At 38.7% G+C, this 1,096,953-nt stretch overlaps 2 protein-coding genes, 1 long non-coding RNA gene and 1 other non-coding gene across 4 annotated transcripts; 2 read left to right on the forward strand and 2 right to left on the reverse strand.

The window, feature by feature from the left end:
* Positions 1-38,779: 38,779 nt before the first annotated feature.
* Positions 38,780-41,830, forward strand: LOC128315431 (uncharacterized). Its single transcript, XR_008298177.1, has 3 exons — positions 38,780-39,206; positions 40,435-40,561; positions 41,591-41,830. It is a non-coding gene; the product is annotated as an uncharacterized LOC128315431 (long non-coding RNA).
* Positions 41,831-44,334: 2,504 nt separating this feature from the next.
* Positions 44,335-47,350, forward strand: FOXC1 (forkhead box C1). Its single transcript, XM_027040164.2, has one exon. The coding sequence runs from the start codon at positions 44,892-44,894 to the stop codon at positions 46,548-46,550; it is 1,659 nt and encodes a 552-aa protein (XP_026895965.1). The 5' UTR covers positions 44,335-44,891; the 3' UTR covers positions 46,551-47,350.
* An 11,565-nt stretch (positions 47,351-58,915) lies between these two features.
* GMDS (GDP-mannose 4,6-dehydratase) lies at positions 58,916-684,592 on the reverse strand. Its single transcript, XM_027040165.2, has 11 exons — positions 684,240-684,592; positions 535,107-535,151; positions 526,394-526,481; positions 524,177-524,286; positions 394,873-395,065; positions 393,901-394,005; positions 361,610-361,737; positions 182,497-182,615; positions 155,676-155,772; positions 59,665-59,733; positions 58,916-59,355 (listed from the first exon to the last, which is right to left on the reverse strand). Exons 1-11 carry the CDS (start codon positions 684,339-684,341, stop codon positions 59,293-59,295), a joined length of 1,119 nt encoding a protein of 372 aa, XP_026895966.1. The 5' UTR covers positions 684,342-684,592; the 3' UTR covers positions 58,916-59,292.
* Positions 684,593-702,738: 18,146 nt separating this feature from the next.
* On the reverse strand, positions 702,739-702,844 carry LOC113593978 (U6 spliceosomal RNA). The gene has a single exon (XR_003414355.1). It is a non-coding gene; the product is annotated as a U6 spliceosomal RNA (small nuclear RNA).
* Between the last annotated feature and the right edge of the window lie 394,109 nt (positions 702,845-1,096,953).

Genomic DNA, 1,096,953 nt, shown 5'->3' on the forward strand with positions numbered 1-1,096,953 from the left:
TTCAACAGCCGTTGGCTCAGTTGTGATCATATGATGTTCAGTGTCACGTACTTCTCATATTACAAGACATTGCTCGCTTATCAAGTTAATATTTATTAGAAATATTTGCTTGGGGCGCCTGGGTGGCTCAGTCGGTTGAACGTCCGACTTCGGCTCAGGTCATGAGCTCGAGGTCTGTGAGTTAGAGCCCCGTGTTGGGCTCTGTGCTGCTGACAGCTCAGGGCCTGGAGCTGCTTCGGATTCTGTGTCTCCCTTTCTCTCTGCCCCTTCCCTGCTCATGCTCTGTCTCTCTCTGTCAAAAATAAACATTAAAAAAAGAGAAATATTTGCTTGTCTTGTGAACACTTGCAGATCAAGTTACTCACAGTCCAAGGTTTTACTGTATAAGATCATATCACTTACAAATATGCATAGTTTCACTTTTTTCTTTTCAATATGGATGCCTTTATTTTTCCTTGTTTAATTTCCCAAGTTAGAATTTCCAGTATAATGTTGAATAGAAGTAGCAGCAGCAAATACTTTTGTCTTGTTCCTAATCTGCAGAAAAAACACTCAGTTTTTCGCCATTAAGAATGATGTGACCTGTGGGTTTGTTATAGATGTCCTTTATCAAATTAAGGAAGTTTCCTTCCATTTCTAATTTTTGAGTATTTTTATAATGAAGGTGTTTTAGATTTTGTCAAAAGCTTTTTCTAAATTTGTTGAGATTATTATGTGGTTTTTGTCCTCATTGCACTGATATGGTATACTGTATTCATAGATTTTTTTATGTTCGAACTAAAAATTTTTGGATAAATCCACTTGGCATGGTACGCAATCTTTTTTATATGTTGATAAATTCAATTTGCAAGTATTTTGTTAAGGATTTTTGTATCTATATTCATAAGAGAGATTTTCCTTTTTTTTGTGATGACTGTCAACTTTTGCTATAAGGGTAATAATGATCTCATAGAATGGGTTGGTAATTGTTCCTTCCCTTCCTTTGGAAAAATTTGTATTAACTCTATATTATTTTATTTAATTCCAGTATAGTTAACATAAAGTGTTGTATTAGTTTCAGGTATACAATTTAGTGATTCAACAATTCTATACTTTACTCAGTACTCATCATGATAAGTGTACTCTTAATCCCCTTCACCTATTTCACCCATCTCCCTACCCACCTCCCCTCTGGTAATCATCAGTTTGTTCTCTATAATTAAGAGTCTATTTTTTGATTTGTTTCTTGTTGTTGTTCGTTTGTTTTGTTTCTTAAATTCCCCATATCAGTGAAACCATTTTCTTTCTCTGACTGACTTATTTCACTTAGCATTATGTTCTCTAGATCTACACATGTTGTTGAAATGGAAAGATTTCATTATTTTTATGGCTGAATAATATTCCATTGTGTGTGTGTGTGTGTGTGTGTGTGTGTGTGTGCGTGTGTTACCACATCCTTATCCATTCATCTATTTATGGACACCTGGGCTGCTTCCATCATTTGGCTATTGTAAATAATGCTGCAATAGACATAGGGGTGCATATATCTTTTCAAATTAGTGTTTTTATATTCTTTGGGTAAATATCCAGAAATGCAATTACTGGATCATATTTTTAACTTTTTGAGGAACCTCCTTACTGTTTTCCACAGTGGCTGTCCCAGTTTGTGCTCCCACCAACAGTGCAGAGGTTCCTTTTTCTCCATCCTCACCAGCACTTTTTGTTTCTTGTGTTTTTGATATTAGCCATTCTGACAGGTGTGAGGTGGTATCTCATTGTAGTTTTCATTTGTATTTCCCTGATGATGAATGATGTTGAGCATCTTTTCTTGTGTCTGTTGGCCATGTGTATGTTTTCTTTGGAGAAATGTCTGTTCATGTCTTCTGCCCATTTTTTTTTAATTTGACTATTTGTTTTCTGGGTGTTCAGTTATATAAGTTCTATATATGTTTTGGATACTAACCCTATATCAGGTATGTCATTTGCAAATATCTTCTCCCATTGTCTCCCAAATGTCTTCTCCCATTGTTTCTCCCATTGTTTTGTTGATTGTTTCCTTTGCTGTGTAAAAGCTTTTTATTTTGATGTATTTCCAATAGTTTAGTTTTGCTTTTGTTTCCATTGCCTCAGAAGACATATCTAGAAAAATGTTGCCACGGCTGATGTCAGAGAAATTATTGCCTGTGTTGTTTTCTATGGTTTCATGTCTCACATTTGGGTCCTTAATCCTTTTTAAGTATATTTTTGTGTGTGGTATAAGAAAGTGGTCAAGTTTCATTCTTTTTCATGTTGTTATCCAGTTTTCCCAACACCATTTGTTGAAGAGACTATCTTTTTTCCCATTGTGTATTCTTGCTTCTATTAACTGTATTTTAAATGTTTAGACAGTTCAGAAGTAAAGTCTGGGCCTGGGCTTTTCTTCGTGGGGAGTTTCTAAATTACTAATTAAATCCTTTGGTTTTTTATAGTCTGTTCAAATTTTCTATTTATTTTGAGTCAGTTTTAGTAGTTTGAGCCTCCTAGAAATCTATTTCATGTAAGTTATCAAATTTGTTAGCATACAGTTGTTCATAGTATTCTCTTATAATCCTTTAATTTTATATATATATATCCTATATATATAATTAGTTATATATATATACCTAATAATTATAACAATGTATTATTTTGTTTATATCAAACCAAGCAATACATTGTTATAGTTATTAGATTATATAAATTTATGTCTTTTAAAGAAGCTGAGTGGAGAGGACAGCAAGTTTTATTTACAGAGTCTGTTATTTTAACCTTCTGATTTACCATTTATGGCTCTCTTCACTTGTTCCTATGAATTCCAGTTACCATCTGCCATAATTTCCTTACATTAATGTAGCTTTGCTCACAATCACCTCCTTTGTGTGTTCTTGTAAAATATATTACATTTTTATATGTCATTAGCTCAACAGTACTATTACAGTTGACACTTAAATAACATGAGTTTGAACTGCACAGGTCCACTTATACATGGATTTTATTTTTATATAAATACAGTACAGGACTGTAAATGTATTTTCTCTTATGATTTTCTTCTTTTTCTTATGATTTTCTTAATAACATTTTCTTTTCTCTAGCTTACTTTATTGTAAGAATACATATAACATACAAAATATGTGTTAATCAACTGTTTATGTTATTGATGAGATTTCAGACCAACAGTAGGTTACTAGTAGTTAAGTTTTGAGGGAGTCAAAAGTTATATGTGAATTTTTTACTATGTGGAGAGTCAGCAACCCTAACTTGTATGTTGTTCAAGGTCAACTGTATAAAATATTGTTTTATACAACTTGTTTTTAAATAATAAAAGGAAAAATGTGCATTATTGGGGTCTTTTATAATTATTTAATAATTATATTATAAATATATTATATCAATATATAATATTTATAATTACCTTTACAAGTACTGCTTGATTTCTTATGTGAATTCAAAATCCTGTCTGGGTCACTTGCTCTCAACCTAAAAAATTTCCCTTTAGTATTTCTTGTGAAGCAGTTCTGCCAACAATGAAATCTCTTAGTTTTTGTTTATCTGTATTTTTATTTTATCTTCCTTTTTGGAAGATAGTTGTGCTGGATACAAGATTTGTTGACTTTTTTCTTTTAGTACTTTGAATATGACATCCCATTGCCTTCTGGCCTCCACTGTTACTAATGAGACATCAATTATTAATCCTTCTAGGATTAAGCATTTTTTTTTCAATTTTTAGAGAGAAAGACAGAGCACCCTGGGAGAGGGGAAGAAGGGGGGGGGGAGAGAGAGAGAGAGAGAGAGAGAGAGAGAGAGAGAATCTTAAGCAGGCTCCATGCTCAGCGTGAAGCCCAACATAGGGCTTGATCTCATGACCTGAGCCAAAATTAAGAGTGGAATGCTCCACGGACTGAGCCATCCAGGTGTCGCTAAGGCTCAGCATTTTTTTTGAAAGAGAGAGAGAGAGAGAGAGCACACAAGCAGGGGAAGGGCAGAGACAGGGAGTGGACAGAGGATCTGAAGCTGGCTCTGCATGGATAACAGAGGGCCTGACTCGGGACTCAAACTCATAAACAACTGAGCCACCCAGGTGCCCTGGGCTCATCATTTTTAATATGATGTGTCTAGGCGCGAATCTGTATTTGCTCTACTTGGGATTTATTGAAGTCCTTGGACGTATAGATTAATGTTTTCTATCACCTTTAGGGAGTTTCAGTCATTATATCTTTGAACATTTTTTCTGCTCCTCCCCCTCTCTCCTGTACTACTTGTACAATCATTAAATGTATGTTGGTGCACTGTATGGTGTTCTGTGTTTCATTGAAGCTGTATTCTTTTTTCTTCATTTTTTGTCTGTTTTCAGAGTGTATAGTCTTCATCCTCTTTTTTCTAGCAGTTCAAATCTACTGTTGAGTACTTCTAGTGAATTTTTCATTTTAGTTATCATAATTTTCAACTCCAGAATTTCCATTTGGATCTTTATTTACAATTTCCATCCCTTTATTAATATTAATATTTGATGAGCTGTTATCATCATACTTTTTTACTTCCTTTAGCACGGCTGCCTCTATGTCTATGAATATATTTGCAATGGCTATGTCGAAGTCTTTGTTAAATCTAATGCCTGGGCTCTCTCCCAAGCAGTGTCTTGTTTTTTCTGTTTTTCTCCCATGTAAAGTTCTCACTGTCCTGTTTATTTGAATGGCTTGTTTTTTTCAGCAAAAACTGGACATTTTAGATAACGTATTATAGCAACTTAGGATACTGATTTCCCCTTTCCTTCTGGGGATTATTGTTTTTGTTGTGCCATTTGCTTATGTATTTGTTTAGTGATTTGGCTGGTATAAAACAGCAAAGTCTATTTCCCCTGTGTAGTCTCTGATATTGGTCCTCAAAAAGCATAGCCTAGGGGCGCCTGGGTGGTTCAGCCGGTTGAGCGTCCAGCTTCGGCTCAGGTCAAGATCTCTCGGTTCGTGAGTTCAAGCCACGAGTCAGGCTCTGTGCTGACAGCTCAGAGCCTGGAGCCTGCTTCAGATTCTGGGTCTCCCTCTCTCTCTGCCCCTCCCCCACTCATGCTCTGTTTCTCTCTCTGTCAAAAATAAACACTAAAAAAATTAAAAAAAAAAAAAGCATAACCTAGTCACCCTGGGATGACAGTGGCTTTAGCAGGTCTCTCTTTCACTGTTTATTTCCCTGATCTGTTAGGCTGTCTGTCTCTGTTTATCTCATACCCAGCTCTTAGGTTCTACTAATTGCCTGCTGATGGGTCTGTTTTTGATGATGCCTTGGTGCATAAATTGCTTCATAGTTTCAATTAAATTCAGACGCTTTTCCAGGGGAAGCTTTCAAGGCTAGTCTTTAAGATTTGTTTTGCCCCTCAGAGGGCTCTTCTTAGTCTTTCCCTGATTCTCTCTGATAAACCAGCTGTCCTACAATTTAGGTCACTCTCATGGAGCTACCAGCCTTCTGTTAATCGCTTACCACCAGAATCACCATTGTTTTTGAGAGCTCTCTTAGATCTGTCTGAACTTCCCCCCTCTGTTCCAAATAAAGTCAGGTCATTTGGGGAGAATTTCAGAATGCTCTGTTCTTAAGGCCCACCTCTCCTGTCAGCCAAAGTCTCTCAAAATGCTCCAGATCTGGGGGCAAGGGTAATGGCTTGCTTCTCTCTAAGCAGCATGCAGGGCAGGGGCAGTAGCTTCTGGTCTTTTCACCCTGCCTCTCCCAGCATGAAACCTCCACCCTATTAATAAGCTGGAGTGAGGACAACTGGAGCCCCAGGACTCATGTCCTGCCACTTAGAGTAGAGCTTCCATTCTATGACCAAAAGTCTCTTCTCTCAATTCTCAACTTCAGTCCTTAACCTCAGCCATGCTCACCTGGAATTCAGCCTATTTAACACGGAACCAGGGGAGATGAGAAGTGTTCATGGTCCTTCCCACCTAGAAAGACAAAATAACCCTTGACTGGAAGCTGGTCAGACAGGAAGGCTTATGTTCTTGAGCACACCCACCCAAAAAGTAGTTTCCATCATGCTGAGTTGATAGAGTGAGCAGATTGTGGCTTGAGTACCGCAGAATCTTCCTTTTCTTACCAAGACTTAGTAGAACTTCTTGAATTAATATTTCTTCATTTACTGTATACTCTTAGGACAATTTCCAGGGATTTTAAAGTTTGGAGCTTTAAAAAATGATTTTCACCAGTCACAGTTTTTATGCTGAGGTCCTCAGAGTTTCTCACACTACCTTTCCAGACATGAATCAATTGTTTGTGCTCATGTAGGCATAGTAACTGCTAGGGAAGAATATTGAGGAAATTACGTGTTAAAAGGTAAAGGTAAATATAAAATTATTTTCATTTAATACCAATCTGTATTGGGATATGTTATTTTCTTTTAAAAATAAACAATAAAAATGAGCAATTTCAAAGCTAGATCATAAAAGACTGTGCAGATTCTGCCTTGTTCACTAAAGATGGCCTTATGCCATCCTGTAGCCTTGACTAGTGCAAGGCTACCATACTGTGAGGAAGCCCAAGCTTCCTGAGAGATTCAGGTGAACTCAGATATCAAGTCATCTCAGCCCAGGTTCTGGCTCCAAACATTCACATCAACCTTAGCTGTTCAAATCTTCCCAATAGAAGCACCAGGTATTGTGCAAAAAATACACGCTATCTTTGCTGTGCCTTCCAAACTGGCAGACAGCTCACACAGGAGCAGCCTGCCAAACCCAGGGAACTCCATACCTAGGAGATGTGCAGGGGCTAAGGAGGGCCACAGTCACAACTTGCATCCCTGGCTTGTTTATAGTCTTTTCACTGTTTATTTCCTCTTTCGAGAGGAAACCAAAATAAAGCCACCTTGGACTAATTCTTGTGCATCCTCAAACCTGAACCAAATCTCACGGTCTGGAACAGGACAAAGTGACCTAACATAATCCTCACTCCGACTGTCTCCCTCCCATTAAAGGCTTCCCCCACAAACACTATGGCCAAGTCACCCACTCCTAACTGCACCCACTGTGGACCTTCCACACACAGTGGGCCTTATGCTTTTCCTGTAATCAGCTGATGGCCACAGCCTCAGTTTTCTGGAGAAGTCTCAATTATGAATGATGATTCCTTCATCAGATCGTGATAAATTTCTCTGTTCTGAAAATTTCCTCACTGACTCCAGAAGGCAGTTCCAGTGGCAGAAAACATGCGGTCTTCAGCTCTCACAAACCTGGGCCAAGTCTCAACTTTGTCCTGTGTCCTGTACTTATCTTGAATCTCAGACTTCTTATCTGTGGAAAAGATACAGCAATCTCTTCCCAGGATCTTTTATGTGTCTGGAAAATGCAAGGGGGGATGACTTAGCATTTGAGCTCCCTAGGTTTCTTCTCTCTGTACCTTGAAGTGTTAGGAACTCAATAAACTCAATAAACATGACTGGTTTAGGAACTCAATAAACATGACTTCCCTTCCTCCTAATCCCCATCACCAGAGTTTTATCTCAACATGAACCCCCACTACTCAGGCAGAGCTCATGTTAAAGCCCTGAGCTTGCCCTGTGGTGTTGGGATGATAACCACCCACAAGCACAGAAGGAGCCTGGAGTCTTCTCTGGGACTGCACACCCCTGCTATGAGCCCCCTCCCCTTGTCTGCCCCCTCTCTGTAGGTGTGGGAACCCAGGCCACTAATAGACCCCGCGGGTTTTCTTGAGGGAGCAGAACTGAGACTATAAAACTCACAACCTCCAAGTTCCCAGGCTCTTTGTCAACCCACCACACCATGTCACCTCACAGCTAATGCAGACTGTGGCCCAGTGTTCTCCTGGGAAATGTTTAAAAGTGCAAGTCTGGTTTTTAGAAAACACAAGAAGCTGACAGTTCCCCTACAGTTTAAAGCTGTGAGCAGCAAAGAGAAAGGAAAAAATGGGGAAAGAGCCCCTTGAGTGACAGTCTCACAGGAGATATCATTTCTACCTGAGAAACTAGAAGATTTGGGCAATAATTTTGCTCTATCAGGAAGGGAGCCAAAATCCCCACAGCATCCTGAAGTTGGGACCTCAGCCCAGTCATAACACTGACTCCCGCACAAGCCCTCAGAGGCCAGAGTCTCAGGGTTTCAGCCTTTGTGTTCTCGCTTTCAAAAAGAAAGGGAGTCCAGGAGCACCAAAAGTTCTCTTTCCAAAAATGGCAAACCCAGAAGCCCTATGTTGAAACCTTTCTTCACACCCAGACCTCAACCTGTGCAGGAAAAGACAGCACTGTCCGCATCCAGCTCGCGATTGGGAATAAAAGGGTAGCCTTGTTCTGATGGGAAAGCAGGGCTGTGGCTCCCCACAATTGGAAAATGCAGTCCTGATGATTAACGTGTGCATTTCAACAGGCTTTGTGAAAGATGTTTCTGGGCGAGGTCTGAGAGAAAGAAGCTGCCAGTGAGCTGTCTGCCAGCTTCATTTTCTCTGAACTTCTGGCCCCAGTGGGAAAGGAAATTAAAACTTCATTTTTAATTTTTAGTTATGATCCACAATGCTGAAGGGTCACAGCCTGGGGTTTAGGATCCCTAGCTGTGAAAAAGATCTGAAATGCCTTATTCACGGTCAGTCTACCAGCCTACGATTCATTCTACAACAGAAACACCAAAGGCACAATCCAGGATGCCAATGTTATCTATATTATATCAGTATCATACAGTAAGAAAGTCTGTTACATATCCTTAATAATTTCAATTACTTAATGATGTCTACAATACTTTCGTTCTTGGGCTTACATCCTTACTTAAGAGGCTTTAATCTCTCAAATTCTATCATACTATTATCTTGCACTTAAGTGCAAGCCTGGTGCCTTGCCGTGTACTATTTTGAGGTCAGTTAATGAAATGATATGCAGAACAACCAGTCCTGACAATAAATGAAAGAAGAGTAGTTGGAGAAACAGACACCAGGCTCAGAATCAATCATTGCTCAATGGATAACTTAACTGCATGGTTACTTAACTACCATTAATTTAAGAAAACAAGCTCTTCAGGAAAAACATGTATTGTCTCTCATTGGCACCATGAAAGGATTCTAGAGAGAACTAGCAAAAAGTAAATAGATCCCAAATGGTCTTGTTGGACTCTCAGAGCTTTTTTCTTTTTTAATTTGAGTTACCACCTGTATGAGGTAGTCAAATTTGTAGATAGCAGAATGGTAGTTCCCGGGGCCTGGGAGGAAAGGAGGATGAGGACTTGTTGTTTAATGGATACAAAGCTGCAGTTTTGCAAGATGAAGAGTCCCGGAGATCTTGTGTACAACAATATGAATATACTTAACGCTACTGAGCTTAAAAATAGTTAAGATGATAAACTTGGTTATATATATATTTTGCCCCAATAAAATAAATGAGAGAAAAATTTTAAAAAGGAGTTGAATTGGTTGCCACCATGCAAAAGTCAAGACATCACACACATCTCTGTTTCTCATCTCCCGTAATTGGGAGATGAGGCTACCCTGGGCCCCACCATCCTGCAGGCCAGGAGCCTGGTGGACTGTGAGCAGCTGCCTCTGGGGTGAGCTGTCTGGTCTCTGTTCCGCACAGCAGCCATGCCAGGCTTCCAGAAGCTCTGAGGTTTGAGAACCCTGTGCTGAGACAATGGAACAGGCTATGTACTTTTCCAGAGCAATAAAGATGCAAAAGTGTTAAATATACTTGAGAGTCTTAGCAAAAATCTTTTAAGATGCCTTTTTAGCCATGCTTAACAAATTAGGCAAATAGCAAACAGAAAAGACCAAGGGTTCAGGGAAGTGGCTGCTCCTGATGACCCACACCTGTATCAGCGCTTTGGCTGGACATTCCTTCTGGCATGCCCCTTCAGCTTCACCAAGGACTCAGTGCTAAGAAACATCTCCTGAAAGGATGAAGGGTCATTCAGCTCCTCCCAGGACACTCACCACCCTGGCCTCCCTGAGCCTGCAGCCAGGGCCTTGAATGGGGACAGTGTGTGACAGCAGAGTGCCTATTTGTCCACTCCTGAGCTGCGGGAACCTCTTACCACTGCAGGGAAACTTTTGGAAAGATTTGTGATGTGGAAAGTTGTGCCCTGGAAATGAAGTTGAGCCCTTTGGCTGGTCCTGTGCCATTAATTATGGGCTACCGAGCAGACTCACAGGGTGACAGCAATCTGAGGCAGCCAGCGTGCTATCTCAGCCACCCCTGCAACCCAGAGCTGCCACATACTCACTTCCTTCCCCTGGGTCTGGAGCCGTTCTACTGACTGCATGCAGTGCTTGCATGAGTCCAAGGACAAGTCCCAAGTCCCAAATAAGGAAGAATATTTTATTTTTTTTATTTTTTAAATCTTTAATTATTGTTGAGAGAGAGACACAGAGTGAGCAGGGGAGGAGCAGAGAGAGAGGGAGACACAGAATCTGAAGCAGGCTCCAGGCCCCAAGCTGTCAGCACAGAGCTGTCGGCACAGAGCCCGACACGGAGCTCGAACCCACGAACCGTGAGATCATGACCTGAGCCAAAGTCGGACGATCAACCGACTGAGCCACCCAGGTGCCCTAAGGAAGAATATTTTTAAATGGACACCAGAGAGAGAGAGAGAAATAATGGTTATAAAATATAGACTATAGCTGGGGTACCTGGGTGGCTCAGTCAGTTAAGGATCCAACTTCAGCTCAGGTCATGATCTCACAGTTCATGAGTTCAAGACCCACATTGAGCTCTGTTCTGACAGCTCAGAACCTGGAGCCTACTTCGGATTCTATGCCTCCCTCTCTCTCTCTGCTTATCCCCCACTCACACTCTGTCTCTCTCTCTCTCAAAAATAAATAAAAACATATTTAAAAGTTTTTTTAAATTTAGTATAGCTATCAAAGTATTTGGAAATACCTCAAAGCCTAACATTAGTTTTTCAAATTGTGGTCCTTAAGTATAAGAAACAACTGTACTAGAAAAGACAAAGAGAACCTTGGATACCATTTGTGTCAAGATGTCCCTGGAAAGAAGGACGAGTGAATCCTGAGGGCAAATGCAGCAATGAATGCTCAGAGACTTTGGGCCCAGATGTTCTAGATGCCCAGCATTCAACAATGATACCTAGCTTTTAGAAGTGAAGCCAGCACTTGGGCACAGAGTAACCTGACTTTAAAGGCCATCAGTGGGATTTATTTTCACATTTATGTTTTATTATTTTATGTAGAAAAATCATTGTTTTGAACAACTGGAAGGAACCACAAGGAAAAAATGGGTGGGACATGAGGAGGGTGGGAAGGATTAAAGCACCAACCAACATTTTCAAGAAGAAAAAACTACCATTCTGTTTTCTGCATTTCCTTGCTGGAATTTATTACTCATCCAAGCACAACAGATAATTGAATGGGGTATTCCATCTTTCCAAAAACAATAATGCCACATGTCCAAAATTCCACCATTTCAAAAACCTCATAGCCAACAAATTGTAGAGTCCCTCTATGGTAACCACCTCGTACCAAATAAATCCTGCTGTTCATGGCCACGGTTCTTTCCATTTCTTGCATGGGCTTTGAACAGACCATAAATCCATTGATGAATTAGTCAGATTTTGACCACAGTTCTTTCCACAAAGGCTAGGCAAGGTATGATGAATTTAAGCCTAGTAGCCATGCACAGGAAAAATCATACAAATTCCCTCTTCATAAATTGAGAATGAGATTTGGGGAAAATGCCCACAGAGTTCTTGCTGACATCCAAATCCATTGACCATTTATTTGCTAGTTGGATGAATGGTAGGGAAAGCTTACCCTTCCTGGGCTCTGGTCAGTCTGTTTGTAACCATGACTGTGATCGAGTTACAGCTCTTCTGGGGCTTAGGTGTCTGATCCCTAAAATTAGTCCTTGTAGCCTTCCCACTCTAAGACTCCATGATTTTATCTTGTAATTTGCAAGAGGCAGGAGAAAAAAAAGATCAGATAATATATTGGAAGAAGTGGGCAGACTACATGGAAGAGGAATTAATAATACGGGTAACAGACAGCTCTATTTCCCATAACTGGAGGGAGAGGAATCCCTCTTTGCTTTGAAATCAGAATTCAGTTTTTTTAATTTCTAAAAAGATGTTGCAGCCTGAATATAGCAGCCCCTCTAGGCAAAGAGAGCTTGGTCTGAAGCGCATCCATCTCCCAAACTGAAAAGAGAGCCTGTGTTAGACATGTCTTTGACTGGGAAAAGCATACCTTATCACCACATTAAATGCCCTGAAAAGAAGAGTGACCACATTATTATTAGTTAATTTCTGTTCTTGTGACAGATACTATAGAGAAACAATAGAAAGATGAGGTGGGGAAAGCAAAGATTCCAGGAAAGTTCTAGGCGTATCAATGAATAGAGAAGTACTTATAAATATATGATGTAATGTACTCACAAAAAGGACTTTTAAAAAACTTGATACACTGGGTGTATACAAAGAGGCCAGACACTGTGTGCCTGAGATGTAACAAGGCTTTCTTTATTCTGCAGATCCCAACCTTAGTTCAGCCTTTAAGAAGACCGCAGACAGTTTGGAGCACCCCAAGTTCAGAAGAACATTGAGACATTGGAAGTCTTCCAGAAAAGAGCCGCAAAGTTGAGTTATAGACTGCGAAAGGTTGAGCAATGCAGGGAGGGTCAACAGCATGCAACACTGAGTAAGTGCAGCAGCTATAAGTCAACCAGGGCAAGAACAACCTAAAATAATCACTAGGCCTCCCCCATGAAGAAGGTTTCCATTCTCCACAGGAGTGGGACCTGGGCAGCTGCAGACCACACCCGGGCTTTTGGCCAGAGAGCCAACAATATATTTATAACCTGCAGCCTCCAGGGACTGTGGTTGCTGGCCTGCCTGTACTGGGATTAGCAAAGTCAGCTGTCAAAGAGATGGTCCCACAGAGGGTGACAAGCTCAAGCAGAAGTGGCCCCAGGAACAGTATGCAGGAGCCCCTGCTGGGGCAAGTATGCTCTCTCCATCTCTCCTCAAGGAGCTCTTTTCCATCTTCCTTGTACCTTACTTCCCTCCCCTTCCCCACTACAGTGATCTTCAGTGACCTTCTGCTAGGCTAGCTCCCCTGGTCCAGGAAGAAAATCAGAAGGCTGAACAAACCACCCTTGAGGTGTGAGTGACCCTGCAGATTAGCCTCCAAGACTAGAGGATCTGCAAAGGTGGAGAGTCCAGCAGAGCAAAGAGATTGTGGACGACACCATGGGGGTTACTGTAGCTCTTCTCTCCCTTGGTGCTGCTCCACTGCAAGTTCCTCACCCTGCCTGAGCCCTAAGATCTGCGCAGCATCAAGGGCTGTACTCTATGGGAATAGTATGTCTGTCTTCCTCTTCCATTCAATGAGCCTGAACCTATCCCCTGAAACACATAACCTCGTATTCTAAATTTTTTTTAAAAACTGCAAGAACATATGGGAGAGTTACTTTCCATGTTCTATCTTTGAAATCAATGATCTGAGAAAAAAATGGTTTTTAATTACAGTAAGATGACCATTATTTGGAGCAGTTTAGAAATGGATTACTCATGTTGCAGCTGGGAAAAGCTCTCCTGGGTCTCCCTCCCCCCATTTTTTTAAAAATAATACTATGCTGACTGACAACAACAAGCTACGATTTTATATTAGGTGATAAAACCAGTGTACAGAGAACTTCCTTAGCCAGAATATTTAGAAGAGGCATTTGGTGACATGGGGCTCTGCCTGGCTTGAAGGTGCCCTTTAAGCGCTGCCATGCTTTGTTGTTAAAACCAGGGACCATTATAGAAATCTCACACCCTGGTAAGCTAAGATTCTGCCAAAATCTTGCTAATCTATACCCACTTTTCTGCCTTAGAAAGAAATCTTCATAAACACAATAATTGTTCAATAAATGTTCAGTTTTGATTAGGTTGTGTATCCATCTGTGATTTATACTCATCTGTGATATAAAGATACAAGGTACAGGACAAACTATCTGTTGACCCCCAGTCATGACATAGAGAGGAGTGGAAGAGCAAACAGAATTCAGTATTTAGTTGTGGTATGTGCAAGTATGCTCTAGCAAAATTTTGAGCTGCCTCTACTTCTTTGTTTTCTTCTACTTATCTTGAAGCTCCTGCCCCCAAATCCCCAGAGTTCCTGTCCTCCTTTTGTCACCTGAACTTCTTAGTCTTGTAGGCTCTTGGGGCTATAATATGAGTCTGCCCCAGGGTCTCCCACTCATGCTTGTGTTAAAGGAGCATCTTGGCAGACAATGTTAAAGAGGTTTCTGGAGAAATTCAGGCACAGAGTGGATGAGGGCTAGTGTCCTATGAGACAATGGAGAGGAGATAAGGGACCCCAAGGACCTAGATAGGGCACTACCTGCCTGGAGGTGCCAGGACACCTGAAGAGGCAAAATCAAATAGTCCAAAGACAGCAGAAAACTATGGGCAGATTAGCCTCCAGGGGCTAATCCATTCCACGATACAGCCACATGGGGGCAGCAAGAGGTAACTAAGCCTGACAGAAAATACTTAAAAACAAACAACAGTAAAAACAAACAAGTATTGTCCCAGCCCAGCTCAGTTTCCAAACTCACTGAATGTCTCCACAGGCCTCTTTCCTGCTCTGGTCTTCTGAGAGATATCCCATCTCACTGACCACACTCTTTAATGATACTGCATGCCTAGGCCAATAACTAAAGCCACTGCTGCCTCACTGAAGATGTAGCTTTTGGGCTGATGGAAGTATGAGGGTGTTTAGAACCCCAGAAGAGGGACCATCCAGAGAGGGAAAAAGGACCCAGGAGATGGGAGCTGGGTCCTCCCACTTTGAGTCCAAGAAACAGAGCTATCACTTGGGAAGGATTTGGACCATGAGTTCTTCCACACTGTCAGGGGAGCATAAGACACTAGGATTCAATAATTCCATACCTGGTGTAACTTAACAGAAATATACACACATGTGCATCCGGATTCACACATAGCAAATTTCATAGAATACTGGTCCTAAGATCCACAAACTGGAAGCAACTCAGACATCCAGCAGTGATAAAATCAATGAATAATAAGCACAAAGAAATAGTATAAGCAATGAAACCAACAAACTATAGCTATACACAATAAGAAGCATCAATCCCACAAACATAATGTTGAGGTAGAGAAGTGTGACCAAAAGAAATAGAAAATATAACTCCATTTATATAAAATTCAAACACAAGCCAAAAACCATACACAGCCTATATTGTTTAGGGTTAATATCCAGGTGGTAAAACAATGAAAAGAAAAAGAAGAATCTCCAGAAAAGTGGGACAAAGATGTAATTGGAAAAGCCCATCCTTCCCAGGGGTAGGATGATGTTCTGGGGTGTTGGAATATTTTATTTTTTTTATTTTGGGAGTGGCTTCACTTAGCTATCCATGCACAGGAAGGCATTTTATGAAAATATATTCGATTTCACCATATAAGAAGGGGGAGGGAAGAAAGAGTATTGAAATTTGAGAGAAATCCATGGATTTTGTTCCCACCTCTGCCACTTATTAAACCCTTAATCTGGTCATATAATCTTCCTAAGCCTCAATTTTTCTTACCTGTACCATTTATAAATGGTAAAATATGAGTAATAACTCTTACCTCAAAGGTCTATTGTATAGCTAAAATGAGTATACTTGTGTTTAATTTTTTTTAATGTTTATTTTTGAGAGAGAAAGCACAAGTGGGAGAGGGACAGAGAGAGAGAGAGAGGGAGACACAGAATCTGGAGCAGACTCCAGGCTCTGAGCTGGCAGCCCAGAGCCCAATGTGGGGCTCAAACCCACAGACCATGAGATCATGACATGAGCCAAAATCAGATATTTAACTGACTGAGCCACCTAGGCATCCCTGAGTATAGTTTTTAAATGTGTTAAATCCTCAAAAGCAGCATACACATGGAAGATAATAATTTTTATAAATTCCCATTCCATAATTTTATCTACAGCTGGATATTGATTTGCTATCTATTCACTCAGTAAACGTCTATTTTGTGCTTAGGCACTGTGCTGGGTGCTGTGCAAACCCCAATGAACAAGAGCAGACATTTCATTGAGGAAATTTGCATCAATATTTAAAAGTGAAACTAAGGTCCCTCCAAGAATGTAGTATATCCATACAATGGGATATGATTCAGCCTTACAAGGAAGGAAATTCTGACATATGCCACTACATGGATGAACCTTAAGGACATTACACTAAGTGAAATAAGTCAGTCACAAAGGACAAATATTGCATGGATCTACTTGTATGAGGTTCCTAGAGTAGTCAGATTCATAGAGACAGAGAATAGAATGATAGTTGTCAGAGACTAGGGGATAGAGGAAATGAGGAGTTAGTATTTAATGTGTATAGAGTTTCAATTTTGCTAGATGAAAAAAGTCTAGACATAGATATGGTGGTGATGGTTGCATAATACCGTGTACATTCGTGTACTTAATGTTACTAAACTTTACACTTAAAATGTTTAATTTTATGTTATGTGTAGTTTACTGTAGTTTTTAATGTTTATTTTTGACAGAGAGAGAGAGACAAAGCATGAGTGGGGGAGGGTCAGAGAGAGGGAGACACAGAATCTGAAACAGGCTCCAGACTCTGAGCTGTCAGCACAGAGCCCAACGTGGGGCTCGAACTCATGGACTGCTAGATCATGACCTAAGCTGAAGTCAGACGCTAAACCGACTGAGCCACCCAGATGCCCCTAGTTTACTGTAATTTTTTAAATGGTTAAGATAGTTAAAAAAGAAAAAGTGAACCTGGGGAAACACAAGAGGTATTCTTACTAACATCAGTAACAAAACAAAGGATGTACACCATCATCACAGCCATTCATATTATACTGGTCATGCTAGCCAAAGCAATTAGATATGACAAAGAAATTAGATATATAAAAATTAAGGGGAATGTGAAACTATCACCGTTGATGGATAGTATCACTGCAACCAGGAAATCATAAGAGAATCAACCAAAACTGTTACTAAAAACAATAGTTCAGACAGGTAGAAGCAAGATTGACATTAGATTTTCCCATGCCTGGTTCAGCTAAGGAAAATGTGCCCCATCTGTGAAGATGTTTAGAAAAGGCACCTCTTTCTGGTGGTCACAGCCCCATGACCATGCTGCCTGACCAGGGAAGGGCAAGTTGAATTTAATCCACACCCTCACCATGCTTTGTGCAATGACTCAGGTACACAAATGTGCACTCTTAGTAGTAAGATAGAAAATTAACATCTAGAAATCAATAGTTTTGTATGTACAAACTCATTTGAAAGATAGCAGGGAAGGCAACATCGTTAACAGGAGCAAAAAAAAAGATGAAATATCTAGGTAAAACTTAACAAAAAATGTATAAACCTTCTGAATAAAACTTCAAGATGCTCCTGAAGAATACAAGGGTAAACTTTTTTAAATGGAAGGACATACCATATTCTTGATAGGAAGACTCAACACCAAAAGATGTCAACTCTCAGGGTGCTTGGGTGGCTCAGTCAATTGAGCCTCCAGCTCTTGGTTTTGGATCAGGTTGTGATCTCATCGTTCGTGGGTTTGGGCTCTGTGTCAGGCTCTGCTGTGGTGCAGAGCCTACTTGGGATTCTCTCTCTGCCCCTCCCTTGCTTGCATGTGCTCTCTCTCTCTCTCTCTCTCAAAATAAATAAACATTAAAAAAATTTTAGAAGATGTCAATTCCCTTTAATTAATTAATTTGTTTAATTAAATATAAATACTATCTCAATTTTAAGGAGGGGATTTTTCTGGACAAGTAATTCTAAAGTCTATATGAAAAACAGGAAGAACCAAGGAAATTATGAAAATAAAGAAAAATGAGGAAGGTCCAGCTTTAAGAGGTATAAATGCACTCTAAAAAAACCAATAATTAAACACCCAATAACTAAAACTGAAAGGAAGGCAGACTAGTGGAAAAGAGTTATCCATATATGTGAAATAAATGTCTGACAAAGGCTGCATCTTAAATCTGTGGCAACAGAGATGGACTTTATAATAAGGGAGACCAATGCAAACCAGGAGACTAATGCAGCAATTTGGAGTAAACTGGACCCATCACTCACAGAAAATACCATACATAAGCTCCAAATGTGTCACAGGCTCAAATGTAAGAAAATGAAACCATCAAAAAGTACTAGAAATATTCAAGAACAGAAGAAATCCAAGGCTTTTATAACCTTGAATGAGAATGTCTTTCTAACTGAAAAGTCATTTTAAGACTCAAAAATTCTGTAGCCATAAAAAAATTGAGAAAATAGTTAATGTAAAGATATCAAAATCAAAAAGAATCATACAGTAAATCTATCACAGGCAATACAGATATTAGATGATATTAGGGAATTATTAATTTTCTTGGATGAAATAATGATAGAACTATGTAAGAAAATGTTCTTTTAGGACGTGCATGCTGAGGACTTGGGTTTAAAGAGACGTGCTGTCTGCACCTTATGTTTATATGCACATGCTCACACATATGTACACTCATGTCTTCATATGTCCATACACACATTCACACATACACATGCTCACACACACAGCTAAGGCAAAGGTGGTAACTGCTATCAATTGTTGAATTTAGAGAGTGAATATACAAGTGATTGTTACACTACTCCTTTGATGAGTTATTTATTCATAACAGAAAGTTGAAAAACATATCATAAACACAGTCAAAAGACAAATGACAGGGATGCCTGGGTGGTTCAGTTGGTTAAGCATCTGACTTCAGCTCAGGTCATGATCTCATGGTTTGTGAGTTCAAACTCCACATGGGACTTTCTGCTGTCAGTACTGAGCCAGCTTTAAATCCTCTGTCTCCCTCTCTCTCTGCCCCTTCCCCCACTCACTGTCTCTCATTCTCAAAAACAAACATTTTAAAAAAAGACAAATGACAAACTATTTGTAACACATATCATAAAGAAGGGTTATTCTTCCTAATACATAAAGAAATTCTAGAAGTTAATAAGAAAAAGTCCAAAAACCCAATAGAAAAGAAAGTGAAGGAAGAAATAGTTCACAAAAAAGGAGATATGAAACATGAAAAAATGCTTGATCTTATTCAAAAGAAATTCAGATCAAAACTACACTGAGGTCACATGTCTCACTTTATCAGATTGGCAAAAATTCCAAAGTTTGACAACACGTGAAACTGTGAGAAAATGATTCTCTCAGGCTTTTCTGGTAGGAGGGCAAAATGCCAAAATGACAGTGAGTAGGGATTTCACATCTATCAAAATTATAAATGCATTTACTTTTTACCCAGCAATTTGATTTCTGGGAATTTCCCCTATGGATACTCCTGCATACATATAAAATGACAGATTTCCAAGTTGACTCTTTGAATCATCGTTTGTTATAGTAAAAGACTGACAACAACACAAATACCCATTTCTGTGGGGCTGGGTTAATAAATCTCGGTGCATCCACCTCAAACAGCAGCAGGCAGTTCTAAGAGAGAAGATTCGTATGTACTAAGGACAGATCTGTAGTACATAATGTTACATGGAAAGAGTAAGGTATTTTTGGTTATAAAAAGAAGAAAAATAAGAACGTATACTTTTAATTTATTTATATTTCCACAATTAAATAGTAGAAGGACACAGCACATAATGCTCCCTCCCTACACACACACACACATGCACACACACAACTGAGTACACACACACACACATAATTAATAAAAATAGTTACGTTGGGGGCTGCAGTTTGGAAACAGAAGGTCAGCCACCTGGATGGAAGGAAGGCTTGTCAGTATCTACCCTTTTATATCCTTCTTGTATTTAAACCATGTTCTTGTATTGCCTGTTAAAAAAAATAATAATAATTTAAAAGAAAGAGGAAAAGTTCATCCAAAACTTCTGATTTTTAAATAAAAATTTCTTAAATGTTGGTGGTACTTATTTTGAATATTATTCTATGAGTTTTCTGGTCAATACTTTGATTCCCAACATTCTCATTCTGTCATCTTTTTTAAATTGTGCAAAATAAAGAACCAACTGCTTACCTGGTGGGTTTGGTTTCTGTAGATAACTAACCTCAACAATTCAGAACCAAAAAATTCCTTTCTTCAGTAACCAGAAACATGGGATTTGCTCTAAGTTATCCCATGAGCTCTCCCACAGGGCTCTGCTTGTGTAGACATAGCCTGGCTTCTCCCAGGTGCCTCTAGGTACTATCCATCCCAATAAGCTCAAACAATCAGCTTTCCAGATAATTCATAAACAAATATGGAGGTGAGAAAACTGACAGTGCAAGAGAGCTGGCTGCTGTTCAAGAAAGGTGGGGAGAAGTACTGCTCCTCATGGGTCTCATCCAGAAACCAACACAAAACACATCCCCACCCTTCTGAGCCACCCAGATGCCAAAAGGCCACACGTACTGACTCTATCAATTCAGTCTATTCTTAAGACAGAAAAACCAGAGTGTTTGAAATGCCTATACTATGGCAGGGAGCTCCAGGATCCACTTGAAACCCACTACCCTCTCCCGGAGCCGGTTGTTCAGCATGAAAACAGAATATTTTGCAGAATGTAGCTGTCTGTTGAGAGGATGTTCCTGAACTGCCATAATGCCCAGGAAGGTGATCCTGTGGGGACAGAAGCTCAGGCAATCTTGCAAGTATCTCTCAGCCTCCCTGCATCCTGACACTCTCCTGTGTGCTATTGTGCAGGTTAAATCAGCTTGGAAGAGAAAAAACATTCAGCAAAAGGCACATGCAGGCTGAAGTGTCCATAGAAAGAACGGGGTGCATTTCCTTAGGGACCCAGAGGGTTCACAGGCTATTTATAGGAGAATGGGCTTCTGGGATTTCATAGCTGCCAAAGCAAAGTCAACTTCTAGCTGACAGTGACCTTGGGCTGCTGCTCTGAGCCCACAGAACAGGGTCTTCCAAGCATATGATTCTTGGCCATGAGCCCAATTTGCCATCCCCCAGGCCAGCTTGGGGTAAGCCCTCCTCTTCAGTCACAGTTCCCAGCCAGGGATCAGAAGGGTATGGGCTCCTGGAGTGTGAGTGCCTGCTGTTATAGCCACATGTGTCCTGGAACAATCTCCAACTTACCTTCCTAGATCCTTTGCCCTTTTCCCTCTTGTGGCCTTAGGTTTTTCTGTTTTCCTTTTGCAAAACAAAATTATACAGGACAATAAAACATTTAAATATGCAAAATTGAAGAACTTCAGTTTTTCTAAATTAGGTAGTGTTAGTGTCAAATTATTAATCAAAGCCTTTCTGAAGAGAGCTTCTGTTGTAAACAGACTGTGAAAAAAAAAGAAAGAAAGAAAAGTAGGTTGTTAGTTCTGATTCTATCTCTCCCAGAGCAAAGCTCTCACTGACCAGTGCTCACTTAATTCAATAAGACCAGTCACTTTTTTTTTCCCCAAAAACAAAAAACAAAAAACAAAAAAACTGGAGATAACTATTGCTACTGACGATAGCTGTTGACAAGCAGGGTTAAATGAATGGAATATTAAAGTTGTGGAGAAAACTGAGAGCAATGCCCAGGTGGGTGTGGCTCACCTCTGTAACTTGGTATGGCCATAGGTATCTTCCTTTTGTTTCCCCGAGTGTACAGAAACCTGGGTTCTTTATGACTAGAGAGGTCAGGATCCGGGAGATACTGAAGGACATCATTCATGATAGAGGATCAAACCCCAGTGGGTCAAGGGTGTATGCTTCTCCCCTCCACCAGCCCATTGTGACAAAAATGTAGCATTAATAGGATTGAGAATTTAGCCTTCACTGCTGCTGTTACATTAGCAATGCCTGATACATATTTCATACTCCTAATTTAGAAGCAGCAGGCAAATGAGTGCATTTGTTTGTGCTTATACACTACCAAAATCTGGTGAGTCCATCTGCCACTCAGTTTCCCTTCCTTTCCTGTTACATATAACCAGACAGGGAGAAGGAAAAACGACCCATTGGCTCAGGGTTTGCATCAGCTAGACTGCGTGTCAGCTTGTGTGCATGGTGTGTGTGTGTATAGTGTATGAGTGTGCGCTGGGTGTGTGTGTTGAGTGAGTGCGTGTGTTGGGTGGGTGGGTATGTGCATGAGTCAGTGTGTGCAGGTGTGTGGTGTGTGGGTGTGAGTGTATGTTAGGTGTGTGTGAGTATATGGGGGTGAGAAAAAGGAGAACATCCCTTGGGTGATTGGGTTAAATTTTGAATTACTGGCGAACTGAAGCCAACCAATTCAAATGAAGATTTCTTTTTTTCATTGACTCAAGAAAGGCTTAATAGCTCTGGCAGAAACTCTGCAAAAAATTTACCTTTGGGCAGACATGGCCCAGGACCAGGCAAGAGGTTTCAGCCCCAAAGAATTTGGCAGAAAGTTATGAGCAAGTGAATAAAGGAGCAGAGAAATGTGACTCCACCCTCCCTGTAACCAGCCTGCTTTCTCCTGTTAACACTGGAGAGGCACTTCTGCAGCCTTCATCCAGGCCCAGTCCCTGGGGAAGCCCAAGCCTGGCTTGGCAGCTGCGGAATTAAGTCCCATGAAGGTATTTGTGAGCTCACATAAAGTGACCTTTATGGAAATAGCATACACTGTAGACTCTAAAGATAAATCTATGTACATATCCTCAAGCCATCTCCTTTATAGAGAACCTTACATGCTCAGAATACCATGATAATCCTTCCTATAAAATACCGACACACAAAGAAGAGCATTTTTGTCACCAAGTTCATGGTAAGAGTGTGTAATGTTCCAGAACATCTACCTATACACAGCATGAAATGGAGGGATTAGGCCATTTTTCAGATAATATGCGACCCCCAATACTTGCTCTTGAATTATCTAGATAAATCACAGAAATACATATCGCAGGCTCTATTAATCTGATGAATCAACTCAATTCTCTAAATGTGTGTCATTAGTTCTCTAAATGATCAAAAGGAAAAATTCTTCTAAAAATTATGAGTATTGGAGTGCCTGGGTGGTTCAGTCAATTAAGCATCCAACTCTGGAGTTCAGCTCAGGTCATGATCTCATGGTTCGTGGGTTTGTCCTGTGTTGGGTTCTGTGCCAACAGTGCAGGCATAGACCTTGGTTGGGATTCTCTCTCTCCCTCTCTCTCTGCCCCTCCCTTGCTCTCTCTCTCTCTCTCTCTCAAAATAATTAAAATAAAATAAAATAAAATAAAGTACTAAAGCAACCTCATATCTACCCTGTTTTGCTGACTAGCCAATTGTCATTTCATCTTTAAATCATCATCGCTATTTGTTTAACAAACATTTACAGAGCATCAATTCTGAGCCAGGCACTGGGGAGATAAAGATGAACCAGATGTCGCCCTGTGTGACAATTACAGTGGGCAACAGAGGCAACATTTCCTACACTCCCACTCCAGCCAGTGTCCTCAATGCTCTGCCATCACCTCCATTTAATCCCCAAGGATTAGAGTCCATTTGATTTTTTTAAAATCTCTGTCCCAAACACTCCCAGCAATATCACAGTTATTGTTCACAGCAAACGTGGAAAATTCCAGCATCAGGCACAGAGTGGGTATTTGAGAACTGGTAGCTGTAATTGTTACAATTTAATTATAAAGGCAAGACCTTCTCTCAATAAGGACAGGAACTAAATCTCATTAATGCTGTTGCCTGGTACCTAGCACAAAATCTGCCCAGATCTAATTCAGTACTAATGCTTTTGTGCTTTTCTTACAGAGGTGACCAATATTGAGCTTCAAATTGCACAAAAGAGGAACATTGAGAACCCATGTGACTCATTGATTGACTCTCCTTCAAAAGCCCACTTTGGGACAATTTTTTAAGGTTATTACCATTATCCAATTGTTACGCATGTCACACTGTCTACACGAGAAATGCAAAAGGATAAAGAAAATCCATGATGCTCCAACAATAGTCATTACAAGGCTGATATCAGTTCCACTGTGTTCATTGGGGTTCAAAGAGCAGTGAATGTCTGAGCCTCCTCCTGAAATATTTGTGTTTGGTAACTAAGGTTGAGATAATTATTGTTGCAGCATGAAAAACAAGATCAAAGGCAAGTCACTGTAGTCTCTTTTTTTGGCAACTCTATCATTCCATTCATCTTCCTATTACCCACACTTAGCACAGTGCCTGTTCATACTCAGTGGTCAATAAATGCTTCTTGCAAAATCACATGGAGAGAGGAGTGTGTCCATTTTGGTACCTAAAAAACAGGAAACAATCCCCAGTAGTGAAAGAAAAAGGAGGGAGAGCATCATTTCATTCACCCAAGACAATGGGAGTGACTGTGTTTGTCCCCCATCGTGATCTGTCTCACACATACTGCCATCTGCCCCCTGGAAGCTGCACCTGACCCCATGCACCAGTGACAACTCCTCCAGTGTAGACGTGCTCTGTCTATGTTGTGCACCATCCAGCCTCTATAGTAGTGTGTCCCAAGAAGGAACCGAGAGAACAATGCTCTGGGAGATAATCCCATGGCCAACACCATGTGGAACACGCTACATACCTCAAAATGTACATTGGCAGCTAAAGGTTCTGTGAAGGCCTTCAATAGAAAAACAAGTTTGACTTTGCTCAGAATTTCTCAAATTTATCCAATTGCATAATCCATATTACTAGTGTTTTGTGGAATTCACTTTAGGGATGGTTTCATAATCTCACTTTGGAAAAAACTGATAAGCCTTCCTTGTCATGAAAATGTGGGAAGGACACCTGAAAGAGATCCTTCACTTGAAATATTTTTTTTCCCAAAATAGCTCCAAAAGGCAAAAGCATCATCTCCAAGTGAAGTAATTTACTCCTTCTAGTACATTGATACATTCTCATCCAATAGTTCAACAATGATGAAATTCTGGTCTTTAAAACAACCCTAAATTCTACCATTGGTGACTGACAAATGAGGCTAATATCAAAGCTCAGTCATATCTAGAAATGCAGAGGGTATTTGATTAGCAACTTTTGATGGGTGTGGAAAGATGAGACAGAAGGAGTATTGTTGACTTTAAGGGGAGAAAAGGGAAAAGAGCTATTTTCAAAATCATGTGTCTTGATTAACAGAACACTGTATTAATGAAGTTAATTTTTTAAAACATGCATTATCTTTGCTTTAACACTAAATCAGACCAAAAATTAACTTACTAGACAATAATCATTACCTAGAATCAATAGATCTTAAGAATGCACATTGGGTTCATCAAAATACAGTTGATCTTCATTTTTCACAGATTCTGTATTTGCAAATTCTCCTCCTCACTAAAGTTTATTTGTAACTCCAAAGTCAATTCTCACAGTATGTTCATGGTCATTCATGGACATACACAGAACAGTAAAAAAAAAAAAAAAAAAAAATTGAGTTGCCCTGAACATTCCCAGCTGAGGTCAAACAAGGTGACTCTCTACCTCAGTTCTCACAGTGTAAAGAAGTGTTCTTTTCTCAGTTGAGAAAATGTTCCCCAAGCAGAGTGCTGAAGTGCTGTGTAGTGTCTCTAAGGGCAAGAGGGCTATGACGTAATTCAAGGAGAAAATACGTGCGTTAGATGGGCTTCATTTAGGGTTGAGTTATAATGTTGCTGGCCATAGATTCAATGGCAATGAATCAACAATATACAGATCTTCCTCAACTTATAATGGGGTTATATCCCAATAAGTCTATTGTAAGTTGAAAATATTGTAAGTTGAAAATGCATTTAATACACCTAACCTACTGAACATCATAGCTTAGCCTAGCCTACCTTAAATGTGCTCAAAACACTTACATTAGCCTACCATTGGACAAAATCATCTAATATAAAGTCTATTTTATAATAAAGTTTTGAATATCTCAGTTCATCTATTGAATGTTATACTGAAAGTGGAAACAGAATGGCTGTGTGGGTACAAAGTGGTTGTGTAAGTGTGTCAGTTGTTGGCCTGTATGATGGCATGGCTGACTGGGAACTGAGGTTTGCTGTCACTGCCTGGCATCACAAAAGAGCATCATCCTGCATATTGCTAGACCAGAAAAAGATCAAAATCCAAAGTACAGTTTCTAGTGAATCATAATGTTGAAAAATAATAAGTTGAACAATCATAAGTTGGAGACCATCTGTATGTTAAATAAGATGTCTCAGAACAGAAGCACACATAAAACAAGGTTATGTATTGATCAGATGATGGAAATACCATAAACTCACAGGAACCCAACCCTGTATTTTCCCCAAGATCAATGGTTCAATATTTGTTAATTCAGAGTTCATGGTAGCATTATAGAACTTAACATTTGAGAATCATGAGAATCGACTTTATGATATTTGGGGAGCAAGGCATAGTTTCCTTCAAGAAAAAGACTGGCAGAAGTGGGAGATTACTTCAGGAAGGTGAACAAGCTGCCAGTGAGTCTAAGTACTGCAAGATGCCAAACCTTTGGATGAAACTAGAACCACTCAGTCAGCAGCAGGCTGTTCTTGGTCTTCGCTGACAGGGTGCACAAGATATTGTGCTGTTTAAATGAAATCTGCAGCCAGTTTGTTGACTCAGTCCTATGTGTGAATCTCTGGTACTCCAACAAACTCTTCTTTCAACTCCTGGTTGAAACAACTGAATGATGCCCTAGAAGGCATAATTTTATTCATGTCTCAATCCTACTGTGCTGAAATGTTGTTCTTCTCTGGGCCCATTTGAAGTTGACCTTTCCTGTGTTTAAAACATCATAACAATTGGGATGCTTGAGTGGTTCAGTTGGTTAAGCATCCAACTCCTGATTTCAGTTCCAAGGTTGTGAGATCGAGCCCCATTTGGGTCTCCATACTGAGTGTGGAGTGGAACCTGCTTGAGATTCTCTCTCCCTCTCTCTCTCTGCCTCTCTCCCCTGCTCACGTGCTCTGTCTCTCTCACTCAAAATAAATAAGTAAACTTAAAAAAATCATGACAATCAAGTATAACGGTAATTTCAAACCATCTTATAAAGATCGGCTGAGATGACATCATCAAACATGTTTTTCAGTCACTGTAACTTCACCTTTTCTCTAAAGAATCTAGAAGATCATTCCTTGATGAGGCCACCATTGATATAACACTGGCTCTTGTCCCCAGCGGTATCACCTGTAGCCCTCATGGCCTGGTCTGGCACACAGCTTCCACTGACTTCAAAGACAGCTTGCTGGTGTGTAAGAACTATGTGTTCCACAAGACAAAACTCACCGACAACATCAGCTGTTGTGGTTCAGCCACGATGGTGTTCCATGGCCACAAAAGTGGCTCACATTCAGTTGTAAAGGAGGAAAAGTTCAAAATCCATGCTCCTACTTCCTTCTAACACACTCTCTCTGTGCCCTCCTCTGCACCAACACACACACAAAAGCCTCAGGAAGATTAGTTTTGTTCAATCTTTTTAAAAAAGACATGCTTCTAGACTCAGCCCATGAATGGAAGATTACAGCCAAATAAATCTGATTTTAAAGTATATTCAGTGGAAAATATGCTACCAAAAAAATAAAATAAAAAGCCCTTAATGATCAGGCACCCCCCCCCCATCCCCAGGTGCAGCGTGATTATTCCATGACGTGATAGTTCTACAGCTATAAAGAGATATGCTCATGGACTGAAATAGCACATTTTTCCTTTGAACTTACAAAAAGATCCTTGGGCGATTTTGAGAGCTATGCTGAGCGTTTGCAAGCAGCAAAGTGATTCACAAGGGGTTTTGCTCGGCTTGTGCAAACACACAATGGGCGCCAGGAAAAGAGGCACAAAATCTGTCACCTCAGGTTCGTCAGTCTCAGGAGGAGCTTCTCCTCCTTCGGTGCACTTTCTAGAAGCTTGATGAGGCTGCTCACACCCCATGAACTTAACCGATGAACCGGGCACCTGTGGTAAGCTTCTATGTTTCTATCACCTTGTCACCAACCCAGAGGAAGCCAACCCTGTCATCTTTGTCCAGAGGAGCTGGCCTCTGAGGGCACAGAGGATTCCAACCTGCCTCACAAGAAGGAAGCCCCAGGTAGGTGCATTAACCAGTCACTGTCAACCCTCTGGTCAGGGAAGCTGTCCTGGCTTTTTCTCCAGAGGATGAAAGGGGGGTAACAACAAAGAAAATGAAAAGCCTTTCGTTCAAGGAAGAAGCAAATAAAGGGGACTCCAGGTAGTTGTCTTTCTTCCTTTGGAATTTTAACAAAAGCAGATTCCTGGGTACTGGGGTACCGTTGTAGGGGCAAAAATCACCCCCTGAGTTGATTGGTCTTTAATTTGCTGTCACTTGATCCTGCTTGGTAGCTAAGGGCCACAATTTTATGTGGTCTCCACAGGTGAATCTAGTGTGTGTGTGTGTGTGTGTGTGTGTGTGTGTGTGTGTACGTATAATACAATATAATGTTTTTTAAGTTTTCATTTTGCTGTCTTCAAAAAAAGAAAAAAGCCAGACAAAGGCACAAAAAAAATGACTGGCCAAGAAAGAAATTGCTGGCAAGTGTAGGTTGACCAAGCTACTAGCTTTCTTGCAGCTGTTAAACTTGTTGCAGAACACTTAGATAGTCTGCAAGAAGAAGTGGCCTTCTTGCTGATGACTCACCTCAGGAGGATGTCAGTCGACCCTGCAAGTTACAAGTCTCTCAAGGTGAAAGCCAAAAGGATGAAGTTGAGAAAGTGCTCACATTTATACCCTCTGTTTGAACACGACTGAACACTTCTGATTTAAAAATAAATTTGGGGGGTGTATTATGAATTCTATATGATTCAAAATGCCAAGGAAATAAGGAAAGTTTTCAAGAGTTAATCCTTAAGAAAACTCCTTTTTAAAAATTGTGGGAATGAGTGAAAGCCTTATTTTCTCTCTCACTGTGGAAGGACTCGAATTCTGTTTTCTAAAATTGCCTCACTGAAGCCCATGGAAAATTTGCCCATGGAAATGAGACAAAGTCGTGAGCATTCCTAATAGACAAATTGAGGGGAGAGTAAGCCACAGGCGAAGGAAAACAATGAACTTTATGTTCTTCCAGAACAAATTACACACTTTCCCAGCTCATAAAGCCTTTTTATATAACTTCACTCAGGCAATACCTGGGCAGGGAGAGTCTGCAGGGAGATAACCACGTCCCTGGGGCGGCAGATGCCCTTGGAGCCGGTTCACACTGCCTCACAATACCCAGGAGTGTCTCAGCCTGACACGGCCCCACCTTCATCAGCTGTTCCTGTCTCCCACAGGCTCCTTCCCACCAGCTTCTCTTCCCCATCTGGGAATCAGACCTTATTGCCACTGGGGTCCATCAGGGCCACAGGCAGAGGGAGGAGGAAGGGGAAGCACCCAGATAGCTTGACCCCGATGGAAGACAATCTGTGAGCCCACTAACCAATTAAGAGTCTTCCTCAGACAGTGCAGTTTAATAACCTACAAGTGCTTTTGTGATCAGGATAATCCAGATCATTGTGTCAACGGCATAACCAACTATAAGTACTGAAGAAAGCTTTTGCACTTAGAAATTAAAATTCAAAATGTGTACCCTGGGAAACTTCCAACAGAAGTCCAGCTTTGTCCTAGGAGAGATTAAATTAGTTACACTCTAACCTCAGTCAACACAGAGATTTTCTTCACCAACACGACTGCCACCTGCAAGCCCTCCCTGCTTGCTGGCTGTCCCACTAGGTGGGATGTCTCTCTTCTCTTTCCCCTACAGTGCTTCTGCATTTAGCAAAGAAGAGAAAAGGAAAGATGGTGCTGAGGACAGTGGCACCCACCAAGATGGCACATCAGTGCAGAAGGTTGAGAAGCATAAACCAATGGCCAGGAGAGGTTAAGTCAATGCACACACAGATGAGGGTGAGCTTTACATAATCCTTCTTCTAAGAATATTTTCTCTTTTATTTATTTATTTATTTATTTATTTCAAAAGAGAGAGAGAGACAGGCAGAGAGAGAGAGGGAGAGAGAGAATCCCAAGTAGGCTCCACGATGTCGGCACTGAGCCTGACTCTGGGCTCCATCTCACAAACCATGAGATCATGATTTGAGAGAAAACCAAGAGTCTGATGCTTAACTGACTGAGCCACCAAGGCACCCCAAGCTTTAGATAATTCCAGGGAATCATTCAAGACAGTCATAAATGTTGTTTTAATTAAATTAGTAATTATATTTTATTGATATATTAACATTAAACATTTATTATTATGAAATATCATTAACTATATTAAATATTTCAGTTAAGTAACCTGGCCACCTCATGTGAACCTTAGCTGAGGTTTTCCCAAAAGCTAGATTTTTAGGTGATACATCCAAATCTTCAGCTTCCAGGATGGTTAGAAAATGTCAGCCAGCTGGGTTGGGGGATCCCCAAGGAGCTCCCATGAGCCTGTGGCTCATTCCCAGGATGGCCTTGGCACAGCCCTTACTTGGGTGATGCCTGGCCAGGGTGAAACACCCCCCTGGGTCTCAAGCCTGCGCCCTCCCCAGCAGGGCCTTCTGGCCCAGGTCAGCTTTGAGTTTGGAAAGTTGGCATTGCATCGGGTCAATAATGGCCATGCCCTCTCTCAAATACCCTCTCTGACAGCTCAGTGTGGTGAGAGTTTGTTCTTCAAAGACTTTCCAGCAGGTACCTGGGGATGGAGAGCTTTAGGAAACCCAACATCTGGCTCCTTCATTTCCATACTTGTTCTTCCCTTAAACTAATCTGCCTGGGACCAGTCCTCAGAGTCCCAGCTCTCCTTCCCCCCAGCCCCTCTCTTGTCCGCCTTTCTCCCTACAGATACAACACAAGGATAGCTTGGTTTAGGGGGTATTCTTTAAGGAAGGGCTATGATGCTTTCAAAATCAGTCTAGGAAATAATGTGAGTAGAAGAGCATGAAGCAGAGCCCTCAGATCTGTCAGCAGGGTGTGTGACCAAGCACGTGTCTTGAACCTCTCTGAGCCTCAGTTTACCTACCCCTCATAGGTACATCTGGATTTAGAAAGGGATTGATCAAAGTAGAAATCAAGGGAATTTAAGTTCATTTGTGGCTTTTTTTAGCCACTGTAGGGAAACAGGGCCACCAAAACAGACCCCAATTTGGAATTCAATCGCTCCTTCTCCCTAAAGAGCTGAACAGAGCTTACTTAAAGCGCATGTGATATACTACCATTCCAAATCCATTGTGAAGGCTCTTGACTTGCAAATATTTACCCATAAACCTCTAGGATTTTACTTTGATAAAGTCCTCTCCTCACTTGGCTGGTGTGTAACTTCCTTGGCTTTTGGAAGGCTCTGAAGTGCACTTCTCCATTACTAACACTAGATGGCGGCAGAGCTCCATCACAGTCCCTGTAGACTGGCATGTTAAAGGACCCACAGCCTGGATTGGAAGAGTGCAGGGAAGAGAAGAAAAATAAAGGGGGTGGGGGTGAGGTGGGGAATAATTTCTGTTAGTACATTCTTACAGAGTCAAGAAATAACTAAAACCATTGATTCCAGTCTTCAAAACTGCAGTCCCATTCTAGTTTATTGAGATTCACACACAAGAGAACACTTTCACATCAAAACATAAAAACCCGTAGCAACTGAATTTGCAACAAATAAGTGCAAAATATGGAACCTACCTCTAGTTCTACCTCTCTTCTGTTTAAGGCTGACATCACATTAATAACTTGGGCTTTTCTTCCTCTGGTAACAGCACACAGGATGAAGCTCCAATAGTTGGCTTGCCAAGAGACCGAGCCCTCGTGAAAAATTTTCTCTCACTGGGAAGCCAGAGCCATTTGCCCTAGAGCCTCTCAGGCATGCACACACGCGCACGCACACACACACACAAGCACACACCACCCAGAAAAACCTGAAGAACAGCCCACAAGCAATCACCTCTCTCCCCCAGCAGCCCCCTCACCTCACCCTCCACAGCACCAAGACTTCTCCCTCTTCCCTGCCCCCCAGATAAGATTAATGCAAAACCAGAGGGAAATCAATACTCCCCCAAAGCTTTTTCCCCTTGAACTGCTCTACTCTGTCTTCATGTTAATTTGCAGCACCTTCATTTTGTGAATCAGCAATCGTTATATAAACGATTTACCATTTTAAAGGTGTGATAACATCAGAGCAGAAGAAGATAAAGAGCTTTATGTGAAACTCAATGCGGCTTTCCTTCTTTACCTTCCCAGAGGCTTTAGACCCCTTGTTTATCTCTTCCTCTCACCAAATTACTTAGGGCCATTGACACCTCTTCTTCCCCCACTTCTTTCTCTTCCCACACCTCCCCATGAGGCCCCCTGCCTGTCCCATACTTGTTCACCAGGGAATTTCCAGGCCCAGCTGCCGGCTGGAGGACTTTCCAGAGAAGCTTCTCTTGATGTGATTGTGCATCTCAAATCGCAAATGATGCTTTTCCAAATCCATTTTCCAGCTTGAAATTTTCTATAATTTGAATTTCTATATAAATTCTATATTTCTATAATTTGAAAACCTGTATAAATCATACATTAAAGAAATGTTTAGATGGACGAAAGCATCATCCTACTACCCTACCGATCACTTTCACTTTGCATGTTTTTGATATTCTGTGTCCAAAGGAATCCATCCATGGGTTCACTTTCATACTTTGCAAGGTCCTCATAATTAAGATTGTTTGGGAACCCATTAAGTTGATGTTGTCATTAATGGATGTCTAGTATGAGTCAAAATTTCTTCAAAAGGTTTTGCTTCAATGTTTGCACTATCGAAAATCTTGCTTATGTTTAATTGAAGTATCAGTTGCAACATATATAGGACTTCCTCCTCTGCACTTCATGGCTCTCTTTGTTTCCCTGAAACACTATTTCTTCTGCAGCTCGGTGAGCCAGTTCATATATGAACCAGTGCCAGCAGTAAAGTCTGGGCAGGTGCTCTGAGAATAAGCCTTCGCTTGGGCCCTTCATCTGACTCTCTATGATGCTGTTATTTATTTGCAGCTTTCTTTCTCAGCACAATTACACTTGAACACACAACCCCCAGTCCGCATGTGCTGCCCAGGGTAGAGACATGAGACTCCAGTAGCATTAACTGGAACTTCAGAGCACCGGTACACTCTTTCGTTCACTATTTATAATCATCGTTCTTTAATTTCCTGTATTTATACAGTTTCTTTTTTCAAAGGCATTCCAAAGGTTCTCTACTGAGATCATTTCATAAAAATCCCTCTTTTAAGTTAAAACTTTTTAAGTTAAAACATTTCAGTTAATAGAGATATATTATTGTCTCCTTTGAAAACAAGGTAAACTGAGGCAGCACTCAGCACCTCATGCTAGACACTCTGTGCCTGCTTGGAGCTGCCGGGCCGTGCCCTGTGCAGTCAAATGCTGTGGCAGCCAAGGTCTGCTTGCTCCACCCTGTGGCTAGTGCCCTGACCGGAATGGGGCAAGGTTTCATTTCTCTGTCAGATTCTGCTTGCAGCAGTCCAGCCATTTCATTCCATTGAAATAATTGGGAGAAGTTATTTTTTTTCCGCAGGCGTCCTGCCTGCACTTCATCATGTGTATTATTTTGGACCCGCTTCAAAAAGAAAAATGGCCTTTCATGGTGTCTACCGAATGTGGGCAGAAATGGGACTAGGCAGGCATAGAACTCCACATAGAGATGGAAAATATTCACGGAGAACACCCACACTCCACGCAGAGAGAGGGTGAGGGCAGCGAGCACCAGCGCTGGGCCCAGCAAACAGAATGCACAAATGACTTCTCCTCCAGCTTCCAGCTTCTTCCAAATAGACCCCACCCCACCAGTAAGGGGAGGGCAAGGCAGGCCTGGCAAAGAGGACTATAGGCTCCTGGCCCTGCCTAGCTTCTCCACACCAAGACCATGGCTTTTCCCCTCCCTTTGGTGGCCACAGTAAGAAGGCCCCCAAAGTTTCCTAAACACTGATATAAACACAGCTTCCTGTCAGGTGTGCCTGTGTTTGACAGGGCAGCTAGGTGGACCGACCTCCTTCTCTGGGATTCTCTTCTGCTCCTAACAAGAAGCTCAGTGTCTCTCTACATTCAACTTCTTGAAACACTCACCCCCAGGGGCATCCAACACCAGGACACTGATCTCTCAGGGGTCCCTAGAATGGGTCTCCAGTAAGGAAAGGGGGGAGGGGTGAGGGGTGAGGGGTGAGGAACTGGCCCGTACTCCTCCTTTCTCCATCTGTTCCTTCTCTTTGCCACTCGCCCCCATCTCCCTTTCCCTCCCCAGGGGCACAAGGGAGGAAACTGGATGATATAGATGCAGTTTGCACTGAACTGTTAGAGAGTTCATGTACCTTAAAAAAAGAAAAAAAGAGGAGGCACGCTGGAACAAAAATAACCCTACCCTCCTCCTGCAAAAAAAAATACGAATAAAATAAAAAATAAAATAAAATAAATTAAAAAACCCAGTCAGTAGACAGGGGGACCTATGTCTTCCTATTCAGCCCTAGGGGCTCCCAGTGGAGTCACCAGCCAGGAGGATGAGAGGAGCTTCCCAACAGCATCCATATGACTCTCTGCCCCATATGATCATTAATAAGCCCTTCATAATATGAAAGAATTCACAACCACAGTCACTATGCTTTCTAAGAGAAAGTCATTATCAATAAAAGACCCATCTAATTTTTTCTTCAAAATTTTGGCTCTTGGTTTGATCTCTTTTCAGAGCTCCCCCCCACTCTCTCCTCCCATGCTCCCACACCCAGCTGACTTCAAATTTTAAGTATAGTATTAAATGGCCAGAAATGAAGCACTGTGGGGAGGGGAAATGAATCGAATTTATCAAGACATACATTGGAGTGAGCTATTAAAAATTCAAACTTGCCCAAAGAGAAAGAACAAATTTTGCATCCATCATTTTCTTTTTCCACCAAATGTACACACTTAAAATATTTGTCGGGTGGATAAAACTGAAAGTTATGCTAATATTGGAAAAGCAGATCTAGGCATATCAGAGAAATTTGTTTTTAGAGGGACGTTGCCAAGAACTTTGAATCCAGCACTTGACCTGTATTTAATATTACTCTGATCTGCTAGGGGATGTTTTCTGGGTTCTAAATACCTACTTGGAAAAAGTTTGGCACAGTCAGAAAATAAAGTGCAACTCTCCTTTTACGAGATTTTCAACAGACTGTCAGCACCACTTGATGATTGAATCTCCTTGAAATCAGCAAAGCTGTATAGATACGATCAGGAAAATGAATGTACAAACCAGCAAGGGAAGGCAACAAGTAAGAAAAACTCCACTTAATCCATAATCAAGGGAAATTCAAAACTTGCCAAACTAAGGAGAAATATGAAACACATATTTTTCAAAATTCATTTTAAAATAAAAGGAAATGTTATTGCTATGCATTCACCCTCTCTTGTAAAATATCCAAAGACTAAAATGGACAAAGCATCATGATCTGAGTAAGTCTGAGACTGTTCCAGGAAAAACAAAAACAAAAACAAAAACAGTTGACATCAATGATAGTGATGTTTACTAGAAAACTAACCTACTTCCAGCAGACAGTAGACATTGTGACTGATATTAAACAAAATATGTGACTGTTTGCCTTGATGTGAGGAGGGTGGGGCCCCATTTGTTTTCCTATTATGTAAAACCCCTGCCTGGCTCCTGCCAAAACATTTTCCCAGTGACACGTCTGCCTGCCTTTGGACGTGTTCCTTACTAAAACAAATACACCTAACAAATAATCTTTGATAGCAAATACTCATAAAGGCAAACAATGAAAACTACTATGGGTGTTTCTTAAGATGGCACTGGGCACTATGTAGAATTACCACACACAAAAGCAAAACAATTCTGCCTTGCTGACTGGGCCAGTTCCCAGAAGTCAGCAACGTTAGCAACTTGCTCTTTCTTGGCAAGTAGCTAATTTTCCCCCCTTGGGGCAGTGAGTGGTCCTCTCCCTAATAAGTCACAGTGTGTATATATGTTGTCTACTTGGGAAGAGAGATAAGTACAAAAACAAACTATTATTATAAGCGCACACTCGCAAATAAAAGGATAATGTCTCCTAAGACGATACTGGCACCTTATAAAAGTGTAATTTAACCTTATCTAATCTGGAGCCTGTTTCATCATAAGGATGGCCAATAATGTAAACCTTTGTGTTAAAGGAAGGAGGAAAAGTACATGCAGGGCAGGCGGTGGCCAGCCTCTCCGGTGACAGCCTGCTGGTGGGGACTTTCTGGGCAGTCAGTGGAGACTGTGCCGTCCTGGAGATGCTAGGTGAGAAAATGATGGATGAACCAGGGTACAGTGAAGGCAAAAATGGCTAGGAGAATCGTTTCCTCTTCCCATCTGTTCAGGAAGGACGTCAGCGAGATAGACTAAACACAGGCCCTGGTTCAGGATTACGTGCGTGCGCCTGTGTGAACACAACAGCCCTGCCTTTAAAAGAACCTTCCTCTGCTCACTGCAGGGACAGACAAAGGGAGACCAGACGCCCACACTGGCTGGCCTTGAAGAGAAGCAGGGCAGTCCCAGACTGTCGCCCGCAGCCAGCGGGGGGCTGGGGCGGTCCTAAGGGAGTCTGGCCCTGGTGCCCACTGCCTGCTGCAGCCACCAGTTGATGGGACACACCCACCAATGCTGGATGGACTGGCCACCCCAACTGGGCACACTGCTCTTCCTGGGAAGACACAAGGGATCCTAGCGCAGAGAGACAGTTTCACACCACTGGGTCCAGGATACAACTCTTCCGTGTTCCCTGAGAGAGCAGAGCCCCTTGCCCTCCAGAAGCTCCCAAGTTGTGAGATATGGTGCCGGCCCACAAACAGGGCTGGGGGCTTGGGGCCTCCTCTGGCTGTGCCGCTAGGTGACCCTCTTCCTACCTCACTATCCAGGCCAAGTCCGAGTTGGGCAGGGGAGGGATTTTTTCCTAGAAAGGATACAAAGGCCCTCTTGCCTATTCTCTCCCCGCACCTCTCTGGCCCTCCCTGATGCTGTCCCCACCCTGCCCCCTGAAGCACCAACCACATGGCCAAAGGCTTCCACTGCATTAGGCACTTGGGCCTGGTGTAAGTTAAGGCTGAGGAGCTGGGGTGACCAACGGAGAGAAGGCTGCAAGTGCTGGGTGGGAGCCCTGCCTTTGTGTGCAGACACACTAGCTCTGTGCAAGTCAGCTAAGCTTACACACATACAACAGATTCAAGCATCTATGTGGATGAACGTTTCCCAACAGTTATTACTATTTGCCTTCCCAAATGTGTCCAGTAAAGGGTATTATATATCAGTTATATATAATCAGATATATATAATGTTATATATCAGTTGCTAGAATAATGCTGAACACAAAAAGTGTCCATATATTTGCTGATTAAATGGATTAGTCAATATATCAATGATCTAAAATGTACATTTTAACATCCAAAATAGAGATGAGACTTAAACCACCAGTGATGTTTACTGGTTTAATTTTTCTTCTTAGTGGCACATAAATGATGTACCTTATCATAAATGGCATGTTAGAACCAAGGAGATACACCAAGTAAAATTGGACAAGTAACTTAGTCGCTTTGAGCCTCAGTTCCCCTCTGTATAAGATGCAGATAATAGTGTCTACAATGGGGTCCTTGTGAGGATCAAACGAAATGATTATATGAAGCCCTCAGCAGAAGAACAACATAATAAATGCTCTGTGCATCTTATTGTTATTGTTTAAGGGTCTGTGGTTGAGACTAGAGAAATGTCATATCAAACAGATTTACCCTGCATTAGTATTCACTCTGCCCCAAACTAAGGTCTAGAGGAGCAGTCAAATGTTAGGGAAAACAGAGCTGTCCCATTTGGTGAGTGGGGAGATTTTCCCATTCTGACGGGGGCGGGGGGGGGGGGTGTGACCTCAGGCAAAAAGGGACCTCAGTAAAAGTAAATTCTGGGTTTCTTTTTCTGTTGCCCTAAATTTATAGTTTAACCCTAGTCAACTATTGGCCTTAAAAAATGCTAGGGTGGGGCACCTGGGTGGCTCCATCAGTTGATGAGTGGAGCATCAGACTTCGTTTGGCTCAGGTCATGATCTCCAACTGGTTTGTGAGTTCGAGCCCACATGGAGCTTGCTGCTGTCAGCAAGGAGCCCACTTTGGATCCTCTGCACCCCCCCCCCCACCGCCCCTCTCCCGCCCACACTCTCAAAAATAAATAAAACATTTAAAAAAATACTAGGGCAAGTTTAGTAGTAGCTAAATACTACAGAGCAAGTGCCTCCTTTCCTTTCATACATTTATTTCTATTTAATATTCTGTGGAAATTCACCTCTTTATTTGCCATAGTTTATCTTTTCTTATATCTGTGCTTCCAAACTAAATAGCACTAATCCGAATGCATACCTCTCTGCGTGCCAGCGTCTAGCCTTGTGTCTGTGTCTACTGTGTATGTAAATATTGGCAAGTCTCTCCGTGGGTAAAGCTGCAGTGTGCATGGTCTGTGTTGCCATACAGTGTCTCTGGGGTGTGTAAATGTGTGTGGGGGTGTGAGACCGCACTAGTAGCCACTATCACTGCCACTCACTAGTCCTGTTCTCTAAACAGGTTCTTTGGAGATTCAGTTTTTCATAATTAAGACTAAGGTGTGGTTAAAAAACAGAAGTACATTTTCCTGGAAACCAGCAGTCTTCATTTGCAACTTTTATTGGCAAACCTGGCTGCCAGTAAATACATTCCTTGGCATCTCCTAGAATGTAATTCACTTGATGAAGCGGCCTTGCTTTTTCTGTAACGTGCACATCAATTAAAAGGGGCCGCCTGGAAGGAATGTAGCCGGTGGCTGCAAGCCCCAATACCAGGTCACCTCGGGCTCCAGGAACAAAAACGTCCCTCGTCCCTGCCTTGGAGTCTGAGATGGTCTCCCCACGGGACTTCAGACTATTCTTGCTTGGACCCTGGGTAGATTGCAGGGTGCTAAAACAAGGAGCCGGACACTTCGGGGTCCCACTCTAGCTTCGTGACCTCCCCCAGGGACCCCTACCTCAGGAGCCCCTTTCCCCAGGAAAGGCTCCGGAAGTGATGGGCCTGCGAGGGGCAGGATAGCCTCCCGCCGCCTCAGAGGCGCAGGGGAGACCAAGCCACGGACCGCAGGGGGCGCTCGGAGCACGCGCAGTGCCAAGTGAAGGAGCCCAGAGCCACCGGCGAATCCGGGGCCCCAGGACACGGGACTTGGCTGGGGCTGCGTCCCCAGCCCGGGAGCCCCAGCCCAGTGCTGCCGAGTGGCCTCGGGACTTCCCACACTTCTTCCCTGCTCTGCGTTCGCGGGGGAAAAAGGCGGGAAGTCTGTGGAAGGAGGAAGGGGAGCCCGAACCCCGGGCCACCGCTTCCAACCGCAGGCGCACGCCAGCACAGCCGCCCTCCACGGAGGCCGATTGCTCCGATCCAGGTGCCTGCTGGTCCCTGCCCTGAGAAGTGCAAACAGCCGGCTCGGGGTCGAGGGCCCCGCGGCAGTTCCCCAGAGTCCAAGGGTGCGAGGCTGATCGCGCTTTCCGCACACCAGGCCCGGCCTTGCGTACGCTCGGTTGGACGGCCCGGGGTGGGGTAAGGGACGTCGGGAGGGACGTCCCAGAGCTCAAACCCGCCGGGCAATCGTAGGCCCCGGGAAGTCGAGGCTCAGGCTCTGCGACGGTGGCTCTCCAGCTAGGAGAAGGGTGGCTGAGCCGCGGGGCGGGTCTGGAGACCCGGGAAGCACTCGTCGCCCGCACGACACAGGCCCAGCCGCCAGCAAGGTGCAGCCGACCTCGCCCGGCCTGCGGTTCTGAACTGTCTGTGGGTCTTTTCACGGATCAAAGCCTTTCCACCAACACCCGTAGCCAAGGCGCGTCCGTGCCGGAGCGCGCGCTTTTCAGTCAAGCCCGGAGAAGGCGCCTACACCCCGTGGTTTTCTGACGGCTGGCGCCCGCCGGTACCCTACAATCTCGGTGCTGTGCTACAGCCTCTGGGGCTGGAGGGCCGCTGCGCCGTGCGCGGCGCGCGCCTTAAATGAGCAGATGTTACCAAGCTGGGAGGAACTCTACACTTTCAGCACCTGGCTTGCGGCAGCCGCCCTGAGTCTGTTGGGGACCTGGATGCGAGGACACAGAGGTGCGCGCATGCACGCGCAGGCACCTAATCCTTTCCGATCATCCACCGTTTTATAGATTTTATTCTTGTCCTGGGTTATTAATTAAAGAAGACATTTCGGGTCTCCATCTACCTCTGCCTGGACAAAGGAACCCCTGAGTCTTCCGTAGCCAGCCACTACAACTTAAAGATTCACTTCCCTTATGCCTTGTGTCCCTTTCTTGCTACTCAGCCCGGCTCTGAGGTGACAGGTGGGCCAGTCCGACGGGGTAACCAAGAGCAGGTGCTGGCAAGCATTCTCCTGTGTAATTAGGGGGACAGCCCAGCTTGGGGACTGGGGGAATGACGTTAAATTATTCCATCACATAAACTGTGAAGGGCTGCTTCTACCAGAGCAACTATCCAATTAGTTCAATCATGCAGACAGGCAATGTAGATCACTTTAAAACATAATCGAAAAACAAATGCTCTTTTTATTTATTGTAGCAAGTATTTTTCTGCTGAGGAGGGAGCAGAATTAGAGGTACTGCGTTAACTCAATCTCTTCTCAGAAGCCCCCCAACTAAGAGGGAAGAAGGAAGAAACCCGCTGAGTCTCGGCAACCCAGACATTCGGTCCCCGCCTCCTCCCTCAGCTGAAAAGTCACACTGAAGACCAAGGCTACCTTCGGAGCTGAAGGTTTGGTAACGAATAATGGTTACTGACACCGAAATATCCTCCCTTACCCCTGGACTCCTGGTCTACGCAAATGAGGCCATATGTAGAACTACAGGCATGTATCTAAATATCCCAAAGACACCCCCACACGGACTTTGTTGCAGTTGTTTGTGATTTCGGTCTAGTGGGGAGTTTTCAAATTTCATTGGCAGAATAAATGCCTTAATCTTCCAATTTGTCCCCTAGCAGCGAAGGGGACAGTGAAGGAGCTGCTGACGTGCAGCCTCCCTCCTGGGTTTGCAGAATCCCTTAGATTATCGGCACCGTCTAGAACAGGGGAAGCCCCTTCCCTCATCTTCTAAACCCGCCTTTCCTGTTTCCGCAGCTCCTGGGCTAAGGTCCCCCCCCCAAAAAAAAAAAATCTCTCGAGGGCGTCCTAAATCCCCCGACGATGGGCCGGTTTCCTGGGCAAAACCGAGAGCCAAAAGCTGGATACGCGGGAACAGAGGACTGGGAGGGGGTCTGGGCAGGTCACAGGGGCGATTGGGCTGCCGGGCCCAAGGGGGACGCTGGAAACTCCCCAAGGGGTCTCTGACGGAGAGGACAACCTATGCACCCTAGGCAGGGCTCAGACGCCTGGAGACTCATTTCTTGAACTCGGAGCTCACCCGATCCTTCTTTCCTTATTATTATTGACTGGAATAAAAAGAAGAGAAAGAGCTCCTTCTGGTTCCTGGTGACCTGCTTTAGGGCACCATCTCCTCCCCCACTCCCCCCAATACACACATTCCTGTGGTGTCCCCACGTTCCCAAATCCAGGCATTTCCTGGAGTGCTGGCCACATCTCCCTGGTTCTTTTCTACAGTAGGGGCCCGGTGAGGCCTTGTTTTAAATATCGTTGTGACGTCACGCCCCCTCCTCAGAGCTATGAGCCCCCTAAGTGGGCCCCGGGAACCGTAACCCCACCTGGCAGGTCAAGGAAGGGCTGGGGGTTGCAGGGCGGGCCAAACGACAGCTCCACCAAACATCCATTACCGCTGTCGCCTGCAGGACCTTCAGGCTGCAACTATGGGAGGTGTCAGAAAAGAAGCCCAAGGTTTCCTGCGGGGGCATGTCTGCCAATTGAGTCAGTAGTTGTCCGGAAGACGGATGATTGAACTACCCTGAGGAGCAGCAAAAACGGGCAATCAAAAACTTTAAACTGAAAAATAAAAACTTTACCCATTCCCCCAAAGACTTTATTTCTGTGCCTTAACGTTAAAACAAGACCACTAACAACAATAATAAAATAAGCAAAGTACTTGAAATATAATCAAGCCGTTTACTGGAGGTTTGCTTCCGAGTAAGCTTATAAAATACAAATGCAAATATCTTTTCCTGGCGAATATCCAGAGCTAAACCAGTGGAAAGTTGATCTTTATAAAACTGCACCTCTCCATTTTTTTCCCGCATGCCAGATACTAATTTCACAACGGCAACTTTTATATCCAAAGCGGGGAGCCCAGAACACCCCTGCTGTTCGATTTGCAATTTACATAACAAGCTGTTTACATTTCTCTGGGCTGCTGATCGAGAGCGAGGAGAGGGCAGGGGATGGTGAGCTGGGGGGAGACAGTGAAGCACAACTGTCCATTGCAACACCCAGGGTCCGCTGGCATTTCCCACAATAGGAAAACAAACGAGTCGCTATTGCCACTTTCTCTCCAAGCACTGCCAGCAGTGGAGATGCAGTTTAAAGTCCAAATTCACCAAACGCTGGGGTGTTTAGGGAGACCACTTAATTGGTCTCCAGGTTGAAACCAAAATGCTCCCATAAAGCCTCAGCCAAAGGGGCTGGTTATGTCAGGGTACAGGGCTGGAAATGGGACACAAATTCCTTTTTCAAGTCAGGGGTCTTCTCTTCCCTCCCTCCCCCTGCTAGTGTTTAGGAAATATCAAGTACTGAGCCTCCTGCTGATAAACCAAGCGTTTCTTCCAATCCGAGACCCCGCCTTTCAAACACCCTGGAAAAGGAGTTTCAAGTGTCCGAAGAGCACAGCAGGCCAAGAGGTAGCTGCCACAGGAATGGGAACTTCCGGCCCCCCCCACCAAGGCTACTTCTAGAAGGAGCAGGTCCTCTTCTCTCCGTGTAAATGTCCATTCTGAAACACATTGTTGTTGTTGTGTGTTTTTTAATGTTCAAGTGACACAGAGCTGAGCCCGCTACACAAGATAGCGTCTTAACATCTAACAACTGAAGCTACAAGGAGAATTTTTGTGAGTGAGAAAACCGGGATTCCAGCTGAGAAGCGAAAAGGGGCTCCCAACACATCCTTGCAGTTAAAGATTGTCAGAAATTGGGGGAGTGGAGGTGTTAAATGCGTCACACTACTCTTCTTCACAGTTTCCTAAACTTGCCAGTTTCCCCAGCTTCTAGTAAAGAATCCAGTGTTCAGTCTTCAGGAGGGTCTTTTCTAGAGTTGCCAAAACACAGAAATGCGCTGCAGGCACAGGGAGGCCAATCTTTTTCTTGCTCCTTCGTTTCCTTTCTTCTGTCGTCTTTCCATCCCATTCCAGAAACTGCCCGCCTCAGAAACTGCAAATCTCAGGCGTGCACAAGGGTACGCTTTGTATGCTTACCACCCCCACCCCAATCCTTGAGCCATTCTGCAGGTGTGATTCTGAACATTTTCCCCCAGCACACCCGTTATCTCTGAAAGCCGGCAGCCCCGCGCGTGTGGAGATGGAGGTTAAACTGAGACGCGTTAAGTTCTTGGACGTGTTTATTTGCCTCTTGTCATCACACCTGCTAATGTCACTGAGCCCGAAGCGTGACCCCTCCTCTGAGCAGAAACATGCCGGACCAGACAAGACCCATAGGCCAGTGGCAAACCTTAGGGATCACGTATGCACACACCCCCTCCCCACCACAGGGAAGCGCAGAAAGCCTCCTGGCCTCAGCAGCCTGAGCCTCAAGCACCCCCGGGCCGCCAAGGGCCCTTGGGGCACAAGAAGCAGGGTGTCTTGAAGCTGGGCGGGCGGAGCCTACCTGGGCAGCGGTCCGGCAAGGCCCCATATACCTCCCCCCCCCCCCACACACACACCTTATTTCTACTGGGTAGGGGTCACGGGGAAGACGAGGTGGGGCGACAACTCCTGCCCCACTGGGAATAGCATGGCTGTGACTGAGCCTTTAAAACTGTGTCTTTTGTAACCCAGCCCCAGACAAGAGAACCTCCAGGTGGGGGGCAAATGAACACATGTGTGAACCCAGTGAGAGTGGCGACGGGAGGGAAGAAGTGGAAAGAGAGGAAAGGTGAGGGGAAAGGAGGAGGGGAAGAGAGGCCCAGGAAATCCCGGCCCTGGTGCCAGCAAGATCCGCCACCGAATGGGAAAGAGCCAGTTGGGGCTCGAGGACTCGGTGACATCTGGGAGCAATGGACAGAGGAAGGGTCTGCGTAGGGTACAGGAGGACCCAGGAAGTCTGCGGGACCAAAGGACGCCTGTGCAGAGAGCTGGGGGTGGAAGACAGTACCGGCGGAGGCGGCGGTGGGCATCTGGGAATAGGGGGCCGATCTTGCTGTGGGTGGCAAGCCTGGCGCAGGCAAGGGTAGGAGCAGGGGCAGGGGCAGGGGCAGGGGCGCGGACTCCGAACGGCCGGCGCGCGTGTGGTCAGCCCGGCGGTCCTCCCGCAGCTGGGCGCGGGCCGGCAGGGTTCGGCCTCCGGCTCATTCAGAGGCGGTTCTCGCCTACCATTGGCTGCTGCCGCTGTGGTGGGGCGGGGCTCCGCTGCCCGGAAAAAAATGTAACTGCGTAAAAAAGTCCTCGCCTGGGTGACGGATGCTCAAAAGTTCAGAAGTTTTCCCAATGCTTCCTTAAGCGGCCGGCGCGCGAGAGACTGAAAAAAAGGTGACGCGGGGCCCAAGAAGGCGGCCGGCGCGCTGCCCCCCGCCCCTGGTTATTTGGCCGCCTTCGCCGGCGACTCAGGCAGAGTCTCCTGGAAGGCACAGGCAGTGTAGCGAGAAGGGCGCCTTCTTGTTTTTTAGTTTTGGCTCTGTTTTGCTGTCCTCGCCTGGAAGTTGCTCCGCCGGTTCCTCTAAGGCCGTTTGCCGCGTTCTCGTCCGGCCCTCTCCCCTAGCACCGACCCCGAAGTGGCCCGGGGCGCCCCAGGAGCACGAGAGAGCCCAGGGAGAGGCCGTGCGCGGCCGGCGGCTCCCGGAGGCGGCGGCGGCGGCCGAGCCGGACTCAGCGCGGCGGCCCGGCACCAGCTCTGTGGGGCCCGGACTCGGACTGGGCAGCCGGCTTGGCGTGGCCGGCCTAGGGAGGGTGGGGGGCGGCGGGAGGCGCGGGGCGGCGGCGGCGAGCGGGGGCCATGCAGGCGCGCTACTCCGTGTCCAGCCCCAACTCCCTGGGAGTGGTGCCCTACCTCGGCGGAGAGCAGAGCTACTACCGCGCTGCGGCCGCGGCGGCCGGGGGCGGCTACACCGCCATGCCGGCCCCCATGAGCGTGTACTCGCACCCGGCGCACGCCGAGCAGTACCCAGGCGGCATGGCCCGCGCCTACGGGCCCTACACGCCGCAGCCGCAGCCCAAGGACATGGTGAAGCCTCCCTACAGCTACATCGCGCTCATCACCATGGCCATCCAGAACGCCCCCGACAAGAAGATAACTCTCAATGGCATCTATCAGTTCATCATGGACCGCTTCCCTTTCTATCGGGACAATAAACAAGGCTGGCAGAACAGCATCCGCCACAACCTCTCGCTGAACGAGTGCTTCGTCAAGGTGCCCCGAGACGACAAAAAACCGGGCAAGGGCAGCTACTGGACGCTGGACCCGGACTCGTACAACATGTTCGAGAACGGCAGCTTCCTGCGGCGGCGGCGGCGCTTCAAGAAGAAGGACGCAGTGAAGGACAAGGAGGAGAAAGACCGGCTGCACCTCAAGGAGCCGCCGCCGCCGCAGCCCGGCCGCCAGCCCCCGCCCGCGCCGCCGGAGCAGGCCGACGGCGCCGCGCCCGGACCGCAGCCGCCGCCGGTGCGCATTCAGGACATCAAAACCGAGAACGGTACGTGCCCCTCGCCGCCCCAGCCCTTGTCCCCGGCTGCCGCCCTGGGCAGCGGCAGCGCCGCCGCGGTGCCCAAAATCGAAAGCCCCGACAGCAGTAGCAGCAGCCTGTCGAGTGGGAGCAGTCCCCCGGGCAGCCTGCCTTCGGCGCGGCCGCTGAGCCTGGACGGCGCGGAGCCCGCGCAGCCGCCGCCACCCACCCAGCCAGCGCCGCCGCCGCCGCACCACAGCCAGGGCTTCAGCGTGGACAACATCATGACGTCGCTGCGGGGGTCGCCGCAGGGCGCGGCCACGGAGCTCAGCTCTGGCCTCCTGGCCTCGGCGGCCGGGTCCTCGCGCTCGGGCATCGCACCGCCGCTGGCGCTCGGCGCCTACTCGCCTGGCCAGAGCTCCCTCTACAGCTCCCCCTGCAGCCAGAGCTCCAGCGCCGGCAGCTCGGGAGGGGGCAGCGGCGGAGGGGGCGGCGGCGGTGGCGGCGCGGCGGGCGCCGGGACCTACCACTGCAACCTGCAGGCCATGAGCCTGTACGCGGCCGGAGAGCGCGGCGGCCACTTGCAGGGCGCACCGGGAAGCACCGGCGGCTCCGCGGTGGACGACCCCCTCCCCGACTACTCTCTGCCCCCAGTCACCAGCAGCAGCTCCTCGTCCCTGAGTCACGGTGGCGGCGGCCAGGAAACCGGCCACCACCCTGCGGCCCACCAAGGCCGCCTCACCTCGTGGTACCTGAACCAGGCGGGCGGAGACCTGGGCCACTTGGCGAGTGCGGCGGCGGCGGCAGCCGCCGCGGGCTACCCGGGCCAGCAGCAGAACTTCCACTCTGTGCGAGAGATGTTCGAGTCACAGAGGATCGGCTTGAACAACTCTCCAGTGAACGGGAATAGTAGCTGTCAGATGGCCTTCCCTTCCAGCCAGTCTCTGTACCGCACGTCCGGGGCTTTCGTCTACGACTGTAGTAAGTTTTGACACTCCCTGTCCCCCCCCTCAAAATCGAAATGAATCGAACCCCAAAGCAGGAACAGCCAAAAGAACCATCAATGCAAAATCGAAACCAAAAAAAAAAAAAAAAGAAAAAAAAAAAAGAAAAGAAACAAAGAAAGAAAAAAAGAAAAAAAAAAAGAAAAGAAAAAAAAGAAAAAAATTCCAATTTAAAAACAAACTTGAAAAACATTCACCAAACGAGTGAACAGAATCCCTCCAAAACTTCAACTCAACCAGCACAAAGAAAACTATTTTCTTAAAAGATTCAGAGCCACCTTCACTTTGCCTTTTCTAAATAAACAAAACGGTAAACTATTTTGTACAGAGACAGCAAAATCATGGTTTATTAAAGGACAGTGTTACTCCAGATAACACGTAAGTTTCTTCTTGCTTTTCAGAGATCACGCTTTCCTCCTTTCTCTTCCATTCCCCTGCCCTTCTCTTTCCTTCACCTCTCACTTGTAAGATATTATTTTATCCTATGTTGAAAGGAGGGGGAAAGTCCCCATATATGAAAATCGCTTTCTTTTTATTCATGGACTTGTTTTAAAATGTAAATTGCAATATAGTAATTTATTTTTAATTTGTAGTTGGATGTCGTGGACCAAACGCCAGAAAGTATTTCCAAAACCTGACGTTAAATTGCCTGAAACTTTAAATTGTGCTTTTTTTTTTTCATTATAAAAAGGGAAACTGTATTAATCTTATTCTATCATCTTTTTTTCTTTTTGTTGAACATATTCATTGTTTGTTTATTAATAAATTACCATTCAGTTTGAATGAGATCTATATGTCTGGATACTTTAACACAGCCTTAATTATTATAAGAAAAAAGATTTCAGATTAAAACACTAGAAATTACCTATTCTCCTCCTAAATATCTTCAAAATGGAGAAGCCCTGTGACTATTCCTTGTCAAATTTCACATAAAAGTCTCTTTTTGTTTAGATTTTTTTCTTCTTGCAGCATCTTCTGCAAAATGTACTATATAGTCAGCTTGCTTTGTGGCTAGTCAAAAGATACTTTCCTAAACAGATCTGAGTTGGCATATACGAAAAAATATTTTTTCAGTAAGGACAGAACATGATCTGGAAATTTTAAGCCCACGAATCAGCAGCGTTATTACCACAGTGATACCTGTGTGTAGAGATATATACAGATGACTATTTGGCTTGTGCATCATATAAAAAATCATGATGTGTGTTATACATCCCTGTGAGCCAAATGCTGGATAGATATTTCTCCTATTAATTTCACTCATTTGTAAGAAGAAAAATAAACCCGTTTATAAATGTATATAACTCATCCACATTTACAATCCTTCATGCGTTACAAAGAAGGGTTGATTTAAAAATATATATGTACTGTGGGTTGGAAAGGGATATTTAATCTTTGGGAAACTATTTTAGAAGATGTGTTTGTAGAACAATTATTTTTTGAAAAAGATTTAAAGCAATAAGAAGGAAGGAGAGAAGAGCAGAACATTTTAGTCTAGGGTGGTTTCTTTTCAATCCATTTTTTCTTGTCAATTTACAGTTAAACCTAGGGGGCAATCCAGATTGGCCCTCCCCCTTTGTAAATAACCCAGGAAATGTAATAAATTCATTATCTTAGGGTGATCTGCCCTGTCAATCAGACTTTGGAGAGATGGCGATTTGATTACAGACATTCAGGGCCTTTCAGTTTGTTTTCGAGATAATACAGTTTCCTGCTATCTGCCGCTCCTATCTAGAGGCAACACTTAGCAGTAATTGCTATTGCTTGTTGTCAAAATTTGATCATTGTTAAAGGATTGCTGCAAATAAATACACTCTAATTTCAGTCAAAAACTGCTTTACGTGGCCTCTGATTTGCTGGGTCTCCTCCCTCAGAGTCGTAACCTAATAGCTAGAGAAGATTGCAGCGGCCCAGGGCGCGGGTGTCTCTCCGGGTCAGGCCGGCTGGGACTCGCTTTACTGCTGCGTTTAACTCCCCGCTCGGCTGTCTCTGCCCTAGGCTCTGGAGCTGCCTCGGGTTACCCCTTGCGGGTGGGTGGTGAAGGGAAAGAATCCATTGACAGATCTCATAGTTTGTGCGTTGGTCCACTTTTGGGAGACGAGTTGGAGCCAGGATTTGCCGACAAAGCGTCCGGTGGCTGGAGCTGGGTTGTCTAGGCCCGGATGGGAGGCGGCAGCAGGTGACCCACGGAATGGCCCTGTCCTTTCGGACTGGTGGCGAATCCCAAGGCCCAGCAGCTCCGGCAGCCAGAGACGTTACATTTCTCGACTTGCCTGGTTTCAACCTTTTGGACTGGGGACATGGCCCACCCGACTGTGGCCCACCCGAGGCTTTCCTGCTGGGGCGTTTCTTCGCGGCCCTGGTCCTGCCGAGTAGCTCCTGGCCCAACGCCGGCCTCCGGGACGCCGCTCCCGGACGGGAACGCTCTGCAGCTAATTAGCTGTAATTACCCGCCGCGGCCTGGGCCCGGCTTCTGTTTGTGTTTGGAGCTCCTTCCTCCCGCCCCCCACCCCCTCACGCCTACCCTCGCCCCGCCGTCTCCCCTCCCCGGCTTCTCGCTCTCCTCGCCGCTGCCTGCCCCAAAAGAGGTTGCTTGGGGAGCAGAGAGCCCGAGGAGACCTCTGTTAGGTGTGATGGATGAATCACAAGTTGGGTCGTAGGTGCCGGGAGGACCGCGCTGAGCAGAAAATGGCAAAGAGCAGGGCTGTGTGTGGAGGGACGAGGGTCGCCGAGCCAGGAGGAGCGCTTTCCAGCCCTCGCGGCGGGGGCCGGCGGAGCCCGGGGAAAGCAGCCTACCCGCTCCGCATCCCGCAACTCTGCCTCGCGCCACCTGGCCTACGGCGCTCCCTATTTATACTCCTCTCGCGCCGCCTTTGTTGTGAGGACACACGTGTGTTTAGGTGTTTAGCCAGGGTAGAAAGGTCACAGGCACTCCATCGCGCCCGGGTGACAGGGCGCCCCGCAGCCTCGGCAGCCGCGCTGTTAGAAGGACAACTCCCATCCCGCCCCGCCTCGGCCTGGTGGCCTGGTCGCGCCGGACGTGCCCGGGCCAGCGCTGGGGCCCCAGGCGGCCTCCTCGGCTGGGCTGTGTCCTTGCGCGGCGTGTGGGGTCGGTTTACAGGCCACAAATCACTTGGCGGTGGCCGGCGCGGGGAGTCGCTGGGCCTAAGGGACTCGGGAGATATGCAAGCGGGCAGCGGGTTCGGCGAGTTCGGGGTCCACGTGCTCGCACCCCTCTGCTTCTCCCTGAGCCTGGGTTTTGAGGCCGGAGCACGTCGCGTCCTCAGCCAGCCCTGGGCCTACCCCAGCCAGGCTCTTGAGGGCCCGACCTAGCCGCTGCGAGGGGTGGGATGCGGGACAGTGAGGCAGGCAAGTGGGGAGGGCGGCCTGACCAGTGCGGCTGCGTCTGCCCCCGCGCCCCGAGGGAGGGCACGCGGCCTGCACTGGAGAGGACTTTCGGGGGTGAGCATGGCGGGGGGGGGGGGGGGGGGTGGAGAACGGGCTCGCTCGGGGCTGGAGGCCATTCTCGACTCCGCCAGAATGTGGAGTGGGCAGCGGGCATCCCTTGCTCATCCTTCCTTGGAGCCTGAGTTCCTGCAGCTGGAGAAGGATCCCGGCATTAATGCGGTGCTTGGACTGAGGCAGCCCGAGAGGAGTTCTTCTCCTAAGCTCTCGGGAGTGTTTACACATTTGCCTTGGGACAAACTTCTTAGCAATCGTTACTGCCCTCTTCGACTGCAACGTTTGAAAATTAGTCATGGCAGATATATATGTCTGGGAAGGTGTTTGTGTTATACATATATAGTTATATCTACAGGAGTTGCCTTAAGTCATAGCTCAGGAGCTATGTCAGAGTGGAAGGTCAGAAGTTCTGCTCATTATTCGGATTTTTTAAACCATATAGGTAATGTTTTCAATTCTCAATACATGTGCTTTTGGACTCTCGTCTTAAGAAAAACAATTACCGCTGACCTTATTTAATCTGGGGGAACTACTTGTTCCTTAGTGGTATTGCACTTTTTCAGCAATAAGGATATTTTTTCTGTAAAATATTATAAGAGAAACTTCTTGCTATTTTAGCTAACAGACAGTACATTTTGAAATTAGCCTTGGACACAAGGCAGGATCTAATGGTTGGGAATTGGCTAATTTTGAAATTAGCCTCTGTAGAAAGCTCTGGGATAGTATTTTGTCCTTTATGTAGCAGTGGGTGCATTTATTTTCTTGGCAATTTATACAGTGAGCAAGTAAATGCCAGCATGTTACATGCCACATAAAAACTTGCATTTTGGCATATTGCATGTGTGGTAGGAATGCGTGCTGTTTTCCAGGGTTATGTAGTTAGCAGTCTTTATTTCACCAGACTGCATGCAAACAAGCATGCATTTTACAATTTATCATTCCACACAGCTTGTGTCATTAATAATCGATGTTTGCAGAGGAATAAGGCTCGATTGTGCTGGTGGTCTGTAAGCTCTTGGCTGTTTCCTGCGGGGGTCAGAAACAAGGGTCAGGAAACAAGAGTGCCTTATAGCCCTATTGGGCTCCCCTGAACTTTGATAGGTAAAGAAGAGACATAGGACCTTTCTTTCCCACCCTGTTCCCTAGGGAAGGGGTCTCAGTTTTAAGATGGAGGGCCTTTTCTTCATGGCACAAAATTCCAGAGAGGCCTTGAACCCTCTGGTGGTCCAGGCTGCCTGGCCAGGTTGTCCAGGAAGGACAGGAGGCATCCATAGTGCACCCAGGTCCTGGACACCCATACTGGTGTTCTCTACAGCTATTATCAGCACTAGAAACAAGGCTGGTTGGAGTAGCAGTTTCTTTCTACACTCCACATCTTAGAGCTTCTGGAGAGGGGCCCCCTTTGCTTCTGAACCTAGTTCCTACTACTGGACCCTGCCTGCTGTCCCAGGGCCTTCTCTTTAGACTTCTCTTAACTCATTTCAGAGTGGGCTCATGAAGCCATTAGCCCTTCCCATTGGGTCATAAACAAATGTCACGTTAAGGGCAAGATTGATAGTGGCCATGTCATAAAGCTGGCCAGGCAGGTTAGATTCTGTGCGGGCAGTCATTCTTCAGCTAAGCAAGGAACTTTGGAGGGAGGCAGGGAGAAAAGGGACCAAGAAACTATGTCATAGTCCTCACCCCCACCAAGTTGTGAGGTATGGCGGGAGCAGAGAGTGAAGCAGCCTTAAACTCAGGAGAGCTCCCAAGCAAGACCTAGGTCATTCAGATAGTAGCCACAATGGCATGAAAAAAAAACAAAAACAAAACAAAACAAAAAAAACCTGCTGAGATTTGCTATGGGGCCCTAAATGTCAGCTTCAGAAACCCCACTTTTCTGAAAGCTCCTATTTCATTTTTTAAGGAAGCTAAGAGTTTCCCTGAAAAGAGATTTTGTTAATGGCATTTTCACTTGCACTTAAATAGAAAGTCTTCCTTTACTACTTGGGCTGTACATTCATAGCTGGACCTTTGTGACCAGAAACCTCCTTTACTTTGTTTCTCCCTTTTTTAGTGTGAATCCAACATAACCATTAAGTTCTGTGTGTCTTTGTGTCTCTATCCTTCTGTCCCTTTCTTCCTCACTTTCTTTCTCCCACCCCTCTCCCTCCCAGGCCCTTTTAAAAGGCCCCACAGTTTCTCCCAGATGTCTCCTTTCCAGCTTGAGCCACCTCCCCAGTCACACATATAACCAGGCTCTGAGCCCTGTGGGTGATGGCCACATGGGGTCCTGACCTGGAGCTTGCACTCAGGCCTCAGACAGAGCTGGGGCTATATTCAGGCAGGACTGGCAGGTTCCAGGTCTGAGTCCAGTTGGAAAAGGAACAATACTTAATTAAAAGAATTCCAGCTCCAAAATCCATTCAGGAGAATGAAAGCCACTTCTCCACGACATTCTCAACATGATTAGGAGTGGAAAATTGAGCAAAATGTACCATGTCCACCTTATTGGAAACCAAAATATGGCGCAGAGAGCATAAGGCCTGACTTAAGACCTTTGTTCTGCTCCTTTCGCATCTTACCCTGGCTCCAATGAAACCCTCTGTTTTATATTATTTTTTTTTGTTGTTTACTTGATTTTTTCCCTCACTGATTTTAAATTTGCAACATATTGAGCATATTATAGGAGATGCAGTAGGATCTGGAATTTCCTTGCATATAGGCCTGAGCCTGTCTTCAAGACAGGAGAGAGGGGTGGAGCTCCCGTTGCGAGACAGCCTGAGGGGGGAGGCTGGTCTAAGGGGTGCTAGGAAAGGGCCTGACATTGTTTCCAGCTCAGAGTTCACCCACCTGGAGTATGGAGAAAGCCTCAGGGGCACTTCCACAGGCCTCTTGCTCTTCCAGATGGCACCTCCTTCTGTTCTCCTAAAGAGCATCTTCTTTTTTCACTGGTCTGCCCTTGAGTTCCCTCAAACCCACTGGTCAGCACAGCTGGTCATATGTACTAAACTGCTCATCTTCTTTCCTTAGCTGTCCCTGTTCCCCAGAATGAGACTGGGTGGGCTGTTCATTTGCCCCCTAAGTCAACACAGCTTGGTGCTACCTGGGTGGGCATGGAAGTACAATTTGTGGGCCCATAGAGTGAGTAGTGGGCTGGCAGCCAGGGCCAGGTGGTGGGGCCTCTCCATTGACCTGGGTGGTGGGACCCCAGGCAGGGCCTAGGGACAAGGAGGAGGCCTCAGTGAAGGGCTTGGAGGGTCTCAGAACTTGAGTCTGGGAATGAAGGGGTCTGAGGGCTTTGAGGCTGATTTAGATTGAAAGATAAGAGAGAGAGACACAGAGATGGAGGCGGGGGGGGGGGGTGGCAGGGGGGGGGGAGAGAGAATAAAAAAGAGAAGACAGGCACCCTCCCTCCCTCATTACCTACCCTAGGGAAAAAGCAGGAAAACCAACACATTTAGCGCCATTAACTCTTAAGGCCTCCTCATTTCCTTCAGTATAAAAGCAGGTCATTGGTCCGGAGGCTGTACCTGGGTCTTGTTAATGGTGCAGATGTGCAAACAGGACAGGGGTGGGGAGAACGTGTCTAGGTGGCCGTAGGATTCTTAAAAATATGCTACTGGAGGAGAAACGAAAACTCTGTCCTCCCAGCTGAACAAAATCCGAGACCCGGAAGGTGCACAGAAGTATCCGGTTCTGAAAGCCCCGCGCCCCAGGCCCGCGTTGGGGGTTGCCATGGTCCCCCAAGTTGCCGGCTAGTTCCACAGCGCCAGCGCAGTAGCACTCCAACCTCGGGGTCTTTCTGCAGCCCTGGCACACACAACAACAGAAGGGCTTCCTTGAGGTTATGAAGAGGATGTCTGCTATCACCCACGGAGGACTCACGCGGACAGTGGACGATGGGCTTCACAGCTGGCCGCTCAGGTCAGGGCGAGAGGAGGAGTGTGGTGGGCTAACTCGGGGAGAAAGGGTGCCGCGGAGCCTCCGCCGGAAGTATGGGGGGGAGCCTCGGGAGGGGTATGTGTGTGGGTGGAGGCCCTGTCTTTGTTCCCACAGCCAAGGGCTGCCTAGGTCCTAGGAGTTCCCAGAGACAACTCGAGCGGCTGATGTCCTAGGTCACATGTCCTGGGTCCTTACGGGGGTTTCCTGCGTGCCCACTCCCACTCTGGTTCTATGGAATATCCAGGAGATACAGGGCAGTTGTTTACAGTGCGTTTGCTGACCGAGAAATAACGTATCATTGCTCCGTATTTGCGGGCTGGCTCCCGGGAGGGCCTATCCACCATCTCAGAAGCCAAGACAGGGTCCGTGGAGCCAGGGGCCCCGGGGTGCCGCCGGATCGGGCCTCCCTCCCTCTCGGGCGCTGTGGGGGGCGGGTGTGTGTGGCGGCGGGGGGGAAGTGGCACAACAGGAAAGCCTCGCCAGAAGGCCCTTCCCAGGCGGCTTCCTCGCCATAAAAAGCCAGACTCCAGCCGAGGTCCTGACCCCTTCCAAATATACATTCCCTTGCCCGGGGCCCGCCACTCCAGCCCAGGCCTCGGGCTGGGCGGTTTCCTCACAAGCTGGCCCGTGCCCAGCGCTTCGTCTCAGAGTGGCAGGAGTCTGGGGAGCCCCAATTTCAGTTGTCTCCCCAGTTCACCAATCCGTGTGTTCTCGCGTTTAGGTCTTAGGCTTGTGAGCGCCCGGCTCCGCGTGCGCACTGGCGCCTTAGCTAGGCGAGGGCTGAGGCGTAGAGGGTTTCCTTCTTAAGGACAGTTCTCCATCACCTCCTCAGCCCCCGCTGGTGCTCGATTGTTCGGGAGATTGAGGCTGCGCACCCCTCCCCCCGCTCCCCGACCCGTGCGCGGGGCTAGCCTCCCAGGTGTGGGCGGAGGGAGCGCGGCCAGCGCTTGCGCACGCGCGCGGCGCCGGTCGGTCCCGCGGTCCGCCACACCAACACCCCAGCACACGGTGTCCTGGAGGAAGCTTGGAGGTCCTGAGTTAGAGCCTCGCCCGAACTTGCTGGGCTAGTGAGCGGGGTACGCGGGCCATCCTAGGCCTCAGCACCTGTCGTCGGGCCCTTAGGCACCTTACATGCTGGGTGTGCACAGAGGCGAGCACCTCGGTCCCGAATTTAGAGATCAAAAGGGGCAGCTGAGACGGGGCGTCCGCTGTGTGATCCCTGACCCTGGAGGAAGGGAGGGATCTGGGGAGTAGGCGGCGGGGACGGGGTCAGGTCGCGGTCGTCGGCCTCCCGGCAGAGAGACACTGGCCGAGGAAATGGGTGAGGGTGGGGTGGGGCCGTGTCGTCGTTCGTAACGGAGGCCTTGGAAACGTCTTTGGGGAAATAGTGCACTCGGGGAGAGCCAGACGGGGGCGAGGGTGAGCCCAAGGCGGCCTGCGGGAAGCATCGCAGCTAGGGCCTAAGGGGAGGCAATGGCGGCCACACGGGCTCGGGAAAGCGAAGTGGCTAGAGCCCCAGTGACGAGTAATAATTCTGATGGCACAGTCCCTGAAAATGTGCTCGACGCTCCCGGGGTGTGCGTGCGACAGGGAATGTGGCTGCGAGGTCGCTGGGAGCCCTGGACTGGGGCCTAGTTGGAGCAAGGCAGCAGCGCCCCCTATGCCTCCCGGAAGAAATCCTATCCAGACCCTGTGAGCGCAAAAAAGACGCCGTGGATGGTGGGAAACCCCCGATTGCGGAGGGTGGACCAGCTCCCAGAGCAGCTTTGTGTCCCAGTTGTCGCTGCCGTTTGTGAAACTTCTCGGCACCTCCAGTTATTAAAATCAACGATTTTTAGAGAGGTGTAGGTGGCAATGTTGGGACATGTTGAACTATTTGTAAGATACGTACATGCGCGCGTGCACGATCTTTTTGTAAAACCGGGGTGGGAGCGCTCCGCACCCCCTTCCAGCGTACCATACGTAGATCGATCGCGCAAACCTGCAAGCACAGGTTGTGAAAAATAGATGACGTATGGGCTTGGATTTATTGGGATCCAGGTTACAACTGAGAGTTCCCGGTTGAATTTCCAAATACAAACACGGTGTCTGGGATGCTTTGAGGCTTTTTCTTGAGGTTTAGAAAGTTATTTGTAAACAGTGCGTTTAAGGTTAACTTGAGGTGAAAATTTAAAGAGTTGCTTCCAGCTTGCAGCTTTAAGAACACGGGGAAAGTCTCATGCCAGCAGTCGACCATCCAGCGAGCAGGGGTTCTATGGAATCTTGGTGTTGGTAAGGCGACTAAAGACCAAGAGGAAGCCTGAAGCAGTTTTGCATGGTTTACTGCCGCACAACGGTAGACCTGAAATCGAGTTTCCTTAGGAGTCATCTTGGCGGGGAACTTTATCTCCCCTAGCATTTCAACACTTCCCTGCACTGCAGGCCTTTATCCCCAAACAGCTGTAGGGGTGTGTCAGTTTTTTGCGGGGCCTAGCTCCCTCCTAATTCCTTAAAGACAAAGGGCAGCAGACACCTCCCAAGACAGAGGCAGGCAGGCAGGTCAGGTTGAAAGTGAGGTGCTTGGGTGGCCCAGGTATCCATGCACCTTGGTGTTCATTAGGGGCATAAATGTGGTGTTTGGCGCCTTTGGTGTTGTGTTTGAATGTACTGAAAGTTTGACTTTCTTAGATTTTACTTAAAAAAAAAAAGGTGGAAACTATTTTATCATACTCGAATAGCGAGGGCTGGCTAACCAGGAAAAGGGGAGGTAAATAAGTTCAGTGAAACTGAGTTGAGATTTAAGATGGAAGACACTGTTTAATAAAAAGAACTGTCCTGAAGGTATGTCTGAGTGAAATTCACAGCACAGAAAGAACATAAATACCTAAGCAAATATATTCTCTTTTTCACCCTTTTTAAGTTTTTTTTTATTTTTTATTTTGAGAGAGAGAGCACACCAGTGAAGGAGGGTCAGAGAGAGAGAGAGAGAAGGAGACAGAGAATTCCAAGCAGGCTCTGCACTGCCAACACAGAGCCCAACGTGGCACTTGAACCCACACACGGTGAGATCATGACCTGAGCCGAAAAGCCTGACACTTAACTGACTGAGCCACCCAGAAGCCCCTTTTTCACCTTTTAAACAGAAGGAGACCAGGAAGCCAAACGAGCCAACCCCTTCCCCCCAGTTGAGGGTTCAGAAATAGAAAGAAGGTTGCAACCAAACATACTCTTGTGTCTTTCAAAAACTGATGCTCTGGGCCATCGTGAGAAAAATAATATAACATTATAACTCCACTACAGTTCCATTAAGCCCCTGCCTAGAATCCCTCCTGATCCTTACTAAGGAGCTTATTATGATTTTGGGCTAACAGCCTCAAAACACTGAATTACATGGGGCCACTGCAAAGCCTGAAGGACCCTTGAATGGCCTCTACGCTTGGGTGTGGGATGAGGTGAAGGTTCATGGGGTCAGAGGAGGAGAGGGGGTGCCTGTCCATCAGGGTCAAGGCTAAGGGGAATATGTGTGTGATTTGTGAGGTTTATGAGACTATGTGTGTGGCCGTGTGTTTGTGATAGCAGGTTTGTGAGTTGTGTTTTCAAGTGTTTGTGAGACTATTGTGTGTCAGTGTGTGAGATGGCAGGTTGTAGGTGTGTATTTGTATTTGTGTGCATGGGAGTGTTTGGATGTGTGACAATGTGTGTGACTGTGTATTTGTGAGTGTGTATGTGTGCCCACCAGCCATTTCAGTCCTGGAGCCCAGCCTTCCAGGACCATCTGTTTCCCATTAGCAGCATCCCGATTGGGAGAAGGCCTGTCCTGGGGCAGCTTCTGAGAACCGGGTGGGCCAGCTCAAGCTGCCCCAGTTCTGCTCCATCGAAGCCGAGGCTGCCCCTGGCCAGCATGCTCTTGCAGCAACTCAGGCAGCCACACAAAGAGCCCTCTTTCCTGCCGCCAGCCGTTGGAGCCTGGGTCCTCCCCCAGATCATAAACCTGCCGGTGAAGACATTCAGAAATAGTTCACCGGCATTCACACAAGCATGTGCAAAGGCTGGAATTCCATTTGCTGTAAAGTTTTATTTTATTTTCCTTGGAGGGGGAGTGAGGGGGGAAAAGAAGAGTCCTGACCCAGTTTATTCTAGGGCAAAATATTGTATTTCATGCAGAAGTATACACCTGTACACAAATCTTTGCTTGCTGCTTGTGGGTTATATACATTTATGTGTCCACCTGCCTTAACCTGCCTTAATCCACTGTACACAGCTCAGGAGAACATACCTGTGGTGAAAGCCAGGCCACCTAAATGATGCACTCAATAAAAGTGGATCCAGTGATCTGAGGCCCAAGTTAAACCTCTTTATTATAATTTTTAATTAACATTGATGTAGTTCAAGTGCACAATGTCTGGCATATATTAGTTACTTAATATAAATTGGTTGAATGACTAAATCAAAATTAGATTTAAAAAGTGATCTGGTACTGAGAAGTGGTTGGAAATAAGTATTGTGTGAAAGATTCTAGACCACAAGGAAAGGCATGGGTTCAGAGACCTCTGGGTAAATCAGGGGCTTTGGCCTGGAATGTTCCAACAATATTTACTTACCTTCACGTTGCTTCTTCTAGCCCCCCTCTATTTCTCAAGACTTCTTTTGAGATGGTGGGAGCCCTGTGGGTTCTAATTATAGTCAGCAGAGAGACCTGAGGGGGTGTGAATGCCTCCTTTCTTCAGGAACTGGGTTTCCAGATCGGCTGGATAGAGTGGCTTATTGTCACCAGAAGGAAAGAAATGTCCCAGGCAGAGCCTTAGGAGAACACTCCAGAGAGGCCAGGCTCAGGCCCAGCAGGGGTCTACCTGCAGGGGCTCTCTCCAAAGGGAGGGAGGCTTAAAGGAAGCTATTTCACTCCAAGGCAAGAATTTGGGTGTTTTTGTTTGGGGGTCCTTATAGCCGCTCTTATACTTCGGGAAAAACATTGACATCGACTCTGTTAATGCTAGTTCATAGAAAGGACATTTTTAATAAAAGAGAAAAACAATTTGAAAGCCCCACAATTTCAGTTGTCTAATGACATAATTTCAAGTATAGTGAACTTGTGATTAAAACATCTTGTTGATTTCACAAAACCCTTCAGAAGAGGCCTCGACAAATGGAAATTGGGCCGAACCCCGGAGTGCCACGTCCCGGCTGCTACAAACCTCAGCCGTCCCACATCCTAACGGCGGGAATAAGGCGCAGTGGCAAGGAGGGTCACACGGAACGGGCCGGATTCTCCCGCCCCTCCCAGGATCACACCTGCGGCCCCCGCACCCGCCGATTCCAAGCAGGGACCGTAGGCCGGCAGGGGTGGCTCGGGGCTCCGCGGTCGCGCTCACGCGTTGGGGTTGTTTCTCATGAGCTCCACGTCGGCGTCCACCATCTCCCTCACCAGCTCCTGGGACCCGAGACACAGGGGGTGGGCGGTGAAGGAGAAGTTTCTGCTACACTCTCCCGGTGACACCTCCACCCCCTGTGGCGCGCGCGGAGCGGCCTCGGCAACCCTCCCTCCACCCTACCCGCCTCCACCCTGCCCCCTCCTCTCCTTCCAAGCCTGGGACACCTCGGGCGCCCGGCGGGGCCCGAACGCTGCTGCTTCGGACGCCTCGCTGCTTCGCCGGGCCGGCCACCCTTCCCGCCGGGCCCGACCGAGCCCAGCCCCGCAGCGAGCGGGCCAGCGGATTCTGCCGTAAAAAAAGGCACTTACATCAAAAGCGACCCGGGGTTTCCAGCTCAGCTTCTGTTTCGCTTTGGTGCAATCTCCTTGCAGAAAGTCCTGCGGGGGGAGGGAAAGATAAAGCAGACGTGAGTCGGGGGCGGCGGCGGCGGCGGCGTCCTTCCCGCTGCTGTCGGCGGGCAGCTCAGGATGCACACGGCTGGCTCCCCGTTTCCCTCCTTTTGGTCCCCGTCGGGCACGCTCAGTCGCGGCTCCCGGAGCCGTAAATCTTGGGAAGGTCGCGTTTAAGAATGCGCTGCACAGATCAGTGCGGACCGTGACAGCGGTTCCGTCCCCAGCTCACGCAGCCACCTCCTCCTGTCCACCCCTCCCCTCCGCGGCGTCCCATTGACGCTAAATGACTTAAAACACACACACACACACACACACACACACACACACACACACACACACCAACATGAAGTTGTCAGGGACGCTACTGTGAGAACTGTTTCGAATTACCGCACTTCTCAGGCAAGTAGAGGAGTAAATGAGCAGACGCCTCCTCCCCGCCCCCGCGCTCCGCGGCAGCTTTCCTCTCCGCTGCAGGGCGGACGGCCGTGAGCCCTCCGCGGGCGCGCTCCGACTCACCCCGGAGGCTCCGGGGCTCCAGGGCGCCGGGTCCGCAGCGTGCTGGCGCGCGGCGCTGGGGGACCCGGGACTCCGCGGCGGGGGGCTGGGTAATCCCCGGTCCGCAGAGCTGTTCTTTCCGGGCGGTGGCCTCGAGCTTTCCTGACCCACGGTAAAGACGGGCGGCTCACTGCCATCCAGCACACCCGCGTGCACATAAAACGAAACTGAAGTTTCACGAAGCAATCCTCGCCCTTACTGTCCAGGGGCACGACATACCGTATTTTCTCTTCTGTTCTGTTCTGTCCCATTCCTTAGAAAATAATGATCTCAAGCCACTTCACCTCACGACCCACTAATACGTGCAACCAGCTGTCTGAAAATACAGCTCCGAAGAGCCAGCACCCTGCAGCCTCTTCAGCTCCACCGCACTCCTTCCTTTGCCCAGCGTTCCCTAACTGCTCTGATGGAAGATCAAGTTGATTTTGAAACGACCCTCCAGCTCCTGTACACGAAGCTGACATTTACTTGATCCTTGCGTTTCTCATCCCATCTGACAAGGTCTTATCAAAATATCTATCTATCTATCTATCATCTATTTATAACGCCAAAGACTCAGGTTGGGTCGGCCCTGCTCAGCTTTACCAGTTCAGGCATGGAACTGCTTTAGGAGAGTTTCCATCCACTTGAGAGACTTCCTTAGAAGGAAACTGTCTAATAGAAAACTATAGGGAGATGTATAAATCCTGTACCTCAGCCCTCACTCACCCATTTCTTATTATAGATGTCTGGAGACTGATTCGGAAGAACATTGAGATGAGAATTTCAAGAGGATTTGAAAAAAGAAAGGGAGGGAGGGAGAGGGAGGAAGGAAAGAAAGAAAGAGAAAGAAAGAAAGAAAGAGAAAGAAAGAAAGAAAGAGAAAGAAAGAAAGAAAGAAAGAAAGAAAGAAAGAAGAAAGAAAGAGGAAAGAGACATACTTTGAAACAGACCATTTGGGGGGGGGGTGAAATAAACATTTAGCTTTGCCTAAATACATGTACAAATGTATTCATCAAACAGTACACAAGATGAGTCCTTAAGACAGAAGAGTGTGAAGGTGGTATGACAAAGAGCTGTACTTTAAACAGGATACATACCCCATTGAGAAACTATTTTAGTTATACACAATATTAAAGAACAGCCTAAAACCAGTTACATCAAGTGAAAGTAACAGATAATGAAGCGGCAGCTTGAAAGCCTGCCCACTGATTTTCTTCAGATTCCCTGAAAGGTAGCACGTGTGGGGAGTTTGTTAGAGATTCATGATCAGAAAGGCCACAAAGGGCTGGGCAGAATTGGTGCCCACCTTCACTGAGACTTCCATACTGAAGGGTGTCTGGATGCTACTTCTGAATGAGCATGCAATAGTCCTGCCTTATCCTCAGTGTCACTTTCCATGGCTTCAGTTACCTGCCTTCAACTGAGTCTGGAGCAGGCAAACAGTCAGAAGGTCAGCAGTAGCCTACCCCTATGCCTACGTCATGCACCTCACTGCCTCTCATCACTAGGTATGTTATCATCTCACATCATCACAAGAAGGGTAAGTACAGTATGGTAAGGTATTTCGAGAGAGTGACACCACATTCACATAACTTTTATTATGGGATATTGTTATAATTGTTCTGTTTTCTTATTAGTTATCATTGTTTATCCCTTAGTGTGCCCAATTTATAAATTAAACTTTATCATAGTTGTGTATGTGTAGGAAGAAACATAGTATACATAGTTCAGTACTATTGACTGTTCTAAGCATCACTGGAGGTGGGGCTTGGAATGGACCCACCTTGAATAAGGGCAGCAGCGCCCTGTACTGTATGCTTGAAATCGTTCTCTAACAGAGTACATTCAACAACGCTCATTCTCCATCATCCATCATTACTTTTTAGGCTTGAATAAATCAAACTCCCAAAGGCGTTTGCATTTCACAATACAGTGAAGTACTGATTTCCTCTCCAGAGTGTTAAATAATAATAAAACAAGTTATTTCTGCTGGTCCTAACAGTCCACATACAGATTCTTCAGGAAAAGTAGGATACAAAAATTAATAACTGGCAATTTAACACTGCATGGAGTGCTGGAAATATAAATGGAAAAACAAATTAATTTATTTCTCTTTCCTTTCCCTAAATAAACTTGTATATATTTCCACAATACTTCTCTATTTTACTATAAAAGTCACACAAAGATCTTCATTCTTTTTCCCCAGAGAGCTGTGAAATGTGGCGTCATGAAGCAACACAGCCTCCCTCAATTCTATAGCAGTTACATAGCTTGAAGAAACATGGTTATTGTTTAATCACATAACACTTGCTGTAAATCAACCAGCATTGCATAGGATGCAATTCATGGCTCTGAACTTATAGTTAGCAAAACCCTAAAACCCATTTTGGCTTCAAATGATCTCAGTAGGCTTGGGAAAGGGAGCTTTGTATTGTAATTATGTTTCCTGTATTTTTCTACAAGTAGCTCATAATATAAAAACAACTAGGGAACTACAATTAAGGAAAAAGAAAAATGGTTTTCAAAAGCTCAGCAACAGACATTGCTACCATACACTGTAAAAGTATTTCATTGAAACCAGAGACGCACCCAGTTAAACTTCCCAATTTAGTTTTGAGCCCAGCTCCTACATTCCAGTCTAGCAGCTTACTTTAACCTTCTGCCAAGGCTCTGTCTCCCTGAAATTTAATTAGACCAAGAGACCTAGTGAAGGAAGAGGATGAGGTCCCATCAAAACAAAGCAGCAGCTCTCTATGCCAGCTGCTACTGAGCTAAAATCTAGACTAGTCCGTGTGCTTTTGCCCCTGTCAACTTTTAGGGAAAGATTAGGGACATCCTAGCTTGTTCACTTCTCCTGAAGGATTTTCTTACTTCTTTCTGTTGGGTCCCTTTAGGGAAAATATATAGTAAATGGTTTAGGCTGCAGGGTTTGGGGCATAAGGTGGACTTAAAGGGTGGGGTGGGGAAAGTGTGGCCCAGGAGTATAGGTGGCTCTGGAATGACAGCAAGGACACAGAAATGCTTCTTTAAATAAGGCTTCTGCCATCGTGAAAAGAAATGGGATTGGGGAAGCTGGATTCTTACAAGAACATCAGGAACTAACCGCTCTTCTCACAGGACTACAGGGGCAATGCTGGGGTGGGGTGGAGAGGGGAAGGGGAGGGGAGGGAGAGGGAGGCAGATAAGGTCACACTACAGTTTCCCTTTACATTTGACAAATCCTCTCCTCTAGGGAGTGATCAGCTCCTAAGGAGGAGAGAGAAGAATGATTCATCTGTTTTGTCCTTTTCTTCTTTTTTGACAGTTCAGTTCCTTCTTTATTTATAAGCTTAAAGTCATAGTATGACAACAGGGGCAAGAGCTGATTAAGGAGATTTTATGTACACTTTCCAAAATGGACTTTCTGCACTGGGTGGTCTGGAGCTTTTCTGAGAGAGAGAGAGAGAGAGAGAGAGAGAGAGAGAGAGAATAAAGCTCTGGGAAAAATTTAAAGCATTTCTATGTGAATATGACATTTCCTGAACTCTGGCTTCTGGTGTCTTCACTGTTTCCATTGCTATTCCTTAGGTGAGCTATACAGTTTCAACATGTGATTTATTATTGTCAAATTCAATTAGGTTTAGCTGAGCATTTTACAGCAGCAAAACAGCATGAGCAAAGAGAAAACGTGCATGTCCAGATGCCCAGAGCCCCCTTATTTTTTCTTGGACTCCCTGCCTACCGTTGACTGGTCAGACCTTTAGGAGCTGTCCTCTGATGGCTCTGTCTAGGCATAAACCCTACAGGCCCAATGCCAATGGCCAGAGTTGGAAACAGCAGCCCAGTAGGAGGGCATGTTTTGCTGCAGCAATTTTTCAGGCTTTCCTGGCTTATGTTCTTGTTATAGTGAACTGATAAAGGGCCAGACCAAATCCTGGAAAAGTCATTAAGCCAGTTCCTGAGCCCACAGTAGTTAACATAAAATCCAGAAAAGGAGAGACCATGCTGTGCCATTATCTTCTACTCTAACTATAGTTCCCTTTCCTCAAATCTCCTGGGTGCCTTTTTAATCTCAATCAAGATAACAACGCATCTTTAAATCACACCGGTTAGTCTTCTTTCCTCCCTGCCCCCAATCTTTTTAAAATTTTGATCATCATTTAACACATTAAATGTCTTTGATACCCACCCTCTCTCCTGAAAATCACTGTGGGGAATGCTATTAAATAGATTGACAACATAGGATAACTTCTCAAAATTCATAGTGTAATTTTCTTTGTCTCCCTTTTTCTCTGTGGTTGTGTTGGGGAAATTTAAATATTTATTTCAAATCATGTGTTGGATACCATGTTTCCTCAACAGGTCTGCCTGTGAGGTTTGCAAAGGACAGCTGTTTAGGTGGAGAACCATTTTAAGAGTGTGAGCACTTTTGGCAGGATGTTGTTAAATTTCTAATGTGCATATTGAAAGAAATTGACTCTTGAGTGCTACAAATAAGGAGAAGATGTATAGACAGGGGATGTTAATAAAGAAAACTAAGACTGGTGAAAGCCCTGGTTATATCTTCAAGAATTTAAAATACAGAGCTGTGAGTAACACTGGATATTCATTTCTTCTGTTTTTTTTTTTAAAGGCAAAATTGAGGAATAGCTTAGGTTCCAAGGGAATAAAAGAATGAAGCAAATTTGGTTCTTGATCTAACTTTATGCTAATGTGGAGTGAGCAGGAAAAGATTACTCTTGGGGAAATGCTTCTTTTTAGAGAAAAAGAAATGCTAAAACAAAACAAAATACCAAAAACCAAAACAACAACAAACTTCAGTAAAATGGAAAAAGCTTTAAAGTTGCCTAGAATATCCCAGTCAAGATTCAAGATGTGCAGCTGGGAGTCAGCAAGAATGGGGTGGGGGAATGAAGACTGAGATTTCCCCCAGAAAGTTTGCAATATAGTATGTCTCTTATTGGGCAATTTAAACTCTTCCATGCTCACAACTACATCATTTGATTGAAACCTTCCCAGAGACGGAGGGAATCTTAGAGCAGTAAGAAAGGCAGTGGCCTTAATAATGGAACGAACATTTCCCCCTCTCTTCCCTTTTACTGCCATATATCAGCACAAATTGAAGTTGAAGCAAGGCCTCTCCTTTAATGACAAGAGGTGATAAGAGACAAGAAGAAAACAGCAGGCCGTCTCGTCTGCTCAGGAAGCTGGACTCGGTGGGACTGTCCATCAGCAGGAGCTGACAGAATGCCGTCAGACCCCAAACAATGCTTGGGCTCAACCTCAGGGAAATTGAGTCAGTCAGCACCGGCTCTGATGAGCGAAGAACGTACTGACAGTGGAGATAAAGTGGCAAAGGGAGCAAAACTGAGTGAGCAGGCCCTGCATTGTGTCCCTGTCCTCAGTTACCCGGATGGAGGCTGCTGGGAGGCACTCGGCACAGGGTAACACATATATACCCCACACTGAATGCCCTGCAGAGCCCTCACATCATCACCACTGTCACCTCCACTGGTGGCCTTGCATGTGAGCCTGGTTAGTTATGATTCAGGATGTGCTGTACTGACCCCTTGGATGGTGCCTGAGGGGGTCTCCAGGATCCTGTGACCCCTCAGTGATCCCATTAGTCTAGGTTGGGGACCACTTATTTTCAATTGGTAGCATTTATCATTTGGAACCAGGAGCTATTAAGAGCTACTAAACAAAGGGAAGGAAATACTTCTGTGTGTGTATGGCTTAGACACTACTGAAAAATCTATTTAGCATGGTAGAGCTTTCATGGACAGTGAATGAGAACACTGTATTCCTTATGCTCCCACTTGTAAATAAAGCCTAAGGTGGTAAAAGAAAGTATTCACTTTATTAAGGGAGAACCCAATTAATGGCACTTATAGTGCAGCCTACATATAGATGCATCTTTTTAAAAAATTTTTTTTTAATGTTTATTTATTTTTGAGACAGAGAGAGACAGAGCATGAATGGGGGAGGGTCAGAGAGAGAGGGAGACACAGAATCCGAAACAGGCTCCAGGCTCTGAGCTGTCAAGCGCAGAGCCTGATGCGGGGCTCAAACTCATGGACCGCGAGATCATGACCTGAGCCGAAGTCGAACGCTTAACCAACTGAGCCACCCAGGCTCCCTTAGATGCTTCTTTTTAACATGTGTTCTAAAAATATGGTTCGCACAGAAAGAGAAATGCAGTGGGGCACCTAGGTGGCTCAGTTGGTTGAATGTCCGACTTTGGCTCAGGTCATGATCTTGCAGTTGGTGAGTTCGAGCCCCGTATCGGGCTCTGTGCTGACAGCTCGGAGCCTGGAGCCTGCTTCGGATTCTGTCTCCCTCTCTTTCTGCTCCTCCCCTGCTCACACTCTGTCTCTGTCTCTGTCTCTCTCTCTCTCAAAAATAAATAAACAAAAAAATTTAAAAGAAAAGAAAGAAATGTAGTTAGACAAAAAGCACTCTATAAGACACACTGACAACACAATCATGCAGGAGACATACAGGACTTAACCACACTAATTTTCTTTTAAATAGGTTTTTAAAAATATTGTGGAGAAAGCCCCTTCAGGCAGACATACTTGAGATGTGTAGAGACGAGGGCAGTGGTCCATTATCCTGCATGGAAGGGACATACAGAGCCATACAACGCATGCTATGCTAAGGCCCAGCTTCTCCCCTCATTTGAAGGGGCAGAGGAGCAGGGTGCCCTTACAGCAGGGTCCCAAGAGCTGTCCAGCCATCTGCAGCATCCAGCCCTTGAGGGCCTTCAGGGCCTGTCCTGTTCAGACAGGCTGTGAGTGAGCTAGCTGAGCAAAGGAAAACATCTTTCAGAAGCTGTGCTTTGTAGCTTTGGGGGAACTGTCTGTTCATAGGTTGGTGTTAATAGGTTGCTTTAAATAAAATAAGCAATAGGATTTGGGGAATAGGATGTAGGCTTGCATCATACACATTTATGAGGTACTAATGTCTTTCTGTACCTATTCTACATCTACATTGTAATCATAGAGTTAATTTTTGTTGTTGTTTTTAGCTTTATTTCTTGATCCCTGGTGCTTACAGGAGTATCAAGCTAGGGAAAGCTAGATTAAGTACTGTAACTGGAGCCCTCTTGGTTCTGATTTCTTCACTGATCTTCACTCCAAACAGTTGATATGGGGGGCTGACTCACAGTTGTGATGCAGAGCCAGTTAATGAAAGGGAGATAAGATTGTTAGTGACCTCAGCATTCCAGGCTTCAAAGCCAGCACCATTTTCGATGGAAATTACTGGTTACTGTTAATAACTGGATCTAGGGTGTAAAGATTTACCCATGCTGGTAGGAGGTGACACAAACCCTGAGGAAAGGAGATAAAGCACCTTTAAGTGGACCGATTAAAGATTGTTGTGACCTAATTGGCAAGTGGCACTCTGGAGCACAAGAAGCAGGCTGCCTTTCTTTTGCCACTTAGTACTTTTCAACCTCAAAGTACTTTACATACATCGGCTAATTAAATCTCCAGGCAATCACATTCAAAATGCAACTCAAGAGATCTTGTATCTGTTTCAGGTGCCCATTTCCTAGGGATGAAAGCACTGTACAAAGTATCCATGAGGGTTAAAGCCCAACTCTGTTGTGCAGCTTATCTTCAGCATGCATGTGGTGGGGAGCCACCTTGTCACCAGGGAAGGTACCTTCTCACTTGGGGGAGGCTGACTTGGGTCACAGGAGACCCCTAATAGCAACAGGCGAAGGTGATTTTCCTTAAGCTTGTTCCTTTGCAGTTTGTTAGGAAATACACACCACCCCTTAGAAAAGGTTCTGCCCTCCTTTTGAATATTAGTACTAAAAAATATTGTAAGTGATATGAATGCCTCCATAATATAGATGGGATATTTTTTCCTTTGGGATTTTTCTCATTTTATATAGTACCATAGGTCACTCAAATTCAAGAAACTCACTTCAGTAGTCCTTCTTTCCTTCCCTCCTTTCAGTCCATCCATCCGTCTGTCCATCCATTCATCCATCCATCTGACCATCCATCCTCCTCCCAACCAAAATAAAAATTATATGACAGGGTCATTCAAATGTATACCCCCACATCCCTTCAAGCATTCATGCCCTCAGTAACTTAAGAAACTCTAGGATTAACCAGGCAGCTGACTAAGTCCAAATTCTTGTTTTACGGTTGTTTCTCTAGGGACTTTTATATTTGAGGAAAAATTAAGACAAGTATGATGGCATTTGTTAGTAAGGTTTTTGAGAGGTATGGAGAAAAGAGCATTAAGACAAATATTTAGGTTTTTTATGATTTTATCTATCCATTATTTGTTTTCCTATTACCATGGTTAATAGAGAGTTTACCAGGCTTCTGGGTATCTATATCACATGTTACCTGACATTCTTTCTTTTATATTTTTATAAGAGGAATAGAATCCTATACCTCTACGTATCTATAGAGATATTTAAACAAATAACTTGATTAATGTCACAAAGCCATCTAGTAGTAGGGTTTTGGACTAGAAGTCAGGATTTCTGATACTTAGTCCAGCACTCACAATGCTCAGTGGTACAAACCCTCCCTAAAAAGTACTATAAGCAATATACTTTATGCTTCCCTAATTTGAGTGGCACAAAGGTCTCTAAATAATAAAGACTGTAACAACAGATAGAAATATGGAACATACTCCAGTGATGAATGAAAGAAATGGACAGAGAAGAGTAGATACAGTATGATTCAATGTGTATGAAGTTCTAGTACTGGCAATCTAATTGATGGTGATAGAAATTAGATCGGTGGTTACAGGGGAAAAGATCAACAGGGAAGGTGCACGAAGAAACTTTTGGGTGATGTTCTTTACATTGATAGGAGTGTAGCATACATGAGTGTATGCATTTGTCAAAGTGGACCCAAATATATAGTTAAGATCTGTGCCTTTCATTGTGTATAACTTCGATCTCAATAACAAAAGATTCTTAGACACCACCACCAACCAATACAGAGACATCACTGGAGAGACTTGGCTTTGTATCGTGGCTCAACCACTTAGCTGTGTGGGGGGCAAGTTTCTCAGTATTTCTAAGCTTCAGGTTTTAAATCTGTAAAATGGGGAAAGCATCACCTATCTTGCAGGGCTGCTGTGAGAATTCAAGATTACACATAGAAAGTAGCTAGCACTATTTCCAATTCATTTTACACTGTTAAGGCTAGCTAGTGTTGCTCTTATCACTGAATTATAGGGAAAGCTATCCTGTTAATTTCTTATAGTTAATATCACAGATGAAAATGTAATCTTTTAAGTGGATTGTCTTATAGTTTTTCTTTCATGCTTGTATGTTACTTTAACCTTGCACTTAACCTTTACTACTATTTTTAAATCGTCATTTTGTTTGAATCACTGTAACCAGAGTACACAGGATTTTGTATTCTACTTTCCCCCAATTATTGTAAACATTTCATAATGCTCTTGATCCTTTGCTGCCAAATGTTTATAGTTTTAGATGCTGGAGAGGTAGCCGTGGACAAGACAAGGCCATGTTCATGAGCTTATGTTCCAGCTGGGAGAGACAGTCAAGAGGACAGGAGATGTGAATAAAACCATGTCAACTACTGACAGGGTTTGGCAAAGACAGAAGAGAGAGCAAGAGTGATAAAGAGTGGGAAGGCTAGGTGGGGAAGGCCTTCCTAAAGAAGTAACATATGATCCCAGATTTGAATCACAACAAAAAGCTAGTCACACGAAGTCCTGGGGTAGGAGGGTCTTTCAGGGACACCACAGGTATAAGGACCTTAGGGAGCAACACCGCTGGTCTGAGATGCAGAGAGAAGGCCACTGTGTCTGGGCAAAATGAACGAGGGTGATCAGAGCCCAAGACAAAGTTGGAGAAGTAAAAAAAGGTCAGATCATGCCTGGCCTGCTGGGTAATCCCTATCACGGGGCCCAGGTCTCTCCCAGCAAAGCCGTGTCTTCACAAGACTTTACTCTCTAGTCACAGATTGTGTTGTAAACTATTTGCAGCTGGCCAGCCACAGTCATACAGCTGGTTAACTCAACTTGATATAGCTCACAAGTCTGATTTTCAGATGCCGATGCAATCTTTCAAAGTATGAATGGGACTGACTTTTAGCTAAATGTTTAGAAGGGTGGATGACATATTTTTGCCTGGCATGCTTCAGCCCCTTTGCCTCCTAAAAAAGCTGCCACGCTTTGATTTGTTTGTGCCACCCAACCTAGAACCATCTGGCCACTCTTGCTTCGAAGGGATTCTGTCCGAGCTATTGCAGTTAAGTCAGGATTATGCTCAGCTGGCCCTGTGGGACATAGGGCCCAAGAAGTGTCATGGGGCCAGCAGGCAGGAACCTGGCCTATGAGCTGGCACCTGCTGGGGTATGTGGTAGAAGGGCCGCACCTTTTCTGGCCAAACAAGGACACACTCAACCTCCAGAGGGCTGCAGAGATGGCGCCCCACCCTTCACTTCCTCCTGTGTGAGCAGAATTCTGGCCGGAGTGAAACTCTAACTACAAATACTCCTTGTTGAGAGCTGCCTTCTTTTTCTCCACTAGTTTTCTTTTTTTTAATTTTTAAATGTATTTATTTGTTTTTGAGAGAGAAGAGACAGACTGTGAGAAGGGGAGGGGCAAAGAGAGAGAGAGAGGGAGACAGAATCCGAAGCAGGCTTTAGGCTCCAAGCTGTCAGTGCAGAGCCTGATGGGGGGCTCGAACTCATGAACTGTGAGATCATGACCTGAGCCGAAGTCGGACACTTAACTGACTGAACCACCCAGGCACTCGTCTCCTAGTTCTCAAGACAATGGGACACAGCACTGAAAGTTGCTTGAGTTAATTTTTTTTTTTTTTTTTACCAAATTCTATGTCTGTCAAGGTTCACTCATCTACAGAGAAAGAACCTAGCTTTGCTTTAAAACGTATAGTCCTTCATCAGCCTGCTACCCAAAACGCGGAGTTTGGCTTGTGTTCTGAGCCCCTGGAGGCTTCCGGCACTGGGGGCACATGCTCCGTGGGATGTTTTCAGGCATCAGTGTGGGTGCTGTGCTGGACAGGAGCCTGGACTGGGGCTGTGGCAGGAGAGGAGAGCAGCCCAGATGCGGGGAGAGATAGTGAGAGTGAGAAGACTTGCTGAAGGACTGGATTTGGAGGAAAGAGGATTCACAGAGAACTCCTAGGATTTGGGCTTGAATGAGAACCTTTTCATTGCTTTCAAAGACACTGTATGAATTTATAAACACTACCAGCAAAGTATGAGTGTAACTTTTTATCACAACCTCATCGGCATTAGATTTTATCTCCTTTTCAAGGAAATCTCTCATTTTCATGATTATGAAACAGAGGCTCTTTGAAAAGATTACTTTTGTGAAATTACCTATGTTCTCTTATATCATTCCATGGAACATACTGTCTTGTTTCAGATCTTGATTTGTTGCCAAAGCCTCTTAGCTGAGGAAGTCTGGTTAACTCAGAGAAAGGAGCTCAGTTTCCACAGGCCCCAGCTGTGTTCGTGTGAAAGGAAGGAGAGGGGAAGGCAGCTCACCTTCTTCCATGACCCTAGCTAATGGACAGCTTCAGCTGTGCCTTAGGACAAGCAAGGAAAGGGTTAAGCCAAACTGTGTACATGATGCCCTACCAACCCGTCCCGCTTTTAATCTATGGCTTGTGGCAGGAGGAAGTCCGAGAGGTGGCCTTTCACATGACATCATAAAAGCCTGATTTATCGCCAGCCACCAAACATCTAGAAAATCATAACATCCTTTCAGGAAAATGCAGTGGAAAATAATCAGGTTGACTTTGATGAAAGCTTTGGTGGGGACTCCAAGTGTGACATTCTGCACAGTAACCCTTGGCAGGTGCTCTGTTTGTGCTTGGAGCGGCTTTCACCGACAAAGCCTGGAGTCCGAGTTACTGGCTGCCCACAGTGGAGCATGGCTTTAATGTCCACAGATAAAACAAGAGTTTGGTTCACACTCTGCTAGCTTGCCTAAGATAACACTTGAGTGTATGTGAAAATGCTTTGGAAATAATAGCTCTATCTGGATGTGGGGAATTATTGATTATAGAAATATAAAGATCATACTCTTTTACATAACCCACCCCTACAGCAGCAATGCCCAACAGGAATAACTTCCTATACTGCTTCTGTTGATTTGCTCTTCTGTGCTTTCCTAGGACTATCTTTAGGACATGACTCTGCAGTTAGAACTTTTTCCTATGTAGTAGTTCCAAAGTAGTGCCCACTGTGGTATCGTTCTTAATAATTAAGGGGGATAAGAGATGACAGAGAAGACACACTCAAAAATGTCAGAGGAAATCAAGGGGTGAATTCCTCATGCCACAAGGAATCAGTCCCAGGATTATTTGTATCACTATGTTGTTTCTCTTGATCAGTAAGTTGATAAAACCACCAAACAGGAGCCTCAGTTTCTTTTCTATGCATGATGTACTCTGCAAATAAACACAGGAAAGAGGGACAAAAAAGACTAGAGTATTGGATGGTTCTAGAATTCTGGCCACATCAAGTCTACAAAAGCTCATTGGCATAGAAAGTAGGCCTATCTTTGCAGATTGACACCAACTCTGAAGGTCCTGGCATTCTTGAGTTTGGGGGGAGAGGAGAGAGGTGTTCCAAAGATTGGGCCAGGACTGACAAAGGGCTAGTCAGGGTTGGAAGGCTGGCAAAATGAAGACTGGGATTCAGTTCTAAGTTATGTTCACTTTGTTTTACTGCTACACCTCAATTGTGTAGGGCAGAGACTTCACAGAATCAAAGGCTCAGGTAAGTAGACACAGCCCTGTGAAGGTTCCTAGAAGGTTGATGCTCAGTGGAGGGAAGAGCCCCCAGTTTGGAGGAGCTCAGAGTCTGCGTCCCAACACCATCAACCTCAGAATGGGTCTCCTACTGCCACATAAGGCAGCCCTAATCACTTCACTGTCAATTCCTTCTGAGTTTGATTTCTGAACTGGGAAAGCCTGCCCAAACCTGACCTTCCTGGGATTCTATATGGGGAACTGGAATGATGGGGAGGGAGCAGAGCAGAGAGGTGAGGCCCAGCTCTGGCCCTCCACATGAGTTCCATAATAACTCAAGCTTTCCTCATCTGTAAATGGGCTGGAAGAATTTTAAGGTGCCTTCTCTAAGCTACTGCTTGCCACTCTGCTAGGATTGTTGGTACCTGCACAAGCACTACGTGCCTTGCATCAGTGCCATATGGATCATGTATTGCATCTTCTTGCCTAATGACTGCTCATCATTTCATAGTGGCTGTGGCAGCAGGAGCAGTGGTTCTCAAGTTCTGCTCCAGCTGGGCCCTGGTTTGGCTTAGCCTCAGCACTGCCCTGTGACTTTTGCTCCTGGTAAGCTGAGCAGTGGGGGGAGCTGGTGATTTAGCACACAATCAGATGGCCGAGGCCTATGCTGGCCCTGGTCACCTCTGCCCACAGAGGCTGGGCCCACACTTCCTGGGTGGGTCAGCCCATACTTCCTGGATGGCTCCATGTAGAGAGCACTAGTCAGGAGGCAGGTGACCTGAGGGTACAGGCGTGGTTTTGGTAGTGATGTGTTGCACGGGGCCCAGAGGGAACTATGGCTTCAAACATTCCCCATGAAAACATCCCTGAACATTTGGGGAGCTTTTCAAATAACCAGCCAGACTGAGTGCTTCAGCTGTCTTGTGGCTGTAAAGTGAATACTTGCAGTATCTTATTGCCCAGGGCTATGCATGTCACTGAGACACTTGCCTGATAAATAGCGGTGAAAGTGGGGGAACAAATCTACCACTGATGCAAATCCTAATCAAATGGCTTGGACTACTGGAGACTGTTGCTGGGTTAGGAAGCTTCTACTCAGGGGCCTTTTAAGAGAGGTTCCCTCTTCAGTGGGCCAATGAGCCACCTCCACGCCCCAGCTCTGACCATTCAGGACTTGGACATGAAGTGCTTCTGGCTGTCATTCACTCCATAAGTCCATAGAGGCTCTGAGACCTATTACTAGTTTAGGGGTGGGGAAATTGGGAAATGCTTTGAGCTGGCACTAACAACATCTATTAATTGGGCCCCTTGCTTGAGCCATGTGCTAAGCACTTTACATACCTCCTACTGTTAAACTTTCTAACAGTCCTGTGTGCTCCATGAGGAAAGTGAGGCTCCGGTAAATGCCCACTGTCAGTTTGTGGTAGAGCCTGGATTCAAAACCAGGTTTCTGTGACCCCAGACCAGGTAATTAGCCCATTTATCTACACTCCCTCCCTTCTCCTTCTCTGTTTAGTATGTGGGCTGACAGTTGAGGTGTACAATACACCAAGTCACACATTCCCATCAAGCAGCTGTTCTTAATGAGGATGAAGTGCCACCCTGGAGAATTTGTTTAAGACATAATAGAAGGGGAATATACTTTCACTTCACTAGAGGTCCAGAAACACTAAAATTGTTGGTTAGACTGCCTACGTGGGTTGTACACTACAGCAGATTTAGGAGTGGAAACCTGAGTCAGAAAAAAAGGAAGCATTATCAGGAGACACCACACTGAAATAAGCACATGGCTCTTGATGTCAAAACAGCACCTTCTGAAAAACTTTGACACAGCCATGGATTGTAGAGCAAAAGCAAATTCATTGTTTTCCCTCAGCTGGAGGTGAAAGGTTTTATAGGGGGAACCTCTAATGAAGAAGTATTTTGTTTTGGTTCATATGATTAATGCAGTTTTCTAAGAAAAAACAACCATCGGCTCCTCAAGCTCCATCAGGAATGGTCATGATAATGGACTTTGCAGGTAGCTAAAACATAGACCAGTGGGCAACTGCCTGTGGAAGGATTCTTCCTCATCTGTACCCCGCTGACACTACCAGGCCATGAGACTCCCAGTGGACTTCCTCTGGCAGAACCAGGCTCTGGGGCGGAATCTTCTAGGAACTGTTGGCTTTCTAGGACCACAAGGAATACTAAGAGATGCCTGACATGGGAACTCTGTGAGTTTGGGAAAGTTCCAAATGGCCTTTCCTCAGTATGTGACCTCCGTGGAATACCCTTTTCTATGAAAAGACTTCAACTCACAGAATTCAAAAGAGTTGTCCAGTCTTATTTACGCCACTGCCATGACCATAACTAACAGAAATGCAACTCTTCCTCAGGGTGTATATATTTTCAGGTTCAGGGTCTGGATAGTGAAGGAGATTACTACTGGAGAGAGTCTGGAGAACACGTGGTATCTAAAGACTTTATCCAAAGTGACTTAGTTCTGGAGTTTGGACAGTGAGAGTTCAGAAAGAAAGGGATGTCTCTGTTTATCACCGTCATGGTGATAGTAGTGACAATGGTAATATTTATCACATAACAACAGCTGCATCGTGCTTTACTATTAGGACCTCTTGGCCTATTTTCTGTAAATGTAATGTAATGTAATCCTGGCAACATTCAGGCATTCTTGCGCTCAGTAGCCATAATTGCTGGTCTTTGAGACGATCAAGGTCCAGTGATGAAGACTAGTGAGCTCATGGCATTATCATCTGATGCGTGCCACAGCAAAGAGTGAGTGACACGGCAGATGGGCAGAGAGGGAGGCCATGTGAGTGTAGGGAGTAGAGAGAGAGTTGAGACCTGAAGAGCAACAAGAAAGGGGAGGAGAATGAACATTAATGGTGAGACTGAAAAGTACCCTGTGTAAGTATGTCACCATGGCACCTGTACAAGTAAATGGGAGGACTCTCTCAACATTTTCCCTCTAGAAATGGTGCTAGGGTGAGCTACTCTCACAGTGGGCCAGAGGAGGAGACTGCAGCCCATCGGGGACCAAGGCCTTCAGAAACATTTTCAGAGCAAATGCTCCCTGAGCTGGGTCATGAAGAATGAGTGGGAGGGAGGATGGTAAAGGGCAAAGGTAAAGACAGTGTAGGTGTAGGATCAGGAGCTGAAAGGCACAAAGGTGTTACAGAATCTTCCAAGAGTTGCAGTTTGGTATGGCTGGGGGCAGGCTGGCATGGGATTCCCACCTTGTGCTGGGTATGGACCCCAGGCACACAGCAGTCAGGGCTCGTTTAGCATGAAATCTGCAGTTGGACCTTAGCTGAATCCCAATACTGTCACTTACTACCTGAGCCTCAGTTTTATGATTTATAAACCTGTTAAATTATATCTTCCAATAATAAAGACCAGAGACCGTAAGTGCTTAGAGCAGTGCCTGGTGTTGAGCAGACGGCAGCGACTGTCAGTGCATAACGTTAGGGCTCCACCAGGGCCTGGAGGATCTGGCAAGATGCCTTGGGGGCCATTCCAAGCCTAGGGGCTGGTTCTCCAAAGAGCGGGCCCGACATCCCTCCACCAAAACTTCTGACTGCAGCAATGGGCAACCCCCTTTCATCATTCTGTTAGTTCCCTATAGCCTGTGATGTTCTTCCTCTTCCTCTTCATTTATTTCGACTATACCCCTGTAAAACATGTGGGACTTAGGGACAGAGAGACTCAGGTGGAAAATCTCATTTGTACCACAACCTGGAGCTGGGGAAAGGATGTGATGTTTTACGTGTTTGTCAGATAAGGCCCTCCACACATGCTCATTCTTCTCCCCTCTTCAAGTCCTAACTGACTCCCTACTCCCTGAACTCATTCCAACCTTCTCCCCACCCCACCCCATTATACCTAATCTGCCTTTGTATTCCCACAGCACTGTTCCAGTGCTGCTAACATAGCAGCCAATGAGACAGATAGGCAGTGCACATTCTGTTGTGGGGGTGCTGGCAGTAAACAAACCAGCAGGGAGGAAACCAAGACCATGATGAAAATGGTTCCTGTGTCAGGAACACAGACCAGGTGACGTTTAAGCAGAGTCCTAACTACAAGGAGAAGCCAGCTATGGGAGATCCTGGGGAAGCATTTCAGATGGGGGATGCAGCTTGGGCTAGTGCCCTGTGGTTGTAGGGAGCTGGCTAGTCAGAAATCCCAGAATTTTAGAGTGGTCCATGAGCATGGGGTAACGTAGGCTGTTACAGGTGGCAGTGAATCCAGGATGTAATAATTTGGAGCTTCAAGAAAGATCCCTGGATACATTTCTTCCTCTGGGTACTCGTCAGACCCTCTGCCTGCAGGTGGCCTCAGGGATTCACTTGGGGAACCTGTTGGCCACCTAGGGACTGGTGAGCAGATTGGACTCATTTTAGGGGTCCTGGGAAAGGGATGGAGGCCAGAGCAGCACAGACAGCCTCTGTCAGGAGTTCCAAAGCCCAGGGGCTTCCTTTTAGGCTGTAGGTCCTCATCCACTCGTAGGCACCCTGGAGTTCTTGGAGGAGGAGAGTGGGAGCTGATATAGTAAGTTCTTCTGGGATAACCTATGTCACTGTCACCAAATTACCAAAAATAAATGGAGGGAAATACTGTGTGCTAATTGATGGCACACAGAAAGTGTTGCAGGGTCATGGAACAGAGAAGGTCTTTCAGGAGAAAAGATTTGCCTTCTTCCTGTCAAAGGAGGGAAATATCTCAATGATGGTCAGGGCACCTCAAAGCCTAGTAAGTGCCTGCCTTACTCGAGCCAGTGGCAGAACCTGAAGGGCCACTTTGATCTTTATCAGGTGACTCAGCGCTTCCTGCACCACCATCCCTCTGACTGGAGCACTAGAAAAGTCACCCTATCCAAGGAGGCACAGAGGGTAGAGGAGGAAAAGACACATGAACCATCCTGGCAGATGAGCTCAGTCCTAAAGGCTCAGCATCACACTTTACCAGCCCAGTGCTTACACCTCATTTCTCTTGAACAGTTTCTTTCTTTCCTATCCTTTTCTCTCTCTTTTCCCCCTGAAGGAGTCATTTATTTTAAAGGAAAGTCTTTTAAATATTGGCCAACATTCTGTTTAATATTTTATATATGTTTGGGGGGCTCCTTGTATGTCTCTGGCTTACCCTCCTGAAGGGGAGATAGAAATGCTGCCAATAACTCAACACATCTTTTTTCCCAAAACACATTAGACAGTTCCTCAGAGCCCCAAAGAAGGCCCTGACTTGGCCTGCCCCTTTGGGATTTCCTGCCCTTTCTCGTTGGTTACCAGCTGAGAAAGCACACCCTGGCACTTTGTACCCCCAACCACTTTTTCCATTTTGGTCAGTTCTCTCTGCTTGGAAGTCATGCTCCTTAGATAATGGTGGACAGAAGGGGCTTCATTTCTGTGACACCTGGGTCATTTCAGCATGTTTCCTTGTCATTGGTTCTATAACTTCTTCTGGTCTGTCTGAAATTTTTGGTTTTGTGGGGGAGAAAATAAATTTCTCCTTTTATATCTTCAAAATACTCCCCTCTCCTAGGTTAAGGCCAATCCAATGTGGCCTTGTTCTTTGGACTAGAGAACTGGGTTTCCTGATGACCATAGTCTCGAGTTATAAATGAAGTATGTTTACTCATCTTTATGAACAGAAACACAGTGTAATATCTTGACTTTATAAAACCTGCCTTCATGACCTGCTGGTAGTGTCTATGTGAAAGATGTAGGGTGCCAGCTGTGCTGGTCCTGTCAGCAGGTGGACAAGCTGGGGCCCAGAAGGGACTGTCCCTAGAGTCCTACAGGAAGTTAGCAGGATGCAGTGGTACTCAGGGCAGGATGGGTCTCTGATCCTAATGCACACCAGGAACAGCCAGCCACATGTAACCCCTTACCTTTATTCCTCACATAGACCCTTCCTCACTTTGAGCTTTTTCTTTTGTTATTTAATTTTTTTCCTGTTTTGGAATAGTTGCTTATGGGGACTCCTCAGGGGCTTTTAGCCACCACCTCTGACCCTGAAAGAGTAGATCCAGCTACATCCTAGGGATGTCTGCTGAGGAGGTGGGCATCAGCCAGATCAAGTGGGTACTTGCTTTCATTCTCTTATCTGGTTGCCCTTCTCTATCTCTGTCTCCTCAGGTAACTTGGTGTTCCTCAACAAATTTTGTGGATTTTGTTAAAAGTGGAATTGGTGGGATCCTTAGATAGGCTGAATGAACCAGAATTCCCGAAGGGGACCCTCAGCAAAAGTGTGCTAAAATCACTTCCTCAGACCTGTATGCATTTTGGGGGGTTATTCAGCTTGGTATCCCTGGGACCCAGTCCACTTCTGGGTACACAAATGGGTATTAAAAGGAAAAACAGTCTCTCTCCTTGGAATGTAGCCCAGACTGTCCAGTGTAGCCAGACACTTCACGACTGCCCTACCCCTTGAGGTTCTCAATTACTTCCATCACCAAATGGCTCCCAAATTGCTTAAATGAGGCAAGTGGAGCCTGCAAAAGTCCTTTTGAAACACTGAAGAGCACAAAGAAGAACATCCTGAAGGCGAGCCTTCCCTGGAGATCACGTTCTGACTCTGCCTCAGCAGACCTGCTCCCAGGGCTCACGGCCCCCATCTAGCCCCCAGCTTCCCCAGATAGCTACCCTTCTGGGCCCAAGGCCCACACCCACGCATTCTGCTGGGTCCTGACTTTTCCTGGCAATTGGGAGCTCCTCCCTGGATGCCCTCTATGCCCGCTGGGCCTGGCAGGCCCACGTCCACAGCACCAACATGCAGCCTGCAGCCTCTAGTCTGATGATTTGCTGCCCTTTCCCCAGGGATGCTTACCTGCCAGGTAAGACCCTGATTCCACCTTGAGGAAATGGGTGAGTTACGGCATGCATGGGGGTACCACTATGTTGTGGGTGCCTACTACTACGGCTGTGACTGGGGCCCTGTCAGCTGAACTGGTAAATTACCACTGTGATCACCTCTGCCAGGCTTCCGACTGTCTCCCCTCAACATGCCCTGCCCCCCAGCTTTCCTGCTTCTCCTCTCAGTTTCCAGAAACAGGGCCCACAGAGCAACCAAATGGCTTCTCCGGTAAGCTCAAGGCTTTGTCACTGACTGTCCTTTGCTCCTGCTCCCCTCACCACTTTGTATGTCATTTCCTGTGCTGTGTCTTCTCATAGTGTCACTGCTGTGCCAGTGCTGCCACATGGGTGAAAGTCTCCCGGGGCCCTGCACCCATGTGTGGGTGTGGCCCCCCACAGCTCTACCCACCCCATAGTGCTTCCATGCTTTGTGCCAACACCCTTTCTATAGCTGCCACCTCTGCACACTCGCTATGCAGCTTCCGTCTATGACATCACCTCATTTTTCCAGTCATTTTACGTGCTGGATATCATCTCTGTTTTGCAGATGAGGAAACTGAGACTGACAGAGTTGATGAGTCGGGGTGGAGGAGAATGAGCTTCAAACTCTCGCCTGCTTTACACCTAAACTCTTGCTCTTATCCACTGAGCTTCTTTCCCGCAATCGAATGGAAGCTCCACGTGGGCAGAAAGTGTTTCTTGCCCATTTGCAGGGACCTGCAATGGTCCTGAATGGACCTGAATCTGGGAAGTGTGCAGGATGGCCTCCTGCGTACAGGCCCTTCTCTGAAGAGGACACTGTTACAGTGTCGTCTTAATGTCCCTTCTGTCCCTTGCCACAGTCTGTAATTACTTTGTCAATTAGTTTATTGTTCTACTGTCAGCCTCCCTAAAATGTAAGCTCCATGAGGGACAGAAGTGTGTCTTTCTCATTTACCTCTATCTTCAGGATCTAGCACTGTGCCTGGCACACAGGAGGCACTCAACAAGTATCTGTCAAATGGACACAGGAATGCTTAAAACCAAAGTCAGTATTCCCCCCCTGCTAAATACACCCATCCCCTTTCCTATTGCATTGTAACCATTAACACCGCCTCCTTCCCTTAAAATTCTGGTCAGCTTTTAGCTGTTTTAGCTGTTTCTTCTATATTTTCCACACATCATTCATTTCCAAACCTTATTTCTGTCAGTTTTCCCTTTCATGGCCTTCAGATCACATGTACATGGATGACGACAGTCCCCTTCTTTTCACAGACCAGTGTTTCCCTGGCTTCAGGGTCCCTTCTCTCTCTGAGATGTGGCTCATTCTTTCAGAAGCTCTTTGTGACATTCCTTCAGTTAGAAATCTCAATTACTTGCCAAATAAAATCCAAATTCTCTCTCTGACTTCCAATTATCTTTGAAGATTTGATCCCAACCTACATTTCCAGGTTTATTTCCCATTCCTTTCCAAATATTCCCTGCATTCAGGACAAGTCAGATCAATCAGGAAGCACACATATGCTGAGGACTCCCCTACCTTCCCAAATGTAGAAATTCAATGAAGAAGCATTAATTGCATGCCTACCACATTCCAGGTACTGCATGCTGAACATACACAGCTAAATGCCATGAGGCTGGAGTGGGGAGGTTAATTCACAAGCTAGGTCAGAGACAGCCTGTCTCCCAAGCAGACCACCCTGATGGCTCCCTTGGGCATGGGCAGTCAGGCCTCCTGTCCCTTCTCTGGTCTGGCTGGGCAAGAGGTGAGTAGGAAAGGGCTCTGCATAAAGGTGACAAAACCTGGTAGGAGGAGCTCAGCAGGTGCCAGAGGGACAGGACCTTGATCCCTCTCCCGAGGGAACCAATGTTCCACAGGGAATAATGACCAGGGACTTTGGAGAACCAGCCTGTCCAATATGTGATTTTAGACTGGCTTATTCATAGGGCACTTGGGTGGCTCAGTCGGTTAAGCATCTGTCTCTTGATTTGGGCTCAGGTCATTATCTCACAGTTTGTGTGATCCAGCCCTTTGTGGGGCTCTGCTCTAATACCATGGAGCCTTCTTGGGATTCTCTCTCTTCCTCCATCTCTGCCCTTCCCCTACTCATGCTCTCTCTCAAAATAAATAAATAAACTTTAAAAAAAAACAACCCTGGCCTATTCATTAAGATATAGCTTGTTTGCCAAATTCTTGAAATTACAGAACATCTTATTTGCTATGTCATGTGGAGAATGGAAGATACAGGAGACCCAGACAAGGTTGGAGAGTCCAGCAGAAGCAAGGGCATCCCTGAAGCCAGGTAATTCACACAAGTGCTGGGAGAAACACTGTGTTGCCTTCAGCATGCAGGGACAAGAATTCGAGCATTTTTTTTCCTTTAAAATCTTAAAAACAGTCCCCAGTAGGCTGATGAGTCTGGAAGCATCCAAGTGGCTGAGACTCTGGTTACCAAAATAAACTGCAGTGCCTCTAGCTGTACACAGAATGGTAAGGGAGACAGTTCCGTAAGCCAATAACGGAGCTCAGTGACAAATGTCATTAGGGGGGACAGTGGAGGAAAAAAAGGAGGAGAGATGAGTACCCATTCTTTCATGGGACAGACAGGGCTCTGCAGGGGAGAGGGTGTCTGGGCTGAGTCCTGCAGAATCATGGAAACCTTCCATGGAAAGCCGGGGTGGGAAGGACAAGCCATTCCCTCTATTTGGGATGTCCTTCTCTCCATCTGGACCCACTCACATTATACCTATCCCTCAGGAACCAGCTTGGATGCCACCTCTTCCCAGAGCACACTGATCCTAAGTGATCTGGTCTTCCTTCAAACTCAGGCAGCTCTAGGCTCTTCCCACTGACATGACTCGGTTCCCCACATCCTTGTTGTTGATGTGCAAGGAGGCTGTACTTGCGGCCTCTTCTGGATGGGAAAGGAACTCTTATCTTACTCGTTACCACCCTATCCATACTGCCTATGAATGCCATGTATTCTGCCTGCAGTGAGTGCTCAAGATATATTTACTGAAAGATTATTAGAGTCATTGTTTTAAGCTCTTTCCTCTGGTTTGATGAGAACAGGCCTGGAGCTCTATAATTTGGGCAATGGTTTATCATGTTCTCTCTTTTTAGGATTTTCCTACTATTCTTTCAAAGTGACAATATAAGCAGTGTAGTTATTCTGTGTGAATATCACAGGAAGTCACATCTCTAACATACCTGCACACTTCAGTAGTTAGTTTGATCTGAAGAAAACCTTTCTCTCCAATGCCATGCTTTCTGAGTTTCTTACTTATTTGAAACTGCCTATGGAGCTGTATTCAGTAACACAGGAGGTTCTATAGGTTATTTTTACATCACTATTGAGGGCTGCTCCATAAGGTATGGCTTAATTTTGTAACTAGGAACACAATGTTACTGAATTTATATGAGAAAAACACACAAAGCATCAGTCCTGCTCACCCTTATTCCTTGCTAATATAGCGAAGAAAGTTTTGAACAAATTCTAAAAATACACAATTAAATTTTCACAAGGAGAAGTGTGACTCTTGCCTCCTCCATAAAAATGCAAAGCTGTTTTGCACAAAGAATTGTCAGATCCATTAGTTTCATAATACTTTAATTCATAGGTAGCTTAGCTAATTACTACTCCCAAATAATGAAACATTGCAACTATTAATAATTTTAAATAAAATCATTCTTGTAAAATGGCTGCATTTTATCAGTCTAAGTATAAAAATATTGTGGTGATCATTGGCTGCTGCCTCCCTGTTTAATATTTCTGCTGGCTGTTGCAGAGCTCTTGATGATAAAGCATCTAAAACATAAACAGTCTTCTCTTTAGAGTTCTTCTTTGAATTTATTGCTCTAAATTTCCAGATATAATGGCCATAAAGGCAACACTAAACAGAATCAGAACTAAAGAGAACATGAGCTTTTTTTTAAGGCAAGCTTTCAAAATACACAAATGTAATTATAATTCTTATTTTTTAAAGTTTTAACTTAGAGTATTGTTACAGAATACTGTTCACATGCTAGGTAGGTTTCAGATTATGTGAAATATCACTTGCCATAAAATTGGGTTTCACTGGTGCAGGTATGCATTAACCCTTTCTGGCAATTAAGGTCCTGTTTTAGAATAACATTGTGATGCACTCTCAGAAAAATAAACCTGGGTACTAGGAAGAAATGAGACTATCGCACTGTAGGGTTTTTATTAGTCTTGCCATTACCCACCTCAATCCATGTTTCAAGTATGCATCATTCACTTCTTAACAGATGAGAAAGCTCAATCTCAGAGGTCAATTTGGAAGATCAGACTGATGATTTCTCAATCTCAATTTAACATGTTATATTTATGTGCTATGTGCCAACAACATTAAAGATATAACATTGTGCATCTAGCTTCTTTTAGAGCACATACAATAATACATTTTAATTTTCCTAATAATGCACCTATTAAACTAAGATTCCTAGAGGAACCAAAATCCTCTACCATTGCACCTTGTAACATGAAAGCACGTTACACAAGGTACAAATGCAATAGATCTAAATGTTCTTTCTCTAATTACTACATCTTGTTTATTATGTGCAGGCCAAAGGGCATTTTTTTCTTTTGCTACATTCCAACTCATTCTCAAACAAAAGGCCAGTTACCACAGGTTATTCTTTCTAAACCATCTCTTCTCTATTTCCGAAGAAAAGTTTATTGCATCCTTCTCTAATAAAGACATTTTTACTGTGCTTCCAAGATATCTCTTAGATGTTACACTCCTAATTCCTCTTTCAGAAAACAGTTCTAACATGCTTTATTTCTTTATGTGGGTGCCCAGTTCCTGGTTTCATAGCTCCTCAAATTCATTTATCAGAGAGCCCTAAAAAGAACACAGTGAACTTTCCAGCACGTCTCCTGGCCAAGTGAATCTGAACCTCACCTTATGAAAAAGGTCCTCCAAGTAGCTACCTAGTTGTCTGACCTTAGCGAGTCACACTTCCGTGTGGCCTCGGTTTCTTCAGCTGTGAAGCAGCGGGGATGGGTTTCACGGCTGAGGCCTCTCTCGGTGCTCCAGCTCCAAGACTGCAGCCCCTTCCTTTCCCTGTCTTGTTTTGTGGAGCCTGGTGTCGATGAGTGCACTTGTAGCACAAGGAGTTTTAACTGTCAACACAGCTGTGAGCCCAGCAAAGACTGAAAGGATTACCTTTTTTGCACCCGGTGTTTACAACTGTCCTCTGACAGCACTCTTAATGATCAAACTCCATGTCAAGAAAAAAACAAATAGTAACTATAATTTCTTTCTTTTTATAAAAAAAAATTTAGCATTTATTTTTGAGAGAGAGAGAGAGAGAGAGAGAGAGAGAGATGGCATATGCTCACATGAGTAGGGGAGGGGCAGAGAGAGGGAGAAAGAATCTAAAGCAGGCTCTGAGCTGAGTACAGAACCTGACATGGGGTTTGATTGCACGAACTGTGAGATCATGACCTGAGATGAAACTAAGAGTTGGACGCGGAACTGACTGAGCCACCCAGGTGCCCCGATTTCTTTCTTTAAAAATGGGAAGAGGCTCCTTTAAGTGCTGCAACCCTCTTCCCGAGTGTCCCATTGATGGCTTGTGACAGTGGCACCTATTTAAGAATATGTGAGATATGCCACAGTACATTAGTAACCAGGCAGAACCCAAAAGGCTCCAATTCTTCTTTCATTGTAATTTCCAAGTAGGTTAAAATACAAGGACAGAGGGAAAACCCCTCTTAACTCACTATCTACTAATTAAATGTTTTATAGAATTATGGCAGTCTTGTTAGATTGGGGAAAAAAATGAACAAGTGAATGAAACAGAAAACTACCTAGCAACCTTGCCATGCCTCTCTGGGGAGGCGGGACCGGCTCCACAGTCTGTGACAGAACCAGATCAACAATGAAAACTGGTGAGTGGCTTTCTTGGACTCTTCACAGGATGAAAACTAAGCTTGGTATTAAACACGTACATGTTTCCCTTTGAGTACCTTATCTCAATAATTATGGCCATGCTGGTTTCACCACCATTACCAGTGTGCACATTCCCCTTAGATCTAATCGGGCAAGGAGACACTTTGGGGCTGGCTGACTTGTGCCTGCTGCAGCATGTAGGCAGCAGCCCACACTCATCCCCGTGGCTTGTTCTCATCCTGTCTTAGCTCACTCCTGTCATGCAGGTTAGGGACACTTAAGGACTAATTCAAAGAGTCAGGTTGATCTAAAGGAGTGTACTGGACTGATCTGTGAAGGCCCAGTGCAGTTTTCTCCCAAGCTGCCCTATGCTCATGTTCTTCGGTTTGCATTTCTGATTTTTCCAGGCAAGGGACAGAGAAGCGAAGCTCCTGGAACTAACTCCCTTCTAAGATGCTCCACGCGCCTCGATTTCTGGGTCCTGTGTCACCCACACTCTAACTATGCTGTGTGCACACCTCCTTGAAGTAAAAGAGCAGTTGAAGATGTCTGTGATCAGGGGTTAGAACACCCATGGATCTCTTGCCCAGGAGATCTGAAGCCAGGATGCAGCTGAGGCCAGATGTGTTACTCCTCCTTCATCCTGACCCTGGAGAAAGTGGATGTAAATGTGGGCTTTTAGGTCGTGGTATATAGGTGTCACTGCTCAGTTTTTAATGTTTCTGGGACCATCTCTCTGCACCTACCTGTTTGTCTTTAGATAGAAGCCATGATCTCTGCCTCATAGAGTTGTAAGGAGGACTAAATGAGATAATGTATTTGACAACCTGTAGATGCAGGCACTTCATAATGACAGAAATCATCCTTCTTTCTGGTCTGAAACAAACAACTGCACAAATACCTCTTTTCCAAGCATGCATTGGCAAAAAAAAAAAAAAAAAAGAAGGAAAAAGAAAAAGAAAAAAACAAACCAAAACAACAACAAAAACACAAACAAAACCATGAACTCCTATGTCACATGCTCAGCTAGCTATCCTCTGCACTGCACATGATGAGAACCAAAAGCTCCTCATTTTATGTTTTTACTGATAGTGATACAGAGCTCTGAGACATTAATCTGAGCATATTCTTGATAGAACTGGTACATCTGAGATCATTAGGTTTCCTAAGAAACTGTTTTTTTATTTGTTTGTCTGCCAGCTCAGATACTGTTTAAGGTCTCCTGCTGGCTATGTTTTGCTGTGTGTCCTTCCCCTGCTTGTCAGATGTACAAAGGCTACTACACACATATGTACATACACACAGGGGTGCTGTCTTGGCATTCTTCCCAACCTTTGCCAGGTTATCCATTTCTGCTTAAGCTTCCTCTTGGTCTCTCAGGCTTGCTTGCTTTTTATTTTGGCCTTCCAGCTCACTTTTAGTCATTCAGATCGTCAACCCATTGTATTCTTGGCTCTACTGCTTCTTTCCTTGGCTTGTGCCCCTCATGTCAATCTCCCCAGGGGTCCTAATACTGGTCAGACAGATTTTCCCCCTCTGTACTCATGGCATCACCTTGATGTCCTCAGCTGGTGTCATTTCTCATCCATGCCCTTGACTCATTCATATTATTTGTCTTATTCAAATTAGACTTTAAGCCGCTCTAAGAAAAATATTTAAGTTTTCCTTTTTCTATGATCAAAGATGGTGCTGTGCTTACAACTGGTCTTCAGAAACAAGTGCAAAAGACACGAATAAATGGAAAGACATGCCGCGTTCATAGATCAGAAAACTTAACATTGTTAAGATGACAACACTAGCCAAAGAAATCTACACATTTAATGCAATCCTTAATAAAATCCCAATGGATTTTTTTTGGCAGAAATAGAAATTCCTACTAAAATTCATACAGAATCTCAAGGGATTGAGAATAGATAAGATTCTTGAAACAGAGGAACACAGTTGGAGGTCTTTTCCTGATTTCAAAATTTATTATTAAACTATGGTAAAGTAGTGTGGTATGGGCATAAAGACAGATGAACAGAACAAGGGAATAGAAATCCCAGAAATAAACCCTCACATGTAAGGTCAAATGATTTTTGACAAGGGTACTAAGACCATTCAGTGGGGACAGTCTTAAACAAATGAAGTTGAGAAAGCTGGATTTCCACATGCAAAAGAATGAACTTGGACTCTTACCTTATACCATATGCGAAAATCAACTCAAAATGAATAAAAGACCTAAACTTAAGAGCTAAAATTATAAAACTGTCAGAAGAAAACGGGAAAAGTTTTAGACATTTGATCTAGCAATAATTTCTTGAATAGGACACCAAAAGCACAGGCAATAAAAGTAAAAATAGATAAACTGGATTATCAAAATTTAAAAATGAACAGAATGGAAAGGTAGCCTACAGAATGGGAGAAAATATTTGCAAATCATATATCTGATAGGGGGTTAATATCCAGAATGTATAAAGAACTCCTACAAGTCAACAACAACAAAATAAACAACCCAATTTTTAAAAAAAATGGGCATAAGATTTGAATAGACATTTCTTCAACAAAGATATACAAAGAGCTAATAAGCAAATGAAAAGATCCTCAACACTTCTAATCATTATGGAAACACAAATCAAAATCACAATAAGATACCACCTCACATCCATTAGGACGGCTATTATTAAAAAACAAAAAACAGAAGATAACAACTGTTGGTAAGGATGTGGAGAAACTGGAACCCTTGAGCATTGTTGGTGGCAATGTAAAATGGTGCAGCTGCAATGGAAAACAACTGGAAGGTTCCTCAAAAAAAATTAAAAATAGAATTAATGTAAGATTCATCAATTCTGCTTCTGGGTATCTATCCAAAAGAATTAAGAAGCAGAGTCTCAAAGAGATTTTTATACATCGATGTCCATAACAACATTATTCACAATACTCAAAAGGTGGAATCAATACAAGTGTCCATTAACAAATGAATGGATAAGCAAAATGTGGTATATACCTAAAATGGAATATTATTTAGCTTAAAAAAAGGAAGGAAATTCTGACACATGCTACATGGATAAGCCCTGAAGATATTATGTGGAGTGAAATAAGCCTGACACAAAAAGATAAATAGAAGATTCTACTTACATGAGGTACCCAGAGCAGTAGTAAGATTCACAGAGACAGAAAGTAGAATGGTGCTTTCTAGGGACTGGGGTGGGGAGAATGGGGAACTACTATTTAATGGGTACAGAGTTTCAGTTCTGTGAGACAAAAGAGTTCTGGAGATGGCTGGTGGTAATGGTGTCATAATAATGTGATGTAGTTGAGATCATTGACCCGTATAGTGGAAGATGATTAACCTAGTTAATTTTGTTATGTGCATTCATCACAATTAAAAAATATTCCTTTAATATTCAACTTAAAAATAAATAAGTCATTACTATACTGAATCTCTTAACTGTCCTTTATCTTTCAAAAAGTGTCACACCAGAACTACTCCTTTAGGTGGTATCTGAACTTTAATTTTTGTATCATCAGCACTTAGCACAGTGCTAGTTACATCATAGGAACTCAATATATTCGCTAAAAAAAAAAGAAGAAAAAAGTGCAGGGACAAATATATGAACTCTGATTATTCCCTTCTTAAATTTCTCTTTAAAAACTTATTTATCTATTAACATGCAGTGTTATATTAGTTTCAGGTGTATAATATAATCATTCAACTATTCCATGTATCATCCAGGCTTTCTTACATTTCTAGGGCTACTCACTCAACTATTTCATGTTCAATTGATACATATATATAATATATATATATAATACATATACACATATATAAAATATATATTATACATATACATATATACATATACATAATATATAAATATATTATATATATATAAGTTGATATATATCATGCATATTTCTTTTCTTAGGTGAAGAATTTTCCATTTATATAAAATATATTAGTTTCTTTTTATGTCAAAAGCCCTTAACATTTTTCTTTTTATTTATTTATTTATTTATTTATTTTTAATGTTTATTTTTGAGACAGAGAAAGACAGAGCATGAGCAGGGGAGAGTCAGAGAGAGAGGGAGACACAGAATCGGAAGCAGGCTCCAGTCTCTGAGCTGTCAGCACAGAGCCTGATGTGGGGCTCGAACTCGCCAACTGTGAGATCATGACCTGAGCTGAAGTCTGACACTCAGCCGACTGAGCCACCCAGGTGCCCCACCTTTAACGTTTTTAACATGGAACTAGAAAGAAGAGTATAATGAATGTCTATACATATCACCCAGAATCCACAATTCAGAGCTTTGTTTTTGGCCACGGTATATGTTACCATAATTTGTTCAGAGTCAGGGTCACATCTTTTTGTCAAGTACCTCCCAATGTATGTGTATATATGAGGAGACTGATACAAAGAAGTTAAGTAAGTGGTCAAGTTCACACAAATGGTAAATGGTGCACTTAGGACATCTATCTCCATAACCCTAGGTATATGAGATCTTCCAAATCCATTAGGATGAATCTCTTTATTTTCACTTATTTATGCAAGTGAATTATTTTAACTAATAAGATTAATTTTCCAACATGACTTGGCCAATTTTCAGATATGGTTAATTAAAATTTTTAGGGGCGCCTGGGTGGCTCAGTCAGTTAAGTGTCCGACTTTGGCTCAGGTCATCATTTCACGGTTTGTGAGTTCCAGCCCCGCGTGGGGCTCTGTGCTGGCAGCTCGGAGCCTGGAGCCTGGAGCCTGCTTCAGATTCGGTCTCTGTCTCTCTGCCCCTCCCCTAAGCACTCTCTGTTTCTCTCTCTCTCAAATATAAAAAATTAAAAAATAAAAACAAAATTTTCTTAAAGAGAAACAAATGCCAGTGTTTTACTGTCATTGGTATTTGAGTTTTGGAAACATCCTCACTACTGTCTCTAAGCACTCAGTGTGGCTTCTTGAGCCCTGACTATTTGAAGCATGTGCTTCAGACATGTGGGGTCTGATGGCAACAGGGCCTCACAGCTGTGCAGTTCGGAAGAGAAAGTTACTACCTCTACAGTCCATTGCTACTTAAGTTGCTAAATTAGACCCAGATTTATCTTTTTTTTTGTCATTGAGGAAGCAATTTATTCATTTTAGAAAAATGTTTTTTGCCCTACTCTCTTCTTTCCCCTGTTCCCAAGGCAGATTTACTACCACGAATCACAAATTCAGGCTCAGATGAAGTAGCATCTGCAAAGAGCTTTCTTTGTAAATGTGAATCAGTACATGCAGTAAGGTAGACTGACTTGATTGTAAGAAAATGTAACTTTCTATTTTCCTATCCAGGTTTGGCTCCTGGCTGCACACTGTGACCCCTTCCCTCCATAAAATTGAACTGAGCAAAGGACTGAAGGTCTCTAACATACAGTACACTGTGTTGGAGAAGGGCTGAGTGTTCCTTCCAGTGGTCTCTCACCAGGCACAAGGCACACAGGAAAGACTCACAAGGAAAGACTGAGTCTGGCCTCCCAGAAGACTATGCTAGATGCTTTCTCAAGGGGGAAACAGGTGCAGCTGTGTAGTACTGGGCCCATGGACAGACACGTCTCACCAGGAACCTCTGCTCCATCCAGCATCCCATCTCACTGAAGTCAAACTCCCATTCTGCACCAGGCCATTCACAGAGAAGAAATTTGTTCTGGTGGGGGTGTAAAAAATCCTCATCTATTATAGCCTATGGTCATTCATCATGATATTGCAAGAGATCTGAATGATTAAAAATGCTGAATTAATTCTTTCATTCAATGATTTTGTGTCACGCTATGATGGTGGATATGGCAGCCACACCTCCTGGCTCATGGAGCACATGAGAGCTGTTTCAGCCTGCACAGAGTGGCTATTTCAGCCCTTCATTTACCCAAATACGACCCAGGTAAGTGGTTCATCAATGGTGACATGAATCATCCAGCCACACTGTACTACTCTGGTGAAGAGGACATTCTAGAGGGTTTGGCTTTACCACAGAAGGGAGATCAGGTCCCTGGGAGCCTGGTTCTCTTGGCTGACTCATAGACATCTGACTGGGACGCCATCAGATTCCTGATGAGATGAAGGCCAGACGATGTGCCCATGAGCATGGTGGAGTCTCTGTCTCTCAGTTGTTTTCGCAGATAGAGCTGAGAGTGAAGTGTGAAGGGAGACAGAGCCAGGATTGAGCTTGTCTGGCACAGGCCTGCAGACAGAGTCCATTAGCCTCTGTGCTGGAAGTGGCGCTTATGCACTTAGGCAGGTGCTGAAATGAGAGAGCCTGAGCCTGAAGATGCTGGTCAAGTCTCAATATGACAGCTACCTTGTGGATCATAAAAACCAGATGAGCCAGCAGATAACTGCTATATGGTAACTTGTGTCACGATAAAAATGTCAGTTTTCTGTATTATTTTACAACATCGACTAGCTTAGGAATGCTTTCAAGCAGGACACCGATACCCTCCATTGTTAAAAACAGACCTAGGCATTTATTAACTGGTATTCACACGGCTCTTTCACTACCTGAGTTTATGAAGCGAGACCAGATTTCCTGTCCTTAGTATTCCTTCAGGAGCAGCAACCATTTGGGTGCTATAAAATGTTTCCATCAAAAATGATAGTCAAGGACAGGCACCCTAGGCTCCTCACTCCTACCTACTCACTTTCTTTCTCCCTTGAGAGTTAAGCAAAATTCTCTTTTGTTAATTTTATTCTTTACTCCTTAAAGTGATTCCTGTAACAAAGAACTCAAGTAAAAAATCCACGTAATAATTATGAGTAGAATCCACCCCCTACCTTTTTCAAAGTATAAGATGAGCTCTATGGGTAGTGAGTGTCATGCCAGCATGGGCCTGGAAACTGGGCTTCTCTCTTCAATTGTGCCTCGTACAGCACTGGGGTCCAACACTTCTGGAGGATTCTCATGGAAGAATTCAGAGGCTGGGAGTGTGAAGGGTATGTGTTTGCAAACAGATATCCAAAAGATGATCTAGGAAATAGCCCTGAATTCTAAACTGAAAGTCATTGTGTTGAGGGCTCTTTTCTCTTCAGTTGGGGTGGTCCATCATGAACTCACTTTATAAAAACTGTGGTTCTTTATAATGAAGATGTACATGACGCTATCTCTTTATGGGGACTTAGGGGAAAATATCAATTATTAGCCAGCAGTTGCTTCTCACACTTCACCTGGTTCACTGTTTCAAAGCTGAAGCTAAATTTGTGCAATCTTGTTACATTTACAGTGTTTACACCTGGAATGAAGAACATACAGTATAGTTCTGCTGACGGCTGGCCAGGACTCCCTAAGCCGCACCACAGAGCCCAGAAATATAATCACCTTGTGTGAAGGTGGGAATTCATTATAGGCATTATGGGTCAGGTGGAAGACTTGACTTCCATTTTTATGCAATACTTCATGTACTTTATGATATACTAATTCATATCAAGTCTACTGATCATGAATAAAAAAGTAATGTCTTTGAATGATTAATTTTTAAAGAATAAAAGAGCAAGATTAAAAAAATATAGCATATATGTTTATAATCCTTCATCTCAAAACCATAGAATCTGGAACACTTAAAGCACCTGAGAAACTGCGTGGCTCAACTTTCCTCTTACAGACCAGTGACTAAGGCACCAGCCCCAGAGAGGTCAATGTCTTGACCACAGTCACCTTGGCAGCATGGTGGTGTCACCCCAGCCAAGCCTATTGTTAAAAATGTCCAAGGAATGAGGAAGGCTTGAGAGTTGTCTTCTAATATCTGAAAGACTCACATGGGCAAGGGATTGGCATTGTTTGGGGTAGATAAATATAGAAGTTATATGGAGGCAGATTTTAGTTTAATAGAAAAAAATAGCTTTAATGGAAAAGAAATAACAGCTTTCTGACAGAAAGGGCCACCTTGTGACCTAATGACCAACTCCTCATCACTGGGCAAAACAGACCCTGCTTAGCCTCTGTGGGATATGTCAGCATTTGTGCATTGGGTGGGAGGCTGGAAAATCCCACCGCTGGGCTGGGTGGGAACATGGGAGATTGCACACTGGGAGTAACTTTGTGGCAGGCTTTTATTTTTTTACAACTTTATTATCCCATATTTTACGTATCATATAATTCACCCATTTCAATTGTACAATGCACTGATCTTTAGTTACTTGAACAAAGTAAGCAACATTAGCATACATCAGTATGGTATATTATACTATACTGAGGTGTAGTATATTATCACCTCAGTTAGATCCCACTAGGACAGCTGTTTTAACTAAAGTACCATCTCTTGGGGCACGGCTATCTAGTGAGGGGCCATCTCACCCACACCAAATCATGGTGGTGTGTATTGCAATCCGAGCACCTTACTGTGAGTGGATCAGATGCTGTAGCAAAGAACAAGGGCAGGAAGGAAGGGCTGGATGGAGAGGAGGAGATTGGGAGGTAGGTGAGAGCTCTGGGGAGGTCAATGTGAGCCCATGGGTGAACCAAAGGGCTAGTGTTGTGAGGTGGCAACAAGATAAGAGCATATTCCTTTTCCACTGGTTCTCCTCAACTCCGTATAAGATTCTAGTTATAATAAATCTGTTAAAGTAGTGGACACTTTTACTCTGACAGTTTATCATAGCAAACTTTAGAGGGCCTTTAAGAATAAATCACTTGAAAAAAGAAACTGAAGCTAGCTGCTAGCAAAAAGAGATTATCATAATTGTAATGTCCATTTTTTAAACAGCACCATCTATTTTCAAACCACTTTATTTCCCTAATGAGTTAACATATGTTTACCAGAAAAAGGGAGTCCTCTTTAAACTCAGGCTCCCTGTGGTGCATCCCCAAAAGAAGTATCAATGCCTTGGACACAGACATTCTGTGAGAGCAGAGTTTGGCCCCATGCCCACACTATTCCTCCATCCCAAAGGACCTGCTTGTGTTCTTAAAGCAGGTACTTAAGTAGCACCTTGAAGAAAATAACATGCATGCTGTTTTATGTATATGCTCACACTTCCTTGCTTAAGTGTGCCTGGAAAGCCCCTGATAATCATATCTGGAGCAATCATGAGAAGGGAAAGATAAGGCCACCAATCCATGTGCCAATTAAATTAAAATTCAAGGGGCCTTAATGGGATTGGAATACTTTTTTTTTTTTAAGGTAAAGCCTAGGATTTCAGCTTCAGGACTTCTGAAAATCTTGAGAGTTAATTCTTCATACAAAACTTTGAAGGGTGGGGCTCATAGTATCTTTAGGTTTACAGTACCCAACATCTAAACAAAAAAAGAAAGAAAAGAAAAAAGAAAAGAAAACATCATCTATCCAGAAAAACTAAGAAAGTCACTTCTCTTGAAAACAATGAAAAGATTGCACATAGTATGTATTTCTCCAGAAAGGCTGATGAGGAAAAGAATGTAAGGGGTCATGAGTGGTACTTCTAGTAGAAAAAAATGAAGATGAATGTTAATGAATGAAAAATATGTAGGAATTACATGTTTTTTTTGTTAGAGTTATCAGGTGTAGAGTGTGACCAAAACTGTAAGTTGCGGGACACAGTCTGTTCTGTTCACTTCATCGATTAGATGGATAAGAGCCACATCTCTAACAAGGCTGGGAATGGATTCATTCTATTTTGATTACTAGCAGCCTAGTCCCTGAGTTCAACCTACCTAATTGGTTTGTGAGATATAAGTAATGGAACATTATAGAAGACAGTCACAAATATAAAATCCAAATTCCACCATAAAGTCTTTTTAAAATAGACATGACCACAAAGAGGGGTGCAAGAAATATTCACGAACAACACCTGGAATCTTTCAGAGCTGCCTGGAAGACAAGTATATTAGGAACTCTCATTCTTTCCAGCACAGTTCCAAGGGTTTGTAAATAAATCAGTGCTGGCCACACCATATGGCCTCCATTTTCTCCCATCTTGACCTTGAGATATGGCCTGAGGAGACCGCAAGTCCCAGCAAGCAGTTTTCAATCTATATCTGAGCAGCACCACATAAAAGATGAAAGCAATTACAACAAGCACCATTTGCAGCAAATACCACGATGCAGTCCTCTTGGCTTCTGGAAAATTGCTAGGGAGCCCTGTAACTGGCCCGACATTTGGGCACAGGCCTCACTGACATCTTTTTCAAATTATAAATCCATTTGGGCTAAATTCTCATGGGTTGTGCCTTAGATCCCTGAGTGGATTGCACAGCAGGTGCTATTAGAACCTAGTCGTAATCAGTGAGTGATGGTCCAGGAACCTGGGAAGGTTCTAATAATAAGCGAGGACTATCATCAGAATAGTTAAACACTTAACCAGCTTTGCATCTTCAAAGCACTTTACAAACATTAATTAATTAATATACACTATCCACCCCTCTGATGTAGTTAAGTATTATTATCTCCACTTGACATATAAGGAAACAGACAGGTTAAGTGGCTTGCTTGAGGCCACACAACAAGCCCAGAGTGGGTCTGGAAACATAAATTAGAAGCACCTGATCCAAACTCGCACCCAGGTGTGCTAGTGGTGTAGTCAGCTGGCTCACGGCACTTCCTGAGCCCTTACTGCCCAGGAGCAAAGGAGTGCCTCTGTCTGAGGGCGTGAGGTTGCAGCAGACCTGCTGACAAACTGTCAGAGGAGGCAAGCCCTCAGGCTGTCTATTGGACCCCGTCCCACTCCACTGGAGATGCCACTCCTTGATCACTTTTTGATCCAGAATAGAGTTTGTCTGAGAGAGAGAGAGAGAGAGAGAGAGAGAGAGAGAGAGAGAGAGAGAGAGAGAGAGAACCGAGTGAGAGCCATGCTCTGGCTAATCCACTGCTCTGTCCAGCTGCAATGGGTGGAGGAAGGATGGGGGCCCTCTGCTTCTGCCTTCCCTCACCACACTGGAAATGCACTAGTGGCTTGGTTGGGGGAGAATGCTCAGGCCGGCCAGATAGCTGGGAAAGTGAGCTGTCATATCTAAAGGGTGGGTTACTGAGGGAGGAAAAAATGGAGGAAAAGAGAACGCATGGGCAGGAGGAGCCTATCATCTAAGGGTGATCAAAACCAACAGCAACAGCAGCAAAAACCTACACCGGGGAAATGGTGGAGAACAGTGATAACTGAATGAAAAACTATGTCAGTGGGAATTGTGAATTGTGAGTGGCAAATTGCTCTGGTGACTGAAAGTGCTGGGAAAAGGTGGAAGAATTGCACCTGGGAAGAGGAAGAAAGAGAACCAGCAATTCTGGAGTGCCTTTTGTGTATCAGTATTCACTGATTTAATCTTCAAATCAACTCCAGCACATGAAAACATTGATTTTTATCCTCATTTTAGGAATGGGAAATTGAGGTACTGTCAATTTTCTGGAGGAACTGGAATTCAAACCAGGTCTGGCTGACAGTGATGACCCCACACCACTGGAAACAAGGAAGGACTCTAGGCATTTCAACAAATGAAAGGGCAGGAGGCTTCCAGGAACAACTGGGAGACAGTGGAGGCTTGGGAGCGGCTGTAAAGTTGACAGTGGCACAGTGCTGGGGGCTTGATTTTGAATTCAGCAATCCTGCAGCTGCGAGGGACTTGAGGACAGTGTGAGGGAAGTGCGGAGGCTGCATAAACTGTGTCGGGGTAACTCACTGGAATATCCAGAGAGCATTCAAGTGGATGTCACATCAGTTGGCTTGTGTTAACTTATACATACCGTCATGAGAGGCAAGGAAAATGTCTTGACTTTTTAATTGAAGGAAATCATCCCAATGCTTCTCTGGTTATTTGATGAAAATAAAAATTTGGGGAATAATCCTGAATACCATTTCCTCTCTCTCCTACCAAAAGGCCCAAGGCACTGAGCAATGCTACTTTGGGGCTGAATGGATGTTTGTTGAATGAAACACTGAATGAGGACTCAGAAACAAAACTTTCATAGTCTACAAATCCTCACAAGACTGTCAGAATGAGGACAGAGGTTTGCATTTATTTATTTTGCTAAAAGCTTCATACTTCTCCCATCTCTTGATATTGTGAGAGGTCTGGCACTTTCCTCTCAAATATATTTCCTTATATGACATGCTTTTCCACGAAGATGTAAAATTTCTTATTTTCATAGAGCTCACTGCTCAAATATGGTACTGTAGCTTTTCTTAGCATCTTGCAACTTTTCTAGAGTGTGCATTGGAAAAGGAAAGAGAGAGAAATTCAACTTGAGATGTCTTCGAAACCTTTATCAGGGATATTGGGAACTGATGGGAATCGAAGATGTGGAAACTCTTACAGGTAGAAAACACCAAAGTAGAGATGTGGGTGTTGCCTCAGAAAAGGTGGCCACTGCTTCCCTTTATGAAGCCAGTCCAAACTGTGGAACCCCTCCACCAAAGCACCCCCAAATTTCCTCTCGTTCTGACCTATTTAATTGAACTGCCCCCTCGCCAATTTCCTAGACAGCAGAAAACCAAGTCACTTTCTCCCTGTTTCCACTAATGCCTCTTACAGAGTTCTTCCCACAGCAGTTAGATGTTTTTATGAACACAAGTTGCACTGTGGCATTCCTCCTGCCAAAACAACCCCACAACTCTCTGTAACTCCCATATGCTAGAACCCCAAATGCTAACAATAGCCTGCGTTGCCTTATGTGACTAGCTCCTATTTCCCTAAACTTCTCTCCTCCTCCAGCCCTTTCTCATTCTCTCAGGCACACTGGTCCCACTGCTGTTCCTTCAACTGGCAAAACACACAGCGCCTTTGCACTCATAGAGTACCCTTCTGCTGAAGATCTGTGTGACTTGCTCCCTCACTTCCTTTATGGCTCTGTTCAAATGTCTTATTTTTAGAGAGACCTTCTTTGATCACTATTTACCCCACCGTATTTTCTTCATAGCACATATCTCCCCTGACATACTCAATTATTTATGTTCTGTGCCCTCCCATTAGTATGTAAGCATCCTATGAGGAGGGAATTTGCACTCCCAGGGCCTTACGGCAGTGCTTGGTACCCAGTAAGAATTTGTTGGATACATGTTTAATATTTGTATGTACCAACTGTTATAGTTTCCTTACAATAATCAGGCTAAAAGTTGCTTACAAATAAAAAAAATAATCCATAAAGATTTTACTTTGGTGATTCTTTTTGTCAAATTAATTTCTTAAATGTTACTCCTACTCCAAGAAACCAAGTTTGCATCTTAACAATTGATTTTTAAGATCAAGAATCTGCTCTTTGCTACTTGAATCGTGTACCAGCCTTTGGCCAAAACCAATAAAAGTCTGGGCCACCTTTGGCCACAGCGATTTCTGAGTCACACGTGCGTCTCCTTTATCCCTGTGACCCCTGCCCCACCTGCCAGCTCCCCAACAAATCCTATTGTTCAGTGTCATACGGAGTAATGTTGAGGTGCACTCTTACGACTTCACTACTAGCTCACATGGAAGGTTGGGAGTTTTCGCCCCTAGTGAAGAGGAATCATTTCTCCTAGAGGGGCCTTAGATGAATGAGGGTCCCATTCTCCTTAGAATTCTCACTCCACTACATATGGCCCTACTTTTGCATTTACAACATGGACAACCACATAAAGTTGAAAGTGATGCTCTTTTGAGTGTAAGCCAGAGATGAATAAAAAGTGGTTTAATGTGTGACTCTGCCAGTACTGAAGGATTTGAGCCTCATGTAAACTTTCGCTGATCAGCTGCAGTTCTGGTCTAATAATTAAGAGAAAATGTTAATATTTAATACTTAAGCATAATATTTAATTTGGAAAATACTAGTACAGTAATAAAGAGGTTGCACATATGGGTAGAGTTTTCTTTACCTCATTGATATTGAAGGTATAGGGCAATGAAAACATTTTGAAATTAAAGTTAAAATAGTCCCAACTACAAAATTAACAGGTTTTAGTTCAATAGTATTCATCAGGATCACTTATGCATGACATATGTGCTGTGTAAATAAACATATATATCCTTCTACATATACAGTTGGCTTTCCACATCTAGAACTCCCTTGAACAGAACATGATTCATGGAATTGGCAGTTGGTAGTTTATCTTTTTCCACTGTCTTCAAAGGTGGCTTATGCTTTTAAATGCACAAAGTGTATAATCACAATTACTTTAAAGGGTTTCAATCCCATGTGTGAGAGAGTTCCTAGGCCAGCCTAGGAACTGAAAGTGATAATGAAATACTAAAATAAGATGGAAAGGAATGTAGACCCTGGCTTGTTAGTGCAAAGAAGATACTTATCTCAGGTTCACTCTATACATTACTTTCTCCCATTTTTCTTAAAGGGTAGGAATGCGTATCTGATAAGGATATGTATATGTATAGAGCAGGGTTTTGCTGTTGTTTTGGTGTCTAGGTTTTCCTCTTTTAGTGGAGATGTGCTTTGTCAATGGCTATTGAGTTGTGACTGAAATAGAGCAAATTGAAGAAGGCAATGACAGGACAATGGAGAAGGGGGAGAAGACAATACATGTGTCTTGCTTCACACAATGGCTACGGCACTAGAAAAATAGAACTTCTGTATATATACTTATGTCTTTTTTTAATGTTTATTTTTGAGAGAGACAGAGTGTGAGTGGGGGAAGAACGGAGAGTGAGAGAGAGAGAGAGAGAGAGACAGACAGACAGACTCACTCCCAAGCAGGCTTCAGGCTCTGAGCTGTCAGTATAGAGCCTGATGCAGGGCTTGAACTCATGAACTGTGAGATCATGACCTGAGCTGAAGTCAGATGCTTAACTGAGCCACCCAGGTGCCCCTGTACTCATGTCTTAAATGTAATGAGGAAGCTTGCTCTCTGAAAAAGATCTTACTGAGAGCTAAAATGACAACCATTTTATAAATATCATCCTTAATTTATTTGGTAGGTTTGGATTTGCTATATCAAGGTCAGTCATGTCACAGGTAGAATATTTCCTTCTGAGGACCTTATTTCTAATTTCTAATGTGACCTAGAGGAGTTAAGCTTGACCTCTGATCATATTAACAGGAATCAGCCAAATGGACCATCAAGGGAGGAGTGATAATGACATGTACATTCAGGTAGGACTTTGAGTCCACAGAAGAACTTTCATGTATATCATTTTTGATTCATAAGCCATGGGGGTAAGTATGTATTACATTAAGTAGATTAGGCATCTGTTCCATATTACGGATAAACAAGCAAAGTCTGCATGAATCCCCTAAGGTCAAGCAGCTATGAGGTCCTGGAAGTGGGACTCACACTCTGGCCAAGGTCCCCTCACCTGCACCACATGTGCATCTCTTTCTCTACCCTCTTGATTTCACGCTGTGTGTCTGGTGGGCTATGACTCCTCTTCTCTTAGTCTTGAAGATGCACCAACACCAAGAACATTTCACATTTGTGGAGCAAATATGGTAAATGTTAAGCATCAGAGAACTCCTCTTCCCATTCGCACAGCCTTATTGTACTACAGGTAAATCTCTGCCGTCATTTACTTTTTGTCTACCTACTTGTTTATATTAAAAAGAAGTTCTTGAAAATCTAAAAAGTTTACAGATACTCAGTGATCCAAAGGTATGCTCAAAAGACTCTAAAGGACCTTAAGCAACATGAATTTACACTTATACAATGAGCTTTTTATGTTACGGAGTTGTGGTTGATAACAGAAGGAATTGGGTACCCACAGAATGCACAAGATCTTTGGCGTAATGGGGTACAATTTGAATCAGTCCCTTGCTGGACGAGTTATGTAGTAGGCATCTCCTATAATGTTTTATAGCAAATTTATGACACATTTACATTTTTTGGTCCCCAGTGTCACAGTGTCTTTGTAACCTTGGCACAAAGTAGTTAACTGGAATGATGGTGGAGATCTGGAACTAACTTTATCTCTTCTTTGCCAGTATGAACATGGCTGGCAATCAAATCTCCTAGTTGGTTAGCAACCACTTATGGAGCACCCTCTGGGGGAAGGGTGCTGTGTTTTCTGTTGAGCACAAGTATTCTTAGACTCCTCACAGAGCAACAAGGCAAGGCCAAGCTAGATGCATAATACCAAAGAGTAGCTTATTCAAAGCTGTGCCTACTCTGGGCCTCTGCCATTGACTCAGCAAGGATGCTTGTCTTACAGGGGCCCAGAGGTGGGGTGGAGATGGAAGAAGCAAGTTTGCTCAAGAAACTGCTAGATGGCTGGATCCAGATTGATCAAAGTCTGCCATTTTGCCTTGTCCATCTGGAACCATAATTCAAGAATGAAATTGCCCTAAGTTTTCTCCTCCCCACCATTAAATTGCATTCAATCATAGTAGGCAAAACGCAGTCACGCTCAAGCAGCCAGATGTTATCATTACAGACCTTTCTTTATAAACCGATGCTGAAACTTGAGTGGTTGATGAGACCAGCTAAGCAGTTGTACCTTTGACCCTACTGCATTAAACTTGCCCTATCAATTTAAGCTTAGTATAAACACCATTTCCCAGAGCCCCTCATGAAGTCAGCAGTGAGAAGAAGCTGACTAAGCCTAAACATTTTTTAACAGCAATCTTGTCTTACAACACCAAGGGGATTTGCTGGGTATCTGGGGCTTTATAAAACCATATGAACATGCTGAAAGAATTAAAGTCCTTTAAAAATGAAAAATTGATGGTGACAGTCCTTCTGAAGACCAGTTGGTATAATGGCAGCATAGGAATGGGTATGAGAGTTGGTCTGAAACACTTCTGAATTTTTTTAAGTGATATATTTTTATTAGTTTTTCTTCTTTCTCAAAGGTTTACTCCAAGGTGGCCATTCCAATAAAAAATGAAAAAGTGTGTCCCAGTTATCAGCAACTTGGACATTTAAGAGCCACTGAACATATGTATTGTCCTGATTAAATTTCTTTCAAATGAAGATTGGGATCCTCTCCCCATTCAAGCATATTAGTGATATCATAATTTTCCACAAATCTGCTTGTAGCTCACATTCTAGTAAAGCTTCACCTGTATACATGCCCAGGAAGAATGAAGGTAGTTACCACTACATTGTTATTTATTTATTAATATTTCAAATGAATGAAACCTAGATGTTCTATAAAATATAAGAGTATATTTATGACTTATTAAATATACTTCAGTGTAAGGCTATTTCAAAAGAGAAGATCAACCTTCGCAGTGTTTAATTTTTTCTGTATAAAAATATTATTCAGTCACTTTGTGGTTTAGCTTCCAAATAAGTAGAATACTGTCCCTTTCTGTCAAAATGCTAAAATTGTACATTGGCAAGCAAATACATGCATGATTATAAGATTTATAAACTCTAATAAAAATTACCTTAAAATGTTTTATCAATGAAATAAAGCTATATTTAAATTATAAATTCTAAGTTTTAAAAAAACAGGCAGGAAATGTAGATATTTTCAGAGACACAGGGTAAAAAAGGAACCCAAACATTAAAAGAGAATATTCTCAGGGCGCCTGGGTGGCGCAGTCGGTTAAGCATCCGACTTCAGCCAGGTCACGATCTCGCGGTCCGTGAGTTCGAGCCCCGCGTCGGGCTCTGTGCTGACAGCTCAGAGCCTGGAGCCTGTTTCAGATTCTGTGTCTCCCTCTCTCTCTGCCCCTCCCCTGTTCATGCTCTGTCTCTCTGTGTCTCAAAAATAAATAAACGTTAAAAAAAAATAAAAAAAAAATAAAATAAAAATAAAAGAGAATATTCTCCATTAAGGGAAAAAAATACTATCAACTTAGAAATAAGGTGTTTTGGAATATGTGTTGCTTCTAGCAAGGTTTCATCTGATTATTGCAAAATCAAGCAAGTACCAAGGTTATCAGCTCAGGACCATAAAGCCAGTGAGTTATCAAAAGGGATTTACATGTGGACCTCAATCACTGGAATTAGTGAAGAGTCACAGATTTGAAGGGAATACATATCTTACTCAAATTGATATTATGAAGAAATCAACTAGTCAAGGGAGAACTCTCCAAAACCTTAAAATCTAATACTGAGGTCAAAGAAACTTTGTCAAATGTCTTGGTAGCCTGATTAAAAGAGTCATTCTAATTGTTTTCTTTTCTTCAGAAGGAGGAGACAGAAGAGGCATTTATTTCATGGGGTAAACACATGAAAGATTGGGAGAGTTGGGATCAAGGCTTGGTGCTCTCACAGCCAGGTTTTGGAAGTTTCACAAGTCTCTTTAGGTCTTTGCCTGCTCATCAGGGAGTGTGTACTTCAGAGGAGATGGCATCTCCTCTTCTTTCAGGCTCTGGGACACAATTCAGAATTCTATGATCTTTAAGACTATTCTCATCTTTAGGATTCAGCAAATGTATGAAGCATTTATTTAGAGAAAAAAAATGTACTTCGAGAATAACACCTCCCTCTGTCACTTAAATAAAAAGAAACAATATGCATTGTTTCGCTATTTAAATGGGGGTGTTGAAAAATGATGTCATCAACTTCCACCACACTCCACAGTGAACTCACTGGAAGCAAGAGCATTGCCATCAAGAGCTGTCACGACCTGTCCTATGATGGCCAGTTTATGGCAGAGACCACAGAAGTTGCCCATGGAAGGCTTGGTGGGCTTCTCGGGAATGTCTCCTCAGCTTTATTAAGGAGTGGAAAGATTGAACAGAACTTTTAGACCCATGAGATCTTCAGGAAGAAGAAAATGCCTGTTTGACCTGACATGAGAATGAGGGAGCCTATCGCAGTGCTGGGTGGTCTTCTGGGATTGCAGGGTGAAAGGGTGGTGGCTTGGAAAGGAGAAGGTATTACATGTTTGAAATGAGGACCAAACGCAAGAAGGGATGCTCTGGATCCCATTGTATACAGCCATTGTATACAACTTTCTGATGCAATACTTTTCTTGCTTTGATTTAAAAGAGCTATTTTAGTATGAAGGGTTTCTGTTGGCTTGCTTTTTCCACCTAAACTAAAAGTGAGAGGAGAATGCTTGATCAAGCCTTTCCGACTTCATGTAACATGGGCTGGATGAGGGATTTGTAAGTTTCTGAGGCATCATGACTAGTAACTGATGCCTTGTTTTTCTTAATTAATGAGTAGCTCAGATATTTCAATGGAATTGGTTTATCCATGTGAAGATAAGAGAAAAAAAGTACACTAATGTGAAAAGCTAGAATATTTTCTAACTTGGTTTATAATGAAAAAGTACATTTAAAATGAGGAAAATTAAATAGACTTATATTCCTTAGACATAATCTTCCTAAGGTAACAGTTCAGTAGTAAGAGAGATAATCATCTTTGTGTCTTTTGTCTTCAGTTGCATTTTTAGTTTTCATTCTGCATTCCATGATTCCAAAAGCTGAAGTCATCTGCAGGTCAAACCATGGCCTGGGGTGAGTACCTCGTACTTCTTAAAAAAATGTGTCTTCATTCTGAAAACATGAAAACTCTTGCTCTGAGGTTGGATTCAATGAACCACGCCTCTTACAAGTTGTTCATCTTTCCTTGCTCATCCAGGCGGACTTTTGCTCAGTTTTGCTGTCACCACATAGCTGCAGGGCTTTTTGAAATTCTAGGCAATGAAGCTCATTTCCATGTTGCTCATCTCCCAGCAACCACGGGGGCCTTCAGAAGGCATGAGTCTAAGGACTGGGGGCAAAGATCTGATGGCAGTGTCCTGCAAACCACAGTAACCCACAAAGGCCCCAGCACATAAAATTTATCCAAGGTGTTAATCAGCCTCACTGAACTCACCCTTCCTGAGCAACCTGTGACCTACAAAGATGCAGCTTGTTGGAGCCTGGTAGCAGGCTTATCACTCTCGTTTATGAGTTTTCAGACACGTTCATGTTGGTGCATGTGTTTAAAAATCTGCCTCTCTCTCTATGCCCAGTTCAGAGTAAGCAAGCAACCGAAAACAAATTTTCTGTTAAGTTGTTCTTCTATAGGGCGCCTGGGTGGCTCAGTCGGTTAAGCGTCTTGACCTCCGCTCAGGTCATGATCTCGAGGTTCGTGGGTTCAAGCCCCGCGTTGGGCTCTGTGCTGACAGCTCAGAGCCTGGAGTCTGCTTCGGATTCTTTTTCTCCCTCTCTCTCTACCCCTCTCCAGCTCCAGCTCTCAAAAATAAATAAATGTTTAAAAAATTTTTGTAAAAAGTTGCTTTTCTATGAAGTGCCATAGTGACAAGGAGGTGAATGGCTTGCCACTGGGATCAGGCCAAAAGCAACACCACCAACACTCCATACTACCACTAAAGACTCCTGATAAAGGGCATTATTTATTTTCTAGCTTATAGTCACCAATGTATATACATGTAAACCCCTACATAAACAGAGGCACTGAATGAATGATATCACTCTGATGATTTAAGAGGCAAGCATTTTGTGTATTCCTGAATGAGATAAATTAAAAATAGGCAAAATCACAGACCCAACACCACCACATAGTTCCTTATTGTATTTCTACAAAAGAGTGTTCTGCACTGGATTTGACAAATGCCTAGTAGTCACCCAATAAAATCACATTTGGGTATGGCTTTATGGATGATGGGTATGGGTTAAAGGAGGTATTGGCAAATTTGAAGCCACTGTTATGTTGTATTTTCTAAAATGATAAGGGTGGTCTGGTGTCTACACCATGACGAATGAATGAGAGTAGATGGAAGAGAATGGGAGAGAACTGGTGGGGGATGGTGGGTGGTTAGGATAAAAATGGAGTCAAAGAGAGGCAGAGGTAGGTGGGAAAGCAGGGTTGATGTGACAGAAAGTAGTCGATGAGACACTGATTGGGTGGCTTCTGTGTGTGTATATAGGCATGCATAAATATAGAGATCTAGAGTTATGTTTAATTCCTGCAGCAGAGTGATAATTCTTAGAAACAAAAATTTCCCTGGAATTTCTAGTTTTATGTCTAACATTAGCTGTCATTATTTAAGTCTTTAAGATTAGTGTAAAAAGGCATTTCACAATGCCTGGTCTCCTTAATCAGCAAAATCAGATGCTGAGAGATAGTTCTCAGATTGGTTAAGAGGATCCCTAAGAAATGACAGACTGCAGAGGTTTTATGTGGCAGTATAGAGAGAAGACCTATTTTGCCACTGGACTGAAAAATCTTCCAGAAAGTGAAAAGTCTCAAGAGGATCCAAACACCTCACGGGGCAATGGAACAGTGGTGATGCAAATTTGTGGGTGCAGAAGGGGGTTGTTTATTCATAATTTATGTGTCCTGTCTCATGCTGTATTCTTCTGACCCTCTCAGAGCAGGCTTTCTGAGCCCTGCTGGTCAGAAGTCAGAGTCTTCACTAGGCTGGAGAGAGCTCCATTCCCTAGTGTCCTTGTGGGCATGTCGGGAAAGACAAGCTTATTGCTGGCTCTGCACTCTCCACCACGCCCAGCCAGACATTTCAGCAGGGATTCAGAATGTACCACCCAATTCCTAATTCCATATTTTTAAACACAGCATGAAACAAACCATCGATCAGCCAACAGCAGCTGGCAGAGGATCAAGCAGGCCCACCGTGGTTTGAACTTTCGTGAAAACAAATGAGGTTTGGGATTTCAGAGAACCTCTCCAGTTTCAGGCCATCACTAGTACTGACTATTTTCTCTCTAACATCCCAGGCTGTCCAATCTGCTCACCCTCAGCAGAATGATGCCTGCACAAATCCACAGGTTGCCTGGTTCCCAGAAAATATAGGGCCAAGTGATCAGTGCATTGCCATATCCCTTCTTCCCTCCCACTACTTTTTTGGCATGATTAGCCTACAAGTTTCTCACTAGGACTTCTCTTCAGATAAATTGTCAATGGGCCTTTCCCTTCCTCACTCCCTCCCTCTTTTCCTTCCTTCCTTCCTTCCTTCCTTCCTTCCTCCTTCCTTCCCTCTCTTCTTTCTTTCTTTCTTTCTTTCTTTCTTTCTTTCTTTCTTTCTTTCTTTCTTTCAAAGTCTGTGTTTTTTAGAGCAGTTTTAGCTTCACAGAAAAATTACACAGAAAGTATAGAGAGTTCCCATATATGCTTTCCTCTTCCATTTCCTGCACAATTTCCCCTATTATGTAATATATTACATTAGAGTGGTATATTTGTAACAGATGAACCAGTACTGATGCATTGACTAGTTTGTGTTAGGTTCACTCTTTGTAGTGTACAATCTATGGGTGCTGACAAATGTACAATATCATGTATCTACCTAGCATCACAGTGTTGTACAGAATAATTTTGCTGGCTTAAAGAACTTCTGTACCCCACCTATTATCCTTTCCTGTCTCCCCTTGAACCTTTTGCAAGCCACTGGTCTTTTTCTTGTCGCCATAGTTTTACCTTTTCCAGAATGTCATGTAGTTGGAATAATAGAATATTGTAGGCTTTTCAGATTAGCTTCTTTCATTTCTTCACTTAATATGTACCTAAACTTGTAGTCTAAACATGCCATATCTTTCTGTGGCTTGAGAGCTCATTCTTTTTATCACTGAATAATATATTCCATTGTATGGATGTACCATACTGAAGGATATCTTGCTTACTTCCAGTTTTTGGTGATCATGAATAAAGTTGAATGATTATGAATAAACAGTCATATGCAGCTTTTATGCTGACATAAGTTTTGAAGTCAACGGTGTAAATAGTTAGCAGTGTAACTGGTATATGGTAAGACTGTTTAGTTTTTTAAAAAACTGCAAACATTCCTGCAAAGTGACAGTTTGCATTCTCACCAGCAATGAATGAGAGTTCCTGTTGCTCTACACCCTCGCCAACGTTTGGTGTTTGGGATTTTCCCTAATCTAATGTGTGTAGTGGTATTCCATTATTCACTTATTTAGTAAATGTTTTATTTTTTTTTTTTTTCAACGTTTATTTATTTTTGGGACAGAGAGAGACAGAGCATGAACGGGGGAGGGGCAGAGAGAGAGGGAGACACAGAATCGGAAACAGGCTCCAGGCTCCGAGCCATCAGCCCAGAGCCCGACGTGGGGCTCGAACTCACGGACCGCGAGATCGTGACCTGGCTGAAGTCGGACGCTTAACCGACTGCGCCACCCAGGCGCCCGTAAATGTTTTATTTTTAAGTAATCTCTACACCCATTGTGGGGCTCAAACTCACAACCTGGAGATCAAGAGTGGCATTCTACTGACTGAGCCAGCCAGCTGCCCCTCCTGTTATTGCTTTGATTTGCAATTACCTAATGACAAGGGATGTTGAACATTTTTTCATATGTTAATTTGTCAGCTGTATATCTTCTTTGGTGATGTGTCTGTTCAGATTTCTGCACATTTTGTAATTGGGTTGGTTGTTCATTTTCTTATTGTTGACTTTTAAGAGTTCTTTGTATGTTTTGGATACTAGTCCTTTATCAGATAGGTGTTTTGCGAAGATTTTTCTCCAAGTTTTTGGCTTGTTTTTTCATTCTCTTAACAGTGTCTTTCACAGAGCAGAAGTTTTTAACTTTAATGATGCCTCACATATTAACCTTTTCTTTCATGGACTGTGCTTTTGGGGTTGAAACTGAAAATCCAAGGTCATTTTTGGTGATGTAGTTAAAAAACTCTAAGGTCATTAGATTATCTAGATTTTTCTCTTATATTATCTTTCAGAAGTTTTTCAGTTTTGCATTTTACCTTTAAGTCTATGATCCATTTTGAGTTAATTTCTGGGAAGGGTGTAATGTCTGTGTCTAGATTAATTTTTTTGCACATAGATTTCTAGTTGTTCCAGCACCATGTGTTGAAAAGACTAGCCTTCCTCCACTGGAATGCCTTTGCTCCTTTGTCAAAGATGTGTTGACTATATTTGCATGGGTCTGTTTCTTGGCTATTCTGTTCCACTGATCTATTTGTCTATTCTTTTGCAAATACCATGCTGTCTTGATCACTGTAGCTTTACGGTAAGTCTTGAAGTCAGGTAGTGTCGGTTCTTTGACTTTGTTCTTCTTAAGTACTTTGTTGGCTTTTTTTGGTGTTTTGACTTTCCATATACACTTTAGAATCAGTTTGTCAAGATCCACAAAAATATCCTATATTATTTTCCGTCTTTATGGAGGATTTCTTTTAACTTCATTTTTTGCAGGGTAAGTCCACTGGTGACAAATTTCTTAATTTCTGTTTGAGATAGTATTTATTTCTCCTTCACTTTTGATGGATGATTTCACTAGATACAGAATTCTATGTTGGTATTTTTTTTCTTTCAACATCTTAAATATTTCACTTCCCTCTCCTATTGCTTGCATGGTTTCTAAACAGAAGTCTGATATTATTCTTACCCTTGTTCCTCTATAGATGTTCTCCCCCCACCAGCTTACTTCTGTAGTTTGAATTTGATATACCTCAGTGGTTTTTTTTTTTTTTTTTTTTTGTTTGTTTTTTTTTTTTTTTTTCTATTTATCTTGCTTGGACTTTTCTGAAATTCCTGACTCTGTGGTTTGGTGTTCTACCACTAATTTGAGAAAAATCTCATCTATTTTTTATTCAAATATTTCTTCTATTCCTTTATTTCTTATCATTCTGCTATTCCCATTACATGTGTGTTACACCTTTTGTAATTATTTCACTGTTCGTGGATATTCTGTCCCAATTTTTTCCATTCTATTTTCTTTCTGCTTTTTCAGTTTTGGAAGTTTCTACTGACATATTTTCAAGTTCACTGATTCTTTCCTTGGCCATGTCCAGTCTACCGATGAGCCCATCAAAGGCATTCTTTATTGCTGTTACATTGTTTAGGGTTTCTAGCATTTCTTTTTGTTCTTTCATAGAGTTTCTATCTGTCTGCTTACATTACCTATCTGTCCCTTTTTTTCCATTGGATCACAGTATATTAATCACAGCTATTTTAACTTAAAGTCTGATAATTCTAAAATCTCTTCTATATCTGAGTCTGGTTCTGATGCTCACCTTATCTCTTCAGGCTGTGTCTTTTGCCTTTTAGCATATCTTATAGGTGGAAGCCAGACTTGATGTATTGGATAAAAGAATCTAAGGTCAATAGGCCTCTGGTGTGAGGTTTATGTCTGGCTACGAGTTAGGTTGTTTTTATTATTTGCTGTTGCTGCATCGGAGGCTAAAATTTCCTCCAGTGTCCTTGTTTTTGTTTCCCCTTTTGTCTTTGGGTTCCCTAGACACTCCTTCTTAAATGGAGTCTGACCAGTTCTTTCAGCTGGAACTCCCCATTATTATACCGGCTGTGGTGTTAAAATGTGGGAGAAAAGGAAACATTCTATAATCCTATGATTAGTTTTCATTCTATTACTGGGTCTGTGTCCCTGGGCTGTGACCTTCATAAGTGCTTCTCAGTTTTCCTCCTCTCCATCTTAAGTGACACAAGAGTGCTCAAGGGCACTGGAGGTGGGCATTTGCCTTTGTTCACATCATTTAGGCTTTGGTAAAATCATTTCCCTTGAGGGAAGGCCTTTGCTAAGGTGAAACAGATCTCTCTGGACATATTTCAAAATGGTTACTTTTCTCCTCCTTCTGGCGAAAGCATGAGGGATTTTTCTCTGATCTTTCTCCCATTTTCTGATCTTAACTCTGGGAACAAGTAAAATTTGTGAGGGAGAACTCATGAAAGTGTGGGGTCCTGATACTGGGCCCCCAAGAGTTTTGATCTCTCAAGCTAGTCCACACTCAACCTCCAACAATTAGTTAACCATCTTAATGTGTTCCTACCTGATGTTGGCCCAATGGAAGTTTCTGTTCCTAAGCTCTCTGATTCTCTGTATTCACCTCTCTTACTAATTTTGGACAGCAGTTTTGTCCTGTGACCTCTGATGGATCTAAGAAGAGTTGTTGATTTTCAGTTAGTTCAGTTTTATTCCTGTTGTGAGGATAGGAATGAAGACTTCCCCACTTCTTATATGTTAGAGTGGGAACCAGAAAACAGTTTAACGGACTTTTATTTTTCTCCTCAACTAAATGCAACTAAGATTGAACATGAAAAGGCAAAACGTAAGTCAGGGGAAGTGGTAAAAAACCAGACAGGTAGAACATTTTAATTTAAGACTCAGTCAGAGGTAAAAGATTAAAATAGATTTTATAATTATTTTTTCACATGACATGTTGATAAGTTTCTGTAAAGAAAGACTTCTCTGGGTCAAAATATATTTTCAGGCATTTCTTTTCATTATTTAAAATAATCATTAAAAATCACTTTAAATATTTTCATTTACACAAGCCCACAGCCCAGTCAGCAGTGTCACTAAACACTATAAGGATTTCATTATTTGTTTAAAATAAGCACCTACCAGAGCACATTCTAATACCTGGAATATGATTCTGATAGCAAAGTAACCCTGTCTAAAAGAGTACTCTCCACATTTGCTGATATTGACCTTGCAGGGAGTTTAAGATCCATGAATGGCCCATGGAATAATGACCAAGCACTAAATGGATGCAGAGGAAGGCACACCTTTATTTGCTGTGTGCTCCACTCATGCAGAACACCTGCAAGGGGGAGTCTGGCCACTGCAAGTTGCTACAGTTCAGTGTGCACCATATTTTGATAATGTTCAAGAGTGTTTTATTGCAATCAAATAATATCTTGAGCTCTCACAACAGCAAAATGCAGGAACTTCAAAGGGATTCCAGTCCAACTGGAACCATCATTACAAAACAAATTTTAGCTTTATTGTTAGCCAGACCACAAAAGGGCAGAGACCGTGCCAAAGTAAATGCTCTTGAAATCTCCTCTATATAGTACCTTTGAACAATTAATTGGTCTCCTAGAAACAAGAAAAAAAAGTAAAGAAAACAAAATAAAAAATTGACAATGGAATATATTGTTCTTGGATGTTGTACCATGGATAAGCCATAGTCCTATTGCACAAATACCTGCCAAATTGATCATTAATTTCAACTAGTCTGTAATTTTACAGATTAGGTTAGGTGTTGTAAACTGAAATTATACTCATTTTGTAGATTACATTTTCAGTTGCCCATGGAGAGGAGATTTTAATGCCTAAGAGAATCTATTGTATTTAATATCAGCTGTTCAGTAGACCATCATCATTGCCACCAAGCCTCAGAGGTGACCTTCATTCATGAAGCATGTTTCTGTAGCTAACACAAATTCCAAACATGTGGACCCTTCACCAACCTGACTTCTTCCAGAATCCTCCAAACAGATAAGACATGGTTCTGGGTAGATGGGTTAGTCAACAGGACAGGTAGGAGGTGAGTTACGGTGAATAAATAGGGGGGCCTGACCCAAATCAGGATTGAGATGTTTTGGAGTCCTGATCCCAAATATCAGAATCCCTTTGCCTATTATTTCTCTTCTTAAATTCTCTGTCTTCTAAAGTACTCAGGTCAGATTTTAGCTCTAATTCTTTACTGTGGTTCAATTTCTTATATCAGGAATGGTGCCTGTCTTCTCGTTTCTCTCCCTTGGGAAATATATCAGAACATGTAATGTCACATTGATAATGTCCTTTGAGATCCTTACATTAAAGGCAAAGTGTCATCTATGGCATATATTCTAGATGCAACATCTGAGCTATCAGAATCACAGAGCAGTTTCCCCTATACTTACTTTTGCACAGAGTGTTCCCAATCAGGCAAACTATGAACTAAGTCTGTGAGGATGTCTACTTAGGGTAAGTGTTCAAGAATCTTTGTCATTTCTTAAACTGATATAAATGACCTAAAACACTGCTTCTCATGACAAATCACTCTGGATGATGTTTCCTAAAGAAAAAACACAGAAGTGGGCTAGAGGTAATATAATATAATTCTTGGGCTTACTGCTACCTCCCTAGGAAGGTGGCTAAAAACAAAGAAGCAACACACACACACACACACACACACACACACACACACACACACACACAAAACGGAGAGGTGATGGACACAGGGTGTATGTCAGGGCAGGGAGAGGAATGTGTCTGCTCATTTGCCTCTGGGTAGTATCCTGCCACCTGGACATGCTGGTACTTATCTGAATGTGACAAAAGCTTCTGCTTGACTGATATATATGACATCACACTGAAAATTCTGCCACATTTTTGGATAAGTCACTTATGTTTCATTTTCAGTCAGCTGTGTTCTAGCATGCATGGTTCCAAAATGGCACAGAAAATAAGTAGCCCTAACAGTGTTCAGAATCTGAAGTTTGGGAAATTACAAAAGGCTCCTCGCTCAGGATGGAGTGTGGCTCTGCGTGAAGGGGAAGAGTTGGCAGACCTAGGTGCACAGCACAGGCTGCCTGACTGACAGAAAAGGCTTTTACCAAAAGCAGTTACAGAGGGCTGGGAGGGGACCAATCAGATCCCACCAGCCCTCTGGTCTCCTGAGCATCATAAGAAAGTGCTAGAAGTTGAATAAAAAGAATGCTGTGGACCTCCATTTAGCATGTTAACACGGAAACTTTTTATTTTTATTTTTTTAATGTTTATTTTTGAGAAAGAGAGAGACAGAGTGTGAGCAGGGGAGGGGCAGAGAGAAAGACACACACACACACACACACAGAATCTGAAGCAGGCTCCAGGCTCCGAGCTGTCAGCATGGAGCCTGACACGGGGCTCAAACCCACAAACTGCGAGATCATGACCTGAGTCAAAGTTGGATGCTTAAACTGACTGAGCTACCCAGGTGCCCCAACGGGACTTCTTTTCAAAAAAAAAAATTATTTTTAAGTAATCTCTACACCCAATGTGGGACTTGAACTTACAACTCCAATATCAAGAGTTGCTTGCTCTACGGATGGAGCCAGGCAGGCACTTGATCTCCTTTTTTTTTTTTTTTAATGTTTACTTATTTTTGAGAGAGAGAGAGCAAGAGCGAGAGAGAGACAGAGTGGGAGCAAGGGAGGGATGGCAGCAAGGAGACACAGAATCTCAAGCAGGCTCCAGGCTCTGAACTGTCAGCACAGATTCCAAAGCCTCAAACTCAAAACTGTGAGATCATGACCTGAGCCAAAGTTGGATACTTAACCGACTGAGCCACCGAGGCACCCCACTCTCCTTTTTTAAATGGAAAACTTATGGGACTTAGAAGATCTAGCTCCAAATTACGGACCCTTCACTTGTTAAGCCTTAGAGTCTTCAGTATTTGATATGTTCTAGGTTTATGAAATGCTCTTTTCTTCAAAAACTTTGATGCTTCCTGAACACCTACACTTTACCCCCAATTGCACATGTAATTGTGAGTGATTTGATGAAATTTATTATATTCTATAACTTATTCTAAGACAAATATAAAGAAAAGCAAAAAAAGAATCTTTGCCCTCCCCCAAATCTTAGCACACTTTATAACACATCACCGTTTTATTTTTTTTTAATTAATTAATTTTATTTTATTCTATTTTTAAAAACTGTTTACTTATTTATTTTGAGAAAGAGAGCATGAGCGCTTGAGTGCAAGTGGGGGAGGGGCAGAGAGAGAGGGAGTGAGAGAATCTCAAGCAGGCTTCGTGCTGTCAGCACAGAGCCAGACGTGGGGCTGGATCCCAAACTGTGAGATCATGACCAGAGCCAAAATCAAGCGTCGGACACTTAATTGACTGAGCCACTCAGGGGTCCCAACATGTCACACTTTTAGAAAGGAAGAAGCCAGTGTTGTTCTTAAGCCCAAACAAGTTCTCTTGGGGCTCCCCTCTCTAGCCTTCCACCCCATCAAACTGACAACCAATGGTAGGTGAACTATTGGCATTTCTCTTCAGCTTCACAAAGACTCCCCAATTAAAGGGATTCAGGTTTTGTTCTTTGACTACTCTGGTGCCTTAGCCAATTGTGTGGACCACGGTCACAACATGCCCCCTAGGCCAAGAAAGCAGGCAAACAACATCAGCAAGGGAATGTGCATTCAGTGTTCAAGGTCTTCTCATTTCTCAGAAAGAGGAATCTGAGTTTTTCTGCAAAATCTTCTGATGTTTAAATTCAAATAAAGAAAGCGCCACTATTGGTCTAGTTGGTCCCGAGAATTTCCCAACTTGAGATCTCTGTACAGGCGATGTAGAAAAGGCAAAGAAAACATATGTGCAGTGAATGCATAGAAACCTCACTCTGCTGATTTCATTAATTTCCTTTCTGTTTGGGATTGGTTCCTATAATATACATTTTACCCCACCAATGGCTCTAGTTTTAAAATTTTAGGATATTGGCTTTAAGCCCTGTCACAAAGGACAAATCATTTTAACCCAAGAAACTGGCTGAAAGGTTGATGTCGGAGACCCAGAAAGCCTGGCTTCAGCACTGGCTTTTCTCGCAACTTCAGCAAATAGGATGTAAGCATTTACTCCTGTGGGTTTCAAGGAGGGGGTGGGTAGGTATCATATAGAAATGGCATGATATGCTGATTTGGGGGAATAAAGGCTTCAGACATGAGAGATGTTTTCATCTCACTTGTTTCCCTAAATTTGTTTTTCTATTAATTAAAAATTCTTTCGTACACATTCATTCAACTTTGTATTTATAACTCAGGCTCTTGACTTTTGACATATAACTAATCATATTTTATCTGTCTTAAAATCCTCCAGATTACCAACAAAAGCTTTTGTGACCTTAAAAGTACACTTTGTAATTGAAGGTGAGGGGAGTTTTGGCATCAATAGACCTGGTCTGATAAACACTGCATCTGCTATCTGTTCGCTATGTACCTTACACAAGTCGCTTGCTGTCTTTAGGTCTTAGTTTCCTCATTTGTAAAATGGGAATAACAACAATAATAGTTAACTTCACAGTGTTGTTATGGGGAGTAACCGAAATAATATAGAAACAGGAGGATGTGGAGCAACTGGAATTCTCAGACATTGCTGGCAGGAAGGCAAAAGGGCAGAGCAACTTTGGGAAACAGTTTGGCAATGTCCTATAAAGTTAAAAATATACTTCCCAATATGAACCAGCAATCCCATTCACAAGTATTTACCCAAGAGAAATAAAAACATATGTCCACACAAACCTTGTATATGAATGTTCAGAGAAACAACATTTCTATCATTCCAAAAGAAAACAACCCAATGGCCTTCAGCTGCTCATCAGGTAAACTGTATGTATCCACGCTGTGGCATACTACTCAGCAACGAACAATGAACTACTGACATACTAAGAAAGTGGGTGAATCTCATAGCCCTTACAGGAGGTGAAAGAAGTCAAACAAATTAATGACATTCTAAAGAGGGAAACCTTACACAACATTCTACATGATATTCTAGAGAGGAAAAAATACAGTGACAAAAAGTGGAGGGAGGGATTAGCTGCAAAGGAGCAGGAGAGAACTTTCTGGGGAAATGTTCTATATCTTGGTTGTGGTGATGGTTATACAATTTATATATTGTCAAAACTCACCACATTGCACACTGAAAGTAATTTTTATTTTAAACAAATTACACCTCATTAAAGCTGGGTGGGAGAGAGAAAAGCCAAGCATGGTGCCTGGCCCCAAGTAAATATATTGAGTAAAGTGTTAATCCTCTTCCTGTTTAGTTGTTGTTTAAAATGATAACCTTGTGCCTATCTGTGTTAATGGTGCTTATCACCAAAGCCATGCTGATCTTAGGCTTAAGTATTTCTTTACCCCTTCAAGTACTTCTGAGGCACAACTGGCTTTTCCTTTCCCTTCCCTTCCCTTCCCTTCCCTTCCCTTCCCTTCCCTTCCCTTCCCTTCCCTTCCCTTCCCTTCCCTTCCCCTTCCCCTTCCCCTTCCCCTTCCCCTTCCCTTTTCCCTTTCCCTACCTTAAAAAATAAAAAGAAGAAGGTGGGGAGGAGACTGAGCTTAATGTTTGTAAAGCACCTTGGGACATCTGGATAAAAAGTGATAGAGGACTGCCAAGTGTTGTTATTACTCTTCTGTTTTCAACTATACAAATAGTGAAGTTCTTTGTTTGCTAAGTAGCTTCAGTAATAAAGTAAAAACAACAATAAAAAAAGCACTGTTTAACCTTAAAAGGCAATTAAAAGGTCTGTTGGAGATCTATTCCTCATCTCCTACTATGCTGACAGATTACTGATGCTCATATTGTCAGACTTATACCAATGGGCTCCTTAATTCTGAGAGCAGGGAAGGCCCTGCTGGGACCCACTCTTCATCCACAGCTCAAATCTCACCAGGGTCCTGGGGCTGAGCCTTGCAAAGGTAGGAACATTCAACAGGAAGAACAGAGTAAAGAAGGTGAAAAGGAACCGGAGGGGCACAGAAGTGGAAATTTTAGGCTCGAGTTGAAGGAAAAATTATGGCTGTTTCACTCAACATTTCTTGGCTTTACTCATTAATAATGCTGTTCAGTTTTTAAAAGCTAACAATTTGTGACAACCTCCTTAATCTTAGCAGTAAGTTCTTAAATACCACATATTGAAACCTTCTTTTGGCACATGCCCGAATCTTAAATTCCCCTTCCCATTCTCGGTAATCATGACATAAACAGAGGGAAAAAAGCCATTCTCTGAGACAAATGTCACTCTATGTTGGGGACTTCTGGGCTGGCTCTTGTTTGGAGGTGGGAGTAGAATAGGAGCCTATAACTCTAATTACCAGCCCTTTCCCGGCTGAGGCATATGGCTGTAAGAGGAGAGTATAACTGAAGCGAGTTTCTCATACTCTGCACTCTGAAACCTGAGATGATGCGGTTCTTTCCTGCACAACAGTGTAGAGTGTTCAGTTGGTGTTATGACTTGTCTGGTTCCCACAGAAAGAGGAATCCTGCCAAATATTTGTAATCTGTGCTGAAGTATGCAATCAGGGAAACCACACCCAGAAGCAAGTGCATGGCTGTGTAATTAGAATGATCTTACTTGAAGACCAGATGGAAACACTGGTCAGGGGTGGAAGAAGCTGATGAATGAATGTAAATGACATCTCTAACATGTTGACTATCGTTCTGTACAAAACATTTTCTCCTTGGGCTCTAGTATTCATGCATCTTTCTCTATGCCCACTAAGAAATCACAGTATCTTCTTTGTATGGGTCATTGTTTTGTATCTACTTAAAATACCTAAATAGATCTCCTTGATTGGTTTGCATTTATGTCATAAGCCAAAATGGACTGTACTTATGTGCAAATGATCTTTTTTCCTCCAAGTAAAGCATTTTGTCGTATTTTCTATGACACCACTGGGTAACAGTGCATGATATATTAATGTAGGCAACTGTGGGGATTGAACTGTTCCATGTGTCAGGGCTGGCTTCACTGTACAAACTGGTTAAAATCACTCATTTTCTGAAGTATTGGCAAGATAAAAGACTAACCAGATTAATGTATCATCCCAGGATGCAATAAAATTTTTAACAAAATGAGATTATTTAAGTTAGTAAACCTGAAATGTATTTTTTTTAGTCAGATAATAGCTACCAGCAGCGCCATCTGTTGAAATATTGTAAAACTTCATTTTCCTCTATCTCAAATAATAATCACTTTAAGTTAAGGAAGATACAAATGTTTAGAATCACAGGTAGAATTGGAACATTATGGAGTTTTAGTCCACCCCAGCTTTAGACAAAATCACAAATGTGATACTTTCCAAGATGAGAAAGGAAGAGCTATTTGCAAAGCCCTTCCCTACAGCAGTAACCTCTCCAGTGTTTACTAACTTCCTCAGAGACATAATTTCTCCCATAACACAAAGATAAAACTCCCATGCGTTCCCAACAGGGAGAAGAAAGGATGGGAACAGCTGTGCGGTATACATTATACACAGTCTCGCCCACACTTCACAGGTAACCAGTGTTCAGAGCTGCAAGTGGCCCAGGCTTCCATTTTTACTGGGGTGAAGAACAAGGCCTGTGTTCTTTCTAGGTCTAGATATTGTCCAAGGCCAGACGGGTGGTGAGTATCAAGGTCAGGACCTGAATTCAGGCCCCAGGTGTTCTGAATTTCAGCCCAGAACTCTTTCTATTGCATTCCAGGCCTCTCCCTCAATGGTATGTAGGGGCCAAGATTAACTCATCCATCCAATAGGTAGTCATCGAACAGCTATGTTCCATGTACTGTCTGAGGCACAGAAGTAAGCACAATAAGGAGGGTCTCAGCCTCACAGGGTTTACATTCTAATGGGAGGAGAGATTTGAGAAGGTAGAAGGTAGGCTGTGATGGCAGCTGCTATTTTACAGAGGCTCCTCTGATAGAGCGACATTTATACAGAGACAGAAGGAGTGAGGGAGCCATCTGTGCTTTCCAGCTTTCTGAAGGAAGAGCAGGTCTGTGTACCCTGGGGTGAAGGGTTGAAGAGAGGTTGAAGAGAGGTGAGTGGGGGGAAGGGCAGATCATAGAGAGCCTGGTAGGTTTTATTTAAAACTTTATTTTGAGGGACAGAACACCATAGAGAGAGGGTTTGTTGGGAGAAGTAACATTATGTCACTTCATTTTTAAAAGTGTCACTTTGTTGTCATGTGAATGGGCTGTAGCCGGGACAAGAATGGAAGGTGAGGGGCTGCTATGGAAGAATTCATGGCAGAGAATGTGGTGGCTTAGTTTACGGAGGTGGTGAAATGTGGCTGGGTTCCAGATATGTATTTCCAAAGGAGAGTGCAGTTTGCTGGTGGATAGATAAGATATGGGGATAAGAGAAAGACGAGAGTCACAGTTGACTCTGAGTCTTTGGGAATCATCAAAAATAACCACTATGTTTTTTGAATACCTATTACATGTCAGGTGTATCATTTCTACTAGTCTCAGAGACTTTGAAAGGTGGTTCTTATCCCCACTATACAGATGGAAAAAAAGGCTTATAGAAATCCAGTAGCTTGCTAAGGTCACACAGGCGGGGCATGCTGAATGGAAACCAAGCCGGACTCCAAAGTTCTTTCTCCCACTTAAATCTTCCTATGGCAATCAAGCAATTCTAGTCCCCCCTACCTTCTAAAATTATGTGTGTTTCCACTTTAAATCCTCTCTGTGATTATTTCCTAAAACCTGTCTACAGTATTCATGCACATCTTCAGGTGCTGAGTCACAGATCTACCATAACTCTTATAAGGTCTCTATCTTAAGTACTATCCAAAATGGAAGAATTTATCTGAGGACTTTATACTTCTGTGCACAGTTTAGTTTAAGATATGGCTTAATAGTCATTGTTAGGGACATAGGTATCAAATAAAGCAGAGATTCTATAAAGGTATCAAATTAACTTTTTTGTGGTATAAGCAGAGTTTGGGGGTAGTGCTTTCCCCAAATTTGGTATCCATAAAGGAACATGAGTTTATTGGGGGAAAAAAAGTCAGCTTTTCATATATACACATACATTTTGGAAGAGAAATAAATGATAAGACTTTAAATTCATGTCATTTGTGCTGGAGATCACCCAAAAACCAATGTTAGAAAATGTGTATTTACATGGTCATTGTTGTAAAAGATCACTTTCTTATATAATGGTCTTAATTATGAAGGTTGCATTGAAAAATGATGCTCTGAAACTATAACTTCTGTACCATCACCAGCACTAGTAGCCCATTACATAGGCAGACAAGCATTCAGTCTTATTTATTATCTATCTATCTATCTATCTATCTATCTATCTATCTATCTATCTATCTATCTAATCTATCTACCTATCTACCCAATCTATCATCAATTCTATATGTCTATATCTATATATCAATAATTTTATATCCATCCATCCATCCATCCATCCATCCATCCATCCATTTAACCACTTAAGGGATACAGCAGAAATGGCTTGTGTAGGATCCCATATTTCTTCTGGGTTCAATACAATCATGGGAGGATTCATCTACCACTTCCCTCTTTCTCTTCATTTGACTTCCCCACACCCAAGACTGCAAACACTAGCCAAGAGAGCCTATAAAATTACCTTAAGTGCAGGCCTTTAAAACTACTTTGCAATGAGTACTTAAAAGCTTTCACTAGCTATTATAAAGTAACTTTTTATTTTCTGAATGAAATGTCTCATGACTAATGTCATCTAGCAATGTAGCAATCTAGGGACACTCCCCCTGAGTCACAACTAGTGTAGAACTGAATAGAGGTATAATTTAACAAACTACACCCACATCTTTGAATCAGATACATTTGTATCTTCTTATATAGATACTGGATATTAGGAGTAAACATGTTCCTGGGAACCCTGGGCAGGTAAACCTGTAACTTCAGTGTAGATTCCATCACTCACTGAGGCAGAAATCTTCCTTTTTCTTTTGTGTCACCAAACGATTTAATATTCCCAGACTTTTTGTCTAAGTTGCCTTTCCATTGCCTACAAGACTGATTTGAAGGCTGTCTTACATCGTTAGCTCCTGGAACATAGATTTACATACTATAGTGTCATGCAAATAGGGACTTCCTAAATGCCTTTTGAAAAAATTATAATAAAGTTCAAAAAGAGCCATAATTTCTTTAAGTCAGGTGGACCCCACCTGGCCTAATCTTAAATAAATATTCAAATTGGCTTTCAATAGCACAGAAAGCAGATTGAAATATATAGTATTAATATATAAAACATGACCAAGTATTCAGATTGCTTTTGTTAAACAAAATGAAACTGTTTCACATTTACGTATACAAATGAACTGTGCATTGTTTCTTCTAAAGAAATTATCTTGGACTTCAAAATATTTCTGGAGTGTCCCTTTGGGAATTTCCTTAACCAGTGAGTCTACAAGTCACTTAGAAAACCAGTTTCATATGGTACAGTTACAGTATTTTTAATTTGTTTTAACGGCTTTAAGGTTCATAATTAACATACAATGAAGAGCTGCCATCCTTCTCTTTGTTCCTATGTGTGTCACGTGTTCTTTAACATTTTCTCTTTGTCACTGGTTTTGTGCAATTTGATTCTGAGGCACCTCAATGCCTGTTTCTCCCTGTTCCTTGTGCTTGGGGTTGGTTGAGCTTCTTGGATCTCTTTGTTTATAGTTTTCATGAAATTTGGAAAAATCTTAGTTATTTCTTCAGATAGCTTTTCTGTTTTCCCTTCTTTTCAGGGACTCCAATTACATGCACATTAGGGCACCTGAAGCTGCCCTCTGGAATTGATACTCTGCTCATCTTCTGGAAATTCTTTTTTTCTGTGTTTCATTTTGTATAGTTTTCAATTGTTATGTCTTTAAGGTCACCAATCATTTCTTTTGCAATGTCTAATATACCATTAATTTCATCCAATAGAAGTTTCATGTCAGACAACATAGATTTCATCTCTCCAAGTTCAATTTGGGAGTCTTCTTTATTTCTTCCATATGCCTAACTTTTCATTTTTTAATTTGATTTGATTTAATTTAATTTTTTATTTCAGAGAGAGAGAGAGAGAGAGAGCGCACAAGGTGGGGAGAGAAGGAGAGGGAGAGAGAAAAAGAATCTCAAGCAGGCTCCACAGTCAGTGCAGTTGATCCCATAAGCTTGGGCTCATGACCTGAGCTGAAATAAAGAGCTGGACACTCAACCGACTGAGCCACCCAGTAGCCCCCTGCCTAGTTTTTAAAAATGAAATGACTAGGGTCCTAAAAATTGTTTTATGTCCCTGCCACTAATTTAAACATCTATATCAGTTCTAGGTTGGTTTTGATAGATTCTTTTTCTCTTCAATATGGGACATATTTTCCTGCTTCTTTGCAAACTTGGTAATTTTTGATTGGATGCCATATACATTGTAAAATTTACCTTGTGGGTGGTAGATATTTTTGTTCTTGTAAATTATCTTGAACTTTGTTCTGGGACACAGTTAACTTACTTGAAAAGAATGTGGTCATTTTGGGTCTTCCTTCTAAAATTTGTTAGGTAGGTCTGGAGCAGTGCCCAATCTAGGGCTAATAAATCCCCACTACAGGGGCAAGACCCTTCTAAGTGCTCCAATTAATGCTTGTGGATTTTGAACTTTTCCAACCTGGCTGGTGGGAACAGGCAATGTTCCCAGCCTTGTGTGAATGCTTGGTACTGATCCCTGTAATTCATTCAGGTGGTTCTTCCCCAGACTTAGTTTGCTCATATGTGTGTGCTGATCAGTACTTTCCTAAATACTCTAGGGGAAACCCCCTCACACTCTGTAGTAATCTGTGCAATTCTCTCCTCTTTGGTACTCTGTCCTACAGACTCTTGCTAGCTTGGCCTCCCTGAACTCCCATCTCTGTCCTTTCAACTTAGAGAATCCACTGGGCTCTGGCTAACTCTTGTCCCCAGGCTGGATCTTGGAAATTCTCTCAAGGGCTCATTTGTTTCCCATTTGTCAGGGATGACTGTCCTCTGCCGTCTGATATCCAGAGAACTGAAAAGCATTGTCTTATATATTTTGTCATGTGTGTTTTGTCTTATTCTGGACTGGAGGGTAGATCTGGTCCCTGTCACTCCATCTTTGGTTGGAAGTGGATATCTCCCATGCTTAATTTTTGCTATCACTTGACATAGTCATCAACTTGACAAGGGTTGACTTTGGATGACTTTTCCCCACTGCAGAAAAAAAAATCAATAAAAATGCAAAGGGTCTGTCACTAGCAGGCATGGTTTCTAGTTTGTTTCCCTCTCCATCATTCACTGAGCATATACTACATACCCCCAAGTATGATGTGTTTTATGTACATTATCTCATTTCAATCTTTAAAGCAACTTTATCAAGTAAATACTATTATTCCATGCAGTAACCTCCAAGTTGCAGCTACCCAGGCACTCCAAGAACACATGTATATTTTAATTTAACAACTGATTTATTGGGGTGCCTGGGTAGCTCAGTTGGTTAAGCGTCCAACTTTGGCTCAGGTCATGATCTCATGGTTCAAGAATTCAAGCCCTGCATTGGGCTCTGTGCTAACAGCTCAGAGCCTGGAGCCAGCTTCAGATTCTGTGTCTCCCACTCTCTCTGCCCCTCCCTTACTCACGCTCTGTCTCTTTCTTTCTCTCAAAAATAAATAAAAACATTTAAAAAATTAAAAAAAACCCAGACATCTGTTCAAATGAAAAATATCTGCTGCTTTTATAGATGCTCACACTACAGTTGTACACTAAAGACTCAGGACAAACTCTGTCTAGTGAGTCTAACTGTCTAAAGCTCTTAGGTTAGAGAACATGTCTTTACAGTGCTACACCAGGAAGATTTTGCTCCAGGTAGAACTTCCTTTTGTTTCCTTGTTCCTTCTGTCCCTGTCTGGTGTTACAAACAATCACAGAACAGATTCATTCCTCTTTCTAAGAACACATTAAGACAAACAAACAAGCTTTCCTGAAGGTAAAAGTGAGAGGTTGGTCATTTACTGTGACTGACAACTATAGCCTACGATGAAACATCCAAGGACAACTAATCTACATGTCATCACCAACATAATATGCAATGTGGAGAATGCTGAAAGCTATGCTGCTGTTTAGAATCTTCATTTCTAATAAGGGTTATAAATCTCCACAGTGAGTTACCATTAGAAATAAATGGATTTCTGAGCCTTCAATAAAAATGCTGAACCAATGAATGGCTTTGAAATAATAGAACTGAATGTAGCTCCCTTTGAGACTTCACATCAGTAATATTTTATATGAAATCACAGGTATGTTAATATAAAGACTGTTACAATCCTGGCCTAGAAATGCAATATTTAAATTTTTTTTAATGTTTATTTATTTTTGAGAGAGAGAGAAACAGAGCATGAACAGGGGAGGAGCAGAGAGATAGGGAGACACAGATTCAGAAGCAGGCTTCAGTCTCTGAGCTGAAGAGACTGTGTTGGACAACACAGAGCCCGACGTGGGGCTCGAAATCACAAACTGTGGGATCATGACCTGAGCTGGAGTCGGACACTCAACTGAGGCACACAGGCGCCCCTGCAATATTTTAAATATGAATGATTTAATTATGTTTCTTATTTCAGAAGAGTAAGGGGTGACAGTGATATACAGGAAACAGATTTTCTAAATGCTAGATACTATTACAGAGAGTTCTCCCATGAAGTAGCAGACAATGTCTAATATGTCAGTCCTTCCTTGAAGTCTACATCGACACGTTTGGCCGTGACAAGTAGAATGTGGAAGTAGCTGTTGACAGTACTGCCAAGCTTATGAACAGTAGATGTGTGCTTCTCCCTGTAAGGTCCCTGTGCTAGGGAACCCGCCCTGTCACTCTCAGATTGTGGCACCTCCTCTTTGGGTCCCATGTGCACCTCTTCTGGCTTAAATACAATAGCTGGCACCCAGTGACTCAACCATGAGAACAAAGAGTGCTGAGGAGAAGCCCATGGGTCTGTGAGCAAGCTGAACCTGACTGAAAACTATCATGCACTTTTTTTTTTTTGAGTTGAAGCTTTGACAAAAAAAAAATAATGCAGGAGGAAATGAGAGGACATGATTTAATCCACGTGTATCAATTTAGATGATAAAGCTATAGGCAGACACATCTTTGCACACAGAGAAAAAGGAAGGAGAACAGGAAAGTAGGAAAGGCAGAAGCAGACACATTCGCAAAAGGATGATCATATTCCATGATCTTGGTTCAGTGCTCTAGAGTTCCTAATGTTTTAAGCAAAAAGGAAAATAACCACAGTGAAATATAATGAGACCTTTTAACCCTGAGGAAGTGACAGCTCATGCTTGGCCTACTTTTACGCATCTGTAATCTGTGTCTTCACAAGAGCATTTCACCAAGAGAGGGGTCTACACCTCTCATTGTATCCCTTCAATACTGGCCAGGGCCAGTGTTCAACTGGCTGCTCTGCAATGGGTCATACAAGTTGCTAATCCTTATAAAACCAGCTGAAGAACCATTTCCCCAACCCCTCCCAAGAATTTTCTTCAGTTTTTTGCTAATGATGGCTACTTGAATTTGCTTTGTTTCTTTTTCACTAAAGTAACTATTCCTCAAGTTGATGCACCAAATCTTTCTTTAAGAACAACAGAAGGTTTAATAACTATGCATACATTTGTTCAGCACTTTGTCAGGTTACCAACAGCTTCCTAAACAATACTTCTCTCTTTTTTTTTTTTTTTTTGAGAGAGAAAGCACAAGTGAGAGAGGGGCCTAGAGAAGGAGAGACAGAATCCCAAGCAGGCTCCAGGCCATCAGTGCAGAGCCTAGTTCGGGGCTTGAACTCACAAACTGCAAGATCATGACCTGAGCTGTGATTGAGAGGCAGACACTTAACCAGTTGTGCCACCCAGGTGCTCCCCCAACAATACTTCTATGGCTTTTCAAGACAAGGTAAGGTGGAATGCAGGGAAGGCATTATTATCCTCATTTCACAGATAAGGGAAGTGAGGCTCAGAGGGGTTAAAAAGGTGACTTGGTCTAACTTATATAGCCAGTAGTGGAAGAAGCAAGACAAAAGCCCAGGCATTTTGAAGTGAATCCACTGCCCTCTACTACAGAATGGGTTTATCTCCAATAAAGTAAAAGAATGTGAATGGTGGGAAGGATAGTGGTTACTATAAAAAAAAACTTGGATTTAATGTTCTTTAAGGTCATGTGGTAAAAGAACAAGTGTTTGACCTGTGGCTTGGCCTTTTACAAGATCTGTGACCCTTGTGTAAAAATGGTCCTTTTAAGTATCCACTTTTGGAGAACAGAAACAATGACAATTAGCTGGTTGGGCTACAGGGAGAATGAAACAAGCTAGTACACAAAGGGTGCATAGTAGTATGTCTGCCACACAGTAGGTACCCAGCAACATAGGTGCTATTCAAGACTATAACAGCTGTTTTGCTGTATAAGCCTACCAGCCACAAGTCAGCATATTTACAGTGTCTGTGATTCCTATATATTCCTCGTGAGGTTTAATTAGCATCTCTAAAGAGCATAACTGTGCTTTGATGGCAAGTATCAGTCAAGTTCTACCATCACTACTTCTGCCACCTTGCCCATAAGACCCAGGGGTGGCACATTCCCAGCCTTTTCTTTCTTTCTTTCTTTCTTTCTTTCTTTCTTTCTTTCTTTCTTTCTTTCTTTCTTTCTTTTCTTTCTTTCTTTCTTTCTTTCTTTCTTTCTTTCTTTCTTTCAAATTCCTTTTTAAAAAGTGTTTATTTTTGAGAGAGAAGAGAGAGAGAGATAGAGGATCTGAAGCAGGCTCTGCATTGAGATCACAGGGCCTGATGCGGGGCTGGAGCTCACAAACCATGAGATCATGACCTGAGCTTAAGCTGGATACTTAATGGACTGAACCACCCAGGCACCCCTCATGGCCCTTTCAGTGGGAGTAGGGAATCCATTGGAAATGGACCTGTTGTGTCAGTACCTTAGCTGAACCATTCTGGAAAGGATTTGGGGAAGCTGGATCAGTAACTGAGGTGGCCAATATTTCCCAGTTTACTCAGAACTTTCCCATTTTCAGCATGGCAAACCCTGTGTCCCAAGAACCCCCTCAGTCTTGGGCAAACTGGGATGGGTGGTCACCTTATCAGTCATGGAGACTGAACTAGTAATAAAATAAAATACCTAAGATATTTATAAACAGAGAACAATGCAAAAACCATGGAGCTCTGTGACCTCATGTTCTAAATCAGTGGTTCCCAAAGTGTAGTCCCCAGACCAACACCAGCATTGCCTCAGAACATGTTGGAAGAACAGATTCTGGAGCACCCTGCCAGACCTAATGCCTCACAAACTCTGGGGATGAAGCCCAGGATTCTGAGTTTTAACATGGGTGATTCTGATGGTCACTCAAGTTCAAAAACAACCACTGGTTTAGAGCATACACAAAAGTTAGACTAGATGCCAAGTAAAATGGAAGCAATGAAAGCTCATGAGAGAAAACTTTTTCCTTTGAACATTTTCATTCACTTCTGATTTTTTTAAATGCTTATTTACTTTGAGAGAGAGAGAGAGAGAGAGAGAGAGAGAGAGAGAGAGAGAGAGAGAGATTGTGTGTGTGTGTGTGTGTGTGTAGACAGAGAGAATCCCAAGCAGGCTTTGTGCTGTCTGCACTTGATCTCAGGAACCGTAAGATCATGACCGAAGCCGAAATCAAGAGTTGGACTTTTAACTGACTGAACCACTCAGGCTCCTCTACTTCCATCTTTGATTATTCAAATTGAATGGAGAAAATGCTAGAAGAGCGCCTTCTTCTCCCTTGTTCCATAGTAATCCAGTATTACTTGGAGATTATCAAGTGTAAAGTATCTCCAAAAAGTAACATACTGACAAGAAAGACATCTTTAGGGACAAGTCATACATATTACATCATCTGTGGCCACATGTGAGTGCTATTTATTCATGTGTTCTAAAAAGAAAAGGGGAGACAAAGAGATCCTCCTCCCAGCCCGGCACACTAGAATCTAGTTTCCTCTCCTCAGCTGGTGCTCCAGGGCCTGACTCCAGTAATAACAGCCTCCTGGGGAGATTAAAGCCCTGGCAGACACAGCTTATCTTGGTTAATGTATACTTCAGCTTTGTGTATATATGCACATATACACACACTGCAGTATTTATAGATGATATACATGTGAAATATTACTGGAGATGAGGCCTGGGATGGGTGGGCAATACCTATGAAGTCAGGACTGAGATCTTTTACGTGCAAACTCAATTTCCCTGAACTGCCCTCCACCTGTGTGGTAAATACACACATGCATCTGTATCAGGAAGAGTCTTCTGTGTCCAGAAAGAGTTGAGTATTTTGTGATGGCCCCTTTTATCTGTGGGGATTTTGCTTATTAGAAAAAATACATGGAATCACCCATCTCCTGACTGTGGAAATGAGATGGTGGGGAGATGAGCTGACTCAGGACTGCTGCTTCAAGTTAGGTCGACTAAGTGGGGTTGAACTGGAGAAGATTGAGCACCACAGCACCTAGCACTGAGAAGGGCAGCGTGCTGGCACCTTCAAGGCCTCATGTCTCCCGTGTGTACAACCTGGGACACAGGGGAGTGTTCTGGTGCAGGTGCCACCTCTGCGGCAGCCTGAGGCCTGGTTTCCTTTTTTTGAGGTAGGGGTGCATATTTCCTTGGGAAAGAGCAGATAAATTACTCCTTAGGATTGTGAATGCTTTCTTGTCACCTGGCCAAATGGAAATTCCAAAAGTATTCTGAGTAGACAGTGACACTAGGATTTGTGCACATACTTGATAATAGCCTATGATAATGGAGTGATAAAAACTCTCAATCCCCATTGTCATGTAAAACTAATGTGTACCTCATAGTTAGGACCCTCAAAAACCATCAACCCCCTGTGCTCTATAGGCTGTATCTATTCTATGTGTATGTCTATGTATTATTTAAAAAGCACAGATCCACACTGTGTTAACTAAGAGAAGTTGCCCTGAGTGTTACAGAAGTGTGGTATTCTGTGCTGCTCTTCTAGTAAGGGACTAGTCAGTTTCTTCCGTAAGGAAGAAACAGAAGAGAGAAAAGGAAGATTGCACATCAGGCTGGAAAAATAAGCCTGGGGGGTTATATTTTGAGAATGGAAAGAGAAATAAAGAAAATGGGAGCTGGGAAAATAAAAAGAAGCCAGAGTCAGGGGCTGAGGAGGGCCGAGGGCCCTGGGCCCTGGGCAGCTTGGAGGGGCATTCAGAAAGGCCTGGACCCTGGGAGATGTGCTGCAGCGGTGGGGGGGGGGGGGGGGGCGGGCAGAAAGGAAATGCTGCAGTCAGGGAAGTGCAATGTCCTTCCTTGGGCTGCCTAACAAATTCCCACAGAGTAGCGGCTTGAAACAAAATATCCTCTTCCAGTTCTGGGTGTTGGCAGGGCTGGTTCCTTCTGGAGGTTTCAGGGAAGGATTGGTTCCCCTGCCTCCTCTGGCTCCCAGGGGCCACTGGCATTCCTTGGCTTACAGCTCCTTCCTCACGTCACTCTGAGACCTGCTTCTGTGATCACAGTTCCTTCTCTGCTCTGATCATCCTGCTTCCCTCTTATAAGGACTTTGTGATTCAGGATAATCTCTCCATCTCACAACCCTTAACCTGATCACACCTGCATGTGCCATGTAAGGTGGCACAGGCACAGGTGCTAGGATTAGGATGGGGACATCTCTGGGAGCCACTATCCTGTGACCCACGCAGACCATGGCACACTATGCATTCGCCATGTCTCCTGTCCTCCCTGGTACAGCTAAGGAGCAAATACACCTTCCCTGTGCACAGAAACTGGCTGGCCTGAGGCAATGAGGCCCAGGTGGGGCCCAGAACAGTTCACATGGTCCTCCACCTGTGTAAAAAACTTCTAAAGGTTAGTTATTTTTACATTCTTCTCTACAAGGGAGGCCCCCAAATGTGTAAACTGTCCCCATTGTCTATTTTATCCATCTATTCAACGACTCTCAGTAGAAAACTGTTTAATTTGAAACACAGTTGACCCTTGAAAATGCAAGTTTAGGGGCATCAACCCCTCCTGCAGTAGAAAATACAAATGTAATTTTTTATTCCCCCCACCCCCCCCAAAGTTAACTACTAATAGCCTACTGTTGACTGGGAGCCTTACCAATAGTACATACAGTCGATTAACGTATATTTTATATGTCATAAGAATTATATACTGTATTCTTACAATAAAGTAAGCTAGAGAAAAAATAGTTAAGAAAGTCATAAGAAAGAGAAATACATTTATAGCATTGTATAGTATTTATAAAAAAATATCTGCAGGTAAGTGACACACGCACTTCAAATTCAGGTTGTTCAAGGGTCAACTGTACTTTGTATTTAACAGTGTGGCAGAAATTTTAGATTGCTTAGAAATGCAGGCAACGAAATACTTCTTTAAGGAAAAATCCTCATGCTCCTACTAATTTATCTGAGTATGAGAATTTTTTTAAATCATTTAAGGAAACTTCTCACTTTTATTTGCAAGTACTCTTGGAAAGTTCTTTTTTGTTTATTTATTTATTTTGAGACAGAGACAGCATGAGCAGGGGCAGAACAGAGAGAGAGAGAGAGAGAGGGAGATAGAGAAAGAGAGGGAGAATCCCACGAAGGATCTGCACCATCTGCACAGAGCCTGGTGTGGGCTCAAATTCGCAAAAGTGCGAGATCATGACCTGAGCTGAAATAGAGTCAGATGCTTAACTGAGTGAGTCAACCAGGCACCCCTACTCTTGGTAAGTTTTTATTTTTATATCTGAATTTAATTACTATTTCTGGAAAAACATCAGTAATTCTCTCATTTCATTTTCATACAGTCACAAAAGTTATCAGAAGAAAATTAAAAACAAAAAATTTGATGTACAGATCAAATGGGGCTCCCTAGTACTTCTTAAAGCAGGAGGGGAGGGGAGACCCTGGAGTACATTTCATAAACTCTAATTATTAGTTTCTTCCTGGGAGCAGGGGTAGGAAAAAAAAGCCTGTTTATAGTCTTTTGGCTCCTAGTACTCTGAATACAGTCTGAAGCTTCATAGGAAGGATTCTATATCACATTTTAAATTCTTATTGGTGGCTCAAATATGGTGACTTAAAGACCGGACATCAGGGGTGCCTGGGTGGCTCAGTGGTTGGGCGTCCGAATTCCACTCAGGTCACGATCTCACGGTCCCTGAGTTCAAGCCCCGCGTCGGGCTCTGTGCTGACTGCTCAGAACCTGGAACCTGTTTCAGATTCTGTGTCTCCCTCTCTCTCTGACCCTCCCCCGTTCATGCTCTGTCTCTCTCTGTCTCAAAAATAAATAAACGTTAAAAAAAAAAAAAAAAGACCGGACATCAGAGATGTTGATTTGAGAAGAAACATAGCAACACCATAGGAGAATGGTATCTGTTTTTTGTGTGTTTTGCAGAAGTGAGCGCTTTTGTCTGATGCATGTTCTATACAACAGATGGAGGCGCTAGCACAAAACTCGCCAAGGCCACTCCTCTCCACCTGTGGGTCGCGTCCTGCAGGAGTCACTGTCCATCACTGGACTCCAGGTGCATATATGCCCTAGATGCAAAAATCCACCCCAGCCTCGGTCTTGAAATCTGAGACTATTACTGTATTTTAAAAGATAACTGACAAACAGCAGCAGGAGTCAAAGAGAGGGGTCAGCCGTAACTTATCCTATTCATAAATCAGAATAGCAAAGTATAGGATCATGGGCCGACGCTCTGGTGACAATGCCAGAGAAATTGGCTGTGGCCCTTTAAAAGGAGGGCAGTCGGGGGAGGGTGAATAGTGATGTTTAGGTTTAGGAAGCTTTAGGTGATCAATTATGCAATGACTAGAGATGCTCCTTCACATATTAACAGTTCATTTCTTTGTTAACTCCATTTTCCCTCCCTCCTTCCATCCTTTATAGTGGAGTACATCATTCTGTCCAAAGGGATGAACTATATTTGTTAAGCTTTGGATTATAATGAACTAAGTGACCTTAATTCTTCACAGAAATTGTATTTATCATTCAAAAACACAGGTAACCCTTCTTTCATTGTGAATGTTTCAGGTATTGTTTTCCCATGGCAAATGAAATAAAAATGATGGAAGTCCTGCCTTTTGATTCCGATTTCTCTAGAAAGCACTCCTTCCATACCTGATTACTCCCTCCTGATGGGTTTTCAGGTCTAAAACCACCTCTACTTTGACAGTCTTTCCTTCAGCGACAGAGTAACTTCTTCCCTTAATTAAGGCAATTTTTGAGCATAAAGATACGTCTGTACAATTTAAAGAATATATATTCAAATTTATAAGAAATTAATCTTATTTTCTCTTATGGTCTTTGTCTTTGTGAAACAGAATTAAAAATAAGATAATTTATTCCATTCCATTTTCTTACATTAGGCCATTAAGTCTAAGGTCAGTGGGGCAGAAGTCTTATTAATTTTAAATTATATGTACATCTATATAAATACTTATAAATGAGTTTCTTCCTTTTCACACCTCTATAAATATTTCTTCCCTTTCTATAAGCTTAAAGTAATGCCTTAAAATGAATTAGTTTTACTTACCTATGATGGATAAGACAAATAATTTTATTTGAGTAAAACTGTTCTGATTCAAAGAGAAAGGGTTTTTCCAAAGTGGCTAAAAGCAGGTTCACAAATGTAGGAGTTTGCCATTTATAGGGAGACCTGATGTTATGAAATGTCAGATGTCCAAGATTTTTGAGATGGGGGTGTGAGAGATTCTTTTAAAATGACACATAGCTCTCTGGGGTATTACTGAACTTGAAATTGGAATCTCCCCTTTAAGACCAGATAGACACTGAAGAAAGGTAACACAAGAGCTGTTTTCTCAGCAATGCCTGACTTAATGTCCTGTTTTAACAAGAGTAGCCTGGGTTTGACTTTTTGTAAAGGTATACGTTAATCCAGGCACTGATAGGGAATCTTTAATAGAATTAAAGACATTTACGGCAGTAGAAACTCCTGGTCTGGCTCCTTGGTTTGACAGGTGAGGACACTGAGGCACAGCAAAGCTAGAAAAACACACGGTAGCAGAACCAGGACTAAAACATTATATACTTTCCATTCTTTCCCCAAAAGCTTGATTAAAAATACCCTTTGCCCACTTAAGAGGTTAATGTACTGACCCCTTTCTTAACAACACTGATCCTTGTTATGTTTTATAATTATATGTGGGCGGTGGGCCAGTCCTAAGGAGCACTAGAAAGGGTAACACTAGATGTACTGAATCTTGCTCCTTAGGGAGGAACAAAAATGCCTCTGAGAGAAGCCACAATGAAGACAAACACCTGTGCATTCATTCTTTGTCATTCTCTGTTCCCTCTCCCCGTCCCCTAGCCAAGGTGTTATTAACAGCACTGTCAGTCACGGTGGCGTCAGCCTGTGGAGTGGGGAGTGACAGCCTTTAAAAGCTTCCAGGGGTAAGTTTCTGCAGGTTTCCAGGCTGATGCCTTTAAGCCATAAGCACTCAGGGTCTTAGAGCTCAAGAACGTGGTGTTGCAGATAACCACACAGCCTCACTGCCCTGCTAGTGACCCTGAGGGAAATCACTTCTCTATGAAAGATAATTTCTTCTCTGTGACAACACCACCCTGGTCCTCACTGAGAAAAGATCAACTGTGTTGACTTATGACTGCTGGTTTTTGACATCACTATCCTTGGAGGATTTCCTAACGCAGTTGGACAGGAGCCCAAATGTGCAAAGACAGGTTGAAGTGATGAACATAGCGCATGCCCCAAGTTATAGCTGCAGCGGTGCATTTTGGTTGAGAAAGACGGAATCTTTCCTCAGCACAACAAGGAGAGTGCATGTGTCGTGGATTCTTTCTGTGATAGCTGCTCTTGAACAACAGAGCTGGCAGACATGCAGGGCATGGAGGGGGAAACTGTGAGCAAGTACAGAGTCCTGCTTCCCTCCCTCTCCCTCTCGTTCTCCCTCTCCTTTCCCCTCCCTCCCCCTCTCTCTTACCTCCCACTCTCCCTTCTGCTTCTCCCTCTCTCTCTTTTCCTCAGAGAGAGCAGACATTTTAACTGATAGTTTGTAAATAGTGTTAAGGCAGGCAGTTGCTACCTGAGTTCACCTTTCTTATCTCCAGTTCCATTCCAAACTGATAATGCAACATATCTGAACATGTCTTGTCATACCAAAAAGGAGTCTGTAGCTCAAGTATTTAGGAACTTTCATTCACAATTTTCTTTAAGATTGCTTTTGCATATGGCTTTCTCTGTACTGGGTAGAAATTCATTAATTGCTATTTTGTATAAAGACATACAACCCTCTTTACCACACCTGGTAAGTCAGTGCACAGCAAGCCAGCCAGTCTCCCTGGGTGTGTCTGTCGGCACCTCTGTGGCCACACTCTGCCCCAGCAGGGAGAAGAAAAGGAGACACTGAAGATCCTCCTGGGCATCACACTGCCACTCAAGAGGCCCAAGACAGAACTGTGGTTTTGAGCATCTCATAACCCTCCCCTGGTTCACAACGAGTGACAGAAGCTACAATGCCAAGGCTTTTTTATTTTTTTCCCCATTTGTGGTACTGTTCAGTTGTGTCTGTCTCTTCCATAATTTGATGTTTAGATCCAGGTTTAGGCCTTGAACATTTCTGTTCTCCTTTTCTTTCACTTTTGATATATGCTTCTTGTAAAAATGAGTTTAAAAACATGGTTCTCCCACGTGAGAGATGTGTTTCTGAATGTTGGTGCACCCTGACTTTCTAAGGCCCATCACTCACAGTATTAATTACCTATCATCTGTCAGTCACAGTGACAGGCACTGTGAAGATACAATAGCAAGACAAGACATGGTTCTCGACTCTAACAAGTTAACGTTTTTGCTAAGGGGACAAGATAAACACTAATGATATAATCAGCCAACAATACAAGGTTGTCTACAAGGATTAAATTCTGTGCTTCTCCATCAAAAGGAAAATGAACATTACAGTGGGTAGGGTGAGCCTGAGCAAAGGCACAGAAAATTCCAGGAGGGGGCATTTGTAGGGGTGAGGGGACCACCCTGCCTGGTAAAGAGGATATGTGGACCAACAGGAAAATGTGAAGGCTGGGCAGACTAGCACAGGCTCCATGAGATAGGCAATTGGGAACCACTACAGGTAACAGGCAAGAATGTGCTTATGAAGAAGGAAGGTCGAGATGGTTTGCTGAAGGAAGAGGATGAGGCAGGGAGACTGCCAGAAAGAAACTCAGGAAATTAAAGGAACACCCCAGAGAGGAAAAGGGCCTGGATAGATGGATGGGGAAGATAAAAATATCTGCCTCATAATGTTACTGAAAAGACTCAATGAAAAATGCACAAGGTGTGCTCTGCATAGTGACTACTTTATAATATGTGCCCAGTAAATACTACGCTAGAACTATTGTGCTTATTATTATTTCCATGTATGAGAAGAGAAATAAACAAACAGAAAGTGAATAAATAAAACATAGCTTTGCCCGCATGCTTTGTGAACTAATATTAGGGCTATCTGTCTATGAAAACTATTCTTCTGTCATTTGAGAGGGGTTGATACACATTTGTTCAACCTAAAAAGTATCTTTGAAACAGAATTAAAAAAATGTTTATTTATTTTTAAGAGAGAGAGAGAGACAGATTGTGAGCAGAGGAGGGGCAGAGAGAGGGACACAGAATCCGAAGCAGGCTCCAGGCTCTGAGCTGTCAGCACAAAGGCCAACAACGGGGCTTGAACTCACAAACCGTGAGATCATGACCTGAGCTGAAGTTGGACACTTAACCTACTGAACTACCCATGTGCCCCTGAAACTGGATTATTAAATGGCTTTGGTATTAAAACATTTAATGATAAAACTCATGGTTAAAATGCAGGACAATGGGGATGCCTGGGTGTATGTGTCTGGCAAGGCACTGGGTATACAAATGGAACAAAACACCTTCCCTATACTTACAGAGCTTAAAATACTGTGGCGGAAAGAGATGCAGAAACCAGCAATTAGGACACAGGTGTGCAATTCCTTATGCGAAAGCTTTGGGGAGCATTGTGGAATTGAGATAGTTTGGCTTCCAGAAAGACAACATGACAGATGTAGCACACACAGGTGAACGTTGCCCTGGTCTGTCTGGGCCACCCTATTTATACCTGTCCTGAGGTTGCATCTGGCCAGTGCCCCTTTTTTACTGTCAGAAATTGTATGGCAAATACAGTTACCCTAATCCCATCTTTCTTAACACTCCTGGCAATGCCTGAGAAGCACCCCATAATCAAACGCATTCAGATTTCTTCAGCAAAATTAAAATCTCTTTAGCAAAAGAGGTGTGAAATTATGAATATTCACACTAAATGGTATAAAGACAGACTGTAAATAGTCCTTTGTCCATTCAGGCCAGATTGTGCTGCCACGTGGGTTATGAGAAACATTTGATTTTTCCAGAGCTTTCTGAACTTTGAAATCCTGGGCAAGAGGCTGTGGGCTGTGTAGACTGGTAGGCAACACCTTCTGAGAAGTGCAGGCATTACAGAAGAATGGCAGAGGGAACACTTCGCTCAGTGTTGGGAAGTTGAGGGAGCTTCCCAGAACTACTGGTGAGCTTGAGACCTGAGGGAGGAGGAGAGTTAGCTGAAGGAGCGTTTGGGAATGGGGTGGGCAGAGGGAAGGGATGTCATATCCTGGGAGGTGGCATCCCCAGTCACCCCAGGGCTGGAGCCAGACAGTACCAGAAGGGCAGGCAGTGAGGCAGGGAGGCCATTGTAAGCAAAGGGGCGCATCTGGAAGGCCTGAGGCTGGAAGGAACAAGGTCAGATCTTCACTTTCAAAAGAAGATTGTGGCAGTTTTGCACTGATAACTCTGAGGAAGGGCCAGGGAAGGGATGAAAGCAGGAGGTGAAGCTGGCTGCACTGGAGGGGGTGATACACTCAAGGGCCCTTCAGGAAGCGGGCTCAAAGGTTTGCTAGATGTAGGAGGCCATGAAGAAAAGGGTGAAGCCTAGGGAAACATACAGGTTTTCCTGTTCACTTTTTCTAACCTGAGGCTCTATGAAAAATACTTGTCTTTTTCCTCATGCTTTTCTTTATGTTAACTGATGAGAACATCTCTGGGATCTGTGACTGACATTTTTTACTTTCCATTTGAAGGTAATATATGTTCGTCAGCAAATATTTAGAAAATACAGGACATTAGAGGGAAAGACCCCTTAAAGGTCTATCATCAAAACACAGTCAGTGTTACCATTTGTGCTGGAAAGAGGCCTGAACACAAGAGAAGTCTGAAGAATGTGGATAAATGATTATTTCCTTCTAACTTTTTCTTACTGTTCTTATATGGTTGCGATCATACTGTTTGTCCATTTTCAATACTACTTTTCTTTCAACGTTTTTTTTTTAAATTTATTTTTGGGACAGACAGAGACAGAGCATGAACGGGGGAGGGGCAGAGAGAGAGGGAGACACAGAATCGGAAACAGGCTCCAGGCTCCGAGCCATCAGCCCAGAGCCTGACGCGGGGCTCGAACTCACGGACCGCGAGATCGTGACCTGGCTGAAGTCGGACGCTTAACCGACTGCGCCACCCAGGCGCCCCAATACTACTTTTCTTATTCAACATTTTATCTCAAACAAGTCTGAATGAATGCAGCTTTTAAAGGCTTTGGTGCCTTATGTCAATTTGAAGTATCCTACACAATTATCTTTTATGATTGAATATTATGCTGTCCAACAGATCTCTAAGCCCTAAGGAAATTATTTTAAAGGAAAACACTCATGACAATATTATAGGGAAGGCAAGGAAGTGTTTGGCATCTCTTACTAGGTCCTAGCTTCTAACTTTCCAAATTCTCTTGCTGTCAGCTGAACCGGGCATGGAAACATTTATAACTGGTGGTTTGTGGATAGCAGAGTAGTATTTTAGCAGTTAAATGAATCTCAAGTTTCAGTACTTCTCCAGTGTTGTTTACCCAAAATTTCAATATTATTATTGGTTGGGAATAGAAGGAATTAAAATTACATCTCCATTGTGCCCACCAGAACCACGTCTCTGTTAACCATACTTTTATGTGACTTCAAGAAAGCAAAACCAACTTATAAGGTTTTGGGGGTCAAAACATGGGCCAAAAAGATTGTGATTTTTCAAAATACCTATCTTTCCATTCATCTATCTATTGCTGAAAAATACTTCTGGGTCTCACAGAAGGAGGAGAAGAGACTTTAAAGATAGGCTGAATAGCCACGAAGTTCAGAGAAGTAAAGAGAGGACAACTTTCTTAAGGGCTCTGTTCCAGAGCACCGTTATCTTGTCCAGGAGGGAGGTACTGGACCGAAGTGCCCTCTGTGTCTCCCAGGGCAGCCCTCAGAGTGACCACACACAACTCTGACTACAGGAACATCTGTTGGGCATCCATCCTTCCCTACCCATCCACCCCACTCTTCCTGAAAGACCCATGTCATTAGCACCTAGATTTGGAATTCAGAACGAGTGCTTCCATAGAAAAACAATGTTATATATGGTAATTAAGTACAGTTAAAATATTTTTATTAGTGTTTTCAATACGTTATTGGGAAGATAGGTGTTTGTTGGGCAGGGCTGGGCCCTAATATTATTTAAAACATGTGTTATGGGAGGAAAATCATTTTGAATATGAACTCTGTTACTACACTAAAGATTTCACAAAATAGCCTATGCCCTTACTTGTGACAGTGGTAATTATATTTTCTTAAACATTTTATGGAATAAGGTGTAAATAAATGAAATAAGAATAAACAAATACACTGTTCACCCAATTTTAATGGCAGAGAGAGGAAATAACCAGAAGTGCCAAGTGGGAAAGGTACCCATCCACACCTTCCTAAGGCCTCAAGGGCCATAAAGAGTGAGCCATTTGTTCGCCATTCACAGAAAGTGTGTGAAACAAAACATGGCATCCTTATATATCTCACAGGTAGGGAGGAAATAACTAGAAGGCTATAACTCTGTAGATGCTGGAAATGTCACTCTTTTGCATTCCCAGCAATCTGTGGAGCATGTTCAGAGAAGCAAAAAGGTGGAGGAAGGGGGAAGGGGGGCCTGAGGAGTGGGCTTACAGTTGGAACCCCTCTGGGGGCATTGTCGGTACAGTGACAGTGACAAGAACAAACATGCCACATGGGGTGGGTCCAAATCTGAACTGCTCAGGGATAAAGAAGTAGCTGTGCAATGAAGTATGATAATAATAATACAGTTTAGATATGAAGAAGGTGTTGGGGAGAAAGTCCCATTGCATCAGATAAGTGGTCCATAAAATGGTTTAGATATTGGCAAAAACAGGTTTGGTTTCCTCCTAAACTATGGCTATTATAAATCCTTTGGTATATTCCTTTAAAAATTATTAAAATTATTAAAATATTCCTTTTAAATTAAAATCTAGTAGTCTACTCTAAGAATTCTAAGGGCACATTAAAGAAAAAATAGTGACTGCCAGGTGGGCTTTTGGGCCTTGCTAACATTCCCTTGAGCCCCAGGGGAAGAGCAAAAAGCCACTAGGGTCACATCTTATTATGCTGTATCTCGGTGGCTTTGATTTTTCTTTTAAACCTAAACCAGAAGCACTCCTCAAAAAGACTTTTTTACATGGTAAGTAAAATGTGAGCCAGTCACACACTAAAAGGACAAAGAGCCATTGTCAGGTAATATGGTGATGCACTCCAGCTGGGCCATTGCCCCTCCCACTTGTAGACAATTCTTCAGAACCACTGGGGGAGAGCAGCTAAATGAATAATGCTCTCTGATGGCCTGTGAATGGTTCACAGTGCTTCAATTCTGCAGGTAGACAGGACAGGTTTACGTCCTCTGAACATATCACTGGACTCTGCCTGCTGGGTTTATAGTTTCAGACCATTAAGTAGGTGCAAACCCACTCACTGCAACAAAGAAAAGCTGCACTGAGAAAAGGCCAGGGAAGACCTTCACAGAATCACAGTGCCAGCCACCCCTTCTGGTGCCAGAGCTGAGGGGACCTTGGCTGGAACAGACCAAGAGCAGGTGTCCCTGATGGCCAAGGGGTAGAAGACAAAGTTTTCAGGTGACCTAGAACATATGACCCTGGAGAAAAGGGGGGTAAGGCTTAATGGGGAACCATAGCCTGGAAACCGGCTGGGCCACTACCATACAGTATGACCTTAGGCAAGTCACTCAGCCTTTTGGTGTCCCAGTTTCCCCATCTGAAATGATGATGGAGAAATTAATGCTCCCCAGGCACCTGGAAGAAATAACAATGAAGTTCTGTGCTGGAGAAATCAGAGATGCAAGACAGCAGAGATTGGTCACAGATTCAAAATGGCGGCAAAGGCCAACGCCAAGCAAAGTGATTTTCTGCCTGTTACTCCCCCTCACCCCACAGGGCCCAGAAGAAGCACCTGATGTTTTTAGCTGATTTTCACAACAGCAGACAGAAATGAACAAGTATTGTGGGCCAAGACCTTGAATCTTGCTTCCTAAGGCAAGAACTTGATTCTCTGAGCTGCCCTTACATGCTTTTGAGACACTGCTTATGTCAGAGAAAAAAAGGGAAAAGAGGAATTTGTCAAGAAATTATGCTCTAACTAGGATTTAAAGTTGGGACTGAGAGTTACGTTTCAAAACCAGAACTTGAAATTTGGGGGTGGAGGGAAAATGTCCCTTCTCTCAATGAAAATGGACTTTAGTTGTAAATCTGTCTAGCTCAACTAGGGCAGAGCACCCAAGAATGAAGAGTTTGCATCTCTAGCAACAGCCTGTGGCTTAACTGCAGAATTATTTCTGGAAATAGTCAATAAAAAGTACATATGTATATAAAACAATAACATAAAACTCCAACCGATATAAACTCACTTAATGTAAATGACTTTGGATCTTAAAAAACTGTTTTTATATTGCCTAAATCCCTGAAGTCTGAGCCTGTGATGTACCTGGAAGCTTCCCAAGAGTCTCTGCTTGTCAACACTATTCCTGCAGAAGTCAGGCTGTTTACCTCCACCATGCCTGTCAAATTGACTTTGTTTCTAAATACTCTACTTTATATTCCCACCTTCCATCAGACAGGAAAGAGCATTTGTATATGTCCATATTCCTGAAAAGCCACATTATGCCTGAGGTTACAGCAGATATATTCATCAACTTGGTAAAGAGAATCATTTAAAAGCCAGTCAGATTCTGTGCAGTGTGGACTGAAGTTCCTGTTGGCCACATGGGTTGAGCTGGGTAGAGGGACTGTTAATATGGTATGATAAATGCCATCATGAGCATTCAGGGCTAACATAATGTGGTATCCAGCAAGCATCTGTTGGGTGGCTGTGCTGGATAGTCACCTAAAGAAGTTGTCTTGCAAACCTGGTTCAGTCCTTCATCTCAGTGTTTACAAATACCTGACACATTTCCTCTGTTTATAATTCTGTGACCATGACCTATTCTCTAATCCTCTCCAACACCTAGAAACAGACTCCAGGATCAAGAGAGAAAATTTCAAGAATTCAGAGGTTTGGGGCTTCACAGCAGATACAGAGGAGGTCGACTAATTCAGCCAAATTAATTCAGATTCCTCGTTAGAGAGGTTTTCTTTGATAATAACCACATCAATTTATACTAAGATGGTATCTTTGGTCATAAAATGTCAACATGTTTCACAAACATTAACTTAGCCTTCTAGTACCTCTGTGTAGGTTAACATAATCACCCTTCATTTAGAAGACAAGGACACTGAGATGATGTTAAGGTTGTAGATAGCTAAACATACAACCTTCTGAAGCTGCATTCTATCTCAACTCCTAATTATCTAGTCAGAGTGTTTTTCCTTGGTGTTTCCTTTGGATGAATAAACTAATATCATTGTCAATGGTTTCCATAAAAAACAATAACTGCAAAAACACATTTCTAACCTATTATCTATAGTGGGAGTTGAGGCACAAAATGTCACCTACACAGACAGAAGTTCCAAAAGAAATAATGACTTATCCCCTCATGTTTAAAAACAAATACATGCTTTACTTTTAAGTCTGTGATGCAGACCACAAAATATAAATGAATCAGAAATGAAGTTTAGCTACCTGGAAAATTTATAAAGACGGAGGAAGGAGGAAAGAAAAGAGGTTGAATTATTTTAAAAAAAGAGCAACATCATGAAAATGCGGAAAAGGAGAGGAGAGTATTTCTAGGAAGCAATGGGTTGTTTAGTTTGGATTTCAAGATTGGTGGGTAGTGAAACAATATAAATATTCAGCTGGGGAGGGTTGAGGACAGAGTGATGTGAATCAAAATGACTGACAAATGTACATCAACATATGGGGACAATGATGCAGATGTGTGAAGTTATTTCTGTTGCAGAAAGCTGGAAGGCAATGGTCCTTACATCCATGCTTATCCCAAAGTGATGAAACAGTATAAGACTATGCAGAACCGAGTCACAAATGTAAAACTGATAAATTAGAAGAAATATGCCCATAGTAGATGCTCTAAATGGACAAGAAACTGAATTTTGCTTTATATTTTTCCAGACAAACCCAAGTGACAGGAGATTAAGCGCCACCCTTTTCATAAATACATTAAAGAAAACCATGATTAAAACTACTCTCTTACCTACCACTGTCCTTATGGGATAAGAAATGTCCTGGTTTTATGAATGGACTCTAGCGTTTTATCTTTTCAGTTCCTTTTTGGATCAGTTGGTGGTTGCTCAGCACCATATGTGATGACTGGGTGCGAGCCTTTGCCGCTCCTGGGCACCCACCACCCGCCCACACTATGATCAGATGTGTGGGCATTGTTTGTTCAGTGTCTACTCCCTTAGGCTGCACTGCCTCCCACTACCCTCCCTCACCAGCTGAAAGAGGAGACAATGCATTGATATCAACAGCCATCCCACCTTTAGGGCAAGTGGGAGGTGCTGATTCATGAAGAGAATATTTCATATCACCAATAGAAAAATAGGCTTTAGATCCATGGACTTCCCTCCCCCCAACCTTCACACTACATTTTACAGATGTGCCAAACTGTGAAAATGGCTTCTCTCTCATCTCAACCTGGTAGCACGCAAAACAAAGGCTTCAAAAAAGAACTGTTTTGATCCACATTTTCCCTCTTTTCTGATCCATTGATCCACAATTTTTAGCAAGAGAGCCATACTCAATCAGACCCACGTCTCCTCCGTTGGGAAACACAATATTAAAAAAATTATATTTTATATACTTGTTTTAGAAAGTAGGTCTGAAGCTTATTCCATTGCATCTGACTGTATTTTTTACCAAAATGGCTGCACAAAGAGGAATACAATGCAAGCCTTAATAGGAAAATCTTCTCTGTGAGTCCAATGCTTATTTCAGAATTAAAAAAAAATATTGTTCTAAATGACTATTACCTTTCTTACACAATCATATATTTAAATTTTAGTCTTCATTAAAAAAAAAAAACACAGGAAAACACTGGAGGTTTAAGTGAGGGGGAGATAACATGCCATTAGGTTTCTGGTAGACTTTGGCTCCACAGTTAAAGTACCAGTCATTGTAGCTATTTACTGATCTATACTTATCACTTTTTTATTCAAAAAGTTTTGGAGATGAAGTAGCAGAGGAACACATGCAATGCACAAAGCCAAAAGAACAGCTGAGCGTCTCTTATGCCATATAATACTTTGCTCAACACATACAGTCTCAGAGTAGGGAAAAGAAAGATGGTAGCTGCCACCAGGGCATTTCTTATTAGCAGTTCAAAACTGAAAATGCCTCTGTTTGGCAGGTGTACTTTTCTTAGTTAGAAACAACCTAGCATGCCTTTTGCATATGTGATGCTATTGGTGCACTCCCTCCAAGATTTCAAAGACAACAATAAGGTTTCTCACATGAGCAGTGCACAGCAGTGTACCCACAACACACCAGATGGATGCCAAAGGGACCTACTCTAGAGTCAGTCTGTAATATCCCCATTACCAGCTCTTCCTATTAAGAGGCACCAGTACACAACTCTGGTGGGTTGGAATGGGTTAAAAGCTTATTTGAGATGGTCTGAATTGCTTAAGAAAGAAGTTGCAGGGACTGGAGTAGGGAAACAATCAGAACCTCTGGAAAAAAGAATTTCAGAAAAGATGAAGAAAGAAAGAAGGCAATATCAGCAAAAAAATAAGAAAGAAAAGGGCAAGAAATAAAGAACTCGCGAAAGGGGGATATATAGAGATGAAGGGATATAAAAGGAAGATGAATTTTGTTTAAAGGTTGGATGTACAGATGTAAGCCATGAATAAACCCAATACTCATCTTGTAGTAGAATTTCAAATAGAAAGGAAAAGAGGAAAAAATATTTTTATACTTTTTTTTCTCCTTTCGAATTTAGTTACAGTTTATTACAGTGTTGGAGTAATTTTGTTTATACCAGAGCTGGTTGGAAAGCAGGAGAATGATCCTTTGATGTGGCATACATGCATTCATTAATTGATCCCCTTTTATGTACCAAGTACTATCCAAGGCCATCAGATGTCATTCCTGCCCCCAAGGTCCCAGGTGGAAATGACACATCACATTACAATGGGACAAGTGCTTCATAAGAGGTTAAGTGCTAACTTTGCCTAAAGAAATAAAAGGAGGCTTCACCAATGGGCTGACATTTGTGCAGGGCCTAGAAACTAATAATTCATCAGTTTTTCAATATGCCCTTTGAGACTGGTGGGAAATATTCATTGTTATGCTACAGTGGAAAAAACAGAAGGAAGGAGAAGTTCGAAGCTTTGAGATTTATAAAAGTGAGAGGATTGGGAATAAAAAGTGTTGAGAGTTATACTTTTAAATTTCTAATGCTAGCCAGTAGAACAGATTCAAATTACCACCGCACTTTCTTATAAGTTTTAGAATTTTAATAAGGCAACGTAGCACTCACTCTCTAACCTTCCAAAGCTAAAACGAATTCAGAAACAGATTATTTCTTTTCACCATCTTGACTTAGAGAAACTTGACATATTCCCAGAAGTTCAACAAGTGGTTCTAGAAGATCATTTAGGCACATTTTCTCTGCTAACGTTTTTCCAAAAATAATAGAAACAACTTGAATCTAAAATGTATAGTGCCTTTCTAATACCAGTCCACATAGGATTAATTTCATTCTCAACAAATTCCCTGTAAGATCGGGAAACATTTCATGATAAACTTGAATATTTGGGAAAAAAAAACCTTGCATATTTAGATTGACCTTGGAATAGCTGTTAAGTACCCATGTTTATGAGATAAACAAAATTTCTTGTGAAAGTAAGGTCGTCTCTATTCTTGACTTTGCCTTTTAAGCATTAAGACAGCTGTGAACTGTTTAGGAATTAGTCTTGAACACAGAATTTAACTAACATCATAGGACACGCAAGGGGCACTCTTCTAGAATTTAAGACAGTTAGGGGTCAGATGCCATGTAACACAAGGCAGATTGGTGGTCTTGGAAAGAATAGTGGCTACACGGAGTTTAAGAATGATGCATGACTGATGTTAAGACCCATGACAGGAAGAAAAGAGAAGATGAAGTACAGGAAGACAAATACAAGAAGGTAAAAATAAAGAAGAAGAAATAAGCTAGAAATAAAGGAGGAGGAGCAGCTGAACTGCTGCAGACAGGCTGGAGGCACAGCAACATGGAACAGAGGATGTGCTGGGCACAAATGGAGGCTGGGAAGGAGAGTTAGTGGTGATGGGCCTCATTATTGCTGTGCTGGACAGGTTCTCTCTGCACAACGGGCTCCCTGTCTTTTGTCTCTGCAGGCCCCTCTGGTTCATTTCCTGGACACCTCCTGCCCCAACCTGGAGTGTGTTCTCTCTGTCTCTCAAACCACAAGTCTTTCCAAAACTCTACTCTAAAGCTCCTATTCTTTAGGAAGCCTGTTCTTATTCCTTTGCCTACTGTTCCCTCAGACTTAGGATGGTTTGTCCTCATAGTTGCTCAAGTGCATATTAGTATTTTGGTGGGGTTTTTTTTGAGTACGTATATTACTAAACTTTAAAATGACAATTAACTAGAGTCCCCCATTTCTTCTTTCTTCTCCAAGTGATAAATAATGTGTTTTCCAAACAACAGAAAGCACTGTGATCCAGCAGTGGGTCAAAGTGATTAATTATTCTCTGCCAACTGAATACCCCACAGCCCAAGAACCCTGAGCCTCCAGAAGGAATACAGCTCCTTCAACACCTTGATTTTAGCCCAGTGAAACTTAATTCAGACTCCTAATATCGAGAAGTATAAGATAATAAATCTGTGTAGTTTTAAGCTGCTAAGTTTGGGATAATTTGTTATAGCAGCAATAGGAAACCAACACAGATTTTAGACTGTAAAAGTGACATCTAGCTCGTTGTAAGAAGCAAGTACAAAGATAGGTTTCTGCAGGAAGATTTCTGAGAGGGGATGGAAAGGTGTGGTTGGCAGGTAAATGGAGCACTATGAACATACATGATGGCCTAATATATTCTCTTTGGTGGCTGCTCTCTAGACTGTTAGGGATACTTACATTCTAGGAGTAGTCATAGAACTTGCTAGATCTCAGGATCTATTATAGGTTCTGGGAATACACAGTTTAAGCAGAGTAAGAGGAGAGGGTCCCTAACTCATCTCCTTTAACTTTCACTGTGACCATCATTTCTGCCACTGGATCAAGAAGTACAGAGCTGGTAAGTAGCAAATAACCCTTTCTGCATGAAGTTATAGATGCAAAACAAAATAAAGATTTAAATAAAAGAAAATCTCAGGAGTTGATAAGCTCAAAGTATCCTTTCAGATGTCTCTTGATAACTAATGATTTCACAGCAGTGGGTGATGATGATAATTAATCATGATGACAGTAATAAAAATGGTAATATGCAGCACAAAGTACCTTATATTTATATAAGCTCTTTCATCTTTAAGAATTCTAAGATGCTTTGCAACCTTCCAGTACATATCAATATGAAATGAGGTCTCTGCTTACATCTGAAATTCAGTTTTGCCTGGATTGATAGGTAGTAATCATCTGCCAGTTAATGGAAACTCCTTGATATTAGCTGGGTAAGGAGCCTTGAAGGCAGGGGATAATCATCAAGGATGGCAGACACTTTAGTCTGGCTCTGCAGCTCTTAGACACAAACGTTTGATTGGTGAATTCTGTGACTTAAAAAAAATGTTTATTTATTTATTTTGAGAGAGAGAGAGAGAGAGAGAGAGAGAGAGAGAGCGAGCGAGCAGGGTAGGGGCAGACAGGGAGAGAGAGAATCCAGGCAGGCTCCACATTGTCAGCACAGAGCCTGACTTGGGGCTCCATCTCATGAACTGTGAGATCATGCCCTGAGCTGAAATCAAGAGTCAAACACTTAACCGACTGAGCCACCCAGATGCCCCAGAGTTCTGTGAATTCTTAACCCACTTTTCCAAAAATAGGTTTCTGAGGCTTATCTCCTGAAATTCAAATTGCCTGGCTTTGTGACTAGCTCCCTGTTCATGCTTTTCTCTCCTCTCACCCGCCATGCTCTCTTTGGGGTGTTCATCTCAGAGCTTTAACTCTTCCTTTTGCACAACTACCCTGTCTAGAGGCCCTGTCTGACCTCTTTTCTTTACACCAGGCCTCCAGCTCCAACTCCTGCTTGATATTGCCATGTGGATATCCCTAAGGCACCATGACTGTACCAGAATTCCTCAACACCTCCCACTGCAAACGGAGTCCTCTTCTTATATCTCTGATGTGAGTTCTGGCATCATTATCTCTCACCTACTTCACGGTTCAGCCTCTACTCCAGGGAACCACCTTCAGTTCCTGTCTGTCATCCACATGTCACTATCCAATCCATACCTAATCCTGTGGTCACCATCTCTGCAATGTCCTGGCATTTGTCACTGATTTTCTCGCCTCCGCTGCCCTGGTTCAGTTAGCTCCTTCTTATACCTGCACTAGATTGTCCCAATAGCTTCCTAGATGCTCCTCCTCATTTGTCTGAGAGTTACCATGGGACAAGAACCTTATCTCATCCATCTTCACATTTCTCACAGAAGTTCTAGGACTTATCTCCATGGTAGAAATTCAGTAAACATTCTCTTTTAATTGAATCTGTAAGACCGCAATCATATAAGAATACTTTATTTTATATATACTGATATATTCTGGAGAAGCTGAAGGTAAATAAGAGTTATATTTTAAATGTATACAATGAGCATACTATTTTTAAAAGATTCTGGTAATAAATCCTGAAATTAGATAATCTTTTAATACCTTAGAAACCTACTTATTTCTAAGTTTAGATATTCTTTAAAAAACTTTTTTAAATATTTATTTATTTTGAGAGAGAGATATAGAGTGCGAATGGGCGAGGGGCAGAAAGAGAGAGAGGGAGAAAGAGAATCCCAAGCAGGCTCAGCACTGTCAGTACAGAGCCCGATGCGGGGCTTGCACCCATGAACTGGGTGATCATGACCTGAGCCGAAATCAAGAGTCAGATGCTCAACTGACCGAGCTACACAGGTGCCCTTAAGTTTAGATATTCTTACGCCAGCTTTTCATGAAGCAGTGCACTTCTGATTTATCCAAGAAACCAGCAAATTTATGACAGCATTACAAAATGTACAAACTGGATTTTGCTATTAAGGACAGCACCTATACTGAACAGTGGCTGAATGGAACCAGGTATTTACCAGCAGGCCAAGCACCTAACATGTAATTATCTAGGAGGCAGATCAGAGCTACTAAGTTAGACCATCAGCTGTGGATACCAAATTGGAGGTTTCTGACAAAAGCAGTCAAATGAATTCTCAACATTGCTAGTAGATGTGACAGTGAATGAAGAAACCAGTCTGCCATGAACCAAGGGCATGGAGAGTGAGGCAATAGAAGGCCTAGGGTAAGAAAAAGATAGATAGGGGCCAAGAGTAAATGTACATGGACTAAATTTTGGTAGACCTGGAATACTTGGAATATTTTTTTCCTCAGTGAACAAAGTGCTGGGGAAAAAATCAAACTTGGTAAGGAATAATTAACCTTATTGAGAAGATAAAGCAGAATAGGGTGGAGGAAGGAAACCATAGATAGATTTATCCATGAAATCTCCATGAATAAAGATTTTTGTATTTATTTTAGAAGATAAATATAGCTTGATACAACAGGAAAAACACTGTCAATTTGTTTAAAAAACAAACAAACAGCAAATGGGGATTTCTAAAATTCCAAAATACAGATCTCGCTGGCTGGATGAAAATGAAGAGGGAACAGGTGATCACACCCATGATGGATGGGCCTCCCGTAAGTAATTCTATACTTTGAGTAAGCTGCATCAGGGCTAGCTGAGGTAGAAGCTGAACTCAAGTACTAACAGTTCTTCCTAAGAAAAGTAGCTGCAGAAGCTAAAACAAATTTCTAAGATTTTGGAATTTCTTTTGTAGATGTCAAGAGGTCAACACTGTAATTATAAATGGGGGTAGTCATTAGCTGGACAGCTTTTTTTTTGGGGGGGGGAAAGTACAGATTTTACAGGAATTCCTAATTGGTGAAGAGAAAAACCCCCATCTATAGAAGGACATCAGAGAGTTTTTAGGACAAATACAAAAAATATTTTTAAATAAGATAAAGTATATACTTATGTATATTCATATAGATTTTATGAATCATTAATTACATTGTTCTGATCAGGATCTAATCATGAAAACTTTCAAGGAAAAATAGGATGTTGGGGGCATTATAGTAAGTACCCAATTACTATTTCATTAGATATGAAATGCTCTCGAGGGGGGTAGCAACCAAGGAAAGAACACAGGCTTTAAGAGGAATGTTATATGCCCCTAGGGGTTCTGTATGGGATCCTATGAAGTATGGAAAACATACAGTAGAATATTTGAGAATCAACTGAAGAGACTGAAACTTAAAGCTCCTTTGGTTAAATCCAAGGAAGGAAAAGGGCAGGAAAGGTCAATGTGATTAAGGAAGGATATAAAGATTAGTATGAGGAGCCTAAGAGGGAGGCTTAAAATATATAAACAGTGATTTAGAGATATAAACTATTTATAAAATACAAGTATAAGAAGTTCAGAGGAAGCATTATGATGGCACATTAGTGCTAGCATCCCACTCCATTGTGATAGTTGTAAAAGAGGAGAATGCTAGGATATGAAAAATTGGAAGGGGTCTTACAGAACAGCCTCTCCTTTCACAGGTCCAAGAATGCAGGAAGAAAGGGACTCGCCCTTAATTTGCTCTCTCTGCAACTCCTTATCCTAGCTCCCACCAGTCAAAACAAGGAACAAAGAAAAGCAGCAGTGGAGGGGTAGGATTAGAGCTTTGGAGGTCAGAGGATCAGGACAGGGAAAGATCAACTGGCTCTAACAGCGCTGAGAAGATGAAGGGTTGGAGTTGGGAGGATCTAATTTCCTGCTTTGGGAGGGGAAGTGTGAGAAGGTGGTGAGAACAGAGATGGGAGAGAAAGGGGACAGTTACAAGACCCCCAGTACCCAGAGATGGAGCTGAAGGAAGGACGTATACACATCTTCTGATGATAGATCAGATTCCCGAGGTCTGGAAAGTGTTACCCAGCATTATTCTAAACAGGGCTCTGAGATAGAGCAAGCAATTATGGGCCATTTAACTTAACATCATTTACAGAAAAATATTAGGAAAAGTTTGCAGAGGGGACAACTCGACAAGCATATGGTAATTTGATTAGAAACAGGCCACACGTTTTTACTGAAGGAAGGTGTTGTTTTAACTAGCTTGTTGGACTTCTTTGAAGTTACTGCCTTCTCAATTCTGGATTTTAACTCCTGATTTTTCTAATATCTATGAAGAATGGGAATAAACAGAAAGTATCTAAGTAAACAGAACAAAACCAATTACAATTGAGGACACTAGAAATACAATGGCAAGAAAAATGAATGTTGAGATGAATATAATAGCAAGAAAAAAATTTAATTTACAACATCTAGTAGCATTTAAGTCAAGATATTTTTCATGAAAGGTATGTGATTTGAATTTTGGTTTGTCATTTCCTAAAATGACATTTCCTATGTCATTTCCTAAAATACTCTGCAGAAAAAAAGTGATTTTTGTTAGTTTAACTGAGAAAACAAAAACCAAAAAACAAAAAACAAAACAAAAAACAAACTCTTCGCCTTTTTTTTTTCCTTCAATGGATTGACTTTTCGGTGTGGTTAAAAATTTGGTGTGGTTAAAACATTCAGGTGAATTTCTCATTAATACAACCTTTCAAAATTTTCCAAGCGAAAAATTCTCAAACAAAATGAAGACATCTTATTTTATTTTAAATTAAGTAGTAAATCAATATTATTATTTCCATACCACCGAATAGCTACTAAAGCTTCGGAAGGAGAATTAGAAAAGATAAAAATCAAGAATAAAATATCAAAGTACTTATTAATGTTGGCTTGAAGACTTTATTATACCTTCTTATCTACTTTTTACTGGTTGATCTGTACAATTTATCATGTGTCATTGTACTTTTCAAAAGGTACTAGATTTAAGTAACTGATCTATACCTCTCTCTATATGTACAATTTCCACAAGGGTGGGGAATGTGTCTGTTTTGCTCATAGGCCTAACATAGTGTTTGGTAAATATTTGGTAAATGGATGAATAAATAAATAATAATAGCATGTCAATATTGGGTATTTTACTGTGTAACATACTATTTTAATAAGCATTTTGTATAATTGACTGTTAATTCTTCAACACTTCTATAGACTTCTAGCTCTCCTATTGATCTCATTTTTAAAGTCAAGGAAACAGAGGCATTGAGAAGTTGAGTAACTTGCCTAGTCGCACAGCTAGTCATTGGCAGTTTTTGAACTCAGGTGGTCTGGCCCTAAGGCCCACACTCAGGCATGACGCTACTTCTTCTCTCTGAATGAAGCACATTGCAATGAGTCTGTGTATAAATGGGTACACATACAGGAAATTATATACAAGAGAGGAGATTTAAGAGGCACAGAACTCAAGTGTTAACATTGCCATCACCAGATACTGGAAATCAGGGGCAATGGGGGATTTAAAGTCTGATGTCCAGGATCAAGATTTTCACAGAAGCAAAACTAAACATTTAAAGGAAACATAGAGATTGATAGGTAAAGAACTAAAAGAATGTGACTCCATTCTGCTCTAATTGGATGCCAGAGTCCTTAGCTCAGAACAAAAACTTTCAAGACTTTCCATGTTGGTAACAGAAGCAAGATTTAAGGTTTTGTGGTGGCTAAATCAATGAGGACAAAAATTACTGGTGCATGTGGAAGTATGTTCTATATGGCATCATCGGTGGTCTTTTTTGGGGTAGTGCTGTCCTGTGCTGAGTAAAGAACCTTTCTTAAAACTAGCCTGAATCTTATTCAAAAAACAACACAAAGTTCTATTTCCCTTCAGCTGCATTAGGGTATTGATGTTCTGAGACCTGATATGTCCTTATCATTTTTTTTCAAATTTTCTTGATGGTATTTATTTATTTATTTTTTCCTAGCAGTCATTCTGGAACCATTTGACTCTAAGAAGATTTAGTTTATGTTTTTGGCTTCAGAGTGCCCTATATGCTGAGAATCTGGGAAGATGCATGATTAAAGCTAATCAGGAGATCAGAGTTTTAAAGAATTCAAGGAAGAAAGAAAAAAAAGTCTCTGGCTCTTGCGAGATGGATTTAAGACACTTAAATGGGAAGGATCCAGTTTAGACATGGGAGAATTCCCCATCCACCCTATACTGAGTGCTGACAAACCTCAGAGAAGCTGGGTGCTTTTCAGGACTCACTCTGAATGACTCTAGATGTGTTGGTTTTAGGGCCCTGCACCTAAGTGAAAGCTCATTTACAAGTCAGTCTCCAGTTCTGGTCACCTTTTAACTAGAAGAATACTATCACCCCTAAGGCAATTCTATATAAGTCTGTCAAGCTGGTCCAAGTTTTGGGAAAACTTGTTGTTCTGAGGAATGAGGTTAAAAGTTTAGTCTCACTATACAAGAAAAGCTTGTCCCACAGAATATTAAGTTGAAGTGGAGTGAACAAAACGAATGTAGCCTAAAGGCTTAGAAAGATGAAATGTAGTTAAAAATCCCAAATCAAGCAGGGAATCCCAAATCAAAAGAAAATCTAGGGTGAGAGTCCCATCAGTGAAAAAAGCAAGCAAGCATTTGAAATAAGATGCTTCTCTTATGTTCAAACAACACTAGTGTAAACAGAATTGCAGAACAGGTATGATGATGACATTTGAATGGACAAAAGAAATGAGGAGGGATGCAGCACTGTTAGGGCAGGAAAGAGGGGTCGATACGGACTCTAAGAACCATCTTGTTAGTCCAAGGGTCCTTTTCCTGTTCAGCAAATTCTTTTGTTCTGTGTCCTTATCAATCCCCCACCTTGCCTAAGTAAGAATGACAGACAAGCCATTCTTAATGACTTCCTAGCTTTTGAAACTATTTTGGTGTCAGAGAAAGAACCACGTTTCAGTTGTTACAAGGATGGAGGTTTCTGTGGGCTCAGTAAATTTTCTACTCTGAGATGACAATTTTTGTTTGTGAGGAGAGAAATAAATTTGTCCATTTACGTGATCTGTGCAATAGTCTGGAAAAATGACACCCTTGTGGCACCTCTTTAGGACAGGGAAACAAATGCCAGTGTGGCTAGGGGGCTCCATAGACAGGCATTCCTTGCGGTGTCAGCAGGAGTGTGCTGGTATCTTCCTCCCCCAGAGATGGAGCACATCCTCTCCTTGGCACACCCACTTGCCATTAGCACAGGGAACCATTGTTCACTGTGTGTTAGAGACCCAGCCACGCCCTGTGCCAGGACAATGCACTGACTCTACAGCTCTAGTCTCTAAGCACTGCTGATTTCCTTTCCTTTTTACTTCCTCCTGTGTGTCAGAGTACATGAAATGAAGTTTGTTCTTTTGTTTAAAAAAAGAGATTTCAGAGGGTGATTACTGATGACATACTCACTGTCAGTTTCTCTTCTCTAGGGTTTTCCTAATCTCTGAAATACTGTACAACATATAAGGTTCAAAGCACAGATAAAACAGGTTCTATTTTCACAGCTAATGTACATTTGACTAGGAAACCTCTGAACAATTCTCTCTGAAGATGCTGTTTTTGATTATTTTTAGATCTATTTAACATGCTGGGTTTTGTCACCATAGTATGAAGGTAGACCACTTTAAAGTGACAGCACCAAGCTAAAAATCTTTATAAATTGAGGAAAGAAGGATAATAGGCACTAACAATCTATAGGTCATTTCTTAATACAGAAAATTTTGTATTCATCCACCCATCAGTCAATATTTATTAAGCACCTACTTATTAAAGCCTAAGATATTTTTTAAAAAGACCTTATCCTCAAAGAATTCATAATTTGGTAAAAAGAGAAGGTCATGTAAACAAATGAGTATGATAAATTATAATAGGTGTTACAGCATGATTATGCATAGCATATAATGTAGATACAAATGAAGGAGGAAAGATTTTAGTGGTAGTAAGTAGTATATTGACCAGAAAAGTATTCACAGGCAGGACAGTATATGAGCTAAATCTTAAAAAAATGTACGGGGGGATTGTTTATGGGTTAGGTTTGTGTGGGTGCATGTGAGCGCATGTGAGTGAGTGTGGGTACATGTGTGAGTGCATGTGCATATGGGACGGTATGCAGCCCTCCAGGTCTTGAGATCTTGCAGGTTATGGAGGGCTTTGTAAGTCAGACATCCCGTATCAGGGATCAGCTATCAAAGCTAATAATGTGAGGAGACTTGCCTTGGATAGAAGTCTCTGTTTCTTAAATCAACTACTTCCTTGGCTGTATTTTACCCTTGTTTTCCTTGATAAAGCAATGGATTTCGTGCTGAGAATAACAACTCAAATTCAATTCACTGTAGTCTGTTTTGGGACCTGACCATTGAAGGATGTCAGAGAACCCAATGGAAAGCTTTGAAGGCTGACTGTGGATATTCACTAAGAACATCTTCCCAGCCAACCAGCCAGCCAAATGTGGCCACGCACTGGGTGGCCAAGGAGTCCTTACCACTTCAGTTGGTCGGTAGTATTTGAGATCCACAGTCACATGAATTTTTCCGGTCTCTTTACATCTGCCCACTTCATTTTCATTCTTTCCTTCCCACCTGTAAAGGAGATAAACACTTAATCAGCCTCTAATTGCTTGGGAGCATTTGCCATGTTATAGTCCCTCAGGATGGCTCAGCCTTCTCCCTGCAGGAGTATATAAGCTCATTAACTACAGGAACACAGCTGATGTGTCACCATGTTATCAGGGCAACAGGGACTTTCAAAGCCTTTCCAGATCTGTTTGTAAAGGGTAGGGTTTTTTTTTTTTTCCTTCTTTGTAAGAAAATCATGATGGGTTCAGAAGTGCAACTTCAGAAGTGAACAGATTAGCCAGAATAAGGAATTGGGCACAGGGATTTCAAAGATTTTGCACTTCTTTAGACTATTCTTGATAACATCAATTATTATGAATTAGTGTCTTCTGTCTCTCTTTTATTTATTTTTTAAAATTTGTAGTGATGTTTTAGGGATATTTATTGTAAACTTCAATGCACTCCAGTTTGGAATAAGTTTCATACCCTAAATTAACCATTCATCTCATCTCTGTGTTATACCAAGTTCCCTTCCTCTATTCAGTCAGCAGTAGGCCTCATTAACAAATCTCAGACTATTAAACCTCCAAAAAAATACACAACTGGTTTACTGCTTGCTAAGAGAGGGTATATTAGCATCAGCTATGGTGTGCTTTGGACTTGGGTTTTTCTTCCTTAAACATCCACAGTTGGAAACAGTCCCCCCTCAAGTCTATACCGCACATTGTGCAGGATATGCTCACAAGTTTCAAGACCAACTTCTTTCTGGAATTCCATTTTATGTTCTCATTTTTAAATAAATGAAGACACTGGCTTCATGTTAGCCTCTGGAGACAATACTATACAATTAAAATTATTTTTACAAATGAAACTTTTCAGCAAAGAAAGAAAAGAAATTACAAAGTAATGTCTGACTTCCATGCTTATCACCAGACCTAGTTTGCTTTATCAGTTGGAGAGGAATCCTATGCCAACAGGACAATTCTGTGTGCTCCCTGGATCAGAGGCACAGTGGAGATCAAAGGAAAGAGTAGAACATTAAATTAGTTGCTTGACTATGTCATTCACACGTGTCATTGAAGACAAATAGTAAATATTGATTGTGGCTGTATTTTGGACATAGCTGGGTAGTAGAGACATAAATTGCCCTTATAAGCTTAATTTCTGAACAATCACTGGAATGTTCTATTCTCAACTTACTTTTTTATAGCAGAGGGATAACATGTCATTGTTGGGAAAACTCAGTTTCTAAGCACATTGAATTTGCCAGTGGCAAATATGAAAAACATCCCATAACACATAGGGATTCATAGTATATGTTGAATAATAAAACTGAACAACTGGCATTATATTAATTAGTTGCCTCAAAAAGAGGTGTTTGGTAACTTACTTTTTTGGTTTAATTTCTTACTATTGATTAGACTAATTTGGCAGGGTCAGAGCTAAGTTTTTGGAAAATTCACCTGGATATGGTATGCGGATGCTTTAGAACATGCAGACTGAAAATAGTGTAAAATGAGAAAACCCAAAGTGGTTATAAACCTTATCTGTCTCTAATAGAAAAGACCACATGTTGGCAAATATCTGCAGTAAGGGAGAATAGATAAATCATTACTTTAAAAATTACCTAGCTAATTTTAAAGTTAATTGTTGAAGTGGAGCCTTTTCTTTGGTAAGGCTTTCAGTGGGTGAAAGGATATTTGTATCTCATAAGCATGTTTTTATTCTTGTTCATGTTTAATACTAACAAAGAGAAACCAGTCCAGCATCTGTCTTCCTGATGGTATCTCCCAGTAAGCCAAAAGGGTTAAAAAATCACTGCTCACAGTTTTACTCTTTTCTCCTATGGTAGCTGGGTATGTAATCTATAATGGGTCAGGCTGACTTATGTGCACACATACATATCCGTAATTCTGTCCTTCTTACTGATAAATCTTCTCAGATGTCACCAACTTGAAAATTGGTGATTCAAATGTACTTTTAGTTGATTTCTTTGAAACCACACATGAACACACATATATTTAAGTTGATAAAGGCCTGGAAAAGACCTGGAGAGCTTGACTGGGGAGGGAACATGTCGGACAGGAAAGGAATGAGGAAAAGCCAGCTGTGTCTTTAGAGCAGGGGCTGACAAACTGTTTCTGTAAAGAACCAGAAAGTAAATATTTTAGGCTTTACAGATCATATATAGTCTCTGTTACATAGTCTTCCTTTCCCCCTCCCCATTCTGTTCTCTTCCTCCTCCTCTTCATCACCATCATCATCATCATCATCATCATCATCATCATCATCTTTTTTCTTAAATTACCCTTTAAAACTATAAAAACATCCTTACAGGACAGTAGAAAACAGGTGGGGTTGGCCATAGGTTCCTTACTCCTGCTTTAGGGGATGAGTTAATGCTATATCCTCATTCTTAACTTAAAACATTTAATTCCTTTTCATACCAAAAAGTTGCATTGCTGGACCAGCTTAAATTTTGCGGTTTACTGCTTCTTTTTGGCTGCTCTGAAGCCATATGCTAACATGTGGGATTTATGACAGTAGTTGAAATGGGAAACGACTGATGGAAGGAAATTGCAGGTTAGATTTGAGTTTGATGCTACTTGGGCACCTGTGTGTATCAGCTCTGGGCCCACTTCTTGGCCTCTGTCTGAATACTGTCCACAGGGCTGCCATCTTGCAAATGCTGTCTACAGTCCAAATTGTCTCTGTGGTCACTGCATTGCCCCCACTACTAATACAGTTGCATCGAATAATCGAGTATAACCAGGAAAGGGCTCAAAGCAGAACTGAGTTGGCAAAACCGCTTTGTAATTTGCACTAGGTCTGCATGAAGGCAGTAAGAAAAGTTTCGGCCAAGGGCCAAAAAACATTCAGTTACAACAATACACAAAACACTTGTATTAACAAGTAAAAGGTAACAGCTAACTTGTCCTAACAAGCAATGTTATGACTCAAAGCAGAGCTGGGATGTTAATGAAATGAAGGCAGCTTGACAGGGAATAGAGGATTCAGCTAATTAAAAGGAATTGCTACCCACCAATTTAGATCAACAGCTCACTGAGAAGAGCCTCTGTATAATTCAATTTTTAAAATATATTGTTGGCTCCTAATAAGCATTAAGTGGCAATAGAAAACATTCAAGAACAACAGAATCAAGCACAATAAGGAAAGATGAGGTGTTATTAAAATCTACTCAACTAGGAATTCCTTTAAGGAACAACAAAAGCAAAGTCAACTATATTAAGTCAAGCTTAGGAGACTATGTTAAAGTAAGGGAGGGCACGATGCACCCCTTATAAAAACCTGAATATCACAAAAGTTCTCAAGGATTATTTAAAAAAATATTATTTTATTAAGGATGTATATAAGGAAACAGGAGGTTGCCAAAAGCTACAATTTAGAAAATGACACAAAGTAGTCCTGGGAGAATTATTAGGTTCTGAATGAAGGTGGTGGTTTGTACAGTTTTGCTCCTGTCTGATGCCCCTTTCAAAAAGGAACATACTCAGAAAGGCTAAAAGAGCAAGAAAGAGAACAGAAACCAAATTCTGGAAGCTGGAAGGCCAGATGGATGAGTGTTAAAGGACTTAGCAGAAGCCCTAGAAAACAGACTCCTAAGCCAGCAGTGGGGAAGCTGAAAATGAACCCAATTTACACTTGCAGGAGCCCTCAGATGTCAGGAAGTGAGGGCGGATTACAACTTTCCTTGAGAAGCAGTGTGATGCCCAGTCCCCTCCCAGATCCTACATTGCTTGGCAACTGCCTCACCCTCCCTGGAGAACAAGGTCCCAGATCTGAAGGTCACTGGGCTTGGGAAGGGGTAGGGCCACGATGCTGAAAACAAGGAAAAATCTAGTGAGGTATGTGCACAGAATGCTGAGACTCCCCAACCAGCCCCAGGGTGCTGGCAGTCAGGCATGTCTCCTTTCAGGCAGGAGATGAGGAATCTTCTCTGGGTATCAGGGTTCTCCAAACTAAATGGTCCTGTTAGGTCCCCCTGTAAGTGACATAGTCAACAAGCTCTAACTATGTTCTCAAACTCCCAATTAGCTTTTTAGCTCCCACTTTTAAACATGAGCAGAAAACCAAGGACTACCAGACAGACATGTGGGGAAAACCACATATAGGAAAGAGAAATCATAACAAACAAATTGAAAATCAGCAAGCTGGAGAAAATAGGACAAATAGAAAAGGTAATCAAAAAACAAAACAAAAACACACATTCTACCATTAATATCTTCAGAGATATGAAAAGATACCAAAGAAACAAAAATAAGACAGTATATAATAAAGGACAACTTGGAAAAAAAATCTTAGAAATTGAAAAAAAATTGAAAAAATTAAAAGTTCAAGAGGAGATTTTGGAGATAAACTGAGGAAATCTCCCAGAAAGGAGAGCAAAAAGATGGAGATATGAAAAACCAGAAGAAAGATAAGAAAATCAGAATATGGCCTCAAGAGGTCAGTATAATAGAATTTCCAGAAAAAGTATAGAAAAAAAGGAAACAGAAGAGAGCAGATAATTAAGTAAAATCAAGACAATTGGTCAGAGAAGAACATGCATTTCCAGACTGGAAGGGCCCAACAGAGTGCTCTGAATAATGGATGGAACCCATATCACATGAAATTTCAGAACATTAGGACAAAGAAAAAGACTGACAGACTTCCAGAGAGAATACACAGGGACTAGGAGGCAAAATGGCTCTCAGTCTCCCATAGTAACACTGCAAATTAAAAGGCAATGGAGCAATACCTTCAAAATTCTAAGGGCAAAGTATTTCCAACCAAGCAATCTACATCAGCTACCTTCTTAATTCTGAGGGCAGAATAAAGGTATTTTCAGATGTACTGGGTCAAAAATATTTGCTTTCCATGCACTATTCTTAGAAATAAGATTTTGCTTCATCAAACCAAGGAGTTTTTATTTATTTTTAAAAATTTATTTATTTATTTATTTATTTATTTATTTATTTATTTATTTATTTATTTAAATTTTATTTAAACCCAAACTAGTTAACATATGGTGTAATGGTTTCAGGAGTAGAATTTAGTGATTTATCACTTACATATAACACCCAGTGCTCACCCCAACAAGTGCCCTCCTTAATACCCATCACCCATTTCCCATCTCCCCACCCAACACTCCTCTAGCAACCCTCAGTTTGTTCTCTGTATTTAAGAATTTCTTTTTTTTTTTTTTTTAATTTTTTTCAACGTTTATTTATTTTTGGGACAGAGAGAGACAGAGCATGAACAGGCGAGAGGCAAAGAGAGAGGGAGACACAGAATCGGAAACAGGCTCCAGGCTCTGAGCCATCAGCCCAGAGCCTGATGCGGGGCTCGAACTCACGGACTGCGAGATTGTGACCTGGCTGAAGTCGGACGCTTAACCGACTGCGCCACCCAGGCGCCCCTGTATTTAAGAATTTCTTAATGGTTTACCTCCCTCGTTATCTCATTTTTTCTTCCCTTCCCTTATGTTCATCTGTTGTTTCTTAAATTCCATATGAATTAAATCTTATGATATTTATCTTTCTCTGACTTATTTTGCTTAGCATAATACACTCTAGTTCCATCTATGTTGTTGCAAATGGCAAGGTTTCATTCTTTTTGATTGCTGAGTAATGTTCCACTGTATGTGTGTTTGTGTGTATATGTATATATACACACACACCACATCTTTGTTATCCATTTATCAGTTGATGGACATTTGGGCTCTTTCCATAATTTGACTGTTGTTGGCAGTGCTGCTATAAACATTGGGGTGCATGTGCCCCTTTGAATCAGCATTTTTGTATCCTTTGGATACAATTGCTGGGTTGTAGGCTAGGTTTCCTCAATTTTTTGAGGAACCTCTACACTGTTTTCCAGAGTGGCTGCACCAGGTTGCATTCCCACCAGCAGTGCAAAAGTGTTCCCCTTGCTCCACATCCTTGCCAACACTGTTGTTTCTTGAGTTGTTAATTTTAGCCACTCTGACAGGTGGGATCTCACTGTGGTTTTGATTTGTATTTCCCTGATGATGAGTGATGTTGAACATCTTTTCATGTATCTGTTAGCCATGTGGATGTCTTCTATTAAAAAGTGTCTTTTCATGTCTTTTGTCCATTTCTTCACTGGATTATTTGTTTTTTGGGTGTTGAGTTTGATAAGTTCTTTACAGATTTTGTATACTAACCCTTTATAACTGATATGTCATTTGCAAATGTCTTCTCCCATTCTGTCGGTTGCCTTTTAGTTTTGTTGATTGTTTTCCTTCACTGTAAAGAAGCTTTTTATCTTGATGAGGAAGGAGGTTTTAAAAAGATGCCAGGAAATAGAGGACCTAACTTAAGAGAGTGGCTAAGAGAACCCTTCAGATGAGCATGAAGGCAGATCACACAATGGCAACCCTCCACCAGTCTAGATGGAATCCGGTCAGAAGGTTCTATAGGCCTTGCTACAGGAAGACATGACTGATAGAATAACCCACAGACCTGAACACATTCAAAGGTGATTTAGACAGCTGGGGCAAAGTCTGGGGTAGTTAGTGATAAATATATAGAAAATAAAGCAAAAGAAGACAATGAAAATTATTAGCTCTGTGTTAAACAAATGACAATTGTACAGAAAAAAAGTAATTGTTGTTTACTGGAATGAAAACCATTGATCAGTCATGATAATTTAACACTGAATATTAAGCTATCCTCAAATTAAAATACAGCAATAGAATATTCAGAGAATGGAGAAATCGGGAGGAACAGAAAACAAAACCCTCATTTTGAATAAGAGGACGCCAATAGATAATGCCTAGAAGGGGATAAAAATCAAGAATCAGCAATAAAAACATGTTACTTAGAAACATGGAGGTAAATGCCAAAGTAATCAGCTAGAAGAGTATAATAGAGTGCAAAAGGATTTCCAGAAAGAGAACAGAAAAACATAGAGAAGAGTAAATACTCTCTTCTCTTGAGGTAAATCAAGACAATTTAACAGAGCAGAGTAACATACTTTTCCAGACATAAAGTGCCAAAAGAATGGCCCACACAGTGGGTAGGAATAGCTGTGAAAATGGGGAAGAAGGGGTGGAGGGTGGGAGATTGCTGGAGTTGGTGACAATTCCTGTTGAATGATTAGAATTTAAATTATGTGCTGGTGTTAACTGGAAAAAAAAATCCCAACAATGAAGGAAAAATCATTACAAACATGAGTTCGCAGAGGACTCTGACCAAGGCTGTTGCCAGCAACTCCCTCTACATGGCCTACAGAATTCTATGCCCAGGGCTCCTGCCCTGCCTGCCTCCCCTAAAGATGCAATGCTTCCTCCATATCTCCCTCTCTCACCCTGCCTTCTGGACATCTGGAGGAACTGATGTTGTAGAGCCATTGACACCCCAGCTCCAATCTCATCCATGGAGGAAAACACTACAAGGCAGATAGAGCAAGTCTGCAAAAACTGAGGAAGAGCCACCTGGGAAGAAGCAGGCACACTGTAGAGGGTTGGATCTCAGAAAGTGAGGGACCAGTGTGTTTGGCAAGGGAGGGAGAGTGCATCAACAATGCCAGATGCTGCATCGATGTCAAAAATTGAGGAATTGAAACTGGTCCATAGGATTTAGTAGCATGCAGGTCCCTGGGGATGGCAGAAAGAACTGCTTTGATGGGGTGATAGGGCAGAAGGTGGACTGAGGTGTGGCAGAGGGACGGAGGCAAGGACAGGGAGATGGTGAGGAGGCAATTCATTGGTATGTTTTGATAGAGCAGGGAAAAGAGAGGAAGGGCAGTGTCTGAAGGGAATGAATGTTTGCAGAGGTCCATTTTTTAAAGATGTAAGGATCTGAAAATGTCAAGATACTAATGGGAAGGAGCAATGTAGGACAGCTGAAGGCAGAGAAGGGAGAGATAACTGATAGTTTCTTGAGGAGACAAGAAGGCTGAAGCCCAAGGCCAGGAGAGACTGTTACCAGAAAGGAGTAAAGGGCAACCAGTCAGTGGAACAGGAGAGGAGGACAGAGTGTAATTTTTATGTTCAGGGGACCATGGTTTTAATCACAAAGTCTACTCTAATTTATGTATATATGAGAACTTAGCTGTGCACAGAAAGACAATATTGCTATTGAAATGGGGACTCCTGTCTCCATTCATGCTCAATTTTACCCCATTTTATTTATGTTAATAAGGATAATCGTTATTAAATAATGGGGTTCCAGCTATTGCATGCAGTTAATGAATAATCAACTACAACAAAAAGTGTAAAATTTAAATCCATTAAACAGCTGTTCATGTCACTTGTTAGAGTAAGAACTACCTTTACTTTGTGCTTTCCATATCGTGGGCCTCTTGTGAATGCCAACTAACGAATCCCCACATCAAGAATCAGGCAGGTAGTACAATCTGCAGTTTATATGTGGAGGGAGAGGAGTTTAGGAGGTTGAACAATTTTGGGAAGGTCATTGGATGACACCTCTATCTCACACAATTGGAAAAAGCAGAATAGGTGTGGTGCCCTCTTAAAAGGTCACTGTCATTTTCATGGGAGGCCCCTCCCAAACGTTACTATCAACAAGAGTTATTGATTGGTAAATGTTTCCTTGCTTTCTTCTTTTTATCAGTATTGCTGAGAGACTTAAATTGTACTTTCAAAGTGTCTTTTCCTTATGCTTTATCTTTAGGAAATCTTTAGGAAATTTAGAATGATTAACTCAATGAAAAAAGCTTTGTGTGGTCATGTCTAACGAGGGTAGATCAAGAGATCGAATAGGAAAAAGACCAGAAATTGTTCTCAGCTGTAAAATGCCAGTGAAGGGAAGTTCAAATGCACAGCTAGTTTTTAAACAAGCCTTGGTGTTTCTATGCTATCTTTGCATGGATTGCTAACCATGCTCTATCCACCTGCTTTATTTTAATTTATTTTAACTCACCTGGGGCATCCTATACACTTCCAAAGATTGTAGGTGGAGTTTCTTCTGTTTTACAGGACTAAGCAAAATGAATGGACGTCTTACTAAGGGGTGGTAGTGGGAAGGTACAATTTAAGGACTAGTGCTTGAGCTCTGTATGAGTCTCAGCCATAGCTCAAGGCCTCTGTCCTCTGTCCCTCCTCTATTTGCCCAATCTTATCTATCCATCTCTCCTCCTCCTACCTCCCACAAATCTTCACTGAATACCTATTAAGTGCCTACTAAAAGTATTTACTAAAGTAAGCCAGGTGCTGAAGACACAGGTATGAGAAAAGTAGATGGCCTTTGTCCTTAGGGGGCTTAAAGTCTAGTGGCCCCTACAATGTAGTGTATGAATGATGGTAGAAGGTACACAGAGTGATACCAGAAGACTGGGAGGGCACCTAGCAAGACTTGGTTGAGCGTAGGATGTTGGGCTATGGAGGATGTTGGTCTTAGTCTCTAGCTAAGACCTAGAGAATGAGTGGGAAGTGCAGAGAAGCAGAGGGAATAGTAGGTGTGAGTATCTCTCAATATGCCCCAATGTGGTCTGGCTGGTCCAACCCAGTTTATCAGCTTGCCTATCGCCCACATACAATTTAGTAACTCTTGCCTCCATGCCTCTTCTCATGCCATTCCACCCACTTGGAATGCTTTCCTTCTTCTTAACTACCATCCATACCTCCCTCTTTGGCTAAGAGCCCGTTTAGATGTACCTTTCTGCAGACATTGCTCCAATGGTGATCATGGTGATATCACTTCAGTACTGATAGAATGAATTTGCACAATACCAACATCTATTTGTGTATATTTGTAAATAATGTATTGTCAGCCAATTAGAGTCTACACTACTCAAAGGAAAGGAAATGTCTTCTGATTCTCTTAGATGAGTTTTGCTTGGAGAGAAAAAGTGAGGGGAAAAATAGCACATTTATGGTGCATTTACTACATCTTAAGAACTATGCTGGCTGCTTAATTAGGTAACTTATAGAAGAAGCATTTATTCTGAGGATTAATGGACCCTTAAAGAACTTAAACTGACCTGCGACCCTGTGAATTACATCAACTATACATGAAATAGAATGAGGGTTGCCTCAGCCTCCAAGACACAGCATGAAATCAGGGCTCAAATTAGATCTTATACAGGTTAATAATTAAAAAACCTGCTGTTTCAGTAAAGGTTCACACATCACTTTAGCATGTTATATTTTGGGGGTTTTTTACATGTTAAAAATTTAACTATCTTAGAAGTTTACAAAGGCAAATAATAGAGTTCAGATTGCTAGAGAGGGGAGGGGAGAAAGACAAAGAAGAGAGGAAGGAGGGAAGGAGGAAGGGAGGCAGGGGAAAGAGTCTTTTTCAATAAGTTGAAGCTTATATGACAAATCCAAATCTATTTATTGTGACTAAATATTATGTAGATATTTTTCAAGGCCTGGGTCTATTTAGAGTATCGCCAGAAAGTTCCCATAGTACCTACATTCGGGAATAGGCTTTCTGTGCAGGCTTCTCACAGTGATTGAGTTTTTCTAGCAACAGTGGCAGATTCAAAGTGATGATGACTAAAGGTGAGTTATATTTCTAACATTCAGTCTCACAGATTTTGTTCAACTTGGTTAGATAGTATGGACACCAAAGAAAGATGTAGCAAGCTGGAGTTAAAGCTTTCAGGTGGGAGTTAAAGCAAGTAGGGGCTCAGAGGCAGCTGGTCAAAAACAAATGCAGCCATGCTCTGTCAGGGAAAGGGACACTTAGTGGACCTACATTTAAAGTTATGAAATCTCCCTAGGAGAAAAAATGCAGAGACACAGTGATTTTCTTTCTTCTGACTTTCCCCCCAAATAGAACACTTGGAAGTAGGTCTTGGGAAAATTCTGTTCAACAAAACAACTCATTGGAGGGATCTGTTTTCCCATGATGCAATCTAACACAGTCATAGGCACAGCCAATTCTTGAGGAATACTTTCTAGCAGATACACCAGCCACAGGGGTACAAGATTTACACCCTAACCTCTATCCACTGGCCTTCCTCTTTTTACAGTCTTCCTTACCCTCATCCTCAAGGCCCAGGGGCCAGAAATCCTACCCACCAGGGAATAATTCCCAATTAGGAGAAGAATATGCATGAACATAAAATGACTTATCTCAGCCAAGAGGATTTTAGAAATGAGTTTCTTTCTAAATGAATAATTTCTTTTTAAATAAATAATAATTTCTGGCCCCTGCTATTTTTACACAAAATGTAGACAGAGTGCCACAAACTATGATAAATATTTCCATTGGCTGAAACATCTTTTCCCCCCCAGCACGGATGGTGGAGCTCACAAGGCTGTAGGCTATTCTTACAACTCTTCTCAAAATTTAACAAGATTAGCGACAAAAAATTAGTCAAGACAAGTATTTACCTATTTGGGTTTATGCTATTATCACTTTAATTGTAGGAGAAAAGTACTTCCTTTTCACATTACTTAGTAATAACTTGATGTGTAAAGCAAAACATAACACTAAAAACAACCCCAACAACGCACCCTCCTCCAAATAAACAAACACCCTGTAATGTTCTTGGAAGAAAACATTTGTTGTCATAAGGGTGCCTTCTTAATACAAATGACCAAATGGGAATTTAATTGCCCAACATTACCTTAAATTTTATCAGGATTGTATGTGGTACTGATCTATTTCCCCGAGAATCTTCTACTCACCCAAACCGAAACAAACATGCTATTTTTCTAATAAATTCAAAGCAAAAAATCACTCAAATGATATCAAAGATTTAAGAGAAAATATTGGTGCCAATTCGAAACATACAGATGGCAACATCTTTCAAGGTTTTTTCAGTGAAAATTACAACAGATAATTTCAAAAACGATAATAGAATTAGAAAGTGATAACTGGCCTTCAAACAGCTGAAGTGAGAATATTGCAGATAGTGATTGGTGTGTCTGATATGAAAATCATGTAATAATGAGGTTAAAGAAAAAGTTCAGTTTAGAGAAAATATCCATAATTTTCCTTTAAGCATGTAAATTACAGCAGGTAAAACTGTGAGAGGGCATAAAGTTTTCTACCTTAATTGATGGCACACTAATCAATCTCTCCTTCCCTTCTATATCCAATTGTTCACCAAATCCTATCGATTCCAAGTCTCTTGGATCAGTCCATCCTCTCCATCTCCACCTCCAGGCACTTGTGTAAACTAAGGTCCTTATCATCCTTCCTTAGCAGCTCTCTAGGGTAGGAAGCATAGTGGCTTCTCTATAGCTGTCACCACCATGAGAGAGTGAACCACGATGAATCCAACTAGGGGAAGTTAGGGTGACAATGAACATTCCTGAAAGGCTTTTCTGGACAAACTGGCTTTTGGCTATCCATCTGGGCTCAAGTAAGAAGGTATCATAGAGCATCTACTACAGACCAGTTGTTGTGATCACTGAGGACACTGGTGACTGACACAGATGCCAGGCCTGGCTCATTCGCTTACAATTGTGGATCTGAAAGGACAGGAGATGCTCAAGGAACTATGTGTGGTGCTACAGGTTAGGGGGGATTTGCTTCTAGTGACAGAGCTTATGAACAAAACTGCATATAGTAAAGATTATCCTTGAAAGATCTTTCAAATCTGTTTTTTTCCCATCAGAACATGGGCTCTTGAATGCTTAAAAACCAAGGTTTGACTTCTTTTGCTCTCTTGGTATTCTGTTTGGGGCCTCCCTTTCACAGAGGCATGTGGGCCTGGATCTTGTTTTGCAAGTTATTTCCTTATGATGTGATCCCACTGTTAGCATACAACCATCACATTACAAAGATTGTTTTGAAGGATATAAACAAGTAGGATGAAAAGTGCAATATAAAAAGTTCTTTGAGTCAAAAAGTACTCAGTTTAGATCTTGGCTCTACCACTCACTAGCTGGGTAACCTTCAGAGGATACTTGACTTCACTGTGCCTCAGTATCCTTCTCAGTGAAACAGTGCCCCAGACCTGGAATTAAACTGAATAAGTGGGCAGCTCATAGCACACTTTGGGGCTCATATTAAATGACCATTAAATGCTATATGAACATGTTATTTTTGCCTGCTTAGCAGTACTTTCTGCTTTTCTTCTAGAAATAACATCCTGCTGTTGGAGAAGGACCTTGATCCTCTCCTACTCAGACCATGGACTTCTATGGTCTGCCAAGCACAGAATTCTCTCTCCCTAACAAGACAGGGCCTAGGCATTGGCCCCATACTCTGTCTTCAGTGAATGGTCTAGAGGTTATCATAGGGCTCAGTGGGGCCAGCCAGAATCCTTCCTCAGTCTTCTTTCTTGATAACTATCAAAAAGATTCTATTCTTCATTTACTGTGTTAGTCTGCATCCCCAGAAATGCTATCAATGATGTCCTCTGCCATAGGAACATGCTGAGGGAATGAAGGCAGCATTCCAAGAAGCAGAGAGAGCCCTGAAAGATCTCCAGGCCCTGGATCCGAGTGTCCCCAAGGCTACTTTGAGTTCAGTTTCACTTCCTTAAAAACAAAAAAAAAAAATTATGACTACTAAAAATGCTTATTCATTCATCTCTCCTTCCTAAATACTTTCATTATGCTTAAGGCTTTGTTTTATTAGGATGGATATTTCACACATTAAAAAAATAAGAACTTATATATATCATCCTTCATAACTCAACAGAATACCCCTAAAAATAAAATGTCATGCTTGATTCCTCGAGGAAACACAAAATGCACATATTTTTACAGACTAAGATGCTGCTTCCATGTAGAGTCAGAGGCTATTAATTTCTTCTAAAGTATACATTTTAATAAAGCCTTTTGAAGGATTGTTTAAAAGCAACATGAATTCCATATCAAAAAGGTGCAAAAAACCCTCAATCTTAACCTAAGTAATCAATAATGCATTTTCAAGTCCATAAAAGAATATGGACAATTTTCTTGAAACATGAAATATCTTCTGTAAAATATGAAATTGAGGGCATAACGATTATCTAGATGACTAAATTACACTGCAAAGATTAATTTTTGCACTTTTAATTTTTGTTCAAATTTTCAACTTGCAGCATTGTATTTAAAATAAAAAAAGACCAGATATTTGCTTTCACATACTGTAATTTCTCTAACTAATGTTAGTTTCCTACAAAATGTTTTTATGGAAAACAAATTTATAAGTCAGCTAGCCAGCTAAGGACGAAAATAAGTGAATGAAAAATGATTTATACAAAGTAAATCTAATTAAAATTTTTGCTCTACACACTACAATTCAGAAACAAAATTGCCTTAAGATGTATACAAACAAAGACATTGGTCATGGGCTTATGGACTTTCATGCAGTCTTGGGATTTAAGCAATGTCAAATGTTTTAAAATGTAAAATGTGATAGGGAAGCACATTACATGTTTCCAAAAAGATAAGCTCTTAGACATTCTCCAATTTTCAGGTTATTTTTGACAGATTATCATAATTTTTAAAATAACAAAAACTATAATAATCTGTCAAAAATAAGCAAACTACTTTATGCAGTAATAATTAGTTCATTTGTAAGAACTTGATTCATCAAGGACTGGTGGGATTGGGTACCTAATGATTAATAAATAAACCATCCTTCCTTAGGCTCTGAGGTGACTTGTATTAAAAAAGCATAGTATCTCATTTCATATTAGAGATTGGTTTAGTCATGGTAGGACCAGAAGCAATTTCCAGAAACTTTGGCTTCATTCTTTGGAGATTCCAGTCATCTTTTGGTCTACCTCTTTCAAGCCATATAAAAGAAAAGAGGTAAGTATGACCCTTGCTTTTTAGATTTCTTCATCTCATCTTTGTGCATTCCTGAATTTATTAAGAGCAGAAATGGAAAGTCCAGAGAACTCTTTTACCTGAATTTATCAGATGATAAATTCAATCCAATTACAATTAAATTCAACTGGCATTTAAGTAATCTTATGAATACTGGAGATGTAAGGGATAGAATGGAAAAGGAAGAAAAGGAACAAACTAGTTATAGGTGCCCACTGAACTGTTTCTCATGGATGCCTGGAATTTTTTTCTTTAAGTCTTTTCATTTATAAGCAAGTACTCCCTCCCCCCTCCAAAAACCCCTAAAATCAAATCCCCCAGCTTCCATAAGTTATTTTTCCATTGTAGACTCATTAAAATGTTTATTTATTTACAAAATGTCTGACACTGTACTGTCCAGAATGAAAGGTACAGAAAAAAAGGGAACTAGAATTGCATTCTGCCCTAAAAGAGCCCACTGTCTAGTCTATCAGGGAAGGTAAAGTCACAGATGACTGAAAACAAAGTAGAAAGTGATAAGGGTTTGGGTTTGGTGATTGTCAAGTGCATCTCAAACTTGAGACTCCATAATTCTCTCAGGCTTTGCTACTCAAAGTGTGGTTCATTGATCAGCAGCACTGGCATCACTTGGTATCTCAATTAGAAATTCAGAATCTCAGGCCCTGACCCGACCTACTGATTCCAAATCTGCATTTGAAAAGATCCCCAAGTGATCCACAGAACATTATAGTTTGAGAACCACTGCTCTACAGGAGATAGATTCAGCAAAAAGGTGTCCTAATTCTAATAAATAGACAATTACTTCTCAGAAGGGGTCAGGTGTTAGAGATGAAGAGATGTCTCATTACACCCATAATTTCTATCCAACTACAACCGGCAAGTTTGTTCTTCCTGCAATCGCCTTTCTCTGCTAAGTGTCTATGTTCAGTTCTGTCTGGTCACACAAACATGAAACATTTCTTCTCCCCACACATATAATCACTTTTCCAATCATACTGTTTCCACATTTTATGTTTTCCTTGTTTTCACTGCTGACCAATGTTTTCAATCAATTACACACTTTATTGATAGCAAATACTTAATACAGAGCTTCAGAAGCATAGGGCACTGTTTCAGATGCTTCAAATATATTTAACCCATTTAATCTTCACCCCATCCCTGTGAGATGGGTACTCTTATTATCCCCATTTTTACAGTTGGGAAAATAGAGACACAGATAAAGGACTCCCATTGGAAGTTGTAGGGCTGGGATTCAAACTCAGGGAATGTGGCACTGGTACTGTGCTTTTACAATACAATATTATGCCACACTGTGTACAGATAAGGATGAATGTCTTAGGACTGAAATCGAGCAATTCTGAAAAAGATGAAAACAGCATCCCCAGGAGAAAGAGGTATATACACTCCTGAAAGTCTAGAAAAGCATGTCTCCTCAAACTGTAATAGCACTATGAGTTACTGAGGTATAATACTATCCTTGGCCTTCTAAGCTCTGTTCAGATATCAGTGTGTTTTCTTTGCTCCTTTCTGCCTGGTTTTTGACTGTGTGGATACTGTTCCCAAGAAGGACTTGCTGGCCCATCAGAGCTCACAGCTGCAGTGGGGACTCTGAAGCCCAAGGAACAGCCTTGGCTGTAGCACATGAAATTGCCTGTGGCTTCCCTGCTCTTCTTCCAGCTGAGATTGGTATGCTGATGCATGGGGCCCAAAGAAGATCCAGAGGAAGGAAATTGAAAAAAAAACAAACAATAGAACATAACTTGCAGACAGCATTCACGAAGCCATCATGGTTTTATTATCTAGCCCTGAGAAGGAATTTTATATTTTCAGACAAACTATGAAGAATATGCAATGTAAGCATTCTGTTCCCACAACTCTAGTGATAGGACACAGCAAGACCTGAAGGGTACTGGGCACACAGGTGGTAACTGCTGCCACTCAGAAGACTCTTATTAAAGGGACAAAGCCAGATCTTTAGTTCATCTAGAATGCTCAGCACTTCACATCAATCTCTTTTTTCTAAGAATTTGCAAAAAGTTTTTTGCTTTACCAAATTTTTATATACCACTCAAAGGAAAATTTTAATATACCACTAAAAACTTGATTTGTGGTGTAGTCTGCCTTCTGAAACAAAATGAAGGCCATTGCCTGAAATTTGAGACAGATTTTAGTGAAAATGACTCAACTGCTTTGCCGGGCCTTTTCTACTGAGGGAGAACTTGCCAATGGCCAGCACTACTTTGGAAGAGAGGGAGGGAGTCAGACATGCTAGATATCTGTTGTTCAGGTTTGAATGACAGAGGAACGTTTCCCAGTGGGTGAGCCACAGAACTCTTGTTTTTATAAGATTTTAATATAAACTTAAAAATTAAGCTTGGAAAATGCTGGGTTAAACAAAGTTAAACAGTTGCTTTACTGGCAATTCTCCAAGAGCGGTTATAATATTCTGTATGTTCTAAATGAAGGAGACATGGAATGCTTTCATACACATCTCTTGGAATAGCATTCTACTTTGTGAGAGACTGCACTAGGTCAGAAAACAGGCATTTAGCTCATGGGGAGCATAGGTCAGAAGAATGGCCTGGTGACTGAAAACAGAACATTAGCCCCAAGATGGGAGAATGGCCAAGTCTCATCCACTTCTCAAAGAGAATCTGATTCATTTGTAATACTACCCCTAATTAAAAAAAAAAAAAGTGTGTAAGGTGACTTCTTACTATAAAAGGACAGAAGTTCCTCACAGAAAATTTAAATACAGAGCAATATATACAGCAGAATACTAAAGCTGCCCATAATTTCACAATGTAGAAACTGCCATTGTGTTTTCTTCTAATGTTTTGTAGGCACAGTTTTAGGGAGTTTAGATCATACAACAGATCTAAGCTTGTATACTTTTTTTTTAACTTAACATTGTCATAATTATACTTTAAAGTCCTAAGCATTATTTAAAAAAATTTTTTTAATGTTTATTTATTTTTGAGAGAGAGAGAGAGACAGAGCATGAGCAGATAAGGGGCAGAGAGAGAGGGAGACACAGAATCCAAAGCAGGCTCCAGGCTCTGAGCTGTCAGCACAGAGCCCGACACGGGGCTTGAACTCATGAACCGTGAGATCATGACCTGGGCCAAAGTCAGACACTCAACCAACTGAGCCACCCAGGTGCCCTGTTCTTAAGCATTATTTTTAATAGTTTGATAACAATTGATTACAGTCACTTAAACATCCCTTGATGATGGCCTCTTGAAGTTCCTTGTTTTTTTTTCCCTTTTATATTAAAAAAACTTTACTGAGGTATAGTTTACAAACAATAAAATGTCTAACAAGTAGACAGTTTGATGAGTTTTGAAAAATGCATACATTCATGCAACCACTATAGTCAAGATATGAGACATTTATACCACTTCCCTGTGCTTTTCTCCAGTCAACACCCCAAACTCAGCCCATCATGCTTAGGCAACTAACTACTGATTGGCTTTCTATCAGTCCAAATTATTCTTTCCTAGAATATCCTATAAATAGAATTCTACAGCATGTACTCTTTTGTGGGTGACTTCTTTCACTAAGCAATTATGCTTAGATTTTTTAAGATTTTTAAAATCATTAGTTTTTAAGACTCATCCTAGTCCACTCATTTTTGGAACTCCACTGTATTCCACTGTACAGACACATAACCTTTGTTTATTCATTCACTGGTTGACTGAATGTTGGGGGAGGCAGTGCTTTAATTAGGAATAAAGCTGTTACAGATATTCATCTATAAGTGTCTATGTGGATGTAGATTTTAATTTTTCTTTGTTAAGTGTCTAGGAAAATTGCTGGTCAAATGATAAATATAGATTTGATTTTATAAGAAAGCCAAACTATTTTTCAAGGTGGTTTTACTATTTATACTTTCATCAGTAATGTATGACAGCTCTAGCTGCTACAACATCCTCATCAATACTTGGCACTATGGCATTGTAGTCATTCTAAAGGGAGTGTAATAGTATTTACACTGTGGTTTTAATGAACATTTCCCAGTTGACTAATCACACTGAGCATCTTTCCATGTGCCAAATAATCATTTGTACCTTTTCTTTTGTGAAGTTTCTGTTCCAATATTGGACTCATTTTTTAATTGAGTTATTTGTCTTCTTGTCTAGATATAAGTCCTTTGTCTGATGTATTACACTTATTTCTTCTAGACCATGCTTGCCTTTTTCTTTTAAATTTTTTAATGTTTATTTTATTTTTGAGACAGAGAGAGAGACAGAGTGTGAGTGGGGGAGGGGCAGAGAGAGAGGGAAACACAGAATCTGGAGCAGGCTCCAGGCTCCGAACCATCAGCACAGAGCCCGATGCGGGGCTCGAACTCACGAACCGTGAGATCATGACCTGAGTGGAAGTTGGGCGCTCAACCAACTGAGCCACCCAGTGCCCTATTGCCTTTTTATTTTCTTAATGGTCACTTTTCAAAGAGCAGAGGTGTATTGTTTGTTTTGTTTTTTTTTGTTGTTGTTGATTTTTGTGTATTTGTTTAGCATTCTCTTTTCCTTTTCTTTTCAAATTTTTACTTAAATTCTAGTTTGTTAACATACAGTGCAATGTTGGTTTCAGGAGTAGAATTCCATGATTCATCACTTACATACAACACCCAGTGTTCATCATAACAAGTGTCCTCCTTAATACCCATTACTCATCCCTTACCCATCTCCCTCCCTCAACCCTCAGTTTGTTCTCTATCTTTAAGAGTCTCTTATGGTTTGCTTCCCTCTTTTTTCTTTTTTATCCCCCTCCCGTATGTTCATCTGTTCTGTTTCTTTAATTCCACATATAAGTGAAATCATATGGTATTTATCTTTCCCTGACTGACTTATTGCACTTAGCATAATATTCTCTAGCTCAACCACATTATTGCAAATGGAAATATTTCATTCCTTTTGATGGCTAAGTAATATTCCATTGTGTATATATCACACATTTTCTTTATAAAGAGCAGAGGTTTTTAACTGTGATATTCAGTTTGTTATTTTTTTCCCTTTTATGGTTCTTGCTTTTGGTGTCCTAAGAAATCCTTGGCTTCACCCTAAACTGATACATTCACTGCAAACACACATAGCAACCAAAAGCCATAAAGAATGATAAATTGAATTACATGGAAATGTAAAATTTTTTGCTATTTGAAAGGCACTATTAAGAAATTTAAAAGGTAGTCATGGGCTGAGAGACTGTATCTGCAAAGCATAAAAACTCTTATAACTCAACCTAATAGAAAAACAACTTAAGAAATCTTTGCCTACAGCAAAGTTGTAAAGCCTTTCCCCTATGTTTTCAACTAATCATTTTTAATTTTAACACTTATATTTATAGCGATGATCCTTTTCAATTAATTTCTATGTATGGTGTGATTTATGGATTGAGTTTCATTTTTTTTCCACTCCGTATGGTATGGCTATTCATGATTCCAGCACCATTTGTTGAAAAGACTATCCTTCCCCAATTAATTACCTTGACATCTTTGTAAAATTCAATTGATGGTATAGTGTGAGTCTACTTCTGGGCTTTACAATCTGTTCTATTGATCTATAAATCTATCTTTCTGTGGGTATCATGCAGATTAAGTGTTAAAAGAAGTTTGATCTTCTTTTTCAAGATTCTAGAGCCTTTGAAGTTACATATAAATTTTAGAATCAGCTTGTACATTTCTACCAAAAAAGACTGTGACTTTGATTGTGATTGCACTCAATCTGTAGATTAAACTTTTTTTTTAATGTTTATTTATTTTTGACAGGGAGAGAGAGAGAAACAGAGCATGAGCGGGGGAGGGGCAGAGAGAGAGGGAGACACAGAATCCGAAGCAGGCTCCAGGCTCTGAGCCGTCAGCACAGAGCCCAACGCAGGGCTTGAACTCACACACTGTGAGATCATGACCTGAGCCGAAGTCAGATGCTCGACCGACCGAGCCACCCAGGAGCACCTCAATCTGTAGATTAATTTGAAGAGAATCTATATCTTAATATTCAGTTCTCCAATCCCAGAACATGGTGTATTACTCCTTATATTTAGGGCTACTTTGGTTTCTCTCATCAATGTTTTTTCAGGTTATAGTGTACAAATCTTTCATATATTTTATTAAATTCATCTCTAAGTATTTCATGTTTTTCTGATTCTGTTATAAGTGGTATTGTGGTTTTTAAAAATTTTCAGTTTCTGATTGTTCACTGGCAGTGCATAAAAATAAAATTGATTTTTATGTATAGATTTTGTATCTTGTGACGTTGTTAAACAAATTGATCAATAAATAAATAGTTAAATGTTAGTTTTAGTAGTTATTTTGGTATAACACTTAAAGTTTTGTATGTCCTCCATCCTGCTGTCTATGAATAAAGACAGATATACTTCTTACTTTCATTTATTTTTCTTGTTTTATTTTTGGCTAGGATCTTCAAGATAAGTTTGAAAAGGAATAATAAAAGCAGACATCCTTGCCTTGATCCTGATTTTTAGGAGAAAAGCATTCAGTCTGTCAACATTAAGTAAGATATTAATTGTGGGGTTTTCTCAGAGACCATTTATCAACTTGAGGAAATTTCCTTCAGTTCCTAATATAGTTTAAAAAAAAGTTCTTTTTTAAAAATTTTTTTAAATGTTTATTTATTTTTGAGACAGGGAGAGACAGAGCATGAATGGGGGGAGGGTCAGAGAGAGGGAGACACAGAATCAGAAGCAGGCTCCAGGTTCTGAGCTGTCAGCACAGAGCCCGACGCGGGGCTCGAACTCATGGACCGCGACATCACGACCTGAGCCGAAGTCGGACGCTTAACCGACTGAGCCACCCAGGTGCCCCATCTTCTTTTTTTTCTTTTAAATAATAGTCACCGACTTTTTTCAAATGCTTTTTCTGCAACTATTGAAAAAAAATCACATGGTTTCTCTTTTCTGTTTTTTTAAATATGCTAAATTATACTGATTTTTAAATGTTAAACTCATCTTGCATTCCTAGAATAAATCCCACTTGGTCATGGTGTATCGACTTTTTATATATTGCTAGATTCAATTTGCTAATATTTTCTTAATGATTTTTTGTTTCTATCTTCATGTGGAAGACTAGCCTGTACACTTTTTTTTCCTGTAATATTTTTTGTTTTTTACTATCAGGGTAATGCTGACCTCATAAAATGAGTTAGTAAGTATTCTTTCTCCTAAGTGTGTATAGTAAGGATATTATTTTGTTCCTTAAATGCTTGAAATTAAGTTCTTTAACAGAGATACAGCTAAAATTTCCATTTTCCTTGAGTCAGTTTTGGCAATGTTGTATCTTTTATTGAATTTGTCCAGTTCCTCTAATTTGAAAAAGTCATTGGCAAACATTGTTCATAGTATTTCCTTATTATTCTGTTAATATCTGCAGGATCTGTAGTGATGCTCCTTCTTTCATTTCAAATAAATATAATCTGTTATAATTTGTGTCTTTTTTTCCCCCATCAGATAAAAGTTTATCCAGATTTTGATTGTACTGATTTTCTCCACTATTTTTCTATTCCATCAATCTCTATTTTTGTGTTTATTATTTCTTTTTTCTGTTTGTATTGGGTTTAATTTCTTCTTCTTCTAGCTGCTTATGATGGAAGCTTGGATAACTGGTATGGGATCTTCTGATCTTTTCCCTTTCTTTCTTTCTTTCTTTCTTTCTTTCTTTCTTTCTTTTCCTTTATTCCTTCCTTCCTTCCTTCCTTCCTTCCTTCCTTCCTTCCTTCCTTAAATAGTGGTGTTCAAAGCCAAAAAATTCTCTTTAAGTACAGCTTTAGCTGTATCCCACAAATTTTGGCATGCTGTTCCCATTTTGATTTAGTTCAAAATATATTCTAATTTCCCTTGTGATTTCTTCTTTGACCTGTGAGGTATTTAGAAGTGTGTTGTTCAAGTTCCAAATGTTTGGGAATTTTTAATATTTTTCTGTTACTGATTTCTAACTGAATTTCACTTTGGTCAGAAAATGTATTTTTTGCAATATTAATACTCCAAAATTTATAAACTTCTCTTATGGCACTGAATATGGTCTATGTTGGTGAATGTGTATGCACACAAGTGTATTTGTGTGCATATACATATTTATATTTATATTTATATTTAGACACACACACACATATATTTTGCTGTTCTGGGCTCAGTGCGTGGTGTGTTCCACAAATATCAATTTGGTCAAGTAGATTAATTATGTTGTTCATGTCTTTTATATCCTTAAAGATTTTCTGTTTACTTGTTCTGTCAATTATGGAGAGAAGAGTGCTGAAGTATTCAAATATAAAGTTTGTCTATTTTTCCTCAGTTCTGTCAGTATTTTGAAGTAATGGTAATGGGGTGTATGTACGTTTAAAACTGTTATGTCTTCATGATGAATTGATCCCTTTAAAATTATGAAATGACTCATTCCTTCTAATTAAATGAAGTCTAATTCATTGCATATAAATATAGCTACTTCAGCTCTCTTATGATTTGTATTTGCATGTTTTCTCTTTTTGTCTTTTTACTTTTAACTTACGTGTTTACATTTAATGTGTGTCTCTTGTAGATGGCATATTGCTTTTTTATCAAGTGCAACAAATCTGCCTTTAAAGCATTTCCAATGGATGTATTATCAATATGGTTACTACTTGTTTTCTATTCATCCCATCTGGTATTTGTTCCCATTCCCTCTTTTCCTTCTTTCTTTTAGACTGAGCACTTTTCAGGATTCTGTGTTAACTCCACTATTGCCTTATTGCTATTTTTCATTTTGTTTTTCGTAGTCTCTGATGTTTGTAGTATGCACTTAAACTTACTGCAGTCTATCTCTGAATAATTTTGTATCAATTCACATCTAGTGTATCTTACAAACAATATAATGATGAAATGCTTCCATCTTGCCCCATACATTATGCCACTGTTGCCATATAATTTATTTATATGTATCAGAAATTTCATAATGTTATGATTTTTACTTTCAACCAATTACCTTTTCAATTTTAAAATGAGGGAAAAAACCTTTTATGTTTTCCCACATATTTACTATTTCTTTTGATTTTCATTTCCCCATAGAGACCCACGCTTTGAACTAATATCATTTTCTTTTTGCCTAAATGTTTGCTAACAATAGAACATTTAAGCCTTGTTTGTTTGAAAACAGTATTAATTCACCTCCATTTTTGAAATAGCCTCCCTGGGTATAGAATTCTAGGTTGTAGGTTCCTTTTGGCAGTTTAAAGATGTTATTCTATTGTCTTTTGTCTTACATAGTTTCTTATAACAAAACTTGCTTTCATTTGTTCCTCTGTAAATAATTCTCTTTTTTTCTGTGGCTGCCTTTAAGATTTTCTCCTTAGTGTTTATTCTTAGTAATTTGATTATGATATATCCTGGTGAGATATTCTTTTTATTTCTCCTGCTTGGGATTTATTAAGCCTCTTAAGGATCTGTGGTATTATTGTTTTCCCCAAATTTGAGGAAATTTTAGCCATTATTTAATTCTCTCTCTGTGCCCTACCCTCTTTTCCCCTGGGTCTTCAATTACACATTAGGTTGCTTGCTATTGTAACACAGGTCACCAAGACTCTGTTATTTTTTTCTCCAGTCTTTTTTATTTCTGTGTTTCATCTTTGATCATTTTTATTTTTACTATAAGTTCAACAGTATTTTCTGCAATATTTAATCTGTTCTTGATGCCAATAGTGAATTTTTCATTTCAGATACTTAATTTTCCATCTCTTGAAGTTCCATCTGGCTATTTTTTAAAATATATATTTCCCTCTTTCTTCTCACTAAATTCATGTTTTACTTAAAATATTTGAGCATAGTTACAATAGTTGTTTTAATATCCTTGGGCGCTCGTAACATCATCTTTATTATTCCTCAGACTGTTTTTATTGATTGACTTTTCTCTTGATTATAGGTCACATTTTTCTGCTTCTTGACACTCCTACTGATTTTTTATTGAATGCTGAACATTAAGGATTTTATGTTGTTGAGTCTAGATTTTACTGTCTTATTTTGAAGAACGTTGGGCTTTGTTTTAGTAAGGGGCTGTTATTTGTGTCCAGGTTGATCCTTTTGAAGTCTGTATTTAAACTTTGTAAGCCAAAGTCTGGGGTAGGCTTTACTCTCAGGATTAGTCACATTACTGAGACAGCCCTCTAGAATCTGAATTGCTTCTCTGAGTGATGAACAAGGTCTCTCCAATAAGGCTGTCTGAAACACAAATGCATCCCAGACTTGAGTAAGCTCTACGAAATGTTGTTCAGTTCCCAGCTTCCAGGTAGTTCTTTGTCTAAATTTACGGAATTTCTTCTTGCATATCTACATCTTATTATTCAGTACAAACTGAATGGGGTCCTTATGTAGATTTCTGGAGTTCTTTTTTCTTTGTAGAGCCCACCTTTCTAGAACTCTACCCCATAATGTTAGGTGCCTCAGATTCTCTCAATTCTGTCCTCTATCTCCTCAACTCAGCAAAACAGTTGTTCTCTGTTGGAGTGCCTCTTCCATGTTCCATGGTTGAGACTGTGCCTCCAGGAAGAGGCTCAGAGTGATTGCAGAGATCACCTCATTTGTTTCTTTTCTATCAGGGATCACAGACTTGCACTGCCTGTTGTTCAATGTCTAAAATAATTATTTCATATATTTTATGTAGTTCCCCCCCTTTTTTTAAGATGGAAGGTTTAATATGATTTCTGTCATTCTATCATAGCTCAAAGTAGAAGTCTTTTTTTTTATACTTCTACAATGAATCTTGGAAAACATTTTGGCAGCTCCTCAAAAAGTTAAACATATAATTACCATATGACCTAGGAATTCTATTATTCAACATAATTAAAAGCAGGGATTCAAGTGGATATTTGAATGTGCATGTTCATAGTAGCATGATTCATGATAGCCAAAATTTGGAAGCAACCCAGTGTTCAACAAAAGATGAATGGATAAACAAAATGTAGTATATGCATACAATGGAATATTATTCACTCCTAAAAAAAAAAGTGAAATGCTGAAACAGGCTATAACATGGATCAATCATGAAGACATAAAGCTATGTGAAATAAGCCAAACACAAAGGATAGATACTGTATGATTCAATTTATATGACATACCAAGAATAGGCAAATTCATAAAGACATAAAGTAGAATGGAGGTTGCCAGGGATTGGTGGGGAGGGTGGATGGCAAGTTACTGTTGAATGAGTTTAGTTGGGGAAAATCAAAAAGTTCTAGAGATGGATGGTGGTGATTATTGCATAACATTGTGAATATACTTAATGTCACTGAATTGTGTACTTAAAAATGATTAAAACAGCAAATTATATGTGTGTGTGTGTATGTATACAATCACAATAAAAAATTACCAAGACAGAAAAATTTTCCATCTATAATAAAGGATTTCTGACAAATCTTTCAAATATTCCAATAAAAATCTGACTCCAGAATTTGTGTAACACAACAAATAAATGCAATTCATGATTATAAACCAGATCATTTTGGTATAAAGTATAGCATTGTCCCAGTTGGTAAAACTCAAATGAGATCTGAGGATTAGACAGTAGCAATTTATCACTGTGAATTTCCTGATTTTGATGGTTTATTGTGTTTAGGAGAATGTCATTGTTTGTAGGAAATACACACAAAGTCCAGGGTGATGGATCAATCTACTCTCTTAATGGTTCAAAGAAAAGAAGATCATTTGTAACGGATCTGAAATTTTTCTGTAAGTTTTTTATGGTTTCAAAATTTTAAAATATAAATGACAGTATTAAAAAAGACTGTGTAATGTTATCACATTGATCTGGTAAGAGTAGAATTACCTACAGTAAAATCACAGTAAACCATGTGTTAACCTTTGTAAAAAGTTTAAAATTAAAACTTTGAAAAAAGAAAAAAAAGAGGCAGTGAAGAACAAAGTCTCTGCTTCATACTGAAACTCAATGTCTTGCTTTACAAGAGAGTAAAAAGGGAAAAAGACAAAACCAAGGTGGATAGCAAGCACTTATACAAACTTGCCAGCAAATGACCAGAAATCAACTCTTAGTTACTTACACAATGGTTTTTCCAATGTGCAAAAATGATTTCTCTACAAATTCCCGAACGCTATGGACTTCCCCAGTAGCTATGACAAAATCCTCTGGCTCATCATTCTGCAACATCAGCCACATAGCCTAGAGAGAGAGAGAGAGGCAAATCCAAGTTAAAGTTGAATGCATCCAGTTGCCCCTTGGGAAAGATAATGTTATCAAAAGCATGTAATTGGATATGGACATTGCTAAAAGGTAAACTGAGGCACATTAAAAAATTTTTCTTTCAAGAGTTTATTGGAGCATACATCAATTCAAATAGGGCAGAACTAAACCAAAGGAGGTTGGGAGCGCTGCACTAACAGAAAGTAGGAGTAGGGTTTTCATAGAGTAGACACTGAAGCACAGTAAAAAAAGTTATTTGATTGACTCTAGTTTACACAGTTGCCTTATTTGAAAAAGTGGAGATAGCTGTTTGTGATTGGTTGTTCTTAAGTTTCATTTTCTTGGATTTGAGTGCATGGACTCTGGCTTAGGTTTTGGTTCACTTACATAGGCTATTAAGGCATTAAAAGCTGCCTCTGTCTAATGCTCTCCTTATATGAATTCTTTGACCTGCACAGCTAGAAAATGAGCATGAATTTAACACAATATTCTAACCATCACAGTAGTGGTTCTCAAACTTGAATGTGCATGAGAATCATCTGTGGAACATCTCAGTATAGATGCCCAGGACACAGAAGTCTGGACTCAGTAGACGTGAGAACATTTAGGCATCTTGATTCCCACACAGCAGGTCTTTGGGCTACAATTTAGAGGAACAAGTATCTGTGGCAAAGAAGCTTTTACATATACTTAAGAAAGGAAGAGTTTAAAAAGTATTGCCAAATTTTCCTTAATATCATGGGCGGAAGGTAAGAAAAAGTCATTTTTTAAAGACAGATGATTTTCCTCAAAAGTAGAACCAAATTTTTAACGATAAGGTTAGAAATTTACCAATGTGCTGACATCAAAAAGCAAAATAATCAAGAATCATTAATGGGAAAAGAATCATGTGATGAACAAAACTGCCACTTTTAAAAAGTTATCTGAGTGGCAATAAGAATGTTTTCACCAGAGTTCAGGATTCATCAGGTAGCATTTCAAGGTCAGGTACTCAATGGGGGCATCATACTGGTGGTGCACTTCTTCCACAGGAATGAGAAGTCTAGTTGGGCAACAATGCAGCTGCATGTCTGAGACACAAACTGGTGGCAACTGTCATAGCCTGGCTCCACTCAGTTGTAACTTTTATCAGTAGCTATACAGGACTACAGTTTCTATAGTTTGGAACTGTACATTACTTTTTGTGATTTTGTTGCACAGAAGACACAGATTTAAAAAAAAAATCATAGCTTATAGTTGACTAAGCATGCCTCTTTAATAAAAATCCAAGCCAAAAAAAAGGTGTTTTTTCATCATTCTCGCCCACTTTTCAAAATAAAATGGGCAAAGGTAATAGGCACTTCATTAGAACACAGTCCCCAATATTATGTGTATTAAACTCCTGTAACATTTAAAGAAAACTATTTTGGTTGGTGTCTCCCCAGCTGCTATTGGAGCTGAAATATAAGTTGCTGTAATCAATGGGGCAATTTATTTTTTCTTAGAGAATGTAACCCAAAAAGTTTAATTCCTCTTTATTCATTTGAATTTGTGGCATCCTTCTGAAAAATAAAAAAAAAATGATCTTTCCCTTTAAGTTATTTCTTGTGAATATTTTGTATTTTTGGTCTATTACAAGACTATTTCAAATCATATTCTTGTTCTATGGAAGATGATACCTTTGGCAATTGTATATGCCTTGGAGATGGGGTACACTGGCTGGGACAATGGCAGTAGATTCAGGTCAGTGATATACCGAAAAGTAGCTAAAGAAACTGTCTTGGCTAGGAGACAGTTCTGCTGACATTAATGAAATTCCTGCAGCTTCATTTTGCATTAGGAGTTCACAGTTGGTGAACACAGTTGATGAGCAACACTTCAAAAATTGTTAAATTAGTATTAGTAATAAAACTTGATCAATTTTTAAAAGACATAAAAGTGCAAGATGTTTTCTTTATTGGGATAGTCCATGCAACACAGAGTTTACAAAATCTTTGTACCTCCCTGAACTCAGGGATGAGCTATTAAATGCTCTAGGCTGAGAGGATTAGTGGGTTCTGAAATGCAGCCCAGCTGTGCTGGCCAAGCCCTGTGCTCAGCACCCTTTGTTGTGAAGGTCCTCACAGGGCTGTCTTTTGTAATGGGCACCAAGGCACATGCGCATTAGCACAGGCCTGGTGGGGGTCTACCTCCCAGTGTCTCTGTGCCTTGCATGTGCAGTTCCCGCAGCTTAGAATACCCTCTTCCCTCATTTGTCTGGAAACTCTGACCTCTCCTTCCAGATCCCATACAAAAGCCCAAGATCTAGTCCTTGAAATAAATTCCTATTATCTCACTGAGTTTCCACGTGACCAGTGGCACACTGTATTGTTGGCTTCCCTGGGACTGAGCCTGCCCTTTGGCCACCCTTCCCCAACTAAGCTGACCCTCCCATCTTCCCTGAGTGCGCGCGCGTGTGCACACACACACACACATGCACACACACACACACATACACACACACACGCGCACACACACACACACACACACATGCTTGTTTTGGCTTTCTTCAAAAATACTTTCAGAGTTTTTAGGAAAAATTAAATTATGCTTCTGGCTACAATTTCTATTTGAACATTTTTCTGAGGGATTAGTGTATACACTTACACGTGTTTTACTCAAATTTCCATTCTAAAAATAACATTTAAAATAGTCTTTCAGGACTGCTCAGCTTATTTCTTTTGAAACACTATGTTGTGCTAGAATGGTTTTGAAAAAATTATATTTTTAGTCGTGTGAAAGAAAGCAAGAGCTTGCTAAAAATAAAAGGAGAAAATATGATTACTCGTTAATGGTAGATTACTTTAAACACTAGCCACGAGTTCCCTGGTACTTGTTTTGTTCCCTGACGGGAATCTGGGGATCAGTAGGAGACTCTCACTTTCACTAAAGTGGGTGCCAAGAATCTGCTCTTTTCTTTTCCATCAGACTATCTGTGGCCTTTGACCTATCAATTTCTAGGCATTTCCTCTAAAGTTCATATTGTACCAGACTCCAGTCTGGGAATGGGAAGGGAAAGGATATACAACCCCAGATTTATTTGTTATTACTGAATAGTTTACTGGTTTTAACAGAGGGAAAGGGCTTTGTTTAAATTTCCACTGAGCATAATTAATGGTTATTGACTGGTAAATGAAGAACAGGTGACATTCTGGATTAGAAGATAAATGATCTTGTGTTTGGGTGTGATAATGGGTTAGTAATTTGCCACAGAGCCGAGGCCCAGTGCATCCCATCATAATGCTAGATCATGTCCAGGACACAAAGGCCCCTGTGTGAGAAGTACTCAGCCATTCACCTCCTTATACAGCTGCACACGTTGATTTGGTCCATTTATTCTCTGATGGATAGCACAACTGAGGCAAAAGCTCACCACTTCTCACCTTCCTGTTCACATGCTGAACATATGACCCATAACACAGCCAGGCCACAATCTGTGATCAAATCGCCACTCGGCTTTGACGTCTGACTATAGAAACAATTTTGAGGTTACATGTTTTAGATGTCAGTCCTCTCTCTTTGTCTCTCCAGGAATGAAGGAGAAAAAAGAGAGTCTTCCCACATTCTTTCAGTGCCCTTTAAGGATATGACTGACTTATCCACTTCCTCAGATACTTATTTACTTTCAGCCGTGACCTGATCACCAGTGCAAACAAAAAAATCTCCTGCTTTTTAATCCATCCCACAGGGAGGAAAGACAGTTAAGGAATGTACCAAGGCTTTAGATTCTTCAACATAAAAATATCCCTTAATGGCGAATGAAAAGTGCAGTTTTCAAATCATGTCTCACATTCATTTTGCTTTTAAGGCACATGATGTAGAGAAGAAATCTGACACCATACCATTGACATTGAAGGCCAAGCGTAGATGGTTATAAATATTAGTTAAATTTGGACATGTGTTCTCTGGTAACTATATAATTATAGACAGAACATATTTGTTCTATAAATCTAATTTAGAGAAGTCAAAATAAAAAAAATTCAAGGAAAAACACTTTGTCCCAAAATGTACTCTTTGGCTATTCAAATCATGAATGCGGAAGTAGGTAGTGAAGGATCATTCCGCTTTCTTTGATTTGGTAGCTCTGGAGGCTGTTCACAGCTGGACCAGTGAAGGAGAACACCCAAAGTACATCACCACAGCCGACTAACTACACCTGATTCCATGCATGCCTTTTGGGGTGTGAGGTGTGTTTGTCTTAAAAATCTGGATTCTACAATTGCTTCCACCTCGCCATTAACCTCCAGTTCAGTATCCAAGCCACAAACACTTATTAACTGAGCTGTCATCCATGAATAACAAGATTTGTTAATCAAGGTTATGTTTAACTGTGTTTATTTGACTGCTGCTTTTCCAGTCCTGTGCTTTGTGCTTTATGTGCTACTGTCATAAAAATAATCTTAGAACCATATGTATACATATATACATATATATGTATATACATATACATATACATATACATATACATATACATATACATATACATGTATATATTTCAGGGGAGAAAGTCTATGAAATAATTCCAATAAAAATCAAGGGAATTTGAACAAATGGAAACAAAAATTCCCAATAAAAAATGCCAACTGGGGCTCCATTCACATACATTTTGTCTTTAAACTTTAGTAGCTGTCTTCATGATAACAGCTTGGTATTTATACAGTTCAGGTCAGGAGTTCAAGTAGTCTTGCGCTACGTCAGGCTTTATGCTTTGTAGTACCCACATATGTAGTCCTGAGCATTAGTATGGGAGACTACCCCCTACTAAGACATAGTTGGGAAACAGGTACCAAATGACTATATAAATAAAACTATATCAAGAAAATTATCTAGTATAAAACCAAAGGCTGGCCTTAAGGCCTTCTCAATCTAGTAATTTTCTTCATGGACAAAAATACTGTGGTTTGTAGATTCCTTTCATAGAGTTCTTCAGACATTTTAAAGATACAAAGTTACTGAAAAGAATCATTAGGTGATAAATTAATAAAAACAATAAAATAACAGAACACAATTTAGAAAGCTATAGAGCTCTTGTTTCTTACTTTTGCTATTAACACATTATTTTACATTGATATAATATGCACTGAAAGAAAAAGGCTTTGTGTCAAAATTGGCCCTGCCTTCTATCCCTATTTTCTAGCTAGGCACATCAATGTACAAATTCCAAGGGCAAGGGTTAGTTTTCCTCTGGAAACAAGAGAAAACCTAAAAGCTCATAGTCTTGTGTTAATCATCCTGAATCAGTTTTTTTCTGGGATACTATAGGCAGATACAGATTATGTATTTATTTCTTCTATTAATCTTTGAGTATATTTTATCTCTTCTATTTGTTCCATTTCTTTTTCAGGCGCACCAATTATGCACATGTTGTATCTCTGTTTTTCTATTTTCTGTGCCTATTACACCTATTGAATCATTTTTAGGCTTGTTCTTTTCCCTATTATTTTATGTGGTTTCTTCCTGCCTGTTCACCTGATTCTTTTCAGTAACATTTATTTTAAATTTTGTTGCTAGTGGGGCTTCAGTTTCTGGATGGATTTTCTTTTTCTCTTCCATATCTTTCCTGATTACTTCTAGCTCAACTCTTCCATTTATTTTCTTTAATCCAGGGGTCAGCAAACTTTTTCTTAAAGGGCAATGTAGTAAATATTTTAGGCTTGTGAGCCATATGATATCTAACATGAGTACTCCATTCTGCTGTTGTGGCACAAGAACACATACAAGAACACAGACAGTACAGAAACAAATGGGCACGGCTGCATCCCAATAAAACATTATTTACAAAATCAGTCAACTGGCCCATGGACTGTAATTTGCCCACCTTTACTTTTACCAAACTCAACAAAAATATGTTGTCTATAATTTTTTTAAATCTATGGAGAACAATAAACTGAGCTCCAGCTATGTATTTTTCTTTGAATAATAAATACTCCTTATGATATGTGCTATTCATCTGTTTTACTCCTTTTCTTCTCCGTGCAACCCTCTCTTCACTCCCACCTCAGGTACAGATCATGGAGTAGTGCCTTTCAAATTATTAATACTATTTGAACAAGGTTGGAAATTTGCTGAAGAATCATATGAGGCACAGTGCACTGAGGGCACCCTTTCAAAGTTCTCTCAAAAGCCTCTCATTGAACTCATGGCTGTCCTCGTTTTTCAGCACTTAGTTGATTAGTGTGGCTTGCAGAATAGTCCATAAACAACAAGGCTGTTATGGTACTACCTGGCAATCATTGCTTCCTTGCTGCCTTTACAACAGATCATAATTTGCACTCTCAGCTAGGAGGCTATGTCACAGACAGCAAAATTTGTTCCTCCTTCAGCAACATCCTCTTGCCATTCTGTAGTATAAAGGTGGGTATACTGAGGTATTCTTCATTCCTCTGTAATACCATTTTGTGGCCTTTTAGGACTCAAAATTAATTTGAGCAAAACATACATCTTGTATGTATGTATGTATGTATAACATAATATATTCTGAGTACATAAGGCATTATTTTAAGCAATTATATGTATCCTTAAATTATGTGAGTATAAAATCATGTATGAAAGAACTTTAATGTAAAATCCACATACAAATAAGGGATGCTTCATGTGTCTAATCTGCTTAATAAGCCATCCTAACATTTCATGGTTTAAAACTTTTTACGGCTGAGGATTGTATGAGCTGGTAATTTAGGAGGGCTTGGGGTGGATGGCTCGACTCTGCTCCCTGTGACCAAGGTGATCTGACTGGGGTTGCTGGCCTCCCTCAGAGGCCTAGGTCCTTGGTGCTCAGTTCTCCTCCATATGTCCCCCAAACTTGTGATCTCTCATTGTCCAGCTCAAGCTTTTTTACAAAACAGAAGCTGCATGGTCTCATAAGGTCTTAATAAGACCTCACTTCCTCTCATATTACTATTTATAGGGTCAGTCCCAATTCTTACAAAAGGGAAATGGATCTCCTTCTTTATGAGAAGAGCTGTGGAGTCACAGTGCAAAAGGGCCTGCAGAACAGGAGGGATTATTGCAGCCATCTCTAGAAAAAATCTACCACAAAGGCCTATCTTGCGATGGCTATCACAAAAGCTGATTGTTTCAATATAGTAATGAAATGACTATGGCTGCCTTTAATATAAGCATTATTGCTTCAGCTCGTAGTTTCTATATAGAGCTCCATCTATCTTTAACATTGTGTGGCATTAGGTTTATATGAGGGTGACAGTAATTTGCAGACTAACACCTGGAATATGGAAATTCACTTTCAGGTCACTGTAATTTAACAAATACTCTTACTTGGCCCTAACATCACTACTGTCACAACATACTTCTCAGAGTGGTTGTTTCTTGGAGCGTGCCCAGCCACCTACCTCAACCAGGTGTTTCCAATTACCTGTTCCCACTCCCATACCCAGGTAAGCCATTCTAGAATTAGTTCCTGGCTCAGCAGGAACAATATAAAAGCTGTGGGCATGCAGCAGGAAGTTACTTTATACTCATGACCCCCTGATCGCCCATCTCCCTGCTCATAGTTCCTGGCCTGAACATGTTCTTGGGAAGCCAGCTCTGACTTTTCTATGACCTTATCCCTCAAGCCTGTCCTGGCCACCTGGTTCTGCCTCAGTCTGACTCTGACCTTTGGAATCCAACTTCTGGGCTTGTTCTGGGCTCCCTTGAATAACAGGTCCCAGTGTTGCCATAGATCTCTCAGTTCCAGGTTTGATAATCATTGTTACCAGTAAATAAAAACTATATACACACCATATTATGTGCATTATGGGAGATGTTGACAGGACTTTACAAGCTTAGTCTAAAACAATAGAAATATAGGGGCGTCTGGGTGGCTCAGTTGGTTAAGCGGCCAACTTCAGCTCAGGTCATGATCTCACGGTCCGTGAGTTCGAGCCCTGCGTCAGGCTCTGTGCTGACAGCTCAGAGCCTGGAGCCTGTTTCAGATTCTGTGTCTCCCTCTCTCTGACTCTCCCCTGTTTATGCTCTGTCTCTCCCTGTCTCAAAAATAAATAAAATGCTAAAAAAATAAAAATAAAAAAATAAAACAATAGAAATATAATGCAAGCCACATAGTGAATTTTAAAATTTCGATTAACCGTATTAAAAAAAGTAAAAAGAAAAGGTGAAACTAATTTTAATGCTTTATTTAATCCAATATATACAGTACAGTATCATTTCAATATAAAACATTGTCACAATATTTTACCTTATTTTTTTGTGTATTAAGTCTTTGAAGTACAGTGTGTATTTTACATTTATATCACATCTCCATTTAGACTGGGCACACTGTAAGTGCTCAGTAACCACATGCAGCTAGTGGACACTACACAGGACAGGTCAGGGCTGAAGGGTCAGCTTCGTGTGAGGAAGGAGAGTCCACCTGCTATGGGATGCACTGCCCTACCTATGTGCTTAACCTGTCAAAGACTCTCCTGGAGCTCCATGGAGGAGGCCTCCTCATCTCTGTAGCAGAGCTGGAGGAATAATCTTCCTCTCCTCCCTCCTTTGTAATTGTCTCCACCTCCTGACTTTTCTGGCAGTGACTTCATCTGTGATGTTAACTAGGAGATAGAGAGCTTGAAAAGCAGTATAACTAGCTCCTAATTTATGGTCACCTATATTTGAATGCTTGCCTTGTCCATGTACAAATGGGCGACAGTACTACATCTCTAACTATTTATTCCCCAATTAGAATAGCTGGGGAGTAAATACCTAGAAAACCACTTATGGGTATGCTGAAATACAGTGTTGAGGAGAGGAGGCAGGAATTCTCAAATTTTAGTGTGCATTAGAACCATCTATAAGGTTAAAAACAGATTGCTGGCTTCCTCTAGTCCAAGTTTCTGATTCAATAGGTCTGGGGTGGGGCCTGAAAATCTGCATTTCTAAGAAGTTTGCCTAAGCTGGGGCTGCTTGTCTGGGACCACACTGAGAACCACTGCTTGTTGTAGCTGGAGCTCAGACTTGGGATCAGACCACCTGTGTTTAAACCCCAGCTCCAGGCAGGACTCACCTGGAAGCTTCTGGCAAGTTCCTTAATCTTCCAGTTCTTCAGAAAAATGAGAACAATAACAGTACTTACCTCATAGGGTTGTTTTTAAGGTTAAATAAGGTAATATAGGTAAAGTGTCTGGAACAGTGCCTGAGACATAGTAAGTGTTCAAAGACTATTATTTATCATGATGATGATGATGACAATGATAATTATGTAGCTAGAGAGGGTTACTGGTGTCTGGGAGGATCTAGTTCATCTCCATGATCAAATTCTTGCACCCATATACGGCACAGGGAGGGGAGACTTAAAGGGTGGAGTGAATTTAATCTTGATTCTGTTAGAGCCACAGAATTTTATAGCTGGAAGGGGCCTCAGAGATGTTCTCATCCAATTCAATTCATTTTAAAGGTGAAGCAACTGAAACCAGAGAGATCATGTGACTTGCTTAAAGTCATATACCTGGTTAGTGCCAGAGCTGGGAGTAGAATCTCAATTCCTCTTTCAGTATTCTTATTGCATTACATGAACATGCATTTTCATGTGAAAATTCTATTAGAAACGGTTGTTAGGAATAGCTGCATGGACTTCTGTGGCCATGTCAGTCAGTTAAGTATTTATGGAATACTTATTTATAGGTGCTAGGTGCCACTCTGCTAGAGTCTGATGGTGTATCAGGGAGGGATAAACAATGTAGATGCTGTGCCTGACTTATGGACTGCCAACATTTATATACAAAAAGGGTTTTAAAAGTTCAACATTGGATTTAAGAAAGAACTTCTGAGACATAAACTCTAGGTAGTTTCCAGAAGACATTAGGCATGGAATCTTTCTAAAACCTTCCTCCTAAGCAAGACTATCCTTACAGCTCTTGCTGAGGGAGTGAATCAGGCAGCTGTATTTAAGCCAGGTGACTTGTCTCTATACCTTCCCTCCTTCCCAAATCCCTTATCATGGATGGGGACCTGACATATTCTAGGCCAGTCTGTCTTAAAAGAGTGTGTAGTAAGAGACCCAGAGACTGAATGAATGCCACAGCACTGAGCACTGGGGCTGTCTGACTGTCACATAGAGTCAGCCAGCCCTGCTGAAGTCCAGGGGAGGCCTACAGAAGAAGCAGAGCAGAGCAAAGACCTATTTGGGTAGAGGAGTGGGAAAAGGTAGAGTACAAGGTTTGGGTGGTATTGAGGGGAGAGATGCATAGACAAACAGTAGAGTAGATTTCATTTCCCAGTTCCTGTAAATTATCCTAACACTCTATGAGAAATCCCTTTTTACTTGCATTTCTCTGACTTGGTTTCTGCTCCTTGTGCCAATAAGCTCAGACGAAGACAGCTGCAGTTGGAAGAAGACTTTCAGAACTTTGCTGAGTCTCAGTGTAGGGACCAATCATTTGTTAGGCTCTGTATTCAGTGAAAGAAGGCAGTGCCAGAGGCAAGAAGGCACCATTTGAGAACTTAGCATCCATACAGAAGACTGTCATGTGTCTAACAGCAACCAAAATAACAGAAGGCAAATGAGACAAATGCTAGCAGGAAAGGAGATACAAGAGCACAAAGGAGATGATTACTGCACATGAGCAGAGGAGGAGAGATCCAGAGAATTCTTAGTCTGTTTTTTAATCCCAGCAAGCAGTGTTGACTGCCCATTTTTGAGTTCCTCTGAAGACTGCAGACGGAATTAGTGTTCCATTTAACTTGTTCATTTAAACTCATTTCAAATGTGTTTCCCCACAATGTCTTCATTTACAAAAATCAGGATTTCAATTTAAAAGTCACTCTACCACTCAATACTCCTAAAACGATACTTGAACAGATTCAGACTTAATCATTATGCCTTTAATTTTTGGTTGTTAAATATAAAAATATCCCAAGATAAACAGTGCTGTTCTTCTGGGAGGTCAAATTGCCTTTACTGACTTGGTCTTATCCCTGAGTGTAATGTTTCTGCTATCATAATTATTTCCCAGATGCTGACTCTGTAATATCTTTGACTGAGAGATGAAAAGGGAAGCAATTAAGACAACATTTATTGTAGCAGTAATATTGGAGCCTAGTGATACAGGAGGAAAGAAATTCCACTAATATATAAAAAACAATAATGTAGGGACAACTCTACTTCCAAGATGGACTGCTTCACACTACTGAAAATTGAACAAAAAGCCCCTTTGTGTTCTCCAAATTAAAAAAAAAAAAAAAGCAAGAGCGCTCCTAAAAGTTCAATTATTTTGAAAACACATAGATGGTGACAAGAGATTTCTGGGGGGTGGGTATTTATAAATCTAGATGAAATCTCGAAAAACAAGCCTTTAATACACTGAATTAACATTTTCAAAACATTAACTTATCAAGTATTTGGAAATCAAAAAATGTCTAAAAAATGTTTTTAAAAATCTTTAGCAAAGCCTACTTCAGATTACCAGACTCTGGAGAATAATAATTATTTTTTGGTGACTAAAATTGCCAGTAGTCTGACAAGTATCAATGACTGCTCAAGACTCATTATTAACAACAAAAAATTGTCTATTACTACACAACACCGTAAGTAATATCATTTAGCAGACACTAAAGGTCACAAACTGAGGGAAATCTTTTCTGTTAATATAACACAACATTTTTCACATTCATTTCATATGAATGAACAATGTATTCATTGTTTTCCTGAACACTAATTTAGTGTTGTATTTTTTTGCTTGTATCAATGAGTGTCAAAATATTGTTCTTTAAATACATGAAAGTATTTGCATAGAGCTTTATTACTGATCTTTAGATGTTAGCCAGAGGCAAAATAAAACAGAGAAGCTCCAGTTGGGAAATCTCACTAGCAATGAAAAGCAAGAGTCTTTAACATATTCTGCTTTTCTGCCAATTTTTTTCCTAAGTATACAATGGTTTATTTACCCTACAATTGGTAAAATTAAAAGTAATGTCGAACACTATAAAACTATACTTCAACTACAGGACGCAAGGATTCCATTTCCCTAAAAATGAAACAGAAAGCTTGCAAGGAAGAATACAAAAACTCTTAAGAGGAAATTCTAAGATCCTGACATGAATTAAAATACAATACCATATAAACCAATTACGGAAAAGCCAAGAAACACAGTGTGTTTCAAAAATGAACTGAGAAACACATGGACAATTTTTATTAAGTTATGCCTTTCTACATCATCTCATCATTAAATGCTCAATTACCTGTAATTGTTTGCATTTATCCCAGTTATTAAGAAAAATAAAGCCACCACATTTTGTCTCTTCAAAGTCAGAGTCCACAACCAGATATCTGATGCGGTTTTCAATTCTGTTTTTTCTCTCTCTAATGCTAACTATCTTGCCATCATGGTACTGCCTTAAAAGACAAAATACCCTTTCACAGAAGCGCAGGCTCCAGCTGATGGGTTACTCACTATGAAACTGTAGGGCTGTACCCTGGTTGCGGTCAGGAAAGAGCAGTCCCAGAACTTGGTGCCAGGACAGGCTAGTAAAGGCCATGCTTGCACCGCGAGAAACCAGACCAGCCTTTCAAGTCAAGTGTTGGCTTGTAGACATATAAGTTAATCAGCTATGAAATAACCACCACAATGTTCTTATTGATCGCGAAGGGCTTATGATGCAACACTTGGCCTGGAGAGGATCTGTGCTTCATTCTCTCAGCCTCCAACTTTCAGAGAAAGAGAGAACTTTGAGAGTGGTGTTTACAAAATACAGATGTTTAACTTCATGATTTGAACCTTCCTAGGAAGAGATGCAGTGTACCAGGTCTTCAAAATGAAATGTACTAAATGCCTCACATTCACATACCTGTTCACTTTATCAAAGAATAGGATAGTGTTTCCATTTCATTGCACCTACCAAGGGTAAAATGGTATTTAGAAAACCTAAAACTGGTAACATTTCAAAACTAAAATTTTAATGTGTTCCCATAAGTTTTTTTCTTCACTGTGAGACATTATGTTAGTATTTTGGTTATGCTAACCAATGTTAGCAATTTTTGTTTTTGTTTTTAGATTTCCACAGTTTTTTGGTAACAAAATTCAAAAGATAATAGAATAATAATTGACTAAAATATTTTGGTAGTACTGGTCTACTAAGGAGAAGAATGGAATTCTGGATCACGGGAGATAACCTTTTCCTTATGTTATCGATTCAAAGAACAGCTATTGAACATAAATTAAGAAGCTGGTATTTTTTAAAATTTTTTTAACGTTTATTTATTTTTTTTGAGACAGAGAGAGAGCATGAACAGGGGGCGGGAGACACAGAATCTGAAACAGGCTCCAGGCTCTGAGCTGTCAGCACAGAGCCTGACGCGGGGCTCGAACTCACGTACCGCGAGATCATGACCTGAGCTGAAGTCGGCCGCTTAGACTGAGCCACCCAGGCGCCCCAAGAAGCTGGTATTTTTAAAGTACTAATATGTGTGCAGGCAGAATATTTAGTGTACTTTGCTCTTGAAAATGAGGAAATCAGTTCCCATTTCTACCAAATCCTTTCCAAAATCATAGAGGGAAAAACTAAAGAGGATAAGGGAGATTTGTGCAGGCAGAGCTTTAGGGCATACTCTAAGATGTTGCTAAATGTGGCCATTGGGTCATCTGCAGATGTGATGATAAAATAAGGAGTCCTTTCCCATGAGGCCAGCTCCCTCATTCAGAGGGTGCCTTCTGGAATAAATCCTCTTGAATAAAATTGACAAAGAAGAAATTCAGTACAAAGTCCAGTGAGCAGACTATGTAATAAGGGGGCTGAAGAATCAGTGAATTAAGTCTTGATGCATAGTAAAGATGTATAGTAAAGCAATTCTCCAAGGGCATAGAGATAAATTCCCAGTGTTTCCTCACAAGTAAACCGGCAGCCAAGAGATAAATCCTCTATTCCCAGTGCACTATCCTCACTATCTGGTTAGGCTTCCAGAAGCATGTGTCCACAGACATTAAAGCGCTTGGTCAGTGAGAGAATGAACATGCTTGGCGGTAATGACAGTTACACAATTGTTTCTGCCTTTCTTTTTTCTTTCATAGAAGATTGCCTATGTGTGACTGACTCCAGAACAAACAGGGACGGAAAAAAATCAAGCATTGTGTTTTTAACGGTGAAATGGACTGCAGGTTTACTCTAGAGGGAACAGATACATCCCAGCCAACCTGGTGGCATGATGACCTACAGAGCAGTGAGAACCAGTTTCTCAGTTTGCACAACTCACTTTTGTCTCCAACTCAATGTTAGATTGGTTTAAAACTTTGCGAGGTCCATTGAGAAAAAAGGACAAATACTGGACATTTGCTAATAATGGGGAACAGTGTCCCACATCTGGGGGGCATAGATGTCCTGCTCACTTGGAGGAAACAGCGCCACCTGCTGAAAACCCAATCTACTTTAGCTGAGACATCCACTCTTCCCCAGTACCCCACTTGCTAGTTTGGAGGGCCTACTGGAGAACAGAACCCGGCATCTCAGAACTACCTGCTTTTCATCTGGTTTAGTTTCATCTGGTTTAGTGCTACTAGCAGTGGCGGTTAAGACAGAAGGAGAGAAGAAAAAAAAGCTTTTTTTAAAATATGATCTTGTTCCCAGCAGTAAACAGTGCTGCTAGCTTAGGAACCTTTTCTGTGAGCACTTGTGTAGTTTCATACAAGATAGGAGACAATTATTTAAAGTTGGGCTTGTGCTGTGAGACTGAATACAAAAGCACAAACTCAAAATGAAACTCTGTAGCTGGATGTGAGAGCTGAGAGAATCGCAGGGGCAAGAGATGAAGGCCTTATGTGTTTATTCTTCTTTCCAAACGAGGTGTTTTTACAGGAAAATAGGCAGTCATAAAGGACAGCCTTAATGTTATGTAGTGAAAAGAACTCAGACAGAAGTCCTAAGACTCTGGGCTTGTCACTTTAGGTGAGCCACTTATTTCACTCTTGATTTTTTTACACAGGTTACAGGGTTTTAGGTATCCCTTTAGATAATCTATTGAAAGCACTTTGTGATCTACTCAATGTTATTGTTATTACAAATGATAATATTATTGGAGAAAATTCCCGGGTTAATGCCTAAGAGATCAGTGTTCCATAACGATCACTGAGATATGATGTGATAATTCCATAGACTGTTATTATACTTAAAACACAGCATTTTTCAGTATACTAATTCTTTTAAAAATGTGTTTTAGAACGGAATCTGGGGTTTCAACATTTCCATTCTTAAGAATTTCTGATTTTTTGCCCCAAATAGGTCACTTATATTCAAGTTTTGAAAGAGCATAAAAATCCTGGTACCTTATACATTTGTTTTATATATGGGTTTTGCTATTTCAGGAAAATGAATTTGTGTTACATAGGTAGATATTTCAAAGGGGATTTAAGTCTTCTTTTCTGATTAGTTAGCTTCATTAATTGTTGTGAGATAGTGGTCCTTTGTTCAAGTGTTCCTAAATAGTAAATTGTTGATAGAAGTCTTTTCCAATATGATTCTCAATGAAGAAGAAAAACCCATTAGTAGAGCCTGAACTGAGGAGTGATCAGAAGATTTCAATAAATTAAATCTTTAAAAAAATAAAATAAAACCTTTAAAAACAGATCACTTAACTGGAGATTGTGCTTTTAGGAACTAGATTCTAATTTAAGCATTATAATAGGTCTAATGTCATCTTTTATTCAACATCATTTTCCTAATTATCTTGGTCTAAGTGTTTCCAAACTTTATTGTTTATTTTGGAATCAAGAGCTTTTTAACCTCTACTGCTCTCTTTTTAGAGCAGGGGATGGTGTTAACATGAAGGTTAGGTGGGAACACAACCCATTAATAGGTAGCAAGTGGTCTAAAAGGCCTTGGTTTGAAAAACTCCTCCAATCAGATAAGAAGGCACTAGAAAAGAGTGAACCAAAGAATGGATGAAGACAGGGCCCCCATGAATATGTTCTGTTGGGGCGCCTGGGTGGCTCAGTTGGTTAAGAGGCCGACTTTGGCTCAGGTCATGATCTTGCGGTCCGTGAGTTCAAGCCCCACATCGGGCTCTGTGCTGACAGCTCAGAGCCCGGAGCCTGTTTCAGATTCTGTGTCTCCCTCTCTCTGACCCTCCCCCGTTCATGCTCTGTCTCTCTCTGTCTCAAAAATAAATAAACGTTAAAAAAAATTTAATAAAAAAAAACCAAAATGTTCCGTTGCAGTAGTTTTGATGAAAATCATCAGAAGAGCTTTCTAACATTTTATACAAAGAATATTAATTTCATCGTCTTATTTTACAGATGGAGAAACTGGGACATGGTGGGGGAATGACCTGCAAATAGGTCACACAGCAGCAGAATGAAGAACAGAAGGCAGATTTCCTGATCCCTGTGCCAGTTTTCCACCCAATCCACCCGTCTAAATGAAATGGCAGAAGCTTAGTTTTGATAAGCAGTTCCATGAAAACATGTCCTGTGCCAGATTCTCTCCAGTGCCCAAGACACTCCCCAATGGTGGGTTAAGGCTCAAGGCGCTTTAACTCTTTCTGCACATACTGGCTTAGGAAATGGCAATACAGTGAGAGGGCTTGGGATTGGCATTTCTAAGATTCAGCACAGAACCCTCCTCCCTTCTCCACTTTTCAGCCTTACGTACAAGGGATTTTGAAGACTTTACCCTGGGTTCTTTGAAACATCCTTGAGTCCTCTTATTAACAACTCTACTTCATATATCAAGTGCAAGTGTCCTCCACGACTGTGGTCAGACTGGCCCCACAAACTGGCTGCACTTTCAGAAAACTAGACAGATAAAATGGGAGGGTGATTATTGGAGTAATTCTTATCTTTACAAAGGGACTTTCTGCATATTCTGTTGCATACATACTCCCTCCGTGCATCAACATGTTTGAGTCTACGATAAATTATTATTATTTTTGACAGAGAAACTATAGAAATTGGGAAATCTAAGCTACTGTGTGTTGAATCACTGGAAACCGAACAGTGGCAGAGATCACAGAGCCTTGGGCAGTTGGCAGGTTCGTATAGGTTTTAGAGATATGAAAACTGGGGTCCAACGAAGTACTGCAGATGGCTTGAGACAGGCCTAGCCCTGGAGCCCTCACCTTCTGTCTTTTAGGCCAATCCTCTTTTTAGGTCACCATGGAGGAGATAAAAGCATTTGAGAATCCTATTGTAAGCCAGTGAAGAAATAAGTAATATATTTAGATACCTGCTTTGATACAAAAATTAGTAACAACTTTTTAGTGAACAAAGTATTTTACTTTGAAAAATGATTTCTCTTTTTTGACAGGGCACTGGAGAAGGGGTCTAAGACAGGCTTCACAACTCTAATGCCTTCAAGGCCCCCTGGCTGGGTTTTACCCCCCGTGTTCTGGAGAGTATGCCCCCCTTCTAGAAGGGGCAATAACTTCACTTCAACAGACAGTACCCATATAGGGATGTAGAACCAGTCTTGCCAGATCTTCTGCTTACATAAAAGAAATTGCAAATCTGGCATGCTAAAAACTGAGAGTTATGTTAACACAACACACACACACACACACACACACACACACACACACACACACACCTCACAGATTTTAACTGTTAGCTAAAAAAATTTTAAACATTACCTGGACTAAACAAAGCATACCAATGAAGCCAGATCTGAGGTCTGACTATTTAGTAATCTGGCCTAAAGGAGTATCCCAATAAGGGTTATTTTTTCTTGAGGAATTTGACTTGAGTGTAAAATTGAGCAAGGGATCTCCAAATCTTCTTCTCACACCACTACTGCAGGGAATACTGAACTTTATTCAACTTACTAGAAAATAAAACTATACTAGAAAATAAACTATAAAATGTAGCTCCTTAGTTTGTTTATAATATAGATACCACATTTAAGAATACTTTTGTTTTCCTACTTTTCTGAAATTCTTCATGTAGGAAATATAAACCACAAAGAGAATATAATTTTTAAAACCGGAAACATATTTTCCAATCCCCTTTTACCCCAAATTTCATTAAATGCACAAGTGAAAACATCCTTTGTAAAACAGCTAATATAATTACAAAATAATCAGTTGCAGAGCTCCTATATAATAAAAACAACAACAACCCTTACATTAAACTGCATTCATCAAAAATCAGGGAACCCAAAATTTGGGGCATAAAAGTACCAGTTCATCTAAAGTAAATTTGGGGGTAAGAAAAAATATTTCAAAAAAAAAGAGCCAAGCAAAATTCCGCACTACTTCCATCCCATGCTCTGTCCCCCTTTTTGAATGCACTTCAGATAACAACAAATGACAAAGACAGAAAGTGCTATTTGCTAGACCTCCCCTGAATTCTTCTCAGAGCTGCCACCTCTTCTAGTCCCCAGACTGACCTCTGAGTCAAGCCAGATGGGACTGAGAGAGACATCAAGCAAGTGCTGAAAAGGTGACTTGAGTATCTGGCAGCTGAGTCTGGAGCGAGTTTCTCTGAAAATTCTCTGGGGGTTGCTGCTTTCCAATTTCTCAGGAATGTTTAATTCTCCTCATCCCTTCACCGAATCTCTCTCTGGAGAGGTCAGGGAAGCCTGTGACATCCCCGGAGGGCACTGCCTGACTAAATTAGCATGAGATAACTTTGGACTCTCTTCCAAACATGAAAATACAAGGGAGAGAATTTCATTAAAAGCAGAAGACTAGGTGATCCAAGTTAATCCCAGCTCTAAGCTGCTGTAGAAATGCTCAGTGTTTATGTTCAACTCTCCTCTCTGTGACAGAGTTCACCAACTATAATGCCAGAGATGCTAAGTGTCCAACTTGACCTCAGCTTATCAAATCTTAGCTTCATAATGAAGGTAAAAAGTGGGTTTTCTGGTGTCAAAATGAGTATTTAGACTGTTTATATGTTACTATATGAAGCAGTAAGATCCCATGGTCAAAAATAAACATTTTAGTACTTCAGTCTTTAAATATCTTTTAAATTAGGAAACAGGAAACTGTAATAGGTAACATGAGTCATTAACCATATGTAGTGTGTAAACATGGGAATATCTAATGTCAATTCAGTAAGGCATATAATGTCATAGGGACATGCTTTCTATTATATCTACAAATATTTGAAAAAACACATTGTAAATATTTAGAATGATAGTATAATTAATAAGATCTGTTCAAAAAGTGCAGGATAACCATTGTATCATTTGCCTCTAAAAAATTTAATTAGGAGAATAGCTCTAAAAAAAGGTATCAATACAGCTTGTCTATAAATATGACCAACACACTATTAAAGAATTCAGATTTGGGGGGCGCCTGGGTGGTGCAGTCGGTTAAGCGTCCGACTTCAGCCAGGTCACGATCTGGCGGTCCGTGAGTTCGAGCCCCGCGTCGGGCTCTGGGCTGATGGCTCAGAGCCTGGAGCCTGTTTCTGATTCTGTGTCTCCCTCTCTCTCTGCCCCTCCCCCGTTCATGCTCTGTCTCTCTCTATCCCAAAAATAAATAAACGTTGAAAAAAAAATTAAAAAAAAAAAGAATTCAGATTTGGATGTATAACTTGGAGCTCTTCTACTTCAACCAAGGAAGCACTATGTTTGCTAATTCTCTGATGAATAAATGTTTCTTCTTAGCTACTACACCACAATGTATATTGTTTTGCTTTGATTTAAAAAATCTTTCGTGTCTTTTGAATATTCATAATCTATTCATCTATTGACATTTTTCAGACTAAAAGTTATGCTGTGCACTTTTAGACATTTTTAACTTTAGATTCCTTTTAATATTCATTGACCATTGTAAGAGATAAAAAGTATAGAATAATATTCCCCTGGATGAGGGATAATGGCTAACTTTGATTATACTACATTCTACTATAGACAGCAAAGTACTTGGTGATAAAAACTATTTGCTAGTATATTATACTTTACATTAGGTTATCTACTGATGTAATTAGTTCCTAGAAGAGTCCTCTATTTTGACTTAGTGATTCTGTGTAATATGCCCCCCGACTATTTCACTAAAGCCTCAAAACAATGACTGACACTGACTGAATACACAGCATACAATGGCAGTGCATCTTTTATTTATGGAGATAAAGAGGAAGACTCTTCCCTTAAGAAGCATCAGAGTAACAGAAGATATGTAATGTCTTATAAAGAAATAAAGTTCTTGAATGTTAAAAGCTGGGTTCAGAAACTCTCAAAGCTGGGGGAAATTTTGTTTTAGCTTACATTTAGTTACTTTTCAGCTGAAGTGCAAGCTGTATCCAGACTGAAGAGATGTACGTACAAACTATAGGAAGCACAGTGACAGAGTTGACCAGTATACTATAACTCCCTGCCCCTTCTCAAATCCATCGTGGGCATTTTCAAGATGGCTGGTGCGACTTGGTAAAATCTGTGGCCATAGGACTGTGCTGTTAATTAGTAAATAGGAAGATTGAAGCCCAGGCTTCAACCTCACCAGTTTTAAGCTGTAACGAACCAAATCAATTAACTCAGACATAAAATGTTGATAGCCTTTAAGTCACATAGAGGTTAAATCTAATTTTCTGGTGATTTCTACCTTTTGTTACAAACGTTAAATAAAATCTAAAGATAGTTGTGGCTATCTGTTTAATTTTTTAAAGCAGTAATTATTAACATGAATCATTACTTGGGTCATGGAATCCTTTGAGAATCTGATGAAAAATAAGGAGGATTCCTTCCTCATTGAAAACATACATACGTGTGAGCCTATTCATGGACACATTTTTGCCTACGCTTTTAGGAGATTCACAGATATTCCCTAAAGGCCATCTTTGGACTCTAGATTAGAAAACACTACAATTTCCACTGATCATTCACTCGTTCATGCTTCCTTCTAGTGCACATTTACTGAAGGTCAGGTTTAAGGTACTTCACTAAAAGCAGTGTGGGACACAAAGAAATACAGCATACAGTCCTTGCAGTGGAGAATCTGACCATGAAGCAGATATGGCATGAAACTGTACACATTGTCAATGCAACAGCTCGAAAGCATTCCTAGGATGGCAGTTTCCTCATTTGTGATTTGGAGTCCTATGACAGTGACCCCCAGCACTGGGAGTGAGACAATAGGAGTGAACAGTGCTTTCTTTGTAAAGGGTAAACCACTGTGCAACTGCTAGTTGTTGGTTTTATGAAGTCAAACTTGTCTTCCTGTTCTGGGAGCCAACCACTGAATAGTAAAGCAAAAACTTATACCAGGAAAGTAGAAGTGGGGAGGAGGAGAATTAATCAGAAGCATCCATAATGGTCTTTAAAAAAATTTTTTTTTAATGTTTATTATTTGAGAGAGAGAGGGACAGAAAGCAAGCAGGGAAGGGGCAGAGAGAGAGGGAGACACAGAATCGGAAGCAGGCTCCAGGCTCTGAGCTGCCAGTACAGAGCCCGACGTGGGGCTCGAACCCACAGACCATGAGATCATGACCTGAGACAAAGTTGGCTGCCTAACCGACTGAGCCACCCAGGCGAACCCATAATGGCCTTCTTAATGAGGGAAGAATATCATTTAGCCAAAAGCACCCAATCTTTTTGAAAGGACCTTTAAACTGATGATTCTTTAAAAAATAAAGCTGCCAATATAATAAATAAAGAAGTGTCTGCTAGAGTGTCACGTAGTAGCAAAGGCTCTGACTTACTTCATGCATTCTTCATTTGGTTCATAAGATACATAAACTAAAATTAAATAAATATAATAAGTAAAAGGTTTATAAGATATAGTCATTTTTGAAATTCACTTATTTCTCATACATTATATGCTAAAACACCTGCATCTCCTCTGGCACTCCAACACTGTACTCTTTTGGAGCTAAGAAATCTAAACTTGAAAATATGATTAATCTGGAGCATGTCAGCTGCAAGACAAATAAGCCATATTCGGTTTCAATTACATCCTGCTGAAGATGGGTATGATGGTGGCTTCCTTTTTCTCCTCTTCCTCCTAACTTAGGATGCAGAGAGAAACCATGAGGAAAGCCTGAGCATTGGACAGACCCTAGTTAGAATCCCAGCTCTGTTAATTAATGTCTAGGAGGCTGGGCAAGTCACTTCAACTGTAAATAAGGGTAACAATGCCTCCATTGCAGGCTTTAAAAAGATAAGCAGGAAAATGAATGTAAAGTGCCTATAACAATGGTTGGTACATAGTAGATCAATAAAATGGTGGCCTCCATTAATTAGCATGTTATAATCCTAGTTATACAGCACCATGTTTTCTAAAACACCCTCATAATATGTCGTTTGATCCCACAACAAACTTTGAATTAAATAACCAGGTATTACTGTTTCTCTTTTACCCATGAGAAAACAATGGCTGAGAGCTGTTAATTGATTTGCTAAAGTCCCACAGTGGTAGAAATAAGAAGTTGTCCAAGTTAAAATTGACAGTTTTATAACATCTGATATGTCCAGCCAGGAGAGCATCCTATGTTACCAGTATCTATTGGTACAGTGTGATATTTGAGCCCAGCTCTATGAATATTATAAATATTTAATAAAAGGAAAAAGAGAGGAGCTATCTGGGAAGCATGAACAAATAATATGGAGACTATCAGTCTCAAGAGAAACTTAATAGTGTAGGAAAGAAAAGGGAGATGAGGCAAAGAGGTTTTTGCTGGCTTCTAAGAGCAATAAAAAGAATATCCTTGAAAGCAGAAACTTGCACTTACTGAGGTTTACATTTTGATGGACTAGAAGAATGGTATTTATGAAAACAGCACAACAATGTGCCGAAGTATACACTGCCCTTTTGTAATTTCCAAAATCTCATGCTATTTGCAGTTATTGCTACAAGGAAAATAAAGCAGAAGGAAACAATGAATTGAAGACCAAAATCAAATCCCATTGCTCACTTGCACGCGCGCTCTCTCTCTCTCTCTCTCTCTCTCTCTCCTTAAATCCCTAAGGATAGGGGAAGGAAGGAATGTTAAGGAAAAAGGGAGGCAGGTTCTTTATAACTGGGAAGCACTTGTACAGTTGATCCTTGAACAATGCATGGGCTAGGAGTGCTGACCAACCACACGGGTGAAAATCTGCATGTAACTTTTGACTCCCTGAAAACTTAACTACTAATAGACTACTATCGAGTAGAAGCCTTACTAATATAATAACATAAATGATTAACACATATCTGTATGCTATATATATCATACACTGAATTCTCAGAATAAAGTAAGCTAGAGAAAAGAAAATGTTAAGAAAATCATAAGGAAACTATATTTACAGAATTATACTATATATAAAAAAAAGTCCATGTATAAATGGAACTTCACAGTTCAAATCTCGTGCTGCTCAAGGGTCAACTGCACAAAGTTGTTTCACAAAAAGGTTCTGGGTGTCCAGCACTACAATAATTAGAATTGTACAAATGAAAAAGGAGGGCTACCGCTTAGAAAGGCTTGTGTGGTATCAGAGGAAAATCTGAGTGTATGTGGTATGAGAGCTTCACAGCATGGGCAACAGAAGTGAGCAATTCACTCTGAAAGAGGTCGGCTATCGACTAAGAACTACTACTGGTAAGCAGTTCCAACTGCTACTGGATGGACTTGCCCAGGTAACGTCTAACTAATTTTATGAGTTCTACATGGTCAATTCCTCATGAGAGGATGTGGAGAAGAAACTCTGTGGAAGTAGTCATATCTTATTCCAAGAATGAGTTAATCAAGACTTTAGTCTCCTTCGAAAGGATAGAGGAGATTTTAACATAAAGGGGTACAGCTTGTTTTTTAAAAATATCAAATCCATTAACAGTTTATGAGTATCTTTGAATTCAAATATTTATTATTGTGTCAAAAGTTCAAACAATTACACATGACACATTTTTGAAAAATAGGAACTAGGTTGAATTTTTGAATAGTAGCTTACACTTAAAGTACAGAAATGACTACAAGTATTTAAAATCAACATTAGAATAACATATAAAAATTCATTAAAGAAAGTCTTAAAAGAAGGCCATGTCCATTGTTTTTTCTTATAAAATTCCCAAAGAGCACTGAATATGCTGGTGACAAGGCCTTATAAACAAATGAATTAAAAACATAAGAATTCTATTTCCCTCATCTCTCTTTTTAGCTACATTGTTAATATAAATATAGCTGCAGAATAAAGGACAGTATATTATCTGGTGTGGAGAGATATACTGTCTTCTTAATTCACTTGTGCCTCATCACTCCTGTGTCACAGGGTTTAACCTCCCCCTCTTGTGGAAATAACATCCTTGTATAGCATCTATCATGTGGTCTTTCTGCATACATGGAGGATACACAGAGTAATGAGTTGATATGAGATATGGAATAGATCCCACAAGTAAGAGAGGCAGGCTCTTGGATGAATTATGAGAGTTATTCCTTCACAGCTGCAGATAGTTTTCATATTTGGTAAAACAAAACATGATGCAATCTCTCACTAGGCTATTAAAGTGGATTAGGGCCCATCAGCATCCCCAAATGATGACCGTGTGTAAATGTGCAGACACAGACAAACACAGGCATAAACACACACTCTGTCCTGTCTCACCAAAAATCTAGGAAAGATGTTTCAAGCTATGGCTCACATTGAAAACATATGTGCAGCAAGTTACAGTTCAGAAAGCATGGTAACTCATGTCAGGGTAGAAATTACTTGACTCAGACTAAAAAAGGAAGAGCTTCCAAAGTTTTCTTTTGTGCTCATAAACAAATTTTCATATTTAATTACTGCAGTCATCTTTTCCAGCCACTCTGATTGAATAATAGATGTATAAATGTTAGAAGATCACAAGACCTTAGATGACCTTAGATTAAGGAAAGGGAACTGAATTTCAGAGAGTTGAAAGTGGAGCCAGGACATACTATGGAGAAATTTCTTTTGGACACAGCAAATAATTGTCCATTCCATGGGCAGGAGCAGGGGAGGGTACTGGGGATTTTCAAGGTGAGGCCACTTGATGGCCTCTTGTCTCTGGCTTCCTTCAAAGGAACAAATTTGTCAGAGAAAACTACTTAATTGAAATCCATAACACCTAATGTGATCATTGAAAATAAATAAATAAAACAACTCAGGGATCCAGGAGCAAGGAGGAAGACCAAGTCTTCAAGAGAAGAGCTGAATTCTGCTAGCAAACTAACGCCCCAGCTGAAAGTAAGGACTTTTATGGGCAATCGCAGTAAGTCCACATGCCTCATCTTTGTTTTTCTATGTCGTTTGTTCACAACAATGGCCTCGTGTCTATCTGTATAGACTTGGGAGATATTTGAAGGGCCGAAACTACATAAAGGTTAATTAAGACAATCACTACCATGTAATAGTGTGGCTGCTAGCTCAAAAGGCATCTTTCTGTGCATTAGAAAAAAAGTGCCTTTTCCTTTTCTTCAGTGGAAAACATTTATTAATATGTTGATTGTTATAATACGAAGCTCTACTTCAACCTGCTAGATTATCCTAATGAGTGTGCAGATAAGTACAGCACCCACACTACACAGGATGGACTTGAACCCACAATACTTTGAAGCTTCCCTGATCTGGTGTTTAGCAGGGCCAAAACTCATCCCTTCTTGGAAGCCTGCATATATACAGAAATTCACTATATTTCTGCATATATAGAGAAATCCTGGGATGGGAGGGGGCAGAGCCTTGCCAAATATTCTCCCTATTGCTGTGAAGCAGGATGAAGGTGACTGGCCAATTGTTTTTCCTCTGGAAACTTGTGTTGCTTAAAACTCAAAATATTGTTCTCCAGAATACAGAGAAATTATCCTATAATAAAAAAAATGAGTGATAGGTGGTTGTTTCTAAGTGTTGGGTTTTTTTCCCTTAAATTTTCTAAAATGAATGTTTATTCTTCTCTGTCTTTATAATGAAAAGAATAGTTTGTGTTTAAGAAGTAAAAAATGGGACCCATGAGGTTTGTGGGGCTTTATGGCCAGTATTCTACTGAGCAATATACTGCATGTTTTGTCACCTCCCTTGCTAAGTATGGATAGGCGTCTATATGGCCACAATCCTGGAATCACACGGGCAGCCAGAGAAGTCAATCTGCTAGGTTCAGGGAGTCAGTACCTCCATCGTCTGCGCACTGAAAACCAGGCATAATCTGGAATTGACAACACAACATGAGCAAAAAGATACTGACTTTTCTTAACCAGTCATGGGAGGATAGTGATTAAATACCATTTGTCTATTTCCTTTCAACTTAGAGTCATGGGACAGCTGCTGCCTTTCTTTTAAACCAATTATGTTAAACTACATAGATTTCCATTTAAATCTAAGGTATTCCTGTTGTTACAAAGCTTTACATCCCACACTGCATTTGAGGAATCTTAGAGCCTTGATAAACAAAGAAGCAAATATATGGAATCTCAGTTTCTACCCCAGACCTAAGGGCTGAAACCCTACATTTAACCAAATCCCCAAAACCAAAGCATGGCTTTAGCTCTTTGCTATCTGGGCACTCAATTATCTACCCTGAGAGCCTGTTAACACAGGAAATAATCAAATATAAGGGTGAAGATTGACACTCTTCTCCATCAACATCTGCAAAGTTATGGGGGCACATGGCCTGAGGCTGATCAACTAAGGAAGCAACAACATGGAACATTTGTAGGTGGCCATCTGACAAAGGGTCATAGATGATAGGTGTCAGACAGTCACTAGTGTGAAAACAAATGGTTTAGACACAAATTCTACTCACCTCTTACTCTGGATAATCTGGCATAATAATACAGCCCATCATTGATGAACACCTACCATGTGCCAGACACCATACAGGCACTTCACATATGCCCTGATCCTCACAGTGTCATTTAAATAGGTTGTGTTATTCCTATTTGATGGCAGAAGAAATGGAGGTCAGATGTATTATTGTGCTAACATTATACAATTCCTAATTAGCCTGGGAATTTATCTACTGTCTGTCCACTTCAAAGGCGATGTTCTTTTCACTATTCTATACTGCTTCCTTAAAGTTCATGGGAAACGTGTGAAACTTAAAAAAAACAAAAAAACAAATTGATGTGGCAATTCTAATAAGAAAAAAGTTTGTTTGCATTTTTATATTTTGATGTAGTCCAAAACAATGTAGTTCAAATGTATTGCTGAAGGCTGAGTCATCTTGTTTTGAGAAATTAAAAAATATATACATATATACTTTATATATAAATGCATGCATATGTATACACACATATGTACACACACACACACACACACACATACACACACAAACCTATTTACACATATATGTCATCTCCATCTGGGAGATCTTGCTTCAACAGTGGGTGTTATACCATGAGTCTTCTAAGAGACTGCTAAGATCATAGTAACATTAATATTTCTAGGAAAAAGGGGAATGTTGAGCAAGTTTCTGCTCCTGAAATGCAATACTAGGCAGTCAGCTGCCATGTGTAGAGGACAGAATTGGGGTTTAGTTAGATGTTCTTTGGATGAAATTCACACTTGTGGAACACATTTTCTTTGAGGAGGTGAAGAAGGGATAGCAAGAAGGTATAAAATGCCTTCCTCATTTTAAAACACAAACTGTTCTCTTCAGACTACTCACTGTGAATAATGAACCAGGGAATTAAAAGCTTTAAACCTGTTAAAGAAGCAATATTAAGTTTGGTATAAATATAGCTGAAATAATCCAGGCAGTTTTATGACCTTACACCCCAAATAAAGGTGAAATGCTGAATTCTTTCCCTAGAAATAGTGGTAAACACAGCTAACAGATGGAAGAGCTGAATGGAAATTTCAATAAAGAAGGCCACAAAGAAGCATTTGTAAGCTCAGGGGTGCATGCTTTAAAAAAAGAAGCTGAAAAATGGAACTTTGTTTTATTTTGATAGAGTGCCAAAACAGTACTGCATTCCTTAAAGAGCTGAATAAAGGATCGAGTTAGACTGGCCTTCTCAACACCTCTTGAAAAGCCCCCTTGGGTCTCATTTTGCTGGGATGACTATTTATATGACAGGTAAGGGAATAATTTTGTTGGATTCAGTTACACTCGGGCCTCTGTGACCCCTAGGTCAAAAGAGCAAAGGCAAAAGTGACAATGTAGATAATTGCCTGTTTAGGATAATGGAATACTGATTGAAGTCAATGATTATAACACCTGAAAGATAAATGAGCTGATGTTAAAGGTTCAGTGGAGATAGCAGACAAGTGGAACAGCAGGAGCTACACCAAGGAGTGGCCAGGAGCTGTGGAATTCCAGGGGAGGGGCAAGTTTCCTGACCTGGAACTTACTCCAGCCTGGAGTGTTCCAACATCTAAAATGGGTTAGTTTGTAAAACATGCCATAAAACAGAAATTTAGCCCAATGCCCCAAACTGCGGGATTAGAGTAACATTAGTTAACGTGGCCCTCCATTAATTTTCACTGTAACCTCTGAAGGCCTAGATTTGCCCCAAATCCATTATTTTTGTCTGTCACTGGAGGGAACTTTCCCTTCCTGCCAGCCAGGAAAAAGCCTGCTGACGTTTGCAGTTCAGACCTCAAAGCGCGTCGACAGCCTGACCAGTGTGGGCCAGGGCTGTACCAGCTCCACCGTCAGAACTTGGCCCCTTGGATTTTCTTTTCTTTTTCTTTTTCTTTTTTTTTTTCCTTTAAGGCAGAAATATGCCTGAAAATATTTTTCCAACCCGAGCACCCCCCGCTAACCACCCCCTGGTTCAGGTTTCTCAATGCTCTGCCTGGTCCTTCCAAGGGCTTGTGCCTGTCACCTTGCAGGAGCTGGCATGGCCTCCCAGGCTGCTCCCTTGATCAGGCCTGGCTAGGGCCTCAAGCAAAAAAGGCTCCACTCTATTTACAAGTTAGGCCAGAGGTGGGTTGCCACAATCCACATGACTTCTCTGGGCACAGCAGTGGCCCTTCTCTGGCAGGTATCTCTTGAGGTCAATGCTGGGAGCCTTCCTGTCCCAGACCCAAGATGACACTTGATGAGAAACTTTAGAGATGGGTCTCTCATTCCCCTCAGTGCTCCCCTCTGACTTCTAGGCCCAGGTCTGTCCCTTCTGACACAGCCCCGATGACACAGTCTCCTGACCAATGCTTTTGGAGCTGTATGTACTCCCTTTGTTTCCAGATGAATTCACTGAGGCCTAAGGTCATGTATCTGGTGACTTAACAGTCTGGAATTCTACCCAGGCTTTCTTTTTCCAAATCCTTTTTAAAAATGACCAAAGATCCATGAGTGACTTGAGAAATTTCTAGAGATTATGACTATGGAAGGAAACTTTTTGACCCAGGTCCCGATTTTCCAGTGAGAGACCGTGCATCTGACCCCTGTGGAGACATCCGTCTTCTTCTTGATGAGTACATGTCTGTGTAAATAGGAATGTCCTCTGACAGGAAATGTCCTGAAAATGTTTTTTTGTTGCTCTCCCCTGCCACCCTGAAGAATACTATATAAACAGCTGGGAAGCAGAATTCAATATTGTGTGCTAATCAGTCCTTGTAATTGAGACAGGTAAAAGAAAAACACCACTGATCAATCCAATTTTTTTTTTCATTTATTGAGGGTCATGGATGAATTAAACAAAATGTCTGTCTTTAATTGCTCAGAACTCTCCAAGGGAGCCAGCCCTATAGCTGCAGGATCAGGTACATTTTAGTGAACAACAGGCACAAGCAGGCAATTATTGAACCAGCCTGACAGAATCACATCTTCCTTAGTCCTGCCTCTGTTGCTGAGTCCAGTTCTGAGTTTGGTCTTTTGAGGATACCTCCTGCCATATAGCTCCCTCAGGCCACACACAAATAACTGTTTTCTAAAGAGCTGGTGACAGACTCCAAATATAAAAAGAGAAACATATTTAATACAGTCTGTCTACCTGCAGCCTATTGTTCACAGATAGGACAAAATTCATTTTGGTAACTACATTTGAGGATATATGAGTAAAAGTTTTATTTCTAAAAAGCTACTTCTCATCTTTTGGGCCAATCGCTTACTTCTTTATGTCCTGGTTTCCTCACCTGTACAGTGATGAACATATAGTAGCACAGAGGTTCTTAGGAGAACTAAATTATAGTACCCAGCATGGTGGGAGACACATGGAATATATTCCATAAATGGAAACAGTGGCTATCATTTGAATAGCTTCTACAGTAGCAAACGTGGCCCTGAGGGTTGCTGGGGGTTGTCTCTATTGGCCTGTGAGAGGGGAGGGACAGAAGGGTCTGCACACCTGTGTGTCAAAGCTCCCTGTCACCTGCCTGCCTGGTGAGAGCAGGTGATGCTGGGTATCGGGCCCAGGAAGACAGGAGCTTCTCTGCCCTGTCCGTTTGCTCTTCCATGAGGATCAACACTGTACCGCTCTGTCACTTCTCAAGTCTCACTTATGTCACTACAGTAACTCAAGTGCCTGATGGGATGTGACTTAGAGAAAGCCCATGCTGGCATGTTTTGCATTATTATACTCCAGGGTGATTTTTCTTTTTAATCAGAGAGATTGAATTGCAACCAGAGATTTACTATTTATTTAGTTTTGAATGTTTATTTTTGAGAGAGAGAGAGAGAGAGAGAGAGAGAGAGAGAGAGAGAGAGAGCACAAATGGGGAGGGGCAAAGAGAGAGGGAGACACAGAATCTGAAGCAGACTCCAGGCTCTGAGCTGTCAGCACAGAGCCTGACACGGGGCTTGAACTCACAAACTGGACACTTAATGGACTGAGCCACCCAGGCACCCCTGCAACCAGAGACTCCCAAGTGCAAAGTCCAAGGACAGATCTGACCTACATTATGATGCAGCATCATCTCTCCACATCAGTTTTTTTTTTAATGTATAAATTTAAAACCATCATATCAAGGAACCCAACTTTAAATTTTAAAAACTAGAGCCAGATTTTTCTTTTTCTGTCATATCCCATTGCATACACAATTTGCGTTTGAAGAATTACCCAGGGGAAGTAAATCTTTCTCTGCAACTGTTGCAACTACTAAAGTCAGACGAAAACCCATCTGTGAACTGTAAGATCACCAAGTTCGTAAGCACTGACTTACGTGCGAAGTCCCTGATCTGTGAAGATGCAGAAATCAGAGAAGGCGTACAACAGAAAGCTGGTTAGAGAAAGCTCTTTGCTAATTAAGCAACAGTGAGAAAATGGCCTCCTGGTCCTCCAGGTGTCCCTGCTGCTGACTCAGGTCTCCAGGGAGGGACAGAAGCTATGAGTGGGCTCTATTTCTGTGGCTGTCTTATTGCGCATTCTCTCTGGTGTGGAGATAGGGTTACTCTGAGCCATTGCATGGGCTCCCAGCCCTTTGCTCCTCAAGCTGACTCTGGAGCCTTCTGATTGCTTCCTTAATGGCCTCGCTCCGAATCAACCTCAGGGGAGTTTGAGTTCCCAAGTGTGGTCAAGATCTTGGACCTGGTTCCCTCTGCTGTCCTCTGTCACCTTTATTCCCAGGCTGGGACACTTCACGTGAAGGACAGGGGAAGCTCTACCACGTGGACTTGAACCCTACTGCACTGTCAGTTTGGAGAATAATGTCCCACTGTGAATATCCTCTGGAATGAACCCTGCTGGTCATAACTTCCTTTCCTTTTAACTTAGTACTGAAAGATGAGTCACCAGGTTCCAATATTCTTAATGGTTGTGGAGCCTTTTATAATTTTATAGTATTGTAGGAATAATAATTTAGAAGTAGCACAATCCTCTCAACCCAACTTTTTCCCCCCACTTTTTTTCTTGGCAAAAGATTTCCAGAGAATCCCAGCTGTCTTGAAATATTGATGAGCAGGGGTAGAATGGGCTAACTTCAAACACAAACCCCTGTCCCACCCTCACAGCCAAGTTCAACAGACTGCACAGCAACAGGCTGTTGTGCTTGGATCAAAAGGATCTGAGAGTCTGGAGGCAGGCTTGAAATACAACTGATTTTATTACAAGTAAAATTAATTCAATGGAATTCTATTGAAACTGCATGGGGGGAAAGAGAATTTGGCGTGGTTTAGTCCAGACTCACAGAATTTGGTCCAATTCTTTCATTTATTTCCTTACTCCAACTTAACCCCAAAGAAATTCCTAGCAAAAGACTTACTTACATGTACTTAAAAAAAACAAAACAAAACAAAACAAAAAAAAAACAACAACAAGGAAAACAAAACATCCAAACCAATGCACCCAAAGCTAGGTGTGTTCTAAGAGTCGCTGTTTCTAGATACATATAACCAAACACAATAATCTTCAGTTTGAGCTTTGTGAGGATTCTTTTTCTTAGTTAATTTGAGAAAGTTACAATTAGATAAGGACAATTAGATAGCTTTAAAAATTCTGACCAGAGGCAATAAAATGCTCCAAAACCTTAATCTTCTAATAATATCTTTCAAGACCAATAAAAACCTGAATTTAGAGCAAAAGGGACCATCATCAAATGCACAGAAGGATGAAAGCTTGGTATCAAGAGACTTTGAATACAAATGCCTCATTGGCTGTCTGATTCTTAAAGCTTACTGACTTTAACTCAATCTTGGCAAAGGGAAATATCAGGAATTGCTAGGAAGGAATGTGTAAGGGTTAAATGGCAATGTTAGTAAATGCTAGAATGTGCCAGGCACTATGCACAGCCACAGTTTAACTTGGCTAATTGGCAGAACACTGAGAAGGAGACATAACTATTTCCCTGTCAAAAACTGAGGATCAGAGAGGTTAAGAAAGTTGTTTGATTGGGGAGAAAACTGAGGACTTGATTACTCAACTCAAAACATGTTAGCTTACACACTCCTGATATCTATTCCACTGGGAAGTCCTGCCCTTGAGGTTGTGTGGGGTGCTGGTACATTCCCATAAAACTATACATGCCCTGAGGGTGCTTCTCTCACCACTGTCACCCTGGGGCCTGACTTAATAAATGTCAGATGAATGTTAAATATTACTCAGAATCCACATGTCCAAAGAATCCAAAGGAGGGGCATAGTTGTCTTACTCACTGGAATATAAAAATCTAAATAAAGTTGTGAATTAAAATAATAAAATACATATTGAATAACGTTAACTTTTCTTTTTACCTTAAGAAGAATTATAATTATAATGTTTAAAATAAAAAAGAAGAATTGTGATGTTTTACATAGGTAATGATAATGCTGTTGGAATAAATACAGCTTTGCTGTCTTCAGAGGTGGCAACTGAATCACTATTGAAAAGGCATAAAAGCAAGAAATGTAAAACCATTACTATCAGTTATCTGATAATGCAGATCATTCATGTATTAATGAGGTTCAAATATGCACACTACAAGGACAGGAGGCTCTTTGGTCTTAGTGACAGAAAAAATGTTAACATATTGTTAGTGTGGGTGCCTTATAAAGTCTTGCCCTTTACCCTGGGTCTATGGCCAGCCCTGGATTTGTGATAATTGCATAGATGGTCAGACTAGATGGGCTGGTCTTAAAAAAATAAAAACATAAAAACTTTTCAACTTGAGTTGACACCAATAAAATATTAGGAAGTTAAATTTGCTGTAATGAAAGTTACATTCTGCATGTTACAGGTAGGCTATTTATGATTACCAATTTAAAAAACTCTCTAAGTGTAATAGTATGTGACAAAGACCAGAAAAGTTCATTTGTAAGTTTTCACAGAACTCTTTCTCCTATTACTGCCTGAGGATGTTCAGTGTTTGTCTGATCGTAGGACTCTCTGGTGCTGGAAGGAATACGGGTGAAAAAGGAAAATAAAGAGGCCAGAGACAGAAGGAAAGAGGAGAGTCAGATCTACATGAATTTTAGAGTTTGGGGCAGAGATGGGGTAGAAACAGGGCATGTGTGGGTAGATGGGTGCTTTGACTCACTGCTTTGTGTCATATGACTGGTTCCTCTTTGCCACCTCTTCTAGAGATTGCAGAAAAGAGTAAGACCACCTTTCAATGATTCTACAACGTTGGATTTTTCTTCCTTTGGAGGTGACTGACCATAAAGTAGCCTAGTTTTCTTTGCATTACATGTAAAACAGACTGATTTCATTCTTGGGTTTATCACAGATGTGCCTTTGCAGATTTGAATAATTAATCACTGTTACATACCAATAGAAATTAAAATTGTGCAATATATGAAACATTATAATTCAGAAAGCATGCAGAAAGAAAAAGTGAGAGGTTTTCAGAGTAGTTTTGATATGGAAGTAATCTATGTTACAGCATAATTTTTTCTCTAAAAAAGCATAAAAGATGACTTTTAGTCTAAGGCAAGGATTAAAATAAAAATGTGCTAGATAAAGCTGCAGTAATATCTCAAAGTCCTAAGAAATTGACCCATTATTTTCTAGCAGAGACTTATATTAGCTAAACAGGATTAGGAGTGTAATTCATGAAGTTCTTTGGCCGTAACAAATCCAGATGGCTTATAATTGAAAAACAGGATTGAAAACATGTTTTTATGTGTACTCTTAATAAATCTTTGGAATGAAGTATTAAAAAAATAAAAAAAAGAGCTATATAAAAAAGCTATATAAAAAAGAGGTATATAAGAAAATTCTAACAATTAGCAAGAAAAAATAGTTTTATCAGATGAAAGTCATAATATTATATACAATTATAATAGGTTGCATTTGCCTAAAGACAGTAATTTAACCATGACTATGGCAACTGAATGCCATAATGATATTTTGTAGAACTCTCTTATTTCTAAATGACAGGACAGAAAAACTAGATTCTCAAAGTCCTAAGAAGTAGACACATAAAAAATGCTTTGTTTTAAGTTTTAAGAATGTGGAGAACATCTCATTCTGGAGAAATCAGTTTCTAAGAAAATTGCATAGTATTATTATAGGGGATCTCTAATAGGAGATAGGAACTGCAACAGGTCTGGGAGACCAGGCAACACTACACTTTTGCATGGTACCATTGTGTTTGTTTGGGTAATGCGTGCTGCTGTAACAGACAAACCCTGAAATCTCAAAGTTTTAACACAGCCTTGTCTGCCACAAGTACAAAGTCACCCACAAAGGAACCTTAGAATTTTTAGTAGCCACAATAAAAAAAGATAGATAAAATGAATTTTAATGTCACTTAATCTAAAATATTATCATTTTAACTTGTAATTTATATAAAAATTGAGATATTTTACATTTTTTGTATCCTTTGAAATCCAGGATCTAGTCTACATTTACAAAAATCTTAGTTTATACTAGCCTTGTTTCAAGTGTTCAACAGGCACATGTGGCTAGAAGCTACAGTAGTACTAGATGCCAAAGTTTTAACACAATAGAATTCCTTCTCCATCCTTGCTATCTTTGATTCAATCGGGTATTTAATGTTAGTCTTCTGTATGCTGATTCAGGGACCAAGGTCCTTCCATCTTGTGGATCTATCTACCCCTAGGGGCTCAGAAAGCTTAATTTCTAGTCAGGATAAGGGAAAGACAGGAAGAAGAAGGCCCAGAAATGACACATCTTTCTATTCTGAAATAGGCACTGGACCCACCGGAATGCAAGCGGGCATTAGGAGATGCCATTTTGGATTGAGCGGTTGTTTTCCAGCAAAAACTCTGAGGAGGAACATGGATCTATAGGAAACTGGCAAAGTCTAAACTTCCATGTTTTGTTTTGTTTCGTTTTGTTTTGCTTTGTTTCTCTCAAGAAGAGCAAACTACATGCTCATTTTAAAGTTTGTTTATGTTCCTAACACCAAGACTGACTGGCTTTATCAAAGAGTAGAAGATAAACACACTCTGGTTTGGTGTTTACATGGCTCAGGGTTAGCAGTTTGGGTATGGGTGGGTATAGAGGCTAGCATTTCCACTATTGGCGAGGAGCCATAGGTCTATGACATGATAACTGTAAAGTTGTGCCAAGGTATGAATCTGCACTATAGTCTCTGAGGCTGGTTTGTCTGCATTAGCTCTCTAGTGAATGTTATGGCCACTATGGCTGAGTAACAAATTTCCCCAAAACATAGTGCCCTAAAACAATTATTTACTATGTTCATGAATTATTTGGGTCAGCAATTTGGACAGAGTTGTTGTCTGGAGCCTGAGCTGGAAGACCCTGAGGCTGGGGGCTGGACTTATTTGAAAGATGATTACTCCTATGTCTGAAAGTCAATGTTGACTGTTGGCTGTGAGCCGTAGTTCCTTTCCACTCAGGCCTCTCCATGTGGGCTGACTCAGATCTTCTCATAGGATGATGACTGGTTCCCAAGAGTAAGCATCCCATAATACCATGGAAGGGGGGACCTGTGGTTCCATTTTATTCACTGAGACAATCACAAAGGTCCATCAAATTTCTAGGGCAGAAAAATGAGGCTCCATTTCTTGATAGGGGAGTGGTAAAGTTCTGGAAGAACATGTGGGACTGCAAATATTGCTATGGCCATTTCTAGAAATACAATTGGCCATATTGAATGACTATGCTGAGCACCTCTATGAGTTTCAGAAGGTCACCATTCAATACTGAGTTACTCCCACGAAGACGTGAAAACATCTCTTGTGAAAAATGTTCTTAGAAATAAAACCAAATGCCGGTGTTGATGAAGGAAATGAAGAGTCAAGGAGAGATGGTTCTCAGCCAGAGAGTTGAAATATTAGATAAAGAGTGAAATGTTAAAGAGTACAGTGGTTAAGGAAAAAGAATCCACCTAAAACAAGTGTGTTACTATTTCTGCATGAATTTATATGCTGTCTAAAGACTTGGAGACTGTGAAGGTCTTGGAAAGTCTGCCTAGTGATGGCCTAGGTCAAACTATTCATCCCATAAAGAACGATGTTATTTCAGTAACTCTATGGAAATGGTGAAATAATGGAACAATAGGACAGTTTGATTCAGTTCATCAGAATTCATTAAAACCCAGCCATCAATGAGGTTGATAACCATAATTCAGACAGATGTAAATGGCAATGCCTTGACAAATAGCATCCAGTTGGTATAGAACTTCAGCTGAGGGTGGGAAGTATAGGAAGAGGAGTCTGCTGAGGGCAGGTGCCAATAAGAACCCTAGTCCAGAAGGCTGGGGTAAAGAGCAGGGCGCTGAGCTCTGGGAAGTGGAATGCAAAGACTCAAGACAGAGGCCCCATCACACAGTCTTGGCAAGCACAGCAGAGTCTAGAGGAAGGCTGTGGGTTGAAGGACAGGAGGAAGACTTTAGTATCCTAGGTTCATGGTCCATACGCTGGACTTCAGCAAACTGAGTCCTAGCCCTTGCTTGTGGCCAGCAGTGCCAACTGGGAAGTCCTAGGCCTAACATACTAAGCATGCAGAGGCTGAAAAGATTTAGGCCAGGCATTCAGAGGAGTGCTACTCACCCTCGTGGGAGACTGGTTTTTGTTGGGGGAGCAGGAGGTCTGGCATCTCCCAATGAAGCAGTTGTATATTTAAATTATTACAATATGGAAATTTATCAATAATTTGTGGCATGTTTATCATTCTGAAAATTATAATTATTTTGGAAAGAAAGATCACTATTGATTACTCAAAAAAATAGAATAAATTGAGTGTCTTGTTACGATGTATGTATCAGTTATAGATACCTTAAGATGTCTTAAATTATTTCATCTGCTCTTGGACCCACAGCAATATGCCCCCAGCAAACACAATCCTGCAGTTATTCATGACTCTCCAAATTCATTTGTGTCAAAACAAAACTAAAGTTTCCCACTTAATAAAAATGAAAGGGTAATAGACTTGAACATTTACTGCATGTTTTTTGGGTATGCCTTAATCTCCCCCTTGGCTAAGTTGCCATCATATAAATCAGGCCCTTAAGTTATCATTGTTATAGTAGCAATAAAAATAATAATAAAAGTACTGTGAGGTCAGAAAATGTCAAGAACAGTCAGAAAAATGAGAGAGACATAAAACAAAGTATAAAAGACTAGCTAGGATTGGAAAAATTCAGGTACTGTACCTCCAAGTGTATTCCAGCAGGAGGTAGCTGCCACTGCTGTTTTATTTAATGAGCCTCCACATAAATCCCAGCTGCTAACCATGTGATAAGTCCATCTCTGCAAACAAGAGACCCCATTCTCTATCGATGTTCAGTCCTGGCTGCCACTAATGGGAATTTCACTTATAATAAGGGAAAAAACAGATCTTGAAATGCTCCTTTGGATTTGTGTGTTTTTTTTTTTTTAACATTTAAACCTTAATTGGTTTGACTCCATTTGTGTGTGTGTGTGTGTGTGTGTGTGTGTGTGTGTGTGTGTGTGACAAAATTAATATGTAAACTTTCTAGATCCAAATACATGAAAAAAAGGAAGAGAGGAAGTTCTGGATATTTGAAATATTTTTTAATGTGAAAAAGATATAAAGACATTTTCATGGATTACCAGAGAGAGAATTTAGACTGTAAAGTAGAAATAAAGCCTAAAGAAATTTCATAAGCTTCCGATAATGAGTGAATAGAGAAAAGAGAGGAACTTGTTTGGAATTTTATTTTTGAAGGACACACATACTTTTGTAACTTTCTTGACACTAAGGTTTCAGTGGTTGATCCACCATTTTCATACTGGAGTGTGTGCAGGACTGAAATGGAGACTTGCACCTGGTAACGGAGGCTCAGCTGGTGGGGAGCAGTGTGGGAGAATGGAGAACACAGCCCTAAGGCAGACAGGCGAGGAGCCCAGCCCTGCCACGTGCTCACCGTGCAGCCTTGGCAGGTGACCTACCCTCTGTCTCAGTTGTCTAGATGTCAAATCGGAATATTAATACCCAGAGGTTAGAACAGGCAATGAGGAAAGGCTTGGCAAACCAGCCAGAAGCAGGCACAGAGAGGAAACCATGAGTCATGAGGCAGGGACCAGGAGACTACTACCAAGGCACAATAGTCAGGAGGGCGATCCAGAGTTCATATCAGGAGGTGAAGAAATATGGGGGGGGGGAGAGGAGATAGACTCAAAGGATCCAGAGAGAAATTTCATAGGTAAAGAATGCCTTTTCAGGGTGCCTGGGTGGCTCAGTCAGTTGGGCATCTGACTTCGGCTTAGGTCATGATCTCACAGCTTGTCAGTTTGAGCCCGCGTTGGGCTCTGTGCTGATAGCTCAGAGCCTGGAGCCTGCTTCGGATTCTGTGTCTCCCTCTCTCTCTGCCCTTCCCCTGCTCATGCTCTGTCTCTCTCTCTCTCAAGAATAAATAAACATTAAAAAAATTTTTAAAAAAAGAATGCCTTTTCACATTGTGTACTACACTGGATGGATGCTTCGATGTCTTCAAAATTAAAAAGAAAAGCAGGGGCTAGAGCACACAAATGCATTTATTTGGGGGCTTTTGTGTTGATTTCTAAGAAGCATGGATCAGTTAACTCACAGGCATGTGGTGACTGTGTTGGGGTCTCTTAGCTGAAGTACATGAGAAGGTTTGATGAAAACAGTGGAGGGAAGAAAGTGGCCATTTCTGATATTTAACTAGCAATGGAGAGGGAACAATAAGGGCTACAGGTGATGACATCATTACTCTAGGGAAGAAAATAAGAACTTCGGTCAGAATTCTACAAAGGTCTCACTTTAGGCCAAACTTCATTCTAGCTAGTTAGAAGAATCAAAGCTCCATATGGCTCAAACGCTGCTGATGCAACTTGGCACTCTATATTTTAAGTAAAATAATTAAAAAAATTTTTAATGTTTATTTATTATTGAGAGACTCTGTCACAGAGCGTGAAGAGGGGAGGGGCAGAGAGAGGGGGGCACACAGAATCTGAAGCAGACTCCAGGCTCTGAGCTGTCAGCACAGAGCCCGACGCGGGGCTCGAACTCACAAACTGCGAGATCATGACCTGAGCCGAAGTTGGTCGCCTAACCAACTGAGCCACCCCAGCACCCCTTAGGTCAAATAATTTTAACTCTTTCAAACACCAAATGTTTGATTTAATTATCTTGGGTTTCTGGGTCATTTCCTCTCCCTCAATTTGTTAGTGCAATATTGCAACACAATTCTGATGTTAACCATCCAGAGTCAGACTCCACAGATCAAAGGATGTAGCTCCCAACAAGAATGCTCTCACTTCTGATGCAAGCCACAAGTTTTTCGGGGTCCCCAGGCCACTGTACTTCTCACTAACTGGCTATAAATTCAAGGTGTTTCCATGACTCCCTTCAGGTTTGATATTTTGTTAGAATGACTCACAGAACTCAGGAAAATGTTATTTGGTACAAATTAAGGATACAAATTAAGACCAGTAAAATGAAGGGACATAGAGGATGGTCCAGGTGGGTCCCAAAATTGAAGCTTCTGTGTCTTCAGGACAAGAAACCCTCCCAACACACCTAATATGGTTACCAGCCAGGAAGCTCCACTGAGCCTTGAGTCCAGAGTTTTTATTGGGTGTCCATTGTACATGATTGGGTGTCCAATACGTGATTGATTGAATTACTGGCTGTGGGGTTGAGTTTAGTCTCCAGCTCCCTTCTCCCCAGAGGCCAGGAGGTTGGGCTGACCTCATGTGGCTCAATGCTTCTACCCTCCAACCACGCTGGGTGGCCTGGGTCAGGCCCTGTCCTCAAGCTATCTAGGGGTCCATATGAGTCACCACATTAGCATAAACTCAGGATGGTTCAGGGGGCCCACCATGAATAACAAAGATGCCCCTATCACTCTGGAAAGTCCAAGGATTTAGTCTTCCTTCCAGGAATGAGGGGAAAAGGGCGGTCAAATTCTTAAATATACAAGTTAGATGAAACCAAACAACAAATTTTCTTCTCTCTTTTTAAAATTTTTTAAAATGTTTATTTCTTTTTGAGAGAGAGAGAGAGAGAGAGCATGAGCAGGCGAGGGGCAGAGAGAGACACACAGACACACACACACACAAAATCTGAAGCAGGCTCCAGGTCATCACAGAGCCCGATGCAGCATTCAAACTCACAGTGAGATCATGACCTGTGCCCAAGTTGGATGCTTAACTGATTAAGCCACTCAGGTGTCCCCAAATTTTCTTATATCATCTTGCTGTTGGTAGCATAGCTAATTATTGTGCTTATATTCAGATGAGTGGCAGTCTCACTCCTGTTTAAATAATACTTAAATTTATTAGCTTCCAGAATTAAAACAATTTGTAAACCACTCTGATATATTTTATTATTTTCCCCCATCTTGTATCCATAAAGATACATTTTTTAAAAATTCTTAAATATATGGGGTTGCATTTGTTGTGACTGAAGTTCTTATACCTTTTCATGAAATGCTTTTCCCATTTTCAGGGTCACCTGGAAAATCCCATTTTTCTGCTGACAATCTTATTAATCTTATTTACTTGTTGACAAATCCATACATAAACAGTGTCACTCCAGTATGACAGCTCAAGAATAAGCTTTCAGGATTTAGGGTTTATTATTTAGATAAGCCACTTTTGTGAAGAAGACAAACCAATAATTAATAATAAGAATAAGAGCTCACATATTGAACATCTTCAATGTGTTAGGCACAGGACTTTGTCAAAACTCATACAGGAAGAGGCAGAGTTGGGTTTTAGGCTCACTTGTTTGACTCAAGCATCTAACTGACTGATGTGTCTTCTTTTAATAGATACAATTTGATGATGTAACAAGGCAAATTATCTATGAAATTCCCAAATTTGTTCAAATATTAAGGTTTCCAATAGTTGCAGTTAAAACAGAAATTAAATGTGAATTTCTATATATCTCTGAATATAGCAAGGAACATATGATTCACAAATTTCAATTCACTATCAGCAATCTTGATACTTGGGGATTAAAGCATAAAGAAGTTCTGTTTGCTTATACCTGCTGACTCTCTTTACCTCTTTTGTGTTAGGTTGGATAATGGTCCTGCAAAGATGTCCATACCCTAACCCCCTAACCTGTGAATATGTTACTTTACATGACAAAAGTGATTTGAATATGTGATTAAGGATCCTGAATATGGGAGATGATCCTGGTTATCTGGGTGAGCTCAATGTAATCACAAAGTCCTTAATAAGGTCAACAAGAGGACTGGAAAAGGCAGAGAGGATGCTGTGGAAATGAAGCAGAGATTGGAGTGGTATGCTGTGAAGATGGAGGAAAGAGCCACAAGCCAAGGAATACAAGCAGACTGGAGAAGCTACAAAAGGCAAGGAACAGATTCTCCCCTAGAGCCTCCAGAAGGAGCACAGCTCTGCTGATACTTGATTTTAAGTCTGTTAGACCCATTCAGACTTCTGACCTCCAGAACTATAAGATAATAAATCTGTGTTTGTCTTAGTTTGCTCAGGCTGCCCCCCAAAACACCAAAGATTCAGTGGCTTAAACAACAGTTATTTTCATACAGGTCTGGAAGCTAGAAGTCTGAGATCAGAGTGGCATGTTCAGTTACTGGTAAGAGTTCTCTTCTTGGCTTATACCTGGGAGGCTTCTCACTGTGCCTTCACATAGTGGAGACAGAGTGAGCAAACCCTAGGATCTCTTCCTCTTCTTAAAAGGGCACTAATCTCATCATGAGGGGCCTACCCTCATGACTTTATCTCAGTCTAATTATCTCCCCAAATCCCCATCTCCAAATGTCATTACACTGGGGGTCAGCACCTTAACACATGAATTTTTGGAGGACACAAGTCAGTCCATAGTAGTGTTGTTCTAAGCTATTAAGTGTGGGGATTTGTAGCAACAGCAAAAGACATTAATACACCCTTTTCCCTTCCTTTTCTAGGTAAATGAAATGAACATTTTACTATACTAACTATACTGAATAATTCTGTTACTGTATATTTGAAATTTGCTAAGAGAGTAGATCTTAAAAGTTCTCAACACAAGAAAAAGATTTGTGACCATGTTGTGATGGATGTTAATTAGACATATTGTAATCATTTCACAATACATACAGTAAATATTGAATGATTATGTCATACACATGAAACTAATATAATGGTATATATCCATTATATCTCAATTCCTATTCTTGGAATATTGTGTGCATTTTGGTATATTTAGTAAAGATGAAAACTGAACATATTCTTTAATTTTAAAACTGTGTATAACATAGTGCTGAATTAGGGGTGCCCGAGTGACTCAGTCGGTTGAGTGTCCGACTTCAGCTCAGGTCATGATCTCGCAGCTCGGGAGTTCGAGCCCCACGTCGGGCTCTGTGCTGACAGCTCAGAGCCTGGAGCCTGTTTCAGATTCTGTGTCTCCCTCTCTCTCTGTCCCAAACCACTCGCATTCTGTCTCTGTCTCTCTCAAAAATAAATAAACATTTAAAAAAAAACATAGTGCTGAATTATACTTGTTTTTAAAATCAATTTCAAATTAATCAATATATTATATGTAAACAATGTAAAAAATTAAATAGTGCTTAAAGACATTAAAAAAGCAGAATCCCCTTATATCCTGCTCCTCCCAACTTTTAACACTTATAATAATTTGCCAAATAATGTGTCTGTTATTTTCTGATTAATCCATTTTAGACATTACCTTCTGACTTCCTATTATAGCAGATGGAGATTTTTAATATACTTGCATACTTTTCCACCCTACTATACATCTATAATTAATTCTCAATTTTGTGTTAGATCTTCATTCACAGTAGTCATTATTGATTTCTAAATAAATGTTACCCAACTTCTGAATCAACCAGCAGATTAGGATTTCAACTCCTTTCTTAGAAATCTCTTCCCTCTCCCTACCATACTTATACATGGGTTTTTTTTCATTTGATTAGTCTACTTTGTATCGCCGAATTTTCTCATACCCTTCAATTCTCTATAAAATGCAATTTAACTGTCCATGACTTTAAAGTACTCAAGTACTTATTATTACCTTTTAATTTTTTTTCCTATAGACACATCTCCTTAAGCCCTCCACCTTCATTTACTAATTGCTCTAGACCTGCTGCTGTTGTCTTCTTGGGACTTCTTTTGTTGTCATCTTCAGAATTCCCATGTCCTGTTTGTGTTACATCTCCTACTCCTACATACCCTTCTCTTTCTTGGTTTACTTACTTGTTTCAGTGGAGTATATTCTTGGGTAGTTTTCTCAAAAAGTACACAGAGGATAATTTCTTTAAAAAGTTACACATTTGAAAATGTCCATAGTATCTCAACCAGATTTAGAATTCAGATTAAAAATCATTTCCAAGGGGCACCTGGGTGGCTCAGGTTGGTTAAGCGTCCAACTTCAGCTCAGGTCATGATCTTATGGTTCATGAGTTCAAGCCCCACGTCAGGCTCTGTGCTAACAGCTCAGAGCCTGGAGCCTGCTTCGGATTTTGTGTCTCTCTTTCTGCCTCCCCTTGCTCCTGCACTCATGCTCTGTCTCTCTCTCTCTCAAAAGTAAATAAACATTAAAAAATTTAAAAAAGTCATTTTCAAATTTTAGAAGGCTTTGCTTCATTGGCTTCTCATTTCAATGTTCGAATAGACATACATTGCCATTTTTGCTCCTAATTTTACTCTTGATCATTTGTGTGAAACCTATGTGTACTGCTGGAAGTTTTAGGATCTTCTCTCTGATCCCAACACTGAACATTCACAGTAATGGTCTTTGGTGTGGGGATCTTTGTTCATTCACAGAGCAAGACACTCACAAAGCTTTGGCAATCATATTCTTCAGTTCTGGGAATTTTTCTTCAAATAGTGATTTGGTAATTTCCTTCTATTTTCCATTTTCTCTCAGTTTGAAATTCTTATTAGATGCTTTCACTTTGCAATATATTCTCTGTTCTCATATGCTTCATCTTCATGCGGGTATGTTCCAGAGTTTCGTTCTTGATCCCCTTTCTCTATACTCACTCTAACAGCAATCTCTTCCAGTCTCAGCAAATGACTTCTTGAGGTTTCTTTGGGGCACTAAGGGGAGCTTTCCTGGGCCATTATAAATTCCCAGATACCTCATCTTCTATGGTAGTCTTGGAACCCATGATAAAATGACTGTGAATTTGTGATGTACTTCTCTACTCTAGAATGATTTTAGGAATCTATGGGGCTGTTGTAGGGGTATAGATATGGGTTAAAGTGAGCCTAAAAGCTCCAGCTGCCTTTAGAACAGTTACAAGAAGAAATTCAGGTAAACTGATAAATTCCTATGTTCCTCTAAAGTAGGTCTGAAATCTGAATGGGGAACTATAAATGACCTACTTCCAGAAGTTCACGAAATTAAAGCCTAATATATGCCTTTAAGATGTCTATTTACTTGATGAGTCTGTTCTTGTGTTAAGTGAATGCAGTCAACTCCAAGAAATCTGGATGCTTCTAAACTGCCCTAGGTGAAGGCTAAGGGTACTTTACATGCAGAGGTGATAGATATAGTATATTGTGAAGGCAGCTAATCTTCCTCCTTTAAAATGCCAAAGAAAGTTAAAAGCCCTTCGGGGGATAATTACTATCCTTTCCTTTCCTGCACTGCAATTTTATGGTCACCTGGAATAGTGGGTACTCATTTTGCTTAGTATTCATGAATGCACACAAATTCTCTGCCTTAAGGTTGAGAGCTTTTCCCAAATGCTCAAGACTTAACAGAAAGTTTGACAGTTCAGGGCCAAAAAATGAAGAGATGTTTGTACTGAGCTTAAATTACAGTATGCCTTGGTCTAGCAGGACAAGGAATCCACCAGGATGGGAGAAGGTGAAGTGATGGAAAGGGCTTTATATGCTTATGTGGGAATGGCTTAGTTTTAAATGGACAGTAGATGGAGAAAAATATTGCTAAACTAAAGATGGGAAAATGAACGATGTCCTATGAGGGCATGTTTTAGTGAAAAAGAAAATAAAACAAAACAACAACAAAACCAACAAAGCATGGTTCTGAGATCTATATGAGAAGTTTATTCTAACCTTTGAAGTGAATGTATAAGCCATTTTTCAATGCCACAAACAACACCCAGTGAGGTCTTTCTTTTATAAACCCATGGAGATTCCCACAGTTAAATAAGTACATTCCAAATCCTATTTCTTTATATCCACTCTACTCTGTGGATTTCTCAATCTAATATATCCCCTATAAAACCAGTTTATTGAGAAAAAACTTGGAAAACTGTAGCATCACTCAGGTAGTGCAAACATGGAGAGCTTGGTGTTTGGTAGTGTAAACATGGGATCGCCAGTTTACAATGGTTTTATGTCTAAGGATAGGGTCAGAGAGAGGTAAGCTACTGGAAATCTACCTGCCTTGAGACAGGTTGGCCTCAGCCTGACTTCATGAAAAAGTAGGGTTAATATTGTTGTCTCAAGACAAAGGAAGGATAAAATATCATTTTCAAAACTTCTTATCAACTCTGAATATTAATGATAGTACCCAAATAATTTTACAGATTGACTAAAAGCTATATGTATTATGTGAAAGGATTCTCATATGTGTACTATATAGGACATACTTGTCATTATTACCCTAGGGAATATAAAATCCATTTGGAACCTTTGAAAAGAAGACAGAAATGTCCCATTCCAGACCAAATGTATTTAAATGTTAATAATATCCTAAGTGTTCTAAATTAATGTATTTTTATATAAAGATTTATATATGCTACCAAAGACTTTGAAGTAGTGACTTTTTTGTTCTGTTTTGTTTTTAAATGATCAGCTATACCTAAAACCCATGTGGTATCAAAGTTACACAAATACATACAATGTCAGTCTAACTGCTTAAATGACTATGTAGAATCTAACTATTGATTTTCCTCCCAATCTCCTTTTCTATATGTATATCTTTTAAAACCTCTATTAGAAAGAAGATTTAGGTACTACAGTTCCTAATGGAGAATAATTAAAAGGTGGAAGAAAACTTTCAGATTTAAAAATAATAACCATACAATGACAAATAGACAAATTATAGGAATTATGCCTTGAATTCAAATAGAATTTGGAGATAAAATACTTCTAAACCTGAAGTCCACATGAAATGCTTCAATACTAGAATGGGCTTTGTAATAAAAAGAACATGTAAATAGATGTTCTATTCTGAAAACAGTTCACGCACATTAAGTCATTCACATTTTATTACACTCAGGTTAAACAGCTCTTTGATTTAAAAGTATATAAGAAAGATTTGCAACATGACACTAAAGAGGCACTTGAATGAGTTTTGATAATTTATCATAAAGCATAATCTATATTTGCAATGACCCTCTTTCTAAAAGCCAGTGGAGCCAAGGGGTAGGAAGAAGACAGGGCCTGGCCAGTTCCCTTCTTTCTATGCCACATAAGCAGGATGTCTGTAGCCAAAGAGAAAGTTGTAATCAGAGCTGTTACCTCAGTCGGAATGAGTTTCTCTCCAAGTATATGCACAGGGATGTATACACACTTCCTTATTAATCACCACAGGACCCAAGAGGTCTCTGTGGCCAGGAACCATGGACAGGGCCCTGGGGAGCGATCCCTGCAATGCTAGCTAGCTCCAGAAGTCCACCCACCTTCACATTTTCTCCTTGAGGCTTACAGCACACTGGGGTTCTTCTATCTTGGTTTGGGAAGATATGGAGAAAAAAATGTATACAATTTGTTATTTTTCACTAAGACCATACTCCAAAAAATAGTATTAAAAAACAAAGCTGGTTCAGTTATAAACTATGCTGTTAACTATGTGTATTTCCAATCACTTGGGGCGCTTTAAAAAAAATTTTCAGGCTTCACTTCTGCAGATTGCAACTAGGTAAACTGGTGAGGGGCCTGGGAACTTCTAAATTTATAAAGCTCCCCAAGTGCTCTTAACGATTAAACCATGTTTAGAATCTCAAATTTGATGCTATTTTGGAAATTTTCCTTGAGATGCTAACTTCTCAAATCATAACCCTCAAATTTTATGTCACTTTGGAATATTGAACTACTACATATATTTGCTCTTTCAGCAACATAAAAATTCACTTATTCATCTCCCCATTTCAGTTAAAAATAACACAAAATATTAATTTGCTGCATTTTCCATCCAAATGCTCACTTTATTTTAATAGCAAGAAACTTGAGGAAGCAGAGAATAAGATTTTCCCTTCCTCAGCACTCACTAAAGATCCCATTCCTCAAACTGCAGTGATTTTTACACATATACTATGCTCATAGGGGTGCTTTTCCCATTTATTAATAATAGGTCAGAGAAAAATTATATTGTTTCTAATGAGAAATGTTTATCTAAATGGCTCAAGGAAGTAAACAGAATGGTGTCACTATACCCACATCAAGTGACCACTGAGGATAACCTAAATTTTATAGCTAGCATGGTAAAACCACAAGTGTACCTGGTAAAAAGAATTTTCTCAATTCCCTCTTTAGGTAATAAATATATAACAGACTTCTTTCTACCTGTGTCCACTTTCTATGAGATTGAAAGCTCCTCCTCAAGAAGAATTTTATGATGTTCTGATTTGTGTGATGCAAAACACAGTGGTAAGTGCATGTCAACTGTCAATACCATCATCACTATCAACATCATAGTTTTTGTCATTTGAAAATATTCAGTTTCATGTACTTTACATTGTGTTAAATCCCTTATAAGACTCCTATGACAGAGTACTATTATTATATTCATCTTTATAAACGGAGAAACTGAAGCACAAAGAACTTCAGACTCACCCAATATTTCACAGTTAGGAAGTGGCAGAGCCCGCACCTGAACCCAGGAGATCTGGCTCAGAACTGATGCTGTGGAATTTTGCTCCATGGGACATCTTTCACATAGAACACAGGATAATTAAGGCACTTGGAGTTCCCAATGAGCAATGCCTCCAGGACCCCTCAATAATTATCAGACCCCATGCCTTTGCACATACCAGGACAGGCTTGTTAACACGTCAAAATACGTGTTCTTTGATGATAGGCAGGGCACTGTAGTTTTCTGTTTCAACTTTATCTCTGACTCATTTTGGAGTATTAGTGCCAGGAATGTCACATAGTTATTTCCTGGTTTTATATACTCAAAAGTACTCCTGGAAAACGCCCTACTGCAATTCTTTTTACAAAGAAGTAAAAGGACACAAAGTTTTCACAGTCTCTCAGTTTTGGTTTCGATCTCAATTTATGCCACTTCAGAAAAGCACTCATTTTATTCCATAGTTCTAGAAATTTCAACTATGACAACATACTGAAAAAGGCCAATCTTTCCTAAATTCTGATTTAAGAGTTTACTTCTAACTACACAGCAATCATACACACACACACACACACACACACACACACACACACACACACACATCTTAAGGTAAACATTTTAAGGATTTTAAAAGCTATTATTGAAAATGCAACTCCATACAACTATGTTATGATTTTCAAATAAGTGACTATAATAGACAATTTTGAAAGAAGCTGGATTTTGAAGGATGTATTAAGTAAACCTTCCTGGACTCATTTGTTCTCAGGTAAGAACAGAACCTGTAGAACCACTGAGTCTTGTGTAAACCCTTTGTGTGGGAGGCTCTGGAACATCACCAGACTTTCTGGAAGCTGGTATATGAGTGAGGAGCATGTGGAGGTTAGTAATGAGAGTCTCTTTTTGATCAGAGGGCTTTATAATTCTCCCTGCAGCCAGCAACCCACTGAATCTTCAAGAGAAAGCATTCCTCCTTTTGGTGCATTACGTGTTTGGGAGTCCTCCAAGTGAATGTCCCTTAAATGTCAAACAGAACCAGGCACTATAAAGTTCTGTTTTGCCAGCGCCTTCCTTGCAACCAGATCCCACTTTTTGGTTTTGGCACCATATACCTTGGAGAGTAAGAGACAGCTTTGTTGACACCTACACTGGGGGTGTGAACTGCAGGCTATGACACATCGATGGCAGCACAAACCTGCATTTTGCTTGCTTCAAAACATGCTTGTTACTTATGGGAAGTAGCCATATAAATTTAGTAAGGCAGGAAGCTGGACACAAATAACACAGAAACCCCCAATTTTATTTCTGTCTCATGTATGCTGTTCTAGGCCCAGTCTTCACAAGCCAGTAAAGAGGCGTTTCAATCACCACTACTTATTTTTAAATACAAACTTTCTAAACCTTTACTCCTAACAATCCCCAGGATATCATTTAGCTCAAACATCAGTGAGCAAAGGGCCTTAGAACTGGGGAGCTGGAGCTAAAGGAGGAGAGTGACTAGGGAAATGCAAGTGAGGGAGAGAGGGTTGCTCATTCAGTCCAGGCCCAGAGCTTCCCACTGGCCAAAGAGTCAGCCATCCCCTCCTTCTTGACCTCAAGTTCAGGTAACAAAAAAACAGGTTCTCTTTAAAATATCAAATTTCTCAGGATTTAATTTCTAATGATATGAGTAACCCTGATGTGGTGGATCAGAATGTGTATATTGCTGAGGCCTAAGCTTCAGCAAGGTAGTGTCTTTTAACAAAGGATGAGGTGTTATACAGCCCAGATGCACTTCAACCAAGAATCTTTGGTCTAGTTTTCATTTTGAAATTGTAATATCTTTGATGGGTATATGGGAAACAATGATCAAGATCACTTTGATTTTAAATCAGAAGGTCTTCATTCTTGTCAAAGTAGGCTAAGGAGAGAAAGAAAATAGAACTCTGGTTTTCCTTATGTACTTGGTCACATTTCAGAATAAACAGATGTTACATGACCCTAACATGGAAAGGATCACAAAGGAAGAAAGTCAAGAGAAATTGGTTAAGGGACTGGGGAGTGAGGGAGAATTAAAATTGGAGAGAGACTCTGGAGAAGATAATTCTTGGATACATGCATATGCTATTCATTCAACACTATACCTTATCATTACCACACAACTGATTTCAGAGTTACATCATATTCAACAAACCCCTAGACTTTATTCCTAGATAAAATAGTTTGGGGACTTTCTCTTTGAACAGAGAAGAAAACCCATCCCTACTTCAAATGCTTCCCACACATTGATATCATTTACAGATTCATTTGAATTAACAAACTCTGCAAGGGTTAATTAAGCTAACAGATCATTCACACCTTGGCTTTGATTTTTTCTTAACAATTAAAATCCCAACTAGGTATGATGATCTCAGTGATTCAGAGCTCTGCTGTGAGGAAAAGAGCAGAAACTTGGGGGAATGCAATAGAATGGTCATGTATTCACCTGCTCAGGGCTGGCCTTCACCTCTCTCCCCTTGGCCATGTGGTCCTCCCTCCCTTCCATCTTAATGAAGGCTGCCTGATGACACCCATATGGTGGATGACTTTTGGAAACCACTCCTTCTGAGAAACAAGGTCTCCAAACTAGGTTTTCAAAGTAAATAAGGCCTAGTTTAAGTAATGTGATATAAGGAAATAAAGAGACTTCTGATTCTGAGAACTTGGGGAGTGAATCCCAGCAACTCCCAACTGAAGACCAGTTATATTGATTCTAATAAAGTTTTGGGTTTCCTCATTTGTAAAAACAGATAATCTGTCTGGTATGTCTTAGAGGGGCCAGTGTGAGGCCAAATGGAGGTGGCATCTATAAAGGGTTGGCACAGTGTGCTTATGGCTCCTATTAAAGTTCACTTCTTTATGGTCCTGCACAATACTCATCATCTCCAGGGAGCTGGGTGAAGCAGACACATCCTTGTCACACAGCTGCACTAGGTGGATGTTACTTTGCATCTGAATGCACAGACATGGGCTTGGGCCTCCAAGAACAGAGTCACACCAGAAGATGTTGAGGTTTGGGAGCAAACTTCTGGGGAGAGCTTCTGCCAACCTTTGTGGAGAAGAAAGTGTCATTTCCTCAACTCTGTGAAACAACACTATAGAGAAAACTGCCTTTTTAAAAAAATTTTTTTAAATATTTACTTATTTTTGAGAGAGAGAGACAGAGCGTGAGGGGAAGAGGGCAGACAGAGAGGGAGACACAGAATCTGAAGCAGGCTCCAGGCTCTGAGTTGACAGCACAGAGCCCAAAGCAGGGCTCGAGCCCAAGAACTGTGAGATCATGACCTGAGCTGAAGTCAGACGCTTAACTGACTGAGCCACCCAGGTTCTCCGAGAAACTGTCTTTCAACTACCATCTTGTTTCACTAAGTTCGAAGTGTGGCAACCTATGAGCAGAACTCTGGAGTTCTGTAGGGAGGTCTGGAGACTATAACCCCTGAAAGGTGAGGTCCTGGTTTAGGGCTCTGGATACAAAAGATCTGGGCAGCAGGCAGCCATCACCTTATCCTTGCTCCTGAAAAGGTATGCTCCAAGGACACGGTCTACTTCCAGGCACTCTTTGGAATGCAGTCCTGACTACGAGGTCCCACAGTCAGCACAGCCTGCCCTAAGTTTAGAAACCAAAGTTATTTGTAAAACTTCCCCATTCTTCAAGACCCGTGTTAAAACTACCTTTCAGAAGTGAGGGATATGCTTTCTCTGAGCATGATGGCCTTTATGAAGGCCCCAGGTATACATTTCTAGTTTGTTCCTTTGAGTTTTAAAACTGCAAGCCATGCTATCTATATGAAGGAGGATGTTCCCTTGCTGGAGAATACTAGTACACAGATTATTGTTGTTGTTCAAGTTGCCGATCCTGGTAGCTATTCAGGAGATAAGTAATTAGTAACAGTTTTGTTGGACCATGAATATCAGAGATTCATACCCTTTGAGTGGAACCTTAATACAGCAGTAAAGGTTTATAGCTATATAAAGCTGTCCAGCTGGAGTGGAAGCAACCCACAACATTTTCCATGCAAAACCCACTCACATGATGCATTCCCCACCCCATCTTGCTCCTGTTGGAGAGGCAGGGAAGAAGAAACAGATGTTTGCACAGGAATTTTCCCAGGGCTTAATTCAAGAAGCTAAAACCGTGAGCACACCTGAGCAAATGAGGCCTGGATCCGGCAGGTAGCGCTGGGCCGTAGCCCCATGTTTCTGTAAGACTATGCTTTACGAACATGGAGAGGCACAGAGTAGGAAAAACAAAGACATTTTCATTCTGTAAGTTTGGAATTCTATCCATTTGCTGTAGTAATGTTTAGTTTTGTCAGCTTTCCAGAGGGGACAGTGTAGAGCTACAGTATTTTTAGCTTGTTGAATTTTTCAGTGTTTAAATATATCTCAGAGAAAACACCTCATCTAATGCTACACCCCTTCCCCATATATAAATGACAGTGAATATTCTAATGCTGAAATACGCACTGACCCTAAAAAGCAATGTCTCAAGCACTGCTGGTAACAAACTTTAGATTTGGACATTTACCTAACTGTGTTAAACAAAGGCCTGTATTTGCTTAATGAGATGCAGTACTACGTAAGGAAAGTGAAAAAAAAAAATCATTGCAACAATTTCACTTGATTATTCCAATGCAAAAGAAAATCTACTTCCTAAAATACTGTACTGAAAGTACAAGTCTTCATTTGCGAATCTGAATTGTACCTATGTTACTATCATCTTAATGAATGTATAAGTATCGGCAACACCAGTTAGCTCATGGCCTTGTATACAGTCAGTATTCAATAAATGTCACTTGACTTGAACTGAAGGACAAGACAGAATTCTGTGAGATTAAAAGAAAAGAAAGTTTCTACAAAGCAAGCATTTTCTATAATAGGCATATCTCAAACTAATAGGCAGGAAGTATATTTAAAAAAATGTTTTTGCTTTAGGTCTAAAAGATTTTCCTTTCCAACTATAAAACAGCTGAAATCATGTATCCTCAGCCCAACGTAATTTCACGCCTAATTTATGGAAACAGAATACCAAAGGGCTCTGAAAGGGAGAGGGCAGGCAGGAGGGAAAGGATAGTGTGACATTAACACAGGGACCTGCTACTCTGTTGTTTGGCAGGGAGAAGCCTGGGCGATTCTACCCTACTGGGCGGCACAGTAAGATTCCAGCAAAAACATGTGTTATGAGGAGAGGAGGGGGTACTCAGCTGAATGAACTTACTGTTACCTTTTTCCCCCCTAACATAAGTCTTCTTTTTCCTGATACTGTCTGAATTTGAAACATCTAATTTAATCCGTTGGAGGGCCAGTCTTCCTTTTATTTCCTGTCTGTACTGAAGCAGTCGCCTGTTTCAATTACGACTTTCTCCAGCTCCTACATTTCTTGTGCTCCAGCTGGCTCAAAGTGCACTTCCTTGGAAGGTAAAATGCACTAACTGTGCTGATCGGAGACTGATAGCTGGAGAGCCACAATATTTAATAGCTGCACTGATAAGGAGGTTTAAAAAAATCCATTTTTGAGCCTAAACAAAAGGATATTATGTAGCTGTATGTTCAATTAAGATCTAGTTAAATTCTTTTTTCCCATTATGTGGAACTTCATGCAGGCAGCCGACATAATTCATAGTGTTATGGCAAATTTCATCGGCACTGTATGTTTGAGAAATGTTTCCCTCCTGCTTTTCAGTTAGTTACTGCTGATTTGGGACCAGCTTGGTGCAATTATTTCAAAGAACAGAACTGTGGGATTGATACGGCATTCTTGCAAAACCTTGACTGGCTAAAAATAAGACTGTTTTGTAGTTGCAAAGGCAAAAAACGTCTCTGGGCTGTAAACACCAGTCAATGTATTTCTTTTCTGCTTTATGAAAACCACAGTTTTTTTTTTCTTCTTCTTTTCTCTGTCCCTCCTTACTCATAGTGTAGTTTAATTACAGTTTAATCTCTTTCACTGAGGAGCTCTGGAGACCTTATTGTTCAACCACAGTATTATCAAGGCTACAGCTACAATTTATGGAAAAAGGTAGAGGCTCCCTTAGAAAATCCAAAATCCGCCCCCCAATAAATAAATAGATGAATAAATAAATAAATAAATAAATAAATAAATAAATAAAATCGTTACTTTATTGCAAATTTTTATGAGGCCCTAGAGATGCCAGTGCAATAATTAAAGAAATACCTGAGAGGTGTTGATCAACACTTACCCTGTTTAACTCTGCTGGGTCAATAAATCTGAAGGAAAACTTTCAAGTTAACAAGATTGTTTGGGCCTCCAGTTGCTGAAAGTATTCGGTTACACTGAGGGGAAATGAGGTGGGAGAGAGTGGAGGAGAGGTTCAGAAGTAAAAAAAGGAACTCTCCACACTTGAGGTACAGGAAGTATACAGTAGAGAGTTTGTTTCAATTGAAGAGGTGAATAAGGTCACTAAATTATTTTTGTTGCTTTAAGCTTACAGGTGTAATTTAGTGTCTGATTTTTAGTACATATTTTTAGAGAGTTCCTACAATCTTGGCAGTTTCAATAAAAGGAAAGGTATGACTTGGCCTTCCACCAGAACACCACAGATGACAAGAATAAGGCCACTACTCAAGTTTGAGATGAAACTTTAACTATTGTCAGTTGTTCCCTTTACTGTCTTCATTCTTTAAAGGATCAGTTTGATTCATACATTCATTTTCTCTAAAGAAGCAGGAACAACAAGAACCTTTTATTCAGCTTGCCAGTGAAAGCTGGCTATTTGGAGGGTTTACTTTCACACACTAACTTGGTTCTAATAGAAGCTGTTTTAACCCCATGCTCGTCCCTTCAGTGGGGCCATGATGTCCACGAGGTGTAAGTCAACTCTGCCCAGTGAGGGCCTCTGGCCTGGTGCACCACCTTAGCCATCTCTGAGGCTGATCCCCCCACCACCAGTAATTGTGGCCTCTGCCACCTACACTTCACTGCAATTATGCTTTTCTCTGTTACTTCTGGGAATTTGTGTCAAAAGTGCTGCTTTTTGCTAACTGCCAGTCAATCAGAACTTCAGTGCCTGCTGGTCCTTTCCACTGATTACACTATGCTGACTGACTAGTTCCTCTTCTATCAGAGAACACATATATCTCTTATTTATCATGAATTGCATATACTTTCATTTGAAATTATAGAAGTTCATAATACACTAAACTACAAAAAAAGAAGCCAATGAACAGAAAATTCTAAAAACCTACTAGAAATTTACTTATAATCCTTATTAATAGATACTTTTACATGGTAGAAATGTGTTTATTCTATTTTCTCTAAAACACTTCAACACCGTATGTTCATTTTTCACTGGCAGCTGAAATATATTGCTGTTAATACTTTCTAGGCTAAAGATATCTCTGCCAAACTTTGAGGTATATAACTCTAAGGATATCAATGGAAAATTTTTCTAAGTGCTTCAACAAAATTAAAGCTTTTGTTTCAGAAAAAAAACATTGGCCTCCAAGTATCCCTTAGCCATCCTTCGAAAGAAGTGAAGTGGCTTTCTGTTTCAAAGAGAAATGAAGACAAACCTCTTACTGTCTACAATAGTGTCAGCTTTCTTCCTTGTTTTATCTCATTTTTGGAATTGATGGATCTCTCTTTGTCATACAGAACTTACAGCTCTACCTTAGATTTCTGAAAGGTAACTTATTAGTTTAATTTTTTGAGATGGTTCAGTGTTAAGCTGTTTGATTTTATGAAGTACAGTTGACCCTTGAACACCAAAGGTTTGAACTGTGCAGGTCCACTTATGTGTGGCTTGTTTTTGATAAATACAGTGCAGTACTATAAATGTATTTTATCTTTCTTTGATTTTCTTAACAACATTTTCTTTCCTTTGGTTTACTTTATTTTAAGAATACAGTATATAATACATATAACATACAAAATATGTGTTAATTGACTACTTATGTTATTGGTAAAGCTTCCAGTCATCAGTAGGTTATTAGTAGTTAAGGTTTTGGGGAGTCAAAAATTATATGCAATTTTTGAGTGTGTGAGGGGTTGGTATCACTAACTCTGTGTTGTTCAAGGGTCAACTGTACTGATATGAGAAGTGGTCTAAACTGTATGCTTTATTTTTCCTGTTGTGTTCTATATTCATTTTGTTTCCTAAGTTGGGGAGCGTATATTATTAAAAATGTATTCTTGTGTATTGGAAGCATCCACATGCATGCCATTTTATAAGGCCGTATGGTATCTTGCTGTACTGCTCTGATGTAGTTGCATAAACATTTCAACAGTACAGGGCCATAGTTCTCAAAGTATGAACCAGGAACCCTATGAGGTCCCTGGGACCATTTAATTTAATCTTGAGGGCAAAATTATTTTTCTAATACAAAGACATTTTTATTATTTATTTCTATTATTTATATTACCATGTTATTTTTAAAAAGAATTAATAAATATCTCTCAAATATCACAGTTTTATTTTCTAATAGGTAAATGTTGATAGATATAACCCACATAAGTAAAAACAGTTTGAGGTGCTCAATAATTTTTAAGATTATAAAGAAGGCTGGGAGAGTTCTGAGACAAAAACAGTTTGAGAAACTCTGACATACGCTATTTAGATTGTTTCCAGTTTGGGGCTTCTCTTTTATGGAGCTTCAGTTTATATGGAAATGTGAAAAAAAATAATATATATATAATAAAGTTGTGATTTACATGTAAGAATGTATCTAGATAACCAACTTTGCCCTAAGTCCAAGTTGGTCTATTCTTTTGAAGACATATTTAACCATTCAAAAATCAACTTCAGAAGCTTACAAGAGAGTTATTCACACTTATAAAATAGGTCCTAGTATTTGTTTATTATGCTTACTTAAAATATTGAATACAACTAAAATTTCTTAGAGATTTTGAACTCTGTTCTTATAAATTGAGACTTTGGTTTTGGAATCAAAAAGAAGATTCCTTTGGATTAGAGTTTATGTTGTCAATGTAATTCAAGTCAGAAAAAGTCTTTGAATTTGAGCATGGGCCCTCCATCCAGTGTCAAAAGAAACTACACATGAACATACTATCTTAATTGAGACCTGAGTTTGGTAGGCCCATTTGTAACTTAACATAATAGTCCTTTGGAAACACTATTTCTAACCCTATCAATTTTATCTTTTGGTACAAAAGCCTTCTGGTGTTGCAGCCATTACTATTTGTTAGTAAAATATGATGGATTTGAATTTGCCTAGGTTAAAATTTAAGTATTCTTACATTTTAAAACAGGAAAAGTCTCTGTTGATATTTTCACACACTGATATCTATATGAAAATAGGACTGTATTTAACAATAGTGATCTTTCAAAAATAGAACTATAAATATCACTCAAATTCACAAGTCAGCTAATGGTTCTCCATGGGAGATGACAGTCAATGTTCAGTCTCATATATCTTTCAGGCTTCAGGCTAAAGATGGCTAATTGTTCAGTCCCTTAAGTTTTGTATAACTATAATCTGCATATTCAGTCTTCATTTAGACTAGCAAATCTCAATACTGGGTTAGCGTAAAGGGAGCAGAGGCAATTTGTGTGTTGTGGAAAAGTATTTTTAGTATTGTAATTATTTTGTTTTAGTCACGATATTTAGTCACAATACTTTTAAAATTCAATGAACATATTAGAGGAAATAGGATTTACTGACAAGAATCTTTTGCTTATAATGACAGATTTTTAATCTCATGTGCAATGTAAATTAAAGGGTAGAATCATGGACTGTGAACCCTATGAGAGCAGGAACAATGTTGTTTTTCACTCCTGTCTTAACAATGACCATAACATGAACTCAGTTAGAATTCACTGGAAGAATTTATGGATGAAAGAATGAAGTTTTAAAACTCATATTATTCTAATTTTTAACAAAGACACCAAAGCAAATTTTTAGCAAAGGCACCAAAGCAATTCAATGGGAGAAAGATGTTCTCAATAGAGTTCTAGAGCAACCAGATATCCATTTGTAAAAGAATGAATCTGCACCCCTAACACCATACACAAAATTAGTGGGACATTACCTAAATATGAAAGCTAAAACTGTAAAACTTCTTGAGGAATCACAGACTGTCTTCATGACCATGGATATAAGCAAAGATTTCTTAAGAAAGACACAAAAGAAGTATCCATAAAAGAAAAAAATGATAAATTGGACTTGATTCAAAAGAAATCACTTAGGAAAGTGAAAAGGCAACCCACAGAGTGGGAAAAAAATTCACATTATACATAACTGACAGAAGACTTCATTTCTAGACTATATTAGAAACTCCTACAAATTAAGAAAGAAAAGCCAAGAGTCCAATAATATTCCAAATGAACACCATCAATTTTCTGGGGTAATAGGATCAAAACAACCAGTAGGGAGGTAACTTGTGTATTCATTTAAGCATGTTCTTGCTACTTGATCCTCTGTTAGAAATTGTGCACACACACACAGTTGATAAAATAAATGGCAAGAAGTTTCAGTTTAATCATAGAGGCAGAAAAGTGAATGGGAAATGATAACACAGTGTGAAATGGCAATGAAAACCTAGGTGGCGTGTGGCTAAATTCAGGGCAGCCCTGAGGGTCACATGACTGGCTTCATTTCCTTTTAATTCTATTTTCAGTAGTGCTACTTCTACCATACATACTTAAGTGTTACTTCTCCAACTATATTTTATACAGATATATGAGGCAATGACCATGGTGAGGTTTAATTAATTACTTGTAGAACGGATAGATGGATGCAAAATTTCAAACGGAGGAACATTCTTGGAATATTTTTGTTGATCAGCATTCGGTGTATGGCGTTAGACCCAACTTCTTATGAGTGTTTCATGCCATTAAGTATATAACTGAATTTCTCTAATCCTAGATGTTGTTGGATATAGATGTATAATAATAACACCAAAGGAAGTACATTTCCAGTTTAGAAAAAAAAAATAAAAAAAAAGTACTGCTGAATGCCACTATTTACAATAAGATCAACTTTGTTGAGGCTTCCAAGATTATCTTTTTCTCCAAACATATTAAAAGTAAGTGTGGCAGGAATTAAACTGAAACCACCATTACAAAATACTACTGATATAAATGAATAATTTCAAAAACTAACTCCTAACCTTGTTCTCTCATACTTGTTTGCACTAGGGTATGCTCTCTCTCTCTGTATATGTGTGTCTTTGTGTATCTGTATACATACATATACATACCTATCTATCTCTTAATCTATCTATATCTCTTCTTCAGTTATGTTTAGTTAAGTGTAGGTCCTTGTCTTTTTTCTTTTTCCAAGATGATTTTACATCAGCAATTTCCATGAACACATCTGGTGTTTCTTTACAGGCTAAATTTACTAAATGTTATATCTAATGAAGGAAGGATTTATGCTTTTTAAACATAAATTCATTTTACTTTCTCTAGGCTCCTCCCTCTCTACTCAAAGCTGATGATTTCTTAACCAAAATGGTTGGTCAGAATCCAATCAAGAATATAACGGCAACTGAGTAAATAAAACCATGAAGTAAGTGTAAAATATTAGTGTCCAGACATCTGAGATGTATGTGGCTACTATGAAACTTCCACAGCTGTACCGACCTGGAGCTCACATGGTTCCCCAGATTTAACAGGACCCATTACCAGTAAGAGTTTTATTTGCTTAATAAATTACATTCTAAAGCACAATAGCCTAGGTTCATAGCTGTAAAATTGCCAAATATTGTCAATGACCACTCTCTGGTCATAAATAACAAAATAATCTATGACTCATTGGATTTTTGATTCCCAGGGCAATTCTTTCTCGCCATTACTCAAAAACATAAAAAAGCGCCTCTGCGTGGCATTTTATGATGGTTGTAAATTACTCAAAGGAGATGACATAGGACAGATTTGTAGGCCGAGTAACAGGAACCAGCCAACCAAATGTGTAAATTAAAGAACTAGTGACAAAAAAGAGGGCTAGTGAAAGAATTCTGAGATCCTAGGAATAGATCAAGATTAACTATGAAAAGAGAAGAGGAGAATGGAAGGAACATGATGCAAAAACCACTCATGGAACATTTATGCTAGCAGCTCGGGGCATGGCATTAAAATAACTGAACCATCATCTGGTGGCTTCAAAGGGTTGACCTTGAAATATATTTTATATTCACGGTCTTATTTGAATATATCAAGGGTAGGTCCTGATATCTAATAGGTGCACACAGATAAAACGTGGAAGATTATTTTTATAACTAATACCAATTTTCAAATGTGGTTAATAGTTCCTTCATGCATGCAACTACCACACACTTGCTGTCTGCTGTTGCCCCTAGGTCAGTGGCTTGAGTACTGAAATTAATAAGGCACAGCCCTATTGCTCCCTGAAAGGGCTCAGAGTTGGGAGCAGAGGGAGATGGTTAAATCAACAATCATACTTGCACACCCTCAGCTCTCACAGGGGAGGCTCCTGTATGGGAAGGTGCCGACCAAGGGCACCTAACCTAACTGGGCTGCAGATGGGGAAGACAGGCTCAGGAGAAGCCTGTTGGGCAGCACAGGGAGAGGAAGGTGGGGGGATAAGGACAGAAAAACCATTTTCTTGATGGATGGAACAAGGGGCATGAAGAGCCTGTCCAGGGAATAGACAGGGAGAGAAGTATGGGGTGGGTGGGGAAGGTAAGGGGGCAATCATGATGGGGTTTCCTCTGCCAAAGAGTAGGGCTGGTGTCACCCTGAAGGTGAGCAGGGCAATGACAAGATTAGACTAGCATTTAGGAAGATTATTCTTTCAGCACCATGGCTAATTTCATTATAACACCATTTAATGATCAAAGTCAACATTTTTTAGCTATTAAACAGAACAATCTTGGAAACTAAAAATTTATCTTTGTGAAAATTAATTATGAAAACTAGAACAGAACAGACTTCATTATATTCTTCTTACATGTACTAAGCACGTAGAAGTACAATTATTTTCTGTGGAAATAGGTGTCCATTTCACAAGGATAGCTTAGGCACGTGCAGAGATGTGTTGCTTTTTACATGTCTTGATTGCTTCCTCTCCTTTCATTATGTTCTTCGTTTTTTCCCCTTCAGTATTCTATAGAATGATTTGTAATGGTGTGAGGAAGATTGTGTCAACATGAAATAGAATTGTGTTAGTTTGTCTCATGTTAAGAAGATGATTTAAAAATCTTCTTTTGGTCTCTTGATTACTTTGACTGCAAAGACATCACTCTACTGGATAAACTCTCATGTCCTGCTGAGGTTGAAATGATGAAATAATTATTTAAAAACTTCCGCCCTTGTCAAAGAGAAACATGTCCTATTTCATAGAAGCCATCTAAGAATATAGTCTTGAGGTCTTCTCTAATATTTAACATGATGCTATGAAGGCTGAACTGCCCTGGATAGAAATTTGACAAACAAGTCATGTAAGTAATATCAGCTAAGTGTTATTCATGTTTCTGTTTCTCTCAACTCCTGGTGGTATTTTGTACATACTAGGTGATTCAATACATCTTGAATGAATGAAAGAAATGAGTACTGCTATTTATTATACATCATTACACTTCAATGCATCTTTAATGTAAAATTTTATGTGTACAGTAACTATCAATATTTTGATTATTTATCTTTTAACTAAAGACCTCCACAATACTCTAGGAGACTTAGAGGAAAGAGGTGTCTTGCCTCTTGTTACAACAAGCATGAGAACATCCATAGGCACCATCTTTGTGTATCACTGGAAGATGCAATATTGTTAATCCTCTGTCACCCCATATAGTAGGAACTCAATATTTGATGAGAGTGACATACTGATTTATATTCCTATTCTACTATCTGCCATCCTCTGAATAAGTTTGATGGTTCATTAAGTTAAAGCCTATGTCTAAAGGATTCTCTGCCTCTTTTTTTTTTTAATTCAAGAGAGTGAGAGAGAAAGAGTGAGAGAGAAAGAGAGAATGTGAGCTTGAGCGGGGGAGAGGGGCAGAGGGAGAAATAATCTTAACAGGCTCCACATTTAGCATGGAGCCCAATGTGGGGCTGAGTCTCACAACCCTAGGATCATGACCTGAGTTGAAATCAACAGTTGGAGGCTCAACCTACTGAGCCACCCAGCTGCCCCTAGGGGATTCTCTTAGAATATGTCACACAAACCCATGTGAAATTAAGTATCTAACTGTAAAATGATTTGTTTCCATAACTTCAGAATTAGAAACTCTGATATTTATTCATCTTATTCATCCAATTAATGTTTACTAAGCACCTACTAAGTTTCAGGTACAGTGCTGGATATACAAAAATAATGATACCTTCCCTACATCATGGAAACCAAAGTCAACTAGGAGAAGGGAATTATAATTAAGATATGATAAATGCTAAAATACAGATCTGTATACAATGCTATGTGGGCACAATGGAGGAAGAAGTGAATTTTGAATAGGATAAAAGGTGGAATGGAGCAAAACTCAGAGAGGTAAAATTTTAGTTGAGGGCCTGGTAGAATGAAGAAGCGTTCACGAACCAGAAAGGCTGTGTTGCCTAGTACCGTAAACAGTACAGCAAAGGGAAAAGGGAATGAATGTACAGAATAAGTTAAGGGAATGCCCAGTACTCCTCATGATTCATGTAAAGAGCACATGAAAAGAAAGCTTTGAGTCAATAAATTAGGACCAAATGATTATTTACTGAGGACTTTAAACTTTCAGTAGCTAATGGTGAATTGAAAGAAGTAGAGAAAATCAGAGGTTCCCATTTGAGCAGCTGTAGAATCTTCCAGGAAATTCATGAGGAGGATACAGGGAGAAAAAGAAAGAAGGACAGGAAAAGGGAAGGACAAGCAGTGAGAGGAGCAGCAGAAGGGAGAGTCAGGGGAGGAGAGAGAAGGGAAGGGAGAACAGAAGATAAGAAGGAAAAGCAGGTCACAGGTGAGTGCATCTAGATCCCCAGTCTCTAAATCCAGGTAGGCTGAGCCAGAAGCTACAAACGAGGGGCCTGGTCCTTGCAGTTCTAATGTGGGTGAGCAGCCAGGTTTGGGATCTTGGCGTGAATTGTCAGACTCACTGGGAGGAGGCAGGCTCTGTTTTTTTGTCTGTTTTTGCCACAAAGTTCCAGTTGGATATAAACTTCTTAGACTCCAGCACAGAAAGGATGTACCTGGCAAGGGAACTGTGTTTTTGCTACAGCTTTCTTTGCTTTTTCTCTCTTTGATATTCTCTGTAATTTTGTACTTCTAAAATGAGGTTATCAAGTGTCAGTATATGTTTTCAAGGATCTCGGGAAAGAATAAAAACTAATACATAACTAATAAATAATTATTTTATTTTTTAAAAAGGTTTATTTATTTATTTTTTTTTGGGGGGGGGGAGAATGAATGTGCGGGGGTGGGGAGGGGGAAGTGAGAGAGGGAGAGAGAAAAGCCCAAGCAGACTTTACGCTGCAGAGCCTGACACAGGGCTTGATTTCACTAACTGTGAGATCATGACCTGAGTCAAAATCAAAAGTCAGACGCTTAACCGACTGAGCCATCTAGGTGCCCCATAAATAATCATTTTAAAGGGTTCTTTATATGAAAGTTCATAAGAGAGACTCAGAACTCAACAGCCAATGTGGCTATTTTAGGAACCACTATCCCTAAGTAATTCCTATCTTCATCTGACTTGAGAAAAAGAATGAATGCTTATGGGGGGTTCTTCTTCATTTGAAAACTTTACATGATAACCCAGGAGACAGACAGAATCATAAAGTCCATAAAGAGGTGCCTTGGGGGTAATTAGTTCTAGATAGCTAATAATGTATGCTTGAGAAAACAGAGACAGCTCCAGAGGTTTTAATAAGAGCATCTTTCCAACACTCCCACAGGATACTTAAGATCCATAAGTAAGAGAGAAGAAGCAATTCACTGAATTTTCTTTTAGTCATGAAGTCTCTACTAACCTAGGCTCTTTATGTATGATTTGAAAAAAAAAAACTCCTTTTAAAATTTTTCTTAGCACAATTCAACTAAATAGAGAATTGTTCATCCTGTTGTTTGATAATTTGAAACTGAAATGTTAGGGGGAACACCACAGAATAACTTCCATTCATTGTTTAATATAGATACTAATATTCAGTTTCATATAAAGAAATGTAAAGACTAAATTACAAAACACAATTGCTTCACATGAGCAAATTTTGAAGAGCTGGCACCATGAAAGCCATGCTGTCCTCAAAAGGAAGCTTGGTGCTCTGCAGTAACCTGAAGGTTATGTATCCTTTCTGCGCTTCCATTTTCATTTCAGCAGAGTCCCACATATTGATGAGAAAAACAAATATTGACCACATAATTTTATACCAAATCAGAGTATCAGTCTAGCCTAAGACTCTGATTAAATCTACCCTGGCTGCCAGAAGGTTCTTCATCATGACTGAGGAGGTTTTCCTTCTTCTCATTTGTAGGACTGTCTGTAGCAGAGACAAGAACTTTTTTTTTACAAAGAAAAAGCATTCCACTTTCAAAGCACTAGGCTAAAATGGCATTTTTTTTCTTTCTAAAAGAAGTGTACATTTGGGGACCAGAAAGACTATTGGAGCATTATGAAAAGTCTTATAATGTTTTCAACATTAATACCCAAGATAAGGGCACCCAGAGAAAAAAAGTGCAGCTGCCTTTGGAACATTCGGGACCACCCAAGCTGTATTCTCTTAAGTTTGTTGATGTGCTATATGGGGCGAAAGAGCAATTTAAACATGTGGGATATTATAAAGACTTAAATAATGTAAGATTTAATAATACGAAGCAGGTACTTAATGTCTATAGTTTTAAAGAACTCTCAAGTGGAAGAAGAGAAGATTTAATTTGAAGGCATTTTATGTTTTTATTTAAAAAAACCATATGAGTGTGTGTGGTGTGTATATGTCTATATACACACATTCAAAGTTTACTTATATGAAACAATTCTGCTTTATAATTCAGTCTCTAAACTTGTTTATACAAAGCCAATTATGCTACATTTATTTTATGATTTTGTAAAGTTTCTTGATGTTTCAGTTTCCAGTTAAAAATGATAGGATGAATAGTTCTGTACTTGAATTGTACTAAGAAAAGAAAAGGTATTTATTTTAAATCAAATATGAAAAGAACACATCACTTTTGGGGACAATAGCAGGCATACAATAAAATATCATAAATTCTAAGATAAAACATACATGATCATGTAAATGAACTAGCCCTCTGTAACACGCAATAGCCTTCTGCTCTGGGTAAAATTCCCCATGTACATAGTATATCTCTCACACAGAAAGGTGGGCTTTTCTGTATGATGGAATACTTTAGATAACTTAAGACAATTTTTTTCCAGTGCATGTATTGCCAGAAATAAAAAAGCAATTTGTTTAATAATAATAAAAAACTCAGCAATTTACCTTAGGTTTGAGGCAAGTTTAAAGTGTCAGTCAGTCAGCCCTATAAATATTTCAACCCAACAAGTTATCATTTTCACAAAGTAAACATTAGATAACTTAATTATTTTTTAAAGTTTATTTTATTCATTTAGAGAGAGAGAGAGAGAGACTGACTGTGGGTGAGGGGCAGAGAGAGAGAGGGATAAACAAAATTTCAAGCAGGATCTCCACTGCCAGTGCAGTCTGATGTGGTGCTCAAACTCACAAACTGAGAGATCATGACGTGAGCCAAAATGAAGCGTCAGAAGCTCAACCTACTGAGCCACCCAGGCACCCTTCCTATCTCTCTCCCTCCCTTCCTTCCTTCCCTCTTCTTTCCTCCTTCCTTCCTTCCTTCCTTTTTCTTTTCTTTTCTTTTCTTTTCTTTTCTTTTCTTTTCTTTTCTTTTCTTTTCTCTTTTCCTTTTCTTTTTTCTTTTCTTTCTTTCTTTTCTTTCTTTCTTTCTTTCTTTCTTTCTTTCTTTCTTTCTTTCTTTCTTTCTTTCTCCTTCCCTCCCTCCCTTCTCCTTCCTTCCTTTCTTTCTTCCTCCCTTCCTTCCATCTTTCCTTCCTTTCTTCCTTCCTTTTCTTCTTTCCTTTCTTTTTTAAAAATGAAAAGTACATGAGTAGTAAAAAGGCCAAGGTAAGTTCTATAGATAACTGTTTAATTAGTGCAACTGTTTTTTGATGGCCTTCTGTCTGTTTATAACTTACACTGATGTCCAACCATGTTTTTACTCTTCCAGATTCCTTTCACATAAAAAGAAAGAAAAAACCCTCAGTCTAATAGAATATTGCAAAATAAAAGAGGAAGAGAAAATTTCAACTGGAAAAAAAAGTCTTTGTCCATGACACTAAATACATTTCCTATCTCTAATATGGTCTATGTATGCTTGCTAATAATCCCAGCTATTTGCAATGAGAAATGAATGAGTAAGAGTGCTTATTGTCCCATAGGTGCAGGTGTAGAGCTGAGAGGGAGGCTTGCACTCTTGGCCTTGATCTGACATTGACTGGTGGTGTGACTGGGCAAGAGGAGAGAGAGTGGGTGGAAAGTAATCATTTATTCATTTATCCATTTATTCAATATTTGTGAGAGCCTACCATGTGCTTGGCAATGCTTTAGATGGCATTTATGGAAGATCTGCTACGGGCTAGCAGCTTTAATTATCTGCATTCATCTTTGTACCGTCTTAATAGAAATAATATTTTTATAACTTATTTTAGATGAGGAAACTGAGCTTCAAAGAGATTATTTAGCTATCTTAAATCACATCAACTAAGGATTGAGCTATGACTGCATCCCCATTTTGTCCCATTTCAAAGCCCAGGAGCTCTCGATGACCATAATATGGTGATTCCACAAAACACCACTGTTAGATGTACTCATGTACAGTAACATCACCTCTTCTGAAACATAGATATCATCAGGATAACTTGCCTGACTGCTATTGGTAATTCATAGTATACTGTAAAACATTTCACTGTTTTCTACTTCTCTATAACATTAATATAAATGTAATATATTCTCATTGTAATAAATCAAAGGGCACAGAAGTGTATAAAGACTTAACAGGCTTTCTCCTCCTTTTTCAAACAAAGTTGAATTCAACTAATTAACCAGTGTTCAAAGTTTGGTATTTTTCTGTTTATACCTTTTTCTCTGCTCATGCTAACTGCAACAAATAGATAAACACAGATGTGTGGTTTTATAAAGTAGTGAGAGGTTTTCTTTTTGTCTTTCGATCATAGAATGCTTCTTCAATAGGAATTCCAATGGAAGGGTGGTGATAGAGTTTTGGAAGACCAGGGAAACTGCCAGAGGAGAGTAAGTCTGGGTGGGGTTATCAGAGTTTAACATTTCATCAAGAAAACATGTTTTTCCATTCTTCTCAAGCACTATCTAGAAAATTTGTCATTAGTAAATTAGCAGTGACTATACATAATAGTAGCATGACTACATATAAGCTGGTGTCTATACATATATATTTAATAGATTGCTCTCCTTGATATATAAATACACATGATGCTACTGATAGATTGCAATCTAGAATATGCCTTCCTGTTCCAATACAAATGGGTCTGCATTTTCTTTTAACTTGGCAGGGTTAAAAAACAGACTCGTCATAAGTGTGTAATGTCTTGAACTAAAATAGACTTCCTTAATGATTTGTTTTCTCCAATTTCACCACAAAATGTAATGCAGCCAACAAAAGAACTATTCTTCCCCCACGTATAATAACATGTTATTCAACAATCATGTAAGAAAGCCTATACATAAGACTGCCAAGGATCTGAAATTGAGTTTCTGAAATGTTTGGGAAGAATTTTTTTTCTTAAGTTTCACTCCAAGGCTTTGAGTGAAGTGATATAAATATCTAGGAATATACAGTTTTGCTTTACTACTGTAACATGCTTACAGAAGTAGTTATGGTTTACTTTATAACATGGGTCACTGAAAACATTAACCATAAAAGCATATAAAAATACAAACAAGTTCTCAGTAGCCCATTTACTTTATAGCAGAACAAACAATTTAGTTGCTTCTGTCCTTGTAAGGGCAAACAACTTCTGACGAAGTTGGTTCAGAGCACCCCGTGGCTTTCGCGGAGCTCATAACCTGTATGCCATTCACCCTGACTCTCTCAAGACATCAAAGGAGCTGCACCTCAGGAAGCAGGTAAAAGCTTGGTTTAGAGGACAAAAGGCAACCCTTGCCCAGTATACCCTAAAGGAGATTGTAATGAAATGAAGTATTTTTTCTTTCTTTTGATTCAAGGAGAACTGCAAAAGAAAGAAAGATTACAACGTTACAAAAGCTAATAAAAGAGAGGAAAAGTGAATCCACTAGTCACTTTTCTAAAATATAGGGTTGGCCTTATAATTTACCTCATAATCACTAGCCCAACAGAAAACCATAAAATTACAGAATATTAAGGCACATAAATATATCTGAATGTGCATTAATGCATTTTTATGTAGAAATATGACAATAGATTTAGTATTACCAAAATTGTGTGTATCTCCTGAATCTGTTACATTCCTGGGAAACATAACTGGGTAAATTAAAATGTAACAGCCAAGAACATAGCTAATGAATTTTAAACATTGGGATATCAAGACAGATCGTTTGTAATGACTGAAAGTTAGGTTTCTTTAAATAAAAGTTTCTTCCCAAAACTTTGTTGGGGGGAAAAATGCTACTTGGAGTGTTGGTGGTGGTAGGGGGACTAGTACAACATAGACACACATACATGTACATCGTACATGTAACATACATGTAATGGATGTGGCACACATATAGACCTACACTAGATCACAAAAATAAGTGCATATTGCATTTGGGAGTTAGGTGAGGAGCCGGGGTTTAAATCTCAGATCCACTACTTGCCACCTATGTGGTCTTGGGTATGTCACTTCAGTCTGCTTCATGGAAGATGCCCGTTCCATGAAACATAATTCTTTGTATTCATTTTAGAGTCTGTACTTTGGGTTACGTTTCTCATAGAGACAGGAATGTGACAGGTAAAAGCTTTGGAAGTAATGTTAAAGAAAATAAAATAGTATGGTACAATTAGGAATCTTCATGCTAAGTGAAAACTGCTGAAATTTTGAGTATTTATTTTGGCAATGTATACAACAATAAATACACGTCATACAAAAACTTCTGTCTGGTACTAATATAAAAGCCCTCTGATAATATAACCATTATTTAGTGAAGTTACAGATTTCCTAATCTGTTGTTACAGTTTATAAGCTACATATCTTTGACTCAGCATTAATGAGATGAAACTTACTAGTTTGAAAACATATTTAGCATAAATTGTTAAGTGGGTAAAAAGGACTTGGGTAGTTATCTGCTATCCACGTGTTACTGAAAAGAAGAGGCATGAACTTTATTAGGAAAAAAATAAAATGTGCATAAGAATCTTTCGTAATAAAAACATACACATAAAAAGTACTGGATTTCACAATCAAAATCCGATGAGAATTCTCCTCCTTTGGCAGTCGAATAAAAATTCCAGGAAAATAGTTTAAATTCCCTTCACAAAGTTCAAATGTAGCTATTGGTTATTAACTTGCAGATATAAGAAATAATATTTTGGTATAGATTCTGACCAATGACTGCTTATGTACCCTGTAAAATTCAGAATGTTTTTTGCATTTAATATATATAACATGCAATTATTATTACAGTGTCCAACATCTATTTACTTAATGTAATTCCATACAGATGTATTATAATCTCCCAGAATTCTATTTAAATTTTAATATAAACAATTCACCTAGAGGGGTAAGTGGTATTCATGATTATTTTTGAGAGAAGAATGTTTTAAAGAAGGGGATAACTTACTTATAAATTGAAGAGTAAGTTCATTTAATTTCTAAAATTTGATAGACTGGTAACTTACATAACACTCTATAATATAAAGTGCACAGCTTTAAAAAAATCATAATTCCCCTAAATTTGTATTTTAAAAATACAAATTATTAATTAGGATTTCTCTGCCTGTAAGCTTAAGAACACTCTATGGCTGGTCAATAGGTCGTTCTGCACATGTGGGTAAGGGTCTCAGCTTGGGAACCTGACCCTGGGGTTCTAGCTCAGACCCCACTGTCATTAACCCGCTTAGTGACTTCAGTGACTTGCACAGCCAATATGTTCCACACAGAAATTACAAAAACAGTTACACAAAGTACTGGAGAATGTTACTTAACTGTGCCTTACATACATGGACTCTATATATGGACACATATATTACACTCAACTATAGTCATCCCAAAGTGGAAGGATCTTTTGAAAGAGGTAATTATTAAAGCAAATGAAATAAGAAACATTCTTTTTCATTGCTCACGGAAACATAGACATTTGTTTCTTGTCTGCTGGCAAAAACAGAAAAACGCTCCAGTATTTCAGAAGTTAGTGGGTCTCCCCACAGGTTCCAAGAAGAGCCTATGCTAAATACTCCTAAGCTGAGGCAACCTTCCTGGTTCCTTCCTGGAGGCTCCATTCAGCCTGAGCCCAGTGTGCTGCCAGGAGTCACTGCTGGTGGACGGTAGACGGTAGACAGCCAGACGGGTGGGCACTACAGGGAGTGTGCCTGGAAAAGCCAGGATGGGTGGAAATGAGGAGGGGGAGGCTGACATTTCTTTGGTAATAAAAATTCAATTTATATAAACTATAGGAGACTTGGTGAGAAAGTAAAAGAGGTAATTGTTCACATTCCAAACGTTTTAATATATAAACTGTGTAACCATCACTCATGAACAGTGCAGCTGCTAACAATTTCTTTTTTTTTTTCCCCAGGATAAAAATCATGCTGAAGCCAAGAGATGTTTCTCTAGTGAATGATATTTTGAAACTCTGGTCAAAACATAACTGTGACATAATAAATTTTTAAGAAGTCAGGAAAACCTGAAGACTGAAATTTGAAAGAAGACCCAGTTTTTACCTCAATTAGGAAGGACCACATTTCAGCTTTCACTACAGTGGCAGGCTCAGTCTTTGGAGGGGAAAAAAAGGCCAATTCTGCATGCACATCTGTTTCCAGTGTGATGCTGGTATGCAAACTATTGTCTATTGGAAGTGTGTTGTGGTAAAGTTTGCCAGGGTTAAAGGCTGGGTCAATTTGATCAAGAAGCTAAAATTAGCTTCTGTGTGTTTTCCTGAAAAGAAAAAAAAAAATACTGTAAAGCTCTTTGTTTTCCTTCAAGTGCCGTTCTCAGATTTCAGTTTCTGGTGTGTAAACTACCAGGAAACAGACAGCTATGACAAGTGACTTCTTGTTCATTGCATTCTGCATAATGAAATGGTGCAACATGTTACCTGAGCTGAAGGACACATGGAAAAAACAAGCATTCTGACCCAATTCACATTTTCCCATTTAAAAATATTAACATTGTAAAATTATTTAAAGTGAATGCACTTGGAAATTCAAAACCATAGCTATATTTTAAAGTATGTGATGGTTTGGCAAAGCCCAAACGTATTAAGAAACTCATCATTCTGAGAAGTATTGGGGTAAGTTTTAGGTCACATATTCTCGGTAGTCTTGACAGTGCTCTGATTATTTTCATAGGAAGTGAGTTCCTTAAGACTAAAACGGGGAAAAATTCATATAAAAACTCCAAACCAGTAATAATTTGATAAATTCAAAGAGCAGAAAAGAATCACAGAAACAAAATATACAGTCATGAGATGATTCAAGAAAACTATTAATATGCTTCTGGATAAGCAAAATTACTTAGAAAATTACTTCATAGCTGGTATTCAGATAGATAGGAGAGAGGAAGAAAGGAGAAATAAAATTATCTGCTTAGTTAAGACTGTGATGAGTGTACAAATAAAAACAGACGCATGTTTGAGATTTATTTATATTCTCAGGGATTTGCTTTTTATTACACCAGATGCTAAGTTAGATTACAGTGATCTATTTTCACTTCAGTAAAATGCCCCTTTAATATTTTAACCACTTAAATATTGTTAATTTTCAAAATGACCTATAATGTAATGAGAAATAATTTAAAAATGATCTTTGATGTAACAAATATTTTTATTTTTGGTTTACTATTTTTAAATAGTTCCCTAATAAAGAGAAGTCTGAAAGGAGAAATAAGAAGGTTTTCCTTAGAATAAAAAAATGTAATAACAAAGTACTTCAATCTAGTAACTCCAACGTGAAGATATTGTGTATTTGGGTCATTTATACCACAGGATTTCCTTTTTCCTAAACATCCTCTTAATTTCAGTGACCTTCTGTAATTTTAAATTCAAAGCTTTTTAAAAAGATTTTGTATGCATACGGGAAATATGTAAAATATTTGGCAAAATTCATTTACATATAAAATTGTAAAATATATTTTAAAAAACCCTAATTTTTATACTTAAAGGCCTTCTTGAGCTTAACACAGAACAGTAGGTAGCTACTAAATGTTTGATTATATTTTGGGGTCAGAAATGAGTGAAAAAATACCCATTATATAAATTTTAGATATTCAACAAAAACACACATATTTATTCATACGTTCTATCATAATTTCAGTAGCCTCAAATTAACAAAATTCTATATTATCTCTAATTTCTTACAACCCACTCTTCAGTTTAAAATCAACCCTCACCTCACACAATTGTTTTAAAAAATGGGAATAATAATATTAGACAATATTAAACAAAAATAACTGTCTATTCATCAAATCTACAGTTTTTCAGATACTATCTTCCTAATTATATTATTTTAAACACAGATGACTACTGTTTTCTCTGAAGAGATTCCTTGGGGCTCTAAAGACACTGTACTAACCAAGTGTTCTTCTCTACCTTTCCTACACACTCCGTGAATACTCCCTCCTCCTCCTCTTCCTGGCACTAGACTTTAGGCACTTCCTAAAGTTGTGACCTTATCTTCCTTCCTTTTCCTTTTACGTACTGTTTTCCAGTAAATTCATCCACCAATATGGCTTCAAATATCTCTGTTTCTAGCATAAGGATCTGAACTGTAGGTTCAGAAGGTCCATGGCTGGACTTCAGGGAGTCTGTCAGGGTACTGAAGTTATGATAGAATGTATGAATAAATATGTGTGTTTTTGTTGAGAATCCAAAAATTTCATTGAAAGTTGTCCATAACTCAAAAACAAGACAAAACAAAGACTAAAAATCCCCTTTGCCACACTGGCATGGACATTTCTAATAGTCCAGCATTATCAATACTTCACATGCAAGCCCACTTCACCGTCTGCCAACTCCTGAGAAAGTTGTTTCTCCTGTGTCCCTAATTCTGCTACGGTACTGCCAAATGTTAATCCTCAGACTTCCTTCCTTTCCTCCCTCGCCCAACAGCTTCAATTAGCTACAAGTCCACGTGTTGCTCTGCAATGGTCTCATCTGTTTGCAACACCACCCCATTAATCCATGACTCATAAACTATGCGATGATTTTGTCTCCTGTCTCCCAGTCCAGGATGGCCAGTGTTGCACAACTCCAGGGCCTGCAACTCGTGTTATAATCCATGCAAAGGCAACACATGTCCATGCAACATGAAGGAAGCCTCCTAGAGCTGGGCACATAGCCCAGAGAATCTGAGTTCGAATTTCTTTTTTTTTTTTTAAATTTTTTTTAATGTTTATTTTTGAGAGAGAGAGAGTGAGCAAGTGTGGGGGAGGGGCAGAGAGAGTGGGAGACAGAATCCAAAGAAGGTTCCACAGGCTCTAAGCTGTCAGCATAGAGCCCGACACGGGGCTCGAACCCACGAACCATGAGATCATGACCTGAGCCGAAGTCAGATGCTTAACTGACTGAACCACCCAGGCTGGACATTTCTATGTCATCCGCAGCATCTTTCTCACTTCCCTCTTCAGTCTTGTGTTCTATACCTGCTCATCCTTCCACAATTAACTATTCACAGTCTCTGAATATGTCCACATGTTTTTTAAGCCTTTGTGCTACAACCTCTGTTGATTCTTCTATTCTGGAAAAAGAACACCAAATCCTCACCTCTTAAAATTCCTGGCAACCTTACTTCTGTGGGTCTCTCCCATGAGGTTCTCAGCAAGGCATAGTGTTTGCAATAATAACGGTGTGGGCATCACATTAGGTCCAAAATCCAGCTCCAGCATGGACTTATCCAAGTAGCTTTCTGTAAACTACCTAAACTCTCCACACTCAGAGCCTCATTCTAAAGTGAAGATGTTATTTAACATGTAGAATATGAAGATTAAATGGAATAATGTATGCTATGTGCCTGGTACATTTTAAGTGTTCAATATTTTGTAGCTATTATTTTAATAGCCTCACTTCCAAGTTGTGATTTTGGTCACTTTTGTCCTCTTCCCTGGATTCTAGTACTGAACATTTTGTGTTTTCTTATGTTGTAAATATTATTTTAGATGGTGGGCGCATGAATTACAACATTTAAATCCTTGAGCACCTAGCATAGTACTTTATGCATCATAGGTGCTTACTAAGTGTTTGATTATTTTTCTGAAGTCACTTTTCATAGGCCAGAAATTACAGGAGTGGGGGAGAAGGAAAGGAGCCACACAAAGTTTTTCAAAACTTAAAAAAAAATTAAATATTTTATTTTAGAGGGAGATAGAGAGAGAGAGGGAAGGAGGGGCAGATAGAGAGGGAGACATAGAATCTGAAGCAGGCTCCAGCCTCTGAGCCATCAGCACAGAGCCTGATGTGGGGCTTGAACAAACAAGCTGTGAGATCATGATGTGAGCTGAAGTCAGACGCTTAACCGACTGAGCCACCCAGGCACCCCTAAAACTTTTTGTTAACATCTAAATCCTTTACTTGCAAATAAATATGGAGTCAGTCACCATTTCAAAGTTGCATGTGGGACACAATGCCTGAGGTTTACAGATATGAAAGCATCAGGTGAGATTATTCTTGATAAAGTTTAACTTGTTCAGTGTCCTTTAAAAGAGTCCTATGACTCTTGTGAGAATAGGAAATAGAGATAATAGGAGATACAGAAAACCTAAAAAATTCATAAAACATATATTTTCTTAACTTTTAAAAATTTACTAGACAAGATATATTATATAATTCCAGACTTGCAAAAAACCAGATAAATAAAAAAGTTGAGCTATGTCAAATAAATGAAGCCAGTTTAATTTGAGGAACTAGTTTGAATATCTGTAATAAGAGAATCACAGAATACTTCTTAGTAGAGAGCATATGAAATCTATATTTATATAGAGATACAAGATTTATATTAGCCAATTGTTTTCATTCAATAGAGGTTCCTAAAATTATGTTAAATGCTTAAAAGTTGGTTGTAGGTAGACACCATTTTCACTTTGCTTAAGATGTTAATATGCTAAGCAAATGCTTCCTACAAATATTGTAAAGATACAGTTATAAATTCCAAATTAAAAGATTATCAGCCAATTTCTCATCAGAAATCTTGGAGGCCAGAAGGGCCACTGGTTGATATATTCAAAGTCCTAAGAGAAAAACATCGTAAACTGAGAATTCTATATCCAGCAAAACTGGCCTTCAATGATGAGAGAGAAATGAAGACATTCCCAGATAAACAAAACCTAAGGAAGTTCATTACCACTTGACTTTGTCCAGCGTGACATACTAAAGAAATGTCCTTCAGGTTGAAATAAAAGGATGCTAAACAGTCATAAGACACAAAGTCATAAGACACAAAGATCCCCAGTAAGGGTATATACATAGCCATTATAAAAGCTACTATTATTGTAATTTTGCTTGTAACTCTACTTTTATTTTCTACATTATTTAAAAGGAAAGTGTATAAAAATAATCACTAATCTATGTTACTGAGCACACAATGTAATCTGTAACATTGCTAACAGAAAAAGGTAGTGATAACGCTGCAGTGAAGACAAACTGGTATAAATTCAATTAGATTGTTATAACTTTAGGACATTAAATACAATCCCTATGATAACCACAAAGAAAGTATCTACAGAATATATACAAAAGGAAATAAGAAGGAAAAAGATAAGGATTTGGTACTAGCTTGGCCATTTACTAACCATGTAGTCCAAGGTTGGCCATTTGATGTTTTGAAATCTTGTTTCCTTATAAATAATTATGGTTACTACCATCTGCCATGACTATTTGACAGATGCAGAGTAAGAACCAAGTGGCGTAATATAAAGAAAACTCTTAGTAAACAGTTCCATAAAGAATTTGGGTGATTAGAAAATATGCTTTATTGAATTGACATTTTTCTACTCGAACATGCATTTCTGGCATCTATAATATCTATGCTCATACTCCTCCATTCTCTTTATACACCTAAAAAGAGGATTATATAAGCCTTATTCTCTTTTGTTCAATGCTACAGATAGTAATATTTCATGAACAGAAAGTACTCTAGTGTTCTGAATTCAAAATGACACATTCAGTTTTTAATAGTGTGAATCTCGTGATACTAACTCATGGATATCCATGTATTAGTGTTAATAATCTTTGAATGTGTATCTTCAAGAATGATAAGGTATTAATTTGCTATTCTCTTGGCAAAACAATTTAATAGTGGAGTGTACCTTAGAAAAAACATTTTCAACCAAGGAGTTATGTGTCTTGAGTGGGATGCAATCAATTCTTAGATGACTCTGTTACTATTAATACCACTAAAGCCTGTAATTGATTAAAAAGCAAAGATCATGAGATTGCATGTTCAGTCTCCACTTCTAATTCTAATTTCTCGCTATTTCTACCACATCTGCAGTCACTTCCTCCAGTGAAGTCCTGAACTCTTCAACGTCATCCATGAGGGTTGGAATTGACTTCTTTCAAAGTTCTGTTCATATTGATAATTTGATCTCTTTCCCTCAATGTTCCTAATGACAGCTAGAATGGTGAATCCTCTCCAGAGATTTTCAATGTACTTTGACCAGATCCATCAGAAGAGTCAGTGTCAATGGCAACTACAGCCTCACAAAATGTATTTCTTAAATAATAAGACTTGAAAGTCAAAAAGGACTCTTAGATCCATGGGATGCAGAATGGATGCTGTGTTAGCAGGCATGAAAATAACATTAATCTTGTATACCTCGATTTCAGCTCTTGGGTGACCAGGTGCATTTCCAATGAGGAGGAATATTTTGAAAAAATCTTTTTTTTTTTTTTTTTCTGAGCAGGTCTCAACAGCGGGCTTCAAATATTCAATAAACCATGTTTTTAACAGATGTGCAATCATTCAGGCTTTGTTATTCGATTTAGAGAGCTCATGCAGAATAGATTTAGCATGAGATTTAGAGACCTCATGCAGAATAGATTCCTAAAGGCCCTAGGATTTTAGAAATGGTAAATAAGCATTGGCTTAAACTTCAAGTCATCAGTTTAATTAGACCTTAGCCAGAGAGTCAGCCTGTGCTTTAAAGCTTTGAGGTCAGGCACTGACTTCTCCTCTCTAGCTATGAGAGTCCTAGATGGCATCTTCTTCCAATAGAAGGCTGTATCCGCTACATTGAAAATCTGTTCTTCAGTGCAGCCACCTTCATTAAGGACCATAGCTCAATCTTCTGGATAGTTTGCTGAAGTTTCTACATCAGCACTCGTTGCTTCACCTTGCATTTTTATGTAATGGAGATTGCTTTTCTTAAACCTCATGAACCAGTTTCTGCTAGCTTCACACTTTTCTTCTGCAACTCCTTTACCTTTGTCTTCACAAAACTGAAGACAGTCAGGACCTTGCTGACTTTGTCTTAAGGGAATGTTGTGGCTTGATTTTCTACCAAAACCACTAAAACTTTATAAATATCAACAATAAGGTTATTTTGCTTTTGTATCATTCATATGATCACTGGAACAGTACTTTTAATTTCCTTCAAGAAAGGAAGCACTCTAGAAAATTTAATCTCTTTCTAGAAATTTATTTGCTCATAAATAGAAAATTATTTGCCAGAAGTATTATTTTTAAATTATTCTTCAACAGCAATTCTGCAAACATGAATGCAGTGATCCTGTTGGCTTTATTTTGCTAATATAGATACAGGTCTAATGTTTCCAAATCAGAACGAACTAGCAGAATTATTTTGGTAAGGCCTTTTGTAAATTGCTTCCTGACTGGCTACAAAGATAGTACCATCATTACAGGATTAGAGGAAGTCAGATGGCTTTCTTCCCTCTACATTATTCCACTGGCCACACTGGCTTCCTTAACATTAGGTCAAAGTCCTCCCATTCTGAAACCAAAGGAGAAATCAGTGGCTGTGTTCCTTCTGCCATTTGTGATAGGCAATGAGCAAGAAGGCCTTCACTCTAGCTCGGCCACTTAACCAATGGTGCTTACCAGTTTCTTCAGTAAGATAATGAATCATGATGATCGTGCTTTTGGGATTGGGGAAGGGAACATCTTTATAAACTGCAAAGCACCAAACAGATGCCAGGTTCACTTTTATTCAAGTATTTTAGATATGGTTATAAAGTTTTTAGCAAAGGGATAGGGAAGAGCACAAGTTGAAGAGAACTGTGAATCCCAGAGGTGGGTTTTAGGGGAAGCATGTTTTAGGGGAAGTATGCTTTAGGGCATGATTTAATAAAAGAAAAAAAAACACTGTAGAATGGCATGTCACTCAGGGGACAGTCAGTCTTTTATTCTACCTCTCTGAGGATTCATCTGAACAAAGGTGTTCCTACTCTTTTTAGGTTTTTGATGAAATCCTGAAAGCTCTTCAAACACCTATAAGATTATTTATTTGAGGAGTTGAAACTCGTTTCCACAGGTATTTGCCAGTGCTAATCAGTATACTGAAAAAGGTGATATATGATATGTGAAAGCCTAATTCAGATCCATATTAACCTCTGATTACTGGGTCGCTCTGCAGCCAGGGTGCAAGCGCCACAGGTAAATTCTGGTGACTTAGTCTCACCATTTCTATCTCCATGCAGGACACTTTTTGTAAATAGATGATTCTAAGGATGAGCTTCTTTATGGTCATAAGTGATCTGTCCTAGAGCAAATAACCAGGAGGTGGTTTTGAAAATAACCTCAGAAATTTCATAAATTTGACAAAACTATCATGTTGCATGATTTGGTTAGAGTTAAGCAAAGAGTAGGGTGCAGAACAGAAAAACTCCTTAAAGGTTAATTTTTCTTTGTAGCATTTTGACCCTCAGGTTGAAATAATGACTTTTTTTCTTTTTGGTCCGATAGGTCATACAAAAGCCGGCACTGCTTACCATGCAGATAATGCAAGCAACAACCTGGTTGTCATGACTCCCTGGGCATTCAGGATGAAAAAGCAGCAAGTGGGAAAGGAAAGGCAAGGTAAGAGAGAAGCAAAGACAGTTTGGTCTTAAAAGCTGTCTGTCACGCGAATTGTTAGCTTGACTGTAAACATTCAGTAAGAAAAAGAACTAACAAAGTGAGCCTTCATGTTTTAGAAAGCATATCTGCAAAAACCCTTTAGCACAAAAGGTAACTTTTATTTCTCTCTTTTAAGTTGAACTTCATCTAATGCAGATCTGAATACCTCCAGGGAAAACGTCGCCACTGGACGTGTGACGCCTGTGATGAACTTTATCTGGTTGTGTGTCTCTGTGGCCACTTTCCAAATCACACATTCACCCAGCAAAACATTCAGGCCACATGAGGAAGGAAGTCTTCGGCCACTGAAGATCATTAGTAGCACTGAGTGAAACCACTGTCAGTTTCTTGGGGTTGGCCTCTGATCACTCATACAAAGGACGGAAAATTGTTGGCGCCACTGGACCTCTGCCCAGCTTAGCCGGCAGTGGAGCATATGAAAGGCTCCTTCTTTAAAACCAACACACTGGAAGGGGGCAAAGGGTGGCAGGGACCCTCAGGCACATTAATCAGCAGGGGAATCGCCGATGTCACCTCCCGCTGGGCTTCACTGCCCAAACTACATGTGTCAGCGACTCCCAGAAAAGGGGAGGCCCCAGAATAACACTGGAAGCATCAAATGTCCTCCCTTCTCTTCATATGGAAAGCTCATCTCAGAGGTGTCAGGATAAAACATGAGAACAGCATTTGTCCTCAGAGACAAACAGGAGTGATTCACTGTTTCATGACACAATGAGAGGAGGAGGACACTGTAATAAAAACTTTATAAGGTGAAATCTAAATCCTGAATGCAGTACACATTTTAAAAACTTTTTTTTGAGTTTTCTTCCTTTCCCTTCTCCTCCCCTTCCTGAGGGAACATAACACAATGTAATTAAATGGTAAATTACTTGAGAGAGAGATGTTTAGACTCATGACAAATCTTTTTGCAGAAAACAAAACTTCACACCCCACACATATTTCGGATGACCCAGCTCTCCCAGCAAAGTAGAAAACTAGAACCAAGGTTGTTTAAAAAAGAATATTCAGATGGAAAGGCAGTGAGTTGAAAAACCTTCATTATTTAAGAGTAAGGTAATTTATGGAGGCAGAAATTAACATGAACCCAAGTTGCTCATTAAATAAAAAAAGTAAACTAAGAGGTGGTTGGTTAGCTTTTCTCTATTTCTAGTCAGTGTCTAAATGGGAAAATATGCTGCCCTTAAAGTCACAGTGTGCATTCTCCTTCAAATCCTTAGAACAATTCCAGTATTCCTACAATTTAGAAAATGAACGCCTATATATACAAACATAATGGAATCATTAAGGCAGAGCTTGGGTTTTAGCTAAAATTTATAAAAAATTTAAAGAAATTATTAAAGGTTAATTTTTTAAAATCTAGTAGTTAAAATTGAAAAGGGAAAAGTTACTGATTTGCAGGTTAAAATGTTTGGCATGCTTTGAAATTAAACCGGCTGACATTAATTTCATCAAGTAGCAAGAAAATGAAAGATACTTTACAAAGTTTTATTAAGGGTCCACCAAAGGTTAAAAAACATTTAAATCTAAGAGAGATTCCATTTAAAATGTTCTCAGTGGCGGAAAAAAAAGTTGGTCTATTTTAAGATACTAATTTCCATCTGGCAGAACAGACGCAGACCTACAAAGCTGCATTTCCCTGAGCAATTGCACTGAGGTCCTGGGGCTCCTGGGGGTTACTGAGTGTCAGAGGCACCATGATACATCTTCCCTCCGTTGTCCCCAGTTGGGATCCATCTTTTCTTAGCACATGACATCTGTGTGGAGAGTCAGAAACTCCCTCTTTCATTAAATAATAAAACACAGCAAAACCCTTTATTTACAGTGCTTTTGTGAGGTTTGGTTTAAGCACCAGCATTTCGTTTTTAATATACTCCTAATTTGAATACAAAACTGTTCTGTTCTTATAGAGAATGGATTGAAACATTTCTTAAGCTATATCAACTGCAATAATTCATGAAAACTCATTTTGAAAAATCAGATATTGCAGTCATATGGTTAAAATCCCCCCAAATTAATGAGGGATGTACTGAATTGCCGCCATCCAGTTCCTGAGCACTCTCCTGCCTAGCCCCTCAACTAGGCAACCTCAGTAGCATTCCTATCTCTCTCACCCACCTTTTTAATACTATACTACACACGCTATTTTGACCTTACTTTGTCATCTTATCCTATCATAGAGGTGTTCCAGTTTCACGGAGAATGTTCTTATTCTTTTCTATGGCTGCAATCAAATCACATTATAGAATTATCATAATTTATTTAACTTTGTTTTAATTTAGGTATTAATTAGTTCTCTATTAATGGACATAGACTTCCTCTCCCCCCTGCTCCCTTAAAAAATAAAAAAAAGGAAATAGAAAAACTTGAGATAAGTGTTTTAGACTTTTAAATCTTATGTTGATTCTGTTCTGTAGCTCTAAGAAAGTACATCTGATGACTTGGGTTTAATTTTTTGATCCTTGAGTTTGATCCAAAATTGAGTTGAAGTCTATCATCTGCCTATTATAAACAATACTGTATTCTACCTTTAATTAATTAATTAATATATAATTTATTTTTAATAAGAGAGAGAGCTTGAGCATGTGAGCAGGGGAGGGGCAGAGGGAGAGGGAGAGAGAATCTGAAGCAGGCACCATGCTAGGTGTGGATCCCACAACCATGAGGTCGTGACCTGAGCCAAAATCAAGAGTTGGATGCTTAACCAACTGGGCCACCCAGGTGCCCCTAATTTTTATATTTTCAACAAGTACTTATTAAGCATCTAATATTATATGTCGAGCTTTTGGCACCCTCTAGATATCAAGCAGAGGTAGAGGTGGTGATGGGGGGAGATGATTTTAAAAAATAACCAGTGTCCATTAGGAGCTTATAATGTCATAAATGAGACAAGCCATACAGGCAATTCAAAATGAGTCCAAAGCACCTATAACCAGGTGTCAAAATACCAATTGCAGGAGTTTAGATGTTCCTAGGTTAAGTTAGTAAAAAGGAATTTTTAAAAATTGTTTAAGATAGAGAGTATTTTAGTCAGACACTTTTGAATTCAAATGTAGACTCTGCCATTTACTATCTGTATGGTCTTAGGTAGGTTCTTTTCAACTTCTCTAAGCCTCAGTTTCTCTGAGTCTATGAAAGGGATCTTCCTCCTACTTTACAATGTTCCTAAGAGGAGTGAATGAGATCACACATATAAACTTCCCAAGAGATGACAGGCCCCCAATATGTCACAGAGCCTTCCCGATCTCTGACAGACAGATGACCTCTTACAATCAAGGATGAGAGTTCACACTGGCATTTATCTTTCATTGAGAAAGAGAGACAATAACAAGCATTAAGTGCTAAAATGAGATGATATGTGATACAGGCATGAGCAGGAGGGACATAGAACCTAGTTCTCCTCCCTAGGGGGAGACTGTCAAAAAGTTTTCCCAGATGACACGATATGTAAACTTGCTGAAGGACATGAGGAGTCAGGCTAGGACTGAGCACACAGACAAACAGCTGGGGACAGGGTGGAAGTGGCTGATGCTGGACCAGGCTCTACCTTCTGTGCCCTCGCAGCCGTAGAAGTGTAATTCCTGAGAGTAACGTTGCTTTTTGGGGGGAAGCTGTTATGTCCAATTCTGGGCATTTTTATCCAGCATTTACAGAAAATAATGTGAAACAAAGGTGAAAAACAGGGAGATCCATCACAATGAAATGGTAACAACCACCTGAGTAATATTTACATTTAAATCATTAAGTTTATGTCTAGGTTTGATGAGTCAACTATTTATAAGTTCTTAAGCTTTTTTTGTATTTGTAATTCATATAGCAAGGGTATAAATATCAACTGTTTATTGTGCTTTTTGATTATTTTTTTATGGTATCGATTTGGTAATACGGTAAAAAAAAAAAAAAGGACTATTTTTTGACAAGGAAAGAAGAGACTATCAATTTAAGGTTCCAGAAAGTCATTAGGGGTTTTTTCATTTGTTTTATTTTTTTAAATATAATTTTTGATTCCCTAGTGTCTTATCATCTCCAAGAGATAGAAGTCTCTTTTCCCAGTGGTTCTGTTGTATAATTAAAGAAAAGTGAACCAAATTAAATGCTCACAAATCAGTGTGTCTATGTTACCACATCACCACCAACTTAATAACCATTACACTGTTTCACTAAACTAAGAAAGGCACCTCCATTGCTTGTTATAATTTGTGTTTATGGTTAGATGTCTGTCAGTATTTTCTATTACATTGCTAAGTACAGACATTTTAACATTTCACTGAAACTGAAAGCATTTGGAAAGCATTTCTATGTATTTTATGATGAAGTAGCTAATGTTCTTGCATCCACAGAAAAAAAATCTAGCTGTTCCAGTTTGCAGGAAAATATTCTTATTATGAAAATAGCCTATAAAAGAGAGCACAGGTAAAAGTGGTTGATGAACTGGTTATGTTAACACGTGTTTCTTCACTGAATTCTGTCAGGTTCTCCCTTTTCTTTTTATAAAATTCTATGGATTCTTGCAAATCCCTTTCTTCTGCAGCCAAGCTCTTATTCAGAATAGAGGACACCTGAATTACATAAATCTCTATCACAAAGTTACATTTTCTGTGCAGAGCAAGAGCTTGTCAGGAAAAAGGTAATGAAGAAGAATAGCTTAGACAGAGGGATTTAATGATATCCAGCTGCTACTCTATGTTACTTGCTGATAAGACTTTGCTTTAAGTTTACAATAGAGAAAGTTTGGGAAAAGTCTAAAAATTCATATACAGGAAGTGGAAGTCTTTATATTTCATTTGTTCAATTTCCGCTAACTCTTGCAATTATGTTCATACAAGATTTAATTTTCAGAATGTTCATATGTGTGATTGCAAGGCTTTAAAAATAAAATGTAAATTGCATTCAAAAGTATAGAAATATTGCACCTTAGGGAAAAGACACTTAACCTATTTGGGCTTACCATATGGTTAGATGATAAGATAAACCTGAGAATGCACAGATTGTTCAATGTTTACTATAATTGTATGTCATTATTGTGGTGATATTTCTGCACTTACAAAATGGCAGGGAGTGGGTGCAGAGAGAGCTTTTTCCAATGCAGGGAACATAGTCATTGCTTTAAACATACAGTAAGTTACCATGAAATTTGATAAATGCAATGGTTGAAGAATGGGAAAATCCTAAACAAATTACACTTTATTGAAGATTCAAATTCTAATACAATATGACCTTTTAGATTCTTAGCTTGTTACTTGCATACATGTTGCTAAATGGCATTGCTCACAGTGTTGACCGACCCTGCTACTAAGGCCTGCACTTTCTATGGGCAGAAATGCATTATGATTAACTCTTGTCTGATAAAGGATATAACTAGGAAAAATCTTTGTGGGAGAAAAGCAATTATAATTCTCCCAAGAAAGAACTTCAACATCTAAAATGTGAATACCGCTCTCAATGGATTTACTGCCAGAGGAACCAAAGAGTTAAAACGAAGGAGCGATGTTCTTTCAGGCTAATGAAACCTTCCTGTCTGGAGTCCCTTTCCCAGTGAGTGGGAAAGGAACAGTTTGAATAGCTGGTGCTCTGTGCACTTTCCCACAGGTCTGGACAGGATCTCCAGCTCAGCATCTACTGCTCAGAGAGGAAGAGGCGCATGGAGGGCAGCCGCTGGAGACCAAGGCCTCCCAGGGAGGAGGAGACAGCAGGACCGCACAGACACAACTCAGGCACTCTCATATGGCTCAGCTGCCCACCACAGGCTCTGAGAGGTTTGACAAAGAAAAGCATTGCTTTTTCTTTCTTAAAGGGCAAAAGGTACATGAAGGTCAGTGGCAGGTACCTGTCTAGAGCCATTTTATGCTATTGGTGCAAAACTCCCACAAGTTGAACTTAAAGGAATGTTCCATCCTTGCAGGAAGTCTCCAGATACAGGAAAAGCTAATAAAATGAAAAGGGAGGAGGCACTGCTTTCCTTCCCAAACTCAGCTCCCACAACATCTCACATTACAAATTTGCAAACTAATTACTTAGAGCCAGACATATTAAAAAATTTCCCCTTACAACTAAGTGAATACAGAGAGATTTAAAATAGAGGACTTGGCTCCAGACTTAGACAGGGTTCTGAATTTAAAAGTCTAATTAAGGCGAATGGTGTTTGCTATGTAGTTCTTGCAAACACTAGCATTATTGAAATTACTCCTAACGACTTAATTGATTTAACCAATACCTCAGGTTAAAGATTAGGCAATAATTAGTTCAGCCTGCAGAAGCTGCAGTATTAGGGATGATGAGGTTTTCTATAATGGCTTTGGCTATTTTTTTTCTACAACATAAATTTATCTCTATGAAATTTTGCATTAGATAATTTCACTTTAAACAGACATATCAGTGGAAATCAATATGGAAAATAGCTGTAATATTCACTTGATTAAATGGTCTGATTTCTTGATTAGCATTAAGATTAGTACAGGGAGTGGAGGAGTTCTTTTTCTGTCTTTCCCCTGGAGCTCTTTTGAAAGGGGAAATGGCAGTATTTTGTGACTCATCCTTAAGAGCAGCATTCCAAGTGTGATTTACTTAATATAGCCCTATAAATCACCTAATGCAGAAATAATCTCAAGATCTGCATGTAAACATAGCTATTAAAATATTACAATTACTCTGTTTGCTTAGTGCTCATAAGGTATATCTCATCTTAAGATAAATAGTTTTTTCCTGAGGTGGGGCATCTAAAGTAGCGTCCAAATTATATGCCCATCTAAGAATGCTGAATTTGAGTAAAATATCATATCATCTAAGTATAACAAGTGTGCCACTAGGAAAGGGACTACTTTACCTTTGGCTGACAATTTTTCTGCTTTCAATTTGCTGTACTGGTTTAGAAATCAAATTCGCTAATTTCATAGCTGGCTATTACACTGGCTGGTAATTACTAATCACAGAAAAAAATGTTCAGCTCAGAAGAAAAAAAGTGAGCATGTCTTTTGACTACATTTGTTTTAGGGATTTGCTATGCAACAGCCAAAGGGCACTTATTTTTAAACAAAAAGTGAGCCAGGGGACCCAGGTATATATGCCTTTTGGTAATACTTATTTTTGACTCATAAGACTTAACTTTGTTGAGTGTGGTAATCTGTAACTGTAAGCAATCATCCTCCCGATTACTATTGGGCTAAAAACTGTAAACCATCTACAATTACTAGCATGATCCCTAACCTCTGTAAGGTGGTAATCCAGTATTGGTTGTTAGCTGTCAAATTTATTTCCCTTTGGTGAAATATACCCTGGATTTAATTAGCAGTCATTCTTAATACTTTATGGAGCTGAGCCCAAGCTCTGTGGCTTTGACATTTAACCCCTGACCCTTAAATATTTACCAGCTTTTAAACTGGTTGTGTACAATTATCCCTTCAAGTATATCTCAGATCCATCATTGTGACTACTCTGGTCAATTCCAAGTCAGATGTACTATTCTAACTGATGTTGTAATTCTCTCCCTGAAACTGGAAATAAAACCCTGTTGTTCCACAATGAGCTCTGTCAGGCAAAGCCAAACGTACTCGCCACTAGAAGCTACCTGTGGAAGGAGCAGGGTGGACTACTAGTCACACTGACAATGCAACAAGGAAGCAGCAGGGCTGAGTGACTGCGGGCCATTCTTTTGGCTTTAGTGAGCCCTGAGCCTTTGTGGGGATGTTTTAGGATTAACTGTATCTTTAGCTCACAATCATGAAAGGAATACTTTGGGACCTTTTTCATTTGTTTGTTTAAAATTAACTTTATTGAGGTATGATTTGGGAAGTATATATATATTTTTTTCTAGGCAGCAGCCACCTAGCTGGAAGCACCTAAGAGGCAGGGACTGCATTTTTCCTACCCTTATTCAAAACCCCCACAGCATCTAATATACAGAACAAGTGCTCTTCAGATGTTAGAATGTTAGGAACACACTTTAATCCAAAAGATTGGGAAAGAAAAAGCCCTCATTAGGAAACACCAAATGTTAAAAGACAAAACGGATGTTGTTCTATTGGGACATTTCGAGACCTCACACCTGGAAGGCGCAGCTCAGCCATCACTTCAGGAATGACAACACTGCTCACATGTTCCACTTGCCTTAGACACATTTCCAGAACACACACATTATGCCTGGCAGGTTCTTGATAGTAGGTTGTCAATAACTATCTTTGAATGGGTATTAAATAAAGGTGGCTGTTTCAAGAACAGCTTCACAAAAGCAAATGTTGACAACCAGAAATGTCAAATAGGTATGTACAAGTATAAAGAGGAAGTACTGGGAGCAAGAGAGTTCAGAGAGAAAAATAGAAGCATACATTACTGATCTCCTCTCCACAGCTCTGTGCCCCGTCTGAGCGAGAGAGGAAAAGAGAGTGAGAGAAGTATCTGCTGCTGTTACTGGGGAGCCCATAAGCTGAGTCTAAATTAGGGCCAGATGCTAGTTTTTGGCTACTTTAAGAAACCAAAGTCTGGGTCAGCTGCACTTCCAAGTAGAACACTGAGGAGACACTCTGGGCTCTGGTATCCAGCTGATCAAGAAGCCTGTTTTCTGTAAGAAGCCAAAACAGGCAAGTGAACAGGCTAGACTTTTAAGAAGTCTGTAGAGTAGCCATAACGTGTGCTCTCCAGCATCGTCTCAGTAAATGGCATTTGGGTTAGGTAAAATGCCTCAGTGGTAGTTTGGTGCTCACTGGATCTGGCAGCCACTTACTATGTGTGGGTGGACTGCTGCATAATCAAGCTCACTGTATACATAATACAAATTAAAAAATAAATAGCACAGACTGAAATTTATGAGTCAAGCTTCCTCATGTTTTCCCAACATTGACATATGGACAAAGAGCATACAGAGTTTAAGGATCAGAGACTGAACAAGCAGTGCATTTTAAATTCTCTGTAATTTGTTTTCAAGTTTTGTTAACTAATGCTTTAGCAATGTAGAAAGATCCTAAGCAGTAAAGAATAAGGCTGATAAGTCTTGGGCGTTTATCTTTAGGGAGTGCCAAAGTGCTGGAAGTGCTAAAAATAAAATGGACTCCCTCTCTATAATCACTTGCTTTCAGTACATCCCCAAATATTTCAAGGCGTTCCTTGTTTCCAGTTTGGTCTTTAGTTCAACGGTGAACTTTATTTGGGGAGGAGGTTGACTAAGCATATTTCAGTCATTTGTAAGAAACATGATACTGGAAAATGGTATGTTTCCTCCCAAACTCTACAAAATGAAACTTACATGTAACCCAGCAAATGCAAAAGTAACTGATAACCGAATATTGAGGTTTGAAATGATTGATTCTTTCTAAAGATCAGTGTCACAACTAATTAGAAATCACCAAATCTTTTTTTTTTTTAAACATTTATTTATTTTCGAGACAGAGAGAGACAGAGCATGAATGGGGGAGGGTCAGAGAGAGAGGGAGACACAGAATCTGAAACAGGCTCCAGGCTCTGAGCTGTCAGCACAGAGCCCGATGCGGGGCTTGAACTCACGGACCGTGAGATCATGACCTGAGCTGAAGTCAGCTGCTTAACCAACTGAGCCACCCAGGTGCCCCACCAAATCTTTCTTAAAAGAGTAATTTTTATTGTATCCTCAAACAAGAGAAATCATTCCTTTAAAATATTTCCAAAAACTGGGAAAGGGGAAGACATTAATACTAGAATGGGGAAGAGAACACATAAAAAAATTAACATCTTTCAGGCATGTTTCTGTTTCTGTTACAATGCCACTGCCATAAAAATTTCTGTGCATGTCTATGTATGTGTGTGTGTGCATGTGCGCACGTGTGAGCAGGAGACACTATGAGAAATGATGCTAATACAGGTGGTTACAGAGGCTGAAGGACCTAGGACTTGTCAGGTCTGTCACGTGGCTCCTTTCTCTTCATTCCCTTATATCCCACTGGCCAGGAAGTTTTGCAACGCTACCTCTGAAGTATTTCTCTGAAGATCACTTCTTCTTTACTTTCCCAACCATAGTCTTAATGTAGAATTAAGACTCCCTATATCTAGTCTGCATATTCCTATAATTCAGAGTGGCATTCAAGCTTGGCCATGACATAAACAGACCTCTTCCTCAGGCTCATATCTCATTACTCTCGTTCTCTATAGTCACATACTTACAGTTCCCTCCAAAAGACCATGTTATTTCAGACATCTAAACTTTCTGTATATGTTCTTCCCATCTACTTAATAAAACCTCTTCCTTGCCTTCTAACTCTACTTATTTTTTAAAACTCAGCACAAAGATCCCTCCTCCAGGAAGTATGCTGTGGTGGCTTTGTTGTAATGGCCTGAGTAATTTCCTATATTCTCCTTCCTAAGAGAACGCCAGCACAAGAGAACCCCTTGTACCTCAGGGAAGAGGACCATAGCTCTAGTCCAAGCTTATCAGAGCAATCCCACTCATTTGACTAGCAAAGGGCCACGGATGGCAGATGACTCAACACTAGCCCAAGGAGATTGCAGAGGTCTGCTGGGGAATTCTGGGAAAGCCATTGGACATCATCTCTGTTTCTACAGATGGAAAAGAATGTGGCCCTGATTGCTATTGGTGGCTGGCCTACAGCCATCTACAGGAACCAGCTGACGGTAAAACCCAGCCCAACTCTGGATGTCAGGTCATGTGTGACAATATATTTCCTTATAGTTAAGGACAGTTTGATTCAAATTTTCTGTAACTTCTGAAGCTAAAAGTATCCTAATTTGGGAGAAGGGGGTAGGAGGAAGGAGACCAACTGCCTTCAAAGGTTGCAATGAGACACAGAGGCTCAAATTGTATATTTTTAATAAGAGAATATCTAGCTCTGCTGCTTGCTCAGGTTCTGCCTAGGTGGTAGGTAATGGATGGCACAGATTAGGAGTCACACACCGATGTGCCAGTGCCACTGCCCACACCCAAGTGGGTGGCTCTCAGAGTGGCAGAGCTTTAAGCAGGCAGGTCCATTCATGTACCAAGCAGGCCATGACCATGTGGGGCAAAAGGAGATATCTGTCAATCCTTCTGGGTCTCCTGACTCCTATTTTATTTATGTGTTTATTTATTTAAAAATTTTTAAAAATGTTTATTTAGTTTTGGGGGGAGGGAGGGGCAGAGAGAGAGGGAGACACAGAAGCAGGCTCTAGGCTCTGAGCTGTCAGCACTGAGTCCTAGGCGGGGCTTGGATCTGTGAACTGCAAGATTATGACCTGAGCTGAAGGGATGCAAGATTATGACTGAGCCACCCAGGTGCCCCTACTGACTCCTATTTTAGAAAAGAATCTATATCAATATACAGTTAAGGTGGAAAAACAACCAAAGTATAATGTCTAGGGCCCTATAGTGGCTCTCTCCAATGTAAGGCCCATGTTGTTGAAGCCCTGTTTGAGCACAGGGCAGCCACTGACCTGTACCACATGCCCTATACCACAGGGCCTTTCTGCAAGAAGAATGGAGGAACAGGATGGATGCCACCATGGCCACACAACCTATCTGATATGCTGGTGAAGGATGATGCCAGCCTTCTATTCAGACTTCCACTCCAGAGCCTTTTTCCTTACCTTGTTCATAGGTTTTATTTTCAACATAAATGTACAGGTAATCACAACAGCAACAAATATAATTATTGAATATCTACCACGTGCTGGGCACCATATTAGTAGCTTTATATATACCACCCGATTTAATTTACACAGTTATCCTACTCATATGGCTTGTTACCCCCATGTTTCACAACTGGTTAAGTGGCAGAGCTGGGGTTTGCCGCTAAACCTTATGTTTTTCCAAGTGTAGTATATTGCCTAGATAAAAAAGCCTTAAAAAAAAAAACTCCAAGTAAAATGAATTTTTTTTTTCCAAATCAAAAGACGAAGGTGAGTCCTTGCCGAATGGATTATGTATATTTTTTGGTCCCTAAAAGAGTTAATATCACAGCAAACCTATCTCAAACAGTTTTTACCTATTTCAGGATTAAACTTAAAATTCTCGGCATACCATACTTTTTGAATTTAACTGGTTTGGGACATAAATGCTTGACATACTTTTTACATTTAGTTTGAATTTTTCTGAAATCACTGATAGCCTTCCTTATCAGAGAAAATCTTCCAAAAATTTATATCAAGAAATATAACAATCTACACCTTTTATCTGGAGGGATCTGAAAAAAAATCATATTTTAGACCTGTCTTTTTTGTTGTTTAAAATATTTTGGTTGGAAATTATGGCAAAGATAATGAATGCACACACTGCCTGTACTATATCTAAGCAACTTTTAGTAGCATTACTATATGAAAATACATTTCAGAATAACTCTTGGCCCAATTCCAAATATATACTTTTCATAAACTAGTTAACTTCTCTCTTACATAACTTCATTTAAGGAGGAGTTAATAACAGAGAATTGTGTTTATAATCTTAAAGTAACATTTCTTAATGTGAATGGATAATGACTAAATTAGGTGCCTCTCTCTAAATGAAATGGAAATTTAGCCTTAGAAGAAATCTTTAGGTTTTACTGCACTGCCCAGTAAATGCTGCTAAAGCCCAATGCGTTTAAATCATGTATCTTAATATTTTGGTCATGTTCAGACTGATTATGAAACTGACTCTGGTTACTGAGGAAAAGTAGGACATTTGAAATAATGGCAAGACAATTTGGTTTCACATCACTTTGCATTTTACATCTAAGATTGAGGTAATTTGTCAATATCATCATATGACTCTCTAATGATTTCAATATTATACCTTAAAAATAAAATAAATGGCTTGGGGTGCCTGAGTGGCTCAGTCAGTTAAGCGTCTGACCCGTGATTTTGGCTCAGGTCATGATTTCATGGTTGTGGGATCAAGCCCCGCATCGGTTCTCATATAAAATGCACATATATTATATCAGAATCATATCCTGGCCCATAATTTTGTTTATTAATGAGCTACTTCATTGCTTACAAATATTAAATGGATATCTAATATAATTGAGACCTTCTCAGAATGCTCTTTATTATTTTGGTCTGTTCACAGGGCACCCTTCTAAGTCCTCACAGCAATGTTCATGCATAATAACATAGTGGGGCAATTTTGAACTCTGGGCCCGTAGTGTGGGCCTCTGGGGAAACCTCTCACCCTATGGCTTCCTTGATAATATGACATGGGGAATTGAAGGAGGGGGCTAGACAATATGACTTCTAATGTCTTATAATCTCTAAAATTCTCACAACCAATAAAGAGAAACAAAATTACTTCAACACTGGGGTAAAGTGAACTGCAGTTTATTAAAAAAAAAAAAAAGATAAGTTTCTCTTCAGAGAGAGCAGGAAAGATGGGAGAACGATGAGTCTGGATGGAATGGAGAAACCGAGTTTGGAAGGCACAGGCAATAGAAAATATTCTCTACATCTTTTGAAATCCTACATTACAAACTTCTATCTCCTCCACTACATTGTTAAACTGCAACCCAAATTCTGGAAAACTAGAGCTGGGCAAGGAGAATAGGTAATGAGAGTAAGTAAAAGGTAGAGATGTGGCCAGAAGCAGGGTTACATTTGCCATACAACAAGGCCCCAGGAGAGCATCTGAGGAAGTATTTTTTTAACATTTAGAAATTGTACAACCCATATCTTTCATGATGCAGCAAATTTGTCAGTTTGAGTCTATTGATCCAAGAAAGCAAAAACTCTGGCAAAACAGATGGTTATGGTGGAAAAGACTCTAGGGGAAAAAGAATAGCTGGCATCATTCTCAACCTTCCAGATGTACTTAATACTCACTATTGTGTATCTTTTATTGGAGAGAGGGTAAATATTCCTAAAGAACTTGGGAAGATGGCAAGAAAGACCATGGGGGCAGTGGTGAAATTTCCATTCTGCTAAGATCAAAATACCAGAAACCTATTTAGTCTGTCTCAGGTTTTGAATGTAACTGTAACTGACTTTCACATCTGAACCTCTATGCCTAGTTCTCTTCCACATTTCCCAAACCTGCTAAATCTCTCCACACTAACACTGACTAGCACTTCAGTCTCAGCATGTGCAATATGGAGCTCAGCTTCTTTTCTGCTGAATGTGTGTCAACCCATTTATTTCCTAGCCCTTTAATGTACCACACACCCCGTTAGGAGGGATTAAAACCATACAGTCATCTTGGATTCACCCTTCTACTCTGCCCCGACGTTAATCAGTTGGTAAATTCTACCACGTCATCCTAATGCAACATCTCTGTCAACTGGAGCTGAAATTCTGATTTGTGCTGGTCTGGGAATTTGGGTAGACTGGGACAGACAAGGTCCCTGACTTGAGAGTTCACAGTCTGAAGGGAAGATAAGCACTGTAGGAGGAGGAAAGAGAGTGACAAGATTTACACAAGACAAGTAGAAGATACTAGGAGAGTACAACAGCAAGGGCAGTATGCCAAGCCTTGGGAGCTGGGGAAGACTCTCTGGGGAAGTGACATTGAAACAGAGACTTGAAGGATGAGAGGTGAAAAGCAGTGGGTGGTCCAGGCACTGCGATTAGTTTAATCTTACTGAAATCCACCTCAAATCATGTCTATTTTCAATCTTCATAGCTCTCCATTGCCAACAGAGTAAAGCAGACTTCTCAGCTTTGCATTGAAATTTTCCATGATCAGGCACCAACTAATCTTTCTATTTTCATCATCTACTGCTTCCCTTCTGTATGCAATGCTCCACACAGAGCATTCCATCACATATTCCTTGGTCACAGTCCTACTTTCCAGCTTCTATACCTTTGTTCATCTATTTCCTCCACTTAGTATCCCAGGCATCTAAATGCTATGTTGCTTTTAATGCCCAGCTCAAATGCCACCTTCCCTGTAAAATATTCATGGATCTCTGTTCCTTCCACTTCACTCCAGGTCCTCACTACCTTTAAAGCTGAAAGCACTTTATCTGTACTTTAACTCCCACAGATACCCTCTCTTGATATTTACTACTCTCTGCCTTGGGTCACTTATGCAATTTGAATTACAAAGCATTTTCTTTTCTGAGTGCCAACCATGTACCTAGCAGAATGCTGTAAGCAAATGTTTGGAGGGAAGATGGTGAATTCTGTCTTAGAGGCTCTGTGCTTGAGAAAGTCTTTGAGATACCAAGATGGTAATGTCTAGAGGGCAGGCTGTATAGAGCTGGGTACAGGGAGAAAACTGGAATGGAAACAAAAGTTTAGAACCAGAGTGCATATGGCTGTTGAACCCCAGGAGTGGAAGAATCACCCAGGGAGGGTATGCAAAGTATGGTGAAGAAGGCTGGCAGGTAGGAATGGCTATGTATATGTTTTCTCTTCTACTAGAGCAGAGATTTTCAGCAGGGGCATTACTGACAGTTTGGGCTACATGGTTCTTTGTTGGGGGGCTGCCCTATGCACAGCAGGATATGAAGCAGCATCCCTGGCTTCTATCCACTAGATGCTACTAGTACTCACCACTGGTTGAGAACTACTGGCCTAGACCTGTAAGTATATGTTCTAAGTATGTTTCTTTATTCCTGTGATTTAGTCATTTGATTAAATTAATTGTTAAGCAAATACTGTGAAAGCATATAATATATATAAGGCATTTTTTATAGCACTGAAGGCCTGTGCTAGATGCCTAATACATATTTAGTAAATAAGTGGAAAAAAATGCTACATTCCAGGGAAAAAAAATCTAGCAAGGGTATTCATAAAGGGATATGACCACCAGAAGCATGTAGATCAAATGGTTTAACGTTCATGCATCCACAGGCCACATATGCTAATAAAAAAAACAGGGAAGTAGGAATATAATGACTTGATATTCATGATGACCTTTCTTAAAGCAGATAACAGGGTAAAGACACAAATGATGTTATTTCTTTCTTTTACTCTTCAGACACAGAAAAGTTTGTTGACTTGTTAGTTATCACAAAAACATGAAAGCTTATTTGTGAATAACTTGTGAATACCCACAAGATACAGAGTAAGACAATTTTGTCATTGCAAAAACAAATCCTAGAATTTCTGTGGCTATATAGCTTTACCCTGAATTGAACTTTCTTAAATCTTTATCAGAACCTCCTCATTCTAAAAAGAGTATACCATAAGAATTACCCTATTATTTGTAGACAATCAGCAGTTCAGATTGAAGCTCTTTGCCATATTATATAAACCAGCAACTCCGTCAGTATTATTATGACACAGTTTTGCAATCCCTTCTTTTTATCTAACAAAGAACTTTTCAAAACCTTTTTCGTGGAGCCAGAATTGCTCAGAAAAAGTGAGTGTTCTTTGCAAAATATGAAGTTCGTTTTTCACAATAAGGAAGTTAGGTCTTAAAGAGCTTTTGTACCTGAACACATTTGCTGCATATAAAATGCCATTTGTTTCCCTGTAAATGATCCTGATGTGTTCCAATGCAGAATATAATATCAGACACATCCTATTTCTCCTGGTGCATTTTCTTCAGAATTCTCTGCATTCATACACATGCGGCTTCATGGGCCTTCTACTCCACATAAAGACCTCCAAATAAAGGCATAAACTGGCAGCAAAACATGTGGGCAAACTTCTGAATAGTTTCTTCCTTGTGCCAAGCTGCTATTGGATGTAAATACATTCCCAGACTGTGTTAAAAATGGGGCCCCCCTTTTTGGTTCAGCTGCAGTTTCTACAACCCAGGTTTTGCTCATTAGAAAGTCATTATTACGAATGTGTCAAAATATGTGTTGTAGTAAGGCTCTTCTGCAAGCACACATAAAACTTTTATCTAGGCCTCTAAATAATGCTTTTTATCTTTGTCAGTTTTCAATTAATTTACAATGCTGGTCTGTTTATCAGAACTGGATTTGGGCCAGGCTCTCAGTGTATTTGATGAGTCTTACAATAACCCTGAATGCACCTGTTAATTTTGCCTCTGGGTAAACAGTTGAAAACTCCTCAGCTATTTCCTCAAATTGGGTGGAAACAAAGAAACATGAGATTAAAAAAAATGTCTAGATTAGGGAATTGGAGATGCATTAATTTAAAAAGGGAACAGGGTCAAACTAGGGGCTAGGAGGCTAATAAGCACAGAGCACACAGCAAAAAAGCTCCCAGCAGGGTAAGAGTTCACTTAATTTATCCAGGCGATCTATTCCAGACGCAGTCAATGATACATTATTGGATCCAGACCTGCAACTGCTTCCTAAGACCAACCTCACTTAAGTGTCATTGCCCTCCCTTTTAGAAATATCACTATTACCCAAACCTGTTCACAGGGAGGGCTTTACTCAGCTGGCAACCCACTAACTTTTGTTCTTTATGATGCTCCCTCTAATTCCCTTCTCTGCTGTGGGAATTAGGCATAACAACCACCATGCAAACCGCAGAACACCCAAGTTGATCCTACTCTACGAGATTTTTAGTACTTTATTACACGGAAAGCCAATCCCAGGGATAACAGACTATAAACAACAGCAAATGCTCTATCAAGCAGGCTGCACAAGGTTAAGGACTTTGAGAGATTTACTGGAGGGGTTGGGGAAGGGGATGTTCCATCAATCAAACACCCTTTTTTACACATTAGATTAAAAAAAGAGGAATGGAACACAAGGCAGCCCAGTTAAGACATCTAGAAAACACTTGTTTGTTCCAAACAATGAGAGGAAAGGCTGAGTGATTAGCTGTAATTAAGGCTGTCTTCTGACCATTTAATTATTATTAATGTGGAGAGTTATAAGACTGAAAAAATATATTTTATTGCAACAGGAAATAAGTTTTAGGTGTTTGCTGATGTCATTTAAACATTTAAATATTTAAATACATTTGGTGAACAATAATATAATCCTATACTCATATTAAAGGGGTTTACTGGAAATAACATACTTTATTAAACTTAGGAGCTTCAGGGCAGGAATTTGCTTCTTACTTGTGCTGGTATCTAATTGCTTCAGGACACACATACTGTACAGCAGAGCCCACACTGAATGGCAGAATTTAATAATGGGAACGTGTTTGCAGGGCTATAAATACAAGCCAACTAATAAGGAAGTGATCACCAATAGTGAAGTGCCAGGGAGCTTTCTCTTAGCCTGGTGATTACCACTAAACACCACATTTTTAAAAAGTGATAATAAAAAAAGAAAGGCTGAAACTGAGAACTATCCACAGAACATGAACTGCTTTTAATGATAATCCGAGGTAACTGTTGTGTCATTTCTGTAACATACGGACCTCTCTCTCTCAAGTACCTCTTCTATTTCTTATTCAGAAAAAGATTAACTCTTTCAAATGAGAAAAAAAAACAAACAAAAAACAAGGTAGGCTGCTCAACAGACACTGCCGAGCACGCGTCCACATGCATGTTCGATCATCACCTGTGCTGTTTCTGTAACAGATCAAACTACTGTCTCCTGCCCTTGCTGACAGCAGATGGTAAAGAGGGAGCTGAGCTCCACTGACACTAAATCACACAGACTCTCAGACAGAAGTCAGGGGGTGACATGGAGTGCTTGCTTCTAGATAGACAGCAAGGTATCTTCTCTTCTGGGGCCGCAGAGAATGCTCTGAAATATGTCTCTTCCATAACTGTCACTCCAGCCACCACGATTTCGGAGATGACTGAACTGCAAGTTACCTATTGAAGCAGCAGTAGCTGCTGACGACTCAGGGGTATGTGCGTCCCCTCAAGAGGTCACACACGCCCTTGGAAGGTCTGGACACAGATGTGGAGCCGAGAAGTTGAAATCAAACAATAAATTAAATTTACGAATGCTTCATTTTCATCAAAATCTTTCAAGTACATTTACTTTAACAATAAAAGATTTTTGCTTTAATAACTTAACTCAAAAATGCATATGCAAGACGCATTTGTTAAAACTTCAGTACCCTTTCCATTCTAGACACAGTGATACATTTTCTGCCCTGTGCTCTATAGCAAACCCATTTAAAAGCAGTATTTTAGTATTTTCCACAAGTTTTTCCCTTTGTTAAAAGATGTTTTCCCCCATAACTCATGCTTTGACAGTTTTGCATTTTACCTTTCCCATTCCCACTTCTTTCCTTGACTTTCATTATTAACTACCCTCAGCTACTTTTTCCTATTCCTGGGGATGGTGGAAGGACAGTAGTAAGTGGTATTAGTCATGAAGTATGTTTATCATTTGGAGAACGTTCTCATTTCCGTCCTTGTTGAGAAAAAGAGGAAATAGAGGTGGGCCTTGCTAGAAGTCTTTCCATTTCTTCCCTCCTCACCAAGTGCATGTAGGAAACCTCTGAAAAGTATCTGGGACGTGCAATAATGCCAACACCAAGCACATAGTGTCTTTTTGTAAAATGTTGTCTCAAGGAGATAACAGGGTGCATGTGTGTGTGTGCATACCCACGTGCATGCACTTTGACAGCAACATGTATGGAGACAAAAAATATTATTTCAAGCATATCTTCTGTGTTTATTTAGAGCTACAGAGTCTACCAGGAAATTAAAATATTAAGGTAGACTAAACAGAAGTGATTAGTCTATAAAAAAGAATACTTATCACTGGGTTACCATTTTAGCAGTTCAAGAGTCAGTTAAGATAGTCTCAAAGATGGAACCAGAAGGCATTATCATCAGTTTGATATACCATGGGTGGTGAAACATTCAAATCCTATGTGGATCAAACCTAGTTATTCAACTTAGCAAATCCCCTGAGTTGAATGAATGAGTCATGCACATAAAGTGTATTTTTTATTTTAAATTATTTCCCCCACTCTGATATCAGTGCCAAATCCTTCCCCTCCTCAGTCCTTTAGCACCATTCAGAGGCAGACAATGCCACCACTGTTTTCAGAACACAGACATGGTCAAGAGTGGAATAATATAATGATGCCATTCGAAGCAGGGCAGCTAAGGTTGTGTCAGCATTTCCATTATAAAAATCTCTTTTCAAGGATTAATATCTCAGTTGTAAAAATTCACACCCAGGTAAAATTTGGTAGCAGGAACGATTTCATTCTGTAAAACTGGAAATATACTTGCTCAAAAATACATATTTTTAATGCACACTGAATTCTCACATACAGATATGTGACTTAGAGAAAGAGACCTTAGAGAAAGATGAATATATGTCTCTGTGTGTGGATGAGGCCACCAGCATTGAGACTGATCTTGGTGGCTTTATTTTACTGAAAGTAAGGGCACAAATACCATGTACTGAGTTGAAATTTCAGTTTTAAAAACTCAGATTTTGTTGTTATAAAAACCAAAATACACTAAGTCTCATGACAGTCTCATACAGTAATATTTTCTGTTAGTGCCCTCCTTGAGCACTATCTAACCCCCATCCATCCTTATAGAACAGTGGTTCTCAACGGTGGGGAGGGGGAGTGGATTTTGTCCCCCAAGGAACATGTGGCAATGTCAGGAGATATTTGTGGTTATCATGGTTGGGTTGGTGTATGCTAATAATGGGTAGAAGCAAGGGATCCTGCAAAAAGGAAAGACTGAATTTTTATGGCTGAAAACATCAATAGTGGCAAGGTTGTGAACCTCTATTCTGGAAGTTATTTCTGAGAATCCCACTGCAGAGCCATCTTCTTTCAGTATATGAGCACATTAAGTACAAAGCTGTCCATAGCCCTATCCCCTGCTCCTAGGAAACTCACAGTCTAGTAGGGAAATAGCCCTCATTCACAAATAATCTAATCCCAGTGTCCTGAAATGTTTGTGTCTTTAAGTTGATAGGAGAGGAGGCACTTCAAAATCTCTGATTAATTATGCTGGACTATTTCCTTTATTATCATGCTATTCTTGCTAAGGAGTGGTTTTTTGTAAAGCACAGAGAAAATAAGAACAAAAAAGAAAGAGAAGGAAGATGATAAATAAGTGGCTCTGTGCTAGGAATTGATGCTTATTTTTTGTTTTCATTAGAGACGGAAGAAAGTACTGTTGGGCCAGAGTGTGTAGCTATCTAGTAAGACCCCCAAAGCATGTAGTTTTAGGAGGTACTCACTTGGCATTTAAAAATCCTACATTACAAAACAAATGAGCAAAGGGGGAAAAAAAGAGAGAAGAGCAAACCAAGAAAGCACTAAGAAAGTACTTAAGAAAGTCTAGAGAACTGATGGTTACCAGAGGGGAGGTGGGCTGGGGGATGGGTGAAATAGGTGAAGGGGATTCAGAGAACACTTATCATGATGAGCACAGAGTAATGTGTGGAATTGTTGAGTCACTATATTGTACATTTGAAACTAATATTACACTGCATGTTAACTAACTGGAATTTAAATAAAAACTTAAAAAAAAGAAAAGAATCAGATAAAACAGATAAAAATTAAACTCTTTTGTTTATTTATAACAAATACATAGCTAACTCCCATATTTTATTTTACTTTGTTTCTAACTCCCATGTTTTAGTTATCTGTTAATCAATCACCCAATCTCCCCACTTTGTGTCAGGAAAGGTATCAGGGTGCTCTTGGTGCCTTGATGATCTACTACAGGAATTGTGCAAAGCGTCAACCAAATACATTCAAAGGAGATCCCCAATTCTGTTTTCAGTCATTAGTGCCAGTATCTTCTAAAACCATCTAAAACCAGTTTGCTAAAACCATCAATCAAGTCACATATTTTGGTAATTCAAATTTCAATTCCTTTTCTTTCTTATTTCTACCATTGTGAGGAACGCCTGCTTACTAAAGAAAAGTGAAAAAGCAACAAGCTAGTGGCTGGGCAGATTGAGCAGTTAAAACTAAACAGAAGAGAGTTCTCTTTTCAGACCAACGACCAAGAAGAGTTCTTTGAGACAGACCACTGTGGATTCTAGAATTCACGAGATCCGAGATGGTTGATTCCACTCCCTCAAAATACCACTGGCAGGACTATATATGACCACCTTTATCTGTTATCTTGATAATTGTCTTGAATGAGTGGCAAATGATGTCAAATGGCAGAGGAAAAGAACTGAAGGATAATATGTTAAGTAAAATATTCAATGGGACTAAGCAATAAAAATATTACCTTTGTTAACCAAAGTACACTGTGATAGCAGGAGGCCAAATAGATTGAACAGGAAAACAGTATTTTTCTAGGAGAAAATACATACAAATTCACCATTCCAGAATTTGAAACATTTAAAACAGAATTTAAATTTACCTTTCCAACAAATTTTAGGCATTGTATCATATATTCCTCTCCTTTCTCCTACAATTGTTACTACTATTGTAACACATACACATACACCCCTATGTATGTGTGAAGGGGTGCATGCATGTATACTGTGGGGAGATTTTGGAGTTGTGAGATTGGATTTATAAACTAATATTCATAGACACTATGTATGTCTCTGTATGCAATCTCTTAACTCCAAAATTTCTCCACAATAGTTTCAAAATCCTTCAGAATTCCAGACACCTGAACAATGAACACTTGAACACCTTCTGGAAATCTAAACCTCTCTGTAAGTGCATAGACTGCCCTGGGGGGTAGGTCTTGTATTTCGGAGTATGGTCAGTGAGGATCAAACACACTAGTTGTTGGTGGTGATAGTGATAATGGTGGTGTATGTGTGCTTAAAATACCTTAACTATTTTCATCCCCTGATTCTAGTGAATAAAGTTGCTGAAAATGAAAACCATCTTGATAATTCACCTGGGCTTGCTGCCATGTCACAGAAAGCTGCACTCTAACCTACCTGCTAGAGGTTGCCTGTATCTATTATTCCTACTTACAGCTCAGCACCTCTCCTTTTACTTCCATAAATCAGAAAACTCCTCCTGGCCCTAAAAACATTATTAACTACCATATGGAGTGCCAAACTTTGCCACTGATGTAGACATTAGCTCTTCAAATGGCTGAGAGCTAAGCTATCTGCACAATTTGCATCTTAATAGTCTGCAGCTGACTTTCTCACTTGATGATGGGGATGCCCCAGCTTTGCTCAAGACAGGCTACACTGGCACACTGCCCAGAGCATGACAGCTGGAGCTCATTTGGACAAACTGCAACAGAGTAGAGCCTCTCATTTTCAGTAGGGTTCAACATGTAGGGGGTTCCACCCCAACAGCTAGCTTAAAAGAGCTTAATCTAGCTCCTTATTTGGCTTAGCAGTTTTGGTACTCCCTCCTATGTATCTCAACTTTGTGATCAACCACCTCACTCCTGACACAGCCACATGGAAGTGGACACTCATTCCTTATGTCTAATCTTGGAAGTGAGGTACATAAATTATTATACACAATGGAGAGATAGAACAAAAATATTAAATACTGTTGATGAGGTTTTAATCACACTCAGTCTAAGAAATTAAATGAAATCAGTCCTAGAATGCATACAGTTGTACTACATGCTAACACATGATTTCACTGTACTTTTCTGAGGGAATGAGCATACCATGTGCACACACTGGCAATACCAGTGCTCAGCATTCAAATCTATCCTTTTGAGACATGCTTGAGGCTTTTGTCTTAGAAAATACTGACTTCACTACTAAGTTATGAAGTACAAACAGGATGAGGTCTTAAGAGGAGAACACATATACATGGCATTCACTGTAGTGAATGTAACTGGGTCTTGCTGCTTCACACTTCAAGAACTCACCTTCTAGTCCTATATGCTGAGTTTCATTCCAGACATCATAATGGGAAGCCCAGGATTACTAGTAACAGCTTCCAAAGCCCATGAACAATAAACAAGGCCTGGGGACACACAGAGGTAGCAGACTCTGTGGGGTGCTTATGCTGAATTTGGGCTGAGAAGGGATGCCTGTTGCAGTATCTTCAGCTCTTTACACTTTGGAAATTGTGGTTTGACTCTGGCTAATAGTTGGTTGTTTAGGGTCAGTAGGGGCTAATTTGGAAAGAGATCCTAACCTTATTTTTATTAAGAATGGCCTCTTGGGGCGCCTGGGTGGCTCAGTCGTTTAAGTGTCCGACTTCGGCTCAGTTGTTTAAGTGTCTCACAGTTCATGGGTTCGAGCCCTGCGCTGGGCTCTGTGCTGACAGCTGAGAGCCTGGAGCCTGCTTCGATTCTGTGTCTCCCTCTCTCTCTGCCCCTTGCCTGCTCACACTCTGTCTCTTTCTCTCTCAAAAATAAATAAACTTTAAAAAAAAACAAAAACAGAATGGTCTCTTAAGGTTGAATGTGCTGGCTTCCCATTTGTGAGCATTAGAACTACCAAGCAGAATGCAAATGTCACAAAGCCTGGAGAAGATGATGCCTCTACCTTTTATCACATATGTATTACTGGGAATATAATAAAATGCATTGGTATTATTCATCTTATTTTATAATAGGACTGAGCAGTGATCCATGTGCAGAATTTATTATTATTATTATTATTTTTATTAAGCCACAAATATGGCTTCAACCACCTTGACAATCTAGGAGTTGCCACTGTTAGGAATCACATTCATGTAATTATAATCAAAGTACAGAGGCAGCCATCTATAAACATCTTGGAAAATTCACCCAACCAATTTTAAGATAAACTACTGCCACATCCACCACAAGCTTGTGTTGCATTTATGAACACATGTCACACCATAAGGGTAAAGTGTGTATATTTACTAGAGTACATTATGGAATATATTTATGAAGATCTTTGTCATATACATAAGAGTAAAGTAGTAGAGCTCAGAGTAAGGAGTCCTACATCTAATTACCTATGACTCCAAATATCTCAGGACATTAGATAAAACAAATAAAATCAGACAAAAAGGGGCCATAATGTAAAATCTTCAAACAATAATGAAACCTAGAGAAAATTGCTTAGACGTTACCCCTCATTTCTTGCAAAGTAAGCTCATATTTAAGTTCAGATGGACCGGGTTAACAATCACTATTTTTACTGTTAAAATGCCCCAGGGAAGTTATAAACGCACCAAATATGCTGTTAACCTTCCTTTATATTGTGTGCAGCTGTATGGCTTTGTACCAGGGACCAAACTTCCTAACTGGGCCAGCAACGTGAAAGAGGCTTTTTTCCAAAACCTTTCAATAACAATGCTTTGCTTGTCACTAGATTTCCATTCCTTTTTCTCTACTACTTCATACTAGTATTTGGCTTGGATTTTACTCATTCCAATTACTTTCTTTGGTTGTCATTTTCTCTGAGGAGTATCTTACATATTACCAAACAGTGATAAAAACAGGCAAAGAAATGTAATAGAGAGAAGAGTAAATTCAAATGCTTATTTCTGACACCCAGAGTCAATACTTTCTTAACTCACATTCATTTTCACTGGCAAGCTTAAAGATACATTTGTGACATTTCTGTTTTTCCCTGACATCATTGATACTAAGGATTATCGATTGATCTTATGAGAATTCAATGAAGATGATGACTTTTATTCTTTACTCTTTGCTGTGTACATGAGAAGTTAAAATCTATGCAACTTTTTAAAAGAGAATTTTAATGGTTTTAGATTATTTAGAAGCTTTGGCAGGTTACATTAAAGGAGAAAATGTCAGCCATATTTCAAGGCTTTTCTTTCTTTCTTTCTTTTTTTTTTTTTTACCTAGGACTAAGATGAAATCAGAAGTGCTGTGGTCAGATTATCTGGTCTGAGGAGACACATTCTGCCCTATTGGTTTATACTTTATGAACTCTACACTCAGACCTATATAAAAAATGGCGATTCAGTCTGGGCACTGGTAGTGATTAACTGACTATGATACTGTCACATGACTTTTATTTATTTATTTATTTTGACATCCAGACCCAGCATTTACCTAGGAGATCAGTAAACAGTAAACACTGATACCCCATAAGAAAACAGAAATCCAACTATGATCCCTTGTGCCATTTCAGCTCTATTGATGGAAATACTTTCTTCAAATGTCCTTGTTTGTACAAAGCGAATCTAGAAACTATTTACCAAAATTAATCTAATGACACAGAACAAATAAAACAAAAACTTTCTTAGGCAGGTCAACTTAGGCTAGGCTGTAGCATGTTGGATGAAAAAGATTAATACAATAAATTACATTTGGTTGAAAATTGCAATATCTTAGCTACTAATGGCCATTAAAAGTGCAATGAAATGAGTCTAACTGCCTTAACAAGTCCATACCTCATCATGATACTGAACTTCAAATATTTGCTTTAAAAAGCAAAATTTCCTTACTTAAAAGTAAGGAGAGGTACCTAGGTGGGTCAGTCAGTTAAGTATCCAAATCTTGATTTCTGCTCTGGTCATGATCTCACAGTTTGTAAGTTTGAGCCCCCTGTCAGGCTCTTTGCTGAGCATGGAGCCTGCTTGGGATTCTCTCACCCTCTCTTTCTCTGCCCCTCCCCTGCTCATACACACACACACTGTCTCTCAAAAATAAAAAAATAAAATTAAAAAACAAAGTAAGGAAAAGTTACCCCAAAGCTCTTGTTTCTAAATGGTCTGTCAAAAGACCAGAAGCCTTAGAGGGAGAGTTGGGAGTGTTGGAATCTTCCAGCCCTGTCCTCTTACCAAGTGGATGGCTGAGTGGACCTGGAACCTTCTGAGATTTAAGAGAGTAGAAACTCTTATTTAATACGATTGGACTAGAAGCCACTCTTGTTTCCCACTGGTGTTCTAGACATCATATTGAGTTAAGAAGAGAGACTAAGCAAATAGGAGTTAAAAAAAAGAACCCTCCTAGTAATGTATTAAAAAAAGGAATACGTGAATTCAAAACAAATCATTAGCCTCAGACTTTAATTATATATACTTAAAAATCTTGGGACTACATGTAATATAAATGTGATATATAGTTAAAATGTTATAATGAAGTTCTGTAACTTTTTTCAGTTAAAAATGGGTGATAAAGGAAAAACTATATATATAAACAACAAAAGGGATGAATCTCAAATGTTATGTTGAGTAAAAAAGTCCAGATTACAAAGGCCATCTGCTATATAATTACATTTATATGGCATTCAGTAAAAGGAGAAACTATGTGGCAGACAACATATCTATGATTACAAGGGGTTATAATTGGAAGGAGTAAAGGAACAATTTTTAGGTGATGGGACTGTTCTGAATTTTAGTTATCTTAATCTTGAATATGGCACTGAATATATGACTACATGCAGTTTCAAAAACCACAGAACTACACACTGAAGAGGGTATATGTCAGTCACACCTGAACAACCCTGACTCAAAAAAATCCAAAAAAACAAAAACTAATTTTTCACTAATATATGTATATTGCCCAAAAAAGGGATAAGAAGAGTCTACGATCTTACGTTGTAAACTGTAAAAAAAAAGTCCTAGTCCACAAGGTTGGATTTTTAGAACTTGATTAGGAAGGTAAAATCTAACAGTACTTTCAGAAGGTTAAAGTTAAGCTCTCTAATTTGCTGCATTACATAGCCATGAAACACTGATGGGAAGATGATAAGAATCTGAATGTTTCTGCTTTTATTATGATTACACCACCTGGGCAAGGTGCTGTTCCTCATCCTGCTGTAGTAGCTGCTGGTCAGTTAGTAGCACACTTGCATTTATGCATCTTGGCCCAGAGCCCACTAGCAGGGCAATGAAATATCAGGTCTCTCAATTCAAGAATGTAATTTACAGAAACAAGATCTGTCTTTTCTCTGCCTTCCAGTTAGTGTACTGTTAAACTAAATAAGACATCTGCTTTTGAGCTGGATTGCTGGAGGGAAGTTTTATGAATTACCTGCAGGGTAAAAAGCACACAAGGTGAAGGCACCCTCAGGATGTGAAGGACCATAAAACCAGACTGACATCTCTGAAGTTCTGGGCTCATCATTCATGTGTTGAATTCATGTTCATTCTAGGAGGATATATATGTATAAAAATGGGAAAATATGATGAAACATATTTAAACAAAAGTTTGTATAATGAACAAACAGATCTAAGAATCCAGGGGTTCTAGGACTAGATTAACATGAGGCTACTGCTTTCCCTGCACTTGAATTAGCCCTTGCCATTATTAACAACTCTGAGTGTTAAAAGTTTGTCTTACACAAAAAACATAAAAATGCACAATATTATTTTGACCTCTGGAACAATACAGATGATTTCTATTTTCTCTATTAACTAACAACCTTTCAAATGTGAAACTGTAGCTTTCAGTTCCTACTTCAGGCCAAAGTATACATTGAAGTAGTTTCTAAGCAATATTTAAAATTACCAACTTAATGATGCTGTTTACTTGACCACAGTCATTGAAAGTGTCATTCTCTGTCCACCTCTCTCTGGTGGCCAGCAAGTGAGCCTTTCATCATTCAAAAATCCCAGGAGCTGAAAGCTTGAATCTCCTCAAAAAACAGATCCCAAGAAGGCTCAGAATGCTATCCCCCAGGCAATGGTACCGTCCTGTCACAGAGTTGTACACTCCTCAGGGAACAGGAGCCAGGAAAGACCACTCCAGCTTATGGTACCTGGGGGACAGCAGGGAGGTTTAGTTTGGCCACATAGCCAGTGGGGTAAGAATCTGGGTCTTGCCTTTTAGAGGGAAAGCAGGAGAACCTCGTTCCTGTGAAAATCGCAGCCTATAGGGCTGGATTGCTAGCACCAAACAGGCTGATCCAATTCTTCAGACTTCAGGGCATGAAGCAGAAATGTCAGTGGCTAAAGGTCATTGCTGTAAACCTCCCTCCCCTCAAAAAGTGAAAAAAACCCAAGAAGTACCCACCGTCCACAGGGAAACTGGCTAATTGGCTGTGAGTGGTCTGGCATGACATTAGCCCTCTGACTGGCTGCCACAGTCCTCTTTTGTGAAAAGATGGTATGAGAGAATGTAGACAGATACTGTTGAGTCCCTGATCACAGTGAGTCTCAGGGTTAATAAACACACTTGGTCCTGTGTGATTTTTCTTCTGAAAAAGTCTAGGTTACAAGGACAAAATACATTTTACCTATTCTACTAAAAGTTATTTTTGTTAAATTCAAACTGAAAAGCAGATTATGATTGAATATGTTGAAGAATAGAAAACATAACAATGTAAGTTTTAGTTATAAACCTTTGAGTATTTAATTGTGACTTACAGAAATTAACCTGAAAGGGAAGGAAGATAATGATGATGAAAGAATAGATATTCCTATACTAGGACTTCTCATTCTTCATAAACCAGACCAATGAAAATAAGGTTTTGTTTGATGAGTTAAACTCATCTATTTATTTTAGAGGCCGTGGGTGATCCATCAGTATTGAAACAGAAATAAAAATTATTTTGTTTAATATTTGAAACTAAAAGAGTGGTTCTCCCTTTACATAAACACACCTTGAACAGAAGACAATAGAAGAAGACAAAGAGTCCTGCTGGCAAAGCTTTGGGCTCAATGGAACAACATCACTAACGTATATTAGCAACACATACCACTGCTGTACTGAGTGCAGCACTGTTGTACCGACAACACACCACACTATTAAAAAGAATTTGCCAAATATACCAAATGAATCTCAGAGAAGTTCTTTGCATTACCTACAACAAGGCTAACAAATATTGAAATCTTTCATAAAAGGAGTCAATGATTTATATATTTCCACAAGCTGCTACAGCCTGTGCTGATTAGTTTCCGCCAAAGAATCTTTCCCAGCTGCACCCAACAAAATCCTCAATGGACAACAGCCTCAAATTAACTTGAAAACATCTAATATTTTATTCATATATATTTTCCTTTGTAAATAATTGTGGACTTATTATTTTGTACCGCTGAGCAGACTAAAATAATGGGCATAATATAAAATCTATTGGGGAAGAGATATAATTTATATATAAAACGTTCATGACGTTGTTAAGAATAAGTCTTTCCAAGGATCATTCTCTCTTCCAAATATAAAACCTGCATAAACAACTTACACAAAACACTGGGAAGAGGAAACATCTCTAAAATTAGAGAAGCTAAATATTGAAGCTATAGGCAATTTATTATGAACATTAACTGCATAGATGCTAAATTAAATACATTATTCCACTTTTTAACACATAAGAAATGATGCTTGTATTTTGACTCTGTAGAACAGGAAGAAAAATGTTTTAGGGAATCTTATTTTAGACATTAAATTCTAAACCTTCTTCCTGTTATCTGTTTTTAGAATCACCTTTATTATTTGTGTGGTTGTAGGAGGTAACAGATATCAATGATAGGTTGAATATATCAATTAGCTCCTATCAGGTGTTATAATCACATATAATTGTTAGGGTTTTTACAACATATTGAGGAAAACTCATCATAGGAAAAGTTCTGCAAGTCAAGTAAAAAATGTGTCAGGATTTTGCTTTAGAGGGTATGTTTTTCCTATTTGGTTTAGTGGATTTTTGTGTGTGAGGAGAGTGGACTGGAAACAGCAGCACAAACACTTGGTGTACAACTCCAAACTATTATGTAATATGTTCACATATTAATTCCTTACATAGTACTTCTAAACACAGGAAAACATTTTGTGTGTGAGTGCATGTTTGCCAATACAAATAGGAGAAGGAGGGATAACCTCCTGGTAATTTTATTCAACACCTCTAAATTTACATAAAGTATCTGGATGGATGACATTCTTTTTTTGACTTTAAAACAGCATGAGAATGGGCTAATTTATTAGTAGTAATTTAAAGATTTTGAAATTTCCCCAAATCTTCTTTTAAATCTTATAAATTAAATTCACTCTTAAAGCTTAGACATGTTTATAGGTTTGCTTCAGCTCACATAAGAATATCTTCATATATGTATCTAAACTGTACAGTAGTTTGGTATCTATACACCACTTTATCTTTGTCATTATTATAAAGAATGTATTTATTAATACATGCAAACATCTCACAACATGTACATTTCTCCATATCTGTACATTTAGCAACATCACAAATCGCTAAGTTTTGAAGTTATCACAAAAGTTAAAAATGAGTTTGAGACCATATTTTCTAGTTGCATCCTTTAAAAAGACATTAACCGGTTTCAAACAAATTAGCCAATAAACCAGATTTTCAATTGATAAAATTAAGTTATCTAATTTAGTAGTATCTAATTCTACTTAGTAAAGTAGATCATTACTTTTTATTTATAAAAATTTTAAGTCACTTTTTATGAAAATAAGAAAAAGGTTTTCTAGTTTATTATCAATTAAAAAACAATCTGAAGAAGATAAAACCTACAGAAATCAGAGTTATTTATATAAGCTTTTCTTATTATTTATCGGCATTACCACATAGGAATGCTACTTTGATTAATCTTTCAAAGCAGGGATTTCAGAAAATATTGTTAATTTCTGTATTACAAAAAAAGATAGGGAATTTCAATACCATATATTTTTATATAAGATAGTTCATCATAACACTTCTAAAAATTGAAGTATAAATTTAAAGAACGATGATGAGGGAAAAATAATAAATTAATAAAATAGCATTCAATTGTTATTTTCAAAGGTTAGAAGTAGTAAATTATTCTGAGAACAATCTTAGGGTTGATGGGGGTGGAAGGGAAGGGAGGGTGGGTGATGGGTACTGAGGAGGGCACCTGTTGGGATGAGCACTGGGTATTGTATGGAAACCAATCTGACAATAAATTTCATATTTAAAAAAGGGGGGGGGAAGAAGTGGTAAATTATTTTTCCTACAAATAAGAAATGTTAACTGAACATTTTAATTATTAGACTACTTAGTCAACACTATGAAGCAATGGGTCAATCAACAATGACATGAATTTTTTTTTTTTTTATGTGGTGTATGTTAGCACATAACAGGGGTGGAAACAAATCTGTGATCCTCATTCCTGGTCTTCATTCATTTAGTAGCATGTACTAAACGTGGCAAAGGAAGATTTGCTGGTGATGAACTCAGGATAAAATGAAAAAAATGTGAACCTTGACCTTTTTAACACTACTTAAAAATCAGAACCAGACCCATCAGCACACCCCCCTCATTGCCGTCAGCCTAACACACTAGAAACCTGATCTCCCCCTCATCCGAGCAGAAAATACCCTTGTAAACTCGGAGCTAAGCAGCAAATGTCTGATGCCTCCTCTGTTGCCTGTTCCCTCCAGACCAAAAGTACAGAAAGATTCTAAGTAAAGTCAAACTTCATATGGTATTTAGAATTTACAACAATGTTGGATGTAAGGTGTAAGTTTGAACTATTTCCTTTGCCTTGTTTTCAAATTTCATTTGCAAATCATAATATAAGTAATATAAATTTTGACTGGACATGAGAAGAATGCTTGAATTTTTATTGCTGAAGCATAGAAATGCCATCATCTGTGCTCACCACATTCACACTCCTAAGTACCTCTCTCTTCACAGCATTATCATGTGAAATTGTCCAAAATATTCTAATTTCATCAGCCTGTGCTTACTATAGACATAGATTTCTTTCTGTAAGAAATATTTCTCAGCTGTGGGTTTCTTTATAGCCCTCTCTTCCTATATCGTCATTGATTATAGAATCTTTTATATTTTATATTTCCTTTTTAACTTCTCCAACCTGGTAGATTTGTAATAGTAGAAAAAGTCATAGAAAGATAACAACTATATGGTATAATGTCTAGTATACAACTGCATTTGTTTTTATTTCAAGGAAAAACAAATATGAGTGAAAAACCTGTTATCCTCTAGTTTTCAAATAGGAAAATGTGGAATGAAGCAAAAATGAGGTGAAATTTTACAACAGATTAAGGTAGGGTGATAAAATCCATGGGGGAAGAGGAGGAGATTAAATGACATTAAAAAATATCCAAGACTTCATTTGATTAAGTTTAATCTAATTATAAAAAGTCACTGCTCAGTTCCCAACCAAACAAGGAGACCTCAGAAGGTTTAACTAAAAAAGAAAAAAAAAAAAAAAGAACGAAAGAAAAAAGAAAAAAAAGTTTGGTCAGAGGAGCAAAAATAATGCTGAATTAAAGCACTTGGAGGCCAATGGCTTTGAACCTGGGCTTCACCAGTCATTCCAACCAGCGAGGCCGTCTGCAGAGGTTTGGGTTCTCGTTTAACAGAGCCCTCATTGTTTCCAAGGCAGCTAGAAAAATGCTGCTTTATATCTCCTCACACCACAGGCTCCGTGCACAGCCCCGAGAAAAGGCGGCTGCTAGTGTACAATCCACAGGAAGAAAAAAAATGCATGGATATATACACAACCCCTAACCTCCTTACCACCACCCCCACCCATACAGAAAAACACATTTTTCTGCTATAAACTACCTCAAACTCAATTCCTGGCTCACAAACTGTGGTAAAGGATGTTATGGTGGTGCATAATTTATAACTGGAAATTTCTGATTCATGTGGGATTTGGGGCATTTCTTTGCCCTTTACCCATTGCCTCTCCGTTTCCACCTCAAGCACGGGGAGGTGAAAGCCGTCAGGCAGTGGGGTCAATGCCATCAGGCAGTGAGGAGATAAACACTGCATTTTTGAGAGTGCAGTTATTCCACACCTGTTTAAAATGTTTATACAGTAATTAAAGATTAATGCTTATTCCAGACCAGATAAATATTAGACAGTGCATGTGTATATATACATATATGAATCTGCAATGCTGCAGAGAACAAAGATTTTATTGTATCAAGCTTATTTAGAGAAGGGTATATGCTTTAAAAAAGCCTAAGCTTCACAGAGTTTACATTACAGAGGGGAAAAAAGGCTTAAAAATGTTAAGTGGTTGGAGCTACTGAGTGCCATACAGAAAGCAGGTAGTAGTGAGTATGAGCTAATTCTGCTGCTAATCGTTCAGTTTTCTATTTATTAAAGGAGGGGGCTCAGTTTATTCCTGACTAGCTGTCAGTTCAATGGGTCAACTCTAACTTGCTTACTAAAGTTCAACAAGTAAAGCCTGCTGAGACCATGACAAGGAAAATATTTAAGTGTTTTTTTTTTAATTACTAACTATAACATACAGATTTTATTCTTAATTTTGAAAAGGCAAAGCAATAAACTGTTTTGGTTACTAGCTCTGGGCCATACTAGGGCCATACTACAGTATCATCATCCTCAGAAGACAGTAGAAAACCTACTATGTGAACAGACTGCACAACCTGTGGTGTTATACTCTGCCTAGGGCAATTCATGCTGCATGGTTAGGATGGTTTGGTAATGTCCTTTTCAGGAAGAAGAGAGCACCCAGCATACCACCTCACTGAATTATCACACACACACACACACACACACACACACACACACACACACACAGTTTTTAATACATTGATAGTTTTGTCAACTTTTTAATTAATACCAAAAAAATTAATTAAAAAAATCAGTGTTGTCTTTCAGTTTATGCAAAGATATGTTTCTGACAAATTGTATGGGTATATTCAGCCATATTTCCCAATTTACTCACAATAATTTTACAGAATTCTATGTGTTCCCTTCTGATGATTTTCTGGTGAATGTATGGAAAAATCACTTTGAACTCAAAAGGGCTGGAATTTGTGACAAATTTTAAAGTTAAAATATTTACGCATTGCATTTTCTTATGGGGCACACTAATAGCGTCAAAATAAGGATTACTTTAAAAAGTGGTTAAATAAGTCTCATAAAATAATCTTAACATGTTTCCTACAAAAGTTTTCTCCCTTCTGAAATGTTAACAAAGATATATTTTTACTATTATAGGGTAATACAAGCAATTAGGTAAGTTTTGAAGGTAACAATAGGGTTATACCTGACAGATTTGGGAGGGTTTGTGGACAAATATAGACGGAAATAATTTTGACCAGTCTAGAATCCATTCATCCGGATTTTACAACACTGTGCACTCAGACCACCAGAACACTGTACATTTTCATACCAGCCAGCTTACTGACACCCACTCCATTTGAAAATGTAAACCTGCAAGCCTTCTCTAAGTACTGCACAAGAAGGTGCCTACCACAAAGATTCCTAGAAACATGTGGACACATATCTTGGAGAATAAAAATGTAAGAGGAAATTTCCCTCTATTGCCTGAGTAATTTTGAATTATTAATAAGTATGGCTTTAGATGTTTCATAAAAATAAGTCAGCAAATCAAAGAAAATTCTGAGAAGACAAATCAGAATAAAAGTAAAATTGGCTTATGAAAATTTGAAGAAAACACACATTCTGTAATACTGATAACAGAAGGCAGAATGGAGGTGGGAGAAACATACTATCACCAATTAGCCCCTGTTACTGTAGGTGTCCCTGCACACATATGGGTAGATGTTTTCTCTCCCAGTGAGAGAGGTAGACCAAGCAGGGTCCTAAATGTTAACATGACCTCTCAATAGTTGTTCTGCAAGCAGTAGATGTTTACCCATCAATTTATTCAGCCATCTATCCTAAATGAGTAATCAGGTAACCTGGGAAACAGTTTTCTATATTAATAAATATGGGGTGAGTATACAGATGACCCAAGGAAAACAGCAATCATTTGAGGTGAATTACTTACTTTCATAAAGTGAGTATACTTCATCACAAGATTGTCTCAAACCCGGGAACTAAAAATGATGTAAGGAAATTGAGAACACTATTTTGCAGAGCACTGAGATGGGCATTTATATATTCCTCACTTCATTTAATAATTTTAGGGGCGCCTGGGTGGCGCAGTCGGTAGCATCCGACTTCAGCCAGGTCACAATCTCGCGGTCCATGAGTTCGAGCCCCACGTCAGGCTCTGGGCTGATGGCTCAGAGCCTGGAGCCTGTTTCTGATTCTGTGTCTCCCTCTCTCTCTGCCCCTCCCCCGTTCATGCTCTGTCTCTCTCTGTCCCAAAAATAAAATAAAACGTTGAAAAAAAATAATTTTAAAGATTCTTTGAGTAAAAGGCTTTTACAGATGATGAAATTTATCTCAAAGGTGTCAAAAGGGGCAGAGTTGGGATTCATTCCTAAATCTCTGAATTAAGTTTAGGCCTCCTCTTTCCAGTACACTCTGGTACAAAGGTTACAAATGAATGTTTAGTAGTATCCAAGTAAAAGGGCTGAATAATTCAGAATCTAAAAAGCAGTATTTATATGTTACTTGAAATAAGGAGTACAGAGTTACAACCTTCTAGTTATAAGGTAAATAAGTATAGTGATGCAATATACAACATGATGACCATTAACAGAGCTGCATGGTACATTTGAAAGTTATAAAGAAAGTAGATCTTAAAAGTTCTCATCTCACATACATACACACAAATAAAAACCTTTCTTTCCTTTTTATTTTTATCTATACGAGGTAATAGATGTTACTTAAACTTCTTGGGGTAATCATTTTGCAATATATATAAATCAAGTCATTATGCTGTATACCTTAAACTTACACAGTGCTGTATGTCAATTACATTTCAATAAAATACAAAAAGAAATCCAAGTAGGATCTTTATGCAAATTTTAAGTTTAAAATGTTCATTTTAAATTAACAACTCATGATTTTTATCTACTTTTCTCCTAAAAATGATTTCAGACATGTTTAATGTGAATGACTAAATTCAAATAACAACCTGAAATGGAAGTATTAAATGAGATCTGAAATCATATTGTGTCAGTTGGAAGAAAAAACGGACATCAAGCTTCCTTTAGTCTGTAAGTGGATAATGCAACTGAAAGCAAGAAGGGAGCCCCACTGGGTTATGTAGTTCATTCTGTTTGAATAAAAGGGAAGTACTACTTCTTCAGGAATGCTTTTCTCTGGCAAGGGGTACATGAATTCTTATACATGGATACTGAGTAACACAACTGGGAATGTTTTCAAAGGTGTCTTTGGAGATGCTAAACTGTTCTAGTTCTTGTCCTTTGTTTTTCTAAATAGAACCCCCAAATAAAAGGCAAAGGCATACACACATCACAACTTAGGACAGACCATTCAGGTGGGGGGAGATAATGAAAATGTGGTATAGGTATGTTTCTCTAGGGTGATCTAATTTGAGGCAGAAAGACGGTATATATAGCAAAGAAGAGGTTGGCATGGTGTCATGCTTTTAACAGCAATGATTTCAGACTTGCTTTTGGCAGAAGCTGGGGAGGGCTGTCAAGATCTTGCTCCCTGGTGAATGTCTGGTATGTGGGCATTCTGAATTGTCGATCTGTGTGAGAGCCACAGCTTTTAGATGTTCACGCAGTAACATTTCTGACATGGTTAGGAATGCTGAAAAATCTGGGACCATCTTACCCCTGCTTGTCAGCAGGGCAGGAAAGTAGAATGAAATGCTTATGGGCAGAAAATAAATTTTAATGTTAAAAAAAATAAAAAGCTAAGAACCTACAGAAAAAGAAATCACAGAATCCAGTGTGTGGAACCACACTGTGGGACGGAGACAATCTTGTCCTGAAACATTTAGTGGGCTATTTCCCCATTCAATCTTTAGAGGACACCTGCTAACGACAAAAGGTTTCTGTCCTCCGACTACCTCCCTATTTTTCCTCCTGGTGTGCTATGGTCATAAGCATAGGCAGACTGATTTCTCGGGATGTTTCCATAAAGCTTGGCATAGGGGAGGCAGCCACTGGGAGGTGTATGCCATGGTGCTGTAGGTTATGGTAGTCTCTAATTATGCTTGTCCACCACCAGCTGCCCGCAGAGGAAGTGGTGCCTACTCTCTCTCACAGGTGGGGAGGAGCAGGTCACATCTGGTACCTGCTTTTCTGGGTAGAGGGGAGAATAAGGCCATGACAAGCAGCCAGACTCCACTGTGTTTCTGCCAACATGCTGTCTTTTGGCACTTGACTTGAAAGATTTAATTCAATGGCCACTCCATAGGGTTTATCTGCAGAAATAAACAGTGAAATCAATGCCAGTTTCTTTCAGCCCCTCTTGTTCCTCAGTGTGGGATGAGAACCCTGTTACTGTTATGACAGATTTGTATATAAAGCTAGGACACATCTGCCATTGTACATGATAGAGAAGAGCTAAGGATGAGCACTTCAACCAGCTTGTACTTTCAGTGATGACTATGCACTCAGCTCTTAGAAGCAGAATATATGCTGGTGCTAATGGATCCACAATCTCAGTCTTTCTCCCCCCTTCCCCGCCTCCACATATACATAACACAGCTGCAAAGCAATCCCCAAATGATCATTGGGGCTCTTTGCTGTGATAGAGGAAGCCAGATTGGCTGTGTGTACAACCCCAGTACATTTTGTCTTTTAAGAGGAGGAAATATACTTCAGTGCCAGTTACCTTGAGATATTTTTATTTATTGAAAAAAATTTTAATGTTTATTTATTTTTGAGAGAGAGAGAGATATATGTGAGCAGGGGAGGGGCAGAGAGAGAGAGACAGAGTGTGAGTGGGGGAGGGGCAAGAGAGAGGGAGACAGCTGTCAGCATAGAACCCAACACGGGGCTCAAACCCATGAACTGTGAGATCATGACCTGAGCCAAAGTTGAACGCTTAACCAACTGAGCCACTCAGGTGTCCCGAGATAAATATTTTTAAATATCCCTTTACTTACACATACTCCTTTTAATAGAATCATTATTTTTGCTATACCCAGGACACACCTATGAAATTTAAGAAGTCATTTAGGAATAGTATTCAAAACAAATGTGAAACATACATAATTATTTAAATTAAACCATATCAATAGTTTTATTTTTCTATATATCACCTCTGTAGAAGGCACACATGATAAATTTTACCAATGGTATGTATGTAAGCAAAAATAAACATGAATAGGGCCTGGGGAACTGACAACATCACTTATGCCATATGCTGGAAAAATGAATGTCAGAGTCAGTCGCAGACAGTGACTATTTTCCATACAAAACAAATTCAGGTTTGGGTGGCTTCCCCTAATGAGAGAGTAAATACCTAATCTTCTCCAAACTAAATGCAGCCATTCATATCCCTATCCCCTACCCCACACACTTAAACCATTATCTAATTACACAGTGAACATCCAGAAGGGGAGTTACCAAGCACCATGGGTTAAGAAAGGGCTGGCCAGCAAAGGGGTGGAGGGAAAGGGGAGAACGCACTGGAAACCCTCCAGCTGGGGCCTGTTTGTGACTTCTTGGCCTCACTGTTTGAGACTTTCTGGCATTTTTATTGCCTGTTGTCTCAGTGATAATGTGCAAGCATAGAGATATATTAAAACCCTAAGTAAATATATTCAAAGAGAGAAAAAGAATAGGTCATTAGAGAAAAGAGCAGAAGCACGTTAATTTTGAAGTAACACATATAGAGAATGCAATATTTTAATTTTTAAAATTGCCATAAAAATGTAAGTTAAGGCTATTATTATTTCAATTGAGGGCTTTGGGGAGCACAGACAAATAAATTATAAATGACATTCCATGAAATGAAACACTGAAAGAAACCTTTGGTAAGCTGGACTTTTCTTATCCCTTTTTTCAGAATTATTTCTTCATGAAATTCTGAAGGACGAATCTATGAATTTTATAAAAGAAAAGCATAGCTTCCTTCATTTCAGATATATTTGTTCTATGCTAAATACAACAAAATTGTGGCTCTAAGCTGCTATTGCTAATAATAAGGAAAGCCAATTATGATGTATTCTTGTAAGGACTTAAAAAAATAGTTACAAAACAGCTCAATTCTTTTCTTATTAGTCACATAATACTTTCTACAAGAACATAGTCCAGACTAAGATTAACAACATGGCAAGCTGCTTGCCATTTTTTCCCTTTTTTTTTTTTCTCTGAATGGGAACAAATACATGACATTGATATTCAAGCCAGGCAGTCCAGATGTGCTGGCAACTTTGTCCTTCTGTGTGATGCAAGTGACTACCTTTAGGTACCAGATTATTTAATGGGCAAATGAAGTACTTAATTCTAACTTCTAGCCAGCAGAGCATACTCCCTCTCTGATGACTGGACAATTGTCTTCCCAGATCCTTTTCACAAAATAATCTCTCCCTTGCCTATTGTTCTATCTTTTCCACTTATTGCTGTCTGTCTCTGACAGTGGACAACAATGCCCTCGGTGTGGCCTACAGCATCCAGCCCACTGTTGGCCCACAGCATAAATGCTGGCCTATATGCAGTACTGAGCTACTGAGGACATCCGCCAGGCTGCTGGCAGGATTATCTTATTTTTCAAAAAGGCAAAAGATTATACTCTAACTATAAAAATTCAATCCATATTAATGATAATATTTCAATACTTTTATTTATATTCTTTCACCTACGACATGCATGATGTGTGATATATATGCTTAATAACCAAAAGAAGTGATGACTAATACTTTATGGAAAGGTTGAAGATGAAATGAACACATTGGTTTGTAATTAGACTGTTTAAAAAAATATTTCCCCAGTGGCTCTGTCAGAATTTACTCTTTATGCAGGGATATGATAGTCCTACGAATAAAACAGCCTGCATTTGCTAGCTGTATGTGACAACATCCAAAAGGGGTACAATATATCACCAAAACAGCTCACAAACTGGCTAGTCACATTATTTATTACGAGCCACACATGTGACAAATTATTTAACTCAGTTGATCCTAATAAGTCAAAGAGCAAGCAATTAGCTAACTCAGTCAGAGGGCTGTTTGTGGCAATTTATAGATGCGCTCAAGCTGTCCCAGCACTTCAAAGCCCCATTAAGGGGAAACCTTTTAATGACTCACTTGAGATGACAAGTATTACACAGCACATATGGCAGCCAAGAATTTGGCAGCCTATTCTGTTACACTCGGCCTCCCCGCCAGCCCGCCCCCTATCTCCAACAGCTGTTTACGTGTTTTCAGTCTGTGCTTTGCTGTTGTAAGCAGACACAGTGCTGCAGAATCAGGCAACACAATGTTTTCAAGAGCAACAAGTGGCATTAGATTCTTGCATCACACAGGTTTCTGGAAACTGCTAAAATCCCCACACTTTTATGAGTCTGGGTGAGTTATTTCACAGGGGAGGAAAGACAGAGAGACATGGATCGTGAGGGACAGCCCCGGTGACTTTAGGCAAATTGCTTATTCCCATCCTGTGTCTTTATATGAAAAATGAAGACAAGAAAAACCTACCTTACAGAAGTGCGGGAGAATGGACTGACTGAAGGCTGGGCTGACGCTTTGAAGATGAAAAGGGAAGTTGTCAGGATGGTTATTCTTTATCCCAACATGAACTGTGTGGGTCAGAGGGTGTTCTGCATCCTGACCTACTCCTACCACTTTTCCTTAGGACAATTTTCACTTGGGCTACATCCACATCCGCATGCTTAATTCCATCACCAGCCATCCTGCCCCACCTTTGGAAGAAGAGTGCAATGCCACAACTCAACCATTCAATAAAGGAATGGAATTTTGAGCAACGACTTCCCAGCCTACATTGGGGCCACTTGTTCCCTGGAAACAGGGCACACAACAAGTTTAGACACTCAGAAATGAAATACCAGCTGACACTCTCAATATTCAGGCAGTACTGAGGAAATAAGCACTGAGGGAAAAGTACTGAAAAGGCTGAAGATGTTTACTATGTAAAAAGCTGAGAGACCTCAACAACAAAGCAGCATACTTATTTTTAAGTGATAACGGTCGTCCTTCTTTATCTGTGGTTTCAGGTACCTCAGTAAGGCCAGTCTGGTGAAAGACCAGCTTAATGGATGAGAGCAGCTGGTGACAGGAGGAAAGCACAACACGCTACCTCATTTGGAGGGGCCACAGTATGTGGAGAAAAGGCAAGTGTCAACCTCTTTCAAAGTACCAACATCCATGAGAACTCAATTAAATCCTGTGACACCATACACTCCCTTTATTCATATGAAACAATCAATTGATTGTGCTTTTGTGTTCCCTGCCAGCCACAGCTGTACTGGAGCCAGTATGTAACTACAGCTTGCAGGAGGCAAATGCAGCAACAGGAGGAAGGGAAACCATGGTCTGTCATAGGGCACGAAGTGTGCCAACCCACAGTGGACAGGAAAGCCACCAAGCCTGCCATGCTAGCAGTCACTCTGTTCTTGATTCCAGTTTTTCACTTTGGCCCACCAGAATTTCAGGTTTGTTATTCTGATTATACAGAAAATCTCCCAGAACAAACGTGAAGTTGAAGAGGTGACAGAGCAAGAAGAGTGAAGAGGTGGACATTTCTTTTGTAGTTGCAATTTAAACTTTCAAAGTTTCCTGCTAATACACCTCAGCAAAAAGGGAATCACCTCATATTTAAGTCCTAACAAAATCCTGCTTATTATGGGGCAGCCTCTCAGTCATATTATTTTGAACACCAAAGTACTAAATTGGGGTGGCTGAGCGAGAGGGAAGACATGTTAATTAAACATCAATCGATCCTAGTTTCCATGCTTCAAGGGGCCATGAAAGAATCTGTTTTAAAAAAGCAGTAAAAAAAATAGCTGTAATTATTGCAAGTATGACCTCATAGTTATGAGTTTGATGTCAACAATACTTTAGAAAGCACTTTAAAATGCTATATTAGGGATGGGGAGCCTGATTCACTCTCTCTCTCTCTCTCTATCTATATATCTATATATCTATATCTATATCTATATCTATATCTATATCTATATCTATATCTATCTATATATATCTCCATGCAATGAATGAAATAGTACATGTCCTCATGTTATGCACTAAAGACTTGGGGCTTGGGATAGACCTTCTTCCTCTGGCAGCACCAGCAATGAATTCAAAAGCCCTTGGATGAACAGCATGTGCTCTGAAAGACAGATGACTCAAGGAGGTATCAAAGATGTGTCCAAGGATATTGAATAAAATCATTTTATAAAATATGAGTAGAAAGAACCCCCACTATTTCTAAGCATTCAGTTATTTAAAGGATGTATATATATGCTTAGTAAATTGAACACTTAGAGTCATTTGGTCATTTTGTCCACATCCCTAAATGTTTTTTTTTTTTAATCTTTATTTATTTTTGAGAGAGAGACAGAGTGTGAGCAGGGGAGGAGCAGAGAGGGAGACACAGAATCCAAAGCAGGATCCAGGCCCCGAGCTGTTAGCACAGAGCCCAACGTGGGGCTCGAACTCACGAACCGTGAGATCATGACCTGAGCCAAAATCAGAGGCTCAACCGACTGAGTCACCCAGGCGTCCCAGCCTAAATGTTTAATTATCCAATTCGTTTAGAACATTTTTTGTTCTTCTCTGGAAAATATGTGACTGCCTCATTTGAGGTTACTTATTCTTGGATACATATAATCCAAAATAAAAAGAATATAAAACTGTAAAATAGTATAAGAATATCCAAAAAATTCCATTAAAAAACTCTTTCAAACTAATGAATTTGAAATAATTTAAAAGAATATCAATTTTGATGTTTGTGATTCAGATTTTAGTTACAAAAAATATTGGTATACTTTTTATTTAACCAAGTATGTTTTATTTCCCCTCTTTTTAAAATTTACATATGTATGCATAAAGTCTGGAAAAATATGTACCAACACAATCTCTGAGTTTCAGGTTTAAAATGATTTTTAAATGTATATAAATGCCATGGGATACATTATAAAAATATTTTAGTCAATTAAAACACACACATGCACACGCACACCCATGCACACAAAATAAAACCCATGGCCCTCTATTACTCTCTCAAAACAACTGAAAAACAGAATTATACAGGTAGATTGGAAATCTTACAAAATTTCAGGGTATAGAATCTTTACTACTATTCTTAAAGTACTATATTATATCTCAAGATGCTCAATGTGTTTTTTCTTATAGTATTGCCAAATATCGTCACAATTTCTATTTGCCAAATATTATGTCAAAGTAAACTTGACAAAGTCAAATTTGCTTAAAATAAGAACAACATATTGTTAATCTCATGCTTTAAAATATGTACTCAAAATAACCTATGCAATATTTTATCTTCATTTAAAAAAAGTACAGATAATGTGATGTTCGTAAGTTTGAAGATATGGTCTGTTTCTGTTATGCTCTGGAGCTGAAGGTGATAAGAAAAAAAGGTTTTCAAAAGGAAACATAAAAGAGACCATTTATTGATTTATATAATCTTTAACTTAAGAATGTAATCCTCAGGATATAATAAATAGACTCTGAAAACGACTGTGATAATTTGTTAAAGAAACAAACCTATGGCTAGGTTATGGGGAGGCTGCTGTGTCAGGCTGCTAGAAAGTGGAGGCGGTTGGGAGTTTAAGACCTATGTTCACGCCTGGCTTTTGGACAGTTCCTGAACTTCTGTGATCTTTATCTCTCGCACTTAACATGGGAATAATAGTACCAACTAGTGCTATCCTGAAGACTGATTAAATGAGGTTACTCATAGGAGAGCTTTCCAAAACCTCTGATATACAATATAAACATTAGGTATTATTACTGTTATTCCTGTTTGTTTATTCAACAAACTTTTACTTACAATATACCATGAGATCAAATTCTTCCCTTCTTTATTTCTGGTGAAAACTAAGGTGATTAATTTTCATGTGTACAGAGATTCTCTGATCATCTCTATTATCCCTGCCCACACAGAACAAACCAGGAAAAAGAGATGTTGTAGGAACAAATACCTTGGGGAAGGAACATTATGGCTAAAATGCCCGTGTAACAGAACTTTCTGCTATTACTGTGTATCAGAGCCACCGGTCCTCAGAATTACAGAAATGAGTAGCCTCAAGCTTTGGTTTTGGACATATTGATGACCAGCGGGGTGGGTCTTCTCTTTTTCCTTCAGGGTCACCTCAGAGAAGGCCCACTGCTGAAGCTGACATACTATCCACCTCTGTGGTGGAGGAACTGCATTCACCTAACTTTTCCTAAGCCTCACATTCAGATCCACAGAAGAGTGGTCTCAGTTTGCAGTATATGCCCAGATGTTCAGCAGAACGGATGGAAAAAATTAAGGGCCTAAAAAAGAGTGAGGCTTGAAGGCACACCTTCTTTTGTCAAGTTGTCCATTATCTTCTTTTGACCTTGGATATCTACATAAAAGCACTTTTTGGAGCGAAAAAATTTAAGACCTATCCAACATGGGTCATTTGTAATCTTAATCTACTGGGAGAGATTTAAAGACTAAAATGGCTGGCAGGTGCACTGTTTCATTGGCCACCTGGCACAACAGATCTTTACCACGTATATTCCGGGATGTGGATTTTAGAGAAATTTCACATTTTTTTTTGAGAAATGCTTCCTCCAGGGAGTAAAATTATACAATTATTAGATTATAGATATAAAGTTATAAGATCTATATGCAAAGTCCTTTGCTCTTCGAAGCAAATTATCACAATTTAGATGCCAGCCACACCCACTCACCCACTTGCTCTCTTATATGACTGGACCATGTAACTGGCTAACGTCCTGCTCCAAGTATCTGTAATACAGCTATAACATCTATAACACATACTCCCAGTATCTATAATACTACTATAATATCTATAGCGCATACTTGTGTGCAGAATTATCTCTTTAAAAAGTCCTCAGGTAGCTAGCTCTGTAAAACAATCTACATCAGTTTGCTGTTCAGGGACATTCTTCCATTTTTACAACCATGGGTGTTCTAAGGGATGATGTGATGCGTTAACCCTCAAGAACATAACCAGCAACCCCAGGGGAATTCTTGGCTCTGCACATGTACTCCATTTTGTACAGATATAGACATGTGACATCCAGTCCTGTGGGGCTATGCTCTAACATTTCTACTGGCCACACAAAACTTTGTGTGAAAAAGTAAGTTGCATTCACAAAAGTGTGAGAAAGGTGAGATGACAAATGCCAATGTACATGTTAATGTTCTTAACAGATATTATTTAATCCCTAGAAATGTGAATTTCCGTATAAATAAACCCAGTGCACTTTCTGCAGAATCTAGTGGAGAACCACGTAAATAGATACGTGAAAAATACCATTTAGAAATACAATTTATAAGACTCGAAAAGAGAGAATATATTCCCAATAGATAGATACTCAAGTGAGCGAATGATAGAAAGTGGGGTATGTAACAGTCCTAACTTTTTTAAACATACCCAGGCCTAAAGCTGTCATCACACTCACCACTGCTTATTGTGATTGATCTCACTGAGCATGTCCAGTGACCATGTAAGGTCAGAGGCTGCAGTGTATTCATTTTGTTACCCATCCCCAGCAAAACAATGAATTCTCAATAAATGGGTGGTATTCGGTAAATACTTGTTAAATAAATTAGTACAAAAAGTTGTGAATAAAGAAAAATGAAAAAAGAATTCAAGGATTATTTCTAAAATCTAGTTATGGACATAGAAAATATAAGAATTAACTGGGTATTTCTATTTAAAAAGGTATTGGGTACAAAATATAGAAAAATATTTAGATATAAATGAGAAGGATAACTTGACTGCAAGAGGGGCAAACCACTAAAAAGGTCATCAAGGAAAGTGGCTGAGTTTCTCAGAATTGTCAGAAATCTTTCTAAAGTATACCTGCAGAGTTTGAATACTGACCGAAGGTATTCTAATATATTATTATTATTGCAAATAAGGAAGCAAGCTGGCTGGGCGAGTACACTTAAAGTGAACCCAGAATTATGAATAAATGTAGGCATTTTTACGTTGCCTACAGAAACGTAAATAAAACGTAAAAGATATTTCTTCAAGAAAGAAATGTATTCATCTTTCTCTTCATGTTAGTCAAGTTTTTTATACTGAGGTAACATAGAGAAGTTCCTTTCACTATAGATTTTCTCTTACTTTTACTTCTCTGTGCTTAAGTAGTAGAAAACCCAGTACTTTATGACAGATTGATCTACTAACTTGCCAGGGCAAGCACAGGACAGATGGTTTCAGTTGGTCAATCTGGAAATGGGCTGCATGTCTAAGACATCTCTTAACACTTTCCTTCATGTAGTGAGTTCTGATCTAGGCATTATGCACGAGACACAGAAGAGTGCTCCAAGAGGTGGCAAGTTTTATAGGTACTGGCAGTCTAGCCTTTCTAGGTGACAAAAAGTAGACCCTCGTTCTGTAACGAAAGGGCCTGGGGAGGCACTACTCATTTTGCTTCACGAACATACAACCTCATTCCACACTTGAGATATGGAAGAGCTCTTTGATAAACATGAAGAGGGATAAACATGAAGAGGGATAAACATGAAGAACTAATTCATTAGTTCTATTATCTGACAAATATTTGAGTTGTTACGTATAACAGTAAGTAATGATGTATTTTCTTAAATAGCACTTGTATTACAGGGTAGTAAGGCAGAGTCTGAAAATAAAAAGGAAGGGAAAGAAAGTTTATGAAAGTATTTTATTGTTATAAGGAAAAAATTTAAAAGTAATTGGGCTAAGTTGGGCTTACTATTCTTATTTTACCCAATATTGCTTAGTAACCTTCCTTTACCTAGTATTGCAAGCATACTGCTTTGTTTCCTAGCCATTTCAGTTAATATCCAAACAGCTGCTAGAGTTGATTATTTCTGCCAAAGTAACCAGAAAGTATGCACTAACATGGTTATCTTTCAAAGCAAAGATTGAAGGCAAAATGGTTGTTTCAATATTTTCCCAATTACAACCAAATTCCGTTAATATACTTAGACAATCACTAGAAACAAAGATAATTCCAGCAACAGAAACAACGCCCCACATCCGGTTGGAAATCTCAGTCACTATCTACCCATGACAAGGTGTCTGTGTGTTCTGATGGACACTGAAATTAAAAAGTAGATACATATCCCTATTAGGTAGTGACAGTACTTAATAGAAAAATTAAACTAGGAAGGAAGGATATAAATTGTTGATGAGATATGATAGCAGAAATCAAACAGGAAGAAACAATAAAAACATTCTATTATCTTGACAATTTTAGACTGAACCAAAGTAAAATAATTCCTGAAGTATATTTCCTAGATGCAAAATGATGAATTTTTAGAAATGGGTGCTCTTCTCAGTAAAGAAGGCATTCATCTATTAAAAAAAAAAACAACTAGGCAGGAGGAAAAGGCGGGGAGGGCATTAAGAAATCAAATAGGCTGAACTTATTGGAGAAGCAGCCTTTTCCTGCAGAACTAGAACCAGTGATACAGAAACTAACCTTGGGACGTATATCCAGAACATGGAAGAAGTGAGTAAGGAGATGAAACAAAAACAAAGAGAAGCTATAATACTCTATATTGCATTTTAAACTATTTGCAGACAAGCTCCTGTTTTGAAATCAAACTTGTAAGAACAGATATTTTTAAAAATCATCAAGTAATTTTTAAAAAACAAACTGAGATTGAAAATTAAAATGGCTTACTTTCTAGGCAAAAAGCAGGGTGAATATAGGTTTAAGTAAAGCAATTTCAAATAAATTCCTAAAGTACATCATCATAAATCTCTGCCATGTAGCCTTGCAAGGGCAACAGTGACTAGTCAAAAGAAGTGACTCTGAAGAGACAATGAGTTCTCCTTAAAACTTCAAAGATTTGATTAAAATAAGAGCCACATAAATGAGACAAATTTATCTACCGAAAATGGACTGTTCTGTTTTTCAGTAAACCTCTCATCTCTCATCTCATTGTTTCAGCAGGACGGCTCCAACTCTCATCCCAGAAATCCTACTGAGTTTACTGGAAATAACAGGATTCAGATTACTCAAATGGTCAAGAGCATCTGCTTTCCTGCAAGATGCACAGCAGGATGAAGCAAAAGACATCATTCAAGACCTGGCAAGTCGACCAACAGTCCGACAGAGATCTGGCAAGGATTGTAAGTAGAAGGAAGCCTACATACTTTCAAGAATCACAGAGAAAGAGCAGTGTGATTCGAAGTCTTGCAGCTATAGAAAAAGTTAATAGAGTCTTTTCCCAGTAAGGTCCTATGTCAAGGAACCTTCATCCACAAAAGATCATCAAAATGATTATTTTTGAACACACACATAAGTAGGTTTATTTATGGTATTTTATTTTTAGAACTTCTTTTCTAAATCAACCAAGGAAGGCATTGGTTTAAAAACATGGGGTGGCATTTTCAAACTGGAACATACAGTTTATGCTGTCTAAATTAAGCATATTTACCAGGCAGCAGGGGGATGAGAATTCTTTACAATCCTTGGTCCCTCAAAACTGGAGGAAGAGAAAATCCCTGCACAGTACTCTCAAGTGAGGTTGACCAAGGAGCTATTGAATTGTTGTTCTTGTTGCTGTTGTTTGTAGAGATACAATATTACTTAGAAATACAAATGTTGGTTATAACTAAAATCATCCTCCATTTAATTTAGCATGTATGAGGATGCACACATATGTGTGTACATGAGCGCATACACATATATTCAAATATTAATAAAAGGCTGGAATGAAATAGACCAAATATAATCAGAAGTGCTCTTTTGGTGCTCTTAGGATAGGATGACAAGTTGACAAAAGTTTCATATTTTGCAATTAGAATGATTGTGACTCAGGATCACTTAGAAAGAAGGAGAAATAATGAAATGAAAAAACTCCACATTTGGACTTAGGAAGGAAATAAAAACTCTAAAATTCAATCTTAAACTCAATGCAGTTAGCAATACCTGGCAAGTGACCTACAGTCAGAATCAGTGATCAAGAGAATCCTAACACAGTTTTTTGTTTCTGATTATTTGATAAGCATGGCTTATAAATATGGCTACAGATAGGATCTTAAAATTCTGTGGCTCTTGAATTCGTTATCTGATGATATCCAAGAATAGATTTATAAGGACAAGGCAATACAACATAACAGAAAAAAGTATGGGTTTTATCCAATTCAGAATTCCTTTGTTTTTACAGTTATATGCCTTAGAGCTTAGCTCCATTTTTTTCATCTGCAGAAAAAAAGAGTTAATAATATATATCATGCATGCACTTGTGAAGATTAAACACACAGTATAATGAATTAGCCTGGTTCATAGTAGCTCATAAAATAGTAGCTATGCTGGCAGTAGCAGTACAAGCCATTACCAAGAGAAAAAGGTCACTCTTTTTACACATATGCAATTTATGACATTAAAGATAAACACAGGAATTTAAGAAACAAAACAGATGAACATATGGAAACAGGGGGAAAAAAGAGAGGGAAACAAACCACAAGAGACTCTTAAAGATAGAGAACAAACAGGGGTGATGGAGAGAGGTAGGTGGGAGATGGGCTAGATGGGTGATGGGTATCAGGGAAGGCACTTATTGTGATGAGCACTGGGTATTGTATGTTAAGTGATGAGTCATTGAATTCTACTCCTGAAATGAATATTTCACTGTATATCAACTAAAATTTAGCTACAATAAAATAAAATAAATAAAATAAATACATGCACTAGACCTTTTTTCTTAAAAAATATAATTTTATGAATTAGTCACAATTTTTTATTGGTCTATTTTTTATATATAATCAATGGACTTGATTTTTATCATTTTTTAAAGTTTACTTATTTATTTGAGAGAGGCAGACAGTGCAAGTGGGGGAGGCAAAGAGAGAGGGAGAAAGAGAATCCCAAGCAGGCTCCCTGCTGGTGCAGAGCCCAAAGCAGGGTCTGAACTCATAAAACTGTGAGATCATGACCTGAGCCTAAACCAAGAGTTGCTTAACTGACTGAGCCACCCAGGCACCCCTAATCACTAGATTTTAAAAGTTAGTAATTGGGGCACACGGGTGGCTTAGTCAATTAAGCATCTGACTTGGCCTCAGTTCATGGTTTTGAGCCCTGAATTGGGGTCTTCAGTGACAGTGGAGAGCCTGCCTGGGATTCTGTCTCTCCCAAATTATTTAAAAAATTTCATTAAAATATTAATATTTATATTTTAATGTTAATTTAATTTAAACATCAAATATACCAAAAAACACTTTGATCTCATATGTTTTAAGTTCTTATTAGCAAAATAAAATTTATAACACTCAAGTACATTATTACATGTCTATTTAATCAAAACTAAATATTCTTCAATTACCTATGTAATATTTAGCATACAATTTCCAACTAGTGCAGATTTTGGTATAATGGAATTATAATTAGGGCAAGAGGCTCAATTTATGGAAAAGGCCATGATCGACCTGCACATGGGAATGTGAATCACACAGTCACTGTCCTTCTATCCCTTGCATCTTACTTTTCTCACCAACTGGTCCCAAGTACCCAATCAAATATCTATGTGAAAATCAGATCCAGACAACCATTTATGAAACTTACATAGTTGAGAACTTCCTTTATAAAATTATAAAGAACAAAAGAACACTGCCAACAAAGGAAAATGTGACATAAGAGCAATTTATATATAACTCAAATCGTCAATATTTAATAAAAAGCACAAATCCCAGAGTCCTAGGGAGGAAATGATGTAGCGTCAACCAGGGAAAGCCTACAAATAGGACTGGTAGTCAGTTATGTCTTCACCAAAGTGGCATTTTTGCCAATAAGACTCTTGGCAGCCCTTAGGGGGCTAAGCTAGTACAATTTACCAAATATGGTGGGGAATGTGAAAACATCACAGATATTAGCATTTATTTTTGAGGCTAACATAATGCAGTCCACAGGCTTGCCATTGGAGCCTGCAGCCACTAAGTGATAACTGAAGCAGTGGAATGCAAATAATCCATTGGTTCACATTAGTGTCACGCTCATTTGTAAATGTTCTCAGTCCCCTTCTGGCCCTTAGGGTACCTCACTTGCTTTTTAGGGGCATAACTCATGGGCAGTATATTTAAAAAGGAGTTAAATTGTGAGAGCACCAGCTAGCAATGATTTACTCATTAAAAAGTGCATTAGGCTACAGTGCCCTGAGTCGTTTGACCTTGTAGCTGATCACTTCTAAATTGCTTGAAAAGAAGTTAGTTATTTACCTACTGGCAGTGGCCCAAGATTTATCTATTTCAGGCTACAAAGTTCTATCATTTATCAGTAAGCTCCCCACTCAATGTTGAATTCTGAAATGCTGATTTAACTATAGGAGGAAACTATGTTGAAACAAGTGAAAAATGAATATAGAACTCTGATAAAACAGGAAATATTTAAGAAATCTGGCACCTCTCCTCAGAGAAGTTAAAAGGACGTTGCAGATAATTTATGGATTTAAGGGGATAAAGCCCTTGTTATAAAGAAATAGGGTCAGAAGGCCCTGAGCACTTGACCCAGACACGCCATATTGGACTTCTGATTTTGGAAAAGAGCAAAACTCTGTAATTTATTAGAAAAACCTGCATGGAAATTAATTTACAGCCTAGTTATCTCCATGCGACAGAGATAAATATAATTATTTCTCATTCTGAAGTTGAAAAAGGAAAGCTATCTTAGAATAAGTGGATTCTCCCACTCATTCTCTTTCTGCTTGTTTATCTTCATCATATATCAAATTAATGTGTCTATGAATCCAAGTAAAGAAGTCAAGTGTTTAATCTGAACTTTATGTCACTTTCTCATACCAAAGAAGAGTAGGAGAAATGGTGGAATACATCTAAACTGACATTGGCTAGAGACTACAAAGGCAAAGGGACAAACCAGTGTTTTCATAGTGTTAAAAACAACCCTGAATTTTTAATTCATAAAGATCACAGCGGAAAGTGACCAGGTAATATCATGATTGTTCCTTGGCCTCCGGGCTCCCTAGGTGTCAAAGGGCAAACAGAGTCCATTTTGCCAGTCTGTGGGCTGTCTGCTTCCTCTCCAATGTTTTCCATCCTTTCCCTCCTCCTATGTTACCACCCACCTGTCATTCCTTAAGAGACACCCATCCTTTGGTCTGGAGAATGAAGCCCACAGACTTCATTTAGACCACTTCTATGGTGGGCCAGCCAGGCCACTGGACGGCCATCCAGTCACAGTCAGTGGGTCCAGCATTGCCCTTTCCTCTTGTTCTATACCCCAAAAACAGAGGAGACTTCTGAACTCCTGGGGCTACACTGACAAATCAGACTTGCATGGCTCCCATACTGCTTTGATTACTGCTGTCTGAAGAAATGCAAAGGACAGGGTGAACCAGAGTGACTTAGCTGGGAATCACAGCATGCTATTCAAAGTGAATGTTTTTGTAATTTATAAAAAATTTCCTGCTTGGTCATTTGTCTGAGAAAAGAAGAAAAGTTATGGTATTCTTCCCCCCTCTTCCCAAAACGTAAAAGCAATGCCAAGAATGTCCCCTAAAAATATAACATTAATTTCCAACTTCAAGAACGTAACATACTGCCATCAAGTTCAATCTCCATCAGAAATCCATTAGGGTATATACTTTTAGGACCTATCAAATCATTCTTTCTCAGTTGTGTAATTCTGTTGGAATTTTACTGTAACAAGCACTAAAATATCAATGGAAAAAGGATAATGACTAGAAATGGCAAAGATTTTATTCTGCAATAAATCAAATAACTTCATCACATATCAGAGATGGAAAGGTAAACTTAAGTTAGAGACCCTGTTCTGTAACAAATAGGCTTTGTATTACAAAGACATTTCATTTACAGTGGCATATATAAATCTGATAGCTACTTCATTAACAGCATCTTAAATAAGAAAATGTACTGTTAGGATTACTTGTCAGTGCTTCTTACTCTGACCCAGGAATTTTGCAGTGAACAATGACCGCTTCACATTGTGCCTTATCTACTTCATTGCAATTAATTACAACTTTTTTTTTTAAATCAAGAACAAAAGAAGTACTTTTTATTACATTTATCAACACCAATGACTGAGGGTAAAAAGACTAAAGAGTGCATGTCAGAGGTAGTACTGCCTGGTTACTGTAATAAATGTTTAGATTGGACTCTTTTAGCAAATGGTAAACTTTATCACAGCAGCTTAGACTTTAATTTGAATAAAGGATTAAATCAGCAGAGTTCATTCTTAGTTAGCTCTCATTAAGAACTGGAGAAAAGTTTTCTTTTTTTTTCTGTTTTTTCTTAGATTTTCACTCCACTTTAAGTTATTGAGCACTTAGTGATGTTCCAGGCTCTGTATTTACATGCATGTTCTCATTTATTCATCATAACAACCACATAAGTAGCTCTATCTTACCCATTTCACAGATGAGAAAACAGAGGCAGAGTGAGATTGCCCTAGATTGGAACCAATGACAGTCCATTCTAGGGCTTTATTCTTTATCAATTATTTACAAGCTATATTTTTCAATAATACTTTTCCAGTAATACTAACAAAAACCTTGCAAGTAGAGATTCTTATTACCATTTTATTTTTATTTTTTATTTAAATCCAAGTTAGTTAACATTTCATAATGTTTCCAGGAATAGAATTTAGTGATTCATCACTTACATATAACACCCGGTGCTCATCCCAACAAAGGCCCATCACCCATTTTAGAGCTGAGACCACATATTTAGAGACATTTACAACACCGTATTCAAGTGCATAAGAGGCAGTGCTGGACCCTGAGTTTACCAAATCATGGGCCTCTAACAGGGAAGAGTCCAGTCCCCAATGTTAGAAACTGCACAGATTTTGGAAACACTTTACAAAATGACAACTTATCAACAACTAAGATAGATTTTTCATTAAGTTAAGAAAAAAAAAAAAAAAGATTTACTGTAGGTAATGCCTATCTCCAAAATAGAAAGAAGGGGCTATGGAGGTAGAGGTAGGTGGTGTACTAAGTGTTTATAATGTGTAGATCCAGAGTTTTACTTTGTTATGAGTTTTCTTCTGCTCTGAACTAATTATCAGTCATTCCCCTCTCTGGCTCCTTTCCCTCAACCTCTAAATCTTAAGATTTTCTCTTCTTTTTTTTCTTTTTTTAAACTTTTTAGGTATTTATTTTTCAAGGAGAGAGAGAGAGACAGAGTGTGAGCAGGAGAGGGACAAAGAGAGTGGGAGACACAGAATCCGAAGCAGGCTCCAGGCTCTGAGTTGTCAGCACAGAGCCTGATGTGGGCCTTGAACTCTTCAGCTGTGAGATCATGACCTGAGCTGAAGTCAGACACTTAACTAAGCCACCCAGGCAGGCGCCCCTTAAGATTTTCCTTTCTAAACAACATCATTATCATTATCAACAGGAGAACCTTCCTTCAGCCTCACTAATTTCTTTTTTCTTTTTCCACTACCTTCTTTAAGCCTCATTCATTAAAATTTTGTATCTGGCTTTCCCCCCCACTTCTGCACTTAACTGTAAAATTACAATCTCCCAAACCAAGCCAATTGCATATTTGGTCATTCCAAATTTACCTTTATGAACTACCTCCTCTATGTATCCACCTCTCCCCTTTCCTTCAATTATTCTGTACTGTTAACTGTTCTCTCATTATCTCTCAGACCATTCTTCTGACTTCTATCCTTAAAAAAATAGTTGTGTGGGATGCCTGGGTGGCTTAGTGGGTTAAGCATCTGACTCTTGATTTCCACTCAGGTCATGAACTCACACTTTGTGAGATCAAGCCCTGTGTTGGGCTCCCCCCTGACAGCGTGGAATTGGCTTGGGATTCTCTCTCTCCCATTCTCTCTGCCCCTTGCGCACATGTGTGCATGTGCTCCCTCTCTCTCAAAATAAACAAACATTAAAAACAAAAAAAATACCTGTGTCCCCAGGTTGTACAAGTAACTTCATTAGTTTTACTCTGCATTCTCCCTTGGATACTTGATTCACTTCCCCAGCTTCACCCACTCCTCTACAGAGGGCTGCAGAGGTTTCCCTTTTGCCCAGACCTCTCTCCCGGGTTCCCTGGACTTCACCCTTGTATATACTTTTGGTTACCCAAGATTAACATTTTAATTTCTTTTAAAAAGCATCTTCATTGAGGGGTGCCTGGTTGGCTCAGTCGGTTAAGCGTCCGACTTCGGCTCAGGTCATGATCCTAGGATTGGTGGGTTCGAGCCCCGCATCAGGCTCTGTGCTGACAGCTCAAGAGCCTGGAGCCTGCTTCGGATTCTGTGTCTCCCTCTCTCTCTACCCCTCTCCGACTCATGCTCTGTCTCTGTCTCTCTCAAAAATAAATACACATTAAAATTTTTTTTAAAAAAAGCAACTTCTTTGATATATAATTCCCACACCATAAAATCCACCCATTTGAAGGTTACAATTCAATGGGCTGGGGTATATCGCAGGGTTGTACAACCATCACCACAATCCAAGTTTGGAACATTTACCTTCCCCAAAAGAAATCCCACATCCATTAGCAGTCATTTTCATCCTTGGTGTCCGTCCTAGGCAACCCCTAATCTAATTCACATCTCCACAGTTTGCCTATTCTAGACATTCTGTATAAATGGAATCATACAGTATGGTGCCTTTTAGGTCTGTCTTCTTTTGCTCAGCATAATCTTTTCAAGGTTCATCTTGGCTGTCACCTGTATCAGTACTTCATTCTTCTTATGGTTGCATACTGTGCCATTATATGGAGATACAGCAGTCCCCCATTATCCACAGTTTTGCTTTCCACAGTTTCCATTAACATAGTTCAGGAGATCAACTGTGGTCCAGAAGATGATCCTCCTTCTGACACACAGTCAGAAGGTCCGTAGCAGCCTAATGCTACATCTCAGTGCCTACATCACTCCTCCCACTTCACCTCATCACATGGGCATTTCAACATCTCACATCATCACAAGAAAAAACGGTATAGTAAGATACTATGAGAGACAGATCGAGACCACATTTGCATAACTTTTATTACGGTATATTGTTATAATTGTTCTAGTTTATTATCAAACTCTTATGTGCCCAATTTATAAATTAAACTATATTTAACATTTTGAGGAACTGCCAAACTGTTTTACAAAGTAGCTGAATCATTTTACGTTCCCACCAGTGATGAATGAGGGTTCTAGTTTCTCTACATCCTCACTAATACTTGTTATGGGTCTGTCATTTTGATTATAGCCATTCTTGTGGGTGTGAAGTGGTATCTCACTGTGGTTTTGATTTGCATATCCTTAATGACTAATGATGCCTTGTCATGTGTTTATAGATCATGTGAATACCTTCTTTGGGGAAATGTCTATTTAAATCCTTTGTCTATTTTTAATTGGGTTATTTGTCTTAATTATTGAGTTATAAGAGTTATTTATATATACTGGTTTTTATCAGACAGACAATTTGCAAATATTTTCTCCCTTTGGTGGGCTGCTTTTTCATTTTCTTAACGGTGTCCTATGATACATAAAATCTTTTAATTTTGATGAGGTCCAGTTTCACTACTTTTCCTTTTGTTGCTTGTGCTTTAGATGTCACATTTAAGAAGGCTTTGCCTAACTAAGGGTTGGAAAGATCTTCTCCCATGTTTTCTCCTAAGAATATGATAGTTTTGCACTCATATTTATGTCTACAATCTATTTTTGAGCTAATTTTTGTGTACAGTATGAGGTTCTTTCCCCACCAAATCGTCTTGGTACCCTTGTTGAAAACCAATCAATCATAAATGCATACACTAATATTCTAGAAATTAAGCTTTTCTTTCCCAAAGTTCACTCCTGATTTTTTTTTTAAACTGGCACCACCATCTATTCTCTTGTTCAGATATGGGGAGTCATTTTGATTCTTTCTGTTACCTCCCATGCATAAATGTTTGTCAAGCCTTGTAGTTTCTACTTTTGCAAGTTGTTTTCATTTAGTCCTTCCTTTACATTCTGATATTGTCCTAAATCAAATATTCACTACTGTTGACCTCTACACAGTTGAGAAATAAATCCGTATCTAACCCGGTGTACTGACCGAGCTGTTCCAAACCAAAGCTATCACACCTTGGCTAATCAAAGCAGAGGAGTCTGATGTGCTGGGTTGTGGAATAAACTGGAGGTAGGTATGACAATGTTAGAGCAAGGGCCTACTCATATTTCTTGGTCTAACCCCCAAACTTCTAGAATAGGTTATGCTAATTTAGAAAAGTTTTAGTGGTAGATTAGAAATGTCTGACCTATTTTTAAAAAGTTATTAACATAATAAATATTTGAGCTCCTAATTAGCCAGACAGGCTCTTTTTTTTTTTCCAGCTTTACATGACTACATCAATACCTCTTCTAGATGCTGAAATGGCTAATGAGACCAAAGAACTTCACAAATTTAAATGACTGTCAATATTTAGTATATATGTCAAAATGATATAGCTAAATATGTAAATTGTTTTTTTAACGTTTATTTATTTTTGAGACAGAGAGAGACAGAGCATGAACAGGGGAGGGGCAGAGAGAGAGGGAGACACAGAATCTGAAACAGGCTGCAGGCTCTGAGCAGTCAGCAGAGCCCGACGCGGGGCTGGAACTCACGGGCCGTGAGATCATGACCTGAATCGAAGTCGGACACTTAACCGACCAAGCCACCCAGGCGCCCCAATGTGTAAATTGTTATAGTCAAAAATTTGCTTATTATTTTGACATCACAAATTCCATACATATGAGAAGCAACATAGTAAAGATATAAGTGGCACCTATTAAACTATGCTCATATTTAAATACATTTATTTTGGGAGAAATGGAAATATACACCTGAAGAGAAAAAGAATGACACACACAAAATTTTTACCTAGAAGTACATCCTTCCTAGACTTTGAAATTAATCAGGCTTTGGAATGTACACTCTGCCTGTATACATTTCAATAGCATATCTTTTTATCAAAGCCTACAATAAATCCACTTTTAATTAACCGTTTAACACCCCATATGAATTACTTAAAAATAACTTTTGGATCTAATAGACTCAAATTTAGCAGGGTGGCTTTAAGTTCAATGGTGCTTGCAGAAGGGAAGTGTTACTATTTTTTACCCCCAGCCGTGTAAATGTGAACATTTGATGCCTTGGCCTACTTTAATTAGATATGCATTCTCACTCACAGCTGCAAACTGTTTCCCCTTCCTATGGCTGCTCCCAGATAAGACCATGCAATTTTGCCTGAGTTCTAAACCTCATCCTGGGCACTGCTGCCCATTTCCCTCCAGCTGCTGGTAGAGAGCCCCATGTTTATACCAGTGCTGCAGTTAAACGAAAGCCAAGAAGAGAAGCCCCAAAGAGAGGGACAAAAGTGCAAGACTCAAAACTGATTTTCAGGTTTAGCTCCCCCACCCTTCTCCTCCCCATTCTACCTCAATCGAAGAAAACAGAACCAGGGACCAGGTACGGGAGAAGGAAGGAACACCAGGAAGAGAATTACAAAGGGTTCTCATCTTCTGTCTCTGACTGTCTACCCCCGTTCCAACTTACTCTGTCCTCTTCTTCATTTTCAGTTGCCATTTTGGGCTTTCTTCACAAATTGAATCCTGTTTTCCAAATTGGCCAGTGAAAAGTTTTTGCCATGTTGAAATCATTTCCAGAGCTAAATCGGGAAACCTGAGGCAGCCGGGCAATCTTACAGCTGGCTGGAATGTGGCTTGCAATAAAAGGCAGTGTGAATAAGGTGCATTGAAGCTAAATTGGATTCATGTGAAGGGCCGTTTATTCAGAGGGGGGTGGAGATGGAAGGAGAGGAATTAATGAATATAAGAAATTAAATTAGCTCAAGCAACTCTTTCAAAAACACACTGAAAAATATCTGACCTGCCATGAACCCTTTTACAAATCTGAGACCTTTGGGTTTAGACCACGGAAGCTCAGTGACATTCGTCTCCAAAGAAAGCCCTCTCTGGAAGGAAAGCACTTCTGAGTTAGATAAGACAGAGCCTGAAGGTGGCTGAGGGGAATGTGGTTTCCCCTGACTGCAATCAGAAGGATGGAAGGCACTGTTGTGAAAGTCAATACATAGCTGAGAGACAAGAGGTCACCCTAACCGATGAAAATATTTCATTAACTAATCAGAGAATACCTGACACAAAAATAAACCTGTCTTTTCATCTTAGCTATCACATTTTTCTTCAATGAAATGAAAAGAAATCATGACCTATCATGTTCTTGAAAAATTATTGATCAATTTATGAGCCTAATGCTTTAATTGACTGCAATAATATTTTACTCACACTTCTAATCTGATCTGACCGCCATGCTGAGAAAAGCCATGGGGAATTCCATTGGGAGAATGACGGCACAGTTACAGGCAAAAGGGTTTACAGACACACATTAATACTGTCCTATTAAAATAATCTCATTGTAGAAAACATTTCCCTTCCTAAATAACCATCTAATTTTGATATTAAAACATTTAATATTAAAACATTAATAGGAGGGAATGATATTTCTTTACACTGAAACATCCATTTATCTCATTTTCACCTAAATCCTTCTTTTATTACATAGAAAGATGTTACATCTATTATTTTATTTCCATAATGAGATATCCTAGTAAGGGAATAGATACAATACAATACAATACAATACAATAGATACTACTGCTTGGCTATTCTGTGAAAAGCATTGGAAAGAAATAGTATAGAAGTAAAAAAAAAATCTGTTTTTAGAAATCAAGTTTTTATGCAAAAGATTCTAAGCTCCATGGAGTTTGAGATTATGTCTTATGGTTCCCTCAAATATGCCCAGTGTCTACTGATAATTGGGGTCACAGCAACAGACATTCAAAATATGTCTGGTTGGGCTATGGGATTTTACTTATTTTACTGATTAACAAAAAGCTTTATTTTACAAAAATTACATCTCGAAGCAAATTCCAAACAAAAGGCATTCTTTTGTGTTCATCAGGCTCTATAATTTATTAACAAATTTGATCTCTTGTAGAATTTATATTCATCCCCATTTGAAAGTGGCACATTTTGAACCTGCTCAAAGGCCAGAGAGGTTCTAGGAGTCCTTACGGCACATTATTGTGGCACATTCTGGCAGTGGGAATAATTTTATTTCATGGGCTATGAATCTGGGAGGGTGTGAGGGTAGTGGTCCCTGGCTTGCCTGTCAAGCTTTTGGACTTGTGCGCAGCTAAACCTGGCTTCCATCTGCCACACACTGAAGAAGTCACTCTAGAAAAATGGACTGTTTTCCCCACTGTATTGTCTTTCCTTTTTTAGAACTTTATCTCACTTATCATTTTTCCCTGCTCATGATAAACCGTGATAAAGTTAACAAAACGATCCTAAGACCACCAAATGTGGTAGGGCAGCCCCAAAACAGGCGTCAGGTCTGAAGCGTCCATTACAGCAATCATGGACCACATGTGACCTTTAAGTTTAATTAAAACGAACATGATTGAAAATTGAGCTCCTGAGTTGACCAGCCACACTTGTGGTTGGTGGCTTACTGTACCAGACACTGCAGATAGAGAACATTTCTAACACTGCAGAATCTTCCATTAGGTAATAATGCTCTAATTTCTTTCACCTTCTCCTATATAACTTCTAGCTAATACAGAGTAAAAATGGCACACAAAACAAGCTTGAGTGCCAATTATCTAGAGCCTTTTTGACACTAGTGCCCTGGCCAGCAGGCTTCTGCACAGCTTTCCATTCACATTCCACCCGCACCCCCCTCTGCATTTCCAATCATAACCATCAAATACAGAGATGCAGAACTGATGTAAGTTTAAAAAGAAGAGAAAATTTGCATTAGTATCTTTTACCATTCAGTTCTCTCTTCGTTGGATTCAACTATTATTTCCCTCAGCCACAGGTCAGGCACTGAAGGCACAAAGGTTCCTAGCCTCAAGGAACACAATCTAGGAAGGATAGGAAAAGTAAAGCCACAATCGGAGAGTAATTTCCTAAAAGCCATAGCAAAGGCACAAGCAGAGCTGTGGGGGCAGGGAGCTTGGCTTGGAAGGACCTCTCCCTAAGGGGCAGAAGCTAAGGCAGAGTTTCTCAAATGGGCACTAGTGACATTTTGGGCTGGATAACTCTCTGTTATCCCATGCATGGTAGGATGTTTAGCAGCATCCCTAGGTTTTACCCAGCAGAGGTGATAATCAAAAATGTCTCCAGACATTGCCAAATGTTCCCTGGGGGACAAAATCACCCCCCTTTTTGAGAATCACTAACCTAAGGCCTTTAGGACACATTCATTATTTGCCCCCAACAAAGTTCACTGGACAACTACTGAAAACTAACTGGTGAGGGTAATGGATGAGAGGACAAGGTCTTTATATTAAGCAACTTAAAGTCTAGTAGAAGTTGGAGTGAACAGGTAGGGTGTAGGTAGAGGGAATTTCAAGCGGGGGAAAACTACATGCATGGAAGTACAGAAGGGTGACAAAACATGGGAACTTTACAGAATGGGAAAGGGTTGGTGCTTTGAGGAGAGAGGAGTGTGAATGACAGGAAGTAATGGGACCGGGGGAGGAAGCAGAGCCAGATTGTGAAGGTGCACCTGTGTGTTGCATATTGCTGTGTCAAATTTAGAACTTATTGTAGGACACTTGAACAAGGGAATAACATGATCCAGATTATATTTTGAATGGTGATATAAACTTTGTGCCATCAAAGTATGACATACAAACCACAAGTGCTATCAAATACCTAAACTGTACACAGGTTAAAAACCTTTTTCTAAGTAAAGATATTGAAGTTCCAAATCATAGGTGACTCTAATAGGGATGATCCGGAGACAGGGATTTAACTGGTGTCTTTGTAAGTGGAACACCTAGCTCCTAGGCTCACTGTGGGGGGTGTGGCCAGGGAGGAGGAGGAGTGAGGATCTTTAGGATCACTTCCCACTTTGGGGTAAGGACAACTACACACATGGGGGTCACCTGAACAAAGGCAGCAGATTCAAGAGGAGGAGCAGGGTGGCAGATGGGAGAAGTCTGTACCACTCGGGATAGATGTAAGGTCTCACTATACAGTGCTGGCTGAAGCATGGATTGGGCTTAGTACAAGGAGAGTAGACGGCACAGGAAGGCTGTGCAAATTTGCTAGGGTGGCCATAACAAAGTTCCACAGATGAAATGGCTTCAACAACAGACATTTGTTTTTGTATAATTGTGGAGGCCAGAAGTCCAAGACTAAGGTGTCAACAGGGTTGATTTCTAGTTTCCTAGTTCCCAGGCCTCTCTCCTTGACTTTCAGATAGCCATCTTCTCGCTATGTCTTACGTGGCCTATAGCACTCTCCTCCTCATTTACTTTGTCCCAGAAACTATGGCTTGTTTCCTGTTCCTCAAATGAGTCAAACCTGTGCCTATTTTAGGGCTTTTGCACTTGCTGTTGCCTCTCTGCAGAGTGCCTGCCTGGCTCTCTGCTTTGCTGGCTCTGTCTCATCATCCAACTGTCAGCTTAAATGGCACCTCTTCAGAGAGGACTTCACCACTTTCACTGACTACCCTGTCCCAGCCACCCTGTCACAGCACCGTGCTGGACTTCCTCCAAAGTTGGGACAGTACTTCGTCTCTGAGTGAGAGTCTCCTCTCATTAAATTGTAAACCCATGGAAAGCAGCAACCTTGGCAGTGTATTCAGTGCAGTGCCCCCAATGCTGGGAGCAAAGCTTACACATACTTGAGGTAGAAAAAAAAGAAGGGGAGTGAGAGAAGAAAGGAAAGATAAGAATGCATGAAGGGGAGGGTCAAATGCAAATAAATAAGGTCAGTCCTATGAAGTGTTCAAAGATGTGACACTGTGGACTCTACTGATGACATTTAACAAGTTTTTTTAAATGTTTATTTATTTTTAGAGAGAGAGCACAGGAGCGAGCATGAGTGGGGGAGGGGTAGAAAGAGAGGGGACAGAGAATCCCAAGCAGGCTCCACACTATCAGCACAGAGCCTGAGGCAAGGCTTGATTCCATGAACTGTGAAACCATGACCTGAGCCGAAATCAAGAGTCAGCCACTTAACTGAATGAGCCACCCAGGCACCTCTCTACTGATAACATTAATCTGAGCTGTGGTCTGGAAGTACTGGATGCTCAGTAAAGGTGGGGAGGAGCTGGCAGCTGCTCTCAAAGCAACATGGTGGTAAAGATAATGAATGACCCAGAATCAGGAGACAGAGGTTCAAAGAAACCTAATTTGAGAGAATAGCTTCCATAACACTGGGCTTTTATTTCATCCCCACTGAAAAGACCCACATATCATTGCCTCTTGCCTTCACGTGGGCTATCACCAACTTTTCAAGTGAATTGCAATGGGTTTCTTCTATCTCTTCAAATGAGCTAAACCCAGGCTTCAACCAGGTTTCAAAACACAAGGCTGTGCCTGAAAATGTCAACTTAGACACCCCTAGGGGGGATCCAAAGGTTTGATGAGGCTGCCCAGGGACAAGCTGACCATCTCTTCAGGTATTTACCACACTTCACCACTATGTCTCTGATGTCTGACTGACAAACCTTTCCTCTGGAATGTGGCCTCACACCAAGAGGCCAGGCACCTTCTCTACTATGTCATCCATGCTATTGGCACAGTGCTCAGTACTGGGTGTGGTGTGACTTCTGCCATCTTAAGGACGTGCATCTTAAGGAAAAGTCATACATCAGAAGTCTATGACTAAATGGTGGGATGACAATTTTGGGAGAGCAGAATTAGCCCTAGTGCCCCTTTAGCCAGGGTCACAAGGTAGGAGTGCAAAATAAATGCAAGGCACCCTGTTAAATTTGAATTTCATGTAAACAATAATTTCTTACTATAAATATTTTCATGCAGTATTTAAGACATGTGTCTTAAACAAATATTATTTGCCATTTATCTGAAATTAAACTTAACTGGATTCTCTTTACTAAATCTGGCAACCATACTATGAAAGGGCTGCCTATTATTTCAAACACACTTCAGAGAAGTACTGATCAATTACATCAATAGATAATTAAGGCTGGATGAGGACACATGCAGCCACTCATCAAACTTTACTCAGAATCAACTGTGTACAAAACCCCGCTAGGCACTATTGAGGCATATGACTCTTCTTCTAGAACAAAGCCTACTAGGGGAGATAAAGCATGCAGGTAAAAATGACTACCACAATGTAAAAAGTGGTACTGGTAATTTGTCACACAAGCCTGGAAGACGAAAATCACTTCTGTCCTCAGGGATCTGGATGTTCTCCTGGGCAAACCTAGCTGAGAACCTAAATGAAAAGGCTGGGAAGTGAAGTTAGGGCAGGCCATACAGAGCCAAGATGATCAGGCCAAGGAATGTGGGTCTCATCTTACAGACCAGGAGTCAGTGCTCTGAGGAGGGCATCTGCCCCAAGCAGTTGCAGACCCCCAACCGGGACTGCTGAAATCCTAATTTGACAAAGCTAGCCTGAGCCCACCTTCCCGGTCTGATACACCCCAGAGGCCTGAGCTCGTAATTCCCCACTGAAAATCTTAAGATTATTTGGCTGCAAACCATATACGTGCCATGGATTCAAGGTCCATTTGAACGTGTGTCCCTTAAAAGTACACGGGCTTTCAAAATCTTAGAGCAAGAACTTCTTGGGTTCTGGAGGAGGTGGAAGGCACACCAGGACCTGCCACAGGCAATATGAAGAACCCATGCTTGGAGGCCTTTTTTGGTTTCTCAGAGAATTCACAAGACCTAAATATCTGAAGAGGGAGAAAAAACCCTCCTGAGGTGAGGCATCATGAAAGGGATGGGTTATGAGAGTTACTCCAGACCATATTTCTTCAATTAGCATTGACTAGGACTAGTACTGCAAACACCCAAAGGTGCACAGTTGTAATGCTTTTGCCTAACACTGTATCAAAGTCACTCAATAATTTTGTTCACAGGACAGGTGATAATATATATTGAGTAAAAACCTTAAGTTGACTTTAATTATGTCCTTTCAACTACTGTTGCACTTAAAATGCTCATGAAAGTAATCTGGCAGGAAATATCCAAGCATATTTTCTCTACTCCTCCTTTATTACCTTCCTACTAGTTAAACTCTTGAAATTTGAAAGCTTTCTCATATGAATTCAAGTACCAGAAGTAAAAAAGAAAGTAAGAAATTGTTTTCAAAGTTTAATTTTTAACTTGAGCTTAGATATTTTCTTTGGCTCTAAAGAAAATATTTATGCCACGCTAGTTAGTATACATTAAAAAGGCATGATAAGGAATTAACATAAAATTGCAAAGAGTTGAAAGTAGTTAAATTAAAAAAATATGTATAGAAGAAAGGTCATTTAGTGAAAAACATCTTACTCTTTGACTTGACTGTTTTAAATTTTCACAAGAGTGTATGCATTTCCTGTAACATATATGGTTTAAAAAATTTTGTGTGTGTGTTTATTTATTTTTGAGACAGAGAGGGACAGAGCATGAGTAGGGGAGGGGCAGAGAGAGGAAGACACAGAATCTGAAGCAGGCTCCAGGCTCTGAGCTGTCAGCACAGAGCCTGACATGGGGCTCGAACCCACGAATGGTGAGATCATAACCTGAGCCAAAGTCAGATGCTTAACCGACTGAGCCACCCCGGTGCCCCGATAACATATATGGTTTAAAATGGAATAATAATGTAATGTGCTTGACTTCAGACATGGTTATCCATATTAAATGTTTGACATTTTATAGGTATGATTAAAGTACCTAAAACACAGAATATATAGACTTAGAAGGTAATTATATTGTATCTAGAATACAACACAGAAAATGTGCTCCAGTTGTTATATATTTATATATTTGTATAAAACCAAACACCAGCATTAAAAATGGAAATCTTAGATGGAGCACCTGAGTGGCTCAGTCAACTGAGTGTCTGACTTTTGATTTCGGCTCAGGTCCTGATCTCATGGGTTCGTGGGATCAAGTCCCATGTCGGGCTCCATGCTCAGAGCACAGAACATGCTTGGAATTCTCTCTCTCTCCTTCTCTCTCTGCCCCTCCCTCTCCCTCTCAAAAATAAACAAACATTTAAAAATAACATGAAAAAAATGGAATTCTTAGCAAAAATTAACTTCCAAACTCTCAAACATGAATGGGAAGCTGTTTGAATTATGTACTGGCATATTTCAACTTATTGAACTTTGCAGATATTGCAGTATTGCAGTTTTTTACAAATTAAAAGTCCATGACAACCCTGGGTCTATCATTGCCATTTTTCCAATAGTATTTGCTCACTTCTTGACTCTGGGTCACATTTTGGTAATACCTGCAAAATTTCAAAATTTTCATTTTTTATTATATGTGTTACAATGATTCATGATCAGTGATCTTTGATGTTACTCTTGTAATTGTTTGGGGGCCCCACTAACCACACCCAACTAAGACAGCAAACTTAACTGATTAATGTGTGTGTTGTGACTGTTCCACTGGCCAGGCAGTCTCTTTCTCTCCTTGGACCTCTGTAGTCACTGAGACACAATATTATTGAAATTAGGCCAGTTAATAATCCTACAATGGCCTGTAAGTGTTCAAGTGAAAGGAAGAATTACACATCTCTTACTTTAAATCAAAAGCGAGAAATGATTACGCTTAGTGAGGAAGGCATGTTGAAAGCCAAGACAGGCCAAAAGCTAGGCCACTTGTACCAAACAATTAGCCAAGTTGTCAATGCAAAGGAAAAATCTTGAAGGAAATTAAAAGTGTTACTCCAGTGAATACATGAATGATAAGAAAGCCAAATAGCTTGATTGCTGATATGAAGAAAGTTTCAGTGGTCTGGATAGAAGATGAAACCATCCACAACATTCCCTCAGGACAAAGGCAAATCCAGAACAAGGCCCTAACTCTCTTCCATTCTATGAAGGCTGAGAAAGGTGAGGAAGCTGCAGAGGAAATTCTAAAGCTAGAAGGGGCTGGTTCATGAGGCTTAAGGAAAGAAGTGATTTTTATAACACAAAAGAGCAAGGTGAAGCAGCAAGTGCTGATGTAGAAGCTTCAGCAAACTATCCAGAATATCTAGTTACAGTCATTGATGAAGGTAGCTACATTAAAGAACACATTTTCAATGTAGGAGAAACAGCCTTCAACTGGAAGAAGATGCCATCTAGGACACATAGCTAGTGAGGAGAAGTCAATGCCTGACCTCAAAGCTTCAAAGGAGAGGCTGACTCTCTTGTTAGGGGTTAATTCAGCTAGTGACTTGAAGTTGAAGCCAATGCCTTTTTTCCACTCTGAAAATCCTAGGGCCCTTAAAAACTATGCTGAATCTAATCTGTCCGTGCTCTAAAAATGGAACAACAAAGCCTGGATGGCTGCATATCTGTTGACAACACTGTTTACTGAATATTTGAAGCCCACTGTTGAGACCTACTGCTCAGAAAAAAAAGAATCCTTTCAAAATATTCCTGCTTGTTGACAATATACCTGGCCACTCGAGACCTCTGATGAAGATGACAACGAGATGAATGTTGTCTTCATGCCTGCTAACACAATATCCATTCTGCAGTCCATGGATCAAAGAGTCATTTTGACTTTCAAGTCTTATTATTTAAGAAATACACTTTGTAAGGCTATAGCTGCCACAGATACTGATTTCTCTGATGGATCAGGCAGAGTCAATTGAAAACTTTCTGGAAAGGATTCACCATTCTAGATGCCATTAAGAACATTCATGATTCATGGTAAGAGATCAAAATATCAACGTGAATAAGACACTGGGAGAAGTTGATTCCAACCCTCAGAGATGACTTTGAGGGGTTCAGCACTTCAGTGGAGGAAATAACTTCATGGGGTGCAAATAGCCAGAACTAGGATTAGAAGTAAAGCCTAAAAATGTGACTGAACTGCCATAATCTCATGATAAAACATGAATGGATGAGAAGTTGCTTGTTATGGATGAACAAAGAAAGTGGTTTCTTGAGATAGAATCTACTCCTGGTGAAGATGCTTTGAAGATTGTTGAAATGACAACAAAGGATTTAGAATATCACATAAACTTAGTTGATAAAGCAGCAGAAGATTGACTTCCAATTTTGAAAGAAGTTCCACTGCAGGTAAAATGCTATCAAAGAGCATCACATGCTACTAGAGAATTTGTTCCTGAAAGGAAAAGTTAAATCAATGCAACAAACTTCATTATTGTCTTCAGCAACGTCTTCATTAGTCTTTAGCAACGACCAACCCTGATCAGTCTGCAGCCAACAACATTGAGCTAAAACCCTCTACCAGCAAAGATTATGACTTGCTGAAACCTCAGATGATGATTAGCATTTCTTAGCAATAAAGTATTTTTTAATTAAGGTGTATATATTGTTTTTTTAAAGACATAATGCTATTTATTGCACACTTAATAGACTTCAGTGTAGTGTAAGCATTACTTTTATATTCCCTGGGAAACCAAAAAATTCATTTAACTTGCTTTATTGCGATATTTGCTTTATTGTGGTGGTCTGGAACTGAACCTGTAATATCTCAGACATAATGCTGGTACAAAGTACCTATGCTACTGACTACATTACTTTTAACGAAGGGCATGATTGTATATGTGTGAATTTCTTTTTTTAACTATTGTGATTTATCAAATTCACTCATCTAAAAAAACTGTATATAGCCAAACCTAGACTCATTACTGTATAATCTGTGCATGTAAGCACAAAATAAAATTTACCATAAATACCAGTGAAACCTCCTTTATGGTCCCAATTGTGCATGTTTAATTCTTATTTTCTGACGAGTATTAAAGGAATATATACATTTTCAGAAATTTGCTGGGAGTTGTCTTCAGGTTGCTAGGAGGCTGCTTTCCCAGCCATATTAATATTTTTAGAGTAAGAATTTAGCTGAACTTTTGCTGCAGGACAAAAATGGCAACTGCTACAAAAGAACTAAATAAAAAGTGGTTGCTAGTAGGTGACTTTGGGGGACAGAAGTGCAGGAAGGCAGTTCACTTTAGCTGCAGCTGTAGACCACAGGCAAAGAAGAGACGAGCACGTGCATTGCTCCAGAGGCGGAGCCCACAACCATGCGCTACAGTGCTGGAGTGATGAAGAGCACAGGTGAGGTACAGGTTCACAGAAGGCTTTGTCAGTCTTTTCAGGGCAATAAGCCCCTAGTTACTGATGTGGGATGTGTTCTGCCAACCACTGTATTGTAAGACATGTTTTGTGAGCAATTCCTCTGGCCTGATGCTTTCTTTTTTTAGGCAACTAGATGTTTTTACATCAGAATGGGGCACTTCACATTTCAAAAAGTCTGGCACATCATATGAGGCAAAGGATGCATGCTTTCAAAATGTGTATGAATGAAATGGGTAATGCTTTCTATTTTTACTGTACTAGGAGATCTAGTAATTTCAAAGCACCCTGTAGGGAATCCTTTTGTAAAATGAATTTTTTTCGTACTTCAGAAGTAGTCATTTTTTATTTGTTTTTTTTTAAGTTTATTTATTTACTTTGAGAGAGGGAGAGAAAGAGAGAGCATGGGGCAGAGTGAGAGGGAGAGAGAGAATCCCAAGCAGGCTCTGTGTTGTCAGCATAGAGCCTGATGCGGGGCTTGAACTCAGGAACCACAAGATCATGACCTGAGCCGAAATCAAGAGTCAGACACTCAACTAACTGAGCCACCCAGTGTCCCAGAAGTACTCCTTTTTATAAATCAACTTGTTGCAATCCATCTCCTGCCCTGTTCAGCTAGGACGCATTTCTAAGTCTAGACAAATAATTCACATATCCTACAAAGAAAGATATTTTTCCTCATGTAACTAGATAGCACTTTCATATGGCAATCTCAAGCTTCTTTATGGAAAAACACCAATGAACTAGTGAACCAAAAGTGTAAAACTATCAGAGCTAGATAGAGACCCTGGCACTGATACCCTGTTCTCAGGATCAGTGTTCTCCATCTATCTAACACTGAACGATTCCCAGACAGCTTTTCACCAAAAAGAAGCTCCTTAAAACCTGAGAGTATCTGATCCCTTGTGAAGGCTGGATTCATGCCAAAGCCACCCCCTGCCCATCCAGGACACAGCACACTCTGATGCTTCCTTTTCTGTCAGGGCTCAGACTGGACAGCAGACCCCGCCTCACAAGGAGATCCTCAAGGCCTCTCCCATTGCTTCTGTCCACAATAAAACTTACTAAAGAGAATAAAACATTCTGAATTAAATTATTTGAGTTAAAAAAATTAGAATTGAAAGATACTTTAGAAACTCCGTAGTTCAGTCTCTGTACTGACACCATCAACTTCTATTCTCCTGGATGCTAAGCTATTGAAGGTGGGAATTATTTTTTACAGAGTGGATCACCTGTGAGTGTTTGGTGACTAAATGAAGGAATGGGTAACTCTTGCTTGAAGGTTCCAGCTGCAGATGTAGTATGAGTAAGCACAGCATATTAATAAAAAGTCTCTTTTTTTTTTCCAAGGAAGAATCACTTGACCTTGTAACTATTTTCAGCAGGTGGTATTTATTGATCATGAGAGATTTTTACAGCCAGGAAGCACAATTTCTCCAGGAACTCTGAAGAAGAAACCTTTTTTGGGGGATGGATAGATTTTGGGGTGTGGGTACATATGCCTAAATATTATGTCTATGCACAACAACTTCACCTTAGAGAGAAAAGAAGAGACTGCCTTAGATTTCCTCAAGGAGTGTTTCATTACAGAATTCCTGAAAGGGAACCTGAGCCACCCTGGAAGTTCTAAGGGGAGGGGTACCTGAGTCTTGCTGCAGACAATTGGGAGGAGCATGTCAGGCTGATTAGGCAAACTCACACTTGTCAGTCCCTGAAGGAGATGTGGAAGGCATCAGCCATTACTGCTAGACTTCATTTTCAGATCCCCTTCCTCAAGGCTGCAGCTGTGTCCCTCAGGACCTGGAAACTGTCTTCTTCAGATAGCATCACGAGGTGGATTTCACATAAATGAGTCAGTGTGGTACAGTGGAAAAACACAAGACATAAAGCCAAGAGACCAGCAAATAACAGTTCCACCATATACCATTTGACCCAAGTCAAGCTGTACACTCTCTCAGGCCCAACTCCCTTTTCTATAAAGCCCTAAAACAACAGTGTCCACCCTCCTTATCTGGGGTTTGCTTCTTGTTTGCTCATTCAACAAACGGCATCAACATGCGCTCAGCATGGTGCTAGGCCTAGGGACTCGGCAATGAAGAATCACATTGGCCAATCACGGGCCAAGTCTTCCTGAGCCTGACAGTCTAGCATGGAAGAAGGTCTCTGAACAATGAAGTACATGTGTTCTGTGAGTTTCAAAACAAAGAACAAGATGCAACAGGAGCTTGTGAACAGATTCTTAGACTGGGGATCAAAATAATCTCCTAGGAGAGTCACACTTAAGGTGAGGGAGGGTGCTCTAAGAACTCAGCCATTTAATCAATACTTCCAGCTAGCCTATCACAGGCCAGGAGGTGGGCATGTGGCTGGGGCTCTAGTTGTGAACAGGACAGACAGGGCCATGCCCTAATGGAGCTTACAATACAGTGGAGGAGGAAGAGCACCACAGATCACACAAATAATGAGTTAATTACTTTTGTAATAAACACCATGAAAGAAAAGAGCTCAGATAAAGTATTTAAAGTGCTTCCTGAACTATCACTTCCTTTATAAATGCTCCTCTAGAAGTGGCAATAGAATAAAATTAGAAGGAAATCTTCCTCCCTCCCTCCTTTCCTCTCTCCTTATTCCTTCTTTCTCCATCCATCCTGCATGTCTATGGAGCTTGTAAGACATCTGGTGTGAATAATACTTAAAGTGTCAGATTTAAATGTTACTAGTGTTGTTGTTATAGTCGTTGTTGTTGTTTTCTGAATGCTTTGATCTAATACTGAAGAACTGGAATAATTAAAACATCTAACTTTAGTACTAAGAAGAAATTTAAAAGCACTGTTTTCATGCATCACACTATGTGAAGAAGGGGTAAAGTGAAGAGTGGTAACTATTCTCCATGGGGTAAAGTCGGATAAAGATGATTTAACAGACTTTTAAAGAGGAGCCTCCATTAAAGAGAGAAGACCTTCACTAAGAAAACCCAGAGCTAAGGCTGCACAGAATCAAGAGAGAGAAAACCCTCAGGCCATTCCAGGAAATGATGGAAAAAAGCTGAACTTTTAATAAGTTTACTATAAAAAATATTAAATTTCAAAGCCAAAAAACAATCTCCTAAGGCTTCAGGAAAACCTTAGCTCAGACTATTTTGTAAACATGACCTAATCTTTATTGAAGACAGCATCAGTTGGGATCTGGACGCAAAGAAGTTGGGCAAAAAGAACACAGTCACCTGTGGCTGGACACCCTGTCGTTAGTTCCTGGAGAAAGTCCACATAGCCATCCAGATGTTTCTAGACAACATTTAAGGCTCAAGTCTGTTTTCTACACGAACTGTCCCTTCCCTAGGAAGGAGAGCTTCTTAAAGAAGCAGGAAGACTATTTGTGCCAAATGAGTGTCTTGGAAGTCTTCCTCAGCAGTCAGGGCCTCCCACCGGGCAAAGTAGGAGAGAGAGTACAATTGTGGGGGTGACCTCCTTGGGGTCTAACATGTGGTGGATGGCCACCCAAGTGGAGGCGGTTCCTGAGCAGATATAGATAACTGCTAAAATGTAACAATCTAATACTTTTATCATGTGGAGTCTACAGCAAATACTGCCAACAAGGCATGAAGGAAAAAACTGTCTGATACTTTAGCAGGTAGCACAGAGCTGCAATTGAATCCATCTCTGTGGTCATCCCCTTAACTTTAAGAGGTAAGCATGTATTACCACCAAAAATATGTTCATGAAGGCCTCATGCTGGTAAGTATGTCAGATTTCATAAATGATGGCATTTTTAAGATACCTTATATTTAAGTATAACATAAAATACAAAAACACATGTATGATGAGCATATGGCTGGATGTATTTTCAGAAACTAATAATGAAGCTTTATGGTCAACTTTCACCAATGTTTAAAGTAATATGATAATATGAGACAACAATGGAAAGAAAAAACAGTAGCCAAAAAGGCTGGCAGGTGTTTGGTTTGTCTGTTTAAGTTTTGGCTGTACAACACTGAATAAGTCACTGACATCTTTTGGTCTTCATTTCCACATCTGATCAGAGTAAAAACAATGTCTAAGTATACTCTCTAGCCTAAATTTTTTCATGTTTATTTATTTTTGACAGAGAGAGAGAGAGAGACAGAGCATGAATGGGGGAGGGGCAGAGAGAGGGGGAGATACAGAATCTGAAGCAGGCTCCAGGCTCCAAGCTGTCAGTACAGAGCCCAACGCAGGGCTCGAACCCAAAGACCATGAGATCATGACCTGAGCCGAAGTCGGATGCTCAACAGACTGAGCCAACCAGGCACCCCTACGTGTACTCTCTCGTCTAAAATGTAATACATTGTGAATGCAGCCTACCCTAAATTCAAAAAAGTGCTTCTGGATGATTTCACTTCAAGAGTGTTTCAGGCAACTCATTTATGTCAATATGCTATTCTGACAATATTGTACTAGGGAACAGGCTTTGCTGTAACCTTTTTTTTTTTTCCTCCCTAGGCTAATTCCTCATACATCTAACTAGCAAGAAACATGTGTCTTCAACAACAATCAAAATTAGTGAGAGGCAGGGTGCTGGCAGCAGAGCCCAAGCAGGCCCTCACAGCCGACCTTACTTTATGGTGGAGCTAAAGTATCAGAGCTGCAGGCTCCTCGATGCCTGAGCTCCAAGTCTCAGCTCCAGAGGGCAGGCAGGCCTGAGTCACCACCCAGGCCCAGTACTCTGCGGCTATGGATGGTCTGTGTTAATTAAGGTGCATTTCTCATCTCAACTGCGTAACATAATTCTGATTTTTGACTACAGCAAGCTCTTAACTTAAAGTCGATCTTTTCTGAATAGTGTGTTAATCTTTGGGTTTGGTAATAATATGTTCTTACTGGCACAAATATTATTACTGTAACAGTGCACATGCTCACAGTTATCTAAAGTATATTAGGCCTATTAAGTTAGCTTTTCACCTCAATGTGATTAAAAGCACATAAGAAAAAATATATAGTGAAAAAGATTATTCTGGGAGCCAGACCACCTATTTTAGGGAACTGTAGTAACTCATATCTGTTGAGGACCACATATTACTGTTTCTAGAAACTAAACGTCATCCAAGTAGAAAAGTTAATGAATCTTCCCCAAATACTTTATTTACTAGAAGATTCCTGTTGCTCTTCCTCTCTGCACTGGAGCATTTTTAGGTAGTAGTTTTGAAGGGCTGTCAGAGAAATCTGCTGTGTCCTCTGCAATGCCATGGCAATGATGTATCAAAGTGCCCCTCACTAGTCTGAAAAGACACACGCCAAATCTCTTGTCTCTTCAGTCATCAGCATATATTGAGCTGATCCTATGTGCTTGTTACTTATTTAGACACTGAAGAAACCACATGAAAAATAGCATGCTGCCCTTGAGCGACTCATAATGTCTGGATAGACAAGCACATAAAAAACTAAATAATAAATCACTACTATGGATGCTGCATGAACTAAAAGGCCAGACAGGTGAAAAGGCCTATTTTGGGTGCTGAAAAGATTACAGTCCCAAGATACAAGGGTACCATACATATATATATATATATATATATATATATATATATATATATATATTCTTCAATTCTTCAAATTGAAATATAAAAGAAAAGCCTAATGGATTAGAAAATCTGTTCCTTTACGGTATCACAGGCTATGTTATATACCAATTGTCAATTGGCTCAAAGTTCTAGAAGTGCATAAATTAAAGTTTGTGTACTGAGAGTTGAGTATGCAAGAGTATTTAAAGTGGGCCCTAAGAAAGGTCTGTTTCTCTAAATTTCCTGACTCTTAAAACCCAATCTTCACTCTAGATACACACTGACCTGGGCTCTTCAACCTTCAACCTCACACAGTATTAGTAAAATTTAAACGTAGAAATGGTAAAAAAAAAACATACAATGGTAACTATAACTATAAAATTTACTTATGGACTAAGCAATAAAGCATGATATGGCAAAACTATTGAAAATGTCAGTTGTCTGTACTAATGGAAATGTAAGTTTGCAGTAATTAATTTTTCCTAGATAACTCACTCCAGTAAGAGGGTGCCCTTGAGGAAGCCCTTAGAAAGCCAAATATGCTGCTAGATCCTTAACAACCCCAAATGATCTACCAATCTTCAGTAATCTCAATAGAAAGACATAGCTTGATCATCTGGAAAAGAGCTGAAATTGTTATTTCTAACAAATTGTGAAAATATGCTAAACCCTAATTGCTACCTCAGCCACAAGATATTCAGATTATAGGATAAAAAATACTAAGAAATTATATATAATCACTTATAATGTGGCTATTAAAAGTTCTGTAGTTTAAAAAAAAACCTTACAACTAGATATGATTGTATATTTAAGTACCTGGGTCAAATAATAAGTATAAAAACATTCAGATCACTTCAGCTGAAACCACAATGTCTTTCTGAAATCTGTTGAATTTATATGCCATTTAGTTATTGAAGTTCATAAGAAACAAAAGTTTCATATCCAGAATGTGAACATCAATATTAACATTGTGAGGAAATCTATCACTCTGTGAAAAGCTGAACTTTCTATTGATAAAAGCTTAATGTTCATGTAAACATAAAACATACAAAATAGCAAGCTCTCCTAGTCACAAAGAGCCTTATTTTTCCCTATGAAAGTATTCCAGTTATTAGCACCAATTATCCACTATACACTGTATAGCAATCAGGAGACTCACTCTTTTGTTTATGAAGTTTCTAAACAGCTGATTTTCAGATATTCAGTATATGTATTACCACAGGAAAAGACTGTTGATGTATTATCAAACTTTTAATACAAAAAAATTTTTTTTTGGTTTATTTATTTTGAGAGAGAGAGAGAGAGAAAGAGAGTGAGCCAGCCGGGGAGGGGCAGAGAGAGAGAGAAAATCCCAAGCAGGCTCCATGCTGTCAGCACTGAGCCACCCAGGGGCTCAGATGGTGTCCCTCTTTTTATCCAGTTTCAGAATCGAATTTCTACAGTGGTAAATATTAAAGTCGTACAAAAACATGGCTACTGTGTAAGGTTTTAAATTATAAGTTATATCTTGTTTTCTATTTCAAATGCAATATTTTGTTGGTGAATATGGAGAATTAGTCCATCTTACATAATCACTTTCATATAGACATGTTCTGTGGGAATTTAATCAACTGTCCTTTTTTGGATGGATATGTGGAAGCATGCAGAACTAAAGAAAAAACTGGGAGTGAACGCTAATCCAAAGCTATCCTTGTCTAACTCAGCTTTCTGTGAATAAAAGCACCTCAAAAGTGTTTTATCTGCACAGCTTTTTTGTAAAAAAATTTACAAAGAAGGAGGCATTAATTTTATTACATATATTTTTTATAACAAAAGCTCCTTTACTTGGTTCATTTTGTCTTTCAATTAAAATACAATTTCTGAGCTATTATATTTTCCTTCCATTTAAATACTGTATACACATAGCCTGACATTGATACAATTTTCCCTTGTTGGACAGCTTGTTCTATTTCCTCCAAATTAGATAAAGTCCACTCAGATGGGTTCATGGGAGCTTCCCTCCCCCTTTGTGCCCTCCCAACCTTGGATGCCTTTCCCGTCCTCCTCCAGCATATTCTTGGGTGGGCAGAAACCTGGGGAGACGCAGCCACCAGGCAGCTTGCTACTCTCCTAAAGCACATCTGGGCTTTATATCAGGCCTTTAATTAATCCTCAGTGAAAGCCAAGCTATGACATTTTGACTGGGCAGGCTCCAGTTCTGGACAGGTCTTGATTTATTGCGACTGAGTCTCAACCAACTTTGATTTATTTCAGCTTTGGGGAGGAGGGCAAGCTCAGAACAGAAAAGTGCTGTTGAATGTAGAACACGTGATGTCAGCACAGGCCCTCCAGACTTCCGAGGGCTGCAGGACAAACGGTTCAGAAGAGAATGGCCTCTGAGAAAGCCATTAAAAAAATGATTTAAATAACTTAAAATTGTACATAACAAAATAAATGCAATCATGGATGAGAGAAAATGGTCCTGAAATAATGGGCTGATTGCAGCAGGATAGGAAGCCTTGGCCTTATCTCTGGGATAAGGACAATTCCCAGTGGGGCATCAGTGTTAATCAAGGCTCTCATTTGCATGTAGGGAGCAGTGGCCCAGCCAAGCCTCTCCTTCCTAGCTGGGGGAACATTCTCCAGAATGTACCTCCTATTTAGCAACACCAAAGATCTTTTGGCTGATTAAGTAATGTCAGATTTCCTATGCTTTTTTTTTTTTTGACAGACAAAATAAGCCAAAAGAAGTTACAGTTATTTGATTAAACAAAGTTAGAAGAGTTAGTAAACTTAACTAATGAATTTGTTTCTGTCATGGGAAGGCTATCCGTAATGCCCTTTCCTGGCTGAAGCCTTGACAATGTGCTGAGCTCACTGCTATCTGCTTGAGCACAGTTGTATCTGCACGGTGACCCCCAAGTGCGACACGAGCATGTGCAGATGAAAGTCCAGCTAATGCTTCTCTACAGCTTTGTTTGGCCTAGCATAATGCCTAGCACACAGTAGGGGCTTCTACCACAGGATCTTTGAATACTGACAAGCCCTCCCTGCTCCTGGAGGGAGAAAGTCTGTGCACGTGGTCCTGGCCTGGTGTCACCAGGAATATACGGGTGACACAAGAGAAGTGTCAAAAATCATTATAGGCAAAGTTAAGTTCTCTAAAGGGATATAATGGTAGGAAAAGTGGGTTACAAAAAAAGAAGAAGGGGAATGGCATGGCCTACAAAAGTAGAAAAAGTATATTCAAACTCCATCACAGCTGCTATCCACATATGCTCTGGGTATAACCAAGCTGAGCCTCCTTTTATCCACTGGCAAAATGGGGAGAAAAACACTTATTCTTCACGGCTGCTGTGAGGAGCAGAGGACATGTTGGTAAAGCTCTTAACACATTAGACATGGGCATTCCTGGTGCTGAAGACACGGGGAGAGTGCTACGAGAGGGACAGGAACAAAGTTATCAGTGTTCACCTGTGTACCTGTCCCTAGCACTGATAATGCATCCATGGGCGCTGGTGGGTGAGCATGACCCTAAAGGGTGTCTGTGAACATGTGTACAGAAACAGAAGTCTCTGAGAAGGAATGCCCAGGTGGCTGCAAATGTGAGCCACCCACCATACCATAGTATTGACTCTTTCTTCACAGAGCCACATATAAAGGCTGTTCCTAAACATACAATAATCTTTACTTAAAACTACTGAATGAGTGATGCTTGTGACAAGGATTAATATAACTGTTGCTTTGTGATTAGACTTGAGGTTTAAGCCGCTAAACACAATTGTTAGGTCACCAGCACATTAGAGACCTTACAAAGTGCTATCATGTTTCAGAGCTGGCTTTTCATAACAATGCGCATATGTAGAGGAACCATCTTGTGGGTGGTCAGTCTGCCATTCCTGCAAGTGTCAGTCACCTACTTTGAGGTGTGGTGTGCCAGCAGACAAGTTCCGAGCATGGAGAGAGACACCACATTTGGAAATCCACAGCATCCCTGAACCAAAACATTAATTGCTGCAAATTCAATAACCAGGGTTGACGCGAATAAATGCACAATGAAATGCAGCTGAAGCCAGCATACTCTAATTTTTATAGACTTTCCTTTTTTTAACCTTAAGTGAAAGTTATCTGAATACATCTATTCACTGGTTTTGGAAATTAAACTCTCTTTACATCTCTATTATACTCTAGTTTCTCAAAGAGATTTCGAGGTTGAGAGGTTAGAGAGCCCTGGCTGAGAAATGCTGTACATTCACAAAACTTATTTAATGTAGGGGACCCGGGTCTGCACACCAGCGCAGGGCAGGGTGGGCTCCTGCAGATCTCAAAGCATTCTGTGCTGGAGAGGAGGTGGGCAGGGCTCTGTCCCTCGGGAGCTGCCTCCTAATCACAAGGAACCGGTGGGGCAAAAGGGCTCTTTGAAGAGTACTCCCTGTTCTCCGCAGGGCCAAGGTGACCTACACCACAGCTTGCAAGGTCCTTCTCACCAGCCATCATATGCTCAGTGACACCGAGACAGCAGGAAGGGTCAGAGGACCTGCTGCAGGGGCTGCCCAAGCATGGCAGCGCCAGATGCTGCAAGGGGGCAGGAATGGAATGGCACTTGCTCCTCTGCCTGGCGACAGAGGATGAGCGCTCAGGCACACAGAAGAGCTATTAGTCAAGTGCTGCCAGGATCCATCATTTTCTTTGTCAATTTATGAACAGGAAGATGAAGGGTGAGGGTAATATGTTCATATGTTTGTACCTGCAATCTCACCCCTAATATCATTTCCTGTTTTCACATATGTAGTTTCTCCCCCATTTGATTCTTGGCTTCTAGGAGAAGATGGACATACATGCATGGGTGTGAGTGTGCATTTCTGTGTCTGTGTGTGCATCTGCATTAACTGTAACTCCTCCCACCCCCTCAGATATTTTAAATCTCCATACGATGCAGAGGGAGAAGATGATAAACCAGTGGGTGAATTCTTACAAATCAAAGGCCACACAGGACCAATTTCAGAGAAGAATTTTAGTGGAATTTAAACAAACCTGGTATAAAGCAGTAATTGTGACCTATGAGTAGAGATAACTCTCTAAAAGTATTTATAAAGAAGTTTTGTGTAAGAAATCAAAGACCAGGGTGCCTGGGTGGCTCAGCTGATTGCCCATCTGACTTTGGCTCAGGTCATGATCTCGAGCCCCACTCCAGGCAAAAACACGAGCCCCACTTCAGATGAGTCCCGCTTCTCTCTCTCTCTCTCTCTGCCTCCCTCTCTCTCTGTACCTCACTCACTTGCACCCTCTCTCTCAAAAAAAAAAAAAAGAAAAAGAAAAAGAAAAAGAAAAAAGAAATCAAAGACCAGATACCTAATTTGGGCCAGTTCAGTGATGAAATAAGGGAAGTAATATGAACACACCTAGGAATGTTCTATCTTCAAGGGGGTCTTTTAACTGAAATAGGTGCACCCTTTTCTATATAAGACATAGTGTGTTTATTTTCTCAGATGAATAGGCCAATAATTTCATAAAGAAAATATAAGTGATTTGTTCACTGTAACAAAGCAAAGTTGTGCAAGAACTAACACAGAAACGTTTTTCCCTGTGAGCCAGTTTGGTCTCCATGGGAACATACATTTTACAAAAACACACACACAAAAAGTTTACATTAATATGGGGTTATAAATAACATGCTGCATGCTTATTAGAGATATTAGAGATTTAAAAAAAAATTTAATGTTTATTTATAATTCAGAGTCAGAGAGAAACAGAGCATGAGCATGAGACAGGCAGAGAGAGGAGGAGACACAGAATCTGAAGCAGGTTCCAGGCTCTGAGCAGTCAGCACAGAGCCTGACTCAGGGCTCCAACTCAGGAACCGAGAGATCATGACCTGACCTGAAGTCAGATGCTTAACCGACTGAGCCACCCAGGCGCCCCGAGATATTAGAGATTATTAGAGATAATACCTGATCATAAGTGAGCTATACCATTTTTTGTTCATTCCTTTCTTACAGCTTTCACTTAAAGGTTTTACCTAAGATTTCTCTTTGACAAGCAGTTTTTGAGTATTGGCCAATTTTGTTCTGAATTTTTTTCTGATAAAAAATATTAATTGGAATCAAAAATTTTCTTTGAGATACATGTAATTTGGTTTGTGATATAAACTCAATGAAGATTGTATCATTTTAATGTCATCCAGCTAACAGAACTATCCAGAAAAGAACAAAGGGGTCATGGAAAGTAAATCCCTTTGTTCAGCCACAGTTCTTTTCTCTTCTTGATTTACTTCTTCTGATCTTCACTCGGACCTTCAAACAGAGTCTTGGCAATCTAAAGCATGAATTGTTTACTTCTTAGCTCAAAGACTAAAATGAGAGATGTAAAATTGGACTTTGCTGTGGCTATTTGCTCATACACAGTTGGACAAATATTGGAATGGTCTCTATTACCCTTTCTCTTCATACTTTTTCATAACTAAACATGAGAGCAGAAATCTAAGAATCAGGAGACCTGGGCTAAATATCACAGTTTTGCCCCAGACTCAGGGCTGACTCTAGAGGCAGCTATTCTAGCCCCCAGGGGTGTTACAGCATCCACATGTTTGTAATTAGGAAACCTATACCAACTTGTTCAGAAAGGTAGTTTGAGATCCTTGGAAAAGAAGATGCTATATAATTTTTTTTTCAACGTTTATTTATTTATTTTTTTTAGGACAGAGAGAGACAGAGAATGAACGGGGGAGGGGCAGAGAGAGAGGGAGACACAGAATCGGAAACAGGCTCCAGGCTCTGAGCCATCAGCCCAGAGCCTGATGCGGGGCTCGAACTCATGGACCGCGAGATCGTGACCTGGCTGAAGTCGGACGCTTAACCGACTGCGCCACCCAGGCACCCCTAGAAGATGCTATATAAACAGAAAGACTGGAGGATTCGCCTGAAACCTTAGGCTATCAGTCATACCGGTAAAGTTATAAATGTTTAATTTATTTGTATTGTTGTCCCTAAGAATAAAAAGCACACACCATGAGACTTGATGAAGTTCCTTTTAAACAAAGACTTTTCGGTTTTTGTAATTAGTGAAGTTTGGCAGTCTTTAAACGGGACAAATCATAGAGAAAGATACAGCTAAACTGTTCTCCAAAATTAAATTGATTCTTAGTATGAAGTTAAAGCACTTAATTAAGGTAGTCCAGAATTTCATTTGACAACTGAGATTCTGCCTACCTCTGAATCATCTGTCTAAAAGAACAGTTACAATGACTCTATCTAGTCTAAATCAAACATCCAAAGATAAATACTTACTCTGTTCTTATGGTTAATCTTATGTCAACAACTACAGGCTTTCTAAGGTCCTTTACTTTAAAAATTGTAGAATTCTCTGGATTGCAAAGTCTAAGGCTTGACTGAGCTGCTTTCCTTTTAACTGGTATCCCCAGTCTCACAGTGATTCTTGTGTGGCTGTTTTTCCCAAGGGTAATCTGCATTTCAGATGATTGAAGATGTCCATTTGTGAATGGCGCTAGCTACAGCCCTTCAAAATCTCCATAAAATCTCACTCTGGGAAAAAAAACTGTGAAGAAAGTCTTCTGCCTGCCCCCTTGAGCGTGCAGAGACTACCAGGCTGTGGTCCCCAACAATTACTAGTGGGACAGAGGGAGGGCCACTGATGTCAAATCACATATCACTACACAGAAAAATGACAAATTGCTTATCTAAAAAATGGCATCATACAAGCATCTACGGTTTCTTTTCTCATAGATGTCCTTCTCTAGGATTCCACAACTACATGTATGAATGCTGGTTTTAAAGTATACAACTCTGTAGGGGCACCTGGGTGGTTCAGTCGGTTAAGCAAGCATCTGGCTCTGGTTATAATGTCATAGCTTGTGAGTTGGGAGTCTCATGTTGGGCTCTGTGCTGATGGTGTGGAGCCTGCTTACAATTCTGGTTTTCTCTCTCTCTCTCTCTCTCTCTCTCTCTCTGCCTCTCCCCTGCTCATACTCTGCCTCTCCCTCTCTCTCCCTCTCTCTGCCCCTCCCCTGCTCATACTCTCTCTCTCAAAATAAACTTAAAAAACTAGTTTTAAAGTATGCAACTCTGTGTATAAATGAAGCAAATTCTAAATGTACAAATATACAGAATTTCATTAAAGTGTTCACTACAGTAGGAGCTAGTTTGAAATATGACTTGGAATGTGGTTAATTTGAGTTGAGATTTGCTGTAAAGTATAAAACACATTGTTGCATAGATTGTAAAAACTTAGTAACACAAAAAGGAATAGTTTGGATACATTGGGTTAAATATTAAAATTAAGTTCACCTTGTTCTTTTTATGTTTTAAAATGTGGCTACTAGAAAATTTTAAATTTCCTAAAATTAAATGACTCACAGTGATATTCTATAGCATCTTTTATCATGGCATGAAAAAAGAAATTTTAAATTAGTCCGGATTAAGTGGCAAAACTGGGAAAAAAATACATGACATCAGGCTATATAAATGATTTGTTTCACTTAGGACTTTTACAATGTCAAAACATGAAAGCATATTCTGTATCACTGAAAACAAAACAAATTTTATACTAGATGGCAAATAAGACTTTCATGGAAAAAGTGTTTATTATGCTAAAATCATATTCTCAGATTATGAATCTTACACTGTGTAGGACCCCAGCTCCCTCACTCTGAAGAGGAGAAAATTAAGACTCAGAGTGAAAAAGTGATGGGTTTGTAGCCCCACAGCTAGCAAATAGCAGCACAGTCTAAGGACCACCAGCAGAGCAGGCATGGAACAGGGTTTTTTGTGTCAAGCCATATAGTCAACTGTCTTTACTACAAGAAGTTATCAAGCCAAGAAAACAGGAGGCAAGAAAACAAGCAAGATTTCATGTTCTAAATGGAGGTAAGGTCCACAGCATATATTTAATTCTAATAAAACCAGCTCATGAGGTAAACGCCCTCTAGAAAATGTATGATAGAAGTATTTTCCTGGATGAGTGGAGGATTAACTTTTAAAAATTGCTATACAAAATGTGGTAATGTGTTTTTAAGAAAAATCACTGATAACTCTGGAGCAAGGGCAATTGATTATAATTTAATCACAAAAGGTTCACTTCATTAACCATTACTTAGAATTGTTCTACAGCATCTGTGACTGTTGCAATGATTTCTACATGAGGATGGTCTGGCTTTTTTATTCATCCTAGTAACTGAAGTACCTCTTTCAAGGTGGTCTGATAGGGAATGGATTCCCATAGTCTGGATTCTGCAGTTGGGGATGCAGTGAGGCTCTAGTTCACTTGCAACACAAAGAAAACAGCAATGCGTACCATATAAATTTGATCCTAGTAACAGACAGGGCCATCCAAGAGTAATGTTTCTAAAAGTAATAAGCTTTCCCTACATACTGATCCGAGTAACTAGAGCTAGGGAAACTGTCTCTAGGGACATGCTAATGTCTCCCAAAGAAGGCCAGTCAGAAAGTTCAGCTGTTCTATCTTTGGTCCATTAATACTGGATGTTGAGTCAGGCTACATCCCAGAACACCTACAACTGAAAAGTAATTCTTCTCAAATGAAAACTGGCATATTAAGTGTACCCTCTGGGTTTGGGGAATGCTTCCCATCCCAAAATAAATTTTTAAGCACAAAGAGACAGTTAGAAGTGGTCACTCTGCTGATAACTATGTTTTATTCAGTAATCTGTCAAATAAGGGGGAAAATGGCAGAGAGAGAGAGAGAGAGAGAGAGAACCCAAAGCAGACCTTTACATTTTAATTTCTTTGTCCCAGTTCTTCCTCCCATTAAAAAAAGTGTGGAGTTTGTGAAAAGAATGAGCAGAGATCATGAAAGTATGATATGCCTTCCATGTTTCATTGGCTCATATTCCAGGGAAAAGAATTACAGCAGAGAAAGGATGTTGCCAACATGTATACAATAGTAGCATTAACCATTCTGACTTGCAATATAAATTGAACCATTAAAGGATTTTAATGTTCCTCATTAACTTTTATTAGCTTTAATTTTTAACTTTTTCTCTTCCTCTTAAAATTAAAAATGAACATTCCCTTCAACTTTGCACACCTTCAAGCAGAGTTCAGGCTAATCAAGGTCTTGGAGGGATCGAAGACAAATACAGGAGGAAAAACACCACAAATAACTGTAACCCCTAGTGCAGAGTTTCTTTCAGTGTCTTCCTTCATAAAAAACAGCAAGTGGGAGGTTATAGTTTTTAAACTTCACAGAAGAATCAGAGATCTCATAGTCCTTTTCTGTTAGCATTCATCATCCTTCATCACCAAAAATAAGTGACCTAATTAAATAATTCTGGAGAGAATTTTTTTTCTCCTTCCTATGTATAAACATTAGGTTAAGCACTCTAATTTTAATACCTTATGTAGTAAAATTTGTCCCCAAATGTAATGCCTACTGGTTGATTAACATGATACCTATTTAAAAAAGAAAGAAAGAAAGTTAAGAAAGAAAACAAAGAAGGAGAAAAAAATACCACGAGGATCTTCTTCTCTCTATAGATTGTGTATCTGAGTTGCCACGTGTATGGATGGATGGAAGGATGAAAAGATAGATGGATGGATGGAAGGCAGGAACACAGGTAGGTATCACATATACAAACAAAAACCTTTTGACTCTCAAAAAAAGCCTTTTAATTTGTGTCTAAAAACAATGATGCTATATTTAAAAGAAGCATTTCAGAAAAGAGAAAATAAGGGCATATTTGCCCTTGGTGAGAATTTTTTTAAAAATCTGTGGAATATTACAACATAAAAATACAGAGTTTAGGGGTGCCTGGGTGGCTCAGTTGGTTAAATGTCCGACTCTTGTTTTCAGCTCAGGTCATGATCTCATGGTTTCATGGCTTCGAGCCCCACATCAGGCTCTACGTAGGTAGTGCAGAGCTTGCTTGGGATTCTGTCTTCCTCTCTCTCTAACCCTCCCCCACTTACTCTGTCCCTCTCAAAATAAACAAATAAACTTAAAAACATTTTTTTAATAAAAAAAATACAGAGTTTCACTTCCTTATACACATGCCTGTCTGGGAATAGATCCAATTCCCAGATGATCTCTAAGCGCACTAAAAGGCCAAAGCAGCATTAACAAATCACCTGTCAAAAGCAGATTTATATTATCTTCTGTCACACAAAAAAGAGAGTATAGAGACTCTTTCAGTTACAAAACTGGCTTCCTCTTATTTATTGTTACTTGGTCCTTTAATTATTTGATCCTTTAAGAAAATACCTATTATACAAAAACATACAAATATTATTTAGCCATTGAGAAAAGGAGGAAATCTTGCCATTTGTGACAACATGGATGGAACTTGAGGGCATTATGCTACATGAAATAATCAGAAAGAGAAAGTCAAATACTGTATGATCCCACTTATATGTAGAATCTAAACAAAAACAAAAACAAAAAACTGAGCTCATAGACACAGAGAACAGATTGGTGGCTGCTAGAGGCATGAATTGGGGGCAGGTGAAATGGGTGAAAGTGGTCAAAAGGAATAAAGTTCCATCATAACTTACTTACAAGTAAGTCATGGGATGTAATATACAGGATAGTGATTATAGTTCTAATACTGTATTGTAAATTTCAAAGTTGCTAAGAGAGTACATCTTAAAAGTTCTCACCAAAAGAAAAAAAATGGTAACTATGTATGGTAATGAGTGTTAACTAAACTAGACTTACTGTCCTGATCAATTTGCAATATATATAAAGACTGAAAAATTATGCTTTTACCTGACACTAATATACAGATGATCCTTGAAAAATGCAGGGGTTAGGGGCACTGACACCCCTGCACAAAGATCCATCTATTAACTTTTGACTCCCTCAAAATTTAGCTACTGATAGCTTACTATTAGCCAGAAGCCTTACCAATAACATACACAGTGGATTAACACATATTTTGTCTATGTATTATCTACTGTATTCTTAAAATAAAGTAAGCTAGAGAAAAGAAGACGTCAATAAGAAAATCATAAGGAAAATACATTTACAGTGCTATAACTGTATTTATTTTTTTAAAAATCTATATATAAGTGGACCTACACAGTTCCCAACCTATGCTGTTCAAGTATCAACTGTAATGTTATGTTTGAATTATATCACAATTTAAGAAAAAAAAAACTAGTTACTGTTAACTGACTTTTTAAAAAAACTTGCATATTATAAGCATGTCCCAATTATATTTTCATTCACCTCAATTTGCTGATATGCAAATTTGGTAGCCCATTATCTAAAAGACATTTGAGAAGCATTTTCTTCCTCAAAGAATAGAAGGGTGTAATTCATTTTAAAAGACTATATTTCAGTAACAGAAAAAAATAATGCTATATCAAAATGACAATAATATGCATTTTTTTCACCTTGGAAACTTTAGACTTGAAAGAAGCCTACAGTGTAACTTTTCCATCACTCCTGTTGAATTCTAAGACCACCAGTGTAACAGCACCACTCGGAAAACCACAGGGCTGGCCTTGTTAGAATACACATAGAGTTGCTGAGGAACAGGAAACGAAGCCAGATGGTTCTGCTGAGGGAAGCACTTTTTTTTTTCTTTATAAAACCAAAAAAGCACTAATAGGTCAAACACAAAAATGCAGATATGGTAAAACGGAAAGCTAACAGGGAGATTTATGTAAATAAGACAAGCACGGTTTTGCATTACGTTCCCATCCATACCAGTAAGTGGAAGGGGTGGGGGAGGGAATAGCACAGTAGATCTATACCATAGATCTGAATGGTTTTCTTGATGGTGGATAAAAACTACTAGCAATCTTTAAATAGGTACTGCTGCAAAATTCTGGAAGCCAATAGAATATGATTTGTGTTAGACTGAGCATCTGTGAATTATCACAGAAACTATTTAAAAAATAAGCCTTTAAATACCGAGTTTAAAGTAACTGTAGTCTACACTCTGGCTTCTTGAACATCCAATTTAATGTGGTTGTTTACAAACACATGAAGTCCAAATGTGGTACAGCACTCAACACAAGCTTTTGGGGTGAGGCAGGGAAAGGAGCCTCATACCTCAGGTCTCTTTCTGTCCCTCACCCACTCTGGCCAGTTCAGAACCATGCCATTTGCAAGAGCACAGTTGAACACAGGCAGGTGTCTCCTGCAGCACCCAGTCTCTGGTCTTCAACCAGGAAGAGAGTCTGAGAGACTACAAACCTGGCCTCATGATCTTCCTTACTGAGCAGGGTGGCCACAGGCCATGGCTCTGGCTAACAGAATGCTAGGGCTGGTCACCCAGAGATTTGCAGCCTTCTCTTCTTTGACACAGTCCTTAGGGGATTTGCGCAGGACAGCTGGGACTGCTGCCACTGTGGAGTCCTGATCAGATATTTGGGCCTGGCATCTATGAATTGTGTAAGTGGCTTGCCCCTGCCTCTGGACTTCTGGTGGTAAATAAACAGTGATCCCTAGTAAGCTGTCACTTGTAACTGAGTGTAATCCCTAACTGGTGCATGGACCACCTAGATGATGAGTCTTCACAGTGATGATAAAATGCATAATGTAGCCCTTGTGTTGGTCACATGATCTGACAGATGCTATAGTGGGAAGACCGTGAAAGACTGGAGTTATGTTTAGACTCTGAACTGTTTTATCTCAATCTATCAGTGACTATCTCTGAATAATGAACTGCTTCACCTGCTAGATGAGGGCAAAGGATAGGAGGATAAATAAAGTTGCTTCAGTTTTTAAATTAAATGAATAGATGAAGCTAATCTGGTTTGAGGTCCATTCATTCTGGGGTATTCATTCCATAAACACCCACTGAGCATATCCTATGTTTCAGGTACTCTGAGGGCACTCAGGGCTATGAAACAAGGTCAGCATGGTGATCAGATGTGGAAAGTTTTGTGTCTGTGAGAAGGCTGCCCAGCTAACTTGGGACAAGGGCTCTGGCAGCAGCGATTCAAAGGGTTGTAAATAAAGGGTGACAGGACTATAGGGGAAATGGTCAATCCTTGTGGATAAGCAGCTGGGGAGGAGAGTAATAAAAAAGAGGCAGCTCAGAGTGACCCCAAAGCAGAGCAGAATTTTGAGAAGAAATGAGCAGACTGCCTAGCTACCTCTCAAACATGCTACAAAGATGGAACATAAGCTGTACCTAAAGATCTTAAAATTGTTCCTGATGCAAGAACTGTCATTAATTATTTTTTTAACACAAACTTGTGTGATAATCATGGTTTTCATGGAATTTAGTTTTTTCTCATCCTGATGTTTTTGCTACTCCAGTTTATATGGAAAACACAGCTGTAGGAAAAAGGAAGCCCTTTTGGGAAAAGGAAAAAGGAAGCTGGTGAGAGGAAGCCCATCAGCCACCTAGCCACAGTATAATGCTGTTCACATAGTGCCCAGCACACATCAAGTGAAACAGGGCATACCACTAGTAGTCTGTCATGCTTTAAAAGGGTTTTCATTGAGCAAAGCCAGGTGGTTAATACTCAAGACACTGTTAGCCCTATCACAGAGGCTCAGAAGTAAGACTTCTTGATACTGTTCCCCTCCCCTTCCCCCCCGCTTCAGAGAGAGAGGAAGAAAGAGGGAGAGAGAGATGACAGGAGGGGTGGAAGGACAGAGGGGAAAGGAAGGGGAAGGAGGAGAAAAAGAGGGATAGAACAGAGGGAAGGAATGAGGGAGGAAGAGAGAGAAAGAAAGGAAGATGGAGGGAGGAGGAGAGGGAATGTCTGCACATGGTGAGTTAGGAAAGATCCTACTGACATGCTTAATGAAGTCAACACAATTTCTTTGAGTCTCACTAGACTTCTAACATCTCAGAGCCCTACATCACGCGCAATTAAACAAGCAAACCAGTAATTCATTAGGGATAATTTTAATAGATGACTCATTTAGCCCAGCCAGTCAATGATGCTTTCGTTTCCCAAAGGCTCTAGCAGATAGTTAACTACAATGAAGCTTTCCACTGTCACTGACAAAAGGTGATGGAATTTAAACTACCTATCCCATTTCTTCAAACTTATTCAGTTTTTTCTGAAGATAAGGATCAAATGAAATGATTTCTGTGAAACCTGTATTTCCTGTACAGAGTTGATATCTTCTTCAAATTATATGAGTGTACAACTATTAAGTTAATACTGCAGAGGAAGTCTCCCATTTAGAATAGAAGACCTGGCCTTTTAATTTTTGGTTCTTCAAATGTTTTAGAGTTTCTTTCTATCTCAGTTTCTCTTTTGTGCATTCTTTTTTCCACAGAAACCCAGTGGTGAAAATGCTAGTTAATTTGTAATTCCTAGTGAGGGGTATTCTTATTAGAGGGGTAAAAAAAAAATGGCTTTAAAATCTCACAAGAATGACTCATTATACCAAGAATCAAGCCAGAAATGTCATGCTGTATCACATGAAGGGATTGTGCTGAAGAGCCATGTTCAATACAAGGCCTGGGCATCTCCTTTCCAAGCCAGATTTTTCTTATGGAATATGCAAATAACAATTTCTGCTCTCCTAATCCCTGACTAAAATTTATTGGGAGAATTGAATCCAAAGATATAAATGATAAAGCACTACACAAATATAAGAAGATAACCTTCAGGGGGTTAAAAAAAAAGTCTGGTGAAAGCTCTTTGTATTTTGTTTTCAAACTTGAAATTTAAGATCCAGTGAAAATCAGCAAGCAATTCTTGACTTAAAGGAGATATTATAAGAAAAAACACATGAAGCCATGAAGCCTCGGGGATTCTGATCTTTGCCTTTGCACTGGCAAGGAGAGAGAATCAAGTGCCACACCCAGCATGAGTATTTGTATTGTGTGGACGTGGTGACAGAATGGCCAAGAGGCAAGGGCCTTGGTCACCTTCCTGGAATGCAACCTGCCTCCTCCAGGCTCCACCCAGGCAACCCACACACCATCGCCCCTGGGGCGGAAGCTCACCACTCCACTTTGTGAGTCAGAAGCTGGAGGATGGACCTGGGAACAGGGATCTACTCGGCCAGGGGAGGAAATGAAAGTACACACTCGGAGCACTTAAAAAGATACTACAGAATACTTCTCTTTTCTGCTAGCTACACAGTTTACAGTTTTCTACAGCTGCTATCAGAGATCTCCATACAAGAATCTTTAACTTTTACATGTACAAAAACAAAGTCGTATTATTAGAAAGTGACCTGCTCCTATTATGTGTATGTGTGCATGTGTGTGGGTGTGGGTGGTGAAGGACATACTGGGGACTGGGAGGGGGGACAAGAAGTGGGAAGGCAAGGAGGAGTGAAAGTTTTCCAAAAACAATAGAATTCGTGACAGAAATCCTGCTTTATCTAGAAGAATCCTCTACCAAATGAGAGGCTTGAAAACTGCGACAAAATATAGTGAGGACCACACAAGGAAAGATGTTTCTGAATGAGCAGACATCAGTGTTACCAGTCATGCAGAGGGGCACTTAATCTTGTAAGCCAATGCTACTTTTGTGATTACGAAAATTCTGTCTGGTAAATCAGGACCAGTATATCAGTCTTTCATTCTACTTCTTCCATCTGCTCAAATATCCTTCTTTTACAAATAGGAATAAAGTCTAATGATAGTAGAATCTACAGATAATTGGGGAACTTATCATAGTACAAGAACATATGGGCACTATTCAGTTTTCCTTTATGGTCTGCATGTAACAAGAGTGAAAATTGCTTGAAAATTACTTGCTAGAATCAAGTAAATCCATCACAATTAAAACCTAAAATATGGTTAAAATCATATTCAGTAGATAATGTCTTATGCTAAGTTTAGAAAATAATCTTTTAATAATGAGAGGGATAAAACACATTTCATATACACATATTCATTTTTATAAACCGTATAAAGAAATGGTCAAATCGGGAGAGTATTTTTTGGGCATCTGCCATTCTGTGCCAGGCATGTTGGGAAGCACAATTACGACAAAGAGGAAAAATAGCCAGTCCCTGCCTTCAAGGAGCTTCGTGGAGAGAGACTGACACTAGCCAACTAACCACATCATAGCCTATGCTTGTGTCGAAATGGTTTTATTCTCAGAGATTTCAATTTACTTAGATTCTTCAGGAAGTAATAAACAGTAATGAGTTAAACCCAACCATTCCCCTTATACTGAAAAAACATAACAGAAGTGATCTCAAATATTTTACATAACTTTGAGAGGTAGCTGGGAAGCTATTCTAAGGAGTAATTCATCTCTTTCTGTAGGAACTTTACTATTTATTTCCATGGGAGACTCAAATCAACAATGCAAAGACAGTTTTACAAAAGGTTTCTCAATTTTGCCTTTAAGTAATTCTACTTCTGTAAAACTGCACTTGTTAATTAACTGGGCTTGGCTCAAGCCCCAGTCTATCTTTCCTAAAATGAAAAGGGGATCTTTGCTTAATGGTATCCCAAATTCATCCATTTGGGGCGTATTTAGCCTGCATGCGTGATATATCCAGTTTCTCGAACAATGGTAAAAGCTACATGGGAAAACCTTTTGGAAATCTGATCCCAAGAGGACAGTGGCTTTTGATTATTCTTGAACCACAATAAGGCAGAGAGTAAAGAACATGGAACAAAGTCATGGAACAAACCCATTTAAAGCTATTTAACTAGCAACTCAAAGTGGCAGACATTTCATTCCTGTACAGCATCTATTCCCAAGACAGTCCAAAAAGGTGTCTGCCTCTTGGTATCACAATTGCTTCCCTGGACAACCAGACCATCAGTGGGACAGATTAAGGTATCTACCACAGAGATTGTCCTTGAGTTCAGATCTAATTGCTCTACAAAGCCATCAGGTATCCCAATTTTACTAAACTCAATTTGTAGAAAAATAAGTAACTGATCTCACAAATGCAGAAGATCCAATACTCAGAGAGGGGATCAAAATTTTTTCCTTCCCTAGAAAGAAAAGATAAGGAGAATTTTTGACAATTCACTGCAGAGAATAAGCAGAGGAGATATTTTCTAGCATGGTACACAGAAGCAGAAAATAAAATCCATGTCCTTGCCTTACAGAATATTCTATTTGGAACAGGTTTTTGCTTTATGGTTTTGGATATAAAGGCAAAATTAACACGCTTATATTAAAGGGTCCCATAAGGCCAAGACTGGGAACCTGGAGCCTGGGATCACCAGGGCAGTAAGAGGCTCTCAAGTGGTCTGAGAAAGCTATAGGAAAGGGCCACAGGGCCAGACTCTGTAAAACATAATTTTAGTAAATGATTCCCTGTGAATGAAGCAGAAAACTAGGATGAAATCAAACAGTACTTTAGAATGAGTGTAAAAATTAGGATTGGTGTGTGTGTGTGTGTGTGTGTGTGTGTGTGTGTTTGTGTGTATGAGAGATATTAATTTATTGGCATTCCTGGGCATGAATCACATGAAAGTAGGAAAGACTAACTTCATTGCAAATACTTTCTGTCCTTTCCAGAGTGTGCTAGTATAAAAAATGAAGCATTTAATATTAAAGATACATACCTTCTACAGGCAAATTCATCATCAAATTTAGATGATGTCGTATTTTAAAAGAGGCAATTATGTCTCTATCACACGAATAGCCTTGTTATTAAAGTTAAATAGCCAGTTTTCATTTGTGGGCGGAAGCAGATGTGAAGTGGAAGGCCAGTGAAAGGAGAGAAGCAGGAAGGACAGAGGAGAGCATGAGGAAGGGTAGCTCAGCCCGGATGAGGACCAGCACAAAGGGACTGGGCAGGCCTGACGGGCGGTGGAAGCAGAAAGCTCGTGGAATCTCACAGTACACTTTACATGTAAGTCAATGAGTGTCATAATCTAAGAGGAACAGGAAGGGGCTTTCACACTGTTTCCCTAGGACTGTTCTCAGAAACAGAACCAGGACTTTCTTAGGTACAAGTTATCGTTTCATGTTCCACAGTGGTATAATGACACTTAGCATCATGAGAGTGAGTAAAGGGTGGAGTACAAGCTTCCACCTTAATGTGGTTAATTGCTACCCATTAGAACTTAAATGGCATTTACACAAAGTTTCATAATCCGTTTCCACAGGCACTGTATCTCCTGAGTATGCAACTCCATTCTATATTCATTTTCATTTTTTCCCTCCAAATTCACACACTTATACACATTTGCCAAGAACTACTTTTTCCAATTTAATGTCAGATGCTCAATTTTAGATTTTTAAAATACAATTGAAAATATCTAAAAATGCATCCACCTCCTTGTTCCTAAACTATCTGTGGATGGAAACTTGATGAATAATCCATCTTAGAAACTTTGATGGTGTAGTCTTCATTCACTGAGATAGCAATTTAAACAGTCTAGAGGTTCTGGGGATCTTGGGGCACATTCACTCCTGTGATATCATCCCCAGCCACACAAGACCTGGCCAGAGGAAATAAGGCAACTATGACTTTCTGCATTTGTTTAGTGAGGCCTTACTAAAGAATAGACTCTGGCACCATGAACACTTTGAGAATTCAAACACAACAAGTAATCAAGCTACTCCGCTGAACATAAAAAAGAAAAAAAAAACCTATTTGTTGATGTTGCAACTAGTAAGCTTTCCCTTAAATAAAATCTCAGAAAGTTTAAATGGCATCCTTTGTTTCCAGATTTGTATGAATTAACACAGGATGCAAAATGCTAGCAGCAGACTGACAGATGAATTAGAAACAAGGGGGAAACACTGGTTAATCCTCTCCAGCTCTGTCAACAGTCTACTTCTCCCCCTGCCAGAGGCTCCCTGGCTTTCCCCTGGTCTCTTTTATCAGCTGAGAACTGGAAGCTGTAAGAAAAATTAACTCATGCAGAAGACAATGAACAGAGAGGGATGGACATCTAACTATCCATTTTCCCCAAACACACCCTCCGCATCTTTGCCTAATACAGTCAATATAATGAGTTCAGCAAGATCTGATCATCTCTGTTTCAGCCACACACTCTCTTCCAGATATTTCTCCTCCATTTGAACTATAAATGGCACAGAGAGAAAAGAGAGAGAAGTTCAATGTCTTGGCTCTCTGGGAAATGGAAAGTTAGGCAGACCCCACTGCTTCTGTCTCTCCTCCCCTCACTTCAGTGAGAATTAGTGGTTGTAAACATGGCTTAGCTATCAGGCCTGGGCTGGAGTTCTGGCTTCATTCACCTCTGATGGCCATGGCTTTGGGCAAATCGTACCCTGAACTCTCCAACCCTCAGTTCCTTCATCTGTGAAGGATTGTTGTATGTTTCATATGAGATAATGTATGTAAAGTCTTCTATAAAGTTTTTGACCCATAATGAGCATCCAACATTTGGCAATTTTTATTATTTTTATTTCTAAAAGTAGTTTTTTAAAATTAATATATGCTCCCTGCCGAAAAAGAGGAGAAGGAGGAGGAGGAGGGAGAAAGAAAAAGAAAGGAAGGAAGGAAGGAAGGAAGGAAGGAAGGAAGGAAGGAAGGAAGGAAGGAGGGAGGGAGGGAGGGAGGGAGAAAAGAAAGAGGTGTGTGTGAGGGACTATTATATTAAAATTCAGATGAGTCTCAAAAATCCCACCCTACCCCCCATAATATGAATGTGCCCTAGATTGCCTTTAGAACAGGAGAACTCTTCAGGAATATCTGTATGGTCAGTTGTTGGTAGTAAAACCTCATGATATTTTTTAAATGGTTTTGCTGAGTCTTGGAAAAAGTTCAGACTTGGGTCACTGATTATCCATGTATCCCAAGACTAAGGACCCTCTTGTGAGTTGATAAAAGCTTAAAGATACTTCCCATCCAGTGCTTATCAATTAGGTCATCGTTCCATATTTTCCAGCTAAAGTTGTATCCTAGCTAGTTTTATCAAGGTAGGATCACACTGGGACCTCATTAATCAAACTGTTACCGTTAATTTTAAACATATAGTGCCATTTTCCAACTCTTCACTGTTAATGTGTATATATATATATATATTATTAAAAGGGTAGCAAAGTTAAATAAGTTTGAGAAACACTTTATTAATCTTAATAGGCAGTAGTGCATTAATATATTCTAAGTTTTGAGAAGCCAGTCCATGATAAAGAAATCTGCTTACATTTGTGAAATTTAGCATTGTGCAGGCTTATGTGGCTTTAGACAAAGTTTACAAGACTGTCATCTACAGCAACTAGAACCATGACCATGGTAGGTAGTCAACAGAAGGTGTGTGGAAAGAACAGTGCCTCCTAGAGAAGTTAGAGATCCTCTCCTTTCAGGCACCACTGATACTGTGTTGACATCTTGAATTTGTTTGAATGTGTTCTCATAAATACAATGGTTCAATGTATGTGGACGGAGGCAGGCATGAAAAGAGTGTGATGGTGTCACTTAATTATTTAAGAAGATAAAAATATTTCAAAAGTTTGAATTATCAACTGACTATATCCTGTAAGAAGTACAAATTCTCGACAACCCGCGTTTGTGTAAATTGAGTATTTAGAGCTCTGAGCCATCAGCACTACAGAGTAGTTTTTAAACAGTAATACTTTTTTTTTCTCAAGTTGCAACAATTGTAGATGTTAATTATAGGATCTGGGTGGTGGGTATATGGCTGTTAATGGTAAAATTCATTCAACAATCCTGTACGTTTAAAATGTTTATAATAAATATTATTGGAAAAGATGTAAGCACATAACTTATTTATTCTGAAGTACAGCATGATTTAATATAGTTTTTATATTCGTCACTTCAAGTTGAAATACCCCTTACCCACTCAGTTTAAGTTTTAAATCATTTTGATCTAGGAAACAAGACTATAAATGGATGTTAATGAACCTGAATCAGCAACAGGAAGTGGCTTTGTATAAATTCTTGCAAAAATGTTTACAAGACAGAGGTAGATTCTAATCACGAATGTACAGCACATTAATGCTAATTTTTTACAGGGTTGTTATTAGGCCCTTTTCACAGATGGGTAAGCTGAGATATAAAGCCCTAAGACTGAAGAACAAATCACTGACACAGCTAGGATCCCTATACTCTGTTTGTCAAACGCTCTCTACTCCTCATCATGGAAGTTTATCCATAAGTAAAAAAGTGTAAGTCACTTAATCTAAAGATTCACCAGTACAATATGTTTGTGTATAAATGAGAAAGATTATATAATTAAGACGTGTGTAAATAAGATGCTATTATAACTTGTTTGATCTGTACTTGCCAAGGCTTCTTTATTCTAAAGCTGATTATAGCGCCAGGATGCAGATGCACTTTAAACAAACAATGTTTCTCTTTTTTCATTCTTATGCTTGTTGATTTTAATTTTAGCAACATCTGCCTTTAGTCGTAAGTCTGTGAAGTAACCTCATTTTAACACGTTTAGAAATGCAAGAGATGGTAACACTTCTTAAAATGGAAATAGCAAACTACGTATTCTTACTTAATAATGGCACTTTTTCAGAAATCAAGAAATTTAAATTGAGACATCCTTCAGGACCCATAAATGAGAACTATATAATACTTCTTGCATCATCAACATGTGTTACTGTCTGAACCCCAGGGTTCAGCAAAACCTACTTGTACTGTGGAACAAGCCAGGTCTTGAATGGCAATGACAATGACTTAATTTTGTATGTCTGTTTCTCCATAAAATCTGAAAATTTTACATTTTTCCTGAAAGGCCAGAACATTTTACTCTTGCGTGGATGCTTTGGTTCACTGTACTGATACCATTTTGTCAAGGAATCTTCAAAATGGCATTTGGGAAGACCTTTTTGAAGTCTTTGAGCCAAAATGTTTATAAAATGCTTTTATTTTAAATGAATACAAATGTGGCACCTTTGTTTCAAGGTTTGAGCTACACCCAGGACCAGTGCTAGCCTTGGCATTTGGGGAATGAGATGATACCAGGGTCCTTCTTCCAGATCCACTGAGCTCACAAAAGACTTACTCATTACTTATGTATTTAACAGTGTCATGAGTTTCTAAAACACTTTTTGGCTTATTTTTAAAATGTCATTAAATTTTTTTCTGATTGAAAAGTTTATATTCATTTCAAATATATGGAAAATATAGAAATACAAAGAGAAAAATAAACATAAATGGTAATAAGCATTATTAAGATTTGGTATACTGTTTCTCTATCAAAATCTATTTCTGAGTTCTAGTACAAACTTCATTTTTTACCCCGGTGCAAAAAAATAAAGTTAAATAGAATGAAATTTGATCTATTTGGTTCTGAATTTGGAGAACAAGAATTTGGATAAAGAAAGATAACTATACAGCTATCTACTGCTCTAAGCATATGCAGAAAGCTAGAATGATAGTTTTGAAAAAAAATTCATTTTTATGAACCTTGCCTCATATTTTTAAGTAGGTAAGGCCATATAGATTAGACAAAACAGAGTTTCAGCTTCTATTATTAATATCTCCTTTCTCCTACTTCTTAAATTTCTGAAAAGGTGGGCTTATATATTTTTTAATGAAATGTTCTTAGAATATATCTAATGTCTATTGTCATAAAATGCCTCTTTGTAATGACAGCTTCAAAGAACATACCGAAATTATCTAAATGTTATGCTGTTCAAAATTTAAAATCAAAGCTGTTCTTCATCCATAATATAAATCAGTATTAGGTGTACAAGTACCCATTTTTAATTGTTATGAACAAAAATATTAACACCTGAAACTAACCTCTGTGTTAGCAAGTAAACTACTTGTTTGCTTTCTTTCGTAAACGTTCAAGTTTCTTTTTGAATCGCATCAATGAACAAGGAAGCCAGATCCGGTTTCCCAGAGAGGAATCATTAAGGACAGAAATAGTCTCCTGAGCACAGGAAATCTGTAAGCACCTAAACAAGGACAAACAGACTCCAGGGAAAAAGACAATGTCACCAACATGCTCCTTCATGTCTGGCCACAGAAAGAGCCATGTATATTTAAAAGGATACTGATCAGGGAAAGGTAAAATATAACCATTTGCTTAAAGAAAAGTCACACTACTTACACATGTAACACATCTAATCCAGACCAGAATTTAATGTGCAGATAAATCCCAAGAGTGAGAACTTGAATTTCCCTTCAACTATATCCAGTATTATGCAATATTATCATTATTAACAACTCTATCTCTATTTAATGAACAAAATTCATTGGTGTGTAAAGTCACACATTGAGAAGTATGTAGGGTAATAACTAGACACTCAAGCAGCAGAAACCAAAACCTCCGCAAGAATTTCACTCTTAGAGTACTTTAGTAGAATAATGTAAACCTGAAAGTCTTAGATTATACAAACTGAAATTAGGGAATATTTCCTGAAGCTCTGAGAACTGTATCTGTATACCTAAAATTTTTTTCACAGTTATATGACTTTTGAGTAGGCAGGAGGGAGAAGGTGCACAAAGTGAGGAGATAGAGGCTTTAGGAAGGAAAGAATACTACTCAAACATTTTTCAACCATCCTGGGAACAACTGACTGACACCTTCATTTTAATGATGGAAAGAACAATTGTGAAAGGTTTCCATATTCCAGTAACATTCAGTGTCATCTACATGTAAAATGGAACCATGGAGCCTTAAAATGAAAGCAGTGTGAGTGTAAATATATCTGCATTAGCAAAATTTTATATGCTACCACTTCTTCTAGGTCATGCTTTTCCACCAGAGGCCTGGCATTGAAAACACCAACTGATACAGGTATTTTTAAGAACATAATGAGTCAGTTCCTACCTCTACATAGTCCTTGGCATGGCCCCAATCTCGCTTGGCATCCAGATTTCCCAAGCTGAAACATTCCAGTTGTCCAAGGTAAATCTTAGCCACTGACCGGCTAATTTTTCTAGTAACAAAATTAGCTCCTAAAAAGAGATGAAAGGATGTATGTATTATCAGATAGTACATTTGACATTTAACAGTTTGGTGAACCAAATCCAATCTCAGCCTCTAGGCATTTCTTTCATTCTCCCCCATCCCCCCTCCTTTAAAATAAGAATGAAAGAAAATGATCACTAACTGTCATTTAGATAAGTTAAGAAGCTCTAATTCTATGTGTCACATCAGCTCTACTTTCATAACAAACATTTTTCTTTTGGGGACTTCTTAACATTCCTAATTTGCTGCTGCAATATGTGACCCAGGCATTAGGCCAAAGAAAAGCTATTGGAATGCCAGTTTTTAAACAGAAAATTCAAAAGGGTTGTACAAAGGGAAATGCCAGAATGGAAGACAGACATCTAAGACCACCCTGATTTTTTTTTAAGAACATAAACAGCGTATGTTCCTATTAATAAAGCTATTTTGGAGCTCATGGAGAAAGGGAGAGGAGTAGCTCACAGGCTATAACCAGTTACAGGAAACAAACAAGAAATGCATTTGGGTTGCCAATAAGTGGTGATCATTCTTCTTTGGAAACTTGCAAAGCTATCCAGTTATAAATTATGACACAGTTCCAACTCAAAAGTTTCTCTCTACTATACTTACTGAAATGCCACCTTCCAAATTCACTTAAGTGCTATCTACAGAAATGGGCTCCTGAATTCTGCATAAATATTTTGAAATGATTGGAGGAAAGGTGTCATAAATTGAAGAAAGAACTGAAATTGTTTTATGTTTTCTGGTCTTAATGAAATCTCTAATCTTCATTAGAGATTATAGAGATTATAGAGAAGGACAAAATAAAAGACACTTTGGAGATGATTTTACCCATGGCTCTGTTTCTAGGTAAGGTTAGCACAAAGCACCAAATTCTCAAGGTAATAATACACATAAAGTCAATGATGGCTTCATACAGTTTAGATAGATTACTATCATAATTTATCACATTTCAATAACTTTAGCTTTGTTCTTTTGCAGATTAAGCAGGGAGGTTAGTTATGATGAAAGCTTTTGGTTTCTAGAGAAACTGGCACAGTGATAAGGGGAATTTTTCTAAATAGGTTTACTAAATTTTGGCAAGAACATGGCTCAGGGCAAGTGCCAACATATACTAGATCACTGACTATAAAAATTTGGTATATGCATTTATACCAATGCCATCATTAAAGATGACAATGGGATTTCTATGGAAATCTAAATTTTCAGTTTTTCTTAGCAGCTCATAGAGTACATTAATAAATCCAAAGTTTCAACTTTCCATGGCAGTTTATAAAACAGAGCTCCTTCAAAAACCAGACTTTCAAAATGAAGAAATATTAAATAGGTGCAATCCTTCTCAATCTGCTACCCATTAGCAATCATTTATTCTCCATTGACTTGTAACAAATAAAATTAAATTTATAATTAAATGTAGATTTCTTGATGTCTGCCTTTTTATTTTAATGTCAGGACTATACTATCATTACAAATATACTAGATAAACTAGTGATGCCATATCACTAAATAAAGTTCCCAACAAAAAATAGTTCAGATTATTCTCTTTACTAGTAAGCAAATGTTTAGGGGTCAAATGGAAGCATGTGACCATGTTCAATGTATCTAGGTCCTGTCCTTCCCTATTTATTCTTTCAAATAGTATTAACTGAGTACCTATCAAGCACTAAGCACTGAGCTGGGGAACTTGGGAGTGATGCAGTAGCAGCTACTCTCAAGTAGTAGAGAGAGGGTAAGATATACAAATCAGTGCTGCCAGAAGTGAGATGACAGATTTGCAAGAACAGAAACAGTCAAATCTGGTAACTCAGTAGCTGGATGTGGTCAGGAAACACCCACCAGAGAAGCAGCCTGCATGGAGTCTCCTCATGAGGTCATGAAGCAACTAATTAGCTGTGAGACAAGGACAGTGCTCCAGGCACATGCAAAGGCAGTGCAGGGGTTTCCAGCAGGCCTGTCTTTAAATCCTTATCACAAGCCTGCAATGATCATGACCTCAAGACCTCTAACAATGGCTATCACTTTTAGCACCGCACTGAGCCCTTTAGATGAAAAAGCTCATTTAGTTTTCAGAGAAACCCGAGAACTAAGAACTGTCATTACCTCTTTTGTAGGTGAAGAAGCTGAGATTCAAAGAACCTATGCAAACTGACCATTTTAAAACAGATTTACATCAGTGACTGTAAAATTTTAAAGCCCAGGTTCCCTCCTTGACGGGACAGAATGTTTTGCTAGGAGATGTGGAACCTTCCTTATCTGAATCCAAAAGTTGTCTTGGATAATGGTCAAGTTTATTTGAATATGTAGTTCTCAAAATGTAATTTTTAAATATGATTTATTGTTAAACTGGCTTACATACAACACCCAGTGCACATCCCAACTGTGGAGTGCCCTGCTCAATGCCCATCACCCATTTTTCCTCTCTCCCACCCCCATCACCTTCAGTTTGTTCTCTGTATTTAAGATTTCTTGTGGTTTGCCTTCCTCTCTCTCTGTTTGTATCTATTTTTCCCCCTGCCTTCCCCCATGGGAAGTTTCTCAAGTTCCACATATGAGTGAAAACATATGATATCTGTCCTCCTCTGACTGACTTATTTCAGTCACCATAATACCTTCCAGTCCCACCCATGTTATTGCAAATGGCATGATTTCATTCTTTCTCATTGCCAAGTAGTATTCCATTGTGTATATAAACCCCATCTTCTTTATCCATTCATCAGTTGATGGACATTTAGGTTCTCTCCATGATTTGGCTACTGTTTAAAGTGCTGCTTTAAACATTAGGGTACATGTGCCCCGATGCATTAGCATTCCTGTATCCCTTGGGTAAATTCCTAGTACTGCTATTGTTGGGTCATAGGATAGTTCTATTTTTAATTTTTTGAGGAATCTCCACACTGTTTTCCAGAGCAGCTGCACCAGTTTGCATTCCCACCAACAGTGCAAGAGGGTTCCCGTTTCTCCACATCCTCACCAGCAACTGAGGTTTCCTGATTTGTTCATTTTAGCCACTCTGACCAGTGTGAGGTGGTATCTCTGTGGTTTTGATTTGTATTTCCATGATGATGAGTGATGTTGAGCATCGTTTCATGTGTCTGTTGGCCATCTGGATGTCTTTTCTGGAAAAGTGTCTATTCATGTCTTCTGCCCATTTCTTCACAGGATTATTTGCTTTTCCGGTGTTGAGTTTAGTAAGTTCTTTATAAATTTTGGATACTAACCCTTTATCCGATATGTCATTTGCAAATATCTTTTCCCATTCTGTTGCTTGCCTTTTAATTTTGTTGATTGTTTCCTTTGAAGTGCAGAAACGTTTTATCTTGATGAGGTCCCAATAGTTCCTTTTTGCTTTTAATTCCCTTGCCTTTGGAGATGTGTTGAGTAAGAAATTGCTGTGGCTGAGGTCAAAGAGGTTGTTGACTGCTTTCTCCTCTAAGGTTTTGATGGTTTCCTGTCTCACATTTAGGCTTTTCATCCATTTTGAGTTTACTTTTGTGTATGGTATAAGGAAGTGGTCTAGTTTCACTCTTCTGCATGTTGCTGTCCAGTTCTCCCAGCACCATTTGCTAAAGAGACTTTCTTCCCTTGGATATTCTTTTCCTGTTTTGTCAAAGATCAGTTGGCCATACATTTGTGGGTCCAATTCTGGGGTCTCTATTCTATTCCATTGGTCTATGTGTCTGTTTTTATGCCAGTACCATACTGTCTTGATGATTAAAGCTTTGTAATACAGGCTAAAGTCTGGGATTGTGATGCCTCCCACTTTGGTTTTCTTCTTCAATATAACTTTGGCTATTTGTGGTCTTTTGTGGTTCCATACAAATTTTAGGATTGTTTGTTCTAGCTTTGAGAAGAATGCCGGTGCAATTCTGATTGGGATTGCAGTGAATGTATAGATAGCTTTGGGTAGTATTGACATTTTAATAATATTTATTCTTCCAATCCATGAGCATGGAATGTTTTTCAATTTCTTTGTGTCTTCTATTTCCTTCATAACCTTTCTATAATTTTCATCATAATGATCTTTTACATCTTTGGTTAGGTTTATTCCTAGGTATTTTATGGTTCTTGGTGCAATTGTAAATGGGATAGTTTCAAATATTAATTTCTTAATGTTATTCTTTATAATAGCTTTCTTGAGATATAATTCACATACTATATAATCCATTCATTTAAAGTGTATTATTGAATGGCTTTTAATACATTTACAAAGTATACAGCCACCATTACTGACATTTCAGAACATTTTAGCACCCCCAAAAAACACTTAGGCAGTCACTTCTCATTTTCCCCAAAGGCCTCTTGCCCTAAGCAACCACTTATCTGCTCTCTGTCACTACAGACTTGCTTATTCTGAACACTTCATATATAAACAGACTAATTTTTGGTCTTTTGAGACTGGCTTCATTTTAGCAGAACATTTTCAAGGTTCATCTATGTTACAGCATAAATCAGTACTTCATTGTTTCTTTATGGACAAATAATATTTTATTATGTGGATATACCACATTATTCATTCATCAGTCAGAAGGTACACATTGGGTTGTCTCAATCTTTTGGTGATTGTGACGAATGCTTATGAACACTTATGTAGAAGTTTTTGTACTGACATCATGTTTTCATTTCTCTTGGGTATATACCTACAGGTGGAATTACTGGGTTACAGGGCGACTCTACATTTAACCTACTGAGGAAATGTCAAACTGTTCTCCAAAGTATCTGCCATTTTATATTCCCACCAGCAGTGAACTGGGTTCTCATTTCTCCACATCCTTCCCAACACTTGTTACGGTTTATCTTTTCTGGTAATAGTCTTCCTAGTGAATACTGAGTGTTATCTCAGCATGGTTTTGATTTGCATTTCTCTGATGACTAATGAGATTGGGCATCTGTATTTTTACATGCTATTGGCCATCTGTATACCTTCTTTGGAGAAATGTCTATTCAGATCCTTTGCCCATTGTTTAATTGTGTTGGTTGTGTTTTTACTATTGAGTTGTAAGAGGTTTTTTTTACATATTCTGGATCCAAGTCCTTTATTAGATATATAATTTCCAAATACTTTCTCACATTCTATAGCTTCTCTTTCCACTTTCTTAATGGTGTCCTTTGAAGTGCAAAAGTTTTTGTTTGTTTTTTGTTTTTAATTTTGATGAAGCCCAATTTGTCTATTTTGGATTAATGCGAGCTTTAGGTGTCACATCCAAGAAGACTTTGCCTAACCCAAGATTATAAAGATTTTCTCGTATTTTTTAAAGTAAATTTTTACAGACTTTGTTTTTACATTTAGGCCTCTGATTAATTTTTCAGTTAATTTTAGTGTATGGTGTGATGAAAAGGGTTCAACTCCATTCATTTGTATGTGGATATACAGCTGTCCTGGCCCCATCTATTGGAAAGGTTATTTTTTCCTCCTTTGTATTGTCCTGGCACTTTATGTGAAAAATCAATTAATCGTAAATGTGTGAGTTTATTTCCGACTTTCAATTCTTTTCCATTGATCTACGTATCTATCCTCATGACAGTATCCCACATTCTTAATTACTTTAGATTTATGGTAAGTTTTAAAATCAGTAAGTGTGAGTTTTCTGACTTTGTTTTTTTTTAAACATTGTTTTACTTATTCTTAGTCCCTTGAATTTCTTTGTGAATTTTATGTTCAGCTGGTTAATTTCTGCAAAAAAAAAAAAAAGCCACTGGAGATTTTGATAGGGATTGTGTTGAATCTGCAGGACAATATGAAGAAAGAATACTGTCATCTTAACCATATCATGTCTTCCAATTTATGAACACAGGATGTCTTTCTATTTACTTAGGCCTTTTGAAATTTCTTTCAGCGATGTTTTGAAGTTTCCAGAAAATAAGTTTTGCTTTCATTTTGTTAAATTTGTTCCTTTGACATTATTGTAAATGGAATTGTTTTCTTTAATTTCATTTTCAGATTAATTTTAAACATTGTTGTTATCATATGCTTCACTAATTAGTTTTTGGAGAGGCTTAAAATTATTATTTTTTAAATTTGCTCTCTTCATTTTTACTCCTTATCACCTGCTGTTTTTGGGAGAGAACTATAAAAATAATTATATATTAGAATGAGACCTTAGAGGCCACTTTGACAAACCATCCCAAGTGTGCAGGTGGAGAAAGACAGGCAGAGAGGCTAAGCAAAACTGCCCAACACTCAGGACAAGCAGGTAAGCCTGATCCAAGCCTGTCTGGCTTGCTTTCCCACCTGTGCTGATTTCACTAAGCCACAGTGCAATGCAGGAGGTATCCTTCCTCAGATGAGATTATTTAAGTGGTTGTGCATTACAACACATGGATAATGGACCTCTCGTAATTATTTTAAATGTACACTTGATTTCTAAGAGCCTTAAACTAGAAGACCTTAGTGTCAAGAAATGAAGTTAGCCCAATGAACTGACCAAAGGCCAGCTCTGATAGCTACTGGCTATGTGATCTTGCACAAACCATTTAACGGCTCTGAAGTTACAGTCTGTTCTGTAAACTATCAATATAGTGATATGTGCCATGTCAAATGTTCCTGTATCTGAAACAACACTGTAGAACATAAATCATTACAGAAATGTAAGGAATTAGTATCATCATGTCCTCATTTGTAAAACAAGGATAATAACAATACTTACCATGTAGATTTGATGTTTAAGTGAGAAAATCAAGGTAATATGATTAGCAAGTTCTCAATAAATGTTAGCTATTATGATAATTATTACATTACAATGTTAGTGGTATCTATAACTAAGCATGAATGAAAGTTCATATTTCTTACATCTTTTATGACGAAGTCTCTTAATTCTCTGATTTTGAAAATCTAAAGTTGAGAATAGAGGTAAATAGTCAAAGTCAAATGTACAGACTCACACAATGAAAGCACTAATAAACATTTCTTAAACCACTGAACGTTACTTTGTCAATGTAAACTCATTAACATAGAAAAAAAGAGTGGTCACATAAATGTATATCCATAAGAAAAAAAATTAAGATGAATTTTAGTCCAAATCTTAGTTCTAAGTCTGAGATCATGAGTTCTAGCACAGATAGAATGAAAAGTACAGAATTTCTGTTTTGGCAATGTTGCATATAAGAAAAACTGCCACATTAAAAAACACCAAGATATGCTGGATAAAGCATTAGTATTATTAATTTAAATTCAAAGCTGAGTCTCAAAAAAGTACTCAAGTGAAGGGAAAGCTCCAAAGCACATGTCTGGGTGGACACTAAGGGCTCTGGGCTAAGAACATGACTGGAATACCACCTCAGGACCTAGAAATAGGTTTTAGCTTTAATGTCCAAGCTGAGGCAAAGGACATGGCCTTGGAAGTGTAACACTGGAAGTAGGGTTATATACTATATGAGTTATTAATAGTTCTGTTCCCTTTATAAGTGCCATTACCTTAAATAAGCATTTTAACTTTTCAGTTGCTTTATCTATAAAATGGGATAATAATCCACTCTAAGGACCTAGTAAGATACTTAGTTTAAAGGCTGATAACTCTATATCATTGTAAAGTACTTCTATTAGCTATAAATGTTTATTGTCTTGGATATTTTTACTGTGATAAATCTTTTAAAATAGTAAAATCTTTTTCTTCCACATTTGTCTTTATGTGACCTTCTCCACAGTTAGCCCAAGTCTAGAGAAAGAACAGAATTGTATCAAATAGTCAAAAAGAAAGAGTTAATATTCATCCCTATCATTCAAAATAGGATTCCGTAACAAGGCAGTAAGTTTGAAAATAAGGTCATGGAAAAGTAATTTTCTAAATAAGTTTAGTGTATCAAAAACCAAGAGTGGTCACAACCCAAAGTTTCTCACACATTCTGATGGGCAGGCATGTGGCCTGTGGTTCTTGTAAAAAGGACAAAAAGAGGTAGCAGGTGGGGGGTGCCCAGGCCACCCCGGGCAGTGGAGGACACCAGCAGAGGCAATGTTCTAACCTAGCTTCTGTGGGATAACAAGTAAATTATATTGAAGAAATCATCAAGAGGAGGAGACTTCAACCTACTTCATGCTGGAGACTCTGGAGAGATCTCTTTAGGATGCCACCCAGACTGACCTGGGATAGCTGCATCAAGATATATGAAGCAGTATTATGAGGCTCCCTTACAGGGCATGGGCAGTGGTGTGAGAGCCAACAGGCCTGCCCTGCAGCCCTGAGTGGGCTGGAGGCGGTGAGGGAGGATGCTCTGTAGTTGAGGCTTGGGGGTAAAACCCGTAGGATATGGACTACATCTTACATGTAGTGGGTCCACCATGCCAATGAAGGATGGGGTGAGGCTAACTCACTCCAGGAGCCTATGGAAAGAGAAGCCCCTGAATTTTATAAGCAGCAGACACCAAAAAAGAGCCAAGCCTGCCGCCTCCCTGGCCATTAGGCAAGGGAATGCTTGTATCAGCAGCTCCGCAGCTGAGATCAGCAGTGTGCCGAGTGTACCATGTGGGCCTGAGGATTCCAGTTGCCTCCTTGTCAACACCAAGTCACATAAGCCACATCTGTGTCCCAGATAGCCAGATGCCATCTCAAAGACAAACAAGGGAAGAAGATGGCATGCCTAGAGAAACTGGCTTCAAAACTGTAATACAGCAGACAATTACATTTTTAATTGAATTTGGTTTTTGTTTGTTTGTTTGTTTCACTTTATTTTGTTTGAGAAAAGTATAAGTTTAACCTTTAGGGACTGTATGACTTTCCTGTGGCTGCCATAACAAATTAGTACAAACTAGGGGGCTTAAAACAACTGAAATTTATTCTTTCACAGTTTTGGAAATACAAGTCTGAAATTGAGCAGGGCCAAGTTCCTTCTGGGAAGTCTAGGGGATAAACCTTCCTTTGCCTCTTTCTGGTTCCAGGCATTCTTGATTCTTGGCTTCTGGCTACATCACTCCAATCTCTTCCTCCATCTTTACACCATCCTCTCCTGTACATCTATGTCTTTGCCTCTTCTGTTTCTTATAAGAACACTTGTCATTGAATTTAAAGTCTACCCTGGTAATTCAGGATGATCTCATCTCAAGATTCTTCATTTAATTATATCTGTAAAGACCCTTTTTCCAAATAAGATCACATTCACAAGTTTCTGGAATTAAGAAGTAGGCAGATCTTTTTGGGATCACTCAATCCACTATAAGGATCACAGATTAGAATATTTGAGAAAATGATAAAACATAAATCAAGCACTGTTATATTATTTTAATAACATCTTAAGAGAATGATATATCTTTCATGAGCACAACAAACAGTATCTGGTTGCAAAAGATTAATTTAAAGGTGATAAAATAAGTTTCTTCTCTATTGTAACTCTGAAGTTTGCCTCAGTTAATTTGAGTAGCTCCCAGAGTCTCTCCTTCAGAGAATACACGTCTATTTATAATTTTGGACTGGAAATGCCATGCATATTCCCATATTTACCAATTTCCCTTTTCATCATTCCTTCTTGAATCTTCCTTGTGGCATAATTTCCTTTCTTTTGAAAATGTATCCTTTTGAAATTCCTTTAATGTAGAGAAATTGGCTCATATTCGAAAGATAATTTTGCTAATTTCACAACTGCAGGGTGCAAACTATTTTCTTTGAGCATGCTAAAGGTATTATTCCATTGTATTCTGGTTTCCATTTTTTGCTATGGTAAGTGTGAGGTCATTCTATTATTCCTTAGTAGGTCATCTTTCTTCCTCCCATTAAAGATTCTCTCTTTGCCTCTGGTATCCCAGAATTTCAATTCAATGTGTCTAGATACGTTTTTTGCATGATGCACACAACACTTAACCGTGTCTCTTATAGCAGGTCTGGAAATCTCTCAGTAACCATCTCTTCCAATATTGCCTTTTCATCACTCTATTCTGTTTTCTTATCTCTTACTATTTGCTTCTGGGAAGGAATGTTAGACATTCTTATTTTGCCTTCCAAAATCTTAATTTCTTTCTTCCTCTTTCCTTTCTTCTCCACCTTCTTTTATTTATTTCTTTGTTTATTTATTTATTTTAATAATTTTCACCTCTTTATCCTTCCCTGCAATGTTCCGGGTAATTTCCTGAGATCCATTTAATTTTCCTTCAGCAGTCTAATATTTTAAAGTCAGCCATATAATTCTTTGTTTCCATAACTATTTTTGTTTTTATGTCTAAAGTTCTCTTTGGTTCTTTTTCAAATCTGCCTGGGCAGTTCTATATTCTGTTGCTGCTTATTTATTTTTTATGATTTATCAATTTATTTACCTAGAGATATCTTAGTAATTTTATATTCTGAATTTGATAATGCCACTATTTAAAGTTCTTGGGGGGACTAATTTCTTGTTTTTCTCCTGCTGAATATGACTGATGGTAGCTTGTTTCCTTGTGCATTTGATGACACTCAGAGTTCATACTTAGTAATCTTAATCTGCTGGAAACCAGAGGACATGTCTGAGAATGACTGTTTCCTCCTGAGAGGGTCTATGTTTGTTTCTGATGGAAGTCAGGAGATGCTAACCTCTGCAACCTTTCATCCCCTTCCACTGTGCCCAGGTTAATAAGGTTCTGCTCTTCTAGTTTGTTGCTAAGGCCAAAACTGAGCCTTCTAATTAAAGAGGCTGGACATTACCTAAAGGTCTATTAAAACTAGGTAAACAGGACTGGATGCCACTTTGTGGTCCCTAGTGGTCCCCACCTACAGTTGGGAGGCGATTGTCAGGAAGATGAAGACAGATTTAGAGAAATAAAGATATTAAAAGAAATTATTTGCTCTGTGTAGCTGGATGCAAAGCAAATAACTGTTCCACCCAACACATATTTATTTTTATTTTCATACTAGACATTCAGAAAAAATTTATTTTTATGTTTTCTTTTAAACGGAGTATGCCTGTTCAATATGTATGTATGTATGTCTTTGGCTCAAATACGACTACTTTTAATAATTTTTTTCACACAACAGGCAAATATGCTTTTTTTTCCTTATGAAATTCTGAACTAGAATATCGTCTTGTCTTGTGGTTCTTCCCCTTTACACTGGGCCTCACTTCCTGTGAGAACAGATGATTAAGACCTGCTGTGAGATCATTCCAGCACCAACACACAGGAGGCAGCTCAGATATAGAACTAAAGCCAAATTCCTAATTTCCTGGCTTTGTTCTTATATCTAATCCTTACATCAATGTATGTGTGAGTATGTATACGCACATATGCCTTGTTAAACTTTTTACTATAATACCATAAAATATACCAATAATATTTATAGTCAAATATCTTCTAAACCAAAATTTTAAGGAAAAGAAGAACTGACAAAATTTATAACATATATCGTAAATTATCAGCATTAAACTTTAAGACATGAATAGCAGCATACTTATTGCAATTAAAGATTTAGATCATCGGTTAAATCACCATCTTTACCACAATGTACTACCCTCTGTACAAAACAGAGGTTTTTTTTTTATTTTTGTTTTTATAACATACAAAATACAACAATGGACATTTATGATGATCAAATAGAACTAAGGGAAGAAACAATGAGGGAGATACAGTAATTCCTACGAGAGATAATTCTGCTTACCACATTAAACAAAACTGCTTCATTCTGGCCCTGCCATTATACTGTCTAACTCCCAAGAAGCAAAGTAGCTGTGATTGTGTGGCAATTTTCATTGTTAGTATGTGCAAATGTATACACAAATATGTATGCTGAAGACATACATATAAATACATGCAAAATATATCCCTGTCAGCATCCAAATAGTATGTGAAGTAACCACAATTTCTCTAAGAAAAGTTTTATTTCATTGCCCAGTACTTCATCCAAAAGCTGTAGATTTAAAGATTTTTTGGAGTTAGATAAAGTACAAAGCCCGTTTGGATGCTATTCATTGCCAAACAGAAATCATTCCAATTTATCCTGAACCCCTCATGAACCTCCGCCCTGGGGCCCTGCATTCCCCCCCTGTGGTAGTCTCTGGCCACCCCACTGGGAACTGCCTGGGCCGTGGCTCGCTGCAGACAGGGTGTAGAAAGAAGAGACACTGGGAAGGTCATGGCTGACTGAGCAGACTGCAGAGATCAGAGAGCTCATACCTCATTTGCTCACCAAGTCCTGCCAAGAGCAACACTATTTAACTGCAGGTACTCAAAATCCAACAGGCATGCTTAAAGGAATCTCAGGCTTACAAGAGGACCATTCACAACGTGCATTTGTCGAGGATAGCTACCACCTTTTGGCAATTATTCATAAATACATGTTTAAAGAGAAAGATTCAAGCTATTTTGCTCTTTGCATCAAATGTTCAATGCCTTTTCTACCGAGATTAAGATGATTCAAATTCACAAATCTTCATTTTCAGGGTTTCTCAGCTTTAGCACTATTGACATTTGGGGCTGACCTGTACATTGCAGAGTGTTTAGCAGCATTCCTGGCTGTTACCCAAGAGATGCTAGTAGCACCCCCTTCTCAGCAGTGGCAACCAAAAATGTCTCCAGACATTGCCAAGTGTCCCCTGGGGAAACAAACTGCCCCCCTCCTTGAGAATCACTGCCTTAGTCAAACAAACGAATCCTGACAAAGACAAAATCCCACAAAATTAAAACAAATTTATATATAAACGCTAACCTTACCCACAGATACACTGTGTTATTTTAAGTCTCTCCATTCATTTGATACACTGACGAAACTATCAGAGAACTAATAAACATGAAATATTTAAATCATGATGAGACAGGGTGAGTCTTCATCTAAAGTCAAAGTGAATATATGAGTCTGGCCTCCTGAGGAGGGTCTAGGTGAAAGCACACATTTGGGAACCATTGATGTGTGGATGGTATTTCAAGTCCTGAAACCGGCTGAGACCACCAAGAGAGGGAAGTGAGCAAGAAAACAGAAATGGTCCAAGAACCGAATCCACTGACACTACAACATTTAGAGGTCAAACAGATGAGGAGGAAGCAGTGAGGCTGAAGGAAAACAAGAGCAGGGAAGAATCCGGAAAGTCTGGAAAGCGCGTGCCCAGGAGGTTGTTAATCACCACGACTGTAGGTCAGGGAGGAAGACAGGGGACAGATGGAAAAATGACCAATGGGTATGGCAGACTCAAGGTGACTGGCGACCCTGATCAGAGAGCCTCAGAGGAATATAGTCAGAAATCTGATGGGTGAGAGGGTTAAAGACAGAATGGAGGAGAGACTGAGAAAATTTTATTTCAAGATGGGAGAAAAAGTAACATTTGAAGGGAGAGATCTAGTGATGAGGGAGAAATAGAAGTGATCCAGGAGAGAGGTGAAAATTGCTGGTGTCACACCTTTGGGTTGGTGATTACAAACAGGGCCTAGTGGACGAATGTTGAGTTCTCCAGACAGCCCATCCATGGGCATAGGAGACAGGGTAGAAAGAACAAAAATTCAGATTAAAAAATGTGCAGATGTTCCCTCTGAGGGTTTCTATTTCCCTCTCATATCTTAAACAAACACTTCCCTCTGCTATATGATTTATCCTCCTGTCCACAATGTCCATCCTCACAGCAGCATTATACCAGTTCTCCAAGCATACAGAACTCCCAGTCTCTTGTTCATGCAGATTCCTTAGTCTTTATTTCCTTCTTTTTCATATAATGAGCCATCACTTTGACCATTTTCTTGCTAATACCCTTAATTCCTTTGCTCTCCTGGCTGTTCCACTTCACACACTCTGCAAAACCTCATATCAATATCAATGTCTTTCCTCCTATGTTGTGGCCTGAGTGCTGTGGGAGAACACACCTATTCTAATTATGCTCTCCAACTCAAGCTAAGCTCCTGCTGCCTGGCTGGTAATCATTTTATGTGATCTGCAAGTTTCCATCCGGCTTTTCTCCTACTCACCTCAGGGGATATAACCTTTATCTCACTCATGTCTCCTTTACCTCAGCTGACATGATTTTTTAGATGTCACTGCTTGATGAATGGGCTATCTACCCAGCTACTTGGGAATCCCCTTTGACTCTTTCTCATTCACATCTGCCAGTCAACTGCCCAACTAGCTTCTACTTCTCATACATTCCTACAGAACTTCCAAATCAAGCCTCTAGTAGACATGATAGTGATGGCTGCCTAATTTGTAGATGCCCCTGAAGGACATTTTTGTGTTCCTTCCTTCTTTGCCTGGTCCTAATGGCAGTGGACTGACTCTGCCTTTCTGACTGCACTGACTTATTCAAAAGCATGAACCGAACCCATGCTGACCCAAAGAACCACAGCTACAGTGACTGGTTGAGGGACAGGCACCCCATCATGGCAGGCCAATTAGACTCTTTCCCTTGGCCTTTTCTAAATAGAGTTGAGGGAGCATAGTGAGACTAAAGCTGGTAGTGACCCTAGTTCTGGTTTCATAGAAGAAAGTGGTTTAAAAAGACAAAACCAAGACAAAGAAAAATGGAGACAAGAGACAAAGAGAGAGCACCCTGAAGATATATGACTTCTGGTTCCAATTGTCACTAAGGTCAGGCCAGATACATCTCTGTCATTCCCACAGTTGGGTAATATACACCCAACCTGCCATCTAACCGTAATTATTTCGCTCAAGCCTAGTGTGAGTTTTGACATTTCTAAACCTAGATTCCCCACAGATGCACAAGTCCAACTCAGTGAAAGATTTCATTTAGCCCTCCTACCAGATGCTCTTCTTGCTTTGAGAGAAGTCTGTTTTAAAAACTTACAGTTCCTAAATGAAAATCTGACCACAACCCCCTCTTTCTTCAGTGGTAACAATATCTCTGTGTGATCTGTCATCTGTCACCTTCTAGCTTCTCCACCTGCCCCTTTCCTACCCCACAATTCTCTCCAGCAGCATCCAACTGTACAGGTTCCTCAGCAAGCCTAGGTCCCTTCTCTTTCTCTGCAAATGCATCCTCTGTGAGAAACATCTTTATCCACATTTTGCTCCCGAATTGTCATACTTCAAGTATCACCTTGATGAAAGGATTTCCTGAGTCCTCCCCTCACCAATAGGTGAGGTGTTCCTCCTCCATACTCTTCAATCACCCCTTGCATATGTCCACCTGCTTTTATTACACTTCATTGTAATTTTTAGTTTACTTATCTCCACTGTGAGATTTTTATTTTTTCTAATTTTTTTAAATGTTTATTTTTTTTAGAGAGAGGTGGGAGGAGGGGCAGAAAGAGAGGGAGACACTGAATCCGAAGCAGGCTCCAGGTTCTGAGCTGTTAGCACAGAGCCTGTTGCAGGGCTTGAACCCACAAACCGCAAGATCATGACCCAAGCCAAAGTCAAACGCTTAACCGACTGAACCACCCAGGTGCCCCCACCATGAGCTTTTTAAACACAAGCATTATGTTCTTCATCTCTTTCACCAGAGTCTAGTATAGGCCTTATCACATGATAGGTATTCAATAAACATTTTCTGAACAGGAAAGAAGTAGGAGTATTCAACAGTTTAAGGAATAGGGTATCTTTTCATTGGTAAATACAGTACATCATGAACTTAGTTCTTCTATTTCTTTTGCCACAATTCTAGATTCTTGGGAATGATTAAATACTTAAACTAGTATGTTTGTTTTACAGGGACATGTATACCAGTAAGCATAAAGATAACATTACAGATAGCAGTCAATGATGAAGAAATTATCTGTCATACTAGGCAGCTTATCTCTCTTCTGACACATTGTAGTCATAATTTCTTCTCACCATCCATATTGTTCAGGACCTCTGTAGACTACTCTTACTTCAATCTACAGTAAGAGGTAGGGAGTGGGGAGAGGTAAGGGATTGATGCAGAACAATCAAACTTTGTTCTGAGAGAATATATACAATGTATACAAGAATGAAAAAACATGGGAATAATATAGAGATATATATATATTTGAAATCAACTCATTTTTACAAAATGACTTATTGACATTAAAATGCCTTATCTGACATCATTCTATATTATGTTTGCTGTATTTCAGAATTGACAAACAGAGCTATTTCACAGGACAATGTTTGTACTTCTATTTGACATTGCTCACACTGACCCTCTTGGATTCAGTTTCTTCTTTGGCTTCCATCTTGACTCAAAATTGTAGTGAAATTTGAGAAGTAAAGCAGAGCCCATTCATACAAATTTCATGTTCAAAGTAACTTTAAAAAAACAGTATTGGCATATAGCCATTCCAGTGTAAAGACTGCAAAGTAAGAAAATCTTCAAAAGGGCTTTGATTCAAATTTTCATCTGATAGAAAATGGAGGATAAGACAAATACCTATAAAATGAAGCAATTGTGTCTCCTTACACGATAATCTTACTTGGTAGTCATGACTTTGTTTCTGTTATTCTCTTATATCACAGAAAAGTAAAGATATGCAGTACCCCAAAAACAAATGAGTACAAATGATAGTTTTTCACCCAAGGAAAGCAACTAATATTTCTTCTTCTGTAATAACTGTTGCTGATACATGGTTTGGACTTCAGTTTATGAAATATTTTTCAAGAAGGGTCAGACTCCAAGGGCAAGAGTAATCAGAAATAAAGGATGAGTTGTAAGTATTGGTTACCAGTCAATAAATGCCACCTTAATTGTTGACATGGAATAAATATGTAATACTAAGGAATGAAAAACACAAGGAGGGGAAAGTATGACTTTCTTATTTGTTACATAGTCCCTCTCTGCTACTACTATCTATGCTTACTTGATATTCCTGATCTATTTGGGGTTCTCAGCTGAAGGCCCAGGGAGTCTGATGGTCACACAAATGACAATTGCATACCTAAGGCACACCAGAGCAGAGACAGAAACTATTCCTGAATTATCATAGAGAATGAAGAATAAATTCCTTTTTCTGAAAATTTAGGTAATGATTAAAAAAAAAAAGCATTCAGTCAGTACGATGATTAATTTTGAGTCAACTTGACCAGGCCAAGGGGTACCCACATATCTGGCTAAACATTATTTCTGGGTATGTCTGTGAGGGTGTTCCCATAAGATTAGCATTTGATTGAATCTATAGCCTGAGCAAAGCACACTGCCCTCTTTAACGTTGGTGGGCCTCATTCCATCCCTCAGAGGCCTGAACAGAACAAAAAGGTGGATAAAAGGAGAACTCCTCCTCTCTGTAGGAGGGCTTGAGCTGAGGCATCTGTCTTCCCCTGCCTTCTCCTCCTTACACTGCAAGTGTGAGTCCCCATTCCAGGGCCTTTGGACTTAAGACTGGAACTATATCTGGGTCTCCAACTTGTTGACATCAGATAATGGGACTTCTCAGCTTCCATAATCATGAGCCAATTCCTTACAGTACATCTCATATAGGTATATAGATATCTCGTATTTTTTCTGTTTCTTTGGAGAGCCTAATAATCGGTGTTATAGAACACATTTTAAGACATGCTGACCCTAAACCATAATATGCAAGGAAATAAACTGTTACACAATTTTTATTATTATTTTTTTGTCCAGGGAGTCTTGCCTTGAATTTTCGAGTCTGCACATACTGCTCTTGAGGCCCCTGTTTGATTTTCATGAAAGGAATGTCTGTGAGCTGCAAAACCCAATATTCTTCACATCAGTTTGTAAAAACAAAGATTGTTGCCATCAGTGAAAAAGCAAATTTAAAAATTATTTGACAGTGTATAAACAATATTAAGAATTCTAAACAGTGAGGGTAGCTATCATTCATCAGTATAATTGATTCCCTAATAGTCTCTATAAACTAAAAACCATGCAACATAGTTTTTGAAAGTTAATACACTCAGTTTCAAGATAGCTTAGTCTCATATTGCCCCAGTTTCTATGTAAACTACAGGACAAAATTCAGGAAAAATAATTTGCTTCCACATCTTGCTTCATCATTTCGTATTTTCACTAATTAAATTTAGTGTTTAGCAAAACTAAATAAGGAAAACCAGGAAAGACAAGAAGAAACAAAAATGTCAAATAGGAATAAAACTCTTGAGGAAAAATTTGAGGGTCAAAAAAGGAGTTGATGTGATTAGAATAAAGCTCATTTGGGAAATGAAGCATGGCTTAAGAGACAGGCCATCTTAGAAGTCAGCATAACGTAATGGATAATTGTAGGGGTTCTGGAGTCAGGCTGCCTGGGTTCAAATCTTGGACACTTCACTTACTACGGGAAAGTAATTTAATCTCTCCAAACTTCTGTCTCCTCACCTATAAAATGGATATAACCATTATAAAATGGATATAACCATACCTTTACTATGAAGTTAAAAGAAATGTGAAAAACACAGCACTGTGTGCATGGTAAGGGCTATGTGTTAACTGCTATGTTACCGTCATCATCATTAATATCACTAATAGTTTCAAAAGTTAAAACGTCTTAAAAATGCAAGCTATTAGCTCAGGAGCCCTCCATACTTCTCAAGAATGATTTGTGCTTAAAAATTCTGATCTTAGACACACTTAGAATCGAACCAAGGAAAAAAGGAATATGCAAAAAACATCAAGCTAGTGTCAAAGACCTTGAAGGAAGTGGGCACAGGGCGTGTTCATCCCATCAGCTGGAGGAAAGGAGTGTGTGGCAGGGCAGCCACTGTGGATGCTAATTAAGGCTTCAAAGTGAACATTAACCACCCCCAGGAGCCTTTCCTCCTGACAGAGGTGCCATATTCTAAAGCTAGCCCATGGGGAGCACCCAACTCCTGAAATCCCTACCCCCAAGTCTATTCTAGAATAGCAATTTCATTTTCATGACCACAAAATTTAATTGACATAGTGATATTCAGCTATGTTTACAAAGTTCGATTTCTCTGTTAAAGAGAGGTACACATGTCATTTTTTTCATATATGGTATGAATTTTCATTATAGTGCGGGTGTAGAACAATAGATTACATTCATTTTTTAAAAATAATTTCATTCCCCTGCTCTCTATAAGGAATATTTCCCTTTGTTTGCAGGTTAAGAAAACATTCCTAAATGTCTAGCACCTCAGATTAAATAGTTATCATAGGCTTCTGAGAGTGTACAGTCCTATGGCTGTCCACATGGGTATATATTAGTACTAAGGTTCTTAACAATACTCGTTTTGTCTGCCTCTAATAAAATTAATCAGTGCTCCTCTGAGAAACTCCTTCCTCTTCCTTAAAAAGAAATTTTGCTCCTTTTGTACAAATTCATTGTTAGGATTTTAAGAGGCACCTGGGCCAGGGTTGAGACATTTCCTGTGTACTTCAACCCAGACTTCTTTAACATCTTGTGGGCACTGGGGCTTCCCCTATTCCATTGACAAAATTATGCCGCATACCTACCTTTTTCATGGCCAGGAAGTGTTTCTTTGTGATCAGATTGTATTTTCACTTCCTTAATTGCATCCCATTATGGGCTACTTATTCTCATGTGCATCCTGCTTTAGCACCTTTTAAGAAATCTTAAACATGCTAGATATTTAAAAAGTTTTATTATAATGACCTGCCTATTCTGGCAGAAATTAGCCTTATTGAACATAAATTTTGCTCACTCCAGGAATTTTTACTTTACTCATCATTAGGGTCTCCAGACCAGGAATGTCTATATAACAATAACTGAAAAGCGTTCATTAAACCAGGACTGTATGAAGATGGCAAAAGGATTCATTGAGAATGGTTGAGCCCAAACTCTAATAAGATCCAACAATTTATTAAGTTTGTTTTGGTAACTGCATGCCCCCCAGGATTCCATGAGTCTAGAACTATAAAGGAGGTTAAGAGTAGCATCAGGGTTCAACTTTTACTGAGTCAGTACCCCTACCTGCAGAATCTCCAACAATTCTAGAAGTTGCTGGGATATTTTAAAAATTCTCAAAACCAGTTATCTAAAGTTCTCACCCTCCTGGCATTAAATTAATTTAGGGAGGAACCACAATCACCTGCACCCTCCATGAGAACTTGAGTTGCCACATGGGTTCCTGATCCTCTGAGAATTCAGAGCTGCACAGGTCCTGAGGGTCCACAGGGAAATGTTCTCCCTCAATGAACTGTGCTTTACATGGAAGTGACGGAGATGCCTCCTTCCTACCTCATGGTCTCAGTTCATAATCTGAGCCCCAAAGGAGTATTCCTGGCATCCCTAAGTCTCTAGTGTCACAAAATTCCTCATTACTAAAAAAAAAAAAAAAAAAAAAAAAAAAAAAGCGATGCTGCCTTCTCATTGCATCATATCTCCTTTCTCATACCTAGTTAAGTGACTCAGCTTTAAGGGGTTGCCAATCCCACTCTTAATCTTAGTCCAGGCTAAATTTAGATTATACTTATTATAAATGTATTTATAAGTACTTAACAAACTATAAAAGATATTCAGTGGTTCTGGTAAAAATGTCCAATGCCTCCTCATCCCCCAATACACACACACACACACACACACACACACACACACACACACACACACACAATGATCTTGACCTAAGGAACTGCTCTGTTCTGGGCAGATTCTCTTTGTTGTGCCCCTTGCAGGCTGGTCTGTCTGGCTGGGTTTGTTCCCGCAAGCTTATCATTCTGTTTTAGTATTGGTTTATGCACTGGCCGAATGCTGTCTTTAAGCACTGAGTCATTATCAGCTGGTTTTTATGCAAGGCTTCAGTTCCTCCACTGAGCTTCCAGAATGCTTACTGTGGATCTAGAGTGCTATGTGGCTCTTCTCTGATCTTTCTCTTTCTTTGCAACTAGTATTTTCTTTTTTTTCCTTTTTTTCTTTTAAGGTTTTATTATACTATTGAGAGACAGAGAGAGACAGAGCATGAGAATGGGAGGGGCAGAGAGAGGGGGAGACACAGAATCCGAAGCAGGCTCCAGGCTCTGAGCTGTCAGCACAGAGCCCGATGCGGGGCTGGAACTCACAAAACTGCAAGATCATGACCTGAGCCAAAGTCGGATGCTTAACTAACTGGGCCACTCAGGTATCCCTGCAACCAGTTTTTTCTTATAGCACGAGTTTTCTTCTGCAAAAGTGAGCATAGGAAAGTAAGATTTTAAACCCTTTATCTAGAAAAATCTTTTCTGCTCCGAGTTCAGTCTTCAAATGAACTCTGGGAATTAAACATTCCATAAACAACAGAAGTTCAGAACTTATTCTTACCAATACTTCATGTTCAATACTCTGTAAATTACTTTATCACATCTTGTCTACCTTAATTACCAGTTACCAAGCTCTGAAAGCTTAACTTCCATACTTGCTCAGGAAAGACAAGTTGTCTATCCCTTCATTAATTTCCTTTTTGTTATTCCTACATTTTAGATTGTGAGGTGGTACAAATTGACCCTCCTTCTCCAGATGCAACATTACTAGTAGTAGTGGTAATAATAATAATGTGCTAATAACTTTATTTACATTATTTCCTTAATTTTTTCACTTTTTATTTTTTTATTTTTGCAAGAGAAAGCATGAGCAGGGGAGAGGCAGAGAAAGAGGGAAACAGAGGATCTGAAGCAGGCTCTGTGCTGACAGCAGTGAGCCTGGCATGGGGCACAAAGTCATAAACTGAGCTGTCAGCACAGAACCTGACATGGGGCTTAAACCCATGAACCATGAAATCATGACCTAAGCTGAAGTCAGACACTTAACCATCTGAGTCAACCAGATGCCCCATGAGTGAAGACTAATATTACCCCATTTTACAGATGAGAAAACTGAGGCTCAGAAAGACTGAGAAACTTGCCAAAAGTCGCTCATTTACTAAGTGATAGAACCTGGATTGAAGCAGTTGAATACTTCTGTATCCTTACCTGAGCCTGAACCAATTAACAGGGAAAACAAAATTCATAATTAATAGTGAAAAAGAAAGCTTTGACTCAAACTGAATTTGAGGGAAAATGCTATTCTGAAAAGAATTGTAATTTATCTTATAATTAATGAAATTTAAATTATAATTGTACTGATGTGTTTTTTCCAAGTATAGCCAAAAAGTAAAAAAAAAAAAATTCTTGTTTATAATTTTTTTTTGACAAAACAGCACTTTGTATTTCATGTAGCATTCTCACAAGGACATTAATAAAAATATCTGAATCATTTAAAAAAATACTAGAAGGTTTCATTAATTTTCCCAAGGGTCTTTCATACGTGTTTGATGTTTACCATACTCCTTCCATATCCATCATCTTTTTTTGATTTCCCTAATTTAAAGGTTCACTGGTTTAACTGCCTGAATCTCACTTGAAAATGGCCTTCCTGTGATTACAGCGATTCTCCAATACTACATTTTTTTTTCTTTTTGCAATTCATGCAAATAAATTGACTACTCTAACTCATCTGTAAACATCATTAATATACTTTGTTTGTGGTTCAAAACCATCTCTAATTGGCAGGCCCTGCAGGATTTATATTTCTCACTGTCTTAGTCTTATGCCAATAACCACTAGAACCCCACAAATTGGTTTGGCTCCAACACAGTCTTACCTCAGAAGGGGAGGAAAAAAGAAATACTCTAGGTTCAGTGCTGAAAATACAGTAAGAGGGAAATAAAGAAGGAAAAAGAAATACACACATGTTCAACATCCACCAGGGACTATATTAATCTTTTTCACATATGCTCTATTTTATCTTTACACTGGACCCATAGGTAGGTAACATATATTGCCTCATTGACCCTCGCAGTGCACTTATTAGGCAGGCACATTAGCAATACAGAAGAGGAAACTGAGGTCTGAAAAAGTAGTGCAGCCAAGCTGACTCCATCCAGGCCTGGCTCTGAGTGGCTTAATGCACTCTTAACCACTGTGTACACTGCCTGCTTATACTGTGGGAGTTGCACTATGTGAGATCAGACAGTTGTTCATTTGGTTTCAAATGTAAATGTCACAGAAATGACAAAACATTAAAAAAATCAATTCAACAGTCTCAGAAGTCTCACCTCAGTAGGTGAGAAGGACTTGACTTTATTTAGTGGTAACAACCACCTCAATTAGAACAACTATTGCTTCAAAAGTCTTTCATGTTTAAGCAATTACACCTCATCTCCCCACAGTGAATAATATCAGCAGACAGCTCTGTGATCTCCAAGTGCAGATGTCATCTGTGAAGTATCACAGTCTACAAATGTAATAGTAAGCCAGATGATGTCACTTTGTGCCCAACCAGAAAGGCCACCTAAAATCAGGTGGGTCCAAGGTGAGTTGCCAACAATCTAACCATTTACACACAGACAAAATGGCATTGTGTAAAACACATTAATGCTCTGCTGAACTCTAGCATGAGATTACTTCATCTGCTGATGTTGCAATGGGCAGCCAAATTTTCTTTCAATACATTGAGGCTATGATGCCCATCTAAAAGAACCACAAGGTAGCTTCAACAGACAGAAATACAAATAAAATACTGGGTTGTTAGATATTGGTTTGCTTGTTTCTTGATAGTTCTATATGATCTAAATTGCTAATCAGGCAAATGATAACTTTGTAATTTTTAAAAATACTGTTTTATTTACACAAACACACACACACAAATGAATGCTTCTGCCTGTTGAAATAAATAAAAATAAGTTCTAGTTATAAAAATAAGTTATTTAATTGACATCCTGAATTCTATTATCCCTAAAGTACTAAAATTATCTATGAATTCAAATAATTTTAAAGGAAAATTCCCAAATAAAGTGAACATCTCACACTAATATTACTGTAATCCTATTCATTGAAAAATTATCTTGAATCCATTTTTGTTATTGTCTTATATCAAAGACAGAACATGGACTCTATTGCTTATTCCCAAAGGAAAGCTTTGTTCTTGTTATAACTTACAACAAAAGATAAATATGCTCATTTATTTTGGAGGTGGAAGGAAGGTCGTCAAGGTCCTACCTTTGATGTGGTTCTGCAGACCAGTGGGTCACGAAAGTAAGAATTCAGCCCAAAATGATTAGGAGAGCCCTGCAATAACAATTCTGTTCTCTGGGTTTCCCTGACTGGCGTTTGACCTATAGAAGACCAGAACACTTAAAGGCCTAAATGGTTTCACATGGAGCTACTTATTAAATCAGAAGTTTTCTTTTCTTTCTTTTTTTTCTCCTGTGTTTAGGTAAATGCTTGCTAAAGCTCCATGAAGGATTTACTGCAAAATAAAAGTGATAGGTAAAGAAAAAGAAGATCCCAGTCTTATAGATGATATTTGTTTAGATAGGATGATAACATTTCAAGGGTGAAATTCTAGAGCCAGCTACCTCACCCTTAGCACTGACATTTGGGGCTGGATAATTCTTTGCTGTTGGGGTATTCTTGTGCATTGTAAGATATTAAGGAGCATTCCTGCTGTTACCCTTACCTCCAGTTGTGACAACCAAAAACACCTCCAGATATTGTCACAAGTCCTCTGAGGGGCAAAGTCACACTCTTCCTACCCTCATTCCCTCCCAGTTGAGAACCAAAATCCTTGAGAATTAGTCTATCTTCCAGCAATGAATAAGAGCAATCATTAGAAAAAAATGAAGGGGAAAATTATCCAAAATTTTACTGTGACTTAATTAGTTGATTTTTACAGGAATTATAGCTTAAACATATGAAGATGAATTTATAACAATAAATATAGTTAGGAATTTTAAAAAGCAAAACACTTGGTAGCTAAAAAAACAAAACAAAACAAAACTCAAGTCTAAAACTCAAAACCACAAGTTCATGAACCTTAAAATGTCAGATTCTTTCAGTTGAATACTGTGTTTAGACTGATATATATGATTTCTTATGAAGCCCATATTTAGAGGAATGTGTTACACTCATCTAAAAATGGCTCAATATCTAAACAGTAGTAGTACACCATCCATTTGTGGTAGTCCTAAACTCTTAATTACAGGTATATTTAAAGTACTTTATAACTTCTTATTACCACATGATTTTTAACGTATTTTGTATTAGCTCTGTTTCTTCTCATTGCCAACTTTTTGGTGATACTCAAGATAAGTCATTGTCTTCATAGCATATTTACATTTTAATATTATAAAAGTAATGTTTTATTATGATTATTCTGCTAAATATCTGAAAGGTTATATTTCCATTAACCGAATCAATCAATGTCTTTTACAAAAAGATAAAAGCAATTGAGATAGATTTCCCACTTCTCTGCTTGCTTCGTTCCATAGTACAAGTACCAGCTCTGCTGCATGGGAGTTGATCTGCTCACTTCCAACTCACAGTTCATATACATGCTATTTCTGCAAATATGAACAATGCTTATGTCATTTCTCTCTTCAGGATTACCTCTAGCTTTAGTGTTGACACATGTTAGTTTTGTCACCTTGGACAACACAACCTCATGCTGCTCCAGTTTCTTCATTGATGAAATCAATGGGAGGGGGTGATCTTTAAACTCCTTCCCATCTCATAAATTCTGAGGGTATTTGGGGAGAATACATAAAAGTGGATATCAACTGTTCCCTAAAAGCTCTTTAAAATAAAGAATATTATTTGATGGGTTATTATACACTTTTAAATTAAAGAATTAGAAAAAATAGGTGTATGAATTTCCACATACAAATAAAGAGATGTGTAAGTTAAATAAGTTAGTTAAAATGTCTCTAAAAGTACCTTTAGATATTAAATCACAATGTCAAATGCAACAAAACACCTCATGGATGTAACATTTTTCACTATTATAATGCTTGACGATGATGATGATGATGATGATGATGATGATGTGGCCAAACTACTCTGATTCCTTCATCTGGGAAATGATAAAACGTTCCTCTCGACTAAGAAACACAAAATAAAATAAGCACATAAATGCCCCAGCCTCTTCGTGGTATTTATTAGGCTTTCTTGGAATTCTAGAGAAAACAGGAGTCCAGAAACTAAAGAGCTCCTGGAGGGAGAAGGCAATGATGGAGTCTCTTTATAGGACTCCATGGTCACAGAGAAGGTAGCACAGTTATACACCATATGTGGGTGACAGCATTATTTAGGGGTCAAACATGGAAGGAGAAAGAAAAGGAGAAAACCTAAGAAAAAATATTAATTTATGTAGAACTGAGTAAATGTTCCAGTTTTAAACACTTAAAAAAAAAGAAGAAAAAGAATGGGAAGAAAATGGAAGAAATAATATTGTTGACATGGACCCTGGTTTCTTTCTTACTCAGGCTAAAGGTATCCAAGGGATGAAGGCAGTCACTGCATGTGATTCATTGCTAGCAAACTAATAGTGATGAGGTAGGTTCACATAGCCAAACTTTACTTCTTCAGTTTATTCTGGAAGTAGTAGTCACTATATTGTCCAGACTGATCTAATGATCTACACATTAAGATGAGTCAACGTAAGAAAAATATCCTCATAAAAAGACTGGAACTCTTTCTTGGGGCACCTGGGTGGCTCTGTTGGTTAAGTGTCTGCCTCTTGATTTTGGCACAGGTCATGATCTCACAGTTGTGAGATCGAGCCCCACTTTGTGCTCTGCACTGTCAGTGCAGACCCTGCTTGGGATTCATTCTCTCTGTCTCTCTCAAAATAAACATTAAAAAAAAAAAAAAGACTGGAACTGCTAAACTAACCTCCTTCTGTAACACCAGTGGCATCCAAGTGAGGGTCAAAAGTCAATGGGCCCACCATTGTGAACCAGCAGACACTTGAGCCCCACCTGCTGATACCAGACAGCAGAGAACTTTCATGGAACACACTCCTAGTGTGGGCTTTCTCCTTAAGGACATAGACTGTGGAAAGTCTCTCAGAAACCTACACCATTACTTAGCTGTAAGATATTAGACACTACTTCTACACTCATACTGAAAATGGAAAAGTCACAAACAATGAATGCTCAATATTATGTTCATTTCACTCTTAATCATGATGGCTACAGTTATTAAAGTCAGGAAATCAAGTCAAGTTTAATCATTTGACTTTTCTAATCTTTGGAAACTAGAAGGTAGGATATCTCTCTTTGTTCACTCTTGATCACGTAAAATACGTTTTTTTCAATATATTATTTCATATATATTGTTATTTATAATTTTTAAAGGTCAGCAAATTTGTTATTTGTGAAATGACAAAGTAGTCTGCTAATATAAGAATAAAATATAATTAGCAAAATGTTTTAATTATCCAGGTGATGAATAGTAAGAATTCCTGTTACTTTATTTCTAAATTAATAAACAATGAGAACTAGAAATATTACCATTAGCTTTACAAATAGCCTTGTTTTAATGTTCTGGTTTATAGAATAATCTTAAACTTAAGAGATTATAAAATCTCTTATACTGATAAACAATATATTGAAAAAGAAATTCTAATGTCTTTATTCATGAAATACTTTAATTTAAAAATTTCTCAATATTTTCCATAGTTTAATTTATATAGTTAATAGCTTTATGACATCAGTCTTATTAACTGATATAACTTTCAAAAACACTTAGCAACAAACGCTGAAAGATTTTTTTGTACATGACACCTTCCTCAAAGAAATTTAATAGTGCTAGACAATAAACCCAGCCTTTATTTCCTAAATAGAAAATATATAAATCTGTATTTCCAGAAGAAAAGTGTCACTATAACCACGTTCACATTTGTGGCAAACTGAACACCGTATTTATGTACATATATAGAGATATGTAAAGGGAACAGAGAACTTCAAATTTGGAGAAACAACATGAAAGGAAAAAGGTTTTCAGATAGATTTTTTTTTTTGCAATTTATTCATAAAGCAACTACCCCTTTAATTAAAAAAAGAATAGTACATTTTTTATTTTAAAAAGTTGAGTGCTTACGAATAAAAGCACCTAATGAATATCTGTGGATATTGTCATATAAAACATGGTAGTTATTCCCACAGCATACAATACATACCATACAGTTTCATGCCTTTATGGAATTTTAACTACTGTTCATTACTAATTTGTACTAAATATTACTAAAGTGCCTCTATTTTATAAAATAAGCATACCTAAAGCATGAGCATATCAACTATCTTGCCTTAATTGAAAGAGTGACTACATGGCTGACTGAGGGAAACAGGGGCCAAGTCTCTGATTACTGGCTTCATTCTCTACATCAATGATTTCCAACTGTTAATTCGATGCCAAACACAGGTGATCCCAACTATCTTTAGAGGCATTGTGATCTTTCCATAACAAAGCAAAATAAGTACACTTAAAAAGAAAACTACAAAGTATTTGGAATAGAGAAAAGACATATAACCCCGTCAAAAATATAATGGAAAAAGTGTCAAACTCAGGAGGGAGGGCTGCTGTAATGAGCTATGCTACAGATCTTCAGTCAGTTACTAGTTTATTTGGTTCCACACCTTAGTGCTTCAATAAAGCATAACAGAACCCTAACTGACCCAAACACTTCAGAATTTTGTTAATGGATGAGTTAATTATTTATTCTCTTTGACTTCAATATTTATAAGAAATCTTTTGTGTAAGATTATCTTGCTACCTTGGGAGAAATATTAAACCCAACTGAAAGTTTCTTGATGTTGAGAAACAAATTATTCTATAGGTGGGGCCAGCAAATGTTTTCTTACAGGGCTAGACAGCAAATATTTTAGGCTTTGCAGGCCACCAGACTACTGTGAAAGCAGCCACAGATTAATATACAAACAAGTGGACATGGCTATGCTTCAATAAAACTTTTTTTTTAATATATAAAAATAGGCTGGTGGGTTGGATTTGACCCATGAACCATTATTTGCCAAATTCTGGTCTAGAATATCTTTATATTGAAAAATTCTTCATTCATACTTTTTAAAGTTAGAAATTCCCATAGAATACTATTCCTGTAGTCAAAAGGTGCCTTGGTCATTATTTTTCATTAGAGAAAAAGCACATACCCCAAAAAGGCTGCATCAGTCTGGGCTCTACTAGCTGGGCATTTGGGATATATACCTTAGGACTAGACTGAAGTTTACCACTGCATTAAAAAAAGAGTATTGTGTACCTGGGTGGCTCAGTCAGTTTAGTGTCCAACTTAGGCTCAGGTCATGGTCTCATGGTTCCTGGCTTCAGGCCCCATATCAGTCTTTGAACTGACAGCACTGAGCTTGCTTTGGATTCTGTCTCCTTTTCTCTCTGCCCCTCCCCACCTGGCACACTCTTTCTCAACAAAATAAGTAAACATTAAAAAAAAAAAAGTATTTTATTTGATCACTGTGATAACAGGGCAAAAGAGGACTGAGGTATAAATGCTAAACCTACTTAAGAAAACAAACTTAAAGTACTATAGCAATTATAGGCATACAGACTAAGATTATTAATTAGAAATGAATTTTATCTATTTATTAAAGTATGTCAGGGTTAATCTTTACTTGAGAATAGTTAGCCTTTGGTTACCCTTATGCATGAAATAAGTAAAAGAATATTTATTTAAAACTTTTACATAAATTCCTATTGTTCTCTAATTCAGACTGCCTAGCTTTCAACTCAGTAAAGTTTTACTAAAACATGAGATATTCATTCATTTATTCATTCATGCATTTAAAAATATGTATTGAATTTTTATTAGCACAGAGGTATTGTTTTATAAGCTGAAGATTCAAAAATAAAACACAGGAAGAAGACTTCCTTAATGGTAGATTCCAAAGAATCTCCTTGGAAAAGGTTAATAAATAAATAAAAATAATAATTGTAAGAAAATGATAATAGTATTGTAGGACTAAGTTAATATGAAAATTAATTTTCAAGTTCAAAAAATGCTTTAAGTATTAACTATTAGAAATCTTAACAAATAAGTATTATATCATTTTTACATATACCCCTATAATTCTTCATTATTTGATATTAAATGAAATAAAAAATGAAATATTGATTTTCAGGTATATAATAAAACAGAATGTGTATATTACAAGATCAAGTTTTTAACAAATATTTAACAAAAGCCCTAGATGTAGAATATTACATATAGAATAACCCTTTCTGTGTGTTTAAGGATAAAGACACTTGAAATGTTTCTGAAGGAGCTTTAGTGGGCCTGAGGACAGAGCTGGGAGTCAGTGAGAGGGAATGAAAGGGAAGAAAGAAGTTATTAATTTTAAAATAAAATTTTTTAGGGCACCTGGGTAGCTCAGTCAGTTGGGCATCAGATTTGATTTCAGCTCAGGTCATGAGTTTGAGCCCCACGTTTGGCTCGACTATGCTCACAGTGTGGAGCTTGCTTCAGATCCTCTGTCTCCCTCTCTTTGCCCTTTCCCCACTCACTCACACATACTTTCTCTCTCTCAAAAATAAATAAATGTTTAGAAAAGTAAATAAAATAAAAAAATTTTAAAGTGTTTAACACTGACAAAGACAAAAATTAGTTCTCATTATAAGATATGCAAATAGAGGATTTTTTTTGAGGGAAAGTTATATTTTAATGTATCTTTTCATTCTGCAACTAAGAATGCTTTTCCCTATCCTAACCTATCCAAAACAATTGACTTTTACTTATTTATTTTGTTTTTCAGGTGGAAAAGTTGAGAGGTGGAAAGCACAAAAACCCAAACAATGGGTATCAACATACTTAGGATGAAAGAGGGAGGGACTATCATTTACTAAACAGATGCCTTGAGCATCCCGCACACCAAATGCTGTGAGCAAGGATAGCTACGATCTTCCTTTTCCTTTTCCCTCTACTAAGAATATCCACAACCACAAAATTAATTAAAGAAACTTTTCTGGCTGCTTTTTGTTTTCTTTTGGAGTGACAGACATGACAGATTGGGTTCTTATGCTCTAATGGCCCATCATGGGAATTTTTAACTTATGCAATTATAAAATAAAAATGTACTGATGCTAAAGATACCTTTATAAATCTATCACTTTACTCTTTCCTCATGACTTATAGGTTAATTATGTAGCTATACAGTCACATAAAATTTCACTGAAAAGGTTATAAGCATTACTAGTTGGTGGACATGAATGAAACAAATTAGGACTGGACTTCTCAATGATTCTCAAGCTAAAAGGCTAAAGGATAGTGAAATTTCATAAAACTTCTTAGAATTGTATTGTACAGGTAATTATCATTTTGTGAAGAGTATACAAGTTTTATAAAGATTTCTCATGCTTCAGCAAATCAGAAATAATGATAAGAGTACACATTTCCTTATTTAAAACCTTACATTTGCAACGGAAAAGCCAGCATGTTGCTAACAGTTTCAACAGAAACTTATGAGAAGCAAACAAGGCAATACAAACAAATACGGTTTTCTGAAAAAAAGTGATAATGATTCTAAATACAAGAACTGATTTCAAATTTATTTTAACATATACTCTAGAAGCATGGTAATTTCTGGATGTCTATTTCAATGGAATGTAAAGAAAGAATATTGACATCTAACTGACTCAAAGTAAAAAAAATATATGGATTCTACAAGTTGAGTCTACACAAGTAAGAGTGACTTCCAGAAACAACCACTAGTTTACTACTTATTCCTTTCCATTCATTTTGAAACTTCCTAATATTTAGGTTAAAAATGTGCTTGTGGGGTGCCTGGGTGGCTCAGTCGGTTGAGCAGCCAGCTTCAGCTCAGGTCATGATCTTACGGCTCATGAGTTTGAGCCCTATGTCAGGCTCTGTCCTGACAGCTCGGAGCCTGGATCCTGCTTCAGATCTGTGTCTCCCTCTCTCTCTGCCCCTAACCCACTCGCATTCTGTCTCTGTCTCTCTCAAACGTAAATAAACATTAAAAAAAGAAAAAAAAAAGAAAAAAAAGAAAAAAAGAAAGAAAATGTGCTTGAGAAGACCTACCAATGAAAATGGTAAAATTAGAACAGTGTTCAGTTTTCATGTTGAATAAAAAACCTAGCAAACTTACTAAATAATTAAGTCTGGATTTGTATTTTTTCATTTACCACTTCTGACATTCAAAATATAGTTGATCCTTGAACAATGCAGACAGGTAAGGAATGGTAACCCTCCATGCAGTAGAAAATATGCATATAATTTTTGACTCCCCCTAAACTTAACTACCAATAGCCTACTGTTGACCAGAAGCCTTACCAATAACATAAACATTTGATTGACACATATTTTGTATGTTATACGTATTATATACTGTATTCTTACAATAAACTTAGCTAGATAGAAGAAAATATTATTAATAAAGTCATAAGAGAAAACACATTGTCAGTACTGTACTGTAAAAAATCTGTATAAGCAGACCTGCACAGTTCAAAACCTTGTTGTGCAAGGGTCAATTGTAGTTAAAAGCAGATGTGAAGTTTTCTCCAGTCTGCACAGTACATATACAGAATATAACATACAACTTTTTTAGTTGTTGTAAAAGTCTGAAATTCTCTTGTCCATTAACATATTTACTGACCTCTTCTAGGACTCTCGTGATTGAAGAGAATGCCATTCACCGCAAAGAGATTATATGCCTCACGGAAGTTCACCACAATCCAATAGGCATAGAGTTTTGCTGCCCCTGTTGAACAATTTTTTAAAAGGAAATAAAAGACAGTAATTATTATAAATGATGGTGTCTCCTTATAAAAGACAGTGATTTTCACTCATCTTAAATAAGTAACAACTTGCAAAAACTATAATTTATATTACATTAAGATAGAAAAAAATTTGAATGAAAGCCAAAGACAAAATAAAGTTTCCTTTGCCAGTTAATCATGTGCACAAGAAAATATTTAAGAATTTTTTACTTTTGTAATAGCCACAGTTCTGTCTTCCACAATCTAACTGATTCAACTATAGTATGCAATATATCAAGTTGACCTAAGATCTTATTCCCATTTTCTTAGTTTCAAGGAATTAGAAAGTAAAAAAAAAAAAAAGGAATCTTAATATTCTAGATGCTTAGAAGTTTTATCACTAAAGTCTTCCATGAATACTCTTTTTAAAAAAATATATAAGATATAATAGACCTGGTTTTTTTGTTCGTTTGTTTTTAAATATCTGAACCCAGGGAAACTTGCGTTGGGAAAATAAAAAACATGAAATGAAATCTATCACTTCAGCAAATCTTACAACAGTTAGGTAAAAAAAAAGTCATGTGGGCCTAATTTTCCTTTCAAAGTGATCCGTATGGAAGACTGAATGAACATGGATTGGTGAAGTGAAGTGGTAATTTCACCCTGGAGGCAATGGTAGCAAATACTTGTAGTTAGCAGTGTATAAAGGTATGCTTCTCAATGTCTGCTCACTTAGTCCAATCTGAGTGTTAATCTCACACTCAAATGACTTCAGATGAGAGAAAGGAACAGAATTAAAGCAGAAGCACACGTACGCCCATGCCAAAAGAACATGGCACATGTACAAGTTTATACCCATGCGTTCTCACCATACGGTGACCGAGGATAAAAAGGAGTTGTCTCCTTCTGGGGTATTTCTTGCACTTTCCCATAAAGTTCACTAGTTGAGGCTTGGTAGAACTTCACAGAGTTGATAAGGCCACAGGTCTTAACTGCATCCAGAAGCCGCAAAGTGCCAACTCCATCAACATCTGCAGTATATTCAGCCAAGTCAAAAGAAATCTGGAAATAGCAGGTGAAGACAGTGTTACATTAATGTTTAGCAGCAACATAGATGCTGACGGTGGTAAAACAAACACATTTTACAATTTCACTTACTTAGAAATGTTATGCTTATAAAAAAAATCATACAATTTCACTCAAATATGGAATTTAAGAAAAAGACAGATGAACATAGGGGAAGGGAAGCAAAAATAAGATAAAAACAGACAGGAAGACAAGCCATAATAGACTCTTAATACAGAGAAGAACCTGAGGGTTCCTGGTGGGATGTTGGGTGGAAGAAGGGCATTTGTTGGGATGAGCACTGGGTGTCATATGTAAGAGATGAATTACTAAATTCTATTCCTGAAATCATTATTACACTATATGTTAACTAACTTGGATTTAAAATTTAAAAAAAAGAAAAAGAGGGGTGCCTGGGTGGCTCACTCAGTTGAGTGTCCAACTTTAGTATAGGTCATGATCTCATAGTTCGTGAGTTCGAGCCCCGGGTCGGGCTCTGTGCTGACAGCTCAGGGCCTGGAGCGTGCTTTGAATTCTGTGCCTCCCTCTCTCTCTGCCCCTACCCTGTTTGTGCTCAATCTCTCTCTCTCTCTCTCTCAAAAATAAATACACATTAAAAAATTAAAAAAAAGAAATAAATAAAAATAAATAAAAATCATGGAAAAATATTTTCTAATAGCAGAATAAGAGTATGAATGTGATCTATTCTAACATCAAATGACTGAAAAATATCTTAAGAAATATGTATTAATTATCCATGGTAAAGTGAAGAACACTTTAAACACACATATTACTTCCTAATTCTAGGCTGAATTCCCTATGGCAGTGGTTCTCAAAGTGCAAACCCTTGCTCCTCAGAATCACCTGTGGTATTTCTAAAATTCCAGAATGAACCAATCTCTTGGGGGTAGAATCCTAGGAAATCCACATTTATGATGAGTCAATCCCAGTTGACTTTTATGCAGAGAAGTTTGAGAATATGTGTTTTGGACACAGTTGATTTTTTAAAAGATTGTTTTATTTTTTTTAATTTTTAACTAAGATACAAGATTTTTAGCATATCACATGCATACATAATCTTTTAATTTTGAGGCACATTAAATACAGTAAGTACTAATGTATAGAATTGAATGATTTCCAAAAAGAGGTTTCAAGGAATAATTAAATATTTTGCGCTTCCTTAGGATGGTTCTTAAAAATAAATGTGACTGATATATTATTTTTCTTAAATTATTTCTAAGCACAATAAATATAAATTAACCTAATATTAAAATGTCCCCAAATAGTAATGATGAAAATCTTTGTCACTGGTTTATTTGCAGGCCAGTAACAGCTGGGCACAATACAAAGATGCTTCCCTGCTGCCTGGTGAATGACCTCAATCTTCACCTGGAAAAACCCCTCTCTGAGGTGAGTGAGGTTACTGGCCCTCATTGCTGCCAGTCCTGAGTGTCACCTGGGCACGAGCTGCAGTCTTGTGCAGTCTGTCTTTAGGGAACTTGGGCGATTGGTGACCACAGACCTGACTCTAAACGCATGTCATCTAGGCCTGTCAGTAAAATTCACATGGCAGACGTGAGATAAAACAGGATAAGAGTAGGGGTGCCTGGGTGGCTCAGTTGGTTAAACACCCAACTACAGTTCAGGTCATAATCTCACACAGTTTGTGACTTGAAGCCCCACATCCAGCCTTGTGCTGACAGCTCAGAGACTGGAGCCTGCTTCAGATTCTGTGTCTCCCTCTCTCTCTGGCCCTCCCCTGCTCGTGCTCTTTCTCTCTCAAGAATAAATAAACCCTTAAAAAAAATTATTTTTATTTCTTTATTAATTTTTTTTACATGTTTATTTATTTTTGAGGGTCAGAGAGACAGAGTACAAGCAGGGGCAGGGCAGAGAGGAGAGGGAGACACAGAATCTGAAGCAGGCTCCAGGCTCTGAGCTGTCAGCACAGAGCCCGACATGGGGCTCGAACTCACGAACCGTGAGATCATGACCTGAGCTGGAATCAGACGCTTAACCGATTAAGCCACCCAGGCACCGCCCCAAAAATTTTTTTAAATAGGATAAAAGTATGTTTCCTCCTAAGCTTTCATAGGCAAGAAAGCACAATTTGGGGTTACACTTTTCAAGTAACAGTTTCTTACAATAAAATTTACATACCATAAAATTGACCCTGTTAAAGTTTACGACTCAGTGGTTTTTAGTATTCACAGCATTATGCACTCATCACCGCCATCTAATTCCAGAATGTGTTCGTCATCCCCTAAAGAAACACCATACCCATTAGCAATCTCTTGCCCATCTTCCCTTCCCACCCCCACAGCCACTAATCTACTTCCTGCATCTATGCAGTGACCTATTCTGGATGTTTCATACATATGGAATCATAACATGTGGCCTTTTATAACTGGCTTCTTTCACATATCATATTTCCATTTCTCTTGGACATGTACCTAGAAGTAGTGTCATTTGCATACAACATTTAACATTTTGAGGAACTGCCACATTATTTTCTAAAGTGGCTGCACCATTTCACATTCTTACCAGCACTAAATAAGGGTTCCAATTGTTCCACAGTCACTCAACACTTATTATAGTCTGTCTTATTGATTGTAGACATTCTAGAGAGTGTGAAGTTGTATATCACTGTGGGTTTTTTTATTATTAAGGTATAATAGACATAAAATATTATCTTAGTTCCAGGTGTACAATAATAATTTGGTATATGCATATATCATGAAATGGCCACAAGTCTAGTTAAGATCCAACACCACACACAGTTACAAAATTTTTGATGATGACTTTTAAGATCTAGTCTCTTAGCAACTTGCAAATGATACAATACAGCATTATTAACTATAGTCATCATACTATACATCACCATGACTTATTTACTCTACAATTGCAAGTCTGTACATTTTGACCACCTTCACCCATTTCACCCATTGTCCACCACCCCACTCCCTTGTCTCTGGCAATGACCAAATTATTCTCTGTATCTATGACTGTATTTGTTTTCTCTTTTACTTTTTTTTAGATTCCACATACACATGAGATCATAAAGTAGTATCATGAGTAGTTATCTCTCTGTCTGGCCTTTTTCACTTATCATAATGCCTTCAAGTTTCTTGCATGTTGTCACAAATAGCAGGATGTCCTTCTTTCCTTCTTAATATAATATTCCATTGTATATATTCGCCACATCTGCTTTATCCATTCAGCCACCGATGGACACTTAGGTTGCTTCCATATCTTTGCTACTGTTAATAATGCTGCAATGAACATGAGGATGTAACTACCTTTTCCAATTAGTGTTTTCATTTCCTTAGGAATTGCTGGATCATATGGTAGTTCTATTTTTAATTTTTTTAAGGAAACTCCATGCTGTTTTCCACAGTGGCTACACCAATACATTCCTGTATTCCCACTAATAGTGCACAAGGGTCCCCTTTTCTCCACATCCTCACCAACACTTGCTTTCTCTTGACTTTTTGATAATAGCTATTCTAACAGGTATAATATGATATCTCATTATGGTTTTGATTTGCATTTCCCTGATGATTAATGATATTGAGCACCTTGTCATGTATGTGTTGGCCATCTGTCTTTTTTTAGAAAAATGTCTATTCAGATCTGCACATTTTTAAATCAGATTTTTTTTTTTTGCTATTCAGTTGTTTGAAGTCTTTATTTTGGATATTAGACCCTTATCAGATATATGATTTGCAAATATTTTCTCCCATTCAGTAGGTTGCCTTTCCAGTCTATTGATGGTTTCTATTGCTGTGCAGAAGCTTTTCAGTTTAATGTACTCCAACTTATTTTATTTTTGCTTTAGTTGCCTTTGCTTTTGGTGTGAAATCCAAAAAATAATCACCAGTACCAATGTCAAGGACCTTACCACCTGTGTTGTTGTTGTTGTTGTTGTTGTTGTTGTTGTTGTTGTTTTTCTAGTTATATACTTTCTGGTCTTACATTCAAGTCTTTAATTTATTTCATTTTGGTGTTTGGTGTCAGATAGTGGTCCAGTTTAATTCTTTTGTATATGGCTGCCTAGTTTTCCCAATGCTATTTATTAGGAAGACTGTCCTTTCCCCATTATACATTCTTGGTTCTTTCATCATAAATTAGTTACCATCTATGTATAGGTTTATTTCAGGGGTCTTGGTTCTGTTCAAATGATCTATGCATCTGTTTTTATGCCAATACCATATTGTTTTGGTTACAATAGCTTTATATGACAGCTCGTAATCAGGAAGTATGGTACCTCTTGAAATCAGGAAGCATCATGGTGCCTCTAGCTTTGTTCTCAAGATTTTGCTTTGGTTATTAGGATTCTTTCGTGGTTCCACACAAATGTCTCACTGTGGTTTTGATTTGCACTTACCTAATGACTAATGATGTTAAGCATCCTTTCATGTGCTTATTGGTCATTTGTACATCTTATTTGCAGAGATGTCTATTCAGATCTTTTGCCCATTTTTAAGTTTGGTTATTTATCTTTTTTATTATTGAGTTATAAAAGTTCTTTATATATTCTGGATAAAAATCTCTTACCAGATACATGGATTGTAATTGTCTTTTTACTTTTTTCCCCAGCTTTATTGATAGGTAACTGACATGTAACATTGTGTAAATTTAAGGTATACAAACACTTTCACTTTCTTAATGGTATCCTATGAAACATAAAAGTCCAATTTATCTAATTTTTCTTTTGTGTTTGTGCTTTGGTGTCATATCTTAAAATGCTTTGCTTAACTCAAGAGCATAAAGACTTACTTCTAGTTTTATTCCAAGAGTTTTATAGTTTTATTTCTCATGTTTAGATCTTCAATCAGTTTTGGCTAATTTTTATGTATGTGGTGAGCCAGAAGTCCAAAGTAGTTGTTTGCACATCGATGTCAAGTCCCAGCACTGTTTGCTGAAAAGGCTATTCTTTTTCCACTGAATGGTCTTGGAATTGGGTCATTTTGTTCTCAAAAAAAAAAAAAAAAAGCTGTGGCTCCAATTTGAGGGTATAGTTCATTGAGTGGATCTCAGAAGATGGGGATGTCAGGGCTCTTGAGCAGACCACTCCACCACTCTTCCTGGCTGTAGTTTTCTTATAGTATAGTGCCACCACTATACATTTATAGGACATTTTACAATTCAAAAATGCTTTTGTTGGAGCTTTATAACAATTCTAGGAGAAACAGAAACCAGTTCTGAGGTTCACAGAGAATGACTTGATAAAAGTCACACTAAAAGTCAGGAACAGCAAATCTGGGTCTCCATTCCTGGAATGGTGCTCAGTGCTCAGCGTTTCTGAGACTCACTCTGTGAGGACACAATGAAAGCCTCAGACTCTGGCAAGACACAGAAATGCACATATGTGCAACTGTGTATGCATGTACATGTGTGCAGGTATACATGCAGAGTGCTGCCATGTTGTCTACAGTTTCTAACGATTCATGAAATGCAGATGAAAAAACCATGAACCAGATGATCTTTAAGATCCTTTCTACATATCAGCCAAGCCAATACTTAAATCTTTTTTTTAATGTATAAATTAATATCTAATCACATTTGGAATCTGTCTTGATGGGATCAGTCAAGTATGAAGGGCAAGACAATGTTGGATATTTTTTTCTCTTTGGCTATTTTTTTTCATTTATATACATATTATATAAACAGCTATATGAAAAGAAAAGCTGACATATGAATACTCAATATTGAGCAGACATCATTCTAAACATCTTGCATATACATGTTTAATCCTAAAACAGGTAAACACTAAAACTGAGGCACAGAAGGCTGAAGGCAAGTGTTGAAGCCACATACTATACTTACAGGAAAGTTATATATATTATATAATTGTATTTTATATTCACAGTGAAGCAGAAGTCCTTGTGTATATATATGCTCCTATTTCTGAAACACAGGATAAGGAGATTCTGCACAACAAAAAGCTTTTCTTGTGCTAGAATATCCAATTAATCATGTCCAAAAGAATTAAAAGCAGTTAGGCTTAAGAAAGTAAATATGGCAGGGGAGTGGGAGTTATAGGGCAGGATGGTTCCGTACAGATTTTTTTAGTAAGTCCATCAAGAATTCAGCATATGTTTAATGTTCAAAATGCTGAAGAATATGATTGGCTAATAAAATCTAACTGTCCACAAGGTTTTATAATATAGAGCAACAAATTAACTGGCTTTCTTTAAAAAAAAAAAATCAGACTACTTCTCTGTAGCTTGATAAACCTCTCATGGTTACAAGTACGATTCTGAAATACACCGGAACATCAGGGGTCTGGAAAGTTACAGGCCAAATCTGTTCCTATGCCTGTTTTTGTAATAAAGTTTTATAGAAACATAGCCACATCCATTCATTTATGTGTTTTCTATGATTGCTTTCACACTGTAACAGCAGAGTTGAGTAGCTGAGACACAGAATATATATTCTACAAAAACGAAAATATTTACTAACTGGCTCTTTACAGAAAGAGCTTTCTGCACCCTGAACTAAATCATAGTTATATTTTGGGGTCAAGACTGAATAATTAAAAAAAAACTTTATCATTACTTCTTCCATATTTCCTCAATATTACAGGATGAATATGGAGTATGCTTCCGATCACGAACAGAGCTGCATTTTCAGAGGCATGGAGACTCTGTTAACAGTAGGAACTTATTTTATCTAATAAGGAGAACAAAAAAATAAGACTGATAAAAAACCAAAGCCTACAAAATTAGTCCCTACCTTCCCCTTCTAAAATTTTTTTCTTCACTTGGCTTTTGGAGCCCTACCTTCTTCTAATTCTCTTCTACTTCACTGACACAACTTCCTGGGCTCTTGTGCTGTCCCACCATCTCCACTCTGGCCCTGTGGCTCCTTCCCACCCACTGTGAGGTGTCTCACTTGGTCTGGGTTTCACATTAGCATCACTGTGCCTAGGACCCCAAGGGTCCATCTCCAGGCCTGCCTGGACCTGAGCTGTAGGACCCCCCCCCCCCCCCATTGCTTCCCATCTGTTTGACAGGCTTCATATCATCTCATGTTGAACTGGCTCAAAACAGAATTCTGGATGTTGTCGCCAAAGTTCTTCCCTTGGCCTCTCCTCTGCAAATGATACCCATTTACCTACTACTTGAGACAAAACCTAGGTTTCATGGATGCCCTTCTTGTCCTTCAGAATTCACAGAAATAACACCTTCCCCACTACCATCTGCAGCATCCTTATGAAAGCTGCATCACCTTCCACCAGGACTATAGCAGCACCTGAGCAGCTACTAGTTCAACCACAGTCCTCCTCCCACCCGGCCCCCAAGTGCTTCTCCATCTCATTGCCTACTCTGCTTTCTCTCACTAACGACCCTACCTCTCTGGACATTCTGCTGTCCCCAGACTAGTGCCAACTCCTGCCTACAACCTTTACACTTGTGTCCCTTCTATGTGTGTGTGTTCTTCCTTCTTTACTATCTCTCTTTTTTCTTCCCTTATCTCTGTTCAGATGTCACCCCTTAGAAAGGGCTTCTTTGCCTTCCTCTGTATCTAAAACACCCAATGCTTTGTCATCTCTATATTTACCCGGGACTCCACGCTGCTTCATTTCTTCTTCATTTTAATATATTATCTGTTACTTGTTTATTTTCTATCACCTTCATCAAAATGTAAGCTCCTTGACGGCGAGGATTTTATCTTTTCTATTGTATCCCTCAGACTGAAACGTTGCTTGGCATGGTATTTGTTGAATGAAGACAGCGTGTAAACAAATGAGGAATTTATATGTCAAATATACAAATAACAAAATAAAAATACAAAAAAACCCCAAAAACTAGTAGAAAAGAAAACAGGCTACCAGAATGATTGAAAGGGTTGGTAATTTCACAGTACTGAAATAGGTAAAATTTCCAAGAGCAAGATGGACAAAATTCTATATAAATTTCAAAGGTTTAGTATAACAATTATTAAACAAAGGTTTAATGATTAAATACTACACTATATAAAGAGGTAGAATTCAGAGTAAAGGAGAACCATCTTAGACTATAATCAATGAAGTGGGTGTAGGAGAAATGAGTTATTGAAATGTCCAAAGATCTTGTAGTGGGATATCCTCATCTGTAACACACTATTAGGACAGTCTCAGAGAAGAGTAGTAAAGCCTTATAGAACCAGAGAAGTATTTAAAATTAAAAGAAAATAGTTAATTCAAGTACAAATATAAAGAAAATTGCTTTTCTCAACATTCAAAGACATAAACAGATATCCTCAGTTATCCTCATTTGTATATCAGTGGTAAATCATGGCCTCACTTAAAACAAAAAGAAAATTAGAAATGGTCACCTAAAAGTCTATGTGGGATCCAGATATGAACTGAAGGTTTACAGTGCAATTCTACATAGACTGCAGATTGGAATGTAAATTCTAGAACTGTTTTAATTGTATCAGACTATTATACTGCAGGTCTGGGTTCACTGTGCTAGATTTCACATTAAATAAAGCAAATAATAATGATAATTCTACCATCTTTAAAGCCTTATTCCTCTTCAAGGTTATCATAAATTCATGTCCATTCTATAACCACACGAAAAATGAGCAGAGCTGGAAGTGGGCATTCTAACCAAGTAGGATGAGAAAATTGTGTTGATGATGACATTTAAAATGTTATTTATATTAGCTTATTATAAGAGAACATGAACTATGTCCAATTAGTAGATTGGTTTCCAAAATGGCGGTGACTGCAGTGCTGCCATTTTTACCTATTAAAAATGATCCAAAATTGAATACATGAGGTCAGAAATGTTTTTCACCTGAAACACAAAGGAACCTTTATAGAGGAATTTAAAGATACACAAAGTTATTTGTAGTAGGTGTAGTGTGAGACCACTTGGCTATCCATATACCCTTATAATGTATGTTGTTTGCAGCCTCCAAGTCCAACATGACTTGGCCTCTCCAACCTCACTCCCTATCTGCCTCCATGCTAGCCCCACTAGTCCCTCAATGCTCCCAGTAAGCCCTACCTCAGGGCCTGGGTGTTCACTCTTCCCTCCACTCAGAACATTTTGCCCCTGGATATTTGCTTGGCTGGCTCCCTTCACTTCTTTCCCTCACAAAGCCTTCCCTGACCTTGCCATTTAGAGCAAACAGTTCTTTCCAACCCATCCTCTCACTGCAGACATCTCTCCAGAGTACCCAACACATTTGACTCTAAGTGTCTTCATTTGTTTAGCCAGCCTGTAAGCTTTCTGAGGACAGCAGGTTATTAGTGTTTTTCCCCCAGGCTTCCTACCACTTAGAAGAGTTCCTGTCACACAGAAGGTGCTCCAGAAACATTATTTGAATGAATACAGTGGCACTAAATCTGAAGTTTAGGCATGTAATTTCTCAATGACCTTATTTTACAATTAATAATGGAGTGGACTTTACATATGAAGTATATGAAATTTTAAAAATCTCAATGAATGAGCCAAAGTTTCCTGAATAAAAATGTTGCCTCAGAGAAAAGACTGGTGTGGCAAAAGAACTATATATTGAAAAAGATAACCAGAGACCAGAACACTTCCTCTAACATTTGCTTTTAGAGACATAGGAGGCTCAAAATACCAGTAGGCTGGAAATGCCTAAGACCACACAAGCAGCTGCACTGTTTTACTACTCCTCAAGACTTTGAATCTACAAGTGAGAGTTATTAGCCAACGAGAACAACAATAAAACATTACTTTCCATCATGAATCAGCCTTTCTCAGCAGAAATCCAGCAAAGCTGGCATTTATTTAGCAGCTGGGACTAGAAGTAAATCTGTTTTAACAGAGTGAAACAAGTATGGATTCTGAAGAATTGTATGTCAGTGGGCAGGAAGGGATTCCTTGAGGGGATCTAGAGAGGGTGCACTCCTGTATTAGAAGCACCCTCCCCAAGCAGCAGGGCAACATATCCTGATTATAGGAAATACAAAGGTGTAAAGAAACAGACCCCTGTATTCCTCACTTGTCTTATGGGTACAGATCAGAAAAAAATGTGGTGGCTCCTGGGTGACTCAGTCAGTTGAGCATCTGACTATTGATTTTGGCTCAGGTCATGATCCCAGGGCTGTGGGACCGAGCCCTGTGTCAGGATTTGTGCTGGGCATGGAGCCTGGTTGAGAAGATTCTCTCTCTCTCTCTCTCTCTCTCTCTCTCTCACTCTCTCTCACCCTCTTCCCCTCTCCCCCACTTGTACTCTAAGAAAAAGAAAAAAAAGAAGAAAAAGAAAAAGTAAGAGGTGTGAAGAGGTTACAAAATGAATGCAATAGGAATTAAGACAGGCATGGCTGAAATGTTTGTAACAAGGTAGGGATATAGACTTAAAGGAGCAGAGATGACAAGGACAAATCAAAAAAGGGCTCAGCGAAGAGATGGCCTACATAAGCAAATGTAGATGGAGGGGTATGAAGCCATCTAATGGATGGGCCAGCATGAGCAAAAGGAGGGAAAATGCACTGGCCATGTTTGGGAAACAAGAAGCCTCCAGTTTAGATGGAGAAAGGACAAGAAACAGAAGGAACTAATTTTGTAAACACCAGTAGAAGTCATTCTGGGAAAGGTCTTATATGCCAGCCTGTAGTTTGTTTAGCAGGTACTGAGGAGGAACAATGGTTCTAGAACTGAGGAGCAGCATCATTTCAACAAGGGCTTCTCGCTGTGCACTACAGTCCAAGATGCATCTTTTTTGCTCCCAGCCCAGCCAAGGCCCAGATCAGAAACATTTATTACTCACATTTATAAACCTGATTTTATATGATTTTTCCTTATTCACTGCACTTGTATTTTTGTTCAAAACCTTTTATAACTACAAATTGGAACACCAAGTAATCATAAGGGCATTACTTCATTGAAGTGATACACTCCTGCCAGACTGAACAAAGGTGATATCTTTATTTACCTTTATATGTCCAATATAAATTAATATGTAGTTTCCAATAAGTTTTTGAAATCCTCAAAGTAGACTAAGGACTCTCAGAGGGAATCAGAACTTTCATTATACAGAACAAGGTAACAATCCCCAGATGCACCATGCTCCAAAAAAACTCTGATAGAGTCAAGGCAGCACCATACTGCTTTTGTCTCTGTCTACTCCCCACAGTGTGGGGACCAGGCTTTTCCATGTGTCATTCCTATTGCTTACTAGCCAAGTTAGATTTGTTGAATGAATGAATGAATGAATGAATGACTAACATAAACTTTTTTTCACACCATATTTTTACCATCAAGACAAATTGAAACTTTTTCTAATCAGAGTAGAAAAGATATATGGTATTCTACTCATAGAGTTTTCTAACGTTTTTGCTGAAGAGCACAGTTCCTGCTGTGGAAGGTCAACCACACTGCAATACCTTATTAAATCTTATCACTCTTCCCATTTACTAACACCAAAAGGAAGCTCAGCTGTTCCAGGACAGCTTCAGTTTGAATTCTTTCAGTTTGAAAATCTTCATTTCGGACATGAGTTTTTGTCCCCCACTTCAGCAATAACACCTTGGTCACAATTCTTTGCCACATTCTGTATCTCCAAGAATCTCTGGCCCCATTCTTTAAAACCTTTCTTGATTTCTCATTTAAGAGAGACCACAAGTTGAAAAAAAGAAGACAATTAAACTATGTCTCTAGGTTTTGTAGAAAGTCTTAATTTAAAAATACTTTGTGACTCCAATTATCACAAATCAGCTATAGCAGACATATTTTTGTTTTCCAGTTTACAGAGTTGTATCAGCTGGTGATAAACATAGAAAAACCTGTAATGATTTTTGTATGAAAAAACAATACCAGAAGTAACTATCCAATTTTTCAAGAGCAAAAGTTACAAAGATTCTCTACAAATAAGCAGAAATACAAGCTTACTACATGAAAGTAATTACATTGGAATACTAAAAAAAGGTCCACAAGGTCCATGGATAGAATTCAAGGAGGCATGTAGATCTGGATAAGAAAAATATACACTTTCATTTCTAGCAAATTCTATCTGAAATTGACAATTTCTTTCAATTTTGAATATAAGCAAAAATCCTTGGTAATAATAGCACCACATGTGACTTTTTCACCAATGGATATTCAAGACATTTTTATACCACAGCATAGTTGCTACAAAGGTCTTAAAGTATCACTTGTGCCCATCACTGCTTTGAAGTCACAGTGGTGACTTCAGGTCTCGCCATATAATGTATCACATCACATTATTACATCACAAGCCTGGCTTTTAATAATTATAATACTAGCATATGAATATAATTCGTTTCCTTTGTAACCCTAACTGTTTTGCTTTATGCTTTTCAAAAACACTACCCTGAGAATATGTATAGGCTTCACTAGACTACTTGAAGGAGTCATGGCATAGGAAAGAATGTCTGCTGTATATTGAGTGGTAGTGACAGAGTATCAATACTTTAGAATGTGGTTAAAGAAGAAAAACTCCTCTAAAAGAGATCCTACCTTAGGCCACAAAACAAACTTAACAAATTTAAGAAGATTAAAATCATATCAAACACCTTTCTGACCACAAAGGAATGAAACTACAAATTACATGAAGAAAACTGGAAAATTCACAAATATGTGGCAAATCAACAACATGCTACTGAATAACCAACGGGTAAAAGGAGAAATCAAAAGAAAAAAAAACAAACAGAATACCTTGAGAGAAAGAAAATGGAAATGTAACATAACAAAATGTATGGGATGCAGAAAAAGCAGTTCTAAAAGGCTTATAAGTTCAGAGTGATAAATGCCTTTCTGAAGAAACATGAAAAGTTTCAAATAAGCAACCTAACTTCAGACCTCAAGGAACTAGAAAAAGAACAAAAACAAAGCTAGTAGAAGAAAGGAAATAACAAAGATTAGAGCAGAAATAAATGAAATAGAGACTAAAAAGACAAGAAGATGATATTAAAGATCAATGAAACTGAGGGCTGCTTCTTCGTTAAAGATAAATTGACAAACCTTTAACTTGACTCACCAAGAAAAAAAAGAGAGGGTGCTCAAATAAAATGAGAAATGAGAGAGATGTTATAATTGAAACCAACAGAAAAGAAAAAGAATCATAAGAGACTACTATGACCAATTAAACCCCAACAAACTAGACAACTTAGAAGAAATGAATAAATTCCTAGAAACATACAACCCATCAAGACTAAATCATGATGAGGGGCGCCTGGGTGGCGCAGTCGGTTAAGCGTCCGACTTCAGCCAGGTCACGATCTCGCGGTCCGGGAATTCGAGCCCGCGTCAGGCTCTGGGCTGATGGCTCAGAGCCTGGAGCCTGTTTCCGATTCTGTGTCTCCCTCTCTCTCTGCCCCTCCCCCGTTCATACCCTGTCTCTCTCTGTCCCAAAAATAAATAAACGTTGAAAAAAAATTTTTTTTTAAAAAAGACTAAATCATGATGAAACAAAATCTGAGTAGACCAATTATAAAAAGGAGATTGAATCAGTAATCAAAGACTCTTAAAAAAAACAAAAGTCCAATACCAGATGGCTTCACTGGTTATTTCGGCCAAACATTCAAAGAATACCAATACCTCTCAAACATTTCCAAAAAACAGAAGCAGGGAAACCTTTTTCAAATACATTTTACAAATTCAGCACTATCTTGATGCCAATACCAGACAATGATGCCACCAAAATAAATAAATAATATAAAGAATAATATCCCTGGTGAACACTGATGTAAATAAATCAATAATTATTGGCAAACTGAATTAGCAAACTGAATTTTAATGATCATTAAAAATATCATACACCATGAGCAAGTGGGATTTGTTCCAAAGATGCCAGAATGGTTCAACACCTATATATCAGTCAATGTGACACATCAAACTAACAATATGCAGGATAAAAATGTATGACCACCTCAAAAGATGAAGAAAAAGCAATTGACCAAATTCAATACCCATTTATGATAAAAACTGAACAAAGCAGGTAAAGAGGAAACATACTTCAACAAAATAAAGGCCATATATGACAAGCCCACAGCTAAAATCATACTCAATGGTGACAGGCTGAAACTGTTTCCTCTAATATCAGGAATAACACAAGGATGCCCATTCTCCCCACTTTTATACAGCATAGTATTGGAAGTCCTAGCCTGAGCATTTAGGCAAAGAAAAGAAATAAAAATTATCCACATTGGGAAGGAAAAAGTAAAACTATCATTATTTGCAGATGACATATTATATATAGAAAACCCTAAAGACTCCATCAAAAAGCTGTTAGAAGGAGTAAACAAATTCAGTGACAATGGAGGATACAAAATCAATACACAAAAATCCATTGTTTATTTATACTAATGACAAACTATCAGAAAGAGTAATTTAAAAAACAATGCCATTTACAATTGCATCAAAAAGAAGAAAAGAACTAAAATTAATTTCAACCAAGGAGGTGAAAGACCTATATATTGAAAACTACAAGGCATTGATGAAAGAAACTGAAGAAGACAAATGTAGAGACTACCATGGTCATGGATTAAAAGAACTAATATTGTTAAAATGTTCATACTACACAAAACAATATACAGATCTAATATAATCCCTATGAAAATTACACTGTCATTTTTCACATAAATAAAACAAACAATCTTAAAATCTGTATGGGACCACAAAAGACCCTTAACTGTCAAAGCAATATTGAGAAAGAACAAAACTGGAGGCATTGTGCTTCCTGATTTCAAGCTATATTACAAAGCTATAGTAATCAAAACAGTATGGTGTTGGCATAAGAACACACACAGTTCACTGAAACAGAATAGAGACCCCTGAAGTAAATCAATACACATATGGTAGACTGACATGTGATAAAGAATTCAAGAATACACAATGGGGAAAGGACAGTCTCCCCAATAAATGGTATTGGGAAAAATGGACAGCCATATGCAAAGCATTAAAATGGACCACTATCTTACACCAAACACAAAAGTTAACTCAAAATGGATTAAAGATTTGAACATAAGACCTGAAACCATAAACTCCTAGAAGAAAACACAGGTTGTTAGGGTCCTTGACATTGGTGTTGGTAATTATTTTTTGGACTTCACACCAAAAGCAAAAGCAACAAATGCAAAAATAAAACAAGTGATTGTTGGGATGAGCACTGGGTGTTGTATGGAAGCCAATTTGACAATAAATTATATTTAAAAAATAAAAATAAATAAAACAAGTGGGACTACATTAAACTGAAAAGCTTCTGCACAGCAAAGGAAACCATCAACAAAACAGAAAGGCAACCTACTGAATGGGAGAAAATATTTGAAAATTATATATCTGATATGGGGCTGATACCCAAAATACATAAAGAATTCATACAACTCAATAGGAAAAAAAAATCTGATTTAAAAATGTGCAGAAGAGCTGAATAGACATTTTCCAAAGAAGACATACAGATAGCCAACAGGTACATGAAAAGGTCCTCAAAATTATTAATCATCAGGGAAATGCAAATCAAAGCCATAATGAGGTATCACCTCACACTGGATAGAATAGCGATTATCAAAACGTCAAGAGAGAAAAGAGGACCCTTGTGCACTGTTGGTGGAAATACAGAATGCATTGTTGCAGCCACTAATGGAAAACAGCGTGGAGGTTTCTCAAAAAAAATTAAACATAGAATGGGGCACCCGGGTGGCTCAGTCCATTGGGTGCCCAACTTCAGCTCAAGTTATAATCTCATGGTTCGTGGGATCAAGCCTGCACTGGGCTCTCTGCTGACAGCTCATAGCCTAGAGCCTGCTTTGGATTCTGTGTCTCCCTTTGTCATGATGTCCCTCCCCTGCTTGCACTCTATCTCTCTCTCTCTCAAAAAAAAAAAGTAAATAAAAATAAGCATTAAAAAGTAATTTAAAAAATTAAAAATAGAACTACCATACGATCCAGCAATTCCACCTGGGTATTTATCCGAAGAAAATAAAAACACGAATTCAAAAATATATATGCACCCCCATGTCACTGAAGCATTACTTACAATAGCCAAGAATGGAAACAACCTAAGTACACATCAATGACTGAACAGAAATTATGGTACACACACACACACACACGCACACACACACTGGAATATTCAGCCATAAAAAATAATGCAATCTTGCTGTTTGTGAAAACACGGATGGACCTCAATGGCATTATGCTAAGTGGAACAAGTCAGACAGAGAAAGAATAATCCAGTATGATCACTTACATGTGGAATCTAAAACAACAACAACAGCAACAACAATAAAAACCAAGCTCACAGATAACAGAAAACAGATTGGTGGCTATAAGAGGACAGGGCAGGGGGGTGGGAGGCTAGGAAGGTTAGATGGGGTTTGAGGGGTGGGAGAAATGGATGAAACTGTTTGGGATCTTTTATTGTTGTTATTGTTAACTAAATTGAGTTTAAAAAGCAGAGAGAAAAAGCCCATAAAACTCTCTCAGAACCCATACCCAGCCCATTAACAAGTTCTAATCAGCCATTCTGGATTCTGGATATATATAAGGTAAAGCATTACTATTACATCCTTTTATTCTATGGTCTGAAATATTGAATACATTCTTGGCCTCAATGACTAAGAATCAAAACTATGTAAATACACTAGAGTTGTACATGCAAATCAAAATGAGTATCAAATTAGCATTGATACCTATATTTTTATAACTTTAATATTCTGTATTATTTTGATCATACATAAACAAAATGATCTAACATTCCCCAAGCCCTCTGTTGGCAAATGGTGATGGCACAAGAGTGAATTGAGGTATTATTTAAATCAAAGGTACTTAACCAAGAGACTTAAAATATTAGACCAAGGAATTAACTATATTTGTTGAAGTTAATCCAGAGACGACTAGTGTATTTAATGTTTGCTGTCAGTTGCTACTCAAGATTACAGTAACTTGGAGTGTTCTCTACACAGACAAAATAATGAAGTTACTTCAGTTGTGGTATAAGGGGACTGAAACACAGCAAACATCTCATAGTCTTCATTATTATTATAAAGTATTACTACTTTCATTTTGTGTCTACTATAATTACATTTGGAATTTATCTACTACCAACATTAAAGTAGGAACAAAGTACTTACCCTTGGATCTAAATAGCTAATCTTTTTTTTTTTTTTTTTTTTAATTTATAGATCATCTTAAAGAAATGAGAGCTTGCTGAAAGGGTTGAATGAGTCTGGGAAACCAGAACATGGACTTAGGTGGCAATAATGGAGGTTTCAATATCCACACAGGAAGAGTTCGTTAAGAATTACCACTAAAGCTTCTAGGACAAATAACTAGTTGAGGCTTGAACCCCACTGGCAACTAGCATATGCAAGTATTTGGAAGTCACAGGAGAGACCAAAGCAACATGTTATTTGGGTAATCAACTGTTTTCAGTCCTCCCTTGCCTCTGTTTCTCTTGTCTAGTCTCTATCCCACAAATAGCATATACTGTATCAGTTTTGGAAGGAATTAAAGAGAAAAAATACCTAAGTCATGGGAGAAATGAACAAAGCTATGTTTAAATAAGTTAACGCCTCAAAAGAGACTTGGAGGTTTTGTTGAAAATACTTTATTGAAATCCTTGTAACAAAGAACTAGGAACTTGAAACAAACAGGAACTGTGTGGCAAACCAGCAATAAAAACAAACCGGGAAGCATGGGAAAAGATGGATCTGTGAAAACTGGAATAAAATTAAAATAATGCTCAAGAAAGAAAGAGGAGAGGTTGAAAGACAATCAAAAGAGGTACAACCAGATACAGAGAGGGCTGCTGGGAGATGCAAGTCCGGAAGGAATGCAGGGGCTCCAGGAAGAGACGGCTGAGAAAATTTGCTCTCCATGGCTATGGCAGACACTGGGTGTGTTCTGCTGTTTGAAGCAGGTAGGAAGGAACAGTGCTAAATACTGAGCTGTTCTAGATCTAAGAGACAAACTAAAATACAGACAAATCACTGAGACTGATTGGCATTCAAGAAGCCCTGAGTGATCTTATAAAACTATATGAACTATGATGAAAATGCCAGTAGATTCCTAATATGACTTTACTCTATAAAAAGGTAACTTTACGGTCACACTGGAGGGAAACTCAAATCACCAAGCTGTGGGATCTTGTTTTCATAGTGAAAAATCTAGCAAAATGTATGTAATGTGCAGAATCCATAAATAGTTAAAGATATGTCATGGCAGAAAATAAAAGTGTCTTTGTGAGAGTAGATACTGCCTTATAACTTTTCCAAAATTCTTTAAGGTATAAATAAGCACAGAGGCAAGGAAGAGTATGGGAAGAACCCGTGGATACAATTCACCTAGATTGTCAAAAGCCTTGACAAATACCATAACAAAGTGCATTTAACAAAGAAATCACAATAACTGCCTCTGGGAGAATATCCCAGAGTCTTTTAGGCACTAATAGGGGACTTGCCGCTCCATGCCCAGTACCTCCCACCTACAATCATGAGCTTCTAGACAGAACAGTAAAAGAATAAAAACTTACAGGCAGGAAGAACAAAATACAAAAAGTAGATCCTTGATGGTGACTAGCTTATGGACTGTCCTTATTTAATGTTTTGAAACAATCTGCAAAATGGAGGGACACTATAAAAACCTCCAAAACTTCTGTTGTTTTTCCAGAAAAGTGGAAAGTCACACTAGAAACAGTGAACTGCAAGATCCCATGGGACTGCCTAAAGGAGTTGAATTGGACCACATGAAGATAATGCATTTAATACAGGAAGGGAAAAAAAGAATGATTGGACCCACATGCTCAGAGTTCTGAATATTCCTGAAGACATGAGGAGTTGGCTTGACACTAAATGGCTAATCAACTGTGGAGTCTCACACTCTGTTGACAGAGCCAACAGAGCAGAAAGCAGTGTCCTTTGTAGAATACCATGCTTCCTGCACCCCTGGGAGGCCTGGAGTCCTGGTGATTGTATTTTAAGAGAGTCATCTGGAGCTCAAAGAATATCCAGAGTACTAGGAAAATGTTTAAGGAAACAGAGCAGCTATGGAATGAAGAGAGGGTTAAAAAAAAAAAAAAAGTTAGACTTCTTTGGTTTGTGAACCCTAAGCCAGGAAGTGGGTGCAATGACTAAAGCTTTGTAAAATAATAAAGGATATGAATAGAAAGACCATAAACCAGCTCATTAGAAGTTCAGAAGGCTTGAATGAGGCACACCCTTCACTTAAGTCTGATTAAGCACTAAATTAACAAAATAGAAGTCTGTCTTTAACTGAGTGATATCTGAAGAACAATTGGCTTAATCTGCTCCATTGGGAGGAACTCATACTATTGAAAGCATATTATGCATTAAAAAAAAAAACCCATGAATTTTAGAGGCAAAGTTAATAACAGTGACTTTCCATCTTATTTTCCTCTATGTGCCTAGCTTAGTGCCTGGCATGTGATACGCCTTCAGTGAGTTTCTTCAGGAAATGAATAAATAAGAGCAGAGTATTTCCATATCACCAAATATGGCAGAGATTTTCTGTGGAGAAATGACAGTAATTTCAAAATTGCTCCTTCCTCTACAGATGCATTTTTCTATATTCATGTGTTAGTTCTAATGAAGAATCATTTCCACAGCAACAAAATGATGTAAAAACCTGATATAAACATGAGATCAAGGCAATTCAGTAAGATATATTAAAGTATTCTCTGGGAGGAAAAGATTATCAATAATAGTATTACCATTATTAATATTCTTAGTGTTTGTTTAGTGGTATTAAACATTATTTTTGAAGTAGTATCTTTCTGTAACAAAAAAGCACAGAAGAAGGTATTCGCCTCATACTTTTAAAATGAGAAAAACATAAAGCCATGTTTTCAGGGTTTTTTCCACATTCAAATTGCTGGGCCATATAAAATTTAGATTTTGCAGGAAAACAAAGGTCACACTGAAAAGGATACATGTCTTATTTTCTTTTGAATACTAGCATGATGATACTTGCTGCAGTGTTACCTGATGTCTACTTCCTTAAGATCTGTAAACCGATGCAAGAAAAGCAGGGACACTGAGGACAAGATAGAATGAAGGAAAGGAATGGAAGAGAATGATGTACCTACAACATTTTAGACAGAGAAAATGAGAACAAAAGGAAATTGACCACAAAGTAAGAGGAGAAAAAAATCATTATCCAAGTTGCAACTTAGCAAAAACACCATCACCACCACCACCACCAACACCACCACCAAAACCCCCAAAGAATTAGAACTCGTAAGTTCCCAGAGGCAGAAAAAAATACCAATTTGCGATGATAGTAATTCCCTTGTGTATGTATGATTGGTAAAAGAGAAACCAGAAGAAAATGACACAAGAAGTTATTGGTGACAATTAATTAAAATGCTGGGACTCTAGGGGCGCTTGGGTGGCTCAGTCGGTTAAGCGTCCAACTTCGGCTCAGGTCATGATCTTGCAGTTTGTGAATTCGAGCCCATGTCGGGCTCTGTGTTGACAGCTCGGAGCCTGGAGCCTGCTTCAGATTTTGTGTCTCCTTCTGTCTCTGCCCCTCCCCCACTTGTACTTTGTCTCTATCAAAAAATAAATAAATGTAAAAAAAATATTTTTTAAATGTTGGGGCTCTAGTCCTTATTTTGTCAAAACTCAAGTCAACCTCTTTAAGTCTCAGTTTCTTTCTCAAAAATAAAGTCCATTCTAAGCCTTTCTCTTTCATGTAATTCAGGATACCAACATGTATCCAGCAAACATCAACTTGACTGATATGAAGATCAGAAGAAGCCAGGAAAATCAAATGTTCAATCTTCTATTCCAAATAGCCAGGAGGTACTACAATCAGGAGACGAGGCTGGTCCTGAAGGTGAAAGCCATTCAGGCATCACTGGATGTACTGTCTGATACACTGCAGTTGCTCCTGGTCACCCTAATATCCTCTATCCCACTTAACACCCTGGGTCTCCCATGACCCTCTACCATGTAGGCAACATTCTCCAAACAGGTGTCCCAACCTTGTACATGGCCTTTTGAAAATCCATACTGCATGCTACTGAAATTATCTTTCTAAAACATAAAATCTTATCAGGTCATACTCTCCTAAAAGTGTAATGACTCCACATAGCTTGCAGATGAAGTTCAACTGCCCCATCTTAAATAACTCAAGTCAACATGGCAAAATATGTCGCCATATTTTAAGGCCACAATCCCCTACCTGTGCCACTATAAGCACAGCAATAATGAAATTTAAGAGAAAATCATTAAAAATACATAGCTTTGTAGTCCTGACTCCAAACAGAAGTTATTAGAACACAAAGCAAGCAATAACTAAGGCCAAAGCTGTAAACCAGTTGGAAGTAAAGGCCAGAATTAAGCACAGGTAGAATTTCAGCTCTTGTGAGTAATGGGCAAAGAAGGCTAAAAGCACTAATGAGGAGGGACTTGTTTCTTTTCTTGAAGAACTTTCTTTTTTTAATTCCAGTATAATTAATGTACAGTATTATATTCATTTCAGGTATACAATGTAGTGATTCAACAATTCTGTACATTACTCAGTGCCTATCACGGTAAGTTTACTCATATTCCCTTCACCTATTTTCATTCTTCCCCCACCCTGAGAAGGGAGTTTTAAGCCTGGTGTGCTGCTTAAAATGAAGGTCTGGGACAGAATTTCTGGCCTATGAAAGAAAAAGGAAAAAAACCCTGCTTCTGAAACTAATAGTATTTTTGTTTCAATATAAAGCTAAGTCTCTAAAAAGAGAGGCACATGGCAGCACATAAAACTTTACGTGGGGATCTGCTGAAAGATGCTAGACAGGTCTGCAAGTGAATGGATCTACTGGATTTCCAGTATCAAAGCAGGACGGAAACTCTAAGCCACCAATATAGGAGTGGTTCTAGAGGCTGGGGTGGTGACAACCACAAAATTGTTAATGAACAATAAGGGATAAGAATATAGAGAGGAGGCTCCTGTTTAAATATGGGTCTGCAAACCAAAACTTTAAAGACGAATATTTCTGTTAAAAGAAGAACCAGTAATATCTATAATTTAAGGAAGAATTTACTCTATAGGAAATGAAAACAGTATTACAATCTGAAAATGACTTTTAAATATATCTCTTTAATATTCCTTTAACACTGACTTTAAATTATACCTTAAAGAGATGATGAAAAAAATAACATCAGCTAAAAACAAGAAATAATTCCTTAAAACAGGCAAAACAAAACAAGAATGATTTGGAAAAGGCTCAGAATTCTGGAAATAAAACATATACCAGCAAAACTCAAATTATGAAGATTAAAGAAAGGAACAAGTGTTTACGAAATACAACTAGACATACCACAGCAAGAATAGATTCCAAAAGAATGGGTACATTTTTGAAGACTTACCTTTCTTCAAACTTCAATATCGAGCATACTGTCAAGAATGTAGCCAGAAAACATACGAATTTCATGAAAAGAGAGAGAGAGGTAAGGAAGTATGATCAGTAATGAAACAGGAAAAGGTGGATCACTAAAACTGGGATCTTCAAGAAATGAAAGGCAACAGAGGTTTACCAGTTTTGCAAACTACCTTGGAGGAAGATGGGCAAGTCAGATTTTGCACAAGCCACAGGTGGTATCTGGGAAATGTGCTTTTCTATATTTTAAGTAGAACCAATCTGTTCCTCTGACTTCATGATGCACAAAACTTAGCTGGTATAGTGGCATATTTATGATGATTTGGGAGTGAACAACCTAGAACTAGTGAGTACCAATCATTTCAAGTTTCAGCATTTCTTTTATTCAAAAGAACATCACTTTCCTTTAAGATTATAATAGGACAAGGTTTTAAGTCACAGGTAATCTGTAAATGACATTCTTTGTATTTTTTAAAATGTCCCAGAAAAGGACTTTTACTTTTGGGAGTTCTCCAAAGTAAAATGAGATGTTGTTACTTGTTTTACCTGAAATTATTATAGTCGCCTTCAAGATTAACTCTTCAGAGAGGTACAAACACAGTTTGTACAGGTGTATCTGCATCAGTGCCAGACACTGCACTGCTATGACCCTTCTCAACTTACCATCATCAATGACTCAGAATTTTCATTTGTGAAAAGTTTCAACTATTTCTGTGTTAGTTGTCACTAAGAAACCTAGCCTTTCACTACTTTAAAGAGAACAAAAACATATATTACGAATTAAATAACAGAGGCACCTTTGTGGCTCAGTTAGCATCCAACCCCTGATTTCAGCTCAGGACATGATCTTACAGTTCCTGAGATAGAGCCCTACGTTGGGCTCTGTGCTGGCAGCATGGAGCCTGCTTGGGATCCTCTCTCTCCCTCTCTCCCTCTGCCCCTCTCCTGCTCATGGTCTCTATCTGTCGGTCTGTCTGTCTCTCTCTCTCTCAAAATAAATAAATAAACTTCAAAAAAATATTAAATAACAAAGGTGCCTTAAGTTCCTAAAAATGAGGTGCTACATAACCACAAAGTTTTATTAATAGTTTATCTTCAAACTTCTATATGAAGGTAGATTTTACATGAATGAATATTACAATCTGAAAATAAAATGAGGGCTTGAAGGAGTGATTTCATGAGACCATGAGAATCACAATGACTCTAAACCCCCATCACAAAACTTTTATCTTGCCATTAGGTTTACTGATCTCTCCATTCATTGTTACTAATTTAAAGATCTGGAGGACTGTCAGAGATATCTGGTAAAAGTAATTGATCTTTCAAGATAATCTCAAACCCACTATTCAAAACTTTTTTAGCTTTAAACTACACAGCATTTAAGAATAAGAGGGAAGCAATATGTCACACTTTTGCAAAGGAGATTGTTTAGGCCCCACTCTCTTTATTTCACACTGCAAAACAGACCAACAGTGGAGCCAGAAACAGTTTGCTTTCTGAAACAATGCTGTACCCTCCATGGTGCATGACATGATAATGCTCTGTGAGTTTGTTTACACAAGCCAGATCCAGCTGTGCTAGTGGCTTAACTACTACTCAGAAGTTAAGGGGCAGACAAGGGACTTGAGAAATCACCAGAGAACAGTAGTATGAAGATGTAAAAAGATAGGCCATTCATTTTTCCTTATTTGTGTCAAGGGAAAAAGGAGAATGAGCCTAAATGTGGGAAAGGAATTTTAAAAACCATTTTAAAACTAGTTTTCATTATTTTCTATTTATAGACATACATTTAAAATATACTAAAAATTTAAAATCCATCTAAAGTTGAGGTGTCTCTTTGACATGAAAGTTTCTCTCATTTTATTTTACTTTCACTTTTTGCTTCAGATACACTGAGTCATACTATTTGCAAAAGTATCAGTTGATCATTTTTAAGTAATTTTCTTGTTCATTCAATAAATATTTATAGAGCAACTCACGAGGCTGCAGCATGTTCCAAGCACTAAGGATACAGCAGTGAACAGAACAAGCAAAAATCCCTGTCCTTGTAGAGCTTACTTTCTAGTCAGAGACAAAGAAAACATACAATATTAACAAGTTAAAAACCATAGAAAGTTTGATGCTGCTAGGAGGTATAGAGAAAAACAACGCAGGGAGTGGAGACAGGGAATGTTGGGTTGCACTTTTACATAAGATGAGGCTTCTCTGAGCAAAAGGGGGAAACATAATAACAAAAATGTAGTAGCCACAGAAGTAGTAGTCCTGGTGGAAGTCATGTAATAAGAGTTTGAAACTTGCCATGCAGCAGGCCCTGGGCCAAGTGCCCTACCAGCACTCTGTCATTTAAGCATCACGACAAGTCTGTGAGTCAGGGAATACTATTATATCTATTTTATATCTGGAAAAAATGAAGCTTATAGCACTTAATGAGCTTGCCTAGGTCACAGTCAATAAGTAGTGGTGGTGAGATCAACACGAGGGGAAAAAATAATAATATAAGGGAAACAACCAAACTACCACTACACACACACACACACACACACACACACACCAACATACAAACCACCATCAACATGCACACACACCCATGTATGCTTTACAATATTTTCCATAATACACAATATTTTCTACAACAAATTCTATAGAATTGGTACCTGACTTTTCTGTGCAATTTAATCCTAAGTTGAAGCTTCACTTTTCCAAAAAGTGGGGTGGCTGTGATTTACAATTAGATTGTCCATAACAGTATATTTTTAGGATGGTTTTTCATAATTCAGAATATTATTTTCCCATAGATACACTATTATAAATAGTGGCCTAGTTTTCACATAAGTCTATAGGATTCAGAATGCAGCTAAAAAAGAAATTGAGTTTTAAAAAGGAGAGGATGCAATTAATATGTCCTCACTGCAACTACTTTCCACTTCTCCCACCCAAACCCACTCCTGTTACCTCCATTCAGGGCTCTACCTCTTTGGGACAAAAACTACTCCTTCTGTGGAGACTCCAAGCCCAAGACCCTGAGTGTGCTCCAGTCTGGACTCCCTATCCATGTCAGCCTGAAAGCATGTTCTTCGCTGGTGGAGCAGCCCTCATGTGAAGTCTCGGGGCATGCACGTCATCTGCAACAATGAATTTAACAACAAAGAATTCTCTCATACTAAACGAATATGCAGAGTAACGTGACTGTAGTTGTTCAATGAAATTGTCAATGTTTAAAATAAAACCAACTATTTTAAAATGAGGAATAGATTTTTAAATATGAAAAACAAATTTTAAATCTAGCTTTAAAGGAGAGATGGATGTATAAAAGTGGCATGGAAAGGAAAATACACAGGAGGAGAACCACAAACCTTCAAGAAACTGCCAGACAGACTCGGCCAAGCTACACTTGTGCATTCCAGTTCTCAGTAAAGGAGTGTGATGCTGGGGTACTGGGCAATGAGGATGGGGAGGGTGGTCCTCCTACATTAGACTTTAGAATTTTCTTACAGTAACATTACTCACAGTAGGAGTGGAGAAAGTTTATGAGAGTTTATTCCACATGACAGAACTGGAAGGTCAAGGGGAAATGGGATCTTGGCAATGCTACAGGTTACAATCAAGTGGTTAATGCAATATGTTTTAGGAATTCAAGCCAGAATAGCCAGAAAAGTGCAAGAAAAGAAGTGGATAAAGCTAAATAATTAGAAACCTAGACCTAAGAAATGGACAAACTCTAGGTATGGGGAAGGGTCAGAGAACAAGTTAAAGAGGCTGTGATGGAGAAGAAAGATTTTACATGGGCAAATCCCTGGAGAACAGTGGTGCCTTACAACAGAATGGCCAGGCTGTTGTGTGGTCAGGGTTGGGGGAAAAAGAGAGAGACCAAGGGCTTCCACTGGGGTAACAAGGGAACCCAGACATTGCCAAAGAAGAAAGGCTCTGCTTTCACACATGAGTATTTTCACCCAGAGTGACAATTTACGTTTAAATTAAAGAGAAAGAAAATTGACTCTGAAAACTTGAAAGAGTCCAACAGGCCTTGCTTAGTCTTTGAAAAAATATGCTCTGAGTGCCTAGAGTATTGAGGGCATTGGATGATGACTAACTTCTTCCCCTGGCCCTTGTCACAACAGACTGGGGAGGGAAGACAGGGTAGACACAAGTCAAAGGGCACCAGCTTTCATAGAGGAAAAACAAAGGTGATCATGTTATGTGTGATGAATAAAGGTTACTCTTCATTCTCATGCTTTCCTCCCTTGTTTCTCTCAGAATATGTGTACAAGGGAGATGCACAAAATAGTCCTAGTCTTCTCCTTAAGCTCTCCAACAATCAGAAACAGTTATTTTAGGTAAGGTATTTTGTGAGGAAGTCAGTTACTTTTCTGGAAAACCAAAGATTAGGAATGTATTTTTTAATTTTTTTGTATTTCTAAAATGCTCCCCTACCATTAAAACACAGCAGAGGGGCACCTGGGTGGCTCAGTCGGTTAAGCGTCTAACTCTCAATTTCGGCTCAGGTCATGATCTCGATATTTGTGCATTTGAGACCTGCATTGGGCTCCACACTGACAGAGTGGAGCTTGCTTGAGATTCTCTCTCTCCCCCCTCTCTCTCTGTCCCTCCCGTGCTCACTCTCTCTCAAAATAAATAAATAAACAAAATAAATAAAACATAGCCGAAATATAATCATTCTTAATATGCCAAAGCTCTGACTATAAACATAACTGACACTTGAAAACTACAGAGCATTTATGAATGTTTTCTTCTTTACCAAGTATGCTTCACGCTCTGTGCTGAACCATAATAAAGCACATACAAAATTAGTAATAGTCCCCGTGTTCCTCTGCCTATGGGTCAAATGCCTGGCCTGGCACTCTGACTCCTCACAGAAACAAAAACAGGCCAAATGCTCAGACTTGTTGCAGAACCGAGAGCCTCTTGGGTATGGTATGTGGTTACAGACACAGCAAATGTTCAGGGGAAAAAAAAAAAAAAAGAAGACTGTTCATGATGGACAAGGTACCACAAAATAAAGAAGGAATGTTTAAGTTTTAAAGAACAAAAGGAAAATATCAAAGAATAAATAGAAGAACCCATAGTATGCTCAAAAGAAATATATCCAAAGGTGTCCAAAGTTCATGCAATCCTGATTATTAAACCAGAAATGGAGGTGTTAAGATTACTCCAGAAAACAAAGCAAGCTTCCGTTTCGGACGTTTGATATGAAATACCAATCCCAAACATTTCATTGTATTTGAGGCTAACACTTCCATAATGATGCTGCTTGAATAGGCAAAATTAAAAACGTTAAAAACCTAACATGTAGAGTTAAAGTTGTTTACTATCTGTTTTTAAAACAAATACAGACCCGCTAGGAATTAAAATACCATACACATTGTGTAAACTCTTATTCTCTCTTTATTAATTAACCTTAAACCCAAAGTGGTAGGAAATGCCAAAGACACCAATGCCAAGACACTACTCACATTGTTATCTGTAATTTTTTATTACTAACAAATTTTCTCCTTTGGGACTATTCTTTATTTTCCTATTATATATAAATTAACAGTCTTTAAGAAGCTTGAACATTCTGGATATTTAAAGCATATGTCACCTTTAGAAAGAATGCAGGAATTCTGACAAGATGAAAAGAGCTGGAATGCAAAGGGCATATGTGACTGTAAATGAAGGCATAAGCAGGAGGCTTGCAATAGGGTTTAGCTTTAACACATTTGGCTTCAGAAATATGAAACTTGAGTTTTACCAGTACATTAGAGACAAAATAGTTGGAATCTCTACATATCTGCAGTTCTATATCAGCAGGGAAAGGGTGTTTGGAATTCACCCTTGCATGCTTTCCACCAAGTGGAGGAACTGGGCCTTTGTGGTCACATGAGCACTGTTCACTGCTCTCCTTCCTGACAACTGTAATCTTCCATAAATTGTTAGGGTTACAAGTGGGGCTGCTTATAAAACTTTATGCTAGTAGAAGAATAAATGAATGTAAATACATTTAATAAAATAAAAAGATTAGCTGAATACAGTGACTCCACATTGGAGTTAGAACTGAGTGCAATGGAGATGTTTCTACCTTGGACTTCATACCACAATGTCTTTTTTTCCTTCTGTAAAATAGGGCTAACAGCATTTTTGTGACCTGTGAATCTATATCAGAGCTTAACAACTTATGGAGGTCTTTGAGATTTTTTTAAAGTACTATAAGAATAAAAGGAAATAATTTTTTTCATACACATCTTATAGAAAGGAAAGTACACAATTCAAGTTTTCAGGAGGGAAACTACTGCCATCCTAAAATTCATCCTAAAATTCACTAATTTAGGCAAATGTCTCTTGAGTTTTCTCTTAGTACTTAATGTTTTCCCTACCCATTAATTGTTGCTAAGTCACCCTTTTTGTCTACAAGCTACTAGAACTTTCATATAGATTTCAAGGTAAATTTTAAGCTATTCACTGTGTATTTCAAGGTTTTCCATCATTTGACTCCACCCCACCTGTCAAAACTTACTTATTAAGTGTTGGGAACATGTTTCCCAGGCAAGAGATCCAAGGAGTTCCTCCAGTACTGTCCATGGGGCCAAGGAATATACAGATAAACAGGCCTTATTTATCATATCTGGAAACTTGAAGAAAAAGAGTGTCTGTTTTTCACTATCTTGATAAAATCAGCACAAAGTGTATTTCTGACACATATTCTTGATTTTAGGAGGTATCTTCTCTCTTAAATTTAACTGGGAAGTATAAAAGCCGTACCTAAAAATCCTGTTACCTATGTAGTAGGCAACTATTTAAAGCAGCTTCAGAGGTTGCATGACCAAGGATTGGCCAGTCAGGACTCCAGCTGCCAGGCAGAGTCTCGGGCTTCTTCTCATTACACCCCTGATCTGACTGGAACACTGCCTTCACATCACTCTTCTCCCCAGTTCCTCAGTTTCTCATGACACACCTTTCTGGTCAATTGCCCTCTCTCATCCCTGCCCAGGTCCGTCCTGCCTTCTGTGATCAGAGGTGGCAGGTTAAGGATGCAGGATGCGTTCTTGGGGCCAGATTGCCTGGTTTTGAGTCCCAACTCTACTTCTTAGCAGTAGAACAATTTTAGACATGTTGCCAAACCTTTTTGTTTCTCAGTTTCCTCATCTGTAAAAGAGGAGATATTAATATTACCTACCCTGTGAGGCAACTGTGAAGATTCTCCACAATAAGTGCCAAGAACAGTCAGCCACTCTTATTACCATCCTACTCCGCTGAGTCCCCTTCCCCTTTTTGGCCTTCTACTGTGATCTCTGCAGGCCACATTCTGGGGTGAAGGAAATTCTCCACTGATTAACCTTTTGCTCACATGTTGTCTCTATTTCCTTTTGGAAATCTAGCTGGTTCCCCATTGGTCAACTAATTAACCTACATTCTTACTAATACTGGAACACACCCCTGATAACTCCCAATTTCTCCTTGTTTTTTCCCCCTCTGTACTGGAACTCCTTGGCTGCCAAAGAATACCCTAAGTGAACATGGTAACATTGTAAATTTGCGAGCAATCAATCTATGCAGTTTGTAGTCATTTCACATGCTATTAATTAGCTCCCTTTTGGATTCCCTACCACTCCTCTCAAAGTCCTACCCTATCCTTTTTCTCTCCTTCTCCAGAACACTAGCTCTCTATTTCACCCAGAAAACAGAAGAGTCGTTGGGGAATAAGTTTTCTCAAATATTTTACTCTACATAAACTTCATTGGTCTTTTCTCCTGTGATATTGTGGTTTACTATATATATATATATAGTATATATATATATATACTATATATATACTATATATATATATATACTATATATATATATATATATATAGTATACTATATATATACTATATATATATATACTATATATATACTATATATATATATATACTATATATATACTATATATATATATATACTATATATATATATATACTGTGCCCCCTGCTTTCTGGCACAGAGCCCCTAAAATCCTTGGATGATGGAACTGATTAGAGCCAGCCTTTTGTTATGTTAATAATGTGACTAAGGATGGGGATGACTACCCAGAGAACCAACAGTGTGATTAAGGGGTTGGAGCTTTCAGCCCCACTCAGGGAAGGTGGGGAGAGGGCCAGAGGTTGAATCAGTCACCAATGGTCAGTGATTTGATCAATCATGCCCATAAAAACCGAAAAGGATGGGCTTTGGAGAGCTTCCAGGTTGGTGAACACATGGAGATTCTGGGCAAGTGGCACATCAAGGGAGGGCATGAAAGGTCCATGCCCTTTCCCCATACCCTGCCTTGTGGATCTCTGCCACCTGGCTATTTCCGAGTTACATCCTTTTATAACAAACCAGCGATCTAGTTATAAAATTTTCTCTTGAGTTCTGTAAGCAGCTCTCACAAATTAATTGAACCTGACAGGAGGTCATAGGAACCTCTGACTTACAGCCAGTTGGTCAGAAGTACAGATACTGGACTTGTGGCTGGCATATATATAGTCCAGGGGGAGGATGGGTCATTGGGAACTCCAATTTGTAGACAATCAGAAGCACAGATAAGAAGCTGAGGTTGGCACTGGTATCTGAAGTGGTGGCGGGTGGGGGAGGAGTAAGATCTCCATCTCACTTGAAGAGCATCATTGACACTGTTTTCCCTTTCTGAAGCCTAAAATGGCATCTCCGTTCGGTTCCCACTGCTATTTTCCCAGGCCAAGCCCACAACCATTCACCCACATTGGTCTCCATGCTATTCCTTCAACCTGTTATGGAAATTCCTGACTTAGGGGCTTTGCATTGCCTATTGTTTGTACCTAAAATACTTTTCCTCTAGATATCTGCATGCCTGAACACTTCCACTTTATTTAAGATTTTCCTCAAATGTTACCTTCTAAATGAGGTCCCAATCACCCATGTTCCATTCCACCTCTGTCCCTAGCATTCTTTATTTCCTTGGCTTATAGTATTTATTGATCACCTTCTAAAATAACATGTAATCTGCTTGCCTACCTACCTGCTTACTTAGTATTCTGGTTTACTATTACAGTATTAACATCCATCTTGCTAGGGCTTACATTGTCCCCCGATGGGTCTCAAACACCTAGAACAGCACCTGGCACACAGAAGGTACCCAATAATTGTCTGTTAAGTGACTTAATCTACAGGAGACTAACAGGCTTCTTTAGAGCAGCCAGTCTCCAGCCTCTTTCTCACCCAAAAGATCCCACACACTACCCACAAAAACCATAGAGATTTTCCAAAAGATCTTTTTTGAAATATGTTCATGAATAAAAAGGAAAAAGGAAGAGCTATTAATAAGGAAACAATCCAGCACCACAGATAGAAGTAGATCACCCAACTGCTTTTTCTGCAGAATAAAGTCTAGATTCTCTCCCAGGACACCTGGAGTCCTTAATCTAGATGTCTCCACTTGTTACCACTGTGACCTCTCATCTTACCCTTGCCCAGATCCACGCACTACCTACTGCACATTCAGTCCACTAAACTACTCTTCATTTTCCAAAAGGTTATAGATATTCTCCTTTCTAGGACTTTCTTCTCAGCATTTTTGTTTGTTTCATTGCACAGAATGCTGCCTTACTTATACAATAAATTCCTGAGCCTCTCATTCATTTTTTGGTAGTTTCTAAATCCCAGGAACTGAATTAGATATTTCTTCCTCTATTACTTTTGATACTACAATACCAATTTAATATAAGACCCTACCACACTGATTTGTAGACTCCTTCAGGGCAGAGGCTGGGGCTTTTCCATTTTGCATCCTAGCATCTCCTCAGAGAACCTGGCACATAAAAGATGTTCAATAAACTTCTGTTGTAGGCAGATGATGAAATAAAAAATTAAATCTTACCACAATGTAAAGGATTATCATCAAGCAAGAAACAAAAATATAGGGACCCCTGGGTGGCTCAGTCAGTTAAGCGTTCAACTTCAGCTCAGGTCATGATCTCTCAGTTCGTGAATTTGAGCCCTGCATCAGGCTCTGTGCTGACAGCTCTGAGCCCGGAGCCTCCTTCGGATTCTGTGTCTTCCTTTCTCTCTGCCCCTCCTACACTTGCGCGCTCTCTCTCTCTCTCTCTCAAAAATGAATAAATATTTTTTAAAAATTTATTAAAAACATACTGATGTTTTCTGTATATATCTCTTTTGAACCATATTTCATTATTTATTTGTTCTTCATTGTCAAATGTTACCAGAAAACTTATTTAATAAATGTTTGCATAGTTTTAAGTTAAATCTAACATTAGAAAATTTCTTTTAATTTATTCTCCTGACCTTAATCTTTAATGGTTCCTTCTCTAAAAGGAAAAGAGCAAAAAGGGAAAAGAAGTTTGTATAGGCTCAAAAGAATTTTTTTTTTAATACAAAGACTTACCGTTGTCTGGAATTTAAGTGGATTCTTTTTTTAAAAGCTAGCTCTAGCTGCCAATTTCCTGTGTTCTCCAAGTGCCAACAGGGCTGTGGTGACAAGAATCACTGCTCCATGAAGCTCTGCACACTTCTGATCATCCACACCATACCTTCCAAGTGACCTGATACATGTCATGGTAACCCTTAGTTCCTGGCTTAAATCTTTCTTTGGGGTGTGTGTGTGTGTGTGTGTGTGTGTGTGTGTGTGTGTGTGTGTGTTTGAAGGAAATGAAGACAGTAACCTATATAAGGGGAAGCATATGCAAAAGGAATATAATAACTGGTTTTAGAAGTACACATTATGATTAGAATATAAATAATTTTCTTATTCATTCAATTTGTACTGATATTCTTTGGCTACTAAGACATATAAACCCATACTGACTACTTTGTTTGCTTGGTCTTTATACACTAAAAAAATATTTTATTTATTCTCCCTATACACACATATATACATATACACTCATATACCTTTCCAACTATCACTCCTCAACCAGAACAAATAAATATGGATATAATCATGATATAAAGTTAGTAGGTGAAAGCAGAAGACTAAACTCTTAGGATATATTTATACCAGTTCTAAAATTCTTAGTGTTTCTTTCCCAGGAGAGAAATAATATGCTATATTCTGTAACTTGTAGCTTGTAATTTTTACAAAGCATCAAGAAAGCAAACCATAAATAACTCTCCAACAAATATGTACAGCATATTACTAGGGCTATTACTGTGCACAGTTTGGGAACAGAAAGAGGAATGAAGCACAAACTCTGTCTTTAAGGAACCCATAATGTATAAGGGACACATACATGCAAAAATATATATATTAAAACATATTTAATGCACAATTAGAATGATGCCAAGTATTAATAGCACAGAGGAGGAAGGGAGCAGTAAATACGCCCTGGGTAGTCTGGGCCTTCAAGGAGGGGTGACAATTAAGCTAAGCCATGAGAGATTATAGGTCTTTACTGGACAAACTGGGGGAAAAGGCAGAGAGAGGAAATAGTATTGAAAGACCTAGAAATCCCTTCCTTTTTAAAAGAAGAAATCATATTGAAATCACCAAAGCAACATAAAATTAAGAAAAATATCAGGGGCACCTTGGTGGCTCGGTCAGTTGAGCATCCAATTTTTGATTTCAGCTCAGGTCATGATCCCAGGGTCATGGGGTCAAGCCCCATGTCAGCTTCTGTGCTGAGCATGGAGACTGCTTGGGATTTGGAATTCATTTTCTCTCTCTCTCTCTCTCTCTCTCTCTCTCTCTCTCTCTCTCTCCCTCTCTCTGTGTGTGTGTGTGTGTCCCCCTGCTCTCTCTCAAAACAAAAACAAACACAAACATATATATAAAGAAAATAAATATAATGGAGAAATATAAAGAAATATAATATATATTATATATAAAAGAAAAATATGAATAGCAGTGGTAGAACACAGAGAAGGGCACATTCAACAAAAGAAAACTAAAGAATTTTTAAACACCATAAAGAATGTATAGTCAGGTTTATCAGGCAAAATAATGTTGAGTTACTAGTACTATGATAGAAAAAGGCAAAAAGCTTTTTAAGTCACCCCACAAACCTGTAGAAACCTCTAGGCCAATAAAAGCAGCAATCCAGCTTACAACACAGCCAGGAAAAAATGGGGTCACAGAAACGGAGTGGCCACCATTGTGATGACCCTAGATTTATTTTGCGGAGGACAGCTCACTATATAATGGGGTGGGGGGGTGTTGCAGGAAGCAGGAAAGAGAAGAGGGACTATGCCACAGACAGCTCACAGTGAAAGACAGGGGACCACAGTCATGTAGAAAGAATGTACCCACCTCCACATACCTCTGGGCAGACTTCCTATTGGCTACAACTCTAGACAAGGCAGCCTGTGAGCCCCACCATATCCATACATGCTACCAACACAGGAGAGGAAAAGAAACAGAAGGTGGAGACAAACAAACAGACTAAGGGAATATCAGAATCCTCAAATAGTGGCTGGTCAAAGCATGCCATTGTTGTCTTGTCTTGAGGAAGATCAATCAGTCAATCAGCTCCCACCCCCACCAATATTTCTACAGGTAGCTACATAACTGGTTTACTGAAGATCCTGCACTTGGGGAAATACAAATGTGAAATGTTTAAAACTGCTTCTCCACTGTCCCCAACTTTACAACTTCAAATATTCCTTTCTCTAAGCAGAACTCTCAACTACATGTGGGCAGATTCTAGAACTTGCTAGTTACTCTCAGATGTCATCAGTCTGATTTCCTAACTGCTCCTCCAATGCAGGCCAGTCTTGTCCCCAGGGGGCTTGGCTTGGTGAGATCCTGCTCTGCTCTGATCCTTTCCCTTCCGATCCAGCACCTCTGACTAGAGAGGGCAGCAGTAACTGTTGCAGGGACACCTCTTGGGGTTAGTTTCCTATTTTTTGGTGATCTCTGCTTCTTTGCCTAACAACCAGGTGGGTCATTGGGTGGCAGGTGCACATATGCTAACTAAGGCATAATTTGCTAGAGTGAATTCTTGGAACAGGGAGGAGCTGCACCATGACACAGTTTCCTGGGGGATAAATCTGGCTTTGGGACAGTATTTTCTGATATGCTCTCCACCTCTAACAACTGCCTCCAGTAGCACATCTAATAGTCTCCTATTGCTGGGGTTTCCTCACTGAAGGTCCAGTCTTCCATACCAGCAAGAGGGTGGCTATTCCACTGTTGTTCTTTCTTTATGCCCTGCAATTTCTCTCCAATTCTCTTCTCCTCTGCTCAAGTAGAATGCCTTTATTAGTTAGGATTGGGCTCATATGAAAGTAATAGAAAAGCCAGTGAACCTTGTCTAAGTGAACCTTAGACAAGATGAAAGTTTATTCTCTATTAACATAAGTCATTCTATTGCTCCACTATCAACATCATATGGCTTCTAACCCTTGGGCCAAAATGGCTGCAAGAATCCCTACCATCACATCCAACCTCCCATGAAGAAGATTCTATCTCTTCTCCTTTATAGACTCATAAATACACACATGCACACACACACACACACAAGATTACAGTATATTACGTGTTATTTCTACTGGAAAGCAATTTCTTAGTGCATTAGTAGTCACATGTGCACACCTAGATACAAGGGGAGGTAGAAATGTAGTTATTAAAGGGTGTATAATCAGGACAAAAATTCAGAATTCTATTACTAAGAAGAGAAACAAAGAAACTGGGGGACAATCTATAGCTTCTACCATACTACCTAAGTAGAATTCCAATGAAAGAATGAGATGTATTTTTCTTGGAGCATCACCAATTTTCCCAAGAAATTCTTTTGATGCCCCCCCCCCCCACCACATTAGCTTGGTCAGAGAAGGAAACAGCCACAGCATTCCCCACTAGGCTGACAATTCATGCCTAATGATTCTTTCCTCTCTTCCTACTCAGTATGCTTTGATGGATGCGGGGAGGAGGTTATAGGGTTGACAGAGAAAGTGCTGGCAGATAGCAAAGCTGGTTCTGATGCTGCTTCTTAAGGCTTGACAAAGGAATGAGGTCCCAGCTATTGATGGTTCTCTTAAGAATGTGAGGACTTCATGGCTCTAAGATCCCTGGACACAAATTGCCAGTTATGCAGAGACAGAAAACAACCCACTCAACATCCTCTGATTTCTTCCTAAAAGGGGCTGTGACCTTCTTGTCCATTCCTAGGTGACACACCTGCAAGGGAAGGCCACCTTTTGGCCTGTGAACCCTGTGGAGCTCACCCCCATTGACCATTTGGTGGGAAGAGGCCCCTCAGAGAACAAGAGACTTCCACAACTGCTAAGTGGCGCCCGCCAACCACTAACAGTGATCAGTTCACACCTTCCTTCATCAAAATGAGCAGGCAATGAAAAGCATGCACTACTGGGATAGATCAGTATCCAAAAACAGGGGGAAGAGGGAGCAACTGGAATAAATAGTTGAAAAAGCCCTGTTGAAAATTAGTATCTTCAGGGAGATCTGAAGAAATGCCATCTCAGAAGCAGGAGAAGACTGCTATGAAAAAATAACCAAGAAATAGCTCTAGGAAATTAAAAACACAACTGCTTAGGTGAGATACTTGTTGGGGACTTTAGGTAACCAAATAAAACACTGAAGAAAACCAAATTCTTGATTCAGAACACCAACTCAATAGTCTTCCAGAATGCAGAAGGGAAGCTGGTGACAGAATAGCAAAAAATATAAGTGTTATATCCAAGACATTCCATTGCTATGAAATTGAATGGGTGAAAGAGAAGAAATAATCAACAAAATAGAAAACTTCCCTGAGGATAAAGGTCCCCCTAAGTGCTGGACCAGAACACTGACAGATCACATACACCCAACCCCCTGGTGGAATTTCTAAATATAAAGAGAAAATCACTATGAGCTCCCTGGTAAGAAATAAGGAAGGAACGGGAAAAGGAGAAAATGGAAAAGAAGGGAAGGCCAGGGAAGAGTGGAGAAGGGAAGAGAAAGACAATTCTAAAGGCTAAACATAGTGGAGAAAATAAATATACCAATCTGAAAGAAAGGATTATGACCCCAGAGTTGAAACCAGATATAATATTTAAATGTGAAGAGTTGCCTGGGTGGCTCAGTAAGTTAAGTTTTCGACTCTTGATTTTGACTTAGGTCATGATCTCATGGTTGGAGCACCATGTTGGTGCTTGGGATTTTCTCTCTCCCTCTCTCTCTGTCCCTCCCCACTTCTGCCCCTCCCTCACTCTCTCTCAAAAATAAATGAATAAACTTAAGAAAAAGACATAATATTAAATGTGAAGATAAAAGAAAACCATTTTTGCAAATGAAAAGACTTGCAAAGTATAACAATAATGCATTCTTTTCAGGTAAAGTGTTATTTGAGGTAGTACCTAAAAAAAAAATCCAAATAAGTAAAGCAATGTGTGACAAACAATAAAAATTTTTAGCCCAAACCATCTTAATAATGCAGTTGTGGAATTAACTGCAATTACAGAATGATTAAAATAGAAAAGATAAAACATTAAAAAAATTGAACTAATATTTAAAATATACATTGTTTCTAAGAACCTAGGACTCAAGGAGGAAAAGAATAGATAAGCATAAACCATGCATAAGATTTCCTTTTATCCTTGGCAAGGATGTAGTGAGATGCAGATACTCTTAAATTCTTGGAATTCATAGTTTCAAATACCACCAACAAAATATAGTTGGAATGTAGAACCCCAAAATAATTGGAGGTGGAATACAGCTTAAAGAAAATGAGATAAATAAGAGAATCAGAAACAGAAGAAAATAAATGAAAAGCATAGCAAACTTTTAAAAACATAAAATCACAATCGTAGGAATTAGGACAGATAGATCAAGAATCAAAATAGATGTGAATGCCTTGAATTCTTCTGTTTAAGACTAAAAAGTTCTTTGAGTATTAGGAAAATTAATTAGATGCTATTTTCAAGATACTTACCCAAAACATGAAGCAGAAAGATTGAAAACAAAAGGACAAATGCTAATAAAAATAAAGTAAAAGTAGCAATACTAACATCAAATAAAGTATAATTCCAAAAAACCATATTAATCAGGAAAAAGATATTTTATCTGGTTAAAATAAATATAAAAAATAAAAATATGAAAAAATATATACAAGAATGAAACATTTAGAACACAAAGCAACATAACAGTTTCCAAAAGTATAAAGCAAAAATAATTAGAAGTTCAAACACAATTAGACAGTTTTTATTTGCAGGATTTCTATATAAATCTTAGAATGTAAAAGATTAAGTACTCAAAAATAAATAAATAAAAGAAGTTGGGAGGAAGAGAGAAAATGGAGAGTGGAGAAGGTATTTTCAGGGCTTCCGTTTTACACGTTCTACACCCTATGTTGCTTTACCAGCAATAAAAAAGTAAGAAGCAACCCAACTACAGGTAGCTATGGTACAGGCCATAAAGTGATCAGGCCATAAAGTGTCACTTGGCAAATCAAGAATATAGACATCATTAGGTGGAATGAGACACAAAGAGCTTGAAAAATTGGTTGAGACCAGACTAAAAAGCCTTGGATGTCAGGGTAGGTAGTCTGAATCTTGCTAGTAAAGGTGACACACCCAGATGTCTCTGAAAGTGGGACTGAGAATGGAGTGGTGTAGGAAAGGAGGACAGTGGCAAGAGGTGAGTGGGCAGACAACTGTGACAGCCTGGGAAAGTCAAGAGAACGAGATTCCAGGAAGAGCAATAGTAATGAGACTTACATAAGAGTAGTGCACAAGCATTCACCTGTGCCTGCAAACTGAATGTGAACTTTAAAGTCAGCTACACACATAACAGGAATATGCATGCCATTTGTCTTAAATTATCTCAAGGCCACCACAAAGGCACACAGTTTTAGTTAAAGGACACAACAATGTTAGGAAGGGAAAAATCAATTGTGTATTTTGCATATATACATGGAAATTAAATGCTTTCAGATATGCACTAAGAATTTAATATTTTTCATATGTGTATTTTTATGAGCAGGAAAATTTGTGTTTAAATTTGTTACTAAGTTCCTATGACCTTTTCTTTTTACCTTTCTTTGAGGGCTGCTTCCTACAGGCTCTGCCATCTCACTCCCTCCAGTCTAACCACAGGCCTTCCTAACAGTTATCTGTGCTTGGTCCATGTCTTCACTCACTTAAAAACCTTCAAGCGCTTCCCAGAGCCATTTTAACATACTTTTCCAAGCCTCCCACAGTCGGTCTCTAATTTAACGTTTCAAAAACCTTGTTCTGTGCAACAACCCCTATGGTATCCCCACTTCAGTCACTGAGGACCCCTTTGGTCAGCCAACACATCAGAACAGACTATCTTTCAAAATTGTTTTCTCCCTTCATGCAGCTTCACTTTTTAAGTCTGTATTATTTATAACTCCTACCATATTAACAGATTTATCAAGAACTACAGTTCAAATCCAAAAACAACTACAACTAGAGCTATAATTATTAGCTACCAGCATTTATAGAATGGCAGGTAGGTGTCAGGTACCAAGATGGGCACCACACATATACCCTCCTTGCATCAGTACAGCTGTACTAAGATTCCTGAGTCTGTTTAAAAAGAATCCCCCTTGATACCTGATCTCTCTCCTCTCCCAATTTTGATACCTGATCACCTGGCTAGCCTTCAGCAAGAATCCTTTTAAGTCGGTTTGACATAAAATCCCCCTACCCATGACGCGATGTTGCCTCTTGGTAATTTTCTATTCACTGACCTGCTCACTCTGTTGCTTGACTATAAAGCCGACTTGTCCTGTAATTAGACTTGAGCCTGATCTCTCTTTTCAAATGCATTATCCTTATTGCAATAGTCTTGAAGGAAGTTTTCCTTAACATATCAACAAGTGTCAGAACAATGTTTTTTTTTTTAACAAGTGTTTCATACAAAGAAGATAGGTTCAATAAAATAAGAGGTCAAAGATAATCAAACAAAACCCACTGTTCAACAGCTTTTTATTATGAGTCTACTATGTTCCAGCCATTACTCTAGTCATGGGGAAAACTGTAGTAAACAAAACCTATAAAATCCCTGCCCTCATGGAGCTATAATCAGGTGGGAGCGTAGACAGTAAATAAGCTTATAATGTCAGGCAGTAATCATAACAGATAACATTGACCACATGCCAGGCATTGCTCTCAAAGTTTTGCCTATAGGTGATGAAGATTAAGGAGTGCACTTGTCGTGGTAAGCACTGGGTGATGTATGGAATTGCTGAATCACTATATTGTATACCTGAAACTAATATAACACTGTATGTTAACTACACTGGAATTTTTTAAAAATAAAAATTAAAAACCAAACCTCAAAAAAAAAAGAAAAAGAAAAGCTTTGCCTATATTAATTCATTTAATCCTCATGACAACTTTATAAAGGACATATGGTTACAACCCAATTTTACATATAAGGAAAAAGAGGCACAATGAGATTGAGATGCTTGCCCAAAGTCACAACACAGTAAATGAATGTCAAAGCCAGGAAATCAAACTCAGGCAGTCTGGCTCTGAGGTTGTGCCTCTACCACACAGTACTGACCCTTAAATACAGTGAGGGAAGAAAACATGACAGGTAAGTATGGCAGGCAGAGAAGACCTCTGATGAGGCACTACTTGAAGAGAAATCTAAAACTATTGAGAAAACAGGCCAGGTAAATATCTGGGAGAAGAATGTTCCATGTGGAGGGTATTACAAATGTAGAAACTTTAGTGAATTCCAGGAACAACAAAGAAGTTAACATGGAGGGAAGCAAACAAGGGATAATCATAGGAAATAAAGGCTATATCACTTAAGGATTTAAAGGACAAGGCTAATATGCTATAAATGATAAGGCAATCTTTCTCCTCTCCCAATTTTGTAAAATGATACCAGGTTTTAAATATATATTTGACCCCTGACAAGCATTGGTTTGAACAGCACAGGTCCACTTACATGCAGATTTTTTTTTATAAATACTATACAATACTGTAAATATACTTTCTCTTCCTTATGATTTTATTTTTTTTTTAATTTTTTTTTCAACGTTTATTTATTTTTGGGACAGAGAGAGACAGAGCATGAACGGGGGAGGGGCAGAGAGAGAGGGAGACACAGAATCGGAAACAGGCTCCAGGCTCTGAGCCATCAAGGCCAGAGCCTGATGCGGGGCTGGAACTCACGGACCGCGAGATCGTGACCTGGCTGAAGTCGGACGCTTAACCAACTGCGTCACCCAGGCGCCCCTTTTCTTATTATTTTTTTTTTAATTTTTTTTATTATTTTTTTTCTTCCTTATGATTTTAATAACAGTTTCTTTTGTCTGGCTTACTTTATTATGAAAATATAGTATATAATTCGTATAACATACAATATATGTGTTAATCAACTGTTCATGTTAAGGCTTCCAGTCAACAGTAAGCTATTAGTAGTTAAGTTTATGGGGAGTCAAAAGTTATACATGAATTTCTGACTGCACAGGGGTTCAGCCCCCCTAACCCCTGTGTTGTTCAAGGTTCAACTGTAGTTAACATTGACATTCTGTTCTACAAACATAATTCACACAGTTGTTCAGCCTTATTTTTTCAAAAAAGTATAAGCTTTATTGAAATGCAATTCACATATTCACAACTTGAGATATACATACTTCCTAATTCCCCATTTCGAGTGGGTGATTCAGTGGTTTTTAGTAGAGTCATAGATTTGTACACCCATCACCAAAGTCAATTTTAGGACATTTTAGTAATCTCAAAAGAGTCCACTACCCATTAGCAATCACCTCCACAAAACAATTCCTCCCACCTTAAATACTTATTTTGGACATTTCACATAAATGTCATCTTTTGTGATTTACTTCTTTCAATTAGTATAATGTTTTCAAGGCTCATCCATTATAGCATGTACGACTACTTCATCCCTTTTTATGGACAAATAATATTCTATTGTATGGCTATATCACATTTTGTTTATCATTCACCAACAGGCAGACATTTGGGTTATGGATAGTATAAATAATGGCTGCTATAAACATTATTATACAAATTTTACATGAGTATATGCTTCATTCTCTTGGGTACATACTAAGGAGTGGAATTGCTGGATCATATGGTAACTATGTTTAACCATTTGTGGAATTGCATTCTGTTTTCCAAAGTGGCTACACCATTTTATGCTTCCACCAGTAGTGTACAAGATTCCCATTTCTGCACTAACACTTGTCATTATTTTGATTCCAGACACCCTAAAGAATAAAGTGGTATCTCATTATGGTTTTGATTTGCATTTCCCTGATGACTAATAACATCAAGTATCTTTCCATATGCTTATTAGCCATTGAGTTTTTTTGGTTTTTGATTTGTTTTTGTTTTTATTTTTTTGTTTGTTTTTATGGTTTGTTTCTTTGGGAAAAATATCTATTCAGATCCTTTGCACATTTCTTAATTGGGTTATTCATGTTTTTATAAATACAAGTTGTAAAAGTTTTTACATATTCTAAATATACATTCATTATCAGATATATGATTTGCAAATATTTTCTCCCATTCTGTGGATTGCTCTTCAATTTCTTGATGGTATCCTTTGAAGCACAGAAATTTTTAATTTTGGTGAAGTCTGATTCATGAATTTTTTCTTGTTACTTATGTTTTGGTGTCATATCTAAAAATCCACTGACAAATTCAAGGTTATAAAGAGTTACTCCAACATTTTCACCTAAAAGTTTTGTAGTTTTAGTATTCTTATATTTAGTTGTTTGGAACTGACAAGGTGATTCTAAAGTTCATATGGAATTACAATGGATCCAGAAGAATAAAATACTCTTTAAAGAATAAAGAATAAATCAATCTTAAAAAGTAACACAGTTGGAGAACTCAGACTTCCCAAATCCTAAATATATTATACAAGCAACAGTAATCAAGGAAACATCATATTGGCATAGAGGCAGACATATATATCAAATAGAATAGAATTTAGAGTCCAGAAATAAACCCAACAGTCTTGATCAACTGATTTTCAACAATGCTGCCAAGACCATTAAATGAGAAAAGAACAATCTTTTCAACAAAGGGTGCCAGGACAACTAGATAACCACATGCAGATGAAAAAAGTTGAGCCCTTATTTCATTCCATATACAAAATTCAAAATGGATCAAAGATCTAAATGTAGTAGCCTTATTTTTATATTTAAATTGATTCACTCTTTGCCACCAATTTCTTTTATTATGTTTTCACTATTCCAATTTTCTTTATTTTGATTCATCAATTGTTGGTTGAACTACATTCTCAAGTAGTTTTCCAAAAAAAGCACCTGGATGTTGTATAATCTACATCCTGTTTAAAATTTGTTTTTAAATGTTTGTTGTAAAGTGGTCATGAAGGGAAAATTGGACTTATATAAAGTTTTTGGATCACACTTTTTTTGCTCCACCATCTTCTGGAACTAAGGGTTTGTTCGTTCGTTCATTCATTCATTCATTCATTCAACAAATACTATTGAGTGCCTACCATATGTTAAACAGTAGTAGGGACAGTGTCCCTGCCCTCACGACTCTTCTATCCTACTGGGGAGAGATGAACTATCAACCAAAATTATGTATTAGTTGGTGATAAACACCATGGAGACGAGACAGGATGAATGAGGGATATACTTAGATATTGAATTAAAAATAAAAACATACTGTCAAAAAAATATTCCCACTTCAATGTTTTTCATAACCTTTTTCTTTTTTTTTTAACATTTTTTAAATGAACTTAAAATTTTTTTTTTTTTACTTATTTTTGGGAGAGAGACAGAGACAGAGCACGAGCAGGGGAAGGGCAGAAAGAGACGGAGACACAGAATCCGAAGCAGGTTCCAGGCTCCAAGCTGTCAGTACAGAGCCTGATGCAGGGCTTGAACTTACAAACCACCAGATCGTGACCTGAGATGAAGTCGGAGGCTTAACCGACTGAGCCACCCAGGCGCCCCTCTTTTTTTAAATTGGAAGGGTTCTTTTAGGAACTAATGTTGAATATAGTAAAAAAGCATTAAACTGAATATGAACAGGTCTTTCAATTTCACTATTATTTATTCCTTAAATTGAAAATATCTTGTTATGAAATCCTACCCTATATTAATATGAGGGACTTAAATGTTGAAGAAGGCTCTAGGTTATCAAGATCTATTTCATAACAATTTCAAAGTATATTAGAAACAAACATTAGAGATTTCAGACCCCAATGTCTATACAAGAGATTTTTTTAAACACTGTAAGAGAAATCACAACTAGAAAGAGAATACAATTCAATTCAGCAGCCACTTTTTCAATGTCTACTTCCTTCAAAGCACTGCATCTAAACAAGGAATCCAAATTCTACAGAATTTTCCTATCTTTGCAAATTAGATGATACTTTAAAATAATTCCAGAAAAACCTATTAATCTTACCTGGTTGTGGAAAAGCTCTTGGTAATACAGGTTATTTCAAAAAGCTGTAATTCTTTTGAACCTACTTTACATGAACTAACAGAAATCATGAAAAAAAATAAGAATTCATTTAATGCACAAAAAATTAAAAACAGAACTACCCTACGACCCAGCAATTGCACTACTAGGTATTTATCCAAGGGATACAGGTGTGCTGTTTTGAAGGGACATATGCACCCCAATGTTTATAGCAGCACTATCAACAATAGCCAAAGTATGGAAAAAGCCCCAATGTCCATCGACAGATGAATGGATAAAAAAGATGTGGTATATATATATACCATATATATATATATATATATATATATATATATATATATATATACACACACACACCATATATATATATATATATATATATATATATATATATATATATATAATGGAATATTACTCGGCAATCAAAAAGAATGAAATCTTGCCATTTGCAACTATGTGGATGGAACTGGAGGGTATTATGCTAAGCGAAATTAGAGAAAGACAAACATCATATGACTTCACTCATATGAGGACTTTAAGAGACAAAACAGATGAACCTAAGGGAAGGGAAAAAAATAATATAAAAACAGGGAGGGGGACAAAACATAAGAGACTCTTAAATATGTAGAACAGAGGGTAACTGGAGGGGTTGTGGCAGGGAGGATGGGCTAAATGGGTAAGGGGCATTAAGAAATCTACTCCTGAAACCATTGTTGCACTATATGCTAACTAATTTGGATGTAAATTTTAAAAAATAAAATTAAAAAAAAAGAAAGAAAAGTTTAAAAAATGCATTTAATACAAAAGGTCCATGTCTGAATATGTAGAAAACCATCTTCTACAATAGTGTTTGATAATAAAAGCACATCTTTCCTGAGTTAACCTACTTGTAAAGGAATACAAGAATAAAACTCAGAATCCATACACAGGATGACTTACTGCTTAGTCATAATTAATGTAAGTATAGAGAAAGCCATGCAATAATGCTGTTGATAGAGGATGATGATGATATTATATCTTTATGTGGCACAGGACCCCACTGAGGTTTTAAATGTTATTTTATGAATATCCTTTAGATCCCTCTGAGTAAGAACAGAATACATATTATGTCAATTCTGCAAACTGGAAAACTGTAAATAAAATAATTTACTTAAAATTCCAAAGAGTCAAAGCACTGCCAAGCTAAATGACCAGGAAGCACGCTGCCCATTAAGCCATAAATTTAGAAAGCACTTGTCATTTATGCCCCAAAAGAATCTGTGACAAAGATTAAAGCAAAAAATTTCAAGTGGCAGCAGCAGCAAATTCCCAGGGCACTTCTTAGAGTAAGATTTGCTAGGAATGAGGAGTCACACAGGAGTAACTTTTTTCCTAGATCTCAAATATTTGCCTTACAATCTCAGAATAGTCAAACTGGAATACAACAGAATTTAGCAATAAATTGTTGTCTTGCAGTAAGGAGGGATAACATCATCTCAGGACTAACTTGACACCTTTCAAGTTAAGGGAATGCACTGCCCCAAATTAGGGCCACAGCCCATTATTTTAAGCTTCTACTACACTAAAATCCTGTGAATTATGATTCCTTTTTCAATGCTATGTTTGCCCATAAAGATTATTTTGCCCTAAATTTCTGGTAAAGATACAATGCAGGTTTTTATATTTTGACATTTAGACACCTACCATATGTTAAAATTAAGACCCAGTGATATGTTCACATACAACCCTGTACTATATGCCACATAATTAAATCTTCTATTGCTACAGTTCAGCTTGTAACAAAAAGGCCCTTCCTTTTAAAGAGTACAAAACAGGGGTGCCTGGGTGGCGCAGTCGGTTAAGCGTCTGACTTCAGCCAGGTCACGATCTCACGCTCCATGAGTTCGAGCCCTGCGTCAGGCTCTGGGCTGATGGCTCAGAGCCTGGAGCCTATTTCTGATTCTGTGTCTCCCTCTCTCTCTGCCCCTCCCCTGTTCATGCTCTGTCTCTCTCTGTTCCAAAAAAAATAAATAAACGTTGAAACAAAATTTTTTATTAATTAAAAAAATTAAAAAAAAATAAAGAGTACAAAACATTCAGAGGTCACAGAAATAAAAATTAATCTGATATTAATTAACCTCTATATTTTAAGTTATTTGTTAGCCCTTTTTAGAGAATGTTCATTGTCAAAAGGCTACAGGATAATTCCCTTCCATGAGACCAACAATTTAGAAAGTAGTTATTACTCATGCCACATCTACTCCTTAAGGGAATATAGAATTAAAGCAGCAAAATTTCCAAAGCACTTTTTTCTGGGTACAGTGGAAATCAGGAGCTTTCGAGGCCATCGAGAAGCCACTATTCATTATCCATCACATGAAATAGTTACCTGTCACAACTTCAAAACAACTCAAACTTTGAGAACAGAATTTAGCCATTTTTTGAATTAAACATAACTATTTAGTAATTTACTATAATAAACTAATTTTAAAACTTAAAGTTTTTCTTAAGTTCTTCCAAATGGTAACAGATATTATATTAGGGAACTCTCACAGCCCATGAGCTGCTAGAACCAGGACTTGATATAAAGACTCCACATTCTGAGGTTGGTCTAATATTGGTATTGACCCAAGCTTTCTAAAATATAACTGAGCTCCAAGGTTGTTACGGAAGTTCTAAACTTCTGGTACTGTCAATCAGGAAAAAGGAAAAGAAATCCTGAACACTTCATCCGCTGACATTTCTTAAAACTGTGTGGGGAGAGTGCAGGAGTGATGGAAATAAGGACAGCGGGATAAAATAAGGGATTCAAAGACTCTAATTATAAGCAAGTTTTAAATGGGTTTTGGTATTTGGATTTAATGCTACTCTTTAGAAAATTATTTGAGCTAATGTTTGACATTCACTGCTGAAAACTGCCTATAAAGTACAGCAACTGGAATTAAACTAATAAAATCTTATGCAGTATCAATCCATAGATTTAATAACTAGATAAGGGTGATTTGCAATGAGTGTATAGATAGTTTATAAGTAAGTGAGAGCTTCTAAAGTACTTAAGAAGTACTTACGGGTGCTTATAAACAAAGTCCTGTTTTAAGTAGTTTGAACATTCTTGCTAAAATCTTGTTCGCACTATTAGTTTGCTTAGTGGAAATTTTTTCAGAGACTGTTACAGTGAGTTTTAATAAGCCTTGTGTCTGGAATGGCTCAAATCCTGATTCAATGGGGCCTGGATTAATAAGGTTTTAAATTACCTCAAAACACAAGGCCTGTGCAAGATGTTAAGTATCACTAGGACTCAGAGAGTTAAACTGTATAGTCCAAGTTAGATGTAAGAAAACTCTAGTCAGAGTTAGTCTATCAGGGCCATTTACCCCACAGAAAACAATTATTCCTCTGTGATTTCAACACTGTAAGGGAAAGAGAAGAAACAAATTTATATGGTTTGGAGTAGACAGGGACAGGAGATAACATCCTAAATCAACAGGCATTTTGACATGTGAAATTGAGCCTAACAGTTTTCATCTTTGTCATCTTATTATCGATCAGAAATTTTGGTATGCGTGAGGAAAGCCTAAATCCCATATCCTAACACCTTACTCATGTGTCAGGACTCACCTTACCTTCATGATCTTCCATTAATCCAATTAAAACCTAACTATCTGGTTAGGATTGGCTTCTCCAATCCATGAAGAGTACAGAGATACACTTCCAATGTATGGCTTCCAAATACAGCTGGATCCTCAACACATGACACCCCTTCTGAATGCATTTCACTCAATGAAACTATACCATGCCTCCTGAAATACAATGCTTCCCTTGGTTTCTGAAACCACCAGGCCTTAATTCTCATCTTGCTTCTCTTATCACTCCTAACTAGGCTCTTAACATCCAGGACACCCATATCTTTTGGTATCTCCAGAAGCCATCTTTCCATAGAATTCACTCTTTCCAACTTTTTCAAAGTTACCTCTCAATACACTAATAACCTCCAAATCCTCATCTCTAATTCAACCATCTTCTGAGCTCCAGACAAGCACGTCCAAGCTGCCATTAAAAGATCTCTGCTTGGACCTGTCTCACCACCACTCACCCAGCTCCAGTGACAGAAATGTAGGAACCATCAAACCCATTCACTGGCTTCAGGGGCAAAAAAGAATTGGGTTCCAAATCTCTGCTGATATCAGTATACTTCTTAACAACTGCCACAAAATAAAATTTGTATTTATTAATAAATGAACCTAAAAATGAATATTTTATGTAGCATTTTATTATTTTATGTATATTCTCTATATTATCTGAAAATACTTTTCAATATCATTCCACTGTGTCTATGCACCAATAATTTTCCACCACCTTTTCCATCCTGTAACCAAAAAGTTAGCAAGGTATTTAACTTTCCTTCAAATAAATAAATCATCACAAAATTACTTCACTTTGACTTATAAATTAATTTACATGAATCCACAATACATGAAGTTTTTCAGGTGTTCAAAGCAGGTAAGAGAGCCATTTCCCGGATATACTGCAAATGTTTTTCCCTCAAATGCACAAGTGTTTTGAGCAATGTGCTTAGCGCAAGTTTTATGTAAAAGGAAAATACCAAGCTTCTATTATATAATTTCCTGGAACTTATCCTAGGAAGAAACAAAAAGTGATAAAAGATAAAAGAAAGTTCCATATAGAGTATTCTTTGTACTCTATTAAATATTATAGAAAATAAATAACTTTAAAAACCCTAGACTTACTTGAGCAAGTTTTAACTGGATGGAGTAACTACGCAAAAATCTCATCCTTTCATAGCTTCAAGGTATGAAAATATACAACAGAAAATATATGGCATTTTTCCCTCTCAACCATCTGATTTTCCACAAATCACCTTTGATTTTTTCACAGAAGTTTTTTTTTATTTTTTAATTAAAATTTTTTTAATGTTTATTTATTTTTTTGAGAGAGAGAGAGAGAGAGAGAGAGAGACAGGGTGAGCAGGGGAGGGGCTGAGAGAGAGGGAGACACAGAATCTGAAGCAGGCTTCAGGATCTGAGATGTCAGTACAGAGCCTGACACAGGGTGGAAGCTCACAAACCGTGAGATCATGACCTGAACCAAAGTTGGATCCTCAACCGACTGAGCCACCAGGAGCCCCTCACAGAATTTTTTTTTTAAAGCTTTATTTTTGTAGGTCACAGTGACTTTAAAATCATCTCTGCTGCAGAAAGTGGCATTCTCTAGCCAGCTCATCTATATATATAAACACAGAACATCACCATTAAACACAAAAAGTAATCACCAGATTCCAAGATGAGTAAGATATAGAAAAACAGACTGTGTCACCTCAGTGAGTTTTCAAATGTTCTGAATGATTTTAAGAAACATATTGGGGAGTTTTCACGTATTAAGAGATGAAGTGAAGGCAAATATATATATATATATATATATATATATATATATATATATATATATATATATATATATATATATATATATTACGCCTTGCAGTGGAAGAAAATCATGAAGACAATTCAAATCAGAGTAATTACTGGCCTATATCCAAATAACGTCAACAAATAGACATACACCTAGAAAGAGAGATCTCTGTCACTGGGTAGAGAAAGTTTTATCTTTTGAAATAACAGCATGACAAAAGTTTCAAGAAAAGACAAATAGCTCACAACTATGTAGGATTCAAAAGACTTTCTGGCTGTAGTATTCCAAAAGCAATTCCAATTTTTGTATTCTTGAGAAAAGAACAATCAATGAAGGAAATAGGCCCTATAATAATATTTGAAAAGCAGAAAAAAGAAAAAAAAATCTATATCTTCTTTTAATGAAAGTGTCTAAACCAACTGAAAGAATCCTAAGGAAAGCAATAGAGAGAATAAGAGTATGAGAGAAGAGAAAAAAAGAAATACAGCTAAAAGGAATTTTAAAAGGACCAAAAGTTAATCCTGGAAGTCTTGGATTTAATTCAAAGATCATCGAAGCTCTTATAAAAGATACTGACACATTCAGAACAGCAGACAGGTCAAGGTGGGATAAGGCAGGTCTAAGAGGGGAATAAATCTAGCAATGGAAATTTAATCTGTACCAAAAAAGTCAAAAATGAAGAGGATAAAAATTGGTAAAGAAAATATACTACAAATGGAAAGTTAAAATAAATACTGAAATGTGATCAAAGCTGCTAATCTCATTAGGAATGGAAAATTAAGAAAACAGTCTTCATATCTTAATCAGCAAAATTCCACAAAGAACCAAAAAATAGATTCAAATTTATTTTGAATAGAGGCTCAATGACAAATAGGGAAATATTAAGTGGTCTGATATACATGCTATTAAAATACAAGAACAATATTTCTAGATATAATGAATGAAAATCACCATAATTTAATGAAGACTCATAATTTGAATCCTTCAGATCCAAGAAACCTAATGAAACCCTAGGAGGTAACTACTTAGAAGATCAAACATCACATTATAATAAAATTGCTATAAACTGGTGGTACAGAGAAAATTATAACAGAGGAAAAAATATCTAAAATTGTACTCTCTTTTATGATAATAATACCCAATAAAACTAGGAGTAGAAAACTTTCTCAGCCTGAAAAAGGGCATCTTTAAAAAACAAAAACAAAAACATGGCTAATATCATACTTAATAGTGAAAGACTGGATGCTTCCCCTATAAGATAAGAGATAAAGGAAGACTGCGGGATCTCTTCAATTGTGTTCAATGTTTCCCTGGAGGTTCTAGCCAGAATAATTAGGCAAGAAAAGAAATAAAAGGCATCCAGATAGGAAAGGAAGAAATAAAACTACCTCTATTAGCAGATGATATGATTTTATACTGTAGTTAGATATTTGTAAGGAATACAGGAAAAATGTAATTAAATTAAAATAATATAAAAATTATCTTAATTTTTAATACTTTCTCAGTTCTAGTACTTACAATAGAGTAGGTGGAATGCTTTCAAGCTTTTTTAAACTTATTTTCAAGGAAGAAGAGTTTTACCTTAATGTTGTAAAAATATTAAAATAATTACAGGGGTACCTGGGTGGCTCAGTCAGTTAAGCATCCAACTTTGGCTCAGGTCATGATCTCAAGGTTCGTGAATTCGAGCCCCTCATCGGGCTCTGTGCTGACAGCTTGAAGCCTGGAGCCTGCTTCAGATTCTGTGTCTCCCTCTCTCTCTCTGCCCCTCCCTCAGTCATGCTCTGTCTCTCTCTGTCTCTCCCTCTCTCTCAAAAATAAACATTAAAAAATTTTTAAATATTAAAATAATTACCAATAATACATTTTGCAATGCTTTCATAATCATGAAAAAATACTACAATGCATTCATATGTATACATTTTTTTAAAAAATCAAAATCATCAAAGAACTCCTTAATGGGAAAACTGCTTAATAAAATAGACACTCAATGGGGGAAACCATTAATATTTAATATACATGAAGCAGAGAGACTGTTTTAATAGCTAGAATAGATGCCTAAGAAGAAAATGTGAAAAATTAGGATGATAATAGAATTATCTGGAAATAGTGCATCCACTCAGACAGGAAGAAATTTTATTTAAACCATACCTATACAGATTTATTTTCCTTAAATTGTGGATGGAATATTAACTTAAAAAAATTAAAGCATGAGACTGAATATGTGCTTATCTACTAAGCATATCTGGAAAAATAAAACAAATGTGTAAGATTTTTTAAAAATCATTTTTCCTCTAAATTTCCTTAGCCCTTCTACCCCCAGCTGAGATGGTCTTGTGCTTCCTCCTTTGTCCAGCTGTTCCTTGTGCATTTGGCTTTAATCAGGTGCAGAGCAGGAACTCAACATCCTGTTGCCTTACTCTGATTAGGAGGAGTCAAATTCTACAAATTGGCAGGTTTCTGCTTTTAGTGATTCTATTTGATGAATCATTTGCTTTTAAGTATTTGAAAAGGGCCATTAGTGAAGCAGCAGCCCAGCTTGTTGCTATTTTCCGGTCTATTTATAACCAGCCACTCCAAGGATCCAAATGCTGATCCTCTTTATCTACTAAACCTAAAATTTAGGAATATGGCAAAAAAAGAATAGATAACTGACTAATATCTGAAATAATAACAGAAGTGATCAACAGCTGAGATGCTAGCTGTAGCAGTCTTAAAACAATTAAAATAATAAATTAGCAGACTAAAAGACCAACGTGCCCTTTTCCTAATAACCAAGAGATATAAAATGAGTTTTTAAAAGCTGAGTCCAAAAACTCAAGGATTGAGTCTAGAAATATAGTAAATATAAAATTATTTTTAAATTAATTACAAAATAATAAATACAGAATTAAAGATATAAAGAGAAAAAGAGACAAAAATTAATACAATAAGTAAAATATTTAAGACTCTCTTAGTCTCCACATCTTGTCTTAACTTCAGTTCCCAAAACTGTAGTCCTAGATATAGGATACTAGAGATACTACCATCTTGAAGGGGTAGAACATTGCAGCTATACCCACTAATGACAATGTTCCAAGTAAGTTTCCATCCCCACCCATCCATGGAAACAGCTCCCCACCACATCACACACCATACACCCCACACTCTGGAGCTCCAGTCAGGATGTAAGGTGATACTAACAATGCATATACTACCTAGCTGGTACGGTGACAAGAAGCCAGACTTCCTCAGCTGTATGTCTTGATTTAGAGGTTGTGAAATAGCAAACTCTCATTAAGACTTGGCCACTGTCTCTTTCTCAACATCATTAAATTGCTAACACAGCAGGCCTAACATCAAATGGCCTTTGTGTAATCCCATTAAGCCAAAGGATGAGAAAAGCTGGACTTGGGGATGAGGGAATGCTTTTCATGGAAACCTCAGTTTCATATCTATTTTACAGCCTGGCAGCCTCCCTCAGCCTAGCAAGGTAACAGAGTATGGAAAGACGACACAGATAACACATGTAAGCTATGCCAAAACCAGGCAGAGGCAATGCCAAAAGGACAGGAAACAGAATCTAAAGAAATTGAAGTGGAGCAAATTTTTTTTTATAGTTCATGGGGGGTGGGGGCTGAAGAAAACTATAAAGCAAACAGATCAGCCAGAGTATGAAGGGCAGAACCTTCAAGGTACTAAATGTAAATGGGTGGATACAGGACACATGCATGGGAAGAATAGTCACTGATCCCTGATGGGCAGCTGCTCATATTCTGAAAGCCAAGTGATAATTTTGTGGCATTTTTCCTTTATTCTTTTGCTTTGTGAGGTTTCTAAGATAAAAAGAAGTACAATGGTGCTACACATTACTTAAAACAATGCAGAGTTTCAATGATTTTTACAATTTTAATTTTAAAAGGAGGTAAAAAAGTCACATATAGCTTGTTAAATACACTGGCAATTTTGCAGATTACAAAATGAAAATCACCACATTTAACACAATATGAAACTGAGCTCCTTAGCTACATAATATTTGCTATTGTGTATATGCCACTGTGCTGGTACACAAAACACTTTAAACTGAAATGTGGTTTTGAATTTCACTGTGTACTGAATATATATGAGAACAGCATTCCAAGAAAAGATAAGATTTTGCTCACATGTAAATAGTTTGGAAATCAGTCAATTAGAAAACATCCCAGGCATTTTTTGTTTTTTCAGAACACTCTGAGAAAACCCCCTAAAACTCTAACCAGCTTTCCTTCTGAGGAATCATAGAATTATTCAGGCACCTGTCTTTTAAAAACTGTGACAATTAATTGATTTTTTTCAAAACAATTATTTATAACTGATAATTTATTTCTTTACATACACAGATGCTGGGCCGACTTAGCAAATGTCAAGCAATATTGATATAGATCCAAACTATGTTCCCAGAGGGATTTCAAATAGTCGACTTGAAATTCATTTAAATTATATTGAAAACTATACTCAAACCCATATGTAAATTACATTAACATTTAAAATAGTGGCAACTACCTAAATATGTACTGTCAAGTTAAACCCATTTTTATGTAGACTTCAGAATAAGGCTTTTCCTGTCTTTTAAGCATGTCATTAGTTGAGATGGTTACAAGCTACAAAAGGACAGGACTTCTGACTCTTCCTCATAATAACTATTGGATGAACAGTCTTTTCCGTGCTATCATTTTCATATTCAAACATGAAATCTTGGTTGAAACCAGTGAAACCTGGGGGCATGGCAGAAGCCAAGATGAAGACCCTCTTTTCGGGGACACTTCCACAACCCAGGTTACACAGACATTGTACAGAAAGCAAAGATGTAACACACAGAATTTTCACTCCTTAAAAGGAAAACAAGGCAAAATCAAAGACTCTCTAAAATAAGCATATTTAAAATATTCAAAGAGATAAGAGATGTGAGCAAAGCCACAAAATAAGAAAAGGTGATTTGAAGAAAACACCAAACAAATTCCATATAGTTAGTAAAATAACAACAAAAGGCATCAATGGATAGGTTGAATAGAAGACAAAACTTTCAAAAACTAGCAAAACTACCATTCAACTAGAGAACACACAAAATTAAGATATTTTCGGGCAAAGGTAGAGGGTTTTTAAGTCACACACCTTCACTAAACCTACCACTAAAGGACCTACTTTAACCAGAAGGAAATTAAACTCAAAAAGCAGGAACAGGATGGAAGCACTAAGTGAGCAAATAAACTGGTAAACATATGGATAAATCTAAACAATTACAAGCTACATTTAAAAACAAGAAAAATAACAATGATTAATTTGAAAGACATGCAAACTGGACAGCAATAAACTGGAACATGGGAGGCAGCAGATCAGAGTCAAAGTGTTCTTAGAAGGCAATGAGGACTAGTGATTAGATTTGGATTAAAGTATGTGTGTTAAGTATATGTGCTAAAATTAAGCATAACCGCAAAAAGAATACAAATGAAAAGTGTAACTTCTGAACCAGACGTTAAGAGGAAAAAAAAAACCCAAAAGATTCACCAAACTAAAAGGGAAGAAACATGAAAAAAGTAAAATAAAAAGTTGAAAACACATATTAACAAGATAGAAATAAGCACCTCTACATCAGTAATAACAGTAAATGTAAACACTAAATTTTCTATAAAAGTGACAAATTGAAGTTACAAAAAAATAAATATTTTTTTAATAAACATACGCTTAAATGGACACTGAATGGTTGAAAATATAAGGAATAGAAAAAGATATCCCAGGAAACTATTTACAAAAAGAAAGTGGATTCAGTAATATTCATTCTTTTTGCTTTAAATTCCAGTAGTGACAAGAATAATGAGGTATATTGCATACTGGTAAAACCATCCACCAAGAGGATATGATAATCATAAATGAAGAAAAACAGATAAATCCACAATGATACTGAGAGATTAATACTTTGTGAGAATATTATAATCTTCAATGTAATCATTTAGGAAAAGAAGAGACTAAAGTAAATAAACTTAATAATCAATGTAAGAAATGGAACAATATTTCAAAGAAAACAGAAGATATTAAAATTAATTTTCTATTGAGATTTTGAAACCTAATTTGTTCCATTTGTATTCACACATTGATAAGCCCATAAACTAAGGTCTGACATAAAAAGATACTAGAGCCTACTGAAAATAAATATTTAGAACTCTTGATATGTGCACAGGCACACTCACACACAAACAAGTGTTTCTTTTTGTACTTCAAGAATTTTCAAATAAAGCATTTACTTAACTTTATACATGATGTTATTAAGCAAGTAAATTCAACTAACATTGCATGAATAATGACTATGCTGGCTCAAAACAAATATATAAACTGGTAAACTTGTACTTTCCACCTTGTACCATAACCTCTGGATCTATAAATGAATGGATGTACGATTGCTCAGAATGTATAAACATGTACGCCATGCAGCCAGTTGTCAGGTCAAGATGTTCTCTGGCAATGTGAACACATTTCAAGGTGAAGTCAGTATTTGGAAAACGCAAAATGAAAAAATTCAGCAAGTTCTTTCTTAATCCTAACAAACCTACACAGGTAATAATTCTTGTTTGAATGAATAATCTTCTCCATAAAGAAGATGACTTCACCAGTCCCATGTTAAATTATCAAGTCTCCCTTACTCTAAGATATTATCTCTTTCTTTTTAAGTTTTTAAACAGCTACATGGCCCTTAAAGTTTTTTGATATAACAAATTAACTTTTAAAATTAATTTTAAGGTTGCGTAGCACATTTTGCTCAAATGCTTACATTTTACTATTATTTTTTCAATGTAAAAGGTTTGATCCTCAGAACAATCACTTTAGTTCAATTGGCACCATTTAGCTGCAAAAAAACAACAACAACAAAAAAAAACAAAAAAACAACAGTGCTCAAAAGGCAAAGGGAGGTCAAAGGGCCACCACCTGGTCTGGGCCACCGCTCCCCGCCCTCCCCCACCCCCCACCCCCCCCCCCCCCCCCGCAGGCTTTTTGGCCATGTTGCTCTCTTTATCTCAGGGTGTAGAAAACCTCCCAGTTTCTCTCAGTTCAAACTCAGAAGGCTCCAACCTTGGTTCCCAAGCATATACCTTCACTCCACATTCACTAGGCTCCATTTGTTCCTCTGCTGATCACGAGCATCACTTGTCTAGCCCTAACACAAACATCTTCAGCATGCATCATGGGTTTAATGAAGTGGAAAATAAGGATAATAAGGACTTTTCAAACACAAAGTCAACACAAAAAACTTTTGCAAGTTATACATGAAACATGAAAAGATAGTTTAATATTAATGCATAGACCATTTCTCTTGGCAAATGAGAGCATGCTGTTCAAAGCCACCAGCATCCTAGAGTAGCAACTTTTATTTTCTACATCCCTGGCTACAGGCACAACCTTGCCAAAGTCAGTTTGTCCTTTGTATGATCTGGACATGTTATCAGCAAAGTGTAGAATTCTAGCATTCACATTTCCTAAACTGCTTACAGTCAATCTCAACATTTCCTAGAAATTCTTCCTAGACTGGTTTTGATGATGACTATAGATACATCACAAAGCAAACTTCATAGAACCTAGTGTTGGTGGATGAGACAACCAACTATATGGCCACCAGATTTAGTGGGATGTTGGTGCATACTTTAAGCTACTTTATAAAATGAATGTAGTATTTCATTAGTTTATTGAATGTTGCCTATGGAAGGGCTTTGTACTAATCCTGAGATGTTATTGAGAAATAGGAAATGAGTCAATAAATTTTTCCAATGAAGGTATAGATCATATAAGAAAAAATAATGTCAAAGAAGAAAAGATCAAAAACAAATAAAAAACCCAGAAACTATGGAGTACATATTAACATAAGCATTAACATAACACATTAATATAAGCAAAAATATCATAGTAAACTCGATGCTGAAACCGGAGAATATAAAACAAAGTATTAAAACAAAAGAACTCAATCTAAAATGGTTTCATGAAGAGATGATCCTTGCTTGCTTCATGAAGAGATGGTCCTTTTGAAGTTGAGGTTTTCTAACTAAATGAGAAGGAGTGGCATTCATGAGGAGAATGTGGGGCCTTAGGTAAGGCTGAGGCAGGAGTGGACAAATTTTCAGCAAGTAGTTTATCTGGGGAGAGCAAGTAAAGGTGCAGGGAAAAAACAAAAGGCAGTCCAGTACAGTGAGATTCACAGGTAGAGAGCTCTGAAATACAGGACTCAACTCTTTTTTTTTTCTTTCCCTTTGATTTCCAATATGCTCAAAAGGGGACTTAGGTGATTTTTCTTAAAGTGGGAGATTGAGAAAGATGGTTTTTATTTGGGTATGTATAAAATATGCAAAATAGAGCTGGGAATTAAAGAATGTCCAGGAGAAAAGTGTTATGGTCTAGAGTAAGAATAGGAATGATCGGGGTGCCTGGGTGGCTCAGTCGTTTGAGCGTCCAACTTCAGCTCAGGTCATGATCTTGCAGTCCATGAGTTCAAGCTCCATATCAGACTGTGCTGACAGCTCAGAGCCTGGAGCCTGCTTCAGATTCTGTGTCTCCCCCTCTCTGCCCCTCCTCCACTCACACTCTGTCACTCTATCTCAAAAATAAATAAAAACATTTTAAAAAATTAAAAAGAGAAAGAATAGGAATGATCAACATAATGATAAGAGTATTTGGCATATTAGTAAGACCCAACAACAGAATTTACTAATGCCTGAATGGCAAATAAGAGACAAAAGAATACTTCCAGAAACAAATATAAGGCAATCAGAGGACAGCAGAGTACATGATAATTATTGGAAAATAAGGTAAAATGGCATGACCTAATATAGACTTAATGAGAAGTCATAAACTTATATTTCATAAAGTTTACAAAAAGCCCTTTTAATAAAAAATGGATTTCTATATGAAAAATGAAAACTTGAGGAAATAATCTGTAAAATCAAACTGGCTTTATATAGTGATATAATTAAACTTATTGCCACTGCAAAGTCATTTTTTTCTACACTTTGAGACTCAAAAAATTTCTAGTGCTCATAGTTGTTTGAACAAAGATTTTTAAAAACTTTCAACACTTAAGGAAAAACAAAGAATTTATGGCAAAAGAACACCCTTAAAGACAGCTACTATAAAAGGGCCCTAGTTAAAGAGATCTAACTTGTAAACAGCATCTTACGTATTTTATAAGTTCGGCTGTAAATCTCTGCTTTAGCTTCCTTTAACCACATCTTTAAGTGGAAAAAGACTACTCTCAGTAAAATAAATTCTTACTCTGTTTAGCATAATGAACAGGAATAAGTTAGCTCAGTACGTGACAAGGGTCTAAAATGCCCTTATAAGTTGAAGGAAACACAAAGAGATAACTTAATTGAAGTTAAATATGTTTCAGTTTTTCTGAGTGGAGAAAAGGCACATAATTTTTAAATCCTAAATCATTTACGCTCTGCAATTATCTCATCTACCAGAACTCCAAAATCAATTTTAGTGGACTTTCATTTATGCTTTATAATAGGAAAAAATGACACATTTCCAAATTTAATTAACCAAAACAAAAATTCCTAGGACACCCCATGTAATTCTGAGTGGACTAAACAATACATCTTAGTCGCTCAGGACAAAAGGTCATTTGGAAGGGATGTGCCTTTAAGGGTTTACAAAGGCTTGGTCTTCAGTCCTGTAATAAAAGAGGAAGCACATCTCAGTAAAGGAAGGATGCCCACTTTAAATAAGGAAATGGGTTTGCAGGATGCACACATGCTGCTTTCTATTAATGATAAGCACAGTCTACAAAAAGAGCCTCAGACTGCTTTAACTTTCATGTAGAATACCTGCAGAGAATGCCTAACGTAAACAAAATGACAAGTAATGTGTCCACTCACCATTTATTAAATGATTTATGTGTTCATAATAGAGGCTAGTAAATACTGATGACTATATTCCAGTTAAGAGCTGTAATTACTGGTGTGATGACTGTATGCCAGGATCAACGCCAATAATGTTTTGGGAGAGAAGCATACTTTAGAGGTTTATGAGGATAATTATACAAGATAGATGGCTTTGCTATGAGATTATTATTTTTTTTTTTAGCCAGAGGGAATAAGAAGGCAGAGATTTCTTGAGACCTTTATCATAACTTTAAAAAAAACTTTATTCTATATATTTAATGAATGTAAAACATTTTGTTAAAGTTTTCTCTCCTTCAAGACAAAATAAATCCAATCAAAATCCTAATAAATGTTGATTTAAATTTAATCACTGGCCATCACCTTTTGCTTCTTCCATCTCTGTCTCCTCTGTCTCATGTGTGTGACACACACACACACACACACACACACACACACATCAGATATTTTTCAACTACAATAAAATAAATTACACCCTTATTTAATTACTCAGTTGGTGATTGTCCAATTTGTCAATTTACTCTGCCTCTGATCCCCTCATATTTCTTCTCACCATCTACCGGCAATCCTTAGGACATTTTCCTATTTCTTAGCACCTCAACTAAGAGGTATGCAATAACAGATAAATTACCTACCAAGCCAAAACTCATTATAAGTTGTCTAGGGTATTGGTGATTTCCAAGAATAGCCTCGATGATGGAGACCAGATTACAAATTGCACCCACAATCCAGCCCAACCTCTCCATACAGCATAAGTGGCAAATTTTGTAAGACTAGCAAAACACATGCTCATTTTGTAAGACCTGTGTTAAGCATCACTTCTACTATGAAGTATTCTTGAGTTGTGTTCTGGGAAAAGCTGAGGCTGAGTAAGTATATGCTTGAGGATACACGTGTCACCCAAAAAAGGGTATCTGCAGTGATCTAGGATTTTTATATCAAAACATTTCAAATAAATATTTCAAAGAAGCTATTTTAATTTTAACATGAATTTAAGTTTTGGGTCATTTGGAATTATATTTTGGGGTATGGAGGCGGCAGCATGAAATACTATTTTCCATGCTTTAGGTCCCTTCAGGATTTTAATCTGATCCTGGTCAAACCTCTATTATAAAACAGATTTATACCTTTTATCTAACTGTTGGGCTGTGTTTCTCCTCCTGAGATAACAAGCACCACAAGGACAGTCCAGGCAGGTGGACAGGTTGAAGGAGGAGGGAAATGCAGTGCTGAGACAGGGAACACGATGTAGTCCAGGTCATTTTCCACAGCACACACCACTGGTTCCCGTTCATCTCCTCCACAAAAGTTTGTGCTGTTTGTCTGCACTTAAATTAAAAAAATTAATTATAAAAACTTATTTTAAAATAGAGAGTCGGGACACTTGGGTGCTCAGTTGGTTGGGCATTCAACTTTCAGGCTCAGGTCATGATCTCACAGTTCGTAAATTCAGGCCCCGAGTCAGGCTCTGCGCTGACAGTGCGGAGCCTGCTTGGGATTCTCTCTCTCTCTGCCTCTCTCTCTCTCTCTCTCTCTCTCTCTCTCAAAATAAAGAGATAAACTAAAAAATAGAAAATAAAAATAAAAAATAATATAGAGTTTCAACAAGAATAAATATATGCCTACATTTCCTTTAGTGTTTGTGGAGGTGTTACACAGGAATGCCTGTCAAGTTCTGTGAGTCTGGAAAGCTGAAAGATAACTGAGGTAAATCTTGTTTTGGTATTTATAAAACACCTTAAAGGATATTTTGCTATTTTTACTTCAGCATCTGAGACTTTCTAGGGAGAGGAGAGGACATATAACTTCAAATGTTGCCCCAATTTCTGTTTTACATAGACTTGCTTTATACATATATAAAATGCTCTCCTATCTAAAATTTCCCCAAAGATCTACAGCAAAAAGAGTTTATACAACAGACTTGACCACAATAAGTCTCAAAGGCTCTAATACTCTCCAGGGATCAATGACATGTGTGCAGAGAAGAATTTATAAGACTCACTATAACAGTTCCCTTGGAACTATTACTTTCTGATGGGGGAAAGTAATAGATATTTTTAAAAAGTAACACACTTGCCAAAATACGTATTGGCTCCAAAGAAGGCAGTGTGCATTAAACAAACACAATAAAACTGTTGTAAAGTGCTACACTAAAATGTGGATACAATGCAGGTCAAAACATATTCCTTGGAACAGTAATATAGGGCCCATGTTTCACTAAAATGTGAAAAGCTTAGGACATGAATATTATCCTTGTGACTCAATATCAATACAATAAAAGGCTTTTCTCCAATTCCTTTATTATAAACAAAATCAATTATTACCATGTCAACTCTCTCACACATAAAAATGATCATGTTACTTTATACAGCAGGGTCACAAATTCAAATGCCGAGAGAGGCAAGCATGTAATATAAATAAGTGAAGCAGGGCAGGTGCAGGCTGTGGTAAACTCATGCAATATTCCTCAAACTTTAATGTGCATGAAGGAATCACCTTGTTTAAGAGCGTATCCTGATGTAGTAGTTCTGGGGCAATGCTCAAGATTCTGCATTTCTAATAAGCTCCTTGAGAAGCAATGAACTAGGGGGCTCTTTTCCCTTTCTGCTAATTTGCCTCAGATGACCATCTCCACACAGTAATGCAACCAGGCTCAGTGCTGACCGATTTCTCAAAAGAAGCCAGAAGTCCATTCATTCAACAAATATGCCAAGCTCGTCTACATGGCAGGTATTCTAGGCACTAAAGATACAGTGACAAGCCAGACAAAGATGTATGCTCTCATAGTTAACTTGATAACAGGAGGAGAGAGATGAAGAAAGCTATGAGGATATCTAGGGGAAGAACAAAGCCATGTTGTGAAACCTGGGGTTAGAGCATTCCTGGTGTACTAAACTGGACTAGTATGGAAGCTACATGGCTGAGAAGCAAAGTGAGCATGGGAAAGGGCTAGGCAGTCATTTAAAACCTAAGTGCTTTACATGTTCTCTTCTGATTTTTAAATGCTAAAATCTAGAGAACATTAAGCCTATGGTCACCACTTCCTGGCTTCTATAATTTCAAGACTTTGAAGATAAAATTAACATTTTACTTTAGTACTATGCCTTCTAAAAACATTATTAGGGGCATCTGGGTGGCTCAGTTGGTTAAGTGACCAACTTTGGCTCAGGTCATGATCTCATGGTTCATGGGTTCGAGCCCCATATAGGGCTCTGAGCTGAACACTTGCTCAGAGTCTGGAGCCTGCTTCAGATTCTGTGTCTCCTTCTTTCTCTGCCCCTCCCCTACTTGTGTTCTGTCTTACTCTGTCTCTCAAAAATAAATAAATGTAAAAAAATTTTTTTTAATTATTAGCCATTTTTATCATTGTCTAATTTTTTCTAAACTTTTCAACTATAATGAAAATATACAACTTTATCATCAGAATTTATCATAAAAAAATGGGTGTACACAAAGATCTACAAAGAACAAGTGCAGATGTTAGGATCTTTCAGTGATCAAAGGGTAGAATAGAATCCCAGCAAAAGATAATATTCAGTTGTCCTTCATCTATGAATCTGCTGCCCGTATTCCATCATCTGTAAGATAGATACTGTGAACTGCTTTTCTGGTAGTGGTGACAGGTTTGTACTGGAGACATACATCTATTCTTCAGTTGCTTTGTAATCAATGTCAAACATTTGAAAGGAGAGCAGCCCAGGTCAAGGATGCCTTAAGAGACAGTAAATCTAATTTGCCTTTTATCTTCTTGATACAGAATCCTGTACAGCTGGAAACCACAAAGCCAAATCTATAACCCTTCTCCGAGAAGTCTATAGAATTTCATGTGTATAATCTTTACACTAATCTCATTCTCGGTACTATCTTACTTAGCTACCTATCCTTTCCCATTGTCTCAGTTTCTTCCAATATTAAATTCGTTTTCTCTTGGCATATCAGATGTATCATCAAAGTTCCTTAAATCCTTTTCAAAATAAGTTGTGGAATCCATTCATTCATTAAATATTTATTGAGTGATATTATTTTAGGGGCTCAGCATACATCTGAGAGTGAAATAAAGATCCCTGCCCTTAGGGACCTGTGTGTGTGTGTGTGTGTGTGTATATATATATATATATATATATACATACATACATACACATACAGGCAGACAAGAAAAAAGTAGCTTGCTCACAAAGAGTCTATTTAAACAACACCATAATCAGTAGCAGCATCTCCACTCATCATTGTAAAATTGCTAATTCCCTGCTAATTAAAATGTCTTCCACAAAGTCACGGTAAAAAACAGTGCCAGCATTTAAAATAGAACACATCTGGGGCGCCTGGGTGGCGCAGTCGGTTAAGCGTCCGACTTCAGCCAGGTCACAATCTCGTGGTCCGTGAGTTCGAGTCCCGTGTCGGGCTCTGGGCTGATGGCTCGGAGCCTGGAGCCTGTTTCCGATTCTGTGTCTCCCTCTCTCTCTGCCCCTCCCCCGTTCATGCTCTGTCTCTCTCTGTCCCAAAAATAAAAAAAATAATAAAATAAAAAAAAATAATAATAATAAAATAGAACACATCTGACAGACATGAAATAGTCCCTCTTACTGGTTTGCTATATAATTCACCAACTCCTAGGAAAAGAAACTGCAAAGAAAATTTTTAACACAAATTTGGGATTTTTCAAAACTCATTTTTTAAAATTTCTAAATTAAAAGTCATAAAGATTAAGTAAAAAACATATAACATGTAGTTAAACTAAGTTCTTGGTATTTATTCAAAGGAGAGAATATATTAAATCTTGCAATCAGATGAATAAAAAATCATGCAAGAAAAGAAAGATTAAGGTCTTTGCAATTCAAGTCATTTCCATTACTAGATGACTTTAAATTGATATTCTTAATTTGAGACAAACCATGTGACCAATGAAATAATCATTGCATAATCATTGAATCAATGATTCATTAATCAATGAAATATTGCTGAAAGAAAAACTGAATAAACCCAAGCATGAAATTAATAGCAAAGAACTCAGTGAGAAGTTCTCAAAGTATCCTGTTATACTGCTCTTAAATTGATAAACTAAAGCAGTATTTATTTCCCTCAAAAATTCATATTGCTTTTTTTTAAGTTTATTTATTTTGAGAGAGAGAGAGATAGAGTCAGAGACAGAGACAGGAGCAGAGAGAAAGGGAGAGAGAGAATCCCAAGCAAGCTCCTCACGTCAGTGCAGAGCGCGATGCAGGGCTCAAACCCAGGAACTGTGAAATTATGACTCGAACCGAAGTCAGAGGCTTAACTGACTGAACCACTCAGGCACCCCAAAAATTATCATATTGTTTGATGAGAGGTGTTGGGGTAGGGGGAAGTAGTGAGGGGAGCTCCATTATTTTTCTTCTAGGGCCCAAGGAAACTTTTACAGATGTTCAGGAAAAGATGTACACTGAAACTGGTCAGGCATAGAAAACACTCTTCATTTTATCACAAAACCAAATATTATTCTTTTTTCTTAAATCTCATTAGAGTACTTCCCAAAGAACAAGTGGCAATATTTGATTCATAAGAAAAAAAATATGTTTTGAAAGAATGGTCTCACGATAAAAGAAGGTTTCCGGAAATTAATTTCTTAAGGGGTTAAACTGTCAGAGGTTCATTGCCATTATTTTTTATTATACTGTTTGCCCTGCAGTGTGCCTGTACATGGTACCTTAGATCCTAAAGATACATAGCAGTGGTGCCTAAACCTGGTTGCACATGGGAATTGCTGGGGGTACTTATTAAAATGTAGATCATTGAATTCAACTTCTAAAGAATCTTTTTCAGTTGCTCTGAGGTAGAGGCCTAGATGCTACATTTTGATAAATGCCAACATGCTTCTAACACCGCCTACTTATAAGTAAGTGATTTGGGGGCACCTGGTTGGCTCAGTCAGTTAAGCATCCGACTCTCAATTTTGGCTTAGGTCATGATCTCATTGTTCATGAGTTTGAGCTCCACATCGGGCTCTGCCCTTAGAGCACAGAGCCAGCATGGGATTCTCTGTTCCTCTCTCTCTCTGCCCCTCCCCCCAACTGCAAAAATAAACTTTTAAAATAAATAAATATATATATTAGATATATTAGATTTAATTTTACCTCTTTTATTTTAATTCTTGAGTTGAGTAATTAATAACATACAAATACAATGGTACAAGATTAAGAGTATACAATTTTATAAATATATGTGTGTAAATAGTGTCTATATGTTCAAAAATATCTCTTTGATCAAAATAAACATACTAATTTGAAGGGATACATGCACTCTGATGTTTACAGCAGCATTATCAGTAATAGCCAAATTACGGAAAGAGCCCAAATATACACCAACTGATGAATGGATAAAAAAAGTGGAAAGGAAGGGGAAAGGGAAGGGAGAGGGGGATGGGTAAGGAGCAAGGGCAGAAACAGAAAAGGGAAAGGAAAGATGAGGTGGTGTATACACACACAATGGAATATTACTCGACCATATAAATGAAGGAAACCTTGCCATTTGCAACTACGTGGATGGAGCTAGAGTATTATTCTGAGTGAAATACACCAGAGAAAGACAAATACCATATGATTTCACTCATGTGTGGAATTTAAGAAACAAATGAACAGGGGGTGGGGGGTGGGGGAAGAGTGCACAGAGAGAAGAACACCAAGAAACAGACTGTTAACTGTAGAGAACAAACTGATGGTTACCAAGGGGAGGTCGGTGGGGTGATGGGTGAAATAGGTGATGGGAATTAAGAAGGACACTTGTGATAAGCACCGGGTATTGTACAGAAGTGGTGAATCACTAAATTTTATACTTGAAACTAATATTACACTGTATGTTAATGAACTAGAATTTAAATTAAAAAAATAATAATAATGAGTATTTAGAGCCACACACACAAAAATTTACATTGATCTAAGGGTATAAACTTCCAGTTAAAAGATGAATAAGTTCTGGGGATCTAATGTACAGCATGGTGATTGTCATTAATAATATTGCATAATATACTTACAAGTTGCTAAGAAAGCACATTTTAAATGTTTTCACCTCAAAAAAGAAATGGTACTTACATGAGGGGAGGGAGGTACTTGCAAATGCTATGGTAGTAATCATTTTGCAACATATTATTGTATCAAAACAACACATTGTAACCTTAAACTTGCATAAAGTTATATGGCAATACCTCAATAAAGCTGGGTAAAAAGGAAAGAATAAAAAAAAATAAAAATCACACAAAAAAAGTACATTGATCTTCTTTAAGACGCAGGCTTTTCTGCTAAGGATCAGACAGTAAATATTTTAAGCTTTGTAGGACATACCCAATCTCTGTTTTATATTCCTTGTTTTATATTCCTTGTACAACCTTTTTAAAATGTAATAACTGCCAGCTACAAAAGATTGCATATTTCATGACCCACTGTTTGAAATGGCAAATTTCAAATTTTCCAGAATAGGCAAATCTAGAGACAGAAAGTACATTAGCAGTTGCCAGGGGTTGGAGGGGCTAGGAGATAAATGAAGAGTGACAGGTAACAGAACTAGGGGCTCCTTTGGGGTGATGATTGTTCTAAAATTGATTGTGATGATGGTTGCACAACTCTGAATTTTACATTTTAAATGAGTGAACTATATAGTATGTGAATCATATCTCAATAAAGCTGCTATAAAAAATGTAACCACCATTCTCATCTCAGGACTGCCTTTGGCCCACAGGACCAGAGTGTGCCCACCACTGATCTATAGTAATAGTTCTCAAAGTGTGGTCTGGGAACCCTTGAGGGTGCCCAAGACTTTTCGAGGGGAGCTGCAAAACCAAAAATATCATCAAAAAATTAAATCATCAAAAATTATTTGTCTTTTTGTGTTTTTCATTCTTGTATTTTCACATGTATACACTGGAGTCTTCCAGAGGCTACCTGACATGTGGTATCAAAATGAACCAAACGTAGAGGCAGATATGAGAATCCAACCAATCTTTCTCCCTGTCTGGAATGTGAGCGTAATAATGCCCAAGGTGAAGTCACTACCAGGACGCCAAAAGGAAGTCTAGGTTAAGAATAGTTGAAGAAAAACAGTAAAAGCTGCCACACCTGATAGCATTGCGGAATGTCTGTATCATCTCTAGTCTACCTTCTTGAAACTTCATGCTACATTGGAAAAATAAATTCATTTAAGCTGCTTTCCAAGATTCTTTAACTTGAAGCTGGATAAAATCCTTTACATATACAGCATCATACCTATCTAAAAGTCACAGATAGAATACTGTGTAGCCTCAGCTGGCCTCATGCACTGTGGAAGGCAGACCTCACTTTGAAACAGCAAAGAGATCAAATCAACTCTTCTGCCTTTAGATGCCATGTTTTCTTTCCCTACTGCTCTGAATGCTTGATTTGATCTGTGCGGATACCCTTCTCCTCATCTTCCAAAATTTAAAGCTTACCCATTCTTCAAGATCAACCCAACTAAGAAGCCACTTCCTTAAAAATGTCTTCTTTTATTTCCCAAACAATCACCCATTATTCTTACCTCCCACATCTGTACCCAAATGGGATTTAACACTTTCTACTTTACATTTATTCATTTCTCTTATAATTCCACTAAACCACCGGATTCAGTTCTGTTCCCCTACCCCAACATAAGTAGCACAGGACTTTGAGCTACATAAAAGCTCAAATTTGTCAATTACATTAATATTACTACTCATAATTAAGTTCTTTAGGAAAGAGAAAACAGCACAGGATAAAGCAAAAGAGTATTCAAAAATCCTCTCTCCCAGAATAATCTCATGTCTTAGGCTAGTCTGGCCTAATAGAGCATCTCAGCCTTCAATATACTGTGCCATTAAGAGTTAACGAACAGTGTTCTCCTTTCACCCAACTTTAATTTAATATAAGTATTTTTGTGCTTAATGAAAATCAACTCAACCCTTAACTCCCCTTTAAAGTCAATGAAGGAAATCAGGGAGACTTAATTAAATGGTGAAATAAAGCCCGTTAAGGAGGATTTATGACCCTTCTGTGTAAAGTATTTAAGATAACAAGGTGATGGTAAATTAGGTTTTGGCTGGATAAAGACCTAAATATATCAGTGTAAGAGGTTATGAAGGTGTCTTTTATAAATGTACATCTCAGGAGTAAACTAGCTTATTGATTCTTTAGTATGTTTGCTAACTAGAAACAAAATTATAACTTTTCAGTATCTTATTGCCAGACACCAGATTGTTAGCTATTGGCACCTAGAAATACAAGCTATGCAGAACCAGAAGGTTTGTATCATAGATCCCTTAATACTTTTACTACTCTAGGCTTTAGTTGTCCATACTAGACATTAAGATATTCCTAGCATCATCCAGTACAGTATTTGTGCATTTCAAATAAGCAGGGCTCCAGGCAAAATGCCAAGCATTTTACACAGCAGAATCATATGTTGATTAATAATAATTATCTTCCTATAAATGCTAGGAAGTAAATATAGGATATACTGAGGGTAAGCAGTTATCCTCATGAAGATATTCTATAGGAAAAATAAACTGTCAAATAGGTTTAAAAAACTGCTTCGTGGGAAGACCTCAGAGCCTTTAGTATGGTAATATATCCTGTGAAACTTGCATGGTAAGCAGTGTTCCCCCAAACTAACATGGCCACAGATCCCTTATAGCATCTTAGCCATAAAATATACTTTCAGAAGTAAGGTTTAAAATACTTACTAGATGCCTCAATTCCCACTTCTGTTCTACCTGGAATTATTTTTTGGAATCAAAAAGAAGTGAGGTAAAAATATGAACTTATGAGAGAAAAGGAAAGAACCCTTAGTAGCATCATGATTATCAATAACATTTCCCTAATAAAAGGTATCTCTACTTACAGGCTGGGAAAATGGTTCTATCTGCTTACCAACAATTATTAGGTTTGGACCTTTCACATTAACTGTACCACTCTCAATCCCCTGCAATACACATCTTCTGAGTGCTATTTTTTTTTAAGAAGAAGAAGGTAGGAGATGAAAATCCTAGTAGATATTTATAAATGGTCCAAAAAGGTAGGCAAATCAGATTAATTTTCCACAATCTGGAATCAGTCAAAAAGCTATGTTACGCTGCAGTAACAGGAGCCTTCAAATAAAACATTCCCAATGAAATATGTTCCTTCCCACCTCACACCCCTCACAAGTCAGCACACCATGGGGGTTCTGCTCTTCCAGGGACAAAGAGCCAGCATCCTAACATGTGCTTCCATAACTGGGGTGGGGGTGGAGCACTGGGGGAGATGAGGCAGCAAAGGAAACTGCCTTCAGAAAAGTCAGAGATCAAACAGGCTAAGAAGCTGGACCCGACCTTGTATCCACAACAAGAAAACTGAACATCTGTGAGAGCATCCTTACTCAACCACATTTTAACCACATTTTAAAGAAATTTCTACAAATTAAGTTGTGATGTGACAGAGTGCCTGGATTCTTGACTAGTAGAATCTGATTGTCTTGGGATTTGGTTCTGCTGCTCTCTAGTGTTTACAAACACTAAAGCTGGTCCTCCCTTACCACTAAGATCTAAAAGTTGCTAACTTACACATTATTTTTAAAGAAGCCTGAAATGAAGACAGAAAGATAACAAGTAAATGAAGACTCAGCACAGCACTGGGAAAGACAGAAGAGGGAAAAGAAGTCTTAGAAAAAAAACTACCAAAAGCAGTACAACAGTGGTTTACAAACATAAATGATGTAACCACTACTTGCCACAATGTATCTATAGATTACCTACCTTGGTAAGCCATACTTTTAAAGTTAACCTTGAACCTTGAAATAAAGAGGAGGGAAGAAACTGGTTCACCAAAGAACCCCTTATAAATTAAACCCTGAAGTCGGGCTCAGACACTTTTCGCTGAAGATCAATGTCCCTCCCTCCCCCTACCTCCTGACACAATGCTGGTTTTGTCTCCACTCCTGCATCAGCTGCGCAGTGCAGGGCGTACATGTTGAAAAGCAGCTGTTTGCTGACAGACTGTGAGCTGGGAAGCTAAAACTAAGTGAAGTGGTTAACCCACATCCCTTCCCCACCGATAAAGTGCTTTGATAAGCAAGCTACATTGGCAAAAGCTAGAAAGGCTGCCAGAGCAGCCACTCTTAGGAATGAATGCTGGCTTGTTTGGTGGACGCTTAATGCTTTCACATCCTTAGCATTCACTTATGGTCCCCAACCTCACTAGGCTGGTATGCTTCACAGTGTTCTTTCAGCTGGCAGCAAGACCAAGTCTTTGATATGTCAGAGCAATATCCTGTTCATACAGGGAAAACAAATAAAAAAAAAAAACCTGCAAGAAAACATCTCTTCATATAGGCTTTTCTCCATAGTATTTTTTCCTAACACAAACTATTAGAAACACAGTGTTAAAGAAAATACTCCCACAGAAGTATGCTCATCATGTCAATGACTGCTCAGTAACACAGGGCCATAAATTTTTCTCCACCTTTTATTAATACAATGAAATCTTAAGTTAAAAAATATGATTAATTTGTAATTTTAACTACTAAGTAACTTTGGACATACGGAGTTACTAATTAAACGCAGAAGGCATGGAACACATGATTCCACACTAACTTTAATGAATACTTCCTTCAAATACATAGCCCTCATTTAAATTTGTAGACTAGAGAGCTTTAATTCCATTCATGTACTTTCTCTGAGTCAAATGGAACCTTACTACCTAAGAGGACACACTAGCCCACATTTATCGCTCTCTACAGATTAGAAAAAAATGTGGATGATGGCAAAGCCTGCTCTCCATGTCCACTGGAAGGATTAAATCAAAGGGTCAATAGTAATGCTAGTACAATAGGAAACAGTTATATGATCTATTTGACTTACCTGCTATCAGAAAAGATCGCTCTATTATAACAAATATATTGATAGTATCATCTTTGTATTCAGTACTACCAGAGATATACACTGATTTTTCAAGTAAAATAAATCCCCCTAAGAACTGTAGAAAACTCCATGAGGTAGAACCAAAGGTAACAGAAGGCAACTTTACTTGCAGAATACTGGCTCTGTGGATCGAAAGTGGACAGGTGATAAATGCTCAAAAGGATATTGTACTAGATACAAATAAATTCACATACACTTCTATATAAAAGTGTACATATACATGTGTGCCTATATAGACAGAATTTCTAAAAACTACAAAACCTGTTAAAAAAAGGTGAAAACGATTTAGAGAAATAAATGCCTAAGAGAATTCTACAATGTGTAGCCTGCCCTCCTACCGAAAAGTAATGAATGAAAAAAATGAAGCATAAGAGAAAATGACTATTTCAGCTACCTGGAGAGTATGATACATTCAGGAAAGGATCACAGGCAAAAATAACAGCATCTATAACATTTATCTCAAATCATTTAATTAAGCTATCTTGCCTGGAACATTTTTACATAGCCATTTTGACACCAAGGCCATTTCGACTGGGCTTAAAGAAAACAAACCATTGAACTTTCAACTTTTAAAACATGATCTGCTAGCATGTACTACAGACAGTTGATACTGTCCCTGATCCTCACCTTCCCATCCTTGGGCCTCAAAGAGGGTTGGGGAGCAGGAAGAGGCAGAATTCAGAAGGATAAGTGGGGCTCAGGGGTATCTACTGAACACAGTGCTTAATAAATTTTTGTAAACATCAATTTTATATCTTAATAAGACTTTGTAGAAATATATAATTTGGAAACTGTGAGGAAAGTTTCAGGTAAGAAGGGTAGAAAATATGCTATGACTGGCAGTGGAGAAAGAGTGAAAACAAAGAAAGTAAAGAATACCTTTAAAAAATATATATGATCACCTGCTTATGTGGTCATCTGTCCACCTGGAACATCCATATGTATCGCATTTAGAATGTCCTATCCCAACCAAATAACTTTAATGGAAGAGATATTACTTAAAATTTGGATAAAACATCCTGATCAACTATTGAGATCTTTTTCTGATGGGCATAATATGAGATAACAGTGGATATCATGATAAAATGACTTTGAATATTAGAAGAGGTAGTAAAAGGAAAACCAAAAAAGTTAACTTGTTTGAATGCCACATGTGCTTACATTTATGAGTGTTCCCATCTGTTCTACTTAACTTTAACAATCATTACCCTGATTATTAAATACTTTATTCAACAGTAAAGAAAATATCAAAATGTCAGCAATTATTACAACGGATAGGGAATCCTCCTGGACCCCTTTCTTCTTAATGCCCAATAGCTGACCTGTCAAGAGTCACCCTTCTTACACTTCCGCAGTATCTTTCCAATCCACTCCCTTCTCCCTACCCTGCCCAGTCTGAATACTTGCCCTCTCTCACAGTCCATCCTCCATACTCAAAGGTAGCTGGTTACCTTACAGGAGGTACATCTCTTCTTTACAGCTTACAGAATAAGAATTACATGGGAAATTTATTCTAAAACAGATTTATGGGGCTTGTCAATTGAGATACTAATGGAAAAGGTCGAGCTTAGAATATAGGAACATAAATATTGAACATGTCCCCAGATGATTCTGAAGTAGGTAGTCCCCAGAACTTACTTTGAGAAGTGCTGGCCTATGGAGATCCAAATCCCTAATCATTTTCAAAACCACTCATAAACATGAGGAATTTAATATTTTTTTAAAAAAAAACCAACAGTAACAATGCCTAACAATTTTAATTATTTGCTTTCACTGGTGTGTTTTCTTTACATTAAGCCACTATACAAATGATGGTAATACACACACACACACACACACACACACACACACACACACACACTCATACCACAAAGCATTTATATCATAATCACCCTTCACTTTACTAAATCAACTACTCATGTAATGCTTTCCATAAATTCCTATGGTTGACTAAAGTACTAATAAAGATAGTATTATGGTGAGGATAGAATTTCTGGAGCTCTCTGGGGTTTGATCAAGTCTCACAGGCTCAAAAGAGCTACCTGAAGACAAAGGGGATACTGCAGCAAGCACAAATTTACTGCTGTCACTCAATGCATTAGTCCATGGGGGCAAAGAGAACCTGGACCACAGGGACAGCTGGTTTCACAAGTAGGACCTTCTTATTGTCTGTTAAAAAATCCTTTATTTCTGTGACTTAACAGGACTCCTACCAATCTTAGCTAATTCGAGAAATCTTACACAAAAGTATTCAAGCATACCTCATGAAATATAAATATACATGTCATTGTTACTAGATCTTCTAATTAGATTTTCTTGAATCAATTTGAATAATTTGCATAATTTATACTTTCCTAAAATTCATTTCACTAATTTTTCCATATCTTTTGTCATATTACATGTAATAAAGTAATTGAAAAAATAGCATGAAGCCAGCTCATTTTCTGACACACTTTCATACTTGCCAGGGAAGAGTGATAAAGAAATATGGACAGTGATTACAATGCTGAAAGTATCCCAAAAAATCAATCATATTCTGTACATTAAATGGTGAGTTAATTTTATATTCAAGCAAAAATATTTTTCTACTTGTGTATACTCATGAGTATGTGCAATACATAAGCACTGCACACATATAGGAATAGCTAGAAACTCTAGGTTGAGCACAAATTTTACTTTTTAGTTATGTTTGGATAAATTCCAGACACTAAAACATCATAAGCAGCCTGAAAATATACTACAACCAATACCCAATTCACACCCTAGATTATAGTCTTATTGTAATGGACATTTGATATAATCCACCAGAACACAAATCTGGCAATCCTCTTTACATGATCTTGCATAGTCTGAGTTGTATTAAAATTTTAACACAATGCTCTTGCAGTATCCTTGCAAACTCAAACAACCAATCTAACTTTACAAAAAAATGAACTAGAGGAATGGGGAAGAAGGCATCATTACTGGGGTCCCAGAGGGATCTTTGCCTTTGTAAAGCAAATTAAGCATGAAGTTCCTCTAAAATAGCAAATTGTCAGCATGATTTTTTTAAAACCATATTATATCCAAGTCATCCACATAGTTTTTAAGAATAAAATCACATAAGATTATACATAGCAAATATTTTAAAAACACCTTGTCATCCTATAAGGAATATTCCATCTATCTGGTAAACTACATTTAGTTTTAGAAAAGTTCGATAGCTGACTTCCATTCTAGATACTTTTAGATAAAGCTATATCAATGTTTCCCAAATGTTTCTACCATTGTGTTTATACTGAATAACAACACTAAATTTGTACAATATAAAAACTCTTAAAACTAGTATCCACGAAATCAATGATCATTTTCAAGTTTACACATTCTCACTTACTAATATTCTCTGATGGCCAATAGTCAAGAACTAATTCAAACCGCAAACACCAAACTAATCTAGTACGCTTTTTATGTCTTATATAAGAAATATTTCCCTACCTTGAGGTTATAAAAACATTTCACTATATAATGTTCTAGAAGATTACTTATTTTTCCTTTCACATTCAGATTCATAATCCATCTACAACTGTTTCATGCGGTGTAGGTTTTTTTCCATAAGGCAGGCAACTGACACGCTCTTTAGGGAAAAGATGAGTCAGTCCCCAGGGCAGTACACAAACTCCTTAATACTCTGTCCCACTGGTCTCTTTGTGGCACTCAGGCTAAGGGTTTTAATTAATGTGACTTAAATCTTAATAACCAACTAAATAGTTCCTCACACCATGCTGGTTTCTTTGCAGAAGTGTTGGCTCTTCTTGTCCCCTTGCATTTCCATATACATTTTAGAATCATTTACCAGTTTACACACACACACACAGACACACACACACACACACACACCCCTACTGGATTATAAGTCAGTAGATGAATTAGAGGAGAATCTACCTTTTTATGATATTGCATCATCCTACTTATAATAGTATAGGATCACCTCCTTTTGTTTAAGTCTTCTGTAATTTCCTCTTAAAAATGTTTATCCTGTTATGATATTGCATATTTTAGTACATTTGATATTTTTCTACCATTGCAAACAATGTCTTTTAATATTATGTTTTCTTTTTGTTGCTGTTGTATAGAAATGAAACTGACTTTATTTACTGTATTGACTTTTCATCCATTAATATCCTGTTATGGATGGAATGTATCTCCCCAAAATTCATGTGTTGAAGCCCTAACCATCAATACGATGGTATTTGGAAGTGGAGCCTTAGGATGTTACTAGAGACAGATGAGGTCGTGAGGGGTCCTCATGATGAGATTAGTGTCCTTATAAGACACACCACAGAGCCTGTTTTGTCACCCTGCCATGTGAGGAACACAGCAAGAAGGCAGCCATCTGTAAAGAAGGAACCAAGTCTGCCCTTATTTTAGAATTCCCAGCCTCGAGGACTATGAGGAAAAATATTTCTGTTGTTTAGGCCACTCAGTCTATAATATTTTTGATGGCAGCATGAGCTGAATAAGATGGCTTTTGGTACTAAAAGTGGAGTGCTGCTCTAACGAATACCTAAAAGTGTGTGAGTGGCTTTTTAACTGGGTAATGGGTAAGGGCTAGAAGAGTTTTGAAGTACATGCTAGAAATATGGACATTAAGACTGAATCTGCTCAAGTCTCAGAAATGAGGACCCTGATGTAAGAAACTGGAGAAAAGAGGATCCTTGTTATTAAATTGCAAAGAATTTGTAAGAAAAGTATCTTAGTGCTTTGTGGAAGGCAGAATTTGATAGTGATGAAACTGAAGATTTAAATGAGTATATTTCTAAACAAAGTATTGAAGGAGCAATGAGGTTCCTTCTGACTGCTTATAATAAAATGCCAGAAGACAGAGATGAGTTGAAGAAGAAACTGTCAAGCAAAAAGGAATCAGAACTTGAAGATTTGGAAAATTCCCAACCTACCATATTGCAAACACTCAGAAAGTATGTTCTAAAGAGTTGGACTACACTTGATAAGGAGTTTATGGGATTATATGAGTAGAAACACTGACAGCTTGAACTGCAGGGGATAGAGGCAGGACAAAATGAAAGCTATAGGACTTTTTGGATTTGACAGAATGGGAAGATAGTGCTATTTGGCTATTATTGTATACTATTCTTTAATAAGAGGTAAAAAAAGGACACAGAAGGAGATTCAGAGATCATCAGGATCACCAGCCTCATTTCAACAGGCCTTGGGGACAGGGCCACTCTGACAGCCATGGGGGTACAGCTGCCCAAAGCCTTGAGGATGGAAACTGGCCACGCAGAGCTAAAATGGCAAGACCCCCTCCCACATTCTCCAGGTGGTACGGTCACCCCAGTGGACCTGGAGGGGGATGCATCTAACCAAAGAGAATTATTCTCCAGCCTTAAGATCTAATGGAATTTGCCTTGCTAGGTTTTGGACTTGCTTGGGACCCATCACCTCCTTTTTCCTTCCGATATCTCCTTTTTGGAACTGTAATGTCTATACGATGCCTCCCCCACCACTGTATTTTGGAAGCACATTGTTTGCCTTGTTTTACTAATTGGCAGTTGGAGAAGAACTCTGCCACAGGATGAATCATACCTCCAATATCATTCACACTTGACTCAAATGATATTTAGATGAGACTTTGAACTTTTAGACTTTAACATTGATACCAAAATGAGTTAGCACTTTTGGGGCTATTGGGATGGAATGAATATATTTTGCATGTAAGAAAGGCATGAACTTGGGGCATCAAGGATGGAATGTTATGAACTGAATGTTTGTGGCCTGCCAATATTCTTATGTTGACGTCTTAATCTCCAATGTGATGGTATTTACAGATGAAGCTTTTGGGAGTTAATTAGGGTTAAATGAGGCATAAGAGTGGGACCCTCATGATAGGATTAGTGCCCTTATAAAAAGAGATTGTAATACATTTCTGTTGTTTTAAGCCATTCAGTTTGTGAGAATTTGTTACAGCAGAGGTAGGAAACCAACATACACACTAAAACAGGTATATAAAACTCTATTATTGGGACACCTGGGTGGCTCAATGGGTTAAGAATCTGACTCCTGATTTGGGCTCAGGTCACAGTTTGTGAGTTCAAGCCCTGTGTTGGGTTCTGCACTGATAATGTGGAGCCTGCTTGGTATTCTCTCTCTGCCTCTCTGCCCCTCCCTGCTTGCACACTTGTAAGCTTTCTCCCTCTCTCTCAAAAATAAATTAAAATAAATTAAAAAAAAAAAAACCTTCAAGACGGTTCCTCTTAAAAAATAAAGTAAATTTCTGGGGTGCCTGGGTGGCTCAGTTGGTTAAGCGTCCAACTTTGGCTCAGGTCATGATCTCATGGTTCTTGGGTTCAGGCCCTGCATTGGGTGGGCTCTGTACTGACAGCTCAGAGCCTGGAGCCCACTTCAGATTATGTCTCCCTCTTTCTCTTTGCCCCTTCCCTGCTTGTATTCACTCTTTTTCTCTCCCTCAAAACAATAAACATTAAAAAAAATTTAATAAAATTCTATTATCAAATAATTTTCTGCTTCTGTTAAGAAAACATATAATTTTTTTCCTTTATGTAAGTAATGTGGTGAAATACATTGATTGAAATATTAAATATTTTCATTCCTGGAATAAACTCAATTGGCTAACCTATCATCTTTATTATAAACTGCTGGTTTTGGTTTGCAGTTATTTTGTTTAGAAATTCCTATATGAATTCACAAGTGAGACTGGTCTGTAATGTCCCTTTCTCTTAATACTCTTATTAAGTTATACTATTGAAGTTATGCTGCTTCATAAAATTAATTAGGGAATATTCTTTCTCTTTATATTCCGTGGAAAAGTATGTATAAGATTGACCTAAGTATGTATCAAGCCAGATGACATTTACTTAGCTCAAATAAGTTAACCACACTGTTCAATTCTTCTGTATTTATAGATATTTTTTGTCTGCTTCTAGCAGTTATAAGGAAAGTGGGTTAAAATTTCTTACTATGGCTACAGTCTGTCTACTTCTCCTTTTAGTTTGGTAAAAAGCATCATACTGAAGTGAAATGAGATTTGGTAAGCAGCAAATGAGCTTAGCAAGCCGATGAGTGATGACAAAGCAAAGGGTAGGTTAAGTTGAAAACAGAACAAAAGAAATTATAGAATCTGAGGAAAAGAGTGAAAAAATATCGAAAATGGAAAGACCATTGCCTTGCAGGACAATATTAAAACAGCCCTATAATTGGGTCCTCAGAGAGGGAGGGGGAGAGAAAAAACAAAACCCAAAACAAAACAAAAGGGGAATAGGACAAAAGTAGTAAATTTCTCCAGTAGGCTTCAAGTCATTAATTTACAGATTCATAGAGTGTAGCAAACATCAAGCAGGATAAATACAAAGAAAACCACACCTAGGCGTGTCAGTCTAGCTACTGACAACCAATGATAAAAAGATACCTAATTGTCACTTGATTCACTGTTTATTATAACACTCACAGTCTTCCTACATGTTGTCATGTCTGGGTATGATGACTCTGGTATTTGCACTATCCAGAATCTTGCCTCAAGGATGTCAAATTATTTTCTCTCTTTCTCAACCATCTCATCCCTCAACCTCACAGGTAATCATGTTAGTATGTAGGGCTATATGGTTGATGGAGTGGGAACATAAGAACTGAGGGAAATCCAGCATTAACTTGGATTTCCCTCAGTTCTATACGTCTCTTGCCCCATTACCTGAAAGAACCAACCAACTCTGAGGATTACACACAGATCGGTAGATTAAATATGAAGACATCAGTAGAGTACAGTGGTTAAGTTACAAGGCTGAGCTCTGGAGTAAAACGGGTTTAAATCTCAGTTTTGTAATTTTCTAGCTGCTGCAAAATCATCACCTAAAAAATACTTACTATTGCTACTCTAGTATGAAGATCAAATGCTTACTAGCACCATCCTGGATACATAAAAAATGCTCAATAATTGTTTGAAGTTATAATCACAGTAATTAAGTGTAAATAAGAGACAAAGGTATTGCACTTTATTAAAACAAAAATTAGCTCATCTAATCATTTTTATTTCATAAAATAAATGTATCTAAGACATCATCACTTGTAAGATACACTCTTATTTTATGTAGCACACAGAAAGAAGTAACATTCTCAAGTGAACTGGAACATTATATTGCTTGTATGTCTCCTCATTTCAGAGATGGCAACATGTACATCTTAGAAACAATAAAATAAAGCACATATATTAACTTTATATATCTCAGAAAGTCCTACAAATAAATACTATTATCCCCATTTTTCAGACGAAGAAACTGAGGCCCACAAAATTAAGTCACTTGCCCAATTCAAAGACTACCAACTTGGCTTCAGACTTCTTGCTATTGGCCACTGTATATTATTAGTGCCCCTGTTTTTCTTGGGTTCTGTCATTTTATTAACTTGAAATGTTCAACAATACAACAGGGCTCAAATTTGTACAGACAGAATGTCAGGTTCTGACTATGAAAAAGAAGGCCATTGCATGTCACAAAAACATGCAATGTGGCATCTATTATTATAAAATTCCACACAGGACCAGTGGTTTTCAACCCTGGCTGCCCATCTGAATCACTTCAGATCCTTAAAAAGCCATAGATGCCAAGAAATAACCCCAGACTGACTTGAGTCAGAATCTCCAGGATTGGAATATAGGGATCTGTGCTTCTTTTGCTCCAAAAGTGACTCTGCTGTATGGCCAGGCTTGAGGACCAATCTATCTTATTTTTGATTATTTAATTTTTCCACCAACACACTCTCCATTACTCCTACCACTAGCGATCTACACCTAGGTAATAAAACATTGACTGTATAACAACCAAAAGTATTCTGATGTTAATATGGTCTTAATTTAACATCATTATATTTTTAAAACTAAAAACTTATTCCATGTACATTTGGACTTGCTGAGAATAGGAATCTCTGTTTCTGCAAAAAGGCAACATTACCCAGAACATTTACTGCGTGTTGAGATTATGGAAATGGAGCAGTGACTAGCATGACTGGGAGAATGAAACAAAAGTGCTTTTGAAGGAAACGACATCAGTGTCTTTGTCACGCTTCTACCTCAAGTGACAAATGCTGAAACTACCCACTGGGTAATGGAGTCCTACGCCAGTGGCCTTGCTTTCTAAGGACATCATCCCTATCTCAACCATATTATATAGCAAATTGCAGTGACCTGCTTCTGTTTGTGTCTCTCACACTGATCTCTGAGTCCCTACAGGGGCAAGACCTCATAATGGTATCTTCTCTATACAGGTCTGGGTCAGGACAGAGTAGGAACTCAACAATTAATTGCTGACTGAATAAGTGAACAAATAAACATTCTTTTCCTCTAGTTCATAATTCATACTTAGGTCAGCGTTTTGTATATACAGTTGACCCTCGAAAAAATGGGTTTGAACTGCACAGGTCTTCTTATACATAGATTGCAGATTTTCAACTGTGCAGGGGAGAAGGGTGATAGCACCCCTAAGCCCTGCATTATTTAAGGGTCAACTGTATACACACACACACACACACACACACATTTATTTTTTATGAATTAACATAACATAACCATGCCCCCACAAATATTAATCCCCAAGAATGGTGAATTATTCATGTCTACCTGTATTACCCAGTTTTCCCAAGAAATTAACAATTCCACTAATATCTACTCCCAAAATCATATTCATCCTTCAAAACACAAATTATATTACATCTTTCATTAAAACCTGTCTGATGCCCTCAAATGAAATTGGGCAACGCAGGTCTAGAGGTATATAGGGGTAAGCCTCAGTACCCTAGTGTTGGCATTATCTTCAGCCTTATCCTGGTCAATGTTTATATTAAGTCCTCAGATCAAGTATGCCAGTGACAAAAAAGTGAAATGAAAGGTTAATAAGCTAGGAGGAATAATATCCCTAAAAAAAGACATCAAAACACTGGGACCAGAGTCTATATTTAGCACATTTAATGAAAATGAATATTAAGAGACTACAACACCAAACCAAAAACAGAAAAAGCCTCATTAAGATAGAATGATGATGGTGTAGGTTCACTGGTATACAAGCAGGAAGAAGAAAACAAAACAGATTTTAATGAAATGAAGCTCACCATTTCAACAGTGTGACACTGACTACCCAAAGAAGCTAATGTCATCATAGCTATATATAGATAGAAGCAGTTTCCAAAATGAGGGAAGACGGCCACTCCACCCTCTCCAGGCTGGCAAGATGCGTCTGGTTTATGGATTAAGTCAGGGTGCCCCACCAGAAGCAAGGCCTGCTCCTGCTGGAGCAGGTCTCATGGAGAGGGACAAGGATGATACTGGGAGGCTCAGAACCATGACTGGGGTAAACTGTAACAAAACAAAACAAAACAAAACAAAACGGCCAGGAATAATTAACCTGGAATAATGACAGACCATAAATTGTCGTACCTGAAAAAAAAAAGCCAAGTAGAAAAGAGATTAATTTATTTTTCTTATTCCTGAAGTAAACATTAAAGGCAGGCAGATGTATTATGAGCATAGGAAGAGCTTTCAAATAGAGCTAACTGAAGGTACAAGAAATATCTCAAAAGGTGGTAAGTCTCACATCACCAAAGATATTAAAAATATCTCCAACTACCACATTCAGTGCCACTGTAAAGGTTCCTGGAGCAGGGACAGGTATGTGGAGTGAAGCACCAAAATATAAGTTTGTAAGTCCATGTAGACATCAATAGACTCACAAGAAAACAATCTGGTTTTCCTAAGACTGCTGTATAAATCAAATGTACACCTGGAAACAGATCTAGATCTTCTAACCCTTCCTTCATCCATTCTATCCATGAGAATAGAGGTAGTCACATATTTTAAAGTTATTTTAGGGGTTATGAATTTCATTTTAAACTGCTGGTAGTGATGTCCACTACACATGTTCTCATCTCCAGAGTTTCTTTATTGAACAAAGAGCTACCTTTGAGAATACATACTTTGTTGGAACTATTATTTCCTTTTAATTTAAGGCAGATTGAAAATATGATCATTAAAATAATAAATAGTATTTCATCCTTGAATACTTTTTAGCAAATATTTAATAATTCTGATAGAACAAAGTTCAGAGGTATTGACTGGAAAATTCTGTAGATTAAAAAATACAAATTAAAAAAAATGGTAATAGAACTGCTCCATTTCAGCACTGATATTAGAGTCTGGCTCTTGTTTATTTTTTTTACAAATTTATAGAATAAGCTTTATAGTTGAAATGACAACAAATAATACAACCACATTTTCAGGATAAAAGAACAAAATAATATATCAGTAAACATAAACCTCCTTCATTTTTTCACCAGACTATGCTCTTAATGTTCTATACTGTTCTCTCTAGTAAGTAAACCACAGAAGTAATTTTATTGACATTAACTAATACCCTCATTTTACAAATGAAAAATTGAGGTCACACAACTAAACCCCCAAGCAGGGGTGGCATTTGGGCATTCTACCTCCTAGACCCTAACATCTCTGCCCCCCTCCTCAGCTGCTCATCACAACTGCCTCACTATGCTCACTCTCCATAAAAGCTAGGTAGGAGGTTTCCACAATGATAATTTTTTTCCCTCAAATCCCCAACAGAAAGCACATCTTAAACATTCTTATCTTATTTTCAGGTTCTTGATAAATATTGGAAAAAATTAACAGCAAAATAAAAGGAAGCCAGTTCTGAAGTTCTGTGATTATATTAAAAATCTTCAATTCGTTCAAAAAATACTGATTGAGCACCTATAATGAGCCACCACCATTCTAGGCTCCATTCTAGTATAATCCATTCTAGAAGGTGTTACAGAGACAAAAATCTCTGTCTTGATCAATCTTACACTTTAGTGATGCTGAAGAATGACAATGAATAAAATAAATATGTTGAATATATACAGTATGTCTTAAGTAAATGCTGTGAAGAAAAAACAAAAGGGAGCAAGTTATGGGCAGACTGCACATGATAATCAGGGAAAGGGAACACCTTACTGAGAAGATGACATCTAAGAAAGACCCAAAAGAAGGAAACAAGCTGTGCAGGCATTTGACAGAAGGAACAGCGGGGGAAGCTTGACTGGCATGTCTAGCATCAGGAAAAAGGCAAGTGTGGCTGGCACTGAGGGATAGAGGAGGAATGGTAGGAAGTGAGGACAGATCCAGGTCCTATAGAACCTTGTTAGAACCAATCAACTGCCTGTATGCTGACTTCCACATCTATACCATACTAGTTCACATCCTGAACCTTACAACTCTGAGTCTAGAGGGCATCAAATAAGAAATGATCATGGCATTTTGAACACTGAAGAAAACATTTTTCTGTGGACTGGTAATTTCTCCAAATCTATCTTCAACTGCAGTTATGTTGTTACTCTGGAGAATAAAAATGATGTTATTTATTGATCGGTATTACAGATCTGAAGTGGTTACCAACCCACATTATTGAAACTATCTCTGTTGCAATGCTTATTACAGCTCCAAATACAACAGGAGACAAGATGACAAAGGAAGAAATATGTGTTGATTCAAATTCTCTATCATTAGTCATTCTTTATCTTCACAGCACATTAAAAGCTTTCGATGTTTTTATAGCTATGAATTTTGACTTTTAACACCTGGAACCCTAAGCCAGTGCAAGGTGGTGGGCTTGGGTTATTTCCTAGTGCTAAGAATTTGGCAGCTGAATAAAATTGAGAACTCAATGTTAATCACTCACTCAATATTTTCTTGACCACAATTATGCCTGGATCAGCACAAGAAACTGGAGAAAGCACTCTGCTAGCAGTATTCCCTGCAACTAGCCCTGAGGTAGTTTCACAACTGCAGTCACCTTAAGTCTAGGGAACTGAAGGATCACAAGACCCCAAAAGAGGAATGTGCCTCACACACTGCAAGAAGCAGGAGCAGAAGGTGGGCACCCCAAGACGATTGAACAATCATATACAAAAGAAATCCTTCTGGGCCATTTTCTGCCTTCAGTAAATATAATCTATATATTAGAAAATATCACAGAACTATATAAGTAGGTCCAATTCAAAAGTAAAATTGTAAATACACTGTGTGTTGCCTTGCATTGTTAACCTAGAACATTTGTTGCTTTGGGCAAAAATTAGGAAGAAAGATTCCATATGCTTAGGGTAACTGGGACTATTGGATATTCACAAAGATCCCAAGAAGAACTGTGATATGGGATATAACATGTGATAACCATGTTATCAGGCTGCACAAAAAAAAAAAGTATGTTCTTGCTTTAGTGGATATATACATAAACTATATGCAAAACTACATGGCTGGCAAAAATATAAGGCTAACCATTAATTTATCTGAAAATCAAAAACCAAAACTAAAAACCAAAAATCAAATTACAAAAATACTACTTTCCTTTGTCAATGACCTAAATCACGTTTCTAAAACTATCAAGTTTTAAACTGCTACCCACTGATTTCATCTTAAAAACAAGGTAGCAGCATTAGTCTAAAACCTATAATGAGAGATAATGAGTCATAATGGAAAGGGTCAACTGGCAACAGACTGTAGTTTTAAAATTACAATAAAGGAGGCTGATGCCAACACTGGCACTATGATGTGGACCAAATCAATCAATTTTTCTGAACCTTACCTATGACATCGACTTCAATGAGTTCACTTACCTATAAAATGAAAATACTAATAGCTCCTCACTTGTAAAGATTAGAGATGTAATACACAAAGCCTGAAGCTCTAAATAAAGTATAGGTATTACTACAACCAGTTTGCTATAAAATTTGTTTTCAGTCAGATCCTATGAACACAGCATTTGCCCCAATGAGGTATGGATGCAAGCTGTTACACGCAAGCCCACACAAGTTTCAGAAGAATAAAGATTCTGTCTTTTCACTGCTATCTCTCTAACACATACCACAGGGCCTGGAATTTAAAGGGTACTGAATATTTATCTTTTTGGTTAGAAAGAAGGAAGAATATTTTAACATACCTTAGGCTTTGGATCACCTTAATTTTTGCATCACTTACTGCTTTAATAATAGATTCTGATAATTTTGATATTAAAGATATCAAATAAGCAAAAGGAAACCTTTAATTTGTTAAGGAATTTGTCTAAAGTGATAGAAATCTCTTATATTTTCTCAATTTGCAAATAAACACATGTCAAGACATTTCATACTGGAGACCTAAAAGGCAAAGGAATCAGAAATCACAAATATCCACAACCATAAACAATGGTTATGTTTCCCGTAATAAGAAACTACGTAAAAACAAACAAAAGCAAACCATAACAAATGCTATGTATAATTCTAGCACTACTAATAAATCAAACTACAATAAATACTAATGTATAAAACGTTTAAGAAAATGCTAACATTCTAGCTAAAATCTTTATAAGGCTGGCTCTTGCAGACGTGTTCCAAATTCAATAAAGGAGGTTGATGCCACAATGGCTGTCAGAAACATGCAAGTCAAAACCCAATCCAGAGGGAACAAAGCAGCCATGGAACCCAGTGTTTCAGCAGCCCTAAATAATATCCCACCTGTCGTCATGTCAAACAATTTGGCCCACTTCCATAACAAGACAAAAGTCACTTTTGTTGCATGTCAAATGTGCTGAGAGAACAAGCCGGGAAAAGCTGTTTGAAGGTTAGACGTACTCTGAGCAGTTTAAAAAGAACAGCAATAAATAAAACTCGTTAATGCCCCTAACATTACTGGTCAAAAATAGTCATGAGTTAACAGATGTTACCAGTGCAGCTACATACCCAGGTGATAGACAAACTGAGTTATATAAATAGGTGACCTACAAATAAAGATATCAAGAATGAATAATTAATTACAGTCTGTGTGGAAAAGATATCTCACAAATTTAAAATATCAACAAATGGGTACCTAATGAAATGGTTTTCAAAACACAAAAAGTAGATCTTATATTTTCCATCACCTGAAAAGTAGACCGTGTCATAAATTATGCTTTCATACACCAAACTGATACTAAAAGGTAATCCAATCTTAGCAAATGAATTTATTTTTCTACATTAAAAAAATCAAACTTATTAATAAGTTAATAATCACAACTGTACAAATGTAATTACTTTATTTTTCAGTTTGTAACAATTTAGTCAAAGTATTTTGAAAATAAGTGTAAGAAAATACCAAGACCAAGCAAGACCAAGCAAGAGAAGGTTTAAAAGAAAACTAAAAGGTAGGGGAGGAGAGAGAGAAGAAGAGAGAGGAGAGAAGGACTGAGGGAGGGAGATGAAGGGGAAAGGGAGAGGTAGAAAAAAAGAAAATATATTTTAACCAATCACACTTACACCTCAAGCAGATTAGCTCTTTGCTGAATACTTTCCCTTTTTTTCCTCCTAGGGGCTGGCTGACACTTTGTCCACATGTTTTTCCCCCTTTTCAGTGGTTCCAAGGTCCCCTTGCCCTCTCTGCCCCACAATTTCTTCTAGCTCTATTACCCCCTGCCCTCCTGATGTAGGACTCCAGCCAAGCCCATGGTTCCTCCAGTCCTGCTGCACGCATTTACACTTCCTGACACAAGTTCTGATACTGAACTGAGGAGTACAGGGATGGTCAGTGCAGCTGGTGTGGGAAGAAAGAAGTAGTCTGGCCTCACCAGCTTTCAGAATGACTAGGCTGGTTTCACATCAGGTATTTCTTTAGGAATTCCACAATATTCCATTCTATAGATGGAATATAGATATCTATCCATCAGGTATTTCTTTAGGAATTCCACAATATTCCATTCTATAAATGGATAGATATCTATATTCCATCTATGGAATGGAGTATTTGTGGGGGGGGGTGGGGAGTAGTGAGGCATCATTCTAAGCACCAATAGTCCCATAAACTTCACAATAACCCTATGAATTAAATGCAACTGTCTCTGTGCTAGAGATAAGAGACCAGGGGCACAGAGGGGGTCCCTGGGTGGCTCAGTCAGTTAAGCATCTGTCCGACTCTTGGTTTTGGTTCAGGTCATGATCTCATGGTTCATGAGTTCAAGGCTCACATCAGGCTGTGCACTGACAGTACAGTCTACTTTGGGATTCTCTCGCCCCTTTCTTTGCGCCCTCTCCCTCTCTCTCTCTCTCAAATAAGTAAACTTTAAAAAAACAAAAAGGAAAAGAAAAGAAAACAGGGGCACTTTATGTCTAAAGTCACAAAAACCAGAATATGGCAAAGGCAGGATCTGAGCCAAGGCCATCTAGCTCCAGACCCCAAGCTCTGAAGCACAATGCCTGACTGCCCTGAAACTCTCTTCCCTAAAATCCTATTTAGACCACATAAGCATCAAACCCAATAAGAAAGAATAACTAATAAAATTTGGCTATAATTTCTGACTTTTATGATATTTAATTACAGTTTGATACTGAAGGATGGTAGAATATACCACCCCAAAGTATGCTACCTTGGCATAGGATTACATTGAGAAAGAGACACTAGGGAAACAGCAGACATAAGAAGCGCACTCTGACCTCCTCTTTCCTTCCTGAAGGCAGGAGGAAAACTCCCACATAAAAGATGCCCTCCCTATACCAGGAGGAAAGGAACGTTCTTATCACCAGAGATGGAGTGTAGAGGCCAAGGAACGTCTGTACAAACAGACCTTGTTAAAATCACTCTTATCTTCCTTGAGTCTCCCCATATATTCTAGTTATTTGTCCACAAGTACCTCTCTCTGTTCAACTTAGTATAGAAACACTTGGACCAAACCACTTCTTTGGGTCTTCATTTTCTCTGGGTGTTCTCATATATGCATGTAAAAATCTGTATGCTTCTCCCCTGTTAATCGGTCTTATGTTGATTTGATTCTCAGGCCCAGCCAGAGACCCAAACAGGGTTAAGGGAAAGTTTTGCTTCCCCTACAATGCAAATCTTATAAGAAATAGATGACAGAAAAGCAAAACAAATCAAAATAAAATTATAAATTTATGAAAAGCCAGGCTCTTGAGAAGAAGGTGGTTGTGATGTTGCTTTACCTCTCTGGGTTTCAGAGTAGGCAGGGAAACTAATCAATCAATCAATTTTAAATGGCTTTTGGAATGAAACAAAAAGAAAATATAACATCTGACATTCATAATTATATAAATTTCCACATCTAAGAAAAGAAAGACAGACATGATTTGATAGCAGTTAAGCAGTTGATGTGTTAAAGACTAGAAAACTTTGGTCTTTACAGGGTGGTATAAAAATTACAAAAGCTAAAAAGATGTCAGGCCACACAAGTAGTGGAGTATTTGGTGGACTAGGGGAGGCAATGGCATTGCTGGGTCCTCAGAACCCATCCTGGCCAAGCACAACTACATGAGCACGGCAAGAAGCAAGAGGAGCATGCTGGGTGAGGAAACTCTGCAATTGTCAGAAACGGATGAAAGAAGGGGAGGTGATTATATATGGGCGGAAAAAAGATTTCTGTTAAAAGGAGAAAACTTATTTTGTGTTACTCCAGAATTAAGACTATGAATAATTGTCACAAGAACACCTAAATTGAGCACATACAAAAAATTCCCCCCAAATAAGAAATACCTAATCAAAGGCTATGTGCAAAGTATAGAGCATATAACTGGAAACAGTCTATCATATTGTAGATAAAAATAATTCACTCAAAAATAAACATCTGTCTGCCACTGAAGGAGCGTTTGGGGATAAAACTTTACTCAATTTACCTGTAACAAGAAGCTCATATTCTATCTTTTAAATAAATAATTTATAAACAATCATAATTAACATTTTAATTGTTATAATCATAGTATGAATAAAGGTGTTACAAGTACTCAAAGCAAAAATTCTATAGAGGCACTGAACTTTAAGATATAGCTTGAACTAGAAGAATGAGATTTTATATAAGATCCTCTTAATGTTTCCTTTTCAATTACATAATCTCTGAAGAAAACAAATTATTATGAAGTACATTCTTATTTTAACAAGTGACAAATAATTGTTCCCCTGTTATCATCACATTTCTTCAAAATAAGCTTGTATCTTAGCAGGTTAATCCATGAAAGTTACAGTTTTCACTCTATTACCTACAATTCAACAAGAGGCAGTCTTTTATATCTGACATGTGTTTTAAATGCTATAAAACTAAGTGATTTTACAGAGAAAATAGAAAGTAAAAAAAAACAAAAACAAAAACAAACAAAAACAGAATCTTACCACTCCAAGCACTTTATTGACCTTTACTTACTTTTGCACAAGCATATACCATAATAATAATGTATCTACAATTTTTATATTCTTTTCTATTACCATCCTATTTTACAGAAATATTAAGTCCAAAACATTAAATATCTTGTCCAAGTACACTGATCTAGGCAGTTACAGAGTCAGGCTTTGAATCTCCCAGTCTGGCTTGAGAACCATGCTCTTACCGAGAACCATGCTCTTATCCCTACCCTACGTTGCCTTTCAAAGATAAAATGAGCCTAGAGCTATGGAGAGTCAGGTGGACCCCAGCTCAAACTGTCTAGTCATTATTGGAATATAACTGTAACTAAGAGTTGAAACGTAACTGTGTTACATCATTCCTGTTGAAGAGGAAGGTTCTGTGTGTTTATTCATAAACCATTCCTTAGCTGTTCATCAGATACCTATTTAGTACCTACATGAAGCCACTGTGCTAGTGACACAGAAGTACAAGCCACAGAGAGAGTTTCCAGGGCAGTGTCCTGCATGGTTTTTGTGCCATGGATCTCTTTGACAATCTATGATGCCTATGGACATTTTCTCAGCATAATGTTCGTAAAGACACAAAATAAAACACATACCAAATTCTATTGAAATACCATTGTCAAAATATTTTGAAAAGCGAATTTATGATACAGTAATGTCCTTTATTTAAGATATAGAAATTTGATGGAGGAAGACACAAGTGCTGAGGCCAGAAAGGTAATAAAATATACTAATCAAAAATATATTTTAATATATATTTATAGACATTATTAATACTACAGATCTTTTAAAATAAATTAACAAAGAGAAGAAAAAAATACATGACAAAAGTTAGATGAAAAGTTGGATCAAAAAGTCAGTTCTAAGTACACCAGTGGCTACCTAATCTGAGCACTTTATTTAGTCCCAATTTTCTTGACCTCACTGATACCCTGGATTCTCAGGACTCCCTGGACCTTGATTTCTAAGACCCGATACTTACCTGTATCTCCTCCTACCCTTCTCAGTACTTCTCTGCTCCTTCCACTAATTCGTCTTCTAACTCCTGAACACACACATGTCCAAAGGTTTCTTATCAGAGTATGCATCCTAGAAACAGTCTTGGTAACTTCTTAATCAGCTCTCCTGGTATTCATCTCCCACTACCACATATACTGTAGCTACTCTTATGTAATGCTTCCTCACTCTTGCCTACCCACAGAAGCCATACCCTTATTTCAGAAATGACTCCTTTGGTCCCAAAATAACAGATTCCCATAAAGCAGAGGCAAAGGTCACTCACCATCTTTTCTCAATGCCTTCCTCTTTTCACTGTCCACATATACAGAGCTGCTTTTAAGAATCTGATTTTCCAGCAAGTGTACCCCAACAACCCCACATCCCAGATGTTAACTGGGTCAAATCAGAATTATAAACCTCAAATCCTAAATCCCCACTCAACTTATTACAATAACTAAATCAGAAATTTCTGATTTACAGAGTGTACAGAGAATGTCAGTTGTCTTTCTTTTCCTTACATTGTCTTAGGCTCATGAGTCGAACTTAACTAAGAAATAGTAAGGACCTGCTTTTATTCCTTTAGCATAAGTGCAAGGAGAGTCAAGCCTGAGTGATGCACTCTGTGATTCCTTTCCCTGAACTCATCTGTTCTGCTAATTAATTTCTTGAGGGAAAAAAATGCTGTACATTTATGTATCCACACAACTGTCTCATACATAATAGAAGCTCAATAAATGTTGAATGAGTGAAAGAACAAAAGAGTAAATACAGTAGACTAAAGGTGCCAGAGGCTGGATCTCTAACAAAAGAATAAACACTCCATATTCCTTAACAATTAAATTGAAGACTTAAAAAGCTATAAAAGACAATGTCACATGGGAGAGTTTACTTTAAAAATAAAGAAACTAAAATTCTAAACCCTCAAACCCCAAATTCCCATTCAGCCACTTATACTTCCATATTTGAAATTTCCAAGATAGTAAAACAGCAAGTGATATGGTAAAGACTGAATAGCAATTCCAACACAGTCCAATTAAGCTGTCTATGCCTGTATTTCTTATTTTTAATGTGATCTTGGGAAGTTCAAACCATAGACCCAGGCCTCATTTTCTTCATCTCTAAATGCAAACACTACCATTAAGGTTCCAAAAGAAAAAAAATGGGTAAAAATAACAGTAAAGCCTTCTGTCAATTTGTAGAACTCTATATGAATGAAGAAATCAACATGTGAGTCGGAGAGTTCATGCCAGGCAGGTGGGTGTGTAGTGTGGGTGTTGCGAGGAGGGGCTTATGTGTGTGTGTGGTCATAGCCACATTCTGCAGGTTTAACTTTTCCTTTACACAATAGGAAACACATGCCATAAGGCAAAGCTAATATTAATTTATTTAAAAAGCAACTTATTTAGTTTCTACTATTTAGAGCCTCTAAAATATTTAAAATCTAAGAGAAGGAAGACACCTCCTCTACTGTTAACCCTCAACACCATAATTCTCCAACGTTCCAGCAGCTGTTCTCTGTGACACATTTGAAGAAAAGTAAGATATCCAGAAAGTCTGGGGTGTCTAAAGGCCTAACCTTTTTTTTTCTTTTTTCTTTTCTTTGGAACTGATCAAACATAGAAGTATTACTGCTCCAAAATAGGCTGGAATTTTCAATTCTCTCAAAGCTACGAAGCACATGAGCTGTAAATTTTGGTCTCATAGCAGTGGGGAGTCAATTGTGGGAGTTATGGTTTTGTTTTTGAGTGACCAATTTCTGCAAAGTGAAGTTTAAGGAAAGATACTGGAAGTCATCCAAAATCAATCTTCTCTCAATTTCATTATTTTAGGACAAGCAGCAGATCCTTCACACTGCATGGAACAAAATCAATAAAAGCCAAGAACAACAGGCATCACTCTTTCAAGATCATTTCATCAGGATTTAGCAGAGGCAAATACAATGAAGTATCTGTAAGCTGCTAGAATAACAACATTTTCACTTTGTTATTCACTGTGCTCTAATCTGAACCCTATCTTCCTGTTCCAAATGCCATTTCAATATTTGAAATCTCTATAGCTGGTAAAATCACAAACACATCTGTGAATTTCTATCCCCTTAAATTAGATGAGTGTGTGACCTTTCTCTATCTTGGGTTCAGATATTCTGCATTAACATACTGTTTTCTTTTTGCATATATTCTTTTTATCCATCTGAGGCTCAATGACCCTTCCCTAGAAATATCAACTATCGGTTTTGTTTTCAACATTGGAATGTTTAGATTAGACAGTCATTGCACAGGGAAAATTAATACAGCTCCCACCTGCCACAACTCATGTTAACTTCTGCATATGCCACTTCTGTGCTGAATGCACAAGAGCATCTCGGGAATAGCTCTGGGCTTGGGGGGAGGCATCTTTTCTAAACATATCTAGTTACTCTTCATCATCATGCATCCTGGGAGGACAGAGGGCCAATCTCTAGAATGTGAAGAAGCCACTGAGCAGATACATGGGAAAGGAATATATTTAGTATTGAAGAAATGGCATTCTGCTTCAGATTTCAAGCCTATAAATATGCTCACTTTCAGTAAATAAATTCACTTAGAAACGATTATACTGAGAATCCTAAAATCACCCTTCCCTCCAAAATTCTTAGTAGTCACTTAATTCACAACAATATTGGACAAAATGTCCCTTTTCATCTTCACATTTCTATTTTCAGGTGCCAACCTAGAATGTGCTCTCATGCTTTTGTGACATGATGAGGAAACATCTTTTGCTTTTACACTATTTATTCCATGAGTTTTTAAAATGTGGAGAAGTTCAAATAAAAAGCAGTAAAGAATAGTGGAGAAAAATGAAGATGGGCTTTGGGGTCATCAGAGCTGAATTAGAATGATTCCTGGATATTTGATCTTGGCTAAGTTATTAGGTTGAACAATCAAATACTGCTGATATTTATTTGGGGGTGACAAAATGGCAATCTCAGAGGCTTCAACTGACTAATTAATAGGATCATCAATTTTTTGAAAAATTGAGATAATGTCTCTACTTAATAGGGCTATTGTATTAGGAAGCATCAGTAATCTAGCCAAAAAAAATTTCAATATTTTTACTAAAGCTTTGTTTATAAAGTATATTAGTAAATGTCAGATGTCAGGTTTCAACGAGAAACCCACATTCAATTTTTTAAACTTCTGAAGGGAGAAAAGAAGATCATGGTAAAATCAAGCCTTCGTAAGGAAAAAAAAAAATGAAGGAAGGAGGAAGGGGAGGCAAGGTTTAGAAGATGAAGACTACGAGGAGGACTCAGGATAGAGAAATGTGCCCTAGAAACTACATACAGTTCTCTCTGGCTACATGTTAAGTGTGCATACTGGTGAGGGCTTAGTTCCAGTGGGCTTATAGGTTCCCCTCTCTGCAGCTCACCCTGCTCCGGTACCTGACAACATTATGAAGCAAGCCTTACACAAAAAGCCACTGCAGGCATCAGTACCTCCTGCTCTGGATTCCTCTAGACCACTTCCTTTTTGCCTGTCTATCTATATCCTTCAGCTCGACTCCCCCAACCATTTGGATTTATCAACCATTTCTTCAGCTCACTCCTATGCCCTTGGCAGTCCTCAAGAGTCAAAACTGCTAGTGTTCATTGATAAGGCTAACTACCATCTCAAAGGGCACAAGCTCCACTCCATGATGTAGCCACTCACTCTCACAGGTCTCTTAAGAGTACAGGTTGCAAGTGGAGCGCTCTTCTCTTTTAGAGGATAGTTACCATGAACAATTCAGGGTAGGCTACTGATTCTCCCATTTCCGTCTGTTCTCATGAGATCTTTGTAAGTCCAGAATCAATGTGCTTGTTCCTGAAATCTCCTCTCTCCCTCCTCAAAGCAAAATGATACCCACATATCCAGAAAGGTACACTCTCAAACATTACCTACTTCAAAAGTGTCTGACTCTCAAGAGGAGAACAAGTGAGCAGAATGTAGTTTAACTACTAAACCAATAGCTAGCTCAATCCCAACAATGCCACAAATTTCAGATTTAGCCACAATGAGGAACCACCTCATTGTCCTAACATTATTGTCAACTGTTTCTATTGTTCACGCCATCTTTGAAAAAAAATTATATAGTAATAACATTCAAAATGTAGTAACATTCGAAATGAAGAAAGAAGATCAAAAAACACACAATATAATATGCGTTCTCTACCACACACACACACACACACACACACATGACATACACACAAACTAAACACAGAAAATACACATACTTTCCAAAAACCCACTGTTTCATTTACTTGCCACTTCTGCTGATGGACTTCAGATATTTTCTTTTCATAATCAAGGAAAGTAAGGTAGCACAAATGTAAATGCTACATACCTCTACTCTTACCTAATTAATCTGCTACTCTAATCTTGATTCCTGAGTTCTGATGACTTCAGCTCTAAGGAATGAAACAGTAAGGCACAACCAGCAAAAGAGGAGACACAGCAGAAGGCCCTGCTGCTGGCCTAGTCAGTGCCTGGATGCCTGGCATGACAGGTACCACAGCAGTCCCAGAGAGCCCCTCCTATCTGCCAGTTCTACTCACACAAACACAGGAGACATTTTTTGCCAACACATCCCCTCCACATTATGATGAGGATTGGTTTGTCATTGCCAAAAACTTAACTCTTATTTTTGGTCAAATAATCATAAAACTGGTTTCTAAAATTCAGTTTTGAATCCTAAAATTGAAAGGGCTGAGAGCATATAATCCAGTGTTCTTCCAAACTGAAAGTGATGACTATGGGTCATGAAATCAATTTACTGGATGGCATTTTTAAAAAATAAATAATATACTGCACATTGGAATGACATGTATTGTTTTACAACATTTTACATATATAAAGCATTTATTTATTTATTTATTTATTTATTTATTTATTTATTATTTACTTATTTTAAATGTTTATTTACTTGTTTTTGAGAGAGGGAGAGAGAGAAAGAGAGAGAGCAAGCACGAGCAGGGGAAGGGCAGAGACAGGGGGAGACAGAAAATCCCAGGCAGGCTCCATACTGTCAGCACAAGCCCGACACAGAACTTGAACTCATAAACCATGAGATCAGGACCTGAGCCGAAATCAAGAGTTGGATGCTTAACCGACTGAGCAACCCAAGTGCCACAACACTTTTGTTTTTAATACACACATACATACCAGGATGCTTTATAAAATATATTTCTTACTGTGGATTACAGTGAGAAAAAAAAGTTTGGAAATACTGCTCTAATCCAATCTCCTTATTTGACAAATAATAAAATTGAGCCCCAAAATGGTCAAGAAACTTACCCACAATTACACAACTTGTTACTAGCAAGTACGCAAACTTAATTATTCTTAATAAGATGTCTTTTTTTAATGTTTATTTTTGAGAGAGACAGAGCATGAGCAGCGGAGGGGCAGAGAGAGAAGGAGACAGAATCCAAAGCAGGCTTCAGGTTCTGAGCTGTCAGCACAGAGCCTGACGTGAGGCTCAAACTCACAAGCCAAAGTCAGACACTTAATGGACTGAGTCACCCATGCGCCCCAATAAGATGTCTTTTTTAAAAAGATTTTATTTCCTGTAATTCTTTCTTTTTTTAAAGTCACATTAAACTTCAGCACTTGTCTCAAACCCAAAATGCAGGTATTCACAAATTTTCCAGATAATTGCACATAAACTATATAAACAATTTCTCCAAATCAGTTGACAAATCTGGACTCTAAGGATAACATCAGGCTGAGGATAGAAACCAGACACTGTGATTTGTAATCAACACAAGATTATATCTATTTAACATACAAAGTCTTCAACCCAATGTCAGGAACTTAACAAACACCAGTATCTTCCTTAGTCACACTTCCTTTGTTTTCCATCATGTACCTTGAGTCTAGATCACCCAAGTCAACAGAAAAACTCCCACAACATCTAAACTAACTGCCCAAAAGCCAGAACTGGCATTATTAGATAATCTGTAACTCTTCAAGTGTCTGTAACAGCCTGAAGAAAACAACAACAAAAACCATAGAAACACTTTTGGTTATTCTAAAGAACTAGAAAATTAAATGAAATGAGCAGAAAAATAGGATCCAAAACAACCATTTAGGAAGTAACATTCAAATCACATATATTCAAATGGAAATGTCACTTCAGAGTATTAACCATATATCTCTTCTGACACTTAGGTTAATTTTAACTGCTCTGAAATACTGGCCTCAACACCTTCTAGTTTAGGAGTTGAAGGTCCTGTCTATGCCATCTGAAAGCTAATTTTGCCTTGATTTTACAATAAGGTCTCAGATTTCTCACAAATCTTCAGGCCATTTTGAGTATTCTTAAAAATAACTACTGTTCATTGGACAAGTCCATCATCAAGTAATTTTTAAATTATGGTATATTTATCATTTTACTAGTGATTCTTGACAGATATACTCAAGTGGAGGTCTATTTTTACCAAAACATTCCAGTTAATTGGGGGGTAGGTATTACAATGTGCCACATTAACAGAAATTATTTCAACTTGCATAGAAAGAAACAGCTAACACTAAAATAAACAACACTGAATCATAAGTAAGTCAGTCAAAATTATGTCTCAAGGACATTACATACAGGTAACTTACTTTTCCTGACCAAAGTCTTTGGTCAGACAATAAAGTTATACTTGATTATGTAACTTTAACCTTTTCCTTCACCCTCATGGATACTTTTCACATAAGCCTATGTGTTTCCAAGTACGTCTACCTGTTATGTAGAGGTGCCTGTATTTCTGGGTTTGGGAGATTTGAGGGAGGGGACAGATTTTCTAAATCACATAGACCATAATAAGCCAGTGAACAAGAGGCAGACCTGTAAATACACCATTTGAATATTGCTGGTTGGATGTACATTTGAGAAGCTGCTTATTTGTTCAAGTGGCAGATGGAGATCCAATTTTCCAATCTCTAAAATTGCTACCAGATCCTAGATTAGCCAATTACCCTTCATTTTACAGAAAGTAACTATAATAAAATAATCCAAATAAAATTCTTGAATTCAACTTTCCAGAAGTAAGACGGTTAGTTTATACATAGTTTGAGTAAACCAGAGAGGGCTATTCCCTTCATCAGAAAACTTTCTAACACTACTAAAGTGAAAGAACCAGCATTCCAATTAGTCACATAAAACCATAACCAAATTCAGCAGTCAGTACAAAATCTAGCAACCCTATCATTTTTCAAGGTTATACCAGTTTTTACAAGGCAAAGCAAATAAAGCCTAGGAAAATATTCTGAACTAACACATTCACATTTAGAAAAGTTTGCCTCTTCTACAACAATGTTTAACCAATGCCATGAGATCCTTAAGTTTCTTAAATTATTCTCTCTTCCTTGAAAGAAACAAAAATTATTTTTCTTGCCTTAAAGATCTTTAAGGGTAATCCCAGGCCCACTCCCATATCTCAATCTTTTTCTCTTTCCCTTCTATCCATCTCCCCAGGTATCTGTAACATAGGTTGTACTATTTTTATTTTTCTCTCACTTTTTTTTCTTTTATTTATAGTTTCTTAACCTAGCAAATCAATCAAGCTTGTTTTTTCACTATGTCAAGTAAATAAATGATGTTCTTAATTCAGGATGAGATTCATCACATCTCATCATGAATTAACATCATCCATCTAACATCTACATTTTTAACAATCATATGTTCTTACTTCTACCTTATCTTACTTTTTCATGTGCCAATCTCATCAGAAGAGGAAAAAAACCTACCATGAAATTTAGACATTTTTGTAGTTGAACAGACCTGTATTCAAATCTGATCTCCCTAACTTAACAGGCTGTGGTTGATCTACCCAGGTGAAAATAGACGTCATCCCAAAGACATGCTTTCTTTTCTTACAGAGTTGACACCTAGAAGAACACTCTACTAACAAAGGGTCCAACACTGTCCATGTAGGCCTATTTACCCAGCAATCATGCCTCTTGAGGCAATTACTCTATCTGAACAATGACCTTCCTGCTTAATGGCAGAAACTATAAAAACCCTACCTGAGTTTCCTGTTGTCTTTTCATTCCTCTCCTAGAAGCAACACTTCTTTTGTTATAAGATACAATTCAAAGAAGCATCTGGTCTCACACAATAGAAAATCATGCCTCGCATATCTTGTGTTCCCATCATTCAAATACAACAGAGATCCTTTACTAAGATCCAGACCTTTCAAGGCACATTGGCAAGGTAGTTTCTCCATTTATGTCATGAGAGAATAACCAATCAAGAACAGCCAGAGTGATGTTCTCCCCAAAGCTGCTGTTCTGTAGCTACCTCAGGGACTTTGAAACTTCTTACAGTTAGTGATGAGGGCTGCTTCCCAGCATTTACATACTTTTCAATTCATATAATAGACATTTTAAAGAAAGTTGTTGATAGACTTCATTCTGCTGGTGCACATCAGTTAAATGTGTTTTATTTCCCTTCTGGGTTGTGTGCTGGCAGAGAATAACACAATGAAGAGGTGGTAGTGTGCATTTCCAGGCCCTTTATGGTCAAGATTATGAAAGAAGGGCTTTGACAAAGAATGTTCAGGCTGACTATAAGAGTTTTCCTTTTAGTACATTATTGTTGCCATGTGTTTGCTGCTGTCTGGAGCAATAAAAAAGCTCTGAAATATTTGTCTGTGTCCTTCATGTACTCAAGAGTTTCCATAAGAGAAATCACTTGGAAAATCACAATATTGCTCCAAATAAAATATTAACATAAAAAACTTGTTGAAATGTTGAGCTAAAATACTAAAGAATTATTACCACAGATGTAATTTATGAGGATCTGAGTGCCTTAGCCTCATAAAGGCTTTTCCATTCCCACTACAAGCACATGTTTGGTATTGTTCTTCATACAATACTGATGCCGCCAACCAGAATGATTTGGTTTGGGGGATCCGCAGAAGTTCCGACGGAACAGATGAGAATGACAAAGAAAGAGCATTATATGGTTCAGTCCTGAGTAAAAGTACATTTAATAAACCAATAGCCAGCCCTTATAATTTTATTTAAAGAAATTAAAATTATTTATTTTGTGTATGAAAAATGTAGGCACTTTTTCCTTCTTTCTATCATGGATATTTTTGATATAATTATAGACTGCAGATAATTTTAGATTGATTTCCTCAAGTTGAAGGATTTGGCCTTGTAACTGTAACAAGTTACCAGGAGTACTAATTACCTATAGGAGAATGGGTTAACTCAACATTGGTAAAAAAAAATAATCATTTGGTAGCCATGAATTCTCTCCAAATGTAATCTTCATGGAAATCTCCAAAAGAAGAGACTGAATTTGATTTAGGGACCATTTCATCTTTAGCTTTCAAATTTAAGCACAGATTGCTATACTGATCCTCAATTCCTGGGAACTGAAGGCACTCAATAAATGCTGTGCTAATCAAACTGTATGCATTAGCACTTGATCACATGTGACTTTACAGTGTTCCCTGAGTGCCACTGCCTCGCCAATGGAACTGCAAATAAGCTCTGTACCTTGAACTTTTAATTATCCCAAGACTTAACACAGTTTGACTCTTTGTTCTTAAATATTATCAACATCAAAGAAGTTTTTATTTTTTACAAAATTTAGGTTGAGGGAAGTCTCCATAATCAAGGTGAATTATCTACATTGTCCAAGTTCTGTGCCCTAAGATTATTGGCCTTACCATATATACTCTGTTGACATATTTTGTAAGGTCTTTGTTTTTCCTAACCCCACAACAGCTGAAAAAGGAGCTATGGATTTAACAATTAATTCAGGGTTTATCTACTTCACTTGTCTGCAAAGGATAATCTACTCACACAGTGGAACAGACAAACGAGAGACAATTAAAAAGAAGGTCAAAATTAAAGAGTCATAATAAAACACTGTGATATGGAGTATTCATTTTACAAATTATAATGCTATGGAAGAAAAAAGTCAAGTGTTGACAAGGTTACAAGACTAAATTAGTAATAGCAGCAGGAATCAGAAATAAAAATGCAGCTGAGATCAGAACAACAACAACAACAACAACAACAACAACAACAACAACACAGTCAAGAACAGAGTGAGGGATATGGAGTTTCATTAATGCTTCTGGAATTAAACTAAGTGACTCATTTTTAAAAGGAAAGGATGGCTAGGAGCTAACTTTCCTGTAAAAAAAAAAAAACAGCAATAATAGGAATCTGCTTTGCCTGTATCACAAGGTTGGCATAAAGATAAAAGAGACAGAGAAAACATGGGAAAATGTTCTACAAACCATAAGTACCAATGAAGGTAGTGTTCCTTGTATCAACCTTAACCTGCCTAGTAACTCACAATTTCTTTCAGAAGAGTTATCTGCTTTCTCTTAGTTATTAATTCATTCAGTGATCATTTACTGAACTATAATGTGCAAATCACTATATGAAGAACGAGTGCAAACACTAAAACAAAATAGAAGAACTCTCATTCTTCAAACAGCTTATAGGTTAGTTTGTGATATAGTAATCTAGTATGGGAATGAATCATATGAGTAAATGGCTCTCAACCATTTCCTAGTTCCCAATACTCGGCCCTACCTTTATTTTCACAGAGAAATCAAGTGGAATTTTCATAGAGAACCTACTGAAGGACTTAATTAGCCTGAAACTGATTTACTATTGAATTTGGAAAGAAAAGGGGAAATTAAAGTCAACTAGAAGGCTCTAACAACAAACTGTTTGTAAGATGGTGAGGAAGGATTTAACCAGAGCAATAGCACCAGAAATGAAAAACTAATCCTTTGAGAGTCTACCAAGCAGAGGATAATTTTCAGTGAAAACATTCAAAGCTGTTACAAAACTGAATAAGGGAAACTAGATAGCAATAAAGAGAGAAAAGAGAAAGAGAAAGAAAAACAGAAGCAATACATGACGCAGAAGAAAGATGTGAGAAGAGAGGTTTCATTAGAAATTACTTTTTTCCTTCAGTGCCTGGTTATTTTTTACTATGTGCTGCTCATTATCTTTGTAAAATTATTTGTGAGGCTTATTTGTGGCAGCTTCCCCTCAAGAGGAATTTTGTTAGCTCCTGTCAGGAATTTAGGATGCTACTAGTTAATGAACTCCTATCACTAAATCCTAGGCTTAAAGTATGCCTAAAGGTCTACTTTTGGTTATATATTCTTAGCAATTTCCCCTCAACTGTGCTCTGCTTAGCATCAAAGAATTATTCCTGTAGAATCCCCTAGTGGTAAAGATAGGTTTATATTTAATCCATCCTAAATCTAAAGATGTAGTCCTTTGATTTCTGTCTCTCTCATCACATACAAGACTGACAAAACTAAGTTCAAGTTTGCCAAATGGGCAAATGCTCTCAGGATTAAAACAGCCTAAATATGTGATTTACCTACCCTACTTTTCCATAGGTATTAGCCTAATTATCCACCACTATCTTGTTTGTTCTTCAGTTATTTTAAGCAGACTTAAGATATTTTTTATCATGTATTTTCAGTGTTTTAAATATAAGATTTGATCCAAATAATTTAGCTTTCAATATCCGTAGATATTGAACAAAATAATTAATTCAAATCTCTATACGCAAAAATATTGTAGTAAACTAAGGAAATATATGATCCAAATCTGCTGGCAATGAGAAACAAGTATATGCAATTGTTCCACTTAGAAAAGATTAAGTATTTGCAAAACCGAGATTAACGTATTAATTTGATAGTTATAAACAAAGTCACTTACCATTAAAAAACTAAATTATTTTATTAGGCCACCAACCAACAAATACATAGAAAATACTCCTAATGATGTACATTCCAAGTATCAACAAATCTCTTGAATTTTCAAAGCAACATTCAGCCTGAATAAACAAAAATAGATTTTAAAAAATCATACATTTATAAAATGACCTGTTTTACATTGCTTTCTAGGATTTCAATCACAAGCTAGAACAACAAAACCAAAAAACCTTGTTTCTTAATCTTAATTATAGAGGTATAAAAACAAAAAGGTTTTGGAATGGTACTTTGATTTATACTGATACTAGTTCAAATTAAAACAAATATTTTAAAATATTTGAACTCTTACTATGTTTATAATGGCATAAAATAATTTGAACAACTCCTCCACAACCAAAATGGAATACATACTTTAGAGCATCAAAGAAGGATTTAACTGAAGTTTCAAGGTCTCATCACTTATTAGTTCAAACTATCAGCCTAAGAGAACTAAAAGGAAAATGACACTATATTCATTATGTGATTTAAGTATAAAACACTGCCATGATAAATATTTGGAAATTCCAACCTTTTATAAAGCATACTTTATGTACAATATCAGCATTCATCCCTTTAGGGTGTACGATGTGGACTGCCGCTGGGGGGAATTTATCTCATTTCATTTTCATTCTACATTCCACTTTGGGGTTGCCAACTAAATTGCTTCTTGGTTTATACTATAGAAAACTTCATAATGTTTAGCTGGAATTGCTTACTTTTAAAGTATGCTGATAGAAAACCCAATGTGGTCTGAAATATCCTCACCAGATGTTTGGATGGATGTGAAACCAACACATATCAAAAGGAAAATTCAAAATACCCTTAGCTATATAACACATAGCCTCATATAACAAGTTCAACTGATCAAAAAACATTAAAACATTTTCAGGGGAACTGAACTTAGGATTAGTACATTTTCCACTGTAAGTACTCAAATTCTATCCAGTTTTTATTTTTATTTTTTGTTTTTTACTCTCAGGATCTCCATAAAAGTCAAGTGATCATGAGCTACAAGTTAAGTGCCTTTAATAGGACTAGACAATGGGACAGTCTAAAACAGGCTTTCCCAATCTTGGTCTGAAAAACAGAAGTTTAGTCATTAAAACAAAGAAAATGATAGTCTTATTTCTTTCCACACCAGCCAGACCACAATCTGGTATAAAGTATTCAATTTTGAGCATTATTACACCTTCAAAAAATAAAGGTAAATGGGATGTGTTAAGCACATAAGAATAAATATAGTTATGGGAACCTGAATCCACATAAGAAGAAGAAATACTACAGGAAATAGTATTTATGTCCATGAAAAGAGAAGGTCAAGGCCTTCTCTGGAGGCGGAAAGGTATCTACATGGAAAACCCTTTCCAAAATAATTGGATTGTTCTGCATGAATTCTAAGAAAAAAACTAGAAACAATGGATGTAAAACAGGCAACAGGAGGAGAAATTTTCAAATACAATTGTCCGAGGATGAAATGGATTGCCATGACATGTTGTAGTGAAGTAGTTAAACTACTGAGGTTATACAGTTGACCCTTGAACAACAGAGGTTTGAATTGCTTGTGTCCACTTACACATGGATGTTATTCGATACAGTACAGTAGTATAAATGTATTTCTTCTTATGATTTTCTTGATAACCTTTTTTCTCTAGCTTACTTTATTGTAATACAATATATAACACATATAACATACAAATATGTGTTAATCAACTGTTTATGTTAGGCTTCCAGTCAAGAGTAGGTTATTAGTAAAGATTTGGAAGAGTCATAAGTTGTATGTCTATTTTTAACTACATGGCAGGTTGATACCCCTAGCCTCTGTGTTGTTCAAGGGTCAACTGTACTTGTTAATATTACTGAGTATCTCATGAGTGTACCATCATACCATCAAGCCTCAACTTGTCCTGTTCTCTCTGAATCAGTTTCCTTCTTTACCTGGCAAAATATAACTTCAATCATTCTAGGCCAAATGGCCCCTGTCCTGCAATGTTCCCTGACATCACCCTTTTTACAAAGCCCTTCATCCTTAGAATTAATTATTCCCTCACCGAAGATCATGCAGCACTATTTGTGTTCTTCTATTACAATATTTACCTATACTCAAGTGTGATAACAGATGATAAGGACTACCATATTTCTTTTTATTTTTCCAGCACCTATATAGTGGTATAGTCTTAGCCTGTCATGTTTTAGGCAACAAATATGTTCCAAAATGCAGAAAGTAGTCAAATAGCAGATATAGAGTCAGGCTAGGTAATTTTTTAAGACATTGAGATTCTATAGTTCTAGGAAATATAGAGACATGTTTAGGCCTCTTACCAGTAAATAAAGATGATCTAATACTGATACCCCTATCAGTGAGCATGGAAGAAAAAACTATTGTTAAACACACCCTTAACAATGAAATGGAGACACTCAGAACCAACTGCATTTCTCTTGACAGTAAAAACAAAAAGCTCACTCAGAGCTCTGTAAGTAGAAGTTGGTCATTTTAGACATTCCAGAAAAAAAGAACAATTTTTAATTTAATAGCAATATAAATGATATCCTAAATAATGCAGAATGTTTGATACAGAAGTAAAGATACTGGAATGCTGTCAGGAAATACAAACAGATAGGTGTATTAAGGCAACATTTATCAATTAAACAAATTTATATTATTTGTATTATTATTATTGCTTATTCTACTTCTGGGCTGTATCTTAAACTTGTCCATTGATATATTCCAAAACTATAAAAGTAAAGGAAAGGAGAAAATGTCAAGCCTCACCACCAACTCTATCTCCAATGTGATCAGTCTTTCCAGATTTAACTAACTGGACTGAAAATTAAGTTCAAAGATATTCAGCCTATGCTATTCCTACTGGGCTTTTAGAAATCTCTATTTTAGAAAAATAGGTCTACAAAGACCACAAGACATGCTTTAATATTTAAAGAAGACAAAAAAACATTTGAAAAACAATAAAAATAAAGACCAAAAGATAGGGGTTGTTTGCATTATATATTCTTTTTTTGTAAGATAAGAAAAATGATGAAAAAACAAAAACATGGATTTATCTTAAAAATATCCAAAACATTTCATGCATTCAGCACAGACTCAGCCTAATCCCATAACTAGAGTTAATGAGCATAACAGTACCTTTTATAGACACGGAGAGGATCTAAATAATAAAAATGCACAAGAAGCATTTTAATTATAATGCTTAATTAATATAAATATAAAGTTAAGAAAACATTCAACAAGATTATTCAAATTGAAAGACTCTTGTAAGATTATGCAGTCACTGAATGTTTATTGTGAAAAACAAAAAGAACCATTTTATAAAGTTTTAATTCTAAAAAAGATGCAGTGCTCCTGGCTGGCTTAGTCGGAAGAGCATGCAGCTCTTGATCTTGGAGTTGTGGGATCAAGCCCCATGTTGGGTTGAGTATAGAGATTCCAAACAAACAAACAAACAAACAAACAAACGAGCAAATATTAAAAAAAGCTAAAAAGATGAAAAATTGAATGCATATTATGATTCCATGTAAATGAACAGACCAAGAATGAAAACAGAAAAAAACACAGCAAAATGTAGGTTCCAGTGTTAAGATTTTAGGTTAACTATTTTCTGTTTTCCAAATTTGTTCTAATGCTGTTACTTTTGTAACTAAAAAATTTTTTTTCATTCAAAACAATTTAAAAGTCCTGGTATAATGGAAAAACAGTACTTAGAGTAGAATACGGATTTCTCAAGAAAGAGTCCTCTGATAATTCCCAATAATCTTCAAGTCTTCATGTAGAGAGGATAATGAAATGCAGGCCCTTGTTTTGAGAAAACAGCAGGGATTCTAACCTGGCTAAATGAGCACTCCTGAAGGAAGCTAAAGACCAGTGTCAACACACATCTGCACAGGGAAGATTCTGTCAGATGCAGCAAGGGCTCTGCTCACATCTGTTCAAAATACACATCAGTGAAGTGGACACAGGCTTAGGAAACACGCTGAGCACATTAGAAAATGATACCTAGAAGTGATTACAATTACAATGAACAATGTAAAACAGAATAAAGCTATTAATTTGTTTAAACACTACAGACTGGAAAATTTTAACTTATACCTACAAGATGGTAATTTAGCAAAGGTAATCTGAAGGCCTCACTGGGTCCAAATATTAAAGCACAAAAATAAGGCTGAAGGAAACATGTATACTGCCAAGAAAGCAAAATATGATTCTAGACTGCACAAAAAGAGAAGATGGTAGCCCTGGAGTGCCATATGCTTCACTAAACCCACATACTACAAGGGATACCAATAAACCAAGCACCAAGAGAGAAAAGAAGAGATTTAAAGCTATTTAAAACTATATTCAAAAATTCAAGAGGAAGTTATATAAAAAGAGGGATAGACACTTTGATGTAGTTTGGGGGTCACAGAGAACTAAAATCAATGGCATAGAGAATCAGAAAGAAGCAGATTTGGGTTTAATGCAGAGATCTTTCTGACAAGAAAGCAGTCCAAGCATAGAACGGGCTGCTGGTGAAGGCAGCCAGCTCCATGAACGGGAGTGTCCAGACAGAAGCATAAATGAGATCATATACAGTCAAGGAAGCTATAGAAAAGATTCCTGCACTATATAAAAGACAATAGACTACCTGTAAAATCTCTTCCAACTGTGAGATTCCATGATTTGTTAAGCCAACTAAAGTCTGGTACAGGCACCACAACTAACCAACACTGAAAATAAAACAGAATCCCACATGGAATTTTCTCATTAAAAATAAGAAAAATGGTTATTTGCTCCAGTAATTTGGAAACTGTGAAAACAGATGGCATACTCCCTCAAAGCACTAAACACATGCAACTAGCTTTCCAACATAGCACAGAATATCATACATTTAACAGAGGACATTTTTCACATTTTAATATGTCCCAAACCAGGCTGCACCTTACAATCTAGAGCTGTGATCAGCCAAGTGCGAGTCATGCTGTAGCTGTCAGTGACTAAACATGTGCACAGCTGGTCACCACTGTTCATGCTCTTGTTGCCCCAGTTAAAGAGGGAGCACTGCAGGTATTATATATCTTACCTTTAATTACACTATCAGCATTAAAACAAAAAGTTATTGTATATAGAAAGGAACTAAAATATGGAGTGGGGCACAAGTTGGGTATTAAATTAAGCAGACAGTTGTCCTGGAGAAATGTCTACAATTCTGTGTTTTCTTGCAGAGTAACCAATTTATTTCACTTATATTTTTATTTTCGATACATGCACAAGAGTAAAATATGATATAAATATGTCTCAATAAATCTGAGTAAGCTTTTTCTATAAGTGGAAAATAAAAGCATTTTAAGTGGAAAGAAGGAATTATGTCATAGTTTAATTAGGAAGCTTATCTTTTCCTAATGGTATGTGAAATAAAATAATGATACATCTTAAATCAGTAGTATCTTAGATTCAATGAAATACAATGTGTTTCTTGAAAATTTGGTATGTATTTTATACTACATAACCCTTTATTTTTAATCCATCTACATCTTAGAATTGTAGAGCTGGAAGGAAACTTGGAGGTCATTTGGTCTAACTCAATCTAGTATATGAATCCTGATGTAGTAGATGACAACTTTTAAAGAAGCTGAAAATTCCACACATTTGTGGAACCTAATAGAAAGCATGCTATCCAAAAGAGGATTTCTCAAGGCACAGAAAGTATACCAAAAAGAAAGTCTTCGACCTCAAAAAATTTTAAGATTCATGCTCAGTGAAGGCACCACAAAAATTAGCACAGAAGTGACAAACTGGAAGAATGTATTTGCAACATACATAACTGATAAAAGATTTATAGGAATGCCTGTATATCAGCAATAAAAATGGTAGAAGAAAAGAATGGACAAAGGATAAGAAAAGGCATTTCACAGAAAGGAACACCAGAATATCTAATAAATACACCGACGGTTCAACTCTACTACAAATCAGAGATAAAGCCATGATATTACATAAAGTCCTCTAATTTACAGAATAAAAGGATACATTTTAATATTTGGTAAAGTAACACGATTTATTAAAAAGAACACTGAAATAAACTATTTTGTAAAGTAAATACTCATTTTATAGCTAAAAATGATAATTATAATTTGTTTTCAAATTAAGGTTTTTATACATCAGGTTGTCTTGAAGCAGCATATTATCTGTACAGAGAAATAAAATGTGTTCTAGGATTTCCAAATAAAATATGTGTGTGTGTATTTATCTCACTTTTCTTTTATTATTAGAATTTACTTATATTTTAAGAAAATACAACATACTTGTAAACTTGAGCACAGTTTAAGCACAACCAGTTAAAGGAAATATTCACAGTGTCTGTTTCAGAAATAAAAATCTTCATGTTCACTGATGTAGTGGAAACCACTACATCAATGGTTTGCCATTTTATGGAAAAAGACAAGTTAGGTAACAGCTGTTACTAGGTCAAGTGCAATTCAAAATCATTAAGAGCAATGTATGGCAGTTCTAAAAAATACTTCAATAGATTCTCTTGCTGTGAAGTTCACATATTGCTCAATAATTCTAGGACTAATCAAAAGCAAGGGGAACAAATAATTCTCACTAGCCTGAGAACAGTAAAAATCTACTTGAGGTTCTCAATTCAAGCAGATGGGCAACAGTTCTGAAGCACAGTTATCTCATGAAAATCCCAATCAAGTCACAATGAACACATGCCATAAAAAGCCAAAATCAACTTTATATTCTAGTTGTGTACGTATATACATCTAGAAACCATTTAAATTAGCGAGTGCAAGTTCCATATTTCTAAATGTCTATATATTTAAAAATCAAAGAATAAGTTTGCCTTTTAAAAAAAAAAAGCTAGTTACTAAAGAGGGATACATAATGTGTATATATTGATAGACAATGTGGATCTATTTAACAAGTTTCATCTTAACGTTGTCACGCTGAGCAAAATACAAAGAAAATAATGCTATTTGAAAGGAAAAGGAAAAATAAACCATGCAAGTTCGCTAGTTCCAGATCATAAATGAACAAAAGAATTGCAAGAATATTCAGAAGTCCAAAAGAAGCTGTTTACATATCACTGGATGTTTTAGAATCTGAAACTTTTCTTATTTTTTATATTTTATTATTATAGATAAGAATATACATAGCCCCCACCCCATGGAATAATGCCTGTTCTATTGTGTTTAGGAGAGAGCAAAAACAGATGGTTCTAGTCAAAGCACTTTAACAACCCCCAGCTTTCCCACCTATCTCCTGAAGGGGTGGCGATGTGGGGGATGGCTAGGAGGAGGATGAATGTTGCCGGGACGAGAAAGAGGGTGGCAGTTTAAATCAAAAATAGACAGGTAGAGCAGTGAGGGGTAAAACTGAATGTAAATTATGTTTGGCTTTAAAATATAAGAGTTTTAATGTTTTATTAGTAATAAATCCACCTTTCCCCCCTTAAACTGCTGTCACAACATGTATTAGTGGCCCCTGACAAATGCTTGAAATCTTTGCCATCATTATTACACAGGAAAGGCTTTGAAAGAATTCCAAGCAATCCATCCATGTCATACTTAGACAAAGCAAGTGAGAGGCAATGGGTAGAGAAGATTTAGCTCCGAATAAAGAGAAAGCCTTAACTCTAGTCCCCACATAACCTAGCTGTGCCTGACCTAGGGCAACCAAAGGCAAGGAGCTTCATCTCTTTGTGATCCAGTTATCTAACATGTAAAAGGAAGGAATTAGACTAGGATCTTCCAGTTAGAAGAAGGCAGTCACCAATCTAGATGGTTAAGATAGTGATAACAAAAGAAATGTCAAATAAATAAACTGTTGCCATTAAGTAGAGTCTATAATTAATTTTCAGGTATATTTCCAATTTTGTATCATAGCTTAAAAAAAAACTTCAATTAGCTATCAAAAGTAAAGCTGATTAAATATTCCCTTATATTTAGTAAAAACAAAAAAGGTAGGATATTAAGAAAATTACAAATAAGTTATTTTTGTAATTATTCTTCAAATAATGAAAATTTAGTCACAAAGAAAGGAATCTACTTGAAAAATTTTAAGCTTTTATTGTAAATAGCAAAAGACAAAGTCCAATCTAAGAATTTGTATATAATTTATAACTTCATTTAGACACAGATTCTTAAATCCTTATGGTAACTGCATAGAAGAGAGGTGGGGGAAAATCTAACTTTTACGTATCTGAGTTATTTAAGTAATAACTTATAGTAATCACTGCACAAAACTTTTAAGATTTCCAAATGTCATATAAGAAAACTAATAAAAAGCGCTCAGAGTAAATATTTTAGGAATGCCCTAATTGGGATGAATAAAAGACTGATAAAAGCTTGAAAAAACAACCTAAAAACAAGTTTGCCACCTTGAATACATAAAATGCCCCTAAACAGAAAAGAAATCTGAATAATTAAAAATAACCTACTCTATGCTGGTTATAATTTTGTACTCTTTCACTGGGAATACAATATTTAAATACAATGAAAGCTAAGAGGAGAAGACATGCTTTGATTACTATGTAGTATTTTTTATGAATTTTATAAACACTTCCTTATATAGCACTTCCTTATTAAAATAAAAAATCAACAAAAAATGAACACCTTGGAAATTAAAAGTTTTAATTCATATTTTTTTCTTCCAGGTGGTGAATTTGGACTTTGCCACTGAATATCTTTTAAAGACACATCTTTTAAGTTTTTTTAAACTTTCACTTTTTGTTTCCTAAATTCATTTATATATTTGACCACTACACTTTACATTATAAACTCCAACTTAGCATACATTTAATAGAGCAGCCAATACTGATAAGTGGCAAACTCTATTACCCTAAAAACCAACCATACTTCAACCTTAACTACTCCAACCATAATCCCTCCCCTTCCCCCCAAAAGTAATGTCATTAAACACAAATTTATGGGAGGTTGTACTTTAATGAAATGTACTTACAATATTTAGAAGCTTAGTTTCCATAATCACAAACTGCATATTCAATACACTCAGGGCATGAACATAGGTTGGTTGGTTTGTTTTTCCTTTATGACCAAATTTGGGGCACAACAGATTCATTCTACTGCAATTGTCTATAAATTTTCAGAAATTAAGACATAACTACTAAAGCAAAATGTAGAAACAAATTAACACTGGTACCTAAATTTATTTATATACCTCAGAATCAATTTATGGAAATGCATATACATATTTACATGTAAGAAAACTTAGCATGTATTATTCAGAAAACCAACTTATTTTATTCATTCAAATTTCTGTTTCAAAGAAAATATTCACATACTAATGTTTTCTAGATAAGATAGACCCATGGTAACAGTGTGATCAACAATTTACAAAGCACTCAACTTTAGTCTGTACTTTCCGACAAAATGGACTATAATGCTTTTTCCATCCCAGAGTTTCCACTATTCTGTATTAAATTCTTAAAAAGGTATAAGCCCATTTTAAATGAGTATGTCAAATATTTCTTGAGAAAACCATTATATAATAAAATCTTTCAATTGAATCTTGCCCAAAATTAGTTTTTAAAAGAGACTGTTTTAAGTTTTCATCATTAATTTTTATTAACATTTATATTTACATTAGACAAGACATAATTTATATCAATAAGCAATAATACCACTGCAAAAATAAATCACAGAATCATAAGGTTTTAGGTCTGAAAGAGATCTTCAAGAGCACATAACCTAACTCTTCCTTACTTCCCAAAAAGTCTCAAACCCTGTTTACAGATGAGGAAAATTGAGGCCCAGAGAAGTTACATGTCTTGTTCAGAAGTTTTGCTCTTATATGACTAAAAAAAATTTGACAAGTCCAATTCTTTTTACTTCTCTTCATAAAGAAAAAAATGCCCTATACCAGTACTTAGAATGTTTTACATTTTAATATGCCCATCACATATATGATCAATGAAGCTTAAATAAGAGAATTATATAATTAAAAATGGGTTAAATATACAATCTCAATTGTCAATATGGTGAAATCCTTAGTTCATGTGTCAACCATGTAGTTATCTTACAGATTTATTACAAATATCTAAAAGAACTTTCAGACATTAGTCACGTTTAAGTATGTGTTCTTAGTGTCTTCAAAGTTCCAACAATCAATTTTTCATCATTATGGTGATATTTCATTAAGCTATCTCTATATGCAAAAAACTATTTTATTTAATTTTATGATGCTGTATACATAAAGGTCTCAAGTCACAACACAATTTAAATAAACTACAAGACTATTCAGTAAGAGATTTAATATGTAGCAACAAACATGTCTTTACCTAATACACATGGAAGATTGCAAATATACACTAAATGACAACAAAATCTATATAACTGAGAAATCAAGATACCACATATAGCATCAGGTCACAGAGCTAATATTTAAAAAAAATAATAAACAAACGTAATTAGAACACTACATGAATGCCATGTGCTAACATCTGGAATTAAGATTACTACAGTAGAGAAAATGAAATGCCCCTAAAAAGCAAAGGGAAGCACTAAATCTCTGAACTTGTTGTTTTACACATAGAAATGTAAATCTCATCCAGAAAATTGATTTCATTAAAAGTTTTCAATGAATGCAAAAAAATGAGTAAGATTAGTCAACTCTCTGTAAACCAGTATTTTATCATAAAAGAAGATAAAATTAAACCGCACTGTTTCTATTAAATATTTCATGAGCATGTCAACTGACACTGAGATTTCTTTAAAAAAAAGTGTTCAAATTCACTAACAACTTTTTACTGAAAATACAAAGTATAATTTATGCTACATTATAAAGAATGATTTTTTACTGGTTTGTAACTTAAAATCTCTGACCAGGTAATTATATAACCAAGATATTTATGTTGTCAGTTAAAATACATATTTTCCCATAATGACATCTATAAATTCTTCCAGAATTAGCACAGCAGAAAACGTACAAAACAAGAAAAAGAAAAATCAATGAAGCTTGTCAAAAGGGAAAACTCAAAAAATGACAAGTTAATATTTTATACTTTGGAGACTTCTGTAATTGTGTTTTATGGATTAGTCTCTGGATCTTATGCCAATAAAGTTGCACCACCAAGACTCATCATCATAAAAGATGTTCAACTTGATAAGTAGAATCCTCAAGAAGAAACTGAGAAAGAAACAGGGGGAAGAGAGAGAACACTAAAGATATAAAAGAATCTCCCGCAATATGAGAGAGCATATCACATCTAAAAACATCATCCCTCAAAGGATACAAACTATAGGTAATACATTTATGAATCTAACTGTTCAATACAAAAATTAAGATGCAATCTATAAAAAAGAAAAAAGAATTTTTAAATGGATAAATTTGGAGCCAAAACTGGACTTCAGGGCATTTATATCAATTTTTCTACTAATTATTAATACCTCATAAAAAACAATGGTTACACGAGAAAATATGTTTTGGGATTATAGTCTATCTCATCTATCAATTTAAATAATTTTTGAATATTTATATACTTTAAAATACTTTTATCAGATTTTTTTTAAAAAAGCACAATTTGGGCATAATAAGAATGAAAAGCTAAGAATTATAAACACAAATATTTTAACAGCATAATTCCAAATAATAGAGTGCAGACTACTTTTTCTTCAATTTAAATCCTACGTAACTAATTACATAAAAGTTAATATAATTAAGAAACAAATCTTCAAGACCAGTATAACATAAGCTACTGTTATATTATTTGCAAATATCTAAGATTTTATAGGATTTAGTCATTTTACAAATGTAAAGCCATCGCAAATTATAATTGGTTATAAGATGCCAATAAAATTTTGGAAGACCTCTACAACCCATACATGATCTATTTTTCTAGTTTAAAAAGTACATCAAAAATTATTTATAAAGTGCATCCTTCTAAAATCCATTTAAAGTGTTATAAGCAATTTTTTAAAATTTTAATCATTCAACATTTAATTATTTATGTAAAATATTTACAAACATTTTATCAAGAAAAATTGATGTGCCAATTGATGTGCTAATATTAACAAAAATCAATATATTGGTTTTAAAAAAGCTTTAAAACAATGTTCTTCTGTTAGATTTGCCTACTTTAGGTATGATTCTTTGAAACCAAGAAGTTGGAGGAAGTGGTGTTGCAACACTGCCCTTTTTATGAAAACTGCAGCAGTGAAAAGGTCACATAAATAATCTGCATGATACTATCCCATTAAGAAAAAGCACACAGCCTAAATCTAATACTGCCAAAAAGGGACAAAAAATATGAAAAAAAGTATGCTGTCAACCTGCAAAACATATTATATCCTAGTTGAAAGTTGTTTCCAAACAGCAGATGTCAATCTAAAAAAATTATATTTATATATAAATCTAAAGAAAACATATTTGATACTTTGATAACGATTTATAAAGAAATTTATATGTAATTATGACTAATTGGAACATCCTTGACTTTGGTTTTAAGAACTGTATGACTGTGAAAGTTCATCTTATAAAAATCTATTTAATTAATTGATAGCCCACAAAATTAATAAAATTCAAATTTTCATAATTTTTTTAGCTCTTGTATTTATACAGCTCACAACTAAAAAACTGAGAGTAACACAGACCTATCTGTGCACACAAACTGAAGTTAACAAAATAGATTTTTTTAATAGAATATATATATGGGGGTATATTCTTTTTCTACTGATATGACAGAGTATAACCATTTAATCATTAATAAGTAACAAGCAACCGCCGTTATATGTTTTATGCTTCATTAAAACAACATTGAGGCCCATCACAGTGCACAGCAAATGGGGCTGGAAACCACCGCACACCCTGGGAAACCACATTCCCTTCTAACCTCGTTTACTTGAAGCGGCTAGAGAGTGAATGGCAATATACTCTCAAGTAAGCCTTTATTAAGTATGAGAAATAAATTATATTAAGTGTTATTTTTTGAACCCCGAAATGAGGGGAAGGGTTGTTAAGATATCAAATTTACTAAAAAAATAATTATGTGAGAAATAAGTTGCTGTCACAAGAGAGACTTGCCAGACACTGCATTTGAGCAAGTTGTTATACACACCTTTGGAATCAATTTTGTGACACAGAGATTAGTCTGTGGTACTAAATCGCATGAGACTAGATCAGAAAAAAAACTAAAGAGTACGGAAATGTTTTCTTGAACAACATTACCATTACATTAGAGGTATTAAGGAACCCTTATTATATTTATAACTAGTAAGATACTGACATGATTCGATAGTTCAGGACATGTTACAAATTGCTTTTTTATAACTTGCCTCCATATCTCAGATTTCTAATAAATACGATTTTACTTCATTAGATCCTCGTGTCTGTGATTTCACCAAATTCAATTCTACAACTTGAAAATTACCTTGGAAATTTGTGGGAAGCCACAGAAAGGTCCTCAGAAACAGACACATATTAAATATTAATTATAATGATGACTGTCATCTTTTATAGTGATTATGTCATTATATAGGAATGCTAATTAAGACATAAAATGACTTCTTAATTGTAAATCCATTCTGAAGAAATATATATCTGCACCAGTGTGTTTAATAGAAAATCCAGTGTGGGGACCAGACCATAACAGACTGCAGTTCTATTTTCTAAAATGCTGACATTTGAGCAAATGTTCCCATGGAATGTTTGTCTGATTCGTGGACTGACATTTCCTCTTTGTAACTTGCTTAACTAAGAAGGAGACATGCAGGCCAAACTCTACAGTACCCTCAGGCAGCAGGCCATTACTAGCCGCTGCAACTTGTGTATAGTTTCTCTTTTACTTCCCTCTTTCCCTACCGCCCCTCAGTCCTTAGCGGTCTCTTTATTTTGACATGCATATTATCTTAGCTGATTTCTATCATCTTACAGGAGTGGATGACATACCTTAAAAGATTAAGCCTCCCCACCTGGGATTTGTCCAGAAATTCAGTGTACTATAGCTTCTCATAGCCTTCTTCATTCTCCTATATTCTTGTGTTATCAATAGTGGCTTTCTTTCTTATTTTATGTTAAACTACAGGACACAGGCAGCTACGTTGATAGAAGTCAGTTTATACTGTCATTCATCTTTCATTAGAAGTACAAGGTTGACTTCCGCTGTCTGTAACACTTTGCTGCCATCTATGTGTATAAAAGAGCACAACAATCTTCCATGCACCAGAAACCTCCCCTGTTCCAAAAAGAAACATGGCTCTAATCTAGACAGATGACTACGGAAGCTTCAGGAATAATGTGCCTCCCCACAAAAATGCCGAAGCTTACCAGGAATTTCTATTTATTTCTCTGTACAACAACTTTCTAACACTGAAAGAGTAGTGAGGATACATTATTTAACATAAACCAAAACCAATAGTTTTTTTCATTATTACTGCCAATAAATTTTAGCTAATATGGCAACTTCTACAGAGTTATGTTTAGAAATGGAACAATGACAAGAAAAGGTGAAGTTTTAAGTCAATTATTTACAATAAATTAATTTTTGCAAAACTGCAATCTAAATAATCTTGCCAAGTGATACGCTGAAAAGATTACTAACCCAAAACACTTTCATAATAATTAATACAAAGCGAATGCAAAGCAATGAGATAAAAAAGTATTTATTCACATTATTCAAACTACCAATAATTCAAATATTATGATCTACTAATTAACCACTGTCTGTCAAACACTCAAATCCTTCTTTTCTAGGGAAGACAAAGAAATACATCAGAACACTGAAGAGCCTCTCAACATCCTCCTTAGTGGTGCTGATGGCTCTGAATTGTCCTGACAAATGTCAGTGTCAAAACAACAAACAAAATCACTCCAGTGTGAGCCATATGGAAACCTAAGCAAAACAAACAAACAAAACTTTCCTCTACTAAACCATTTAACAATCTGCATGGTAAAAGGTAAAGATTGATATTTCCAATCAGGATTTATTATATGTGTTAATAGTCCTAAAGAATGTCCCTTATATGTTTGTCAATACTATTGATTTCTAGAAGACATTTTACTGTTAAAAAAAAACTGACACAACTGGGGCACCTGGGTGGCTCAGTGAGTTAAGCATCTGACTTCAGCTCAGGTCATGATCTCACAGTTTGTGAGTTCGAGCCCTGCGTCGACGCTGTGCTAACATCTCAGAGCCTGGAGCCTGTTTTGGATTCCGTGTCTCCCTCTCTCTCTGCCCCTCCTTGGCTTGCACTCTGTCTCTCTCTCCCTCAAAATAAATAATCATGAAAAAAAAAAAAACAAAAAAAAACCTAACACAACTAAAGTGTATGGGGGTGGGAGTAGAAAGGAGATTCAGGAAAAGGTTTTACCCTGATTTACCAAACAAAATGAAAAGCTCACACTGACTGCCTTGCCTCTGACAATCTGCCATTTACAATAACTGCATCATTGCTACTAACACAATATTTGTCATCTGGAGAACATTTCATTTTAATCAACACTATAATTATACATAAGTTGAGCTCATTGTTTAAAATTCAACATTTTTTTAAGGAATTTTTGGTCTAAGTTTTTCTAATGACAAACAACATTGTTTAAGAAGCCCAACCAAGCCTTTATGGATATTTACCTGTAAAGAAAGCAAATTTAAATTCATCACGGATGATTTTTTATTAACATCCATAAACCATGTACACATTGTATGAATTTTACTAAAAACAGTAGCGTAGACATTTTTCAAAAAACTGAAATCTAAATTACAGCAATTTTCTCACAATTTACTTCTTTTTGGTACTTGTAAGGTATCCAATACCTAATAACTTAAATAGAAATAAAAATGATTTTAAGCATTACATTTTTTTAAACACAAAAGGTTTCATTTTATTTTACTATACCAATTTTAAGGATCTACATTTAACAAAGAGAATTTTATAAACTCCACTTGTATTAAAAGGATATAGTAGGAATTATATTTGATACCAGGCCATAGGAGGTGCTTAAAAGAATGATTAAGTTTAAATTCTTAAATTTACACACAAGTGTTTTGTGGGGTTTTTTGAGGATCGGGATGACAGATACATCTAACTGTGATATTAAATTATTATCTATGTCTACATCTTAATTTATACAAATTACACATTTCAATCTAATTGGGAATCCAAAGTTTTCATCATTAAAAATCCAAAACAAAAAGTTTCACTCAGAGTACCTACACTATTTACTATTTGTGCTTATAAATATATCTAGAAATTGATATTAAGATAAACATTTACCTATTTGCATTAATTTTAGTTTAATTATTGCAAAGCTAAAATAATACTCTGGATTTTATTTAATAATAAGTGGTTTAAGAGTGCAAAACCCAACAAACATACCTTTGTGTGGTCTACTAATTATAACCAAGATTCCAAACGTTATTAGCTGTTATCAAAATTACAATACCACCTAGATCTAATAAAACAGAACAATCTGTTTGAACAGGGAGAGGAGAACTTTCATAGAGTGTTCTCTCTCATATAAATTCTTAATGGACTATAAAGGACTTTTTAAGTGGTTTTAGATTTGAATTCAATTGCTCAAATCTGTAACAGGCTTCCAGAAAGAATTTGAGCCAGATGACACACAGAGGCCCACAAGCATTATAAAGTCCTGCTCTACCCTCATGAATATAAGATAAAAAATGCTAAACTTCCTTCTAAGAACCATAGGAAGTGATTAGCCATATTTACATTAGAGGAGTTTATACACTGTAAGCTTAAACATTAAATTATAAAATGAAAAGGTTTTATACTACAATTTCCTTGTAACAAACTAAAGTGGTTACCAAATTATTAAATATCATGGGGACTGTGCCCACATGGGTGATGATCAACAGAATCAATCAGAAAGAAATGGAGCTATGGAACAAAAACATACAAAATGCAACTTTACTTAAAAGTGGAGATTTGTATCACGCAAGCCAACTATCTACACAGAGTAAGAGCATCCAGTAGTTGCTCCATTCATCTTGCTCACTTCACTTGTAAGGGAGCTAATTTTTCCAGAAACAGACACACCACTGAAGGCATGGATATTAGGTCTAATTGCAAACACACCTTATTAATACTCAGATTCTCAAAGTTGTATTCATTGCTCTTTACCAGGTAAAGCCTTCTGCCCATAAGGTACCTTCATAATCATTAACAATTAGGGTGACTTTATGCTGCTGTGAGCACACAAAAGAATTACATATAAAAAGGGAATTCCACATGAACATGAAAGAACTAGCTTTTTTTTTTTTTATGTTTATTTTTGAAAGACAGAGACAGAGTGCAAGCAAGGTGGGACGGGGGAGGAGGTGCCAAGAGAGAAGGAGACACAGAATCTGAAGCAGGCTCCAGGCTCTGAGTTTTCAGCACAGAGCCGATGTGGGGCTCAAACTTCTGAACTGCGAGATCATGACCTAAGCCAAAGTCGGACACTCAACCAGCTGAGCCACCCAGGTGCCCCAAGAACTTATTTTAAACCTCACAAAATATATAAGCCTATATTAATTTATTTATCTGCTAAACAAAAGAAGTTATCTTCAGAGACCAAATAAGGAGTTATAATTTGTATATACTAATATATGGACAAAAATATATTTGTAGTATTAAAATGGAAATATTTATTTTTAAATCTTATAGAATAGGTTTATTGATAATAGTCATATAACTGACTTGGCTTTTTCTTTTTTTAAAAAAGTACCCAAATAGGAACAATTTATTCATTTTGGCTATCAAGCTATTGATACTTCTGATTCCATAAGTAGCAAATATTATTAGCATCCTATAGCTTTTAGGGAAACTTATTTACACACTAGCACAGTACAGGCACTTGACATAAAAACTATTATTGAATTACCTTAGCCAAAAAGGTTGTGCTTATTCCTGATGATTTAGTACTGTAGATTTCTATTTTCCTTATATACTAATTTTATATTAATATCAATTATGTGCTACCATTACATCTTGTATTGTTGTATTAGGGGATCTTCTTCACTATGCAAACACTACTCATTTGGTATCAATTACAACCAGTTTCCTCCATTAAGGAAAAAACAATGCTTTTCATTCAAACCTATTGCATCAAAACTTCATTTCACTGTATTAAAGTGGTTGGAACAAAAAGAGAGGTAAAACTTCAAACATCAGAGTCTTACATTATCATCCCCGGATATTTCAGTGACGCCTTTCCAACCTCAGTCTTCTTAGATCAGTTGTATGACAAGAAAATCAAGTGGTGTCAGTTCTGGGTTCCAGCCTAGATAGTAGACCCTGCTGCTCATCAAATGGAAGTTCCAAGTGGTGTTTTGTAAAAAAAAGGGCTTAAGCTGGCTCATCGCCAAGATCTCTTCCACCTCAAAATACTATGGCTCACTTCATAAAAATCAAAGGGCCCAAAACATCATTTTTCCCTTTATAATAGGACATAACAAGTTAACGTTTCAGAGGCAGGAACTACAGGCATTTGAATGAGGAAAACATTCTTGCATATAATTTCAAACAGCTGCTGTGGCAAAGGGCAGGACTCCATCACTGGCGGATGAAACAATGAATGGCATGTAGATTCCGTATGTTACCTTCATGCATTCGATTCCCTGAATAATTTGCCTCATGTTAGCCTAAAGTATGACAAACAGCAAACTGGGATTGGAGGTTGAGGGGAGCAGAATAGCCAATTTGCAATTCCCTCCCCCCTCCTTTGTTCCTACTAAATTCATTTGTTAGCCCTCCCCCTCAGGATGGACTGTGCCACCATTCCCAGGAGTTGCTGTTGTAAACAGCATAGTCAGGAGGGCCTTGAGGAGTTGATGTTTGAGTAAAGGTTGGGAGTAGTTAAGGGAACAAGCAGGTGGATATCTAGGACAGAGTATCAACAATCAAACAAGCATAAAGGACTATAGATAGAAGCATGCATAAAGGACTATAGCAAGCATATAGCAAGCATATAGAAGCAAGCATAAAGGACTATAGATAGAAGCATGTCGAAAGGACCCACAACTGAAGGAAGGTGCTCATTTTATAGATGACTAAATGGAGGCTTAAAAGCACTGAGCACTCTATCAAAGTCACATACCTTTGATAGGGGCATGTAACATGGCCAGGATCTAAAGCCAGAAAAAACACCAAGGCCCAGGGTCTAGAGTGGGCCTGGATCTAAAGTTTTAGAGTATGTCCTAGGAATTCTATGTGCATCCCTGATTTAAGAACTCTTGCCTATAGTGTCCCATGAAAACCTTCCTCCCTTCTGCCCCATGACATGATCATCTGCAGGTTTCCCCCACTATCCAAAAGTAGACAGTTCTAGGAAAACTTTGATAAGCCAAAATGGCATGAAAGCAAGGAACAATTACCATTAATTTATATGGAATAATTTTTTGAGCATTCCCAGACCCAAAAAATAACCTCTCTTAGGCTTTCCTGATACCTTAAGACACATCCTGCTTAACAGGTGCACAAAATAAGTCTAGATAAAGCACAGATGCTCACAAACACTGCTCAAAGCTATGGTGTCTTCATGCTGAGATGCTGAATGTAATTCCTGGGGAAGAAGTCTGATGTGCCACTCTCACTGCTCAGGGTGCAGGCTGCCTCTACAACACCTCAATACAAAACAAACACTGAACCTGATTTTTTGCTATTGACCTATTATTTTCATAAAAGTGAAAATTCTCTTCATATTTATTTTAGTGATAACAGGTACTAATTCAGGTCTTTTGTAAAAGCAAAGTGGTATAATATGATCTTTTTTGAAAGTAACACTAAGGATGTTTTGCATCTGTAAGCCTCCTCCTGATCCTGCTGGCATAGGGCTTGATAAAAGGCAGCAACCAGACCACATGTTAGATCGCTGCATTCACACAACTTGATTTAATGAAATCTAGCATGCAATTGTGTGGGACATGGAGCTAGAGTCTCATCCACATACAAGGATGTTCTCACATTTCCTGTCCTAACAGCAAGCTATACCCCACATTTTCCTGCTCTACTCACCCCTGAGGGCTCCCCAAGATAACCCCCCCCAAAAAAAAAGAAAAAAGAAAGAATGAATGAGCAGGGACACAGAAGAACAGTCCTCTCCGCTGTTTGCTCTGGGTTTTAATAGGCCACCCCCTACCCTTGCTATGATTACACAGCACAGGGCCACGTTATTGCAATTTTATTTTGTTCTATAACTGAGTTAGGCAGTAACCAGATGTTCAACCTAGGCACCTGCCTTTTCCTACCATAAGCAATTCTCCAATGCATCAAGTCACCCACCCCCTTCCCCTCAATGAGAGAAGCCACAAGAGGTTTAGGCTTCCTGGAGATAAATATGAGGGTCAGCTCTCCAGCTATAAATTTCAACTCCTAGAACAAGCCAGGAAAAAGCCACTGGAGATGACAGTCTTTAACTCAGGTAATTAAACAGCTCAGTCCCCTTCCCAAGGGCGACTCGTCTAATTCCCATGCCTTTTTCCTTTTTTTTTTTTTTAATTCCCAGCTTCATTCCCTGGCCTGGTGTTTCTCTCATCTCTTCCCAATTCTAACTTGGTGCATGGCCACTATGCTAGCTCCTTGGCTCACGATCAGCTCTGCTTCTTGTCTAGCTTCCTGGGCTGGAAGTTCCCACCATGAGGACAACTTAGACTCAGCTCCTTTGTGCTTCCATGTTCACAATTTGCTGACTGGTCCCACACAACCAGACAAGGAATCCCACTCCTGCTCACTTGGTCATGCTCTAGTTTACCTTCTGGTAAAAAGACAGCCTCCTAACTTTCATGAAACAAAATAAATGTCATTAAAGAGTTAGAAAATTAATGAAAACTATGGAGTTATTCAATTTGAAAAAGATAAAGACTTAATAATGGTCTGCAACACTGAGAAGGGATTTGAAAATCCTTCTCAAAACTGAAGGAAAAAGAGTAAACGACTTTCTGTCTCCACTGAAGACACAGGGGGGAAAGAGTAAGCTTAAGAAGAAACTTAGGTATGTGGGGAAAGAAAAAAATTATGGTGAGAACTACTTTACATTACATTTATTACTGCAGAGAAAATCATTTTCTTGCATGGTCCTTAAAATAAATTATAGAATACAGAGATCTGAGTTCCAATCCTGGATTGGCCAGTAAACTAGCTGTGTGACTCTGAGTAGCGTCATTTATAAAATGAAAAGCATATGAAATCATTTTTTAATTTTTTTTTTAATTTTAGAAAGAGAGAGAGTGAGAGCATGCATGCATACAAAGGGGGACGAAGGACAGGAGAAGAGGGAGAGGGAGAAGGAGAGAGGGCGGGGGAAAAAGAGTGAGAGAGAGAGAGGGAGAGACACTCTTAAGCAGGCTCCACATTCAGCACAGAGAACCCACAACCCTGGGATCATGACCTGAGCCAAAATCAAGAGTCAGACACACTCAACCGACTGAGCTATGCAGAGGTCCCCATATGAAATCATTTCTAAAGTTTCTTTTAGCTGTAATATTCCATGACTGTATAATTTTCATTTCTTTGAAAAAAAAATAAAGGCAACTCCAACTGGACACTGTGAGACAAAAAAGACTAATGCTGGACTCTATTTATTATAGAAAGATCACATCCAACACTATAGCTTCAGGAATGACATGAGAGTACCAAACAAGTTGGAGGAATGGTGGAAAAATCCAAAATCACAATAGTAATGAACATTGAACAGGTAAGAAATTTAAGACAGAAATTACTGAAAAACTATTATTTACACAGTTTTAAGAAAAGAACAATAAAGCAGGCTCTTGAAACATGTTCTCCATCAAAATGGGCTGGACTAAATGTTGAATAATTTGTTCCTACTTGGATGATGTCATCATGCTAGGTTTAACTACTTTTAATAACTAGTACATTTCCGTCATCTCTCACTTTCTCCCACATAAGATCAAATCAGCCTCTCAATGACCCACACTTCATGAGTCATAATTTTTCTGTTTATGATTCAGAAAAATGTCTTCAGTCAGTATTTCCCAGACTGTTGTGGGTTTATTCCAAGAACCAATTTCATCTTCATTGGTTTCCTACAGGAAACCAGACCAACTTCCTATTATTTTATTTTCCTTACTTTTAGCATACCATAGCCCACAGCAAATTAACTGGAAGTGAGAGTGATAGAAGACTTTATCCTGCACAAAGAGAAGCCAACACAAACAATGCCCAGTCTAGAAGTCACGGATTCAAAAGAAAATACAAAATGTGTTAATATTAGAATCGTCCTTCTTAAAAGCTCCAAACCAAATAATAAAAATGTATTTTAATTAACCTTATTGCAAGCATTTCACAGTCAGAAAGAACTTTTGTTTAAAAACTATTGTCTAAGAATACAATAAATCCTACAAAGTTAACACTGAGAATTCACTTCAAATATATATACATATATATTTCCCATCCTAACCCCCTAACAAGCTGCTAAAAGAACAGGCAGACAACTGAAGCCCAATGCAAACAGCCTTGGAGTGGTTGAGGAACTGAGCAACATCTCCCTAATAACAGGGCAGTCTGTCATCCCCAGCTACCATCACACAGCCCCTGACCCACACCCACTCCTTCTATGACTGATAATCAATTGGACATTAGCTCACAGCAGAAATAGTAACGTGGAACACGGATTTTTAACGGACATCCTAACAGCGGTTTGTATTCATACTATTCCCCTAAAATACTAATTATTTCTCAGGGACTACATACTTCTCAGAAAAAGATTTGTGAATGTGAAGAATTTTGATATAAATGTATATCAGATTCTCCTTAGACTCTCCATTCTCATCATTCATGATCGTAGGTATAGTTTTAGGCTTTAAAAGCACACAAGTTCACTACCTGTCAAGGAACAGGACTATTTTATACCAAATTCAAAAAGCTGGTACATTAAAAAAAGAAGGCCTAAAAAGAATGCATTTAAGACACATATCAAAAATAGATAAACCAAAAAACCGGAAACATTAGAGCAATGGCTCTCAAAGTGAAATTCCCAGATCAGAATCAGCATTATCAACATGTCCTAAAAACATAAGTTCATGAATCAGAAATTCTGGGGAAGCACCCTGCAACCTGCAGCTTATGCTAAAGTGAGCCTTATCTATCAGATATGCTCTCTTCCTTACACCAGGAAATTTCTAGAAAAGAATCCACTCAATTTACATTTCCCTTATAACCCCTCAACTTCTAAACCCTCTGTGCTAGCTAACTCTTCTATCATATTGCTAGAATGCTCTTTTTAGAAGTATCTAGCAATGCCGATATCCCCTCTTGCTTGAAATAGCCTGATTTTTACTTCTGTGACACAATTCCACCCTCCTGCATGTCAATCTCCCACTTTCCTGTTATCAGTGACTATTCTTCCTCTTCCCATTCTAAATACACTCCTGTCCCCTAGGTTCAATCTTCAGGCCTCTACTCTTCTTTTTCTATCTGCTGTCTTGCATTGCAAGAATTCTCAGAGCTGAATTTACATTTGTTGTACCCCTAGTCTCTCTCACAACATATTTGAAACTACCTCATGACTTGTTTCACCTGAATGACCTTCAAGTACTGCCAGTACCCTGGAATCAAACAGGGTGAAGGAACTTATTTACCCTGTCTGATTCCAACAGTCCCGCCTTGAATGCCTGCTCTGGTATTGGTACCAGCAGTTGTCTGGTCCCCTCGGCACTGGAACCTTGTTTTCCCTCTTCCCTGGCTCCCATATCTTATCAGTAGAGAGGTCTGTCCTACCAGGCATCCTGTATCATCTACTTCATTCCTGCCATCTTCATCTGACAGCTTCCTATCTCTTCTGAAGCCCTACCACTAGACTTACCTGTAAACCTCATCTCTAAATCTATTTTCCCCATGTTCAAAAATATCCAGAGGTGGGGCACCTGGGTGGCTCAGTTGGTTAACCACCAGACTTCAGCTCAGGTCATGACCTCACAGTACGTGGGTTTAGGCCCCACGTCGGGCTCTGTGCTGACAGCTCAGAGACTGGAGCCTGCTTCAGATTCCGTGTCTCCCTCTCTCTCTCTCAGCCCCTTCTTAGCTCACACTCTTTCTCTCTCTCTCAAAAATAAATAAAAATTAAAAAAAAAAATTTTAAATATGCAGAGGCTACTGAAAGGTAGCCCAACTATCTACAGAGCCTTATGTCCCATTTTTCAACAAATTTTTCGCTCAATCTGGAATGCTGATCATGTTAAAAATGTGTCCCAAGTTTTCTCACTTCTGACTCTTAGACTTACATTACTGCCTCCATTTCAACTGCCAGTTCCCACTATGTCTGCAAATTTCCTCCCTAAATCTTCTCCTTGAATCTCTTCAGACTGAAGTTCTCTCTCACCCTTCTCTAAAGACTCTAAGATACTAGTGCCAGACTCTCTCACTTGCCACAAATCACCTCTACAAAAGTTTAGACCCTCCGTGACAGAAGTGGGATTTATACATCTTTGTATCCTCTATTCCACCATGCATGCAAATATTTGTTAAAGGGCTAAATTATCTGACAAAGCAAGATTCATATTCAATTAGACACCATTTCTGCCAATTAACTGGCCTTTAGGTGAAGCCGGCAAAACACAATGAAAACAGATAAACTTCACATACATAGCAACTTTGAATGAAACAACTCAGTCTCCTACACTTTCTACACTTACAGTACAACCACTCCAGAATAATAACCACACAGTAACAGGCTCACTCAAGTAAGAAAAGTACAACTAACTTTTTGAACTTTTTGGAAAAAGAAGCCTGATCCATTTAATTCTAAAGTGACAGGGGGAAGACTTTCTATAAATAAATTTCCATAAAATTTCCTTTAGCTTCCCACCATGCCAGTTTATAGCCCCAGGGGTGAGAAACTATCTAGAATCACAAAGTAAAGTTCTTAATCTAAAGGAAGTTGATTAACAGAGGATTCATTCCAAAACATTCTATTTTGCCTGGAAGATACTCTCATTTTGGTGAGGAAGGCCAAAAAGCAGCTAGATAAATTACAATGTGGAAGATGGACTGATTGTTCCAGTTAGGGATAAATAGTCTTCATTCCTGGAGTGATAAAGAGAGCCACTATGTCTCTATAGAAAAGACAGGTGATAATCTCTCCAGGCATAGTATGCATAAGATACCCTTTCAAAATGAGAAAATACATTCAGAATCATTTAGAAAACCAGCTCTGCTCTAACTGAAAAACCTTGATAATTTTCACAGCCCAAAGCTTAATGCTGGATACAGGACAGTATCATCAGAGATTAAGAAAGGAAAAACATTTTTTTCCTAGACAGCACAGATAAGAAGCATCTTTACTAATATGTAGCTATCTGTCAAGGTTAATATTTGAGAGAAAAATGTACATTATGAGAATTTATACACTATTTTTAAATTTGATATCAATTATAAGACTGGACCTACCATTATGTTTCTCTCACTATGTTCACACCTGTTTCATTTTATTTAGAAACTTATAATTCATCCCTTAAACTAGCTGACACATATAGCTTCCACTGTGCCAGAGTTGGGGATATAAAGGAATACAATTCTGAAATAAGACTGCTGAATTCATTCATTGAACAGAAAAAATCACTGATAGATTCTCTGATTTGGGGGGAGAGAGGGACTGTTTTAACTTAGAGTTATTTGCTTTTATTTCTAAGCTCCACTATCCTGATTGAATAAATATCTAAATAGAATTCATATCATTCCTGGCTTCAGATTTCGCTCACTCAAGTGAATATAACAAAAACTTGAATTAAGGAGATTAGTAGAGCCCTAGGAATGGGCTACTCAGGTTTACTGCAATTTTTTCCAGAAAGAAAAACTAAAGAGAGGTAGGTAGACTACCGGAGAATCTGAATTAAGGGAAAAAAAATCAACATTAGCTGTATCATACTAAGGAGACAAGAGGCTTTTCTTCCCATGATTTTTACTACTTATAATAAAAAGTTAATTCAGTTAATTTTAACATATTATTTAACTCAAAAATATTACTTTCTCAGCCAATAATATAACCACTACCAAAAATTAATATTAAAATAGAAGTTTTATTGAGTTACATTTTTCAATATTTTAACAAAACACTTCATTCACAATGTGATTTGAAATGGCAGAGAACAGACTACAAGATCAATCCAAAATAAAGGAATACTGCTATTTTAATGTTAGCAGTAAGATTTTATATCATTCAATAACAGAATACACTTCTAAAAAGTATTAGTATTTCTATCAGATTCATTAATTAAACTTGAAGACTAGGAGCAGTGCCTGTATTATTGTATTAAGAAACAACAGACAAAATACAGAACAACTCAAGAACACAGCAAAGAAATGTGACTGTGAAAATGGCTTACTTTAACATGGCTCTGGGCTCCAAGGTTGTAGATCTCCGTAGGCTTTACTTCATTAATGATCTTCACAAGGCAGGTACTGTCAGTGAGATCACCATAGTGCAACTTCATGTCTTTAGAATTCAAAAACATACCATCAGATAGAAGAAAACAACAAAAGCCCAATTTTTAAAAATATCAAAATGGAAATGTATATTCTAAATGTCTGAAAACCAGACTGGTTTTGGAGTAGCAGAGAATAACTCTCATCTTTAAAGAACCTAAAGAGTAGAAAGCTATTCACATGTGTTGCCTATGTCTAAAGAGGATTTTTAAAAACTCAAAAGAACATTTTAAAAAAATCATATCAAGGGGCACCTGGGTGGCTCAGGTGGTTAAGTGTCCAACTGAGTGTCCAACTCCATTCCAACTCAGGTCATGACCTCACAGTTTGTGAGATCAAGCCCCACATCAGGCTCTATATGGACAGCAAGGAGACTGCTTGGGATTCTCTCTCTCCCATTCTCTCTGTCCGTCCCCCACTTCTATGTTCTCTCTCTCTCACTCTTGCTCTCTCATACACACAAAATAAATAAACATTTAAAAAATAAAAGATTAATTAATTAATTAAAAAATAAAAGTCATATCAAGACAGAAGGCAGATATTATACAATTAATGAATCTTATGGTTCCCAGATAGTTGTAAGGTATGTTACATAAGAGTGATATTCAGATAAAGAAAATCTCACACTAATGTATATATTCTCTAAAGAACTCTGTAATACACTGTGTAATAGTGAATCAGACGCTTTTATCTGGTGATTTTTAAGTACTTCATAAACATGAATCCTTAAGCCATCCATGAAATGAGTGATGTAGTGACATAATTGATTAAATTGATTAAAGAACAACTGGCCTATTCTAACCCTAAGTCTCAGTAGATCCGTACACTGACTTCATTACTATAAGAATTTGACACATTGTAGATGGGCAATTTGCTAGCTTGATCTTTACATTATTTGTACATAATACTAATCTATGTTTAGATCCAATGGCAGTGCCATTCTTCACTTTGCGCAAAAATGATCATAATTTTCAAGGAGGATGCACTAAATAACTAAATATAAAGGTGAAAAGCCTTTAGTGGAGACAACTAGATCATCTTCCTGATGATGTCACTACTTGTACAAGTAACCCAAAACTCCAAGTATTCGATGCTCTGAAATGAATACAAAATGACTTATGCTTGGGGCACCTGGGTGGTGCAGTCGGTTAAGCGTCCGACTTCAGCCAGGTCACGATCTCGCGGTCTGTGAGTTAGAGCCCCGCGTCAGGCTCTGGGCTGATGGCTCAGAGCCTGGAGCCTGTTTCCGATTCTGTGTCTCCCTCTCTCTCTGCCCCTCCCCCGTTCATGCTCTGTCTCTCTCTGTCCCAAAAATAAATAAATGTTGAGAAAAAAAATTAAAAAAAAAAAACAAAATGACTTATGCTTTACAAACTGACGGAATCATCCCTGCCAGCTGGAAAAACTGGACAAGCAGAGCCGGCTGAACTTGGAGTTTAAAAACCCAGTGTCCTGGTCCTAGTTCTGTCTTTTACATGGTGTATGACCTCAAATAAAGTTACAACCTCCCTTTGCCTCCATTTCCTCATCTGTAAAATGGTTTCACTCACAAGTTTAGGAGCTGCTGTAAAGAGCAAATGAGAAAACTCTGTGACTGTGCTATGTAGACTATATGGCTACATTCAGGCAATTTTAATAACAAAAAAACATGCAACTGCAATGATCTGCAAAGCAATTAAATATAGTTTTGATTGCCATTTGTTTTTGGACCTGTCTTCACAAATTATTTAAAAAATTAAATACATGTACAAAGATTACTTGGCTTGATTACATTAGACCAAACACAAAAAGTAAAGGAGTGTTCTGAGAATATGGACCCGATCTTACTTGAGGGGATAAGGACACCTGGAGAAGGGCAATCAAAGGCATGTCTACTCTTGGTCCCTTGAGCAGTATCACCTGACCAATATCCTGTAACAGACTAACCAAGATGACACTGTGGCCCAGGGGCAGCAAGCAATGGAAGGGTTTTCAAAGCACGCAGATAGAATTCAACGCAGGCAATTCACCGGTAAATAATTGCAACTTGATGGGCTTTGAGAAAAATGACATCTGAAAATACCTTATCATAATACAGGAAGTTATAGAAAGAAATTTTAGTGAAGAAAATGACTTACTTCCTTCAATATGAGCCTGGGGGTTCTTATACAGATGTTCAATTCGACCTGTATTGAATGAACTGGATCGCCGCACAATTCCATGGACCTTCATTTTTTATAGTGTGGAAAGAAAAGAAATTATAAACATGTAATGATGATTAACAAGCACCTCAAAAGTTCTTTTGTTAATGCTTACCTTGTGAGAAAAATAACTATTATTTATAAACATTATTATTTTTTAATAAACATTATTTTTAATTTGTTAGAAATAGTTCCACTGCTTACTTTCTCCCCAACCACTGCCCACCAGCCACCAGCATGGTGCCTCCATCTCTCTGTGGTGTTTTCACTGGCAATCTCAACAAAAGTAATTAGATAATTATGCGACTTCACAGCAAATGCTTACTTACTGATACTCAAATGTCTCCTTTTCCAAACACACACACACTTAGAACCCTGCTGCTGACAAAAATATCTCTTGAGTTTGAAACTGAAGACAGACCATGCGAGGCCATATCGGTAAAACTGCCTTGCAGCCTCTAACACAAAGCATGAGGCCACGAGGCTCTGATGCCACCATGTCCTTCCAATGTCCTCATTATAAATAAATATATGGGTGCACTAATATAATCTGGTAGCAACTCCTATAACGCAGCTTTGTGGAAAAGTAAGAACTAAACAGCACAGATTAGGAACAAGACTTATATACTACTAGATTTAACACATGAAGCAAATTCAAATAAAAAAAGGATTTTTTACTTTTTAATTTTTATCTTTGACTTAACCATAATAAGTGTGACAGTGGGATAAAGTCCTTGGAACAAGAATGCATACCTGTCTGATACCGAAGAAAAGACTATTTGTGTCTGATACATAAGAGAAATTGTTCAAGACTTGGTCTCACTTCCTTCTGGTGTCAAGATTGCTCCCTTTGTGTTGCCAATGCTAATATGAGCTTATGTCACCAGCTGCCCAAGTTCCAGTTCTACTGGTGGCAGTTTTAATCCTTCACCTATTTTAGAAGTGTTCCTTCTGAAGTTGAGTAGTCTCATTTGCAGCTGAATACACTTCTATATTTTCACTCAATCGTTTTCTGTCTGTTTCAAACCAAAATTAATCCTTGGCATGACTCAAATATTCCAAATGGGGGGGGCGGGGAGTGGAATTATAAGCACATAAGACTTTCTTTCAAATAGAAAGAAATGTCACCGTCATTTTATACAGCATACATGAGAAATTAACTTCTTCAAAGGATACAACACACCCACAATTAATAATTCTGTTGGTTAGTTGCTTTAGCCAAAGAGAAAAGCACTCATACACACTATTTTCCAAAAGAACTAAACCCAAGAAAATTTGGTAAAAAGGAAAATATTTTAAGAAGGGAATATCTCAAACTTCATTGACATCTCAGGAGGAAAACAGTAGGGGCACCTGAGTGGCTCAGTCAGCTGAGCATTCAACTTTGGTTCAGGTCATGATTTGGTTCAGGTTCATGAGTTTGAGCCCTGAGTCAGGCTCTGTGATGATAGCTAGGAGCCTGGAGCCTGCTTCATATTCTGTGTCTCCTTCTCTCTGTGCCCCTCCCCCACTTGCACTCTGTCTCTCTCAAAAATAAATAAGCATTAAAAAATTTTAATAAAAAACAATAAAATCTAGGAAACACTAAATTGAGATTTGGGTACACATATCCATTTCTTAATTTGAAAGTAGAGAATAACACATCAAGCCTAGAATTATTGTACTTGATGGTCCAATTTTTCAGGTTGTAGCTTAATTGTAAAGTTGAACTGTTCTACAAACAATTTTAACAAACAATTTCAGCAAATAATTTTTGTTTAAGAAAAATCAAGTTCACATACATACTTATACATAACAAAATTGGTATTGACCACCAAGTTATTTCTGAAACATAGATTTCTCAGATGTAAGTAGAGCTTTATTTCATTGGATATAAAGGAATTTCTATGTTCTAAAGACAACTGAATTTTCGTAATGAAGTAATAATAAAAATATGATTTAGTCTATTTTTTCTCTTGATCGCTGGATTCTGGGTAAGTCACATATTCCAACAGCCCAAAACAAAGAGCAACTCCTTATACATACACAATGCATATAAGCTTTAAAGGCTCTGATAAAAATATCAAATGATACTGCTAGATTTAGTACGAAACCAGACAACTACACAAAGTCACAGCAAATGAATAACATAGGACTTTCTGTCACACTTATAACCAAAAGCATTAAGCACTAAGTTTTTTTATAACACACACACACACACACACACACACACACACACACACACACAATGTGTTTTAATTTCCCCTACTCCCAACTTTTGGTATGTGTATACAGGGAAAGAAAGACCTGCCAAATGCTTAATACATGACAGCAAGTATTATTCTAAGAACTAATGAAAGCTGAGTCTGTCTGCTTCAGAGACAGGTGAAATACAAACTTTAAGACAAGCCAAAATGTGTGCAAACTGGATAATCTAGTTAAGAATTTGAGATTAGCAGTTTCTCTTTACAGAAGGGATGTATGCATGGTTGTTGTTTGTTTTTATAAGGATTTTGGGGGGAAAGGAGCTGAGGAGTTAGGAAACCAAACTGAAAAGATAAATGAGCTGAAAATGACTCCATATAAACTTAATCAAAATCACTATTATGTTATAGTAGTTCAAAAACAAAATATAATTCTGAAAAACCGATGTCTTAAATAGAAATAAGTATTTTGACAAATAAATTTTATGTTCCATTTAACTAAACGATGAAAAAGAAAATTTCGAGTTCTCTCAATGTCAGAACAAAGTTAATTTTACTTCAAAACCTACACTCAGATAAGGCAATATAACAGAGAAATGCTTGCTCATTTCTTTATTTATTACAATCACAAAAACAGAAAATTGTTGCTACTGGATTTCAAATCCTTCAGGATGTTTGTTATTTTGATCAAGAAAACAGAAAAATTATAACCACTAGATTTCAAATTCTTCAGTGTCTAGATTTCTCTTGGAGCCAAGGAAGGATGCTTTCCCAGGTATGTTTAATACTACTTGCCTTTTGAAAAGCATAGATAATATAGGTAACATCAATAGCTAATATGTACATGGCAATGACCCCAGTGCCAGACACTGTTCTTTATAGACATTAAATCACTTAATCTTCCTAATATTATTAGGATTATAATACAGTGCCTGAGAGGACAATGCCTGAGATCACACAGCTAATATACGTGGTAAAGTTAAAGTATATACATGGTTCATTCTACCAACATTCAGTATGTTTCAAAATGAAATCCATAAAAACTTTTGCCTCTTTTCACCCAGAAAAATTATTTTATAGATTCTCACCGATCATGATTGGATGCATAGGAACTCCATGTTGTAACAAATGATCTCTCAGATAACAACTGGACAATCCTTATATGCTATTTTCTTTCTGTTTTCCTGATACTCCCTGGTTATAATTCCTTTCCTAGAAGGAAAACCCACAATTCACCTATTCCTTATTTTAAATTTCGATATGTTGTATTGTAGTTGTTACCATGTTATTTAATATAAATTTTTCGTTTACTCCCAGATATATTTTAGCTTTTAAAATATATACATATTATTAAATATATATATATATTTACTCCCAGATATATTTTAGCTCTTTAAATATATAACTTTGACTTCTGTTTTTCTGGTTTTTCTGTGTTTTGGGGTACAAAATAGGTACAGAAGTATGTTGCTAGCTTATCTGCTAACAGTGATTACAGAAAGGCACTTAAACTTTCATAAGAAGTTTCACTTCTGTCAATGCTCCTTTTCCCCATGGCAAGAAAGAATACAGGGATAGGATCCTAGGAAATGTTAACAGGCCTACCTTTCACTAATGCTAATTAATGAACTAGACTAAGGAGCCTTCTATAAAATCTCTATCCCCTGGCTTGTCAGCATCAAGCACTGTGTCACCTTGTTACTCTTATATCAACCAAAGCCCCATAGATCCCACAGAGCTTCTCTGGACTGTTTTCCATCTTTTTGTCTCACCTAAATCTTCAAGACAACCTTAGGAAATAGATGCATTTATTATCCCCATTTACCTAAAAAAACAAAACAAAACAAAACAAAACAAAACAAAACAAAACCCTAAGTCTTAGAGAGGTCCAGTGACTTGCCCAAGGCCACAGAGCTGCCAATGGCAAAGGAGGAGTAGGAAACAGGCTGTTCAGTGTTCAAGCCTAAGGGCTTCCTCACCACTGTAAGCTGGACCTCCTTGTTCACCTTCCTGGCTCTGAGCTGGCTGACAGACTATAAGGGAGAATTATCCTTTGCACTTTAACAACTGTAGAATTAAATATTTGAGGTTTTAAAGGGTGAATTTCTATAAAACCTGACAATTCTGAATTTCCCTCATCATGATATGGCACCTATTCTATAAATAATAAGCAAGTGTGTGATTCATTCTCTTTAATGTTTAATGTTAAGCAAAACTCAAGAAAAAAGCAACATTAAAAACTATAAGTTTAAAACTTTAAATAGAGTCTCTTCTCAATGAGAACTGAGCCAGGAATAAAGCAATCCTTTACTTTCTTATGTTATATCATTCAGAGCATGATCAAATGCATGGATTTCAGTGGCCACATTAGAAGGCCAGGGCCCACTGCTTCAGGAATCTAATATGTGAGGTCACAGAAGGTAATTAACAATAACTAATCAGTCTATTAATATATGATATTCCTTTTCAAGTCATATGCAAATGTCTATCTTTGCTTTAAAGTTAGCCAATCCTGGGGCACCTGGGTGGCTTAGTCAGTTAAGCGGCCAACTTCGGCTCAGGTCATGATCTCCCAGTCTGTGAGTTCGAGCCCCGCGTCGGGCTCTGTGCTGACAGCTCAGAGCCTGGAGCCTGTTTCGGATTCTATGTCTCCCTCTCTCTGACCCTCCCCCGTTCATGCTCTGTCTCTCTCTGTCTCAAAAATAAATAAACGTTAAAAAAATTTTTTTAAATATAAAGTTAGCCAATCCTTTTATACTCTGCTTTTTTTTTTTTTTTGACTAAAGAAAAGTAAAGGAATATATGTAACTGTGCTGTGCTAATTTTATAGATAGGATTTGGTTTTACCTACATGGCTCCATCATCATTACCTCACCAACCTGTCTCTGTTCTTCAACCGGTTGCTCTGCTCCAGTTGACTACTGCTTCTCTGTAGAGTCCATGCCTCCCCCTCTTCATAATGAAAGGCTGACTTTGCCATTACTAGCCAATTAAAGTTTGCCCCTTTCTGCTCTAGGAAGAACTCAGCCTCATTATCAAGCCTATTCACAGAATCTATGGCTCTTTTTCCCATTGCTTATTTGTTCCTGGGTTATACTCTGCTACCCCAAAGCATATTGTTTCCAGTTATTTCTGATCCTAGTGATATTCCTTATACAAAGCATAAATTCAAAATAATATGATAGCTCAGAGAAGCAAAGCCCCACAAATTAAGGTACCTTAAGAAATTCTGTTCATCTTCACCATGTGATTAAATGATCTCATTTGAACCTTTAGTTGTACTTGTTCTCAAACCATAAGATCCAGGAGAGCAGTATCAGTCACACCTGGGGGCTTGTTAGAAAGGCTGATTCCCAGACCCCTGAACCAGCCATCCGCATCTTAATGGGGCCTCTGGGTGGTTCTGATGCATACTACAGGTTGAGAACCTGCTGTGTTAGAAGTCTGTGCTCATCCAAATTGCTGATGTTGACCCTCTGGAATCAGATACAGACAAGTGTCTCCTCTTATCCTAGTGCATGCAATTTACTAGCCCTATTATTTTGCTCATGGTCTTGAGCAACCAGGGGCTGCTGGCTGATAACTCAGGAAAACTTCCAATGCAGCCCCTTTGAAAAATGACCCTCATATTTACTTCAACCTAAACACAAAAAGATGAAGTCTTTGCCACTATTAGATTTCCCTTAATAGCTTATCCTACAATTATATCCATGTCTTAAAATTGAAGACAGCAGCCTATTAAAATTGAATACAATATGGATAAACACCCTTTCATTCCCCTATTCCTACAAAAGTCGTATTTCCCCAGGACTATGAAGAGGAATCATTTCTGATTATGCTTTGTAGCTCTATACCTTCTACCTGTACTGTCTGTAGTATTTCCCTCTATCAATTTATGGATCTCACTCCTAAATCTCCCTTCTCTGGTCAATCATTGTTTCAATGATTCATTCCTCTCATTAACTGTGATTTGCCAAGTGGACCTTCTGTTGCGTTTATCATAATCAAATATGCTCTTATAATTTCAAATGTCAATGTAACAAAAACATTTGTAGCTCACCTGGCAGTCCTAGGTTCTCATTATATTTATTTCTATGTCTGTCAACCATTTAGGAACATCTTCTCAAGTCTGCCAGTTCCTTAACGAGCCACCTAAATGGAGCTTTGCATGTCCCTCTGCAGGTCTTCTTCCCAGCCATTTCTAGTAATACTAACAGCAGCATCATGCTGAGACCGTTCACCATCTACCATATCCAGATTAACCCTAGGCCCTATCACTAGTCCACCACATTTTCACAGTGACAACTCCACCTCACGCTGCCATGCCTGCTCCATTTTCCTCTGGGCTAGCTGTGGATACAACTTGTTACCACCATCCTCACCCATGTCTTAGTCCCCCATGTCCACCTTGGAAGTAAATTTCAACACCACACAGCTTAAGCTTTCTGTCTGACATATCACCTCACTGTTCAAAACTGCAATGACCATGATGGGGTTCAGGACACGCTACCCCAAAATATGGCATCTTGGTGTATGGAATATTTTAAGCTGAAGGAATGTGAGAAAACAGTAGAAGCAGGAAAGTCTCTCTAACCTTCCCCCTGCTCTTCTCCCCTGAAACAGTCATGACACCCTCTAGTGAGAGGTATCCACCCTATAACTGGAGAAAAGGAGCATCCTTGTCTCTGAAGACAAGGGGATGCCAAGAAGAATTCAAATAAACAAATCTTGTTAAGTTTTCCCCTATTTATTATATTCACATCATACTGCCTGACCTGTCATATTTCTCCACGACCATCCAGTCTCCATCGAACCTAACATAAACATACCTAGCCTTAACAGTTTCTTTGGATCTTCATTTCTTTATGAAGGTTTCCATGTCACGTAAAACTTACATTAAATAAATTTGCGTGCTTCTCAGTTTAATTTTCAGACCCAGACAGGGACCCTAAGAGAGTTGAGCAAAAATTTTTTCCTCCTCCACATTAAACAAAAAAAGATTAACAGGAAGAACTTCTACAGTTTTCTCAAACTCCTTCTATTTTCTCCAACTTCCACTATTTTCTCAAACTGCTTCAGCTTAAAATATTCAATATGCTGAGGTGCCATATTTTGAGGTAGCACATCCTGAACCCCATCAACTCTTACTCACAAATTTCCTTCTCTTGGTTCACTTGATACACAGCCAAATCACTAACTCCTCTCTAGCTACCAAACACCTCTCAGCCAGTGCCAGCACCTGAAACAGAGTAAGTCTCTCTGCTAATCCTTCCCTTTTAGACTTACCAAAGCACTAAGTTAATGTAGTCTAAATAAATACCAGTCTTTATCTAAAACTAACTCTTCTATATTACATATGATCTACTCTAAAATTCTCTGCTTTAAAGAATATGTATTTATCACTCAATTATTATAGGAAATCTTTGCATATGAACATAAGTGCACATGTACACTTTCATAATTATAGTTGTCTCATTTTGATATTTTTGCAAAATATAAAACTAGCTGGCTAGGTAAGGAAATAGAAGGTGCTAAACATATCTGCTATTACTTCTTAAAGTCTAAAAGTCAAGGCTCTCAGAAAAGATTATGAGTTATAGTAAGAAAGTTTCCTTTTCAGCAAATCCTGTTGGCATTTAGATGCCAAATTCCTTGCTGTTGTTTTTCCATCTGCCCACCATGCACATTTTTTAAAACAGTACACCTACAATTAGAATAATCCAGAGAATCCAAATTTATTAACATAAACACTCCCAGATCAGCCCAGAGCATATGGGTCACTGTATAGGTTTTTCTTCTCTGTGTAACATGAATTTACATAGATGTATATATCTGAGAATTGTTCTTTAAAAGGGTAAGATATATACATGGGGTTATATCAAATTCAATATGTAAAACTCCGGTTTCCTTTAAGGAAAGCAGTCAGTGTTGAAGGAGAGGACAAAAGAGGAGAAAAAGATGACGACAATGATGATGACGCCAGCAAACCCAGAAATTTCAGCCTCCATAAAATATATGGCTGCCTATTAGAAAGCAAAAACCTCTGAGTGTAAATGTTTCATTCAAGCTTGCCAAAGATCAGCTTAGTTTTTATTGCTCTGTGCAATTTCCGAATTAAGTGACTTCACTGCGAGACTTTTTTTTATGTAACACATTACATCATAAATTAACCCTAATAATATTATAGCTTTTAGCTTACACAGATTGCTGTTTTATCTAAGAATGTGGGAAGCGTGCAAAGCAGTTAAACACTAAGGAACAGGGGGAAGCCACCAGTGCTCACCAACAGATAAATAGCACAATGAGCTGGCATGGTTACAAGCCAAGCGGCACATTCTTCCCCTGATTTTGACTTGTTATCAGAGTTTCAGTGGAAAACACACACAGGAGGACTACGGCAGAGGAAGCAGGAGGCCACTGCGTCCAAGTGATTCCACCAGCCTGTGCTTGCTCACTGAGTCACTCACCTCGTAGCCTTTCTCCAGCAGGAACTCAGCCAAGTATGACCCATCCTGGGAAGGGAAGGAAAATTGACAACTGTCAGATTCATCATGGTGAGGAGAGAAGGCAGCCAAAACTGAGAGTTTTGAGAAAAGCACTGAAGAGGCCATATGAACTTAAATTAAGGATCATAGCAACCAAAATAAAAATAATACAGATAATGATGGTAAAAACAGAATAATGATCAACTTTCTACTATTCCTTGAGCATTTTCATAGACATTATTTCATTTGAGCACCAAAGCAGCACAGTAAAATGTTATCATTGTATTATTCATGGAGTAAGAAACAAAATCTGGGGAGATAATATGGGGCAACAGAGAGAACATGACACTTAAGATTCACATGGATTTGGGTTTAGGTTTTTCCACTTTATTATGCAAAGTATGTGTAGCAAAGCAGAAGTCCTTGGTACTACAGGAACATACAGGAATCAGACTAATTCTGGGTGGTTGTAAAAAAGGAATCACTGGGGAAGAATTAGATGAGAGCTGTGGGGACTTGGGGAGAAGGCAGGGTGAGTGTGAGGAGGAGGCAGGGAGCACTAGAGTGTTAATGTTATTGAAAAAAGACACCATAGTGGAAAGGAGGAAGACGAGTACTTTCGTGGGAGAAGGCTTTCTAGGCACTAGTGGGAGTTGGCTTCTAACAGGGGTTCTGGAAAGTTCAGCAACAAAAGACTTTTGGGGGAGGGGGATAAACACAATCAGACTTGTGTTATTATCACTGAATATGTATGCATATACACACACATAAACTTTAAATAAAAGAAGGATGTTTATTTTTTACAAAATAGAAAGAATGCATCTTAAATCATGCAGTTAATCCCTACATTAAGATGAAGGTATCTGACTAAACACAGAGATTCTCGACTGGCTTTTAATAACTCTTGTAAAAATTTCTAGATAAGGAAGAGTGTCATTTAAACTAAAATATTTCATGTGCCAGGTTTAGGGAAAGGAAGTATGAGAGTCTTCTAATAAAACTATTAAGAGACCAAAAGGTGAGAAATCACTGTTCTAGAGGTACTATAAAAAAGCTACCAGCCTTGCTCAAAATATGAGTTGGATAGACATTTTGCAGTAAAACCTGTTAACTGCCCACCTGCTTTCAGCCTGGGTAGGTCCCCTCCATCCTATCCAGACTTAAACATAAAAATGGGAGGCTCCAACTACTGGATACTTGTGTACTCAAAAGTAGCTGGGGATATTTGGTTTCTTCACTTTGAAAAAGTTTACAATATCCCTCTGAGCTTCAAAAGTTCCTACCAGACATTCCAGGAAAAAGAAAAGTGAAGCAAGTCTTATTATTGTCATTAGTTGGCTTAAAGCTGGAATTGGAGACACCCTATGGGTCCTGAAAATGACAGGACTGCCAAAAGAGTGTTTACTACATTAATGCAGAGTCACACATAAATTCAGACAGGATGACAAGGCAAGGTATACAAGGGACACATTTTGTGGTTCATTAAAACCACCAGCAGATTTTCTTCTGACTTGACATAAATATTCTGTTTTATAGACTCATGTAGAGAAGAGAAATTGTTTAACATATTCCTTTTCCTCTCAATCTTATGATTTACACACAATTACACAGTTTTTAAATACCCAACATGCAAACTAAATCAGATAAGAGGGCTGAACAATTCAGACTAGAACAGACCAACAGAAATGTAAGAATAATGAGTAGTCTTACAAATCAATTAATGAGAAAACAGCTTAATAGAAAAAGCATTTACAATAAGAGGAATAATTTTACAGTAGTCTGGAAAACCCTACAAAATATGAAGTTTTGTTTTGGTGCTGGTGTTAGTGTTGTCATTTTGAAGCAGGCAACACTATACTTTTCATCTTTCATAATTCCTCTTTGGAATAAAAATTTAAAGCGCTTTGTGTTCTACCATGGCTACATACAATGTTTCAAAAAAAAAAAAGGCAGAGGTGAAAGTGCTAGAGATCCATGGGGGCTGGGAGGGCTGTGATTATTCAGAAAGCTGATGTGAAACAGACCTGATCGGGCCTGAACCCTGTCAATAAGGTCTTGTTCTTCTCACCCAGGGCCCTTCTCAAACTTTCCAACCACACTGGAACATTCTGAACCAGCAGGGCACTCACTTCCTCCTGACTTCCTTGCCAGGTCTCTCAAGTGATAGGGCCTGGGCTGCACAATGAGTGGGAAATGGAGCAGAGCAAAGGCTCTTGGTCTCTGGCCTAGGCAGCCCAGCTGGCCTCCCCTTGTCCTCTTCCCAGGCCCCTGAGGGGACTCCACAGGGAGACACAGTATCTAAACAGGCAGGCGTCAGCCAAGCCAACAAGATCATTTTTTCTGCCTCCTCTAGAAGAACAGGGTTGTTGGAGAAGGCTTCAATCAGACTAATGACTGAAATGTCATGGCAACTGAGAACCTATGACCAACATTAAAAATTCTGATTCTTAATCCCCCAGAAAACAAGGAACTAAATGAACTAAATTTCCAACTCACTTGCTATGAACACAATTAATTTGGTACAAATTCCAGCCTGGGTTCAATCCTTGTTATAGAAAACTTTTTAATTGGAGAGGCAATGTCCCATTTGTGACTCTTTTACATTTAATTTTGCACAAATTAAGGTAATTAAGGGTTTCCATTTTATATTAAATGCTATACAGATCTGAGTAATCACCATGGCTATAACATTTTCAAGACACAAAAACATTTTCTATCTTATTCTTGCAAGAACTCAGCCTGGAAAGCAAGAGCCACTACATCTTAGGTAAATGAGGCATGTGAAGATAGCCATTTTGCCTAATATCACACTACAGAGGCAAAGCCAGGACTAGAATCCAAGTCTCCTGTAATTTTGACCTAGAAAACAACCTTCTTCCTCACCCTCCTACACCTGGGATCTACGAAAACATGTCAAAACCTAACAAAATAATGAAAGACCATAATGGGTTTACTTTTATTTTTATTTTTCTTATTTTTTTCAACGTTTATTTATTTTTGGGACAGAGAGAGACAGAGCATGAACGGGGGAGGGGCAGAGAGAGAGGGAGACAACAGAATCGGAAACAGGCTCCAGGCTCTGAGCCATCAGCCCAGAGCCCGACGCGGGGCTCGAACTCACCGACCGTGAGATCGTGACCTGGCTGAAGTCGGACGCTTAACCGACTGCGCCACCCAGGCGCCCCTAAATCAAATTAATTTAGTCATTTTCCATTACACAGTGCTTATGGATTAATCAGTGCTTCTAGTTTTGATTAAGTAAACTAATTTTAGAACATTCCAGAGCTCAGAGGAAGGAGACCATACACAGCACCTGAGATTTCTCAGGTTTTGTTTGGGTGTATGCACCACACAGGAAACAGTATAATGTTGTTTGAAGATGGACTTGGATTGGCTGTGGATGTATTTACTGTTTGGCACTCTAGAGCCAAGGAGGCGGGGCCAATGACCAAGGACCAAAAGTGCCAGATTTAGGTGTGCCTGATGCCTATAATCCCTATACTTGGGTATCTCTGGTTTTTTACCTTTCATGGAGTATTCAGAAATATTTTAGATAAACACCCATAAAAATAAAGAGTAATTGCAAAAATTAATCCAATCCTATCTTGTTTTTAAATTTTTTTTTAATGTTTATTTTTGTGAGAGACAGAGAGACAGACAGAACATGAGTGGGGGGAAGGGCAGAAAGATGGAGACACAGAATCCGAAGCAGGCTCCAGGCTCTGAGCTGTCAGCACAGAGCCCAACGCAGGATTCCAAAGTTGGATGAGCCAGTCAGATGCTTAACCAGCTGAGCCACCCCAGCGCGTCTAATTCAATCCTATTTTGACTGTAGCATTAAAATTCCCTAAAATTTCACAACTATAAAAAGCTGAAGGAAGTAAAGAAAGCTAACCCCTTCTCCCAATGGCCACCGAAGGCTATATTAAGTACCGACTGATCCTCTAATCTAGCCCACATCCAAGCACGTATGTGCCAGGCAGTCTACCTTCCTACAGAGGAGACTAGCATTTCTCTTTTCTCTTCAAACATGGATGCACTTATAGTACAGAAGAACAAATGAAAAGGACACTTTCTTGTATGCAATTTGCGAAGCGGTTCCTCTGAACTGCATGCTAAATTATACTGTGTGTTTCTGCCTAAGAACCAATTGGCAGCTTCTTTGAACAGAATAAGTAGTATTGGGCTAAAGAATTCATGCCACTAACACATGAATTTCTTTGTTTAGACCATCTCAAGCATTAGGAAATAGAATATCCCTTCTGGAAGGAGAGAGAACACCAATTTATGGTGCCCTTTATGTTCTTTAATTCTACAAATTCTAATTACACTAAAATAAGCATCTTTTCAGCTAATAGCAATTACAATATCAAAGTAATCTGTACCTCCCCATAAAAGAAATGCAAACAGCTCAATGATTAATGGAAGATGCAGTTTAAAATTAGAATGAAAACTTCCAATGGGAAGATTAGCCACATAATATGAAGAATGCAGAAGCAGAATATACTTGAAAAGTATTTTCACTTGGCTCATGTTTGTAACACAAATCACTGCATAAAATCTTTGTCAAACTCACAGAATTCAAAAGACCATAGGGATTAATTAATCCAACTCTCTCATTTTACAGGTCAGGAAATTGAGATTCAAAACAGTTAAATGTTTAATGTAGAGTCACACAGTACGGAAGTAGCAAAATCTACACGCAAAAAATAGAAAGAAAGAAAAAAAAAACAGTCTTCAACTCCCAGGCCTCAGAATTTTTCACTAAAAACTACTGCAAAAAAATGTAGGGGCACCTGGGTGGCTCAGTCAGTTAAGCATCCAACTCTTGATTTCAGCTCAGGTAATGACCTCATGGTCGTGAGATTGAACCCTGCTTCCGGCTCTGTGCTGACAGCGTGGAGTCGGCTTGGGATTCTCTCTCTCTCTCTCTCTCTCTCTCTCTCTCTCTCTCTCTGTCTTTCTGCCCCTCCTCCACTCACACGTGTGTGTGTGTGTGTGTGTGTGTGTGTGTGTGTGTGTGTGACAAAAAAATCTAAAAAGAAGAGAATGGACTAATGTCTACAGTTGAGAACCAAGTAAAATACACTAATGCACTTCCAAGTGAAGAACAAGAATACAGCCAACAATTATCAGTGGAGTGAAAACTAACTGAGTGGTAGACAGGAAATGAGGATATTATCAATATTTAAGACATAAGTAATTCCCAATTCCCATAGTCTTTTATTTTTTTTTAATGTTTATTTATTTATTTTTGAGAGAGAATACAAGCTGGGGAGGGGCAGAGAGAGAGAAAAAGAGAGAGAGATACAGAATCTTGGGCAGGCTCCCAGCTCTGAGCTGTCAGCTCAGAGCCTCATATGGGGCTTGAACTCAAGGACCGCGAGATCATAACCTGAGCCCAAGCCAACCTGAGCTACCCAAGTAGTCTTTCAAAATTAACAATTATTTCCCCATAAAAGCCACTGCCACAGAAAAACAGACTTTCTCTTTTTGTGATTTACTTCCTGTTAGAGAGGAGCACTGTAATCTAGAAACGCTATCAACAAACTCTGAACAATAAAAAATTTATTGTGCCTAGCAGCTAAGATATTCTTCCTGTAACCACCCATTCCCTCTGACTATTTGCCAGGGAAAGAGCCCTTCAAACAGGTGTAAAGTGCTTGCACATACACCTCATACATATATATACATATACAGCAGCGCTGTTGCCAAACACAAGACTTTCCAGTAAACCATCATGAACTAGGTTAAAAGCAACATTTTAAAAAGAAGCCAGATATCTCCAATAATCCTACATATGAATGTAATGTTAAGTCTTGTGTCCATGGTAAATTTTTTAAAAAAAGATTTGCTGAAGAAAAAATATCACAAAGAAAAAAAATGACCTAAAAGGTTAATTTTACAAACATTTTTTTCCAGTTTGACAGGTTAAAAATGATGTTTTTCTTTTCATTTTTTGGCTAGACTTAAGACTGAAGAGTTTTTTGTTTGTGATCATATATACTATTTCTTCTAGGAACTATCTATTCTTATTTTTTCTATTTTTTATCCACTTTTCTAGTAGGCTGTATTTTGCCAATTGATTTGTTCTTGTTAGTATCTAGAACACACATAAAATTAATTTTGGTCTCTAATATAAGCTACTCAAAAAAGTATTTTGAAACAGATTAACTGATTTTCAGTGATAGAACTCCCATAATTAGCTGGTTTAAAATACATGTTCTTTTCAAATTGCAAATGATTGTTGCACGTTCTTGGTTTAATGACCAAAGAAGAATGCAAACACCAAAATATGAATTCCAGCTAAATTTGCGCAACCCAGCATTTGTAATATTGTTAACTTCAACATAGTAAAATAAATTTCTGTAATTAGACAAATGCTTTAAGGAAAATGGGATTAAAGGGTTAACAAAAGAAGGTAGAAAGGAAACAATTATTAATAAGGTATAGAAAGACAATTTTTAACTACATAATTAGAATTACAACACACACACACACACACACACACACACACACACACAGTCCCAGAAATGTTTTAAAAAGCCTTGAAAGGAAATATGAAGGCATTTTTTAACAGCCTAAAGTGTGTTTGGGTGTACATAATATGTAGACACATCAAGAATGAGCCAAACTTTCATCTCTACATGAATATAAGTATGCCCAAAGAATACTGTATCCCACTGACTAGCTTTCCTTTTTTTAATGGGTAAGCTCCTTTAGTTTGAACCTCTGTGTTTTTCTCTCTCCCACTCTCCTATTCTTCACTAATGCTGAAGTTTTATCCTTCAGAGATTTAAAAAGTCTTCACATGACTTACTATTACTACAAATAATATTAATAGTAAGTGCTTATATACCACTTAGATAAGATATGCCAGACATGCACTAAATGTTTTACATTCATTAACTTTTAAATATTCACAATAACCCTATGTAGTTGGCACTATTATTATCCCCATTTTACAAATAAGCAAACTGAGGTGAGCTGAGACCAAGTAACCTGCCCAAAATGTCAGTAAACAGAAAAAGAATTTGAAATATATATGTAATCTACACACACACACATATATGTAATGAATTATTTATGACAATTTGTTTCACTAACAGGATCAATTATCCCATAATGATGGACAGATGTTTTAACATAAAATTTGGTCACTAAACAATTTATTAACAATATGAACTGTCCCAGATTAGTGAATATCAAACATCCACTTGGGCCATAGGTGTTATGGAATAAAGGACAGGAAGGAAATAAGAGATTTAGTCCATGCCCTATTGCTCTGAGAAGTATCTGGGAAGCCAGGCATTTCCTGGCCTAGATAGGATTATGCTCCAACACTGGCTCAGACCTCCACATTTCACATACATCAGCAAACACACACGTGGACAGATTGAGAACAGTAACCAGGTAACCTGTGCAGCTAATCAAAATGTTCTGCTATCAGTGAACACCAGTAGATGCATGAGTCATAGACAGAGGGTGGCAAGGCTGTACAGATAAAAGAAAAGCTATGAAATACTACCATATTGACCTCTTCTATACTGGATGGCAGACTTCCCTGGAGAAATAAATCATCACACTTGAGCATGAAATCAAGGTGGGGGGGGGGGGGAGGAAATACAAGAAACATATCCCTGTCAAAATCCTTTTAAATATCTACCTAACTGGCCATTCAGTGCTGGTGTGAATTAACTCCTTTCAAGTTTAGAACAATATACTAACCGAAAGTTTTTATAACTCAGCGTTCCAAATACATTGATAAAGATTTGGACAGACCTGTAGGGAAGTTAATAATAAATCACCAGTAAACTTCATGCTTAAATAATAACTTCTTTGTAGTAAATATATATATACAGATTTTGAAAACAGAGTTCCTCTCTTTCCTTTTCCCTTTCTCATTATCTCTCAAAGTGACATTCTATACAATTAAAGCCTGTTTCTTTGCAAAATATACGCTTATGTAGTTCTATTCATCCAAGTGATTTATACAGGAAAGGATTTTTTACAGGTACTCAAAACTAAAACAGTGCTATACTTTGTCCAGTGTTCAAGTCCATGCTTAATGAAAAACTTTAAATTTCTTTGTACTGAAAAGAGAAGAATTATGAAATTTTAGTATTTACCTGATTTATTAACACTTCCTTATACATTTCTTTTTATAACTTGTGTCCTGGCTAAGGGAGGAAGATGAAACAAATGTCCTTTTGTTTACAGCTTTAAAAAGGTCATAAATAACAAAAGAATACACATATATTGATGTCTCTATCTTTCCCTATCTTACTGCAAATTCATTTAACAGGTTGTTACTAAAATGTCACTGTTGGTAACAAGCAGAGTTTAACTATTTACAAATGTTCCTTTAACCTAATTTCTTTCAGGGTTGTTATTGGCACAATCTAGTTAAGACTGTTTCTAAAATATATACTATGACAGAAATGTCACTTATAGGCTCCCTGATGCATTTCAGATCTGCTCTGCGACCATGGAATATCCATCACCCTGGAGATATTGTAAATCACTGAAGAAAGATACAAAATATGAACTGTGATTTACTGTGATTTACATAACTTGAAATCACTGAAACAGATAAAATTCAAACATATGTACACAAGTATAAGTGGAGAAATTTGTAAGCATCTACCCCGAAAGCTGCATATCATAAAACTAATAAAGCCAACTAACTTTAAGAGCCAGAGGACAAAGAACAAAGTATTGTAGGAATGACCGTAAATCACAGAGGTCCTACCATGAACAATGTTGATTCCCCTGGATTGTCCGGTCTGTGGGTAGGTTCAGTCCATTCAGTTTGTGGCTAGGAAATCTCTCCATTTACTTGTTAAGTTGTGCTAATATTGTGCTTTGGGTTCTACCACCCAAATAAGTTATTAAAAACCATTTGGGGGGGGAGGGGGAATCACATATTTAAAAATATGTGCCTCCACTGTGCTTGCAACTCTCTCCAGTGTCACTGCCTTTTAGGCTACACAATCTAGGTGTGTTTCTAGATATTTCAGCCCTAACATAGAAACAGGGGATAGGGGCACCTGGGTGGCACAATTGCGTCTGACTTTGGCTCAGGTCATGATCTCACAGTTTGTGGGTTCGAGCCCCACATTGGGCTCTGTGCTGACAGCTCGGAGGCTGGAGTCTGCTTCCTATTCTGTATCTCCCTCTCTCTCTGCCCCTTTCCTGCTTGCACTCTCCTTCTGTCTCTCAAAAATAATAAATAAATAAATGTTTGAAATAAATTTAAAAAAAAAACAGAAGGATGAAAGGAACTCTTTGTGACATACTGAGATGACAGTTTGAATTTCTTCAGCACTTACGCTTTAAGTCATTTTTATCCTGTCGTTTTGCTTTCTCTTACTAACAGCAGTGGAGCTTAGTTCTTATTCAACCCTACAATTTTTAAAATCTTGACTTAATACAACAAAAAACATTATCAACATTGCACTCGAATGAAGACCAGAGTTTTGTAAGGGCACACAGGGGCAAGAGTACGAGGAGGAGTGGAAATTCTCTAGGTGAAAATCAACTCCCCACCTTGCTTACAGCAGCACCAAACTCCAACTTCCCAACATTTCCAGAGTCTTAGACTGAAAACCAGGTGTCTCTAGTTCAGTCTTACCTGATCAGATGCACCTTTTGGTCTAATCTTATAATACTTAAATGTCTAATTATTGATTTGTTTCCCAGCTAGTCTCTCACCTAATGTTTATGACTTTGGGGGTATTTGACTATATTTTATAGATTTAGGTTGTACATTTGAAACAATTGAGAGGCTTTTTTTGTACCACAACTCTATGCTTAAAAATCCCATAAGCGATCACGTTTTAATTGATGTGGTTAACTCAACCTTATGTTGTGTTATGTTTTTCAAGATATTTATTATTATTTCTATCAAAATAATAATAATGTATATTTCTAGGATTCCTATGGTTGCTAAGCACTCTAAGATATTTTTCCCATTTATATCTCTCACACCATCCTAGTAATGCAACTGATATTATCCCCCCTTTTTCCTGATTAGAAAACTGAGGTTCAGAAAGCTTAAATCCCAGGGTACCTGGGTGGCTCAGCTGGTTAAGTATCCAACTCTTGATTTCTGCTCAAGTCATGATCTCGTGGTTCATGGGACTGTGCCCTATGTCAGGCGCTGCTTGGGATTCTCTCTCTCTCTCTCTGCGCCTTCCCCCACCTCTCTCTCTTTCTCTCAATAAATAAACATTAAAAAAAAATAAAGCTTAAATCCCTTGTTCAAGGTCACAGAGCTAGTTAGAGAACATGGCAGAATATGAAGCCAATTTGTCTAATCCTAACTACAGTGTTATTTCCTGAATAATTCTACTTCAATCAAAATAAAAGTGTTTCAACAAAAACAAGATTCTAATAATGTCAGTTTTTAAAAGGTTTTTAATGTATATAAAAAATATATAAAAACTCAAAGCTTACTGAAATACAATTTTCAAAGTAAGTACCAATTACTTTTGCAATAATCCATGATTATGAATGTTTAAATAACTCCCTTTCAAGTATACTAAACAAAATACTCGTGTGTGTATGTGTGTGTGTGTGTGTGTGTGTGTGTGTGTGTGTGATTGTATGCATGCACATGTTCACAGACTCAAAGAGATTTCTATGCCATTATCCTGAAGATGAAAAAAAAAAAGCCACAGGTCCATACATGCAATATTAAAAGCAGATCCTGGGGCAATCAATCCATTGTCCTTTAAAAAAGGACTACACGATATGACATGGCAAATAAAAATAAGGATAAGATGGGGCACCTGGGTGGCTCAGTCAGTTAGGTATCAGAGTCTTGATTTCAGCTCAGGTCATGATCTCATGGTTCATGAGATTGAGCCCCATGTAGGGCTCTGTGTGCTGACAGCACAGAGCCTGCTTGGGATTCTCTCTCTCCCTCTTTTACTGCCCCTCCCCTGCTCATGCTGTGCTCTCTTGCTCTCTCTCTCTCTCTCTCAAAATAAATATATAAACCTAAAAAAAAGAAGGATAAGATATATTTCTTACCCCTAAGGAATTTATAATCTAGTGAGAGGACAAGGAATCAATACAACAACAACAATATATCATCATCATCATATTAGTGATCATATTAATGCTAACATTCATTCACTGTATACCTATGATGGGTTAGGCCAGCAATATATTCTGAGCCATATGTGTAACTTTAAATTTTCTAGTAGCCAAATTTTAAAAAGTTAAAAATAGGCAAAACTTAATTTTAAAAATTTATTTAACCCAATATATCCAGAATGTTATATCAATACATTAAGAGAAAATTATTAATGAGATGTTATACATTCTTTTTTGTATTAAATTTTTCAAAATCTGTTATTTGACACAACACATCTCAATTCAAACTTAAATTTTCTTCAGAAGCACTTGATCTGTATCGATGTCATAAAATTGAACAACTGGTCATATCAAATCTTCTGAAAATTTAATACCAAAAAAAAAATAATTTCCCTTTAATAACCATTATATACACTGGTACAACTGATTCAGTTTGTTTTGTTTTGTTTTGCTTTGTTTTAAGAAAAACTGATTTGACTTTGGAGCAAAAGGCTATCAGTTTAAAATCCGTATCTGTTCAAGTTAACTCAGTCTTAAGTATTAACACTGAATCCAAATGAGTATTTGCATACATCGGAAAGCAACTCTCATAGTGTTCTTCCAATTTTCTTTCTGGTTTTTATAGCCAGTTTATGTAATCCTATTAAGAGTTTAAATCTTCTACATATTGATTCATGTTAGAAAAACGTATAACTTCATTATTTATTTGTATTATAAAGATTTTCAATTTCAACATGAATTCTCACACCTCCCTAGCTAGGTCAAAAATAAACTTTTCCTTTCCTTACAGCTTCAAATTTAACTCATTCATAAGCAGTGTGGTAAAACTGAGAAAACATAAATCACACTGTCATGTTTTCTTTATAATTATCTGGCAAGCATCCCTTTCATTTCAAGAAAGAAAAGAAAATCTTATATTGGAGTAAATATTACAGCAATCTTTGTAAAACTCATTCATGACTCCACCAATGAATGCTGGCCAAGAGTGCAAGATCACAGCCTTGTCTGTTATTTCCTTCAACAGGTCTATGAACTGGCAATGATTCATATATTTGAATGTATAGATTGAAAAATTTTAACCAGTTATCTATGACACATTTTAAGTTTATTTATTTATTTTTGAGAGAGACAGAAAGAGACCACAAGCTGGGGAGGGACAGAGAGCAAGGGGGAGAAAGAGAGAGAATCCCAGGCAGGCTCCATGCTGTCAGCACAGAGCCCCACGTGGGGCTCAGTCTCACCAATTGTGAGACCATGACCTGAGCCAAAATCAAGAGTTGAACGTTTAACCAACTGAGCCACCCAGTGCCCCTATGACACTTTTTAGAGTCTGCTTCAGAATATAGTGAAAAGAAGCAATAAAAGAAATATCAGTCTCTTATTTTAAAATTCATAAATGCAGATATTTCACCTAACATAGCTGAAGTGATAGAAACCTGTTGTAATAGAAATTAATTTTTTATATCCATCTGAAATTCTTCTCTGACATAGAAAACATTCAAAAATATCTATGCTACAAATTTGGTATTTCTCAGTATAAATTTATATCATTTCTTTGTAAGTTTTTAAATCCTTTGAGAAAAAGGATATCTAAAGTAGTAACTAGGCAGTGACCCTGCAACTTGTTGAAAGGTAAAGAAAAGCACTTGAAATTTTTCAAATTTCAAATAAACTAATCTTTGATAGTTAGAAAGACCTTGTATTCTATAGGCAACTGGTGATTTAATTGAGTATCTTTAAAATTGTGTATATACATTGTTGTATTTTCTCATAATTTTCTAATAAAACTTCAGTAACAAATAACTTATTTTCCCACCTCTCCAACTAAAATGGTTTTCCTCTTTTGTGCATTAATCTAAGCCATTTTATTTTATTTTTTTATTTTTTTATTTTTTTTAACGTTTATTTAGTTTTGAGACAGAGAGAGACAGAGCATGAACGGGGGAGGGTCAGAGAGAGAGGGAGACACGGCATCTGAAACAGGCTCCAGGCTCTGAGCGGTCAGCACAGAGCCCGATGCGGGGCTCGAACTCACGGAGTGTGAGATCGTGACCTGAGCTGAAGTCGGCCGCTTAACCGACTGAGCCACCCAGGCGCCCCAATCTAAGCCATTTTAGATGGCTGAAGTGACAAGCGCTCATCCTACCAAAATTTTAAATGCACTGGATATTTAATTCAGATTTCAGGCAACTAAATGCATTAATTCTTTTTTGATCATCATTGAGAGGAAACTTCTAATCAAATCTTAATCTCTTAATATTACCCAGTTTATTTTCCTTAAATTTTTTAACACAACAGTTTTTCTGTTTTGCTCTGGCAGAGAAAACTGCAAATTAATCACAGAATTTCCAGTCTCTTTATGTCTTCATTGCTGTGATCATAGTACTAGTTTCTATGTCTGCACTCAATTCTGCAGCAGTAAATGCCTTTGATTTGAATTCTAAAATTGGTTTATACTATTTTAATTGGAAAAATTACATTTTAATTAAAATTATAAACATTTCAATTTAATTACCAATGATGAGGTACATGTATCACTAAGTCCTGCTGTCTGAATAAAATACTCAAATAAATGCAATACACCGTTAGATAGAACACAGAAAAAAAATCATTCCAAGTGAATAAATGAGGTGACATCAACAAAATCAGTGGTGTGTTTAAGTGTGAAATACACCAGTTAAACTGAAATGTAATCCTAACCAAAACAAGAGAGTTGTGTTTAACAAAAATTTATTTTATATTGCTTCCATTTAAAAAATTCATTTCTTCAGTTCTATTATCCACATCCTAATTGTTCAATAGCCACATACAGCTTATGGCTACAATTTTGGACAGTGTAGTGATAAGCTGTGTTTTCAGCAGTTTACATTTATTAACTTATGTAATTCCCAAAACAACACTTTAAAGCATTTACTCTAATTACCCCCATTACAGACAATGAAACTTAGGCAGAAGCAATTAAGTAACTTACCCAAAATCATACAGCTATTAACCGGGGAACGGAGGCTGGGATTTAGACCCAGACAGTCTGACTCCAGAGATTCTTGCCCACTATCCCACACTGTTCAAAGTTCAACAAAGGCACAGAGTTTAATGAGAGATGACACAAGAGTGCAAGGTGTTTTAAAAATATAAACCAAACTACTTAGCAATTAGAAGTAGGGAGCGAAGACAGATAGGAAGGCATTGTGAAAAGGAGAAAAGATGAGCTTCAAGATAAATATTTGATGAAAAGGAAAACCAATTTGGCATAAGAAGGAGTGGCTAAGAAGTGTGTCCTAAATGGATAAAAGATGATCGACTGTGGTAGGTAAATAATGGCCCCCCAAAGCATAGCCCCATCCTAATGACTGCATTGTATGAATGTTGTTATCTTATATCAAAACAGTCTTTGCAAATGTGATCAAGATCTTGAAATGTGGAGATTATTTTGGATAGCCCCAAATCCAGTTGCAAGCATCCCTCTAAGAGGGAAGCACAGAGAGATTTCACAGACAGAAGATGAGGAGGCCGTGTGACCACAGAAACAGACCGAAGTGATGCAGCCACAAGTCAAGGAATGCTAGCAGCCGCCAGAAGCCAGAAGAGCAAGGAATTGATTTTCTTCTAGAACCTCAAGAGGGAGCATAGCCCTACCCAGAGCTAATTTTGGATTTCTGGCCTCCAAAACTGTGAGAGGATAAATCTGTTGTTTTAGGCCACCCAGTCTGGAATTTGCTGCAGCAGCCCTAGGAAGTTACTTCAGGACTTCTCAAAACCTTCAGCAAATGTACCTTGTGAATGAGCAAGAGGGGAAACTTGGAAGCGGTGTTTCCCAATTTTTTAATGACAGAATCCCTACTGCCTCTGAGGGAGGGATGGTGGTGAAAGAGAGAGATCCTGTTCACCTCTGGCAAGCCCAGTGTTCTACTAACAAGGTCTAGGAAATGCTGACCCAAAACACATTCTGGAAGGGATGTAATTTAGCCAAGTTAAGTCTGAACTATATTCAAACAACAATACAAAAAAATTAAAGGTTTTTGAGAAATGTTATAAAAAGCCAACTCTTAAGGGTGAGGAAATCTAGCACATTATGAAGCTGGGTTCCAGGTGACTTCCAAGTGGTAGAATTCATGGCTTTGGGGGACAGAACATGTAACCAGTTGAGCTAACCATCTCAGTTTACAATACAGTAACTTTTATTGCACTCTACTCTGATGAATCCACCACCTCTAGGAATTGTTCCAAGTCTTATGAGGGACAATGACCAACTCCAGTAGCTTCAGAAGGTGATAAATGAGAATGGCATTAAAGAACAAAAGAACAGAGAATAATAACAATCAAAGGGGGAAGGAAAATAGTGGTAACTTCTGGTAACTAAAGGGCTAAAATAAAACTATGAAGGGGTCAGTAAAAGCCAAAAATTAAATACTCAAGGAGAGTAGGATCAGACAAGTTCCTGATTGATTTGGATATTCTTGCAGAGATTAGATGGCTAGTTATTATACTGCTGTAGGAGAAAATCCACAAGGGTAGGAAGTTGGTCCACAAAACCAATAAGGTTCCTTCAACTCTAAGAGTCTATGCCCCAAACTGGCCACAGGCCTTTTTGTCATATCCACATGCGATGTCCATCCACATGGAATAAATAACTGAATAGAAAAAATACCGCGTTGGGACGCCTAGGTGGCTCAGTTAGTTGAGTGTCCGACTCTTGATTTTGGCTCAGGTCATCATCCCAAGGTCATGGGATCGAGCCCCACATCGAGCTTAAGATTCTCTCTCTCTCTCCCTCTGCCCCTCTCCCCTGTTTGCGCTCTCTCTCTCTCTCTCCCTCCCTCCCTCCCTCTCTCTCTCTCTCAAAAATTTAAAAAATATGTTGTGTTAAGCTTGGGGTAAAATTCAAAATATTTCATAATCTATTGTATTGTATGCACTAACCCACCAAAATGCTTGCCAGCTTATGTACCTAACAGGTGGGTATTCACCAGATGAATTTCAGTCTTCATAAAACTGTTGACAGTGACCTACAGTTGAACATGGATTTTGAGCAAGCAGGAATATAGAGGTTAGAGGGAAAAATTAACACCACTTAAAACCTGTTTATTTGAATTGACAATAGGTCCCTAAGCTTAGGAAACCACAGGATGGAAGGGAAGGATGACCAGGTAGGTTGGAAACCACTCTCTATATACCGGACATCTGACCACAAACTGCTAGCAGCTGCACTCATGGCCCAGCAGCCACACACTTGGCACCACAGCCTCTAAAGTGTCCTCTTGGCACCTTCTGCAAACACTACTTACATGCCAGGAAGTCTGGGTTTAGTTTTGGTTCCATTCTCTGTCTCTGTCTCCCTCTCCCTTCTTTTCCCCTACCCCCCACACAGCATAAATGTGGGTCCCACTGGTTTCAGGCTAACAACATCCACTCAGCAGCAACTGTCTAATAGGTACACACCCAACAATGGGCACTTGTATTTTCTTATGAGGTGGAAGTAAATTATGGCACTTGAACAAAGACCTTATTATCTAAATTTTACTGCATGTTTACTACAAGCCAGTTTCAATTTTATGTTTTCATCTCTAGGCTCTAAGACAAAGGAGAGAGAAAGTTCATTTTCATATTTGAAGTAGTTATTTTCTAAACATATAACCATATCAGGCTAAAAATAGGACCTGTTGCAGGCTGAATGGTGTCCCCCTAAAAATTCACATATGAAAGTCCTAAACCCCCACGAGTTCAAAATGTGACCTTATTTGGAAAAAAAGTCATTGCAGATGAAATTAGTTAAGATGAGGTTACACCAGAGTAGGGTGGGCCCTAATCTGACAGTGTTCTTATAAAAAGGGGAATCTTGGACGGAGATGCACACAAGGAAAACATCATGCGAAAATGAAGGCAGAGGACTGGGGTGATGCTTACACAAACCAATGGATGCCACATATGTCAAGAAACAATCAGAAGTAAAGGGAAAGGCCTGAACCAGATTCTCCCTCATATCCCTCAGAAGGAACCAACCTTGCTGACACCTTGATCTTGGACTGCCAACTTCCAGAACTGCCAGAGAATAAATGTCTGTTGTTTAAATCATTCCACCTATGGTACTTTGTTAAAACAGCCCTAGGAAACCCATACAGGACTCAAAAGTATTAAGGAGTGCAAACCAAAGGTCATGCAGGGCCAGGGGGAAAGGGTCAGAGGAAAGTTTCTGCTCTTTGCACTTCTAGTTGACTGTCAGGAACTATGAGGTTCAAAGCCAAGCCAGTCCTCCCTCCAGTGTGCTGCCCACCAGCCACACTGGCCTTCCTTGGGCTCCATAAGCTGTACTTCCTGAGCTTCACACAGGCTGCTCCCTCTTGCTCAACTCTCCTGACTACCCTGCCCCCACTGTCCACTTATTAGGACTCCCATAATCGTAGATGTCGGTTCAACCATTGTTTCTTCAGAAAATTCTTCCTGCTATGTTCCACCCTGACTGAATCAGATCTCCTACCTGTCAGAAACACTCAAAGCACACAGTTCTTTGCTTCATATCTCATCATAGGTCAGTGACAATGGGTTATGTGCCTTCCCCACTGGACTGCAGGATCCATGAGGACAGGACCACAATCACTTTGCTCATCATGACCCAGAACACTGATAGGTAGTTGGCACACAACACCTAACCGCTCAATAAAGTAAAATTCAATGCGCTTGAGTTTCTAATCTCAAAGGTCTTCATCTCAAGCAGACATACCAATGCCCTGTCTACAACTTCTATATCAAAAGCTGTCTTATCAATCAGCTTGGACTCACATCCCACACTGCCAATGGAGATGCACTACGGGCTCTACTTCCTCAGCACTGCGTGAGCTCTCCCCCAGGATGCCTCTCAGGTTCTCAGCTGCCATCCACTTCTCCCAGCACATGGGGCACTGCCTTGATCCTCCCACCCCCAATACCTAAGCCATCACACACCCAGCACACCACGGTAAATGGGCTGTGCTACTCCTACAACTCAACTACTTTCCAATGAAACTTAAGCAGAAATCCAATACATAAAAGCACAAAACTATACACAAAACTATCTGGTTTCAAGGTCAGGAGCTCTGTGGAGAAGTGGAATAGGAAAGAGTCCCTCCCATACACTTTGCCTCCCACTCCTCTTTGTGTCACACCCTTTACCTCCATCCTACCTTGAGGCACCTCAAGGCAGCCACAGGCTCTTCAAAACACAGTTTAGAAACCACCAGCCCTTCTGATTAAACTTAAAGTTTCTAATTAAGAAGCTCCAGTAAAGCTCTCAATGAACTATCACTTCCATTCCCAAAAGTCTAACCAAATAAAAGTACACACTTTTAATGTGGGCATTTCATATCCTGGCTCTAATCCTCCTTGCATTATGTATTTTTTCATTCATTGATTCACTCATTCATTCATTCATGTGTCAAGTATTTATTGATGTTCTAGAAGGAGGGTTACAGAGATGATCTTTGCCTTTCAAGAGATGAAAATATGGTAGATGAGAGAGCTGTGTCTATCAAAACATGTAATAATAATAACAGTGATAATAAAAATAATGGGCAATATTTATCATGGGGCAGAACTGGTAGAAATATTCTGTAAGCATTAGCCTTCTGAATAACACTAAAGGTAGGGTCTATTACCCCAATTTTAGGAATGAGGAAACAGGGTTCTTAAGAAGATACAGTTAGGTCATATAGCTAGAAAGAAGCAAAGTATAAATTAAAATCAGATGTTTTGGGGCACCTGCGTGGCTCAGTCGGTTAAGCATCTAACTTTGGCTCAGGTCATGATCTCGTGGTTCATGAGTTCAAGCCCTGTGCCAGGCTCTGTGCTGACAGCTCAGAGCCTGGATCCTGCTTCGGATTCTGTGTCTCCCTCTCTCTCTACCCCTCCCCCACTTGCTCGCTGTCTCTCTCTCTCTCTCTCTCTCTCTCTCAAAAATAAACATTAAGGAAAATGTTTTTTAAAAAAAATCAGATGTTTTGACTATATTGAAAAGATATCTGCACCCCCATGTCCATAGCAACATTATTTATAACAGCCATGATATAGAAACAACCTAAGTGTCCCCTGACAGATGAATGGGTAAAAAAGTTGATACATACATACACACACACACACACACACACACACACACACGTGTGTGTGTGTGTGTGTGTGTGTGTGTGTGTATATATATGAATATTATTCAACCTAGAGAGGAGGAAACCCTGCCATTTGTGACAACACAAATGGACTTTGAGAGTATTGTGCTAAGTGAAATTAATCAAACAGAAAGGTACATATTGTATGATCTCCGTTATCTGTGAAATCTTAAAAAAAAAAAAAACAAAAACTTCATTATGAAAGAAATCAAATTTGTGGTTACCAGAGGCAGGCGTTAGGGGATTGGACAATGTTGGTCAAAAGGTTCAATTATAAGAGAAATAAGTACTAGGCATATAATGTACAACATAGTGACTACAGTTAATATAGTTAATACTGCCATATGGTATATATGGAAGTTGTTAAGAAAGTAAATTCTAAGACTTCTCATACCAAGCGCAAAAAACATTTTTGTGTGTTTGTGTATGTATAGTATATATATTATATCTCAATAAAATGGGGAAAAATATGTTTTGTAACCTTTCATGTGATGGTCAGTAGATACAACCACAGGAAAGACTCAGGAAAAAAGTTTATTATATTCACAAGTCCTAGAAACAAGAAGGCACAGCATATCACATAAAGCCATAATGGAGAAACCTCAGGGTAGTCAAGAGGCAGAAAGCAAAAGCAAGGGAAAAGCCAAGGTCAGAGCCTTTATCAGGGTCTCCCAGGGAAAGGCAAGACAGGAGGACAGGGCAGTTTCACTTTGGTAGTCTGAATAATTTTGACAGGCTTTAACTATCAGAGTGGCCCCCAGATGCCTGACACCTAGCCCCAGGATGAGGCAGAAGGAAGAAGAATATTGTATCCTGGAGTGTAAGGGCCCAGACAGAGGACGTGTGGCTCTAGATTGGTTAGTTTGGTATCAAAGACATGCTTCCAGCTGAGGCCTTTGCTATCTCTATTGGCTGGCCCCAGGAGGGGCAGCTAGCTATACCCTAGCCAGAAAGATTTTTAAGGTACTGAAACATCGGAACATACAGAAAGTTTTAAATATGGACAATACACCAAATTATGTGACTTCAAATCTTCCAACTCCTGTGCCTGCTGCGTCCTCAATATGGCAATTATGTGACACTAGGACCAGAGACAAAGTACAGGCCCTAGAAAGAAACATGATGACATACAGAAAAGGTTAGGAAAAGATCCACAGAGAAGGCAGTGCTTAAAGTGGGTAGTAAAGGACAAGTAGGAACTTACAAGAGGGTAAGAATGGAAGACAGCCTTTCTAATAAAAGGGACTAACCCATGATAAGGCAAACTAGAAAATCCAGTCAGCTATAAGTGCCTGGCTGTTACTGGAGCCAGGGTCCTGAGAGAGCACAGCAGGGTAAGGGTAGAGATGAGGGCAAGGACCTAGTCTAAAGAGCTACTAGCATCACGGCAAGAATCCTCAATTTTCAATTAGGGATATAATGATAAGAAATCGAATAGATACACGTTTTAGTTCAACTTCTCGAAAGTTTATTATGTACAATTATAGTCTAAGCACATATAGAGCAGAAAAGTTTAATTCCCAGAATATATCAATAAGTCCTAAATATCATATTTAAAAAGACAATACAATAAAAATACTGGCAAATGCACAAACTGATATATTACAGGAGAAGAAACACAGGGGCACCTGGGTAGCTCAGTCAGTTAAGCATAGGACTCTTGATTCTGGCTCAGGTCATGATCTCATGTTTTGTGGGATGGAACCCTGCATCAGGTTCTCTGCTGACAGCACTTGCTAGCTCTCTCTCTCTCTTTCTCAAAATAAATAAATAAACATTTAAAGACAAAAGAAGAAACACAAATTGCCAGTAATCACATGAAAAAACGCTCAGTCTTCATTAGTAATCAGAGAAATTCAAATTAAAACCACAATGAGATAACAATCTACACCCACTAGATTAGCCAAAGTTTAAAAATTTACTAAAATCAATTATTAGTAAAAATATGTTATGAAGACATATTTGTGTACACTCCTGGTGGAAGTAAAACCCTTTACAAGATAGCAGTCAATTATATTCCAATGCTGAAATTGCTCACCCTAGAGAGACTCCTGTTCATGACACATAAAAAATCTTCACAGAAGCATTATTTGTAAAAGCAAGAAATGGAAACAATTCAGCTGATCAGTAACAGGAAAACTGATGATTATGGTATACTCAGAAAAGTGAGTATTCACAGTAATGGAAATGAATCAAGTATATTTACCCACCTCAAAGTTGATAAATATTATAAACAATGTTGAATGAAAAATATATACAATATATAGCATGACATACTTTTTATAAATTAAAAAATACACAAAACTAAACAATATAGTAATTAGTAACTATTCTTGTATGATAAAACTATAAAGAAAAGCAAGAGATTAGGCAAATGTCATGATCCTGGTTACCCCTGGAGCTTTACAGGAAAGAACAGATAGAGAGCTTTCATCAGGATTCCACTATTTTTTAAGTTAGGTGGTAGATTAATCTGGGCTTTCATTTCCTTACTATACTTTGTAAATTATCAAGATATTATGTATTCATATATCAAGTATTCCCTAATTAAAAATAAATAATAGGGGCACCTGGGTGGCTCAGTCGGTTAAGCATCTAACTTCAGCTCAGGTCATGATCTCATGGCTCATGAGTTCGAGCCCTGCGTCAGGGTCTGTGCTGACAGCTCAGAGCCTGGAGCCTTCTTCATATTCTGTGTCCCACTCTCTCTCTTCCTCTCTCCCACTTATGCTCTGTCTCTCTCTCCCTCTCTCTCTCCAAGAATAAACACACATTAAAACAATTTTTTAATACTAAATAAATAAATAAGTACATGGCATAGAACAGGTCCTTAATAAACTATAAAGATTATTTCTTAAAATGGAAGAGAGCTAATGGAAAGAGATGGATGAACAAACAAAGGGGAAGAATAACTGGCATGTGGAGGAAGGGAATAGGCTCAAGAGCAAGTAGAGAAGGTCTGGTCTAAACAGGAAGCACAATGGCTCCCCAAAGCTGGAGAGAAGGATGGATGCAGATGGAGATAATTTAGTATTGGAAAGAGAAGGATGTTTCGGGAGCTAAAAAGCAAGGTTATTTGCTAAGGGAGATCAAGTTGCCTCAGGAACCTAGAGAAAGAGACTAAACAGAATACTTAGAGAAGTAGAAGAAGACTGATCAACATAAGATGACTACTGAGTGCCCAAAAGAGATCAGACACTTACGAAGAAAGAGTGATACCATATACTTATTTGGGTTTTTGTTGTGTTTTGTTTTGTTTTGTGTTTCCAAGAACACTGTCATTTCAGCATAAACACAGGAAAGAAAAGAATGGTCAAATTTATTTGGGGTTGAAAGTTTGCAGAGAGGCAAAAAAGAAAGACAAGGACCAAGGAGTTAAGAGTACCACTATTCCAAGAATAATTAAAGTAACTGGCCATTGGATTTAGACCTGGAAGGAGCAGAAGTGAAGCCCCAACATGATAATAACCTAGGAGAAAAAGGGATACTTGAAAGCACAGAAACTTTGATTAGACTCGAGAACAGTAATAAGAGGGAATAGTGTAGATGAGGCCAGGGCATCTCAGAATAAAGGCTTCCATGGACAGGTTAAGAAGGGCATGTAGTTATTTGGCCAGAGATACAAGTATCTGCACACATCACCATGCCACCTTCCACCTATCCAGAGCATGCACAGCATTAGTGCCCACTGGACACATACCTTTTTCCACAGAGTTCTACATAGTCACTACCAATTCACAGGTACTGTCACTTGACCTAAAACCTGCCTTTAGTCCCTGAAGTAATTACTAAGGTTTTCTCCCAATTTTTAATCTTGAGAATTTTCAGATCTGCATGAAAGTTAATGAAATTGTACAGTAAACGTTAATCTTTCACTTAAATTTACCAATTAACAATTTTACATATTCTATCTCCCTCCATATTTTACACACACACACACACACAATTTTTGTTGTTGGGTGGAAAACCATTTGAAAGTAAGGTATAGACATAATGGTACTTCACTCTTAATGACACTTCTTTGGCATGAAACTTGAAGGATTTTCTCCTGTGTGACCTCAGTGCCATTAGTATAGTCAATATTCAAGCTTCTTAGTTGGCCTCAAAATGTTTCTATAAGTCTTTATTTTTTAATCCAAGATCCAGTTATAGTCTTTGCATTGCATATAGTTGTTACATCAGTAAATTTTACACCTGTATAAAAGGCAGTAGTGAAGAGAACTGACTGAAAGCCAGAGGCAGACAAATCAGAAAATAACTATACGAGTTCAGAAAAAGATGGTTATGTTCCTAAATGAGGGTGGTGGTAAGGAAAATGTAACAGGTGAGCAAAGTAAACAGTTACAAGGCAGAAAAAAGGAGAGTCAAATTGACTGGAAGAATAGTAAATATTAGGTGGGCTGGAGGCATTCTGAGTTTTAGGCAATAATACTCAAATGAACATGTCCAGCAGGCAAACTATGGTCATATAACACTGGAATTTGATTAAGTTACAAAATCTTTAATGGCTCTTGTGGCTCTCAAGAGCTAGGACTCTATAATAGTATCAGAAAAAGCAGGCTTCATGGCTCTTTCAAGTATGTGACTGTAATTAACATCTTCCCTTGCTTTTACATTCTTGCACACTCAAACCAGCTTCTTAACCACCTCCACAAGGAAAAAAAACAAAAAAACAAAACCTGTCTTTATAATATGAGTGTTTAAATTTTTTTCTTGATTCTTCAACTAGACAGTAGGTTCCTGCGAGGATATAAATATTTATTTATTTTTGAGAGCGAGGGAAAGAATGTGTGTGCACGCACTCATGAGAGCAGGGGAGGGACAGAGAGAGAGGGAGACAGGATCCAAAGAAGGCTCTGGGCTGACAGCGACAGCCCAATGTGGGGCTCGAACTCATGAACCACAAGATCATGACCTGAGCTAAAGGCGTCCCCCTGCAGGGATATAAAAAAGCGTTCATCTGTTTTCCTCAGAGTGCCTTCTACCACAGTGCTGTTCATACGATAATACAGTATACACTATTCATAAAATATTGGTTATTTTTTTTTTTCAAAATGTAGTCTAGAGGTGTCTGGGTGGCTCAGTTGGTTAACTGTCTGACTTCAGCTCAGGTCATGATCTCACAGTTCATGGGTTCAAGCCCTGCATCAGGCTCTGTGCTGACAGCTCAGAGCCTGGAGTCTGCTTCGGATTCTGTGTCTCCCTCTCTCTCTCTCCTGCCCCTCCTCCGTTCACACTCCATCTCTCTCTCTAAAATAAAATAAACATTTTTAAAAAATTTTTAATATGGTCTATATCTAGGAAGAGGGCTGTCAGGTAGAATCTGTCAAGAAAGCCCTCCCAAAGGTGAATTTGGGTCCAAACTTTTAAAGATGTAAAGGAACTTAATTAGTAGAGAAATGAGATATTCTTGGTAGAGGGTTGAAGAATGAAGGAGGAAGTCACTGGTAGAACTGGTATCCATTAACTGAACTAAAGGACCAAAAGGCAAAAAATAATAAGTCCCATTTTGACTTATGCTTATTCAGTTAATTATTAAATTTAGAATGCCTATCTATATTCTTTCAATGTGTTATTAGAGTCAAAAATAGTATTCTGGAATTAAGAGAAAAACAAGACATTCAAAAAATTCTTTAGTTTTGATGAAACCTAAAAAAAAAAATTACCAGTTGGCCAAACTGCAAAAGTAATGCTCTGAAACAAATCATGAAGATAATCAAAAGAGTAATCCTTTAACCTCTGATACAGCAGACACTGCCAAGATTAGAAAACCAATCGCACGCGCGCACACACACACACACACACACACACACACACACACACAAGTTCAGAGCCCTTAATTTCAGTGGCACATGACATTGGTTGCTAGCCTGGAAGAGATGCATGAGATGCTGAACCCAATGTTTTCAATGACTTAATCCAAAAGTATTAAGATATTTTGATAATATTCCAAAATGGGGAGGAAAGACCTAGACATCAGACTCTTATAACTTTGAAGCCCTAGAATTAATCATCTTAAGTCTGGCATCAAAACATTGAAAACCTCTGCATTCTCAGGTAATCACTCTGGAATCACTACATTTATCAAGTTATCCATCCCCTCTCCACAAAGATGCATGCCATCACCATCTATCTAGTGATAATATCAATAATCTCATACTCTTCACAGAGATTCAATTCTTAATGAGATCCTTATAAAGATCATGCTACAAAACACAGAACTTTTCTCTACAATTATCAAAAAATTATAAAGATGTAACCAAGCCTTAGTAAATCTTCAGAGAAATTCCCCTGAGCATACTAGATAATTCAGCAACTTAGAAACTAAAAGTAGTTACATTTCATGCATAATGAAATAGATGTGTTGCTGACAAGACGTCTTAACAAAATATTTATGTATTGACTCACATTTGAAATATGTTAGTAGTAGTCCCTGTTTAAAAGAATCCTGTGTAAAAGCATCTGTAAAGGTTGTTATAAATTAGACATTTTCAAACTGGGGCACCCATACCATGGAACTAAGCTCCTGTTTTGGTCCAGTGTTTTGAAACACATTTTTACTATTCCTGGAAGCACTTGCACATTTTTGTCAGATGTTGAGTGAGCAACAGGGTAAATAACATTTCAAAAGCATTTTTAGAGCAGTAAAACCTTAAGTTCCTAGCTAAAGGGGCTGATCCAAAATAAATTAAACGCTGGTGTGACTAAGCCGAGTGTGGTAAATTCTGATTTGTAGTGTGAAAACCTCCAGTTAATAGATCTATTCAGTGACTCAACATGCACTTCGAAGTCATAAGTAGGGCAGCCGAGTATAAATACAAGACTTAAAAGCATCCTCCAGGTCCGTGCTCACATCTAAGAAGTTGGTAGTTGAAAGCAGGGTTTCTCAAAGACCTGCTGTCACACTCTGGCATGCTATATCAGTTTTGTGAAAAAGGTAGAGTTTAGGGAGCTGTGCTTCACAGGAACCCAAAGCTGACTAAGTCCATGGGAGCAATGTTTGTGGGTGTGTAGAAATACAGTGGAAGAGAAGGTAAGAAATTATTCTTGTGTGTTACACTGGAGGTACTGCTGGCACACTGGGCTCCCAAAGCACCACTGAAACAGTTATGAATCATAAAATTAGACTCAGAGAGGGCCATACAGATCAATTAAATCTAATTACTTCACCAGTGAGGAAACCAAGACCTTAATAATGTAAAATATAGAAAGCTTTAGAAAACAATACTGTTCTTTTGCTTGCCCAAGGTTTCTGAGACAGTTTAAGGAGGTAGCCTGACTTTATCTAGAGTAATTAACAGAGAAAAGGTAGGTAATTATTTTACTAATTGGGAAATACCACTGAAGAGCCAGCCAGGGGCTGGGTTTAAAGAGGTAATTAGTTTATTCATTCATTCATTGAAACGGATGTTGAGGACAAGATGTGTTACCTTTTTATTTATTAACCAAACTGCTACCAAGTATTGGGTCATTTATGTGTTTCCTTCTGTTTGGAAAACTAATAGGTGGACAACATAATCACCACAAAACTCCAACAAAGAGACACATACAATGAACACGCACATAAGGTGTGTACCACAAAATGGCTTTTTCAGTCACCTGAATTTAGGTCCATTAAAAAAAAAACAGGCAGTGCAGAGTAGAGCAGCTGTCCCAACACAGGCAGAAATGGAGCTGAAAATATTCCCACGCCAGTTCTCCTGAATCCCGTCTATTTTATGCTCTTGCGTGGATTCAAGGAAACAGAACTACTATTTAAAAGTACATTTACAAAGAAGCCTTTAAAAAGCGTCAAAATAAATTACTTTGAAGTGTTTTTCACCAATACGCCTCCAGCTTTCCCTTCTTTTCCTATTTGCTGTTCCACAGAACTCAACTGTGACTATATTTAACTGACTTTACAAGCTGTGGGGAGATTGAGTACACAAGGCAGGTCCCAACTGGAGCTGTGTGCATTACCTAGGAACCAAGGTTTTTTGGTTTGGGAGTTTTCTTTTACAATCCCCCCCCTTTTTTAAGTGTCTTAAAATTACCTTATATCCTGGAAACAAGAAAAAAACACTAAGAAGAACCTCTTCTCAGTTTGCTATGTAGATTGAGTCCTGAAATTTATTTTTTTATTAATAACAAGATGTTCAACGCAAACACTGCCACAACACAGTATGCTTCATTAAAACTTTATATTTTATTATTTCTGCCAGAAAATGCTCATTCCATCTAGTCCATATTATTAGGGAAGAATAAATACTTCTCAAAAGATTTTCTTTTAGAAACAGGTATATAAAGATAAACAGCATTAGGAACTACCTAGGATGACAACGAAATCAAGACTTCCCACAGAGGAAAAGTAAATTAATAATTTCACTGAGCTGGATCCCTCTGGCTGTACAGTCTACTTCCCCCAACAACATAAATGATCTCCACAAAATTCTAGAGATAGATTCCAGCATGCAGCTGGCTTTACCAATTATTCTGCTGTCCTATGGGAAAATCATTTACTGATTCTGGCTTTAATTTTCTCATCTGTAAAATTAAAACTGGAACTTTAAAATAATCTCTGAAATTATTTCCACCTATAAGAAGTTTCAGATTAGCAATTCACAATAATTGGAACTAAATCATATTCCAAAGACTGACTTTCTGCAAACTTGGTAGCTATTTGGCTATATATGGAGTTCTAATCACTCAGTAAGATTACAAGTGCTATGGTTAGCTAATATTTCAAAGTGTGTCAATACCCCTTTCTTTAATTATTACATAATACTAAATATGTTATCTCCTTCCATTCCACAAAAATTATTCAGACCACAGTTACAGTTCACAGCTTCCAACTAGTTTGAATACTTAGAAATTTTGAATATGAATATAATTGGACTACTTTTACATGGGCAAATTTCCCTGAATTATACTGATATGATGTACTGAGATAATATATTTTTATGGTTTTGTCTCTAAGGAGTATTATCTTAAAATATCTAATTTTATTTTTCCTGAAAAGAAGTATAACTTTCAAAAATAGTTCGGTCATGAAAATATGAATGAGTGCATTCTGAGTAAACAGAGTTGATAGTAAATGAACAGGATAACCATTTGATAGCTACATAATCTTGTGCAAGAAAGCTGTATTCTTATAATCAGTATATAAGAAAATGTATAAAACCTTTTATTGTAATCTCTTGCTCATAATAATCTTCAGTATTACCTGTATTATTATAATTATTAAGAAATACTAATTAAAAAACACATGGAAAACCACTACTGATACCTGAAAATGTCTATAAAATATTATTAATCTAAAACTAGATTTTCCAAATTTCAATCTTTCTCATTCTTTAAAAGCTTTATGACATTTATACACTGTTCTTTACTTTTTTCTGTAAATTATTTTGCTGTGTCTCTTTTGTTTTCTGTTTTGTGTTTTTGTGCATTTTTCTGTCTTTAACCTCACTGTAGGCAAATGTCAACAATGGAAACACACATTAGAAATGGGGTAAATAATTTTTTCCTAAGATAAATATATAACAATTGATTTCAAATGTATTCCTTAAAATATTTCATGTTATCTTACGAACAGGTTTGAGAAACATGGATCTAAACTGTTCATTTGCTAATCTATACTAGGTTTCCAAATTGAAGTTCACATATTCTGATAGGAACTCCACCATACTTAAGGGTCATACACAAGCTGACAGATCAATGTCATAAGCATACACAGTTCTCTAACATGAAAATATTAATGTTATAAACAAATACTTAAGTCCGTATTTTTATCTCCTCATAATTTGGACTTAATTCTTTAAGAATGGTATTTAAAATTCCCTTTTTTAAACACAAAACTATATTCAAGAATACCTTCCGTAAAGGCTATTTTAATCAAACTAAATGCAATCTAAGTACTTTATTGGTCAATTTGCTTCCTGCTACTAGTGAATGTAATTAAATAAGAAAAAAGAAAATAAAAATTATTGTTTTTCAGATGATATAACTATATAACTAAAAAACAAGGATCTATTAAGATACCAGGTTATAATCAAGAGTTTTCCAATTAAAAAAAAAAAGTTGTATGTAAGAAAATTACATTGAGGAAAAACATCCCATTTATATTAGCAACAAAATTTACATACCTGAAATCAGGGTTAACAAACTATTAATAGAAATTATATAAGGAAAACCTTAAGCTCTTCAAAGCTGTAAAAAACAGAAGGTGTTTTAAAATACTGAAGGACAATCTTGGCTCTTAGATTAGAAGATTCAACATTATGAAGGCATACATTGTACCCTAATTAACCTTAAATTTAATTTAAGATCAGGTTATAGGGTTTTAGATAGAAGGTGACAAAGTTATATGCTACAGTCAAATAAATATGCAAGAATAACCTAGAAATCCTGCAAAAGATTAGTTGGAGGGATGGAATCCTGTTAGTCACTAAAATTATGTGTTATGAAAACATGATACAGCAGAAAGACAGTAAATATACAACCAAAACCTAGATACAGTCCCAAATAAATACATAAATATAGCATAAAATTGGCATATTTCAACCAACAGAGAAAAGATGGATTATTAAACACATGATGCTACGAAATAACATTTTGAAAAAAATAAAGCTACAGCCATATCTCATTCCTTATACCAAAATAAATTTCAGGCACAACAAAGAAAAGTTAAAAATGAAACCTTAAAAATACCTGAAAAATATGGGTAAATATATTCATAATCTTTGACCAAGGAATATATTAATAAGGACACAAAATCAAGATCATAAAGAAAAAGACTGCTAACTTGAGAGACTATAGATTGATAACCTGACTAATTAAAATTTTCTGTAGCACCAAAACTACCAAATAATTAAAAAGCAAATGAGAAAATGGAGAGAAAATTATCTTCAATATGACAAAAAGCTAATTTCCACATATACAAAGAACATATCTAGGAAGAAAAACAAATAATCTGGTAGGAAAAAGGCAATGCCTGACAACATATGTATAAATTGACAACAGATATATATACAAAGATACTGACCCCTACTCAAAATGAGATAAATATAAATCAAAGTGAGATACCAACATCACACTTTTTACCCAGTTACCTATATGTATGTAACAAGAATGTTTATTCCAGCAAGGGTCAGAATTGCATGTAGAATAAAACATTTCTGCAAATTTTAAAAGTATATATATTGACACGTACATAAAAATATTCCTGAAAAGATACAACAAAAACTGTACTCTGAGGGGAGAACAGAATGGTAGAGATAAAAGTGATGAGAAAGACTTTCTATACAGTTTGATTTTTGTCTTGTCCATAAAACACTTTTGTATAAAAAGTAAGAAAGTGTTTTTATTAAGGCTGCTTTTATGTTTTTATACATAAGTATTCTCTAACTATTCATCCCAGTGACACATACAATTCCACATCACAATCACAGTTACTGAAAGCTTAAATGAAAATATTTGATATTTCAAGGTAGATTTTAGACACAAAAATGGAAAAAGCTGTGAAGTATATTTAGTTTCTCTTCTTGAACAGTTGGCTCAGTCCACATTTTTCTGGACTTAAAAGAAAAATGGCTTATAAATACATACAATGATCCTATTTGGAAAATCTTTACCTCTATTTCAGAAATTCTGTTCAATATCAAAATGGTACATTAAATAAATTTTCTTTGCAGTCCAGATTGATGTTAATAGTTTTCATTAACTAATACATTAAAACAATGTGTCACAGCAGTCTTATACTCAGAATTAAATTAAGATACTGGGAAGTGGTTAGGATCTATAATTCTGATTTTGGCACATAAAATAGGAAAGAAAGTCAGTGACCACAAGTATGCACCAACTCTTTTTCCAAGTCAAATTCAGTAAAAGATTTTTTCCACCTAAAACTTAGGCCACTCAACTTCCAGACATTCATTGTCTGGTGCCACCCAAAACTTGCTCTCTTGACTAGTTCTGAGTTTAGAATATTAGACTAATAACATATCAATGAATGTAGGCACTGAAATGCCATTATATGAAAGATGAGAGTAAAAAGCTGAATTTTTCAAGTTATTTATCACTAAAAACATGAACCTGAACTTCTGGCCAGACCCAAACCTGTGTTGAATTTTATCTGGCTAAGGGAAATTCAATAAAAGCCTCTTACTGAGGAGGTGAAAAAAAAAAAAAAAAAAAAGTTTAGCTAGACCAAACCAGTCAGTTCCAAAAGAGTACTGTAATAGGTTGAACCATATGAAATGTATTCAACAGTTTACCTACAGCTTTTTACCTATTTCATATGGCTCAATCTAATTTTAAACCTTTTAAAGAGGTTGATTATTACCTTCACTGATTTCTTTAATAGTACTTCTTTATTTTTTCAACTCATAATATATGTGACCTACTTTAGAAATATGTTTTCCAAAACCAGAGGTGAGGCTCTTCCTTGTGGGATGCTTAGTCTCAAGTCCTTCCAGAATACTGGCATGAATTCATAAATGCTGATATGTTAAAAAACAAAAACAAAAACAAAAAACTAACTTCTTTACTTGAGACTTTATATGTCCAATATGATACAATGTAGATTATTCAAATCACAAGGATACTTGTTATTACCAATTAAAGGTCTGCATATGACCAAGTTTATCTTTACTATTTCCCGCTAATTTTATTTAACAGACAAAACACAAAAAGAAATGAGTAAGTACAAAAAGGATAACGATTTTTTTCTCCTAATTTGACAATTAATAATGAAATTAAAAAACTGGACAGTTTCCAAAAATTAAGACGATTCACAGACTGACTTGAAAGGTAATTACCATTTGGGTGGATGTCTTTTGTGGCTAAACCTTGTGACCAAATGCTCAAATTTATTTTAGACCTCTCCCCTAAATGGTTCCCCCATTTAAAAGGAAACATTTGACTTCCTTACCACCAATACGTGACAGCTTAACATTTTAACCTAATTGCATCTGACTGACGGGAAAAGATTAGTGTGTCCCAAGCAACAGATAAAAAGAACATAATTGTTTTAAATTTTTCAAATTCAGGCACTATGTTCATAGGAGCTCCCTATTAATGGAGCATTGGGGGACACCATATCTTTAAGAAAAATGAAGTGTGAGAAGAATAGCCATAATGCCAATTTCCTCTTTGGCAACAGTTCCATCAAGTTGCTTTCTCTTTCTTGCAGGGGAGGGTAGGAATCAGTATTTCTGCTAAAAGGTGTTTTTTAATCAGGTTGTGAAGATTTTACAAATGTGAGTTGAAAATTACGTATACGAAACCAAACACAATGGCCATAATTTGAAAGTTTTGAAAAGTTATTTTACACCAACAAACTTAGAAAATCAAATTGAGCTATAAAGAAATATATGAACCACAAAAGAAAATTAAAATTATTTTTGGCATCTGTTAGAAGTGAGTAGTAGATTACTGTTTTTTAAAGATTCAAGGAAGATAGGATGCTTACAGGTTGGAGCCAAATGTTACAAAGAATCTAAATAGATGGTATAGTGTTTTCTTCCTTTAAATCTTTTCAGTTGATATCACTTTCTAAGCCCAAAGCTTAGAAAATTAAATATATTATTAAATACCTTAAATACTTATTCCCCCGTACTTATAAGTTGTGCATAATAATTTCTAGGCAAAAGTATGAAGGATAAATACTAGAGGCAGTATTTTCAATCACTTAAAAAATATCTGCAAGGAATTCCATTATATACACATTCCTATACCAAAACCTGAAGAAAAACTGCTCCTACTAAAAAAATAATAAAATAAAAATTATTTTCTTGATTTTTTTTAATTAAGAAAACCTAATGAAAACTTCTAGATCCTAGAAGGGAAAGGGCCATGCTTTGCAGTGTCATTCACAGCTTATACTCAATAAATAAATGGGTAAACTAATAAGAATTAGGCATACAACTAAATATTGACTCTCATAATAAACGTATTTTTTTAAATATAGTCTTAAAAGATGTCCTTGATACCTATTAAAATCAGATTGGATTTATACTTTAGGGGTTTTTTAATAAAAAAATTAATTTCATAATGTAACCAACAAAAAAAATTTTAATTTCATAATGTGACCAACAAAATAAGTTACTCTCTTCTTATCCTAAAGTCAGGTAAGAAACAAAGAATATGATTCAAAACATCATTGTTATAAAAAGATAAACATTTTGGGGGGTAGACATTATTTTTGTTTCTGTGCATGAGAGCTTTCTAATTTCTATTTTGAATATGCTTCTATTTTCTTGCACACACGAAATATCAACCCCATACTTTGTTCAATGTCCTATTAAAATGAGAAGAAAGCAAAAAGCACCCAAGGTTTTAAATAAGAAAGCCAAATACCACAGCTCTGAGCAGGCTACTAACCTTGTAGAAGAGAACACAAAACTATAACCAATTTATTATTATAAAGAAAAAACAGAATTCATTCAGATTTTTCTAAGTATGCACACAAACTTTTATTTATTTGTATTTCAGAGGATTTAACTTTTGTGGAAAGTGCAAAAATGAGTGATAAACCTACTAACAACTCCATTTGTAACAGCAATACAGCACAGATTTTCCTTATAGACTCAATACATTCCAAAGTAGAGCTTCTCAAACTTTACCGTGCATCCAAAAACTGTGACATCTTGTTAAAATGCAAGGTCTGATTCCATCAGACTGGGGCAAAGCCAAAGACTGCATGTCTAAGAGGCTCTCAGGGACACTGCTCATCTGTGAACCACATTCTGGACAGCAAGGTTCTTCAAAGACCTCCCCTAAGACAATTGCTCAAGTGATCAAGGGCCTTCAAATTCATTGTCTTCTTTTTAAATGTGGACATTATGATATGGTCATTTTTGTGGTGAAATGGGAGTTACCAGTCTCAGATTCATTTTAAGTGAGCTGGGAAATAAGCAAGTAGTAAGAATTCTGTGTATGTCTCAACCCAAGTGACCAAGGACTGCTAATCTGTTGCTCTGAATAAAAAAGAAAACACATCCTGTGGAGAATCTCAGCACATACATGTTGTTTCAACCAAAGATGCCAGTGCTCATCTTGTCGTGTGAGTTAGTATTTTCACTGCCAAAAGGAATTCTTCAGACAGAAGACAGAATTGCCAAAGAAATTAGGGCTTCAGTAATTAGCAAACCACAAGCCACTACGCATCTTGCATCAGTTGGAGATGAATGGGAACACTTGCAAAAGTATTTTACCATTAGCCTGTTCTGTTAAAAAGAACCACAGTGGGGAGAAAAAAAAAAAACAGGAATTTTTAAATTCCTTTATTACCCAATACAATTATGTGTTTCAGCCTAAACTAACGTTGGCACTGTTCAGCAGGATTCTTTCATTCCACAAGGGTAAAATGAGAAGCAGAACAAATACACTGTCTATGTTAGCTTTTCCCAGTGTATCTAAGAGAGACATCTCTGGAAAGAGGCATTAAAACCTGCCTGCCTGATACAGTTCTGATTCACTATTGTCTCCAAGATGGTAGCTGAAACAAAAACAAACCTCATCCCCCAAACCACATCAATCCCTCCCTCCTCTAGAAAGCACCATTCTTTTCCATTCAATTTTCCACAGTGGCCTTTTCATCACCTTGCTGGTTCCAAATTTTATTTTCCTTCATAGTACTAGTAATGTTAAAACACACATACACAGCTCATATGTATACATAAAGGAAACACAGAAACCAAAAGGCAGTCTCATTCACATTCAGAGAACTCCTCTGGAAGGTAGTCAACTTATAGTAAGAAAATACGTTCTAAAGTATGGTGAGACTAGAACAGAAAAGTAAAGTATAAATATGTCCTATGATGTTTGTTTCCTGAAAAATGAAGGAATGTGAAGCAAAATTTCTAATCAACCTCAAATACATAATACCTAGGGGCCAAATTAAAATGGTACTTCCCACATAATAACACTTCAGAGTACCTTAACAAAGGAACTTCCAACCTTGGTAAGAATCACAGATCACAACTGGTCACTCCTTAGTAAAAATCCCCATTTGGATACCAGCTGCCCATTTGATTGCTACTAAGCTCACTGCTCTGACTTCCCTTCACTGCTGGGGGAAAAAGGCAGGGATGAGAATTGAGCAAATCCCTTCAAATTACTTCTCCTAGCCTTCACTCAAAGCAGTATACCCAGATACGGTTACGATGGCTTCTCCTTCTCCAACTGGCATAAATGGATGCTTCTTTCCCTTAGGATGTCCATCTTAATTAATCCCCTATACCACCAGAGGTAGCAAGGTAGTCTTTCCCAAGTCCTTAGTTGTTTGTGAGAATTACAGCTGCTTTTATCAAGAATCTTCAAAGTTAACTCTGCAGGAAAAGAAATCATCAAAAGTAAGAGTAAGGGGCATGAAGATAAAAAATTATGTGCTCTGCTGAGTACTGTATGTAAGTGATGAATCACTGAATTCTACTCCTGAAACCAATATTGCATTGTATGTTGGCTAACTAAAATTTATTTTTTTAAGTTTATTTCTTTATTTTGAGAGAGAGATAGAGACACAGACAGACAGACAGACAGATGGGGGAGGGGAGGGGGGATCGAGTCGGGGGAGGGGCAGAGAGAGAGAAAGAGAGAGAATCCCAAGCAGCCTCTGCACTGTCAGCATGGAACCTGACTCAGGGCTCAAACTCAATGAACCATGAGATCATGACTTGAGCCGAAACCAAGACCCCGTCCCTTAACTGACTGAGCCACCCAGGGGCCCCTAACTAAAATTTAAAATTAAAAAAATAATAATAATAAATAAATAAATAAATAATAAATAAATAAATAAATAAATAAAATATAAGTGCTCTGGGTAAGCAATAACAAACATAGGTAAGTTGGCCATATTGTTTTTGGATGGATTGAGTTTTCCTTCAATATTTTAGAACTTTACAAAATCTCTCTACCACCTGTTAAGTTAAAGCAAGCCCAAATTTGGGTGTATACACTAAATGTAGACCAAAAAGTAATTTTAAAAACCTCTTTGTAAGGAATGTACACAAATATATTTGTAGTTTTATGTTCACATTATATTAGCATCATGTATAGGAGTGTAAATGAACAAGGAAGCCAACAAAAAATTATTTGACTTCAAATATAATGCAATCCTTTCAGAGTTAATAGGAGGAACCATGATCTAATTAAGCCCAAATATTAACATATTTTTAAAATAAATTTTAAAAGACAAATGAAAACTTCTCCACCAATAAAAAACAAGTAGTACTATATTTTCCAAAAGATTTTTACAATGGTTACAATGGTTTTCATCTTTATAATTTGCAACTTGTGCTAAAATGCTGCAACTAAACTTTGAGAAGAGTGACTTTTGGACAGTGATTCTTCACCAGGAGAAAAAATGACAAAGGCAGCTGACATTTATGGACAGTGTCCAGTTATTATGTGAGCATGTAACAAGCACAACTTCTTTCACATAATCTTCATTAAAAGGAGATGAATGAGTACTATTATGACCCCTTTTAATAGGTGAAAATCATGTCAGAGATAAAGAAATCAATCCAGGTCTCATGCTAAACTCCAAATTTATTAATCATTTTATATATTTTTGAAACTAATTCTTTAAAGATAACTCAATTGGGGCACCTGGGTGGCTCAGTCGGTTAAGCGGCCAACTTCAGCTCAGGTCATGATCTCACGGTCCGTGAGTTCGAGCCCCGCGCCGGGCTCTGTGCTGACAGCTCAGAGCCTGGAGCCTGTTTCAGATTCTGTGTCTCCCTCTCTCTGACCCTCCCCTGTTCATGCTCTGTCTCTCCCTGTCTCAAAAATAAATAAAACGTAAAAAAAAATTAAAAAAATATAAAGATAACTCAATCTACTAAACCAACACACATTATACATTTTCTAAAAAATATCACTTCCCTAAATATATACTATTATTCTTGCAACCTGAATAAATAACAACTATACCTTATGCTCTTTGAAACATTTTTAATAATTTTTGTCAAACCTATTATGCAAAGACAATTTTAGAATACAATTAATCTTTCATTCTATGTATAAGTTAGTTTCACTCATGGATTAAAACAAGTTATTTAAATAGTAATGAATGACTGAAAACAGGTGCTCACAGAGCACACACTATATCCACTATCCTAAACATTATGAGTTCTGAGACAAGATTTATGAATAAAGCAGAGGTTATAATAGTATCCTCAGGGAGCTTCAAAGTGTTTCTTTGAGGATTTTGTTTCCATTTGCGTGTACTTGAGGATCTGGACATTCATTTTCAACGTCAACAAAGCTGTTGTATGAAGTGCTGACCCAGAGGCAACTGGGAAGACCCCAGTTCCCACCATGACCCTCAAGCACCAATTTTTCTCGGACACAACAGGAACATACCTCAGGCCGGTGAAAAGATAAAGGACCTCAATGAAGAAACCAAAGTACCCTTTTAAGCAGTTACTATTTCCCAAACTCTCCCTGAAACACAAAGAAGAGCTAAGGGTTTGGTTTCAAAGAACTTCCTGGCTGTGACTCAGGCTGCAAAAAGTCAGAATAAGAAAGCCAAGACCTCAACCAAGCAAGTCACTAATGACAGGAGTCACTGTCAATAACTTAAAAGCAAGATTTGCAACAGATAAGCTGCGATACAGCTAATTCATTCAGGAAAAACAGAGACCTGGCTCTCTGTGCTTGTTTTACACCACAACATATTCACCAAGAAAAATAATATTCTGCCAAGGAACATCTTAATGACACAGGAAATTGTCTGTGCCTGATAAGGTCACTGCCCTCAGAGGCAAAATCTCTGGAGACTAAGCTGGCCCCCAGAGCCAGACCTGGGTAAATATTCTAGTGTCGATTTTAAAAAAATAAAATAAAATAAGCCCACTTTCCAAGGATGGAAAGCACACCTGACTAACAGTGTGGACACCTGGGATCTATCTAGCCACGATTCTGCCTGCAGCTATGTGCCCTTGAAATTCAAAGTAAGCCACAGTGTATACAGGCCAGTTTTTGCACTGGTGAAAAAGAACTGATTAGACAAGTTTAGTGGTTCTCAAATTCTCCTCCCATGGAACACCAGTATTCCACAATTTAAGAGTGTGGTTTTTCTGTAGCTAAAACCAAATAATAGGCATCTGTTTGCAAAGTTCTTTCTCATGATTCTTTCTTATACCTCTGGGACTTGAAACTACTTGTTAGCTATGAGCAAGCAGAAATTGACTGCTAAGGGAAAAGAGTAAATTTTTTGTGTGTTTTCCAGTCTTGTGTTCAGGGTTGGAATTTTAAACTTCATACTTAAAATAGTTATATTTATTGCTAGTAAAAGTTATTCCTGGTACAAATGATAGAATCAAAGATACCAAATTGTCATGCATACATACACACACACACACACACACACCCCTTCCTGGTGTTTTGCTAGTGACCACATTTGAGACTTGCTAGATTAGTAACATCTAAAAAGCAGCCCTGGGGTGAGAGGAGAACACATATGTAATGTGAGGTGAGGTGAGGTGATGCATATGTCCTCACTCACGCTGCTTCTCACAGGCATGGAGTTTCCTCTTGATCTTTAGGTTTGGGGCCACTGCAATGTCACTTTATTCCTGCCATCCTGTGTGCCTGCAGCCACCTTTCTCTATCACTCTATATGCTCTTTGATTATATCTAGGAATAAAGAATTAGACGAAAAGCAGCCCATCGATTTAGACAACTTTCTAACTTTCTCACAGCTCTACAATGCTGATGTGAAACTGTCATAAGCAGAGTATGCGCAAGCTCTTAAGATGCCCAATCAAGAATGATACAGGCTAGGTTTAGAATACTAAATTCTGTTGAGTATGTGGCCCCAGGTGACAATAGGAAACTATCCTAACAATTAACAGGAACTAGAAAAATCACCAGGAGAAGAGTAGGAAATCATGTTATCTGCCTGGATTCTCAGGAAGAGAAAGAATCACAAGTGTAAAGTCAGATTTCCAAACTTAACCAAGTAATGTAGAACTCTCAAGCCCAAGAGAGGCAAACACTAAACAGCCTGTATCAGAGAGTTCTTCAGAGAAACAGAACCAACTGGATATGTGTGTGTGTGTGCGCGCGCGTGTGTGTGTGTGTGTGTGTAGACTTATTATAAAAAAAAAAAAAAACTGGCTCACATAATTACAGGGGCTGAGAAGTTCCAAGATCCTCAGCCAGAAAGCTGGTAACTTAGGAGAGCCAATGGCATAAGCTTGTAGGTTTGAGACTCAAGAATTGCTAATGTTTCAGTTATAGTTCAAAGTTAGGAATATATATATATTGTTGTCCCAGCTCAGGACATTCAGACAGGAGGAGGTCTCTCTTACTTGCAGGAGCGTGAACCTTTTTGTTCTATTCAGGACTTCCACTGATGGTATGACACCCACCCATATTAAGGAGGGCCACATTACTCAGTTACAGATTCAAATGTTCATCTCATCCAGAAGTACCCTCACAGATGAACGTAGAGTCTACGGCCATACTACCCTGAACGCGCCCGATCTCGTCTGATCTCGGAAGCTAAGCAGGGTCAGGCCTGGTTAGTACTTGGATGGGAGACAGATGCACGTAGAATGTCTGACCAAAGGTCAGAGAATCCTGTAGCCCAGTTGAGTTGACACATAAAATTTACCATCACAAGTGTACTCCTTCTCAAGGAAGTACCCATATTCATCACATCTCCTTAAATCCCCAAATAAATTATAACAATAAATATATAATTCAGCCTAACATGATACAACTATCCTTTGTACAACTGAAAATGCATTAACCCCTTCCCCAGAGAAGAGGAGGTAAAGTCTTTGAATGAGGTTTGTTCTCCTCTTTAATAACCCATTAAGTTAAATACTATGATATAAAATAAATAATATTTAAATAAATACTATGATATAAAGTCAATACATCTTGAGTTACATTATGAGGGAATAAGAGAGGGAAGAAAACAAAGATATTCGCTCTATAGTGTGTGTGTGTCTGTATATATACATATTGTGTGTATATACACATACATGCACACAAGCACATGTATATGCCTAACAAAATAAAGAGGATATTGCTTATGACAATTACAGCCCTTGTTTCCATAATGATCATGTCACTGTAGCTAGTTTTTATAACTACCTTCTTTCATTCTTTTGCCTTCAGCAAGCACCTCAAATCATCATGGTTCTTCACCAGGTGGGGTAACCCAAACCTTCATTCCTGAAGGTCCAGGCTATTTAAAGCCTTGCCTGAATTGGATTGCTGTAGTTTTCCATTGACCTTAATGCAGGGCATATAATACTAAGAAATGCCCTGAGGGATCTCCTGTATTCAACAGAAACTCTTCCTTGCCTCCATTGTGGAGCAACAGTACAATTTCCTCTTGGTAGTCAGGATCAATCACTCCAGCTAACACTGTAACACCTTTCTTTGCTTGCTGAATCAGAGGCATGAAGAACCTAAAGTGGCAGGTGGCAATCTTAACTTCCAGTTCAATGGGATCATTGTTGTGTCTCCTGGTAGAAACATTCTTCCTTCTGGAACTAAGATTTCTAGGCTGCAGAGCATAAGGTCATGGGAAAAGGAATTAAAAGTTTGCTACTAGGTCACTAGGGGTAATTGTAAGTGGTGCCACTCCATTTCCATCTCTTGATTCTGGACCTGTGAATCCTGGCTATGGGAAAAACAGCACCATATGGTGATTCAGAACATATACAGCCTTCTGGAGAACCTGGCTCCAGCCCCACAAGGTAGGGCACCTGGCACTGCAACTGAGTTTTCAAAAGACCATGCCACTGTTCATCAAGCCAGCTGCTTCAGGATGTTGGGGAACATAATATAATAAGTGAATTCCATTGGCCCAATGCTACACTTCATTTGCTGTGAAAAGAGTTCCTTGATCAGAAGCAATGTTGTGTGGAATACCACAATGGTAGATAAGGCATTCTGGAACTCCACGGAGAGCAGTTGGGAAGAAGCATTATATATAGCAAATGCAAATCTATATCCAGAGTGTCTATTCCTACCATAAGGGAAGCAGTTCAATGTAAATAATCTTAATCAGCCTCAGACCATGGTAGCTGGTTGATGACCTTTAAGGAGCGGTGCCATATAAAGGGGCTCAATGTTAGTCTCTGTTGTGGGCAAACTGGGCAGTCAGCAGTGCCCAAAGCCAGGTCAGCCTTGATGAATACAAATCCATGTTGCTAAGAACATGTACAATGCCATCACTGCCACCATGGCCACTTTGTCCAGGAGCCCACTGGGTGATGACAGGGGTCGCTGGGAAAGAGGTTGACTGGTATCCACAGAATGGGTCATCCTAACAACTTGATATATTAAAATCTTTCTCTGGGGCAGCTGGATGGTTCAATCAGTAAAGCATCTGACTCTTGATTTCAGCTCAGTTCATGATCTCACGGTTGTGAGATCAAGCTCTGCATCAGGCTCCACGCTGAGCATTGAGCCTGCTTAAGATCCTCTCCCTCCCTTTCCCCATGCCCTTCCCCCACTCTTCCTCGCATGTGCACATGTGCACTCTCTCTCTCTCTCTCTCTCAAAAAAATAAAAATAAATTTAAAAAAATTAAAATCTTCCTCTGCTGAGGTTACCTTTTGGTGACCATTCACATGGGAAACAAATATTTTCATGTTTGTTGCCCAATCAGAGATCTACTCACACATCTGTTCCTCAAATTTCCTTGTAGCCAATTTTCCTATCATGTTCCTTCCAACTCCCTGATCACCAAGCCAAACCACTGGCCCAGTGAATTGGTCATTGGCACATCTGGCCATTTCTTCTTCTAAGCAAAGTGAACAATCAAATTGGTGCTCAAAGTTCTGCCCACTGGGTGATTTCCCTTTACCAGTGTCTATCAGGGATGTCCTAAAAAGGGGCTGCAGTGCTGCAGCTGTCCACTTTCAGATGAACTTACAGAACTATCTATAAACCAGGCCCAAGTCCTCTCTTCCACTACCACAGAGAACTCCTTACAAAAAGCATACATACAAGCTAGGGGAGAGGAGGCAGTGTAATGATAGTAGAACCATGGGCACTTGGGTTACTTCTTCTTATAACTTTTTTGTGCTCTCTGGATCTTCTTAAGTTGATCTTACATATGGCACTTTCATCTGATGATACAGTGCATTGTGTCCACCCAACTTTATAGCTTGGTTCATCAGATAATATCCAGTTCAGATTGCAAGGCCTATTGGTAAGTGTTCCACTAAGGTCTATTAGCAGTCCAAAAAAGCTGTTTCTCATGTTTCTGAAGAGAATGGTAATTAGCAGCGGAAGATGGCAGGGCTTTGCTCCAAAATCCTAAGGGACTATGTTGCAACAGGTCTGACTATACAGGTGTGCCAAAGGCTCCAAGCAGCATCCCTATCTCTCACTGATACTTCAAGTGCCATTGGATCTGCTGGATCATATGGCCCAAGTGGCAGAGCAGCTTGCATGAAAGCCTGGAACTCCTGCAGAGCCTTTTCTTCTGAGCACCCCCTCAAAACTAGCAACTTTTCTGCACTCAGTAAAGGAGCCAGAGTAACACACCCAAATGAAGAATATGTTACCTATAAAATTCAAAGAGGTCCAACAGTTTGTAAGAAGGACCAGATGCAACAACTATCCTTCACCTTAGAAGGAATATCTACATTAAAAAAAAAAAAAAAAACTGTTTTTAAAGGGGACATCTGAGTGGCTCAATTAGTTAAGCGTATGACTCTTGACTTCAGCTCAGGTCATGATTCCATGGTTCATGGGTTCAAGCCCCACAATGGGCTCTGTGCTGACAGCTCAGAACCTGGAGCTTGCTTGCTTCAGATTCTGTGTCTCCCTCTCTCTCTGCCCCTCCTCTGCTCATGCGCGCGCTCTCTCTCTCTCTCATTCTCAAAAATAAATAAACATTTAAAATTTTTAAAAAAGAGAGAATATCTTTACATGCCCCACCCCATTTCTGAAATTTCACTGGTAGAAGGCCTCTAAATTTTAGTTGGATTTATTTCCTACCCTCTGACAAGCAAGTATCTTACCAGCAAATCTGGAGTAGTCCTTATATACTAGGTCCAATCAGCATAATGGACCAGTATGATATCTTGTGGAAGGGAAAGGTGATCAAGATCCCTGCCAACAAAATTATGACATAGGCCTGGAGAGCTGATATATCCCTGAGGTAGGACAGTAAAGGTGTATTGCTGGCCTTGCCAGCTGAAAGCAAGATGAAGAAAAAGCATTTGCCAGACTAATACCAGGAGATGTGTTGATTTGCTCAAGCAATGAAACCATACTTTGTACAGCAGCTGCAATTGGAGTCACCACTTGGTTAAGCTTACAATAATCGACTGTCATTCTCCAAAATCCATCTGTCCTCTACAAAGCCAAAGTGGTAAACTGGATGGGGATGTGATTCGAATTTCTGCATCCTTCAAGTTCTTGATAGTGGCACTAATCCACACAATCCCTCCAGGAATGCACTATTGTTTTTGGCTATTTTCCTAGGTAAAAACAGTTCTAGTGCCTTCCACTTAGTTTTTCCCACCACAATATCCCTCCCCCCACAGGTCAAAGAACCAATGTGGGGATTCTGCCAGCTGCTGAGTATGTCTACTCTAAGTATGCATTCTGATACTGGGAAATAACCACAGGATAGGTTAAGGGATCCACTGGGCCCATATGAGATGGACCAAAGTTAAAAATCCATTGATCATCTGACTTCCAAAAGTCCGTAGTCCATAGTCCATAGTGTGACTAAAGGACCACACTGACACTTTGGGTCTCCTGAAATCAGTTCAGAGTGTGAAAATCTGATTATATCCTTTTCCCCAGTACACAGTTACCCTAGAAAAGGCCATAAATCCCTTTGGGGAAGACTGGGAGAAAAACTAACAGTATAAACTTTTGGCAGTGTACGTGGGTCCTTCCTCAAGGGGACTTTGCCTCTCTTTCATTTGAAGGGTTCTGGGTCTGTAAACTCATTCAAATCTGGTAACTGATTAAGGGGATGTGACTCTCTAATTTTATAATTCAGGTTAGACTTTTGTTCACTTGACCTAGAACATTTCTGCTTATACAGATCAAGTAAGAATTTAGTAGGCTTCCTATCTATTTCACTTCGAGAAACACCACAATCAACTATCCAATACCACAGCTCCACTCTGACTCTACTGTCCATTACAGTAGTCATCCCTACCTTGTCTTTGGTGGCTGAGTGCTGCTACTTGGCCCTGTTACCCCAAGATCCCGTTACTCTCATTGCACTTAGGTTCTCCTAATCAGTGACCACAGTTCCCACTGTAATGTCTAGTCTACAAGGGAAGGGAGATCACAAAGCTCTTCAAGGTTTCTGGGACTTCCCTCAGAAGTTTGTTTCTCACAGTACTGGGGAAAGATAGGTCTGTTTCGGCCCTCCCAGGTTGGGTGAGCAGGTCTTAAAGGAAATATCTATTCTAATATTCCAATCTCCCTAAAATTTTTATCCCTCCCTCTACATTAAACAAGGGCCAATCCAGCATTTCTAACTCATTCAGTGTGAGCCACTTTTCCATCTATATTTCAGCCAAACAAATGGTTAGAACTTCCTGAGCTACAACACTAAATGCAGACTTAAAGTAAGTATGTTTTAAGAGATACAGAAAGAAACCAAATTCATAATGCAAGAACAGGATGTTATGAAATAAAAACAGACAGCTCTGGAAAAGAAACACAGAAATTCCAGAAATGAAAATATAGAGTCATTAAAGTTAAAAAACTCAAAGATGGGTTGAACAGTAGATTTGACAAAGGTAAAAATATAATAATAATAATTAGCAAACTGAAAGAAGGCATCCACAATGATTCATATAGAGACAGAAAGACTGAAAATATGTAAGACTAACTAAGAAACATGAATGATAGACTGGGCAAACTCCAATAATACTCAATAGGCACATTGAGAAACAGAAGTAAGAGAGGGAAATGAATATTCAAATAAACACTGGCATAACAATATCCAGAACTGAAGACAGACAGTCTTCAGCCTGAAAATGCAGATCATGTATCAAGCAGAATAAATAAGAACAAGTCCATTCCTACACATATCTTACTGGAACTCCATAAAGTAATATACAAGTTCTTAGGGAAAGAAAGTCCCAACTGTTCCCAGTAAAATACTAACAGTAAAAATGACAGCAACATTATTATTGTTTTAGCTCCCAATTTCTAGGCTGTTACTCTGTGCTAGGCCCTCTGCTGAAAACAAAAATTACTATTATAATTTTGTTTAGTTTTAACCTTCAAATTAGCCTGTGAAATAACTCACATTCTCATTTTACAGATGAAGAAACATGATATTATAACTAAAGATATATAAATACATAAACTATATACATATATAATAAATAAAACAGTAATTTTCTTACTGGTCTTAAGCCTCTGATTTCAGCTCAGGTCATGATCTCATAGTTCGTTAGTTCAAGCCCCAAACTGGGCTCTGTGCTGACAGCTCAGAGCCTGGAGCCTGCTTCAGATTCTGTCTCCCTCTCTTTCTATCTCTGCCCCTCCTCTGCTCATGCTCTGTCTCTTTCAAAAATGAATAAACATTAAAAAATATTTTTTAATAAAAATAAAATTCAAAACCAATCAGAATCAACCCCTCTTCAAATTTACAGTCACCCTATATCAACAGAAAACTATAATTCTATGGGAAGATATGAAAGACCCTCACTATTCCACCTAATGTCTTGTCATTCCCCCTCCTGCATCCCCCACATGTAATAAGCTCTTTCATATCTTTACATTATCCTTCACCTACAATGCCTGCTCCCAGCTAGCCAGCCTGTAATGACTAAGCCCAAAGCATTCCTCCTTTGAGAATTGGTAACTGTTAGTCAATGCTGATGCAGGAAGCAAGTCTATAGCATGATTATACTTCCTAGGCATCATTTCAGGCCTCTGCACTGAGCAGGTACAAACTTTTCTAAGGTGCTTCTTCCATCTTTGTTTTTTCTACATTTTTCTCCTCTTTTCCATCCTTCCTCAGAAAGACAAATGTATTAGCAATATTGTTTCAATTCTTTCATTTCCCCTTCTCAACTCAGATGTTCTACAAACTATAGAGATGTGAGAATACAAAAGTTTCGATTTACCATAACAGTATCTAAAACCAAAACTATGTTCATACCTGACAGCTTCACTTGTACCATTTCAAGTCCTAAGGTTCCTGAGTAGAAGAAACTGGGAGAGAAGTAAAGGGTCACTACATAACTAACAAAATGTAAGCCTCAGAATATGGAGCCAGAACATTTTACATAATTTGAATGTTTCATCTGTTGTCAGCTTTTAGCCCATGAAAATACAAATAAATGTTCAATAACTAGCATATTGTATTTGTATGTGGTTGAGAGAGGATACTCTAGAAAAAGCCCTAACTATGTTTTCATTTCATGTACCACAAATTTAGCTTTCTACTACACCTTGTCTTTGCTGTACTTTCTGAAATTGACTGAATCAGTTACATTCTTCAAATACTAGCCAGAACACATCAACTGCTTATTTTAAAATGGGACAAAGTTGATGCCAAATAAGGACTCTATTTCTAAATATAAATTTAATGCAACCACTGTAGGCAAAATCAAAACTATGAAAGAAACTCTACTTCTGAATATTTGGAGGAAAAAAGTTCACTCTCGATTTTCATGGATTTCTAGATCCTTTATGGTCAACAAAAGTACAAAAATAATAATTGAAATTTTAATTCTATATGAGTACATTATATTCGCAGGAGATAATGGGACTATATCATATGAATACTTAAAAGCTTTAAGTCATAGATAGAAAGAATATTTGAAAAAGATACTGAGATTCAAAGAGAATTTACAGATTTCATTTTAGACTCCACTTTCCAGGGGAAAAAATAAAAATCATCCACTTTCTTAATATCTAGGACAACTTCAAACATAGGTAGTGCTATATTCACGAGACATATATCAGGCACAAGTTATGAAACTGGAAGGCACCTTGGGAAACTGAAGAGGGAAACTAAAGTTACCATTACTATAAAAATAGTTAACCAAAAGCCCAATTAATATAAAAAAAAAACAGCTTAAAAATTCTCCCAAGAAATAGCTCATTCAACAATAGGACATGTAACTATTTGAAGCAACTAGGCAGCCAAAAAAAAAAAAAGAAGACACTATAATTTTAAATCATCTGGAGAAGCAGAGGCACCAAGAAATTAATGATCACAACTGCAACTCAATGAGGCCATTAAGAGTAATTTCTTTTTCCCTTTACTTTCATAAAATAGTTGCCAAGTCCCATGGTTCTTAACTCACACCAGTCTTGCAGCAGAACATTATCCTCAGACACAGACTTGGGAAACAGACTCAAAGACAGCTCAGTCTCATGGTCACACTCCTTTGGCCAGCAGCATAGCCTCCCAACTATATCCTGGAAACTCCTGGGTTAGTTTAGAATGTGCTCTCTAGTGGAAAGGGAATCCCATTTCTCACTGTAATTATAAGAACATCTCATCACTTCTAGACTGCTTTAAGTCCTTCATCCTGTTACTATATATTCTAAACTAAATTTAAAAAAGCACATTTGTCCAGTTACCTTTTTATGGAAGACTTAAAGCTCTAAAAACCAATATATGTCAGATGGACAAAAATTACTACTACTATGTAGCTATCAGTCAAAATGATAACATTAAAAATTACAAATACACATTGGTATGGAAATTCAGAAACTCATGAACCTGTATTCAGGAGTCTGTCTTTTCAATCTGAGGAGTAAAGTATATGAGACTGTCACACAGGTTTCAAAGGCCTCATGAGCTTCATCAAATGGGGTGATGAGCAGGTGAATTCTACCAAACAGTTAAAGAATTAATACCTGTTCTCCTCAAACTATTCCAAAAAACAGAAGGAAAGCTTCCAAATACATTCTACAAGACCAGCAATACCCTGACACCAAAACCAAAGACACTACAAAAAACAAAACTACAGACCAACATCTCTGATGAAAACATGTGCAAAAATTCTCAACAAATATTAGCAAACCACATTTAACAATAGGTTAAAAGGGTCATTCACCACAATCAAGTGGGATTTATTCCAGGGATGAACAGATGATTCAATACTCACAAATCAATCAAAGTGATATACCACATTAACAAAACAAAGGATGAAACTCATATGACCATATTCACAGATTCAGAAAAAGCATCCGACAAAATTCAACACCCATTCATGATAAAAACTCTCAACAAAGTAGATTTAGAAGGAGCAGACCTCAACATAATAAAGGCCTTATATGAAAAACCCACAGCTAACATCATACTCAATGGGGAAATCCTGAAAGCTTTTCCTCTAAAGTCAGGAACAACAGAAGGATGTCCACTTTTATTCAACATAGTACCGAAGTCCTAGTCATAGCAATCAGACAACAAAAAGAAATAAAAGGCATCCATTTGGTAAGAAGTTAAATGGTCACTATTCACAGGTGATAAGATACTATACATAGAAAACCCTAAAGACTCCCACCAAAAAACTATTAGAAGTAATAAATGAATTCAATGAAGTTACACAATACAAAACTAATATGCAGAAATTGGTTGCTTTTCCATACACTAATAACAAAGTAGCAGAAAGGAAAATTAAGAAAACAATTTCATTTAAAAAAAAAAAAAAGAAAACAATTTCATTTACACTTGCACCAAAAGAATAAAATACCCAGTAATAAACTGAACCAAGGAAGTGAAAGACCTGTACTCGGAAAACTATAAAACACTGATGAAAGAAATTGAGCATGACACAAATACATGGAAAAATATTCCATGCTCATGGATTAGGAGAACAAATATTGCTAGAATGTCCATATTACCCAAAGCAACCTACAGATTCAACGCAATCTCTATCAAAATACCAACAGCATTTTTCATAGAACTAGAACAAATAATACTAAAATTTGTATGGAACCACAAAGACCCTAAATAGCCAAATAAATCATAAGAAGAATAAAGTTGGAAGTATCACAACTCTAGATTTCACGATATATTACAAAGTGTTGTAATCTAAACAGTATGCTATTGGCACAAAAACAGACATACTGATCAACACAATAGAATAGACAGCCCAGAAATAAACCCAAATATATGGTCAATTAATCTGTAATGAAGGAACCAAGAATATACAATAGAAAAAGGACAGTCTCTTTAATAAATAGTTCTGGGGAAACTGGACGACTACATGCAAAAAACTGAAACTAAACCACTTTGTTACACCATATACAAAAATAAACTCAAAATAAATTAAAGGCTTAACTGTGAGACCTGAATACATTAAATTCATAGAAGAAAACACAGCCAGAAGTTTATTTGACATCTGTCATAGCAACATTTTTCTAGATGTATTTACTAAGGCAAGGAAAACAAATATAAACTATTAGGACTAGACCAAAATAAAAAGCTGATGCACAGCAAAAGAAACCATCAACAAAATAAAAAGGCAAACTACTGAATGGGAAAAGATATTTTAAATAATATATCCAATAAGGAGTTAATATCCAAAATATATAAAAAACTCAGACAATACCAAAAAAAAAACCCAATTTGATTAAAAAATGGGCAGAGTACTTGAATAGACATTTTTTTAAAGAAGACATACAGATGGCAGACACATGAAAAAATGCTCAATATCACTAATCATCAAGGAAACGCAAATCAAAATGACAATGAGATATCACTTTACACCTATCAGAATGGGGACCGTTTAAAAAAAAGAAAAAGAAAAGAAAGAACGAGTATTGGCAAGGATGGGATGTAGAGAAAAAGGAGACCTTGTTCACTATTGGAGGGAATGTATATTGGTACAACCACTGTGGAAAACAGTATGAAGTTTCCTCAAAAAGTTAAAAACAGAAATACCATAGGATCCAGTAAATCTACTACAGGTTTTTTGCCCAAAGGGGCAAAAAAATCACCCTAATTCAAAAAGATATATGCATATGTATCACTGTGTTTATTGCAGCATTATTTACAATAGCCAAGATATGGAAGCAACCCAAGTATTCATGAATAGATGAATGGATAAAGAAGATGTGATACACACACACACACACACACACACACACACACACACACACACACAAAATGGAATACTACTCAGCCATAAAAAAAGATAAGATCTTGCTATTTGCAATAACATGAATGGACCCAGAGGTTATAATGCTAAATGAAATGTCAGTCAGAGAAAGACAAAGATCATGTGATTTGACTTATATGTGGAATCTAGAAAAACAAAACAAACAAAGAGCAGAAACAGACCCATAAATCCACAGAACAAACTGATGGTTGCTGAGGGGGTGCGGGATAGACAAAATGGGTGAAGGGGAGTGGAAAATATAGGTTTCCAGTTATGGAATGAATAAATCGCAGGAATAAAAGGTACAGACATCATGGTGAATACAGTCAATGATATTGTAATAGCAGTATATGGTGACAGTAACCACATTTGTGAAAAGAGCAACATAACGTATAATTTTGTCAAATCATTATGTTGTATACTTTAAAACAATGTAACAATGTATACCAACCATACTTCAAAAGCATTAATCAAATTAAAGTGATTAAATTAAAAAAATAAATGACTGATGAGCTCTTATATATATTCAAAAGACAATAACAAAACAGAAAGAGAGGATGGAGAAAGAATGTAGTAATTTGTTCAACATGGGACCGCTTTGGCAAGATAAAATGACATTTCTAACACAATCTACCAAACAGAAAAATTCCACTAAAACTTTACAAGAGAGGCACCGAGATGGCTCAGTCAGTTGGGCATCCAACATCAGCTCATGTCAGGCTCTGAGCTGACAGCCCAGAGCCTGGAGCCTGCTTCTGATTCTGTGTCTCCTTCTCTCTCTGCCTTCCTCCACTGTGCTCTCTCTCTAAATAAATAATCATTAAAAATTTTTTTAACCTTATAAGAAAGAAAGGTGTATATGTAGAAAATAGCTGACATGTTCAGCCATACTCAAGACCAAAAATATAATACAGAGAGGATTATTGCAGAGTAAAGGGCTATGACTTTTAAAAACACAACAACAATACAAAACAAAACAAAATTGCAACTTAGAATAAACAATCAAAATTAACAAAATTATGATCTTAGAACAAGATGGCAGAGTAGCATGGAGACCCTCAGTTCGTCTTGTCCCTGAAACACAGCTAGATCAGCCCCAAACCATTTTGCCACCTAGGAATTTGATCTAAGGATTAACACAAAAATCTGCATAACTTAAACCACAGAACTTGGAAAGTATGTTGTGTAGAGAGGTGAATTGGGGAAGGAAAAGCAACAGAAGGTAGGGAGCTGTTTTTTCAGAGAAATGACAGAGAAATGGGGAGAGTGCAGGAAAAACACTCCCCTGAAAGTAGCTGGAGAGAAAGAGAGAGAGTGAAAACACTTGCAGAAGACTGAACAAGAAATCTGTTCCCCAAAACCACTGACAGGAAGAAAGGAGAAGGTTTCAATACCACCAGGATTCTATAAACAGTGGAGCACAGAGTCTGAAGTTCTGGACCCAGTGCCTGACAGTGCTCTGGTGAGGAAGTAGGGAAAATCCCAGAAGGAGGCAGCAGGGTCTGAGGGGTCCGTGTGTCACACAGGAAGAAGTGGTTCCCCTGCTTGGAGTTCATTTGGTAGAGGCCATTAGGCCTCCCCACAGGCAAAGGTTCTAGTGAACCCCAGAGAGCAGCCACATTTGCTGGTATTGGGACAAAGATGCCAGAGTGCAGTGAAACCTGGTGCTGGCTATGTGTTATGACTTGCCATAATCTCTGAACTTCTGCTACTGCGTGACCACACAAACATTTTCTGGGGCAAGCTGGCATCCGGCCATTGCTCAGTGAGACCTCCACTAGAGAATTAGCATGTGTCCAAGCTGCAGGGGTCTCTGAAATGTGGAGTTTTGAAACACAACCCCATATGAGATAAAACCCTGGAGGGAGGTGCCACCTGGAGGGCAGATGGCTTGGACATGGACAGTGTAGAGGAGGGGAGTGGACGGAGGCCTGAGACAAAGGAGGGGTATTTGATTGCGGGTCGGTGACAGCATGAAGTTCCTGTGCCAGAGACTACAGAGCTGGGTGAAGCCATTTCCATCTATTCCATGCACACACATGTGTACACACACACATGCACATCACAATGATCCACCCCAGTAAGCTAAGCAGCACCAACACTGGAGAACGGAACTGTTACACCAAATCCCATCCAACTGCACCCTCTAATCATATCCCCTACAAGAGTACAAGCCTTTCAACCTGCTTATTGTATGGGCTATAGAGTGCTCCATAGCCCAGGGGGAAATTAGATATACCTTCATTTGGGTTTCATTGTGTTTGCTGGTTCATTTATTCTTTGGTTTTCTGGGGGGTGGGGGTTTGTTTTGTTTTGTTTTTTGGGTTTGTTGTTGTTTAAATTGGTTTTTCTTTTCATTTTCTTGGATAAAGAAAGAAAAATTTTTATTTTTATTTTCTTCATTTTTTATTTTTATATTCTTATATTACTTTTTTAGCTGTATGTTTTTAATTATTTCCTCTATTTCATTTTATTCTATTTCATTCTATAATTTTTTTAATTTTAAATTTTTTCTTACCTTCTTTTTTCTTTTCTTTTCTTTCCCTTTTACTCTATTCTAGCAAGCTTCTTTCAAGAAGCAGACCAAAACACATCTAGGACCTGGCTTCCTTTATCTGATTTTTTTTGTTTTGTCTTTAATTTCTTAACTTTTATTTTTTATTTTGTTACTTTTTTTCTTCCTCCAAAATGACAAAATGAAGAAATTCACTCCAAAGTAAAACACACACACACACACACACACACACACACACACACACACGAAGAAATGATAACCAGGGGCTTAATTAACACAGATACAAGCAAGATACCTGAACTAGAATTTAGAACCACGATAATAAGAATACTAGCTGAGGGTGAAAAAAGCATAGAATCCCTTTCTGCAGAGATAAAAGAAGTAAAATCTAGTCTAGACAAAATTAAAAATGCTATAACTGAGATACAATCTTGAATAGATGCCACGATGGCAAGGATAGATGAAGTAGAGCAGTGAATCAGAAACACAGAAGACAAAATCATGGCGAATAAAGGAGAAAAAAAAAGCAAACAAAGGCAAAAGAGCATGAAACAAAACTTAGAGGACTCAGTGACTTATTAAAAAGGAGTAACACCCAAATCATAGGAGTTCCAGATGAAGAGAGAGAAAAGGGGGCAGAAGGTTTATGTGAGTAAATTACAGGTGGAAAACTTTCCTAATCTGGGGAAGAACACAGACATAAAAATTCCAGAAGCACAGAGAACTCCCATTAGATTCAACAAAAATCAACAATCACCAAGGCATATCATAGTCAAATTTACAAAACACACAGACAAGGAAAGAATTATGAAAACACCAAGGGAAAAAAAGTCCTTAACCTATAAGGGAAGAGAGATCAGTTTGCAGCAGACCTATCCACAGAAACCTGGCAGGCCAGAAAGGAGTGGCAGAATATATTCAACGTGCTGAATCGGAAAAGTATGCAGCCAAGAATTCTTTATCCAGCAAGCCTGTCATTCAAAATAGGAGAGATAAAGAATTTTCCAGGCAAACAAAAACTCAAGGAATGTGTTACCACTAAACCAGCCCTTCAAGAAATTTTAAGGGGGACTCTTTGAGTGGAGAAAAGAAAAAACAAAACAAAAAGACCAAAGTCAACAAAGACTAAAAAGGACCAGAGAACAACACCAACTCTTCAGGCAAAACAATGGCACTAAATTCATATCTTTCAGTACTCACTCTAAATTTCATTGGACTAAATGCTCCAGTCAAAAGACATAGGGTATGAGAACGGATAAGAAAACAAGACCCATCTATATGCTGTTTACAAGAAACTCGTTTTAGACCTAAAGACAGCTGCAGATTGAAAGTAAGGAGATGGAGATCTATCACATTAATGGTCATCAAAATAAAACTGGAGTAGCCACACTTTTATTAGACAAACTAGATTTAAAAAAATATTTTTAACATTTATTCGTTTTTGAGAGACAGTGAGAGATAGAGTGTGAGAGGGGAACAGGCAGAGAGAGAGAGAGAGACATAGACTCTGAAGTAGGCTCCAGGCTCTGAGCTGTCAGCACAGAGCCCAGTGTGGTGCTCGAACCCACAAAACACGAGATTATGACCTGAGATGAAGTTGGACTCTTAACCGACTTGACAGGTGCCCCAGACAAACTAGATTTTAAAATCAAGACTGTGGGGCGCCTGGGTGGCTCAGTCGGCTGAGCGTCCAACTTCAGCCAGGTCACGATCTCGCAGTCCGTGAGTTCAAGCCCCGCGTCGGGCTCTGGGCTGATGGCTCAGAGCCTGGAGCCTGCTTCCGATTCTGTGTCTCCCTCTCTCTCTGCCCCTCCCCCATTCATGCTCTGTCTCTCTCTGTCTCAAAAATAAATAAACGTTAAAAAAAATTTTTTTTAAATAAAATCAAGACTGTAACAAGAAATGAAGAAGGGCATTATATCAAAAGTAAGGAGTCTATCCACCAAAAAGATCTAACAATTGTAAATCTTTATGCTCCAACGTGAAAGCACCCAAATATATAAATTAATTAATCACAAACATAAAGAATACTGGTATCATTAGAGAATAATGGTATCATTAATAATAATACCATAACAGTAGGGGACTTCAAAACCCCACTTACAACAATGGACAGATCATCTAAGCAGAAAATCAACAAGGAAACAATGGCTTTGAATGACACACTGGACCAGATGAACTTAACAGATATATTCAGAACATCTGATCCTAAAGCAGCAGAATACACATTTTTCTTGACTACGCATGGAACATCCTCCAGAATAGATCACATACTGGGATAAAAATAAGACCTCAACAAGTAGAAAAAGATCAAGATAATACCTTGCATATTTTCAGACCACAACGCTATGAAACTCAAAATCAACCACAAGAAAACCTGGGGAAAGACCATGAGTACTTGGAGATTAAAGAACACCCTACACTAAAAGAATGAGTGAATTAACCAAGAAATTAAAGAGGAAATTAAAAAGTACATGGAAGCCAATTAAAATGAAAATACGACAGCCCCAAACCTCTGGGATGCAGCAAAGGCAGGGGGAAGTATATGTCAATCCAGGCCTTCCTAAAGAAGGAAGAATGGTCTCAAATACACAACTTAAACTTACACCTAAAAGGGCTGGAACAAAAACAGCAAATAAAGCCCAAAACCAGCAAAAGAAGGGAAATAACAAAGATTAGAGCAGAAATAAATGACATTGAAATCGAAAACACAGAACAGATCAATGAAACCAGGAGCTGGTTCTTTTAAGGAATTAACAGAATTGATAAACCCCTAACCAGGTTGATCAAAAAGGAAAGGACCCAAACAAATAAAAATCATGAATGAAAGAGGAGAGATCACAACTAACACTGCAGAAATACAAACATACAAACAATAATAAGGATAATAAGAATATTATGAGTAATTATATGTCAACAAACTGTGCAATATGAAAGAAATGGATATATTCCTAGAAACATAAAAACTACTAAAACTGAAACAGGAGGAAATAAAAAATGTGAACAGACAGTAAATAGTACAGAAATCGAATCAGTAATCAAAAATCTCTCAACAAACAAGAGTCCAGGGCTGGATGGCTTTCCAGGGGAATTCTACCATTTAAAGAAGAGTTAACACCTATTCTTTTGAAGCTGATCCAAAAAACAGAAATGGAAGGAAAACTTCCAAACTCGTTCTAAGAGACCAGCATTACCTTGATTCCAAAACCAGACAAAGGCCCCCCTAAAAAGCAGAACTACAGACCAATTTCCCAGATAAATGTAGATGAAAAAATTCTCAAAAGATACTAGCAAACCAGATCCAACAATACATTAAAAGAATTATTCACCACAACCAAGTGGGATTTACTCCTGGGATGCAGGGCTGGTTCAATACCCACAAATCAGTCAATGTGATACGTCACGTTAATAAAAGAAAAGAACTACATGATCCTCTCAATAATGCAGAGAAAATATTTGACAAAATTCAGCACCATTTTTCAATAAAAACCCTCAAGAAAGTAGGGATAGAAGGATCATACCTCAGGATCATAAAAGCCATATACGAAAGACCCACTGCTAATATCATCCTCAATGGGGAAAAACACAGCTTTCCCCCTAAGGTCAGGAGCACGACAGGGATGTCCACTCTCACCACTGTTATTCAACATAGGGTTGGAAGTCTTAGCCTCAGCAATCAGACAGCACAAAGAAATAAAAGGCATCCAAATCAGCAAGGAGTAAGTCAAACTTTCACTCTTCGCAGGCAACATAATACTCTATGTGAAAACCCAAAAGACTCCATCAAAAAACTGCGAGAACTGATCCATGAATTCAGCAAAGTCACAGGATACAAAATCAATGTACAGAAATCAGTTGCATTTCTATACACCAATAATGAAGCAACAGAAAGAGAAAATCAAGGAATTGATCCCGTTTACAATTGCACCAAAACCCATAAAACACCTAGGCATAAACCTAACCAAAGGGGACAAAAATCTATACACTGAAAACTGTAGAAAGCCTATGAAAGAAATTGAAGAAGACACAAAAACATGGAAAAATATTCCATGCCCATGGATTGGCAAAACAAATATTGTTAAAATGTCGATACTACCCAAATCAATCTACATATTCAATGCAATCCCTATCAAAATAACACCAGTATTCTTCATAGAGCTAGAACAAACAATCCTTAAATTTGTATGGAACCACAAAAGACCCCAAATAGTCAAAGCAAACCTGAAACAGAAAAGCAAAGCTGGAGGCATCACAATCCTAGACTTCAAGCCGTATTACAAAGCTGTAATCATCAAGACAGTATGGTAATTCCACAAAAACAGATACATAGATCAATGGAACAGAATAGAGAATTCAGAAATGGACCCACAAACGTATGGCTAACTAATCTCTGACAAAGCAGGAAAGAATATCCAATGGAAAAAAGACAGTCTCTCCAGTAAATGGTGTTGGGAAAACTGGACAGCGACATGCAGAAGAATGAACCTGGACCACTTTCTTACACCATACACAAAAATAAACTCAAAATGGATCAAAGAACTAAACATAAGACAGGAAGCCATCAAAATCCTAGAGGAGAAAACAGGCAACAACCTCTTTGACCTTGGCTGCAGCAACTTCTTACCTGACATGTCTCCAAAGGCAAGGGAAACAAAAGCAAAAATGAACTATTGGGACTTTATCAATATAAAAAGCTTATGCACAGCAAAGGAAACAATCAGCAAAACTCAAAGGCAACTGATGGACTGAGAGAAGATATTTGCAAATGACATGTCAGATAAAGGGTTAATTCCAAAATCTATAAAGAACTTATCAAACTCCATACCCAAAACACAAATAATCTGGTGAAGAAATGGACAAAAGTCATGAATAGACACGTCCATTCCAAAGAAAACATGCAGATGGCTATTAGACATATGAAAAGATGCTCAGCATCACTCATCAACAGAGAAATACAAATCACAAGTACGATGAGATACCACCTCACACCTGTCAGAATGGCTAATATTAACAACCTGGGCAACAACAGATGTTGGCAAGGATGTAGAGAAAGAGAAACTGTTCCTTTTGCACAGCTGGTGGGAATGCAAACTAGTGCAGCCATTATAGAAAACAATATGGAGGCTTCTAAAAAAATTAAAAATACAACTACCCTATGACCCAGCAACTGCAGTACTAGGAATTTACCCAAAGGATGCAGGAGTGCTGTTTCAAAGGAGCACATGCACCCCAATGTTTATAGCAGCACTATCGACAATAGCCAAAATATGGAAAGAGCCCAAATATCCATCAACAGATGAATGGATAAAGAAGATGTGGTATATATATACATATATATATATATATATATATATATATATATATATATATATATATATATATAGTGGAATAGTACTTAGCAGTCAAAAAGAATGAAATTTGCCATTTGCAACAATGTGGATGGAACTAAACGTGCTAAGTGAAATAAGTCAGAGAAAGACAAATATCATATGATTTCACTTATATGTGGAATTTAAAATGCAAAAAGGGGCGTTTGAGTGGCTCAGTCGGTTAAGCGGTGACTTCAGCTTAGGTCATGATCTTGTGGTTCATGAGTTCAAGCCCCACATCAGGCTCTGTGCTGACAGCTCCCTCTCTCAGCCCCTCCCTCTCTCACACTGTCTCTCTCTCTCTCAAAAATGAATAAAACATTTTAAAAAATTATAAAATACAAACAGATGAACATTAAAAAAAAGGAAAGCAAACATAATATAAACACAGAGAGGGAGACAAATCATAAGAGACTCTTAAATACAGAAAACAAACTGAGGGTTCCTGGAGGGGTGTTGGATGGCGAGATGGACTAAATGGGCAAGGAGCATTAAGGAGGACACTTGTTGAGATGAGCGCAGAGTATAATAAGTAAGCGATGAATCACTAAATTCTATTCTTGAAATCATTAACTGGGATTTAAGCTAAAAAAATTAAATCCCTTAAATATATACACAATTATAAATAAAATAAAATAATAAAAATAAAACAAATCAAAACAAAATAATAATACAATATAAAATAATGGTCAATGCACCAGAAATCACAAAATACCCTTCCCAGAGTCTTGCAATGAAAGATGAAAGACAAGGATGTAATAAAGATTAGATTAAGGCAGCATGAAGAAACCTTATGTTCAAGTTGGGAAATGAACATAAGGCAATTATCAGCAATATCATCATGGCCAATATTTACTGACTGCATATATCAGTGCTATTTGTTGGAAAACTGAGATTAAATAAGGACTATAGATTAAGGTGGCAAGAAGAAAACCTTGTGTTTAGGTTGGAAAAGAAGCATAAGGAAATCATCAATATCATCATGACCAATTATACTGACTACTACATCTATTAATGCCATTTGTTGAAAAACAACTGTCCATGGATTTCTCATGTTTCTGCACATCTTGCAAGCAGAGTTATTTGAATATCCTCTTGTCCCAAAGCTATCTTTTCAAGGATGTAAAGAAGATAAAGTGTCTTCTTCCAGAACAAGTTTGTTTACTGTCCATCATAAAAGATTCAGGTTCCCTAAGCTCAGTGTTTTCTCCTATAACATAGCCCATTGCATATATAGATCTCACCTTGCCATATTCGTATTGCCCTGCAAAAACTAGGGTTCAGAAAATGAGAGCAAGAAAATGTGACACTTTAGTATCTGCTATTGCTATGTGTTTAATAAAGCCCTTTGTCTCCAACCCAAAAGTCTTATCTCTTCTGCCAGTACCCACAAAACTGGCAGACTAATTGGCTGGCTTGTAAGTAGGGTAAAATCTTAGACCCTTCACAGTTCTTGGTGACTATAAGCATTTTATAAACATTATCCCCTAAGCATCTCAGCATTCTTTAAGAATAGTACTCCTACTATTTTCATTTCATAAATATATTCACAGAACACATATTGATCAAGTGCCAATTATGTGTCAGGCACTATTTGAGGTAGTGAAGATAGAGCTGTAAAAAATATAGAGAAAGTCCTTGCCTTCAGGGAGCTTTACAGTAGATGATGAATGAGTGTGATGATTAAATTAAGACCCAGAGAAACTATGCACCTTGCTTAGGGTCAAGTAAGTAATACTGTAAGTAACAGAGCCAGGTTGTATCTGAGCAATACGACTCTCTAAGCCAGAACTATTAACCACTATACTATAGTGCCTCCTACACTGTGGTGATTAAAAAAAAAAAGAGAGAGAGAGAGAAAGAAAAAAAGAAAAGAGAAAAGAAAAAACAAACTAAAAATCGCCTATTCATGAGATTTCCAAAGATTAGTGTACTCAGAATCATCTGGTACTATATCTCACTAAAAGAAACCAGGACTCCTGGAAGAAATGTCCTTGCAAGTCTGGAGCAGGAAGACAGGCTTAGAACATCTTGTTCTAGAAGAATGCAAAAAAAACCAGAAAGCTAATCAGGAATAATGGGATTCTATCTAAAGCACAATTTAGGAGCAACCTAAAGAGGCTTCCAAGAGGACAAATTTGAGCATCACTGAAGATAACTGCAATGGATTACAACATATGAAAGTTGTTTCATACGATACTTCTAAAAAAAATCCACATTTACAGGATGCTAGGTTTTATGGAATGAACTTTGTTCCCTTTAACATTCATACACTGAAATCTTAATGCCAGTACCTCAGAATAGTGACTATATTTGGAGACAGAATACAAAGGTAATTAAGGTTACATGCGGTCATGTTGGTGAGCCTTAATCCAATATGACTGGTGCCCTTATAAGAAAGCATTAGGATATAAACACAGACTAAGGGACAACTATATGAATTTAAAAAGAGAAGACAGCCATCTAAAAGCCAAGGAGACTCCTCAGAATGAAATCAATCTTGCCAACATCTTGATCTCAGACTTCTAGTCTCCAGAACTGCAAGAAAATAAATTTCTGTTGCTTAAGCCACTCAATCTGTGTTGTTAGGACTGCTCTAGTAAACTAATGCACTAAAAAAAACACCTCCTTGGGGCACCTGGGTGGCTCAGTCAGTTAAGCGTCCGACTTCGGCTCAGGTCATGATCTCACGGTTCATGGGTTCGAGCCCTGCATCAGTCTCTGTGCTGACAGCTCAGAGCCTGGAGCCTGCCTCAGATTCTGTGTCTCCCTCTCTCTATGCCTCTCCCCTGCTTATGCTCTCTCTCTTAAAAATAAATAAACATTAAAAAAAATTTTAAAAACCACCTCCTTAATTTGAAAGCTGGTAAGAATCAAGCCACTATTCCATCTTTCCTATATGATCTGTGATTTAGGGTAACCAAACAGCTGATATGGGTAAGCTCCTTTTTGTTTTTACAAAAGAATTATGACTAATCAAACAAGAAGAAATAACAGAACTGGAGTATCACCATTTGCAATACTTAATGAATAGACTTAGACAGTGAACATGAATAGCCGAAAAATAACAAAAAGAGAAAAGACCAGATATTACATACCTTCCTAATGGAAGTATAAAACATTACCTTTGACATTTCTTGGGAGAAAAAAAAAACAAAAAAACAAAAAAACAAAAAAAAAACCAGCCCAAATCTGATCAAGCCTCTAGATTTAACTGCCAATGTATAGGAAATATAGGAACATGTTAAATGTCACCATAGGGTCACAATCAGTGAAATCCAGATGTGCAAAACCCTCTAAGACAATAGATCTGATTTCTGCAACAACAACAACAAATCTCCAAAAAACAAATCAACAAAAGGAAATGGAGGGAAAACCAATCTTAATGCACAGACCTTAGATACAAAATTCAAACTAGCTGTCACAGACAGAGATAACTAGAGAAATGCAGACGTTGATTGGATATTTGATAATATTAAGGGATTTTTATTTTTTCATTTTTTTTAATTTTAGTTTTTAATTTTTAAGCATGATAAATGGAATTGCGCTTTTTTTCATAAATGGAATTGGGCTTTATATCTCTTAGATATATAGTGTAATATTTACAAATGAAATAAATGACATGATGCCTGGGATTATTTTTAAGACAATCAGGATAAAGAAACAGGAGTGGATATATATGAAACAAGACTAGCCATATAGTGATAATTAATGAAGCTACATAGACGATGGATGTGTGGAGTTCATAACTCTATCCTCTCTCTTTTTATATTTCCATAACTTCCCTTATGAAAAGATAAAAAGATCTGTGGTGCTTATTAAAAATATATAGGCCTTCCCACCTCCCCTCAAGATTTTTATTGTGGGTTTAGGCCTAGTTGTCTGGATTGTAACCATCTTACCGAAGTTATTTTAACACAGGTGTGGGAGAAACACCAGCCTAGAGGTCACACACTTGGCAGCAAGCAGGCTTTAGGCACTAAGGAAATGCTTATACTAAAGCACACACAGTTTCCTTGGCCCCCAGCAACCAGGTTAGTTTATAACAGCCAATGCTGATCCAGTCTGTCCTCTCCAGGAAAAGGACCAAGGATTGGATTTATGAACCACCCACTGAAATTAGCCTGAAAGGATTAAGCCAGCTTTCTTTCACAACAAACTATACATGTCTAATGTCATTTCAGGGGTATCTCATCCGTTTGACTTTTCTCCCTAGCAGCCTTCAAGTATAAAATGTAGTCCCTGAGACAGTGTCCCAGCTTTCCATTATCACTGAAGATAGCAGAAAATAACAAAAACTTACAACTATTCTGACAGACAAGCAAATCCCCAAAAATGGCAGATGTTATGACAAAACAGATAGAAAAAACTGGCTTAAGAAAAACCAAAATCCAGGCTTTAACTCAGATAAACCTAATATACCTCTGCATCTCCAGCAGGCACTCAATAAATGCAGTGGGTTAATGAAACAAACCTAATGAAACTGCTCCCATGATGGGTAGAGGGTAGGGAGATGACTAGCAGAGGAAAGGAAAATATGATCATCATCCTAAAGACTCAGAAAACTAAAACAATCTACCAGAGGAGCCAGCAGAAAGTATTAAAAAAAAACCTCTTTAATATCTTAATTAGATTGCAAAAAGACTTACGAAAAAGTGCAAAAAGCTATAATGAAAGAAGCAGCTACGGTAAAAATAGGATAAAGTAAAAAGGAAGGTGAATTAAATAAGGAAAGAAACTAAAATTGAAAAAAGATTTAAATTCCCACTAAAACCAGTGAAGGTCAAAAGTGAAGTAAAAACAGATTCCAAACTGTAGAAGACCCCAAAGAAAAGACAGGATATATACCAAAAACAAGCCTTCCAACCCACATGCAAGGCAAGAATACATTAAAAATAAAAAACAAGAAGGCAGAAATATGTCCAAACTTATCTGTTATGATGATCACTATAAATGAATTTAGCTCCTCTCTACTAAAGCCTCTCCGATTAAGGGAAAAAAATACGATACTACCTCTCAAAATAACCAGATTGGGTATATATCAAGTAGATAAAAATAAAAGAAAGAGGGCACCTGGCTGGCTCAATCAGTACAGCATGTGACTCTTGATCTCAGGGTTGTGAGTTCAAGCTCCATGGTGGGTGTAGAGATAATGTAAAAATATTTTTTTTTAATAAATAAGAATAAATAGAAGAAAAATGGAGTGGCATTTTTTTTAATTTTTTTTCAACGTTTTTTATTTATTTTTGGGACAGAGAGAGACAGAGCATGAACGGGGGAGGGGCAGAGAGGGAGACACAGAATCGGAAACAGGCTCCAGGCTCTGAGCCATCAGCCCAGAGCCCGACGCGGGGCTCGAACTCACGGACCGCGAGATCGTGACCTGGCTGAAGTCGGACGCTTAACCGACTGCGCCACCCAGGCGCCCCTGGAATGGCATTATTAATATAAGACAAAGTAGACTTTAAGGCAAAAGCATTAAGCAGAACAGTGATTAGGATATACCAGTCATGAATTTGTATTTGTAAAATATCACTGAATTGAAAATAAAAAGAATTAAAAGACTAAGAGGCAAAAGTTATTAGAAGTGCAAGGAAAGTTGAGCTTACAAAATCTGACACCATTAAAAGAGCACACACCTCTCCATCTGGTATATTCTGTAGGAAAAAATTACAAAGCACAGAGGATGGGAATAATATAATTGACAATATTAAAGGATTTGTGTCAGATTTGTAACACACATATTAAAAATACATCTTCCTTTTAACCATCAATGGAACATTTATAAAAATTGATAATACATCAAGACACAAAGAAAACCTCAGAAAGTTCTTAAGTATAAAGGACACAAAGCCAAAGTCTCAGTTCCAAAGCAATAAAATTACTAATTTTAAACAATAAAAAATACCAGAAATTTTAAAATACTATACTGAATAATGCATAAAACAGACAAAAAAAATCTGCAACTACAGGTAACTTTAAAAATAACAGGACTACCACTTATCAACACTTATAATCAGATACACTCCAAAGAAAATGCACAGCCTTAAAGCTTTTCAATATTAGACAAGCAAACAAAAATTTTGATGTCCACTTACTGATACCTCCAAAAAAAAGTGGGGGGGGGCTGGAAATTTTTCATTTACAGTAAGAAATTAAAGGACTTAAAGCACAAGTCCATAGTTTAAGATAACACACTTCAGAATGAACCAGTTTTAGGCCACCTGCACCCAGCTGATGGATCGATAAAGTTAAATAATACCAGATGCTTCCATGTTTTCATAGGGCACGGAGGTAAAGAGGGCAGGAAGGCAGAGAGTCATGAGTTTAAAAGAGTTCAAAAAGTAGAGACTGAGGACACAGAAAAGAGTTTAATATGCATCCATTTTTCTTAGTATAAGTACTTTTATTCTAACATTAATTGAAACTAAACAGACAAGTAGTGCCGGCATGAAGTTCTATTTTACATCAGTTATTCTGGGAAAATGAATTTACTTGATTGCCTATAAAGGCTGTGGTTGCTAACAGTTCTGAGAATCAAGAATAAAGGAAAATATCTAGGTCTGTGAACTACTGCAGTAGCAGTTTTCATTATTTATTTCATTTCAAATAAAGCCAGTATTCTGATTACAAAATGGACAGTTTCCACATCTGCTTAGTATTAGGCTAGTATTAGTATTAGTTCTAGGAATAGCTACTATTCTTCAAGCACCTGAGTGTGTGAGGAACTGCATACATAACACTTCTTAACCTAAGGACTGAAAGGGACAGGTTGGCATCACCAATTTACCTAGGAGCCAACTGATTCCATACTGGGCCAAAGCCATGCAACCAGCAAAGGTACAAAGTCGGGATTCCAACCCCAGATCTCAACACAGTATAATTATTAAGTAGAACTATACAGCTTAGGATCAGGTTAGAGACAAATTATAGGCTCCCACTAACCCTAGTCATGTGACCTTGGACACTCGCTTATTCAATAAATATTTATTAAGCATCTTCTGTGTGCAAGCTTCTGTGTTTAGATATAGAGGTTCAGGGGCGCCTGGGTGGCTCAGTTGGTTAAGCGGCCGACTTCGGCTCAGGTCATGATCTCGCGGTTCGTGAGTTCGAGACCCACATCAGGCTCCGTGCTGACAGCTCAGAGCCTGAAGCCTGTTTTGGATTCTGTGTCTCCCTCTCTCTGACCCTCCCCCGTTCATGCTCTGTCTCTGTCTCAAAAATAAATAAACATTAAAAATAAAATTTTAGATATAGAGGTTCGGAGTTCCCAAATCTCAAAAAAATGTGATCAAATATACTATCTACCTCACAAAATCCTTATTGTAAATTAAAGACATTTCTCTCATTCAAATATACCACACCAGAGCACCTGACTCATTATCACAGTCACCTGAGGGCTAGTAACGTGAAACACAATACAGTACAATCCTTTCAAAAACCTCCCCCAGCATTTTCATGGTTGGCCAGATTTAGGAACCTGAAAAATAACTGCATTTTTGCTTCTTAAAAAAGATGTTTTGCTTATTAACGTAAGTTAAATTAATAAGCATGAACTCAAAAAGAGAATGTTGCATTTTTTTTAATGTTTACTTATTTTTGACAGAGAGAGTGAGCACAAGCAGGGGAGGGGCAGAGAGAGGGAGACCCAGAATATGAAGCAAGCAAGCTCCAAGCTGTCAGCACAGAACCCGACGCGGGGCTCGAACCCACAAACCGCGAGATACGACCTGAGCCAAAGTCAGACACTTAGCTGACAAAGCCACCCCAAGTGCCCCAAGAGAACATCACATCTTAAGTACTGTAAGTATAGCACATTTGAGGTGACTAGAATATTATTAAGCTTTAGAAGGGCTCAGCAAATTCCAAGCAGTTTAAGAATAATAAAAACATGGTTCCTGAGCTTGGGAGAACTAAAGCAAAGTACAGTTCAACTCAAAGGGAAAATTCTTTGCCATAGAGACATGCCACCTTGCCCTTGAGAAAGATAAGTTTCCATGTAAAGAATGTTAAGCAGAAGAGACATCAGATCCACTCTTCTGCAAATACTTCTGAGGGAATCAGTGTGGTTAGAAAAAAGAGGGAAACATTACCACACTCCAGGTCTATGAAGAACTGGAGACAATGGCTGCAGCATTTCCCTCAATGAACTGCTCACTCAAATCAACTTTTCTATCACACTCACACAGTAATTGCCCAAACCTAGAGGAAGAGAACTCCTGAGAAATGAACCTACTTTTGTTTTAACACACACACAAAGTCAGGCACCCAGTCCCTCTCTAAAGGCCATAAATAAAGTAGCCAATAACAGTCTCTATTAACAATAATACTAATTATTACTTTACATCTAAAACTTATACATCCTTAAAATGTGATCCAAGCACTTTATACTTACTCACAGTCCATATAAGCAACCCTGTAAGGTTGTAGTACTATTATCTCCATCTAATAATGTAGTAGTATCTTTACCCCCATTTTATAGATGAGGGAACAGAGGCAATAGCAATGTTCCCACCAAGCTGCCTATGTATATCACTATCATACAAAAGTGCCTTGGAGTAAAGATGTTTCAATTTGTCCTTAACCAGCTAAAGGCAACAGATGTGACTCCAGGCAAAATGTAACATTAACAACTTTTGAATCTGGTGTTACAGGCCTCCCCAGCTACTACCTGCCCACATCAGCCACCCAGGATAAAATTCTATTTCTGTTTATTAATAAAAAGTATCAAAACAGAATAGACTCTGATTCTGATATTTTTTCACTAATTATATATTAAGAGTTTTCCTAAGCATATTACCTAATTTTTTTGTTTGCAATCTTATCTCATATCAAAAGAATTTTAAGCACCATAAAGCTACAATAAGGCAATGCAACAATAGTTAAAAACAGACTTTGAAGCCAGAGATTGGCCTCTTACTAGCTCTATCACTTCAGCTAAGTCATCTCACTTTTCTGCACTTCATCTGTGAAGTGGGTATAGGCCTTCATGAAGCGGGGGCAAAAATTAAAGCATGAAGTTCCTAACAAAATGTCTGGTAAAATAACTTAGTATAGAGGAAATTGGGATGTGGGATGGTAGGGAATAGGTCAGAGAGGAAATAGGGGAATTCACAGAAACCATATAATGGCTTATCTTACAGCCAGGTATACAAACAACACTGATCTGCCTGGTATAGGATGGGAGAGGGGACATTGAGAGCACCAATGAAGGCAAGATAGGTGGCAAAGAATAATCCTAAGAAAATCCTTCTTTTCTCAAACCTCCTCTCTCAGAAGCCCACCTCCTGCAACCTAGGTAGTAAAGTAGGAGATGGCCTGGAAGCAATTGCTGAAGCCCCTTCCCCAGAACTGATACCACCCAGTACTAAGACTCCATGCAGCTCTGTGCACAGGCTGCAGTACAGGGTTCAAGAATAAGGAAAGGCCAGGTTAAAGGCCAGGCACAGAGGGGACATCTTAAAAAGGTATGGCTGTCAAGGTAAGCAGAGGAGCAGAAAAGCAATGTAAGCAGGTAGAAGAGTCAAAAGAAGAGATTTTATTTTAGAAGATGGACAATCTCAGAAAGCTTGTAGGCAAGTGAGGAAAAGAAATACAGGAAAGAGTACAAAATAAGTGGACCCATACTCAGAAAGAACAGTATTTGGTTAAAAGAACATAACTAGTAGGCCCAGACTTGGTGAAGAAGACCAGAGAAGAGAGGGACCATCAAACTATAGTAAGATTTTAAAAGGATGAGGTGTGGTTTGCCTAAGAATGGGATTGATCTCAAAAAAAGAAAAAAAAAAAAAAGCAAGAAAAAAAGAAAAGATATTTTGCTAAAAGGGATAGGTCTATGGTAAAACCTGGAGAGATCAGGAAAAGTGGAATAGATCTGGAGCACTGGCTACAAAGACTAAAACAACAGTATAATAATGATATAGACAAAAGTATAGCTGGTTCTATAAGTCACGATTTAATAGAATTTTCCTATAATTACCCTTTCCAATGTCTGAACATCCATATGCCCTGACTTCCCCCATTGACAATGAGGTTCTGTGGCAAAATATATCCTTGGAAATATATTCTTTGTTAAAAAATAATCTCTACCATGACTACATATAGAAAAAGAGATGCCATTATCATAAGAGCATAATTTGAGATCTCTTGACATTCTTTCACTGAAAAACTACTTTGCACAATAGCCAGTTTACTATTTGTGTAGAATATAACAATGAATAAAAATGCTATCTGCCTTCAAGAACACTACCATCTAGTCCAAGAGATGAGAAATGCAAACTACCATAGTACACATAGAAAAGCATGATAAAGATGGCAAAACACAGCACAATACATAGAAGAACTCTAACTGAAATCCAAGATAACTCATTTGTAAAAAGAGGCAGTTGCTCTTCATAAGAAGAAATTTAAATGTATCTTCAAAACTTGATTTCAGGAAGTTGCAATAGTAAGGTCCACAGAGAGTACAAAAAGGTTATGCAAAATATGTACATAGATGTATATACATACATATATATACACATATATTTTTTTAAGGTTCTCTATTTTGAAATTAACTGCCAAAGTAAATAAATTAAATTCTTACTTAAAAAATGGAAATTTAAGGTGATACACCCATCTGATCATACTGAAAGATATAATACAGCAGTGGCACAATTTATTGACAAGGGCCAATCATGAAGTATGGGTTAAATGCAGGTAGATTAAGCAATTCTCAGTCTGTGGTGTGAATGACAGCAACTGGGGCACTTCAGGACTGCTCAGAAGTACAGATTGAATCAATGAAAGCCAGAGAATTGGCAAAACTGGCCACCAGGGTAGACAGAGATGCCAGAGGTTGGGCAAGGCATATTTCAAAATATCAAAGGAACTCTCTCACGGAAATAAAAGAAGAATAATGTCAGAATCTCACCTTACAGAGCCCAGACCAAATAAAAAACACCTGGGTCTTTCTGGAGAGACTCTAATGCTGCAGAGAAAGGTATACACCAGAACTAATCTGTTTTCTCAGTTGTTCCCCTGGCCAGGGGCTAGCCCCAGTATAGTAACCCCAAATTTGGTCATAAATCTTGATCTTTTCATCATTTGAATTTTCTAAGGAAAAAAAAAGTTATTAGCAAACACAAAAATGGCGTGGAAAATGAAGTTCAGGACTTAAAAGCTAATATGAAAGTTGAATTTTTCCCTTTTTTCTCACTGTCTTAAAAAAAGACAATTGTGTATGATAAAGTTATATGACTGCCCACCATATCTATACTTCACTACTTGAGTAACTTGTTCCTTGTAAACACATAAGCAAATGCAAATTACATACATACAGAGCAGGATGCTGCTTTGGAATAAATAATAACCAATGTGAACAAATCCTCCCACTAATTCCTAAGTATTTTTCTGAGATTTCCAAAATAATTGATAAACAAAAAGATTTTTTTCCAATGTCTGTTAGACCCTTAGAATGATAAGAGACTCCAAGAAGCATACGTCATTAGCTATTTCCTCTCCAAGACATGTGTAACAATACTATGTAAGACAGATCTATGAAATTCCACTTTTAAAAGGATTCATGAAAAAGGTACCTATCAACAAGGAAGATAACTAACCCTTCTTAATGCTCAGTTCCCACTCACCCTTCTCTTCAAAAAGTGTCTTTCCATTCCAAATGGATAAAGAAGATGTGGTGTATACAATGAAATATTACTCAGCAGTCAAAAAGAATGAAATACTGCCATTTGCAACAACATGGATGGAACTAGAATGTATTATGCTAAGCAAAACAAGCCAGTAAGAGAAAGATAAATATCATTTGATTTCACTCGTATGTGGAATTTAAAAGAGAAAACAGATGAACATAGGGAAGGGAAGGAAAAATAAGATAAAAAAGGAAAGCAAACCATAAGAGACTCTTAAATATAGAGAACAAACTGAGGGTTGCTGGAGGGGTATTGGGTAGGGGGATGGGCTAAATCAGTGATGGGCACTAAGGAAGACATGTGTTGGGATGAGCACTGGGTGTCATATGTAAGTGATGAATCACTAAATTCTATTCCTGAAACCTAGTTAACATATTACACTATATGTTAACTAAGATTTAAATATTTTTTTAATAGTGTCTTTCCGTTCAATAAATGGAATCTCTATTCATCCAAATGATCAAGAAAAACACTTAGCATTCATCCTTGACTCCTCCCTTCTTTTTATTCCCCAAATCCAATCCATCAGCAAATCTTATCAGTTCAAGTTCAAAGTATCATTCTGATTAGTCTACTTTTCTCACCTCCCCTGCCTACACTCCTATCCAACCCACCATCACCTCTTGCCTAGACTACTATACCAGTCTCCTAACTGGTGCATTCTTTTCCACGCTTGACCATATAATTCATGTGGCAAAAGTGATCTTAAACCATAAATGAGGTCACACCACATTCTTAACAAAAACCATCCAACAACTGTCAATCAGAATAAAACCTAACCTCATTATCAAGGGTCAAGAAGCCCTGAGAGGATCGGGGACCTTACCCACCTAACCACTCTTCTCATCACTCTCTTACTCATTATGCTCCTGGCCTCTTTCCGTTTCTAAAACATAATAACTAGGCTTGTTGTACCTTGAGGCTTTTGCACTACTGTTTATTCTGTCCAGAAAGATATTCTCCAATATCTTTATATTTCAACACAAATCTCATTTTTCAGAGAGGCCATTCCTAACCTAAACCACCCTGTTACTCTCCAGTGCAGTGCTTCTCAAACTACCTGTGAAGAAAGGCGGCTTTCTTGTTTTAATTTCCTATCTATCATGGAACTATTCTTTTGTAAAATACAGTAAAAATTATTTTCTTTTTAAAATGGAATTTTAAAAGGACATACGGGGGCTCCTGGGTGGCTCAGTCAGTTGAATGTTTGACTTCGGCTCAGGTCATGATCTCACGGTTTGTGAGTTCAAGCCCCGTGTCAGGCTCTGTGCTGACAGCTCAGAGCCCGGAGCCTGCTTCAGATTCTGTGTCTCCCTCTCTCTCTGCCCTCCCCTACTCGTGCTCTGTCTCTCTCTGTCTCATAAATAAATAAACCTTAAAAAAAATAAAAAATAATAAAATAAAATAAAAAGGACATACAAAGCATAAGTTCAAAATTTGCATTAGTAGCATCAACAGACAAAAATTTTCTCTATCACATTACTAGGAGTCTCTCATTTTCTGTGCTTATCCCACTGTGAACTGGCAAACTGAGCAGATTAGACTATGATACTGCTCCAATGTGTCACCTGTCTTTCCTTTGCACAGCACTTGGCACACCTTAGGTCCATTTATGTATGTATCTGTCTGTACCTGACACTATTCTCAGCAGTGGAGTTGTACAACGGAAGAAAGAGACAAGACCCCTGGTTTCTCAGAGCTCATGTTTTATGGAGAGGCCCAGGGAGGCATATTAGTCAAGACAAGGCAAAGCCAGGATTTGAACTTAGGTCTGACTCTAAAGTTTTTCCTGGCTTGTGAAAAACACTCAGCACTTAGCTAAGCAGTGAAATGTGCAAGTTTGTATGCATCATCATCTGTTCCTGAAAATACTGCACTCTTATAATTGTATAGTCTTCATATTACTTCTAACGTGTCTATTCAGATATCAACTTTAGGACATAACTGTGAGGAAGAAAAGATATTTTGCTAAAAGGGATGGGTCTGTGGTGATACCTGGAGAGATGAGGAAAAATGGAATAGAGCTGGAACACTGGCTATGAAGACTAAAACAACTGTATAATGATACAGACAAAAGCACAGATTTGTACTGTGTCTCCTGCTAGTGTTATTCCATCCTACATGCAAGTTCCTTCATCCACTTCCCAGATCAGCAGTGATGACATTTAGGATTTCTCCCAAGTCATAATCAGTGCCTCAGAAGAAAATTCTAGCTGCCATACTAGGGCCATTTTTAGAGAACTGGGACCATGATGGTGTTATACCTATTAAATATATAAATATAACTCCATGTCCTTAGACCTCATCAGCTTGTGATAAAAAAAAAAAGTCCATTCAAAACACATTGGCCCACATCTGCTACACAATGAGCAGACCCTGAATTGTGTAGGATTATCTCATACATGCTCAGATTCTTGCCACTCCTGTTTAACCATTCACCATCTCCCCAAAACTCTCCATATTTATTACTCACGGTTTATAGAAAACTGAGAAGTAGATATATTTAGTAAATATCTGTCAAAAATAATTACTACATATTTGTTCAAACTTTATTCTATTAAATACAGTGTTATATCCTTACAAAGAATTCTCAAAGTTGCCTACGCTTCAAATCCCCAAAGCTACCAATATCGAAGCTGCCACTGTGGTTCTAATGCAGCCAAACTAGAACTGAGAACCAAGGTACTTTACTATGAAAAATCAAGTATCCTATGGACAAAAACTTTAAGAGGAATAGGAAAGTGAAAGGTGTTCATTTTTAAAATGTACAGGCACTGTTGTGATGTTTTAATGTACCATGTTATTAGAATATTATTTGCATAGGACTTCAAAAATCACATGTTTATGTTATTGCAATGTAGGATTGAGCCTACTCCTTAAAAATACCAAAAGTGATAATTAAATCCTGGCATAAGTCTACCTATTCAGTTTAGTTGATTCCCAGAATAAGGCCAAGGACACTGTTTAAAGATTTCCATTAAAACATCTGAATATCTGGAACAACTTGGATGGCGGGGATCTGCAACAACCCCCAAGAGTTACTTCCACAGGAACAAAGTGCTAGCTAGCCTTCCTATAATAAACACTCTAGAAAAACTTTAGCTCTATATTTGGTGCCCCCTCCAGCTGCCTTTAAGCATTTACTCTAAAATACGCTGAAGACCATTGTTTAATTTTGTTCACTAATTTAAAGAAAAAAATCCATTCTGTCAAGCAAGGACTAGAAACCACAAACCACCTACGTAGATTTACTTATCAAGATCTGACTAATCAAAGTGTAGGACTTAAATCACTAGTTGCCATGTACTAATACTCTAAAGTAAATGGGAACCGAAAAAAATTCTTTACTTAGGTATTTGCCACATTTCACAAATAAATAGATATACACGTATATCTATTTATATATAATGTTATGTATGTGACAAATGTGATACTTTCAACTAAAAGTGAAGTCTACTATTAACCATTCATGATACTGTATGTTTAAAAACAATGTTTTTAAAACTTTGCCAGATCACTAAAATATCCTAAAGGATTCTTCCTCTTTAGGTTATCATATATAGCGTGTCTGCTTTATTGATTTTGTAATGGTATTATTTAAGACCTGAGATGTTCTTCATCTCAATCAGAATTCAAGTCAGATTCACAAAAGAAACAGTAAATAAGTTGGTTTCGGTTGGTTGGTCCTTTCTGCACTCAGGAGAGAAGGTGCCTCCAGTTGGTAAAGCATTCCTGACTCAGTCCAAGGACAGACCTTTACATAGACCATCAGATTCTGCTTCAGCTCCACCCTCGTGGTTTGGGACAAAGTCACAGAGACTACCAAGTCCTATAACATCCTTAGGAAACAAGTTTCATTCTTTCATTCACCACTTAACAAGCATTCACAGTTCTCTAGATTTGATTTACCTGTGGCCCCATTAGTCACAATCACAAGATTGACTTTCATCCAACTAGACCTAAGCTACTCCTTGGAGAGGTACCAAGCTCTTAGACAAAACACAAAATGGAAGGAGCACAAAAATGCCTCGCAGTCTTCCATGTAGAAAACACCCATACCATGAGATACAGTGCTAAGTGTTTGCTATCCATCATTCCATTTAATCAACCCACAAGCCGATGGAAATAGTACCACCACTATTCCCATTTTTCAGAAGAGAACATAAAGGTTTAAAATGAAGTTAAGAAGCTCTTGCTTAAGTGGCATGTCAAGCAAATAAAACAGTAAAGGTTTAAATCTGGGCTGTGACTTTTATCTATCTTTCTTTCACTATAATAGATAACATATGGCATCCATATTAGGAGGGAACAAGTAATGGTTTTCAAGCTGAAATTGTTTTATTCAAAGGGACTGTCCCTTAAAAATGTTTCCAATATAGTCAATTACTAAAGAGCAGAAATTACAGATTTAAACCAGCACTTTCATTTCAGAATCACTGAACTCAATTCTTTCCTCTAAAACACTAGAAAACAATACTCACAAGTAATCTGCCCAGGAAAGCAGAGCAGTGAAGTCTCCAGGCCCCTTGCAGAGCTTCCAGTTTAGAAGGGACAAAAATAGCACTCTAATCCAGACCAATTAATAACTGACAAATTAACTACCTATACACTCAAGCTCTTTCTTTTCTCTTCAGGCTGACAGCTGCCCACATCCCTAGAAGAAACACATCCATTTCCACAGAAGAGGGAGGACTTAAAGTAAGGAGGTAATTTGGGTGCACAAGGGCTCCTGCACTGCACACAACTGGAATATGGATTTTATTATCTTCCGTAAATACTCAGAGCTCTCTCCTTAGACACAAAGTCCAATTTAGTTAAATTCATCAATGGTCAAATAGAAGTGATTTTAGCTTTCCAACCAACCTCCTCCTTGAGTTCCAAAATAAAATGTTCCATTTTGATATGGATTGGGTTCATTACTGAGGTAGGAAAAGGTAGTTAGAGGTTTTAATTCCTATTCTTTGCACTAGTGAGATATTTTCCAGGTAACCTCAATTCTAAAGAATTCGACAAATACTTATTATTCCCTCATCTACAATGACTGAGGTTCTTTACTTAGTGCTGCAGGGGTATCAAGATGAGTAAGCCTCAGTTGTCAAGGAGTTTAATGTCAATACTAAGATAAGCCAATAATTAAGGAACTGTAACATGCTGCAGAGGAATCAGAGGCAGCCAAGGGCACATCTGTTAAAGGAGGGATCAGGAAGCCTTCCTCCATACCTAATACTTGAGCTGGGTCATGATGAACAGTGGGAAAGCAACAGAGTGAGACCCAACACAAGAGGACACCATTCCCGCAAGCAATAATGTGGGTACACGAGAAAGGTGAAGCAGGGTAAAAGAACAGTCAATCATCCACTATGGCCAAACTTGTGATACACATAAGGGATAAAACTGTGATAATCTGTGGAAAGGCCAGAATGCTAGGCTAAAGCATTTAGGTTAATTCACAGTATCAGCACAGAAGAAAATGGACCTCATATTGATAAAAACTTGTGGGGAAGACTGAAGGCAGTACAATCAGTGAGACTGCAAAATTCCAGGTGAGAGTTAATAAAAAGGAAAAAGCAGGGGGTGGGGAAGGAACAGAAAACCATTCAAAAGGAACTGGTATTTTAGGCCTGGGTAACAGGGAGACAAATCAAGCTAATAACAACTGGGAGTTGAAGTTAATGGTGAGGAAGAGGCAGGGGTGGGGGGTGAGGGGAGATGCAGAAGTCAGGAGTGTAGATGTTTTTTTAACCTGTGTTGATTTTGAGATTTAGGGAGAACATCCAAGTAGAGATAGCAAATGGACAACAAGAAATGCAGGCTGATTTATGTTTGGAGGGTTAATTTTCCAATCCATAATGATGATTCCCAAATCTATATGATTTGTCAGAATCAACTGGGAAGCAAAGACCCCAGGCCTCACCTTAAAAATCCTAACTAAATAGATCTCCATGGGACCCAAGAATACACAGTATTTAGAAGCCAAGAATGCAGCCATTGCTCTACATGACTCTGCTCACTCTGCAGTTCATAATCTCCTGCTTTATAGTTCTGAATATACTTCCAGAACATACTTGGATGGCATTTACAGAATATGAAACTAGTACACCTCTCTGGAGGATTGGAAACATACTTTCACATCTGAAAATAATTATTTCTCAGTCTGTATCCCACTGGTTATAGGGAATGGCTTTGATATTCTACTACATAACTGATGGTTTAGGTCTACTACAAGTACCAACCACTACAACACAAAGATCAATTCTGCTCAAATTTTCTGTGACCAAGATAACTAATGGATTCCATGACTACCAGGTTAATGACACATATAGTAGTTCTCTCTTTAAATGATGGAACTCAGTGAGATGAAAGGATAACTTGCATAATCAAACATAAACCTTTTATAGATTTCAATAACTTTCCTTCATATTTCAATAGATTTCTTTCTCATCCTAAATCCTCTCAGTACTCCTATCTCCTTTCTCCTCAGGTTCAAGACAGAGGTGAGGTCACTAAGGTCACTCAGGAAGGCAACTCACCCAACTGAAAACATTCAACTTGCCACTTTTACTAAAAGTACAAATGTTTTTTTTTTTATTTTTATATTTTGTTCCTAAAAAAATAACCAGGGAGGGAAGAAAAAAAGATCAAGTATGGAATGAAAATCTGATATTACAAGCCACAGGAATTTTTTTTTAATGTTTGTAATAAAAGACCAAACATAGTTAGTAATAGAGTAACACCAACCCAATTTACTGCCTGTTTTTTTCCCTTATGTTAAAAAAAAATACTAAAAGACAACCTTTTATACACTCATTATTGATAATTGTGCTGTCTTTACACAGCATTTCTTGTTTAATTCTTACAGTTGTCTTATTATGTAGGTAATCTCATTATCTTCATTCTACAGGGGGAGAAAGCCATGCTTAGACAAGTTAAGTTTCTGTTCAAGATGTCACTTCTTATAAGGGGCACAGCTAGAATTCCCACCCAGTGCTTCCTGATGACAGTGTCCTCTTGGCCATTATCCTAAGGGCCTAACACAATACAAGAGAGAATGTAAAGGTAGAGGAAAACAGCTTATTTTTGAAATGCTCTAGACAGGACTTTTTTCTGGATCCTGTCTATGATCAAATTACCTCACTTTCCCTTACACAGCATATATATGTGTCTTCTCACACACCAGACTGAGCTCTCTCAGGAAGGAAAACAAGTGTCATTCACCCTGACACTGCCTGACAAAGAAAGTTCTTAACAGCGTTATTGAATGAACATGACCAAGTAATTTGCTACGTCTTTACCACTGGCTCTCACAGCCAATGTTCCCATAGTCCTAGTGGACTGAAATCGATGGCTGTCCATTCCAAACCAATCCAAAAGTTCTTTCCTTTTGGTATGGGTTTGTTTTTGTTATTAATTTTGAAATACTTTTGAACACTGGGATCTCTGAAACTAGTAGGTCTCTAGAACTGCTATGGAGAATGGAACTTGCTTACAGCTTTAACAGTTAGAAACTCTCCCAAAATAAAACTTGTCTTCAAGTATGAAAAAAAGAAGGAAGGGGGCTAGAAATTTATGGCAACATTCTGATTAACAGAATCATTGAGGGATGTTGCTGGCTTAGGGGATGGAGACCAGGAATGCTGGCAGTACTGCAATACCTGGAACAGTCCTACAGCCAAAGACTGTCCTTCCCTCGCAGTTTTCAAAAGTCCTGCTGGGTATTCCTGTGCATTTAAAAACAACAACAACAACAACAACAACAAACCTGTTTTCTAATTATCTGAGCACAGATCCTAACTACGTTTTTACACAGACACAAAGTATGTATTAAAGAGTATGTGTTAAGGAAAACTGCTATTTTATTCCAAATTTACCCAAATTGGTCTATTTCAAAAAACAAGGATACCAACAGCATGGCCGCTAGTGTTGCAGAGCTGCCACTGCCCTTCACTGGTGTCACAGTTTGGATTTGCAGCCATCACATCTGGGATTCGAGCTGAGGTGCACACATCTGAGTGCTTCACCAAATGTTCTGATGCAACAGCATCTACACCTTTATATACAGAAACACAAATTATCCTTACAAATTACTTTCTCTTTTTAGCTGCACTAAAAACATTATATAGATTTTTTTTTAATGTGTGGTAGTTAAGATGTTAACCATGAATTTCATTTTAAGATTGTAAAAAGCACCAAACTCACATGCAACAGCCACATTGATCCCTGAAACAGTGAAAGCTTAGTGAAAGTGCTTTTTAAAAAATGACATATAAATATTACCTGTCTTTCTCAATTCAACATGATGCAAGTCAAGCTAGGTAGTTCCCAAACCTCAGGAAATCCTGACTTAATCTCAGCTTTGTCAGCAGTTTGGACTACGTGTATATGAGGAGAGGCACCAATTGATCAAGGCAGTTTTGTATTCTATACTTAAGTTCTTTTCATATCAAAGCTTAATTTTTAAATTTATTGTCATTTCTGAAGCAACATACACAGTAAAACTAATTAAAAAGAATTTAGAATTTTAAAGCAGGAGGAAGGGTATTAAAATACAATGCAAAAATTTTTGAAAGCTTATAAAGAAATATGAAAAATAAAGTTAGGGGAAATATGCTTCACAATTCTTAAAGGTCTATTCCTCCTGGGATACACATATACAGTTGTTTAAACCCAATAAATAAATATATCTAAAAGGATTATAACACTAAATGATATCTTTAAGCATTTTCTACCAATTTTACTTCCTTACTTATCAATCAACTTGCTTTACACATTTCTAATTTATCATTATGACAAAAAAGATTCCACTTTTATACCAAGCCACCAGCATAAATAAAAAATAAGTAGGATTAAAAAGTTCTACACACACATGGGGCGCCTGGGTGGCTCAGTCGGTTAAGCATCTGACTTCAGCTCAGGTCATGATCTTGCAGCTTTGGAGTTCCAGCCCCGTGTCGGGTCTGTGCTGACAGCTTGGAGCCTGGAGCCTGCTTCAGATTCTGTTTCTCCCTCTGTCTCTGTCCCTCCCCTGTTTGTGCTCTGTCTCTCTCTCAAAAATAAATAAACATTAAAAAAAAAGTGCTATACACACATACACACACACACACGCTTTTTTTTTTGTTTTATTTTCCTAATCATGGGGGAGGAGGAAATATACATGCAGCTTCCTCTACACCGTTCACATACATTGATAGTTTTTTTATTTTTTTTATTTTTTTCTCTTACAGTGAAAGTATTTACTTGTAATTAACATAATTAATAATTTGATTTAAACTATTTCACATATCATTGTCCCCCAAAAAATAGTTTAAAAAATAAGTCTATTGAGTGCAGTATAAGATTTCTTTGGGGGTTATTTGGTCTTTTTGTTTCATTGATAGTTTTTTTAAACCACATCAATTTCTTTAACAAAAACTAATTATCTTAACAAAGATGCATTGTTTAAGATTCTTGATTACCACACAGCTAACTGTGTATACAAGGGGGAAAATTAGTATTTTTATTATTAGTTAATAGAACATATTTATTAGTCAACAGAACATATATCAAGACTTTCAGACACAGTAACACTGCCTCTGAGCAGTTACAGTAGAGCAGTGTTAAATAAATGCTATTCTGCTTTTTTTAAAAAGTATCTTTGGAATTATCAGCCTTCACTAAAATGACACAAAATAATGCTTAATAATATCAATAAAAATTCTGGTTTCCTTTCTGAGATAATTATACTTACATGAAATTAACAACAACAAATAAAATCATGGTAGTTTTAATACAAGTTTTTTAAAACCCTTTTTTATTTTTTCTCCAGCAAAAGTTGTAACCAGAATTAACACAAAGAAAAAAAAAAAAAAAACCCTGTTCTGAATTTCACCTTTTCCCTTTTCGAATTTTATAATAAAAGTGATAGCCCTAATGACTGTCCAAAAATTCTCAAGTAAAAGACCTAGATAAACAGAAAACAGGAAATTTTTAAACAAGTGTTTTATGCTCTCATATGCCTTAAACTTATCAGAAAAAAGTCCTAAGTCCAGGAAATCTGTGATTAAAAAATAAAGAGAACCAAAATTAAGATGTGTCTCGGTCTGCCAAAAAAGCAGAATCCCAAGGGTTAATTTTACTTTAACTTTATTATACATACATTCTAAAATAAAGCAAATATTCTGGCATTTTAAATCTTTTTTGTCTATGCTGGTAGGAACCTACATAGCAACCTTTCTTATCATGTAACAAAATTGGTTTCTTTAATTCCTCTTGGGCAATAAGTCCACAAAAACTATGTGTTGATTTTTTAGGTATTGTATCTCTTCATTTTTCTAAAGAATGCAAGCATAAAATAAGACAATATAAACCAGGCTAACAGTTTAAATTTCAAAAGTGAAATTTAACAACATATCTATTAATTAGTGAATTAATAACATAACTTTTAATTTTTTTTGCAACTGTGTTAAGTATATGTCAAAATAAACAGATAAATAAATTATCATAACATTCTAAGATGACAATTTACGGACACTTACTTCAGCCAAAAAAAAATAATGTTCAAGTTTTCTATATATTTAGCAAAACATAGTGTTTTGGTCCAAAACTTGTAAATCCTAGTCAGTGACACAATTCAAAAAGGCAAACTTCTGTTTTAACATTCTAAGACTATGTGAAAAAAAATCAATGCTCACAATGGTTTTTATTAAAAGTGGAAAGCAACTGCAAAACTTAAGTATAATTATCCAGGACTAAGAAGTGCAGACGCTATATACTTGAGCCACCTGGTGGTTTATTTCCCTCACTGCATGAATAAACACCTTGTGCTATGAACAAACTTTGAATTGGATACTACATATTTTACTTTTGATGCCAGGACCAAAAAGAATTTACACTTACCAAAATTTAGTAACAGTGTAGGTCAAAAGGCACAACTCCACTCAGAAGCACTTACAAAAAAAAAAATTCACAGGGCTAAGCACGGAATCCACACCTGAAAATTTATCATAGTGGGCCTCTATAATTGTTCTTATGTCTTTTCAACAGTGTTTGACACCTACCCTAAGTGTTGAATCCAAAATAAATCCACAGTACCTGTAGATCACACAGCAGGCTTGCCTGTGGTTTATTTACCTCTTGCCTAGGTCTGGGCAATTCAGAATAGCAAACTTAACTTCTAACAGGGCACTGTCTTAACTGTCAGCAAGGTGGCAATAGGTGCTCAGAGACATCATTTAAAAATCAGAGAAAAAAGTTAAACAAAGTATACTCTGTCAACAAGAGGAAAGTTGCAGAATGCCAATCTTTATGACTCTGTTTGACATCAAATTGTGACAACCAAAAGAATTCCCAAGGAGACTCAAATCTTTATAAAAGCAGATTATGTCCAAAGTATACCTTTACCTTAAAATAGCCTAGCAGCTAGAGTACATTAGACAATAGCCATGACAATCCTAATGATGAGAATTATCTAAAACTTGACACTAAATGGATATCTACCAAAACAAACAAACAGACAGACAGACAAACACAGTGACAATTTGACACTTTTAATTAAGTGAATGGGATCAATGACGTGAACTGGGTATAGCAGCAGTCCCACACCCCTCTTTGGAGAGACAACTTCCTCACTCTTTCAGTGGTCTTTTCAATGGAGAACCAATAAAACTCAGCTATTAGCAAACTCACATACACATTATAACCACTACTCTCCATTACTGATTTTACTGGGAGGTGCACTATGCACAGCTGCACCCTCATGTCAGCATGCTCTGTGCTTCTGAATCATCTCTGTGATTCAAGGCCATACAACTTGCCCAGTGGAAACACTGAATGGATAGGAAGCTCTCAAGATGGCTCTATTCATCTTCCAGCCCAGGTTCTTGGTGGAGGCAAGGCTTCTATTAAAAGACTAGTAGTTTCCTGAGGAAGGTAGATAGTTTTAGGAAAAGACCATTTGGCTGGAAGGCAGATGCTCTTTTGCCAGCTGTTTCTCCAGCTCCCTGTGTGGTCTTGAGTTAAGTTGCTAAACCTGACCACGTCAATGGGCACGTCTATAAAAATGACTATGTTTCCCGCAAAAAGGCCTCCCTGTTTCTGTACTATTTGCCTTCGTGGGCAAGCACCACAGCTTGAGAAGCTCAGGCCCTGCTGTGAGCACATCAAAAAGTGAGACATGCTCAGGACATTGTCATGGGACATTTTCCTCAGTGCCAATCAAAGGGTCTCCTTTCCTTGAAATCCTCTAACAATATGGCTTTAATTTTCAAAACTTCCTACTTCTAGGTGCTACTATGAAATAAACAGCATTGTGAGAAAAACAATGGCACCTTTGATAAAAGGGTCTGCAAAAAGGCAGGGATGGCAAAGGAAAAATGCTCCCTAAAGAAATAATCCTACTCTTCATCGCTTCTTGGTCTGCAGGGCTCAAAGGCAGATTTGTTTTGGTCTTTCATTCACTTCCTCAAGAACTCATTATTAAGAAACAACAAGGGTATCAGTGGAAAGACATGAGCTTTAGAGTCAGAAGTTCTGGGCTCAAACCTCAGCTGTCATCCACCATTGGGGAGACACCAAACAATCATTCTTGTCCCCCCCCCCCCATACCAAGGAAATAATGTCTATCATCCCACAGGCTCATCACTCCATAGCAAGTATGTGGAGTTTAAACAGCCACCAGAAGCTGAGCTTGAGACTGGCTGATAAAAGAAGGAACCAAGAATGCAGAACTTGCACCAAGTGCTGGAGGGTTAATTTCCTTGACCATGATGAGAAATCTGGATTCATACATATATTTGTAATGTATACATGTACAAATATATGTAATTCCTAAGGGATTGTATGTTTCCTGGAAAAGGGGCTGTCTTGTTAACAGGTGTCTCATCACTGCCTGCCTCATGACAGGAAAAAATAGTTGTTAGGAAGTGAAATAAATATATCCAAAATTCCCAGAGATGCTTTGAGGGCCTTGCTATTAACTAACACACTTTGTTTCTCCTTCAGTGACACAGCTGTCAATCTGTGTATTTTTCTTTTCTACAATGTGAAAGCATGCTAGGACTCTTCAAGGACTAGAAGGTCCAAGGTTACATCAATTTTTAATCAGGCCCCAGAAATCACTGGATTGGAAACATAAAGAATGAGGGAAGTGAGCAAGGAAGACACATGGAGCTACAAATAAAATTTTATTTTAGGGGTGCCTAGGTGGCTCAGTTAGGCATCCGACTCTTGGTTTCGGCTCAGGTCATGATCTCCCAGTTTCGTGAGTTCAGGCCCCATGTCAGTCTCTGTGCTAGCAGAAGGATTCTCTCCCTTGCTCCCTGTCCCTCCCCCACTCACACTGTCTCTGTCTCTCTCAAAATAAATAAACTTAAAAAATTTTATATTATTTTACTGATACAAGGTATTTTACAGAATCAGAAAATTATGATTGACCTTGTGAAAGTGGAAAATATTAGAACTGTTATAACTCTGTACCACAGCAGAATAACTTCTATACCACATTAGACTTTTCATCAAGTTTAAGAAAAACTAAGCATTGTGCACTTTTTGTTGTCCGAAATACAAACAACAGAATAAACGAGCAGACTAGTAAAATTCTACTAGTCTATATGATGCCTCTAGCCCATCCCTAAGACCAGTCCCAGTTAGAATGGGAAGACACAGAAAAGAGCCACTCATCAAGCTGATAATTCAGGTGAGGCAAACATTTGCCACTGCTATCCTAGGGAAAGAATAAAAGATCCTACCTATTTCATAAAGTTAAATCTCTAATTTCTAACAATCTATTCATTTGAGAGTTAACTGGAATATTTTAAATATTCAGAAATGTAATTTGAAAATGCAACTTCCTATAACATATAAAAGACTTCATAATCCAATATTGTTTATTTATTTAGATTTATAAATATTTAGACTTAAATTAATCTAAATATTTTTTAAAATTTTTTTAATGTTTATTTTTGAGAGAGAGAGAGAGAGAGAGAGACAGAGCACAAGCCGGGGAAAGACAGACAGAGAGGGAGACATAGAATCCGAAGCAGGCTCCAGACTCCAAGCTGTCAGCACAGAGCCCGATGTGGAGCTCAAACTCATGAGCTGTGAGATCATGACTTGAGTTGAAGTCAGATGCTTAAGTGACTGAGCCACCCAGGTGCCCCTAAATATTTAGATTAAATATTTAATTCAATTTACTTTGTGTTTTTAACTTTCATATCCACAATATATGGTGTTATGTATTTAATAATTGAGATTTTCCTAAAACCCATTAAATAAAAAAATGCCAGTTTTATGGATGCAAATAAAAATTAAGTATCATGCTGAAATCTCTCTATTAGAGAACTTACTGGGAGCCCAAAATAAATTAACTCCCTGACACAACAACTCACAAGCAGCTAGCGATCTTTTATAAAATGTAAATCAGATATCATTCCATTGGCTTCCATTTCAACTGGAATATAAGGTACAGTTGACACTATGGCCTACAAAATCCAACCCAATCCATCCTCTACTTACTTCCTGCCTGGCTCCCCTCTCTCCCTCCCTTCTACCTGCTCTACTCACTGCCCCCTCCCTAACACCTCCTCCAGGCTGCTGGCTCCTTCTCTCCATTTTCAGTTCCTGTGATAGCTCCTCAAAAGGTCTTATCCAACAAACTAATGCAGTACCCCAGCCACAAACCCAATTTACTTTCTATTCCTATAATTCTTTTCATGGTATTTATCATTTGGGGAAATTACCTTCATTTATTTCAGTCTCCTTCATTCAAGTATAAACTCCTTAACAACAGGACTCTTATTTGCCTGTTAACTACTTTTCAGCAGTACCTAGAAATAGTACAGAGCAGATTCAGGAAATATTTGTGGGAAAAAAAAAAAAGTGGACAGTCTGAGAATTAAGGAGTTCCAAAAGACTGAAGGGTAAAAAAATCCCAAACTATATAATAAATGATATACCAACTCACAGCAGATTAGAAATATTATGCACTTGAATGCTATATATATGAATGTTGTCATTTGGAAACCTTATTGTAAGTCAAATAGTACTAGTATGCATTCATTCATTTATTAAACAAATATTTATTGCACACCCACCATGTGTCAGACAGTATTCCAGGCAGTAGGGATCCCAGCAGGAAACATCAACAAAGTCCCTAAACTTAGAAAGTTTAACACTCTTAATTAACAAAGAAGATGGACAATCAACAAATGCACATGTCAGGTAATGAAAAGTAGTAGAGAGAAAAATAAAGCAAAGTAAAGGAGTGAAGAAGGAGGGTACTGATACTTAAAATACAATTCAGGCATGATCTGAAGATGACACTAAGGAAGAGAGAGAACAAACCATTTGGCTATCTGAGGTAGAATGACCCAGCAAGTGAGGAAAGGAAGTGCAAAGGCCCTGACCTGAGGATGTACACAATGTATGCAAAGAACAGCAAGGAGGCCAGTGTGGCTGAGGCCTGCAGGGGAAAAGTAGTAGAAAATGAGGTCAAAGAAGTAGCAGGAACTATTTCCTGAAAGGCTTTAGCAGACCACAGTAAGGCCTTTGGCTTTTTCTGAATAAGATTAGAAGCCACTGGAGGGTTTTGGAACGAGGATGACATGACCGGACTTAAAGAGTCACTGATCACTATACTGAAGACAGTATAAAGAGCAAGGGTAGAAGCAGGGAGCCCAGTAAGGAATAGAAGTAAGCAGAAGAAGTGAGGGTCGTTGCCATAGACTAAGGGCTTAGGACATACAACACTTATTTTAATGACTCAGAAAGTTTTTTCTAAAAACAAAAGCTATTTTCCAAATAACCAAGATTTCTAGGAGTCTAACCTCTAAATAAACAGATTAGGCTATCAATGTGTATTAAACTCAACAATAAACATTCTTAGATACACAATACAAACATTAACCATAAGAAAACCGAGTGGCTAATTAATATCAAACAAAGTCAAATTCAAAACAAGGAATATTACCAGGAATAAAGACAGATATTTCAAAATGATGAGCAGACGACTTCATAAAAAAAAATCACAATCTTTCTTAAAGGAGTATGAACCCAATGACAGGGCTTCAAATACCATAAGAAAAAAAGATGCATGAATTCATGTAAGACCTAAATATAACAAAGTAGGAATAGGAACAGCCTCTCAGAGGTCCCTGTAGTTTGTCTGTCAATATAGCTTACTTGGGGTAAGAACACCAGATCTGGAGGAACCCAGAGGCACAGGCTACTACTTATTATATTCTAAGCTGGGGAGGAACCACTTTAGGGCTCAAAGGCCTGCAGCCCTATTAAAATTCTATGAGGCTCAACAGTTACATACTTCTGTGTTCTATGTGCCTAGCTTGTTCTCAGGGCAGTGGCAGGCCTGCCCGTGGCACACCACAGCATACCGAATTAAAGCTGGACAGGGGTGCCTGGGTGGCGCAGTCGGTTAAGCGTCCGACTTCACCCAGGTCACGATCTCGCGGTCCGTGAGTTCGAGCCCCGCGTCGGGCTCTGGGCTGATGGCTCAGAGCCTGGAGCCTGTTTCTGATTCTGTGTCTCCCTCTCTCTCTGCCCCTCCCCCGTTCATGCTCTGTCTCTCTCTGTCCCAAAAATAAAAAAATAATAAATAAATAAAGCTGGACAAATTATTAAATGAATGAACACAATAGCAACCGCCTAAAATCTTGAAACTAAATTTTATGTTGAGCCACACAAAACCCCATGGAATCTTGAAACTAAATTTTATGTTGAGCCATACAAAACCATTCAAAATGACTGAATATTGAGCCATACAAAACCCCCTAAAATCTTGAAACTAAATTTTATGTTGAGCCATATAAAACCATTCAAAATGGTTGAATATTGGTAATTTCATATGGCTTAACCCAGTTTATTGAAAAGGCAACAAAAATCATCTCAATTGGTGGCAATTTCATTTTTAACTGTAAATATTCAGCCCAACTTTTGGTGTAACAATTTAGAGTACTGACCTCACATAACTATTCCTCAGGAGATGTTCTTAGCTTCCTGTGGTCTCTGTGTTGGATCCAAGCTCTTTTTTGTTTGTTCTTTAACTGTCACGTCAACCCTTTGTGCAGATGTTCAATGTTGTAATGAGAAAAATATCAGACTAGTACAGAAAACATTTAAGTATTCTAAGTATGAAAAAGATGTAACTTTTTCAAACTATTAAACCTTATACAGTAGTTTTAGAGGGAGGGGAAACCTTAAAATAAGCAGTATTTGTTTGCATTAACTCAATAGCTACTACAGGGTATTTTCCAGTGCTATTTATATCATCCATTATTATTGTTGTTAATTAACATAACTTATAATAGATAATCACATTATGGCAAAATGGGAGTTGCACCTTGCTGGCTCTGGGTAACTATTGCCATATTCTCAGTTTCTCTCTTTTTGACAGATACAATTTTCTCTGACACTGGTGTGCTTGAATGTCTGGTTTCAACTCAAATGTTTGTTTGACTACCTCATAATTCTCTCTGTGCCCTTTGGCTGGAAGGAGGGGCCTGGTTGTACACATGGGAATGGAGTTAACTGATGAAAACCAGGTAAGGTGGGAACAGTCATGATAGCCTACAGGCTCAGAGACTAGACTTGTGACCTACATCCTGGCAAAGACAGGGAGGCCCAGAAGGAGCTATTGAATTTAACATGGCGCCAAGTTTGGTGTGGTTTATCTCAATACCATATATGACTTCTAACATGAAATTCCTCCTACTCTAATAAAGATGAACTGTGCCTTTGGTTCTGGACCTTAGTAGATAGAATGGTTGGAGCAGCAGGGGAAATAAAGGTCTCCCAGATCATGTGCACAGTCCTAAAGCCTTTTTACACTTGACAAGTTCTGCAGAAAGTGAGCCTGAGTCAAGTAGCAAAGGCACTTTGATAGAGGCTATGCACCCCCTTTTGCCATGAGTATTCTGCTGTATTTTCATTTGAAAGGTTTCTAAGAACTTTTCTTGGTGTGTCTTGAATGGTTCATACTTGTTAACTTTATAGGAATGTGTGTTCATAGGAAGCCTGTTAATCAAATTGCCAACATAAATTACTTTTCCTCATTTTTGAAGGCTTGTCCAATTAATAAAAGGCTGATGCGTATGTATTGAAATTATTTGAGGCCACTGGGGGGCTGGAGGGAGTTACATTTATTGATTCAATATAGTCTTTCCTGCCACTTTGAGAACATTTATTCAATTTTGAAATGAATAATGATGGTAAAATTGGAAAAGAATATGTAAGAAAAGAAATTTATGAAACAATTCCCCAATTTAAAAATAATACTGCCTTCCCTGTCAGGCTTTGCTGCCAGCTGTTATTTAAACTTGTGTGCCCCTGCCCAGTGCAAGTCAGCAGCAGAAAGTCCTATATTAGCAGGAAACCAGGGCATTTATGATTGAGTTCCTGTTATTGACTTGTTCTTAGACAAAATGCCAAGTTTCTTCAGACACAGTACAGTAGGCCCACTGTGGAAGCCCTGGGTGAATGCTATTGTGACATTTGGACTGCAATTTTTGTTTTATGTGTCAATATTTTTTTTAATGACTTTAAAAATGCTCCTATAATGTTTTCGGTAATGATTTGGAGAAAGTGTTTGACTTTAAAATGAATTTTTTTATATCTTTAAAATAGCATCTTATTGGTATACTAAAGAAATATAAGTAGTTTAGGTTGATCTCAATGATTCTGCTATGTTTTTCTTCCTACATGGTGCATTTTGATAAAAAACACTGTAGTAGCCCTTTTAGGTAGAAGGTGGTAGTCTAGAAAGCTGAGAGGGTGGGTAAGGGAAATATCTTCATATTAGTAGGAGAAAAGGAAATCTTTAAATGATTACATAATATCTTAGGAAAACAAATTCATTTTGTAAGAACAAAAATTATCGGTAAGATAAAATTAGTGTGAACCAACATATATCAATCAGCATTTAACATTTTTCTTAAAGGAGGAGGGTGAGGGTGTAATTTCCCTTGAGATGAAGTTGAAGTATTTCTGAACAACTTGATTTTCAAACTTCCTTAATTTGGATGCCCTGCATTCTGAAAGAAAGGTTTTTCAGGAAATGATAAAACCAGTACCTTAGATTGTCTGTGTTCTGATAGGCCAATCCTTCCCAGCATTTCTCTAAGCATACTTCACGTATTAAGTTCCTATCACTATAGCTGTAGACTGGCCTGTAACAAAGGTAATTTTCCTATCATCTTTATGTTAGTCTTTCTGCCAGTTCAGGTAATTGATGGTTTGGGATCAGGTTAGAAACCAGGAATCATCATATAATCTATCTCATTCTACTACTGCCAAAATGTGGTAAACTACTTAGACCACTCTACAACTCTTCTTTGGCTCATGCTCATGTCAGGTGCTATCAACAGCCAACAGTCACCTATCTCCTACATAATTAATACAAGGCCTAAAGCTATCATGACTATTTGTTTCAATGACAAAAAAACAATCTACAATATATGTGCTTTGACAAAGAGCTTTTTTAATACTGACATTTTTTATGTGTAAAATTTTACAAAGGAAAACAGTAACGACTATTATGTACTGACCTTTTACTATGTGGCAGGTATTATTCTAAGTATTTTAACATACTTTTTCTCATTTAATTCTCCCATTGTTCTCCAAGATGGATGATGATCATTTTACAAATAAGGAAATTAAAGATACAGCAAACCTTAGCCAAAGTCACTCTGATAAAAAGTGGCAGAGCTGAAGCAACCGATTTGGAGTTATATGGTTGATGGTGTAAAACACTGTATTGTTGGGGTACCTGGTGGCTCAGTCAGTTGAGTGTCCATCTCTTGAGTTCAGCTCAGGTAATGATCCCAGGGTCATAGGCTCAAGCCCTATGTGGGGCTCCATGATGAGCCTGCTTGGGACTCTCTCTCCTTCTCTCTGCCCCTCCCTCAAGTCCCCCTAACATGCTCTCTCTTCAACAAATGGTGTTGGGAAAACTGGATGGCGATATGCAAAAGAATGAAACTTGGACTACTTTCTTACACCATACACAAAAATAAATTCAAAACAGATGGAAGATCTAAATGTCAAACAGGAAACCATCAAAATACAGGAGAACACAGGCAGCAACCTTTTTGACCTAGGCCAGAGCAACTTCTTACTAGACATGTCACTGAAGGCAAGGGAAACAAAAGCAAACATGAACTATTGGGATCTTATCAAGATAGAAAGCTCTACACAGCAAAGGAAAGAATTGACAAAACTAAAAGGCAGCCTACAAATGGGAGAAGATATTTGCAAATGACATATCAGATAAAGGGTTAGTATCCAAAATCTGTAAAGAACTTACCAAACTCAACACCCAAAAAACAAATAACCCAATTAAGAAATAGATAGAAGACATAAATAGATACTTTTCCAAAGACATCCAGATGGCTAACAGACACATGAAAAGATGCTCAACATCACTCATCATCAGGGAAATACAAACCAAAACTGCGAAGAGAAACTACCTCACATCTGTCAGAATGGCTAAAATTAACAACACAAGAAACAAGTGTTGCTTAGGATGCAGAGAAAGGGGAACCATCTTGTACTGTTGGTGGGAATGCAAACTGGTATAGCCACTCTGGAGAACTGTATGGAGATTTCTCAAGAAACTAAAAATAAAACTACACTACAATCTGGCAATTACACTATTAAGTATTTACCCAAAGGATACAAAAATACATATTCAAAGGGGTACATGCACCTCAGTGTTCATAGCAGCATTATCAACAATAGCCAAACTAAGGAAAGAGTGCTAATGTCCACTGACGTATGAATGGATAAAGAAAAAGTAGTATACAGATAGGATGGAATATTACTTATCTATCAAAAAGAATGAAATCTTGTCATTTGCAATGATGCAGATGAAGCTAGAATGTGTTATGCTATGAGAGATAAGTCAGTCAGAGAAAGACAAATACCATATGATTTCACTCATACGTGGAATTCAAGAAACAAAACAGATGAACATATGGGGAGGGGGAGAGACGAGAGGGAAACAAACCACAAGAGACTTGTAATGACAGAGAACAAACTATGGGTTGACAGAGGGAGATGGGTGGGAGACAAGCTAGATAGGTAATAGGTACTAAGAAGGGTACTTGTTGTGAAGATCACCAGGTGTTGTATGTAAGTGATGAATCACTGAATTCTATTCCTGAAACCAATATTGCACTGTATGTTAACTAACTAAAATTTAAATTAAAATTTAAAAATAAATAAATAACAAAAGATTAAAACAGGGGCACCTAAGTAGCTAAGTTGGTTAAGTGTCCAACTCTTGATTTCAGCTCAGGTCATGATCTCATGGTTCATGGGTTCGAGCCCTGCCTTGGGCTCTGCACTGACAGCACGGAGCCTGCTTGAGATTCTCTGTCTCCTTTTCTCTCTGTGCTTGCTCATTCTCTCTCTCTCTCTCTCTCTCTCTCTCTCAAAAATAAATAAATAAACATTTTAATAAATAAATAAATCACTATATTGTTCTTCCTCAGCCTAAGTCACCATTAGTTGCATATAAAATGCCCTCATTGAAAAGTTCACCTCCTAAAGTCTAATCCTATAGCAAATTCCATACATCCTGACTCTAAAATATACAGACCTACCTTGTTCTACTGTGCTTCACTTTTATTGCCTTCACAGACATTGAATTTTTACAACTTGAAGGTTTGTGGCAACCCTGCATTGAGCAAGTCTGCATTGTGCAAGCCAATGCACCATTTTCCCAATAGCATTTGCTCACTTCCTGTCTCTGGATCACATTTTGGTAATCCTCGCAATATTTCAAACTTTTTCAATAGTCTTATATTTATTATGGTGATCTATGATTAGTGGTCTTTGATGTTGTACTGTAATTGTTTTGAGGCACCACGAACCTTGCCCACATAAGAAGATGAACTTAAGAAATAAATATTGTATGTGTTCTGGCTGCTCCATTGACCGGCCATTACCTCATTACTCTCCCTCTTCTCAGGCCTCCTTATTCCCTGGGACACAACAATATTGTAATTAGTCCAATTAATAACCCTACATGGTCTCTTAAGTATTCAAGTGAAAAGAAGAGTCACATGTCTCTCATTTTATATCCAAAGCTAGAAATGATTAAGCTTAGTAAGGAAGGCATGTCAAGAGCCAAAAACAGGCCAAAAGCTAGGCCTCTTGCACTGAAGAGCCAAGCTGTGAAAGCAAGGGAAAAGTTCTTGAAGGACATTAAAAGTGTTACTCCAGTGATTACACAAATGATAAGAAAGCAAAACAGCCTTAGTGCTGATATGAAGAAAGTTTTAACAGTCTGGATAGAAGATCAAACCAGAATCCAGAGAAGACCCCAACTCTCTTTAATTCCATTATGACTGAGAGAGATGAGGAAGCTACAGAAGAAAAGTGTGAGACTAACAAGGTTGGATCATAAGGTTTAAGAAGCCACAAAAATGCAAGATGAAGAAGCAAGTACTGATGTAGAAGCTGCAGCAAGTTATCCAAAAGAACTAGCAAAGCTCATTAAGAAGGTGGCTACACACTAAAGAACAGATTTTCAATACAGATGAAACAGCCTTCTGTTGGAAGAAAATGCCATCTAGGACTCTCACAGCTAGAGAGGAAAAGGCAATGCCTGACCTCAAAACTCCAAAGAACAAGCTGCCTGTCTTGTTAGGGGTTCATAATACAGATAGTAACTTAAAATTGAACCCAATACTCATTTACCATTACTAAAATCCCAGGGCCCTTAAAAAGTATGCTAAATCTATTCTGCATGTGCTCTCTAAATAAAATAACAAAGGCTGGATGACTGCACATCTGTTGACAACATGATTTACTGAATATTTTAAGACCACTATTGAGACCTACTGCTCAGAAAAAAAAGATTTCTTTCAAAATACTATTGCTCATTGACAATGCACCTGGCCACTCAAGAGCTCTGATGGAGATGTACAGCGTGATTAATGTTGTCTCCATGCCTGCTAATACAACACTCATTCTGTAGCCCTGGATAAGGGAGTCATTTCAACTTTCAAGTCTTATTATTAAAGAAATACTCTCTTGGGGCGCCTGGGTGGCTCAGTCGGTTAAACCTCTGACTTCAGCTCAGGTCATGATCTCACAATTCATGGGTTCAAGCCCCGTGTCGGGCTCTGTGCTTACAGCTCGGAGCCTGGAGCCTGCTTCCGATTCTGTGTCTCCCTCACTCTCTGCCCCTCTCCCGTTCATTCTCTCTCTCTCTTTGTCTCTCAAAAATAAATAAAGCATTTAAGAAAACAGAAAGAAATACATTCTGTGAGGCTGTAGCTGCCATAGACAGTGATTTTTCTGATGGATCTGGGCAAAATAAATCGAAAATATTCTGTACAGGAATCACCATTCTAGATGCCATTAAGCATATTCATGAATCATGGGAAAAGGTCAAAATATCAACATGAAGAGGACTTTAGAAGAAGTTGATTTCAACCCTCATAAATGACTTTGAAGGGTTGAAGACTTCAGTGGAGGAAATAACTGCAGATATGTTGAAAATAGCAAGAGAACCAGAATGAAAAGTAGAGCCTGACAATGTGACTGAACTGCTGCAATGTCAAAATAAAACTTGACTAGATAAGAAGTTGTTTCTTACAGATGAGCAAAGAAAATGGTTTTCTAGAGATAGAATCTACTCCTGGTGAAGATGCAGTTGACAACAAAGAATTTAGAATACTACATAAACTTAGCACGACTAGAGAGGACTGACTCCAGTTTTGAAAGAACTTCTGCTGTGGGTAAAATGCTAGCAAAGAGCATTGCACACTACAGTAAAATTGCTTGTGAAAGGAATAGTCAATCAACATGGCAAACTTCACTGTGGTCTTATTTTATGAAACTGCCACAGCCATTCCACCTTCAGCAGCCACCATCCTGATTAGTCAGCAGCCAGCAGCATCAAGGCAAGACCCTCCACCAGATTACAACTCACTGAAAGCTCAGAAGATGGTTAGCATTTTTCAGTAATAAAGCATTTTTAAATTAATGTATGTACAGAATACTTAATACACTACAGTATAGTGTAAATGTAACTTTTATATGCACTGGGAAACCAAAAAATTCATCTGACTCAATTTATGTCAATATTCTCTTTACTGCAGTGGTCTGGAACTGAACCTGCTGTATCTCCAAAGCATACCTGTATTCCAAATCTGAACTCTTCCCACCACATCCTCTAGTTTAAGTCACAATTTTCTTACATCCAAATTATTCTAACAGCATGCTAACTGCTCTTACTTCTTCCACTGTTGCCCTCTATAGTCTATCATCCATGCAGCAGCCAGAACAAGTTTATCAAATTTCAAATCAGAGTATAACTCTCCTAGTTAATACCTTCCATTTATTCCCAATTTCAATTAGAAGAAAATCCAAACACTCTGTCAAGTTCTTATAGATCCTGAATGATGTGGTCCTTGTACACATCAGAGACCTCACCAAGGAGGTTTTTAAATTGGTGCCTTTGCTCTCCTCCTGTGTACTGCACCCCCAGAGCTCTACATGGCTTGTTCCTTTTCAGCATTCAGCCTAAACTTTCAGGGTTTTGTTTGTTTAGGAGGGCTTCTGCATGTGTGTGTGAGAGAGAAGGGTTCTGATAATGTTATGAATTCCTTAATAAATATACTAGTGTCCGTGTGCTCTGTTTCCTCATGAGTCAGTTTGGGTAGATTGTCTTTCTCACAAGCAATTTGTCCATTCTTCACTGAATAGTTTGATGGTGTAATAGAGAACGTAAAAAGCACAGATATCCAAACCTGAAACCAGAATTGCCAATTCAAACGAAGTATCATTTCCTCTGGTATTTGATGATTCTGTGTTCTTACCTCAGGTGGGCTGCACTGACTGGCAAACTCCAGTGGTGATTCTGGGATGCACTAGAAGGCACTAGAAATTGTGCTGACTCCCTTAAGGGGTATACTTATCTCTTGCATGAATTCATGCATCTTTTTAGGTGCTCATTTGTCAGTTCCACCGTAAATAAGGGAAAACCACTTGATAAGAGTCGAAATGGCCATTTTAATTAACTTCAAACCCAACCAACCCACCATTGCCTGGCCAACCTCATATGAAAACACCACCTTGCTTATCTGAGTGACAAGGTGCATAAAATCATAAAGCAGTGGTTCTCAAACTTTAACCCTCATCAGAGTCACTCATTAAAACACAGACTGTTGAGTCTCACTCTCCACAGTTCTATTCAGAAGGTCTAGGGTATGGCCATGAGATTACAAACAAATTCCCAGGTTGATACCAGTGGTGCTGATCTGGAAAGTACTTTAAGAACTTCTATTTGAAGTTTTTCAAGGCATATTTGTTCAGGAACAGTGCAGTTGATGTTCCTTAATCTGAGGATTTCCTTACTTGCAATCTGGAACTACTGTCAGCAGGAACCTGAAGGGAGGATAAGCACGTTGGTAACCCCCAGAAGTCTGCTCAACGGTGGTGTTCTAATTATAATCATGCTGTTAAGGTCAAAAACAACCTTGAAAACATGAGTTACTTAGTAAGGATTAGGTACAGCTGCATACAAGTTAAAACCTAACACATGTCACATAAAAGAAGTTTAGTAGTTGTCAGTCCAGGGCTGGTGTGGCTGTTGATTACTAGGTCAACAATAAAGAGGGACCTATGCTCCTTCTATCTTTCTTACTTCTATCCTCAAGTTTATCTCATCATCAAAAATTGCTGTTGGAGCCTCAGACATCACATCCAAATACCAGGTAGCAGGAAAGTGGAAGGTAAAGGCTATGGGAGCCCAACTCTCTTTAAGCAGCCATTCCAGAAGATTCACAGACTTCTACTTATGTTCATTGGCCAGAAATCAGTCACAGAATCAGTGACAGTTAAGGAAGTTAGAAAATACCATCCTTTACCTAAGCAAAGAGCTGAATCCAAATAATACAATGATTGTGTTTAGAAGGAAGAAGAAAAGAATGATAAACAACCAACTGGTTGTCTATGCCAAAATGAGAATAAAATATTGAGCTTATAATGACAGAGTTTAGAATTACAATCATACAGACTGTGTATTGGATTCAAGTTGCCTATGAGTTTACATGCATTATTCCTAGAACTGTTTCATTCCTAGCAGATGCACAATAAATACTTGTTGAAGGAATGAATATTATCTATGAGAGCAAATGCATACCATCGCTAAATAAAAATAAAAGTGGTTCTCATATTAGACCCTCCCTTCTCTTCTGTGATGAAAGACCTTTCCATTTGAAGGTTCTCCTGGGAAGACTGCAATATTAACATTGCCAGAAGCAATTTTCTTAAGTACTAAGGGCAATTACACAAGTAAATTCCTCTGGGTACCAAAAAAAATTGAGAATATTTCTCTAAAATAAGATCTTGAGAACCAAGAAATAAATATACACATATATTTATTTATTTTATATATTATCATATATAACATACACACATATATGATATACCATACATCTTACAGTCACAGGAAAACTACCTAGAGTACTGTATAGAGAATACACATACAATCTTCCCACTGTGTTACAGAGTCACAAAGAAGCAGTACCAATCGCAGTCCATATATCTTAGATGCTTATAGGAAACTGTCTACATGATTGTTCAAAACATTTTCCCATAGACTGATGGCAGTCCAGACTGTAGAAGAGCTCAGTGTAGCTGAAACACCTAAAGGGAAGTAAAAGTACTTTCAAAAATAACATGCCCAAAATGTGGTAATTGGAAAGCCCATAATTTTAGAAAGACCATTTGTTTACTATTTTCTTCAAGTAATATCTGTCCATTTTTGTTAAGTAACTATCACTAACTGAATTATAAGGCCCACAGAGTGGGCTACATTAAGCAAGCTGTGAAACATCCATCTGAACACTATCACCATCCTCATTTAAGGAAAAATAAGGGTGTCTTGGGTCAAGGTAATCTAACTTTGTCCATAGCACAGGTAATAACTACCTCTTCCATCACTTTGAGACCACCATTTGGACCTCCTTCTTATAATGCAGACCCCTGACTCAGAGTTCACCAAGCTATTACAAAGGAAAAAAAAATTAAGATAATATCAGACAAGCCTAGAGCTTTTTTCCAGATTTTTTTAAAAATCTTCTATTCTTGAGATTACTTCCTCACTATTCTAGTGTTAAAATACCCATTTTTTTAAATGATGGCAATATTTAGTATTAGCATATGGCAGGGGTTTTGCTTGGTTAATTTTGATTTTAAATATCCCTAGGAGACAAAATAAGAGCACTGATCCATACTGAACCAAGAATATATATTGTGGGGTAGATGTTGCTAGCCATTCCATTCCAGATGTAATGTTTCACCATTTCTTGAGTTCTACGACTAATTACTGAACCTCTTATTCCTCTAGGGGGAGCACTGCCTATACAACAGGCTGCTGTCCTTACCCACCACCTACCTCCCCAGTAACCAGCAGGCACAGACACAACTGCAGTATGAGATTTTACAAGTGCCAAGTAAAAAGGGAAAAGCCATGTTCAAATTCTGAAGTATAACGTATCCCTAGCGCGCGCGCACACACACACGCACACACACACACACACACACACACACACACACACTCTGTCTCTCTCTCTCTCTTTCTCTCTCTCTTAAAGAACTGAAGTTGAGAAAACTTCTATACTGCTTTTATATTTAGCATTATCAAACCTGTGCAATTATTAAAACCTCTAGAAATCAGATAAGTAGTCCTAAGAAAAGGACAAAGTAAGATAAAAATAATTTTAAATTAAGGGGAAAATCTAGGGAATTTTAATGCATGATTTATCACAATGTTTAACATGAAGCTTAAGGCAGATTCTTAAGTTGTTTCAATAAAACAAAGGCTCACTGAGCTAAGTGACTAGCTTAGCACTACTGCTATTAGCCACACACAGACAGAACATATACTCCTTCCCATCAGGACCCAAAAAATCTAGTTTATGTACACAAAAAGATTCCTAAGCAAGATAGCCTGAACATACACAAAGGTGACATATTCTGTTATACATACAATTAGTGAAAAAGACAGTAACTGCTCCACATTTCAGAAACAAAAAGCTTCATGTAAATGAGTTTTCTAGCTACTGAAGGTTAACCAATTCAGATCCTCAATTCTTTTTTCATTATAATTAACAGATGTGTGTAGAATATTTCAAATATATATTTCCTACTTCTACAGATGGCATTTTGAGAATGCCAGGTCTGGGATTAGGGTGCTAGGTTAGTATCCCAGTTCCTCTCTATACTCCGCAGCTTCCGCACCTACTTCAGCATACTGATAAAGGGATTAAATAATGCACATAAAGTGTTGAGGACATATAGCCTGGCACATAGTAACTGCTCAATACATTTTAGTTATTATTAAATAAAATTATAGTGGTGTTTGTTAACTATTAAGTTTTCTAACAAAATCCCAAATATATTTATCCATTCCTTCCCAGTGCAACTCAGCTCCAGAAGTGAGCCAACAGATGGGTTAGGAGAACACATGCAGTTCAGTACAGACCAAGGAGACATAAAAGAAAGTCAGCTGGGGGCTTCAGGAAAGGTTTTCTTATTCCTGACAGAAAGAGACAGAAAGTGACAGGGATAAAGGAATCTCCTTCTTCTAAACCATCTCTAGACATAGCACTTTAGCACTTTAGCAAATCATAGCATGCTTTAGCCACTCTGCACCCTCTCATGCCACATGGGGTTAACCTCTTTCACTGTACTTAATGACTACCTAAAATAGTTCTGTTTACTTGTTTATTATATGCCTACCCTCCCTGCACCATCCCAGAGGTGAAAGGGAAGTTATTCTGTTGGATACATATGCAAATATCCCTTGCAAGAGTACTTAATTGCTAAGGCCAGCAGTCTCCAGCTGGCTCCTACCTCCAGTCCTTAGCACTAGGCCTGAACATGGGCAATGCTCAAGAATTATTTATTGAAGTAATTAAAATAATCTTATTCCATGGCAAGGAATCTTTGACAAAGACTGTGTTTTTCAAATAACATCTGATTGTTTCCAATGCGTTTGAAAGCATTTTCAATTACTCTTCCCCCTACAATTTTCTAATTTGCATTTTAAACTTCAGACAAGACTAATTCACTACAGTAGTAATACCTGTCCTACATGTTTTTTAAATACGGCTTATGTCCCAAGATGCTTTTTTTAAATTTTTTTTAATGTTTACTTATTTTTGAGAGATGCGGGGAGGGGCAGGGGCAGAGAGAAAGAGAGAGAGAGAGAGAAACAGGGAGAGAGAGGAATGGAGGATCCAAAGTAGGCTCTGTGCTGACAGCAGTGAGCCAGATGTGGGGCTCCAACCCATGAACCATGAGATCATAACTGAGCTGAAGTCAGACGCTCAACCAACTAACTGAGCCACCAAGGTACCCCCCCACCAAGATGCTCTTTTTTTGGTGAAACTCCTCTCCTCAAAAAAGCAGTAATTTTTTTTAAACTCCCAAAGGACATGTAAAGTGGGGAAAAAAAATTTCACATTAGTATTCTTAAAATCATTTGTCCTATAGGATCAGAAATTAGGTAATAGTGAAAAGGAGTCCAAAACACTGCTCCAGAATTCTAAATTCCCATAAAATATTTATCCCCTTTGAAAACAAGTCTACCAAGTTAATAGCTTCTAATTTTTTAAGCAAGCCAAAGTAGGAACTAAAATCAAGTACTCTTATAAGACATAATATAGAAGGATTCCAAAATTACAACTTTGCTATCATTTTTTCTAGTTTAACCACCTAAAATTTAATTAAACTTTCAACAATTAATCATTTAATCCATCCCTTTTGAATTATAGTTCATGCAACTAAACAAATATAAAATTGTGTGGGAAATTTTAATGTTGTTTTTCATTTAGAACTTGTTACATTTCTCTATAATTCAACTGATTAAAAAGGCAACTAGATGTGATATTTTGTGATGTGATAAAGAAAAGTTATACTACCTCTGACACGAATTTTTTTTTTTTTTTTAACATCTGGATTCAATTACAAAATAGCAATACCTCAACTAACTCCTTAAGTGGTTCAAATGTTATTTTCTACTTGGGAAAATTAAGATTTCAAGAATGTCTTTCTCAATGACAATGCATATAAATATATTCACAATTTATACTTTTCCCAGACTTAAACAAAATATTGCTTCAGCAGTAAGTATCTGCATGACTACCATTTCGAAGGACTTTGCCTAACAGAAAAAAAAAAAATGAAAATCAATGGGATAAAATTCAAAAACATTACAATAACTCTTAGATAATAATACAAGTTACAGGACACTCCTAATTACATTTAAAACGTACACTTAAACATGCATTGTCTGTGAAAATTGCACAGCCCCAAACTCATGTTTGGCAAGGGAATAAAAATGATAAAACTGCTATAAAGATTATAGTCACTGCAGAAAAATATCACAGGTAGCCTTTGCATTAGAAAGGGTCTGCTTACTCTTTCAGTTGTCACCTTTTTCAGCATGACAAAGTTGTATTAACCTTTTGAAAAACTAAATTAGAAACACTGAGCTTACCAATTGAGAATAATCTTAAAATAATTTTGTACTCATGCAGCCTGACATGGTCTCTAATCTCAGATTGTAAGAGCACACTGTCCTCTTCTTGAAAAGTCATTTTCTGAATAGTTGTTAAAAAAAAAAAATCACCATTTAAAACTTTTTTTAGGTCACTTCTTATAATTTCTTCTGTATGCTCATGTCATTTTTTACTTGTCTTCCCTAAGGTTACTCCCTCTCCAGGTGACTTAAGGGACAGGGAAGTCAAAAATACTCCTTACTCTCCATTATTTCCCAGTATTTTTGAACTGAATAAAGGGAACACGGGCTTTCACTGCAAAGGTCTGTTCACTACTTTAGAAACCATAAAACGATAATGCAAAGTAAAAGCTCATCATAAGCGGCCAATATCACTCAGGAAAGCCATTTTAGACCATTTTAACTCAAGAATGCCTCAAAACGTTTTGCAAGGAGTCCCTTGATTTATGGTTGTCCGTGAAGCATAGTGAAACAACCTCTACAGCTCTAAATTCTAATCCCAGCTGCTCATTAATCTGTCATTTACTAATGGTGGGATCTTAGGGCCAACAAGCTTTGGGCTTCCATTTCTACACTCATAAAATGAAAACAATACAGACCCAATGGTCCTAATAGGGCAATTGTAGGAATCAAAGGAGATACTTAATGTGAACTCACTTTGAAAAAAGAAAGCAAATAAAATATAAATTAATTTTCATAAAGATACGTGAAAAAGTTCTATTATGGTGGGTTGGGGCACAGGGGCAAGGGTACATGTAGAGTAAAAGAACAAAACAATGACAGGCCTACAAGAGACTGTGGTCACAGTGTGGGAAGAAGCACCATTTAACAAACAACACTAGGTAGCTGCACCTCAGAAGACTAATGGTCAGAGAGTGTTAGGAACGAGGAAAGAGGCCTCCTCCTGGAGGCCACCGGAGGACCAAAAGCAAGGGGCTATCTCATAGTCTGTTTTCCTACAGATGGCAGCAATCCTACCAGGTTGGAACCTGGGAGAACAATCAGCTGGGACAGTGGAACTGCTCCTGTCAGGGACTAAGGAATAATAGACCAGGATCAGGCATAGTTTTAAAAGCTGTACAAAATGTAGACATAAAAGCATTCTGAGATGAAGGAGAAGCCCCTAGATGTGGGAGCCCAAACAGGCTCAGCAATCTCAGATAAGGCATATGGGTCATCATTGAGAATAAAGATGAAGAGACTAAAATTCAAGCGTAAAGGGGGAGAAGGACTGAACCACCACTATTCAGTTTTTGGTCAAATAAAACAATCCATACAACAATTTGGCAAATATTTATTAAGCTCCTATTATGTCCAAAACACTGCTCTAAGTGCCCTGGCAAAGAGGTAAACCATTAATGCTCCCTACACTGCAAAGCTTCAACCAAAATCAGTGCTTTAGCAGCAGTTGCATGAAAAACAAAGTATTATTTTTTTTTTATTTAAAGACTTTCAAACTTAAAATAAACCTGCTCCCAAGGTCCTTGGAAAAATAACTGATTCCAGATTTGAAGCAGGAAAAATAAATAGATTATCTTCTCTTACCAAAAAGTAATGAAGCAAAGACTACCACAGCTGCATCAAAGGGATGCAGAGGTCAAATGAAAAGGTTTCCATGACCATATATGAGGCAATTTGAGCATCCACTAGTTACAATGGACTGAAACACATAAAAAAATATATAATTCCATGAGTTTATAATGATACCAAAAGAAAAAAAATTGTTCACATTGTAGGATGGTATGGACCAAGTCTTAAAAACTGGTAAAAAAAAAAAAAAGAGGCATCATTTATTTTGCCTTTCCTACACCCCGTAACTAAATACTTACAAGTTTCTCCTTTTAGAAGTATTTCAGCTACTCAATGCAGAAGGAATTACAAAATTCAATAATCACCACTTTGTAATCACTAATGAAATCATGGATCCTGTCCATTGATACTCAATGGCTGCTATTACAAGAAAAACAAGACATATATGCCTCCTAGTGGAAGTACACAAGACCAGCTATGGGGTACTCTTACCCTCACTGCTCCCCCCCCCCAAAAAAAAACAAGATCAAGCCTTTAAACCTAAATATCTATTTACAGGAAATACAAAGGATGAAAAAACACCTCAGGAATAAAATTAGCCTGAGTCAAAATATGGAAACAAGACACAGCAAATGGCCCAGTGTCTTTAACAAATACATTATGAGAGAGAAACAGTGAGAGAGAAAACAGTGAGAGAGAGAGCGAGCAGGGAGGGGAGAAGGATAGAAAAGGAGGAAGGGGGAATGAAATACTGGGAGTATAGTTATTTAAGAGAATCATTTAAGAAAATCATTATTTAAGAGACTCATTTAGAGATATATAATAAATACACATAATAATAAGAAGCCCACAATTTACTATAAAAAACTTAGAGGGGATCATGGAAAAATATAGAGCTACACATGAAATAAATTTTGCTACAATCTAATAATTGTAGCACCTAAGTGATATCATGTAGAGACTCATTATACTATGATTTCTACTTCAGTATATATTTGAAAATTTCCTTAATAAAAAGCGTAATATATAAAACTGCCTTCAATCATTTTTGACATAAGACAGAATATAAATAAAAATTTTAAAGATTTCAGATTATTAAAATGCTTTTTTTAAGAGGAAAATACACACTACTTAAAAGAACTCACAACATGAAATAATTTTAATTTCTAACTTATAGTATTTAAGGTTCAGAAATATGTGGGTAATGTTTTTAAAGTCTGTAAAGAAAATAATAGCCCATCTAATTTCATAATTCCTAGATTTAGGATAAATTATTTTGAACATTTTAAGAAAAACAATCTCCACTGGCTCAGGTTAGTATGAAACAGATTTTGAGGCAATCAGAGGAACATACATGTACTTTAGTAGAAGACCTGTGAACCTCCAGTACTATATGGAGGGATACATAAGCATGTTTATGTATAAGTGTGTACCTGCATGCACACTTATTGCACTCATGTTTTTCTATGAGTAAAGATCCAGGCTTTAGTCAAAAGGGTCTGTAACTCAAGAAGAGTTCAAAAAAAAAAAAAAAAATTGGCTCACTTAGAACTGCTGTCAATGCTCATACATAAAAATTTTATTTCTAAAAATAAAACAGAATCACTAAAATCGTGCATATCCTCCCACAAGAGGCCTTTTCACACTGTATTTAACACATGCTCCAAAAACATTAAAAGTGCTTTAAGTTGGTTGAACGAACCAAAGGTGTTTCTTAGCTTGCCTGCCCTTTGCGTGTGCAGGTACCTCTGTCTGGCATGACCCCCATTCACAACTCAGCTATTACCTGCTCCAGAATACCTGCCCTTCCTTCCACTGTGCCCCAAGGCCCAAGTTCAGTATTCACCACCACTCTTACCGTGCACAGTGTCTTGTTTCCCCCATGAGACTGGGAGACCCAAGGGACACACCTGTCTTTGATTGTTCACTGGGTCCTGAGGGCCAGGCAGTGTCCCACCCAACTGCAAAAGGATTCGGATTAGGGCTGTCACTCTTGCCCCACTTGGAGGGCACCTCTCTGTAAGTAGTAAGTAGTTAAGCAGTTCAAGCAGAGAGAGGGATTAAAGATCATTAGAAGGCAGTTTCTCTGCAGCCCAAGCTGTGACACCTCTTAATCTGCTTAAAAGCCTTCTAAGCCTCTCTGCTTCACCTCCCTCCCACCTGACTCCACCCTTTGCTTCTATCCCACTTCTCTTCCATTCTGCCAACCACCCCAATCCCATTAGGAAAATGCCCTTACCACCCCCCACCTTTTTTCCCTCTTTGGATTTTTTGTCCCCTCACCTTAAACCCTACTACACCAAGAGCTATGGAGCATTGTTACTTGTGACATCCCATAATATAGGTCTGTGGTACACTTCTTATATACTGTAATGTTTTTATAGTGTAATATAATATTCATATAATAAAACATAATAGTAGATTTTAGACAATAATATTAAGTGAAGGTTTGTATTTGTGGTTTGTTGTTAATTTTAAAGGGGATAGATGTAATTTCACTAACTTACTTTTGAACTAAGCCTTTTACTGGGGTAAAGTAGGAGAAAGGTCTCCCAACCCTGTTTTAAAATAGGAAACATCAAACTATGCTTTTAATGATTTTGCAAATGGCTAATAAAGCGAAGGTGCCCTTGTGTGGATTAAATATGTGAAGATCTTGGCACATACAGGGCTTGATAGAGTAAGCACTCATAATGTTTAGCTGCTATTAATAACATTCCTAATTGTAGTTAGATTATAAGTAAAATGGTTTTTGATATTAATAACTGACATTTCAGGGTATCTTAATACAAATAAGTAAGCTCCTTGAGGGCAAGATCACTCTGAGCTCTCCTCAGAACTCCCCAGCCCCACCAGGGTGCTGGACGCCCAGGCTGCTGGGGAACATTTATGGGATGAATGGAGTCACCTAGAGCCAAAACCTACCAAGAAACAAGAGCTCTGCATGTCCTTCTCTGAAAAGAGACAAGACAAAATTGGCTTTATTCCAGAAAATAAAAAGCCAAGCAATACACTGCTTGGCATATTTACATATCTACACTGCTGCCATATTTATCCAAAACTTATTTTAATCAATGTCATTTAGAGTCTGGAATTAGTCTGGCTATATCTGAAAGACAAACTGAATGAAAATGATCTCAGGTTCCACAGGAACTGAGAAATGGTTTGTAAAATGGTACTAGCCTGTGGGAGTGTCCTTAAGTGTCCTCACCAACTTCTTCCTAGAGCACCCTTTTTACTGACCCTACAATCACCCCATCCCAAGCCTGATAAGCCTGATAAACCATTTTCTCACTTACTCCTTAAAAAAAAAAAAAAAAAATTTTTTTTTTTTTAAAAATCTGCAGAGTTAGAATAAAAATCTCAAGGAAAAAAAAGAAAAGAAAGTTAAAGGGTTATAACAAATTTATCTGACTACCAAGATATCCAGAACTCATCCTCTGGAAATTTGGAGGCTAAATGACAAAAAAACAAATCCCACATTTCTGTAAATCAACCTAAATTCTCTCTCTTCACAGATATAATGAGGAAAAACAGGGGATGGAAAAACCCTCACCCACAGGAAGTACAGGATAAGGGCAAACCAGTTAGATTAGATAATTCAGGAATTACAAAATATTTGAGTTTATACACTGTTTCTTGGATTAAGAGTCAGTCTTTGCCAGCAATTAATGATTCACTTTTGCACCATACTTTCACATCCTGGAATGGAAAATAGGGGCCTTTTTTATCCACCTCAAAGAGCATGGGACATTAACATTATTTTAAATTTTTGTCCTTCCCATGTGATGCTTCTTCAGTATATTTAAATATCTACATTTATAATTTTGAATCCTTTCTATATTTTAATGTGTGTATATTTTAAAGTATTTCAGATTACAACTGCCCTATCATTTATTGCTATGTGCCAATAACCCAGCAATAACATGTTAACTAACCTCATTAAATAGATTGAGAAACTGAGGTTCACAGAGGGTAAAGTTTATTGAAGGTCACAAGGTCCCAAACTCATATCTAAAGCCTGCGTGCACTCTTTATATCACACCATGTTGTTTTCCATTTTGTACACCCTTCACTTGCACAGATTTCCTGTTAACTAATCACCACAGTTCTTAGAATAACTACTTTGTTTTAAAAGAAGGTTTAACTCCCCTATATGCCCAACAAGTCTATGCCCAAGGTACACAGGCTATACTGGGACATTCTGGGACACATCTCGAAAATGAGCAAGAATTTAAATTTCTGAAAATTAAATGTTCTTTAGATGTTTGCTGAGATCATTTTATAGCCAAGATAATGTAATGTCCACTTTAAAACTCTTCTAGATTAAAACTACTATGTAAGGTAAAATATAGGGCCTTTAAGACCAATGTTTTCCTTGTCACGGTGGAGTGTCCCTGAAAACCTGAGACTGGGCTTGAACCCAACTCCATGCAGAGGAGAGATGCCCTTCTACTCTGTTGCCTGCCCCAGGCAGCCTAGTATCTTTTAGAGTCTACCATTCTCACCTCAAGGGTAAATCAGTACATATAAAAGACTGTACTTTCTTTCTTCTCGTCATTTATTTAAAAGGCAACTTTATTTAAAGCAAAAGAAAACACTCTGCACCTAATCAGCAATATACAAAAGCTAACTCTGAGTCTACATTGCTGCCATATTTATCCAAAACTTAAAAATTCTCACGGAGATTTTCTGAAGGAAACGGAGTAATCCACTCTGACACTGAAAGACAATTGACACGAAACACAGGCTACCAGTGGCTCCTCTGAGGAAAGGAAATTGGCCAGGTGAGGGACAGGGTTGGGAAGGAGACTCATGTTAACATCTATTTGTATTTTTTTGTATTTTAAGTTAGATGAATTATTACCTACTCAAAAAAAAGTAGAAATTTTTAATAAAGCAAAATTTCACTGAAAGCCAGATCATAAGAGACCTGTGAACTTGAATCTCTACAGAACTGCTTTAACTGCAGGGCATGCTGACACTGCCAACCAGCCAACAGCACAGTATGTCCAATGAGAAGGCAACACTGTAGTCCCCTGACACAGGCTCTCCTAAACTAGTGCCTCTCAATTAGCTGCAGTGAAGACTGTCATCCCTGCCATCGTTTTCAACTTCTAGTCCATCAGGAACTGGTTCTTTGGTAAATACAAAGAGAATTAAGAGGAAAATGACCATACATGTGAACGTCAAAGGAATGTCAACTTGGTATTAAAGCTTCTAAAGTTACTATTATCTTCTATATTTATCTTGTCACAGGCGGTAACAGCTCAGAGACCACACCTGTGAACAGACCACACCTTCTGGTCACTGACTTAAACAGGGAACGATAAAAAAAAAAATTCACTCTGATATCTGAATAGTGAAAACTGCTCCAAAGCAGCCTAGCTGCTTTCTTTTTTTTTTTCCAAATACCATAAATTAATTATATTTCCTTCTGTGTTTTGGTTATAGTAATGCTTATAGACAAAACTGTGACCCTCCTCTAAGAAAAGATGTACAGAATTGTGGCATGCAGTTAATCTCCCAGCTTTACTCGGGCTTCACTTGAGAATTCCAGTTCTCACTCTTAATGTCACAATTTATCCAGCCATTTGACTTCAACTGCATTGTATTTCGTTATATTCATCAGGCTCCCTTGAACACATTATTACATTCTTTTAAAAAGCATCATCTAGGGGCGCCTGGGTGGCTCAGTCGGTTAAGCGTCCGACTTCAGCTCAGGTCACGATCTCACGGTCCGTGAGTTCGAGCCCCGCGTCGGGCTCTGGGCTGATGATGGCCCAGAGCCTGGAGCCTGCTTCCGATTCTGTGTCTCCCTCTCTCTCTGACACTCCCCCGTTCATGCTCTGTCTCTCTCTGTCTCAAAAATAAATAAACATTAAAAAAAAAATTTAAAAAGCATCATCTAAAATGTTACTTTAACAAAGTGACTTTAGTGAATTTTATGAGTAGAAGAATTAGAAACTCTTACTCAACACATAGTAGTTCCAAACAAAAACAAAATAAAAAATTACTTTCAAAATGTGCCACATAGTATTAAGAGAAAAAAAAAAAGAAAAAAAGAAGGAAAGAAAGAAACCACAATCAATAGCCACTGCCAACAGGGCAAGCAGGAAACTTGGTCCTTCCCCTTTAAGAGGCAACCAGGACATTGCGAAGAAAAAAAAAAAAATTAAAGGACTATAAAGGAATAGGCTTACATACATACATTACATACATACATTACATTACATTACATACATTACATACATACAGTATTTCCACCTAAATTATTCTCCAACATAATGAAAAACAAAAGAAAGACATTTTTCTGACAGGGTTCACTTGCTTGCAGTTGATTACCAAGAAGCATCTAATATGCTGAAGTCTGATAAGTGACTGCTTTTGCATGTTGTCACAGTCATAATATCAGGGCTGTAAATTCTCAGGAAATCACTAGACCATCACTGCCTGGATGAATGCTCTAGCAGTGAGTTTTGGAGCTTCTCAGAGTTTAACTCTAATCCTCATTTAATGTGACTGCAGACCTAATTTCCCTTGGCATCTTTCACAGCTCCCCTGGGATTATGGATCTCACCCTAGTGTTGTGACAAACGACTCCTGAATTTCAAGATGGTTCTAAAACCTCTGCTTTTCTCCATGATAAGTGCTTGTCTGAGATCCTGCTTGTCTGAGATCCTTTATCACTGCTTGTCTGAGATCCTTGGGCCCAACTTCCCCCATTTATTCACTGATTCATTACACAATTGCTAGGCACAAACCAGTAGTTTAAGCCATGGAGTCTGTGAAGAGAACAGAGTCTGTCCTTGAGGCATTTTTATTGTGTTAGGAAAGATAGGCAAGTAAAGAGAACACACTGCAAGGGAATGATATTGTAATAGAGGTGATTGCTAGCCAATTAGGAACAAAAAGAGGAAATACTGTACTCCTTGGGAAGGTCAGGGCAGGGCTGAGAGTTGAGTACGTGAGTAGTAGCAGTTGCTGGTCAGTGGGCACCACAGTGGGTGTATGGAGCAATGTGGGCAGAGATAAGAACATGAGAAAAGTTGAGAAAGATACTGCGATGTTTAATTTTATTGTCAACTTAGCTAGGCTAGGGTACCCAGTCAAACACCAGTCTTTATGTCACCATGAAGGTATTTTCTTAATGGGATGAACATTCAAATCAGCAGACTTTAGTTAAGCAAATTACCCTCCACAATGTGGGTGGGCTCCAATCCACTCAAAGAAGAAGAAAAGATTCTGCTTCCAAACAGTCAGCAGACTCAAGCTGCAACATCAATTCTTCCCCAGGTCTCCAGCCTGCCTGCCTGCCTTCCCTGCAGATTTCAATTTTACCAGACTCCACCATTACATGAGTCAGCCAATTCCTTGAAAGAAATCTCTCTTTCTGTATATATGCAGGCAAATGGTTCTGTTTCTCTGGATACCCTGACTAATACATATATAGTGAGATCCTATATGTCAGCATACAGAATGACTGGATTACAAGATGAACATACAGAGAGGGGGAGCATCGCTATAAAGGCAGAAAAGTTCTGGTTACAAAAAGCCTAAACACTCGGAGTTCATACTTCCCCTTGGAACAAGAGAGAGCCACCAAGGGTTTTAACCAGTAGTGACAAGATCAGACGGTCATTTCAGTCAGCCAATTAATGGAAAAGGCAGAGACTAGAGGCTAAAAGTCAGGTAGGAGGTGACAATAGCCCAGCCAGGATAAGGTGACTTACCTGGGCAGTGAAAGGAACAGAGGAAATAACTAGAAAAGTTATGTTAGTGGGATATAATCAACAGGACATGCTGGTAAAGACAGGAGCAGTGAAGGAAGTGGAGAATAGGATGATTCCATGATTTCTGAATGGCTTCTGAATGGACTGTGTGGTGCCACTGTGGATTAGGATGGGATTAAACAGAGAAATGAGTAGGAGGAAATAAGGGGATGAATTCATCATTGGACATGTGGAGGATTTCCATGAAATACTTGTATGTAAATGTTGAAGCACTTGGAAATCAAGAGTCTAGAACTCAGGAAACCAATCTGAGCTAGAGAAAGTTGGTGCAGAAAGTGTGTAGAGCAGAAAAGCCAGAAATGCGATCATAAAACGCACCAACCTTCAAAGAAGGCGGGAAGAAGAGGAGGAGAAGCAGCACTAAAAGTGAGGTAGAAGGAAAACCAGCAGAGGGGAGAAGGTCAAGAGACAGTGCCTCACAGTCACAGCAGGTGTCATGAAAAAACAAAAGACATTTAGCAATGAAAGGTCATAGATGAGCTTAGATAATAAGTTTCAGAGCATGAGGGGAAAGTGACCAAATACAGCAAATTGAATAGTAATTAAGACAGAAGAAAGTGCGTATCAGTAATAAAGATGCTTAGCCATGAAACAAAAGCTATGGGAACAATTACAGGAGTAGTTTTCCTGACAGCCCCTTGTGGAGCCCTAAAAATTGTCCATTCCTATTGACATAGATGCTGGATTACATATTTCATCTTCATTCAGCTTTCGCTGCAGGGATCTCTGAAACAGACCATTGACCACAAGACAACAATGACTCTGGGCATTAGGCTTAGATGACCAGGTATTTTCAGCTGGGGTAAAATGTTGGAAACCCTGTCAATGTTGCAAAAAACTGGAAACTATTTTCAATTTGCAACTAATCGCTTCCTGATTAAAAAGACCTCCATGATGCTTCTTTTAGGAGAAACATATTTAGTAAAAGGGATCAGTGGTCAGAAATATTTTGTGCATAAATTTGGTACTGTGTCTCAGAATGTTACTGATAAAGAAAGTATCATGAGTACAGCATTTGTTGACTAACATCTAGTATCTTTATAAAAACATGTTTATTTGGACATGAAGAGTTGGTGGAGTATTCCTGTCAAAATTATAGCACATCTTCAGGAAAAGAATTCTGGGGCAAGATAGACTAATGTTCAGGATGGTTAGCAGTAAACAATTCATGCATACTTATTATGTGCCAGGCTGTGCCCTTAACATGCATTATCTCATCCACCTCTCACCCTATGAAATAGGTAGTGTTATTATCCCCATCTTAACAAAAAAGAAAACAGAGGCACAGAGAGACTAAATAACCACCTCAGAGCCACAGAACTAAAAATTGGGAAACAGCCATCTAAACACAGGTGTGTCTGCCCAATTTCAGACACTGGCTGAGGTTAACAAGCCTTTCCCCTGCTGATTGTATTAAAGACAAAGGGGCAGAGCAAACTGCCCTTCTAACTTATACTGTTTCCTGTTAGTGAAGGCCCTGGTCCTATACCACCCGTCTCTTCTGCATTCATTCTGATTTGTCCCACGTCACTCTGTGTGAATGATAAGTCATCTGCTAACTCTTAGATGTTCCACCTTGCATCCGGATCAGTGTGTTTGCTATAGACCAACATTGATGATCAATATCACTGCAAAAAGGAAATAGAAAAGCACCTGCAATTACATATCAACCTAGGGATCAGAAGGGAGTGATTGCAAAACCCCAACACAGAATAGAATAAGGAAATGCTTCAAGAGTAAAATGAGAGGGGTAGATTCAGAAGGGTGCCAGCTTCCATCTGGACCATGACCTGCAAACATCATTAATGCTCCTTCCAGAACTATTTAAATAAGAGTCCACTGTTTGTTTTCAAAACTCTCCTAGGGCACAATTACCAACCGCAAGGCAATCAGTTGGGACCACAAGAGGACAAGGGTTGCCATTACAGCTCTCTTGCCATTTTTACTTCCTGCCATGTGAACTCTGTTCCCACATGATAAGCCATTACCACTCCAACCCCAGAAAGCCTAATGTGAAGAAGGGGAAAAAAGTAGGGGGAGCGGGGCAGAATAGAAAGGTGGGGGAGGGGGGAACTATAAAAAGGAAGAAACTGGAGTAAGAGAGAAAACAAATAATTATGCAAGAAGGTAGTTTCTAAAAGATGACACCCAGCCAGGTTAGTAGTCAAGATTTATACACAATGTTTTGGTTTTTTTTACTGGTATTTTACAACAATTCACCATGCATATGTAACCAACTGTCAAGAGGGGAAAACCAATTGAGAAATCCAGATAGAACTTCGCCCTTCAGCCAGGTGAGGACTCCACCTTCCCCCACCCAAGATAAAGAGCCATCCCAGCATTCATACTCACCAAATATACACTTGACTTTTTTCAAAACTAGCCTTGGTTTTGAAATCAGAATCCTGGTTTGCAGAATCCTGGTTCTTGGGTAGAATTAATATAAAACTTGTGAGGTCAAAGTGTCCTCTACAGTAGTGGCTCTGAATGCAGTCCACAAACTTTGAAAGAAGATGTCAGAGCTGCTTGGAGACCTGTGGGGTCATGATCACCAGCTGAATCTAAGAGGTTCATTTACATATGGTGACTGTCCTTACAAAGAAAAGTGCACTACACTGTGGCATTACTGTAGGTTAAAATAAATTTAAACATTAATAAGTCAAGTTTTAAAGTGCTTTCACACCGTATGTCATTAACAAAAGTCAACTAAAAAAGACACCAAGAGCAAAGGTATCATAACCTTCCCTATCAGCATCAACAGCAATGGAATATGAATGTGTGGAATTGTAATCTTCAATAAATAGCACAGGAATTTTTTTTTAATTTTTTGCATATACCATATCAAAAATTAATGAACTCTGATTCTATTTGAATTTATTCCCCTAAATCACATCATCTCACTCAAAATATAAAACCAATTAAAACAACTGACATTTGAACTAAAATACACAAGCAGGTATCTGTGACAACTGTAGCAGAGGCCAAGGAAGTGTCATGTGGGTTACGTCAGAAATCTTGAAGATGGGGTTATCCTCACCACTGAACCATAAGGTGTGTACCACAGTCCACTACAGTCCCTTGTAGTCAGTACTTGCCGACCGCTAAAGAAATATTCAAGAAAGATTCCACATCCACTATAAGATCCATATCCTATTCTAGGCCCATAATATTTGCTGAAAAGCACTGAAGAAAATCAGAAAGTTTAGTCAAAACAGTGAAAAAACAATAATGCTACCCAAGATTACTACTGAGCAGTATGATTACATGAGTTGGTTGTTGTTTCTGTTTTTGCCTGATACTTTATTCCTTCTTATACTTTCCCAGTCTTCTATAATAAACATGCATTTTTTTTTTTTTAATAATTGGGAAAATGTTAAGGAAAAAAAATCAGTTAAGCTTCAAGTCACTATCACAATCCCCTTAGATGAGGGCTTCTCTGCCCAAGCTCACTTTTTTTTTTTCCAAGCTCACTTTTGAATCACTGGGAATGTCTTTAAAAACAGCAAAGTCTTGGGGCACCTGGGTGGTTCAGTCAGCTTAGCGTCCAACTTCAGCTGAGGTCATAGTCTCACAGTCCATGAGTTTGAGCCCCATATCGGGCTCTGTGCTGACAGCACAGAGCCTGGAGCCTGCTTCAGAATCTGTGTCTCCCTCTCTCTCTACCCCTCTCCCACTCGTGCTCTGTCTCTCTCACTCTCAAAAATGAATAAATGTTCAAAACAAAATTAAAAAAAAAAAACAGCAAAGTCTTAGTCCCACCCTTTCCACTAAACTGATCAGGAGAAGAGCCAAGACTTTTCAAGCCAATGAAGTGGTTCTACTGTGCCACCAACAACTATGCTTTATAGATGGTTCCTACTTCATCTGCAAAAGGTGAATTTCTTTGGAAAGGATTGAAATTGAAGGTCAAAACACCAAAAAGAATAACTATCCTTTTGGAATGAACTCTCACTCCAGAGACACAGCTGATTCTGGTGAGTATTTCAATAATTTGTAGAGAGTGAATAGGGAAAAACAAAACCCCAGCAGGAAATTCCAAGATGGATCTAGTGAATGAGGTAACAGATTAATCATGGCTGAAGCTAAAGAACTAGGTCGACAGGACAGGGATTGTTTCCTTGGAATTCCAGAATAAAGAGCGGCTCTGCACAGGTGAATCTTGGGTCACAATGGCAGCTGGATTTCAGTGGCCACACAAGCAAGAAAAAGGCAGGGCCTGATCCCTCTGGACATGGCCATATGTATATGGATGCTCAGAACTTACCCGCAGCTCCCCAAACATCGGCTCTCATGCCTGTTTCCATCCTCTCAGTTCTGGGCAGTATTTCCAGGCAACTTAGGAAATCTACACACTCTCATACCTCAGTGAAACCCAAGACATTGCCCTCTTTCTAAGTGCATGGCCTAAGCTTGTGCAGTACCCACAATGGGAAGCACAACACAAAAGGGAAGAAAGCAGCAAATTAAACATGCCAGAGCTAAACTGAGAAAAAATGTACCTGGCTTAGCAGCAGAGGAACAATTCAGCAACTCTTCCTAAAGGAAAAGGGCAGAATAAAACAATGAAATCTTGCCATTTGCAACAACATGGATAGAGCTAGAGAGTATTAATCTAAGCGAAATAGTTAGAGAAAGACAAATACCATATGATTTCAGTCATACATGGACTTTAAGAAATAAAACAAATGAACGGGGCGGGGGGGGGGGGGAAGAAAGGCAAACCAGGAAACAGACTCTTAACTCTAGAGAACAAACTAATGGTTACTGGAGAAAAGGTGGGTGGGGGGCGGGGGATGGGTTAAATGGGTGATGCGTATTGAAGAGAGGACGCTTGTGATGAGCACCAGGTGTGGTATGTTAGCGATGAATCACTAAATGCTACACCTGAACCTAATTTGCACTATATGTTCAGTAGCTGGAAATAAAACAAAACAAAACTTGGAGAAAAAAATCAGTAAAAAAATAAAAATAAATCAACATAAGCAAAAAGACGAAACTACACTGTATGTTATGTCCTTTAAGTAACATCTTTCATTAAGATGTAAGAGATTCTAGGGATGCATGGGTGGCTCAGTTGGTTACGCAGCTAACTCTTGATTTTGGCTCAGGTTATGATCTCAGTGAGATCGAGTCCCAAGTCAGGCTCTATGCTGACAGCAAGGAGCCTGCTTGGGATTGTCTGTCTGTCTGTCTTTCTTTCTCTCTCTCTCTCTCAAAATAAATTAACATTAAAAAAAGATGTAAGAGATTCTATACAGATGTGTAGAAGCATATGGGAATAGCCATATGCTTACCTCATTGAAACTAACTACACTGTTCTGCATAAACCATCATTCAAGTAACACCTTCTTTCATTGATATATATGTGTTTGTAGACCTATTTAAATAAACCTGTCAAAGAGTCCTTGGGTCTTCTCGGATGAAAACAGCAAGGCTATGTCAACGTGAATGTCCCTCAGCATTAAATGTTTATGACATCTCATCACTGTTTTAAATGATCTATTCACAGTGGGCAAGGACTTAAAAAGTCAAGAGGCTCAGAACTAAAACGCTACCACCACCTTTGTATGCTTCTCAGCACTTCTGTGGCCTTCTGCCTTTCTCTTTCTCTTCTACTTTACAACCCTCCCTGCTTCTTCATTGTCTACTCCAACCCCTCTCCACCTGCATGTTAAATGTGTGCCCTGAGCAGAAAAACCAAAGCCATCTTGAACAGAGGAAAAAAAAAAGACTAAATTTAAGAGAAAGGAGCCACTTGTTGCAGAGTCAAGAAAGCAGCCCTTCCCCGCTCTGCAGCAGTCATTATTCAACTTGTCTGGTGGGCTTTTGGCTGGTAGTACTAACTGGCCAAAAAGCTGTGCTTTAACAAATCCTTACCAAAATACACTTGCTATGTGAAACATGAAACCCAGTTCACCACAGAAGAGCACTCAGCTGAACACAAGTTTTGGTCCTGAAGCCCATAATATGTAGTAATAAGAGTAACCTTAATGATGCTTTTTCTACACAGAATGCCTTTTTTGGCTCGAACTGGGCAGTGTTGCAGAGCTCCCTCCTTGCCCCACGCTCTCCATTGACACCTTCATCATGCGGGGATCCAGGTATGATGTCTGAGAAACAGGGTAAAATGAGGCTCTAGTCAACAATAGCGGGGGCGGGCAGCCAGGTTCCTGGCAGCAATAGCAACCAGAGGCTCCTGGGGAAAACTCTACAGGGAGGAGACAAGGAGAAGAGAAGAGTGGCAGGAGTCTCTGAAGCCTATGGCCAAGTGGCCCCCCTCACTCCTACCCACCCCTTCCTGTGTCTCCACAGGGCTCTGCTACAGAGGGTGTGGGGAAAGGGAAGTAGGGGGAGAAGCATCAATCAGGTGTCAGGAGATAAGGGACTACCTGAATCCCATCTGGCACACAGGAAAAACCAAAATGATCCTCTAGGATAATGATGCTCCCATCTCCTGAATGCCAGTGTGCAAGGCACTTTCTTACAGTTCAATCCTCATAGCACTCAGAAGTAGGTTTATTATTTCTTCGCACAGATAAGGATGGTATAGAGAGACACAGAAATGTGCCCATGACACCCAGTAAATACTGCAGTCAGGATTCAAACCCATGTTCATCTGGCTCTCCTCTTCCTTTAGGAATAGATTTCTCTCAATTCCAAGGCCAGATCTAAGATACCAGAAATGGGAGCTTTACCAAAATCATCCCTGAAAAAAAGGCTTTATTCCTTTACAGGGCCCTGAGCAACAGCCTCTGCCCCTGCATTTACTGTGGTCATCTTTCCAAAATGCCTTTGGGGGCAACACTGCTGCCTCTTCCATGACAGCCTTTGTGACACTGGAATAAGCCTCTGAAGAGCCAAGGCTGACTTCCTCTGTATACGGGGTCCTGCAGTGGGCTAATTCCTAAAATCCTTGCCAAACCCAAACATTAATATTATCCACATTAGTCAATGTCCTACTACATTCTAGTTTCCATTACACATGCTGTAGATTTTAACTTAGGAAAGCAAAAAGTAAATTTAGATGTTTTTAGTCCATATGTATATTTACATCTATTTCCTGAAATGTATATTTAAAGAGAAGAAAGACCAAAGCCCATAAAGGTTAAGTGATCTGCACTGTTCAAAAAGCTGAGTAGTAATTTCACATTTCCTGGACCCAACCCTAAGCCCTCCACTAACCACTGTGCCCTATATAGAGAATCTTCTAAGATTTCCAGTTGGGATCCTAATGATTTGCTTTTAAAAGAATTCCTTTTAAAATAATTCCTTTTAAATAATTCCTTGTTTTTAGCAATTAAAATCAAAATCCCAATAATAACAGTATGGCAATAATATAAACTTTTGATTATGCTTAAATAGTTTAAAATCTATATGTTCAAACATCAGTAAAAATTAAAAGATAACAGAAAAAAATACTATGTAAGTTAAAATAATTCAAAACCTTCTAACTTAGTCAAATAGAAAACTGGATGAGGGGTGCCTGGGTGGCTCAGTCAGTTGAGTGTCTGACTTCGGCTCAGGTCATGATCTCGCAGTTTGTGAGTTTGAGCCCCATGTCAGGCTCTGTGCTGACAGCTCAGAGCCTGGAGTTGGCTTCAGATTCTGTGTCTCCTTATGTCTCTGTCTCTTTGTCAAAAATAAATGAACATTAAAAAAAAATGGAGGAGGGGTGAAATAAAAAAAAATACAGGCCACAAAAAACTGGAAGAAAATAGAAATAATAGAGGCAGTTCAATATCTGTTCCAATTCCTATGTCTCTATTTCAAGATTTACATTTAAGTGTAGAAAAGCAAAACTCTCTGAAAAATCCATTATGTATTTTATCACTTCCCTGCAAAAACAACCCCCAAAAATCTTTCCACTCACCCTTGAGAAATTCACTCAATACTTTTTTTCCCAGTATACCTAGGGTTGACTAACCTCACAAAACAGAGTAAAAACCACTCAGAAGCAACACAAAACTTGATTTCAGTTTCAGGTTCCGAAGTTAAAGTTGAAACAACACAACAATAATTTGAATATTCCTTCCACACACACTCAAAGACTAGGCACAGCTGCAGAAACAGAGCTGTAAGGGTCAATTAACTGGAGTCTCCTGACTACCAGCTGCTGCTGGTATTCTTTATGAGGTAGGAAAACTGCCTAAGGAGGCTGCCCAGAATGCCAAAGAAAGTGGTAAAAAGGGAAATCTCAATGAACCAACTAACTACTGCTCAGTTACGGGTACCAGGAAGGACAAAGTATTATAAAGTACAGTAACTCCAAATTCTTCCAGACAGCTCTAGTTTCCAATATTCAGTTCCACTCTAGATCATATAGACATGAGATCATGTGGCCTATCTTGGAGTCCAGAAGAAAATGGTCACCCCAAGCCAGGAAATTTATATATGAGTTCTGAGAATCAGAGAAGTGAATAATTTTTTTTTAATAAAACAATATTCAATGGTGATTCCCAAATGCAGTCAATAGACTAATGCTAATCCATGACACATTTTTAACCCTTTCTTTGACAAAATAAGAAAGATTATCATACTAAAGTAGGTCACATAGCCAAAAATATATAAATTGCTGATTGTTCTTTATTCTGATAGTATATCCTTCTTACATTTTAGTGTGTAAAATGTCTTTTTTTACTTAAATGACTGATGCCCAGTAGGAATTTGCTATTCTTGAGGTTCTTATCATCCCAAAATAAAAACCATATATCAATCACAAATTTTTATCAGTCTATGAAATCTTAAAATCTGGGAGCTGCTGACATTCAGAACTTTACTCACTCATTCCTCTAGGTACAAAAAAGTACAGCAAGAAAACCCTACCCCCAATTCCTGATGCCACTTCTGAAACACAAATCACCACATTCTCTTTGCTTCTCAGCACTTTTCACCAGGAAATGTACTTATACCACCCTAATCAAACCACAGCGACCTCACTGGTGTGATCTACTCACATGCACTCTTGTGTTCTTATGAGCCTTCAAAACATGGTTGGTATCTCTCTGTCCACACCTCACCCACGAACATATACTATCACTTTCCACTCTGGAATCATTTGTGGATCTTACTGGCACACCATACAAATAAACCATTCTGCAGCCAACCAAATCATAAATTTATTGAATTTATTAAATTACAAATTTATTAAAGCTATTGCACAGACCAAAGAAGCTTGCTTCACAGCCAGCAACACCACCAAAAATCACATTGCAGAATATGTCCCACAAGACTGCTACAGGCAGAGATGGCAGCCTTGGCACCACAAGCACCCTGTGCAGGGCTACGTGCTCTTACCTGTCAGGCCTGTCTGTGCCTGTCACCCTCCCTGCTTTAGCCTCTTCCATAACCACATTCTCTTTTCCTCCACTGGCTCCACTCTGAAAAGAACATGTTTCCATTCTATCAGGAAAAACAAAAACCTTCACTAACCTGATGCCTTCAATAGATAAGAAACTATTTCTGGTTCTTCTCAGCCAAGTCTTACAAACTTGTAACCTACACCTGCAGTCTCCCACCCTTGGCCCTGCCTTGGAGTAACTATGCAATGTGATTGCTGCTCCCTTCTTACCTCTACTGAAAATTGCCTAACGACTTCTTGTTACTAAAATAAAAAAGCCCTTTCTCAGCTCTAATTTCTTCCTGACCTCCCTTGGAGTGTTTTCAATACTAAGCCTCCTTATTCAAAATTCAGCTCTGCAATTCCACTCTAGGAAATATACCCAAGAGAATTGAAAACAGGTGTCTAAACAGATCTTGTACATGAATGTTCATTATGGCATTATTTGCATAATCCAAAAGGTGAAAATAGTCCAAATGTCCTAGATGAATGCATAAACAATACATATAATGGAATATTACCCAACCATAAAAAGGAATGACATTCTGATACATGCTACAACATGAACTGTGAAAATACTATGCCAAGTCAAAGAAGCCAAATACAAAAGGTCACGTGGTGTATGATCCATTAATTTGCAATATCCAGAATAGGGAAATCCATAGAGACTGAATTCAGGCCTGTGGAAAGGGAAGTGAATACTTAAGAGTATGGAGTGTCCTTCTGGGGTGCTAAAAATGTTCCAAAACTAGATAGTGGTAATGGTTGCACAGCATTATGAATGTAGTGAATGTCACTAATGATAATTTTATGATTATCTGTGTTTTAGCAACAATAACAAACACCTCTGTCCTTTCCTCAATTACATCCTTTTAACCTGTACCCTGTTCTCTGTTCTCTCTCCCTCACTACCTCTTCCCCCTCTTCTAATCCTGAAGTGTAAACATTTCCTCATCCATCCATCTCCTTGCTCTCCCATTTGGAGAGACCATATCTATAACCATAGCAATTCAACTGTCCATTCTAAGAGGATAACTACAACAAAGGTTGACAAACTTTTTCGGGACAAAGTCAGATAGTAAATGTCTTGCAAGCCACACAGTCTCTACTGCAGCTATTCAATTCTATGTGGAAGCATAGAATAGATAGTAGTAAAGAAATAGATGTGGCTGTGTTCAGTGAAACTTTACACTCCTACATTCCCAGTGCTCTTTTTATGCAGTAAATATTTCATCCAGGACTTTTACAAAGGAGATATTAACTCCAGACATCACCCAATAAATGTTTACTGAGAGCCCATGATGTTCCAGGCACTGTGCTAGGGACAAGGAAGTGACTAAATTGAATGTCATTGGCATCAACTACAGAAACAAAGGCTTCTCCCCTGGTCCCCCCCAATCCAACAATTCAATCAGTAGCTAAGTTCGTTGATTCTCCTTTCACAATCCTTCTCACTGTTTCCTTCCTATCTTTGCATGCTTGTCTCATTTTAAGTGTTCAGTAAGTATTTCTTAAGTGAATGAATAACTATCACTTTAGTTCAGATTCTTACCTCCCCACACCTGTAATAAGAAAAAAAAGTAGTCCTTCTTCCTCTAGCTACCTTTCAAACTATTTTGTCTACCACCTCCTCCCCCAATCAATATCCTAAAACAACTTCTGTCACACCACTTCTCTATCCAAAAACTTTTGATGAGGGGCGCCTGGGTGGCTCAGTCGGTTAAGCATCCGACTTCGGCTCAGGTCACGATCTCACAGTTTGCGAGTTCGAGCCCCACATCAGGCTCTGTGCTGACAGCTCAGAGCCTAGAGCCTGCTTCGGATTCTGTGCCTCCCTCTCTCTCTGCCCCTCTCACACTCTTTCTTAAAAACAAAAACAAAAACTTTTGATGACTTCTTACCACTTAATGGATGAAGCTCAAACCCTAGGGTCTAACCTACAAAGCTCATCATAATCTCATCCATCCAATCTTAGTAGACTATCCTCCACTATTTTCACATCACCTCTACATGTCAGTCAAATAATGTGATTAACATCCCTGAAACAAGCTTTATGCATTCTTCCCCATACCTCTGGTCATGCCTGTCTGCCCAAAAAGTCTATCCTCTCAAAGTCCTGCCATCTTGTAGAGTACAGTTCAGAGGCACCTCCTCAATGAGGCTCTCCTTTATTTCATCAACCACAGTCATGTCCCCTGGATAAGCAAAACACCTATTTACACTGCTACTGTGGCCTTTACAATACCCTATCTTACAGCTATTTCTGCATTTGCTGTGGCAGTATGTTAGTTCTCCTCATATTAGTTATCTATTGCTGCATAACAATATTACCACAAATTCAGAGGCTTACTTAAAGCACCACATATTTATTAGTTGACATTTTCTATGGGTCTAAAGCCTGGCACACTTAGTTGGGTCCTCCAACAAGGTTACAAGCCACGTGTCAGTCCCATCTAAAGCTTGAGTGGATCTAAGGATCTGCTCCATTTTTTGGCAGAATTTTAGGATCTAAGGCTTTAGATTTCTTGCTTGCTGTCACCCAGAGACTACCCTCAGCTACTCGCCAACTCCCTGCCAACATGGCCACTTGCATCCTTGAAGCCAACAAAGGAGAATTCTGTTTTTAAATAACAATAATGATGATGATGACAGACAGCTTTATCATTAGGAGCATATTGGTACCACAAAGCTCAGCACTGAATAAACATTTCCTGAAATGACACATTAATGCTTCTTGTTAGACTAAGCTCCTCAAAAACAGGGACATCTTATACTCTCCTTAATTCCAAAAGAAGGAATATCTTACTTACCAGAAGACACTCAAAAATATTTGTTGCAGGAACAAGACAGGGATGTCCACTCTCACCATTGTTATTTAACACAGTACTGGAAGTCCTGGCCTCAGCAATCAAACAACAAAAAGAAACAAAAAGCATCCAAATCGGCAAGGAAGAAGTCAAACTTTCACTATTTGAAGACAACATGATACTCTATGTAAACTCAAAAGACTCCACCAAAAAATTGCTTGAACTAATACATGAATTCAGTAATGTTGCAAGATACAAAATCAATGTATAGAAATCTTGCATTTCTATACACCAATAATGAAGCAGCAGAAAGAGAAATCAAGGAATTGATCCCATTTACAATTGCACCAAAAACAATAAGATACCTAGGAATAAACCTAACCAAAGGGGTAGAAGATCTGTACTCTTAAAACTACAGAACTTATAAAAGAAATTGAAGAGGACACAGAGAAATGGAAAAACATTCCATGTTCATGGATTGGCAGAGCAATATTGTTAAAATGTCTGTACTACCCAAAGCAATCGACACATTTAATTCAATCCTTTCAAAATACCACAAGAATTTTTCACAGAGCTAGAGCAAACAATCCTAAAATATGGATGAAATGATAAAGACCCCAAATAGCCAAAGCAATCATGAAAAAGAAAAGCAAAGGTGGAGGCATCACGATTCCAGATTTCAAGCTATATTACAAAGCTGTAGTCATCAAGACAATATGGTCCTGGCACAAAAGCAGACACATAGATCAATAGAACAGAATGGAAAACCCAGAAATGGACCCACAGCTATATGGTCAACTAAGCTTCAACAAAGCAGGAAAAAATATCCAATAGAAAAAAGTGTCCTCAAATTGTGTTGAGAAAACTGAGAACAATATGCAAAAGAATGAAACTAGACCACTTTCTTAAACCATACACAAAATAAATTCAAAATGGATGAAATACCTAAATGTGAGAAAGGAAACCATCAAAATCCTACAGGAGAATGCAGGCAGCAACCTCTCTGACCTCAGCCAGAGCAACTTCTTACTAGACATGTCACTGAAGGCAAGGGAAACAAAAGCAAAAATTAACTATTGGAACTTCATCAAGATAAAAGGTTTCTGTGCGGTGAAGGAAACAATCAACAAAGCTAAAAGGCATCTTTCAGAATGGGAGAAGATATTTGCAAATAAACTATCTGATAAAGGGTTAATATCAAAAAATCTATAAAAAACTTACCAAACTCTACACCGAAAAAACAAATAATCCAGTGAAGAAATGGGCAGAAGACATGAATAGACATTTTTCCAAAGAAGACATCCAGATGGCTAACAAACACATGAAAAGATGGTCAACGTCACTCATCATTAGGGAAACACAAATCAAAACTACAATGAGATATCACTTCACACCTGTCCAAATGGCTAAAATTAACAACACAGGAAGAAACAGGTGTTAGTGAGGATGTGGAGAAAGGGGAACCCTCTTACTCTGTTGGTGGGAATGCAGTCTGATGTAGCCACTCTGGAAAACAGTATGGAGGTTCCTCAAAAAAAAAAAAGTTAAAATAGAACTACCCTATAATCCAGCAGTTGCACTAGTAGATATTTACCCAAAGGATACAAAAATACTGATTCTAAGGGACATAAGTACTCTGACATTTATAGCAATATTATCAATAATAGCCAAACTATGGAAAGAGCCCAAATGTCATCGACTGATGAATAGATAAAGAAGAGGTGGTGTGTGTGTGTGTGTGTGTGTGTGTGTAATAGAATATAACTCAGACATAAAAAAGAATGAAATCTTGTCATTTGCAACGTAGATAGAGCCACAACGTATTATGCTAAGCAAAATAAGTCAATCAGAGAAAGACAAATACCATATGATTTCATATGTGGAAATCAAAAAACAAAACAGATGAACTTGGGGGGAAAAACAGACAGAGAGCCAAACCATAAAACAAACTCCTGACTATAAAGAACAAACTGAGGTTTCCTCAAGGGGAAGTGGGCAGGGGAATATGCAAAATGGGTGATGGGTATTAAGGAGGGGCACTTGTGATGAGCACTGGGTGTTATATTAAGTGACGAATCACTAAATTCTACTCCTGAAACTAATATTACACTATATGCTAGACTATATATAAAAACTTGAAACAATAAAATACATATTTTTGTAAATATATATACACATTTTTGTAAATATACATATATTTTGTAAATATATATGTATATATACCCACACACACATATATGTATTTGTTGGATAGTTAGAAATACAAAAAAGATTCCAAGATGATGTAAATGAATAAGGGCTGGAACATGAAGGGAGGGTTTGAGGAGACATAAATAGGCAAAAGTGAGACAGAAAAGAGAATTCTCAGTAAGTGAAAAGGATGGACAAACACATGATTTGTGTACTAGTTCCTTATTGCTGGTATAACCAACTACCATCAAGCTCATGGCTTAACATACATTTACTATCTTACAATTCAGCAAGTCAGAAGTCTGATGTGGACCTTAAAGGGCCCACAAGGCTTAGTTCCTTTCTGGAGGCTCTAGGGAGAATCCATTTCCTTGTCTTTCCATTTCAGGAGGCTACACACATTTCTTGGCTTATGGCTCATTCAAAGCCAGCAATGGCCAGTCAAGTCTTTCTCACAATGCCATCTTTCTGTTCCTGACACTTCTGTTCCCTTCCATCCCATTTAAAGACGCCTCATGATTATATTAGACCCATGCAGATAATTCAGGATAATCTTCCCATCTCAAGACCCTTAATTTAACTATACCCGCAAAGTCCATTTTACCATAAGTAACATATTCACAGGACCCAGGAATTAAGATGCGGACATCTTGCGGTGGGGGTAGGGAGCATTACTACCCTACCTATCACAGTCTGTTTATGGAACAGTAAAGAAAAATACCAGACTACAGTAAAACATTGGTGACAGAAAATAGAAGAAAATTACATTAACTTAATCTAGTAGACTGTAAACATCTGAAAGACAGAGACAAAAAGCCTGGAGTTATTATGACTGACAATCACTAGCCCCAAGACACTGACAAGTCATTTGATCACTCTTAGGTCTTGGTCACCACAACTGTAAAATGACAGTAATACCTGCCCTGCCTGCCTCACAGAATACTATTAAGAACAATGGAAGCAATTTTTTAATTCTCTGAAAATAACAAATTAATATACAAATATAAGTCCTTATAACTAATATAGGAGTGAACCAAAGTTACATGCACATTAGCAATTTGCAATGGTAAACCACACCAAAAAACTTTGATCTTGCTAAACAGTTATACAAGGCCTGACTTAGAAAAATGCAATCCTTGAGCGCAAAAATCATATTCTTTAACAAACATGCAAGTTGCTACAATACATTCTGATGATAACATCAAAACTCATAAAAATTAAAACAAGACTCAGGGAAACTTTAAGAAAATCTGAAAAGACCTACAGTTTCTTACCCTGAGGACAGGGCCTATTATCACATGGTAGGCACTAGCTAAACATTCTCATAATTGATAGGAGTAATCTCAAGGTGAAGCTGAAAGTTTAAATTAGGTATGATTTTAAAACAAAGCAAGAAAAAGCATTAAAATCAATGAAAGAAGTTTACTTTCACTCAGTGAGTAAATAATAACGAATGATGGCATGTGTTCACATAGGGGTGCAATGAGGAAAAGGAGGTTCTAAGCTAAATGAGTTAGAATTATCCAGTTGGGATCATAGTCAGTAGAAGTATGGATGTGAGCTCTTCATAGTTGGAAAAATGTTCTTCTGAGTTGGGGTTCTTCAGGCCAACAGAGACGAATCTACCAGATTAAGTTTATTCAATGTTTCACCATACTACCCACTACTATACATGAAACAAAAAATAAATTACATTCCCCAGGGGCAATGCACATTTACCCAGCCTACACTAAGCACCAAAGTCCAAGTCTTATGATTTTGTTCCTCAAGTAAAAATGGTAAAAGAAAGGGGGATCCAAAATAAAATTCAAGCTTCTCATGGAGATGCATGGAGAAATAAGGAGAAAACACCTCTAAGTTGTCAAACTGGTAAGTTTCAATTCCCAGAGTAAAAGGTATTGGGAAGCAGTTCTCCATGCATCTCACCTGTTTCCGTATGTCTTATGAGCAGACCCACTGACAGCTTTCGTTCAATCCTATCGTTTCAAGGGTATTTGTAAAGTAGATAGCCTTTTAAGATGAACATATTGTCTCCTATCTCTGGAGCAAAGGGAAGACCTGTTTGCTATCTAGAAAAATAATGTCTCCCTCCCAAGCAAAGGTTGGTCAAATTTTCCAGCAGCCCCCTTATAAAAGATTAGGGTCCCAAAACCTTAGGGTTTCTCAACTGTGAGGCATGATACCCACTGCATTTGCCACGTCTACCTAAACCTACCACCTTTTTGCCTCCACAGACCTGAGGGGGGCAGGAGGATCTGATGCAAACAGAAGTGCTGCAAACATGAAGCTCATCCTGCCTCCTGTGGATAAATAATAAAGTCCTTTGTCTCTGATCCAGAAGGATCCAGTCTTAGGCCCTCACCCGAGAAACTGCAGTAGGCTCACTTGCTAGCCCACAAGCAATTCCTGACAAACTGTGGTTCTCATTCTTTCTCCTGGACTTGGTTCACTCCAATTCACTCCAACAGGAATACATGCCACCCTGGCAGGTCTCTTGCAATCAAGATTAAATTTTAAGAGATTCCACTTTAAGCTAAAATAAAAAGCTTAGCTTTTCAACATTGGTCAACAAAAAAATCTTACAATGGCCTACACATATCTGTAAAATTCCAGTTCATCATTTTTAAAGAACAAATGTAGGGCTGCCTGAATAGCTCAGTTCATGGGTTCGAGCCCTGCATCAGGCTCTGTGCTGACAGCTAGGAGCCTGGAGCCTGCTTCAGATTGTGTCTCCCTCTCTCTCTGCCCCTCCCCCACTCACACTCTGCCTCTCTCTCTCTCTCTCTCTCTCTCTCTCTCTCTCTCTCAAAAATAAACATTAAGAAAAAATAAATAAAAATATGTACAAATAAATTATAAACAAGAAATATAAACATACAGTTTATGAAAGGAATACTGGAAAACCAAGTGATTTTGTGAAAAGTTATAAAAAGACAGTACTCTTCTAAGGAACAGAGTAAATCATATTAAAATAATAGGGTTTTTCTTTTTTCCATAACATTGTGTTAAGTGAAATTTGTGAATAAGTGAAGTTTGCCTTTAACAAGTATCTTTTTTTTTTTAATATAACTTATTGTCAAATTGGCTAACATACAGTGTATACAGTATGCTTTTAGTTTTGGGGGTAGATTCCCATGATTCATTACTTACATACATTACCGACTGTTCATCCCAACAAGTGCCCTCCTCAACGCCCATCACCCATTTTTCCCTCTCCCACGTGAGCCCCCATAAAACCTCAGTTTGTTCTCTGTATTTAAGAATCTCTTACGATTTGCCTCCCTCTCTGTTGAAACTATTTTTTCCCCCTCCAGTGCCCCATGGTCTTCTGTTAAGTGTCTCAAGTTCTACATATGAGTGAAACTATATGATATCTGTCTTTCTCTAACTGACTTATTTCACTTAGCATAATACCCTCCAGTTCCAACCACGTTGCTGCAAATGACAGAATTTCATTCTTTGTCATTGCCAAGTAGTATTCCATTGTATGTATAAATCACATCATTTTTATCCACCCATCAGTTGATGGACATTTGGGCTCCTTCCATAATTTGGGTGTTGTTGAAAGCGCTGCTATGAACATTGGGGTACATGTGCCCCATGAGTCAGCACTCCTGTATCCTTTGGATAAATTCCTAGTAGTGCTATTGCTGGGTCATAGGGTACTTCTATTTTTACATTTTTGAGGAACCTCCACACTGCTTTTCCAGAGCAGCTACACTAGTTTGCTTTCCCACCAACAATATAAGAGGGTTCCCATTTCTCCACATCCTCGCCAGCATCTGTTCTTTTCTGAGTTGTTAATTTTAGCCACTCTGACCAATGTGAGGTGGTATCTCAATGTGGTTTTGATTTGTATTTCCCTGATGATGAGTGACATTGAGCATCTTTTCATGTGTCTGTTGGCCATCTGGATGGCTTCTTTGGAAAAGTGTCTATTCATGCCTTCTGCCCATTTTTTCACTGGATTATTTGTTTTTTGGGTGTTGAGTTTGGTAAATTCCTTACAGTTTTTGAATACTAACCCTTTATCCAATATGTCATCTGCACATATCTTTTCCCATTCCATCAGCTGCCTTTTAGTTTTGTTGATTGTTTCCTTTGCAGTGCAGAAGCTTTTTATCTTGATGAGGTCCCAATAGTTCATTTTTGCTTTTATTTTCCTTGACTTCAGAGATGTGTTGAGCAAGAAATTCCTGTGGCTGAGGTAAAAGAGATTGTTGCCTGCTTTCTCCTCTAGGGTTTTGATGGTTTCCTGTCTCACATTTAGGTCTTTTATCCATTTTGAATTTATTTATGTATATGATGTAACAAAGTAGTTTAGTTTCATTCTTCTGCATGTTGCTGTCCAGCTCTCCCAGCACGATTTGCTAAAGAGACTATCTTCTTTCCATTGGATACTCTTTCCTGCTTTGTCAAAGATTAGTTGGCCATACATTTGTGGGTCCAATTCTGGGTTCTCTACTCTATTCCATTGATCTATGTGTCTGTTTTTATTCCAGTATCATACTGTCTTGATGATTACAGCTTTGTAGTAAAGGCTTAAGTCCAGGATTGTGATGCCTGCTTTGGTTTTCTCTTTCTTTTTCTTTCTTTCTTTCTTTCTTTCTTTCTTTCTTTCTTTCTTTCTTTCTTTCTTTTTTCTTTCTTTTTTTTTTTTTTTAGAGGGTAGCAAGTTAATGGTATAGAAGGGGCAGCACTAAGGGTCAAGGAAGATTGCTGGCCCCAAAACTTCACCCTGGGATATGTAAACTGTGGAAATATAGACAACCTCTTCTCAAAAGAGCTACAGGTGAAGTGGTGTCCTCAGTGTAGAGCCAGGTTTGAAGATTAAGATTATATGGCAAAAAGGGAAGGTCCTTGGCTCCACATAGTGGGCATCTGATGAAATATTAGTTGTCTTTAAACATTCACTTAAACATTTGTATGTCCTTGCTCTGCACCCCTCTCCCCCAATCTCTTTATTCAGAAGAGACCAGAGCCAGGTAAAGGGATGGGATCAGGTGGTTGGAAGCAGCATGGCTCTTCACAAGTGATCAAGGGACTGCCTCCTCTAGGCCCAGGGAGAGCTTGTACCATGACTTTCCCAACCTTCATCGGCAAAGCTGAGAGGAGCCCAAAAAATGAGGGCCATTCTCCCCCATGCACAGGGCACATCACCCCCTAAGAGAGATTTACTTCTCCCACCAATGAACATTAATCAAGAGCCTTACAAGTGCCAGACACCGGTGACACAAACACAAGAGAGATACACTCCCAACTACACGGAGGGTGCCGGGCCACGTTCTCTGTCAATGCCAGCATCCGTAGATTTCACAATGATCAGACTTTTCCAAGTTCTCCTCACACTTTTAGCTGAGGTAAAATGTCAGAATTAGGTGTGCAGCCAGTATGGAGATCCTTCAGGTCTTCGCCTCCTGGGCTCCAGATTTCCCAAACCGCACTCCCCAATTGGTTTTCTTTTTCAGCATTACTTTGGCTATTCAGGGTCTTTTGTAGTTCCATACAAATTTTAAGATTATTCTAGTTTCAAGAAGAATGCTGATGCAATTTTGATTGGGACTGTATCGAATGTAGATTGCTTTGGATAGTATTGACATTTTGACAATATTTGTTGTTCCAATCCATGAGCATGGAGTATTTTTCCATTTCTTTGTGTCTTCTTCCATTTCCTTTGTAAGTTTTCTATAGTTTTCAGCATACAGATCTTTTACATCTTTGGTTAGGTTTATTCCTAGGTATTTTATGGTTCTTGGTGCAATTGTGAATGGGATCCATTTCTTATTTCTCTTTCTGTTGTTTCATTACTGGTGTATAGAAATGCAACAGATTTCTGTATATTGATTTTGTATCCTGCAACTTTGCTGAATTCATGTATCAGTTCTAGCAGCTTTTTGATGGAGTCTTTCAGGCTTTCCATGTAGAGTATCATGTCATCTGTGAAAAGTGAAAGTTTGACTTCTTTGCCAATTTAGATGCCTTTTATTTCATTTTGTTGTCTGATTGCTGAAGCCAGGATTTCCAACACTATGTTAACAAAATGGTGACAGTGGACATCCCCGTCGTGTTCCTGATCTCAGGGAGAAAGCTCTCAGTTTTTCCCCATTGAGGAGGATATTAACTCTGGGCTTTTCATATATGGCTTTTATGTTTAGGTATGTTCATTCTATCCCAACTTTCTTGAGGGTTTTTATTAAGAAAGGATACCGTATTTTGTCAAATGCTTTTTCTGCATCTATTGACAGGATCATATGGTTCTTATCCTTTCTTCTATTAATGTGATGTATCGCATTGATTGATTGTTTGATTTGTGAATACTGGACCAGCCCTGCAACCCAGGAATGAATCCCACTTGGTCATGGTGAATAATTATTTTAATATACTGTTGAATTCGATTTGCTAGTATCTTGTTGAGAATTTTTACATCCATGTTAATCAGGGATATTGGCCTGTAATGCTCCTTTTTAGTGTAGTCTCTGGTTTGGGAATCAAGGTAATGTTGGCTTCACAGAATGAGTCTGGAAACTTTACTTCCATTTCTATTTTTTGGAACAGCTTGAGAAGGATAGGTATTAACTCTGCTTTAAATGTCTGGTAGAATTCCCCTGGAAAGCCACCTGGCCCAGGACTCTTATTTGTTGGGAGATTTTTATAACCAATTCAATTTCTTCTTATGCATCTGTTCATATTTTCTATTTCTTCCCATTTGAGTTTTGGTAGTGTGTGGGTGCCTAGGAATTTGTCCATTTCTTCCAGGTTGTCCAGTTTGTTGGCATATAATTTTTCATAGTATTCTCTGATAATTGCTTATATTTCTGAGGGTTTGGTTGTGATCTGTCCTTTATCATTTGTGATGTTATCTATTTGGTCTCTTCTCTTTTCTTCTTGAGAAGTCTGGCTAGGGGTTTATCAATTTTGTTTATTTTTTCCAAAAACCATCTCTTAGATTCATTGATTTGTTCTACTGTTTTTGGGTTTTTTTTTCTTGGATTCTGTATTGTTTATTTCTGTTCTAATCTTTATTATTTCTCTTCTTCAGCTGGCCTTGGGGTTTCTTTGATGTTCTGTTTCTAGGTCCTCTAAGTTTGCTGTTAGATTCTGTATTTGGGATTTTTCTTATTTCTTGAGATAGGCCTGTATTGCAATGTATTTTCCTCTTAGGACTGCCTTTGCTGCATCCCAAAGGAAGGGCTTGGATTGTTGTGCTTTCATTTTCATTTGTTTCCATATATTTTTTAATTTTTTAATTGCCTGGTTGACCCATTCATTCTTTAGTAGGATGTTCATTAACCTCCATGCTTTTAGAGGTTTTCCAAACTTTTTCTTGTGGTTGATTTCAAGTTTCATAGCATTGTGATCTGAAAATATGCATGGTATAATCTCAATTCTTTTATATTTATTGAGGGCTGTTTTGTGCCCCAGTATGTGATCTATCTTGGATAATGTTCCATGTGCACTCAAAAAGAATGTGTATTCCACTGCTTTTGGATGAAAAGTTCTGAATATATATGTCAAGTCCATCTGGTCCAGTGTATCATTCAGGGCCATTGTTTCTCTGTTGATTTTCTGCCTAGATGATCTTTCCATTGCTTTAAGTGAAGTATTAAAGTCCCCAGCAATTACCATATTCCTTTCAGTAAGATTGCTTATGTTTGTGATTAATTGATTTATATATTTGGACACTTCCGAATTGGGGGCATAAACCTTTATAACTGTTAGCTCTTGGTGGACAGACCCCATAATTATGATATAATGCTCTTCTTCATCTCTTGTTACAGCCTTTAGTTTAAAATCTAGTTTTTCTGATATAAGTATGGCTATTCCAGCTTTCTTTTAACTTCCAGTATCATGATAGATGCTTCTCCATCCCCTCAGTTTCAATCTGAAGGTGTTCTCAGATTTAAAATGGATTTCTTGTAGACAACATATTAATGGGTCTTGTTTTCTTATATATTCTGATACCCTATGTCTTTTGATTGGAGCATTTAGTCCATTTACATTCAGCATGATTATTGAAAGATATGGATTTGGTGTCATTGTGTTATCTGTAGGTTTCCTTCTTGTGGTGATTTCTCTGGTCCTTTGTCATCTTTGCAGCATTCCACTCAGTGTCCCCCATAGGATCTCTTGTAGGGCTGGTTTAGTGGTCATGAACTCCTTCAGTTTTTGCCTGGGAAAGCCTTTATCTCTCTTTCTATTCTGAATGACAGCTTTGCTGGATAAAGGATTCTTGGCTGCATATTTTTCCTTTTCAGCACATTGAATATTTCCTGCCACTCCCTCTGGCCTGCCAATTTTCAGTGGACAGGTCTGCTACTACCCTTATGTGTCTACCATTCTGGGTTAAGGCCTGTTTGTCCCTAGCTGCTTTCGGAACTCTCTCTTTATCTTTGTATTTTGCCAGTTTCACTACGATATGCCAGGGAGAAAACCTATTCCTGTTAGATCTGAAGGGAGTTCTCTGTGCCTCCTGAATTTGGATGTCTGCTTCCTTCCCCAGATTAGGGAAGTTCTCAGCTATAATCTGTTCAGGTAAAACTTCTGCCCCTTTCTCCCTCTCTTCTTCTTCTGGAACTCCTATGATATGGACATTATTACGTTTCATTGAATCACTTAGTTCTCTAATTCTCTCCTCATGGTCTAGTATTTTCTTATGTCTCTTTCTTGGCCTCATCATTTTCCATAATTTTATCTTCTATTTCACTTAATCTCCCCTCTGCCTTTTCCATCCTTGCTGTCCCTGCATCTAGTTTATTTTGTACCCATTTGCAGCATTGAACTCGTGACTTTTTAGTTCTTTGATCTCCCCGGCAATAGATTCTCTGTTATCTTATTTTTTCAAGCCCAGTGATTAATCTTATGACTATTTTTCTAAAATCTTGATCAGATATATTGTTTACATATGTTTTGAGCAATTCTCTGTCATTTCTTCCTGGAATTTCTTTTGAGGAGAATTATTCCATTTTGTTATTTTGACTAGTTTTCTGTCCCTTATGTGTTTTAATAGCTTGTTATGTGTCCTGCACCTGTGAGCACTACTGTATTGAAAAGGAGTCATATGCTGTCCAGTGCCCAGCCCTTCAGAAGGTGTTTTTGGAGTGTTATGTGCTCTCTGTTGTTGTGACTCTGGTTGCTTTATCTGCCTACTTGTAGTGGTGGCTTCGACCTTCCACCAGGTGTTCTCTGATTTGTTTGCTGAAGTAACCCTAGAAAAAAATTTTTTTATAAAGGGGGTGGAGGGGTGGTGGTGGAAGAAGCCATATCCCTAGCAAAGAGGGCAATGACAGGGGTGGTAAAAAAGAAAAGAAAAAGAGAAGAAGAGAAGAGAAGAGAAGAGAAGAGAAGAGAAGAGAAGAGAAGAGAAAGAAGAGAAAAGTGACCAGGCAGAGAAACTATACAGCTTAATCCAGAGAGAGAGAGAGAGAGAGAGAGAGAGAGAGAGAGGAAACTAAAGAAGAAGGAGATACAGAAGAGGTGTAAAAAGAATAGATTAAATATGTCTGCTTAAACAAACCAACAACCAGAATAACCAGACTAGAGAATAGGAGGAAGAGAAAAAAAAAAAAAATACACACATACACACACACACACACACACACACACACACACACACAAAATAAGAATTGACCAAGAATTAAATCAGAAAATGCAAAACCGCTGGTGCCTTGTAACCCATGCCTGCACTGGTCTGGAGGAAGGACTGTTTGGTTCCATCAGTGTCAATCTTCCTCTGGTAGATACACAGTTACCAGACACAGAGGGGCATAGTTTGGTATAGGTGAGTGTCACCTTGTCCGTTCCCTGAAGCCCTACCTTGTTGGTGATAGGGAGAAAAATGGCCATACCCTAGTCTCTCCTCCCTGTGTGCATGTCCCAAACCACTCTGTTTAGGCCATCCTTGCAGTGCAGTGCAGGCACCAGCAAGGCGTTTGTCCTGCTCCAGTCTCCCTCACCTGCCAGGTGCTCAGCTGGGATTCATACCCCACGTCTTAAAGGATCCTGATCCACACTTCCGGTTCCTCTGGCAAGTGCCGTTCCACCTCACCAATAAATGGCCTCTGGCTGGCGGGCACAGGCAGTCTTTGTCTCCCATTCCAGACTGCACCTCTGAGCTACTTACCGAGCCCGGGGCTGGCTCCCCTCCTCCCCTGCACAAACAGGTCAGCGGCCCCAGTTCAGAGAAAGGCCTGCAGTCAGAAATTGATTTTTCTCCATTTTTTCCAATCCCCAGTCCATGGTTTTTCTCTTGTCCAAATACAGTCCTACATTCAACAGCCTCTCTTTCTCTCCCTTTTGTCTCTCAACAGAAGGGGCTCCCTCTCCTCCATGCCTATGCCACCCTATTTTATCTCTCCCAGTTCACAATCACCCACCTATGGCCTGCCAAGTTGTCCCCATGGGCCCCTGGAGACATCTCTGTCACTCTGCAACCCAGACTCTTGGAATTCCAAGTCCTCTGGCCTCAACACTGCTGTGTTTGAGGGACGAGGGAACTTGGGTCCCTCTACTTCTCTGCCATGTTGACTGGGTCTCTAGCTTTGTTTTGTTTTTTGTTTTTTTTAAGATTGCTAAAGGTGCAGTTCAAAGCTTTTTCACTCTTCTTCATTAAGGAACATGCCTCTGTTATATGTGACTGAGCAATTAATTTCAGCATTATAATCAAATCTAATATTCAAGCACATACAATATAACCAAGCTCCAGAGGCACAATTTTCAAGCGTAATTATGAAGTATAAACACTTTCTATAAATACTTAATAAACCTTTACTTTTTTTTACCTTTGAAGTTAAATAAGTCATATGACAGTCAGAAAAAGAATATCCTAAAATTCATATGTGGTAAAATTCCTAAAAGGCACAAACAGTATGACCAATCTGAAAAAGATAAGGCAAACACTCCTCAACAAAGACACTTCATATAGGGGCACCCGGGTGGCTCAGTCAGTTGAGCGTCTGACTTTGGCTCAGGTCATGATCTCGTGGTTCGGGAATTCAAGCCCCATGTCAGGCTCTAGGCTGAAAGCTCAGAACCTGGAGCCTGCTTTGGATTCTGTTTCTCCCTCTCTCTCTCTGTCATTCCCCTGCTCGCTCTCTCTCTCTCTCTCTCTCTCTTTCTCTCTCTCTCTCTCCCCTCTCAAAAATAAACATTAAAAATGTTAAAAAAAAAAAAAGTCACTTCATATAAAGTCATCTAACCACAATTCTGTGTAACATAGTTCTATGTAACTGAGCACCAAAACAACATCCTAAAAGTAGAGTCATTTCAGTGAATGGATTTATACACAATTATGTTACTACTTATGGTAAGTCACAAGTTTTGGCAGGAAAACCACTTACTGGCTTGCCAAAGACTAAGTTTGGCACACTGGCGAACACTGCCAAGAACATTACCAATAACTGGCTTTCTATCCCACACGATTATCTTCTAAGTATGTTTCATTCAGTCCCTTCCCATGTACTGAGTTCTCATGGAAATGGTTAATGGAACTGGGCACCTTACTTCCAATTAATCTGGAAGTATGGGATTCCCAAAATTCTTTACAGAAGGAAGGAAGGGAAAACAAGCGGAAAGTTGGAGGGATCTTGGACAAGAACATGATATCAGTAAAATTTAAGTAATTAAGATAAATACAGAGGGAGGGAGAGCTGAAGTATACTGGGATAACTGAAACTAAAAGGATAAATGTTAGTTTTTATGCCAGATAAGTGGGAGCCACAGAAAATTCTGGGGGATGAGCAAGAGGACTAACAAAGAGTACCATAGAGTAGCATGGACACATCTACGGCTTTCCCACTCCACAACTGCTGTCCAGGTTGTTCTAAGAGACTATGTGGCCATGATCTCTCACTTGCATCCCAGACTTATATTTTAAATAGATGACAGGTTATTTGAACTTGAATGTCATGCTCTCACCTCAGATTCAAGAAGAACAAAACTGAATTCAGTATCTTCCCCAGAAGTTGGCTTTCTTTCCCCATGACTGCATTTCTGGCCATGGTAATACCATCCAGCCAGTCTCCAAAATTAAAATATCCTTGAGATCTCCAACTCCTGCCCTTGTTACATTCTCTATATCTAACTCATCACAAAGTCCTACTGTCCCTTTGGTTCCCTTTTCTTCTCCACAACCAACATTGTTTGTATCTATATCCTCATAATTACAAGAGGTTCCTAGCAGGTCTTCCTGCATCCATTGTTTTACTACTCAAATTCATTCTGTATTATCTACAACAAACTGTATTCTGAAAACACTTATCTATCCTTCTCTCACACCTCCCAATCTTGTGAACTTATTACACATAATTATACATAATGAATTATTTATTATGCGTGATAAATAAGCACTGTCATTTCAGAAACTGTGTTGGGCACTGTGTGAGGTATTATTATAATCATATGTAATCCACACATTGATTTGTAATGTGGGTATAATTAACTGCATTTTAGAGAGGAAACTAAGGTTCAAGGTTATTAAGTAACTTACTTAGGGACACTCAGCCAATAAGTGGCAGACATTTCTATATGTACTTTTTTCAAAGCAGGATTTGAGCCCAGGTTTCAAGCTCACCCAAGGCCGAGCTCTTTCTGTCACATCAGTGTCTCTGCCTCGTCACCACTCAGTTCATCAAACCCAAACACCTCTGCCCTTGTTAAAAGCTGGAAATACAGCTTCTAAGACAGAAAAATGAGTGTCAAAACAGTAACATCTTTAACCATTCTTCACTGAATATAAGACTATGCAAAAGAGTTCTATGTCAAAAAGAAGAATACAGTAGTATATGAGCTTAGGCAGCTCAGCTTTCCACAAGAAGGCCTCACAATTAACCCTGTTAATACAACAGCATTTATAACCAGAAATTTCCGAGGAAGAGATGCTCAATCAATAAATCTACTGAATTAATGATACGTTAGAGAATTTTTAATTTGAGAGAGAGACAGCACGCATGCGCATGTGTGAGTGGGGAGGGGCAGAGAGAGAGAGAGAGAAAGAGAGAATCCCAAGCAGGCTCCACACTGTCAGCACAGAGCCCAATGCAGGGTTCAAACCCATGAACTGCGAGATCATGACCTGAGCCAAAACCAAGAGTCCGACACTTAACCGACCCAGCCACCCAGGTGCCCCAATGATACTTTAGAGCATTTTTATTTAAGGGGCGCCTGGGTGGCGCAGTCGGTTAAGCGTCCGACTTCAGCCAGGTCACGATCTCTCAGTCCATGAGTTCGAGCCCCGCGTCGGGCTCTGTGCTGACAGCTCAGAGCCTGGAGCCTGTTTCAGATTCTGTGTCTCCCTCTCTCTCTGCCCCTTCCCTGTTCATGCTCTGTCTCTCTGTGTCTCAAAAATAAATAAACGTTAAAAAAAAAATAGAGCATTTTTATTTAAGAAAGGATCTTCATGTGATTCTGTGACTTATTTATTACTATCATACTACTTAACATGCTGTAAAATTGCTTGTTGCTCACCAGACTATCAGCTTCTTAAAGACAAAATCATATTTATCTTGCTGGTGCCTTTTTCTCCAATACCTACTTCAACACAGAATAAATCTCAGCAAATATTTACTGAATGAATAAAACCTCAACTATTAAATGCTAAGCTCAAAATATATATAATAAATAACAGGAATTTAAAAGTCCATTCTCATAAAAAAACCACTTAATTAGGTATAACCTAAAAAGGACAGCTCAGATTTTTCACTTTAACCTTACAAATTCCTATTTATTTATTTTTGGGAGGAGAGAGAGAAAGAGAGAGGTACAGAGGGAGAGAGACAATCCCAAGCAGGCTCTTTCTGGATGATGTGGGACTCTGCCTTCCAATGCGGGGCTCAAACTCACGAACTATGAGACCATGACCTGAGTTGAAATCAAGAGCTGGACACTTAACTCACTGAACCACCTTTAGGGTTCAATCCTAAAGTCATAGCACTTTACACTCTGAATAGACTTGAGAGATGACCAAAGCATCTTTGCAATAAGGATTAAGAAACAGGCTCAGAAAAAATTAAGGCTATAAAATAAAGGTGGTGTTAAAACCCAGCTTCTGATTCTCAGTTCCATGTTCTTTCCTCAGGTAATCAATTAGTTACATGTAAAGACTAAAATACGTTTCCACCACATAACAATCTTTGATCAAAGTAGGAAAGCACTCAACACATCTTTCTCATTTCCAATTATGCCAACCTTTCATTCCAGGACCACAATCACAGTAAGGAAGATTCAGAGTGCAGTCCACTGCCTGCAATCCTCTTACACAGGAAGATAAGACTGGCTCCCAGATCTGCTTATATAATCAGTCTGTAAGACTTAGTGATGTCAAATCTCCTCACCTCCAGTACTTTACAGTCTTGTGGTTGATTCGAAATGCTATGGAACTTTCTTCCACTGATAATAGACTCGTGCAAAGCAAAGCTAAATATTAATATACTCTTCATTCAACTTTCTTTCCTTAAATTCAAGAAATCTTTTATTATCTTCTTAACACTGTGAAGAGAAGGTACATTCTAATAATGGGGCAAAAGTCCCTATTATGTGCAAGAATTATTTTCTACTTGGTAGAATTACTCTATTAACCCAACAGCAAAGGTTAAAACTTGCCCAAAGCCATGCAGCCCATAAGCAACTAATCAGTAATTCAAACCCAAGTTGGGCTAAAAATCTAACTAATTCTCTTCCACTTACTCCAAGACAGAGCCCCAGCCTGCAGAGAGTTTACAAGATTACTCATCAATACAGGTCCTCCAAAGAACTAAGATATGACCCACATGACACAGCTAATAAAATAAAAGGTATCTAATGTAGTGAGTGGTTAGTGCAGGCTTATTTTACTACTATAACCCACCTTTCCACAACTGCCAACTGCAAAAAACTCTTAAATATGCTTTGTTTTTCAAATCTGATATACAATTTATGTATCTCTCCTTGGAATTTATATGTTGATACCAATTACAAACTTAATAGAAAAAAATTAATGGGATTTACATTTCAGATGTCACTCTGCAAAAAATGACTGGACCCACTTTTGGATAATATATTTAACTTCTGTATTCATTGGGGATAATAAGAAAACTGCATCACAGGAGTGCTCAGTTGCTTCAGTAATAAATATAATAACTTTGAACAGTGCCTGGCAGAAAGTAAATGTGCAATACGTGCTAATTATTATAATTACCATAATTATCAACACCATCTAGAACATCATCAATGTTATAAGGATGCTCATTTTTGTCGTTTTGTTCACTGTTATATCCCTAGTACTTGACACATATTTGGCACTCAAACGTTTGGTGAATGCATTAATTACGACTAACAATACTTCTATTACTAAACAGATTCACACCAAAATGTAATTGCCTCTGGGAGGAGAGATAAATTAAGCATGAAAAAAATTACTACCTGGAAATTTAGAAGAGGTATGAAATAGGAGAATTGCTAGTAGCCCAAATGCAATTCTATTGGAAGAGAGAAGAGGGGAGGCTACTCTCAAGTCAAGGAAGCATCTCTTCAGATTAAACTAACTCACCAGAAGAAACATCAAATCAAAAGTACTTGCTAAAATCATTTTGCAGGCAAAACTATTTTCAGGCTTAGACCATGTTTGTTCATAACAGGCTACAAGAATCTAGAAGACTTCTGAGTCTAAGGAAAATATAATCTGGACCTTGACATCAAGGACAAACCCCAGTTTATAGAAACAAAAAGTAGCATCAGAGAAAGAAAAAAAAATGTATCTAAGGGCACAACAAGTTAACTGGGAGCTGTAACTCTCTGATCCATGTGCAGGTAGAAGAATCCTTGGGAACAATTCGTAGCAGCCGCACAAGCAAGCATCTCAGCCTCTCACCTGCCTCTCTCCACCACACTGAAAACTCAGACCATCAGAGCTTATGTATAAGCTCTCCAGCCACAATTTTCATCCAGACAGCCCATCACCCACACTGGAGCCCCAGAGACCTACCTGTTTCTGAGGATCCTATTAATTGACTACTGGCTCCTGGCTCTCCCCTGGAAGAGGAAAGTTCATGAGCAGGGAGAAGTATTTTCATCTCTTACTGTAAAAACCCCTTAGAGAACTGAAAAGAACACTGGGGAAATGAGCCACAAGAACCCTTCAAAAGGACTCAGAGAACATAGTGCTTGACCTCCATTTCCCTACCCCCCTTCCATACTTCCACTAAGACACACACACACTGCTAATGTTAACATCACCTAAGGAGCATGGTAAGGCACCAATCAAATTATATAGCAGCCTTTAAAAACAAGTTGAGAGCAGTGAACTTCTGCAGTTAATTGACAAACTGCCCCAACAGAGCTAGTCTGATAATGCAGGAAAGAAGGTCCTGAGGGAAAAAAACTAGTGCATTAAGGGTTCTTAGGTCATTTTGAAATTCTCCAAGTCTCGGTTTCCTTGTTTAATACAAGGTGGACAGTAAAAATTCATACCACCTGGGGTTAAAAGAGATAATCTGTAAAGATGCCTGGTACACTGCATGGCACACAGTAATCATTCTATCAATGTCAGTAATTTTTTTCTGTACCCTATCCCCAATAATTATCTACTAAATATCCAGAAGGCAAACATTTTGCCTCACTCCTTAAACCTGATTCTTTACATACAATCACAACCATATAATTCTTCTTTAGTGGTAACTTTTGTCTCACAAAAGTTCAGGAAAGGCTGCTTCAACAGGCAAGTTGAGAACTCTACACCTTAAAGAGTCGTTGAGGATCACAAAGACACTTAAGTGTACTTTCAGTTCATCCAGAAATCAAGTCAGTAACTAATAAAAGCCACTCTCATTTCAGCCTTGGAGTCCAGAGGCCAAACATGGAGATGTGCAGCACTGGGTTTTCCCATGTCATGAGTAGATAAGGTAGCACTAAGTTTGGAGGCACTGACCAGCTCAGGACAGCATATGACCTTGAATGAATAGTGAATGTCTAAGGTCTCTAAAGAATGTGTTGTCCAACATAAAAAGATGTTCAACATCACTAATCATCACGGAAATGCAAATCAAAACCACAGTGAGATATCTCTTTACACCTGTCAGAATGGCTAGAATTAAAAAGACAAGAAATAGCAAGTGTTGGTGAGGATGTGGACAAAAAAGAAGCCTTTTGCACTGTTGTTGTAAATGTAAATTGATACAGCCACTGTGGAAAACTGCATGAAGGTTCTTCAAAATAGAAATAGCATATGATCTAATAATTCCACTACTGGGTACTTACCCAAAGAAAACAAAGACACTAATTTGAAAAGATATGTGCACCCCTATGTTTATTGCATTATTGACAATAGCCAAGATATGGAAGCAACCTAGTGTCCATGGAGGACACTAGTATCCTAGTGTCCTAGTGGATAAGGAAGATATAGTACATACATACATACACACACACAGGAATATTACACAGCCATTAAAAAAGGATAAGAACTTACCATTTGTGACAATATGGGTGGACCTAGAGAGTATAATCCTAAATGAAAGAAGTCAGACTGAGAAAGACAAATTCCATATGATTTCACTCATATGTGGAATCTAAAAAACAGAACAAATGAATAAACAAACAAAAAGCAGAATCAGATCTGTAGATACAGGAAACTAATTGATGATTGCTAGAGGGAAGGAGATGGGAGAATGGGCAAAATGGGTGAAGGAGAGTGGGACATACAGGCTTCCAGTTATGAAGTAAGTAACCCACAGGAATAAAAGGCACAGCACAGGGAATACAGTCAATGGTACTGTAATAATGTTGTATGGTGACAGATGGTAGTTACACTTGAGGTCAACATACCATAAAGTATAGACAAGTTTAATCACTATGTTATACACCTGAAACTAATGTAACATTGCATGTCAATTATATTCAAATAAAAAAATTGAAAGAATGTGTTGTCTAAAGTTAACCTTTCTTTATTTAGTCCCTATAATCTTGTTAATTTTCCTTTATAGATCCCATACTAAAGATTCCTATTTAATTACCCTAAGCCTCACAATTTTTGCAGAATGAAAATATTTTGTTAATATAAGATGTTAAATGTTACATAAAGTTACCTTTACCTTACATATCACAACAGATTTGATTACTCTTCACATGTATATTTATTATTATTCAACTTCCTAGAACACTATAATATTACTACATATAGTTTCTACTCTAATATTCCTAGCTTAAAGCAGTCTCCCTTTCTTGTTAGCAGAAGACAATGTTGATGAGTCCTAACATAATAGAAACACAAGAGTCCAGGGTGCTAATCAACACGAGCACTAATTTTCTGTGTGACCTGGGGAAATCATATTTTCTCAGTCTCCTTTCCTCCTCTACACAATAATGGTATTTAACTGTAGCTCTAAAATCCCAACACGTATACCACAGGAGTATATTTCAAATTTAGTGGTAAATATGAATACAAAAACAGTAGGAAATCTATCACACAAAACTGGGCATGTTACCTTTTTTCCCTGAAATGAACATATTCCATGTCCTTTAAACCTTAAGTTATAATAAATCATTTCACCTCCTAAACTGCAATTTGTCAACTATATACTATCCCAATCTGCCCAGTACCCTGACGATGTCTTGCTTCTACCCAACCAAAAAGGAATACATCATTAACATTTTATTCTTATTTCTACAATCATCTGCAATTTCCAGGCAAGTCTTCTGCAAGACAATAAACAACTAAAGATTAATTTAATTAATTTAATTTTGAGTACCTCACAGGGGATAAATGACTAAGACACTTTTTTCCTATTCTCAAGGAGTCGCAATCCTGTAAAGACATAGCATGCATGCTGTCACTCCCTCTCCCAGGCAGACATCACTAACCAATCATGGGCCTCTCCCCTGCACTGGAAAAAGCCTTGGCTCCAGGATTCCATGTAGCCATTACCAATCAAATGGGCTAGTTTTAACAGACATTATCACATTTCACTAAATCTCCCTAGAGGAGAAAGCAGGAAAAAACCTCTCTGACCTCAGCCACAGCAATTTCTTACTTGATATATTTCCAAAGGCAAGGGAATTAAAAGCAAAAATGAACTATTGGGACCTCATCAAGATAAAAAGCTTCTGCACTGCAAAGGAAACAATCAACAAAACTAAAAGGCAACCAACGGAATGGGAAAAGATATTTGCAAATGACATATCGGACAAAGGGCTAGTATCCAAAATCTATAAAGAACTCCCCAAACTCCACACCCAAAAAAATAATAATCCAGTGAAAAAATGGGCAGAAAACATGAATAGATACTTCTCTAAAGAAGACATCCAGACGGCCAACAGGCACATGAAAAGATGCTCAACGTCGCTCCTCATCAGGGAAATACAAATCAAAACCACACTCAGATACCACCTCACACCAGTCAGAGTGGCTAAAATGAACAAATCCGGAGACTATAGATGCTGGAGAGGATGTGGAAAAACGGGAACCCTCTTGCTGTTGGTGGGAATGCAAACTGGTGCAGCTGCTCTGGAAAAGTGTGGAGGTTCCTCAAAAAATTAAAAACAGATCTACCCTATGACCCAGCAATCACTGCTAGGGATTTACCCAAGGGACACAGGAGTACTGATGCATAGGGGCACTTGTACCCCAATGTTTATAGCAGCACTTTCAACAATAGCCAAATTATGAAAAGAGCCTAAATGTCCATCAACTGATGAATGGATAAAGAAGTTGTGGTTTATATACACAATGGAGTACTACGTGGCAATGAGAAAGAATGAAATATGGCCTTTTGTAGCAACGTGGATGGAACTGGAGAGTGTGATGCTAAGTGAAGTAAGTCATACAGAGAAAGACAGATACCATATGTTTTCACTCTTATGTGGATCCTAAGAAACTTAACAGAAGACCATGGGGGAGGGGAAGGAAAGAAAAAGTTAGAGAGGGAGGGAGCCAAACCATAAGAGACTCTTAAAAACTGAGAATAAACTGAAGGTTGATGGGGGGATGGGAGGGAGGGGAAGGTGGGTGAGGGGTATTGAGGAGGGCACCTGTTGGGATGAGCACTGGGTGTTGTATGTTAACCAGTTTGACAATACATTTCATATTAAATAAATAAATAAATAAATAAATAAATAAATAAATAAATAAAATCTCCATCTCCATAAGTGATGATTCTGATACCTATATTGGAATGTAGAAATTTGTGAGAAACTGAATATGCATCAGAAAGTAAAACCAAAAGAGGTAGTATCCCCTTCATCTATTATAATTCAATTGAAGCATTAATTAAAAAGAGTTAAGGAAAATTGTGGGGAGAATGGTACTTCCTGCCAATTCTCAATTATTATTTTTTAATGTGCTAAATTAACCCTTCAATGAAGAAAAGGAAGCCTGCAAAAGCCACCCGAGTCCAGGGAATTAGGTTATCCATTTAACGTGTTTTCTTTAAAGACCAGGATTGTTTCATGGAAGCTAGAGTATGCTCAAATGAAACAAAATCAGTGAAAATAAAAAATAAGCCATAAAAAAAAATTCTGAAACAAAATATGACTTAAAGAATCTGACCTTGATAACCCAAAGGGACCAAAAGTTTCTTTGTTGTCTTCCAAACACAGACAAGTTAACTCCTCTTGACTATTTAAAGATAAATGGTTTCTCTTCCATCTGTCATGATGCAGAAATCTGGAACCTTGAATAGGTACTTGCTTAAGTGTTTGGCCAGATCTAAACCACTTCCCAAAGAAAATCTAGACCAACTTACAAGTGAGAAGGACCTCACCATGTCAAATTCTTCCACTTTTAAAACACCAACATTAAACTGACAATCAACATACCTGACAAAGTAATCTACAGCTCCAACTTGCCTGCTCTCTTGGCAGGGACCAGCTTGAAATAACAGATGTTAGAAAAGTATATGTTTAAAAAAGGGAAAAATTCACAAACACTAACCATTCAATTATCTAAGCCTCTATCAAAAAAGTGTGCCTTTGTCATCCAATAGGGAGTAATAAAAGTGTCCCAGGAAGATGAGTGTCTTCTTTAAAAAACTACTATCAAGCATATTGTGCATCATGTTGTTCTGTTGTTTAAAAGTTGTTTCTCTAGGGGCACCTGGGTGGTTGAGTTGGTTAAGCAGCTGACTCTTGACTTCGGCTCAGGTTATGATCTCACGGTTCGTGACATCAAGCCCCACATCAGGCTCTGTGCGGACAGTGCAGAGCTTACTTGGGATTCTCTCTTTCCCTCTCTCTCTGTGCCCCTCCCCTGCTTGTGCACATGCTCCCTCCCTCTCTCTCTCTCAAAATAAATAAACATTTTTTTTAAGTTATTTCTCTAAGAGTGTAATACTAATAAAAAGTTTCACTCACCTATCATTCACCTATCACTTTGTCTTGACTATAAGGAACCTCAAAGTTGAATCTTATGTCCACCTTGACAGCAGCCACCTCTTAGTTTTGGGTTTTGGTACACTACCTCCACCTTTCTATTGCCTTCACTGCAGACTCCTGTTTTTTGGTTTTGGGGTGCTGGGGCTTTTTTTCTTTTCATTCTTTTTATGATGGTCCAATGATGTGTTTTTTTATTGATGCCACCTCAGAATCTTTTTGGAAATGAGCAAGAGTATAACTAATTTATAAGTTAAATTCCCTCTGTTATTATTGTATCTGTGCTCACTGTCCCCAAACCCTCCCCTCTCTGCACTCCTATGCATGCTGTTCACCCCAATATAGTCCCTGCTATTTCTAGCATTCAACAACTTCTCCCAGAATCCTGAGGTTAGATAAACCACTCATTTGGCCCCTAACATACTTGTACAACACTACTTTTTTCATGTGCATTGTCTTAAGTTCTTCAAAGACTGTGAAATCCCAGTGGGCAATGAGTAAATTTAAATATCTTTATACTCCCACCAGCATCAAAACAAGCATTGTACCTTGCAGACACGGAACAAAGATGTGTTGTTAATGAGAAGAGTAAGTCAACATTTTTGAAAGCCCACTAACTAAAACTATGTGGGAGATAACATGCTGAAAAGGTTTCTATCTTGAAGCAGTTCACCAACCAAAGAACCAAGATATGTAAATTACCTATAAAGCCAATGGGGGGGGGGGTGCATATATGTAAACACAAAGAAAGTTCATGGAATGGCTACATTTGGCAGGATTACTTGGAGTGCACAGAGGCTTTTAGGAGAGTGAAAAGGAGTACAACGTGTGAGGGCATTCAGCCACAAAATGACTCCAACGAGGTACAAAGAGACAGTATTCACACAACAGCAAGAACAGTTCCACCCATATATGTAGTAAAGAACCACAAGCACAATTAAGACAATCAATGGAGGTGAGCTTTGGGGATGACTGATAGAGGGCCTAGAGGCAGCAATGCAAAGCCAGAGCCTGTTTTTCTTTAAGGTGATTTAATGAGGTAAAAACTTGAGAAAATGATTCACAACTACTGTATTAAGAATATGCAGGAGGGCTGAAGCTAGACTATGAAGCCTGATGATAAATACTAGAGATGATAAATAGCAGACAGGGCACCATGGCTATCTGTATTCATTCTCAAGTGGGAATTTGGGACAACCCATTTAAGAGCCCATCATGGCACAATGACACGAATGCCCTAAGGGCAATGGTGTCTGCCTCATCTTCTTGAATCTGAGACTTCTTAGAGTAAAACAATCTCTCTTTCTCCCTCACTCTCTAACACACACACACACACACACACACACACACACAGAACTGTATTTTAATTGTGTGTAGCTTACCACAGAAGTGTGTTAACAAAATGGGTCTAAGCAACTTCTCGGTTCAAATCTCAGCTCTGACACTCATTGGATGTGCATTCCCAGGGAACATTCTTAACCTTACTTAAGTAGGTGTAAATTGGGAATAAAAATTGTATCTGCCTCTAAGGTAGGGATATAAAATGTTTGCAGAGTGGCTCAGTAAGCTCTCACTGAATATTATTTTTAAAATGAATAATAACGTATAGATTTTCAGACCTCTGGTATTAACTCCATAGTCCTCTGGAGTTCCTTAATACCCAGGTAGGGAGTCACTGTCCTAGAAGATAAATGCAAAGTATAGCAGGGCATTAAATTCCATTAACAAGGACTTACATGGCAATACAGAGTTCAACATTGTGCCAGGGGCTATGGAAGCCAACACAACAACCCAACATGGAAAGGAATAATGCAGAGGGTGAATGTTGGAGGAAAGCTTAAAATGCTGGTGCTGAGAGTAAAAGGAGCCTGAAACTCAAGCAGGAGTTTAAAGTCAGAAATGAAGTGATGAACCAAAAGTGTCTGGCCAGGGCATACCATGCTGAACACATGTATAAGAAAGACTCCCCTGTGGCAGCCTACAGGACAAACTACAGTGGGGGCCACTTCTGCTCCTCCCTTGTCACTCAGTACTAACCAGATGACTGTGTTCAAAGCTCTCAACAAGGTTTTATTTCTAACCTGCATTGATTCACAGTGTTGGTCACTCAAATTGGTATAAGCCATACCAACAGAGTTACATTAACAGCTTAACTAATTTCTTAATGGTACTAAAAAAAAAAAAAAAAAATCTCTACCTTCAAGAGTTCATATAACCTTAGTAAACATTTGACCTTCAGATCTAGTATAAGAAATTGGAAGAGTCCTCACCATTAGAGAGGAAAAAAAAGTATGTAGGCTGTGACCTGGAAGCATATGGGCCCTTGACTAATTTAATGGTTCACTTCCTCAACCTCAAATCCTTGTCCTACACACCTCTTCAACCAGTTTTCAAACAGTTGTTTACCGTAATTACCTTAAACAAAGTAAGATACATGAATAATTAGAAACTAATCAGATATCCAGTAGTTAAAATTGTCTAATATTCTTTGACTCTACATCTGGCCAATTCCAACTTCTTTTCTAATGCTAGAGTGCTTTGTGAAAAGAGTTTGAATCCGAATTAGACACTTCTAGTTGTTTGATTTCAGCAAATCAAACCCCCATGCCTCACTTTCCACATCGGTAAAGTGAAGGTTAAAAAAAAAAATCCCCTTCAAAGAGTACTTGTAAAAACTAAATGAGTTAATATTAGTCAAGTGATCGATACATAATAAACACAACATTTATTAGCTATTATTATCATCTTCATTACAGAGTAATATTAGCCACTACCAGGAAATCTCCAGAAATACTATCTACAAAAATACATGAGCAAAATTATTCCATCACCAATGAATCTCACACAGCACAGTCTGGTTAGATACAGTGGTCGGGTCCTACCTGTTGCAACATCTCTAAGAGATGACTGTCAGGAACAGTCACGCTTAGTCTGCATATGGGGGTTCCAACATGCAGGACAGCTCCTCATGATTATCTCACTCAAGGAACTCCTTTTATTTGAAAATAGAACCCTAGCCTAACTTTTGGACCAGTCTGTCACATACACTTCAAATGTGTTAACATGAATTTCAGGAGTTTGTGTACTTAAAAAGGTTTTGTGAGGTGTACTCCCCAAACAAAAACATTTCCTGGTCTGTGGCCCCACGGCACTACTTTCTTTTATTTTGTCTTTTCGTCTGGAAATCTGGTTGGGGGGAACGAAAAGAGCAAGAACTCCCCTGCTTCCCAAACATTAGCAGGTAAGTGGCCTTGGCCCTTACACGGAAATACAGCAAGTTGACTCCACACACACACACACACACACACACACTCTCTCTCTCTCTCTCTCTCTCTCTCACGGAAAACCAGTCCCTTTCCCTCCTCCAGCACTAGGATCTCTAAAGAACTGAATTGGAAGTGCACCCTAGAGGGCTTGGAAAAACAAGCGCTCCAGTCGCCGGCAGGACAGGTGAGACAGCGTAATCTTGCTCAGGTTTGAGGACCACATCCCAAGTAGAACACACGCCCCCACGCCCCCAAGGTAAGCCTAGAAGCATCCAATGTATCCAGGACACTCTCCACAAGACACATCTTGTCTCCGAGCTCTACGACAAGCCACATCGGAAACCTTCCGGGATGCCCAGAAGGCTGTTCCTGGAAACGCGGGCAGCCCCGAGCGCGGGGCAAGGCGTACATGTGCCCCGGCAGCAGCAGGCCCGGTTCAAACCCCCTCCTCGGCACTCACCTGGCCCGTGATGCCAGTGATGAGCGCCACCTTCCTGGGCTTGCCCATCTCGCCGTCCCCGGAGCCCCGAGCGCTGGGGCAGCGTACCGCCGCGTGTGCCATGTCGCTACGGGCGTGCGGCAGAAGGCTGGGCGGAGCGGAGGCCAGTGGAGCGGAGGCAGCGGCGCCTAAGGGACGTGGGGGTGTGCCCGCGCGCAAGTCTCCTCGCCCAGGCTGCAAGGAACTAGCGCAACGCGCGGCCCGCCGCCACAATCTGACAGGGGCGCTGGGGAGGCCGGGCGGGGAGGGCCGGGGGCGGGCCGAGGCGGGCCCCACTGCCGGGCGGCGGGGCTGCGGCCTGGCGGGCGCCGCGTCATTCGCGTCAGCCCGCGACGCTCCCGCTGCGCCCACGGCAGGCCCCGCCCCCCGCCGACGGCCGCAGCGCCACGCCACGCCCCCTCCGCTGCTGGCCGCGCGGGCTCCGGGGGTGGGGTGGGCCCCGGAGGGGCCGGCTGGCAGTTGGGCTGTGTCTGCTCTGTCCGGGTGTGATAGGCAGCTTCAGGAAGGGAACTGTTACCAGGTCTTTACGCCTGGCCAGTCCCTTGGCAAGGCCTGGCGTGGAGAGGTCGGGCCGCCAGTGGCCTAGACTTCACCATCTTACCCTCCTTGGAACCCCTATCTCTTGTCCTCCGCCCCTCTGAATCTCCCAGGAATGCTAATAGTTCCAGAGGATGCTGAGAGAAAGTATGGACTGACCTTTAAGTGAGGAGAAAGCCTTGAATTCCAAATCTAGGCGTCACAGGGCCTGGGGCCATTAGCTTTGATAAATAATTTATGGAAACCTGTTGCAGCGCCTTTTGATGAGTTTGGTTTTATGTGTACTGAAAGCACTAGCGTTACAAGGACCCTAAATGGTGTCACAGATGTGAGTTAAGACTAATCTCACCTGTATCCTGGCTTTCTGGCTCTTCTCATATTTCCCTGAAGCTTGGAACCAGGCACAAAGTTCCAAGTAACTGGATTCAAAGTATTCTAGTTCAGAGGTCTGGCAGAGTACAAGTAAGTCTGGCCTCACTCATGTGCAACTTAAGGAAATGTTGAAAAGACTGCAAGGTCCTATAAACCTAGACATGGCCAATTTCAAAAAAATAACAATTCAAATGCAAGGTGGGGTCCTAGCTTGATGTCTGCTGAATTGGCTTCCATATGGCAGCCACACATTGGGCAGAGAGAAGAGCAGAGGTGACTCACACACTGGGAGGGCAGCAGGTGTGTGTACCTAAGCAGTTGGCTGGAATCCACAGAAGAGACAAAAACTTCCCTGTCTCCACTGCTCTGCTTATCTGCAGCTATTCCTCTCTGCAGTAAATCACCTCGGATCATCACTCCAAATCACAAAGTGAGTGACTAGAGAGTCCCCAACCTATCATGCAAGTTATTACAGACCTCAAATCCCCAAATCAGAAAAACTCAGGTTTAAAATAAAAATCTGTTTGGGGCAGCTGGGTGGCTCAGTCAGTCGAGCGTCCAACTTTGGCTCAGGTCATGATCTCCCCGTTCCTGAGTTGGAGCCCCGCATCAGGCTCTGTGCTGACAGCTCAGAGCCTGGGGCCTGTTTCAGATTCTGTGTTTCCCTCTCTGTCTCTGCCCCTGCCCCTCATGTTCTGTTCTCTCCCTCAAAAATAAACGTTAAAAAAAATTAAAATTAAAATCTGTTTGTCCCCTAAGCTCCTCAGGAATACTCCTTATCTTTATAGATAGACTTGTCTTTGGTTTCACACTTTGTCCCTCATCTGTCCATTCTATACATAGAACTGAATAAATGTGTATTACATGCAATAGTAGAAGGCTGCCTCTGAATGGTTAATGAAGAGGCCCTGATGCACAAAATAGTGAACACTTTCCTTTAGGGGAACTTACTATAAGCAAGAAATGTCTTTGAAATCTACTAAATTATCTTGAAAACATGTTTGTTTTAATATAAATATACTTTCAAATACATTATTTAACATTTTCCCCAAAATTGCTGAAAAAAAATGGTTACTCAGAGAGGACCTACCAAGTTTATCCTACAGCTGTGAGACCTCCTATCACACCACTGAATACTGAACATTTGCCTTTTCTAGTATGACAGTAGAAGTATAACAATAGAAGACCCATAGAAAATTGATGATGTTGTAGGTCCTATAAATAAAATAATTACAAAATATTGAGGGAAATGGTAGTTCTGAGACACAGTGAAAGGTTGAAAAGTGAAGGATATTTCCCTAGAAAACTTCTCTGAAGAAAGGTGGTAGGGCTGTATGTTGGTTTCCTGGGACTGCCACAACAAGTACCACAGACTGGGTGGCTTAAATAATACAAATTTATTTCCTCACAATTCTGAAAATCCCAAATCAGGGATTGTCAGGGTTAGTTTCCTCTACAGTTTCTCTTTTAGCTTTTTATGGCCATCTTCATGTTCACATAGCATTCTCCCTGTACATGTATCTGTGTCTAAATTTTCTCTTATAAGGACACCACTCATACTGGATTAGGGCCCACTCCATATGACCTCATGTTAGCTTAACTACCTCTGCCATGACCCTATTTCTAAATTAAGTCATGTGCTAAAGTACTGTCAGGGAGGTTGTCTGCAACATAAAATTGAGGGGAGGGGAGGACACAATTCAACCCCATAACAAGTCCTGTCAACTCAAAACAAATCTCTGAGGAGGATGTGCTACTTAGTGGATAGTAATAGCTCTGAGTTCAGAGGAGGTATTCACTGGCTGATTTGGTTCCTGGTGAGAGCTCTCCATCTGGATAACCAAGGGCCATCTTCTTGCTGTGTCCTACATGGTGAAGAGAGAGACATCATCTCTCTCCTGTCTCTACTTATAAGGGAAATAATCTCATCATGAGATCTTCACCCTCATGATGTAATTACCTCCCAAAGGCCCCCGTCTTCAAATACCATCATATGGTGAGTTAGGGCTTTACCATATGAATATTGGGAGGATTCAATTCGGTTCACAGCATCAACCATTCTATACTTAATACTTAATATGCTTAATAAGTATAATTAATATGCTTACTATGCTTAATAAGTATATTTAGTACTCAATACTTAATATGCTGAATAAGTTTTTTCACATCTTTATTACTTGACATTGAGTAGACGTGAAGTATTCAAAAATAAGACCTCTGCTTTCACCTCCAAACTATCTCTTCTGTTTTAATCGTTCTTTCCTTTGCTTTTAACCTGTGGAACATTTGTAATATTCTTTCACCATACATCAGGTTAGAAAACCAATGATAATGACTAGAATGTATTAAGTGAGCAGTAAGATGTGCCAAGCACTATGCTATATCTCATTTATAATGATCTCTGTTTGATAGAAAATGGGGACCAGAAAGGTTAATAAACTTGCCTAAGGTCACATAGCTAGTGGCTGGTTATGGTAAATATCATGATTGACCCTTTCAATCCCCATTCCATTTACTATCTGTAAAAATTGAAGTGTTAAAGCCCACATTTCCCAGATCATTTTGCATCTGATATTTTGGAAGCAAATTGAGTTCACAGCAATCAGATGTGTTCCCCCTCTGTCTGGTAGGTTGAGGTAAAACAAAGGCCATCTTTCTACTTCTAGTCAAACTGAATTTTGGCAACTAGACCCCAAGTTTGGGCCTAGTCACACAAGTTTCATGAGTACAACAGCCAGTAGGGTGGCAGCAGCAGCAGTTTCCTAAATTCTAGCTTGGAACTATGGTGGTATGCCCTTGACATCAACAGCCCAGCGATGGTTCCCTGGCTTCTGTTCCTCCATCCCTTACAAAGAAGTGTTTGTTTGTTTTTGAAAGTTTATTTCTTTATTTTGAGAGGGGGGAGGGACAGAGAAAGAGGGAGAGAGAGAATCCCAAGCAGTCTCTGAACTGATAGTGCAGAGCCTGACATGGAGCTCAAACCCACAAGCTGTGAGATCATGACCTGAGCCAAAACCAAGAGTCAGACACTTAACTGACTGAGCCACCCAAGCACTATCACCCTTACAAAAGAAGTTTTTGTTTTTGTTTATTATGTAATTACTGATCCAGAACACTGCTTTTATTTCCAATGAAATATCCCAATTTTCCCTTCATGCCTTTTTTATTAAATTATGGGGGAAAATGGAAATAAGATTCTTGTTTATTTTCTAATAGTACTACTGCTCCATTTGTTCCCTTTCTATATGGGTGAAGAAGAACATGCAACTCGCTGAAGACCTCCAATCAGTAATCCAGAGGCTGTCAGTGTTTGGGCCAATTAAGTCAGTCACCTTCTGTGGACGGCAAAGTGCTAGCATGCTGTTTGAAGACCTGACTTCAGCTTGTAATTCTGTGAATGCTTTTCAAAGCAGGACCCCAGGCACGATGTTTAAGTGTTCCTGGCAACAGCATTTCATGTCAAAAGATGTAAGACTCGCTATGACCCAAAAAAGTTTTTAACTGAAGTTTTTATTGAGATAATTGTACAATTCAAATATATTTGTAAGAAATAACACAGTGTTATCCCATTTACCCTTTACCCAATTTCCCTCTTTGTCACCTCCTCAGAAATTGCAGTGCAATATTATAAGCAAGATATTGACATTTATACAATTCACTGGTCTTATTCAGATTTCCCCCATTGACTCATTTGTGCATGTGTCTGTGTTAGTGTGTGTGTTTATACAATGCCTTTTATCACACATGTTGGTTCATTCATCAACCACCAAAGTCAAAGTACTGAGTAGTTCTGACATGGATGCCTCATGTTGCCCTTTTACATCACCACCCCTAATCCCTGGAAACTAATCTGTCCTACACCCCCAAAGTTTTGTCATTTCAAAAAGTATCATACATGGAATAATACAGCTTGTAATCATCGGGAACTGGTTTTTTTTTTTTTTTTCACTCAGTTTAAGTCTCCTGGAGATGCATCCAAGATGTGTGTATCAATAGTTTGTTTGGTGTTCTTATTGTCGAGAATTATTTCATGGTATAGATGTACCATAGTTTGTTTTGCCACTTACCTATTGAAGGATACGTGGGCTGTTTCCAGTTTGGGGCTGCTACATATAAAGCTACTGTAAACATTCATACAGGTTTCTGTGTGAATATAGTTTTCATTTTGCCCAAGAGTCCAATTGTTGCGCTGTATGCTTGTTTACTTTAAAAAAAAAAAATGCCAAACTTGGTCTTTGCAAAGAGTTTGTAAACAAAATTTCTTGCACTCTTTTTCTGCTTGAAATATCTAGGGTAGTGTCTGTGTCCCACTCTACACACTGACTGACACAGCAGTAGAGACAAGACACAAAATCCAGACTCAGGGCTTGTAACCAAAACTGAAAGACTAATGAAATGGTTACTTGTGTGTGAATACGATTGAAAGAGAAGCATTGTAGTAGGGAAAGCATACAAGGGAGAAGTGGAGACCATTTTTCCTTTTTACCTTACCTCTACTTCAGGATTTATACCAGTTTTCCAGTTTAGGAAACAAGCAGAATAGAAGTAGTGACTTTTTACATTAGATCTTATAAAATCCAACTCTATTGGAGATGGGACAACTTATGATCTCTGTTTTCCACCATGTTTCTCTTTGGAATAATACTAAATTGTGTCAGTCTCCTTTTTTAGAATTCATGGCAAAAGCAACAGAGTTTTAGAAACAGAACTGGAAGGTGACGAGATAGCTCTGAAGCTTGTAAGGACTTCCTGAAATCTGTCACCTCACTTTGGGATTATTCCATTCTACTGATGAAATCACACTACGGCGATTTTTTGGACTGTGTTCGTAGAAAAGGGAAAGGGTTTCAAAATAACTGAAGACATGTATTTATCATATCCTCACTCTTGTAATTTTCTATCACATAGCTCTCTGTCTTCAGGCAAATGAGTATTAGAAGTATGAGTTCCAGGGGCGCCTGGGTGGCTCAGTCGGTTAAGCGTCCGACTTCAACTCAGGTCATGATCTCGCGGTCCGTGAGTTCGAGCCCTGCGTCAGGCTCTGTGCTGACAGCTCAGAGCCTGGAGCCTGTTTCAGATTCTGTGTCTCCCTCTCTCTCTGACCCTCCCCTGTTCATGCTCTGTCTCTCTCTGTCTCAAAAATAAATAAACGTTAAAAAAAAAAAAGAAGTATGAGTTCTGGGCCCTGGATGTACCTCTGTCTCTAATAGAGCATGTGTGCCTAAACATGTTGTCTCTACCTCCTTTGCTTTTTAATTTCCAATTTTTTTAGTTGGACTAATAGTTTTCAAGCTAGAAGAGCTATTTATTGAGAAAGTTTTCCACTCTGGTAATCTGAGTTTCCTAATTCACGAAACCCCAGGATCAGAGCCTTGGGATCATTGCTGTGCTGTCTAATTAGAATCTCCACTCGATGCATACAACACTGTTTTTCCATTAGTGGCATCAAACCCGGGAGGAAAGTATGTAAAGCTTTAAGTCTTCCTTGGCTTCTATTTTCAGCATTCTCCTCTCTGGATTTGAGAATGCATATGTGCTCACTACTCTCTTTATGATATTTCCTAAAGACTTGCTCAATAAAAAGTGGATCTCGAATAACAGAAAACACTAAAGATGAGGTAATACATTATTCCTTCAATTAGATGATGTAATAAAACACCTTTGACTGCCCATGGATAATTTCCAGTTCCTGACTACTAGTCTGATCCTTATAATATGTCAAAATTGCCTCAAGGTTAAAATATAGGCCTCATTTTTAATTCTATCTTTTTTTTAATGTTTATTTATTTTTGAGAGAGAGAGAGAGTGGGGGAGGGGCCAAGACAGAGGGAAACACAGAATCTGAAGCAGGCTCCAGGCCCTGAGCTGTCAGCATAGAGCCCAGTGTGGGGCTTGAACCCATGAACCATGAGATCATGACTTGAGCCGAAGTCGGATGCTTAACCAACTGAGCCATCTAGGTGCCCCTTTAATTCTAAGCATTCTAATTCCAGAGAAACTTTATCCTTTTATACTAACATGTTTAACATATTCAAGATGCTGTCATAAATGTCAAACTCAAACAGAGCCCATTTCAACTAGTAACGGCTTTCCATCTTCCTTCTAGTACCTATATGACTAGTAAAGGGCCTGGCTATGAGCCTAATATATACAGGTAACAGATGAATGCTAGGGATTATACAGTCAAGCACCACAAATCCTATGCATTAGAAAATTTGCTATACCTCCTTAGAGGAATGACAAAGAGAAGGTAAAAAAATTTTTTACAATGTTTATTTTGAGAGAGAGAGAGAGTACAAGCAGGGGAGGGGCAGAGAGAGAGGGAGACACAGAATCCGAAGCAGTCTTCCAGGCTCCAAGCTGTCAGCACAGAGCCCAAAGCAGGGCTCAAATTCACGAATTATGAGATCATGACCTGAGCCAAAGTCAGATGGTTAACGGACTGAACCACCTAGGTGTTCCACGGCAAAGAGAATTTTTTATCCTAATGAATTTTTTTTAATGGTCTCCTCCTTCTCACCAAGAGGGAAATTCTTCAATCTCTGGGAGGCAAGCCTTAAGGATGCCTCACTCTAGGATAGAAGGAGGGCTAAAGAGCATCTGGATTCTGTCCCACATTGTGTCCTAATTATTAGTGAGAAGACTCACTGCTGATGTGATAGTAGTTGAGACCATTAAATAATCCTCAGATGCAGATCAGGGGTAATTTGTCCCAAGTTCTCAAAGCAAAGTGTAAGCACCTAAAAAGTCAACTGCTCCTCCAGGAACCTCACTGAAGAGCAGTAAGCACTGGTAAGGACATAGCCTTCAGCTGCCAGCAAGCAGTGGAGATAGTTGAGGCAAAATCAGTATCATCTGTGGTCTTGGCACTATGAGTATGGCAGCAGGTAATCATTATGGCAGAGATTATGGTTTGACTTCAAACATACAAAGTATTCAGCAAGTGTTCAGGGAACGGAGCACCAGGAGGTGCATGTTGATTAATCTGAATCATCATAATTCCATTCTTAGTTAATTCCATAGTTAGTGAAGGATTGGCACAGGCAAGTAATACAACTCTACCCAACAAGATGTGATGGGTATAATTGTTCTGCTGTTGAGTCCCCCTCTCCCCACCTCCATGGGAGATATCCTCAGGTTAGTATTGGTGGTATTCTACCTTTCCTGGAAGAGACCCAACCAAATCTTGCCTGATTACTGCACGCAACAAACTGCAATTTGTTGTGTGTGTCAGTAGTTTGAGCAGGGTTCTTCTGGGCAGTCCTGCTCTTCGTGATATCATCTGGGGTCACTCACTGGTGTTGAGATGACAGCTACTATGGCCTAAAGGGTCCAAAAAGTCTTCACTCACAGTCTGGTGCCTTATCAGGGAAGGCTGGAAGGCTGACATCAGCAGAGAGTTCAGATGGCCAGGACATTCTCTACATCTGGCCTCTCCATGTGGTCTCTATACATGGTTCTTCCAACATGGTAAACATCCTACACAGTGGTTCAGGTCTAACAAGAGTATGGGTTCTAAAAGACCTAGGAAGAAACCTCAAGACTCATTTTTATGGCCTTGAAGTCTCAGAATATCATTTCTATCACATTCTATTGGTCAAAGCACAACAACTGAGTAAGCCCAGCCCAGAGTCAAGTGAAGGGAGTTAGATTCCACCTTTGATGTGAGAAGCAGCATGAATGTGCAAAGAGGAATTGATGGCAGCCCTCTTTGGAAACTGTCCACTTCAGGTCATCCTTGGGCCATTCAATTCACATCCCTTTCTCAGGCAAAATACACTCACTCCATGTGTTAGTTTTATATTGCCGTGTAGCAAATTAACACAAACTTAGATAGTAAATACACATTTACTATCTCACAGCTTCTGTGCTTAGGAGTCTGTGACCAACTTGCCTGGGTTCTCTGCTCAGGGTCTCACATGACTGTAACCAAGGTGTCAACTGGACCATGTTATCATCTGGAGGGTTGACAGGGGAAGAAACTGCTTCCAAGTGTTTTAGGTGGGTGGCAGAATTCATTTACTTGTGATGTATGACTGACAACCCTGGTTTTTTTCTGGCTGTCAGAAGAAGCCAACCTCAATCCTGAGAGATATCCTGCAGTTCCTTGCTTTGTGGGCTTCCTCAGTGAGACTGCTCACTTCTTTAAGCCAGAAAGAAGAAACTCTCACTTCAGTACGCTACAATGGAGTCTTATTTATACATAACCTAAACATAACCTAAACATCTCATCACCTTTGCCATATTCTGTTGATTAGAAGCAAGTCACAGATCCCACCCTCACTCAAGGGAAGGGAATTCCATGAAGTCATAAATATCGGGAGATGGACATTATTGACCACAGTGTCTGTCTACAACCCTCTCTCTTTGGAGGCCCCAAAATTTGGTGTCTTAAACAAAAAAGCTATTATTTGCTTTTGAATGGGCTCTGATGGAAAGTTTTTACTTAAGATCACTTTTCTGGTTGCAGTCAAATGGCATCTGGGACTGGAATCATCTGAAGGCCTAATGGTCTAGAAGTCCAAGATGCCTTCTTCAATCACATGTTTCATGCCTGGTTGGGGTAACTAGCATGCTAGAGCCTGGCTGGGAATTTCTGTCTCTCCATGTAGCCTCTCTATGTGGCTACCTTGAGCTTCTTCACACTGTGAGAGTCTCAGAGTAGTCAGACTAATTGCATGGCAGCTAGTTTCACAAAAGTGAACATTTCAAGAATCCCATGCAGAAGCTGCAAGGTTTTGTATGATGTAGGCTCATGCAGGAGCCATGCAGGGTAACTTCTGTCACATTCTATTGAAGAAAAGCAAGTTGTAAGAGTTATAAGGCCAGTCCAGATTCAAGGGGTAGGGACTACACCAGAGCATGAATACTCAGAGTCATGGCTCAGTCAGAGAACCATTTGTAGAGACTAACTATTAAAACCTAAAGTATGGTGGGGCGCCTGGGTGGCGCAGTCGGTTAAGCGTCCGACTTCAGCCAGGTCACGATCTCGCGGTCCATGAGTTTGAGCCCCGCGTCAGGCTCTGGGCTGATGGCTCAGAGCCTGGAGCCTGTTTCCGATTCTGTGCCTCCCTCTCTCTCTGCCCCTCCCCCGTTCATGCTCTGTCTCTCTCTGTCCCAAAAATAAATAAACGTTGAAAAAAAAATTAAAAAAAATAAATTAATTAAAAAAAACCTAAAATATGGCAACCTGGAAAATCAGCATAATTACTTTACATTGTTTCAAAAACTTTCTTTCACAGGCATATCACCTACATCCTGTCCAGATTCCAGATATGATTTTGACTAAACAACCAATGCCATGTAGGTGCATTATCCTCTAGTTATTTAATGACCAGGCATCAAACACACAGTCACCCTGAAACTGTCTAACTATGGCAAGCTATGGATATGCCATCATCCATTATCTTGGATAGCTTGATGGAGTCTTATACAAGACTAAGACATCAGAAAGATCTGCTGAGAACTTCTGGAAAGGGTTTTCCTCCTGAAAAGAAATAGGTGAGGAAAAACTCATCTTTCTGCTTTTGAGGATTGTGATGTGAAGGCTTGATGCCTAGAGTTGCAGTAGCTATCTTGTGATTACGAAAAGGAAGTCAAAATTGTAGAGAAGCAACTGAAAACTGCTGAGCAACTATAGTAACCAATCCTGAAACTTCTTAGCTCCAGGCTTCTTGTTATGTGAGATGGAAAGTTCCTTATTCTATAAACTACTTTAAATGAGTGTTCTGTTACTTACAACTCAATGTATTCTTATTAATACATATCTCCAGGCCACCAAATAGTGGAAAGGAAAGGAAAGGAATATAGTGCAGAAAAACTTTAATGGCTGCTAGGGCATACTGCCAAAGAAAGTTGAGCCTTTGGAGCTCACTGGTTGGGAACCTACCCATTTGACTATTCTTCCTGACGCAGTGTCCTGAGAGAACAAGTTTGTTGTCTTGTTTCCTTAGAGATTTTTTTAACCCTTTCTAATCCTTAATTATTCTCCCCCTTTCTAAGGCTGGCTTCATGTTGGAAAAACAAGATTATATTTTAGGAAATGTATCCTTAATTATAAAAAACCTGGTGTTGCCTCCAACTGTTCCACAGATTATTACTAACTCCAGAATTAGAATCAAATGACCTTTTGTGGCCAGAATATCAGTCTCTTAGCACCTTAACCAAGTACCACACACTTGGTGGCTTAACACAAATTTATTTTCTCACAGTTCTAGAGGCTATAAGTATGAAATTAAGGTGTCATCATAGCCATGTTTTCTCTGAAGGCTCTAGGTGAGGATCTTCCCTTGCCTCTGCCTAGCTTCTGATAGTTACCAGCAATCCTTGGGGTTCCTTGGCTTGAAGATAGAGTACTCCAGTGTCTGCCTCTACAATCACTTGGTGTTCTCCCTGTGTGTGTGTCCAGATTTCTTTCTTTCTTTTTTTTTTTTTAAGGACAGTTATACTGGATTTAGGGTCTATTCGATTCCAGTTTGAACTCATCTTAACTGAATTATATCTGCAAAGACTCTGCTACCAAATAAAGTCACAGTCCCAGGACCTTTGAACATGTCTTTTGAGGGGGTGCAATTAAATCCACAAAAAGTACTGGTGATGAGTCTATTAAAGAACTCATGTGATACTGAACATCATCCTTAATTGGAAGATTCTAATGAAGTGTTGGCAGCACAAAAGATAACAGCATAAGGGCAGATTTGGAACAACTGAAATTATTTTATTTTTTTATATAAAGCTTGTCTGTTTGTTTGTTTGTTTATTTATTTTGTGAGAAAGAGACAGACAGAGACAGAGCTGGGGATAGGCAGAGGGAGGGAGAGAGAGGGAATCCAAGCAGACTTCACACCTGTGTGAAGCCTGATGCAGGTTCAATCTCCTGAACCATGAGATCATGACCTGAGCCAAAATCAAGAGTCAGATGCACTTAACTGACTGAGCCACTCAGGTGCCTCTGGAAAAGGTGAATTTAAATAGCGAGATGATTGGATGGTGAGGAAGGAGAATGTAAAAGAGTGTGGGTAAAGTTATCTGAAGAAATAGAATTCTCTTGGGTGGCCAGAAAAACCATGTGGGAAACAATAAAGTCTTTCATTTATCCAGCATTTACAACTTGGCAGCCATGAATGAAACACTGCATGTATTGTTTCATTATTTCTCATAACTCCTAAAAGTAAGAAGTATCTCCATTTTCTAGAAAAGGAAGTTGGAGCATAAGGAAGTTAAATAAATTGCTTGACGTTTACTTAGTAAATAAAGTCAGGACCAGGAATAAAATTCAGTTTTGTTTGACTGCAAAGTCCATGCTCTTTCCAGTCACAGAAGTCATCCTGCACTGAGTCAACAAATACTTATTACATGCCTACCATATGTCACATACTGGACCAGAGAGTAGGTGCCAATACATGCTGCCAAACTGCCTTCAATAAAAGTAATCATTGTTTACATTTCCACTCACAGTGCATAAAAGTATTTGATTCTCCAGTCCCTTCCCCAAACTGAATATTCAATCTGGAATTCTTCAAAATTTGATAGTATCAGCAGTACCTTGTCTTCATTTGCATGTTTTTGGGTATTAGTGAAGTTAAACATCTCTTCAAATGATTGTTTTACCATTTTTATTCATTTTTCTCTAAATCACCTTGTCATATATTTTGTCCATCCATTTCCTATTGGGTTTATCTTCTTACAGACTTATGAAAGATATTTATGTATGCTAGATAGTAATGATCTGTTTATTTTTTTAAAGTTTATTTATTTATTTTGAAAGAGACAGAGACAGTGTGAGTGGGGGAGGGGCAGAGAGAGAGGGAGAGAGAGAATCCCAAGCAGGCTCCGTGTTGCCAGCGCAGAGCCGGACATGGGGCTTGAACTCATGAAACTGCAAGATCGTGACCTGAGCTGAAAGTAAGACTTGGTTTCTTAACCGATTGAGCCACCCAGTAGCCCCAAGTTCTGTTATTTTATATATTATAAATATATTACTTTCATGACTTTCAGGAGATGGAAATTATTGACCCTAAGGTCTGTCCCTAGGGTCCATTTCTTTTCATTTCCCTTTATTTTTAGTAAGTAACTTATGCAAGTATTCTTCACAGTAAGATTATAGAACTGTTCTGCTATTTTTTCTGTTTATATTGTTATATAAAATGTAATAAAATACATTTTTTCGCAAACAGATAGCCAATTATCTCAAAACCATCTATTGATAATCTATTTTTCCTTTGTTATATCTTAAATTGCAATTTAGACATGATTCTTATACTAGAATCTCATTTGTTTTGTTGATTTAATTATCTATTCCTTTTTCAATGCCAAACTCTTTTAATATAATAGCTTTATATGTCATAATATTTTTCTCTTTATGAGTCTTTGTTTTCAAAATTTCTTTTTTAGTTCCACACATTTTCTCTTCCTGGAAAATATCAGAATCCTTTGTCAAATTCTTTCCACTGAGACTTCTAGGGGGAATACCATTAAATTTATAGATTAATATAAAATATTTATTTCTTTATAATATTGTTTCGTACCCTTTAACTTAGGACTTTAAAGTTTTAAGGGTTTTGTCACATAGTTCAGATACTCTTCTTATTAGATTCATACCAAGGTTTTATAATTTATGTAGTTATTCTCACTGGGAGTTTATTTTTCCTGATATTTTCTAATTGGATACTGCTTAAAAAATAGAAAACCAAGACACAATCAATTTCTATATCTTGATTTCTTTTCTTCACACTATAGGGTTTCACCATAATCTGTTCTTCTCTACATAGTCATACATCTATATGAAAATAGGAAGAGTAAATGCAAATGTCAAGGGATTATGAAAGGGAAAAAGTCCAAATTATCTTGGGCCCTAATAGTCCCAATAATGCTAGTGTAGACAAAGATCTACCATATTAAGGCAGTTTTATGATTGAGAGCCTTGGTAAAGGGAGCATGCCAGCCACATAATGAAGCCTGTAGGGTACATATATCTTCTATTTTCTCACTCTTATAAGTAGCTGACAAATGCAGATAGAACAAAAAGACAAACAGCTTTCCCACCAGTGATTAAAAATCCAGCGTGTTTTGGGATGGCATGAAGCCTTGGGATTCTAGATATCTTTATGTAAATGAATGGAGTCCAAATGAAAAGGTTAGAGCCCCTACTCATGCATGGAATCAGTGCACAAGAGAATAAAAAGCAGAGTCTTTATGTGCTGCTAGGGCCTGGCTCTCATACCTGTATGAACATGGGTTGAGCTTGGATAAGACTATCCTAAGAAGGCCCAGGAAATAAACCGTCCCCACTGTATCAAAACCGGGATTGATGGAAACTATCAGTCAGTCAAAGTATTTGTTGAACACTCGCTGTATGCCTAACTAATGGTAAAGAAAACCACATCTGAGAAGGCTTGGTGAAAACTCTAGAGGTAAGACCATTTACCTATCTCATCACTCTTCAAGCCAACTTCTCTCCTCCGAGGTAATACAGAACAGAACCTTTAGTAGGATGACAAAAGTTCTGTCCTTTCTCTTTTTTCATACCACCTGAAAAGAATCTCAAGATGGTGAGTGGAGAGAGCAGAAATGGGAGGAGGACAAAAGAGGGAGGTGGGTTGAGGTGGGAGGAAGGTAGTGATAGGAGTCAGACCTCCAAAATGTAAAAACAAATATATATGTTGTATGTTTTTCTGGAGGAAATGTAAGATACACATACAGTCACCATTTTGGACCTGTTTCTTCCAAGTCTTAGAAGATATTGGGTTTATCTTTGGAGGACTTCATACATTCCCATAATTTGGATAAGGATGCTGACTTGCAAGGGCTACATACAGAAGGGTCTTGTGTCTGCCTCCAAAAATAAAACACTGATGTGCTTTAGAATTGTAGGTCATGTTTTATTCAGGACATCAGAAGTAAAATACTTGAAATAAGAGGAGTTACAAAGCCAGTCACTCTCCCTACCTCTGAGAGAAGCCACAGGTGAATGAGGTGTGATATGGGAAAAAGCAGAGATATCCCCTACTTATCCTGGCACTAGCTCCTCATTGAAAGGGAGAAACACTTCTAAGTGTGAGAGTTGGTGAAGCTATTCAAATAATTCCTCACCTAGTCTCCTCATCAACACTCTCCCAAGTTCAAAGAAAAAGCTGACAGTAAGAATTTAAAGGACAATACCCATCCAAGAGATCCAAATAAAAAGCCACCTCATAAATTTTAAAAACAATAATAAAAATTAAAAATAACAAGTTTAAAAAAGGAACCTCATACTGAAGATACAATAGTGCATTCTCAAGAACAGCAGCGACCACAGTGAGATTAGCAACAGCAACATCAATTACAGCAGTAATAATGACAAAAAGTAGACTGGTGACCTCTATCAGAAATGGACAGATCCAGCATGCAGAAAATCAGTAAGGACATAGTTGAGCTCAACAACACCATCAATTAATTGGATATAATTGACATTTATAGATTACTTCATCCAACAACAGAAGAATGTACATTCTTTCCTAGTTCACGTGAAACATTCACCAACATAGAGTATATTCTGTGCCATAAAACACACCTTAGCAAAGGTAAAACAGTAGAAGTCATGCAATGTCTGCTTTCAGAGCACAATAGAATTAAGCAAGAAATCAATAACAGAAACAACTGGAAAATCCTAAAACATGTGGAGATTAAGCAACACACTTCTAAAGAACACATGGGTCATGGATATTAAAAGCATAATAAAGAGTACTATGTACAAGTCTATTTCAAAAAATTTGGCAACCAGATGAAATGAACCAATTCCCTGAAAGTCAAAATCTGCCAAAACTTACACAATAAGAGATAGTCACTTTAAATAGGTTTATATTTATTAAAGAAATTGAATCAATAATAAATAAGCTTCCAAAACAGACCCAGGGAGGTTCACTGGTGAGTTCTACCAAACATTTAAGGAAAAAATTATACCAATTCTCTACAATCTCTTTCAGAGGATAGAAACAGAGGGGATACTTCCTAACTCATTCTATGAGGCCAACATTATTCTAACCAAAATTTGCAAAGATATTACAAGGGAGAAAAAAATACAAAGCAATACTTTTCATGGACAGGGATGTAAAAACCCTCAACAAAATATTAACAAACAGAATGTAACAGTGTATAAAAAGAATGATATACCACAACCAAGTGTTATTTATCTTAAGTATGTAAGCCTGGCTTGGCACTTGAAAACCAAATTAATGTAACCCATCACCTCAGCAGGCTGAAAAAGAAAAATCACATGATTATATCAATAGATACAGAAAAATCATTTATAATAAGCCAAGCTAATGCAATAGGACAAGGAAAAGAAACAGAATGTAAACTGATTGGGAAAGAAGACGTAAAACTGTCCTCATTCATAGGTAACATGATTATCTATGTCAAAAATCCAAAATAAAATTGACCAAAAAAAAAAAAAAAAAAAGCAAACACAAAAATCTCCTGGCACTAATAATCAATTATAACAAGATTGCAGAATACAAAATTAGTATCCAAAATATTAAGAAATAGAAATATGTTTTTCTATATACCAGCAATGGATAAGTATAATTTGGAGTTAAAAACACAATACTATTTACATTAACACCCCCTAACATGAAATACTTAGGTATAAATCTATCCAAATGTGTGTAAAATATATGTAAGGATAACTATAAAACTCTGACGGAAGAAGTCAAAGAAGAGCTAAATAAATGACATGTATTCCATTATCATGGATAGGAAGACTCAATATTGCCAAAATGTCCGTTCTCCCTACTTGGTCCATAGATTCAATGCAATCCCAATCAAAATCCCAGCGAGTTATTTTGCTGATATTGACAAATCAATTCTAAAGTTCATATGGACAGGGTGCCTGGGTAGTTCAGTCAGTTAAGCATCCAGCTCTTGATTTTGGCTCACATCATAATCTCTTGGGTTTGTGGGTTCAAGCCAGGTGGAGCCTGCTTGGGATTCTCTCTCCCTCTCTCTCTCTCTGCCCCTCCCATGCTTTTGCACTCTCTCTTTCTCTTTCAGAAATAAATAAATAAACATTAAAAACATTAAAGTTCATATGGAGAGACAAAATACCCAAAACAGCCAACACAACATTGAAGTAGAAAAATAAAGTTGGAAGACTAACACTATCTGACTTCAAGACTTACTTCAAAGCTACAGTAATCAAGACAGGGTGGTATTGGAAAAAGAAGAAACAAAAGATCAATGGAACAGAATAGAAAGCGCAGAAATAGATCACATTAATAGAGTCAACTGATCTTTCACAGAAGAGTGAAGACAATTCAGTGAAGCAAAGACTATTTGCCTTTTCAACAAATGGTGCTGGAACAGCTGCAGATTCACTTGCAAAAAGAAAGAAAGAAGAAAGAAAGAAAGAAAGAAAGAAAGAAAGAAAGAAAGAAACCTAAACACAGTCTTTATACCCTTCCACAAAATTAACTCAAATAGCGTATTGACCCCTAAATCTAAAATGAAAAACTATAAAACTCCTAGATGATGATGTAGGAGAAAACCTACATTATCTACTATCTAGCCCTGTGCGTGGTTATGACTTTTTAGATACAACACTGAAGGCACAATTCATGAAAGAAATAATTGATAAGCTGGACTTCATTAATATTAAAAACTTCTCTGTGAAAGATAATGTCAAGAGAATGAGAAGACAAGCTGCAGACTAGGAGAAAATATTTACAAAAGACATATTTGATTAAGGACTGTTTTCCAAAATATACAAAGAACTCTTTAGACATTAACAATAAGAAAACACAACCCACTTAATGAATAAGCCAAAGATTGGGACGCCTGGGTAGCTCAGTCAAACATCAGACTTCGGCTCAGGTTATGATCTTATGGTTCATGGGTTCGAGCCCCATGTCGGGCTCTGTGCTAATAGCTCAGAGCCTGGAGCCTGCTTCAGATTCTGTGTTTCCCTCTCTCTCTGCCCCTCCCCTGTTCATGCTCTGTGTCTCTCTCTCAAAAATAAGCAATCATTTTAAAAAATTTTTTAAAAGTATAAGCCAAATATCTTAACATACAGGTCACCAAAAATACAAATCACAAATATATATATGAAGATATGTTCTACATTATAGGTCACTGTGGAAATGCAAATTAAAACAACAATGAGATACCACTATACATCTGTTAGAATGGCCCAAATTCAGCACACTGACAATACCAAATGCTGATGAGGATGTGGAGCAACAGGAACTGTCATTCATTCCTGATGGGAATGCGAAATAGTACAACCACTTTGGAAGACCATTTTGCCATTTTTTACAAAACTATATTAACTCTTACCAGCATTCACATTCATTGCTATTTACCCAAACGAGTTGAAAATTTATGTTCACACAAAAACTATACATGGATGTTTACAGCAACTTTATTCATAATTGCCAAAGATTGGAAGGAATCGAAATGTCCTTCAGTAAGTGAATGCATAAACTGTGGTTATCCACAGAAAATACAGTATTATTTATTGCTAAAACAAAATGAACTATCAAGTCATGAAAAGGCAGAGAAATCTTTTTTTTTTTTTTAATTCATGGAACGCTTCACAAATTTGCGTGTCATCCTTGCACAGGGCCATGTTAATCTTCTCTGTATCGTTCTAATTTTAGTATATGTGCTGCCAAAGTGAGCTCCAAAGAGGAATCTAATTAGAGAAATGGAGTAATGGATGTTAGTAAGTGAAAGAAGCCAATCTGAAATGACTACATATTATATTATTCCAACTATATGATATTCTGGAAAAGGCAAAATTGTGGTGACAGTAAAAAGATCAGTGTTGCCAAGTATTGTAAGGAGAGGGGTAAATAGGCAGAGCACAGAAGATTTTGGCGGCGGTGAAACTACTCTATGTGATACTATAATGGTCGATATGTCATTAAACATCTGTCTAACCCCACAGAATATACAACACATTCATTACATTAGAGTGACCCCTAATGTAAACTATGGACTTGGTTTGATTATGATATGTCAGTGTAGGTTCTCATTGATTGTAACAAATACACCACTCTGGGGGGAGGGGAGTGGGGGTGCTGGCAATGTGGTAAGGTATGCATGTGAGAGCAGAAAGTATATGGGAAATCTCTATATCATCCTCTCAATTTTTCTATGAACTTAAAAGTTGTCTTAAAAAAAGCCTATGCTGATCCCAATAGTGGCAGAGATGGCAACTGTCCCCCAAAGTCTCTAAGTGGCAGAAGAACATCTCTGACCATGGGGGAAAAAATAGAGGCTGCCAAAAACAATTCATGAATCAGAGAATACTCTGAACCCTCTAGAACCCTCTAGAACCCTCTCAGAAAAGGAGAGTGACAAGGAAATTTGGGATCCCATTGCTGCTGTTGGATGGGAGCCAAGGGCAAGAAGTCACACTGATATTATTGTCTTGTTGCTGTTGTTATTGTTAACCCCAAGTGTTAACTACCATCCACCCCTGGCTGTGTAGCCTAAGAAAGCAAAAGCTACATGCAAGGAACACTTGTCACTTAGGAAAAATAAGATTTCAATGGTTTAACAGATGTAGAAGTATTGGCCATGAATGAATACTTGTTGGGATTGGCAAACGAGTACATGGAAATTTATTAAAATTATTTTGTGTGTTTTTGTAGATGGTGAAATTCTCCATACCCAAAACAACAACAATAAACAACTCCTCTGACATGGTGATAATTGTTATGTTGGAATGGCCTAGCTATGCCCTCTAAGCTTCCAGCCTTTGCTACTGATGGAGCACTCAAATAACGGTGACAACTGATTGAAAGTCTAATGCAGGACATTATGTCTGCATTGGTGCACAGCACAACCCCTTTTAGGAAGCTCTTAGAGAATTTGACTCAGTTCTGAAACCTAGTGGTTTACTACCACCCTCCTCATTATTTGGAGACAGCTGGCCTAGAATGGAGGCCTGTCTGACATGCATCCAGGGGTTAGTTGCAAAGCTGGAACCAAGAAATGATGGTGGATCCCTCTGCTGCCTTGAGAAGGTGTGTTCATCACTTTCTCTGCCAGGTGTGTTCATCATATGGGAGCTGGAAACAGACAAGACCCCACAGAGCCCAAGAACAGAGCGAAAGAAGTGAGAAGCCTGATTCTTGCTTTTAGGCACAGTAACCCAGCAACTCATCACCAATCATGATCATACTCATTGCACCTCCTCCCTTGGCATGGAGTGAAAAAAGAGGTAGAAGTACAAGTCAAAGGTTTCCTTCCAACATTTCTCCAAAGAGGAGAAGGGAGAAGACAGAGGCTTGGACTAAAATTCTGTCCATCCCTTGGGTAGAGACAGAAACATCGGACAATTAGTTTACCTAACAAGAAATACCATCAGAAAAAAACATGGTCTTAGTAGGAAGCAGCTTAAGAGAGCAAAATGTATTCTATGAGGATGCAGAATATCTGAGATTGCAAACCTGCCTGGTTCTATAATCTAAGGAAAATTTCTGGTTCTCAATTGCTTTATAATTCAATAGAGAGGATTTTCTTCCCTTTCCCTTCCAGTCCTCCCCGCCCCCTTTTTTATGTTTATTAACTTATTTTGAGAGGCAGGAGCAGAGAGAGAGGGAGAGAATCCTAAGCAGGCTCCACTCTGTCTGAGCAGGGCCTGACATGGGCTTGATCCCAGGAACTGTGAGATTATGACCTTAGCAGAAATCAAGAGCCAGATGCCTAAACAAGTGAGCCACCCAGGTGGCCCCCTCCTTCTATTTTACAAGCACAGAGACTAAGACACAGGGCTTGCCCTCAAGGAGCTGAAGTCTTAAGGGGCTGGGAACAAATCACTGTTTTAGGTCTATTCTAAAATCTGTGATTATTAAAAAGTATGGTCTACTTTTTGATAAAGCCAGGTTTCCCTTTCAGTTATAATTAATGTTGGGAGAAAGAATTTCCTATCCCCTTCAGTGTCCTTCTAGTCTGACTAAGAACCAAATTGACAAAAGACAGATTAATCAGAGAAAATCAAATGTAATTTCATACATACGGGGAATCCACACATGGAAATTCCAGACAGTCAGGCAAAGTGAGGTTTTTATGTCATTCTGAACTAAGGAGAAAGAGGTAAGGAGAATAAGGGACTTCAAAGGGAAGAAATGCAATTCACAGAGAGATGTAAAAGAGTAAATGTTTTGTAAACAAATGATTGCTAGGCTATTCAGAAACAATAGGACACAGAAGACAGGGATCAAACTGACTGCCCTGGGTTCCTCCCTGTCCACCATACCTAGTTCATAGTATAATATAGTTACCTACAGTGATAGCACTCTTCCTGGAGTTGACCCTCTATCTAAATTCTTTTTAGACAGTTGTGGAGGACAAAAAGAGCTTTTCCTGAATCTACTGGGTTTTGATTTCTTTTTAATTCAAAATAATCTTTATGTCAAAGTGGTCCCCACATTAGCATGAATTCAGATAAACCAAGGCATAAATTGGACCAAACATTAATACTGTGTGTTGAAATCCTAAAATAAGAATGTTACTGGAACTTTCCCTTATATATCTTCCAAGTCAATTCTGACAAAATCGAAAAACTCATCAATACTGTATTTAAACAACAGGATTTCAAATAATAACTGTAGCGAGTAATAAATCTGACCTAAAATATGAAAAATGGATACTTTAATAATGTCTTTATTTTGTGTTTCTGGTTAATGTGTGCAATTTTGTGATTTATAATAAATACATATCTGGTCATTGACCAAAATATATTTCTCATATATATTTGGTCTTGTTTCCATGGTTCCTGGCTCAAAGCTCCTAAAACCATTGCAATTTCTCGAACAATAAGAGCAATGGGAGTATCTTTTCTCATAATATTTGGTCTCTTGTCTTTTGTTCTTGAAATCCACTTCTGAGCCATAAAATTGAAATGGGCTATTTTGTTATTTATAACAAGCCCCTTGCCACCACAACAGAGTTTATGTTGATGACGTGACTTTGGAAATTACCTAAGGATGACGACTGGTTGCCAGTGGAACCAATCTGAATAGAGGGTTGGAACTTTCAGTCCGACCCCTTGATTTCCAGGGAGAGGAGCAGGGCTGGAGATTGAATCAATCACCAATGGTGAATAATTTAATCAATATGCCTATGTAATGAAGCCTCCATAAAAACCTAAAAGGATGGGTTCAGAGAGCTTCCAAGTTGGTGAACACATGGGAATTCAGGGAGAGTGATGCATTTGCAGAGAGCATGAAAGATCTCCATACTTTGCCCTATGCATCTCTTCCATCAGGCTTTTCCTGAGTTATATCCTTTTATAACAAATCGGCAATCTAGTAAATAAAATGTTTTCATGAGTTCTGTGAACTGCTCTAGCAAACTGATCAAATCCAAGTTGGGGATCACTGAAACCCCTAATCTATACCAGGTTGGTCAAAAGCACAGGTGAAAACCTGGACTTATGACTTATATCTGAAGTCCATAGAGAGGACTGAACCCTTAACCTATGAGATCTGACGCAATCTTCAGACAGACAGGGTCAGAATGGAGTTGAATTATAGGAATCATGAGTGTGTATCCCCAAGTTGCGTGGTGGTGTGGAAAAAGGCCACTACTTCCACACATTGGAATTGGTGACCAGAACCTCTAGTTGGTGTCAGAGAAATGGGGTTTGCTAGAACAGCCCAGGTACACAGAAACTTGTGGTTTGTTGAGAGAAAAGATAAAGATCATGGGATGAGGAATCTTTGAGCCATTCTAGCAAACTAATCAAACCCAAGGATGGGATCATGGTAATTTCCAATCTATACCAAATCAGTCAGAGGCACAGGTAACAAAACAGGGCTTATATTTGGCATTTGAAGTGGAGGGCAGTCTTGTGGGACTGAGCCCTTAACCTGTGGAATCTGATGTTATCTCTTGGTAATTAGTATCAGAACTGAGTTGAATTGTAGGACCACCAACGGTGTCAGAGAATTGTTCCATAATGGTGTGGGGAATCCCCCAATCCTCCCATCCCCACAACACACACACACACACACACACACACACACACACACATTGAAATTGGGTCCAGATCTTTTAATGTATCATCTAAGAATGGTTATTACAACTTGTAAAAAGCTGCTGCCCGTATTTTAAAAATCTCTGAAAAAATTTGCATAAAGGGCTAATTCATGGGTCTGAGGGTAATGAGAATAAGTAAAAGGAAAAAGTTAGAAAGGATTTACTAAAAATAGCATGCATTCCACCGTTACACTGGGAATTCCATATATGCAAAGTTCATATGAACTTTGGAATCAAGAGTAAACCTTTGATAGTGTTTAGAAAAAAAGAGAGAAAAAAAAACATGAAATAGCAAAATGGAGAGAATTCAAAGTGAATGGAAACTCTTGGTCAGTTAAAAATTTTCACACCTCCCCAACTATCTTTTTCTGCCTCTTGATTCAAAGCTTTAAGGCATGTAAACACTAGAAATTAGTGTTTCCTACAAAAGCTTTCTTGGATTATACTAAATCAAAACAGAATTCTTAATGAACTAAGAAACTATTGAGAAAGTAGAGCACCTCTGAAGTTACCAGTTCTTCAAAAGCAGGACTGCACATTTTACTTCTTTGAACACACCCAGAACAGATTGAAAGGATATTCAATAAATGCTTACTGAATTGAATCTTGATGAGAAACAGACAATGCTTCTAACTATTAGTTCTATTTTATGGGGGTAGCTTAAAAATTAATCCATTTAGATTATGACATTCCAGGTCAAGAATGTTCTCCTTCCTTCTTTCTCACTCTGTTTGTGAAAGCCTTTCCAGCTTACTGTATTCAGTATTCCTGTCTGCAAAAAACAAAGACTAGCAGCCAAAATTATCATGAAAAATTGAAGGAAAAAACAAGTGCTCCTATTAAAAGTTAAAAAAAAATCTTTTTGTCAAGAAGAAAAACTGTTTTTAGTGTTGTCCTCAAGTCTAATAGAGGGCTTTGAGAAAAATGTTGGGCCATATTCTTTTTTCTGAAGTCCAAGAAAGGCAAAGGGACCTAAATTTAAATTTTGATTGAACATCTTGATTGTCAAATATTCACTCAGAAAATATTTATAAGTACTGTGATAACTTGTTGTTAATGCTGACTTACCAGCATTGACAGTTGCTGAAGTGAGCTACTAATGGAAGTAGCATGATACGAATCATTATAGATCTTTGTTGAGAAGTGAGACACTATCCTGAGGATTAACAGGAAAATAGGAAATTGAACTAGGTAAAACTCAAGGTGCCCCCTATATCTTTAACTCTTACTCCATACTTATCATAAATCAAAGTGGGAAAATCTCAAGCATTCTGGTTTATAAGCTATTAAAAAATCATAGAGTTTGACAGGGCCAAACAAAGCCATGGGAATCATTTTGTTACTTGACCTTCCAGTAATGAAATTAAGTAAAATCAAACCAGGCATTTAGTGAAGAAAAACATAATTTGGTTTAGTGAATCAACAATTAGCTATAACTCCACAATCATAATGGACTTAATGGTGAACATTTTCTGCCACTTAACACCCCGTGGTGTAGATTGAGTGCAATCAATTGTAGAGCAACTATAAAACTCTGGTTGAGAGACATTGCTAGACCCAGTGGCTTCTTTAAGTATCACTAGATGTTTAGATTCTTCCAGAGACCCCACATAAATCACCAGAATGTACCTGGAGGACCATTCTCAGGAATGAATCTAGGAATTATACAAGGTAGGTATAAATATTCTTTATCCTTTATGCCATTCTGAATTGGAATGACAAAACTAAGAGCTAAAAACAAACAAAAATGACATCCAAAGGTAAAATTAGAAATTGAATCTAATGAGGCAAGATGAAAATTATAGTGGAGAGGAAATTTGAAAAGAGTGATGTGTCTTATTTTCCATTATAAGGAGCCACACTGTATTATTGACATTTCGGGAGGAATAATTCATCATTTGGTTGTACTGTCTATGCATCATAAGATATTTAGCATTCTTCCTGGCCTCCTGATCCCTGGTTGTTGTGACACCTGCAATACCCTGTTTTGGTTAGGATTCTCTTGTAAGCAGATAGTGACACAGGATTTGAATCCAAGTAATTTACTTGGGGGGTGCAAGAAATACTAGCAAGGGAATGAGAAAATGATACAAACAATGAAGGAAAACCAAAAAGGGTATGTTATCAAACTAGCTACTGCTGTGGATGACTGAGTATAATCATGTAGGGTAACTTGGAAATAGTATAGAAAGCACCTTGTAGTTATCTCACCAGGACAAGGAAGCAGAGGTATCTATACTCCAATTTATGTTAGTCTTGTTCAAAGTATACTGGTATGCCTGGGGTGTAGAATATTTCTTCAAAAACGGATGGAGTTGGAAGGGCTGAGGTGTACTGAAGTGTTAAGTCCCAAGGGATATAGGCAGAGAACCAACAATATCTGCTACACAGCCCATTTATTTCCTTTCCAAATGTCCTTCTGGAGGCCAGTACCAAACCTAGTTTAGTCTTCTCCCAAAAAGACTACTTCTTCAGTCTATCAAGTGTCACTGAAGAATTTTAGAATGTGAAGCATTAATGATCATATTTGCCTTTTTACTGGCATACTCATTTGGTTATAGAATGAATTCACGATTAAAGTCAAAAAGCCTGTTAAGAAAATGTTGCTGTGGTGAGAGGAATCCGAAAAGAAAACTAATGGTAAGGCAATATGTTAGATAACAACAGGAAAAATAGACAAATAGAATGAGAAGGGGATAGAGCGTTTCAGGAGGTTGAGGTAGAGGGCTATAATTCTAAATTTTATGATGATGAAAGATCTCACTGTGAAGGTGACATTTTTAACAGAAATTTTAAGGAAGTAATGGAGTAAGTCATAAGGATATCTGGAGGGGAAGTGCTCAAGGTAGAGGGAAAGCAAAGGCAAAACTCTGAGTTGAGCACATGCTTGGATTCCCAGAGAACAGAAAAGAAGCCAGAAAAACTGGAGCACTATGAGCTGGTGAGGGGAAGAGGGGTGTGAAGATTACTGTGGTGGACAGTCTCCACGATGTCCCCAAAGATCCCCAACTCCTAAGATTCCCTCCTTTTTGTGATTGCTTCCTTTGAGTATGGCTACACTTATGAACTTGCTTCTACCAAATAGAAAATGGTACAAGGGGTGGGATGTGACTTCTGAGACTATGGCTTCCATCTTGCATATTCTCTCACTCTTTGTCTTTGTGTGTCTCGAATCATTTGTACTCTAGGAAAGCAGCTTCCATGCTGAGTGCAGTCTCTGGAGACCACATGGTATGGTGAAGAGCTGAGGCCCTTAGTCCAGCACCTTGCAACAAACTGCAGCCTGTCAATAACTACACGAGTGGCCTTGGAAGTGGATACTTCAGCCTAGTAAAGGCTTGAGATTAGTCTGAAATCACCAAGTCCTGTTGGAATGACAGAAAGATGGGAATGAGGAAGAGTGACCTGGGGAGTTAGTCAAAGACAGCAACAATGAGCAAGTTTGTGGTATAATCTGCTGACATGAGATGCAAAGCTGTGAGGCCTTAGTGAAGTAGGAAGAAGAATGGTCACAAAGGGCACAGAGTAAGAGAGAAGACATCCACCCCACCTATAGGTCCACTGATATAAGGATGTGGCAGAGAAAACAGACACCACCTGTGAAAGCTTCAGAGGAAGCAACACCCACAGATCAAGGCTAAATTTCAGAAGTCCAGGAAGACAGAAGGTATGGGGGATTTTACTGAGGACTGACTGTGTCTTCCAAACCAGAGCTTCTCAAACTTTCATGTGAAACTATATCACCTGGAGTCTTGTTAAAATGCAGCTTCCATGTCCGACTTAGGCTGAGGTCATGATTTCATGGTTCATGGGTTCAGGTCTCGTTTGGGCTCTGTGCTGACAGCTCAGAACCTGGACCCTACTTCAGATTCTGTGTCTCCCTCTCTCTCTGCCCCTCCCCTGTTCCTGCTCTGTCTCTCAAAAATAAACAAACATTAACAATATTTTAATGAAGCAATCCCTATCAGAATAACACCAGCATTCTTCACAGAGAGAGAACAAACAATCCTAAAATTTGTATGGAACCAGAAAATGCCTCAAATAGCCAAGGCAAACTTGAAAAAGAAAACCCAAGCTGGAGGCGTCACAATCCCAGACTTCAAGCTATATCACAAAGCTGTAATCATCAAGACACTGGTACTGGCACAAAAACAGACACTCAGATCAATGGAACAGAATAGAGAACCCAAAAATGGAGCCACAAACCTATGGCCAACTAATCTTTGACAAAGCAGACAAGAATATCCAATGGAATAAAGACAGTCTTTTCACCAAATATTGTTGGGGAAACTAGACAGCAACATGCAGAAGAATGAATCTGGACCACTTTATAACACCATCCACAAAAATAAACTCAAAATAGTGAAAGACCTAAAGTAAGACAGGAAGCCACCAAAATCCTAAAGGAGAAAGTGGGCAAAGACCTCTTTGGCCTTGGTAGCAGCAAATTCTTACTCAACATGTCTCTGGAAGCAAGGGAAGTAAAAGCAAAAATGAACTATTAGGACCTCATCAAAATGAGAAGCTTTGGCACAGCAAAGGAAACAATCAGAAAAACTAAAAGGCAACCAAAGGAATGGGACAAGATATTTGCAAACGACATCTCAGATAAAGGGCTAGTATCCAAAATTTATAAAGAACTTATCACTCAACACCCAAAAAACAATAATCTAGTGAAGAAATGGGCAAAAGACATGAATAGACACTTCTCCAAAGAAGACATCCAGATGGCTGACAGACACGTGAAAAGATGCTCAACTTCACTCATCATCAGGGAAATACAAATCAAAGCCACAATGAGATATCAACTCATACTTGTCAGAATGGCTAACATTAACAACTGAGGCAACAACAGATGTTGATGAGGATGCAGAGAAAGAGGATCTCTTTTGCACTGCTGGTGGGAGTGCAAAGTGGTGCAGCCACTCTGGGAAACAGTATGGAGGTTCCTCAAAAAGCAGAAAATAGAACTATCCTACGACCCAGCAATTTCACTACTAGGTATTTATCCAAGGGATACAGGTGTGCTGTTTCGAAGGGATACATGCACCCCAATGTTTATAGCAGCACTATTGACAATAACCAAAGTATGGAAAGAGCCCAAATGTCCATCAACAGATGAATGGACAAAGAAGATATGGTATATATATATATATATATATATATATATATATACATATACATATATATGTATACATATATAGATACACATATATATATGTGTGTGTGTGTGTATATATATATATATATATACATATATATGTATACATATATAGATACACATATATATATGTGTGTGTGTGTGTATATATATATATACACACACACACACACACACACACACACACACACACAATGGAGTATTACTCCATTCATATACATACAATGGAGAGTTGCAATCAAAAAGAATGAAATCTTGCCATTTGCAACTACACGAATGGAACTGGAGGATATTATGCTAAGCAAAGTTAATCAGAGAAAAACAAATCTCATATGACTTCACTCATGAGGAATTTAAGATACAAAACAGATGAACATAATGGAAGGGAAGAAAAAATAATATAAAATCAGGGAGGGGGACAAAACATAAGAGACACTTAAATATAGAGAACTAACAGGTTTGCAGGAGAGGTTGTAGGAGAGGGAATGGGCTAAATGGGTAAGGGGCATTAAGGAATCTACTCCTGAAATCACTGTTGCACTATATGCTAACTAACTTGGATGTAAATTTAAAAATAAATAAATAAATTAGTTAATTAAAAAATTTTAGGAAGGAGCCAAGATGGTAGAACAGCATGGAATTTTTTTGTGTGTCTCGAATCCATGAAATACACCCAGACCAACACTAAACCATCTTATACACCTAGAAAACTGATCTGAAGATTAACACAACAATCTGCACAACCTGAACCACAGAATTCAGCAGGTATGCGGCACAGAGAGGTGAACTTGGGGAGAGAGAAGCCACAGAGGGCAGAGAGGTACTTTTGCATGTGGAGAGAGGATGGAGACGATGGGGAGAATATGGGAAAAGCACCCCTACCCAAAAGCATCTGGAGAGAAAGTGGAAAAGTGGAAACAGCCACAGGGACTGAACTAAAAAGGGAGAAAGGAGAAAGGAGAGTTTAAATTCCATTTAGACTGTAAACAAGGGGAGCGCAGAGTCTGCAACTCCACAGCTTGATACCTGGCAGTGCTTTGGTGGGAAGGGTGAATCCCCAGAAGCAGAGTGGAGTCTGGGAGTTTCTCAGGCCACACAGAGAGAAGCTGTCCCACTGCTGGAAGGACATTTGGTAGAGGCTGTGAGGCAACCTTGGCCCAGCAGACCCCAGAGAACGGCCGCATTTGCTGGTGCTGGAACAAGGTCGTTAAGGGTGAAGCCTGGTGCCAGATGTATGTTGTGATTTTCCATAATCCCTGAAACGCTGCTTCTGCTACACTATCTTGTGAAATTTTTCTGGGGCAGGCTGGCACCTGGCCACAGCCTCTGGGCATTAGCAGCAGAACGGTCCTGCAAACTTTCCTGGGTGCGACTGGCATTCAGCCATTGCTCAGTGAGACCCTCTGCAAAGGATTGGAATGGGTCAAAGCCACAGTCCCTCAGAAGTAAGGCGCCAGGGAAAACAGCCGTATATGAGACAAAACTTGGGAGAGAGGTACTACCTGGGGCTTGGTCATGGACAGTGTAAAAGCAGGGAGTGGATGAAAGCTGAAGACAAAATATGGGCCAGCAATTGCTGATCAGGGATAACAGAGTTCTGATACTAGAGACTAGGTAGCCATTTTCACTGCTCCCGCGTATGTGCACATGCACCTACAAGCACCACAACAACCCACCCCAGTAGGCTAGGAGCGCCATTTAGTGGAGAATGGAGCCATTACACTAAGCCCCGCCCAACTGGGCCAACCTCACTCTTCAAGAACAGAAGTCTCACCGCCTGCTTAGTTTATGGACTATAAAGCACTTCATAGTCTGACTTCTAGGGGAAAATGAAGTAATTTCAGTCGTATTTCAGTCAGTTAGCTGGTCCACCTATTCAATTTTCTTTTTTTTTTCTTTTTTCCTTTTTTCTCTTTTTTACTTATTTTCTTTTTCTTGAATACAGAAAGAGAAAAAAATCATTTTTGTTTTCAACTTTTATTAAAAATATTTTTCTTTAATTCTTTTACTATATTTTTTACTTTTGTGTAAATTTTTTCAAATTCTATTTTACTTCCATCATTTTATTTTAGTCTACTTCAGTGTATTCATGTTTTCAAATTTTTCAAATGATTTCTTTTTTTCTGTTTCCCCCTTTTTTTCTCTGCTCTATCAAGCCACTTTCAACACCCAGACCAAAACACACCTAGGATGTAGCATCATTTATTTGTGTGTGTGTATGTGTGTGTGTGTGTGTTTAATTTTTTAATTTTAATATATTTTTTAATTTTAATTTTTTAATTTTAATTTTTTCTACCTCATTAATTCATTTTCTCCCTTCAAAATGATTAAACGAAGGAATTCACCCCAAAAGAAAGAGAAGGAAGTAATGACAGCTAGGGACTTAACCAACACACATACAAGCAAGATGTCTGAACCAGAAGTTAGAATCATGATAATAAGAAAACTAGCTGGAGTCTAAAATAGATTAAAATCCCTTTCTGTGGAGATAAAAGAAGTAAAAACTGGTCAAGATGAAATAAAAAATGCTATAACTGAGTTGCAATCTCGACTGGATGCTTCAGCAGCAAGGATGGAAGAGGCAGAGAGAAAATCAGCGATATAGAGGACAAACTTATGGAGAATAATGAAGCAGAAAAAAAAGGGAGATTAAGGCAAAAGAGCAGAATTTAAGAATTAGAGACATGAGTGACTCATTAAAAAGGAACAACATCAGAATCATAGGGGTCCCAGAAAAGAAAGAAAGAGAAATAGGGGTAGAAGGGTTATGTGAGCAAATCATAGTGGAAAAAAATCCAGGAAACACAGAGGAACCCTATTAGATTCAACAAAAACCGACCATCAACAAGGCATATCATAGTCACATTCACAAAATACTCAGGCAAGGAAAAATCATGAAAGCAGCAAGGGAAAATAGTCCCGAGCCTACAAGGGAAGACAGATCAGGTTTGTAGCGGATCTATCCACAGAAACTTGGCAGGCCAGAAAGGAGTGGCAGGATATATTCAGTGTGCTGAATCAGAAAAATGTGCAGCCAAGAATTCTTTATCCAGCAAGGCTGTCATTCAAAATACAAGGAGAGATAAAAAGTTTCCCAGAAAAACAAAAATTAAAGGAGTTAGTGACCACTAAACCAGCCCTGCAAGAAATTTTAAGGGGGGCTCTCTGAGGGGAGAAAAGATGAAAATATAAATAAATAAATAAACAAACAAACAAACAAACATCAAAAGCAGCAAAGATTAGAAAAGACCAGAGAACACCACCAGAAACTCCAACTCTACAAGCAACATAATGGCAATAAATTCATATCTTTTAGTACTCACTCTAAATGTCAATGGACTCAATGTTCCAATCAAAAGACATAGGGTAACAGAATGGGTAAGAAAACAAGATCCATCTATATGCTGTTTACAAGAGACCCATTATAGACCTACAGACACCTTCAGATTGAAAGTAAGGGGATGGAGAACCATCTATCATACTAATAGTCAACAAAAGAAAGCTGGAGTAGCCATACTTATATCAGATAATCTAGACTTTAAAATAAAGACTGTATCAAGATATGAAGAAGGACATTATATCATAACTAAGGGGTCTATCCACCAAAAAGACTTAACAATTGTAAATATTTATGCACCAAGTGTGGAGGCACCCAAATATATAAATCAATTAATCACAAACATAAAGAAACTCATTGATAGTAATTCCATAATAGTAGGAGACTTGGGGCACCTGGATGGCTCAGTCAGTTGAGCGTCTGACTTCGGCTCAGGTCATGATCTCACGGACTGTGAGCTTGAGCACTGCGTCGCGCTCTGTGCTGACAGCTCAGAGCCTGGAGCCTGCTTCAGATTCTGTGTCTCCCTCTCTCCCTGGCCCTCCCCCGCTCATGCCCTGTCTCTCTGTTGAAAGTAAATAAACATTAAAAAAATTTAATAAAAAAAAAACAGTAGGAGACTTCAACACCCCACTCACAATGGACAGATCATCTAATCACAAAATCAACAAGGAAACAATGGCTTTGAAGGACACACTTTACCAGGTGGACTTAACAGATACATTCAGATCATTTCATCCTAAAGCAGTGAAATACACATTCTTTTCAGTGCACATGGAATGTTCTCCTCCATAGACCACAAACTGGGACACAAATCAGCCCTCAGCAAGTACAAAAAGATCGAAATCATACCGTGCATATTTTCAGACCACAACACTATGAAACTCAAAATCAACCACAAGAAAAAATTTGGAAAGGTAACAAATACTTGGAGACTGAAGAACATCCTACTAAAGAATGAGTGGGCTAACCAAGAAGTTAAAGAGGAAATTAAAGAGTATATGGAAGACCATGAAAATGATAACACCGCAACCCAAAACCTCTGGGACTCAGCAAAGGCTGTCATAAGAGGAAAGTATATAGCAATACAGGCCTTCCTAAAGAAGGCAGAAAGGTCTCAGATACACAGCCTAACCTTATGCCTTAAAGAGCTGGAAAAAGAACAGCAAATAAAACCCCAAACCAGCAGAAGACAGGAAATAATAAAGATTAGAGCAGAAATGAATGCTATCAAAACCCAAAAAACAGTAGAACAGATCAATGAAACCAGAAGCTGGTACTTTGAAAGAATTAACAAAATTCATAAACCACTAGCCAGTTTGATCAAAAAGAAAAAGGAAAGGATCCAAATAAATAAAATGAAGAATGAAAGGGGAGAGATCACAACCAACACAGCACAAATAAAAACAATAATAAGAAATATTATGAGCAATTATATGCCAATAAAATGGGCAATCTGGAAGAAATGGACAAATTCCTAGAAACATATTCACTACCAAAACTGAAACAGGAAGAAATAGAAAATTTGAACAGACCCATAACCAGTAAGGAAATCAAATTAATAATCAAAAATCTGCCAAAAAACAAGAGTCCAGGGCCAAATCGGTTTCCAGGGGAATTCTACCAAACATTTAAGGAAGAGTTAACACCTATTCTCTTAAAGCTATTCCAAAAAATAGAAATGGAAGAAAAACTTCCAAACTCATTCTATGAAGCCTGAATTACCTTGATTCCAAACCAGAGACCCCACTAAAAAAGAGAACTATAGACCAATTTCCCTGATGAACATGGATGCAAAAATCCTCAACAAGATATTAGCCAACCAGATCCAACAATACATTAAAAAAATTGTTCACCACGACCAAGTGGGATTTATACATGGCATACAGGGCTGGTTCAATATCCACAAAACAATTAACATGATTCATCACATCAATAAAAGAAAAGACAAGAACCATATGATGCTCTCAATAGATGTAGAGAAAGCATTTGACAAAATACAGCATCCTTTCTTGATAAAAACCCTCAAGAGTGTAAGGATAAAAGGATCATACCTTAAGATCATAAAAGCCATATATGAATGACCCACTACTAATATCATCCTCAATGGGGAAAAACTGAGAGCTTTCCCCCCAAGGACAGGAAAAAGACAGGGATGTCTACTCTCACCACTGTTATTCAACATAGTATTGGAAGTCTAAGCCTCTGCAATCAGACAACACAAAGAAATAAAATGCATCCAAATCGGCCAGGAGGAGGTCAAAATTTAACTCTTTGCAGATGACATGATACTCTATATCTAAAACCCTAAAGATTCCACCAAAAAACTGCTAGAATTGATTCATGAATTCAGCAAAGTTGCAGGACATAAAATCAATGCACAGAAATCGGTTCCATTCCTATACACCAACAATGAAGCCACAGGAAGAGAAATCAAGGAATCTTTCCCACTTACAGTTGCACCAAAGAGATGAAAACTCTATACACTAAAAAGTATAGAAAGCTTATGAAAGAAATTGAAAAGACACACAAAAAATGGAAAAAGATGCCATGCTCCTGGATAGGAAGAACAAATATTGATACTACCCAAAGCAATCTACATATTCAATGTAATTCTTATCAAAATAATGCCAGCACGCTTCACAGAACTAGAACAAATAATCCTAAAATTTGTATGGAACCAGAAAAGACCCCGAATAGCCAATCTTGAAAAAGAAAACCAAAGCAGGAGACATCACAATCCCGGACTTCAAGCTATACTACAAAGCTGTAATCATCAAGATAATATGGTGCTGGCACAATAACAGACACTCAGATCAGTGGAACAGAATAGAGAACCCAAAAATGGACCCACAAACATATGGCCAACTAATCTTTGACAAAACAGGACAGAATATCCAATGGAATAAAGACAGTCTCTTCAGCAAGTGGTGCTGGGAAAACTGGACAGCGACATGCAGAAGAAGGAACCTGGACCACTTTCTTACACCATACAAAAAAATAAACTCAAAATGGATGACAGGCCTCAATGTAAAACAGGAAGCCTTCAAAATCCTCGAGGAGAAAGCAGGCAAAAACCTCTTTGATCTTGGCTGCAGCAACTTCCTACTCAACACTTCCATGGAGGCAAGGGCAACAAAATAAAAAATGAAATACTGGGACCCCATCAAAATAAAAAGCTTCTGCATAGTGAAGGAAACAATCAGCAAAACTAAAAGGCAACAGATGGAATGGGAGAAGATATTTGCAAATGACATATCAGATAAAGGGCTAGTATCCAAAATCTATAAAGACCTTATTCAACTCAACACACAAAAAACAAATTATCCAGTGAAGAAATGGGCAAAAGACATGAATAGACACTTCTCCAAAGAAGACATCCAGATGGCCAACTGACACATGAAAAAATGCTCAACACCACTCATCATCAGGGAAATGCAAATAAAAACCACCATGAGATACCACCTTATACCTGTCAGAATGGCTCACATTAACAACTCAGGCAACAACAGATGTTGGCGAGGATGTGAAGAAAAAGGATCTCTTTTGCATTGTTGGTGGCAATGCAAGCTGGTGCAGCCACTCTGGAAAACAGTATGGTGGTTCCTCAAAAAATAGAAAATAGAACTACCCTACAACCCAGCAATTTCACTACTAGGTATTTATCCAAGTGATACAGGTGTGCTGTTTCAAAGGGACACATGCACCCCCATGTTTATAGCAGTACTATCAACAATAGCCAAAGTATGGAAAGAGCCCAAATGTCCATCGATTGATGAATGGATAAAGAAGATGTGGTATACACACACACACACACACACAAAATGGAGTATTACTCGGCAATCAAAAAGAATGAAATCTTGCCATTTGCAACTATGTGGATGGAACTGGAGGGTGTTATGCTAAGTGAAATTAGTGAGTCAGAGAAAGACAAAATCATATGAATTCACTCATATGAGGACTTTAAGAGGCAAAACAGATGAACATAAGGGAAGGGAAACAAAAATAATATAAAAACAGGGAGAGGGACAATGCATAAGAAACTCATAAATGTGGAGAACAAACAGAGGGTTACTGGAGGAGGTGTGGGAGGGGAGGTGGGCTAAATGGGTAAGGGGCATTAAGGAATCCACTCCTGAAATCATTGTTGTGCTATATGCTAACTAATTTGGATGTAAATTAAAAAAAATAAAATTGAAAAAAAAAGAAACATTACATGTTCTCATAAAAACAATGAATGATAATGTTACATATGTTCCCCCTGGCTAGTTCATGGAAGACTATATTTCTTTAATTGTAATTAAAATACATCTTAGTACTGAAAAGAGTAGAACATTAAAATATCCCATTGCCTGAAAAAAAAATTTAATGCAGTTTCCAGTTAAATAAGCCTTGAGCAGACTCAGAGATTGCATAGTTCTAATAAGGTCTCAGGTGATGCTGCCACTGCTGGTCTGTGGACCAAACTTGGAGTACATTGGTTCCAGGACTGATCTATTCTGTCCAGTAGGGTAGCCATTAGTCATATATGACTATTGAGCACTTGGGATGTACCATAAGAGTAAAATACATACTATATTTTTGAGGGCTTAGAAAATATATATATATAACATCTCAAGAATGTCTATGTTGATTACATATTAAAATAATAAGATTTTGGATATTTCAAATTAAAATATATTTAAAGTAATTTCACCTATTTCCTTTTACTTTTTTAATGTGGGTACTGGAAAATTTAAAATTACATATATAGTGCCAATACTTTCTCTTCTACAGCACTACTCAAGAGAGAACATGGGAAAGCTTTGAAGAGTTTGAAAGAGCCAGAATTTCAATGAGATAAAAGAATGTGAGACAGAGAGTCAGAGGAAGATGGCAGTGTATGAGGACGCTTGGCTCACCGCGTCCTGCTGATCACTTAGATTCCACCCACACCTGCCTAAATAACCCAGAAAACTGCCAGAAGTTTAGCAGAACAGATTCTCCAAAGCCAAGCATAGACGAGAGGCCCACAGAAGAGGGTAGGAAGGGCGGAGAGGCGGTACACTCTACAAGGACTGGCAGGAGGGAGCCAGGGTGGAAGGGCAGCCCGCCGCAAAGCAGAGCCCCGGAGTCTCGCTTGCAAAAACAGAGGGGTTGGACGGAGTGTGTTTTGACAGCAAGCGGGACTTAACATCTGGAAGGTTATAAGTTAACAGCTCTGCCCCGGGGAGTGGAAGGGCTGGAGGACAAGGGGAGGGAGAGTTGTTGAGCTCAGCTTGGTAGGGAACAAAGGCACTTGCCAGCGCCATCTCCCTCGCCCATCCCCCAAGCCAAAATCCCAAAGGGAACCAGTTCCTGCCAGGGAACTTGCTTGCACTGCGCAAACACCCAATGCTGTGCTTCTGCGGATCCATCCCTCCAGTGACAGGTCTGACTCCCTCCCAGTGCTGCAGGGCCCCTTCCGAAGTGGATCACTGAAGGAAAAGACAGCTGAGCCTGCCCCTCCCGCCCATGTGCTAGTTGCCGATCCACCCCAGCTAATATGCCAGATCCCCAGCACCACAAGCCTGGCAGTGCACAAGTAGCCCAGACAGGCCACGCCACCTCACAGTGAATCCCACCCCTAGGAGACGGGAAGAGAAGGTACACACCAGTCTGACTGTGGCCCCAGCGGTGGGCAGGGGACAGATATCAGGTCTGACTGCGGCCCTGCCCACCAACGCAAGTTATTCAAGACAGCACAGGGGAAGTGCCCTGCAGTTCTGCACCACTCCAGGGACTATCCAAAATGATGAAACGGAAGAATTCCCCTCAAAAGAATCTCTAGGAAATAGCAACAGCTAACGAACTGATCAAAAAGGATTTAAACAATATAACAGAAAGTGAATTTAGAATAATAGTCATAAAACTAATCACTGGGCATGAAAACAGTATACAGGACAGCAGAGAATCTATTGCTACAGAGATCAAGGGACCAAGGAACAGCCAGGAGGAGCTACAAAATACTATAAATGAGCTGCAAAATAAAATGGAGACAACCAAGTCTCGGATTGAAGAGACAGAGGAGAAAACAGGTGATCTAGAAGATAAAATTATGGAAAAAGAAGAAGCTGAGAAAAAGGGAGATAAAAAAATCCAGGAGTATGAGAGGAAAATTAGAGAACTAAGTTATGCACTAAAGAGAAATAATCTACGCATAATTGGTATTCCAGAAGAGGAAGAGAGAGAGGGAAAGATGCTGAAGGTGTACTTGAAGAAATAATCTCTGAGAACTTCCCTGATCTGGGGAAGGAACAGGCATTGAAATCCAAGAGACACAGAGAACTCCCTTCAGCCATAACTTGAATCAATCTTCTGCAAGACATATCATAGTGAAACGGGCAAAACACAAGGATAAAGAGAAAATTCTGAAAGCAGCTAGGGATAAACGTGCTGTAACATATAAAGGGAGACCAATAAGACTCGTGATGGATCTCTCTACTGAAACTTGGCAGGCCAGAAAGGAATGGCAGGAAATCTTCAATGTGATGAACAGAAAAAACATGCAGCCGAGAATCCTCTATGCAGCAACTCTGTCATTTAGAATAGAAGGAGAGATAAAGGTCTTCCCAAACAAACAAAAACTGAAGGAATTCAACACCACTAAACCAGCCCTACAAGAGATCCTAAGGGGGATCCTGTGAGACAAAGTACTAGAGACATCGCTACAAGCATGAAACCTGCAGACATCACAATGACTCTAAACCCATATCTTTCTATAATAACACTGAAGGTAAATGGACTAAATGCACCACCAAAAGACATAGGGTATCAGAATGGATAAAAAAAAACCAAGACCCATCTATTTGCTGTCTACAAGAGACTCATTTTAGACCTGACGACACCTTCAGATTGAAAGTGAGGGGATGGAGAACTATTTATCATGCCACTGGAAGTCAAAAGAAAGCTAGAGCAGCCATACTTATATCAGACAGACTAGACTTTAAATTAAAGGCTGTAACAAGAGATGAAGAAGGACATTATATAATAATTACAGGGTCTATCCATCAGGAAGAGCTAACACTTATAAATGTCTATGTGCCGAATATGGGAGCCCCCAAATATATATAACAATTACTCACAAACATAAGCAACCTTATTGATAAGAATGTGGTAATTGCAGGGGACTTCAATACCCCACTTACAACAATGGATAGATCATCTAGACACACAGTCAATAAAGAAACAAGGGCTCTGAATGATACATTGGATCAGATGGACTTGACAGATATATGTAGAACTCTGCATCCCAAAGCAACAGAATATACTTTCTTCTTGAGTGCACATGGAACATTCTCCAAGATAGATCACAGACTGGGTCACAAAACAGTCCTTCGTAAGTATACAAGAATTGACATCATACCATGCATACTTTCAGACCACAATGCTATGAAGCTTGAAATCAACCACAGGAAAAAGTCCGGAAAACATCCAAAAGCATGGAGGTTAAAGAACACCCTACTAAAGAATGAATGGGTCAACCAGGGAATTAAAGAAGAAATTAAAAAATATATGGAAACAAACGAAAATGAAAATACATCAATCCAAACGCTTTGGGATGCAGTGAAGGCAGTCCTGAGAGGAAAATACATTGCAATCCAGGCCTATCTCAAGAAACAAGAAAAATCCCAAATACAAAACCTAACAGCACACCTAAAGGAAATAGAAGCAGAACAGCAAAGGCAGCCTAAACCCAGCAGAAGAAGAGAAATAATAAAGATCAGAGCAGAAATAAACAATATAGAATCTAAAAAAACTGTAGAGCAGATCAATGAAACCAAGAGTTGGTTTTTTGAAAAAATAAACACAACTGATAAACCTCTAGCCAGGCTTCTCAAAGAGAAAAGTGAGGTGACCCAGATAGATAAAATCATGAATGAAAATGGAATTATTACAACCAATCCCGCAGAAATACAAGCAATTATCAGGGAATACTATGAAAAATTATATGCCAACAAACTGGACAACCTGGAAGAAATGGAAAAATTCCTAAACACCCACACTATTACAAAACTCAATCAAGAGGAAATAGAAAGCTTGAACAGACCCATAACCAGTGAAGATATTGAATCAGTTATCAAAAATCTCCCAAGAAATAAGAGTCCAGGACCAGATGGCTTTCCAGGGGAGTTCTACCAGACGTTTAAAGCAGAGATAATACCTATCCTTCTCAAGCTATTCCAAGAAATAGAAAGGGAAGGAAAACTTCCAGACTCATTCTATGAAGCCAGTATGACTTTGACTCCTAAACCAGACAGAGACCCAGTAAAAAAAGATAACTACAGGCCAATATCCCTGATGAATATGGATGCAAAAATTCTCAAGAAGATACTAACAAATCGAATTCAACAGCATATAAAAAGAATTATTCACCATAATCAAGTGGGATTCATTCCTGGGATGCAGGGCGGGTTCAACATTCACAAATCAATCAACGTGATACATCACATTAATAAAAGAAAAGATAAGAACCATATGATTCTGTCGATCAATGCAGAAAAGGCCTTTGACAAAATTCAGCAACCTTTCTTAATAAAAACCCTCGAGAAAGTCGGGATAGAAGGAACATACTTAAATATCATAAAAGCTATTTATGAAAAGCCCACAGCTAACATCATCCTTAACGGGGAAAAACTGAGACCTTTTCCCCTTAGATCAGAAACATGACAGGGATGTCCACTCTCACCGCTATTGTTTAACATAGTGTTGGAAGTTCTGGCATCAGCAATCATACAACAAAAGGAAATCAAAGGCATCAAAATTGGCAATGATGAATTCAAGCTTTCACTTTTTGCAGATGACATGATATTATACATGGAAAACCCGACAAACTCCACCAAAAGTCTCCTAGAACTGATAGATGACTTCAGCAGAGCCGCAGGATACAAAATCAATGTACAGAAATCAGTTGCATTCTTATACACTACTAATGAAGCAAATAAAGAAACTGATCCCATTCACAATTGCACCAAGAAGCATAAAATACCTAGGGATAAATCTAACCAAAGATGTAAAAGATCTGTATGCTGAAAACTATAGAAAGCTTATGAAGGAAATTGAAGAAGATATAAAGAAATGGAAAAACATTCTGTGCTCATGTATTGGAAGAATAAATATTGTCAAAATGTCAATACTACCCAAAGCTATCTACACATTCAATGCAATCCCAATCAAAATTGCACCAGCATTCTTCTCAAAGCTAGAACAAGCAATCCTAAAATTCATATGGAATCCCCGAATAGCCAAAGTAATTTTGAAGAAGAAGACCAAAGCAGGATGCATGAAAATCCCAGACTTTAGCCTCTACTACAAAGCTGTCATCATCAAGACAGCATGGTATTGGCACAAAAACAGACATATAGACCAATGGAATAGAATAGAAACCCCAGAATTAGACCCACAAAAGTATGGCCAACTAATCTTTGACAAAGCAGGAAAGAATATCCAATGGAAAAAAGACAGTCTCGTTAACAAATGGTGCTGGAAGAACTGGACAGCAACATGCAGAAGGATGAAACTAGACCACTTTCTCACACCATTCACAAAAATAAACTCAAAATGGATAAAGGACCTGAATGTGAGACAGGAAACCATCAAAACCCTAGAGGAGAAAGCAGAAAAAAACCTCTCTGACCTCAGCCACAACAATTTCTTACTTGACACATCCCCAAAGGCAAGGGAATTAAAAGCAAAATGAACTATTGGGACCTCATGAAGATAAAAAGCTTCTGCACAGCAAAGGAAACAATCAACAAAACTAAAAGGCAACCAACAGAATGGGAAAAGATATTTGCAAATGACATATCGGACAAAGGGCTAGTATCCAAAATGTATAAAGAACTCACCAAACTCCACACCTGAAAGACAAATAATCCATTGAAGAAATGGGCAGAAAACATGAATAGATACTTCTCTAAAGAAGACATCCGTATGGCCAACAGGCACATGAAAAGATGCTCAACGTCGCTCCTCATCAGGGAAATACAAATCAAAACCACATTCAGATATCACCTCATGCCAGTCAGAGTGACCAAAATCAACAAAGCAGGAGACTATAGATGCTGGAGAGGATGTGGGGAAACAGGAACCCTCTTGCACTGTTGGTGGGAATGCAAACTGATGCAGCCACTCTGGAAAACAATGTGGAGGTTCCTCAGAAAATTAAAAATAGACCTACCCTATGACCCAGCAGTACCACTGCTAGGAATTTACCCAAGGGATACAGGAGTACTGATGCATAGGGGCACTTGTACCCCAATGTTTATAGCAGCACTCTCAACAATAGCCAAATTATGGAAAGAGCCTAAATGTCCATCAGCTGATGAATGGATAAAGAAATTGTGGTTTATATACACAATGGAGTACTACGTGGCAATGAGAAAGAATGAAATATAGCCCTTTGTAGCAACGTGGATGGAACTGGAGAGTGTGATGCTAAGTGAAATAAGCCATACAGAGAAAGACAGATATCATATGTTTTCATTCGTATGTGAATCCTGAGAAACTTAACAGAAACCCATGGGGTAGGGGAAGGAAAAAGAAAAAAGAGGTTAGAGTGGGAGAGAGCCAAAGCATAAGAGACTCTTAAAAACTGAGAATAAACTGAAGGTTGATGGGGGGATGGGAGGGAGGGGAAGGTGGGTGATGGGTATTGAAGAGGGCATCTTTTGGGATGAGCACTGGGTGTTGTATGGAAACCAATTTGACAATAAATTTCATATATTGAAAAAAGAAGAATGTCATATTAGACTTGATGATCTCAAGGCTCATGGCAGGGCCCAGGTTGTAAGAGCTGGGGCCAGGGGCACAAGCCATGCCTTGAGCATGTACACATTTTAATACCAAAATAACTAGAAATAGTTATACATTTCAACAGCAAATACTTACATATTTCAATACCAGAATAACGAGAATTGAGAATGCCCACCATTTGCAGAATTTACTTAGAGACTACTGTGTACTGTATGGTCCATGGAAGAACACTTTCTCCATTAGAAATAATATGATCTACTGAGAAGGATGACTGAAGGAGTCAAAAAGCTCTAAAAGGTGTTAACAACAAAATGCCACTTTGAAGAAGAGTGCAAGTAATTTTGTGAAAAAATATTTAATAATAATAATACCAAATAAAACTCTTTAAAGAAATACCATTGACCAGTAGTATTAGAGATAGTTACAGCTAAGAAACTGATAAAATTGTGTGAAAATATATCAACATATTTTTCTCATGTTATTTATTCACACAGATAATTCACACAAATGAAAATACATTCTTCCTCATCTTCTTCTTCTTTTTTTTTTTTAATTTCAAGGTCTCAGTTGCAATTCTCTTCTTTGCTTTATATGTCGACTTCAGGGTCTCCCAAACCTGGCAATTATTTCCCAATAATCTGGAAAAATCTTTTCCCAATGTTTAAGACCTCATGGTTCCTGCTTGAATCATGCATTTTTCTTTTGTCCTAATTTGACATTTCCTGTGGCATCTGGTTCTTTGCCTTACTGCCTTCAGTTTTGGTGCTCCAATGAGCCTGGAGCAAAACTGGCCAAAAAATAGAACTTGTCCCCAAAATGATTAGTTAAGTTTAGAATAAACAGAGCTACACATGACTACTAAGAGAAGCTGGGGTTTACCCAATTTTTAATGTCAGTGTTAAAAAGATTAGGTATGCTGTTGTGAGAAAGGTCTCACATGAAGTTTATACTAGCAGCAGAATCATAGATTAGCTGAACCACAAGTTTTAAATGGTTCATGTGTCTTTATTTTCCTTTTGCTGCTCTCATTTTCCTCAAAAGCCTTCAACCTGTATCAGTGGGGGTGTCATATTACATGCAATGAAATGTGACAAGACCACTTTCAGCTAAACCCCCTAAGACCTTGGACACTAAATGCCAGACTGAATTTTGAGACACATAGATGTGTAAGACATGCAGAAAAGAGGGGACAGAAAGCCACCTAAATAACTTCTCAATCCTTAACCTATATCAAGGGCACAAAGGGACTAAAAGTGGAGATTGAAAGAGAATTTGGGGGTATTTTTGAAAAGAACTGCTGATGTCTTGTGAGTGTCACCCTTTCTCCAAGTGGAAATCTCATTCCCAGGGTGGTGAGATTGTCTAAATTATCCCAAAACCCAGAAAGGGATTCCACTACAAGAGATGTGTGAGAGACACAGAGAACTGTCCTCTGCCTCTTGTCTAGAGAATATGAGAGATGGGAGCTAAGCTGGTCAACTGCTCTTTAGGGAAAGGAAGCCAAAGAGAGATTTCTACTGCAATAAGATGGTCCAAAGCATGTATGGTAACCCCCCAGACTTGGTCCAAAGCATGCATGTATGGACTCCACAAACCAGGTGTGGATCTCGTGTAAGAGTAAACTAGAGAACGTGATGTAATATCCAAAGATTGCCACAGGGACAAAAGGAACTCAGCAAAAAAGAGCCCAGAAGTGAACCACCAAAGACTCAGGGTCTGAGGTAATGTCTTAATATTGAGAAGTAGAAAAGTATGTCACCTACAAAAAGAGAGTTATAGTTGAGAAAATCCCAGCTTTAAATATCTACCAGATCCAGAGAGTGATGCAACTTTGACAGTAGCATGCAAAACATAATTTTCCTGTCCCCACTTTTCTTCATTCTATTTTCATTTCAGAGAAGGTCAGAAACCATACATAGTTGGCAAGATGAGAGAAGAAGAGTAGAAGCCAAACTGTAGAGGGAGAGAAGAAACCAACTACCTCTAGCCATTGCCGATAGTGGACTTCTCACCTGCATCAGGCCTGACCTGTCACAGGTGAGAAAAGAAGGGTAAACATCAGGCTTCGAATGCAAAAGAAGGTTAAACTTGTGGCTTATACTTGGGACAGAAAAACTGCATGGGCTGTGTGAAAATATATACTACCATGAACTGATAACATTTAAGGAATCAAAGCAAAACTTCAGCCTTCAAAAAATGAGGTAAAATGAGGTTCACTGAAGATGCTTAGTCGTGTTGTAATTTCAATCCTTCAGTAAAATTACTGAAAATAGTACAGTGACAAGTATAATAGAGAGTATGCTTGAGGAAAAATCATTATTATTTTGTAAAAATTTATATAAAAGTTTAAGTGGATTTGAACTCCACTACATTATGATTTAACCTCTGAATTTTCAATAATTGATTTAAACTCAAAAGAAGAGAAATTAGATTAAGAAGTATAATTTAAAGGGACTGAATTATCGGAGTTCTAGTTGATGACAGAAAAGAGATTTCCCTTAATTACAGAAGAATACTCTTCCATGATAACACGGTGTTGAAAGCAACACGTATATCTATCCTTGAGAGAGTGGGTGGGTGAAAAGTGTAAGTGCACTACATAAAGAACTGCACAACAACTAGTATTAAAAAAAATACACAGAACAAGGGCACCTGGGGGGCTCAGCTGGTTAAGTGTATGACTCTTGATTTTGGCTCAGGTCATGAGCTCACGGTTGTGGGATCAAGCCCTGCATCGGGCCCTGTGCTGACAGTGAAGAGCCTGCTTAGGATTTTCTCTCTCCCTTCGTCTGCTCTTTTCCTCACTAGCACTCTCTCTCTTTCTCTCAAAATAAATACGTAAACTTTTTTAAAAAATACACAGAACAATATGGATAGAACTTAGAAAAGAGTGTTTACTGGAAACAAAAAAGGAAATAAAATTTTATATATAATGTAATGCCATTTACTTTAGTTAAAAGTACAGAATACATAGCAACAAAGCACATTTAATAAGAGTGCAAACAAAAATATACATCAAACAGAATAAAGTTGTTGACAATGAGGGACGAGCAGGGCAGAATATATGAGTGGGATAAGGGAAGAACAAGCCCTGCAGGGCCCAGTGATACAGCTGAAGGGATAAAAAACCCATTGGGGTTCAAAAGAAAAGTGAATTATGCTAAAGAAACAAGTTCAATTTTCTCATTAAAATTTTAATGAGATTTTACTTGGAAATTTTCAATAAATTGAATAATATTTTCTTCAATACTTAGCATTTTATTTTTCTTTAATCATATAATACAAAGAAAATGTAGTAATTTTTTCACTAAGTCCAACACAAAACCCTTCTCATCATCCCCTCCAGTTTACCCAGTATATGGATAATTATACTATTTTCCATTACCGCCATAGAGTGAAAGGGTTGAGGAGCACTAGTGACCTTTGACTGTTAAATAAAAATTTGACTGACACATTCTATTCCTTACACTTCCAAAAGGCAGGCCCCAACTCATATCATATGTGGAAGTCTTCTAGATATGTATTTTTAAAGGTTTGATGGTTATTTTTGTCTGTAAGTCCTCTGCCCCTGCCTTTCAAGTCACTTCCCATATGATTGAGCTACCCATCCTCATGGTCTCTCCCTGGGACAACCTGAAGCAGTTGGATTTACATGAATCTTACCAGTGATGTGATTCCTCTCTGGCAGCTGCTGACATACTCTTCTGATTCTAAGAGTATGGGCCTAGCTTTCTGAGAACGTGTAGCTCTTGGAAAAACTCCCCCCTTGTCAGGGGATACACATGCCCCACTCTGCCAGGAATGCTGAAAAACTAATACCCCTAATTCTCCCCTTTGGCTAAGAATTTGCTCTTTCCTTTCCCACTGAGTCTCTAGAGAGAGAGGAGGTGGCAGTAAATTTGCTTGTATTTATTATTGGCTGTGAGGCTGAGTCTCTGTGTAAAGACCATTCATATAGCAGTGACGACTACACATTAGAATCACCTGGGGGACTTTAAAAACATACCAATGCCTGCCTGGACTGAACCCCAGACAAATGGAATCAGAATTACTGAGGGTGGAGCCTGGGCATCAGGAGATTTTAAGAGCTCCCCTGATGCTTCTAATATGCAGCAGAGTTGAAATCCATGTTCTAAGCTCTACATTTGAAACTTGATAATTAGTCTTTAGTTGACAATGTGGGAACTAACTTAGAGAAATAAAAATTTCAATTTCATCGATGACATGAGATTACACTCTAGAATCCTAATAAAAAATTTTCAAAGGATCCCCCTTCTTGCCCACTGAATGTCTCTCTTTCCCTCATCTCTAAATCTTGTAGGGTTCCTTGGGAAATGTTTGCATGCCTCCTTCACCACATTCTTACAAGATAGGCACAGTAAATATAACTAATCTAAATTAATACGAGGGTATGCTCAGAAAGTTAAAGACATTCCCTTTTCCAACTTATTTATTCCATTTTTCAAATTTGTCATTAGTTTATCCCATGAATATCTGGGAAGTAAATTGTATACAAGGAAATATCCTTGGACAAGGAAATATCCTCACATATTGTGGGATAAAAACATACTTGAAACACTGTTGTTATCTTCTAGGTGCTTTTGGTACAGCTTTCAAGAACTAACTAAACCTAAGTCAGTGTATAATGCCTCGAGAGAGTTTCAAATGTTTTATACTTCAGGAGTGGTGGAGAAGCACCTGAAAAAAAGGTGGGGCCATACTGGGGAAGGTCTTATATTGGCAGCTTGCACTTCACAGGCAATGCGGATTTTACGAACTGAGTGGTGGCATGACAAAGTGTGTTTTACGGGATTATTTTAGCTTCTGGATAAGTGGTGAATTATAATAAAGAGTAATTGTAGGTTAGGCAAGAAACCAATTAGAAGATTTGCTTTGTCGGGGCACCTGGGTGGCTCAGTTCGGTTAAGCATCCGACTCTCGATTTCAGCTCAGGTCATGATCTCACAGTTAGTGAGTTTGAGCCCCACATCTGGCTCTGTGATGACAGCATGGAGCCTACTTAGGTTCTGTCTCCCTCTTTCTCTGCCCCTCCTCCCCTTGCTCTCTATCTCTCTCAAAAATAAAATAAATTAAAAAAAAAGATTTTTGGGGGGAGGAAAAGTGGGGAATGACTGGGAAGGAGCATGAGGAAATCCTTTGGGGGTAGTAGTAGTATTCTATATCTTGATAGAGATATATCAAGTGATCAGTGAATATACATATGTGTATATTAGATCATATGTAAGTTTTATTACAGAAGAAAAACTGTCAACAAATATAGAACTCTGGCAAATGGCATGCATATTAAAGTACTTAGAGGGAAGTGTACTGATATCTCTAATATACTTTGACATGTATTAAAAACTGATATAAATTGATGGGTGTAAAGGTATATAATAAACCAAGTGTAGTAACATGTTCACAGTAGAAGCTGGGTAGTAGATATAGGAATGTTTGCTATAAAATTCTTTCAACTTTGCTATATGTTTAAATGTTTCATATGTGGGAGAAAAAGAGTCCAAAGCAGAGAATGAGGCCAGTGATATTTGAAAATTTGACATGATAGAGCTGAGCATACATGAATGTAGGGAATGAGGGACACAGAGAAAGAGGAGTTACCATGAACTTAAATGATCAGGATACCAGAGAATAAATGTACTACTTTCATGAATGAGAACCATTTATTGAGCCCCAACTGTGTGCCAACAATGGTTTCACACAGTTTATTTATCATCCTTACAACTCTGTATGGAAAATATAATGTCCATTTTGTGATGATAAAACAAAACCTCAGTCTGGTTAAATACAGGAAATAGGGAAGTTGGGAAAAGCTTAAGGAGGAAGATGGAGTTTGACAGTGAGATGAGGGCATGAAAGTGTTCATTAGGAAGTTAGAAATATGTGGCTTTTGTACAAAGGATAAGACTAGAGATTTGGATTTGGAGATATCTTAGACTCAAAGACTCTTGGAAGCCAGCAGAGATATCTTCAGAGAGATCATTGAAAGGAGGTAGGCAAATGAAGCTGTGAAGAGAGAGATAAAAATAGAAAACTTGGAAGGATGCTCAGAGCTGGAATAGGAGAAAAAAAGCAAACCTAGAGAAGTTTACACGGGGCCAAAGTCTATCCAAGTACACACCCTGGTATGGGAATAAAAATTGGGTAGGACTAGGAGTTCTAGTTGATAACTTCATGCCTACCCACTATGAGATTGAGCAGTTCTTTCTACTCCTTCCAGACCTATTCCCAAACATTGTGATAACGGTATGGTCCAGATTTGTGACTAACCAACCTTATAGCTTATCACCTAGTGCAGCTGCCCCTCATTCTTTTGGTTGTTTTTTTCTTCTCTAGCCCCATTTCTTGATAATTTGGGTTCCACCTGTTATTACTGCAAAATCGATACCAGGAATCTTCACTCAGTAACTCATGCCTGTGGACATCAGAAAGGGAGAAACTGCCTGTGACTGCAACTGCTGCAAACCCTTGTGTTTAGGCTATGGTGTAACCTCCATTGCTGTCTCATAGTCAAAACTGTAGAGGCATTGCTTACCATTCAGCAGGTCACATCCAGTTATATATTGACCACCTCTTCCTTTGAATTCTTTTTCATTCCCACACAATTTAACATAAAGTGGAGGTTAAGAGTGCCAAAATGGTGTATTTTCACAAGTTGAGGGAAGAGATTTAAAGAAGATGAAGATCAGCAGTCTGAGCTGATGCAAAGGAGACATGGGACATAGGACTGAGGTAAGATCTTTGAGGATGGTCTTTATTTGTTGTCTTACTTACTAAGTGTAAGACCTTCTGATATAATATCCACAAAATTTCTACCAGCAATTTTTAACAGTCTATCAGAGAAACAAATTATATACAAATGATTTTTAATTAATTAATTAAATTAAGATACAATTGGCATATATCATATTGTATTAGTTTTAGGCCTACAACATAATGATTTGATACAGGTATATATTATGAGATGATTACCACAATAAGTTTATTTAACATCCATCACCAGACATAGTTAAAAATTTTTTTTCTTGTGATGAGAACTTTTAAGATGTACTCTCCTTGTAACTTTAAAACATATAATACAGTATTAACCATAGTCACCATGTAGTACATTACACTCCCATGACTTCTTTATCTTACAACTGGAAGTTCACTCCTTTTGACCACTTTCACTTATCTTGCCCACCTGCCTCTAGCAAACATCAATCTTTCCTCTGTATCTATAGTTTGATTTTTAAAAATTCCGTATCTAAGTGAGACCATACTTGAGCTGTCTGACGTATCTCAGCATAACACCTTCAAGGTCCATCCTTGTTCTTACAAATGGCAGAATTCATGTGTATACACACACACACACACACACACACACACACAACTTCTTTCTCCATTCATCCATCAATGGACACTTTGTTTACATGTCTTGGGTTTTATTAATGATGCTGCAATGAACATAGGGGTACAGATATCTTTTTGAGTTAGTGATTTCATTTTCCTTTGGATAAATACACAGAAGTGGAATAGTTGGATTATATGGCAGTTATATTTTTAATATTTTTGAGGATTTTTGTGCTGTTTTTCATAGTGGCTGCACTAGTTTACATTCACATCAGCAGTGTACAAGGGTTTCCTTCCTTTTCAATACTTATTATTTGTTTTCTTTTTCATAATAGCCATTCCTACATGTGAGAAGTGATATCTTATTGTGGATTTTATTTGTGTTTCTCTAATGATTAGTGATGTTGAACACATTTTCAGGTGTCTGTTAGCCATTTTTATGCCTCATACACAAATTATTTTAAAATAAGATATGTAATAAGAAGGAAAATTATTGGGGTTTTCAAGAGTGTTGTTTCTGTAAAGTAGTGACAGCAACTGCCAAATTTTAGTACAAGAGGGAATATTGGATGGTGGAGAGATTAAGGTAATTAATATAGAGTTGAAGACCATTGTGGCAAAAGTTTGGCTGTGAAAGGCAAGACAGTTATATGGAATGGCTAGGATGACAGGTAATAAAAAGATGAAGGGCTCCTGGTTAAAAAATATATAAAACAAGGTGTCTTAAATCTGAGCTTATTGTAATACCAAGTATTATGCTGGTCATTGAAGATTCAAGCAATCATGATATCACTCACTTGCCTTCAAGTATCGCAAGTCTATTGAATAATATAGGTACATTAACCGATACTATTTTTAAAAAGAGCATTTAAATGGAATCATCAACATAAATATAAAAGAAGAAACACTTAATTTTGTCTTGAAACACTGGCAAAGGCTTCATAGAGGAAGTAGCATTTAAGATGAGCCTTAAAAGGGGACCTGGGTGGCTTAGTTGGTTAAGCATCTAACTCTTGATTTCCATTCAGGTCATGACCTTATGATTTGTAAGATGAGTCCTGCACTGGGCTCTGCACTGACAGCCTGCTTGGGATTCTCTCTCTCCTGCTCTCTCTGTCCCTCCACGCTCCCCTTTGCACTCTCTCTCTCTCTCTCAAAATAAATAAATAAACATTAAAAAATAAAATGAGTCTTAATGATCAGTAGTAACTTGGGAATAGTTATGAAGGGAAACTAAATTTATAGCAAGAGATATAACATGTGAAAAGGTTTGCAAAGGTGGAAGAGCATGATGTATGTGATGATTTATGAAAAGCTCAATTTGATTGACTTATAGAGTGAATGAAGGGAAACACCAGGATATGAGGTTAGAAAGATACATTAGCACCAGATGGTGAAAAGAAACTTGTCTGACCTGGTAAAGAGGGAAGGAGTTTGGATTTTATGCTGTAGGCAATAAGGAACTCAAGCAGAGGAGAATATAATGAAACTATGTTTAAAAAAGATAACCAGCTTCCAGGCATGACAGATTGGAACAATTCTCCTCTAAGATTATATATAGAAATATCAATTAAATAGATAGTTTAGAAATACATTTGAAAGCATCAACGTGCTGCTGAGGTAAGTAGGAATTAAAAGGACAAAATCTTGGAGAAGGAAGAACCATGTAGCTGACATTATACTTTGTTCCTCAAGGCATTTGTTGATTCTGGGTGTAGAGCAACAGACCAAGAATTCAAGCAAAGACATTAAGGAAATGATTGCTAGTAAGAGCAGAAAAATCAATAGAACTTTTCACAGTCTCATCCTAGAGAAACAGAATTAAAGACTAAATCTTTTTTGAAGGAAGATAACATTTTTTAGAACATCTAAACATTTTCAAAGACAATGCCCAACATTCAACAAAAAAATAACTAGGCATGACATACATTATGATTTAAAACAAGAAGAAAAAAGGACAATAAAAACAATCTCAAAGAAACTCAGATATTGGAATTATTGGAAAAGGAATTTAAGATAGCTACAATTAATGGGGCACCTAGGTCACTCAGTTAAGTGTACAACTTTAGCTTAGGTCATGATCTCACAATTCATGAGTTCCAGCCCTGCATCAGGCTCTGTGCTGACAGCTCAGAGCCTAGAGCCTTCTTCAGATTCTGTGTCTCCCACTCTCTCTTTGCCCCCCACCCCGCTTATGCTCTGTCTTTTCTCTCTCTCAAAAATAATCATTTTAAAAAAGGTATGATTAATATGTCAAGATACTAAAGAAAAAAGGGAGAATTTGACCAGAAAATTTAAATTTAAAAAAAGGAAGAAAATAGAAACACTAGAATGGAAACATAAAATATCTGCAATTAAGAACATAATAAATGGGTTTAAAGCAGATTAGCTACACAAGATCAAAATGTTAGTGAACTAGAAGAAAGGTGAACAAAATATGCAGATGAAAGTATAGTGAACAGCAAAGGATGGATAATACAGGAAAGAGTATATTATGTATTCTTGAAATTACAGTATTCAAAAGAGAAAATTACAAGAATGGGTCAGAAATAATATTTTAATACACAATGACTGCAAATTATCTGAAACTAATGAAAGACAAAGACAACAAAGAAACCTCAGATCTGAGTTTTTAAACTCAAGGCAGTAATGAATTTTTTTTTAAAATACACTTAACCAGGAGCAACTGGGTGACTCTGTCGGTTAAGTCTCTGACTGCAGCTCAGGTCATGATCTCACAGTTCGTGAATTAGAGCCCCGCATCGGTATCTGTGCTGACAGCTCAGAGCCTGGAGCCTGCTTCAGATTCTGTGTCTCCCTCTCTCCCTGTTCCTACTTCACTCACACTCTGTCTCTCTCTCTTTCAAAAATAAATAAATATTAAAAATAAATAAATAAATAAATAAATAAATAAATAAATAAATAAAATACACCTAACCATGTTATAGTCAAACTACTAAAACCAAAGACCAATCAAAACCTTTAAAGCAAGTTGATGGGAAAAAAGGCACTATATCTGTAAGAGCAACAAAAGACTGATAATTGACCTCTTAATTGAAATGAAGGAAGCTGAAAAAACTTGTGGAATAACAAGTTTAAAATGCTGAAAGAAAATAATTGCTCATCTAGAACCTCACCAAACAAAATTCTCTTCAGAAATGAAGGGAAATCAAAGATATTTTTCAGACAAATAAAACTGAAAACATTTATCACTAGCAGATGTGCACTAAAAATGATACTAAAGGGAATTCTTCAGAAAGAAGAAAAAATAGTTTCATACAGAAGCATAGAAACATGGGACAGGAATTAAAGAAAATGGAAAAGGATGATGTGAGGGTAAATGTAATTAAATATTGGACATACAAAGCAATAATTTATTATCTTATGAAGATTAAAATATATGCAAAATTTAAAAGACTAAAATAAGTAAATAAAAGAGCAGAAATTTATATGACAAAAAGTAAATATTTGATAGAGAAAATAAGCAAAACAAAAATTATTACTTGAAAAGAATGATGAAATTGCTAGAGCCTTTTGCATGCTATCATGAATTGTCAATATGAAGAGAAAATAAATGGGGCATCCCTGACATTCTACAGACATTGAAAAGATAATAAGGAATATAGTGAATAATTTATATGCTATTAAAAATTTTGGTGAAGTTCAAAAATCCCTAGGAAAACACAGTGTACCAAAATGGGCGTAAGGAGAAACTAAAAATCCATATACCTATTCTAAAATCTGAATCTATAGGGGCGCCTGGGTGGCTCAGTTGGCTAAATGACTGACTTTTGCTCAGGTCATAATCTCACAGTTTGTAAGTTGGAGCCCCGCATAGGGCTGTATGCTGACAGCTCAGACCCTGGAGCCCACTTCGGATTCTGCATCTTCTTCCCCTCTCTCTACCCCTCCCCTGCTCACACTCTGTGTCTCTCTGCCTCTCAACAATAAATAAACATTAAAAAAATTTTTTTAAATCTGAATCTATAATTAAACATCTCCAGACACACACACACACACACACACACACACACACACACATACACACACCCCAAAAAACATCGGACTCAAAAAAAATCTGGGAGGTAGTTAGAATGGAGGAGGAGAAGGGAGACCCTAAGCTTGTCTACACAGCTAGATAGTTAACAAATCATTCTGAAAACAGAATAAATCAATTGGATATTTGAGAAAACAAAAACTGCAAGTCTACAAATAGAAAAGCTACCACCTTCTGGAAGGTAAGAGGTGTGGGCAGTTAACTTGGGGCAGAAAGAGCTCTGGGTACAGCAGAGGGGAAGGAAGTTGCTTATGGAGGCTACCACAAAATAATATAAGCAGTGGAATGTAAAATCTGAACTTTTAGAAGTCTGCTACATTGGGGGATGTGCCTGGGTTAAAGGTATGCAGGTGGTGAAGTGGGATGGAATCCCAGGAATGACACCATGGTTTGAGGATCCCTTGGGTCACAAGAGGGATGGGTGGTACCAACATGCTGTGCTTTTTCCAGGGATAGGAGCAGGGACTTAGGCTGAGGGCAGCAAGCAGAGGTGCTGGCTTTCTGCTCTGTTTCGACATAAACTCTGAACTGCTGCTCAGTTGTGTGACCACTTTCCTTCCAGGGGCTGGAAAAAGCCCAGAGGAACAGCGAAGGTTTGCCCTTCTAGAGTCTTTAAAATTTGGAGTTTTGAGCCTGAGATAAAAAAAGTTAGGAAGCAGGCAGCGTGAACACAGGGTTCTGACAGAAACCAGGGACAGGAGAGGCGTGATTGATTGATTGCTCTTCTGTGAGAGTTCCCTGAAGAGTGGCAGTGCAATCTTTCACCTCAGGAGCTAGAGAGTGGGGGGCCTGCCATATTCATCCAGCCCATCAGTGTTGAAAGCCTTCAGGGAGCAAAACAGCGCCACCTAGTGGAGGCCAGAGTCACATACACCAAGCCCCTCCCCTCCCCCTCCCCTGGAGGAGCATTTTTACTGCAACAAGTCAGTCAGGGAATCAGCACAACACGTCCCACCCCCAGAAGACCAGCACAAATAACTGGCTTGCCCCAAGTCTCCTGATCCTAGAGTGCTACAAAGCTTCAGGTCTAGGGGAAATAGATCTACCTTCCTCTTTAGATTAAAAAAAATTTTTTTGTAAGTTTATTTATTTATTTATTTTGAGAGAGAGACAGAGAGAGTGAGTGGGGGAGGGGCAGAGAGAGACAGAGAAAAAAATTCCAAGCAGGCACCACACTGTCAGTGCAGAGCCTGATGCAGGGCTTAAACTCATTAACCCTGAGATCATGACCTAAGCAAAACCAACAGTCAGATGCTAAACCCACTGAGCCACCCAGGCGCAACCTCCTTTTTATTTTTATTCATTATTTTAAATTTTTTTTTCATTTATTTTCTTATCTTTTCAGTTCCTTTATTTATTTTATTTTTTATTTATGTATTAAATTTTGTCTTTATTTTATTTTTATTGTTGAATCTAGATTCTTTTAACAAGCAAACCAAAACACACCCAGGATTTAGTTTTTTTTTGTTTGCTTGTTTTTGTTTTGTTTTGTTTGTGTGTGTTTGTTTGTGTTTGTCTTCTTTCTTCTTTTTTTTCTGGACAAAATGATGAGACAGAGAAATTCACCCCCCCACCCCCCGCAAAAAAAAAAAAAAGAACAGGAAGGAGATCTCATGGCCAGAGATTTAATCAATACAGATATAAATAAGATGTCTGAACTAGAATCTAAAACAACAATGATAAGGATACTAGCTGGGCTTGAAGAAACATAATGGATACCAGAGAATCCCTTTCTGCAGAGATAGAAGAACTAATGTCTAGTTAGACCAAATTAGAAATGTAATAACTGAGATGCAAACCAAAATGGAGGCCATAAAATGAGGATGATTGAGGCAGAGGAGCAAATTAGTGATATAGAAGATAAAATTATGGAAAATAATGAAGCTGAAAAGAAGAGGAAAAGAAAGGTCATGAATCACAAAGGCAGATGCAGGGAACTTAACTATTAAAATGGAATAACATTCCTCTCATAGGAGTCCCAGAAGATGAAGAGAGAAAAAGGAGCAGAAGACTTATTTGAACAAATTATAGCTGAAAACTTCCCTAATCTGGGGAAGGACACAGACATCAAAATCCAAGAATCACAGAGAAGTGCCAATAAATTCAACAAAGGCTGACCATTGCCAAGGTGTATCATAGTCAAATTTACAAAATGCACAGACAAGGAAAGAATTCTGAAAGTAGCAAGGGAAAAGAGGACCCTAACCTACAAGGGAAGACAGATCAGGTTCTCAGCAGATCCATCCAGAGAAATTGGCAGACCAGAAAGAAGTGGTAGGATATATTCAACGTGCTGAATGGGAAAAATATGCAGCCAAGAATTTTCTGTCCACTAAGGCTGTCATTCAAAATAGAAGGAGAGATGTCTGTTTCTCAGACAAATAAAAGCTAAAGGAATTGTGATCACTAAACCAGCCCTTCAGGAAATTTTAAGGGGACTCTTTGGAAAAAAAAAACAAAACACCAAAAGCAACAAAGACTACACTAGACTGGATAGACCAAAAGCAACAAATTCTAGAACATCACCAGAAATACCAACTCTACAGGTAACACAATGGCACTAAATTCACATAATTATTCTTTCAATAATTACTCTGAATGAAAATGGATTAAATGCCCCAATCAAAAGACATAGGGTATCTGAATGGGTAGAAAAAACAAGATCCATCTATATGCTACCTACAAGAGACTCATTTTAGACCTGAAGCCACCTGCAGATTGAAAGTGAGGAGGTTGGGGTGGGGTAGGGGGGCGCCTGGATGGCTCAGTCAGTTAAGCATCCAACTTCAGCTCAGATCATGTTCTCACAGCTCATGAGTTCGAGCCTTGCATCAGGCTCTGTGCTCACAGCTTGGAGCCTGGAGCCTGCTTTGGATTCTGTGTCTCTATCTCTCTCTGCCCCTCCCCCACTTGTGCTCTGTCTCTCTCTCTCTCTCTTTCTCAAAAATAAACATTGAAAAAAAAAAGAAAGTGAGGGGATGGGAAACCATCTATGATACTAATAAAAGTCAAAAGACAGCTGGAGTAGTCATACTTATATTAGACAAACTAGATTTTAAAACAAAGACTGTGGGGTGCCTGGGTGGCCCAGTCAGTTAAGCGTCGAACTTCGGCTCAGGTCATGATCTCGTGGTTCGTGAGTTCAAGCCCCGTGTCGGGCTCTGAGCTGACAACTCAGAGCCTGGAACCTGTTTCAGATTCTGTGTCTCCCTCTCTCTCTCTGACCCTCCCTCATTCATGCTCTGTCTCTCTCTGTCTCAAAAATAAATAAACGTTAAAAAAAATTAAAAAAAAACAAAGACTGTAACAAGAGATGAAGAAGGGCATTATATCATAATTAAGGGGTCTATCCATAAAGAAGATCCAACAATAGTAAATTTTCATGCCCCAAACTTGGAGATACCCAAATATATTCATCAATAACTCATTAATAATAATACATAATAGCAAATGAAAATGAGAACATGACAATCCAAAACTTTTGGAATGCAACAAGGGCAGTCCTAAGAGGGAAGTATATTGCAATACTGGCCCATATCAAGAAGCAAGAAAAGTCCCAAGTGCACAAACTAACCTCACACATAAAGGAGCCAGAAAAGGAACAGCAAATAAAGCCTAAAGCTAACAGAAGGGAAATAATAAAGATTAGAGCAGAAATAACGATATAGAAAAAGAAATACCGTAGAACATACAGACAAAACTAAGAGCTGGTTCTTTGAAAGAATTAACAAAATTGATAAACCCCTAGCCAGACTTTTCAAAAAGAAAAGAGAAAGGATTGAAAGAGATAAAATCAGGGGCACCTGTGTGGCTCAGTTGGTTAAACATCCGATTTCAGCTCAGGTCATGATCTCATGGTTTGTGGGTTCAGGCCAGATTCTGCCACTCTCTCTCTCTTTCTCTACCTCTTCCTTGCTCATTCTCTCTCTCTCTCTCTCAAAGACGAATGAACATTAAAAAGCTAAAACAAAAACACAAATAGATAAAATCATGAATGAAAGAGAAGAGATCACAGCCAACATCAAAGAAATACAATTATAAGAGAACACTATGAAAAATTATATGTCAAAAAGCTGGGCAATCTGGAAGAAATGGACAAATTCCTAGAAACTCACAAATTATTAAAACTGAAACAAAAAGAAATAGAAAATTTGAACAGACTCATACCAACAAAGATATTCAATCAGTAATCAAAAATCCTTCAACAAACAAGAGTCCTGGGCTAGATGACTTTCCAGGGGAATTCTACCAGACATTTAAAGAGGAGTTAAATACCTATTGTTCTCAAACTTTTCCAAAAAATAGAAATGGGAAGAAAACTTCCAAATACATTCTATGAAGCCAGCATTACCTTGATTCCAAAACAGACAAAGACCCCCCACTAAAACGTAGAATTACAGGTCAATATCACTGATGAACCTGGAGGCAAAAATTCTCAACTAGATACTAGCAAATCAAATTCAGCAGTACATTAAAAGAATTATTCACCATGATCTAGTGGGATTCATTCCTGGGCTGAAAAGCTGGTTCAATATTTGCAAATCAATCAACATGATACATCACATTAATAGAAGAAAGGATAAGAACCATTATGATCCTGTCAATAGATGCAGAAAAAGCATTCGACAAAATACAACATCCATTCTTGATAAAAACCCTCAACTAACTAGGGATAGATGCAACACACATCAAAATCATAAAGGCCATATATGAAAGACCCACAGCTAATATCATCCTCAATGGGGAAAAACTGAGAGCCTTTTTCCTATGGTGAGGAATAAGACAAGGATGTTCACTCTCACCATTACTATTTAACATAGTACTGGAAGTCCTAGCCTCAGCAATCAAACAACGAAAAGAAATAAAGGGCATACAAATCAGCAAGGAAGAAGTCAAACTTTCACTTGCAGATAATAATGACACTCTATGTATAAAACTCAAGAGACTCCACCAAAAAATTGCTAGAGCTGATGCATGAATGCAGCAAAGTCACAGTATATAAAATCAACGTGCAGAAATCTGTTGCATTTCTATACACCAATAATAAAGCAGCAGAAAAAGAAATCAAGGAATTGATCCCATTTGCATTTCCACCAAAAGCAATAAGATACCTAGGAATAAACCTAAAAAAACAGGTAAAAGATCTGTACCCTGAAAACTATAGAATACTTATGAAAGAAATTGAAGAGAACACAAAGAAATGGAAAAGCATTCCATGGTTATGGATTAGAAGAACAAATATTGTTAAAATGTCTATACTACCCAAAGCAATTGATACATTTAATGCAATCGTATCAAAATACCACCAGCATTTTTCACAGAGCTAGAGCAAATAATCCTAAAATATGGATGGAACCACAAAGACCCCAAATAGTCAAAGCAATTGTGAAAAAAGTAAAGCAAAAGTGGAGACATCATGATTCCAGATTTCAAGCTATATTACAAAGCTGTAGTCATCAAGACAGTATGACACTAGCATAAAAACAGACAAATAGATGAATGGAACAGAATAGAAAACCCAGAAATGGACTTACAGCTATATGGTCAACTAAGCTTTGACAAAGTAGGAACGAATATCCAATGGGAAAAAAAGACAGTTTCTTCAACAAATAGTGCTGGGAAAACTGGATGGCATCATGCAGAAGAATGAAACTGTACCACTTTCTTACACCATACACAAAAATAAATTCAAAATGGATGAAAGACCTAAATGTGAGACAGGAAACCATCAAAATCCTACAGGAGAACACAGGCAGCAACCTCTTTGACCTCAGCTGCAGCAACTTCTTACTAAACATGTCACTGAAAGCAAGGGAAACAAAAGCAAACATGAACTATTAGGACCTCATCAAGCTTCCGCAGAGTGAAGGAAACAATCAACAAAACTTAAAGGCAGCCTACAAAATGGGAGAATATATTTGCAAATGACACATTTGATAAAGGGTTAGTATCCAAAATCTATAAAGAATTTACCAAACTCAACACCCAAAAACCAAATAGCTCAATTGAGAAGTGGGCAGAAAAAAAATGAGTTGACATTTTTCCAAAGAAGATGGCTAACAGACACATGAAAAGATACTCAACATCACAGATCATATCACCTTGCCATGTAGTCAGAATGGCTAAAATTAATAACACAAGAAACAACAGGTGTAGGTGAGGATGCAGAGAATGGGGAAACTCCTTACACTGTTGGTGGGATTGCAAACTGGTACAACGAATCTGGAAAACAGTATGGAGTTTCTTCAACAAACTAAAAATAGAACTACCCTATACTCCAGCAGTTTCACTACTAGGTATTTACCAAAAAAATATAAAACTACAGATTTGAGAGGCACCTGGGTGGCTCAGTCAATTGATGGTCCAACTTTAGCTCAGGTCATGATCTCACAGTTTGTGGGTTTGAGCCCTGCGTTGGGCTTTGTGCTGACAGTTCAGAGCCTGGAGCCTGCTTCAGGTTCTGTCTCCCTCTCTGCCTCTCCCCCACTTACCCTCTGTTTCTCTCACTCTCAAAAATAAATAAACATTAAATTAAAAAAAACACAAAAATACAGATTTGAAAGGGTACATGCACTTCAATGTTTATAACAGCATTATCAATAATAGCCAAACTGTGGAAAAAGACCAAATGTCCATTGGCTGATGAATGGAAAAGAAGAGGTAGTATAGATACACAATGGAATATTACTTATCCATCAAAAAGAATGAAATCTTGCCATTGGCAACAATGTGAATCAAGCGAGAAGGTATTATGATAAGTGAAATATGTCAATCAGAGTAAGACAAATACCATATGATTTCACTCATATATGGAATTTAGGAAACAAAATAGGTGAACATAGGGGGAGAGGTGGGGAGGAAAAATGAGAGATGGAAACAATCCACAAGAGACTCTTAACGATAGAGAACAAACTGAGTTGATGGAGGAAGGTGGGTGAGAGATGGGCTAGATGGGTGGGGACTATTAAGGAGGGCACTTGTTGTAATGAGCACTGGGTGTTATATGTAAGTGATGAATCATTGAATTCTACTCCTGACCAATATTCTTTATATGTTGGCTAACTAAAATGTTTTTTGAATTTTTTAATGTTTATTTTTCAGAGCGAGACAGACAGAGCACGAGCAGGGGAGGAGAAGAAAAAGAGGGAAACACAATCTGAAGCAGGTTCCAGGCTCCAAGCTGTCAGCACAGAACCCAGTGCGGAACTTGAACTCACAAACTGCGAGATCATGACCTGAACAGAAGACAGAAGCTTAACTGACAGATCCACCCAGATGTCCCTTGGATAAGTAAAATTTAAAACAAAACAAAACAAAACAAAACCACCAGTATCAATGGTTGCACTGGTGAATTCTAATAATCTAATAAAGAAACAGCAGCAATCTTCCACAAACCATTTTAAAGAATAGACAAAGAAACAATACTTCCCAACTCTTTTTTAAGGCCAGTATAATCCTAATTCCAAAACATACAAGAAAGGAAAATTACAGGCCAATTTCTACCAAAAAAATTCTAAAAAAAATTTTAGCAAATGGAAAAGACTATGTATTGTAAATAAGTGGGGTTGATTTCAGAAGCTATGAAGGTTAGTTTACCACTTACATATCAGTCAGCCTATTTTGCCACATTAACAAATAAAAGGTGAAAGAAATCTTCACTCAATAAGATGTTGTACTTAGAAAATCCAAAAGACTCCAAAGAAAAACTATTGTAATTCATAAATACATTTAACAAGTTCTTGGGGGCCCCTAGGTGGCTCAGTCAGTTAAGTGTCCATCCAGCTCTTGATTTTGGCTCAGGTCATGATCTAATGGTAGATTGAGCTGCATGTCGGGATCTCTGCTGATAGTATGGAGCTTGCTTGGGATTTTCTCTATGACTCTCTCTCTGTCCCTCTCCTGCTCTCCCTGTCTCTCTCTCAAAACAAAAACAAACAAAGAAAATAAGTTCTTGAAATGTCAACATACAAAACACACAAAAATCAACAGTATTTTTTTATGTCAGCAACAAACTAACAAAAAATGAATTTCAAAAGATGATAGCTCACAACTTCAGAAAAACATGAAAAAAAAACCTTGTAATATAACTAATAAAAAATGTATAAGAATTGTACATCAAAAACTTCAAAACGATACTGGGAGAAATTAAAGTGGCTCTAAACAAATGAAGGGGGGATTATATCATGTTTATGGATGGAAAGACTCAATATTGTCATGATCTGAGTTCTCTCCCAATTGATAAACACATTTAGCTTCATCCCAGTCAAAAATCCCACCAAGTTTATAGTATGGAAATAGTCTAGCTGTTTCTAAAATGTATGTATGGGAAGAAATGGAGCAAGTATAGCAAAGGTGTTCTTTAAGAAGAATAAAGTTGGTGGGTATTGCTACTAGATATAAAGACTTAATGTGATAGTAATTAAGATGTGGCACTGGTATAAGAATAGACAAATGGACGAGTTGAACAGAATAGAAAGTCCAGAAACATACTACCTTTGATTTATTATAAAGATGGTATAATGGGGTCTGGAGGCCTTTTCAATAAATGCTGTTGTGTCATCTGGACATCCGTAAATAAAATAAATATGTCTAGAACTCCTCTTCATGTCCTATACAAAAATTCAGGAAATCTTGTAGATCTAAATGTAAATAATTAAAATAAGAAAGTTTTGCCCCCAGATTTATATTGTGATATAAAAGACATACATCACTGAGTTTCAAGTGTATTGCATAAAGGTTTGACTTACAAACAACATGAAATAATTACTACAATAATTACTATAGTACATCATTTATATAGATACGATAAAAAGAAGTTTGAAACAAAATTATCCTTGTATTGGGATCTCAGGATTTACTCTCTTAACTTTCTTATACATCACATGGCAGTATTTGCTATTGTTATTATGTTGTACATTGCACCCCTTCTATTTATTTACCTTATAATTGAAAGTTTGTAGCTTTTGACCACCTTCTCTAATTCTACTCCTCTTCTGCCTCTGGTAACCACAGTCTTACCTCTTTTTGTATGAGGTTTTTTGTTTTTTTTTTTTTACTATTCCATATCTAGGTGAAGTCATACAGTATTCATCTTTCTCTGACTTATTTCACTTAGCATAGTGCCCTCAAAGTCCATCCATGTTGTCACAAATGGTAGGATTTCTTCATTTTTTATGGCTGAATAATATGAATAATATCTATATCTGTATATCATAACTCCTTTATCCATTCATCAGGCAATGGATACTTAGGTTGTTTCCACATCTTGGCTATTGTAAATAATGTTGCTATAAACATGGCATTACGGATATCTGAGTTAGTGTTTTTGTTTCTTAACAAAGCTTCAAAAAATTTTTTTAACATTTATTCATTTTTGAGAGACAGAGAGAGAGACAGAGTGCAAGGGGACAGGAGGAGCAGAGAGAGAGAGGGAGACACAGAATCCAAAGCAGGCTCCAAGATGTCAACACAGAGCCTGATATGGAGCTCAGCCCGAGAGACTGTTGGATCATGACCTGAGCTGAAGTTGACGCATAACCGACTGAGCCACCCAGGTGCCCCAAAAGCTTTTAGCGGAAAACATAGGAGAATATCTTCCTGACCTTCAGGTTGGCAAAGACTTCATAAAAAAGCACTAACCATAAAGGAAAAAAGTAATACATTGATAAGTTGGGCTACATTAAGAGCTGCAGTTCCTCAGAAGATACCATTTCAAGAGTGAAAGGCAAGACATAGATATTTGCAAAGTATACACCTGGCAAAGGGCTTGTAATCTATAAGGGATATAAAGATTCAGAACATCAAAAAGGCAATGCAATGAAAAGTCTAAGTGAAAGCTGAGGGAAAGACTGGCTTTGAAAACTATTGAGATGGAGCCATTGCTGCTTGGGGTGCTACATCAACAAACCGACATTTAGATAACTGCCATATCCCTGAAAATGCTCCCCTTGACTAGGAATGTAGTATATTCAGTCAGCCAATCCCCAAAGCCAAGCAAACTCTAGACCTCCTCACCTCAAAAAGGTTGACTATGTGGCCCCAGCCAATCAGATACTTTCTATTTGTCTCTCTCTTGTTCTTTATTTTGTTAAAGAGAAAACCACAGGCTCCAAATGGTGTCACTTAGACTGAGTTTCCAAACCAGGGCTTAATACCCAAGCAAAATGCAGTTTCAACCTCCCCCAGAAATGTGTCCTTAAACAGTCAGTCAGGGAATTTTTCTATCCATCAGCACTGCTGCATCTGTTACCTGGGTCCTCTCCATCTCCTAATGAAAGATGAGGTAATCTACATAAGACACCATGCTCTTCCCTGTAGCAAACAGCCTTCTCTGGAACAATCCTTTTCTTTTGCTAATAATTTTCTTGCCCACACCCTTCCACCTATAAAAACCTTCCATTTTGTAGAACTCCTCAGAGCACCCCTCTATATGCTAGATGGGGTGCTGCTGGGTTCATGAATTGTTTAATAAAGATGTTACTGAGAGTGAAATGGAAAAAGAACCCTCAGTTCTTTTCACTGCCACGGTGAAGAATTTCAGAACAGAGAAATGAAAGTAAAGCAAGCAAAGTTTTTTTAAAGTACTCTCCAAGGGAGGAGCAGGCCAGTCAAGAGAGACAAAGGCCCTGGAAATTCCACAGTGTGGGCTTATCTCAATTTGTTTTGGGGGGGTGGACCCTATGGGTGCAACATTTGAATGACAGGTCCAAGTTATAACAATAATTAGCCAACTGCGCATGTCCTTTCTCCAAGATGTATTTTAAATGCCTGCACAGGGTAGGAAACCACAATATTGTTTCTATTCTCGAAACATAGGTCAAATAAGGACAAGCCTCTGCTTTCTGCAGGAGCACAACAAACAAACTTAACTCTTCTTCGGCTGGAATGCTGTAACCACAAACCGACCACTGGATGGGTGGAATGGGTTGTCCTGGGGCCGTCCTCTGTTGAGGTTCTCCATCAGGATGTCTAAGGTCCATCCTCCTGTTGCTCATGCCTTCCTTCCTGCCTAACAAAGCCTTAGATCTTCAAATTTATTCGGTTGAATTTTATTTTTTAATAATTCTTTACCCTGTAAAAACTTATTGCCCTTGCCCCATTTTGCAGTTCTCCAAAAGGAGACTGTCCATGAAGTGTTAAATCAAGTTTGTTTGTATCACCTAAATCGTCTTCTTGAATCATTTGTTCACAAAGCCAAGGGCTTGGGACCATAGAGAACCAAGGAGCTGATGACAGGTCTTTGGGGCATGAGTGGGAGGGGAGGAGCCACTCACAGCGAGGAATCTCTTCGTGATTTCCAGCTGCTGAGAACAGTCACCTTGATTTAGTGTAATCAAGTGTTGGACTCTCAAACAACTCCAGTTGGCCTGGTATTATGTCGGCATGCTGCACATTAATGTGAAATGAGATTAGCTGGAGCTCCATCTCCTCACTCTGGGGAATTCTTCTGGTCATTGCCCTTTGTTTCCTGTACCTCTGCTAAACTCTCCACCCCATTCCATCTTCCCTTCAGTGTCCAGACTTCTTCCCCAGGAACGTGGAACACAGCTGTTTTTGGTGCTATTGTAACTTTTCACAAACTATCACTGATGGACAGCAGATGTGCAGAGCAGCCTTTTACCAAGTGTCTTTTCTGGGCAAAGGTAGGAGGAGGTAATGAGAGGAATTACAGATGAGTGCTACTCAAACTCCCTGTTCTTTGGTACCTTGACTCTCATTTCCCCAGCCCCCTTTCTCCAGGAGGGTTCCAGCCTTCTGGTGTTTTCTCTGAATATTTTCTCCAAAACTTCAGATTCTTTATTATGTAGATTAAACCATTTAGATATTTCTAAGTCACTCCTCTGTTTTTCCAGTCATGCCCTGGGACTGATCTGTCATCAAATTCCACTGAAGTGTTTTCTCAGAGAGGCTTCTACGGAGGAGTTTTGAGGCTAACTTAAAAAGAATTCTTTAAAATTCCAAACTGAACTTATTAATATAGGACACATCCTCCTCTCTTCCCAGCCCAGTTCTTACACCAAGTTCTGTATTTTCTTCTTCCTTAAGATTTCTCCAGGAAGCCTACACTGCATTGTCTAGGCTCAAGCTCTCTTTCTAGTTTCCCCTAATAAGTTTCTGTGAAGGAAGAGCAGATGGCATGGGGATAATGGTTTTAGAGTGGAACTTTAAGCAGGATGTAGTGGTCAGGAGGCTGAATGAAGACAGGCACCCCAACACTAGTCCACTGCTGTGAATATTACAGAGGCTGCTCCAGGGGAGGGTAGTCACCCACCAAGACTCCATGCTGATATGCCCCGCCTGGTACCAGTGATTGGTTTGTGCACTGAAACTATAGATGACTAATGTCAGCTTCCTGTGACTGTCTCAAATGACCTCAAGAAGAAACTAAAAACAAGAAGAATGGGAAAAACAGTTAAGTGGAAGCAGTCAAGCAATATTTTTGAACAATCAAATATGATAGAAACATGACATATTTGTGGAGGGCACTTTTAGACAAATAAGCTTGGGCAATGGAATGCAGAAAAGGCCATAATGGCCACCTGGCTGAATACAGACAGGCCCATCAGGTCACCCAATGATAAATACCCATAGACCCTAACTGACTGATGGGTTACTAACAACTAGGCGCAGTTACCAAGAAAGGGAAAATTCCATGTCACCATACATCCTCACCTACCTTCCTTAAATGCAGACCTCTCCCACTGCCTTCTTACAGATACAGACTCTCTTCTGCTATCCTGCCTGCTGCTCCCTGGCAGGGTATTCAGTCAACTTCTACCTCCCTTGTTCTGCCTCGGGTGAAATCTTTTACCTCCCACACCAACACCAGCTTCCACAAGATCACCACCTCACATCTGGGGGCCTCCATCCCATTGAGAGACACCCATTTAGTCACTACGATATTCAGATGCTCTACAGATCTTTCACATACTTATGTGGAAATTGGTAAACCTTAATTTTTACAGATGAACAAATTATACCTTGTGACATGCAATTATGCCTTGGAGAGCTGCTTGCAAGCATGTATACTCCTTCCCCTTTTTGTATATAATCCCCCTGTAAACTGATGGACTTTGGAGTAGTTCTTTCAGAGCAATCTGAAATAGTATCTCTTAGTCTATAATCCTTAGTAAGACAACAAATAAAACATTTACTAACCTATTTTGAGGTTGGCTTTTTTTTTTCAGTCCACAAGTTCCTTCTCCACCCCTAAAATACCTATAATGAAGCCCATTCCCTGTCCTCTCCGTGCTTCCAGGAGCTCTCCTTTTGTTTATCGTTGTGACTATTATACTGTAGCCAATCAAGTGACGCAGGGGAGGCAAGGAGCATAGGAGAAAATGGAAGAGATTTTCCACATCAGGCCAAAGCTTCTAGCAAGATATGTAACTTATTCTGTGATGGGGTTTTGGGGTGATGGTGGGGTTTGGAAGTGATGGCCAAGAAAGAATTCCTGAAGAGGTCTTTGGTGCAAAAAGGTGACTTTATTAAAGCACAGGGACAGGACCGATGGACAGAAAGAGCTGCACCAGCGTTGTGAAGAGTGACATCTTATATACTATGGGCGAAGTAAAGTCAAGAGGAAGTTTCCAAAGAGATTTCATATGCTAAAGTCTCACAGATTACTGGAGGCCAAGCTGTTTTCAAGCTAAGGTTGTTTTTCCCTCTAGCAAAGCATTAACACTGAGACAGTGGGAGTTCCTGGACTTTAGCCCATTCATGGAATTGCCTTTTTATTGTAAACTGGTGGAGACTTTTATCAGTTAACCATTTGTGGGTTTGTTGTTGTTGTTGTTGTTTGTCCTTTCCTGTTTTTGGGTAGCCAGGAGTGTCCAAGGAATATAACATATATCCCACCTGGGGAGGGAGGTGTGCTAGCTTGTACTTTGCCCTTAGCCTGCCTTATGGTCTCTCATCATATCACCCCTGAACAATTTTGACCCTCAAATCTTTGAAATTGTTGAAGGTGGAAGGTCTCATCTTCTGCAGCTTCTTCCTTTTGAGTAGGGGTATAGAGATGTCCCTACCTATGGGTGAACATTGGTCAGTCGGGGGAACAAAAGGCAGAGGCAGCCAAATCCAATGTAGACACTAAGTTGGTATCAATGTAGGTAAGGATTATCTGTCATTGAGAAGTCATTGTAGTGATAGAGTCTTGGCACCAAGCAGAGACAATGAAAAAGGTAACATATTAGGATAAGCATGGCTAGCAGAATGAGAAGTCCAACAGAGAGATCCTTAATAGTTGAGTATAATTCTCCAGTCTAGATGTTTAACTAGTCATTAAAGGAAAGAGGGATTATTTAAAGCACCAATTTGAGTATTCATGTTAGTTAGAAATACAGAAATATTCTTGTGGCAATCTTGAATATATACACAGCATTTTGTTTTTATGAGAGCATAAGTTCCACCTTGTGCAGCAAACATCTAATGCCATTCTATTTTGTAGAACTGTTTTATGGATTTGTGTTACTTTAGTATGTTATTTTGAGAGTCATTTAAGGCCTTAACTGGGTAACAGGTGGTATTTTAGCCGTCATATAGATTCTATTTTGTTTAGTAAGCAATTAGGCAATTAATAAGGGGTGTAAAATATAAGTTAATGGTTAGAGCAAGTTACAAACCCAACATCTGTCAGTGCTGCCATTGAGAAGATTTTTAGATGTCAGGCTTGAAGCATCCCCAGATAGAGTGGGAACAAGCAGCAGGAATCAGATGGAGTTCTCTAGTTTATAATTCAAATGTCTGTGGTGATCCTTTTGAATGGCCCATTTTGAGAAGGAATTGTCAGTATAAATTGGGGAAAGGAGAATGAAAAAGAAAGGTACAACCCTCATAAGAGAAGTTTGAGGTCTCTCATGGGTTCACAGGAATAAGAAGACACATTAGTTTGCTCACTGGTTTCCTGTGAAGGGAGTACAGGTGTTATTTTAGATATAGGAGCCCTTGAAGAATGCCCCTCTAATTTTACTGCGGTGGGAGTACATAATATGACCCAGTAGGGGCCCTTCCATTTTGGAACTAAATTCCCTTCTGTATTAGACTTTCAATCGTTAAATAAACCAGGTCTCCTGGGTTTATATGGGGTGGGTTTCTAGTAACTGTCTGATCAGCTTTAGGGAGGATATGGTTTGCATATTTAGAGATTTATGAATTAACCTGGCCTTAAACGAATTTAATAAAGCACTATATTTTTTTTTGTCTATTGATAAGTCTATAGTAAGAAAAGTCTTTTATATACAATTCTTGGGGGAATCCATCTCGTTTTCCAGTTGTTTAAACAATATACCCATGAGGTCCTGTTACTATCCTCACAGAATAACAAGCAAGAAGATTGTCCAGACCTGTGCTATTGTGACAGTATCTCTTAAGTTTACCTCAAGTTGTCTAGCTTAGGCAAACAAACTTTTAAAGACAATCAGAATTGGAATTTAACATCCATAAAAGTGCATTACTGAAACATGATTTTTCTCTCTAATAACCTTCAACTAGAGATAGCCAAATCAGGACTAATTCACTTATAAAATAAGTCCAGTTTTAACAAACTTGGCCTAATTATTTACATAAGCTCAGCAAGGATAGTGATTGATCATATAGATCTTTTATAAGTTGCTTTGCTGAAACTTTTTATAAGGACTCTAGATTGAACTTTTGGTAGCCTCTCCAAGCCAGAAGCCAAGGCAAGTTAGCCATTAGGCATGGCTGCAATAGCGACTGATTTCGGCAAATTTCTATTCACAAGGTTCCCAACATATCCTGAGATTCCTGCACCTACCAGGAAGTGGCATTCTTTACTTGCCTGATAAGGCTCCTGAGAACTCTGTAAGTAAGATAGGTATAGGCAAGCATTTCCAAGGAGCTTTATTGGCTTCATGTTTCGTAAAGTCAACCTTAGTTCCTTAAAGCTATATAGTTATATCTGAGGCTATGCATGTTGCGCTCAAATATGACATTCCAATCAAAGCCTTGGTAAAATAACCAGTATTTCCAAGATGAACAGATTCTTTTTTTTTTTAATTTTTTTTCAACTTTTTTTATTTTTATTTTTGGGACAGAGAGAGACAGAGCATGAACGGGGGAGGGGCAGAGAGAGAGGGAGACACAGAATCGGAAACAGGCTCCAGGCTCTGAGCCATCAGCCCAGAGCCTGAGGCGGGGCTCGAACTCACGGACCGCGAGATCGTGACGTGGCTGAAGTCGGACGCTTAACCGACTGCGCCACCCAGGCGCCCCTCCAAGATGAACAGATTCTTATTGAACTTATACAAATATGTATGATTGCCATGAAAGAAAGAATACTCACTGAGAATCTTTGAATTTTAAAGAGAGAATAATTAAGTGCCTCGGTTTGTTTACAAATGAATGCTTTATCCTATTTCTGTATGTCATAGATATCTTAAAAGAAGTTTCTTTAATCTGGAAGAGCAAACATTAGAGAACCAGCAATATTTCTAACAAGAGTCACAAAAACTATAATCTTTCTCAGTTCATTTAGTCCCATGTTACTAATTCTTGTTCAGTTTGAATGCAGCTTTTTAATTCTGGAAATTCTTACCCATTTTAGTTTTAGGATTGTAAAGATGCCAAATACCTCTTAGGATTTTAAATATGTCAGATACCTATATTTGTCCTAAAAGTCCTTTTAATTAATCTCCTTGAAGATGAAATACATTTTGTGAGAGAAAAAGAACAATTATAAATGACAAAATCTCAGAGGTAGACATTGTTAAAGATCTGATGAGAATTTATTATGATTCAATTGACAAGGAAATTTGGTTATTTCTGTGACACATAACACTTCAATAATCAGAGTATCAAGTGAGAACCTTATACAAAAACATTAAAATTTCAGGAATTGCATTTATATTGAGCAGTTATAGCATTTACCCAAGCAATGCAACCTAAGGTTTATCATCATTTGTTTGACAGTGTTTCCAGAGTAACTTAGTATACCAAATAAGCAAACCTTAATTGGTCAAAGACTTAATTTATAATTTTAAATTCTGGGAAGTTTGTTAAAACCTTAAAAAGTTATAAAGCACGTCCTAAATAGGATTACAGATCATTACTGATCTTATTTATTTAACCAAGAAGGCAATAAGATATTCTAAAGGCAAATATATAGGGTTATATAGTTGTTAGCAAAACTTAGCTCCTTTAACATTGAAAAGTTTTAACTTTAAGTAATCAAAGACCTAATAAAGACATAAACATATAAACATAAACACAAACATTTAAAACATTGGGTCACCTGGGTGGCTCAGTCAGTTAAGCATCTGACTTTGGCTCAGATCATGATCTTGCAGTTTGTGAGTTCAAGCCCTGCATCAGGCTCTGTGCTGACAACTCAGAGCCTAGAGCCTGCTTCAGATTCTGTGTCTCCCTCTATCTCTGCCCCTCTCCTGCTCATGCTCTGTCTCTCTCTGTCTCTCAAAAATAAATAAATATTTAAAAAATTAAAAAAAAAACATTTAAAACTTAAAGCTTTGATTTTCCTGGACAGACATGAGAAAAAAAGCTTTGTTTACATTTTCTTATCAAGAGCAGACCAACAATCTAAAAAAACCTTTTTTTTAACGTAGAGTAAAGCAGAATTTTGATCTTAAAACAGTATATTTTAAAATCCACTCATTGCAACCTTAGTCCATCCTAACCATACATAAAATTTCTTTCTAAAGATTTCCCTTTAAAAACCTCCTACAACTTTCCTTCACCTTCAAATTTTGTCCCAAGTCATTTCTCTCTAAAGAACCAATCTCATTTAGGACAAAATTACTTTCTTTTACCTTCAACAAAAATTTATTTCCATTCCTTACATCTTTATTACATATCTTCTACTTTTTTTACATCCAGAGTTGTTTTTCTTATTCCCATCAGTCTTAACTATATTGAGTAGAATTTTAACTCTTGGAAACCTTCATCTCCAGTGAAAACTTAGTAGTAACCAATTATGAATTGTTACACCAGAATTCTTTAGATGGAAAATTTATGAACCACTTAAGCACAAAGATGTTTACCAACAAACCTCTTTGCAATAAATCAAAAGCAGGTGGAAGAAAAAGAAGTCAAAAGTGCAAACTTATGTTCAGTAATCAATGCTTTAGTTTTTTATCTCATTGGATAGCCAATGAATTCAATCCCTTTTATCATGCAAACAAAACTTTGAAATTTCAGGGTACCAAAGACTTTGACAGCTATCTTCTTAATTAACCATTATTGTAAGTCTTTTTTTTTTTTTTTTTTTTTTTTGCCAACTAGTGGAATGTCCATGTCAGGCCTGAGAAGACAGGGAATTTCCCCAAAACAAATGGAGTTTCAGCAGCTGCTTGGGAATAATTCTTAAAGTCCCTGTCCTTAGGTAGACTAACCATAATTGACTTCACTTATAGCCATTAATCCGGGAAGTGAATGAGGGAGATGCCCTCCCATCTATTAGGAGGAGGAACAGAGAGAAAGAGCCAGGGATGGCCTGAACTCCAGTGACTGAGTTTTATCAGGAGGCCTGTTTAGACATTCGATTTGTCAGGAGGGAGTTTATTAGCCAAATGCATTTGGGCAAACACATTCTCCAACAGGTCTTTTGGTCCAGGTCCTGATTTAGAACCTGAGGCCCTAGGTAGGGTACCTCTGTCCATTTGCCCTGTTTCCTGCAAAAGAGATCTAACTGCTAGATTCTACTAAGGCCACGCAGTGTTACAGGAGATCAGTCTTTTTCTACATTTTGTAATTCAAATTGTTTCTAGTATATTGAAAAGACATCCCAAGGGAAAGTCCATGAGGGCCAAAGAGAAGCTCCCATGCTCCTCCTAGAGAGAAAAGTAGACAGAGGGAAGTAGAGAAGGCCCATTTCCACGAAGATTCCCTCAACACTCCCCCCCCCCCCCCACCGACGTCTTCCAGGTGGCATCCCATGCACAGGATATGTCAGAAGTTCCTGGTGTCATAGTGACTGGAGGCATCCCTCCAAAGAAGCAACTATGATCACTGAAAAGCCACTAAGGGCCCCTGAGGAGGGATGCTAGTGTCCCCCCACTTCCCCATTGCATTCTAGACTACAGATGGGTACCCGTGTATGAACCTGAGTTTGCCTTGCTAAGAAGGCCATGAAGAACTGCTGTTTTTAACCCATGGAAAACACTGGAAATATTTTACAAAGGGGAATTACCCAATTTTGTAATTTAAGTAGTAGTTAGTAGAGGACATTGACTGATAACAGCAAAGACAGAAATCCATCATGATCTAAGCAACATTCCAACACATACTGCCTTTAGAGCCAACTTCCCTAGGAAATGGTCCCTGGTTGGGTTTTAATTCAATTGGGTACTGGTTTTGGCTGGGTCCCAGTGGAGGTCTCATGGCCAGAGGCTGCTAGACCAGACATGTAGAGGGTATCACATTAGACCAATGAGGAGGAAACCTCACACGGGAGTCTGAAGATTGGCAGCCATACTAGTCACCTAGGTGGTTGTCCCCTGCCCGAGAAAGACAACTTTGTATAAGGACAGGAATAAAGAGAGGGCATCACGTTTGTGGGTCTTATTACCATTCTGGTCAAGGTACTAACTTCTAGCCAAAAGGCAGGTTTTCTCCTCCCCATAGAGTAACCATGGGCTAGAGGATTGCAGCCTGAACAATCGACATGAAAGTATTCCAAAAAAACCATACTCCTCGAAAAACCCCTGAAATGAGAGTAAAGGAAGAAAAGAGAAACTGCTCACCAAGTTTGCACCAAAGGTCAGAGTCCAGATGAAAAGACTCATCTCCCTATGCTGGGAACCAAATGATGGGGTTTTGGGGTGATGGTGGGGTTGAGAACTGATGACCAAGAAAGAAATCCTGAAGACGTCTTTGGTGCAAAAAAGGTGATTTTATTAAAGCACAGGGACAGGACACATGGGCAGAAAGAGCTGCGTTGTGAAGAGTGTTGTGGAAGAGTGACTCCTTATATATTATGGGGCGGGGGAAGTAAAGTCAAGAGGAAGTTTTCAAAGATCTGTCATATGCTAAAGACACAGATTATTGGAGGCTGAGCTATTTTCAAGCTAAGGTTGTTTTTCCCTCTAGCAAAGCATTAACATTAAGACAGTGGGGAGTTCCTGGACTCTAGCCTATTCATGGAATTGCCTTTTTCTTGTAAACTGGTGAAGACTCCTATCAGTTTAACCCTTTGTTTTGTTTTGTTTTGTTTTGTTTTGTTTTGTTTTTGGTCCTAGAAGTGTCCAAGGAATATAACACATATCCTACCTGCGAAGAGGGGTGCTTTAGCTTATACTTTGCTCTTAGCCTGCCTTATGGTCTGTCATGTAAGCATAGGTAAATTGATTTTATACTTTCAACTCTACATTTTTTGTCCCCACTCTCAACATATGTCTGTAAGCATAGTAACCTCAGAGGCTTGGGTGACGTTGGGAGGATATATTTTCTTCACCATCTTAGATTTGAATGGCTGGAGGCCCATGGTAGTAAAAAGATTAATAAGAGAAAAGACAAAGTTTATGTACACGTGCACTTGGAAGTTTCTCAGTAATGAGTAACTCACTGAAGAGCCAGAATAAAAGTTTATATACCAACTTAACAAAAGGGCATTGAAGTCTTCAGTGGGAAAATAGAGAAGGTTGGTTTTTTTAATGTTAATTAATTTATTTTTGAGAGAGAGAGACAACATGAGAACATGAGCGGAGAGGGGCAAAAAGGGAGGGAGAGAGAGAATTCCATGCAGGGGCTCAATCCCATGAACCTCGAGATCATGATCTGAGCTGAAATCAAGAGTTGGACCCTTACCTGACTGAGCCACCCAGGCACCCCTCTGTTGGGCTTTTTGATGCTCATGGAAATGGGCAGTGTGTCTCCATGGAAAGTTGAATTTGCAGGAAATTGCCTTAAAGGGAGATTCATGACAGTTGTGTTTTTCCGGAGGCTCTGCCTTAGCCATATATGGGAAGTTCAGACAAGATTTCATTCTGCATCTTTCCATAGCTCAAATGTTATCACTTTAAAATAATCTTTATACCAATTGTGGTGTCCTAATGGATCCCCACAATAGTAAGGTAAGTATGATTTAGGGACATCTTAGAACCTACACATTCAAATTATTAAGAAAACAGAATTATTTTATTTTGTGTCTCTCTAAAAAGTAAAACAGGATATATTCTCCACAAGTAGGTATAATGCTCCATTCTTTATAAGATACATTTTTTTTTACTCTTCTTAAATTCATATAAAAACATTTAACAGCTGGATATCTCATTTTTGCCTGGAATAACGAGGTATACATCATCAGACCGGATTGGAATGTCTTACTTCTTTCTTTATTATTCCTTTTAGCCTACATCATCAAGTTGTTGATGGTGGAGAATCACTACTGGATCAGAGACCAGCTTATCCATAATAATATAATCATCAGCCTGTTTAGAAAGTTTGGCTTTTATTCACTAAGGAGTGAGTTGTTAGAGATCTCCAGATTATTGTGAGAAATTCTTTTCCTTGAGTACGAATTCTAATGCTTGTGAGATAGGATATTGTCCTGGGGCATCTAAAAAAATGTTTCTTTCAATTTTACTATTTTAAAGATTTATTGAGTGCCATCAAATCAGAGACCTTTGGAAAGGTCTTATTACCAAAAAAAAAAAAAAAAAAAAAAAAAAGCCTCAGGGTTGAGTAAGCCTTTTCCAGAAACAAGAAAATTAAGGATGATGAAAATCCAGAAAAAAGCATACATGAGTATACATACAAACATCAGCTCTCTTTTATTTCAGTCTCAAAATGGTACCATTGAAACATCTTATTGACATCTATGCAAAATGTCACATATCTTTGGTCTTGGAAAACTCAGTGTTAATATTTCCACTTCATTTTTTAATGATGTAAAACCTCTTTAGGGGTTCTTATACCAGTGTTATATTGGTTTTGAAGTTTTATGGCATAGGGCTTGCCATTTTCCATACCAGAAGTCACTTTATTTGAATACCAGGGTGTGTTTCTGCTTGCATGCTGGCAAAGACAGTTGGAAAAAAAAGTGTTGTATTTTATTTTATTGCTACTAGAAAATATTAGACATAAGGTGGAAGTGTGAGAAACCTCCCACTTTGTAAGAGGAATCCATATATGAAGACTCTGGCCTCTATAGAAATAAGTGATTAATTTTTAGAACTTTGTACCTAATACAGAGAATCATTTAGCTAGTCACTATCATGACAGGACAGAGACATGCTTTTCATCCTTTCCTTCTCTCTGCTGGCTGGAATGTGGATATCATGACTGGACTCAAGGAGCAAGCAGGAATGGTGAGGTGGAAAGCCATGTGTTGAAGATGGCAGAGTGAAAAGGTGGAAGGACTCTGGATCCCTGATGGTCATGGACCTGCCAGCCCATCCCAGGAATAAGTGAGAGGGAAACAAATTTCTCTGGATTTAGGAGTCTCTTATGGTTTGCCTCTCTTCCTGTTTTCATCTTAGTTTTCCTTCCCTTCCTTTATGTTCATCTATTTTGTTTCTTAAATTCCACATATGAGTGAAATCATATGATATTCATCTTTCTCTGACTGACTTATTTCACTTAGCATAATACATTCTAGTTCCATCCACATTGTTGCAAATGGCAAGATTTCATTCTTTTTGAATTCCAAGTAATATTCCATTATATATATATATATATATATATATATATATATATATTCATCAGTCAATTGACATTTGGTCTCTTTCCGTAATTTGGCTATTGTCAATAAAGCTGCTATAAACATTGGGGTGCATGTTCCCCCTTGAATCAGCATTTTTATATCTTTTGGGTAAATACTTAGTAGTGCAATTGCTGGGTTGTAGGGTAGTTCTATTTTTAGTTTTTTGAGGAACCTTCATACTGTTTTCCAGATTGGCAGTACCAGTTTGCATTCCCACCAACAGTGTAAGGGGGTTCCCCTTTTTCTGCATCCTTGCCTATACCTGTTGTTTCTTGTGTTGTTAATTTTAGCCATTCTGACTAAATGCTGAGATGATATCTCATCATGGTTTTAATTTGTATTTCCCTCATGATGAGCAATGTTAAGCATCTTTTCATGTGTCTGTTAGCCATCTGGATGTCTTCTTGGAAAAGTATGTATTCATATCTTCTGCCCATTTCTTAACTGGATTATTTGTTTTTTGGATGTTGAGTTTAATAAGTTATTTTTGAATTTTTGATATTAATCCTTTATCAGATAGGTCATTTGCAAATATCTTCTCCCATTCTGTAGGCTACTTTTTAGTTTTGTTGATTGTTTCCTTTACTATGCAGAAGATTTTTTGTCTTGATGAGATCCCAGTCATTTATTTTTGAGCAGTCTCTATCACAGAAGATGGAGATAGTATTAAGATGTGTCTGCATAAACAAACCTTACTAAATAATCTTTATTTTCCATTAGTTTCTCCCATATATTTACCTTCCTTAATGTACTGCCCCTAAAAGCCTCAAACCCATTTTCTTTGTCTTGTAACATCTATGCAATTTTTTTGTTTGCTTGTTTCAAGTTTTTATTTTAATTCTAGTTTGTCAATGTATAGTGTAATAGTGGTTTCACGAGTAGTGTTTAGTGATTCATCACTTACATACAACACCAGTGCTCATTGTAACAAGTGCCCTCCTTAATAGCTATCACCTGTTTAATACATACCCCGCCCCCACTGCAGCAATCCTGTTTATTCTCTATAGTTAAGAGTCTCATATGACTTGCCTCCCTCTTCTTTATTTTCCCTTCCCCTGTGTTCATCTGTTTTGTTTCTTAAATTCCACATATGAGTGAAATCATATGATATTTGTCTCTCTCTGACTGACTTACTTCGCTTAGCAGAATACACTCTAGCTTCTGTACAAATTTATTACCCTTTGTTAAAATACTATATAGACCTCTGGGTCTGACCACCTCTTTGGGATTTTCATTTCATTTCTGTGATTTCCTCATATACAATACACCTATTTATCCTACTAATCTTTGTCAATTTGATCTATAAACCCAGCCACTGAATTTAAAAGGGTAGAAGCAAACATTTTATTTTTCCTCTACCAAACCATCAGGGGAACCAAGATATATGAATTTGCTTGTTCTTTGAAAGACTGTGCTAGGTAATCTTTCTATTATGTACAAAGATATGTAGAAAAATATAACGAACTCTTGTGCACCTATCACTCAGTTTCAGTGAACACCAGTGGCTAAGCTTGTGTCATCCATACATTTGCTTACTCCTTCCCCTCTGTATTTTTTGAAGAAAATTCAACTTTATTATTACATCCGTAAATATTTTACCATATCTATCTAGATATCCTCATCTTATAAGGAGAGCAATCCCATCATGGGGTCCCACCCTCATGACCTTATCTAAACCTAATTACGTCCCCAAAGATGTATCATATTGGGAGTTAGTATTTCAACCTATGAATTTTGGGGGGGGCACAGACATTCAGTTCATAACAATGGGGATGTTTCTCACTCCTTTTTAATGCTGCATAGTACTCTATTATGTTTTTGTTATTGATGTTACAAATAGCCCTACAGATAATAGTTTTGTGCATTTGTATTTTGATATCTTTGCCAGTGTATCGTGGGATAAATTCCTAGAAGTAGGACTGCCAGGTCAGAGGATTTCTGGAGGACATTCATATGTAATATTGTCAAATGATGCCAACCTCCATAAAGGTTGTACAGCTTTACATTCCTAACAGCAACATATGAGAGTATGTATTTTCTCATAGCCTTGTCAACAGTTTGTTGTTGATATTTTGAATGTTTGCCATTATAATAGCTAAATTATTTTTTATTGTGGTAAAAAAAACACATGTGATCTACCCTGTTAACAAATTTTTAAGTACAGTATTGTTAACTATATACACATTGTAACAGCAGATCTCTAGAACTTTTTCATCCTTCATAACTGAAACTCAATAGCCATTGAACAGCATCTCCTCATTTCCCTTTACTCCCCGGCCAATGGCAACCCCATTCTTCTTTCTGCTTCTCTGAATTTTACTACTTTAGATACTCCGTGAAGTGAAATCATGCAGTACTTGTCCTTCTATAACTGGTTTATTTGCACGGGCATAATGTCCTCATTGGTTATATATGTTATATGACAGAATTTACTTCTTTTTTTAGGGCTGGATAATATTCTTTTGTATGTGTACATCATATTTCTTTATCCATTCATCAACTTATGGACATTTAGGTTGTTTCCACATCTTGGCTATTATGAATAATGTTATAATGAACCTGGGAGTGCAAGTATCTTTTTGAGATCTTGTTTTCAATTGTTTTGGACAAGTAACCAGAAGTGGAATGCTGGATCATATGATAGCTCTGTTTTTAATTTTTGAGGAAGCTCCACACTGTTTTCTATATTCCATTTTCATCTGTGGCCCCTGAATCTTTCCTCTGGGGTGCTATGGTCTATTATCATCTACATCACATCTGAAGTAGATATTAGGGTTTATTTCCAGTTTATAGGAAGTACAGGAGACAGAGAAACACATTAAACCTTACCACAAGAATGCAACCAAGATGTTTATTGTCTGAGTCCCTGTTGTCTGTTGGAACATCAGCAACTCTGCTCCCCAGGGTGTCCACTCACTCTGTGAGCTACACTTTCAGAGTGGCTCTACGGAGTTTGGTGCTTCCCCTCATATGTCAACACCATCAGAGGTCCTGATACTTTTTGGGGGTACTGTGAGAAGTAGTGCTTCCATATTTAGCCCTCACAGTTATACTATCCTTAAATTAACATTCTTTCACTGGGATTTGGGCTTTCCCTGTATTCTTTCAACTAATGATTTCCTACATAGAACAACACAGTATTTTTTCTTCTATTAGTGTGGTATCTTTCTGGAGCTGTTCTCACAAAGTACCACAAACTAGGTGGCTTAAAACAGCAGAAATTTATTCTCTGACAGTTCTGGAGGTGAAAAGTCCAAGATCAAGATTGGCTGGTTCTTTCTGAAGTATTTGAGGGAGAATCTGATGTGTGCATCTGACCTAGCTTCTGGTGGTTGCTACCAATCTTTGGTGTCTCTTAGCTGGTAGATGCATCAATCCAATCTCTACCTCCATCTTCACATGATGCTCTCCCTGTGTGTCTCTGTCTCCATTTTCTCTTTATAAGTATTACCAGTAATATTGAACTAGGGCCCATCCTACTCCAGGATGACCTCATCTTAAGTTAATTGTATCTATAAGACCCTATTTACAAATCAGGTCAAATTCTGAGGTATGAAGAGTTAAAACTTCAACATATCTTTTGAGGGAAAACAATTCAACCCATAATAACTAGTCTGACATTATATATGCTACCCTGAGTGGCACACCTCTGTCCTCACCCCACCTTCAATTTCAACACACAAAACTGTGCTTCCTTTTCTAAAGGAAATAAGAAAAATACTTCTCATTTTCCATTGTGAACATGAAGGAAAATAAGGCACAGTTATTTTCAGAAAAATTTATAGATAACCACTGCTAGATTTTTTTTTCAAATTGGCAATGTATTTATCATTTTTGATTATTGTAAGTAGAACACATAACCACTATAAAAATTCAGACAATTCAGAAGTAACAGTAGAATATAAAACAGATCTATCTTCTGATAGAACAAAGGAGACAAAAGGAAAGAACAAATTGTTGATGTGGACTAGGTTATTGAAACCAACCCTCCTTCTGAAAACACATAAAATTTTGGATAAAATGTAAAAAATTATTTCTTGACATCATCAAAAATTTGCCAAGACCTTAGGAATTCACTGTCCAAAATCTAAAGGAAAATGGGAGCCCAGGAAGGTAAGCAGAGCACAAAAGCCTCTTGGGCTCTTACGGCACTCACAGAGGCTGGTCAACTTGCTCTTTGGTTTTGATCACCTCAGAAAGTGACAAAAAAAAATCCCATAGCCAAGTGAATCAGAAGTGAATTTTCACTGGGTATCTATAAGAAAAATTGTCCCCAAACCGAACATAGGTGGTGTGGAGGGCAGGGAAATACATCCCAGAAACAGTGATGTTTTTTAGCCCCCCTTGAAGATTTGCAGCATTAATTCATTTCTCCTGCATGGTTAAAATTTTTAACGCTTGAGTTTATTTAAAAGTTATTGTGGTACAATCACTTTGGAGAACTCTTTGGTAGTTTCTTAGAAAGTTACTCTTGTACCTACCATACCATCCAGCAATTCTACTTCCAAGGAAAACAAAAATGTATTTATAAAAATATTTGTAAATAGCTGTTCATTGCAGCATTATTTATAATGATCAAAATCTGGTAATACTTCAAATAGCCATGAACTGGAGAACAGGTAAAGATATGATAAATTATATGTAAAAAAACAAATTATTGATACACATGGATGAGTCTCAAAAACATACTGAACAGGAGTAGGCAGGTACAAAAGAGTACATACTAATATTCTATTTATATGAAATTCTGAAACAGGCTAGACTAATACATAATGGCTGAAAGCATATTAGTGGTTCCTTGGGGTTAATAGTGGGAAATACAGACTGCAAAGGACACAAGAAAATTTCCGGGGGAAAATTGTTCTATATCTTGATGTTTATGTCCATCAGTCACACAGTTGTAAACATGTTTGTCAACTGATACTGATATGGATATAATTAAAGTATTCAAGTTTTATTTTATGTAATTTATAAGCTTAACAACATTGTTTAAATAGTAAAACAAAACAAAACAAAATATGATCCTAGACTGGGAGCTACTAGGTACCTGACACTGGGTACTAATATCTTTATCTTGGGCCTCAAAAAGATGTTCACAAATAAATTTTCATGGACAGCACCTAGCACACAATAAAAAAAGTATCAGAGTACTCTCTCATGGGCAGAACTAGAAGTTTGTAAAAACAATCTTGAAAGACTTTAGGTGGTGAAGTTATCACAGATTATAAAACAGTCATGTTCACTAAAAAACGTATGCAGGGAATAGAACACTATGAAAAGTTACCTGGTGAATGTAAAGAAGAACCAAATAGAATAAGAAATGGAAAACAGAAAACTGAACTTTAAAAATTTGTTGAATATGTTTCATAGAAGATTCAAGTCTATCAAAGAGAAAATTAGTAAACTGAAAGATAGATCAGAATAAATAACCCACAATGTAGCATGAAGAAACACAAAGAAACAAAACAAAACATGAAAGATGAGTTAGAAAGTGAGCTCTCAGATGTTTAACTGGAGTTTTGAAGGAACAGAGAGAGAATGAGAAAGAGCTAATATTTGAGAAAGCGGCTGAGGCTTTTCTAAAACTAATAAAAGATTACCAATTTACAAAATCAAGAAGTCTACTAAGAAAATCTTCCTCTAGTTTCAAATAGATAGCACAATAAAATAACAAAATCTTAATAAAAAGGATGAAAGACAATTATAAATGGAAATTATTATAAGCAACTATAATAAAATACAGAGTGAAAGATTTCTCAACAACAATGGAAATCAGAAGACAAAGTGCTGAAAGATTATAGTAGTCACTCTTGCACTCGATAATGAACAATAATAGATATCTTTTCAGAAATAAGCTTGTAAAAAAGGCATTTTCTGATAATTAAAACAGACAATTCACTTTCAACATGTCCTCACTAATAGAAATTTTAATGAATATATTTCAAGCAAAAGAAAATAATCGTAGTGGAAAATCTGATGTGCAAGAAAGAATAAAGAGTAAAGACAGTAGTAAATAACTGGTAAGCTTAAATAACCAATAAACAAATAAAGACAATGTCTAGTGGAATTGGAAAAGCAAGATAGAGTTAATACAACAATAACATATAAATCAAGAAGAAAGAAAATGGAATCATAAAAAAAATTATAAAAGGGCAAAAGATAAAAAGAAACATTTAATAAACATTTCTGTATTGAATCTGCTATACTGGGTACATATGTAAGTGGAGTTATACAATATTTGTTCTTTTCATCTGGATTATTTCATTTACTATAATATTTTCAAGGTTCATCTGTACTGTAGCATGCACTGGGTTTTCTCTCTTGTTTAAGGTTGAATAATGTTCTACTGTGGGTATATACATATTTTGTTGATAACATCCATCTGTCAATAGACTTTTTTATTAGATATTATTAATATTATGCACTTAATTTTTAAATTGAAATATATTTGACATATAACTGTGTAAATTTAAGATGTATAACTAGTTAATTAGATACATATATATATTATAGTATGATTGCCAATGTAGCAATATTTAGCACCTCTATCATATTACATTGCTATTTCTTTCTAGTGGTTGGATTAATTAAGATCTAGTCTCTTAGCAAGTTTAGTGATTACAATACAATATTGTTGTCTATTTTGCAACACTGTGCATTAGATCTCTTAGGACTCACTTCTTCTTGCAAGTTTGTACCCATGAACAACATCTGTCCAATATCTCTACCTCCATCCCCTGGTAATGACTATTTTAGTCTGTTTTTGTGAATTTGGCCTTTTTAGATTCCACAAATAAGTGATATCATACAGTATTTGTCTTTCTCTATCTGACTCATCTCACATAGCATAATTTCCTCAAGGTCCATACACATCATCACAAATGGCAGGATGTCCTTTCTCATGGCTGAATAATTCCATTGTATACATACACCACATCTTCTTTATCCATTCATCCACTGATAAGCATTTAGGTGGTTTCCATATCTTAACTATTGTGAATAGTGCTTTAATAAACATGGGAGTGCATACATCTCTTTAATATTCTGTTTTCATTTCCTTTATGTATATACCCAGAAGTGAAATTGCTAGATTAATGGTAGACTTATTTTTAATTCTGGAGGAAACTTTGTATTCTTTTCCATAGTGACTGAACAAATTTACATTCCCATCAACAGTGTACAAGTGTTCCCTTTTCTCCACATCCTTGACAAAACTTTTTCTGTCTTATTTTTTTCCCTTATGTCCTTGATGACAGCCATTGTAACATGTGTGAGATAATATCTCACTGTGGTTTTGATTTGCATTTCCTTGATTAGTAGTGATAATGAGCATCTTTTTCGTGTTTCTTTTGGCATTTGGATGTCTTCTTTAGGAAAATGTCTGTTTAGTCCCTCTGCTCCTTTTATTTTTTCAACATATGAAATTTATTGTCAAATTGGTTTCCATACAACACCCAGTGCTCATCCCAAAAGGTGCCCTCCTCAATACCCATCACCCACCCTCCCCTCCCTTCCACCCCTCATCAACCCTCAGTTTGTTCTCAGTTTTTAAGAGTCTCTTATGCTTTGGCTCTCTCCCACTCTAACCTCTTTTTTCTTTTTCCTTCCCCTACCCCATGGGTTTCTGTTAAGTTTCTCAGGATCCATATAAGAGTGAAAACATATGGTATCTGTCTTTCTCTGTATGGCTTATTTCACTTAGCATCACACTCTCCAGTTCCATCCACGTTACTACAAAGGGCCATATTTCATTCTTTCTCATTGCCACATAGTACTCCATTGTGTATATAAACCACAATTTCTTTATCCATTCATCAGTTGATGGACATTTAGGCTCTTTCCATAATTTGGCTATTGTTGAGAGGGCTGCTATAAACATTGGGGTACAAGTGCCCCTGTGCATCAGTACTCCTGTATCCCTTGGGTAAATTCCTAGCAGTGCTATTGCTGGGTCATAGGGTAGGTCTATTTTTAATTTTCTGAGGAACTCCACACTGTTTTCAGAGTAGCTGCACCAATTTGCATTCCCACCAACAGTGCAAGAGAGTTCCATTTCTCCACATCCTCTCCAGCATCTATAGTCTCCTGATTTGTTCATTTTGGCCACTAACTGGCATGAGGTGATATCTGAGGGTGGTTTTGATTTGCATTTCCTTAATGAAGAGCGACGTTGAGCATCTTTTCATGTGCCTGTTGGCCATACGGATGTCTTCTTTAGAGAAGTGTCTATTCATGTCTTCTGCCCATTTCTTCACTGGATCATTTATCTTTCGAGTGTGGAGTTTGGTGAGTCCTTTATAGATTTTGGATACTAGCCCTTTGTCCGATATGTCATTTGCAAATATCTTTTCCCATTCCGTTGGTTGCCTTTTAGTTTTGTTGATTGTTTCCTTTGCTGTGCAGAAGCTTTTTATCTTCATGAGGTCCCAATAGTTCATTTTGCTTTTAATTCCCTTGCCTTTGGGGATGTGTCAAGTAAGAAATTGTTGTGGCTGAGGTCAGAGAGGTTTTTTCTGCTTTCTCCTCTAGGGTTTTGATGGTTTCCTGTCTCACATTCAGGTCCTTTATCCATTTTGAGTTTATTTTTGTGAATGGTGTGAGAAAGTGGTCTAGTTTCATCCTTCTGCATGTTGCTGTCCAGTTCTTCCAGCACCATTTGTTAACGAGACTGTCTTTTTTCCATTGGATATTCTTTCCTGCTTTGTCAAAGATTAGTTGGCCATACTTTTGTGGGTCTAATTCTGGGGTTTCTATTCTATTCCATTGGTCTATATGTCTGTTTTTGTGCCAATACCATGCTGTCTTGATGATGACAGCTTTGTAGTAGAGGCTAAAGTCTGGGATTTTCATGCATCCTGCTTTGGTCTTCTTCTTCAAAATTACTTTGGCTATTCAGGGCCTTTTGTGGTTCCATAGAAATTTTAGGATTCCTTGTCCTAGCTTCGAGAAGAATGCTGGTGCAATTTTGATTGCGATTGCATTGAATGTGTAGATAGCTTTGGGTAGTATTGACATTTTGACAATATTTATTCTTCCAATACATGAGCACAGAATGTTTTTCCATTTCTTTATATCTTCTTCAATTTCCTTCAAAAGCTTTCTGTAGTTTTCAGCATACAGATCTTTTACATCTTTGGTTAGATTTATCCCTAGGTATCTTATGCTTCTTGGTGCAATTGTGAATGGGATCAGTTTCTTTATTTGCTTCATTAGTAGTGTATAAGAATGCAACTGATTTCTGTACATTGATTTTGTATCCTGTGACTTTGCTGAATTCATGTATCAGTTCTAGCAGACTTTTGGTGGAGTTTGTCGGGTTTTCCATGTATAATATCATGTCATCTGCAAAAAGTGAAAGCTTGACTTCATCATTGCCAATTTTGATGCCTTTGATTTCCTTTTGTTGTCTGATTGTTGATGTTAGCACTTCCAACACAATAACGGTGAGAGTGGACATCCCTGTCATGTTCCTGATCTCAGGGAGAAAACTCTCAGTTTTTCCCCATTGAGGATGATATTAGCTGTAGGCTTTTCATAAATGGCTTTTATGATGTTTAAGTATGTTCCTTCTATCCCGACTGTCTTGAGGGTTTTATTAAGAAAGATGCTGAATTTTGTCAAATGCTTTTTCTGCATCAATTGACAGGATCATATGGTTCTTATCTTTTCTGTTATTAATGTGATGTATCACATTGATTGACTTGCAAATTTTGAACCAGCCCTGTAGCCCAGGAATGAATCCCACTTGATCTTGGTGAATAATTCTTTTTATATGCTGTTGAATTCGATTTGCTAGTATCTTATTGAGAATTTTTGCATCCATATTCATCAGGGATATTGGCCTGTAGTTCTCTTTTTTTACTGGGTCTCTGTCTGGTTTAGGAATCAAAGTCATACTGGCTTCATAGAATGAGTCTGGAAGTTTTCCTTCCCTTTCTATTTCTTGGAATAGCTTGAGAAGGATAGGTATTATCTCTGCTTTAAACGTCTGGTAGAACTCCCCTGGGAAGCCATCTGGTCCTGGACTCTTATTTCTTGGGAGATTTTTGATAACCGATTCAATTTCTTCGCTGGTTATGGGTCTGTTCAAGCTTTCTGTTTCCTCCTGATTGAGTTTTGGAAGAGTGTGGGTGTTTAGGAATTTGTCCATTTCTTCCAGGTTGTCCAATTTGTTGGCATATAATTTTTCATAGTATTCCCTGATAATTGTTTGTATCTCTGAGGGATTGGTTGTAATAATTCCATTTTCATTCATGATTTTATCTATTTGGGTCATCTCCCTTTTCTTTTTGAGAAGCCTGGCTAGAGGTTTGTCAATTTTGTTTATTTTTTCAAAAAACCAACTCTTGGTTTCGTTGATCTGCTCTACAGTTTTTTTAGATTCTATATTGTTTATTTCTGCTCTGATCTTTATTATTTCTCTTCTTCTGCTGGGTTTAGGCTGCCTTTGCTGTTCTGCTTCTATTTCCTTTAGGTGTGCTGTTAGATTTTGTATTTGGGATTTTTCTTGTTTCTTGCGATGGGCCTGGATTGCAATATATTTTCCTCTCAGGACTGCCTTCGCTGCATCCCAAAGCGTTTGGATTGTTGTATTTTCATTTTCGTTTGTTTCCATATATTTTTTAATTTCTTCTCTAATTGCCTGGTTGACCCACTCATTCTTTAGTAGGGTGTTCTTTAACCTCCATGCTTTTGGATGTTTTCCAGACTTTTTCCTGTGGTTGATTTCAAGCTTCATAGCATTGTGGTCTGAAAGTATGCATGGTATGATGTCAATTCTTGTATACTTATGAAGGACTGTTTTGTGACCCAGTCTGTGATCTATCTTGGAGAATGTTCCATGTGCACTCGAGAAGAAAGTATATTCTGTTGCTTTGGGATGCAGAGTTCTAAATATATCTGTCAAGTCCATCTAATCCAATGTATCATTCAGGGCCCTTGTTTCTTTATTGACCGTGTGTCTAGATGATCTATCCATTTCTGTAAGTGGAGTGTTAAAGTCCCCTGCAATTACCACATTCTTATCAGTAAGGTTGCTTATGTTTATGAGTAATTGTTTTATATATTTGGGGGCTCCTGTATTCGGCACATAGACATTTATAAGTGTTAGCTCTTCCTGATGGATAGACCCTGTAATTATTATATAATGCCCTTCTTCATCTCTTGTTACAGCCTTTAATTTAAAGTCTACTTTGTTTGATATAAGTATGGCTACTCCAGCTTTCTTTTGGCTTCCAGTAGCATGATAAATAGTTCTCCATCCCCTCACTCTCAATCTAAAGGTGTCCTCAGGTCTAAAATGAGTCTCTTGTAGACAGCAAATAGATGGGTCTTGTTTTTTTTTTATCAATTCTGATACCCTATGTCTTTTGGTTGGGGCATTTAATCCATTTACCTTCAGTGTTATAGAAAGACATGGGTTTAGAGTCATTGTGATGTCTGCATGTTTTATGCTTATAGCGATGTCTCTGGTAGTTTGTCTCACAGGATCCCCCTAAGGATCTCTTGTAGGGTTGGTTTAGTGGCGACGAATTCCTTCAGTTTTTGTTTGTTTGGGAAGACCTTTATCTCTCCTTCTATTCTAAATGACAGACTTGCTGGATAAAGGATTCTCGGCTGCATATTTTTTCTGTTCAACACATTGAAGATCTCGTGCCAATCCTTTCTGGCGTGCCAAGTTTCAAAAGAGAGATCAGTCACAAGTCTCATAGGTCTCCCTTTATATGTTAGGGCACGTTTATCCCTTGCTGCTTTCAGAATTTTCTCTTTATCCTTGTATTTTGCCAGTTTCACTATGATATGTCGTGCAGAAGATCGATTCAAGTTACGTCTGAAGGGAGTTCTCTGTACCTCTTGGATTTCAATGCCTTTTTCCTTCCCCAGTTCAGGGAAGTTCTCAGCTATTATTTCTCCAAGTACACCTTCAGCACCTTTCCCTCTCTCTTCCTCCTCTGGGATACCAGTTATGCGTATATTATTTCTTTTTAGTGTATCACTCAGTTCTCTAATTTTCCCCTCATACTCCTGGATTTTTTTATGTCTCTTTTTCTCAGCTTCCTCTTTTTCCATAATTTTATCTTCTAGTTCACCTATTCCCTCCTCTGCCTCTTCAATCCAAGCTGTGGTCGTTTCCATTTTATTTTGCATCTCGTTTAAAGAGTTTTTCAGCTCCTCCTGACTGTTCCTTAGTCCCTTGATCTCTGTAGCAAGAGATTCTCTGCTGTCCTCTATACTGTTTTCAAGCTCAGCGATTAATTTTATGACTATTATTCTAAATTCACTTTCTGTTATATTATTTAAATCATTTTTGATCAGTTCATTAGCTGTTGTTATTTCCTGGAGATTCTTTTGAGGGGAATTCTTCCATTTGGTCATTTTGGATAGTCCCTGGAGTGTTGCGGACCTGCAGGGCACTTCCCCTGTGTTGTGGTGTATAACTGGAGTTGGTGGGCGGGGCCACAGTCAGACCTGATGTCTGCCCCCAGCCCACCGCTGGGGCCACAGTCAGACTGGTGTGTACCTTCTCTTCCCCTCTCCTAGGGGTGGGATTCACTGTGGGGTGGCGTGACCCATCTGGGCTACTTGCACACTGCCAGGCTTGTGGTGCTGGGGATCTGGCGTATTAGCTGGGGTGGGTAGGCAAGGTGCACGGGGGCAGGAGGGGCAGGCTTAGCTCGCTTCTCCTTAGGTGATCCACTTCAGGAGGGGCCCTGTGGCAGCGGGAGGGAGTCAGACCCGCTGCCAGAGGGGTGGCTCCGCAGAAGCACAGTGTTGGGTGTTTGCGCAGAGCAAGCAAGTTCCCTGGCAGGAACTGGTTCCCTTTGGGATTTTAGCTGGGGGATGGGCGAGGGACATGGTGCTGGCTAGCGCCTTTGTTCCTCACCAAACTGAGCTCTGTCATCCTGGGGCTCAGCAACTCTCCCTCCCTTTGTCCTCCAGCCTTCCTGCTTTCCGAGCAGAGCTGTTAACTTATGACCTCCCAGATGCTAAGTGGCGCTTGCTGTCGGAACACACTCCGTCTGGCCCCTCCGCTTTTGCAAGCCAGACTCGGGGGCTCTGCTTGGCCGGCAGGCTGCCCCTCTGCCCCGGCTCCCTTCCACCAGTCCGTGCAGTGCGCACTGCCTCTCCGCCCTTCCTACCCTCTTCCGTGGGCCTCTCGTCTGCGCTTGGCTCCGGAGACTCCGTTCTGCTAATCCTCTGGCGGTTTCTGGGTTATTTAGGCAGGTGTAGGTGGAATCTAAGTGATCAGCAGGATGCGCGGTGATCCCAGCGTCCTCCTACGCTGCTATCTTCTTAACGTGAAGAGCCTATTTTTGATTGAATGTGTGACTCATGGTGTATTTGCCTCCCTGAAGAAACAAAATTTGCCTCAGCTTTTTGAGAGTAGAAATTTTGACTGTGCATACTATTGTAGTTCCTCATAGCAGTCTTGGACATGTACTTTTTTAATTAATAAGAAAATATTATTTAAGAGTTATAAGTGAAATTACTTTGCTCATTTTAAACTTGGTTCCCAGTATTTTGAAACTTTTGTTTTGTTTTGTTTTGTTTTGTTTTGTTTTGTTTTGTTTGAGTGGCAAACCCCATTCTTTTAGTCGGATTTGGTGTAAGTGTTGGGAAACCTTGAAGAGGTTGGCTGATAACTGGCATTCTCTGTGGTGGTATACCTTATCAGCCTCCTAACCTCTTTTCTCCTTTCTATAAGTGATGATGGCTCCTCTATTATTTATAAATTTCTCCTTGAGCAGATACAGTATTTTCTTTAGGACTGACATAGGCTTCAGACCATGGAGTGGTAGTGGTGAAGTGGGCTCTTCCAATGTCAGCCATGTGTGTTCTGGACTTTCCCAAGTTATTATTATTAGTGTTTCCAAGCAAATTAGTTTAACTACAAGAACTTATGTGCCAGGTACTGGTCCATGTGCTTGACATATATTAACTCAGCATATAAGCTGGTCTTTGTTGCCCGGAAAAACACATACATAGAGTGTGGTAAGGACAATGACAAAAATTGGCACAGGTTATCAGCCTTTAGGAAGGCTAATAAACCAAACTGACACCAACATTTGAATCCACCAAAAAAGGATTGAGAACCAACTTGATCAAGAGAAAAAAAGGGTGAATGAAGGTAGAAGGCAAGCAAGTACACAAACAAATTGCACAAGGATATTGCGCTGTACCTGGGCACTGGGTGAGCAGATGGAAGGCTTTGTGTTCCCTATGGCTTATACCATGGTTATGGGAACACACTGCCTTTGGCCCACCCTGGACCCTCTGAGCACAGTCTTACAAGAGGTAAAAGTGTCTTCCCACCACCCCCGACTTTCTTGGCCAGGCCAGGATTTCTGGCACCCATGAATGCCTCCAGTTACTACATAGACCATTATAAAAGTGCTTAGCTTAAGACCATTCTCTCCTAGGTGAACCTCAGCTTGAGCCTGTGGCTGTGCAAGGCCAGCACCAATAGGTGGGTGTGCAGATGAGCCTGTGGGTGGGCAAGTTGTGCAGTGCTTTCTGGGACCTTGCACTTGCACAGCCATTTCTCCTGGGGCAGCACAGGCCACAAGACACCCCTACCAACCTAGGTGATCTATTTGTGGTGGTTGGTTGCAGAGGCTTGGTCCAGATGTGGAAGGATGAGGAAGCGGAGGAGAGGTAGGTGCTTTCAGGCAGTGAGGAGGCCAGCCACCACCATCAAAGTCAGAAGGTGATAGGAAGGAGGAACTCTGGCAACATGATGCATTGAAGTAGGAAGATGATGCAAGTCCTAGGGAAAGGAAAAAGAGCAAGCAAGCATGGAGAGAGATGCCACCAATCTGTTCAGAAAGCCCAATCTCCAGTTTTTGAAACAAAAATATGGGTATTTTCACTGTAAAAATTGTAAAACCAGATGGGACAGTGCTTACATGTGGTGCATTTCTGGAACAAAGTTTGTTTCAAACAACTCTATTGCAAATGCCAAATGAATTTTAACATTTATTGAGTGGAAACAATCCATTTCAAGCCTATTCAAAGTCTTATTGCTCTTGCCCTCAGAAGAAAAGGCACACTGATCGAAGGAAGCCTCCTTGACAGAAACTGTGTGGTTTGATGCAGAGAACAGATTCTTTTTTGGCAACATTTACAGCTGCAAATACATCACATGACAGTGTGACTTGTGCAGGGCACCCAAACTCTTTGTAAGTTACTGTACTGTTTTTCTTTTTTGTAACTTAAATCTGAACTGCCATTGGAAAATGGTTAGGTTTTTGTACTTTTTGTAGGTTGTATTTGTAGGTTGTGTATTATTTTGTAGGTTGTAGGTTTGTATAATTGTGCAATGTGAACAGAACAAAATAAATGTGTAGAAAAATAGAAAACAAAAGGATCGTACCTCAAACTATTGTGGATCCTAGGGCCACTGGCTGAACTAGTCACACAGGTTATACAGGCTGTCGCCATATTGCATTCTGGTTCATGTAGGTCAGCAGCCTTCAGTACTAGGGCTCCCCTCAGGGAGGGGTACAGAGGTTCTCAGTTCAAAAGGGGATCACACTGCTAGATTCCTTCTGTATTCTTGCTCTAGAGTTGCTCCTTAGGGCACGTTACTGGTTTGACAACATTCTATTTCTTTTGTCCTCACTGCTGGGTGGATTGAAATTTCAGTGTGACATCTATAAATTGCCTGATACACTGGCAGCTAAGAAGAAGTTTAATGCCTAGAAGCATTTGCAGTCACTAGAAGAGATTACAGACACAGCAAAGGAAAGATTGTACAAAATAAGGAATTTAGAGGCTTTCATTTAGTGACTCTACCTCTACAGCAGTGGTTCTCAAAGTGTGTTCCTACACAGGGAACATTAGTATCACTTGGGAACTTGGACCCACTGCAATCTGGGTTTTAACAGATCCTCTGTGTGATTCTGATTCTAGAGTTCCAGAAGTCATTTCAATCTCTTTCTTTGTATTGTTTTTTTGACTGAAAAAGTCCATTTTATACCCTTTCAATGATATTTGGATATTCATACTTAGATATTTCTCCAAAATGTTCTCTGCTTAATATTAGAAAGAAGGCGATGAACTTTGGCTTTAGACAGGGGTCTGTGAACCCCAAATCCAGCTATTTCTTGTTTTTATGCCACCATTGAAATAAAGAAAGTTTTACATTTTTAAAACATTGTTAAAAATTAACAAAGAAAACAAAAAAGAGGTGACAGATACAATATGGCCCTCAAAGCCTAAAATATTTACCATCTGAGCCTCAATATTTATTATTTCAAAGTTTTTAGAGAAAAAGTTTGCTGACCACTTCTTTTAGATAATGTCCCAAGAATCTTATTTACTTCGAATTAAACATTGCTTCTGCAAATATGTTCTGACATACAAAATCAGGGTAGAATAAACTTGTTAGACACTGCTTTAATTTACAGAACCGTGTTTTTCTATTAGTGAAATTTAAACTCTGCACTGCTTTTTACAAATGCCTATCCTCTGGTTGGAAAGGAACAGTATCTTGTATTTCACTCTCACTTGGCAAATGTTTATTGAGAGGACACAAAGGTTAATAAAGTTAAATTTTTTCTTGAGTCCTTAAGAATGCGTTAAAGAAGTCTCACATATGAATGGATACCTTATCAGTGTGTAGTCAAAGCCTGTTCAATGGGCTTTGGGAGCACAAATTAAAGGACACTTACCTAGTATTTCATTACAGGGTTACACCCTAACTAATTTATCCTGTGCCCTGATGATAGACATTTTCTTTGTTTTCTCTCTTTTTTCTATCAAACAGTGTTGTCATGAGTAACCTTGACATAGCTCATTTAATTGATGTAAGACAAATTTCCAGAAGTGAAATTGCTGGGTTTAAGGCTCTGTGCTGAAAGACTACACGTACCAATGGACAATGGCCAGACCATTGTCTGTATAAACTTAGAATTCTCACCCATAGTCTGTAGCAACCAGTCCAGAAAACTAACTCATTATCTGTTGTAACCAGTCCAGAAAGTCAAACCATTATCTGCAGCAACCAGTTCAAGAAGTCATACTATACCCTCTTTAACAATTGGCCTACAACAGCCAGGACTTGATTAATAACTGATAGATTCCCTAATATTTGCCCTTGTGTCTGACTTAGGACCAACTGGAGAAATCCAAATATGCACCCCTAACCAATGACGTGTAATGTCCTGATTCTAGTTAGTCCATCTATAACTTTCCCATTCCAACAACCTCCAATCAAGGCACATCTGAAGACTTTCTTTTATTCCACTATAAGACTTTCCTATTCTTCTGTCTCCTTTTGAGTCTCTGCTCAACACAAGTCATGGTGGCTAACTCCCTCACGACAGCAAGCTCTGAATAAATAGGCTTTGCTCTTCTCTATTTGGTTGATCTTTACTTATTTCCACAATTAAAGTGGAGGTCCCATTATGATATGGTCTGTATGGCTTATTGTCATGGACCCCAGCCTTCAGGGAGATGTGGAACCCCTAAAGGCCCCGCATGCTTTGCTGCTAACAGTGCTGATGCGGCAAGTTATCAGTGTGTCTCAACTTCACTCTCTCTGCATTGAGTTCCTTGGCTGTTTATTCTCAATATGTTATCTAGGTTTTGTTACTGGTTTCCAAATTTGGGGCATCTTTGGTGGAGTCAGGCCATTCTTTTTAATTCCTTTTTGCTGTCTTTGTGTTACTGTTTTGTGTTATGCTGTTCTAAGAAGGAGAATCACAAGGTAGAGCACAGGCATAGGACTTATGAGCCTGTTACTAGAGCTGACCTCCCAGATGGGTGCATTTACAGTGCTCACATGACCAGTGTCCACTTGGACAGACTTTGCTGTGGGTCACAAACAAAACTGGTTGAGGTTCTCCTTGTCTTTATTTTGTGTCCTGAGAGCCTTTTGGTTCAGAGAAAGTATTATCAATGTTTTTTTCTGCTTATGGGGGCAGATTGTGGGGTTTGGAGGTGGCTAACTTTCTGGTAAGGGGAATGCAGAGGTATGAATGCAGAGGCAGTACATTTTTACTGACTGTTGCCAGCTTTCACGGTGTCGTCTAAGTTTAAATCCCTTCCTCTAACTGGAAAAACTCCTGCTTCATATAGGTACTCTCTTCATAACCCTAATTCTTGTGCCTGTCTTTCTTGGCGTAATTTCACCAAGGATGATTTGGGCCTTTAGTGTCTACTCTGGGGAACATTTGATTGAACACATTTATTTGAGAAGAAGAAAGGAAATAATATTTATTAGGCTTAATGAACAGCATTTTTTGACTGGTATGCAGAGGTATCAAAACAAAATTCTTAGTCAAAAGTGTCTTCACTAAAAGGTTCTTTGAACAAAGCTAATTGAGTAATTCAGCGAACTTAAGCAAGAGTGAACTAGACTAGTTTTGATATCCAGCTTTGCCTTTCTCCCCGTATCCTGATGTCCCCTTTCTGTGCCTCTATCAACTCCTCTCTCATCTCCCTTGTTCAACCACCCTACCTTTTCCAAACAACTCTCTTATCCAAAATTGTAATTACATCTAAATATCCATCTCTCCCATGAGTTGAATATGCAGACAACTATAAAATTTAAACCATGAACCTGAGCTGAATTATGAACTATAATGAAAGATTTTCCTAAACCCAAACAAGACCAGCAAATATTCATGTAAAAATTTAGAATTCACTGGGGGGGGGGGGCACATGACAAAATTACCTGACCTATATCAACTTGTACATATGTTGATCATAACCTCAGATGCTGAATTTTAGATAAGAAAAGGTGATTAACTTGGAAAAGGATCTGCAGGATCCTCATTCCTCAATAAACCTGAGGGTCAAAAAAGGCCGAAAATGTCAGTATGAGTATCTGAAAAGTCATATACAAAACACTTCTAGGAAAAATCTGTTGGACCATAATTTAATCATGCAAACAAAAAAAGATGAAACTCCAAATATGTGGAGATAAAAAACCATGCTACTGAACAATCAGTCAAAAAAGAAATAAAAAAAGAAATTAAAAAAATACCTTGAGACAAATGAAAATGGAAATAAAACATACTGAAGCCTATGGGATTCAGCAAAAGCAGTTCTAAGAGGGAAGTTCATATGCTTATATCAAGAAACAGAAAATCTCAACTAAACCACTTAAGTAACTAGAAGAGTAATACAAAAAGCCCAAAGTTAGTAGAAGAAAGGAAATAAAGATCAGAGTGGAAAAAATGAAATAGAAACTAAAGGAACATTAGAAAACATCAGTGAAAGCTGGTTCTTTGAAAACATAAATAATACTGGCAAACCTTTAGCTAAAATCACCAAGAAAGAAAGAGGGCTCAAATAAATAACATTAGAAATGAAAGAGGAGACATTACAACTGATAGAACAAAAATATGAAGGATCATAAGAGACTACTATGAGCCATTATATGCCAAGGACTTGGACAAACTAGAGGAAGTGGATATAAATTCCAGGAAACATACAACCTACCAAAATTGAATTATGAAGAAATAGAAAATCTGAATACACTGATTGTTAGTAAGGAGATTGAATATGTAATCAAAAACCTACCAAGAAACAAAAGTCCAACCAGATGGCTTCACTGGTAAATATTACCAAGAATGTAATAAATAATTAATACCAATTCTTCTCAAATTATTCTGAAAAATAGAAAGTGGAGGGGATGCTTCCAAACTCATTTTATGAGGCCCGCATTACCCTGATATCAAAACCAGACAAGGATGCTACATGAAAAGAAAATTAGCAGCCAAATGTCTGGATGAACATAAATGCCAACATCCTTAACGAAATATTGGCAAGCCAAATTTAACGATGCATTAAAAGAATCATACATTACGATCCAGAGGGATTTACTTCAGAGATGTAAAGATGGCTCAACATCCACAAATCAATGTGATACGCCACATTAACAAAATTAAAGATAAAAATCATAGGATCATCTCAATATATACAGAAAAAGTATTTGACAAAGTCAGCATCTATTTATGCAAAAACTCTTAATAAAGTAGTTGTGGAGGGAATGTACTTCTACATAATAAAGACCATTCATGACAATCCCCAGCTAATATCATACTCAAAGGTGAAAAACTGAAAGCCTTTCCTCTAAGATCAGAAACAAGACAAGGATGCCCACTTTAACCACTCATTCAACATAGTGCTGGAAGTCCTAACCAGAGCAATTTGGCAAGAAAAAGAAATAAAAGGCATCCAAAATGAAAAAAAAAATTGTCACTTTGTAGATGACATGATATTAAATAGAAAATCCTAAATACTCCACCATAACACTGTTATAACTAATACATTCAGTAAAGTTGCAGGATACAAAGTCAGGATACAAAAATCTGTTGTGTTTCTATACAGTAATAATGAACCATCAGAAGGAGAAGTTAAGAAAAAAATCTCATTTATAATTGCATCAAAAGGAATAAAATACCTAGGAATAAATTTCATGAAGCAGGTAAAAGATATGCATACTGAAAACTACGACATTAATGAAGAAAGCCACAAATAAATGGAAAGAAACAGCATGATCATGGATTGGAAGAATTAATATTGTTAAAGTGTTCGTACTATCCAAAGCAATATATAGATTCAATGTAATCCCTATCAAAATTCCAATGGCAATTTTTACAGAAATAGAACAAAAAATCCTAAAATTTGTATGGAATCCCGAGACCCTTAATGACCAAAGCAATTTTGAGAAAGAAGAACAAAGCAGGAGGTTTCACACTTCCTGAATTCAAACTATATATTCCAATGCCAGAGTAGTTAAAACAGTATGGTATTGGCATAAAAATAGACACATACATCAAGAAAACAAAGAAAGCCAGAAACAAACCCATGCAAATATGGTCAATTAATTTATGACAAAGGAGGCAAGAATATACAATGAGGAAAGGACAACTTCTCCAATAAATGGTGTTGAGCAAATTGGACAGCTGTATGCAAAAGAATGAAACTGGACCACTATCTTACACCAAACATAAAAATTAACTCAAATGTCTTAAGACTTGAATGTTTGACCTGAAACCATAAAATTCCTAGAAGAAAACAGGTGGTAAGCTCCTTGACTTGGTCTTGGTAATGATTTTTAAAATCTGACATAAAAAACAAAGGCAGTAAGAGGTAAATGAACATGTGGGATTACACCAAACTAAAAAGCTTCTACACCAGCAGAGGAAGCCAAGAAAATAAAAAGGGATCTTACTGAATGGAAAAAAAAATTTGTAAATCATATAAGAGGTTAATATCCAAAATAAATAAAGAACTCATGCAACTCAAAAAAAATCTATTTTGAAAAAATGGGCAGATCTGAATAGACATTTTTCCAAAGAAGACATACAGATGGCCAACAAGTACATGGAAAGGTCCACAACATCATTAATAATCAGGTAAATGCAAATCAAAACCATGATGAGGTATTACCTGTTGGAATAGCTATTATCAAAAAAGAAGACATAGCAAGTATTGGCAAAAAAATATGGAGAAAAGGGAGCTCTTATGCACTACTGGTGGGAATTTAAATTGCTACAGCTACTATGGAAAACAGTATGGAACTTCCTGAAAAAATGAAAAATAGGAAAATAGAGCAATTCTATTTCTGTATATTTATTTGGAAATATAAAAATACTAACTCAAAAAGATACATGCACCCCTGTGTTCATTGCAGCATTATTTACAACAGCTAAGATGTGGAAACATCCTAAATGTCCATCAGTGGATGAATGAATAATATATCTCACAATTTCTTATTATATAAATAATATATACATATAATATATTAGCTAATAAGACAAATACCTTATGATATAGATATTAGATAAATATAGATATAATATATTAGATAATAGATAAATACCTTATGCTTTTACATATATAGAATCTGAAAAACAAACAAACACCAAGTTCATAGATACAGAGAAATGGGAGGCTAAGGGGTGGGCAAAATGGACAAAGAGGTCAAAAGTACAACCTTCCAGTTATAAAATAATTAAGTTATGGGAATGTAATGTATAGCATGGTGACTGTAGTTAACAGTACTGTATTGCATATTTAAAAATTGTTAAGAGAATAGATCTTAACAGTTTTCATTACAAGAGAAAAAACTTGTTGTACCTATGTATATGGTGATGGATGTTAGCTAGACCTAAAGTTGTGATCATTTTGAAATGTATACAAATGTTGAATCATTATGTTGTACACCTGAAACTAATATAATGTTATATGTCAATTATACTTCAATAAAAAAAAAAACCCAAAACAGAAAAGACAGAATTATAGGAGATTTTCAGAATCGATTAGAAAATACCTTTGGACAAATTTAGGAGGTAAAGAAGATGCTGATGGAATATCATTTAATTTTGTTTGTGAAGTTGACCCTGGAAGTGGAGACCTATTTTGAAAATAGAAACTGGAATAAGAACTAGCTCCTTTATCTGAATTACAACATCTGACAGAACATTTCGAAAAGGGGGAATGAGACAGGATCCAAAGTGAAGTTGAGCCCAGCAGATCAGTTAGTTGACCCACTCTTCAATCACCCATGGGTGAGAATGCTTCATCTCCTAAACTGGAGGAAAAATCATCCTACCTTACACACACACACACACACACACAGACACACAGACACACACGCACACACACACACACACAAACACACTGAAGGCAAAGAAAAAAAAAGAAAAATCCCTTAATTCAGATCAATGAGCATACTCTAATGAAGAAAAAAGGGACAAATATCCTGCCATACCCTTAAGGACTCAAGGTGAATTATCTGTAAATGTAGATCGTCATCCTCATCAATTGTAATACTCTTAGTACATTAAACCCTGCCCCCTTTGGACAATGTCTTCTTCAGAGTAAACAGACCACATACATGGCAGGAATTTCAAGTAACCCAGGATTTTCCCTATTTCCCAGCCCTTGAAACAGTCCTTTCCTCCCTGTAATACCACCTCTGCAAATTTACTAGAGACCTACTCAGCAGATGGAAATTTGATACTAACTGAACACCAGAGAGACTATTGAGTTCCCAGAGGACTCCTGTATTATAATCAAGTTGTGTCTGCTTTGACTATAACTTTTCCCCCTCCATATTTGATGCTGACTCCAGATAAGGATCATAAGCAATGTAAGCTTGGGGTTAAATTTGCTTTAGGATTTAGTAGAACACTTTGAATTTTCTGGAGAAAATTGATAGTTATACTAGTTATTTAAATAACAGTATAGTATATATTCCCAATAAAAATATTTCTAAATATTTGGCATAATTAGTTTAACACAAAAACATTTTGGGAAGCCATTAGTCAGTGGATAAAGTGTCCTAACTCTGAATTTTGGGAAAGAGATTTATATTTCCATTAGATGAACAATCTCACCAAGGTTGATAATAGCAAGGTTGGATTTTCTCCTGTCTTTACCATATTGTGGGGCAATATGGCCAAATAACATACAGGAAACACTCAGGTAAGGCAGTAGGCCTGCCTGGTCTGATAGGCCCAATATTGACACCCCAGGCCAGCTGACTATTGGCCAGTGAAGAAGGCAGAACCAGTTCCGTACCCTGTACACACTATCACTGAGAGACCAGGATCCAGGTTTTATATATAAACGGTTGGTTTGTAAATGTCGGTAACTGACTCATTGAAACAATAAACCAACACTGTGTGGACAACATCATAAAAAAATATGGGCAGGCAATATTCAGGCCCCCCTGAATATTACCCCCCCCCCCCCCCGCATAAGGCCATGTCCTTTCTAGGTTTCATTTAAAACTTCTGGAAACCATGGAAATCTTCCCAGGTGCCCCTTCCTTATTCCCTGTTGCTGTTAGGGCACCTTTTGTTCTTACCGTTCATGTCATATAAGTTATCATTCGATTGATAACCATGCTTTCTGTCACACACCTGCTCTACCCTCTCTGAATCTGCTCTCTCCCTCATACCAGCTCCCAGTTCACAGCACCACCCCCTACTAGTCCTTCAGTGTGGGGAAGACTATGTAATACTCTTAGTCTCCGCAATCTTCCTCCTGATACCATCAGTCACCAAGTTTTACCCATTTTATATCCTAAATATTTGTTCAAATCTGTCTTGCATCCCTAGAACCAATGTTTTAGTTCAAAGGAGGACCCTTATCCTTTGACCAATTGCAGCCATCTCCTGAGCTGGTCTTCCTACATCTGCTCTTGTCCCATGCAAGTTTGTCCTCCATGCAGCTCCATAATGGTGTAACTGACACATAAACCTGACCAATTTCTCCTCCACATAAAGCTTCTGGAGTGACAATAGGAGCAAGTTCACGACAGGCCCTCTACCTTTATTACCAAGCCTCACCTCCTAACAACCTCCTTCTAACATTTTTATGTGAAAATGTATAGCATGTCATCCTTCTACCTGACATGACATTTTCACCTCTTTGCCTGTCTCACCTGTGAAGGTTACCTGTGTGTCCTGAAGTGTAAAAGGCCCTCCCCTGGGTTCTGTAGCACCTTTGAACCCTCACCACTCTGATTATTTTTTGTATTACATCAAATGTATCTATTTGCTGGCCAATTACTCCTTCATCAGAAATCTCCTTAAGGGTAGGGCACATAGCTTTATCCATTTTTTTCCCATAACTTAAGTTTAGCATGTTGGATATCTTGAAGTTCACTTCTTATTTAAGGCACAGCAAACACCTAGAGCAATGTGATGGAGACCAAGTCCCGTGGTTGGCACTAGACAGGCACTTATCCAAATGCCAGACCAGTGATGTCCCAGCTGGTGACCACACAGCCCCCAGTTTCCACCTCTGCTAGGAGGGAACACTCTGCCTATACCAGGGCCTATATAGCTTATTCACTTTTATTTCCGTGTGCTAGCACAGGTCCGGGTATATAGCAATGAACTCATGAATGTTTGCTGAACTAAACTGGTCAAGAATGGCTGATCTAATCTCTGTGCCTCCCTTCCTCAACAGCTGTTATCATTCTGGCCTTCACGTTTCTGAGAGAGTCCTTCCCTCAGAAAGGGACTGTTGTGGACTGTTATGTTTCTGTAAAATTCATACGTTGAAAGGTCAATCCCCAGTGTGACTGTATTTGGAGATAAGCCTTTTTTGGCAGTAATTAAGGTTAAATAAAGGTCATAATGGTGGAACTCTGATCCAACAGGATTAGTGTAATTCTGAGACACCAGGGTGGGGTACCTGGGTGGCTCAGTTGGTTAAACATCCAACTTTGGCTCAGGTCATTATTTCACAGTTCATGAGTTTGAGCCTCACATTGGGCTCTGTGCTGACAGCTCAGAATCTGGAGCCTGTTTTGGATTCTGTGACTCTCTCTCTCTCTCTGCTCCTCCTCAACTCACACTCTGTCTCTCTTTTTCTCAAAAATAAATAAACATTAAAAAAAACAAACCTGAGACACCAGGGAGGTCCAAGTCTCTCTCTTTCTCTCTTTCTCCACCATGAAGGTGGCCAGCCATCTACAAACTAGAAAGAGAGCTTTTACCAGGAACTGAATGCTGACAGAAATTTGATCTGGTACTTTCCAACCTCCAGATCTGTGTGAAATAAATTTCTATGTTCAAACCATTCAATTTGGGGTGCCTGGCTGGCTCAGTTGGTAGAGTACATGACTCTCAATCTCAGGGTCATGAGTTTAAGCCCCAAGTTTGGCATGGAGTAAGCTCCATTAAAGAAAAAATTAAACCACTCAGTCTATGATATTTTTTTATAGCAGCCCAAGTGGATCAATATAGGAATCCCCAAGGAAAAATCAGCAAGTGGCAAAGCCTATTTCCTCTTCCAAATTCCAGTAGCTGAGATGACTTAAGATAGAAAGTGTAGAGATAAAGCACAATGTCTTCTTTTATTTGGTCCAGGAGTAACACTACTATCCTTTTAAACTACATGATAACATGTGTCTGCATCATAGCAGTAGGTGGACTGGCCTCTACAGTGGTTTTTATTTCAGTCAGGATTCTTTGGTTGCAAGTGACTGAATTTGAACTCATATTCACTTAAGCAAAATAAGAGATTCATCATTTACTTAGCTGGGTAATACAAGGGCAAAGCCAGAGGTGATCAGAAACAGGGACTCTGTTAACCTGTTAACCCTGTCTCTACCCCCTTGCCTAACCTCTCTCTGGTTCTGCATGTCTCTTCCACTCCAGATAGGCTTCATCACAGAGCCAGAGCCAGGACCAGAGGAGATTCAGGCTCACTTCTTTAAGACCTTTCAACCAAAGAAGAAAAAGCTCTTTCAGGCAAGCTAGAGCTGAAAAAATGTGTTGGGATGAGCTGGGACAGCCAATGTCTAAGGACACACAGTGGGCACTGTGATGGCAGACCCCTCTTCACCATATTTTTTAAACAAACATTTTCTGGGCATAGAAGATAATGGAAATTTACTTTACGGGGCATTCGTGACTGTTCACATGGTGCCTGCAGTACCTTCTCTTTCCTGTAGGAGAGAAGGGAGCACCACTTGGAGCCAGAACCGGGGGATGTTTCCATGTTTGCCATTTGCAAGCCAGTTGGCACATTGCATTTGGCATTATGTTGGCATTTGTCTAGCATTATATCGGAAAAAATATTTTTAAAAATTTCAAGTAGATAAAATTTTTAAATATCATCCTTTTAGGAAAGAAAGATGGTGGCAGAGTGGGAGGGCTGTAGGTTTGCCACATTCCATGAATACAACTAAATAACAATGAAATCATCCTAAATACCCCAGAAATCAACTTGAAGCCTGGCAAATAAACTCTTTAAATACAGGTGGAGAAGAGGCCACAGTGAAGAAGGCAGGAAGTATAGAAATGTGGTTTGGGAGAGAAACAGATCATGGCCACTGCAGTGGGAGGGAGCTGTGGTTGAGTAAAAGGTCCAGAGACAGAATAACACAGAGGGGAGCCCTCAGGGAAGATGAATCCCCATGGCAATTGGCTTGGAAAACCAGAAGGCCTGAGTTTCATGACTTCTGGCAAGCAGCAAGACTTGAAGCCTGGAGTTCTAAAGGTCAGTGGGCTTCAGTGCTGGGAGAGCCCAGAGGCATTGGGACTGCTTTTGGAGAGAAGGTAGGACAAACAGCCGTCTGACATACAGCATGGAAACAGCAATCTGAAGAACACCTGAGGCACACAGTGGGGAGGTTATTTGCTCAGCTTGGAGCATGTCCCACAGAGACAGAATTCACAGAGAGACCCCTCTGGGAACAAAGGAATTGGCAGGCACCATTTTTCTCCCTCACCACCTCAGCATAAACACAGAGCCACCTGTGGGAACCAGTACAGCACAGATTCTGGCAACCTACCTTGCTTACACTAAACCCCTCCCTCTATGCTCCATCCCCCAGAAGACCAGCCCAAACCCCTGTTCATACTACATCTCGTGACTCAGACCTTGGTTCCAGGAGTGCTAACAACATATCTCCTTTCACAAGCAGACCAGAGCACACCTAGTTAAAACTCACCACATTCAGGCCAGGAACCAAACACTGCCCATAATTGGCAATGAGAACCTCTGCAGATGACTGGCCTGAAGGATAAAGCATCAAGACACAACAGCAGAGAGCTCATAGCACACATCGGAGACATCCCCTAAAGTGCCAGGTCCTAGGAAACAGGGGACACTACACTGCAGGGCACTACAGGATCTCTTCTGCATAAGGCAATTACCCTCAAGAATAAGAGAAGTAGCTGACTTTCCTAACACATAGAAACAGACACAGAAACTTAGACAAAATGAGAAGACAGAGAAATATTTCCCAAATGAAAGAACAGGACAAGGCGATGGGCAGAAGTCTAAGCAAAACAGATATAAGTAACATGCCTGATGGAGAATTTAAAGCAATGATCAGAAGGTTACTCAGCAGACTTGAGAAAAGAGTAAAAGAAGACATTAGTGAGACCCTTAACACAGAGATTAAAAAAATAACATAATAGAGATAAAGGACTCAATAAATGAAGTGAAGAACATGCTTAATGGATTGACAGCAGGCTGGTGGAAGCAGAGGAACAAATTAATGACCTAGAAGACAGAGTAATGGAAAGTAATTAAGCTGAAAAGAAGAGAGAAAAAGGAATTATGCAAAGTGAGAATAGACTTAGGTAACTTGATGACTCCATCAACATAATAACATTCACATTATAGGAGTTCCAGAAGAAGAAGAGGAGAGAAAAGGGGGCAGAAAATTTATTTGAAGAAATAATGGCTGATTCTCCAACACAGGGAAGGAAACATGTGTCCAGATCCAGGAGGCACAGAGAATCCCCAGGAAAGTCAACAAAAGCAGAGCCACACCAAACATTAATATAATTAAAATGTAAAATATACTGACAAAGAAAAATTTCAAAAGCACAATACAAAAGAAGATAATTACATACAGGGGAAACCCCATAAGGCTAGCAGGGGATTTTTCAGCAGGAACTTTGCAAGCCAGAAGGCAGTGGCATGATATATTCAAAGTACTTAATGGGAAAAATTTGCAGCCAAGAATACTCTATCCAGCAAAGCTATATTTCAGAATAGAAAGAGATAAAAAGAATTCCCCAGACAAACAAAAGCTAAAAGTATTTCAAGAAGGAAAATCTGAAATAAACAATCTAACCTTACTCTGAAAGAAGTTAGAAAAAGAACAACAAATAAACCCTAAAGCCAGTAAAAGGAAGTAAATAATAAAGATTAGAGCAGAAATAAATTATACAGAAACTAAAAAAAGCAATAGAACAGATCAATGAAACCGGGAGCTGGTTCCTTGAAAAAATAAATAAATAAATTGATACACCTCTAACTGGACTTAGGAAGAAAAAAAGAGAAAAGACAAACAAATAAAATCACAAATGAGAGAGGAGAAATAACAACCAACACCACAGAAATACAATTATAAGAGAATATTCTCAAACTATTCCAAAAAATAGAAAAGGAAGAAAACTTCTAAATTCATTCTGTGAGGCCAGCATTACCCTGATACCAATACCAGATAAAGACACCACAAAAAAAGAGAACTACAGGCCAATATGATTAATAAGGAAGCAAAAATCGTCAACAAAATACTAGCACACTGAATCTAACAATACATTTTAAAAATCATTCACCATGATCAAGTGAATTTTACATATTTCTAGGATGTAAGGGTGGTTCAATATCCATAAATCAATCAACATGATATATCACATCAATAAGAGAAGGATAAGAACCATATGATTGTTTCAATAGACACAGAAAAAGCATTTGACAAAGTGAAACATCCTTTGTGATAAAAACTCTCAACAAAATGGGTTTAGAGAGAACAGACCTCAGCATAAGAAAGGCTTCATAAGAAAACCCGCAGCTAACAAACATCATCCTCAATGGGGAAAAGCTCTTGGTCTAAGGACAGGAAAAAGACAAGGATGTCCTCTTTCACTACTTTTATTCCACATAGTACTAGAAGCCCTAGACATAGCTATCAGACAACAAAAAGGAAATAAAAAGCATCCAAATCAGTAAGGAGAAAGTAGAACTTTCAGTATTTGCAGATGACATGATACTGTATATAGAAAACCTGAAAGACTACCAAAAATACTGCTAGAACTGATAAACAAAATCAGTAAAGTCACAGGATACAAAATCAGTGTACAGAAATAAATTGCATTTCTTTACACGAACATTGAAGCAGCAGAAAGAGAAATTAAGAAAACAATCCCTTTTATAGTTGCACCCCAAATAATAAGATATCTAGGAATAAACCTAACCAAAGAGGTGAAATACCTGTACTCTGAAAAAACTATTAAATACATCAGATAGTAATTGAAGATAACACAAAGAAATGGAAAGACATTCCATGCTCATGGAATGGAAGAACAAATATTGTTAACATGTCCATACCACCCAAAGCAATCTACACATTTAATGTCATCTCTATCAAAATACTAACAGCATTTTCCATAGAGCTAGAACAAACAATCCTAAAATACGTATGGAACGTCAAATACCCCAAATAGTCAAAGCAATCTTGAAAAAGAAACACAAAGCAGGAGGCATCACAATCCCAGACTTCAAGTTATATTACAAAGCTGTAGTTACTAAGACAGTATAGTAATGGCACAAAAATATACACATGGATCAATAGAACAGACTAGAGAAATGGACCCACAACTATATGGTCAATTAATCTTTGACAAAGCAGGAAAGAACATCCAACAGTAAAAAGACAGTCTTTTAAGAAAATGGTGTTGGGAAAACTGGACAGCTACAGGGAAAAGAATGAAACTGGATCACTTGCTTACACCATCCACAAAAATACATTCAACACACCTGTCAGATGGCTAAAATTAACAACACAGGAAACAACAGATGTTGGTGAGGATGTGGACAAAGGGGAACCTCTTACACTGTTGGTGAGAATGCAAACTGGAGCAGTCACTCTGGAAAACAGTACGGAGGTTCCTCAAAAAGCTAAAAATAAAAATACTTTACAATTCAGCAATCGCACCACTGAGTACTGAAAGAATACAAAAACACTAATTCAAAGGGATACGTGCACTCCTATATTTAGAGTGGCATTATTTACAAAAGCCAAATATGAAAGCAGCCCAACTGTCCATTGATTAATGAATAAAGAAGCGGTATATATGTGTACAATGGAATATTATTCAGCCATAAAAAAGAATGAGATCTTTCCATTTACAATGACACAGATGGAGCTAGAGATACTATGCTAAGTCAGTCAGAGAAATATAAATACCACATGTTTTCACTCATATGTGGAGTTTAAGAAACAGAACAAATGAGCAAAGGGGGGAAAAGAGAGACAGGCAAACCAAGAAACAGACTCTTAACTATAAAGAACCAACTGATGGCTACCAGAAGGGAGGTGGGTAGGGGGATGGGTGAAATAGGTGATGGGGATTAAGGAGGGCATTTGTGATAAGCACGAGGTATTGTACAGAAGTGTTCAATCGCTATATTGTATACCTGAAACCAATATAACACTGTATATTAACTAACTGTAATTAAAAACGTAAAAAAATCATCTTCCTATTTCTTTCTGGAATAGATGAGAAGATGAGTGGAGAGTCTGAATGGTAATGAGGTTATGGGTTAGAAGGCGACATGACTTTTAAAATGAAAACTGTCCTAATCACATGGAATCCAGATGTTTAGACCATTTTGATAGGGGGCACAAGGGTAATTCACTTTAGATGCCTGTAACCCTCTCTGAGCAAATATTAATTTGTAAGAAAAATTTATTTTATGGGTCACAGAGTGCCCCACAAGGTAGAAGCCTTAAATCTAAAAACAACACAAGCTGATGGGAATTGATTATAATAAAACAGTTTGATGTGTTTATATGTAAAGGTGTAAGAGTCTTTGTGTATTTTATATTTCAGGAGTTGGTGTGTTATTTGTGTTTAGAGAGCCCAGCCTTGAAATGCTTGGTCTCTTTTGATGCTTTCCTTTGATTCCACAAAATGTAGGGTCCAATACCCTTCTGTCTGGAATTGTCTGAGCAACAATAACATATTGCTGGTCTGTGCCATGATAGGAGACTGTCCAACACGGTATGGCTGGTCCCCACTCAGAGGTGGCAGAATTTAGTTCCTGGGCATGTACAGGTTGGCTGAGCATGTGCACTGCCCCCCCACAACTCCCTACAACTTTCACCAGAACCAGCATGGAGTGATCAAAGTTGTACCCCTTAATTTCCCATTGTTACTGGATCTCTGGACAATGCATTCAAATTAACTTGTATTTCTCTGTCATCTTGTGAGTCTAAGACCCATTCACTGAAAGAAAAATAACTTCCTTTTAGCTCTACCCTGGATCTCTAAAGCTTGTCTTAAACAGACTGTATATAATATGCCCAGCCAGTTCCTTGCTGTGTGATTTTGTGTAAGCCACACAATTTCTCTGAGCCATAGTTCATTCATCTGTAAAAAAGAGACTGGGGTTGAAGGATATTGAAGGCCCCTCCTAGCTCTAAGTCAGCCCAGCAGGCAGGCACACTTGTTCAAGTTTCTTTGCTTCATTTCTAAAAAGCAAGCTTCTGAGAGTATCTCTGACTATACTGCAGAGTCAAAGATAAAATAATTATTGAGCGAGTCTGTTATTTTATGTTATTCCTTTCCTACTAGCTAATCCACTTTGCAAAATATCGTCTGATCCTGGTGAAAGGGAGGAAAGAGAAACTGTGAATCTGAAACTCATGTTTCATTCTAAGTTAGTTCTACAGATTAGTTCATTAGCCCTCAAATCTCCACGGAGGATAAACACCAACACCAGCCCACCTCCTAATGCTCTTCTGTTGTGGCTGCTGGAGGAAACTCACTGTACAGAGCAGTCCGCAATAAGTAGATCTTTTCTTTCAAAGCCAACAGTGCTAAGGATTTGTAAAAATTTCAAAACAAATTTAAACATAAAGTTTAAAAAATTTTAAACTAAGACTCATTAACACTGGGTGCTTAAAGACATTCTAACTAAGTCTCTACTGCAAAGCGTATGCTGTGGTTTCATGTGTGTTCAGTGTTGCGGTTTCTGCTTGTTTTCTCTGTGACACTTTTCCTCACTCGCTCCCCTCACCATACCCAGCCCACTGGGCAGCATCATGGCTGTCATTTGGACCAGATTTTCTGATCTCGGGCTCAGGATTTTCTATTTCCTAATGAAAATAAATATGTTTTAAAAAATACTAAAGATCCATGTCAAATTCTACTATAGAACTTCAAACAGGCAAAAGTTTTAAATAGGAAAAATTTAACATAATAGGCAGGGCTAAGGTCTATCTTTCTGGGAGTCTTTCTGGGCTTGGCTTACATGATCGGGTTTATTGTCTAGAAACTAGTTGGCAACCCCCAGCCTGCAAAGCAAATCTGGCCTGCTGCTGGGTACTGTACTGTTCTTGAGTTAAGAATGGTTTTTGCATTCTTAAATGGTTGTATACATACCCACATAATATCCTCAGTTTTGCCCCTTACCCCTTAAAGAGGAAAATTTTACTATCTGGTTGCTTAAGAGAAGTTTGCCAACCTTTACTCTAACTGAAAGGGATAAATAACTCATTTAGCATTTCAGTGATGCGCCTGAAAGGTATATGTAGCACAACACTGAAACCTTTGGTAAAAAACAATGTGAACATTTTATTCACATGATGCACTTGTACTTATGTTTATAAATGTGTCTCTGATATGACCAATTGGTTTCATTTCATTGATACGATTCAGAATCCTGATATCAGATTGTTCCATTTAGTAGGCAAACAATAACCTCCCCTACAGATAAGTTTATATCAAATAAAAATACAATAAATATACAATTAAAGAGGAGTTTGTCAGAGGATCCTTGAACAGCTTGTAGTAGGTATATAAATTATTCTGAGAATAGCTTGGACTATTTTAATGCTTCTAACTCCAATTATAAACTCATTTTCTCTCATGCATATTGTTGCTCTGTATGTTTATAGGAAAATTCCCATGTAGTTCCAAAGCTCTGTCCTGGGCAACGTAAACAGTGGTGCTTTTCTAACTATGAAATAGATAAAGTATATATCCACTGGTTGACTAAGACTTGGAAAAGAAAGACTTGCTATACATCCAGCCAAGAGAAATAGATGGATCATCAGGCTTTACAAAGGGAGTTCACAGTAGTCTCTGATAGGATGGAATAATATCTTTGAGAGTTTCAAAACACAGATAAGATTAACTCATTTGTATTTCTTGGGAATTACTCTTTTGAAACAATGACAAGTTCCAGCCAGGTTTAGGCTGTCCTGGCATACGGTCAATATCGCCACCTGCTGGTCTAACTGAGGAAGGTTCTTTGTGTGAGCATTTCTTTTACAGAAAGTATGTGATAAAAATAAATTGTGGCGCGAAACCCCATTATTTCAAAATTTGGTCTCTTTCCTTCTCTCTGACAATGCCTTTAGCAGAAATGTGGTTTTATGTGCATTTTTTGTATTAGTGGATATCTATTGGAATCACATTTGCTACAAACTATTTCCAATATACTTATAAAAGTTACAAGAGTATTATAAATCTTTGTGGTACTATTCATTCCTTTTGTAAATACCTCCGGTTCTATTGTCTTTTCATTCATAGACTATATCCATAGTGGAGACAAGTTAAGCAAAAGAGGGCGAGACTTATGTCAGCCATTTGTTTCCCATGTCGGCAGCGTTTATTAAACATTTGGTGGAAGGGAAGTTTAAAATTGCTAGTCAAGGTGAGGGTCCGTAGTTACTAATTCGTTGCATTTAAATTCATTCTTCACTGACACAGAAATCTATTATTTTAATGGTTAATCTATTATTTTAATGATGCTACATTGATTTTGTCACAATGGCCCTCATGTTTACTTCGGCGTTACCCGTTTACTACAAATATTTACTTACCAATAAATTTGCTGGGAACCACAGATTTGATCGTGGAAATCCATTTAACCAAATATTTTTGCTACTATCTCTGTAATATGGCTGCATATCTCACATTATTTTTTGTTAGTTTCTGAATAGAGTACTTGCAAACAGGAGCTGCATGGAAGAAACACAAGTAAGCAGCATTTGTGCAGTTAAAATGGGCCAAATGCTTTACAAAAGAGAAGCGGGAAGGAAGGGTTGATTCAGGGAAATCGCCATAAAAGCTCGCATCAGAGAAAAGATCGAAATCTGCATAAAATGATAATACCACACTTAAATATTCCGACTTATGTAACTTGAAGAGCGTAAATGCCCCAAACAGGGAGGTCTCTATTCCTAGGCAAGATTTTAGAATTGCAAGCTAAAAAACAAGCAAATAAAACCTGAAAAACTATTAATTACAGGCTTAGAATTTAAAATAACTTTTATAATATTGGAGATTTGGGGGGTAGATAACTAAAAGTATGACTGTATGAACACATAAATAAAATATTTTGGTTAAAAACATATTTTGGTTTGTTTCCATACAGCAACACAACTTATTTTCAGCAATTCTGTCTCCTTGGACTCTAACTAAATTTTAAGATTTTTGGAGAATAGCCCAGAGTTTCTTATTTAGTGGTTAAAATCTAGCCGGAGGACTTGACATTTGTTTTTCTTTACACATTAGTTCAAACTACTACTCACTAAAATGATAGTTTTTGAACTCAGCTTTTGAACTGAGAGATACCATAACAGCCACCTGGTTCAACACTCTTGTCAGGGAAACAGAGCTCTTAAATAGCCAAGTTAAGTTGTCTAAAGTATCAAAACATGTTTCTGAGTCAGGACTAGGATGTAGGCTTAAATAAGTAGTGGGAGATTGGAGAGTCCACTCTACTTTCTAATAGGTGAATTTACATAGTAGTATCTTTTTTTTGTTTTTTTTGTTTTTTTGTTTGTTTTTTTTTTACTGTTGCTCACACATTAATTGGTCCATTTTGTTTCCACCATATTTTAAAACAATCTTTTGGGTCTATAAATATTTTTTATTTATATTGTATGTTGATGCATAATGTACAACATAAAAACCCAGTAGGGTCCATGTAATTTCAAAATTAGAGTCTTACATTAAAAGTTGAGTTCACAGATAGACTTTAGCACTCCTTACAACCATTAGGCATGCTGAAGGATATAGGGAGGATGTGTGGCTGCTGCTGAATGAGGAAGAGGAGATCAATTATTGAAAACGATCATGCTCCTGAATAATTATTCTCCTACTGTCTTTTCTACTCTTCATAGAAATGATTCCAAATGATGAGTCTTCCTAGTCACCTATTTGTTCATCGATCCGTCCATCCATCCATCCATCCATGCCAATTATAGCAATCCCTGTGTTAAATAATATGTGGAAAAAGAAAAGAAGAGAGATTTTTTTTAAAGTACTGTTGTATTTTTCCTAATTCTCATTTTTCTTCTTGCAGGTATTTTGAATCGCCTTTTCAAGGAGACCAGATTCTGAATTTTCCTTGCCTTTTTCTTCTTTTTAGCCCCATTCCCCAGAGCTCCTTTCTGTTCAGTAGCAACATAATGTTTTATTAATAAGGACTCCTGAGATATCTAGTTTAGATGTATATTTAGAAAAAGATGGCACACTATATTTTCATATTAAATTATTATGGATTAGCCCATGTAGGACCACTGTATTTTTTCAAAAGAGACATTTATTTTTAAAAGAGACAGTGGGGGGCAGGGGCAGAGAGAGAGGTGGGCAGCAGATCCAAAACAGGCTCTGCACTCACAGCAGTGAGCCCAATGAGAGGCTCGAACTCATGAACTGCGCAAGATTATGACCTGAACAGCAGTGGGATGCTCAACAGACTGAGCCATCCAAGTGCCCTGGACAAGCTACCTTTTTACCTTAATACTTGAAATATATACAGCAAGTCTTTCTTCCTTCTCAAAAATATGCTTTAATAATATAAATTAATTTTAAATTCTCCAAGTAGTGATCATAATTTGGTAGATTATATATGGACAAGTGTTTTTCCCCTTGTTTATCTGGGATCTTTGCTGTAACTCACTTGAATTTTTAGTCTGGTTACTTTGGTGTTGTTCACAAGTATAAATTTAGTGGATAAGTATCAACTGGATAAAACCATGTATCATGAAGATGTTGTCAATATCAGTTGGAAAACAGCCAAATATAAATGCTTAAAAAAATTTTTTTGCTTGAACAATTTGGAAATGTGTGATTTCATAAAATAAGAAACCCAGAGGTAAGAGCTCCCGGGTTCAGCAGCTGAGTACCATCACAAAGAACTCAAGTTCTTTACATTTCTCCTGGCATCTTCCAAAATCTAGTAGACAGTAAATTTTTGTCCCCCTCCCCCCAAAGAGACGAACACCCTAATTCCCGGAACTTGTGAACATTACAAGAAATAGCCTTAAAAAAAAAAAAAGGAAAAAAAGCATTACTTTCATTGAAAATTTTTGTCTGCATTTTTTAAAAAGCTTATTTATTTTTGAGAGAGAACTAGAGAGTGAGTGGGGGAGGGGCAGAGGAGGGGCAGAGGAATGGAGAGAGTCTCAAGAAGGCTCCCTACTGTCACTGCAGAGCCTGATGTGGGACTCAATCTCACAGTTTGTAAGATTGTGACCTGAGCTAAAATCAAGGTCAGATGCTTTTAACCTACTGAGCCACCCAGGTACCACATTGTCTGCATTTTTTTATGCAAATATATTCATTGCTATTTGTTATTTGCCATGGCTCACTGTAAACAAAATGTTTATGTTGTAGCATGTAAGCTGTACATGTTATTGCCTACAAACCAAATTAACATATGGCACATAACAGTCACGTTATTTGGAGATCTGAAAATGATGTCTTAAGCATTTTACACTGTAGTATTATATATTACTTATATAGAGACATTTCACCATGTTGCAGTTATGTTTTAGAAAATTGATTGGGGTTTGGGGTTGCCGTACAATGTGGCATAACTTTTTTCCATTTATAAGCAGTGGGACATAGGCTTTTAGCATTTTTGCACAGAATTTCTGATTTTCAGGAACAAGTGGGAATGCTAGGATATCCCTGCACCCACATCTGCACCACCACCATTCTGATCTAAGTTACTGTTTCTTGCCTCTGCTACTACAGTCGCCTTCTATCTGGTCTTTCTGCTTCCACTCCTGCCTTTCTAGCATCTGATCCACAAGGCAACCAGGGTGACTTTTAAAAATTGTGGTAAGGGGCACCTGGGTGGGTCAGTTGGTTAAGCGTCCAACTTCAGCTCAGGTCGTGATCTCAAGGTTCATGAGTTCCAGCCCTGTGTCGGGCTCTGTGCTGACAGCTCAGAACCTGGAGCCTGCTTCAGATTCTGTGTCTGCCTCTCTCTCTCTCTGCCCCTCCCCACTCATGCTCTCTCTCTGTCTTTGTCTCCCTCTCAAAATAAGTAAACATTAACAAAATATTTAAAAATTATGGTAGAATAGGGCACCTGGGTGGCTCAGTTGGTTGAGCGCCTGACTTTGGCTCAGGTCAGTGTTTCACATCATGATCTCATGGCTCATCAGTTGGAGCCCCACATCCGGCTCGCTGCTGTCAGCCTGTCAGCACAGAGCCGTTTTGGATCCTCTGCCCCTCCTCTTCTTGTGCTCTCCCAAAAATAAATAAGTATTTTTAAAAATGTGGTAGAATATACCTTTGATTCATTATTTTAATTATTTTAAATGTACAGTTCAGCAGTACATTTCCTTTATTGTGCAACCATCTCCTCCATCCATTTCCAGAACTTCAATGCAAACCTTATGCTTATGTCATGCATGGTCTCCATCCCTCCCCAGTGCCTCTCTCAGCACTGCGCCCAGTGGCCCACAGCAGAGGGCATGCATGGGAAAGCACTGGGCAGTCTATGGCTGTGGGGATCCAAGGAGATGATGAACTTATAGTGCTTTGGAAAAACTAATATTTGGGCAGGGGCGAGGGACTGGTGTTCTATTATTTGCCATCTTTAAAATATACCATATAGAGTAAGCATATTCCCAAATTCGTCACTAAGGCATAGGTTCATGACAAAGACAGACTAGAAACAACAAGGGCTCAGTGTCACCAGTACTCCAGCTCTGGAAATAATAGTAAAGGAAACCACTTCAGACCTATCAGGATGGCAACAATGAGAAGGATGGGTGAGTCAAGGCCTGACGAAGATGTGGGGAGACAGGGCGTTGCTAACAGGAGTACAAACTGGTACAGTCATTCTGGAAACTGTCAGTTCCTTTGTGAAATAAAATGTGCATCTGTCCTCTGACCCAGCAATCCCTCTCTTGAAGTTGTGCAATGTGCCGCTTTCACAACTGTAAGCTGTGGCCCTGATTCAAGACCACAAAGTGAACTGCCAGAATATCTGGGAATAGGTCCTCCTGCTTGCCAGGTAGACCAAAGATCTAGGTCTGCCACAACAACAATGCCTGAAAAAGAGAAGTAAAGCCAACATATTTCCAGTATTGAAAAGGAAAGCAGTCATGCCACTGGAGGAATCCTCAAGTCACTGTGGACTCTGTGAAGTGCCCGAAGCTGTGTACCTCTTTGGAAGAGAATGCAGGAAGGTTGTGTGGAGGAACTGAGGACTTTGAGCCACAGTCCTGAGAGACTGGGTGGTGGGGACCCAGGTGGATTTAGCACAGAGGGAGTGTAGAATGCTGCATGGCATCTTCCCTTGCAAGGCCTATTGGCTGCAGCATGGGTCAGCACTGTTGACAGGTGGGGAACCAGTTGTGAGGCCGTGCAGAAGGGCAGTGAGAACCAGACTAGAAATGGAGGCTGGGTAATGACAGGGCTTTCCTTTACTTGGAAGAAGACCATGGTGGAGGATTCCAGGTGATGATCCAGATGATCTAGAAGAAGACAAGAACGTGCATGTTTGTAATCCTAGAACTCTTGCCAGTCTGTAGGTGGAGGCTTGAGCTAGTTCTGATTAAATCTGGAAAAGTGAAGAAAATGAGGCAGTACCTGCAGCCCTCCAGGTGTTGGGAAGCAGTTCGTACGAGTTGCCCTCATGTACATATCCCTTTTCTTACTGGACAGCTACATGTGAAAGAATGACACTGGACCACTTTCTTACACCATACACAAAAATACACTTAAAATGAATTAAGGACCTAAATGTGAGACCTGAAACCATAAAAATCCTAGAAGAGAGCACAGGCAGTAATTTCTCTGACATTGGCCGCAACCACGTTTTTTAAGATATGTTTCTTGAGGCAAGGGGAACAAAAGTAAAAATAAACTACTGGGACTACATCAAAATAAAAAGCTTCTGCACAGTGAAGGAAACAACCAACAAAACTAAAAGGCAACCTGTTGAAGAAGAGAAAACATTTATGAAGGACCTATCTGATAAAGGGTTAGTATCCAAAGTATATAAATAACTTATATAACCCAATGCCAAAAACCCCACAAATAATCCAATGAAAAAATGGGCAGAAGGCATTAACAGACATTTCTCCAAAGAAGATATACAGATGGCCAACAGACGCATGAAAAGATGCTCAACATCACTCATCGTCAGGGAAATGCAAATCAAAACCACAATGAGATATCCCCTCCTACCTGTCAGAATGGCTAACATAAAAAACTCAAAAAGCAACAAGTGTTGGTGAGGATGTGGAGTAAAAGGAACCCTCATGCACTGTTGGTGGGCATGCAAACTGGTGAAGCCACTGTGTAAAATGACATGGAGTTTCCTCAAAAATCAAAAATAGAACTACACTATGATCCAGCAACTATGCTACTGAGTATTTACCCAAAGAATACAAAAACACTAATTTGAAGGGATATATGTGCAGTCCTATGTTTATTGCAGCATTGGCTATAGCAGCCAAATTATGGAAGCACCCCAAGTGTCCACCAATTGATGAATGAATACAGAAGTGGATATATACAATAGGTATATACAATGGAATATTGTTCAGTCATAAAAAAGAGTGAAATTTTGCCATTTGCAACAATGTGGATAAATCTAGAGAGTACAATCCTGAATGAAATAAGCCAGTCAGAAAAAAACAAATGCCACATAATTTCACTCATATGTGGAATTTAAGAAACAAAACAAATGAACAAATGAAGAAAAAGAGAGAGAGACAAACCAAAAACTGAAAAATAGTTCTTTTAACTACTGAGAACAAACTGATGGTTACAAGAGGGGAGGTGGGTGAGAGATGGGTGAAACAGGTAAAGGAGATTAAGAATAACTTTAAAAAAATGTAAACTCTATGCCAACGTTGGGCTTAAACTCACAACCTCATGATCAAGAGTTAGATGCTCTACTGACTGAGCCAGTCAGGTACTCCAGGAGTGTGCGTGTCGTGGTGTGCACTGAGTAATGTATAGAATTGTTGAATCATTATTGTACACCTGAAACAAGTATAACACTGTATGTTAACTGGAGTTAAAATTAAAAAAAAGAGGCATCAATATAAACTCATTTTTGTAAAAGCCACTTGTGATAGGAATGTATATTGCCAGCATAAAAATATAAAATGCCTCTGAAATAAAAAAGACTTTTAAAATAACCATTTTTACTTTTTTAAATGTTTTTATTTATTTTTGAGAGAGACAGACTGTGAGTGGGGGAGGGGCAGAGAGAGAGGGAGACAGAATCCAAAGCAGAATCCAGGCTCTGGGCTGTCAGCACAGAGCCCAATGTGGGGCTCGAACCTGCAAACCATGAGAACAGGACCCAAGTTGAAGTCAGATGCTTAGCCGACTCAGCCACCAGGTGCCCCAATAAATAAACATTTTTAAAATTAGATTATGACTTTCTCAAAAGTACAGCCAACTTTTATTCTGTGTTGTATCTCCATGATTTGGCACAGAATCTGGGACATAGTGATTCTCGGTAATTGTTAGCTGAAGAGGCAAATAAGGGGACAAGGCAGAGTGCAAACACAGTCTGGCCTTGTGGAGGTCAGAATAAGGCAGGGGGAGCAAATGGAGGCCCAGTCATTCAGGGGAATTCCCCAAACCCTTCCTATCCTTTTTTTTTTTTCTCTTTAACAGAAGGGTTTACAGGCTTAGCCCAGATCATTTGTTCAAACACTTGGTCAGGGTAGAGTCACTGCTGGGGTGCTTGGGTGGCTCAGTCAGTTAATCATATAACTCTCCGTTTTGGGTCAGGTCAAGATATTGCTGTTCATGAGATTGAGCCCCATATCAGGCTCCATGCTGACTGTGTGGAGCCTGCTTGGGATTCTCTTTCTCTCCCTCTCTCTCTGCCCCACTCTCTCTCTATCTCTCAAAATAAATAAATAAACATTTTTTAAAAACCTTGGAAGATTATCCATTCCACATTGCACTTTTAACTCAGGTTTCATGCTGACCTATTCTGATCTATCCCACAACCAATAAAGTTCCAGTTAGAAACTTGAATAATGGGTGGAAATGGAAAAACAAATTACACATTCCAAGGGCTTTTGCACATAGTAGGAATTAATTCACATTTCTCCATTGATTTATTTCCCTGGAATACATATGCTTTCTTGTAATACTTTGTACCTGGTAGTCCATAAAAAAAGAGGGGAAATTTGTTTCTAAAACTTGAAAGAGAAGAACTATTGAAAATTTAACTGTTTAAGAGATTTTTTGGTTTTGTATTTAATTTCTACAAATCTTTGCTGGTAGAGTTTAGTTTTGGCATCTGTATGGTATTTGACAGTCTCCAACTGACTTAAAATCTTTAGGCACAGTAAATGTTAGTCCTTGGATTGGAGGCTGTAGAATGGGTTAGTGAAATCCATTAAGGTTGACTTATCCATTTTACAAAAAAACAAATGTGGACACGCTCTTTTTAGATAGGATCTGTTGAGTTTAGTGGCTAATGGTATTGATATTGACATAGGCCCATGTTGACCAAGGTTTTAGCAATTTCTTAAATACTTTATCCTATCTTTGGGAGTGAAGTGCATTTCAGTGTTTTCCAGTTATGTTAATACATGTCTATGAACATAAAGACAATTATAGATTATATGTGAGATAGTCTTTGGAATACCTGCCCTACACACTAAGTAATGCAGGTACTTCCACAGTTCACCTATATCTGGTTTACCTCTTATATACAAGTACATGGGAGAGTTGCATTTCTTTATCCCAGCATTTAGTCATGGAATGTCACTTGCTTTTGTCAACAAAATGTAGTGCCTGACTTTATAGCCTTTTGTTCACCTACCCAGCTATCATGGAAGTATGTTTCACTTGGTCCCTCCATCAGTCTTGGTCCCTGAATAACTGGGATGAACAGAGCCACTCCTCTGAACTGTGCTGGGTGTGTGGACTTTTCATAAGCTGAGATATTTAGGTTGTCTATTACTACAGCATAACGTAGCCAGTCCTGACTGGTAAAGAAAATGACTTGTTTATATACATAAAAGTACGTATATGGGTAAAATGCATAGAGGTAGACAGGAAATAATAGGAATAATGAACACAGCAATGCATTAACTAAATTATTTTTTCCTTCTTTGTGAAGTCGAGCACAAAGATAGGCAACGTTGTTCAGCTTCTCTCACAGGTAGGAGTTCTTTTAACGAAATGTGGAAAGAAGAGCTATCAGCCATTTCTAGGCCTGACTCATAGAACATCTCCCAAACAATTTCCTATATGTTGTTTCTTGTTTTCTGGGAGAATTCAGGGAGGCCTCTGAGGCTCTGGGAAATGGTAGATGGAAGAAGCATAGGTCCCTAAGTGACTGCAGAGATTAGAGCTCTCACACTGCCCCATGATCCACAGTGGGCTGTGATTTGTGATATGAGTGATAAAAAACAAACCCAAACTGTCTTTATTTGTTCAAGCCACAGAGATTTTGGAGTTGAAATTAGTAATTATTGGATATTTTAGTTTGAAATGAGCAATACTTGGGTACTTCCTTAAAATAAAAGATACCCATTTCAATCTGAAACCAGCATCATGCTTTATGGGGAAATACAAATATTCTCACTAAAGTTGGGAACAAGACAAGGATGTCCACAATCATCATTATTAGTTAGCATTGTTCTGGTGGTACTAGCCAATGCAATTGGATAAGAGAAAGAAATCATGGGTTTTAGCTTTACCAGAAAAATCATGGCAGGCAGGCCCATGAATAGGGAAGCCCTAAAACCTCTGGAGATTTCAGGTTTCAGTGTTTGATAAAGGGCATAAAATCCATGTAGAATAAATGGATCACATAAAAATGATGTTAGGACAATAGGGAAACATCTGAATAAAACTGGATCCCTGTCGTAAATATTAGCTCCATGTAAATTCTAGACCCACTGAAGCTTTAATGTTAAACAAATGGAACAATGAACATACTATTAGAGGACATGAATTTAAAAAATGATCTTTGAGTGGGAAAGGCCTTTCTAGTTATGGTACAACCCTCAGAAGTCATAAAACAAAGATTGTTAAATTCAAATATATATAAAAATTCTGAAAGCTCAAAAGTGAAAGCAGAAAATAAGAAAAATTTAAAAACCATTTCATAAACAAAGGGTTAATTTTTCTAATATTGAAAGTACTTATGAATCAATTAGAAGAAGTTTCAACAGTTTAATAGAAATATGGGAAAAATATATACATAGGCAGGTCTTAGAAAAGTAAATACAAATCAGTCTCATTCACCAAGCATTTTACTGTAGAAACTTCAGACTTATGCTAAAGTAGGCAGAACAATACAATCAACTTCCCCTGCCTATATCCATCACCCAATTTCAACATTTATCATGTCCAGTCTTATTTTGTCATACCCCTCCATCCACTTCCTTCAGAAATACCATATTCTACCTATCAAAAAGGCAGAAATTAAAAAAAAAAACACACTTTATTGGAATAAAAGTAAAAACAAAAAAGTCCCATATATTGTTGGAAGGAATGTAAACCATTTATAATCTCTAGGGGGTGCAATTTGTTTTTATCTATAAAAACAATAAACACTTTGACCCAGCAATTTTTTTATGCAACTGTACTTGCACATGTGCAAAACAACATGTCTACAAAGTCATTAATTATAATAGCCAATGATTGGAAATAACTTAAATGCTAATACTTTGTCGGTATTTTTTAAAAAAGGAGGAAATTGCACTGATATAAAGTGATCCCCAAGCTCTACTGGGAGGTGAAATGCAAAGTGCAGAACAGTGTGATAGTGTAAGCTCCCACTTGTACAAGAAAAAACAATTGGTAACTGTGAGTGCCTAGGGGGGTCTCCAGGGGGAAACTTGGTGGCTCAGGGATAAGGATAGGAGAGAAGTTCAATTTTCCTCTACATCTGCTTTTGAATTACATATCATTTCCAAGCACTAACTATTCAAACACAACATTAAGTTAAAAATTAAAAAACAAAGTCTGGCAACCACCAAACTATATGTTTAAGCAAAGCACACCACTGGTCTCCTGTCAGCCGGCAAACAGACTGATGATGCCTTCTCTTTGGAAATTAAAAAAAAATGGCTCATTTAAAAAATATTAATCTTTCAAATACAAAAGAAATTAGTGATCCCTGATCTTGGTTTGTAATTGTAGTTATAACTGTAAAGGACCATAATTCTGTAGAGAACATATACTTCAGCTAAGAAAAACAATAAAAATGAGAAAGTATTAACTTGTGTTCTAACTGAGAAATAAAATATCCTGTGGAATGTTCTGTGTGCCAGGATTCACACACACACACACACACACACACACACACACACACCCCACACACTCCTATCTTGGCAACTTGGTTCTCTTCCCAAGTAGAATGAAATAACACACGGATGCATATGAAAGCAAAGGCTGGCTTATAACACGTAGTTTTAGGTCCCTTAGCTGAGTCTTGGCACTTGAGAGGAGGCTCTGTTTGATCAAACACCATGTGTTCTGAACTGCATTTTATTTTACAGCTTTCCAAAAAGCTGTCCAAAATGCTCCCCACCCCCTTTCCACAGAGGAACCCCAGCCATCTCAGTGTGTTTCTCTCACCCAGCTGGCCCGACTGGAAGGCATGTGCTAGGTGCCAAGAGGCCCCTGGTCTCTCAAGAAGGGGAGTGATGTTGGAGGTGTTTTCTGCCTCATTCCATCATTGAGGATTGCTATTCACTGCCCCTCCCTGCACTCTCTTAAGAGTAGCCTGGCACGAGGACTGACTGACTTGCCTTTGCAAGTAGGGGGTTATGCTGTTTAAAATAAACTTTATACCTACATTTGTACAATTTTATAACTCTTATAAGAAACAATGAATCTACACAATTTAGTAGTACAAAATTTGTATACAGATAACCCAGCTGAGAACCCTGGAATGACACTGAAACTTACTGTAATCAATGTTTCAGCATTTGTGAAGCAATACTTACTTGTCCAAGTGCTAACTGACCAATACATTTTTGTTGAGCCCTTACCATGTGCAAGGCTTTGTTCTGGGTGCTAAGGATACAATGATAAGTAGAAAGACAAGATGCAGGCCCCCCTGAAACCAATAATCTAATGATGTAAGATTTATATTTTGTGTTACACATTCAATCGAGCCTTGGAGTAGATACCATCCTGGTTGGATCAGCCACTCACACCAGTGGACCCAAGCCACTCAGATTCCCATAGTGCTGGCAGATTGTTTCAGACCCATTAGTATTGGCAGCTGCCAGCTCTCAGCTGAGTGCCTCATTGAGTACTGCCCTTGGCAGAAGAAAATGGCTTAGGTCCAAGGTCTCATCCCGTTCTGGGAGGCATCTGCATCTGATCAGGGATTGCCCAGGATGGGTACAAAGCAAAGACATGGCCCTCCCCCTAGCTCCTGGGACTGATGTTTTTTCTTGTGCTTTTTCTGCAAATGACCTAATTCTTTTGCTAAGAATTAAAGAACATAATGACTTTGCTCATTTCTTTTTTTAAATGTTTTTATTTATTTTTGAGAGAGAGAAAGAGGGAGAAGAGAGAGCGGGGGGGGGGCGCAGAGAGGGAGACAGAGGATCTGAAGAGGCTCCAGGTTCTGCTCCATCAGCGCAGAGCTTAATGTGGGGCTCAAACCCACAAACCATGAGATCATGACCTGAGCCAAAGTCAGACACTTAACCAATTGAGCCACCCAGGCACCCTGACTTTGTTCATTTCTTAATCTTACTCTTCTTTCTGTTTGGATGCACTATTTCCTTGAAATTTGTGGCCTAATTACAAATATGACACAATTAGACTAATTGTTAGAATTTGGTGTCCTTCTTTCCAACCCTATTTAATACTTAAACCAGTATTTTAAAGGCGGTCTTCCAAACTAAAACCTTGTCTTGCCTTTAGAACCTTATAAATGAAAGTAAGATTTAAATTTATTTAAAATAAATGGTTCAAAAACAAGCAAACATGAGGTTCATTGGAGGAATTTAATTCATACTATCCCACTTTAAAATATTTCTAAGACATGATCAAAGGTATCATTCATATGTGCTGTAATAGCTTTCTGTTTGTTGCAAATGACAGAAAACACTGCTGGAACTGGCTTTGACATAAACCAGTGGTTCTCAACTTGGGCTGATTTAGCCCCAGAGGAGACATCTGGCAATGTCTGGAGACATTTTTGGTTGCCATAATTGAGAATGTGTATCCAGTGGGTAGAGGCCAGGGATGCTGCCCAACATCCTTCAATGCACAGGATGGCCCCACCACAAAGAATCATCTAGGCCAAATGTCAATAGAGCCAAGGTTGAGAATTCCCAATGTAAATGACAATGACATCTTTGGGCTTCATACCCTTATAGCCTATCCTTCAGAGGGAGAAAGGAATTTGCTTCTGGTAACCCCCTCTGAAGGGAGAGAACATTCTTGTTTCCTACAGGTTCCAGCAAACAGATGTCTTAGCCTTACAGCCTCAGGTGTTTGTGCTCTCTGTGGCCATGAGCCAGAGTGGGACACATCATTGGGTTAACTCAGGGCCTGATACTGGAGCTTGGCATGGAGTGGAGGAGTCCCCAGAAGGAAACTGATGTATTGTTTCATCAAAAGAAAAGGGAATGTACAGGTAGTAGCAGGAATGGGGGAGTAAGATGCCTCTTCTACTGATTCTGCCAACTGAAGACCAGGACTTAGATGCAGGTACTCAGCAATGTGTATTTTGGGTATTTTCTTTACCTATCAGTGAAATATGGTTAAAGAAAGTGAAAGCCATGCTTCCCCACTGGAATCAGATTGCTTTTGCACCACCAAAATATGCTTCTCTGCTAAGCAGTCTGGGACATGGGGATGTGGGGTCTAAAGCAATTCTGAGCCCATACAGTTCATCTCATTGGAACCAGGAGTCCTTTTGTAGAACCCAAGTTCTGTATGTGTATGTGTTTGGGTATGTGTGTGTGTACATATGTATTGGGGTGGCTCAGGATGATGTGGGAGCCAGAAAGACATGGAGAATTGGTGCTCTAAATCTGGTCAGAACACTGTTGTTCACAAATATAGCCCTACCTTGTTGGGTTCTGTTTGGATGTGACCTGCTTTGGTTAGTGGAATGAATGTAAGTGGGAGTGATACCTGCTACTTTTGGGTAGTAGCTTTGGCAGTCAGCACATGGTTCTCTGTGTTCTCTTTCCCTCAGCTCCAGTGGCAGCCATGCTCAAGGTAGAACCTGCTCCATTAGCCTGGGTCCCCAAGGGGTCAAGAACATGGCTAGAGTAACCTGAAATGGTCATGTTTTGTGATCAAGTGAAAGATCTCTGATGGAGTAAGTCCCTGGGATTCTGGAGTTATTTGTTATCCTAGCATACTATGGTTAATTTTGACTGATCCAAAGACCCTTGGATCTTTTAAATTTACAAGATTTGGATCCCTGGAGTACAAGGCTGAGAGTGAAGTAAGTCAGACAGTATTTTGGTAACTATCCCATTGGTCTATGGTTACTCACTGTGGAGCTAAAGTGTGCTGGGAGACTTACAATGATGAAGCTATGGTGGTATTGGGTCCCACGATCCTACACATCCTGGGGACAAGAGTGAGAGGGAGAGTGGTGGCTATTGGGGAGTACAGTGTGGGAGGTACTCAGAGGTTTGTAATCTGATTTCTATGTAGATTTTTTCCTGTTGTGAAAAAATGAAGTAAGGATTTGTAGGATCTTTTATATGAGATAAAATTAGGTCCAGATGCTTTTAGTGGTCAATTCTTCCAAACATTTAAGGATGAAACAATAATTATGTTACAGAAACTTTTCCAGAACATAGGAAAAAAGGGAATGCTTTTTCTTTTTACATGCCAGTCCACTTTGAATATCAATACCTGAAAAGGACATTATAAGAAAGGAAATTATCAGATGCTAAGTTTTCTAAGAAAATATTAGCAAACTGAATCTAGTGATATATGAAAAGGATAATACTCATGCTCAAGTGTGGTTTATTCCAGGAATCAGAGTGGTTTAACATTTGAGACTCAATCAACGTAATTCATCAGAGTACTAGAAAAAAGAGGAAACCATATGACCATCTTGATGGATGAAGAAAAAAAAAATGGACTAAATTCAACACTCCTTCATGATAAAACTCTCAGCAAACTAGGAATGGAAAGAAATTTTCCTAATCTGATTAAGAATATTTACAAAAAACCCACAGCAGCAAAATCATACTTGATGGTGAAACATGGAACACTTTGGGGAAGCTGAGGCCTTAACCAAGCCAGCTTCAGACTCATTCCAGAGTCTCCCAAATGCTTGTTTGCTTGAGGCACATGTGCGTGTATGCGCCTGTGTGTCCACCTACATATATATATCAGCTTCATAAACTTCGTAACACTTTCTTTCCAAAAAGACCCTAAAGCCTGAAGGTTTTCTCACTTTTGTGTTGACTGAAACACTGTTTAAAATGTTGAAACCTGATGAAACAAAACCAAACAGGCCAAAAAGACCAGATATCTGATCAAGAAGACTCTGTGTATTGTGAAGCTGTTGTTGTAGAATATAATATTAATTTCATCTGGACGAGTGGTTCTCAATCTTGAGAAATGTCCAAACATCTTTTTAAAAAATTTTTAAAAATGTTTCTTTATTTTTGAGAGAGAGAGAAAGAGAGAGAGAGAGGCAGAGTGCAAGCAATAGAGGGGCAGAGAGAGAGGGAGACAGAATCTGGAGCAGGCTCCAGGCTCTGAGCTGTCAGCACAGAGCCCGACATGGGGCTTGAACTCACCAACTGCAAGAGCAGGACCTGAGTAGAAGTCAGACGCTTAACTGACTGAGCCACTACCCCCAGACACACGTCTTTTAAAGAAAAAATATTTCTCACAGAGTCTCCCAGTTTATAAAGTATCTTTGTTTTAATACTTAGTTTGTATAGTCCTAAAACTATGTATAAACTTTCTTATAAATTCTGCAAGTACATTACAACATTTCATGAATTTATAATGATTTACACATTAATCAATTCTATAAGTGATTCTATACCAAATCATTGCTTTCAATGTGAATATGGTATTGACAGCTAAGGCTGAGTTTTTCCACTTTTAATCTGGTGATCATTGCATTACCTTCTATTCTTCCATCATTTCTCCCTACTCAAACTACTGGCAAGTTTCCCTGTAATGCTCTGCTATGTTGTCTGGCCTTCACTTGGCTCCATGCGTCATTTAGATCAGGAGTAAGACAAACACCACCCGCAAACTCTTTTGGTAAATACAGTTTTTTTGGATCCCAGTCCTGCCCATTTATTTATTATGTGTGTTTATGACTGCTTTTGTACTGTATCAACCAAACTGAGCAAATGCAACAGAAATAGGCCTGCAAGACCTAACATATTTTATACCTGGCCCTTTACAGAAAAAGTGTGCACACTCCTGGGGCACCTGGATGGCTCAGTTGGTTAAGCACCTAACTCTTGGTTTTGGCTCAGGTCATGATCTCGTGGTTCGTAGGATCAAGCCCGGTGTCAGGCTTTACACTGACAGTGAGGAGCCTGCTTGGGATTTTCTTCCTCCCTCTTTGTACCTCTCCCACTGTGCTCTTTCTCTCTCAAAATAAGTTAATAAACATTTTTTCCAAAAGTTTGCATACCCCTGATTTACATGATAAATCTGTTACTTTAATAGCTTCTTGAAATGTGGCACTTTTTGGCATTAATGCCCTCATAAAGCCCAATGCAGAAGTGGACATTGTATCAAGAGGTGATACTAAGCTATGGCTGGCAGGAATTCAAATTATTCAGAATATATGTGCAGATTATTGTTTCTGGGGTAATTTAGACCACTTCATACTATCAGATGCTAGATGTATAGCACTGGCATTAAATTAGAGGGAACAATGTGTTTGCTAAGGCAAACTCATTTATGATTTATCCAGTTTGCACACTGATGTTACATAAAGGTGATTTTTTGGTCTGTGTGAAACATGGGCATTATTTAACAAACTTTTATTGAAAATCTAGTAGGAAACCAAAAAAGAATCAGACACAATTCTTGACTCAAAGTTGTGTGGAGCTAGGGCTTAGAGGTCTACTTAATTTCAACACTTGGAATTCAAAGTGTCCCTAACACACAATGAACCAGCTTTTCATGGGAATCTTACATTTATGGCCAATGCAAATGGCAGCTAGTTTGGCTTATCTTCAATGCTCCTACATTTCTATTGAAAACTACTGTTGATCCTTGAGCAACGTGGGTTTGAACTGCATGAGTTCATTTATGGGCAGATTGTTTTTTCAATAAAAACAGTACAGTACTGCAAATGCACAGTAGATAACACATACAACATACAAAATAGGTGGCTATTGACAATGCTATTTGTAAGGCTTCTGGCCAGCAATAGATTATTAGTAAAGTTTTGGCATAGTCAAAGTCATATGTGGATTTTTTATTGCGCTGGAGCTCGGTGCCCCTGACCCCCATGTTATTCAAGGGTTAATTGTACTTTACTGGAAGAAAGTGGTCAAGAAAACAGGGCTCAAGAAAAAGAAGGTGTTTTCTTTCTGTAGTTTGAAAAGAGGTACTTTGAATACAGTGTCTGAATCTTGAAAGGGTATGTATCCATCTGTCTTCCCATCTACCAAATATTCGCTGAGAATTTCTATGTGCCAAGCTTTCTTCTACGCACCGGGGAGACAGCTGTGAATGGAAAGACGTTCTTCCTAACCTCAGATAACTTCCAGCCTAGCACAGCACATGACTTTATGCGAGTGTGGGGAGATACACCCAAGCACCATGGGATGCTGCAAGAGCGGGAAAGTAGGTTAAATCAGGGGACAGGAAAAGCATAGTGAAAAAAATCAGATTCGAGCTGAGAACTTTAGTATTGCAGGAGTTAGATAAGCTAAAAGGATAGGAGGAAATTTGCAGGCAGGATATAGAGGCTGTGGCCAGGTATGTTATTGGAAACTTTTGAGGAATAAAAAAATGAAGATATCTATGGATATGATGATCATATGTCACTGAGATATTTACAAACCCTGCCTTTCAGCTTTTTCTTGTTTGGCCTGAGGTCCATGTCAAAAAATTTAGACATCGTCTTTGTGATAGCTTATTGCTTGAGGTAGATTGACATTCAATTCTACATCTTTTTTTTTTTCAAGCCAGCACAGGAGGAAGTTACACTTTCCCACCCACCTAGTTTCCACATAATCTCAAAAGTAATAAAACAGACAGACCAGTCTGTATTTGCCAAACTCTCTTATGCTCTGAGCTTGTAATGTATTGGCCTCTTTCTCTTTCCCTCAAAGAAGGAAACTTTGCTCTCATATTTCTTTCTATGAGCAAGACAAATGCACACACACACACATATTTCATACAAGTTTTAAAATACCTAATTTCAAGTTTGAGAATGCTCCTTCATGATACTTTCTTTCTCTGCTTTCCTCCAGTCAGTTAGACAACAGATGCCCTCAGATGACAGTGGAAAGGGTACCTTATACTGCAAAAGATCTATTTTAAAGGAGGTGCTTTATGAGTGAGGTCTGCTTGGACAGACCCTACTTAATGTCCGTGTGTCCTCATTCATAACAAACCATGCACAGCCTCTATTCTGGACCTGGCACAAAAAGTTGCTGAGGTGGTTATATGCAAACAGATTCACTTAAAAGCACCTCTTTAAATGAAGTCTGTGGTAAAGGCCCTCTCTTGCCCCCTTGATAAAACAGTCTGAGCCCACTTGCTCTCTATCACGTGTACACTCATATTCTTGACGGGTGCATGAGCATGCTTTCAGTCCCCAGTCTGGTTCTCTGCAAAACTGCTAAGGCCCCTTGGGCAAGTCATTTTATACATTTAGGCCCCAGGTTCTCATCTGAAAATGAGGTGTTTGCACCAGATGACCGCTAAAGTCACTTCTAGCTGGAACATTCTGTGAATGAATCTATTGAACATGTTTAAACTCCCTAGAGTGATGGAATGGAGGTTGGAAGTTTCTTTAGCATACCATTTTATGGGGAAACTAGCATAATCACAAAAGCCCTGACATTGCTTGCTACTGTCATTTATGCCAGTCAACTGTTTGGTAATACTCATAATTTGATTTGGCTTCATTTCAAGGAAAATTGGGATCGAGGGCAAGCTGTGAATTTGGGTGCAGCGTCTAGCAGATGACATCCCGTGGTTGTGTCCCCCCCCAACCCCCAAAGCTCTTATCTGAAAGATCACTGTTCCAGAACACCTGTGGCTCCTTTACACAAGCATCATGTTATTCTCATTAAGTGCAAGAACATGCAACAATTATGTAAAAGTGTGCATGTGGGGAAAATCCAACGCAGTTCACAAGGGAATGGATATACAAAGCCAGCTTTGAACCTGCAAACTCAGGCTGGCCGACATGCCACAGGTGAGAACGTGCTAGCGAGGGAGTGTCGACAGTGCTGGAGCCATTAATTCACTTATCCTCAGGTACAGTCGGCAATTGTTCTGGGTTTCCGGTGCTTCCAGAGCAGTCCTCCTCCTTGGCACGTGCAGGCAATGCTGGCCAAAAATTGTCTCCTTTGCTCACTCCCGGGTTTCTGTCTGAAATCTTTTCTTTCTTTCTTTCTTTCTTTCTTTCTTTCTTTCTTTCTTCCTTTACCTTTCCATTTTATCCCCCTTCCTTTCCTAGTTTTCCTTTCTTCTGAACTTCTTTTTCTTTTGTTCCAAGGCAATAAACACGGACAAATTAGAAAGAGTAGTAAAAAAAAAAAAAAGATGTGCTAATTTCATATTTGATAGTCACTGACATAGCCAGTATAATATAAAATGCAGAAAAACCAGTTGGCAACCTTTAGTTAATCTATATACTTTTATTGCTCTCCCAAGTGTATGCCCAAAGGGTGTATGGGTATCTTCTCCCTGTCTTATGTAATAAGTCTAAGGCTTTGGCCTTGGCAGTGACCATAGAAGATGGCATAAAAATGAGTTACTAGTTTTTTGTTTAGGGTAGAAATCCCTCCTGTTTGTGCCAAGAGCATCTGTCTCTTCTTATAGACACATACCACACTTGCACATGTATACCACATACACACACAGGCACACACATGAACACACTCACCTACCCAACACACACGCATGCCTAATGTACACAACACTCCCCCAACATATCACAACACAACACAACACATCACTCCACCCAACATACACACCATATGCATGTACACACGCGCACACACATGCACACATGCCACACAAATCTTCTCCACACCCAACACACACATACACACTATACACATTGTGCCCACATACCCCAGAGCCAACACACACATGCACACACACACCCTGCCTACACGTACACACCCGGTGTGAGCATTCCCACAACTGGATGGAGAGAAGCAGGCATCTGCAGACAGACACAGCCGGGATCAGGATAAGAAGCTGAAGAACAGTGAGGTGACAGGGCAGCAGGAAGGGTCGTGGGCTTAAGGAGCAGGAGGCTCCCTTCAAATGGAGTTTTCCCAAACCGCCTTTTCCATATTCTAAGGCTTGATAGCTTTTACACTGATGAAAAGAGTGCATATTTGCCAGGAATCTTTTATTTAACTATTTCCTTGGTTTCAAGATCTTATAATTTTAAACAAAGCAAAACATGCCCCCTTTCCTCCCAATCCACGCACATGCTGGCTGATGGCTGCTATCACGTGGTGGGGCACGGACTTATGTTTCAGGGTTTGTAGCAAGGCAGGAAGGAGACTTTCTTCTCTACCCAGCTGAGAACACCTTCCTTTCTAGGACCAACTTGTCTTCTGGCCACACTAATAAAAGAAAGAAGCCCAAGTGAGAAGCCAATGTCCTCAACAACAGGTCAATGAGCACTTTATTGAGATGCCCTCCAGAGGCTCCTCCCCACCGCCCACCCTCCCTGCCAAGACTGAGCAGTATGTTTCAAGAATTACCATGGTAATGATAATTTACGAGCATGAGTCACTCTTCTGTTTTTCAGGGAGCACTCACTCTGCCATCTCTTTTCACACATTTCCACTGGCTGTGGTTTGGCTGCCAGGTGCAATGTGGCAGCAAGTTACTTGAAAACGTTTCACAAAAAGCCAGATTCCCCAACCCTGGCTTACCTGTGGACCACATATATGGCTGTAATTGCAAACAGCTGCCCACCCACCAAGTAAAAGTAAGAGAGGTCATTTTAAAAATTGTTAAAAATAGCAAGCACTTGGGAGCAGCCAGTTCATTTGTTGATTCAAAAATGTTTGCCACCAAGAGCAGTGTTCTGAGCATATACCCGTTAACAAGTCAAAGAAGGGGCATTCAGGGCTAGCTGAATGGTTAACCTCAGAAATTAATAATAGTCATTATAGCTTATATTTATTTTACCATGTATGGCACTTCTGCTCTAAGCATCATATGTGTACTAACTTAGTGAATCATCATACCCCTATGAGGTAAGTACTGTCCTGTTTCACGGAAGAAGTCACCTCCTGATAATTTTTCTGAGAGATGGTTGGCCCTGGTCAAATTGATGGAGGGCCCTGTTCTTCTTGTGTTGTAAGTGGTTCTGTAAGACCAGAATTCTATAAAGAGTGTTCTTCAACTAGTCTCGTGTGGTGCTCTAAAAAATAAAAGGGAAGTAAGGAAGGAAAGAAGAAAAGAAATAGGGAAAGGGGGAAGGAATCGGGAAAAGAAAGAAGGGAGGAAAAAACCAAGGAGGGAGAAAGAGAGAGAGAGAGAGAGAAAGGGAGGAGGAAGGAAGGAAGACAGGGACGGTCTTGGTTTCAGTACTGTTACACAGAGTTGTAACTGGGTACTTCTCAGAGGAGGTACACATATGCTTTTCCCAGACTTGACCCCGGATCCATTATTTCCAGAACTGGTCTTGTCAGCCTATATTAGAGTTGAGAGTTTTCAACAATGCCCTCTGAAGAAGGCCTCTTTTAAATGGACATAATCCTAGGGGTCTTAACACATTTGAGATAACTAGTTCCTTGAATATTTTGCTTTACAACACTGGTACATAAGACAGTTGTATAAGATTGTTCCTCCCTTCTTGAAATATTTATTGAGCACTTCCTATATGCTAGGAGAAGTATATACCTTTGGGGAAGATATACTTAAAATTTTTTAATGTTTATTTTTGAGAGAGAGAAAGGGGGGGGAGGCAAGGGGCAGAGAGAGAGAGACAGGCAGACAGACAGACTCTGAAGCAAGCTCCAGGCTTTGATCTGTCAGCATAGAGCCCGATGTGGGGCTCAAACCCATGGACCGTGAGATCATGACCTAAGCCAAAGTCAGATGCTCAACCAACTGAGCCACCCAGGTGCCACCCCCGGGAAGATATACTTTAATAAAGTTTTTGAGCATGTGGAGGTGCTGAAAAGTGGGCAAAGTTATGAAAGAAAAATATAAAGACTTTCTGGATCTTAGTGGATTTTTGTAAACAGGTGCAAACTAACCAACAATTTAATAAACTATAAATCTTTGTCAACCCTAGAAAGAGTTGGTATCACCAAGATATACAAAATTTCATATAAAAACATTTTAAATATTCAAGGCTGAAATTATCATTGCTTGTTAAAATAAATTATGATGATGATGATGATGATAACTAAAAGCAAAAGATAGGTATAAATATATAATTTCATTTCCCCAGCTGCTCTCTGAAGTAGGAGAGGTAGTAAACTCATTTGAAAAGGGACCTGTCACAAACCTATTTATAATGAGAAGCACATTTGGCAGGACCTGTAGTATGTTAAAGAAGCACTGCAAAATCACCTTATACAATTTGTGTGTGTAGAATTATAGCTTTCCGGGGCATCTAGGTGTCTCAATCGGTTAAGCATCTGACTTCGGCTCAGGTCATGATCTCACAGTTTGTGAGTTGGAGCCCCGTGTCGGGCTCTGTGCTGACAGCTCAGAGCCTGGAGCCTGCTTTGGATTCTGTGTCTCCTTCTCTCTCTGCCTCTCCCCTGCTCATGCTTTGTCTCTCTCTGTCTCAAAAATAAATAAAACATTAAAAAATAGAAAAAAAAGAATTATAGCTTTTCTACTACATTTTATCAATGCCATGTGATGTTTTGACATGTGATGCACAGATACACATACATAGAGCCCAATGGGTACAAGGTGTCCAATCCCATCTCATTCCTCTTTGTTGACATACATCACTGTACTGACACTAATTTGACTGGGTTATTTGAGATAGCTGCATTCAATCTCAATTGAACTTTATGCCTCAGGATGTGCATTGGAGATGGATTTTAGGAATCAAGGCAGGAAGATGTTATGGAGACTCAATTGCATGCCCCATAGTGCTCCCTGTAATAAACAAAAAGCTGCCTCATGCAACTAACTCCTAACTAAATTATTCTGAGTTGTGTTAGAATCAATGGATTGATGTGAACTTACTTATAATGTCATAGATATAAAGAAGGTATAGTCATGGAGGAGGCAAGGTGTCAATCTCTCCCCTTCCCCACCCCTACCCCATCTGGTGATGTAAAAAATAAATTGTGTTTAAATGTTTACAACATAATTTATGACCCTGCCTTCATGACTACCATAGCTCAATAAGAGACAGACCTTAAGCAAGTATTACAATCAATTCATTGATAAACTGTCATTGTAAAGGCACAGAGTACTAAGTGAATAACATGTTGAGCATCCTGTGGCTCTTCCCCATGCTAAAGCCTAAAGATACACCTAAGATGCAACATATTCTACCGTAAGTTGTTATAGTACTGGACAAATGACGGAGAGAGTGAGCAGAATTGGGAACTCCTTACAGCTGTGTTTTCTTTTCCAGTATCTAAGGTCTAGGTATTAAATTCTAGTCTTGTTGAGAATTCTGTCCTCTCACTGGCTTGACTGGTAATAATGTTACCTTACTCACTGTGGTGTCCCTTGAGCCTACTGTGTCTGGCACATAGTGTGCCCTTAGAATGCTACTTGAATAAAGGAATAAATGGAAGAATGATCATGTGAATCCGCACTTTCATGCTTCTTAGCTGTGCTGAAGTAAAGCAGGCAGGCTCCATCAAGGAAAAACTAACTATGGTCAAAGGGAGGGAGGGGTAGGACCAGGAAAGTGCCTGGGCAAGTAGAAAGAACTCCCTGTCTCTATGCATATGCTTCCCCTGGCCAAGTGCCCTTCCTGCACTCTGGGTAATGTACATATGTTCTGGCCATGCTCTGTTGAACTCAAATTATAGTATTCTGTTCCTCTCTCTGAACACAGAGCCAATATGAATGGTTTTTCCCAATAGCTTTAGTCAGTGGAAAGACTGAGCAATGTAACCCAGCCTGTGGCCAGTGAAAATTCAGGACAAGCAAATCAAATAGATAAAGCCCAGATTTTGTCTACATGGCAGAAATACATGAGGATGTACATATCCTACACATATGTATATGTCTCCATCTGTGACTGGTTGAATTGTGTTAAGGAATCATTAAAGTCATAGCTGATGGAGTAAAGAGAGTACACACACACACACACACAGAGTCAAAAGGTGGTGACTGGATCTCCCAGATGTATGATTAATGTATAAATTATACATCATCCTTGATTTAGAAAATTGTGAATATGTAATGTGAAGGAGATAAGCTGGGGTAGAGAATATAATGATGATATTTGTCTTTGGGTAAGAAAAAGCTCTTAATTTCACTAAATTTTTTCAGCATCAAAAATATTGAGTAATTATACATAAATAGATATGTCTATTTAATTTTGGTAGAAAACATTTCCCTAAATTAAAGTAGAAGTTGATATTAAAATGTTTTGAATAAGGAAATAATTCTTTGGACACTCTGCAGTTTCCAAAACCAAGATAAAAAATGTCACTAAGGAAAGTAATCCAATTGGATCAGTAAAGTTGCCACTACCTAATTACTACTGATCCTTTCAGAAAGGACATTTAATCTTTAGATGATTATTCTAAATTTGACATCTGATTCCTTGCTGAAGTCATAGGCTTACTGCCTCCGGTTCCCTACCATTCTTTCTCTTAGAAATAAAAGTACTAATTCTCTGAAGGAGTACATTGTATTGAAATTAACCAGGCATAAAGAACCCAAGAGTTACTGTCTTTGATCAGAGCACAGAATATTGCTTTATGCTAAAATGAGAAGTTTAAGATGTCTTTACTTATGTGAATTAAGAAATGAGAGCTGTGTTGAATATCATAACATAAATAAAAAGACATTCTTGGATCATATTGGGAATGCCTTGTTGCAGGCAAATGTCCAGTGCCAGAAAAATGAAGATAGATTGAATGGTCCAGGAAATGAGCCAGCACTGGGCTGATGAAGGACAACGTTAGCCACCCTAATGTGATCCTGGCCTACTTCTCCCTGACATCCCCCCCACCCTTCCCCCATTCTGGTGCTTTAAGAAAGAGACATATTTTAACATGTGGCCAGTCACTTATTTAGTTCCTGGCTTCCTAAATTTTGTTTTTCCCCCCACAAAACCATTATCCCAATTACTTCTGTCTGTCCTGACTAGTCAGGGGTAGATAATTGAGGCTGCGTATAAACCTTTCTCTCTTGCATCCTACTCAAACATCTATCCACACAACAGGGCAGCAACATCTCATTACATAGAGTGGAATGTCGGGAAACCAGGTACTGGTTGTCAAGACAGCCTTGTCTAGGAAGTGACTAGCAGCCCAAGTCTGAATTACTGTTGGCAAACTTTGCAAGACCATTCTGTTCCAGGAATAGGGAGATGATGACCATGAAACTTGGAAAAATTGGTTTGGGGCAAATGATATGATACATGATACATTTTCCTGCTATGGAGAATGGCATGAACAGAGGAGGGAAAGGTAATCCAAGTGGTCTTTGGTTAAGAATGTGTTAGGCTCTGCAAGTCTGCTAAGGTATGCGCTCAGGGTCTAAAATTCACATGCATATGGCAGATGTTTCAATTTCTGTATTCATTTCAGGAATGTGAGATAGAAAACAAAACTGCTTAGAAATTATCTTTGCAATTTTATGGTAGGAATACTTACTATGCTGTGACATTTTATGGGAATTTTTTTTTTTAATATGTGAATGTAAAACTTAGAGAAAAAGAATCCTTAAGTTCTTTTGCCCCAAAATAATTTCTTTTTCTTTCTTTCTTACCAGTTTGGTTTTTATCATCATTATTTTACTTTTCTTTTAGTTTTGACAATTGGCATTGTGAACTCCTGGGTAAAGAGGTTTCTGTTTAAAATTACAAAATATCTCAAAGTAGTAATTTCACACCCATCTAACCCATACTCAGGTTAATCTACTATTTCCAACCAGGACTTTACTTGGGCTAGCTTTTTTGCATCAGTTTTCTTCAGTATGTTTGGTTGTCTAGAGTCCATCAAAATGCTTTTCAAACACGGATAGTTGCTGCTTCATTATCAGTTGCTAGATGCCTTCAACTTCGGGCCTCATGCAGGACTCTAATTGATATGAATTGTAATTTACATATCCTTGATGAATAAACTCTCTTTTCACACACTAATGCCTATTTTTCCAAATAAAAGGCTTATTTTTTACATGCATCCATATCATAAACATTTCTTCAGTAAGACTCCTGTTTGCAATGATATGTTCAGCATGGTTTCTGTTCATTCCTGATTCTCAAAGAACTCAACCGTGCAAATACCAGGTCCTAGACTTATCAGCCAGACAGCTATGTGCTAATCTTTCTGCTATCTGAAGAGGGCAAGCACAAATTTCATCTTCTGAAATATGTAGGTCATAGAGGTGATTTTGAAAAGAGATTCAGATAGAAGTAAATGTTAATGTTATGTCTACTTTTGTGTATGTTTGAACATTTTCACATTAAAAAGTTTTAAAATGGGGCGACTGGGTGGCTCAGTAGGTTAACTGTCTGACTTCAGCTCAGGTCATGATCTAACACTCTGTGAGTTCGAGCCCCACGTGGAGCTATGTGCTGACCGCTGAAAGCCTGGAGCCCATTTCAGATTCTGTGTCTCCCCCTCTCTCTGACCCTCCCCTGCTCATGCTCTGTCTCCCTCTGTCTCAAAAATAAATAAAAACATTTTTAAAAAAGTTTTAAAATGTCTTGACAGTCCCATATATAATTAATCCTCATTATTTGCTATTCTATATTTGTGAATTCACCTACTTGGTAAAATATATTTGTAATCCCCAAATCAAAACTTATAAGGCTTTTGTGGTTGTTCATGGACATGCACAAAGCATCAAAAAATTTGAGTCAACCAGTGGACATGGTCCCAGGTGACGTTAAACAAGATGATGCTCTGCCTCCTTGGTTCAGTTCTCATCCTGTAAACAAGTGTCCTTTTCATGGTCTATTTAGTGCCCCAGTTTCTGCATTTTTGTGCTTTTTAATAGTGATTTTGCTATTTAAAGTGATTTCCAAGCAGAGTGCTGAAATGTTGTCTAGTCTTCCTAAGTGCAAGAAGGCTGTGATGTGTGTGCCTCAAGGAGAAAATACATATGTTAGAGGCACTTCATTCAGGCACGAATTATAATGCTATTCACGATGAGTTTAATGGTAATAAATCAACACTACACATTAAAGGTGTCTTTAAACAGCAATGCATGTAAAAGAACATCCTGTGTTGATCTGTCAATAAAAATGTGACCAGAGGCTTGAAAGGAACCCAACCCTGGATTTCCCCCAGGAGCATTGGTTCAGTATTGGCTAATTCAGTGAAATGCAATGAATAAGAATCAACTGTATTTGCATATAAATATAATTCATTTGCACCTAAGTAGCACCAGAAAGAGCTGTTTGGGTCTGTCAGCATAGAAAACCACTCTGAGATGTTTGGCTATGTATGCATATCATGCAAGTTAGGCTGCTAATTGTCCTACCTCCTATTTTCTTGGTCCATTGTAGACATCACCTGATTCTGTTCCTTAGATTGGACTGTTGTCCACGATGTTATTCAAATACTATTGTTGTTGTTGTTGTTGTTGTTATAATAATTATTATTTTATTATAATTATTATTTTCTTTTTGTTTTGGTAATTGTCTTGTGAACTCCCAGGTAAAGAGGTTCTGTTTAAAATTATGATTTTAGTAAAAGCTGGCAGGTATATCTTCATTGCTCCTTTGTGAATATTTCAGTGTCTGATAGGCTACACTATCTACAAGATCAGGAAACATTGAGCCCTCCCGTACTGGTAAGATCTTATTTATTCCCCAGACCCGACATGGCACCTGGCACCTAGTAGGTGCCTGATTGGGTGAATGGGTTTCTAATTAAATGTAGAGTTGTAACATGTATTAATTTAAAAACCTTACAAAATAGGTAGTGACTTATGTTTACTGTAACAGCTGGGAAACGATGCCCTTAGGGCAGAAGCTGTCTTAGATGTTTAGAGACTTAGTATTGGTTACAGAACGTATAAAAGGCACAAAAATTTACCATAAATGTCTATAAAACACACATATTTCTTGTGATAAATAATAGAGCCTATGTATTTTATTGGCTTGGCAACTGACAGCAGTAACTGTAAATAAACAACTGAGGTAAACTTTATTGGTTAGACACAGAATAGTAAAATATTGCCCAGGGGACAGAAAAGCAAATTTAAATGATGATATCCTGGCTTGGGAATGATCTCACAATTAAGGTAACTTCTATCAAGAGGGCAATATTTTCCAGCTGTTCTCTGCAACCTCTACCATTGACATTATACTTTTTATTTTTGTTGAGTAATAGCAGCAACTCATTCCAAGCATTATAGTTTGTTCTGCATTTGGGCATTTATGCTTCTCAAGAGCTGATTTCTTTTTAATCCAGGCAGTTGAACAGGATATAAATGTCATTTTAATAATAGGAACTGAAAATTTAATAATATGGTATTAATCTGTAAGTATAAGTGAATAATGCTAGTCCTCACTCACTTTACTTCCTACATAATTCTGGCCTATTAATGGAATTTTTATTCAAGGGAATGCTGTGTTGTAAGATTTTTTTTTTGTAAGTAAAGAAGTTTTCAACAAATGCAAAGGAAAAAATAAAGATAAATATTGAAATACTTATATGGATTGTTGGAGATATCTATGTAAATACATACATTAAATTGCTTGAAATGTCCAGGAAACAGCAACAACAGGAAAGTTAAAGGTGATTTTTCACTTGGAGCATTTCCTTACTTTTTCAACTATGTGAGGCATATATGTATCGTATATATATCTCAAAGAGAATGTTTGAAAAGCCAAAGGGTACTTGTGTCAAGTGAAAAGTAAAATGAAGCAGAAGGTCTTCCTACTGAACAGATGAGGCCGATGCTAGCTCCCCTGCATGAGAACAGTCACTGAGGGTTTGGGTTCACACCTGTGTGAATGTTGCTAAGGAGATGTTATATAATGGCCTAAATTAATTCTTTAAAAAATAATAATGATAACTCCCTATGTTTTATTGTGGCACAATGATGGAAACATGGCTAATTTATGGCAATAAAAAACACTATGAGCTATTTTGTAGTCTGAGTCACAGAATGGTCACTAAAATGAAGAAAAACAAAATGCTATAAATGAAGAGATGTTTAAACTGAGAAAATATACTTATTATACCTAACTACTGTATATTTAAATTTGAAGTATATTTTCTTGTTCGAAACTTCTTTTCTTTGGCTTTTCTAGTCCTTTTTATATTTCTCCCTTTTTTTCCTGGGCATGCTGCCTTATGCCATTTGGGTCACTTTTTGATGTTTTCATGGACAGCCGTGCAACAACTGTCAGCCCTGACCAATCTGGGATGCAAAGAAAATCAAAAGTTTTCTTTTAGTTGTTTGCATTTTGGAAATTAAACAGAAATAAACCCCAGTCTTCCTCTTCCACTGGCCCAAACAAAACACTTTATTTATTTATTTATTTTTTATGGAGTTCTTTCAGCACTGAGGAATGAAAGATTAAAGAAATGGGATACTCTTAAAAAATCTTTTTTCCATAGACATGCTTTATATGACGGTCTATGGTCTCTGGAACCTGATGGTCTTGGGACTGTGGGCACAGGGACTATTTCTTGGCTGTATTCACCTAGCAGTGTCCAGAACATTGCCTGCTCACAGGTGATGGGCTCTTGTGCCACCAGCCTCTGGAAGGCCAAGAGGAAGTCCACCCAGTATTTTTATTATAGGACTGTCCTTCTTAAAACATAGTCTGAGGAGCCTGTGGTTTGAATTATAGAGTGTCTCAGGAGAACTTCTGGCATCTGGTTTGACAATCATCTTTTTAAAAAATGTAGTCTTTTGTGAGCTTGTGACCCAAAATGATATGGTAAAACTAATGCTAGAGACTCATAGTTGCTTCAGTTATAACTGTTATTGCAACTAAGTTAAGAGAATAAATGAGCCTGGACACTAGATGGAATTTAATAAATGTAATAGAAAATGGAAGCCCCACCTATTGTCTACCACCTAATTCCCAGACCCTGTGAACCTGTGAATGTGAACTTATTTGGAAAAAGCATCTTTGCAGATGTCATTTGAGTTAAGGATCTCAAGATATGAGGATCATCCTGGATTATCTGGTAAATCCTAAATCCAATGACAAGTGTCCTTAGAAGAGATACATAGAGGAGAGACAGACAGAAGAAAAGGAAGCCATATGATTGTGCAAGCAGAGATTGGAGTGATGCAGCCACAAGCCAAAGAACACCAGGAGCCCCCAGAATCTGGAAAGGACAAGGAACATATTTTCCTGAAGAGCCTCTGGAGGGAGCTTGTCCCTGTTGAAAACTTGATTTTGGACTTCTGGTCTCCAGAACTGTGAATGAATATATTTCTGCTACTTTAAGCCACATAGGTTGTTGATTTGTTATGGTAGCTATAGGAAACTATTTATCTACTATCTGTCTGTCTGTCTTTCTACCTACATCTATCTTAATATACTCAATGTTTACCATCTCACTGTATTACTGTTTTTGCCAATTTATTCTTACTTCTTTGTGTGTGTATATATGTATATATATATATATATATATATATATACACACACATATTTAATTATCCCATGAACTCTAAAAATAGTTTACCTATTAACTGAAAAAATCATACATTCTAACTATTCTCAATTTGAGGCAGTATTTGATTTCCGTACTCCATTTTATTACATGTGTACACATATGTATTAAAATATATACATCTATGTTACAAATGAACTTCACTTTGTGTCTATGCCATCTCAGGTTGTTCTTTAATGCTGTCTGTATTAGATCTCAAGCCTCAAAGGAAAGGAAACTCTATACTGTAGATTCCTTTATAGTAGCCCTGATGATAGTGTCTTTTATTGATTATAATTTTCAGGCTTGTCTTTTCGACTTAAAAATAAGTCTGAATATGTGTTAAGAGAGTAAAAAACCAGGAAACCAAAGCCATCCCATGAAATCTGCTTCTATTCCATTACTCCTTATTTCAGTCAATGACATGGGGACACATCAAGTCCTCCAGGCCAGCACTCCAACAGTTTCTTATACTGCCCATCATCACTAGGTGCTACCCACCCCCTATAACATTCCCCACTCGTGGCCTTTCCTCCTTCAGTGCACTGAGCTGGATCAGGCCTAGCTGTCCTTTCATCCATCGGTTACTCTCATGCCTTCCGTTTTATTTTCCTGCGCTTACCATTCTTCTGCCAGCACACATATACACACATGTCCATGCACACACACATACATGTGCACAAAAATACACTGCACATGTGAGCACACACATAAACACATACCCACCCATTTCATGGGATTCTAGAGGCCCTTCAATTACTTAGACCAGCCAGGTCCTTGGTTCTCCTGGGCCAGCCAGGAAAGAGTATAATTAAAATTAATAAGTAAGATATAGAGTATATGTAAAAACTTAATCATAGAGATACTTTGTGTCCCAGCACCTCCACTCCTGTGTACATACCCATAAGAAATGAAAACATGCACTTAGAAAAGTCTTGTATGTGAATATTCATAGCAGTATGATTTGTCATAGGCAAAAGGCAGTAACAAGATGGATAAGGGTGATTCCATGTGCTGGCCCTTCCATCTATGCTAAGTTCATCTGCTGACTTGTGTGTGTGTCTGTTTCGATTCACTATGTGCATACAGACGGTGGGGCTGTTCTGAACTGGATTCTCACTGCTCAGCACAGCAGCTGGACAGAGTAGGGTCTCTAGAGCATGTTTGTGGATCAACTGTACAAGCCAAATGTACCGAATTTCCACAAGGGCATTCCTGATATGGCCATGTAGCTCACAGAAACATAGGAGTTATGTTAGGCTTCGGCTGAAGGTCTCTCAATTGCCCAACACACAGCAAGACTCCTGCAGCCGTCTTTTCCCTCAAGTCCCTCTGGCTTCTCTCCCTATCTCTCCGTTACCCTCCATGCTCCCACTCTCACTGTGGTCTCTGGTCTCTGTCCCTTTGGTCTCTGTCCCTTTCTCCCAATGCTGGCTCACCTCACCCCACCACACCTCATCTTTCCCAGGTGCCTGAGGTAAGCCCATTCTCTGCATCTGACATCTCCCCTCCATCTCCTCACTCAGCCAGCAGCACAAATCTGGAAATCTGACCTGCCTGAGCAAAGTGTCCTTTCTCCTTAAAAGATGAGGAGGGAAATGATTACAAGTAACTGGTTGTAATAACCAGTTTCCTTTTATTCTCATCACTTATGAATGAATGCTGTTATACAGCTCTTAACTTGAGATGGAAAAACCTATTTCATGTCCCTATGTGTCTGCACCTGCACCTGCTGTTTCCTCTTCTCTTCTGGAAATCTCTTCTCTTCCCTTTAAAAAGACTGCTCATTTGTCAAGATCCCTTTCCTGGGGCCCACTTCTCAGTGAAGTGCTTCCCCCAGCGAAGGCAGAGCTGGAGGCAATGTAATACCAAGGAGAAACTCTCATGAATTTGAAACAAGATGGGCCTAGGTTTGAATCTCAGTCTCACCTCTTATGAGCTGTGACACCTCGAACAAGTTTCTTAAACTCAATGCATCCTCATTTTCCCCATTTGTAGAGCTGTGAGGTTTTGATGATGCATTGAATGCATTCCTGCCTGCCTCTACAGCAAAATGAGGCACCCGAGAAAGGGGTGGGTGGTACTGAGATGTGTTCCCTGCAGTCTATAGAGAGACCTGGAGGGTACCTAGCCCTGGAGGAGTACCCTTCTGAGTTTACCTGAGTGTGTTACAGGGCTATTCTCATTTTTCAGATGCACAATAATGTGGAAAGACTGGGAAGCAATGAAGGAATGTTGTAAAGTTCCTGGCACATAGTAAGTGCTCAACACATGTAGGTCTTCCCACCTCTTGTTCCCTCCCACTTGTGAACAAGCCTCTATTACAGCATCTGAACCCCCAGCCTTGTGCACAGAACTGGAAGTAATTCAGGGGCATGATATGTGTCATCATTATTTGTTTGCACATCTGTCTCTCCCTCTAGATTCCAAGTCCTTCAAGCCCATGGACTGCCCTACACTCATTGCTATAGCCCCAGGGCCTAGAGCATAGTAGATACTCAGTGGATATTTGTTGAATGAATGGATCAACGGATGACAATTTCATGGAAGAATCATTCACTAAAATTTCCAGCCAAAGACTTTTGAAAGTTGGGCTGAAAACACATCATGTTTGTTGCCCAACCCTCACCACACTCTTTAAGGGTGGCCACAGCATTACATGTTTTCTTCAGGAAGGATGGACTTTGCCAAGAATGAGGGCGTAGGTCTGCACTGGGCACTTCCTGATTCTGCTCTCTGGGTGTGGGGAGGAGAGAGGATGCCCACAAGTGAGAGAGGGAGCCAAATGTGACAAAAGAAGCCCAGAGGGGCAACATTTGCCCTGGTAAGACCCAGACACATTGCTGTGCTCCTGAGCTACCTCGGGTCCTGTGTGCAGGGCTGGAGTTTCAGATGTTGCCAGATGTCTCTGGAGTGTTCCTTCATGTCCTGAACTTGCTCTCAAGAATCAGATGCCCTGATGCTCTGAGTGAAAATAAAACTATCTTCCATGAAGTGTCCCCCAAAATTCCTATGAGGAAGGAAGTACCATTAGAAGTGTCATTGGCACCATTTCCATCTGAGAGGCCAGTCTTGTATGACCTTGCATGACTTGGAGGTGTCCCTGAAGGGAAGCAGCTCTCACACTCCCACAGTGCAAGTGGTAGGACTCTTGCAAGCATTCAGGCTTACTCAACTGTGACTGTACCTTGTCCTCAGGTTTCAGTCTGATCAGTTATTACTCCCACAAGCTGATTTCTTAAAATGCAGAATTGGGGTGCAAGGTTTTCAGAAAAGATCTATGAAATAGATACATAGGACCTGTATTTAGTTCCTAGTTAAGAGATTTCATGGAATACTTACTGACTTTGTGGGTTTCTTACTTGTTATATATATATATATATATTATATATATATATATATATTATATATATATATATAATATATATATATAATATACATATATATGTATATAATATACATATATATATAATATACATATATATAAAATGGGATGAGACCACATTTTTCAGAAGAAAACCTTGCTCCCTTCCTGTTTCTTCCTTTCCTGTGCCCCTCCCTCTTCCCCTTGTGGGTTCCCCTTTTAGACATACCAGAAGGAGTAAGGAGTATCATGTGGAACCTCAGTTCTCAAAGTCATGTTCGAGACCTGCAGCACCCACATTACCTGGGAGCTTGTTAGAAATGCAGAATCTCATATTTACTCAGAACTGCAGAAACAAAATCTGCATTTTGACAAGATTTTCCAGGTGACTTGAATACACACTCAAGTTTGAGATGCATTGATATAGTAGTTTAGATGGGGGTTTTATAATATATGCCAAATACTATATGCCAGACAGTCCTGGCTCTGATTTTGACCCCAAATCCTCTGCAACATATCAACTGTGTAACTGGGGCAAGTTACTCCTGGTCTCTTTAAGCCTGGTAAATGTGCAGGGAAGTAAGTTTCTATCTGGTTTGTGATGGGATAAATGTGTGACTGGATGTAAATCTCTTAGCACAAGTGTTTGGTAATGGTAGCTATGGAGATGATAATCATTCTTTCGCCCTCCTTCGCCATTGTGGCACCCAGGACCCAGGCCAGTGATCTTAGCAGGACCGATTTAAGAGCTCTACCTGACCTTTTGGTGCTCAGGAGAGTAACATCAAGTAGGCCTTCTGATTGATTTTGTATTTCAAATACCTTACTCATGAATGTTGACAGCAGTGGGTGCAACTGAGTAACATCCTTTTTTTATTATTTCAATAGGTATTTTTAGTAATACTGTTGTTTCTATGCCATTGAAAGAATTCATGAGTTTCCAACTTGTAATTGCAACCCATTTTTATAATGCAGTCTTTAAAAGTTATGGTTGTGAGTTTTAGGTCCTTTGAGTTAGTGTCCCCTGGAGCAAAAGTCCATCTTGCCCTGGGTATCTGGGTATTGGGCCACAGATGCCACAAAGACTGTATCTACTCGTGGGACATGGCAGGGCCACAGGGTTCAACTGGCAGTGTCTGCCTGTGCATGGGAGGCATTGGAAGGACTCTGATCTGGCATTAGAACTGGGAACAAGTGAGGCTTCAGGTGGCAGGGAGGACTTGAAGTACCTTAGCCCAGGGGCATGCTTGTTCATCTACAAATCCTCCATGGTTCATTTTATAACTTGCAGTCCATTTTCATGGGTATCTTTGCCTTGAAGAGAATTTTTAGTCTTTCCTGTTAAGATCTTCAAAGTCTTTGGCACATGGTTTTGACCTGATGGTAAATGAATTGCTTTGTCACTAAACCCTTGACACTTATCAGTACAGATGTATTTTCTCAATATAAAGTCTTAACCCAGTCCCTTTGGGCCCACATATTTCACTTCTATTGAGGGAAACCAATAAAAATACATGCTGGACAAATGCCTGTATCATCCTTATTGGTTTCATGGTCAGGGCAGATGTAGGAAAGGGAACAAAGTCAAGAATTGTGAATATAACAAGGATATTTAATGAAGAAGGCAGGAAGTCTTGAAGCATTGGTGAATGAATAGGGATGATTTTTTTTCCATAACAGTCTTTGTATTTGGCTTGGAAATAAAGAGTTCTAAGGATACTCCATGAATTGTCATTGTGGTAGCCACTACATTTTTCTTGGACAGAGCCAGCTGTCACAAATCTTGGATATCTATCAGGAATAATATCAGAAAGGTCAAAGTGATATCTTTCTGTGTTGTTGAATATCACAGTTGGCTTTGTTCCAACCAGTCAGTGTCACTCCAACACTGCCTAGTGGCATCACCAGTCAACCAAACAACAACTTCTTGCTCTAGTGAGCCCTGTGAGCTGATAACTGCCAACAGGGAATGTTCCCCTATCCTCTTACCAGTTCAGTCTAACACTTCAGTCTGGTTATTATTGCATCTGTGGGCTCCCATATAGATTGCATACTGTAGGAAATCACTTCACTGTCTGGATACTCTGGGAGCCTGAAACATTTTTCCAGATAATTCAATCCATAAAAAACCTTCAGTTTTTCCTCACTGACTGAAATATTTCAAATGAACATGCTCTCTTTGGCCAAAATTGCAGTTGCCTGTGTTCTCCATTTTTCTGGCCCAATATCCAAAGAGGCTTACTGCATCTTATACATGGGTTTGGGCATCCACACTATGCAATTTACCAGAAAATCTCCGAGGGTTAACCTGGTCTACATGTGTCCTAATAGAAGAACACCATGGCTCTAAGTTAGAAAACAATTATCCAGCTTTGGGCTGAAATTAATGTCCAATTTTACACTTTTTTTTAAATGGAAAGGACAGAAAAGATTTTAAAAATGGTCAGAGAACAATAACAATAGTTACTAACATTTATTGAGTACATACTCTGTGTTAAGTGTGTGAAATAGTTTTCACTTAAACCCTTTGGCAACTTAAGGCTGACAGCATGGAGGTTTGAGAATACAAGTTTCCTGCCTGGTGTTTCTTAACTAGAAAGCACAGACTCTGGATTCTAGTCCAAGTCCAGGGGTTGCTAGAGCTTCTGGTTTATTTGTCTTATCTATAAGTAATGGGCAACATGTTTATTAGTAGTAAATATGATGCTGAAAACAATAGAAATAGGTCCCAACTATGTATTCCTTTTCATATTGGAAAGAAAGACAGTGAGAAACTGGCATGTCTTCTATCCTATTTTGACCCATTCACTGGCCTCCAGAATTTCCTCTCTTCCTGGTTCTCCAACTCTTTTTGTCTCTTTCCAGAAGAACACGAACTCCTCCAGGACCCTTACTGAAAATTCACAAACTTTCCACAAGTTTCAATAACTAACTGTGGCTTCTTTTTTAATACTCAAGGGTAGGCGGGTCCTGGAGTGCTGTAAAAGCCCCCTAATTTTGCCAGCAGACTGAAGAAGGGAAATTCAAGTCACTGGAGACAAAGGGGCAAAGCCACGGGTTTGGCGGCAGAAGGAAAGAAATGGTGTGTGACCAGGACTTAAGCCGTCTGTGTTGGCTCTGGATGACAGTATACTCTTGCTTCAAGGACCTTAATTGGCTGATAGAGTGATTGCTTTGGCCAAGGGTCCAATTAATACCCAACATTTGAGGATTGGTTTTCCAACCCCAGCTGGATGAGTTTCTTGGCAAAAAATGGTAACCACTGTAAATTCAATTCACTTCCTTAACTCTGCACCCACTCTATAATGTAAGGATATCACTCTGTCTGGTTAATTCCAGACATGGCTCTGTGAGCAGATGGGGAATTTGGATTTTCAAATTTGAAAAAAAAAAACACATAAGTGAGTGTGAGTTTTATGCAGTTACCTTGATACTCCATCTTATGGAAAATATACTAAGTCCCAATATGGTAGAAGGCAGGACTGCAAAAGTGAAGCAGTGCATAGCCTGAGGTTTGCGCTTGCTGAGAATGCTCTGATCAGTAGCCTGCTATGATTGACTATGGATCTGCTGAAATCTCCACTGAACCAGCAAATGAAGTCACTTAGCTCCTGCGTGTTGCAAGTGATCTAAGATGCTACTACAGTAGTCTTAGCCTGGAGGGGCTACTGTACATTCTAGAACACGGGAACAGCAGATTTGGAGCCATGGGTTCAGATCATGGCTCTGAAATTTACTTAGTTGCATGTACCTGATTAAGTTGCTTAATCTAATTTATAAAGCAAGGATGATAACTATCCTTTCATCTTTGTTCCAAGGATTCCATTAAAGAATATATGTAAAAGCATAAAGATGTTCAATTAATGTTAGTTCACTTTCCTTAATACCAGGGGCAGCTGTGGCTGCTCAGTCTGCTACTTTATGTGTCTTGATCCTTTATGCTATCTTGGAGAACCACATACAGCCTAATGCTTGGTTTCTAGGTAGCAGGCACATAATAGCAAATTTGTAGTAAAACAAGCTTATGAGATGTTGCTCCTTCCCCTGTTTAGCATCATAACAAACTGTCTTAGAGACTGAATTTCAATGCTCTTACTTACCCCCAAAAGTATTGTGGGCTGCTCACTCATTACTGCTTCTCTTTACAAGGTTTTGCCTTGACTTTTTTTTCTCTTGTTTACCAGACAGAATGAAGTCTATTTGTCAAAACATCCTTCCCCTCTATTTACTTTGACCTGATTTTGAAATCAGCAAGTCACTTTATTTGGGCTGCTGGAAAGAGCACTAAACCAGATGTTGAGGTGACTGAGATTTCTAGAAGACATTATTTTCTCTGATGAGACATGTAATGCATGAAGTAGGAGCCTCTGGCAGAAAGCCACAGGCCCCTATTGCTGCACACGTGCTCACTCATGTCATTGACCTCACGCTTCCCATCTTTGTCCAGAGGGTCAGCTACTTCAAGATCTTCCTGATAATCATTCTTTTGTGTGTTACCCAGACTAACCTGGCTTCCCTTTGGTTGTTTGTGTGTAGGTAATTCAGTAGCTCAGGGCAGACACTCCTGATTACAGGGAATCCACCAAGCACTGGAGTTTGTCAAATGGTCCAGTCTGGGTCTGTGTCATAAGAAAAGAAAGAAAATTCCTTGAAGACACTTTACTTTTATTTTTGACTTCTTAAGTGATCAGTGTAGACAGAGAGCAGGATGTTCTTCAAGAGTTATTACCAACCCTGGCCTTGCCTTAGGATAGGCACTCCCTGTTGTCAAGTATTATCAATAGACATCCACCGCTGGATATCCTGTACAAGTGATAAACTCTGCAGTCTTTGCTGCCTTCTCTCTTCATTGGCTTATGAGCTGGAGCAATCCAGGACTCCTTGGGAAGCAAAAGGGGCGTTTCACTTTGTGTCCCATAAGTGGGTCTTTGCAAAATTGAGCCAAGTGAAATGAAAAGCATTTAGTCATGCATTGATACATTTAATTGACCATGTGCCAGGCACTATGGGCTCTAAAGAGAGAAGTGTGAACAAGATGCAGTGCATAATGGGGGCGTGGGGATGGTGCGCATGGATAGAACTTGTAATGCAGTATGTCAGGGTAAACATCAGGTGCCATGAGTAGCTCCCTGGGAGTTGGGGGAACTTTCTAAGAAGCAATACCTCACCATAGACATGAAGGATGAGAGGCAGCTGGTTGTTTTCGGGGTGAATGGAGATGTGCATAGGGCAAACAGGGTTTAGAGGTGAGAACTCCAGGCAGAACTGACACTCTGAGGAGCCTGGGAGATGCCTGGGGCTTCTGTGGAGGCCAGCCCAAGGCAGGATTGAACTCTGTCTGGTAAGGTTCTTTGTGGTTAGGTTTGACACTGGACTTCAGAGCTGCCATTTCTAGTATTGGTAGAGTTGCATTTCCCTGTCATGATCTCCAAACTTCAACAGTGAGATGTTCTAGATCAGTCTTTTGGTGGTGTGGATTCGGCCTTGTTCCATTCTTCAGAAAGAGTGGTAAGGGAAGACCTAGAATTTCCCTGGTAAGACTAGAGTTATGGAAACAGCAGAGCTCCCAGCAGACCAGACATCTCTGGGGTCACTATAGAACTAGAAGTTCTTAGGAAGAACTTGTCAATTTTACCATGTCTGGGTTTCACAGCTATAGTGATGCAATCTTATAGCTGGAATCTCTCTTTATGTGTAGGTATAGGGTGTGGGCTAGTCTACCTAATGCTTCTAGATTTTCTTGCTTATATTCCACTGACACCTTTTATGTTTAAACAAATTTTCAATGAATGCTAAGGTGACCAACTATTTCAATGTGCATGGGGTTTAGGGAGTTCTCCAGATGTCAGACATTCAGCGCAAAAATCAAGGAAGTTCTGAGTAAATCAGAATGAATTAGTACCCCAAGAATGCTGACTTTGTACTAAGCTCTTCTGTGTTATGTGATCACATTACTCTTTAAAGCAATGCTTTGAGGTAGATACTGTTATTTCAATCTTAAAGAATTTGTAAATAAGAGATGAAGTGAATTTCCCAAGGCTACTTAGTGCTACAGCTTGGATTTAATTTGGGTTGCCTGCTTTAAAACTAGTGTTTTAGTTATCTATTGCTACGTGATAAATCATCGCAAAACTTGCTGGCTTAAGCCAACACTAAAAGGTTATTAATTCATAGTTTCTGTGAAACAAAAATTCAAGAGCATCATAGCTGGATGGTTCTGGCTCAGAGTCTCCCATGAGGCTACAGTCCAGGTGTCAGCTGGGGCTGCATGATCTGAAAGCTTGACTGGAGCTGGAGGGTCTGTTTCCTAGTTAACTCCCTCACATGGCTGTTGGCAGGAGACCTCAGTTTCTCTCCAGGTGGCTCTGCTGTAGGGCTGCCTGAGTATCTTCACGACATGGTAGTTGGTTTCCCTCAGGGTGAGTGACCCAAAAGAGAGACAGACACCACAATGCCTTTTGTTGCCTACCCTTAGGAATCATGTATTGTCATTTCTGGAATATCCTATTAGTTTTACAGGTCAGCCCTGCTGAGTGTGGCAGGGAACCACACAGAAGGTGAATACCTAGGGGCATCCTAGAAGCTGACTATCACAGCCAATGTGTGTTTCACAATTCCGCAGCTGCCTTTAGGCCCTTCACCTAAAGTAGGCATTTAGAGAGCAGTCTGTAGGATAAGACATTGAACATGTATATCCTATGAACACACACACACATGAACATTCATTATATATATAAATACCATTATTTATAAACTCAAATGACTGTACTTTAAAGTAATCACTACCTTGGTAGGCTATATATTTATCCTAATGATGTTTCCATTACACCAAATATTTTTTAGTTGGTCACTAATAGACACAATTATATATAGAATTTATATATTCTATTGTATGTATGAATATATATGCCATTACCTGGAATTCAAATCAGGGAAACAGTGGGGAATGTAGGGAGGTCCAGAGCCCAGGGACGCCAATGACAAAACTCCAGATGGTAGATAAATGGGGAATACTTGGAGTGGATTTTGCCCAGTCCTTGCACAGTGCTGCTAGTGGTCCCTATTAATTTAAAGGGCTGGAAACCCAGAATTTCAGAATCTTAGTTACTATATTTGTAAAACAAAGGAAGATAGTGGCACTTGTGCTTTCAACTCTATAGAGCTGTTGCAAAGAAACAAACATGAGAAACTATGTGAAAACGCCTGCAAAAGCATAAAGTCTTAAGACTAGAGGAAGGTGCTACTGTCACCGTCATTTTAGCTGTTACCTCTGGATGTGTGCCAAGACCTCCTACAGGGCAGGGTTGGGGCTCCTAGAACCACGCACAACTGCTGCTTTGCAGCCCCTGGGAGCCTTTTTTGAGGAGCATTAGCCACACGTCTTGCTCCAGTTGTCAGACACCTTAGCCACTGTGTTTTCTTAAGCTCTGCTTCCATGTGCTGCCTGGAAGTGCATGGTTCTGTGGGTGGAAACAAGGCTGTCGGCAGGGTTCTTTACTCATGTATGCTTTCTTATGCCTGGATGTAAGGACAGAGGAAGCTAGGTGTGCACAAGCCCTGCCACCTAGCGCTGGTGTGTGCACAGAGCCGGCATCCGGCCACAGAGGCTCCTAAGGAAGCAAGTACAGATGCTTCCAAAGGCAGTAAATGGAACATGCACATAAATCTGTAACACTGTTTTCACATTCCTTGCCACACTACCAAGGCCAAAAACAGGAAGAGAATTGGGTTTCTTGACAAACATTTCTTTTTCGCTCTTTTTCTTATAAAATTATCCCCAACCTGTCCGAAGGGTCTGGCAGCCATTTATGTGTCAATAACAGGCAGTTTTATGGGGACGGCATGAGCAAATGCCCTGCTAAGCTTTTCAGCTCTGTTCGAAGAACGAGTTGCTGCTTAATGAAGCACAGCTGAGAACCTCCAACTGCCTTCTGAGGACTCCCAAATTTTATATCTCTATATCAGACTATTCCCCTGTAACCCAAAGAGTGGTGTGCTGGAAAATATTTAACCACCAATTCTCCAAAGAGAGGGAAACCCACCCTGAATTGTAGTATTTGCCAATTTCCATGGTGTAAATATTCTAACCAGGGCCAATATCAAGCTACTGACGTGGTATCACTGAATGATGCAGAGCATGTGTGAGCTGGCTCCAGTATCCCTCTGGATCCAAAGTTACGTATCAAATGCATCCTTTCCAAAATGAGTATGTCAAAATCAACTTGTGCAAAATAGAACTAACAATCTCTCTCTACCCCACACTCAGCCTTGTTTTCTTCCAGGGTTTCCTATTTGAGCGTGTGGCACCGCCTCACCACCATTTCCAGGCTGTCACCAACATCTATTAATTTTACTTCCTGAATATTCACAATCTATCCACTTCTCATTATTATCATTATTAATCACTTGGATGTTATCATTATTAATCACTTGGATTATTGCCAAAGGATAAGTGTTTCCTTGTATCCACTCTTTTTTTTAAGTTTATTTATTTTGAGAGAGAGAGAGAGAACGAGCAGGGGAGGGGCAGAGAGAGAGAATCCCAAGCAGGCTCCATGCTGTCAGCACAGAGCCTGATGTAGGGCTTGGACTCATAAAGCACGAGATCATGACCTGAGCCAAACCAAGAGTCAGACGCTTAACCGCCTAAGCTACCCAGGTGTCCCATTCTTGTATCAACTCTTGCACACACATGCATTTAACCCATCTTCCTAATATTGACCAGCACGATCTTTGAGAAATGAAGTTCTTAGAGCATCAGTCCTCTGCCTACTTTCATGGCCTCCATGGCTCAGGATTGCAATCAAAATCCTTAGAGTAGCCTGCAAAGACATTGAGGAGTCTTGCCTGTCCGTTTAGCCTAATCCTGGGCTTTTCTGGCCCTGTGTTCTTTGCTCCATCTGCCCTCGCCATGCTGGCTGTCTTTCAGTTTCTCAAACATGCCAAGCCCTTTACCAATTCAGACCTTTGTACAAAGTGTTCTTTTTGCCTGGAATTACTTGGTCTAACCAGCTTTTGATTCTTCAGTTTCAGCTAAAGGTTTTTAAAAAGGCCATCTGAAAACTTCCAATTTGAAAAGAATCCTCTATTTTTCTCTTCCATAACATCCTGTTCTTGGTTTACACTCCCAATAGCAGTGTATGATAGTCCCATTTTTGCTTCACATCCAAGCCAAAATTTGATATTATCAAACTTGAAAATTTTGACAAGATGGTATAATGGTGTCTCATTGTGATTTTAGTTTGCATTTCCTGGGTTTAGGCATTTAAAATTATGTTTATTTCTCATTTGGATTTTCTGTTGTGTGCAATACCACTTCGAGTTCATTGCCTATTTTCCTATTGGCTTGTCTTATTTTTATTAACTGCTAGTAAGATCATTATATATTTTTTGGATAGTAGAGTTTGTAGGTTAAATGTGTTGCAAGTATTTTCTTCCATTCTTTGCTTTGTGTTTTCACTCTTTTCAAGGTGTCTTTTGATGAAAATAAATTTTTTAACTTAAGAGTATTAAATATTTTATATTTCTTTTCATTGCTAGAACTTTTTGTATTTTCAAGAAATTCTGTTCATAAGGGTCTGTTGGGTTTTTGTTCTGAAAAAGTGATTATTTTCTTAATTTGACTAAAGAATTTAACGATGGCAGTAATTTTCTTTCAGTATATTAATAAATTTTTTCACTCTTTTTGCTTTTATTACTGCTGATAAGAAGTCAGGCTTCAATATAATCCCCTTCCCATGAAAGTTTCTGTCTCTTTTCTTGGTTTACATTTAAACTCTTCTCTTTGTCTCTGCCGTTTTACAGTTTTATGATGTGTCTATCTTTTTATCCCACAAGGAATTGATTTGTCTTCCTTAATCTGAGGTTTGGTCTTTCAACAAATCTGGAAATTTCTCATTCACTGTCTTTTGAATATTGCCCCTTCTTCCTCTCTTTTCTCCTTCTGAACTCCAATGACACGTAAGTGACACCTTTTCATTCTCTCTTCCACCTTTGTTTCTCTGGGATGAAGAATAATTTCTTCATTTCTTACTTTCAGCTTGGTAATTTTTTGTTTAGTGTGCTTAACTTGCTTTTTAACATGTCTAATGAAATTTTAAGCTTAGTTATTATAATTTTCATTTCTAGAGGTTTTAGTTTATAAATTTAGTCTATAAATTTGCTTGGTCGTTTTAGAAACTCTCAAAGAATAAAACATTTATTAAAATGTTAAATGTTAAAATACCAGTTTTATGTTGTTTGATAATTTCCATATTTAAAATCTTTACCTGACCTATTCTGATTATCTATCATCTATCTATCTATCATAAAGATGTGCTACCTATACTCCTCTTCAAGGAAATAATTGAGGCCCAGATGTGGGAAGAAATGCGGCTCAGCAGGCAGCCTCCATTTGCAGAGAGCTGCCTCACCAATGGCCATGCCATACTCAAAGTAACCTGTATCTGGAGACTGAGTGAGGGTATGAAGGCCTGGCCATTTTGGCCCAGTGTAGGATGATTCTGATGGACAATACTCTTACCAGTGCTCTCTGCTGGGGCTGGACGAGGTTTTGTCAGAGCTACACAGCAGTTCCACTTCTCCTTCTGTCTAATCTTGCTTTCTCTTTTCTTCACTGTTGTTGACCCTAATAAACATTTTGTGTCTGAAGTTTTGACCTGGCAACTGGTTTCACAAAACCCAAACTACAATGTGTGTGTGTGTGTGTGTTCTGCTGCTTCTTACTCATGGTACCTTGTCTCCTTCTGTGTTTTTTGTTTCTTGAAACATTTTCTGTTGGAATTCTTTGAGATTTGTTTTGAGGTTGAGTTCCTTTTGAGAATATATGAGATTTCTTCTATCAGTTGCCAGCGGGCACGACCAAGTTGGGACCAGTTTAAGTGAAATTATCTGCGTTTTTTTTAAACTGACAAAAGTAGTATGTATTATTTACTAACTCATGTGAGTGGAATTGACAGTAATGAATTAAATAATAGACATGTTCAAAATAGGCATATCCCTTACTTTCCCTTTCTGTGCTGGGTTTGTTTCCCATTCACCTTTATACTAAGTTGACATTATAAGCCCCACCTTATGTAGTATTTCTCCACCTTGGGTGTGCTGAAGTCTTAATTTCCTGTTTCTCATGCCACTGTGTAACTCTCCAGTGGAAATGAAAGGTCATCAGAGTTCAGTACATAGTTTCAGGGTGAAGGCTGGTTTGGATCTTGCTTACTCTCCATGGTTCCAGTCTCAGTGTTTCACTTTGGAACTGGAAACTCATGGTTCCAAGTTTCATAGTAAGATAGACTCCTCACTTTACTGCCAGGATGCTGATTCATTAAATTGTTATTTTCTTTTGTTTCATATTTATCCAGACTTCACTTATTTCCTTTTCTGAACAGGGAGGCTGAGTCATTTAGGGTTTCTAGTCCACCATACTGATGAAAATAAATGTCTGGATTCATGTTTAAGAGGACCTTACATAAGACAGCTGCCAGTAGGGCCAATAGGACCAGTAGGGTCCCAACAGAGAGAGTCTGCATTGACTGGATCATCATAAAGGGAAGTTGTAAGTGGCTAAACAGAGGAAGTAAGTTTTCCATGAGTGATCCACAGTTATGAAGAACGTCTCTGATGAATCTACAAATGCTTTCTGAGAATAATAGTTTTGAATGTACCCAAAGACCAGTGGTAGGGTGAGAAGATGAAGGCACTATCTGTCAAATAAGATCTTCTCTGGTTCTGCCTTTACTTTTTCCCTTATATTTTATTTGATGAGGGAGCAGAAGTGGAAGCATTAAGCTTGGAAATAGAGAAAAGAGATCCCTCACCCTAAGGCCTCAGGACACAGCTGGGAGAGGGAAGCGGCCTTAAATAAAACCCATGATTACTACAGGAACAAAAAAAACCCCACAATTGCCAAAAGGTGACTATTCTTGTTTAGTTTCACAATTCAACATGAGCAGATAAACTGTGGTGTTTGCCCAATATTCCACCCAGGCAAGGACAAGAACAAACTCCACAGAACAGGTTGGAACAAAAGGGGTAGAGAATAAAGGTATTTCCTGGCAGAACCTGGTGAATCTGCTCTTTTAACACAGAAACTACCTAAAATTCGTACTAAATGTCAAATAGTTGGAAGGAAATATGAGTTTACGGTGTCATTGTTGTTATTTAGGTAAGGGGGGTTTGAATGCACATATATGTTGTTGGGAATGAAACAATATAGAAGGAGGTATTGAAGGGAAAGGAGGGGGAGGATAGTCATGGGGGATGGGGACAGGATCTAGAGCACAGGTGAAAGTTATTAACCTTTGATGATGAAGAGGGTCATCTTCTAATTTTAAAAGGAAGGAAGAAAAAGGATGGGAATGCTTACAGATTGAATCTGTATGTTCCAGGGCAGAAATTTGAGGGATTTCTGATCTGATGCCTTTTCTCTTTGAAGTGGGGACAGAGTTGTTTTTTGAGAGTGAATGAAAGCCCAGGCATTGGGTGATGAGTTTTAGGCAAGTGTGAGAAAGGGCAAGTAGGAGGATGGTAGAATCCACTCTGGGCCCAACCAAGGCTGGAAATCATGACTTTATAGTGGAACTCATCTGTGCTATTGCACAATTTCTTCCAACAGCCTAACCAGCTTAGATGCAGGACAAGAAGGGCACAACTGAATGGTCTCTGTGCAGAACACACTAAATCTTTCTAGGGTCCAGAATGCCCAGTCTTTTGCATAGAATCTCTTTCTCCCTGTATGAGGAAAAACATTCCTGTGTTTCTCATCTCCTCTCACAACATTACAACATTACCTCCACACTTCACCTCTGACACCAATGTGTGGATTTTCCACACATCACACAATTCCTGACACCAGCTGGGTGTCTCACAAATTAATTCTGACACTCATATCCCACCAGTGGTTAAGGGCTCAGTCCCACAGAACTGCTTCCACCCCTTGCACTTCAGGTGCCAATCTCAAGTCCCCTGTATTTCTGTCCAACTGGCTATCGTTTGGGGTTCCTGTGACCCCTTCACTGGGTTTGATAATTTGCTAGAATGGCTCACTGAACTCAGGAAAATACTTATGTTTACCATAAAAAGATATGATAAAGGATACAGAGGAACACCCAGAGAGAAGAGGCAAGGCATGGGGGAAAAGGTAAGGGTGTTTGTGCCTCCTCCAAGCATACCACCCTCCCAGTACCTCCACATCTTCAGCAGCCTGCAAGCTCTAAGAACCTTGTGCTTTAGGGATTTTTATGGAGGCTTCATTATGTAGGCATGATCCATTGTTAACTTAATATTCAGTCCCTCTTCCTTTCCTAGAAAATAAGGGTTAGGGCTGAAAGTTCCAAGCTTTTAGTCATGGTTGGGTCTTTCTTGTGGCCAGCTTCCATAGTGAAGTTATTCAAGAACCCACCAATATCTCCTTACTAGAGCAATAGATGTTCCTGACAGCCAGGAAATTCAAGGGATTTAGAAACTCTGTGTCAGAAATTGGGGCCAGATACCAATGTATATATGTTCTATTATTTCACATACACTCTTCCCTCTCTCCCTACACAATTTCCCTATTTTGAGGCTTATTCTTCTACGTTTTAATTCAATCAGATATTTGTTTTTCTTAATTATATCCCAGTACTATGACTTGATTGAGAATGTTTCTTGATCTTTTTCTTGAATCCATAGATTCTAGAATCCATAGAATCCACTTCTTAGAGTGAGTTATTTCTGAGCATGACAAAACTGTTCCAGTAAGTAATCATTCCAGCTAATTTCACCTCAAAGATTAGTAATCTCAAAATTTGGGAAGCATCTCACAATAAAACTTCTATATGTTGACTATAGGTGTAAGGAAATAAAAAGACTAAATAAACTTCTCAATGGTGGTACTGTAGCAAACTCCCACATTTATCAGAGTCACGTGGACACTGATGTATTTAGGAGAACACAGATTGCTGGATCTTGCTCTTAGAGTTTCGTACTTAGTTGTTCTGGGATAAAGCGAGAGAATATGAATTTCTTCCAAGTTCCCAGGTGGTGCTGTTAGTCTGAGAACCATACTTAGAGAACCGCTGTGTGAAATAATGAGACAGATGACAATAAATCTTCATAATAATAATGAGATAGGACTCATCTTTAATCTAAACAAATGTACTCAAAGGCAAGTTTAAAAGGAACTTGATCTAAAGGAGAGCTGGATTCTTTAATTTCTCTGAGAAGTGTTCTGCTCACTCATTTTTATGCTGCAGTTATTTAATCAACTCTATAAGTAAAGAAAGATGGAGGAAACAAGCGAATATGAGACCCTAAAGGTGTGAAGGATGCCATCAGAATTGAGCCATCCCAGCATCCCATCCACAAAGGTGGATGAAAAATGGGTAATAGGCTTTCGGTGGCATCTTTATGTCAATATTATGGATTTTAATGTTTGATGAAAATAAATGTTACAATATCTTAGTGACACAAAAAACAACCAAAGACATGTCAAATAAGTACTATTTTGATATTGATAATAAAATGATTAAGGTCACAAAAAAATCAAAACACATCCAAACTTCCAAAGCAAATGATCTAGAGAATTTCTGAAATAATGGACTAAGAACAACTGTAATAAGGTACTGGGGCAGGTGATTTGCCTACAAGTTCCTTGGAAACTGCCTAAATTTTGTCTTTTGTCTCAAAACTCATGTTTGCAATCACAGGTACTCTAAGAAGGTGATCCTAGCTTTTTTTGCTGAGTGAAATTTGTACTCTAAAAGGAGGTTAGAATACAAATAAGAATAAAATTAAAGAGGCAAATAAATCCACGAATTAAATCTTTGGTAAACTAGTCTGAGTGTAAATTCATTGATCTGTTTTGTATTCATTGTAATAATGTGTCCCTTTAAAAAGTTGTTTTTTAAGTTTATTTATTTTGAGAGACAGAGAGAGAGAGAGAGAGCACAAGCAAGCAAAGGGCAGAGAGAGAGGGAGAGAGAGAAAATCCCAAGCAGGCTCTGCACTGTTAGCGCAGAGCCCGAGGCAGGGCTAGAACCCATGAATTACAAAATCATGACCAAGAGCTAAAACCAAGAGTTGGACACTAAACCAACTGAGCCACCCAGGCACTCCAATGTGTCCTTTTTTATGTGCTCAAAGCATTGAAAAGACTTATACCCATGAAATCTTTGGAAGAGTCTGTTTAATTTTTGATATCAATCATTTATTTAAATGTTCATGTTCAGAGGAGTCAAGTTTGTTAAATTTATAACTTCATATTTAATATTTAGAAATTTAGGTTTTTATTTAGTAGTTAAGTTTTTGGAAATAGTATGTAAAATGTTTAGAGCAGTTTTGTTTAAAAAATAATCAATAGACAATTAAAAAGCACAAACAGTGATCAGAATATTTTCCTTTCCACACGTAAGAGCCACTGAAATATTGGAGAATTTTCAGCATCAAACAGACTTACCAGTTGAAGAGCCAAGTAATTTCTTTTATAGAGAAAAAGGTATTATTTATTGAATACAGAATGTAGTATGCTCTCTATTTATCAAGGGATTTCTCTGCTGACAAACTTTTGTTGCTGTGATACTCTTCAAGTTCTGTCTGTCTATACTTTTCACATAGCTCACTGCTGAATTTGTAATTCTTTTCTTTTTTCAAAGAGGGCTTTATTACTTACTACCTGTGAGCATTTTTTCAGTTCTATAAGATAATAAATGAGCCACACAGCCCCTGGAATCCTGTAAAGGCATTTGGCTTGGAAGATGCTCCTTGGCTATGTGCCAATAAGAATGGATTACAGGGACGACTTTCAGTTAGTCCAAAATGAGCAACTTGAACCTTTACTGTTTAATTTCTGCTTGATTATTGAAAACTGGCTCAACTTCAGTTACAGGATGAAGTTTATGAAAAGGAATTTCCATGTTCAAGAAAGGAACTATGGCCACTGAAAGGTTCACAGTATAAAAACTGAAAAGGAAAAAAAATTGTATCTTAAACAGATTTTATTAATTGTCGATTATTATTTAAAAATAGTTAATGTAGTTTCCTACCTTATCAACCTGTATCAAGTCACTGAATTGACACACTCATTCTGGGAAGCTGGTTGGCAGGCAAACATGGAATTTGCTGGCTCATAGCTTGGTGAGAAAACCAACAGATAGATGGTAATTTTCTTCTGTTTTATTTTCCTCTTTCTTCTCTCATTTTTCTTTCCTCTTGCCTTTCTCTCCATTTACCCACTTTCTTTTTTGCCTATTGAAGATTTATTGCCTTTCAGTACTTACAGATGATGTTTTCATAGGCTCTAATGAGGTCCCAGCAGTTTTTAACAATAACAGGACATTACTGTTTCTAAGATATATTATGTGTTTTCCCTCATCTTTCTCCCTTGAATGAAAAGCTTAGAAGTATGTTAACCCCCAATTCCCTTTCCTTTACTATGATAAATGGTCTAGTTACTTAATAGGGCTAAATACTTTGCTGGGACTGTTATAATACTCATTTGAATAAAATCTTAAAAGAAGAGCATTTGTGTGCTTTTAATGTACTTTCTAGTTGAGTACCTGAGCATGTGCAGAACACCTGTTCCTTAAGGGCCTTGGAAGTCCTCTCTAAAGCTGTCTTTGCTAGTTTATGCATCCTGGTGGCGACTTCGGCAACATTTCCTGATTCTCTTGGAGAGCTGACAGGGGCGATGCTCCTGTATACCCCTGCCTCACGCCCGTTGCGATTCTGACTCCAACCCCATGTGAGTATGCCGTGGACTCCCCTTGGCTGAGCTGGCTGGGCAGGTCAGATCTCCTCCATCTGTTTCAGTGAGACGCATGACCATGGAGATATTTTTTAAGAGGAAACAACGTGAGGATGAACAAGTGCCTCGGTGTTGCCTAACTTAGCGTGGCCGCTCCCAGCACTTGTTCTGTGGTGACAAGCTTGGGAGCCAAGTCTGGAGGTATTTTTTCTCCTTAAAGGTCAGACAGATTACAAGTCAGCAACAAAGAAAGGAACCACGCTGTGTCCCATGATGTAACACACAGAGACTTCGACAAAAGCAGGCATTTTCCTTTGAGGAGTCAAGCTGCGGGAATGTCTTCGAGCCAGAAGGGGCTTTGCGGGGGGGCAGGCTCCAAGCCGTCCTGGAGCAGTGGATTCTATTTTGGTTCTGGGCTAGCTTTGGATCAGTGGCTTTCACTCTGCCCTGAAATTAGCATGTTATAAACAGACGGGTTGGGTCTCGGATCCAGCAAAGAAGCCAGCTTGAAAAATCATTCTGGGAAATGTACTGAATCATTTGTTCCAGGCACAGTCAGCCCCTGCGCCCTGACGGGCCGGCGGCAGAGTCCCCAGACAGCGCCCCAGATCTGCTGTCCCGTGGTCGCTGTGTCCCCTTCTTTCCAGGCTTTCCTTCTCCGGCGTCACGTCACTACTCAGGTTATTCAGGGCTCGATTGCTGCTAATAGGTTCTCTTTAGAGACTTTCTGGAGACAGCTTTTCAAGAGCCTCCACTTTCCGGATTCCTGTGGGACACAAACCACGGAGCTATTTAACACAGTCTGCGATAACCGTCATTTTCCATCCTCCGTTTTCTGGGCAACTGCCTTTGCTCTTCGCACACGCACGTAACGACTGTAAATGAGTTCCAGGCGAGAGCAGCCACCCACTGGCCGGGTTGTCAGGCTCACGGGGGCCTGGTACCGGTTCTGCGGCCCGTGCCATCCTTCTGAGCGCGGCGCCCAGTTGCTGCTGGAGACCCTGCTCCTTGCGCCTGGTGGCCTGGACAAGGCTGAGACGCTGGTGATAGCTCCTGGGCCCGGCTGTCCATAGTATTCAGTTGTGTCCCTCCACTTCTCCCCCTCCAGACAAGCAGTCTGTCCCAAAAGAGGATCCAATGGAAAACTTTATAAATACTTCAAATGGTGGAAACAGGAAGTGGAATAAAAATGATGCAGCTATTCACAGAAAACATGCCGTCATTTTCCCTCCATAAATATATGCTATTCATTTTCAGAAAGAAGCAATGCCTCAAGCTGAAGAAGAAAACCTGACAGTGCCTCCCGACTTTGGAGACTAAGAGAAGGTCCCTTGTGGTGTGTGGATGTCCTTGGGGTGACAGGAGCACCACTCACTGGCCGTGGAAACCTCAGAAAAAATCCGGATGGTTTTTGGTGTAGAAATGTAGTGATGCCTTTGTTGGGGTGCACAGGTCCCGATGCCCTGTGACTTAACAGATACTTCATCAGTATCAATCGTGTCAGTGTAGTGATCCCAATCCCAGTGATCTAATTCCTAAACCAGATCTAACTTCTTTCTCATAAAGTTGTTCATATAATAACACAATGCTTACTATGTTCTAGGCACTATCCTAAGTGCTTGACAAGCATCGGCTCATTTAATCCCAACAATCCTAAATGGTCGGTGTTACTATCATCTCTATTTTATAGGTGAGAAAACTGCAGCACAAAGGAACAGCTCATTTTCCTGAAGGCATACAACTTAGAAACAATGGAGCTGAAATTCAAACCTAGGTAGTTGGGCTCTAGAACCTATACTTTTACTAGCATCGCTTTACACTGGATTAAGACAAAACTAGAAAAGCAACCACAAGGTACAGCGTGAACAAATCAAATCGTTTTTCATTGACACCATTTGGACATATAAAAGATGAAACAAATATAATCATGATAAGATTGCTCTAATAAAGCAAAAGAATGGTATCTAGTCGCATGTGTCCTTATAGCAGAGAGGCATGGGAGATTTCAGGCGGAAGAGAAGACCATGTGAAGACGGACGCAGAGACTGGAGTGATGAAGCCACAGTGAAGGAATGCAGGCAGCCGCCAGAAGCTGGAAGAGACAGGAAACAGATTCTCCCCTAAACCCTCTGGAGGGAGTACAGGCCTGCTGACGTCTTGATTTCAGCCCAATGATACTCAGAATGCCTCCAGAATGTGATTGTCTAAATTCTATCTATTAATTAAAGCTGTAATCTTTCAAGGGCAGAGCACTGAGAAAAGGATTAAATGCCTTATCCTCTGTTTTGCATTAGTCTAGAGCAGCAGTTCTCATACTTTTTGGTCTTGGTACTCCTTTTCACTTAAGAATCCCCAAGAGCTTATATTTATGTGAGGCATATCTAAAGATAGTGACAGTTAGAAATTTAAACTGAGCAAATCTAAAAATATTTATTAATTTATATGAAAATAAAAATGGTTATGTATGCTGACATAAATGACCTAATTTTAGGAAAATGGTTGTATTTTCCAAAGTAAAAAGCTAGTGAACAGAGTGGTGTTGTTTTCTATTTTTTCAAATCTCTTTCCTCTCTGTCTTAATGGAAGATAGTTGAGTTGTCTTGTGTGCTTTGCTTTCAAGCTGTTGCAATATGTTGTTTTGGTTGAAATGTATGAAGAAAATTGGGCTTACATAGATACGTAGCTGCAAACGAAGTGATGTTTTAATAGCCTTTGGGGTAATTATAAATGTTCTTGTGTCTTCATAAAACTCAATGATAATTTTTAAGAGTTAGTTGTAATGCAGAATCTGAAAATGTTACCACTAAACTTTTAGTATCATGTTACATTAAAATATGCTGGTTTAGGGGTGCCTTGAGTGGCTTAGTTGGTTAAGCCTCCAACTTCGGCTCAGGTCATGATCTCACCATTTGTTTGTTTTAAAATTTTTTCTTGATGTTTATTTATTATTGAGAGAAAGAGAGACACAGAGAATGAGCAGGGGAGGGGCAGAGAGAGGGGGAGACATAGAATCTGAAGCAGGCTCCAGGTTCTGAGCTGTCAGCACAGAGCCCAACGCAGGGCTCGAACCCACGAACCATGAGATCATGACCTGAGCCGAAGTTGGTCGCCCAACCAACTGAGCCACCCAGGCACCCCATGATCTCACCATTTTTGGGTTCGAGCCCCACGTCGGGCTCTGTGTTGACAGCTTGGAGCCTGGAGCCTGCTTTGGATTCTGTGTCTCCCTCTCTCTCTGACCCTCCCCCATTGGCACTCTGTCTCTCTGTCTCTCAAAAATAAACATTAAAAAAATTAAAAAATATATATGTTGGTTTATTTTGTACTTTTGAATGGATATTTTACTCATGAATGATTTGTACTTATTTATTTCAGGTTGTGGTAAAATATACACAACATAAAGTTTACCATTTTAATCATTTTTAAGTGCACAGTTCAGTTCTTCTACATTGTTGTACATTTTTAAGTGTACATTTTAAAAATGTACATTGTTGTACAGTTCAGTACATTCACATTGTTGTACAACCATCACCACCATCCATCTCCAAAATTTTCGTCTTGAAAAACTAAAACCCATTGAATAATAATTCTGTACCCATTGAATAATAATTCTCCATTCCCCTCTTCCCCCTAGCCCATGGCAATCATCATTCTTCTACCCGTTTCTACGAATTCAGGTACTCCAGATAACTCCTGTAAGTGCAATCATACTGTATTGGACTATTTGTAACACACATTGTAGCATATGTCAGAATTGCCTTCCTTTTTAGGGCTGAGTAATATTCCATTGGGTGTATACACCACGTTTCATTTATCCATTTCTATCTATTTGTGTGTTGATAGAGGCTTGAGTTGCTTCCACCCCTTGGCTATTGAGAATAATACTGCTATGTGCATTGGTGTGAAGATATAAATTGGGATCCTGCTTTCAATTCTTTAGGATACCCAGAAATGGAATTACTGGATCATATATTAATTCTATTTTTAATTTTTTGAGGAAGTACCATACTGTTTCCCACAGTGGCTGCACCATATTACAACCCCATCAACAGAGTTCGAGGGTTCCAATTTCTCTACACCTTTGCCAGCACTTCTTTTCTTCTTTTTGTAGTAACCATCTTAACAGGTGTGGGGTGATATCACATTGTGGTTTTGATTTGTATTTCTCTAAGGATTAGTGACGTTGGGCATCTTTTTATGTGCTTTTTGACTGTTTGCATATCTTTTTCTTTGTCCACTTTGTAAATATTTGGTAAATTTGACAATGTCCTTTGTCAAATTATTGACTGAATTATTTGATTTTTTGTTTTTGAGTTGTGGGAGTTTTTCACCTTCATATTAACCCTTATTGTATATATGATTTGCAAATATTTTCTTCCATTTTGTCTGTTGTCATTTTATTTTGTTGTGTCCTGTCATGCACAGAAATCTTTAATTTTGATATAGTCCAATTTGTTGATTTTTACTTTGTTGCATGTGGGCTTTGGTATTATATGCAGGAAGTCCTTGCCAAATCCATAAATATCTCACTCTATGTTTTCTTCTTAGCAGTTTTAGGTCTTACATTTAGGTTTTTCATGAATTTTGAGTTAATTTTTATATAAAGTAAGGGTCCAGTTTTTGCATGCAGATATCCAAGTTTCCCAGAAACTATTTGTTGAAAAAACTGTCTTTCCCCCACCCAATGATCTTGGTACCCTTGTCAAAGATCAGTTGACCATATATGCAAGTGTTTATTTCTGGGCTCTCTATTCCATTCCATTGGCCTATATGTCTGTCTTTGTTACCCATGTATGATTTTGTAACATTATTTACTGATCACTTTGAAAACGTTCATAGAGTTTTTCACATTTTCTGAATATTGAGATATTTCATTTACAATATCAAAAAAATCACACTCATTGGTATCGCCACCAACTTCATCAAAAAGTCTAAGTATGTGTAAACTTCTCATGGTGGTATATACACATTCTTTTTTAAAATTAAAAATGTCTTCATTTTATTAGCTAGCTCAAATTTTATCATTGCCAACAAGACTGACAATTGTTTTCCTTGTAGGGAAAAGCTCACTGCCTTTACTTCAAGATAGTTTCTACGGAGTACCCAAATCTGAACTATCACAGTTAAACAATTAAACAAATTGACACAGTTAACCATTTCCTCTATTTTATTTTTTTATTTTTTTTAATTTTTTTAAATGTTTATATATTTCTGAGGCAAAGAGAGACAGAGAGACAGTGGGGGAGGGTCAGAGAGAGAGGGAGACACAGAATCAGAAGCAGGCTCCAGGCTCTGAGCTGGCAGCACAGAGCCCGACGCGGGGCTCGAACTCACGAACCCTGAGATCATGACCTGAGCCGAAGTCGGTCGCTCAACCGACTGAGCCACCCAGGCGCCCCCATTTCCTCTATTTTAAAACTTAAAAAAAAATTGTGTGCTATCATACTTTCCTGGTTTTCCTCCTCCTTTACTGATTACTCATTTGAAGCCTTTGCTGGGTGCTATTCTGTGCTCTAATGGTGCAGCACACCAAGGTCTTGATCCTGGGTCCTCTGTGTCTTTAGATGTAATTTCTATGTAGGTGATTTTATCCAGTTGTGTGGTTTTAGATGTCATCTGTAGACCAATTATTTCTCAATCATCTATCTATCTATCTATCTATCATCATCTATGTGATCTATCATTTCTACCATTTCAATAAGCTCCAACTGTGTAGGGGACAGTTCCACTTGTGGACCATATAGGTGTCTACAACTAAATGTGACCACAGCAGGATTCTTGATTTTGTCCCCCCAATCCCTCCCTACCCCCATCTCAGTAAATGGCACCACCATCCTGGCCCAAAGTTAAAGTTATCTTTTGTTACTGCAGTACTTCAAATTCCTGGGAGAGAATTCCTAGTCCAGCCAAAGGGACGGGAACCTATTCATGGCCAAAGAGCTGCAGTTATGTAGAACTTCTATGGGTATTTGGAAGAGGAGAAGTGGTCAGCAAAGAGAAATGTCAGTTATTAAGACATATGAAGAGAACCAAGAGAATAGTAAGAGGAGAATGTTTCAAGGAGGCAATCAATAAATGCTCAATGCTTCAGATAGGTCAGGTAGAATAATTTATTCATTAATTCACTATGAATTGCTTACTCACTTACTCAGTGCCAGGCATTATCCTAGGCATTATGCTAAAATGAGACCAATAATGTTCCTGTCCCGAGAGAGTTTAGTTTTTTTTAAGAGTTTAGTTTCTAGTAAAATAAACTGTCAATGAATAAACAAATATGTGTGTATCTATAATAGGTATTGATAAGGACTGGAGTAGAGGATGTGGACCAGAGGGAGGCTTCCTTGAGGAGCTAACTTTTAAGTCAAGTCATGAATGAATTGAAAGGTGAATCATGGGAAGATCTGCAGGTAGATGTTCCAGGCAGGGAACACAATGTACAAAGGCCCTGAGGCAGAAATGGATGTGAGTATTTGAGGGAGAGCAGGGAAACTGGTGTGGCTGCAAGGGGAAAAGTGGGAGGAGACAAATCTGGAGAGGTATAGGAGCCAGATTACAAAGATCTTACAGGTCGTGGTAAGGACTTTGGGTTTTATTCTTAATGTAGGAGGCCATTGAGAGTTTGAGCATGAGGATGTTATGGTCAGATATATTAGATTTCTATACTGCATATCAAATTACTACAAACTTAGCAGTTGAAAACAATATATATTTATCATCTCACAGTTTCTGTGGGGCAGGACTCTGGGCATGGCATAGCTAGGTCCTCTCTTCAGGATCTCATATAACTGCAAAGTGTCAGCTGGGCTGTGTTATTATTTGGAGGCTCAACTGAGGAGGAACATGCTTCCAAGATCCCTCATAGTTTTTGGCAGAATTTATTTCCTTGTGCTGTAGGATTCATGATGACTTCCTTCTTCAAAGTTAGCGAGAACAATACTGCAAATTGAGTCTCCTAGCAAGATGGGGTCATATATGACATAATGAGATCATAACATTCAATCTTTGCCATATTCTATTGGTTATAAGCAAGTCACAGATTCCAAACACACTCAGTGGCGGTGAACATGAACATGAATATCAGGAGGTGGGGTCATGGACACTGCTTTAAAGTCTGCTCACCACATCTGTTACATGTTTTAAAAAGACCTTTCAAGCTGATTTGTGGAAAATAGACTCTATGGTGGCAAGGAGAGAATAGTTTAATAGTTTACAATGCCTACTGACAAAAGGAATTCTTATCTAGAAATTAGGAAATTACTGGGGGTGGTTTTTCAACAAATATCCATTGAATCCACTATGTGAGAGACCCTGGGCTGGGTTGGGCATTAAATGAGGAAGTAAGATTTCTAATTTTTGAGAAAGTATTGTCTTGAAAGAGCAAGAGACAAAAGTTCACATTGGGTGAGGAGTAAACAGAAGGTAAATATGTATCGATAGCCATTTAGAGTATTTTCATAAAGTTTGGAGGTGTCTAGCTGGAGAAACGAGATACTACGTAGCTGGAGAAACGAGATACTACGTAGCTTGAGGAAGCACAGAGTTGGAAAGGTGGTTTTTGTATGTATTTTCTTTGTGTATTTTTTTTTTCAGGCTAAGGAATAGAAACAGAAGAAAGAGATTAAAGGTACAACAGAGGGATATTCCAGAAGAGAAGGGAGGAGATCGACAAGGAGCATGGGAGAGAATTATCTTAAATAGAAGTGAAAACAGGGGTGCCTGGATGCCTCAGTCTGTTAGGTGTCCAACTCTTGATTTTGGCTCAGGTCATGATCTCAGGGTTCATGAGATTGAGCCCTGTGTGGGGTTCTGTGCTGACATTGCGGAGCCTGCTTGGGTTCTGTCTCTCCCTCTCTCTCTGTCCTTCCCCAACTTTCTCTCTCTCAAAATAAATAAATGAACATTAAAAAAAAAAGAAGTGAAAACATCTTTTCTGAAACATTGACTATAAATACATCAATAAGGTTAGTAAAAGGGTGGAGGGAAATTGTGGGAGGGCATGCCAGATTGCATCTGTTTTCTCTGTCAAGTCAGAAGGGAATATTATCTACTAAGAATCCCAAAGGAGTTGTCACTTTGAAGACTGTAGGCAGAGCTGGGTATCACCTTCTTGGGAGAAGGGAAGGGAAGGGGAACTGACCCAAGATGAGTGAGTGGATTTCTCTGCTGTAGTTCCAGGCAAGTTTGAAAAACATGAATTTGCGGTGGAACAAGTCAATGTGGGTGTGTCATTTTTTAAAGCAGTATTTGGAGAATTTAACTCCAAGGAAATTGAGGAAGAAGAATGGAGACAAGAGATCATCAAGATAGTCCAGGGCTGGAATTAGCACAGGTCAGTGGAGCAGAAGGTCAGTATGGCGGGAGGTCAGCCTCCAGAGAGAAGGAAGGAGGGACTGAAGTCCTGCTCAGGTAGAATGGAGGTAAGAGTGGGGGCTGCCAAAGGAAGGGAGGTTGAGCTTTAGGGGGTGAAATTCTATACTTTAGCATATTCAAGGAAGAGTCATTTTGAATGTTAGTGGAGTCTAATTTAATGAGAAGTGATAGGTTGAGTCAGTGAAAAGTTAATGTTAATACAAATTTCCTAAAAGAAATGGGCCTTGAGTTACAACTTTACACTTGAGGCCTTCCCATCCTTTATGAAGCACTATGGAGGCCAGCCCTGTTCTGTCAGAGGTCACTGCAAGAGGACAAGGTTTTCAAGGACTCACCTCTGTCTGCTTAAATCTGAGTTTCTTTGGGTTTATCTGTCTGATAGGAAGTTGAAGGTTGACATTTGGAGAAAAGGTTCAAAATTTTAAAAACTTGAAAAGCATTAATAGGTTTATAGCGTGATTGTCATGGATATGTGCATGGATATAAATTACCTGGAGAGCTTCTTAAAAGTGCAGATTCCCCATCCTCACTTCTGGAGTGTCTGATTTCTTTATTCTGGTGATCCTGAGATGTAATGTAAAGTCTTAAAATATAGATATTTATAAACATATTATAAATATCTATTTTTATATATTTATAAATTTATATGCTCATATATATTCATAACATATATATTTATATATTTACATGCAAATATATTTATATATAAAAATGTAAAGTCTTAAAAATTGTAACACTTTTAAAGAGAAGTTTTAGGTTTATAGAAAAATTGACAGAAAGGTAAAACAATTTCTCATATGGCCCTGTTCCCACACATGATAGCTTGCTGCATTATCGATATCTACCACCACAGTGGTACATTTGTTACAGCTGATGACCTTACATTGCCACATTCAATAACCCAGAGTTCATAATTTACTTTATGGTTTATTCTTGGTAGTATACATTCTACAGATTTGGATGAATGTGTAGTGGCATGTATCCACCATTATTGTAGCCTACAGAGTAGTTCTGCTGCTTTAAAAATCCTGTGTGTCACTAATTCATCCTTCCCTTGGTCAACCCCTAGCAACCACTGATTTTTTTTACAATCTCTTTAGTTTTACTTTTTCCAGAAGGTCATGTGGATGGAAAATACGGTGTGTTGGCCTTTTCAGATTGGCATCTTTCACTTAGTAATATGCACTTTTCTCCGTGTCTTTTTGTGATCTGATACCTCATTTGATTATAGCACTGAAAGTATTCCATTGTCTGGATCTACTACAGCTTATTTATCCATTCACCTACTGAAGGACACTTTGGTTGCTTCCAAGTTTTTGTACTTATGAATAAAGCTGCTATAAACTTCCATGTGCAGGTTTTGTGTGGGTATAAGTTTTCAGCTCCTTTGGGTAAATACCAAAAAGCATGATAGCTGGATGTCATAGTCAGAGTATGAAGTAAGTGAGGTAGAATTAAATTTCTTGAGGGTTGGACATTATTGAGATTGTGTTTTTTGTTAAGGAAGCCTGAGCAAACCAGAAAAGAGCAAAGGAGTTAAGGATATATGCATGTTCACTACCAAATTTAAACTAAATAAATTTAAAGGGTCTCACCTGAGTGTGAGGCCCATAAAGAGACTTGATCAATACATTGGGCGTACCAGTTAGATGAAAGCATTATTGCAGTTTGGGGTTAGAGGAATTGAGCAAGAAAGAGGAGATGGTGGTCAGAGATCAAATTTTTTAATGCTATTAGAAATGGTGTTTTCCTCAAGAATAGGTGACTTCTGCAGGAAACAGACCTTTGGCATATCTAACTGAAGATAATAAAAAGAAAGGGGGGGCACTGTCAAGTCAAATACAAAATTATTTCTTGATCGTCTACTTTATACGCTGTTGTGTGCTTGCCTTTGGGAAACTTCTAATTTAGTTAGATATACATCTTCTAAGAATTTCTAGTCAAGAACTAAACCATAGTGTATTTATTGACCATTTCCAGTGGATAGAGAAAGGAGGGTGGCATTGGCAAAAGGGATACATTAGTGGCAATTCTTCTATGGGTTATTTTCTTTGGGGTTGGTTCTTATAGTTTTTATGGTCACCTCCGTTCCCTCCCCTGCACCTGATATGCTTATATTTTGTGTGTGTGTGTCTCTTAAACAACATGGGGGTTTGGGCACCAAACCCTCAGGCAGTTGAAAATCAGTGTCTGACTTTTGACTCACCCCAAACTTAACTACTAATAATCTACTGTTGACCAGTATCAGTTACTGATAACATAAATGGCTGATTAACACATATTTTGAATGCTATAAATATTACATTCTGTACTCTCACAATAAAGTAACCTAGAGATAAAAGAATATTGTTAAGAAAATTATAAGAAAGAAAATATGTTTGTATGTTTATTGAAAAAAGTCCATGTATAAGTGGTCCCATGCAGTTCAAATCTGTGTTGTTCAAGGGTCAACTGTATATTCAAACTACAAAACATAGAACTTGTGATGCTGACACTTTTGAGTAGATTTACCAAGATAATGAAATATCTAATTTAAAATCCATCAGTGTCCAGGATATTTCATGACACATGGCCAATGTTCAATAGGGAAATACAATCACTGTGCCAACATTCATTCCCGTTCTGTTTCCTAGTGACACCCAACATAAATGGTGTCCTTGGAGTTGTAAACACAGAAGCCCTGTCTCCTCAGAAGTACTGACTAGCATTTCTGAATTGTCCAGGGGCAGGCATCACAGGAAGCTGGCGTCCCCAGCACAGGCAAGCAGACTGCTCACTCCCCTTGTCTGTCCCAATACTGCCAGTACCACAGAGCCTTGTGCCACAGGTGAAAACAATGTTATTGTTTCCCATAAAGTTTTCATTTTCAGGCTCTTTTCTACTCAAACCCTCATATATTATTAACGGGTGAGACCACAGAGCAAATGAATGTATCATTGTATTTACCCTGAGGATTGAATGAATGGAGCTGGGGCAGACCCAGCCAGAAAAGGCCTATCCTCTCTTAGTGTTCATCCTTTTTCAACTTTTCCTGGTATTTCTTATCAGTATCTGCCAGCCACAGAAGAGTAATGACCTTGAATTCACCCTCATCATCACCCTCTGCCTAAATTATTTATTTAATCATTTTGTATTGATAGTTTAAGCTGGATAGGCAGGAGGTCATTTTTTCCTCCTCTTGGAAAGATTTCCAAGGGGATGGAAGGAGACCTAGAAAAACACCAACAAATTCTATTGAGTTCATATTTGCACTTGAGTCATGCCTTAGAGCAGTGGGTTGGGCAGGGGGCTGGGAGGATGGAATGAGATGGATAGAAGACAAAGGCTTGAGTCCAAACCAGAAGTCACATTACCTTACATTTCCTTTTATCTTTTACTTAAGGTAATACTTCACTTCTTTTCATGCAAACTCAGGCCAAATTTGTGGTCAGATTCTGCCCATCAAGGAGAATAGGAAGAGAAAGAGGTGGCAGGCAATCTCCTGGCATTGGCCGGGCATGGTTCTCCTGTGATAAAAGTCCATTTCTCATGACTTGTTAGCTTTCCCATGGTATTTACTCCTTCTAACTGGTAAAAACTGAAGCAAGTACTTGCAAAACACTCCACAAATTTGGTACCATGTTGGTGAGATTCCTTTCTTGCCATATTATTCCTGGAGCACCTGCTGAGGCTTTGTTCATACCTAAACATATTTCTTGTGCAAATATAGTTGTATTGACTGAGACATCTTTCCAACCTAGATTAGAATATGTGTCTCATTCCTTCCCTTGGCAAAATAGCAGATCTTCCTCAGTTCCCGAGAAACTAATTTTTCATATTCTGTCTTATCTATTTCAAAAGCTATTTACCTTATTTATTGAAATTATACAGTTGTTTTTTTTTAATTTGAGCTTATATTATGAGTTCTTTAAGGACAGGGGCTTATGTCTTCTGCTAATTGAACTTTTTGCCAGTTCTCTAGTTTTTGATATACTTCTTTGAAATACATATAAAAATATTTGATGATAATACCACAAAAATATAGTAAATGGCATTTAATTTAACTTCTTACAAGAGATTTGTTGAAAAATTGTTTATGATATTACCAAGAGCATTTTTGACTTATTTGGTATCTACTCTATTCGTCTGTTACAGAGGATGAGGCGATAAATGCTGAGAAAAAAAGACCAAAGGACAGACCCAGGATTTCCACTTCTGGGAAAATACCTCAAAAAATGAGTCCACTGAAGATATATGCCAGAATGTCCAAAGCAGTATTGTTCTTAACAGCCACAATCTGGAAATGATTCAAGAGCCCTGTGATAGAAAAGTGAATCCATACATGGTGGTATACCCATTCAATATAGAGCAATTTAAAGGAACAGATTACAGCTGCATGTAACAACCTGGGTGAGCAAAAGTGCTGAGAAAAAGTGGACATCTCCAAAGACTACATACACCAAAATTCCATTCATATTAAGTTCAAAATAGGCAAAATTAATCTATGGTGACAGAGTTCAGAATAGTGATTAATTTGGTGTTGGGGGAGTTTACTGGAAAAGGGAATGGGGTAGGCATCTGGGGCACCAGAAATGTGCATATTGTGATCTGGCTGGGAGTATACAATATGTAAATATTCTAAAAATTGGTTGATTTGTATATTTAAGATGTTTGCATTTTGATATATGAAAATTATGCCTCAATTAAATAGCTTAAATGAAAATGATGAATATACAGAATCCCTGGCCTCAAGGAGCCAATAGCCTAGTAAGAGAGAAAAGTATAAAAAGGAGTAGTTTCTATGCATGTGCTAAGTGCTTCCAGGGAAGTGTGTAGGAAGAGGAGTGAGAAAAAGACATGGATAGAGGCATGGGGAAGGAGAGAAGATAGAGGGAGATGAACACTGGTTCTCTTGGAAAAAGGCAGAGGGGCATTTCAGGAGAGGGATAGCACACCAGACAGTTGATCATGTCACTATCATACCATGAGACTGCCCTTCAGATTAGCCAATCAAGGATGTATTTCCCAGCTTTCCTATTTTTTGGACCTTTCTGTGGCATTTGGTTCTGCCAATTGTTTTCATTTTTAGAAACATTTTCTTGCTTAGCTTTGGGGACAACATTTCCTATTGATTTTCTTTCTCCTTCTTGGCTATTCTTTTCCTTCCTGGCTCCCTTTCCTTAGTCTTGTCTTTTAAATGTCACCATCCTGCAAGGTCTGTCCATGGTCATGTTCCTCTTCTCATCCCTGTCTCTGGGTAATCTCATTCATATGTGATCATGGTTTACCTACCACCCCACCCATGGTGTTGACTCCAAATTTGGTTTCTCTAACCTACATTTCCATCCTTGCTTTAAGAATCACATATGAAACGTCAACTGGACACCACCACTCAGCTGTCCTGAGGACTGTTTAAAATTTAATATTTCTAAAACCAAGCTCTTCATCTCCCTCTCCTTCTCAGCCTACTTCTCCTTTTATTTTCCCTCATCTAGCAAATGGCCCTTGAGTGCGGTCTTCTCTTTTCTCCCAGATTCAGTTAGATTGTCTCTCTCTATACTTCCATCATACTTTACATATACCCCCCCAAAGCATAGTTCACTCTCACTTCAAAATACAATGCTGGTGTGTTTTTACCTCCAAGAAGCCCACCTTGTTTAATGGTTAGTGGAAGGTGATGAGACCTAACACTCCTTACTCTTTTGACAGGACTTGTAGCTGCTTCACAATGTGCCTGTTCTTTCCCACAGCTCTGTGTGAATGCTGGTATTATGGGTCCTGCATTCACTTCATCGAGTGGCAAAACTGCAACTACTGACTTAAGGAAAAAGAGAATGCATTGAAAAGCCTTGGATTTGACCTTGGACATAACTGAATCCAGGAGCTCCGATGGTGTCATTTAGATTTTGTCTCTCCCTTTCCCTCTGCTCTCTGGCTCTCAGATCTGCTTTCATACTTATTGGCTTAGCTCTCAGTGGGCCACTGAAAGCTCTCTGCAGTTACATCACCTTAATGGTTAGCAATTCCGGCAGAAATAGAATGCTCTTCTCTGTGTCTCTCCAATAAAATTCCTCAGACAAAGTCTCTTTGGCCTGACTTGACTCATGAGCTCATCCCAGAGCTGACCACTGAGGCCACAAAGGTGGGATGAATGCCCCAATGATCCGGGCCTGAGCCTTGTACCTACCTCAGGAATTGGGTGTTAGCCTGGGATAGGGTGGGACCTCATAGGAAAATGGAGGTGCTGTTACCAAAGAAATAAAAGCTGGCCAGGACAATAAAAAAAAAAAAGAATACTTGTCTGTGAGGAGAAGTTGGTGACACTACAGGCTCAGGGCAGGGTTCTAAGTTGGCAACAACACTGTGATCCCCTGGGCCAATGCTTCTTTCTTGATTGTGGTTTAGCCTCTGATTCACTCCACCTGTCAGCTTGTTTCTCCTGTCACACATTTCCTAGGACAGGTCATTGTCAGGGGAACAGGAATGACAGAAAAGGAGTCTTTTAATCTGTATTTTCAATTCACCCTCTGTCTTTACCTGCCATGCCCTGTCCTGTGTCATGAGAATAAGGAAGGGTGATGCAACCAGCCAGTTCTAGCCGGTCTGTGTGAATCATCTGTAAGTCATGCAGAACAATGATATCAAGGGGTCAGATTTCCAGGAACTGCATCTCATGCATCTCTCTTATTCCACAGTAACTGGCATGGGACTCTTGGTTTCCATCCCTCCGCTGCTCACCCCTCAAACATTGCTGAGACTATAAATTAAAGGGCTGCGTGGAGGACAGAAAGAGCTACTGCCCTAAACCCAAAGCCAAGATGAATCACAGACAATGGACAGAGCACTGGAATGGCTGGGTAACTAGTATTTAACCAGTGTGCACTGGATGACCACACTAGCTCTGTGTTCTCATTGGTTGGTGCTTGGTCTTAGTATCATCCATTTTTCTACTCCTGGTTCTGTCACCAAATTAACTTATGTATTCATGCATTCACTGACCTCTCCCTAGGCCTCAACTTTCTATCAGTAGAATGAGAATCTGGGACACAAACACTCCTTTTAATTCAAAATGTTTCTATGATTCCGGGATATTTCATTTAGGAGAACCCCCCCCCACACACACACACACACATACACATACACAAAAATACAAATCCTATGTCCTGGAGTTGATTTGATAAAAATCACCATAAACCATTTAAAGCATCCAGTAATTTACTAGTAATGTATTTCATGATGAGGAGATGGAAGGCCGTGGTTTCTCTCTCTCCTACTGATTCAATATGTGCTGTTCCTTAAAATAAAAATCAATTTCATATAAAGCTGCTGAAAGTTTTATGTAGTCTTAGCACACACCACACCTAAACTCAGCAGGACATTGTTTCCTTGTTAGAGGACACATAGCACAGAGTTCCAAATAATAGCTCAGTTGTCCAATGTATACTTAATGGATTAGCAAAGTTAACAAATGATATCTTATTCCTGGCTCCTTCTGCTGAAATGTAATACTTCCAAAGGCGAATAAACTGTTCCCATTTGGTGACCTTCCTTCTTTCAGGGAATGAACATATTTGATTCTCTCAACCTAGGCCTTTTCCCCTCCCCACAGAATAAACCAAAACATCTGGAGATACTGTGGGGTCTCTTTCAAGAAGACTGCACGTTCTTTTTGGCTCTGATTTTTCTGGGAGATGAATCTTGACAACTCAAAATTAGAAGCTGGTGTTACGGCTACATGTGAGACCAGTAATTGTCCCCAGGGAAGTCTTCCTGTCCTCTTTCTCCCTGTCTTTCCCTTTCTCCCTTCATTCTCTCCTCTTCTTATGTCTTTCCTTGCAATGTCTCATTGCACCTTGAGAAGGCAAGGCACAAAGAAGCTTCCCTTTCCTCCTCTCCCATTTCCAGCCAGAAACAGGCCACCTGGAATTAGAATGCAGCATTGCTGACACCAGCTACCTTTCCTCTGGGCTTAGCCTGAGGCCAGGGCTGCTGGTTAATGGGCCAGAGTTGACCTCACTACTAGACATCCCTGCAGACCACTGAGCATTTACCTCTGGGTAAGAATAAGTTACAGCTTGGAGACTTTGAAGCCAGGTGGAACCAGCTTGTCTGTCCCTTCCGTGATGAAGGGCTTTGCAAATGCTGCAATGTGTGTCATCTCTGTTCATTTATTTCCCCTCCACGTTGATCTCTCTCTAGTCAATGAAAGGGACTTGATGCTTGTCTACCATGTGACAGGTAGGGGGCTCTTTGCCAATCAAAGCTCTAGGACCATTTCTGGGCTGAGATAAAAGGAAAAAGGGCAGCTGTAGGACACCTGTAGAAAGGAGATGGGTGACTTCTCAGGGAACTGTCCTATTTAGCTCCCAGCTGAAAGCTGCTAGCTAGGTTTTTGAGGTCCAACTTTCACTGATGTTTGGTTAGAGAGAAGAAGGGCAAATAAAACCCTCGCTTAGGTGCTGATGGGTAAAAGCATTCCAATTGCTATGTGGAGCTGGAGCCTCCCGGTGGAGAAGTTGGTGAGTCATAGAACGCTGTAAGGATGAAATATTTTGGGAAAAGACATTTTCCCTTGGGATATGGACCATGGTGAGCATGTGCGTGTGTGTTTGGTGAAAGCGGGGTGATAGGGAACAAAGAGAATGATGGGAAGACACTAATAACTGAGGTGGAGACAGGTCTAAAGAGCCTCCCTTGTCTGCTTTGGCCGATTTTGCTACAGGTGGAATGTGAAATATGAACTGTTTACACAGCTCATATTTCCATGTACTAAGAAAAACAGAGAAAGCTGGGCATGGAGCTAAAACTGAGCTCCCTTCTTCTAAGCTCCAAACCACTTCTTTAAAATGGACCGTTAGATTTTGGAGGAAGCTGTTTTCCACTAGACCTAGTGGTGCTGGAGCAGCGCATGTGCCACCAGCTGAGAAAACAAACCCGAGAAAGAGAAAGTACACTCGGGTTAACGGGCTCTAGGCAAGAAAGCCTCCTTTCCCTCCCCTTCCTGGTGGGCCCCGGTCCCCCGGGGCTGGAATAGTGGGCTTTGGCAGGAGAGGCCCTTAGGTAGGGGCTGAAGACTGGCTGCCCTACAGCCACGTAGAACATGAAGAGATTTACAGTCTTCTGCTCCTGACTTTTATTTAATGGAAACCAGAGGTATAAAAATGAGGCAGCAAATAACACCATCACAGGAAATAAAAGGGGAGAAGGGGGAGAAAAGGCTGCACTTTGAATGGGGTGCACACTTGCGATGCAGGTACTCACAGTTACAACTTTTATCAGCCACACTCTGTGAAGGTGATGTGACAGCCAAGAGCGCAATGGGTGCTCAGGGGTCACTGCGTTGAGAACTTACTGAGAAAAGTTTCACCTTTGGTGAAATCCTCAATGGGCCTTTTCCTGTTTTCCTTGGAAATCTTTGTTTATTTGAAGAAACCTTTCATACCTTTGTTTCTGGTTTGTTTTATCCTTCTCTGAGACTAGTTGGGTTAACAACTATTGGAAGCCCACAAACTCTTTATGGAGTCTGAGTGTGATCTAGAAACCATCCATACTTTTTTTCTTTCAAGTAGCTGGCAATTTGAGTGAAATCTTACTTGCTGAGCCCTTGTCTATGGTTTCTGAGTGGGCATCATTTTTCGGCAGTCCATGGTCCTTCCTAGAGACAGGTCTTTCATCTGACAGGACAATTCCATGTACTGAAGAGTAAATCCCGTTTTTAGAGCCACAAGTATTTCTTCTCCTTTTTCCAAACTCATACCTGGACTCTGATTCATCAGCTAAATTCAGGTGGAAGAAATCAGATGCTTATAAAAATATTCTGAAAAGTCATGCCTAACCTTAAGGGGAAAAGTCTAGATGTTTCATTAAATATCACTTTTTTTTTGGTGGGGGTGGGGGAAGAAACCCTATTTTTCTCTCTTGGGGAATTATCCAGAAGCAATAAAATGCTGTTTTATAACTGAATATCCCAGTTTACCTCTCGTGGAACGAAGCAAAGTAAATATAAACTTTAAAAATATGGTCACGGTCCATATATTTTAAAAAGTGTTGTCACCACGGACCAACACAGCTCAAATATGTTTCTTTCATGTTTAATTGTATGGAATGGACAGATCTTTTTCCCCAGTACAAGTCTTGCTTCTCTACTAAGTGTCCGATTTCTGCTGTAGTGTTTGATTAGAAAAAAAGGAGTGGTAATAGAATTTTATGTCTTATTTGAAAAGTAAAATGTTATCAAAATTTAAGAATAGTTTTTAAGAATGAATTCCTTTTTCCCTTTCCCCACTTGGCTTCTCAAATTTTTCTTTAGTGGCTTTACTTTTGTTTGTTTTCAGGTTTTACTTTCCCTTGGAATTTATATACCCCTCCTCTGTGCAGAAGTTGTCCTAGTTTAAAAGCCTTCATATTGAAGTATTATTAAGGAAATGGTATGAGGTCTGGGATTTGGTTCAAAACAACCCAATAGGGTGAGGTGGTGGAGGGATATGGGTGAAGGTCTAGATGAAACCAGCTGGGTGGTGAGCTAATCATTATTGAAGCTACATGTTGGGCATATGGACGTATATTACATTACTCTGTTTTAGAACACATTTGAAATTTTCCATAAAAAATGCTTTCCTCAATTCTCTCCAGGATTCACTTTTCTCTTTTGTTGGACTCTGGTTTGTTGATCCATATTTCTTTCTTCTAGACCCCAAACGTTTAGTCTGGAAAGGACATCATTCTGCTCAGTTCACCATCTCTGACAATGGCATTTTGGGAGCTCTGTCTGAAGATGTAGGGTAAGCATAGCAGAGTGTAGACCCGCGAAGAGCACAGGATGAGGTGAGCAAGGATGAGCACCATTGAACCAAAAGTTTTCTCCTTTTGGGATCCAGTTTTACTTCCTTTTCTCTCCTCTTTTCCCCTTCTCTTTGTCTCCCTTTATCATTTCTTCTTCCCACCCCTTCTCTTTTCTTCTTTTCTTTCAGCACTAGGTCAACTCTGTTTCCTTTTTTTTTTTTTAACATTTATTTATTTATTTACTTACTTACTTATTGAGAGACAGAGAGAGACACAGCACAAGCAGGGGAGGGACAGAGAGAAAGGGAGACACAGAATCCTTAGTAGGCTCCAGGCTCTGAGCTGTCAGCACAGAGCTGGACAGAGGGCTCAAACTCCCAACTATGAGATCATTTCCTATATTATGTGTGGAAAAGCTGTCCCATAGCTATCTTTCCAATTCAAACTCTTCCAGAGTAGGTGGGCCAACTGCTTCCAACTGCTGCAGGGTATCCACCTGCCCCAGTCTATAGAACCTACTGAAACACGGAACACTTTGAAATAGGTGTCTAGAGATAACCCCCATATGACATGGGGAAGAGGAACCCCAATGGAAAAAAATTGGAGCTCCATTTAATTGGGGATTCAATATGTTCCGACAAAACTAGTGAGATGTTTTGGGCATAATGCAGAAATGGACTTTAGCTTCTGAAAATCTTTCCACTTTACCAGACTCCTCAGAACATAATAAAAGCCACTTCTGTTCTTTTTCCACAATGCTAGGAGAAATAACTAATAAAATAATAGATATATAATAGTATCAGGATTCCAAATTATTTCAATAGGCAAGAATGATGCCTAGACCCAATAAGGTAAAATATAACATTAAAGTCTTAAATTCCTACATTTGGGTGAAAAAAAAGCAACGGCAGTAGAGTAGTAAAGACCTGACATTATGCATATGCAAAAGGCCTGGGACTTAAAAAAAATTAGTCTGAACCAATAATGAAATGCAGTTACTGAAAAAGCTAACACACTTGAAACTGCATGATTATATTTACAGTATCCAGATCGACAGAGGTAATGGTTTCAATACATGGGCACCACATCTTAAGAGCGATATTAACAAATTTGGGAAAATCCAGAGGAAAGTGAGTGAGATGAAAAGGAGTCCAGAAATGATAAATTATAAGGAACCATGAAGGAAAACAGGGATATTTCTCCTGAAGAAAAACGGGAGAATAGAATGAAGAAGATTCTCTCCGTGGGGGGAGGGGGGCAGAATGCAGGTGGGTTGGCAGAAAATGCACGGGGGTTCATGATAAAATGGAGAATACTCACTCCTCCCCTGTCTCCCATTGAATGTAGCTGTGCAACCTGGACAGGATGTGTGGAGCAGCTACTCTGGGACTCTGGAAAGTAGCTAATAGAAGGTGGGTTGCAGAAGACCAGAATTCAAAGTACACTGAACTGGCAGCAAGCTTACGACCTCTCCCCTCCAGTTCTCTTACTCTTTGATGCAGGATGTGGGTATAGCTATGGAAGGGTAACTACAGTCCCAGCTTTCTAGGTGGAAGACAAAGAGGGAGGCCCTGGGAAACCAGGAAGTACTCACAGGGCACAAAGAGAGAGGAGTTTGGGAAAGCAAACTTGCAAAGTTACTTGTGAAATCCTAGGCTCACCTCAAAGTTACACATGGATGAATCTGATTTAATCAGCACAGAAAGGACTTTTGAGAACTGAATAACAGATAGGCCACCATCCAGGTTCCAGACTAGTCACTGTATGCAGGGTAGATCCAAATAACACTGCAAAGGCTTTGAAAATTGAACAGACCTTGAAACCACAAACCAAAGATGGCGGGTTGGAACTTGCAGCCTGAACCTATGCAGGTTGACTGTCTGCTAAAACACAAATGTCAAGTTTCCACATATTTAAACCAGACTCAGAGTCTTAAAATAGTCAAAATGTCAAAATTGCTTGGCATAAAAAGAATTTGAAAAATCTCAACTTTTGTGGCAAAAGGCAATCAACAGACTCACAGACTCTAATGAGATGACACAGATGTTGTAATTACATGACAGAGATATCAGAAAAACTCATCAAAATGCTCCAAAAAGCAATTGTGAACATACTTGAAATGGAAAGCTAGAGCGGAAACATATAACTGAAATTTTAAAAATCACCAAATGGGCTTGTTATCTTTGTTTTAAAGATAATTTATTTAATTGTAAATGCATATAATTTGTTTTTTTAAATAATGGCTGTTTTTAAAAATCCATTTGCAAATTCCTGAAAATGAACAATGAGCTCTCATTAGTTGGCACAAGCCATCCCACAACACAATTGACATCTACCATGAACAGTTTGTTTCAGTAAATAGTGCTGAGAATTTCTTATAGAAATAGGTATTGTAGGGGGTGCCTGGGTGGCTTAGTCAGTTAAGTGTCCAACTCTTGATTCTGGCTTGGGTCATGATCTCCTGGTTCGTGAGTTTGAGGCCCGTGTTGGGTTCTGGGCTGACAGCACAGGGCCTGCTTGGGATTATCTGTCTCCTTCTCTTTCTGCCCCTCTTTCTCTCAAAAATAAATAAATTTAAAAAGAGAAATAGATGTTGTAGGGGCACTTGGGTGGCTCAGTTGGTTGAGCATCTGTCTCTTGATTTTGGCTCAAATAATGATTTCACAGTCATGGGATTGAGCTCCACATTGGGCTCCATGCTAAGCATGGAGCCTCCTTAGGATTCTCTCTCTTTCTGCCTCTCCCCTATGCTCTCTCTCTCAAAAATAAATAAACTTAAAAAAAAAAAGAAATTGGTATGGTAAACCAAGTGAGAGATGAATATGCATTTCTACCCATAGTTGACTTGTGGTCCAGAGGATATACTTTGGGAAATGCCAGTCTAAACAATTTACCCCAAGACGCTCCTATTGTTCTGACTACATTCTAATCTCTCTCTTGCTATATTGTTATCTATACTTTTACATTCTCTTTAATTCTAGGCTTTTAATATTTTTGTTGTCTTTGCCTTCTTTCTATATCCCATATCTGCTGGCATACAGCAAACCCTTTTTACTTTTTTTTTCTTCATAGACAGTAGCCAAGTTTAAAATCTGGACTTGCTGGTGAAAACCTTGGAAAGGCTGTACTTTTTTTCCTTAGTTAGCTGAAAGAGGCTTTTCCCATTGCTTTTCCCCAGATTTAACAATACTTACACATATGCCCTCAAATTGTCTCTCACAATATCCATACTCTTTGCAGCTATTAAATCACAGAAAAGATGGAGACTATCTTGTAAGCTTGGCAATGCAAACCTCTGGGAAAATGTTAGACATCAGTTCCCTATTTGGTGGCCTCAAATCTCCATCTGTGTTGACCTTCCTCCCACCGTTTAATTGCTAGAGCCCCATACCCACGTTAACAAGAGTGGGAAGAGCCAAATAGTTAGAAATGATGTGATTTTCCCCCTTCATTCTCAGATGGACTATAGATCACAGATACACTATCATCGGTGTCCCTGGATCTCATTTGGGAAACACTACTTTTTATTACTTTAGAATATGTTTATGTCAATGAATATCATCCCTGAACTACAGGAATTTGACTCAATAGCTAATTTCTCTTAATTTGCACACAGCTGTTTTACCTGTGTTGACAATTTTCCTGAAGAAAAATGTTATCCCTTGTGGAGTTAGAGCCTCTTTCAATTTTGCCAGCATTTCAGAAATAAATGGTGTGCTAGTGCAAAGTTGCTTTTCAGTGAACCGTATGCTTGCCAAAGCTGCAAGGACTCCCACTACATCATGGATGTTAAAGTGAACTCTTAAACAAATGGTGTCTGAGGTTTAAGGCTGGCTAGAGAGAAAAAGGAATGAAGGAGGTGACTGATTTTAAAAAAAAATCTAAAAATATGCCTATCCCTCTTTAGGAAACCAATATTTAAACTTAAAATGGTTGAAATAATTAAATTCAAAGCAGGAGCTGACCACCACAAGACACCATCTCTCCATCCCCATTATGGGCACTTTAAAGTTATAATTCAAACTTTGGCAAATTGGTTTTAAGGCAGATTTATTAACACACTTGTGGATTGCCAAAATTAGGCTGTTGGTTTGTGTTCTGTATGCTTATTCAAAAGAATGGAATTGTCTATACACACAAAGAGTGTAATTGGGCTGTGATTCCTAATCATTGTTTCTTCTTTACAAATTAGTAATCCACTTTCTTTAGACATTCCAGGTGTTTCAGAATATGTAGATTTATTTACATTTTTTATTACTACTTGTAAAATTTGTTGTTTCATCAATGAGATGAATAAATTCAAGCTCAAAATAGAATTCATCTTTGTCTCTTTAACTGCTAAGATCAAGCTTGCTGGGCAAACAAGTCAGTAAGTGAATTAATGAATGATAATGAGCGAATGGGTGAAGTGGTCATATTTACAGCTGAGTACCAAGGTCAACATTGCTTTCAGTCAGTGAGAGTCTCCCCGTTATTAGATAAAAACTATTTTTTTCAGGAAAAATAATCAGCTTAAAATTGAAGATTTCTCTCTCCCCACCCACGCCCAAAAAATGATTTTGGACTTAGTCTACTTTAGGCCCATTCTTCAGGCTCTGATTCAAGGCAAGTAGAACAAACTTCATTCCAAGTGGGAATTTGGGTATGGTATCTTTCTCTACCAAAAAATTCAAAGGGTGCCTGGCAGTCTCAGTCGGTAGAGCATGTGACTCTTGATCTTCAGGTTATGAGTTCGAGCTGCACGTTGGGTGAAGAGATTACTTAGAAAAATAAAATCTTTTAAAAAAAAATCAAAATCAGCAGGAGTAATATTTCCATCAAAGGAGTGAAAATTGGTTCTTTGGTTGGGGTAGGGGGAGACTGAAAAAAATATTCCTCTTTTTGTGTATAAGTCACAAACATATACATTTAGTCCATAAGCACTACGTCCATGGTATGAAAATTTCACAGGTATTGATTAGGAAAAAATGTCTACAAAGGCTCCTTAGAAGGGTGACAATGGAAAGAAATTTGTTCTAAGAGGTTTTGATAACTTGCTATTTGTAACACAAATAATAGCTCAAAATCTATGACTCGATTTAGTCCTAAATAGATCCTCTAGGCTAGAAAGGGTAGAAAGTATATCAGCTATTGTAATTATTTTCCAACATTGATGGGCAAAATAGAACTGTTTTTATTTTAACTAGCTTCAGTGTTGTTAGTGGTTTACAAATATATATCACACCTATGCTCACACTGGTATATTAGCTGTGTAAATAAAGTTTACCCCCACTGAAATGAATAAAGTCAATATAATTGTTTTTAAAAAGAAAGAAAGGCAAATCCTACCCCACTTATTTTAGGCAATATTTGGCCTAACACAGTAATAGATGTATAATTTGTTGTCAGTTAAAAATGAAGTTGTCATCTTTATTTTTAAAATATCATAGTGAAATATGTTGTTAAAGGTTCTTGGTTTTATTTCTGCTGTTATTATTAAGAATTAAGGATAATATTCCCTTTCATGGTTAGGGAATTATATCCCCTTTTAATCTGTGGTATCAACATTTGTCCAAAAGCAGTTCTGTTTTTGAGAGGATTGTCCAGGCGAGGCATAAGGAAAACAGAAAATTCTATTAAAAAGAAACATGAATCTGAGCTGTATATTTAAAACAAAGAAACTAGCACTTTCCAAGGTAAATGAAAAAGAGTTTATCTTATTTTTCTCAGAAAGGGAAGGTTTGAAAGCTAACCCATTTATGATTTCAAAGTCCTGAAAGGATTGATAAAATACTGATAGATCCAGTGTATATTTTATGGTAGCATGGAATTTAAAAAATAGGAACTCCTACAATATTATTTCATCCAAAGCATAATAAATATAGGGAGCAAGGTCACTGGAGTTGATGATTTAAATAAATACTGTAGTTCAAGAGACATCTAACATTGTGAGGAAAAGTTGAAAAATGGCATTCTGCTCGGTGTTTCAAATACACTTCTCCGTCATGATTAAGAAGAAGATAAACCAAGTAAGTCCAGCTTTGCATTTTTCTTTTGGGTCAAGGAAGTCACTGAGATATAATTTCATGTCCTACTTTGAAAATTTGGGACTTAGTGTTATCATGATTTAGACCATGCTTTTGATGGATTATACTGGAAAGAAAAGTTGCTACAGTGCTCAGCCCATTTCATTCCTTAGGAAAGTAACGTGATCGTGATCGTTTCTCATGCCTCACATGAAGTGAACGGAAATGTTGTTCTGAGCACAAAGCTGAGCATGAGGTGCTGGGTTTTAAGGAGTCACGGTATTCATCTTACCAGTAGGTAGAATAGACACTGAACTGGCTTGTTAAAATAATAAATCAGACTGTGAACTTCTCTCGGGTAGGGACTGTGTTTTTCTTAATCAGAAAGGAAGAAAAGATTCTAGAAAGAGGTTGTAGGAAACAAACTTCACACTTTGATCAGGATCCAAGAGACATTCCAAAGGGCTGCAGACTTTGGCCAAAACCTTTAAACTTGCCTCAGTTTCTGTTTATGTCAGATAAGAAATGCTTTGCTGTACTTTCCTTCAGAAAATGATCCAGAAGGATTTTGTAAATTACTTAATACCTTTTAGACTTGTTTCCTTATCAATAAATGGGGATACTAACATCTATGTTTATATGCAAAAACCTGTAGAAAGTACTTGGCATTTAGTAGGTGCTCATTACACAGTAATTATATATCAGGGCTCACCTAAAACCAAAGGTTGCCATGGGAGGAGAGATCTGAGACCACCCATATCAATATGATTTAGTTGTTTGTTCCAGGGAAACTTACCCAGGGGGAGATAAGGCTGTAAATCAAAAATTAACTTTAATGTTTACTTCAGGGAATTACTATAATCAATTTATCAGAAGTAGTCTGCTTCCGGACAAAGGGCTTGCTTATTAAAGCTTATTAAAGCAACAATTTACTTATCAAGACTCACTTCAAGGCACTCATTGCACTGTGTCAACTGATCCCAAACTTGTATGTCACAAAGCCGTCTAATCCCTGGCAGTTTCAATTCTTGGCCTCCGAGGGCTCAAGTCGAGGCTCAAGTTGAAGGCTTCATAGAGCCCTATGAAGGTTTCTCTCCGACCTTGCCTTCTGAGACAGTGCTAAGATCTGTCAAGATGGCATTCTCTCACTGCACTGAGCTCAGATAAACTTCCTTTGGCTTAATCAACAGTTTAGTGATATTTCAGGGAATTCAACAATCATCATTACATAATGGTTTTGATCTCTTCAATTTATGCTTCACTTGTGCTGCTGAGTAATTGCAGCGAGGTAGGCTTTATTCCCCTCACTCAGCTACTCATTCTCTGGCATTACGTTGGGTTTCTAAGGGAGTAGTGATAGCCAGCAGCTTGGGAATTGTAATGCATTTTAAATTGCCTCTTGTTTGCTTCCCAATGTCTGAAAGCCTTAGGGAGCATCCTTAAATGCCTAATTCACTGGGCTCCTGGGGATGGCCTGGCTCATTATCCCTTTTCAATGCAGGTAGCCCTGTTTGCTAAGTATTCCACAATACCTGCTTACTTTTGTTTCTGGAAAAAAACAGGAGGCAGCTAGATGTGTGCTATTCTGCTCAGATGACCAAGATGGAAGCTAAATTAATGAGTAACAGGTGCCAAGTCTGGGATTCCACTGGGGTGGGCTGGTTGTTCTGACCCTCAGGTTTATACCTGGGTTTGGCTGAAGAGCAGTTAAATCTTTGAGTCTCATTAGGTGTGTCTTGGGGGGAATCCTGTTGTTAGCTGTCAGCCTGGCTTCACAAAAGCATTATTCCCTAAGCTGAGTTTTCCGTCAAACAGAGTATTAAATCAAGCCAAATTATCTCCATCTGGTTTTTGGCAGCAGACTAGGTTAGGAGAGGAAAGAAAACCTGTGTCCCATCTTCTCCAAAAGCTGTAGAGCTGGCATGTTTTTAAGTGTTTGTAAATTCATATTTTCACGCACTACAGACAAATAGGATTTTAAATTTGAAGTTCCATAGAGACTGTACAGGACAGTCATTCTCAATTTAGGTGCCCTGGTTACCTAAGGGTAGGGGTTGTCAGATTTAGCAAATAAAACTATAGGAATTTGAATTTCAGATAAATGAATAATTTTTTTAGTGTAAGTAGATCCCAAATATGGCATGGGATGTACTTATACCAAAAAAATTATTTGTTATTTGAAAATTTAACTGGCTCTCCTGTATTTTATCTGGCAACCCTTCTAGGAGTCATGAAAACGTGCTTGAACGAAAAGTCAGGTTTCTTTGCTTGTAGTTCTAGAGGCTTTTGAGCATGCTATAAGCATGCTTATGTTTCTTAAATTGATTTATTAAGTTACGTGACACAGAGAATTATATGATTAGTGAGAAACTACACAAAAAGTTTTGCTATGTAGCAGAAGTTTACTGTGGGAAATAAAAAGTGTCTTTGGTGTTCAGGCTTCAGGAAAGGAAATGGAGAAGCACCTTACACAGATCTTAAGTGTAGTGGTTGAAAATAATATTCAGCTGTCACAACTCGGTTTAACAGTGTGTCTATCATTCTTGCCAGGCTCATGCCCTGTGAAACTCAGGGAGTATATTCTATGACACCAGGCTGATTGTGGCCAGATGTTAATCTTGCTGTTCACTCTATTTTGTTGTCATTATATTATCTTCATACTGCTGAACAATGACATGTAATGAAACTCCTAACATACAGTAGTCAAAATCGTCGAATTACAAGGTCTGGGAAGCCCATGTTCATCTTGAAAATATGTTTCAATACCTCACACCCTTTTCTAAAGTCAATTCATTTATCTTAGTATCTTATAATTGAAGCCCTACATTCACACTCTGAAAAAAAATCTCCAACTTCTGGGGAAAATATGTTGGTGTAGTTATTGTTTTCATTATCGTACATCATGTTCATATTACTATGGGAAAGAGCCCTTTTCCCTCAGAAAGGAAAAATTTCCTGTGTGGAAACACATCAAATACAACATCGCCCTCTACTGGTCATTAAAGGGAAATGTGTGCTTTTGTGATGAAAGGAAGACCAGGCCAGCTGAAGATCATTCTAATCAGAGGCAGTTTGCCACTGTTTACAGCACAGATATTAGGATATCAGAACATAAGTAAGTTATTGGCATTGGGCTGTTTGGTTTTTTGTTTTTAAATAGCCAGAATGGTATAAAAAAGTGTCCATTCACTCTAGGTTATAAATAAGAATAGAACTCTAAATCATCTACAATATTTCATATTTCACTGTGACGTCTTTGCAAAGCCTGAGAGACCCTTTACCATGACTATATTTTCCCTCTCCTTTGCATTGGAATAGATTCTGACAGACAAAAGAAAATTAAAATCAGATGCAGTTCTCAAAAGACTAAAGAGGAAGCTGGATTTGTGGGCTGACCTTATAACCAGAGGCTCTGTGAGTTTCAGTTTGCTTTGGAGCCGAGGGACAGATCCAGCACCTTAATGTCAAGTGCTTCTCGTTGCAGCCCACCTGGAAGGGTGGAAGTATCTGTTTGTTCTACAGTGAAAGCACCCTGTTAGCAATGCCTTCTACCCAACATGACTACCACTTTGGCCCATCTCTCATCTCAGCCTAGAATGCTCACCTTGTCTTAGATGTTCCAGTGTTAGAGGTATGGGGACATTTCAAGGTAATATAGTTCACTTCCTTGTTTTATACTTTGTAAATCCAAGGTGATCTGCCTAAAGTTACCGAGTCATCTCTATATAAATGTTTTATTTCAACTAGCTATAGTGTTGCTGTATTGCTAATAACTTAATCTGATTTTAAACTTCTTGGTTTGGGGGGCAAAATTAATTTCCAAAGAGATGTGAAAGAAAGGACTGATGGTTGTACAGGAACATGGGAGGTGGGTACTCAGACACCTGGCAAGGGCTACTGAGACACTTGGTATTATGCTTTCAGAGTCTGCTTTATTCGTGGAAATGCATGAAGTTGAACCCCAAACAGATGAATGGTTAGTTTTGGTCTGTTGGTGAATTATTCTTCCATAACACTGGTATGTGAAGTGGAAGGTAAACCATTATACTCAAGGCAGGTCTAGAACAAGTTGAGAGTTCTTTACTGGCTCATATGGGTACTGTTGAATCCAAGTAACTTCATGGCCAAATTAATATGCTTAACAAAATGAAACAATGTTTTAGTATAAGTAAATACTAAATAAGAGATGTAAGCTAATAGTATCTCAGATATTTTGTTTTTCTTTCACAGACCAGAGAACTCTACTAAATATGTAAATTTAGTTCTTTTGAGTCTTAGGTCATATAAAATTGAAGAACATGAAAAAAAGTAAACCCCTGAGACACAAAACAGAAACTTGAGTTGACTTTCTTAAAAGGTAAAGGTATTTTAGGCATCTTCATAATTTCAGCCATGCTGCAAACATTTTAAATAAATTATGGTAGATAGAGGTAAAGAAACTAATTATGTATGGAAGATAGTCTCAGAAATCTAGTCTGGAAACCTAGTTAGTAATGAGTTGCAAAACCATCCTTTTTCACCCATACTGTTGGGTTTATTTTGTCACTATTGTTACTATGAAGCATAGCTGTAGGGCACTTTAGCCTCTGGTTTTCTAAAAGGTGCCGCACAGACTTCTGTGACCAATTTCCATAAAGTTCGTTTAGCAGTTCAAACTTTATTAAGACTCTTGACAAAAACAGCTGCTAGAATTGCAAAGGAATGTAATAAAAAACATAGGGTCAGAAACAACTAGAGTCTATAAAAGCGATATCCACAGTGGCCAAGCCCCCTTGGGGGTGCAAACTGATCACAGTCTGCCTGTCCCGCAAGGACTCCCAAATGGGCAGACAGCAGGACACCCAGGGTCGGCCAAAGCCCTGAGACTCAAGGCTGCCTGCCATCACCCAGCTGATAACCTAGTTAAGGTCTGGGCAAGATGCCAATGAAAGACTAGCACAAGCAGGGGGAGGCATGGTAGTTTTAAAGAGTGAGGAAGCACTGGAGCAAATTCATTTTATGTTGGTTTTATGATGCAGTAAAAAAATCTCCAACACATACTCATTTACTAAAAAGAAAACAATAAATGTTCAGTTGATTGTAGTTTCCATATTAGCATGAAGGGACACAAATGTGAGTTGGCCAAAGACTCCAAGATGCATTTGGAAATCTTAGGGGAAAATTCAGGTTTGAGTAGGAATAGGGAGTAGAAATTCGTGTTGACAATCACTATTGTTAAGCTTCTTTGATGTGGAAGAATCTTTGATATGTACTTCATATACTATTAAAGTGACATCTAGATATTTCAGGGGGGAAATGGGAGCACAACAACTGATATTGCTTTCCACATAAAAATATAACATCCAGAAAATGGAAAACTAGAAAGTGGGTTTATTTTTGTGGTTTTGACTGCAATTGCAAATTACAAAATGTAAAGAGGCTAGTGCAATTATAGTGAAGTGGGAATGAAAAGCTCTCCATGTCAGCATTGCTGTCATTGACCGCCCACAGCCCTTGGCCTCTCGACACACACAAAGTGAAAGAGGGAGTCCTATCTGAGACTCTCAGAGCCCAAGATCCAGTGTGTAGTCTCCAAAGTAGGATGCAGGAGCCAGCATGACCAAGACTGACCAGTGGCTACTTATGAACAGTCATTTCTGGGGGACTTGGACAAGTAATTTTCTTTGAAAATTGGGAGGAAACACACCTGTGCTGGGGGTTGTGAGCCTCCTTGGGGAAATGTTAATTTTACAGGAATATGGGGTGGTAGTCATTCAAGCTCTCCCTGTTGCCCAGCTCCAGAGCCCACTTACGTCATATTCTATGGAACTGCAACTACCCCTCCCCCACTTCAATTTGAGTGCCATTCCCTGGGTTGTCCAATGCTGTGACAATTCTGTGCCGTTCAATTGTTCATTCAGTAAATACATGAGAGCTCATTATGTACCAGCCACCATGACAAGCAATGGGGTTACAAAGATAAACACATAGCCGTGTCCTCACGTACTTCCTAGTTCAAAGAGAGGCCAGCATGGATGGCACAAGTTCTTGTTACAAGTGGGAGTACAAAGAGAAGGCTGACCAACCCAGATCTGGAGGGTCTTGAAAGGGTTCGGAAATGAGGTAACAGTGGACTGAGACCCAGGGGAGAAAGAGGCAGAGGATGATTCTAGGCTGGAAAACTCTTGACCAGTCCTGAGGCATAGGAGGCTCAGCGCCAGTTCAGAGAGAAGCAGCCTGGGTGCTGTGGCTGGAGCATGGACTGGAAGAGGGAGAGAAGGCAGGGGATGAAGTGGCTAGAGTTTTGGATGTGGCATGGCCCTGCTTCATCAGGATAAAGTGGCAGTCTCTTTCACAGGGGGGCTTCTGGTTTGTTCCCTGCTCAGCCTGCATTGCCTGAAGAGGACCAGGGCTTTACCCTTCTCCAAAGTTGCTTTTTGGTGGTGGTGTCTGCTGTCCCCCTTAGTTGTTGGATCTTGTTTAAGGACAAGTGAGTGGCTTACTTGTCCAAGCTTACTAGGCGGGTCACAAACTGAATTTTCTACATGCTGGTTTGTGTCCTTGGCAGAGCTGCTGAATGGAAGCTGGCAGAGCATGTTCCCCTCAAATGCTGGAAGCCAGGAAGACACAAGGTTGTACCTATGGTCAGGCTCTGCCAGCATCAGCAGTAAGGGGCACAGGTCAGCTCTAGCTGACACGGATTGTGAGGAGGTGCCTATGTAGCTCTGAGGGCAACTGAAGATAGGACCCTTGAAGCTGAGTTCATATCACTTTAACACCGAGCACTAGTGGCTTTGTTTTCTCCAGCAGCCACATCTTTGGTGGACGTAGGCATGGGAGAGGAGTTGCAACATTTTTTAGGATATGTGTATGTGTGTGTGTGTGTGACTTCTTTTTTTACACTTTTACTTAAATAAAATTCACCCATTTAAGTGTACAATTTATTACACTTTTACTTAGATAAAATTCACCCATTTAAGTGTACAATTTTTAGTATATTATTAATTTTTTAAAATTGTAGTGAAGTAGATATAACATGAAATTTTCCATTTTAACCATTTTCAAGTGTACAATTCAAATAGCATTGATTACATTCACAATGTTGTGCAACCATCACCATATCTATTTCCAAACCTTTTCATCACCACAAGCAGAAAAACTACTGAAAAACGGGAACTTACACTGAAGTTATTAAAGCAATAACTCCCCATTCCCCCTCTCCCAGGCCCTGGTAACTTCTAATTTATTTCTGTGTCTATGAATTTGCCTACTTTAGATATTTCATGTAAGTGGGATCATACAATATTTGTTCTTTTATGTCTGGCTTGTTCACTTTGCTTAATGTTTTTAAAGTTTATTCATGTTGTAGGGAGTGTCAGAATTTCATTCCTTTTTGTGGCTAAATAATATTCTGTTATATGTATATGTAACATTTTGCTTATCCACTCATGTGTCAATGGACATCTGGGTTGTTTGCACTTGGGGGTTCTTGTGAAAAACATTGCTATGAACAATGATGTATATAAGTATTTGTTTGAGTCTCTGCTTTCAGTTCTTTTGGGTATATTCCTAATGGTGGAATTCCTGGGCCATATGGCAATTTATGGTTAGTTTTTTAAGAAACCACCAAAATGTTTTCCATAACTATTTTACATTTCTACCAGCAGTGTAAGAGAGCTTTAATTCCTCCAAATCATTGCCAATACTTATTTTCTGTCTTTTTTTTTAAAAGAAATTATGATTAAAGCCATCCTGATGGGTGTGAAGTGGTATCTCATTGTCATTTGGGTTTGTATTTCCCTAATGACTGATGAGATAAGTCAACCATCTTTTCATGTGCTTTTTGATCATTTGTTTATATTCTTTGGAGAAATGTCTGTTCAAGTCTTTTTCCCATTTTCAAGTTGAACTGTCTTTTTGATGTTAAGTTGCAGGAGTGCTTTATATATTCTTGATATTACACCCTTGTCAGGTGGGTGATTTCCAAATATTTTTTCTCATTCTGTAGGCTGTCTTTTCACCTTCTTAATAATGTCTTTTGATGATTATAACTGTTTCAAGGCAGGTAAAGGGGATTTTATTCCTTCTTCCTGCCCTCTCTCTGTGCTGTCTCTTTGCTCTATGAAGGTACATAGTCAAGCCAGTGTCGCAGGGGAAGGGACCAACAGAGATCTCCTCAATCTGGTTTTCTCAAGGAGGCCCTTTCTTTCCTGAGGGTATCACCCTGTAGAATAAAACATTCCTCATGGTGAATTAATCATTTCCCATTTATGGAGGCTACTTTTCAAAGTAAATATTCCAATCATGTCCTCACTCCTGGGCAAAGTCCTAAGCCCTGCTTAGTAGCATCTGCTCTCAGCATCACATGTGTCAGACTGCCCACATTCCAGGGCAAAAACACTACCCATGCAATCACAGAGAAATGCTGCTTTTAAAACCTTCATCTCTCCACTTCTTCATAATGGGGAAGAGATGTGCATGAATGTTTCAAATTAAGTCAGGGTGTGGGAACCTAGTCCTGCAATAAAATGACAGGAACCTCAAAGCTGGGGTCATTGCAAAGGAGGCCGTTCATGTTTTCCATCTGAGTCCAAGACTGAACTTGGCATTCTGCAGAGAGTAGTCAAGTTTCATTAACAGGGTCAGGGCCACTCCAACTCCCTGAGCCCTTTCTCAGCCTGGTTTGTGCCCACACCTGCCACCAGGCTTCTCCATCAACTACACCCAACTCAATAGGTTTGGAGGATGGCAAGAAAAGATTTGTTCCCTCAGGACTGTGCCAATGAAATTTGGCCAAGGTTTTCTGCCTTAAAAAAAATTTTAATGGAAAATTCTAAGCACATGCAAAAGAAAACCTGCAGGTACCCATCACCCAGCTTCAATAATTACAAAGTGTGACCAGTCTTCTTTCCATTTCACCCCTACACACTCTCCCTTGCCCAGAACCATTTTGAAGTAATTCCAGGCTTCATATAATTTCATTCATAAAGGTTTCAGATGATATCTCTAAAAGATAAGAACTCACAAATATAAAGATATAAATCTGCTATCACATGTCAACAATATTAACAGTGATCCTTATTATCACCTGATAGCTAGTCCTTGTTCACATTTCTAATTGTTTCATCAATGTCTTTAATTATTCTATTAGTTTGTCTGAATCATAGATCCAAACAAGTTTAAAACATTGCATTTTGTCAAGATGTTTCTTTAATCTATGGATTTCCCCACCCCATCTCTCTTTTCTTTTTCCCCTCTGGAAATGTATTTGTTGAAGAAACTGAGTTTCTCCAAACTGTCTTATAGAGTTTCCCATTGCCTCAATTTTGTTAATTGCATAACAATAGTTAACATATTTCTCTGTTAAATTGGAGGTTGAATCAGCCAGTGCTTTTGTAAGTATAAAGATAGCTGGAAGCTCAAACCCTGAGGTGTAGCTACACCGGGTTTTAAATAAACCAAGTTTGGTCTTCTGGAGGAAGCATCAGGTGGAGTGTTCTAGAGAGGTGAGCCTCACTATAGAAGGAGCTTCTAAAATTGGTCTTCAGGAATGTTTGACAGTAGTGGTTCTCAAAGAAGAATGTTGGGAATAGGAGGATGGGGGAAATTCAGACAGGACATCCACTTCATAGCATTTGAAATTTTCATAATGAGAATATATTTAAATACTATTTATGAAATACAAAAACAAGTATAAAAATAAATAAGAGAAAAAAATGAAGACAGTATATCAGACAGCTTGGCAAACACTAGATAGATACACATGCGTTGGAGACAGGGATGTGAGCATAAGGCACCGTAAGAGAGACTGAGAGGCATTAAGCAACCAAAAAACAAAAACAAAAACAAAAAAACAGAAAGCTTTCTCCATTAACCTCCATTTCTTCCTTGGGCTAGAGGGACATCAGGGAGGAGGACCTGGGCATTCTTTGGTCTTTCCCCTTTTGCCAGACCTGTGGGCATGTCATTCCTGGGGCATGTTTTTAAATCTTCTACCTCACTCTGTTTTGCTTTTTTATGGTCCAGTCCCCTCATCCGTCACCAGAGATTAGATGTAATTATAAGATAAAACATAGGAGTCACATAGAGATGAAAAATCATCATCTCTATTGGAAAGTGCATTTTTGGACCAGTAGCCACAAGACTTTTAAAATAAATAACACTTGAAATGACCAAAAATCCCCACCAGCCTCAAACATGCTCTCCACCCGCCCCTGGATGGAGACTACAGAGCAGGACATCACCAACCTGATCTGCAGCTGGAGAACCCAGAAGAGGCAGAAGTTGGCTTGTCCTTATGTCCTTCTCTCAAATGAGCCAGTTATACAAATATCCCCATAATATACCCATTGTTTAGGGAGAAGAGAGTGAGAGAGTGAGAAGAGAGTGAGAGAGTCTTCCCATATTTTTCCAGCTAGTGAAGTGTGTGGAAATTCCATTCCTACTAGGAAAACCTAAGGAGTAGAAAATACAAATTCCCCTCAAATGTAGCCTCTATACTTCATTTGACTAACTGGAAATGTCCTCTCTTGTACTATGACTCAAAGGAGAAACAAAGTCTTTTAAATGCCTCATCTCAACCACCACAATATACTGCCATATGGTTACTTGGGAGCAACTCAGAAGTGCATGGTCTGTGCCATGTTCACACCCTGCCCTTTGGGTATTTAGATCTGGTGGGAAGACCTCAAGGTGAATGACATAAATGTATATGAGAGCTTGTGTGTGCATCAGTAATGAGGTACTAAAGAAGAACATTGGGAGCTAGTAGAAAACCCAGAATTTAGATGTTCTGGTCTGATCCAAATGCCTTATTTCTAAAGCAAGTCATCTCCAAATGGAAGCCAATACTGTTCTGTTGCATGTGGATGAGATATTAAATCTACAGCTGTGTAATTAAGATCTACATGGATCCCACTGCACATCCTGGTCAGTAACCACCTAAGGTGTAGCTTCCCTGTCTCCTGTAGGTTGTAGAGGATGAAGGCTGCCAAGCCTGAGAACTTAGAGGCACCCAGAGGGTCTGCTGGTGTATTATCTTACCTCATCAGGACGCAAGGTGCTCAATTTTTAGATGAGGGAAATACAGTTTGGTCACATGGTCGTAGCTGAGGAGCATACCACGTTCTTCTTCAAATCAAGTGTGAGTGGTGCTCAGACAGAAATTGAAATGAAAAATCCCATTCCTTATGATTTTCAACATTTTTTTGAAGTATTAAAACCATACTTCATAGTTATTTCAAATACATTTTAAAACAAATCTACAATATATCTATGTCTATCTGTTAATTCATATGTGTGTCCTTTAACCCTGAATCTGTTGCAGGCTTGAAGGTGGATTAGATTGAAACTAACCATTTTTCTTCAGCAGATATTTCTTTATCACCCTAAACGCCTTTAAAAGTCTAGTTGTCTACTGAGCTTTGCTCCTCTTCTTATCTTTTAAATTCAGTGCACATTTTTATTTACTCAATCAGCTGGCTTTTTAGGTCTTTGGGTTTTAGCTGCTCTTTCCAGGCCCTGACATCTTTCATGTCTTCAGAACTGCAGGGGCTCTTGAGTTTCCATCTTTAGACTCTTGAGAATTTCTAGGTTCTGAGGTCCCATGGTTGTCCCTTTCTGAGCCTGCAACTGTACTCCCTCTCTTTGTCTCATTGACTTCCATTGTCAGTTAATTTATTCATGTAAATGAAAGAATCTCAAATGAAAACATAACAACTAAATCAGAGCAGAGCAGAGAAATAAAGGAGGAGTTTATGATAATGTTATGGTAATATCATTTTGATTGTTCAAAGAACATTATTTTCCCCCAAGGCTATGAACAAAGGCTGTTGATTTGTATAGATGGGCAGTACTCTGTTGGAATATTGTTCTTTATTTTAATTTTATGATTGCAACTTCTTGGGTTAAGTCATCTCAAGGCGAAAGTACAGAGGAATAACAATTAGTTAATTGAAATACATGACTGGTGTAAAATTACCAGTTTAAAAATCAGTAAAACATATACAGATCTTTCTTATCTATACAAATTAGAATTGAAAGGTTATGTTGTCTTGGCCAAGGACCCAGTTGCAAAAGTAAAGAGTAATTCAACCTTGTGTAATTCCCCAGTTCAAGCTGTGATGATGGATGTCCACTACACTTATTTTGTTTTGACATAGAGTGGTTAACCCAAGCACAAATGTTTGATAATAACAGTATATGTAGCAGCCCTGGAAATATGAAGCTTGTTCACTATCAGAATTAACTTTCTGCAGCGATAAAAGCCAGAGAAGGAAGGAAAGAAGAGGAAAGAGAAGCAGAAGAAGAAGGAGGAGAAGAAAAGGAAAAATCCTTGCATAAATTGTTTATGGGCAGGAAATTTTTATTAAAACAAGACTTGGATCAACTCTGGAAAGCTTGATAAATCCCTGATAAGGTGCCCAGATGTTCTAATGAACTTTCTAGGGGTTTTTTTGTCATTTCGAGTTTATGTGTTTTGCCCGAGGGCCAAAGACTGGGACATTCTCAGCATCTGCTATTGATTCTTCAAAGAAGCCCCCTTCTCACCTCTGGACATTGAGTTCCTGCTGGAAAGGCTGCAAATTGGATCAGCCTGATAGAAAGTGTAGTCAAGCCTGGAAGCAGTGTTCCTACCCACTTTTCCAAGAACAGTGTTCCAAGAAAGAAAGGATTCTTGGGGCCCTTCCACCACCTAACAGTAGTGTGCATGTGGGCAGAGAGATCACAGGCTGCCTTCTAAAACCCCCATGGATTTTCAGGCCTGCTCCTTGAAGGCCTGAGAAATGAGAAGATTCACTCAAAAGCCATTCATCCACAACTGGTTGGTTGATGTCCCAGGCTTTTGAGATTTAGAGATAAATAGAGTAGGGTTTCTGTTCTTGAGGAGCTCACAAGCATATAGAGGAGATGTATGTAAACTGACAAAGACTGTGGTATTCCAGAAGCATTATTAGGGCATTATCTTCTTAAGGTTCCCAGATCCTCAGCCTCAAGTTCCTATCATTAGGTTTGATAGTTTCTGATGCATGGGCTACCAGAACTACTTAATTCATTTCACTGAAGAAAGATTTGTCTTTAGTCATTTGTCCTTACCTGATTGCTCTAAATTCTATAAAATGTACAATTGTACAGAAAAAAAAAACTCAGATAATATAACAGGATATTGGTAATCTGACCTATGAAATTATTTTTTAAAAAGCTAGGTCTTAACTGGGAATGGGTTCAAAGTATACCAAAGAAACTCTGTTGTCCTATCCAATGAACATCGTTTCATCATTGAATTTAGAGATATTTTACTTCAAGTGAAGACATGTGTTGGTTTAAAAAGTTGGATGAGGTTTTATTTAATGTCAACTACAAAAAAAGTGGATTTGTATTAGAATTGGTCGGTCTATCCCATTGTTCTTAATGCTATACTGCTGTTACATTCATTTAATGCAATAATAGACTGATAGATCTGTAAGAAAGCTTAATCCCAAGATGGCAAATCATTTTTATTTCAAAAGCCAACACCAGTTGGCTGGTAGCAGCTGCTTGGAGTCCTGGGTTTAGAAGGATTCTGAGTTCATGTTGGAACTCAGTGTCATGATTGATTAATAATGTCTGCCATGGATATGGATGTGGGGAAGGATGACAATGGCCCATATTTGTCCACTCCCTTTTGTTATGGATAAGGAAACATACACCCAGAATTTGTTGACTTACAAAAAGTCCCAGTGTGAGCTAGTTGCAGAGTTTGGACTAGAACTTGTTTTTACCTGGAAGTAAGAGCCAGACAGAAGAACCAGCAGTTAGCATGATTATTTACACCAATCAGCTCTGGCTGTGCAGTAGTACATCATGGACTTGAAAAGAAGTGTTATGGCTCCAATTGAATTTACTATACATTGGAGGCATTTTCTTGGAGGTGAATAGGGTCAGGGAGAGCAGAACTTGACCTGAAGTGTAGAGAATGAGGGGAGGGATGTGCTCTGGCATACGGGAGGGGTGAAAGTATTCTTTGCACGAGTGACTGGTGATTAGTCACACTTGGTTCCAACCTGGTTCCAAACCTGGCTTATCTTTAACACCCAGTCTACCTCAAGACAAACAATATAAAAGAGAGAAAAACATATTGGGGTCATTTGGAAATACGTCACAGCTTGAATGACAAATGTGGAAACGCACTAGAGCCAAAAGAGGGAACTGAGTGTTGGACCTCCCCTGTGTGTTTTGCATCTCCTTGATGCAAAAGTGCTCTTGTTAGACATTCCTAGTCAGGATTTAGAGACTCATGTTTTGTTCCAGAAGTTTTTTATCCTGCAGTACCTCCAGACTAGGTAGTTTGCCCCAAAATGTCAAGAAACATTCAGAATCCCAACATCTGAATTGAACTGAAAAGAATTGCATATTTGGGAAGAAGAAAGAATTCCATTGTGGGGATTTCTACCCTCAGTAGCAAAATTTTAAGTCTAGAAAAATAAAAAACAAAAAAATTGTGTTGGATCCTAACGGAACAACAGACCAAACTATGAGAAAAGTGAAGCACACTCCAACAGTCACTGAGTCTAAATTGCTGGTATTATAACCTGCCCGATCAAAATGATATTCCTGATTCCATTATGAATTGTTTTTATTAAATAAATTTGACAGACAACATTGTGTAAATATTAGGTGTACAGGGTTTTACTTTGATACATTTATGTATTGTAACATAAGCGCAGATGTAGTGATATTTGTCACATTACAGAATCATAATATAATATTAAAGCCTATATTCATTATACTATGCATTATATCTTCATGGCATATTTACTATTTGTTTTAAGTTTGTACCCTTAAACACCCCAATTTTATCCCCCCACCATTCTTCATAACCACCATTTTACTCTGTTTTGAAATAAATTTTTAAGGAGATACGGAATATGGTTCCCAGTGTTTCAGTTAACAGGGTGTTGAAAGCCACCTGTGTTCTGATAAGATGCTCCTCTCTGTAATTTAGTTCTGATTTACGTCTCAGTTGCCCCTGTCCACCACCCTACATGCCCAAACTTTACTTACCCCTTTGGCCCCTGATCAAATTCTCTTTTATGAAGGCTTACCTCATAATCTCACTTGCTGAAGCTCTCTTTCCATTTTTGAACAGCCATCACATTTGTCCTGATCTTATTTTTAATGCCACATACCACTTGTATAATATAGTTATTTTGGTTACAGATCTGGGGTGCAATGAGCATGTTGGTTTTAAAGTGCTCATGAAGCTAACTTTGTGTCATCTGATTGATAAATTCTGGTACCAAGGGACCCCTATTTTTCTGCAGGAGGATTTGCCCTTGGGGCTTGAGATTTTTCCCCTTACAGGGGAGACTTAAATTTCCTTCAGACCCCTAAAGTCTCCAGGTTCTGGGTGGCTGATGTTCTGCAACAGGTGTTTAATTCTGTCAATAGTTGACACCCCAAACCCAGAATGTCTGGCACTGACTGACAATGTTCCCCCATTGACAGGAATCCTTTGCCATAATGGACCTAAAGAAAGGGAGGCCCATACTGTGGAGAGGTTCCTCCACTAGACCCTATAACAAGTCTGGCTGTGCCCTGATTCTGGCACATGTCTCTGTGAGATGTTTTGAAGTTCATGGGTACCTGTGCTTTCTCTTCTCTTTTTTACCCTTGGCTAAATAATGTTTTCTAGTAAAGCCTATTCCTTATCTTATATTGTTACTTTCTCCTGAAGCTCCGTGATTGACCAGTGGAGACTCAGACAGGATTCTGCTGAGCACAAGACCCACCTTGTGCCTCATCTCCCCTACTGAGAGCATGTATTTAGCCCCAGTAGCCACTCTCTCATCGTGAGGAATCTGAATGAAAGAGATGGGTGGGGATCCCAGAAGAGCACAGAGTTGCTGTGATAATAACAGCAATGGCTGGATGAAGAGTAAGAGTCACATAAGAATACCTCAGTGGCAAATTCACAAGATGAACCCCAGAACTGAGTGCTGGTCCTGATCTTGCATGGCTTAAACAAAGACAAAATGTCTCCAAGTATCATCAATATTATGGAAATACAGTGTTTTTCATGGCTACTACAACTTAAGGTTCTTAGGTCTTCTCAATCTGTCTGCCAGGTTGACCCCCTTTCCTTCAATGTTTTCTTTCCTTTGGCATCCATGAACATACCCTAGTTTAATTTTGTCTACACTCTGAAGACTCTGTTTTCCCTTCTCCATTTGCTTCTTTTGACCATTTCTCCCCTTCATAAATAGCCTTGTGCACCCCACTGTGCTGGCCAGACCCACTCTACACTGCATTTCATTCGCTTTTGGGGCTGGCAAGTGCAGAGCCAGGATCCCAGCCAATATTTGCTGAAATTAGTCAAAGAGTAAAGCAAGACATACATTGAAAAGTATGAAGTGCCATGATAAAGTAATGTTAAAATCTTGTGTTATCTCTGGATACTCTAGTGACATATGAGGGCAAAGTTTCAGATTAATGAACACTTGCAGAATTAGTTTCCCTCAATGTAGGTGTGGTGGCCATGAGAAGTGCCTCAGCTTCAGGTGTGTAACAGGCCAGAGCCCAGTTCTGGCTCTGAAAACCATCCATCTTTCCTCTGAACCCATGCTTCCACAGGCTGCTCCCAACCAATGACTAAGCAGCAGGGATACTGAGGCAGGTCTGTCCCTGGGAGACCCAGGACTGCTCTGATGGGCAGCATTGTCTGGAGGACTCTCTGATGACTTTGTGGAAACATCCTCAGATTGAAGAGCAGTCGAGGACACTGCCACCAACTTCTGCTTCCTCTTTCCTCAGGGTTAGCCTTGCATCACACTCTCATGGTGCCCCCTAACTTACCTTGCTCTCCCACTTTTATAGTGTTTCCCTTATAAAGTCCTTGCAAATCCCACTCGGGCAGTAACTTAAATGGATGGCCAATGTCTATAGAGCTACAAGATAAATCATGTTTGCAAGACAATTAAAAATTCTTTAAATGTGCAAAGGAGAAATGTGATAGAAAATAGGTGAAGACATATGAAAAAAACATCACAATATTTTCTTTCAGTCAGCTCAAGCAACTCTACTTTAGAAAATCATTGCAGGATAATTCTTAGGAAATTCAGGTGATCAAATGAAGACTGTCTAGAACTCTGCACAGATACTAATGCTGGATATCCTCTAGGTGCTCTTAGAACAACTATTGATTAAAACAGCAACTTTAAGTTATATGGTGAAAAGGTTGAGTCAGCTAAGAAGAGCATTGGACTGTTGGAACAGGTGCTAACCATTTGTTCAGTGGGGTGTTCATAGAAATAGAAAGATAGGAACTCACCTGGTTACCTCATAGGTGTGATTTTTTCACAGCATCTCCATGAAGCATTTATTATTATCCCCATTTTGCATATATGGAAACTGGAGCTCAGGGTAGTTAACTTACATAAGCAGTCAGTAGAATTTGGCTCCATGGCTGTTTTGCCTACACCTTTCTGCAGTCACACCTACAGGGCCTTTGTAATTGCCCCCTCTGACCTTGTGTCTGGACGTCTCCTAGGTGATTTTGGGAACAGCAGCTCACTGTGTGAGAAGATGCTAAATTGCCTTGCATTGGAAAGACAGAATCTGTGTTCCATTCATTTCTCTGCCTTCAGCACCCAGCCCCTGCCTGGCACAGATGAGATCTCCCATAATGTTGCTGAGTCAAAGTGATTTGAGTGGTGATTTAATGCAGATTGCTTATTTATTTTTTCTTATTTGTTTAGGTGTTTTTTTTACTTGATTTTCCTTCAAGCCTTGTTGGTTCTTTGCTGTTTTCAAAGGCTAGACGAGTTCAGCAACCACACGATTGCCATGCTCTGGGATGCATTTGCCAAACTATATGCCCTGTTCTTTGGTCTACAAAATATAGTCGGTCAGAAAATCAGGTTGTCAGTTCTTGTGGTCTAGTTTATACCCAAGTGACCCATAGAAATCCTAATAGTCCTAAAAATGGTACAATTTATTCTGCTGAGTGAGTTATGTTAATACCTCTTTTAAGTTGACCCTTCTGTCCATACCTTAAAAAAGGTTGTTTTAAAAGTGTTTAAAAAGCATATTTCTTTCTTAATACAAATGAGATAACTTCATTGTAGACACATTAGATATACAAAAAGCAAAATGAAGAGAATGTAAAAGCACCCATGATGTCATCATCCAGGAATAACCATTATTTTCACCTTGAGCATACTCTTCCAGTCTTTCAATATGTCCCTGGTGTTCCAATACCATAGCACTGACATTTCTCTCTGTAACACATGGGTGATTTGTGATTTGACAACACCCAGAACAAATATTGCTTAATATCTGTTTTTCTACTTGTGAGACATAAGTGATAAATTCTTCATGTCTTTAATTGGGGTATTCTGTATTTAGATATAGTTATAGTTATTTACCTTTTCCATCAGTTTATACACCCACTGTGTAATATCTTTTATTTTTTACCTAAAATCATGTTGTGAACATTTTTCTTTGTGAATATATGATAACCTACACCATCATCTTTAATTGGGGTATTCTGTATTTAGATATAGTTATTTACCTTTTTCAACAGTTTATACACACCACTGTGTAATATCTTTTCTTTTTTACCTAAAATCATGTTGTGAACATTTTTCTGTGTGAATATATGATAACCTACACCATCATTTTAAATGATAGAATGGTGGAATGTGCTATTAGTTAACCAGTCATCTGTTCCTGGATATTTGGTTGTGGATTCACCCTCCCCACCCCCATCCCCACTGTACTCTTTGCAGTTATGAACAATGCTTCTAGGAAAATCATTTCGCTAAATCTTTAGTTTTTTCCCTAGGATATAGTCCTCAAAATAGAATTTATGGGTCAAAGTGTATGCACATTTCTAAGGCTTTAAATACTTTTGCCAAATAGCCTCACAGAAAGTTGTTCTTATTAACAGTCCCATAATTTAAGTTCCCATTTTTCCATAGCATGCTCCTGCAAATATATAAATATATATATATATATATTTAATTCCCACTTTGATAGAAATTATTTCATTTTTTAAAATTAGGAACGCTATTGGTCCTTGTTATTTTTTTCCATGGTTGGTTTGCTAAAAAATGAACCTGTTCTTAAGAAGGAATTTCTGAGTCTTTGATGTCTCCAGCTGGAAATGCTATTTTAAAGTATAGGCTTTATGGGACACCTGGGTGGTTCAGTTGGTTGAGTGACTGACTCTTGATTTTAGTTCAGGTCATGATTCCAGGGTCATGGGATAGAGCCCTACATTGAGCTCTGCGCTGAGCATGGTGCCTGCTTGAGATATTCTTTCTTTCTTTTTCTCTCTCTCCCTCTGCCTCTCTTCCCTGCTGACATGCTTTCTCTCTAAAGTAAAAACAAAATTAAAATATAGGTTTTATTATCATTCAAGTATGGCAAAGTCAACAGATTAGATGGCTGCTGCCATTGAAAATAAAGTTTGTTGCTCACAGTCCCCAAGGGGAGGAGTCACACCACACCACCCAGGGCTACACAGGAAAGCATCAGGGGCAGTCAGAGGGGTATGTGGTAAGAGACTGTATTGTGGTTTCTGGGGGAAGGAATGAATGAGACAGGATAAGCAGGCTCAGGATTGACAAGGTTGAAATTTTTCAGTGGGCTGTGGGACATAGGGACTGTCCCTAGTTGTCTGATATCTGGCCCTGGAGTGATTAGGTGAGTGGACAGTGACCAGAGTGTGAGAGCCCCACAGAAGAGTGTGGGAGCTCTGGATTGGTTGGCTTGCAATGCATGGCTCATGTCTTTACTATCTCTAGGAACTGGCTAACCCTGAGAGGGACAGCCCTTCCAGAGTCAGCAAAGACCCAAGATGTTAAAGTATCAGAATAAAGACAGTAAAAGGCATGGTTAATATAGCCTGTCACTGGTTCATAGATGGTATGTGTTGACAGATTGTACAAATGTATAAAACGATATACAGTTAAGTGGGAAGGCTTAGGCTGTAACCCCTTCCTTTAATGTAATGGGGAGAGCAAGTCTTGTCATCACTGCTACAGGCCCAAGTTGGAGAATGAAGGCAACTTGTTGTCGGGATCCCCTGTGCACCACTAAACACTTGGGTGCGACCAGGGCAATGGCCCACCTCCTATCACAAGGATCACTACTGATAATAAGATGGAACCTCAGAATACATTGCTCAAAATGTGAGCAATGCTAGTGAACTCCTAACTACTATTTACCATGGGAATGCTCAAAATCTCTTAAAACAGTAGGTTGAAGTCTTGCTATTTAGAGTTCATTTTTTTCCTTACTACATATTCTATTTTTGAGACATTTCTTATACATTCTATTTAGCCAAGGCTCTTTGCCAAGGAGTGTCCATTCACTCTACTGCTATTTGAGGCCATGATTGCCGTGAGCTTAGTTTTTTCAATTCCTCTCCTGCTTCACCCGCTCCTTCTGAAAAATGCAGTTAATTGATGGTGAATTAGGTCACAGAAGCCTATTATTGGAAGTGATGGAATACAGAAGGATTTATGGGCTGGATTTTTTTTCTTCTTCAAGAATTACAAGCTAACCCCAAATTATAGCAAGAATTCTTAAGGTTCAATAATTAAAAGCAAAAGGCAGTCCCCTTGGAAAAAAACCAGTGTGGTCTGGAAGATATCTTTCAAATTAAAGCAGACTGTGTAACTCCCAAATATTATGGATACAAATTAGCTATATTTGATCACTGGATCTTATTTACCCTAATTGTCTTCATTTCTGTGGTTTCCTTGTACATTTTGTTTAGAGCACACTTGGTTTAGTAGCTCAGTGTTGGGGTCTGCGGTGCTAGTGAAAGCCGGCTTCAGATTACGAGAGGGAGGACTTTGTCAGAAGATATGTGTTTTTCCTCAAAGACATAGAAATATTATAAATCCAGACCAAAGATATGTTAAAAACCAACAAATTTTGTTATGTAAAATATTTTGCTTATTTCTTGGAATGATTGATGTGAGCCTGAGGATTTGAAATTTGAGGAGCCAAGCAACCAAGAATTAGGAACTTATCTAAAACTTAGGAACAAACTCCAGACCACTATAGTTGAGAAACTGAGTTAGAAATCTCCTGAGAAGTGGCTTTCCCACAAGATTTGTGATGCTTCTTAGTTCTGAATGGATGAGAAATATGGCAAGAATGTACCATTGCTTTTAGTATCTTTTGTCCCTTTCTCTGGTTTTGGGTAAAAGTAGGAAACCAAGGGATGCAAACAGACGAATAAACAAGTGTCCCTCAAGGGAACCATTTTGGGGTTTCAGGGCCATGCTGGTTTGGATTGTGGGGAATGTCGAAGGCCAGTTCTCTTTTCCAAGCTTTTTTTCCCCCTTGTTCCCAGAACTTCTGCTTGTAGTGGATGTAGCACCAATTATGACAGTAGATGGCTTGGCAAGCTCCCCCCTCTGGAGACCTGAATTCAAATTCTGGCTTGGTTCAGAAGGCAAAAAATACTGGTGGTCTTGACCCAGACTCTTGTGGGCATCTGTCCACATAACTCTTATACACACACACACACACACACACACACACACACACACACACCACATTCCACTCTGTTGAGTTGGTGGACATCCCTAGGAAAGTCCCAGAACAGAAATGGAAGAAGTGCTATGTGGGAGATGCTTTCATCATGTTTGCCTCTAGCCAGAAACTAGTCCTTTGTATTTCATGAGCACCATGCTTCAACCAGGAACTGAGTACCTTGGCAGGAATAAATGCCATGGGATGTGTGAGCTGCATATACAGTGCCACATCCATACAATGGACAGAAAGCAGAGCAATTTATGTACCTAGAAGCCCATGTGTGTGTGAGTGTATGTGTACACATGTGTGTTCATGGATGAATGTGTATGTGTGTGTGTGTGTGTGTGTGTACACACGTGTGCGAGATGGGGTTATGGTGATTTTAGAGGGGTTTTTGACTTTATGATGAATCCCAAAAAGCTGGTAAGCTGGTTGGGCATCTCTGACAAGCTAAGAATTCTTGTACCAATCTTCCTATGACAAATCAGATTTGCTCTGAAATGTTTGATTCGTGGGGAAATGCATTTTATTTCCTTGTTTTTGAACAAATGGTACAGTAACCACAGATGTTTATGCATCCAGCTTCAAGGCCAGCCCCAGCCCAAATGCCCACACCTGACTCCTGTTCTGGCCATGCTGGACATGGGTGGGTTAGTCCTAAGAGGAGGCCTCTTGTCTTCTTGTAGTGGGAGGCCCCTGGGGGTAGATGAGGCCATGGGACCAGCTTACTCCAGTTATTTCCCTAGAGCTCTAAGTTCATTTTTTCTCTCTCTCCAGAACAAAACTCCAATATTATAGATTCAAGGAAGAGTTTTTAATTATTTGGTTTTTTTTCTATCCATATCAGTCAGCTGGATCTCACAAGCTTTTTTGATTGGATTTTGAGACAAATTTTGTCAATCTTAATAAGATTTATTTTGTGTCAACTCCAGGAGACAAAGCAGTGAAGGAAGAATTTGGCTGGGAGAGGGGAAATGAGATTTGCTAAACTAGTTAAGAAAATGTCCATCCAAGTGTTTCGTTCTCCCATGGCTATTTGAGGGCAGAGAATTCTATAAAGATCATGACGTTTTACAACTGTTTCCATGAGGAATTTGTTTAAAATCTTTCCAACTTCTTCCATGAGAAATTTGTTTAAAATCATACTTAATTTAATAATATTTTACTTTAAGGGGCGCCTGGGTGGCTCAGTCGGTTGAGTGTCCGACTTCAGCTCAGGTCATGATCTCAAGGTTTGTGGGTTTGAGCACCAAGTCGGACTCTGTGCTGACAGCTCAGAGCCCTGAGCCTGCTTCAGATTCTGTGTCTCCCTCTCTCTCTGCTCCTTGCCCCCTTGCACTCTGTCTCTCTCTCTGTCAAAAATAAATAAACATTAAAAAATAATAATATTTTGCTTTAAGATGGTAGTATTTTAAAATAAATGTAGTTATCATTATGCCTTCTATTCTTTTAATTTTGTTTTTATTTGCTAGAAAACTTTGCTCTACTTCTTCCATTAGTCATAATTTATTATTATTTATTTGGTTTATGAAAATAATCTTTGTTAAAAGTAAATTATATTTGAGCTTATTATATAGCCTAGTATCCAGTAACAAAAATTAATATCTACCTCTCCCTCTCTCACTCCTTCTCTCCCTAATACTTGCTGCATTACATTATTTTAAGCTGATGACACTTATTTATTTAGTTCTTGCTTGTCTTCAACTTGCAGTAACATAATATTTCATAAAATATATCTTAAAAAGTTTATAGTTTATAGCCCATAGATTTAAAGCCTCACAAAATCAATGATTTATATAGGTTCATTAGTTTTAATTCTAGACGTGTGTCTGCCACTAAGAAGCTTATTAAACCAATAACCATAAATGGATCTGTTTATTCGTTTTTGATGAAATCCACAGATCCAGCATATGTGGGTACAGGTAGCACATATGCTTTTCTGCATCACTATTCACAAGTGAATGCTTGTTTGAAATAGAGTATTGAGCTCCTGGGTGGCTCAGTTGAGCATTCAACTCTTGATTTTGGCTCAAGTCATGATCTCATGTTTGTAGGATCCAGCCCCAGGTTGGGCTTTGTGCTGGGCATGGATCCTGCTTGGGATTCTCTGTTTCTCTCTCTCTCTCTCTCCCTCTGCTCCTCCCCTGCTCGTGCTCTGTTTCTCTCTGTCTTAGAAAAAAATAATAATTTTTTAAAAAAGAAATAGAGTATCAAAATTACTTTGCACTTCCATGAATTCAACTTCATGAGTTCAGCCAAAAGAAAAAATACTGAACACTGGTCAGTTACACCCACTGATGAATGCGTACCCCAGAGTGAGCCACAGTGGGCAGTTCTGGGTGCCTGTGCTGTCAGTTGTGACAGACCACATGTGTCTCTCATGGTATCAACATCGCAGGAGCTGAGTGTGATTCTAAGGCTTAAAGAGAAATGCCCTCCAAACCTAGGTCAACAACTCTGTCTGGTGTTCAAAGAAACAGCCAACACTTCCAACAAGGAAGGAGGTGTCCAAAGAGATGCCCAGTGTGGGACTTTCTCAGGATCGTTCAAGGTGACACCCTGTTTCTCTCTTGAGTACTGATTTTAGAAGTTAACTGTGGGTGAGTTGCAACTCTACTACAAAATCAATGACAGATGGATGGTATCATAAGCACAATCTGAATTTCCTGGTTAGTTTCTTTCTCACGTCTCCTCCTGTGATGTTCCTTTTCTGAACTTCAGCCTACGCTCAGCATGTGCCCATCACCAGCTGAGAAATCCCAACATGAAGAGATTAGTCTGTTAAAAAGTTAGAACGGAAGTCAGCAGAGCTCAACAGTTTCAGTGTGGTGTAGGGCACCCTTAGTGAAAGATGTTTTTGAAGCAGAAAATACTTCAGTTCTGTTACTTGTGCAATTGTCTCAGAAACTTCTGCCCCAAAGGTCCCCTTTATATGAGTTTCTAAGGAGAAGCCAAATTCAACTCAAACATTCCACCTAACCTAACCACCACTTTCAGTTTCTGCTTTCAAAGGAACCATTTTGTGAAAATATACCCTGCCCTGAACTGAGCTGGGCTGTGAATATTACCATTAGCTGTAGCCGTTATGCCATTGAGCTAGTTGCCTGCAGTGTTTCTTCAGCTTCTTTAGTCATGAACTAAATGCTAAAAATAGATAATTCAAAATTATAGAGTGAATTTAGGCATTTCTGAACACACATGATAATGCATTTATTTTGGGCTGAATGATCTGAATTGCCTTTTTATGGAATAAGAATGTATGTGATACATTGAGACTCCCAATGCTCTCTTTTTTGGTTATTATTCAGCAGTCACCTGAAAATTGCAAATCCACTTGCTTCCTGGTTGATCAGAAGAGTAACATAGTTGTCACTCAGCTTTGCCAGTTCAGGTGTTCTAGGTCATGCTGACAGGGAGGTCAGAGGAGGAGAAGAGAAAGTGGTAAAGTAGTCATGGTAGCCAGACCTCTTCCCAGCTCTCCAGAACTTTCCCAACAGCCACCCTGGCCTGGCTGGTTCCTGCTTAGCACCACTGGGAGCAGCATGCTATGGAAAAGGACAGCCTTCCCCCACTTCGCATCCACAGGCTGCTCTGCAATTGTGTCATGTAAGGCCATGCTGTACACACTTCAACAACAAAGAGCAATTTATAGAGGAAATGCACGACAGACAGAAACTTGGCATCACAGATTAAAGACAAAAGTCGTACATAATTTCAATCGATCTTCACAGGAGCTCTACTCTCCTGGAAGGTGGGTGCTCTGGGCTGTCTGGAACTAGGCCATTAGCAAACATTAATCAATTAACATTTTCTATGTTTCTTGTAAAACTTAGGAAATCCCTGTTCCTTCCTGGTTGTGAGTGGTTGCTTTTCCCCCTTTTCTGGACATTCCTCACTCCTGGTTTATAAGCTAGTTTGCTGTGCAGGAAAACTTTGGCCAACATTACCAGAAGCTGTCTTCAGAGCCTCCTCCCCCTAGTCTTCTGTCTCCTCAGTTATGACAAAAGAGCTGCATGTATCATAGAAAGGTCAAGAGGCTCTTCTCTCCTCCCGACTCACATTCCTGCTCCAACTCAAGGCTCATTATATACATCTGGGTTTCCTCCACAAGTGCAAGAATTATGCTCTTGAACATCTCTGTGGGAAGAAAAATCATACTTAAGGTTATCAGGGAAAAATCATGTAGGGGTGTACTGGATTAAAAAGTGTTCCCTCAAAATGTATGTCCACTTAGAACCTGTGAATGGGAGCTTATTTAGAAATAGGGTCTCTGCAGATGTAATCAAGTAAAGATGAGGTCAGACCAGAGAAGGGTGGGCCCTAAATCCAGTGTGACTGGTGTTTTTTATAAGAAGGGCACATTTGGACACAGACATGCCCAGGCAGAAGGCCATGTGAGGATGGAGGCAGAGCTTCCAGCGATGCGTCCAGAAGCCAAGGACTGTCAAGGATTGCCAGCAACTCTGGAGACTAAGAGGGGAGACATGGAACAGATCCTCCCTCAGAGTTCCCAGGAAAAACCAAGCACCTGGGTTTCACACTTCCAGCCTCCAGAACCGTGAGAAAGTAAGACAGTGTTGCCCACTCAGGTTGAGGGCATTTGTATGGTCACCCTAGGACACCGCAGGGAATTAGGACAGTAAGCACGTTGTTAATAGCCCTTATTAAGATGCCCTTATTAAAATGAAAAAAAAATAGAGCTAAAACACCAGTTAGCGAGATTATTAGTAGCATTTAATGCATCTGAGTTTGGTAGTCGTGGGAACTTTGTGATTGTTTGCCACTTATCATTCCTTGCTGGGTAGAAACTTTTCAGGATCCCCCTTCATCAATTTCAACAAGATGCCTGTGACTTTATTTTCCTTTGTGTAAGATAATGCAAAGTAAGAGGCATTTTCTTCTGGGTCTACTTGATATGGAGAACCTCCCCATCTCCCACCCCCATGGCACACAAAGCTATGCATGTTTGGAACAGGACAGTTTTAAGGTGCAGATTAACTGCCCCTGGCTCTTTGATTCAATATCAAATTCACTCTTGCAAATCTATACCACAGCTTTGCTGTATGCTTTATCTCCCTTTCTGTCCTCGAACTTCAGTTTCCCTTTTTCCCATTTGTTCCGAATAGCACTAATTAGGAGGGGACATAGGTTCAAAGGGTGGTGAGAAGCTAGTACAAATCATAGCATTCAGACCCTGAACACAAATGCATGCAATGCGTTCAACAAAAACATGTATAAGTATGTTCATAGCAGCACTAGTTTTCATAGCCCCCATAGTGGAAACAACCCAAATATCCTTCTAGAATAGAATGGATAAGTAAATTGTGATCTGTTTATAGAATGGAAACCTATTTGGCAATGAGAATGACATATGCAACAACATGGATGAACCTCATAAACATAATGTAAAGCACACAAAAAAATCTAGACACAGAAAAACATGCTACAAGATCCTATTTGCACATAGTTCAAAAACAGAAAAGCTGGAACTCTGGTGTTAACAGTCAGTATAAAGGCTTTCATTGCTGGTGGGGTGACCAGGAGCATGAGGAAGCCTGGAGGGTGCTGGTGACACCTGTTTCTTGATCTGGGCGCTCTTGATACTGGTGTTTTCCCTTTTTGAAAATTCATCAAGTGATTTGCCTGTGAGTGGTGCATATTCAACAGTATACATTGTGGGTCATCATGTGCCAGCCCTTCTATTTCCAGTCCTCCAGTCAGGAGGCCAGCAATGCTCAGCAATAGAGTATAGACCACCAAGAACAGTGAGATAGACCACCAAAGACTTTGACAAGAACTTCCCAGAAAAATCCTTCAGATGTATAGACTCCAGTGGGCCTCACTGGAAGGCAGCACACATTCTTTCTTTTCTGTAGTCATAAACAGCTTCTGACAATCCAATATATAGTGGTGGCTCCATTTTATGCTTGACCACAGTCTCCCTTTAGATCCCATATCAAGTCGGGGTCTTTATAGGAAATGTATGGCTCTTTGATTATAATACTTTAATGAAGATTTAAATGAAGGGACTATTTACAATGTTGAAATCAGGCTACAGGTACGAGTAACAGTAAGAGCTAGAACTATTAGCATCCCTCAGCCAGAAGGAGCAAGGACAGTTAGTGGGTATAGAGTCCTGTGCAGAGCGCCACCTGAGAAGAGCTGTAATTTTAGTTCAAGAGACTTAGCACATCAGAAGCAACTCCTCAGGAAGGTTGTTGGGGGAACAAAGGCTTGGCCTCACCCTCCAAACCCACCTGGGAGTCAGAGGATAATGGGGCTCCCTGGTGAGGTCTCTCCATCACAACATGGAGACGAATGAGGATGGGGTCTGGAGGGCACAGAGAATATCTGAGGCAGGCTCTGAGTGTGCTGCAATGGAAACTATGGACAGACAGCAGCTGGGTGCTGCAACTCTTGGCCACATCCCGCCCTCCCCACCCCCACCCCCCGCCACCAGCTTTGGAAGCTCACACCTTTGAGTGGAGAACAAAATGAATTTGTGTTTGCCAAATTCGTTAGCTTTAAATAGCATCTTAGAAATGTTTTGATTATTGGAGCACCTGGGTGTCTCAGTCGGTTGAGCATCCGACTTCAGCTCAGGTCATGGTCTCACAGTTTGTAAGTTTGAGTCCCACATCGGGTTCGCTAGTGTCAGCACAGAGCTGGCTTAGGATCCCCTGTCCCCCTCTCTTTCTGCCCCTACCTCACTCACACTTTCTTTCTCTCAAAAATAAACATTAAAGAAAAAGAAATGTTTTGATTACTGACATGGTCAAAAAAAGGGTGTGTAAATAATTTAAAATCAGAATGAATTCCTTGCACAGTATTATGCTAAAAGAAAAACACAATGGTAAAGTTGGGGTTTTTTTTTAATTTCTTTCTTGAAACCTCTGGTCTTGAAGTTTGATCAACACAAATGTAACCAAATCTGAAACCTGCAAGGTAGAAGGTGAGAGTGAGCTGGGGGTGGGTGAAGAAGTGATGCCTGAAATCCAGGACACACACTGGAAATGGCACATTAAGTGTCAGAAGATGGGGATTCCAGTCTCTGCCTTTTCCCTGAAACCTACATGCTGCTTTCTCTCAAATCTGACATGGTCCACCCCAAAGCTCCAGATTCATGGCGCACACTGGAGGGCTTTACATTTATTTGTTTCTTACTTATCTTAGACTTGAAAATGTAGAGGAGACAGGGAGAACACTTCTATGGTCATGGTTTATGTACATTTAAAACATGAATTGTTTTGTTGGAATATGACATATACCTAGAAATGTGCCCACGTAAGCAAATCGTTCAATGAATTTTCACACCATGGACATTGCTTGTGCAGACATCAGGCTTAGGCACCCTCAGCTGACAAGAGAGGCCGAGTGACGTGTGAGGTGGTATATAACACCTACCATGAGGGTGAGTGGACCATAAATCAGGCAAGGTTTCTTGTTTTTTGTGTACTCAGAAAATTATGGATTTTTCTGAGGAGAAAAATTATCAGAGAAAGATGCTTGCTAGAGTTCTGGATAGGAAAGAAAAACAAGATAGTTAAGTGGGATGTAATGAATTCAAGATTATACAGGAAGTGTCATGCCATACTTTGTAGAAATAGTGGTATATCAGTCATTTGCGCCCAACTTCCTTTACTTATCTGAAAGAAGCTAGAACCATTAAGAATGTCATGAGTAAACGTCGTTAATTCCAAGGCATGACTTGCTTGAGAGCAGAAATGTTAACATTTGGGATGATTTTAGTGTAAAAAGAAGATGTGTTTATAGAAACTTAATTGAAATCTTTAGGCTGACAATGGGCTTAATAAAAATGTCTAGCTCTATTTTTGCTACTTTATCAGTATCAGTTCAGTACAATGAGTCAGAAGAAAAGTACCCTAATATGTATTGCCACTCCATCAAATTCACTGTCACAGTGGACCACGGGCTTAGTGATACTGACCAGACTTTACAAGTATTGGATTCTTTTAGTCCATTAATAATATTTAGGGTGTGTGGTAACCACAAATGAAGTTATGGTGGTGAGGCCTGTAATAATGAGCCTCCATGTCTTGAGCTTATCCCACTTTCTGGTTATGTTTTCCATATAGGATTACATAATTGGCTAGCAAATGCATAATGGTTTGGATGTAATAATGGCATAGTCTGACTTCCTAGCGGGCCTTCACTTTCTGAAAACCAGATTCATCCAAAAACTTAAAAACCAAATAAATATTCCTCCAAGTGATTGCTGCATTCCAGTTGTCATCCGGCTTGTAATGACTGGTTTTCAGTGTTCGGTGATGGCCCGAGCCTAGTATAAATCTTGTCCCAATCCTCCGTGTCAGCACAGGCATTAAGGACCATAAACCATCCTCTGCCTCGTCTGTCATTTGCTACCACGTTCTGAGCACTAGCTAATGTAAACCTGCCTCGCCGGCCCACGCAGTCACCCAACAGACGTTTTATGGCTGCTTTTCCCTAAGCCAGATGAAAATGATTATAAACTACAAGGGCTCTTTTGATATGACGTATTAATAGCCACGCTATTTTTTGAATGGGGGCGGGGAGGTGGCTGGGGGTTTTGGCACAGGATGGGTAAGAAGTGGACACTGCCTCCTGCCCTTCCAACATGATGCCTGAGGCAGTGGCATCAGAAGTCCCATCACCCCCCCTACACGCCCCAGGGCGCGGGTGTGCCTGCCTGGCCTGGGTCTCCCACACTGCTGTTGTGCCACTGTCCATCCTTTCTCTGGGAAAGAATGTTCGACATTCAAGCTATTCCAAGCAGCATCCTTGATGTCTCGTTTCATGGGTCCGTTTCACACCGCAGTGATCGTTAGCTGTTAACTTTCATACCTCGGCTGTTTGTCTTGGCAGCTCCCCCTGTTTTGCTAACTGGACGGAATCAGGCAAAGGCAGCCTCCCCTACACACACGGGGAAGGGGCGCCATCTATCATTCCTCTGCCAGCCAGCAGGACGCCCGGCTAAGGCCCCAGGCAGGGCCAGAGGGCGAGTGTCCTCCATCTGTCTCTTTCTCCCTTCCTGAGCTGTGAGGAAAATGCTGAAGCAAAGATTTCACTCACAACCTTTTGGACAAACTTTGAAGCAAAATATATGAGGAGAATTTGTGGGGTGGAGTCAGCAGAGAATAATGGGGTCAGGAGAGGAGGAGAAGCAAGGCTGAGACCTGCCATGCTGGGCATCCCTTCTATGAGGAAGTACTTCTCACAGCATTTATAACATGAAAAGTGCTTGTGTGGGAGGGGGTGTGATTTCTACTTGTATTCACTCAGGAGGGTCAGAAACATTAGCTCATGCAGACCTTTTTGTATGTTCACATCTTGAGGCTCATCAGTATATAGATGAACACTGTCCCATGCTGAAGGGAAGGAGAATAGGCAAGGAGAAATACAGCCTTAATGTAGAAATTTCCTTGAATTAGGGATAAGATTGAAATCAGATTGTCGAGTTTGAAAGACAGAATACAGAGTACAGAAAGAAGGTTAAATTTGGATAATTGGTGACAGTTAAATGTCAGACAGGATTCTCCCACTATTGGCTTCAGCTGAGCGAAGCGGTAACAGTAAATTTACTTCACCCAAGATTGACAGCCATGTTTCTCTGGCTCATGGTCTGTGTCTGGCACTAGTGTTCAGGAAATGTTTGCCAATTCCTCCAAGTTTGGTTTCTTCATCAACTTTTACTTAAGGTTTCCATATTTGACTACATACTCACTTTAACATCCTCCAGACTAAGAGAGAACTTTGGACAACTTTCAAAGAATCTCACCCAGATGATATGCCTTGGACACTGCCTGCTGGGACCCCCTCATGTCTATTGTGTCTAGCTGGCACTGGGAAAAACTTGGCTTGATCCTGGCCTAAGCAGGAGTTGGAATCAACCTAGAGTGACAACTGAGACTGTGCTGGACTGGAAGAGGAATAGAGGGAAAAAAATAACGTGTTAGCTTAGAGTGTTTGTGCCTGAGGACTGGATGTGAAGGAACCATCTTAGGCACTCACATGATGAAGTGGTCAGAAATTTCAACTGAATAGTTATCTCCATGGAAGAAAATGCCAGCAGGGATCTTAACAAGTGATCACTGAAAGATAGGGAGAGACTTATTCTGGAAAGCTTGTCTTAATAAGTAAAAACTAACTTTGTTTAAAAAAAAAAAAACAGTCATACAGAAGTGACCATTTACACATGACCCACATTGTAGTCGCTTTCTGGCAATGTTTGGGGGCTTCCTTATTTCAGGGGATCTTTCCTCATTTTCTGTCCCATCAGATCATTTTGGAGCCATTTCTCACTGAGTCATTTGCAAAATAAATTATTTTCTCTTCCGTTGTCTGGTTGTGAGGCCGTGGGAGAGCTAGTTAGCCTCATTGAGTCTCCTTGATTCATCTCTGAATAAGGGGAAAATTAATTACCTCTTGGAATTCCTATGATAAATAAATACAATGATACTAGATAAAATATGTACATTTGAAATTTGCATTTTGCATTAGACTCTCACTTTCTATTCAGGGAAACAGGAAAGTGCTGACATAGAAAGACCATTTTGTTCTTCTTTGTCTCTTACTCTTAATTTTTGGAGGCAAACACTCCACATTTTCCCCAGTAGCATGTTTCATTATTTTATATCGTGGACAACCACACATGTTAAGCTATTTGGTGGAAGCAAGCGATGTAGTTCTACTGCTCCAAGAGCATTTAACTGGATGCAGGAAGAAGCCTGAGGATGGAGTGGAGAGGATGAACTTCTCATGTCACATGAGAGAAGAGGAAGGATCAGGAGGGACACCACTGTGGAAGAAGGAAAGCCTGGAACACAATGAACAAAGTGTGAGGGTCACCAGTGCCGTGAGTCCCAACCCAGCAGCATCACTGGCTTTTCATGTACCTGGGACCTAGCCCTGGCTCCACGTCTGAATCATCCAAGATGCCCAGCTTAGGCCACCCTCACACTGTTTCTGTTCTTACTGCCTTGTCTTCCCTCCCAGGGTGTTGTTCAAGGATGGCGTGTTGGCTCTCTAGCACAGTAATTGCCATTTCCTGCTCCTGTCTCTTTTCCACTTGCAGTGCTCTCCCTCACACACAAAAGCACCCCACCCTAACAGTGCTTCAAACATTGTTTTTGGCACGTTCCAGGCCAAGCTATGAAGAAAGGGCTGACTGATTTGGTAAACTGTTAAATTGGAGCTATCATGTATCGCTGAGGACACCATGGAAGAACCAGAGCCTACAGAGCAGAGTGCTGGCCCAGAAATGGAACTGAGGCCTGAAAAATGAGTCTGTTCCCATGACTACTGACTCTTTCACTGCCAGAACCCCAGGAGTCTTCTCTTTATGAGCAAGAGCAGCAGAGTAACCCCTTCTTGTGTGCAGTGCTGTAGGGAAGCATGGGAAACATGTTGGGAGCCTCAGGGATGCTTTGGGAAAAGACGCCCTGCCAGAGGGTTGAGCCTCTCAGGAAAGGGACATCTGCCAGTAAGAAGGAAGTTCTGCACAGATATAAAAACAATTGAAACCATCTCTCCAGGGCCATGCCATGTGCTTTCCATGTGTTAGCCCTTCAATGCTAACAACAGCTGTAGGAGACATGTTCCACCGTTGCCCCATTTCACATTTGAGGATGCTGAGGCACAGGGACAAAGTGATTTGCCCAAAGCTATCGACTGCTTAGGGGAGACCCAGGACTCTAATTCAAATTAAAACTCTACACCAGTGGGCTAGAAATGGTTTTTAAATTTTTAGATTGTTGACAAAAATTGAGAGAATATTATTTCACAACACATGAAAATTACACAAAATTGACTTTCCAGTATTCACAAATATAGTTTTATCAGAACACAGCTACACTCATTCAATTATGTACTGCCCATGGCTGCCTTTGCTCTACAATTGCAAAACCGAGCAGCCGTGAGAGAGACCACATAGTCCACAAGATAAAATATTATCTGACCCTGTCTAAGGAAAGCTTAACAAATTCTGCTCCAAACCAGTGGTTCTTCAATGTTGGCATGCATCAGAGTCTCCTAGAGGGCTTGTGAAGATGCCGATTGCGGGACCCCACCAGCGTTACTGATTCAGTAGGTCTGGGCAGAGCTGGAGAACTTGCATTTCTAGGAGAATTTTCCAGGGGCAACTGATGCTGCTGGTCCAGGGACCACAGTGAGAGCCGCTGCTCTAAACCACCATGCTATGCTGCTTGCACAGGGTTGATGGATGGGATAAAAAAGAAGTCTGAAGTCCCTAGTGTTGCCCAGTATATAGCCACCTTTTGAGAAAGTTTCCCCACTGGCCTTTTCCTGGTTGAGTGGTTGTGGCTCGGGGAGCAAGCTTATCAGGGATGGGAAACCAGACCTGTCTTCAGAGTGAACCACCACTCCTGTTCCATGCAACTACGAAGGGACTATGATCAAGGGGTGCAGAGTGGAGCTATTCCATACTCAAGGACACTAAATGGTACAACCAGATCCCTCTCTTTAGTAAATGTTAAATCCCAAGAGAATAACAGCATAGGTGAGTTTGCTCTCTATAGCAATGCTATCCCGGCTGTCCTGCCAATTGTTGAAGTTTGGAAAGGACACTGAATCAGCTGCTGGGGCCATTTACCCCCCTTTGCATATTCACACATTCCTTGGCAATCACTGCTCACTGTCATAAATTAGTTATTCACGTCATTTGTTGTGATCTTGAGGAATCCAACTGGCAGGACTAGAACTTCTGAAGGATGGGCCAGTGTCACAGTTTGGCATCCCTGGAATTAGACCTTGAGATTAGCATGCAGAGAGTTTATTGGGGCATCCTCTCAAGAGTAACCCCTTTGGGGGCACGTGGGTGACTCAGTTGGTTAAGCCTCCAACTTCAGCTCAGTTTACTATCTCACGGTTTGTGGGTTCGAGCCTCATGGAGGGTTCTGTGATGGCAGCTCAGAGCCTGGAGCCTGCTTCTGATTCTGTGTCTCCCTCTCTCTCTGCCCCTCCCCCACTCACACTCTGTCTCTCTCTCAAAAAGTTAATTAATTAATTAATTAATTAACATTAAAAAATTTTTAAAAAAGAGTAACCCCTTTGTGGGAGGGAGAGGATGGGGTGGATGGAGAGGGAAATTGGGCTGTTGCAAGTATCAGAAGTTCCAGCCTGCCCTCAAGTGACTGACGCTAGGATGACTCTTGCAGGTGGTACTGAGCGGAGGTGAGGCTGTTCCCTTATGTCCCTATTCCCTTGCCATCACCATTGGCCATCGGTGCAGGCTGCACCCCTGCATCCCTTATACCTTTTGTGTTCTGTGGAGGTTCATGGCCAAGTGGCTGACTCACAGTTCTTCAGTTTTGTACTGAGGTTCTGTGGCAACGTGTAAGGGGCATGTTTGGCACAGAGTGTTGCCTGAATAGAGATTAAATCTGAGTTCTCTCTTTTGCCAGCCTTTCTGTAGTAGATGTCTCAGTGGAGAACCACCTTGCCATCAATGAGATTGCTCTGTGTGATGGGAGGTGAGGGCCCCAAGGTCCCAGAGGTTCTTCAACAAGGACATCCTAGTGTCAGAGAGGATCTGTGTTGGCAGGGTATTAAAGGAAAATCTGCCCCCCCTTCTATGTTGGCCACTATGGAGAAAGGGGATGCCTATCTGCCCTCTATCTGTGAGCTGCTGTAGGTTAGAACTAGGCCTGGGGTGGCTGGTATTCTGGAAGGACTGTCTACGTGAATTGAAAGAATATATCTCTAAGAGCTGCAACTCTGGGGCTTAAATATAGAATACTTTTGAGCAAGTAACACTGAGGAAGGGGCCTATTCTCCCTTGAAGAGGGATTTTCACCTCACGGTGGAATCAGGTTGTGCGAGACCAAGCTTCAACAGCACCACCATGTGGCAGTGGAAGCAATTGCAGTGTGATTGCTTGGTTTTCTCTCCAGCGGCTGTTTCAAGAGGAGTCCTCCCCTCCTGCCTCCACCTCACACGCAGTTAGTTTTTAGAGTTTATGGGTAATTCCAGGAAGGAGGCTTTTAAGAGGGCAATGTTAATATTTCATGTTTTGATTTACCATGTGAGAAAATCAGAGAGGTTTGACAGGATATGTGCTTCAGTTTGTGGGTCATGTCAATTTACACAGGTTTGACATACTGGGAGGACCATCATGGTTTTTTTTTTTTTTTTTTTTTTTTTTTTTCTGGTTTCTCAAATGCCACAGTCAAAGCAATGCCTGCACAAACATTTAATTCACAGCTTCCAGACCCATGTATGTTACAGAATATTTACTTATCTGTGGGAAAAACAATTATGAGGTAAATATTCATAGTTAACTTAATAGATTGCAAGTATTGCTTTTTGTTCCAGTAATATATCATTATATCTTTTCATACTTTCTTAGTATAAAGTTTTTCTTCCCCTTATGAAATGTTCATGATGGTCGATGGTGGGATTTTAAAAAATGTTTTTACTTGGCCAAATAAGGATTTGGCAGTCTGATATCAAGCTCTCAAAATTTTTCTAAATTATACTTATCTATGAAATCTAAGGATCTAATGACCTCTTTATCTCCAAATGTAACCCAAGTTAAAATTTATAAAGCACAGTATAGTTTATATAACATCTCTGTATCTAATGTTTTTAAAGCATTAAGTTAAAAGAGCAGAACTTAATGACAACCATATAATAATTTGATGCTTTTTCATGACTGCCCTTGCAAACCAGTTATGTTGGCTTCTCATTTACCCCGGAGAAAATCTGGGATAAATTCCGTGATTTTTCTAATCACACTATGTTAAAAAAATTCTCCTTTGGTCACTTTAGTCAAACCATTTAATTTTAATAATTAAAAGATTTACTTTAATGCAAAAATAATAATGCCAAACTTCTGGTATGGGAAAAGAAAACGCGGCAGGACTTTCAAAGCTCTGTCCAAATAAATTCTCTCTTCTGTTTTCTTCAGCACTAACCATTTTATACCCAGGAGATGGTGTTGGGTTGAAATTTGCAAAGCTGGCCTTGGCCACTTCCCTGGCAGGTCCTGCCCAGGTGTCTCGGGATCTTGCCTGGCATGTGGACACATTGGTTGCTGTGGGTTTGTTCTTACCCTCTTGTTCTTCTCTGCTACTCTTTTTTTTAAAGTTTATTTTTTGGGAGAGAGAGGGAGAGAGAGAGTGTGTGAGTGGGGGAGGGGCAGAGAGAGAAGGAGACACAGAACCTGAAGCTGGCTCCAGGCTCTGAGCTGTCTGCACAGAGCCCTATGAGAGGCTCGAACCCTATCAACCGTGAGATCATGACCTGAGCCAAAGTCGGACACTTAACTGACTGAGCCACCCAGGTGCCCCTCTGCTGCTCTTTTCGGGAGTTCTGAGGTGGTCTGGGTCACTTTTTTCCTTGTCTGTCAAATGAGGACACCAGGGTGAGCGAAGTGTCACTAAAGCTCTTGCCTTAATTCACAGCATCACAGGGCCACTGCATGTAAAGTGACAATAGACCTTAGAAGTTTCAGGCTAATTCCTTCATTTTCCAGATGACTAAACAGAAACCCACAAAATGTAAGTGACATGATGAAAGCCATGAATCTCTTCTCAAACAACTACAGAAAGAAGCTTTTTATAATACACACATAGGTACAAACCCAGACCAAGAGGGGCCTGAAGCCTAAGCAATTTGAGAATCTTCTTTCAAAAAGGATAAATACAAAATTAAATGGGAAATGTTATCATTTAGAAAGAAAATAAATCACAATAGTTTACAAATTTTCAAAACTTGCTAAATAACACAAACAGCATAAAATCCAGGAAGATATCTTTATTACTTTAAATTTCCAACCCACCTCTGTATTTCCTATTTCCTTACAATTTCAGTTAGATAACTACCATTTCCTATGACACCAATTTTGTAATATTATTTTTATAGAGGGAGTAGTGATATATTTCAGTCTTTTTTTCTAGCACAAGTGATAAAAATTTGTTTCTTATGGATAGTTTAGAAATTTTTCTTTCAGTTTTGCAGCTTATTATTGATATCATCATTTAAATTTTAGTGGTGTCAAGTTTTGAATAACTTTTATCAACTTTCATTCGTATGTAAGCTGTAAGATTTGAAAAACCTTTCCAAAGGCTGGCTTCTGACTCCATATTTTTCAAACTTGGTTTCTTTTTCCTCCCCATGTATTCCAGTGCCAGGCACTATAGAACATGTTTGGATTGTTAGAAGACTTTTGACCCAGTACCTTCAGGTCACCACACTGGGCATGTCAGCAGAATGGGCTCTGAACATTCCTGGAAGCCATGTCCAGAGCAGGATGCAGTAACAATATAAATGTTCCTTGAAGTAATGGATCATCAACCTCTTAAACACTAGACCCAAACTAATTGTACCCCTACCCTGCACTCACTTTGATTGGGGGCCTCAAAAGTGCTGTGTTATGGACACACACACACATACACACACACACACACACACACACACACACACACACACACACACACCTTGGCAGCCCTGCATTTCAGGGCTGTCCTTTGACACTATGACGCACTCAATGCCATCATTCAGACTCACAGCTATTCCCACAGGGACATTTAAGTGCCTTCATGGAAAAGCACCTGAGCCACAAATTATTTCTACAAATAATTTTGGGTTACTGTATCTAGCATACAATAGAAAATAACCAGGCTTCTTAGGAGACAAGACAGCATGTACAAACATCTGCTGAAAAAACTAACAATAGCAACAGAGCCCCAGAACTTCAGATAGCAGAATTAAAAATTTTAATAGAAATGGAAAACTAAATTTAATGGAAATAGAAAAATAAAAATTAGATAGAAAATTCAATAGAAATACACACTTTGCCATACCTATTCTTAATATGTTCAAGGAGGTGAGAGACAATATTAAGAATTTTGGCAGAAAACATATCAGGCCACAAAAATCAAAAGCAAATTCCAAAACTGAAAAATTCAATCACCAAAATCAAGAACTCATGAATGGAATTAATAGATTAGTCATAACCAAGAAGAGATTTAGTAAACTGGAAGTTAGATTAGAAGAAAATATTCCGAATAAAGCATGGTGAGACACAGAATGAAACAATACAAAAGGGTTGGTAAGAGAGGATAGAGTAATCAGGTTTAACATTAGCAGAAGAGGAGAGAGAACATGCAAAAGAAATTTTGGAAGTGATATGACTGAAATCTTTCCAAACATATTATAAATGTAAAAATTCTGGAACATACCTCAGACCTCACAAAATCTAGGAGAATAATATGTATTCCTAATAAACATCCAACACACCTCTAAAACACTTTTTTCCTACCTGTTTAGCTATATCCTCTTTGATGACCTTTTCAAAAGACAGTTTTTTTAGTACCTGAGAGAACAGAAAGATAATTCACACTTTCTTTGAGCATGGTTGATTAAATTTTAATTTTTGTTATTAAAGATTTAGAAAAATTTCTTTTAATTTTCCACTCACTATTGGTCGTATTTGGTAAAGTTTAGGATTTTTCTCAAAATTGGGGAAAACTTTTCTCATATATGAACTGTAATATTTCAGGATATTTCAGACATCCTTCTACACTGACTAATCATACTCTTGAAACTGATGATATACATTCATTAGTTTCATCAATAGCCAGTGAAAGCAACCTGTGAGTTTTATGTTTCTTTTGTTTCAAATCAAGAAGACATTTAAATCTTATTCTAATGTGTTACATATCATTCTTACATCTTCATTGATTAGAGTTTCCTATAATCCAATCTTATTCATAAGTTTTTACTCAGAATTTATCTCTTCCTTTTGATGAATTACTGTTTTTTTTTTGAATAATCTAAACTCTTTTTTTGGTTCAAATACTGAAATAATTCTTATTGATTTCATTGCATGTCTTTATCACTTTTGTTTATATTCTATTGAATTTAATGTAAACTTTTCTTAGTTCTTTAATAAGTTTAAACTCTCCAAAAGAAGATACTTTCACATACATCCAAATCAAGGTTTTTATAATTCTCATTTATTTTATTAAAATGTTTAATCTTTCAAATGCAAAAAAAATGCATTCAAATTTTATCAAATATTCCACTCCCACCAAAAACAGAAAAAGAAAGCATACTGAATTTTTGCTTTGGCAGAGGTATTTATGATCCTGTGCATATAATTTTATATGATGATGATTGGAGGAATTTTCCATGGGGTAGCTTCTATTTCTATACACACCAAAATTTGTTTCTTCTTCACTTCCCACAGCCAGATGCTGTAGGTTGTATTTTTATCTCCTGCCCTGTATCTTCAACTCTTGATGCTGAGTGAGCAGTGTGCAATGGGGATATTCTTAGAAGCCATACTACATCAGGATAATTAGCAATAAAAGTATGGAAGAGTGCCTGGAAATCACATAAATTTATCTCATTAAATCCAAACTAATTATATCCCCAACCCAACTATCCCTTAACTGAATCACAAGTGGCCTTCAGTCACTCCAATTCACCCTATGGAGGGGAAAATGTGATTTATAGTAAATAAGAATGGAAAAGACATTAATTCATTGTGGTTGAAGTATCCTTCTCTTGTAATTTTATTACATATGAACATGTAAACACATTGTTAGGGGCCCACTCAAGGAACATGGGCATTTGGATGCCTTCCTGAGGTGTCCATCCAAGCCTTTGGAAGGGGCCCATGCAATAAAGGGTTCGAAGTTTGAGCTTTGTTAGTTTTATAGTAAATCTGCCTTGACACCATGTATTCACTAATTTTTTTATTAATTAAAAAAAATTCTACTATGTGCCAGATACTGGGAAGTACCAAGAGAAATATAACACTGTGAGTGAGTAATGCCTGTTCTTTTTTTCCTCCTGTCCCTTCCCCACTTTGCAAAAGCCATACTTCTTACTCAGACTGTTATGATGCATTGCTCAAGTATATAAAATTCATCATGGGCAATGAAGAAACAGTTCAGAATATTTGTATTGAGAATGTGAATGACTCTAATGATGGTAGCAAATCAGATAATTGCTAATCCTTTGCTCTCAATGAAGTCAAAAGAAGGTCTAATTATCAGTTGATGGATCATTAAAAATAATTTTGATTATTGATCTTTATGACATAGAACTCAGAAGAAATTCAAAGAATTGAATGCCATTGCTTCAACAAAGCCTTCACTTACCGTCTACTTATTTAGATGAATATGTTTTTTAACATGTATAAAACCAAAATTAGTAAAAGTATTATTGCTTAGTTGTTTCTTATTCTAACAGTAAGTCATTTCCATCTATATGATACATAAATCCAATGAAAAATTACATACACACACATACATGAACATTTTTGAAAAGTCTGAAATGGGCAGAAATTACTGGGTATCCTTTTAGCACACTGTTCTAGGTTATCTCTCACTTCCCTGTCTTTGAGCTATTTTAGAACTCTTTAAGTTGAAGAAGTTTCAAGCTAATGTAAATGATTCTCACCCATAGAAATGTAATGATTGTGTCTAGTGGAGATGCAATTAATTATTGTCCTGTGGAAATGGCATTTATTTGTAAATTCATTTCAACATCTCTAAGAGTGCTTGTGTGTGTGTGTGTGTGTGTGTGTGTGTGTGTCTGTGTCTGTGTGTGTGTGTACGTGTGTGTATTGAATTGTTTTGAACTCATTGTAATTAATGCCTCATTGGTTCTCTCAATGGTTAATGATGTATAAAAATAAAATCTCTTATGTATTAATTTTATAGTTTCATGAGAGTCATGATGATTTTACCTTTTAAATTTTTTGGTATATATTTATATTATGACAAAAATATTATACTTGTATGATTACTACTTTGGAAGTTATTGAGATTTTATTTTTGTGTAATAAATGGCCAGTTTGGAGGTTATGGTTTTTCCATCATAATATGGTATTTCCCTCTAAGATCTGGGGTGAATAACATTATGTGCTACTTCAATTTTTTTCTTAAATCCTGATTAAATAACTTCAATCTCAAGGGCTGTATGGATGAATTCATGTTTCTAAAAGATACCTGAGAAGGTGTGTATGGCAGTGGAGGTATATAGAGACCTTCTCAGAACCATCCAGTTGTCACCCTCCATTACTGTTTTGGGCTAAATGCAAACCCAGGTGATGTTTTTCAGCATTTATCAGCAGATCCACCCACCATCTCCCTGGGTCATTATTTAATGTCCCTGTGATCATGATGTCTGAAGATGGCTCTTTCTGATAGCCTCTTACCAAGGAATTTTTCTGAAGAGAAATGGTCCAAATCATATCTCTTACTCTGTTTTTCTCTTTTTAAATGTCTACTATTTTTTGAGTGAAACACATCCTTAATAACTATCTCCATCCCATCCCCCTTGGTGCCAACCCTAACCACTCAGAAAAAAGACAACAAACTCATAATTTTCAAAAATCAGACTCAGAGGAGTACTTGGTTTTGTCTGGAGCCAATTGATTGTATCCACAAAGCAACCAGAGAATTCCTCACAGTGTGTCAACTCCACAGCTAGGCAGAGGAAGCAAAACTCAGCCATGCTGATGTACAGTATCTTAGACTCCAGGAGATGAGATACATCAGAGTCATGGTTTCTGCAGCACAAGTATATTAGATAAACAGCTCTTTTGATCTGATATGGCTGGGCTGAGATGGATGATGAAGAAATGGCTGACAATAGATCCTTCTTCTGGGAATGGGTTTTAATGTGGAGTTGGGAGACAGCAGATGGCATTTGGGGTTGACAGGAAATATTTGTGCCAAATAAATGTGTGCCCCTGGGAGGTAAAGAGACAGAAACAGAAAGGAAAGAAGAGTGGAGAGGGGAACCTGAGGGTGGCCACAGGGCAGAATTCCCTGGGACCCAGGCCACAGCCCAGATGTCTGGAAAGTTTTCATGCCTTCACCTTGGGTTGGGAGAATATATAACATATATAGGGTCTATATTTGTCAGTGTAATATATGCCCCAGGGCACATGCTTCTAATCTCATTACACATGGGTTTGCCTCATCTCCCCCAGCTACAGTCTGAGTCTCTGTGAGCTCAAGGTCCAGCCCCTTAACACATTTTTTCCCAACTTTGAATCTTTTCATCTGCTTCCCACCAAGTACTAGAGACTTCCAGGTGTTAATTGAAATGGCTGTGTAGGCACCAAGTTCAGGTGGAGCATGCTGATTATAATCTGGTTGGCTAAAAATTCATTGGCAATTTCTTTCTTAACTCTCTCATGCCAATGGAAAACAAGCCCAGTGCCAAACCCCATTCAGTAAGAGAACACTAATGAACTTCCAGCAATCATGCCATTTATGTCAGATCTGTTAGTTGGAGCCAAAGTTTGTTAGCTTTGGTTTCTAGCCAGTTTTCATACATAACACATACACACACACACACACACATAGTTGGCATCATCTTCACTTCCTTGCTACCCATCTATTCATGAACCAACTTTTCACCAGCCATCTAGAGATCTTTTTACCCACTCTTAGAAAAGGTGAAGGTCCTAGTATATATCTTCAGTCTTCTGATAACAGAGAAGCATATTCTGATGTTCAAAACAAAGCTACAGTTTATGTGAAGTTTTAAGAACAAGAATCTGCTACCCTGTATGCCTTAATATGCAAAATCTGGGCACATCCATGTGAAGAAGGTATCTGCTCATGCTCAGGCCAGTGGCACGCTGTATGTGTTTAACAACCTGCTATCATCTAATACATTGCAGAAACAATTCTTATGTTCTGGGTGGGTTAGTCAAGTTGCTTTCAATCATAAATAACATAAAGCCGCCTCCCCACATACAGATTGGCTTGGATAACCCAATAATTTGTAATTTCACAGAACAGCAGCTCCCTGATGTCACAGGGAACCCAAGTTCTTGCTCCTGCCTGTCCCTCCATCCTCTGGCCAGCTGCAGATGGCTGCAGAGTCCAGGCACCTGTGTAGATGGAGGTGCCACCTGAGGAGAAGGAAATGACTCAAAGATTCTCCCTCTGCAGACCTTCCTCTTCTACCAATCCCTCTGGAGGACGGGTGGGTGGAACTATTGCAATTGGTTAAGATAGGCCAAGATGTACCCTAGGACAGGAGATGAAGTCACTGTGGGAGGGGCGGATGCCTGAATAAAATGGGGAAGGAAAAGGTGGATTTCAGATGGCTGTACATTAGGCAATCAACAGTGCTAGCATATTGAGAGTTTGGTAGAGTGTGGACTGATTGCTCATAGGGCAGGGATAGAAAATGGAGGTAAATAAGAGTGCAGAGGCTAGAATCTTGAGATCTCTGTACATTTTTAGAATGTACAACAGAAAAGGCCAGAGCAAAAGGATGAAACCATAGCTCTGACAGCCCTGATATTTTGTCAGCCTTGCTCCCCCAGTGATCATATGAGATGCTGGTATCTCAGGCTGTGTTTCCTGTGTGCCTCTCCCTGGACAAGGAGGTGAGCTGAATCTTTGTTTTCTTAGGCTTAGCTCTTGCCCTTGATCATTACACAGTAAGTGCTTTTTGTATTTTAAGAATCAGCTGAAGGTGGCTTTGTCCCTGTTCAGTCTTGCCATCTATCCATTTAGGCTACTGTTGGTCCACAGCCGAATTGCCAGCCATATGTCACCCTATATCCACCCTTCTCCACCTTACTCATCTCCCTTTCTCTTGACACCAGGATGATTATAACTTCTACTGGGAAACGTTGGGGAAAATTGTGACTTTAAGAACGGACTGCAAAATTCCTCTTTTGGAGAGAACTGAACTTGCTTTGGAAAATATTGAAATGGGCATGTTTGTTTATGGAGATGCAGGTATGGTTTATAAGGGCCAATAAATGACAAACAGATGGTGGAACTTAATGGGATTAGAAAAGAACAGTAATGTGCTAGGTGCAGAGCAACAACGACAACAAGAAGAAGAATACACAAAGACAAGATGAGGAGATGTTGAAAGAAAGTGTTTCCACTGGGTTGGGAGACCAGAGACAATAGGGGGAAAATCAGCCAATGAGAAGTTCACTGGGGAAGGTACATAGAAGAGGGATGCCTAACCCTTCATCTGAAATCATATGCTGTGTGCTGTGTTGTGTCAACCCCATTCCCCTATTCTTTAATTTTGAGTAAAATTTTCCTGTATATCCCCTGACTTCTGTGAGTGGCTTTGGGTGAAATCACAGGTGAAACCTGTGGCCAGGTTTCGGCTCCCACAAGGCAGAGAAAAGGAAGCAGTCACTCGAAGTGAGCTGTGAATGAGTTGGAAAGGTCAGCAGGACAGGAAGTTGGAAAAAAAGGTGACCATGGATGGGACTGTTACTCCCATGGAGTTTGCAGAAATCTTGAGTAGGGCCTTAATACTTCCCACAGGATGTGGGAAGGAGGCTGAGCCAGTTCTATTTGAATCCTAGAGGACCTAGTGAGCTGACTGAAATTACACAATCTCCACCCATCACTCTTTTGACCAAAAGTTGACACAAAGGATAAAGAAACCTACCAAACTTCACTATCACTGTAGATGCATACACTATAGATGTGACAGGCTAGTATTTATAATGCTAGAGACTGCCAAGCACCAGTGATCAAAGATGCATAGGTTCTAGTCTTCTGTGATTTCTCACATTGGACCAACTCCTCTACATACTTCTCACTACCTTTGTTATAAAGATAACTCTTCTATTCTGTCTCCTTGTGACTGGTGGGGCTGACTTGGCTTTGGGAATCCAGAAGCTTATCTAGAGGAAGAGACTTTTGAGTTAAGACCCAAACAATGAGTTGGTGTTGGCTGGCAAAGAAAGGACGGGGGGGACTCTGGTTTGATGAAAAATAAGCATCCAAAATTTGCCTCAGCTCTGCCTGTGTCTACCTCTGCTATGACTAGAACAGAGCTGAAGTGTTCTATAAGGTAGAATAATCTGCATGATGATATGTATACCAGGTCTTTATACTTTAAGTTCCTTACAGAGATTCATATGAATGCAGGCACACACCTAGAATGCATAAAGCATCTTTGCTTATCCTTCAGGGGCTGGAAACTCTGATGGGGTGTGGTGTGTGTGTGTGTGTGTGTGTGACACTTATCCTTCTTTCTTGCTGTACAAAGAATGAGGATAGAGTGGGGAGGATGAGTAGAAAGTACTCCAATAATTACATGTGTGAGAGATTTTGACTGCTTATGAAACAGCTGTCTAGATAGAGACATGGGTACAGTAGTGGTTAGTTAACACATGCTCTGCAGCCCTGTCATCCATGTCAGAATTCTGGCTCAGTCAAGTTCAAGCAATGTGGGCCACCTCACCTCTCTGTGACTCTTGTTTTCTTTTCCCAATAGTACCCATCTGATTGTATCCATCACATAAGATGGTTGTGAGGATGAAATGAGTTAATGCACATGAAGTATGTTAGTTCAGTGCTTGGTACATACCAATTGCTCACTAAACATCAGTGATTGTTACTATTTTCCCTAAAGGAAGTGGTTTGGTAAAACATCTTCAGTTTCCCCTCTCCTCTCACAGAGGAGCGAGTGGAAGTGAGCCTCTGTCCCTGGATCAAAGAGCAAAACCCTCCTCCTTCTGCTTCTCCTCTCACTGTATATAGAACCTAAAAGTTGAATAGCTTCTTGTGTAAGAGGCTGAATTAAGAGTTTCCCAGGAAAGATGAAATGTTTTTGAGAAATTGCAGGTTAATAAAGCCTCCTTGGCACCTTTCAATGCATGTATCTGAGCAAACATTGAGTTAAGAGATAGAGATTTGGGTTATAATCCTTAGGACCTTAGGTTTTTAATCTTTCAAATAGGTGTGACTTGCTCTGCTCTTATTATTTGTGCAGTTCAGATGGGAATGCATGAGTAAAATTGAAAGTGTAATCCATTCGGTAGGTAAAAATGATGCCTACATTGACTGTGCACTTGGTGCTATTCTGTTAGGAAGCAAGCATTTCTTCAAGAATTTCGTAAGCCACATGAAGGAAAAGTGGTCGATATAATTTCTCTGTGACTGCCAAGCATTTGGGGATGAGAGGTGGTTTATAAATGTGATATATGACCATTGTTGTCTGTAGTGATTGACAGTCTCAAGCGGCCACAATTCAAAGCAAGACAGTGAGTTCTGAGCATGCTATTAAGAGTTCCAGAGCCAAGAGAAAATGCACAGCATTCCCTTTCACTGGTGTGATTTTCTTTCCCAACGGCCCCAAGACAACTCCTGTTGGGGTGATTGAGAGGGGCACTTAAAGAAGGCAGTGCCTAGGTCAAGTTTCTCCATAAAACGTCCCTGGTGTAAAGTTAGCTGTACGTCTTTCAAACTAGCCACTCTGAATGACTCTGTCATTAGGAAAGAATTTAGTGGCTTTACATTTAATATAAGCTAATAGTTTCTGGAGGATTTTGAGCAGCAAATAATAAGTTTAAGCAGCCTCCTGAGAAGTTTGAATGACGTACAAGTGCTAAAGCACCTGAGAGCAGTATGTCTACCATCTCCAAGAGCAAAGCATTTATTATTTGGCTTAGTTACTTACATTTGTCTGGAAAACACTACTTCCATTCCTTCATGTGTATACTTATTTCCTTATGTCTTTCATCTCCATGGATGATTCTTTTTCTTATTTCACAGTGTCCACTGTAGTTGTGTGAGTGTTTCTATATATGGGAACAAGATAGAGATAAATCCATAGATAGGCTGATTTCCATGGATATATATATGGCAGAGAAAAACACTTGATTGTAAATTAGGCTATTGTGTAGCACAATGTGGCAAAGATACCGCAGTGGGGATCTGAAAGATTGTCATTTAAATCTTTTTCTGATACTAAAATATTTTGAGTTCTATATCAACGGCATAAAAACAAGCCATAATCTGACAAATCTGACAATGCAGTGTCCTTCCTTCCCTCCTTCTCTCCTTTTTTTCTTCCTTTCTCCCTCCCTTCTCCTCTCCTCTCCTCCTTCCCTTCTTTTCCCTTCCTTTCCCCTTCCTTCCCCTCCTTCCCCTCCCTGCTCCCTCCCTCCCTTCCTCCTTTTCTCCCTCCCTCCCTCTCTGTTTCTTTCATAGTAAAATGCGCATAACATAAAATTTACTATTTTAACCATTTTAAGTGTACAGTTCAGTAGCATTAAATACATTTACATTTTTATGCAAATATTTCCAGAACTTTTTCATTTTCCCAAACTGAAACTTTGTACCCATTAAACAGCTTTCATTTTGATTAAAAAGCAAATAGAATGTTGAGACACTAGAACATAGTGACACATTGAAATGCATGGACAATCCTTTTGGGGGAAGGCCATTTTTGGTCATGTCTCCATGGGAAGGTTAGCCTTCAAAGCACACAAGCAGGAAATAATAGGAACTCAGACTAGTGATGCCCCCATCAGGAGGGCCTTTACTGTCTATGTCTTCATTGATTCTGCATTTCCTGAATTGTTAAATGTGAAGAAGGACAACTCAGTGTCCCTAAATGGTGCTGGCAACTTCCTTTCCTTCTTCCAAGCTGACCCACTTCTCAACCCCACTTGGGAGTACAGGAATATACCAACACAGTTCTCATTTATGGTTCAATGCTGGTACTTAAAAAAAATCATCTAAAAATTTGACTATGGCCAAATTGCCCCTAGAGAAATTATCTGTGAGCAAAAGGAAAAGTATTTGTCACTCTTAGCATGGTGAGTTTTCTCCAAAGTAAACAGCAGTGCCCTTCCAAAAATAACCAGTCTGCCCATTGGGTCATACATACTTACATTTGGTCAGAGCCATAAGAGCCAGGATTTAAGCCAGCAACGCTGTGGAAAGGGCATTTCATGGATAGGGGCTCTTGTTCTGCTGTCTGGAAAAGGCTTCCAAGAGAAAGGATAGAGCCTCCCAGAGAGGAGGAAAGAAACAAGTGACTGATTCTGTGGCAGGGATGATGCAAGGAAGGCCATTGCCAGTGGCTCTGGCCCCAGCACTTCATCCTGCTGTAGGCCAGGCCACTGGGTGGTTCATGATGGCAGACCCCAGCTGCTGTGGGTCAGCTGGCATTACTGGGGGGAGGAGGGTGTGCAGCAAGGGTGGATTGTTTCTGTGGAGTTAAAAACATTTAGAAATTATTTTCTGAAATATAGCTCTAATGTTTCATGTTTTTATGACCTCAAATTGTCTTGGGAGTCTTTTAGGGTTAGTGAACTCCCTAAGGGCATTTAGCAGCACTATGTGTAGAAATTGTGGTTTGCTGTCTGAATGCTTACGCATCAGCAGTGCCCACCATGGGCTGCTGCCCTCCCTGGCGGCCACCAGCATTGTGAAACAGCTCACTGAGGGGTGAGCACTCACAGGGGTTACAAGAAGCTTTGGCGGGGAAAGGAGGAGAAACAAGAAAGGTACTAACATTAATGGAAATCCTACTATAAACTAGCCTCTTTCCTCAATTGGTAAGGTCTTAGGAGATTAGGTTACCATAAGGAAAGTGTGGCTCTGAGAGTTTGGATAACTTGTTCAAAGACACTGGGCTTATGAGTGTGCCCATGCACATATCTCCTTGATGCCACAGACTACGTTCTTTCAATCATATAGTGTTGCAGAAATAGTTCAGGCCCTCTGACCACTTCCATCTAGAAGAAGGAGTATGTATTGGTTAGAGCCTTCCAGAGAAATAGAACCAATAGGATATCTATCTATATCTATGTATGTATATATTTATATATGTATGTATCTATTTACTGATCTATCCATCAATCTATATATCTATCTATATCTATATCTATCTTTTATCTATATATCTATCTAATCTAATCTCCTATCTATCTATTTACCTATCTCAATTCTATTTATCTATTTATCCATCCATCCATCCAACCCTCTATCTGAGAGAGATTTACTATAAGGAATTGGCTCATGTGATTATGGAGGCCTATAATCCAAACTCTGCCATTGACAAGCTGGAGACCCAGGAAAACTGGTGGTATAGTTCTAGTCCAAGACCAAAGGACTGAGACCAGGAGGAATCATGGTGCAAATTCTGGTGCAAGTCCTAGTCTGAAGGCAGGAAAAGACTAAAGTCCAAGCTTGAAGACAGTCAGGAAGAGAAAGTGAATTCTTTCTTATTCACCCTTTTTGTTTTATCTAGGCTTTCAGTGGATTGAATGAAGCCCACCCACACTGGGAAGAGGTATCTGTTTACCTCAGTCTACTGATTCAAATGTTAATCTCAACCAGAAACATTCTCATAGATATACCTAGAATAATGTTTAACAAGATATCTGGACACCCTGTGGCCAAGTCAAGTTGACACATAAATCACAGAATACTAGTTACAAAAGGATTTTAGATAAATCATTTCAAGAAGAAATAGACATTAAGAAAGTTGAAATTTTTTTGGAAAGTTTTAGCAATTGTAATATTTTACATTCATATAATAATAAATGATAGATTTTATGGGTAAAGTTAAAAGAGTTTATATAGATATACAGTTTTTAGAAACCATTCTTTGAAGCCAGTTATTAATGTTCCCATTTTACAGATGAAGACACTGAGGTCCAAAGAGACTGAGTGGCTCCCATTAGGTTGTAAATAAAGAAAGAGGAAGAAATAGTGCTAAAACAAGCTCTTATGATGGTTAAGCCTTTCTGTAACAACCACTCCTTTTAAGTAGATCAGGATAATGGGTATTAAATCCAGATTGATAAAAAATGTAGTTAAATTATAATTTTGTTTGCCTAAAAACCTTTTTTAAAGTTTTTTTAAAAAGTTTTTAGGGGTACCTGGGTGGCTCATTTGGTTAAGTGTACAACTTTTGATCTTGGTTCAGGTCATGATCTCTCAGTTCATGAGATTGAGCCCCGCATTGGGCTCTGCTCTAATAGCATGGAGCCTGCTTAGTATTCTCTCTCCTCTACTTTCCCTGCCCCTCCCCTGCTTGTGCTCTCCCTCAATCTCTCCCTCAAAATAAATAAATAAACTTTGAAAAAGTTGTTTAAAAAATTTTAAATTATTACTTCATAAACTTAAATTTCAAAATGTCTAACTCTTCCAGAATAGTCTTTGTGAGTGTCGGATGCTCTGACCAATTTTTGGAATGTTAAATGTATAATACATAAAATGCAGTTAAGCTATTTGCCACCAGTTAGGCAAGAGAATGGAAAACTGTCATTTTACTGGAAGAGAACATTCCCAGGTTTTATGATGTTAAAAAAATATGGTATCCCTTTTAAGCATTTTCTCTTGTTCAACCTATGCCCAGCACTCAAAGAGGTAAGAGAAATTCTCTGGGTGGAACACAGCTCAAGTTCTTGGGGGGCATAGCAGTAGGCTGTGGAAGAGACGAACATACTGGTGCTTTCACTGAGCTAAAGAGCCCTAGCTGTCCCAGCCAGGGAGAAAGACAATGATTCTAACATGTGAAACCCAGAGGCACATAGATTTCCCAGAGGAATCCCAACTACAAGATGAAGGGCCTGGAGGAGTTATAATGAAGTGTCAAGCCTGGAGGGGAGGGAAGGAGAGGGAGAACAGTGTTGAGAGTGATTGATAACAGTTAGAGGTATCCAGATGTTTTTATTACTTTAAATTTTGCTCCCAGCATTGTGTTTGCAAATAGATTAGTAATGCCAGTTATGCTTATGCTTGACCTTTAACATGTTATATAACTCATCATGTCTACCTCTGGCCTGGACCTCCCTCTGAGACCCAGGCCTGTGTATCCCACTGACCACTTGACATTTCCTCTGAGATATCACAGAGCAGCTCAATTTTGACGTGTCTAAAACCAAAGTCGGGTTTTCCCTTGAAAGCTTAGTGCCTGCCCAGCTCATTATCCTGATGAATGGCACTGCCAACTCCCCAGGAGGCAAACAAACAACCTGGGAGTCATCTCTGGCTCTTTCCCCTCCTTACCCCACACCCACTGCATCCCCATTCCTATCTCCACCTCTCCAGTCCAAGCCATCCAAGTCTTTCCTTTGGACCACTGTAATAGTCTTTTCTATTCACATTCTCTGCTGCCCATTTGGGTTGAGTTCCCACCCTATGGCCGCAACAATCTTGTTAAAAATGAAACTTAAACCACATCACTGCCTTTCCCTTGCCTTTAAGAGAGCATGTTCTTCATGTGGTCTCCAAGATCCTGGCATGGCTCTGCCATGACCTGTGTCTCCAGACTCACTTCATACATGCTCTTTTCCCTTGCATTCTGTATTTCAGCCCCACAGCAAATTCTCACACTGTGGCAGGCTCACCCCAGCCTCTGACACAGGCCCCCCCTTAATATGTATATTGGTTTCTCTGCCTGGACAGTTATTTCCTTCTGACTTTCCTTCTGGCTAATTAACTCCCACCCCTCCTTCATACCTCAGTCCAGTTACTGCTTCCTCCAGGAGTCCTTTCCTGATGTCCCCATTGGGTCAAGCCCCCTGTTGGAAGACCTCAGAGATCCCTGAACCTCTCCTTTACAAAGGTAATTTAATTAACCTCTCTTTTTATAATTGTAATTTAATACATATTTTTGTGATTATGGAATGACCATCTTTGCCCCCCACATAAGCAGGAACAATTTCTGGTTTATATTTTTGGATTGAAAGAATAAATAATAAGTGAACTCCTAACTGAACAGGAAATTGCTAATGGCTTTTGTTGTGGCCGCCATGTGTATGAACAACCTGGCTACTCAGTCCCCTGAGTGTAACTCAGTCACTATTGCTCACTCTTTGCTCTAATTTAAGCAAGAAAAGAAATAGGAAAATGGTTGTGCTAAGAATGTCCTTGGAAGTACAAACCCAAGGGATTATGCTAAAAAGTGACTCTGAGAAATGGATCTATAATACAATGAATAAAATTTGATTCTGTAGAAATTAATTCTGAAAATAACCAGAACTCTTAATTTCCCCTTTTCCATTATTTTAAGAAAAGGACAGACAGAAGGGCATGTGATAATTTCTTAATTTTCTAGTGACTCATCCCCTTTCTTACTTTTTCTATTATCTCATTGGTGTGTGGGGTGGAGGGGGCTATCTCTGTACTACTAGATCTTAATTGGGACTTCTCTGAGATGAAAAATTCTCACAAATTTGAACAGCACCAAGTGTGAGGAGAACTTTGAAAGATCTTGAAATCTAACTTAATTCAGTTCAGCGTATCTTGTCCATTTCAGATGGTTCTTCATAATTTCTGTTGGTTTTCACCAAAACGTTTTCACATTACACACCTGAAGTTTTGTGAAGAAATTTAGTAAATTAAACTAATAGGCTCAGCAAATCTATCATTTTCCCAACTTGCTAGAGGTGAAAGTTAATTTCTATCCAGAGGCATTTAGCAAGAGGAAGTTTGACTTTTGGGTAAAACTTCTTGATTTGTGAGTATTTGCTGGCATTTCATACCCTATCTGCATTAACATTCTTAAATTACACAAAATTTACAAAGGCAATGGAAACAAGAAGTGATCACATCCATGGGGACTTTGGTGATATTGTAAATCAGCCACTCTGGCTCTGAGGAGTGACCAGACCTCTTGGCCTTTGGATTTTCAGAACATAATTCAGTCTTAGCCCTGGGTTCATCTATGTGTCTTCTTCCCAGAAGAGCAGGAAGAACGTTCCTGAGAGTTTTCAGATTACACTTTATTAAAGTTCTTAAATCATCTCAAAAAAGGAAATATGACCTGAGTAAAACAAGTAATTTTTCAAAAAATGACAATCAGAACAAAGCCTGGTGTCTTAAACTAAACAATTAATTGTGAAGCAGGCTGAAGAAAGCCACTACTATACAATAATAAGTATATTATACTTTAGAAACATGTCTGTGTATTTTCCATGTAATACTCAACAATATTAAGAAACCTGAGGCCAGCTTTCAACAACTGAAGCAGAAGTATCAACAATTTTCTTGTGAATTAGAATCATTCTGAATTAGCAGCTTGCTTCAACAGCCAATTTGGACAATTCGAACCTTAAATGGTGTCTTAGGTCTGATATATTTGCTTTGGCTGTCTAGATAATTCTAAGTCACTAGACAATCACTCATGGAGAAATTGGGAAAATGCCCTTCTTCCATGTATGTCTTCTTTCTGGGCAAGTATTTAAATGTTAGATGAAAGAATTTGCCTTTCCTGTGATTGAAGGGATGACTTCAGAAGGTCTAACATTTTTCCTCTTCATTCTTGAAATCCAGACAGCAATAGGAATCTCCTGAGCCCTGGAAAGCCCCTAATGGCAATTGTGGGATAAAATGTTTTAATTGACAAAAGAGCCCCTTGGCTAAATTCTCGTCTTTGTAGAACTTGTCAAAAGTATTCAGTTTCAAGCCAAAAACCTGCCAGAATGAAGGCCAATCATTAATGACAGAAAGATTAGGAGAGCGGAGATCCGCTGGCTGCACAACAGCACATAATGAGACAAAATGCGATGGAGTCAACTGAGGGCAATTGACCCATGGCCAATTCTTAATAAGAGGGGCCCTCAATATCAGATGCCCACTACTTCACTCTGGCATTTCTCACACGCTAGCAGTGATTTGTCTTTGTCATAAGAAACTAAAAATATGATACTCCAAGTGTATTTATAGCTCAATTTTTTGAAATCATGTATCTATACTGCTCCAGGCACAGGAGAAAATGGAAGAGTAAATGAAGCAAATGATACCTAAGTTATCTGCTGAGTAAACCCTACCGGGTGCATCATATATATTCCAGTGGCAAACACACACGTGTCTGTGTACACACACACACACACACACACGCACGCACACTCCTGTAGTAGGCCCTTCAGAACTCATTGTAGATTTTCTGCAGGCTGTGAATTATCTCAAAGAGAAGTTCTTGATTTTCTGAGTTACACATAGGACTATAAATAGGCTATTTTCATTCAGCTGATGCAAGGTTTAACCAAAGGACAGAGTTAAGATAGACATATGTGAATGGACCTGAAGACAATCTGCCCAGGCCTTAGTGATTGTAGTTATCATTTTGTTCTTACTGTTGAATACAGTTGTGTATAGCTTTTTGTTAGATATAGACAGAGTGGGGAAAATTTTCCCATTTACTTTCACACAGCCATCCTCTCTATAGTACAAAGTCAGAAGAGTAAGCTGGATGAAGGAACTGGATTTGAAACTACCAATCTTGAGATCTACTATTAGTTCTGATTCCCTAGAAAAGAGGATGGAATTGGCTAAAGGGGCATTTTGAATGTTTATATTCCCTTCAACTGTGGAAACTTTATTCCTATCAGTATCCTCCCTCCCCCAACTTCCACCCAAGGAGGGGATTTTGTCTTAATCTGCTCTACTACAGAGCCTCTGTTGAGCAAACTTAAAGTAATGATGGAGTAGCAAAGGTAGAGAGTCCAGGTGGAGTTGATTGATTCCCAGAACATTTTTAGGAGAAGACAAAGGGATGGATGGGCAGAGACAAAAGCAAGCTTCAGTTCAGATGGACTTGAAGGAGTCTTTCTGATGACTTTGGAGAGAAGTAGGAGAGAGGCTTTAGGAGAAGTTGACATGTGCTGAGACATTAAAAGAAAAAGAACAATTGGGAAAAGACACTTTCTGTAGTCTTTAAGTGTTGTTATGCTCGTTTGCTTTTAAGTAAGAGAATCCTCTTTCGCATTTAAAAATCCTCCAGCAAAATATATTTTAATTGCTTTTCTAACTAAAATTTTGGATGTCAGACAGACTTTCTTTGTATTTAACACCTTGTCGAGAATGGGTGGCAAAGTGTACAGTTTATGTGGATGACATATGTAACTAAGGTCCTGTCTGCAGGATGCTAAGCATGAGTGCTGAGGGGAAAACTATGTCAAAGACCCAAACCCCCAGATGTTTGCATCATAAGTCCAGTTTGTCAGTTGTGCAAATATCCCAGTGTCCCAGGGCAGTGCCCACCAAACTGCGAGAGTCAAGGCTCCAATTAATGGTGAGAATGATTAAATCAGAGACATAAATACGATCATGTTCACTTGTGCCTGTTTCAAACAGGTATATTCCTTGAAATAAAATGGCTTGTTTCAAATGTGTAGCCAATGCAGGGCAAGAACTTTAATAGTAGAAAGTACAAGTTTTAATTTTTTTTTAAAAAAAACACTATTTTCAAAAACAAAAGAGAGCAAAATAATCATCACAAAGTGAAACAGTCAGTGTTTGCCTGGTAATTGTCCATCTGTGCCATAGCAATTTTCACTAGCAATTTAAAAAATCCTGTCATAAGCAGAAAACAGGTTTGGCCATGAAAGTAAACTCCCTTTCCTGCTAGTGATTGAATGTGACTTCCAGATTTATAAACTCATAGGCCACTCACATCGTGTTAGTTGTTGAAGAGGGTAAGGTTTGGCTTTGAAAGATGTTTACAATATTTTTTAAGTTTTGTAATAAGCAAGTGTCCAGTGAAATTCGCCATGTGGATGTCAGGAGCAACACAGGCAGACAGTTTTCTGCTTGTGTTTCTGTTGTTAGCTGCCTGCATTACCTGCTCAGTGTGGCTGCCTCACTTGAAGGTGGAAATTAAAACAATATCAGAATGACATGGAGATGCTGAACCCTAAGATGATGAAAGACCTTATATAAAGTGTCCTATATACCAATGCTAAGTGGAGTCATCATTTCTAAAAATTTAGTAGATTTAAGTTTTACATATGCCATGGGCAGAAAGCCAGCTATTTCTAGAAATATAAGAAAGGTACAGATCTGTATCCCCTTTATGTTTTCATGTAGTGTGAATTCATTCTGTGCAAATTTTTATACTAATTTATTAAATTTTTATTTTATTTATTTTTGAGAGAGAGAACAGGGAAGAGGCAGAGAGAAAGGGGGTAAGAAGATTCGAAGTGGGCTCCATGCTGGCAGCAGAGAGCCCAATGTGGGGCTCAACTCATGAACCATGAGATCATGACCTAAGCAACTGAGCCACCTAGCCTCTCCCAAAATATTATACCATTTAAACCTGGTCTGAGGACCTGGGGTTGGCAAGTAACAGCAATGTGTGTATAATAACTCAGTTGCCCTAGTTTACTATATCCTTGTTACTCTCAGCCCTAAATTCAGTTGGGACTCACTCCCCAACATTATCACCAAGGTGTCCCTGGGCTCAGTATCCCATGGTAGTTGCCCATGGACCCTTGGCATTTGAAAACCTGTATGGCTTTGGCTCTGAGACAGAGCTATCTGCTGAGAATGGAAGGCGGTTGTTAGAAGGTGGGATAAAGAATCACCTGGAGTCCTCATATACACTCAAATACACAATTGGTGTAACCCTAGGGCTAGCTGTTTGCCAACAGTTGGTTCTTTCTGCAACCCCTCCCAGGGTGCTGTATCATGCTCTCTGGGACAGCTGCTCTTTATTTGAAGACTGTCCTGTCTTTTGTAATTTTTTTTAACCAAATTACATACAAAAATGTAAAGGATAGTAGAAGAGGAACAGTTAGACATGCTGATTTGCTTTTAAGTCCCCCATACTCCTGGCTTTCATGAACCTCTCTGTTTGTTTTAGTTGTGTGGAATTCGTCTTTCTTTCTTCCTAAAGTTTTTAGCACTCAAGTGCATTCATTGCTCAAGTTAATGTGAATTAAAACAAAATCTTTTTGAGAGCTAATCTAAAATACCCTGGATATTAGTTAGGTATGCATTTGACAGAATGTAATAGAAAACCTGAAGATGTTTTTAAAAATAAGGAGTTTATTTGAGTCAGGTAATAAGAAATCTTAGTGTAGCTTACACAGGGATAATGTCCAGGCTCCATCTCCTTTTCTGTTCTGTCATCCTTGGTGTGTGGGTTTTCATCCTCATGGCTGCAAGATGGCCACTCCCTCTCTAGGCACTGTATTCCAGGCAGGAAGAAAGGAGTTGGATGAAGGAAAAAAGACAAAAGACTAAATGGGGGCATTCCTACTGAGTCTTTCCTCTTTAAAAACTTTTCTGGGGTGCACCTGGGTGGCTCAGTTGATTAGGTGTCCAACTCTGGAACTCAGTTCAAGTCATGATCTCACAGTTCATAGGAACATGCCCTGAATCGGGCTCCACACTGACAGGAGCCTGCTTAGGATTCTCTCTCTCTCTCTCTCTCTCTCTCTCTGCTCACACACACACTCCTTCTCTCTCAAAATAAATAAATAAACTTTAAAAAATAAGATAAAAAGCTTCCTGGGACACTCTATCCTGACATACATGCACATCTCATAGCCCAGAACTGGCTCTCATATCTACTCTTTACTGCACAAAATCTATAGCTTCTATATTAGAGGAAGGGGGACTGTGTGATTTTTGAGTAGCTTTGTGAGGACTTTAACACTATTTGAGATAACCCAGAGGAAATACATGTCTTGGCTCAATGAAAGTGGACCTGGGGAGTGTTTAAATTAAGAACCAAGAATACTTATACACGAGGTGACCATATGTCCAAGCTTGTCTGAGATGGTTTCAACCTATGCCTGGGTTTCTGGCATAATTACTAATAGTACCTCCTTTCACCCTTTTCCCAACTTGTTATTATGATAAATCTCATTTCATTACAAAAAGATTGACAGGATTTTATGGGAATACCTATATACCAACCAGCTAGATCCTACCATTAATAATTTCCTAGACTTGTTTTATCTTGTATCTCTCCATCCATCCAACTGTCTTATTTTTTTGGATGCATTTCAGAGTAATTTATGGGCATCAATTGCTTCTCCTTACTACATCAATAACCAGAATTCTACATTTGTTTAAAATGTACTTTTCCTTTTGAGGTAAAATTAACATAAAATGAAATGTACATCTAAGTGCTTATTTGATGAATTTTGGCAAATAAATGTATAACCCAAACCCCATGTCAAGATATAAAATGTTACTTTCACCTTAAGGAAGTTCCTTTGTGCCCACTCCCTCCCAGTTGATTTCCCTTCACCCAGACAACCACCATTCTGTTTTTTTCTTTGTTTCAATATAGAGTATTTTGCTGGTTCTATAACTTTAGAAATATGAGGTCATACCGTAGACCACACTCTTTTGGATAAGGCCTTCAGGTCAGTGAAAACTCAGAATAATATTCTTGAGAATCACCTAAGTCATCATGTGTTTCATTGCCAAAACTTATTTATTTCATTCTTTTTATAAGAACCAAGCAACCTCTGGATCTCAGTTGGGTCAAAATCACCTATTTTCAAGGGCGATTTTTAAAAATCTCTACAGGGAGCAGAGACCTTTAAAACTAACAAGCAAAGCTGCTTCCTCTTGATGGCAAAGGATGTAAACTCCTAAGAAACAAAGATCTTTATTTCACAGAAAGGAATGTGGGTTTGGGAACTTCTAAATGACTCACTTTGAATTTAATGTCTCTCTAAGAGATATAAATTAGCAGCAGCAAAATATTATGGCCCTTTGAATGCTTCAGCCCGTGAATTGTAAATTAAAGTTTGTTTAGCCATTTGGTGGGGCTTAACCATACTAGAAAGAGCTGTTAAATATTTTATGGTATTTAAATGTACTTGCATGGGCACCATTCCTGTCCCCTGACACATTTTTGTTCAAGTGAGAAAGGGAATGACTGAGAATGCACATAAAAATATTCCCAGTTAACAGAAGTTTAAATGAATTAAAGAAATAAAGAACACACATGTTTGCATTTAGACATGGTAGATGGCCAATTTTTTCATGAAGAGCTCCTTATTACTTTTGCTCTAAGCAGTACTCTAATGTTCAACATTTGACAAGGGGAATTTCCCTTCCCTTCTCTCCTTTCCCTACAGTATATATTAAACTAATTGCTTTATTTTAACAAGGGGGACCCTGTTTCCCCCAACCATCTTCCTGACCCCCAGCTTGAACTTCAACTCCAAGGATCTTTGCTGAGAGATAATTGCACTACCAATGTGATTTAATGCACTCTGGCTTAGTGCATCAAGTCTTCTCTGTCTTTAGAAACATTTTTAACTCTCAAAGGGTCAGATTCCCATCCTATATAATTCTTGGAGAGTTGTGTAAAAAAAATTTGGCCCAGAGTTTCCTTATCATTTATAATTTTCATAATACTTTCAGAGTCACAAAACTATCTAGTGTTTCAGAGATGAACAATTTGCTGTTTTTCACGAATAAAAATTCTCTGAAGAATAATGCAAAGGAATGCCAATAGGATTAAAACTGTCACAGAGAAACTGTAAATAAAACTCACGCCATAACCTATGGTGTCCTCATTTTAGATCTACATTTATAAACACCCATTTCCTCAGCTTCTAAAAAAATCCCTCATGATTGAACTGAATACATACGGAAAACTGACAACAAGATGAGGGATTGGCTTTCCTGCCATGGATAGAGAGGCTCATTCTTCAGGACTCAAGGTTTCCCTTTCTGAAAAGTTCTTGATCGTCTGCTCTTAATTCCTAGGGCAGTGAATTCTGTGCTTAGTGTAACGTGTGTTTCCCTTCCCACTCCCCCCCTTTTTTTTCTTGGCAGGTTGCTTTGTGCACTTATGTACTTACACACAGGCACTCAAAACATACCTATATGCCCCCATAGAGAAATTCATATATACACACAGCTGCCTCCTATATGCAGACACACACACACACACACATTTTCAAAATCAACAAAATTATATTTCATTTATCCACTACCTAGTCTTTACTCCTTAGAGAAGAATCTTGCTCCCTTGGCATAGGTTTAAAAACTATCTCTAATATTAACTCTTTTGGAAAGTGTTGGGTTCAGTCGATGATTTTAAACATAGTGTATCTCCAAGCAGATTCAGCTAATGCAATACTGGGTCCTTGGATTCTAAATATTTAGGCCCTGCCTCAGTTCCAGCACTTTTTGTATAAAGCAATTTGGACAATGTACTCTGCCTTCCTAGGGTTAGTTTTCTCATCTGTAAAGTGGGAATAAAATGATCTGCCCATAGCATTATAGTGAGGCTATATAAAATGTAAGCATTTAAAATCTGTGAAATAGAAGAACTATCCCTACTACCAGAAAGCCAGATCTTTTTAGGCAAGGACCATGTCTGAGTAAGGCTTCTTTACAATTCCTAGGAAGTGCCATGGATCCCAAAGAGCATAACACACTCTTATCATGAGATGAAAATGAATGGATCTTCAAGAAAATATAAATGAAGTTCAGATCTATGCCAAGATTTCTTTAGCTCTTTGCTATTATGGGACTTGGAAAGATGGACTAAAAGACCCTGGGTAATTTGTGGGGTTGCGGTGGCTAGGCCACTTTGTGCTGGCCTGTGGTGATGCTAGGAACTTAGTCGCCTGTCAGGTAACCAGACAGAGGGAAGGCTAGCAGACTCAAGAAGAAGTTGGGAGTTTTCCAAATATTTGGAGTCTCTTATGCTTGAACCTGCTGCCACTCGCACCACTGCCAGTGACCGTACATCCTCTCCACACAAGTTATTGCCTTCCTGCTGTTCTTTGGGAATCCTTCCAGATTCCAGCAGAGGCTGCTATTTCTAACGAGCATCAGTCACCATCGTGTGCTGAGAGGCCAAGACCATGGCTAACACGTGGAAGGAATCAAAAGGAAGAGAGACACTCAACCAGCATCAAATACTTTCATAAAACAACTTGTTTATCAGAACGATTAGTCCATTTCAAATAAGTCAATGGTATGGCCCCCTTGCTCCTGTCTGGGAGCAACATTTCATTCATTTTTGGAATTTGGGGAGAGGAAATGAACTTCCTGTACCAGTCTGCCACATGAGGCTATGGGCTCTGACATGTTTTCCTAACATGCTCCCTTTGCAGCTTGCTCTCCTAAGATGCTGCCTTTGCAGCTTGCTCTTGGGGGTATGCCGTTCATCGGGGCCTATTGTTCTTGACAATTTGATAGTTCTTGCCTTTGATTGTTTATTTTAGCTTCTTGCTCTTTCCTTCAGTCAGTGCTGTGGTTTCTCATGGAGTTATCCTTCCACTTATGGGCCCTGGGTTCGACCCAATCTTTTATTATTCTTTACCTTTTTCATTATTCTTTATCATTTCCAACTACAAAACTCCCATTTCTCTCTCTGTGAGTGTAGTTGATGAAAATTTAGTGGCAATAAGGTGATAGGTTGGCATGGCTTTAATTTCTGAGTGAGTCATTTATACCATGGCCAGATATAGCATCTCTAAAATTCCCAGGTATCTGTTAATCTAGCAATCTAGCAAGTGCTTGGAATTGGTCACTCAGGGAAAAGGAGAAACATTTGTTGGGATTTGTATAAATCCACCACCAGCATTTCTGGAAGAAGAACAATTTCTGGAGGAAGTCCTGCTGATGGGTACATTCATCATTATTATATGGATTGTACCAATTTGCTCTTAAAAGGCCAACCCTGCATCCTTCATAAAGCCTCCCTGGCTCCCCTTGCTCTGGGCTTCCACTCCTACAGGCAGATGTAATGTTTTCCCGCTTTTTGCCCTGACTTCACCCTTATATACTTGACTTGAACTTGCTGTAGTTGTTTGTCTTCTGCTAGACCAGGGATCAGCAATATTTTTTTTGTAAAGGGCCAGATAATAACTACTTTAGACTTTGCGGGCTACACAGTCTTTGTCTCAACAACTCAACTCTGTGGTTACAGTGTGAAGCTGCCATAGTCAATATATAAATAAATGGTATGGCCGTGTTCCAATAAAACTTTATTTATGGACATTAAAATTTGCATTGCATATAATTTTTTGCATGAAATATTATTCTTCTTTTGATTTTTAAAAATGACTCTTAGATCACAGGTATAATTAAACAAGCAGCAGGCTGGATTGGGCCCATGGGCCTCACTTTACTGACCCCTATACTTGCTAGAGTATAAATTCTTTGAGGGCTGAAACTTCACGTGTTTATGTGTCCTAAAGCCTTGGTCCCTAGCAGGTACTTAATAAATACTTTTTAAATAAAAGAGTAAACTAAAAAATTTCTTCTATATCTGTAATATAACGTATGCTTATTTATATATAACATTATAATATATTGTATTATATAAATATAATAATATAAACCTATTTTTGCCTAGTTCATTACAGTTGAAGAAATATTTCACAAACATAATCTTATTGTGTCTTATTGCCTGTGATATCTGCAGGGAATGTAACAATCCTGTTTTCTAGATGATGGAATTTATCTTAGGGTTCATCTTAGGTTCAGTTTATCTTAGGCTCAATTTATCTTAGGTTCATGTGTTTGTAAACACATCATATGAGCCCTGATTTTCAGTGGTGTCCAAATAATTATGTCCTTAGAAAATGCCCTCCTGGTGTTTTGTTTTAATTTTTTTTATTTTAATTTACTTTTGGAGACATTTTACACGATTTCATTGACTTAATAATACATCAGTTCTCTATATGTCAGCTTCTCAGTGACTTTAATTCATATCCTAAAAAGAATAAATTCTATCAGTACTCATGAACATGAATTTAAGTGTGAACTCTGGAAATTATACAGTTATAAGCAGTATAATCTCTGAAGAAGAAAGACACTGACTGTGAGGGTCAGATGACATTAGGTACAGATGGGTATTCTCTATTGGCCACAGAGCCTGGATTTATACTCCACCCTTCCCAGCTTGCTCTGTGCCTAGGGAAGGCATCCAGTTGGGTTTGACTAATGGACAACACTAGTGGTATATCAAAGGATGGGGCAGAAAGTGTTTGAAAATTATCCACCTGCCCTGGCTCCATGGTGCCTGTGTCTTCCATTGGAAGAACTCCTTCTGCCTGTTCTGAGTTTTCAGCAGCTGTGTCCTCCATAGAGAGCACCCTCTGCTTTACCTTTTAGATGGGAGTGGCTTCCTACTGTTGTTTCTGGTATACCTGGCTTCCCCTTTAATCTGTCCAAACCTCTGTAAGTAACCTCTTCATTAAAACCTTTCCAGTTAAACCCTTTAAATTGCCATCTGCCTCCTATGTGGACACTGGCTAACCTAGCAATCTATGAGATATGAATACTGGGCACTAGTTGGTTGGAGGACCCAACTAATAGCCATGACTTCTGAAATTCCCCTGCTGAAAACTTCCTCTTTGGGTTACAACTCTAGGCATTTTCTCGTATTTTGCAAAGAATCCTTGCCCACATTACATATTAAGGACCTATCAATCATTTATCCTACATTGTAGGTGTTAGTAACCAGGTTTGTCATATCACTTCCTTCTGTGATATAGATGCCTCGGGCCATTGAGGAGACTTCAGGTTATCTGAACAGTTGAAGCAGGGACTTAGTAAGAAAAGAAAGCTGGGACAGTGCTTACTGAAGTCAGATCTAGTTGGGCCTTCAAGAGACAGGATGAGGGTGTGGGAACACTCATGAGTAGAAGTGAAGAGGTAGAATGAGGAGTTGAGAAACTGAAGGTTGAAGGTACTAAAGATAATTTTTGCTTTTTTTTTTGTTTTTATATTTTCCCTCACATGTATGAACATATATATTACCATCACAAAAAAAAGACTGCATTGAGGTAGGTAGAGAAAATATTCTTCATTTTTCTATAACTGTTTTGATCCTCCTTATAAGAATTTTATAGATGGCAGGGGAAAAAAGCAAACTTTTGCCCATTTCCAATTTAAATTTATTTAAATTCAATAAGTTAAACAGGATTTTTTTTGATACCCAGGTATCTTTGGGGTCAATGTTCAGGGTTTCAAACCTGAAAGGGCTTACCTTTTGTCTCTCCAGGATGGTGTCTGGTTATTCAGGAAAGAGTTTACATGGCCCCAGAGTGACAGAGAAGGCTCAGACCCACATGTGGGGCCCTGGTGCTGCCCTCTGGCTTTTCTGCAGGGAGGCTTTCATCAGCCTGCTCACTAGGTGAACTGCTGGCCTCCAAGGTTGAAGGTCAGGGCTGGGAACCTATGGAGCCTGTGGCATCGCCCTGGTCCAGGCAGGACTTCCAGTGGTTCTTGGAGCATTAGCCACTTCCCTTTGTTATAGTGGTCCTTCTGGCTTCAGATCCCTTCACAGTCAGCTCTAGGTAGTCCCACTGCAACCCCCAGCCAGGGGCCATTCGGCCTCCACCACAGTAACCCCCTTCTAACCAGTCTCTTGCCAGTCCCTTAGTCCCCCTTTTCTTCACTTAGTGAGACACATGGGAACTCTTGGGGGCCATGCACATCACTAGGAGCCAAAAGAGAATTGGAGACTTACACTTAATCTGTTCATCTTACCTGGCACGTCCTGGCAATACCTTTACTTGAATCAAGTGACCTAGAGTTGGCGCTGGGGACTTCTCTCAGAGTCCCAAAGACGGAGAAAGGCTAGATTCTCTCTATTCTCAACATCCTTTCATCTATTTGGATGTTTCTAAACTCCTCTCTCCTTTCTCCCTCTCCCCAATTTGCAGCCCTTAGGGTGGAAGAAAAGGGCTTTAGTGACGAACCCTATCACTCCATCCCAATCTTCTTTTCCTTCCTCAGTCTCTAGGGCTGACCTTCCTCTTTCTCTATGTCCCTTCTTCTTTTGGGTTGTTAGCCTCATGGCCTCTTCCCCATGTTTAGAATGGGCTTCCTTCCAACACCATGGAAAAAATGTTATGATCTGAGTCTTTCAGATTTGTTCAATGATGTATTAAAAGGATAGGTACAGGATTTAGAAATTCTTTTTTTTTCTTGACAAATCTATATTTCCAGGTTATGTTTTGATCTGGACTGAGAAAAATATGTATATATTGGATGTCACAAGTGGAATATTAAAGCTTTCTTTTTAAATTCCCTCTGTAAGAGTCCTGATTCCTGTTGTGACACATAAATTCTAAAAGTGCCAAAGGGAGGAAAAACCCATTAATACATTTCAGAAAATATTACATTTCCTCTACCCATAAGTAAACAATAATGTAAATATTCTACAAGAAAACTTCAAAAACATGGAGAGAGGAGGTTGAACTCTTCCACATGAAAAGAGACAAAAGAGATAATCGGCTGAGTGAAATGTATGAAACTTGATTGGATCCTGAATTTAATATAAAGAAACACAATATAGATATAGAAATGTATTTTGGGACAGTTTGATAAATTTGTAAACGGACTATTTACTAATGGTATTATGAACTTACTGCTAATTTTCTTAGGTGTAAAAACTGGGGTTGTGATTATATGGAAAAATGCATGCAAGTACTTCAGGGTAAAGTGGCATGATGCCTATGACATATTTTCCAGTGGTTCAGCCCAAAATAAAACAACATGTACATAAACAAATAATATATACATAAACTATTAGTAATATCTTGAAAGGAATCATTTTTCCTGAGTGGTAGGTCTCTAAGGTGGACTTAAAATATTTAGTAAACCATATTATAAACAGAAGTTCTGTCACCAGGCTTTTTTGTTCCATGTATAGAGCTCAGGCAGAGTAGACTTGGCATAATTCTTAAGGGCCCTAGGATTTTTGGAGTGGCAAATGAGCATTGGTTTCAATTTTAAGTAACCAGGAGCATTAGCCCCTAATATGCCTCAAAGCTTCACCTGTCTTCTGAAGCTTTAAAACCAGGCATCACTTCTCTTCTCAATTGTGCGAGTCCTAGATGGTATCTTCTTCCAATATAAGACTGTTTCATCTACACTTAAATCTGTGTACTTTCATTATCTTAGCTAGATCTTCTGGATAATTTGCTGCAGCTTCTACATCAGCACTTGCTGCTTCACCTAGCACTTTGATGTTACGGAAATAGCTTCTGTCCTTACACCTCATGAACCAATCTCTGCTAGCTTCCAAATTCTCTTCTGCAGCCTCCTCACCTCTCAGCCATCATGGAATTGAAGAGAGTTAGGTCCTTGCTCTGGATTAGGGTTTGGCTTAAGGGAATGTTGTGGCTGATTTCATCTTCTATCAAGACCACTAAAACTTTCTGCATATCAGCAATAAGGTTGTTTTGCTATTTTTTTTAATTAAAGTATAATTAATATACAGTGTTATATTAGTTTCTGACATGCAATATAATGATTCAACAACTCTATATATTACTCAGTATTCATCACAGTAAGTGTGTTTTTTAATGTTTATTTTGAGAGAGCTAGAGAGAGCGCATGCATAATCAGAAAAGGGGCACAGAGAGAGGAGAGATAGAATCCCAAGCGGGCCCCATGCTGTCAACGTGGGGCTTGACACAGGGCTCTATCCCACGACTGTGAGATCATGACCTGAACTGAAATCAAAAGTTGGATGCTTAACTGACTGAGCCACCCCGGTGGCCCACAATAAGTGTATTCTTAATCTCCTTTATCTATGTCAACCATTGCCAACCCACCAACCCACCTCCCTTCTGCCAACCACTAATTCTCTGTATGTCAGTCTTTTCTTTACACCTCTTTTTTTGTCTATTCATTTGTTTCTTAAATTCCACACATGAGTGCAATCATATGGTATTTGTCTTTGTCTGACTTATTTCACTTAACATTATACCCTCCAGGTCCATCCATGTAGTTGCAAATGGCAGAATTTCACTCTGTGTGTGTACCTGAGTAACAGTCCTTTGAATATATACACCACATCTTCTTTATCCATTCATCTATGTTCATCTATGGATGGACACTTGTGTTGCCTCCGTATCTTGGCTGTTATAAATAATGCTGAAATGAACATAGGGATGTGTATATCTTTTTGAATTAGTGTTTTCATTTTTGGAGATTAAATACCTGGTAGTAGAATTACTGGATCATATGGTTATTCTATTTTTAATTTTTTGAGGAACCTCCACACTGTTTACCAGAGTGGCTACACCAATTTGCATTCCTACCCCCAGCGCATGAGGGTTTCGTTCTCTCCACATCCTTGCCAACACTTGATATTTCTTGTTTTCTTTTGTTGTTGTATTTTTGTTTTTTATTCTAGCTATTCTGATAAGCATAAGGTGATAATTCATTGTGGTTTTGATTTGCATTTCCCTGATGATTAGGGCTGCTGAGTATCTTTTTATGTGCCTGTTGACCATCTATATGTCTTCTTTGGAAAAATGTCTGTTCAGGTCTGCTCATATTTAATTGGATTCTTTCTTTATTTTTTGTTGTTGAGTTTTATATATTTTAATATATTTTGGATATTAACCTATTAACCAGATATATCATTTGCAAATATCTTCTCTCATTTAGTGGGTTGCCTTTTTGTTTTATTGATGGCCTTCTTCACTATATAAAGCTTTTTTAAAATTTCAGTGTCGGGGCGCCTGGGTGGCTCAGTTGGTTGGGCATCCGACGTCGGCCCAGGTCGTGATCTCACGTCCGAGCCCCGCGTCGTGCTCTGTGCTGACAGCTCAGAGCCTGGAGCCTGTTTCGGATTCTGTGTCTCCCTCTCTCTCTGATCCTCCCCCATTCATGCTCTGTCTCTCTCTGTCTCAAAAATAAATAAATGTTAAAAAAAAATTTTAAAAAATAAAATAAAATAAAAATTTCAGTGTCATCCCAATAGTTTATTTTTGCTTTTGTTTCCTTTGCCCAAGATGTATCTAGAGAAATGTTTTGATGGCAAATGTCAAAGAAATCACTGCCTATGTTTTTTTCTTAGAGTTTTATGGTTTGGGGTCTCACATATGTCTCTTTAATCCATTTTGAGCTTATAGTTGTGTATGGTGTAAGAAAGTGGTCAATTCCATTTTTCTACATGTCGCTGTCCAGTTTTTCCAGCACTATTTGTTAAAGAGACTCTTTTCACTGTATGTTCTTGCCTCCTTTGTCATAGGTTAATTGACCATATAAACATAGGTTTATTTCTGGGCACCATTTCACTTTCTTATCATTAATTGTCATTCACTTTCTTCATGATTCACTGGAGTAGCACTTTTAATTTACCTCAAGAATTTTTCTTTTGCATTCACATCTTGGTAGCTGTCTCATGCAAGATACAAAATAGTTATTTAACCTTACTATTTTAATAAGTGATTGTGTAGTTGTTCTGTTAATAAGTAATCCATCTTTTCACCATTGATTTTAAATGCTACAATTTCCAAACACTGTGTTTTTGTATTTATCTTGTTCTAGTTTTGGATATTCTATTCTATTTCATTAATCTATACATTTATGTGCCATATTGTAATTAATATGTTTCAATGGCAAGTTGTGTTAACTCTTGCTTATAAATTCTTGGCTATGCTTGTTTTTCACATTAATTTTAAAAATTAATTTATTTTGTACAAAGAAATTCGTTGGCATTTTTATTGGGACTATGTTAAATTTATAGATTAATTTAGGGAAAAATGCCTTTTCATTTGTTCAAGTCTTTGTTTCTGTCCTTCAGTAGCATTTAGGTCTTGCAACTTTCTTATTCATTATATTCTTTGTATTTATCATTACTTTGACAATGAGGTCTTTTCTTTCATCATCTTTTAAAAATTTGCTTATTATAAACATTATCTACAACACCATTTTGTTGAATTCTATTATCGTTTTTAATACTTTTAGATTGACTTTGTTAGGTTTCCTAGTAAAATAACAATATCATCTGCAAATGATAATTATACTTTCCATTTTCCAATATTTATGTCTTTATTTCTTTTTCTCATCTAATTGAATTTCTAATGTCTATAGAGTAATTCTAAATAAAAATGATAAAGGACATCTATTGTTTCTGTATCTTCTTACAAAAGAATCTCCTGATCAAAGAATTTATCTCCTTCTAAATTATTATTTTTAAAATCGAGAATGGATTTAAGATCTTGACAATTTTTAAATTTTCTATGGAAATCATATAAGTTTTCTTGACATTTTTTTGTGGTGAATAATATTAATAGATTTCCTATTATTGAACCATCCTTAAGTTCTTTTTTTTAGTTTGTTTATTTATTTATTTATTTAAGTTTATTTATTTACTTTTGAGAGAGAGAGAGAGAGAGACCGAGGGAGGGGCAGAAAGAGAGGGAGAGATAGAATCCCAAGCAAGCTCTGCACTGTCGGCATGGAGCACGATGTGGGGCTCGAACTCACAACTCATGAGATCATGACTTGGGCTGAAGTCAGACGCATAACCAACTGAACTACCCAGGTGCACCACATCCTTGAATTCTTGGGATAAGCCTACCTGGTTGTGGCACATTATTCTTTCAATATTTTTCTGGGTTCTATTTACTAATTGAGCAGTAAGGATTAATTTGTCCAAGATCTCTGGAAACCTGGCCTCTAAAAAAAGAGCTTCTCTTTAAAGTTACCTGTAAAGTAGCTACAGTTCAGTGTATAAGGCATAAATTCTGGTCAACTGCAGGGCCCAGATCCTGGCTCCTGATCATGCTAGAAAAAGGGCTGGCATTTCCCCAAATCTGAATGTTGATAAGGTATATCCTGCTGTTACCTTCATATCGCTGTAGCCGCAGGGTTTGAACTCTAATTCTTTTCTCATCAGAGGAGTGTCTGATGCTTCCCCTCTCCAGTTCATGAACCTTGGTCTGACAAGCTAGAACTGAAGCCAAGGTTCCACTGCACTATACTGATATTGTATCTTGGTTCCTGATCACACCAGGCAAGAGGCTGGTGCTTATTTAGTAAAGTGGCATAAAAGCCAGGATCCCTACCTTGGTGTGTCACCTCTGGCTCTATCAGAGTGCCAGACATTGCTTCAGAGTGTGATGGACAACAAAGAACCACACAGTCACCACAGATGCTATCTCAGTGTCCACAGTGCACACTGGTTCAGTGGGTCCATTTTCTCTGTTTGTACAGCTTTGTACATAGTTTTTGTGAGATAGCCTGTAGTTTTCTGTTATGTGATAATGTTTGGGAAGTTTTATTATCAATGATATGCTCTTGTACAAAAAAAATATGAATACTCTGAGAAACCAGTTAAATAGATTTGGTAGAATTATGTGCAACTGTCCAGACTTGGTGCGTTTTACAGAGTAGATCTGTAGTAACCTTATTTCTTCAGTGTTAATTGATATGAGTGGACTTTTCAATTTGGGGGCCAATTTTGATAATTAAAACACATTTATTTGTATGAACTTTTAAAATTAACTTCTTATAATTTAAAAAACTTAGGTCATCTGGCTGGCTCAGTCAGTAGAGTATCTAACTCTTGATCTCAGCGTTGTGAGCTTGAGCACCACATTGGGTGCACAGATTACTTAAAAAAAATATTTTTTAGGGGTGTCTGGGTGGCTCAGTCAGTTAAGTATCTGACTTTGGCTCAGGCCATGATCTCATGGTTTGTGAGTTCTAGCCCCGCATCAGGCTCTGTGCTGACAGCTCAAAGCCTGGAGCCTCCTTCGAATTCTGTGTCTCCCTTTCTCTCTGCCCCTTGCCTGCTCACACTCTGTATCTCTCTCTCAAAAATAAATAAACATAAAATTTTTTAATTACTCTGTATTTGCATTTCCATTTCCAATTTTTCATATTTGCATTTCTCTCCTCAAATGTATTTTGATGTGAGTTTTACCAAAACCAATACTTGGGTCATTTATTGGTATTACTGCTTTCTGTTTTTTAATTTATCCTTTGCTTTTATTTGTACTAATTCGTTCTTTCTGCATTCTTTAAATTCACTCTGTTGTGTTTTTTCCCAAGCTCTTTACACTGTATGTTGAATTTGCTTATCTTCCATATTCTCTGTTTATTAATATATGTATCTAAAGCTACTATTTCCTCTGGGCACTGCTTTAATTGTTTCAATAGCATTTGATACATATTCCTTTTTAAATATTCTATTTTTATTTTTCAATAACTGAAGAATTAAGATTTTTAAAAATGATTATAGATGGTAGGTTTATTTGTTTTTAGCTTCTAAATTATTAGTTTCTCATTTTATTGTATTATGATCAGAAAATGTTATTTTTACCTTTTAATTTAAAAATATGTATTGAGGTCTCCTTTCTGGTTGGCGAGGGTCAATTTTTGTGACTTAAGTCATCTGGAAAAAAAAAGAGTTATACTCTGATTTTAGGATATAGTCTGATACACAGTAATTACTTCATTATTTGTTGTTTAGATCTTCTGTGTGTGTATATCGTTTTGATCTAAAGTGAACTGTCTTCTACCATCAGTGAATTTCTGCATATTTCTTCTTGCATTTCCTGTGGATCTTACTCTGTGTTAGTGCTTTGCTATACAGTGCGTATTCATGACTATTGTGGATTGCAAACTCAATCATTATAAAGTGTGTTTCTTTGTGAACTTGATCTTACCACTTTACAGCACATATGTTTGAGGGCATCGTTTTATATCACAGTTGTTCTGCAATCACAGATCAACCAAGGGCAAGTAAATACAAGACCTTGAGGCTTTTTAATTTATGATAGTGGAATTAAACTTCCTGCTAAAATAGTGTGCTTCACCAGGTCTCCAAAAATGACTTTAGTTTATGTAGCAGTATTTTTTTAATCTGTATTTGCATATATTTGAACCCCCATTAACAAAACAAAACAAAACAAAACAAATTGTTTAAAAGAATAAATTACTGCTGATCATCAAACTTAATTTCCTTCCTTCCTTCTTTCACAACCTCCCCTTTTCGTCTCAATACGCACCCTTTCTAACTACTCTCTCTCTCTTTCTGTCTGTCTTCTGACATATCCCTTGAAGAAATATGCTCTTTCTAAAGAAGTTACCCTTGGTTCCTGCTCTCTCACAACTAACGGCCATTTGAAATGAGGGGCATTGTTGTAATACTCCCACTGAACTCCCGGAACTGGGTTAAAAGCCAAATGCTGGGCATGAGCTCTTTAAACCCTGCCATTTCACACGTTCAACTTTTCACCTTTCAGAGTCTCTCATTTATTGGAAAAAATTTTTTTGAACTCTCACTGGTGCCACTCATTTCTACATACACATTCTCTAAAGGCAGCAAAATCCAAATCTGACAGGTTATCTTATCTTTCCAGATCAAATGAGCTCAGAGCAACTTCTTGGCCCTGACATGTTATGCAGAGGCACAAAGCCAACTTCTGAAAGTACAAATGGGGGAAATTTGGAAAAGAAAGGATGATGTGTCATAACTGCTAATATAACTTAGAGTAATACATCTTTGGCTTGGGACCTGGTGGTTGAATTTCTTATATGGCAGACATGTATAAGTACAGGGTCTCAGAACACTTACTTGCACAGGGCAGACAGTGATCAGGAAGGCCCAAGTACCACTGGCTGATTTTAGCCTTATTTTTGCCTTTCTGTTTCCTAGAAAATGTGAGGACTCACCGAGGCACACAAATAGAGCAAGCGTACAAAACAGTTCTAGATTGCCTCACATAAGGTCAGCTTACCATGGATTTTAAGCAAAATTAGTATCTTGAAGTTGATTATTGGGGTTTATGATTACTTGGCACCTATAAGAAAAATAATCTAATGTTTTTTTAAATGATAAGTAATTGAGGATTATAGATGTTTTTGTATTTTATATGGGATATTACATATTGGAATTTTTACTTCATATATTTTAGCAAGCTCTTAAATTAAGAATGGATGAACATCCAGGTTGTTTATTTTAAAAAATGGAAAATATAATTTCAAAGTCATATGGTTATGTTAACTCATAGAAAATCATAGCAGTGTTACAAGGGGAAGGGGAAGGGCAAAGATCCTGTTAGTTTACTTAAGTATAAGGATGAATTTTGGAAATTATGAACCTGTAAGCATGAAACCAATCCCCAGGAACATTCTAGAACAGATCAGTAAATTAATATTTGCCAGTAGAGATCACCCATGGAAAGAGCAGACCCCATCATTTCTTTCTCTGTTGGGGTTACAATGAAGAACATACAGATGGGGACAAAGGGTGAGCACCTCACATCAGAATTGCCACAAAATATTGACACTTTCCCTTTTAATCGCTGTCAAAGCCCAATCTGAAGGAGAAAGATATATGATTCCAAAATTTGTTAAATATTTTTGCCTAAACAATATTGGTAATGGCTCTTGTCAAGTGGAAGAGATAGCCTAACCTCCTATCTAAGGGTCTACTGCAGTTGAGATGCAGCACTCATTTCTTCATTCTTTTGCATGTGGATATGGAATTTTACTAACACCATTTGTTAAAGGGACTATACTTTTCCCATTATGTTGTCTTGACACTCTTGTTGAAGATCATTTGACCATATATAGAACAGTTTATTTATGGGTTCTCTATTCTGTTCCATTGGTCTATATGTCTATCTTTATGCCATTACCACATTGTTTGATTACTGTAGCTTTGTAATATGTTTTGAAACCAGGAAGTATGATGCTTCCAACTTTGTTCTTTTTCAATAGTGTTTTGGCTATTTGGGGTCCCTTGAACTTCCATGTCTATTTTAGGATTTTTTTTTCTATTCCTGCAAAAGAAAAAAAAAACCACCACTGGAACTTTGATAGGAAATGCATTGGATTTGTAGATTGCTTTGTGGAGTATGGGCATTTTAACAATTTAAGTCCTATGTCTAATTTCAAAATTTTAAGAGTGGATGAATATCCAGATTGTTTATTTTAAAAACTGGGAAATATGATTTCAGTCCATGGACATGAGATGTCTCTCATTTATTTTTCTCTTTAATTTCCTTCAGCAACTTTTGCAGCTTTCAGTATACCAGTCTCTCATCTCTAATGTTAAGCTTATTATTAAGTCTTTTATTTATTTGATGTTATTATAAGTGGGGTTGTTTTCTTAATTTCCTTTTCATAATGTTCTTATTGGTGTATAGAAATGCAACTGATTTTTGTCATACAGGTTTTTTTTTTTAAACAGGGAAGTTTACAAATCATTAACTAGTGAAAGGGAGATTGCCTGCTAAGATGTAGAGAGAACTCTAAAGGATATGTGAATAGAAGATTTAAAGATAGCCAACACCTATAGCACTGAGTCACAGTACCCCAGGAAGGAATAAAGTTGGATGATTCTCCCTCATTTCCAACAAAGGCACAGATTCAGATGTCATTAAGAAGGTATGGCATAGTTCCCTAGATAACAGAAATTCAGTGACAAACTTCAGATGGTGCTGAAGGCATGCACAGGGATGCCAATAAAACACTGGAGAATGGGCATCTCTGGGTCTTCTGCACAAGACTGGCAGCTGAGTTTTGAGAGCAAGATCAAACACCACAACCAGGAGGAGAAGCCCTTTCCCCCTGCAGTGCCCTCTGCTAACAAAGCAGGGTATTGTGCCAGGAGAAAACCTATAAGGACCTACTCCAGTGATGCAAGGCAGACAAAGAAGAATGCATTTGTAGCTGGAGGGCCATAGTGATACTTGGCACAGGAGGTGCTGGAGGGCTGCTTTCATCAGACCTCAAAGATAATCAAAAGGGTTTTTATTTACTAAGAGCAAGATAGGTAGACTTTAGAGAGTTTTGAACAGAAAATTGTCATGGTCTTATTTATAATTTTAGTACGATGATTGTTTGCTGGACTGATAATGCACTGAAGGAAAGCAAGGTAGAAGCACATTAGGAAGCTATTGTAATAATATTGCAATAAAATTCAGCATGTTGTTTAAACATTTATGTAATGAAGTTATTCTTATTGGAGCTGTTATGATATATTGGCTAATTCTACCTATTATTGCTAACTCTAGGTCTAAATAAGGAGTAAAAAGTATTTTTTAAAGAAAATTTTTTAAAAAAAAATTAATCACCATGAAATATATGCTGAAGTTTACATATAAAATTATAATTATATTGTAATATAAACTCAAACTGAACCAAATGAGAAGGTTGGATGATGGCAGTAGAGTAGCAGGACCTTAGGTTTGCCTCATTCCATGAATACAACTAGATAACTATCAGATCTCCTAAATATACCAAAATTGACCTGAAAACTGGAAAAACAACTTCACAACTAAAGATAGAAAAGAGGCCACATCAAAGAAGGTGGGAGATGCAGTTTGGGAGAGAAATGGATTGTGGCTGCTGCAGTGGGGAGGGGGATGTGGTTGTGGAGAAGGGCAAGAGACAGGCTAGCACACTGGGGAACACAACGGGAAAATAAATCCCCATAACAATCGGCATGGAAAGTAAGAGGGGACTGAATTTCATGACTTTTGGCAACCAGCACAACTTAAAAACATGGAGCTTTCAGGGTCAGCAGACTTGACTGGAATAGAGTCCCAAGGACATTGCACTGCTCCTAGAGAGAAGGTAGGGAAACAACGCATGACATAGAGCAAGGAAAGAGAAATCTAAAGAGTACCTGGGGCACAGAGTGGGGAGGTTTTTTGCTCATCTTCGAGTACATCCCAGAGAGGCAGCGTTCATGGAGAGACCCTACCAGGAACAAAATAACTGGCTTGTGCCTTTTTCCTCTCCTTCTCCTTAGCATAAGCACAGGACCACCTGTGGGAACCAGGGCCGCACTAATGCTCACTACCTAGCTTCCTTATATGAAGCCCCAATCCCCTACACTCTGGTAGAACTGCCCTTCCCAATCCCACTTGCTTCAGTCTCAGCTTGGCAGGCCCCCTGCCCTGGTCAATTGGAGCAAACCCCTACTCAAATGCATCTCCCAATTTGGGAGTTTTGTGGAGCCTCAGTTCTGGTGTTGGTAACAACAGTTCTCATTTTATAAACAAATCAAAGGACATCTCATTAAAACTTGCCAGGGGCCAAACACTGCCCACAACACTGCAAGGAGAGCCTCTGCAGATGATTGGCCTGAAAGACAAAGCATCCAGAACAAAAGAGCAGAGCACATGCAGCAACATTGGAGACACTCCCAGAAGTACTAGGCCCTGGGAAACAGGACACTACACAGCAGGGCACTGTAAGACTTCTTCTCCACAGGGCCATTAGTCTCAAAAACAGAAGATGTAACTGACTTTCTCTAACACAGAAAAAGAGGCACAGAGACTTAGACAAAATGAGAAGACAGAGAAATATACACCAAATGAAAGAACAGGACAAGGCGATAGCCAGAGATCTAAGCAAAACAGATATAAGTAAAATGCCTGATGGAGTATTTAAAGCAATGATCATACGGATAACTCACTGAAATTGAGAAAAGAGTAGAACACATGAGTAAGGCCCTTAACACAGAAATAACATGGCAGAAATAAAGGGCTCAATAAATGAAATAAGAGAGGAATGAATTAATAACCTAGAAGATAGAGTAATGGAAAATAATCTATCTGAACAGAAGGGAGAGAAAAGAATTATACAAAAAGAGAACAGACTTAGGGAACTCAGTGACTCCATCAAATGTAATAACATTCACATTATAGGAGTCCCAGAAGAAGAGAGAAAAGGGGGGGGGGGCAGAAGAAATAATAGCTGAAAACTTCCCTAATGTGGAGAAATAAACAGACATCTAGATCCAAAAGGCACAGAGAACTCCCATAAAATCAACAAAAGCAGGCCAACATTAAGACATATTGTAATTAAATTGGCAAAATATAGTAATAAAGAAAAATTTAAAGGAGCAACACCAAAGAAGACAGTAACATACAAGGGAAATCCAAAAAGGCTATCAGGAGATTTTTCAGTAGAAACATTCCAAGCCAGAAGGGAGTGGCATGATATAATCAAAGTGCTGAATGGGCAAAATCTTCAGCCAAGAATATTCCATCTAGCAATGCTATCATTCAGAATAGAAGGAGAGATAATGAGTTTCTCACACAACTAGCCCTTCAAGAAATAGTTAAGATCTTTGAGTGAAAGGAAAGATCAAAAGTGACAGTATTTACATAGGAAACAGAAAAGCAGTAAAAATGAATATTTTTGTAAAAAAATCAAAGAACTCACAAAATAAAAGGATGTGACATATGACACCATATACCTAAAACATGGGGGAGGAGAGGAGTAAAGAATGGATTCAAACCTAAATGACCATCAACTTGATATGAATTGCTATATGCCCAAGAAATTATATACAAACATAATGGTAACCACAAATTATAAAACCATTAATAAGTATGTAACGAATAAGAGAAATAAGTCCAAATATATCACTAAAGAAAACTAGCAAACCATCAAAGAAACACAAAAAAAGGATCAGAAAAAAACATTCAGAAACAACTACAAAACAAATAAGAAAATGACAATAAATACATATCTACCAATAATTACTTTGAATATAAATGGACTAAATACGCCAATCAAAAGACACAGAATGGATAACAAAACAAGATCTATCTATATGCTGCCTACAAGAGACTCATTTTAGACCTAAAGACACTTGCAGATTGAAACTGAGGTAATGTGGAAACATCTATCAAGCAAAAGGATGTCAAAAGAAAGCCATACTAGCAATACTTATATTGTACAAAATAGATTGTAATAAGAAGCACAGAAGGACATTATACAATAATAAAGGGGACAATTCAACAAGAAGATATAACAACTGCAAATATTTATGTACCCAACATAGAAGCAACCAAATATATAAAAGCTTATAATAAACATAAATGAACTAATAAATAATAATACAATGATAGTAGGGGACTTTAACACACCACTTACATCAATGGACAGATCATCTAAACAGAAAATCAAGGGGAAAACAATGGCTTTGAATGACACACTGGACCAGATGGATTTAACAGACATATTCAGAACATTCCATCCTAAAACAGCAGAATACACATTTTTTTTATGTGCAAATGCTACATTCTCCAGAATAGATCACATAGTAGGCCACAAAATAAGCCTCAACAGATTCAAAGAGGTCAAAGTTTTAACATGTATCTTTTCTGATCAAAACACTATGAAACTAGAAGTCAACCTCAAAGAAAAAGCTGGAAATACCACAAATAAATGGAAGTTAAATAATATCTTAGTAAACTGAATGAGTCAACCAGGAAATCAAAGAAGAAATTTAAAAAGTACATGGAAACAAAGGAAAATGAAAACACAATAGCCCAAAACCTTTGGGATGCAGTAAAAACAGTTCTAAAAGGGATGCTTATAGTAATACAGGTCTACCTCAAGAAACAAGAAAAATCTCTAATAAACAACCTAAAGGAGCTAGAAAAAGAACAACAAATAAAACCTAAAACCAGGAGAAGGAAGGAAATAATAAAAATTAGAGCATAAATAAATATTAGAAAGTAAAAGAAGAACAGAACAAGTCAATGAAACCAGGAGCTGCTTCTTTGATAAAAAAAAATAATAATAATAATGAATAAAACTGGGGCACCTGGATGGCTCAGTCAGTGGAGTGTCTGACTCTTGATTTCAGCTCAGGTCATGATCCCAAGGTCATGAAATCAAGCCCTGTGTCCAACTCTGTGCTGACAGTGCAGAGCCTGCATGGGTTTCTCTCTCTCTCTCTCTCTCTCTCTCTCTGCCCCGCCCCCTCTTACATGTGCTCTCTAAGTAAATAAATAAGGAGAAGGGAGGAGGAAGATAGTGGCATAGGAGGACGCTGGGCTCACCGCATCCTGTTGATCACTTAGATTCCACCCACACCTGCCTAAATAACCCGGAAAACCACCAGAAGGCTAGCAGAATGGATTCTCCGGAGCCAAGCGTAGATGAGAGGCCCACAGAAGAGGGTAGGAAGGGTGGAGAGGAGGTGCGCAGTACACGGACTGGTGGGAGGGAGCCAGGGCGGAGGGGCAGCCTGCCGGCAAATCAGAGCCCCCGAGTCTGGCTTGCAAAAGCTGAAGGCCCTGATGGAGTGGAGTGTGTTTGGACAGCAAGTGGGACTTAACATCTGGAAGGTTATAAGCTAACAGCTCTGCTCAGAGAGCAGGAGGGCTGGAGGACAATGGGAGGGAGAGTTGTTGAGCCCCAGACGACAGAGCTCAGCTTGGTGGGGAACAAAGTCTCTTGCCAGTGCCATCTCCCTCGCCCATCCCCCAGCCAAAATCCCAAAGGGAACCAGTTCCTGCCAGGGAACTTGCTTGCACCTGCAAACACCCAAGGCTGTGCTTCTGCAGATCCATCCCTCTGACAGCGGGTCTGACTCACTCCTGGTGCCACAGGGCCCCTCCCGAAGTGGATCACGGAAGGAAAAGCGAGCTGAGCTTGCCCCTCTCACCCCTGTGCACCTTGCCATCCACCCCCAGCTAATATGCCAGATCCTCAGCACCACAAGCCTGGCAGTGCGCAAGTGGCACAGACAGGCCACGCCACCCCACAGTGAATCCCGCCCCTAGGAGAGGGGAAGAGAAGTTACACACCAGTCTGACTGTGGCCCTAGTGGTGGGCTGGGGGTAGACATCAGGTCTGACTACGGCCCTGCCCACCAACACAAGTTATTCATGACAGCACAGGGGAAGTGCCCTGCAGTTCCGCACCACTCCAGGGACTACCCAAAATGACGAAACGGAAGAATTCCCCTCAAAAGAATCTCCAGGAAATAATGACAGCTAATGAACTGATCAAAAAGGATTTAAACAATATAACAGAAAGTGAATTTAGAATAATAGTCATAAAATTAATCGCTGGGCTTGAAAACAGTATAGAGGACAGCAGAGAATCTCTTGCTACAGAGATCAAGGGACTAAGGAACAGTCAGGAGGAGCTGAAAAACTCTTTAAACGAGATGCAAAATAAAATGGAAACGACCACAGCTTGGATTGAAGAGGCAGAGGGGGGAATAGGTGAACTAGAAGATAAAATTATGGAAAAAGAGGAAGCTGAGAAAAAGAGAGATAAAAAAATCCAGGAGTATGAGGGGAAAATTAGAGAACTAAGTGATGCACTAAAAAGAAATAATCTACACATAATTGGTATTCTAAGTAAATAAATAAGTAAATAAAGAAAGAAATATTAAAATATGATTCTCTCTCTCACTCCCTCTTCCCCCTCTCCTCCACTTGCACACACACACACACACACACACTCTCTCTCTCTCTCTCTCTAAACTAAAAATCTTTAGAAAAGAATAAAATTGTTAAACCTTTTGCCAGACTTATCTAGAAAGAGAAAGTACTCAAATAAAACACACACACACACACACACAAATGAGAGAGAAATAACAACCAACACCACAGAAATACAATTATAAGAGAATATTATGAAAAACTATAAGCTAGCAAATTGGACAACCTAGAAGAAATGGACAAAATCCTAGAAACATATAAACTACCAAAGCTTAAACAAGAAGAAATAGAAGATTTGAACAGATGATACCCAGCAAAGAAATTGAAGCAGTAATCAAAAAACCCCAACAAACAAAAGTCTAGGACCAGATGGCTTCACAGGCAAATTCTACCAAACATTTAAAGAAGAGTTAATACCTATTCTTCTCAAACTATTCCAAAAAATAGAAGATTAAGGAAAATTTCTAAATTCATTCTATGAGGACAACATTACCCTGATACCAAACCAGATAAAGATACCACAAAAAAAGTGAACTACAGGCCAATATCCCTGATGAACATAGATGCAAAAATCCTCAACAAAATACTAGCAAACCAAATCCAACAATACATTAAACAAATCATTCATCATGATCAAGTGGGATTTATTTCTTGATTTCAAGAGTGGTTCAATATTGGTAATCAACATGATAATGTCACAGTGATAAGAGAAAGGATAAGAACCATATGATCATTTCAATAGACACAGAAAAAGCATTTGATAAAGTAGAACATCCATTCATGATAAAAACCCTCAACAAAATAGGTTTAGGGGGAACATATCTCAACATAATAAGGGCTATATATAAAAGCTCACAGCTAACATCATCTTCAATGGGGAAAAACTGAGAGGTCAGAAAGAAGACAAGGTTGTTCACTCTCATGGCATTTATTCAACATAGTACTAGAAGTCCTAGCCACAGCAATCAGACAACAAAAAGAAATAAAAGGCATCCAAATCAGTAAGGAAGAGTTAAAACTCATTATTTGCAGATGGCATGGTACTATACATAGAAAACCTGAAAGATTCCACAAAAAACTTTTACAACTTATAAATGAATTCAGTAAAATTGCAGCATACAAAATCAATATACAGAAATCTGTTCTATTTTTATACACCAATAATGAACAACAGAAAGAGAAATTAAGAAAACAATTCCATTTACAATTGCACCTCATAGAATAAGATACCTAGGAATAATCCTAACCAAAGAGGTGAAAGACCTGTACTCTGAAAACTATAAAACACAGATGAAATAAATTGAAGACAACACAAAGAAATGGAAAGACATTCCATGCTTAAGTATTGGAGCAAAAATATTCTCAAAATATCTAACTACCCAAAGTAATCTACACATTTAATGCAATCCCCATCAAAATACTAACATTTGTCAGAGAACCAGAACAAATAATCCTAAAATTTGTATGGTATCTCAAAAAGACCCCAAATAGTCAAAGCCATTCTTGGAAAAGAGAAGCATTTGGAGGCATCACAATTCCAGACCTCAAGTTATATTACAAAGCTGAGGTAATCAAAATAGGTAGTACTCGCACAAAAATAGACACATTGGTCAAGGGAATAGAATAGAAAGCCCAGAAATAAATCTGCTTCAACAAAGCAAAAAAGAGTATCCAGTGGGAAAAAGACAGTCTCTTCAATAAATGGTGTTTGGAAAACTAGACAGCAACATAAAAAGAAAGAAACTGGACCACTTTCTTTGTTTTTATTTTTTTAATGTTTATTTATTTTCGAGAGAGAAAAAGAGTGTGTGAGCAGGGGAGGGGCAAAGAGAGGGAGATACAGAACTAAAAGTGGGCTCCACGCTCCACACTGTCAGCACAGAGCCCCAATGCAAGGGTCGAACCCACGAACTGTGAGATCATGACCCTAGCTGAAGTCGGACGATTAACTGACTGAGCCACCGAGGCATTCCAGCCACTTTCATAAAAGACACACAAAAAATTCAAAATAGATTAAAGACCTAAATGTGAGACCAGAAACCATAAAAATTCTAGAGGAGAACAGGCAGTAACCTCTTTGATATTGGCCATAGTAACTTCTTTCTAGATATGTCTCCTGAGGCAAGGGAAACAAAAGCAAAAATAAACTACTTAATAAAATAAAAAACTATGCACAGCAAAAGAAACAATCAACAAAACTAAAAGGCAACCTACTGAATGGGAGAAGATATTTGCAAATGACATACCCAATAAAGTGTTAGCATCCAAAATATATAAAGAACTTAAATTCAACTCTCCTAAAGCAAATAATCCAATTAAAGAATGGGCAGAAGACATAAACAGACATTTCTCCAAAGAAGACATAAAAACAAACACATGAAAAGATGTTCATTATCACTTGCCAACAGGGAAATGCAAATCAAAACTACAAAGTGAGGGGCGCCTGGGTGGCTCAGACAGTTGAGTGTCCAACTTCAGCTGGAGTCATGATATCACATTTTGTTAGTTCAAGCCCCATGTTGGGCTCTGTGCTGACAGCTCAGAGCCTGGAGGCTGCTTCAGATTCTGTGTCTCCCTCTATCTCTTCCCCCTCCCTCTCAAAAATAAATAAAACATTTAAAAATTTAAAAAAAATAAAATACCAGTACTTCTTTAAAAAAAAACCAACTACAATGTGATATCACCTCAGATCTGTCAGAATGGTTAACATCAACAGTAAAAGAACAGGAGGTGTTGGCAAGAATGTGAAAAAAAAAAAAAACCTCGTGCACTGTTGGTAGGAATGTAAACTGGTACAACCACTCTCAGAAACAGTATGGAGTTTCCTCAAAAAGTTAAAAATAGAACTACTCTAGGATCCAGCAATTGAACTACTGGGTATTTACCCAACGAATACAAAAACACTAATTCAAAGGGATACATGTACCCCTATGTTTATAGCAGTGTTATTTACAATAGCCAAATCATGGAAGCAGCCCAAGTGTCCATCAATTAATGAATGGGTGAAGAAGATGTGGTATACACACACACACACACACACACACACACACACACACACACACATACACCCACCCACACACATACATAATGGATTATTCATTCATAAAAAAGGAATGAAATCTTGCCATTTGCAACAACATGGATGGGGCTAGAGAATATAATGCTAAGTAAAATAAGTCAGTGAGAGAAATACAAATACCATATGATTTCACTCATGTGTGGAATTAAGGAGACAAAAGAAAGGGAAAAAGAGAGAGAGGGAGACAAATTAAAAAAACATGATTATATATGTTCTTAATTATAGAGGACAAACTGGTCCTTATCAGAGTGGAGGAGGATGGGGGATGGGTTAAATAGATGATGGGGATTAAGGCGTGCACTTATGATGAGTACCAGGTGATGTATAGATTGTTGAATCACTATATTATACACCCGAAACGAACATAACACTGTATAGTAAGTAACTAGAATTAAAATTAAAACTTAAAAAACATGTTTACTAAAATTAAGAAAGATTAGGGTGCCTGGGTGACTCAGTCGGTTAAGTGTCCAACTTTGGCTCAGGTCATGATCTCACCGCTCCTGAGTTCGAGCTCCGCGTCTGGCTCTGTGCTGACAGCTCAGAGCCTGGAGCTTGCTTTGTATTCTGTGTCTCCCTCTCTGCTGCTCCCCATCTCGTGTTGTGTCTCTCTCTCTGTTCTCAGAAATAAATAAACGTTTAAAAAATTTTAAATGCAAAAATATTGAACAAATGAAACATATTCAAAGCTTTGATTTTTTTGGCAAATTGACTCCTTATTATCTCTACTTTTAAAATTATTTAATCATTTTGATTAGTAACAAATTCACATGGTTTTAAAAATGAAATGAAAATGTTTAGCAACCAAGAAAAATAAATAAATAAGTGGACAGCATCAAACCAAAAAATTCTGCACAACAAAAGAAAAGAACCAACAAAATGAAAAGGCAACTTATGGAAAGGGAGAAAATATTTGCAAGCCACATCTCTGATAAGGGATTAATATCCAAAAGATATAAGGAACTCATGTGATTGAATAGTAATAAAACATGTAATTCAATTAAAAACTGGACAGAGGGCCTGGATAGGCATTTTTTCAAAGAAGATATTCAAATGGCCAACTGGTACATAAAAAGCTGTTCGACAATACTACTCGTCAGGGAAATACAACTCAGGGCCACAATGAAATATCATCTCAAGACAAGAGATAACAAGTGCTGGTAAGGATGTGGAGAGGAGGAAACCCTTGTACACTGTTGGTGGGAATATAAATAGTTCAGTCACCATGGAAAACAGTATGGAGGTTCCTCAAAAAATTAACAATATAATTTTTATACAATCCAACAATCTCACTCTGGGCATATATCTGAAGGAAATGAAATCTCCATCTTGAAGAGATATCCACACATACATGTTCATTGCAGCAGTATTTGTAATAGTCACAACTTGCAAACAATCTAAGTGTCCACTGATGAATGAATAGTAAGAAATATTAAAAATGTAAGAAATGTAGTAGGAAACACACACACACACGCGTATACACTGGTATATTATTCAGCCATAAAAAAGGAAATCTTGCCATTTGTGACCATATGGATGAACTTTGAGAGTATTGTGTATTATTCCTAGTCTGACAAAGAAAGACAAGTACTGTATTATCTCACTCATATGTGGAATTAAAAAAAAATCAAACTCTTAGTAAACGAAAGCAGATTGATGGTTGCCAGAGATTTGGGGAGGGAGTGGGGTATGGAAAGACGTGGGTGAGAGAGGTCAAAGAGCACAAAATTTCAGTTGTAAGAGAAGTAAGTTCTGGTGACGTAATGTACAGCATGGTGGCTGATTAACAATAATGTGTTGTATACTTAAATATTGCCAAAAGTATTTTCAAAGTTCTCACCACATATACAACAAAAAGTTGTAACTATGTGAGGGATGGATGTGTTGAGTGATTTTATTGTGGTACTCTTTTCACAATATATACATGTTTCAAATCATTACATTGTACATCTTAGACTTACATAATTTTTATGTCAAATTATATTTCAATAAAGCTGGAAGACAATAAAAAGAAATGAAAAGGTGTGGAGTAAAATGTCTTCCTCCTATGTTTTTCTGCTACCTATCCCATTTCCATAAAACTTTTGTTTATTTATTGTGCAGCTTTCCAGAGTTTTTAATTATAAATAGTAGCAAATGTAAAGATATATTCTTCTTTCTCCTTCTATTGATACACAAAAGGGACATACTATATGTTCAGCTTCTTTACCTTGTTCTTTCACAAAATTATGTATCTGGAGATTTTTCTGTATCAGTGTATATAGACAGTTTTCTCATTTTTTTCCAAATAACTGCATGCTCCATTTTTTATTTAAATAGTCCTTACTAAGGTAAATGTGGAGTATTTCCAATCTTTTGTTATCATAAACAGTGTTGCAATGGAAAAGCTTGTAAATATGTCATTTTGCACGTGTGCAAGTGTATCTGTAGGATAAAGTTACAGAGGGAATTAATGGGTTAAAGGGTAATATGCATTTATAATTTATAATATGCATTTATAAAATAGACCATCACGGGGGCTGTAGCAATTTACACTCCCACCAGCAATGTGTGCGAGGGCCTGTTTCCCCACTGCTTCACCAATGAAAGTATTAACAATTTTTGAATTTTTGCCAATGTGATTGATTAAAATATGACATCTCAGTATATTTTAATTTGCATTTCTCTTATACTGAGTGCAGTGAGCATCTTTTCATATTTTCAAGAGACAATTACTTTTCCTTTTCTGTGGGTTGTCTATTCCTATCCTTTGCCCATTTTTTTTCCATTGGATTTGTTGGTCTTGGCTCTGTGTTTTTAAACCAACTGAGAAATGTTAAGCACTATAAATTATTTTGGGTCTAAAAAATACCATTGCATTTTTAATGTTGTAAAACTTACAATAAGCCTGCCATTTAAATACTAGTAAATATGTCTTATTATACTACAAAATAGTTTCTTTGTTCAGAGGCTGAAATTAGAAATTTCAAACATGGCTCATATGTATGTGTGTGCGCATATAATGATGCCCTTCTTATAAAGTCACATGAGGCCATAAAACTTTACTCCAAAAAGGGAAACCAAACTCAAATGAGGTCTCTGCAATACAGCTATTCTGAGGCTTAAAAATAAGGTCTCAGATTAGTCTAAGCATTGCTCACACTGAAGGGGATAACATTTCTAATTATTTTAAGCCCATATGTTGAACAGTTTCCAGTCTAAATCATTAATATCAAACCAGATTCCTGCATCAGCTATTTGGATGGTGTACAGTGCATTATATCTATATTAAACTCCATTTTGTTAATAATTTTTAAAGGCATAATAGACATCATGAAATAGAATGTGAGAGTTTGTCATCCCGTCTAATCCCCTCATTCTACATGGGCCATTAATATGGACTTTAATTTTTACCCCTCCCTCTGGTTTTCTTCACTTTTTAAGTGCTTTCAGTGCTTATCTTCAAACTGATTATAAGTCCACCCAACTTTGTGTTGCAGTTGCTATACAAACCTAAGTATACACAGCCTTTCTTGCCTAGTTCTTACTCCAAATTTTAGTTGTCACCAGAAAAAAATTTTCCAAGACAGTAAAAGTTCTATTTTTTTTAAGTTGATAGGATTCAGTTTTCCCATGGGTCAATTAAGGAATTTCGATTAGAAGTCTTTTACAGTTCACAAAGACCCAACCATCTGTGATTTTGTGAGAGAATGGGAAGGTAGGATGATGGATTCCTCCATTTTCCCTAAGGAAAAGGCTGCCCTGCTTTGGGGCAAAGTTAATATTTCTGCATAGCTTTGTTATGTTCTATTTCCTGAGGTCATAACAGTCTGGGTTCCAATTACATTCCTAGAATAATGAGCCTATTACAGTAAATGAACATTTTCAAGTGCAACTGAATAACAATCTACTGAATGTGCTGGCACCTAATAATTTTCTTGTTGGCAGAAGGAAAGAAGTAGGCAATTGGGTGACAGGAAGTAGTCTGTGAAACATGATAGAAAAAAGGGGGGATGAGAGTTTAAGAGGGCTTTAACATCTCTCATGGCCTCCGTTCAATCAAGGCTGCCAGGAGATAAAGGCTATGGATCCAGACTGCCTCATGGGTGGCTCTAACGTGACCACAGAAGTCACCTCATCTAAGTTTGTCTCTTTTCCCCTTTTTTAAAGTAGTGATTGATATCCAATGACAACTCAGTACCTTGACTGTATTGGATTAGAGCTATCACAAAGCATGGGTTGGATCAAGTAGCCCATGTTGAGAGAGTAAGTTTTAGGAGTAGGTATTTTTTTAATGTTAAAAACAATTTTTTTAACAAAACGTGTTATATGTAAACATACTGTCCTTTGACTTCATGGTATTTTCATGTGGTTTTTATCAATACAACTTTGTGGCTGGAAATACATATGTCAGGTGTTAGTGTTAAAAAGGCAAAGAGAAAAATGATTGGCGACCAGTCCGGTAGGAAATCCTGATGGAGAAATTTCTTCAGTAGGATATAAAGCAATGTCCCAAACCAAGGATAGAAAAGAGGAATTAAGACATTATTATCTACAAGTATCTATGCATGCTTTTTTTTAAAACCAAACAATTGCTAACTACAAATTTTCACATATTAGAACAGATCTGAGTGGCATTCAGTGTTCATTTCTGACCACACAATTTTCTATATGAACTTGTACAAACTTAATATCTTAACATCTTAATATCTTAACATCTGTGTAGATTACCAAGCTCAAGGAAGTAATAATTCCATTTGCAAATACTATGCTAGAGGTTGGATGTGCTATTGTTGCTAGAGAAGATTCTAATGATTTGGTAGATGTATTCTTTTCTACTTGCATCAGAAACAAGTACCTGGTGGCTCAGTCGGTTAAGCGTTTGACCTTGGCTCAGGTCATGATCTCACAGTTTATGAGTTTGGGCTCTGTGTGGACAGCTCAGAGCCTGGAGCCTGCTTTGTATTTAGTGTCTTCCTCTCTCTGCCCTCCTTCCTTTGCTCACGCTCTCTGTCTCTCAAAAATAAATAAATATTAAAATTTTTTTTAAAAAGAAACAAGTATCAGAAGCTGTTTTATTCATGTGAAATAGTCAATAACATTCTTTATAACTAGTCCCCAGGACTATCACAGCTTTCCTACCTTCTCTATCAGTCCAAGAAAATATGGACCACTGGACATCCAATGAAATGTCATATTAATTCATTAAATTGATGACATCAAACGGGACAGGACAAGCAAGCAGTTGCTAGTATGTTGGAGGCCTTGGTAAAGACATGTGTGTTTCCAAAGGTGGGGAATAAACCATACCAAAATTCAGAGGGATGCCATTTAAGTAAAGTTTTTTGAAGAGGTTAAGACGGTGCTCAGATATTACCTCCAAAGTAACAGATAAAGTGCTATATCTTACATCCATACCACATATAAGGAAACACATTGCCTAATCAGCCATTTTGAGTTCTGCTGCTCACATTATATGCCTAGGATGTGCTCTGGCCCATGTATCAGCTGTCATGGAAGGCTGCCATATTTAAGTGAAGTCTGGAGCAGTAAAGGATTCAACAATGGGTCATGCTGGAATCAGTTCTGCCATTGAGACCATGAAATATGGCAGACCCTATGATGTCAGTGGTGTCTGTAGGGCTGAATGCTGTGTGAATCTGTATTAAATCCCATGGAGGAGTCATAATGTTGTCTCTGGAGCAGGGCTGTGCTGATTCCATCAGCAGCACAGAGTTGTACACTTAAGAAAAAAATCTCCTGCAGTGTTACTAAGCTCTGTTAGAGATGGAACACTTGACCATGGGGAAACTTCCCATTATTAGCTTGGTTTATCAGACCCACAAAGTCATAATATTGGATGGACCCAGCAGCAGTCCATCACTGGATGGAGAGGATACATCCAGGATGGAGCCTAAGCAGGCATCAGAGGGCAAAACGAGCTGCATGGGTAAGCATTCCAGACCTACATGTCATCAATTATAGTTGTTTACATCTTTCTTTCAGCTCCTACATGTGGCTGATGGGGGCCCTCTATGACCAGCAGAAGGAAGAGGAAAAAGTCTGAGCTCTGTTATAGATGTCCAACTTGGTATGTGATAGAGAGCTGAAAATGGATAATGGCTGCATTGCAATCACATCAGGCACGACCTTGAAGGCAGTGGAGAGGCCAAAGCTTCTCAGTGGGCAGAGCTGTAAGACTGCACCTGCTCATCCACTTTATGTGAAAGAAGTGGCCCAAAATGGGAAAATATAGTTTTCTGGGAAGTGGCAAATGGTTTCATGATGGTAAGGGGCATGGAAGGAGAAAAAAAGTAAAGATCAAAGACAAGTAGGTCTGGAGCAGAGACATACAGCTGGAGAATGGGCACAAAGAATTAAGATATTGTATCACACGTTGATGTCCACCATTAATCATATACACAGAAGTAGACAAATGGCTCAATCAGTTAAGATCAACAAGGCTTCATCACTGGCCTCTTTAAAGCTGGTACAACAGCCATAGGGGGTCAAGTTTTAAATTCTCACCTAACAAAGCCACTTAATGAAATAGCTTCTAAAGCCATACCAACCTAGCTTTGCTATTCAGTAGCTCTTTGCCTTATGTAAATTGTTTAATCCCTCTATGATTCTTTTCTTTATATGAAAATTAGGTGTATCAGCCCAATTGCAGTCAGGAGGTAGAAAATATACAAGGTATTTGAACCTTAGAATTTAAAATAAAGAATCTCTATCTTGGTATAAAATTAACTATGTAACTCCTCAAGATAAAAAGAGAACAATAAGATATTGTGGAGATAGTAATTTCAAGAAGCATCTACCACCCCCAGGATTAGGGTAATAAAAGGAAAAGTTTGGAATTATTAACTTTAGAAGTTGGGAGGAAGGGTCCTGTATTAGTCTGTAAGGACTGCCACAACAAAGCACCAGAGACTGGGTGGCTTAAACAACAGAAATTTACTTTCTCGCAGTTCTGGAGTCTGAAAGTCCAAGATTAAGGTATCAGCAGGGTTTGCTCCTTCAGAGGGCCACAAGGTAGACTCTGTTATAGACCTTTCCCTTAGCTTCTGGTGGTTTACTGGCAATATTTGGTGTTTCTTGGTTTCTAAAAGCATCATCCCAACATGTGCCTTCATCTTCACATGGTGTTCCTTCTGTGTGCATGTCTGCATTCAAATTTCCTCTTTTTATAAGGACTCTAGTCATATTGGATTAGGACCCACCTTAATGACCTCCACCTTAACTAATTACCTCTGCAATGACCTTATTTCTAAATAAAGTCACATTCTGAACTACTGAGAGGTCACACTCAATATATGAATTTTGCGGGGGAGACACAATTCAACCCGTACATCTATCTCAGGGAGGCAGTCATGTTGTCCATCTCTAGGCTATGTTAATTATTCCTCAAATTCAGCAACAATCCCATCTAAGTGTTCTGTCACTTAAAGACTAGATTAAACTTTCCTTGCGTCAAAAGTTGTGTAAAAATAATAAATGGCAGCATAGGCAATAAGAGGAAACATTTAGTATATACACATACATTGGATATAAATATACAAAAAAATATGTGTAGCTGTTACCATCCCTGTTTCTGTAACTAATCATGAAACCATATTTGATATATTTATAAGCATCTACATTGATACATAATTCACATATAATAAAATTTAACCATTTAAAGTGTACAATTCAATGGGTTTTAGTGTATTTACAGAATTGTGTAACCATCACCACAAATATTTTAATCACCCCTCAAAAAAAAAACTCTATGCACTAGCAGTCACTACCCCCATTCACTCTTCCCCTGGTCTCTGGCAAACATGAGTCTACTTTCTGTCTATAGATTTGCCTATTCTGAAATTTTGTATTTCATATAAATAAAATAATACAATATGTAGTCTTTTGTGGCTAGCTTTTTTCACTTAGCATAATGTTTTTAAGGTTCATTATTTTTTCATTAGTTGATATTTATAATAGGTTAATAACTGGCACAATGGGTAATAGTAATACTTATTCTATAGAGTTGTTACAAGGATTACACATGAAATTCTTAGCATAATGTCTGACAGAGCTAGTACTTTAATTTATTACTAAGCCTATTATTGGTTACTTCATTTGATGTGGAAATATTTATGGAGATAAACAACATTACATGCTGGCCTTACTGAAAAATTGTCAAAATGATTTTTTTAATGTGAGCACTTTCAGAAGAGAAAGTAGTGATCACCAGTACTCTTCAGGTGAATTGAGATTTTTCCTTTGTTTCTTCTGGATGGATCCCAAGTTTCATTATGTATTGTCTAGTTCAGCTACAGCAAAAGGTCAACAGGCAGCTATTATACTCACCATGTTCTTCTGAAATGTAGGAAAACACTTTGAGTTATTGTATCTTTTTTTTCAAGTTATTGTGGTCTTATATTTCACTTCAAAATTCCGGTCCCTCAAATGTGTTCTATATTGGAACTATGTGTATTTGCATTTTTCCTGTTTTATGGTATATTTCTTCCCAAACAAATTTCCTGGATGTCCAAGTCTTTTGAACACTAATATTAGATCATTGAAGATGGTGTTCAAAGTACTTTCCTGGAGAAGGTAATTAGGCTAGAACTCATCAAAATCTCACTGCTTTTTGTATTCCGGATGCTCTACTCCTAACTTGGGGGATACCTGGGAGGATTCCTCATTTCTTCTACAAGAATTAAGGGGCTCCCTGAAGACTCAGTCAAGTAGAACACTTGAGGCAAGGACACTAACTGTGGGGTCTTGGGGACTAATCTTCTTCAAGTGGGACTAAAATGAGCTGAGGGCTGAGGCAAAGCCAAAACCATTCTAAAGCCAGCATCCTTCTTAAATGCTTGACAGATGAGCTGTGGCTGTAGAGGTGAGACTGAACTCCCATATCCTATGCTATGATGATGGCTCTCACCTGTCCCACGAATGTGGATGGTTGTCTGGACTCCCGAGTCTTGCTTTTGGGAGACCCAGGGCACCCAGGAGAAAAGGTGGCGGCCTCAGATGCCTAGAAGGATACACGACTGGTTTCCCCAGTAAGTATTTCCTTTGTTTTGTCTCAGCAATGAAGACTTAAGGACAGTTCTCTTTGTATATAGTTTATTAAAAAATGTTTAATGAATACTTTTATTTTAATAAAATTGTCCAAAATGCCTCCCTTCTCCTTAATGTAATAACTATTTAGATCTAGTATAGGTAATCTATTTCATTTTTATAAATACACTATTCCTGAACACTTAAAATAACTCATCAGAGAATTGTTGTTTAATGGGTACAGAGTTCCAGTTTGAGAAGGTAAAAAAAATTCTGGCAATGGATTGTGGTGATGGTTGAACAATAATGTGAATACCATTGGACTGTACACTTAAAATGGCTAAAATAGTAAAATTTTTTAAAAGTTTATTCTTTGAGAGGAGGAGGGGCAGAGAGAGAGGGAAAAAGAGAGAGAATCCCAAGCAGGCTCAGCACTGTCAGTGCCTAGCCCAACATGGGGCTCCAACTCACGAACTGTGACATCACCACCTGAGCGGAAATTAAGAGTCAGACACTTAACTGATTGAGCCGCCCAGGAGCCCAGGCTAAAATAGTAAATTTTGTGTTACATATAGTTTACAATTTTTTTAAAAAAAGAATTAAATAAAATAAGGGTATTGAATCAGACCTGGGCACAAATGATTGCTCCATTCACTAAATACTTACATTTTAAATAGACACATAGATCAATGGATCAAAGGAACAGAATAAAAAACCCAGAAATGAACCCACAACTATATGGTCAATTAATCTTCAACAGAGCAAAAAAGAATATCCAATGGGAAAAGATGGTCTCTTCAACAGTGGTGTTGGAAAAACTGGGCAACAACATGCAAAACAATGAAACTGGACCAGTTTCTTACACCATTCACAAAAATAAATTCAAAATGGATTAAATCTAAATGTGAGACTTGAAACAGTAAAAACCTGAGAGGAGAACATGGGAAGCAACCTCCTTGAAATCAGTCATACCAAGTTCTTTCTTTCTAGACATGTCTCCAAAGGCAAGAGAAACAAAGGCTAAAATAAACTACTGAGATGTCATCAAAATAAAAGTCTTATGCACAGAAAAAGAAACAATCAACAAAACTAAAAGGCGACCTATGGAATGAGAAAAGATATTTGCAAATTACGTATCTGACAAAGGGTAGTGTCAAAATACATAAAGGACTTATAAAACAACACCCAAAACACAAATAATCCAATTTAAAAATGGGCAAAAGACATGAAAAGACATTTCTCCAAAGAAGACCTCCAGGTGGCCAACAGACACATGAGAAGATGTTCAATATCACTCATCACCAGGGAAATACAAAACAAAACCACAATAAGATACCACCTCACACCTGTCAGAATGACTAAAATTAACAACACAATTTTAGCGAGGATGTGGAGAAAAGGGAACCCTCTTGCACTGTTGGTGGGAATGCAAACTGGTGCAGCCACTCTGGAGAACAGTATGGAGGTTCCTCAAGAAACTAGAAATAGAACTACCCTATGGTTCACCAATTGCACTATTAGGTATTGACCCAAAGGATACAAAAATAAAGATTCAAAGGGGCATATGCGCCCCAATGTTTATAACAGCTTTAACAACAATAGACACACTATGGAGAGAGACCAAATGTCCATTGACTGATGAATGGATAAAGAAGATGTGGTGTGTGTGTGTGTGTGTGTGTGTGTGTGTGTGAGTGTGCATTATCTAGCCATCAAAGAGAATGAAATCTTGACATTTGCAAAGATATGGATGGAGCTAGAATATATTATGCTAAGCAAAATAAGTCAGAGAAAGACAAATACCATAGGATTTCATTCATATGTGGAATTTAAAAACAAAAACAGATGAACATATGGGAGGGGGAAAAAAAACAAAAGAAAGAAACAACCCATAAAAAACTCTTAAAGATAGAGAAGAAACTGTAGGTTAATGGAGGGAAGTGGGTGGGGGATAGACTAGATGGGTGATGGGTATTAAGGAGGGCACTTGTGATGAGCACTGGATGTTGTATCTAAGTGATGGATCACCGAATTCTACTCCTGAAACCAATATCGCACTGTATATTAACTAAAATTTAAATATTAAAAAATATCCAGACCCAAAAATTTGGGTCATTACCAATTGCTTTCTTTTCTGGACCTCTACAATTGGCTTCCTACTAGGTGTCCCTCCTGCCACCATTGCCTCTATAGTCTATGACCATTACAGTGGATACAGCCATCCTTTCAAGATACAACTCACATCATGCCCCTTCTCTGCTTAAACATTTTTCCCAGTCCTTTCAAGGGTCTTCAAGGCCCTATATGATCTGACCCCACCCAACTACCTCTCCCACCTATCTCCTCCTGTTTCCACCTAACTTACCAGGTCCAGCATGCTGGCCTTCTTGCCTCTCAACTTTACACACATACTCCATTCTCAGGGCTTCTGCCTGGAATGTTCTTTTGCCCACATCATTCACATCACTAAGTCTCTACATCTTTCCAAGTTTTGATGAAATGTCACCTTCTCAAGAAGATGTGCTTTGCCTATTTGATACATAAGCTTTAGATAACATTGGCTTAGCTTTGGACATACTAGTTATTGTTTGCAGTCTTCCTTCCTCCCACTAGAATGTAAGCTCCATGGTGGAAGGGATTCTTGTCAGTTTTGTTCATGATGTTTCTTATGTGCACAAACAGGGTCTGGTACATAGTGAGTGCTCCAAAAATATGTGATGGCAAATGAATATAAAAAAAAGAGCCATCATAATAGTTTTTGGTCTCTGCTAATCTTTATGTATCTTTTCATTTTGTGATATTTCATATAATTTTATATACACATTTTGATACTACTATAATAAAGTCTTTATCTTTATTAATTTAATGTGTTCATAATATTTTACACTGAGCTAGCCAACTTGTTCTGTGAAGGACCAGATAGCAAATATTTTAGGCTTTGGAGGTCACATTCTGCCTCTTAGATTTTGGGCTATTTAAAAACACCAATAGGAGTGCCTGAATGGCTCAATCGGTTGAGCAGCCAACTTTTGATTTAGGCGCAGGTCATGATCCCAGGATCTTGGGATTGAGTCCTGTGTCAGGCTCCACACTAAGCATGGAGTTCACTTAAGATTCTCTCTCTCTCTTTCTCTCTCTCTCTCCCTCTCCTTCTGCCCGTCCCCCCAACTCGTGTGTTCCCTCACTCTAAAATAAAAATAAATTGGGGTGCCTGGGTGGCTCAGTAGATTGAGCAACTGACTTCAGCTCAGGTCATGATCTCACAGCTCGTGATTTGAGCCCCCTGTTGGGCTCTGTGCTGACAGCTCAGAGCCTAGAGCCTGCTTCGGATTCTGTGTCTCCCTCTCTCTTTACCCCTAACCCACTCGCATTCTGTCTGTTTCTCTCAAAAATAAATAAACATTAAAAAAATTAAAATAAAATAAAATAAAATAAATCAATTTTTTAAAGATAATTTTAAAACATGTATAGATTCACATATTATGATGAACATAATGATTTCGCCATCATTGAACATATGAACTTTTTCTAGTTTTTCACCATTACAAATTCTATTGTTCACATTTATTAATAAACATTTGTCTGTTAAATTTACGTCAAATGTCTTCCTATTTCATTGTTTTCTGTATTTTTTAGTCTATTATTTCCTTAACTGATTAACAACTAATAGAATTATTTCTATAACATTATAGCATAAATTATTTGGCCTTTAAAAATTATATTATTAATGTTTTAATATAAAAATCACATACATTCATTACACAGGATTTGGAAAACAGAAAAATACAAATAACAAGTAAGATACGGGACTCAGAGTAATTATTACTAATGATTTATGCACTTTTTCCAATCACTTTTTTCAGTGTTGTGTGTGTACACTTTTAAAAAACCCACAAAATCTGGATAATGATATATCCAGATCATTGAACTTGTCCCTTGAATTTTCCCCTTAATCATAAGAACATTTTCCAATATCATTAATATTTTCCAATAATACCATTTAGATGGCTTCATAATATAACATTATATCATAATTTATTACTGTTACACCTATTTAAGCTGCATTTGTGGTTTTTAATTTTTTTTAATGTTTTATTTATTTTTGAGAGAGAGAGAGAGAGACAGAGCACAAGTGGGGGAGAAGCAGAGAGAGAGAGGGAGACACAGAATTCAAAGCAGAATCCAGGCTCCGACCTGTCAGCACAGAACCTGATGCAGGGCTTCAACCCACAAACTGTGAGATCATGACCTGAGCTAAAGTAGGACGCTTAACTGACTAAGCCGCCCAGGTGCCCCTTTTGTGTTTTAAGCAATCCTTTTTCTGACTTACTGGCTACTTTTAAGGATCAATTTCTAGAAGGGAAATTGTGTTTTGGGGATCTCTTTTTGACCAATACTTTTCCTGTAAGGATAGACTAACAGTTCTCTGAGCAGTGAAGGCATGGTCCGCTTCCCTGTGCACACAGAAACTTTAAATGAGACCAGGGGATTGAGCCTGGGAAGACAGTGACACACAAGTTACTTTTAAAAGTGCCAATCTTGCTAGATAACTCCTGTATTTTCTTTTGTCTTTTATCTGCATCATAATGTTTATAAGCACATTCTTTGAATCAAACAAACATTGATTTAAATCTTGGCTCAGACACTGAATACTACGACTGTAGCCAAGTTATTTACTCAATTTCCTTGTTTGATAAGCAGAGATAATGACCTACTTCAGGGGCTTCTGTAGGACTAAATGACATAATGCAGGTAAAATGCTCAGCACAGTAGTGCTCTTAGAGTTTTCAATGAGTGTTAGTTATTCTTAAATTTAATTCATTCTATGATTTGTTTGAGGCACACAAACATCCTCCTTTTTGTTTATTTTTTTTAAATTTTATACTTGTTTGATGAATTTTATGAGCTCCTGAAAATTTCCTTTTGGAAAGCTTTCATTGATTAAGGGAGTCAACATAGCAGAGAAGTAGGGGGACCCAAAGTTCCCTCATCCCTCAAACACAGCAGTATTGAGGCCAGAAGACTTGGAATTCCAGGAATCTAGGCTACAGAGTGACAGAAACATCTCCAGGGGCCCAAGGAGACAACATGGCATTCCATAGACATTTTTAATCTATTCTTTTTACACCTCTTCTGTATCTCATTCTTCTTTATTTCTCTCTCTCTCTCTCTCTCTCTCTCTCTCTGTATTAAGCCATATAGTTTCTACGATTCTCTACCTGGTCAATTTTTTCCTCTTCTTTTTCCCGACCCCTCTCACTTCTCTCTTTGTATAGGGTAAGGCTTTGTCCACCACCACTCCCCTTTCTTGAACTTTTTCCAAGGTTACTTCAATGAACAAATCAAAGCACACTTGGTGGAAGGCCCAAACAACCACTACAAGTAGGGAGATAAAGGAACCAGAGTCACAACAACAGAGAGCATGCAACACACTCCAAAAACAACTTCTGAAGGGCCAGGCCCTGAACGGTGTATGATTTCTTTTTAATATAATAGTGCTTGCAGGTGCAGGACACATAATAAGCTATTAAAACACATAAGGGACAGAAAACTAGCCAAAATGACAAAACAGAAGAATTCTCCTCAAAAGAAATTCCAGGAAGAAATGACAGCTACAGAATTGCTCAAAACAGATATAAAAAATATATCTGAGCAAGAATTTAGAATAATAATCATAAGATTAATAGAATAGCTGGGTTTGAAAATATCATAGAAGATAACAGAAAACCTATTGCTACAGAGATCAAGGAACTATGAAATAATCACGACTAATTAAGAAATGCTGTAAATGAGGTACAAAGTAAACTAGATGCAGTGACATCAAGGATGGAGGAAGCAGAAGGGATAATAAGTGAAATAGAAGATAAAATTATGTAAAACAATGAAGCTGAGAAAAAGAGAAATAAGAAAATACTAGACCACGTGGGGAGAATTAGAGAACTAACTGATTCAATGCAATGTAATAATATCCATATCATAGGAGTTCCAGAAGAAGAAGAAGAGAGAGAAAGGGGCAGAAGGTTTGCTTGCCAAATTATAGCTGAAAACTTCCCTAATTTGGGGAAGGAGGTAGATATCCAAATCCGGGAGGCACAGAGAATTTTCTTCAGATTTGACAAGAATAGGTCTTCTCCATGGCATATTATAGAGGAACTGGCAAAATACAAAGATAAATAGAGAATTACGAAAACAGCTAGGGACAAATGGGCCTTAACATACAAGGGTAGACACATAAGGGTAGTAGCAGACCTGTCCACTGAAACTTAGCAGGCCAGAAAGGAGTGGCAGGAAATACTCAATGTGCTGAATAGGAAAAAATGCAGCCAAGAATTCTTCATCCAGCAAAGCTATCATTCAGAATAGACAGAGAGATAAAGGCTTTCCCAGACAAACAAAAACTGAAGGAGTTCATGACCACTAAACAGGTCCTACAAGAGATCCCAAAGAGGACTCTGTGAGTAGAACACTATAAAGTCTACAAAGGATCAGAGACATTACCACAAGCATGAAACCTACAGATAACACAATGACACTAAATCCATATCTTTCAACAATAACTCTGAATGTAAATGGACTAAACACTCTAATCAAAAGACATAAGGTATCAGAATGGATAAAAAAAAAACAAGACCCATCTATAATCTATCTTTAAGAGACACATTTTAGACCTGAGGACATCTTCAGATTGAAAGTGAGGGGACAGAGAAGCATCTATCATGCTACTGGAAGTCAAAAGAAAACTGAGTAGCCATACTTATGTCAGACAAACTAGATTTTAAATTAAAGACTGTAATAAGAGAGGAAGAAGGTCATTATATCATGATTACAGGATTTATCCATCAAGAAGAGCTAACAATTATAAATGTTTATGCCCCCAACTTGAAAGAACCCAAATATATAAATCAATTAATCATAAATATAGGTAATCTTATTGGTAAGAATACGGTAATTACTGGGGGCTTTCATACTCCACTTATAGCAATGGACAGATCATCTAGACAGACAATCAATAAAGAAACAATGGTCCTGAATGATACACTGGACCAGATGGACTTGACAGATATATTCAGTACTTTTCACCCAAAAGCAGCAGAATATGGATTCTTCTTGGGTGCACATGGAACATTCTCCAAATTAGATCACATACTGGGTCACAGAACAGCCCTCAATAAATATAAAAGAACTGAGATCACATCATGCATATTTTCAGATCATAATGCTATGAAACTTGAAATCAACCACAAGAAAAAAAATTGGAAAGCTTCCAAATGCATGGAGGTTAAAGAACATTTTCCTATAGAATGAATGGGTCAAACAGTCAATTAAAGAAGAAACTAAAAAATATATGGAAGCAAATGAAAAGGAAAACATGACAGTTCAATCCTTTGGAATGCAACAAAGGCAATGCTAAGAGGAAAATACATTGCAATCCAGGCCTATCTCAAGAACCAAGAAAAATCCCAAATACAAAACCTAACAGCACACCTAATGGAACTAGAAGCAGAACAGCAAAGAAACCCCAAGGCCAGAAGAAGAAGAGAAATAATAAATATTAGAGCAGAAATAAACAATATAGAATCAAAAACAAAAACAGTAAAACAGGTCAATGAATCTAAGAGCTGGTGTTTTGAAAAAATAAACAAAATTGATAAACCCCTAGCCAGACTTCTCAAAAAGAAAAGAGGGAAAACCCAAAAAGATAAAATCACGAATGAAAGAGGAGAAATCACAACCAATACCACAGAAATATAAACAATTATTAGAGAATACTATGAACAATTATATGCCAACAAACTAGACAACCTGGAAGAAATGGCCAAATTCCTAGATACCCACACACTACCAAAACTAAAACAGGAAGAATAGAAGAAATTGAAGTGACAAGATTGAATCAATTATCAAAAATCTCCCAACATATGAGAGTCCTGGGCCAGATGGCTTCCCTGGGGAATTCTACCAGACATTTAATGCAGAGTTAATACCTATCCTTCTCAAGCTGTTCCAAATAGAAATGGAAGAAAGCTTCCAGACTCATTCTATGAAGCCAGCATTACCTTGATTCCCAAACCAGACAGAGACCCCACAAGAAAGGAGAATTACAGATCAATATCCCTGATGAACATGGATGAAATAATTCTCAACAAGATACTAGCAAATCAAATTCAGCAGTATGTTAAAAGAATTATTCACCATGATCAAGTGGCATTCATTCCTGGGCTGTGGGCCTGTTTCAATATTCACAAATCAATCAATGTGATACATCACATTAATAAGAGAAAGGATAAGAACAATATGATGTTGTCAATAGATGCAGAAAAAGCATTTGACTTACTAAAGCATCTTTTCTTAATAAAAACATTCAAGAAAGTTGGGATAGAAGGAACATACCTTAACATCATAAAAGCCAAATATTAAAAGCCCACAGCTAATATCCTCAATCGGGGAAAACTGAGAGCTTTTCCCCTGAGATCAGGAACATGACAGGGATGTCCACTCTCACCACTGTTGTTTAACATAGTGTTGGAAGTACTAGCCTCAGCAATTAGACAACAAAATGAAGTAAAATTCATCCAAATTCTCAAAGAAGAAGTCATACTTTCACTTTTCACAGATGACATGACACTCTATGTGGAAAACTTGAAAGACTCCACCAAAAAGCTGCTAGAACAGATTCATGAATTCAGCAAAGTCACAGGATACAAATCAATGTACATTGATCTGTTGCATTTCTATACACCAATAATGAAGCAACAGAAAGAGAAATCAAGAAATCTATCCCATTTATAATTGCACTAAGAACCATAAAGTATCCAGGAATAAACCTAACCAAAGATGTAAAAGATCCATATGCTGAAAACTATAGAAAAATTATGAAAGAAATTGAAGAAGACACAAAGAAATGAAAAACATTCCATGCTCATGGATTGGAAAAACAAATATTGTTAAAATGTCAATACTTCCCAAAGCAATCTACACATTCAATGCAATGCCAATCAAAATTGCACTGGCAGTCTTAACAAAGCTAGAACAAGCAATCTTAAATCATATATGGAACTGCAAAAGACCCCAAATAGCTAAAGTAATGTTGAAAAAGAAAACCAAAGCCGGAGGCATCACAATCCCAGACTTCAGGTTCTACTAAAAAGCTGTAATCATCAAGACAGTATGGTATTGGCACAAAAACAGACACATAGATCAATGGAATAGAATAGAGAACCCAGAATTGGACCCACAAATGTATGGCCAACTAATCTTTGATAAAGCAGGAAAGAGTATCCAGTGGAAAAAAAGGCAGTCTCTTTAGCAAATGGTGCTGGGAGTACTGGACAGCAACATGCAGAAGAATGAAACTGGACCACTTTCTTACACCATATACAAAAATAAACTCCAAATGGATGAAAGACCTAAATGTGAGACAGGAAACCATCAAAACCCTAGAGGAGAAAACAGGCAACAACCGCTTTGACCTCAGCTGCAGCAACTTTTTACTCAACACGTCTCCGAAGGCAAGGGAAATAAAAGCAAAAATGAACTATTGGGACCTCATCAAGATAAAAAACTTCTGTACTGCAAAGGAAACAATCAACAAAACTAAAAGGCAACTGACAGAATGGGAGAAGATATTTGCAAATAACATAGCAGATAAAGGATTAGTATCCAAAATCTATAAAGAACTCACCAAACTCCACACCCGAAAAACAAATAATCCAGTGAAGAAATGAGCAGAAGACATGAGTAGACACTTCTCTAAAGAAGACATCCAGATGGCCAACAAACATATGAAAAGATGCTCAACATTGCTCATCATCAGGGAAATACATATCAAAACCACACTGAGATACCACCTCACACCTGTCAGAATGGCTAAAATTAAAACTCAGGAAACAACAGTTGTTGGCAAGGATGTGGAGAAACATGAACCCTCTTATACTGTTGGTGAGAATGCAGACTGGTGCAGCCACTCTGGAAAACAGTGTAAAGGTCACTCAAAAAATTAAAAATAGAACTATCTTAAGACTCAGTAAGAGCACTACTAGGAATTTATTCAAAGGATACAGGAGTGCTGATGCATAGGGGCACTTGTTCCCCAATGTTTATAGCAGCACTTTCAACAATAGCCAAATCATGGGGAAAGCCCAAATGTCCATCGACTGATGAACGGACAAAGATGATGTGGTTTATATATACAATGAAATACTACTTGGCAATGAGAAAGAATGAAATCCTGCCATTTGCAACTACGTGGATGGAACTGGACAGTGTTATGCTAAGTGAAATAAGTCAGTCAGTGAAAGACAGATATCATATGTTTTCAGTTATTATGCAGAACTTGAGAAACTTAACAGAAGACCATGGAGGGAGGGAAGGGGAAAAAATAGTTTCAAACAGAGAGGGAGACAAATCCATGACAAACTCTTAAATACAGAGAAACAAACTGAGGGTTGATGGGGGGGGCAGGGGAGAGGAAAATGGGTGATGGGCATTGAGGAGGGTACTTGGGATGAGCACTGAGTGTTGTATGTAAGCGATGAATCATAGGAATCTATCCCCAAAACCAAGAGCACACTGTATACGCTGTATGTTGCCTAATGACAATAAATTATATTTTTAAAAAAGCTTTCATTACTTTAAGATAATTTTTCCCCCTTTGGCATTATTCTTGGAGTTTAACTCATTGACGCTTTATAACAATCAGAGATTTATTTAAGATAATTTCACTCATTTTCTGATTTATAATAAAAAGAATTTTTTATAATAGAAAGAATTTTATTACTTATAATTAAAAAAAGAACATTTCAGTGTTGCTACTCATGTAGCCTCTGCCCAGTGGTCTGTGAACTGGGCAGTATCAGCCACCACTGTGGGTGAGACAGAGTGAACAGGCAGGTTTAATGGGGGCAGATAGAGGGTGTCATGGGATAATTTAAGAGGGACACTGAACTCTCTTGCAAAGCTTCCCAGAGAAGCTGATGTCTAAACTGAGAGTTGACCAGGAGGGTGAGAATACTGCAGAGACAATTCCTAGAGGGAGAGGGATCAAACCAAAGGGACACAGGAGAAGGTTAGGGGCCAAGATCCTATAGATCTTAAACCAAAAAAACTTCCCACTCAAGAGCCACAAAAGACTAGGCAGATCACTAAAATGCATAGCACCATCAGCCTCTGTGTAGAGACCTCACTTCTGTTGATCTTCCTTTCTTTTCACTGAACTTCTCTTAAATAGTTCATGACCAGAGAGCCTGAAAGGTGGAGAGTGTTTTTCTACCCTATGTGTTTCTCCAATTGGATGTTTCTTGTGTTGCTGGGTGGGTAGGGGTTTGGGCCAATGACATATGATGAACTCTCTTGACCTTCACGCAACTTTGACACTAGTTAGAAGGTTAAACTTCCTATGATAGGCTGAGCTCTGTCCCCCCAAATTCCCATGTTGATGTCCTAATACCCAGTACCTCAGAATGTGACTGTTTGGACATAGAGTCTTTAAGGAGATAATTAGGTGAAATGAGGTCATATGGGTTGGCTCTGATATAATCTGACTGGTGTCCTTATAAGAATGAAGATTAGGACCCAAGCAGGTACACAGAGAAGACTGGTGAAGACACAGGGAGAACACAGCCATCTACATCTACAGGAGAGGGGCCTGAACAGATCCTCCCTCACAGCCCACAGAAGGAACCAGCACTTCCAGCACCTTGATCTTGGACTTTTAGTCTCCAGAACAGTGAGACAATAAGTTTATGCTGTTTAAACCCTCAGTATGTAGTATTTGTTTTGCAGTCCTAGAAAATTAATACACTTAACCCAGCTACCATGCTGTCTTCTCTGGATTACTGCAATATCATATATCTTATTTCTCAGCAGTCATTTTGCTGCCCAGCAGCCAGAGCAAAGATTTTTTTTTCTTTTTCTTTTATAATGTTTATTTTTAAGAGACAGAGAGAGAGAGAGAGCACGGAGGGGGCAGAGAGAGAGGGAGACAGAGAATTTGAAGCAGGCTCTTAACTGTCAGCACAGAACCCTATGCGGGGCTCAAACTCATAGGCCATGAGATCATGACCTGAGCCAAAATCAGGCACTTAACCGACTGAGTCACCCAAGCGCCCCAAGCCAGAGCCATGATTTTAAGTGTGAATCTCAACTTACCACTCTTCATTGTATGATCCTTTAGTGGTTTTCTCAGATGAAGACCCAAACCCTCACCATGGTCCTCTAGGTTCCTCTTGGGCCTCTCTCCTCTTTCTCTTCTGTGCCCTCTGCTTTTTCTTTAATTTCTGTTTGTTCCTTCACTTTCAGGACCTTTGCACATACTAATCTCCTCTACCTGTATAGTTCTCTTTGCCCCTTAGCTACTTGTGTGTTGGTTTTTACCCATCCTTTCCATTCCACCTCAAAATATCCCTTCCTCAGAGAGGCTTTCCCCTGTTTTGCAATCAAATAATTCCTTAAGCATCTATTTCATGTCACATAACATAATTGCAATTACTATAAATAATTGATTGTGGAATTAATAATCCCATCTGTTATCCTCACAGACCTGCACTGTCTAGAACTTTCAACACTATTGGAAATTTCTATCATCTATGCTAATACAGTCGCCACTAGCCACATGTAGATATTGACTAATTGAAATGTGGCTAATCCAAATGTGATTTTTTTTAATTTAAATTTAATTTAGTTAACATACAGTGTAGTCTTGGTTTCAAGAGTAAAACCCAGTGATTCATCTCTTACATATGACACCCAGTGTGCATCCTGAAAAGTGTCCTCCTTAATGTCCATCACCCATTTAACCCATCTCCCCACCCACCTCCCCTTAGTTTGTAATCCGGAGTTAAGAGTCTCTTATGGTCTGCCTCTATCTCGGTTTTTAACTTATTTTTGCTTCCCTTCCCCTATGTTCATCTTTTTTGTTTCTTAAATTCCACGTATGAGTGAAATCATATGATATTTGTCTTTCTCTGACTGACTTATTTAGCTTAGCATAATACCCTCTAGTTCCATCCACATGGTTGCAAATGGCAAGAATCCATTCTTTTTCATCACTGAGTAGTATTCCACTGTATATTTGTACCACATCTTCTTTATGCATTCATCAATTGATGGACATTTGGGCTCTTTCCATAATTTGCCTATTGTTGATAGTGCTGCTATAAACATTGGGGTGTTTGTGCCCCTTTGAGTCAGCATTTTTTTATCCTTTGTATAAATGTCTATTAGTGCAATTGCTGTGTCATAGGGTAGTTCTATTTTTAATTTTTTGAGGAACTTCCATATTGTTTTCCAGAGTGGCTGCACCAGTTTGCATTCCTACTAACAGTGCAAAGAATTCCCCTTTCTCCGCATCCTCGCCAGTATCTGTTGTTTCCTGAGTTGTTAATTTTAGCCATTCTGACAGGTGTGAGGTGGTATCTCAATGTAGTTTTGATTTGTATTTCCCTGATGATGAGTGATGTTGAGCATCTTTTCATATGTCTGTTGGCCATTTGGGTGTTTTCTTTGAAAAAGTATCTATTCATGTCTTCTGCTCATTACTTCACTGGATTATTTAGGGTTTGGGGGGGCGTTGTGAGTTTTGTTAATTTAAATTTAAAATCAGGGGCGCCTGGGTGGCGCAGTCGGTTAAGCGTCCGACTTCAGCCAGGTCACGATCTCGCGGTCCGTGAGTTCGAGCCCCGCGTCGGGCTCTGGGCTGATGGCTCAGAGCCTGGAGCCTGTTTCCGATTCTGTGTCTCCCTCTCTCTCTGCCCCTCCCCCGTTCATGCTCTGTCTCTCTCTGTCCCAAAAATAAATAAACGTTGAAAAAATAAAATAAAATAAAATCAAGTAGCCCCATATGGCTGGCCACCACTGTGTTAGAAGCACAGCTATGGGCTGTCAACTCCCCAGTGGTGGATGCCAATCTTTCTCACACTGCTATGTCTGGCATTCTGTCTTCCCATTTAATTACCTGTGAATCAATATATGAATTTAACTAATCTGACTTTGACCAAGGAAATTATGTATTTCAAACTAAATGACCTGTATAAAGAATATTGCTCTGACTGATTTCATATACTCAACAGGATAAACTCTACTCTTACTCTTCCTGCTACCCTTTCCTTATTTAGCAGAAAAATTTGGGTGAATGGTGAGAACTTTCCAGGGTATACTATGTAATGTGTCATTTGATTAAAATTCACTAATTTCCCATGTGACACCTTGGTATGGATCATGTATACCAATAGTTTTTAGAAAATAAGACCAAGAATGGAATTATTAATTTGATAGAGGCCAAATGAATATTAAAAAGCAAGCTAGGTAAGTGAAAACTCAAAAGAGCTAATAAAATTCTTCAAAGAAACAGACAAAGATTTTAGGCTTGTGTTAAATATAAATAAAAAAAAAAACAAGATTGAAACAGCAAGACTAAGTTAATTCAGGTATCCAGAGACAACTTCAAGCAAACAACTTATTCAGGCTTAAAAATAGGTACTCTGCAGCAGAACTGGATTACATAATCTCTATAAATAAAGAGCTAACTTCTAATTGGCTTAACAGATAAAATTCAGAACACTCAGTTAAATTTGAATTTTAGATAAAGAATGAGCAGCTTCTCTGAAATTCAACCTTATCTGAAAATTAATTGAATTTCTTATATTTTTATTTGCTAAATCTTATAGCTCTGTTTCAAATACTTGAAAATAAAACAGCCACAGAAGATGAAAGTGTGTCAAATCAGAATATACATGTCATACGTTAGAGTTCAATGCTCAGGAAATGACTGAGAGTCTCTCCACCTTTTCCTTTGTTAGAAACCCCATCTTTTCTTTTTGATTACTTTCCCAAATAGCTATACCAAGCTTTAGCATCTTTCAGAGTTTTATTAATGTACTGAATTATGATTCTTTTGATCCCAAGAGTTTCTACTCTTTATAAAGCAACAGATAAAAGGCAATGGCCATAGAGCCTATGAGCTCCTAAGGTTAAAAAGTTTGTTTTAATAAAGTTTATAGCCTCAGAGACCAGAACAGTGCCCAGCTCAGAGCTGGTAATAAGTTGGTGTTTTCTCTTTCTTTAGATATGTTATAATTCCATTTACATTGGATATGGACAGGGACTGAATTGTCATCAATGTGACCATGTGTGATTCATCTTTTTCCCCCATTGTTTTTCACAGTGCCTCAAATATAAGAGGATCTCCATAAATGTTCATTGAACTGAACTCAACTACTTACAACCATGCGATTCCTTCTTATTAGGGTTAAGTGTTTCTTGAGAATCATTTTTTATTATTTAGCATATTATGGAAATTTGGCTTTGTTAAACACCTCATAACCACAATTATTATTTTATTACTTTTTTATTCCTTTGGGTTTCTTGTTCATGGTACACAATGCTCTCTAGTGTGACAGATCTTGGCATTAGCAATTCCAAACCTCAGCTCTCTCTCATCATCTAGCCCAGTGTAATGACATGAGTACTTGAGATTCTGGCTGAGTAAAGAAAGTGGATGTAAGTGAAGCAGACAAGGTAGAAATGAACGGAGACACATCTGGAGAGGACCATAGCCAGGATTCAAATCTAGCCTGTCTCTAGTTGACCTCCTCCCTCATTGATCACCCTTTTCTTCCAGATTAGCACATGATGCATCATGGGACTATTCACAAGGCTGGCTGGAGTCTGTCCCCAGTCAACCTCTAGCCCCTCCAGGTAGACAACACCAAGGCACATTCATCAGCCATTTTTCCAAGGACTGTGGCTAAGTCTGGACCTGATCGTGTATCCCCTGAAAATGATGAAATATGTAAACTCTTAAATATGCTTTTAAAATCTTTAATTTCTTTTAATTTTCTACACAAAGTTCTAGTTTGGCCACAACCTTTTTACTTAAATTAAAGATAGAAGGAAAATGAGAATATTAGTCATCCAGGTAGTAAAATGTTTGGGTTTAAGGTATACACACTTTTTCCTGGATCTCTAAGATAGATTTTATGATTTTAATCAAAAGTAAAGCTTTCAGAATAATGCTAAGAGATGGTCCATTGAACTGCATTCTTAGAATATGAAAGACATCCAATCATTCTACAATCCCTACATTATAAACTTTTATGTCTCAACTATAGTTAATTTTCCATCACCCAAACTCTTGGCTGGACTTTCACATTTTCTCAATAATGACTTCTCTTACTTGGCTTGTCATGTTAAATTTAGCAAAAGCTGGGATGCTGATCACCTCTGCCCTAGTTCCTCCTCTATTAGGTCATTTCTGATGCTATCTTGGGCTTCTTTCATCACGTTGTGGGCCTCCCCATCACTGTGTTCCATGTTCATAAGAAATTGCTTTTTGGCTATCCATCCAGGCAAGTCCATCAGACCGTTTACATTAACTCACCTAAATCTGAATTATAAACCATCAGCTGCAGGAGATAGACCTTAATGTTCTTGCATAAACATAGGAGAGTGGAGTGTGGTATTTATTAAAATGCTTGTTGAGATGCCTCACTGCACGTGAATGTTCTATAAGTGGGAGTTAGAAATGCTCTTTGTTCATAAAAAGCTATGGTATAAGGGGGAAAACTCTCCCTTTTCTCTCCTATGCCTACCAAAATTAGGTCTTTTTGTGCTTTGCAAAACAATTACATGGAACAGGAAGAAATAAGGTGGAGAAAAGTTCAAGGATTTTCAGGTTTTATCAGTGAAGAGACCACATAAGAATATTCCAGGGATTATTACCCTGGCAGACAGTGAGTAGTGGAAATGTGTTGTGGAGCTTGTTTCATACTTGGACATGGGAGGTTTCATCTGCTTCCCTCCCCTACAGCACCTCTCACAGGCCCTCCTGCTCCACACTAAAAGCTACATTCATGCCAAAGTAGTCTCACCTTGGGTCTTTGATTACCCTTTCTATGACTAAAGCACCTTCACTTCTTCTACATGTTGCCTATTCTTCTACATGTTGGCTATTCTTATTCATCCATCAAGTCTCAGCTTAAGTGTCACCCCAGTGGGAAGGCTTCCTTTAACCTCCACAACTGGGTCAGGAGACCATGTATCCCCTCAGCACTTTGTGTTGTCCTCTACTTTTCTTTGACATATTTTTTAATAAATCAGTTTATCTGTCCACTTGAGGGCTTCCCTCCCTATTCACACACACACACACACACACACACACACACACACACACACTTAGATGATTGTACCCAGACACACATATACCCTGGGACAGACATGCCTATTTACACATACACACACATGCCAACACACATTAACACAGGATGTGAGCACCTTCAGGGCCAATACTGTGTCTAGTTCTCTGTTGTAATCAAGATCCTTGCTCAGGGTTGGTGGTCAACAAATCACTGCTGAATAAATGTTGAATGAGGACTGAAATACTAGAAGTATACACTGCTTATGGTCAACTACTATTGACATTTGATCAGGAATTTTCCATCCATTTTTATTCCAGCTGGGAGTCCACTGATCACAACTTAGACTTTGAAGCCCAGTGACTTCTCTCCAATACATATCAAGTTGGAATGTCTATGACCAGGTAGCTGTTAAGAGAAAGGTAATTCTATCCTCTATGTAGTTCCCACCAGACTGAAACACACAAACATATAAAAAGCAAACAGTTTCACTCTTGAGCAAACATTGTCTGTATTGACAGCAGATCCATAAGAGCATAGATAGGTCAGCATGGACCAAAAAGTGAAGTGACATATTACTGCTAACTGTCCAACATCTAATATATGTCCAACATCTAATGCATATAATAAAATAGCATCATGAATCACATGCAGCAACAAGGACTGAGAAATTTCAATCTTATGAAACATGTAAGTAGGGAATATATATATACACACACACATACATGTGTACATATATAGATAGATGGTGGATGGAAAGACAGATGGATAGATACGTGGATGGATGGAAAATGTAAAACATATTAGGGGAAAACAGTCTGTTTTATATTTTTGAGGCTGAAGATGAGATGAGAAAATTTGTTCTATACTTGTGTTTCATCTATCTTTAATGCCATCCAGTGCTTTCTAGAATAGGAATTGTGTTTCTTTTATTTTTCAGACTCCCTAAGACTGTGCCTCAGGCACCCAGCACATTTGTGCAAAATAATGATGGTGATAACATCACCCAGCATTTATATTGTACTTTGCAATGCATTTCCACACTTAAATCTCACTTGGCCTATATGTTTGAAGACAAGATGCTTCCATGCCTGAAGTGGGTGGGCTGGTAAGCTTTCCCTTCTTCCCTGCAACTCCCACCCCAGAGGTCCCTGGCCATTATGGTGACTTCACCTTGTATGGCCTTCCAAAGACAATGTCCCAAAGACCCACACCTCAAAGAATTTCCTGAAGTGTGTTATCTTGCTCTAAAAGAAGATTTCTTTATTTATGTTAGCTCAGACTTTTCTGCCAATGTTTATATTTCTCTCTATAAGACAAACCTAATGATCCTTGCTACTCTAAGTGTGGGCCATGGACCAGCAGCATTAGGAGGCTTCAGGCCTTGATAAAAATGCAGACTCTTAGGCCCCTTCTGTAGATTCAGGATCTGCATTTTAACAAGGTCCCAGCAGATTTTCATGCTTATTAAGGCTTGAGAATCTCTGTTAAAATGGTTCTACATACAAAAAAATGTTCAGTATATATAGAAATTATTTTCTATATTTTGTCGGCAAATGCAGTATTAGTCATAAGTGTTCATCCCAGAGATTTTGTTTGTTAGCTTTGCTAGCTTCTTGAATATTATTATTCTAGATGCTTGAAGACTTGTAGTTAGTTGGGAGGAGAGGTTTGGTCACTGACTGTCACCCACCTCTAATACTATAAAAGATATTGATTCTGAAAGTCAGAATCAGTGACTGGGCCTCAGGGAGTGTCAAGCAGTGAGATTATTAGGGAAAACTGTAGGCTATTTTTTGCATATTGTTTGGACAAGTATTTTACTTCCTGAGTGATTTTGATTAATCTAGTGCTAATATATGCAGGATAATAAAATGTACTAAGTGAATGCAACTTTCTTTACAACAACTGGAAGACTAGACTGTAATGGTCTATTGTCCACATCGGCTTCATAGTGCTTATGAAAAAAAGAGGGGAAAAACCATTGTTATTTGTAGGGTGTCTTTAAAGTTTACCAAAAGAATTAGGAAGGAAGCAGTATTTGTATATCAAGTATAACTGATAGAATGGAAATTCATAATGACAAAGTTTAAAGCATGCAATGGAGGAATCAAATAATGTTTCCTCAGCCTATCTGCAAAATGAACAGTAGTGTCTTATGATGGTCACAGGCAGTTCAAGTGGTAAAGAACATTGCTGTCTTGCTATAGAGGTCATTCAATACATTTCCTTTACATATCCAAGATTCTTAGCATAGTATTTGACACACAGAACATTCTCATTAAATATCTTTTCTTTAAGTTTATATTTATTTACTTTGAGAGAGGGAGAGAGAGCTGGGGAGAGAGAGAATCCCAAGCAGGCTTACACTGCCAGTGTGAAGCCTGAGCGAGCTTGAACTCACAAACCATGGAGATCATGACCTGAACTGAAATCTGGAGTCAGATGTCTAACTGATTGAGCTACCCAGGTGCCCCTATTTTCATTAAATACTTTTTTAAATTTAATAACACAAGTCATCTCTCAGAGAATTTTGCAAATCTGCCTGGAGAAGAACTGACATATTTGAGAACCTTTAAGCTGGACACAGCTCCCGAAGGGAAGGAGCCTCAAACTGTAGCCCTAGATTTCTCTCTTCAGGTCAATCATACCAACTTCCTGAACATAAATTTCCTAAAAATATTCCTGGCAGAGCAGCAGATCAACATGTATTTGCCAAACCAGCAAACAAGTGAATTTATCTTTTCAAATCCTTTTACTTACCCCAACTTGCCATGTTGAGTCTTATTGATGTGGCATGTTATCACCCTGTTGGGCTAATTACAGACACAAGGCATGGTCCAGCAGAAGCTACAACCAGGAACTGATCATTTTCTCAAAACAAAGGCTATATAAGAATAGCCAGAAGCTGAAAAAATAAGTTCTAGCATCAGCAATCACACAACAAAAGGAAATCAAAGGCATCAAAATTGGCAAAGATGAAGTCAAGCTTTCGATTTTTGCAGATGACATGATGGAAAACCCAATAGACACCACCAAAAGTCTGCTAGAACTGATACATGAATTCGGCAAAGTCGCAGGATACAAAAGTATTGTACAGAAATCAGTTGCATTCTTATACACTACTAATGAAGCCACAGAAAGACAAATAAAGAAACTGATCCCATTCACAATTGAACCAAGAAGCATAAAATACCTAGGAATAAACCTAACCAAAGATGTAAAAGATCTGTACGCTGAAAACTATAGAAAGCTTATGAAGCAAATTGAAGAAGATATAAAGAAATGGAATATTCATGGATTGGAAGAATAAATATTGTTAAAATGTCAATACTACCCAAAGCTATCTACACATTCAATGCAATCCCAATCAAAATTGCACCAGCATTCTTCTCGAAGCTAGAACAAGCAATCCTAAAATTTGTAAGGAACCACAAAAGATCCTGAATAGCCAAAGTAATTTTGAAGAAGAAGACCAAAGCAGGAGGCATCACAATCCCAGACCTTAGCCTCTACTACTAAGCTTTAATCATCAAGACAGCATGGTATTGGCACAAAAACAGACACATAGACCAATGGAATAGAATAGAGACTCTAGAATTGGACCCACAAATGTATGGCCAACTAATCTTTGACAAAGCAGGAAAGAATATCCAATGGAAAAAAGACAGTCTCTTTAACAAATGGTGCTGGGAGAATTGGACAGCAACATGCAGAAGGATGAAACTAGACCACTTTCTCACACCATTCACAAAAATAAACTCAAAATGGACAAAGGACCTGAATGTGAGACAGGAAACCATCAAAACCTTAGAGGAAAAAACCTCCCTGACTTCAGCCGCAATTTCTCACTTGACACATCTCCAAAGGCAAGGGAATTAAAAGCAAAAATGAACTATTGGGACCTCATCAAGATAAAAAGCTTCTGCATTGCAAAGGAAACAATCAACAAAACTAAAAGGCAACCAATGGAATGGGAAAAGATATTTGCAAATGGCATATCAGACAAAGGGCCAGTATCCAAAATCTATAAAGAACTCACCAAACTCCACACCCGAAAAACATATAATCCAGTGAGGAAATGGGCAGAAAAAATGAATAGACACTTTTCTAAAGAAGACATCCAGATGGCCAACAGGCACATGAAAAGATGCTCAACGTTGCTCTTCATCAGGGAAATACAAATCAAAACCACACTCAGATATCACCTCACGCCAGTCAGAGTGGCTAAAATGAACAAATCAGGAGACTATAGATGCTGGAGAGGATGTGGAGAAATGGAACCCTCTTGCACTGTTGGTGGGAATTCAAACTGGTGCAACTGCTCTGGAAAAGTGTGGAAGTTCCTCAAAAAATTAAAAACAGATCTATCCTATGACCCAGCAATAGCACTGCTAAGAATTTACCCAAGGGATACCGGAGTGCTGATGCATAGGGGCACTTGTACCCCAATGTTTATAGCAGCACTTTCAACAATAGCCAAATTATGAAAAGAGCCTAAATGTCCATCAACTGATGAAAGGATAAAGAAGTTGTGGTTTATATATACAACGGAATACTACTTGACAATGAGAAATAATGAAATATGGCCTTTTGTAGCAATGTGGATGGAACTGGAGAGTATTATGCTAAGTGAAATAAGGCAGAGAAAGACAGATACCATATGTTTTCACTCTAATGTGGATCCTGAGAAACTTAACAGAAGACCATGGAGGAGGGGAAGGGAAAAAAAAGTCAGAGAGGGAGGGAGGCAAACCATAAGAGACTCTGAAACACTGAGAATAAACTGAGGGATGATGGGAGGTGGGAGGGAGGGGGAAGTGAGTGATGGGCATTGAGAAGGGTACCTGTTGGGATGAGCACTGGGTGTTGTATGGCAACCAATACGACAATAAATTTCATAAAAAAAATAAAAAGAAAAAAAGAAAAAGAAAAAATAAGTTCTTATTCTACATAGATTTATTTCTGAGTCAGGATAGAACCCACATCCTTGGAAAAGATTTTCTTGGTAAGAGTAAACTTTCTTTCTGATCATAATATATGCTTATTGTATAAAATGAATAAAATACAGCAAAGTATTAGAGGAAATTGAATTTCTTCATATCCATTCCTTGGAGAGCCATGGTTATGATTTGGATGTATGTTCTTTTAGTCTTCTTTTTCTATGCACATATACATTTATAAAATTGGTATCATTGCATTTCTGATTTTATATTTTTCCCTTTTTATCTAACATTGCAGCGTGAAATATTTTCCTATATTAATAAATATTCTTTGAAAGTGCCAAATTGACAACTGCACATATACATACACAAAATATATTTAATAATTGTTCTAGTGTTGCTATTGTAAACAACACTTGGGTAACTATCTTTATATGTAAATCTCACCCACATTTCTGGTTATTTTCTTGGGGTAGTTTCCTAGAAAACAGAAAGCCTTCTGAAAGAACAGCAGTACACTCATAACTTCCGGTGGAACTAGAGAAAGGCAGTGTCTTATAATTTCAGCCTACCCCTGAAGCATACAGTCCTGCTGTGCCTCAGGCCTCCCAGGTACCAATAGGTCTTGGCTTGAGCCCATCAAATCCTTGAGCTTCTTTCTAAGAGTGTCTTACATTTCCTGGCTTCTAAAGGAGAAAGAACCTCTCTAATATTGGTTCCATAAGCTAAGGAGAAAAGGAGAAAAAGGTATATGAATCCTTGAAAGAGATGGTAATATATTTTCCAGCAATGTCATCTCATCTCACACATATTTGAAGTACTAGCGTTAATCTGAAGCTGATTCACATTCATAAAATATGCTTTTTCCTTACAATGAATGACCTTTTGTTGGAGGTATTTAAGGTTTGTTTTTATAAGCCGTTCTTACTTAAATAAGAATCTCATTTTAAAATTATTTTAAAAATCGGTTATATTATGTCAAGGGGTCTAGAGCAAAGGCTTGCTATTACTAAATTTAAGAAATGAAATTGCCCTTTCTGAAATGAAATGACTTCAATCCTGATTTTAATAATTCATTGCTATGTATGGATATATATGACATAATTCATATACAAAGGAACATATATAATAATGTATAATTATATACACAAGTATATAATAATTTGGAGTTCAGAAAACATTTCCAGATATAATCTCTTTTGATAGCCATAACAACAGAAATTTAGGTGTGGCAGACATTATTTCCATTTTTCTGTTGAAAGTAAGGAAGCTTAAAGTTAGGTAAGTTGTCCAAGGTCATCTGCCTGGTTCATTGGTTACTAGATGGTCCTCCTACCCCCACCACCTTCCTAAACCTCCCCAATCCTACACAGCTTCCTTAAAATCCTTCATGAACTTGGTGACTGATTATTTGATCTTGGTTTCAGTTTCATCTGCAGAACATGGAGATGAATTTCTCATCACACCTCATAGAGATACTACAAAGACAACTAAATTAGTCTGAAAACTGAGCATTCACAAACACACACACACACACACACACACACACACACAAACACACACACCTCCTATTTACAAAAAGGATTTGAGTTGTTTGATCTCACATTAAGGACAATCATAGTTTCACTGAAAAAGTCAAGAACAAAGCTGATTTAAAAATTAAAATAAAAGAATCTCTACTACTTCTTTATTACACCTTGCGTGTTCAAACTCTGTGATGATATCAAAATGAGAATCTTCTTTCCCATCAGTGACATTTAAAGATCAAAGTAGCGTCAGAAAACACACAGGTGCTATGCATTGATAAAAATGTGCAATAAGTAGATACAAAAGGAAAAAGACACTTTTTTTTTTTGCATGGGAGATGAAAGGAATAGCACTACAGGTAAAAATGTGAAACATAAGAAACTCAGGGCACAACATTTCTAAAGTCCACAGCAGAAAACAGTAGGTGCAGACACCACTGAAACAGCTTACACTTTCTTGGACCTCAATTTCATTGTCTGTAACAAAGAAACAAACCTATTTTGTGGGTTGTTATTCGGCATGTGGATAGTTTATATGAGGCTGCTTTGTTAAATTACTCTTGTAATTTTACCCAGCAAAAAATTTTAAATAGTAAACCTTAGAGAAAATTAATACAATGTGAAATACACTGCAAATATAAAGTACAATGTAAATGCTTCATGATGGGGTGATGAAAGCCCAGATGGTGTCTACAATATCCAGCTCTACCTCTGACTCAACCACCACAGAGTGAGTTTGGCAACTGTAATCTTGCAAAGTACAGATTTTTCTTTAAGTGAACATAGAACCCTTTCTGACAGATGTTACCTCTCCAAGCAACACCTGATACATAAGTTTCAAATAATGTCAAGACAAATTTAGCTTCTTAGCTATCAAGTCAGGGACAGAAAGACCTACCTCCCCTCTGATCACTTGTGGCCTCACATGACAGACATGGGCCAGCTTCCTTGCTTGCTCCTAACCATCCCGAATCCTGCTGGGCTGAACGCATGACTTCAAGCAGGTTCCTTAAAAACAGAGACAGGTAGCTTCAAAGTTTCTTCAGGGAGGAAGGTATGCCACCAATGTTTGGGCTGGCTTTTTTCACAAAGTCTGTAGCTCTCCAGATACGTCTTGTTTAAATTTTAGAAGGGGATGCTTTCTTCCTCCGTCCCTTTCTTCCTTTTCTTTCTTTCAAAAATAAAAAATATCCCATCTCCTGAGTGATCCTTTTGTGCTTGCTGCTCCCTATAGGCTCACCAGTGCCCTCTGTAGCCTAAGTGGGGGGGCTCCCCAATTCTGCTAACGCCTCCCACCTATAAACAGGGAAACTTAGTTTCATTTTAGTCAACAAGGCAAAGAAATTTCCCCCAAACAAAAAATATATATACCATAGTGTGTATATACACAACAAAAATATACTATGTACTATAATGTATATATACACACACAATAAAAAGCACTAAATATCCCCCTCAAAATAAATATATATGTATATGTATGTGTATGTACAGATATGCATTTAACTATTATTTGGGGGAATATTTACACACACGCACGTATGCACGCACACATTCAGTAGGTCTGTCCTGGTTTCTCAGTCAGATTTCTAAGTTCTGGGATTTGCTACGAAGCAAGCCTCTTCTTCATCCCAATGCTCTGATTTGACCTGGCTCCTTCCTGCCTGCAGTACTGTTCATTAGAAACCCTACCAGTGTCCATGCTGTCCAATGGGTCTCCACCCAGTGGCACAATGGGATCATTGTGGCGTGGAGGCTTTAACAGTTGCCCAATGCCTGGGCTCCATGGAAACAGATTCTGAGTTGTGTGATCTGGGCCTGGAGCTCAGCATTCTTTGATGTTTTTCCCCAATCATTGTAAGGAGTAGCCAGGGGTCAGAACCACTGGTTATTTCTCACCTTCTATTCTTTAACTCACCTTGTAGTTTAGCTCTTTATGTGCCTCAAGACTTAAGAAGACAAGTTATACAGAGGTTTATGGTGTTTAGTCTAGCAGTGGGATTCCGACCTTTGAGCTTGTGTCCTTTCCAGTTTGGGCTTAACTCATACTGTGACCAATTGTCATCCCGGAAAGAGACAGAGACTTCTGGTGCTGAAGCTGGGCCCTCGTGACTCCTGGTGCATCCGGGCCAGGCGTGGCCAATGTTATTCACCTGCAAACACACAGAGGCTGTGGGAAACTCGCGGGACTGTGAAGCAGAGTTTGAGGGCCACTGGAAACTGCAGACATAATGCACACTCCTTCCTTGGCCACATCCACCCCATCCCGTAAACTTTGCCACAATCCCCACTTTACTTTTGATGTTCAATCCACTGGTGTCGCGACAATATGGCATTTCAAGGCACTTGCTCCACCCTCAACATTATCCACACCTTCTCCCCACCCCAGTCACTAGTTCAAGGTGGGATGTAGACCAGGAGGGAGTGAATAGTTAAAAGACCATTGTGTCAGCAGGCTCTCCCTCTCCTTCATTACTGATTCCTCCGTCTGTTAAAGTGCCGTGTGTGTGTGTGTGTGTGTGTGTGTGTGTGTGAGCTTCTCTGTACTCATGTTCTCAGTTCTGGGAGTTTCTGCTGTCTTCAATATTAACGGCACTTAGATTTCTCCTGGATAAGCATCTTGGACCCTCCTCAGCTCCCCCAAATCACCCCAACTGGATTAAGAAAAATAGGTCAGCAAATATGGCTGCCCATGGCATTGCTGGCTGCTACAGATGAACACTGTAGGGATGTTGCAGAGAAGGGCTAGGTCTCTGGTCAATGCCATCCTCCACACAGATCAGCTCTCCTAGATGAAGCAAGTCACTTTCTTTAAGCCTCAACTATTCTTCCATGAGTGGGTAGAATGCAAGTTGTGGTGAAAATCGAGTAAAATAATGTACAAGGTGTTTAACAGCATGCCTGGCACTGCTGGTAAGCACTAAATAATGTTATCAGCCAAAGAGACACCCATACACTCATTAAAATAAGAATGGCCATCACCTGCTCATCAAAACAAAGACTACCCTGTGTGTGCCCTTTTGTACTGCACACCTGCTCCCCCCTCCCATTGGTCATTCTGCAAGTAATGGGGTTTCTGTACCCCCCAATTCCTGGAATGATTTCAAATGTTCTGTGCAATAGAAAGATTGAGCAAGACTCTGAGGAAAAATGACCCTAGTTTATTCCTAGGGACTATGAAGCCCCTAGCACTGGGCAATTCCACCTTGAAGCCTTGCCTGGGGATGGTGCTCAAGTGCATGCCTTCCCTTGTCCTATTCTGGATGCTTCCCCAGCACCTGCTCTGCCTGTTTGTTTCCCTTACTCATCCCTTGCAATTTGGTGGGTTGGACAGAGACATGTGGTCCCACTTCCACCTGAGTGGACAGCAGGTGGCCTGGCCCACAGCAGGATGTTTGGGCTGCAAGGGGATCAGCACCTGCACCCACACAGAGTAGAGAGGCCCCGTTCTCACCATGCAGCCTGCAGGGATTTCATGATGACTTCCAGAAGTGAGACTAAGGTCAGAGCTTGGGCAATGCTATGGGAATAGATGTAAATCAATTAGGGGGATTTTATTCCATAATCTAAATGGATGTCTTGTGTATGAGGAAAGAAATGGAAACCAAGTCTACCACACTGCCGTGGGCCTCCTCAGGCTTGGTTTTCATGGCACTGGAGATGGCTGCTTGACAACTTCTGTGGCCAGTTGGGGGGTTGCCTGCCTCCAGGATGCTGCGTGTGAATTTAATGATAAAGCACAGAGAAAAAAGCCCATTCTTGTGATGTCCATGTGACTGGAGTCCCAGACAAACCCAGTCTCTGAAAAATAACCCATTGATCCCACTTCTCTTTTCAAAGGCAATTTAGAAGAGACTTCTAGACATCTAAGGCATCATTTGTTTATAAGGCCCTATTTCAATTATCAGTTGGAAGCTAATGTTTCACAGACCACATGTTTAAATGCTCACCTCTCCCATTGTTTATGAAAAATCAGAGCCCAAGATTTCCAAGCGTGCCCTGGCTCTTCCAGAGGGCCCAGCCATTGGGGGGTGGGGAGCAGAGGAGGTCAGCGCTCCCGCCTTCAGGAATCTCTGAGCTTGCCGGAACCTTCCAGTGTGTGGGTGGTAGATGTATCAGCTGACAGGGGGAAGTGAGAGCGTGAAGGCGGCCACCCAAGACTTCAGGTCACCGCTGACACTCCTGACGGAGCTCAGATCTCAGCACTGGGAGGGCACCTGCTCGCCTTGCCAAAACAAACCAGCCCCTGCTAGGGGCACATTGCAAAGAAGGGGGGAGCATGAGGGGCAGGGAGCTATGGGTTTCACTTAAACCGGCTCAAATAACCAGTTTACAATGATGCGATGTTCTTGGGCATTGAGGGTAGAAAAAGGGCTGAGGCTCTGCTCCAGATCTGGGGAACATTAATATGCATCAGGGCAGAGTTCTCAAAATGAGCCCTTGCTTTGGTGGTCCTCTGCCGACAGGATTTCGAACCTCTATTTGTTGTCTTTAGGCCTGAGTAACCATCTGGTTTTGATTCAGGTGGCCTCAGGCTTGCCTCAGAGGTGAAAAGGGTGTGCACTCAAATTGAATTTCTCACAAATTTCAAACCAGAAGAATCCCAGTTTTCTCACACAAAGCCCACTCTGCTTGTGCAGCCCCTGGCCCTTGAAGCCTGGCATTAATCAGTTTCACCTGTTTGGCTAAATGAGCACATTTTAACCTAATGAAAGTGACTCGTGCAATCAGTTTCTTCATATGTTCTAATGTAGAGAGAAAGGGTGTGTGTGTGTGTGTGTGTGTGTGTGTGTGCATGTGAACTCTCATTGACCTCCTGTCACTTCCCTTTGTGATGGGGACAGTGGTTTGGGGTCCTGGTAGGGCAGGGATGGGACTTTACCATCTCTAGTCTCAGATTGGATAGTTCTGAACATGTAATAGAGTCCTCTATCCCAACTGATCAAAATTACTGGAGAAGGAGGTTTTATATCTAATGGGGGTCATATCTGAGTCTGAGCCAATAAAATTAAAATTTCTTTTGAGGCTGCTGGATCAGGTAGCGAGTCTTCAGATGAAAAATGTTTAGATTTTGCCCCTTGTTTCAGAGGGTCAAGTCTGGAAAGTGATACTCATGTTATCAAACTGAGTGAGGAAAGAATGAGTCTCTTGGTAGGATATATGGTCAAGCTGGCACACCTGCTCAGAATATGTATAGATATTCCTCTATGTATAGATATCCCTATATCTAGGTGCATGGGCAACCTTGGGAACTGGGATTTGTCACCACTGTTACTTTTCCATGTCAAAAACCACAAATCAAATGAACAAACAGAAATTGAATCTTCTAAAATCAGGATCAGCAAACTATGGCTGGCGGGCCAAATCCAGGCCACGCCTGTTTTTATCCATAAAGTTTTATTGGGATACACACACCCCATTTGTTAGGTATTATCTGCAGCTGCTTAGTCAGAGTCGAGTAATTGTGACAGAGACTGCAAAACTGATAATATTTGTCATCTGGTGCTTTACAGATAAGGTATCTCAACCCTGTTCCAAAATGTTATACTTTTGTTTCCCCTATCTGAAGCTTTCCTTTAGTTAAAGGCGGATATTCTCCCAGTTGGCCCAGGGGATAAGAAACCCCATGACAGGAGTACCTAAGAAAATGCTTTCTCAAAACAGACATTTAATGAACTCCATGGAGAGTTTGGGGATACACTTATGTTTCTACTTGTTTCCTCTCTGTAAAAACATGTCCTACTTTTAAATCCCAAAGATTCCTATGTGCGGGAGGATGTTGAAAATACAAGAGACCTCATATCATGGAAAATCTTATTGACAACTTCTTGGCCATTGTTGAGCTTAATTTTCTGTCTCTCACTGTAGGTCTCCTTCTTCCACAGATTCTGGGCTGCTCTGGGAACAATTCTGTCTCCCTTCATGTTATAACATGACTGATCCTACACGGTACATGGTACACAGTGGCTGCATTGTATAGACCAGCTATGGAATGAAACCGCAGACTTGGGTTTGGGTTTTTTCTTAATGTGGTTTGGTATGGTGGCCATACATGGCAAGGTAAATGTCAGAATTTCTAAAATTCCAACCCCTTCTCTCCACCTAGTCCATTGTTCCCTCCTTCAAAACGAAGGCTTAGGTTGCAGCCACACAGTCTAAATTAATCTAACACAGAAAATAAAGCTCTAACGTAGTTGGAATGTAAGGGAGGGAGTTGGGACTTAACACTGAGTTCCTTTCCATTCCACTGCTGCCCTCACCACAGTGTTACAGGCAATGAGTTTGCTCTAACAGAACATTTTAAAAAGTCACACCACTATATAGGACTTTCCCCTTCTTGATACTGTCATATTTTATGGTCTTCAGATAGACAAAAATTATGCACATGTACACAATACACAGGCAGATGTGTGCGTGCTATATATACTTATGTTTTTATATATGTTTATATATACACATACATTCAAAATTGTAAAAATGAAGGAGGCATTCCCTCTGAATCGCTGAGTCTATATAACCCCAGCTTAAGGACAGAGCCTTTTTATGCTCACACTGAGCTCCTAGGACAAATGAGATCAGAGCTCTATTTGTAAGAATTGCTGTCTGCTTTCCAGTTTAGTTAAGTTAGTCCCTGTACAGCAAGATGAAGATATATTTTCTGACATTGACTCAACCTCTATACTCTTATTATTTTCCTTTATTCATCACAGGGGGTTCTACTGGATGGGGGAGAGAAATCTGCATTCCTCTCAAAATGCCTTAATCAGCTCTCCATACGCATTTGATCAGTGGATTAGTGGGTATGCAACACACCAGAGTTTGAAATCTTCAAGGGTCTTTGTTCTGGCCTCTTTCCCTCATCACACAGGATGCTTGCCCCAGCTCTGAAGGCCATGGTTCTTTCTGTCAATATGTAGACACAGGGTCAGCAGCTTCCTCCTGGGCCCTTCCTGGTTTTTTCAGTTGTCATCATGTTAATCATCTTAGGCAGTAAAGTTGTTAGCCTTCTTTTGTAAGGAATAATCAAAATCCACCTCTGCTTCCCAGAGAGCCAAAAGCAGACAGCACCACAAAGAGAGAAGGGGTGGAGAGCCAAAGGGAGACGCCCTTGGTGACACAGGAGTTAAAATGCACCCCCCCCCCGGGTTATTTCATGAATTATTCTTGCACTCAAGTGAAAAGGAAGCCTGATTTCCTATTCAGAAAAATAGCAATCTATCCCTAAAGTCAACCACACTCAATAACATCTGGAAAGTGCTCAAAACTAGGTAAAAATCTTGGAATTTCTTCATTTTCAAACACACACTGGATTGTTTTTTCCAGCTTCATCTGTCAGCATCTTTGGAGGTGGGGGGGGGGGTGTCATCAAGGGCCTTGAAGGATTTTCATGTGAAAAAGCAGCTTGAAATGATACTATCTCGGCAGGAAAAACAGATCTGTGCAAGGGTCAGCCATTTGAAGTTCTGATTTCAAGAGGAAAGTAGAAGGAAGTGTGGAGAATAAAGAAGGCATCTGACTCTGGACGAATGTGAAATTCTTATGTGACTTGGCTCACATTCTCCTTTAGCAGACAGAATACAGCATGATTCTGGGTTCACTCTGTGACAAACAGACCACACAAAAGAAAGAAGGGGCAATGCTGTGAACTAAGGCTGTTGCTCTTGATAAGCTCTCTGGGGTACGATTTCAAGGAGTAAGTTAATGGCCTCACTACAAAAGAGTCCCAGGGGTCCCTGAAGCTTGACCCCAAAACTTGAACTCTACCTGAACTGATTTTTTCCTTTTTTTTCCTTTTTGAGGTTTGAAAACATTTAATCAACTCTCCTCCCAGGACATTTGATTTCTGTGCACTCCTGCACTTGTGGGCTACATCTGGGGGAAGAAGTGCCAAAACCACCATTGGAAAGGCTGCCCCGGAGGTATTTTCAGTCCGACTGGAAGCAGCAGGTAACGGAAATCTTATGAGACAGCTTGTTCTCAAGAGATTTTCTTGTCCAGTTTTGCTGACCAAAGCATTCCCCTGGTTTGGATAAACCTTGAATTAGCAGCTGCACTTTGAAACACTGATTCTTGGTTCTAATTGCAGTTAAAATGCTTGGAAGCCTACCCTTTACTCTTGCATTTTGCTGTCCCTGGTTTTATCCCATGACATTAAGTGCTTCCTGGACTCCTGAAAGCAGTTAGCTTCCCTTCTAGAAACACTGGATCATAGTTGGATTAATTCATCTAAATGCTTTCAATTCAAGCCAATGAGCATCGATTTAGCATCAACACTATTCCCATCATAGGATTGGATCTAGGGATGGAGCCTGATATCCATGAATTCAAGGGAGTCAGCCACACAGAAAGGGCAGACACGCTTTCAGTGATGGTGTAAGGAACACTGACAGCTCAAATTAAGCACAGTGGAAACACACAGACAGGCAGAGATGCACCAGAAGTTAATGATCATTTATCTTTTAAATAATAGATCACACAAAGTTCTTTCCCCCAAATGCCAATTGTTTAAGGGAGTGGTTTGTTTTGTTTAAACAGTCAAAATGTAGAAACCAGAGGGTGGCCTATAGTTTAGTGCTGAGCTCATCTAATGGACTGGGGCTTGCTTTCTGGAGCACTGTTTCAAGATTCTGAGGTGGTATTTGGTCTCAACAGAAAATTGTGCTGATTGATTGGTTGTCATTGATGCCCTGTGTGGAGGGAGAAACAGCCTGCATGCCACAGGTATGCCAGTTCTGAAGTAGATAAAACTCACGTATGAATGGATGCAGAGGTAAAACAGTTCAACACAAACACTTCCTCAGACCTGACTATGAATTGCAGCAGAATTCCTTTATGACAAGGACCCTTCTTACACTGCTGTAGGAGCACTGTGCATCAGTTGCTAGTTCCTGAAATATGTTTTTTAAAGCACAAAGGAAAAGTTAGAGACAGTATCACATCAGAATATAGGTTTCTCTGCTATCTGAAAATTTGTTTTATGCCACTTAGCTTTTATGAAACACCTACATTAGTACCCATTTTTACCAACAGAAAGAAATCTAAAGAGAATTTTCACTTTTATGGAATAGTAATTGCTTCTTTGCACCATTTCATCTTCTGAAAGTTTTCATAAGAACACTGTACTTTCTGATAGCAGGAGAAGCCAATATTGATGTCCATCTGGACCCCCCACTTTGTGATTTTATAAAGGGTCTCTGCTGTGTTTAGATACTCTGTCCCAAAGAACAATAAAAATAAAACCTTTCCACAACATTGTTATTCAACTTTGAGAATGAGCCTCACTCAGCCTGTCAGTATGTATAGACAGGGGATTATTCATGAACTTTAGATTTACCAAACAAGAAGTGAAGGTTTCAGAGTAGAAATCGTAGTATCCACCTAGAGATGTGGCATCTGTGTGCTTGTGGAGAAATGGAATTCCTAACTAATTTCGGAAGATTGAAGGCCCAGCCAGAGCCATCCTGACAGCTGGTTACCAGGCAGCTTCTGGTGGTGATGTACAAGGCGTATTTATCATCCCAAGGGCTCCAAAGAGAAAGTGGGATACCATTACTAGAGTGCTATAAAACTGTCTGGGTATTTTGGGTATTATTCTTATTAAATTAAAGTTATATTAAAGTGAAACATGTTACTATTTAGATTTCTGTCTGCTTGGCGGTGTTTGTTTCATAAATCTTGCAGGAGAAAATTGGCCCATGGAATTGGATGTTGGATATAGCATTTCTTCCACATCAAGAAAATGGCCACACATTTTTTTAATTGTTTCCCTTGCAAATAATTTTTAAACAGCCTTACAAAAATGTTTTCCTTGCTTCACTCCCCAGTGAGTTAAAAATGCGCACCCATGGTTGCCAGTTGGCATAGTCTCTTGTGATTCCAGCAGACAGCTATGGGAATGTATGAGGTGATTTCTGGGGTGTGTGTGTGGCGGGGTGGGGGGGGAGGACTGTTTTTCCTTGCAGTATGCAAAATGATACTTTTTATTTTTAATTCCTTAAAGCAAAAACACTTCCCACCCACAAGTGTTGCCTAATTGGGGGACACGGAAAATGAATGAAGAAACAAGCCTCAAACAAAGAGGGTTTGCTGAGCCCATTTTAACACTAATTAATTATTGTTGTCAGTAAACTGAAAGTGTACATGGATTACATTTTCCAGAGTCTTTGCCTGGGCCTACAGGGGATGTGGGGCATGTTGCTCCAGGCTTCAGATGGTGGTGGGAGCACAGTTACAACCAGCGGGAACTCTTGCTCACACACTCCTGTATAAAGGATGATGTGTTTCAGTATTGGCTTGCGGTTCTAAAATGAAATGCTTTTCTATTTCAATTATATTGTGGTGGATCAAACGTTACAAAATAAGCCTCAAATAGGAGTGTAGCCTTACCAAAAATGAAAGCATATGTTTGAGTGTCCAAATACAATGGTCATATGTTGACACCTTGAAATACTCAGGCTGTCCCTGCCATATTTGAGGCTTGCTCTATAGGTTCAAACTAGAAAGAAGGCAGAAATTTGGTTTTGACACATTCCCAATTCTCTTGCATGCCTTTTTAAAAAGATTTTTAAAGCTCTGGTCCTCTGCTTTTCCATCTAATGAGAGCCATCTTTTCCATTCTCCTCTCCCCCATCTTTAAGCTGTTCTGTGTTCCAATCCATAGGGATGTAATCATGCCATGGAAAGATCTTTGGGGACCTGGCGTTATTTTATTCATTGATTTATTCAAGAAATATTTGAGTACCTATTGGATTCTGGGCTCTGGTATAGGCACTAGGGATGCAATGCCGAGCAAACCAGACACTATCCCTGTCTTCATGCTGTGTAGTGGGAGAGACAGACTTTAATGAAATAATGACAAGAATGAGTTTATGATTAAAATCACAATAAGTATTGTACTATAAAGTAGAGGTATTATCTAAGCATATAATAGAGATGTTGACCTTGTCTAGATGAGGGAAATGGGTAAAGGTGAGGAAGTGAGGGAAAATTTCTCTGCTTTGACCATACTTGAGCAGAGGTCAGACAAAGCATAACTCAGCAAATTGAGGAAGAGTATTCCACATAGGTAGTGTTTCCCTGGGTCTTAGGGGGTTCTCAGGATGCAGAATTTTCAGTGCTAAAACTTAGTCCCTGGAAACCTACACTAAGAGCATAGAGCATGCAAAGACCTCATTGCAGATAGAAGCATGGAACATTTAATGAATGGAAAGAAGGCTAAAGTTTCTGGAAAACGTTGGCAGAGTTTACCCTAGATGAGATCCAATGAGAGAGACGTTCAGGGCCCAACCATGTAGTCCCTTAAAGGTCATGTTAAGGTCTCTATCCTAAGAGCAATGGAAAGTGTTTTAAGAAAGATTTACCTTGCAAGAAGTTCACTCGATCTAGAATATGGGGACCATTACCATGCAAAGTTCAGAAATCTTTTCCTCACTTAAAGCTAGCTGTGGTCCTTTGGCAGTGGTGTGATGGTAAATGTTTAAAACTGGTTTTAGGTGAGGGGGCTGGGTTTGGAATGGGTGATGGTAGAAAAACCCTCATTGATAGCATTTGCCAGTTTCCATGGTATTCCCACCATAGTCAATTTCAAGCTACCAACATGGTGTCTTGAATGCAGATTTGGGGAAAGATACTATGATGGACCCCAATAGCCATGCTAGTTGCTTCTCTTCCTATTCAAACAGAATGTTTTTTCAAATAGCCAATAAATTTAAGCCTTTCCCTGACCAGTAAAAAGTTCCGACAGACACAGGAGGGGAGCTTAAGCTCTACTACATCATGTAAAGATTCAATAAGCATAGCTAGGCTTGCTCCTCTGAATCTAGAGGGTCCCAAAGACATGGAAAAAACAGAGCACTGATAGAAATGTAAAAATCACATTAGACAAGCATAAGGCTTTTTAGAGACCATGGAAACATTTCTACAACCTTCTGTGATGCTGCATGGCCATCAGAGAACTGAACACCAATGTCGATGTGATGCCCTGACATAACTAAGATTTTTGCAATCTTGCCTCAGAGATTGAAAATTTTTGGAATTTTAACCAATATGCTAAAACCAAAACAAGATAAAACAAAACAAAACCCCACAACACTCCAGGCTCAGATTGCTGAATGCTTAGAAAAGGGATATGCATCATTTTAACCCTGAACAACTAGAGTTGTAAAAACTTAAGCACAAGTTCAAGGACATCTATGTTTCTTGAAGGTAAGGATTGTTTCTTATTCACTCTGGTATCCATATTGAGTGCTCAGAATCAGGTTCAAAGTAGAAGTTAAAAATGATAGAAATATAGATAGATAATTTAACCTGCATAAAAAGGTAGGTCTTTATGATTAACTTTGTAATCATCTGACAATTTTAAGCTATCTTATTGTCTGAACTTCAATATAAACAGCTATTAGAATTTTCAGAGAAGGATAGCTATTAACTCTATTAATTTTTAAATAAATTTTTAAATTATACAATAGAGGTAGATTTGCAGGAAAGTTCTAAAGATAGTACAGAGAGTTCCCCTATATTAACAGTTTGCATCAGTAGGGTACATTTGTCATAATTAATGAACCAACACCATTATTCACTGAAGTCCATGGTTTATTTGAGTTTCCTTACTTTTTACCTAATGTCCTTTTCTGTTCCAGGATCCCATTCAGATACCACATTACATTTAGTCATGTCTCCTAAGGCTCCTCTTGATGGTGACATGTTTCAACTTTCCTTGTGAATGAACTTGACTGCTTAGAAGAGTACCAGTTGTGTGTTTTGTTATTTTCAAGAAAGTCCTTTCAGTTGGGATCTGTTTGATGTTTTTCTCCTGATTACACTGGGTACCTCGAGTGTTTTAGGGAGGGATACCACAGAAGTAAAGTGCTATTCTCATCACACCACATGCAGAGTACGTATTATCAACACGATTTATCACTGTATTATTGATCTTGATCACCTAGATAATATAGTTTGTCAGGTTTCCCTACAGTAAGTTTGCCCTATTTTTCTCCCTTTCATTCTGTACTATTTGGAAGGAAGTCACATGCACAGCCCATGCTTAAGGCATGAGGAGTTATGCTCCCTCTCCTTGAAAGCAAAATATCTAATAAGTTATTTGGAATTCCTCTGCATGAGAGATTATCTCTTCTCCCCAAATTATTTATTTATTCAATCATGTATCTATATCAGTATTGACTCAAGGATATTTATTTTGTACTTCGGGTTATAATCCAGTATTAATTTATTTTGTTCAAATTTTATCTAGCTTTGGTTATTGGGAGCCCTTTCAGTTGTCTCCTGTGTCCCTTTGACATATTCCCATCACTGAGGGTTTTATTTTTGAGCACTACAAGATATTCCAGGATCATCTTGTATATTTCCTGTCCCAGTCCTATGATTGAAGGAGAAAATGGTTCGTTTTATTAGAGAATGGTATTAGAAACCAAGATCTGGATGCTATAGTGATTCATTGTTTCTGGGATGTCATTGTTCCTAGGACCTCTCAGCTAATAAAGCAAGGAAAAATATGTGTGTATCTATCTCTATATTAAGCAAAATGCAGGTTTGTACTGATGTCTCCAACTCTATTACCACATAGATCATTTTAATGTCCTCCCCTTACTTGTCTATATAAGTTCTGATTTCAATAGTAAGACACCTGGCTCCCACCATCTGTCATCCATGTTCTTAATTGTTCAATTCCAGAGTATGTAGTCTTACATACTCCATTCATTTGCAAATTTACTTAGATCAGAATCTTTCCCCCCAATCCCCTCAGTGAAGTTGTTTAATATGTTTGTAATGTAGTTTGATTGTTTTATTAAAGTCTGCATTTCATCCTAGCCCCCAATATACTGAGTTTTTTTAAAAAGTTACATACATTAAGCTTCACTCATTCTATGGTAAATTTCTATAACTTTTGATAAATGCATAGAATAGTTCTCCACTCTAAAAAATTCTGTTTCACCTTTTCAACTCTCTCCTCATCCCCAACCACCAATGTGTTTATCATCTGTATAGTTTTGTCTTTTCCCAAATACAGAATCATAGAGTATACAGCCCTTTGAGACTGGCTTCTTTCACTTAGAAATATGCATTTGATATTCTTCTATGCCTTTTGTTGACTTCATGGATCATTCCTTTTTATCACTAAATAGTATTCCACTATATGGATGCACCACAATTTGTTTATCCATTCACCTACTATCTATTCACTTTGATTCTTTCCAGTTTGGAACAATTACGAATATAGCTCCTATAATCATTGATGTGAAAGCCCTAGTCTAGACACACATTTTTAAATCAAAGGATAAATACTTGAGTGCAACTACTGAATCACATGGTAAGACTATACTTAATTTTGTAAGAAATTACCAAACTCTCTTCCAAAGTAGCTGTACCATTCTTAAAAAAGTGAATTATAGTTTGTTTTTGGGATTGTTTATGTTTTTGTTTTTGTTTTTGCTCTGCATCCTCACCAGCAGTTAGTATGGTCAGTTTTTGGATTTTAGCCATTCCAATAAGTGCAAATGCACTAATGTGCATTTCCTTAATGATACATGGTATACAGCTATTTTCATATGCTCATTTTCCATCTATGTATTTTTTTTAATTTTTTACTGTTTATTTATTTTTTAGAGAGAGAGAGAGACAGAGCTAAAGCAGGGAGGGGCAGAGAGAGAGGGAGGCACAGAATCTGAAGCAGGATCCAAGCTCTGAGATGTCAGCACAGAGCCTGACACTGGGCTTGAACTCACAAACAACAAGGTCATGACCTGAGCCAAAGTTGGATGCTTACCTGACTGAGCCACCCAGGTGTCCCACAATCTATATATTATCTTTAATAAAATATCTGTTCAGATCTTTTGCTCATTTTTAAATTGACTTGTTTGTTTTGTATTGTTGAGTTTTAAGAGTTCTTTATATATTTTAGGTATAAGTCCTTTATCACATGTATGTTTTGCATAAATTTTGTCCCAGGCAGTGGTTTCTCTTTTCGTTCTCTTAAGAGTGTATTTTGAAGAGAAAAATTTAAAATTTAATAAACACCAATTTATGAATTTTTTTCTTTCATGGATCATACTTTGGTGTTGTATCTGAAAACTCACCAATTCAAGGTCACATAGGCTTTTCCCACTTTTTTCCTAGATGTAATTATATAATTTTATAATTTTGCATTTTACATTTAGAATCTTCCTGTGTGTGTGTGTGTGTGTTGCATATAAATATCCAACTGTTCCAGAATCATTTGTTAGATTATCTTTTCTCCAATGAATTGCCTTTGTTCTTTTATTTAAAAAAGTGGTTGACTATATCTGTGTAGGTTTGTTTCTGGGTTCTCTACTCTATCCCATTCATATATATATGTCTATTCTTTGGCCAATACCATGTTGTCTTGATTATTGTAGCTTTGTAGTAAGTCTAAAAATTGGGTTCAACTTGAATTGAGTGTTCCAACTTGGCTCTTATTTTTTTGTATTGCATTGGCTGTTCTAGGTCTTTTGCCTTTCCATATAAATTTTAGAAGAAGTCTGCCAATATCTTCAAAATAGCTTGCCAAGATTTTAATTGGGATTGTATTAAATCTATAGGACAAGTTGCAAAAAATTGATGTCTTAACAATATTTAGTTTTCTAATCCATGAATATGGAAAATCTCTCCATTTCTTAGAGCTGTAGGATTTCTTTCATTAGTGTTTTATAGTTTTCTGCATATAGACACTGTACATATTTTGTTAGATTTACCTAAGTATTTAATTTTTTGGTGCTATTGTAAATGGCATTTTTAAAATTTCAATTTCCAATTGCTTGTTGCAGATAAGGAATTGACTTTTGTATATTGTTCAATACCTATTCAACAACTGTTTATTAGTTTCAGGAGAAGTTTTACAGATTTTTTTATATAGGCAATTAAGTGACCTGTGAATAAATACAATTTTATTTTGTTTCCTATATATTTCATTTCTTTTTCTTGTCTTATTGTACCAGCTAGGATTTCCAGTGTCATGTTGAATAGTGGTGGTGAGGGAGGACATCTTTGTCTTGGTACTGATCTTAGGGGAAAAGTGCTTAGTATCTCACCATTAAGTATTATGTTAGCTCTAGTATTTAAAAAATGTTCTTTATCAAGTTGAATAAGTTCCCCTTTATTCCTAGCTGCTGGGAGTTTTTATCATGAATGGATACTGGATTTTGTCAAATATTTTTCCATGTTAATTGATGTCATCATATGAGCATGTTGATGTGGTTGGCTACATTAATTCCATTTTGAATATTAAACCAACATGTAGACCTGGAATAAATTCCACTTGGTCATGGTGCATAATTATTCTTATACATTACCAATTTGACTTGCTAGTATTTTGTTGGGAATTTTTGTGTCTATGTTTATGAATATTGATCTGTAGTTTTATTTTCTTTACCTTGTTTTGGAATAAGAAGTAATTACTCAGAATGAGTTAGGGTGTGTTTTTTTCACTGCTTTCAGGCTTAATATACTCTTTGTTCCCTGGTTTCCACAGGTGGAAACTTAAGCTATTGATTTTAGTATTTTCTTCTTTTCTAATATATACATTTGACGCTATAAATTTTCCTGTAAGTACAGCTTTCACTGCACCCTACAAACTTTGATGAATTTTATTTTCATTTTTTTAAAGATTTTAAATTTTATATTAGAGAAAGAGAGAGAGAGTGCTAGGAGGGAAAGTGGCAGAGAGAGAGGAAAGAGGGGGAGAGAATCCCAAGCAGGTTCCATGCTCAGTGCAGAGCCTGACAGGGGGCTCAGTCTTGGGACCCTGGGATCATGGCCTGAGCTGAAATCAAGAGTCAGACACTCAACAGACTGAGCCACCCATGTGCCCAATGTGTTGTATTTTCTTATTCATTTTCACTTAGTTCAAAATATTTAATTTCTCTGGAGACTTCTCTGATCCATGGGTTATTTTTATAAATGTATTATTTGATTTCCAAGTATTTGAGGATTTTTCCAGTTCTATTTCTATTATTGGCTTCTGGTTTACTTTCACTGTGGTCTGAGACCACACTTTGTATTATTTCTATTCTCTTAAATTTGTTAAGGTGTATGCCATGGCTCATAATGTGGTCTATCTTGGTGAATGTTCCATATGAGCTTAAGAAGAATGTGTATTCTGCTATTATTGGATGGAGTCTTCTATAAATGTCCATAGATCAATTTGATTGATAGTTCTGTTCAGGTCATCTATATCCCTACTGATTTTCTGCCTACTTGATTGATCAATTACTGACAGAAGCCTGTTAAAGTCTTCAGCTCTAATAGCATCTTTGTCTATTTTTCCATTAAGTTCTACCCATTTGCCTCATATATTTTGATGTATTTTTGTTAGGTGCTTGACCTTTTAAGATTGTTATGTCTTCTTGGGGAATTAACCCCTCTATAACTATGTAATACTCCTTTATTGTCCCTGATAATCTTTCTTGTTCTGAAGCCTATTTTGTACAAAATAAATTTATCTACTTATGTTTTCTTTTGATTGGTGCTATCATGGTATATGTCCCCATACCTATACTCTTAACCTAACCTATTTGAGTATTTATATTTAAAAGTGTTTCTTGGGGCGCCTGGGTGGCGCAGTCGGTTAAGCGTCCGACTTCAGCCAGGTCACGATCTCGTGGTCCGTGAGTTCGAGCCCCGCGTCGGGCTCTGGGCTGATGGCTCAGAGCCTGGAGCCTGTTTCCGATTCTGTGTCTCCCGATTCTGTGTCTCCCTCTCTCTCTGCCCCTCCCCCGTTCATGCTCTGTCTCTCTCTGTCCCAAAAATAAATAAATGTTGAAAAAAAAATTTTTTTAAATAAATAAAAGTGTGTCTTGTATACGACATCTCTTTGGGTCTTGTTTCATCCATTCTGACAATTGATATACTTTGACCATTCATATTTAAAGTGATTATTGATATAGTTGAATCAATATCTATCATGCTTCTATATGCATTACATTTGTACTTTGTTGTACTTTGTACCCCTGTTGACTATATTTTCCCATCATTAGATGAGAGAGAAAAGCTAGAAGAGCTTTGATGGGGAAAAAATACTTTCCCCCGCCTGGGATAAGGCTCTGGCAAATTATTTTCCTCTGGAGATTATTTCCTCTTGAGAAGACTCTAGGTGTGTTTCAATGTGATTGCTGTTCCTCTCCCCTTCCCAGAGCAATGAGGGGATCTTTCTTGGATCATCACCTTGAAAAACTGGTGGGATTCTTAGAAGTAAATTCATGAAAGTGTGGTGGCCACCCTAAGACTGTGACTCCCAGGATGTTCTCATTCCTATACTAGTTAATACTTAACCTGCAGTAATTCATCAAAATTATGTATAATTGTTTCTACTGGTTTATGGCACTACCAGCTTCTGCTCTGGTAAGCAGATATTGACTATGCCTCTCTGAATATGCCTGCCTCTCCATATTTGGAGTAGTGAGCCACGACTGAAACTTCAGTTCTCTGATGAACCCAAATAACACGGCTGATTTTCTGTTTTTACTTGATGTAATGGTGGAAAGTGATGATTTCCAAGGTCTTTACATATCGGAGCTGAAACTAGAAATCTTTATTTTGTTTCTTGGTTTAGTAAAATTTTTAATTTGGATAATTGTAGATTCACATACAGTTGTCAGAAACAATACATATATTCCATGTAACTTTTGCCCAGTTCCTCCCAATAGTAACATCTTGAAAAACTATATATACGGCAATATTACAGCCAGGATATTAACGTTGATAGTGTCAGAACATTTTCATCACCATATGGATCCTTCATGCTTCCCTTTTATAACTACACTCATTTCTCTCCCTCAACCCCTTTTGGACCCTGGTAACCACTAATATTGTCTCTATTTCTATATCTTTGTCATTGGAAGAATTTTATATAAATTAAATCATATAGTATGTAATATTTTAAGATTCAATTTTTTACTCACTAATCTTGGGAGATTTATTCAGGTTTTTGCTTGTGTCAATTGTTGTTTTTAATTTCTGAGTAGTATTTATTAATATGGAAACATCACAGTTTATTACCATTCACCAATTTGAGGACATTGGGGTTACTTCCAGTTTGGATTTATTCTAAATAAAGCTGTATGAACATCTTATGTATAGGTTTTCTTGTGTGAACATGCTTTATTTCTCTGGGATGAATACCTAGGAGTGCAATTGCTGGCTTGTAGAGTAGTTGCATATTTAGGTTTTTAAGAAATTGCCAAATTGTTTTCCAGATGCCTATATCATTTTATATTATCTCCAGAAATGTAGGAGTGATTTTTTAATTTTGGCTTTTCTGATAGATGTGTGGTGATGACTTGTTGGTTTTAATTTTAATTTCCTTAATGGCTAATAATGTTTAATATCTTTTTATTCATTTATTTGCTATCTATATTCTCTTCAGTGTACTGTCTCTTCATGAGTTTCATCCAATTTCTAACTGGATTGTTTATTTTTGCTACTGTTGAGTTTTGAGTGTTCTTTATGGATACTAGTCCTTTGCTAGATATATGGTTTTCCAACATTATCTCCCATGCTATAGGTTGTCTTTTCATTCTTTTCTCATAGTAAAAGTTATTATGGATCATGCTTTTGGTTACAAGTCTAGGAATACTTTGCCTAGCCCTAGTTCCTCAAGATTTTCTCCTATGTTTTTTTCTAAAAAATTTACAATTTTACAGTTAACTCCATGATCTATTTTGAGTAGTTTTATATAGAATGTGAGAATTAGGTTGAGGTTTGTTTTTGTTTGTTTGTTTGTTTGTTTTTCCTATGGATGTCCACTTGCTCCAGCACTATTGTTGAAAAGGCTAGCCTTCTTCCATTGAATTGCCTTTGCATGTTTGTCAAAGATTAGTTAGGCATATATATGTGCATCAGTTCCCTTATTCTCTATTCTGTTCCATTAATTTGTGGGCTTCTCCCCCCCACCCCAATACCATATAGTCTTGATTACTGTAGCTATATAAAGAAACTTGACATTGGGTAGATTAATTTATTCTACTTAATTTTCTTTTCAAAATTGTTTTTAGCTATTCTACTTTCTTTGAGTTTTCATATAAATTTAGAATAAGCTTTTATAAAGTTATTTTTGTTAACTTAAAGTTTATTTATTTATTTTCAGAGAGACAACATGAGCCAAGTAGGGGCAGAGAATGAGGGAGAGAGAGAAAATCCCAAGCAGGCTCCACTCTCTGTGCTGAGACTGGTGCAAGGCTCAATCTCACAACTGGGAGAACATGACCTGAGCTGAAATCAAGAGTTGTATGCTTATCCAACCGAGCCACCCAGGTGCCCCTAGAATAAACTTATTTATACCTAAAAGAAATCTTGCTGAAATTTTGGTAGGAATTTCTTTCATTTTCTATTGCTGCTATAACACATTACCACAAACTTAGTAGATTAAAAGAAAATGAATTTGTTATCTTACAATTCTGGTGGACAGTCTGAAATCAGTGTCACTAGGCTGAAGTCAAAGCATTGACAGGGCCGGTTTCTTTTGGAGACTATGAGGGAAGAATCTGTTTCCTTCCCTGTTTTAGTTTCTGGTGGCTGTCTGCATTCCTTGCTTTGTGATTTCCTCCATCTTCAAAGCATAGCACTCTAACTTCTTGCTTCCATCATTAAATGTGTCCTACTTCCCCTTCTGTGTCAACTATCCCTCTGATTCCCTCTTAAAAGGACACCTGTGATTATGTTTAGGGCCCACAAAATAATTCAAGATAATCTTTTAATCTCAATAATCTCAATCTTTTAATCTCTTAGTATCACGTATATACAAAATTCTTTTTATATATAAGATAACATTCACAGGTCCAAGAATTAAGAACTGGATACCTTTGGAGACTGTATTCAGTCTACTACAACTTGTATATCACTTTGAGGAGGATTGACATGTTTACTTTGTTGCATCTTCTAATCCATGAACATGGTATATATGTCCATTTATTTAGATTTTTGATATCTTTAGGTATCATTTTGTATTTTTCAGCATACACATCCTATATATGCTTTATTATATTTATACTGAAGTATGTCTTATTTTAAGCAATTATAAATAGAATTGTATTTTTAATTTTGGTGCCCACATGTTCCTTGCTAGTATATAGAAATACAGTTGATTTTTCTATGTTTGTCATATATGCTGCGATCTACCTGGCAGAACTTTCTCATTAGGTTGTTAGCTTATTAGTCTTATTGGTTTGGAAGATTTTGCAGATTGCTTAAGATTTTCTACATAGAACATCATGCCATCTGCAAATGGGTACAACTGTTTTGTTTTTCCTCTCCTCTGTTCTGTACACCTTCTTTCTCCCTCTCTCTCTGTCCTTCCTTCCTCCCTCCCTCCCTTCTTTCTCTCTTTCTTTCTTCTTTCTTTCTTCCTTCCTTCCTTCCTTCCTTCCTTCCTTCCTTCCTTTCTTTCTTTTTCTTTCTCTCTACCTCATTGCACCAGCTAGAACTTTCAATACTGTGTTGACTAAGAGTTGAGAGAGAAAACATTCTTTTTTCTTCTTGATCTTAAGAGGAAAATATTTAGTCTTTCACCATTAAGCATAATGTTAGCTATAGGAATTTTGTACGTGTTCATTATCAAATTGAAGTTCTATTACTAATTTTCTGAGTTTTTATCATGAATGAGTTTGGGATTTTGTCAAATGCTTTGTCTTCAATAATTGACTTAAATATGTAAAATTTTTAGCATGTTAATTTGGTGGATTACATTGATTGATTTTTAAAATATTTAACCAGTTTTCTATTACTAGAATAAATCCTACTTGATTAAGATGTATAGCTATTTTCATATATTGATGAATTCTACTTACTAATATTTTGTTAAAGATTTTTGCATGTATATTCATGAAGGGTATTGATCAGTATTTTCTTTTATGTACTGTTTTTCTAATTTGATATCAAGGTGATTAATATCTGATTATCTGGTATCAGGGAAATATATCCTTCCCTTCTATTTTCTGGAAGAAATTATGTAGAATTAATGTTAATTCTTTAGATGCTTGGTATGATTTTACCATAAAACCATCTGGGCCTAAAAATTTCACTTTGGAGAATTTTAAATTATGAGTTTAATTTTTACAGTTATAAGGCTATTGAAATTATGCATTTTATTTTGGATGAATTGTAGTAGTTTGTGCATTTTAGCAATTGGGTTATTTCATCTAAGTTGTCAAATTTATGTATTTTAGTGTCACCTCTTTATCCTTTTGGTATCTATAGCATCTCTAGTGGTAATCCATTTCATTTCTGATGCTGGTTTAGAAGTACACTGTTTAGTTTCCAAGTACTCAGAGTTTTCTCTTTATCTTTCTGTTATTGATCTCTAACTTGATTCCATTGTGATCAACAATACATTCTGAATGATTTAAATTGTTTAAAATTATTTTCCTTAAATTATTTCTTTTTTATTGAAGTATAATTTACAGTGTTATATTAATTTCAGGTGTAAAATATAATGATTCATCAATTCTATGCATTACTCAGTGCTAATCAAGATAAGTGTACTCTTGATCCCTTTTTTTTTTTTCACACCTCCCTCACCCACCTACCCTCTGGAAACCACCAGTTTGTTCTATGTACTTAAAATTTTTCGAGTTTTGCTTCATGACACAGGATGCCTTGGTATTTTTCTGTGGATGCTTGAGAAGAATGTGTATTTTGTAATTGTTGGGGAAAGTGTTCTATAAATGTCAGTGAGATCTTGGTTGATGGTATAATTGAGGTCTTTGTATACTTGTTGATTTTTTGTCTAGTTGTTGTATCAATTGTAAAAGTAAGCATCATTAAAATATCTAACTATAATTGTGGATTTTTCTATTTCTACTTTCCATTCCATTAGTTAGCCCCTCTGTATACTTGGCAACTTTGTTGTTTGGTGCATACATTAGGATTGCTTTGTCTTCTTGGTGGATTGATGCTGTTATCATTTTGTAATGTCCCTCTCTGTCTCTAGTAATTTTCTTTTGTTAGAAATCTACCATATCTGATATTAATTAGCCACTCCTGATTTCCTTTGATTAATGTTTGCAGGATCTATTTTACCATCATTTTACTTTCAATCTGCCTCTATTGGTATATTTGAAGTGAGTTTCTCTTAGACAATATATATAGTAGTTTTAAAAATTCAGTCTGTCGGTGCAGCCTACCTCTCTGAGCCATCCCCACCTCTTCAGCGCCCTGCATCCTGCTGACAGCTACCGGCCAGCTCCTGGTGCCCCACCACCATCCCATCCTCGCCCCACAGTCCCAAAAGCCGGTGTGACCTGGGGTCGAGTCACCACTGCTGGACCTGGAAGTGCATCTGAGTCCCTGTTGGCACATAGCCTTTGCCACAAAATTAACTGGGGATCCCTTTGTTTGCAAGGTGCCACAGAAACCAGGACTCTGTAGAGTTAGACCCAACCCTTTGCTCTTGTGCCAAATAAGTGTCATCAGAAAACTGTTTAGTTTTGATCCAAGCCATGAGAGCATTTCAAGCTTGCCATTCCACACTCATCCAGCCTCTGCTCCTCTCTTGAGCAGTCCCAGGAAAGCTTCACAGGAAACTTTTGGCTTTGGAGACACAGAAAAGGAAGAAATCCCAGAAGTTAAAAAACAGATGTGTTCTGGCATTTGTTATGGGCTGACTTGTGCCCCCCAAGTTAATATGTCAAAGTTCTAACCCCCAGTACCTCAGAACATGGCTATATTTGGAGACAGGACCTTTAAAGTGGTGATAAAATTAAAATGAAGTTCTAGGGTGGGCCTTAAGCCAATTTGACTGATGTCCTTATAAGAAGAGGAAATTTGGACACACAGAGAGATACCAGAGTCACTAAGCACAGAAGAATAAAGACCATGTGAGGATGCAACAAGAAGGTGGCCATCTGCAAGCCAAGGAGAAAGGCCTCAAAAGAAACAAAACCTGTTGACATCTTAATCTTAGATGTCTACCCTCCAGAACTGTGAGAGATAAATTTCTGTTGTTTAAGCCACTCAGTCTACCGTATTTTGTTGTGGAAGCCCTAGAAAACTAATGCAACATTCAAGACTATTTTTCTATTTTAACAGTCTGGAGTCCATGCTGGAACACAAAACCAGGAAATTATCTCTCTTGTCTGCTACAGAAAATCTTCCTGTGAGGGCTGGGCCTGGAGAAAACTTTTACTACTTTTCTAAATGATGGGGAAATTTTGAAACGAGGAAATCTGTTTGGAGTGCCTGGGTGGCTCAGTCAGTTGAGTGTCCAACCTCAGCTCAGGTCATGATCTCATGGTTCATGAGTCCGAGCCCCTCGTTGGGCTCTGTGCTGACAGCTCAGAGCTTGAAGCCTGCTTCAGATTCTGTGTCTCCCTCTCTCTCTGCCCCTCCCCTGTTCACACTCTGTCTCTCTCTCAAGAATAATCCAACTAAAATTTTTAAAAAATATTTTAATATTATACTATGTGTGGGAAAAATCTGTAAACAAAGAACAATATATACATTTAAGTCAGGCCTTCTTATCTAAGGTGTGGTATTCCTAAGAAATTATGGGAAATTTAAGAGTTTTTTTTGCAGGCTGGTTAGCATTCTGTTGGTAATAGTAGCAAAAAAGATGTGAGCACAATGAAATGGTTGTTACATCTATGGCCCTTCCTTCTTCTTTTTCCATTTATATTTTGATTCCAAATGTTCAAATATTTAAGTGCATTAAAGTTTTGAGTCTTCAAGGGCATCCAAATATGAGTATATTTCAGGAATGCCTTATAAACTGTGATCCAGTCAGTGTGGAATTCCCATGGCTCAGGTAAGAATCCATGAATTCTTTGTCTCCAGACCTCTTGAGCACATGTTTACTTTTATGACTTGAATGACTGAATGCACCTTACCTGTGTGTTTTCACCTTTGGTCTTTCTCCAATCATGTATTTCTCATGATGTGCAAGAGTATCATTAAATGAATAACAAGTAAAAAAAAAAATTCAATCTGTCAATCTTAATTTTTTAATTGTTGTGTTTAGACCATTTACATTTAGTATAATTTTTGATATGTTACAGCATAAGTCGACCACTGTAGTTTTTGTTTCCTGCTTATTCTCTGTCTTTAAATTTATGTTCCTTTTCTTGTTTTCCTTTATATTTCCATTTTGATTTATCTCTAATGTTTTTGAGGGTATCTGTTTATACATATTTTTTGGTGTTAACATCCCAGTCTAGGGTATCAACATTTTGCTAGCTTAAGTAATGTTTATAGACCTTCCTTTTATGTCCCCCTAACTTCCCCCATTTTTAATGTAATTGTCTCAAACATTTCATCCAAGTACATTTAGAATCACATCAATCACCAAACATAATTTAGAAAACTCAAGAGAAGGGGAATGTATTGTATTTATTCATATTTTACTCCTTCTGCAGTTCTTTCTTTTTTCCTGATATTTCAAGATTCCTTTCCTATTTCTTTATTATTTTAAAAAATTTCCTTTAGTTATTATTTCAGGATAGTTCTACTAGTAGCAAACTATTTTTATTTTCCTTCATTTGAGAATATCTTAGTTTCCTTTTCTTACATAAAGAATATTTTCACTTGACATATGATTCTGGGCTAAGTTTTTTTTTAATTTCACCACTCAAAAAATGTGCTACTTCCTACTGACCTCTATGGTTTCTACTAAGAAATATGCTGACATTTTAATTTCCCCCTATAGATAAGGTGTCATTTCTCGTTCTGATTTCAGGTTTTTTTCCTTTGTCCTTAGTTTTCAGAAGTTTGACATGATATATCTTCGTGTGTATTTCTTTGGGTTTACCCAGTTAAGGATTTTCTCAGAATCTTTAATCTTTAGGTTTATGTCTTTTGCCAAATTTAAAGAATTTTTAGCCATTGTTTCTTCAAGTATTTTTTTTTATCTCTGCTGTCTTTGTTCTATCCTTCTGGGACTCTGATAATACAAGTGTCAGATCTTTTATTATAGTACCATGGATCTGTAAGCCTCTGTTAATTTTTTTTCAGTATATTTTCTTTCTGTTGTTCCATTTGGGAAATTTCTGCTGTTCTGTCTTCAACTTCACTAATTTTTTTCTTTTGTCCCTTCCATTCTGTTGTTGAGCTCATTCATTCAGTTTTTAATTTTTAGTTCTTGTATATTTCAATTCTAAAATTTCCATTTGGTTCTTTAGGTGGGGGGAAGTGTTTTTGTGTGTGTATGTTTTGTGTTTTTTTTTCTTTTGTTTAGTCCTGTTTCTTTTCTGAAGCTATTTTTTCATTTGTTTTGAGTGTGTTTGTAATTGCTTCTATAGTATTTTTATCATGGCCACTTTAAAATCTTTGTCAAATTATTCTAACATCTCTGTCATCTCAGTAATGACATCTGTTGATTTTTTTTCAGATTATGATTTTCCTGGTTCTGGTACGATATGTGATTTTTTATTGAAGCATGGACATTTTGGGTATTATGAAATTCTGGTTCTTATTTAAACCCTCCATTTTATCTGGCTTTCTGTGACACTTCTCTGACAGGGAAGAGATCACTACATTATTACAGATTGATGGAGGTAAAAGTCCACTTGTTCTACATGATGTTCACAGACATTGTGAGATCAAGGTGAGGGAAAAGGAGACTCATTATTCTGCAGCATGGATGAAAGTCCTAGCTCCACATGTGGCCTTCTTTGACATTACCCTCATGGGAGGTTATGGCAAGGGTGAAAGACTGAGCTCTCAATTTGGCTTTGCTAATGTAGGAGGGACCAAAGTTTTTTCTGTGGTGTTTGGCTGGAGTGGAGTAGTTATTGTCTGAAAAATTTAATCTTCATAGGCACCCTATTCCTTGTCCTTTGGCTAGAGAAAGCAAGATTTTGTTGGGATTTTTTTTTTCTGTGTCTATTGTTGTTTCTGGGTTGTTGCCTTTTTCAGCTTCAAGTTTGGGATATATGAGGTAAAAGTAACTCACTACCATGTTATTCCTTGGCTTTTAATGTCCCCAACTGGTCTCACTTCTCTCCACCTTTCAGAATCTTCTTATATTTGTTTTATATATAATGTCCAGAGTTTTTAGTTGCACTTAAAATGCAGAGTAGGGAAAAATATTACTCCATCTTTCCATCTTTACAGAAGTAGAAGTCGTTTTGAGTCATTTCTGTCTTATTATTTATTTTCAAAACACAAAAATAATATATTCACTGGGGAAAATTTAGAAATTGTGGAGAATTTTTAAAAAATCATCTGGGATTCCTAATATGTCTACCATTAGTATTTTCTTTTATTTCCATTTTTTAAGTTCACATATAAATTATAGATCCTTTTTCTAAAACAAAATACTACTATAAATTCATTTTTACCTTATATTTAATATACAACATACTTATATTTAATATACAACATATATTTAATATACAACATACAATATATAATTTTCTTACAAATATTCTCTGAAAACATTGTTTTCAATAACGCATATTACCTGAATGGCTCAATGTAACCACTACCTTATTTTAGACATTCAATTCTTCTAACTCTTTATTTCTCTAGATAATGTTATAATAAATATAACAAATATTATTAATAAATTTTGTTTATTAACAGTTGTAACTAAATAATGTTACAATAAATATGCTTATATCTTGTTTGCACTTTAGTTTATTTCCCTGGATTCTTAGATAAAAAGATATGTGCCATTAAATTTTTTTACACACAACCAAGCCAATTTCTAGAAAGGTCGAATGCATGTACAATTCCCCAGAACATGGAAGGCTCTACCACCTTTATCAGCTTTGAGTGTGTCACATGTAAAACCCACCATGAATAATGACTTCCCAAGGAGATTGGGACCCACTTTGCTTTTATCGTATAAGATGGTGTGAAAGCTGGACAGAACAGTAGAGGTCATCCAGATTTACAAATGAGAAGAAAATAGTCAGAGTGGTGTGTGTGAAGGAAGTATTTCTTCCAGCCTGGAACCACAGCTGTTGCCTTCAACAGAGGCAGATGCCAGCAAGCCTTGGAGCACTGCCTAAAATCTTGCTTCACACTAGTTCAGAAACACGGTATCTGTTTTGTGTTTGTAAATAACCTGGCAAGAAAGAGTCGTAGCACTGTGAAAAAGGGAATGTGAATTGTCTGTGAGCCACCAAGAAATCTCAAGTTCTGTTTTCATAAAGCAACTATAATATCTGACAAATTATCAACCTCACTTCCTGATTATTTTCAAAAGAGTTTGTAAAGGTGACTAGGGATAGTAAAGGGATTCCAGAGACTTGGGTCAAAGTTCGCACTTCTACTCCTACTTGGACAAGTTATAAAACGTTTCTAGGCTTCAGAGTTCTACCTTTACTTGAGAAGAGTGAGACACCTTGTGTTTTCTTTCCCCATTCTGGTGAGAAGAACCCAGCAGCCAGGGTTCTCCAAGCTGCCCCACCATGCCCTGGCCTTCAGGGTGTCACTGACATAGTCCGTGCTTACCCTCATCTCTAATTCCAGGTCACCCCATAAAACATGCCCTTTGTTTCCCTAACCTATTCTCAGAAGAGGAATCCTAGTCTTGGCCCAACTGGACAGGACAATGGGCAGCCCTGGAACACAGGAAACACTTATTTAGGGGGTCTTGGGTTCTGAGAAAGGAGTAAAATACAGAGCAAGGTCATAGCCTTTCATAGAGTCCCCCAGGCCTTGGCGGGGGCTGTAGAATGGATGAAGTGTTTATGACAGGGGCCGTGTTTCAGTCAGTGTGTTCACAGCTCCCACTGCCTCAGGGACTGGGTCCCGGTCTTTGGCCAGCAACGGGCCTGGGTAGAAATACATTGTGGCCGTGTTTTCAGAGTGAGTTCAGTGGGCCTGACATGACCCACATTTCCAGTCAGCAGTCAGCCACACACAAGATTATCTGTGAGTGGAAACTGTCACTGTCTATTTCTGCTCAGATTTTGGCAGCCACCCCTGAGGGAACAGTGCGTCATTACAGACCTAACTGAAGTCAGGTTCCCTCTGTGGAGATAGCAGTGTTTGAACAGACCATCCATAAGGAGCCACGTTTCCAAAGCATGAATGCAGGCAGTAGCCTCCAAGAAGAGACATTCTGGCAAATTATCAGCAGCACTTTCCCAGGAGGGCAAGTTTTCCCAAGCTTGTGGTGAAGACAGGGTTGTGTGGGCAGGACTAGAAGTGTGTTGACACTGTGTAGGTGCCTAGACAGTTCTGGAAAAATCTGGTAGCCATATTTAACAGAAACACAAAACAAAACAAGTTGTGGGGGTAGTTATATGGAAATTCTTGGAAATGAAGAGGAAAAATAACAAGTCTGTATCCTCAGCCTTGACCTCTCCCTCTACCCAGGCTGCTGACTGCACAACTCTACTTAGCTTTTCTGATGTCACTTCAGATTCAAATGATCCAAAACTGAGGTCATCCTCCCCCAAACTGGCTCCTCTTCCTAATTCTTTCAGTAAAACCACATTTCCAGATACCCGAACCAGGGCCTTTGGGGAAAGCTTTGATTTTCTCTTTCTTCACATAGAATCTGTCCGTGACCCTGCTGGTGATCATTTGTCTCAGGATGTCTCTTTCTCTGACCATTCTGAGTCATGATTTCAAAGTCATTGCTCACAAAAGTGAACAAAATTAAAGTTTTCCTATAAGAAAAAGAATGCCAAAAAGGAGAATTAACCAAAAATTGGAATACACTGGGGAATTTCCCATTTCTTCATCCTGTAGGCACCATTCCAGGCCAGGATGACACCAACATGATTCCTGGCGCCTCCTGAGCCTGTCTCTCTGGCTTGGGGCATGCCCTTGCAACATAGGGCCCATGTCTTGTGCCTGCCTTCTGTGCCCAGGCCCCTCACCTGACCTTTCTTGACATTTGCTATTCTTGTTGTTGATGTGTTCACCCATCCTCTTACCTGCCTCCTGAAGTCTGCATATCATTCAAAGCCCAGCTAAGGTGTGAAACATCTGCTTTGTGTGGGTCCTTTTTTTTCTTAAGTAGACTTCATGTACATCAGGGATCCCAATGTGGGGCTTGAACTCATGACCCTGAGATCAAGACCTGAGCTGAGATTAAGAGTTGGATGCTTAACCGAGATACCCAGGTACCCCTGGGTTCTCCTGATTCATACCTGCACTGAGATTCTATTGTACTCACAGCAAGCATGTGGGCTTAGGTCCCAGAACCACATGACACCACCTCTAAGTGGTAGCTGTGACAAGTTACTTCACATTTCAGAGCCTAGTTGGCTTATCTGTAAAATGGGACTAATAGCACCTAATTTATAAGATTGCAGGGAGAATTAAATAGGATATGGCACACAGAGTGCTTAGTACAATGTCTGGAAATTGATTAATAATCACTCAACAAATTCTTGTTGTCATTGGTGGACTTTTTCTTATTCTCCCATTTGAGCTTTTTCTTATTTGTTTTCATTACCATCTTGTCTAGCCTCCAATAAACTGTAAGTTCTTGAAGCACAAAGACAATGGTATCTTTCTATTGTGTTCTGCCCTGTGTGGCACCTCTCTACAACCACACACACATACACTGGACATTGGACAAATACTGGAAGCTGAGTAAATACTGGCTTGACAAACTTCTGATCTGTCTGTGTATGGGAAGGGAGGAGGTTGGGACCCTCATTATCTATAATGTCTATCATGATGAAACATGGGCCCTGAATAAAAGGGGAACTAGGAGAGCTAAGGAAGAACTTTTCCTAGGAGGCACAGTTATTTAATCAAATACCACCTCAAGGAGGGATAGGATAATGTGATTTTACTTTGGGGAATTTATAAAATAGGTGAAGGAACAACTGATAGGGAAATGGCAGCTTTTGGAATCAGATTTCAGACAACATGTGGGAGAGAATTAGAAGTGAAGAGAAGAAAGGAGAGTGCGGTAAAAGTCCCAAACCATAGCTTTTGGTGGCATCCATTTGATGATTTTATTTGATTGAGGAATGAAATACATAGTGAACTCCTCCATTTCTCATCAAACAAAACCAATCTAACAGTAAAGTTAAAGGAAAAACCAATTGAAGAAAATTAAGCACAAAAAAAATGAAACAAAATATTGACAGATTCTTTTTTTATCAAGTCATGCCTTAACACAAAATGAAAAGACAAGCAACAACAGCCCTTGGATCCCTCATTGGTTTCCCAGGTTGGGACTTAACTGTAGAGTGAGAGTTCCTGCTTATCCCACTGCTGTTTTAATCAAGCCTCAGGGCACTGATATTATCTCTTCAGATTTATTCCTTTCTTATTTGTTTTCCTATCTCTAAAATGCACCATTGTGTAGAATCTGGGCACAACTACAAAGATTACCCCGCAACTCTCAACAATGTCTATACTAATCATTACTCTTGGCTCCCTCTCTTCTTTTCCTACCTGAGAATGATCAACAGACCCAAGACCTCATCATCAGAGTCTATAGCCCCTTCCACCATAGTCACTGGATGGGGTAGCACCTGAGTGGGGTAAATAAATATATATATAGAAAGGCACATTTTGGGTATAAAGTCTAATGGTTCTGGCCTCGAGCAGAAAAGGAGGAAAAAGGATCCTTCAAGGAGATCCCACTAAAATACAAACAAAAAAATCAAGCAAAATCAAGAATGGTAGAATAATTAGTCACTCAATATTGTAGATGTTTGTTTGTGAGCTTGAATGTGTTTTGGTTTCAGTACTAAATATATCAGGGTTGGTGGGAGATGGGAGTGGGGGTGTTCACATCCTGGCCTGTGCTATTTGTGCAAATTCCCAGTCAGACTGAGCCAATCAACAAAAGAAATAAGAAAGAAATATAAATGATTGTCCCGGGGTAGGCCTCTGGGTCACACCTGCCTTTAATGATGTCAGTTTTCACAATCCCATTTGCTGCCAGTATGATAACTCAATCACAGGTAAGGTCCACTATACAAAATAAGAAGCAGAGGGAGAAAGGTGCTCTAGCCTACACTTGGAGGAAATGGTGCCATTGCTGACTCTTTAAACAATCCTAGCCTATACCCTAATGTTGAAAGTTTCAAAAGTTTTACCATTTGGCAAACCTGCAAAACTTCGATAGCCTTGAGACCTAGGCACATCTGTAGGCTTAAAATAAAACAATCTTTCCCTTGTCCCAGAGAACTAAGCCCAAATATTAAATAACCAAGTTTTGGTTATCATAAGGACTATTACTTGCTCTTTATCTACCATTAGTTTTGGCTACTTTGGAGACACTCTCCATCATTCAACCAGAAAGCACCAGGGAATAGAGCCTAACTTTAGAACTCATCTAAGCAAGATGAGATGACAAATCTGCAAAAAAAAAAAAAAAAAAAAAAAAAAAAAAAAAAAAAAAAAAATTAAAAGAACTCAAAACCAGAATCTCTTCCCCTCCACACACGTGCAATGCCTTATAGAGTCAAATAGCAATGCCTTCTGGATGATCTGCTTCACTCCCACGCATGTTGAGAATTGACTATATGCTGTGTCAAAATTACAGTCTCCAGGTCATTGCCAGTGACCATAAAGTTCTGCCTTTCCCTAGGTTTGAGGAAAACATGTGCTTGGTAGCTTGCCAGACATTTATTGCCACAATCCAGCCGTATGCTGCCAATGTTAGAGCCAACAAGGGTGTCTGAAATGTGCAAAAGTGTGTTCTCGTTGACTGCCTGGCACAGGCTTTGCAAAGGGTAGGGGAACTAGAAGTTTTCCTGCCAGAAACCAGTCCCCAAGTTAATAGAAGCTAAGGGAATAATTTCTGACACTCCTTTTGACTCTGCCAAGGTTAAATGTAGCTGTGGTCACTCCACCTGCAGCTCAAGTACATACATCCTTGATCCTAAGATCTTGGAGAGGATTGGTTCGTAATAATTAAATATGTATTAATAAAAGCCAATGTGACATACCATAATATGGTATATATCACAAAAATCTAAGAATATTTTATTAATATCATCTTTATATTAACTATATTAATATAAGACTATGCTAATATAAGCATATTATATGAATATTCTATTCTTTTCCATTGCATTGTGAAAATTGACTGAAGCAGCATTAGTAGATGCTGTCTTGAGCCCTTAAGATTCTGTCTGTTGGTGCTGCTGACTGACAGAACTAAGCTGTCAGCCTTTTCAGAAATTGCTCTTGGCACTTCACCTGTTTCCTGACTTCTTCCTAGAGACAACCTACATCCAAATGAATGGTTGATGTGGTGGTATTAAGGCTTCATCTCCTTACCCCAACTTGGGGCAACTCTTTAGCACAAAGAGTTTCCTGTGGGGTGGAATGAGACATTCTTCCTCTGCCCAATTCTGCTTTCTTCTCTCCCATCACAGCTGTTATTCCTGAGAGCACTCCACAATAAACTTCCTGCCTGCTAATCTTCATCTCATATTTCACTTCCTGGAGAATCTAATCTGCAGCCATCAGTCCCAGGAGTTGTCTGACTAAGCCAACATTCAGTGGGCTTCCAGTGCTGCATCCTCCTAGCCGCTGGCAGTAAGAATCCTGTCACTGGTCATAGGTGGAGTATTGATGCTCTCTGGAACAAGGGGGTAATTGTGAAACTTACATTGGAGAGACAGGGGTTACTTAGCAATAGCAAGAAGTATACTAGAGTGTTTATTGTATCAAATGTTTAATAAATATGGAAGAAATAGAAATTATAATGACAATGGAATCAGAAGGCTATTGCTAGAAATTCTTTGGGAAAGAGACAGTAGATTTTTTTGGAAAGACTGAAAGGGATTACTCCGCAATTAAAGGCTGAGTGTGAAAGGCAGAAGGACTCCTTGGGAAAGTAGAAAGAGACTCACGTCCTGTAGCTAAAGAGCAGAAGAGGTAAGTACCTGGTTCAGGATTAAACATAGAATGACCAAAGAAAGTTGAATTCTCAACATAGGCAGATCTGCTAAAACAGGATCAAGTACATACTTTGGAAGTAATGGCACTTTAAGTCATAGGTTGAGGACATTTGAAGGGATGCACTCAGGAGAGGATAGGAAGATGGCGGCTTAGGAGGAGGCTGGGCTCACCGCGCGTCCTGCTGATCACTTAGATTCCACCTACACCTGACTAAATAACCCAGAAAACCACCAGAAGACTAGCAGAACGGATTCTCCGGAGCCAAGCGCAGACGAGAGGCCCACGGAAGAGGGTAGGAAGGGCGGAGAAGTGGTGCGCGCTGCACAGACTGGCGGGAGGGAGCCAGGGCAGAGGGGCAGCCTGCCGGCCAAGCAGAGCCCCCGAGTCTGGCTTGCAAAAGCGGAGGGGCCAGACGGAGTGTGTTCCGACAGCAAGCGTGACTTAGCATCTGGGAGGTCATAAGTTAACAGCTCTGCTTGGAAAGCGGGAAGGCTGGAGGACGAAGGGAGGGAGAGTTGCTGAGCCCCAGGACGACAGAGCTCAGTTTGGCGGGGAACAAAGGCGCTCGCCAGCGCCATCTCCCTCACCCATCCCCCAGCTAAAATCCCAAAGGGAGCCGGTTCCTGCCAGGGAACTTGCTTGCTCTGCGCAAACACCCAACGCTGTGCTTCTGCGGAGCCACCCCTCCGGCAGCGGGTCTGACTCCCTCCCGCTGCCACAGGGCCCCTCCTGAAGTGGATCACCTAAGGAGAAGCAAGCTAAGCCTGCCCCTCCTGCCCCCATGCACCTTGCCTACCCACCCCAGTTAATACGCCAGATCCCCAGCACCACAAGCCTGGCAGTGTGCAAGTAGCCCAGACGGGCCACGCCACCCCACAGTGAATCCCACCCGTAGGAAAGGGGAAGAGAAGGCACACACCAGTCTGACTGTAGCCCCAGCGGTGGGCTGGGGGCAGACATCAGGTCTGACTGTGGCCCCGCCCACCAACTCCAGTTATACACCACAACACAGGGGAAGTGCCCTGCAGGTCCGCACCACTCCAGGGACTATCCAAAATGACCAAACAGAAGAATTCCCCTCAAAAGAATCTCCAGGAAATAACAACAGCTAATGAACTGATCAAAAAGGATTTAAATAATATAACAGAAAGTGAATTTAGAATAATAGTCATAAAATTAATCGCTGGGCTTGAAAACAGTATAGAGGACAGCAGAGAATCTCTTGCTACAGAGATCAAGGGACTAAGGAACAGTCAGGAGGAGCTGAAAAATGCTTTAAACGAGATGCAAAATAAAATGGAAATGACCACGGCTCAGATTGAAGAGGCAGAGGAGAGAATAGGTGAACTAGAAGATAAAAGTATGGAAAAAGAGGAAACTGGGAAAAGATTAAAAAAAATCCAGGAGTATGAGGGGAAAATTAGAGAACTGAGTGATACACTAAAAAGAAATAATATATGCATAATTGGTATCCCAGAGGAGGAAGAGAGAGGGAAAGGTGCTGAAGGTGTACTTGAAGAAATAATAGCTGAGAACTTCCCTGAACTGGGGAAGGAAAAAGGCATTGAAATCCAAGAGGCACAGAGAACTCCCTTCAGATGTAACTTGAATCGATCTTCTGCATGACATATCATAGTGAAACTGGCAAAATACAAGGATAAAGAGAAAATTCTGAAAGCAGCAAGGGATAAACGTGCCCTAACATATAAAGGGAGACCTATAAGACTCGTGACTGATCTCTCTTTTGAAACTTGGCACGTCAGAAAGGATTGGCACGAGATCTTCAATGTGTTGAACAGAAAAATTATGCAGCCAAGAATCCTTTATCCAGCAAGTCTGTCATTTAGAATAGAAGGAGAGATAAAGGTCTTCCCAAACAAACAAAAACTGAAGGAATCCGTCACCACTAAACCAACCCTACAAGAGATCCTAAGGGGGATCCTGTGAGACAAAGTACCAGAGACATCGCTACAAGCATAAAACATACAGACATCACAATGACTCTAAACCCATATCTTTCTATAATAACACTGAATGTAAATGGATTAAATGCACCAACCAAAAGACATAGGGTATCATAATGGATTAAAAAACAAGACCCATCTATTTGCTGTCTACAAGAGACTCATTTTAGACATGAGGACACCTTTAGATTGAGAGTGAGGGGATGGAGAACTATTTATCATGCTACTGGAAGCCAAATGAAGGGATGCACTCAGAAATCTTGAATCCCCAGATTCCTTTGAGTCTTCTGTGCTGCCAGAAGTGACACACTTCTCCCTGTTGGAGGCCAGTGCACCTTCTCCTTAAAAACACTGTGGAGGACTCTTTTCATAAGACCACACATGTCCCTCTCTGAATCTGTCTGCACTTCCCTTCTGGCCACCCAGACCATTAAGGAGGGTTGAGTCACAACAGTACCTGGCTAGAGTTGTCGTGGGCCTGTGAGAGGAGGCAAGGGACTATACATTCCCGAAGACAGCTTCGAGACCAGGACAACAGGAACTGGAAGAAAGTAAGAAATACATATGGGACTGGATACTGAGAGAGCTGAATATAAAGTTATATATGGAAGACTATGGATACAGGGGAACTTTCCAAGATATAAGATTTGACATCCTGTCAAGGACCCTAGGATATGGTGCTCACATGCTATTTGAAGCTGGAAAAGGTGATGGTCCACAGCAAGTACAGTAGAAAGTCCTGAACTGCCACAGCACATAGTAGAAGAGAGAATTAAGACTTGGGAAATGGGCCTGCTAGAGTGGCTTTATTAGGCCAGATGATCATGTTCTTCAGAAAGGACTTCAGGAATCTCTGTTTACAGGAATCTTCTGTTTACAACAGCACAAAAGAGTGCACATCATCCCTGAGAAATTTAGTGGCAGCTCTTGCCGCAGGCCACAGCTGACCTCAGGAGGGGTGGTCATAGACTGTGCTCCCTGATGACAATGGGGATGAAGCCACTGGAACAACAGAGGCCAGATGACAGAGATTCACCACTAGTTATGGTAATTGTCATATGAGTGGCAAGATTGGGGAGACAGCCAGAAGGTGATAATAGAATAAAATGTCTCTGAGGCAAGAATGATGGGCAGCCATCAAGAGAATTGCTCAATTGGTATAACCAAAAAACATTAAGGATCAATGAACAGGAGGCTAAGAACAGTCGTCCTAATAAGTCAAGATCCTCTTGCCCAGTTTCCATACTTAAGCCTATTCATACATAGCCCATTGGCCAAAGAGGGACATGGTCACCAAGATGAAGACCTATAGCACTATAACAAGTATATATGGTAATGATTTCTCATCCTTCTCCAAAAAAACCTATAGCCATTTAATCAGATAAATGAACATGGGGTAAATGAGAATGCCCAAATATTTTGAGTATAGTTGGGCACAAGATCTAAACTGTATTAATACCCATGATATGAAATGTTATTTCACTGCCCTCCCTCCCCATTAGAATGAGGAAAATGGAAGACAGTAAGAAATGGGGTTCTGGCCCAGGTCTAGTTCACATGAGCCCACTAAGTCCACAGACCCACCCAATAGTCATTTTCTCCAGCCCTGGATATATAATTGAAATGGACATATTTGATAATTGGCACAACTCTCCCTTTGGTTTGTTGGCCTGTGGAAGAAGAGCTATGAAAGTATGGTAAGCCAAGCTGGCAGCTCTGAAACTGACTTTTCCCCAGTGAAGAGAGTAAATCAGAAGCAATATTCCATCATGGGGGGAATGGCAGAGATGAGTGTCACTCTTAAAAATCTAAAGCACATAGTGTTGGTAGTCTCCAGCCAAATTTCCAAATGGTTTACCAGTTGCTCTCCTCAAGAGCGAGGCCAATCCTAGACTACTGCAAACTTAACCAAGTAGTCTCCCCAGTTGTAGCTGCTGTGCCAGATGGGGCATCTTTGCAAAAGGAGATTAACAATGTAGCCATTCTTTTTCTATCCCTAAAAGGGATCAGAAACAACCCATATGCAGTTGGAATAGACAACAGTATACATTTACAGCTCTGCCACCAGGCTATGACAACTCTTCTCCCTTCTGTCATAACAGTCTGAGGAGACATGGACCATCTGGAAACCTGAAGAAGATCACTGGTCCACTGTACTGAAGACTTCTTGTTAATGAAAGTAGATAAGCAAAATATGTGAGTATATTGGATGCCATGGTAAAATACATTCATTCTACAACTTGGGAGATAAATTCCATGATGATCTAGGTGTCCATCCACATAAGTAAAAGTTTTAGAGATTCAGGGGTCTGGGCATGCCAGGACATCTCTCCAAAGTTAAGCGCACATTACTGCTTCATATACCTCCCACCACAAAGAAGGCAGGGCAATGCCTGAGACTTTGGAAGTCACCCTATTCTATACCTGGGCCATATGCCAGGTATGGTAGTTTTCTAGAACTGCTGTAACAAGTTACTACAAACTAGATGGCTGAGAACAATAGACATTTATTTTTCACAGTTCTGGAGACCAGAAGTCTAAATTCAAGATGTTGGCAGGCCACGCTCCCTCTGGAGGCTTTAGGGGAGAATCCTTCCTTCCACCTTCTGATGGCTTTTGGTGCTCGTTGTATGCATTTTCATCTCTCCAATCTCGGCCTTTGTCTTCACATGGCCATTTCCCTATATATCTCTGTGTGCCTCAATTCTCTCCTTTTTGTCATAAAGATACCAGATCCTGTACTTAGGGCCTATCCAAAATCCAGAATAATCTTGTCGGGAGATCCTTAATTTAATTACAACTACAAACTCCTTTTTCTAATGAAGTTCATATTCAATTACCAGAAGTTAAGACTTGGACACAGCTTTTTTGGGGGGACACAATTTAGTCCACCCACCAGGTGACACCAAAAGCTGTCAGGCTGGAGGAAGTCCAGAGCAGGCTGTGGTACAAGGAGTGGCCCTGCCACTTGGCCATACAACTTGGCTAACAATGTAGTATAGGAGGCATCTGTGTGGGAACAGGTGCCATGTCAAGTATATGGCAAGTCCCAATAAGAGAATTACAACATAGTCCTGAGATTCTCCAGATCAGGGCCATGCCAAGTGCAGAATTATACACTTTGTGGAAAATAGGTCTTGATGAGTTGCCAGATCCTAGTAGATCCAGAGTTCCAGAATTGTGTCACCAAGTGACCACAAAGCCAGAACTGCCCATCATAAGCTGAAGTCTGTCAGATCCATCTAGTCATAAAGTTGGGTGGGCCCAGCCAAGACATCAAAAATGAAAGTGGCTTTTTAGGTATCAGCCATGAGCAAGACCAGAGGACACAGGTGAGCTGCATGAGCAGGTGGCCCAGGCCCCATGTTACCTACAGGGTTACAGCAATGCCTCTCCCTCAACTATACCTAACCTTCTAGGAAAGGGAGTCCCTCATGGCCAGCTGATGAATGATGGGAAATACTGAGATTTGTTCACAGAGAGTCAGCTTAGTATGTGGGCATATACCAAACACAGTACTGTACTACAGCCCCACTCAGGGGTGGCTCTGAGGAACAATGCTACTAAGCTTCCAAGCCCAGCAGAGGTGCCTAGAGGGTGTGAGGGAAATCATAAATGGAAAGTGTCTGTTGTTGTCTCCAGGGCTATAGTTTGTTCTACCACCTTCCTCTTATAAGTTTCTCCTGGGACTTGAGGCCCATGAAGCTCATGGAAGAGCTGTTCTCAGAGCCTCTGTGAGAAAGTGAGGCCGAGCTGCACAAGGCTGCTTCCCCAGAGTCCCCTGAGATACAATAGTCCATTTCCCCACTGTGTGCAGATAGCCCCAACTGGCAGCCTTTCCAGGACTTGTGTTAGGTTATGGTTTCTCAACCTTGTACTATTGACATTTGGGACTGGACCCTTCTTTGTTGTGGGGCCATTCTATGTATCATAGAATGTTTAGCAGTATCCCTTGCCCCCTACCTTTGTGGAAGCCCAAAATGTCCCCAGACATTCCTAAATGTCCTCTGGGGGGAAAAATCATCCCAGTTGAGAACCACTGTACCAGGCTAAAGAGAGACACCTTACTGGAATCATGCCTCCTTCCTGGGGCAACCTGCATCTACTAATGGAACCCACAGCCTGAAACTAACTTAGGACAATGCTGAATGGTTGTTCAAGTCCTGGAGCCCTTGTAGGTTGGCTAAGGTGATTTTCTAGCGACTTCTGCACAGCCCAAATTTTCCCTCTGCCCAAGCTTGCATCCTTCCCTTCCCTGACAGGTGCTGATCCCAGGAGGACTCCCCAGTTATTCTACACACAAATCTTCATCTCAGAGCCAGGTTCCTAGAGACTGGGCCTCAAGTTGTAATCATCTTCCATTTCCTTGGAAGCTGCCTTTATTTAAATGAATTGTGCAATTTTCTTTTGCTGTACTACTTTCTTGATGAAAATATCAGCACTTCCTAGCTCATCTTCATGAGTTGATTCAATAACAACGTTCAACATCTACAGTGTGGTTGCCTCTACATGATGCTGGGCTTGGGATTCATCAAAGGTCAAGATGTAGGTCCAAGGATAGCTACATAATTTCCAGGGTCCCTTGTTCAAGTATTCTTAAGAATTTCAAGACAGTGATACCAGAGCCTTAAACAAGCATGAGTCCTTCTACGCACTGGACCCTGTGTGGCTGCATGGGTCATTCACCCATGAAGCTGGTCCTGTTATAGGTCATGTTCTCATGATACTACCTTCTAGCCAGGGAGAAAAGTATTAAGCCATTAATTACATAACAAATCATTTCATTACTATTGTGGGAAATGTTGTGTTGGAAAAGTGCAAGTTCCTATGCAATCTCATAATAAGGGAATCAGACCCTTCCAGTGGGGGCTTTGCAGGGGACAGAGAGATTTGGGACCTATGAAAATCCAGAGCCCTCATCCTGATTCCTCACTGCATCATAAACTGCTTGCCTGACAATTGGCCAACAGCAGTTTCTTATTTCAGATCACTCTTGCAGTCAAAGAAAATGGGCCACAGACATATGGCTTCTTCCAAATGCCACACCGCACTTCCTTCACATAGAAATGGCTCCAGAAAAAAAAAATCATTAAAAGAAAAAAAAATGTTGTTAAAATAAAGTGAATGGAAATATAAGGAGGTCCTTCACTGGCTTAAGAAAATAAACCAAAATCCAAAATATTCTGAGAAACACATTAAGGAATTAGACGGAATCAAGAAGTCCACAATAGGGCGAGTTATGTGTCAGGTTCAGAAACTGATATAATTTTATGCTAACAGCAAGGAGCCCTCAGCTCTATTCCTAGCACTCTCTAATTCTGAGAACGTCACTTCAGTTTTTTGTTCTTTGATAATAAGAAAAAAAACATTGGTCTGTCATTTTGGATTTTGTGAGTATTATTAGGATGATTCTTTTAGGATGTTTTGAGCTACTTCTTCTAGAAACCTGAACACCATTGCTAAGAAAAAGCAATCTAAGGTTGGTGTACACTATCCAGCCACTCACAACTGTGGTGAATTCAAACTCTACCCAACCCCCACTGTAACAGAAAAAGGTTGTGTGTAGAGACACCACATTTCTATAAGTACCTGTGCCCCCATTTTGGCAAGGCCTGTGGGGATGTTTCACCTTCTTCCCTTGTTCTTGCTTCTGTCAGGTCCACTATGGCTGCCATGAACACAGATGCAAACATAAGTTTTCACATTTTGAAAAGTGTATACAACTATTTAGTATGTGATAAATATCATATAAGTAAGAAAAGGATGATTATTAAATGTACTGAGAAAACTACTTATCTATCTGGAAAAAGATTAAGCAAGGCTTTTATCTTATGCCAAATATCAAAACGAAATTCCAGATGGATTAAAGAGATAAAGTGTTTAAAACGAAATCTTAGTAGAAGAAATTTAGATAGTTGCATAATTTTGGTGTTTGAAAAGCCAGTTCTACAAATAACACCAAAGGCATAGATTGTAAAATAAATCATCAATAGATATAACTATATATAATAAATTCCATAAATCCCATAAGCAAAATTAAATGTCACTAAACAAAGCAGAAAAAAAATTACCATATATATTCCAGATAAAGGACCAGTATCCTTTATATATAAAGAGCTCTTGCAAGTCAGTATGAAAATGACAAATTCTTTAGCTGACAATTCCACTTCTGAAATTCATTTTAAGCCTGGAAATGATTATTATAGCTCTTACCCTTTTAACAGTCCCCATGGAGTCGGTTGGGCCAGGGGATTTATCTGACTTAGAAGAGAGTAAAGGAGTTTACCCAAGTCTATGGACCTGGCAGATGATCAAGGGGAAGGGATGCTGATGGGGGCAACCCAGTATGAATTGCCACTTCATAGAGAAAGGGTGTCCCAGAGAACTAAAAGAGGGCATGAGATAAACAGTACGTGAAGTGGTGTCCAAATCTAAGAACAAAGACCCTCACTTTAAGGACCCAATAAAAATTTTGTAACACTTGTGAAAAAGGCATGAAAGACTGAAAATAATCCTGTAAACAATCTTCTGACCTGGTGAGTGTTAGTAGCACCACCCCCCTTTAAAGTTCAGGAGAATAAAGCTGAGAAAGATGTAGTTACCCAAGCCTTCATTCTCAAAAGGAAGAAATGGATTGAACCCAGATTCTTCGTTCAAGTTCTTTGCTCTTTTAATCTGTACTCCTTCTTGGTGCTTTAACAAATGTTCCTGCCTCTTTTTTCTCATAGGGCAATGGTAAAAGAAGGTCATTTTGTGGGAAACCTGCAAACCAAGCTCAGTAAGGGCAGACTTTCTTATGGAGGCTTTTCCCAGTTTCATGGGCCTCTGGACTATGTCCGCTAACTATTTCCAGAAATGTACCCATGAGGTCTGGAGAGTTTGAAAGGGGAGCTCTGTGTGTTCAAGGTCGGATTTCATGTCGCAGTTTTGCAGCTTCATGCATAGTCTGGATTTCCCTTAATAAATTACAGGTCCTGCCACTAAGTTGTGAATGGAGACCAGTAATATGTGATTTAGGGGTGCACAGAGGCCTCCCAGATTCTTTAAAAATCAGTTTCTTTTTGTTTGTTTGTTTTTACTAGGAGGTAGAAAGCTAGGCCTTGAGCACCTTGAGCACCTCACAGAGACTTTGTGAGCCAGTATTTGTCAGGATTGAGTTACCTGATTTGAGCCCATGTACTAGGTTACTGAATGATTTAAAAAAAAATCTTCTCATACAGACTTATAAAGATCACAAAATTGGAAGTTGGATTTTGTTTCTCTAGCCCATTATTTCCTCTCTGCTTCACCTGACCCACTGAGGCATGCGAGTCACTGTTAAACCACCATAAACATGGATATTCTGTCCCCCTCCTTCTAGGCCAGGTGACAGGCAAGACTTTTCTGTAAAGGGTCAGATAGAAATTATTTTTAAATATTTTTATTTGAGTATACAAATAATAAACATTTTAAGCTCTGTGGAGCCAGACAATCTCTGTCACAACATCTGTATTCCGATAAAACTTTATTTACACAAACAAGTTGTGGACTGGATTAGGCCCAAAAGCCAAAGCTTGCTGACCCCTGTTCTAGTCAAAACCCCTGTTTTCCATTTATTCCATCTCTTATTCTTGCTTCTTCCACATTTTGTATAACATCTAGTATATAACCAGCTCATTGCCAAGTAAAAAGGAGAAAGTTGGATTTGAACAATACAGTACTTGCTGAATCTGAATATGCCCCCTCTTCTGGGTTCCTTTTCCCAAGATGGGTACTTATGGTTTTTCTTTAAATGTCTGTTTTACATTTCTCAGTGTGGTATAAGGTGGATGGTGCTGCTAAGATGGGGCCTAGCAACCCATGGTACCAAAAGTACAAGCCATGGTATCCTGAGTTGAAATCTCTTTCTGGCCATTTATTGAGAGCATTTACATTCATTGCTTTTAGCTACTAGTTGCATTAAGTACATTTGCACACAAGTGCAAGTGCAAAAAGGAAACCACTCTAATCCCTGTGATCCCCTGAATGCCTATAACCCTTGCTGCCCCCAAATGTTGCTACAACCATGCATAACACTTAACCCTTACAGAAATGGATCAAATAACAGCTCTGTTATTGAGATCCTACTAAGTGCCCAGTACTTTTTCAAACTAGTCTGTCCTTATCATATTACATAAGCTTCCTGACAACTCTAGGATCCCATTTACCAGAAAAGGTAACACTCTGAGAGAGGTTTACTCTATTGTGGTACAGCTAGGTTTGTCTGACTCCCAGCCCTATGCCTTTAATTGTACAATTATTATTATTAATTTACCCATTCATTCCTACATTCATCCACGAAATATTTATCAAACTTTTCCTATGTCCCAGGTGCTGGACCAGGCACTGGGGATATAGCTGCAAACCAGCAGACATAGTCCTGTCTACTAGGAGTTCTCAGATGCTAATGCATCATCACCCATAACCGCATGGGTTATCACCCATAACTGCATCACCACAACTATAGCGTGACCTACAAAGGAAGGCCTAGGGAACCACAGTGGTATGTGACAGAGGGACCTAAGCACATTAACTTACCTCCCAGGATGGTTTTTACATTTATTCAAGGACAGCAATTGCCCTTCTATTTTCTGCTACTTTAGGTAACTGCCCTGTTGGAATAAAGAGTTCTGATTTTTTCATCTTCTCTATCTGGGTATGCCCAGATGAGCAGTGTCAGAAATCAATGTGGCCCATGTGACATTTTGTGAAGCAACCAGAAGTAATGAGATAAACATACAGCAACGTGGAGAGATCTTGTGTTGTGTAGGAAAAGCAATAAAAGCAATAAAAGAATGTAATTTACACCACAATGTTGTTTAGGTAAGTTAAAGCACATATCCTTACAAAATAGCCCAGTCTATTTTAGAAAAGAACACAACTATGGAGGGACCTATATAAAATAACAACTTTTACTGGGCTAGGTGTAGGAGTGAGGAAATAGCTAAGAAATCAGGGATAAAGGGGAAAAATAAAGCAGGAAAGAAGCCTTGTACAGACTGTACTAAGAAATATGGTTGATCAAATCTCTGCCCATGAGGGACCCAGAATAAACAACAAAAGCAAAAAAAATCATTTCACAACACAAGTCGCCTCGACGTTGTACCGAACAGAAGGTGACAATCTTTAAATGCTGGACCTTAGCTTCAGGCAGAGAGGTTTCATTATGGGAAAAGAGGGAGGGAAAATAGAGGCAGAGAAGAATCTCTCATCAGAGGGAAAAAAGGAAAAACAAGCAAAAAGAACAGTTCTCCAGGAACAGTGGTGAATGCTCCTGTATTTAAACAAACATGGTACCTTACAGATAAAGGCCATATCTTCCACACTTGTTATAAAACCTCTCTGTAATACTCAGCAAAATATGAGGCATTTGGTGTTTCCAAAGTATTTAAGGGAAGACAGCAGTGACATTGGTGTAGAATACTCTTACCGCAATATCCTTTGTGTAGTCCATTTGGCATTGTGAAACAGTAGTTGATATCTGGTGCTGGTAGTCTCACTAAATTTGGGTCCTATTTGACAAAGCATGATGTAAAGAGCTGACTGTTTCCCCATAGAGGTGAAAGCAGCTGGTCTCTGCCTCCTGAACAGACTGCTCCCAAAACAGTGTTGTCATTTCGGTTATTTGCAGCGACAAAACTACTGCATTTGTTTGGAGACACCATATCCATCTTTCCACATTCCCCCACCTCCACCCTACGCAAGGTAATGAATATCAGACTTGGAAAGGAAAAGAATAAAGGACATCTCCCCCAGCTGTTAAGGGCCAAGAAAATGAAGCTAACTCTCTTGTCTCCAAATAAAATCTTGGACAAGATGGCAGCTGCATTTAGAGGAATTGCCAAAGCTGTTTTCATCCGCTAGTGTTCCATTTGGGGAGCTGATTTGTAGGTTAGAAATATGCGATATACGAAGGGGGGGTCATTCATTTCTTAACTGACCTCAGGCCTTGATTTATCTCAAAACCAGAAGAATTTTCCTCTTGGTAAAGGAAAGCCAGTAAGCCCTTGAAATCTCCTGCCATCAAAAACAATCCATATGCTGAATGCACAGAAGTGCTCTGAATTTAAGAAAGGTGATGTGGGGATGTGAGAATAAATGGAAGGCTGGAAAATCTAGTGGGGTGGGGGATGATGTTTAGCTAATCACATACATTTTAAGATAAAAAAGAAAGCAAGGTGTTTGGAGATGAATAACTGTTGCCCTTGCCCCCTGGGCATGTGAGCTCTCTCTCTCATTCGCTGACCACTGTCAGGCAGGCCCAGTGTGGTGGCGGCCTCAGCTCGCTGGCTGACCTTCCCCTGACTCCACAAGGGAAGAAACAGTGAGGCCCTGTGTCCTCACCGGGCCAGGCCTTCCTGTGACCCTCCTGAGACCCCTCGGCCCCTTTCCCACAGCCCTCCCCCAAAGCCCCGCTGTAGCTCTTGGTTTATTTTTTCAGGTGAGTAAACTCTGTATCGAATACTGGTTTCTCAGTTGCTTTTAATTAGGCTTCTGGGTTCCACTCTTTCATCTCAGTGAAATCTGCGTCACTTTTCTCCAGCTATTTTTGGTTCTAAAGCCATGGGTTTGCTTTCATTCAGCTAATTGAAGGCACACAGGAAAGGAGAGAGGGGATAATCCCAATCTTTTGACATTTCTTAAGGTTGTGATAAACCACACATTTTTTAGCAGCAGAAAATCACTTTCCAAATGTTATAACTCTTCAACGTCTTCCCTGAGGGGATGTTGTGCCTGCCCATTAAGGCTCCAAGGTTAATGTCATGTGTACTTCTCTGAAGCCCCGGAATCCCTGGTAGAGAGTAGCAGAGCAAATGAGATGTCGTGATGTGACCAAATAGCCCCTTCATAATTTTCCCTCTGGTCGTGAGTTCAGTGCCTTGGCCCTGGCTGTGGCATCATTGGGAATGTCGCCATTCACAAAGCTCTGACGGGAAGGCTCAGCCAAGCACCTCTTAACATCAGAGGACAGAGTTGATGATGCTGTTCCATGGAATGTCCCATGAAATGAAAAGCCAGTAGCCAGGTGCTTATTTAATCACAAAAAAAGGGCAGTATATATATTTTTAGTAAAATTTCATTAAATCCTAATACGAGATTCTTTTTTTGCTCTTTGGACACAAAAATTCTGTGAAAATTACATTCATAAGGTAAATATAATTTGTTTTTACCAAGGTTACTTAGTAAACAAATTTTACATCTTGCCAGAGTAGTAAAAATAGGTTTATGTAGAGCAAATAAATTTATTTTTATAGTTGATAGTAAGATTACAGATATTCTGTTAAGCTTCTACAAAATGGAAAAATAAGCTTACTTATTCATTACTTAAAAAAATCAAAATCATACTTACATTTATATCTCAATATATTGTTGTCCTCCAAGTACCTTCTGGGAGATAAAAGAGTACAAATTACCAACTACTTATTATTAAAAAAGCAAAGTACTTAACTGGATCCAGGACAAAACCAACTGACAATAAATCCAAATTCCATGTTAAAGTAGCCTTCATAAGATAAGACATGAGAAAAATATTTGTAATTCATACACAAAGAGATAATATACCTAATACCTAAATAGCTCTCACAAGTCCATAAGAACAAGACCAACTACCCAGTAGAATATAGGGAAGAGGGCACTTTACAGAAAATATCACAGAAATTTAAATATATAAGAAGAGGGGCATTTGGGCAGCTCAGTTGGTTGAGCATCTGACTCTTTGTTTCAGCTCAGGTCATGATTTCATAGTTGATTAGTTGGAGCCCCTCATTGGGCTCTGTGCTGACAGCGTGGAGCCTGCTTAGGATTCTCTCTCTCTCTTCCTCTCTCTCTTTCTCTCCTCTCTCTTTCCTTGCCCCTCCCCTGAGCTCTCTTTCTCTCAAAATAAATAAATAAACTTAAAATTTTTTTAAATGCATGAGAAGATGTTCAACTAATTTAAAAGATGCAAATTAAACTACATTGGGATTCCATTTTCCAACTCCCGGATCATTAAAAAAAAAAAAAAGGATAATACTGTAGTTACAAGGGAGTAGGGGGAAAGGTCATTTTTAAAAAGCTGATGAGGGTATATATTCTTTTCAACTACTATGGGAGAATTTACAATATTTTTTAAAATTACAAATGCATCTGCCCTTTGACCCTACATTATTTTTCTAAGAATTTAATCAGTAAATATATTTGCCTAGGGGAGAAATAAAATACATACAAGGTTATTAATTTTGGCAGGGCAAAAGATTAGAAATAACCTTTCAATCAATAGGGGACTAATTAATTTATTTCTAACCCTGAAGTGGAATACTATTCAGCTATAAAAAATGAGGAATCTGTATATTAATATTAAACAATTTCCACTACATATTATTAAGTGGGAAAAAAACTAGTAACTATAATACATCATCACTTATTAATAATGGGAGCTAGATAATATAGATATAGTCAGAAATAGTGGTGAGGATGGTGGCAAGGAATAAAAGCAGAGATAACCAGTGTCTGGCAGTCACTGAGTATTTGTTTATAATAATATAAAATATCTCTAGAAGAATATATAAGAAATGTAGGTGCTTTACAAGGATTAGGCATGCTGCAGAACCAGGTTGGAAGGGGAATTTTCACCATATACCCTATTTTAGGCTGAATGGTGTCCCCTACAAAGATATGCTGAAGTCTGAACTCCCAGTACCTGTGAATGTGACCTGATCTGGAAATGGAGTCTTTGTAGATGTAATCAAGTAATGATGAAGTCATACTGGAATAGGGTGGCCCACTGTAATATGATTGATGCCCTTATTAGAAGAGAACAAGAGATGCAGACACACACACAGGAGCGATGGTCATGGGAAGATGAAGGCAAAGGTTGGGATGATGCTTCCACCAAGCAAGGAAGGTTGCAGATTGTCAGAAAACCACCAGGAGCTGGGAGAGAGCCCTGGCTCAGATTCTCCCTCCCAGCCCTAGAAGGAACCAAGCCAACATTATCTTGACTTCAACTTCTGGCCTCCAGAACTGTGAGAGAATAAATTTCTGTTGTCTTAAGCCAACTAGTTTGTGGTACTAATTTATTACTGTAGCCCTAGGAAACTGGTGCACACCCTTTTTTCAATTTTGAACCATGTGAATGTAATATCTAGTCAATAAGTAGGTTGAAAAAATATTTGGCAAAAGTAAGAATAAATAAATAAAGTAGGTTTTATTATACCTTGACTCTGATTAACTTTCTAAAACCATACAGATTTTTATCTACCCAGAATTTCATGAGATGTATAGGAAATGCATTTCAATAGAGTCAACCATACCTAGGCTAATCATTTGAAAATGAGAGAAATTAACAAACAAGAACCCAGAGGATGCTGGGCATTAGCTCTCTCTGACTCTAATTCCTGAGCACCCACCCTGGCAGCCTGAAGCTGAAAGCCAGCTCTGGGTGGAGTTGCTCTTTTCCATCATGCCTTCTTACCACACATTTTTTTATCTTTGTTTTTTGTTTTAAATTTATAAGGTGAACCCATTTAATAAACAAGAGAGTCTGCCTTGAGTACACTGAAATTATCAGGGCTATCAGAAGACTCTGTCTTCAGAGCTCCTGGCCACTGTCTGTGTCCACAGTCACTACTGGAATGTATGCTGACAGCAGATTAGCCTAAGGAATGCTGCAGCTATGTTGATGTCGTGGACCCCTGGGTTTCTTTCTCTGCTCATTAGCTCTGAAATTGAAAGTGTTTCTGTGATCACACACAACCAAGACCCCAAAATATCTGATCAGCTCAATAAACTCAAACAACATCAGATTTTGACAGTAAATGCTCAGCCAACTTCTTTTTTTTTTTTAAAGAAATCACCTTTTAACAGGACATTTTTAGATTTACAAAATAATTATGAAGATAGCACAAAGTGTTCCTATATACCACACATCCAGTTTCCCATATTATTAACCTTACATTAGTCTGGTACATTTGTTACAATTAATGAACCAATGTTGGTACATTATTATTAACTAAACTCCATACTTTATTCAAATTTTCTTTGTTTTTACCTAATGTACTTTTTCTGTTCCAGGATCCTATCCAGGATACCATATGACATCTTGTTCTCATGTCTTCTTAGGCTTCTCTTGACTATGACAGTTTCTGAGACATTCCTTGTTTTTGATGGCCTTGACAGTTTTGAGGAGTGTTGGTCAGGTATTTTGTAGAATGTCCCTCATGATTAGACTGGAATTATGGTTTGGAGGAGGAGGACTACAGAGGTAAAGTGACATTCTCATTATGTTGTATCAAAGTTACATGCTATCAGCATGACTTATCACTGTTGATATTCACCTCGATCACCTAGCTAAGGAAGTGTTTGTCAGTTTTCTCCACTGCAATACCGTCCTCTTTAGAAGGAAGCCACTATGCATATTATACACTTAAGGGGTGAGGGGTTCTGCTCCACCTCCTTGAGAACAGAGTATCCACATAAATTATTATTTTGAATTTTACGTATGAATATTTGTCTTTATTCTCCCATTTATTTATGTATTCAATCATTTGTTTATATCAGTATGGTCTCATGGATATTTATTTTATACTTTGGTTTATAATTCAATGCTACTTTATTTACTTAGCTGAATTTTTGATTAAAAAAATGATTGTTTTGGCATTATATATAGATCACTTTTGAACCCAAAGCTTACCACATGACAGTACACTTTTTATGTGCTCACTTTCTATATGCTCACATGGTAACTATATTTCTAATAATTCATTTATTCAAACAAGTATGTGCCGTGTGCATCCACAGTACTACATGCTGGGTGTCAGTAGTAAGTGGAGTAGACTGCATCTCTGCCCATGTGAATTGTCAACCTAACATTTGGCTTATTTATTTGAAATAGCACAGCATTAGAAAATCTGGACAACAGCAGCAACAATAGAATTCATGTCCTCAAAAAGCTCTAACAGTCACTTGAGCAGGCAGGATGCATTCCCAAACTCATGTAAGACTAGAAAGAAAAGTAAGTTGGGAATAATTGTAGACCAAAATATGTCTAATGTGCCATCTTGAGATAGTACAGGCTTAGAAAAGTTAGCAAAAAGTTTTGTTTAAAAGAAAGGATCTGGAGGTATGAGAAAATTGTTGGAAGGGACAATGGGGTCAAATGTAGATTTTTAGTATTTTTAAAGACAGAATAGACAGACATCCATAAAACTGAGGAAGGGAATATGGTGAGATTCAAAACTATAGATGAGGGACCACCTGTCAGAGCAAACTCTTAAAGGAACAAAAGGGGTGCAAGGATTCATTTTGGAGAGATGATGGAGATTAGGAAGATGTTACATCTACTGAGAACATTGGGAAGAACGAAATATTCACATTTGATCTAAAAGAGAATCTGCAGCACAAGGTACCATAAAGGAATGATACTAAGAGAAGATGGTGAGTCTTAGGTGGAGGCCAAATAGTCCATGAATTCTTTTTTTTTTTTTTACATCCCTTTATTGAGGTATAACTGACAAAATTGTGAAATACTTAAAATTACAATGTGATGACTTGATATATGTATACATTTTGAAAGGATCCCCCTATTAAATTAATTAACATATCTATCACTTCATATATTTACCTTTTTTGTGTGTGAGAACATTTACATTCTATTCTGTTAGCAAAATTCAATTACATAGTCCAATGTTATCAGCTGTAGTTACCATGTCATACATTAGATCCTCCCACTTTATCATCTTATAATTCTGTGTGTCAGAAAGATCTATAAAAAGTTTCATTACCTTTTTGGGAAGACAAGGTAGGATGACTCCTTGAAGTCCAAGCTAGAGCCGCTGTGATGGTTCTTGAGTTGTGAAAGATGCTTTTCATCCATTTCAATCGCCACATTTTACTACCAAACCTCCTGCCATGTTCCCCAAGAGATCTGATGTTCACCTCTTAATATGATTACAATATGTATGAGGACTGAAATAAAATGCTGACATTAAAAATATCAGAAAAGTGGTAACATGGTTTAAATGCTTCATGTACCATAGCTCCTAACAATGGTTTCTTGCTTGCCAAACATTTTACAACACTTTGCACAAAGCAAATACATTGCCTGAAATATGTTTTCTTAAAAAACAAGCTTGAAGAGATGGATGTTTTATTTCTAAGTATGAGATTTAAAAATAAATTTAGTACTTGACTGTTTTATTATTTTTTAATGATGGCATCCATCTTTCCTCACCCAAGTCCAAGTTCCTTGGGTTCTTTCCATCTTCTGTAAGATATCCAACCTCATGCTTCCTTTCCACAGATTCCACCAAACAGATGCTAGATATAAGATTACAAAGGTAAAGTCTTTTCACTTAGAGCTTTGCAAGGGTTTGTGAGTTATCATAACAAGTCTTCTGAATGAAAAACACTAGCAATTTTCTTTTAGGAAGCTTTATGTGGCAACAGGTCTGGTCCCAACAAATCCCAGAGGCCTTGATTCAGCCTCTGGCCACCAACAGAATGATCACTGTCAGTGTTTTCCTATTAATTTCCTCCTGGGGAGAGTCTCTGATCTGCTGATATTCTGTAAATGGTCCCAAGCTACCCTTGTTCTCAGTTCATTGACCTTACATGGACCACAAGTGGCTGCAGGGAACAGGGGATGCCAAGCTCCATCCCTGATTTCACTTTGTTTCTGAGGTGTGGTAGTAAGTAGGAGTCTATTTAAAAAACCAACCCCCCACCAAAACAAACTTATGAATGAGCTTGAGATCTGCTCCCTCCTCTTCCCTAAACATAAGGACATCCTCAGTTTTTGTACTGAATTTTATAAATTCAGTAAACATAAATTTGCATTTTTCTGATCATAAGGATCTAGTTCCTATGCCAGTTACCAATGTGCGGTAGCAATGACTGATTGAGAAGAGTAGTAACAATTTGCATTTCTGCCGCACTTCAGAGAATCCAAGGGATTTCAATTGTCTTCACATCCTGCATTTGTAAGTCTTTCTTTAAAGACTTCACCTTCGGTGTCAGAGTGACTAGAATGATCGTAGCTAACAACTGTAAAGTCCTTATCGTGTTCCAAGTTCTGGGACTTTTATTTGTACTAATTTATTTAACTCTTACAATAACCTCTGACAGGTACTGTTACTATCTCCATTTTACAGGTGAGAAGAAAAAGGCACAGCATCTTGTTTATAGTTGAACAAACCCTAGGTCATCTGGTTCTAGAACCTGCACTCATTCCTGCTCTGTTTACCCTGCCTGGATTCAAATCCCACCTGGTCACTTTCCACTGTTTGAACATGGGCTAGTTATCTAACTTGTGCTATCTTAATCCCCTCACCTTTCAAGTTTATTTATTTGATAAAGGGAGAAAGATAAAGATTTATTTGATAGAAAGACAAAGATTTATTTGATAAAGGGAGAAAGAGAATCCCAAGCAGGCTCTTGCTGTCAGCGCCAAGCCCAACAAGGCCATATCACGAACCTTGAGATCATGACCTGAGCGGAAATCAAGAGTCTGTCGCATAAACGACAGAGCCACCTAGGCACCCCTAATCCTCTCACCTTTAAATGAGGACAGTAATACCTATCATATAAAGATTTGGATGACATAATTTACGTAAAGTTCCTGCTATGTGCTAAATAGATGCTAGATATTACTTTTATTTTGGATCACATCTTCTTTTAATAAACCCTGAGCATATATTATATGGCTAAACTTTCAGCCTATGTTGACAGGATAGCAGTATATTAGTTTCCTGTTGCTGCCATAATAAATTGCCACATGTTTGGTGGCACAAGTTGGTTATATTACAGAAGTCTAAAATGGGTTTCACTGGGCTAAAATCAAAGTGTCAGGAAGATAGTGTTCCTTGTGGAGGCTCTGACGGGAATCTGTTTCATTGTTTTTCCAGCGTCTAAAGGCCACCTGCATTCTTTGGCTCATGATTCTCTTCCTCCATCTTCAATGCTAATGATACAAGTTGAGTCTTCTTCACTCACATCAATTGTCCAGTCTCTGCTTCCTTCATTATATCTCCTCTACTGCTCTACTGCCCCCTTTCCCTTACAAGAACCTTTGTGATTATATTGGGTTCACACACATAATCCAGGATAATTTCCCCATCTCAAGAGCCTTAACTAAAGTATTCCTGTAAAGTCCCTTTTATGGTGTAAAGTAAAATCTTCACAAGTTTCAGGTGTTCAGACATGGATTGAAACTTTGGTCCCCATCTTTGGGGGCCGTTCTTCTGCCAACAGCAAATGGTAACCCAGACAATCCCTGAGTAGGTTAGATTTACGTATGACCCCATTTCCAGCAGAGAAAGGTAGAAATAAGAGATGAAATGGTTTACAGAGAGAGGCTACTGGAAAGGCCAGTGGTTCTGAACCTTGTCAGACTATTTTAAGATTTTGGAAAACTGAGCTTTTTACAAAACACTTAAGGTTACTCTCTAAAAATACAATAATACATCTGATTAAAAAGAAAAAATATGTTGCCAAGATATCTATTGTGATATTCTAGTAACTCATTCTTTTTTTTTTTTGGTCTCCCTAATACTTAAAATGTAGTATTAACATGTTATTGATACATTAAGGCTGGAGATTCTATTTCAGAAATATTTTGAAAATATAACTAAAATTCTTAATCTGAAGAGAGAGTTTTGCAGCTATTTTACTTTGTTCCCATAGTTAATCAAATTTACTCTCACAACACAAATGTTCTACTTGGAAATAGTCAAAGCCAACTCCAGGCCCATGGTTTTACCATTGCGAAAGATTCTCTCTGATTAAATGCAGACCCCACCTCCCTAAGCCCCATAATAACCCAGTGTTTTTCATATTATATGGTGTGCATAGAAAGCTCTTTATTGTAACAGAAGTTCTCTTTACATTTATGACATGATTGAGCATGGGCACCAGAACTTTGAGGTTTCAGGACATCTACAAAAAATAGTTTCTCATGGGAGGATAGTTAATAATACCTAGAATCTAATGGGACAGTAAGATTCCATCAACCTTGTTGTACTTTGTAATTACTATTATAGCCCTTCTGCTATTGTTTAAAATATTCTCTGAAAAGCCAGAATTATTCAGTGCTGCTTGCATATACTTCACATAGCTTCTTATTTGACAACTAATGTTAAAAGAGCATTCTTGCTAACAAAAAAAAAAAAAATGGAAATACACAAGCTACTGCTCTCCACACACTAAATGATAGAGGACAGATTGTTTATGAATCATGCCTGCTATTGAGCACTTCAGTGATTTAATGAGACCAGCGTTTCCCATTTGGTAGTTGGGATTCCTGGGGCATGGGAGTTGGCTTTATTCTGATAGACCCCAGCTGAATTTTACCCCAGGTAAAAGACTCTACCACATAGAAATTTCTCTCTAAAAATCAGGAAAACAACTGATTCATGTCAGTAAATGTAATAAAGGTCAGTAAATTTAATGAAATTCGCATTCAGTTCAAGAACTGGAAGAAATCTAATGATCATCTGCCCTAACTTTATCATTTTCTAAACGGAGAAAGTGGAGACAAGAGAGCTCAGGTGACTGGCCAGGATTACCCTCAAGTTAGTGACAGAGCCAGGGAATGCCTGGAACCAGTGACTCATATCAATCCTTCCTGAGTGCTGAGTTCAGTATGAGGAAGCTCTTTGTTTTAAAAGTTAAATCTAAGATGTAGAGTTATCCCTAACTCTCCTCATCCCATGGACACACTGAATCACAACTACATGTGAAACCATCTCTTCTTTACAAAAAACCAAAAGGCTGGCTGAGTAATGACTACACATTGAATAAACGAGAAGAAAACCACATTGAGGTGGGTAAGAGAGACTGGGACACAATAAACCCCACCCTTGGTGTGGTGTCCCACAACCAGGAGGGAACTTGGAATGCAGAGCTTCTCCTTGAGAAGTGATGGGTTCAGACTCCATATCAAGCATCTCAACTTTTGGGGCATACACTTGAGAGACAAGCTCCAAAAACATGTGGCTTTGAAAAACAATGGGGCTTGTGTTTTGTGACCCACAAGACTTTAGCAATGTGATAAGCTTCTTTTAAAGAGCTTACGCTCTTGGACTTGCCTGCCCCAGGGTCCAGCACACAGGCAGCCAGTGGCACGGTACTTAAACTGAAGAAAACTTACTAGCTCATATTAAAAAATGTTTGCCTGAGGGGCAGGCATCTATTATATATAAATATATAAATATATATATATATATATATATTTATATTTATATATATATATATATAAAAGCCTGTTGTAACACTCTCCAGGGAAAGAGCTAGTGTGTGCCATCTTTGTGCTCTGCCTTTCCTGTGCTCCAGAAAACTAGTCTCTCTTGGAGGGGAGCTTTTCTACATGTGTGGTGCCCTGATTTGGTGTGCTACCCCCAATAGGATTCCTTTTGATCTTCTGGCTCTAGAGGACAGGTGAGGATGCATTTTTGATACCACAGAAGTATAATAATTGGTATTATCCAAAAGAATTCATATCCCTGTCTGGTACTTCAATTTTTCCATCTGCTGCCAAAGGACCTTCTACATTACCTGGCACTGGATGCCATTGGAGTTTATCTCATAGGTCTCATGGTACAGTAAACAACAGAGAAATATTTCTTAAACAGCTACCACCCCCAGGGCACAGCAAAAGGCAACAGACCCAAATGCTCAATCTTTCTGTGAAGAAAGTTGATCATCTTGATACTGGACTCCAGTGTCCCCTGAGGGAAGCTTCACATGTGCCTGCTGCCCTGGTTTTCATGTCTGGAGCCCATATTTTTGTGGCTGCCACCCAGGGGATGCCCCTTGATTGCCGGGATCTTGGGGATGGAGGGCTTGCATTCCTGGGTGCCATGGGACTGGAGCAATCAGAGAGATGGGTTTGGGCAGGTTACCAACCCCATGGCACTGCACGGATAGTTTACTGGGGCACAGTCTCCAGTCTTTCAGTGAAGGAAGACTCTTTGCTTGTCCTAGTCCTTTGACCTGAAAGGCAGGCCTAAGGTTTCATTTATCAGCCTATGAAGCTGCTCTCAAAAGACATAGGCTATGGGTGCCATCTTGGTGTTCTCCCTCTGCCCTGCTTCAACTCACTGGTATCACTCAGAAAAGAGTTTATACACTTTCCTGGAGTCCTGACTTGTATGAGTGCCACCCATGGGACACCTCCTGATCACCTGGGTCTGGTGGCCAATAGGGCTTATGCTTTTAATCCCACAAGACAGTATATATTTGCATATTTTAAAGCTCATGCCTGAGGGTCTGGGTTCCAGTCAGCCTGAATCTAGACACTGACATCCTCACCTTTGAGACACTGATAGATCCTGGCAAATTCTCAAGTATTGAAAGGTATTAAAAAAATATAATAGTCTACTTGAACAAGCACAGAGATTTGAGAGACAACCAGCAGCTGAGTCAGGAATGAACAACAAAGTTTCATCTCCAATACTCCTTCTTTCATCTCCAGTCCCACTCCTTCAAGACTGGGAGAGGTTGTTTATCTACTGTATAGAAACAAAACAAATCTAGAGAATAAGGCAAAATGAAGAAACAGAGGAATATGTTACAAATGAAAGAACAAGATAAAGCCTCAGAAAAAAGTCTTAATGAAATGGAGAGAAGTCATTCACCTGATAAAGAATTCAAAGTAATAGTTATAAAGATGTTCACCAAACTAGGGAGAAGAATGAATAGACACAGTGAGAACTTCAGCAAAGAGATGGAAAATATAAGAAAGTATAAACAGAAATCAGAGAGATGAAGAATACAATAACTGAACTGAAAAATATGTTAGAGGGTTTCAACAACAGACTAGATGAAGCACAAGTATCAGTCAACCCAAAGACAAGGCAATTGAACTCAACCAAAAAAATCTGCAAAAAGAAAAAAAAATTGAATGAAAAGAAGTAAAGATGGCTTAAGGGCCTATGAGATACTATCAAATGGATGAACACTGTGTCATAGGATTCGTAGGAGAAGAAGGGGAGAAAGGGGCAAAAATATTTGAGCAAATAAATGACTGAAAAACTTCCTTAAACTGGAGAAGGAAACAGACATCCAGACTCAGTAAGTCCAGAGAATTCCAAATAAGAGGAACCAAAGAGACCCACAGTAAGGCATATTACAATTAAAATGCCAAAATTAAAGACAAAGAGAGAACATTAAAAGAAGCAAGAGGAGGGGTGGAAACAGCTTGTTACATAAGGGAATCCCCCTAAGACTAGAAGCAGATTTTTCAGCAGAAACTGTGCAGGCCAGAAGGGAGTGGCATGATACATTGAAAGTTATGAAAAGAAAAGAACTTCCAACCAAGAATGCTCCACCCAGCAATGTTATCACTCAGAAGAGAAGGAGAGATAAAGAGTTTTCCAGAGAAGCAAAAGCTAAAGAAGTTCATTACCACTAACATGGCCTTACAAGACATGTTAAAGGGACTTCTTTAAGCTAAAAAGAAAAGGTGCTAAATAGTAACAAGAACAAATATGAAAGAATAACTCTCACTGGAAAGGTAAACATATAGTAAAGGTAGTAAATTAATCACTTATAAAACTAGTATGAAAGTTAAAAGAAAAAAGTAGTATAATAACTATGTTTACAATAATTAGATAAAGAATACAAAAGATAAAAAATGTCAGGTGTGACATTGAAAATATAAAGTATGGAGAGGGGAGGGTAATAATATTGAGCTTTACAATGGTATCAAACTTAAGTTGTTATCAACTTAAACTATTATTGATATAATCGTTAAATGTAAACCTCATGGTACCCATAAAGCAAAAACCTATTATAAATACACAGAAGATAAAGAAAAAGGAATATAAGCATACCACTAAAGAAAGTCATCAAACCTACCAGAAAAGAGATGAAGGGAAGAAGAAAGAAGCACTACAAAACCATTCAGAAAACAATTAACCAAATGGCAATAAGCACATACCTGTCAATAATTACTTTAAATGTAAATGGACTAAATTCTCTGACCAAAAGACATAGAATGGCTAAATGGATTTTAAAAAAGACATCTCCATGCTGTCTATAAGAGGAATTTGTATATGTAAGTACATACACAGACTAAAACTGAAGGAATGGGAAAAGATATTCTATGCAAATGGAAACCAAAGAAAGCTGAAATACTATACTGACATCAGACAAATAGATTTTAAAACAAAGACTATAATAAGAGACAAGAAGGGCATTACATAAGGATAGAGAGGTCAATTCCACAAGAAGATATAACATTTCTAAATATTCATGCACATAACATAGGAACACTTAAAATATATAAAGCAAATTTAACAGACTTAAACGGGGAAATAGACACCAATACAATAATAGTAGGGAACTTTAATACCCACTTACATCAATGGATAGATCATTCAGAAAGAAAATCAATAAGGAAAACTTGGCCTTAAATAATATGTTAGACCAGAGGGACCTAACAAAAATATACAGAAAATTCCATCCAAAAGCAATAGAACACACTTTCTTCTTAAGTGCACATGGATAGACCATACATTAGGCCACAAAGGAAGCTTAATATTTTTAAAATGATTAAAATAATATCAAGCATTTTTTCTGACCCCAATAGTATGAAACTAGAAATTAATTTCATGAGAAAACTGGAAAATTCACAAATATGTGGAGATTAAACAACATACTATTGAGCAATCAATGGGTCAAACAAGAAATCAAAGGAGAAATAAAAAATAGCTTAAGACAAACCAAAATGGAAACGTAACATACCAAAAATTATGATATACAGAAAAATCAGTTCTAAGAGAGAAGTTTATAGCAATAAATGCCTACCTCAAAAAACAAGAAAAGTTTCATATTAACCTAACTTCACACCTCAAAGAACTAGAAAAAGAACAAACAAAACCCAAAGTTAGTAGAAGGAACAGAAAGAAATGACACAGAAACTAAAATAACAATAAGAAAGATCAATAAAACTAAGAGCTGATTCTTTCAAAAGATAAACATAATTGACAAGTCTTTATCTAGACTCATCATGACCAAAAAGAAAGGATGCAAATAAATGAAATCATAAATGAAAGAGAAAATGTTACAACTGACACCATAGAAATACAAAGGATCATAAGAGACTACTATCAATAATTATATGTTAATAAATTGGACAACCTAGAAGTGGATAAAGTCCTAGTCTACCAAGACAAAATCAACATGAAACAGAAAATCTGAACAATTAGTAGTAAGGGGATTGAATCCTTAATCAAAAATCTCCCAATGAACAAAAGTCCAGGACTAGACAGCTTCCCTGGTAAATTCTACAAAATATTCAAAGAAGAATCAATAAAAATCTTCTCAAACTCTTCCAAAAACTTTTCTGTAAGTTTCTATATGCTCCTTCTATAAGAGGAAGGAACCCTTCCAAACTTATTTCGCAAGGTCAGCATTACTCTGATAGCAAAACCAGACAAAAATGCCATAAGAAAAGAAAATTACAAGTCAATAGCCATAATTAACATAGATACAAAAATCCCTAACAAAATATTAACAAACTGAATTCAACAATACATCAAAAGGACCACATACCATGAACAAGTGAGATTTATCCCAGGAATGCAAACAGTCAATGTGATATAAGACATTAATAAAATGTAGGATAAAAATCATATGATCATCTCAGTAGGTGCAGAAAAAGCATTTGCAATGTCCATTTATGATGGACTTCTGAGCAAAGTGGGTATGGAAAGAATGTACCTCTGTATAAAAAGGCCATATATGACAACCTCACAACTAATATCATACTCAATGGTAAAAATCAAAAAGCATTTCTACAATAGCAATAAGACACACTTGCCATTTTTATTCAACATAGTATTGGAAGTCCTACCCAGAGCAATTAGGCAAGAAAAAAAAAATGAAAGTCATCATCCAAATTATAAAGGAAAAGTAAAACTGTCACTATTGGTGGATGGCATGATATTATATATAGAAAATTAAGACACATTTTTTTTAAAAAAATACTTGTTAGAACTAATAAATGAGCTTAGTAAAGTTTCAGGATACAAAATTAATATTCAGAAATCTGTTTGGTTTCTATACACTGTTAATGAGCTACCAGAACAAGAAATTAAGAAGATAATCCCATATACTATTGCATCAAAAAGAATAAAATTGCCTAGGAATAAATTTAGCCAAGGAGTTGAAAGACTTATATGTTGGAAAATACAAGATATTAACGAAAGAAGTTGAAAAAAAAAACACAAATAAATGGAAAGATATTCTGTGCTCATGCACTGGAAGAATTAATATTGTTAAAATATCCATACCACCCAAAGGAATACACAGATTAAATACAATCCCAGTCAAAATTCCAATGTCATGTTTCACACAAATAGAACAAAAAATCCTAAAATTCGTATGGAACCATAAAACCCTGCATGGCCAAAGCTGGAGGCATCACACTTCCCAATTTCAAACTATATTACAAACACACAGTAATTAAAACACTATGGTATTGGCATAAAAACAGACATATAGATCAATGGAATAGAATAGAAAGCCCAGAATTAAACCCACATGCATACAGTTCATTGATTTACAACAAAGGAGCCAATAATGGACAATGGGAAAAGAACAGTCTCTTCAATAAATGATGTTGGGGAAATTGGACAATCATAAGCAAAAGAATGAAACTGGACCACTGTGTTACACAATACATTAAACTTTTTTTTATTTATTTAAATATATGAAATTTATTGTCAAATTGGTTTCCATACAACACCCAGTGTTCATCCCAAAAGATGCCCTCCGCAATACCCATCACCCACCCTCCCCTTCCTCCCACCCCCCATCAACCCTCAGTTTGTTCTCAGTTTTTAAGAGTCTCTTATGCTTTGGCTCTCTCCCACTCTAACCTCTTTGCCCCCCCTCCCCTCCCCCATCGGTTCCTGTTAAGTTTCTCAGGATCCACATAAGAGTGAAACCATATGGTATCTGTCTTTCTCTGTATGGCTTATTTCACTTAGCATAATACTCTCCAGTTCCGTCCATGTTGCTACAAAGGGCCATATTTCATTCTTTCTCATTGCCACGTAGTACTCCATTGTGTATATAAACCACAATTTCTTTATCCATTCATCAGTTGATGGACATTTAGGCTCTTTCCATAATTTGGCTATTGTTGAGAGTGCTGCTATAAACATTGGGTAAAAGTGCCCCTATGCATCAGTACTCCTGTATCCCTTGGGTAAATTCCTAGCAGTGCTACTCTGGGTCATAGGGTAGGTCTGTTTTTAATTTTTTGAGGAAACTCCACACTGTTTTCTAGAATGGCTGCACCAGTTTGCATTCCCACCAAAAGTGCAAGAGGGTTCCCGTTTCTCCACATCCTCTCCAGCATCTATAGTCTCCTGATTTGTTCATTTTGGCCACTCTGACTGGCGTGAGGTGATATCTGAGTGCACAATACATTAAAATTAATTCAAAATGGATCGAACACTTGAATATAAGACATGAACCCATAAAACTCCTAGAAGAAAGCATAGTCGGTGAGCTTCCTGACGTAGATGGTGATGATTTCATGAATCTGACACCAGCAACAAAAGCAACAAAAGAAAAACAAACAAGTTGGACTACATTAAACTAAAAAGCTTTTGCACAGCAAAGGAAACCACCAACAAAATGAAAAAGCAACCTACTGAAATGGGAGAAAATATTTGCAAATCATATATCTGATAAGGGGCTAATATCCAAAATATATAAAGAATTCATACTACTCAATAAAAATAAAACAATCCAATTAAAAATGGGCAGAAGATTTGAACAGACATTTTTCTAAAGAAGGTATACAAATGGCCAACAGGTACATGAAAAAATGCTCAGCATCATTAATCACCAGAGAAATGCAAATCAAAACCACAATGAGATAACACCTCAGACCTACTAGAATGGCTACTATCAAAAAGACTAGAAATAGCAAGTGTTGGCAAAGATGTGGAAAAAAGGGAACCCTTGTGCACTGTTAGTGGAATGTAAATTGGTGTGGGCACTATGGAAAATGGTGTGGTGTTTCCTCAAAAAATCAAAAACAGAACTACCATATTATCTAATAATTTCACTTATGGGTACTTATCTACAGAAAACTAGAACACTAACTCAAAAAGATATATGCATCCCCATGTTCATTGCAACACTATTTGCAGTAAACAAGGTAACAAAAACAACCTATATGTCCACTGATGGATGAATGGATAAAGAATTTGTGGTTTATATACACAATGGAGTACTACGTGGCAATGAGAAAGAATGAAATATGGCCCTTTGTAGCACATGGATGGAACTGGAGAGTGTTATGCTAAGTGAAACAAGCCATACAGAGAAAGACAGATACCATATGGTTTCATTCTTATGTGGATCCTGAGAAGCTTAACAGAAACCCATGGGGGAGGGGAAGGAAAAAAAAAAGAGGTTAGAGGGAGAGAGAGCCAAAGCATAAGAGACTCTTAAAAACTGAGAACAAACTGAGGGTTGATGGGGGGTGGGAGGAAGGGGAGGGTGGGTGATGGGTATTGCGGAGGGCATCTTTTGGGATGAACACTGGGTGTTGTATGGAAACCAATATGACAATAAACTTCATATATTGAAAAAAAAGAATTTGTGGTATAGATATAAAATGGAATATTATTCAGCCATAAAAATGAATGAAATATTGCCATTTGAGACAATGTGGATGGATATGTAGGGCATTAGGCTAAGTGAAATAAGTCTAACAGAGAAAGACAAATACTATATGATTTCACATATATGTGGAATCTTAAAATTTTTTTTTTTAATTAAGCTCACAGATACAGACAAAAAATTGGTTTCTAGAGGCAGGGCATTGGACATAGGAGAAATGGGTGAACTGTTTTGTTTTGGCTTAGTTTAGTTTAGTTCAGTTTATCTTTAGTTTAGTTTAAATAAATTACATAAAAAATAAAAAATAAATAAAAGTTAAATCTTTGTGTTTCAAAGCTACTGAGCCACCTGCATCTCTATGGAAAATAACACTTTTTTTGGCTGTGTAGCCAAGAAAAGTAGTAGTATAAACAATACACCATTTAAGGGTTTAATGATGCTATCAAGGACAAGAATAGGATTCAAGAAAGATATTTTTTATTTAGTTTTGAAAAAATTCTAGATGTAAGTAAAGGTTTTAAATATGCAAATATTTTGCTTCCTCAAGTTTACATCTTAAATATATATTAACTCTATCTTCTCTCTATCTCACTGCCACCACCTGGACCCAGACCCTAATCATTGCCCAACACCACCAACCAATCACCTAATTGCTTACCCAGTTTCTGGTCTGACCCCTCTGTTAACATTCTTCCACAAAACAATTTTTCTAGAAGTGCAAATCCTCCCCTTCTTAAAGCCTCCAATGTCTCTAAAATGCTATGATAGTCTTCCCTCAAATCATAGGCTCCCGATTCCCCTGAGAGTGCAGTCATAGCCAACTAGCTCAGTCTCCATGCCCTTGCAAGCCCTCTGCATTAAGGCATCTCTACTGAATTTGATGCATTTCAGCTCACACATTGCCTCCTGGGCATTGCCTTCCCTCACCTGCATACAGAATTCATTAGTCCCTTCTTTGTGTCACTGTGGGACTCATATTGACCTCTATAGCACTCATGCCCCTATATTGTGGTTGTTTACTTCTGCATCCTTCAGGATCTGGCATATAGAGGGGCTGAAGGTATGTTTAATGGATAAATTAATACATTAAATTCTCTGAATTTAGCCTAAGGCAGGAAGTGGTGAAAAATAATCTCAGTTGAGCAATCAGTCCACCTTAAGGACATGACTAATTCTGCAGGCAGTACAACTTTTAGGAGTATCTTGCTGTGCTTAACTCAGGAGTGTTAGCATTCAGGGAACCTGTATGAGGCCCCCAGCATTTCTGAATGGAAACAACATCCTGAGGAAGTGAATCCATTTGGGAACATTCTGATGCTTTGTTCTTTCCAGTTTTTACACATCATTGTGTATTCATGCAACAGAAATGCACCAGATAAGGAAAGCCGGGAGCAGGTTGACTTATCAAGGGGTGGAAACATGTTAGAACTTCATGACAACACATAAGATAGAATTTCAGGGGCGCCTGGGTGGCTCAGTCGGTTAAGCATCCAACTTCCGCTCAGGTCATGATCTCACAGTTCGTGAGTTTGAGCCCCACATCATGCTCTGTGCTAACAGCTTGGAGCCTGCTTCAGATTCTGTGTCTCCCTCTCTCTGCCCTTCCCCAGCTTGCTCTCTGTCTCTCTCTCTGTCTCTCTCTCTCTCTCTCTCTCTGTCTCTCTCTCTCTCTCTCTTAAATAAATAAATAAATAAATAAATAAATAAATAAATAAGAATTTCCAGAGTAACGTTGTATATAGAAGATCTATGCAGGCTCAATGAATTCCTCAGCTCTGCTCATGGGTATGCAAAATAATATTTTCTATACATATTCAATAAGAGGCTAAGTGATTAAACACATAGACTCTAGAGACAGACCAACCTGAGTTCAAGTCCTACTTTTACCACCTGCTGAATGACTTTTGATATGCAACTTCTCTAAGCCTCCATTTTTTCCCTCCTTGAAACATGGTTGTTATGAGTATTAACAAAGTGCAGGTAAGACATTAAGCATGGGGTCAGACATACTGGATATGATCAAAATATTAAAAGCAGTGATAGACATTAAGCTGAATTTTTCTTTTCTGAACAAGTCACTGATTTGAAATCTGTCTCCAGATAAATGCACCATGCCTCAGTGTCACATGTATGACCAATACTAATGAAATGTTAAGAAAATAATCCCCTTCTTATGAGTTGCAGTTAATTTGCCTCAGTCAATGGAATCATGTGAGTAGAATCCATTGGGTCACCTAAGTGATTGACATGCTAATTTTCCTATGTTCTGATTAGCTGCTGTTACATACAAATATTGCCCACAAACCTTAAATGCATATTACTAAAGGAAAGAAGCCAGTCTAAAAAGGCTATATACTGTATGATCTTAACTACATGATGCTCTGAAAAAGGCAAAACCATGGTGACAGTAAAAAGTTCAGTGGTTGGGGCACCTGAATGGCTCAGCTGGTGAAGCCATTTGATTTGACTCTTGATTTCGGCTCAGGTCATGATCTCATTGTTCCTGAGTTCAAGTCCCATGTTGGGCTCCGCACTGACAGCACAGAGCCTGCTTGGGATTCTCTCTTTCTCTCTCTCTCTGCCACACCCCTCTCTCTCTCTCTCTCTCAAAAATAAGTATATAAACTTAAAAATTTTAGTGGTTGCCAGGGGTAAGAGGGTGGGGTTGGAAAGATAAATGAACGGAGCACAGAGAATTTTCAGAGAATAAAATTATTCTGGATGATACTGTAATGGCAAACACATGACATTATGCATTTGTGAAAACCCATAAAATGTACACCACCAAGAGTGAATCCTAACGTAAACTATGGACCTTTGTTAATAATAATGTACCAATATTGATCCACCAATTGTAACAAATGTAGCACACTAATACAAAATGTAAATAATAGAGGAAACAGTGTGCAGAAGAGAGCAGGTATGTGAGAACTCCTCTCTGATCAATTTTTCATTAAAGCTAAAACTGCTCCTAAAAAATGAAGTCTAGAGGCACCTGGGTGGCTCAGTCAGTTATGCTTCTGATTCGTGATTTTGGCCCAGGATCGTGGGATCTAGCCATCAGGCTACACGCTGAGAATGGAACCTGCTAAAAATTCTCTCTCTGTCTCTCTTCCCGTCTGCCATTCTCCCCCACTCACACTTGCTCTTTCTTTCTCTCCCTCTCTCTTTAAAAAAATAAAATGAAATCTTATTTAAAAAAAACAGAAAGAAAAAATGAAGTCTATTAATAATAACAAAAACTTCCCCAAAACTTAGTGGAAGCCGATTTTCTAAGAAAAGCCAAATGGTTTTCCCTTTTCAATATAAGAAATGGCAAAGTGTTTGTGGCCATCTTCAATTGACGATAGCAAGTTGGTTCATGTCTCTAGAAAGTAAGATAATCTACTTGAGAAGAAGGTAAAAAGATAGTTTCCATTCACAAATCTGAACAAAGCAGATTTCCCAGGATGCTTTGTAAAACGTCTGAAATGACATTTAAGAACCACTGCTGTAATCCAGACACACAACGTACAAAATGAAGGTTGATCAATATGCTCAGAAAATTAATTTGCTGGGAAACTAGAGGAAATGTCATTGTTTCCAAATAATTAACAGGACCGGGGGTTTAAATTAATGAAAATTCTGAATTATGGTCTCACAAAAGTCCAGTATTGTTATTTTTGAACAAAAGCAGTCATTACACTAGGATAACAGTATTTCTTACCAAGTCTTTAAATGCCACAGAGAATGTCTTTCCTGTAGACACTCCTGGAAAGGGACTGGTGGGCCCCTCCCCTGGCCTCAGGACTGGAGAGTAGTTCCAGTGCTTCCAGTCACCACAAGAGCCTGGGAGTCTTGGAGAGGTGCCAGTGGCTTGGACGTCCTAGTGCATTGTTCCTCTCTGGGGTCCTGCTGGCTCCCTGCTGGCTCCACTGAGAACTGTGCTCATTGCCCTCCCTTTGTATCCCCAGCCTCAGGGGGTCTTTCTTCCAGTATTACCCTCCTGCTCTTGGACAGCGCATTTGCTTGTCTCCTCAATCCTTTCTTCTCTAATGACTTACATTCTTGAGTGCACAAAATCCAGAGATATTCCTACACCATTTTTTCTTTCTCACCTGGCATTGCTTTCTCCAAAGCAGTGAAGACACCCAGACAGGTATCTGCCAGAGTTGAGGACAAGAGAGAGAAACACAAATGCCAGAGGGGAGAAACCTATAAATTAATTAGTCAAGAATGTTACACCTACATGCACAGTTCTATAGCAAGAAAGCCACAATGAGCCAGGACTCTATCATGACCAGATGAGAAGCTCATTATTTCCAAACTCTGGGAATATGCTATCAGGGAGGCGTGATTGAGAGAACAGATCATAAGGGATAGATTTGCTAATGCCCCTCTCCTAAACGATATACAAACCAAGCAGAGTGGTAAAGACTTCGGGTAGAATTTGAGGGGAGTTTGGAACATCTCATGAAGTAAAATTCAGCATCATGAAAAATAGACAAGTGAGGATGAACTAGAGGCTGAGAAAATCCGTTGGCTAGAGAAATAATGAGATCACAGGATTGGGGGAGAACCAGAATGTGCTGATCAACATGGAGGTCATTTCAGAATTGACACATGTGCTGACGCACTCTCAAGAGGAGGATGGGGAGAGGGAAAGAGGAAGAAGGCGGGGACACAGGAGGAGAGAGACAAGGCAGAAAAGGAGGAAAAGAAGGACAGGAGAGAAGGAGGCATAAGAGGCTGGCAAGATAGCCAAATGCTCGATGTAATAGTTGGAGGAATTCTGGCAAATATTGCAACATGAGATAGACAGTAGGAAGTAAGGTCCAGTCCAAAAGGAGCCTCCTTTCTCTTGACTATGGTGGCCAGGAGTACATAGACACCCATTATAAAATGGCTGGGGTTTCAGTGATTGGGGCTATAGGACAAGTTAGCTGTAAGGTGAGTGACAGGGTGACCCAGCCATGCTGATTGAATTACATGAGACCAAGGCAACTTAGAAAAACCCAGGTCATTCGCATCAAATAGTGAGCTCTGCACCTACAGTGGCTCCCTAACTTTATTACAACAGACTCAATACAGTGAGAGCCACTGGTAGAGGGAGAAGAGGAAGGACCAGAAATCACACGATAGGCCTATTTTTGGAAAGACAACCTTTTCTTATCCTTTTTCTGGATGGTAGCAGCCAATTTTATCTTAGCAAACTACTCATTCAACATGGATGAGACCCCTTACCAGTATCTGAGCAGTCAGCCAGCTGCAAAAACTTTATTTAATAGGCAAAATTTTTATATTTAGTACATGAGCTACCTGCAAATGGATTTCAACTGTTTTGAGCATTTTATTGCTATTAGGCAGGCAGAATATTCTACCAGAGGTGCACTATTAACATAGCCTTTATCCTTCAAGAGAACAAAAATAAACTTTACTTAATTCTTGAAACCCAAATTGCAAATTTCATAATCTACATGCTTTTCTTCCTTTTTGTAATATTTCTATTTGAAAGATATGCACCTATGACCTGTATCACAGAGCAATAACCACAAATGTCACATAGACATACTATATGCTTTGAAAATATGACCGAATTGGTGCCAAAAGGTATGTGTCACTAGCTGAAAGGGTTTTGCCTCTAAAGCACATTTATTCGAGTTCTGAAAATTATTTCCATCTGAGGAAAGTTTGGGGGCCTAATATGACAGGAGGGGATAGGGTCAGCAGTAATCTGATCTCCAAAAAAATTGTCACAATTATCACCTATGCTGGTGGTCTTGGCCCAGATTCAAACTGACCAGGAGCAAAGAAAGAATGCCCTTCTCTTTCTTGTTCTTGGAGCATGGCTATGGTAACTCCTGGGCCCTCCATAGTTAGCAAAGTATGAAAGGCATGCTAATTGTAGGTGAGGTGAGTACAGGACTTGAAGACACAGAAGACATTCACCTAAAAGGCCAATACATTTAAAAGGCCACAATAGGCCAAAATGAACAAATCAGGAGACTATAGATGCTGGAGAGGATGTGGAGAAACAGGAACCCTCTTGCACTGTTGGTGGGAATGCAAACTGGTGCAGCCACTCTGGAAAACAGTGTGGAGGTTCCTCCAAAAATTAAAAACAGACCTACCCTATGACCCGGCAGTACCACTGCTAGGAATTTACCCAAGGGATACAGGAGTACTGATGCATAGGGGCACTTGTACCCCAAGGTTTATAGCAGCACTCTCAACAATAGCCAAATTATGGAAAGAGCCTAAATGTCCATCAACTGATGAATGGATAAAGAAATTGTGGTTTATATACACAATGGAGTACTACGTGGCAATGAGAAAGAATGAAATATGGCCCTTTGTAGCAACGTGGATGGAACTGGAGAGTGTGATGCTAAGTGAAATAAGCCATACAGAGAAAGACAGATACCATATGGTTTCACTCTTATGTGGATCCTGAGAAACTTAACAGAAACCCATGGGAGAGGGGAAGGGAAAAAAAAAAGAGGTTAGAGTGGGAGAGAGCCAAAGCATAAGAGACTCTTAAAAACTGAGAACAAACTGAGGGTTGATGGGGGGTGGGAGGAAGGGGAGGGTGGGTGATGGGTATTGAGGAGGGCATCTTTTGGGATGAACACTGGGTGTTGTATGGAAACCAATTTGACAATAAATTTCAAAAAAAACAAAAAATGAAAAATAAAAAAATGAAAGGCCACAATAGCAGGCAGAATTCCAAGACGGCCCCATGATTTCCATTCTCTAGTGTGCAACCTTCTCTCAGTCACTGGATAGACTAACCTAGATACTGCTGTGAAGGGATTTTACAGATGTAATTAATTAAGCTCCCAAATCAGCTGACCTTAAGATAGATTATCCAACAGGCCTGACCTAATCACATGAGCTCTTTAAATCTGGATGGAGAGGTCAGAGATTCAAAGCATGAGAAGGATTTGATGCACCATCACTGACTTGAAGATACAAGGAAGGCAGGTGACCTCTTAGAGCATAAGAGTAACCCCAGCTGACAGCAAGCGGGAAACAAGAACCTCGGCCCTATAACTATGGGAATTGAATTCTGCCAACAGTGAGAATGAGCTTGGAAACATTTGTTTTCTACAAAACCTCCAGATGAGAAATAAGACAGGCCCACCCCTTGACTTAAGCCTTCACCTGAGCAGAGAAGCCAGCCAGGTCAATGCTGGACTTCTGATCCACAGAAACCACGGCGTAATAAATGTGTGTTGCTTTAAATCACTCAGTTTGTGTTGTTATTCCACAGTAGAAAACACATCGAGCCACCTTTGTGTCTTTCTATATTTGTCTGTCTCCTTCTGTCTCACTTATTCTCCTTCTCCATCTATGACACACATAAGCCAGACAAGTGAGAATAATTCATCTGTCTAGATCTAAAAGAGGAAAGTCCTTTATACAAGTAAAGTGAAAGTAATATTTCTATTACAAGATTTTGGCATGTAGAGTTTTGTCTTAAGAAAAACAAAACAGCTTGATGACTGCATAAAATGTGGATAGGTCATCCCAGTGATATGCTGGTTCTCTGCCATGGCACCCAGCAGCCCTCAGCTTCTCAGAGTCAGGAAAGCAGGGCCAGGACGAGGGGGTGATGAGTGAGGTGCTCATCTTGGGTGCAAAATTTAAGGGGGTGCCAGAAATATCAGTCATTGAGATGGAAAACATTTTTAATTGCAGTGAAACACACATAGCATAAAATATACCTCTTAATCATGCTTAAGTATGTGCTTCAGTGGCAACATACATGAGCAACCATCACCACTATACATCTCCAGAACGCTTTTCATTTTGCAAAACTGTAACTCTATACCCACACTATAGTAACTTCCCAGATAAATCACATTTTAATACAGTATTTTTTGTTAGACTTCATTCCTTAGAGCAGTTTTAGTTTTACAGCAAAATTAAGAGGAAAGTACAGAGATTCCCACATGTCCGCATCCCTACACATGCACAGAGTTCCCCACTATTAAGATCCCCACCAGTGGTACAGTTGTCATAATTGATGATTCTACACTGACATGTCATCAGCACCCCAAATCGCAGCTTACATTAGGGTTCACTCTTGGCTGCTGTACATTCTTCCAGCTTAGACACATGAATGATGACATGTATCTACTGATGTAGTTTTTTTGTTAATTTTTTTTTAACATTTATACATTTTTGAGAGACCAAGAAAGCGTGAGCAGGGGAGGAGCAGAGACAGAGGGAGACACAGAATCTGAAGCAGGCTCCAGGCTCTGAGCCATCAGCACAGAGCCCAATGCGGGGCTCGAACTCAGGAACTGGGAGAGCCAAAGTCGGATGTTTAAGCAACTGAGCCACCCAGGCGCCCCTCTACCAGTGTAGTTCTTAACAGAGTAGTGTCACTGTCCTTAAAAATCCTCTGTGCTCTGCCATTTCACCCCTCCCTCCCCTGCAACCCTGGCAAGAACTCATCTTTTTACTGTCTCTACCTCTTTTCCTTTTCCAGGATGTCATATAGTTGGAATCATATAGTACTGGCTTTTTTCACTCAGTAACATGCATTTAAGTTTCCTTAAAACTAATGCAAAACAAATCCAGGATGAACAAAATATCAGAATTTAAAGACCAGATCAGTACTAGTGGCCACCCCAACCGGCTTGACACTTGAACTCAGTCTGTGGTACCATCACATAAGGGATCCTGTCCTCTCATACAATTGGGACATTTTCGTTCAACCACTTGCTGCCAATATTTTTGCTTATTTCAAGAAAATCATCTACGTGAATTATAAGCCAGAATAGACTGGAAATGGAGTCGGCAGTTGCGCGCCCTGCCAACAGTCAGAGCATTGCCGCTCGCCACACCCCCCCTCCCCTGCCGGACATTTCTGGGAAGTTCCTAGGTGGTGGGTGGTGTAGATTACAGCTGAGAAATTAGTTCAGATCCTGCAAATAAATAAGAGGGATGAAGAATCAGCATGGAGCATATGTCCCCGGCTTCCAGCTCAAGCTCCCATCACTGTTTCCAGCGCTTTTACTGGCATGACTTCAAAATAACCCCTTTCTGAATTTCAGCAGAAAAGTGCTTTCAGCAATGAGAGAATTACTTTGTGAGTGGGGAAAGGCAAAGCATGTCCCCTCACAAGCCCTCTCCCCGCCCAAAGAGTGCCCTCAGGTTGGGGTGGAGCAGCTGCAGGTGCTGGCCAGTGCTGGTCCCTCCTTAAATGAGGGGCTCGGGGGTGAGCCCTCCTGGGTGGTGGCCACAGACCCTGACACCACTGCACCGCGTGGTGTGTGATTCACTGGGCTACACGTCTCCAAAGGAGTCCAAGCTCACTGCAGTGAATAAGAAGAAAAGATGAAATTTCTTTCGAGCCTGGTCCAGGAAAGCCATCAGAACATGCCATTTCTGATATTCCTCTGATGGAAGACAGCCTCTAGGCTTCTCAGGAGCCAGCGAGTGACTTGGCCACTGTTGATTTCTAAATAGAATATTCCTGAATAGATCCAGGTCCGACAGCAATTGCACTGGAGGTGGAGAAACTTAGGTGTTGAGACAGGGTAGGATCAGGGAAAGGTGATCAGCTTTAAAGTTACTCAAAAGCCCTTCTGGATACAGTCCCCTTGCCTGGCTCCTGGCAAAGCAGGTCTATCTACCAAATGCTCTTTCCTCCCCAAAAGATTGAAAGGCTTGCTCCCAGAAGAGAATGTTCCTGAACAGATCAAGGGAAACCCATGGGCTCACAGAAAAGAAGTGCTCACTATCTTAGGTTTATTCTTCTCTGCCTACTATGAATATGGCAGTTTAAAAAGGGATATAAAGAATTTTCATTGTTAATCTCCAGGAAATGGCTCTTAGCTTCTAGAGCAGAAGCCACTTTAATTTTTAAGGATCTATAAAACAATGGCTGAAACTCTTGCATCTCTTCACAACTTCTAGGAATCTTGCACAGGAGAGCAAGATCCACACCCTTCTCTAAAGTTGGAAGGTACTTCAAGCCATTGCGCAGAGGCAATGTCCTTACAAAAAAAGGAAAGGCAGGCTGGAGTGAGGGCCAAATCCCTGTGCTTGGGCAATTTCTCTGTGTTCTTTACCTCAACCTCATACCTGCTTCAGAGAGAGGATTCAGTTTGTGATTTCCTTGATGAGGAAACAGGTTCTCAGACAATGTAAGGCACTTTCAAAGTCAAACAACTCCTGCCCTTCCTGCTGTGCCTGGAGCCCCTGGAGAGCTGGATTTTGCAGGAGTGAGGGTGGCATGTGCAGTGGGAGTGTTAAAGGGATTTTAACCCTTTTGTGTTTGTGAATGAAGTCAAGTCAGGCTGTGCATTCTTCCCCAGTAGTCTAAGAATTTCTTTTGAGAAATAAAATATTTTATGTTATGCTTTTTGATAGCCTGTGTGGGATAAAGTTAAAAGAGAAAGTTAGGCTTTACTGTTATTTTCCCAGAAATGGTCATTCTGTGATTTTCAGGATCCAAATCCAACTGGCCTTCCTTGAAAGACAGTGAGGGCCTCAAGCACCCTCGGCTGCCACAACCCCCCTCCCCACCTTGTGAAGCACCAGGTGGCTCCATGTGACCAAATCCAGCAGGTAGAATGCTCCCCTGCTCAACAAGCTCTCTCTGTGCTCCCAGCCATGGGCAATGAGAGATGGGGCACTGTGTCTCCTTTGATGCACATGCAAAATGAGATTCAGAGAGGTTAGCAGATTCCCCCCAGTACTTGGACTTTGGCCCCAGTGGCCTGATGGCAGGTTTCCATGGCAGAGAGTGGTACAGTAGGAACAGGTCACCTGTCATCTAATGGGGCCACCAGGGGGCTGGTTGAATGAGAGACCTGGGACCCCCTGGGTCTCTGTCCAAGGCCTGGCCAAGGCAGATTCTTCTTTCCTGTTTTCCAAAGAAAGGCTGAGTGCCACTTCCCTGATTTTACCAGGTGACTTAGGGCTGAGGTGGGGGTCCCAAGGAGGCTGTAAAATTAGACCCTTCTGACAAGGTGAATATGATGTACTCACATTTTCTCAAGGTGAAAACTCACACCCAGAAGCAGCGGTGGCAGTCTTTACCCCTGGAAATTCTATTAATGTTGAAGTACGAAATGCAATGAATATATACCATGGTGTCTTTTTGTTTGATAAAAAAAAAAGGGCAAAAACAAATCTCAGCTCCAAACTATTCCAGCAATATAGGACTTCTCTGAAACAATCTCCAAAAGATCATCCCCCTCACCACCAAGATCATTTCTCTTCCTGATCATGAATTGCAAAGAAAAGAAGCAAATAGGAGAAAGAAGAGGGAAGCATTTCAGATTGTACAGACGGGTTTCTGGTTCAGCCTTTTTAACAAGGAAGTCCATACAAAAACAAACAAAACAAAATGCAAATTAAAATGCAACCTTGAGAGCTGTGTGTTTATTCTAAATTTGTCACGATTTGCATTACTGTTTGATATATCTTTACAACATCTTGAGGCTCTAATTGTGACTTTCTTTTTTCCCAGTTAGATTTTCTGCTCTTTTGAAGTTAGGAAATGTCAGTGGTTTCTTTCAAGCATCTTTGGGCAAGACTTTTTTTTTTTTTTTTTTTTTTTTAGCGTCAGAGCAGGAAAGGGCCATTCAGCTTATCTTGTTCACTTCCTGAAATCCAAACAAGCTCTCAGAAAACCACATCTCACCCTATCCATTCAGCAAGAGTCTCTGCACTTGGACAGGATATTTCAGAGCCATTTCAACCTTATAAAAACTTTTAGAACTGGTTTGAAAAGTCTCCAAAGATTTTGAGAAATAACTTAGAAAGTTTGAGACTAAAATTGGTGTGGTTATTTCTCTCCTAAGGAAATGATTCAGAAAAATCCTTTCTTTCCTCAGAAAATTCCATTCCAGTTGGCTGTCCAAAGCCCTCCAGTGGACTGATGGCTAATATTTTCAAACTCTTGTCTTAATTCTATTCAGCCATCGAGTGGAGGATGCCTCCAGCTATTCTTGTAACACCCCTCATCCTGACTGAGAAATGGGTTTTGAGATTTGCATGTGATAGAAATGAAGCATTTTGAATGAATCTACTTGCCCTCATCCAGTAGTATCTATTTAAGACCAATTTGCAAAAAAAAAAAAAAAAAAAAAAAAAAAAAAAGACTCATTTGCAGAACATAGGGGTTTTCACTATACAAGAACTACCCCCCCCAAAAAAACAAACAAATAAAAACCCACAAAAGATATGAATTCCAGCTCAAACTCTGCATCTTATTTTGCCAAAAAAAGATTTAAAACTGCCTGTCCTTAAAAAACAGTTACAGGGAGGGTCAGTGGTCAGTACAAATCAACTAAATTTCCAAACACAGCGCCACCTCTTGGCCAATAATCTGTAGTCCTCCTATTTTAACGTGGAATCAAATTACTCCTATTTTAATGTAAAAAAGCAGAAATGTCAAGTAAAATATATTACTAAGGACCAGAAGCAAGCAATGTCCAACCTTCTCAATTGAAATAACAAAGCTCCTTATAATGTACCTGGAGTGGTCTTGGGAACATGACAGCATGGGTTTGTGTGCATGAGCTCTTAATGCCGTGGCTATTATGGCTACAATTGACTTTAAATGGTGGTGTCTCTGAATAAAAGCAGTTACTCCCAGGGGCCCATGAAGGTTATGTGTGTTTAGGGCTGGCCACCAGGAATCTGTTCGTTGTTATCAATGCAGACAGTAAATGTATTCATCCATCAACCCCAGATGCTCATGTGGAAGCCCTAAACTAACACTCATCAGAGGACCCAGGCTGGGCTCAGGCCATAGAATGAGCCCAGCCATAGAATGCAAGTTATTATTTTTTTTAAGTTCCATTATCACACCACAAGATTTGTAATCATATTTCATTGTGAGTTAAAAATAAAATCCAGTCCCCAAAATCACAACATTCAATTCTATTAGAACATGATTGCTTGCTATTTTTAAACTAATCCCAGTGACATCATATACATCCAGCTTCTTTGATAAAAGAGAGACAATTCATGAGTGAATCATCAAGATAGATTTTGCTTATCCTTTTAAGCAGCACATTTTTATTTTTAATCATAACCATTTTGGTTACATTTTTTCCCAAAACATATCACAAACTTCCCAGCCTTCTTAATAACTGAGTATTTTCATTGTGGTAAAATATACACAACATAATTTGCCATTCTACCCATTTTAAGTGCAGTTCACTTTTAAGTGCACAGTATTTAAATAGTGTGAAATACATCCAAAAGGTTGTGTGCAACCATCACCACCACCCATAAGAACCAATTATTTTTAACATAAATGAACCTTGTTTTGATGATTCTGACATCATTATAAATATCCAGCATTATTCTGTGTTGTAATATTACTCACGGGGACAAATGAAGGGTTTATGGTTGTTTACCCCATATATTAGACAACCTCCAGTTGCTAAAGTATTGAGGCCTTGAGATAGCATTTTAATTGCTTTCGTTTTTGTTGTTCTTTGTCTTTTCCCATTGGGGTGCGAACCGTCATTTGCTTGTGACACCCACTCTTCCTTAACTTTCTGCGGGGAAAGCCAATAATCACACTTGGTAACTGCTACATACACATCCTGTGAATGGACTTCATGGTGTGCATTTTTGTGCTTTGGAAAACATTTTTGTTTCTCTCAGGTTCTTAACTTTGTCTTAGATTGCATGATTGACATATATCTGACCTGTAAATAAGGAAAGACCCTTATTCTTGTGAATCTTGGTTGCCTGAAGCTCCCCTTCACATCAAAAGGCAAAATGCAATAATAACATCTGGAAGCCTAGTCCCCACTGTGAAAGCAAAAGAGAAAATTCAATTAAGGAGACAGAAAAATTTAAGTAAAACTCCCTTTTAGGTTATTATCATTTCCTGCCATAGAAATAAAAGACAGATTCTGCCTATATTTGCTCTCAATTTGTCTTGACCATACATTTTTACTTATGGAATTGTTCCTCCTAAATATAGTAAGAAAAGAAATAAACTTTGGCCAAAATCTGAAAATTTAGAGCAACCAGAAATCAGGCAACTCTGGTAAGGATAAATCAGGTGGGAAGGTGATGTTTCCAAATACCTATTTCCTTTCTGCTTCAGTATGTGCTGGGTGGATGAATAAGTACTTTCTCTGAAAGTATCTGCTACAGTTTTGTTTTTGTTTTTGTTTTCTTGTTTTTTCAGTTAAATCAGTGGTTCTCACCTGTTGGTGATTTTTCCCCCAGAGACATTTGGCAAGGTCTGGAGACATTTTTGGTTGTCACAGCTGGGGAGGAGATGCTACTGGCACCCAGTGGGTAGAGGCCAGGGAGGCTGCTAGACATTCTACAGTGCACAGGAGAGTTCCCATAGCACAGAATTATTCAGTCCCAGTATCAATAGTGCTGAGGCTGAGAGCCCTGAATTAAGCAAATCAGAACATAATAGAAGAGATGGTTGCCACAGGGAAAGGCCACAGAGAGGAAAGCAGTAACTATAAGTAGGTCACATAAATGCTGCACGTGTCATGAAATATTTGTGGGTTCCTAAAAATTGATTTTTAAACCTGGAGGACTATTGATTATTTGAGTTTGATCCTACAAAATGTGAATAATTCTCCTAAGAAGTAGAAGCTGTCCGGGCCCCTGGGTGGCTCAGTTGGTTAGGCTACCAACTTCAGCTCAGGTCATGATCTCACAGTCTGTGGATTCGAGCCCCGCATTGGGCTCTGTGCTGACAGCTCAGAGCCTGGATCCTGCTTCAGATTCTGTGTCTCCCTCTCTCTCTGTCCCTCCTCCACTCATACTGTCTCTCTTTCTCTCTCAAAAATTAATAAACATTAAGCAAAACACACACACACTTTAGTTGAAGAAGAAGAAGAAGAAGAAGAAGAAAGAAAGAAGAAGAAAAGTCAGGATGAGCCAACCTGAGCATTTGGAGAATTGTTATAATTGTATCTGCCTCTAAAGGGAGAGGACAGAAGTTGCCTCAGGTCTGGAAAAAGGACCTGACTCTAGCTTAATCTATGTGATTCTCAGAAGAAACATAATTATTTAATAATAATTGAAGAAATGCTCAAACCCCTCATAATCAGGAAAATGCAAGTTAAGAAAATGGAATGCCCTCTTTCACCCTTCAAATAGCTACACTTTAAAAGTATGACAATATAGACTTTTGTTCCTTGTACTTCTATATTGTTATGCATATTTCACTAAGAGTGTGTACTTATATATTACCAAAACAATCATAATTTTTATTTAAAGAATCAAATTCATGTCACAAATATAAAATGACAGGACAAACTATATTTTGTGGCCTATTTGAAGGCATTTTTGGATGGGATTAACATTTAAATCAATAAACTTTGAGTAAAGCAGATTGTCCTCCATAATATGGATTGTGCCTATAATGTGGGTGGGCCTCATCCAATCGGTTGAAGGTCTAAGAAAAAGACTGACCTCCCTCAAGGAAGAGGGAATTCTGTCAGCCTTTGGGCTTGAACTGCAACTTTTCCTTGGGTCTCCAGCCTACTGATGTACCCTGCAAATTTTGGACTTGCCAGCCTCCAAAATCAGGTGTGTCAATTCCCTAAAATAATTCCCTCCCTCTTTCTCTCAATATATATATTGAGATATATTTCTGTGTAACTATAGATATATCTGTATAGGTACAGATAGACATATAGAGAGTTGCTTTACATACACACACACACACACACACACACACACACACACATCCTATTGGTTCTGTTTCTCTGAAGAACCATAACACTAACTAGTTTATAAGAAACAAGTTTGAAGACAATTTAAATTCCCAACATTATTGGAGTCAATAGATTAAAAGCACCATATTCGTATAATGGAATTAAAAATATTTATTAAAATGAATAATTATGTTTATGTCTTTCCACTTGAACAGCTCTTGAACACAAAATGTTGAATATACAAAATAGTCTTAAGATGCCACTAATGTAAATTGTAAAAATATAAAACACTACTATCCTTTTATTATGGAAAATATAAGTGTAATGAAAATATAAAAAATGTGATTGGGGAGGATATACATAAAATTACTGAGTTGTGGGTCTGTGGAGGGAGAGGATGAGGGAAGGCAGAATGTGACAAAAATGGGACTGCGAAGGGCTCAAAGAAAACTCCCATTTCATTAGTAATGTTTGGGGGGGGTGGGTTTGTTTTTTTTTTTTTTTTTGAGAGACAGAGACAGAGCGTGAGCATCAGAGAGAGAGAGGGACAGAGGATCCAAAGAGGAAGTGGGCTCTGTGCTGACAGCAACAAGCCCGATGCAGGGTTTGAACTCATGAACCATGAGATCATGACCTGAGCCGAATTCAGACACTCGACTGACTAGCCACCTAGGCATCCCATGTTTAGTTTTTTTAATAAAAAATACCTGGGGCATATGAAAAGATGTTAGATGGTGCTTGTAGGGTTTGATTTATGCCCACACACACAAGAGATAGAGATTGAGAGAGAGAGAGAGAAAGTAAAGAACATCCACCCATAACCTATTAATGTGACATTCTTTGGAAAGAAATCTTTGCAGATGTAATTGAGTTAAAGATCTTGAGATGAGATCATCCCAGAGTAGGGTGGGTCCTAAATCTAATGACAAGTTCTTACCATCACAGACTTCAATTCTGCTTCCAAAATTCTGGAACTATTATCCAAAAATATGTTGATATATCTGAGATACATACATCAGGTAAAAGTATGAAGATTAGATACAATTAGCACAGCAGCACCTAACCAGTTCTTGTCCTTCTTGAGGTGGTACAACACTCTAATTCCAGCATTAGAATATGGTCTTAAAAGCTTCCCACCTGCCCTCTGGCCCTCTCTTCCTCAACTTGGCAATCTTGGGAGCCATGTGCTCCAGATGGCATAGTGACAAGATGTAAGCCTGGATCCCGGCACAACTTTGGGAAGAGATCTGCATTGAAAGCCGCCTGATCTGGATTTTGATAAGCACAAAGCAAACTTCAATTGAGTTACTAAGACCTTGGGGTTAGCTTCTGCAGCACGAGCAGTTTTCCCAACAAATACAAGCCCCAGAAGCATCAATCTCATTATTTAGTCTTTGACCTCCTTGAACAACCGCATTTACAGATCCTTCCATCACTATTATTCCATTAATTATTATGGCTCACTTAGTTCTTTTTTGGATTATTAAACGATTAGTAAACATGCATTAAAATAAATGTATAGCCTGTCCCACTGGGATTTCATAAATACCATTTAATAGCCAAATACTTTACCTCCCGCCCCATCTGACTCTGAAGAGCATATTGTAATTACAACACTATTTGCACAATAATAAAAACAAAGCAGCTTTATGGATTGTGCTGGATACCCAATGTGGTTAAGCCATTCAACTTTGAGTTCTGACAGGCTCAGATTGTTTGTTTAGACCCTTTTCAAAAAGAAAGAGATACGCCATGTGCTATACAAGGTGTGTATGTGCGCATATGTTTGTTACCAACTAAGCCTTGCTTAGCCTTCGTTCTTCCTGACCAAAAATTGGCATTTTTCTATAGATCTCTCTCACACAAGATGTCTCACATGTGATAGAGATGTGACTTAAGGAAGCAGTGAAATGTAGTAAACACAGGCTTTGAAGTTCAGGAGACCTGGGTTCAAATTCTGACATTTACCAGCTATGTATGCTTGAGCAACTCACTCAACTTCTTGATTTCCTCATGTAGAAAATGGGCTAACAGTATTGCCTTGTGGCATTTGTCATGAGTTTTAAAAATCCTTAACAGAGGGGAGCCTGGGTGGCTCAATCAGCTAAGCCTCCGACTTCAGCTCAGGTCATTAATGATCTCCCAGTTAGTGAGTTTGAGTCCCGCATCAGGTTCTGTGCTGACAGCTCAGAGTCTGGAGCTCAGACTCTCCAGCTCAGAGTCTGGACTCAGAGTCTGGAGTCAGAGACAGGTAGTCTGTGTCTCTCTGTCTCCCCCTGCCCCTCCCCCACTCATTCTCTCTCCCTTTCTCTCTCTCTCTCTCTCTCTCTCTAAAAAATAAATAAATAAACTCAAAAAAAAAAACCCTTAACAGAGAGCTTGTCCAGTCTAAGCCCAGGTTGAATGGTATCTTTTACTGTAGCCCTACTGTCCAGAGGAAATTCCCAAAGGTCCCTTGCCTGGAAGATCAAGGAAGAATACAGGAGATACCCATTGTGATCTCCACCACCATGTCCATGGAATCCTGCCCCCTAGAGGCAGAAGGTGTAATATTACCTATCTTAGAAGCAGACCAAGATGCAGCGCCTGGTGGCTCAGTGGGTTGAGGGTCCTACTCTTGGTTTCCACTCAGGTCATGATCTCTGGGTGGGTTCAAGCCCCGAGTTAGGCTCCACTCAGATGGTGTGGATTCTCTCTCTCTCTTGCTCTCGCTCTCTCTGCCCCTCCCTCACTCGTGAGTGTGCGCTCTCTCTCTCTCTCTCAAAAATAAATAAACTTAAAAAAAGAGAAGACGCTGACCAAGTTGACATTGGGGGAATTCGAGGACACCGTTAGGAGCTGATGAAGCACAGGCATTAGAACCAAGCCTTTACAGAGGCGGAGGAGCAGACACCAGGGGTTGGGGGTGAGGAAATTCTGCAGCCAGGAAGGCACTCCCCTTGACAAAAAACAGAGGCCCACCCAGTAAGACAAATCTGAAGACCAATAGCCACCTGCTTTGACTCAATTCATTGTGTTGTGACCAATTTTCAAGTAGGAATAGCCTGAGTATTGACAAACTTGTCTTAAAATTAAAGCAAAAGACAGATGTCTTGAAGGATACTTATTAAAATGTTTCTGGTCATCCTTGGATGGTGGTACTTGAGGTGATTTCTCACACTTTATTTTACAAAACCTATAAAGCCATTTTCAATAAGAACAGCAACAACAACAATAAACATAGTGGGAATGAGGAAGAGGTACCCAGGGTTCTAAGTTAAAGAACTAACTTCAAATGCCAAATCTACCACCACCAGCTGGAACCTTGAGTGAATCACATAGAACTATCGAGGGCCTCAGTTTCCACATCTGCATGATGGGGATAATGGTATCTACCTCCTAGGATTCTTTGAAGCTTAAAGTAGGTAAGTTATGATATGCGAAACATCTAGAATAGGGCTCAGAAAGCAGTAATTTTTTTTTTATTTTAACACTGTAAAACAACTTGTTTGGGTCAAGTCATTTTTCATGGAAGGTGTTGACTTTATTGGAAACTGACCATCCCCTTCATCACAATTTTCCACAGGAAAGTCAGAGAAGGGGGACTTTCTACCTCACGTCTTAATGCCTCCAAGACACTGGCAGGGGGAGAAAGGGAAAGGGAAGGGGACTGTGAAAAGCACAGCTGTTGAAATCAGAGGATAATGTCAGTATCCACCCATTCAGATTTTAGCTATCACAGCCAAACTGAGAGTCAGCCCCTAGAGAAGGTGTTTGAAGCCACAGCAACTCTGCAGACCCCCACCCATGCGACCTCACCCCAGGCCTGGCCATCTAGCCCACAGTGTACCCAAGCCAGAGGCAGCAGTGACTCAAACCCATCTCCATTTTAACTTGGCATCCTGGAGCTTTTGAACAGGTTACACAGATGTGTGTGACAAAAATAGGCCAGCATGCCCTGCTCTGCCAGGGGCTCATTGTTGAGGGATGATGTTGGGGAGAGTCAAAACCAGGAACCCAGGCTCAGCACAGGACCCTCTACCTCTACAGTGGGCGTCCTCTCTTTGTTCTTTACTTGTTCCTCTTCTCCATTCGTTGTAATCCATCTTTTTCCAAAAGTTGGCAGGTTAGCTGGAGACAAATCCCCGTGGTCAGCTTTTCTGTCTTTTCCATCTTTAGTTTAGATTTCTCCTGAGAGCTGCTAATCCACTCTCGGCTCATCAATAACTTCATCAGCAAATCCTTCCAGATCTTCCTCGCCTCCTTCCCCTACTCAGCTAAGCCGAGAATATGACCTGGCTGCCCTGGGGGTTCCAGCCTCTCCATCTTCCCATCTCCTTCCTCCCAGGGCCTCAATCTTTCTCTCCTTGTTTGCATCCTATGCTCACCATTTACCACTGCAATGAACATGCAGTTGTTTTACCGTGACATCAACCAGTTAGGGACTTTTCCCAGGACTTACAATTTTGTAGCAGAGAGGGATTTTCTATCCGAAGCAGAATGTTGGTCTTGTTTTTAAACATAACAATAATCTGAGGCGTGCCAGGGTGGCTCAGTAGGTTGAGCATCTGATTCTTGATTTCAGCTCGGGTCATGGGATTGAGTCCCGAGTCAGGCTCCGAGGTAAGGGTGGAGCTTGCTTGGGTTTCTCTTCCTCTCTCTCTCTCTCACACACACACAATCTCTCTCTCTCTCTCTCTCTCTCTCTCTCTCCCTCTGCCCCTCTCCCCCACTCATGTGCACTCTCTGTATTTAAAATAAAAAATAAAAATACATTAAAAGATAAATAAATAAAAATAACAATAAACTGAAAGAACAAGTTACTCTAAAGGTATTTGGCCCAAGGCAGTCATGTCCAGAGAAGCATTTTTCCTATCTATTAATTTGTTCCCTTTCCTTAACCAAATGTGCACACTGCTGTCGGGCCTTGTGACAATAGCTTGTGACCTTCCTCCAAGGGAATGTGTACTTAAAAAGGATCTCCTCTCTGCCCCTCTGGGCCGTGGCTTCTCAAACCACCCTCCACGCCCAAAGGCAGTGTGCTGTAAGAAGGTGAAGAGTAAGCCGGAGGAGACTCACCTGGCCCAGTGTCTTACCCACAGCTGACGCCACAGTCTGCTACACTCTGAACTGCCAGAAGACCAGCTCTGGGTGCCTCTCTCCTCTCAGCTGGCAGGAACACTTGTAGGATAAAGGCAACATCCTTTTGAGGTTCTGTGTGGACATGCTCACTCACTTCTCTGGATGCACATGCATCCGGTTTTTCTTAGGAAGCCAGCAAAGTATAGCAATGGGACCTGGTCAGTCTGAGAGCTGCAGGGCTTTGCCCCGTTCTGGTATTTATCTCACTGGCCATGTGACCCTGAATATCTGACCTTCAATTTCTTCCTCTGTAGAATGGTGAACACAATGCCTACTTTGCTAGAATGTTCGGAGAACTGCTTAAAACAAAATAGGTACCAACCAGCATATTTGATGAACCAAGAGTCTTAAAATAAGCATGTGCTCAGGCTGTCCTAGAGATGCACAGGCACCTGCCAGCTCTTGCCGTTTTGCTGTGGCCCTTGCACTCCATGAGCCGTGTCATTTGTATCAAGGTTCTTTATTTTTGTTGCCATCTCATCAACACCCTCCTGTCTGAGTGGCCCCATTAATGATGTCCCCCCTTTCCAATGTCCCGGTACAAGATATTTTATCGTTTCTTTCAGCTATTCTTACACCAAGGCTCCATCTGTAACCTCAGCCCTGTTCAGAGTGCTCTCTCAAGGCTCAGCAGTTCCCAGAGTCTGCTCCCAGCGTCCGTGGTCCCAACTCAGGGAGTTCATCTGCATCAGTTCCCTAAACAATGAGAAGCACATTTAGCAATTTAGCAGATTGAGGCAGATTGAGCTGGGCTCTTCCGTTGCCAGTCACAGCGCTGGACTGACAACAAGAACTGATTCAGGCCCAGCAGGTCTTGGCTTGGAATGTTTTGATTGCTAATGTCCAAAGTTGGTCTTCACTCTTTTATGGGAACAAATTCATGCATGCGCCCCAGTGGATAGAGCTGTTTTCCCTGCTTGCTGTGGACACGTGTCACCCTGCTGCTGACCTCCGGCCCCCCATCCCCTGGCCAGTGCCTTTGCCACCAGGGCCCTACTGTCAACAGATTTCTTTCCAGATGTTCACCTGCGTGCCTCTATCAGACCACCTTACACTTTGCAGGGGTTGCTCTCCTTGCTCGTTAATGCTTCTGAGAGCTTTCTCTGAAGCAGCTGGGGTGGGAGGGGAGAATCTGCGGAGAAATGGCGCTTTATAAATCAAAAAATAATAATGGAGTGCATGCTAAGCACTGGAGGCTGGAAAGGGTCTGGCAACCCCAGAGGGCGAGGGAGCAAAGGGGCGCGCGACTAGTGAATGACGACACTGCCCTCTGGTGGCCAGTCTGAGCTAGAACCCGGAAAGTGACTGCAATCTCTGGAGCAAGCCCGGCTGGGTTTCCACACAATGCAGATGAGTTTTCCCACTAACCCCGTAGATACCAAACCATAATTGTACAATGAAAAGAATTCCCCAGGAAACATTAAATCCAGGAGGAAGCATAGTAGAAAAACTTCATTTTTGTACTGTTTCAATTTGTGTGTGTGTGTGTGTGTGTGTTTGTCCCCAGATAGCAGAACTTCTGAGTAGTTCAGAGCTCACCAAAGAAGCCCAAACTTTCTAGGGTATTTTAAAACGTTGCTTTTCATAAAACAAAATATTTAAGCCATTTCTATCACTGTTGTTGAGGGTTACTACTGACCAAAAACGCTTGTGAAACCCCTTAAAAAGAATGGAAATTTGTACCTCTTTCGCATTAAGTAAAAATGCCAGTTTTCAAGTTTAATTTATTCAGACTCTGAACTTCATATATAATATAAACTCAGAATTTAGCTTCTCTCCAAGCCAGAAACCTGGCTTCTGCACTCATCCACATACTGCTTGAGAATGGCATGCTTGAAGTTGAACATATAAGCCAAGTTTGATGAAGTTGTCTTTAACAGGGCATTTCATTAAAATTTCAATCACTTGCTGTAAATATCTCCAGTCTAGACTGAGGAAAACGCTGTAGCATACTTGGAAGTTGGGGTGGAGTATTGTAGTCCAGGAAGGCATATTCCTTTTGGTATTTCTACCCCCTGGCTGTGTAATCTCAAAACTTTGACTCTATTTCTTTATAACTGAAAGATCCTAGTGTTTTCATTCTACCCCATAATTGTGTGGAAAAGAGGTTAATACGATAGTTTTTATAAAGCACTTTGAACCCCAAGGGAACAGCTTTATGAAAGTTACCTTCAGTGAAGTAGAAAAAAATAGACTTACATTTAGATATGATGATCCAAAGTTGGAAGTTCTCAGAAGATTATAGATCAAATCTACCCCTCCCCCAAATGATGTAAACTTTGGGCAAACATTAAACTGGTTTTGTGTGTTTATGTTATGGTACTTGAGTGACTGATGAATAGAAATATTGGTCTGAAGAAAGTGTTGTTTTCTAATAGAGTTATAAGTATCACAGTTAGGAAAACTGAAACCCAAACAAATACACAAAGAAATCATAAGCAAAGGCCTTAACCTGTGCTCTGCAAACTGGGCACTACTCCCACCTTGGATCCTACAGAATACTTACCAGAGGCCCTACCCATATGAAGAAAGATCGATCACGGTGATTAAAGGTTGGAGTGACTCTATGAAGCAGCGGAACAGTAGCAGGGTACCCCAGTTCAGTGGGAAATGATCTCCACATTGAGAGCTCTTCTTTCACTAGTTTTCAAGCTGCATTCTTTAAAAAAAATTGTGGTAAATACACCAACATAAGATTTATCAGCTTAAGCATTTTTAAGTGTATGGTCCAATGGCATTAAGTACATTCACATTGCTGTGCAACTATTACCACTATCCAACCACAGAATCCTTTTCATCTTGCAAATCTGAAGCTCTGTACCTATCAAACAAGCCTTTTCAGCCCCTGGCAGCCACCGTTCTCCTTCCTGTTTCTACTCTAGGAAACTCATCCAGTATTTGCCCTTTTGTGACTGGCTTATTTCACTTAGCTTGATGTCCTCAAAGTTCATCCATTGTCTGGCAGGTGTCAGAATTACCTTTTTAAGCCTGAGTAACATTCCGTATGTGTATACACCACATTTTCATCTGTCAGTGGACACTGGGGTGCTTTCACTTTTTGGCTATTGTGAATAATGCTGCTATGAGCATGACTTACAAATATCTCTTCAAGTCCTTGCTTTCAATTCTTTTGGGTGTATACCTCAAAGTGGAATTGCTAGATCATTTAGAAATACTATGTTTAATTTATTTTCCATAAGAGCTGCACCATCTCCCATTCCCACCAACAGTGCACGAGGGCTCCAATTTCTCTGCCTCCTTGCCAACACTTATTTTCTGGTTTTTTGACAGAAGCCATCGTGATGGGCATATGAGGTGATAGAACTACCTTCTTTGGATTAGTGTGATAATTAAAATCTCTGGGAATTTTACAGAAAGATGATTTATTTTCATTTCTTAGACAAGAATAATTTAGTTAGTCAAGATCTACTCAGCACAGTCTTATAACAGGGCCTAGCTTCCATCGGGATTCTCCATTTCTCCTGGCCCACCCATCCCCCAATCTCCTAACCCTGCTCACCTAACCATACAGTAAGAATTGGTGGAGGGAGGGAAGGAGGATACCCAAGACTTGAGGCAACTTGGAGCCCATGTGACCCAGTGCCTGGGTGGCATCCGGAGGGCAGCAGCCTCCAGACAAGACCTCACAACTACCTCAAACAGCCCAGACACCCTAAACTCATTAGTCTTGAGGTCCAGTGTCCGGTAGCCGCCTGGTTGGCTGGAGCTGTATGCTGATGTGCAACCACACAGTGGTTTCCAAGGGAGCCTGGGAAAAGGGCTGGACCCCAGATTATAAGGGAACAAGACCCTGATAGACAAAAATGACCAAGTGGGAAGCCGCTGTGGCCCTGACCAGGTCTGGGAATGAGTTGGGATGGAAAGTCATCTAAATATAGCCTGTTTATAGCCAGTGATCTGACTTCCTCAGGCACTGCTTATATGACAGTGGTGACTATAGCACAATTATTCTAAACTGGTCATTTTTATCACTGACTTTTTATTTGTACTTGAACTGATTTTATTGTAGGTAGCAGAGAATTATAACCCCAGACTATTGCTGTGGTTAGAAGATATGCACAGCTTCTCTGGAAAGCTTGGTGTTGAGCCTGTTTTGGTGTTTGAATATTTAAAACAAGATAAAAATAATACGAAGGGATCACATATTTTTTCACATCTCAACATTCATCTTACTTACTTAGTTTCCTACAGAAAAATCCATATTAACTCCTTACTTGTGCAAAGAGTTGCAAATATAAACTTCAGTTATGGGTCCCCCTCGAGGGGCTGTGAATGAGAACTCCAGGACCAAGGATCCTGTAAGCATGGGAACTGTCTTCTTAGGGACAGTGTGGAATTCCAGATGTGGTTAGAGCTTCCCCATCTGTAAGCCATAAGAGGGGACTCAGTAAAAACCGCCTGAGTAATAAACTGAGTAATGTTACTCTGTAAAAAACCAAGTTACTCAGTAGAAAAAAAACAAAAAAACAATCCCATTCCTTCTGGCAGTGAGTAGTCCCCAACCTTGCTACATATGAGAATCACTTGGGGAGATTTTGGAGAGCTCAGTGCCCAGGCTGCATCCCAGATAGACTGGATGGGATGGGAACCACCAGGTGGGACCTGGGAAGCATCTGTTAGCTGACTCTTGCATGCACATGAGGTACACGATCACTGCCCGGCAAATGCATGGCACCTGGCACTCCAGGGCTGATCTGACATGCAGCGGGAACAGCAACAAGACATTTCAAAAGGAAATAATGGATCAAAGATTCTTTGATTAGGTGCAGTGAGCAGCTGACCTCTGAAGAGAATTGTGACTTTTTAGGCAGCGTGAAAGTAAAGAAAAACACAAAACACATCAACAAACAACCGACACCATTACAAAGTAGAGACTTGTGAGCCCCCTTTCGCCCAAATACTTCCTTCCCTCACACATTCATTAAAAATCCTCTTAAGGTATGGATTTAAATAAATTTTTTTTTTTTACATTTATTTATTTTTGAGAGACAGAGCACGAGTCGGGGAGGGGCAGAGATAGAAGGAGACACAGAATCCAAAGCAGGCTCCAGGCTCCAAACTGTCAGCACAGAACCCAATGCGGAGCTCAAACACACAAACTGCGAGATCATGACCTGAGCCGAAGTCCAACGCTTAACCAACTGAGCCACCCAGGCGCCCCTTAAGGTATGGATTTAATCAATTCTCTCCGTAGAGTAAATGACTGTGGAAAACCAAAAGGATGCCCTTGGCTGGATTACTCAACTTGATCCCTCCTCCCCACAACCCCCAACACACAGGCACACATGTGCATCTAGACATACTTGCAAATACACATACCCACACATGCTCACACACACAAACACGCATGCATGCATGCATGCATGACCACACCCACATGTGCAAACTAATCACTATTTTATGAATCTCCATGTTTATTCGAATCTTAGAAGATTAGGAAGTTCTTCTGCCTTTTAAAAATCTCTTTCCCAGGGCTTCTGGGTTGCTCAGTAGGTTAAGTGTCTGACTCTTGGTTTCAACTCAGGTCATGATCTCACGGCTCGTGGGTTCAAGCCCTGCATCAGGCTCTGTGCTGACAGCCCAGAGCCTGGAGCCTCCTTCAGATTCTGTGTCTCCCTCTCTCTGTTCCTCCCCGATGCATCCTCTGTCTCTCTTTCCTTCAAAAATAAATAAACATTTAAAAAAATAGTTAAAAAAAAAACTTTCCCTAAAATTTGCTAATTCCCAGAGCCCATCTCCTACACTGCTCCTAAAATTAAATCTATACATCCTTTTGATTTTAGGGAATTTCATTTTTAAAAATAGTGAAATAGACGAGGTTATAGAATTAACAAGCACAGGAGATAACAGAGAATCAAAAAATATAGAAAATTATGGAGCCATGGTTCCAACGCTCCTAATTGCCTTTTCTAGGAGATCTGGAACATTCTATCTCTAACTTCTATATGTTTTTCCCAGTGGCTGGCCAGAGAAGCCCAAGAGCTTCAGGTCTTTGCTTTTATTCCTGAGGGTAAAACCCACACCTCACCCCCACCACCATCCTCTTCCAACACTTATCCCTAAGTCCTGAAGGATTCCCTGTCACTAGATCCCTTTTATAGAATCTCTGCCAGCAGGCATATATTAGGCATTTTCTCCCACTGGGCTCTAAGCGCTAAGTTCAAAGACCACCTCTCCCAGAGCAGAAAGTATTTGGGGCATCAAGGAACAAGGAAGGGAAAATTGAATGACATGGGGTCTTTGCCACCTGCTCCCTAGACCCTGAGAAGATAAATGGAAGGCTTCCTTCCTGCAAACCCCAAATGGGCCAAGCTGATGGAGGATAATACTTCACAGCAAAATAACTTTCAGCACTTACTAATTAAGCATGTGACATTGCCATTTATTAAATCTAGTAGAAATGGTTAGAAGTACAAGAGCTAAAAAGAACAAAATACTTGGCAAATGTTGAATTGCTGATGTCAGCTATTAATGTCAAAATATGACAAAATATTGTCAAAACGTGCCACTAGCCTGCCAAAATTTCAGGTTGCTAATGTATCTGCAAGGTCCTTTAATAACAGTTGTTCCAAACATTTGAGAGCATGTGGCCTAGTAGAGAATGCACAATTCTAGGAAGCCTCACTTCCAATTCTGCCAGAAGTAACTTAGGTTGTTCATGCAGCCACTATAGGCCTCAGATCTTCATTTGGAAATGAGTGGTAATAACATCTGCCTTAGGCTTGGTGCATCCCCTAAGAATATCTGAGCACTTGTTGAATAGCAACACTATCTGGACTATACTCACATAACAATGTGCTCAACATTATTATCCATCAAGGAAATGCAAATGTGAACCACACTGAGGTAGCACTATGCTCCCACTGAAATGGCTGAAGTAAATAAGGTTGAGCACACCACAAGTTTGTGAGGATAGAGAGCATCTAGAACTCTTATACACCACTAGCGGGGGTGCAAAGTGGTACAACCATTTGGAAACCCATGTGGCAGTTATGGTACTTCCATATGACCCAGCAATCCCATGCCTGGGTATTTACCCAAGGAGATGAATCACATGTCCACACAAAGACTCAAATGCCAACATTCACAGCAGCATTATTCAGATAACAAAGACCTGGAACAACTTAAATACGCTTCAGTTGCTAAAAAAAAATAAATAAATAAACAAAGTCTGGAATATCCATAGGATAAAAATTACTGAGCAATCGAAAGGAACAAAATACTAACCCAAGGAGAAACATGAAAGGATCACAAAACATTCTGCTAAATGAAGAAAGTTGACTTCTTTCCCCGAAAAATTATATATTATTTGATTCCATGGATATGAAAGTGTACAAAAGGCAAAACTATAGTGACATAAGGTATCAGTAGTTGTCAGGGGTTGGGATCAGGAGAGGGGATTAAATGTAAGGGGACACAAGGACATTTTGAGGGTAATAGAAATGTTCCATATCTTTATTATGGTGGTGGCTGCTATATGAAAGTACCAAATTCATCATACTGTAGTCTACAGTGTGTATGATGTATGCAGTGTGTGCACTTAAAATGCTTGAATTTTATTGTATGTAAATAATGCCTCATTTAAGCTAGAAAAAAATTAAGTCTTCCATGCAACATCCATTTTAATACTATCATTACAGCATTATCCTTGGGGCAAGCAAGTGTTTGCTGGTTCCCACCATGGCCAGTATCACCCACTTGTGGGGCAGATGGCCGAGGTTAGGGATCAGCCTTGGTTCAACTCTACTACCTCTGCACATTCTAAGGGGATAACTGTTTATTTCACTGGCCCACAGGGCAATTACATTGTGAGAACTTTCTGTTTTCAGCAGGAGAACAAAACAAGTGCAGGAGTAAAGTGTGCCGCCCTTTGGGACAGAGTTCAGGGACCAGATGCTGCTGGCACAGAGGTTTCCAGATGCTCCAAGCTGTTCTCAGAAAGCTCTGACCTCTACATGGGGTGGAGGAGCCTTACAGGGAGAGAAAGTGCAGGCTGCACAAAAGGGGCAGGTCCTGGGGGCACCTGGGTGGCTCATTCAGTTAAGCGACTGACTTCGACTCAGGTCATGATCTTATGGTTTGTGAGCTCAAGCCTGAGCCCCACATCGGGCTCCCTGCTGTTAGCACAGAGTCGGCTTTGGATCCTCTATCCCCCACTCTCTCTCTCTCTGCCCCTCCCCCCTTTCTCTCAAAAATAAATATTTAAAAAATGTGTGTGTGTGGAGGGGGTAAGTCCTGAGTAAGAAAGAATCCTGGAGGAGGCTTCAAATCCAATGCAGGAACATGTTGTAGGGAAAAGCATTCATGAGAAGCAGCATACAGGCTCCTGTTGTGTGAAAACCAAATACAATTCATTCAAAAAACCGAAAGCAAATTCATTCAAGTAACCAAATAGATTGTTTATTTAAATAAACTGACCTTCTCTTCCACTTTATTGAGTAGTGGAGCATTAGTTGTAATGACCTAGCCAACTAATTGGTCATTTTGTTCCCGTGTAGACTTAAACTTAAGGACATTAGGATGACAGCTGTTAGTTTGAGTTATTTTGAAAGCAGAACCTGAGGGGCGCTGGGTGGTTCAGTCAGTTAAACATCTGACTTTGGCTCAGGTCATGATCTCACGGTTTGTGAGTTCAAGCCCCGTGTCAGGCTCTGCACTGACAACTAGAAGCCTGGAACCTACTTCAGATTCTGTCTCCCTCTCTCTGCCCCTCCCCTGCTCTCTCCCAGAGAAATTCTGTCTCTTGCTCTCTCTCTCTTGCTCTCTCAAATAAATAAATAAATAAATAAACATTAAAGAAGAAGAAGAAGAAGACAAGCAAGCAGAGCCTGAGACAGAGTTTGGATGCAGGTATTTTATAGAGAAAATAGTCAGCAGAGTGAAGGATGGAGAGAGGAAGACCAAAAGAGAAGAAAAGTCCATCAAGACTGTGTTACTGAACTGGCTAATGCAGTGGGAAACTGGGCTCAACTCCCCTGGGGTTCTGAGGAACTGGGAAGAATGTGCCCTAGCATCCTCTCTCCAAAGGACAGGAAGTTGGGGATTTCTCATGGACTTCCATCTCCCATAGGTGGAAGGTCCCCAGGGGGATTTTGCTCCAGGGCTGTGTGTACCTAGACAAAGCCACTTTCTGTGGTTTAGGAAGAGTCCTGCAGCTGAAAAGGAGCAAGCCAGCTGGAGCATACATTTGCACAGACTTGGAACTGCCCACTGCAGTTGCATTGAATTTAGGTGAGTTGAGGGATGTGGTGCCAGACAGTAAAAGTGTGGGGCAGACACACTCATCCTAAAACTTAGACTAAGTCATCACAAAAAGCAAACATGTAGACAAGGTTTAATGGTTTCACTTTAATGGCATCCAATTCCTCCAAGGCAAGCCAGGGGCACACTTCCTGTCCCAAGCCTTGCACTTGCAGTGAAAGCTCCAGATCTAAATGGAAGACAAGATGCACTGGAGGTAATCTGATATTCTAGCCTTATTCCTGAAGTAAGTGGACATGTGTAATAAGAGCTCCAGGGGTGACCAGATACTTGCCAAATGACCTGGGGGATTCTCTGTGCTTTTTGAACTTTTCTTTGGAGATAAGGGATAATGAGCAGGTTTCTGCCATTTTTGAAATATCAACTGTATGTGCTCTGCCTTTTCTATGGAGGTCACTTTACCCTAAAGCTTTGAGGAAATGTCTCAATTCCCCAAAAAGCTTAGATCCTGAACAAACTCTTGTCCTACCAAAAGAGGAGAACCAATCCCCAAGCAGCTCACAGATGGGAAATCAGAAGGCAAGAGAAGTGATTTCAGATAAGCTCTTAATAACGAAACCTTTTATTAGCAATGGTGTTTCCCTATATCACAAATTCCCAGGACCTGGCTAAACACTTTGGGTAACTGAGAGGCCAGCCTATCCCCAGAGAGTATTTGACACTCAATAAAAAGAGCTGCACTAATTTAAACAGTTTCAGAACGGCTGACAAATATGAACAAAGCTCTAGACTAAAGAGTAAAAATGTAAAGGAGCATTTTCATTTTGAGTGGCCAGATTGACTTTAAAACAGAAATAACAGATAAGAGCATCCAATAAATCAAGCTCATAGACACATTTACAATGAAATAATTATCTGGTAAATACTGACCTAGCCTAAGAAAAAGTCTGGGATATCAGATTATCCGAAATGTGCTTCTTTGTTTTCCACTTAGATTTGTGTCTATTCATGGCAGGTGCTGTAAACAGCATGCAGGAAACTCTAAGTGTGTGTGTGTATTTTTAAACAAATTTCTATCTTAAGTCAACTCTTCTGTACCCTGATGTTTTAATATGAATTCATGATCATTTAGTTTAACCTTTGTTAAATGTTTCCCTGAGGCTAAAACACTACATGTATATGTATGTGTGTGTATGTAAGTGTGTGTGAATTCATAGAGAATAGAAAATAATGCCAAAAAAAGAAAGAAAAGAATGCCAGTGAAGATAGGCATAAAGAGAGTTTCCTTATGATACCATAAGTGCTACATATGTGCTGACTACCTTTATGACCACAGCTAGTATCGCTGCAATCATGTGTCAAAGCACCATCTCTTCAGTAACCCCAAAGGAGAAGATGCATTTTTCACAAGGGAGAGAATTTCAAAGTTTTCCAGATGGGCTCTCTTACAATGTTTCTCCCCTAACCCAATGACTTGGTGCCATTCTCACCAGACCAATATCCATGTAGCCAGGACATGCTTATGAACTGGCATTAGAGACAATGTGATAGACTATTTCACTGATGCTTTTGGTTTAGAAAGACCATAGGGTAAACTCCAGCCTGGCCACTGAATGACCTTCAACAAGTTACCTAACTGTAGAAGACAGTTATATGGAAAAATCAGTATTATAGCAGGACACATTTCACACTGACTACTATGGAGATTAAATTAGATAATGAGGGTAAATCTCTTAGCACAATTCCAGGCACAAAATATCTGCTCAATTAATAATGATAGCTATGAACATGGTATGCCAGGTAACTTTTCATACACGTAAGCACCAATGCTTGAAAACCTCCTTGATCTGTCTCTGTCTTAGAGCCAGTCTGCTTCTTTGGGCAGCATATTGGAACCTTATTTTACTTTATTTTATTTTATTTTAATTATTTTCATCTTTATTTATTTTTGAGAGAGAGAGACAGTGTGTGAGCAGGGGAGGAGCAGAGACAGAGGGAGTCACAGAATGTGAAGCAGGCTCCAGGCTCTGAGCTGCCAGCACAGAGCCTGACGCGGGGCTTGAACCCACAAACCATGAGATCATGACCTGAGCCGAAGTCGGACGCTTAACCAACTGAGCCAACCAGGCGCCCTGGAACTTCATTTTAAAATAGCACATGACAGCATAAAACTTAGTAACCCTAATATTCCATGGATTATATCCTCATATCCATGAGGGAGTTAATGCAGTTTTGCCTGAAAGAATATCCCATGGAATGGATCCTATATACAATGCTATCAGGAGACTGCTGGATATTTTATTTTACAACACAAGCTGAGAAGCTTCTAATTTGTATCACAAACCTCTTTGGGGTTATGGCTAAAGCAGCAGATAGGGAAATTATTAATATTACGTGCCTATATTGGAAAAGAAGGAATATTTCAAATCAATGACTTAAGCTTCCTTCTCAAGAAATTGGGGGCAGAGGGAAGCAAACTGAACCCAAAGTAAAGAAAAGAAAGAAAATAATGAAGATTATAAAAGAAATAAATGAAATAGAAAATAGAAAATGAATAGAGAAAACCAATGAAACAAAAGCTGGTTCTTTGAGAAGATCAATAAAATTGATAAACATCAAGTCAGTATGATCAGAAAAAAAAGAAAGAAGACACAAATCAAGAATGAGAAAGGTAAAATCATCATAGATTCCAAAGATGTTAAAAGGATCATAGGGAATATCATTAACAACTTTATGCCAACAAAATTAGATGAAATAGGCAAATTCTTTGAAAAACATTAACTTCCAACATTAACTCAGGAAGAAATAAAACTCTGAATAGTCCTATATCTATTACAGAAATTGAATTGAATTTGAAGTTAAAAACCTTCTCACAAAGAAAACTCAAAGAAAGATGGCTTCATTGGTGAATTCTACCAAATATTTAAGTAATATTTTATACAAACTCTTCCAGAATATAGAAATGAAGAAATTCTACCCAGTTTGTTCTATGAAGCCAGAATCTCTCTGAAGCCAAAAGACATTATAACAAAACTAAAGAATAATAATTCTATAAACATAGATGCAAAAATTCTAAATAAAGGTTTAAGTTTTTTATTTGAAACAGAGAGACAGTGGGGGAAAGGCATAGAAAGAGAGAGAGAGAGAGAGAGAGAATCCAAGCAGGCTCCATGCTGTCAATGCAGAGCCCAGCATGGGCTCAAACTTACAAACTGTGAGGTTATGACCAGAGCCAAAACCAAGAGTTGGGCGCTTAACTGACTGAGCTACCCAAGTGCCCCTAAATAATGTTTTAACAAATTAATTCCAAGAATATATACAAGGATAATAAATTATGACCAAGTTGGGTTTATTTGGGGAATGCATATTTGGCTAATAAATGGATCAGTGTAATTCACCTATTAATAATCTAAAAAGGAAAAGCCACATGATCATATAAATACTTGAAAGTATTTAACAAAATCCAATATCCATTCTTGATGAAAACTCTTATAAAACTAGTAGTAGAAGGAAACTTTCTTAACCTGATATATATATATATATGAAGAACTTACACCTATCATTACACTTAATATTGAAAACTTGAATGCTTTTTTTCCTAAGACCAGGAACTAGACAATGTTGTCTGCTCTCACCACTTCTATTGAATATTGTACTAGATGTTTTAGCCAGTACAATAAGATATGAAAAGAAATAAAAGATACCCAGATTGGATAGGAAGAAGTAAAATTATTTTTATTTGCAGACAGCATGATTGGTTATGCAGAAAATTCAATGGATAATACAAAAATCTATGATAATTGTTGAGTTCACTAAGGTTGCAGGATATAAGATCAATATGCAAAATCAATTTTATTTTTAGAGTAGCAATAAACAATCAGAAACTAAATATTTACAAATGCATTTACAATAGCTTCAAGAAACATGAAATACTTAGGGATAAAATCTGACAAGAGTGAGACCTGAACACTGAAAACCATAAAACATTGATAAAAGAAATTAAAGAAGATATAATTACATGCATAAATACACTATATTCGTGTGTTAGAAGACTCAGTGGTTTTTTTTATTTTTTAATGTTATTTATTTTTGAGAGAGAGTGAATGAGAGAGAGAGCATGAGCAGGGAAGGGAAAGAGAGAGGGGGAAACAGAAAATCTCAAGCAGGCTCTGCACTGACAGCAGGAAGCTCAACATGGGGCTCACAAACCCTAAGATCATGACCTGAACTGAAGTCGGGCACTTAACTGACTGAGCCACCCAGGTGCCCGGCTTAGTGTTTTTAAGATGTCAATTCTCTCCAAGTTAATTTATAGGTTCAGTGAAATTTGAATTAAAATCCAAGTGGAATTTCTTTGTAGAAATTAACAAACACATTAAAAATTCTTGTGGAAATGTAAAGAATCCAGAATAACCAAAACAATTTGAGAAAGAAAAAAAAAGGACAAATAATACCCAATTTTTGTACTTAATTATAAAACTCCAGTGATCAAAATAACATGGTCTTGAACTCAAGATAGACAAATAGATCAATGAGACAGAATAGAGTCCAAACTACACATATATGTTCATCTGACTTAAGACAAAGACATAAAGTCAGTCCAATGCAAAAGGGATTTTTCCTCCAACAAATAGTGCAGGAACAATTGGTATCCATAGGCAATCAAACAAACTTTTACCCATCCTTGCACCATATGCAAAAATTAACCCCAAAGGCATTATTAACCTAATGAAAAGTTTAAAATAATAAAACTTACAGAAGAAAATAAAAAAGAAAATCTTTGTGACTTTGGGTTAGACAAAGATATATTGGATATGACATTAGAAGAATGATCTATATAAGAACAAATTGATGAACTACAAAATAAAATTTCTGCCATTTGAAAGACACTGTCAAGAGAATAAAAAGGCAAGTCACAGACTAAGATAAAATATTTGCAAATTGTATATCTGACTGAGGACCTGCATTCAAAATATACAAGAACTCACAAAACTCAATGATAAGAAAACAAATGACCTAATAAAAAGGGGCAAGAATCTAATCAGATACTTCACCAAAGATATACAGATGGAACTTAAAATGGCTAAAATTAAAAGGTCTAGCCATACCAAGCCTTAGCAAAGATGTAGAGGAACTGGTGAGAATGTCAAATGGCATAATTAATGCAAAAAACAGTTTGGTAGTTTCTTAGTAAGTTAAATATTCTTCTGCCATATGATTCAGCCATTCTACTCCAAGGTAGACACACATACACACACACACACACACACACACACGCACACACACACACACACAAAGAAATTTGATGTCCATTGAAAGGCTTGTACAGTACATGAGTGTTCATAGCAGCTTTATTTGTAATAGACAAAATTTGGATATAACCCAAATGATTATCAACAGATGACTGCACAAAATGGATTAGTGCTCAACAATACAAATAAATGAACTATTCATATAACATGGATGAATCTTAAAGTAATTGTGTTGCATGAAAAAATCCAGACAAAATGACATATACTATATTTATATGGAATTCTAAAAAATGCAAACTAATTAGCCTTTAGATCTGTTAGAAAACAGATCAAAGTTTGTATTGGAATGTGGGAGTGAGATTATGGTGATAGTTTCACAGGTATAGGCATATGTCAAAACTTATCAAAGTGTACACTTTAGTTTTGTGGAATTGTTGTATGTTAATTATATATCAATAAATCTGCTAAAATTATGAGTATATTAGCTATTTTCTATACTAATTGCCTATATATACCTTTTCAATGAAGAATGTGTAGATTTTTGTAACTGTCTTCTTTTTATTTGATTTATATTTATTAAAGTCTAATCTTACATGTCTTGAGTCTAACAATGAAAAATTAAGGCCTGTATTTTTACTGTTTTGTTTCTATTTCATTTTATTAGTAATTTTTCATTGAACTTCACAAAAGTACCAATTTGAAATGGATTGAAAATCGGGGCGCCTGGGTGGCTCAGTGGGTTGAGCGTCTGACTTCGGCTCAGGTCATGATTTCCCAGTCTGTGAGTTCGAGCCCCACGTCGGGCTCTGTGCTGACAGCTTGGAGCCTGGAGCCTGCTTCAGATTCTGTGTCTCCCTCTCTCTCTCTGCTCCTCCCCTGCCCATGCTCTGTCTCTCTCTGTCTCAGAAATTTAAAAAAAAAGTGTTGAAATGGATTGAAAATTAAAACTAATAATTCTAAACACCTGGTGTTTCTTGACCTGTAGATTGAGAAACACTTCTCTGGCATAATTCCTGTCTATTAATCAGGATCAGATCACATGGTCATGCCCTAACAGTAAGACAGTCTGGGAAAGAAAGGAGAGCTACCAACTTTTGTCACATCTGAGGTCACAATATCAAAATGTGTATAGCCCAGAATAAGGAATAAGGGATCTCTGGAAATCCAATGCTCCATTAAAAACATGAAACAAAACAATAAAACAAAACAAAACTGAGAAAAATGTCCACATCAACCTTTTTTAGAACTCTAGAAATTAATCAAAGGTTTACAACAATCTGAAGAATATTTATTCAAGAATGGATGAATATCATAATTACAGTTAGCTTTACAACATTTTAACTTGCCCTATTTTTATTGCCTCCTCCCAAGTTCTGTGGTAGTCTTGAAAATCAGCAGCTTAGCAGTCATTAGGGAGTGTATGCTAGTTTGGAAATTCCCCAAAAAGTTTCATCCTGAGAGCATTGTATTAGACCTGTGTGACAGCTTCCTGAGAAATCCCCATTTTCAAGGCTTGCTATTTAAACTGACTCAGATCTTGTTCAGTGGGAAAAGTTCTATCCCAAGGGCATGTGTCAAAAACAACCAATGAGAATTGTTTAAAATCTCATTTGCCTCAGTCGGCATTACCAGTTGGGACAATCAAGAAACTGGCCAAAAACTTAAAAGAAAGACCTGGAGAATGAGATATTCATGGGAGTTTGGGGAAACTCTGACATATTTCTGGGAATTTAGAAGGCCATGCACATGTGCAGGGCTATGTGCATGCCCAGGAAAGAACTGAGAAAACTCTAATCTATCAACCTCTGACTGACTTTGAGGCCCTGTGCAAAGCAGGAAATGAAGACTAAGGCAGAGTTCTAAACTTCTGTTGCATTAAAGAAGTGCCCCAACACACAGAGAGAGTCCATCAGCTTTATGTTGGAATCACGTATAAAAATCACTATCTAATTATGAACTCATCACTAAGCTTACATTGAATAAAGACTTCAGCAGCCACTTCATAACAGGGAATACAGATTTTATAAAATTAGTCCAAGAATGTGACTAAACAAGATCATCATCATCAACAACAACAACAATAACAAAGCAACAATGGCAAAGCACAGGGAGAGAAGAATCTGATTTCCAGAGTAACTACATTATGTTATTTAAAATGTCCAATTTTGGGGGCTCAGTCAGTGAAGCATCCAACTTCAGTTCAGGTCATGATCTCACTGTTAGTGAGTTCAAGCCCAAACCCCATGTTGGGCTCCGTGCTGACAGCTCAGAGCCTGTAGCCTGCTTCAGATTCTTGTCTCCCTTTCTCTGCCCTCTACCCCCCCCCAAAAAAAAATAAACACTAAAAATTTTTTTAAATAATTAAAAATGAAATGTCCAGTTTTCAACAAAAAATCATGAGACACTGAAAGAAAAAGGGAAGTATGGCACATATAAAGGAAAAAAAGTAATCAATAGAAATTTTCTGAATTTCTGAAAAAGCAAAATTTTAGAGCTTACTAAAAATTCTTTTTAATAGCTATCACAAATTTATACAAAGAATTAAAGGAACATATGAAAGTAATGACTCACCAAGCAGAGAATATCAACAAGAGACATCAAAAGAGATGGAAATTATGTTTAAAAATTAGTAATTCTATGGTTAAAAAGTTACAACTGAAGTGAATATTTCACTAGAAGGGCTCAATAGCAGATTTAATTTGTAGAAGAAAGAATCAGTAAAAGTGAAAATAGATTAATTTCATTATCTAAGTTTGTGACAAAAAAAATGAAGAAAAATGAGCAGAGTTTCAGATACCTGTGGGATACCATTAAGCATGCCATCATATACTCAGTGGGAGACCCAGAGGGAGAGATGAGACAGAGAAAGGGGGGGGGGCAGAAAAAAATATATTTGAAGGAATAATGACCAAACACTTCCCAAATTTGATGAAAAACATCAAGATGCTCAACAGACTTCAGGTAGAATAAACTAAAAGAAGTCCACACCTAGAAACAGAGTCCAACTTCTACAAGACAAAGAATCTTGACAACAGCAAGAGAAATCAACTTTTTGTGTACAAATGATCCTCAATAAGTTCAGCTGACTTCTGGTCAGAAACCATAGAGGACAGGAAGCAGTGGAATGGTATCTAAAGGGCTGAAGAAAAAAGGCTGTTGGCCAAGAATTCTATATGTAGAAAACTATACTTCAAAAATAAAAGGAAAAGCAATTCCAAGATAAACAAAAATTGAGAGAATACGTTTATAGCTAACCTTCCCTACAAGAAATAGTAAAGGAAATCCATGTGTATGTCAATAAAGTAAAATACATATCTCAATAAAGTAATTTAGATAATAATATGAATCATTTAGGCTGAAATGGACAACAGAGAGTAACTTAAGTCCGTATGAAGAGAGAAAGAGCACCAGTAGAGGAACATAGGTAAATATAACATCTTTTGTCTGACCTAAAAGACACTACTGCATAGAGCAATAATTATAAAACTGTGTTGATGGCAAGATAATATATAAAAATATAATTTGTATGATAATAAGAGCACAAAGAAGGAAGAAAGAATAGGGTTATTTTGTAGAAAATCTTTATATATTACTTAAATTAAGTTGGTATTAATACAAAGTAGATTGTTTTAACTTAACATGTTAATTGTAATCCCCAGGAAAATCTCTAAGAAAATAACTAAAAACCATAGTTAAAAAAAACAAGAGAATTAAAATGGCACACTAGAAAATACTTTTTAACACAAAATAAAAGAATGAAAGAGGAATAGAGGGGAAGAAAGACATGACATATAGAAAACAAATAGCCTAAAGACATGCATAAATCCTACTTGATCAATAGTTACATTAAATGCAACTGGGTTAAATACTCCAATTAAAAAGCAGATACTGGCAGAATTAATTTTTTTTAAGCCACAACATAACTACATAGTACCTACAAGTGACAAACATTGGGTTCAAAGTTAGTTTGCATGGAAAAAGATAGACCAGGAGAGCTGGAGTGGCTATGCTAATATCACATTATACAGACTTTAAGGCAAAAAATATTACCAGCAACAAAGAAAGACACTGTTTAAATGAAAAAAGAGACAATTCATCAGGAAGTCAAAAATTATAAACATATGTGCCTAAGAATAGAGTCCCAAAATACATGAAGCATAAACTTACAAAATTGAAAGGAGAAATAGATAATTCACAGTAACAGTTGGAGAGTTCAATATACCCCTTTTAGTAATGAACAGATCAAAATGGAAAGAGAAGAATTGAGAATGTGTGAACCAACTACACCTAACAAACACGTATAGAACACTTGTTACTGAACTGGGCCCTTGGGCTCTCTAAACAATGGAAATTGACAAGAGGCCGAACAGGAGTTCCAGGCAAGGCTTTATTGGGGCTTATGCTCAAGCACAAGAGAGAGAGCACAGAGGAAAAGTCCTTCAGGCTGGCCCCCAAGGAGAGGTGGGGGAGAGCTTTAAAGAGGCCCAGGTGGGAAAAGGGTGACATTTAAGCATGAAGAGGTGGAGATTTCGTGGCTCCTGTGCACTTAAACGTCGTGCTTCTTCATGTGTCGCGTGTCTAACCGGCAGGTTAATCTCCACCCTTGGGTACGATTTTTAGTATTGTAACAAGGGTACAAGTCAGTGAAAGGCCAGTGCGGGGGGCCATCTTGACATAGACCGGTTTCATTCTGTCTTCTCCAGTCTTCATAGTAGAGTCCCTCCTTTCACTAAGTCCCTCCTGTTTCCTCATTCCTGCAAGATACACTACCCAGGAGGCATAGAGCATTAGCTTTACTTTTTATGAGGACAGCCAAGGAATCCTGTATTTTGCAGTTAGAATTGAAGGGACCTTAGTCCAGTCTCTGCTCTGTCTCACACCCAATCACAGCAAAATATACACTCTATACTAATTGTATAGAATGCCCACAGAACATTCTCTAAGATAGACCATAAGTTAGGTCATAAAACAAGTCCTCAATAAATTTCTAAGAAGTAAAATTATACAAACTATGTTCTCTGATCACAATGGCATTAAATTAGGAATCTGTAACAGAAATTTGGGAAACTCACAAATATGTGGAAATTAAGAAACAAACTCCTAAATGACCAATAAGTCAAGAAGAAATCACAAATAAAATCAGAAAATACTTTATGATGAATGAAATTAAAACACAACATACCAAATCTTGGGGATCCAGGAAAAGCAGTGCTTATACCTAACTTATATAACTGTTAACATTTACATTACAGGTGGGTCTGGTCACTATCACAGAAGTAACTTGAGAGTTACACCTATCCAATTGTACCAGCATATCTTAAAACCATTTTAGAACTTTTATGGAATAATTTCTAGGGTACCTATTATGGTTTTTAAAAAAATATCTTCAATGATGGCAATTCTTTGAATTTAAAGGTATTACATAATTTTTGAAAACAGAAGTCATATTAGTGAATAAATTGAGTGGTGAGGCTAAAGATTCCATTGTTGTTCTAAAGAAGTGATACTATTTTGATGAAGGCATTTTCAAAACAGGACAGTGGGTGGTTCCTGAAGAGGAATTCCAAACATGCATGAAGCAAAAAAAAAAAAAAAAAAAAGGAAAAAAGAAAGATTGGAATAAATGCATAACTATAGAGGACGACTGTTTTGAGTACAACAGTTATTTAAATGTATGCTTTAGGGCACATTTCTAACATAAGTATCCTCAGTGCCTCATTACTTGAAGTATCTCACCATTTCCAAGTGGTTATCATTATATCTGCCCCTGTTTTGTTGGTTCCAAGAGAAATTAGAAATAGTGAATAGACAAATATTGGCCTAGGAGTTTGGTCTTCTAAGTTAAGTTTGTATTGACTAAATGAGTTCCTATTTGATCTTAATTTGATTTTTCCATTGTTTTGACAATTGAACATGTGTTCACAAGTCTAGAGATATGTGCACATGTGGAGATATACCCATACAGAACACAATAGACTATTTTTAAAGCCAGAAAGTCTGTGTGCTATATATACCCATATTTATAAATCTATTTTTTAAATTTCCCTAGCTGTCTCTGTAGGCTACCAATACCACATAGTAACTGCCAATAACTAATAAAAATAACTATTAAGTTATATGCAATATAAACTACTATATAAAGGCTAAACAGTAAACACTATTTACAGCTTACTATGAGAAAATGGAAACCTCATTGTGCCAATATGAACAAGATCTCCTCTTATCCTGTAATTCAAAGGCTATTACTTTGAAAATTATGAGTCCCAATTGATTGCCATACTAGAAACAATTATTATCTGATCTGTTCTTCTTTATAGTATTAGTAATGTCCTAATATTCTAAAGGACCTTAATCAAACATTCAATGTTTTAAGAAATATCTGGATGTTAGCCAAATTTGTAAGATAGCACAAGCTAGAGCAAAAGAGGTGGTGAGAGGGACATAAGGGAAGTGAAAGCTATTGCAGAAAAACTGACTAGAACCGTGGAATCTGATTATAGGGAGCTTAGAAGGTAGGCTTGGCAGGGGAACAAAGCCGTGTTTCACCTTGGAAAGCCATGAGGCACTGCACATGACAAAAGCTGCTAATTATGAATGATAAGATTTAGGACAAATAGGAAGCTTTTAGGCGAAAGGATTTTTTAAAAATTCTGTTAAAGTGTGTATAAAAGCAAACCATACATTGTCTTTTGAAACCTTTGGGAAACTTCATAATTTTTAAAATGTAAAGTTCACTTTTATTAAACATATGGGTAAGTTTGAAATTATTCAGAATATTAAAATTAATTTGAAAATAATTAAAATTCAGAAAAACCTCAGGTGTACATCCAAGTTCTGGGCAATATTAACATGTTATAAAAATTGCTCAGGCAATTTACAGTGAACAGGTGTGTGAAGTAATTGACAGGGGAAAAAGTTCAGACATTAATTAGCAAGAATTATGAATATCCTTGTTGAATTGTTTTCTCTCCGTTGACATATTTTTAAGCATATGTGTAGAGGAAATTTTTTTCATTATGAATATGCATGGAAAATGAACTCTTACTTATTCATAATACTCAATGCTTTTGCCATTAATTGCTTGATGAGACATGGAAGGAACACAAAAAGAAAAATGCTCTAAACCAAAAGAAAAATGTTATAAATATTTTTGAAAGTTTATTCAGTCTTGCTAATAATGTTGAAATGTCTACTTCCAAATCCAACAAAATAAGGATTCATGCACTCAAAGAGTATCTCTGTTGAAACTTGGAGAGAAAAGAATAATTATGCCAAAAATAGGACCCAAGTCCTACCTTAAGAAGCTTCCAGGAGGAGGGAAGCCAGAACAGAAAAGCAGAATGTTAGAAAATAATATGAGAACTACCATGAGAAACATAGAGGATGGGATAAGGACTCTGCCCTGGAGGAGGAAGGATGGTAGGATTTGGCTTTGAATCAGGTAGTCAAGATTAGAGGCAAACATTGTACTATTTTTTTTAATGTTTTTATTCATTTGTGAGGGACAGAACATGAGTGGGGGAGGGACAGAGAAAGAGGAAGACACAGAATCTGAAGCAGGCCCCAGGTTTGAGCTGTCAGCACAGAGCCTGACACAGGGCTCGAACTCACAAACCACGACCTGAGCCAAAGTCAGACACTTAACCCACTGAGCCACACAGGTGCCCCATAGGGACAAACATTTTAGACAGAGATGGGGTTGTGTAAAGCTGCAGATTTCTAAGGAAGCCTATTGTGCTGGTGCTGTCCAGACACTGTAGGACAGTATGGTAACAAACACCTGGAAGGTGGGAGAGGCTTTGGAAGCAGGTCATGGCAAGAAGCTGGGAAGACTCTGGGGAGAGTGTGAATTTGAAAGCTTGAAGAGCCTGCAAGAGTGTTTCATGAAATCCTAATGACCTTTGAGATGCTTGTGAGTGACGGCTTGAGGAGGAAAGTGAAGAAAATGTTATTTGAAACTGGAGGAAAATGATCTTTTTTATATAGTGGCAGAAATTTAGCAACACTATCACTTGATATAGTAAGTAGAAAACTTATGGAATGAACTGTGTGATCTTAGCTAAGGAGATTTCCAGATACTGTTGAGAGTATTTCTTGGTTTCTTCTTGCTGCTTATGATAAATGTGAGAAAAGAAAGGTAACTAAAGAAGGGACTTCTAAACAAAGAAGAACTTAAAAATTTCAGCCTCTCCAGAAAATAAATGGTACTACAATTAAGAAATGGCTGGGGCATGGGACTCTTGATCTCAAGGTTGTGAGTTCAAGCCCCATGTTGGGTGTAGAGATCACTTTAAAAAATAAAATTTGAAAGAGAGAAGAAAGAAGGAAAGAAAGAGAAAGAAAGAAAGAAAGAAAGAAAGAAAGAAAGAAAGAAAGAAAGAAAAAAGAAAGAAAGAAAGAAGGAAGGAAGGAAGGAAGGAAGGAAGGAAGGGAGGAAGGAAGAAAGGGAAAGAAAGGAAGAGGAAAGAAAAAGATCAAATCCAGGACACTCTGAAGAAAACATGGTCCAATCGTGAAGCCAAATGTTCAAAATCCTCTGTTAAGACCTCAGAAATATTGAAGACAGTACATCAGAGAATCATTCAGTCAAATAATAGGGCTTTTAAGAAGCTTGAGAGTGTTGTTCCTCAAAAGGCTCAGCAGAAGTCCAAGGCAGAGAAGAGTGATTCTCGAAGAGATCTGTGGGGGTGGTTTTTTCTAATGGAGTCAATCCAAATAAAAATTCACAGGTGACCTATACAATTTTTAAAAGATTCACGTCACCAGGTGCACCACCAGCTTGGACTAAGATGGGCAGAGGGAGCACAAAGAGGTAAGGGATTTGAATTCTCAAACTTCTCTGGGCAGGAACTAGGTTGAGGAACCATCTAATAGTCGGCTTATGGGGGAGAAGACTTCTGCCTTCACTTATCTTTACCTATTGGAAGCTTGTAAGAGTTCCCAAGAAGATCCCGATAGCTGTGGTGACTAGGCTTAAGTTGTGACGGCTTAGGTCTGTCCCAGCACGAAGCATGAGACTGACAGGGCACTGAACATTTTCTTCACTTTCATGACACTGTGCACATAGTGTTCATGTGATGGGGTCTCCAGGTACTTGGAGAGCTGGCCTCTTGAGGGAAGCCTGGAGGCAGCACTTGGCAGGAGCAGCTGTTTCAGGGTGGGCTGGAGCAGCAGCAGGGAGGTACCCTCAGGTGGTGTCCTGCCAGGAGAGGCCACTCTCCCTGACATACCATTTCTAAACTTGTGTAAGAATACTTTAGAAGTCTCTACAAATAACTGGGTGAGTTTGAGGGGGTTCAGAGGACCTAAGCTCTGCAGTTGAGGCCATGAGCCAACTAAATACAGATTAGTACCTTTCATGAGACCCTATTTGTACCTGCAACAATGCCTCTGGAACATAAATTAAAAGCTCTTGGAGAAGCCCTGTATGAGGAGCAGAAGAAATAAGTTACTGAAGGAGGAGCATCAGGAACCACTTATCCTCCTGATGGGTGTGGATCATGAGGTGGGGTTGGTGTCCCCTTTCAGAGCAAGGAGTGCTCAAACGAAAAGATGAAGTGGGTTTCAGTGCCCTCCCTTTGTGCAGGAAGTGAGGGAGATTGACCCACTCAGTTTACTTCAGGAGAGGGCAAGGAGAGGTGGGAATATGATTGGTTCCTATCTCTGAGTCCCAGGCCCTGAAACTCTAGCACTGAGGATTTATTTTTGTAAAAGGGTGGAGATGTCCATTGGGACCTATATTGTTCCAATATTGGAGGGTAAAGGAAAACTGTATCTCTACTCATACCATTTCTGACACTGAACGTGTGGAGGTTTTCCTCATATTAAACAATTCTAGCACAAACTACTTGGAGTTTGCACATACCTCACAGGTTAAAAGCTCAGTCCCACAAGACTGCCCCTAGTTCAGGGGCCAATCACAGGTGATGAGTCCCCAGGTTACCCCCCACTTCTGTATGACATGACTACAAATCTAAGCTCCCTGTGACCCCTTCCTAAGACTCAATAATTTGCTACAATGGTTCACAGAATCCAGGGGAAAACTTCACTCACTATTACCAATTTATTATAAAGGGCATTATAAAGGATACAAATGAACAGCCAGATGAGAAGGTCCATAGGGCAAGGTCCAGAAGGGTCATAAGCACAGAAACTTCTGTCCCTCTGGAGTTTGGGGTAAACCACTCCCCTGGCACATGGATGTGTTCTTGTTCACCAGCTCAGAAACTCTCCAAACCTCTTTGTGTGGGGTTTTTATAGACGTTCCATTATATAGGCATGATAGATAAAATCATTGGCCATTGGTGATTAACTCAGTCCCCAGCTCCTTTCCCCTCCCTCCCTGGAGGTGGAGAGAGGAGGCTGGAAGTTCCAACCTTCAATCACCTGGCTGGTTCCTCTGGCAACTGACCCCATCCTCCAAGAATGACCTCAGTGGCCATAAACTCAGGTATGGTTAGAAGGGGCTGATCATGAATAACAAAAGATACTCACTCTTCTCATCCTTGCTACTCAGGAAATTCCAAGGGTTTTAGGAGCTCTGTGCCAGGAACCAGGGATAAGACCAAATATATGTTTATTAAAATATTACAATATCACAAATGATCAATGAGGTTTCCCCACTTTGGGGAAGAAGTCAGAATACCTCACCTAGAGGTCAGAGTAGGGAAAAACCTGGGGCTTATTCTAAAGAGAGGGATAGGATTGTTTTGTGTGAGACAATAGAAAATTCAGTGGGTCTGTCTCAAGCCAGGTAAAGGTGGGCGGTTTTGTTGACACTGAGTATCTCAGTGTTGATCACTGCTGGGCTAACATGTGAATGTTGACATGGGTGTGAATGTCATCCTCAGGCACAAAGGCATGCTTGATGCTGAAGAGTCTCAGCAGCATTTCCGGCCAATGCTGCCCCCAGAAAGCAATGTGGCTGCTGATGACTGGGTGGCCATTATATACTGAAATATTTCAGTGGCAGATTTTCTGAAGCAGGTGCCTTACAAGCATCTGAGGAATATTCACTAAGATACATTAAAGGGATTGAATTGCTAATTGCCTTAATTTATTAAACAGTGTTCTGATACTAGACACTTTACATATATCTTAGTCAATGTTTTCTATTCATAGGGAACAAAAAACCTAAATCTTTGTGGGTACATTGCAATCACCATGTTTTCAACTGGGAGAGTTGTTTTCTCCACCTTGGGGCTGGCCAGTGTGCAAATGGATCTGGAGCCCCAAATAAATAGCATGGCATCATTCTTTTAAGGTATGGGTTCTTAATGTCATGGGACTTTTAATGTGTCAGAACTTGTCATAAAAAAGAGTTTGTATTGCATTTACCAAGTCCACTTATTTGAATAATTTAGCTCATCAACCAAAGGATAAATAAAGTCCATGTTTATTTGTCGATATAATACATATATATGACTGTTATACATAAGGCAAAGAAATACAGCTGAATTAAACTATGTTCAGAAATAAAAAATATACATGACAAATGCAATCACCACATTGTGAATCCATTTTTATTTCTTATCTACACTACTAAACTTCATCGAAAGGACTCACTGACATCTATCAGATGGGACAAGTACAAAATACATACAATTCAAGATCAGAACACTCAGGTATTAGATGTTCTCTGCTCTCTTGAATAAGTAGTGGTTGAGTTATAAGCCTTCATGGAAGGTGAAACTACACACATAAAGATCACTTATGGAAAGTACACCTGACTGAAATGTATCTAGGAGACATACATAGACCTTCAAATGTGAGAAACTGTTGACTTCGTGCAAGGCAAGGAAGTTGCCTTCATCTGGAAATTGAGCATCTGATAGTCTGATAGTCCAGCTTCAAGTTTCCTTTAGGACAGCAAGCCATTTGCCTTTTGGAAATATAATTTTCATCCCAAAAAGGCTTCAGGGGAGCATTATGATGGATAAGAAGATGGACTTTTATTCTAACTGAAGAAAAAGAGAAAGAAGTAAAAAAAAATCAAAACAAAGCAAAAGCAAAATAGGGAGCATCACAGCTATTGAGAAGTGAGCCATGCAGCCTAGACCCATGCTGAACTTGCCAGCAGATAGAGAGCTGAACTGAGTTCACTGGGCATGCCTGCTCAGACCCTTGCTTTGCCCTCTTGCCTCACTTGCACA

This window comes from Acinonyx jubatus, chromosome B2 (genome assembly GCF_027475565.1).
Source record: "Acinonyx jubatus isolate Ajub_Pintada_27869175 chromosome B2, VMU_Ajub_asm_v1.0, whole genome shotgun sequence".
Lineage (NCBI taxonomy): Eukaryota > Metazoa > Chordata > Mammalia > Carnivora > Felidae > Acinonyx > Acinonyx jubatus.

Bases quoted from the DNA above. Each gene is read 5' to 3' on its own strand.
- FOXC1 (XM_027040164.2), top strand. From the start codon at position 44,892: ATGCAGGCGCGCTACTCCGTGTCCAGCCCCAACTCCCTGGGAGTGGTG.
- GMDS (XM_027040165.2), bottom strand. From the start codon at position 684,341: ATGGCACACGCGGCGGTACGCTGCCCCAGCGCTCGGGGCTCCGGGGAC. The intron at 361,738-393,900 runs GTCAGTAAATAT...ATCTCTTTTTAG, and splicing joins TCACGAGAGTCCTAGAAGAG to GAGCTAATTTTGTTACTAGA. The intron at 155,773-182,496 runs GTAAGTAACTAA...TCTCCTTTACAG, and splicing joins CACATTGGAAAAACCATTGT to GTGGGAAGGAAAGAATGAAA.